Genomic DNA, 1153433 nt, shown 5'->3' with positions numbered 1-1153433 from the left:
CAGAGTGCCTCCTATATAATAAATCTATAATAATATTTTTTAGATCTCAGATATTGTAACCATGGTATAGGTTTTTAAAAGCCAGAAAGTATAGTTGCTAACTGTTAGGAATAACATAAGTATTTGTTAATATGGAGTTCAGTGGAAGTGTTGAGACAACTCCTAACACTCATATAGAGCTTTAAGCCTCAAAGAACTTGGATCTCCCCTGGAAGAAAAAATTTGCAGGTGTGATGGTTAATTTTATGTGTCAACTTGACTAAGACACAGGGTCCCCAGATATCTGATCAAACAATTATTCCAGATATATCTGTGAAAGTGTGTTTTATGAGATTAACATTCAAATCAGTAGGCTGAACAAAGTAGTTTGTCCTGAAGAATGTAAGTAGGCCTCACCCAATCAGTTAAAGGCCTAATTAGAACAAAAGGCTGACTTTCCCCTGAGTGAGAAAGAATTCTCTGGCTTCACAGCCTTCCAACTGAGACATCGCTCTTCCTATTTCTACAGTAGGCTCTAACCTTAGGACAAGAACTGAGAAATTGCCCTACAGATTTTAAATTTGCCAGTCTCCATATTGGTATAAGCCAATTTCAATAAACAAATAAACAATAATCAATTTATTTATATATACATATATAGGTGTGTGTACATATGAACATATATGTGAATGTACATGAATATATATACATATTTTTTTTTTCTGTTTTTTTGGAAATCCCTAATATAGTAATAGGTTCAGTCTATTTCAGGCTTATTGAGTTTGTGATTCCTCTGAAATATTTTATATACTGAAAACATGCCTTGGATTGCTGAGTGTTTTTCAGGCTAAAAAGGTAACATTCCAAGAAATTGGTCTGTTAACCATTCCTCCCTCTACTGAAGTAGCTTAAAATGGGCATGATAGTAAAAACCATAGTTTTTACTTTGGCATGAGGGCAAGTCACAAACTCCTTTGAACATCTTACAGAGAAGACTTTCCTTCCCTAGAATGCAACTGCATCATGGAAGGAACTCCATCTCATTCATTGTTATATTCCCAGTGCCTAGAATGGCATTCTACATATAATACTCAACAAATCTTTTATAATGAAAGACTAAGTAAATAAATTCCTATAAGAAGCACACATAAACTGGGCGCCCTGGCACATGACTATAATCCCAGTGGCTAAGAAGGGTAGGGCAGGAGGATCACAAGTTCAAAGGCAACCTCAGCAAAAGCAAGGAGCTAAGCAACTCAGTGAGACCCTGCTCTAAATAAAATAAAAATAGGGCTGGGGATGTGACTCAGTGGCCAAGTGCCCCTGAGTTCAATCCCCAGTACCCTCCACCTCAAAAAAAAAAAAAAAGAAGAAGAAGCATGCATAGATACACCCCCACAAACTCACACCAAATGCAATCTTGCATGCACTACCCAGATCCCATGAAATCTTGTCTGTTGTCCTTAGTTTAAGACCTACTCTAAAACGGTTCGGTCACTAATAAATTGAAGAACAGTATTACCTCACAATTTCTGTATTTTTCCATTTGTATATATTTTTTAAGAATGTAGATTTTGACACTGTACTTGTTTAAGAGAGAGACTTAAAGAAAAACAGAATCAGACAAGAAAGAAGCAGAAATAGACAACCCACCTCCAGAAAATGAGGCATTGAAGAGCTCAGGTCTAGTCTGGTGAACTTGCATGATAGTACCAGATTGCACACAGTATTTTTCCTAAAGAGATATGTAGATTTAAACATATCTTTTTGACTTCCTCTTTCCCAATACTGAGAATGACATACGGATTTGTGTTTTATGAATTGGTTTCTAAATTATTCCATAGAAAGCTGAGGGAGGAAAGAATGTAATAAATGTCAGACCTTGATATGTCCATAAAAGTTCTTTAGAGTCTAGCTTATCAGAGGCCATGAAAATAATCTTTAACAGTGCCATAAAATATAGTAAAGACCATAGGGTTTTAGGTTCAGTGCAACTGCCAAGATCCTAACCCACTGCCACTTAACCAAGGCTAGGAAAAGAATAGTCTTAACAGTACTTCACTGAATTCAGAGAGCGGGAAATTCAGCTCTCAAGTTCAACTAGAAACAAGGTCACTCAAGTCCAAAGAAGCATAAGGTGGAAATAATGAAAGCTAACTGAAAATCAAGGTCATTCGAGAGCTATCAAGGCCGCAGCAATAACCAATATTTCAGTGCACTCAATAGAATGTTTGAATCATATGAAATCTAATAACATAATTTCAATTTTAAATAAACTAAGCCCTGACATGCTAAGTGACTAATAAGAAAAAAAAACTGGGCCTCACGTGCATGTCTTTAAACCACTGGTTTCAAGCTCCAACTCGACCACTGGGGGTTTTATGTGGGACCAGTCCACAATGATGGCTACCAGCTCAGCAGCACAAAGCAGCTCACCTCAAATGACAAAGTGATTGGCGAATCCCAAATGTCTGTGACCTGAGCAGCAGAACAGGTTGCCCTTCTCACTGTTAGGGTGATTTGTCCACCTTTGCTTCTCACATAGAATGTGAAATAAATGTGAGCATGATAAGACAGTCCTGACCTTAGTACTCTTTGTCTATTTTAATCTGTTCAAATCAATTTCCTCCTTGCCAGAGAATGTCCTCTGACTGAGGTAATTAAATAATGGTGTAGTCTGTCTTTTATTCACATGTATTATGAACTAGGTGAGATTTACCAATTTATTCTTGGGCATATAGACTTTATTTTCCTTTGTCATAAGCAGCAGGAAATATTTCAGGAAATCTTTAGTGAAATACACTGGATGTTTTGACATTTAAAAATCTGCTTTCCTGTACAGAAATATGGATAATATGCTGACAACAGTTTTTGCAGTTATGTAATCTTGGCATTTATTTTCAAAATATTTATCAGGTAATGAAACATTGTTACTCAGATCGTTTTACTGTTTATTGCAGACTTTTAAATAGTAAGTTTGAGCAGAGCTTGTTTCTTCTGATCTCTTCAGAAAATTGTTGCTTCTCTTCTAAGAAACTAATATTATGGATTATGCCTGGTTGCAAACCATTACTCCAAATTCTATTTTACAATATACTAAATAGAATATCAGTCATAACAGGAAAACTCACAGCCTACATTCTATTTTCCAAATTTTATATTTAGAAACCCATAAGGAGTTCTCTTCTGTCTTGTCTATTCTTCTATTTACATCTGCCAACTACCAGATGTTATTACTTGACATGACGTTGTATATCATTGCCATGTAGGTGGCATAAAGATTTATGTCCTATTCATGAATAGTTGACAAATTCTATTTTCATTTCACAATGAATGAATGCGAATAACTTGGACTTACTGTTTCAAAAACAAAGTTACTAGTGTATGGCATTCCTTTGGGCTTGAAAAAATATTTAGCATTGTGTGTGTACATATGTGTAAACATGCATGCACACATGCATTTTTCCTTTTTAGGTTGGTTGTATATTCTGAAGTCTGACTGCCTTCATATAACCTTGGGCTTCAATTCTCTTGTCTTTATATCAGCATATTAGGCAAATATGCATGACTTTATTTTCCATTTGCATTGCTTATCTCCAACATGTGACTTTTTTTTTTTTTCTAAAGCACAAGCTTCTTCTGACTGATGCACTTGCTATCATGCATATTGATTTGTAACTGGCATTCTCATTTGTCTTCACCATTCCATCTTTCATAGACTGGAGTCATTCCCAGACACATCAGATTAGATCATTTTAGAAATTGGATAGTTTGTTCTTTTCAGCCTCAGGCCTCTCTGTACAGGAGCTACTCTGCTTTATTCAATTTGTACATTTTAATACTTAAAATGTATTCTAGTTCTTACTTTATTGCATAGAACAGGCAATGTACTTCTACACAATAGTTGAATTTTATGGTGTCAGTGTAGACTCTAATATCTAAGTAGTACAGTAAGAGGCTATAGTATCCTTGCTGCCTCCAGTATCCCAGCAGTACCCAAAGCAAGTGTTCAAGGATGCTTTTTTGTCTGACATAGTTATTTCTGGAGCATGTGAAATATAGTCATCTATACCAAATACAGAGATTGACTTTGAAAGTATAGGATTGTAGGGGTAACATATTCCATGGTTTAAAAATATCCATCTTTTGTTTTGTAGATTCTGAATTTCAATTATGAAGGTAATAAATCAAAAGTTGACACTATTCCAAGCAGGTAGAGGGATCCAATCTTGATTTTCAAGTTAATACATTTTTGATTTCAAGTTCAAAGCCACAATAAAAGTACTAGACAAAAATGTTAGAAAGAACTTGTGATTAGGCCAAACCAGTTCTCATGACCCTTTCCTTTAAATTAGAGAGTCCATTCAGGAGAGGAAGAAGAGAAATTAGAAAATAAATGAGTTGAATTTGAGAGGATATGCCTGGAGAATTTCGTTTTGATTAAAGTCATATATGAGGTAGAACCACTGAGCTTTCTATAATGTTGAGATTCTGAAAGTTGGATGAATTTGTAATCTGTTTCCTAGATCAATCTAAGAAAGGCTACTCATTTCCTATGAAAGCTTGTCAAACCTTCACAGTACGCAGGAGTAGAAATGGTAACATAGCTGTTGACCTAAGAACTGCAGAATTAACACCCTTGAAATTCATGTGATACCGGAGTGAAATAAGTCAGCATCTCAAAGTGTCCTAGAATTCACCAAAGTCGTATGAAAGTGAGCTCTGAGAAAGAGCTCTCAAGTCCCAAAGAAGTCTTCTAGACTCATTGGATGATGTAGTTTGGACCCTTCTGAAAGATGATGTGTAAGTCAGATTTTATCACTCTGACTAAAATAGCTAACAAGAAAAACTTGTGGGAGGAAAGATTTATTTTGGCTTCTAGTTTCAGAGGACTCGGTCCATGGTTAGCTGGCTCCAAGGCAGAAACATCAAGGCAGAAGGGCATGGTAGAAGAAAGCTCCACAGCTCATGGCAGCCAGTTACAGTACCCAAAGGTATACCCCCAGTGACCTATTTCCTCTAGTCACACTCACCTAGTGATCCATTCAAATTATTAATTCAAATTAATTAATCAAATGGATTTACCCACTAAGTTTACAGCCCTCACAATCCATTTCCTTTATTGAGTTTAAAGCTAAATGTGGGCTAACCTGCCTGCCTGTTCCCCAAGCCCAGGTAGGACGCCATCGCAGAGCTAGCTGGCCCGCCTGACCCCCACATCAAGGTCAGACACCATCGCTGAGCCTGCCTGCCTACCCCCCTACTGCAGAGGGACACTGCACTTGCCTCAGTGCTGTCTCAGCGCCCCCTAGCTGGGGCCACCCAGCTTCTTTGGAGGCTGGTGCAGGCATTTTGAATTATTCCTGAGGGCCTGGCCATCATCATTGGAAGGGCGGCTCCTTTCCTGAGAAATCTACAGGAGACTGGAGGCGCTTTGACAGAATTCAGGAATCAAGAAGAGGAGGTACTGAGAGACTCAGGACTAACTCAGAGCAGCCAGGTGAGTCTCTTCCACAGGGCTAGGCTCCCTGGATGGGTCAGTAGTCCTGGAATGCAGTGAACTTCATGGAGTAGTGTAGCCCAGTGAGACTCCCCCACTGGAGCCATGAATCCAGACAACTGGGATCATTGTAGAGGAGGACCGCCCAGCAAGAGGCTTTGGCACAGAGCAAGGGTCCCAGGCCTGGGCAGTAGGTCCAGTCCCCAGGGAACATCATAGAGGAGGGCCGCTCAAAGAGAGAGTCCCTCACAGGGCCAGGGCCCCAGATGAGGTGGTAGTTCTGTGCCCCAGGGAACATCACAGAGGAGGGATGTCCATCAAGAGTCTCAATCTCAGGGCGAGGCTCCCAGGCCCAGGAGATAGGTCCAGACCCCCAGGAATGTCACAGATTTTTGGTATAAGAACCCCAACAACCTGTGGTTGGGGTTGTTCTCCCAATAGCCATTTTTTTGGGCATTGTGTCAGACAGTCAACCAGCCAGCTTAATAAAGACTCAAATTTGGACTTCTCAGTGGTGACCGGTCTGTTCTTAAGTTGCGCCCCATAACAATACATTGCTGGTGGGGTTGCTAATTAGTGCAGCCACTCTGGAAAGCAGTGTGGAGATTCCTTAGAAAACTTGGTATGGAACCACCATTTGACCCAGCTATCCCACTCCTCGGCCTATACCCAAAGGACTTAAAATCAGCATACTACAGAGATACAGCCACATCAATGTTCATAGCTGCTCAATTCACAATAGCCAGATTGTGGAACCAACCTAGATGTCCCTCAATTGACAAGAAACTGTGGTGTGTATATATATATAATGGAATATTACTCAGTCATAAAGTATAATAAAATTATGGCATTTGCAGGCAAATGGATGAAATTGGAGAATATCATGCTAAGTGAGATAAGCCAATCTCAAAAACCAAAGGACGAATGATCTCGCTGATAAGCAGATGATGATACATATTGGGGGGTGTGACGGGGGCAAGAATGGAGGAAGGAGGGAAAATAGGGGTGGAAGGGGTGGGAGGGGTGGGGGGGAAGGGAAGAAATAATAGAATGAGTCAAAAACTATTACCCTATGTAAATGTATGATTACACAAATGGTATGCCTCTATTTCATGTACAAACAGAGAAACAAGATGTATCCCATTTGTTTACAATAAAAAAAAAAGCTAAATGTGGAATAAAATTGTTCCATTAAGTTGACCTCAAACTGAAAAATGAAATTTTCTTACCTATGGTAGATCTGGTGCATATTATTAAGAGCAACTGACTCAGGAATCAGATCAGTTGGGTTCAAATTCTAGTTTTGCCTAGGATTTGTAACATTGGGAAGTCAATTTTCCTCTCTATGTTCAGTTTTCACATATATAAATTGGGCAAAATAATACTGATTTACTTTCATTACTATGAGGATTAAATGAGTTGACATATTGTTATGGTTTGAATGTGAGGTGTCCACCAAAAGCTCACATGTAAGACAATGCAATTTGGAGGAGAAATGCTTAGGTTATAGCCTTAACTTAATTAGTTAACTAATCCCCTGATAGGGATTAACTGAGTGGTAACTGAAGTGGTACGGTGTGACTGGAGGAGGTGGGAATTGGGGCGTGGCTTATTTGTACGTGGCAGGTGGAGTCTCTCTCTGCTTCCTCATCACCAGGTGAGCTGCTTCCCTCTGCCACACTCTCCTTCCATGATGTTCAGCCTCACGTTGAGCCCTGAGAAATGGAGCTGACCTTCTATGAACTAAGACCTCTGAAACCATGTGCCCTCAAATAAATTTTCTTCCCCTAATATTATTCTTGTTGGTCTAAAACACATATATGTTTAGAAAAAAATCCTATAGCAACTGCTATATACATAACACTATTCTGCATCAGATGAAATGGATGCTAAAGATGGAAATTAATTTTAAACAGAATATTTTACATGCCTGCATTTATGATATATTAAATGTATACATACTATAATAGTAAATTACTAGTACAGTATTTTAGAAATAAATCTGAAAGATCAATTAATCTAAGACCTACTTTTATAAATAAGGAGTATTATATTTAGAAATATCAGGTAATTTTCCCCTGATAATACATCTAGGAAATTTTGGAACTGGAATTAAAACTCAGATCATCATTTTTCCACTCAATGTGCCAAGCACTGTGCTACAGGTTGGAATACATGCATGCAAGGTATATATAGACCCTAATTTCACAGAGCTTACAATAAAATATATAAAGCAGTGTGTTCTGACAGAAGAAACACAGAGTTCTGTATCCCTTGGAGTCAAGAAATACTTTTTAAGACAATAAGTTGAAGCCTAAACCTAAATAATAGTGAGGTTTATGCAGATGAAAGGGTGGAGTTAGAGCACCCAAGGATGAGGGAGAACTGTGTAAGTGTTTCAGAGTTTAGAAGTAATATGACTTGTTTGATTAGTTGATATAAACTTAGTTTATCAAAGAATGCAGTAGCAGGGAGTAAACAGGAAATAGTAACAGGATGAGATTCTTTGGTCATTTTGTAAGCTGTTACAAGTTCAGAGTTCAAAGATAAAGAAAACTATCAAAGCTTTTAAACAGATAATCAAAAGTAGAAGATTTACAATTTTGAAGTGTCCTTCTAAATATAGAAGAGACTGGAGAGAAGAAGATTAGCATTTCCATTCAGGAAGCTGTGCATCCAAGAAAGAAAACTTGGTCTTCAGTCTCAATGCCCTTTGTTCTTTTGAATGTCATCAGTGTTGGAAAATGGATAATGTAAGCTGGGAAAATAAACACAGAGACTACAAACTATTCTTGTTCTTTAATGTCATCTTCAACCCTCTCCATATCGATCACTGAATTTTAGGGCAAGAATTGACCTTAAGAAAACCAACCTCCCAATTTTATAAAGTGGCTGATTCAGTACTACATCTCATGTCCAACTTGCCCTCCAGGGTCTTTCACTGCATCACCAAAGCACAGACCTCCTGGAACAAAGGCAGAGCTACCCTAGTAATCAAGAGGCCCAGAGGCCTTGAATGCTGAACTGACTGCTCTGATTGTCCCACAAAGAGGGATTGTGATCACTATCCCAGAAGCCTGGGTCAAAATGAACTTTTCAATCAAATGAGAAGATGTTCTAGAGATTTGTGCCCTAAATTTTGAAATTTTTTTTTTCTCTTCTATCTGGGAAATCTCAGTAAAACTAGTTTAATTTTCAAATTCAGTGTATAATGTCATCCAGTTCAATATGGAAAATAGTTAGCCTGCCCCAAAGGTAAGGAAAAACATTTTATATTAGGTTGAAACCTTCCTGCCTATAATTTCTACTTGCTGGATTGATTTTTATTTCTAAGCTTCCTCTTGTAAATAAATAGGAAAGAAATAATAAAGCTTGTTTTCTCTGAAGTTTCAGAAAACAGTGCTTGGAGTATCTTCAGGTTGCATACAAAACACTTGGGTTCAATCCTGAACTTGGCCAATGAACTCAGTGAATTCAGGTTCACTTTAGGAGTAAAGATTGGATTCAAAATAATCCAGTTGTCCAAGAGTGTCTATGTCTAATAGATAACAAAGGAATTAAATACCCAGGAGTTTAAGAAAACAAATTCAGAGTGAAAGCATAAGGACCAAGTGATGACAACGCAATCTGCTCCAATGCAACCTGGGTTCTCTGCTGTGCATTTGAGAACTGTATTATATTTGAGGCTTGGAATTCATGAACATGTACCTCTTTCACTGAGCTCCCAAGTTCCTCTCCATGCTCCTCTTCATCACTGCTGCCTGACAAGTTTCCTTTATGCCTAGTTGTCAAAGGAATAGGGCCAAATCTTAGGATTTCATCTGCTCCCTCTTCTTCAGACCATGCAGATTTGAGTTACCTTGTAGGAGGGTATCAAAATCTAAAATAATCCCCAACACCTGTCATATAAACAGAAGAAATTTCCTATCTTTAACCAAAGGGCTATTTTTATGGCAGAATACCAAATACAACAGAAAAGGTGAACCCCAGTTTGTGATGACTTGGAACCAGAAATATTAATAAAAAGTTTAACCTGCAAAAACAAAATCATTTGTTCACAGTTGTTACTGGGTTCTGCATTCAATTCTAGGGCACTCTTCTGTCTCCATCATGTCTTTAGGCTTCCCCACCAAGATAAAAGATGCTCAAGACTGGTGCTATAATGGGGAAATAACAAAGACATCTAAGGTCCCCGACCTCCATAACTCCAAAAGTTCACTTGATCAGTTTTATAATTAACTGTGAAAGAGGCCATTGTCATTTGTAATATTGTCCAGAATCACAATGAGTCATGAGAGAGAAGTTAAAATAACCTGAACGTAGAATCATTTTTGGGTAAATAGAGCATCTCCTTTGTATTTCCCTGTAACCTGCTTGGATTGGGAGCTTCCGGCCATTTATGTATTTATGAAATCAGTCTATTAGTCTAGGCATTTAAAATGGTCAATGCTTTGTTTGTGTGTGTGATTTCTGCATAAATAGCAAATGTTCCTCATTTCTGGGAAAAAGAACATTCAGTTCTCTCTCAGTCCAGTCCAGGCAACACCTAGTTAGTCCAATTCAGTGAAAACAATCTGATTGGTTTTAGCAGACAGTTCCTTGGGAGGCAATTGGACCCATTGTATAGGATATTTAGAGAAAAGTACTTAACATTCCCTTTGCCATATGACTTTGCTAAATCTGTAATTTAGCAAATTATAAGTAAGTCAATGTGACTTGACTACATTACTTGCTTTAGCCAATGAAACATTAGTGAATGCAATGTGAGCAGAGGCTTTAAACATGCTCACGCAGTTTTATTTATCTCCTATTATGTCTGTCATTATGATGAGAAAAGCATGCCCCAATAGTTGATCATTCCAGAAAGACACATGTGGAGCAGAACCAAACCCAACCTGCAGCAGGATCCCAGCCCTCCCACATATTCATGCACCACAAAAATAAATGTCTATTTTTATGAACCTGTAATAGCTTGAGAGCTATTTGAAAATTATTTGTTAAACCCATTTATTGTTGCAATAGCTGATGAAAATACAAGATGTTCCAAAATTAAAATTAACAGTATTGATAAAGCACACTAGAAAATACCAGTTGAAAATGTTTAATTACCAAATACACAAGTGAATTATATAGAAATGACCCTGTTTTCTAACTGGCTGGCCTAAAATCTCAAATAATTCATCATTTACATATTTTTTATTTTATACATATATCTCTCATTATCAGTAAAGGATAAAAATGTCAAAGAAAACTAAAGACGAAAAAAATTCCTTTAGGTTCTTCAGTTAGGTCACAAATAAACGTTGGCTGAAAACTACATTATGTCCTGTACTAAAACTTAAGATTGAAAACTAAACTATTTTCTCAAAACTAGTCAATCTTTGATGAAAATATGACCAATTACTATAGAAAATGTGTTTTAATTGTTTTAATAATACTTGTGATGATATATGGTTTAATAGAGGGATAAAGATAAAAAGTAGTCCTTTACTGTCTAGTAACTCACTGAGACGTTTTTCATCTCAAGAAAATCTAAAATCTAATAAGTTACTGAGTTGACACATCTAAAATAACCAATTTAATCATTTTAGACAATTCAGTAATCAATGATAAACTCTCCAAGATAAATTCAGTAGTAGAAACCAGTATTGAATGTTAAAGCAATTAAAATGTCCAGATCATAGATTGATCACAACTTCTTAGAGCCAGAAAAACAAAGAAAGAAAGTAAGTAAAAGGACTCCTCTGTCTTTACCATGTCCCCAGGCCTCCCAAGCACAAAGAGACAGAACTTCCTAGTATTCAGCGAATGAAGTCTCCCAATAGCCGGACAGGAACCAAACCATTAGGCAATTTAAAGGACATCATCTAGTTCTTCTCAAATCATGAGCACCCTTTCTATTCAGAGCACCTTTTCTGGAATTGACTCTTATAGAGTCTAGTAATCTATATTTTTCTTCACTTTTCACAACTTCTGATACCTTTTTGGTCTCAAGAAAATTTACCCATCTCCCCAGAGATACTCATTCTCTTTGACTCATCTTAAAAATTCATTTTTCTTTTATTTATTTATTTTTGACAATAGATCTTAACAGTCCATTAGACCCGGTGCAGAAAAAAAGCCAAGAATAATTCTGCCAATGTTGCAAAGAAAAAAGAAGACAGTATTTAAATTCTAAATTAAAATAGTCTCACCTTCCATATTATGACAAGGTATTTTGGTTCACTTATATCATATAACATAAGAGATAGATATTTTCATATATGTTTTTCCTTCGAAGAAATGGATATTCAGAGAAGTGAAATAACTAGTCCAAATTTACACAAGTAGTAAATGGTGATCCTATAATTTTAACCACATACTTTTTTTTAAAATAAAAGCCCACGTAAGTCAATTCATTTTTTTATGGGTAAAGAAAATGAGACTGAATGTAGAAGGTCAACAGTTGGTCTATAACCCATCTTTTAACCTCAAGGACCCTAAAGATTTGGTACCTGATTAAATCATCCTTATGATGGGGTTTAAGGAGACCCCAAAGAGAGGAATTCTCTGAACTGAGATGGTCAGCACTCATCCACAGTTGTCTTTTGTGACCACATGCATCAAAAATGAGGATTATCTAAAACATTTACAAGTTGTGCCTTGAAGATACAAGACCTCCATTATGTTATTCCATTCTCTCTTAATGCTGCCAAGCAACCATGGTGATAGGTGAAAGTTATGGTACCTTTTGAGTTTGTCAATCTGAATCCAACACCATGCAACTTGTCAAGAGCAGTGGATTTTGTAGAAGCTAGAGAAGCTGATTGTGTGACACTAACTCACCACAGAATTGTTATTAAAGTGTGGCCTCATGCCTTCTAATTCAAAGTACTATTTGCTACACTGCTATTATCTGGTATATCAACCTCAAAGTAATTTAAAGTTACAGAAGCAAATCAAACACATTTTAAGAGGATTTCACAAAATATTCTGTAATGCATACCATTCCCCTCTTTGTGATATTCAACACAACAGATCTTTATATGAGGCATTTGTATACTTATCTTGTCTTAAATTGCTTCCTACTTGTTTAACAAGTTTTTTTGCCTTCCCCTGCCAATTAGATAATGAAGACATCAAAGACAATAAATTTGAACAGCATGTAGCTCAGAACTCAGCCTAGCAATAACTTAGTAGGAACTTGTTGAATAAATGAAGCACAATCGAGATTTTAAAATTTGTAATAGAATATATTCAGACATCCATAATTCAAAAAATTTTAATTCAAATTCAGTAATATAATAGGCCTAATTAAATTAAATTAAATTCTTGTTAGAAATTTTACCAAGTAGAAACACTTCACACTAAGAAGAAAGATCCCGATACCTCCATTAAACAAATTATTGGATAGATAAAAGAGCCAAAATATAGGGTCCTATCATCATCACTGTCAATTTCCAAAGAATATCAATTTCAGTTTGGCTACATCTTATCATCTGATGAAGTTCAGAAATCAGTTTTTCTCCAAAACTATTGTATCACTTCCTTCCCTAGCTTTTTGAGTGAAGCTAAACTCAAGAAGTTCATTTCTGTTTAACAGCTAATAGCACAGCTCACTGTAGGACAAAGTCTTTACTTGCAGTTAGCACCTCTGATGTCAGTACAGCACTACTGGTGTTTGGTAAAGCAACAACTTCTGAAAAGAAAGCACTAAGAACATTGATTTTCCAAAACATTTCTTAAAACAATAGGATTTTTCCCATTTTTAAATAGAATGATTGATTTTTTTCTTCCTTTCAAATAAGCTATCATTATTTACTATGAGACTAAACTTTCACCTAAGTAAAGCTCTTACTTCATTCCTTAAAGATGATGATCTTCAGCAGCAGCAGGGTGATTATTATGAAAAAAAATGCTGCCTAAGTATCCTTACCGGTACTAGGCAGACTGGCCAATTTTTCTAATGATTCTTCATAATTTCCAACACTGAGTCTGTAGAATCCATTTGTAATCTAAAGAGAAATTGGCTAAGAAAGAGAAATTACTGCATTTCTTTAAGGATTCTAATATATAAAGTCACACCAAAGCAATAACATAATTTAACTGCATTATAGGAAATTACTGAAATTGCCTCCATTTGCTACTCTAGAAGTATTGGGAGAGATAAAGCTTGCATATTATATCTGTAACCTACGTTTTCTTATACAGGAAATGGGAAAAGATAATTCTCTACAAATGGTATTTATATCAATCATTTGAACAAATGTAAAGTATTCTTCTGGGAAAATTAATTGAATAACTAAAGGTGAATCTCTTAATTGAAAAATCAAAGTACAATAAAATCAAAATTAAAAAGGTTAAATTTCTAATGCATTGAGCAACTTAGAAAAGCAGTTCCCAATAGTAGTTTGAAAAGATACTTGTACCATCATCTCATAATATGCCTGGGAAAAACTGTAAGTGATACTTATCAAGCAAAAGAGAGGAAACTAAACCTTTAAAAACAGAAAATTATAAAAAACAAGGAAAACAATCCCATTTGCAAGAGCACTAAAAAAATAAAATACTTAGGAATAAACTTAAGAAGGTGAAAAATTTGAATACTGAAAACTAATACCTTGATAAAAGAAATTCAACAAGATATAAACAAAAGTAAAGACATTCCATGTTCATGTATTAGGAAGCTAATGTTAAAATGTCCGGACTACTCAAAGCAATCTGCAAATTTGATGTAATCTCTATCAAAATAAAATTGTCATTTTTTTTTATAGAAATAGAAAAAAATAATACAGACAGACCTACAGACCAGTGGAACAAAATAGAGGGCCTTCAAATAAATCCATATATATTTCATCAATTGATCTTCTACAAGAGTACCAAGAACACATAGTGAGGAAAGGATATCTCTTCAACAACTGGCTTTGGGAAACTGAATACCCATATGCAAAATAAATTGAAGATTTTAATGTAACATTGGAAAACATAAAACTCCTTGAAGAAAATGTAAAAGAAAAACGACATGACATGGGTCATTTATATGCATTTTTATGTATATTTATATACATAAAATGGAATATTCTTTTGCCTTAAAAATAAGGGTATTCTGCCATATGCAACAGCATGGATGAAACCTGAGTACACCATGCTAAGTGAAATATGTCAGTCACAGGAAAACACTTATACCATGATGCTACTAATATAAAGTATCCAATATTGTCAAATTTGTATAATCAAAAAGGGGAATGCCATTACCGGGGACCAAAAGGAACAGGAAATGAGGAGCTCCTAGTAAAGGGCATGAAGTTTCAGTCAAGGCAGATAAGCTCTAAAGATCGGCCTTGTACAACATTGTAGCTATAATCAACAATATATATCATATACTAAAATTTGTTAGGATAGATCTTATATTAAATCTTCTCAACATTATAAAATTAATTATTAATCAAATTATCTTAAATTCAAAGTTTTAAAAGTTATGTATAAGGAAAAAGTAAAATCATAAAAATCATAGAAATTGTGCATAATTTAGTGTTGGTACAAATATTCTTACATATCTCAAGAGATCCTAGAAATGTCATTATATGACATACTAGAAAAGAATTTATGGGATGCAATAAAAGCAGTATTTAGAAAGTTATAGAACTGAATGCATATGTAATAAAAGTAAAAGAGATCTAAAATTAAAAACTCAAAAACTTCCACTTTAGGAAATGAGAAAAAGAAAAGCAAATTAAGTTCAAAATAGTCATAAGAAAATAAATAATAAAAAGTAGAATAGAAATCAATTGTATCAAAAATGGGAAACCAATAGAGAAAATCAAAAGATTTTTTTAAAAATCAATAATACTCTATTCAGAATAACTAAGAAAAAAAGAGAAATAACACAAATTATATTAAAAAAGGAAAACTATGAAAAACTCAATACCCACAAATTTGATTTCTGATATGAAATGGACCAATTGCTTCAAAGACACAATCTTTCAAAATTCATGCAAGAAGAAATAGACAATCTAGACAGGTCAACATATATTAAAGAAATTGAATGAATAATTAATTACCTTCAATTAATTTTATGTTCATGGATAAGACAATAGTAGCAACATGAAGATCTTCCCAACTATATTGATAAATTCAATACTATCCCAATTAAGAACTCAGCAACTCTACTCTAAAAAGTTAATATGAAAAGAAAAAGACTCAGAATAGCAAACAGAATATTGAAGAAGAATAAAGTTGGAAGACTGACACTACCTGTTATTATTTGGATATGAGGTGTCCCCCCAAAACTTCTGTGTTAATGCAGAAAACTTTGGAGGTGAAATTATTTCACTGTGAGAATTAAAACTTGATCAGACTGGTTTGAATAAACTAACAGAGGTAACTGGAGGCAGGTGGGGCATGGCTGTAGGAGGTGGCTCACCAGTCTTGGAAGTGTTCATCTTCCCGGTTTACTTTCCCTTCTCTCTCTTCTTCTTGCTTACCATAAGGTGAGGATCTTCCTTCTGCCATGATGTTCTGCTTTACCTTAGGCTCAGAGTGATAGAGTCAGCCCACCACAGACTGAAACTCTGGTGGCATGAATCAAAATAAACTTTTCCTCCTCTAAGTTGTTCTCTTCAGTTTCATTGATCACAGCAACACAAAGTTGAATAAAACATAAATTGGTACAAGTGATGAAACATCAAAAAGGGAAATGAGGAAAACAACTCCATTTGCAATAGCCTCAAAAAAAAAAAAAAAAAAAAAAAAACTTGGGAATCAATCTAACCAAAGAGGTAAAAGATCTCTACAATGAAAACTACAAAACACTGAAGAAAGAAATTGAGGAAGACCTTAGAAGATGGAAAGATCTCCCATGTTCTTGGATAGGCAGAATTAATATTGTCAAAATGGCCATACTACCAAAAGTGCTATACAGATTCAATGCAATTCTAATTAAAATTTCAATGAAGTACTCTACAGAAATAGAGCAAGAAATCATGAAATTCATCTGGATGAATAAGAAACCCAGAATAGCTAAATCAATCCTTAGCAGGAAGAATGAAATAGGGGTATCACAATACCAGAACTTCAACTATACTACAAAGCAATAGTAACAAAAACAGCATGGTATTGGCACCAAAATAGACAGGTTGATCAATGGTACAGTATAGAGGACATGGACACAAACCCAAATAAATACAATTTTCTCATACTAGACAAAGGGGCCAAAAATATGCAATGGAGAAAACATAGCCTCTTCAACAAATGGTGCTGGGAAAACTGGAAATTCGCATGCAACAGAATGCAATTAAACCCCTATCTCTCACCCTGCACAAAACTCAACTCAAAATGGATCAAGGACCTCAGAATCAGACCAGAGACCCTTCATCTTATAGAAGAAAACGTAGGTCCAAATCTTCAACATGTCGGCTTAGGATCAGACTTCGTTAACAGGACTCCCATAGCATAAGAAATAAAAGCAAGAATCAACAACTGGGATAGATTCAAACTCAAAAGCTTTCTGTCAGCAAAGGAAACTATCAGTAATGCGAAGAGAGAGCCTACAGAGTGGGAGAAAATCTTTGCCACTCATATTTCAGATAGAGCACTAATTTCCAGAATATATAAAGAACTCAAAAAACTCTATACCAAGAATACAAATAACCCAATCAACAAATGGGCTAAGGATATGAACAGACACTTCACAGAAGAAGATCTACAAGCAATCAAAAAATATGAAAAAATGTTCAACATCTTTAGTAATAAGAGAAATGCAAATCAAAACTACCATAAGATTCCATCTCACCCCAATTAGAATGGCGATTATCAAGAATACAAGCAACAATAGGTGTTGGAGAGGATGTGGGGAAAAAGGTACACTCGTACATTGCTGGTGGGGTTGCAAATTAGTGCAGCCACTCTGGAAAGCAGTGTGGAGATTCCTTAGAAAGCTTGGAATGGAACCACCATTTGACCCACCTATCCCACTCCTCAGCCTCTACCTAAAGGACTTAAAATCAGCATACTACAGAGATACAGCCACATCAATGTTCATAGCTGCTCAATTCACAATAGTCAGATTGTGGAACCAACCTAGATGTCCTTCAATTGATGAATGGATAAAGAAGCTGTGGTATATATATACAATGGAATATTACTCAGGTATAAAAATAATAAAATTATGGCATTTGCAGGCAAATGGATGAAATTGGAGAATATCATGCTAAGTGAGATAAGTCAATCTCAAAAAACCAAAGGACGAATGATCTCTCTGATAAGCGGATATTGACATATAATGGGGAGTGTGAGGGGGGCAAGAATGGAGGAAGGAGGGACTGTACAGAGGGAAAAGAGGGGTGGCAGGGGTGGGGGGGAGGAAAAAAATAACAGAATGAATCAAACATCATTACCCTATGTAAATTTATGATTACGCAAATGGTATGCTGTTACTCCATTTACAAACAGAAACAACATGTATCCCACTTGTTTTCAATAAAAATAAATTAAAATAAAAAAATAATGTAAGTGAAGTTTAATGTGCAATACTGTTGGGAGCCCAGAAGACCAGAATGCAGATGGTAAAGACCATGCTGATGAGGTTCCAGAAGAAAATGAAGACTCTATTGGGAATTGGATCCAAGGCTAGTCATGTTATATTCTAGCAAAGAACTTATTTACATTTTTCCCATGTCCTGAAACATTACATGAGGCTGATTTTAAAGGTGATAGACAAATTAAGCTGATGGAGGAAATTTCAAGGCATCAGGTTTTTCAGTCAGTGGCGTGAACATTGCTGGCAATTTTTAGAAAGGTTTACTGTGAGAAACTGGAGCAGAAAACAGAACTAAAGCTTTTTTTTTTTTTTATGCAATTTTTCCAGAAAAGTGTATATCAAACTGGGGCCAAGGAATGTGTGTTTATTGAAGAGATTATAGCCCCCAAGGAGATACTAAGTACTTTGCAAAATATAGTCATTTCCTAAAACTCACACTAGCCTTATTTCAAATATTCAATAACTACATATGGTAAGTGGATAATGTACTAAGTAGCACAGAGATACCATATTTTTATCATTGTAGAAACTTACCTAATTGCTCCATAATGGTTAATTTAAATTGTCAACCTGATTGGATTCAGAGATGCCAAAGATTAAGGGCGTCTGGGTGTGTTCATGAGGATGTGTCTAGGAATGATTGGCATGTGGAATAGTGAACTGCAGTAGAGACCCTCCCTAAGCATGAGTCACACCGTCCAATTGTCCGGAGGCTTGGATGGAATAAAAGTTGGAAGAACAGGGAAGCAGTAGCAGATACGAGCTCATATCTTTTTGACTGGGTTTGTGATTAATGTTGTGATTGCCTGAGGACATCAGACTCTCACTCCTTTACTCTTCCAAAGTACACTCTGCCAGTGATTCTCCAGGGAGTTTCCAGAAGCCTTCAGTCTCTGACTGGGTTAGCATCTTTGATCCTTCTAGTTCTGAGACTTCAGCATCTTGGACTGGCCAGATACTGGTTCCCCAGCTCTCCAGCCTGCAGACAACCATCATGGATTATTCAGCTTCTGGTTGTGTAAGCCAATCTAATCAATTTCCTTTTTATACCTCCTGATAATTCTGTTCCTCTAGAGAACCCTAATACAGGCTCCAAAAAATGAAAGTTTTAAAACCCTATGTTAAATTGTGACTGAATTTACATGTTAATAGAATACATTTTTAACAAAAACTTTATCTTAGTGATTCAAACAGCAATTTATACTTATTTTAAATAGGTTGGGATGGAGATACACACACATGTGTACATATGATTTTTTAAAATAGACATAGCACTTTACAAGTCTAAGACCTCTCAAGTCAAGTATAAATTGAACTGAACAGCTCTTATTATTTATGAAAAATATATATTTGTCTGTTAAAAGTGGTTACTAAATTTCCAATGTGCTCTACTTTTATACTGTTAACCTTGCATTTTAATCAAAATAAAGTTAACTTACAAACCAAACATTTATAACACATTTTACTGTCTCTATAAGTCAAAACAAAACTATAGTGTGAATGACCAAGCCAGTGGGGAAAATGAGTCTTCTATAGATTCTCAAAGAAAGAACAGCAGACTTGGAAGAACTGTGGATGTACTAGAAGTTAATGGATTGTCCATTAAAAACATCAAGGTAGTATTTATTTGAAGATATTATTATCTATTTGCATCTAGGATATTTTTCATTAATATTTCACCTATATAAATCACTTTTTAAAGGACAGAAAAGCAGCCTAAAATTAGAGGACATTTTCAACAAATATTCCTTTAATAAGCAATATTAGGTGCGATAAAAACTATGGAGCCAGAATGACAATTAAGACATAAATAATACAAGGCATATGCTAAGATATATGGCAGTGTCAGAATTATGAGAAAGAATATCAACATTTAACATCACACTTTTTGAATTCTTCTTAGAAAGCAATCTTGAAAAAAAATGTTTTTAAGAGGCAAAAAGAAGAAAAAAAAAAGAGGTACAAGTAGGCACATCTGAGAACAACTCTGAAAAAAATGCATCCTCTTACTATTTTAAATTACTAAAGAAACATTCCTATGATACGCCATATTACGGATGCCTCATTCCTGTTATTAGCAGCAACACTGAGGGCTGCCAAGGACCTATCTATGGTAATGCCTGTCACACTCCTTTCCTGTCCTTTCATATCTGTCTAAAACGCATCCATCCCATTAGCCTGATGCTGCCAACACTCCCTGAAGAAGGCAACCTCCCCTAGATCACACTTTTCTTTGCTAAGGGCTCTCGTGATATGAATGTTAAATAATCCTTAGGAGTTTTTAAATAATTGTCTTTAGAGTCATGTTAAAAAATTGTGGACACTCTGGGCCAGATCCTGCAGGATCACTGGAGTGTATTTCTCACTGGGGTATGACCATGGGGCTCTGGAGTCTGAGGGAACAAGGACATGGCCCATGGTATCTTACTGTCCCTGTTACCATTTATGTTCCCCTCACAAACAGGGTGTGGGCACAGTGTCCTGTCCTAGGATGCCAGGGAGGTTTTCTCTAGGCTCCCAAAGGTTCAGGAAGAAAGTTTGAGCCCTTCTTGCTGCCTCCTAAGTGTCAAAACCAAATTTTGTGTCTTGCCTTGGAAGTTGTTGATTTGCAATAGTGAAAAATAACTTGAAAGCATAAGGTCACCCCTATACCCTTAGGGTCTTGAGCTATGCTTTGTAGTCACCCTAGTTTCTTTAGTGGGATCCAAGCTTACCATGTGATTACCCTTGTGCTCTTGAGGTCCTGAACTTACCATGTGAAGGGAGGTGCTGAATGTACCATGGAACTCACTGTGGGGTACCAACCACAGCCTGCAAATAAAACCAGTCTTGGTTGAACTATTAGATATGGAAATCTGGCTCTCAGGAACTGATAGTTATGAAACATTGTTCCAGATTGCCTGGAATGTGTGGTTTCACTGAATGTGGTGCAGAGGTTCACCGTCAGAATCTGCAGGTCATGGATGTGCCAATGACCTGCTAGAGCACAATGGTTTGCTTAACTCCTCCCCATCCTGTTTCTCACAGAAGAAGCTCCTACCAGTCCCCTTTCGATCTATACTATAATAAAGAAAGAAAATGTGGGCTCCTCCATTTTGTTAGAGTCAGACACTTCTGAATTGCTCAACCCATCGCACACCCATTCTACAGATAATTCTGTTTCCTGTCTTTCTTGATGATAAATATATTTGATAACAATTAGTTTACAGGCCATCCCTCAGAAAGGAAACTTTTTCTTGCCACGCACGTTATTGAAAGGTGACAATAACTCACAAGGGATCACCCTATTGTACTTATAGACTTTAATACTCCAGGGCCAGATTGCATGTCTTGGGTCCCATACCTTGAATAAAAGCAGATCCTACATTTTAATGAGGTATTAGTCTCTCACAGACTGAATTACTCATTTAATTCATAGTTGTGTTCATAAATCCTAGAGTCCCAAAATATCTGTGCACCACCACTCTAACCAATGAGACTCAGTAGGACTGTCTAAGCTATAGAGATGAGCTGCAATAATTGTTGCTTTCTTTTAACACACCACAATTTCTATCTATGAACTCAAAATACCCATGGAACCTATGGTATCTGCAGATATCCACCCTTTGTGAATTTTCAAGGAAAAACCATGCTGACCAGCAGGGAAAAGGCCTACAAAAGAAAACAGCACTGAGCATGATTCAGGACAGGCCAATTTCAAAGAAAACAGAGATCTTCTGTCTCCTCAGAGTCTCCTAAGACAAGATGCTTTGGTTAGAACTGTTTTTAGAAAGAAAAATGTTGACTCAGGATGTGTCTTATTGATAACATACAGAGAGCCCACTGGGCACCTTTGCCTTAGGGGCACAAGCAGATTCCCTGGAGGGAACAGGTCTATGGTAATGGCAAGACATGGAAGGCTAAAGTGTCAGGGAAAGAAGATGGCCCAAGATAACGCTAAGATGGGGCAACCAGAAAAATAAGAAAAATTGTATAAAAAAATCACAGCAGTAGAGAAAAAAAAATCAGGTCTACTTAGAGAAAAAAGGGCAGGGAATAGGACAAGTTGCTGCATGGCAGGAATGTACCTGAGATGGCAAGAAAAAATTTAAACCCCTAAATATAAAACCCACAGTGAGGTAAAGAGTAAACAAACAGGATGGTAAACAAATCCATTGAAAAAATGAATTTTTATCAAAATGTTGTGATATGACATTATCCAGAGGGAAATTCATCATCATAATACCATTTCTCTAAACATAAGAACCTAAACATAAGATTTGAGGGATGTAATTTTAATACTCACAAAGCACTCACTATTCCTCCTATTTTTCCTCTTTTCCATTATTTCAATCCATGGAATCCACAATCCTTCATCAGTCCATACAACCATAGGATGTCTTGGGCCTGCACTCTCTAGGAACTTTCACATCTATATTCATGATGCCCTTTGGCCTGTCAATCCTAGGTTGTGTTCATTGTTTTCCTTTGGAACCACCTTTTGCAGTAGAACAATCGGGTAATGCCAGCTTCAGAAAATAAATTGTGAATCATTCCCTGTTGTCCTACTTCCTGGAAATGACTCCATAGAATTGAAATTAGTACTTCTTTAAATGTGTGGTAGAACTCTCCAGAGATGATATGTGTGACTCAAGAACCTTTTGGAAATTTTCAGGTTGAGAACCTAATTTGCTTAGTGGTCACTGGACTATGTGGTGTCCATGTCCTTGTGACTGAGCATGCTTCCTCACAAAATGGTCTACTTCACCAAATTGTAATGTCTGTGTGTTTAAACTTGTGCAGTTGCATAATCCATTTTCTGTTACTCCCAAGAAATAGCTGGGGCTTCATACCTTCCAAAGGCAACAGGTATATTTGACTCTCACTGTGCAACTCATGCCCGCTCCCATTCACCTCACTGTGCAACTCAGACCCACTCCTAGTCACATTGTGGGAAGATGAACATCATATTTGGGTTGCTGGGCCCCTGCCCATGACATCCTATCCACTAGGAACTTGCATGGGCCCAAACACCCATCCCCACCTGAATGCACTTATGGCAAGCAGTAAAGAGGAGACCATAGAAAGCCATAGAAAGCTGGAAATCAAAGAAGACCTCACGGAGAAAGTGGCATTTGTGACCCAAAAGGGGAAAGTGGGCATTGGCCTTAGGCATGGCGCCGGTGCTTGGTGGAAGGGCCTCGGCTTGCAGGGGATGAGCACTCACATATTGAAATAATGGAGTGAAACCGCCCTTCCTTTTCTCCCTTACAGAGGAGTGACACTGTTCCCAGGGGGAAGACCAACACCTAGGAGCCATAGGGAAGATGCCTTTCCGAGTCTGGCCCAGACCTGAGCCTATCAGACACAATTTCTCCAACATGGGCCAGCCACCCTCTGTGCCCACTTCAGGGAGGGACCTGAAAACTGGGAGAGAAGTTCCTTTTGGCAAAATGGAACCAGCTAAATGTACGCCATGCCTACACTGGTTCCAGGGGAGAGTCTCTAGCAAAACCGGTCAAGGAGGTGAGTCTGCGACCACACTAGGACAAAGTAACTGAGTCCCCAAGAAAAATGGCTAAAGGCGAGTGAGCACCCATGTTCATTGCCTGAGACTGAGGATGCCCCCATCTGCCCTGGCTCAAGGTGATCAAGTCTCCAAATGCACTGACCCGGAGAGGGAGCTACACGATCTTGTCTGGCCTCAGAATGAGCTCCTGGTGGAGCCCACCCAAGTTCTTGAGGCCCTCCCCATGCCCCCATTTTCTTAAGCACACTTTTTTTGATCTTCGGAACATCAATTTTATTATAAAGTTTTCGAGAAACAAATTTATCAAGAAAAGTCTCTGCTCTTCCAGAAATATGGGGAAAAGGACAGAGAAGGGCCAAGCAGGGACCAGTGTCCCAGGGAGAAACAGTCTCTGGTGTCTCTCGCAGGTGGGGGCAGAGGAGACTCCTGCTGTGCAGGCAGATCCACAGGTGCCTCTGGCTGCACCTGGTGCAGAGAAGCCTGAGCCAGTTTGCAGGCGTGGCTCCTGCAGGGGTTTGGAGTCCAAGGGACCCAGGCCCAGGCCCTGAGGTCTGGATGCGGAGAGCACAGCGTCCTCCAGCTGCCCGTGGGGTGGGTCTGACGCAGCTCTCCATCACATGGGAGCCACTCTCACTCTGCCTCTGCCACGTCTCTGCTCTCTGGTCCCTGGAGTCTCTTCTTTGCTGCCACAGGGCTCACAGCAACACAGCTGGCGGAAGCAAGTGGCAAGCCTCCTAGCCACCCGCTTCCAGGCCTTGGGCTGCCCTGTGGAGGTATCTTTGCGGGAATGGCTGGGCTTCTGGGGCACAGGGGCAGGTGCAGGGGTCCTTTGGAGCAGCCAGTGGAGGTCGGTGCCAGCCAGGCTGACCCTTCTGAGGTCCTTGTGCCCTGTGTGATGGGCCTCCTGGGGAAGTCGATGATCACGGGAGGAGGCACAGGGGCGAAGGGCAAGCTCGCTGGTGCTCCTCCTCGGGAGGACGGAGCCATCTGAAGGGTGTGCGGGTCGCACAGGCTTCCCATTGAACGCACAGCCCGCCCCCTGGCTCAGCTGGTGCCGAAGGATCAGGTAGGCGGCCGCGGCGTCATCAAACTTCCCCCAAGTCAGAGACACCCAGGCCTCATACGGGTTGTGACCCAAGTCCACCAGGGCTGCCATTATGGCGGGGTCTGGGCGTTTGGGGGGTGGCTCCCCATCCTGACGCGGGGAAGCCTCCTCACCCTCCCTCAGCCACGGGTGCTGGAGGACTTGCTCTACCGTCGGGCGCCGTGCCGGGTCCATGCTCAGCATGCTACGGATGAGGCTGCGTGCTTGGGGCGGAACCCGGTCAGGGATGTGGTATCTTCCCTCCCGGATCCGCCTCACCATCCCCGAGCGCAAGAGCGCCCTGAAGGGGCACCTTCCAGTCAACAGATAAAACAGGATGACGCCCAGGCTCCACACGTCCGCTGGGGGGCCCTCGTATTCCCGCTTCAGGAGGATTTCGGGAGCAAGGTAGGCCAGGGTGCCCCAGCACCTGCGCAGCTTCTGCCCAGGCCTGACCCTCAGGCTGAGGCCAAAGTCGATGAGCTTGCAGGTGCCAGCCGCATCCACCACGACGTTGGACAACTTCAAGTCCAGGTGCACGACGCCCTGGCCATGGCAGTAGCCCACCGCCCCCGCGATCTGCTGGAACACCCTCCGCGCCTCCTCCGGCCGCATGCCCCGGGAAGGGATGTGCTGGAGCGCCGGCCCCCCCACCGCGTGCTCCATCACCAAGTAGACGTGCTCACGGGTTTCGATCACCTGGAACAGCTGGATCACGTTGGGGTGATTCAGCCACCTCATCACGCTGGCTTCGGAGAGGGCCGCCTTCCCCTTTACCTTCGGCAGCACTTTCACTGCAACCTCTGCCCCGGTGAGGAGATGGCGGGCTACCTGCACCTCAGCACGCCCACCACACCCGATGGTCCTCAGGACCTCATAGCGGTCCCGGAAGGCCATCTCTTCGTGGGAGCTGATCCCCCACAGCGCTACACTAGTCTCTCTACTCTGCCTACGCATCCTGAGCAGGAACCCCACCTAAGGATGCTAGCTAAGAAGAAAAACAAACAAACAAACAAAACAAAGAAAGAAAGAAAAAAACACAAACCAAGCAAAACAACAAACCAAAATCAAAAAACCAAACCAAACAGAACAAAAAACCCAAATCAAAAACACCAATACCAAAGACCACAACCACCAACCGCCAACCACCAAACGCTCTAACTATCTGGGAGTCCGACAGGTCACCACCAAGAGCTTCCTGTACTTAATGGACAAAACCCCAGCCCTGGCCACCCGCTTATATACCGGCTGTTTCAGGTTCCCTCACAATGGCTCCTTGTGAGGTCAGAGAAGAAATGGCCCAGTCACGGGTGGCCAGAACCCCCAGTGGTCATCTCACTGGTGGGTCCCCAGGACCTTTCCCACTTCAGAAAAAGAATAAGAATGAACTCTGCTGAGCTTTTTGCTTTGGGGTAGTAGAGATAGATCCATGTCTGCTTGTTGAGAAATTAAAATTTGTACAACACTTTCATTCACTTTTCAATTTAAGTTCAGAAATCTGAAATAACATTTGGCTGTGGAAGACCTCAACATGTCTATACTCAAGGTACCCCATCATCCCCTTTTCTTCCAACTCCAAATCACTGGTACCAAAAGGATGGAAGCAGCTCACTCACATGGTGACACCATGCCAAAATACACTGTGGAGCATGCTACTAACACCTGTGGACATGAAAGGGAGGAAAGGCGCATCCGAATTTCCCCATAAAGTACTCAATGAATGTTTGAGGAGAAACCCTGCAGCCCAAAATGCAGTGGGTTGACACATTCAAAGTGATAAAGGAGAAAACATGACAGCCAAGAATGTTGGAACCATCCAAAGTGTCCTTCCCATGGGTGGAAGACATGGGTGAGACCCGGTCCTCCCCCTGCTACCGTAAAAAAAGACCTCCCACTGGGTAATACACAGTAACCTCTCCCAACTGTGCAGACTGGGAAGATCAAGGCTAAAGAACTGCACTGCCCTATCCTCGCATGACGGAAGGGACAGGAGGGTGGAACTCATTCTCTCCTGCACCCCCTTTCACCACCCAAGATCCTGCCTACTGAACCCAGGGTCTTCCACATTTTAGGAAAGCACTCTCCCCCTGAGGTACATCCCCAGCTTTTTGAGACAAGGTCTCATTGATGTGCTTCTGCACAGAAGAAGATGTACAAGCAATCAACAAACATATGAAAAAATGTTTACCATCTTTAGTAATAAGAGAAATGCAAATCAAAACCACCCTAAGATTCCATCTCACCCCAATTAGAATGGCGATTATCAAGAATACAAGCAACAATAGGTTTTGGAGAGGATGTGGGGAAATAGGTACACTCATACATTGCTGGTGGCGCTGCAAATTAGTGCAGCTGCTCTGGAAAGCAGTGTGGAGATTCCTTAGAAAACTTGGAATGGACCCACCATTTGACCCGGCTATCCCACTCCTTGGTTTATACCCAAAGGATTTAAATTCAGCATACTACAGTGATGTGGCCATGTCAATTTTTAAAGCAGTTCAATTCACAATAACTAAACCAACCTAGGTGCCCTTCGATGAATGAATGGATAAAGAAAATGTTACTCATCTTTGAAGAAGAGTGAAATTATGGCATTTGCAGGTAAAAAACGAAGTTAGAGAATATCTTGCTAAGTGAAATTAGCCAATTCTAAGAAACCAAAGGCTGAATGTTTTCTCTGATATGCAGATGCTAATTCACAATAGGAGGGGTGCTAGGGAAGAATAGAATTACTTTAGATTGGACAGAGGGGAATGAAGGGAAGGGAGGGGATATGGAGATAGGAAGTATAGTAGAATGAAACACATTATTACCTTATGTATATATATATATGACTGCATGATCAATGTGATTCTATAACATATACAATCAGAAAAATGAGAAATTATACCCCATTTATGTATGATATATCAAAGTGCATAAATGTGTTCTATTGTCATATATAACTAATTAAAACAAATTTAAAACTTATAAAAATGGAACTAAGTTAAGCTGGTAGAGAATAAAAGTATGGAAAAATGCAAAAAATGTATTTCTTCTAATGGTTTAAAGCATTTATTGGAATCATTGTCCCTGTGTTTCCTAGCTGTAGTTTATACTTGCTCCTCTTATCCCCTATTCCTCCCTCTCATATTGTCTGCTACTACCTCAAATGCCCCCCATCCACCACTTTCTCCTTTTTACTTTGGTCTGTATCATTCCATTCTTTCTTTTCTTTCTTTTTCTTAATTTTCTGCTTTATCTTTCTTCATCTCTCTTTTAGCCCTCATAATATTATAGCATTTTCACTATTATAACTAATTATTCAACCTATTCTAGAACCTTACTACATGTTTATATCTGGATTAGTGGAACAGTTGAGGAAACAAACCAACTTTTTTTTTTTTTTTTTTTTTTTTTTTTAACTTTTCACAGGGTTGAATAGTAGGTGAGATGGCTCTGAAGTGGTTGTAGTAAATAAGGTTCGGTGATATCTCCCAAAGTGAAATTATAGTGGAATCAGTAGAAGTCATACACTGAGTTAAACTCTCTTAACCTGGATATTTTCCCTATCCAGGCTCAAAAGAGAAAGCTCAACAAATAGTCCTTTGCTTAAAAGAAGCAATAACCACCCCAATAGATGGCTAGACATACAAGCAATATGAAAAAAGCAAGGGAAAAAAATCATCTCAAATAGCCCATAAACTTGTTGAACTTACTCCATTGATACCACAATGGAGGAAATGTCAAATAAAGAATTGAGAAATATATAGTTATATATGTTCATTGAACATTTTAACTATAAAAATATAGTTAAAATGTTCAATGAACTAAAAGAATAGATAAGGAGTGAAATTAGAGAGAAAATACAGGAAGTGAAAGATCATTTCAATAGAGACTCTAGATAAGAGCCAAATGGAAATGAAAGACTCAAATAAATGAATAGAAAATTCAATGGAAACCTTCACCAATAGACTAGATCACTTTGAAGATAGATTCTTAGGCCTCAAAGTATATGATCTTGAAAATAAAGTTGACCATAAAGAAAAGATGTTTAGAGACCATGGTCAGATTATTCAAGAAATCTGAGATAATATCAAGAAATAAAACTTAAGAATTATTGGGGTAGATGAAAGCTCTAAAATACTAACAAAAGGGATACACAATCTTTTCAATGAAATAATATTAGAAAAATTTCCAAACCTGAAGAATGAGATGGAATTCAAATACAAGAGGCATGTAAGACTCCAAATACACAAAATCACAATAGATCTACTATAAAGCACACTATTATGAAAATGCCTAATATACAGAATAAGGACAGAATTCTAAAACTAAGAGAAAAATGGCTGGTTACATTTAGAGGTAAACCAATTCAGATTTCAACTAATTTGTCAATTTGGACTCTAAAAGCCAGGAGAGCTCAGAATAATATATACCAAGTTCTTAAAAAAAAATTCTTGCCAACCAAGATTATGATACCCAGAAAAATGAAGCTTCAGAGTCAAAAATGAAAGAAAAAACTTCCATGATAAACAAAATAAAAAGATTCATAACCACAAAACCTGCACTACAAAACATACTCAGTGCAATATTTCATTAAGAAAAAATGAAGTTGGTTGCAGTGGTGCACATGCCTATAATCTCAGCAGCTTGAAAGCTGAAGCAGGAGGATTTCACGTTCAAAGCCAGCCTCAGCAACTTAGGCAGTAAGCAACTCAGTGAGACCCTATCTCTAATTTTAAAAATATAAAAAGACTGGGGATGTGGCTCAGGGGTTGAGCACCCCTGGATTTGATTCCTGGTAACAAAAAAAGAAGAAAGAAAAAGAAGAAGAAAAAGAAGAGGAGGAAGAAGAAGAAATGAAAAATTCAAATGAAAACCAGCATAGGGATACATTACACTAGAAGAATAGACAATTAAAGGTGAAACAAATCTGAATTAAGCATTAGAAATAAACCAAAATGGCAGGAAATAAAAATGATGTAAATGGTCTAAACTGTTTAATCAAAAGACAAAGACTAGCAGATTGGATTAAAAAACAAGACCCACCAATATATAGTTTGCAGGAGACTCACTTTATAGGCAAAGTTTTCCATAGACTGAAGGTGGAAGGATGAGGAAAGATATGCCATGCAAATTGTACCCATAAACAAGCATGGATAGCTATTCTCATGAGACAAAGCAGATTTTAAGCCAAAATTAATCAGAAGAGACAAGGTCACTTCATATTGGTTAAGGAAATAATCCAACAACAAGATATTATAATTACAAATATGCCCCTCCAAATGTTCATAAAACAAATTATTCTCAATATTAAGAATCCAATAGACCACAATATAATAATACTGGGTGACTTCAACAACTTCTCTCACCACCAGATAGATCATTCAGGTATAAAACTAAGTAAAGATTCTACAGATTTAAAAAATACTATTGACCTAATGAACCTAACAGAAATCTATAGAGTATTTCATACATTGATGACTGAATTCACCTTCTCAGCAGCACATGGAACATTCTATGAAATAGATCATATTTGAAGTCACAAAGCAAATCTTAGCAAATACAAAAAATAGAGATAGTTCCTTGCATCTTTTCAGATCATAATGGAGTAAAATTAGAAATCAATGACAAGATAAAAAATAGAAACAACTCTAACACCTGGAGACTAAATAATATACTTTTGAATGATGAATGGATAGCAGAAGAAATCAGGGGAGAAATAAAAATATTCTTACAAACAAATGAGAATAGTGATACAACATATCAAAATCTTTGGAACAGACTATGAAGATAATTCTACAAGGAAAATTTATAGCATTGAGTTTATACATTAAAAATTAGAAAAATACCAAATAAAAAATCTAATATTACACCTTCAAGCAGTAGAAAAAGAACAAACCAACACCAAAGTTAATAGAATACAGGAGATAATTAAAATCAGAGATTAAATAAATGAAATTGAGAAAGAATAATACAAAGGATCAAAGAAACAAAGAGTTGTTTTTTTGAAAGGAGAAACAAGGTTGATAAACCCCTAGTCAAGTTAAACCAAGACAAAGGAGATAAGACTCAAATAAAATCAAAGGCGAAAATGGAAATATCACCACAGACACCGCAGAAATCCAGAGGATCATCAGAAACTATTTTGAACGTTTATATTCCAATAAACTGGAAAATCTTTAAGATACTGTTAAATTCTTAGAGACATATGACCTACCCAAATGGAACCATGAGAATATAGAAAACCTAAACAGATCAATATTAAGTAATGAAATTGAAGTAACTGTTAAAAGTCTTCCAACAACAGCTACAACAAAAGCCCAGGACTGGATGGATTCTCAGCAATGTAGCCATGTTCTGCCAGACTTTTAAAGAAGAACTAATACCAATCCTCCTCAAATTATTCCAAGAAATATAAAAGGAGGCATCATTGCAAATTCTTTCAATGAAGCCAGTATTACCCTAATACCAAAACCAGAAATAAAATTCAGGCTGATGCAAAAATTCTTAATAAAACATCGGCAAACCACATGGAGAAACACATTGAAAAGATAGTGCACCATGATCAAGACAGTTTTATCCCAGGGATGGCTGGTTGGTTCAACATATACAAATCAGTAAAGCAATTCATTACATGAATAGACTTAAGGACAAGAATCACAATTATCTTAAAGATGCAGAAAAAGCATTTGACAAAGTGCAACACCCATTCATGTTTAGAACACCAGAGAAATGAGAGTTAGAAAGTACTTACTTCAACATTTTAAGGACTATATATGACAAGCCCAGAGCCAACATCATACTGAGTGTGAAAACTGAAACCATTTCCTCTAAAAACAGGAACTAGACAAGAATACCAACTCTCACCACTCCTATTCAACATAGTCTTCAAAACTTTAGCCAGAGTAATCAGGCAAGAGAAGGAAATTAAAGAGAGACAAATAGGAAAAGAAGAGCTCATATTATCTCTGTTTGCTGATGACATGATCCCATACATAGAAGACACAAAAAACTACATCGGACTTCTAGAGTTTATAAATGAATTCATCAAAGTAGCAGGGTACAAGATCAATACTCATAAATCAATTGTGTTCCTATATTTCAATAACCAGTCTGCTGAAAAAGAAACTGGGAAAACTATTCCATTCACGATAATCTTAAAAAAATACTTGGGAATCAATCTTGTGAAGGTCAAGGACGTCTACAAAGCAAAGTATAGAACTTTGAAGAAAGAAATTCTAGAAGACCTTAGAAGATGGACTTACCATGTTCTTGGATTGGCAGAATATTATCAAAATGGCCATACTACCAAAACTGCTATACAGATTCAATGCAATTCCCATAAAAATACCAATGACATTCTTCACAGCCCTAAAGAAATTCTAAGATTCATTTGGAAAAGTTAGAGATCCAGAATAGCCAAAGCAATCCTGAACAAGAGTATTGCTGGAGGCATCATAGTATCAGATCTTAAAATATACTACAGCTATAGAGACAAAAACAGCATGGTACTGGCACCAAAACAGACAAGAAAACCAGTGGAATAGATTAGAAGACACAGAGATAAACCCACATAAATACTATTATCTGATACTAGACAAAGATTCCAAAAACATTCATTGGAGAAAAGATAGCCTCTTCAACAAATGGTGCTGAGAATACTGGAAATCCATATATAAAAGAAAGAAACTTGACCTTTATCTCTCACCCTGTGCAAAAGTAAATTCAAAGAGGATCAAAGACCTAGGAATCAAACCAGAAACCCTGCAACTGTTAGAAGAAAATTTAGACCGAATACTTCAACGTGTCAGCTCAGGAACTGACTTACACAACAAGACTCCAAAAAAGTACAAGAAGCAAAATAAAAAAAATTAGTAAGTGTGATGGCATCAAACTAAAATGTTTTTTCACAGCAAAGGAAATAATTAAGAACATGAAGAGAGAGTCTACAGAATGGGAGAAAATGCCATCTACTCCTCAGGGTATTAATATCTATAATATACAAAGAACTCAAAAAAACAAAACACCAGTCAATAATTGGGCAAAAGAAGATACTTCTGAAAAGATACTACTCAAAAGAAGTAAACAGATATTTCTCAAAAGAAGAAATACAAATGGACAACAAATATATGAAAAAATGTTCAACATCTCTAGCAATCAGGGAAATGCAATCAAAATTGCATGAGTCTTCATTTCATTCCATTCAGAATGGCAATTATCCAAAAACACAAATAATAATAAGTATTGATGAGGATGTGGGGGAAAAGGGTACACTCATCCATTGTTGACAGTACTGCAAATTAGTACAACCACTCTGGAAAGCAGTTTGGAGTTTTCTCAAAAAACTAGAAATGGAACCAGCTATACCACTCCTCCATATATATCCAATTTAAATATTGGCATGCTGTAGTGACACAGTCACATCAATGTTTTTAGCAGTACAATTCATAATAGCCAAGAGACGAAGAAGGATATCTAGATATCCTTCAACAAATGGATAAAGAAAATGTGTACACAATGGAGTATTACTCAGCCATAAAGAATGAAATTTTGGACTTTGCTATTAAATGGATGGAATTGGAGACTATCATGTTAAGTGAAAGAAGTCAGTCCCCAAAAGTCAAAGGTCAAATATTCTGTCTGATTTGTGGAAGTCAATCCAAACTAAGGTGGGGGAAAGATAAATGGAAAATGGAGGGGATTCCATCAAAATAGAATGAAGACCAGTGGAATAGATGAAGGGGACTGAGAGGAATAGAGAAGAGATAGGATAAGGGAAGAACAACAGAATTTGTCTGACCTAACTTTCTTATATGCATAAATGAATATATCACAGTGAATCTCACCATCATGTATATTCACAAGACACATTGAAATAAAAAAGATCATAGGGAAGGGAACAAGGGTAAGAAGGAGAGAAGTATAGGAAATACTGAGGACTAATGAGAGCAAATTATCAAGATTTTTAGATGAATATTCATCACTAAGCTGATAGTGGAAACTGTACAGGAAGATTTTCTTTAACTTGTTTCTCTGTCAATTAAAAAAGAGGAAAAATGTGTCAAGTAAAATATTAAAAGATGGCTTGGTTAAATGCTTTCCAAAAAGAGACTATCAATGATGACAATACTCATGTATTAGCAAGCAGGGTTTAGTCATTATGATATTGTTTTCAGCATGTGATTTTTACTGAGTGATTATTTACTAGTCAGAAGTACATGTGTTCTGATTTCTATTCTCAATATGTATCCCATGAGAGACTGTATTATTAGTAGCAATTCTGAAAAAGGGAAACTTAAGCTTCAAAAGAGCAAGCTTTGTCAATTGTGTTCAATGCTATATACCTGTCAGAGTCATGTAATTCCCTCCTCATATTTAAATAACATACTCAATTCATTCTCTCTAGAAAATAAAAACTCCAAAATCTTCACTCAGTAATATCCACTGCTAGCTATTGTATTCTAGATATTTCTCTATTCATGCATTCAGATAAAAGACTATATAAATGAACAAATAACAATAACATCTTAATTTGAATTATGTCAGATATGGTATTTAATAAAAAAAATCAAATTTACTTTTTCTTTAATGTGACCCACAAAGAAACTGAAACAATTATAATTGCTCAACTTCAATTAAATAGTTCTTCATGCAATATTAGATCTTGAAGGATATATTTAAAAATCATAAATGAGAGTTAGGACTTTACTCTTATTTTATGATTCCTCCTAGTGTGCCCAAGGGTTCATACCTCTTTTATCATGAAATCTCCCTTAAATGGCCTGGACTGCTTCAGTCAAGGGGGTATTTGGAAGCAGATTTATGCCTGTGAATACACAAAATTACATTTTTCCCTAGCCATTAAGTGCAATTTAGAATTTCCCTTAATTATGAACTTAGTCAAAACTCACGGTAGTGTTACCACCATGTGTGAGACTGTCACTAAGAGAACTAATTCATATTTCCATAGTATTATTCTTTCATTTCTTAAAAACAATGCTTCATACTCATTAGTGCTTCATGAATCAAGAAACACATTTCTTCAGTAAAAACTCATTTTTATACACTTTTACAACTATATTCAATATAATTGTTTTCCCTTATAAACTTATACATTCATTTGATGAATTTTAAAACATTGCAAAAAGGTAAAAAGGTATCCACAGGCTTCAGCAGCCTGCAAAGGGGTTAAAATTATCAAAAAGGCTAAGAATCTCTGTTTTGAATGTTTTTATCAGTACCAGCCACCAATTATCTTTACTTGGATTATAGAGAACAGGTTAGATTCCCTCTTGTTTCTGGTAGAAACTGATTAAGAGAAAAGACACAACAGTCACAATCCCCTAACAAATTCAGAGCTCATCATTTCCAAGGATACAGCTTCTTTATTTTCAGTAAAATAAAATCGCATTCCACAGATGCCAGAACCCGTATCACTGGCTTACAGATGGGTTTCCTGCCAGTCAACAAATGAGGTTGCCAGGACTCCTGCTCTGACATTCTGATAAGGTTGTAGTTATGCCTCAAAATAATGACATTCTTAAGGGAAATGATTGTTTCACCATGGCCTTCTGACACTGTCCATATGCAATGAAGTAGTTAAGTCAATCAGATCAAAATCACAGGGTCATTCTACTTTACTTCAGTCAATAACAAGACCACTTACCACCTGCCATTTGTATCTTATGATAGTGGTTTTACTGTGTAGTGCTAATACTTCTATAGCTTCTCAGCTTCTTATAAAGTATGTGATGTATGAAGCCTACATGTATACCCAAAGTATGTTTGTATGCCTTATACATAATCTGCATGTGTATATAGTTTTCAATGTTTAGAATTTGTATAATTCTAAATATATACCTACCCTTTGTGAAAGATGGAAATGATAGTATACTAATAGCTAAATATCCACATTTCTAGTATTTATGCTAGTCAGTTGTTTTCTTTTTTTTTTTGGAGTCGGGGGATACTGGGGATTGAACTCAGGGGCACTAGGCCACTGAGCCACATCCCCAGCCCTATTTTGTATTTTATTTAGAGACAGGATCTCACTGAGTTGCTTAGCACCTCACTTTTGCCGAGGCTGGCTTTGTACTCACGATCCTCCTGCCTTGGCCTCCCCAGCTGCTGGGATTGTAGGCTTGTGCCACCGCACCCAGCTGTTTTCAATTGCAAGACTCAACTTGTATTCTAATGCAGTGCAAAAACATGACCATAATAAATAGCAAAATTACCACCTACTCTTATTATACTGTGAGAACATGGAAAAAATAGAAAATATAATCTTTAACATTAAAATATTATATTGTCCTTTAAAAGAGTTCAGGTTTTGGTTCTAAATCAGGTTGCACACAGTCTGACATCTCTCTCACCATATCAATTGGCTTCAGCTAGGAATACTTCATTAAATCCAAAGAAAAAATCATTTTAAAGAAAACAATTTCATATATACGTGTGTGTGTGTGTGTGTGTGTGTGTGTGAGTGTATGTCTGTGTATATAACTAGTAATCAAAGACTAGTAGATTGCCTAAAGAATTTTTATAGGCACAAAAATGCACTTTAACTCAGTGAGTGTTTTACTCAAGGAAAGAGGGAAAAAGCATCTATTCATGTGTCCTAGTTTCCAAAATTTTTTATTCCTCAAATTACTGGTATTTATTGCTGGGTTTCCTTTGAACAAACATAGATGGGCTACTACCAGCAAGATTCTCAAACTCGGGAACCAAGGGACAGAAGGGAGGAAAACTCCAGAAATGGGATTCAGATTGTTCTCTACATCCTGCTCTGCTAAATATACACACTGTTCATAGAATATTAGTTCTTTTACTTGTACACTGGAAGGTACTGCCTTATGCAAAAGGTTTCCATGAGTATTAATTCAAAGAACACACAAGTAAAATATCTGGCAGAGTAGCTGTACAACAAATATTAATTCTATTATCACTTCACCCTTTAGATGACATCTTGAGGCATTTTACAGCAGTGTTCAATGAAACATCCACTTTAGTCAATCTCCTTAAGTAAAAGATCACAAAATAAAACACTCCCAGACCCAAGAAAAGTGAAAAACAGGACAATGGAATGAAGAAAAAAGAACACATCCCAGTTACTTTCCCACAAATCCTTATCACTAAATAACCCAGTAAAGGTCAAAAAGGCAACATTCAGTCTGCTTGGCAAACAGCTAAGGAGGATAAGAGGAGCTCAGGGGAAAATGCCTTGGACAGTCATGGAGGTTTCCTTTTTGATATGGAAGGCTCCTGAAAGGTCTTAAAAATCACATGACCCAATGCTGGTCTATTGGTATTGTCATTCTTATCTGTATTTTTAATTATTGAACTAACTCAAGTCCAGATGTTAATGAATTTGTGTGGGGTTCACACAATGTATAGTGCGTTGACCCTAGAACAAAGTCCTGCTTCTGTGAGCAATATGACCTTTTTAATTTTGTGATGGGGTTCTGCATGAGAGAAAAACAACAGTAAAAAGTGAGATACGGGCTTCCTCTAGGTACTTGTCCCCTTCCTAGAGACATGAATATCTCTCATTATCACCACAGGATAGCAAAACAAAGAGAAAAACTCTCTTTAGTGAATATTCTCTTTAAATTTTTTAGTTAGAATATGAAGTTTTTTGTTATATTTCTGCCTAAAAAATGTGTATATGACAATTTAGGTTCTCATTCATTTTTATCTTCTTTCTTGTGAGGTGGGAGAAATATAAATCATGTGTCCAGTCATTTATGACTATTAATGCCACATAACTAGGGAGTTTAGGTATATGAAAAGGTTAAATGAACTTGATTCATCTACTCTTCCTGATTGCCATTTGGGGAATACTGAGTTCCTATAGGATGGTAAAATTCAAGCAACATTTCTCAGATAGGCCTGGGCCATTTTCCTATGCTGAGTGATGAGACTTAAGTTATGTGCCCCTCCTCTGATCTATAAGTATCTGCCTGGATTCGTGGAAGATGGGAACCAAAGACTGGTGCATATAGACTTCATTAAGGCACAGGCAGCAGTAGACTTGATAAGATTACAGGTTTCTGATCAGCTAAGAGTACTCAAAATTGACAATGTATGGGGAAAAGGAACCCATGGAAAGGGAAATGACTGAGTCAGCTCTCTCTCTCTCTCTCTCTCTCTCTCTTTCTCTCTCTCTCTCTCTCTCTCTCTCTCTCTCTCTCTCTCTATATATATATATATATATATATATATATTTATATATGTGTGTGTGTATATATATATTATATATATTCTCTTTTAGGTATTAAGATATTCAGCAGTGAAGCTGAGAATAGATCAGGAGATATGGGAGACCAGCTTGCCAAATTAGATGCAGGCATAAACCTGATAGTTGGAGATATAAAGCAGATTATTCTCAGTGTTGTGTGTGAGAGCCACCAACTAATAAACCAACCTGGTACACCCACAAGTAAGAATTCACTGTGAAGTAGGAACTACCAGAGGAAATCTGATACCAGAAGTCAATAGAGATTCCTAGCATCAAGTCTCCAGGCACTGGCTGTTCTCAAAGTCAGGTGTTGGGTAGTTTAATAGTTCTGAGGACTCCACCAACTTTGGAGGCATAACCTAACTAGCAGATGCAAAAATAAAGGCTGTGATCTGGCATTGTAGGCATCAAGTGGCAAGCAGATTGTCTGGCAGGACCCAACTTGGAAGGTTAAACTTAATCACATATCAATACAGAAACCTAGTCACAAACTGTACAAATGTATCCAGAGACTTTGGTTCAATGAACACAGAGCTTTCCAAGATTCATGCAGGCATACTGGTTCCAGGATTGCAGCTGTTAAATCATTCCAGCCCCTTTACCATTTACATAGATCCAACATTTTTACAAAGACTTCTACATAGTACCAAAGATAGCAGGCATGGCTCATTGTTCACCAAAGATTCTGATTCCCCCATTCATAGTACATAGCTGCTGCCAACAGCAGATGCCAAGCCAAGGATCGTATCACTTAGTCATCTTGTCTTAAGTTGTATCATGTGCATGGCTCCCACTCCATGGAAGGATGAATGTCACTTCCAGCCAAGTACTCTAAGAAGCAACTGTGCCTTGTCCATTCTCTCATTCTCCATTTCGCAGCTGAATGAAGACGAATGTGCAAACCTAGGGGAAAGTTGAGTCACACAATGCGGGAAAGCTAGGCACCTAATTCATCAGGAGGAAGCCAGTCATGGGCTAGGAACAAAAGCATTGAATAATTATGTGAATGAAATATAAACTTCTATTGTGTAAAGCCAGGGAGAGGTGTGCCAGCAGCAAATATAGCTTGAGTTATACACGCAATTAAATACATGCAATTAAAACCAGAGAATGAGAAAAATCAGGGCAAAGGGGAAAATGTATGAAACAAAATCAAATGTTAGTCTACAAAAATATATGCCTAAGGTTTGTAGTGTTTCCCTCAGATGTAAACAAAACAGATGCTAGAACAAGATTTATCTGGTTTTAAGTTTCTCACCGGTTCCTCATAAAGGGAAGCCTATGATGTAATGAACAACCAGAGGATGGGTTACAATGTATGTGTTGGGGTCATGGAGTTCTGACTCTGAAAATTACTGAGTAAACTCAAGTTATTTAAACTTTGAAAGCTTACATTTTCGGACTACAAAATAAAGATAAGAAAAATACGTTTCATAGGATTTATGTGAGAATGTAATGAGCTGATCCACATAAAATGGTAACAAAGTACAGTCCACACAGTGCTAAACGAGTGTGCTAAATGAAGCTGAGCCATCATTAATATTACTATTTAAAAACTGGCTATCAGAAATGATAATGAGTTCTGAATCATAGTATGCTTCTGAAATATAAGAATAAAGCAAGCCAGATTCTAACTGACATCGCCTGACACCTGGGAGAGATTAGGAGGTAGGGTGCCAATCAGATGTCATAGCTCGGAGCTATTCTGTGCCCTGTCAGAAGTTGAGTCTATTCCTCACCCCCTTTGTATGTGTGGCAGAGTTCCAGGCTCCACCTGCTGGTGCAGATAAAGCTTCTGATGCTTGGTTCCTGCCTTACTCAGGATTAACCCAGAGCCTGGATAGAACTGTGCATGTAACTCATCAACACTGGGCCTGAAAATGAGTAGAATTAGGGAAGACTAAGCCTGACACCAATGAATCTTCCAAGACAAGAATTTGAAGTCCTTCAACAATGCAGTTAATCTGCCTACAGAATTGCAAAATTATATAAAATTGTGTTATTTTCTAGTCTTTTCATCAGTGCTATGAGCTTATTATTCTTTTCAAAGAAAATTAGGTAGTGTTCTGATGATCTCAAAAAATCCTAGCCATGTACCACAGAGAGAGGAGACATCCAGCCCTGGAATACAGTCTCCTCCCACAGACATGCCCCTTATGACAAGCCCCCTCAACTCTTAGCCTCAAGGAATTAGACAATGAACAGCCCCACGCCCCCCACACACAGTCCAACTCATTTGTCAGTCCTCAAAATGTGACATTGTTCAGCATTAACTGTCTTTCCTTGAAGAATAAATTATGCTTCCCTGAAATAAACACTAATCACTTAGTCCACAGAGAAAAGGCACAAACAACCAAATAGCCAACCATCACAATGAGCTTAAATGAAGCATGGATTTAAGCTGCTCTTATGAGTATAACCCATGATCTTTATTAGAGTTTACTTTGCATAATTACCTCAGGGAACTATGAGAAACCCAGAGCTGTTTCTGAGTCTCAATTCGTTTTGTGTTGCTGTACCCAAGGAAGTAAATATAAATTGGAGAGTTTTGCCAAGCTCCCTGGATTCTTGAATTATCCCCCACAAAGAGATTTGCAGTGTCCTGGAATCCTTTGAGTATGTGAGAATACACTAGGAGCCAAAGGAGAAATTAACAGCCTATTTCTCTGCCTTGGAGAAAAATAGAAAGTTACTGAGGGGGCAGTTAAGATTATGACACTGAGCTTTTACACAGATTTGCTCCCCAGAGCTAATCTAGAGAACTGAGAACATTGTCCTTAAAAGAGATGTTATTTGGAAGAACCACAAGCTGAGAGAATGGGAAAAAACACAAGTTGTCTTAGAGGTAGTAGCTAGAACTCTGCTGCAAATTGTTCTCAGAACTAGCCACCGAGAATGAGGGTGGGCTTTAAGGGCTGAGAGATGCACAGGAAATAAAGGAAGGACCTGGAAAATGTGAGAGTTTGAGGAGATAGCAAAGCCAAGAAATCAGAAGCTGCCCCCAAATAAACAGAAAGTCGAAAGAAATGCCCCCTTAGTTCTCCCAGGACATAAAAACATGAGACAAAGCTTTTAGCAAAGAAGGGTATGAACTCTTGAAGGCCCCAGTGCCACTCTCCACAGAACATCTACTCCTTGGGCAAACAGGATGTCAACCTCTCCTGTGTAGGTATATTTAGGAGAAAAGGGAGTCTGTCCCTCAGAGACAAAATACTAAATATTCATTAAATAACTTGTAGGATTAAAATTCAAGAAATTATGGCAGTTGGTCAAGCCATAGAGTGAAAAGGATAAGTCAGGAAACAGTATCAGTATCCCTCATTGATAAAACAAAGTGTCTCTACTGAATTCTAGTTTTAACTTCTAATAGGTTTGGAAACACTAGGAAAAACAAGTTATATTTAACTCAATGACTTTCAAACTCTTTTACCATGCCACTCTGTTTCTCATATCTTCTATGATTGTTTTTTCTATATAATTTCTTCTCAGATCTCTTTATTCATATTTTCTGAAATTCTCAGCCTAACAACCATGGGTCAAAACAGTTTGTACCCATATAGCTTATAGTGAATGAGACCCAGGATCAAAGGAATCCCATAACCATCGAAGAACATTTGGAACTATCTTGACTACATCAAACAGGGAAAAAATGTCAGTAAGAAAGTTTTAAGATCTAGATTCCCTACATGAATCTTTAGAAATTCCTAACATCTAATCTAATCCTATGACTACGTCACAGATGGTTTGAGGCCATTACTGTGTGTCTCCCTGCTCAAAACCACCTCCTTTACTGAAGCAGAGTTTAACATCTTAGCATTGTTAGAGGATAAGGCAATCATCAGGAATTCCCTGGGAAGAACAAAACATTAATCCATCAATATGCAACAATGCCTGTGGAGAATTCATATAGCAAATCAACCAATTACTATAAAATAAAAGGAATTGAGGGGGGTAGCTGGTACATGTGAGCATAAAGGAAAAAGGAAATAAGGATTCAAGGAAATATATGCAATGTTTGAAAGAACTGAATGAATGAATGAATGAATGAGACAGGTTCAGAGAGATACATAAACCCCTACAACTGAAACCTCACAGAATAGACAATGGATGCTTAGAAACAAAAGCCAAGAGGATAATATGTGAACAGAAAAGGGAGACTAGAAGGTAAAGGCTGCTTTTGACTAATTCTATTTCCAAAACTTAAGTCAATGCAGTGAGCACTAGATCAAAAACAATGTGAAATTATTTATAATTATATATATATAATTATATATATATAAAATTATATATATATATATACCTAAATACAGAAACATATCACATATATATAAATTGTCCGATTTGCTAGGCACTATCCCTTTTATCTTTTCTGTTTGCGTAGGTGACATTGTAAATGACTTTGAAAATAACCCTCACTTCCATCTATTCAACATTTTCATTTCCTCAGTATTGCTTTCTAGAATCCCTCACATAATACTCAGATTGATTTCTGACTGCCCTTATGAAGCCTGCTAAGATTTCCACAACTGTGAATCAGTCAGAATGATGTGATTAATAGTGCCACCATGCCTTTCTAGGCGGCTTCACATTTGGTAACCATGGGCCCAAGACCCAAAACATTTCCATGCCCCTGTGTAAAATGTGAACTTAAGGCTTTGCTGTGTTCCTAAATTCTTTCTGCCAGGTTCTTCATTCATTTTTCAAATCTCATTTAAAAACTTCTGTATCCATGCATCATTGTCTTTTCTTTTCATATCTTTCCTCTTTTTTGTCATTTACCCATGCAAATTATTTTTAGGTATTCTTTGTGTGCTAACAGCACAAAGCAAGGTTAAATTATATGGCATTGTTAACATCATTTTGAAGGTTAATAGCTCTTGTTGGGTTCTTTATGGCTCTGAACATTCCCCCAAAAAACTTCCCAGTGCCCTGTCCCCACATCATTTGGTGGCTCATATTTTGAAACAACAGTCAGGGTCATATTCTATTCTTTCCTACTGAGTACCAATGTTTGAGACTCTGTGGTTGTCTAGTTGGATTGACCACTATAATTATTACATGCTATTCAGCATACCACCCTTTTACACTTGTATGCCCTAAAATAAGCTTCTGCATTATTTTAAATTTTTTGATATCAACATTTATCAACACATTGCCAATAAATTGCTGAATTTAAATTTAAATGCCTTCCCACAATTTATAACCTTGTGATAAAAGATACTGTTTAAATTTTAAAGACATTATGAAAATGGACATTAACTGAAATTCTGTTGACTAACCAATTGAAGAAAACTCTTTCCTTTAAAAGGAGAAGAAGAAAAGCAGTGATGTAATTTTTCATAAGAACAGTGTTCTGCTGCAATTTGCTTGAGTGAGAATTTCTAAAAGCCTTGCAGGAAGGCTTACTTTAAAAAAGCAAAATTTCACTAACTTAACAGGCTCACAAGCCCACAGAGACATAATTACATTTTCCCCTCTTCAACTTATAATTTCTTCAGACTCTCAGGTTGCTACAGAAGAAATATATAGAGATCTGGCATATCCAAAAATGGGACTCCCATTTGATACCTTCTGATTTGCTTTTCATTTCCAGCAACAGAAGCCCAGTGTGAGCCAATGAAGCTGATGCCAGAAATTCTATTTCAGTAAAAATCTGGAATATCCTATGTCTTCAGTATAATTCACTTGATCCAGCATTTAAAAGCATTTACATTCATTCAAAAGCAAATTTTCTATGATTTCTATCTACCTGGTATATATTTTGATTGAAGGCCCTGTAAAGAATCTACTTTAATAACCACTATAAGTTTCTTTTAGAATTGGACAAAAATATTTCCCAGCTAAAGAAATGTTGCAGTGATTGTATATTTCTATGTACCATCAAAGTGGTTCTCCTGCTTTCTGGAAACAAAACAACTTGTTCGTTAACCCCATTACCCAGGCAAGGACAAAAAAGCTTTTTTCAGCTGGTTGATGGAATTCAGTTTTCTTTGTGCCAGCAGAACTCAACAGAACAAAGAAGAGTTGATGAAATTCCATATTTTATAAGAGGAACCTCAGGCTGTGTGAACCATTTATTTTTTAGTTACAAAAGCTTGTCAAGTTCCAGAAGCTTTAGTACCTTCAAATGGAAAATAAAATTGATACCATAAAGGCTTAGCCAATTGTGTCTTTTAAAAATATAAGGGGGTAGACATATTCCACACAGAACATTCAAAGAGATCAAGTACCCAGGAGTGGAGAAATAGATCAAAAAGAACATTCTGCTTTATAACCATAGGCAATCCCTAATTCCATAGCAAGACTGTATTGCCAATCAAAATTTTCCAAATCATGGCATTTGGAGGCTGGAAGATATCTCCAGAATATCTTCTGCCTTACCTGAGGTTAGCAAGTATTACACTACTAGATTTAAAATAAAAAGAAAATAAAACATAGGATGTACTTTTAGAACTACCTATGTTATTAAAACCACTCTAAAAGATCAACTAAAGAAATTCTGTTTTAAGTGATGTAACTATTCAAAATCCAGTGATATTTTACAGGGAGCCCTAACCCAGTCAGCCTTAAGCCACAAGCAATAGATTCTTCAACCAAGCTCCAAGATTAAGACTGTAGCAAATTCATTTCACTCAGATTTTTATCATTTAAAACTGAAATCTATGAAAAGTTCAACCTGTCACTTTTAGGAATACCTCCTTATGAACATTCATTGATGACTGATACAAAGCCATTGTAGGAAAAAGGGAGATGCCATATTGAAATTATACACCCCTCAAAGGAACTAAAATAACAGATCCAGCATACAGTCCTTTTCTATGATTTATTAATTTATAAGGAAAATGAATATTAATTTCAGTAATTGTGGTAACAAAGTAAAAAGGTAATTGCCTTGTGCTAAGGCAAGGTAAAAATTATACATCATTTCATGGAAAGAATGAAAAGGGTATGAATATGTTCCTAAATCATTACTTAGGTAATTAATAAATATAATGAAAGCATTTCACCTTGTAGCAACTGATAGGACTAAGCAGTGATGCAACAGAAATTGATAAAAATATCCGAATGTCTCCACTGTACTATGTGAAAGAACCATTCCTGTGCGGCTCTCAACCACACCTGCACAAACAGATGGTAAATTGCCACCAAGAGCTTGGCTTGGAAAGAAAAGAAAAAGGAAAAGCATCTTTTTAAAGTATCTATTTAAGTGTTTTAGAACATAGCATACATCCTATACCAAAAAAAAAAAAAAAAAAAGCAGAAGAACAAGTTTCTTTTTAAAGTCAATCTTCTTTTTCTCACTATAAAAGTAATTCTACTCATAGAAGAAATTTCAGAAAAGTAGAATTTTTCAGAAAAGGAGGAGGAAGTTACCATCTTTCTTACAAATCCACTATTCAACCAAAATATTGATGTATTTCTTTTTCTGGAACAGTCTAGTTTTTTGTTTACTGGTTTGTTTTTATCATTTTGTTTTTATCATGGAGATCAATCTAAATTAAATTCAAAAGTGATGGGCATTTACCAAAGTTTGCTGAAGTTGACTGACAAAATAATCTAAAATCTGAAAGACTATGTATAGAAGAGGTTTAAAAGAGCTGTATGTCCATGGTAGGCAACACAACTCAGAAAAAAAGAAAAATACATGACTGTAAAAGTTCTGAAGGCAATACCAAACAGGCATATATACAGATAGATGACATAGACATACACACACAGACACACGAGTATAGTCAGGTGATTTTTAAAAACAGGGACCTATTCTGGGAAATGTGTCATTAGGCAATTTTTTTTACTGTGCAAATAGCATAGAATATACACAAACCTAGATGGTATAGCTTATTGCAACCCTAGACTAAAGTGATATAGCCTACTGCTCCTAGGCTACAAACCTGTTCAGTATTGTACTGAATAGAGTAGGCAATTGTAACACAATGGTATTTGTATCTAAATATATCTAAATATATCTACTTTGTTTATACCAGCATTTATAAAACATTGCAATGAGGAACACATTGCACTAAGACTACAATATCTTAAAGCTCAGCTCAAATGCAGTCTTCCTTTTTTGGTTTTGTTTTGTTTTATTTGATTATTTTCTTTTTTTACAGACTGCATTTTGATTAATTGTACACAAATGGGGTACATCATTTCATTTCTATAATTGTACACAATGTAGATTCATACCATTCATGTAATCATACCTGCACTTAGGGTAATGATGTCTGTCTCATTCCACTATCTTTCATACCCCCTCCCTCTCATTTCCCTCTATGTAATCTAAAGTTCCTCCTTTATTCTCTCACCTCCACATTGCCCCACCCCCATTATTATATATCATCATCCACTTATCAGGGAAAACATTCAGCCTTTGGTTTTTTGGGATTAGCTTATTTCACTTAGCATGATATTCTCCAATTCCATCCATTTATCGCAAATGCCATGTAATTATTCTTTATGGCCGAAAAATATTCCATTGGAAAGCAGTATGGAGAATCCTCAGAAAACCTGGAATGGACTCACCTCTTGACCCAGTTATCCCACTCTTCGGTTTATACCCAAAGGACTTACTACAGTGACACAGCCACATCAATGTTTATACCAGCTCAATAACTAGATTGTGGAACCAACCTAGATGTCCTTCGACAGATGAATGGATAAAGAAACTGTGGTATATATACACAATGGAATGCAACCTTAATTTTTTTTGTCTTTGCACTCTCCATCGGTAGTCTCATCAGTGCACATGAATTTGATTAGCACATGTACCTGTTTCACAATTTCATGCCTCCAATGCATTCAAGCCTATCTTCTGAACTCTCAACCTATATATCCAACTACTCAATATCTTCATTTAGAAATCTGCAAGGTAACTCAAACACATCTCTAAAATCAAATTCACTATCTTTTCTCTAATACCCAGCACTCAACTCCATAAGTAGCATCACTATCATTCAGATTCTCAAGGCAGAAACTAGATGGTATCTTCATTGGTTTTCCCCTCACCCTTTATAGCCAATCTAGCTTGTCTATTTGAGTTCAGCTGTTAAATTCTTGCATCTGTGCATGTCCACTCCACCATCCTATTCCAAGTGATAGGGAGAGCATGGTGCTTGGACTACTGCCACAGCCTTTGACAGGATTCCAAGACCTTTCTTACCTCTTTATAATTTGTTCTTCTCCATGGTAACAGATATCTTTACGGAAAGCAAATTTGGTTCCATCATTTAAAATTCTTCAATGAATTACCAAGAATCACCAGGTATTGTCATATTCTGGTCCTGCTTGTCATATTCTTCCCTTACTGGGACCATGGCATATTGGCCTTCTCTCCAGTCCTCAAGCTTCAGTCCTCTGCTGTCGTAGAATCACAGTAAATACTGTTTCCTTATCTGGAATAAGTCTGTGCTCCTATCTAGAATGAGCCTGCTCCTGTGTATGTGTGCACAAGTGCACATGTGCCCACACCCAGAAACTAAATTAACTTCCATTTATGCTGATCCAGTTCAAGTGGTCCTTCCTCAGAGGAGCCTTTCTCAGTACACTGGCAAGTTCAAGATGCTTTATTACATACTTTCATCTTGCATGCTCATTTCTTTTATAGCTTGAGTTAAATTATCATTTCTGTGATTTTCTTACTTAATTCCATCTCCCTAATAGGACTATGAGCTCCACAAGGGCAGGACCATGATGATTATACTCATTTCATCCTTAGCATTTAGTAAAATGCCTCATACAGAGGTTGCACTTACTTAAGTTTTGTTAAATAAAAAATGAAGGAGAATTTATAGTCATTTTTGAGATATTTTCTAATAAAAATATAATACTTTAAAATTTATAAAGCCCTTCCATGGGTATAATCTTATTTTATCTGTACAATAACCTATAAGATGAACCATTAGCAATGCATTGCCATTACAAATCTCTGCTCCTTATACAACAAAGGTTCATCCCAGCCTTCCTAGTTCAAGTACAGATATTTTTGCTCTATGCCCAAATATGCTGTATTATTAACTAGGGTCCTCCAGAGAAATAGAACCAATAGGAGATATATAAACATAGATAGAGATGTAGGTATATCGGGAGTAAGAGAGAGATTATGAGAATTTTCTCATGCCATGTAGAGGCCAAGAAGTCCCATGACATGCTGTTTGCAAGCATATAACCAAAGAATCCAGTGGTATAATTCAGTTCCAGTCTCAAGGTTTGAAAACAGGATTGTTAATGTCTATAGGCAGGAGCAGAGAAGAAGAAAACAGCAAATTCACCTTTACTCCACCTTTTTATTCCATATGGGTCCTCAGTAGATTGCATAATGCCCACCCACACTGGGAAGGGTCATCTGCTTTACTCAATTCAAATGCTTATCTCTTCCATAAAGATCATCACAGGCACACCATGAGATAATCTTTTGTCAGCTACCTGGGAATTCCTTAGTCCAGTCAAGTTAACATGTAAAATTAGCCATCATATTTGCTTTTCTGAAAAGTCACATATGCGTATTGGGAAAACAGGATTGTGGTTTCCAGTCAAAATCTATAGGAATCTACAATCAGAAGATAAAAAACACCAATCACAATTCTAACAAATGCAGTAGCACAGCTAATCACCTACTGGCATTTGTATTTAAAAGCATCCTTAGTCCATTCTTTGCCATCTTATACCGTTGGACTTCTTAAGGATCTATTTTGAGATATAGATCATTGTAAAATTCACTCCTAATAAAGGCTAATTGCATACAAATTAAATACTCAATCCAAGAAAATTCTTATAATTCTTCTTATTATATTTTGTGGCGGGGGGGGACAAAGTTGTCTTGCTGCTGCTTCCACATTTGTGACTTCTGCAGATAGCATCACATGGTGAAAATCAATCCATTTCTTGAAGTCATCAAGCCAGAAAGGAAGGCATTTCTGTAGGATTTTCTGCTATGTCCTTAAGGTGTCTAAGACTGAGTCCTCAACCATAAAAAATTTGTTTATATGTGACAACTATAAACAATTTTCTCAGACATAACAGCACACCTTCCATGTTTTGGTGACCTATCCTCCCTCTATTAACCGATTGCATATGAATTAATCCACATTAAAGATGCATATGTTGCAGGAGAACAAACTGTATACTGTTCATTTCATTAACTGCATTTCTGAGTTGAATGGAAACTTATTTTATTACTGCAATTTCACTTCATTATTGAAAGTGTATCTCTTAAACTTACTATTTGCAGAATCAAAGAAATTACTACTCTAGCAACTGTGAACCTATATTGCTTACCAAGATGCTTGATAAACGGTCAAGTACAAAGTCCTTATCAAAAGAGCAAACATCATTAAATTGATATTTTTCCCTCTGAAAGTTGAGTGCTGCTTTTTGACAGCCACATAACTCAATAAACATAAAACAAACACCATTAGCCTAAGGATCACAGATTAAAAGAGACCCATTTTGATCTTACTGAAATTCATATGCTAGCTTATGAGGCCAACATCTTCAAAGTAATATATATTCATAATCTGAGTCTAACTGGTTTCTTACAGTTTGTAGCTGTCATGTTGTTGACAAATAAGAGAAATCACACCAAGTAGAACATTTCCCCATGACCACAGTGATATACATACTGGAGGTCAAAATCTTTTTGAAACATGTTGTCATATGCTCAGATATTTCACTTGACATATGACTTATCCTTGGAGAAAATGGATGGCATTTTGCTGTGCTTATTCTGTTGAAATTTTGTGAGGTATCTAAAATTGAATGCCATTCTGTGAAATCTCCAAAAAAGAAAACTTAGTTTGCCCAATTTCTTCTTTAAATAAGGCATAGTACAAAGTATTCCAAAATCAAATAAATATATTTCACTCTTTTAATTGCAACATATACAAATTTGCTTGCTATTACACATACACAACAATTTATTGGAAACAGCAAGTTTAAAATATTTATGCCTCTCTATTCAACCACCAAAATAATAGAAATATCTAAAACAACAAATTACAATAGTTATCAAACTAAAGAGCTTCAAAAACAGTGGCAATGTGAATGAAATCAACACAGATCAAAATCCCATACTCTTGGCAGCTTTGAAAGACAAGTAAAGGATAAGCATGAGAATGAAAAAATGAGAGGAGTATATGATTACTCACTTCTTCAAGAAGAGATGATCTGAAGTGTGAAACCACAATGGTAACAGAAGGAGCTGACTAGGTAATAAAGATCTTAGAACTATATGAAAGATTAATGACAAGATTTGAAAAAGAGGCATATGAAGGGGCCTCATAGAATAGACACAAGTTATTTAAATATTAATGTTATATTTATTTGTGTGTATGTGAATGCTTACCAAACTACAAATAGGATAAAATATCCTATGGATGTTAGTCATCACATTTTCACTATCATTCCAGTATTTAACCAATAGGACCACATGAAAGTGGCTGTGGTGGTGTGAGCTGAGGCAACGACTGTGATCAATAATGTGTACTTCCAATCATCACTCTTCATCACACCTGTGAAGTGCCCTTTTTGCCAACCGTAAAGAAAAATGAAGGGACCGCCACAACTATTCAGCTGTCTGCTGGCAAGCATTAAATTAGACACCTTTCACCACAATGTTTGTCTGCTTTGCAATAAAAATGCTTTCCACCAACACCACTACGCACATGCTTATTAAATGCCTTTATGGCTATACCATTATTGTTATTCCTGTATTAAATCATTACAGATTTTCTTCTGATCAAGGATTGCATTTGATGACCAAAAACAAGTGATGTAATGGGTTGAAATGACAACTCTAATATTTCCTGTTATTTTCATGTATGATATAAAAACAGGTGATACTGCAGAAGGACAAACTGGCTTCATGAAGCGCAGCTTGGAAGTGACACTTTGCAAAGTCAGGATACACTTCTCCAGGAGAAGTAACTATGGTAGATGTTCTGAATCAGCAATGACATGGTATATTTTCTCTTAGAGATAGAATTCATATGCCTAGAAGGAACAATTCTTATTACATCTAATTACAAAAGTTTGCTTCATAACATATACCTTTGGGTTGTACTGGTTTTTCTGTTTTAGTACCAAGGGAAGAATGCTCCCAGCAGGGATTAAAACTATTGGTTTCACTGTACTTAAAATTGAGGCCATCACACAGCCATTTCAAGCAGTTTAAGGCAAAAATATATGAGAAAAAAAAGAGAGAGAGAGAGAGGGTTACTCTAGCATTTAGAGCAAGGACTCTTGATTACCAAAGAGTGATGTTTTATGCTACACAAAGAAAGTGGGGAAGTGCATCTCCTGTCTAGTAACACTATGTCTGGTGATAAAAGTTCATAAACTAGTACGAGCAGGATTACCTTGTAGTTCTCATGATTAAGATTTGGAAGTCACCACCAGAAGACTTCTAGAGCTGAATAATAAATTCAACAAAGTAACAGGTTATGAAATCAACATATAAAAATCAATGACTTTTCTATAGACCAATAATGAATACAATAAAAATTAAATCAGAAACACAATTCCACTTACAAACACCTCAAAAATGGGAATGAATCAATGAAGGAAGTAAAAAAAAAATACCTCTTTAATAAAAATTATAGAAAAGAAAAAAATTGAAGAAAATATTAGAAGATGGAAAGATGACCCATATTCTTGGATAGGTTGAATTGTAAAAAAAAAAGTCATATTCCCAAAAACATTGTTCAGATTCAATGCAATCCCCGTGAAATTATGAAAAACATTCTTCACAGAACTAGAAAATAGAGTTTTAAAGTTCATGTGGACAAATAAAAAGACCCAGAAAAGCTAAAAAAATTCTGAACAATAAGAAAATAAGAACAAGACTGGAGCATCATAACACCAATCTCAAATTATACTACAAAGTTATTGTAAAAAAAAATGTATGGTATTGGCATTAAAAAAATCAAGGTCAATGGAATAGAAGACACAGAGACAAATCCACATAGATACAGTCATCTTAGCCTTGACAAAGGTGCCAAAACATACAATGGAGAAAAGATAGCTTTTTAAACAAAAGGTGCTGGGAAAGCTGAATATCCATATGTAAATGACTGAAATTAGATCCCTACATCTCACCCTGCACATACACACACACACACACACACACACACACACACACACACACACAAATCAACTCAAAATGTTTCTAAGACCTAGAAATTAGACCCAGAACTTTACAATTGCTAGAAGAAAACCTAGGGTCAACACAGCCATACGGGCACAGTCATGAACTTCCTTAATAAGACTTAAAACAAGAAACAAAACTAAGAATAAGTAAGTGGGATGGTGTCATTTTAAAAGACTTCTTCACAGCAAAGCAAACAATGTAAAGAGAGCCTATATAACAGTTGTAAATCTTTGCTAGCTACTCTCCTGACAGAGAATATCCAGAATACATAAAGAACTCAACATACACAATCAATAAATGAATGAGCAAATTAACTAAACAGACATTTCTCAAAAGAATAAATGCAAATGGCCAAGAAATAAATGGAAAAATGTTCAACACCTTTAAGAAACAGGGAAACGTAAATCAAAACTACCCAGAGATTTCATCTCACCCCAGTTAGAAGGGCAATCATTAAGCATATTAATAAATTCTGGCAAGGATGTGAAAAAAAAACAATGGAACACTTATACATTGTTGGTGGGACTGCAAATTAATACAACCACTATGGAAACCAGTATGGTGGTTTCTCAAAAGACTGGTCATGGAACCACCATATGGTCCAGCTATTCCTCTCCTGTATATTTATCCAAGAACCAAAATCAGTATACTATAGTGATACATGCACACGGATGTTTACAACAGTTCAATTCACAATATTAAAGTTATGAAACCAACCTATGTATCTGCCAATATACTATTAAAGAAAATGTAGTATATATACATAATGGAGCTGTACTCAGTCATAAAGAGAAATTGCTGGTAAATAGATAAAACTGGAGACCAATGTGCTAAGAGAAATAAGCCACTCAGAAAATCAGGAGTTGAATGTATTCTCTCATATGTGGATGCTAAAGAGAAAATAAAAGGCATTTTTAAAAAGGATCTCATGAAAATAGAAGGGAGAACAGTAAAGTAGATGAAGGGGATCAAGGAGAGATGAGGAAGGGGGAAGGAGAGGTGCCAGGGAAGGAAACTGACCTAATTATGCTGTGTGCATGCATGAACATATCACAATAAATCCCCACTTTTATAATTATAATGCACCAACTATAAATAAATAAGAGACTTGTTGAGGAAGGGGAGTAGGGGTGAAGATTTAGGTTTGAGGACAAGGATCTTGTCACATTACCCACCATTGTATCCATGATATATGCCTAGCCTCATCCCTGGCACAAAGCAGGAACTCACAAATATTGAAGGGACATCAATATGGAACCTACATCATGGGTTGAGGCAAAGGAACTTTTAATAAAATCAGAAATAGATGTTTCATTATAAGCAAGAACAATAATTAGTGGTTTCTACACAAAACCTGAAGTCTTTCTAGAATGCTTTTTATCATCAATTTCCACAAATCCTTATATTAGCAGTTATTGAAATTTTCAGGCTTTTGTTTAATCAATAGTTTTTACTATCCAGCTGACTGACTACAATAAACAGCAGGTCATCTATTAATTCATCTGATTAGAAAAGCTACATCAATCCAATTAATTAGTCCTTTTATAGTTTCAATTACATTTATTATTATAGTTACATAATTTGCAGTACACTTCATTCAAGCTTATATATTTACACTACCAGTTAACCTTTGCTTCTATAACACTACTGACCAACCAAACACATGTATATCACAGAGATCATCTTATCATTTGGCCACTAACAGGTGCGTTATCCACTCTGTCACTTTAGAATTAATCATTTTTATTTGATTCAAAACCTGCATTGACTCTATGCTTGTGAACAAGGACTTTATTAATGAATGTATCATCATGACCAGATATGGTGCAAAAAAGTACATTTCAAGGCCATCACAAAGGAAAGAGAAACCAGCTAAAAAGTTAATGCAATCATACAGATGAAAAATTATGTTAATCTGATCTAAAGTAATGGCAGTTGGATAATGAGAAAGGAAATAAAAAGTATTTATGAGTCTGAGTTGCTGGGCTAAGCGGCCACTTGGATATAGAGAACAAAGGAAAAGGAGGAGTCTGGAATGACTCCAAACTTTTAAGTTTTTGAAACTATAATGGAGTATGGTGCCACTGAATGAATTTGAGAGGTGAGTTGTGGACATACTGTGTTTTAGATATCAAAGTGTTCATAAACCAGTTTTATTATAAAGAATTATCTGGACTGGAACTGGGAATTATCATTGGAAATTATCATTCTAAAGAAGTTAGTTAATATTAACTAACTTAATCTATTTTCTACATAGACACACAGCTATACTGATCCTACCTCAAAAACCAATGAGGGTGAGTCAGAGTAACCCAGCTAAGGGGCCAGCACTTTGCCCTGGGCTTGAACATGACAGGTTGATTGTATCATCTGTACCTTCAAACCTTCAGTAACTTCTGAGGAGGCACAGAGGAGTGGTGAGTATGAGCTCAGTATTCCCATTTCCCCGCTGCCAAGGGCCCTCCTCTGCTTTGTTACAACCACTACTTAAATCTAGGATTTGAGTTCAGCTCTAGTTTATACATCTATTTGGATTAGCCTTCCTCTACCATTTTGCTATTTACTGGACCATGCCACTGACTTGTTCCCCAAGTTTCCAACTTGCTCCATTGTCCAGGCTTTTGGTCTTTGGCCCCCTCTTATGACCACTAACGCTTCCTCAAATCATCTGTCTTTTCAGTCACATGTCCAAAGGATCTTGAGCAATATCACCCACTGATGGCTTGCCAAGACAGTGTAGAGAAATGAGAACCTAATGAGAACCTAGATAAAATGTTATACAAGAAAGAAAAAAAAAAAAAAGGCTCCACAAACAGAATGGACCATCAAAAGATAAAATTTATTTGACAATCAAAGTAAGAGGAGTCTTGATCTTTGAAGGGGAAGAAAATCCATGAGTTACGGAATATAAGGAACTGCCTAAGGTAGAAAACATAGACCATGTTCTCTAAAAGCTTGGTTATTATTCTGAAAACTTGGAAGACAAATTTCACAATATATATTCCATGAGAGCTCATGAACTCCACTCATTACAGAGTTCCTCATAATCCATTCACCATTTCTGTCATTTTGTTGTTCTAATAAGCCGTTTTTTCATTCTGTAAAATTATAATGGGCAACTGAGACTACCTTAACAATAGCAAATACAATATTACAATTTGACAGAAGAGAAGAACTAGGAAGGAAAAGCAGATATCAGACCTCCAACAGAACAATCCATCATCACTTAGTATGGATGTGAGCCACTCTAAACAACATGCCAGTAGAGAAATCATTGCATTTCATCATAATACAGTAAATGAAATTCTCAAGGTGATTCTCTATTGTCACGAAAATGCTAAACAACGTTCAACGGGCTCAATTTTAAAGGATTATAAAGTGAAAAGATTTCTCCTGAACTTTTCTTAGAAGTTTTACTCCTTAAAATGTTAATCTTCAATTACCTAGGAAATCCACGCATACAAAACACGTCATTACACAACAGTGCCAAGCAAATGAAATTCTACTCAACACAGCAGAGGAATGGGTAACCTGTCATTAAACGCAGAAAGAATAAGACCAAATCAGCATTGGATAATTTTGGGACAATCCATAAAATACCTTCTGCTCATTATTTTGTTCATTGCTGAATTTTCAGTTAAATCTTTTTTTTTTAATACATATGGAGATTTTATTCCCTAGATAACTTTTTATTACTGTTATGGAAAGTATATTCTATATGGAATTTTTAGAGCAATATTCTATGAAATAGTCTTTATAGTCTCTGAAGCACAAGTACCAAGTCCATAAATGTGGGGTTCATGAATACTGATTAGTAGGAATCCCTCTGAATTTGCAGATTCCTGACTCACTGTTCTAAATGCTCACCATCAATGCTAACCACCTAATTCCATCCTCTGGGGCCACTCTAGGCCCTGGTCCCTCACTCCAGGAGAGTGGCTATAATGTTTCTACCTCGAGTCCGTTCCAGTCATGAAAAGGAGAGGAGTGAGAATTAATAGCATATTAGAATCTACTGGAATCTTACCTCTTGTTATAGCCCTAAAAGAAAAGCTTTCAAAGAGAAAATTTGTAGTTGGAAAAAGAAAAAAATTCTCATGAAGAAAAGTGAAATGTTTCAGCTTTATTTGTGCCACATAGGTAAAAGTAAATTGATTATTGATTTTTTAATGTCTATACTTTATAGAAAAGATTTATCTATCTCATATTTAAAATGAACCCAGACAAGAGAAGCAGCAGCATGCTGGAATCACTATAACACTTACTTGTCAGGTCACAGTGCCTTCTAAATAAATTAATCTAAAATGTGATAGCTAAGGCTTTTGAGTCATTACGAAAGGACTCCGATCTTTCTCTTTAAATACATGCAGTCTCCACTCTAGGCTAAATAGTTAAAACTAGCTGGGAGTTGCAACTTATAGAACATTCAAAATGAGTCTCCAGGGTTCTGGATGCAGCTGAAGATATACCCATGGTAAGAATCAGGGAGAGGGATGCTGAGCAGAAGTGAAGACGTGATGGGACAAACCCAGGAGACGCAATGCACCGGAGAGCCATAAACAGTTCCATTAATATTTTGACCAACGGGGTAAAAGGCCTTGCAATCCTGAGAATGTCAGCTTCATCTCTGCCTTCCCTAGATTCCAATCACTTTGGTGCCTACATAAAGCTGTCTAATAAAAAAAGTATTACTGCTAACTTCCTTTAACATATTGTGTTTTTCAAGGTTGCCCAGTCACAGTTATGTTCTCTGGTTGCCATTTCTCAGGTGAATTAGTGTATCTGTTACCTCTGTCCCTCCCTGTTTTTGCCTCTCCCGTGCAGTCTCAATATTCTCTGGATAATAATACTGCTCTCCATTCGACTCAAAGAAATGGAATTCTACTTGAAAAAGCAGTCCAGATAGTAGTAGGTACTAGTGAATCAATGGTTTTTTATTCATAATTGCATAAAATGGAAAAGTGACTATAATCATACAAACTTAATGTCAGGCAATATACTAGATGGACAAAAGTCCTTCAGAGATACCATCTTCCATGTGGCAGCTGCCACAAAAAGCACAAAAGGGAGGTATCCTACTTATCACTAACGAGGTTGAAACAAAACAATTTGCCAGAATTTTCCAGAATAGTAATAGTGAATTTGAACCCTGGCTTGATGTGCCCAAATTCTGTTGTTTTATTTTTCTACCATGTCACACTGTACCTGATTCTTCTCCCCTCTCATTAACATTCTGGTGTTAGTCCCTAATAGTCTCTAAATTTCTCTGACATATTCTCTTTTTTGTCTGAGGCAAAGAGAGATCATATTTGGAAAATATAAACAAACAAAAAAAGGAAGTATGAGTGACCAGTATTCTCAGCATACAAAATTGGTATTCTGATCAATTCATTTTTCGTATTCTAATATTTTCTGGCCGGATAAGCTTTTTAAATATACAAGTAATATGAATAAATTATTTTTAAAAATTGGATATCACAAATTAAAGTTTTATTTGAGTATAGAAAGAAAACTAAAGCTTCCTTTGGCCATCCCTCCAATAACACTCCCAACCCCAGTTTCTAGGGCATTATGGGTTTGATGTATACCTTTCTAGTCCATTTTTATACTTTTACATAAATACACTGAAATATAATAGTATATTTTGTGGGTGATTCTGAATATAAATATGTCATGGTGAATGCATTAATTTGCAGTTTGCGTTTTCATTGGACAATTCTCCTTCAAGCACTTGCACTCTCTGTTAGGTTTATTCCTAGATATATAGAGTTTGTTGCAATTTTAAATGGAATCCTTTTTTCTATTTCATTTTCTAATGGGTTATTGCCAGGATATGAGAAAGCAATTGATTTTGATATGCTGATCTTATATTCAACAACCTTGCTGTACTCTTTTTTTATTTCTTAGAATGCATTTTTTTCCCTACCTTCTTATGACCTTCAGAAGAACTAGGTGCTGTCACCTGTATTCCTGAAAAACAGATAATTGTAGCCAGGTTCTGAAAATAACAAAATTCTACCTACAATAAAACTGTGATACCCCATGAGGTTCTCGATAATGGGAATCGGCCTGTCATGCTCTACTGATTTATAGCTCTGTCAGATTTTCCACATACTTTGTGGCTGCCTCTCATATATGCCCACAATAATTGCACTTTCTCTCTTTTTTAGTGTCATAGTTACAATGTTATAGTTATAATTGCTTTTTAAAAGGCCAACATCATGTTTAATTCTCCTCAGACAACAGTGATGCTGATAATGGTACACGCTTTTTAGGGGAATTCTGCAGGAGATCTGGGAGGAGAGCAACCTTCTAAGCTAGTGTATCGAAAGTTAATGTAGTATTTTACTATGATTCCTAAGCACAGCAGTACATAAAATAAAAAGATACGCAAAAATGTGAAGTGATACCTATGAAAGAGAAGTAACACCCTACTGATTTGTCATATTTATTAAACTCTAAATTAAAATGATTTTCCATATATTTAGATCTTCATGCCAGTCCTAATTTTCCTTTGTATTGTTTCAATAGGGTCCAATGGACACTGGTAATATCTATGTATATAAAATTAATCCCTAGTACAAACCATCTGCCTAGTTCAGTTAATAGTTAATCAGCCTGAGCTGTGCAGTGGATTCAGTGATAATCATTAGCAACCATAAAATGCCCAAAGTTAATCAACTAGCCATTCTTTTATTCTATGTTGATAATCTGTGTAGACATAAACTGTAATAGAAAGTTTGATAGCTTTTTAAATATTTCTTCTCTCTTTCTCCTTTTCTTTTCCCCCATAGGGTCTTTCAAGAAGCATTTCACTTAATCAAAAAGAAGAATGAATATAATAAAATATCCCAAACTGATAAAAAAATTTTTAAAGAAATTTTAAATGGTGACTGAATATCCAAACAACCCACCTCACCTCCCAGTAAGATTTAGTGCTTGTAAAATGCTCTGGTGAAATAAAAATCAACATCCATTTCTTAGAGAAATATCAAGGCACAATGGATGAGCTGCTTCAAACTTGCAACGGCTTTAGAAGCATGATGATGTCATGATTCCCCTTAGTTTTATACGAGCCTATTTTGTGCAAGTATGTATAAAGCTGAAATTAGCATTCACCAAATTGCATGATAATTTTTTATTCCAAATGACCATTGTAGAAAAAGAGATAGAAAAAATATAGACTTGACATAGACCATAAGCCCAGAAGCAGCTAGTTTACTTTTTCTTATCTGATTTAAAATGTCAATCTGGCCATGCTTCAACTGGTTTTCTCACTGTTGTTCCATTTGATAAACAAAAATTTTACAAGGTCTTTGAGACTAATTGATGTAACACAAAAGTATTCTCTTCCATCATATTTCCATACTTAGTTGTTAGGAACCACAATGGTGCTTTTTGTTATACATGGATCTTTTCAAAAACATTTAACTACATGAAAATAAATCAATTTAGTCTCAAGAAAGATATTGAAACAAATCATGAATAGGACAGAAGAATAAATTATATCCCTTAATGGGAAATCTTGGTAGAATGTAATAGGTTTAATTGTAAAGTATTTTAAGAGTAAAAAGAAAGAATAATTCTTATGAGTGCATTGTTATAATAATTTTTTTAAAAAAGATTTAATCATTGGACAAAGAGACAAAACAAATACACAATTTCCTTTTCTTCATGAGTAGAGGTTTTAAAGTGTTTTAATCATTAGCATTAGATTTCTACTACTTTTTTCATGCTTGGTCAATTACTAAAATGTCATCATGAGAGTGGGGAAAGAGGAAGAGAATATGAAATTAGTGCTCTGGTTCTTTGGAGAAAAAGAGAATACTGCTATCAGGGTATGCCTTGGACACAAAGAGAGAACTGAAAGATACTTAGAGTAGTCCTGCCATGCTCTTAGAAGGTCACCAACATAGGAGACAAGCATGGGGTACGTCTCCTAGCAATTTTTTGTTGTTGTTATTGGTTCCCTTAAGTTATGCGTGACGATAAGATTCATTCTGACATAATTATTGTTTTGGTTGGATGTGAGGTGTCCCCCAAAATCTCACGTGTGAGATAAGGCAAGAAAGTTCAAAGGAGAAATGATTGGGTTGTGAGAGCCTTAACCCAAGTAGTGGATTAGTCTCCTGATAGAGATTAACTGAGTGGTAACTGAAGTGGTAGGGTGTGGCTGGAGGAGGTGGGAATTGGGTTGTGACTTTGGGTATATATTTGTATCTGGCAAGTGGAGTATCTGCTTTCTGATCATCATGTGAGCTGTTTCCCTCTGCTACACTCTTCCACCATGATGTTCAGCCTCAGCTCAAGTCCCCAGGAATGGAGCCTGCAGTCTGTGGATTGAGAATTCTGAAACTGAGTCCCCTGGATAAATTTTTCCTACTTTACAATTTTTCTGGTTGGGTCCTTTAGTCACAGCAGTGAAAAAGCTAACACAATTACAAAAGCATGGGATATAATTTAATTTGTTTTAATTCAGTCCTCAGTACTTCTACTCTCCCTCCCATCCTCTGTCCCCTTTTCCCTTCCTTCTACTCTACTGATCTGTTACTTATGGTTTTTTTTTAATTAATGTCTTATGGATGTACATGATGGTGAGATGTGAGATTCACTGTGGTATATTCATATATGTATATAGGAAAGATAGTGAAATGAATCTGACCTATCTTTTCCTCCAGCTCTTTTCCCTTCCCTTCATTCCCTTTTGTGTACTCCACTGATCTTTCTTCTATTTTTTTTCTGTATTCCTTCCCTCTTCTTTTGAATTAGCTTCTGTATATCAGAGAAAACATTCAACCTTTGACTTCTGGGAAATGGCTTATTTCACTTAGCATGATAGTCTCCAGTTCTATCCATTTACCAGAAAAATGCCATAAATTCATTCCACTTTATGTCTGAGTAATATTCCATTGTGTACATATACCACATTTTCTTTATCCATTCATGTGTTGAAGGGCACCTAGTTTGGCTCCATAGTTTGGCCATTGTGAATTGTGCTGCTATTAACATTGACATGGCCGTGTCATTGTACTATGCCAATTTAAATCCTTTGGCTATGTACCGAGGAATGATTTTTAATGGCAACAAGACTCAGTGGGTGTAAGGTGCCAGGGACCTTGAGCTAACCACCATCATAACATTTCTACATAATGACCTTCAACTCAGTGACAATCAAGCATTGGGAACCTGAATGAGGACATCAGATATCCACAGAATTGGTGGTTCTTAAGAGTGCAAATGGATTAGAGTGAATCCTCCACTCCTGACTTCCTTCTGAAAACAACCCATTGGAAGTTCAAATCAGAAATAAGGAACAAATAAATGGGGAAAAGGTAGAAAGGACTGTGTGGTCTGAATAACACCTACCCATGTTCTCTGGGGCCACTTCAGCTTCTGGGAAGTCACAAGAAAAGACTTCTTGAGGATGAAGTAACTGCTCAATCATAAGGCACTGAGGATAGACTGAGATCATGTAAAATGTGCTTGTCCATTTTACAAAGTATGGAAAGAGTCTTGATGTGGGTTTTTACATTAAAGGTAAGGAAGGGTTCTAAGAACATGGGAATTGGGACTTCTGAAGTATGTGTCCTTATCTTATTTGCTTATGTCTGTACCAATTTTCAGAAATGCCATATATTCTTGATGTCACATAATTATGCAGAAAAGCTCCACATGTTAAAATAAATTCAATTACTAATAGGAAACTTAATCCTGTAGTAGCAAATATTTCTCAATATGCAACATTTATTTTTCTTCCTTAAAATTCTGCCAAAATTCCCTTCCTTCTAAGAGCTTTAGCCTATAAAAGACAAAATTAAAATCTTCGCCCTCATGAAATCAGGGCAAAGACAGCAAGAGACTTTTCTGGGTGAGTTTTAAGAACTCCATTTGATGCTGTACTTTGGAAATTGAGTCAATAGTTTCCTAGTCCTTTTGAAAGTTGTTTTTCTTTTGTTTTGCTTTCCTTGGTTTTGAAGGAGAGAAGTAATACAAGCACTTTAGAAAAAGAAGGAGAAGCATGTCATCATTCTGTCAAAATTATTTAGCTTGAAAGGATTCATTATTTTTAATGTGTATTCATCACACACTCTGTGATGGTTCAAATGCCATGACTGGAGAATGCAAACTATTGTTAATATGCATTAGAGCTCCGCCTTGCCAACTGCATTAATTGTAATTAACTGACAGATTGACAGTTACATATTGATGGATTGTGTGGTGAAGGCTCCTTTAATGTTACTATGTATAGTGTGGATGCATATTCACAGAATAAATAATTAGCATATTTCAGACTGATCACATCTAGTCTTGTATTTTTTTTCTTGCATAAATACAAAGAAGATAGTGAAAAATTCTAGCACAAATTAAGAATAATTACATGAGCTACAGCAATTTGTCCTCCCATTTGTGTCACGGGCTGCTTTAAGGTAGTGAGTGAGTTATCTATTCTAAAATCTAATAATATATGACATTGAATTTTAAATAGGAAAATATTTTTATCACATTCACAAAATATCAAATTTATATGCACTATGATAGGCTTAGATAGGACCCAGCTGCTCATTTTAAAGGTTCCTAAACTTGGGCAGTATGGTTTGTGGGGAGAGACGGATGAGGGTTGGAACTGCATGCGTTCTGGAGTCTGGCGCACATGGTTAAAACATGTTCTGAACAAACTATTCACTCAACTATTCATTTTTCTCCTTCGTAAAATGAGAATTACAATATATATTCCTCAGAGTTCAGACTTCCAGATCAGAGAATAATTTTATACAGCATTTAGCATAGTGACTGACACACAACAGATACTATATAAATCATAGTTATTGTTGGTACCAAGAACAGAATCAACAGAAATAAGGCTTTCTGTAGTCAGGTGAGGTGGCACATACCTGAAATCCTTACTACTTGGGAGGCTAAGGCAGGAGGATCCTAAGTTTGAGGCCAGCCTTGGTGAGGCCCTATTTCAAAATAAAAATGACTGGAGGTGTAGCTCAGTGGTAGAGCACTGTGCATTCAATACCCTATGTGAAGGAAATTAAGGATGGATATTATTAATTTTTACTATAATTTTAAAAATCGTTTCAGGAAAGTCAGTTAAAAATAGTGTTAAGTTCTTTTTATTCTCCCCCAACTATTTTTAGCTCTGTTCAATTCTTGTTCTCTTTTCTCTGATTCCCCAAGTTTTGACTTCCTTCTCCAAAAAGATCCTAAAGTGGTCAAGAGAAAAGATTAAGACAAAAACCCCACCAATAAGTAACATGTTCAATCTTCCTGTGAAAAAGGACTTGACAACTGCTGATTTCACTCTGTTCTACAATAGGCTTTATAGTTTTTTCCCCTTATATAACAAACCTTAACATGAAATTAATAAAGTGGTTCCTGATTGTTAAGCAATGATATGATCAGAATTAATGCTAGAGTCTGCCATACAGTATACTGAAGCATCATCCTGATACTCAAGAAATTTTATTAACAAGGACTTAAGCAAATCAAGGCATATTATAGATTCCTTGATACTTTTAATTAGAAAACATCCCAAAATCCATAGTATGCATAATCTAATGCCCTCCTGAGGCTATTTGTTCCAGACAACACCATGCTTGGGAATTGGAAAATCTAATAATGCATACTAATGAACTATGAGATTCAGTGTTCCAGGCTAGCACACTGGCAATCAAAGAATGTGTCATTTGCTTAATTGTACAGATCATTGGGAAATGGTGAGAAGGTAGTTTTTTCAGTACTCTTACCAAGTTCCACTGCACACACTATAGATTGTCAATGCTCCAATCTCCTGAGGTTAGCACTGATGCAAATTTAATCAGTTTTCATTGATAGACTGTAAAACTCTTGTATGTTGTTTAAATAAGATTGAATTGTTTTATTTTTCTACATTTCTGGTCTTATCTTCATGAAGCCCAGATTTTTATAATCCCAAATCTTGCCGTGGATTTGGAATTAAAGTTTTTGACTTTGAAGACAAGCTCTGATTGTTAGAAGTAGAGAGAGGAAAAATGAAAAGTGAGAGATCAAGAGAGCACAAGAGATTCAGATCCATTTTTTTCCTGAAAAGCATTCTGTAGATAACTTAGATATTGCTAAATACATGATACATTTAATACATAGGAATTTCCCACTTCATCTATATCTTAATTTTGTGAACTTTCAAACCCTGACACTACTGTGAAGTGATGACTTTGTTCATTTCAAAGTACAAGGAGGAAAAAAAAAATCCTATTGACAAATATTTCACTTGAGCTCCTCAGAATTCCAGCTGTGTTGTGTATTTTCACATAAAAGCAAACAGAGTTGCACGTCATCTCAGACAAGTCTGACAAACAAATCAGGAAGCCATGTGGTTCTTTCCCCCCATGACTTTTCAACAGTCACATCAGTCAGGCTTATATTTAAACTGTAGCTGACCTTCCTGAGAGCTAAAACAACACAAGTTAGAGAACCTACAAGTGTTTTGTACAGGTTTCATGATTTCAAATCTAGAAGAATTCTAAGAGATGACTCAGAGCAGTTGTGATTAATTGCTCATACAATTTGTGTTGTATTTTTCATCTCCTGCAGCAGCAATTCCAAGAAATCATGAGGACTGTAAATGCAACCTCAAGACAGGCAACACATTCATCTCACACCAGAGACTAGTACATCTTGAAGTATTCTGGAACGCATGTGTGTATTTGCAGAGTTATCAGCAGAGCTTAAAGTCTGGAAATCAAATGATCATTTGAGGTGTGATGAGGATAAGATGACCTAAGAGGTCAGCAGTCAACATCTTGAGTGTTCCATTGACCAAAAACAGTCTTAGGCAGGACAGAGTCACTAGAGAAAACATTCCAACATCCTTTGGCATCACTCCCTAAAACTACATGTGAGACACTAGATGAGTAACCTATCAAAATGAAAGTCTCTAAAAGCAAAAGGATCTTGGATTCTGCAATGTGAAACCCATGCAAAAGAACCAAACCTACCACTATTGCTTCTGTCCCATTATATAGCTTACCCATATGGTATGACTATGAAACCAAGATAAAGAAGTTCTGGCTTTGCTGCCCAAAAACCAAGAACTGAATTGATAATCAAGAATCTGGTGTGCCTTGGAGCAATAACTTTCCTCAGTTCATTTAAATATACAGTGAAAATAATAAGAAAATATTTTCATAATAGGAATTTAGGGAAATGATAATCTGTTGATGGTGAAGAAATATATGGAATTTATAAGTATGTTCAGCCTTATTAAAATGCAGGATGAACTTGGTACTGTACTGATTATTTTTAAAACCAAGAAAACATCTTTTTGAACAGAATGGCATTTTTCACTTCATTAATTCTCACTATTAATTAAAGCATGATCAACTGTATATTGGAGTTCCATTGCTTTTAATTCTCCTGTCTCCCTCTTACTCAGCACTTCTCGCTTCTCTGAAATTAGTTACTTCTTTTCAAATAACCACTGTAAGACACTAGCAGCAATTAATATCCCTTTCTACCCCCTCATTTCCCACCTTAATTCCTAAACCTTGCACTCAGTCTCTAATGCAGTAGTAAGAGGTGGCTAACTGGCAGGATTATAAGGAGCCATGGGATTTTCCACTCCTACTTGTGTACACACACACTCACACATACACACATGACTCTTAGATCCAGGCTGCTACTCCCCAAGTCCCACTGTAGTCCTCATCAGTGGACCATTAAAGGAAATAATAGTATTGTCAGTATAGTTTACTGTGAACAAATAGACCATTTTTTACCAACAGGGCTTAAAGAGGCGTACCTAAGGACCTAGGATTTCTGTGGAGGTAGAAAGAGATCAAAGACTTGTCAACAAGTTCATGCATGGCAATGAAGTGGGAAACAAGTCCCAAATGTGCTGAGAGCTGCAGGAACACACAAACACACGACTAAGTTTAACTATTCTCAGCCACATTCACTCTGGGGCTCTTTGTACCTGCCTCTATAACAGTCATAAAATATTACTGTATTGTGTATCTTTCACATGCATGGTTAAAGGCATAGACAGCCTTTAACTTTTTAAATATCTGCCTCAGTACTAAACACATAGTCCAAAGCACATCAGAATTATCTAGGATTGAAAAAAAAATACAGACTTCCAAGTCCTGCACCAGACTTACTGAATCAGTATCTATAAGAATGTGGACTAAGCACCTTCATTTCTGGAGATGATTTTGATATATGTTAAAAATAATTATAATTAATATCTATTGAGTGAAATAAATAACTCTGCTTATACCTTTTTTGCCTACTATCTATAAATGTACACAGTTTAGACATTGAACAAGTCCAGGGTAGTGCCCATCACATAAACCAGTAGCATTATGTGACCTTGGTAGCCTTGGAAAACACAAAGTATCTCACATACAAAGTCCATAGAGAAAATTTTACTGGTGTCTCCAAACTTTTAGTCTTTATAACTTCAAAAATTTAGTACTGCTTGGCTTACTTAGGAGTCTAAAGAAAAGAATTTCCACGAAAAAAAAAAAAAATGAGCAGGCCTATTACTCATCTCTAATCTTCTCCTCAACAATTATGGACTACACCAGAGTTGTTAGTACTTTATTTATTACTTCTTGGTATATAATCCTAAATGCTGATAAAGGTATTAAGGATTCTTTTTACCAATTTTTATGATTTGGATCTGGAATATGTCCCAAAAACTCATGTGTTGAAGACTTGGTCCGCAATGCAGCAATGTCCAAGAGATGGGACTTTAGGGAAGGATTGCATCACAAGAACTCTAACCTCATCAGTGGATTAATCCATTTGATGAATCCATAATATGAATGAACTACTGGGGGGAAGTAGAAACTGTAAGCAGGTAAGGCCTGGTTGGAGGAAATAGGTCAATGGGGTATGTTCCCTTCCTCCATCTCTCTCTCTATCTCTCTCCCTCCCTCCCTCCTTTGATGCTTCCATGAGATAGTAACTTTGCTTTTCTGCACCCTTCTGCCACAATGTTTCTGCCTTAGAAATAATGAACCACGAACTGAAATCTCTAAAACCAGAAGCCAAAATAAACCTTTCCTCATTTAAGTTGTTCTTGTCAGGAATTTTGGTCATGGGGATAAAAATCTGAAAAACACAAAAATCTCATGACTGCTATTTTGTTCCTGGAAGATTCTTAGGATGATGCCCATTCCCCTCCCAAGAAAACTATATCCACTTACTTTACAAACTGCTGCATTATGACATATCTTTTTCAAACATAACAAACGCATTTTAGCCAAAGCCTTGATGGCTAGGGAAATGGATGATAGTGTCATTTTACTGGGTTAGACAAAAAGTCGATTTCCAAATGTAGTAATGTATGTAAAAGATCAGTAAAAGGGGTACTAACATTCATAGAACATGGGACATTCATGCTTTGAGGAATTCTGACCTGTAACAGGATTTATGCTCTACTGGAAATATATCAGGTCTTAGGGGAACATTCCTAGAACAGGTGCCCTGTGATTGCAGAACAGATTACTTGGACTGATAAATTATGGCTGGAGTCAACCCATTTTTCTTTCAAATTCTTTACATCACCACTTCAAACTGTAATTTGCTTACCTGTGGATCAAGCCTACATGCAAATTTGATTCAACAGATTTTAGATTATGCAGAGGTTGCAATTCTAACACATTCCTCAGTAATACCAATGTCGCCTCCCTGCAGACCACATTTTGATAGTAAGTACTAAAGGAGTGTGTAGTTAATACACAATGAACCCAGGTAAACTTTCTTCTGAGATTATAACTACATTATGTTATCTGAGTACAGAATGTTTTTGCTCTGTGCAGTTTTCTGAGAGTAATTTGAAAAGTAGTCGAACAACAATATGACAACAACAAAGAAGAAAATTTTCAGAGGGAAAGATTGACTTTGTCATTAACTTAACATGATTAAATAAATTGAGGGGAAGAAATTTAATAATAGCCTCCAGGAGAACCAAGATGGCAGACTGGAGGGTGACTGCATCTCCAGAACTCAGGATTCAAGAAGGGGAGGTATTAAGAGACTCAGACCAACATAGAGCAGCAGGGTGAGTCTCTCCCACCAGGTGAAGCTCCGCCTGGGTGGCAGGCCCGGACAGGGGCAGCTTCTCAGAGCAGGACAGGGCAGCGAGAGACTTCCCCAAGAAACCCTACTCTCTCCGGCGGCAGTCTTGATCCACAGCCAGCTTCTAGGAGCAGGCCTGCCTAGTGAGAGCTTTTATGCACAGAGCCAACCCCAAGCCCTGAACCGAGCAGCGGGCCCAGGCCCACAGGCGGCTCCTGGGACCAAGGCAGGACAGGGAGAGGCTTCCCCCGAGCAGCCTGGCTCCCTCAGGTGGGGGCAGGCCCTGTCTATAGCCAGCTTCTAGGAGCAGGACCGCCCAGTGAAAGGATTTCCATGCAAAACCGGCCCCCAGCCCTAGACCCAGTAGCAGGTTAGGGGCAGCTTTCTTCGGAAGCACTATATTATCAAGTTCCTCCAAGAATTCAGGCTACTGAAGGCTGGGAGGTGATATACTGGAAATATACAAGGACACTATAAGCCAATAGAGGAAATCTGCAATATCTCAGAGTACCACTAATATCTGACCAATATGAGAAAGCAAGGGAAGAAAATGTCCCAAACAAACCTAGATACTATATCAATAAAACCCAATGACAGCACAGCAGAAGAAATGTCAGAAAGGGAATTCAGAATGTACGTAATTAAAACAATCAGGGAAGCAAACGAGGAGATGAAAGAGCAAATGCAGGCACTGAAGGAAGAGATGAAAGAGCAAATGCAGGCATTAAATGATTGCACCAATCAACAGTTAAAAGAGCAAATACAGGAAGCAAGAGATCATTTCAATAAAGAGTTAGAGATACTGAAAAAAAAAAAAACAGAAATCCTTGAAATGAAGGAAACAATAAACCAAGTTAAAAACTCCATAGAAAGCATAACAAATAGGATAGAACACCTGGAAGACAGAACCTCACACACTGAAGACAAAATATTTAATCTTGAAAACAAAATTAATCAAACAGAGAAGATGGTAAGAAATCATGAACAGAATCTACAAGAATTATGGGATATCATGAAAAGGGCAAATTTAAGAATTCTTGGGATTGAAGAAGGCTTAGAGAAACAAACCAAAGGAATGAACAATCTATTCAATGAAATCATATCAGAAAATTTCCCAAATCTGAACAATGAAATGGAAAACCAGGTAGAAGAGGTTTATAGGACTCCAAATATACAAAATTACAACAGACCCACACCAAGGCACATTATTATGAAAATACTTAACATACAAAATAAAGACAGAATTTTAAAGGCTGTGAGAGAAAAGAATCAAATTACATTCAGGGGGAAACCAATACGGATATCAGCAGATTTTTCAATCAAGACCCTAAAAGCTAGAAGGGCCTAGAACAACATTTACCAAGCCCTGAAAGAAAATGGATGCCAACCAAGAATCTTATACCCAGCAAAACTTAGTTTCAGATTTGACAACGAAATAAGATCCTTCCATGATAAACAAAAGCTAAAAGAATTTACAAAAAGAAAGGCGGCATTACAAAACATTCTCAGCAAAATATTCCATGAGGAAGAGATGAAAAACAATGATGCAAATCAGCAACGGGAGGAACTAGCCTAAATGAATATCCAAATAAAGGAGAAACCAAATCATGTAAAAAAAACAAAAATGAGTCAAATGACTGGGAATATAAATCATATCAGAATAATAACCCTGAATGTTGATGGCCTGAACTCATCAATCAAAAGACATAGACTGGCAGATTGGATTAAAAAGAAAAATCCAACAATATGCTGCCTGCAAGAGACTCATCTCATAGAAAGAGATACCTACAGACTAAATGGGAAAGGATGGGAAAAAACATACCATGCACATGGACACATCAAAAAAGCTGGAGTATCCATCCTCATTTCAGATAATATGGACTTCAAGTCAAAGTTAGTAAGAAGGGATAAAGAAGGACATTACATACTGTTTAAGGGAAGCATAAATCAGCAAGACATAACAATCATAAATATCTATGCCCCAAACAGTGGCTCACCAATGTATGTCAAACAAATCGTTGTCAATGCCAGAAATCAAATAGACCACAACACAATAATACTAGGTGATTTTAACACACCTCTCTCACCATTGGGCAGATTCTCCAAACAAAATTTGAACAAAGAAACCATAGATCTCAATAACACAATCAATAATTTAGACTTAACGGACATATATAGAATATACCATCCAACAAAGAGCAAATATACTTTCTTCTCAGCAGCACATGGATCCTTCTCTAAAATAGACCATATTCTATGCCACAAAGCTAATGTTGGCAAATACAAGAAGATAGAGATACTATCTTGTATTCTATCAGATCATAATGGATTGAAATTAGAAATAAATGACAGAATAAAAACCAAATTTCTCCAATACCTGGAGATTAAATAATATGCTATTATATGATGAATGGATAACAGAAGATATCAGGAGGGAAATAAAAAAATTCTTAGAAGTAAACAAGAACAAAGTCACATCATATCAAAATCTCTGGGACACTATGAAAGCAGTACTTAGAGGAAGATTTATTTCATGGAGCTCATTCAACAAAAGTAAAAATCAACAAATAAACGACTTAACACTACAGCTCAAAGCCCTAGAAAAAGAAGAGCAGATCAACACCAAAAGTAGTAGAAGACAGGAAATAGTTAAAATCAGAGCTGAAATCAACGAAATTGAAACAAAAGAAACAATTGGAAAAATTAACAAAATAAAGAGTTGGTTCTTTGAAAAAATAAACAAAATTGATAAACCCTTAGCCACACTAACAAAGAGAAACAGGGAGAAAACTCAAATTACTAAAATTCCGAATGAACAAGGAAATATCACAACAGACACAAGTGAAATATAAAACATAATTAGAAGCTATTTTGAAAAAATATATTCCAACAAAACAGAAAATCTCAAAGACATCAACAAGTTTCTACAGACATATGAATTACCTAAACTGAACCAGGAGGACATACACAACTTAAATAAATCAATTTCAAGCAATGAAATAGAAGAGGTCATCAAAAGCCTACCAATAAAGAAAAGTCCGAGACCAGATGAGTTCTCAGCTAAGTTCTACAAAACCTTTAAAGAAGAGTTCATTCCAATACTTCTCAAAGTATTCCATAAAATAGAAGAGGAGGGAACCATCCCAAACTCATTCTATGAAGCCAATATCACCCTGATACCTAAACCAGACAGAGACAGATCAAGGAAAGAAAATTTCAGACCAATATCCTTAGTGAACATTGATGCAAAAATTCTCAACAAAATCTTAGCAAATCACATACAAAAATATATTAAAAAGATAGTGTTGGTTCAACATCCAGAAATCAATATCAATAGACTTAAAATCAAGAATCACACGATTATTTCGATAGATGCAGAAAAAACATTTGATAAAACGCTCAAAACACTAGAAAAAATAGGGATAGTGGGAACATTCCTTAACATTGTAAAGGCCATCTACGCTAAGCCCATGGCCAATATCATTCTAAATGGTGAAAAACTGAAAGCATTCCCCCTAAAAACTGGAACAAGGCAGGAATGCCCTCTATCATCACTTCTATTCAATATCGTTCTTGAAACTCTAGCCAGAGCAATTAGACAAACCAAAGAAAGGGATACAAATAGGAAAAGAAGAACTCAAACTATCCCTGTTCGCTGATGACATGATTATATATTCAGAGGAACCCGGAAATTCCACCAGAAAACTTTTAGAACTCGTAAGTGAATTCAGTAAAGTAGCAGGATATAAGATCAATGCTCATAAATCCAATGCATTTTTATACATAAGTGATGAATCTTCAGAAAGAGAAGTTAGGAAAACTACCCCATTCACAATAGCCTCGAAAAAAATAAAACACTTGGGAATCAATCTCACAAAAGAGGTGAAAGACCTCTACAACGAGAACTACAGAACACTAAAGAAAGAAATTAAAGAAAACCTTAGAAGATGGAAAGATCTCCCATGTTCTTGGATAGGCAGAATCAACATTGTCAAAATGACCAAACTACCAAAAGTGCTATACAGATTCAATGCAATTCCAATTAAAATCCCAATGACGTACCTTGTACCTTGCAGAAATAGAGCAAGCAATTATGAAATTCATCTGGAAGTGTGGCGGCGAGACCTGGGGCCCAGGGTTACGCCACATGCATCCAAGATGGCGACTGGCAGAGAGCCAAAGGGCGTGCTGAATGCGCCTTGAGAAAAACAGGAAGTGTTTACCATTGGCTGTATGATAATTAGTTCAGCCACTTTGCGCGTTGACAGATATATCTTACATGTATGCTAGAGCTCGTGATCGCTTGACCTTTAATAGGATTGGATGGACATATCTGATTACAATTGCTTATGCATGAGACTACTTATATGTTGAGGGTGTTATCCGAATAAAGCGGAAGCTGCTTCATGAACTTCTGAAGAGTACGTGTCATTTGTCCCGCTGGTCGGCGGCAAGAGGCAAGTGGTGGCCTGGACGGGGAATTGGTGAGCACTCAGGTAAGTAATAAAGAAGAAAATTTTTCACTAGCACAGTCAACTAGCACGTTTCCCTATTTGAGGAAACGGTTGCCTTAAGGTTTTAACGGAAGTTTCCCCTAGAGAGGGAACGTAATGGAAGATTCCCCTAGTAAGGGAATATAATGAAAGGCTGTCCCAAGAGACAGCAAAGGACGTCCCGTAGTAAACGAATATGTGTAAGGTATTATTTGTGTTACCTTTTCTTGTTTGGTTTCTGTTTGTTGTTGTGGCGATATGGACATTAGTTTGTTTCTGTCTGACTTCCAAAAAACCAAAATTTCAAGAACAGTTAAGAGAAAGGTAAAAAATATTAGAAACTATAAAAGAAGAATAATCAAGTCGAGCTTCTAAAAGAGAAAGTAGATGTTCAGACTCAGAACAGGGATGTAACTCTGAAGAACAGGAGCTATCTGAGACAGAGCTAGAAGTTCTCTCAGTGGCATTTAGCCCCTACCACACTGTGCCCTCTGGCATATGATCCAGATCACCACTCTTTTCCAAGTTGTAGGGGCGCATGTACCTGCTGCACAGGGGCGGCCCCCAGCAGTGGGCTGATGTAGAATATCGATCAGTGTTCCCAATAATCCCGGTATTTGAAGATCAAAACAATCAGAGTATCATCAAATATTAGATATAAAATTAGTAAAATAGTTAAGAGGCAGTTATGTCCTATGGAATACAAGCTGCATTTCTTTATTAGAGAATGTTGCAAGTCAAAATCTTACTCCGATTGATTGGGGTAATTTAGCAAAAGCATGTTTATCTGGGGGACAATATCTCATGTGGAAGGTGGCTAACCAGGAGTTATGTTCTGATACTGCCCGACGTAATGCAGTTGCAGGTAATCCTCAATGGAATCTAAACATGCTGACAGGCCAAGGACCATATGAAGGACAAGGTAATCAGATTAATTTCCACCCCAGTGTGTATCAACAAATTAACCCTCAACTTTTAATCTATCATTATATGGATGATATTTTGCTAGCTCATAAGGAAAAACCTGTCTTAGAGCAATGTTATAATTCCTTACTAAAGTCACTGGAAAGATGGGGCTTACATATTGCCATTGATAAAGTACAAATGACAGACACCAAAAACTTCCTGGGATCTATCATAAATGCAACTATGGTTAAACCCATAAAAATTACCGTTCGGGTGGACAAACTTGGAACTTTAAATGATTTTCAAAAACTTTTGGGTGATATTAATTGGATTAGACCTTACCTTCATTTACCCACCTCAAGTTTGGGCCCCCTGTTTGATATTCTTAAAGGTGATTATGACCCCCTTTCTAAGCAGGTGCTTACCCCTAAGGCTCGAACAACTCTCAAGCTTGTTGAAACAGCTATGGAAAAGGTTCATCTTGATCATATTGACCTAGCTAAGCCTTTATCATTCATTGTCTTGGCCACAAATAAGTCACCCACACGAGTGTTTTGGCAAAAGGGTTCTATTCTATGGGTTCACATGAATTATGCCCCTAAGAAGTTCTTATACTTGTTTAGTGAATCTGTGGCAGAATTAATCCTTAAGGCGTTAAAAGTATCCCTTTCCACCTTTGGATCACATCCCTCAACAATCACTACTCCATATGCTACTGATCAGATACAATATCTTATTAATAATTCAAATTCACGGGCTATAGTCTTTACTAGTACTTCTGCTGTGTTTGACAATCATTTTCCATCTGATCCTCTTCTCCAATTTTGGAGTCAACATCCTATAATTTTCCCTAAAGTCACCCAAAATGAACCTATTATAGGAGCTACCCCTTATATTTACTGATGGATCAAAAAATGGTACGAGTGCTATTACTATAGATAATGTTACAGAAACATTGCTGTTTAATACTCTATCTGTACAACAAACAGAACTATTAGTAGCTATAGAAGTATTCAAAACCCACCATGAGCCTTTTAACCTATTCTCTGATAGCAAATATGTTGTTAATGCTGTTCAAAATTTAGAATTAATTGGTCTGATTTCCCTCACCTCCACTATTAAATATTTACAATGCTTACAAAAACTTATCTGGGACAGAAAAGATCTTTTTTTTTTTTTTTTATTGGGCATGTTCGGGCTCATACTGGCCTTCCAGGTCCTCTAAGTTTACACAATGATTTAACAGACACAGCCACCAGATACCCACACATCTTTAATATGCTTGAAAATGCAAAAATTTTCATTCCAAATTTCACATAAATGCATCCACTCTACGTACATGCTATAAAATTACTAAGGCAACAGCTCGGGACATAGTCAAGTCTTGTGCTAAATGTGCTACACTTATTCCTAACCCCTCGTTAGGAGTAAATCCAAAAGGGCTTCAGCCCAATCATATTTGGCAAATGGATGTAACTCATTATTCAGAATTTGGAAAACTACAATTCATTCATGTGTCTATTGATACCTTTTCAGGATTTATTATGGCCTCTGCTCATGCTGGAGGAAAAAACCAAAGATGTAATAACACACTGTTTACACTCTTTCTCCATCCTGGGGGTTCCCAAACAAATTAAAACAGATAATGGTCCTGGATATACGTCCCAGGCCTTTAAACAATTTTGTTCCACCTTTGGTATTCAACATGTCACAGGAATTCCCTATAATCCTACTGGACAAAGCATTGTTGAGCGTGCCCATTTAACGCTTAAAAACATGCTTTATAAACAAAAAGGGGGAATAGGGGCATCATACAGATCCCCAAAAGACAAACTATCTGTTGCCTTGTTCATCTTAAATTTTTTAAATCTCGATTCTGAGGGCCGATTGGCTGCTGACTGTCATTCAGAGACTAATAAAAAACGTCTACCTCAAGTGCTCTGGAAGGACATTCTATCGGGACAATGGAAAGGCCCGGATCCGGTGTTAATCTGGACCCGAGAATCTGTTTGTGTTTTCCCACAGGATGCATAATCGCCAATTTGGGTGCTGGAGAGATTGGTCAAGGTCTCAACAGAGACCCAAAAACAGGAAGAAGATGAGGAGGCTTCTCCCGCTGATGGTGTTGGTGATTTCTCACCAAGTTAATGGAGGAGACTGGCGTGAACTATGGGGGATAGTAAAGACATGGCCCTATGCTGTACCCCTTACCAACTCTTCTATTCTATATCCTCCTATTTTTACAACAATTGGCCACATTTCTCCAGTCTGCTGTTCAATGGGGAAAAGAATGGTTTAGGTTTTTGTCCGTGGGAGGTTTATTGTGTGTTGTATCTGTTCTGTGCATATAGTATTTATACAAAATGCATATACATCAGCGCAGAGAAACAGCCATTATTCGCCAAGCTCTCGTCGCAATTGATGCTGGCTCATCCTCCCAAGTCTGGTTAAATATGCTGGACCAGTAGTCAAAGACGGGCAAGATTCATGGGGAGCTCATACCCACCAAAAACAGGAAATGAGGGCTAGAGCCTCATTGTCCAATAACGGGTAAGGATGTTGCTCTGCCGTGGACAACTTAAGACAGGCATGGTCTCTTTTATAAACTGACAGGGAAATGTGGTGGGCGAGACCTGGGGTCCAGGGTTACGGCACATGCATCTAAGTTGGCGACTGGCAGAGAGTCAAAGGGCGTGCTGAATGCGCCTTGAGAAAAACAGGAAGGGTTAACCATTGGCTGTATGATAATTAGTTCAGCCGCCTAGCGCATGGACAGATATATCTTACATGTATGCTAGAGCTCGTGATCCCTTGATCTTTAATAGGATTGGATGGACATATCTGGTTACAATTGCATATGCATGAGACCGCTTATATATTGAGGGTGTTATCCGAATAAAGCGGAAGCTGCTTCATGAACTTCTGAAGAGTACGTATCGTTTATCCCGCTGGTCAGCGGCAAGCGGCAGGAAGAATAAGAAACAAAGAATAGTTAATGCAATCCTTAACAGAAAGAGCGAAGCAGGGGGTATCGCAATACCAGATCTTCAACTCTACTACAAAGCAATAGTAACAAAAACGGCATGGTATTGGTACCAAAATAGACAGGTAGATCAATGGTAGAGTATAGAGGACATGGACACAAACCCAAATAAATACAATTTTCTCATATTAGACAAAGGGGCCAAAAATATGCAATGGAGAAAACATAGCCTCTTCAACAAATGGTGCTGGGAAAACTGGAAATCCATATGCAACAGAATGGAATTAAACCCCTATCTCTCACCCTGCACAAAACTCAACTCGCAATGGATCAAGGACCTCGGAATCAGACCAGAGACCCTTCATCTTATAGAAGAAAAAGTAGGTCCAAATCTTCAACATGTCGGCTTTGGATCAGACTTCCCTAACAAGACTCCCATAGCACAAGAAATAAAAGCAAGAATCAACAACTGGGATAGATTCAAACTAAAAAGCTTTCTCTCAGCAAAGAAAACTATCAGTAATGTGAAGAAAGAGCCTACAGAGTGGGAGAAAATCTTTGCCACTCATATTTCAGATAGAGCACTAATTTCCAGAATATATAAAGAACTCAGAAAACTCTACACCAAGAATACAAATAATCCAATCAACAAATGGGCTAAGGATATGAACAGACACTTCACAGATGAAGATCTACAAGCAATTAACAAACATATGAAAAAATGTTCACCATCTTTAGTAATAAGAGAAATGCAAATCAAGCAGCACTAAGATTCCATCTTACCCCAATTAGAATGGCAATTATCAAGAACACAAGCAACAATAGGTTTTGGAGAGGATGTGGGGAAAAAGGTACACTCATACATTGCTGGTGGAGTTGCAAATTAGTGCAGCCACTCTTGAAAGCAGTATGGAGATTCCTCAGAAAGCTTGGAATGGAACTACCATTTGACCCAGCTATCCCACTCCTTGGCCTATACCCAAAGGACTTAAAATCAGCACACTACAGAGATACAGCCACATCAGTGTTCATAGCTGCTCAATTCACAATAGCCAGATTGTGGAACCAACCTAGATGTCCTTCCATTGATGAATGGATAAAGAAACTGTGAGATATATATATATATATATATATACACATACACACCATGGAATATTACTCTACCATAAAGCATGATAAAATTATGGCATTTGCAGGCAAATGGATGAAATTGGAGATTATCATGCTAAGTGAGATAAGCCAATCTCAAAAAACCAAGGGCGAATGATCATCTGATAATGGGATGATGACACATAATGGGGGGTGGGAGGGGTTAGTGTTAGGTTAGGGTTAGGTTTAGGGTTAGGGTTAGGGAGGGTGGCAAGAATGGAGGAAGGAAGGACTGTATAGAGGGAAAAGAGGGGTGGGAGGGATGGGGGGAAGGGAAAAAATAACAGAGTGAAACAAACAATATTACCCTATGTAAATTTATGATTACACAAATTGTATGCCTTTACTCCATGTACAAACAGAGAAATAACATGTATCCCATTTGTTTACAATAAAAAAATGTAAAAAAAAAATAATAGTAATAATAATAATAGCCTCCAATGGTAATTGCAATCATTTTCTCTGCTGCCACTGATGACTTCAAATCTTTACCAAAAGAGTATTTCAGAATCTGCATGAAAGAATTTCAAGATGCTATGCGAGGTAAACAAAAAATGTTCCAGGACTCTATTTTGCAGGAAAATATTCAGTACTGATAGAAATCTACTCCCACACAGAAGGCTCTTCAAGAACATTAGAGGCACTCACAGTGCAAGTGAAATCAAATATGGCAGCAACCATGGCATGTAGACTAAATAAACCCCATAGAGTCTGACTGAATATTATCAGTTCAATGTTTAGCTGACTCCCAAACCCATAGTCTCAAATTAGCTTAGCTGTAGTTCAGAAGGCGCAATTAACACCACATTTCTCATAAGCCTCTCTACCCCAAGCATATAGATACCTATACTCATGAGAATATTGCACTCCAGTGAAAGAACTAGAAGAGAAACTGATGATCAAGATAGGTTCTTAAATTTTTCCTCTTTTATACATGTATGTGAAATTTTATGTTTCAAATGAGCATACCCAAAATAGTGTCAAGCCACAAGGTGAGATATGGAGAAGTGAAAGTCACAAATTACTGAAGTTGGTCCATAGAAAGTCCTCTATAGGACAACTCATTCTTTGCAGGACACACTTTGATTCTGTTTTACTTGCTTCTCCCACTGATTAAAACTCATTTGGATCTGAGTTTCAACATGTCTTTGAGTCTAATTGTTGATTTCTGCACGTGGTCACAGTCCAGGTCATCTGCACCAGACTCCCAGCTCACTTCTGAGCTGGACTTTCAATCACCTCTCTAGGGACCATTAATGGTAGAGTCTATCAGCCCCTGAAAAGGAATTTCAAGTTCCAAAAAGAGTAATTTATCCTTTAAAGAAGTTGTACTTGAAAAAATAATTAAAATGAGAATTAGAGAATCAACTCAAGGTGGACGGGGAGATGAGAACAGGGTAAGAGTTCGAGGTTTTATTTGTATGTCTGAGCTTAACTCACTAGATTCACAGGATCATGTTCTTCTTTCATACATTCAACTTGTTTATTAGGCCTCATGCTGAATGTACTAGCAGCTTCCATTTTTGTGGTTATGGTGAGGGGTTATAGTTAGAAGACTATACCCAGGAATCTTTTCACTATAAAAAATTAACAACGTGGCTGAGACAGAAAGAGGCACTATTGTACTTCCATATAAATCTCCTTAGACAAAATTGAAAATCCTTCTTTACAAGAATTTGAAGTACCAAAAAATAAAGGCTTAAAATATATCCTATGTCATCCCTAAATACACATTGGTCCTAAGAAGTCTTCACTCCATATTCCAGAACTCTGACTGGGGCAGGAAGAGCCCCAGATCCTGTTTTATCAAATCCATGCAGAAAGGACTGGTCTTATCATAAGTCTTGGTATCCAATTTGACCTGAGACACTTTGGTCTTTATTTCCTTAAATATCCACACCAAAAGATGATAGAAAATGATAGAAGACCTAATTCTAACCAAGGCGTTTTCTTCTTTGACAAAAGTGTCTAGTTGTAACGTTGTAAAAACTTTTTAACCTGCCTCTTTGTGAATGATTGTGTTTAAACCTTTGTGTTTATCTCATTTCAATTTTCTGCTTTTCAAAAATGGGCATTTTTCCCCCTGAACTCCCTCTATGCAACCAAAACTTTGTACACCTACCTACAAAAAACTGACAGTCATGCTAAGTTGAGCCCTAACAGATGGCTTTATGGTGCTATGAACTATTTTGGACCAGTGATCATATTTTATTCCAGTCTATCCATCCCAGGTCTGCTAAGTGTGCACACCTGCCCCATAACTCACCAGCCAAGTCCCAATAGAACATTTCCTTTGCACCCTCTGTCACCATGGTCCATTCACACAGAAAGACATACATTAAAAAGAAATAATTCACTTGAGCTTTCTACAAAATAACTCAGCCTCCTAGTATTGGGTCAACAACTGGCAGTTTTCCATTTCAGCTGCAACTCTGATTCACTTGACTGGTCCCTGACAGCGCAAGATGCCTTGATCATTGCTCAGGTGTCTCTAATCTTATATCAGACCAGAGGAGCCCAGGGCTTCCATTTGCTCCTGTGGCACCAAAGCACCCTGGCTTCTTAAGGGGAAGATTTTGAATAATAAAACTGATTTCTCATATTGAAATGATCACATAATCCTTTAATTGGATACCAGCCTATTTTAACAACAGAAAAATCTAATTGTTCAGCAGTAGCATTAGACATTTAGGGGTGAAAGGAATTATCAGTTGGCATCCTGAAGAGGTCCATAAAGGTGCCCTTGCTAAGGAGTTCTGTAATAGGTGAGGCAAAGTTCTAGCAAGGTCATTCTGACACTTAAAAGAACAAACTGCTTTGACTGCTCCAGATGGATATGCCTTACACAAGATTTTATGCTATAGTAAGGTTCCTGTGTGTTTAATGATGTGTTTGTGCTGCAATGACCAATTAGGAAGGAAATAACATATAGTTAGGAAAAGGATCCCTGCTTGGCTCCTTAAGAGCTTATTTTATGACACATAAAAAAATTAGCATACAGAAAGCTACCAAGACAAAGCCCTAAGATATTTTAAACTTCTTTTTGAGTTTTGTAGCAATTTTATTTTATCTATGCTATGTTTTCCAGTGTGTTTAAGTGCATGCAAAAATTGATTTAAAACTATTTGCATTCCACAAACTTGAACATATATTTGCGTCCTAATTTAAATGTATACATGTGCTTCTTTGTGTTGTGCATATGCATTCCCATCAGTGTGCCTATCTCAGATCATCAGCTCGAGCTCTGCAGAGCTAAGCATACTGGCACCATACACAAGACTGAACAAAACCATGTACTTAATATCTGTCTTTTTATTTTTAAGATGTTGGATGTGTTGTTAATAGAGGATATAAGCAAATTTGGAGCAAATATAAGAATAAAAAAGCATTTGGATGCTTAACTGATAAATTGCTTCTTACTTTTAAATTAGGATATGGTAGTTTCCTGTTCAGATTTTTGACCAAAATCATACAATTATTTTTAATATATAAATCTTTCAAACAGTTGGGAATGTATCACATATTTTCAAAGAAGCAGAGTAAAGAAACTATGAGGGTAGGAAGCAGAGATAGAAAGGTTAGAATCCTGGTTTGGCAATTTAGTAATTTGTGAACTGAAATAGGCTACTAAGCCTCTCTGGGTTAATACTACTCTTTAAAAGCACAAGAATAATATCTGTTCCATAGGTGTTGTGAGAACTGAAAAAGAAAATGTATATAAATTAGCATAGCAGCTGGCATACATTCCAGTTTAATAAAAAATAATTTTGCAAAGTTCACTACCTTTTTAAATTATTCAGTAACATTCCAAATATGTAGCTGACATTGAAATTATTTTAGTGACATTTATGAACATGTATTGAGCACCTACTCTGTTTTAAATACTATTCTAATTATGTGACCTGTAAAGAATAATGCAAGCTGCTTCCTTCCAATAAGCTCACACATCTATATAAAGGGTTTCTTGAATCATACTAAAGTATTCCTATCAAATAAAAATTTTTTTAAAAAATCTGGCTTTTTCTCAAAACTTTATATTTAAATAGGAATGTGTAGATGAAGGGAAATCAATCATTTCAATAGTTCTAGAAACTAAGAATATTGACCAGTGATCTTCCAGATATGGATTAAATTTATGAAGTCCTGAGGCAGAAAGCAAGAACGTAAAGGAATGGAAGAGGTCAAGGAAAAGATTCTATCCAATAATCCTCACTTGATATAGCTCTTCTCTCCACAAAAGCTAAAAAAATACTCTATCCCTACTCAGGAGCTTATTGGGGTAATTAATATTATTTCTTTTCCCTTTTCTAGGACACTCATTATCTCCCCCACTTTTTTCTTTCCATGTGTACCATTTTTCTTAACTGATTATCTTGAAATGATCTTAGACCTACAGAAGTATTGCAAAAGTAGAACAGATTTCCTATATAACTTTCAAACATCTTCCCCTAGTTAACATCTCACATAGTACAAGAAACCAAACTAAGAAATTAGCATTGGTCAATACTACTAACTATACTACAGTCTTTTTTCAGGTTTCACCCATTTTCATACTAATGTCTTTTTCTGCTTAAGGATCCAATTAATATTTCATTAAATTGCATCCAATTGATACTGTGATTTTATTGCAATTAATTGTCATGTCTCCTTGGTTTCCTCTAATCTAATGCATTTCCTCAGTATTTTTCTTTCATGACCTTGACACTTTTGCAGAACACTTGTTATTTTGTAGCATTTTCCTTAATTTAGATGTCTCATGATTTTTTTCTTACATTAGATTAGATTGAGGTTATGCATTATTATAAAAGATACCAGAGAGATGATGTGCCTTTCTCAGTGAATCATAACAATGTGTATAGGATGTCAATATGTCTTAGTTGGTGATGTCAGCCTCAATCACTTGGTTAAGGTGGTGTCATTATAGTTTCTCCACTATACAGTTACCATTTCCCCTTTTGTGTTTAGTAAGTGTTGTGTTTAGGCCTCCCTTATTTTCTGTTTCTCATATTAGAAATTCTCTTTTTGTCTCATACTTACAGTTGCATTTTCATTAAACTCAACAGTGATCTCCCAACAATCATTCCCAAGATCACTGGGCATTTATGGAAGACACAAGAAACTCACATGAGACAGAGACATCCAAGTATTACGTGACCCTTTCAACTACAAGTTACAGATGCTCAGTTCAATCCAGTTTAAGGAACAAAGGAAATTCAATAGTGGATGAATCTGTTTAGAAATTGTCAAATCTTTTGGCTCACATAAATAAGTCTCTCTCTTCTTTCATCTCTGCTTCTTTTTGCTCATTTCATTTGCAGAGTCTCTCTCTACCTGGAGTGGAAAACAACTCCAGATTCATACTCTCAACCTTACACCACTGAGGATAAGGACATTTTCATGTGTGGACATTAATATACCATTAACTATTCAATTTGGTTATTTAACCTTTGCAGGACCACTGCTGAACCAATTTCCATGGGTAGTAGAATAATGTACCTTGTCGACTGATTTTTAGTTTTCTTCTCTGGGATTTCGTGATCTTTTATAACAAATATGCATCACTCTTGAAACAATTTTATTAAATGGTAATTTTAAAAGATAAATATGTTTTAAATTATTCATTTTAACAGCTCATTAATGCTTTGAATGTCTCCCCTAGTGGTTCTCAGAAAGTCTTATGAGCTGTTTGATGGCCTTTGAAGGGGTTAGACACTCTATTAAGAGCACTTATTGCTGCAATCTTCCCCTATTTGGAACTATCAATGCAGCTACCACTGACAGAGTCCCTGAGAGATGATGGTGAATGTCAGCAGGTCTAACAGGGATCTGCCTGAGATCCGAGTTCCCTTATAGGGTTGTCTTCATGGCTTAAATCACTTTTAAGCTTCTATTCCTCACCTCCATCCCAGTGTGCCTTGACCCTTGAGAGAAAAAAAGTATTTATATGTATAATATTGATATATATTATATAAATATATATTAAGCTTTCACTGTCTACTTAAAATTCATTTGTAGGCAGATGACTCACTTTTCTGTAATACTACCATTTGAGAGAGAGTCACATTTACCCAACAGAAAACTTAATAAGAAACTTGGGGAGCCAGAAAATCTAGAAGGATACTTCGAGAAGTCAGAAGCCTTCTTGAGACTATTATCCATCTGGGAGAGTAATCTAGGTGGAAAATACGTATATAATCTGAACTGACTAAAAGTAGTCTATAGGCATACCACTTGGAAGATTCTGAGATACTGTACTTTAAGAATCATTGACATTGTAATGATGATTCACTGGGAATTCTCCCAAAAAACAGAATGATATATCCTAGCAACAGCAAAGCCAAGAATCCATTAAGAGAGGTTTTTAGACAAGTACTACTACCACACAGGGAAGACTAGATATTTGCCTATGTATCCTGTGGCTTTTAGTAAATCAAGACCAGGATGGTAACAATGACAGACCTAGATATTTCAGTTTAAATTATATCCTCCAGTTAAAAAAAAAAAAAAAAAAAAGCTAGATCTTTTCTAATGTCAGCCCTATCCCTAAAGCATCTGGTAAATCTGAATAATGCAAGGACAAAAATAGGATTATTTAGACTTTAAAATCATAAACAACATTAACAATTAGACCTTTAATCCTTATATACTTCCTGAAAGCAATCCTATGTTAAAAGAAATCAAATTAATACAATCTCATGTATTATACTTTTAGGGAGCACACAGTAATATATTCTGCGGTACTACGTGTGTATATACATAAATACATATATATACATAGATGAATATAACTGTATTAATTATCAGTCATAGCTTTGTGTAAAACTATGATCTATGTGCACATATAAGAGGTTTTTGAATCTATGATAACTAGGATACTTGATCCTCAGAGGCCAAACATGTCTGCGTTATGGTTCATTCAAATTCCACTGGCTAATTCCATAATTATTTTAATTAAGCATAATTAACTATTACTTAAAATAACTTTAATTAAGCTACCATAATTAGCTAAAAGGGCACTGATTTTTAAGGGCTTCATAACAAATCTTTTGTTCTTACATCTATCTCCTTGGATGCAGACTCACATTATTTTATGTCTGAACTCCTCTTCAGGGAAAGAAATGGGACTCAGTTAATCACTATCATAAACCAACATTGAATTAACTTCCTTTTTGTTACCCTAATTATCTAGATGTTATATTATAAGTGATTTCTGGAATCTTGAGTTTATTGACTTTTATAAACTCACATAAAACTCATACAGTAAATAAAACTCCAAACATAGAGGACAGACAATTAAAGTACAAAATTGTTTTCTTACACAGGCATTTAATGGTAGTGATTCTGAGATTTTCTCTGGTAAGTGTTTCAGTTGGGTAAGAAAAAGTGGAGGAACATGTCGTAGAAACAATTGTGCCCCTCATTCCTGAGCTGTTAAGTGTTGGGACTTCAGGAAAAAGTAATTTTGGGTTCATATCCTGGCTCTTTATTTAACTGAGAGTGAAGTTAGGTAAGGTTCTTTAGCTTTAATTTTCTTCAACTTATTCTTCAAAATAAGAAAAATTCAATTTTCTTCTCTTTAAAATAAAAATTACACTTTGAACGTATATTATGATGATTCAGTAAAGTTAAGTTTGCCAAGTACCTGGGACTTAGTAGATATCAAAAAATGGTGAGGTTTTACCTTCAGCCTTAGTCTTTTCTTTTCCTCCCAGATATCAGTTCATGACTCAGAATGGCTTCCAAAACAGGTGGAGGAAAATCAGACGACCAAGGACCTCACGTATATGAACACACAAAAACTATTCTCAGGGGAGAAAAAATGTCAACCACTGGCTATTTCATTCTCTTCAATTTTTAACTACATTTTCCTGTACCTCTCTCTAATGCTCTCTCTGTGGATCACAGGGTTCTACAGAGCCACAGGAATTGTAATTTAAATTGTATAAATATATGGCAAGCGTGGACACAGTTGTGGGTATACATCATTTTTATGAAGTATATATTTCATCAGATTCTCATAGATCCATAACCACCAGGCTAGAAGACAAAGTTCAAGCTTCTTATTACAGAAAAGAAGCTCTGACCACATTACCCATAATTCCCTTTCTTGCTGATTCCAGATACATTGAACTTCTTATGGTCTGACTCCTCCACACATCACATTTTCTCTCTTCTGTGAATTTGATCATATAATTTCCTCTAAATGTAGTAATCTCTCCCTTTCAGCTATCTCCATTAGCCCTTTTCCCACCAATTAAGGTTCATATAAAGACTCACCTTCTCCAGAAGTCTACTTCAAGCACCACTCCCCCAACTTTTTTTTTTTTTTAATTAGGAGTCTCTTTGAGCCACCACATTGGAGATACAGGCCCTACTTAATGAGAGTCCTAAACGCACATCCTAAACACATTGTTTTACCAAATCTCATTCTCATTGCCTACTTACATATCTGTTTACAGCACCTGATTGAACATCTTTAGGTAAATGCCAGGTAATTTTCATTGTTATAGCTACATTGCATAGTACTATAATGTAGGTATACAGAAATACAGAAATATTTGTTAAATGGATGAATGGCAATATATCATTGTGATTAAGAGCACTTAGCTTTGAGTACACAAATATGTGGTCAGCCATCCCAGTTGCACTACTTGATAAGTGGCTTTGCAAAGGCCTTTGAGTCTCAGTTTCTTCAATAGTAATTATATATTGTTAGCATGACTATAGGTGATAATGTATGCAAAGTTTTTAAAGTCTTTAGCATTTAGAAATAATAGAAGGAAGGTAGAAATGTGAGCATGTGTGTACATACGTTATAGATGTAATTTCATGTTTATCAAGAGAAAAAAAAATAAAGATGCGAGAATTGGGAATTGACACTTTGTTATATCAGAGAATCAACTGCTATTTCCTAGTAGATATTTAAGAAGAAATTCATACTGTCTGTCATCACATGCTGAAACCAGTTAAGAAGAGCAAAAAAAACCTGGAATCAGATAGGCTTCAGTCCTAAATCCACTACTTTCTGGTCAAGAATCTGAACAAATTATTACACTTTTCTGAATGTTAGTTTCCTCAATAATAGCTGAAATCTGTGGGTTAAGTGAGATACATGACAGAGTGCCCAGTATGGGGTTTTTACACACCTCCTTGAGCTTAGTTATGGGCCAGATGGTAACCATACTGAGCTCACCCTTCATGGACACTACCTCCCTATTGGGGCAGGAACGAGATGAGAGTAGCCTGGGATTAAGTCCAAGGCTCTAAATACTGATTGCAAGAAAAATGCACGTCCATTCTGTTACCCTTGTTCTATTAAGGATTTTAGGTGGCACTAAGAGAGTTTAAAGGAAGCACAATGGAATAGGACTTGACAAATTAGTGTAAAGAAACCAAGAGTAGGGAAGTCTGTGATTTGTTTCCCATAATCTCATAATTTCCTCTCATGAAACTATGACAGTGAACAGAAAAGCCTTCAAATCCATCAGTCCCTCCAGGGTACAGGCCAAGTGCTTTCTCCAAATTTCTTGAGTCCTTGGTTTCTCAATTCAAAATAGTTTGGCTTCAAAAGTCCTATGAAACATTTTCCAACCTCTGATTTTAACAAGTGAATTTTAACCCTCAGCTTTTAAAATATCAGGGATACTCCCTTATCTTTCCACTACAATTTCTCCCTGCTTTTTACTTATTGTGACCAGGCAAAGAAACAAATGTCCCAGAACAATATATTAAGGACCCTCTTGCCCTCTCCACCATCTTTTTTTCAGCAGACCTGCTTGATGTCGTCAGTGAAACATGGGGACCCTACGACAAATGACTGTTCTTTGTGTTTTCCTCCCTTTCTGCCCCTGTGTCTACTCTTCTAGCCTGGTAGAGTTGGCTAGACAAGAGAAACCACTCCCTTACTTATTCTTGAAAAGTTTTAAATTGTTAGCACTGGAAATGCAATAGCAAGCAAGAGCAGACAAGATCTGTTCTTATCTACCTCATAGGCTAGTGAGGGAAGGTAGATATTAACCAAAGCATCATATTAATAAACGTGCAGTAATTTGAAGATGCTCTGTCCATGAAAAAGAACAAAGTGGGTACTTGAGATAGTTTGACATGCCTTAGCCTGTCATTGTTGAGAAGCATAAGCAAAAAGAGAAATCAATACTGCATGACCCACTATGTTGTCAGTCTAGGTGGGATGTTAGTGCTCATTTAATCAAACACTAATCTAGGTGTTCCTGTGAAAGTGTTATATTTAGAGCAATAAGCATTTATAATTGGTCACTTTAAGCAAACCAGATAACCCTCTATAATATACGTGAGGCTTATCCTATCAGTTGAAGGATTTAAGAGAGAAGATTGAGCATGGTGGCACACACCTATAATCCCAGCAACTTGAAAGGCTGAACCAAGAAGATCACAAGTTTGAAGCCAGCCTCAGCAACTTAGTGAGATCCTGTTTGAAATTTGTAAAGTATAAAAAAGAAAGGAAGGAAGGAAGGGAGGAAGGAAGGAAGCAAGGAAGGAAGCAAGGAAGGAAGACAAATACTGAAGTATCCAAAAGAATAAGGAAATCTGCTTCCACACTGAAACATAGAAATCCTGTTTCCAGTCTACTGACATGCCTGTAAATTTCAGTCTCGAGATTTCAACATCAACTCACCTGACTTTTAGCCATTTGGCCTGGCTGAAAGATTTTGGAGTTATCAGCTCCAACAACAACATGAGCCAGTTTCAGAAGAGCCCCATTTTTCTGGAGATCCCTGACTAGTGTACTATACTTTCCTGCAGTACATGCATATGCACATGTACACACCCACACACATGTGCACCCAGCAAGCAATTAGTGAGTTTGATCTGCTCTCCTCTCACCCCTCCTTGAGCTCAATTATGAGTTGAATGATAGCCACAGTGAGCTCACTCTCCATAGACACTGCTGGAGCAGGGAAGAGATTAGAATAGCCTGGGGTCAAGTTCAAGGCCCAGGGCTATAAATCAAAAGTCCAAAACCTAAACATCAAAACGTTATCAATGCAGTGGTGATTCTACCCTGATCCCAGAATTAAATTTCGACTTCAGTCCTGGGTACTGAACAACATGGGAAAGCATCTTTGGCACATGTAGTAGTATACCGAATGGAAAATTTCCTGTTGTCGCACAGATGTAGCTGAAACCCTAGAGCTAAGGACAAAAGTTGTAAAATACTCCAAAGATATACCAAAACACTTACATGACAAAAGCTGGCCAAAAGATAGTTACACAACCTCTTACTTATCCCCCATCTCCACCAGGAGATGAATCAGCAAAGACAGTTAAGTCAAGAATACTTATGGAGGCTGGGCCTGGTGGCACTCGCCTGCAATCCCAGCCCCTCTGGAGGCTGAGGCAGGAGGACCAAAAGTTCAAACCACCCAGCACTGCAAATAAAAAAATAAAAAAATAAATAAAATAAAAATGTTCAAATCAGCCTCAGCAAAAGTGAAGTGCTAAGCAACTCAGTAAGACCCCGTCTCTAAATAAAATACCACATAGGGCTGGGGATGTGGCTCAGTGGTTGAAAGTCCCCAAGTTCAATCCCCAGTACCCCTCTACCCCAAAAAAGAATACTTAATGGAGTCAGACATGGTTACACATGCCTGTAATCCCAGTGGCTGGGGAGGCTGAGGCAGGCAGATCACAAGTTCAAGGTCAACCTCAGCAACTTAGCGAGCCCTTAAATGAGATCCTATCTCAAAATTAAAAATAAAAAGGGCTTGAGGGCGGGGGAGGACTTAGGATGTGGCTCAGTGGTTTAAGCACTCCTGGGTTCAATCTCTATACTGTTCCCACCACCCCCCCCAAAAAAAAAAAAAACTAAAAAGGAGAGTTGTAGAAGTGATGTATGCTAGGAACTTTCTCTCACCCACTGTGCTACCTCAAGCCAAATGAAAGGGCCTCCAAGAAAAACATTCAGAGAATCTGTCAAGTAAGTCTGGTATCTGAAAGGTACAAGGGTCTGAAAAGCCCAAAGGTGAGTGGGTAACCAGAGAAGAAGGTAGAGAAGGGATGCTGTGGAGGTGGTCTATACATCCAGAATTTAGTGAGTTGGGGGAAGGGGCGGATTTATCCCACGGGTTAAATGAGTGCTGCAAAGAGAGCCAGGTATGAGTCATCTTACATGATTTGATAACAAAATCTACAAGTTTACAAGGGTACAAGTTTATAATAGCAAAAGGCTTCCTACTTTATAGCAAGCAGGCTGTGAAGAAAGTGAGTCAGAATAATGTAGTATTACAAATTCCCCTAAGATCCAGCTAAAGGGAACGAGAATAGAAAGAGCTAGCTTTGGAACCTCATCTCACAGAGGGTACCAGATCACAGAGTACCAGTCAAATAAGCCATTGTCCTTTTCCTCTAGTTCCTGTTTCCCTTCTCTCCAATCCCAAAGGACCCAGAAATAGTAGAGTGAGTAGGAAGGGATTAGGACAAAGATGCTTGCCTCCTCCTCTCCCTACTGCAGGCTTCTGAGCCTGAGAAGGGACTTTAGACAAATAGGACTGAACTGATTAACACATTAAAATTCACTGAGAACATACAGATCTACCACCTACTACCCCGGCAAAAAAATGGTTTAAAAGAGGACTTACTCGTGAGTCTACCCCAAAGGAGCAGTTTGCCCTCTTAGTGACAAACTTGACTCCACAGAAGTGTAGCTTCCTTTGCTATTTCATTTTCTTTACTTAATCTATGCCCCAAATTTCCATTTTACTCAATCTTTCTAAACTAAATGATTTACAGTTAGAATTCTGTCTTATTGTAACATAATTTTTAGAGGACATTTAAATAAAATAAACTACCATTTTGAAGTAGAGGTACAAAATTATTTTTTCTGCATGCTAATAATTAAGTCTGAATATCTAAAACTGGTAATAAAAAGAAGGTATTTTTCATATTTTTAAACCAGGAAACAGAAAAGAAAACTGTATAAGAAATGACTATTTAAAAACACATTATCGTATTAATGTACATAAAAATGTCTATGACTCTTTACTAATAGAATCAGACTTAAGGAATAAGAAAAAGGAACACAACTACACACTTACACAAATGAATAACTGGTGACTGTTCTTATATTATTTATGCAACAACGGAATAGAAAGTCAGCTAGAGAGACAGCCAGAGAGACACAGAGACAGACAGTGAGAAAGGGTCTACTCTGGACACTGTTTTACACTATGAGAGATTCAAAGTTTTAAAAACAAAGACGTGAAATAGGGTAAAATGAGTATGATGGTGAATTTAGGGGTGAGTACCAATGCTTTTCATTAAAATAGTAATATTTTTATAACTCTTTAAATGTTTCCATTTGAAAAGCACTGGACAATGAATAAAATAATCCACCAATTCTGGCTCTTCCATTACTAGTTAGGAACTTTAGACAAACTACTTATAATTTCTCTGGGCCTCTATTTTACTCATCTAAAGTGGATTAGACAGTCTTTAAAATCATGTGTAAATAAATATCTTAAGTCAATTTTATACTTTTTCCCTTCTTAAAGTTACGTGCCATTTCTTATTATCCTCGCCCTTCGTCCTATGGCAAAGAATGTTGTACAATGGCAGACAGGAAGTGAGGAGGCTTGCAAAGAGTGCAAATGGAATCTCAGACATCATCTCTCTCCCATTGGTACTAGTTTGTGCTGATTTTTTTTTCCCCAGTCATTTTTTTTTTTTAATTTCCTGTGAGAGTACCCATCAGAAAATAAACTTGCTTGGTCTTTCTCATTTGGACTAGAAAGGAAGTGCTATAAAGCTCCCATTGGCTATTCTTATTAAGCACCTCTCCCCTGGTGCACTTATCTCTAAGGGTCAACGTGGGCTATTAGTATGCAAGATGCAAGCTGTTTCTAGAAGTGCTATCAGATCCAATTTCTGCACTTGAAGAGGGAAATCTATAAATTCAATCCATTTTCATACACAACCCCAATAAGTTTTTCTTATTTGGAATTTTGAAAAGCAAATTCAAATTACTTTATAAAAGAGCAAAAAAAAAAAAAAATTTAAAGTAAGATAATATGGGAGTCATTCTGCCATATGGCAAGCCTTATTATAAACCATATTTAAGCCAGAAAGATATTAAAGCAGAGAATAGAGATAAATCAAAGAACTATCATTGCAGATCAGCCAGAAAAATGTGAACAATTCATGAATAAATGTGGACATTTGGTTAGAAAAATGGAATAAAACTGGATTCCCTGCCTCACCCCAAGAACAAAAATTAATTCCAGATTGTTTAAAGACCTAAACATGAACACTAAAATATTAAAAAGAGAGGAAAAAAATAAGAAGATATTATTTTTTAAGACCAAAACTACATCATAAAAGGAAAATAATACGTTAGACTACACTGAAGTTAGGAATTTCTGCATATTAACTGGCAATATTCAAAGGAAAAAAACATAAGAAGAGAATCCCTAGAAGATTAACCAATTTAACCTAGAAGACATCAATATCCAGGACAAACAAACCAATAGAAAAATGTGGGCATGCTATTTAAAAGGTAATTCAAATGACCAATAAACGTATGAAAAGATGTTCAACTTCACTAGAAATCAGGGCATTTAAAAACATTAAACCAGTTGTCATTTTACATCCATCTAATATTACCAAGTGTTGAGAAAGATATAGAGTAATGGAAATTCATATAGTACTACTTGGAGTAAAACTGGCCATTCTGAACAATAATTTAATAATATCTAGTGAATGTGAATGTGCACAGATCTTTTTGCACCCAGGTAATTCACTGGGACAGACTACCAGAAGCAACACCATGAAAGCAGAAAAGGTCTGAAATTTACAGAAACAAGAAAGAATTCACTTCGGGAGCTCATGTGAAGATGTGTTGGATGAAATAAAACCTTTTGTTTGGCACTAGGTACTCTTTAATATGACTGGAAGTTTTATTTCCTACTCAAATACTTTTCCACAGTCAGTGAGAATCACTGGAAGCTGATAAGCAAAAGGAGCAGAGCCTCAGGAGTTCAAACTCAGGACAAAAACAAAACAAAACAAAACCCTCTGAATTGATCATGAACTGAAGAGTGACATAATCTAACACATGTTTGAAACAATCATGAGGACAGGAAATTTTCATTCTGTCTCAATGTATTTCTCAGCCAGAATTGATACTTAATAATAAGTGCTTAATAATGGGCAAACCACCAGCAGAAAACATTAGATGAACAAATCATAACGAAAAAAGGAAATGATGAGATTGTTAATATGAAGAGTTTACTCAACACAGAAAACATTATTGGTAAATCTTAAGGAGGTACTATGGGATTTTAAGACACTACTATAATTTGCCTGTTGCTGATTTTACTTTAATAAAGCTTTTTTCTTATGATGAAACATTTCCTTTTGCCAACAGGCATTTTTGATACAAGAATTACTTAAGTAAAAATGTCTGCCTTGTTATTACTTATTTTTCACTGTCTAGATGTCTAAACAGCTCCTAAAAGAATAATGTACATGAAAAGAATACATCATCTAGAGAAATATAAAGGCAATAAAAGAAATAAAATCATACACCCACTCCCAGTCCCACTTTGTAAATGAATTAAACTCCTTTGCAATGATTTCATAACATTCTTTAGAGATGGTAACTGAAAAAAATCCATAATCTAATCCCCCAAATTGTAAATGCTTATTGTAGATGGTAGCTTATTAACACACAAAATTTTGTGGAAAAGAGCACTATATCACATTCTTATTTTCTCTTAGAAAATGAAAAGGTCCCGTTTACATAGATGACATGTTAAAAAAAATCAATCCAAATCTATTAAAAATTCTTCTGAGAATATGCCTACTATCAGGTAGGACAGTATAAGTGATTCAATTACACTGTGCCTATTCCTTTCGTTTGCCTTTTTTTTTTTTTTTTAACAATATTTGACATTGAAAGAGTATATGAAATTTCTTCTCAAAGTTTATCATAAAAAAGTATCTATCCCATTTGCTAAAATTGTTTGTTAATTTCTACATAATATTAAAAGGTATAATTGATATTCTTCTCATATGTACCATTGAAGGTATATAAAAAGTCAACAGATTTTTGTAGGAATGTTTTAAAAGTTATATCCACTCTAAGAAATGAAACTAGTCTCACTAAAATAGTGTTTTTGTCTAAAATGTTTATTAGTTTTACTCTAAGTCTACTTTTTGGTATTTTGATAATGTATTATTTGGCAAGCGTTTTGTTTTATTTCCCTACAATAAGAACACCTGAACTTCGAAAATATCCAACTTAGTACCAGGAATCTGAGGTTCTGCCTCAAATATGCTGTCTGTGTTCTTTCTTTCCTTTATTCCCACCCACCCGCAAATGCACTGGTGAGCCTTCTTGGTAAACAAATACAGAGGCTAGGTTTCTGAACCGAACCGGCTCTCTTTTCAATGATGTTCTTTTACAATGACAAAGCTCCAGAACTAAAATAAAATCACTTCCTGCAAACACAGCATGGTCTAGGTTTTGATACTGTCAATATTTTGTCCAAATCCACCTCTCAAAATGAACAAGGTAGAAAAATGGAGCATACGTGGGGAATCATTGGTTCAATTCCAGGTATAATTGCTGACATGACTATTGTTACCATCATAAAATACATAGAATTCTAGCATCTCCAAGGAGTGCAAAAAAAAAAAAAGCTGGATTTTGGGTTCAATTTTGTAACATTTTTCTCTTTTATCCTTCTTGACTTATCACCAGTTTGCTTCTGCTACTATTATAAAAGGAAAGAAAAAGAACTCATGCCCCCACATGAATGTAGTAGCGCCTATCCTTCCTTCTCTCTCTGCGTCTCCTGAATAACCACTTTAGAAAAATCACAGAATGACTATTCATATAAATATTTTCCCATAAAACCATCCTCTGAGTCCCCTAGTCAAAGGAGAATATCAGCATTAGAATCAAATTTGAATGCATTTTAAGAATTCATCAAAAACAAATTAACAAGATCACAATTACCTTTCAAAATTGCTACAGCAATGCTATGAAAAGAATGAGCCTTTATTTAAGCTATCTCATTTCTGACCATGAAATTTGACCTGTATCATTTTAATTAGAAAATGTTGTTTAAACTATAAGGATTAACATCTCTGGGAGTGAAAGTAACTATGTAAATAAATTTTCACTATTCCTACAACTCTTTCTTTAGGGACAACCCAAACAAAACCACTGGCTTTTGTAGCAGACCCTTTCTAATGGTTACCACCCACTTGAGATAAGCACTAACCACTAATCCATTAACCACAAAAATCCATTCCGGAGGGCAGAATCCTCCTCAACTCTGAAAGATCTCACCAGGTACCACTTCTTTATCTATTTAGTCTTGTTTTTAAAGCAGGGTCTTGCTGTGTTGCTCAGGCTGGCCCCAACACCTGGGTTCAAACAATCATCTGTTTCAGCTTCCTGAATAGCTGGGACTACAGGCATATATCACCTTATCTGGCTGGTCTCACCTCTTAATCTTCCATTACAGGAATTAAACATGAGTTTTGGAGAGGATTAACCATAGTCATACCATACCAAGAACCCCTGGCTAGGACTTTTGCTTTGGGTAGAAAATAATATTTCATTGCTAACGGAAAAGAAATGTGCTTGACTGTGTCATGGAGCTGTGTCTCCATGAGCCCGTCATAAACAGGATCCCATTAGCGACCTCCATTTCCTACAGTTGTGTTTTAACTCCTTTCCACTTGCAAGTCTGAAATCTCCTTTAGGATAGAAATGCTATAATTTCTGCCTTTTTAAAAGTAATTCATGACCCTGGTTTAATATATTTAAAATGAGGGCAAAACATTCAGATGATGCATCAGGTTTATAGAAGCCAGCTCTGGCTCTCAAGAGGATGTTTAAAGCAGCTTCATAATGCTATGAATTAATTCTAGCACACTGTCAAGAAGAAACAAATAATTAAGTACCCATTGAAGCAAAACAAATACTCCAATTTCAATACAGCACATAAAACACCACAACTTGTCAGGTAATTTAGCATGTTGGAATTCTTTCAATATAACTGACAGTAGCAGCCCCAATTCTCAAGGTAATCTGGAAATTTTATCATGTATTGAAATGCAATTCCTTCTAAATGTTGAATCCTGCACATTTTAACAGCAGTTATTTCACAACCTCATACATATTCTCATTTATTCTGCTGTCAGAAGCAAGCCAGAGCTGGGGGAGAGGACCAGAGAAATCCCAGAACTGTGTTCCCTTCCCCTTCAGAAAACATCCGAACTAAAATCACTTAACATTCATAAAGATCTGAAATCATCAGAGCAAACAATGGGATTTTACTGACTTGTATATGACAACTGCAACTAAAGATGTTATGAATAATTTCTCTCCTTAACAAAAAATAAGCAAAACTTAATGAGTGGAACATTCAAGGGTGAAAAATAGCCTGAAAATTTTGCTCTCTACTTCACTGAGTTATCCACATACCTAGAACAATGTTTACACATAGTAGGTATTTGTTGAATGCAAGAATAAAGGAATTAATGAATATATTTGAATTCTACACTGACCTCAACTCTACAACTATTTTGCAGTAGCTTTTCTTAGCTTAGAAATTAAATGAACCAAACGTACCCTCCCTCTTCCAGGCCTATGGCAGCAACTCAGGACCCACAATAATATCTTGCTCCCTCTCTGCCAACCTTCCCCCATCTTTAATTCAATTATTAGGTTTGGCCTATATATTCTTGGGTGAATTTATGTGCCTCGTTAGTTCAAGGAGCCCTAGCTACTGTAACTAATAAATCTAAAAATTCCCAAGACCCAACATAATTAAAATTTCTTTCTTACTCACCTATAACACTTAGCAGAAGAACAGGAGAAATAGCCCTTCAAGGAAGCCACGGGAACTCAGGATTACATAAGCTTCACTATCTTTACCCTAAGACTTGTAAACTCAATCCCTACAGTCATCTCTATATAGACAAGCCTGAGAGAAAGCTTTTATGGGTTCAACCTGAGAGTGGTGAGAATCACTTCTAATCACAGGGCATTTTCTGAAACCCAGTCAGCATGTGCATTTAATTACAAGGGGGTTCTTCAAAATGCAGTCCACAGATGAGTAACCACTTCCTACCAATATGTAGGGAGATGGGCACAAGGGAAGGCACAAATAATTTGTTTGACATGTCATGTCTCTGCCACATTTCTCCATCAGAGACATGAGATCCAAGGAAACCTGGAACCAGGACTAGATAGATGCTCTTGATGTTGCCAACCTCAGATCACCTCAAAGTTAGCTTTGAAATATATGTTTAACAAGAAATCATGGAGAATATTACTGAATATTATTGGCTTTTTTTAATTTGCTAAGTAATTTCAAAAATAAATGTTATTTGTGACATCATCCAGGGGCCATCCAAGTGTCACAATTCAGTTGACAATACAAGCCGCTTATTTTGTGTGACTACTTGTTCAGATATGTAGGAAAAAGTAATAGGATCGGCTTTTTAATCTTCTGGAGTGGAATATGTAATTTTGATAGCTTGTTCAGTTTAGATTAGTGAGAAAGTAGGTCAAGAATGATCTTTAATGCAGTCATAAATCTTGGAAGTGTTGTATACCATCAACATGATCTTGTTCCTGTTTGCCCCCAAACTTTGGTCATAAACATGGCAGAAACTCGTAGTTTCAGAAGTAAAATTTAAAGAGTTCCACAAAGATATTTCTTAAAGGTTTTAATGACATCAGTCTCTGACACTGGCCCTGGTCTTTTAACTGGCAATTCAAAGAGAATTGAATAGATCTAATGAAACTATTTGAACTCTTTCAAAATGGTCAGTAATCTAGAGGAAATGCACTAGTTAGAAATAACTCGTGCCTAAGCTATTTCAAAAAGATTGAGCAAAGCACCAGGTCATAACCTTCCAAGTGGAAGTTATAACTAACCCGTTCCATGTTTAATGAAAATCATCTGCCACAGGAACAAAGCAGGAGCAATGTGGCTGCTCCTGCTATTGAATAAAGCTGAAGAACAAAGTAATTTACATCAGAAGCAATTTGGAGTAAAATATCTGTCATGGTAAATGGTAAAAATAACTAAGATCTAACCCTCTCTGGGAACAGATTAAACCTATAATCATTGTGACCTCTTTATAAGTCATACCACAATCTCTCCCATTTCAAACAGAATGAAAAGATAAGGGAGCCTCTCTCTTCTCCATACAAATGCACATCACTACAGTGTCTTCTACACACCAACCTGAATTTTATGCATGTCCTTGCAAAGAACTTGTCTCTCAGAAATTCACAATGCAAGAAATCTACACTTGCACTCTAACATTATATGAATTTAATGGTGATTTGCTTAAATATAACCAAGGACATCAAGACTGGAGAGAAAATAGCATGGTAACAGAGCTGCCAACATGTTGTGCATAGCTACTTGGTCCAATTTTACTTTTGGTCAATCACAGTGCTTGGAAATAAAGAGAAAATAGACTGGGTATATCTACTAAAAATTGATCTGAAATAACAGGAGCCACTTTAAGATGAACTTTAATTCCATTGGAAACGTGACTTTCTAAAAGGTCAAAACTGCTCCCGGCTACCATCAACAGACTCCACATTGACCTCAGAGTTAGGACATTGGTCTGCACAAAGTATAGCATTTGCCAGTTTGCATCTTGTGATTTGAAAGAGCAATGTGCTGGTCCTCCACTCAGGAACTATGCAGTGAATAGTTAAGTATTCCCAAGCAGATATCCACATGCTGTGGATTGATTTTCACTTGTGAGTCTGCTCCAACATGCACCATAACTAAGCTTCCTGGGTATTCTCTCAGGACTCCCCACTAGACACTCAGCAAACCCTGTCTGCCTCTTTCAACATAACACATTATGGTAAGGACAGAAGCTGATCCCCCAAAGATAGTAGCAATATAAACTTGGAAACCCGTCTCTCCTCTCCATATTTACAATTTTGTTCCCTGGGTTAGCGTGGCATGACACTCATTCTTGCTAGCCCCCCAGGGGGAAAAAAAATCCTCTGGTAATCTTGTTCTGGTCTGTTTTTCATTTCATATATAAACATTACACCCAGTTAGCCCTGAGTAGCAGGCAGAGTATAAACAAAAACAGATTCTTTCTCTAAATTACTCAATGTTATTTAGATTGGAGGGACTTTAATTTTCCAATGTGCAGTATTATTAAATATTCTCTATAAACTAATTATTGAAACCAACAATATTAGTAAGGTAATTCAGTATCCTCATTACTTTGAAAAACTTCCACACAATAGATATATGATACTTCACACATAAACTCTAATTACACTAATTACAATGCAAAGAAAACAAGCCTTGTTTTGTAAATGCCTAATAAAATTGTGGAGCATTCCAAATGAACACATTAGGCATTGGTTAAGCAACAAGTCTTTTTGTCAGGTTATTTACAGGAGCCAAGAGAAATAATCTTCCTCACATATTTCCTTTGCCCATAATTATCCTACCTGTCTACATACATTTAAAACTAAACTTAAATTTCAAACTGGGAGAGAAAACCAAACAAACTGATGTCTGCATTTATAGAACAAACTAATTTTGCTTAATTATCTTTGACAAAGTTAATCAAATAGTCACTATTTTCTATCAAGAGGCATCTTACCCCTTATAAAAACAGACTTGGGTCAAGTTAGGGAGAAGCACAAGAACTACATTGGTTGCTGTTTATGAGTTGACTGCAAGGAGGCTGGGAAGCATTGAAAGAGGTAGCTAGAACACTGAATGTAATGGGGCTCTACAAAGAGACAACAAAAATGGCTGTAGTTAGGCTCCTTCGCTGAGACTTCCTGTGGATTGTGTTATGTTTTCAGTGTGTAGCCAGGGGTGAGAACTAGCTATGTTATAGTTAGTCAAGACCAGAAACATTCTGATTCAGCATATAGACTCAAAGTCATAAACATTAACTTGTGAGCATGCGTCCCCCCTTATGTAACCTGTTGGCAGTGTTGGAGTTGGCCTTCTTTGTTTGAGCTATATATAAAAAGGGCCTATGAAAATGGCCCAGGGGAGTTGGCGAATGGCTGTGGCCACCTCCAAATAAGGGATGACCAATATTCCCACCATGCCTTGCATCTTTTAATTGCTGGATCCTTGAACCTTGTATCCTGGGTCAAAGCCTCCACATGACAATATAAAAAAAGGACAAAGAAAAATAAAGGATGGCAGATAACAGTAACATGAGTGATAACGATCCTGGATTTTAAAAATAAATCTTACTTTTAAGTGAGAGCATTATCATCCATGCTATGAGGTACATCAAGAAAACATGAGTCATAAAACTAGTGATCCCACACAAAAGATCTAAAATGCCTAAAAGTAAAAAGGTAAACTTGGTGGTGGGACTATTTCTCTTCCTGTTCTTACTCCCCTGGGAAGGGGCAGGGATTCTGGGAAGATAGTGACCACATCATTTACTTTTTTTTAACCTCCCTGAATCTTAAAGTAACAAGACTGTGAAGAAAAATGTGTGGATAGCATTTGTAGTACACCAAGTGACAGGGAACCTCCACAAGTCAAACATCACAAAGCAATAAGGACAAAACACCAGCAACCACACATCTACATGGCATGGGTGTTTGGGCAGAAGCAAGCAAAAGCAAACAATGGGATCTCTGGTGGGAATGGGTGCAAGAGACACCAAGAACAGCCAATATGTGCTCACGGGAAGCTGTTCACAGCTGACTAGTGCTATGAAAACAGCACCTGAAGGGAGAGGGGATGTTGTGCAGTGTAAAGGTGGGAGAATGCAAAGAAGCCACACTGAGAACTGAAGGAGTTAAAGCAGTCTAGACCTTGTGGAACCGACCAGAAGGGCTTTCTTCTGGCATAGAGACTCATGCAGAAAAGAAACCAGTAGAAATTGCATCACAAGTCGATGGGACAAAGGACAGAGATAAAGAGCCAACACCAGATGAAAGTTAAGAAATGTCAGGAAGAAATGTAGGTCACCAGTTTTTGAACACTACTTGTCTTCATCCATTCCAGCTGCTTTAACAAAATACTATAAATTAGGTGACTTATAAACAAAGATATTTTCTATATTCTGGGGGATGGGAAGGTCAAGGTCAAAGCAGATTGGGTTTCTGATGAGAACCTGCTTCCTGGTTCATATAAAGCCAACCTCTCACTGTGCCCTCACATGGTAGAAGAGGAAAGGCAACTTTGTAGGATCTCTTCTTTAAAGTAACTAATCCCATTCATGACCTGAACACCCGCCTAAAGCCTTATCTTCTAGTAACTTCACCTTGGTGGGGGACTTGGTGGGGATTTCAAAACATGAATTTTGGGGTGAAACAAATATCCAGTCCTTAGCCCAACTCAAACACAACTAAAGGAGCATTGTGATGTGAGCAAAGTATTATTAGCAATAAGACTGTGGTTCTTAATTGCCTTCTCCTACTAAAAGAAGCAGGACTTCTTGGCTGATTGGCTGATTCTATCTGGGAGAAAATGTGTACAAGATGAGCCTGGAATAATACCCTGTTAAAGGAGAAAACAGGACATGCTAACAGGACCAGCCAACCTTATGAGGTTTCCACTGACCAAAGAAGAGACAATTTTGCAGCATAAAGGAAAACAAATGTCCATGGGTGAAAATCAACAAATATGTTATTAATCTACTAATCTATACTATTTAATTAATAAATAATTGAAAATGAACTGATCATCTTTTAGGATGACAAATGAAAAGAATCAAGCACTTAATCTGCCTTTCCTATAAGATTATCCCACTGGGTAAACAAATAATAGATGAGGGAAAGTATCTGTTCATAAATGTATCCCAAATAGAAATTATTTTCAGCAATAGACTATCACATCTTAAAACTGCTCTCCATTCAATAAATTAATGGATCTGTATGTTGAATGTTAATATCTGCTAACAAAAAGAGACAGTCATGCATTATGTGCCTCTTATTGTCTTGACAAAATGTCACACATAAGTATGATCAACTCTCTGGATGCTCCTCTGTTTTGCAGTAAACAGAGAGGAAAGAGGAACATGAGAACTTCTCCAAAAATACACAATTAACAAAATCCAACAACAGTAAATTTGATAGCATAGACAGTCTGGTCCTTGAACACCACATAAACTATGAAAAAAAGAAAGGGATGATATGTTGGGCAAAGGGGAGTTACCTACAGATGAAACACCAACCTAAGCACATCCGTGTTCTTAATTTATAAGGATGTACTCTTGGATAGAAAATTTGCAAATTAAAATACAAGGATGACACTACTATAAAAGTGAGGATAGCGGTTACTCTGAGGGGGATATGTCGGATGTGTTTGTAATGGGAACAGGCCTCACCAAGCAATTTATGCCTTTATCTAGGTGGTAGTTACAAAGATGTTTTCTTTATAATAATTCACTCGCTAAAAACAGTATCACAAAAAAGGAAAGATGAAAGAAAATCAAAGTGGCAGCAGACCCACAGCAGTTGAAAGCTATTAGGAGCTCTGTGTTGTGTTGCAGCTTCTAAACATCAGAAGGGGGTTGAATCAAGACTCCCAAACACTCACCTTCCACCTCCAGGGAAGCCCTAAAGGATTCTGAAGTGGAGCCAAGCAGCAGGCAGTTCACAGAGAGTGCTCTGTTTGTTTAGATTTCTTGTCACAGCATTTTTACTGGACTAGGTTACAGTACTCATTATGTATCCCAGGATAAAAGAAAATAAAAAACGTCCTGGGAAAATTATACTTGAAATTGAAATGAAGGAAAAAAATTAGCTGCAATATTCCATCACCTCATGTAAAAAACAAGGAGCTGGAATTGAATTATTTCAGAGGATTTTATTTTTTATTGGGCTTTATTCCTTATATATTCCTAACTTTTATGACAATTTAGTTTTTTTGGCATGAGAATATATTGTTCTATATTCTATAACAGTATATGAAAGTATGATTTGATGAAATGACAATTTTAAAGCCTGAAGCAACTACAAAAGCGTAACACAAGACAGAGAAAGATAAAAGAGGAGACTAGATTTCTTGAGTTGAATCAAAAACCCTGCCATGACTGTCACTATTCTGTTGGTCCCCACTGCATTACATAGACCCTAAACCTCATATTACAGAAGAGAGCAATGGCAGAGTCAACAACCAAAACAGTGTAACAGAGGGGATGAGAAAGGGTAAGGATGGGTCTGCTGTAAGGCAGGTTGACTTTCCAAAAGGTGAGCTTTTAGAGACCTAATTTTCCCTAATACTGAGCTGACACAGGCCCACGATCTACCCAGAGATTCTTAAACCCACAAACCTGAAAAGAGGTTCAGGGTACCAGAGTGAGTCAAACAAAGAATCAGGATTAAAAGTCAGAATACCTGAAGATTTTTTTCAATAAAAATTACTTTCCTAATTTTTTTTAATGAACAAAAATGGGGAAAGGATTTATTTATTCCTTCACAGAAGCAACATCTTTGAAGAAACTTGTATTTATGAGGCATAATGCCAGTGTTATGGTTTAAATATGAGATATCCCCCCAAAAGCTCATGTGTGAGAAGATGCAAGAAAGATTAGAGGTGAAATGATTGGGTTATGAGAACCTTAACCTAATCAGTTCGTTAATTCCCTGATAGGGATTAAGTGGGTAGTAACTGTAGACAGGTAGGGTGTGACTGGAGGAGGTGGGTCTTTTGGGGGTGAGTCTTTAGAGTGTGCATTTTTTTTGTGGTAAGAGGAACCACCCCTCTTGGTGCCATGCCCCCAGCTGCTTACTTCCACCATGATATTCAGGCCTGGACCATTCATGCACTAAGACCTCTGAAACCCTGAGCTCCCAAATGAATTTTTCTTCCTTTAATTGTTGTCAAATCTTTTTGGTCACAGAAGCAAAAAAGCTGCCTAGGTAGGTACCTAGGATATGACTATGTGGTCACAGTCCTCAAGGTCCTGACTGTCCTAGGACAAGGTGGGGACAAGAGGACCAACACTGTGTGTGCTATAAGAGGGTAATACACAGCTGGGATGAAACAGGAGAGCCACAGAGAAGTACCTGAACAATTAGAGGTCAGAAATAGAGTCAGCTTGCTGCAGAAAACGAGTTTAAGCCAGGTAAAATCAGGAGAAAGGAAAAGGAGATGTGGCAGTGAAGGGGTCAAATTCACAGAGATGGAAAGGCACTTTGTATGCTCAGGGGAACATCAAGCATTTGGTATTGCTAGAGCTCTCTAGCAAGTTTTCAGGCTGCAGAAGTAAGACAAGGAGAGCCTTGAGATGACCCCAATGTGCTCTGACTCCTGCAAAAGGGAAAATGTGATCAGATTTGCAATCCACTGCTCTTGGGGTAGCATGGAGAATGGTTAAGAAGAATAAGACTAGAGTCCAAGAGACTGGTTTAGAGGTTGTTGTAGAAACTCAGACCAGAATTATCAAAGTAACAATGGGGATGAACAGAACAGAGATGCAGAAGAAGAAAAGATACAAAAGTAAAGGGTCAAAATCAGCTGTACTATCTTTGTTTTTTGTTTTTTTTTTAAACTATACTTAAGACTTTCTCATAAACTGAACTGAAGTGTAAAGTATATTTTATTTTAAAGCGTGTTGCAGAAAAATGGTTCGTCAATGAATGTGAAAGAATAAATTTAAAATGCAGGTATTTTCAAATAAATCCCCAAAGTTTTTCTTTTACTCTTTTAACATGTTTAAATCTTGATGTTTGGCTGTAGGGTAGAAGACCCTGAATTTAAATGCTGACTTAAGATGCTTTATGAGTAGTAGATTTTCTACATTTATAAAATTATTGTAACTTTTCTGCTATTAAAGGAGACTTGGAGGATCAAATGAGTAGATGAATGAAAAAACAATTTCCCTCCAGGAGACAAAATGAGTGTTTTTCATGTTTGCTTGTATTTTGTTTTTAGTTAGCACATAATTGTACATATTTATGTGGTTCAAAGTGATATTTGGATGCTTGTATGTATTGTACAAATGATCAAATCATAGTTCAACCTACTGCCTCAAGCATGCACCATTTCTTTGTGATAAGAACATTCAGAATCATCTAGTTATTTGAAATATCTACTACGCTATTGTCAACTGCAGTTGCCCTACTATGCCACAGTACACCAGACCTTATTCTCCCCAACTAATTTCTACCAACTGACCAATCTCTCCTGATCACCACCCATCTTTCTCCCTCCGAAGGTCTGCTGGCCCACTTTCTACTGTGTGCTTCTGTGAGAGGAGCTTTTTTAGATCCCACATATGAGTGAGATCATGTGGTATTTGCCTTTCTGTTCCTGGTTTAATTCACTTACATTCAACTTTATATTAACAAAAATAGAAGGTTCTATTTAAACTTTTCCTAAGTGTAAAAACAGGAAGGCACCAATTCTTTTTCTGAAGCAAATGAAAATTCTATACTACTATCCAATTAAGAATAATGGCTAACTTGATTAAGCACTATTCTAAGCATTTTTCATAAATTATGTATAATCTTCACAATAACAAGCAGTAAGTGGCAAGGCTGGGATTCAAACCCAGCTTGTCTGGCACTGGTCTGTGAGATATTGCAGCTTCTTATTAACAATCATTGTAATATGACTAGAGGGAAAAAATTATATATGAAGATGAATAGCCTTTTATATAAAAGTAATAAGCAATTAGAAACTATGACTAGAACAAGAAAGAAAACAAGTTTAAAAAGATAAAATGCCTTATAAACATAAAGAGAAATTTAGTTGAAGAAAACTTTTTAATGCAAATAAATTATAAAGTATAACCTATTAGTGAGTGAAAATAGGTCAATTCTCAATGTTAACTTGTTAATTTATAAAGGTATATAATTTCCAGAAAAATAATAATGTTTCTCTATTAACAACTTCTTAAGATGATTTTTAAAGGACATATATAAAAATAAAGGGAAAATGAGAGCCAAAAAAAATCCAAATAATAGGACTGTTTAACAATAAGATATTAAAATGTATTTAAACCTGTAATTAATAAAAATGTGATCATGAACTATAAATAATCATTGAGAAACAAATCCAACTGCATAGAGCAACTTATATGTCAAAAAGATAACATTTTATATAATTAGAGAAAAGGAATTATTTAGCACAATTGGATCTCCATAAGGAAAACTACAATTGAGTTATGCTACCATTTACAATATAATGGATCCCAGATAAGACAAGGGTTTAGCTGTAAAAAGGAAATAAAAAGAGTAGAAGAAATATTTCATAATCTCACAATGGAAAAAAAAAAAAAAAAACCAACAGCCTAACCAAAGAAGAAGAAATACAAATACATTTTTTGAAAGAATGATAAATTCAGGCCAGGCACGGTGGTGCACACCTATAATCCCAGTGGCTTGGGAGGATGAGGCAGGAGGATCACGAGTTCAAAGCTAGCCTCAGCAAAAGTGAAGCACTAAGCAACTCAGTGAGACCCTCTCTAAATAAAATACAAAATAGGGTTGGGGATGGAGATGTGGCTCAGTGGTTGAGTATCCCTCAGTTCAATCCCTAGTACCACCACCCACCCACCCCCAAAACAAGAAAAAAGAAAAATTCAACTACAATTTTTAATTTAATACAGAGAAAATGAGTCACAATAATTAAAATCAAAAGACCAATGAAAAATTGACCAGAAGTGCAACATATATCTGAAGTAAATACTTAACTTCCTTAATAAATAAAGATCTTTCTAAATCAAGAAAATATCTATTAGCATTCTAAAAGAACAATAAACAAGAGATACGAACCATCAATAAAAAATAAACAAAAATAGCACTTATGTATATGTAGACTTTAACACTATCAGAAGATCAACAGAGCTGCCAGGTGTCAGAGTAGGTGTATTAAATCAGTTTCCATCACTGTAACAAAATTCCTGAGAAGCTATTTATGAAGCAAGAGAAAGTTTATGTTGACTTACAATTCTTGAGGTTTTGAAGATAGAGCAACCCAACTGGCCCCACTCTTTGGGCCTCTGATGAGCACATCCATGACAGGTGGGTGTGACAGAGCAAACCACTCACATTGTGAGCCAGGAAGAAGAGAGAGACGGAGAGACTTGGTCTCAAATCTCTTTCAAGGGCATGCCCCCAATGACCCAAGGGCCACTTGTCCCCCCACCTCCTAAAGGGTCACTACACCTTTCAATTCTGCTATCCTGAGAATCAAACCTTTGACCCATGAAACTTTGGGGAACATTACACTTATACAAACAAGTCAAAATGAAAGTTAGAGTCAAGCCTTTAAAACACATACTTCAATAACCTGGAGAAAGTGTTGACTCCTGAGCCATTCCCTCCATGGAACAGTGTTAGAGAGGCTGATGAATCTGGACAAAGGGAGCCCCACGCCAAAGCCTCCTACAGTTTTATGGACCCAAGGTTAGAAGACAGCAATGTAAAAGAACTGAGTACTAGAGTACTGAGACAGAGTGGAGAAATGTATCTTCAAATACCCACTCACATCCGAAAGGAACCCTTAGAAAGGATACTTGAAGAAAGTCTCAGGCAGGCCAAAAAAACCTGGGCTAGGAACGCATATGCACATATAAGCACGGTCTGCCTGGATCTCCTTTGACTGCAACTCACCTGGGACCTCTCACCCTCCCTAGCTGTGCACCAAGTCTGCTGCGTGAGGGCAGCTTCCTCCCTGAGGCCTGCCAGATTAAGCCTTTTGACTCACCTATGGCCAGGCCTGAAAAATCATACTAGGGTTTTAAACCAGGAGCCAGATTCCTCAAACATCTATTATATTATGAGACTGAAAAAAAATCAAAGCTTTAAAGCTATTAAATGTTGTTTTTATTTATAATTTAATAAAGTTCAAAATGGTTGAAAACTTTTGTGTGATGTAGGTGTGGGGCAATGCTCACTTGTATACTTTGTTCATGGGATTATAAATTGTGCTTTTTTATTATAAAAAACAATCTTGTAGTAGAGAAATTTGGAAATCTCTGTCAAAAGTAAATATACATATATCATTCCACTGAACAATTTTACTTCTAAGAACTATCCTTCTCCATCTACTCCCACATTTGCGATTATACAAGCTTTTGAGACTAGTCACATGTTAGTGTTTGTAATGAAGGAAAGAGCAATAAGCATTTATAATTGGTCACTTTAAGCAAACCAGATAACCCTCTATAATATACGTGAGGCTTATCCTATCAGTTGAAGGATTTAAGAGAAAAGATTGAGCATGGTGGCACACACCTATAATCCCAGCAACTTGAAAGGCTGAACCAAGAAGATCACAAGTTTGAAGCCAGCCTCAGCAACTTAGTGAGATCCTGTTTGAAATTTGTAAAGTATAAAAAAGAAAGGAAGGAAGGAAGGGAGGAAGGAAGGAAGCAAGGAAGGAAGACAAATACTGAAGTATCCAAAAGAATAAGGAAATCTGCTTCCACACTGAAACATAGAAATCCTGTTTCCAGCCTACTGACATGCCTGTAAATTTCAGGGAAGAGGGAAGGAGTGAATTATGAGGGTGAGGGGTCAGGGCTAGGTTCCCCTGTCCTTGATAGATGGGGTCTCCGGACAGCTGCACATTCCTCAGATAGATATCTCTGAGCAGCCTTGATAAACCTGGGGCCCAGCACATCCCATTTGAACTGAATTGGCCCTCGAAGGCGCCGCTGCGGCTGCTGGCATCCTCGGTGCTTGCACGCCCTTTTCCTGGGGGCCCAGTTCACGAAATAGCTTGTTTATACAAGAGGGCTGCACGGATGGCACCCCGTTCTCAACACAGTAAACATTCTTAAAAGCAAGGTGGAACACGGTATGTATAATACTGCATTGTGTAAAGAAAGCAGAGTAGTTAAGCCCAGTTCCAGTTTACTTCCAGTTTATGCCACTTCAAATTTGGTTCGTTACTCAGTTTTCTCATCTGAAAAGAGTATAATGGTAACCCCTAGGTCATGGAGCTGAGGATTAAATGAACTCGTGTGTGTAAGGTAGAGACGGCCAGCACACAGTGGACCAGACTTGCCAGCCTTCCTTGCAGCAGGACGTGGGCATGCAGTTAAATTCTAGCCAATGCCTAGAAAATCTTGCCCACAAAAGCCTGTCATATGCTGTTCATATTCTATAGTCTTTTTCTTGATAGATGACATCTATGGAGGTTGGCAAGGCCTCTGTTGGTTGGCATCCCTGTGACTGACTGTGGACCCCCAGCCCCTCACTACACACATGTATTGCTGACTTAGATCACCTTATTTTGGGTTTGAAGAATAATATCATTTAGGGTCAATCTTTAGAACAGTTAGTGTTACCTTAACAAATGAAGTGAGCTCTTCTTTTTTTTGGTGGGGTACTAGGAATTGAACTCAGGGGCAGTCAACCACTGAGCCATATCTTCAGTCCTATTTTGTATTTTATTTAGAGACATGGTCTCACTGAGTTGCTTAGTGCCTTGCTTTTGCTGAGACTGGCTTTGAACTTGTGATCCTCCTGACTCAGCCTCCTGAATTGCTGGGATTATAGGTGCACGCCCCATGCCCAGTTGAAGTGAGGTCTTTTTTGCTGCCATTATCATAATTATTGTTTTTATCATTAACACTTAATATATCTCTGAAAGGTATCTAAGAAATTAATGATCATGTTTGCTTCTGGCAAAGGGTTTGTGAGGGCTGCATGTTTACATACAAAAAATCATGTCTACATCCAGCAGGCCAGATTGTACTATGCAATCAGTGAACCCTGAATCCCAGGGTCTTCACACAACAGAGGTTTGTTTCTCACTGACATCAGTCTGATGCATGCCAAGAGACTCTGGTGCCTGCAGTTCCTCCACTAAGTGACTCAAGGATCCAGATGGCTCCTCTCTGCCAACTCCTTCATTTACTGCAATACTCATGGGACAAACAGGGTTGGCAAAGGAATATCCTTGTGTCAGCCATCAATGCTCATTTTACTGACATGATCCTACTGAGCTGCTGAGAACTCAGAAAGGTAGTTAGTTCAGCCATGTGCTCTGGGAAATTAAATGATTTGATGAACCCCATTGTGCTTCCCCCTAGGCCCTGGAAATTGGCAATTTTGATGAGACAGGCTGAGGACACTTGCTTGGCCCTTTGCCATGTTAGGTTGATTCCTTTGACTGCAAACATACAGATTAGAAATCTGTCCCTAGAAAAGCATGATTAGTTACGGCTTAGGCCATTCCAGGTGCATCAGATAGTTGACATAACTACCAACAAAAAGAATTGGAGAGTAGTTCTCTAGTCGTGATAACTTACACTCTTACAAGAACTCTCTCTTCCTTTATTTTAATCTCTCTTCCTTTATTAATTTGTATTCTATCAGTAAAAATGAGTGGGTATTTCCTGATCTTCAGGTCAAATATTCCTTGGGAATAATGTTATTAACTATTTTTCAAAATTAATTCATTTCTAATTTTTAAATGAACACACCAGATTGAAAACTACATGTGAACACTAATTGTTGGATCATATTTTGCTCTCTGTGCCTCCATGGTAGAGACATTTACTGCTGTCCCTCCCCGCACCTCCACATTTCCCTGCCTGCTTTCATTGGCAGGACCAAGTGACTTGCTCTTGCCAAAGGCCCATAAGCAGAAGTAAAGTGTGTCATTTCCAGACTGAAGCATTTGGTAGTCAGTAGGCAGCTCTATCTTCTGCCACAGTGAGCTGGAGACTTCCTATTTTAAATGGCAGAGCTACAAGGTGCTGGGTCTTAGAATCACCTTTTGGAAAGGAGATGCTCTGTGGAGTTACCAGATCTGTGCTGCGTTTTGCATGACTGAGAAGTAAGAAGTAAATCTGCATGCGTTAAAGCACTTGTGCAAAGAGGGTTGTTTGTTACTACAACATAGCCTCCTCTGACTGCTAACTTCCATACATATGAAGAACCTTTTCCAGTGTAATTCAATAACCCATGCATGTTAAATATCTACTATATGTAAACAGAGTAGGTACATACATAAGCAATATTGCTTGTATACAATGGGTGAAGCCAGAATTGGGGACAGTCAGTGTAGAAATAGGGGATCAGTCAAATCCAGGAAATGAAGAACATGAAAGCCATCTGCCTCTGGAAGTTGGAGGCTGCCCCTGGGAGAATGGAATGTTAAAGATCTCCGGAGCTCATTGATTACCAAATTTACCTGCTCTTATCAAGGACTGCAAGCAAGGAGCTGCTAATTAATGCCCCCTGGGTTCTTGCCTGGCTGAATCACTTGGGCCCTCCCCCTGCCCCATCTGCTTCTCACTTTTTACATTTCACCTGCCAAACTGGGCCTAGTCAAGTAGGCAGGAAGGAGAGATAAGCGGGGAGAGAACTGGAGAACAAGAGACCTTAACCTACAAAAGATGTAGGCTGTACTCACTTCTTGGGACTTCAGAACATCAGCCACGGCGGCCCCCTTCTCCCTCCCAGGAGAAGTCTGTATTATTACCTTTAAATAAAACCTGCTTAATATACTTGCCTTGGCATGCTTCTCTAGAGTTCAAACTTCAACGTTAGAGGGAGCAGAACGCGTCACCGATAAACGGTGGTATCATGGATACACACAGAAGTATTAAAGGCTAGGCATGGGTAGAATAAGAGGATAAATACAGCATTATCTCTCCATAAGTTTCCAAGCTAGTTTCAGCACACCTTCAATAAATATTTGCTGAATGTTTATTGAAGCATTTTCTAGACAGAAGAGTACAAAGGTGAGTAAGACAACAACCTTGCTCTCGAAAGTCTGTCAGACTAGTGCAGACAACAGGCACTCTCACTGACGATCAGAAGAGCAGGAACTGCTCCTGAGCACAGAGGACTAGGGAGGGCTCTAGTTCGTACTCGGGGATGCATAGGTTTCTCCAAGGAAGTGATTCCTGCACAGCAAAAGTTAGGCTAGTTCTGTCTCTTTGCCTTTTACTAAGGAGGACAGCAATCAAATCTACAGGTCACTTCTCTACTCAGTTGGAATTTGATGTGTGTAAAGTAGTTGGCCCTTGAAAGAAATGGGAGCAAAATACTTCACAGTTCTCAGAATTTTGATTTGCTTTAGGCAGTCAAGGATAGGCATAAAATTCTTCTCAGTTCTTGCTGTGAAACTCAAACCATTGTGAAGTCCACCATTAATATGCATTTACCTAAAATATAATCTCCATCTGCATATTTATATACTGTGCTTCTAAAGTACCCCTATGTCCTATATTCCTATTATTTCCTATAGGTTGCATGCCCTTATCAGCATGGCTTAAGATGTTGGTAGTGTGTAGAATATACAGCCAACCGTTCAGTGTAGTGGTCAAGAACTTGGTTTCGAAGTCAGCTTTTTCTAGCTCTGGTTGTAAGCTCATGACCCACAAATGACAGAGGCAGGAGATGGGAAGCAAACCTCCGATTAGCAAGCTTTCCTTTACTCTGCAGCGAAATCAATCAATCAGGCACAGGAGGACCCATTTTCTGGGTATGGAGCTGGCCCCTGGGTTATAGAAGGAGTCTGGGTTTTATAGTTTCATTGGAGACTGCAGAAATGCAGTTGGACAGGTAGGGGCTAGTTGTGCAGGTTAAAATTTTAACTTAGGAAGTAGTTGTAAAAAGGTTGGGGAGATGGGAGTCCAGATCCTGAGGGATGAGTACTTAAATCTTACCCACTGCTTTTCTTTCTCTGGGATCCATTGTTTCCCAGAGTTTCAGTGTTTGCTGTGCCTCCATTTAGGGCTAATTTGCAATGGGGGAAGGTCAAAGTCTAGGGCCCAGCATTCAGTATCCACCCCTTTCCTTCAGGGCCTATTGTTATTAGGAAAGGATTCATCTGGAGGTTTAATGTTTGGCTAATTTCCCTCCCTCCTCCAACCATTTTTCTTGGGGAGCTGTCTTGTAGGAATATTATTTTTCATAATCCTTCACTGGCCACAACCAGTTGAGTGACCATTGACAGGTTATTAAGCTCAGTGAGCTTCTGTTTCCTCACCAGTGGGAAGGAAATCTTAAACAAACCCACCACGAAGAACCATTATGAGAATTAAATGTGCTTATATAATCTGGGTACGTCAGCAAGTATTTGGTGAACTAGTTAATATTATGAGTATTGTTGTTTTGTTGTTAACTCTATAGAGATGTTTCCCATTGGAATTATTAGTTCTACCCTAAAATTAGATACTTAATTTTATATGGTAATAAAGCAATACAAGTAACAAAGCTCAATGTTTGAAAAATTATAAGACTTTAAAGAGAGTGACTATTTAATAATAAAATAAAATAATAATAATTCCCCAGAATTTTCATGGAGGGCATTAAGAATGACATTGAATAGCTATGGTACTGAACAAAGCCAATCCATTCAGCAGCTGGTGTCTCCTTTGTAAAAAGGATTCAGTTCTTGCCTGTTAAAATAAGAAGGTCTGTTGAGAAGAATATGAATATCAACATCCTATCAATGTCTCTGAGAAGTGCCATCTCTGGAACCTGTTCTTTTACACCTGAATAAGAAACATCGATTGAACACCCTTAAGGTCAGGAAGTCATCTGGAGCAGATTCCTAACTCGTCCAATTAATTTTAATAGTTTCATTTTATAGATAATACAAGTGAATTCCAGAAATGTTAGTATTAATCAAAGCTAAGAGCTATAGTGGGGATTGGAACTCTAAATGCCTGTCTCTTGGTAAAATAGCCTTACTGAACTTGACCATCAACCATGCAGTGGTTATTATTAGAAAGTGGGATACCCAGAAAACTGAAGAAGAAAATGGATCTGTTAAGTGACTATAATCCTAGAAATTAACAATCTGAATTCTAAACACCATTATGTCCCTGATTTTCTAGATACTAATCTCCAAGTCATGTATTATTTTAGGTTTTCTCATACTCTTAACAGAAAACCAAAGCACATTATAAGGATATTAATCCTACCTGCTTCTTGTGGAGGCAATAATAATCGTAAAGTTCTTTGAAATGGCAAGTACTAGAAGAAAAAATGTATGATTCAATGTTCTATTCCTATTTCAATATCAAAGCCCAATGCTGTGCATTAAGGACAGAATAAAATCACTTGAAATCAAATGGTTGATGAAATTTCCCAAAGCTCAGCTGTATCTCATTATATCAGATCCTTTAGTTACTAGGGTATGCAACCATTACAAAAAAAGATTACACTGTCTGTTCAGAAGGCAGGTTGACATTCTTCCCTTCACTCTGCATTATCTCAAACATTTGGCTCTTAACATTATTCCAAACCATCTTAGGTTTAATAATGTGTGTGCGCCTGCATATGTGTGTGTGTGGGCCATGCTCAAAGCAAGGTGGGAGCTCTCAGAATGTGAAAAGCCCATTCTTCTTTTCATAGCAGGAACTGTTTTATCAGTTCCTTTTAAATTTTTTTTTCAAAAAGTTTCTTTCTGCTTCACTTAAACAAAAATAAAAATCCAACATCAGGATAGTAGGTATTATAATAAGGGAAGGTGAGTGATACAGCATTTTAATGAGAAGTCTTTCATTTGAAGGACCCATCAATCTCGTTTTTGGTGTTCATTGCTACTCTGCTGCAGAATCCAGAGGCCTTCTGCAGTATGCCAACAGGCACCAGTCACAAAGTTTCCAGGATTTATAGGAATTTTATCCTCTAGTCTGTGACCTAATGAAACAGCACCCAACTACTGCAGAAATGAAGAAGCCAACACCATCAAACTCAGGTGTCAAAGAGCTCCATAATTTTCTCTGTGACTCATGTCAAATTCATCTCCTAAATATAGAATCAATAATGGAATTAATTCATTATTTCAAACAGCCAGAATAAGGTAGGGGAAGCTAACAGTAGGGCAGTGAGCAGTTTAGGATTCATATAAATACTCTTGAATTTGACAACAGTCACATCTTGCTTTGAATGACTCAAATAATTCAGAGTACTTGGAACAGAGTAGGAGGTAGAAATTTATGAAACAAGAGACTGAACAGGAAGCTGCACATTGTAAGAGAAAGATCTTGAAAAATGTAAATGTGTGTAAATGGGTTTAAACTTCAATAAACTGAATATTTTGAACAAGAGATCTACATAATAAGATGTGTATTTCAGGAGCAGAGATTATGCATTGGAGTCATAAAGATTAGTCAGGAGGCTAATATATTAATTTGGAGAAGTTAATGAAGCTGAGACAGATCAATTGCAAAGGGAATAAACAAGAAAGGATGAATTCAGTAGATAGTAAGAGGTTGTCTTGAGAGAATAAGAATGAGAAGGAAATTGGGAAAATTTCAAATTCCTGAAATTTGGTTTCTGTTCACCAAATAGAAAGACGCTGCAGAGCAATGTGATTCAGAGAAAGTAATTATATGATGAGGATAAGATACAAGGATTAAACATCTACAATGTGCAGAGCAGAGTTTTAGGAGCTAGTATTACAACTCTGAACAAAACTGCACCATCAGTGGGTGAATGGATAAACTGTGGTATAGCCACACAATGTAACATTCGTCAAGGAATGAGTATCAAGTCATGAAAAGACACATAGGCCCTTAAATTCGTAGTATTAAGTGAGAAAAGCCAATCTGAAAAGTCTACAAACTACTTGATTCCAACTATAGGAGGTTCTGTAAAAGGCAAAACAATGGAAATAGTAAACTAAGATCAGTGGGAGAAGGGTGGTAGATGGGAAATCTCCAGCCCTTTGGTTCACTTTCATGTGAATCTAAAACTGCCCTCAAAGATAAAGTCTATTTTAAAATGTATTCCTAACTTAAAAGTGTAAATTTAAAGAAATGATCAATGGCAGTGGGGAGAGGTGACTAGGTGGAACACAGAGAATTATGAGGGCAGTGAAACTTTTCCGTAATGATTCTACAATGTTGAGTACATGTCATTATACCTTTGTCAAATCCCATAAAATGTACAACTAAGCAGTGAATCCTAATGTAAGCTATGGTCTTCAGGTGACTATGATGTGTCAATGTAGGTTCATCAGTTATAATAAACATACCACTCCTGTGCCACATGTTGATAGTGAGGGACTCTGTGCAAGTGTAGGGACAGTGCAATGGGAAAATTCTGTACTTTCTGCTCAATTTTTTCTGTGAAGCTCAAACTGATCTAAGAAAGACTATCCGAAAAAAGGTACACTCATACATTGCTGGTGGGGTTGCAAATTAGTGCAGCCACTCTGGAAAGCAGTGTGGAGATTCCTTAGAAAACTTGGAATGGAACCACCATTTGACCCAGCTATCCCACTCCTTGGCCTATACCCAAAGAACTTAAAATCAGCACAGCACTACTGCGATGCAACCACATCAATGTTCATAGCTGCTCAATTCACAATAGATTGTGGAACCAATAGATGCCCTTCAATAGATGAATGGATAAAGAAACTGAGGTATATATACACAATGGAATATTATTCGACCATCAAGAATAATAAAATTATGGCATTTGCAGGTAAATGGATGAAATTGGAGAATATCATGCTAAGTGAGATAAACCAATCTCAAAAAACAAAAGGACGAATGATCTCACTGACAAGCGGATGATGATACATAATGGGGGGTGGGAGGGAGGCAAGAATGGAGGAAGGATGAATTGTATAGAGGAAAAAGAGGGGTGGGAGGGGTGGGGGAAGGAAAAATAACAGAATGAGACAAACATCATTACCCTATGTACATGTATGATTACACACATGGTATGACTCTACTTCATGTACAACCACAGAAACAAGTCGTGCCCCCTTTGTTTACAATGAATCAAAATAAATAAATTATAAAAAAAAACTGTCATGCCTTTAGGGGAGAGAGGAGAACTCCATACATCAAGGAAGGGGAGCTTATATTTTAAAAGAGAAAGATATATTATAAACAAAGGTAAATCATCAGTTGATTGTCAATGAACCAGCTGGGGCAGGGAGAGGGGAGAGAAGTGGCTACATACTGGAGTGATTAATTTTGACTATAAAAAAAAGACTATTTTATAATTAAACCTGAGAACAGCATGTGCAGAAGATCATCACAGGATACACAGTCAGGATCAACCCATTTCAGGATCTCTCATGTTCTAAAATTTTTAAAAAATCGATATGATAAAGTATAATATTGGATATATATTATTTATAACATATTATGGATACACATACATATCACATATATACACATACATTCTATGGCTGCTACCTTGAGAAGACTTCAGGAGGGAAGAAAGAGCAGAACCAAGAAGAGTAATTAGGACTCAGAGGCAATTATCCAGGCAAGATATGGAGACAGTTTAGACCAGCATGTCAGCAGTGGATTCTGCATTGCATTTTGAAATACAGTCAACAGAATTTGCTGATGCCTTGGAGATGGGATGTCAAAGAGGATATTAAGGTTGACTTCAAGTTTGGGGTTTAAGCATCTTCAAGGCTGAAGTAGTCATCTACTGACGAGAAAAAGGCTGTGGAAGGAACAGGTTTGAAGATGGGAAGGGAGATCAGGAATTTGATTTGGGGTATGTTAAGGTTCTTGTTAGACATCCAAATGAAAATGTCGTGTGGGTTCCTAGAGAATTGATTCTGGAGACCACAACTGAGGCCCCCGCCAGAAAATTAAATTTTGGCGTCATTGGCACACAGAAAGTAGATGAGACCATGACTAGCTGTACTTCCCTAAGAAGCGAGGATTAAAAGAAAAAAAATCATCAACTGAAGCCTAGAGTACTCTACCAATAACAGTGGAAGATGGGGAATGAATACAAAAAGAGGATTGAGAAAAACAGCCAATATGTTACAGAGAAAGAGAGAGAGAGAGAGAGAGAGAGAGAGAGAGAGAGAGAGAGAGAGAGATAAAGAGAGAGAGAGAGAGAGAGAGAGAGAGAGAGAGAGAGAGAGAGAGAATGCACCAGCCCTTGAACAAGGGAAGAGTTGAAAGAAGAAATGAATGATTAACTAATGAATGAAGTAAAAACTGAGGAATTAGAATTACCTATGAAAATTAACAATGTGGGAGATGTTGAGGAACCTGAAAGGGCAGTTTTTGTAGAAGATAATGGAAAAAATCCTGACTGATTCAAAGGGAAAAGGGAAGGATAGAAATTGGATGCATTGTTGATGTCTTATTAAATTTTATTATAACTGGAAGCAAATAAAATGGTTGTAGTTGGGAAAAGATATGGGTTAAAAGAGTGTTTTTCTGCTTAAATTGAAGAAAAATTTCCTTATTTACCTTGTGGGAGTGATAGCTGCTCAGAGGAGATAATTTATGAAGCAGAAGACAGAGGGATTAACTGTAATACGAACATCCCTGAGTAAGATCATGGTTCAGGATTCAGTCAGTGAAGCAGAGACTCGATAACTAATATGGAAATAAGGAATTTATTACAGAAATTAGAACTTGCAATTATGTGGGAGAGGCTGAGAAAGTGAAGGTCTTCAAGAGGAACTTGCAGGGCCAGAATAAAAGATGTGCTAATCAGCTGCTTCGCCAGCCCAGGTGGATAATTTGGAGCTTGCAAGGAAATTCAAGAAACTAAGAATTTCTAGCCAGCAAAGTAAGACCACAAAGGAGTGCTCATGGAGAGATTTATGGGAAGTTGTTTCTATGCAGCTACCACCTGTGTAGGATCACAGCCAGCGTCTGATGGTAGGCCTGGGCCACTGTTGGTCAGCCTAGCCAGCAGTTAGGAAGATAAGCTAGACATGAAGCAGAGGAAAGTAAGGACCAGCTGAACCCCACAAGATACCTCCGCATCTCTGACTGTCACAGTGTATGAGCACTACAACCTTCCTAAACTAGGTTGGCCACAGATTCACTCTGCCTCCTAAATTCTGTGCAAATTCCTCTTTAGGCCACTTCTAACACAATCATGCAAGAAATTCCAGAAAATGTAGTTCCTTGATTGACAACAGCACAATTGAGAACTTTCACCTCTTTCAAATTAGCATCCACTACATTTCTTTTATCATACTCAACTTTCAAATGAAAATAACAGCAAAAGAATGCTTCTAATTTATATGATGCAACTATCACACAATCAGAAACTGATCACCCTCTCCCACAAAAGACCATAATCATACTTAACCCAGCTTGGGGTGCTATTCACTACTCTTATTTTGAGCCACATTCTCACTTTGCTATCTTATCACTTAAATAATAATATGTAAAATCAAACATTGTTCATCTTATATTAGTAAAAGAAGGGAAGAAGGAATATGAAATTTAAAAACTGGATAATACATACACAAATGCATTAATATAAAATAAAAATATAAAACAACTACAAATTCTTCCATTAATCTCATAGTCATAGTGATAGGAACAGTGTCTTTCTTTTACCTAGCTTCTATATAGCACTTCAGGTGGTCACAGTTCCTTGCCTGTGAAGAGACACAAAGCTTCATTCCTGAAGACCCTTCTGGTTTGGGGTGGTTTTCTATTACTTCTATCACAGAATATGTACGTACTAAAAGGGCTTCAGCATTACACATGTTTTCTTCTCTGGTTCAGTTACATAATTGCTATTCTCTTGATAGTCAGGATTAATTACTCTAGTACAGTAACCATTTTCTTTTAACCTGTTGTTTCACTGGCATGAGAAACACTTAAGAAGCAAGCTGACTGGCAATAAGATAACTCTCAGTTTAATGGGAGAAACAGTATTATACATAGGTTGTATATTATGTGTAGGAAATTATTCAGAGTTTATTTCACCCTGGAAGACATTGCTTCAGCCCCACAATGTGCTGCCACTCAGATGCTTCTCTAAATTGAATCTTCAAAGGGACATTCCACTCCCCTAGCAGATCAGCTCTTCTAGGTAAGGAGGATGATGTTAAGACCATAAGGATGGTATTGCATGAGCATGAGCCCATTTTCTGTAAAACATGTTGTTTTGACAAAAGCAATGCTATGTGGATACCATGACCATGAATACAGAGTTATGCAAATCTGAAAATGGTGTATTTTTCAGAAAAGTATAAGCAGAGAAGGCACATACATGTGCACAGTATGTATTTCAATAAGAATGAAGTTAAATTCTTTCAAGATATCGAAGGTGCAGTCTCATCAATCTGCCACCAAGTGACTGGTCAATTCCCTAAGTGATGCCAAATTAGAAGCACAGAATTATCTCTTCCATTGGCATACTGGGCATTGAGCAGTGTCTATAGACAAATTGACCATGGTGAGAAGTCTACATTGCTGAGTCAATGCAAAGCCTCCATCTTGGCTCAGTGATCACTTGGTCCTGAGTTCATTGGCTGGCTGACATCCACAAAATGGGTCATTTCCTTCACCTAATAATTGAAAGCTTTCTTTGCAGTGGTTTTCCTTCGGTGAACATTCACATGGAATGCAAATATATTCACATCCTGTATGCTTTTATAAAGACCTGTTCATATCATTCCATTCACATACCTCTTCCCAGAACTCCGAGTTGCCAATTTTCCAATCATGTTCCTCCTACATCTCTATCTACCAAGGGAAACTATTATCCACTAACCATGAAATAATGTAGCTCCTCCTACCTCTGACTACCCTTCTTTAAAAGGAAAATGAGGGGGAAAATTGGGGTAGTGCTCAAAGTTCTACCTATTGGGGAAATTGCTTTACACCATTATTCCTGAAGAACATTCTTGACGAGGGTTCTAGGGCTCTCTGTCTACTTTTCAGTGATATCAGCATGTTGTATAAAACTAAATGTAAAATAGATCTTAATTTTTTTCTTCTTCAGTTATTAAGTAATGACTGAGAACTTCCTGTGAGACTGAGAAGGAGAGGCTAAGTAACAAGAGTAACGACCATGAGGATCTGAACTACTTGCCCATGCAACCTACAACTTACTTGAGACTTTGAGATCTGCTCAAGCCTGATCTCAAATATATATATATGCTATCTATGCTAGATAAAGGATTGCTGCTAAACATCTTGCTTTATTAAATCAAATCAAATCAAAATTACAATGGTTTTCTTGGTGGCCTATAATCAAGTAAAGAACCCAAGAGCAAGCCAAAGGTTGTTTCTCAAAAGGAAAATAGTTACCTGCAGAAAGTGTCACACTTTTATTCTAAAATTCTAAATGTCTGTGATGTGACTCACTTATAGTTGTCTGTGAAAGATCCCCAAGAGCATCCCTGTGACTTCAAGCATCAGAAGATGGACATGATGAGTCACACAGCTCAGTGGTGGATTAGTTTTCATGTCAGGCCCAATCAGCCTTAGAGTTTCTTTGGCTCTGAGATGTCACAAAATTAACATATTTTCAAGTTATTTGACCAATAGGTTTGAGTAAGATGCCAAATTAAATATGCTATCTCTTAAGTCTAAAGAGGCTTGTTAGGTGTTATACCACTATCATTGTCAAAGGGATCACAGGCGGCGACTTGACTCTTCAATTTGGAAGGGACATATCAACATACCACAAGATGCCTAGAAATATCACAGGATAGAAGACCTCTAAATTTGAGGCAGGGGGAGTGGTTATTTCCACTCCTCTGTTTTGCACATGTTTTACCAGGTTGTCCAGAGTGGTTGCTACTTTCTGCTCACTAATCCAATTAGCATAATATCATCAAATTAGTGGAGCAGCATGAGGCCTTATGGAATGAAGAGGTAATCAAGGCCCCTATGGACAAAATTATAACAGAGAATTGGAGAGGAATTTTAACCCTGAGTAGGACAATAAAGGAGTATTGCTAGCTGTGCCTCTTGAAAGCAAACTGCTTCTGATGATGTTTATTAACAAGTATAGAGAAAAAGCATTCACATTAATCTCTGTGTCAGTCAAGTTAGAACCAAGAAACAGAGCCAGTGGGAGATATATATTAGGAGGAACTGGCAAGGAATTGGCTTATATGATTTGCAAGGGTTGGCTAGGCAAGTCTGAAATCCATAGGGCAGGCTATCGGGAAGGGTGGTCTGGAACACCCAGGCATGAACTGACCCTGCAGTCCATAGGTGGAATGTCTTCTTCATGAGGCAAACTCCAGCTCACCTCTTAAGGTGTTTTAACTGGCTGAATCAGGTGAATCTAATCTGCCACACCAAAAGTAAACTGGTAAAGTAAACCTGCAAAATACCTTCACAGCAACACCTAGATAATATTTCAGAGAATGACTAGGGAATATAGTCCATCCGCATTGCATAACAGGTGACTGGGAGATTAAATTTTTCCAGTAAAGGAACCACACGCGGAAGAGCAGTCAGAATTGAATTCTTCACATGATTAAATTTACAAAAATTCCACTGTCATTCTCCAAGATCAATCAGTGCTTTGCAAAGGCCAAATAGGTGAATTAAAATTCTATATTCCCACATCCCTTCAAGTCCGTGGTAGTGGCACAAATCTCTGTAAGACCTTCAGGAATGCAATCTGGTATAGCTTCCAGTTTGATTTTTGAAAGTAAAGCTATTCTAATGGCTTCCACATAGCTTTTCCTACCCTAATGGCCCTCCCTCTATGGGTGTGGGAACCATTATGCAGATTCTCCCCAAAGCTAAGTGTGTATCAACTATAAGTTCCAGACCTGAGGAAGGTAACCATTGGATATATTTGGACCACACCAAGATGGACACAAGATAGAATTCCATTGTCTTATTTCTTAAGCCCTTAACCTTACAGTGGAGCACAGAGATGTTTTGAGTCTCCAACAATTAATATCAGTTCAGAACCAAATATTACAACGAGTTCTCCTTTCCTGATACACAGTGAGTGCTGTTGATAACTGCAAGTTTCTTTAAATGAGGGAGAAAGATTTATAGTATAATTTTTGGCAGTGTAGCAGAATTCTTCATTAAAGGAACCCAGTCTTGCCTTTACTTAAAGATCTCTATTTCTTTGAACTGGCACAATCTGGAAAGTGAATGATAGGCTATGTATTTGTCCATTTTCTGTTGCTATATAAAATACCTGAGGCTGGGTCATTTATAAAGAAAAGGGGTTTACTTGGTTCACAATTGTGGAGGTTCAAGTGCAGGATGCGCACATCATCTTGGCTCTGCCGAGAACCTTGTGGCAGATGCTATCACAGTGATGGAAGTGCCTGTAAGAGAGAGAGGTTGCATCCCTAGACAGGAAGCCCAAAAACATGGTGTCCCCCAAAAGCTCCTGTGTTAATGCAGAAACATTCAGAGGTGAAATGATTAGATTTTGAGAGTTATAACTGAACCAGCCCATTCCAGTGTGAGTGGGCTAACTGGGTGGTAACTAAGTAAGTGGAGAGGGGTAGAGAAGATGGGTCACTGAGGGTGTGCATCTTCCCAATGACCCCTTCTTGCCTTCCTGTTTTCCATGAGGTGAGCAGCTTTCCTCCACTGTGCCCCCCAGCCATGATGTTCTACCTCACCTGGGGCCCAAAGCAATGGATTTAGACCATGGTCTAAAGCTCTGAAACTGTGAGCCAAAATAAAATTTTCTTCCTCTAAGTTTTCTTGTCAGGAGTTCTGGTCACAGCAATGGAAAGCTAACCAACACACATGCAGAGGGATTAGTCTTTGAGTTCCTACTGAACCCCATCTTAAGGGTCCCACACTTTTCAATGTTACCACACTGAGGACCAAGGTTCCAACACATTAACCCTTGGGGGACAAACTCAAGCCATATCTTAACCACAGAAGGCTGCAATTTTCCTTTATAGTGATTGAAGTCAGACTATTACTCATGAGACCTAGACCTTTTCCCTTTTAGGAGACTGCCCATCTATTTCAGTCATAAGGATGCCATAATCAATTAGCAAAAAAAAATCAGTGGTTCAAACCATTCTGATTACTATATTAGTTCTTCTGTTTACTACGCTCACACCTACTTTGTCTCATTTGACCACCTGAACATTTTCCTAATGATCCCACTCATTTCCCATCATTCGCACTGACTTCTGAATAGGCACTCTGAATTCTTATTATCCCTAGTGAATCAGAGAGTTAATTTCAATGGCAACATTTCCCACTCTTTTTTCTGATCTACAGAAAATAACCACCACATATTCTTTGCACATAATTTTACACTGCTGTTCCTCTTTTTCCACCTGTGAGAATGCCTATGCTTCGTCACTACCTTAAGTAACATATTTTCTTCTAGTAGGTCCTACTGAACTCTCCTAAGTAAGAAATGACTGCTCCTTCCTCTAGACCATGTACGGTCAATACAAGTAATGTCGCTTATGTATTACTTTGCAGTACTGTATCACAAAATGAGTACCTTTCAAACAGGAAGCTGGGACACCCAAGATCAAGGAGGCAGTTGATCCACTGTCTGGTGAGGGTCCTCTTCCTGGTTTACAGACAGCTATTTTATCATTGCATCTTCAAAAGTCAGAGAGCAGAAAGAACAAGAAAAAGCTCTCATGTTTCTTCTTATCTGAGTACTATCCCTGTTGTGGAGGTTCCAGCCTCATGACCTCACTACCCCCTGAATGCCCCAGCCCCTAATACCAACCCATTAAGGGTTAGAATTTAAGCTTATGAATTCTGGGAGAGCCACAACATTAGTTCCTAACAACCCCCAAGGTGCAAATATTGATTGGGAGAGGCAAAGAATTGTTTGCTCTTTTTACTATAAAACAGAGAGCTAATATATAAACAGATGTGCAGTATAGATAGGTACTAAATTTTAAGAAGGAGGGATTATTAGAAAAAATACATATATCTGAAAGGTCTCCTTTAGAGGGTGATAGTGGGGGGAAAAGTGTTAAGAAAAACTGCCCCAAGCTGATACTGTGTCCACGTCTAACTGAGTTTCAGTCCTCCTAATGATTTGTTGTATTTGTGCACTTACAGGTATCTATCTCCCAGTAGACTATAAGACCTGGAGGACAAGATCCAGGTCTTATTATTTATAGCCCTAACTGCAGCAAAGCAGATGGTTAGATACATGCTGAACAAATTAATGAATAACTCATACAAATGACTATTTGCAAACATAGGAGGAGATCCCTGTCTGGGAAAACAATCCCCACCTAACACTTTAGTCCAGTTTAGACAGTAGTAATCCCAGGACCTCAAAGTCTCCCACTCTCAGCCCCCAAATCCTTCTTTCTCTTCCTCACAGGATGCTTCTAGTGGGGAACAGTTAAAGGAAGAGGAGTGTTCTCATTAAATTACCATCCCTAAGTAATTTATGCACATGGAAAATCCCAAGGAAAGCATCTAGACTAATTGCTCTCATGCATCTCTCCCTCCCTTTATAGGTATTAATTCAGGACATTTTGGAACAGTACTGCTTATAAATACAGTTATTCAAGTCATCACTAACAATAGCACAAGGCCCTGTCCCAAATTATTTTCCAGGTAAAAAGTAGCTAAAGTCCAGAGACTCTGCCCTAACTGATAGAATGTGTCCAAGAGAAAAAAGCAGAAACATTGTTGTCAAATTGGATTTTCTATGTCCCCAAGGCAGTGTTATTTTTGACAGGGTTCAATACAAAACACTTCCACAAATGAAAATGTATGATTCCTAGCACTGCCTTTACCCACAGTCTGTGGTAGGGCAACATCAAAAAGCCACTGGGTGCTCATTAAAGGCTGCCCTTGAAAATAAGGAATCATTCTCCACCAGCCCACAGTAAATAGAAAGATGGAGCAATGTCTTCGAGGGTTTCAGAACAAGCAGTTATCCAGTCAGCCGCTACTTGCTGCCAGCAGCAACTGTCTCTCAAATGGGAATGTGCATTTGGCCTCTAATAAAGAGATTCTGTGTACTTGATGCAGCGAATGAAATTACAGTACAAACGCAACTCTGGTTGTGGCTGCTTTTCTTCCTCAGAGAAGCCAGTCTGGGGATGTGTAGGAGTAAAGCAATTAACCTTTTAATACAAACATGGAGATTGGAGCTAGAATTGACCCAGGGAAGAGCTGATTCCATTCCCTTGCCAAGATGACAGAAGCCACTGGAGCATCGTTAGCTACTCTGTCCCCAGAAAGGGAAAGGCATCTCAAGAAATCAGGGCATAAGAAGCAATGTGAAGCTCGCAGCCTGGAGGCCTAGGTCCCAAAGGCTCTTCCACAGCAGCTGTGGAAGGTGTGCCACATTCACAGGTTGAAACAGGAGAAGCGATTAGTCAGTCCCTGGGGCAGGGCTGTGGGAAATGTGACTGGGCCCCTGCTCCACAGGGAGCACGAATTCTCTGGATTGAAAAGGGAAGTGACAATACCGAACAAGACATCCAAATGAGGCATGGAGATAGAAAAAATGTGCTCCTCTCTTCAGCAGTTTCTACATATCAGAAACCACCTTTGGCATTAGGAATACAATAGCATGGGAATTTTTAAAAATGTCACTTATACTCACAGGGCTTACAGTCTAGGTTGAAGGAGAGTTAAGAAATAAATAATCAGTGTTGTTTAGGATTAAGGAGAAAATAGTGAAAACAAAAGAAGTTGCTTAGACTGAGAATAAGGCCCTGAGCTCATAGAGGGCTTTGCTCTAAGATTCATCTACCTTGAGGTTTGGACAACTGGTAGGCAAGGGGTCTAAGAGTACCTGTTCTTATGACCTGATTTCCTTTGGGAAGGGGTCTGTGAGCACGAAGTTTCCCTCGGTAACTGGGGGTAGGGGGATGAATGTGGGGAGGTGAGAGGGTATATGGAGATTCCAGAGACTCCACTGCTGCACCCTGAGAAGAGGAGACCTCAGGTGGAACCTACAAATCTCAGGTGCCTGGCAATATGAGTGGCTTGCTTAGGTACTGTATTATAAAAGGGAGAGTGAAAGAATGGCATGCACTCCTTCCACAAGGAGTGACCAGGACACACAGAACTCTGGGCACTCCAGCAGTAGCCTAGGTAGGCACCATCCCTGCTGAGGTCACTCTGGGATTCTACTGGCAGCTCTTCCCAGAGGACGGTACCCAGGGAGTTTGAGGAACAGGACATGGGAGGGCTTCCAGGAGCTCTGGTAAGATACCTCCAGTCCTCCCAGCTGTGTACCCACTTAGTGTAATTGTGACAGGAGGATGCTTACAATATGAGAAAATTACCAGTATTATGTACCTGGCCTATATCAGACATTGCAGGAGAATTTTAAAATTCAAATTAACCTTCAAAATACTCTATGACATACCTATTGGTATGTCCATATTTTAAATAAGAATTTGAGGTTTAAAAACTCATTCAAAATCACAGTTATTACGCAGTAGGGCAAATATTTAACACTGAGCTTTCTGCCTACAACTCTGGGGTATGAAATAGTATTTGAGAAAGTAATATTATAGAGTTACTAAAATTCTTCTCTTTTAAGATCTATATTTCTTTCAGTTCCCAAACTACACCTGAAATATTAAAAAAAAATTAACAGTGATTTGTTTATATTCTTCTCTTTCACTTCCTAGTCTCAATTCTCTCCCCTGCATTCAGTAAGAATCAAGGCCTTGCTCTGAGTTCACCTCCCATTTTAACTACCTTTCACAGGATGGATAGTTAGAAAAACTATCAGATACACAGGCATTCTGGTCTTGCTCTGTTAAACAGTTCCCAAAAGCCACTTTGTGATCCACCTCAAGGAGCATACAATTGCTCTAATCTTCTATGTAGTAAAAAGGTCCCTACGAGAATCAAATATAAATCAAAAATTTTCAATTCTTCTTGTTTCTTCACCCTTTTCTGATGATGTTTTATTGCTGGGCTTGTTTGCACAGTATCCAGAGTGGCCTTTGTCATTTCTATGTTCTTCTATTTAGGGTCTGGATTTGAGCTTCAGGATGCCACTAAGAACATACTACCTGCTACAACCATATTTAATATTCTTCTAACTAGTTTGAGGCCTATAATACATAGGATTATAGACATTAACTGATTTTTGGAAGACTGCATTTATATTATTCACAATGTTTTTACCAGGAAATCACCTTACAATGCAGAGTACAGGGATTATATAGAGATACTTATTACCAAAAGGTTGAACATCACATAAAATGAAAATGCCAATTTTCCATAGATCTTCAGGAGCTGCTTCACATTTCTACACCTGATACCTGACATATAAAATGTATTCTTTCACTACTATGTAATAGGTTTGTGGATGATGATGATGATAAAAGAGGTAAACATCAGACGAATTATTATAGGATACCAGAAAAATAAAAGATTCCTATCCAAGAATGTAGATAAGGATTATTCTGTCTTCAGGAGAATATGTTGAACCAACATACTAGCTCACCACCAAAATATGTGACCAATTTGTCACAGAAGAACTTCAGTCTGAAATTAGCAATCCTTGCTTATCTTTAAAAACTTAAACATAAATTCAGAGGTCTGAGTAAAATGATTCAGGAGTGGCTAGTGTGTGTGCAGGAAGCTCTTAGGAAAGATATTAAGCAGGAGTCAATTCAGAAAAGGAATAAAAGTAGTCTTATGAAGCCCATCAACCCAAAAGCTCTCTGGTTCCTCTGCACTTTCATAGACCATCTCCAGTAAATGTTTCACATGCTTCAACATGAGCCTGACCCTGGTAATTTATGTGTTGAGACAGAAAACATGCAAACAACCATGAGGTCTATATTCTGGGACAGTCAACTCATACAACAGGCTCCAAGGACCCCGAAACAGAACCTGACTCCAGAGGGCATTCAAGGAAAAACACAGAGCCCACCCCAGCCCTCATATCTCACTTGCAACCCCAAGGATATCTCAGACCTTTCCTAGTCTGTTTACTTCTTCACATATTGCTTTCCTCCCTGTGAGTGCAGAATTACACACAAACCACAGCATACACAGAGATGCACATGTAAATCACATTGTATAAACAATACTTATATTTCATAAGTTATACCCATAAATATCTAAGTGTATGTTCACCTGCAGGTATGTTTTGTATTCAAGTAACATATGCATGATTATCCATAATAGATTGAATTGAAAAAGCAGTAAATACCAGTCATACTCTTTTCAGTATGCCAGGTGTGAGTAAATACAGCAGGTCTGCCAACATACTGTGTCTGCTTAGCCTCTTGGCCACTTTAACCTACAGAACAGTGCCTGGCACAAAGGGAGAGACCAACAAACACTGAATCAAAAGGAATGACATAGAGCAACCACGGGACTGGCAGAGAGAATGCCTACATTCAAGTTGGGACTAGTTCATTTCAAATCTTTCTTAGCTACAAAATGGGAATAATATTCTCTGCTTGGCTCTGCTTTGGTCTTAGACATCTTCCTGACAGTAATAGTAACCATTTCGGTGGCAATAATAACATCAGTAGAATTGGCTTCAGTAGCAGGAACAGTGGGAATAATGTGGAAATTACATTTACTATAAATGGTACACTGGAATGAATTCATTAATTCATTCATTCAATTGTTCCAGGAACCACATAATTGGCTCTATACACAGAAGACAGCGTCCCTACCCTGGGGACTAGCAGTGAGCAAAATAATGCAAGACACTAGAATAAATGTTTATAGATTTACACTTTCCTGCATTTCTTTTCCACTCTAATTCTCAGAGAAAGATAACTATCCTTTTCAATATATTTATTTTTCTTTCCATCTAAATCAGAACAAGTTTCTTGTCTTAGATGACTTTTTACTTCCTCTCTCATTAACCTAGGTCTCCTTTAACAAACCATTCATTGATTTACCTGCTATATAACAGGTAATTTGCTAAACCCTGGATTTCAAAGATAAAAGAGTCCCTCCTCTCAAGCAAAGAATTTTCCCCATTTCTGGGAAAGCAGTAAAAAATCTTCAAAAGGACCACTTTGAAGAGAGCTATAAACCCGCTTTGTGGCTGAAGTCTCAGTATTGAGAGGTAAAGTGACATAATCTCAAACTTACCTTTAAATGTTACAGCAAGGCTGGGCATGGTGGCACACACCTGTAATTCCGTCAACTTGGGAGGTGGGGCCAGGAAGAATACAAGTTCGAGGCCAGCTTCAATGACTTTGGAAGACTCTCAGCAACTTAGGGAGATCCTGTCTCAAAATAAAAAAATAAAAGAACTGGGGACATAGCTCAGTGGTAAAGTGTCCCTAGATTCAATCCCCACTACAAAATAGATTTTTTAATTAAATGTTAGAACAAAAAATGTGAATATACACACAGAGAAAGGGAAAACAACTATGTCAAAATGTTTACAGCAGATGAATGCTAAAGGTATAAGTTTATTATATTAACACTTCAACTTTTATCTATGTTTGAACTGTTTCATTATAAAAAGTGAAGGAAAATAACAAAACTTTTAATAGAGTCAGATAACCCTTGTTCCGAAACAGTCTAACAGTATGAACTGGGGTAAGTTATTAACATTTCTAAATCAGTTTTCTCATCTCTAAAATGCAGATAACCATTTTACATTTTACATGGGTTATTGTACACATCAAATTGGATAGAACATATAAGGCATGTAGCAAACTGGCTACTTAAGAAAAATATTAGTATTATTTTATTTTAAAAGTACTTTTGTGAAAAGATGTGGTATTTAAAATATACTAATCATTTCCATGACTATGAAAATTAGATGTCTAGATAATTCGTTTGGTACAGACCACTTAAAAATAATTTTAAAATCCTTTATTTAGCATTTTAACTTCATGGGTGAACTGATTGGCAAACTAAGGGAAATGTGTATATTCCAGAAAAATTTAAAAAGTAAAAAGTGTGTTTGCAGAGAAACAATTTCCAGGAAACCTGGAAATTCAGGCATTGCTCTAAGAGTATATACCAATCTCTGGTGGTTTCAAACCTGAGGTTTAATGGTTTAAAGAGAACAGGTTACAAAGCCTGGGATTAACAGAGTACAGAATTTTAGAACAGAGACAATTAAATGAGTTTGGGCTTTCATAAGGCAACAACATCAGTAAGTGATCTAAAGAAAAACCCTGCTGGACAAAGTGAGATGGAAGATACTTGCTCATCTCTTCCTCATCTCTGAGTGCAACCAAGCCCACCTTCACAAGTATTTAGAACCAGAAGTTTTATCCCCATACAGTCAACAACCCCAAGCTAAAATTTATTTGAAAAGAGACTTAAGTTGGTAATATCCTCTAGCACCTGGCAGAAGCAAACATAATCCTACATTTCCAATATATTTTGATATGTATAATATTGGGAAAACTGAATATCCATATACAAAAGAATGAAATTGGACTCTTGTCTTACACCATGTACAAAAATCAACTCAGAACTGATTAAAAACCTAAACATAAAATCTAAAACTAAGGAAACTCCTAGAAGAAAATATAGGGGGGAAATCAAGATGAGGGTGTGTTTAGGCAAAGATTTTTTTAGATTTGGTTCCTAAAAAAATCACAGGCAACAAAAGTCATTTCAGATAGTATTACTTCAGATTACATCAGCTTCTACACAGCAAAGAAAATAATGACAGTGAAGAGACAACCTAAGACTAAGAGAAAATAGGTTTAATCAGTACATCTGATTAGTATCTAAAATATAATATGAAACTTAAACAATTCAATAGGACTGGGGTTGTACTCAGTGGTACAGCACTCGCCTAACAGGTACAAAGTCCCATGTTCAATCCACAGCCCCACAAAAAGAAAGGGGGAGGGAGACTATTCTATAGAAAGAAAGCGAATAATCCCATTTAAAAATGAGTAAAGGACCCGAATAGATTTTTCTCAAAGGAAGATATTTGAATATCTAACAGACAGATGAAAGATCCTTGGTATCACTAATCATTCGGGAAATTAAAATTAAAACCACAAAGAAATATCACCTCATACCTGTTTTAATGGCCATTATCAAAAAGACAAAAGATAGCAAGCGCTAGCGAGGATGAGGAATAAACGGCATCCCTGCGCACGGTTGCTGGGGATGTGAACTAGTACAGTTATAGAAAACCGTGCGAGGGTTCCAAGGTCGGTTGGATAGCCCCTGGGGGCGGAGACAGGAGCTCCCTCCGCCAGAGCACCGTGGCGCCTTTAGGAATTGGCCGTTACCCCAACGGCCTACTCAGCGGTTGAGTGAGCCTGCCCAGGGGAGACCTCAGAGGGCCAGGGGTCCAGGGCGGTGGTCAGGCACACTCACTATCCCCAACCCGTTATGGGACCAGCAGATGCCAGATACCAGTGTGCAGGAGACAGACGGCCTCCTGGTGAAGAACCGCTGCTGTGACATGACTTGGGTCCTCAGACGGAGTCCCATGAACCTCTTCATCATGTATACGGCAGGAAATGCCATCTCCACCTTTCCTCCTGGGATGATGTGCATGATGTCTGGCCACCCAGTCAAGCATTTAGGCCCATTTCATCCACTTTCATGATGCTAGAGAGTTCACGCCAGAGGTTTCTTCAGGGTTTGGTTTATCTTGTGGGAACCCAGTGTGTTTGGCATGGGCTGTGTGCAAGCGCCAGTCTAAGGGACAGGGTAGCCTACACTGAGCCCCCTGAGAGATAGGAGTTCAGTGGTGGAGGACTGCTTCGGGGAACCTGAGAAGGCACGTAGTGCCTAAATATTTGAGCCTCTTTCCATCCTTCTTTAAGTCCAGTGGCTCTTAAGTATCAATCACTCATGTTGAAAAGAACCAAAAAACTCTTTTTACTGTGGGGGGAGACAAATCCTAGAAGGGCAAATGTACATCTCACTACAAACACAAAGAAACTACTCCACAGCCCCTGACTGAAAAGGTGGAAAATGTTTCCAGTACAGAGCAAAACAAAACCAGAACTCGATGTAAACAAAAGAATGGCCGCTGCTAAACAAAGAGCCTTAGCAGCATCTCCAATGAATCAATTAAGTGGTTGAGAACAAATTCCTCTTAAATCTATTTGCCTTAATAGTTCAGTTCTATGTAACACAAGTTGGGTCATAAATATTCTGTTGGAGACACTTGTGTAAAATGTGAGAGAAATTAATGCTGGATTCAAGCTATACTTGATGAAAAATAAACCAGAAAAACCCAACATGTTAAAAAAGGGAAAGAAGAGAAAAAACAGTATGTAGGTGCCTCAAAAAACTAAAAGTAGAACTGCCTTTCAGCAACTACCCTTCTGGGTATTTAATCAAAAGAATGTCTGCCCATCCACAGGAACTGCAGTTCTGTTCCCAACAGCCAGGTTATAGAACCAGTCTTAAGTGCCCATCAGCAGATGAGTGGAGAAAGAAAATATGGCCTATATACACAATGGAAAACTATTCAGCCTTAAAAAATAGTCATTTTCCACAACCTGAATGGAATTGGAGAACATTATACTAAGTAAAATAAGCCAAACACAGAAATATGTTATCCTTTGTGTGGGGAATCAAAAATTAAAAAAAAAAAAAAGAACTCAGTGAACATTGTTCATTGTGGATTGCTGGTTACCAGAAGCCAGGGGCTAGCAGGATGGGGAGATGATTATCAAGAGCTACAAAGTTTCAGACCTATTATAGTTGGACATGTAATCCCAGTAATTTAGAAGACTGAGGCAGGAAGATCGCAAGTTCAAAGCCAGCCTCAACAACTTAGCGAGGCCCTGTCTCAAAATAAAATATAAAAAGGGATGGGGATATTTCTCCGCGGTAAAGCACCCCTGGATTGAATCCCGAGTGCAAAAAGAAAACAAAAATGAAAAAACAAAACAAAACAAAAACTATTGCACAGTGTGGTAAATAATAGTTGAGTATCATACATGTCAATGTTGCTTAGAGGGTAGATCTTGAATATTCTTATCAAAAAATGGTCAAATGTTTGAGGCGATGAATGACTTGGTTGGTTTAATTTGGTCATTCCACATTGTATTAAAAAATCATAGCATTACTTTGTACTTCATAATATTTGTACTTCTATAATTTGTTAATATATAATTGTTAAAAACAGAACAACTTGATAACTCAACAATACACCACCTTATAAAAACATTTGCACTTGTATGTTCATTTTTCACAATATTCAAGATATAGAAACAATCTAAATGCCTATCAGTGGACAAATGGATAAAGAAAATATGGTTTCTCTATATAAGAGTGAGTGAAAAATTATTCAGTCTTAAAAAATGAGATCCTGCCACTTGTCACAACATGGATGTACCTGGAGGACATAATTCTAAGTGAAATAAACCAGATGTGATAGACATATATAGTATGATCTCACCTTGTTTGTGAAATTTTTTTGAAGTCCAAATATACATAGAAAGAGAATGAAGAGAATGAAACATGATTACCATAAATGGAAGTATGAAGATAAAACAGATGTAAGTTAAAAGATAGAAAATAACAGATACTAAGGATAAACAAGTCTAGAGACATAATGCACAACATGAGAATTAAATTATATCAGAGGTATTTGTTAAATAAGTAGATTTTAGCTGCTCTTGTCACAAAAAATGTAACTATGTGATAGATATGTTAACCCATGTCACTGTAGTAATCATTTTAGTATTTATATATATCCCATGATATCATGCTGTGTACTGCAAATATACTTAACAAAATTTATTTTGTTAAAAAAAATTTGGCTTATTAAGGAAAAAACAGTCACACCAAAAGTCCTTTTCAGCTAAAGGACTGTGACAAGAGCATTTTTAAAACTCTTTATTTATTTATTTTTAATTTTTACAGACTGAATATTCATTCATTGTACACAAATGGGGTATATCATTTTGTTTCTATGGTTGTGCACGATGTAGATTCATACCATTCGTGTAATCATACATGCACGTTGGGTAATGATGTCTGTCTCAGTCCACCATTTTTCATATCCCCCCATTTCTCTCTAAGTAAATAGTTCCTCCATTCTTCTCTCACCCCGCATCCCCACACCCCCATTATATATCAACATCCGCTTATTAGGAAAAACATTCGGCCTTTGGTTTTTTGGGATTGGCTTATTTCACTTAGCATGATATTCTTCAATTCCATCCATTTATCTGCAAATGCCATAAGAGCATTTTATGGGAGTATACAGTAAATGTGCTTAGAGACCTGAATATCCTGAAATTCTTCCCATTAATCTTTGTGATTCTTCCTTTTGTATATTTTACAAACCAGGCTTTCTCGAACTAATTTCTTCTACATTTGTGAAGTAAGCTTGGGGACACTGTAGAGGACTTCATGCAGAAGGGTATGTTGGTAAATGTAAACACAGATTTTGTCGAACAAATAAATCTGTAAGTCCCTGGAAGCAGAATCTTGCCCTACTCACCACTAGTAAAATGTTTCATAAAAACAAGGTTAATAAAGGTAATTTTATATTCTTAAAAATTATTATGAATTATTGCTGAATTTTATCACTTTTCCTGCATCTACAAGGATGCTTTTGTACTTTCACTCCCGTTTTCACGTAAATTTTTAAGTAAATTTCAAATATTTATTTCCAAATAATAAACAACCTTCCATTATTTAAATGAGCTCAGACTGTTATTATATATTATTTTTCTTTATATCTTGCTTAGTTGACTTACTAATACTTTTAATAATATTCATTGATGTTCATGAAAGAGATTGACCTAACCTGGGTGCAGCGGCATATACGTGTAATCCCAGCAATTCGGGAGACTGAGGCAGGAGGATTGCAAGTTCAAGACCAGCCTCAGCAACTTAATAAGGCCTTCAGCAACTTGATAAGTCCCTGTCTCAAAAAAATAAATTAAAATTAAAAGAACCAGGGATGTAGCTCAGTGGTAAAGTGTCCCTGGGTTCAAGCCCCACCCGCAGCAAGAGACTGACCTCTCCTATGTTTGAACATTTTACATGGTTTTTCTTCTACTTAAACTTGAATTACCATTCTTTTTCCCCATGACATTTTATTTTAGTCTAACAAATGAAAATGCTTAAATATACTTACTGACTATTCTCATATCTCTTTGTAATATCTAAGCCATTGAAGTAGAAATATTTGTCTACTTCCTACAAGGTTCCAAGTGTTCACAAATTCTTATGAGTTCGATATCATATTTACTAGTAGCACACAAATAGTAAAACATGCTGATATTTTGATAATTATATGTAAATATAAAATTTTAGTAGAAACTTATTTAATGAAATGATAAAAAATAAAAATAGTAATATCCAAAATTTGTATATAATTCTCATTCTCTAAAGATGTTTCAGTTATTTCAACTGATTTCTCTGTTGTCTTCAAAAAGTTCTACAGAAGTTGAAAAAGTAAAGGTAAAAACCTCTTGATTATTCATAACACAGGCAGCACTGGTCTGCCCACTGCCAAGCTCACTCACACCTTCTGTCAGGGAAAAAACATGGAACTACCAAAACCTCTTAGAACTGCCACAAACCCTTGTAATCATCTATATGAACTCTAAAACATGCTATTATTTTATTCTCTAGTGGTCTCAGATTTTCCTTAAAAATTAAAGCCTCTTACTACCATAACCATCTGGTCTGTGTCCCCATTTTCAGTCACCGTTACACTCTGACCCTGCTTTCTAGAAGAAAAGATTAACACTCGCTCATTTGAGTGCCTGGGAGACACCAGGCACACTCATACTAGCTGGTTTAATCCTCACTTCGGTCCAGGGAGAAAGTTACTGTCATCATCCTCAGTTACCATACATGAATTCAACGTGTTTACTGCCTCCCAAACTTTAGATTTTAAAAGAAGCCGGAGCTTGTATTAGTCTGCTTTTTTGCTACTATGACCAAAAGACCAAAAAAGAACAATTTTAGAGGTGGAAAAGTTTATTTGGCTAACAGTTACAGAAATCTCAGCTCACACAGGGCCCACTCCCCAGCTCTGCGCCCAAAGTGAAGCAGAACATGATGGCAGAAGAGTGTAGTGGAGGAAAGCAGCTCAGGACATGGCAACAAGGAAGCAGAGAGCTCTGCTCACCAGGGACAACAGATAACCCCCAAAGGCATGCCCCCAGTGGGCTACCTTCTCCAGCCACACCCTACATGCTTAGAGTTACCACCAGTTAATCCATGTCATTGGATGAATCCACTGATTGGCTCACACTTCATAATGTAATGATTTCATTTCTGGAAATTCTTGTATTGTCTCACACATAAGCTTTTGGGGGACACCTAATAAACCATAACAGAGTCACACATACAGTGTGCTTCAGCCAAGTCAAGTTGCACCTGGTGAATCCTGTCTTTACTAATTACTTTTGGTGAATATACTAAAATGCACAAAAACTAAGAAAACAAATAATGGAAAAATGAATCAATCCCTCTCCTAACAAAGATTGAGGATAAGTAATCTTTTACAAAAAAGGTAAAGAAGAACAAGAAATGCAAGCCAATTTCTAAGAAAATAAACTCTATACTGCAAAGCATTGCAAATGTTATAGAGTATATGGAAGAAAATCAGAAAGATTCCACAAAGCTTGCTATATGCTAGAAAAAAATTTTAAAAGAATACAACATCTGGATACATAAAACTTAGTTTATATTTACTTCTTTTCCCCTTTTCTTTTTTTTTTTTCCCCCTCTTTTTTCCCCAACAGTCACACCCTGAAACAGATTGAACTTAAAGCTTTCTCAAAAGATACAAGACCCTCTACAGTTTGTTGACACAGGAGCCACAGTCTCTGGGGCAGAAGTCTGTCCCTCACTTGCACCTAAGCCCTAAGCCTGTAATGAATGGCTTCCAGTTGTACCAAGTCTGTAATGCACTGTTTTCAGTAGTTCTTAATCTTAGCTAACTTTAAAATCATCTGGGGTGACTTCTTAACTACCTTTCCAACCCCAAAGAGTCTACTTAGCTAGTCTGTGGTGGATTCTGAGATTTTTAATGTTCACCTGGAACTTGAGAATGACTGCATTGGACCTAAGCCAGTGGCGGGTCACACCACTGCAACAGAGTCATGCTCAGGGGCTTATCACTACCTTGAATGACTGAAAATCAAGAAACTGAAGCCATACTCCGCATTCTTGCAAATGGCCACGGCACTGTGGTTAGAATTCTCCTTCTCTTTCCTGCACCCAGAAAGCAGCAGCAGCATACAAGCAACACCTGCTGGGAAAGATAGCTGTGGGTCAAACTGGTCACTGCTGACAACTTCTTTCAGGCTTACCTGCATTAGTATAACATGTGAACACTCTTTGAGGGTCAATAAACAGTATAGCTTTCTTCATTGTAATTATGACTTAGAAAAAGGGAAGCCTGCAAGAGGAAAAACAGAATACCTAATATGTGTTAGGCATACATTTATTTTGCTTTTCATCTGTATAGCAATCCTATGAGTTTTCTATTCGTCAAAAGACTGAGTCTCCGGGGGATTATTAATTGATTTTCCAAGGTCACAGGCTTCTAAGAGGAACACTGAGGTGGAGATGCAGTCTGCCTTTTACTGTACCACACTGCCCCCTAGGGCTGCAGGAGCCTATGGCAGGGATGGAGATTAAGAGAATTTGAAATAACCAGAAGGCAACAGGCTGGAAATCTCCCTTGGTGGACCTAATTGGCTGTGATTGTTCCTTCCTCCCAACACTTATAACCTTTTTGTGGGTACCACCGGCTTGGCATGGAAATCTCTCTACCTTTTGTTAATTGCCAGTTCATGTGCTTTCAGCTAATTGCCATTACAAGCAAGCTCAGGCAGGGCCAAGACATTCCCAGTTATTTTTTTAATCCACCGCAGAGCCCAAAATTGCCTTAGAGCAGTATTTCTTAAACTGTAATGTATGTATGAATCACCTGTGGACCCTGTCAAAGTGCAGAGTCTAATTCAAAGGATCTGGGTGGAACCTGAGATCCTGCACTTTCTAACAAGCAACCAGCGGATGCCCCTGTTGCTGGAGAAAGGATCAGACAGTAAATTGCAAGGAACTCATTATTGTACAAAATGGCTTGTTAAACTGTACTTGAAGAACAATCAGCTGTGGGTGTGGCTTGAGAAATCACATTTTACCATACATTCCATTTCTAAAATTTTAAAAAAGTGTCTCCGTGTTATATACAACTGAGTTAATAAGACTATCAGTCATGCCTTTCCTGCTCAATGAATCTTTGTAGATTGATCACCTGATAGGACATCTTAACATGAAAATAAAGCACCTAAAAATACAGTTGAATTTCTTATTTAATGACACAAAAGGACATTAATAAATTGTTTAATGGTTTGTTTGTTTGTTTTTTTAATTAAGGATGGCAATCTCCTCCTCCCACTGCCATTCCTTTAGCCCTCCTCACCTGTGGCCACAGTGTCCTTGGGGCTGCCAGCTGGATGCTTCCAATAAGAAACCTGTGGATCACTCTATTGATGTTCTCTGGACTGAGCACAGTCATTAAGAATGCCAGCCTCAAGGAAGCAGGTCTGAGTTCAAGCCCCCACTGCCATTTTACTTCTCAAAGCTTCATTTTTTTGTCTAGTACCACCCTAAAGCAGGACTTGGAACTTTGACACAATCCAAAAATAGTCCAAACTGCAATACATGAATAAGAAATATAGTCACATACCATAGAGAAGCTTTTCTCATTCACAACGAGATATTTCACTCGTGATTTTGTGTTGAAACTCAAAAGAATACTTGACCCAATAAAACTTCATAAATACTCCTTAAACATTGTGGTTTGAAGAAGATACCTCTGCCCAGTGTTCACCTTTGGGTCTCCCCACACTTGGCACACATACAACCTGCCATTGGGCTTTACACAGATGTAACTTTATCCTGCCGGTGGCCTCAGCTTCCTCAGTTACCAAAAGGGATGGAAGATACCTTCCCTGGATGTCTTCATGAAGAGTAAACACACTTCTCCCTCAATAATCCTGGCAGCCCCCAGCCACCCTGTCTCCTTTACAGACTGTTTCCCTCCAGGCGCCCTCCAAACTCTGTCTTAACCACTCTCATTGAAACCCCCATCCTCACATATCTCTCTCCTTTCTAGAGAACTTTACTTATCTCTTGGTTTTTCTAATCAAAATCTGCCCTCTTGCATTGACAGTGGAGTTATAAATAACAAATAAGTAAGTTTACACTCACCAAGTTTTCTATAAATGTTTGTGACATGAATAAACAGTTGGTCCTTTGGTCAACAAGTCAAGTCCAGTGGCTCTACAATATTTAGTTCTCTGCAAATGGAAAAATTAGGTGGGCAGATATTAACATTCTCTTAACTGAATTTTTTCCTCCAGACTTCCTTCACAAAGAGAAAAAAATCAAAGGTGTCACCAATATTTAGATGATATTTGAGAAATAGTACAGCAACCAGTACTTCAAGCTGTCAAAAGTACTGTCTGAGTGTGCCTGAAACTTTCATCTCCCTATGATAATTTTTAAAATGTACATAAAATCACACAAGTAAGTGCCGTGCTCCATCAAATGTATGTGATCCACTTGAAACACACTTAAGACCCCTCCTAAATGAATTTATATTACTACCACACATAGGGGTTTCTTTAAAGAGTAAAAGAAATGTCATACACACACACATATTTTTTAATTTCAGAAGTTAACACTTCATAGATACTAGTAAGTGTCCCATCCAATTCATCTGGGTGGCTATTTTCATCCCAGAGGCACCGGGAAAAGAATAGGAGGGTTTTATTTCACATGTTCCTTGATTTTATAAAAAACAAAACAAAACAAAAAAAAATCCTCTGATCACAGCAAACATTTTATACATTAGACAACCTTAGCTCTTACAGTCTTCCAAAATCTTAGGAGAAGAGGTGTCAAATTCTAAAAGATAGTTATTCATGTACGATGAAATTGCATTCACTGGAAGAGAAAGAAAAAATGATAAGAAAGAAACCATAATAGAAAGCCCCATCACAGAACAAAAAGGAAAAAAAAAAATCATACAAAAAGAGATCAAGTCATACCACCAAACAACAGACATTAAAATAGCAATGTTAAAAAAGCTACAAAAAAACCCTGAAACTAAACCTTGCTTAAGAAAAAGTGAAAAAAAAAAATTAAGCAAAATTTATCTTATAAATTTAAATTTTAGATAGGCAAAGAAGAGACCTTTGTCAGAAAGAAAATTTTTAAATGAAATTCATATGTAAACTATCCAACTAAAGTAAGAGTGATTACTAGCAGACAAAATTCACAGCAAGATGTCAGTACTAATTGAGTCTGTGGCAAACTAAAAACAAAAGACAGAGAAAATAAAAAAAGAAAATATGTATGACAGTTTATATTACATGCTTGCTCATCAATAAAATCACGTTTCCTATTTTCCCTAAAACTTAGGAATTCAACTAGCAATTGCCCTTAATATACTCACTGAAAATTTATTCAATATTCCTTTAATTAGGTTACACACAATAAAACCTAAGGGTAACAGTTGAACATATTCAAAATGAAGATGCTCATTACAAAATCCTATTACATGTGATTACATTGCTCAGGCCAGTAAGAAAGCCTATGGGAATCAAGGTCATTTCCACATTGTGTACATATATGGGAAGTGCCCCTGTCCACGAGGTCTCTGAGGAATGTGTTTTATACTATGTGCAGCCTAAGGCCTATGAAACTCCTCGGCCAGTGTGCACAGTACAGCTTGGTTTGCCGTCCACGTTGAGGCACAGGACTTCACAAATTTAAATATATGACAAAGCCCAGGAATGTCTTCCCATTTTATTTTGATTTCGCCCCCAAAATTCACATGCCTATCTTCCCGATGATTACTTCCCTAAGAGTGGTGACTTTGACATGCCATTTCCCATTGGAGACCTTTGAAGTCTATTTGAAAACTTTCTCAAATATTGGGCCATGGAAGAACTAGTGAAGCATCATGAAGAAATGTTTTTTCAAAAAGGTGATCAGAAGGTATATCACAGCTCAGCACATTCATTCATATTTGCTATTGAAAAACAAAACAAAAGCTAATGCTACTACTAGTAATGCAGGTACTGGGTTAAATATGAGGTATGGACTGGAGGAGGTGGGAATTGGGGGGTGTGACTTTGAGGTATATATTTTGTATCTGATGAGTGGAGTTTCTCTCTTTCTGCTTTCTGATCATCATGTAAGCTGCTTCCCTCTGCAGCACTCTCCCGCCGTGATGTTCAGCCTAACCTTGAGCCCCAAGGAATGGAGCCAGCCCTTTATGGGTTGAGACCTCTGAAACTGTGAACCCCCAAATAAACTTTTCCTCCTTTAAAATTGTTCTCGTCAGATCTTTTAGTCATAACAGTGAAAGAGCTAACCCAAACACCCTTAGCAATGCCCTTCTTGCTTTCTTCCCAGGCAATGGTCTTTTTGCTCTCCTCCAATCTTCCTGTGCTGCCAGCTGCAAAAAGCAGCTCCCAGGAAAGTGTGGGTAGCTCAGAACACATGAATATATAAGTAACTGATAAGGCTAATGGCATTGCCTTTCTAATACTATCTGCATTTCATGGAGGACTACTTAAAGGTAAGGCCAGTGACACTGGAGGCAAACTGACCACTTCATAAGTTTACTTAAGGCTTCAGTAGGGGGAATTTTGTGCAAATTAAATTTTTAATGAACAAAAAACAATTGAAGTAGATAAGCCCAAACAAGTGAATTGAACATATTTCTCAAAAGTATGAATGGTCAAAAAGTATATAAAAAAAATGTTCAACATCCTTGGCCATCAGGGAAATGAAAATCAAAACTACACTGAGAGTTCATCTCTCTCCAGTTAGAATGGCAGTACTCAAAAGAATGTACGTAATAATAACTGTTGGTGAGGATGTGGAAAAGGAATAGTTGTACATATTGATGGACTTGTAAACTAGTACAACCACTTTGAAAAGCAGTATGGTGGTTCCTCAAAAGATTAAGAATGGAACAATCATATGACCCAGTTATTTCACTCCTCAATATTTACCCCAAAGTCAGTATACTACAGCAATGCATGCATGCACATTTATAGCAGCACAACTCACAATAGCCACATTATGGAACCAGCCTAGGTGTCCTCCAGGAGATTAATTGGTATATACACAATAAGATTTTCTTCAGGCATAAAGAAAAGTGAAAATATGTCATTTGCAGGAAACAAACTGGAGAGCAACATAAGCCAGATTCAGAAAGTCAAGAATCATGTGTTTTTCTCACATATATGTGGAAGATAGAAAGAAAAAAGAAAAACAGGGATCTCAAGAAAAAGAAGTGAGAAGAGTTGGGTAGAGGAAGAGGATGAAGGGAAGAGGAAAGGGGAGGGCAACAGGAGATACTAAGAAATGAAATTGATCAAATGTTAGGTACATGGACAAACATGCTGTCGCTGGCTCTTTGTGGTACCAAATCCACGGATATTTGTCTCCGCCTGCAGCAACAATTTGCGTGGGTCTTTATGGGTGGTGGACTGGAAACTGAGCTACCTCTATTTCTGAGCTGCTTCCTTCCTTGCTTGCCTGTTTATAGAGGATAGAGGAAATGAGGTTTACTTGCTTTGAGAGGAGAGAGAGAGAGAGAGAGAGAGAGAGAGAGAGAGAGAGAGGCTTTGCTTATCGAAGAGAAAGAGACTTTGCTTAAGAGAGAGAGACTACACTTTCAGAAATCTTATCTTCTTAGTTCTGCTGCTTCTTCTTAAAGGTGCGTCCTGCATCTTGTGAACTAAGGGTGCGTCTATCTGAGGTGCTTCCTAATGATGCGTCCTGTGTACTGCGATCTGCCTATCTGTGATCTGCAACCTAAAGTTGTGTTCCCAGTTCTCCGCTCTGCGATCTGCCTTCCGCCGCTGCCTCTACTCGCTGCTTCTATCTGCTTGCCGCTTCTTCTTCTTCCTTTCTGCTAATGGCTTCTCCGCTTCTTTTTGCTAGCTGCTGCTCTCACCTTCTACCTACTGCCCGCTTATATTCCCTCCAAGAGGCGGAGGGCGGAGCCACGCCAGTTGAGATCAGGTGAGGAGCCAGCTGTCCAATCACGAGCAGGTGTGAGCAGGAGCACTCGGGAACACCTGTGCACGTGTACCCCCTATGTGATCAAAACAGCTTCTGGCTGGCTGCCAGGCACCATCTTGGCGAGTCCACATGGCATAGCCCCCAATACATGCCACTAAAGCCCACTATTCTGTATAACCATTATGCACCAATAAAAATTTTCAGAAAAAAAATATTTTGGGGAAAAAACTGCACCTGTAATGAGCATATATATTTTTTCTTGTCATTATTCCTTAACCAATACTGTATAACAACTACCTACATAGCATTTATATTACATTAAGTATTATAAAAAATAAAAGATAAATAAACCCAGAGCTGCTTTGTTGATGCTATAGTTGGAGTCAGGATCTGCCTACTGTATTTGTCTTCTCAGTCTCAGAGACAAGTCGGAGGGAGGCTAAGTTTCAGAAATGATGCTAAAAACCACTTGCCTATAAGAAGTTTAAAAGAGATCTTCTCAGATAGAACTATCCCCTCTCTTAAACCTATGTGGAAGAATTAATTTCTGAGGTTAATTTCTTGATAGATGGTTGGGAGGATAAATGGAGGAAACAAAGGTCGGGTAGGTTGTTGTTTTTCAACCAGATCCTTTGTGCTATCTTGGCTTTCAAACAACTAACTTAAGCCAAGGTAGTCAGGAGTCTCATTGACCCTCTTAGCTCAAGCATGGATAGTGACACTACTTAAAAGCTTTAGAAATCTGACATTTCCTCCTCTGCATCTCCTACAGCAGCTTCTGTATTGCTGCAGATGGGTTATTCCAAGTGCATGTGAAGGCAATAACCACTGTATCAACTCCTAGTTTATGTCTCCTCTGTTCATGAAACAAGTCAACCCAATTGCAAATCAAGTTTTCTAGGAAGTAACTTGCTTGGTCCACCTCAAGTTAAGGGCCCAGTACTATATGGAATAATCCAGTTGATAACTCTGCAGTGGGCAGGGCAAATTTCAGCAAAGGAGTTCAAGATGCTAGGCAAATTAACAATAGTTGTCCAGCATCCTTTCTTGGAAACCTCCACCCCCGATATAGTGAGGAAGTACTGGAGCCAGCTCGTATCAATGCACTAAAACCAATTCTACCCATCACTTCCTAGTTCTGTATGCAGCAATATTATATGTTTTGGTCAGCTTTTTCTCTGCTGTGACTAAAAGGATCCAACCAGAACAATTGTAGGGGAGGAAAAGTTTATTTTGGGGTTCACAGTTTCAGAGGTCTTAGTCCATAGTTGGCCAGATCCATTCCTCAGGACTTGAGGTGAAGCTGAACATCATGGCAGAAGAGTGTGGCAGAGGGAACCAGCTCACATGATGATCAGAAAGCAGAGAGAGACTCCAGTCACAAAATATAACCCCACAAAATAAACACCCCACACAATAGATGATCAACAGCCATGTCCCCAAGGAACAATCCTTTGTGCCTCTAGTTACCACTCAGTCAATCCCATCAGGGATTAGTTCACTGATTAGTTTAAACATGTAACCAGTCATTTCTCCTCCAACCTTTCTTGCATTGTCTCACATGTGAACTTTTGGGGGACACCTTACATCCAAACTATAACATCATATTAAGAGCTTGAACTCAACCATGATAGAAGTATTAGTATACTATGAAATTGGTATATGCTATTTATCAGGATTTCTTTCTTTCTTTTTTTTTTTCTTTTCTTTTTCAGATAGCCACTTTACTAGCCCACCACTGCAACATAAATCTCTCTGATTTGTGTTTGGAGATCACCACAGCATCTACCCATGCACTGTGAAGTACAGCAGAAACCTTGGTATTCTCTTCCTCATAAATATAATCCTCTAGAAGGAAACCTGTGGATGTTTTTCCAGGTAGTTTATATGTTTAAGAAAGACATGAATTACTGTGGATTAAGTATATCATATCTCTGATCCCACACAAGGTTTCTGTTCACTATATTCATTACAAAGCTAGACATAAATCAGAAAATTAGCCCCATTCATGGCAAACATTTTAAAAAACAATAACAGATGGAGAAATCTAACAGAAGGTGTAAAGACATAGTAGAATGCAAATGTTGAGAAAAGATGAAGAGAAGAAAGGAAGTAAGAGGGGAGGTGGTTCAGGGGCAAGAAGGAGGGAGAACAGAAAATATGAGACAAATAATGAGATACCAACAAAGGAGACAACCCTCCGCTGGAAATTAAACAAAAGATATTAAATACTAAATACTAAAGCATTTGTTCATCCAACCAATCATACCAAATGCTGAACATATTGCAAAGGCTGGGCATAAAACTGTTAATAAGGCTAGACCATGCTTCCAGCTTCAAGTGGTTTAATAGAAGAGAGACTCCAGTAAACTGTCATTTAGTATTGGTAAATCCTATGATTAACCACCAAGTACTGAGGAAGATCACAGGAAATTTTTTGCCTGTAGTCTCAAAAGGCAACATTCACAAGAAAATATCTAAATCAAGAGAAGAGCAAACAAAAGCTCCTCAAGTTTGTTAGGTGGGGCAAAGAGCATTTCAAAGGGAGGGGAAAATGAATAAGAAGGGCGTCGTGGTAAATGGAAATGGACAATTGTGCACTGAAAGAAGGTCAGACCAGCTCAGTGATGCCTAAGACAGGAAACTGGAGATGTAAGTCAGGTGCAGTTATTCAGGTCCTGCACAGCATTCTTGAAATTGGAACTCTGAAGACAAAGAGGAGCCATCAAGGGGCTTAAAATAGATACCACTTAAGAAAAATGCCAAGTCCTGTTCATTTTCCCTCCTGAATAACTCTCAAACTGGTTTACCTCCCTTCTTCACCATCACAGTTTTTCCCTCTTGATGGGATTATCACCACAACCTCCATCTGGCCTCCTGGCCTCCACTCTCCTTCATCTCTATTTTCCACAGGGATCAAAGGGAGACAAACGGATTGGAGGTTGTAGCAACAATATTGTTGAGGAGATTGTTGTGGTGAACAAGAGAAATGAACCAATTTGAGAGCTCTTCAGGAGAAAAAATAAGCAGGATTTGTGGGTTGAAGGAGGTAGGAGTTAGGAGGTCTCAGTTTCCGGAACTGAGCAGTTATTAAGTGGACAGTGGTACTGTTAACTATGAGAAGAACACAAAATATAAACAGGGTTAGTGAGTAAGTCAGAAGTTTAATCTTGAGCTTGAGGTGCTGTAGGACATCCCGGCAATTCAATGGAAAAAAACGAGAGCATGATTACCATGATTTACAATTTTTTGCATGTTGGGTTTTAAAAGGGCCCACAGGTGACTGTGCTCCTCTTCATTCACTGGCAGTTAAATCAGACATGTGCATGAACAGATGGAATTAAAATATTACTTTTGATTACTACTACATACCATGTTTGGGAAACATAGGTTGCCAGTTCTTCCTGATTTAGGAGACTATGATAGTCTTTAAAATGGCCCCTAGTAATCCCTTCCACTTATTATTTGTGTCCCGTGTAGTCCTTCCCTACATTGTGTAGGGATGATTTACACAACTGTATTAGTGTGGGTTCTCTAGAAGAACAGAACCAACAGGATGTGTATTATATATTATTATACAAGGTGATTGATTAAATGGGCTCACAGGATCAGAAGCTAGATCATTCCACAATGACCCTTTACATACTAGAAAGCAGAGGAACCAGTAGCTGTTCAGTCCAAGAAGCTGGAGTCTCAGAACAATAGGGATCAATGATGCAGTCCCAATCTAAGACTGAAAGCCGAGGAACCACCTGGAGATTAGCTGGTGAGAGACCACACTGGAAGAACGAGGGTCCTGGAGTCCAGTGTCCTTGCATGATGGCAGCAGCAATCACTGCACCCACTTAAGAAAAACTGAACTTGGATCCACGTGGCTCCTTCCTTTCCTGCTGTTGGCTTCATCCAGGCCCCTAGCTCACTCAACAGTGCTGCCCACATTCAGGAACCATCTCTCCCCTCAGTTTGCTGTTCCACATGCCAATCACCTTGGGAAACATTCTCATAAGTACACTCAGAAGTCTCTTAATCCTAGGCATTTCTTAATCCAGTCAAGTTGACAATCCAGATTAACCATCATAATGACCAATGAGATATTGCAAAAATGATAAATGTACTTCTGTGAGTTCAGAAGAGACATCGCAACTTCTGTCTTATCTTCTCCTGGATCCCTTCCTCTGGGAGAAGCTGACTGTTGTGTCATGAAGTCACCCAAGGAGCCCTCAGGAGATCTCATATGGTCCAGAGTTGTGGCCTCTTGCCAACAATCATGCAAGTAAATCATCTTAGAGGCAGCTACTCCAGTCCCAGACAGACCCCCACATGACTGAAATCGTAATTAATATCTTGATGTAACTACATGAGAAACCCTGAGCAGAGCCACTCAGTCATGCTGCTTCTAAAATCTCACAGAAATTGAAGGATAGTAGACGTGCACTGTTTTAAACCACTAAATTCGAGGGGTGCAATTTGTTGCACAGCAATAAATAATACAGAAATCTATCTACCAGGTCATAGCATATATGCTAGAGGACAGTAGGCCTCCCCAGTTGCATCCTACCCCTATAAAACTTAAGGCAATGGCTCTCAGATTTTAGTATGCAACAGAATCATCTGAAAATACAGATTATGAACCCCACTCAGGAGTTTCTGGTTCAGTAGGTCTGGAGAGGAACTTTAAAAAAAAATTGCAGTTCTCTTGTGACTTCCAGGGGTTTGGGGCGACTGACAAAAGAAGATGTAACCATGAGATGGCAGTAACACCTAGCAGGCTTTATTGGGGCTACACTTAGATGAGTTTGCACGTCTCTCAGCATGAGACCATTCAGAGGCCACCATCTGAAAGGGGAGGAGGACAAGAGAACTCCTGAAGGGAAGGGGGAATCAGAGAGGGGTATTATATTTCTCAGCAGCTCAACAGGAAGTCTCCAGGTCAATGAGCTCCCAAGAGCAGCAGCAGCTTGGAGTCTAATTTATTGTGACAGGATTTCTCTTATCTATTGCTAACAGATGTTGGGTGCAATTTCACAGGGTATGCAAAGCAAACAGCCTCTAAATGACTAAAATCTATTTATCTGGACTATGTTGAAAACAACTGGATGTTTAAAAATTGAGTTTGGCACTACTGGACTTCTGAGCTCACTAGTCTCAGCTTCTTGTGAGGAAATAGCAACACAGGGCCAATATACATTAGCCATTTTTGTTTTATATATATAGCAAAGTCTCCAGGTGTTGCAGGTACTGCTGGTCCAAGAACACACTAGACAACCACTGACATGGAGGGACAAGTAACACAGGCTTCTTGGAGGCAGGATGGTGCTGGAAGAGGGTGGACTCCCAGCCCTCTCCCAAACTGACACAGCAAAGGAAATCTCCCCTCCTGGAGAAAAATAAAAAAGAGAGGAAGAGACTAACAGAAGCTCTGCCCACATGGAAGGAAGCATTAAGAGTGAGGAATGACTGTTCTTTCCCCTAAACCTGCTCGCAGGATGAAGACTGCTTCCTAAGCAAACATTTTTCACATGGACACTTTCTTTTTCATTACTGAGAAAAAGGAACTCCAATGAGGAATCTCTGGTTTCCTATAAACAGAAATCAGTTTCATTCCTCTGACAAACAACACACTTTGCCTGTAGGTGGTAAAAGCTGTTTATATGTCCTAACTTTAATTAAGTAATCTCTGACTAAAAATGATTATCTCACAAGTGTTCTCAACAGATTTCCCTTCAAGAATTTCAAGAAATACATCTATTTTCAATATTGTAAAAGATATGTAAATTGAGTTCTAATATTGGAGCTGTTTTCCTTAATTCAGTTTTCAGTTACTTTTATTTCTCCTTTACAACATTCATGTCTTCATAATCATTCGGTCTTTCAACCATTAATTCATTCATCTAGTCTTAATGACCATTCTATGCATTAAGAACAGCCCTGGGTGTTTTGAGATGACAGAAGTTGAAGCCAGAGCTGAGAATAAAAAAAACAAATGAAAACAACTTATTTTTTTAAACCAGTGAGAACTTACATAAAGAAAACTTGGTCAACAGGAACATTTGATATATTAATCTCAGCTATTTTATTTTTCTTTCCCGCCATTCAAATTTAGAGAAATTAACACTAAATTAGCATGAAAATAATTCAAAGAGGAAAAGACCACAGCTCCATCTTCCCAACAGAGAAAAATACCACTTGAGAGTTAGTGACTAGAAATGTGTTACTTTACAAGGTGACACATTTGAAAGAGAGATACTGAACTTTTAGCGGGTCTTAAACTTTTCCCTCCTGGCTGAAATCTCTCAACTGTCCCAAAGATGCTCCAGCCTCTTCATTCTGTCAGTGTTGATAGCATTTGCATAAGTACCTGTCATTATCCCCTACCAAGTGCCTCCTTTCCAACCTTGAACGTTTCTTCTGGATTCATTATAATTAAAGAACTAATGTAGCCATTCAAGTTCACATTGTCAATGACCATGTAATCATCTTCCCCAGTGGCCAGAATTCCTTTCTCTTTATGGGGTTACAATTAAATTCCTTCCAGCCATAAGGTCAAAAGAATCTGGAACAGTTAGCCTTCCCAGTGACTAATTTCACACCTGCGACTCTGACACATATAAAATAAGACCTCTTAAATGGAAAGTGTCAAATTAAGAAATAATATACATTTGACTACACCTCAACTGAAGTCAATTAGACGTAAAAATTAAAGACTGTGGATCCTTTTCCTGTTACTGGAAGTGATCCTTGACACTCCACTTATCAATTTAAGACACATCTGTGTCCCTTAGAAATGTTAAAGTAATTTGTAAGTTAGAAGAGAATTAAAATGACCCAAAGCCTGGGAGAGTACTATCCGGGAGATTAAGATAACATGCTTATGTCTGTTCCTTACAACAACTTGTCTCATTCATTTATTTTTTTTTTTCTTCTTCCCAAGATATAAGTTCTTTTAAAGTGGATTTTTTTTTTTAAGGGAACTCTCTTTTGATTTTTTGTTGCTGTTGTTGTTGTCAGTAGACCTTTATTTTACTTATTTATATGTGCTGCTGAGAATCAAACCCAGTGCGTTGCACATGGTAGGCAAGCACTCTACCACTGAGCTACAACCCCAGCCCCCTAAAGTGGATTTTATTATTTTTCTGCTACTGAGGGTTTTCATATTTTGTAAAAGATTCTAATGATTCACTCACTATCTATGGCTAAATGCCATGAACAGATTTGGCCTCTGGCTTCCAAGATGTATCACTGACCAATAAAGACTTCCTGTTTTCTTTCATCCTGAAATCGATATGGACATTCCTCTCCACCTGCAGCTTTCAATATTCTCAATTGCACTCTATACACACCACCACCACTACCAGCTCCCCATGCCTTTAACCCTCCCCTCTCCTCTAAGACAAGAGTTGCTTTCTGCAGTGAGCCTACTACTAGAAGCTTTTCAAGTCTAACTTCTATGGAATCACTGTCAAGTCCCTGTCAATGCTCCCAAGGGGGTTCCCAATGAGAAGACTGCCTCTGGCTGCCACAGTGCTCCTGTATTCCCAGCTCAAAAGGTTCCTAGAAGGGTGCAAAGTGCAACCCACAGCCAGCAACTCCAAACCTGATAGTTCAGACACCCAGAGATTCCAGGAAGTCAAAGTGAGCTGCTTGCCAGGAGCAGGTGATCTTTTCTCAGAACATGAAAGTGAGAGCTCCAAGCCCTAAAGAGCAAACAAGATCCAAATCCTGCCCTTTTTGAGGTTATTGTTGGTACCTCTTAGTCTCATAAGAGAAATAACTGACACTGTTTTTTATGGTGGACATCTGTTGCTACCTACTGTCCCTTAATAACTGCACCTGATTTCCCTCCAGTTAACTATGCTTTTCCTACTCTCAATTCATATGCTTTCAAGCATATTTTGCACCCTTTGGGGTGCACACACTCAATGATGAGGATAATGGACTAAGCAATATGCATTCTGATTCCATTTGTGCAGTACAAAAAGAGAAATGACTAAGAACAGGGTCAAACTGAAAAGGCAGAGTCTGGCAACAGAAAGGAGAAAAATAGCTTCCTTCATCAAGTCACATCTGAAACCAAGATTACATGCAATAGCTGAATACATTCCTTTGTGAATTTAGCACTTCTATGAACCACCGCCTCTGCTAAAGCCAGACACATACTGTAGTCCTTGTTTTCAAAGCCTTCACAGCCATGTAAGGAAGCAAAGACCATTTAATGTGATAAGTGTTGTCACGGGGCATGCAAAGCTATGTGGGGTGCTCCTGGAACAGCAACTCAAAGGAGGTGTCTGAGATATTTGGTCAAAGTTTTCCTGTAAACTCTCTAATTATCTAGCACCTCGAAGATGAGCCATCCTGACCTCTGGCATCTCAGTTCTTTGAACTGTTTCAGGATAGTGATTTTATCCTCCATGTCATCCTTTTCTACCTTATACCATGAGGTTAGATTTTACCTAGAACTTCTGTACATTATAAATAAACAACCATGTACACCACTGAAACCAAAGTTTGAGATGAAACTCCATTCCTTGCTTCTGCTGAGAAAACGCATTTTAATGTTACTAGCTAATTGCAGCAGGTGAGGCCTACCAGTGTCAGCACCAAGGGTCTCAGCTAGCAAAGCCGGATTCTTCTCCACTACTGTTGAGTGACTGTTGCAGCTCTAAATGGTGCACTGTGCCTTTCAGTATTGCCAGCAGCTCACCACCAACTTCTTTCCAGGTTCTTGTCTACCAGAGCTGAAAAATGGAATTCATGGGACAACAGAAGGCGAGAGTGAAATGAGTGGGATTTATCCAAGTGTGAAGAATAGAAATGAAAGTCTGGCAGGGGAAAAATAGGACCTGACAGGGGTAGTTGCCTGTGTATGCTAGTCTGGGGGTTTATATAGCACTTGGGTCAACACTATTGGTCCAAATTTATGCAAATCAGGGTTTGGAAAAGTACCAATGCTATTGGTTCAAATTTATGCCAATAAGGGTATTTGGGATTGCAGTGCTGTGCAGGGCAATAACTTTACCTGCTGCAGCCCATGCTCACTGTCTGAGCTCCTGCACACCTGGACCACCACTCCACAACTCTGGGACAAGGACTTGGCTTCACCACTTTCTGACAATATCATTTTTCCCAATCCTTGCATTCAATATTTCTCTCAGGTCATAGACCTCTCTAATCTCCATTACTCCAACCTGGCATATTTTATATTTTATTCTAATACTGTACCAATAGTTTATCAACTCTGAAAACGATAGCCTATAAGAAGGCATGAGTTTCTTTTTTAATTGACACATAATAATTGTACTTATTTATGGGGTAAAGAATGATTATTTGATACATGTTTAAATGGTAGTGAACAAATCAGAGTAATTAATATTTTAATGACCTTGGACATTTATCTTTGTTTAGAACCCCAAAATTCTTCTCTTCTAGTTCTTTATAAAAATATAATAAATTGTAAACTATTATCATACTATTGTGCTGTACATCAGAATTTATTTCCTCTATCTAACTATATTTTGATACCTGTTACCCAAACTCACTCTATCCCACTCCTCTCTACCCTTACTAGCCTCTAGTGACCTCCATTATACTCCCTTATTCCATGAGATCAAATTTTTTAGCTTCCACTGATTTAAGACATGGACTTCTTGCTAACCATCAGTTACTAGAGATCGGTATCATTGTCCTTGCCAATAGCAAACAATTAAATTTATTTGCCAGAATCATATCTTCTATGACTCTACTATGGAAAGACACTGTGCTGAGTGCCTGGAATCTGATAATCAGAAAATAAGAACTCCCCACACCCTCCTGGAGCTGACAATCTATTGGTTGTGACAGCAAGGTGGTAGCAGCAGTGTACTGAGCAGGACATGAGCAGAATTTCAGTCTGCAACTGACAGCAGGGTGCAGAAGATCTGGTAATTCTGAAAATCAGCTGCCAAGTGAACAAGCCACAGACAAATAAATGATAAAGAATTTACTTTCCAAATGTATTAGGGAAGCAGGCCCTTAATGTCAGAAACTTTGGACAAAAGAATATAAAAGAAAATAAGACATGATAGGTTCCCGTGGGGACATGGAAAAGGGTGTTCTATCATACACAGAAGTGGTGACCCTTTTTAACCATTTACTAACCTGAAATCATTTTCAACAACTACTACTCAGCTCATGCATTATATCTCTGCTGGATTATCCTGACATTGAGCCTCTCAAAGATCCATAAATACTAGTAATGGAAAAGAAATGCATAATGCATTTGATGAAACTCTTAGAATACAATGAGCTGGGATAATATACAAAGGCTTCTGAAGGACCAAAGAAAAATTACAAATGGCAGACACATGAATCCAAATAACAAATTAACACCCAAATCATAAACTTATGAATAAAATTATTTTGGAGACTAATCACACAGTGGAAAAGATAAAATAATACAAAAACTTTACCTTAAAAAAATCAAATTAGATGAAATTTTAAAATATAAAAGGGTAACCATCTAGCTACTTTTATATTTCAGAAACTCAGAAAAAATATATTGAGAGGGCCTCAAAGATCCTCATCTGATATTTTTCTTGTGTCCCAGGGAGAAAGAGGGTGCTCTTAAATGTGAATCTGGATAGAATTTATAGGTATACGCCATTTAAAAAAAAATCAAAGTGTAAGTGGGTTTGTATGCAGAAAGAAAGAAAAAAAAAACTGATGAGGAAAGGAACCAGGGGTTCTCAGGGCTTTTGGGGAAAGCCCAAACTATCAAGCACCAACTGGTAGCTCAATGTGGAGGAAAGAGGTCCAACTCACAAAACAGAACATAAACGGAGAAGGAATTAGACAAATATGAAAGAAGTAGAGGAAATGAATATTCATGATCTGGCCAGGATTCACATCAAGCAAGCTTGACTTTGAATAAAACAGAAAAAAGACTTGGACACCAGAAGGGGAGGTGGATATTGACTGATTTAAGAAATGAGCAAGAGTGGAAATGATGGATTCCATTTTCTTGTAAGTCCGCTACCGTTTTCTCTCATACTTCTGTTTCAAAAGGAACATTCCTTCCTCACATGCCATGTACTAGGTTGTGCAAAATGACAAAAGGGAGAAGGCTGGCATATCTCAGCATGTCATAGCTGAAAGATTGTGAGCTTCGGGTCCAACTCATGGGAGGTGGAAGCATCGTGCTTCTATTACTAGGTGTGTGGTCTTAGGGGGATCACTCAACTGTTCATACAAGATTGGGATGTGAATTCCAATATTACTGGGAAGTTATGTTATTTAAATAGTGTGAATTATTTAGCGTAGTGCTTGTCATGTAAACATTTTTTTGTTCAATTTCCCCTTTCAACTCATAAAAGAGTTCAAATAATGGAAAATGAATTAATTGCAGTAATACAGGGAAAATCTAGGGTTTATCTGTAAGTTCTGTTTGAGACAATCATACTTTGGGATAAGAAATAATGAGACTTATGTTCATTATATTTTGGTAATCGTGATTTGCGTTATTACAATAAACCAGGAAGCATTTTGGACTAGTTAACATGAGCTGGTAATAAGAATTTTTTAATTCACAAGTATGTCCTCCAAGTAAGATGGAGTAATTGAACCAATAATAATTAATTCTCTGTCTCTGAGTAAGTCTTAGGAGAAACTGGTTTAATAAGTGCAAACCCACTGCATCAAAAGTGACACCCTGCTCTGATAGAAATGAAGGCACATGTAAAGACTCTGCCCCAGGTAGGAATTCATGCTGGAAAGTGCTTTGAGACTTAATTTGGTGCCTTTTACTTCTCCCGAGCAACAATAAGCTTCTGGAAATACAGAGCCTATAGATCCATGTCATATTTTTCTTTTTTTCTCAGTAAGTTAATTGTTCTCAGAATAATATTAATCGAAAAGTATGGACAAGAATTCATAATAGACTGTCAAATTCTTTGCTCTTCCTCCTAATTTTGTCACTGTGGCTCTTTGTATGAAAGATAACTGCAGCAATTCAGCACATCCTGAAAACGAATGGGGAGTAAAACTGTAGGAAACCTAAGTAAGCAAGAGCTGATGGAGAGCAGAGTTCTCTCGGTGCAAGGAACTGCTGGAGTTATCCAGTAATCTAAGTTTGATCTAGAAATGAATAATTCCAGAACAGATGGAGAGTGGCCAGCTTGGTCCTCAGTTTTGCTACGCCAGTCTCTCAAGTTGTGACCAGAATTTCTTTATCTCATTTGGAGGAAGCTCTGATAAGTCTTAAGCCTATGAGATTTCACATGATCCCTGGCTTCAAACAGCTAGGATAACTAACTTCCCATTTGCCTAAAATTTTCCTAGTTTTAGCACTAAAGTTCCTGTATCCTAAGGCAAACAGGAATGGTTGTTCATGCTACACCCATAAAGTGATCGAGGACCTTTCCTTAAACTGATGAAGTGGGATGCCTACAGCCTCAACCGTGGAGCATGAGATCAGATTAGACACCGTTAGTCACTAAAAAGTCACTGTACACATTCTTGCCTCTTTGTTAATGCAACAGAGCATGGGATGGAAGAGCATTGCCTCACAAGAGGTTTGCTGAACTGGTGAGGACATGCTGTTTTTCCTCCTGGGATTTGGTTTCGAATAGCATTACAGAATAAAAGGAGAAGATGGGGAAAGAATTTGTCCAGATACTTACAGTTAATTAGACAACCATACCAATTTAATTTTGCAATGAAACAGATATCTTCTGCAACTGAAAGACAAGTGCTGAGGCAAAGCGTCTGCTGAGCAGTAAAGGAAAGGCAGCCACCTAGTCACAGTGGAGAATTCATTAGCATCAAACCAGTCAGATTCCATTACTGTGAACTTCCACTGGCACAAGGACAAGATGGGTATTAGCTAGTTCTTTTTAATCATTTGGGTATTTGGAGATTTTCAACATGAAAGCACCCATTGCTATAGGTCTGTTGGTCCCAATTACACCAGACAGGCAAGTGATGCTGGAACATTGTTGTTTTGTTTCTGAATGCCAAAAACATTGATGTCATGAATGAAGATTGTTTACCTGATAGATGTGTTTGTGCAAGACATTAAAATAAAATTGGGAGGGAGAACAGGCAAACAACCCACATAAATATACAAATAAATATTTCAAGAATAGTGAAATCTCTGGATTTATTCTAGTACTGCTAGTCTAGAATGATGTTTAACAGTGCTAAAATTTGTTCATGTGATCTGATGACAAAAACTGGTAACACACAAGGTAAAGGAGCCCAGATAGTGTGTGACTGTCATTGTTGTTTGTCGCACATTGCTTTTTATTACAATTAGGATTATACATAGCAGGTTGAGCACATGTGTTTATCTCCACTCCCTCATGAAATGTCACTACACCAATACTAAAGTAATTAAAATAGTACAGTAGTCCTCTCTTTTCTGCAATTTCACTTTCCAAGGTTTCAGGTACCCTCAAAAAAACATGGCTCAAAAATATTAAATGGAAATTCCATAAATAAATAAATAATAGGTTTTAAAATTCATGTTGTTCTATGTAATATAATGAAATATCATGCCATTGGGGTCTGTCTCACCCTGGACATTAATCATCCATTTATCCAGTGTATCCATGCTGTATAAACTACCTGCCATTTAGTCACTTGATAGTCATCTCAATTATCAGATCAACTATCATGGTTTTGCAGTGCTTGTGTTCAAGTAATTCTTGTTTTACTTAATTTCATTCCCAAAGCTCAAAAGCAGTGATGCAAAAGAGGCAGCAGGGCTTAATACGTGGAAGAACACAGATAAGGAAGGACTACTCTATGTACTTCCAATGAAGAAGACAGGAAAGGAAGTTATGGAATACAAGGGATGCAAATTGAATTCTGGAAGACAGAAAGTGATTTAAGGAGTGGTAACTAATATAGCAAAGAAAACGGTAAAATTTAAGTGACTTTATGAGGAAGGAGTAATGAGAAACCATATAATCCACCCTTTAGAATTAAAGTCTCAGAACTCCTAAGTATGAGTGGAAAATCTCTTCAAGGAGCAATTGGGCCCCCATGTCCACTTTGGCAATCTGTGTGGTTAGGCAGTCCTTCCCTTGTGCTAACCCCAAAGAGATCAGATGTCTTCTCTCGAATTGAATCTCACACACACACTGAGGCAGGAGGATTAACTGAAAGTTTATGTAAAGGACTATTGAGAAGTCCAAAGCCCCTTTCTCTCTAGACTCTAGAAGGATAGGTGCTAGACTCCTGCAGCTAAGAAGCCGTTTCTGAATACTTAAACCACCCCAAAGCAAATTCCTAATGATATTGTCATTTATAGCTCCAAAGAAAGCACAATTACTGCCTAATAACCCCATGGCAAAACCACCCGTCAGTCCTGCCCTTGCACATAGAGCTTGCAAACAGTCTTTGATGCCTTTCTGTGTATTCATAGAGAGCCAAGGAATACAGGGCATTTGAGAAATTCTCCAGCATGCAAGAAGCAAAACAAAAAGTACATACCCAGGTGGATTATTCTTTATTCAAAATGCAAGGAACCAGAAGTATTTCAGATTTCACAATTTTTTGGACTTTGAATCAATTTGCAAATGCATAATGAGATATCTGAGGAATGGGACCCAAGTCTAAACATGAAATTAACTTATGTTTTATATATGCTTGTACACATCACCTGAAGTCAATCCTATACAATATTTTTAATGCGTTTGCACTTTGACATAACCCGTCGCATAAGATCAGGTATGGAATTTTCTACTTGTGGTGTCACTCAAAGAGTTTCAGATTTTGGAGCATTGCAGATTTTGGATTTTCAGATTAAGGATGCTCAAACTGTAAGAAATAAAGAACTCTCAAAAACAAATGAAAGGAGCAAAAGAAAACTTTAAGGAAACAAAGAAATCTGAGATATTCCTATAAAAAGCAAAAAATTAAGAGACCAAGAAAGAGGAGAGAAATTTAAAAATATGAGATCTGAAATTTGTTTTGAATCTATAAAAGAGATGGAAAATAAAGCCAGAAAATCTCCTAGAAAGAAAAGCAGAAATATACAGCGATAGGCAAAAGGTGAGAAACAAGAAAATCTGTCAAAAGCTATAAGCTAAAACGTGTTCCCAGGATTTGAAAGGAAAGAAAAAAAAAAATGCAGAACCATGAATTGTTTCCTAAAGCTTCTGCCCGGAAGTAACATATACCACATGCCTGAGTTCAACAGAGTAGGATTATTTACTTCATTTTCAGGACAGAACATCTAACTCTGCAGGAACTGAGTCACAATTATTCCCTTAAACACATATGCAGACTTCAATTTGCTAAAGCCTTTGTACCTAACATCTCCCTGATGCCAAGCATTAGTTGCCATTCATAATTGCACTTGGAATTTTTATAGAACAGTATTTTTAGAGTTAGAAAAACATAAATAAAGTGAAACATTTTTCTATATTCGTGGAAGAAAAGAAAATAGAATAAGAGAAATGAGTACTTCAAAAAAATGAAATAAATCTTTTATCATCGTAGAAGTGATGAATACTCCTATGCATTTAGTCTGCAAACAGAGCATACTTTCTTCCAAACTCATTTACTTTACCTTCATTTTAGGATCTGAATTACATTCTCCGCAAATATGTGTTGAAGTCTGTATGGATTAACATTGACTTCATTGCAGCTCTCTTGAGTTTGTAACTACCATTATTGTCCCTGGATAACTGTGGTCAGGTTCTCAACTCCACCCCCTCCCATTGCATAGTTTCCCAGCATTCTGTAAATAACCAAAAGCTTTAGAGTGGTATGTGGAACTTGACAACCATCAGCCCCAAGAATGTGTCTGACATCTTTGATATTGGATTAAAATAAACCAGTTATTTTTTGCCTTGGGTGATGTTGCTTTTGTCTGTCTACTTTTTAAGACCCCTTTCTCTGACCCAAATCAAAAGGATTCCCTGGTTTGTTGCAACCCAGGGTCATGCTTCTGACAATAAGCCCTGAGAATTGCATCCCGTGCAATCCTGGATCTGTCTGCTTCTTTCTTCAGTCAAGAGTACTTTGGGGTTGGTTCTCATACGCAGGCACTAGGATGTTCTGGAATGAAATCTAACCTCCAATACCTCAAAATACCATCTTTGTGTCTTTGCAGATAGAATCAGTTGTGATGAGCTCATAATGGTAATGGAGTAGGTGGGTCCTTAATCTAATATGCCTGAGGTCCTTAAAATAAGAAGGGAAAAACTACCCATGAGTGTATAACTATGAAGGTGAAGATTGGATTTATACCATCACCAGTAAATGATTGCCTGGGGCTACAAGATACCAGCAAGATTCCCCCTAGAGGATTCAGAGAAAGCCTGCCAACACATAGGTTTCAGACTCCTAGCCTCCAGAAATGTGAAGGAATAAATTTCTATTGTTTAAAGACCCTTAGAATGTGGCCTTCTCTTAGGCCACTAGTATACTTCTAACCTTTCTAGAGCCTTCTGTTAACACTATAGAGCACTTCTGAACACCAGAACCCAATAGGACTCCACAAACTTCTCACTCGAGTTCTTCATTTGTCTCTCTGAGTGAAGTCTTCCTTATTTCATAACATAGTTAATGGTGACAGAGCAGACTACGGAAGTCATTCTGTCCCTGATAACACCGGTCAGCAAGTCATGGATAATTCATTACCTGTTAGCTCAAATGAGTATTGAGCTGTGGACTTTGTAGATTGCCAAATGCTATACAAGCCACAATCCCATGAGGAAACTAAGTTTTCTGAGGAGGGACATGTGAGCAGCACAATTTCAAGGGAAAGCTAAGCCCAGAATAGATAGTTCTAGAGAGCTGGGAAGGAAGCAAATTCCAGGTGAATCAGGAGGGGTTAAATTCTAAATGGAAGGGCATGAGCAAGAAGATCACTGCAGACATCAAGGATGGGAATGTTGTCTCAGACTCAGAATGAATAAGCACTCTGGGCAAGGAGCACAATGAATTGGCAACTGATTCTAGGACAGAGATCCACTGCCCTCTGCAGGGGTGGATATGGTCGACCTTGGCTGAGAGGAGTTGCTTGATGAGGCCCTCAAGTTTGCTCAGGAAGCTCTACTGTGCACAACCACAGGTGGCCTTCTGGCACTTGGCAACTCCCCAGCAGTATACTGAGAAGGTTCACAAATCAGAGTGAGACAAGCAGGTCTGAGTCAAGTTTCTAAAACATGGGGACGCCATATTGGCAACAGAAAGAAAGAATGTATTTTGCCTATGTAATGTTGCTTGGGAAGATGATGTTTTAATTGCCTGTTGGTCATCTAGTCTTGTTTTTTTTTTTTTTTTTTTTTTTTTTTTAATCTCACAGTTCAGGCTTAATGCTTTTCCAATTGTATTGTGTCAAAACTGTCCCCACTGCATTGTATTTGTTATGCTTTCTCTATTTTTCACAGATCACATACTTTTTCATTAGGGAATTACAACTTGAATCTTTATTTTCCATCATGTTCAATCAGTTGTAATTCTCCTAAATCATTTATTTCTCCTAGATATTCAAAGGTATATTGATACTAAAGGGCTAATTAATTTGAGCTTTCATCCTATGCTTTTTCCCTGTCTTTTTAAGTAAAATGGTCAGAGCACGGCACTTGCTAGTCACTTTATAATAAGTACTAATTTTCACTTTCGAGTAGTTATTGATCCGTAGCAACCACAAGAGAATCATTAAGAAAATCATTGCCACATGATGCAAGATTGGGCATAAACAAGCATGATGGTTAAAAACAACTTTTCCGTATCTTGAAGAAAGATTTGCAAGATGGTAAGTGACAAATCAATACACAAAATACAAATACAATATTGCTAAATATACATTAAAATAATGTAAATATATATTAAAATCTGGTTAGTGTTTCATTTCCTTCTTCATCTTTCTCTACTTTCTCAAAGTTCCAATAATCCATACATATATAAAATGTTAAAATATTTTATTTTTATAAAAACATTTTCATAAACACAAAAAGATAAGCCTCTTTCAAAATTTTTTGGAAGATTAATGACATTTGCATTATTCATTTTTGCAATACTACACTCAATAAATTAGAAGAATTTATGTTCACATTCAAAATCACTGAATAATATTTCACAATAAGAAAAGAATAAAAAATACATAAATCTTTACCTTTGCACATAGGCCACAGTGTTCAGACCTGGCAAGTGGGCTCTCAAAGAAGAATACCAATAACAATAACATTGAAACTAAAGAGCAGAGTCTGCAAACTGCTTTTTTGCTGCTGCAAAAAATTTAAATTTTTAATTGGCATAGTATTTGTATATATTTATGGAATACAGTGTGATAATTTGACACATGTATACAGCATGTGCTGTAGTCAGCTTTTGTGTCACTGTGACCACTATACCTGACACAATGTAGGGTGGAAAAAGTTCATTTTAACTCACAGTATCAGAGATTCAGTCCATGGTTGACCAACTCCATAGCTCTGGGTTCAAGATGAGACAGAAAATCATGGCAGGAGGGCATGGCAGAGGAAAGCAGCTCAAGACATGACAACCACAAAGCAGAAAGAAAGCTCTGCTTACCAGGGACAAAATATGAATCCCAAAGTTGTACTGCCAATGATCTTCTTCCTCCAACCACACACTACCTGATTAGAGCTAGCACCCAGTTAATACATATGAGTGGATAAATCCACCAATTAGGTTATGAGTCTTATATTCCAATCATTTCACCTCTAAACATTTTTTCATTGTCTCACACATGAGTTTTGGGGGAACACCTCATATCTATAACAGCATGTAACGATCAAACCAGAGTAAATGGCATTTCCCACATCCTAAAACTGCAAAGTTCAAACACCATCCAATTTCTATTGCAAGGACTCAACTCTGCAATTGTAGCACCACAAGATCCTTGGACAACAAAAACACACGGTAACAGTTGTATTCTAATAAAACGTTATTTACAAAAAATATCAGGTGGTAGTTTGCTAGCCTCTGCTCTGGAGTGACACTTCTCAAACTTTAATGTGCATATGAATCATCTGGGGATTTTTCCAAAAAGCAGATGCTGACTTAGTACAGGTACAGTGCATTGAAGCCTGAGATTCTGCAATCCTAAGAAACCCCCAAGTGATGGCATTGCTACTGGTCTGAGGACAACACTTTGAGGAGAAAGGAAGAGCATAGATTTTATCAGGCACACAATACCTAGATTAGAGATTCATGGACCAGACCTCAATAGGAGAAAAAATTTCATGATGTTTACCCACAAAACATTTGCATTATGATAATGCTCTTTCTGCTTAATGGATTTTTACCTTATGCTCTGTTTTATTGAAACAAATTAAGGACATTACATGGAAAACAGATGGCTTTATATATTTTAAAATAGTTTGCTTAAGAAAAGTGGCTGACTTTTATTACATAAAAAGTCATTTATTTCTTCATTCAACAAGCATTTATTAGTTGCCTCTAGACACTGGGTTGCCAATTGTTGGGATACTGGGATAAAGGAGTTCATAATAAGCAGGTGAAATAAGCACACAAAGATAATCACTTTTATTAAAATAACTAAGGGGATCCAAAATTAGTTTTGCTTGGAATCATTAAGATCTTTTCACAATTTTTTTAGATTGTAGAGAGGAATGGTATTGCCCAGTGCTGAAATTCCAACTGCTTATCCAACTGTCACAGAGTCATCAAACTTCTGACAAATCACAATGGTTATTTATGCAAATATTCCCTCAAAACTTACTACACCAAAGGCTTGTTATGATGTAACCCAGTCTCCCTGGAAATCATCACTTGCAGTACTCATGTCATATTAACTGGTACAATTAAAGTCTTGACATTTCCATGTAGATGACCAGTAGACATCTTAAACTCTATATGGGCAAAACCAACTCCTGAAGCCTTTACTTTCTTACTTCTTTTTTGTCAACTCTATCCTTTCCATTGCTCAAGTCGGCCACCCTTGACACCTTCTTTTCTCTTACCCAATATATCCATTTGACTTGCAAAATATATCCAGAACCTAACCACTTATTATTTCCACTACTACCATCTGGGCCTAGTTTTCACCTGCATTACTTCAATATTCTCTAAACTGGCCTCCAAGAGTACACACTACCCTCAACATGGCAGCCCAAGAGAATCTTGACTATATAATTCCTACTCAAAACTTCACATATGTGTCCACTTCACTCAGAGTACAAGTCTTCACAAAGGCCTAAAAAGCCCTTGTGATCTGGCCTCAGAATATATTTCTGAACTGCTCTCCACCTGGCTTGCCCCAAGTCGCCTTGGTTCCCTTGGAGTTACATTTATACCTTAGGACCATTGCTCTAGCTGTCTCTTCTGACCAAACACACTTTGCTTGAATATTGCTTGGCTAATTCCTTTATCTCTTTCAATTCTTTATTGAAATATGAACTTCTTAAGAAGTCAGACAACCTTCTTCCCCTATCACGTATAATCCTAATTCACTTATTCTGAGTTTGTTTTGTTTTGTTTTTACTAAGGATTTAACCCAGGGGTGCTTAACCACTGAGCAATCTTCCCAACCTTTTATTTAGAGACAGTCTCACTAAATTGCTTTTGGGCCTCACCAAGTTGCTGAGGTTGGCTTTGAACTTTCAATCCTCCTACATCAGTCTCCTAAGCCACTGGGATTACAGGCATGCACCACCATACCCAACAATTCTGTTCTTTTTTTAATCTTAAAGTTATGTATTCCTTCCTAACATATTAGATAATCACTTACATATTTTTTCTCATTCCCGCATACATTTTGCATATACTCCACAAGGGGAGGAATCTTTGTTTTATCTTGTACCTCTAGTCCCAAGAACAATGTCTGGCACAGATGTGTTAATGACTGAATAAGTTCCATCCCACTGGCCAATTAGGATCTTCTGCACCTCTCAAAGTCTTACCCACTATATTAGTCAGGGTTCTCAGATGAACAGAACCAACAGCATATGTATATGTAAAATTTTAAAAGTAATTTTATTAGATAGACTTGCATGGTCAGAAGCTGGATAGTCCCACAATGGTCATCCACTTATCAGAAAGTGGGAGGAACCAGTAGCTGCTCAACCTAAGAAAGTGGAGCCTCTGAACAAGAAGGACCTATGCAGCTCCAGTCCAAGATTGAAAACTTGAAAAATTCATGGAGAATCACTAGTCAAAGACCATGTTGGAAGAATAAAGCCGGTAGAGTCCAATGTCCTCAGAGAATGATCCCAGTGAAAAGTGCATCTGCTCCAGAAGAATCCAAATTGCATTCTCAGAACTTCCTCTTTCTTTTGTGTTTTGTTCCATCTGGGTCCCCTGCCTATTGAACGGTGCTTCCCACATTCAGGACAAGTATCCCTACTCAATTTGCTGTCCCACATGGCAATCATCTCTGGAAACATCTTATTGACACACCCAGAATTCTCTTAATCCCAGGCATCTCTTAATTCAGTCAAATTGAAAATCCAGATTAACCATCATAACCAGTAATTTGTGTGAATCTCTTGGAGTGTCTCCTATGGGTTCATGAATAGCCTGCTCAGATATTTACCTTATGGGGGCCTACTGTTGGTGACAATTCTTAAAGACAACTCCCACCCACCTATGCTGTCAGACCTAGGTCACTCTAACCAGGTAGTTCCCAGAAGCCTTAGTCTCAGACTAGGGTAACACTGTTGATCTTTCTTGTTCTGGGGCTTTTGCCTCTTGGACTGCACAGCTGTTGGTTCTTCCAGCTCTCCAGCTGCAGACGGCCATTGTGGACTATCCAGTTTCTGGTCCTGTAAGCCAATCTAATAAATCCCATTCTAATAATCATACTTCCTGTTGACTCTGTTCCTCTAGAGAACCCTGACTAATACACACCCCAACAAGTTCACCATTCCTCCTTTTTTCATTCAGTGCTTCCAAGTTGTGCCTATGTGTGGGTAGATGATGTAAATTGGTTACATTGTCAAGATATTTCCTGGTTATTAAGTGCTATTCTCACAGGTTCTTATCAGTCCTTTGTGTCCAAAATGTTCAGGTTAAGTGAAAAACCACTTGTGCAACATGCCACAGCTAACCTAAGAGCACAAAACACTTGTAGTTCCTTGAAAGGAAGACAATAAATGAATAAGAAAAAACATCTCTGGTTATACATTATTCAAAGGCAATTTGAATATACATGTTGTTATACATTATTCAAATGCAATTTTTTGCAATAACAAATAAATATTCTAAAATGCCCCAATGCCAAAGGATATATCAATATTGAATGAAGTTCATTCACAATACTTTATTTAGAAAGAATGTTAAGAGCCAGACTCTATTACTTCTATAAGTGTATATTTGGTGGTTTCTTTTTCCCTTTGTTGAGTTATATCTAAATTCCCTTTTCTTTAAACTACTCTGACTGCAGGACTTTTGTTTACATGAGAGGCAGAATAAGTGCATCAAACTGGTTCTTGTAGCAGTGACTATATGACATTGGCACCATTGCCTCTTGTCTATACAAGAAAGTGATTGGCAAAGAAATGATCAGCACATGAAGTGACAGATAAGCCAATTGCCCTGTTCTGATCATAACACAATCATGTGCATCTATTGAAATGTCAATACTCCACAAACATGAAATGTACTCCACAAATATGTACTATTAGTATGTTAACTTAAACATTTAAATATATTTAATTATAAGAAAAAGAAAGTGATTGGATAAGTCACCTGTAAGACACTTTCCAGGAATAAATTTTCATGATTTCATGTTCTAAGAAGAAACCACCCAATTTAAAGGGCTGGACATGACTCACTCTGAGTGTACAAACTCAAGATCAAGTAATCAATTGCAATTTCAGTTCACCTTTACAAGTTCTAAAATAATGATATAGATAATAGACCTATAGGCACTTTCAAATTCCCACATATATTATCTGACAATACACTTTTCAGGTATGCTACATGAACATAATTATTTCAATTTCACAGGTTCAATCATTTGATCAGTCGATTGATCATCATTTTTTTCAGCACCTATTATATGCCAGGTATTGTGTTAGGCCCTGAGTATGCAAACATTAGATGAATAAACCACAAAATAATGGTAATAAAAATGCTGCAGATCTATAGCAGAATTCTGTATAGGGCACAAAGTGAACACAAAGAAAGAAGTCAATTCTATCTGGAGAATGGGTTAAGAAAGTTTTCCCAAAGAAATGAGACTTGCTTGACCTGACACTTGAAAAGGGGCAGACATTCCACAGGGAATGGGATAGTAGGAGGGAAGAAGGTATTCTGGGCAAGGAAGATCCACCTCTGAAGACAGTAAAGCTTGAACAAGGGTGGCAAGAAATTCACTATGACTACCACTTAGGTTTCAGGAGAGTTGGATGAGAGGACATAAGGCAGGGACTGGATTGTTCATAGTAAGGTTTTATTCAGCAGCAATGGGAAGTCATTTAAGGATTTTAAGGAGAGGTATAAAATGATTATATGTACTTTTTTTTAAGTCTTCCTTAACACTATTTTGGAAGGTGAATCTAATCATGACAAGGAAGGCAGGGAGATGATATATTAGCTTGTTATGTCCACCATAACAAAGGATCATAAAATGAGTGGCTCAAACTATAGAAATTTACTTTCTCATGGTTCTAGAGGCTGAAAGTGGTGATGTGCATGGGACAAATTGCAGAGGACCTGCGCATCACTGGATCTGTGAGGGAAGGGCAAGAAGAAGGGAGCAGGGTGCCGCAGGTTGTGGGTGCCTCCTAGGTTAAGTATTAGTGTGTTTCAGTGTGATATATTTTCATTATTTTTCTTGAAGATTTTTTATCAACATATAAAATGTATAGATCTTAAAGAGTCACATATCCTTAACAGGCTTAAATCAAAGAGAAAACTGTTGCTTCTCTCCCCCATCTGCTAAGCCTTCTCCCCTTCCCAGAAGCAATCCCTTTCAACTCTTTAGCTCATTGATCTGGCATTTTCCTCTGTGTTCCTAAATAATATTTATATTCTGCTGATGGAGCTGAGCATCACTCTTCCTCTCAAGTTCAGAATTGATTGGGAGGCAGGCATGGGTGTCAGACACCTAAAGATCAAAGTATCATTTTGATTATTGGCCCAAGTAAAAGGATTTCCTAAGAATTTAGCTTACCCATACAGGGAGTTATCCATCCCACTCCCCATTAAACAAAGGGGTCAAAAATAAAAACAAGTAAGAATGAAGTTGGTGATATTAAAGGATTATTATTCATTTTTATGAATATTTTATGCTTTTTTAAAAAAAATAGATGTTTTCTTTTAGCAACACAAGCTAAAATACTTGTGGGTGAAATGACATGAGGCCTGTGACATCTTCAAATGAGCATGAGCAAGACAGAGTGAAGATTCAGATAAAATCTAATTGACCAGGAGTTTCACTGGTAATGGGGCTTGCACTGATATTATTATGTTTTCCTATGTTCATATATGTGTATAATTTTCTATAGTAAAATAATAAAAAGAGAAGAAAAACTAGTTATGTTACACATACTACAGTAACACAGTCACAATAATGTTTGTAGCAGCTCAATTCACAATATCTAGATTGTGGAACCAACCTAGATGCCCTTCAACAGATGAATGGATAAAGAAACTGTGATATATATACACAATGGAATATTATTCAGCCATAAAGAAGAACAATGTTACAGCATTTGCAGATAAATGAATGAAATTGGAGAATATCATGCTAAGTGGAAAAAGCCAAACCCAAAAAACCAAAGGCCAAATGTTTTCCCTGATAAGTGGATGATGATATATAATGGGGGTGGGGGACTAGAGGGTGAGAGAAGAATGGAGGAACTTTAGATTATGTAGAGGAAAATGAGAGGGATAGGTTATAAAAGATGGTGGAATGAGAAAGACATCATTGTACATATATGATAACATGAATGGTATGAATCTACATGGTGCACAATTATAAAAATGAAAAGATGTACCCCATTTGTGTACAATGAATCAAAATACAGTCTGTAAAAAAAAAATTTAAAAAGAAACAAAAGGAGAGTGAGTTTTAAGAAGGAAGTCAAAAAATCACATAGCTACTGAAAAGTCAAATAAGAAGGAAAAGTTAATTCGTTTTGGTTTTTAAGAAAGTATTGATGTATTTCTTGCACAAAAGTGATGTGTGAGCACCAGTGTGGTGACTGGATGCACAGTGGTGAACAAAATGGTCAAAGTTCCTGCCTTGGTGGAAGCCACCTTCTACTGCTCCAGGTACTCATCAGAGCAGTGTTCGTACCTGATGGAGTAACTGTCCTACAGCAAGCACTGATAGACTTACTGGGAGATGAGGTCAAAACAAGAAGGTGGAATACAGTTTTGAAGAGGGAACAAAAAACAATGCAGCAGCTGGAGGAGGATTTTCCTTTGTAATAAGAGAGGCACTTGAGATTGAAAGTAGACTGGGTAGAGGTAGAAAATGAGATTTTAAAAAAGGAAGAATAATCCATTTCCTAGAAGAGCTGGAAAGGAATGCAATTCTATCAGAACATGGGGAGGGATTTTCTTTGAATAGATATTAATTTAAAAACCCACAGTTTCCCTAAGTTTAAAGGATGTGAAGGCTCAGCTACATTAGCCTGGCCCAGGTCACATACATCATGAAGGAAATCAGCATAGGTATTCTGACTCTCCGACCACCTGGAATGATTGTCCTTTCCTCCGACTCCACATGCCATTTAGATAATTCTTATTTATACTGCATTCACGTCCTCAGAGTCCATCTCAGACTCCATAGTTTAAACGTTTCCCTGTATATCAGTTAGAGATTCATTCAGCTGCAAGTAGATAAAAACCTCCCTAACAGTCTCTTACACATAACAAGACTCCTTTAATGATGATATAAAGTCCCGAGGCTGGCTTATTCCTTCTCCCCCACTATTTTTATTTACTGTTTTGTCCTCATAGTCACAACATGGCTACTGTACCTCCAGATCTCATGCCTCAAGCAGGAAGAAAGGGAAAGTATAGGGCCAGCTACATCTGTCCCCTTTTATCAGAAAAAGCAAAAGTTATTTCCCTGAGCACTCTAGCAGACTTCTGCCTGTACATGTTGGTCAAAAATGTGCTTAAGCATTCCTAGCTGCAAGGGAGTGTGGAAAACGAATACTTCCATTTGCCAAACTGTAGACTAGACATGGTCAAAGAAAAATTAGACTGAAGTAGTCATCATCTGATGGTATTTGCCATACCCTGGTTTCTGTTTTGGTGGGTTTTTTTTTTTCATTCTTAATTAATTACTTTATTAAGATACTACTCATATTCCATAAAGTTTACCCTCTAAAACGTATAATTCAGTGATTTTAACACATTCACAAAGTTATTCATTGATTGCCATTAATTCCATATTTTCACCACCCCCAAAGGAACCTCATACCACTGACAGTCACTCCTCCTTCCACCTGCAGTCCCTCTGCCATACCCTGCTATGCTTTCTCACCAGAATGTGTGCTCCCTGAGATCAGTATCTCACCAGTACATACCCACCCACCTGGTACAAAGGTGGGAGGCGTCTGAAAGTTTTGATGGTCCAGCATCCATGCTTCTCCCTTCTGTTGGTCACAGATCCTTGATCTTCCTTTGGTGTCTGGCCCCTGCGCTGGTGCATGCAATTGTGATAGGACTGTCAGTCAGTTTGTCCCACCCTTCCTGTCACATCATGGGAAGTGACTCCAGTGAATTCATCCCCTTGTTTCCCAGGAAGCTGAACCCTAAGGAGCAGGTAGCAGGATGGAGCAGTTGTGGAGCCAGGAAGGGCTCTTCTTCCCACTGCTAGATCCTCAGAGCATCAGTTCTTCCCGTCTTGGGAGGCTACCTGCTTCCATTTTTCTTTTTATTCTGTTATAGAACCATTATCGTTAGTTTTTATTTTGTTCCTTGTTGACAGCACCAAAGAAACTTAACTGATAAAAAATAAGTGTTTAATAATTATTTGTTGAAAGACTGTTGTTTTAACTGAATATAAAATATACACCAGAGGGACCTGATGCCAAAATGAAATAAGATCCCAACTTTCATTTTTGGCCCAATTCCTTGAATTCCATAAGTTTTACTTCTGATACTACAAAATATTCCTCCTTGCCGTTCTCTTCATCTTGATGTTAGTGATGATGGTTTTTGGATCTGATTTCATCTCTCACCACGTTTCCATCCTGATGTCCCCTCCCTTCAGAGCCCAGGTCTTCGCCAACATTTTGCCTTATTTCCCCTGAAATGTGGCAGTTTTCTCTAGACAACTGCCATCAAAGAGTCTCCCACACATCCTCAAGAATTGCCAGAATGATGTCTCTGAAGGATATCATATCACCACCTGCAGCTCTGAATGGTACATTTTCTTTTCCTTCAGCTTTGTCTCTTGGATTTACAGTTTGGAGGTCATATTTAGAAAACCTGTTCATAGCTGAGTTCTCACTAAATGTTCCTAGAGTTTATAATTCTTGACAGAAGGTTGGAGAGGAGAGGAATATGGAGATATTTATTTTTCCAACTCCTCCTCTTTGTACTACGCAGGGAGGGCCCCAGCAAGGGTGTGACTGCCCACATTCATGCACTGCACTCCCAGAGACCCAGCAAGATCACCAACTCCGGGGCTCCTCAGCTACTCCTCTCCACCAGACTAATTGGCTTTCTCAGTTTTCGTATTTGCTTATTCTCCTCTAGAACCCCAAACTATTTAAGATGTTAAAATATTTCTGCCTCAGTTCTCTACCACCAGGCCATTACTATTGTTTAACCTCAGCTAAAAGGTGTTACAGGAAGAGTTCTCCTGAAAACAAACTCTGAGCTGGGACTGGGCCTTCAGAGCACCCATAGGGAGCAATGCCTGCGGCAGCAAGGGGCAAAAGTAGGAGTGAACAGAGAGAAAGGTCAACTGTGAGAGCCCCAGGAGCCTTGGAAAGCCCACAGAGAAACCTGGAGCTAGCCTGACTCTTCAGATGGCCAGCCGTAGGCAGTAGGATGGCCAAGCCCTGGAAGGGCATGATCTGAGACTGAGGCAGCTCTCCCCAGCTCAGACCATTTCTGGATGGGCTGAGAACTGACAGTGTCCATGAACAGTCCCCTAGTAACAAGCCCTTCCTTGAGGGGGGATCTTCTGGGCAGTGCATCTCATGTCCATCACAGACACTATTTACACACACAGAGCTAACACTCACTGACAGCCTGCTGCATGGGACATACTGTCTTAGACATATCTCATGGTCCTCAACCTGGAGGAGCATAAAGTGTAGGAGAGACAGTTAATAAATCCTGATGATGATGTGAAGTACAAAATTATACATGCAAAGGTAAACAGACCCACAAGGAGGATGTGATTATATTCAAACACTCAGAGGAGGGAACAACTGCCTGGGTTGAGGGAGACAGTGGGGAGGAGAGCTGAGCAATCTGTGCCTTAGCAAGAGGAATCTGGCGGGGTTTGCAGTTTACCATCTTCATGTCCTTCTTTCCTCCAGTATCTTCTGTGGGGATACAATCTTCTTAATTTCCCTTCCCACTTATCTCACACAGTTTTCTTATTTCCTCTCATATTTACACAGCTATTTTTCTCTTCTAAAATGCTAGTCCCTCAACCTGTTTTAAGTTAAGCTTTAAAGCCTAATTGTTGTGCGACATTTTTGCACATTTACAGTGATTGCACACCTGGCAAATGGCATTTCCAAGGGATCTATAGACTTAATGAGTTCAGGTTTCAAATATGTACATAATTAAATTTCTGATCTTAATAAAAGACAGTATAGGCTAGATGCTAAGCAGAAATAAAATCCTGGAAAGGGAGGGGAGTGGGGCATAGAGTTGGTTAACAGGTATTTACTCCTGAGGAGATTTCTAACAGGTTGTGTTGCCAGATCTGAAAGGTTGTGTTGCAAAACTAACAAAGGGAATATAACCAGGAAATGCAAAATTGGGGCTTAAAATTCGGTGACCTAAAACTCACCAAAATGAAAAGAAATCAAGTTTGGTTTTCTGACTTGAGAATTGGAGGAAAGTAACACACCACCGCACATTTGAAAATAATTGGCAAATCCAAAGCCTCCTCAAAACCTGGATGCTTTCCATTGCTGGGGAGCTTCAGACACACAGCGGAAGATCACTGCTCAGCCCAGCGAGCTGAGCCACAGCCTCAGCCCCCAGGGAACTTCCCACACATGGTGAGAGCTAGTGAGAACAAACCTCAAACCCACAGAACGCTGCGCTGGAACGCTTTCAAGCCAGGCACTTCGCATATCCGTGGCAGCCTTTGGCAAGTGACAAATGGAAAGCACCCGAAGCATTTGCTGTCCATGCCAAGAAAAGCCTGTGCAGTCAGGGACCGACCTGGGTGCGCAGCCCAGAGTGTTCCGGCCGAGTGGGTGGTGGCGTTGGCAAGATGCAATAATTATACTGACTCAAAGCCTTTCCTCTTCTCTGAAAATCAAGAATCAAGCCCCATCCACGTTTGATGTATGAATTTATAATACGATTCACTAAAATTTAAGGAAGCCGAGGAGAAATTTTATCCAGCTTGCTGAGCCTCACTTGGAGGGCTTGCTAGATGCTCTAGGACACAGACTTATTCTATGAGATATCAAGGCGACTTCGGAGTGCTTTGACCTTTACATTTGGAATTCCCTGGCTTCTAAGATGAGTTATAGCCTAATAGCACAGCCACAAGTTATGGCAGCCTCTCTAAATCTGTGAATTATGTGTGCTCCTGAGGAGGAAGCAGATAATCACATGGGGGTTTAGTTTTTGGCATCTGTCCCTGTTGCCTCTGAGCTCAGAGTTATTCTGCAATTCAGAAGAGAACTCTGTGACACAGAAAACCAAAGCCAAACCTCAACCTTGAGGGCTAGGTGCTGTTCCAATAACAGAGTAAGTGGTGTCTGGGTCACAGAAAATATGAAGATGAAACCATGAAGCTGAACACCCAGCAGTGACCAAGGCACCAAAACCCAAGTCATTTGCATTTAAATGCTTCAACCCAAAAAGTGACTTAATTTTTTTAATAGACAAATTATTCATAACACAGCTTCTGTGCAGGTTGCATTTGGCATGTAAGTTTAGCTTTAGAGTTAACTATCATTTGGAAGCATCATATCAGTCACTATGCTGGGTAGCAGGGAAGGATAAAATCTAAATAACTTAAGCTCAGAAGTGCTAATGTTGTAAGGAATCCAGAGGAATTATTGTGTTCACCATGTCAGAATGGTCATGATTAAGCTTTGAATGTCAGAGAGACACTTCCATAGAGATACCCCAACTGCTTTAGAACATCCCTGGCTATGACCAGTGTCCTCACCCTGTATAAGCAGCCGGCTACAGCATGAGTGACAGGATGAGAGGGACAACCATAGCCTTGCCCATTGGTTCCTCTTACTGCTGTAAATGACGCAGCTTCCCAAAGTGCAGTGTGTTAGATAAAGAGGGAAAGAAGGTGACTGGGAGAAGATGTGGGCAACAGTAATGAATGAACCTTTTTGTTTTTGCTATTATAAATACAGTGTGTTCTCCTAAAAGAGAAACGCCTATTTCAGTATCTGCAAGAATAATTCTAGAAGCAATAATAGCCAGTATTTGTTAAATACTTATTTTACGCAACCATGGAGTTCAGTGACTTACATCATTTTTTTTTTATTTAAGAGTCATAAGACTCCAAAGCAATAGGAGCAATTATTATCCTCAGGTGAAACTAAAGCTCAGAGACTGAATAACTTGCCCAAGAGTACACAGCAAAGGAGGAACACAGCTTAGCGTGGAAGCACTAGGACTGTGCAATTCTGCCTTTCCCTGTTGTCAATCACTTGGACTTTCTTACTACTTCTCATCCATTGTCTAGTAAATGGGAGGGTTTTTTGGATGATTGCTGAGACTACTTCATTGAAAAACTGTCCATCACACATGTGTATGACTTGCCAGTTGCCAAAGCAACCACAAATCTGTACTTTCCCCACCTCTACCTTCCAGGGCAGAGGCAGTGTGTACTTTTCTGGGCCTCTTGCACCATTCATCTCTTTAGTTATTGTTTTAGTCAGTTATTTCGTCACTGTGACTAAAAGACCCAACCAGAGCAATTGTAAAAGAGGAAAAGTTTATTTGGGGCTCACAGTTTCAGAGGTCTCAGTCCATAGGCAGCTGGTTCCATTCCTTGGGGTTCAAGGTGAGGTAGAACAACATGGCAGAAGAGTATGGTGGAGAGAAGTGGCTTACATGATGATCAGGATCCAGAAAGAGCGAGCGAGAGAGAGATCTCTACTTACCAGATCCAAATACATAATGCAAAGTCACTTCCCCAATACCCCATCTCTTCCAGTCACACCCCACCTGCCTCCAGTTACCACTTGATTAATCCTGAGTGATTAATTCACTGATTGGATTAAGGCTCTCATAACCCAATCATTTCATCTCTGAACCTTCTTGCATTGTCCCACAGATGAGCTTTTGAGGGACACATCACATCCAAACCACAATTACCCTATACTCAATCTTTTTATTTCTCTCTCTGCTCCATTAAGTGGTTCTATCCAGAAGGGATTTCTAATTGTTCATCTTTGAATTCCCAGTATCTACCACTATACCAGGTGTGTTATATGTGATCAACAAATATTTAAATGACTAAATAAATGAATAAAGAGACTTGGGTATATAAAAAAAAAGAAAGGAAATCAAACGAAGAGAACTGAGCTAGAATTTATTGAGTATTTACTCTGTTAAACTACTGTGATTTTCTTATTTTAACTCAATACCCAGAATGAACTTGTGAGAGAATGCTATAGCATCTCCCACTAACTTATAGGAATGGAATTAAAACTAGGAGGCTTAAGCAGGTTGCTCTGGATCACAGAACTAATAAAGAATAGCACCAGATTTTGAATCCAGGTGTTCTGGCTTTAAAGCCCAGGCTCTTTTCCATCTGTCCTTTTATCTCCCTTAAAGATTAGCATTCTTTCTGAATGCTATCTCAAAGTTCAAAGATGTCTCTTCATGAGTTGCATCATATTTCATGTCTCTCTTAAGTTTCATAAGGACAGTCTCATGATTTTCATCTGTTTAGAATGTAGAAGAGCCACAAAAGTTGATAATTATGATAGTTTGGATCTGGAGTATCCTCCAAAGGCCCATGAGTTAAAGACTTGGTCAGAGTCTGTGGTCTGTTGAGAGGTGATGAAACCCTTAAGAGGCAGGGCCTAGTGGGAGGAAGTTAGGTCACTGGAGACATAGGGACCCCGGTCCCTTCCTCTTTGTCTTTCCTTCCTGACTCCCTTAGTAAGCAATTTCCTTTGCCACATGCTCCCACCATGATGTATTGCCTCACTACAGGTTCAAAAGCAATGGAGCCAACAGACCATAGACTAAAATCCCTAAAACCATGAGTCAAAATAAATTGCTCCTTCTTTGAAGTTGATTATCTCAGGAATTTTGTCATAGTAATAGAAAGGTGACTAGCACAGTGATAAAGAGTCAAATTAGTGACTGAATGAATAAAATGATGAATTGATAGATGGGATGGATGAATAAATTTGCAGATGGGTTCTCTTATCCTTATTAACACATTTCCCAATGTTAGTGGGAAAACTAGGGGTCAAAATTAAGCTGTACAGCAAGAATATTGTCCTCTATAGTTGCTAAAGTGAAAGATTTTCAATAGGACTTTTAAAATTGTTGTAACTGATTATACAGTAAGCATGGGAGTAAAATTTATTTTTGTCTCTATATACTTTAAAATATAATTAGGGTTTATAAGAAATTTAAATTGCACATTTAGCTATTTTTAAACAGTTCATTTAAAAGTCCATAATTTTAAACAAAACTGCAACTGAACTTAATAATAAAAACAAAATTTTCATGCTTTGTGTTAAAGAGTGCCATATTAAGTGGATTTCAAAGGACAATAAGTTGCTAGTTAGTACTCAAAAAATCTGGCAACTTCTGCTCTGATGGTCATTAAATTACAGTTTAGAATATATAGTACACTTTTGAGAATTTTAATCTTGGTTAGTAAAGATTTTTCTCTGGTAATATGTTCAGTAGGTCTTATTAGTGCTTCATTTGACACACACCAGGGAGAAAATAAAGAACAGTCAGTGGGAAGGATGCAGAGCAGAGAAAGTGTCATGGACGATGGAAAACAAGTTGATCACTCAGATAGCAAAGGACTGGGAGTACATGGCAAAGTTTGATTCCTTGGAGCATAAAGTATGAGAGTCAACAAGTTTAAGTGGGGATGGTGATCCCTATGATCCTTGAGTGTGGGAAAGTTGTCACATACAAGGCACCATTGATGTAAGGCACATGAGAATGCCTAGTTTAGAGTCCCTAATGCCAGGCAATGGATAAATAATCTGGATGCTTCTAAGAGCAGTTACCATCTGACATGGATCTACTATTTGCAGAGTCCAGACTATATACTTCACGCACACTGTCTCACTGAGCTCATAACCACTGTCTCAGGCAGGTCTGAACATTATTATGCTCAAAGAGTTGAAGTTCACAGAGGTGAACTAAATAATCAAGGTTGCATCAACCAGCAATGGACATGAGATTCACAACTCCAACTGCTACCTCTAAAGCTGTACTCTACCACTATGGTATATTCTACAAAGTTCCATCATACAACTAAGGTGCACACTAAAAATTTCCCTTCATCTGGTTCCAGCACACCACAAAGTGTCTTCTACAAAGATCTGTTCTACTACTAAGACTTGCAAGTATTTGGGGTCTTCTTCTAGTTTGCCAAAATGATTTGCTGGAAGAGAAATGGAGGTAAAGCAGGCTACCCCAGGATGAAGACCTACTGAAGAACACACACTGCACATTTATTCTTTTTTCTTTGATTCTGTTTCTGTAATATTTGAGTGCGACAATTTTGGTAGATGAATTATGAATCTGAAACATTTGATGGATAATACATCTGTATCTCAAATGACAGGAGAGCATGCAAAAGAAATTGCTCCTAGTACTTTGCAAAATTATAGGAAAAATACCTACATTTATTTGTGAAAGGACACATGCATATGTCATTTGTCTTCCAAACTACATAAAAAAGTTTCCACATTCAAAAACAGCTATTAAGTAACATTGATCCTCAATCCCACATCTGAAATATCATGAGTCAGATGTGTTTTGAATTCAGAATTTGGGGAATCTCAGTAAAGTAACAGTGTTGAATCACATGATACCCGCAAGTGCTATCTGGAGCAGCACTCATAGTCAGACATTAAGGTTTCATCCAAAAAACATGAACACTCACACTAACTGGGAAAAAATGATTTCTATATCAAGTTTTACACCATTAGAGGTTTTGCTACTAAATGAGGTTTGCCACAAATTCATCAACAAACTGAATTTTCAGAGTTTCTTTTTCTTTTTTAATCTTAGAATTGCAAATATAACTTTTGGACTGGAATTTTCTTGAAAAACTATTTCACATGCATCATTAATACTTAAGATTTCACCAAAAAAAAGTCCACATCTCAAACTGCATCTTAAAATGCATACTATTCATCCTCTCTCCATCAATCCATTTGTTTGTTCTTAATTCAACAAATGTGACAACTTACAGAAAATAAGCCACTTAGACCTCTTGATAACAATATTTGGTATTTGGGGCTGGCAAAATTATGAGGCTGGTGAACTTGTATTTCCATAAGTCTTTCTGTATCTCCTTCATTGGAAACATATTTCCCCTTCATGGTGACCTCAGATTTCCCCGTTGATGATGTATTAGCTCTCATAGGAGCCCACTAACCTCCATCATTTCATTTAGTACCATCAAGCATTTGCTATTTTTCTAAAAAGAGGTAAATTCATATTATTTTATCTGAACCTTCACACTAAAAAGCACCAAATAGGACCTTACAACAAGAATACAAGCAACAATAAATGTTGGCAAGAATGTGGGCAAAAGGGTACACTCACATTGCTGGTGGGAATGCAAAATGGTGCAACCATTATGGAAAGCAGTGTGAAGATTCCTCAGAAAACTTGCAATGGAACCACCATTTGACCCAGCTATCCCACTCTCTGGTTTATACCCAAAGGACTTAAAATCAGCACGTTACAGTGATGCAGCCACATCAATGTTTAAGGCAGTTCAATTCACCATAGCTAAAATATGGAACCAACCTAAATGTCCTTCAACAGATGAATGGATAAAGAAAATGTGATATATATATCATGATGGAATATTATTATAATATATGTAATGTAATATATAATATAATATCATGATGTGACATATATATATATGATGGAATATTACTCAGTTTTAAAGAAAAATTAAATTATGGCATTTGCTGGTAAATGGATGGAGTTAGAGAATATCATGCTAAGTAAAATAAGCCAAACCCAAATAACCAAAGACAGAATGTTTTCTCTGATATGTGGATGCTAATTCACCATTGGGGGGTAATGGGCTAGAGAAGAATACTTTATATTAGGTAGAGGTTGGTGAAAGGAGGGGAAGGAATATGGGGGTAGGAAGGATAGCAGAGTGAAACAGACATGATGATCTCATGTACATATATGACTGCATGACCAATGTGATCCTACAATATGTACATTCAGAAAAATGAGAAATTATACTCCATTTATGTATGATCTATCAAAATGCATAAATGTATCCTACTGTCCTATACAACTAATTAGAACATTAAAGAATTTTGAAAAATTTTTAAAAAGAAAGATGGGTAACTGTTCTCTATTTCAGAAATGAAGGAACTTAGGTTTAAAAAAAAAAAAAAAAAAAAAAAAAAAAAAAAAAAAAACCTTGTCTCAACTGGTTACAAGTACTGTGGCCCAGATCTGAGCTCCACTTCTCCCCTTCCTCACACAGCCTCTAATCTACTTCCCATCCAAGACACTCCTCATGCTAAAAGGCAAATGACTTAGTGTGCCATACGGAGAGTGGGGTATGGTGGTGGAGAAGGTATCTTTCAGCACCCTTCAAATCGCACTGTTTGTACACCCCCATCTGCCAACGCCCAGGCTCCACCCTACTTATCAGGAAAATAGCCCAGAATAGAATTACAGTCCACAGGCAAGGAGCCAGGCAAAGAGCCAGGCAGTGAGGGAGACACAAAAGAGGAAAAGGAAGTTCACAAAGCGAAAGTTTTATTTCTAGCATTATTGAGCTTTGGGTCTAGAATGTCCTCCAAAGGCTCTTATTTGAAGACTTTGTCTGCAGTATGGCAATGTCAAGAGGTGGGGATTTGAGGAAATGATTAGATCATGAGGACTCTCACCTCATCGATGGACAAATCCATTGATGGATTCATAACTGGCCATGACTATTAGGAAGTGGTAGAAAAGGCAGGCAGGTGGGATCTAGTTGAATGCCCATTGAGATAAGATCTGAGGCCATGTCAGTTCACAAGGCAAAGGCGAGATCCAAAAAGGGAAAACAGAAATATCAGAGGAAAAAGTGGTCCTTCCTTTGCAGGGTTCTTCTGAGATACCAGTGCTTCACAGTCTTAATTCCAGAGTCAGCACAAAGCAGCACCCTCAGTGACAAGAAAGCAGTCCCACTGAGCCTCTGAACTGAGAGGGTGAAGAGAGGTGTCTGTCAAAGGCAAGTATGGTAGTCAGTCTGTGAGTACGTGCAACCTGACCATGCGCCCTTCTGCCCATGCACTCCCTGATTCACGACCTGGCCCCTGGACAGTGCAGCCAAAGGCACAGGCACAGGTCAGATGTGACCTTCAGGTTCTATGGGAACCCTCGCAGCTGACCCATCACCCCAGAGGCAGTGGAATAAAGCTTCCCCAGAACTACAGTTTCTACACCAGGGATAGGCTCACTGCTTCTCTGGGGGAACCTGTGGTAAGAAACTTTGGGACACTTGTTGGGCACAGGAGATGTAGTTAAGTGGTAGGGTTCTTGCCTACATGTGTGAGACCCTAGGTTCAATCACCAAAACTGCAGAAATTTTTTTAAAAATTGACATCTGTTATGGAAATGAAATAAAATATTCCCTCAATCCGGAAAACCTCTCCATGAAGATAGTAGAGACAGAAACATGCTTTATTATTAAATAGGCATTATACCAGAAAGTGGTTTATATTTGTACATTATAGGCAATCTGCTTAGAGACAGCAACAGAAAAACATATCCTTTCAGAAATCTAGGTACATCCTATTTCACATGCACCTTCTCAAGATCACATATTACTACTACAATAAGTAGTCCCCCAATACAGAGACTTGACAGTACCATTTGTCACCACTGGCTCATCCTTGATTCACCTGACAACTGAGTGTGAGCTATTTGCTTTAAAATGATAGAAGAAGTTTGCTTTTAAACTCCTTCTATCTGTATCACAAGAGGTGGTTCTGCAATTTGGAACAGGTACCTATAAAAGTTAGGCTCTACTGTCTCATAGAAACTTCCAGACTGAAACCAAGCATCAAGGGAAACCAGACTGTCTCCCTTGATGGTTACATTCAGACAAAGGGAGTTCAGGTTCTTGAGAAAGATATTCCTGACATCAAGCTGACAAAGGCCCATCTGGTTTTCAAAAGGATATACAACCATTTCAAAGAGAAGAGAGAGTACTTAAAATTATAGGCTTCTAGGAATAAAAGGAGGGGAGGAGAATCTCTTCCCTTATTTTTGACAGGGAAAATTTAGTCTCTTATGTTTTAATTTTCATTTGTCCTCCCACATCTCACTGCTAGGTACTTGGATTCTTGATTCATTTTTTAAAAACTCTCCCTGATATTTCACTAGTCAGTTCAAAGCACTGATTCTGCAGCCACATGAGCATCTCAGTCACTTGAGGAGACTGACTCGAATGCTTGTTTCTGGGACCTGAACTATGGAATCAGAATTTCTGGGGCAGAGCTGGCAGTTGCATAGAGAAAAGCCCTTGCAGAGGGTGGTTCTGCCACTCTCTGAGGTGGAGGAACCACTGCCTAAGCTAAAGCATCGATTTCCACAAGGAGACACTGCTCATCTGGTAAGACTTGAAGATTTTCTAAAGACCACACAAATACAAGTAGTTTAAAGAAATCATTTCCTAGATCCTCAAATTTCATTTCTACTTGTCCAAGAACAATCTACCTAAGAGCACCACTAGTAGTCTCTGCCACTTCTTTTCTCTTTCTTCCTCTTGATAAAAAAAAAGGCATAAAAAGGAGGGCTGTCTTTTTGCTGTTTGCCCACATTCTCACCCCAAACCAATAAGCTCATTAAGAAAACGGACATTTTTTAAAAAGAAAGAGAAAGGCATACCTCTTCCCTACAGTAAATCTTAAAACGATGCTTTCTTCCAGGCTGGTGTGGGGGCAGTGTGTGCAGTACAGACAATCCAAGAAGAAATAACTGTTAAGGGAGAGTCCTGGAGCAGCTAGCAAAGAGAATGCAGTCAAGGAGTCCCGAAGACATCCTCTTTCACCATGACAACAAACACATGACAGGATCCCATCTATCTCAGAGTCTAGGAGTGAAATGATTGTTCAAGAGACAAGTTTACTATGTTTGTTTGATCGGGAGGGTGAAATAAATTTAGTTGTTTCCAGAAGCAAGCAACCATACATTTTTTGGTCAACTGGTCTGACAAAGAGGACTGGCTTTCACTAACCTATAGAAAATGGCAAACATTGATTTAAAAAAATAAGTTAAATCTGCAGCTCCTAGACTTTGAAAAAAATATACTAAAAGCACAAATCCAACATGACAGGGATTATATTCTTTGCAACATATAAACTTAGGATAAAATTGTTCTATGTCAAATTAAACATATGCTAGGAGGTTTTTTGTTGTTGTTGTTGTTTTTGGGTTTTTTTTTTTTTGTTTTTTTTGGTTTTGTTTGTTTTTTTTGTTTTGTTTTTTTTGGCAATACTGGGGATTGAAACCAGGGCCTTGTGCTTTCAAGGCAAGCACTCTACCAACTGAGTTATATCCCCAGCCCTAGGAGGTTTTTTTGTTTGTTTTATTTTAGTGTTTAGAAAGTATGCTTTACTTGATTTATTTTTGTAGGTACAGGGGATTGAACCCAAGGGTGCTTTACCACTGAGCTACAGTCCCCAAACTTTTTTTTTCCCCTGAGACAGGATCTCATTAAGTTGCTGAAGGCCTCACTAAACTGCTGAGGCTGGCCTCCACTTGGTGATCTCTTGCCTCAGCTTCCCAAGTGACTGGGTTTTCAATATGTTCAATCACTGGACTTTACTTTTATCTTCTTCTTCAATCTCATAACAATGCCATCCAGGTAAAGACTGCTAGAAAATCATCTGTTGTTGGATCAACTTGGGTGTGCTGACTTATTGCAGGTCATTGTGGGGCACATTCATAAAAGGATGGAAGACTTATAGGTGTTTTAAAATGTACTTGAGATTTTGGTTTTATACAAGTTGTGTAAAGACAACAGATCAGATGATTGCCATGGGAAACACAGTTCATTACTCACAGTATCCAAGCAAAGGAGGGCCTGCCAAGCCATGGGGAGAGAAGATTCAGGTTGGCTGCAAGTGAAGATAGAGCAGGGGAACTGGAATAAGCCTTTAATGTGGTTCCCCTAGGAAGGAATGGGCAAGGCAGGATAAGCGGGCTGACCAGGTTAGGACTGCCAGTTTGCATCACTTAAGGAGGCTGTGGGGGAATAAAGGCTGCCTGCAGTTATTTAGTGCCTTGCTCTGGGTCAATTAGGGCAGAGAGATAGTGTCTCACAAGGGTTAACTGAACCCCAGATCAGCTGGATTGGAGAAAAGTAAACTCTAGAGAGTCCTTTGCTAACCCAGAAATAATCAGATTTTACTAGTCAAGGCCTCGGATGTCAAAACATCAGATACAGAAACTAGACATAGTTAGTACATTAGGATTTGACCTTTATTAGGGAACTTTGGAGATGGTCTAAGGAAAATGGGTTTTGCCTAGCATTGAATGTTGTCAAGAAGCAGGATAATTCTATGACAGGGTATCATATAATTTTTATCTGCTATACAGACCAAGTGTAAAGAAGCAAATCATCCAAATTAGCCAGAAAGGGGAGAGATTTGGTCATTATTGTAGTTTGGATAATGTTCTTGTTTGGGTTTGATTTCTGGGCTTTTTGTTTTGTTTTTTTTGTTTGGTCTTCAGGTATGATTATGAGTGGCCTTGCTTTTTCCTCTTTCATCATGGTCACAGCAACCTCGTCTGAGGTTGGTATCTGTGAAATTGTTGACAGGCAGCACAAGAGACAAGTGCCAAGTCAGCCTCAGCATATCAGAGACTGGTTATCTCTTCTGAATGATCCTAGAAGGTGAGTACTACTAATATCCTGTCTCCCCAGTGTGAAAACAGGTTTAGAAAGGTTAACCTCCATGACCAAGTTCACAGTCAAGAGGCAGTAAAGACTCGGATCTGCTTTGTCCCTATTGAGAACACTGTGAGACCATGGTGGTTCCTTCTGGGAAACCCTGAAGACAGGGGAAAAGCAATGTTGAGAAAAGGTAGAGAGGCTATGGAAGCAATTCAAAAGCTTTTCACTATACTACTAGTGTGTTCAGGTGATTTAGTAAGTAATTCCACTGGTGCATTGTTTGTAGAGTTATTCTGATAATACAAATAGTTTTTCTTTTTTGGTGTCTTAGGTCTAAGAATCAGATTCAGGGGTTAAAGTAAAACCCTGAACCCAGGAAATCCCATCTGAGCAATTGGACATGACCTTGATAACTTAAATGGAAAATACTTGCCATAAGGATTCCAAGAGTAGGTTCCAAGAAGGTTATAAATGGTACTTGAAAGGAACAATTCCTGTTAGAATAAGTGGTTTTCTTCATAAAGGCAGCTTATTTGCAACATATGGCACATATTTTGTACTGAATTGATTAATTCATGGAAGATATTATTTTAGGAGCTGACTTAACTACCATCTAGCCAGCCCAAGTTCTATTTCTACCTGTTATAGTTTGAACATAAGGTGTCTCCCCAAAGCTCCTGTTAATGCAGGAATATTCAGAGGTGAAATGATTGGATTATAAAAGCTGAAATCTAATCAATTCTTCCTAGTTTGAACCGACTGACAAGGTGGTAACTGTAGGCAGTTGGAACTCGGCTGGAGGAGGTGGGTCACTTGAGGCATTCCCTGGAAGGAGTCATCTTTCCTACAGCCCCTTCAGCCCTGCCTCCCTTTCTCTGCTTTCTGATTCCCCCATGACCTGAACAGCTTTTCTTGGGTGGACCCTTCTGCCATATGTGCTGCTTCATGTTGGGACCGACAATGAAGTGAGCTGACTATGAACTGAACCTCTGAAACTGTGAGCCACAATATAAATTTCCTCCTCTAAGTTATTCTTGTTAGGTATTTTGGTCATAGCAACACAATGCTGCCTAACACCCTAATCACATTGCCCTTGGACAAGAAAATAGCAAGTGCCCTGAGTTTTCTGAAACTTAGTCAGCAGGACTATAAAAAAAAAGTTTAAGGACTTCTTAAACTTTTAAAAAAATTTTTTGAATTTGTTTTAATTAGTTATACATGACAGTAGACTTCACTTTGATGCATCATATATAATGGAGGTATGATTTTTCATTCTTCTGGTTATACATGTTGTAGAATTCCACCCGTTGTAGAGTTATATATGTACATAGAATAATAATGTCTGATTCATTCTACTCCATCCTACCCCACTACCTCTTCCTCTTCCTTCACTCCCCTCTACCTAATCTAAAGTAATTCTATTCTTCCCTAGATCCCACCTCACTTATTGTGAATTAGCAACTGCATATTAGAGAAAATATTCGGCCTTTGGTTTTTGGGGACTGGCTTATTTTGCTTAGCATGATATTTGCCAGCTCCATTCATTTACTGGAAAATGCCATAATTTCATTCTTTAAGACTGAGTTATATCCCATTATATATATACAACATTTTTTTATCCATCCATCTGTTGAAGGGCACCTAGGTTTGTTGCATAGTTTAGCTATTGTGAGTTGAGCTGCTATAAACATTGATGTGGCTGCATCACTGTATGCTGAATTTAAGTCCTTTGGGAAGGACAGCAGAATGAGACAGACATTATTACCCTATACACATGTATGATTATACTAATGGTGTGACTGCACCCTGTACAGTCAGAGGAATGAGAAGTTGTGCTCCATTTGTATTCAATGAGCTCTAATAAGTAAGTCTACTATCACGTATAACTAATTAGAACAAATTAAAAAATAAAAATAAATAAATGGGGTGGATTCAAACTAAAAAACTTCTCAGCAAAGGAAACAATCAAGAATATGAAGAAAGAACCTACAGAATGGGAGAAAATCTTTACCACATGCACCTCACATTAATCTCCAGGATACATAAAGAACTCAAAAAACTTAACACCAAAAAAGAAAAGAAAAACCCCAAACAATAAATGGGCTAAGGAAATAAACAGACACTTCACAAAAGAAGAAATATAATCAATCAAAAACATAAGAAAAAATTTCAACATCTTTAGCAATTAGACAAGTGCAAATCAAAACTACTCTATGATTTAATTTCACCCCAGTCAGAAGGGCAACTATCAAGAATACAAACAACAATAAATGTTGGTGAGAATGTGGGGAGAAAGGTACACTCACACATTGCTAGTAGGCATGCAAATTGGTGCAAACATAGTAGAAATCGGTATGGAGATTCCTCAGAAAACTTGGAATGGAACCACCATTTAAACCAGCTATCCCACTTCTTGGTTTATGCTTCCTTAAACTTTTGAAAGGATCCAAAGAATTCAGATGGGAGAAATTGTATGCACAGGATATATATTATTTTGTTAGCACTATGAATACATGGAAAAAATACTTAACTTCATGTCAAAATGGAATGTTTCATATAGAATGTTATGGAAATCTTTGACCTTGTGATTATTTTTATGTATCTGGATTTCTCTATTGAACTTATAAGTTTTATCATATTAAACCCAAAGCAACAGGTTAAGACAAAAACAAACATTTATTCAATGTACATAAATCTGAATACACAGAAGAGTTCTAATAATAAGTAATTTTCTATGTCATATTTACTTTAGCATTTTTATGTTATATAGATCTAATTTGAAATAGGTGGGGAAGAAATTACTTCATGTTTGAAAAAATGCCAGGGAAAATTTAGAAGAATTCAGCATATGGTAAAAAATGCCAAAGCTATTAATCTATTGGCTATATTATCCCAAGAGATCAAAAAGATTTATGAAATTAAAACAAGTTCCTATTAAGTAGCAAATTAGGTAATAGAGTTATTTCTGTCACTACTTGAAAACTAAACAGTAAATACAAAGAAAAAAATGGAAAATGTTCAGATGGGCAACTCTTTCCTATCAAAAGTCCTAGTCATTTTTGGTAAATGCTTGGGACTACTGATAGATTTCAGTCTAACAAAAGAAAATTTAGGTGCACACATAGACACATACCTCTAAAACCCCAAGCCCCAAGAAGTGTTATTATAAAAGCCTAAGTTTTAGTAATACAACAAGATGACAATAAAAATTTATTTATCCTCCAATAATCAAGAGCTTTACAAATAACATAACAATTTAAAGATTCCATACCTCTAAAGTGACCATAAAGCTATCAATGTTTTTGATATTAAATACAGCCTGACAAAGATAATTGTAATCATCACTATATTGTTATTGAAAACCCAGAGAAAAGGGGAAAGTTGTAACGTGACTTTTTCACTGAATGCAGTAGCAATGTCTGACATTATTTCAAGAAGTTAGATGAAGAGCAAGAAAATGCCTTTGTGGGATTCACAATTACTTTTATAAAAGCAGTATTATTGAAGTAAAATTGGTATATAGAAAAGTGCACATTTCAAAGGTAAAATTTGATAGATTTGGGCTTGTATATATGCATGAAAGCATCACCACAATCAAGACAATAAACACACCCAAGCTCCATAAAGTTCCATCCACATTGTTGCATGTATCGGTAGTTCATTCCTTTTCATTGCTAAGTAGCATTTCATTTACAGAATATCACAATGTACCTATGCATTCATGTGGGATGGACATTGGGTTGTTAGTAGTTTGGGACTATTACAAATAAAAACACTATGACTATTCATGTAGAAATATAAGTAAGAACATCTGTTTTCATTTATCACAGGGCAAGAGCTAGATGTGGGGTGACTGAGTCATACATAGGCATATGTTTAACTTTTTAGGAACATCTTACATCCCACTGGAGTGTATAGGTTCCAGTTCCTCCACATCCTTGCCAGATTTTGATACGTGAATCTTTTCAACTATGGTCATGTTAATAATTGGGTACTAGTTACCTCTTTATGGTGCTGGTCTGAATTTTCTTAGTGTCTGCTTATCTGCCATCCTTAAATTATCTTTGGTTAACTATTTTAATGTTTTGCCTATTTCCTATTGGATTGCTTTTCTTACTAAGTTTTTAGGATTCTTTATATATTCCTGCATAAGTCCTTCATCAGATATGCAAATAATTGCAATTTTTTTCCAAATATGTAGCTTATCTTTTCATTCTCTTAACAGTGAGAAGTTCTTAATTTTGTTTAAGTACAATTGGTCAATTTGTTCTTTTATGGATCAGAACCCTGTCTAAGAATCACAGAGAATTCCTGTTCTCTTTCAGGTATTTTCTAATTTCAGGTATTACATTTAAGTCTATGAGCTGTTCCTCTGATATACTGCCTTGCAAATCCACTTACCCTGTCTTCCCCAAACTCCCACCTCCACTCTATTCCAAGACTGATAGGCACTGCCTGTGGTCCTCTTTCCTATTCTTCAGCCCCAAAACTTTCTCCAGGCAGTAATTTGGACCCTCTGTAGAGCTTATCTCCATCTACCTGGCTTTCCATATTCCAAGAGTCACTTAGTTACCTGGAATATGCTATTTTGAGTTCCTACATCTCATGCTTTGTCCAGTTCTTCAACTGTTTCAAGAAGGAAGGCAATTCCACCCCTGTTGCTCTATCCTAACCATAAGCAGAAATCTTGTGAAAAATTGCCTATCTTTAGTAGTAAACGGTCAAGAGTGGCCAACTATAGTTAAAATGTCATCCCATTTCTCTAAATATTGTTTCTTTCTTATAGACCTCCATGCATTTAACAACCTGTGATAATTTTGGATATTTCTGTACCCTTGAAACCAGTTGACACAAAAACTGGTATTTAAAACAGTATTATGGGCTAGGAGTATCACTCAGTGGTATAGCACTTGCCTGCCATGTGCAAGGTCCTGGGTTTGATCCAGTAGCACAGGGAAAACAATACTTCCACCTGTCCTTTCAGGAGGATATTTCTCCTTACTGTAGCTCTTCTAAATTTATTACTTAAAACACACACACACACACATACAACCTAGACCCTGTGAGGTGGACAGTGAGCCTCACACAGTCTTTTATAAGTGCCAACATCTATGTTGGCATCTATACTAAATATGTCATCATAACTTTGAAGTTATAACGTTCTCTGTCTTGAATTATATAATGCACACTTGACAATACCAGCAAGCAATGTTTTGAGATTTTGACTTACATTGGTCTCACCATGGGTATAAAAGAGATAAAAGAGATGGTGTTAATTGGAAACAGGGCAGATGAAAAAAACAGCAAACATCAAAAACAAGAGGACAATCACCATGGTGCCAGAAAATCTGTACTACTGTCTGGAGACCATCTCTGGTGATTAGAGATCTCTTGAGAGGATCAGGCAGAGATTTCCACATCCTGGGTGGTGGAAGCCTCCCTCATGCAGATGCAGCATCTCTTTGTTTTGGGATATTCCCTGAGGCCTCTTTCTTTATTTGATGTTCCTTAGATTAACTTTCCATTTTCCTTTTGGCTACTAGGTTCCTGGCACCCACTAGGCTGTCAGAGACATAGTTTCACCCTCTATTGAGAGAATCCCTAATATTTATAATAAACACCTCTTTTAGCTCCACACTCTCCACCTAACAACCCCAGTTTCTCTCGGTTTCTCTAGCCCCGGAGGATCCTGAGTCTCTTGTAGAAGACACTGTGCCACCAGCCTGTTTCACACTTGCATTCTCCAAGGTCGAGAGGAAAATAAGTATCTGTCAAGTGCATCTTTTATCAACCTTGTCATTCCTCAGATTTTGAAGCACTTAAGTATGAACTAGCTTTGCTTCCCAGAGGAGGACCCAAACATTTCTTTAATAGGCCTCTTTGACCAAAGCAGTTGATTGTGACTCTATTTTCTTTTAAGTGACATGCCAGGCCCTCCCTCCACACCGGAGGAAAAGGAAAAGGAATCAAATGGCTGAAGCTGTGCCCCCCTTAAGGGGAAGCTGCCTTGGCTCCAGGCAAGCCTGCATTTCTCACGTTGGATTCTGCCTGGGCAGAGGTCTGCCTGTGCTCTCTCCCAGAGCCAGGGCCCAGCTGGCGCTGCCGCCCACTATTGTCTGTCAGTCACTGGCACTGAGCACAGAGGATCCTGAGGCATGTTGACTTTCTGCCTCTGGCTGACACCTACTTCCCTTGCTGCACTTTCTCCTCCTCACTCTATGTAAACTATGACACAAAACTGGTTTCTTTCTGCATTTAGCAAAAATCAAGCTAGCCCTGTATCTTTCCTACTTATATAAAACTATTTTTAATATATGTGGACTTGTCATTTTATTTATGCAAACATATTATCTTAATGGATATTTTTATCTTCCATATTTTACCTCAAGACATTACTAGAATGGGAGATAAGGAAGAATGATAAACATCCCATCACATTTCTTATTCCTAATGAACAATAAATAAACCTAAGATACATTTATAATATCTTCCCTCCCCAGAAGGGACAACAGATAGGCTAGAAAGGTTCCCCCAACTCCTGCACCAACATCCTGATTAGATGTTATACACACAGAGGACTACATGTCAGGTTCCTTTGTGTGCCCGTCACCCTGGAGCATAAATAACTCTTCCCACTGTCAGTCATGTTTTCCTTCTTGTTCCTTCCATGTTTATTTCTTACAGTCAGACAAACTCGGCATGGAGTTAGCCATGATGTCTTAGGTGAAGAGTCACCAGGAAAGGCCCATGAGAGATGTAACTGCGCAGGACCTGGAGACTTGCATGAAGCTGGGGTGTTGTCATTGTGGCCTATTCCTGGGGGTCAACTAAACTACATATTCTTCATTAGGACACAGGAACCTTCACTTAGTCTTATCCTATGGAGTCAGAATGGACAATTTATAAAATGAAAGGAGGGAGGGAAAGAGAGAGGGAAAGGAGAGCGAAAAGGGGGAAGAAAGAGATAGAGAGATAGAGAGATAGAGATAGAGATAGAGAGAGAGAGAGAGAGAGAGAGAGAGAGAGAGAGAGAGAGGAGATGAGAATAAATGAGAATCCTCTGGCCAAAACAATAGACAAAATTTGGTAGTTTGAAAAAGGAGGGTTTCAGGCATCTCTCAGAGCCTATTAACCAATTAACTCTTAGTTTTATTTATGATTTTATAGTTGTTGCTACAGTATCTCAAAGTGGTAAATAAACAGCAATCCCACCCATCCTTAAACTCAGGTTCTACTCTGGGGAAGTGGCAAAAGTTTGGAGACTTAACCTCAGGTGCTTTGCCATAAAAATACTCATGGCTCAGAGGTGAAAAACATTTTAAGATTAAAAGTATTTTTAAAACACAGAAAACAGAGCCCAAAAAATATATAACTAAAATAATTTTATTAGTTCATCAAAAATAAAAGTCAATAAAACTACACTAAAGAAGTACCTATTAAGATATAAAAGGGAGGCTGGGGTTGTGGCTCAGTGGTAGAGCACTTGCCTAGCATGTGTGAGGTACTAAGTTCGATTCTCAGCACCACATATAAATAAATAAAAGGTCCAACAACTAAAAATAATTTTTTTTTAATTTTTTAAAAAAAGATATAAAACGAATAGCAAAAGAATACCATGCAAATTAATAAAACAAATTGAAAAAGGAAGCTTGATCAAGAGCCCTTTGAAACTTCAGATGAAGTTGATCTTGTTTATAGCCTAGTGCCTAGAAAAGTTAATACTCAGGATTTATTTAATAAATAAATTCCGACTATAATAAAATGATCTTTTCCTTCAAAAGGAAAAAAAAAGAACTTGAACTGAGAATATGAGTATGTAAAGTCAAAGGAAAAGCAGAGGTTTGTTAAAGGAGAGATGAAAGAAAGGAAGGGTAAATGGGAGAGAGGAAGAGGCCAGGAGGAGAAGAGATGCATGTGTCATGGAGCTAGGAGGAAAACACAAAGATGAGCATCATACCTCAGGGCAAAGAGAAATCTAGAACAAACCTAAGGTGCTAGTCAACCTGACAGAATATATTCCTAACCAAAAAAAGCTAAAAAAGTAGGGGACAAGGGAGAGGAGAAAGGTGTCCCCGTTGACTCTCCAGGCACGCGGGGTTGTCTTCCTTTAGGGTACTTCCTGTTGCATGTCTGCTTTGGATCCTGGCTCTAAATCTTCCATTCTGTGACCTGGGCTAAGCAACATAACATTTCCAAAAGACCTCAGCTACTTTAGCTGTAGAACAGAGATGGTAATGCATACCTCACAGAGCTGTGGTGAAGATTACAAGAAATAACAAATGAAAAATATTTACACAGTGCTGGCCACATGGGGAAATCCTGGCAAATACTAGTAATTATTTTATTATTAGACACCCCATCCACACATCCTGGTCTACAGCTGCTGCTATTCATAAAGAAAGTTGTACTGGAACTTAATTTTTTATATATTTAGCCAGCTACATCTTGCTGTGTCAGAAATTAACTCCAAGGGGCTGGGGATATAGCTCAGTTGGCAGAGAAGGTCCTGGGTTCAATCCCCAGCCTCACACACACACACACACACACACACAAAAAAAAGAAAGAAAGAAAGAAAAGAAAGAAAAAAAGAAATTAACTTCACCTTTCAGTGCCTCAAGTAGCCACCTGCAATCAGTAAGACAGGCTGGCCTCACATTCCTGAAAGATGGGTCATGAAATTAAGCCAATCCTGAAACTTACTGCATTTCTGGAGATAAAGTGCATCAGTAAATTCCATTTACTGTTTAAGGGGTTTGAGATGGGCTTTCTGTTACTTGCAACCAGATGCATCCTAGGGATCCACTGAATATTTTATAAGGAAGGAGCACCTGCTTTTTAAATTGAACTACATCTGAAAAGTCTATTCGAGTTTTATAGATAACATATTCAATTTTCAATACCTCAATACTCTTTTGTCATATTTAGTAGCTATTAGCACACAAAGAACTGTTATTGTCCTTCAGGTTGTTTTTGTAAGAAATGTGACAAGTTATTTGTCAGTTATTATGCTGTAATTATAGGAAAAGTCTTCGTATTCTATAACTGCTATTCTATAGAAGGCAATTGGTATGGGTTAATACCGATGAACAAGGAAGAAAACATCAGGCAAATAAAACACATGGTAAAACAATATATATAATAGCACAATGGTTTTATTGATGGTAGAAGAAAAATTCTTCTTTTCACTTGTAAAAGGTGTTTGCTTCATCTAATTCAGTAATTTTTCCTATTCTTTCTATGGGTTGAATTTTTCTCCCTAAAATTTGCTTTTTCTTTCTTCAAATAATAATATCTACCATGGCTGCATCTTACTCTGAAGGAAAGTAAAATCTATCAACAAGTTTTGACCAGGATGTTTCAGTCCATGTCTCCTTTCTTCACAAAGACTCTCTTTGAAAAGGAAAGGAAGAAAATGAAATTGAATCCTTAAATTAACTTTTCCACACTTTGTCAAGACATACCTCTGCTGAAACTTACTTGTATATGTGAAGTGTTTATATAAATATCAATAGATCTCAAGTAGAGTAAGTTGGACATTGCTGTTTAATTTGTAAACTTCATCTCTGTAAAGCAATATATAGAGAAAAAATTGAAAATTTTAAAACTAATATTTTCTTTCAGAAACTGTTGAAGTACATCCTTGGCACTGTTAGGTTCTTTATTGCTAGTATATTGTTCTCGGGAATTTGCATTAACTGAATAGTTTCCAACAAAGGAAGACCTGAAATGCAGTCCTTCGGTGAGGAGCGACTCCATCCTGCACACCTCTGCTTTCTCTTTAAACACCTTTGAACTGTGTTCGTCCACATGAGTAATTTATTTTGGTGTGTCACCTCCCACTGCCTGCTCCACACCCTTGTTAGGTAGTACTATAATTGAAACCACAAAAACAGGTGGTGACAACAGAAATACATGGTGAGAGACTCTTTGCTGCAGTCCTGTCTGTTCAACTTCATGCATGCAAGAGTGTTTGGGCAGGAATGGGTACGGTTGCCCACAAACAGCTCCCAAGTCTTCTGAAGAAAATAGTCCCCTGACCAGAAAACACATCTTTGAGCACTATTATCCTCACATGATGCCGCTCCTGTTGACATGGCAGGGTTCTGTAACAACTGCCTTTAAAGTGATCATTTTCCTGACCAGATCCAAAAAATTCAGCAAAGGGATGCTGGGCCAGATCATCAAATAAATAAATATTTTAAAAACACATCTATTACTACCTAAAAATGGTTAAAAACTTAGATCTTTGACTTGAGCAACGTTAGATTTTTGGTAGACACAGATTTTGGTATCCATAAGGAGGTCCTGGAACCAAATCCTCTTAGATACTAAGGATGATTATATTATGTATATACAATTCTATTTGTCAGAGCATTGTTTTGGGGTAAAAAGCCCTGAAAACAATGTGCAAGCCCACAATCTGAGCAGTCCACAGGGGTCTTGGTGAAATAAACTACAACACTGGGCATCTGTTAAAAGGAATAAGAAAAGGAATAAGAAAAACCACTATTTACTAATTTAAAGAAGAAAAAAACCAAGGAGCTTATTTTGCATATAAGTTTGTATATAATAGACTACTTGTATAAAAAAAGAAAAATAGGGCCTTGCACCCATACAGACACCTACATAATCCAGTACATACCATCTTTATATATGTATGCAAAAACATCTCTATAATAAATTTGCATAATAAAACTTTGGATCTTTGAAAATAAGCAATCATAATTCTTATATAATATCTATGCTTAGGTATTAATTCCAAAGTTTCTGGCTAATACGTAAAACTGTGAAGGTCATTCTTCCATCAAGTAAGTAAGAAACTAGAAAACAAAGTTCAAAGTCAATAGTTATTAAATTGCTTTATATGGATTTTGATACAAATTGAATTTTGAATTTATTTCATTTGGTACAATCATGAACTGCTGAATGAGAGAGTAGTAAGACCAAAATTAAGCTTAAGAAATGCTGCTATTGGTTTTAGGATGGATTGTAGCACCAGAAAGGGAAAAATCTAAGAAGCTGTTGCACTGGTCCACTCAAAGAGTGGTTAGAGTTGCTTTGGGGGCTGTGAAAAGAGGGATGTGGCAGAGGTGTGTAGGGAGAGTTTGTAAGGCAAATCAACAAGAGGCTCCCTAGGCCAATCTATATCAGAAGCCATACTATTCCTCTGCCTTTACAGTGTCTTCAGTGGACTCCACCCCACCACCAATGTGGAGTTCCCAATTCACTTCTAAGGGCTGGTCCTATTAATTGCTACACAGTTCCTAGGACTCCAGTGTCAGAAATCTCTCCAAATACACAACATTTTCATCAGTTTTACTGACTAAAGAGCTGTGTATAATTTCTCTGTTCTGTATCTGCTCATATTTCCAAGTTGTTTGTAGCAATTATGGCAGTGCCCAGGAACCAGAAGTTGGGGATTTTGAGTCTTCTCACCCCTGAAGTCTCATCTGATGTGCCACCACTTTTTCTCAGACTGGGGCCTTCTTCCCACTTTGCTGAGACCTACTTCTCTGGCCTTGCCCAACTCCCAATTGGCTCCCACTCTGTTAGTCACTGATGTGGGCCTTATACCAGGCTTCAGTGGAATCCAGTTTCTCTGCATATTGGGGAAATGAGGAGGGGTCTCCAGTGGTATACAGACCTTGAAAACAACTTTTTAGGACAATCAAAGAATGTGCAAATTACATACCTAAAACTTTATCAGAATATTGATTTTATAAACACTGTCATTTATCATCTAGCAAAGTAACCAAAAGATAAAAAGAAAGACCATGACTATGAAATTATATTTTTTAAAGTGATAATAGAAAACACCTTACATGTTTCTCACTATCATGAATAATTTTAGGCTAAAAAAAAGCCTTAGAAAATTTCAGTATACATTAGAATTCATGTTTATACTTGCAGAAAGTCAAATGGCTGGGGACGCTGTGTATCTTCTTTTTAGATATTAAGGTAATGTAAACCAGAAATAAGGAAATAAAAAGAAAATACTTTTCTCTCAAGAAAATAATATATTCATTTATGTAAAAAGAGCACAAAGTGTATTTCCTTATTGTTAAACTTCCCAAAGATATTATCTCAAAGAAATATTTTGTTCTACTGCATAGTGCATAGTCTTTCATAACATACTTCTGAATTAAAATATGAAAATAAATAATTTTATTCAGCCAAGATCACATGTTTTGTTTATTTATTTTTAGGGTGAATTTTGTAGTGAGAGGTATTTTAATTATCCCATGTTGAGACTGTTTGCCATAATTAATTTTCTTATTGATGTTAGGAATTCAAATATTTTGTGCCACATACATACTCTGTGAGCAATATAATCCAAAGTGAGCACATGATCAAGGTGAACATTTTATCCATTTTGTTTTGTTTTATTTTTGGTGCTGGGGATGGAACCCAGGGTCTTGCACATACTAAGCATGTGTTCTACCATTGAGTCATAAAAAAAAATTAACTCAGAGAACATAGATAGTAAGATTGAGATATTGAAATTGATTAGAAACTGTTTGCATTACACTATTTGATAAGAATAATCTATAGCTACCTCTAGGAAATGGTTTACAAATTATAAGTAGCATATTCCTTTTCAAAGGAAAATTTACATGGAAGCCTAACATACAAAATATATAAAAGAAACTACAGAGAGGTTGAGGGACTGAGTTCCCTACATCTGGCTGCACCTGCACTTACTCTCTCTGCCTTCTTTACTTCTGGCCCTGCTAGATCCTAGCCTTCTTCAACAGCCTGAAAGCCACCTGAGAAACCTAGAGTCCTGCGGTCCACTACCCTAGTACAAGCAGGGAGTTTACCACTTTGCCTCATTTTAAAATCTTCTCTTCTAAGTAATTTAGAAGACTTTAGAAGGCTAAGAGGAAAATTTGAGCTTTTGTTTACTTTTAAGACACTCAATTATTTTAAAAGTGTATTCAATCTTGTACAGTGCAAAATTCATAAAGTCTTTTGATTTAAGTCCTGCTTAAAAATAGTCCTGGGTACTAACTGAATAACCATGTCTTGCATGCTACAGAAAAATGTCCAGTCAAGAGGTAGCTCTTTGGTGATGCTATTTTTTTTTTTTTTACTTGATTAAAAAATTTGTATTGGTTCTTTTTAGTTATATATAACATATGTCATTTTGACATAATTATAAAAGCATGGAATATAATCTGTTCTATTTCAGGCCCTAGTACTTCCCCTTACTCTCACTTCCTCCCTCCCACTGTTTCCATTCCTCTACTCTACTGATCTTTTTGCTTTTTATGTATAGTTCTTTTAAAAAAAAAGTGTCTTGTGGATGTACTAGATGGTGAGATTCACAGTGGCACGTTCATATATGTACACAGGAAAGTTAGGTCAGATTCATCCTTGTTTTCCCCTATCCCATCCCTCTTCTTTCCCTTCATTCCCCTTTGCTATTTAACTGACATTTCTTCTATACCTTTTATCTACCCCCCTCCTCTTATTTTGGATTAGCTTTCACATATCAGAGAAAACATTTGATTTTTGATTTTTGGGACTGGCTCATTTCATTTCATTTGATAATCTCTGGTCCCATCCATTTACCAGCAAATGCCATGAGGTCCTCCTTCTTTATGGCTGAGTAATACTCCATAGTGTATATATAACTCATTTTCTTTATCCATTCATCTATTGAAGGACACCTAGGTTGGCTCCATAGCTTGGCTTTTGTAAATTGTGCTGTTATAAACATTTAGTGGCTACGTCACTGTAGAATGATGATTTTAAATCTTTTGGATATAAACCAAGTGGGATAACTGGGTCAAATGGTGATTCCATTCCTAGTTTTTTGAGGAATCTCCATACTTTTCAGAGTAGTTGCACTAATTTGCAGTCCCACCAACAATGTATGAGTGTACCTTTTCCCCCACATCCTCACCAATATTTATTGTTATTTGAATTCTTGATAATTGCCATTTGGACTGGAATGAGAAAAAGATCTCAGTGTAGTTTTAATTTGCATTTCCCTGATTGCTAGAGATGTTGAACATTTTTCCATATATTTTTTACCATATATTTTTCCATATATTTTATTTCTTCTTTTATAAAGTGTCTGTTTAGTTCTTTTGCCCATTTATTGATTGGGGGGTTGGTGTTAAGTATTTTTGTGTTCTTTGTATATCCTGGAAACTAATGCACTATCTGAGGTGCAGGTGGCAAAGATTTTCTCCTATTCTGTAAGCTCTCTCTTCACATTCTTGTTTCCTATACTGTGGAGAAGCTTTCTAATTTGATGCCATCCGAGTTATTGATTTTTGACTTTACTTCTTGCACTTTAGCAGTCCTGTTAAGGAAGTCAGTTCTTGAGCTGACATACTGGAGTGTTGGCTCTAAATTTTCTTCTAGCAGTTGTAGGGTTTCTGGTCTAATTCCTAGGTCTTTGATCCCCTTTGATTTGTGCACAGTGAGAGACAGGGGTTAAATTTCATTCTACTAAATATGGATTTCCAGTTTTCCCAGTACCATTTGTTAAAAAGGTATGCTTTTGGCACCTTTGTCTAGTATGAGATAACTGTATTTATGTTGGTTCAGTTACACTATTGACAGGTCACACTATTTATTTCCTGGTCTCATATTTAGCACAAAGAAAAGTCAATGTTAAAAGAAAAAAGGTGCTACCTCAGCTCGTTCAGATAATTCAGAAGTCAGTTAGCATTGGGTTTCTGTTCTGGGTGGACTACCACATAGAACAAGACAAAATTTTCTATACTTAGGATAACAGAATCAATTTTGAGCCCATGAGAGAGCTTTGAGAAAGTTAAAGGAAATATAAGATTTTAGAACAGTGCTGTTCAGCAGAAAGACCACATAAGACATATATGTAATTTTTAGTTTTCTAGAAGCCAGGTTAAAATAAGTGTAAATAAATATGTGAATTTAATTTTAATAACATTTAACTTAATATATAAAGTATTACTTTAACATATAATTAATATAAAATCATTAATGAGATCATTTACCTAGGTTTTCATTTTTCTTTCTTTTTTTATCATTTTACTAAGTCTGTGAAATTTGCTGTATAATTTTCACTTAGATCACATCTGAGTTCAGACTAGCTCATCTCAAGGGCTAAAGAACCACTACCAGGGACTGGGGATATAGCTCAGTTGATAGAGTGCTTGCCTTACATGCACAAGGCCCTGGGTTCAATCCCCAGCACAAAAGAACCACCACCAGTTTGACAAACTGGGAGTCACATAGGGGAAAAGTCCAATTTGGATAGCAGCCTTAGCAAAATGAATAACTGAAATGAGGAATTGAGAACAATTTTTAAAAAGTTCTATGGTCTTGCAACTGAGGAGACTGAATAAAAATGATAAGTTAAACTTGAAATAGCCTAAAAGTTTCCCTAAAAAAGAAAAAAAATGATTATTTTTTAAAAGTTTAAAACTATAGCATAATGAAAAAAAATGGGAATGTTCCCAGTGAAATTAAAAATACTTTCTTCCAAAAGCATAGTATATAGGTCTTTGTTCATTGACATGTGATGCCTTAGATTGATTCCATAATTTGCTGTTGTTTGATTTTTGTTATCTTCTCTCCATTCCTATTAAAGATGACTTTCATAAAGCAATTATGTTTTCGCATACTAGTATAAAAGTTTCTAGATCAATGGCATATGGCCCAAAAATTACATTTCAATAAGTTGTCATGTTTTTTTCACCCAATTGTTAGGGGACAGACAGATGAGGATGGTGGGAACATGAAGGTAAGTGAATAATTCTATAAAATGGATCCACCATGCTGAACCCCACATAGTTTCTTTTCCAAGAAGCAATTTACCTGCATCCCTGCCTGGCCTAAGTGGACAGCATATGTCACATTACTTAGTAAACTACCTGTTAACTGTGGAGAAATGCAGACCAAAAATAGTATCAATAAGAGGAACCCAAGTTACCCTGTGGAGGAGACTTTTGTTATCAGATCCTGAAATTATGGGAGACAAGGATAGTTCCTCCTAACTATAAAAATAAGTAAAAATGTGTGCTTAAGAATCCAGTTAGAACCCATCAGCATGGAATAAGGTGACCTAGAATTGCAATGGTAGTGGTACTTAAAAAGTATGATGTCATCTTTCTGTCAATCAAAAGTCAAGAGGTGGACTTAGGCAGAACTCTCTGGAAACTTCTCTGAAATCCCCAATAAAACTGGAGTGCAGGAGAGGCACCTTATCTCTCTCCTCTCTGAGAGGACCCATTCTCTCCTTTGAGAATGTCCCATTTCCTTTTGTTACTCTGAGTGACATGTGTAAAATTTTCTGACTTGATGGTAAGAATCAATGTTTGAAGGGGGTCTTTACAATACCTCAGTTTCCTAGAAGGTCCAACCTCTGTAACACAATTCCTGAAGATATACCATGAAACCTTTTCTCTTTCTTAAAAAAATTTAAATAAATTAAGCAATGAAAAGTAAACTCAACGGTCTAGGTCGGTAATTATTTAGTATTCTGTGCTTTCAAAATTAAAGCCATTTCATGGATTGTTATCGCTTTCAACAGAAAAGAGGAGGTACACAGAAAAAAGGGGATTAGAAACAGAACTTGAGGGAAAAAGTCTGGTGGAAAAGGAGTATGTAAGCATGGTGTAATCTCAAATATTTATAACAGTTGTTTCAAGGAATTGCATTTTCTATGCCTGTTATGAAATATCAGTAATTATATTTACACATTCAACATGAAATACACCTTTCTTAATCTGGAAACCACTTCACATTGTCAACTTTACCTTCTCTTATTAGTTCTGAGCCCGGGGAGGTTGATAAAACTACTGGGTTGGCCAAGTGGATCATCTCAGCTGGCCATCACCTCCACTATGGAACTCAAAAATTTGGTCCTAGATGTCTTCTTCCTATTTGCAAAGAGTAATGATTCAACATGTTTAAATAGCTCCAGGTTTCCTAAGTTAAATATGTTTTACAGTCCCCCATTTTAATGTACCCTCTTAAGCTGCCCTGGGATTCACATCTGTCAACTTTGACAATAAAGGGAGGCAAAGGGAGGAAAAACAAAAGGCAGAATAACTGTTAAAATGTACAATGAATCAAAATTATTTGGTGCTTGGTTATAAAGGAATGTAATTTATAGTGGTTAGAGTAGAATCAAATTTAATTCTAAAGAAAACTACTTCCAAATAATACCATGATTGTCTTATGAAATGACTTGATACAATGTGGTGAAAACATAGTAGATCTCATATCATAATAACAATTATATTGAATATTTAGGCTTTTGAATATTTTCATGTATTTGTCATGGAAAGGAGTCTTGGTAAGATACAGAAAAAGGACTGAAGAGTCAGAGAATGTTCAGCAACTGTCTGTCCTCATCTGATGAAATGGGAGGAGGGGGTGGGAGTATGAAAGATGGTGGAATGAGACAGACATCATTACCCCATGTACATGTATGATTACACAAATGGTATGAATCTACATCGTGCACAACCATAGAAACAAAATGATGTACCCCATTTGTGTACAATGAATCAAAATGCAGTCTGTAAAAATTAAAAAAAAAAGAACCTTACATCTAGAGACAGAAAAAGATAATGAATTGGAATATGGGGAAGTATAGAATTTATATATAAAGAAAGCTTCAAGCAAGATAGAGAAAAACACAAACTATTTTATTCTCATTTTCTTTCTTACTGAGGGGGTAGATCCATTAAAGGAATAGCATGAGGAAATTAGGATAAGCAGATTAAACAGAAGAGAGAATATCATTAATTACAATATTTGAAAAAGACTTAGAAGCAACAAAATGTAGTCAAGACAAATTGGTTGCTTACTGAATGCTGCCACTCTGTTATTTTAGTGTTTTTGAATTAATTCAACTATGAAATATGTACCCTATTAGAGATAGAAAAAATTGGCTCTCAATTTTGTTTATGAAAGAGAGAACATCCATTTTACTAAGCAGAGTTTAAATTTCAACTGAATTATAAGAGCACAATAATTTGCATGATTTTGGAAATTTATTCTTTCTTCCACCTCCTCACTGTATTGCTCCATCTTCTTTTCCAAAAGATGGTTTTCTTTTGCTTTCTTAATAATATGATAAATTATCTGAAAGATTGAGTTCTAGTCTTTAAATTTTTACAGATCCAACTACTGCAATTTTACCTAATGGAAACAGAAAGATGATAAGATAATTTGATCAAAGCCTACTATTTAGCATTGATATTTAATAATCAGCATGGACATAACTCTCATTATTAAGCATCCTTCACAGAATTCTTAAAAAAGAACCATTATGTCCACTTTATATAAAGGATACTGAAAGCTTTCTAACTTTGTCCTAATACTTCCAAGACAAATTTTGTTTTGAATTCAAACACTGCTACTTAAATCTTTAAGTCTCAGTATGGATATAAAAGAAATAATTCAATAGCCAAAAATTAATGATCATCCTTGAAGGCCTATCATGCCAGAAATAAGAGAATCTGACAATATTTCTAATTCAACAGCCACCTTTTAGAGAAAAACTTTCAGATGAGTTCTCCTTTTCCTATACCCCTTTCATTAACAATCTTAAAGTGAATAGAAGTGTCAGATATTTTACTATAATTTAGCAAAGCAATTAAAATGCAGGAAGAAAAGTATGAAAGTAGTCAGGGAAAGGAGTTTTATTATTATTATTATTCTGGTCACTGTTCTGAATGATGATTGCCAAATATTATAGCTAAATTTGAAAAGGAGCTATTTAATTTTATGACAAATGACAACATTTAAAGCTTTGCATATTAACTGAAAAGGATAAAAGTGTATTTGGTACTGTAGGAGATGAAGTAATTATTTCAGGAATTAGAAGGGGATGTTATTTTTCTCCACACCCAGCTGCAGAGCCTGCTGAAAACCATCTAAAACTCTGTACTTTACCAATAAAATACACCATTAGAGGTAGGATACTGCATTTGCTGAGTGAGCTGGGTTTATATAATAAAAATGACATTGCTATTTGAAAAACTATCTCTTCTGTGTTTAAAAGATTCAGACTGTACTAACCAGAGCCAATTAAAAAGTTTTATAGAGATGACTGACCATGAGATTTCTTTCACATAATTTGATGTCTTCACAATCATTTTATACAAAGTAGAAGCCAAAAAATAAAAAATAAAAATGATACTGACAGTTTGGTTTTCAATTATTGTCAAAGGTACAATCTTTGCTTTTTTTATCTTTAAAATTCCTCCTGCAGAGCAGCCAAGGGCAATCTGGTTACCCACAACAACCACTTCCTATAGTCTATAGCTAGTAATTTTTTGCACTAAATGGGTATCTCTTTCCACTTTATGGAGCACCAGCTCAATTTAATAGATCAGTTTATTTTGAGCTGTCTTTGAGTGAAATTCATATGTTGTTCTTCTTATAGTCTTTTTTTTTTTTTTTTTTACGTTTACATAGGGTAATGATGTTTATTTTATTTTTCCCCTCCCCCCCACCCCTCCCACCCCTCCCACCCCTCCCACCCCACTACACAGTCCTTCTTTCCTTCATTCTTACCGCTCTCCTTAGCCTAACTCTAAACCTAACCCTAAACCTAATGCTAGCCCGTCCCACCCCCCATTATATGTCCTCATCCGCTTATCAGCGAGATCATTCGTCCTTTAGTTTTTTGAGATTGGCTTATCTCACTTAGCATGATATTCTCCAATTTCGACCATTTGCCTACAAATGCCATAATTTTATCATTCTTCATTGTGGAGTAATATTCCATTGTATAAATATGCCACAGTTTCTTTATCCATTCATCAACAGAAGGGCATCTAGGTTGGTTCCACAATCTGGCTATGGTGAATTGAGCAGCAATGAACATTGATGTGGCTGTATCTCTGTAGTATGCTGATTTTAAGTCCTTTGGGTATAGGCCAAGGAGTGGGATAGCTGGGTCAAATGGTGTTTCCATTCCAAGCTTTCTGAGGAATCTCCACACTGCTTTCCAGAGTGGCTGCACTAATTTGCAACCCCACCAGCAATGTATGAGTGTTCCTTTTTCACCACATCCTCGCCAACACCTATTGTTGCTTGTATTCTTGATATACGCCATTCTAATTGGGGTGAGATGAAATCTTAGGGTAGTTTTGATTTGCATTTCCCTTATTACTAGGGATGTTGAACATTTTTTCATATATCTGGTGATTACTTGTCCATCTTCTTCTGTGAAGTGTCTGTTCATTTCCTTAGCCCATTTGTTGATTGGATTATTTGTATTCTTCGTGTAGAGTTTTTTGAGTTCTTTATAGATTCTGGAAATTAGCGCTCTATCTGAGGTATGGTTGGCAAAGATATTCTCCCACTCTGTAGGCTCTCTCTTCACATTTCTGATAGTTTCCTTTGCTGAGAGAAAGCTTTTTAGTTTGAATCTATCCCAGTTGTTGATTCTTGCTTTTATTTCTTGTGCTATGGGAGTCCTGTTAAGGAAATCTGATCCTAAGTCAACAAGTTGAAGATTTGGACCTACTTTTTCTTCTATAAGATGCAGGGTCTCTGGTCTGATTCCGAGGTCCTTGATCCATTTTGAGTTGAGTTTTGTGTAGGGTGAGAGATAGGGGTTTAATTTCATTCTATTGCATATAGTTTTCCAGTTTTCCCAGCACCATTTGTTGAAGAGGCTATCTTTTCTCCATTGCATATTGTTGGAACCTTTGTCTAGTATGAGAAAATTGTATTTATTTGGGTTTGTGTCCATGTCCTCTATTCTGTACCATTGATCTACCTGTCTATTTTGGTACCAATACCATGCCGTTTTTGTTACTATTGCTTTGTAGTAGAGTTGAAGATCTGGTATTGCAATACCCCCTGCTTCGCTCTTGCTACTGAGGATTGCTTTAGCTATTCTAGGTTTTTTATTCTTCCAGATGAATTTCATAATTGCTTGCTCTATTTCTGCAAGGTACATCATTGGGATTTTAATTGGAATTGGATTGAATCTGTATAGCACTTTAGGTAGTATAGCCATTTTGACGATATTAATTCTGCCTATCCAGGAACTTGGGAGATCTTTCCATCTTCTAAGGTTTTCTTGAATTTCTTTCTTTAGTGTTCTGTAGTTCTCATTGTAGAGGTCTTTCACCTCTTTTGTGAGATTGATTCCCAAGTATTTTATTTTTTTCGATGCTATTGTGAATGGGGTAGTTTTCCTAATTTCTCTTTCTGAAGATTCATCACTTATGTATAAAAATGCATTGGATTTATGAGCATTGATCTTGTAACCTGCTACTTTACTGAATTCACTTATGAGTTCTAAAAGTTTTCTGGTGGAATTTCCAGGTTCCTCTAAATATATAATCATGTCATCAGCGAACAGGGATAGTTTGAGTTCTTCTTTTCCTATTCGTATCCCTTTAATTTCTTTGGTTTGTCTGATTGCTCTGGCTAGAGTCTCAAGGACGATGTTGAATAGAAGCGGTGAAAGAGGGCATCCCTGCCTTGTTCCAGTTTTTAGGGGGAACGCTTTCAGTTTTTCAACATTTAGAATGATATTAGCCATGGGCTTAGCGTAGATGGCCTTTATAATGTTTAGGAATGTTCCCACTACCCCAATTTTTTCTAGTGTTTTGAGCATGAAGGGATGCTGTATTTTATCAAATGCTTTTTCTGCATCTATTGAAATAATCATGTGATTCTTAACTTTAAGTCTGTTGATATGGTGAATGACATTTATTGATTTCCGAATGTTGAACCAACCTTGCATCCCTGGGATAAAACCCACTTGATCGTGGTGCACTATCTTTTTAATATATATTTGTATGCGATTTGCTAAAATTTTGTTGAGAATTTTTGCGTCGATGTTCATTAAGGATATTGGTCTGAAATTTTCTTTCCTTGATGTGTCTCTGTCTGGTTTAGGTATCAGGGTGATATTGGCTTCATAGAACGAGTTTGGTAGGGTTCCCTCCTCTTCTATTTCATGGAATAGTTTGAGGAGTATTGGAATGAGCTCTTCTTTAAAGGTTTTGTAGAACTCGGCTGAGAACCCATCTGGTCCTGGACTTTTCTTTGTTGATAGGCTTTTGATGACCTCTTCTATTTCATTGCTTGAAATTGGTTTATTTAAGTTGTGTATGTCCTCCTCGTTCAGTTTAGGTAGTTCATATGTCTCTAGAAATTTGTTGATGTCTTCGAGGTTTTCTGTTTTGTTGGAGTATAGATTTTCGAAATAGCTTCTAATTATGTTTTGTATTTCAGTCGTGTCTGTTGTGATGTTTCCTTGTTCATTCCGAATTTTAGTAATTTGAGTTTTCTCCCTCTTTCTCTTTGTTAGTGTGGCTAAGGGTTTATCAATTTTATTTATTTTTTCAAAGAACCAACTATTTATTTTGTTATTTTTTCCGATTGTTTCTTTTGTTTCGATTTCGTTGATTTCGGCTCTGATTTTAACTATTTCCTATCTTCTACTACTTTTGGTATTGGTCTGCTCTTCTTTTTCTAGTGCTTTGAGTTGTAGTGTTAAGTCGTTTATTTGTTGATTTCTACTTCTTTTTTTGAATGCACCCCATGAAATAAATCTTCCTCTAAGTACTGCTTTCATAGTGTCCCAGAGATTTTGATATGATGTGTCTTTGTTCTCGTTTACTTCTAAGAATTTTTTTATTTCCCTCCTGATGTCTTCTGTTATCCATTCATCATATAATAGTGTATTATTTAATCTCCAGGTATTGGAGAAGTTTCTGTTTTTTATTCTGTCATTTATTTCTAATTTCAATCCATTATGATCTGATAGAGTACAAGGTAGTATCTCTATCTTCTTGTATTTACTAACAGTAGCTTTGTGGCATAAAATATGGTCTATTTTAGAGAAGGATCCATGTGCTGCTGAGAAGAAAGTGTATTCATTCTTTGTTGGATGGTATATTCTATATATGTCCGTTAAGTCTAAATTGCTGATTGTGTTGTTGAGATCTATAGTTTCTTTATTCAATTTTTGTTTGGACGATCTATCCAGTGGTGAGAGAGGTGTGTTAAAATCGCCTAGTATTATTGTGTTGTGGTCTATTTGATTTCTGGAATTGAGAAGGATTTGTTTGACATACGTGGATGAGCCAATGTTCGGGGCATAGATATTTATGATTGTTATGTCTTGCTGATTTATGCTTCCCTTAAGCAGCATGTAATGTCCTTCTTTATCCCTTCTGACTAGTTTTGGTTTGAAGTCCACATTATCTGAGATGAGGATGGATACTCCAGCTTTTTTGCTGTGTCCATGTGCATGGTATGTTTTTCCCCATCCTTTCACCTTTAGTCTATGGGTGTCTCTTTCTATGAGATGAGTCTCTTGCAGGCAGCATATTGTTGGATTTTTCTTTTTAATCCAATCTGCCAGTCTGTGTCTTTTGATTGATGAATTCAGGCCATTAACATTCAGGGTTATTATTGTGATATGATTTATATTCCCAGTCAATTGACTCATTTGTTTTTGACATGATTTGGTTTCTCCTTTATTTGGCTATTCCTTTAGGCTAGCGCCTCCTGTTGCTGATTTGCATCGTTGTTTTTCATCTCTTCCTCATGGAATATTTTGCTGAGAATGTTCTGTAATGCTGGCTTTCTTTTTGTAAATTCCTTTAACTTTTGTTTATCATGGAAGGACCTTATTTCATCATCAAATTTGAAGGTAAGTTTTACTGGGTATAAGATTCTTGGTTGGCATCCATTTTCTTTCAGGGCTTGGTATATGTTGTTCCAGGCCCTTCTAGCTTTTAGGGTCTGGATTGAAAAATCTGCTGATATTCTTATTGGTTTCCCTCTGAATGTAATTTGATTCTTTTCTCTCGCGGCCTTTAAAATTCTGTCTTTATTTTGTATGTTAGGTATTTTCATAATAATGTGCCTTGGTGTGGGTCTGTTGTAATTTTGTATGTTTGGAGTTCTATAAGCCTCTTGTACTTGGTTTTCCATTTCATTCTTCAGATTTGGGAAATTTTCTGTTATTATTTCATTGAATAGATTGTTCATTCCTTTGGTTTGTTTCTCTAAGCCTTCCTCAATCCCAATAATTCTCAAATTTGGCCTTGTCATGATATCCCATAGTTCTTGGAGATTCTGTTCATGATTTCTTACCATCTTCTCTGTTTGTTCAACTTTGTTTTCAAGGTTAAATATTTTGTCTTCAATATCTGAGGTTCTGTCTTCCAGGTGTTCTATCCTATTGGTTATGCTTTCTATGGAGTTTTTAACTTGGTTTATTGTTTCCTTCATTTCAAGGATTTCAGTTTGGTTTTTTTTCAGTATCTCTAACTCTTTATTGAAATGATCTCTTGCTTCCCGTATTTGGTCTTTTAACTGTTGATTGGTGCGATCATTTAATGCCTGCATTTGCTCTTTCATCTCCTCCTTCAGTGCCTGCATTTGCTCTTTCATCTCCTCGTTTGCTTCTCTGATTTTTTTAATTATGTACATTCTGAACTCCCTTTCTGACATTTCTTCTGCTGTGCTGTCATTGGGTTTTATTGATGTAGTATCTAGGTTTGTTTGGGACATTTTAATGGTCAGTTGTCAGTGGGACCCTGAGATATTGCAGTTTTCCACTATTGGCTTATAGTGTCCCAGTAGATTTCCAGTGTATCACCTCCCAGCCTTCAGTAGCCTGATGTCTTGGAGGAATCTGATAAAGCAGCTCATTCGAAGAATACTGCCCCTAGCCCCCTACTGGTTCCACGTTTTGGAACTGGCTCTGTGCGGAAATGCTCTCACTGTGGGCCTGCACCGTGCAGCTGGCCGTGTGGGAAGAGCCCACTGCCGGAGTGTGGAAGACTACCTTGGGAAGACTCAAGCTGCCCTGCCCGGCTCCGCTAAGCCACCTCTATCTGGGCCTGCCACCCGGGCTGAGCTTTACCCAGTGGGCAGACTCACCCGTGGCTCTATTTCAGTCCGAGTCTCTCTATGCCTCCCCCTCTTAGCTCCTGGGTTCTGGAGCGACCGGGGGTGCAGTCTCCCTCTAGGCCGCCATCTTGGATCTCCCCGTGAAGAGAGCCCGCAGCCGGAGTGGGCAGAGCCGCCTGAAGAGGTCTCCGGCTGCCCTGCCCTTATCCCTGAGGCTGCTTGCAGATCGAGGCTCTCCGCTGGTTCTTTGCAGGAGTACACTGCGCTGCAGCGGTTCCGGGACTTGGAGCCTGCTCTGTTCAGAAAGGCTCTCACTAGCGGGCCAGTTCCGTTCCGAGAACCTGGAGAAGCTGGCTGTGTGGGCGGGGCCCACCGCCGGAGTGCGCAGGACTGCCTGTGGATGACTCTAGCTGCCCTGCCCGGCTCCGATAAGCCACCTCTATCTGGGCCTGCCACCCGGGTCGAGCTTTACCCAGTGGGCAGACTCACCCGTGGCTCCACTTCAGTCTGAGTCTCTCAATGCCTCCCCTTCTTAACTCCTGGGTTCTGGAGCGAATGGGGGTGCAGTCTCCCTCTAGGCCGCCATCTTGGATCGCCCTTTATAGTCTATCTTCTTTAGGTTTCAGTACTATGTAACAGATTGAAAACTCAAAGAATTAATTTCATAGTTCATGAGCATATTCTAAAATATCTGACACTACATGACAGCCGGGAAAATACTGGAAGGACATCCAGACTTGACAGACCAATCTGTAAATTCAAAGAGATGAAGTGATTTACCTGTTATAGAACTCACTAGAGGGAAAGTCCAGACTAGAGTCATTTTGTTTCTGACTCATGGGCAAAATGTCTTTATGGGTTTATGATAATTTTCATAAAATAGGACTGTGCAATGTTATCTTCATTTAATCTTTTGAGACAGAGTCATTTCATCAAGAGTCAGATTTTGGCTCACCACAGCCAGTTATCAGATAAAAGATGGTTTTAAAAAACAAATATTCAAAATAAGCCCTCTTTCCATGCCAAGATTCAGTACTCTAGTGATCCTTTTTAATGAAAAGATTTTAAAAAATATATGTCCCTGTGATAACAAGCATAAATGAGGTGGTATTTTGAAACAAAACAGAAACCAGTAGAAAAATGAGGCATACAACTTTATCAATAAGATACGTGACAGGTCGCAACTAAGTCTTTCCTGCATATCATATTTAGTCTCTCATAAGTGCATGTAGTGTCTGGAATGGGGACACAGACAAAGCACATATTACCCATTTATGAATGAGGTGTGATATAGAAGATCATTGTAAATTGGTCACTTGGAACCTGGAACATATTTCAGTAGAGGGCATGAAACACAAAATAGTCAGGTTCTCTGTATCAAATATTTAAGTCAAGTGCAGCTAAGCACACAAACAAGTATTCTACTCTGGGTTGGGGGTATATCTCAATGGTAGAGGACTTGCCTAGCACACACAAGGCCCTGAGTTCGATACCTAGCATCACCAGAAAAAAAGCAACAAAAACCAACAAGTATTCTTCTTGGAACAGTGGTTCTCATTTAGTAGATGTTTTGCCACTCAAGGGACATTAGGTCTAAAGGGAGTTGTTACTGCATCTAATAGAGGACAGGGATGATGCTAAACATCTTAGAGTGCACAAGACAGCCTACACCACAAAGAATCACCCAGACCTAATACCAACAGTGCTGAGTCTAACAAACCCTGGGTTAGGCAAACAAAGTTTCCCACTCTTCATTGCCAAGGTAGCCTATAAAATATTGCTAAAATTCAGGAAGTTTAGGTTTGTACTCTTCCCTCTACCAAATACACTTACTCATTTGTTTGCTTTTGACATTTTCTTTGTGAACGTTGATTTTCTGGCTGTGCTCCTAAGTCCTAAATGCCTTTCCAATTCTCTATGAAACTTTTTGGGTGTGGAGGGACCTATTTGCTGATAATACTGCTCTTCTCTGCTCCAGCTACATGTTCTTATTTACTTAACCTAATAAATCAACTTATCTTAAATTACTATTCCTTCAACATTTTCCCATAGTCATAACTGTGAGGAGACAATGAAAAATTACTTGACGGGAATAGGAAGTGGGGATAGCAATTCTTTTCATTAAAAAATAAATAAACTTAGAAAAATAACATTTGTCTTTACTTATTTACTTATTTTGCAGTATTAGGTATTGAGCCCAGAGCCTTGTACATACTAGGCAAGCACTCTAACACTGAGCTACAACCCCAAGGTTTATTTTTTTATTTTGAGACAGGGTCTTGCCAAGTTGCCAAGACTGACCTTGAACTTGTGATCTGCCTTATTCCACCTTCCCAGCTGGGGTGATTACAGGCATACACCATTGTGCCTGACAATACCTGCCCTTTAATAGTTATTTTGTGTATAACTTATTTAAATATCTTCTATTTATTCTTTTTAACAAATTGTATAGTAACAAAACATAATCCAGTGGATGAAATTCAATGTACTCTCCTATAATAATCCTTGAAATTTAGGATATTTTGAACAATTAGATGTTAATGAGTACATGTCTCCTTTAGCAATTCACATATGAACCGCTTACTCTATGATCTTCCACACCCCATTTTGCCTGCCTGATTGACTTGAATTTATGTTACTATAACAATTTGGATCTGCTCTTATTTTCTGTGACGATCATGGACAACCCCTGTGCCTATGAGAGCTCTGTATTATAAACACTAAACCTTAATTTACCAATTACTTTTGTTTAAGAAGTAGGTTCCACTTTATTATTTAGAGTTCTATCACAAAACAACCCATGCCCATGGTAGCCTAGAACCACAGAATATAAGACAAAAATTTTCGTAAAGAACAAAAACTTAGTCCAACTAAGAAGTTTATTTATTCAATTAATTAGTGTCTCAACCTGAGCTACATCAGGTCTGATTCACAGGCTGACTGTCACTATGCTCCTGAATAGTCAAAATGAGAAACACAGACACCACTAATTTCAAAACAGCCTAGCACAACCTGCAGCCAGCTGAGTGAGCATCACAGCCCCGGCACCGAGGACCACCAGGACAAGCGGGATCCTGGGCAGAGATCCAGAATGCCAAGGTCTACATAGAGATCTCCCAACCTGAGAACAGCATCAGCAGGACACCACCCTGAAGAAGTGAGCCCTTCCCGGCATCCCCAGAGAACTACACGACCACAGCCAGGGAGGCAGCAAAGCCCAACACAGCCATGTATGTGCAGGTAACAACACTAAACCTGAGGACCCTCCCCAGTCCCTGTTCATCACTTCCCCTCCTGTGCCCAAGGGTGAACCTGCCGTCATCCATGCCATACAGAAGGAGCCCTTTGGGATTGGGTTTTCAAGATGGTTGGATATAGGAGGTCACTTTCCTGGCTGCTCCATGGCATGAAACCAAGAAAGCTTCTCAGCAAGGTGGGTGAACAAAAAAGGGGTGGGGGGACTTGACTGGAATTTAAAACTGTACATTCAAAGCAGACAGGGGACTCAGGAGGATGGATATAATAAAAAGAAGAACTCCCAGTGGGAAAGCCCTGCAGCAGCCAGATGGGAAGCACTGTCCAGAGCAGTCGCTCCATGAGTGAAGTGGAGGGATGAGGGAACTGAAGGAACCTGCATTTTTAGGAGGCCTAAGGCATGTATCTGTACAGAGGGTTTACAGATCAAGAACATTTTCTGACAAACCTAAAAGATGAACTGCACAATATCCTTGTGTGGGAAAGAAGCTGCCATCTCTCTGGGTGGTGTGTGGAGGACAAAGAAAGGAATCATTTTGCAGTTGCGATGCAGGAGTCGGTACCTGAGGGAATCAATTCCTGGCAAAACTGAATTTGGTCCAAAATACAGGCCCAGTAACCTCACACTGGTTGACAGACCGTGCTTAAGAGACCAGGAGAAAATCAAATGTGGAGAGAGATTTACATGGGGGACAACTGGTCATGGAAACCCATCTGGCTCTATCCCTCCCCTTTCAATCCAGCTGCTTGCAGGACCGACTGAGAGAGATGCATCTGACCTGGAATTTGGAAGGACAGAGACAGGAGAGTCTGAGTTTGGAGACTGAACCCAAGACCTGGAAATGTGGGGTCCACAGGTGACATAGAGGACCAAGAATTGGCTCCCCCTACACACAAGTGGAACCCAGGGGAGATCCTCGGGGTACCGTCTTCAAGAGTGGACTGGAAGTTACTAGGCCCTGGAAGTGTGCACATTTAAAATCTCCAGACCAATTGGCATTCAGGAAAGAGCCTGGAGCCCACCTAAGCCTAAACCCCACCTCCAAGAGTTCTGCCTGTGGGATGACCTCTCCCACTCCAGCAATCCAAAGGGTGGAGCATCACGCTCCAGAAAACCCCATCTAAAACTGCTGAGAAGAGAAGCTGAGAATCTTTTGGCCTCCAAAAGGAAGATTTCTTTAACTTTTCATCAAGATTTTTTCTTTTTTCCTTTTCTTTGTTTAATTCTGTCCAGTTATGAACATTTATACAAATTCATATTTGCTTTTTTTCCTCATTACTAGCGTTTTTGAAGCCAGTTATTTTTCTTGGATAAATTTTTTGAGGACTAGGATGTTCCCTTAGTATGTTTTAGTTTTGTTTCATATTTTTTTTTAATTTTTTTAATTTTTTTATTTTTTTTATTATTGTAAACAAATGGGATACATGTTGTTTCTCTGTTTGTACATTGTGTAAAGGCATACCATTTCTGTAATCATAAATTTACATAGGGTAATGTTGTTTGATTCATTCTGTTATTTTTTCCCCTCTCCCCCCACACCTCCCACCCCTCTTTTCGCTCTATACAGTCTTCCTTCCTCCATTCTTGCCCCCCTCCCTAACCCTAACTCTAACCCTAACACTAACCCCTCCCACCCCCCATTATGTGTAATCATCCACTTATTAGCGATATCATTCGTCCATTGGTTTTTTGAGACTGGCTTATCTCACTTAGCATGATATTCTCCAGTTTCTCCATTTGCCTGCAAATGCCATAATTTTATCATTCTTTATGGCTGAGTAATCTTCCATTGTAAATATATACCACATTTTCTTTATTCATTCATTAATTGAAGGACATCTTGGTTGGTTCCACAATCTGGCTATTGTGAACTGAGCAGCTATGAACATTGATGTGGCTGTATCTCTGTAATATGCTGATTTTAAGTCCTTTGGGTATAGGCCAAGGAGTGGGATAGCTGGGTCAAATGGTGGTTCCATTCCAAGTTTTCTAAGGAGTCTCTACACTGCTTTTCAGAGTGGCTGCACTAATTTGCAGCCCCACCAGCAATGTAAGAGTGTACCTTTCTCCCCACATCCTCGCCAACACCTGTTGTTGCTTGTATTCTTGATAATTGCCATTCTAATTGGGGTGAGATGGAATCTTAGGGTGGTTTTGATTTGCATTTCTCTTATTACTAGAGATGTTGAACATTTTTCCATATGTTTGTTGATTGCTTGTATATCTTCTTCTGTGAAGTGTCTATTCATTTCCTTAGCCCATTTGTCAATTGGATTATTTGCATTCTTGGTGTAGAGTTTTTTGAGTTCTTTATAGATTCTGGAGATTAGCGCTCTATCTGAAGTATGATTGGCAAAGATTTTCTCCCACTCTGTAGGCTCTTTCTTCGCATTGCTGATAGTTTCCTTTGCTGAGAGAAAGCTTTTTAGTTTGAATCTATCCCAGTTATTAATTCTTGCTTTTATTTCTTGTGCTATGGGAGTCCTGTTGAGGAAGTCTGGTCCTAAGCCGACATGTTGAAGCTCTGGACCTACTTTTTCTTCTATAAGATGCAAGGTCTCTGGTCTGATTCCAAGATCCTTAATCCATTTTGAGTTTAGTTTCGTGCATGGTGAGAGATATGGGTTTAGTTTCATTCTGTTGCATATGGATTTCCAATTCTCCCAGCACCATTTGTTAAAGAGGCTATCTTTTCTCCATTGCATATTTTTGGTCCCTTTGTCTAGTATGAGAAAATTGTATTTATTTGGGTTTGTGTCCGTGTCCTCTATTCTGTACCATTGATCCACCTTTCTATTTTGGTACCAATACCATGCCATTTTTGTTACTATTGCTTTGTAGTATAGTTGAAGATCTGGTATTGCGATACCCCCTGCTTCACTCTTTCTGCCAAGGATTGCTTTAGCTATTCTGGGTTTTTTATTCTTCCAGATGAATTTCATAATTGCTTGCTCTATTTCTGTAAGGTACATCATTGGGATTTTAATTGGAATTGCATTGAATCTGTATAGCACTTTTGGTAGTATGGCCATTTTGACAATATTAATTCTTCCTATCCAAGAACATGGGAGATCTTTCCATCTTCTAAGGTTTTCTTGAATTTCTTTCTTTAGTGTTCTGTAGTTCTCATTATAGAGGTCTTTCACTTCTTTTGTGAGATTGATTCCCAAGTATTTTATTTTTTTCGAAGCTATAGTGAATGGGGTAGTTTTCCTAATTTCTCTTTCTGAAGATTCATCGCTTATGTATAAAAATGCCTTAGATTTATGTGCATTGATCTTATATCCCGCTACTTTACTGAATTCACTTATGAGATCTAAAAGTTTTCTGGTGGAATTTCCTGCTTCCTCTAAGTATACAATCATATCATCAGCAAATAGGGATAGTATGAGTTCTTCTTTTCCTATTCGTATCCCTTTAATTTTTTTGGTCTGTCTAATTGCTCTGGCTAGAGTTTCAAGGACGATATTGAATAGAAGTGGTGAAAGAGGGCATCCCTGCCTTGTTCCAGTTTTTAGGGGGAATGCTTTCAGTTTTTCAACATTTAGAATGATATTAGCCATGGGCTTAGCGTAGATGGCCTTTACAATGTTAAGGAATGTTCCCACTATCCCTATTTTTTCTAGTGTTTTGAGCATGAAGGGGTGCTGTATTTTATCAAATGCTTTTTCTGCATCTATCGAAATAATCATGTGATTCTTGACTTCAAGTCTATTGATATGGTGAATGACATTTATTGATTTCCTGATGTTGAACCAACCTTGCATCCCTGGGATGAAACCCACTTGATCATGGTGCACTATCTTTTTAATATGTTTTTGTATGTGATTTGCTAAAATTTTGTTGAGAATTTTTGCATCGATGTTCATTAAGGATATTGGTCTGAAATTTTCTTTCCTCAATGTGTCTCTGTCTGGTTTAGGTATCAGGGTAATATTGGCTTCATAGAATGAGTTTGGAAGGGTTCCCTCCTCTTCTATTTTATGGAATACTTTGAGAAGTATTGGAATGAGCTCTTCTTTAAAGGTTTAGTAGAACTCGGCTGAGAACCCATCTGGTCCCAGACTTTTCTTTGTTGGTAGGTTTTTGATGACTTGTTCTATTTCATTACTTGAAATTGGTCTATTTAAATTGTGTATGTCCTCCTCGTTCAGTTTAGGCAATTCATATGTCTCTAGAAACCTGATGATGTCTTCAAAATTTTCTATTTTGTTGGAGTATAGATTTTCAAAATAGCTTCTAATTATGTTTTGTATTTCAGTCATGTCTGTTGTGATATTTCCTTGTTCATTCCGAATTTTAGTGATTTGGGTTTTCTCTCATCTTCTCTTTGTTAGTGTGGCTAAAGGTTTATCAATTTTGTTTATTTTTTCGAAGAACCAACTATTTATTTTGTCAATTTTTTGTATTGTTTCTTTTGATTCAATTTCGTTGATTTCAGCTCTGAGTTTAACTATTTCCTGTTTTCTATTACTTTTGGTGTTGGTCTGTTCTTCTTTTTGTAGGGCTTTGAGCTGTAGTGTTAGGTCGTTTATTTTTTGAGTTTTACTTCTTTTATTTAAATGCGCTCCATAAAATAAATCTTCCTCTAAGTACTGCTTTCATAGTGTCCCAGAGATTTTGATATGATGTTTCTTTGTTCTCGTTTACCTCTAAGAATTTTTTAATTTCCTTCCTAATATCTTCTGTTATCCATTCATCATATAATAGCATATTGTTTAATCTCCAGGTGTTGGAGTAGTTTCTGTTTTTTACTCTTTCATTAATTTGTAACTTCAATCCATTATGATCTGATAGAATACAAGGTAGTGTCTCTATCTTCTTGTATTTGCTGACATTAGCTTTGTGGCATAATATATGGTCTATTTTAGAGAAGGATCCATGTGCTGCTGAGAAGAAAGTGTATTCGCTCTTGGTTGGATGGTATATTCTATAAATGTCTGTTAAGTCTAAATTATTGATTGTGTTATTGAGATCTATGGTTTCTTTGTTCAATTTTTGTTTGGAAGATCTGTCCAGTGGTGAGAGGCATGTTAAAATCACCTAGTATTATTGTGTTATGGTCTATTTGGTTTCTAAAATTGAGAAGGATTTGTTTAACATACATGGATGAGCCACTGTTTGGGGCATAGATATTTATGATTGTTATGTTTTGCTGATTTATGCTTCCCTTAAGCAGTATGAAATGTCCTTCTTTATCCCTTCTAACTAACATTGGCTTGAAGTCCACATTATCTGAAATGAGGATGGATACTCCAGCTTTTTTGCTGAGTCTATGTGCATGGTATGTTTTTCCCCATCCTTTCACCTTTAGTCTATGGGTATCTCTTTCTATGAGGTGAGTCTCTTGCAGGCAACATATTGTTGGATCTTTCTTTTTAATCCAATCTGCCAGTCTATGTCTTTTGATTGATGAATTCAGGTCATTAACATTCAGGGTTATTATTGAGATATGATTTGTATTCCCAGTCATTTGGTTCATATTTAAAATTTTATTTATTTATTTATTTATTTATTTTTTTGACACATCTTGGTTCCTCCTTTATTTGACAGTTCCTTTAGGATAATTCCTCCCTTTGCTGATATGCTTCTTTGTTTTTTATCTCTTCCTCATGAAATATTTTGCTGAGAATGTTCTGTAATGCTGGCTTTCTTTTTGTAAATTCTTTTAGCTTTTGTTTATCATGGAATGATTTTATTTCATCATCAAATTTGAAGGTAAGTTTTGCTGGGTATAAGATTCTTGGTTGGCATCCATTTTCTTTCAGAGCTTGAAAAATGTTGTTCCAGGCCCTTCTAGCTTTTAGGGTCTGGATTGAAAAATCTGCTGATATCCGTATTGGTTTCCCCCTGAATGTAATTTGGTTCTTTTCTCTCACAGACTTTAAAATTCTGTCTTTATTTTGTATGTTAGGTATTTTTATTATAATGTGCCTTGGTGTGGGTCTGTTTTAATTTTGTGTATTTGGAGTCCTATAAGCCTCTTGGACTTGATTTTCCATTTCATTCTTCAGATTTGGGACATTTTCTGATATTATTTCATTGAATAGATTATTCATTCCTTTGGTTTGTTTCTCTAAGCCTTCCTCAATCCCAATAATTCTCAAATTTGGCCTTTTCATGATATCCCATAGTTCTTGCAGATTCTGTTCATGATTTCTTACCTTCTTTTCTGTTTGTTCAACTTTGCTTTCGAGATTAAATATTTTGTCTTCAATATCTGAAGTTCTGTCTTCCAGGTGTTCTATCCTATTGGTTATGCTTTCTATGGAGTTCTTAATTTGGTTTATTGTTTCCTTCATTTCAAGGATTTCTGTTTGGTTTTTTTTCAATATCTCTAACTCTTTATTGAAATGATCTTTTGCTTCCTGTATTTGCTCTTTTAACTGTCGATTGGTGCTATCATTCAATGCCTGCATTTGCTCTTTCATCTCATCATCCAATGCCTGCATTTGCTCTTTCATCTCATCATCCAATGCCTGCATTTGCTCTTTCATCTCATCATTCAATGCCTGCATTTGCTCTTTCATCTCATTGTTTGCTTCCCTAATCATTTTAATTATGTACATTCTGAACTCCCTTTCTGTCATTTCTTCTGCCATGCTGTCGTTGGATTTTATTGATGTAACATCTAGATTTGTTTGGGGCATTTTCTTCCCTTGTTTTCTCATATTGTTCAGGAATCAGTGGGTCATTAAGATATTGCAGATTTCCTCTATCGACTTATAATGTCCCTGAAGATTGCTAGTATATCCCCTCTTATCCTTCAGTAGCCTGAAGTCTTGGAGGAAGTTGATAATGCGGAGCTCCACGAAGAAGCTGCCTCTCTAGGGGTGGTGACCCTCAGGTGGCGTATATTCCCTGCTAGTGGGCAGAGGTGCCTCCACTTGTTGACCAATGGTCATCCAACGGGGAACTAGGCTGCGGGCTGAGGCAAGTCCTGTTTGTGCCTGTGTCTCTGGTTTTACCGTCCCTGTGGGAAAACCTCACCCGGCAGGGAAGAGTCACTCGGTGGGGACGTCTTGCTGATCAGTTCCCCTCCTAGAGGTTCCCCTCAATCTACAACCTCCGCCTGGGCTGGGCTGTCTTCCTCTGCAACGTTCCCAGGGGCCCAGAGCTACCTCCTGGGCCTGGGAGGCTCACCCTTCGCAGGCGAGTTTCCTTAGGCTGCCTCTCCCAGAGAATCTGCCCGCAGTCCTGGAAACTTCGCTCTGCCCCTAGGCGTGTCTCTGTGCGGCTCTTCCAGCAAGAAGCCACCTAGCTCCTGGTACCCTGCTCTGCACTTAATTGCCTGGCTATGCGGCCCCTCCTCTGAGCCGCCACCTGGAGCCCTGTACAATAGCTCCGATACCCAGAGACCCGCCACACACCTCCTCCTCCGGACAGTGGCTGGGTTTCCGACGCAGTCACTAGGAGCCCAAGCAATTTACTTTGCGTCTCCTCCTCCCATCAACCGCCCGTAGCCCTAGGCCGTCACTCCAAGTCCAAGTGACCTGCCCTGTTCCTCCTCCTCCTCCTCGGGGTAGCCCCCGGGGTGTTCAGGAGCGGTGGCTCCGAGACCAAGTGACCCACCACGCTCCTCCTCCAGGCAGGCCACCGGTGTTCAGGAGCGGTCGCTTTTAGTCCAATCAACTCACCACTCGCCTCCTCCTCTGGCAACCGCCTGTGGCTCTGATGCAGTCACTCCTAGACCAAGCGACCCGCCGCACTTCTCCTCTTCCTCCGGGCAATCCCCTGGTGTTCAGGAGTGCTCGCTCTGAGTTTAAACAGCTCGCCATGCAGCTCCTCCTCTGACAACTGCCTGTGGTCTGATGCAGTCACTCCTAGACCAAGTGACCTGCCGCGCTCCTCCTCCAGGCAGGCCACCGGTGTTCAGGAGTGGTCGTTCTGAGTTCAAAAAGCTCGCCAAGCAGCTCCTCCTCTGGCAACCTCCTGTAGCTCTGATGCAGTCACTCCCAGACCAAGCGTCCCGCCACACTCCTCCTCTTCCTCCGGGCAACCTCCTGGTGTTCAGGAGTGCTCGCTCTGAGTTCAAACAGCTCGCCATGCAGCTCCTCCTCTGGCAACCACCTGTGGCTCTGATGCAGTCACTCCTAGACCAAGCCCAAGCAACCCGCCGCGCTTCTCCTTTTCCTCCGGGCAACCCCCTGGTGTTCAGGAGCGGTCGTTCTGGGTCTAAACAGCTTGCCACGCAGCTCCTCCTCAGGCAGCCGCCCAGAGCCCCAGTGGTTGCTCCAAGTCCAAGCGCTGTGCTGAGCCGCCTCCTCTACGATGATCCCAGTTGTCCGTGTTTACCGCTCCAGTGGGGGGAGGGGTGTCTTGCCGAGCAACTCTACTTCACAAAGTTCCCTGCGTTCCGGGGCTACCGCCCCATCCGGGATGCCTCCCCAATGGGAGAGACTCACCCAGCGGCTTTGAGTTGGTCCCAAGTCTCTCACGATCTCCTCTTTTGAATCTTGCATCCTGGAGGAACGTGAAATGCAGCCGCCCTCTAGTCGCCATCTTGAATCTCCGTGTATTTTTTATTTTTTATTTCTAAAATTTTTTTGCTTTTTTTCTATTACCTGTTTCTCTTGATTCTTTGTCTCTTTTCTTCCACTAACAGCCAATCTCTATTGTTCTCTCTTTCACTCTTCCTTTAATTTATTACTTCTATCTTCTCTCCTCTTCCCTCATAATCATCACATTCTATATTACTTCTCTCTCCCTGTCTTCCATCTGAAATTGTAAACCCTTTTTCAAACTTGCTGTTTTTATTTTAGGCAATAACTGATCATATCATTTCTGTTTATTGTGATAATTAACCTTGTAGATGTCATAGTAGAAACTATTTGGTTTAATGCTATATGTTGTTTGCATATTGGAATTGTTATCCTCAAAATGAACAAATCAATAAACCAAATTAAAAATTCAATTGAAAGCATCACCAACAAACTCGATCACTTGGAAGACAAAAGTTTCAAACAATGAAGACAAAATATATAATTGTGAAAACAAAGTTGACCATGGAGAAAAGATGGTAAGAGACCATGAACAGAACTTCCAAGAAATAAGGGATAACCTAAAAAAGACCAAACTTAAGATTTATTGGGGTAGATGAAGTCTCACAGATACAAACAAAAGGGATACAAAATCTTTTCAATGAAATAATATAATAAAATTTTCCAAACCTAAAGAATGAAATGGAAAATCAAACACAGGAGGCTTACAGGATCCCAAATAAACAAAATTACAACAAACCCACACCAAGGCACATTTTTATGAAAATGCCTAATATACAGAATAAAAATAGAACTTTAAAAGCTGCCAGAAAAAAATAGTAACATTTAGAGGGAAACAAATCTGAATCTCAGCTGATCTCTCAACCTCAAAGATAGGAGGTCTTGGAATAATACATACCAAACTCTGAAAGAAGATGGATTCCAGCCAAGAATACTAACCAGCAAAACTAAATTTCAGAATTGATAATGAAATAAAAACCTTCCATGATAAACAAAAGGTAAAAGAATTCACAACTAGCAAGCCTGCATCACAAAACATACTCAGTAAGATATTTCATGAAGAAGTGAAAATTAAGAATGAAAACCTGCAAATTGAGGAACTACACTAAAAGAACTAATGGAGAAACTAATTCAAATCAAAACCCAGAAATAAATCAAAATTACAGGGAATAAAAATCATTTCTCAATAATAACATTGAATGTAAATGGCCTAAACTCATCAATCAAAAGACACAGACTGGCAGACTGGATTAAAAAACAAGACCCAACAATATGCTATCTCCAAGAGACTTAACCACGTAGACAAAGACATCCAACGACTAAAGGTGAAAGGATGGGAAATAAACATCATTCACATGGATCTTGTAAACAAGCAGGGGTTTCTATTCTCATATCAGATAAAGTGAACTTCAAACCAAAGTTAATCAGAAGGGACAAAGAAGGATATTTTATACTGCTTAAGGGAATTATACATCAACAAGACATAATAATTATAAATATTTATTCCCCAAACAATGAAGCATCTACATACATCAAACAGACCCTCCTCAATTTCAAGAAGCAAACAGACAACAACACAATGATACTGGGTGCCTTTAACACACCTCTCTCACCACTGGATAGATCTTCTAAACAAAAACTGAACAAAGAAACCATAGAACTAATAATATAATCAATAATTTAGACTTAACAAATATAGAATATTTCATCCATCACTGACTGAATACACTTTCTTCTCAGCAGTACATGGATCCTTCTCTAAAATAGACCATATGTTATGACACAAAGTTACTCTTAGCAAATACAAAAAGATAGAGATAATACCCTACATCCCATCAGATCACAATGGAATGGAATTAGAAATCAATGATAAATAAAAAATAGAACCTGGTCTAACACCTAGAGACTAAATGCTACTGAATGACAAATGGATAGCAGAAAAAAATCAGGGATAAAATTTAAAAATACTTAGAGGTAAATAAGTATAGCAATATAATTTATCAAATTCTCTGTGACACTATGAAGGCAGTGCTAAGAGGAAAGTTCATTGCACTGAGTTCATTCATTAAAAAAATAGAAAGTCAACAAATAAATAACCTAACATTACATCTCGAAGCCCTAGAAAAAAGAACAAAGCAACACCAAAAGCAGAAGACAGGAAATAATTAAACTCAGAGCTAAAATCAATGAAATTGAAACCAAAGAAACAATCCAAAAGATTGACAAAACAAAAAGCTGGTTCTTTGAAAAAATAAATAAAATTGACAAACACTTAGCCACACTAATGAAGAGAGAGAGAAAACACAAATTACTAAAATTTGCAATGAAAAAGGAAATATCATAATGGATACTACTGAAATACAGATGATAATCAGAACTTATTTTGAAAATTTATACTCTAATAGAAAATCTTGAAGACATTGAGACATTCTAAAGACATATGACCTACCCAAATTGAATCAGTAAAACATAGAAAATTTAAACAGATCAATTTCAAGCAACGAAATTGAAGATGCATCCAAGATGAGAAAGAAAAGTCTAGGACCAGATGGATTCTCAGTTGAGTTCTACTGGACCTTCAAAAAAGAACTCGCACCAATACTCCTCAAATTATTCCATGAAGTTGAAATTATTCCATTCTATGAAGCTAGTATCATCCTGATACCAAAACCCAGACAAAGACACAACAAGGAAAGAAAATTTCAGACCAATTTCTTTTATGAACATAGATTCAAAAATTCTTTTAAAAATACTAGCAAATCACTTAAACAAACATATTTAAAAGATAGTGCACCATGATCAAGTGGGGTTCATTCCAGGGATGCAAAGTTGTTTCAACATATGGAAATGAATAAATGTAATTCATCACATCAATAGACTTAAAGACAAAAATCACATGATCATATTAATAGATACAGACAAAGCATTTGACAAAATACAGCATCCATTCATGTTCAAAACACTAGAAAAACTAAGGATAAGAGAAACATTCCTCAACATTGTAAAAGCTATATATGATAAACCCAAGGCCAATATCATTCTAAATGGAGAAAAATTGAAAGCATTCCCTCTAAAAACTGGAACAAGACAGGGTTGTCCTATTTCACCCTTTCTATTCAACATAGTCCTGGAAACTCTAGCCAGAGCAATTAGACAGAAGAAAGAAATTAAAGGAATATGAATAGGAAAAGAAGAACTAAAACTATCCCTATTTGCTGAGAGACATGATTGTATACTTAGGAGGCCCAAAAAACTCCACCAGAAAATTTCCAGAACTCATAAATGAATTCAGAGAAGTAGCAGGATACAGAATTAATACCCATAAATCAATTGCATTTCAACGCTCCAATGATGAATCAGCTGAAAGAGAAATTAGAAAAACTATCCCATTCACATTGCCTCATAGAAAATAAAATATTTAGGAATCAGTCTAACAAAAGAGGTTAAAGGCCTCTAAAACGAAAACTATAAAACAGTAAAGAAAGAAATTGAAGATCTTAGAAGATGGAATGATCTCTTATGTTCTTGGATAGGCAGAATTAATATTGTCAAAATGGCCATACTACCAAAAGCACTTCACAGATCTAATGCAATTCCTATTAAAATTCCAAGAATGTTCTTCATAGAGAAAAAGCAGTCATGAAATTCATTTGGAAAAATAAGAGGCCCAAAACAGGTAAAAAAAAAAAAAAAAATCCTTAGCATGAAAAGTGATGCAGGAGATATCACAATACCAGAACTTAAATTGTACTAATGAGCTATAATAACAAAAACAGAATGGTATTGGCACCAAAACAGACATGAAGACCAATGGTACAGAACAGAAAACACAGAGACAAACCCACATAAATAAAGTTATCTCATCCTAGACAAAGGCATCATAAACATACATTAGAGAAAAGATAGCCTCTTCAACAAGTGGTGCTGGGAAAACTGGAAATCCATATGTAATAAAATAAAATTAGACCCCTCTCACCCTGCACAAAACTCAACTCTAAGGGGATCAAGGATCTATGCATTAGATCAAAGACCCTGTGCCTAACAGAAGAAAAAGTAGGCCCAAATCTCCATCATGTAGGCTTAGGAACTGAATTCCTCAACAAGACTCCTAAAGTGCAAGAAGTAAAATCAAGAATCAATAAATGGGATTTCATCAAACTAAAAAACTTTTCACAGCAAAAGAAACAATCAAGAATGTGAAGATAGAGCCTATAGAATAGAAGAAAATCTTTGCCACCTGTATCTCCTCAGATAGAGCATTAACCTCCACTATATATAAAGACCTCAAAAAACTTAACACCAAAAACAAAAGCAAAAACAAAATCAATAAATAGGCAAAGGAAATGAAAAGACACTTCACAGAAGAAATATGAATGGTCAACAAATACATGAAAAAATGTTCAACATCACTAGCAATTAGAGAACTACAAATTAAAACTATGCTGAGATTTCATTTCACTCCAGTCAGAATGGCAATTATAAAGCATACAAGTAACAATAAAGGTTGTCGAGGATGTAGAAAACGGTACACTCATATCATTGCTGGTGGGATTGCAAATTGGTGCACTCTGGAAAGTGGTATGGAGATTTCTCAGAAAACGTGGAATGGAACCACCATTTGACCCAGTTATCCCACTCCTCAGCATATACCCAAAGGATTTAAAATCAGCATACTGTTGTGGGGAGGGCACATCAACGTTCATTGCAGCTCAATTAACAATAGCTAAGCTATTAAACCAACCTAGGTGCCCTTCAACAGAGGAGTTGATAAAGAAAATGTGGTGCAAATACACAATGGCACATTACTCAACCACAAAGAATGAAATTTTTCAGTAAATGGATGGAACTGGAGACTATCATACTAAGTGAAATAAGCCAATTCCAAAGAACCAAAGGCCAAATGTTCTTTATGATATGCAGATGCTGACTCACAATGTGGGGAGGGAATTCACCAAATTCCAAAGGATGGAATGGGGGGAAAGAATGGGGAAATGGAAATGGGAAAGACAGAATGAATGGATATAACTTTCCTATGTTCATATATGATTATAAGAGCAGTGTAACTCCACATCATGTACAACCACAAGAATGGGAAGTTATATTCCAGGTATGTATGATATGTCAAAATACATTCTACTGTCATGTGTAACTAAAAAGAACAAATTTTTAAGAATATTTTTTTTAAAAAGGAGTCCTTAAGACTAAAGACCTCTGACCTCCTGCCTGCGGTGAAACCCTCAGCACCGCGGAGCTGGTGGATGAGAATGCTATGTTCCAAAACGGCATCCACAAAGGTCATGAAACCACGAGTGTGGTACTCACCAGCCACTACAAGACCCCAGACGCTGTGTGGGCTGTGTGAACCAGGGGAGATATCAAGATGTCAGTGGACACTGCAGTGGCCATCAGTGACCTGTCGGTGGTGGTGGACTCCCTGAACATCTTCCACCAGAAGGCCTCCCTCTGGAAACTTGATGGGGAACCAGGGTGCTGCCGCACAGGGGGAAACTTCAGCAGAGCACGTATGAGAGCCACGTCCAGGTAGGCTGCATCTCCCAGCAGCTGATCCTGCAGAGGCTTCTGCCCCTGATCACAGACTTCGCCCTCCGTAGGTGTGGACATCAGTCATAAGGAGAGACTACAGAGTGTGGTCTCTGCTACAAGCAGCTCAAGAGCGTCAGTGACCTTGTCAAGAGCAACTCAGGCTTGGGGCACCTTCGCAGTAGTGCCTTCGGAGAGTGGCACCTGCTCGTGGCCAGTCTGGACTGAGGAACCCAGTGGGAGGGGGCACCAGGCAGCCCTTGGAGCCTGGCTCAGCAACCCGTCCTCATTCCCTGTGTGCCCTCTGGCCCATGAGCCTGCCCTGGCCCTGCTGCTGCAGCTATCCTGATGATGGCATTGGACCACTGACCACCTCCACAGCCGCCAATTCTGAGACGAATTCCTCTCCAGTAACAGGGGCCCAGCTTTGCCCAACTCTTGCTTCTTGGAGCAGCGAACTGAGCCCAGGGACTGATGCTGTACTTTATAAGGCAAATTTTATTATATTTGTAATTATTAAAAAAAAAACCCCTAAAGTGCAGTCCCCAAAATGAATACATCACTTGTAAAAATGTGTACCTCTCTAAAACACACTGCCTGTTTTAGCTAAAGGTTAAATAGATTACCAACATTCCAGAAGTTGGAGTAGGCAGCATATTCCTGCTCTAAAAGACATTAATCTGCTGGGAGATTTCCTGGAGAGATACTATATTATGGTAGTGGCATTAAGAACTCTGTCTCTTAAATCAGATCCCAGTCTGGGTTTAGAGTCTGCCACATCCTAAGCATTTAACTACTCTTCCCCGTCTTAATTTTTTTTCACATAGGAAACAATGGTGACTTCATAGACTTTCTAGGAGAATTATATGAGATAATAAAGAGTTTAGCAAATAAGCAATCTATGTTGGCTATTATTCTAAATTAAATAACCTAAGGTTAACAAAATATACAAGCCTCCTTCACTTAAACTATCCAGATTTACAGATTTTGCTGAATATCAGGAACTTAGCTCCCTGTCAACAGCAATTACTTGTGTAGAAAACGAAAGTGAAAAAGTCTTTAGATAAAATGAAAGGGCCAATGCAAGGAAAAAGGTTCTCATCGCCTGCCTTTCTTTTGTTTTTTTAGAGGTTCAAAAATTGCACACAAAAGCTAATAATTTCACATTATAATTTAGTATGTTGTTACCTTTTTTTGGGGGGGGGAAGGCAATCATTTTTTCTTTTTAATTATAGAGCAAAACGGGCAAATAAAACAAAAGAAGGAAAGAAATTAGCAGAGCAACATGACTGAACATGATCAAAAAAAGTTATAGACACTACTCAAATAAATCTGAATATTTAAAGGTGAAGTTAAAATAAATGAACATGATTAATCTCTTTAAACATCTTTAATCCATATGCTTAAAATTTTAGTAAATGCCCTAGAAAGGAACTGATTAAAAATAATATATAAAAAGTGCAGGTATATAAAGTGCAGGTATGATTAATAGTGGAAAATATATACACCTATCTGTGTCTGTTGATATGTTTTCAAGTCAATGTCCATAAATTATCTTTGCAAAAGCAGTGGAATCCCACATATTCTAGTTGAGCAAATAAGCATTAGAATATTTTATGGTTAAGACAGATAAGCACTAATTATGGGTGGTTAACTATATAATTTCTACATCTTAAATTGGCTAGCATAGCATCTCAGATGCCTCTGCTCCAGTGGAAAGTTCTGCTACTCCAACAGTTCTTTCTTTACCCAGGAACATAGCCAACAGGAAAGTAATTTCAGTGTTTGGAGCAATAGGATCTCAGGGAGGCTCTGTGGGCAAGGCCCTATGGAGAGCAAATGTTTTGCCATGAGAGCACTGATGAGGGATGTGACTCAATCAAACGCCCTCGTGCTCCAGAGCCTTGGTGCTGAGGTGGTAAAAGGTGACCTGAATTATAAAGCATCAATGGAGACCACCTTAAAAGGAGTCTATGTAGTGGTGACCAACCATTGGGAGCATTTCAGTAAGACAAGGAAGTGTGTCAGGAAAGATGATGGCAGACACTGCCAAGCACCTGGGGCTGAAGCACGTTGTGTACGGCAACCTGGAAAACATGGAGTGGCTGAGTGGAGGCAAGTTGCACATGCTGCACTTTGAGGCATTTATTCCATAAATCGATTAATGTGTAGAAGGGAATATACCTGGTGCCTGGCACACAAGAAGGGTTCCAAATGGTAACCACATTGAACAGAAGGAACTCTAGTTCTCACATTCTCTACCACTGCTACTACTTTACCTCAGTAAGTTCAAAGAAAAAGTATCATCTCATTACTATCTATATCTATATACACTTCACTTAGTCTGCGTAAATGTATGGATTTCCCACTCTATTTCAAAGTGTTCAATATGTGAAGATTTACTTCCTTTTTCAAAAAAGTGTTTTTCCATGTTTAGGAATCCTTCACAATCATTTTAGATGACTAAAGGAAGAAAAAGGTATTAGGAAGATTTTCTCCAAGAATATAAAGGATATGAACTTATTTCCATCAACTTAGGTAAAGGAAAATTATACAGTATGTATCACCTGATACAGTGAAGACAATTAAATATTTTGCTACATGATTCTATTTTTAGGTTTGCTGAAATCTAGGAACCATGCTTTAATCACCTGTAATTTCACACCTGAAGCATTTAAGATGTTCAGTGAAGGCTGGGGAATCTGATTACATACTCCTTGGAGAACAATTTGTTCATCCTCTTACACAAAGGAAGAACACAATAAATGTATGATCATATTAAATGCTATGTTCTTCTTGTCCAAAAATGAAGCTATTTCCTCTGTGCCATTCAGTCATGGTTGGAAGAATGACAGAAGAACAAGATAGGAAAGCATGTAGATTCTGTGTTACAGAGCCAAACATTTTCTTGGGTTTTTCAAATATTTAATATGCATGTAAATATGTATGAAAAATACTAAGTAAAGCAATTAACTTTTTAAATTCCAAATCGTTCCACAAGATTGAAGTGTCCCCCCTTGTGCAATTTAACCCCCCCAATAAATGTTAATTGTATACTTAAAAAAAAAAAAAACAGATCCCCTGAACTAGAAGAATGGGAGAGTACACTATAAATGATAATGTCTATATTTCATAACAGTTTGTAAGAATGAGGCTTATTAAGGCTAAATGAGAAATCAAAAAGATAGACAATTTATGGTTTTCTAACAGTTTATAAACTTTCTTCAGAGTATAAAATGTATACTACTACAGTCAAATTTCACTTTCATTTTTTCTGAAGGGCATGACAGTCTTAAAAACTGCACTGAAGTAAGGAGAAGAAGTTTGTCTAGGGTTAAACACTAATTTATGCAAAACCCAGGTTTTGACAAGAATCCTGTCAAGCAGCAGAGTCCAAGCAGCAGGTGCATGGACTGCAGGACTGGCTGAAAAGCCTTGTGTCAGAGCTAAAACTGAAGTTGCTGATTTATGAAGGCTGTTACAAACCATAGGATTTCAAAAGTGTAGAAGAAAATGATTTCCATAAAGAGAAAAAAAAAAAGGAAAACTCTATAATTTTTCAGTCAATACTATTAGCTTACAGGAAATGATTTGTTCTATCATTTAATGAAAAAAATCAGTTTACTTTAAAAAGATTTGTGGGTTTGATATTAGAGCTGCATTTTAAGACCTTTAACATAAAACTTCATTTTACTAGTAACATTCTAGCAAAAAAAAAAAAAAAAAAAAAAAAAAAAAAAAAAAAAAGCTTTCAACAGAAAAAAAAATAGAGGGAAAGAAATTAGCTTGAGGGAAAGGAAAGTATTAAGAAGCAGTTGGAGTTCCCATCCAAGAGAAGTAATTGAGGATGGATATCCAACTCCTAATTTCAATTAGTAGCTGCTGCTGCAATTCAGGGTAACAAACATTACTGTGGGGAGGTGAACAATAAGATAGGCTGCTCCTTCCAGAGCCTTAAAGGAAAACTAAAGAAATAGAACCAACATCGATTCAGAACCTATGAACCTGGCATTTCAATCACCCGGTGACCTACGAAAATATTTATTGAGCAGTTTCTGTTCCTCACAACCACATTCTGGGGTTACGTGTTTCTACTGCTATTTTTCAGAGGAGAAAATGTAACTGAGTCCAGCAAATGTACATATGCCTAGGTTATGCTGGACTCAAAAGTTCATGCTCTTTCCACACATCACAGTGGATCCAGGGGTTAAAGGAGAAAAATAGGCTGATCATTTAAAACTCTTGTAAGGTTTATATAAACAAACACCAAGAGTTTTCTCTCTCACATTTTCAATACATAATGAAAGTAATGAATTGAGGTAAATACAGAGCTTAAAGCTAATTAAGTGAAGTATTAGTTCTCAAATGTAAAATTCTATTCTTTATAATGCCAGATAAACAGTTTTATTTTGTTGGTTTGATTCAAGCTATTTGACTATTTTATCCCAGTGAGTTATAGAGGCAAAGAACTTAGCACACAAGGCCAAATGAACTCTTAAGTGCTATTTCACACTTACAAAATGATTTTACAATTTATTGGTTCTATGATTTACATATGAGGGGTCCCCCAAAGCTCACTGTGAGACAATGCAAAGAAATTTAGAGGTAAAATGATTGTTGGGAGAACCTTAACCTATTCAGTGCATTAATTCACTGATAGGGAAATTGAGTAGTAGGTAGGGTGTGGCTGAAGTAGGTGGGTTAATGGAGACATGCCCTTGGGGATTATATTTTGTCTCTGGTGAGGGAAGCTGCCCTCCACCTCTCTCTCCACCACACCCTTCTGTCATGATGCCTTACCTCAGAACCAGAGCAACAGAGTCAGCCATCTATGGACTGAGTGATACCTTTGAAACCATAAGCCCCCAAATAAACTTTTCCTTCTCTGATTGTTCCTGCCAGGTCATTTGGTCACAGCAGCAAAAAAGCTGAATGAAACAATTGTATTAATAACCAATGTAATACCAAAGACAGATCAAGAATGTGGTCAATTAGCAAAATGATCATCTTTCTTCCCACAAAGAAAGGATGCTATAGGTAATATTTAGTTGTAGATGAACATAATACCTTTATGTCCATATTTTATTTTTATTTTTTATTTTATTTTATATGGTGCTGAGGCTCAAACCCAGTGACTCACACTTGCTAGGCAAGTGCTCTACCACTGAGCTACAACTCCAGCCCAATCATTTTTTTAATGAGATAAATCCTACCAGTATAAAAATATAGTAATCATCTTTATAAAATTCATTCAAGTTAAAAATTTTCCTTCCCTGGATATCTATAGACAGAGCAGTATCTCTTCTAAGAACAAGACTACTTGAAGAAACAAGTATATAACAAACCATTAAAATTCACCAAACAAATATTTCCAAAACAGATTCTTGACTTTAACTATTGTTTATTCCAAGACATTTATCCTCAGAAGCTTAGATGAATATAAATTGACTTTTTTTTGTATACTTATTTAGCAAGTTCCTACATTTCCTTAAGAATTTGTCACTAAAATGCTTTTAAATAAGGGGGGTTCATCAATTTCATAATGTCACGAACCCCCTTGTAATATGTTTCTCTGTTTAAAGAGTGTCATAACATTCATAGCCTGAACCATGATACAGATTATTTTTCTACACTCTCTCTAGTTATATGCAGAGAGCCCTAGGATGGCAACTGGTGTTGAACCAAGAGGTGGCGCATAATTAGTGTTAACACAGTGTGATCTACTTTCGCCTGATTAGTTAATGTCTCCTCTGCGCTAGTGGTCAACAGATGTTCCTCATTCTTTCTTGATTGGTACCGTGGTACATGCTCCAACCGTGCTACTTAATCCTAAGCTGATTGGCTGCCTTAGGGTATATAAGACATTCTCTTTGCCTGGGAGAAGATTGCAGAACGCGGGGGTCACAGGTTGCAAATGGCAGAACACAGGACTAAGCACACACCTCTAGATCGCAGAATGAAGATCGCAAAATGCGGAACTAAGAACACACCTCTAAATTGCGGGTTGCAGGTCACAGGACGCACCACTAAGAAGCACCTCTGATAGAAAGCACTTCTGATAACACACACCTCTAGCACGCACCTTTAGGATGCAGGATGCAGGATGCACCTCTAAGAAGAAGCAGTAGACCTTTCATAAGCGTACCCTCTCTGAAAGAGTAGCACCTCCAAAATTAACCAAAGTTTCTCTTCCTCTAAGCAAAGTCTCTCTTCCTTTAAGCAAAGTATCTCTTCCTCTCAAAGCCTCTCTTCCTCTAAAACTAAAAGTAAGCAAAGCCTCTCTTTCTCTATAAATTAGCAAACAAGCAAGTAAGCAAGGAAGCAGCCCACATAAAGAAAATAGAAGTAGTTCAGTTCCAATCCACCTCCAATAAATTACCGTGGGATTGTTGCTGCAGGCGACAACAGTTATATAGATTATAAATTGTTTTAGGTTCTTTTTAGAAACTTGACCAACATTTTGGAATGGTAGAAAGAAATTATCTATGATGGGACTGTGCCCTCCAATGATACAATATTACTTCATAGTAGTTTATAAATTTAGTTTTTGATCATAAGAACATCTGTTCTTGATAGGATTACATAGCTTCTAATTTGGATTCTGTTTTATAATTTCATCACTAGTAGTGGACAAAACTTTATAATTGTCATACAAAAATTATGATGAATACTATGAAAATTTCCTTATTTAAAAGTGTTTCTTGATAGGACAATATCTCTCCATGAGTGTTGATAAGAGATGGATAGATCAATAGATCAGGTTAAACCTCATGAGACTTAACAGTAGCTTAAAAAATAATTTCCTCCCTTATTTTCTTGCTCTCTTTACTGAGATAAATCCCCCAAAGGACCAATTTAGTAAATTTCACAATGTTTAAACACTGGTACTTTCATATGCATGTACATAAGTGCATGCACATATACACATGGTGTGTCTTTCATTGCTTAGGTACCTGAATAACATTTCTATCTATTGAATGTATCCATATCTGGCATAAATATGAGCTCAAGATGGCCTGAAACTTTGTTAACATTTCTGGGATTATATTAACATTACTAGGAATAGCCTGAAACCTGCTTCACAGGACATTTTTCAATACTGAATTTTGCTAATGTCCTAGAGACATAGTAGTACTACTAGGTGGACTCTCAGCCATCAAGTTCCTAATGAGACCGTTCCTGAAAAATGGCCAACTGGTTGCCTGTTAGCTTGTGCATAAAAAACACAGAAGGTTGAGGTGAAATCTCACTGTAGTTTTAATTTGCATTTCTCTAATTGCTAGAGATGTTGAACATTTTTTCATATATTTGTCAATTATTCAAATTGCTTCTTTTGAGAAGAATCTGTTAAGTTCCTTTGCCCATTTATTGCTTGGGTTATTTGCTGTTTTGGTGTTAAGCTTTTTTGAATTCTTCGTTATCTTGGAAATTAACACCCTATCTGACATGCAGATGGCAAACATTTTCTCCCATTCCATATCACTCCAGTCAGAATGGCAATTATCAAGAATACAAGTAACAACAAATGTTGGCAAGAATGTTAGGAAAAGAGAATGCTCATACATTGTTGGTGGGACTGCAAATTGGTACAACCCTTCTGGAAAGTAGTATAGAGATTCCTCAAAAGCTATGAATGAATCAGTCACAGTGGTGCACATCTGTAAACCCAGCATCTTTGGAGGCTGAGGCAAGAGAATCGCAAGTTCAAAATCAGCCTCAGCAACTTACTGAGGCCCTTGGCAACTCAGCAAGACCCTGTCTCTGACTAAAAAGGCTGGGGATGTGGCTCAGTGTTTAACTGCCCTTGGGTTCAATCTCTGGTACGAAAAAAAAACTAGGAATGGAACTACCATTTGACTCAGTTATCCCACTCCTAGGTAAATATATTTTAAATCAGCATACTACAGTGACACAGCCACATCAATGTTAATAGCAGCACAATTCACAATAGCTAAGCTATGAAACCAATCAACAAACGAATGTATAAAGAAATTATGGTATATATACTTTATGGAATATTACTCAGCTATAAAGAAGAATGACTTTCTGACATTTTCCAGTAAATGAGTGGATCTGGAGACTATAATGCTAACTGAAATAAACCAATCCAAAAAAAAAAAAAAAAAACCAAAGGTTGAATGTTTTCACTGATATGTGGAAGCTAACCCACAATAAAAAGGTGGAGGGAGTTCAGCAGATTGGACAAAGAGGAATGAAAGGAAGAGAACAGGGATAGGAATAGGAAAGACAGTAGAATACATCTAACATAATTAGTGAACCCACCATCATACCCACCCACAAGAATGGGGTCCTAATTAGAATAAGATATATCCCATGCTTGTATAATTTTATCAAAATGTATTCTGCTGTCATGTATAACTAAGAAGAACCAATAAAAGAATGAGATAGATATTTTTTCTTTAATTTTAGATTTAATGGCAAAGGGAATCAAATGTAAGAAACCACTTCCTATTAATAGTATAATAAGTGAAGCATTTATTCCTTTTCCTGCTTTTTGTCCCCAGGATGTTTATTTTCTGCATTCATGAAGTAACTGGAATGTAAATACACTTTGTTTCTTATGTATGATAATGAAAGAATAGATAGAAACTAAATTCATAATAATAGGGAAGTGGTTAATTAAGTCCTGTATACATTTCTATGTCTAGAATTTATATTATATAACCTGAAACTGTTGTCAAAGATCACTTTATGATAACAGAAACTTTTAGTAATATGATGTTTAGTGAATATAATTTCTAATCATAAAAATAGAACAGTTAAGAAGAAAGAAATCTAGAGGCATGTCCTTGCCAGCATGAGTATTATCATTTAACTTTTCCCCATTAATTGATAAATTTAAAACTGTACTAATTATTTCAATTTGCATTTTATTACTAGGGCTCTGTATTTCTCTTTAATTTTTAGTTATAAAAGATGACACTGCTATTTCAGCAAGAAACCATATTGGGCATAAGTCAATGGTTTGAGTCTAAAAAAATAAAATCTTTAATAAAATTAATAATGGTCTGAGTAATTGTTATTGTGCTGCACAGTAATTAGGCATTAATGGCAAACAGTTCCCATAAATGGCTCTTATCACTATTATTTACAAATAGTCAGTGATTAATACTGCAGCTTTCTTAGGTGGGGGAAAGGGGATGGACTAAGGAGAGCTACAGGCTCTTAAGCCCTCAACGATTCCCTGATCTGAAGCCAAATGTATGTGATCCAGAAGGCAAGTTCTACCCCAGCTCCACGCAACCTAAACTGAGCACTTTGTAAAGACAGCATTGTAAGTAAGTATGACTGAAGGTGGGAGATGGGGCCTGTCAGGTATTAGTCAAAGAACTGACCAAATAAATAACCATCAAACCCTTTATGTCTTCTATAATTACTCAAGTTAAGGATCTAGCTTTTCAGTGAAGCCTCTGAAGAACTTTAAACTCTGAGCTATTTCCATCTCTTTCCCACAGAGAAAATGAAAGAACTAGAGTAGAGCACATTTATATTCTAGTTTCCCAATCTTATTAACAAATGGAGAAGTGAGCTAGGCAACAGGACTTTAAGAACTTCCCTCTGCCAAAATCTTTCTTTCCAACATTGACTGAATTTTCATGCACGAGAAATGCATTCTTTGATGTTTCTAAGTACATAATTCTGGGAAGATTAAAGAAGGGTGACAGAGTGGGAAGAGTAGGAAGGGGCAATAGTAATCCATACTCTATAGTAAATATGAATGTAATCAACCTGATTTTAAATTCTTTGAGTACTTAACTCTGAAGTATGCAGAAGATAGGAATAATAGTTCTCATATGGAGAGGGCATAGAGAGAAACAAAAGGAGTTAAATCAGCCTGGACGGCTTTACAAATGCAAAGCTGAGAACACTAACTGGACCACAGAAGAAAAGGGGAGGAAGCCAAGCCTGTAATAAAACTTTGTGTTTCTATAGACGTTGAGAGGTTACAAATCACATTTACCTAGGTTGTATTACTTTATCCTCACAATAACTTGTACTGAAACTGAGACCCAGAGATTTTATATAGCTTGCCCAAAGTTACATCTGTTCCAGTGGAAACTCGAGTCCAGGTCTTCTGATTCCTCCTGTGCATTTCTAGCTCCCCTGGAGCTGAAGCAGGGCAAAAGGAACTTGGAAATAATTTGCCTGCAACCAGAGTTGCCCTCTCCCCTTCTTTCATAGGCCAAGCAGGGCAAACATTTAACTCTGTCAGTGACATTTTTTTTTTTTTTTTTTTTAACAAAAGCCTTTCCGGGTAAAGCACACTGAATCTGAAAATGTTTCTCAGTCTTGGGTCCAAGAATGGTAGTAAGTGGTAAACAATGTCAGAAGTTATTTTTGGTTAGTTTTGCCATTTATGTGCAATTCATTCGAACATCAAAGCAGAGTAATTCTTAGGTCAGAAAGTAACACTTTTAAATAATTAAAAGTTATTTAAAGCAGTTTGCTTAAGATTTTTTGTTTGGTAGTTTCAGTTAAATGTTTTAACTGCATGACTATAAAAATTATTTTGAAAACTGCTAAAGAACCAGAACACCAATCTACCTGTAATCTACTCTGTGGTCACTTTTTACCTATCCTAATCATATTCCCTCAATGATTATTGTCAGTAAAGCATTTATAATCATTAAATGGAAAAAAAATTCACATACTCAATCTTTTCATAACCAACTTTAAGTATTCTCAACAGGTAGGAAAGTATATGCATCATCTTCTCGAGATATAAACCTTATATTCTTTTCTAAATTATGCCTAAAATGCTTTCAATATAGACTTTCTTAATTTTTATAACAAAATTTAGACTTCCCAGCCTTTAGTCTATAAACTAATTCTTTTATTTTTCTTAGAGGAATTATATATTATAATTTCTCATTCTAACCATTTACATTTTTAACAAGTTTTAAACACATTCAATGAGATAATTTATTTCCTTTACTAATTTTCTAAGAATACAAGGATATAATTTGAATGGACTATGACCCACTTATTAATTATAGATCTTTTATAATAAGTCCCAATACATATCAGCCTCTAAAAGTCTATCCATTTCTGAGAACATTCTGAGAATAACTATCAGTAGGGTCGAGTGCAAAGTAAGCATTTATACAAGTCAGGGCATACAAAGATCAACCAGGGATATCAAGGTATTTGTGAGCTTTAAAGAATAATCCATTTAACCATTCTTCACCTGAGTACCAGTCCTATGTGGGTTGCAAAATATCCAACCTAATAGCTAAAAGTCATTTGACACCTTTAGGATGAATAAAGTAGCAAACAATCACAAATAAGACAAAACAAAATAAAGGAGAAAGAGGATGAGAAGGAAGAACTAGATAAGGAGTGAGGATCAGTAGAGAAGATTTTTTTAAAAAGGAAAAAAAGGTTCACCTAAAGACATGATAATGTAAAATAAGAATACTCTGAAGTTCTTTATATATCTCATTTTCCCTTTCAGACTTGTTTCACGTTTTAAATATCTGATTAAGTCTAACATTCTTTTGGGTACAGATATCCAATTTCAGGATTTTTTTTGATAATAGGAAGAGTCACTTCATCTGATCATTTTATGAGAAAAAAAAAGTACATTAGTATACTTTCTCATGTTATTATTAGCCTTATTAAGTCTTTTTAACATAAAATGCTCATGGTGTTGTCCTACGTTATTCATTAAATGGTATCAAAAATGATCACTGACACTTAACAGCACTTAACAAATTATATGTCCATATATTTTAGATTTTGAACTAGAATCAAATTGACTTCTATTACCTTGCTTTGTATAATAAGCTCTTTGTTAATCTTGACCAAGAGGGTTGAGCCTAATTTCCTAAACACACAATCTGGGGAAAACAAGCATATTTCCACATAATAAAAATGCCAATAAAGGTGCTGTTGAAGTTAATGGGAGTTTTGGAAGTCAATGCTGGGCTTTCCAAATTACTTCTCGCTATCCCATTCACTTAACATGCATAACAAAACTGTAATCAGGAACCATGCCAGCAATGGTTCCCAGATAGTACCATTTCAGTCTGATGGTAGCCTTATCAATACTTACTAGGTGGTTTCTGAAAGGAAGGAAACACATCTTCCACTTCTCTTACGTCCTTTTAATCTTTTACAGACACAGGCTGATCTATTTTCCATGAAGTTGTGGTACAAAAAGTACTCAAAGAATATTTGATGAAAAAACATATTAACCTGTTGTGTTCGGTTTGAAGTCTAGGAAGGACTCTCCAGTAATACTGGAGAACTACAGAACTACATCAATTGTTCAAAAAATAATTGCACTCCTTCTACTTTTAAACTACCAACCCAGTTCATGGACTAACTTAAAATTCTTATGCCATAAACCTCTAAAAGAGAAGGTACTTAGAGTATACATCTACTGATCATAGATATAATTCCCTGGCATTCCTACCAGTTAATATCTGACGTAAATTCTGCCCTAATTTATGATTATAAATGCCTAAAATTTATAAATTCTTATTCTTGAAATAAGAGTATTTTTCCCTCCAGATCTCTCAAGTGAGCTCCAGCATTAGATCCAAGCTAATCAGTTCTTCTAATTTAACAAATGGTATCAGGGAAAAAAAAAATACAAAACAAAACTGAGGTCTCCAGCAGTTATAAGAATTTGTTTTCAGGAGGTTTTGAATAATAAGCTTTTAACTACATAAAACAACACAACTCAAAGGCCTCAGACACACACACTGGACACTATTAAAAGAATAATACAAATGTTAATACAAAGCAAAAATTTTGGTCTTTTAGGAGTCTTCTCCATTTAATAATGTCCATACACCCAAATGGAATTTGACACTTTTTTTTTTTTTTTTTTTTTAGGTAGCCAATGCCAGCTTAAGGGAATACAGCAGTTTGGGGGAGAGGGCTTTAGATTTTACCTTGGACTAGGTGACTGGAGAAAAAAAATAAAAAAATTCAAAGAATGATGAAATATCTTACTGATGCCGCATATAAACATCATATGTATTATTAGGTGAGAATTATAGAAAAAGACAGGAACATTATGAAAGCTACTAGTGGAGTCTTCACAAATGGCAATATCTGACACTCCAGAGTTAGATAAAATAAATTTAAAAGGTCAGTGAGTTGTGTATAATTACATGTAAAATAAAATCTTTATTTTATGCAATAAAATTCTACTACTAATATCATAAAGACTGAAAAGGGACATAAAACTTCAGAAATATATTTTGTCCTCTATTCACAGAAGATAAGTCTTGGAATGTTTGAGGAGAAATTGATTTGTATATATTTAGTCTTCATTTATAATAAAAATACCACATTAGTAGAGGTTTGGAAAATCTATAACAATATATTTTAAAGATAAATGTTTACCCCAATTTTCAGAAGGGAAATTTGAAAACTAGCAAGCTAAGAAAATAGTTAACATGTTTTCCAAGTACCTCATTTAGACTTTCTATGACAGGTTCTATGTAGGGGGTGGGAAATAAGTTTGTGAAGCACTATAGACTACCTGTCTCTTGGAAATTTGAGATGTTTAACTTGTTAGTGACCCAAAGAAGTCCTATAATTAAAAAGTAAAATTGTTTAACAGCCATTTTTCAAATTTGCTTAACTATAAAATATAACTCATGTTCTTAGAACATACTTTAGAAAACTAGATGGATGAAGTATAAAGGAATACATACCAAAAAAAGACTAGTATTATTATGATGCCGAAGCTGCTTCACTAGAACCTCTTTATTATGTCTACTCTTAATAACTTATGAGAATATTATATTATCACCATTACAGTACTTCCTTTCCCTTCTGATTGGAGCTCTCAGCCAATGACAGGCCAGTAAGGCAGTTATTTCAAGTCAAGGTATGAAACTCTCCCCAGTAGTTCTCAAGTTTAATGGAACTGGAAACTCTATGACACCAAAGTATTTCTCACAAGGAGATGGATAAACGCCACTCTTGTTACTAGAGGTGTGCCAGTAAAACCTATAACATATGATTCTAGAATAAACAGCATAGATTCAATAAAGGTTAGAAACAGAATCAGTAGGAAGAGTAGTCCACTTGTACAAAAAGATACCACCTACCAGAGGTTTTAAAAACTGAAATTAAAAAAAGCCAAAAGGACATAATGTTTAGGAAACAGAGAGAAATGACTACTAAACAAGATGAAAAAGTTAAGTATACAGATAAAAAGCATTAAGATACACAGATGACTGCATAAGATTAAAAGGAGAATGGGTAACTGATAACTCATTATGGTACACATCAAATATGCATAATAAGTCTACTTTTAGACCATCATCATCAAAAGTATACTATCTACAGAACAGAGAACCACACTGAGGGAGATCCAACTAAATGGGAATATCTATATTGCAATGAGCAACATTACTGCTATTCTAGATGCAGATAAAAAAAGGCTCAGAAATTCACCAAATATTAAAACTGAATTAAATTAGATTTTTTTTTTATTCAAGAAGGATGCCTCTTGAGATTTATAAAAATTTTTAAAATACACTGACATATATCCTGTCAAGGTACTTGCCCAACATAAGATTGACATCTTTGGGAATACAGAAATAAAACAATATCCTCAGATTCATTTATTTTACTACTTCTTCTCTGTGCAATGAACATACTAGCAAGTCCTCCATAAATTTGCAAAGGAAGGGTAAAATTCAACACACTTGAAAAGTATAGCTTTACAAGTTCCTTTAAGTAAAATAAATGAAGACAAAAATTATATTTATAAGTGAATAACCTGGATTCTACTGAATCAAAACTATTTAAAGAGAAAATAACTGCACCTGACATTTACATTCCCCTATGGCTGTAGGTTTCACAGCTACAAAGATTACTTCAAAGAAAAAATTACATTATATAATATTCAGTATAAAGGTAAAGCAACATGAATTTAGTTCTTAACTAACCAATAATACATTGAGAAGTCCATGCCATGAATAAAAGGGAGACTTAGGTGATAAAAAAAATTTAATGTAAAACCTTTATAGTATTACTCTGCATGTGTACAACAAAAAAGAATGCTCTAAATTTTTCAAATGATTCTGTTAACCTGATAGAGGACATCAATAATATTTAAATAATTTTATGAACTCTAAAGTTAGAAACAAATCTGAAGAATATCATTAAAACAACTTTAGAAAGAAAAATATCATGTCTTAGGTTAACAACGTGCCATGTTATTTTACTTTAGGAGTTATGTCACTTTCAGAAATATATGAAAACATCACATTGAACCCCCACCATCATGTACATCCACATGAATGGGGTCCTAGGTAGAATAAGATATATTCCATGATTGTATAAAAAGTTGATTCTACTGTTGTGTATAACTAAAAAAGAACCAATAAATAAAAATCAAAAAGGAACAAATGAGGAGGGCAGGAAGGAGAGCATGATAGTGATGAGGGTCACTAAGGTGACTGCTTTTTAATTAAGATCTACCTTTGTTTATTTAGTGTGTTTTCCTATGACATGTTTATTTTACAAAAAACATTTAAAAAGCAGCTGGCAGCAAGTAACTATTATTTAATATAAAAATATCCAATGTTAAATACTAACATTAAACATATTTAACAAACTAAAAAATATATATAATCTGTACTTTCATTGATCAAAAAAGAAAAATCAGATTACCCGGAAACTATTTAAAGATGTTTTTACATGCAGTTTGAAAAGATCACAATACGTTATGATATATTGTGATTTAAATATACTTTCTTACAGATTCTTAAAATATCATATTATTCTCAGTAATTTAAATAATGAAATAAAAAATCTTTATTGAATAGTATTGCCAGGTCAAAACTAAATCTCAAGATTTTCATAATATTCCATTAGGTTTAGTCATTACAAATTGAATTTGAGAGTTAGAAATGAATAATTTTAAAAGTGATATACTTAAGCAAATGTAGTACATTTATGAATAAATCATCTCCCTATGCCAGCAGCTTCTATATCTCCACTAAAGAGCTTTTGTATAATCCACAATCACCTGTAGGAACTGCAAAAAGCTGGGTAATAGATGAACAATAAATAAATAAAGCACATCAAATAAGTAAAGCTAACTAAAAGGAAGCCTAAAGATACTACGTGGTGAGCTGGGGACGTAGTTCAGTAGTAGAGCATGTGCTTACTAGCACGTGCAAGGCCCTGGGGCCCTGAGTTCAATCCCCAGAGCAAAGAAAAAAAAAAAAAAAGAAAGAAAGATACTATGCGAAGTGATCAAGTTCCATAGTCTGCGATTTGCAAAATTATGTTTTTAACTGGGCTAAACTAACCATATAGTTTGCTTCTAATTTATTAGAATATTGTTTGCTTCTAATTTATTAGAGCATTGTTTAATATACAATGTAAAAAAATGAGCACTGCCCATATGGCAAACTTTGAAAGTTTCCCAAAATATGTATAGAGGAAGCAAACATATTTTGTCATTTCAACAACCTTAAAAAATAATGTGCTTAGTGCAAAAATATACTGATAATTTATTCATATTAATTTATTTGAGAATTTATCATCAAGAATGAAAAACTGGACTAGATCAACTGGGTACTTGCACTTTTTACTAAATACTAATTGGCAGAAACTTACTGTTACATAACTCTGATTTTCCTTTGAAGTTAATGGGTTTGTTTTTGTTTTCTATTGGGGATTTAACCCAGGGGCAATTAACCACTGAGACACATCCCACCCCTTTTTATCTTTTACTCTAAAACAGATGCTTGATAAATTGCTTAGGGCCATGCTAAATTGCTGAAGCTGGCTTTGAACTTGTGATCCTCCTGCCTCAGCCTACAGTCACTGGGATTACAGGCATGTGCCATCATACCCAGTTAATGGTTTATATAACAAATGTCTTCTTTTTAATATCTACTATGATCGTTGATATCAAATACAAACTATATATAGTATAATTTTATCACTATGTCATTAAAATTATTAACATGACCTGTTCTGATGCATTTTGGATTTATTTTTAATTCTTTAATTTATATATCTCAATACTCCATCTTCCTTTTCATTTAAATGGGTAAGGTATTTTTTCCTGTAATATTTTTATAAGTGTAAGGAATAATTTATGGCTTTCTATGAATGTAGTTTGAATTTGAAAGGGTAACTTTCAAATGTGCTTCTTGGAATGCTATTATTAAAAAAAAAAAAAAGAGGGCTTCTTCACAGGGCAATCCAAGATGGCAGAGGGTGACTGCATCTCCTGTTGCTCCAGAACCCAGGATTCAAGAAGGGGAGGCATTGAGAGACTCGGACTAACATACAGCCACGGGGTGAGTCTCCCCCACCGGGTGAAGCTCAGCTCGGGCGGCAGGCCTGGACAGAGGCAGCTTCTCAGAGCAGGGCAGGGCAGCTAGAGTCTTCCCCAGGCAGCCCTGCTCCCTCCGGCGGCGGGCTCCTTCCATGGCCAGCTTCTCGGAGCAGGCCGCCCAGTGAGAGCCTTTCTGCACAGAGCCAGCTCCAAGCCCTGGAACCAGTAGTGGGCTAGGGGCAGCTTTCTTTGGAAACACTGCATTATCAAGTTCCTCCAAGACTTCAGGCTACTGAAGGCTGGGAGGTGATATACTGGAAATCTACAGGGACACTATAAGCCAATAGAGGAAATCTGCAATATCTCAGAGTCCCACTGATATCTGACCAATATGAGAAAACAAGGGAAGAAAATGTCCCAAACAAAACTAGATACTATATAAATAAAACCCAATGACAGCACAGCAGAAGAAATGTCACAAAGGGAGTTCAGAATGTACATAATTAAAACAATCAAGGAAGCAAAGGAGGAGATGAAAGAGCAAATGCAGGCATTGAATGATGAGATGAAAGAGCAAATTCAGGCATTAAAGGATCGCACCTAACAACAGTTAAAAGAGCAAATGCGGGAAGCAAGAGATCATTTCAATAAAGAGTTAGAGATACTGAAAAAAAAAAAAAAAAACAGAAATCCTTGAAATGAAGGAAACAACAAACCAAGTTAAAAACTCCATAATAACCAATAGGAGAGTTAGAGATACTGAAAAAAAAAAACAAACAAACAAACAGAAATCCTTGAAATGAAGGAAACAATAAACCAAGTTAAAAACTCCATAATAACCAATAGGATAGAACACCTGGAAGACAGAACCTCAGACATTGAAGACAAAATATTTAACCTTGAAAACAAAGTTGAACAAACAGAGAAGATGGTAAGAAATCATGAACAGAATCTACAAGAATTATGGGATATCATGAAAAGGCCAAATTTAAGAATTATTAGGATTGAGGAAGGCTTAGAGAAACAAACCAAAGGAATGAACAATCTATTCAATGAAATATCAGAAAATTTCCCAAATCTGAACAATGAAATGGAAAACCAAGTACAAGAGGCCTATAGGACTCCAAATATACAAAATTACAACAGACCCACACCAAGGCACATTATGAAAATACCTAACATACAAAATAAAGACAGAATTTTAATGGCTACGAGAGAAAAGAATCAAATTACATTCAGGGGGAAACCAATAAGAATATCAGCAGATTTTTCAATCCAGATCCTAAAAGCTAGAAGGGCCTGGAACAACATTTACCAAGCCCTAAAAGAAAATGGATGCCAACCAAGAATCTTATACCCAGCAAAACTTACTTTCAGATTTGACAACAAAATAAGATCCTTCCATGATAAACAAAAGCTAAAGGAATTTACAAAAAGAAAGCCGGCATTACAGAACATTCTCAGCAAAATATTCCATGAGGAAGAGATGAAAAAAAAATGATGCAGAAGGGTTTCAAGATGGTGGACTAGAGGGTGGGTGCATTTCATGTTGCTCCAGGACTCAGGATTCAAGAAGAGGAGATATTGAGAGACTTGGGACCAACTCAAAGCCGCCGGGTGAGTCTCTCCTGTTGGGGAGGCATCCCGGATGGGAGGGTAGTCCCGGAAAGCAGGGAACTTTGTGAAGTAGAGTTGCCCAACAACACACCCCTCCCCCTGCTAGAGCAGTGAACTCAGACAATTGGGAGCATTGGAGAGGAGGCCGCTAGCACAACACTGGAACTCAGAGCAACCCACCAGGGCTCAGGGCGGCTGCCCAGAGGAGACTCTGTGCGGCGAGCTGTTTGGACTCAGAGCAACCACTCCTGAACACCAGGGGGCTGCCCGGAGGAGGAGGAGGAGCACGGCAGGTCACTTGGACTCGGATCAGCCACACCAGAGCTCTGGGCAGCTGCCCAGAGGAGGAGGCATGGGGCCGGTTGCTTGGACTCAGAGCAACCGCTCCTTAACACTGGGGGGGGGGTTGCCCGGAGGAGGAGGAGGAGTGCAGCGGTTCGCTTAGTCTCTGAGCGGCCGCACCAGGGCAATGGGTGGCTGCAAGAGAAGGAGGTGCGTGGCAAGCTGTTCGAACTCAGAGCGACAGCTCCTAAACACCGGGGGATTGCCCGGTGAAGGAGGAGGAATGCAGCGGGTCACTTGGACTCGGAGTGACTGCACCAGGGCTATGCGCGGTTGTCGGGAGGAGGAGGTGCGCAGTGAGTTTCTTGGACTCCTAGCAACCAAACCGGAACACTGGTGGCGCCAGGAGGAAGAGGCGTGCGGCGGGTCGCTGGGACTTGGAGCAACTGTACGAAGCTCCAGGTGGCTGCTCAGACGAGGGGCCACATAGCCAGGTGATTAGGTGCAGAGCAGGGTCCCAGGACCTAGGAGGCTTCTTGGTGGAAGAGCCACACAGAGACAAGCTGAGGGGCAGAGTGAAGGTTCCAGGACTGCGGGCAGCTTCTCTGAGGAGGGGCATCCTAAGGAGACTCGTCTGCGAAGGGTGAGGTTTCCAGACCCAGGAGGTAGGTCTGGGCCCCTGGGAACGTTGCAGAGGAAGACAGCCCAGCCCAGGTGGTAGTTGGGAATTGAGGGGAACCTCTAGGAGGGGAACTGACCAGCAAGACCTCCCCACCAGGTGAGTCTTTCCTGCTGGGTGAGGTTTTCCCACAAAGACAGTAAAACCAGAGATACAGGCACAAACAGGCCTTGCCTCAGCTCGCAGTCTAGTTCCCCTTTGTATGACCATTGGTCAAGAAGTGGAGGCACCTCTGCCCACTAGCAGGGAATATACCCCACCTGAGGGTCACCACCCCTAGAGAGGCAGCTTCCTTGTGGAGCACCACAGTATCAACTTCCTCCAAGACTTCAGGCTACAAAGGCTAAGAGGGGATACACTAGAAATCTTCAGGGACACTATAAGTCAATAGAGGAAATCTGCAATATCTCACAACCCACTGATACCTGAACAATATGAGAAAACAGGGGAAGAAAATGCCCCAAACAAATATAGATGTTACATCAATAAAGTCCAATGACAGCATGGCAGAGGAAATGACAGAAAGGGAGTTCAGAATACAAATAATTAAAGTGATCAGGGAAGGAAACGATGAGATGAAAGAGGAAATGCAGGCATTGAATGCTGAGATGAAAGAGCAAATGCAGGCATTGAATGATCGCACCAATGGACAGTTAAAAGAGCAAATACAGGAAGCAAAAGATCATTTCAATAAAGAGTTAGAGATATTGAAAAAAAACAAACAGAAATCCTTGAAATGAAGGAAACAATAAACCAAATTAAGAACTCCACAGAAAGCATAATCAATAGGATAGAACACTTGGAAGACAGAACCTCAGATATTGAAGACAAAATATTTAACCTTGAAAGCAAAGTTGAACAAACAGAGAAGATGGTAAGAAATCGTGAACAGAATCTCCAAGAACTACGGGATATCATGAAAAGGTAGGCATCAAGCCAAAAGTTAGTCAGAAGGGATAAAGAAGGACATTTCGTACTGCTTAAGGGAAGCATAAATCAGCAAGACATAACAATCATAAATATCTATGCCCCAAACAGTGGCTCATCCATGTATGTCAAACAAATCCTTCTGAATTTCAGAAACCAAATAGACCATAACACAATAATACTAGGTGATTTTAACACGCCTCTATCACCACTGGACAGATCTTCCAAACAAAAATTGAACAAAGAAACCATAGATCTCAATAACACAATCAATAATTTAGACTTAACACACATTTATAAAATATACCATCCAACAAAGAACGAATAAACTTTCTACTCAGCAGCACATGGATCCTTCTCTAAAATAGACCATATATTATGCCACAAAGCTACTGTTAGCAAATACAAGAAGATAGAGACACTACCTTCTATTCTATCAGATCATAATGGATTGAAATTAGAAATAAATGAAAGAGTAAAAAACAGAAATTACTCCAACACCTGGATATTAAACAATATGCTACTATATGATGAGTGGATAACAGAAGACATTAGAAAGGAAATTTAAAAATTCTTAGAGGTAAATGAGAACAAAGAAACATCATATCAAAATCTCTGGGACACTATGAAAGCAGTACTTAGAGGAAACTTTATTTCATGGACCGCATTCAATAAAAGAAGTAAAACTCAACAAATAAACGACCTAACACTATAGTTCAAAGCCCTAGAAAAAGAAGAACAGACCAGCACGAAAAGTAGTAGAAGACAGGAAATAGTTAAACTCAGAGCTGAAATCAACAAAATTGAAACAAAAAAAAAATACAAAAAATTGACAAAATAAATAGTTGGTTCTTCGAAAAAATAAACAAAATTGATAAATCCTTAGCCACACTAACAAAGAGAAGATGAGAGAAAACCCAAATTATTAAAATTTGGAAAGAACAAGGAAATATCACAACAGACAAGATTGAAATACAAAACATAATTAGAAGTTATTTTGAAAATCTATACTCCAACAAAATAGAATATTTAAAAGACATCAACAGGTTTCTAGAGACATATGAATTACCTAAACTGAACAAGGAGAACATACACAATTTAAATAGACCAATTTCAAGTAATGAAATAGAAGAAGTCATCAAAAGCCTACCAACATAGAAAAGTCTGGGACCAGATGGGTTCTCAACCGAGTTCTACTAAGCCTTTAAAGAAGAGCTCATTCCAATACTTCTCAAAGTTTTCCATGAAATAGAAGAGGAGGGAACACTCCCAAACTCATTCTATGAAGCCAATATCACCCTGATAACTAAACCAGACAGAGACACATTGAGGAAAGAAAATTTCACCAAAATCCTTAATGAACATCGACGCAAAAATTCTCAACAAAATTTTAGCAAATCGCATACAAAAACATATTAAAAAGATAGTGCACCATGATCAAGTGGGTTTCATCCCAGGGAGGCAAGGTTGGTTTAACATCCAGAAAACAATAAATGTCAATAAAAGTCAAGAATCAAATGATTATTTCAATAGATGCAGAAAAAGCATTTGATAAAATACAGCACCCCTTCATGCTCAAAACACTAGAAAAAATAGGGATAGTGGGAACATTTCTTAACATTGTAAAAGCCATCTATGCTAAGCCCATGGCCAATATCATTCTAAATGGTGAAAAACTGAAAGCATTCCTCCTAAAAACTGGAACAAGGCAGGGATGCCCTCTTTCACCACTTCTATTCAATAACGTTCTTGAAACTCTAGCCAGAGCAATTAGACAGACCAAAGAAATTAAAGGGATACGAATAGGAAAAGAAGAACTCAAACTATCCCTATATGCTGATGATATGATTATATACTTAGAGGAACCAGGAAATTCCACCAGAAAACTTTTAGATCTCATAAGTGAATTCAGTAAAGTAGCGGGATATAAGATCAATGCACATAAATCTAAGGCATTTTTATACATAAGCGATGAATCTTTGGAAAGAATAATTAGGATAACGACCCCATTCACAATAGCATTGTAAAAAATGAAATACTTGGGAATCGTTCTGACAAAAGAGGCGAAAGACCTCTACAATGAGAACTACAGAAAACTAAAGAAAGAAATTAAAGAAAACCTTAGAAGATGGAAAGATCTCCCATGTTCTTGGATAGGAAGAATTAATATTGTCAAAATGGCCATACTACCTAAAGTGCTATACAGATTCAAAGCAATTCCAATTAAAATCCCAATGATGTACCTTACAGAAATAGAGCAAGCAATCATGAAATTCATCTGGAAGAATAACAAACCCAGAATAGCTAAAGCAATCCTTGGCAGAAAGAGAGAAGCAGGAGTATCGCAATACCAGATCTGCAACTCTACTACAATAGTAACAAAAATGGCATGGTATTGGTACCAAAATAGAAAGGTAGATCAATGGTACAGAATAGAGGGCACAGACACAAACCCAAATCAATACAATTTTCTCATACTAGACAAAGGGTCCAAAAATATGCAATGGAGAAAAGATAGCCTTTTCAACAAATGGTACTGGGAGAATTGGAAATCCATATGCAACAGAATGAAACTAAACCCATATCTCTCACCGTGCACGAAACTAAACTCAAAATGGATTAAGGACCTCGGAATCAGACCAGAGACCCTGCAGATTACAGAAGAAAAAGTAGGTCCAGATCTTCAACACATCAGCTTATGACCAGACTTCCTGAACAGGACTCCCATAGCACAAGAAATAAAAGCAAGAATCAATAACTGGGATAGACTCAAACTAAAAAGCTTTCTCTCAGCAAAGGAAACTATCAGCAATGCGAAGAAAGATCCTACAGAGTGGGAGAAAATCTTTGGCAATCATACTTCAGATAGAGCACTAATCTCCAGAATCTATAAAGAACTCAAAAAACTCTACACCAAGAATGCAAATAACCCAATCGACAAATGGGCTAAGGAAATGAACAGACACTTCAAAGAAGAAGATCTACAAGCAATCAACAAACATATGAAAAAATGTACAACATCTATAGTAATAAGAGAAATGCAAATCAAAACCACCCTAAGATTCCATCTCACCCCAATTAGAATGGTGATTATCAAGAATAAAAGCAACAACAGGTGTTGGCAAGGATGTGGGGAGAAAGGTACACTCATACATTGCTGGTGGGGTTGCAAATTAGTGCAGCCACTCTGGAAAGCAGTGTGGAGAGTCCCTAGAAAACTTGGAATGGAGCCAGCATTTGGCCCAGCTATCCCACTCCTTGGCCTATACCCAAAGGACTTAAAATCAGCATACTACAGAGATACAGCCACATCAATGTTCATAGCTGCTCAATTCAACATAGCGAGATTATGGAACCAACCTAGATGCCCTTCAATTGATGAATGGATATAGAAACTGTGGTATATATATACAATGGAATATTACTCAGCCATAAAGAATGATAAAATTATGGCATTTGCAGGCAAATGGATGGAATTGGAGAATATCATGCTAAGTGAGATAAGCCAATCTCAAAAAACCAAAGGATGAATGACCTCGCTTATAAGTGGATGAGGACATATAATGGGGGGTGGGAGGGGTTAGTGTTAGGGTTAGAGTTAGGTTTAGGGAGTAGGGCAAGAATGGAGGAAGGAAGGACTCTATAGAGGGAAAACAAGGGTGGGAGGGGTGGGGGGAAAGGAATAAATAACAGAATGAATCAAACAACATTACCCTATGTAAATTTATGATTACACAAATGGTATGCCTTGACTCCATGTACAAACACAGAAACAACATATATTCCATTTGTGTACAATAAAAAAAATAAAATGAAAAAATAAATTAAAAAATTAAAAAAAAAAAAACAACAACGATGCAAATCAGCAATGGGAGGAACTAGCCTAAAGGAATAGCCAAATAAAGGAGAAACCAAATCATGTCAAAAAACAAAAATGAGTCAAATGACTGGAAATACAAATCATATCACAATAATAACCCTGAATGTTAATGGCCTGAACTCATCAATCAAAAGACATAGACTGGCAGATTGGATTAAAAAGAAAGATCCAACAATATGCTGCCTGCAAGAGACTCATCTCATAGAAAGAGATACCCATAGACTAAAGGTGAAAGAATGGGGAAAAACACACCATGCACATGGACACAGCAAAAAAGCTGGAGTAACCATCCTCATTTCAGATAATGTGGACTTCAAGCCAAAGTTAGTCAGAAGGGATAAAGAAGGACATTACATACTTCTTAAGGGAAGCATAAATCTCAAGACTTAACAATCATAAATATCTATGCCCCAAACACTGACTCATCCATGTATGTCAAACAAATCCTTCTTAATTCCAGAAACCAAATAGACCACAACACAATAATACTAGGCAATTTTAACACACCTCTCTCACCACTGGATAGATCTTCCACACAAAAATTGAATAAAGAAATCATAGATCTCAATGACATAATCAACAATTTAGACTTAACAGACATTTATAGAATATACCATCCAACCAAGAGTGAATACACTTTCTTCTCAGCAGCACATGGATCCTTCTCTAAAATAGACCATATATTATGCCACAAAGCTACTGTTAGCAAATACAAGTAGATAGAGATACTACCTTGTATTCTATCAGATCATAATGAATTGAAATTAGAAATAAATGACAGAATAAAAACCAGAAACTTCTCTAATACTTGGAGTATAATAATACACTATTATATGATGAATGGATAGCAGAAGACATCAGGAGGGAAATAAAAAAATTCTTAGAAGTTAACGAGAACAAAACACATCATATCAAAGTCTCTGGGACACTATGAAAGCAGTACTTAGAGGAAGATTTATTTCACGGGGCGCATTCAACAGAAGAAGTAGAAATCAACAAATAAATGACTTAACACTACAGCTCAAAGCCCTAGAGAAAGAAGAGCAGACCAACACAAAAAGTAGTACGAGACAGGAAATAGTTAAAATCAGAGCCGAAATCAACGAAATTGAAACAAAACAAACAATCGGAAAAATTAACAAAATAAATAGTTGGTTCTTTGAAAAAATAAACAAAATTGATAAATCCTTAGCCACACTAACAAAGAGAAACAGGGAGAAAACTCAAATTACTAAAATTCGGAATGATCAAGGAAATATCACAACAGACACGAGTGAAATACAAAACATATTTAGAAGCTATTTTGAAAATCTATATTCCAACAAACCAGAAAACCTCGAAGACATCAACAAGTTTCTAGAGACATATGAATTACCTAAACTGAACGAGGAGGATATACACAACTTAAATAAATCAATTTCAAGCAATGAAATAGAAAAGGTAATCAAAAGCCTACCAACAAAGAAAAGTCCAGGACCACATGGGTTCTCAACTGAGTTCTACAAAACCTTTAAAGAAGAGCTCATTCTAATACTCCTCAAAGTGTTCCATGAAATAGAAGAGGAGGTAACACTCCCAAACTCATTCTATGAAGCCAACACCACCCTAATACCTAAACCAGACAGAGACACATCGAGGAAAGAAAATTTCAGACCAATATCCTTAATGAACATCGATGCAAAAATTCTCAACAAAATTTTAGCAAATCGAATACAAAAATATATTAAAAAGATAGTGCACCCCGATCAAGTGGGTTTTATCCCAGGGATGCAAGGTTGGTTCAACATCAGGAAATCAATAAATGTCATTCACCATATCAATAAACTTAAAGTTAAGAATCACATGATTATTTCAATAGATGCAGAAAAAGCATTTGATAAAATACAGCACCCCTTCATGCTCAAAACACTAGAAAAAATAGGGAGAGTGGGAACATTCCTTAACATTGTAAAGGACATCTATGCTAAGCCCATGGCCAATATCATTCTAAATGGTGAAAAACTAAAAGCATTCCCCCTAAAAATTGGAACAAGGCAGGGATGCCCTCTTTCACCACTTCTATTCAATAACGTTCTTGAAACTCTAGCCAGAGCAATTGGACCAAAGAAATTAAAGGGATACGAATAGGAAAAGAAGAACTCAAACAATCCCTGTTCGCTGATGACATGATTATATATTTAGAGGAACCTGGAAATTCCACCAGAAAACTTTTAGAACTCATAAGTGAATTCAGTAAAGTAGCAGGTTACAAGATCAATGCTCATAAATCCATGCATTTTTATACATACGTGATGAATCTTCAGAAAGAGAAGTTAGGAAAACTACCCCATTCACAATAGCATCGAAAAAAATAAAATACTTGGGAATCAATCTCACAAAAGAGGTGAAAGACCTCTACAATGAGAACTACAGAACACTAAAGAAAGAAATTCAAGAAAACCTTAGAAGATGGAAAGATCTCCCATGTTCTTGGATAGGCAGAATTAATATTGTCAAAATGGCCATACTACCTAAAGTGCTATACAGATTCAATGCAATTCCAATTAAAATCCCAATGATGTACCTTACAGAAATAGAGCAAGAAATTATGAAATTCATCTGGAAGAATAAGAACCCAGAATAGCTAAAGCAATCCTCAGTAGAAAGAGTGAAGCAGGGGGTATCGCAATATCAGATCTTCAACTCTATTACAAAGCAATAGTAACAAAAACGGCATGATATTGGTACCAAAACAGACAGGTAGATCAGTGGTACAGAATAGAGGACATGAACACAACCCCAAATAAATACAATTTTCTCATACTATACAAAGGTGCCAAAAATATACAATGGAGAAAGATAGCCTCTTCAACAAACGGTGCTGGGAAAACTGGAAATCCATATGCAACAGAATGAAATTAAACCCCTATCTCTCACCCTACACAAAAATCAACTCAAAATGGATCAAGGAAGTTTGAATCAGACCAGAGACCCTGCATCTTATAGAAGAAAAAGTAGGTCCAAATCTTCAACTTGTTGGCTTAGGATCAGACTTCCTTAACAGGACTCCCAAAGCACAAGAAATAAAAGCAAGAACAACTGGGATAGATTCAAACTAAATAGCTTTCTCTCAGCAAAGGGAACTATTGGTAACGTGAAGAGAGAGCCTACAGAGTGGGAGAAAAACTTTGCCACTCATACTTCAGATAGAGTGCTAATTTCCAGAATATATAAAGAACTCAAAAAACTCTACACCAAGAATACAAATAATCCAGTCAACAAATGGGCTAAGGAAATGAACAGACACTTCACAGAAGAAGATCTACAAGTAATCAACAAACATATGAAAAAATGTTCAACATCTCTAGTAATAAGAGAGATGCAAATCAAAACTACCCTAATATTCCATCTCACCCTAATTAGAATGGCGATTATCAAGAACACAAGCAACAATAGGTGTTGGCGAGGATGTGGGGAGAAAGGTACACTCTTACATTGCTGGTGGGATTGCAAATTAGTGCAGCCACTTGGAAAGCAGTATGGCGATTCCTCAGAAAGCTTGGAATGGAACCAGCATTTTACCCAGCTATCCCACTCCTTGGCCTATACCCAAAGGACTTAAAATCAGCATACTACAGAGATACAGCCACATCAATGTTCATTGCTGCTCAATTCACCAGAGCCAGATTGTGGAACCAACCTAGATGCCCTTCAGTTGATGAATGGATAAAGAAACTGTGGTATATATATATACAATGGAATATTACTCCGCCACAAAGGATGATAAAATTATGGCATTTGCAGGCAAATGGATGAAATTGGAGAATATCATGCTAAGTGAGATAAACCAATCTCAAAAAACCAAAGGACAAATGATCTGGCTGATGAGCGGATGATGACACATAATGGGGGGTGGGAGGGGTTAGCGTTAGGGTTAGGGTTAGGTTTAGGGTTGGGGTTAAGGAGGGTGGCAAGAATGGAGGAAGGAAGGCCTGTATAGAGAGAAAAGAGGGGTAGGAAGGGTGGGGGAAAGGAAAAAAAATACCAGAATGAATCAAACAACATTACCCTATGTAAATTTATGATTACACAAATGGTATGCCTTGACTCCATGTACAAACAGAGAAACAACATGTATCCCATTTGTTTACAATTAAAAAAAAAAAAGGTGATTTGGTGATATGAAGAAAAATAGGAATGAGCTAAAAAAAAAAAGCAACCAAAACAGTTTCTTACTAAATCTTTAATTGCCCATATTTTGAATATTTTAAAATATACTTCATTTTAAATATAGGATAAAAAAAAGAACGAAAACTATGTACAGTTACTTCAAAACTAAAACTTGAGATTGATAATTTTTTTAAAGTATGCTACGTCGGATTATTATTCCTATAAAAAAAACAGAACAGTGCTGGGGACTGAATTGGAGTAAGTTGTGTACCATGCTTTTGTAATAATGTCAAGGTGTATCCCGATGTTGTCCAACACTAAAAAGAATAAATAAATATAAGTGCTTTTGTGATAAAAAAAAAAACAGATCTCAATTTCTTCTAAAAAACCATTTTTTTTTTCTTTTTAAATAGGTAAAATAAAGTGGACACAGTGTTGTATATACATGGGAGGTTTAGGCAGGAGGATCACTTGAGCCCAGGAGTTCAAGGTCAACCTAGGCAACAGCCACACCTGTCTCAAAAAATGAAGGAAAAAAATGCAAAAGAAAATAGACCAAAGTTTTTAACTGAAATTCATTGTTATACTTTCTTTTGTAATAATTTTATCTTAAAACTAAGGTAGAATAAAGACCTACACATTGTTTAAACAAAATTTCAGTAAATAAGAGGATATTCTCTACTAATATTTTGTTTTAAAGTCAAAAGAAGACCTTAATGAGAGATCTAAGTGTTTCATGTAGTAAAAATTACAACTTTCTTACTGTTGTGCAGAGACCAGATAATTTGGTGTGTATTTTGTGGATTAATATATACCTCTCAAATAATGCCTCATATCTAATGGACATACATGGAATATTTGTTGAATAAATAAATATTTTACAGAAAAACCTTTAAGATAGGTTGATCACCTAAAAAACAGTGACAATCTACCTATCAATCATTATCTACATAATCATATTTTCTACTTAAAAAAAAAAACAGCTGAAGTCATCATTTCCTGGTAGCAAGAAACAGATACTATATATTTTTAAAAGTTTAGAAACATTTCTTGGGACATAAAAGTCTCAGTAGAATCCAGACTATGAATGGATGTGGCAAAATCAGGACTCAACAGTATCTTCCCAGGTTTAGAAGAACAATTCAGTAGCAACAGCACCCAAAACACACAAAACGATTGTCTAAGCAGCAGCCTCAACAGCAGTGCCAAGGTATTTTATAGTGCTTCCAAACTGCCTTGGGCATCTTTTTACTGGTTTTCTGGTATTAGTTTTAGAGTTAAAGGAGCCAATTTGGAAAAGGCCCGCAGGGAACACAAGTAGCAGGTTTTCTTTGCCCATAATATTTTCTCATACAGCTTACCAGAACAAAGGTAATAAAATTCATATTTTTCCCATCCTTCTAAAAAACTGTTACCCCAAATATACCAGAAAAGAATTGGTTTTTAGCTAGTACATTTAATTAGTATATTTCGCATTCCAAAAGTGTTAAGTGAATCCATAGTGTTTCCTCCCCAGGTCTGGATGTTAGCAAGTTCAGAGTCACCACGTTAGGACATTTTGTCTTAGGGTTTTGGGTATACATAACACTCTCTAGGTTCTTTATTTTTTAGCCTCACATTCTTGTGTTTTGTGAATTGTGTTGACTATATACTTCAATTGTGAACTGTTCAAGTTATGTGTCAGTTCATGTAAATTCTGACTTAAGTTACTTTGAATTTAAGTTCTGACTTAAGAAATTAAGTTCAAGTAAGTTTTAACTTAGCACAACTCAGATATCACTGAGTCATGCTGTCTCCTAGGAGGACATATATGTTGATGCCCTACTCAACAGTGTAGAATCTCCTTTTGCTCCTTTTATCATTCACCTCTCCAAAATATAGCCCTGACATGGAGGGGAGTTTTAAAAGGCTTCATTTAAGAAATGCTTCCCAAAATAAAGCCAAATAATTAATACCAAAAATAATCTTACAGTTTAAGAAAAATGATCCATATGAAAATAACTTTTATATAATATGGAAAGTACTAGAGTAAAGGTGTAGAGATATAACATTTGATGAAGCTGAGGAGTTCAGGGTAAAGGTGTAGAGATATAACATTTGATGAAGCTGAGGAGCTCAGGAAGAACTTCTGGAGTAGATGGAGGCATTCAAGGGTGAAGAGCATTTAGCCAAGTAAAGAGCTGAGACAGGATTTCCAGGGGAAGTTTCACAGACATAACACATGAAGTTGAGTAAGAAAACACAGTTTTAAATTAATAATGATGTGAAAGATGGTTCAACCAACAAGAAATTAGTCAGGATAAGTATAGAAGGGTCAGATAATGGAGGGTCTATATGCATGCTCAAGTCTGTATTTAACCAATAAGTGAAAGATTTTAAGGAAGAAGAATGGCATGTTCTACGAGGTTGACATTGGTGGCATTTTTGATGATTAATTTAAGAGTAGTGGGGGTTTAAGGCAAGGAAACCAATTTTAAAGTTGTTACACTATTCCAATTCAGAGGGGAGACAGAGCTGAACTAGTTCAGCAGTCTGGGCGTAGAAAGAGAACTGCCCCTAAATTCTCAGATCCTTCTTTGGAAACAACATTACAGAGAAAGCAAGGTATTATGAAAAAAATTTTTTTTTTAATTTTTTGGTACCAGGGACTGAATCTAGGGGTACTTAACCACTAAGCCACATCCCCAGCTTTTTAAAAAAATTTTTATTTTGAAACAGGTCTCACTAGGTTACCTAGGGCCTTGCTAAGTTGCTAAGGCTGATCCTCCTACTTAAGACCCCCAAACCACTGTTATTACAGGCATGCACCTCTGTGACCGGCATGAGAAATCTTTAAAACAACAGATTATATTAATTGATTATCTCCAAAATATCATTGTAATACAATTAAGATGATTATAGTGTCTTAATGACAGTTATAGTCAATTCCTTCCCTCCCCTATCTCTGGTTAGAAGCTGGAAAATTGCCTAGCCTTGAAAGCACATTTAAAAAAATTACCTCTTAAATTACATGGCTTCAGAAGGTAACTAATTCTGTTTTTTGTAGGGTGACTATTGTTCATCTTATTTCCAATACTTAAGAGTGCAACCTAGTTAGAGTCTACAGTCCCTCATCCTAACTGAAAGTATACACGACAATTTTTAAAAAGAGGCCACTTTAAAAAATCATCCATTAAGAATACTCAAATAGCATGAAAAAATTGGGGAATTATTAGGTACGATGTTGTAGAAGGTTTATGATATTGTAAACATATTCAACTGAGACAATAGATGAATTCAGTATTATTGATTTTTAAATATAATTATAAGTAAGATTAAAATTTTATTAATAATCCTATCAGGTATTTGGAGGCATCTGGGTAATAGCACATAAAGTCAGAACTATCTTATGTATTCCGAGCACCCAGGACTTAGCCACTACTCAATTATGGTTTGTTCAATAATTAATATTTGTTGAAGGAATTTATCTACTAAGTCCAATTATCTGAACAGATAATTGTTATTCTTCTCTGTTGCTTCATTTGTGCGTGGTCAATCATTCATATTAATTTTTTTTATCTTTCTTTTGGCAGGCACACAGGGTAACAAGATGTCCACGATCCTGTGAAGGGTTGGATTTAAGCTTTGCCTTTACTCCCACAATCCTTGTGAGATTTCAATTGAAAGCCTGAACCATTTACCAAGCAGGTCATCAGCAACTTCACATTGTCCCTATAGAAAACATACTTCCATCCTCACCTTAACCTCACACAAGCTGGGTGTGGTGGCACATGCCTGTAATCCCAGTGGCTCTGGAGGGAAAGGCAGGAGGATCTCTAGTTCAAAGCCAGCGAAAGTGAGACGCTAATCAATTGAATGAGACCCTATCTCTAAATACAATACAAAATAGGGCTGGGGATGTAGCTCGGTGGTCAAGTGCCCCGAGTTCAATCCCTGGTATCAAAAAAAGAAAAAAAGAAAAGAAAAAGAAAAAAAAAAAAAAAAACGGGAGGAAACACATAGTGTTGACTCCTCTCTTACTTCTACCCTTGAACAAACACTGGACAGCCAGAGACACTACTTCTAAACGATTTCTATCCCACATTCATATAAAAGCTTTTAAAGCTAATGCCATCTAGCATTCCCACTCTGTCCTTCTTGTTGCCATTTTCAGGTCATGATTAACACTATGTTTATACTTTATAGTCACTGAACACAACAGGGCTTGATTCCAGATCCCAAGTCTTAAAGCATCCTTGTAAAGGACCCATCCAGATTCCCTTGTCTGAATTTTAGTTCCTTGACATCTCCAGTTACCTTTACCTCCACACTCTTGTAGACACACCCTTACCTTATTAACTAACACTACTCTATGAAATACTTATTTCAAATGCTTTTTTTGACATGATGCTCACACCCACCCTGATTACCCATTCTGTAACTCCCTTACACCTGTTTTTGCTAGTATCTGGAGGCCCCTTACCACTCTACTTTTTCTATGTCCCCTCCTAAGTTAACTAATTAATGGAGTCACAAACAATTAAGAAATCCCTGTGCTATGGGAGAAGTAGGGCTACAGAAGAAAACCTGACATAATCCTGCCTTCAAAAAACTTAATATCATGGCAGGGGAGAGATAAACCAATGGAGGAATCAAAATCCAAAATATTACAAATTGTGATAAGTTTTAAAAAGTGAACAAAGCACTGAATGAGAGGGAGAATCATGTGCAAGGGAAGAGGCAAAAGGTCAAAGGTACTACTTCTAGGAGCTGATGCTCTAGTTAAATCCTCAACAATGAGAAGAGCAGTTGATGGAAGAGCATGTTGGACAAAAGGGAAAATGACCAAAACCCTCTGAGGACTCTTCTGCCCTCGCCTTTCCTGTTCTCATGCGTTGGTCTTCTCCCTCTGGCCAAGCTCACTGTACTCCTGATTGTCCTGATCTTGTCTTTTCCTTTCCCTTTTCCCACAACTTCCTTCTTTACTTTTCAGTCACCATATAATGTAGATTTGAAAAAGTCCAAAATCTTGGTCTAACAATTATTATTTATTATAAAGTAAATAAGTAACTTATATGTTCTTATTTTTAAATAGCAACCTTAATAAATATATATGTTCTCTTTAAATAAAGATCCACAGAACTTTATTTTGTGCCACACAATTTTCTTTCTTATGAATTAGTAAAATTTTACTAGAAAGAAAAACATTTATAATTCAGTAAATGACCAGTGAAATAAAGTTAGACGGTGTTTAAACAGTTTTACAATAATTCTCTGATAGGAAAGCTGAAATTAAACCTAACTTAACCAAGTCTTATGGGAAGGATGCCTAAGAATTCACAAAAAAGTTTTAAATATTTTCTTTTTCCTCTCATTTATAAACTAAATATCTATGAATCTGTTTTAAAACTTTAAACAGGTACAACTATAGAACCAAATGCATAGTCTCACATAATGGCTTTCTACACAGTACCATGAGAATCTTACATTTGGTAATATTAGTACTTAACATGTTTACAGCATCCGTACCTTGTTGTCTTCCCAATAAAGTGCAAAACATTCATCTCCAGGTTTCCACATTTTTGCATACTCCATAGGAATAGGTGATTCTAGAACTTTTTTGGCTTAATTGGGCCTGATCTTCTTTTGGGCCCACTATTGTAAAATATTTTCTCATCATAGTGTGTAGCTGTGACAGGTCCTGCTGGCTTAATCGGTCCTACTTGTCTTCCTTTCAGTGGCATTTCTGTCTCTCCATTTGGAACACCAACCAATGAAACTATTACCTTGGACAGAACTCTGGTGAATGTTTTCCAATTTTTACACCACTGAAAACTTTATTATTTATTGTTTATGATTTCTTGTCACAAAAATGATCAGGATTACCTGTTTGGTTTTCTAGTCTTCCATGTTTTGGGTTATTACAATCTATGGATTTTCTTTTGCTTCTGCATAAAATGAACCTTTTCCTGATCTCCTTTGCATAGGGTTCTCTCTTTTTCTAAAACTACCATCACTGTGCTGAGATCTTGGATATGAAACATTTTTAGATCTGTCATATCTAGAATATGGTGGATCACATTTAATTCTCTCTTCAACCCAAGTGATTCCTGTAGAAGCCTTGAACATTCAGAACCTCTATTTCTAGGTAATACACTTCCTTTTAACCAAACTTTGAATTTTGGGTGTCTCTTCAAAAACGAGAAGATTTTTCATTTCATGGATGCCTGCTATCACTTTGAGGAATATGTTTTGGTTGATTATTATCTTTTACTCCATTTTGTTTTATTTGACATTCTGTGTTGTCACTGATGAAGTTGCTACAGCTGTGACTTAGGTTCTGAAAGGTAAAACACCAAAGATTATCATATTAATGCAGAATTATTGAACTCCTATTTTAACATTCTCCTCATCTTCCCTCTTCATTATTTCAATTCCTCTTCACTTCCTTGGAGTTTTCTATTTCTAACATATGATTGTCCTGGTTATTAGAGAAGTAAAGCAATGATATGAACCAAGAAAAAAAAATGATGGATAATCCAAAGTCATCTGTATTTGTTGCTGAATGTTTGCATTTTTATAATGTAGCTATCTATATATGCTATTCTGGTAATTCATGTTCCAAAACATTGATAAAATAGAACTGCAAGTTGCTAACTCAGAAACTGCACATGTATAACACCTGTTCACCTCCTTTCTAAATCTTGCTCTAATTTAGAAATGTACAGCTATCATTATCATAGTCTAGTATTTGCAAACATGTTCCTTCTTAAATCTTTCTGGATATGAATTGATGTTTGTATTTCAAATAGATATGCTACTATAGAAAAGAATTGTTTGATTTATCAAAGTAATTAAGAGAAGTTACTACTTGGAAATACAGGGAAAAGTATCAAAAATAATAACAGATAATGTTCAACTTTAAACCAAAAGCAGCAACATGGTAAATATATACTAAAAGATAATATTTTAATGGCTGTATTTCATGTAGTAATTTTAATTCTGTTTCAATTTAATTTTTTATACTTTCTTCCTCTTGGTTCACGCAGTGTGTCTATAACTTTATTATCAAATACAATGATTAGTCTTTGGTGAACAATGCTTTTTTGTCATGCAGGTCATTTTTCTTCTTCTTTTTTTTTTTTTTTTTTTTTCTTTTTTGGTAGTGGGAATTGAAACCAGAAGTGCTTTGCCACAGAGTTATATCCCAATCCTTTTTATTTTGAGACAGGGTCTTGCTGAGTTGCTGAGGGTCTTGCTGAATTGCTGAGGTTAGCCTCGATTCAAATTTTTCTGCCTCAGAAGAAGTCACTTGGATTATAGATGTAACACCCCCCCAGGTTATAATTTTTCTGATATTTCTCCATAGTCAAAACAATTCCAAAGATGGGCACCACTGACAATTTGGCTGAGCCTGTTGCCTGTACTGCAAGAAAATCTCACTGACCTCTAGACATTATGCCAAAAGTACCTTCTGCCTATATCTCCAGTCACTATGATGACTACCAAAGCTATCACCATATATTTCCAAACACCCATTGGAAGCAAAAAAGATACCAGGTAAATTGTTTAGAGCAAAAGGAATAAAAAAGACCTTTAAAGGTTCTGAGTGACAAAACAAGTCACAGAGTAAAAATGAAGGTTCAAAATGGCAAGAAAACAAAACACCCCACTAAAACATCTCAACAAACCACTCAAAGCTGGAAGACAATCTCACAGATTTCTAAAAACCTTTAAAAGTAAAGGAAAATAACTTTCTACATAAAATTCTATAATCAAATCACCGACTAATTGTGACAAAGAATACAGATTTTGCAAATAGACAAGATTTCAAACACTAGCCAAGAGAGATGTAAAGTCAGATTTTACCCGAGAATATCTACCTTCTAAACAAAACACAGTGTCTTATTTTAACACCTGTACTCCATTAAAAATTTTTCTTTAGATAAGAAAAATGGTCACCTTCAATTGTACTGACATTGTTTATTTTGTCCAAAAGTAAAGATTCAGGGAAGTAAAATCAGTGGTGACCATAAGCAGGACAGGAATGAGCACTTCAACAGAAAGTACATATTAGCATTTTTTCCCCAGATATTATTAGAAAATCAAAAGTCACTGATATCTTTGATGGTCAGAAGGTACAAAAAACAGGTCATCATGACAGTAATTAAATATCTTGGAGTACAGATGGAAGGTAGATAACAATGTACACAGAAAAAGATTCAACTAGGTTTCACAGGTGGGGGAGAATTTGCTTTCAGTTCTTCTAAAAGAAAAAAAATTAGAGACTTCCTAGTCTACCATTTAGGATTAAGGGGTACTCTGAGTATGTGGAACAATACCTGAAAACTATATTAATAGGAAAATATCAAACTTCTTCCTTTGGTTCCATATCTAGTCTACTTGAAAAATTTCTGGACTTCTCTATTATTGTTCTTACTAACATCTAACACCTACATTTATGTATTCAATCACTCTTATACATTGACTTTTTTGCATCAAAAGTACAGTCCTAGAAAAGTGCACTAGAAATTCCTGCATTATTTGAAACAAATAAATAAGCTTAGAAAACTGCCTGAGAGTAAAGTGAAAAAGCATTCCATTTAACTCTTAAATATGATTTTCAATTATTGAATTTATGATATAAATGAGACTACAAAATCATAAGTAATTTTACTAATGAACATGCTACTTCCGTTTGGCCTTCTGTAGAAGGGGAATGCATCAAAACACATTGGGGTAGATTTAAAAAGAGTTCAAATGATTGCAGGAAAAGTGTGGCTCTACACAAGAAAAGTAAGTTTACAAAAGAGAAAAACTATCTGTGACATGCTGTAAAGAACACTGAGCTTAAAACCAAATAAACTACTCCCCTAAATCCTAGTAATGAGTCTTTGACAAAGTCACAAAAACTCCAGTTTCTTCATCTGTAAAGTGTGGATAATGATACCTACCACAGGATTATGGTGAAGACTCAATTTGAAAATATGTAAAATTACTTTCTAAAGGATTGATACAGGGCCTTTGGAAGTAAAATGACCACTAGAATTAAATCCCAATGCTACCTCTGAGCAGCTGTGTGACCCTGCAGAATAAGGAAGATGTTACTTACTTCTTTCTTTGTCTCAGTTACTCCTGATAGTTACTGAACACTGACCACAAAGGGGTCAGCTCTGTTGTAGTCAGTATTTATGAAGCAGGAGGTAAGAGCCATACCCTTCTACCCTGTGGTACTTCAGTTATAATGGGAAAAGGCAGACAGCAAATAAGTTAACAGAACAAATAATATAGCTTAAAACTGTGATAAAATTTGTGAAGGAACTAAACGAACTAAGATAAAGCTAATGGGTTATACCAATGTAGGAAAAACAATTTCTCTGAAGTAGTGATGTTTCAGTTGAGCTCTAAATAATGAGAAATGCTATAAAAATAGGGAAGAGTGGTCTAAGGGGAGGGAACATCACATACAAAGGTCCTGGGTTAGTAACCTGCTTCATGAATTCTAAGTGAAAACATAATCAGCATTAATTATTAATTTCTAAGGGAAAATACTTTGCATTCTAATATCCCCAAATTGATATCCACTTATGCTAATAAAAACACCAAATCCAAGAACCAATGATCACACATAAACTAATATTAGTTTTAATCTCATATGGCATTTTTCTTTCATTAATTATTCAAAGATATACTGTTGTTTTCCTGTTCTCAAATTCTTTCATAGCTATGACACACACTAAACCAAAGATTAAGTTTAAAATAAACACACTTCTTATACTTAATGTTCATAAAATTAGCTTTTAGTATCCAAAACCCCTATAAAAGAGAGAAAAGTCAATATAAAAAGTGGGGATTATAAAGCAGATAATTGCAACTATAAATAAACAAATCACGAGAACTCTAAGAAAGTGCAATATGCAGCAACAACACAACTGCAAAGAAGTCCCTGTCCAGCATGCTCAAAATGCATGCAAATCCAAGCTGGTCCCTGTAATACAAGAAAAAAAATGTCTAGTTCAAGAAAATTCCTCATATAGTTAAAAAAGAAAGAGCTTACTTCAGGGCACAACAATATCCCCATTTTACAGACAAGGAAGCTGAGGAGGCTTGGCCAAGGTCACACAACTAGCACAAGGTAGGGCATGGATTAACCATCCATTCAGGTTCCAAGCCTCTTTATTAACTTCCCTCACACATACCTCTCCTCAAGCAAAACTACCAGTTTACTACTAACTTTAATCATTAATAACTCTGAGTTATTTTTGCTATTTTCTCCTGGAACTCAGGTTAGGATTACCATAAAACATTTATTTTTGCTAGGGTTTTTTTAAAAAAAGCACTAGTTGGACAATCTTCATTAAATAAAACTACACTTGGTTTGGGTAACTTAGCTGACTCATCTCCCTTTCCTTTTCTGTAAACTTGTTGTAGAAATATGGTTATATCACAAATTTCATACCTTAAACATGCTATTACAATTAGATGAATCTTAATTTTTTTATCTCTAAAACTGTTCTGTCATGTTCTTTGCAGAGAGTCAGTTTTACCTTTCTCCATAAGTTACTATAGTCACCCTAAAACAGAGCTTTGTTTTCTGATAAAACTAATGTCTTGTTCCAAGCACTTTCAACTTACCAGGCTCACACACATGTCCAAACCTGCTCAGTGCCCAGACATGTCTCAGGCCTCTTCCTTCTAGCTTCTCAAGTCTTAGCTCAGATTTCACTTTTTCAGAAAGAACCATCTTCCCCAACCCCAGGGAGACTGAATCAGCAGCTCTTCCTATATGCTCTGGTACCAGCAGAGCAGCACACTGCTCTAGCCTCTGCTTTGCTAGACTTTAAGAATCCCTGATCTGTTTTGTTGACAAATATCTCTCTTCCAACACAGTACCTGGCACATGGTAAATCCATAAATGACACTTTAGAAGGAATAAATGACCACTCTCTGGTACTTTTCAGAGCAAATAAACTTTGCTTTTATGAAGAAAAAATAATTTTGAAAAATAAAGGTCTTCTGACTACTGCCATATACCACTGTGGAAGCAAAATCTCTTATACTCTTTAGTCTGTGCTTTCCTAACAACTTCAAGAGAAGAGTACTATCTCTGTAACCCCTCTATGAACATGATAATATTTTTTCTCCTATAGATGATATTTAAAGCAGGAGATGAGGACAAGGTTTTCCTGTGCCCATTCATTATATTCCTTATAACCCTAAAAACCTTATTTTCTTCCTTCCAACCAACCCGATAAGCACATCAGTCACATTCATTTCTTAGAAAACTCTTCTGAAATTGTATTATTTTCAACTTTCTAGCATATATAAAATAACTCTAGAATTGTGAAATTATATGTAACACTGCTAATTTACTATCATCCCCATGCTACTATGATTAATGCCTCCTCTCATTAATGCCATCTGCTCAATGGTACAGTGGTGGACCTAGGCAAGCCACCTTGTTGATAAATGGGGCACGTATACATGAAGCACTAGACTCATGGGCCAAAAATCATTTAGAAATAAACTTTGTTATTTTGTTTTAATTCAAATATTTGTATTCATTGAAGAAAATATACTGGAAAACCATAAATAAAGATAAAGTATCATCACTTTTTATCACATTTGTAAAAACTGAAGGGATAAATGTATAACAAGTCAAACTGTCATATAGGAAGCATCAGTCAACTGCAAAATACTAAATTTAACTTTCATCATCTCTTCTTCCAAGCTGATTAATATTTTCCAGGATCATGAGTACAACGACTTTAAATTCAGTATTATTCTATCATACATGTTCCTGTGAATGTCACATTCAACTACTGCTAGTCAAAAAAAATCTCTTACAATTTAGATACCAAAACATGCTAGTGAAAATTTAGCTCATGTTTTAAGGGACATAAAAATTTAAATCAAGGGAATTCTTAAAAAGAAATACCACAGGGATGTTCATTTATGGGCTAGAATACTATTTCTTAAAAGATCATGGTACCCCAGTACAACAGGTTATCTACTGACATGTAAACTGCTCCAAGGAGAATAACTGAAATGCTCTAACAATTAAACAAAAACAAATCATTAGATATTTGTGACAAAAAGATGGCGTAAAATGATTAGTATATGAATTTATTACACTACAGCAGAAAGAGAACACTAACAGTCTTTTGTCTATATTTAAACCATTTTTTCCTTTTTTTTCCAAAATTCTCAACTAATTCTTTTCAATTTCACAAATTAGGACTTTTGGGGTAAAATATATTTTGCTATTGAGTATAAATCTATCATGATCACAGGACCCTAAAAATGTCTACTAGTTCAAAATTTATATTTGTTTCCTCTATAAAAATATTCTGTATGATTCTGAAATTAGAAAGTATAAAGAGTAGGAACTATTTCCTGTTTCTAACAAGTACATGTAGACATGAGTGGTTATTAGATAATGATGTTTTCCAGGTAATATAAAAATAAAAATCTTTAAAATATATTGTGGAGGAGGCAAGAAGAGCAATAACCCATATGATAAAAGTATCATGCTACATTAAATGTCATTCTTGACTATTCTTTTCAAAACAGCCATCTCCACGATTATATTGCATTTCATCTACAGGTATTCTCCAGCTTGTCCTCTAACCACACTACTTCACTATTTTTCTAAGTCTATAATGAGCGGTGTGCTAGACCCAGCTTGAACATCTTATAAGAAAAGGTGTGAACTGGCTGTTAAACTGCAGATAACCTGAAATCAGCCATGGTGGGAGTATTTACACCACAGAAATGAGCACAAGCTGAGTCAGGCATCTCTTGCTTTTCACTTCTATGTCTTAACTAAGAGCCAGCTGTGAGGCATGCACCAGCACACTGGTGATGCCTAGGAACCCAGTAAATACTTTCCATTCTCATCTCTCAGCATTTTCTTCATACTCCTCCTTCTCATTAGCTGTTTTCTCATCTCCTTTGTTGACTCTTCCACTTCACTTGATCTCTAAATTCAACTGTCTGCTTGACAACACTCCTGATCTTTGAAACTTAGCTTGTCTTAAAACCAAACTCTTTCTATTTCCTACCAAAATAAATAGGTGCTTAGACATGTAGCAAGAAGGAAAACTTATGAGTTGGGAAAAAGGCAGACAAGCTTCCAAATCCCAGTTCTTTACTTTTTATAGGTAATATATTTTCTCTTTCAAGTCTGTTTGCTTATATATAAAATAATATAACAATATATATTTTACATTTATACATGATTAAATGAATTAAGAGTGTACAAAGCACCTACCTCAGTTCCTGAAACACAGTAGATGCTCAATAAATGGCAATTATTATTTTATGGTTAGTAAATGTTTAAAGGAATGGAGGAGGAAATTAATTGGGGAAGGGGACAGAAGAATGGCAAAACTGAAAAAGACTCATGCATTCTAGTATTCTGAGAAAAGCAACATCCATCTTACACAAATCTAAATATCAAAGAAAATCAATTATATGTCATATGCCATAATGTAGATTTAATATGCAATCACTACATAAGGGATAAACTTCAGGTCACTAATGTTCAATTATATCAGATATGGCATCTACCAAGAAAATTTCAAAAATTCAAAACAAAATATAGCTGGACCATTTTGAATTTAAGAGTACCTCTAATAATATGTTACTAAAACTGTGAGCAAAGAAACTAAAAAAACCTACACAAGCTGGGCATAATGGTGCACACCTATAATCCCATTGACTTGGGAGGCTGAGGCAAGAGGATCTTTAAGTTCAAGGGCAGCCTCCACAGTTTAGCAAGACCCTGTCTCAAACACACACACACACACACACACAAACACACACATACACACACACACACAAATAAAACAGCTGGAGATGTAGCTCAGAGGTAAAGCACCATAGTTTGATCTCCATTACTGTAAAAGAGAAGAACCATCCACACAATCTCTTTTCATGACACTTCATAAAGACTTATTCTGAAAAATTAAGTCCTTTGGAGTAGCCCCTAGTTAAAGTTGAAGATGTTTATAACAGTGCTGAATATATTACTAGCCTATAAAAAATCAACATTTACAATACATTCAGAATAATTACGATTTCTAAAATATGCATCTTAGAAATCATGAATTTCAAAGCAATTAATAAGGCACTTAAATTATTATCTACATTTCTATGTATTTATAATGTTGAAATATATAGTGTTTGGAAAAGCAAGAGAAAGACCAACAGAATGAAGTCTGGCAAAGACACTTCAAGGGTGACCATATGCGAAGTTTTCCTATCAATTCTGTTACTTTTATTGTACCCACGAAGCCAGGATCAAGAGAATATAAAAATCATCTACAAGCACAACAACCTTCCCTCTATATGTGAATAAATTTATCTTGGAGCTGTTTGCACTTCTGTGAGTTGTGATGAATCTCTTCCATGTGATGTCTCATTAAAAAGTATTTAGGGCAGAAAAGCTGCTACTGATAGACAAATATTTAAAAACAATGAAACTGCAAACCAAGCAGTGTTCAATTATGCCTGATTAAAGCATTTCCTAAGCATTAAAAAAAAAACCTAATTATCTTATTTTGGTACCAAACTTTTGAAATGAAAGACTAAATATTATTATAAGTTACAAATATGCCAGGAAACCTACTCTCCACTTTGTGAGATAAACCAAATCACAAACTAAAGCGATACAGGGATGTTTATTGAAAAGGATGTTTATTTATCCTTTGCTTAGTATAAACTAAAGAAGAAAATAATATGTATATAAGAGCATAGCAGAAGAATGTATTTAAATACATTATTGTATTTAAATACAATAATGAAATGTGGTTTGGTTTCTTTGTAAACTAGCCATTCTTCAAAACCACTACATCAAATCAAAGAGGAGATACTATTATCAATTTGGAACTCATTATGACTTAGGAGACACTATAACAGTTAAAAGGAAATGGATGGGAATAGGAAGATGAAAGGAAATCAAAGAAGATGTGGGTGGGATTATGTAAAAAGGGGTTGGAACAAGAATACCAAGAAGTCAGAGTTGGGAAGAAGTGAGAGAGTTGTGAAGATGCAGCAGAGACTCTCCTGCTGGCCTTTCAGAAGCAAATACCCCATACTATTGCCTAAGTGTGATCCATGTGGCAAGAACCTGAGGGACAGCTTGTTGGAGCTGAAAGCAGTCTACAGCCAATATTAAGCAAGAAAACAGTATTCAGCACTCTATCCACAAGGAACTGAATTCTGCTAACAATTAGTGAGCCTGTTGGAGGAACTTGGGCCTCAGGCTAGACCACAATTTTGACACACAGAAATTTCAAGATAATAAATTTACATTTTTTTAAGAAGCTGACTGGGGCAATTAATTACACAGTAACAGAAAACTAATATTTCATGCTTTACAACTAAAACAATACTGTTCTTCCATGTTACTGCTTATAATTCTATATTAAAGATTTTTATATTTAAAATATTAAAGATTTAATATTTTTATATCTATATTAAAGATTTTTTTCTCAAATAATATGTGGCTTTTTCTATATAATCTAGCAAAAAAAAAACTTCCACTTTTAAGAAACCTGAATACTTCAAATCTGATTTTTTTAAAAAGCATATTACCTCTAAACTTCTTTGACTGAATTGAAAATATAACTCAAAGCAAAAACTGGATTTAAAAGTATAATTACTTAGTTTTTTGGAATCATATTTTTAAAACTTACTCTTTAGAAAACATTTACCATATTCCATTCTTAGGAAAAAAAGACACATATTTAACATACTTAATTTTTCAGTATTTATGTTACTCACTGAAGTAGATCACATTAAGAAATATATTACACTCTACTATCTTCCTTATCCCCATATGCATTCTACTGTCATGTACAACTAATTAGAACAAATTTTTAAAAGATTAAAAAAAATACATTACATTGTGAAAGCACATTTTATTACTGTGTGAACATTTTTTACACAGTTAAACCTACCATCTATTAAAAGTAAAGTCAGGAGAGGTTATTTGGTGGAATTACTTATCATACAATCAGGGGGCAAAATAAGGTGCATGGTGTGTTTTCAGAATATAACAAAATTTTCTTCTGTGCTTTTGTCAAGTGAGAAATGCACTAAATGAAATTTTAAATACTCAGAATAGAGGTTCATATCATCAGCTGCTTTATTAAAACTTTTTGTATAATTTCAAATAAAAAATGACCTTTAAAAAGAAATTTATCTCAAAAAACCAAAGGATGAATGATCTCGCTGATAAGGGGATGATTACACATAATGGGCGGTGGGAGGGGAGCAAGAATGGAGGAAGGAGAGACTGTATAGAGGGAAAAGAGGGGTGGGAGGGGTGGGGGGAAGAGGAAAATAACAGAATGAATCAATCACTATTACCCTATGTAAATGTATGATTACACAAATGGTATGCCTCTACTTCATGTACAAACAGAGAAACAACATGTATCCCTTTGTTTACAATAAAAATAAATTTTTAAAAAATTTATTTAAAAAAAAAAAGAATCTAATTTAGCCTTACCTTCCACATATAAAGTACCCATTTTAGATTCCAGGAAATCATATAATGTGCTCGGTGCTGATGGTCTTCCATTTCCCAAGTCTTCTTCATCTTCAGATCTTACTCGACTAATGCCTTTTCCTCAGACAGACATACATATATATGTGTGTGTGTGTGTGTGTGTGTGTGTATGTTTATATATATTTATATATCATATATGGAAAACTGGAAGGAGAAAATACATTGAAACATAATCAACAACCATTTCAAGCAGGATGTTATATTTATTTCTTTTTATATTTTTATATATATTCTAATATTTTAATAATAAAAAGAATTATATTAAATAGTACCTTCAGTCCATCTGCCCCATTTTCTTAGATGTGGAACACCCATACAAACTTAAAGTGAGCAACAAATATACCACTTACAGTGACTTTGAAATAATTATTATGTTCATGGAATTAAAAACTTGGAACTTAATGGGTTAATCCTCTAAATGAGCTATCTAGAAATTTGAATTTGCTTATATAACTTATCTTCTAAGAAAAAAAAGTCATCTTAATATTTTATTTGATAATGGAATTTTATTTTTGTTTTTATTGATGCATTGTAATTATATATAATAGTGGGATTTGTTATGTTATATTCATACATGTGCATAATTTCATCAATCTCATTTCCCATCAATCTCTTTGCTTCCCTTCCTCTGTCCCCAGACCTGCTTGTTGTACTTATCTCCCTTCTGTTATTGTTATTTTAATTGGTGCATTATAATTATATATAATTTATCTACATGCATATAATTATAAAATGTGGGCTTCGCTGTGGTAAATTCATACATAGACACAGCATAGTTTGGTAGATTTCATTCCCCAGTACATCCAGATGACCTTCTCTCCTCCCTTCCTCCTGATTCCCTTCCTCTACTTTATTGGTCTCCTGTCTATTTTCATGAAATTTTCCTCTACTTTTAAAAATTATTTCTGCCTCCCAACTCTTCTCTACTTCTACATATGAGAGAAAACATTCAACCCTTGGTTTTTTAGAGTGACTTATTTCACTTAGAATAATGTTCTTCAATTCCATTTATTAGCAAACGGTATAATTTCATTCTTCTTCATACTGAGTAAAATTCCATTGTAATCACAAAAATTAAAAAAAAATATATTAAGAATGGGACTTGAAAAATCACATAATACCTTTCACCATGCAATAATTCAAGAATAATGCCAAATAAAATGTATTTTCTTATTAATTTTAAAATTTGTCCAGATGGTTTAGTCATTTACAAAAGTGGCATATTTCTAGAAATAATCAATAGAACTAGTCACTTTATGTCATACTTAACCCTGTTAAATAAGGCACTGTTAGACATAGTTTATATAAATGCAGAAAGATTCACAGTAACCTACAAACATGTCTATGGTTCCAAACTCACAATCTTTCCATTTACCATGCTACACAAGGTTATAGCCTTCACAGTAACAAAACTCAGTGTCTTTTGATAACATATTATTCTGAAAGGCAAATAATAATACCTGGCACATTGCCTAATAAGCTATACCTCTTGGAGGTACACTCAGAACAGGTTTTTGTTTATGAGGGTTAAGAAGTACACTCATTGCTGCTTCTAAGTTACCAACATTATCCATAGAGCTTACCTGGATGTTTCCTTACTGAAGTCCACTTCTGTTATATGCTTCAAGTGCCTTCTTATCAGTCTGTAAGGGATGAATAGAAAGCTATGTTGACAATCTGTAAATAAATTGAGGTATGCATTTTAACTATTTACTGTCCTTTAACTCAAAATTACATTTCATATTTATGGGAAAAATCATACGAATACAACATTCAATTGCTATTTGCTCATACTGATAATCAAGGAAAAATCTGTATGAAAACATATTGTGCCTTGAGTACTCTCTAACTTAGCAAGTCCCATTGCAAATGTAAAACTGAAAATGAAAATCTTACATAATAAACTCTTTTAAAATAATATAAAGAAGAGAAAATTACCCCATGAACATTTTTCAAGGTAAAAAAATGGAAAAATTTTGATACTTCTCCATAGAAGAGAGGAAATATAATTTATACAGCACCTCTCCAAAACCTCAATGATGGATTGAGACTATTTTTTAAAAAATGTTAATTTTGTGATTGATCCTTTAACCTTATCAGTTTTCTATAGACACTTTCCTGTTTCCCCTCTGCATTAGTTCACTTTTCTTTCTGTCAAACTTCCCTGTTTCAGTTACCAAGCACTCATATTGAAATTACTTCTGGCACCACCACCACCTCTTCCAAGTGTCTTGATCTTTAGTAAAAGAGAAACATAAAACAGATGTAAGTAAACAGAATTTTTAAAAATCCTTAAAAAAATAACCTACTACTAAAATACCTGGCAAAATTAGGTAATTAAAAGTTCCCTTAATTATGTTTTACATAAAAAATGAAATAGCTTATTATTTTAAATAACACAGATAACACATAAGTACTAGCCATCATTTCTTCTCACAAGTCCAGGTCAGGCAATACAAATTTTACAGGACTATAAACTTTAAGTCTCTCTAAGGCAAGTCATCAAAATAAACTTAAGTGTACAGCAATATAAAAGAAAACAGGGGGTTTTCAAGATGGCGAACTAGAGGGTGGCTGCATTTCATGTTGCTCCAGGACGCAGGATTCAAAAGAGGACATAGTGAGAGACTTGGGACCAACTCAAAGCCGCCGGGTCTCTCCCATTGGGGAGGCATCCCGGATGGGGCAGTAGTCCCAGAACACAGGGAACTTTGTGAAGTAGAGTTGCCCAGTGAGACGCCCCTCCCCCCACCGGAGCGGTAAACACAGACAACTGGGATCATCGTAGAGGTGGCTGCTCAGCACACTGGTTGGACTCGGAGCAACCACTGGGGCTCCGGGCGGCTGCCTGAGGAGGAGCTGCATGGCGAGTTGTTTGGACTCAGAACCACCGCTTCTGAACACCGGGGAGCTGCCCGGAGGAAGAGAAGGAACGTGGCAGGTTGCTTGGTCTAGGAGTGACTGCATCAGAGCTACAGGCAGTTGCCAGAGGAGGAGGCAAGTGATGAGTTGTTTGGACTCAAAGCGACCACTCCTGAACACCGGTGGCTAGCCTGGAGGAGGAGCGCGGTGGGTTGCTTGGTCTCCGAGTGACCACTCCTGAACACCCAGGGGGCTACCCCGAGGATGAGGAGGAACAGGGTGGGTCACTTGGACTCGGAGTAACTGCCTAGGGCTACGGGCAGTTGGTGGGAGGAGGAGACGTGAAGTGAGTTGCTTGGACTCCTAGTGATTGCGTTGGAACACCGGGTGGCTGTCCGGAGGAAGAGGTGTGTGACGGGTCTCTGGGACTCAGAGCTATTGTACGGGGCTCCAGGTGGTGGCTCAGAGGAGGGGCCGCATAGCCAGGCGATTAGGTGCAAAACATGGTCCGGGGACCTAGGCGGCTTCTTGGTGAAAGAGCCGCACAGAGACACGCTTAGGGGCTGAGCGAAGGTTCCAGGCCTGCAGGCAGATTCTCTGAGGAGAGGCAGCCTAAGGAGACTCATCTGTGAAGGGTGAGGCTCCCAGGCCCAGAAGGTAGGTCCGGGCCCCTGGGAACGTTGCAGAGGAAGGCAGCCCAGTCCAGGTGGTAGTAGTAGATTGAGGGGAACATCTAGGAGGGGAACTGACCAACGAGACCTCCCCACCGGGTGAGTATTCCCCGCCGGGTGAGGATTTCCCACAAGGATGGTAAAACCAGAGACACAGGCACAAACAGGCCTTCCCTCAGCCTGCAACCTAGTTCCCCTTTGGATGACCATTGGTCAACAAGTGGAGGCACCTCTGCCCACTAGCAGGGAATATACGCCACCTGAGGGTCACCACCCCTAGAGAGGCAGCTACCTTGTGGAGCATCGCATTATCAACTTCCTCCAAGAAGGCTACCGAAGGATAAGAGGGGATATACTAACAATCTTCAGGGACATTATAAGTCAATAGAGGAAATCTGCAATATCTTAATGATCCACTGATTCATGAACAATATGAGAAAACAAGGGAAGAAAATGCCCCAAACAAATCTAGATGTTACATCAATAAAATCCAATGACAGCATGGCAGAAGAAATGACAGAAAGGGAGTTCAGAATGTACATAATTAAAATGATTAGGGAAGCAAACGATAAGATGAAAGAGCAAATGCAGGCACTGAATGATCACACCAATAGACAGTTAAAAGAGCAAATACAGGAAGCAAAATATCATTTCAATAAAGAGTTAGAGATATTGGAAAAAAAAAACAAACAGAAAGCCTTGAAATGAAGGAAGCAATAAACCAAATTAAGAACTCCATAGAAAGCATAACCAATAGGATAGAACACCTGGAAGACAGAACCTCAGATATTGAAGACAAAATATTTAACCTTGAAAACAAAGTTGAACAAACAGAGAAGATGTTAAGAAATCATGAACAAAATCTACAAGAACTATGGGATATCATGAAAAGGCCAAATTTGAGAATTATTGGGATTGAGGAAGGCTTAGAGAAACAAACCAAAGGAATGAACAATCTAATTGAAGAAATAATATCAGAAAATTTCCCAAATCTGAAGAATGAAATGGAAAATCAGGTCCAAGAGGCTTATAGGACTCCAAATACACAAAATTACAACAGACCCACACCAAGGCACATTATAATGAAAATACCTAACATACAAAATAAAGACAGAATTTTAAAGTCTGTGAGAGAAAAGAACCAAATTACATTCAGGGGGAAACCAATATGGATATCAGCAGATTTTTCAATCCAGACCCTAAAAGCTAGAAGGGCCTGGAACAATATTTTTCAAGCTCTGAAAGAAAATGGTTGCCAACCAAGAATTTTATACCCAGCAAAACTTACCTTCAAATTTCACGATGAAATAAAATCATTCCATGATAAACAAAAGCTAAAAGAATTTACAAAAAGAAAGTCAGCATTACAGAATATTCTCAGCAAAAATATTCCATGAGGAAGAGATAAAAAACAAAGAAGCATATCAGCAAAGGGAGGAATTATCCTAAAGGAACTGTCAAATAAAGGAGGAACCAAGGTGTGTCAAATAAATAAATAAATAAATAAATAAATAAATAAAATTCAATAAATGAACCAATGACCGGGAATACAAATCATATCTCAATAAAAACCCTGAATGTTAATAGCCTGAATTCATCAATCAAAAGACATAGACTGGCAGATTGGATTAAAAAGAAAAATCCAACAATATGTTGCCTACGAGAAACTCACCTCATAGAAAGAAATACCCATAGACCAAAGGTGAAAGGATGGGGAAAAACATACCATGCACATGGACTCAGCAAAAAAGCTGGAGTATCCATCCTCATTTCAGATAATGTGGACTTCAAATCAAAATTAGTCACAGGAAAAAGGAAGGACATTTCATACTGCTTAAGGGAAGCATAAATCAGCAAGATATAACAATCATAAACATCTATGCCCCAAACAGTGGCTCATCCATGTATGTCAAACAAAACCTTCTCAATTTTAGAAACCAAATAGACCATAACACAATAATGCTAGGTGATTTTAACAGGCCTCTCTCACCACTGGACAGATCTTCCAAACAAAAATTGAACAAAGAAACCATAGATCTCAATAACACAATCAATAATTTAGACTTAACAGACATTTATAGAATATACTATCCAACCAAGAGCGAATACACTTTCTTCTCAGAAGCACATGGATCCTTCACTAAAATAGACCATATATTATGCCACAAAGTTAATGTTAGCAAATACAAGAAGATAGAGACACTACCTTGTATTCTTTCAGATCATAATGGATTGAAGTTAGAAATAAATGAAAGAGTAAAAAACAGAAACTACTCCAACACCTGGAGATTAAACAATACGCTATTATATGATGAATGGATAACAGAAGATTTTAGGAAGGAAATTTAAAAATTTTTAGAGGAAAATGAGAACAAAGAAACATCATATCAAATTCTCTGGGACACTATGAAAGCAATACTTAGAGGAAACTTTATTTCATGGAGCGCATTTAATAAAAGAAGTAAAACTCAAAAAATAAACGACCTAACACTACAGCTCAAAGCCCTAGAAAAAGAACAGACCAACACCAAAAGTAGTAGAAGACAAGAAATAGTTAAACTCAGAGCTGAAATCAACAAAATTGAAACATAAGAAACAATACAAAAAATTGACAAAATAAATAGTTGGTTTTTCGAAAAAATAAACAAAATTGATAAACCTTTAGCCACACTAACAAAGAGAAGATGAGAGAAAACCCAAATCACTAAAATTCGGAATGAACAAGGAAATATCACAACAGACACGACTGAAATACAAAACATAATTAGAAGCTATTTTGAAAATCTTTACTCCAAAAAAATAGAAAATTTCGAAGACATCAACAGGTTTCTAGAGACATATGAATTGCCTGAACTGAATGAGGAGGACATACACAATTTAAATAGATCAATTTCAAGTAATGAAATAGAAGAAGTCATCAAAAGCCTACCAACAAAGAAAAGTCCAGGACCAGATGGGTTCTCAGTCGAGTTCTATAAAACCTTTAAAGAAGAGCTCATTCCAATACTTCTCAAAGTATTCCATAAAATAGAAGAGGAGGGAACCCTCCCAAACTCATTCTATGAAACCAATATTACCCTGATACCTAAACCAGACAGAGACACATCGAGGAAAGAAAATTTCAGACCAATATCCTTAATGAATATCGACGCAAAAATTCTCAACAAAATTTTAGCAAATTGCATACAAAAACATATTAAAAAGATAGTGCACCATGATCAAGTGGGTTTCATCCCAGGGATGCAAGGTTGGTTCAACATCAGGAAATCAATAAATGTAATTCACAATATCAATAGACTTAAAGTCAAGAATCACATGATTATTTCAATAGATGCAGAAAAAGCATTTGATAAAATACAGCACCCCTTCATGCTCAAAACACTAGAAAAAATAGGGATAGTGGGAACATTCCTTAACATTGTAAAGGCCATCTATGCTAAGCCCATGGCTAATATCATTCTAAATGGTGAAAAACTGAAAGCATTCCCCCTAAAAACTGGAACAAGGCAGGTATGCCCTCTTTCACCACTTCTTTTCAATATTGTCCTTGAAACTCTAGCCAGAGCCATTAGACAGACCAAAGAAATTAAAGGGATACGAATAGGAAAAGAAGAACTCAAACTATCCCTATATGCTGATGATATGATTACATACTAAGAGGAACCAGGAAATTCCACCAGAAAACTTTTAGATCTCATAAGTGAATTCAGTAAAGTAGCAGGATATAAGATCAATGCACATAAATCTAATGCATTTTTATACATAAGTGATGAATCTTCAGAAAGAGAAATTAGGAAAACTACCCCATTCACAATAGCATCGAAAAAAATAAAATACTTGGGAATCAATCTCACAAAAGAGGTGAAAGACCTCTACAATGAGAACTACAGAACACTAAAGAAAGAAATTAAAGAAAACCTTAGAAGATGGAAAGATCTCCCATGTTCTTGGATAGGAAGAATTAATATTGTCAAAATGGCCATACTACCAAAAGTGCTATACAGATTCAATGCAATTCCAATTAAAATTCCAATGATGTACCTTACAGAAATAGAGCAAGCAATTATGAAATTCATCTGGAAGAATAAAAAACCTAGAATAGCTAAAGCAATCCTAAGTAGCAAGAAGGAAGCAGGGGGTATCGCAATACCAGATCTTCAACTATACTACAAAGCAATAGTAACAAAAATGACATGGTATTGGTACCAAAATAGAAAGGTGGATCAATGGTACAGAATAGAGGACACAGATACAAACCCAAATAAATACAATTTTCTCATACTAGACAAAGGGGCCAAAAATATGCAATGGAGAAAAGATAACCTCTTCAACAAATGGTGCTGGGAGAATTGGAAATCCATATGCAACAGAATGAAACTAAACCCATATCTCTCACCATGCACGAAACTAAAGTCAAAATGGATTAAGGACCTCAGAATCAGACCAGAGACCCTGCATCTTATAGAAGAAAAAGTAGGTCCAGAGCTCCAACATGTCGGCTTGGGACCAGACTTCCTCAACAGGACTCCCATAGCATAAGAAATAAAAGCAAGAATTAATAACTGGGATAGATTCAAACTAAAAAGCTTTCTCTCAGTAAAGGAAACTATCAGCAATGCGAAAAAAGAGCCTACAGAGTGGGAGAAAATCTTTGCCAATCAGACTTCAGATAGAGCACTAATCTCCAGAATCTATAAAGAACTCAAAAAACTCTACACCAAGAATGCAAATAATCCAATCGACAAATGGGCTAAGGAAATGAATAGACACTTCACAGAAGAAGATTTTACAAGCAATCAACAAACATATGAAAAAATGTTCAACATCTCTAGTAATAAGAGAAATGCAAATCAAAACCATCCTAAGATTCCATCCCACCCCAATTAGAATGGTGATTATCAAGAATACAAGTAACAACAGGTGTTGGCGAGGATGTGGGGAGAAAGGTACACTCATACATTGCTGGTGGGGCTGCAAATTAGTGCAGCCACTCTGGAAAGCAGTGTGGAGACTCCTTAGAAAATTTGGAATGGAACCACCATTTGACCCAGCTATCCCACTCCTTGGCCTATACCCAAAGGACTTAAAATCAGCATATTACAGAGATACAGCCACATGAATGTTCATAGCTGCTCAGTTCACAATAGCCAGATTGTGGATCCATCCTAGATGTCCTTCAATTGATGAATGGATAAAGAAACTGTGATATATATATACAATGGAATATTACTCAGCCATAAAGAATGATAAAATTATGGCATTTGCAGGCAAATGGATGAAATTGGAGAATATCATGCTAAGTGAGATAAGCCAATCTCAAAAAACTAAAGGACGAAAGATATCGCTAATAAGTGGATGATGACACATAATGGGGGTGGGAAGGGTTAGTGTTAGGGTTAGAGTTAGGGTTATGGAGGGGGGCAAGAATGGAGGAAGGAAGGACTGTATAGAGGGAAAAGAGGGGTGGGAGAAGTGGGGGGGGAGGGAAAAAAATAACAGTATGAATCAAACAACATTACCGTATGTAAATTTATGATTACACAAATGGTATGCCTTTACGCCATGTACAAACAGAGAAACAACATGTATCCCATTTGTTTACAATAAAAAATAAATAAATAAATAAATAAATAAATAAATAAAAATAAGGATTATAAAGATTAGTTGTCAAAATGATTCCAGGATTAAATATATGACTGTTGTATTGAACCTGGGTTTTAAACCCATCTACAAAGCAATGTTATTCTTAGCAAGGTCCTAAACCTGTGTAAGAATCAGTTAAATTATTCCATGTTCTAGCATTATGAGTCTATAATCTTAGAAAGTAAACCAATAATGTAAAATTAAACAGTGAATTAAAACTACTAATTTATTGTTTACATTAGTCATGTCATTTCTTACCAACCATATACAAAGTCTTTTAAGTCTATATTTCTTATTTTGTCTCACTTATTTTAAAAACTATGTATAACTAAATTTGAAAATTTGATTTGATCTATTTTCTGTCTTTTCAAAACTATTATGAAAAGATGATCATAAAGAACTCGGTTTGGAAAGATACAAATCCATACATGAAAAACATTCTACTTGTACAACAGCAAATTAAACGTATGGTAGCATGATATTTCATAGCTCTGATTGCTTTAAAAAAAATGAAAGTTCAAGTTTCTTAGATTTTTTATTAGAGATAATGATCAATATTTAAAACTAAAAATATTTACAATAAGAAAACTTCTTAAATATAAATGTATCAACATTGGAAAATTATTTTAAATCTTATAAAAAGTAAAACCTGAAAAATAAGTAAGTCATATTAGATGAACATTAAAAGAAAAGAAATTAAATATCATTTGGGTAATTGTTGCTGCATAATATTTAATTCAAATCAAAATTAAAATCACATCTTCAAGATCAAAGACTCATTAATGAGCTTATTCAATTTGGGGGTTATAGAATTTCATCAAAATAACAAACAGATTTGAAGACAGGTATGGTGGCACACATCTGTAGTTCCAGCTACTTTGGAGGCTGAGGCAGAAGGATTACTTAAGCCCACAAGTTCAAGACCAGTCTCAGCAACACAGGGAGACCCCATCTCAAAAAATGAATAAATAAATAATTGAAATGTCTTGATAGTCATTACTTGTTTAACTATAAAGCCAGTCTCAGCAAAATCAAAGTGCTAAGCAGTTCAGTGAGACCCTGTCTCTAAATAAAACACAAAATAGGACTGGGGATGTGGCTCAGTGATAAAGTGCCCCTGAGTTCAATCCCCGGTATCCCCCCAAAAAAAGAAAGAAAAATGTGGGTTAATATTAATGTGATACAAAGTTTATTAGATAGAAGACAATTTAGCATAGTTAAGTACCCAGACTTTGGACTAGCTAGCTAGACAGGGCTTGTACTAATCCCTGATCAGCCACTTACTAGCTCCTGTCCTCAGGCAAATCAGTTAACTTTTCCCTTCCACTGAGCCTCAAGTTTTCCATTCTTAAAAGAGGAATGAGAAAAACCTACCTTGAGAGGATTAAATGACATCATCAATAGGAAGTGATTATCTCTGTACCTAGCACAGGGAAAACACTCAATAACAGATAGTAATTACTATTTTGGTTAATATATAGAACATAGTTACCTGAAAAGTCTGGAACCTGACCTATTCCAAATTAAATACATTTCTGGAATTTATATTACAAAATTCCAGAAGTGCTTTTTCTTTTGGTGACTGAAATGGTCCCATCTTCTGAATGCATTTCCTTATTATTTTCTTGCCATTTTATGAATTAAGGAATAGGATAAATAGCACTTTCAAAATTGCTTTTCACTGCTTTCAAATGGTTTTTACTCAAAAAATATAAAATCTAGAATCATCACAATTTAAACATTACCCACCATGTAACTGGTGTTGCCCTTTATGAACTATATCATCTTGTTCACATGTATGAGCGAGGTATATGTGGAATCATCATGACTGTGAAATTCAAGGGGGCTCTAAATGCTGCCTGGCAATCTTACTGTATTTTCCTAACCCATCTGCTCTCCCATTCTAGACCACTATCTTACACATTTTCCTCACTTCTCAATCCTCCAATACCTTCACCCCTCATTGTTACTGTTATCTTGCTTCATATTTTACTTAAAAAACTAAATTAATCATTGAAGAACTCACACAGATTTTTCACCACATCAAGAGGAATGTAGAGGGTATGAATAATCTCCCTGATTTTACACTGTCAGTAAAAAGACTTTTCAACTGTGCTTTATAGAGTTCTCATTCCTTTCTCTATGATACATTTTCTGCATTCTCTTGTTTCTGTTCCATATTATTGATCACAGCTTGGCTAGTTCAACTTCTTTCATTCAACCTCTAAGGTTAAAATGCTACTGGATTATTTCAGTAATCTAACTCATCTAATTTCAATCCTCCTCCTCTACAATATAGCCTGGACACAGCAGCCAGAATTAATCTTTAAAATGTAGGTCTGTTGATGCTATTGCTGTGCTCAAAACTTCAGAAAGTTCCCCATTTCTATCTGAATAAAGGCTCCCCATATTCTCTCTGAATAGTCTTTACAATAGTTTACAGGGACCCATGTAAACTCTTGCCTCTTCTACTTCTCATCCCTTTGCTGTTTCCATGGGCTCCCTTGCTTTCCTTGAACACATTTCTGCTTTATAGCCTTTGCAATGGCTTTTCCTCTCCCCAGACCACTCTTCCTCAGTAACTACACAGCTAATTCTCTTAACTCCTTCAAATCTTGGCTCATCTCACTAATCAAATACTACATGAAAATTGCAGACTTCGAGTTATTTATTTTGTATGTTTATATTATTTATGATACAGATCTTCTATATTATGCATAGATCAGTCCTAGAATTGTTACTGGATAATCTTGGCAACTCACTAGTTAGTTTTAAGCCTCCATCAACTCTCTCATATATAAATTGAGAAGTTGTTAAATATGTTAAGTTCTAAAAAATAAAAATGTGATTCTTTAGTTACCAAACATTTGTGCAGAAAATATGTTAATGATTATGACCTTAAAATGAAGCACATTAAAACATGTGAACTATATGCCAATAAACAGTCAAGTGTAGCACAAGTTTTCCACAATTATTAAGGCAGGACAATTTTCTACTTGTGGAATATGCAAGCAGGATATTGTCAAGGGTTTGCTGAATAGTTATATGAAAATACAATAATATCCCTGAGTAATCAACATAGAAAATAATGATAAGACATAACAAGAATTGTGACTATTTAATTCCTTCATTACTCTTTGCAACTTCTGTGATAGCAGCAGTCCTTTGCTTTTCAAAGTCACCATTACTGTTTGTAGGTTTAACAAGCATTGTAACTTGCAACATCTTTCTTCAATTAAGTTCTCTACTATCCATTCAGACATAGGATAGGCATTTCTGGTAAAAGAAGTAAAAATAGTACAGTAATTTCAAAATAGATTGAAGTTTTCATTAGTAGTATTTCTTCAAAAGAAATATTTATATGCTTTACAATAGCTGAGATTCCACAAAAATAAAATCTCATCCCACAAATGTATAAAAGAAAAAAAGTATAGAAAACTGATTAGTGTTTTTAAGGGGGTAGTTATTGGGAATGAATCCAGGAGTGCTCTACACTGAGCCACACCCCCTGCCTTTTTGATTTTTTATTTTGAGACAGGATCTCAATAAGTTGCTTAGGTCCTTGCTAAATTGCTGAGGCTGGCCTTGAACTTGCACTTCACCTGCCTCAGCCTCCCAAGTCACTGGGATTATAAGCATGTACCACCACACTTGGCTAAAGTAACTTTCCAATAATTTAATCAGTAAATAAAATTAAAACTTATATAAAAATGTGGTCCTATGAACCTCCTCAGGGCATACATATATTGAACCAAGAGATATAACCATTTCATTTTTGGATAATCACATAAAATAATTTTAGATTTCAGTCTAGACTAATCACAAGAAAAGGTAAGTTTGATTCTGCAATTAAGGGCTCAATTTCCATATCATATCATAATATGTCATAATATCCATATGTCATTTGGGCAGTGTAGTTATTTTAACATTTAAAATGATGTTTCTGAACTTTTAAACCAAAAGCTAAAAACATACCTTCTTCCCTAATCAGGTTGCAAAGTTTTATCTTGTAATTTATGAAGAGAAATATTATTTTAAAATTGCTTAAGGATAAATTCTTTTGGGGGTCATGGTACCAGGGATTGAACTGAGGGGCACTCAACCACTGAGCCACATCCCCAGTCCTATTTTGTATTTATTTGGAGACAGGGTCTCACTGAGTTTTGCTTAGTGCCTCACTTTTGCTGAGGCTGACTTTGAACTCGTGATCCTCCCATCTCAGGCTCCCAAGCTGCTGGGAGGATAAATTCTTATAAATATGTCACTATTTTCAAATGTAAGTTATCAGAAGGTTTGCACTTTGTTTTCATTCTGGGAATTCTTATTGTACTGGAAGAATATCACCAACATTGACCATACAATAGGACTTCATACCTCCTTTAATCTTTACTATCCATTGTTCCAAAACACAACATTTTAAAAAAATACTTTCAAAATAGCCATAATGCAATAAAAATCCTAATTTTAGTAGACCTTTTAATGAGGTTTTTGAAGAGGACGCCCATCAACTGATCCTACCCATTTGCTCATTTAGAAGCCTTTTATTCATACCGAATTTTTTTAAAAACACAAAATAAATCTTGTTATGGAAATGTAGGTCTCTGCATCTTAATTTTATGACCTCAACTCATATTCACTCTCAGTCACCACTCTTGAAGAAAATTAAAGTGCAAATGCAAGGCAGACTACCAATAGTTAAATCTTGGTGGTATCATGAGAAGAGTTAGCTGCCTTAGGGATTATCCTCAGATTTGACAGGGATAAAGCAAGGAAAGGCTAGAGGACCCTGATGTGAATGCAATTTGGTACTGAGCACAATGAGGAAGACAAAAGATACTAGCCAGCAGAGGAGCTACCTCAAGGTAGCACTTTGTTCCACAAGGAGACTAGAAAATGCTAAGTACACAGAAAATTTTTAGTTTCTGTAGAAGAATCAGGGCTGCTGTGGGTGAAGAGGAAGATACCTACTGGTAATAAAATTAAGTCTCTGACTGAGATGGGTATTTGGAGTAAGGCAGAAGAGTAGACTCCTGAAGAAATTATGTCATATTTTGGTCTTTCTGCTTTTGAAATCCCATAAAAAAAAAAAAGAAAACCTTTCTCCTTATACTAATTAGTTGTTAGCTAATTAGTATATTATTCATACATGATTCTTAAATTGCTTCAATCTTGGGTTAACAGCAAATTAATAAATTCCTCAAAGTTCATATCTCCATATAACTCATGACCTCAGCACAAAACTCAGCACAGCTTAAATATAAGCAAAAACCACTTTTTTCCTGATTTAAATTCATCAGCCAACATGAAAGTCACTACCTGTCCAAAAGGCACAAAAGGTAGTGGTCCACCTTCAGTTCCAATATTACTTCTATTGTGTTTTTTCCTTTCTTTTTCCCTTGGTGGTAATAGGGATTGAACCCAGGGCCTTGTGCATACAAGGCAAGCACTCCACCAATTGAGCTATATCCCCTGCCCCTTTTATTGTGTTTTGATAAGCTCTGTAGGAACAAATAATCAGTCATAAAACAGAAACTACATAAAAATATATTTACAACATTTATAATGTGCCAGGAATCCACTGCTTGGAGTAGATTCTTATAAGCAAAAGGAAAAAGACCTTTTCTAGATTATTTCAAACTATAGTATATATTCCTCAGTTCGGTAACTAGCAAAGATTCTTCCCTCACTTCCCCTGACCAAACTACTTATTCACATAATTTTCAGAAACATTTTACCAAGATGTTATCCTAAGACGAACATATTTTCCTCATCAAGTAGTAAAGTGAAAGATAATAAACTTGGGCAACAAGAATTTCATTTTAAAGCCTACAATCTAACAAAGAAATATGGCCTGAAAATTATCTTCAAAATGAAGTTTTTAGAAATAAAATTTATTAGCAAACAATATACTAATAAAAGTAATTTCTAATTATTTAAAGAGATTGGATCATTATAGGTTATAATATGGAGATTCAACTAAAGAAATATTTTCTTACTAATGTTTTAAAACAATTCATACTTTGAAATAATATTCAACTGATTGATTGTCCTTTAATAAAAATAAGCTTCCAAATTACTAATTTCAGTTTTCTTTTTTTCCAAACTCTCCTAGAATTAGAGAAGCAACAATGTATTGGAATGAAATGAGTATGGAAAGAAAATGGTCTCCTAGCAAAAGCAATTTCTCAGATTGCAAAATCCTTCCAAAATGCTGTAAGACCCTTCCAAAGAACTCCTTTCAGTTATCTATTCTTCCCGTTAATTTTGTTTTTGATACAGTAACATGAATCTTAAGCACTAGTTGTTATTTAATACATTTCAACTTTAAACTTTTTTTGCATTTTAAATTGTCATTACAGAAAATGTTATGATTAAAGATATTGTAGCGCGGGATCCAAGATGGCAGACTAGAGGGAGGCTGCATTCCTTGTCGCAACATAACGACAAGCAGAGGATATCTGTTTCTCGGTGAGGCAGTTTTTGCTGCTTATCAATCCCCTGGTGTTTACCTCATTTGTCTGCTGTGATGACCTGCAGTCTGCCAGCATATGGATGCCTTTTTTGAGTGCAGATTGCTCACTGTCAGGCGTCTATCATCCGCCATTTACCTGCCTCTCACCTGACTATCGCCTGCCTTACACCTATCCATCACCCAACGCACGAGGTTCACCTTCCAATTGTCCGACAACAGTCAGCAAACTGATCGCCGACCATCAGTGGAGCACCAGCTGCCTGCTGTTGCCTGGAAGTTCATTGTACGGTACCTGCAGGTTTGATTACAGGTGGCTGCCGCCATTTTGAGACAACATCAAGGCCCTGTAGGACCCCTGGCTGGTCTGACTGAGCCCCATCTCCAGGATACATCAGCCCAACCGATCATTCCCTGCCTCTGGAGCCCTCACATCGACTGACTGCTCCCTGCCGCCAGGACCCCCGGACCAACTGACTGCGCCCTATCACCGGGACCCCAGACCGACTGATTGCCCCTGGCCTCCAGGATCCCACAACCACATCAAACACACCGGAACTCCAGGACCCCTGCCAGACCAACTGCATCCGGTCTCCAGGACCTCCAGCTGACCACGTCCACCCCTGAGGTGCAGCTCCCCACTTGCCAACACATTTGGAAGCCAGAGCAGCCATCTTGGATAATCCTGGAAGCCCTAGCTCCGATCTTTGGGTGGGGCAAATCCTATCCTGAGACGCCTGCTGGAGACTTGAAGCTCATTGTCAGGAACCTCTCATGCATCAGGCTACTGAATTCTGGGAGGTTTCATTACTATATGACTGTTATAGTGTAGATTTTCTTTCTTCTCCTTATTGAACAATGTTAAGTTTTTATTTCTTTACTTTTCTTGCTCTCTTTTCCTTTTGTTTACCTGTTCCCTCAGAGTCTCTTTCTCCCTTTTTGGCATGCTAACATCCAATTTCTTTTGCTTACACTCTCACCCTTTCTATTTTCTAGAAATTCTGTATATTCTTTTATTATCCCATTAACAGCCACACTCTATATCCCTCTGCATCCTCTTTGTCCTCCATTAGAAACTGCAGACCTTATTGCAAACCTGTTTGTTTTACCAAAGATAATATTTGAACTCATTTTGTTTATTATGACAATTTTGTTATTGTCCCCATAGGGGCTATTTGGTCTAGGATTGCGTAGTGTCTGAATTGGGTACTGCTAATATTGATCTCCCCTTAAAGAAAGGGTTTTGGAGACCTATAGGGCCACTATAAGCCTATAGGGGGAAATCTGCAATACCCCAGATCTGCACTGCTAGAAGGGAAGATACATGAACAACATGAAAAAACAAGGGAAGAAAATGATCCAAACAAATCTAGATTCTATATTAATAGAATCCGATGACAGTATGTTAGAAGAAATGTCAGAAAAGGACTTCAGATTGTACATGATTAAGATGATTCGTGAAGCAAAGGATGAGATAAGAGAGCAAATGCAGGCAATGAATGATAATACCAATAAGCTGATATAGCAAGTACAGGAAGCAAAAGATCATTTCAACAAAGAGATAGAGATTCTCAAAAAAAAAAAAAAAAAAAAAAAAAAAAACCAAATGGGAATTCTTGAAATGAAGGAGACAATAAACCAAATAAAAAACTCAATGGAAAGCATCACCAAAAGATTAGACCACATGGAAGACAGAACCTCAGACAAAAAAGACAAAATATTTAATCTTGAAAATAAAGTTGCCCAAACAGAGAAGATGGTAAGAAATCATGAACAGAATCTCCAAGAACTGTGGGACATCAGGAAAAGACCAAATTTAAGAATTATTGGGATTGAGGAAGGCACAGAGATACAAACCAAAGGAATGAACAACCTATTCAATGAAATAATATCAGAAAATTTCCCAAACCTGAAGAATGAAATGGAAAATCAAATACAAGAGGCTTACAGAACACCAAATACACAGAATCACAACAGATACACACCAAGGCACATTATAATGAAAATGCCTAACATTCAAAATAAAGATAGGATTTTGAAGGCCGTGAGAGAAAAGCATCAGATTACATGTAGGGGGAGACCAATATGGATAGCAGCAGACTTCTCAACCCAGACTCTAAAAGCTAGAAGGGCCTGGAACAACATATTTCAAGCTCTGAAAGAACATGGTTGCCAACCAAGAATCCTATACCCATCAAAACTAACCTTCAGATTTGAAGATGAAATAAAATCCTTCCATGTTAAACAAAAGTTAAAAGAATTTATAAATAGAAAGCCTGTGCTACAGAATGTTCTCAAAAAATACTCCATGAGGAGGAAATGAAAAACAACAATGGAGGTCAGAAAGGGAGGAACTACCTTAGAGAAAAACCACTCAAAGGAGAAACCAAGCCAAATTAAAAACCAAAAATAAGCCAAATAACTGGGAATACAAATCATATCTCAATAATAACCCTGAACGTTAATGGCCTAAACTCATCAATCAAAAGACATAGACTGGCAGAATGGATTAAAAGAAAGACCCAAAAATATGCTGACTGCAAGAGACTCATCTCATAGAAAAAGACATCCACAGACTAAAGGTGAAAGGATGGGAAAAAACCTACCCCACACATGGACTCAGTAAAAAAGCAGGGGTTTCCATCCTTCTATCAGATAAAGTGGACTCCAAGCCAAAGTTAGTCGGAAGGGATAAAGAAGGACATTTCATACTGCTTAAGGGAACCATAAATCAGGAAGATATAATGATAGTAAATATTTGTGCCCCAAACAATGGTGCATCCCTGTACATCAAACAAATCCTTCTCAATTTCAGGAATCACATAGACCACAACACAATAATTCTGGGTGACTTTAGCACACTGCTGTCACCAATACATAGATCTTCCAAACAAACTCCAACCAAAGAAACCATAGAACTCAATAACACAATCAATAACCTAGACTTAATAGACATATATAGAATATTCCACCCATGAACAAGTGGATTCATTTCTTCTCTGCAGCACATGGAACCTTCTTGAAAATAGACCATATGTTATGCCACAAAGCAGCCATTAGGAAATGCAAAAAAATAGAGATACTGCCTTCTGTTCTATCAGATCATAATGGACAGAGAGTAGAAACCAATGACAAAATAAAAAACAGAAATCACTCCAACACCTGGAGACTAAATAATATGCTATTGAATGAAGCATGGATAACAGAAAATATCAGGGTGGAGATTAAAAAATTCTTAGATGTCAATGAGAATGATGATACAACATATCAAAATCTCTGGAACACTATGAAAGCAGTACTAAGAGGAAAATTCATTGCATGGAGTGCATTCCAGAAAAGAATGAAAAGTCAACAACTAAATAATCTAACATTACAGCTCAAAGACCTAGAAAAAGAAGAACAGAATAACAGCAAAAGTAGTAGAAGACAGGAAATAATTAAAATCAGAGCTGAAATCAATGAAATTGAAACAAAAGAAACTATTCAACAAATTGACAAAACAAAAATTTGGTTCATTGAGAAAGTAAACAAAATAGACAAACCCTTAGCAACACTAACAAAGAGAAGGAGAGAGAAAACTCAAATTACTAAAATTCATGATGCAAAAGGAAATATCATGACAGACACCACTGAGATACAGAACATAATGAGAAGCTACTTTGAAAATCTGTATTCCAACAAAATAGAAACTACCGAAGACATTGACAAATTTCTAGAGACATATGCTCCTCCCAAACTGAACCAGGAGGAAATACACAATTTAAACAGATCAATATCAAGCAATGAAATAGAAGAAGACATTAAAAATCTACCATCCAAGAAAAGCCCAGGACCAGATGGATTCTCAACCAAGTTCTACAAGGCCTTCAAAGAAGAACTCATTCCAATACTTCTCAAAGTATTCCAGGAAACAGAAAAGGAGGGTACCCTACCGAACACATTCTATGAAACTAATGTCACCCTCATACCCAAACCAGGAAAAGACACATCAAGGAAAGAAAATTTTAGACCAATATCCTTGATGAATATAGATGCAAAGATCCTTAACAAAATACTGGCAAACCGTATCCAAAAACATATTAAGAAAATTGTGCACCACGATCAAGTGGGGTTCATTCCTGGAATGCAAGGATGGTTCAAGATTCATAAATCAATAAACGTAATCCATCATGTCAATAGACTTAAGGATAAGAATCATATGGTTATTTCAATTGATGCAGAAAAAGCGTTTAACAAAATACAACACCCTTCATGCTCAAAACACTAGAAAAAATAGGGATAGTAGGAACATACCTGAACATTGTAAAGGCTATTTATGCTAAGCCCATGGCCAACATCATTCTTAATGGAGAAAACCTGAAAACATTCCCTTTAAAAACTGGAACAAGACAGGGATGTCCTCTTTCACCACTTCTATTCAAAATTGTCCAGGAAACTCTAGCCAGAGCAATTAGGCAGACTAAAGAAATTAAAGGGATATGAATAGGAAAAGAGGAACTTATGCTGTCACTATTTGTGGATGACATGATTCTATATTTAGAGGATCCAAAAACCTCCTCCACAAAACTTTTAGGCTTCATCAATGGATTCAGCAAAATAGCAGGCTATAAAATCAACACACATAAATCTAAAGCATTTTTATACACAAGTGACGAAATATCTGAAAGGGAAATGAGGAAAACAAACCCATTTGCAATAGCCTCAAAAATAAAATAAAATACTTGGGAATCTATCTAACCAAAGAGGTAAAAGATCTCTAAAATGAAAACTACAAAACATTGAAGAAAGAAATTGAGGAAGACCTTAGAAGATGGAAAGATCTCCCATGTTCCTGGATAGGCAGAATTAATATTGTCAAAATGGCCATACTACCAAAAGTGCTATACAGAATCAATGCAATTCCAATTAAAATCCCAATGATGTTCTTACAGAAATAGAGCAAGCAATCATGAAATTCATCTGGAAGAATAAGAAACCCAGAATAGCTAAAGCAATCCTTAGCAGGACGAATGAAACAGGGGCTATCGCAATACCAGAACTTCAACTATACGACAAAGCAATAGTAACAAAAACAGCATGGTATTGGCACCAAAATAGATAGGTAGATCAATGGTACAGAGTAGAGGACATAGACACAAACCCAAATAAATACAGTTTTCTCCTACCAGACAAAGGGGCCAAAAATATGCAATGGAGAAAAGATAGCCTCTTCAACAAATGGTGCTGGGAAAACTGGAAATCCATATGCAACAGAATGAAACTAAACCCCGATGTCTCACCCTGCACAAAAATCAACTCACAATGGATCAAGGACCTTGAAATCAGACCAGAGACCCTGCATCTCATAGAAGAAAAAGTAGGTCCAAATCTTCAACTTGTTGGCTTAGGATCAGACTTCCTTAACAGGACTCTCATGGCACAAGAAATAAAAGCAAGAATCAATAACTGGGATGGGGCATTTCAAGATGGCGGACTAGAGGGTGGTTGCATTTATGTTGCTCCAGGACTCAGGATTCAAAAGAGGAGATAGTGAGAGACTTGGGACCAACTCTAAGCCACCGGGTGAGTTTCTCCCATTGGGGAGGCATCCTGGATGGGGCGGTAGTCCCGGAACGCAGGGAATTTTGTGAAGTAGAGTTGCCTGGCGAGACACCCCTTCCCTCGCTGGAAGAGTTAACTCGGACAACTGCGAGCATCGTAGAGGAGGCAGCTCAACACAGCGCTTGGACTCGGAGAAACCACTGGGGCTCCGGGCGGCTGCCTAAAGGAGGAGCTGCGTGGCAAGCTGTTTGGACTCAGAGCGACTGCTTCTGAACACCGGGGGGCTGCCCGGAGGAAGAGGAGGAGCACAGCGGGTCGCTTGGAATAGGAGTGACTGCATCAGAGCTCCGGGTGGCTGTTCAGAGGAGGAGGCGAGTGGTGAGTTGTTTGGACTCAAAGCGAACGCTCCTGAACACCAGAGGCTGCCCAGAGGAGGAGCCCAGTGGGTCACTGGGTCTCGGAGCAACCGCTACTGAACACCTGGGGGGCTACCTGGAGGAGGAGGAGGAATGGGGCAGATCGCTTGGACTCGGAGTGACTGCCTAGGACTACGGGCAGTTGGCAGGAGGAGGAGACAGGAAGTGAATTGCTTAGACTCCTAGTGACCGTGTCAGAACACCGGGCAGCTGTCCAGAGGAAGAGGAGTGTGGCGGGTCGCTGGGATTCACAGCGACTGTACGGGGCTCCAGGTGGCTGCTCAGAGGAGGGGCCGCATAGCCAGGTGATTAGGTGCAGTGCAGGGTCCCAGGACCTAGGCAGCTTCTTGGTGGAAGAGCTGCACAGAGACACGCTTAGGGCAGAGCGAAGGTTCCAGGACTGCAGGCAGATTCTCTGAGGAGAGGCAGCCTAAGGAGACTCATCTGTGAAGGGTGAGGCTCCCAGGCCCAGGAGGTAGGTCCGGGGCCTTGGGAACGTTGCAGAGGAAGGCAGCCCAGCCCAGGTGGTAGTTGGGAATTGAGGGGAACCTTTAGGAGGGAAACTGACCAGCGAGACCTCCCCACTGGGTGAGTCTTCCCTGCCGGGTGAGGTTTTCCCACAAGGATGGTAAAACCAGAGACACAGGCCCAAACAGGCCTTGCCTCAGCCCGAAGCCTAGTTCCCCTTTGGATGACCATTGGTCAAAAACTGGAGGCGCCTCTGCCCACTATCACGGAATATACCCCACCTGAGGGTCACCACCCATAGAGAGGCAGCTTCCTTGTGGAGTACCACATTATCAACTTCCTCCAAGACTTCAGGCTACTGAAGGATAAGAGGGGATATACTAGGAATCTTCAGGGACATTGTAAGTCAATAGAGGAAATCTGCAATATCTTAGTGGTCCACTGATACCTGAACAATATGAGAAAACAAGGGAAGAAAATGCCCCAAACAAATCTAGATGTTACATCAATAAAATCCAACGACAGCATGGCAGAAGAAATGACAGAAAGGGAGTTCAGAATACACATAATTAAAATGATCAGGGAAGCAAACAAGGAGATGAAAGAGCAAATGCAGGCATTGAAGGAAGAGATGAAAGAGCAAATGCAGGAAGCAAAAGATCATTTCAAAAAAGAGTTAGCGATATTGAAAAAAAACCAAACAGAAATCCTTGAAATAAAAGAAACAATAAACCAAATTAAGAACTCCATAGAAAGCATAACCAATAGGATAGAACACCTGGAAGAAAGAACATCAGATATTGAAGACAAAATATTTAACCTTGAAAGCAAAGTTGAACAAACAGAGAAGATGGTAAGAAATCGTGAACAGAATCTCCAAGAACTCTGGGATTTCATGAAAAGGCCAAATTTAAGAATTATTGGGATTGAGGAAGGCTTAGAGAAACAAACCAAAGAAATGAACAATCTATTCAATGAAATATCAAAAAATTTCCCAAATCTGAAGAATGAAATTGAAAACCAAGTACAAGAGGCCTATAGGACTCCAAATATACAAAATTAGAACAGACCCACACCAAGGCACATTATTATGAAAATACCTAACATACAAAATAAAGACAGAATTTTAAAGGCCACGAGAGAAAACAATCAAATTACATTCAGGGGGAAACCAATAAGAATATCAGTAGATTTTTCAATCCAGACCTAAAAGCTAGAAGGTCCTGGAACAACATTTACCAAGCCCTGAAAGAAAATGGATGCCAACCAAGAATCTTATACCCGGCAAAACTTACTTTCAGATTTGACGACAAAATAAGATCCTTCCATGATAAACAAAAGCTAAAGGAATTTACAAAAAGAAAGCCGGCATTACAGAACATTCTCAGCAAAATATTCCATGAGTAAGAGATGAAAAAAAAAATGATGCAGAAGGGTTTCAAGATGGCGGACTAGAGGGTGGGGCATTTCATGTTGCTCCAGGACTCAGGATTCAAGAAGAGGAGATATTGAGAGACTTGGGACCAACTCAAAGCCGCCGGGTGAGTCTCTCCTGTTGGGGAGGCGTCCCGGATGTGGCGGTAGTCCCGGAATGCAGGGAACTTTGTGAAGTAGAGATGCCCAACAAGACACCCTTCCCCCTGCTGGAGCAGTGAACTCGGACAATTGGGAGCATTGGAGAGGAGGCCGCTCAGCACAACACTGGTACTCGGAGCAACCCACCAGGGCTCAGGGTGGCTGCCCAGAGGGGACTCTGTGTGGCGAGCTGTTTGGATTCAGAGCAACCACTCCTGAACACCAGGGGGCTGCCCGGAGGAGGAGGAGGAGCGCGGCTGTTCACTTGGTCTTGGATCGGCCACACCAGAGCTCTGGGTGGCTGCCCAGAGGAGGAGGCATGGGGCGGGTTGCTTGAACTCAGAGCAACCGCTCCTGAACACCGGGGGATTGCCCGGAGGAGGAGGAGGAGTGCGGCGGTTCGCTTAGTCTCCAAGCGGCCGCACCAGGGCTACGGGTGGCTGTAAGAGGAGGAGGTGCGTGGCAAGCTGTTCGGACTCAGAGCAACAGCTCCTGAACACCGGGTGGCTGCCCGGAGAAGGAGGAGGAGTGCAGCAGGTCACTTGGACTCGGAGTGACTGCACCAGGGCTATGCGCGGTTGTCGGGAGGAGGAGGTGCGCAGTGAGTTTCTTGGACTCCTAACAACCAAACCGGAACACCAGTGGCTGCCCGGAGGAAGAGGTGTGCGGCGGGTCGCTGGGACTTGGAGCAACTGTACAAGGCTCCAGGTGGCTGCTCAGAGGAGGGGCCACATAGCCAGGTGATTAGGTGCAGAGCAGGGTCCCAGAACCTAGGCAGCTTCTTGGTGGAAGAGTCACCCAGAGACAAGCTGAGAGGCAGAGTGAAGGTTCCAGGACTGCGGGTAGCTTCTCTGAGGAGCGGCAAGCTAAGGAGACTCGTCTGCGAAGGGTGAGGCTCCCAGGCCCAGGAGGCAGGTCTGGGCCCCTGGGAACATTGAAGAGGAAGGCAGCCCAGCCCAGGTGGTAGTTGGGAATTGAGGGGAACCTCTAGGAGGGGAACTGACCAGCGAGACCTCCCCACCGGGTGAGTCTTTCTTGCTGGGTGAGGTTTTCCCACAAGGATGGTAAAACCAGAGATACAGGCCCAAACAGGCCTTGCCTCAGCCCGCAGCCTAGTTCCCCTTTGGATGACCATTGGTCAAGAAGTGGAGGCACCTCTGCCCATTAGCAGGGAATATACCCCACCTGAAGGCCACCACTCCTAGAGAGGCAGCTTCCTTGTGGAGTACCACATTATCAACTTCCTCCAAGACTTCAGGCTACTGAAGGCTAAGAGTGGATATACTAGAAATCTTCAGGGACACTATAAGTCAATAGAGAAAATCCGCAAAATCTCAGCAACCCACTGATACCTGAACAATATGAGAAAACAAGGGAAGAAAATGCCCCAAACAAATCTAGATGTTACATCAATAAAGTCCAATGACAGCATGGCAGAGGAAATGACAGAAAGGGAGTTCAGAATACACATAATTAAAAGGATCAGGGAAGCAAACGATGAGATGAAAGAGCAAATGCAGGCATTGAATTATGAGATGAAAGAGCAAATGCAGGCATTGAATGATCGCACCAATCGACAGTTAAAAGAGCAAATACAGGAAGCAAAAGACCATTTCAAAAAAGAGTTAGAGATATTGAAAAAAAACAAACAGAAATCCTTGAAATGAAGGAAACAATAAACCAAATTAAGAACTCCATAGAAAGCATAATCAATAGGATAGAACACCTGGAAGACAGAACCTCAGATATTGAAGACAAAATATTTATCCTTGAAAGCAAAGTTGAACAAACAGAGAAGATGGTATGAAATCGTGAACAGAATCTCCAAGAGCTATGTGATATCATGAAAAGGCCAAATTTAAGAATTATTGGGATTGAGGAAGGCTTAGAGAAACAAACCAATGGAATGAACAATCTATTCAATGAAATAATATCAGAAAACTTCCCAAATCTGAAGAATAAAATGAAAAATCAAGTTCAAGAGGCTTATAGGACTTCAAATACACAAAATTACATCAGACCCACACCAAGGCACATTATAATGAAAATACCTAACATACAAAATAAAGACAGAATTTTAAAGGCTGTGAGAGAAAAGAATCAAATTACATTCAGGAGTAAACCAATACGGATATCAGGAGATTTTTCAATCCACACCCTAAAAGTTAGAAGGGCCTGGAATAATATTTTTCAAGCCGTGAAAGAAACTGGATGCCAACCAAGAATCTTACACCTAGCAAAACTTACCTTCCTAATTTCACGATGAAATAAAATCCCTCCATGATAAACAAAAGCTAAAAGAATTTACAAAAAGAAAGCCAGCATTACAGAACATTCTCAGCAAAATATTCCATGAGGAAGAGATGAAAAACAAAGAAGCAAATCAACAAAGGGAGGAATTATCCTAAAGGAATTGTCAATAAAAAAGGAACCAAGTTATGTCAAAAAATAAATAAATAACTAAAATTTAAAAAATGAACCAAATGACTGGGAATACAAATCATATCTCAATAAAAACCCTGAATGTTAATAGCCTGAATTCATCAATCAAAAGACACAGACTGGCAGATTGGATTAAAAAGAAAGATCCAACAATATGTTGCCTGCAAGAGACTCACCTCATAGAAAGAGATACCCATAGACTAAAGGTGAAAGGATGGGGGAAAACATACCATGCACACAGACACAGCAAAAAAGCTGGAGTATCCATCCTCATTTCAGATAATGTGGACTTCAAGCCAAAGTTTGTCAGAAGGGATAAAGAAGGACAATTCATAATGCTTAAGGAAAGCATAAATCAGCAAGATATAATAATCATAAACATCTATGCCCCAAACAGTGGCTCATCCATGTATGTCAAACAAATCCTTCTCAATTTTAGAAACCAAATAGACCATAACACAATAATACTAGGTGATTTTAACACACCTCCCTCACCACCGGACAGATCTTCCAAACAAAAATTGAACAAAGAAACCATAGACCTCAATAACACAATCAATAATTTAGACTTAACAGACATTTATAGAATATACCATCCAACCAAGAGTGAATACACTTTCTTCTCAGCAGCACATGGATCCTTCACTAAAATAGACCATATATTATGCCACAAAGCTAATGTTAGCAAATACAAGAAGATAGAGACACTACCTTGTATTCTTTCAGATCATAATGGATTGAAGTTAGAAATAAATGAAAATGAAAAAACAGAAACTGCTCCAACACCTGGAGATTAAACAATATGCTATTATATGATGAATGGATAACAGAAGATATTAGGAAGGAAATTAAAATATTCTTAGAGGTAAATGAGAACAAAGAAACATCATATCAAAATCTCCGGGACACTATGAAAGCAGTACTTAGAGGAAACTTTATTTCATGGAGCGCATTTAATAAAAGAAGTAAAACTCAAAAAATAAACGACCTAACACTACAGTTCAAAGCCCTAGAAAAAGAAGAACAGACTAACACCAAAAGTAGTACAAGACAGGAAATAGTTAAACTCAGAGCTGAAATCAACAAAATTGAAACAAAAGAAACAATACAAAAAATTGACAAAATAAATAGTTGGTTCTTCGAAAAAATAAACAAAATTGATAAACCTTTAGCCACACTAACAAAGAGAAGACGAGAGAAAACCCAAATCACTAAAATTCAGAATGAACAAGGAAATATCACAACTGACACGACTGAAATACAAAACATAATTAGAAGCTATTTTGAAAATCTATACTCCAAAAAAATAGAAAATTTCGAAGATATCAACAGGTTTCTAAAGACATATGAATTGCCTAAACTGAACGAGGAGGACATACACAATTTAAATAGACCAATTTCAAGTTATGAAATAGAAGAAGTCATCAAAAGCCTACCAACAAAGAAAAGTCCAGGACCAGATGGGTTCTCAGCCAAGTTCTACAAAACCTTTAAAGAAGAGCTCATTCCAATACTTCTCAAAGTATTCCATGAAATAGAAGAGGAGGGAACCCTCCCAAACTCATTCTATGAACCCAATATTACCCTGATACCTAAATGAGACAGAGACAGATTGAGGAAAGAAAATTTCAGACCAATATCCTTAATGAACCATTGACACAAAAATTCTAAACAAAATTTTAGCAAATTGCATACAAAAACATATTAAAAAGATAATGCACCATGATCAAGTGGGTTTCATCCCAGGGATGCAAGGTTGGTTCAACATCAGGAAATCAATAAATGAAATTCACAATATCAATAGACTTAAAGTCAAGAATCACATGATTATTTCGATAGATGCAGAAAAAGCATTTGATAAAATACAGCGCCCCTTCTTTCTCAAAACACTAGAAAAAATAGGGAGAGTGGGAACATTCCTTAACATTGTAAAGGCCATCTATGCTAAACCCATGGCTAATATCATTCTAAATGTTGAAAAACTGAAAGCATTCCCCCTAAAAACTGGAACAAAGCAGGGATGCCCTCTTTCACCACTTCTATTCAATATTGTCCTTGAAACTCTAGCCAGAGCAATTAGACAGACCAAAGAAATTAAAGGGATACAAATAGGAAAAGAAGAACTCAAACTATCCCCATTTGCTGAGGATATGATTATATACTTAGAGGAACCAGGAAATTCCACCAGAAAAAACTTTTAGAACTCATAAGTGAATTCAGTAAAGTAGCGGGATATAAGGTCAATGCACATAAATCTAATGAATTTTTATACATAAGTGATGAATCTTCAGAAAGAGAAATTAGGAAAACTACCCCATTCACAATAGCATCAAAAAAAATAAAATACTTGGGAATCAATCTCACAAAAGAGGTGAAAGACCTCTACAATGAGAACTACAGAACACTAAAGAAAGAAATTCAAGAAAACCTTAGAAGATGGAAAGATCTCCCATGTTCTTGGATAGGAAGAATTAATATTGTCAAAATGGCCATACTACCAAAAGTTCTATATAGATTCAATGCAATTCCAATTAAAATCCCAATGATGTACCTTACAGAAATAGAGCAAGCAATTATGAAATTCATCTGGAAGAATAAGAAACCCAGAATAGCTAAAGCATCCTTAGCAGAAAGAGTGAAGCAGGGGGTATCGCAATACCAGATCTTCAACTCTACTATAAAGCAATAGTAACAAAAACAGCATGGTATTGGTACCAAAATAGACAGGTAGATCAATGGTACAGAATAGAGGACACGGACACAAACCCAAATAAATACAATTTTCTCCTACTAGACAAAGGGGCCAAAAATATGCAATGGAGAAAAGATAGCCTCTTCAACAAATGGTGCTGGGAGAATTGGAAATCCATATGCAACAGAATGGAACTAAACCCATATCTTTGACCATGCATGAAACTAAACTCTAAATGGATTAAGGACCTCGGAATCAGACCAGAGATCTAGCATCTTATAGAAGAAAAAGTAGGTCCAGAGCTTCAACATGTCGGCTTAGGACCAGACTTCCTCAACAGGACTCCCATAGCACAAGAAATAAAAGCAAGAATTAATAACTGGGATAGATTCAAACTAAAAAGCTTTCTCTCAGCAAAGGAAACTATCAGCAATGCAATCAAAGAGCCTACAGAGTGGGAGAAAATCTTTGCCAATCATACATCAGATACAGCACTAATCTCCAGAATCTATAAAGAACTCAAAAACTCTACACCAAGAATGCAATTAATCCAATCAACAAATGGACTAAGGAAATGAATAGACACTTCACAGAAGAAGATCTACAAGCAATCAACAAACATATGGAAAAATGTTCAACATCTCTAGTAATAAGAGAAATGCAAATCAAAACCATCCTAAGAGTCCATCTCACCCCAATTAGAATGGCGATTATCAAGAATACAAGCAACAACAGGTGTTGGCGAGGATGTGGGGAGAAAGGTACACTCATACATTGCTGGTGGGGCTGCAAATTAGTGCAGCCACTCTGGAAAGCAGTGTGGAGTTTCCTTAGAAAAAATGGTGGAATGGAACCACCATTTGACTCAGCTATTCCACTCCCTTGGGCCTATACCCAAAGGACTTAAAATCAGCATACTATAGAGATACAGCCACATCAATGTTCATAGCTGCTCAATTCACAATAGCCAAATTGTGGAACCAACCTAAATGCCCTTCATTGAATAATGGATAAAGAAACTGTGGTATATATATACAATGAAATATTACTCAGCTATAAAGAATAATAAAATTATGGCATTTGCAGGCAATGGATGAAATTGGAGAATATGTTAAGTGAGATAAGCCAATCTCAAAAATCCAAAAGACGAATGATCTCACTGATAAGCAGATGATGACACATAATGGGTGGTGGGAGGGGTCAAGAATGGAGGAAGGAGGGACTGTATAGAGGAAAAGAGAGGTGGGAGGGGTGGAGTGAAGAAAAAAATAACAGAATGAATCAAACATCATTACTCTATTTAAATGTATGAATATGCAAATTGTATGCTGTTACTCCATGTACAAACAGAAACAACATGTATCCCATTTGTTTACAACAAAAATAAATTTTAAAAAAATTGTAGAAATTGACAAAGTTTAAAAATACCTTGTGCATATTAAAACATATTTTAGCGTTCCTGAAGTATGTAAAAAATGCTATATGTTTTAGGTAAATTAGATATAATAGTAAGACTAATAACAATCATGACATTCAGTTTACTGAGCAAAGAAAACCTTTAAACTATACATGAGTGACTTATTTCTTTACAACCTAATTTAAGATTTTTACCTGATTTTGTTTGAAAAGCACAAAAAATTCATAAAATTATTTAGGGCCCATTTTCTTGGTTTTAATTTACATATAAGAAAAAGATAATTCAAATAGCTTTAAATCATTACAATTTATATGTAACTTTCTTTTAAAAAGCTCATACAACTTACAAGTAATATACCATCTCTCAATAACATTATATAACTTAAAATATCTTACGGGATTTCTATTTTCTTCCCTGATGAAAGTACAAAAGCAATACTTAATCTCCCTCTATAAACATCTAGACATCTAGCAATCTGGACAATGTGTTAAACACACACACACACACACACACACACACACACATATCAAACTACTTTAAGTTGTAAGACTACAAGTAGTGAGAAACTTATCTCTGAACGAGAAAGAAAGAAACAGATGAGCTCTGGTTTTCTGCTTGGAAGCAGGAAGCAGACAGAGAGCATGGAAAGGTGAGTGGAGAACATTAACCTCAACGTCGCCAAGTATTCATTAGGGAAATGCTAATGAAAACTACAATGAAATTCTACTTCATACACATTAAAATGGCTACTATCAAACACAAATTAGCAAGTGTAGGCAAGGATGTGAGAAGATTGGAACCCTTGTGCATTGATGGTGGGAATGTAAAATGGTATAGGTATTATAGAAAACATAATGACAGCTTCTTAAAAACATACAAACAGAATTATCATAAGATCCACTAATTCCATTTCTGAGTAGAGCAGGGAATTTGTGCCCTCATATTAATGCAGCATCATTCACCAGGTGGAAACAACCCTAATGTCTGTTAATGAATGTTACACATATAAAATGGAATACCAAACAGTCTTTAAAAAGGAAGGAAACAACATATACTGCAACATGGATAAACCCTGAAGATATGATCTTGAATAAAAAGAAGCTGGACACAAAAGGACAAATACTGTACATTTTCACTTTATGTGTGGTACCTAGAATAGTCAAGTTCACAGAGACAGAAAGGAGAATAGTGGTTATCAGAGACTCAATGGAGGGAGGAATGGGGAGTTATTTTTTAATGAGTGCAGAGTTGTTTGAGAAGATGAAAAAGACTGGGGAATGGATGGTGATGGTTGCATAATGTTAACGTATTAATGCTGCTGAATATTACGCTTAAAATGGCTGAACTGCTCAATTTTATATTATAATACTTTACCATAATAGAAAAAGGAAATAAGAAAAAATTCCCATAATTCAGGGGACTAAAATGTTACAGAACTAAATTACTTTGCAATACATCTGGTATAGAACTCCTAGAACCATGTAAATGTACAGAACGCTTAGGGATTGAGATTTTGTTGTTTGTTTCTCCACCTTTCTGTAACCAACTCACTGTAGCTACCACACCTGCATGTACTTTACTGCCCAATTCTTCCTTCCTCTATTTTACAAAAATATTTAGGAATCCCTTACTTCCAAAATTAACTCTTAGGATTTATGATTTTTATGTCTACATTTAATTTTTATGTGTAACACCTGCCAGCTGCTCAAGTAATTATACTGTTTCCTACATTGCTATGGTTATCAAATCAAAAACTGTAAAACCAAGAAGAACTATAACTATATTAAGATGTTTTAAAACTATTTTAAACACAAATTTTTGTAATCCCCTAACAAGAAATACTAACATGACCTTCAAGAAGCAAAGTGCAGAGACATGTAATAGAACATCCCAAAGACATCTATCAAACTACTACTACATTGTGTGTATGTGTGTGTGTGTATCTGTCTGTCCATCTGTGTATGCATCTGTGTTGGGAGTGAGGAGGTTCTTACAAATGTTTAACTGACTTAATGGTTGTTAGTGAAGTGGTTCTGACCAGGATGTGAGAAAATTATGTGAGGTGTTGATCTAACTTAAGAACATTTTACCACACTTTAAAAAGTCTCTAAGGATAATAAAAACACAATATCAACTTGTGAAAGGATCACATGAAATGAGTGGTACTTTTCTAGGAAATTCCAAGTTCATAAACTTGGCTCATTATGGAAAACTATTAAATCACTCATGAATTACTTTCTTTTATGACACGTTCAATAAAACAATGCAAGCTGGGGCAGTGGCACATGCCTGTAATCCTAGCAGCTCAGTAGGCTGAGACAGGAGAATCTCAAGTTCAAAGCCAGCCTCAGCAAAAGCAAGGTACTAAGCAACTCAGTGAGAAAATACAAAATAGGGCTGGGGATGTGGCTCAGTGGTAGAGTTCTCCTGAGTTCAATCCCCAGTACCCAAAAACAAATATAAAATAAAAATTAAAATAAAATAAAACAATGCAGTTGTGGAAACTTATCTGGTATCACATAGTACAGTAGCCCAAAATGTAGCAAATTAACATCATAAGGAACAAGTATTAAGAAATAAAATGTGCCCAAATCTCCTTAACCCTTTACCTCCAAAACATAGGTACTTTCCAGCTAAGACAATGGTTCAGAGTAACATAAAGTACCAAAAGTTTGAAACCTTGCTAGGCTCCACACTGGCTTTAGCCAATAGGCAACATTTGAAAGTAGCATGAGAACATAAATTTTAGTTCAAAGTAATTAGCTTTACATACTTGGCATTTCATTCTTTCCACAAATATTTTCTATGATATTTATTACATGCAAGTCTCAGAATGACCACTTTGGAAGTAGAAGACTACTCTGACATAATGGGGGAAAAAAATGGTCCTGCATTCTGCTCACATACATCACTTACCTATTAGCTGCCTAATAATAAAGTTATTTAATAGTTATAAAAGTAAATTTTCTGATTTGTGTGATCATAATGCCCCTTTACAAAACTAATTGTAAGATCACACGAGATACAGATGCAAGAGTACAGGACCATATCTATATACTGTTCAAAAGAAATTTGTAGAATTGAGCAAAAATGACACAAACAAGAATTCTGACCTTGCAGTTATAATCTATTAAAAGACATGAAAAATAAAATAATTTGGGTGCAAGGTAAAAACGTAATACACTACTAACAGGTTTCAAAAATTCAATAAGGGAACAACTACTTCACTTTGTGAAGAACCAAGCATTTGCTCTGAGTCTAAAACTATGGGGATCATTTGGCCATACAGCAATTAGGAGAGAGAAATCAAGATGAATGGCATAAAAGTGGGGAAATAATTTTTACCCAAAAGTATAACTGAAAAAACCTTAGACAATCAAAGAAAGAGTAAACAGTTCCATCTGGCTGGAAGAAAATGTGTGAAAAATAATTTAGAAAATTGAACAGGTAAAATGGAACTAGGAGTAGATTTTAAATGCTCTTGAAACTGAAATTAAAGCATTTGAAATAGAAACAGGGTGGGACATGTTTTGACTTATGCTAAAGGAAAATAATCTGGCAGAAGTACATAAAATAAATTAGAAAAAAGGATATTTAGAGAGACAGTTAAATGGCTATTGCAGTAGACCAGGCAAGAGATACTAAAGATCTAACCCAAAAGACCAATGGAACTGGAGACAAAGGGATTAATACACAATTTGATTGAAGTGGACCAAGAGAATTAGTTACTATAAGCAAAGTAGAGGAACAAGGACACGAAAATCAATATGAGTAGCAGGATGAAGATATGCAGATTCAAATGAGGAAAACATCAACTAATGCAACTAGGACATACAAAAGGACTTCATTAGCAAAATTCTAACTTGCTTTCACTTTCATGCTTATGTATATGTACATAAAACAAATATATCTGCATTATATCCATATGCCACTATGTGAACAAACACATAATTCTTTTTACAGAAAGAATTATGCACAAATACATTATATATAGCTCATAACTTGTATCTTGGAAATTTTGAAACTTGTCAGTAAAGAAGGATTTTTTAAAAATATGTAATAAAATGTAGTGAATAATTAAAATTTACATCTGCTCTAGAAGAAGAATATGCTTAGACAAAGGTGGACAGTTTCTCTAAAGATGATCATATTCCATTCTACTCACTCTGACACAAAGGACTAATTTTACTATTCATTATGGAAAGAACTCCTTAAAATAAAAGAATACAATAGAGTGTAGTAGTGTTTTAAAAGTTCAAGCCATTTTTGTTAGTTTACTTCAGTCTCTGTAACACTCATTTCTCAATAAGGTAATTCACTTCACCAACAAGAACTGTGGTGCTAAATTCATGTCAACAATACCTGGGAGGACTAGGGTTGTGGCTTAGTGATGGAGCGCTTGCCTAACATGTGTGAGGCACTGGTTTCAATCCTCAGCACCACATATAAATAAATAAATTAAATAATAAAGGTTCATCAATAACTAATACACGTATTTTTTAAAAAGCAATGGCTGGTGGTGTATTCAAGCTAATGCAAAGGGTCCAGGTGGTGTATTCAAGTTAATGCAAAGGAAAAAAACAGTAAAAAACACATTGAAACTTCTCTAAAATGGAATTCAATCTTACATTGTGATCCAGTCAAGTTCCTCAAAATATATCAACACTAAAACTATTTTTCAGGAAACTACCTATCAAGAATAAATAGATCAACAGGGAGAAATTCAGAAGACCAGGTATAAGACTCTCATTTTCACCAGGCATGGTGGTGCACACCTGTAGTCCCAGTTACTAAGAGGCTGAGCAGGAAGACTGTAAATTGGAAGCCAGACTCAGCAACACAGTGAGGCCCTAAGCGTCTTTGTGAGACCCTGTCTCAAATAAAAAAGGGTTGGGGAATGTTACTCAGTGGTAAAGCACCCCTGGGTTCAATCCCCAATACCAAAAAAAAAAAAGACTCATTTTCTAGCTTAATGACAAAGAAATGTACTTTAGTTCCATATGTTAAAACAATTATGGGCAATAATAATCACATCGACAAAGTTATGGTAAAGACAAATAGAATTAAAGATATTAAAGTACTTTCTCAATTCTACCATGCTACAAATATATATTTGTCTTTCCCCACCCCACTGAGATTTGGCTATGAATTGCAAAATTACAGTATGTTACAAAATTAAATTTCAATACAGAAAGATGTTGACCAGCAATAATCCTAGAAATTTAACAACTATATGAACTATAGTAATCCATAAAAAATAATGTTCTTTATTGATAACCATTATGTTAAAGATCAAATGAGAATTATTTACACAGTAACTTTAAAAGGCCTTTCAACATGCTAACTTTAAGTTATTTATAAACTAATTTTAAACCATTTACACACTAACTTTAAAAGGACTTTTCTATAGTAGGTCAGTATTATTAGATTTAGGGCCAACATTATACCACAATTCCTTTTACAGAGAACAAAGAAAAATGTTTTATCCTCCTACCAATCGTTTATTAAAGAAAATGAGAAGAAATCCATTTCATCACATAGGTTTGATCTTAAAAAAATATGGAGTTTGTAACAAAACTCATTCTGTATGTATGCAATCATTACATATCTATGATCTCTCAATAAAGTCATTAAACTCATTCTGAGGTTCCTAGCTTAATCATTCTTAGTCATAACTCCCAACTATTATGTATATATAACTACTAAGTTATCAGAAAGAAACCATAACATATTTAAGGAAATTCTGTTTGTTCTGATTAATGAATGACCTAAAAATCTCCAAAAATTTAAACAGATTACTCTTCACTCAAGAACATCTTAAATTGATTTTTATAATTAACACTGAAGAGTGACTAACTTCATCCTTAACCATTTTCTATACAGAATAAGCTAAAATGCAAAGCTCTGTAATTATTCTTCTGAAAAATTATAACATATACATGAGTCCATTCCATCTTTTCAAACTTCTTAAAATCTATTTTGAATAGTGCCTTCAAATATTCTTTACCAAATACATAAAATGAAGTGCCAATTACCTCATTTATGGCATATAATTGAATTCTGCTGTGCAATTTGTATTACCATCAATCATCTGCAAATGCAGCATCCTTGGTGCAGCCCGAGATTCCTCTTTTCCTTTGGTGCAACAACACTGCAAATTTTTTGAATTTGCAAAACACATGAATCTTCAAGCTGTCAAAACACAAAACAAAGAAAATCACTTTCTAGTTATGACTGTGTTTTCATTTGTAGTGTTTCTCTTTTCCTTAATGGTTACACATTATGATTTATACAGATAACTTCAATTAAGGTAAAAACTTAAATTATATTACATATAAATTATATATATACATGTTAGATATACATACATGTATACATACATATATATGTGTGTATATATATATATATACATATTTATATGTACAAACACATACATATCTATATATCTCAGGTGGGTTTTGTTTCTTTTGGTATTTAAAAAAAAATTTCAAAAGGTCCCCTGAAGAACAACTTTTCGAATCCTGAATTCATTCACTATTCAGCTAGTAACAAGACAAGAAAACCCTCTGAAAACAAAACTGTATTTCTGGGGAGGGGGGAAGGATGTATTAATTAATGGTTTTAGTCTGATGTGCATTAAACGGTTCATATACATCCTGCTTCTCCCCCATGTACATTAAGGAACATTCTGGAGATAAAGAACTTGGCAATTCTTTAAGGTACATAAACTTTATGGCAGCAGTTCAAAGGAATGATTTCTGTTCAAAGACATCAAATTTAAAATGCACCCTCTCCTGGTATAAATGAAGAATACAATACCCCAAAGTTTAACTACATAAAATTCAAGTAGTATGAGTTATACTTGACTTATTTCCACATTTCCTTTTTCAAGTGATATTAAATCTAATGCTATATTATATGTATTGACAGTATGGAGAAGAAATATTCTCTCTGGCCAAATTTCAATCAAAGACAAAAATAAATCAATGGACTAACTAGCTATAAAGTTTTATATAATAAAATGCTTATGGTAAAATTGGGAAATGACAGTAAAATCTGCTTACACATTTGAAAAATAAATTTAACAAAAATTATCATTCCCACATAATAAAATACTTCTTTAAATGGTATCATTCTTTGGGGGAGAAGCTACTGTTTAAACAAGGTCTTTTAAGTAAAATCTGGGTACATTAATTTATATTTTTCAGCAAGGAGAAATTTTAAATGGTTGTCAAACATTTACATTTAATTTCCTGGGCAAGAGCATCTCCACACTGAAATTTTTCTACTCCATATTTTCCAGTATTTTGCCTGCAAAGGAATAATTTTGTTGTAAATTTAGAACTAGAGAATGTGATTCAAAAAAAGAGTCTAAATTTTCATCTAAATTTTAGTTATGGAAAAAAAATAATTTAAAGCTGAAAGAAGTCTAAAATCTGTAAAATAAGTATAGATAAGCTGTTAATTCAGGATGAACTTTTCCTTTGGCTTTGTTAATGTCATTAAAATAAGGACAATTAAAATAAATTATAGAGAAGTTACAGTTATTATAATACTCATTGCTCTGTTTACTTTAGCATTTCCAACATTTTTAGCCTAGGCATTGAAAAATATCTTGCCTAAGATGTTTAATACAGTCCGCCAGTCACATGTGGCCATTTACATTAGCATTTAAATTAATTAAAATTAAATGAAATTAAAAATGAAGTTCTTCAGTTGCACTAACTATATTTCAAGTGTTCTATTTCTGAACAGCACAGAGACAGACCATTTATATCATTGTAAAATATTCACTAGACAGTCAGTGATGATCTAGTTTGGGTGTTCCAAAGCAAAACTCATGCATCCTAGGGACAGCAGTTTCACTAAAGTGTTGGAGAGAAATATCTGCTTCTATTTAATGTTTAGTAAGAAAGAACTTAAACTCTACTAATCCAATATCCAGAATGACAATGTCACCCTCATTCAGGACATATGACATGTAAGTCAGAGGCATCTTCATGGAATTTTGGGAGTTCTATGTCCCATGGGTGTTGACATGAACTTTCAACTGGTTTGTTTGTGTTATGACAGATTGCCCTTTATTTATGCACAGTTAAATGGAATGTGGATATATTCATTATATTACCTAGCTTTAACACCAGTACTCACAACACGGATAAAATGCTTTAAAAGAAACACAAGTTGAAGATAACATCATGATGAAATACAGGCTAGGAACAGGACTATTTTACTGATCTCCTACATCTGGTTGGCCAAAGAACAAAAATGGTGAATGATAGGAAGGAACACCTGGTCCGATTCCTGATGTTTCTTAGCTAGCATTCTGGTTACTTTTTTAATTAACCCAATTCCTGGCCTCTCCATTCCTTTTGTAAACTGAATAGTGTCCCCTCCAAAGGACAGGTCCACTGGGAACCTATAAATGTAACCTCATTTGAGAAAATGGTCTTTTCAGACATAATTAAAATAAAGATCCAGAAATGAGACTACACTGGATTAGGATGGGCACTAAATCCAATGACAAGTGTCCTTAGAAAAGAAGGGAAATAAAAACTAAGACACAAGGTTTTGACCATATGAACATGAGGCAAAAACTGAAGCTATGCATCTATAAACCAAGAAGAAAAAAGTGCTACCAAAGGCAAGGGGAGAAGCATGGAAGAGATGCCCCCTAAGGGTCTCCAAAAGGAACAAATCCTGTGGACACCTTGTTAGACATGAGGCCTAAAGAAATGTGAGAATATAAATTTCCTTGATTTAAGTCAAGTTTTGTAGTAATCTGTTACTTATGGAATGACTTATCTGGGAAGAATAAGCTGAAAATACTGGGTTCAGTCTCACCCCTCTTGGGATCTAGCCCAGGACTCCTGCAGAAGGTGACACTTATTCAGTCACATCATCAGGCTGGTAAATTTCATGAGTGAGGATATGAACCTGTAAGTTTTGTGGTTCCTTAATGAGTCCATTTTGCTTCCTTCCTAAGCCACATCTTCCAAAAAAAAAAATTTTATTAGTAATAAAATGGGTATTTTGGTCCACATCTGTTGCTCTTTAACTTCCAAATTGGTTAGAGAGCAAAGTAGAAAAGTAGAGAATAATTATTAGATACTCTTGAGAAACCCTCAAATTATGTATCATCTCTTGATGGTCACTTCTCAAACTGAATCACTAAGCCTTAATACTAGTAGTTCCACAATTCAGAAATATCCTATAAGCAAACACATAAGATAAAATGATTTTTTTATTATTCTTCTTATAATTTTCAGTTTACTGTACTCTGCAGTCAGAACATACAGAAATATTAGACCTAAATATAACATAAACAAAAGAATAAAATACCATGATTTCAAGATCCTAAATCCAAAAGGATCTAAAAGCAGTCACAAAAATAGATGAGAATTTTTAAATCTTTGTTCCACTACTATTAAGGACAACTCCAAAATAAAAAGATTAATCCTTGATGACCCAAGATTTCATTTGCATCTGATTTTCTCTTTTATACAAATAATAGGAACAAGTAAATAAAATTGTTGTAAAAAAAATTAAGGTAAGAGAAACTTTATCATTGTATCTCCAGGTATCTGCCAGAAATATTCTCTGAAGCCATCATCCAGGCTTCCTCCCTTCTTCTGAAATAAATGAACACCTCTGTCGTCTGAATTTCTAACTTGTCATATGGATTTGGAATATCAGATTGAATGGCTATATTAATATATTAATCATTGTATAACATTTCTGTGTATCAATTAGACTCTCCAAAGTTTGGATGACACAGAACTAGTTTTTACAGTTTATTTTACTTAAATAATTAAAAGTTATTTTTTAAGATTCTGGAAAACATTTAAATTTATGCATTCTAGGACAGTCAGTATGAAAAAAAAAATCTGTCAATCATTTCTTTTTTTTTATGGGGTACTTTTCATTTCTTTTTTTTTCTTTTTTTTATTGTAAACAAACGGGATACATGTTGTTTCTCTGTTTGTACATGGCGTAAAGGCATACCATTTGTGTAATCATAAATTTACATAGGGTAATGTTGTTTGATTCATTCTGTTATTTTTTTCCCTTCCCTCCCACCCCTCCCACTCCTCTGTTACAGTCCTTCCTTCCTCCATTCTTGCCCCCCTCCCTAACCCTAAATCTAACCCTAACACTAACCCCTCCCTCCCCCCATTATGTGTCATCATCCACTGATTATTGATATCATTCCTCCTTTGTTTTTTTAAGATTGGCTTATCTCACTTAGCATTATATTCTCCAATTTCATCCATTTACCTGCAAATGCCATAATTTTATCATTCTTTATGGCTGAGTAATATTCCATTGTATATATATATCACAGTTTCTTTATCCATTCATCAATTGAAGGACATCTAGGTTGGTTCCACAATCTGGCTACTGTGAACTGAGCAGTTATGAACATTGATGTGGCTGTATCTCTGTAATATGCTGATTTTAAGTCCTTTGGGTATAGGCCAAGGAGTGGGATAGCTGGGTCAAATGGTGGTTCCATTCCAAGTTTTCTAAGGAGTCTCCACACTGCTTTCCAGAGTGGCTGCACTACTTTGCAGCCCCACCAGCAATGTATGAGTGTACCTTTCTCACCACATCCTTGACAACACCTGTTGTTGCTTGTATTCTTGATAATCGCCATTCTAATTGGGGTGAGATGGAATCTTAGGGTGGTTTTGATTTGCATTTCTCTTATTACTAGAGATGTTGAACATTTTTCCATATGTTTGTTGATTGCTTGTAGATCTTCTGTGAAGTGTCTATTCATTTCCTTAGCCCATTTGTCAATTGGATTATTTGCATTCTTGGTGTAGAGTTTTTTGAGTTCTTTATAGATTCTGGAGATTAGTGCTCTATCTGAAGTATGACTGGCAAAGATTTTCTCCCACTCTGTAGGCTCTTTCTTCGCATTGCTGATAGTTTCCTTTGCTGAGAGAAAGCTTTTTAGTTTGAATCTATCCCAGTTATTAATTCTTGCTTTTATTTCTTGTGCTATGGGAGTCCTGTTGAGGAAGTCTGGTCCTAAGCCGACATGTTGAAGCTCTGGACTTACTTTTTCTTCTATAAGATGCAGGGTCTCTGGTCTGATTCCAAGGTCCTTGATCCATTTTGAGTTTAGTTTCGTGCATGGTCAAAGATATGGGTTTAGTTTCATTCTGTTGCATATGGATTTCCAATTCTCCCAGCACCATTTGTTGAAGAGGCTATCTTTTCTCCATTGCATATTTTTGGCCCCTTTGTCTAGTAGGAGAAAATTATATTTATTTGGGTTTGTGTCCGTGTCCTCTATTCTGTACCATTGATTCACCTTTCTATTTTGGTACCAATACCATGCCGTTTTTGTTACTATTGCTTTGTAGTAGAGTTGAAGATCTGGTATTGCGATACCCCCTGCTTCACTCTTTCTGCCAAGGATTACTTTAGCTATTCTGGGTTTTTTATTCTTCCAGATGAATTTCATAATTTCTTGCTCTATTTCTGTAAGGTACATCATTGGGATTTTAATTGGAATTGCATTGAATCTGTATAGCACTTTTGGTAGTATGACCATTTTGACAATATTAATTCTTCCTATCCAAGAACATGGGAGATCTTTCCATCTTCTAAGGTTTTCTTTAATTTCTTTCTTTAGTGTTCTGTAGTTCTCATTGTAGAGGTCTTTCACCTCTTTTGTGAGATTGATTCCCAAGTATTTTATTTTTTTGATGCTATTGTGAATGGGGTAGTTTTCCTAATTTCTCTTTCTGAAGATTCATCACTTATGTATAAAAATGCATTAGATTTATGTGCATTGATCTTATATCCCGCTACTTTACTAAATTCACTTATGAGTTCTAAGAGTTTTCTGGTGGAATTTCCTGGTTCCTCTAAGTATATAATCATATCATCAGCAAATAGGGATAGTTTGAGTTCTTCTTTTTCTATTCGTATCCCTTTAATTTCTTTGGTGTGTCTAATTGCTCTGGCTAGAGTTTCAAGGACGATATTGAAAAGAAGTGGTGAAAGAGGGCATCCGTGAGTTGGTCCCAAGTCTCTCACTATCTCCTCTTTTGAATCCCGCGTCCTGGAGCAACATGAAATGCAGCCGCCCTCTAGTCCGCCACCTTGAAAACCCAGTCATTTCTTTTTATAATCTTACAAATTCCCTTGAGAAACAAATTTCTCAATCTCTACCTAACAGCATAAGCATCACATTCTCTATCAAACCTAGAAATAAGGCATAGATTTAATAGGAACTGATTGATTCAGTTTTGATCAATACTCAATCATTAGTTCAAAGTAGATTAAAATTAAGAAAAAATAAAAATAACTTCATCCTCCACAATTTTTTTAACTTAAAATCATAATTCATTTTTTCTTTATCCTATCACTACTCTCAAAGTATTTCCAAAGGCTACAGTGGAGATTCCCTGTGGCTAATGTTTTAATTCATTCATTTCAAGGGAAATTTTTCCCCTTTGCATTGGGGACTCAATCCAACTTACACCCCCACTCCTCTTTTTCTAATTTTAAGACAGGATCTAAGTTGCAGAGGGTGGCTTAGAACTTGTGATCCTCCCACCCAGCCTCCTTGAAGACCTGAGATAAAGGGACGCACCACCACAACTGACATTCAAGGGAGATTTTTGACTGGATCATTTACATCTCTACCAGGATCTAAGCACCTGGGCAATGTTTCAAGACAGTTCTCTTAAAAGAAGGAAGATTAATTCAGCCTATAGCTGTCTTAAAAGTGTAAAGGATAAGCCTTAAACAGCATTCATGATGCCCTCCTCCCTATTTTTTTCTGTCAAACTAACTCTGCCTGTCATTTTTACACAATCTGACTTTAATAAGCACGGGGTGGGGCAGGAGGAGAGCAGGGGAAAAGATGATTTGGCATACCCTGTACCATCCTAAGTATGGTGTCAGACCCAACAAAACTAAAATACAAGAGGTCTGTTTGATGCTAAAATTTCAGAATTATTCCCCATGTCATCTAGAGAGGACCCCATGATAAGCCTCAATGTGGAGGACATTTTCATCCAAAGAAGATCTATGTTTGTTTATGGTAGCAGCCGAGAGTCTCAACTTTTGGCTAGTGGCAAAATGAACCTTGGACAGAATCTTAACTCACTATAAGACAGCAGCACCCCCACTGGCTCCAGGCAGAAGCAAGTACCACATCCCTCTAAGAAAAAGCATTTTTCATTCAGGTACCCAGGATTATCACACAGAAAGATCCAGAAACATTAAATCATGGGACTTAAAAGACAAAAAGCCACAAAGACTGAGAAACACATAAAAATTATTAAATAAAATTTTAGCCCCTTAAGGCCTTGAGAATATGGAATTATCAAACACAAAGTATAAAATAATAAGCCTAATCTAGAGAACTTATACATAATTCTGAGACCAGAAACTAAGGAATATTCCTCTCAAGTAAACGTCACAAATATATATCAGACTAAGCCTTTGCAAATTTCAAAATACGGCTATTATTTTGTCCAAATTCTCTGACCACAATATAACTGATTTAGAAATCTATAACAAAAATAAAAAATATAAATATTTTACTGTAATTAAAATACACAAAGAAGAAACCATAAGATAAACCAAATATATTTAGAACTAAAAGATGATGAAAATTCCGTGTACAAAACCTTTAGGATATAAAATAGTACTATGAAAAAAATTAATAGCCTTGTATTAGAAAAGAAGGAAGAAAATGAATAAGTTGAACAACAGGTTGGGAAAGGTGAAACAATGACTTCCAATTAGGTTCAAGAAAGAAAAATTAACGAGATAAACTCAAAATACAACACAGGATTAATTAAAGTCTAGCATTAGTTCTTTATTAAGACTAATAAAATTGAATCCTGACATTATTAATCAAGAAGCAAAGGGTAAAGACATAAGTAATGACTGAAGAATTAATAATAATAAAAAGACACATATATACATTTAGCAATGGAAATACAGAATTGAGCATAGAAATCTAAATGTTCATAAACTAGTGAATGGAAAGACAAAATGTGGTACATTTATACAATAGAATATTACTCAGCAATACATAGGAACCTTGACATATGCTATGTCATAGATTATTCTAGAAAATATTACAGTAAGTAAAAGAAGCCAGATATAGCAGAACACATGTAATTCCATTCACATCTAATGTCAAAAAAGGCAAATTTATAGAGAAAACATGAAAACCATGTAGACATATAGTTAAGAACAAAAGATCAATATAGAACTATTAATTACCTTTTTATGCACAAGTATCAGAAATATTTTTTAAAAATTTTAAACAGAGTTTACATTAACAAAGAAAGAAAGCATCCGGGGGGGGAGGAACACTTATAAAAGATGCACAACCTATATACATTCAGAATATTATAAAACTTTATGGAAAAATTAAATGAAGAGATTACACCCAAGGTTGTGCTACATCTCACATTAATCAACCAAAGTTTACTATGGGTATTTCTTCCCAATTTCAGGTATAGTAGTTTCACATTGTAGCTTACAACTGACCTTTGTAGAAATATTATATTATAGAAAGCAGCAAATGTTACTTATCAAGAGTAGGTAGTTTACCTGCATTTTACTGGTAACATATCATATAAAGATGCTAATTGTCTTTTAAATTTATCTGAAGATTAAAGGCAATTTCAATTAAAATCCCAATAGTATGTTAGAAGACTTGATCATTTAATTCAAAAATTTATGTGGGAGGAAAAAAAACACAGCCTAAATAATAACAGTGTTTTTACAACCACAAGATTAAGAAAAAAAAGATAATTCAAGTGCCAAAAAAGATATGGTTTAAATGGATCTTGCATATACTGCTTAAGGTAGTACAAGTTGGTGAAACCACTTTGCAAAATAATTTGGCATTATTTCAGCCATCTAGTTGAACACTGGCTTAACTCTATCATACAGTATTTCAAATCCTGGTTACACTCCCTAGGGAAACTCTTTCAAATGTATATCAGGAAACACACAGAAGTTTGTTCCTAGAAGGTAGTGTCTATTATCAAAAAAATTAATAATAATCCAGAGAGCCACCAAAGTATTTACTTATTAGTATATAGTTACATCTACATTGTTTAATATTATATAAAAGAGAAAATGAATGAACAACAGCTATATGTGACAAAGATATACATTGCAGTTATAATATTGAATGAGAGGATCTATGAGAAGATGGCAGAAGTGAGTCAGACAGCAAGTCCCAATCTCACAACACAGAAAAGAGGTAGTGAAGGAAAAGCAGAATTGAGAGATAGGTGACAAAAATAAATGCTCTAAGACTTAATATTACAAAGTCTAGACCTGGAGAGACTGAGACAGGGTGGGGGGTGGCAATAGAGAGAGAAAGGGGGTGGACATTCTTTTAAACTTACCCACTTAAAAACATTTTTAAAGACAGACAAAATTTAAAGTATGTCAAAAACAGAAGGAACCTTAAATCAGAGCAAATTTCTTAAAACCAAAATTGTGAAAAAAAATTTGAGCCAGGTGTCTGCAGCCCTCTTGTGGAGCCCTCAGTTGACCAGTCACCCCTTTAAATCAACATGGTGTCTGTCCATGCCCCAACAACTGCAAATTAAGCCAGAGGGAAGTCTCCTACGTCGGGAGTACTTAAGAATCCAGCCAGAAAGAACTTCCAGAAGGACTACTACTAACTAAAAATGGCTGAAACCCACTTTTCCTCCCCCTCACCACAAATAAGAACAGGCAGGTGGGGACCTATTCTGGAAAGTGTGCCTAGCCCTGCTCAGCATGACCTAGGCAAGGGTGCAAAGCTCTGCACAGCGTCAACTTGCTTACCTTGAACAGAGATAGCAATGGCCCTGCACAGGGGAAAGTGGATTCACCAGGTTCCAACCTCTCACATTGGGAGGAGGACCTGGAGGAAGCCTAGGATTGGTCCCTGGGATCGAAGGGCCATACCAGAGGGAAGCTTCCTGAATATCCAGTGACACAGAGACCCAGTGGAAAATTCACCAGTTTATGCAGCAAGAAAGGGCTGATCCCAGCCTTAACAGGTGAGCAGCCTGAACTGCGATCACAACTGGCAAGTGACAGTGCATTGTTTGGACACCTGCAGGGTCTTGAATCAGACTTAGTAAACAGAGGAAATCAACACCTGCCATTCACAACTTGGGGTAGTGGAAATTAGAGTCCAGGTGAACCACCTGAGACTCCACTACAGTACCTCAGAGAGTGGCATCAGCAGGGGAATACATCTGCACCACCTGTGGAAAATCCACAACCAGAGTTCTGCACACCTGTGGAAAATTCACAACCAGATTTCCTGCATTCATAGACAGCCACAAGGATCTTGAAAAAGGATCCTGAAGAGGGGAACTGGTACACAGTGACCCACAGCAATCACAGGGACACTCCAGAGCTACATCCTAAACTACTGCACAAAATAGAAACTGTTAACCCACAACACTGCATCCTCAGATCAGTCAGTTGCAGGCCCCTGAGCTGACAACCCAGAAGCTGATGGTAGGGGGTTCATAGAAATTAGATAATTGGATCCTGTTCCCCTGCAACTTGGGAGAGATCCATAGCCAAAGACTGATGAACATCTGCTAAATATTCAGACCCCAATGAAATCCAAACAAAGATTCTATAGGAATTTTCTTCACCTTGTTTACTATAAATAACTCTAATGTCCACTTCAATCATATAAATAATTCTTTAACTTGAATAATAATTGTTAACAAAATAACCAACATTGTACCTTTGACCCTTTTGAATGCATTTCATCTAATGGTTTAAAACATAATTGGAATCAATCTTCATATCTTTGTTTTCCTAGCCCTAGTTTATACTTTCTTCTCTTAAACCCTACTCATTCTCTTACATTACCTCAAATACCATTCATCTATTTCTCCTTTCTACCTTGATGTAAATTATTCTTTTATATCTTTTCTCTCTTTCTTTCTCTCCTTTTCCCACTCCTTTTTTCTCAATCTTTCTTCCTTCCCCTTTTAGTTCTCACTTAAGGTTATAATAAGTTTACTAAATTTAAAAACTAATTTTTTACTTATACCAGAACCTCATTAGAAACTTATAACTGAATTTGAGGAATCATGGAGAATAACTGCAAGAAGTTTTTATTTCTTATAAGGTTGAATAGAATGAGATGTGGCTCTGAAGTGGTTATAGTAAATGCAGCTCAGAGGTGCTGATATTGGGATTAGCAGAGGTCACACATTGGTTTAAAATATCATTATATGGATATTCACCCAACCCAGGACTCTTAAGAGGAAAAAAGCTCATAAAATCCTTCACTTAAAAGAAGTAAGAACTAAAGTAATAAATGGGTAGATAATGAGAAAAAGCAAGGGGACAAACCATCCCAAACAGCCCAAAATGCTTCAACAACAGATTTCATTGAAACCATAGTGGAGGAAATATCAGAGCACGACTTTGGATAATTCATAGTTAAAATGTTCTGTGAGTTGAAGAAGATGTAAGGAGTGAACTTAGAGAGAAAATATAGGAAGTGGAAGATTACTTCAATAAAGAGATAGATTCTTAAAAGGAACCAAACATAAATCCTTGAAATAAAAGAATCAATAAACCAAATTAAAAATTCAATGGAAAGCATCACCAGTAGATTAGACCAATTTGAAGATAGTTTCAGGCCTGGAAGACAAAGTATATAATCTTGAAAATAAAGTCAACCATTAAGAAAAGATGTTAAGAGACCATGAACATAATATTCAAGAAATCTGGGATGACATTAAAAGGTCAAATTTAGTATTCATTGGGATATATGAAGGCTCTGAAATATAAGTTAAAGGGAAGTACAATTTTTTCAATGAAATAGTATCATAAAATTTTCCAGACCTTAAGAATGAGACAGAAATCAAATATAAGAGGCATAAAGGGTTCCAAATATACAAAATCACAATAGATCCATCCTAAGATACATTATAATGAAAAATGCTTATCATACAGAATAAGGATAAAATTTTAAAAGCTGCAAGAGAAAAACTACTGATCACATTTAGAGGCAAAACATCTAGATTTCAACTGATGCCTCAATCCAGACCCTAAAAGCCAAGAGGGATTGGAATAATATATATCAAGATCTGTAGGAAAATAGGTGCTGAGCAAAAATTTTTTTTAATTTATTTTTATTTTAAACAAATGGGATACATGTTGTTTCTGTTTGTACATGGAGTAACAGCATACCATATGCATAATTATACATTTACATAGGGTAATGGTGTTTGATTCATTCTGCTATTTTTTCCTTCCCCCCCACCGATCCCACCCCTATTTTCCCTCCATACAGTCCCTCCTTCCTTCATTTTCGCCTCCCTCCCACACCCCCCCATTATGTGTCATCATCCGCTTATCAGCGGGATCATTTGTCCTTTGGATTTTTGAGATTGGCTTATCTCACTTAGCATGATATTCTCCAATTTCATCCATTTGCCTGCAAATGCCATAATTTTATTATTCTTTATAGCTGAGTAATATTCCATTGTATATATATATATATATATACATGTCACATTTTCTTTATCAATTCATCAGTTGAAGGACATCTAGGTTGGTTCCACAATCTGGCTATGGTGAATTGAGCAGCAATGAACATTGATGTGGCTGTATCTCTGTACTATGCTGATTTTAAGTCCTTTGGGTATAGGCCAAGGAGTGGGAGAGCTGGGTCAAATGGTGTTTCCATTCCAAGTTTTCTAAGGAATCTCCACACTGCTTTCCAGAGTGGCTGCACTAATTTGCAGCCCCACCAGCAATGTATGAGTGTACTTTTTTCCCCACATCCTCTCCAACAACTATTGTTGCTTGTATTCTTGATAATCACCATTCTAATTGGGGTGAGATGGAATCTTAGGGTAGTTTTGATTTGCATTTCTCTTATTACTAAAGATGGTGAACATTTTTTCATATGTTTGTTGATTGCTTGTAAATCTTCTGTGCAGTGTCTGCTCATATCCTTAGCTCATTTGTTGATTGGGTTATTTGTATTCTTGGTGTAGAGTTTTTTGAGTTCTTTATATATTCTGGAAATTAGTGCTCTATCTTAAGTTTGAGTGGCCAAGATTTTCTCCAACTCTGTAGGCTCTCTTTTCACATTGCTGATAGCTTCCTTTGCTCAGAGAAAACTATTTAGTTTGAATCTGTCCAAGTTATTGATTTTTGCTTTTATTCCTTGTGCTATGGGAGTTCTGTTAAGGAAGTCTGATCCTAAGCCAACAAGTTGAAGATTTGGACCTACTTTTTCTTCTATGAGATGCAGGGTCTCTGGTCTGTTTTCAAGGTCCTTGATCCATTGTGAGTTGATTTTTGTGCAGGGTGAGACATAGGGGTTTAGTTTCATTCTGCTGCATATGGATTTCCAGTTTTCCCAGCACCATTTGTTGAAGAGGCTATCTTTTCTCCATTGTATATTTTTGGCACCTTTATCTAGTATGAAAAAATTGTATTTATTTGGGTTTATGTCCATGTCCTCTATTCTGTACCATTGATCTACCTGTCTATTTTGGTGCCAATACCGTGCCGTTTTTGTTACTACTGCTTTGTAGTTTAGTTGAAGTTCTGGTATTGCGATAGCCCCTGTTTCATTCTTCCTGCTAAGGATTGCTTTAGCTATTCTGGGTTTCTTATTCTTCCAGATGAATTTCATGATTGCTTGCTCTGTTTCTGTAAGGCACATCATTGGGATTTTAATTGGAATTGCATTGAATCTGTATAGCACTTTTGGTAGTATGACCATTTTGACAATATTAATTCTGCCTATCCAGGAACATGGGAGATCTTTCCATCTTCTAAGGTCTTCCTCAATTTCTTTCTTCAATGTTTTGTAGTTTCATTGTAGAGATCTTTCACCTCTTTTTTGAGATTGATTCCCAAGTATTGCATGTTTTTTTTAGGCTATTGAAAATGGAGTTGTTTTCTTCATTTTCCTTTCAGATGTTTCATTGCTTGTGTATAAAAATGCTTTAGAGTTATGCATGTTTATTTTATAGCCTGCTATTTTGCTGAATTCATTGATGAGGTCTAGAAGTTTTCTGGAGGAGGTTTTGGATCCTCTAAATATAGAATCATGTCATCCGCAAATAGTGACAGCATAAGTTCCTCTTTTACTATTCATATCCCTTTAATTTCTTTAGTCTGCTTAAATGCTCTGGCTAGAGTTTTGAGGACAGTGTTGAATAGAAGTGGTGAAAGAAGACATCCCTGTCTTGTTCCCGTTCTTAAAGGGAATGTTTTTCTCCTAGAGAATGATGTTAGACATGGGCTTAGCATAAATAGCCTTTACAATGTTCAAGTATGTTCCTACTATCCCTATTTTTTTGAGCATGAAGGGGTGTTGTATTTTGTTGAACACTTTTTCTGCATCAATTGAAATAACCATATGATTCTTATCCTTAAATCTATTGACATGATGGATAATGTTTATTGATTTACAGATGTTAAACCATCCTTGCATTCCAGGGATGGACCCCACTTGATCATGGTGCACAATATTCTTAATATGTTTTTGGATACGGTTTGCCAGTATTTTGCTAAGCATCTTTGCATCTATATTCATCAAGGATATTGGTCTAAATTTTTCTTTCCTTGATGTGTCTTTTCCTGGTTTGGGTATGAGGGTGATATTAGTTTCATAGAATGAGTTTGGTAGGGTATCCTCCTTTTCTATTTCCTGGAATACTTTGAGAAGTATTGGAATGAGTTCTTCTTTGAAGGTCTTGTAGAACTCGGCTGAGAATCCGTCTGGTCCTGGGCTTTTCTTGGATGGTAGGTTTTTAGTGGCTTCTTCTATTTCATTGCTTGATATTGGTCTGTTTAAATTGTGTATGTCCTCCTGGTTCAGTTTGGGAGGAGCATATGTCTCTAGAAATTTGTCAATGTCTTCGGTAGTTTCTATTTTGTTGGAATACAGATTTTTGAAGTAGCTTCTCATTATGTTCTGTATCTCAGTGGTGTCTGTATGATATTTCCTTTTTCATCACAAATTTTAGTAATTTGAGTTTTCTCTCTCCTCTTTGTTTTTGTGGCTATGAGTTTGTCTACTTTGTTTAATTTTTCAATGAACCAACTTTTTGTTTTGTCAATTTTTTGAATTGTTTCCTTTGTTTCAATTTCATTGATTTCAGCTCTGATTTTAATTATTTCCTATCTTCTAGTACTTTTGTTGTTATTCTGTTCTTCTTTTTCTAGGGCTTTGAGCTGTAATGTTAGGTCATTTAGTGCATTCTTTTCTGGAATGCACTCCATGCAATGAATTTTCTTCTTAGTACTGCTTTCATAGTGTCCCAGAGATTTTGATATGGTATATTGTCATTCTCATTGACCTCTAAGAATTTTTTTATCTCCACCCTGATATTTTCTGTTATCCACGCTTCATTCAATAGCATATTATTTAGTCTCCAGGTGTTGGAGCAATTTCTGTTTTTTTATTTTGTCATTGATTTCCACTCTCAGTCCATTATGATCTGATAGAACAGAAGACAGTATCTCTATTTTTTTGCATTTCCTAAGGCCTGCTTTGTGGCATAACATATGATCTATTCTTGAGAAGGTTCCATATGCTGCTGAGAAGAAAGTGAATCCACTTGTTGATGGATGGAATATTCTATATATGTCTATTAAGTCTAGGTTATTGATTGTGTTATTGAGTTCTATGGTTTCTTTGGTTGGTTTTTGTTTGGAAGATCTATCTAGTGGTGACAGTCGTGCATTAAAGTCACCCAGAATTATTGTGTTGTAGTCTATTTGATTCCTGAAATTGAGAAGGATTTGTTTGATGTACAGGGATGCACCATTGTTTGGGGAATAAATATTTACTATCATTATGGCTTCCTCATTTATGGTTCCCTTAAGCAGTATGAAATGTCCTTCTTTATCCCTTCTGACAACTTTGGTGTGAAGTCCACTTTATCTGATATAAGGATAGAAACCTGCTTTTTTACTGATTCCAAGTGCATGGTAGGTGTTTTCCCATCCTTTCACCTTAGTCTGTGGATGTTCTTATCTATGAGATGAGTCTCTTGCAGGCAGCATTTTGTTGGGTCTTTCTTTTTAATCCATTCTGCCAGTCTATGTCTTTTGATTGATGACTTTAGGCCATTAATGTTCAGGGTTATTATTGAGATAGGATTTGTATTCCCAGACATTTGGCTTATTTTTGGTTTTTAAGTTGGCTTGGTTTCTCCTTTGAGTGGTTTTTCTCTAAGGTAGTTCTTCCCTTTGCTGACCTACATTGTTGTTTTTCATTTCCTCCTCATGGAATATTTTGTTGAGAACATTCTGTAGTGCAGGATTTTTATTTGTAAATTCTTTTAACTTTTGTTTATCATGGAAGGATTTTATTTCATCTTCAAATCTGAAGGTCAGTTTTGCTGGTATAGGATTCTTGGTTGGCAACCATGTTCTTTCAGAGCTTGAAATATGTTGTTCCAGGCCCTTCTAGCTTTTAGAGTCTGGGTTGAGAAGTCTGCTGCTATCCGTATTGGTTTTCCCCTATATGTAATCTGATGCTTTTCTCTCACGGCCTTCAAAATCCTATCTTTATTTTGAATGTTAGGCATTTTCATTATAATGTGCCTGTGTGTATCTGTTGTGATTTTGTGCATCTGGTGTTCTGTAAGCCTGTTGTATTTAATTTTCCATGTCATTCTTCAGGTTTGGAAGATTTTCTGATATTATTTCATTGAATAGGTTGTTCATTCCTTTGGTTTGTATCTCTGTGCCTTCCTCAATCCCAGTAATTCTTAAATTTGGTCTTTTCCTGATGTCCCATAGTTCTTGGAGATTCTGTTCATTTCTTACCATCTTCTCTGTTTGGGCAACCTTATTTTCAAGATTAAATATTTTGTCTTCATTGTCTGAGGTTCTGTCTTCCAAGTGGTCTAATCTTTTGGTGATGCTTTCCATTGAGTTTTTTATTTGGTTATTGTTTCCTTCATTTCAAGGATTTCTGTTTGGGTTTTTTTTTTTTTTTTTTTTTTTTTTTTTTTGAGAATCTCTATCTCTTTGTTAAAATGATCTTTTGCTTCCTGCAGTTGCTCTTTCAACTGCTTATTGGTATTATCATTCATTGCCTGCACTTGCTCTCTTAACTCATCCTTTTCTTCATGAATCATCTTAATCATGTACAATCTGAAGTCCTTTTCTGATATTTCTTCTAACATACTGTCATCAGATTCTATTAATATAGAATCTAGATTTGTTTGGATCATTTTCTTCCCTTGTTTTTTCATGTTGTTCATGTATCTTCCCTTCTAGCAGTGCAGATCTGGGGTATTGCAGATTTCCCCCTATAGGCGTATAGTGGCCCTATAGGTTTCCAAAACCTTTTCTTTAAGGGGAGATCAATATTAGCAGTACCCAATTCAGAAACTATGCAATCCTAGACCAAATAGCCTCTATGAGGACAATAACAATATTGTCCTAATAAACAGAATGAGTTCAAATATTTTCTTCAGTATGACAAACAGATTTGCAATAAGGTCTATAGTTTCTAATGGAGGACAAAGGGGATGCAGAGGGATGTAGGATGTAGCTGTTAATGGGATAATAAAAGAATATTCAGAAGTTCTAGATAATGGAAAGGGTGAGAGTATAATCAAAAGAAATTGGATGTTAGCATGCAAAAAGGGAGAAAGAGACTCTGAGGGAACAGGTAAACAAAAGGAAAGAGAGCAAGAAAAGTAAAGAAATAAAAACTTAAAATTGTTCAATAAGGAGAAGAAAGAAAATCTACACTATAACAGTCATATAGTAATGAAACCTCCCAGAGTTCAGTAGCCTGATGCATGAGAGGTACCTGACAATGAGCTTCAAGTCTCCAGCAGGCGTCTCAGGATGGGATTTGCCCCACCTAAAGATCGGAGCTAGGGATTCCAGGATTATCCAAGATGGCTGCTCTGGCTTCCAAATGTGTTGGCAAATGGGGAGCTGCAGCTCGGGGTGTGGATGTGGTCAGCTGGAGGTCCTGGAGGCGGGGTGTGGTTGGTCAGACAGGTTGTCCTGAATGTTGGGTGTGTTTGGTGTGGTTGTGGGATCCTGGAGACCGGGTGCAATCAGTCAGTCTGGGGTCCTGGTGATAGGACGCAGTCAGTTTGTCTGGGGGTCCTGGTGGCAGGGAGCAGTCAGTTGATGTGAGGGCCCTGGAGGCAAGGAGTATTCAGTCAGGCTGAGGGATCCTGGAGACGAGGTTCAGTCAGTCCGGCCTGGGGTCCTACGGGACCTGGCTGATGTCTCAAAATGGCAGCAGCCACATGTAACCAAATCTCCAGGTACTGTGGCAGGCAACAGCAGCCAGCTGGCACTCCACTGGCGGTCTGCGGTCAGTCTGCTGGCAGCTGTCCGACGATCAGGAGGTGAACCTCGGGTGGTGGGTGATGGGTAGGTGAAAGCAGGCAATGGACAGGCAAGAGGCAGGAAAATGGCAGATGATAGGCGCCTGCCAGTGAGCAATCTGCACTCCCGAGCAAGAATATTATGCCCACCAAAATTTAGGTTCAGAAGTGAAGATGAAATAAAAACTTCCCTGATAAATGGAAGTTAAAAGAATTCACAACTAGAAATCTTGCACTATAAAATATAATCAATAAAATATTTCACTAAGAAGAAATGAAAACCAGCATAAGGAGCAATCACAGTAGAAGAATAGTCAGTTAAAGGAGAATCAAGCCAAATTTAAACATTAGAAATAAATCCAAATGACAGGACATAAAAATCACCTCTGTATAATAACACTGAATATAAACATTCTAAACTCTTCAATCAAAAGATATAGGTTGGCAGACTGAATTTTAAAACAAGACCCAACAATATACTGTCTTCAAGAGACTCACCTCACAGGCAAAGATATCCACAAACTAAAGTGAAAGATGGGGAAGAATAACATACCATTCATTTGGAACTCACAAGCAAATAGGAGTAGCTATTCTCATATCAAATAAAGTGGACTTCGAGCCAATGTTAACCAGAAGAGACAGATACGGTCACTTCATACTGCTTATGGGCAATCATACATCAAAAAGATATAATGATATAACAAGATAAAATGATCATAAGTATTTTTGCCCCAAACAACAGAGCATCTATGTATATTAAACAAACTTTTTTTGATATTAAGAATCAAATAGCTGAGCACAGTGGTGCATGCCTGTAATCCCAGTGGCTTGGGACACTGAAGCAGGAGGATCACGAGTTCAAAGTCAGTCTCAGCAATTTAGATAGGCCTTAAGCAACTCAGTAAAACTCTGTTTCTAAATAAAATATTAAAAGGGAGCTAGGTATGTGGCTCAGTGGTTAAGCGCCCCTGGTTAAAAAAAAAAAAAAAAATCAAATAGACCATAATATGGTAATACTGGATGACTTTAACATGCACCTCTCACCACTAGATAGGTCAACCAAACAAAAACTAAATATTCTACAGAAGTAAAAAATACAATTAGTAATTTGGAGGTAATAGACATCTATATAATATTTCATTCATTTTCTTCTCAGGAATGCATGGAACATTTTCTAAAATACAGCATATTGTAGGTCACAAAGGAAATCTTAACAAATACAAAAAAATAGAGATAATAATACCTTGTGTTCTATCAGATCATAATGGAATAAAGCTAGAAATGAATGATAAGATAAAAAGCAGAAATCATTCAAACACTTGGAGATTAAATAATACACTTTTGAATAATTAATGAATAGCAGAAGAAATGATGGGATATTTTAAAAATTTTTAGAAGTAAGTGAGAATAATGATATAATATATCAAAATTTCTGGGACAGAATTTTTTTTTTTTTTTTACATTTACATAGGGTAATGATGTTTATTTTATTTTTCCCCTCACCCCCACCCCTCCCACCCCTCTTTTCCCTCTACACAGTCCTTCTTTCCTTCATTCTTACCGCTCTCCTTAGCCTAACTCTAAACCTAACCCTAAACCTAATGCTAGCCCCTCCCACCCCCCATTATATGTCCTCATCTGATTATCAGCGAGATCATTCGTCCTTTAGTTTTTTGAGATTGGCTTATCTCACTTAGAATGATATTCTCCAATTTCGACCATTTGCCTACAAATGCCATAATTTTATCATTCTTCATTGCGGAGTAATATTCCATTGTATAAATATGCCACAGTTTCTTTATCCATTCATCAACTGAAGGGCATCTAGGTTGGTTCCACAATCTGGCTATGGTGAATTGAGCAGCAATGAACATTGATGTGGCTGTATCTCTGTAGTATGCTGATTTTAAGTCCTTTGGGTATAGGCCAAGGAGTGGGATAGCTGGGTCAAATGGTGTTTCCATTCCAAGCTTTCTGAGGAATCTCCACACTGCTTTCCAGAGTGGCTGCACTAATTTGCAACCCCACCAGCAATGTATGAGTGTTCCTTTTTCACCACATCCTCGCCAACACCTATTGTTGCTTGTGTTCTTGATAATCGCCATTCTAATTGGGGTGAGATGAAATCTTAGGGTAGTTTTGATTTGCATTTCCCTTATTACTAGGGATGTTGAACATTTTTTCATATATCTGTTGATTACTTGTACATCTTCTTCTGTGAAGTGTCTGTTCATTTCCTTAGCCCATTTGTTGATTGGATTATTTGTATTCTTCGTGTAGAGTTTTTTGAGTTCTTTATAGATTCTGGAAATTAGCGCTCTATCTGAGGTATGGTTGGCAAAGATATTCTCCCACTCTGTAGGCTCTCTCTTCACATTTCTGATAGTTTCCTTTGCTGAGAGAAAGCTTTTTAGTTTGAATCTATCCCAGTTGTTGATTCTTGCTTTTATTTCTTGTGCTATGGGAGTCCTGTTAAGGAAGTCTGATCCTGAGCCAACAAGTTGAAGATTTGGACCTACTTTTTCTTCTATAAGATGCAGGGTCTCTGATCTGATTCCGAGGTCCTTGATCCATTTTGAGTTGAGTTTTGTGTAGGGTGAGAGATAGGGGTTTAATTTCATTCTATTGCATATAGTTTTCCAGTTTTCCCAGCACCATTTGTTGAAGAGGCTATCTTTTCTCCATTGCATATTGTTGGAACCTTTGTCTAGTATGAGAAAATTGTATTTATTTGGGTTTGTATCTGTGTCCTCTATTCTGTACCATTGATCTACCTGTCTATTTTGGTACCAATACCATGCCGTTTTTGTTACTATTGCTTTGTAGTACAGTTGAAGATCTGGTATTGCGATACCCCCTGCTTCATTCTTGCTACTGAGGATTGCTTTAGCTATTCTAGGTTTTTTATTCTTCCAGATGAATTTCATAATTGATTGCTCTATTTCTGCAAGGTACATCATTGGCATTTTAATTGGAATTGCATTGAATCTGTATAGCACTTTAGGTAGTATAGCCATTTTGACAATATTAATTCTGCCTATCCAGGAACATGGGAGATCTTTCCATCTTCTAAGGTTTTCTTTAATTTCTTTCTTTAGTGTTCTGTAGTTCTCATTGTAGAGGTCTTTCACCTCTTTTGTGAGATTGATTCCCAAGTATTTTATTTTTTTCGATGCTATTGTGAATGGGGTAGTTTTCCTAATTTCTCTTTCTGAAGATTCATCACTTATGTATAAAAATGCATTGGATTTATGAGCATTGATCTTGTAACCTGCTACTTTACTGAATTCACTTATGAGTTCTAAAAGTTTTCTGGTGGAATTTCCAGGTTCCTCTAAATATATAATCATGTCATCAGCGAACAGGGATAGTTTGAGTTCTTCTTTTCCTATTCGTATCCCTTTAATTTCTTTGGTTTGTCTGATTGCTCTGGCTAGAGTCTCAAGGACGATGTTGAATAGAAGCGGTGAAAGAGGGTATCCCTGCCTTGTTCCAGTTTTTAGGGGGAACGCTTTCAGTTTTTCACCATTTAGAATGATATTGGCCATGGGCTTAGCGTAGATTGCCTTTATAATGTTTAGGAATGTTCCCACTACCCCAATTTTTTCTAGTGTTTTGAGCATGAAGGGGTGCTGTATTTTATCGAATGCTTTTTCTGCATCTATTGAAATAATCATGTGATTCTTAACTTTAAGTCTGTTGATATGGTGAATGGCATTTATTGATTTCCGAATGTTGAACCAACCTTGCATCCCTGGGATAAAACCCACTTGATCGTGGTGCACTATCTTTTTAATATATGTTTGCATGCGATTTGCTAAAATTTTGTTGAGAATTTTTGCATTGATATTCATTAAGGGTATTGGTCTGAAATTTTCTTTCCTCGATGTGTCTCTGTCTGGTTTAGGTATCAGGGTGATATTGGCTTCATAGAACGAGTTTGGTAGGGTTCCCTCCTCTTCTATTTCATGGAATAGTTTGAGGAGTATTGGAATGAGCTCTTCTTTAAAGGTTTTGTAGAACTCGGCTGAGAACCCATCTGGTCCTGGACTTTTCTTTGTTGGTAGGCTTTTGATGACCTCTTCTATTTCATTGCTTGAAATTGATTTATTTAAGTTGTGTATGTCCTCCTCGTTCAGTTTAGGTAGTTCATATGTCTCTAGAAATTTGTTGATGTCTTCGAGGTTTTCTGTTTTGTTGGAGTATAGATTTTCGAAATAGCTTCTAATTATGTTTTGTATTTCACTCGTGTCTGTTGTGATGTTTCCTTGTTAATTCCGAATTTTAGTAATTTGAGTTTTCTCCCTCTTTCTCTTTGTTAATGTGGCTAAGGGTTTATCAATTTTATTTATTTTTTCAAAGAACCAACTATTTATTTTGTTAATTTTTCCAATTGTTTCTTTTGTTTCGATTTCGTTGATTTTGGCTCTGATTTTAACTATTTCCTGTCTTCTACTACTTTTGGTATTGGTCTGCTCTTCTTTTTCTAGGGCTTTGAGCTGTAGTGTTAAGTCGTTTATTTGTTGATTTCTACTTCTTTTTTTGAATGCACCCCATGAAATAAATCTTCCTCTAAGTACTGCTTTCATAGTGTCCCAGAGATTTTGATATGATGTGTCTTTGTTCTCGTTTACTTTTAAGAATTTTTTTATTTCCCTCCTGATGTCTTCTGTTATCCATTCATCATATAATAGTGTATTATTATACTCCAAGTATTGGAGAAGTTTCTGTTTTTTCTTCTGTCATTTATTTCTAATTTCAATCCATTATGATCTGATAGAGTACAAGGTAGTATCTCTATCTAACAGTAGCTAACAGTAGCTTTGTGGCATAAAATATGGTCTATTTTAGAGAAGGATCCATGTGCTGCTGAGAAGAAAGTGTATTCGTTCTTTGTTGGATGGTATATTCTATGTATGTCCGTTAAGTCTAAATTGCTGATTGTGTTGTTGAGATCTATAGTTTCTTTATTCAATTTTTGTTTGGACGATCTATCCAGTGGTGAGAGAGGTGTGTTAAAATCGCCTAGTATTATTGTGTTGTGGTCTATTTGAATTCTGTAATTGAGAAGGGTTTGTTTGACGTACGTGGATGAGCCAATGTTCGGGGCATAGATATTTATGATTGTTATGTCTTGCTGATTTATGCTTCCCTTAAGCAGCATGTAATGTCCTTCTTTATCCCTTCTGACTAGTTTTGGTTTGAAGTCCACATTATCTGAGATGAGGATGGATACTCCAGCTTTTTTGCTGTGTCCGTGTGCATGGTATGTTTTTCCCCATCCTTTCACCTTTAGTCTATGGGTGTCTCTTTCTATGAGGTGAGTCTCTTGCAGGCAGCATATTGTTGGATTTTTCTTTTTAATCCAATCTGCCAGTCTGTGTCTTTTGATTGATGAATTCAGGCCATTAACATTCAGGGTTATTATTGTGATATGATTTGTATTTCCAGTCAATTGACTCATATTTGTTTTTGACATGATTTGGTTTCTCCTTTATTTGGCTATTCCTTTAGGCTAGTGCCTCCTGTTGCTGATTTGCATCGTTGTTTTTCATCTCTTCCTCATGGAATATTTTGCTGAGAATGTTCTGTAATGCTGGCTTTCTTTTTGTAAATTCCTTTAGCTTTTGTTTATCATGGAAGGATCTTATTTCATCGTCAAATTTGAAGGTAAGTTTTGCTGGGTATAAGATTCTTGGTTGGCATCCGTTTTCTTTCAGGGCTTGGTATATGTTGTTCCAGGCCCTTCTAGCTTTTAGGGTCTGGATTGAAAAATCTGCTGATATTCTTATTGGTTTCCCTCTGAATGTCATTTGATTCTTTTCTCTCACGGCCTTTAAAATTCTGTCTTTATTTTGTATGTTAGGTATTTTCATAATAATGTGCCTTGGTGTGGGTCTGTTGTAATTTTGTATGTTTGGAGTTCTATAAGCCTCTTGTACTTGGTTTTCCATTTCATTCTTCAGATCTGGGAAATTTTCTGATATTATTTCATTGAATAGATTGTTCATTCCTTTGGTTTGTTTCTCTAAGCCTTCCTCAATCCCAATAACTCTTAAATTTGGCCTTTTCATGATATCCCATAATTCTTGTAGATTCTGTTCATGATTTCTTACCATCTTTTCTGTTTGGCCAACTTTGCTTTCAAGATTAAATAATTTGTCTTCAATGTCTGAGGTTCTGTCTTCCAGGTGTTCTATCCTATTGGTTATGCTTTCTATGGAGTTTTTAACTTGGTTTATTGTTTCCTTCATTTCAAGTATTTCAGTTTGGTTTTTTTTTCAGTATCTCTAACTCTTTATTGAAATGATCTCTTGCTTCCCGTATTTGGTCTTTTAACTGTTGATTGGTGCGATCATTTAATGCCTGCATTTGCTCTTTCATCTCCTCCTTCAATGCCTGCATTTGCTCTTTCATCTCCTCATTAGCTTCCCTGATCGTTTTAATTACGTACATTCTGAACTCCCTTTCTGACATTTCTTCTGCTGTGCTGTCATTGGGTTTTATTGATGTAGTATCTAGGTTTGTTTGGGACATTTTCTTCCCTTGTTTTCTCATATTGGTCAGTTGTCAGTGGGACCCTGAGATATTGCAGTTTTCCGCTATTGGCTTATAGTGTCCTGGGAGATTTCCAGTGTATCACCTCCCAGCCTTCAGTAGCCTGATGTCTTGGAGGAATCTGATAAAGCAGCTCATCAGAAGAAAACTGCCCCTAGCCCCCTACTGGTTCCATGGTTTGGAACTGGCTCTGTGCGGAAATGCTCTCACTGTGGGCCTGCACCGTGCAGCTGGCCGTGTGGGAGGAGCCCACTGCCGGAGTGTGGAAGGCTACCTTGGGAAGACTCTAGCTGCTCTGCCCGGCTCCAATAAGCCACCTCTATCTGGGCCTGCCACCCGGGCTGAGCTTTACCCAGTGGGCAGACTCACCCGTGGCTCTATTTCAGTCCGAGTCTCTCAATGCCTCCCCTTCTTAACTCCTGGGTTCTGGAGCGACTGGGGGTGCAGTCTCCCTCTAGGCCGCCATCTTGTATCGCCCCGTGAAGAGAGCCTGCAGCCGGAGTGGGCAGAGCCGCCTGAAGAGGTCTCTGGCTGCCCTGCCCTGATCCCAGAGGCTGCTTGCGGATCGAGGCTCTCTGCTGGTTCGTTGCCGGAGTACGCTGTGCTGCAGGGGCTCCGGGACTCGGAGCTTGTTCTGGTCAGAAAGGCTCTCACTAGCGGGCCAGTTCCATTCTGAGAACCTGGAGAAGCTGGCTGTGTGGGCGGGGCCCACCGCCGGAGTGCACAGGGCTGCCTGTGGATGATTCTAGCTGCCCTGCCCGGCTCCGATAAGCCACCTCTATCTGGGCCTGCCACCCGGGCCGAGCTTTACCCAGTGGGCAGACTCACCCGTGGCTCTATTTCAGTCCGAGTCTCTCAATGCCTCCCCTTCTTACCTCCTGGGTTCTGGAGTGACTGGGGGTGCAGTCTCCCTCTAGGCCGCCATCTTGGATCGCCCCGTGAAGAGAGCCTGCCTCTGGGACAGAATTGATGCAATTCTAGGAGGAAAATTCAAGCATTGAGCTCATACATTAAAAAATAGACACCAAATAAAAAACCCAATATTACATCTTAAGGCTTTAGAAAAACAGAAAAAAAACAACACAAAAATCAGTAGAAGCAAGGAAATGGTTAAAACCAGAGTCAAAAAATCAATGAAATTGAAATTTACACAAAACATCAATGAAACAAAGAATCGTTTTTTTGAAAGAATAACCCCTTAGCCAAGCTAACCAAAAGAAAGAGGGAGAAAAAGTCAAATTATCAAAATCTGAGATGAAAAAGGAAATAGAACCATAGATACTACTGAAATCCAGAAGATCATCAGAAACCATTTTGAAAATTTATACTCCCATAAACTAGAAAATCTTCAAGATATTGACAGAATCCTAGAGACATATAAACTACCCAAATCAAAGCATGGTGATCTAGGAAACTTAAACAGATCAATTTCATAGAATGAAATTGAAGCAGCTATCAAAAGCCTTCCACCAAAGAAAAGCCCAGGATCAGAAGGATTTTCAGCAGAGTTCAACTAGAACTTTAAAAAGAACTAATACCAATCCTGCTCAAGTTATTCCATGAACTAGAAAAAAGGGTAATTCTACAAAGCCAGCATCAACTTGATACCAAAATCAGACAAAGACACATCAAGGAAAGAAAACTTCAGGCCAATCTGAAGAAAACTTCAGATGAACATAGATGTAAAAATTCTTAATAAAATACCAGCAAACCACATACAGAAGTACAATAAAAAGATAGTGCACCATGATCAATGGGTTTTATCCCAGGGATGCAAGTTTGGTTCAATATACATATATCAATAAATGTAATTCACCACATAAATAAACTTAAGGACAAAAATCATGTGATTATTCCAATAGATGCAGAAAAGGCATTTAACAAACTATAGCACCAATTCATGTTTAAAACACTAGAAAAACTAGAAACTTACTTCAACATTGTAAAGGCTATATATGACAAAGTCAAGGCCAACATTATCCTGAATGGAGGCAAACTAAAAGCATCTCCTATAAAAACAGGAATAAGACAATGATGCCCATTTTTATTCCTATTCAACATGGTCCTTGAAACTTTAGCCAGAGCAATTGGGCAAGAGAAGGAAATTAAAAGGATATGAATAGGAAAAAATTATTCGTTGACAACATGATCCTATGTTTGGATGACCCAAAAAAAACTCCACCAGAAGACTTCCAGAGCTCACAAATGAATTCAGCAGAGCACAGTACAAGATCAACACCCAAAGTCAATCACATTTCTATATTCCAAGGATGAATCTGCTGACAAAGAAATTAGGAAAACTATCCCATTTACAATAGTCTCAAAAAAGTTAAAATACTTGGGAAATAACCTAAGAAAAGAGGTGAAGGACCTCTACAGTGAAAACTACAGAACACTAAAGAAAAATTGAAGAAGATCTTAGAAGGTGGAAAGACCTTCCATGTTCTTGGATAGGCAGAATTCATGTTGTCAAAATGGCCATACTACCAAAAGTACTACACCAATTCAATGCAATTCCCATCAAAATCCCAATGACATTCTTCACAGAACTAGAAAAGGCAATTATGAAATTCATTTGGAAAATAAGAAACCCAGACTAGCCAAAGCAAATCCTTATCAAGAAAAGAGAAGCAGCAGGCATCACAATACTGGATCTCAAATCATACTACAGTGCAATGGTAACAAAAACAGCTTGGTGCTGGCACCAAAACAGGCATGAAGATCAATAGAATAGAAGGTCAAGGGACAAATCCACATAAATACAGTTATGTGAGTACTAGACAAAGGTGCCAAAAACATACATTGGAGAAAAGATGGCCTAGCAAAGAAACATTTTCCCAACCCTCACTAAGCTGAAATGGCTTTCCCTTTGTTATGTGCACTTTTAACAGAGAATTTGTTTGACTTTATTGACATCGAGGATTTTTCAATCTCTCATTGGGCTATGTGCTCCAAGAAGGCAGAGCTATCTTCTTGGTCTCTGTATCCCCTTCATTTAGCACACATATACATCTGAAAACTGCTTTTAAACTATAATTTATTTAGCCCATATTATTTATACCACAAAATGTGATAGGATCTTTACAAAAATTATGTAATTTACCTTCAGAAGAATAAAGTACATTAGGATCCTTCATGTATCTTAAATAAGAAGAGAGGATATAAATAAAGTACTTTATCAGAGGTCACTCAGCTAGTGTGAGCCAATCAGATTTCAAATTTGAATCTGCCTCACACCAAAGTCTGCTTTCTATTATACATTTTGTAACTAAGATAAAATTTGATACATACTAAAAACAAATGTAGGCATAAAGGGCAATGAGAATATTAATCTTTAAAAATAAATTCTGCTCAAAAGAGATCAATAAAATTAGAAGAGAAGGTAGCACTTGAGTTGGAAGCAGGAGAATAAATAACAGTTTGGCAGCTGAGGCAGAACATAAGGTACTGTAGCAAAAAAGATGATAATTACAGGGAAGTTGCATTACCTAAATCTCTAAAGTAAAAGGAACAGTGACAGTGAATTCTGTTTTCAGTGTTCTTCCAAATTGTATAAAAAATACATGGAATCATTTAACATGGAACCTAGTATAAAGTAGGTTCTCAAAAATTAGACAAAGAGGAAGAAATGGAGGAAGAAAATGAGAAGGGGGAAATGATTATTACTAAAATTAAGGTTCTCCAAGATAAATTAGGAGATTGTTTTATCAAAAAAGATGAAGAGAAAAAAGATCAAAAACAGTAGGGATAATGAAAGTGAGAGCTTTGGAAAGTAGTTCCTAATCCTGATATCAAATATTATTAAGTGATATTCATATACAGCAAGAAAGTTTAATAGAAAAAAATAAATGATATTAAGAGGGAAACTTTCTGAATCATAAATATGATGGTATATCTAGATGATTTTAAAGTTTCTATTCTTTAGGAATGTTAAAAACATTTAATAAATGCCTAGTAATTGAGATGCACAACATATTGTTGAACAGGTTTTCCCAAACTCAAGATTCCTTAAAAGTAAAAAGCATTAATTTTTAAATCAAAATAATAACACAGGAAATAATTTGCTTTTCTTCAATCACTTAGAGTAATTACAGCAAATGAAGCACAAGGAAAGTATTGTGACTCTTCCAGCCCAAAGCAACACTTGTCCCAGTGTGTCATTTGTCAATTTCAATATCTCTATCCTTTACCTTTGTTTTTGCTCTCGGAAAGAATTTTTTAAAAAAGCAAATAGTTTATTTTTCAATTAGCAGAAGAGTATTGCCTAATATATAATGTTTTGTGTACTCCACAGAAGTCCTAATAAGAATTGCTAAATAAGCACTTGTAAAAACAAAATTAAGAGTTTTAATAATTCATTTTTATGAAAATAAAAGTGCACGTTTGATTTTAAAAACTTGCTAAAAGAAACACTGACAAACTGTATTATTTAGCACAGAATAAATGAAAATATAGGAAACATGAAACAATTTTATTTAAATTAAAATTTGAAAACTTTTTCAATTATTTTTCTTTTTTAAAGACATCCACATTATGGATTGAGTCCACGGAAAGCATTCATTAGCTGTGAACTTTAAGGCAGTGCAGCCATCTTGTGGCTGATGTTGGTATTGCTAAGGCTCTACAATCGTCTCTTCTTGGCTTCATCAGTTTCGCATTTAAAAAGTCATAGACAACATGTCAGGCCAAAAATTTAGGTAGAAAAAAATAAACACAGAACTGAGAGTCCTTTCTTCTAGGGCTCCACAGAAATGCACAAAGGTCCTAAAGTATCTGGACTGATAACAAAGTATTTTTACATTAAGCTATATTTTATAATTAACACTTGCATCTTGGTTTAAAATGCTACAAAAATAACTGTAACAAAACGTTAAAATTATAGAAGAATAAAAAAAAATTAACAGTTATACTTCCTTTGTATTATGATCTTTTCCCATGATTTTTAGCTTACAAGTCACTAATTATTCCTGGACTTTGTAATATCTAAGAAACAAAAAACTGCTCTGAAAAACTCAGAAGAGAAATTGCAAAAGATAGCTTCCCTTCAACTTATCCCTCCACTCCCACAATCTTTAGGGCCTCAGACTCAAACATGAACTGCCAATGGGAAAATGAAGCTTAGGCCTGGAAGACTGTTATCTTACCTTTCTCACCACTTTCTAAATTTCTGTCTAAAACTTTTGTATTCATGTTGTGGGGGAAGCTTAGAGAGAAAATGTAGCATTTACAAAATTATATTCAGAAGAGAATGGGAGGAAAGAGAAAGGAACCTGAGAATATGATGGCAAAACCAGACCTGGTTGTGAAATGAAATCATAAAAATTTTATGGTAAGAAACCAATGCCTGGCAGAAGATTCGGTTCCCTTCCACTCTCTCAGCCTTTCTCCCAGAAGCCGAATTAATCATAGGTCCCTACCTTTTGGACTGTAAAGAACTGCCCTATCAGTCTGAGTACTCCTTTCTGAAATTAACAGATGCCTGTGAAAAGAGCCCTTTTTCTTATCTGTTTCTGTGCATGCTTTATGTTGGAGACCCTGCACAAGGCCTTCAGCCACGTAGATTAGCAATTTTTTTAAAAGAAGAAAAAGCCCCCAATGATAAGATGGGTCTAAGATGAAGTCAAATAACCTAGAAATGTTGTGAGAAACTGTGGATCGGGCTCAGAATTTGGAGTTTTGTTTTCCTCTGGGCCCACCAATGTAAAATAAAGTTTGGAGGTCTCTTCTCTTAGTGCTGCTTACTGCTTCTTGACCAGTCTGTTTCCCACAAGAAAAATTACTCTATTAATTAGTAATAAAGTTGCTCGCACTTTCTGCCTTTCTGTTCTCTCCCAAAATAATCACTGATGATAGCAATTAAGACTTTAGTTTCAAAACCCAAATGACAATGCCTTTCTGAAAGTTCTAGATGTGTCTTAGAACAAGAATTGTAAATTCGATACATCCATTAATATGCTGTTTTCTAACTACAAATCTATAATTTTTCCTAGCTGATCACAAAACTCAAGCTCCCTATTCTCTTTCTATTCTCAAATTTCCAAATACTGAAAACAGTATTACCTAAGTCTTATCAATTACAATAATAACAATACAAACCATGTTAGCATATACTTTTGGTCTTTCAGAAAAGAAAGTTAAAAGACTCCTCTCTACAGTCCTTTAATCTACCTCACAGGAGAATTACTGATCTGTCTCCGGGAACTTCCAGTACACTGAATTGCACCTCAGGCCTATTGAATAAGCTTTCAAAGGGGTTGGAAGACACATGGGCAGGCCTTTCTGAAAAGATCACACAAAGCTAATGGAGGCAACTCCTATAAAGATGATAGCCTCCTTTTCCCTCTTGCTTCTTAATTACTGGGGCAAATGCTATCCAATTCTCATTCTTTCCTATGGTTTTGTCTCTCTTAGAAATGGCAGTATTGCAGACAGTCTTGGAATTTAGTAGATTCACTCAAAATAGAGCCCTGGGCCAACTCTAATGCTAGTTCAGAGATCAGTCTAGCTCAAGTAGTAGAGGTCTGTATTAGACTTTGGGGCCACAACCCAGACAACAATAATGCAACTGCCCATTTGCCTTACTTCATTAACTGAATTCCTTGGAAATCTCTTCAGTAATAAGAAACTCACTTGAGGTTCTAATGATTCATGCATTTTTAAATTTCTGGAACAAAAATACCATCCTAAATCGCTCATCATCCTTAGCACTTGCTACATGCACTGCACTACATTTAGCATTTTATGTACATTATCTCATTTAATTCCTCAACATCATAAAGGATTAATATTTGAATAAGAAAATTAAAATCTAGCAAGATTAAATAATTTGCCAAAAGTCCCAAAAATTCATAAGCAGTAGAAACAGGATTTAAGCCCAGATCAATAACCATATCTATCTATCCAATCTGTAACTAGTTCCTATGGTTTTATCTTCATCCACACCTAATCTGAATCTTGCCTCCTTTGCTTTTTGGAACAGTTAGCCGACCATATATTTCAAGTTTTCTGGTTTCTAGTATGCTGTATTTGAACAAGGTAACCTCTCCTGGACACATCTTTCTTTCTTAACATAAAAAAGAAGACTAGAAAATATTACTTTATAACAAATTCTGGCCAGATCAAGAGAGAGGCAGATTACTTATTCAAACACTCTACTTACGAAATGTCACCTTACAGCCTATGAACAGATTAAAATAAATTTTATTTTAAACTAGAACTATAACATAAGTAATTTAGTGACTGATGATTCTGGAATCATGTCTTTGTAACATGCAGTCACTATCAACATGATAAAATGCTGGTTAATAAGAATTTCAATAAAGACACAAATAAAGCGTTAGTCTTAGAGACAAAGAAGTCAAAGTAATTTAATTCACATAAAAAATACATTTCTTAAACATTTGCTTTAGCCTAAAATTAGCTATATTTTTAGATAACATATGGAGTTTGAACTAACAGCAAACCAAATGAGTAATATAAGGTGTGTCAGCTTCTTAAATTTCTACAAAAATTATTTTTCAGATATCTTCATTAATACTCTGAGAATTACATTTGATGTCAGAAGCAGGTAATGAAAAGTACAATTGAAGAGGAAGAAGAAAAAGAGGTATCTAACAATTTCTGTTTCATATGAAAGGGGCTTATTTTATATCTATCTATTTTATACATAAAGTCATATTAGCATTAAGAATGCTCTCAAGGATAAAATATGACAAAGAATAATCTAGATCAGAATGTTCTGGTTTTCATTGTTAGCTACATTCAAAGAAAATCTTCGAAGGACTATTACACAATTCTTTCAGAAGTAAAAATGTTCTGAGAAAGAGGAGGGAGCAGAGAAATGTCACCAGCAATACTTAGAAGATCATAGCAGAAGTGGACTCTCAGATTCACTAAGGACTCAGAGAGAAAAGGAAAACCAGCAATCCAGAAAGCCCCAAGACTTTCTTAAGGAAACTAGTGTAAGGATGTGCAGACACGGATTTGATGTTACTTACTTTTCCTGAAAAGAATCACTGCACCCATGAGGCCTATCCAAGATTGCTGTCCAACCTAGGGTTCTATAATCCAGTGTTTTTCTATGTTTTCTTCCTGATCAGCAAAACCAACATATGGAAACTTGATCCAGTTCCAATACTCCATACTATTTTGATGGAATCAGAAACTCAGGGACAGAGGTGGTTTGGGATCCAAGAATCTCTGTTATAGCCAGATTTGGGGGTGATTCCAGTGTACAATGAAGTCTGAGAACTAATAATACTGTAACCAAATTAAAAAAAAAAAAAAAGTTAAAGAAACTGGAAAGAACTCTTGAAAAGCACATTGAAGATGACAGAATAGCTTGAAACTAAGAATCAACAAAGAAACTAAGATAGATGACTTTAGCAAAGAGAAACCTGTGGCAATGACAATATAAATCATCTCCAAATCTCTGAGGAATTCCTCCCAAAAGATGTTAACCAGATAGTCTCCATTTCCTATGAGAGAATATGAAGAAGAGCACAGAATTCAATTGCAGCATAAGAAATTTGGGTTTAAATATCATTAAAGTTTTCTCAGTGTTGTTAAACACTAAAATAAATTTCTGAAGGAAGATGTAAATGCTCTTCTCTGAACATCTGCCTCAAAATTGTTAACAGAGTATTTTATCAATCATCTGAAATAGTCCTTACTATTGATTGCAAAAAGATTAATTTTTAGAAAATGTGAAAAATGTTGTTATATTAGAGACCTTTTATCCAAAATATAAAATAGCTAAACTATAATAATTGAATATGTTAACAAGTAAGAATATGTATTCAAAAATAAAGCATAATCATTCAAAATATTTCTGAAATTATAGGCAAATATGTTCCTTTAATAGTACAAAAAGTGATCCCAAGCACATATTAAATTCTTGGTTAACACACTTTACATATACGTACCAATATAAGAAAAAAAACATAAATTAATAGGAAATAAAAGACTAACTCATGGATCCCCCCTTTTTTTTTTAAATTTAGAATGTTATCTTTGTATTTAATTTACACAACAAATTTCATCCTAGGAGAGGGTTGGACAATCCATCATGTACAAAATGTGTGCCTTAATCTTTTTTCTCCCAGGTTACATTCAAGGGGTTGAGCACAGGATATTTTTGAGCCTGACCTGTCTCCTTTATCGTTATCACATTACCATCAACTTTAAGTGAGTTCCCCACTCTCAACTGTATCCAGAGGCTCCTTTGGAGCCTTTTTCTTATACTAGGAATATTGACATGCAAAGGAGGAAGCCCCTTTCCATCCTTTTCTTTAGGCTTCCTTGAAGATCCCTTTGCAGAAACTGCCAACAAAACACAAGTTGGCCTTAGTTTCTGTCTTTTTCTTTTCTGGGTACAATTGTTTATTCTGCTAATCTCCCCCATGAATTTTAGTTCGATGAGATTTGTCATAGCAAGAATTACTTTGCCCCAGTGATGGATATCCCCTGCCAAATGGGGTGTCATGTTGGTGGTGGGGGTGGGGGTAAAGGACAGTCAGTACAGGTAATGAAAGATAGGATCAGATCTGGAAGATGAGTGCTGGTTCAAGAGGAAACGAAATAAAATACTAATACCTCCAGAGTTCTTCCCCCTCCTCTGACTTGTTGCCAAGGTTACCTGCCTCTAAGGAACTGTTCCTCCCAACAAGGAATGCCCCTTAGACCACTCCCTTCCTGCCTGAACCCCTGGAAGTCTCCTTCCCAGCTTTTGGCCCACCTTTTGGTAACAGGGAATATAAGAGGAGGAGAGGGTATAAGAACAAAGGAAATCTAAAAATCTATAAAAGGGGCAGGACACTCCCACTTCCTCGGGCACCAGCTCTGGGTCCCCGCCCCTCTCAAGAGGAGTTTAGCATCTCCATTCTCTTTCTTAAATAAAACTTGCTTTATACACTTGTCTCAGAGTTTCTTGGATGTTCAGTCTTCAACGCCAGGGGAATGAACCAGGATCATGATTGATTCTCAACACCGGTATCACTGTCAGATCTTAAATGGGAATACTATTCCTGTCCCTAAAGCATAAACTGACAGTCCTGGAACTTACTGCCACATCCTTTGTGGTCAGCAGCCTCCACCCCCATGGGCAAAAAGGGATGGAATGCAGGGCAGAGGCCAGGTTCTCTGGTCATTTTTATACATCCAGAAAGATTTTCTGGAATGTTTTTCCCCCAGCATAGGGTTAGTGTCCTTGACTCATAATGAGATGATCTCTGGCTACCTGGGGCCAGGCTGAGAAACAGTGCTTGGAGTGACAGCACTGGGTTTTAAAGATTTAAATCACTTTTAACCCTTTATTCTGGTGTTCTGCTATCCTTGCACACTAGAGGCAGTACCTTTTGGCACTTTCAACTTAGTGCCTGACAGTTCAGGCCCCTTATTATGCAACTGCATAAATACCTATACATATAGTATCTCTTTTATGTATTTTACTCCTGACAGGCCAACTTCAACATCAAGATCATCTAATGGGCTAGTGTGGTGACTCATGTCTGTAATCCCAGTGGCTTGGGAGGTTGAGGCAGGAGAATGGTGAATTCAAAGCCAGTCTCAGCAACTTAGTGAGACCCTAAGTAACTCAGCAAGACTCTATCTCTAAAGTATTAAAAAGGGAGATAGGGATGTGGCTCAGTGGTTAAGTGCCCATGGGTTCAATTCTCAGTACCAAAAAAAAAAAAAAAAAAAAAAAGTGTATAATCCAGAAAAGCCATTCAAAGGCCAGATTATGTTACAGTAAACCATCTTTCTCTTAGACAGGCTTATACCTATAGGTGGCTCACTCAGCCAAGATCTGTCTACTCAAGAGACTATCAGTGCAGCAATGGCCTGTGTCTTAAAGGGACAGTAACAGATACAAACAACACAGACAAGAGATAATCACGGAAAACAGGGCTGGCAGACAGGAATCTTTAAAACAGATACCTGCACACAGAAATTTCTTCTACTTACTTTACCTTTGACAGACCAACTCTTACTGCAAGATTGTATAAGAATCCAGAAAGCTATTCAAAAGTCAGATCATTACAGCAAAACATTATCTCAAACAGGCTTATACCTATAGGTGAACTTTTATTCAACTTACTTTACCTCTGACAGACCAATGCCAATTGAGAGATTGTACAAAAAAGAAACAGAGAGACAACAAGAGAGGAGCCCCAAAATCATGACCAACAGAAACTTTTAAATTGACCAAGAAAGATCTTTCCCAAGAGATTACCTACAGGATCAATGCAGTTTTGGCCATGTTTTAAAGGGGCAGTAACAGATACAACAAAATATAAACATAGACAGACAATCAGAGGGCATTCCCAAACCCAAGGCCAACAAACAGAGGAGAATCTAGACTAGACCAGAAGGGAGTACATATCCCTAGGTTCTCCAGTCCCACTTCCCCATGACTCCCTACACCAGTGGCACCAAAGATGTTCCCACAAAGAGGAACCAGAAGGGAATCAAGGGTCTTGTGCATTCTGGGGATCTTGTTGTGCATTCTGGGGGAATTAACAGTCAAGAGTGTCATCACTTTACTGAGTTAAGTTTCCTTTTTGTCAAAGTGGACCATGATGGAGCAATCTGCATCATACAGGGAGAGAAGGCAGGAACTCCCCAAAGCAAAAGAGGCTTTGACAACTGCTGGGATGATCCTGCAGTCCCTCCCTTTACTCTTAGGAATAGTTCCTGTTATGGTTTGGATGTGGAATGTTCCCCAAAAGTTCACATATGAAATAATGCAGGAAAGTTCAGAGGAGAAACGATTGGGTTTAAAGAGTCTTAACCTGATCAGTGAATTAATCCCCTATAGGGATTAACTGAGTGGTAACTTAAGTGGTAGGGTGTGCTGGAGGAAGTGGTTCATTAGGGGTGTGTCTTTGGGGAATTTATTTTGTACATGAAGAGTGGAGTTTTTCTCTTTCTGCTTCCTGATCACCATGTGAGCTGCTTTCTTCTGCCACACTCTTCCTCCGTGTTGTTTCTGCCTCACCTGGAGCCCTGAGGAGTGGAGCCAGCTATCTATGGGTTGAGACCTCTGAAATCCTGAGCCCTGTAATAAGTTTTTCCTCCCCTAAAATTGTTCGGGCCAGATCTTTTAGTCACAGCCCCGAAAAAGCTGACTAAAATAGGTCAAACCAGAGGTAGTTTGACTAGAGGCAAATTCAACTGTCTCCTAACTCTTCTGCAACTGGCTGTCAACAAGTTTACCAGCCATCTTGCATCCTCAGCATGGCAGTGGAATTCCTTGGGGGGACAGGTCTACTCAAGAAGGTTGGAGTGGGGACTGCTCTAGGATTCCACTTGGGGTACCAAATTTGTTACCAAGAGCTTGTTTTCTATGCCAATTCAATAATGAGGACACAGTTTTGAGAGAAAGGAAAAAGAAGTTTTATTGCTTTTTTAGCAAAGGAGAAACACAGGGGATTCTGGTCCCAGAGGTTGGAGGCTGTGATTCTCCAAGGATCTTTAAAAAACATATTCTCATATTTAAAAAAGAGATCAGTGAGCCAGACATGGTGGTACCTGCAATCCCAGCTACTTGTGAGACTGAGGCAGGAGGGTTTTATTCAAGGCCAGCCTAGGCAATTTAACAAGACCTGACTCAAAATAAAAGTAAAAGGGCTGGACTGTAGCTCAGTGGTAAATGTTTGCCTAATGTGAGGCCCTGGGTTTGATTCCCAAAACTCAATTCCCTTTGGTTCAATACCAAAAATAAATAAATAATAAAAGGAGAGACAGAGATCATAGGAAAAGTTCATAATATGAATACATGTATGTGTAATACAAAATTATAGCAAAAACCAAAAGCACAGCTTTGCCAAATTGTTCCTAATATTCTCTCATAGTCTTATACTTTTCTTTTTTCTTTTTCTTTGTACTGGGGATTTAATTCAGGGCACTTATTTTACCACTGAGCCCCATCCCTAGCCCTTTTTATTTTTTTATATTGAGACATGTGCCGGGGTCCAGCCCTAGCAGGGGTCGTAGTGGTCACAGGTGATGGAGTAGGCATCGGCAAGGTGGAGAACAAAGCAACACAAACTCAAGGAATGGATGCTATGTTCTAAATTTTATTTTTCGCAGCCAGCTTTTTATACATTAAAAGGTAGGCAGTTACACATGTTTTTCCAGAACAGGAAAAAGATCACAAGGAAAAATAACAAAAATATCTTGTATAATCATTACTAGAGCAGGCAATGAAGTATTTTAATATTTTTAGTAATTGTTTACTCCTGACAACCTATAACTAAACTATAAGACATATTAATATTGCTTAACTAATCATAAAGGCTAAAGCAAGTTCAGCAGGATTGAGTAAATGTCAGTTGTGTGGCTACTGCTGTGGTTAATAAGTGCTAGACAGTTTAAGCTAACAATAATATGACATCATCTTCTACTATGTGAACTTAACATTGAGGAACTTTTTCTCCGGGAGATAGGTGGCAAATAATATTTACAGCATTTAGTAAATCCTAATCTTTAAGAAATGGAATATCTTGCACTCTTGTATGTATACTTTCAAACCAGATTATAACATGTCCTGATTTTACATCTAAATATCCCGTGGGAGATAAAGGAGGTCTAAATCCAGGGGTTTAAGAGGCATCTCTCTGTAAGGATGTAATGGTTTTCCATTAATTAAATAAGCATTGTCATGAGGTGTTTTAACTGTAGGAACTCTATTTTCTTTATTTCTTCTGTTCCTGTTAATCATTCCTGATGGGGTTGGAGTTATTTGCCTACATACTTCAAGTCATCTGAGAGTAGTCAATAGGGGATTGGCAGCTAGAATCTATTTTTGTATTTTCTCATAACGTTCTTGGTTACTCAAAGTTTCATTACAAATGACTAAATCTGAAATCACTGTTCCATTAGAAGTCTGTTTTTTATGTTGTAACCCTGGTTCTGTTAAGACCCCTGTTTTCAGGGAAAACACATAAAATATTAATAGTAAACCTACACATATTAAGCAAGCAAGGAAGGAAAGTCCGCAACCAAATTTCCAATATGATGAGACTCAGCGGAATCCTTGTCAAGAGGGGAATTGCAGGCAGCGTAACAGACATGGTCTCCCTAAATTGCTGAGGGCCTTCCTAAGTAGCTGAAACTGGGCTCCAACTTGCAATCTTTCTTGTCTAGCCTCACGAGTTGTTGGAATTATAGGTGTACACCACCACATCTGGCTCATAATCTTATAATTACGATAAGTAAAATAAAAAGGTAACTAAAATAAGAAGGTAGAAAAAGGTCTTTGTCCTAAGTTCCAATAACTTGTGATAAGTTTCACATGTAAAGTAAGCATGCTACATTTATAATTCCTAAAACAAAAGCATTTTTTATATTTAAAAGTCACCAAGATTTAAGTTTTAATAATTTTCTATGTGTACAAGAAGTCATTCTAATGATGATTTTGTGACCTGCTCGATTCCAAAATATCTTGCAATTGAAGTTTATTGAAAAATATTCAATTAATTTAGTAGATATTCATATTTTTTGTAGCTATCAAAATTCAGGAAATTTCTTTACCTTTTCTACCGTTGCACCATTGATGTCACTGGGAAGGATTTTCTTGCCAATTGTTCTCAGATCTGTCTAAATTTAAAATATTATTATTAAAACATAATTATATAAAAAATTAAATTTAAATCTAATCTTGTGAACAAAAGATGCAATTACTTAAGGCTTGTGAAACAAAAATTAAATAAATGTCTTTAATTTATGAGATCCATACAGATAATCAATCTTTTCAAATAATAAATAAGTTGTTTCAGTATAGTGAATAGTAACATAAAAGGTCTCAGATTTATATGACCTTTTAACATACTATTCTCTATTAAAATCCCAAACTTGATTTTATGTAAATTATGGTCTTACTAAAAAACTTAATGCCTCAATCCAAAATCAAATGACAGCTTTCAAATACATAAACATTAAATTTTGAACCAATGAATCCCACATAACCTTGATATGGAGACGTAAAAACATGGCTGCAATATCCATATCCTAACAAAGCGACATAATATTCAAATACACGAGGGAACAATACCACTGGAATAGCAAAGAAGTAAGACCACACTACAGTTAAGAAATTATTTCATTTGCTTACACAAATTACAGAAATAAAAACGTTGAAAAACAAACAACTGCCAATATGAAAATGTAGACGTATATCTCTGCAAACCACAGCAAAACAAGAAGGAATACGTATGGACTAACGACATGACTTACAACATTTCTAACACGCAAAGAGAACTCCAACTACATGGTCCACGTGAAAATCAGAACTTCTAAGGATTGTGTCCTATTGAAATGAAAACCTAAAGGATGGGCAAGAAATTTGTTCAGAGCAAAACTATCAGAACTGTTGAAAAAGGTCCAATTATCTAAGCTATGAACTATCTTGATGCTTGAGATAGTATAATCAGAGTAATAATTAAAGTTGCACTATTTTGTTATTCCTCAAAATAAAATAAACAGTAGCTTTTCATCACCTTAAGAACAAAATTTAAGTAGACTTAAGTACATTTAATCACATAAATTAAAAGGGAGAAATTTTATTACCCTTAGGAAGAAAACACAAAATGATTAAAATAATTGTACTATGTAACGAATACATAAAAAGAGGCAGGATAGTCTTCTTTGAACATCCATACCAACTATAATATTATCCTAGTTCAAAAATTCAAGTAGTCAAATGAAGAAACAAGCATATAAGTTACACAGCTCCCACAGATCCTTTCTGATCTCTTACTACTATGATTTGTAGATTATTTCTCAATATAATGCTAGGATCACCCCATACTAAAACTCACAGAATTGACCTGCCAGGCAAACTAAGTCCCAAATACAAACACTTGTGCAACAATGTTTTCAGTTTATGACTTTTTTGCAGACTCAATTCAGTAATGGGGTGAAAAAATGCTAAACCTCAAGCTGTATGACTTTTCATCTCCAAAATACTGACTAACATATGTGTAAAAATACTTTCTTATCCTACCCTTCCCTCCATTAGGACTATTTTGAAGATTAAATGTTAACAAACATGAGCAATAACTTAGAGTAAGCACCTAAACATATGTAATCATTAAGTAAATAACACAGTCCATAAAATCATAGGCATTATTTTGAAGTCAAAGATTGAAATATTTTAAAGTGAATAGGAAACAAATTTTATGTAACAGAAATACACAAATCTGGTTTTTACCAATAATTATGAAATTTAATGCAAACTAAAATGAAGAATCACAGTAAAGTAAATAAGCATTAGACAAAAATCCTAAACTTTGATTCATCCCAACTGTAATTAACTAATCATATGAACTTGGGCACTCACAAATTTTCTAAATCTAGTTAATTTATTCATAGAAGGGGGAAAACGCTATCAACTGTATTTTACAAAGCTGCTGTCCACCTAAAAGAAAATGATACAAATTTTATATAACTCTTCAAGTACTGAAACTGGTCTTGAAAATCAGGATCGGTGTGGAAGACTGAACAACCGAGAACAGCCCAGGCAAGAGCAAAATGTTTTACTTAAAGGACAGAAGAGAGATCGGCAGAGAAATGTCTCTGGAAAGGTGCAGGGTCCAGAACTGGTGTCTGAGGGAGTGTGGGTATCTTGCCCTTTATGGATTTCAGGTTTCCTTTCTTCTCATGTCCCCTCTCTTATCTTGCCTAGGAGACCAAAAAGTCAGGAAGAGAGCCATCCAGGGAGTGATCGCCTGTTTTGGAAAATGTGATCCTTCCTCTCCTGTGAAGGTTGTTAGCAACCAGGTGATGGGGGCTGCTATCGACCCATTTCTTTTTCTTTGATAATTAGCTGCAAGTCCTTTGCAGTATTATACACATGTGTACTTCAGTGTACAAGATGAAAATGATGTTCCAAATCTTTAAAGGCACTAAACTCAAAACTGATTTAGAAGTACAATAAAAGCATTTTTTTTAATTCAAGACTAATATGTCAGGATTGCTAGGACAATGAATGTGTCCCAGAATAATTTATATTGAACATTAAAAATTCAGAAATGTTTTTAACTACAAAACAACTTTGTTGAAAAAAAACTAAAGAAAAAAAGGAAAAATTTTGTTGATAATCTTCAAAGCATCTACATGTATCGTGTTGTTGACTATTCGAGTTTAAGATAATAGCTATTTGACAAATCATTTTATATTATACAGAATCTCAAAAGAAATAAAAATATAACTTTTAAACTTTTACTAATAGTGTTTATAATTTCAGACTGTGTTATCACTTACTTTTTTTCTTAATAACTCACATATTTGAACCAAAACTATATACAGGATTTCAATGTCACTTGTTAATATTCTTATTCCCCACTTCATAGAATAAAAAAAACTAAGAACCCTCCTTTTCAACACGTGAATCTGAGCCTAAATAAAAGAGTCATACAATAGATTTTTAGGAAGCTAATTTTAGAAAGGCCTGCTCACAAGCAACCTTAGACTGGCATCTGGGAATTTTGAACTTGGAATCATTCCTTGAGATGTGATTCACTGCCTAGCCTATTGGTATAAACAATGTGAACTTCTGTTTTTCTTCTTGTTGTTGTTTTCTTAGGGAGGAGAAGAAGATGGGAGTCTTGAATTTGGGTGCATGTTGGGCAGAGGGTTCCTCTGTGAGCAATCAATAAAAGCTTTGAGCACTAGTATTTAATGGACCTCCCTGGGCAGAAACACTGAATACATGTTACTCTATTGTTCATTGCGAAATAAAGCAAGAAGTTTACTGTATCCCTCACAGGAGCAAGAGACAACAAGAAATGATACATGCATAAAATATGTATATAAAATAAGAATCAATGATACAAGTCTTTCTCAATTAGTGGTTAATATTCTATGATCTTTTAAAAATTGAAAAATCAACCAGATATTGTAATATTATAAATGCTTGAATTTTATTAAGAGGTTATAAACTTTAAAAGTAGATTTATCTAGTATAAGCTTCATCATCCTGTTTAAAAGATTTTTGTTGTTGTTCTATTATATGGTGTAACAGCTTTTGGACTGGAGTATTTGACTATATATTTCAAAGAAAATGATAAAGACAAATTAATTCATTCAGATAATGATCACCAGGCACTTCTATGTGTTTAACAAATACTTAATGGTGATTTATTTTAAGTTCACACCAATCACTGGCAGTTCATTGCTATTTACCCAAGAATGTAAATAAAACAAAAAGCAGAAGCATCCTATCATCTTTAGAAAGCTATTCTTAAACAAACAAGAAATAAAGTTCTTTACAACATTTTTAAAGCAGAATTCATTAATTTGGGTTCAAGGGAAAGAAAGTTAAAGCATCTAGAGAATATTGCCATTGTAATCATAGATAACATGCATAATTCCTAACTAATGATTACTATTTTAATTAGTCTTTTGTTTATTAAAAACATACTCAGTTCAAAACCAAAAAATTATCTTAATATTACTGAATAAAATTAAAAGAACCTATAAAATTATAGAAATCAAAATAAATTTTATGTTTAAACCCGTTTAATTTTATAAATATAAATCTAAGAGATTTCACAAGAAAAAATTACACAATTATAAATTTATTTATATATATGTCCTTAATATTCATTATTTTAAATGTCCTTAATATTCATTATTTCCACTTTCCAATATCAATTGTGCTATAATAACCATAGAATTATATGAATTTCATTGATATTAATAAAATAAAAATTTGTGGTTTTTTTTTCATTTTTACAGAATGCATTTTGATTCATTGTACACAAATGGGGTACAACTTTTCATTTCTATGATTGTACACACTGTAGAATCATACTATTCATGTAATCATACATGTACATAGGGTATTGATGTTTATCTTTTCCCACCATCTTTCCTTCCCCCATCTCCTCCTCTCCCCTTATTTCCCTTTACACACTCCAATGCATCTCCATTCTTACCTTACCCTCTCCCCCATGCCCCACCAAGTTATATATCAGCATCCACTTATTACAGTGAACATTCAGCCTTTGGTTTTTAGGAATTGGCTTATCTAGCTTAGCATGATAGTCTCCAATTTCATCCATTTACCTGCAAATACCATAATTTTATTCTTCTTTAGGGTTGAGTAATATCCCATTATGTATCTATACCACAGTTTCTTTATCAACTGAAAGGCATCTCAGTTGGTTCCACAATCTAGCTATTGTGAATTGAGCAGCCATGAACATTGGTGTGGCTGAATCACTGTTGTATGCTGATTTTAAGTCCTTTGGGTATAAACAGAGGAGTGGAATAACTGGGTCAAACGGTGGGTTCATTCCAAGTTTTCTGAGGAATCTCCATACTGCTTTCCAGAGTGGCTGCACCAATTTACAACTCCACCAGCTATGTATGAGTGTGCTTTTTTCCCCACATCCACGCCAACATTTATTATTGCTTGTGTTCTTGATAATAGCCATTCTAATTGGAGTCAGATGAAATCTTAGGGTGGTTTTAATTTGCATTTCTCTAATTACTAGAGATGTTGAAGACTTTTTCTTATATTTGTTAATCACCTGTATTTCTTCTTCTGTAAAGTGTCTGTCCAGTTCCTTGGCCCATTTATTGATTGGGTTCTTTATATTTTGGTGCAAAGTTTTTTAAGTTCTTTATAAATTTGGAGATTAGTGCTCTATCTGAAATACATGTGGAAAAGATTTTCTCCCACTCTGTAGGCTCTCTTTTCATATTATTGATGTTTCCTTTGCTGAGAAAAAGCTTTATAGTTTGAATTTATCCCATGTATTGATTATTGCTTTCATTTCTTACGCTCTGGGAGTCTTGTTAAGGAAGTCTGATCCTAAGCCAACATGTGAAGTTTGGGTCTACTTTTTCTTCTATTTGGTGCAGGGTCTCTGGTCTAAAAAAATTGATTGTTAATATATTGTTTATTGGAAGGCAACATGAAGAAACTACCAGAGGGATAACTACTTACATTTTTATCAAACAATTTTTAAATTTCTCAAAAAGAGCCAATCTATGGGGGCTGGGGATACTGCTCAGTTGGTAGAATGCTTGCATTGCAAGCACAAGGCCCTGGGTTCAATCCCCGGTACCCAAAAAAAAAAAAAAAAAAAAAAAAAAAAAAAGTCAATCTAATACTGGAAAAGATATACCTACATAGATAGGTGGGAGGAATACACTGGAGAGGAAAATATTAATTAAAATGTTAATAGTAATTATAATAGGTTTAGTTTTCTTATTTTGCTTTTCTATATTTTCTCTAATGTATTACAAGTATTTTATCATCAGGAAATTTTATTTAAAAACAATAAATACAACTATCAAAGGGCTATAACCTAGCTAAAATTTCCATGCAAACTAATATGGTAAGGTGTTTTAATGAGTGGTCAGTTTTTATAAAGCTACTGTAAATGTTATGAAATTCTACAAATAATCACTGGGTTAAAAAAGTAGGAATAAAATAGGAACATTGACAATACTTTTTTCCCTTTTCATTGTCTTCTGTATAATAGATGTTAGTAATTGACTATTAAGAGATTACCAAATTCAACAAACATCACTACAATTTAAAACATGTAAGAAAATGAAAGATAGTCCCTTTTTATCATAAAATCCAGTTTATGAGATGTTTTCCATTAATATTATTTTCAGATTAAAAGTGTTTAAAAATTAATAAACATAACCTACATTGAGAGCAATCGGGATGATATCATTTATATTGATTTTGTCAGGAGAACTTCTGCAAACTCCAGTTCCTTCATCTGAAAGATACCTGTTAAATGAAATAAATGGCTTAATACTATCTGAAATCAAAATTAACCAAAATTTTTTTCTTAAGATTACACGTAATTTTGTTCTCTACTATAAAGCGTGTCTACTACAAGCATTAGGGAAAGACTCCTGAACACAGATTTCTGGTTTGTTTACTATTTCTGATAGAACAGGATGAAAAATTCATATTTTTCTTTGTACCCTTAAAGAGATATTATGTCTTTGAAAATACTCACCACTAGCCAGGGGTGGTGGCTCACACCTATAATCCCAGCTGCTTGGGAGGCTGAGGCAGGAGGATTGAGAGTTCAATGCCAGCCTCAGCAACTTAGTAAAGCCCTAAGCAACTCAATGAGACCCTATCTCTAAATAAAATACAAAACAGGGCTGGGGATGTGGCTCAGTGGTTGAGTGCCCCTGAGTTTAATGTCCAGTACCAAAAAAAAAAAAAAAAAAATACCCATCACTAAGAAATATAAAAGGGAAAGTCTATCTAACAAAAATTCTAAAGGCAGAGGCTGTACTGAGGTGGAAATTTGGCTTTATGTAAGTAAAATGTCATCTGATGGCTTTCAAATAATGCCAATATAAGCTTTCCTGAATATAATAAATTATAAACTGTGGCTCAATCTCAAATTTCTTCCTTCTTCATCCTTCATATTTGAAAATTTTATATTTTGAAACCTCTCACTTTATTCTAATTACAAGGAACAGGACATCCATTTTACAGATTTTCCTAACATGTTAGTGATTCTTCTGTAAATACTGAACTATTTTTGCAAAAGAACTGAACCTAAACTAACCATAATTTGGAATTTACAAATTATTTTTTTGTTTTTATAAACATTTAACTCTCCAATATTTAAAATGAATAAAAAGTGATTGAAGTAAATGTCAAAATCTGCTTCAATATGCACCAAGAACATAGTAACTGAAAGAACAAAACAACACAAGATTTATTGCCTTTAATTGACGTCATCAGAAAAAAAGAAACTGAAAATTCGATCGGGCACAACAGACATGGTCCCTGTGCACACCTGCCCAATAGAACTCAAGGGAAGAGAATTATAATCAGTTCCCCTGAGCCAACTTTAAGAAAAACCCAAGGATATGAACCCTAAAGAAGAAACAGACCCTAGGGAGTTCTTGTTTACTAAAACATCCAGCAAAAGCACACATTCCCTCCTCTAACAGAGATTTATGGAACAGTAGTATTATAAAACTCCTCAATATTATTTTGAAGTACAAAAGTCCATCTGAATACATTTTAATGACTAAAGAGCTAAATTTTCACACTAATTTTACCTTCAAATACTGCAGTTTTAAATCACCAGTGTTTATAGGTGCTCAAAAATTTTTTATAAAGTTAACTTTAGAAAACACTTCCTTTTTTCATAGACAGAAGATGTTAAAATTCTTAGTCATTGAGTTAGTAATCATGAGCAACTTGTTTAACTTTAGAAGAAAGATTTGGGGAGTGAGTAAACCTTTTCTTATTACAGACAATGAATTCAACAAGAAGGATTACATAGCCCAAGTGCTACTAACCACAGCTGTTTTCACTTTATCTTCGAAAGTTACTTGGCATATAAAACAGGCATGTGCAAATCACAGTTGAAGAACTTCAATCAGAATAAAACAAGGAAGATCGCTTTAATCTCATTTATTAGTTTCAGATAGTGTGTCTCCATTACCACCCTTTACTACCAGTAAGGAAAAAATAAATAGCCAAAAATCCTTTGATCCATATGAAAACAGGTAAAAATTCCCAAGTTTTATTCACTGGTTCTGCCACATACAAAACCAAGAGGCCCCAAACTCATTCTATGAAGCCAATATTACCCTGATACCTAAACCAGACAGAGACACATCGAGGAAAGAAAATTTCAGACCAATATCCTTAATGAACATTGACACAAAAATTCTAAACAAAATTTTAGCAAATCGCATACAAAAACATATTAAAAAGATAGTGCACCATGATCAAGTGGGTTTCATCCCAGGGATGCAAGGTTGGTTCAACATCAGGAAATCAATAAATGTCATTCACCATATCAGTAGACTTAAAGTCAAGAATCACATGACTATTTCAATAGATGCAGAAAAAGCATTTGATAAAATACAGCACCCCTTCATGCTCAAAACACTAGAAAAAATAGGGAGAGGGGGAACATTCCTTAACATTGTAAAGCCATCTATGCTAAGCCCATGGCTAATATCATTCTAAATGGTGAAAAACTGAAAGCATTCCCCCTAAAAACTGGAACAAAGCAGGGATGCCCTCTTCACCACTTCTTTTCAATATCGTCCTTGAAACTCTAGCCAGAGCAATTAGACAGACCAAAGAAAATAAAGGGATACGAATAGGAAAAGAAGAACTCAAACTATCCCTATTTGCTGATGATATGATTGTATACTTAGAGGAACCAGGAAATTCCACCAGAAAACTTTTAGATTTCATTAGTGAATTCAGTAAAGTAGCAGGTTACAAGATCAATGCACATAAATCTAAGGCATTTTTATACATAAGCAATGAATCTACAGAAAGAGAAATTAGGAAAACTACCCCATTCACAATAGCATCAAAAAAAATAAAATACTTAGGAATCAATCTCACAAAAGAGGTGAAAGACCTCTACAATGAGAACTACAGAACACTAAAGAAAGAAATTCAAGAAAACCTTAGAAGATGGAAAGATCTCCCATGTTCTTGGATAGGAAGAATTAATATTGTCAAAATGGCCATACTACCAAAAGTTCTATACAGATTCAATGCAATTCCAATTAAAATCCCAATGATGTACCTTACAGAAATAGAGCAAGCAATTATGTAATTCATCTGGAAGAATAAAAAACCCAGAATAGCTAAAGCAATCCTTGGCAGAAAGAGTGAAGCAGGGGGTATTGCAATACCAGATCTTCAACTCTACTACAAAGCAATAGTAACAAAAACGGCATGGTATTGGTACCAAAACAGAAAGGTGGATCAATGGTACAGAATAGAGGACACGGATACAAACCCAAATAAATACAATTTTCTCATACTAGACAAAGGGGCCAAAAATATGCAATGGAGAAAAGATAGCCTCTTCAACAAATGGTGCTGGGAGAATTGGAAATCCATATGCAAAAGAATGAAACTAAACCCATATCTCTCACCAAGCACGAAACTAAACTCAAAATGGATTAAGGACCTCGGAATCAGACCAGAGACCTTGCATCTTATAGAAGAAAAAGTAGGTCCAGAGCTTCAACATGTCAGCTTAGGACCAGACTTTCTCAACAGGACTCCCATAGCACAAGAAATAAAAGCAAGAATTAATAACTGGGATAGATTCAAACTAAAAAGCTTTCTCTCAGCAAAGGAAACTATCAGCAATGCAAAGAAAGAGCCTACAGAGTGGGAGAAAATCTTTGGCAATCATACTTCAGATAGAGCACTAATCTCCAGAATCTATAAAGAACTCAAAAAACTCTACACCAAGAATGCAAATAATCCAATCGACAAATGGGCTAAGGAAATGAATAGACACTTCACAGAAGAAGATCTACAAGCAATCAACAAACATATGGAAAAATGTTCAACATCTCTAGTAATAAGAGAAATGCAAATCAAAACCACCCTAAGATTCCATCTCACCCCAATTAGAATGGCAATTATCAAGAATACAAGCAACAACAGGTGTTGGCGAGGATGTGGGGAGAAAGGTACACTCATACATTGCTGGTGGGGCTGCAAATTAGTGCAGCCACTCTGGAAAGCAGTGTGGAGACTCCTTAGAAAACTTGGAATGGGACCACCATTTGACCCAGCTATCCCACTCCTTGGCCTATCCCCAAAGGACTTAAAATCAGCATATTGCAGAGATACAGCCACATCAATGTTCATAGCTGCTCAATTCACAATAGCCAGATTGTGGAACCAACCTAGATGTCCTTCAATTGATGAATGGATAAAGAAAATGTGGTATATAGATACAATGGAAGATTACTCAGCCATAAAGAATGATAAAATTATGGCATTTGCAGGCAAATGGATGAAACTGGAGAATATCATGCTAAGTGAGATAAGCCAATCTCAAAAGATCAAAGGACGAATGATATCGCTAATAAGTGGATGATTACACATAATGGGGGGTGGGAGGGGTTAGTGTTAGGGTTAGAGTTAGGGTTAGGGAGGGGGGCAAGAATGGAGGAAGGAAGGACTGTATGGGGGAAAAGAGGGGTGGGAAGGGTGGGGGGGAAGGGAAAAAAATAACAGAATGAGTCAAACAACATTACCCTATGTAAATTTATGATTACACAAATGGTATGCCTTTACGCCATGTACAAACAGAGAATCAACATGTATCCCATTTGTTTACAATAAAAAAAAAAATAGAGTTATAAAAAAAAAAACCCAAGAGGCCAAGGCAAACTACAAATACATGCTCCAACTAAATGAGGCGACCATAATACAGCTTCAGTTGCCTATCTTCAGGAGGATAGGTAAAGCAGTTATTGTCAGATCTGATTTTCAGCTTTTAGGTTTTTGTAAAGGCAATATACAAGCCAAACAAAACAGGTTTCGCCTGCGTGTGGCACACACACTGTAGTACTAAATCCATCTGTTTATCTACTTGTTTGTTCTTGTTCACTTCCAAGTTGCTTCTGACATACAGTGTTCTTAAGTGTCTCTCAACAATGCTCAACAATGCAACCTTCATAGTCAACTTCCTTTTCAGGCAAAAGATACCTTTTACATCATTTTGTATGACACTAGGGTAGGGAAGAACACAATTATGCCTATGACAAATTTCTTAATAATATAGAGTTGGGTACATCAGACTAAAAGATGTGAAAATCATTTAGGTCAGTCTTTGACCAAAATATTTTACAAATTGAATGTATATAGAAAATCCACCCATACTTCAGATGTCCTATCAAAAAGAAAAGAATTTTTTTCTTCTTTGGTATTGGGGATTGAATCTAGCGGCACTTTACCACTGAGCTATATCCCTAGTTCTTTGTGGTTGTTTTGTTTTGTTTTATTTTGGTTTTTTCCCTATTTTAGACACAGTCTCACTAAATTTTTGAGGGTTTCACTAAATTGCTGAGGCTGGCAATTGTAATCCTCCTTTCTCAGTGTCTTGAGTCTCAGAGATTATGCTGTGCCTGACTTCAGACTACCAAAATTTTCAAGGCAGAAAAATGTCGTAACTGGGCAGAAACTGAGCCATAAAAGCAAAGAGTAAAGTTTTCTTCAACTGGCCAGAAACCAAGTCATAAAAGCAAACAGTAAATTTTCTTCTCCTTCAATCATCACCCACTGAAAAAAATGAATGTTCATCTAAACCTGAACTCAGAGCTGAATTTCTAAAATAAAGACAGAATCTGGTAGTACACACTAATAAAAACTAGGCTGGTTACACAGGAAAAAAATGTCACTGAGACAAACCACTGAAACATTATTCCCAAATGGATTGGACTTCATAAAAGTAAGATAAAGCAGATATCTGGACAGTGACACAGAGGTCCTAATTGTCTTTGAATAATACCTTAAACCAAATGGCCGCATGTGGTCTTGGGGTTCTCTGATCTATATGTGCTGCCAAACTAGCAAATACTAGCCCCTTATGATATCAAAATACCAGAATGAGAATTTAGTATATGAATTCCTGCTTAGCCACAAAGAAAATAAAGATAACTAATTCCCAATTACCCAAGCTAATGTGGGAACAGATGAGACTAAATCAACACAATCAAAAACCTCTTATGTTAGCTGGGTACCATGACACACACCTGTAATCCCAGTCACTCAGGAGACTGAGGCAGGAGGATCAAGAGTTCAGCCTCAGCAACTTAGTGAGGCACTAAGCAATTCAGTGAGACCCTGTCTCTAAACAAAATACAAAATAGGGCTGGGGATGTGGCTCAGTGGTAGAGCACCTCTGGGTTCAATCCCCACTCCAAAAAAAAAAAAAAACTCATATGTTAAATGTATTTTTGATCTCAGCAGATATGGAAGCTCTAATCTATAAATTATGAAAATATTAAATAAAAGAATATTTTTAAATTGCCCATACAATATTCTATTTAGATTGTTTCCATCTCCACTATTTAAGTGGATTGTAATATACCTACCAGAATTTTGGTTATCCTATTCTTCTCATAAGCTATTGTTGTACCGACCAAGAGACATCGATACAATGTGATACCCTCCTCTAGAGCAGAAGGAAATGTTTAAAACTTCCTATGTTTGAATATAACTTAGGAAAATATAGTATTTATTGAGTAATAAGATTAGAAAGGTAACAAGAGTAATAAGAATTTGGGCACAAAATATGCTTTAGAAAACCTTGTATAGATGAAATCAATATATTCCATACAGCTTATAGAAACATTGGGGGGAGATCACAGACAAGAATATAAATTGGAATACCAGCAATAAATTGAATGAATCCATGGGATTCCATGCCCAAATCTCTATCTCTAACCCAGAAAATAGGATCATAATTCCACTAAAGGTAATTCAGAGGAGGAGCTACTACAACTAATGGTGGAAAATGGGAAAAAAAAGTCTTTCATTTCATTTCCCTTAACAACAAAGTACCTTTTCCATCACTACCATTTTCTTTTTTTCTTGTCATAATTATGTAGATGTCTACTCTCTCAAAATGAATGCTATAATCTTTATTCCAACAATCTTTGTCCTTTACAAAAAGGATCTGAATCAACAGTAGCTTACAATTTAATCTACTCCAATGGCTTATATAAATGGATCAACAAATAATTATGTACTATTTAAAGTACCTCTAAGTATGAACTTTTGTTATTGATTTTTTTTTTTTTTTTTTTTTTTTTTTTTTTTTTTTGCAGTGCTGGGGATTGAACCCAGGGCCTTGTGCTTGCAAGGCAAGCACTCTACCAACTGAGCTATGTCCCCAGCCCTATTGATCTTAATCTAACAAGCCATATTTAATACTAGATTTATTTTATTCAATAATAAGCTGCCTTTAAATTTTTATTTTTCAGTGTTTAGTTTTTATCATTTATTTTATGTAAAAATGCACATTATTTTCACCATTTTACTAACCTATGATACTAATTTTTCTGCACATACATACACACAAAGATTTGTCTTTAAGTTCTTGCTTTAAAAAGCTGAAGATTATTGGGAAGCTAATTCAAAATGATGCACTATTTGAAAACACCACTAGATGACAACATTGATTCACAAGTAAAGTATTATCATACTCCACTGTTGTAAGATAAGATCCCAAAGAGGTACCAAACTTGCTTAAAGGTTTTTGATATTTTTTTGTTGTTGTTGCAGTGGGAGTTGGGAAGAAGGTCTAATGAAGAAAACAGGCTTACAATTTTTGGATTTGTGTTTGACATAAAAATCACTCAGGGTTTAAAAAAAAAAAAAAACTCATCTAGTAGCATTCAACACATACCTCCCCAAAAGAAAAAAAAAATCAAAACACAATTTTCTCTCCTTTCCTACATTCATCCTTTGGAAATACAGAAATAATAAAACAAGTACACAAATTATTAGAGATTACTCTTTTTGTTGGAAAATAGCTATGAATATTTTCAATATTAATCATTGCTTTTCTCTGACATCTAATAAGCAAGACAAAAACTATAAGATAAAGATAAAAACCATAAAAAGATAGATAACAATAAATCACAAACTTCTACTTGTTCTGACACATGTTCAAAATATTAAAATATTTTCACCAGACATAAATCAACCCATGAAGATATTAACCCTGGAATGCTTATTTGACATAAAATAAATTCTAATAGCTGAACAAATAACTTGTAAATCATTCCTTTGAAATTCCATAATTGATATTTTACAAAATATAGTGGCAGTAGCAACATAATTGTTATTCATTTTTGCAAACCAAGCTCCCATGTGAATTTAAAAATATAAATGAAGGTCTAGATATTTTTACTTTCATTGGGGCCAATATGTATGCTCTTCCTCAAATTAATTATATTTTAATTGAGAAGCAGAGATGGTCTTTTTTTAATAAATCAGAATTTAAGGTGTAAGATTATTTGATATTTCTGTCATCTTTTTCTCAGCAAAACAGTGATAAGTATCAAAACACACTTCAGGTCAAAAACTCACCTGAAGCTTCATGCACACTGTACATTACACACTGCACAGTCTACATAAGTGTAACGTTATTATACTATTGTTGGAAACCAAGATCCCAAAGATGTACCAAACTATTTCAAACTATTTCTGGCATTTATTCTATTGTTGTGGTGGCTGAGGAATGCAGATAATGAAGAAATAGACTCTTATAATGTTGTATGCATACTGTACATTGCACAATGTTCACTGCACACAGAACATTGACTACTACATTACAGATTAGTGACTACAGAGTCCATGCCCAATAACCCCCAAGGTAAGGCCTTCCAGGATTAACCCCAAGGGACTGCACACTGAATTAAGGCTACAAAAGAAATGCTATTAAGATAACATAAAAATTGGAAGGTATTTTTATGAGTAGCTTGGAGTTTTCATCTGATCTGTATTTTTTAATGAGAAAAAGATGTAAATCTCAGTCATACCCTTTAATACAATTAGGATCTTAGTCAATTTATCTCATCTTTGCACCTCAGGTTCCCACACCCCCTCCAAAAAGAAAATTGAAATGATACTGAAAATACTGATCTATAGAATTGCTCCAAAAAAACTGAAAACAGTATGAAGTACCTGGTAGATCAGATGCTAATTAAGTATTAGTTTTCTTCCTTCTAAAACACTATATGCTTTTTATTCTAGAAAATACTAAAAGTATTGTGATAACCCCCCAAATCCTCTGAGTTTGTATGAGAAAGGAAAAGAATAAAATTTGCCTAACGATGAAGGGAAATTATTCAAATGCTACAAACAGTAGTCAAAAGTGTATTTACTTCTAATGTACTACTCATATGGAGTTCACTGAGAACTCAAGGCAACCATCAGCTAGATGGAAAGAATTGTAATAATTTATTCAAATCTTTTAACTTTACACAAGTGGACAGATAATACATAGTTTTTTAGTAAGAAAAAATAATGTTATTCCATTACACTGTGCAACTGCTTGTGCCCCTAACAAAATTTCCAATGCAAAATAAATTGCCATCATTTTCACCCAAGCTGCCATTTTGTCAAGATTTAAAACAATGAAGTGGGGACAAAGATGGTGAAGTAGAGGAGGTCTGGACTTACCTAGCTTTCTGTGATTCAGAATTGAAGCAGCAAAGGTGGATGTCCAATAATGAACAGTCAAAGATTCAGAGACACCCAGATATTCTGGTGTTTCAAACAAAGAACAAGAAAGAGTACATTGGCACCAAACCAGTGGTGGTGGTAGTGGAGCTGGGTCACCAATGGAGGAATAACACAAAAGGAAAAAGAGAAACACAGCTGACACTTGCACAGAAACACCTTCAGAATAGAAAGGCAATCTGAACTTAGCTGATTCTGGGGCTGCACAGTGAACTGGTATCTAAAAAGTGCTCAGTGTTTCTCAATTTGTCAGAGAGCTGAGATGAGGAGCCATCTTGGGGAGGTCACTCCAGGGCTTGCTGCTGTAGGAACCCTAGAGATTACAGCAAATATTTCCACACTGTTCCAGCAGGCATCTACTGTGTGGACCAGGCAGCACCGTGTGGAACACAATTCAAACAAGCACAGAGAAGTTTATATCCAGGGGAATTCAGGTCAGATATATGGTGGAGAATGCAACTTGCTTTTCCCTTGATTCTGGAGGCTCTTGCAATGAGCTGATGAGGGTGGGGAAACCAAACATTTGGATGTGATTACACTGGGGGACTGAGCTTTGGAAGGCTGTAATGGTAAGAGTAGTGGAGTGTGTGAGACTAGCAGTGCGGTTGGTTTCCCTGCCATAGAATAGAGGCATATCAGAAGGCTCCTGAGATCCAGATGCCCAGCAGAGATCGGCATTCATCCAGCCGTAGGGTTGTGTTGATCTAATCTCTCCAGAGTAGATACAACCCAACCATGTTCAATGGTAGCTAGACTCTAGCTTGGGGTACTTCTCATTTAGAATTTCGCACCAACCTTGCCCTGGGAGTGCACCAGGTTAGTTTGTCTGAATGACACTGCAATAGATGGTAGCTCTCATTCAATTCTACACTGTACTGATAAGCAGAGAGACAGTCCAGCCAGCTTCAGTCCCAGACCACTCCAGTCAGCAACTTGGTGAGCAACATAGAAGGAGGAAGGGTTTACTAACCCCAGACCTCATTCTCTCAGGGGTGTACAACCCAAGAGGAAACAGAAAAAAAGGGCAGTCAGGCATGAGCAGTGAATATTCATTCTTGTCCAGTTTTGACCACCTCAGTAGAAGCAATTCTTTCATTATTCATTAAGAATTTTTTGTTGTTGTTTTTGTGATTGGCTCACATATACACATACATGTACAATGTAGATTTTTTCATTTTTATCATTTCTTTTTATTGTACTGTTTTCCTTTATATGTGGGTTAACAGTATTATTATTTTGTTTTTCCCCCTTTGGGGGTTACTCCTTCTTCTACTTCTAACAAATTCTCCTGTGTTCTCTCTCTCCCTTTCTCTCCTATGTCCCTCTCCCTTTCTTTTTTTATTATTTTATCCCCCTTCTTAATGGCCTTCATTTTATACCACTTTCTACTTTCTCTCTTATCACCTTTTAAATATTCTAACCTCTTTTTGCCTTCCTTTCCCTTTCCTTTTTATTTAATGAACTGTATATTTAATTGCCTCTTAGAACTACTAGTTTCTATAAGTTCTGCCCCACCATTCATGCTGTTATGTTTATTAGTATTGTGGATGTTGCAGTTGACACCTGGTATTTAGTGATATATCTAATTCATGGTTGGTTGTTGCTGCTGCTGTTAATTCTGACCCCAACATTTCAGCTTTTGTGATTATTAGTGTCACAGATGTCATAGATGGAATCTGGTGTTTATTTTAATGCTGTGCATTATTTACTAGTGTTTCTGTTTATTCTCCCCCTTTTCTGTGAGGGACTGGGAATCTACTATGACAATTAAAATTTCATGGGGTAGATACTCTTGCTGAGCTACACCAACAAGCTCCGTAAGACAAGTGTACCTTGCTCCACACATAAACCCTGCTCAAACTCCAACAATACTTAAACACAGAGAAAGGGGAGAGAAAAATCTCAAACCATTGAATAGGTCCTAAGTAGAAACAGCTAGTGGGGAAACTGAGGGCCTATTCATGGAAATCTGCCAATAAAGAGAAGACAACAAAGTATGCATGACACACCTCCAAGGGGCCTCAACCTAGATGGCCCCCATGCCCTTTTAGAGCATAGAGTTGTCAAGTCTAGATAAGCAATCAGATTGTGTACCATATTTCCTGATATATGCAACACAAATGCCAGACCTACTAGAAGGACCTCACGTTTGTGAGACCCACAGAGAAAGTAGGATCCTCAATCTCTGACACAATACCACTATGTCAAAATATACTAATTGTCCCTAAAGAACTAGCAGGGAAACCATGCTACTATTTTACTTAGCTTTGGCACTGCTGTGACAAAAAATAACCAACAAGAACAACTTAGAGGAGAAAAAGTTTACTGGGGCCTCACAGTTTTGCTCCTGGTATTTATCCAAAAGGATTAAGGTCAATATACTATAGAGATACATGCAGACCCATGTGTTATGGGTTAAATGAGGTGTCCCCAAAAAAGCTCATGTGTAAGGCAATGCAAGAGGGTTCAGAGGAGAAATGATTGGGTTGTGGGAGTCTTAACCCAATCAGTGAATTAATCCCCTCAGAGGGATTAATGAGTGGTAACTGAAGTGGTAGGGTGTGGCTAGAGGAGGTGGGAATTGGGGGCGTGGCCTTGGGGCATATATTTTTTATCTGGAGAGTAGAGTCCCTCTCTCTCTGCTTCCTGATCACCATGTGAGCTGCTTCCCTTTGCCACACTGTTCTGCCACGATGTTCTGCCTCACCTCAAGCCCCAAGGAATGGAGACTGCTGTCCATGACCTGAGAGCTCTGAAACCGTGAGCCCTCTATGAAACTCTTCCTCCTCTAAAATTGTTCTAGTTAGATCCTTTAGTCACAGCACAAAATTGCTGACTAAAACACCATGTTTTATGGCCTTATAATTCACAACAGTCAAAACATGAAACCAGCTTAGGTTTCTGTGGTTCACAGAAATGGATAAAGAAAATGTGGTATATAAACACAGTGGAGTTCTATTCAGAAAAAAAAAAATGTCATTTGCAGGAAAATAAGTAGAAATGATAACATCATGTTCAACAAAATAAGCCAGACTAAGAAAGTCAGGTGTCGGGCTGGGGATATAGCTCAGTTGGTAGCGTGCTTGCCTTGTAAACACAAGGCCCTGGGTTCAATCCCCATCACCACAAAAAAAAAAAAAAAAGAAAGAAAGTCAGGTGTCATATGATTTCTCTCATAGATAGAAGTTAGACAGAAAAAAAGGAAATAAAAATAGATCCCATGAAAACAGAAGTAGTTGAGTAGAGGAACGGGGTCAGGGGGAGGTACTGGGGATTAAAACTGATAAAATTGTGTTATGTTATTGTATGAACATGCAACAATGAAACCCATTATTCTGTATGATTGTTAGCACCAATAAAAAATTAGTAAAGAAAAAGAAAGATTTAAAACAATGATGCCAAGAAGTAGCTTGGTAAGCAATAGGCTTACAATTTTATAGTACAGGGGACATTAGACACTATAAAATTTATACTTATGATTTACTTAAACTAATGCCATTCACTGGAAACTTGAAAAATGAAAATCTACTACATTAATTATCATAGGCAATTATGACAAAACCTACATGATTTTAGAAGAGATAATCACATGTCCATCTAATATCTCAAATACCATTAACAAATTTCCATAAATTAAAAGAAAATATAAAATCGGGAGATATGTAAAAGCACATTAAAATCAAAAAGGGCAATCATTTAAATATGCTACTAAGTTAAACAGGTAAATATTAAACAAATACATTTTTCTCAAAAGAATGAAGTAGTTGAACATATGTATCTTAGTTGATAAAAAATAATAATTCTAATTTCCATTTCTTTAAAATGCATCTTAAGTGCAAAATGCCAATGTTGATCAAATTTTTGAACTTGAAATGGTGTAAATAAATTAAAAGTTTGATTTTTTAGCTTAAAATATCATTTGACTATATCCCTATATCTCTTTGTAAAAGTCAGAACAGTGGTCCACAGAAAGATACATCCATGATCCTAATCTTGAGAAGTTATGAATGATAATTTATTTGAAAGAAGAATCTTTAAAGATGTCACTAAGAATCTTGAGATGAGGAAATTACTCTAGCTTATCCATGTGATCCCTATAACCAAGGTCAAGTGTCACTATAAGAGAGAGGCAAAATGGGTTTTGTGGTAGTCAAAATGAGGAAAAAGATACACACGTACGAGAATAGGCCAGAGGACAGACAATGGAGGTAGAAACTGGAGTAATGAGGCCTCAAGCCAAGGAAAGCCAGCAAGTTACCAACTTGCCCCTAGAGTCCAAGAAGGAAATACACCTTTGAAGACACCTCTGTATCAGATGTCTGGTCTCCACAACTGTTAGAGAATAGACTTCTGCTGTTTTAAGTCGCCCAGTTTAGGTAAGTCATTACAGCCACATAGGAAATTAACACACTCATTATACATTTACTTATTGAGAAGTATCAATTCAATTAAATTAAAAACCATTTTTATGAAGGCCATACCTCAGCTTAGAATCTATTAAGGCAGTTTTCTGTTCAATGTAAAATACCTTGATTCATTAAACTCTTCCTGAATGAACACTTTCAGTGCCCCTGATACTATTCATAAAAAAAAAAAAAAAAAAAAACTATACAGAGGTATAATAAAAGTGACAGTAGCCCTTTTAATTATACAGATTAAGGAAGTGGGTAAACCAAGAGCCCTGAGAGTCTGGAGGCATCATTCAAGAGAAAGACAAAGACAGGGCACCCTAATACTCCATATACCCACATCACTGACTGACTTCTGAATGATACATATACAGAACAGACTCAAAATCTATCAGATGAAGACAAAATATCCACTCATAGGATGACCTGCTATACAAGATAAGTCTGCAGTTCAAGTCTAACCAAAAAAAAAGCACCTTCTATAACACAGAAAATAATAATCATCAGTGGAAAACAACAGATTCAAAATCTCCATAATCTAACACTCATAATACCCAAGATATGATACAAAATTAACTAGGACATAGAGAATCACAAAATGGAATATATTCTCTAGAAAAATAAAAACTGCATCTGATTCTAAGATGAACCAGATACTGGAACTGACGGACAAAAGATTTTAATATGGACATTTTATCTATTTGCAATTAATTTCAGTACATAAGATCTGAGCAGAAAAACAAGAAGTCTCATCAGAGAGATAAAATCAATTTTTTAAAATTGAGTATGAATTCTAGAGTAGAAAATTGAGATAGAAAATTCATTGGCTAGAATTAACAGCAGAATGATCACAGAAGAAAGAGTGAGTGAACCTTAAGATAGATGCTCCAACATTTCTTCTGTATGTTACATGAAGTACTACACTGTCAATAAGAAATATAAAATATAATTGGAAAAAGACCTTCATAATATATAAAGATTCACAATAGTAAATTATCAATAAATAAACTTATTAAGGAATAGCCAAATTTATATGAAAAAAATTATAAAGCTTTTACTGAAGTAGCTGAAAACTGAATAGCAATCCACACAGATGATCTAGGAATGATTCTGGCTGCATAACAACAGAAAATAGAAAGAAAGAAATACTGGAAGCTCAGACATCTACTACATCAATCCAAATCAAAGATAATGATGGTCTAGGTGAGGATAATGACAAGGAGGGTAAACATAAGCCAAAAGAGGCAAGAGGCATTTGGATATAAAAATAGATTCAGAGGTAAAAATTCATAGTACCTGAGGCTTCAGAGGAGGTGAGGGAGAATGAGAACAGATGGTAAGAATTAATAAGGAGGTGAATTTGAGCAGGAAAGATGATGAGTTCAGTTTGAGGCATGTCTGATTTGATATGCCTGCAAGGCAGTCACATGGAAATGTCCTGCAGGCAGCTAACATTCAGGAGAGTTGTCCAAGATAATCCAGGGAGAGCAGCAACACGCAGCCAGTAATTGAGGCAGTGAGAGAGTATGTGACCCAGAGTAAGCACAGGAAGGGAAAAGAGAAGAAACACTAGAACAGAAATTTCTAGCATGCACTCTGGTCCTCAAGAAATGTTTGATGAAAATGAGGAAAAACAAAAGAGGAACCAGCAAAGGTTCTTTCAAGGCACACAGCAAGAGGATGCACATAACTTGGCCCTAGATGCCTAGACCAGACCCATTCCCAGAAACATGACCACCATATCCTCACAAACAAGTTACTGTAATAAAACCAAGTCACCAGCTACTCCAAATCATGTCACTCATCATTGCATCTTCTTTTAACTATTCCCCATTTCCTCTAGCTGAAATGTCTTTTATATTGTTTCTAAAAAATTCCTATGCAACCCTCAATACCCACCTCAAAAATATTCTCTATAGTCTTTCTTTAATTAGGACTGAACTTCAGGGAGGGGCAACATGATGGATTAGAGTGAGGTAGCATTTCTCCTAGCTCAGCCATCCAGAACTCAAGCAGAGTTCTGGATACTTCTCCCTGAGGCTTAGAGCAGAAAATTCTGACAGTGGAGGGGCAGTCTGTCCTAGCCCAACCAGAAGCTGTTCGACTCATTAAATGAGTCTAAAAAAATGACCCTGAGTCTATCAATTGTCCTCAGAGAGCCAACTTGGGACGACAGTGGTGCCAATGGTAACTGGAAACCTAGATCCTTGAGTTCATGGCTAGGTCCAGGTAAACCTATGTGAGCCTAAGGAAAACTTAAGTGAACCTAACAAACCCAGAGAAAATCAGGAACTGAGAGCATTTTGTGCAAGGGCTCACAAATTGCAGAGGCTAGGGAAAACCTGGCTGTCCCCAACCATGAGGGGCACAGCTCAAAGGAGCTCATAAGGCCAGCTACAGCAGGTCAGAAAGTTGAAAGGATGAGTATGTGGGCAGTTGATTCTCAGCTTACCTAACCCATCAGGTCCCACCTGCCTGGCCTGCCTGGTCCTGGTGGTCCTGGACTGCCCAGTCCCAGTGATTCTGGTCTGCCAAGGTACCCCATCAAGCCTGCCACTTTGCCACCAGCCCAGTCAGCTGCTTTGCCACCCAGCTTGTCATATGGCAGCTCTGCAACTTACCCCAGGAGGCCAGAGAGGGAAATATTCTAGAGCAACAGAAGTGGCAAAAGATAAACTCCCCTATCCCATGAATGGAAACCAGAGGAGACTCTTCAGGTACAGTCTCCCAACAAAGATGAGAATCTACCAGGCTCTAGAACTCTTTGTAAGGCAGGAATCAATAAACCAAATTAAAAATTCAATGGAAAACATCACCAATAGGTTAGACCACTTGGAAGACAGATTCTTCACACTTTGAAGACAAAGTATATAATCTTGAAAATAAAGTTGACCAGAAAACAGATGTTAAGGGATCATGAATAGAAATTTCAAGAAATATTGGATACTATGAAAAGGCCAAACTTCAGATTCAGTGGGATACATGAAGACTCTGAAATACAAACTAAAGGAATGCACAACCTTTTCAATGAAATAATATCAGAAATTTTCCCAAACCTTAGGAATGAAATAGAAAACAAATACAGGAAGCATACAGGACTCCAAGTATACAAAATTACAACAGACTCAGTCCAAGACACATTATTTTGAAAATGCTTAACACAAAGAAAATGAATAGAATTTTAAAAGCAGCAAGAGAAAAACAACTGGTCACATTTAGAAGTAAACCTACCTGGATCTCAGCCAGTTTTTCAAACTAGACCCTAAAAGCTAGGAGGTCTTGGAATAATATAATATATACCGAGCTCTGAAAGAAAATGGATGTCAGTCAAGAATGCTATATCCAGAAAAATTAAACTTCAGAATTGACAATGGACTAAAACCCTTCCATGATTAAAAAAAAAAATTAAAAGAACTTACAATTAGAAAGTTGACTATACAACACATGCTCAATAAAATATTTCAAGAAGAAATGGAGAATAAAAATGAAAACTACCAGAAGAAAAACAACACTAGAAGAATAGTCGATCAAAGAAGAATCTGATTGAACTTAAAAACTAAAAATAAACCAAAATGACAGGAAATAAAAAGCATCTTTCAATAATAACACTGAATATAAATGGTCTAAACTCATCAATCAAAAGACATAGGCTAACAGATCAGATCAAAAAAACAAGACCCAACAACATGCTATTGCCAAGAGACTCACCTCATATACAAACACATCCACAGACTGAAGGCCAAAGGATAAGAAAAAAATATATCATTCATATGGTTCTGATAAACATTCTATTCTCATATCAAATAAAATGGACCAAAATTAATGAGAAGAGACAAAGGAAGTCATTTTATACTGCTTATATGATTCATACAAGAAAAATAAATAATAGTCAAAAATATTTATACTCCAAACAAGAAGCAGCTACATGCATCAAATAAACTCTCCTCAATATCAAGAATCAAATGCACCACAACACAATAACACTAGGTGACTCTAACACACCTTTCTCAACAGGACACAGATCATCCAAACAAAAATTAAATAAAGAAGCTATAGAACTAAAAAATACAATCAAGAATCTAGACTTACCAGACATACATAGAATATTTTCTCCATGAACGATTGAATACACCTTCCTCTGAGCTGTACATGGAACATTTTCTAAACTTCACCATATTCCTGGCCACAAAGCAATTCTTAGCAAATAGAAAAACATAGAAATAATACCCTGCTTTCTCTCAGATTATAATGGAATGAAATTAGAAATCAACAATAAGACAAAAAGTGGGAACTACTCTAACACTTGAAGAATAAATAATTCATATCAGAATTATTAATGGATCACATAAGAAATCAGGGGTAAATTTTTAAAAATACAAATAAATGAGAATAGTGACAAAAATATATCAAAATCTCTGGGGGTGCTGGGGAGATAGCTCAGTCGGTAGAGTGCTTGCCTTGTAAGCACAAGGCCCTGGGTTCGATCCCCAGCACCGCCCCCCCAAAAAAAAAAAAAAACTCTGAGACACTATGAAGGCAGTTCTAAAAGGGAAAGTTCACAGCATTGAGCTCATTCATTAAAAGAATAGAAAGATACCAAATAGACAATCTAATATTACATCTCAAGGCCCTAGAAAAAGAAAAACAAATCAACACCAAAATCAAAAGAAGACAAGAAATAATAAAAATCACAGCTGAAATCAATGAAACTGAGATATAAAAAAAAAAATTCAAAAAAATCAACAAAACAAAAGTTGGTTCTTTGAAAGCATAAACAAAATTGATAAAAACTTAGCTACACTAAGAAAAAACTCAAGTAGTTAAAATTCATGATGAAAACAGAGATATCACCACAAACACTACTGAAATACAGAAGATAATTGAAAACTTACTTTGAAAATGTATACACCAAAAAGCTAGAAAATCTTGAAGATACTGACAAATTCCTAGAGACATATGACCTACCCAAACTGAAAGAGAAAGATGTAGAACATTAAACAGATCAATTTCAAGTAATGAAATTGAAGAAGTGATCCAAAGCCTACCCACAAAGAAAAGTCCACGATCAGATGGATTGGATTCTCAGCTGAGTTCTACCATGTCTTCAAAGAATAAATAACACCAATTCTCCTCAAATTATTCCATGAAATAAAAAAGGACAGAACACTGCCAAACTCATTCTATGAAACTAGTATCACTCTGATACCAAAACCAGACAAAGACACATCAAGGAAAGAAAACTTCAGACAAATATCCCTGATGAACATAAATGCAAAAATTCTTAATAAAATACTGGCAAATTGCATACAAAAACACATTTAAACGATAGTGCACCATGATCAATCAGTTTCATCCCAGGGATACAAGATTCGTTCAACATATGGAAATCAATAAATGTAATACATTGCATAAGCAGATTTAAAGACAAGAACCATATGATTATCTCAATAGATGCAGAAAAAGTAATTGACAAAATATAGCATCCATTCATGTTTAAAACATGGAAAAAAACTAGAGATAGAAGGAACTTACCTCAACATTATAAAAGCAATATGTGACAAACACAAGGATAACATCATTCTAAATGGAGAAAAACTGAAAATATTCCCTCTAAAAAAAGGAACACGATGCCCACTTTCACCACTTCTGTTCAACATAGTCCTTGAAACATCAGCCAAAGAAATTAGGTAAAAGTAATAAATTAAAGGGATACAAATAGGAAAAGAAGAGCTCAAACTATCTCTGCCAATGATATGAGTCTATATTTACAGACCCCAAAAATCCTGCCAGTAAACTTCTAGTACTCATAAATGAATTCAGCAAAGTAGTAGGATATAAAATTAACACCCATAAATCAAGTGCATTCCTATATTCCAATGATGAATCAACTGAAAGAGAAATTAGGAAAACTGTCCATTTACAATAGCCTCAAAAAAGAAAACAGGAATCAAACTAACAAAAGAGGTGCAGGATCTCTACAGTGAAAACTACACAACAATAAAGAAATAAATTGAGGAAGACCTTAGAAGTTGGAAAGACCTTCCATGTAGTTGGATAGGAATCAATATTGTCAAAATGGCCATACTACCAAAAGTGATATGCAGATTTAATACAATCCAACCAAAATTCCAATGACATTCTTCTTTTTTCCTGAGATGTCATAACCATCTTAAGTTCATGTAAGTGCTCTCTATGATGTTCACACAACAATGAAATTGCATAACAATGCATTTCTCAGAATATATCTCTGCCATCAATTCACCTATGACTTTATGTAATGAGAGAGAAAGAGGGAGAAAGAAGACAAAGATTCCCTTTGTCCCTTTGCCAGGATTACATCCTGTCCCCTTCCTTTAGCTTGGTATTATGAATTCTAAAGAGAAGTCAACCTACATACTTAAGATGTTAACTGCACATAATCTTTTTTTTGGTTTATGGTATCAAAAGTATCTAATGACCTTTGTAACACCTGCCTTAATCTTTACTTCTGTACACCAGTGACATTCTTCACAGAAAGAGAAAAGCAGTCAGGAAATTCATTTAGAAAAATAAGAGACCCCAAATGGCTACAGCAATCCTAAGTGAGAAATACAAAGAAGGACCCATCAAAATACCAGACCTTAAATTATACAACAGAGCTATAGTAACAAAAACAGCATGGTATTATCACCAAAATAGGCAAGACCAATGGTACAGAATAGAAGACACAGAGACAAACCTACATAAATACAGTTACCTCATACTGGATAAAGGAGCCAAAAACAAACACTGGAGAAAAGACAGCCTCTCCAACAATGGTGCTGGGAAAATTGGAAATCCACATGTAGCAGAATGAAATTTAACCTCTATCTCTCACCCTGAATAAAAAGCAACTTTAAGTGGATCAAAGAACAAGGAATTAGACCAAAAACCCTGTATATAGTAGAAGAAAATGTAGGTCCAACACTTCAACATATTGGCACAGGAACTGACTTCCTGAACAAGACTCCTAAAATACAGAAATACAATAAGAAATCAATAAATGGGATGGCATCAAACTAAAAACCTTCTTCACAGCAAAAGAAACAATCAAGAATGTGAAAACAGAGCCTATAGAATGGGAGAAAATCTTTGCCACCTGTCCCTCAGATAGGATGTTAATTTCTAGGCTATACAAAGAACTTTAAAAACTTAACACCAAAAAAACCAAATAACCCAATTAATAAATGGGCAAAGTAACAGACACTTCACAGAAGAAGAAATACAATTGGTCAACAAATATGTGAAAACATGTTCAACATCTCTAGCAATTAGAGAAATACAAATTAAAACTAAACTGAGACTCCCTCTCACTCCAATCAGAATGGCAATAGCAATTATCAAGAATAAAAGTAACAACAAATGTTGGCAAGGATGTGGGGAAAAGGGAACAGTCATATATTGTTGGTGACTGTGAATTAGTGCAACCACTCTAGGAAGCAGTATGAAGATTCCTCAGAAAAACTAGGAATGAAAGCATCATTTGACCTAGTTATACCACTCTTCAGCAGATATCCAAAGGATTTTAAATCAGCATACTACAGTGAGTGACACAACCACATCAATGTTTATAGCAGCATAATTTACAAAAGCTAAGCTATGGAACCGACCTAGATGCCCTTCAACAGATGACTGAATAAAGAAATTGTGGTACATATACATAATGGAATATTACTCAGCCATAAAGAAGAAATGACTCTATGACAAAAAATAGATGAATTTGGACTACCATGATAAGTGAATAAGTTTTAATAAAAATGAAAAGTAACAACAAAAAACATAAGTTCAAACCTTCAAGGAAATTTTTCCCAAAAAAACAAAGGTTGAATGTTTTAGCTGATATGTGGAAGCTAACCCACAATAGAGAGGAAGGGGGTTTGGGGGAAGAACAAAAGTTTAGTAGAATTAGACAAAGGGGAATGAAAGGAAGGGAGGGGGGATAAGAATAAGAAAGACAATAGAATAAATCTGAAATAATTTTCCTATGAACACATATGAAAATACCTAAGTGAATTCTACCATCATGCCCACCCTAAAGTCCTAATGAGAATAAGATATATTCCATGCTTGTATAGTTTTATCAAAATGGATTCTACTGTCATGTATACCTAAGAAAAGCAAATTTTAAAAAAATTACCAAGAAAAAAAAAAAGAAAGAAAAAGAACATGTTATACCAAGGACTCCAGGATTAGCATCAAAGTACTGGGTTTTGTTCATTAACAACAATAACAATAATAATGATTCTGTTTTTAAAAAATATGTATGATACTGATATTGCAATTTAATGAAAAAGATTCACAATAGGATACTTCTTTAATATGCTAATATGTAGTACAAATATTAGATATTTATTATTAAGTATTATATACAATATTGTGTTTTAATAAAAATGAAGAGTAATAACAAAAACCTAAGTTCGAACTTCTCAAGGAACTTTTTCCCAATCACCATCACAATGCATTGCGTTGTCTTGTATAACCTAGTCCTTTCCACACCAGGGTTCTTCAAAGGAAGACATCCTGAGCATATTGACTGCCTCAACAGAGGTAGCCATTAAATCCTTGATAAATTGAACACGTTTTATGAGAGTGTAAGAAATCAACTAGTTGATTTCTCTGAACCTCTAGTTTTTTATGTTAAAATGAACAGCACCTTCTTCAATAAAAGTTAGGTTAAAGAATAAATGGCAATATTTATTGAAAGTGTTTACTCAATGCCCAGCACATAGAACTTAATCAATTAAGATAAATAAAAATTTAAAATCATATTTTAAAAATCTTGATGTTATATTTAAACTTTAAATATAATTAAATAAATTAGACCTGCAAGAAAATTTGGGACCAAATTATAAAAGACCTAAGGATTCTTCCTGCAGTTTGCCTCTTTTCCCAGCTGAATTCCAGAATATTAAGGTCAAACCTTCAAGGAAATTTTTCCCAAAAAAACAAAGGTTGAATGTTTTAGCTGATATGTGGAAGCTAACCCACAATAGAGAGGAAGGGGGTTTGGGGGAAGAACAAAAGTTTAGTAGAATTAGACAAAGGGGAATGAAAGGAAGGGAGGGGGGATAAGAATAAGAAAGACAATAGAATAAATCTGAAATAATTTTCTGTGATGTATCTCAATATTACTTTCTTTGTACTTGACACTGTTGTATTTCATTCTTTTGTCAGTTTCCCTGTCTTATCACATTTCAGTTTGGCAATCACTGGAATGAAACTTTTTCAAATTTTTTAAATGTTCAATTTTAGCAGAGTCCAGATATCTGTGATGTATCTCAATATTACTTTCTTTGTACTTGACACTGTTGTATTTCATTCTTTTGTCAGTTTCCCTGTCTTATCACATTTCAGTTTGGCAATCACTGGAATGAAACTTTTTCAAATTTTTTAAATGTTCAATTTTAGCAGAGTAGAGAATTTATAGAGGGAAGGATTATATTTGAAACAAAAAAGGTAAGGGAAAAGAGAGTAATAAAAGGAAGGTAGAAATGGCAGAAGAGAAAAATAGTCACCATTGTCTCTTCCTCAACGACTTACACTAAAACTGCCAGCAAGGTGTTTGCTCAAGGAAAGGAAAAGAAATGAAATGTTCTTTCTGGGGAAAATTCAAGATGGCAAGTACAAGTACTAGGAACCCCAAACCAAGAATGTCCATTCCATTCTAGCATTTTTAAGTCCAAACATAGGCTATTCGGTAGCCTACTTGGTCACTCCAAAGCGGAACCTACCAGTTCCTTCCAAGGATACAGAGCTCTCCTCCTGCCACATTCTAAAATGTGAACTAATAACCAAATGTAATGGGTAACAGAGAAAGTCTATAAGATGAAACAGATCAATAACAAAGAGCAGGGAATGTCACTAAAGGAAAAATAAATAATTTCAAAGGGAAAAGGATCTCTGATTACTTTCCTCAGAGATTCAAAGAAGATAAAAGAAAACAGGTATCAAAAATATCAAAGAAGAAAGAGGGTCCCTAGAATTTTTTTTAATTGGAAAAAATTAAGGAAATATTTCAGAAAGTTGAAAAAGAGATAGAGATAGAGAGAGAAAGAGAGAACAAACAAGAAAACCACTGAATTGTTTACTTTAAAATGATTCATTTTAAGTTATACAAATTTTACCTCTAATTATTTTTAAGTGGGAATAATCAGCTATTATAACTTAAGCATCAAAGGTTATCTCTCTTACAGATTAGACATGAATGAATCCTGGAGCCACAGATTATAAAATTTTAAAAACTTGAGAATCTCAAAGAATAAAATAACTTTCAAGTTAAAGAATACTCAAAGAAAGAAAAAAATTATGGAAATAAATTCCTGAACATGTTTTAAAACCATATAATTTTAAGACCAGAAAACTTTAAGGAGTAATTTGGCCACACATATATAAATTAGTTAAAATTCATTTCATATGACCCAGAATTACAATCCCAGGTAAATACTAAATAAAATTTCAAACACAGAAACAAGAAGATACATATATATTGTACAGTCTCATATGTAAAGATACTATACAACATTTGTTTCAAATAAGCAGGGAAATAAGAAACAATGTTAATTTTTGATGTGTAGCTGAGAGAATAAATGAAATTTGATAGGTGGTATATACATATACAGTCATGCTGCACGGAATAAAAGGAACATGTCTCGAGAAAGATATTTGTTATGCTATTTTGTCACTCTGCAAACATCATAAAGTGTACTTACACAGGTCTAGATATAGTCTACTACATAGCTAGGCTATATGGGTCCTGTGTATGTGTGTGTGTGTGTGTGTGTGTGTGTGTGTGTGCGCATGCACACATACGCATATATGTCTGTATCTGTTTATACTGTACAGTCCACTGCTAAAGATTGAATAACAAAATGTTAAGGCTTTCCCTGGAACATATCCCTGTGAGAGATTCCATATTAAGTCCTATGGCCACAATAAACAGAACAATACAAGATTAATTCAAGAACAAGAGAAAAGAAAAGGATGCAGTCAACAGACATAATAAACACAGGATGCATGAGGCTGGTGCCTGTGTGACACAGCATACTGTTTTACAGTCAACTCTTTTTTTTAACAAATAAAGGGAGTATATTCTTAATGAAAAACGTAGTAAATATGTAAACTAGCAACATAGTCATTTATTGTCATTATCAAGTATCAGGTACTACACAAAATTGGAAGTGTTATACTTTCATAGACTAACAGTACAATAGGTTTGTTTACACCAGTGTCACTACAAATAAATGAGTAATGCATTGCCCTAAGTTTACAATTGCTATGACATTATTAGCTGATAGGAATTTTTTAGTTCTATTATATTTTTGTGAAACTACCATGCTGTAAGTGGTCTCTTATTGAGTAAAATGTTAAGTGGGACATGATTGTACTTAACTATTACATAGCGGTTCACAATAAACTATATTAATTCACTTAAGAAATACATATTAATTGACTAATATATGCCAAAAACTGTTCTCGGTACTGGGAATTCCACAATGATCAAGATAAATTTCTGGCCCACAATGAGATTACAAGTGGATCTACCTACAACAACATGAATAGAAAGCAGAAATATCATATTGAAAGTAAAAAGGAAACTGTGAAATATTAAATATACTTAAATTACCTATTAAATAGTTATACATAATATGTATGTATGTATTTTTTATTTTTTTATTTATATATTTATTATAGTAGGAATTGAACCCAGGGTCACTTTCCCACTGAGATACATCCTCCGTCCTTTTCATTTTTCAGGACAGGGTCTTGCTGAGTTACTCAATGTTTAGCTAAGTAACTGAGACTGACCTTGAACTTAAAATCCTCCTGCCTCAGTCTCCCTAGCCACTGGGATTACGCATGTGCACCACTGCACCCAGACTCTACATATTATTTATACATACAGTCGTGTAAAAGCTAGCCTGACAACCTAGTGACATTCTGTCTCAAAATTTACAAAATAAAAATAAAAAGGGTTGTAAATATATCTCAGTGGTAAGGGACCCCTGGGTTCAATCTCCACTACCATTAAAAAAAAAAAAAAAAAGAAAGAAAGAAAGCAAATGAGATCAGAGCTTATTTACATGAACATTTCCTATAAAGAAAATTTGTAGTCATGATAACATCAACACCATAAGTTTAATTTTGACTATAATGTCAACCAGTTTGAAAGATATGAACTATTTACAGCTGCATGACAGATTGTACACAACATCCACCTGGACACAGAAAAAGCATAAACAAATAGGCAATGCAAATAATGAGCTGCTAAAAATAATATAATCTATTAGGAAAAGCAGGTAATAGAATAGGGATAAATTAAAACATAAAATCAAGATGGTTTGATAAAAACATTATTTTGAAAGAATAAGATAATATTTAAGAGTTTAGAAATAGGAAGGTGGGGAGAGAGAAAGGGTATAGTAGGGACTATGATTCTTCATTATAAGTCCTTCCACATCCGTTGATTTTTTTTTTTTTTTTGACTATACACTTTGGTAGAAATTTTAGGTATTTTTTTAAAAATCAGCAACTATCTTTTACAAGAAGAAATCATTATTTTCATAAGTGAAAATGGAATAGTATCACCAACTACCAATATACTGAAATTTTCTGTAATCTAATTTTATTAGATTATAATCTATTCAAATATAGAGTTGAATTAGAACAATATTAGAAAATATCACTATAGACATTTGATAGTACTATTTCATTTATTCCTTATAAAAACACTATGAAGAAAGTAGCATTTTAACTTCATTTAATATATAAGAAAATATAAAAGAGACACAGATTCAATTTATTCAAAAACTATTTAGAAAAACCCAACTACAAATTTTGAATAGACAAAATGAGTTCTTTAAATATCAAAGCATAGTTTGACCCTATTAGCAATGGAGAAATATTCTTTTAAAGTGGTCAGTGTTCTGATTTAAAGTTCTATTTTGGGTAAATTAGTCTGGAAAGTGTAAACGAACCAGAAGTTGGAGGTACAAACATCAGTTTTGAGACTACTACAAGTTTAAGGGCAAAAAAATAAGTAGTGTGTAGACAGACTATGATGGTGATTGTCAGAAAGAACAGATGATGTCAGGGTGGGGACGGTGATGATGATAATCAAGGTGGAACAATGATACTCGCAAATGTTTACTGTGCCTTTAAATATCACTCTAGGCATTTGATAATATTATTTCCTTTATTCTTTATAATAACACTATGAAGAAAGTAGCATTTTTACCTTCATTTTATAGATGAAAAAGTTCAGATTATTAGCCTTCCCAAAGATATACAGTTAGTAAACAGTGGAATTATACCTGAGAAAAATAGCAAAAAAGAGTGGCTAGAGGAAATATTGAATGCAAGTATATTAACCTGCCTTAGAACAATATAGAACTTGATACACTGAGCAGTAATCATATCGCTCTCCATATCATTAAGGATTTGAGGATGAAGGAAATGAAGCAGAGTTTACTGAAGGCAGAGGAAACTGGAAAAAAATTTTTAAATCTCATAATTATATTTATGCCAAATACAAGAAGAAAAAAAAAAAAACACACAGCACTGCAAAGTGTCCTGTAAAAGATATGTGAGAACCCAGTTATCTGAGAGCCAGATGACGATTTCTTAGAAAAAGGCTTACTGGCTCTGGATTTTCCTTAAAATACATAAATAAAAGATTATTCTATATTATATTTAATAAAATCTCACATTTAATTGTAAAACTAGGCTAACAAAAACATCCTGTTAGGCTTTAATTCCCCGAATTTAGCATTTTACTAGTTAGAAATGATTGGTACCTCCTGGCAACTTAATATTTTTTCTGCACTCCTTTACTTTGCACTCCTCTATTTTCTAACCACTTATTAAAAATACTAAACAAAACTTGTGCTGGTACCTATTCCTGGGAGACTGTGTATTTTTATGTTTCTCCAGGTAAACAAATGGTCATTAATTTCTAACTATTTGTTACATATTTGAAATGAGGATTAGTTTCTTGGAAAGTTTTATGAATAAAAGAAACTAAAATTATTTGCATTGGAATCCCATACTTCAAAAATTAATATCAAAGCACATTATTTGTGAAAAACATATTCCAGTACATAAAACAATCTAAACAGAAACATTATTCATAACTACTAATCTACATTTTAATTAAACAACATTCACAATATTATCAAGTTTAGTTAGTGTCAATGGAACACTTCAATCTATTTATACCTATAATGCAAATTACTTTACAAAAGAAACAAATACAAATAATTAGCACCCCAGAGAAATATTTGTCTTTCTAAACATTTTAAAATTCAAATTAAAAGTCTGAAAAAAATAAGATAACCATCACATACTAAAAATTATGAAGTGGAAATCTAAAATATGAAAATATTTTGCTAAAAAGACAAATTAAAATGCAATTACAGATAACAAAATACAAATATAAATAACAAAATAAAAGTACAAATAACTAATAGTTCTGAACATCACTCATCATGGCCAGCTAGAAATTTGCTATAATCTTCCATCAGTAAAATAAAAAGGATTGAACTTCATGAACACATTTTTCCCATTCGATAACTCCATATCACAAAGATCAAGAGGTACATTCAAAAGACCCTTTGCCCCTGATATTCTGGGAAAATAAGCTGACTTTTATTATTTCAAATTAAGTGTAGACATAGTCAATATCACAATTCACATGTAGAAAAAATTATAAAATTTAAGGAAATTTTAAGGATAAATTAAAAGATTAAGAAAAATAATTTATTGGTTATTAATTTCATGTATTTAAGAGTGAAGCCCCTATAAAATCAGAAATATTAAGAATAGAAGCTGGGCACAGTAATGCTTATAAGCCCAGCTACTGTGGAGACTGAGAAAGAAGGAAGGTAGTTGCCTCATTAACTTAGCCAGATAATCTTAAAAATTATTTTTTTAAAAAAGGTCTCCAAATGTTGCTCAATGATAAAGCATCCCTAGGTTCACCACCTAGTACTGTTGGGGAGGAGAAAAAGAAGAAATATGTGGAGTTTTAAAAGGAACAAAAGACCATCACTGTCAACTGAACAACTAAAACAAACTACATAAGGTACAAAATCAGATTTATAAAGCAAATCGGAGAGCTGAGAACACAAAGAAACATAAACCCACTAAACTCTAGAAAGTGATGGGTCCTTCACTGGAGAGAAGAGACAGCTTGTTCCACTGCAGCTGTAGAAAGAGTAATCACAACATGAATAAGGGAAAATTGGCCAGACTTAAGACACTGCACACCACAGTAGTCTGATTTGACAGATTAGAATCCGTGGACTTAGAGTCACAAGCAAGTTTGTAACTACTTGCCAACTGCCACATAAGTCTACCAAGTGCTCAGGTGTTCTATGCCAAAAGCTGGCACCAAACACACACGTGCACGCACACCCTCGCACACACACAGAGACAGACACACACAAAGGCAGAGACAAAGACATATTCCTTAGAAGCACTCTGGTCTTTCAGCTATACAAAGCCAAGTCTATGACAGGGGGATCAAAGAAGTACCCTTTGGGCATGGCAGGCTTTCAGCTACAAGACCATGAAAGAATTTGTCTCTCTCCATTCTCCACACTCCTGCGTTTTCAGGCACTCCAAGCTTACAACTACCAAAAACACTGGTAGGGGACTGAGAGTAACCTAGGAACTGCAGAATTTCATCAACCAAAAGCTGATTCTGCTCTTAGAAGAACTGAGAAAAGCCACAACAAGGTACTTCAGGACTTAACAGGAAACAGACAACAGAGCTAGCAAAGTTCTTTTGAGGTACAGAAAGCAGATCATGAAATATGAATCTAGCAGTTGGTAGTATAACTGAGAAAAATGAATCTTCCAGTTTCAAAGCCGACAATTTAGCTGGGAAGCAGGAGCAGATCTATAGAATCTGCAGGTAGTTATATCCCAGGACCTACTAAAGAGAAGGTTGCGGCACCACTGTCAAAGTACCTGAAATCAAGCTAACACAAAGCTCACAATAACCACAAATCTGATTAAGTCAGTCCTCTCCCCATGAGGCCTACAAGGGGACATGGAAATGAATATTGCTTATTTCAGTCTGTACAGTTCTTTTGTACAAAGTGTCTAGCATGCAACCAAATTACATAATTTCCATAAAACAAAAAACATATATAAATAATGATCAAGAGAGGAAATAGCTAATAGATGATGACAGAGTGAGTCAAATGTTGAAACTAACAGACGAATCTGCATCTCAGATAGAAAATTATTCCCCAGGATGTATAAAGAACTCAAAAAACTTCACACCAGAAAAGCAAATAAGCCAATCAATAAATGGGCAAAAGGACTGAACAGACATTTCAAAGAAGAAATATGGTCAACAAATATATGAAAAATGTTCGACATCACTAGCAATTAGAGAAATGCAAATTAAAACTACACTGAGATATCATCTCATTCCAGTTAGAATGGTGATTAGAAAGAATATAAGTAACAATAAGTGCTGGTGAGCATGTGGGGAAAAAGGCTCACTTACATTGCTGGTGGGACTGCAAATTGGTACAACCACTCTGAAAGCAGTATGTACATTTCCTTAGAAAACTTGGAATGGAACCACCATTTGACCAGTTATCCCACTCCTCAGCATACAACCAAAGGTTTTAAAATCAACATACTATAGTGACTCAGCCACATCCATGTTCATAGCACATCAATTAACAATAGCTAAGCTATGTAATCAGCCTAGGTGCCCTTCAACAGATGAATAGATAAAGAAAATGTGGTACATATACACAATGGAATATTACTCAGCCATAAAGAAGAATGAAATTATAGCATTTTTCAGTAAATGAATGGAACAAGAAAATGATAAGTGAAACAAAACAATCGCAATATAAAACCTAAGGCGGAATGTTCTGTCTGATACACAGATGCTGACTCACAATAGGTTGGGTAGGGGAGAAGTGGAGGCTTATCAAATTAGACAGGGGGGATGCGGGGAAGGAAGAGGGGATGGGAATGGGGAAGATAGTAGAATGAATCAGACATAACATTCCTATGTTTATAATTTGAATACATGATCATTGTAACTCAACATCATGTACAACCACAAGAATGGGAAGTTATAGTCCATATATGTATGATATGTCAAAATATATTCTACTATTATATATAACAAAAAAGAACAAATAAAAAATAAAGAAACTAACAGGCACTTGAAACTATTATATGGATAAAAAAGATCTCATTGAAAGTCTAGACAGTAAACAGAAAAAGATGGAGAATTTCAAAAGATAGAAAAATTAAAAAATAAAAATGCCAAAAATGAAAAATACGAAATTAGAAAAGAAGAGTTCAATAGACAGCAGATAAAATACAAAAGAGTGAACTTAAAGATGGGTACAAAAGAAAGTAAAAAATTAACAGAACAGAAAATTCAAGATAAACAAGAAGCTAATAATAAAGTATCATTAGATTCAAAGGAAAAGAAGAGAAAATGGGGCAGAAGAAACAAAAAGATAACGCCTGCATAATTTTTGATGAAAGATGTCAACCCAAAGATACTCTCAACAAACACACGTGAATAAATACAGAAAATATAGTAAGGTACATCATAGTCAAATTTGTTGGGAAAAAAATAACAAAAAACAAATCTTACAGCTCTGGGAAAAAAAAGACACATTGCACACTGAGGAAAAATACAGAAATTTTCACTAACTTTTTATCAGAAATAATTCATCTTTGAAGAAAATGAAAACATGTCTACAAAGTATAAAAGAAAGGAATCAACCTACAAATACATAATCAGAGAAAATATCTTTCAGAATAGAAAAACAAAGTAAAGAGATTCTTAGATAAAAGATGGGAGGATTTACCACTAGCAGATTAACATTATAAGAAATGTCAAAAGAAATTATTCAGTAGTGCAAAATGATACAAGAGGAAGCCATATCTGAAGGAAATAATTAAAAGCATCTGAAAGAGGAAATATGCAAGTAAATATAGAAAATTTTCTTACACCACCTTTACATATATATGTGTAAATTTCTTTTAAAAAATATAGATTATTTAAGCAGCCCTGCTCCCTCTGGTGGCAGGCTCCTTCCACGGGGCGATCCCAGATGGCGAACTACAGGGTGACTGCATCTCCTGTCGCTCCAGAACCCAGGATTCAAGAAGGAGAGGCATTGAGAGACTCAGACTAAAATAGAGCCACGGGGTGAGTCTCCCCCACCGGGTGAAGCTCGGCCCGGGCAGCAGGCCCGGACAGGGGCGGCTTCTCAGAGCAGGGCAGGGCAGCTAGAGTCTTCCCCAGGCAGCCCTGCTCCCTCTGGCGGCAGGCTCCTTCCACGGTCAGCTTCTTGAAGCAGGAGGCCTAGTGAGAGCCTTTCTGCACAGAGCCAGCTCCAAGTCCCAGAGCCAGCAGCAAGCTCCGGCCCGAAGGCAGCTTCAGGGACCAGGGCAGGGCAGCCAGGGACTTCCCCAAGCAGCCCTGCTCCCTCCAGTGGCAGGCTCCTTCCATGGCCAGCTTATCGGAGCAGAGAGCCCAGTGAGAGCTTTTCCGCACAGAGCCAGCTCCAATCCCTGGAACCAGTAGCGGGCTAGGGGCAGCTTCCTTCGGAAGCACTGCATTATCAAGTTCCTCCAAGACTTCAGGCTACTGAAGACTGGGAGGTGATATACCTGAAATCTACAGGGACACTATAAGCCAATAGAGCAAATCTGCAATATCTCAGATTCCCACTGATATCTGACCAATATGAGAAAACAAGGGAAGAAAATGTCCCAAACAAACCTAGATACTACATCAATAAAACCCAATGACAGCACAGCAGAAGAAATGTCAGAAAGGAAGTTCAGAATGTACGTAATTAAAACAATCATGGAAGCAAACGAGGAGATGAAAGAGCAAACGCAGGCATTAAATGATCACACCAATCAACAGTTAAAAGACCAAATACGGGAAGCAAGAGATCATTTCAATAAAGAGTTAGAGATACTGAAAAAAAAAAACAAACAGAAATCCTTGAAATGAAGGAAACAATAAACCAAATAAAAAACTCCATAGAAAGCACAACCAATAGGATAGAACACCTGGAAGACAGAACCTCAGACATTGAAGACAGAATATTTAACCTTGAAAACAAAATTGAACAAACAGAGAAGATGGTAAGAAATCATGAAGAGAATCTACAAGAATTATGGGATATCATGAAAAGGCCAAATTTAAGAATGCTTGGGATTGAGGAAGGCTTAGAGAAACAAACCAAAGGAATGGACAATCTATTCAATGAAATAATATAAGAAAATTTCCTAAATCTGAAGAATGAAATGGAAAACCAAGTACAAGAGGCTTATAGGACTCCAAATATACAAAATTACAACAGACCCTCACCAAGGCAAATTATTATGAAAAAACTAACATACAAAATAAAGACAGAATTTTAAAGGCCACGAGAGAAAAGAATCAAATTACATTCAGGGGGAAACCAATAGGGATATCAGCGATTTTTCAATCCAGACCCTAAAAGCTAGAAGGGCCTGGAACAACATTTACCAAACCCTGAAAGAAAATGGATGCCAACCAAGAATCTTATACCCAGCAAAACTTACTTTCAGATTTGACGACGAAATAAACAAAAGCTAAAGGAATTTACAAAAAGAAAGCCGGCATTACAGAACATTCTCAGCAAAATATTCCATGAGGAAGAGATGAAAAACAATGATGCAAATCAGCTACGGGAGGAACTAGCCTAAAGGAATAGCCAAATAAAGGAGAAACCAAATCATGTCAAAAAACAAAAATGACATTTGCAGACAAATGGATGAAATTGGAGAATATCATGCTAAGTGAGATAAGCCAATCTCAAAAAACCAAAGGAAGAATGATCTCGCTGATAAGTAGATGATGACACATAATGGGGAGTGGGTGGGGTTAGTGTTAGGGTTAGAGTTAGGGTTAGGGAGGGGGGCAAGAATGGAGGAAGGACTGTATAGAGGGAAAAGAGGGGTGGGAGGGGTGGGGAGAAGGGAAAAATAACAGAATGAATCAAACAACATTACCCTATGTAAATTTATGATTACACAAATGGTACGCCTTTACTCCATGTACAAACAGAGAAACAACATGTATCCCCTTTGTTTACAATAAAAAAAAAGAAAATTTTAAAAAATGAGTCAAATGACTGGGAATACAAATCATATCACAATAATAACCCTGAATGTTAATGGCCTGAACTCATCAATCAAAAGACATAGTCTGGCAGATTGGATTAAAAAGAAAGATCCAACAATTTGCTGCCTGCAAGAGACTCATCTCATAGAAAGAGATACCCATAGACTAAAGGTGAAAGGATGGGAAAAACATACCATGCACACGGACACAGCAAAAGAGCTGGAGTATTCATCCTCATTTCAGATAATGTGGACTTCAAGCCAAAACTAGTCAGAAGGCATAAAGAAGGACATTACATGCTGCTTAAGGGAAGCAAAAATCAGCAAGACATAACAATCATAAATATCTATGCCCCGAACATTGGCTCATCCACATACGTCAAACAAATCCTTCTCAATTCCAGAAATCAAATAGACCACAACACAATAATACTAGGCGATTTTAACACACCTCTCTCACCACTGGATAGATCGTCCAAACAAAAATTGAATAAAGAAAACATAGATCTCAATAACACAATCAATAATTTAGACTTAACCGACATATATAGAATATACCATCCAACAAAGAACAAATACACTTTCTTCTCAGCAGCACATGGATCCTTCTCTAAAGTAGACCATATTTTATGCCTCAAAGCTACTGTTAGCAAATACAAGAAGATAGAGATACTACCTTTTATTCTATCAGATCATAATGGATTGAAATTAGAAATAAATGACAATAAAAAACAAATTTGTCCAATACCTGGAGATTAAATAATACACTATTATATGATGAATGGATAACAGAAGACATCAGAAGGGAAATAAAAAAATTCTTAGAAGTAAACGAGAACAAAGACACATCATATCAAATCTCTGGGACACTATGAAAGCAGTACTTAGAGGAAGATTTATTTCATGGGGCGCATTCAACAGAAGAAGTAGAAATCAACAAACAAACGACTTAACACTACAGCTCAAAGTCCTAGAAAAAGAAGAGCAGACCAACACAAAAAGTAGTAGAAGACAGGAAATAGTTAAAATCAGAGCTGAAATCAACAAAATTGAAACAAAAGAAACAATCGGAAAAATTAACAAAATAAATAGTTGGTTCTTTGAAAAAATAAACAAAATTGATAAACACTTAGCCACACTAACAAAGAGAAAGAGGGAGAAAACTCAAATTACTAAAATTCGGAATGAACAAGGAAATATCACAACAGACACGGGTGAAATACAAAACATAATTAGAAGCTATTTTGAAAATCTATACTTCAACAAAACAGAAAACCTCAAAGACAAAAACAAGTTTGTAGAGACATATGAATTACCTAAACTGAACGAGGAGGATATACATAACTTAATAAATCAATTTCAAGCAATGAAATAGAAGAGATCATTAAAAGCTTACCAACAAAGAAAAGTCCAGGACCAGATGGGTTCTCAGCCGAGTTCTACAAAACCTTTAAAGAAGAGCTCATTCCAATACTCCTCAAAGTATTCCATGAAATAGAAGAGGAGAGAACCCTCCCAAACTCGTTCTATGAAGCCAATATCACCCTGATACCTAATCCAGACAGAGACACATCAAGGAAAGAAAATTTCAGACCAATATCCTTAATGAACTTGATGCAAAAATTCTCAACAAAATTTTAGCAAATCGCATACAAAAACATATTACAAAGCTAATGCACCAAAATCAAGTGGGTTTTATCCCAGGGATGCAAGTTTGCTTCAACATCTGGAAATCTATAAATGTCATTCACCATATCAACAGACTTAAAGTTAAGAATCACAAGATTATTTCAATAGATGCAGAAAAAGCATTCGATAAAATACAGCATCTCTTCATGCTCAAAACACTAGAAAAAATTGGGGTAGTGGGAACATTCCTTAACATTGTAAAGGCCATCTACGCTAAGCCCATGGCCAATATCATTCTAAATGGTGAAAAACTGAAAGCATTCCCCCTAAAAACTGGAACAAGGCAGGGATGCCCTCTTTCACCACTACTATTCAACATCGTCCTTGAAACTCTAGCCAGAGCAATTAGACAGACCAAAGAAATTAAAGGGATATGAATAGGAAAAGAAGAACTCAACCTATCCCTATTTGCTGATGACATGATTATATATTTAGAGGAACCTGGAAATTCCACCAGAAAACTTTTAGAACTCATAAGTGAATTCAGTAAAGTAGCAGGTTACAAGATCAATGCTCATAAATCCATGCATTTTTATACATGAGTGATGAATCTTCAGAAAGAGAAGTTAGAAAACTACCCCATTCACATTAGCATCGAAAAAAATAAAATACTTGAGAATCAATCTCACAAAAGAGGTGAAAGACCTCTACAATGAGAACTACAGAAAACTAAAGAAAGAAATTAAAGAAAACCTTAGAAGATGGAAAGATCTCCCATGTTCTTGGATAGGAAGAATTAATATTGTCAAAATGGCCATACTACCAAAAGTGCTATACAGATTCAATGCAATTCCAATTAAAATCCCAATGATGTACCTCGCAGAAATAGAGCAAGCAATTATGAAATTCATCTGGAAGAATAAGAAACCCAGAATAGCTAAAGCAATCCTTGGCAGAAAGAGCGAAGCAGGGGGTATCGCAATACCAGATCTTCAACTGTACTACAAAGCAATAGTAACAAAAACAGCATGGTATTGGCACCAAAATAGAGAGGTAGATCAATAGTACAGAATAGAGGACATGGACACAAACCCAAATAAATACAATTTCTCATACTAGACAAAGGGGCCAAAAATATGCAATGGAGAAAAGATAGCCTCTTCAACAAATGGTGCTGGGAATACTGGAAAACCATATGCAACAGAATGAAATTAAACCCCTATCTCTCAACCTGCACAAAAATCAACTCACAATGGATCAAGGACCTCAGAATCGGACCAGAGACCCTGCATTTGACAAAGTAGGTTGAAATCTTCAATTTGTTGGCTTAGCATCAGACTTCCTTAACAGGACTCCCATAGCACAAGAAATAAGAGCAAGAATCAACAACTAAACTACGAAGCTTTCTCTCAGCAAAGGAAACTATCAGTAATGTTAAGAAAGAACCTATAGAGTGGGAGAATATCTTTGCTATGTATACTTCAGATAGAGCGCTAATTTCCAGAATATATAAAGAACTCAAAAAACTCTACACCAAGAATACAAATAACCCAATCAACAAATGGGCTAAGGAAATGAACAGACACTTCACTGAAGAAGATGTACAAGCAATTAACAGATACAACATGTTCAACATCTCTAGTAAAAAGAGAAATGCAAATCAAAACTACCCTAAGATTCCATCTCACCCCAATTAGAATGGTGATTATCAAGAACACAAGCAACAATAGGTGTTGGCGAGGATGTGGGGAAAAAGGTACACTCATACATTGCTGGTGGGGCTGCAAATTAGTGCAGCCACTCTGGAAAGCAGTATGGAGATTCCTCAGAAAGCTTGGAATGGAACCCCATTTGACCCAGCTATTCCACTCCTTGGCCTATACCCAAAGGACTTAAAATCAGCATACTACAGACATACAGCCACATCAATGTTCATTGCTGCTCAATTCACCATAGCCAGATTGTGGAACCAACCTTGATGCCCTTCAATTGATGAATGGATAAAGAAACTGTGGCATATATATACAATGGAATATTACTCAGCTATAAAGAATGATAAAATTATGGCATTTGCAGGCAAATGAATGAAATTGGAGAATATCATGCTAAGTGAGATAAGCCAATCTCAAAAAACTAAAGGACGAATGATCTCGCTGATAAGCAGATGATGACATATAATGGGGGGTGGGAGGGATTAGCGTTAGGGTTATGGTTAGGTTTAGGGTTAGGGTTAGGAGCGGGGCAAGAATGTACAAAGGAAGGATTGTATACAGGGAAAAGAGGGGTGGGAGAGGTGGGGGGGGAAGGAAAAAAAAACAGAATGAATTAAACAACATTACCCTATGTAAATTTATGATTACACAAATGGTATGCCTTGACTCCATGTACAAACAGAGAAACAACATGTATCCCATTTGTTTACAATAAAAATAAATAAATAAATATATACATATAGATTATTTAAAGCAAAATAAAAATACTGTGGACTTAAACATGTGAGTATGCTATTTATGGAAAATATTTTTTAAAAAGAACAGTGGGAAATGGGCAGGTAAAATAAATAAAATTATATTGCTATAAAATATTTACATTATTTATGAAGTATCATTATTTGAAGGTAGACCATGATAACAAAGATTTATGGTATAATCTCTAGAAGAACCATTAAAAAATAATAATAACACAAAGCAGTACACCTGAAGAGTCAACAGAGTACATAAAATGGAATACTAAAAAGCATGTGCTTCATCGAAAGGTAGCAAAGAAGGTAAAAAGAATAGGATATATTATAAAATAATGAAATGAGACTAAATCAGTCAAATCAATAATCACATTAAATAATAAATTAAAATTCCAGTTTTCAACTACTAAAAACAGGAAGTGGGGCAAAAGAACTGGGAGAAGTCCCCTGAGATACTCTAGCTGGTTACCAAAGGCTTGAGATTGTCTCAGAATTCCAGGCCTTGAAAGTAGGCTGAAGAGAAGTAGTGGGGCCAAATTTCCCTCTAGAATAGTGTTATGAACCAGATGTTTGTGTTTTCCCTAAATCCATATGTTGAAACTCTAATTCCCAATGTGATGGCATTTGTAGATGGAGCCTTTGGGAGGTGATTAGGTAAGGATGGTGGAGTCTTCACGAAGTGATCAGTGCCATTAGAGACACGGAGCTCACTTACTTTTTTTCGTCTCTGCTCTCTGTCATGGGGATACAGTAAGGTGTCTATTTACAATCCAGGAAGAGGGCTACTACCAGGAACTAAATTGGCAATCACTTTGTTCTCGTATGTCCCAGCCTCTAGCACCATAAGAAATAAATTTCTGTTGTTTAAACAACCTACAGAATTTTTGTCACAAAGCCTGAAATAAAACAGTTATATCAATTTGCCTTCACATTAGCAATGTATGAAAGTGTCTGGCTCATCCCAACTTTGCCAACTGAAATGTTTTAGGAAATGTGAAATATATATATATATATATATATATATATATATATATATAATTTTACCTCTTGTAGGTGACAGAGCAAATCTGTGTGTATTTCTCTAATTATGAGTGTGAACAACTTTTCATATGTTGAAGGTCATTTTTCTCTCCAGCTTTTGGTTTTTTGGCCTTAATTTTTCAGGGTTCTTCACTTCTTAGGAATAAAATGAATATAAAAGCTACAGACTGGAAAAATCATTCACTGTATATCAAGACTCATATAACAACTCTTTAAATCAACATTAAAAAAACCAACAATTCAATTTTTTTTTGTGTGTGTGTGTGTGTGTGTGTGTGTGTGTATGTGTGTGTGTGTGTGTGTGTGTGATGGGGATTGAAAACCACTGAGTCATGTTCCCAGCCCTTTTTCACTCTTTTTATTTATTTTTTAAATTTTGAGACAGGTCTCACTAAGTTGCTCAGGGACTTGCTAAGTTACAGAGGCTCACTTTGAACTTGTGATCCTACTGCCTCAGCCTCCCAAGCCCTAGGGATTACAGGCATTCACCACTGCGCCTGGCCAACACTCCAATTTTTTTTGAATGGGCAAATGATACAGATAGATATATCATAAAAGAATATAAACAAATGGCAATAAGCAATGAAAAGGTGCTCAACACCTTAGTCATCAAGAACACATTAAAACTACAATGAGAAACCATTTTGCACAAGCCTGAACCACTAAAGTCAAAAGGATAGAAAACACTGAATATTGGTGAGGAAGTGAACACACTAGATCTCACAAACCTTGTTGGCTGGTGTGTAAAATGTCACTTTGGGCAAAAAAATTTGACTATCTCTTAAAAAATTAATAGCAAATCAACCCTATGACCCAACAATTACACTCCTAAATACTATCCAGGAAAAAGGAAAACATATACCCACAAAAATACAAGATTGTACACAGTTTATTCATCGTTAACCAGAAACTGGAAAAAAAAAATGTCTATAAACAGGAGAAAGATTAAACAAACCGTGTCACCATGTCATACTCAAACATGGAATTCTGCTCAACAATAAAAAGAACCAGGAAAAAGATCAGGAGAAAACTTTATTGGGTGATGAAAACATTCTGTATCTTGCTTGTATTGGTAATTGTATAAGTATATACAACTCTCAAAATCTATTGTACTAAACACTGAAGAGCTATGGAGTTTAATATATGTTAATTATGCCACAATTAAAAAAGAAAAGTGCAATGGTTTTATTTATTTAATAAACATTTGTTGAGTCCCTATGTTTTCTACGATACACTTTGCTAGTTCTGTGAATGTAAAGATGAAAAAACTGTGGTAGCTGACCTCAGATAAATTCAATTCTAGTGTTCACTTGAGAAGACACAGGAACAATTGCAACACAAGTAGCTACAGACAGAATGCTAAGGGAGCTTGGAGGAAGGACATGTATTTCCCATCAAAGGCGACTTCTTACAACAGGCGATGGTTCTGCTTTAAAGTGATAGGCAACACTTAATTAACTTAATTTGAGAAAAGCATTCTAGGCATCCAGTAGGAAAAATCTGGGAGACAAAGGGGAAAAAAAACACAGAGGTATGGGGAGTTTGAATGTCTTACTAATAACAAGGTTTGTATTGTGCAGCATGTGTTTCATACATTGCTGGTCCTTCATATCTGTGGGTTCTGCAGTCCTAGATTCAACCAAATGCAGATGGAAATGTTCTTTAAAATGTGCTGAAAATATTCACTTTTTTATTATTATTCTCTAAGTGATATGGCATAACAACTATTTACATAGTTTTTACATTGCATTAGGTATTGTAAGTAATCTAGAGATGGTTTTAAATAGTGGAAGGATGTGCATAGATTATATGCAAATACTATACTATTTTATATAAGAGTTGAGCATCCTCAGATTTGGAGTATGGCAGGGTCAAAGAACCAATCTCCCAATCACACTGAGAAACAACTGTACAAGACTGGATTTTGAAATACTGGTCTAAGTAGATTTATAAATCATCAACATGTAGAAGTTAGTTTAAATCAGGAAAGAACTGAGATTGATCAGTTAAAAGTAAGAAGAATGAGAAAGTGGACCAAAGACAGAATTTTATTAACATCAATATGGAAGATAGCAAAAGGTAAAGAATATGGGATAAGGATATCATTAAAAGACAACAAATGATCAGAAAGGGATAAAGAGAACAAGAATTCTTCAGTGTTAGGAGAGACAAGGAATATAGAACCTTAAGTATAGTTAATTTCAAGGTTAAGAAATACTCTCCAGGAGCTGGTTGGCATTGTGGCTGTGTGGTAATGTGCCCACCTAGTTCGATCCTCAACACCACATAAAAATAAATAAAATAAAGGCATTGTGTCCACGTATAACTTTAAAAGATTTTTTAAAAAATCATTCCTGAAAAAAAAAAAAAGAAAAGAAATACTGTCCCATTGAAATAAAGGGATCAGTAAGGAAAGGTGTGAGGTATTCAGAGAAGGGCCTGAGGAGTTCCCAGAGAGAAAGGGGAACATGACTCCCAGAACAGCAAGGTCCTTGGCTAATGTGATGGAAAAGAATTTCATAACACACCAATCAGAGGCCTGGGTTTATTTAGCAAAGTACACATACAAGAAAGAATGCAAGCTATCAAGAGAGACATGTCTTTCCATATAAAGCAAAGAATAAACTTCAAGGGGAAATGTGAGCCATCTCAAGATGTGAGACACCTCGTGAGGTTCCCAGTTCTTTTTAAGAAAAATTGGTGAGGGGTGGGTATGGGAAGTTACATGGAAATGACAGCAGTCTGCTGGTCCATCTCAGGATCCTTAGGATGACTGGGTCTTCATTGTCTGATCAATTAATAGCATAGGAAAGTCCTGCTAAATCATAATTTCTCAAAATATTTTTTTCCTCTCTTTATTTATTGGGAGGTTAACTGACAGCACACAGGTTTACAGATTTCTCAGGACTTTGGGAATAACAAGCCTAGGGGAGAGAGAATGGCTTAGGAAGTGACAGGCCTAGGAAAGTAGGCAGAACTTCTGAATTATAATTTTATTTCCTTGTCCTTCCTTTATGTCTCCATTCTACCTATTTCTTAATTCTTCTATCTCAACAATGTGAGGTCACAGGTACTTCAGCAAAATCAGTTCAATAATGTGAAAGAAGCACAAACCAGACTATAGTAAAGAGCAGAGAGAAACAGTGGTAGAAGGAGGTGAAAAGTAATGTAAAGACTAATGCAAAGAAATGTACTTAATAACACAGAGACAGGTGCTCAGCATTAAAACAGCAACTTTCGAACCAAAGAAAAACAAATACCAGAGAAAGCATTTACAAAATGCTTTATAAGAAGTGGAACTCAGACTTCAGAGAAAAAAATGTCTTGTTTAATATACATATACTTGTTAAATCAATGCTTTAGTCAGCTTCATTCACAAACTGGTTTGCAAATAGCATTTAAAAAAGAATGGAATTAGTAACTGATCATATCAGCTCAATCATGTGAAAGGTGAGAGCAAGTGCTCCCATCTGTCAGCAATCTCTGCTTTTTTTTGTAAATATGTTCTTACAACTTCCTTGGTTTAAAAAATAAAAAAAAATTCCTGCAACTCTTTACATATCTAGGCCTAAGAAGTATACTCATCTTCCTTAAAAATCTTTATCTCTAAAGATATCTTATTTATTAAGGAGAGTCAGTGAAATCATAGTGGGTCATTTTTGCTCTGACTCAATATGAAACTACATTAAATCTTAAATCACTATTTTATCAACTTACAAAGCACAATTTTTGAGGAATCTGACAAAGTTAATCCTTATGCAAATGACATTAAGAAACAACCAGCTCCAGCACTAAAAGAGTAAACATTAACTAATTTTATTTTTAAATAGGGGTTGGGAGAACTAAGAACACTAGTCAACCAAAGTTCTTTCTTCAATTTCCCTTCAGAAGAAATTATTGATGAAGTTTATCTCTCAAGTCCATTTTTCTTTAAATTGTCCTAAGTCTTGATTTCTTACTTCACCATTTGTTTGTTTTCTTTGGTTTTGTTTGGTGGTGCGAGGGTTCAAAACTAGGGCCTTGCATACACTAGGCAAGCACTAACACTGAGCTCCATTCCCAGCTCTTCTTAACCCATTCTTAAAGTCAGTGTGATCTTTGTAAACATAGAAAATATGATCTTTTCATGGCACTGATTTAAACTTTCAGTGGACACTGGACCCAGATGGTTCCTAAGTGATCCCATCAAGTCATCCATACAAAGTTTGGCCATTTGAGAAAAAAAAGTAATTCTATTTGTATATACCTCACAATTTGATGTGTAAAACTGATTATAATTTTTACAGAAAATCTAATGTATTCTTCAAATTTCTCATTCATTGCACAGGTCTTTTTAAGTTAGCAAAAATTTAGGACCTGTTTTTCACAATAATGGTGTTTGCCTATTATTGGTTACATTTGTTAAATGAGTGTGTTTAGTTCTTATCATTATGTTAATTATAGACCCAATACACTAAAGTGGTTTGATGAAATGTAAAAGTTCTGATAATAGCAATTTCTATAATCAGAATATCAAAAACAGAAATTGTGTACTGGATCCCAGTGAATATGAATCTCTTGATGATGAAACTGGCAATTCTAAAGCTTGAGGGCACACATCCAATAAAGGAAAAATTATGAAGAACAGTATGGCAACAAATAGTAAACACTGTATTTTATTAGACCCTTATAGTAGTCCTCTAAACACTGTTACAAAACTTTGCCAAATAGAGACATAAACTTACTTTTATAAGTTCAATTTCCATTAAAAATATTTAGCCTGCTACTATCAAATTAATTTAAATATAATTGACTACTGTTGTGGTTTAGATATTAGAAGATGTCCCCCAAAAGATCATGTGTAAGACAATGCAAGAAACTTTAGAGGTGAAATGTTCATGAGAACTTTAACCTAATCAATACATTAATCCCCTGATAGGGATTAACTGGGTGGTAAATGTAGGCCAGCAGGATAGGCCTGAAGGAGGAAGGTTCCTGGGGGTGTTCTCTTGAAATATGTATTTTGTCCTAGTTGAGCAGAGCTATCTCTTTGCTTCCCAATGGCCATGTCTTGAGCTGCTTTTCTCTGCCACATCTTTCCACCATGCTATTCTGTCTCACCTTAGGCCCAGAACAATTAGCTTTCTATGTATTGAGACCTCTGAAGCCATGAGCATCCATGAGCACCAAATAAACTTTTCCTCCTCTAAAATTGTTCTTGTCAGTTCTTTTGGTGGCAGAAACCAAAAAGTTAACTAAAACAACTACCAAATATATTTTCTGCCTGGTTCAATGATGCACGTCTATAATCCCAGCTACTCGGGAGACTGAGGCAGAAGGATTGCAAATTCTTGAGGCAAGCCTCAGCAATTTAGGGAGGTCCTAAGTAATTTAGTGAAACTCTGTCTCAAAATAAAAATCAAAAAGGGCTGGGGATGTAACTCAGTGGTAAAACACCCCTGGGTTCAATCCCTAGTACCAAAATAAATAAACAAACTCCTGTCTTATTCAGGACTGATGTTTTAACAGGCTTTTCAATCTTGCATCTATTCTTTTTCTTCACCTTAAGTAGTTCTGATTTGATTTTTAAAAGATAAAACAAAAAAAATTGTCTGCAGTCTAGGTTTTCTATAGAATCTGAAAGTTGTCCAAATATGATAGAAATGCTCAATTGAAGCCAATGAAGGATTTCTATCTGCCCACGGGCATAATGGAAAAGCTCTGTTAAAATCTGTAGACCATTTCAAAAACACTTGATAAGTCCGTATTTGATAGAGAGTCCCCATTGCAAGTACTGGAACATTCTTATCAAATAGGAAGTACAAATCTGTGAGGTGGCCCAATTCAAACCAGTTATTTCAAATAAGCGTAAGAACAAAGACTAGCTGTTTTGGCAAGGTATTTTTTGACAAATACCAGAATCGGCAGCATGTACTACTTGTTCCAAATTCTATTTCCTCCTAAGTAATTATGGATAAATACATCTACGTCATTAATTACTTAAGGCAGAGAGATGGGCAAACTTTTTCTGTAAAGAGTCATGAGTAAAAATTGCAAGCTTTACAGGTCATATTATTTCTGTCACTCAACTCTACCCCTATAGCACAAAAGGAGCCACAGATAGATGTGTGAACAGTTCTGGTTGTGTTCCAATAAAACTTTATTTACAAAAAGAGGTAGCAGGCTGAATTTGGTCCCCTGGCCATATTGTCAGCTCCTTACTTAGGGTAAAGGTATATAAGTTATTTGTCCTTGAAACCTAGATTTAAAAGATATGTCCTTCCTTCTCAACATTTAGTTTTAAAAAATAAAAATTATATTGTGTACATTTAAGTTTTGAGGAGGTCAAAATGAAATCCTTATTTACAAAAGCGAAAGACAAATATATAATAACAAAACAACATTTGAACAATATAAAATTACCTTCCTTCAGCTTCTGAGACTTATTAAACTCATTCCACAGTAAGAGACTGAATATTGACAGTTTCCTCTCTCAATTTTCTTTCTATTCTTCCTATATAAGTGAAATAATGAATATGCTATGAAATAAATATTCTCTCTTCCTGTACCATTTATTTCATCTTTAACTTGATAGATTTATCAAATGCTAATGGTAAAATACACTTTATTAGGAGACTCAAAATCTACAAGCTAATCCTCTCAAACAATAGAGGGTTTTCTAAAATAAAGGGTATCAACTTTTTCCAAAAATCATGTGATCAGAACTCCATTACCTATCTAAGTCATATGAATATTTAACTGGCAACAATAACCAGGCTTGAATTACAATAGCAAGAACAGTAAGTATCTACTGACTATTCAGCAAATGACTAAAGCAGCATTCTAAGAACTCTGTATTAACTCATTGAGCCTCATAACTGTACTATGAGTGGGCACTCCAATTGGCACCATTTTACAAATAAGCAAACTGAGGCAGGGAGCAGTTAAGAAATATGTCCAAGGTTGCAGTTGACGAGTGGCAGAACCAGGACTGACCCCAGCTAAGAAAGCTGGCCTTCAGAGCTCATGCTCTCAACCACAACTATCCTGCTCCTTAAGAAGTCACCATAAATCTAACTGAAGATCAACAATACACAGAGTTTGCTTCTGTAACTGTTCCCTTAGTTTCCAAGTAATCCCTCAGGATAATTCAGTTTTCTGATGGAATTTAATTAATTATAATTAATTAATTCTGAAATCAATGTTTAATTATTCAAAATAATTTCTTAATCTCAATTGCAAACAGACTGATTCAAGTTTTCAAGCCCATTGCTCAACACTGATTTTCTTTTCTTTTTTTTTTTTTTTCATTCTGGGTATGGGACACATGCTAGAAGACAAGTTCTCTTCCTCTGAGCTGCACCCCGTTCCACAATGCTGACTTCCTATTGCCCATTATTTCATGTACATTGGTTGCTCAGGCAAAAGAGGAAAAAAATTGGAGAAGTAAGATGCTACAGAGAGTCCTCAGTCGACCATAACAGTAAAAAGCAAGTTGAACATAACAAAAAGATTGTTAAACACTAGCTTATTTTTTGCTTTGAAAGTGTATGTCTTAGATATATAGATCTCTATAATTATACACTTTTTACATGTACTGTTGCTTAAAGAATTAAAGCATTACCAAGAACTATAAACAATTCAATTTATACATGAAAGCTATTGTGATAAAGTAAAACATTTTAAAGGACCACCAACAGCCCAACTCAATTTTATTTTCCATAAGAACATGCTGAGATAAGAATAACTCAAATCATATCAAGAAGTTATTCAATATAATGACACAAGTAAATTTCATAATACCAATTTTAAAATAATATTAATTTAAAACAAAGTATAAAAAGTTATGAATTACTATAAATAAAAAGAAGGCATTATCTCATAACAAATACATTTTTTGATGTGTCATACTAGTTATAAGATATATTATTAAATCAATAAGGCTTACAATCCACTTTTATAAGCAAATATATGTTACTTATCATTATTGAATATCATATAATGTAGGAAAAAGCCAAAGAATCCTTTATAAACATAAGATTATCACTGAAAATAATATTTTAAAAGAATATTAAATAAATCAAAAAGTATAAATGGCCAAAAAGTTGGGCTGCATTTGTTAGTATCAATTTTCTCAAATATACCATAATTCAAACATTATCCTTTAGTGCAAAATTCAAAACAGAACTATTTCAAGTATGAAGCACAGATCAACACCAATTCACAAACTGTGTTAATGCATCATGATGGGATGAGTGCAGACACTGAGGAAAACATTTAAAAACACGTTTAGGACAATCTGACATTGCCACAAGGCTTCATGGTTTACCAAAGTATTAAATCCAAGCTCATTATTCTGCACTTGTTAAATGAAGTATATGTTAGGGTGGTCTGAGGAGACTGGATGGGGGCAGGGCATCAAGCAGCCCACCTGTGCCAAAGAACAATCAATCAGACACAGACAGATAAACCCTAATGGCTCTTGCACCCGCCTATCACTCAGCGGGAAGGCACATCTACCCCTGAGCCTTTGCACTAGCCTACCCTAGAGTACAAAAACGCCACCCTGTTTGAGACACACAGCGGATTCTCCTCCATTCTGGTGAGCTGGCAAATCTTGCTGGAGAGCCCATCCCAATAAAGCTTTATTCAGCCGCCTTTGGTCTGACTCCTTTTTGGCAACCCACATCCAATCTTACAGTATATACAACATAGTATTCTTTTACATAATGTCAGATCAAATATTCAAACTCTCAATTTGTTAAGAATACATCTAATAATATGAACATACCTTTAAATTGTAAAGTATCAATGCAAAAGAAGCCTACAACTGCTAGAAAATTTAATGAGCGTAACAGCAGGTGTTTTGTTTAGCAAAGAGTAGCTAAACAAACGTTTATCAACAAAGTTAAATGTTACTTTTGGGTAGACACTTTTCACCAACAAGGATGTAATATGGGCACTGAAATTTCAAAGAACTGATACAGCCATGTTTTAAAAATATGTATATGAAAACTTTATCGATTTTAATTGCCAAAGAGCACTTAACTAACACATGCTTTTAAAGACTCTTGATGAATGTACGATTAATTAAATGAACAAGAAAAATAATAAAATCAAAGCAAAAACAACACAACCAGATAAAAGAGTCAAAAAATTAACAGTTACCAAAATAAGGAAAAAAGTACTTCCTGATCTTGCTCAATTTCAAAATGTAGCAACCAAAAAAGATTCAGATAGAACCTAGGTACTAACCCTACCCCATCCATCCCCAAGAAATGAAACTCAGAAAAGAAGTCAAATCAACACAATCCTATAGAAATCTCATTTTCTATGGTTTGACTAGAGTACAACCCCTCTGAAACTCCTGTTAGAGTTTAATCCTCATTGGGAAGTATTAGAAAGGATGGAAACTTAATCCTATGATGGTGTTGAGAAGGATGGGGCCCTTGAGAAGTGACTAGGATTAGGTAAAGTCCTAATATATGATTGAATATTGGTAGCTTTTTATAAGAAGAGAAAGACCAGAAGACGACATATACATATACACACATGCTCCTTGTCTCTTGCCATATGATGCTCACCTCCACCTCAAGGTGATGGCCTTCTGGCTGACAGCCCCTCAGTCTTGGACATTCAGAACCATGAGTCATAATAAATCTTTTTAATTTAAAACTTACATAGTCTGTGGTGCTGTGTTATTAGCAACAGAAAGTGTACTCATATATCATTATTATCAACTTTAGAGTGAAACCTACCATGGGAATCAACAGGTACCAGAAGTCCTTCATATCAACTTGGACTTTCAAAATAAGACAAAAAGGGTCCCCAATATATGCTATCCTGAGTGTGGTGAATTAAGTGGGGATACTAAGAAGCCTATTTCACACATGTTGTGTGTCAGAACCAGAAACATACATAGGGTTCTTTCTGGTATTAGCAACTGAAAGTTAACAAAAGAACAACTTGAGTTTAACAATGTCCTTAGGTAAAACGTTGTGGCCTGGAACCCCACACAAGCTTACCAGACTGCAAAGGGCCAAGCTGCCTACTTCTGTCCTCACCAAAGGTCCCAGCATGAATTACAATCTCATCATCATAACTGCTTCCTAACCAGGGACTGACAACTACAAGCAATTCTGAAATATATAAAAAAATGTTTAAAAGGAGGAAAATGTGACACAGCCAGCTTCTCCAGGTTCTCGGAGCAGGCCCCCTACTGAGAGCCTTTCTGATCAGAACAAGCTCCAAGTCCTGGAGCCAGCGCAGCATACTCCGGCCCACAAGCGGCTTCAGGGACCAGGACAGGGCAGCCAGAGACTTACCCAAGGAGCCCAGCCCCCTGCAGCGGGAGGTGCCTTTCAAGGCTAGCTTCTCTGAACAGACCGCCCAGTGAGAGCCTTTCTACATAGAGCCAGCCACAAGTCCCCGAGCCAACTAAGAGCTTCGATCCACAAGCAGCCTCTGGGATCAGGGCAGGGCAGCCAGAGACTTCTTCAGGCGGCTCTGCCCACTCCAGCCGCAGGCTCTTTCCACGGGGTGATCCAAGATGGCGGACTAGAGGGGGACTGCATTCCCAGTCGCTCCAGAACCCAGGACTCAAGAAGGGGAGGCATTGAGAAACTCGGACTAAAATAGAGCCACGGGTGAGTCTGCCCACTGGGTAAAGTTTGGCCCCGGTGGCAGGCCCAGATAGAGGTGGCTTATCGGAGCAGGGCAGGGCAGCTAGAGTCTTCTACAGGCAGCCCTGCGCACTCCGGCGCTGGGCCCCTCCCACACAGCCAGCTTCTCCAGGTTCTTGGAGCAGGCCCCCTACTGAGAGCCTTTCTGATCAGAACAAGCTCCAAGTCCCGGAGCCAGCGTGGCATACTCCGGCCCACAAGTGGCTTCAGAGACCAGGACAGGGCAGCCAGAGACTTACCCAAGGAGCCCAGCTCCCTGTGGTGGGAGGCGCCTTTCAAGGCTACCTTCTTGGAACAGACCACCCAGTGAGAGCCTTTCTACATAGAGCCAGCCACAAGTCCCCGAGCCAACTAAGAGCTTCGATCCGCAAGCAGCCTCTGGGATCAGGGCAGGGCAGCCAGAGACTTCTTCAAGTGGCTCTGCCCACTCCAGCCACAGGCTCTTTCCACGGGGCGATCCAAGATGGTGGCCTAGAGGGTGATTGCATCTCCAGTCACTCCAGAACCCAGGACTCAAGAAGGGGAGGCATTGAGAAACTTGGACAAAAATAGAGTCACGGGGTGAGTCTCCCCCACTGGGCGAAACTTGGCCTGGGCAGCAGGCACAGATAGGGGTGGCTTATTAGAGCAGGGCAGGGCAGCTAGAGTCTTCCCAAGGTAGCCTTCCACACTCCGGCGGTGGGCTCCCCCCACACGGCCAGCTGCACGGTGCAGGCCCCCAGTAAGAGCCTTTCCGCACAGAGCCAGCTCCAAGCCCTGGAACCAGTAGCGGGCTAGGGGCAGCTTTCTTCGGAAGCACTGAATTATCAAGTTCCTCCAAGACTTCAGGCTACTGAAGGCTGGGAGGTGATACACTGGAAATCTACTGGGACACTATAAGCCAATAGAGGAAATCTGCAATATCTCAGATTCCCACTGATATCTGACCAATATGAGAAAACAAGGGTAGAAAATGTCCCAAACAAACCTAAATACTACATCAATAAAACCCAATGACAGCACAGCAGAAAAAATGTCAGAAAGGGAGTTCAGAATGTACATAATTAAAACAATCAGGGAAGCAAATGAGGAGATGAAAGAGCAAATGCAGGCATGGAAGGAGAAGATGAAAGAGCAAATACAGGCATTAAATGATCGCACCAATCAACAGTTAAAAGACCAAATACAGGAAGCAAGAGATCATTTCAATAAAGAGTTAGAGATACTGAAAAAAAACAAACTGAAATACTTGAAATGAAGGAAACAATAAACCAAGTTAAAAACGCCATAGAAAGCATAACCAATAGGATAGAATACCTGGAAGACAGAACCTCAGACATTGAAGACAAATTATTTAATCTTGAAAACAAAGTTGGCCAAACAGAGAAAATGGTAAGAAATCATGAAGAGAGTCTACAAGAATTATGGGATATCATGAAAAGGCCAAATTTAAGAATTATTGGAAGTGAGGAAGGCTTAGAGAAACAAACCAAAGGAATGAACAATCTATTCAATGAAATAATATCAGAAAACTTCCCAAATCTGAAGAATGAAATGGAAAACCAAGTACAAGAGGCTTATAGAACTCCAAATATACAAAATTACAACAGACACACACCAAGGCACATTATTATGAAAATACCTAACATACAAAATAAAGACAGAATTTTAAAGGCCGCGAGAGAAAAAAATCAAATTACATTCAGAGGGAAACCAGTAAGAATATCAGCAGATTTTTCAATTCAGACCCTAAAAGCTAGAAGGGCCTGGAACAACATTTACCAAACCCTGAAAGAAAATGGATGCCAACCAAGAATCTTATACCCAGCAAAACTTACCTTCAAATTTGACGATGAAATAAGATCCTTCCATGATAAACAAAAGCTAAAGGAATTTACAAAAAGAAAGCCAGCATTACAGAACATTCTCAGCAAAATATTCCATGAGGAAGAGATGAAAAACAACGAAGCAAATCAGCAACAGGAGGCGCTAGCCTAAAGGAATAGCCAAATAAAGGAGAAACCAAATTATGTCAAAAAACAAATATGAGTCAAATGACTGGGAATACAAATCATATCACAATAATAACCCTGAATGTTAATGGCCTGAACTCATCAATCAAAAGACATAGACTGGCAGATTGGATTAAAAAGAAAAATCCAACAATATGCTGCCTGCAAGAGACTCATCTCATAGAAAGAGATACCCATAGACTAAAGGTGAAAGGATGGGGAAAAACTTACCATGCACACGGACACAGCAAAAAAGCTGGAGTATCCATCCTCATTTCAGATAATGTGGACTTCAAGCCAAAACTAGTCAGAAGGCATAAAGAAGGACATTACATGCTGCTTAAGGGAAGCATAATTCAGCAAGACATAACAATCATAAATATCTATGCCCGAACATTGGCTCATCCACATACGTCAAACAAATCCTTCTCAATTCCAGAAATCAAATAGACCACAACACAATAATACTAGGCGATTTTAACACACCTCTCTCACCATGGATAGATCGTCCAAACAAAAATTGAATAAAGAAACCATAGATCTCAATAACACAATCAACAATTTAGACTTAATGGACATATATAGAATATACCATCCAACAAAGAGCAAATACACTTTCTTCTCAGCAGCACATGGATCCTTCTCTAAAATAGACCATATTTTATGCCACAAAGCTACTGTTAGCAAATACAAGAAGATAGAGATACTACCTTGTACTCTATCAGATCATAATGGATTGAAATTAGAAATAAATGACAGAATAAAAAACAGAAATTTCTCCAATACCTGGAGATTAAATAATACACTATTATATGATGAATGGATAACAGAAGATATCAGGAGGGAAATAAAAAAATTCTTAGAAGTAAATGAGAACAAAGACACATCATATCAAAATCTCTGGGACACTATGAAAGCAGTACTTAGAGGAAGATTTATTTCATGAGGCGAATTCAACAAAAGAAGTAGAAATCAACAAATAAAGAACTTAACACTACAGCTCAAATTCGGAATGAACAAGGAAACATCACAACAGACACGACTGAAATACAAACATAATTAGAAGCTATTTTGAAAATCTATACTCCAACAAAATAGAAAACCTCGAAGACATCAACAAGTTTCTAGAGACATATGAATTACCTAAACTGAACGAGGAGGACATACACAACTTAAATAAATCAATTTCAAGCAATGAAATAGAAGAGGTCATCAAAAGCCTACCAACAAAGAAAAGTCCGGGACCACATGGGTTCTCAGCCGAGTTCTATAAAACCTTTAAAGAAGAGCTCATTCCAATACTCCTCAAAGTATTCCATGAAACAGAAGAGGAGGGAACCCTCCCAAACTCGTTCTATGAAGCCAATATCACCCTGATACCTAAACCAGACAGAGACACATTGAGGAAAGAAAATTTCAGACCAATATCCTTAATGAACATCGACCCAAAAATTTTCAACAAAATTTTAGCAAATCACATGCAAATATATATTAAAAAGATAGTGCACCACGATCAAGTGGGTTTTATCCCAGGGATGCAAGGTTGGTTCAACATTCGGAAATCAATAAATGTCATTCACCATATCAACAGACTTAAAGTTAAGAACCACATGATTATTTCAATAGATGCAGAAAAAGCATTCAATAAAATACAGCATCCCTTCATGCTCAAAACACTAGAAAAAATTGGGGTACTGGGAACATTCCTTAACATTATAAAGGCTATCTACGCTAAGCCCATTGCCAGTATCATTCTAAATGGTGAAAAACTGAAAGCATTCCCCCTAAAAACTGGAACAAGACAGGGATGCCCTCTTTCACCACTACTATTCAACATCGTCCTTGAGACTCTAGCCAGAGCAATTAGACAAACCAAAGAAATTAAAGGGATACGAATTGGAAAAGAAGAACTCAAACTATCCCTGTTCGCTGACGACATAATTATATATTTAGAGGAACAGGGAAATTCCACCAGAATTCATAAATGAATTCAGTAAAGTAGCAGGTTACAAGATCAATGCTCATAAATCCAATGCATTTTTATACATAAGTGATGAATCTTCAGAAAGAGAAATTAGAAAAACTACCCCATTCACAATAGCATCGAAAAAAATAAAATACTTGGGAATCAACTCACAAAAGAGGTGAAAGACCTCTACAATGAGAACTACAGAACACTAAAGAAAGAAATTCAAGAAAACCTTAGAAGATGGAAAGATCTCCCATGTTCCTGGATAGGCAGAATTAATATTGTCAAAATGGCCATACTACCAAAAGTGCTATACAGATTCAATGCAATTCCAATTAAAATCCCAATGATGTACCTTGCAGAAATAGAGCAATCAATTATGAAATTCATCTGGTAGAATAAAAAACCTAGAATAGCTAAAGCAATCCTAAGTAGCAAGAACGAAGCAGGGGGTATTGCAATACCAGATCTTCAACTCTACTACAAAACAATAGTAACAAAAACGGCATGGTATTGGTACCAAAATAGACAGGTAGATCAATGGTACAGAATAGAGGACATGGACACAAACCCAAATAAATACAATTTTCTCATACTAGACAAAGGTTCCAAAATTTGCAATGGAGAAAAGATAGCACAGAATGAAATTAAACCCCTATATCTCACCCTACACAAAACTCAACTCAAAATGGATCAAGGACCTCGGAATCAGATCAGAGACCCTGCATCTTATAGAAGAAAAAGTAGGTCCAAATCTTCAACTTGTTGGCTTAGGATCAGACTTCCTCAACAGGACTCCCATAGGACAAGAAATAAAAGCAAGAATCAACAACTGGGATAGATTCAAACTAAAAAGCTTTCTCTCAGCAAAGGAAACTATCAGCAATGTGAAGAGACAGCCTACAGAGTGGGAGAATATCTTTGCCAACCATACTTCAGATAGAGCGCTAATTTCCAGAATCTATAAAGAACTCAAAAAACTCTACACCAAGAATACAAATAATCCAATCAACTAATGGGCTAAGGAAATGAACGGACACTTCACAGAAGAAGATGTACAAGCAATCAACAGATATATGAAAAAATGTTCAACAACCCTAGTAATAAGGGAAATGCAAATCAAAACTACCCTAAGATTTTATCTCACCCCAATTAGAATGGCGATTATCAAGAACACAAGCAATAATAGGTGTTGGCGAGGATGTGGTGAAAAAGGTACACTCATACATTGCTGGTGGGGTTGCAAATTAGTGCAGCCACTCTGGAAAGCAGTGTGGAGATTCCTCAGAAAGCTTGGAATGGAAACACCATTTGACCCAGCTATCCCACTCCTTGGCCTATACCCAAAGGACTTACAATCACCATACTACAGAGATACAGCCACATCAATGTTCATTGCTGCTCAATTCACCATAACCAGAGTGTGGAACCAACCTAGATGCCCTTCAATTGATGAATGGATAAAGAAACTGTGGCATATATATACAATGGAATATTACTCCGCAATGAAGAATGATAAAATTATGGCATTTGCAGGCAAATGGATGAAATTGGAGAATATCACGCTAAGTGAGATAAGCCAATCTCAAAAAAACTAAAGGACGAATGATCTCGCTGATAAACGGATGAGGACATATAATGGGGGGTGGGAGAGGTTAGCATTAGGTTTAGGGTTAGGTTTAGGGTTAGGGATAAGGAGTGTGGTAAGAATGAAGGAAAGAAGGACTGTATAGAGGGAAAAGAGGGGTGGGAGGGGTGGGGGGAAGGGAAAAAAATAATGAATCAAACATCATTGCCCTATGTAAACGTATGATTACACAAATGGTATGCCTTGACTCCATGTACAAATAGAGAAACAACATATATCCCATTTGTATACAATAATAATAAAAATAAAAATTAAAAAATAGAGGAAAATGTAAGACTTAGTAGTATATCTCAAAAAAAAAAACACGTTTTGTATAAGGAAATTTTACCAACATATACCAAAATTTACTTCTAATTAAGTACAAGTACATACTTTTAAGAGAGATCATTATTCACATTATCATTAGCTATCTCTCTTAAAAACTAGATTCTATCAAAAAGGTAGAAAATATCAATAAATTGAGAAAGCACTTTATAACAGTTATTCCTTGCCTTTCTATGGAGATCACATTATTCATAAAACTTTAAGCTTCACATCAGTCATTTCGGAAATAACAAATTTCTACTCTATACTCTACAAAAGCTTGAAGAAATCACCTGTTCCTCAAGGACACAAAAGCAATATGATGAAACATGCCAACACCAACTAAGATGACATTAACATTCATTCCACAAGCATTTAACTATCTATGATGAACATTGTACCCTACTAAATTTTAGGAATACTACAAAAACATGAAGACTTTTCCCTTCCTTACAGAAGTTTACAAAATTATAAGGCATCAAACTATTTTAACTAATTATAAAAGTCAATTTTTTTATTTCTTTAGATCTAAAAGTAGAATGAATGTTTTTATGGAAAAGGAAGAAACACTTCACTAACTTCATCACAAAATCTATCCATTTTCTGCACACTTTAAGTCCCTATTTCTCTCTTAAAACAAATCAATTCCAAAAATTCATTATAAAATGTTGGTTTAATTTATCAAACTTTTCCAACAATACTCGTATTTAATGTTTCACATTAAGTATTTTACAAAATCTGCCTTTATTAACTTTCAAATTCTGCATGGTCCCACTTAAAAACTTTAAGTAATTTTTTTAAAGATCTTCACTTAGTATCTACGATAAACTGCATACCAAAAAATTGCAGCTGAATTTCTAATTTGAATTTTATATTTAGAGGCACTGTTGGAAGTATGGGGGGAATTTTTTAAAGACCTTCAAATACCTAAATTTATAAAGAATGTTTTCAAAACTACTGTCTCTAATATCAGTAAACTGATAAACTAATATTGACCAAATTGCATAATCTTATAAAAAAATTAAAGATACATCCATTTTTCTTAGAAAAGTCAAAGGTATTCTAAAGCTTTTCCCCCATCTGCCAACTCCTTAAAGCCTAATTCTTCCTCTGAAAATGCTGAAATTTCTCAATGCTTTCTCGGTCAGTTTCAATTTTCTAGTAGCCATATATTAAAAAGATAAACAGATTAAATTAATAAAATTTTAACATAGTACTTTAAAAACATTATTTCAATAGATAATCATCACAAAACTGAAGATCTTTACATTCACTTTTTTTTGGCATGTCTTCAAAGCCCAGCGTTTATTTCATACTTGCAGCACATCTGAACTGGGACTAGACATATTTTAGGTGTTCAACAGTCAAATGTAGCTAACATCTACATACTGAATTATGATTCAGATTATCTCATTCATATATTGTTTCAATTACCAGCTACACTCAAATTATTTCAGAATTTATATTTCTAGCTTGGTCTTCTCTTTGTGCAAAATTAGTATTTCCTAATGCCTATCTGACATCTTATTTAGATGACTTACAGATTCCTCACACTCAATTCAACTCATGACCCACCATTCAAAACTGTAGTCCTCTTCTAAGAGTCCCTATCTAACTGAAATTGTAATGGCTTCAGTATTTAAGCCCAAAACCTAGACAACTACTGACACCATCTTCTTCACTCCCATACCAAATCCACCAAAAAATTCTGTCCATTTACCTCATAAATATTTCTCAAATCAATCACTGCTCTATATCAATCATTACCATCTACTCCTGCACAGTTCCATTTTCTTCAGTGCAAGAATACCTCAAAACTAAACTGTGATGTCATCTCTGGTTTCTATTAACTATGGAATAAAAACAAAACTGAACATCGCCTACAAGGCCCAAGCTACATGATCTAGCCCCTAAGCATCTCTCAGCCCCATCTCACTACACTGCCCTTGCCTTAGAGCACCCTGGTCCTTCAGACCTTTGTGCTCACCTTGCTCCCTACCATCATGTGACCTTTGCAGATGCTGCTCTCCCCTTACTTAGTCTATCTCAGGGAAGCATTCTTGAATCACCATAGAGAGGCCAAATTCTCTTTCCAAGGGCATCTGGGGCAATGTCTCTTCTCCTCTCTAGTATTTTTTACTAGATGTAATATCTTGAATATGTAATTAATGACTTTCCCTCTATAGACTACATCTAATTACACTAAAGAATTACCTGTCACTACTCACTACACAATGTCCAAAAACTAGTTTTCGAGTAGATGCAGTGATGAATCTGGCTTGCTTTTCCCCCAAATACTAGACACAATATTAAGACATATGCAACAACCTTGCTCATACATCATTAGTTCTAGAAATCTTTCAAGATTTCCCAAGTCTGAGTTAATTACTTCTAGATGTGTTTCTTGACTGGTTGGTTGGTTGGTTGGTTTTGTTTTTTTGTTTTGTTTGGTACCAGGGATGGAACCCAGGGGACACTTAACCACTGAACCACATCCTCAGTCCTTTTTATATTTTATGTTGAGACAGGGTCTTGCTAAGTTGCTTAGGGCCCTCTAAGTTGTTGAGGCTGGCTTTGAACTTGCCATCCTCATGCCTCAGCCTCCCAAGCCACTGGAAATACAGGTGTGCAACACTGTGCCCAGCTCAGATGCATCTTAACAAAACCATACAAATAAAATACCATGTTTAAATTCTGCCTGTCATGCATCCCCCATATTCCCACAACAAACCCAGTGCCTTGCATAGAGGAGGCACATATTTCTCTGCACTGACTTACTTTTGTGAAGAAATTATACTTTCAATAGTACTATACTGAGATGAGGGTAGCTATTTGTATAGAGTTCAAAAGCCATAAAACTGCAATACAGGTGAGAAAGGTGCATACAAACACACACATACACACACACACACACACACACACACACATACACACACACACAGACTCATGCCCCTTAAGTACAGGTATAAAACCTACAGGAGTTATAGTACGAAGGTGCATGTAAGGCTCTTTATCCCTGAAGCGTGACATAGTTCTTTCCTCTCTCTCTCCACCACCAATGTGTTTCTTTTCTGCTATCAGTGTTAATGATTTGGTACCCTTATGAATACTTTATATTATTACTAAATATTTCTTGCCCCCACTTCTCTACTTTTATTTGTTGTTCTATGGCTTCCCAAGAGCTTCCCAAATTTTTACATCAAAATTTTTGCATTGTCAGGAGCACAGTCTAGTCCTTCGAAACAATGTCTGGAAGTAAAGTGCTCTTCAGTTACTTCCAGATCCTAGACCTTTCAAATAGGAAGGATTTTTAAACTGATGGGACTTAACTGTAATATGATAATTCAAAATGCCTATTTTCAAAAGGAGAAAACATAAGCTAAAGTAAGTTGATATAGTCATATTTTTATGGTTCTTGAAATGTTACTATGCAATTTTTAGTTGATTTAGCAAAAGCTGCTGTGTGAAAGGAGAAAATTATTTTCAACCTGCTGAGATAGCAAGTTTCTTTTTATATTTTCTTCATGCTTGAAGCAGTCAAGTCTATAAGCAGTTGAAACCAGATTTATAGGTTAGTCACCAAAAAAATCACTGCAAATAGCACCTTAAAATCTGAACAGTTTAACAAAATACCCAGTCATTTGGGGCAGTTTACAATATCAAAACAAGCAGTAAGGCAGTATGTAACGCATTTTGAGACAGAAGATCAACTAGTTAGATTACCTTTGAATATTTTAATTTTCCAAACCTAAAAACAAAAGAGACAGATATTCTTTAAAGAAATACAAAATATTTCAAAGTAGAAAAGTGTTTCCAATAATCTTTCCTGAAAACAAAATAAAAAGCAATCGGTTTCTTCTAGTGTTCTTCAGCATTTAAAAAGTGCTATAATGGTTCTGATCCTTTCCAAATGAGTATACTAAGAGTATTTAGATCAAAGTGGTAATGAAAACATACTTCATATTTCTAGATTACCAAACAAACTGCACTTAATATATAACCTTATAAAAAATTACCACCTTTCTTTACAAACATACTTTAAGGCAACCTATGGGACAAGGCAAGTCTTTTAAGACGAGAAAGCAATAATTCCTTCATATTTCATACTGTCATTGTGTTGCTTATTTCTTGACCCCATTGTTGGTCTCCTTCAGGACTACATTATGATAAAGACTTTTACAAGCTAGAACCTTTCTTAGTTGTTCACAGATGAAACAAAGGGAGGTAGATATGCACTTGGGACAGAAGATGTCAGCATGGTATAATACCAGTAAGCAGAGGGGGAACCCCCAAACACTTTTCTATCTTCTCTATACCCTCTCCTTCCACCCTCCTCACAAAAACAAAAAACCAAAATCAAAAAACTGGAGCAGATTAAACTTTGCATATTATCAAACTGAGGTTTCTAAAAACTAAACATTTTGTTCAGAATAAAATGAAAACAGTATTTCTAATGTCATTTATAATCTCCAACAGAACTGCTGAATAAAAGCAAAAAATACAATATATAGTGCCTTACTTTTTCAGATAGTCTTAGACTTTCAAAAAATAAGCCTAAACAGTAATCAGCTGATTCACTGCAAGGCAAAAGTTTCTTTGATTCTAATATAGTTACCCAACAGCAACAAAAACAATAATATTTTTTTAAAATAGCTAATTTACATTACATAAAATGCTTTAATCCAAGTTTCTATTTTTAAATGTGCTTCTTTTATCAATTTAAATTAGAAGTGGTCACCAAAGTTCAGTGGACATGAGCACTAAATATTTATTCTAGATATATGGCTCTATTCTTGGTTCTGCCCCTTACAACTAAGCAAATTATTGATACTCTCTGTACTTCAGTTTCCTCATCTGTACACACTGAGGGAGTTAAGCTACACAACGCTAATCTATAGACAACAACTTTCAGAAACATGAACACCACTGATTAGATCCCCCTAACATATTTCTAGGAAAAAAAGAAGAAAAAAGTATTAGAAAATGTTTATAGCCTTGATTACTGTTAGTATAAATGTATAACACCCAGAAGTCTCTGAAACTTTTAAGTTCAACTCAGAAAACTTAATACCATGTGTGCTACCAGCCATTAAGGGAAAAATAATCATTGCAAAGTGTACTAGAGTGACTACTGTTGAAGTTATATTTTAAAATACTGATTTTTGTAGAGGTTCTACTGAACATTACAGACCTAAAAGAAAAATATGTACTCAAAAAATAACAGTGAACTTGAATAATAGATTGGTCTCCTATCTCCCCCTAAAGATCACATTTTAATAAGAATAAGCTTTTCAACACTAAATATATATCTATTAAGTGATGCTGATAAGACAGATTTACTAAGTGTAGATGTCTTAGTATTCTTTTTTTTTTTTTAGGTGCTACAACTAAGCACATACAAAAATTAAAAACCATAAAAAGTTTTGTTGGTGACAATAACAGAACCCTAGGAGGAAACTCAGCATGTCAGAACTGGAATGAATTGGTCAAAGCTGCTCTCCTGTACAAAATTTCCCTTCCAGTATTTTCTCTGCCTAAACTTTTGGGATTCTGTATTTCAACATAGTAAGTCTCTAAATAAAGGCCTAGTACAAGCCACCTTAAAGCCTAAGAGATCTTCATGTCTTTTTCCATACATGCCTTGACTTTTCACTAACTCCTATTCTTCTAAGTCCTACAGATTATTACTACCTTTATCAGTCACTGCTGTACAGAAGTAGCCATACTGGTGGAAGAAAATATACGTAAACAGTTATCTTTCAACACTGTGTGGCAAATGCTACAATATAATATTGCTGGAGATTTATAAGACATAATAAAGTAAGAAGAGACTCAAAGTCCACAGAGGCCAACCCAGGAATTCTGACTTGCAGGGGTATTCCAAAGCCAACTGTATCAGACTTTACTGAACCTAAAACACAGTGCATTCCTTGTCATTACAAATATACAGAAAAGACATGGTTCCCTGTCCTAAAGGAGCTTAGCAGTCCATAGAAGAGAAATTTAGCATGTGTTTGGGACCCAAATAATAAGAGTAACCTTTCTAGAGGAGGTGGGGTCGTGTCAGAAAGCAGGAAAAGACTAAGATTGTAAACAAAATCACATTACCAGTTTGAAAAATTAAGGCTTAGTCTAGTGTGGAATGGGGAAAAACAGAGTGATCCAATATTCTTCAGTCCTGCCTTATGAGATAAAGAAACAGAATGGGAGAGATTTCGGTTAAAAGAACAAAAGTAAAACAAAATAAGGTGAGTTTTTAAACTCTACTCTTTGTTATGCCAATGGTGTTCTGGGGGGGGTGTGAAAAAATAAAATAATGCACAAGTATTAAAAGGATCAAATCTGGAAACAGACTCCAAAACTCACCTTTGAATTATTTCACTGTCTATACACGTCATTAGGGAGCTCCTTAACAAACTCTGCCTCAGTCACTGCACCTGTGAAATGGGCTAAATAACAACAGTGCCAGTAAACAGGGCAGCTTCACTCTACAAATCAAAATTTTTATTTCAAAATCAGATTCACGTCTTTTAGGGACTGGTAGCCTGTGGAGCCTACTTTCCTTTTTGGTCTTAATCCTAACTGAACACCTTTCTGCATTCATGAACCAGATCCATGTCAATTTTACAAAACAATAAGTACCCTTTTCTATATCTAGAAAGTCTTTTATCATGTATCAAAGTCCACTTCTCTAGAAAATTAACTCCCTTCAATTCACTTTGCCTGCTCTCCACCGTTTACACTGTTTGGTCTTTTAATGCCGCCCTCTCCCTTCCCACTAAGGTGGCTCTCTCTGAGAGCCTAGACAAATCCTTTTCATCCTCGAAGCTACCAGCTGCGCCTATACAAAGCTGGGGAAAACCTAACTGAAGTAAAGTGGAGGTTTACAACGGTAATGGCCACAGATTCAGAAAATGCTTCATTTCACGTATTTTTTAAAAAGTCTTCAGATCCTAAAATCTTGACACCCAGGGTCTCTGAAAATCAGAACAACGCCATCCTTTCAAGAAAAGTTCTGCGGAGCACCGCTGCGAGTTGACAGCGCGGTCCTCCTCAGCTGCCGAAGGTGCGTGTGCGCCGCGGAGGGCAGCCTCACAGTGGCCGGGGCTCGGTTTTCAAATAAGAGGACAAAAGAGCGGGCGGGCAGCACCCCGGACCCCGCATCCCGCGGTCGGCGAGCCGCACCGCCCTCCGCTCTCGCCTCCTCGCGTCCCGCCGCGACACCCCCTGGCGGCGGCGCGGAGGGCGCTGCAAGTCCTCCTGGGCGGCGGGGCTCCGGCCTGGGCAGCTGCCTGCCCGGCCCGTTCTGCAGGTGGTGCCGGGCCTTTCCGAGGGCCCGCCGGCCGCCGCCGGGGCCCAGGCCGCCTCTGGAAGGGAGCATGGGGACTCGCTGGGCTCCGCGTGGCGCTGGGGGCGGAGGCGGCCCGGAAGGCCCCGGGAGCGACGGGGACGGGCGGTGGCCTCCGCCTACCCGGACACCCACCCCGCCGCTCCTAACCCCAACCCTCGCGCCTGCGGCCCGGCGGGACCCACCACTTACCAACCAGCCCGGGACAACGCCGCGCTGGGGACCTCGGCCGGGGTAGCTGTTTAGGCCCGGGGTGGTGGGGACCTGAGGTGCAGGTGGACGTGGGGAGAGGCTTCCAACTGGAGACCAGAAAAGAAAGATAGGAAGAAATTGAAAGAAAGAAAGACAAAAATAAAAAATAAAAGTAAAATAAATAAACTCCTCTATACAACTGGGCATGCTCAGTGCGGCCGGCACTTCGGCGTGCGTTTTCTAAGCAGCAGCGAGGGCAGCTCTGGTACCAATTGGTAGTCTGAGGGCACCGCGGTGGGGACCGGTCAAACAAGGTCTGGGGACTGGGAATCGGAGGACACTTCACTCATAAGGACCACAGAGGCATTTTCTCGCCTCAGAAGGCTTCGTTTTGTCATAGGTCACTTTTCTGAGTTGCACACCTTGGATGAGTTCTTTGTATAGCAAAAAGTAGCGTTTGAGTTTCAGCGTTGACAGGCAGCCCACTCAGGGCAAGAGAAGTGTAAAGGCTCCGGTGCGGAAAGCTCTGCAGGTCACAGTTTATGCAATAACACGCAAAGGTCTCCCTAAGCCTATTCTGCACCAGAGATACTAGCACCATTTACCTTGCCTTCACATCTGCCAGGACTCAAAAGGAAAGTGGCTAGGGGTGTTTTTGAGTCCCCACAGGCATATAGCGTTATCCGGGTCTGATATCAAAAAAACCTTCATTGAGGAAACGCAGTTGTGTGTCAATGCTTGGTTTTCCTGTCCGCTTCCCACTGGGCACCGGGCCCTCCAACCTTGCAACTAGCACACCAGGCCAGGCTCAAAACACCCAGTTCACCTATGCCATTCATTGCGGCCCAAGAGAGCTAAAACCCAAGTTGGGTCCCATAGAAGGCATGCGCGGAGGCGACGCCCAGCGACGAGTAGCATGCACCAACGCGATTGGGCGGCTGGATCTCAAACGGGCCAATCAGAGAAGAGCAGTCGGAAGGGTTCGCCAGACAGAAGGAGATGCTCCCTTGAACCTTGCACACTTTCTGGATCTTTCAGCCCCCGGGGAAGAAGGTTGTGAGTGGCACCATCCCCAGCTGCCAGGTCCAGGGAACAGTGTTGAGAACTTAACTCCAATACCACCGCTTGCCATGGCTCAGGACATTTTCACAAACCGACTTGGAGCAGAGATTGTACCTAGGCAGAACAGCTCTTGACTGCAAAGGAAATTGGTAGTTACAGAAGGAAGGGGGATAATTATTCTAGAGTACAGTTGAAATTCCTCAGTACAAATTTTTTGTCATTTTAACTGAGTTGTTCCGTTTGGCCTTTCCAAAATTCATAGTTTATATTTGCCATACTTTAAATGCTATGAAATTTGTTTCCAAGTAATTGTTTAGAGAATTTTAATAAAATGGGTTTCCAGCACTTTTAGAATAAGAAGTAATGCCATTTTGTTCCCTACAATTTACAGTAGTTTGCAGTGCTTAGGTCACACATATACTACAAGTATATTTCAGTGTACAGGCATTCGTCATTGTGTCCAGGGGCCAGAAAAAAAATTAACATTTTAAAGGTAAATAGATGACTCAAAATTGACTTCATAGTTATTTTTGTTTTTGTTTTTTTTTTTTTTTTTCTTTTTGTTGTTGTTTATTTTAGGTTTGGTTTGGTTTGGTACTGTGGGTTGAACCCAGGGGTGTATTACCTGCTGCCTCCCTAGTCCTTTTTCATTTTGAGGGACTAAGTTCCTGAGGCTTGCCTTGAACTTGGGATCCTCCTGTCTTAGCCCCCAGTGATAGGCCTGCACCACCACGCCTGGCTTTTATTGATTTTTAAATAGAATATTCTCTTACCAATTATTTGCATTTTGCAATTAGTGTGAATTCCTAACTATGGAAATGATAGTTGTCCCAATCATCAGAATTTCCCACTGGATAAGTGAGAATTCTTTATACATTTGTTGTCAAGGCAGTGCAATATAATGAGAATGTCCATTACATGGTGCTTATAACGTCATCAAATGTGCCACCAAAAAAAAAAACCCTTGAATGCCCTTAAGAATGGAATTCCTACTGGAGAGGTATGGGACAATATGAGCATCAAAAAGGATGATGATAATGATGACATACATAGTATTTTTTAAATGCCTGAGTTATAAGTGCTACTCAAAACAAAGTTTAGGGAGGATGAACCCTTGTCTTTGAGATCAACAACAGATTATAAATGTAGAAAAAATTATAAAAATAGAAAAATCATGGTTTTCCAAAAGAATCACAATTGACTCAGGCAAAGTTCATCAGAAGATACTAAAAAACCACTGGGTGAAAAATTGTACAACTACTGGATCCTGACATGGTCTCAAAATACCAAGCTGTAATGTATTTTTAAAAAGGAAAATACACCTTTATCTTAAAAAATAATCACTGCCTTGAGCAAAGGAGCAAAACTAGAACCACAAATAATGGGGCAATCTAATGTCATGTGCTTTTTTAAAAAAAAATAATTTGGCAAGTTTGTTGGATTCTGTTATTTTCGTTTGTTTGTTTGTTTGTTTGTTACTGGGGTTTGAACTCAGTGTCACTCGACCACTGCACCACATCCCCAGTCCTATGTTGTATTTTATTTAGAGGCAAAGTCTCACTGAGTTGCTTAGCACCTTGCTTTTTGCTGAGGTTGGCTTTGAACTCGTGATCCTCCTGTCTCAGCCTCCTGAGCCGCTGGGATTAGAGGCATGCACCCACCACACCCAGCATCATGTACTTTTCGATATAATGCAATTAGGTATACTCATTATTTAAGAAATTTTCTTGCCAAAATTCCTTAACCTGAATTTAAGCAAGTTTTGAGACAATGGTTCTCATCCAGGGGCTGGGCCCATAGCCCCCTGGTACAGTTAGCAATGTGCAGAGACATTTTGATGGGAATGGATATTGTTAATAGCATCTGATGGGTAGAGGCAAGGGATGCTGTTAATCAACCTAGAGTGCACAGGACTGTTGTGCATCCCCAACACAGAATTTACTGTTTTAGTCAGCTTTTATACAACTATGACCAAAACACTTGACAAGAAAATTTTAAATGAGGAAAAGTTTATTTCAGGGCTCACAGTTTCACAGGTCTCAGTCCATAGAGAGCCAACCCCATTCTTTGAGGCTTTCAGTGAGGTAGCACATTATGGCAGAAGTGTGTGGCAGAGGAAAGCATGTGGGAATATGGCACCCGGAAGACTCAACAACGACAAATATATACACCAAAGTCATATCCCCAGGGACCCACCACCTCCAACCACACCATACGTTCTTACAGTTACCACCCAGTTAATACCCAGCAGGGATTAATGTACCAATTAGGTTAAGACTCTCATAACCCAATCATCTAAACTTTCTTGCATTGTTTCACACATTAACTTTTGGGGATACCTAATGTCTAAACTACAATACTTACCTAGTGCAAAATGTCAATTGTACCAACATGGAGAAACCCAGGTCATGGAAGTACACATTTAAAAGACAGAGGGGGATATCAGATTAGACATGAAGACACAGACAGGTACATCCAGAACATGGCATATTTTACAAGAAATGTGGTCTGGGCTATTAAAATGTCATTGAGAGAAATTTCTTACAGATTAAAAAGATGCAGGAGAACATGAAAACAAAATTCAATCCTAGATATAAAAAACATGAATAAAAATAACTTTGTGACCAATTGTAGAAATTTGAATATGAACTGGATATGGACAGTATAATCCAATTATAGTGTGATGATGATGTTACTATTAGATATAATAATGGTATTGCTCTTAATCTTGGGAATTTTATGCCAAAGCATTAAGGATGAAGAGTTGGAACTACAACTTATTGGTGAATGATTCATATAAATACATGTATGCACATATGTGTATATATAAACATATTAACATATGTAAAAAAATATATAACAAATATGTACATTCAGTTATGTATAGATATGAATGAGGGAAAGGAGAAATATGTGGCAAAATATTTAAAGTGGATCAATTGATTGGAGCATCCTGGTGCTTGTTAAATTGTTTAAACTTTTCACAAGGTTTGAAATATTTCAAAATAAAAAGAAAGTCTATATTATACTAATTTCTTTAAAATTATACTAATTTCAAAAATTTTAAGTTGAGCTGGGCATTGGTGCACACCTATAATCCCAGCAACTTGGGAAGCTGAGGTAGGAGGATTGCAAATTCAAAGCCAGTCTCAGCAACTTAGCAAGGCCCTAAACAACTTAGCAAGATTCTGTCTCAAAATATGGCTGAGGGATGTGGCTAAGTGGTAGAACATCCCCTGTATTCAATCCTTAGTACAAAAAAAAAAAAAAAAATTACACTTGAAAGTTTCTTACGTCTGATTCATACCTAGAATAAAATGCTGAAACAAGTTAATAACTCTGAGTATCATAAAAATACATTTTTTCACTCGAATATACAAATATATATTCACATGCCAATCTTTGGATATAGGGCAAACACTTTGAGGACAATTTGAATTCTATCACCCCTTTTTCTGGGTCTCCAGTTTATAGACATCAGATCATGATATTTCTTGGCCCCCAAATTCACATAAACAAATTCCCATAACAAATCTCTTTTCATATATATCTATATATCCTATTGGTTCTCTTCTCTGGAGAACCCTAACACAAAATGTATACATATTTTTCAAAATGAGCATGTATTTCTCATAAACGCATATACAAATCCAGTACAAATATAGCAGTTAATTTACATGGCATATTTTATTCTATGAAACATTGGAATTTCATATACATATGCAATATAAGTTTGAAGATTTCTCTAGTCAAGGATTTTACTGTCTAATATACTACATTTTTCATTATATATATTTTATTTTCTCCTTGTTATTTGTTATGAATGTCATGAATTATATATTTTAAATACTATTTCTCTAGTTTAAAACTTTACTTGACCTAGAGATTCCACATATCCTTTTCACTTAATAATTTCTTATAAGTCATTAAATACTTCAGATACCTTTTTATTCTTCACTATGCATTTTTAAAACTGTATTAATGTTGTTTTGGTAAATCAAACTGAAAGTACAGTAGCCTGTAGACCTCATTTAAAATCTCTGGTTTCAATAACACTGAATTTGAGCAAAAACAATGTGTAAGGATACAGGGGATTCCACAGAACCCAAGAGCAGAAGAGTAATGGACCTTAAGGAGAACTAGAATCAATAGCTGAAAGTCACTAGACTGATTCCCAGGCAAAACTCATGCACATTATCTTGTTTCTTTCTCTTTTTTAATTCATAATGTAATAGCAGTATATGTGTCTGGCTCCTTAGTTTGTGTATTTCAGTTCCAGCACCCCTGAGAGACTAAGATTCAATCTTGACTCCAAAGGGAAATTTCAGGGAAGGCACTCTGGCATGGCAAGGATAAGGAACCCGCTACATGTTCAACCAACATGCTCAGAGAATAGGATCACATTTTTCACAAGACCTGCCAGAGGACCATCCTGCCAGAGAAGCAAGCCATCAAGGGAGTCATTTATTTACCCAGAGACTCCAAGGGGTATCTGCAATAGATGACTTCATCTTAAAGGTAATAAATCGACATTTTATCATATATATTATTTTAAATCACTCAAAGGAACTAGTTGTCCCCTCTTATAAACTGAATCATCCCAATTTAATGTAACTTCTGGATTCATTTCAATTTCCCCATATTCACTTTTATTTAAACAAAATCACTCAGTCACTTTCCAACACTTTCCAACATGTCTTTCAAAACTATGTGTAAGAGGAGTAGACCTCTTTTACTTTCACATCATAAGGCTGCATATATTTTAATTAATTTCAGTTCAAGCTTTATACTTTGCCATATTCCTTAGAGTCACTGAACTTATCCTTCTTATCCTTTAAGCTATTTAAGACAGAGCACAGATCTATTTTGTGTTCACAATATAATATGATAAATTACACAGGATGATCTGTTTTTAAAGATAAGAGGAAAATGACAAAAAAATAATACTTTGTAGACTTTTAGTGAAATTTGTAAGATTAGTTCTATTGTTTTCCCATCTTCCTCAAAATTGCCATAGTCTAAATATTTTAGAATCATTAATTTTCATCAAAACTTGTCATTAACATCTGACCTAACATGCAGCTGCTTCTTCAGACCTTCCCAAGAGCTCGACCACTTTCATTTCTTGCTGCTTGGTACTTAGCTATTTTTTCAGAACATTGATGAAACTCTTATAACCTGAATAAATTTTAGAACTAATGTTTCACAAGAAACTATGTGAAAGAAAATTAAAATATGCTTTATTCTTCACATTTTTTTTCAACTGTTGATTTTTCCCTTTGAAGTGTTCAATTAAGTAATGAAATTCAAGGTTAAAGAGTATGATAGTTACATTTCTTCATAGACTACTTCTACTTTCCAATTCTCTTCAAAGTTTGGACCATATTTATGTATGATCTTGTTGATAAGTATTTTTCCATTAAATTGTAAATGATAGAGCCAGGATTCCAGAATATTCTGACTCCAAAGCACATGCACTTAGCTCCTACATTTACAAGAAATTGGAAGAATGTTAGAATCATTGACAAGGAAAAGAGGATGAAATGAATGTGTTGGTTTAAGATCTAAATCTGAAGTGACAAGACATGCTCATTATCAAGGAGAGATTTGGGCTGTAAACAAATGAAGAGTAGAATTGTTGATAATGGTTTCCTTGGAACCATCTTATAAGATATCCCTAACATCTTTAAATTGAACAAGATTCTGAGAAATAGTGTAAAAACTGAAAACAGGCTGAAAGATTGAATAACTGCAATAAATAATAGGAAGAATAAGCCACAAAGAATGACACATATGGATGGATTCTAACACTAATTTACTAAGTCAAAATTTATTTGCTTGACAACCTGTAGAAAAACCATAGTATAAGAGACTTTGAATAGCCAAAACAATCCTGAGCAGAAAAAGTGAAACAGGAGGTATTACAATATCAGACCTTAAAAACTACTACAGTGCAATAGTAACAAAAATGTCATGGTATTGGCACCAAAATAGACAGGCAGACCAATGGCACAGAATAGAAGACACAGAGACAAAACCACATAAATACAGTCACCTCATACTAGACAAAGGAGCCAAAAGCATACAATGGAGAAAAGATAGACCGTTCAACAAATGGTACTAGGAAAACTGGAAATCCATAAGCAGTGAAATGAAACTAAACCTCTATCTCTCACCCTGCACAAAAATCAACTCAGAATGGATCAAGGACTTAGGAATTAGACCAGAGACCCTGCACTAAATAGAAGACAAAGTAGGCCCAAATCTTCATCATTTCAGCTTAGGACCAGACTTCCTTAACAAGACTCCAAAAACACAAGAAATCAAAGCAAGAATCAATAAATGGGATGGATTCAAACTAAAAAGCTTTTTCTCAGCAAAGGAAACAATCAATAATGTGAACAGAGAGCCTACAGAGTGGGAGAAAATCTTTTCCACATGCACTTCAGAAAGAGCACTAATCTCCGAAATTTATAAAGAATTTACAAAACTTTACACCAAAAATATAAAAAACCCAATCAATAAATGGGCCAAGGAACTGGACAGACACTTTACAGAAGAAGACACACAGGCAATTAATAAATATATGAAACAGTGTTCAACATCTCTAGAAATTAGAGAAATGCAAATTAAAACAACTCTAAGATTTCATATTACTCCAATTAGAATGACTATTATCAAGAACACAATAAATGTTGGTGTGGAGGTGGGGAAAAAGGCACACTTTTACATTGCTAGTGGGATTGCAAATTGGTGCAACCACTCTGGAAAGCAGTGTAGAGAATCCTCAGAAAACTTGGAATGGACCCACCTTTTGACCCAGTTATCCCTGTCCTCCGTTTATACCCAAAGGACTTAAAATCAGCATGCTACAGTGATTCAGTCACATCAATGTTTATAGCAGCTCAAATCCCAATAGCTAAACTATGGAACCATCCTAGATGCTCTTCAACAGATGAATGGATAAAGAAAATGTGGTATATAGACACAATTGAATATTATTCAGCCATAAAGAAGAATAATATCATGGCATTTGCAGAGAAATGAATGGAATTGGAGAATATCATGCTAAGTGAAAAAAGTCAATCCCAAAAAACCAAAGGCTGAATATTTTCTCTAATAAGTGGATGATGATATATAATGGGGGTGGGGAGGTTGGGGGTGAGAGAAGAATGGAGAAACTTCAGATTATGTAGAGGGAAATGAGAGGGAGGGAGGGTATGAAAAATGGTGGACTGAGACAGACATCATTACCCTATGTATATGTATGATTACATGAATGGTGTGAATCTACATTGTGTACAACCTAGAAATGAAAAGATGTACCCCATTTGTGTAAATGAATCAAAATGAAGTCTGTAAAACTAAAAAAAATTTTTAATTTACTTAGCCCATACTGTATATCAACATTCAAATCATCATCAGAATAAAATCTATTGAACATGCTAAATATTTTCTAAGTAAAATTGAGGAAATGGAAGATGGCGGACTAGAGGGTGGCTGCATTTCACGTTGCTCCAGGACGCAGGATTCAAAAGAGGAGATAGTGAGAGGCTTGGGACCAACTCAAAGCTGCCGGGTGAGTCTCTCCCTTTGGGGAGGCGTCCCGGATGGGGCAGTAGCCCCGGAACGCAGGGAACTTTGTGAAGTACAGTTGTTCAGCGAGAAGCCCCTCCCCCCACTGGAGCGGTAAACACGGACAACTGGGATCATCGTACAGGAGGTGGCTCAGCACAGCGCTTGGACTCGGAGCAACCACTGGGGCTCTGGGCGGCTGCCTGAGGAGGATCTGCGTGGCAAGCTGTTTGAACTCAGAGCGAGGGCTCCTGAACACCGGGAGGTTGCCTGGAGGAAGAGGAGGAGCGCGGCGGGTCACTTGGTCTAGGAGTGACTCTATCAGAGCCACAGGCGGTTGCCAGAGGAGGAGCTGCGTGGCGAGCTGTTTGAACTCAGAACGACCGCTACAGAACACCGGTGGCCTACCTGGAAGAGAAGCGTGGTGGGTCCCTTGGTCTAGGAGTGACTGCATCAGAGCTACGGGTGGTTGCCAGAGGAGGAGCTGCATGGCGAGCTGTTTGAACTCAGAACGACTGCTCCAGAACACCGGTGGCCTGCCTGGAGGAGGAGCGCGGTGGGTCGCTTGGTCTAGGAGTGACTGCATCAGAGCCACAGGGGGTTGCCAGAGGAGGAGGCGAGTGGTGAGTTGATTGGACTAAAAGCAACCGCTCCTGAACACCAGTGGCCTGCCTGGAGGAGGAGCGTGGTGGGTCACTTGGTCTCGGAGCCACCGCTCCTGAACACCCAGGGGGCTACCCCAAGGAGGAGGAGGAGGAACAGGGCAGGTCACTTGGACTCGGAGTGACTGCCTAGGGCTACGGGCGGTTGGCGGGAGGAGGAGACTCGAAGTGAGTTGCTTGAACTCCTAGTGACTGCGTCGGAAACCGGGCCGCTGTCCGGAGGAGGAAGTGTGTGGCAGGTCTCTGGGTATTGGAGCTATTGTACGGGACTCCAGGTGGCGGCTCAGAGGAGGAGCCGCATAGCCAGGCGATTAGGTGCAGAGCAGGGTCCCAGGAGCAAGGTGGCTTCTTGCTGGAAGAGCCACACAGAGACACGCCTAGGGGCGGAGCGAAGTTCCCAAGACTGCAGGCAGATTATCTGGGAGACGCAGCCTAAGGAGACTCGCCTGCGAAGGGAGAGGCTCCCAGGCCCAGGAGGTAGGTCTGGGCCCCTGGGAACGTTGCAAGGAAGACAGCCCAGCCCAGGTGGTAGTTGTAGGTTGAGGGGAACCTCTAGGAGGGCAACTGACCAGCGAGACATCACCACCGAGTGAGTCTTCCCTGCCGGGGAGGTTTTCCCACAGGGACGGTAAAACCAGAGACACAGGCACAAACAGGACTTGCCTCAGCCCACAGCCTAGTTCCCCATTGGATGACCATTGGTCAACAAGTGGAGGCACCGCTGCCCACTAGCAGGGAATATACCCCACCTGAGGGTCACCACCCATAGAGAGGCAGCTTCTTCATGGAGCTCCGCATTATCAACTTCCTCCAAGACTTCAGGCTACTGAAGGATAAGAGGGGATATACTAGCAATCTTCAGGGACATTATAAGTTGATAGAGGAAATCTGCAATATCTTAATGACCCACTGATTCCTGAACAATATGAGAAAACAAGGGAAGAAAATGCCCAAACAAATCTAGACATTACATCAATAAAATACAATGAGAGCATGGCAGAAGAAATGACAGAAAGGGAGTTCAGAATGTACATAATTAAAATGATTAGGGAAGCAAACGATGAGATGAAAGAACAAATGCAGGCATTGAATGATCGCACCAATCGACAGTTAACAGAGCAAATTCAGGAAGCAAAAGATTATTTCAATAAAGAGTTAGAGATATTGAAAAAAAAAAAACAAACAGAAATCCTTGAAAGGAAGGAAACAATAAACCAAAATAAGAACTCCATAGAAAGCATAACCAATAGGATAGAACACCTGGAAGACAGAACTTAAGATATTGAAGACAAAATATTTAACCTCGAAAGCAAAGTTGAACAAACAGAGAAGATGGTAAGAAATCATGAACAGAATCTCCAAGAACTATGGGATATCATGAAAAGGCCAAATTTGAGAATTATTGAGATTGAGGAAGGCTTAGAGAAACAAACCAAAGGAATGAACAATCTATTCAATGAAATAATATCAGAAAATTTCCCAAATCTGAAGAATGAAATGGAAAATCAAGTCCAAGAGGCTTATAGGACTCCAAATACACAAAATTACAACACACCCACACCAAGGCACATTATAATGAAAATGCCTAACATACAAAATAAAGACAGAATTTTAAAGGCTGTGAGAGAAAAGAACCAAATTACATTGAGGGGGAAACCAACACAGATATCAGCAGATTTTTCAATTCAGACCCTAAAAGCTAGAAGGGCCTGGAACAACATTTTTCAAGCTCTGAAAGAAAACGGATGCCAACCAAGAATCTTATACCCAGCAAAACTTACCTTCAAATTTGATGATGAAATAAAATCATTCCATAATAAACAAAAGCTAAAGGAATTTACAAAAAGAAAGCCAGCATTACAGAACATTCTCAGCAAAATATTTCATGAGGAAGAGATAAAAAACAAAGAAGCATATCAGCAAAGGGAGGAATTATCCTAAAGGAATTGTCAAATAAAGGAGGAACCAAGATGTGTCAAAAATTTTAAATATGAACCAAATGACCAGGAATACAAATCATATCTCAATAATAACCCTGAATGTTAATGGCCTGAACTCATCAATCAAAAGACATAGACTGGCAGATTGGATTAAGAAGAAAGATACAACAATATGTTGCCTGCAAGAGACTCACCTCATAGAAAGAGATACCCATAGACTAAAGGTGAAAGGATGGGGAAAAACATACCATGCACATGGACTCAGCAAACAAGCTGGAGTATCCATCCTCATTTCAGATAATGTGGACTTCAAGCCAATGTTAGTCAGAAGGAACAAAGAAGGACATTTCATACTGCTTAAGGGAACCATAAATCAGCAAGATATAACAATCATAAACATCTATGCCCCAAACAGTGGCTCATCCATGTATGTTAAACAAATCCTACTCAATTTTAGAAACCAAATAGACCATAACACAATAACACTAGGTGATTTTAACACGCCTCTCTCACCACTGGACAGATCTTCCAAACAAAAATTGAACAAAGAAACCATAGATCTCAATAACACAATCAATAATTTAGACTTAACAGACATTTATAGAATATACCATCCAACCAAGAGCGAATACACTTTCTTCTCAGCAGCACATGGATCCTTCTCTAAAATAGACCATATATTATGCCACAAAGCTAGTGTTAGCAAATACAAGAAGATAGAGACACTACCTTGTATTCTATCAGATCATAATGGATTGAAGTTAGAAATAAATGAAAGAGTAAAAAACAGAAACTACTCCAACACCTGGAGATTAAACAATATGCTATTATATGATGAATGGATAACAGAAGATATTAGGAAGGAAATTAAAAAATTCTTAGAGGTAAACGAGAACAAAGAAACATCATATCAAAATCTCTGGGACACTATGAAAGCAGTACTTAGAGGAAGATTTATTTCATGGAGCGCATTTAATAAAAGAAGTAAAACTCAAAAAATAAACGACCTAACACTACAGCTCAAAGTCCTAGAAAAAGAAGAACACACCAACATCAAAGGTAGTAGAAGACAGGAAATAGTTAAACTCAGAGCTGAAATCAACGAAATTGAAACAAAAGAAACACTACAAAAAATTGACAAAATAAATAGTTGGTTCTTCGAAAAAATAAACAAAATTGATAAACCTTTAGCCACACTAACAAAGAAAAGATGAAAGAAAACCCAAATCACTAAAATTCGGAATGAACAAGGAAATATCACAACAGACACGACTGAAATACAAAACATAATTAGAAGCTATTTTGAAAATCTATACTCCAACAAAATAGAAAATTTTGAAGACATCAACAGGTTTCAAGAGACATATGAATTGCCTAAACTGAACGAGGAGGACATACACAATTTAAATAGACCAATTTCAAGTAATGAAATAGAACAAGTCATCAAAAGCCTACCAACAAAGAAAAGTCCAGGACCAGATGTGGTCTCAGCCAAGTTCTACAAAACCTTTAAAGAAGAGCTCATTCCAATACTTCTCAAACTATTCCATAAAATAGAAGAGGAGGGAACCCTCCCAAAATCATTCTATGAAGCCAATATTACCCTGATACTTAAACCAGACAGAGACACATTGAGGAAAGAAAATTTCAGACCAATATCCTTAATGAACATCGACGCAAAAATTCTCAACAAAATTTTAGCAAATCGCATACAAAAACATATTGAAAAGATAGTGCACCATGATCAAGTGGGTTTCATCCCAGGGATGCAAGGTTGGTTCAACATCAGGAAATCAATAAATGTCATTCACCATATCAATAGACTTAAAGTCAAGAATCACATGATTATTTCGATAGATGCAGAAAAAGCATTTGATAAAATACAACACCCCTTCATGCTCAAAACACTAGAAAAAATAGGGATAGTGGGTACATTCCTTAACATTGTAAAGGCCATCTATGCTAAGCCCATGGCTAATATCATTCTAATTGGTGAAAAACTGAAAGCATTCCCCCTAAAAACTGGAACAAGGCAGGGATGCCCTCTTTCACCACTTGTATTCAATATCGTCCTTGAAACTCTAGCCAGAGCAATTAGACAGACCAAAGAAATTAAAGGGATATGAATAGGAAAAGAAGAACTCAAACTATCCCTATTTGCTGATGATATGATTGTATACTTAGAGGAACCAGGAAATTCCACCAGAAAACTTTTAGATCTCATAAGTGAATTCAGTAAAGTAGCGGGATATAAGATCAATGCACATAAATCTAAGGCATTTTTATACATAAGCGATGAATCTTCAGAAAAAGAAATCAGGAAAACTACCCCATTCACAATAGCTTCGAAAAAAATAAAATACTTGGGAATCAATCTCACAAAAGAGGTGAAAGACCTCTACAATGAGAACTACAGAACACTAAAGAAAGAAATTCAAGAAAACCTTAGAAGATGGAAAGATCTCCCATGTTCTTGGATAGGAAGAATTAATATTGTCAAAATGGCCATACTACCAAAAGTGCTATACAGATTCAATGCAATTCCAATTAAAATCCCAATGATGTACCTTACAGAAATAGAGCAAGCAATTATGAAATTCATCTGGAAGAATAAAAAACCCAGAATAGCTAAAGCAATCCTTGGCAGAAAGAGTGAAGCAGGGGGTATCGCAATACCAGATCTTCAACTCTACTACAAAGCAATAAAGTAACAAAAACGGCATGGTATTGGTACCAAAATAGAAAGGTGGATCAATAGTACAGAATAGAGGACACGGACACAAACCCAAATAAATACAATTTTCTCCTACTAGACAAAGGGGCCAAAAATATGCAATGGAGAAAAGATAGCCTCTTCAACAAATGGTGCTGGGAGAATTGGAAATTCATATGCAACAGAATGAAACTAAACCCATATCTCTCACCATGCACGAAACTAAACTCAAAATGGATTAAGGATCTCAGAATCAGACCAGAGACCTTGCATCTTATAGAAGAAAAAGTAGGTCCAGAGCTTCAACATGTTTGCTTAGGACCAGACTTCCTCAACAGGACTCCCATAGCACAAGAAATAAAAGCAAGAATTAATAACTGGGATAGATTCAAACTAAAAAGCTTTCTCTCAGCAAAGGAAACTATCAGCAATGCGAAGAAAGAGCCTACAGAGTGGGAGAAAATCTTTGGCAATCATACTTCAGATAGAGCACTAATCTCCAGAATCTATAAAGAACTCAAAAAACTCATCAGCAAGAATGCAAATAATCCAATCGACAAATGGGCTAAGGAAATGAATAGACACTTCACAGAAGAAGATCTACAAGCAATCAACAAACATAAGGAAAAATGTTCAACATCTCTAGTAATAAGAGAAATGCAAATCAAAACCACCCTAAGATTCCATCTCACCCCAATTAGAATGGCGATTATCAAGAATACAAGCAACAACAGGTGTTGGCAAGGATGTGGGGAGAAAGGTACACTCTTACATTGCTGGTGGGGCTGCAAATTAGTGCAGCCACTCTGGAAAGCAGTGTGGAGATTCCTTAGAAAACTTGGAATGGAACCACCATTTGACCCAGCTATCCCACTCCTTGGCCTATACCCAAAGGACTTAAAATCAGCATATTACAGAGATACAGCCACATCAATGTTCATAGCTGCTCAGTTCACAATAGCCAGATTGTGGAACCAACCTAGATGTCCTTCAATTAATGAATGGATAAAGAAAATGTGGTATATATATACAATGGAATATTACTCAGCCATAAAGAATGATAAAATTATGGCATTTGCAGGCAAATGGATGAAACTGGAGAATATCATGCTAAGTGAGATAAGCCAATCTCAAAAAACCAAAGGACGAATGATATCGCTAATAAGTGGATGATGACACATAATGGGGGGTGGGAGGGGTTAGTGTTGGGGTTGGAGTTGGGTTTAGGGAGGGGGCAGGAATGTAGGAAGGAAGGACTGTATAGAGGGAGGGGAGGGGTTGGAGGAGTGGGGGAGAAGGGAAAAAAATGGCAGAATGAATCAAACAACATTACACTATGTAAATTTATGATTACACAAATGGTATGCCTTTACACCTGTACAGGCAGAGAAACAACATGTATCCCATTTGTTTACAATAAAAAAAAATTGAGGAAATGGAATTATTTATGTAAAATTACCTTTTCAATGTAGCAATGCCATTAAATGACAAAGCTTGGATTTAAATTCAAGACTGTTTAACACTCAGACCACTCTCTTAACCAGATCACCATTCCTGAAATGTGACAGAAGTGGAGATGTCCTTCCTTTTTCCTTCATTCCTTACTTCCTTGTCCCTGCTCACTAGCTGTCAGAACATTAGCTGGCATACTATGCTTCAGTGGAGTGTATTTAGGTCAAAAAAGTTGATGTGGGTTTTGAGACTTGCCTATAGAGTCCAACTCTCTTCATTGTTTTCCAGGGCTAAAAAGACAAGAACTTTGATTCACCAGTCATGAGGCACTGTTGCTAATTCTTGTTATAAAGGGCTTGAAAGTGAAAATTTTTCTCTGCCAAGAGGAAGTTAAGCAGGTTTACATTCACATTTATGCCTAAAATGTCTCAATAATAACTGAAAGGTGGTTATTACTTTTCAAAGCAGTTTTTTAACCTGCTCTCCTCTTTCAAAACTACCCAATGACCAGGTGTGGTGGCACATGCCTGTAATCCCAACAACTTGGGAGGCTGAGGCAGGAAGATCACAAATTCAAAGCCAGCCTCAACAAAAGTGAGATGCTAAACAACTCAGTGAGACTCTATCTTTAAATAAAATACAAAATAGGGCTGGGGATGTAGCTCAGTGGTCAAGTGCCCCTGAGTTCAATCCCTGATACCCAAAAGAAACAAACTACCCAATAATTTCCATCTTCCACATTTCAAGAAAGACCTTTAGACACCAGTCAGCTAGTGTGGAAGAGTATCATGTGATTAGGGTTTAAGTGAGATGTTGAGTGCAATTGACTATTAATAGTGCAAGTACTATTAAAGAAGAAGAAAAAAACTTGACTCATATCTCTTCTAAAACCCAAATAACAGTAAAACTACTGCTATACTGTTATAACTGCAGAGCTTCATACCTTTCATGTAATGGCTCATTATGTTTTTTTTTTTTTTGGCCTTAAGTTCTTATTTATTACAATGAATTTTAGTACATACTCAGTTTTATAATATAAACACTAGAAACAAAGATTTCAAATATGATCATATTTTTGCTTCCTGGATGTATTTCCTGAAAGACAAAACTATTGTAAAAAACTGTCTCATCTGAAAAAAAAAAAAAAGTTGTGGACTTTTCGAAGAAATATCTACCAGGAAAGCTAAATAGAATTCAGTGGTAAGAGAGAGTCCTTACAATTTACATTATTAATGCTGACGAAGAATGTTCTTTTGTTCATTGCATCATAACAAAATAATTCTTATTTCTAATATTCATTGTGCTCATTAATGGAAGTTTATGTTTATAAGACATTTTGAGATCTTAGGACACCTGCTGGAGACTAGAAGCTCATTATTAAGGTACCTACAGGTTAGCCACTGCTGCTGTCACCAACTTGGGATGTGGCCTACATCCAAGGATAACAGCCAGGGTTTGAAAGATCATCACCAAGGGCCCTGCAGGCTTGGTTACATCTGTAGTATCCCTAGTAGGTGTGCTAAGCCACCATCTTGCTGCAGAAGCAGGAGATAGCCTTGCAAGGAGTCCATAGGTGGGAAAATGGAGTGAGGTCATATTGATCTGGGCTCCTTCAGCCAAACGGCCCAGTACCCACGCAGATCCCAGAGATAACTCGGGCAGCACTGGCTGGGACCGACATCAGCCTGGTCCACAACTCCACCGATTACCTGGTCCCTCTGGTTTGGCAATCAAGAGGGCCCTCTGGCTCCTCTATCCCCAGTCTCCCAACCATTCCTACACACCAACCCAGTCCAGTGCCTACAGCTCCTGGGAGAGAAGTTCCTGACTGGGAAGTACAAAAGGCAGGGGCAGGAGAGATACAATTTGGAGACTAAATTATAGACCAGGAATTGTGGGGTCCACAAGTGAGAGAAGGGGTTAAGACCAGGATCCTGTGTCACATGAGTGGACCCCAAAGGACAGTCCTGGAGTGCAGTCTTCCAAAGGGACTGGCAATTGCTATACCCTGCAGGAGTCCCACCTCCAAGTCTAATCCTCCCACCTTAGTAACTTTCATCATCCTGAGGGTGGAGCTACCAGCAAATTCCAGACAACCCCACCTATCAGAAGAAAAGGGAGGCAGAGAAGATTTTAAACTCCAAAAGAAACAATTTTTCAATTTTCCTTAAAGACTTTTTTTCTTCCATTTTTTTTTCTTTTTTCTTCATTTCCCACTCTCACATCCTCATCATTTTTGAAACTAAATACCTTTCAGGAATCAGGTCACCGAAGACTGGGAGGTTTGCATAGTATATTTCAGTTTTCTTGTAGATTCTTTTTTTTTTTTTTTTTTTAGTGCTCTATTTTCCTCTTATTTATCTTTTTCCTCAGAGTAGTCTCTTTCTCCCTTTTCTCCAACTTCTTTTGATTCTGCTTTCACTCTTCCTATGATCTAGTAGCTCTATATACTCACTTCTTACCTCATTAACATCATATCCTACACCCCTCCCCATCCTCTCTTTGTCCACCATTATAAATTGTAAACCTTATTGCAAAACTATTTTTCTTTTTATTTTGTAAACAAATGGGATACATGTTGTTTCTCTGTTTGTACATGGCGTAAAGGCATACCATTTGTGTAATCATAAATTTACATAGGGTAATGTTGTTTGAGTCATTCTGTTATTTTTTCCCTTCCCCCCACCCCTCCCACCCCTCTTTTCCCTCTATACAGTCCTTCCTTCCTCCATTCTTGCCCCACTCCGTAACCCTAACTCTAACCCTAACACTAACCCCTCCCACCCCCCATTATGTGTCATTATCCACTTATTAGCGATATCATTCGTCCATTGGTTTTTTGAGATTGGCTTATCTCACTTAGCATGATATTCTCCAGTTTCATCCATTTGCCTGCAAATGCCATAATTTTATCATTCTTTATGGCTGAGTAATATTCCATTGTGTATATATACCACATTTTCTTTATCCATTCATCAATTGAAGGACATCTAGGTTGGTTCCACAATCTGGCTATTGTGAACTGAGCAGCTATGAACATTGATGTGGCTGTATCTCTGTGTTATGCTGATTTTAAGTCCTTTGGGGATAGGCCAAGGAGTGGGATAGCTGGGTCAAATGGTGGTTCCATTCCAGGTTTTCTAAGGAATATCCACACTGCTTTCCAGAGTGGCTGCACTAATTTGCAATCCCACCAGCAATGTAAGAGTGTACCTTTCTCCCCACATCCTCGCCAACACCTGTTGTTGCGTGTATTCTTGATAATCGCCATTCTAATTGGGGTGAGATGGAATCTTAGGGTGGTTTTGATTTGCATTTCTCTTATTACTAGAGATGTTGAACATTTTTCCTTATGTTTGTTGATTGCTTGTATATCTTCTTCTGTGAAGTGTCTATTCATTTCCTTAGCCCATTTGTCAATTGGATTATTTGCATTCTTGGTCTAGAGTTTTTTGAGTTCTTTATAGATTTTGGAGATTAGCACTCTATCTGATGCAAAACTATTGTCTATGCTGTAGATAATAATTGAACACCTCATCTATGTTCATTACAACAGTACTGTTAATGTCTTAATAGGGGCTATTTGGTTTAGAGCTGCATATTGTTTGCATTAGGTGCTATTAATATTGATCTTCTCCTTAAAGAAAAGGTATTGGAAACCTGCAGGGACATTGTAAATCTAAAGGGTGGAAACTATAATACCTCAGATCTTCACTGCTAGAGGGGAAGATACACGAACAACACGAAAACAAAAAGGAAGAAAGTGCCCCAAACAAACCAAGATGCTATATTAATAGAATCCATTGACAGCATGGTAGAAGAAATGTCAGAAAAGGAGTTCAGAATATACATAATTAAAATGATTGGGGAAGTAAAGAATGATGAAAGAGAGCAAATGCAGGTAACAAAAGATCACTTCAATAAAGAGTTAAAAGAGCAAATGCAGGAAGCAAAAGATCATTCCAATAAAGAGATAGAGATTCTGAAAAAATCCAAACAGAAATCCTTGAAATCAAGGAAACAATAAACAAAAGTAAAAACTCAATAGAAAGCATCACCAACAAACTATATAACTGGGAAGACAGAACCTCAGACAATGAAGAAAAAATACTTAATCTTGAAAATAAAGTTGACCACACAGAGAAGATGGTATGAAATCATGAACAGAACCTCCAAGAATTATGGGATAACAAGAAAAGACCAAATTTAAGAATTATTGGGATTGAGGAAGGCACAGAGATACAAATCAAAGAAATAGAACAATCTATTCAATGAAATAATATCAGAAAATTTCCCAAACCTGAAGAATGAAATGATAAATCAAATAAAAGAGGCTTACAGGACACCAAGTACAAAATTACAACAGATACACACAGAGGCACATTATAATCAAAATGCCCAGCATACAAAATATAGAATTTTAAAGGGTATGAGAGAAAAGTATCATATTACATATAGGGGGAATCCAATACAAATATCAGCAAATTTCTCAGCCCAGGCCCTAAAAGCTAAGAGGGTATGGAACAATATATACCAAGCTCCGAAAGAAAATGAATGCCAATCAAGAATCTTATATCTAGCAAAACTATTTTCAGATTTTATGATGAAATAAAAACCTTCCATGACAAACAAAAGTTAAAAGAATTTACAAATAGAAAACTTGCACTATAGAACATTCTTAGCAAAGTATTTCATGAGGAGGAAATGAAGAACAACAATGAAAGTCAGCAAAGGGAGGAACTACACTAAAGGAAAAGCCAATCATAGGAGAACCAAGTCAAGTTAAAAAACAAAAATAAGCCAAAATGACTGAGAATATAAATCATATCTCAATAACAACCCTGAAGGTTAATGGCCTAAACAGTTCTCAGGGGTCACCTGGGCTGGGGATCCTGTCCCTCTGAGGGACTCCCTCTCTGAGCAGTCCTCCTCTGCTACGTTCCCTGGGGACAGGAGCTACCACCTGGACCTCAGATCTTCACTCTGCGTTGAAGTCAAAAGACACAGACTGGCAGATTGGGATTTTTTAAAAAGTCCCAACAATATGCTGGCTTTAAGAGCCTCATCTCATAGAAAAAGACATCCACAGACTGTCAGTGAAAGGATGGGAAAAAATTATACCACACACATGGACTCAGTAAAAAAGCAGGGGTTTCCATCCCCTGGGAACATCACAGAGGAGGGATTCCCAGGCCAGGTGGTAGTTCTGGACTGAAGGGAACTGCTCAGAGGAGAGCAGCCCAGCAAAACTTCCCCACCGGGTGAGTCTTCCTGGCTGGGTGAGGCTTTCCCACCAGGGCAGTAGAACCAGAGACACAGGCCCATATCAGACGTGCCCCAGTCTACAGTCTAGTCCCCCTTCGGCTGACCATCAGTCAACAAGTGGAGGCACCTCTACCCACTGACGGGGAATATATTCCACCAGAAGGCCACCATCCCTAGAGGGGTAACTTCCTAGTGCAACATCGCATTATCAAGTTCCTTCAAGACTTCAGGCTACTGAAGGCTAAGAGGTGAATTATTGGAAATCTACAGAGACAATATTAGTCAATAGAGGAAATCTGCAATATCCCAGAGTTTCACTACTAGAGGGGTAGATACCTGAAAAATATGAGAAAACAAGGAAAGAAAATGTCCCAAACAAACCTAGACAGTATAACAATAAAATCCAACAACAGCATGGAAAAAGAAATGTCAGAAAGGGAGTTCGGAATGTACATAATTAAAACTATCAGGGAGGCAAACGATGAGATAAAAGAGCAAATGCAGATATTGAACGATCGCACCAATCAACAGTTAAAAGAGCAAATAAAGGAAGCAAAAGATCATTTCAGTGAAGAGTTAGAGATATTGAAAAAAAAAAAACAGAAATTCTTGAAATGAAGGAAACAATAAACCAAATGAAAAATTCCATAGAAAGCATAACCAATAGAATAGAACACCTGGAAGACAGAACCTCAGACACTGAAGACAAAATATTTAATCTTGAAAACAAAGTTGACCAAACAGAGAAGATGGTAAGAAATCATGAACAGAATCTACAAGAACAACGGGTCATTGCCCTATGTAAACGTATGATTACACAAATGGTATGCCTTGACTGTACGTACAAATAGAGAAACAACATGTATCCCATTTGTATATAATAATAAAAAAATTTTTTTAATTAAATAAAAAAATAAAAATAAATAAAAAAATAAAAAAGAACTATGGGATATCATGAAAAGGCCGAATTTAAGAATCATCAGAATTGAGGAAGGCTTAAAAAAACAAACCAAAGGAATGAACAATCTATTCAATGAAATAATATCAGAAAATTTCCCAAATCTGATGAATAAAATGGAAAATCAAGCACAAGAGGCTTATAGGACTCCAAATATACAAAATTACAACAGACCCACACCAAGGCACATTATTATGAAAATACCTAATATACAAAATAAAGACAGAATTTTAAAGTCTGCTAGAGAAAAGAATCAAATTACATTCAGGGGGAAACTAATACGAATATCAGCAGATTTTTCAATCCAGACCCTAAAAACTAGAAGGGCCTGGAACAACATTTTTCAAGCCCTGAAAGAAAACGCATGCCAACCAAGAATCTTATACCCAGCAAAACTTACCTTCAGATTTGACGATGAAATAAAATCCTTCCATGATAAACAAAAGCTTAAAGAATTTACAAAAAGAAAGCTGGCATTACAGAACATTCTCAGCAAAATATTCCGTGAGGAAGAGATGAAAAACAATGATGTAAATCAGCAAAGGGAGGAACTACCCTAAAGGAACAGCCAAATAAAGGAGAAACCAAGTCCTGTCAAAAAAAAAAATTAGCCAAATGATCGGGAATACAAATCATATCTCAATAATAACCCAGAATGTTAATGGCCTGAACTCATCAATAAAAAGACATAGACTGGCAGATGGGATTAAAAAGAAAGATCCAACAATTTGCTGCCTGCAGGAGACTCATCTCATAGAAAGATTCCCACAGACTAAAGGTCAAAGAATGGGAAAAAACACCATGCACATGGACACAGCAAAAAAGCGGGAGTATCCATTCTCATCTCAGATAATGTGGACTTCAAGCCAAAGTTAGTTAGAAGGGATAAAGAGGGACATTTCATACTGCTTAAGGGAAGCATATCAGCAAGACATAACAATCATAAATATCTATACCCCAAACAGTGGCTCATCCATGTATGTCAAACAAATCCTTCTCAATTCCAGAAATCAAATAGACCAAAACACAATAATACTAGGTGATTCTAACACACCTCTCTCACCACTGGATAGATCCTACAAACAAAAATTGAACAAAGAAACCATAGATCTCAATAACATAATCAATAATGTAGATTTAATGGACATTTATAGAATATACCATCCAACAAAGAGTGAATACACTTTCTTCTCAGCAGCACATGGTGCCTTCTCTAAAATAGACCATATTTTATGCCACAAAGCTAATGTTAGCAAATACAAGAAGATAGAGATACTATCTTGTATTCTATCAGATCATAATGGATTGAAATTAGAAATAAATGGCAGAATAAAAAACAGAATCTTCTCCAAGGCAGGGATGCCCTCTTTCACCACTTCTATTCACTTTGTCCTCGAAACTGTAGCCAGAGCAATTAGACAGACCAAGGAAATTAAAGGGATATGAATAGGAAAAGAAGAACTCAAACTATCCCTATTTGCTGATGACATGATTATATATTTAGAGGAACCAGTAAATTCCACCAGAAAACTTTTAGAACCCATAAGCGAATTCAGTAAAGTAGCAGGTTACAAGATCAATGCTCACAAATCCAATGCATTTTTATACATAAGTGATGAATCTTCAGAAAGAGAAGTTAGGAAAACTACCCCATTCACATTAGCATCGAAAAAAATAAAATACTTGGGAATCAATCTCACAAAAGAGGTGAAAGACCTCTACAATGAGAACTACAGAACACTAAAGAAAGAAATTCAAGAAAACCTTAGAAGATGGAAAGATCTCCCATGTTCTTGGATAGGAAAATTAATATTGCCAAAATGGCCATACTACCAAAAGTGCTATACAGATACAATGCAATTCCAATTAAAATCCCAATGACGTACCTTACAGAAATAGAGCAAGCAATCATGAAATTCACCTGGAAGAAAAAGAAACCCAGAATAGCTAAAGCAATCCTTAGCAGAAAGAGTGAAGCAGGGGGTATCACAATACCAGACTTCAACTGTACTACAAAGCAATAGTAACAAAAATAGCATGGTATTGGCACCAAAATAGAAAGGTAGATCAATAGCACAGAATAGAGGACACAGACACAAACCCAAATAAATACAATTTTCTCATACTAGACAAAGATGCCAAAAATATGCAATGGAGAAAAGATAGCCTCTTCAACAAATGGTGCTCGGAAAACTGGAAATCCATATGCAACAGAATGAAATTAAACCCCTATCTCTCACCCTGTACAAATCTCAACTCAAAATGGACCAAAAGGACCTTGGAATCAGACCAGAGACCCTTCATCATATAGAAGAAAAAGTAGGTCCAAATCTTCAACATGTCAGCTTAGGATCAGACTTCCTTAACAGGACTCCCATTGCACAAGAAATAAAAGCAAGAATCAATAACTGGGATAGATTCAAACTAAATAGCTTTCTCTCAGCAAAGAAAACTATCTGCAATGCGAAGAGAGAACCTATAGAGTGGGAGAATATCTTTGCCATGTATACTTCAGATAGAGCACTAATTTCCAGAATATATAAAGAACTCAAAAAACTCTACACAAAGAATACAAATAACCCAATCAACAAATGGGCTAAGGAAATGAACAGACACTTCATTGAGGAAGATCTACAAGCAATCAACAAATATATGGAAAAATGTTCAACTTCTCTACTAATAAGAGAAATGCAAATCAAAACTACCCTAAGATTCCATCTCACCCCAATTAGAATGGCGATTATCAAGAATACAAGCAACAATAGGTGTTGGCGAGGATGTGGAGAAAAAGGTACACTCATTCATTGTTGGTGGGATTGCAAATTATGGCAGCTATTCTGGAAAGCAGTGTGGAGATTCCTTAGAAAAATTGGAATGGAACCACAATTTGAACTAGTTATCCCACTCCTTGGCCTATACCCAAAGGACTTAAAATCAGCATACTACAGAGATACAGCCACAACAATGTTCATAGCCGCTCAATTCACAATAGCCAGATTGTGGGACCAACCTAGATGTCCTTCAACTGATGAATGGATAAAGAAACTGTGATATATGTAGCCACTCTGGAAAGCAGTGTGGAGATTCCTTAGAAAACTTGGAATGGAACCACCATTTGACCCAGCTATCCCACTCCTTGGCCTATACCCAAAGGACTTAAAATCAGCATATTGCAGAGATACAGCCACATCAATGTTCATAGCTGCTCAATTCACAATAGCCAGATTGTGGAACCAACCTAGATGTCCTTCGATTGATGAATGGATAAAGAAAATGTGGAATATATACAATGGAATATTACTCAGCCATAAAGAATGATAAAATTATGGCATTTGCAGGCAAATGGATGAAATTGGAGAATATCATGCTAAGTGAGATAAGTCAATCTCAAAAAACCAAAGGACGAATGATATCACTAATAAGTGGATGATGACACATAATGGAGGGTAGGAGGGGTTAGTGTTAGGGTTAGAGTTAGGGTTAGGGAGGGAGGCAAGAATGAAGGAAGGAAGGACTGTATAGAGGGAAAAGAGGGGTGGGAAGTGTGGGGGGAAGGGAAAAAATAACAGAATGAATCAAACAACATTACCCTATGTAAATTTATGATTACACAAATGGTATGCCTTTACACCATGTACAAACAGAAACAACATGTATCCCATTTGTTTACAATAAAAAAGAATACAAAAAAAAAAGAAACTGTGATACACACACACACACACACACACACACACAATGGAATATTACTCAGCTATAAAAAATAATAAAAGTATGGCATTTGCAGGCAAATGGATGAAATTGGAGAATATCATGCTAAATGAAATAAGCCAATATCAAAAAAACCAAAGGACGAATGATCTCGCTGATAAGCGGATGATGACACATAATGGGGATAGGAGGGGGGCAAGAATGGAGGAAGGAGGGACTGTATAGAAGGATAAGAGGGTGGGAAGGGGGAAGAAAAAAATAACAGAATGAATCAAAAACTATTACCCTAGGTAAATGTATGATTACACAAATGGCATGCCTCTACTTTGTGTACAAACAGAGTTATAAGATGTATTCCATTTGTTTACAATAAAAATGAATTAAAAAAAATAGATCACAATACAATAATACTGGGTGACCTTAACACACCTTTTTCACCAATGGATAGATCTTCCAAAAACAAACTGAACAAAGAAACCAACGAACTCATAACACAATCAATAATTTAGACTTAACAGATATATATAGAATATCCCATCCATCAATGAGTGAATACACTTTTTTCTCAGCAGCACGTGAATCCATCTCTAAAATAGACCCCATGATGCCACAAAGGAACTCTTCAAAAATACAAAAAAAAAAAAATAGAGTACTACCTTGCATTCTATCAGATCATAATGGAATGAAATTATAAATCTGTGATAAAAGAAAAAATAGCAACTACTCCAACACCTGGAGACTAAATAATATGCTATCAAATGATGCATGAATAGCAGAAGACATCAGGGAGGAGATTTAAAAATTCTAGATGTAAATGAGAACACAAATACAACATACCAAAATCTCTGGGAAAATATAAAAGCAAAACTAAGAGAAAAATTCATTGCATTGAGCTCATCCAATAAAAGAATAACACGTCAACAAATAAACGACCTAACATTACATCTCAAAGCCCTCGAAAAAGAAGAACACTAAAAGTGGGAGAAGACAGGAAGTAATTAATATCAGAGCTGAAATCAATGAAATTGAAACAAAAGAAACAATTGAAAAGGTTGTCAAAACAAAAATTGGGTTCTTTAAAAAAATAAATAAAATTGATAAACCTTTAGCCACACTAACAAAGAAGAAAGAGAAAACTCAAATTACTAAAATTTGTGATAAAAAAGGAAATATCACATCAGGCACTATAATACAAAACATAATTAGAAGCTATTTTTATACTCCTCAAAGTATTCTATGAAATAGAAAAGGAGGAAACCCTTCCAAACTCATTCTATGAAGCTAGTATCACCCTGATACTAAAACCAGACAAAGACACATCAAGGAAAGAAAACTTCAGATCAATATCCCTAATTAATATATGCAAAAATTCTTAGCAAAATTTTGGCAAATTGAATACAAAAACATATTTAAAAGATAGAGAACCATGATTAAGTGGGGTTCATCCCAGGGATGCAAGGTTGGTTCAACATCCGGAAGTCAATTAATCTAATTCATCACATCAATAGACTTAAAGTTAAAAATCATATGATCATTTCAATAGATGGAGAAAAAGCATTTGATAAATTACAGCATAACTTCATGCTCAAAACACTAGGAAAAATAGGTATATCAGGAACACATCTCAACATTGTAAAGGCTATCTATGCTAAGCCCAAGGTCAACATCATTCTAAATGGGGAAAAATTGAAAGCATTCACTCTAAAAACTGGAACAAGATAGAGATGCCCTCTTTCACAACTTCTATTCAACATTGTCCTTGAAACTCTAGCCAGAACAATTAGACAAATGAAAGAAATTGAAGGGATGCAAATAGGAAAAGAAGAACTCAAACGATCACTATTTGCCAACAACATGATTCTATAGTTAGAGGATCCAAAACATTCCACCAGTAAATTTCTAGAATTCATAAATGAATTCAGCAAAGTAGCAGGATATAAAATCAATACACATAAATTTAATGCATTTCTATTCATAAGTGATGAATCCTCTGAAAGAGAAATTAAGAAAACTACCCCATTCACAATAGCCTTGAAATAAATAAAATACTTGAGAATCTATCTAACAAAAGAGGTGAAAGACCTCTACAATGAAAACTACAAAACACTAAAGAAAGAATTTAAAGGAAACCTTAGAAGATGGAAAGATCTCCCATATTCTTGAATAGGCAGAATTAGTATTGTCCAAACGACCATACTACCAAAAGTGCTGTACAGATTCAATGCAATTACAATTAAAATCCCAATGATGTACCTCATAGATATAGAGAAAGCAATCATGAAATTCTTTTGGAAAAATAAGAGATCCAAAATAGCCAAAGCAATCCCAAGCAGGAAGAGTGAAGTAAACATATCACAATACCAGAAACTATACTACAGAGCAATAGTAACAAAAATGGCAGAAGATTGGTATCAAAATAGGCAGGTAGACCAATGGTGCAGAATAGAAGACACAGAGACAACCCACATAAATACACTTATCTCATACTAGACAAAGGTGCCAAAAGTACACAATGGAGAAAAGATAGCCTCTTCAACAAATTAAACCCCTCTCTCTCACCCTGCACAAAACTCAATTCAAAATGGATCAAGGACTTAGGAATTAGACCAGAGACCCTGCACCAAAAAGAAGAGAAAGTAGACCCAAATCTTCATCATACCAATTTAGGACCAGACTTCCTTAACAAGACTCCCAAAGCACAAGAAATAAAAACAAGAATCAATAAATGGGATAGATTCAAACTAGAAAGCTTTTTCTCAGCAAAGGAAACAATAACGTGAAGAGAAAGCCTACAGAATGGGAGAAATTCTTTACCACATACACTTCAGATAGAGCAGTCATTTCCAGAATTTATAGAGAATTCGAAAAACTTAACACCAAAAATACAAATAACTCAATCAATAAATGGGCTAAGGAACTGAGCAGACACTTCACAGAAGAAGATATACAATTGATCAACAAACATGAAAAAATGTTCAACATCTCTTATAATTAGAGAAATGCAAATCAAAACTACCCTAAGATTTTTATCTCACTCCAATTAGAATGGCTATTATCAAGAATACAAACAACAATAAATGTTGGCAAGGATGGGTGGGAAAAGGTACACTCATACATTGCTGGTGGGATTGCAAATTGGTGCAGTCACTCTGGAAAGCAGTATGGCGATTCCTTAGAAAACTTGGATGGAATCACCATTTGACCCAGCTATCCCACTCCTTGGCCTATACCCAAAGGACTTAAAATCAGCATACTACAGAGATACAGCCACAACAATGTTCATAGCCACTCAATTCACAATAGCCAGATTGTGGAACCAACCTAAATGCCCTTCAATAGATAAATGGATAAAGGAACTGTGGAATATATATACACAATATTACTCAACCGTAAAGAAGAATAAAATATGGCATTTTCAGGTAAATGGATGGAGTTGGAGAATATCATGCTAAGCGAGATAAGCCAGTCCCCCCAAAAAAAGTCCATATGTTTTCTCTGATAAGTGGATGCTGATACCTAACAGGGGATTCAGCGTTGTAAGGGAAGAACGGAGGAACCTTGGATTGTGTAGAGGGAAATGAGGGGAGGAAAGTGGGTAAGGGATAGGAAAGATGGCGGAATGAGACAAACATCATTACCCTATGTACATGTATGACTGCACAAATGGTGTGACTCTATGTCATGTACAACCAGAGAAAGGAAAAAATGTACTCCTTTTGTGTACAATGAATTAAAATCCATTCTGCTGTCAGGTGTAACTAAATAGAACAAGCAATAAAAAAGACATTTTGATCATTTAATCCTTAAAATTACACCCTAAAGGGATGGTAATTTGTATTTAGAATATCTTAATATTGTAGACAAATATATTTATACATTTTATTTATCATATTTCACCACACCCAGCTTTTTCAGTCCAACAATTGCTTCATAACCTTTCATTGTATAATTATAGTATGATATAATTCTGTGTCACAGCCGCTTAAAAGATAAATAAAGCAGCAATGTGTTCACCAGTGTCATATGGTTGCACATTTGTCTTCTCACACACCGTGTGCCACAAGCCTCCATTTATTAGCACAGGCACATCCTGTTTATTTTAACTGAGAGCCGCAGTACTAAGGCGAAACACATGAGTGGTGCTGAAGACTGCCTGTCAAATAACAAAACCAATGATAGTGGTGCAGAATCTTCAGAACCAGAAGATTAAATTTTGTAGTTCATACTTGGCAACACCACTAAATTTTCTCAAGTATAATATTTTGACTATAATGCACAAATCAATAACAATATGTTAGCCTTTTTTTTCAAACCAGGTAAGTGTTTCCTGACCTGTCATGAAGAAATGATGGACATCACTTTGAACTCTTCAGGGAGACTCTTTTTGTTTGTTTTCAGTACCAGGGATTGAACTCAAGCAACTTAACCCCTGTGCCACATCCCCCAGCCCTTTTTACTTTTTATTTCGAGATAGAGTCTCAGTTGTTAAGGCCTTGCTGAGTTGCTGAGGCTGAATTTGAACTTGCAATTCTCCTACCTCAGCCTCCTGAGTCACTGGCATTACAGGTGTGTGCCACCATACCGAGCTGGACTATTCAGTTTTAACATATATTCACAAGTATTCCATGCATCTGATCTTGCACCCAGGACAGTTTAGTAATAAATGATTTTTAAAATTTTCATAATTGTAAATGGACAGCATACCTTTATTTTATTTGCTTATTTGTATATGCAATGCTAAGGATGAAACCCATTGCCTCACACATGCTAGGCAAGCACTCTGTCTCTGAGCCACAGTCCCAGTCCCAATAAAGGATTTTTAAATAATATTGGCACAATCAAAAATTTTAAAAAAGATTCACATAATGATAGCACCCCATGTTTGCAAAAATATTTTGACATACAATCTGCGAAGATTATACCTTTAAGTATGGTACATTATTTATACTATTACTGAAAAAATAAATTATGGAAGAAAAATCAATTCTAGGAAATTTGGATATCCATAGACAACCTAGGTGACAACATGGATTAGGAGTCAAATACATTTGAGATAGAATACACTTCTGTGTATGACAAGTACTATAGTTTTTACTAGTGCACATTACACAGAATAATGGGTTTCGATGTGGCATATTTGTACATGCCTACAACACAGATTGTCCAACATTACTCTTCAATACCTCTCCTGCCTCCCCTTGGCCTCTTTCCTTTGCCCTAATTATCTGCCTCTACTTTCATGACATTCTTTTCTAATTAAGCATCTCAATAAATCTTAACAACAAAACTATTTAGATGTCTGCATGGGTATCTAAAATCCCCATTTTACAGAAGAGGAAACCAAGGCTCAAATTTGTATAGTTGGTCAATGGCAGAGTTGGAATTTGTACCTAAACTGCTAAGGACACATTATTCATCCTCCACCACCTACTCAGCCCCACTGGAATTGCACACACCATTCCAAATATACTTTGTGATTTTTGTAAAGTTTCAAAGCTGCCCCAGATTTTAGGTGGCAAAAGGAGACTTGGAAGTTATGAGAGGTGAAGATTCTGGGAATAGCAAAGAAAAAGACATTTTACAGGGCATCCAGTTTGCAAAGGCTAAGGCTCTCTGAATTTTAACAACATCAAAACTCTATAAGGATGTTTTCAAATAGTAAATGCTTTTGTAAAGGGTGAAAATTGGAATAGCTTTATCATGATTTTGCTTGACTCAGAAGAAGGGAAGAGAAATTTTAGTAGACAGAAGTTATCCAAATAATCCCTCCAAATACCCTTTAAAATTTTAAACCATTAAATAAAATCATTGCTAATTAAATGTTAATTAGGGATAATTTATTAGTATGATTCAAATTGTCACAGATCTTATCTGCCTGCAGGTTCAAATGAGGCTTCATTAGCATGTATACTAAAATTTTATTGTCACTGTTCGCAACCTCACCACAGGATTTAAGCATCATCTTTTCAACACCTACCAGGCAATAATTCATTATAGTTTTGCAAAGATTCCTCAAGAGCTGTGTAACACACAGGTAGCAACGATTCACTCTCTTCTGTTCTGACCTCCTGTTTATATCCACTGCTCACAATCTATTGGAGTATCTGAATATTGTAATTGCTACAGTCACTTCTTTGAAAATGGTTTCTGCTGAAGGGATTGGCTATTACTGCCCCCCCAAAACCTTCCTGACCTCCATATAGCAAACAGAAACGTTTCCTCCACTGTGCTTTTGCATTATGGGGGGCTCCTTTCCAAACCGTGGCTGTGCTTGGGTCACCTGGGACCCAAAGCAGGTCTATTTACTCCGTGGACTCATAGATTCCTTTTGAAATAGTTTCTGCTTCCGTTCTCTGGTATTCTTCAGCTAGAACTAGAAATTGTATGAAATAGTGTTAAGGAACAGGAAAACTGCCTCATACATTCAACTTAGATAAGTAGGTATCAAGAGGATCACAAAGTTAGTCCATTTTTCAGACATACCTACATTTTAAAAATCCCAGCTAGGAAACATCCTCCTCCAGTATTAGTTTTGAGGGTTTTTTTTTTTTTTTTTCCCCACTATAGGGGACTGAACCCAGAGGTGCTCTACCACTGAGGTATATCCCCAGCCCTTAGCAAGACAGGGTGCAGTCCCCAGGCTGGACTCCAACTTGCAATTTTCTCGTCTCAATCTCCCTAGTAGCTGGGATTACAAGTGTGTGCCACTGCAGCCAGTTTCCAATATTAGTTTTAAATAATTCAAATTTTTCACAGGCAATAATTGTTTTTTGTAGATGGATGGTTTTGAATTCCTTAAGACTCTTTTCTAATTAATGAACAAAGCTGTACCCATACTTATGACATAAGTTACCATAGAATTGAGATTCAGAAAACCTGTGATCAACTCTTAATATTGTAATAACCAGTCAAATGGCCTCACTCAGACCATTTCCTTTCTGGCACTCTTTTATCCAAACACTTAAGTTTCCTAAATAATTTGGATTATAAAATTCTCTAGACCCTCTTGCTTTCTGCAATTTCAAATGTAATTTTATTATTTCAAATTATGGGTAGGTTGACAAATTGTGTTTTCCCAAGATGGCAGCACCAATACATATCTCATTTTATGATCTCATAGCCTGGGTGCCACATGCCTCCCATGAGAGGTGAAGTTTATATTTCCTTCTTTTGGATCTTTGTGATTTTTTTTTTTTTTTTACCATTAGAATATAACAAAAATAAGACCACTTAACTTCTGAGCCTAGATCACAAAAGGCAAAACAACTTCTATGTAATTGTCTCTCTCTCTTTCTCTCCGTATCTATCATCCACTTATCTATTTATCCATCATCACTGGCCTAGCTTTCTCACTGCTTAACCACCCACGTTATCAGTACATTGTGAGAAAGTTCAGAAGGCAGGAGGCCAGGTGTCAGTATCACAGTCAACAACCCTAGATAGATTCCCAAGCAAAAATTACCCTTTGGGGCTGGGGATATAGCTCAGTTTGGTAGAGTGCTTTCCTAGCATGAACATGGGCCCTGGATTAAATCCCTAGCACTACCCCAAAGAAATAAAAAAATCACCCTCTACTGCCCGACATGTGAGTGAATGAGCCCTCAAATGAGTCAAACTTCAACCTTTGAATCCTTCAGCTGAGGCTTCAGATATTGTGGAGTGGAGTAAAAGCTGAGTCATCCTGTCTGATTTCCTAATTCATAGGAACATGTGACAAAATAAGTGATGATTATTATTTAAGATACCAAGTTTTGGGACAATTTGTTAGGCAGCCAGAGTAACTTGAAACTAACATGTACAGATTGTCTACACCAGGAACTCTTGCTTAGCTCATTTGTATTCTTTCCCTTAGTCTGCACTATACCTCAATATTTGCTTTTATGCTGTATTATTGGATGTATGTATGATTTATTTTATGTCAAGTTTTGTTCAGTAATGCAACTTCCAGATGTATCATTGTCCCTTGGGAAGAATAATTATTACTTTAAGATGTTCCATCTCCTAGTGTGGTTCTCAGAAATGCCCTATACTGTCTGATTAGTACAAAAGAAAACTACCATGAGGTAATGAAAACCCATTTCAGGGTTAATGCTCTGAGAAAAAGTTTTTGATAATGACTATTTTTTAAAATTTGTTTTTAAATGATTATAATTAAAGACTAAACTGCCTTCTATCTGCAAGGTTTAATTCTACAAAATTATCAATACAGTTCTTTTTCATATTCCTTTTAAAAGGAGGAATCTTGTCACTATTCTAAAATATTTCTTCCACGTCTTCTCTCATAATAACTAATAGTCGTTTTTCTTAAACATTACTGAAGTTAACAACTATAAAGAAAATGTGGCCAGATAAGATGGAAGTAGCCACTCTTTTAATGTAAAATACATATATTTTTATGCCAGATTCTAATTTGTTACAGAAATGCAGTAGGGGTTTATAGCCAGCATTTAAGTAATACGCCTATTTCCCCCAATTAGTCTCTACTATGCAAAAGTAAAAAGAGTCAATATAGAAATATATTTAAATGATAGGCCTACACATAGGCATTGATATAAATGTTTAATTTTATGTATTAATTATGATTGGTATTATTAGTTTGAGATAAATATTCCTATTTATTTTAAATATTGCATATAGATATTGCAAATATTTTTATCAGTCCTGAGGTGTCAAGCGCTTAGTGTTTTATTATTGAAATATTTAGGGTGGAAATTCAACCCATTTTGAGTTCAAGGCAGCAATTTAAACTGCTTTGCTTTATCGGTCATCAACAAATGGAACAGATGCAGTATTTTGTTGACAGATAATATTCAGTGGTATATTGGATCTTGAGCTAGAAACACTGGTGAATATTAAAGTCATAAATAATTCAATTCTTTGTAGCATCAGTATATGACCTCAAAATAACCCTGTTCAATCTGAAGCCACTATAATGGCCCAAAGTTCGGCAAGGTCAAATCATATCCTGCCATATTTAGTAACACACTATAAAATAGAGAGCTTCAACAAAGAAAATACAGTTAGCATAATAATGAGACATTAGCTGAAATGCACATGGAGTTGTTGACCTGAAACAAAAAAATCCACAGAAAGAATGTGTTCTAAAGGATACTGACAAAGTAATTAAAAAAACTAGAGAAATAGACCTAGCTTAAAACTTAGCGAGTCGTAAGGCCTGTCTTAGTCACTTAACCTCTAACTTATGTTCCCTGATCCTTACAGATATTTTAATATTCGGTTAGTCAATAGAATAAATCCACAGCATTGCCAAATTTAATTCCAATGCTCCTGCCACAAGCACCTCTACCCCAACACCCAACTTCACTCTTTCCATAATGAACTGATGTCTTCTCCTCTTTGGTGGCCCCCTACTTACTGTGCCTTGAATGCTCCTCTATCCCTACTTGCCCCAGATGCCACCCATGCAAACCTCACCTGATTTACCCAAACACAACTGTTGCCTCCTGCCTCTAGTTCACACACCATTTTGTACAAATATTTCTACAGTTTTCACTATACTATGTTGATATAATTTGTGTGTTTATACATTCATTTCTAACGTGTTAAGTGCTTAGTGTCAGGAACTATTTCATCCTTTTACTGTCTGGTATGGTCACAGAGGTTGGTGTGGCCTTATAAGTTAGACACCCAGGTCTGAATACTAAGTCCACCTTTCCTTAGTAGTGTGATGCCAGATACTAAGTACCACTACTTAGCCACTCTCATCCTTATTATCTTCTAATAGACACTCTGGATATGAGTGCTTTGGGAATGAAATGAAATAAAATACATATATAGTGCCTGTTATACAGCAAGTGCTCAATAAACATTAATTATTGAATGTAATAGATGTTTGTTCTCATCTGATTGAGATATTTGCTCTAAGTCAGATCGGACTGAAATTAGTTTAGTGATGTCATTCAGCCTTTCTAGATTAAAAGAACATCATGTACTTGTATATGTTATCCAACAAATCTGCAATGCTTCATGACAAGCAGTTTTTAAAAAATGCCTAACAGGCTGGGCATGGTGAGACACACCTATAATCCCGGCCAATCAAGAAGCTGAAGCAAGAGGATCTCAAGTTCAAAGTCAGTCTCAGCAAATTAGTGAGGCCCTAAGAAACTCAACAAGACCCTGCCTCAAAATAAAAAATAAAAGGGACTTGGGATGTGACTCAGGAGTTGAACACCCCTAGGTTCAATCCCTGATATGAAAAACAATGACTAAAGGTAATATTTGAGTCAATATCTTTATCTGTTCCAGGACATCCCCAAAATGCCAAAATGATCAACATCATTATAATAGTTATGAATTATACTAGATTCATTCCCTCATGATATTTCCCTACTAATAATCAGTATGTTTAAATTAAAAGCATCTAAAGTAATGTCCTAAAATTTAAATGTGAAATTGGATACCTTATTACTGAAAATATTTTATTACATATAAAGTTTCAAAATGTATCAGTCATTTAATATATTTGAAGATGTTGATTCATGGTAAAGGAATAGAAACCATGATGGAATTCTATTGCATTTTCTTGCAAAATAGCAGTGGTGTTATGCTTAGTCCTATACTAAATAATGTGACGGTTGGTATTCCAGAATATGCCTCTATAGGCTCACATAAAACATAATTATACAGCAAAGGCCACAACCTAGGTTATGAACTGCCCCATACACAGCAGGCCAAGTGAATTTAGTGTGGAATCTGACTGGTCTCTTGCTACAGATCCGGGAGCTTGAAACATTTTGCATTTTACAGTTTCAAAGTTGTTGAGGAAGAATTGAGTCTGGATAATTGACTGGTAATAAGTTAACCTTGTTCATGGCCTTGGACAGTAATAATAATAAGCTGCCAACTGCCTGAAGCCTTGGTCCTGAATACAGGACAGTGGCTAAATGAAGGGGAAATGTCTGTGTAGAGCAGAGAAGTCAGGAATCCTTCCCAGGGGAACTGGAGAGTGTTTCAGAAACAGCAGAAGTGAACCTTGTCTCTCCCATCCATGCCAACACCTTGTCTTATAGAAACTGAGGATATTTCTCTTCTTCCCACATGAAAAGGCAAAGAAACCCTCAGGACAGCACTTACTGCCTAAAGACAGCAAGCGGGAGGTAGAGGGTGGGGAATGAGCAGAATAATAATACTGTTCTGCATTTCCCTCCATTATCACTGCTCTTCGTTTCTTCTTGTACTTAAGTTCTTTACAGAAATGTCAAGCAAATAGCCAATGTGGTATTACCTCAAAATGCACATTCCAGCTACAAATAGTGGGAAGTTTCAATCCTTATTATATATAAACTGTAAGGCTCTTAAATTCAAGACTCTTAGGAAAGCCTAAGTAAATTCATTCATTCTGAAATTTAGACCTTCCAGCAGATGATAGCTTAAAAATTGATTATTCTGACTTTAACAAAGTAAAGTGGGATTTCCCAGTAAGTATTAATAAGTGGAATTAAATGTAAGGGATAAAACTGTAAATAGATTAATAATGCCTTGATTTTATATCATTTTTGTTCATCAGGCCTCAAACAACTTAGTGTTATTTTTGCTCTTACTGCAACATCATATAGGTGATCTTTTAATTTTCATTTTATTAATGAAAAAAATCAAAATTTCTGTGTGTGTGTGTGTGTGTGTGTGTGTGTGTGTGTGTAGTTATATAATTATCTCTTGGTAATTCTGAATGTGTTAAAAGGAGAACTCAGGGGTCCTGAGTAATTCAATCTACCAAATATACTAGCCATGATATATTCTCAACCAGTGGCCCTAGCTGTGACATTTCCTATACTATGGACTCACTACAAAAAATAAAAGTGCAAAAGTTGATATTGACTAACTACAAAAGGTTAAAGTCTTCATATCTATGGGTAACCATCAGGTGGTATTAAGTTAGGGCTCATTAGAGTAGTCATAGGAATGTCCCAGATGTAGTAGAGAACCTTTCTCACTGGAGGAATTATCCTGAGAAACGTGAAGTCAAAGCTTGTCAGGGGTAAAATACTGGAAACTTTCACATATCTATCTATCTATCTATCTATCTATCTATCTATCTATTTATTTATAATGTGGTGCAGAGGATTAAACCAAGTGCCTCAGACATGCTAGGCAAGTGCTCTACCACTGAGCCACAACCCCAGACCTGACCTGTCAGTCATAACAATGAGCATAGTAGAACCCCTTTTCCTCCCTGATACACATTATTCATTTGGCTTTCAGAATATCTTATTCTTGTGGTTTTTCTTGTACAAGAAGGAGTAACTTCACAGAAATTGACCTGTTGGAAAATCTTAAAATATGTATCTATTCTTAAGAAGGCATTCTTTGCTAATGTCCTATAATCCAAGATGCCCAGGGCTCAGCGATCTGATGGTTTACAATATTATAAAAATAAATTCTCTGCACCAAGCTTAAGAAATATAAACAGAGGAGGAGGTGGAATACCTAGCCTGAGATGAAATGGGCATTTAAAAGAAGTCTGATGGTCAGATTCCTACCTAGCATCTCTTGTTATAAATTCTTTTTCTGCAAAAGGGGATAATTATCTTAATTGCAAATATTCACTGGGCATACAGCTTGGGAACCAAAAGCTGATTACCTATTGCCTCTTCACCTGTACACCATATGTTCACCATGCTGAGAGACAAAGGCCAAGATAAAGGCCCTGAAAGTGAAGTCTGGGCAGATAAAGAAGAAACTGGAGGTAATCAGTGAGAAGCACAAATTCCCTACCCAGATTCTAAGTAGAAAAACTGAAACTGAACAAGATGAAGAGATTTGATAATTAACCCATGCAATTGCAGACTCAGAGCCAACTAAATTCTCAGGAAAATTGCATAGCCAAAAAAATCTTAGTAAACAAAAACTGGTAATTATTCAACCTCCAAGTCCTAACTAATCCCTAGGCCTCCTTTCAAGGATGTCCTGGTGAATGATAAAATTGGCTGTGGAGAAAGGATACCTTGATTTACAGCATTCTGATTCCTGTTGCATAAATACCCTCCCCAGGAAGTCCACAATTGGCTCTCACACTTCTGCTCTCACACACCAACAGAGAGTAGTCTGCAAAAGATGTATACCTAGCACAAGGGGCTTCTGTGGAAGGTATTAGACTTGGGAGGTCTTTCCAGAAAGAGGACCAGCCAGATTGACTATCCAAGTAATTTCCTTCAGACAAAAAGTTCTTCAGCTGCAGAGTATAATAGTGAATCTGTAAACAATTGAGTTATTTCCCATTTTATCCTCTCCTCTATAAGAGTTGAAAATTGGTATTAACCTATTTCAATCTTCAATTGAATTTTGAGTATATTGAGTGATTTTATTTATCATTTATCCATAGATTCTCAAAACATGAGAATTACATGCACACCTATTTTCAAACATGCACAATCCAGACACCTAGATTTAGAATTACATGCAATAACTAGACTAAAAGCTGAGTTGTCCCTTTAGGAGGAGGGCGTAGTACTTATGGAAATAAGTCATTGCATGCCAACGAAGGCCTGTTTCAAATTCTATATATGTGAGGAAAGATGTGCCTTGATTTTCAGTTAAGCTGAGGATGAACTTAACTGCTTAACCTTTTATGCTAATACTATGATATTTGGATTTCTTCTAGGGTCCCATTTTTCTCCCACTCCCACCCATATAATTCAGTACAATTTCTCTCTCATTCTTGCCATAAAGTATGTTACTGGAGTCTGGGCAATTTGACTATTGATTTCACCTAGAGAGTAATTAGATCTAGTATGGACATGTGACCCACTGATCCAGTAAGAATGAAATCAAGGACTTCTGGAGTGACCAGAAGGAAAAAAATATCTTTTCTTCCTAGACATGAACCTCAGAAGTTGTAAGCCTGAAGATGCCAGAATGCCAGAATCCAGCAGTTGGGACCTTAAAATGATGTTCCACAATGGGTAGCATTGTTGAAAGAGATACATTGAGCTATTTAAGTGCCTGGAACAAGCCAAACCTGAAGAAACTACATTGCATAAGCCAACAAGTCCTTTAGCCTGTTTACATGGGATTTTCTACCTTTTATAATCACTTCAAGCATCTCTTTTAGCATATTTCAAATTAAAAAGAAAAAAAATTTCTCTACATTATATAAGCTTTATATTTTAATATGCATGCTTCATCAGATTCCCTTAGCCACAATCTACTTCTTTAATTAAATGGAATGTTACCACTTCATAAAAAAACAAATCACATTTAGGAAAGAGAGAATACTGATTACTTTATTCCCTATCTGATACCTTTTCAAAAACTCTGGAAAATTTAATGCATGAAACAAACACTGGCATATTTTATGTTTACAATTTAAATTGAAAAATTGAGATTTCTGTGGTAGCTGGTTTCTGTGACATTGCCCCAGCTCTGCCAACTTATGATCAAAAATTCTATTGCCATCAAAAGTTTGTCTTTGCTATGCTCCATTCAATTTTATTAACCCTCAGACCTGTCAGGTATTTTGTCACTATGGAAATCAAGATGATAAATACCTCATTTAATTAAATAATTTACATTATCATAACAGGAGAAGGACATGTTCTACTAAAATATCCCTTTTTGCCATGTCACTGAAATATTTTGGAACAAGCTGGCCTGTTTGTGTCCTTCAGATCAAAATTGTACAACTGCCATTGTCAAATGATTTCAATAATACTAAGGACTTCTTTTTAAATTATAAGTTAAAAAAATATGTCTCAGAACAGTGTGGGATTTTGATTATGACAAAGATTTACTTACATTAAAGATGATTAAACAACGGCAATACAGGTAAATTGCAATCCATACATAACTTAATACATATGTTCCTAACATTTAATGATCTATAAACATAAAATTATAATTTGATCTTCCACTGAACAGGATTTTCTTTTTCTCCAACAATATGTTTATTTAACATTTCATCTTCCTGTTCTTATATTCATAAGAAATGCTTTATTCCCCCTACTGCATGAAGGTCAGGTAAATTCCAAGGTTTGATTCTAAAATACTCAAAACTCAGTTGGTAATGTTAGAAAGACTAGAGTCAAACAGAAGAAAGCAGAGAATTTGAGAAACAAAAAGGAAAGAAATTAGGAACTAAACTTATATCTTAAAAAATAAAAAAATTGGGCTTGGACTACAACCCAGTGGTAAAGCATTTGCCCAGCATGCATGAGGCCCTAGGTTCAATTCCCAGTACTGCAAAAGAACAAAGAAAAATATTTAGGCACTTAATGGGATATAGAAACACAGGAGACATTTACTCTTATTCTGCTGTGCTAGGGCTAGTTCAGTACTCATTCAGAGCTCAGAGGGCCCTTCCCAGAGAATAAATTAAATTAAGCAACATACCTCCAGTTCCTTTAACTTGAGATACGATTGAATTTACTCTGCCTGTTTCATAAAATTTGTAAAAGAAGGATACTTTAATCACTATCAGTTAAAACCACTGTGTCTCTTCTACTCTGCACTGAAATTTTGCAGCCATTGTGGGGATTTGCCTAAGGGGAACTGTTATGATACTTTTAGTTAGGGTTTGGTGACATATATTAATGTTGTCCATGGGTACTTCCCTGAAGAGTTGTTTTTGCTAGCCATCCCAGTGTAGGAATGCATTTCAGGAATCTTCCTACACCCCATTGTGTAGACCCAAAAACTTAACCCAAAGACATCATTGACAAATTGGTTAATGAGTGCTATCAGACCAAGACATCTTGAAATGTCCTGAAATTCTACAGCTCATCTATGAAAGAAACATGATAGTGGTTTTCCAAACTCAGCAACAATATTAAAATTGCACATGGACCTTATTATCATCAAGGAATTATGAAGCTGAAACATTTCTAAACTTTCAATAAGAATAAACAAGTTTGTGGACTGGAACCACCATTTGACCCAGTTATCCAACTCCTCAGTTTATAACCAAAGAACTTAAAATCAGCATACTACAGTGTCTCAGCCACATGTATGTTTATAACAGTTCAATTCACAATAACTAAACTATGGAACCAACCTAGGTGCCCTTCAACAGATGAATGGAAAAAGAAACTGGTTTATATATACACAATGGAATATTACTCAGCCTTAAAGAAGAATGAAATTATGGAATTTGCAAGTAAATGGATGGAGGTGGAGAATATCATGCTAAGAGAAATAAACCAATCCTAAAGAACCAAAGGCTAAATGTTTTCTCTGTTATACTGATGCTAATTCACAATAAGAGGTGGGTGCAGCTAGGAAAAAATAGAGGTACTTTGGGTAGACAAAGGGAAGTGAAGGAAGGGGAGGGGGCTGGAGGTAGGAATGATAGTAGAGTAAATCAGACATTATTACCCTATGTGCATATTTGACTACACAACCAGTGTAACTCTACATCAAGTACAACTAAACAAATAAGAAGTTATATTCCATTAATGTATGGTGTGTCAAAATGCATTCTACTATCATGTATAACTAATTAGAATGAACAGAAATTAAAAATAAAAATAAATTTAAAAAAAGAATAAATGAGTTTAAATCACAACCACAAGAAGGGGATCCTAATTAGAATAAGTTATATACCATGTACATATTATATGTTAAAATACACTCTACTGTCATGTATATCTAAAAAGAGCAAATAAATTAAAAAGCCAGCTCTGCTAAAAGAAAGGCTGAATTATCTTTCTATTCCCTAGAGTAAAAATTACATTTTGAAATTATTTTCATAGGAAGAGTTAATCCATGACTATGCAGCTAAAATGTATAAGGAAAAAAGTGTTATAGAGATTTATTAGGAAGTTCATTGATAAAAAGCACTTTGTTAATTTTCTAGATTTTGTGATCTTTGTGATATTTTTTAGCCTTTTGAGATTTGTACTTTGTTGTGACTTCCATTATCTTTCTAAATAAATACTTTCTGACCAAATATTACATACACAATTTTGAATTCCTTTTCTTAAAAACTTCCTCTCTCCAATTCCCGAATTGTATAAACTTAAAGACATACAAAATCAGGATCCACACATGGCTTCAAAATAAATATCAATATGATTCTATCTGAATGCAAAGTATAAAATCATATCTATCATTCAGAAGTTTCCAAATATCTAGATGATTTGCTGAATTTTTAAAAATAGTTCATCAGAATGTTTAGCATCAGATTGCCATAATCAATGACTGGCATTCTAAGAATAAACACATGAGAATCTGATTTACAGCCTCTGCCAGATTCTCCCAGGTAGTAAACATTTGTTTGAGGTTTCTGTCCCACCAAAAATTAAAGAAAGTTTTAAATTACTCTGGTTATCATAGAAAATCATTTCTGGCTCCTTGTTTCCTTATCATGTTCCTTCTCATCTAAACACAGCAAGTTCTTCCTTTACATTTTTATTCAATGTCTTTTGGCTAAGCATAAAACAGTCACTATCAATTTCTCACCAGTTCCTGAACATTCCTAAGTTGAAATTATTTTAGAGTAGTTATGCATGGGGCTTGCAAGTTGAAATGTAAAAGCACTGAAAATCAATTTCATTACAAGCTTTGAAGTAAAGGGATGTTGCATCAAAAAACTTGACTGGTTGGTAGGTGGTATTTACTTATTTTATTCTGGAATGCTACAGCACAGCAGCTTTTAAACCACTGAAAAACCCAGCTGGTGATTTTATGAATACATTCCCTGTACATAATCAGGGAAGTCTCAGCTTGACTGAGTGTTTGCACAGAATTCACTGAAAAAGAATACATCTGTATTATTTCATGGCAGTGACTTCATTTATAACATTTTGTACTTCTGGTCTCATAGCGGCTGCTTCAGTTAACGATCCTGTTCCATCGAGGGTTGGATATTTTCCCCGGTGGGTATCAAAATAGTGCGACTAACAAACGGTTCTCAAAACCCTGAGGACAGTTCAAAAATCAAAGTTTACAGTATTTAATGGGCCAAAAGCCTATGATTTTAAAGTCATGCATACACAAGCAAAGTGATGTGAAGAATAGCAATTGACACTCAGAAATGTTAATACACTGAAGAGTCAGTGGCATACTAACTTCTATGAGAACCAGAGCTCTGCCTTAGCCCTATTCACTCCAACTAGTGAAAAGACTCAAGGACGAAACAGAGTCCTACGTAGGCCAAACCTAGGATTTGGTGTTAGGGGAAGACATTTTAGTGGAAATTGCAAAGTCACAGATCAATAGAATTCTAATGAGACCAGCTGCTTCCTTTCCTAAGGTTGGGGCTTGTTTTCTTCACTCTTTTCCCCTCATTTCTTTGTGGCTAGTGTATCAAGGTAGAGCCTGAAGGTATTTCCCGATAGGAACCCCACTGTTTTAGTCAACTTTTTTGCCGCTGTGACTAAAAGGATCTGACTAGCACAATTGTAGAGGAGAAAAGGTTTATTTGAGGTCTCACAGTTTCAGAGGTCTATGTCCAAAGAAGGCCAGCTCCATTCCTCAGGGCTCGAGGTGAGGCTGAACATCATGGCAGGAGAGATGGGCAGAGGGAAGCAGATCACATTAGTGATCAGGAAGCAGAGAGAGATTCCACTCTCAAGATACAAAACCTATACCCCATAGCCACACGCCAATTCCCACCTTCTCTAGCCACAATTTACCATTTCAATGAATCCCATCAAGAATTAATTCACTGATTGGGTTAAGACTCTTACAACCCAATCATTTCTCCTCTGAACCTTCTGCATTGTCTCACAATGCAGCTTTTGGGGGACACCTCGCATCCAAACGATAACACCCACCTACCCCAAGTTAAACAGTGTAGTCCTTTGGAGTACTGGGATATCCAAGAGCCAAGAGAGAATTTGTCTACCAGCAGAATTCTCTAGAGGGGTGCTTTAACTTTGGAAGGTTTAGGGAGTAGCAGGCTGGAGCAAGGAAAGAAAATACCTAAGTCCTTCTCCAGTCTTAAAAATAAGACTTTCTTTTTCTCTCTACCTAGTTCTTAGGTGAAGCACTAGGGGCAGAGTGGTTTCAAACTACTAAAGAAGAACAAGGGAGTAGGACCCCAATCTATCTTTAGCACAATCTAAAGGAATCCTCTGAAATCTCATGTCCAACTATAGTACCTTGCAGGCGACCAGAGAGGAGTTTTGACCAAAGCACATTAATTAGGCTTGCATATTACAATGGTGGCAAGATTAGGCAGGTAACATTACCAAGCCAAACAGACCAGGTCTAAGGAAAACAATGACAGGAATGCTGTGGTGAGTGATCAGTGTCACTCAGGGTCAGAGACAGAAGTCGTAGAGGTGTGGCAGACGGGAGTGACTACCCCATCCAGAGTAAGCCGCTGCCCCTCCACTCCAACTCATTGCTACTAAACATCTGGATTTTTCAAGAAAATTAGGAAATCTCAGTTTCATGTGAATATCCTGATTTTTAAAGATTGTCAATTAATTAAAGCTTTTTTTCAAAAACTCTATGGCCAACACCATTCAGGTCGAGTAAAAAATATCTGCAAACTGGATGTGCTTTATGGATCAACAATTTGTAATTTCTGGCAGATGTATCCCTTATCTTATGTGATCTTTTTTTCTCTTCTGACTACATGAAAGTAGGTTATAGTTTGAGGATTCAAGAGATCTGGGGTTTCAATCTCTATATCAGAATGGTGGAACTAATACTGCCTGCAAAATAAACAGAAGATACTTTAAAAAGGAGGAGATTAAGAATCAATGTAATATAATGAATACATTGCATTGAATTGGAATTGAAGGTGATAATTTTATTTCCATTTTCATCTCAAAAGCTAGGTAAAAAGAGAAAAAAATAATGGAATAGAGGTCAAGATACAAACTGTAGTGGATTCAGGAAGAACTTGGTGTTTAAAACATGTTGACAATACCTAAGGCGGGTGAGATCTTAAGAACAAATTTATGTTAAATAAATTACTCAATTCTCTGATTTTTAGAATGGGTATTGTTAGCATCCAGAAAAGAAAGAAATTATATCAGATATGGACCAAAGTAAGAACAAGAAGTCCTACCTATAGAAAACCTGAAAGTGTGCCACTAATACATGAGCTATCACCATATGATTCAAGTCAGGGGGAAAAGCAAAAAAAACTATTGAACATGTATTTTATTTTACCAACACAACCAAATAAGTTCATTTATTAGGAAAATAATCCTAGGTCAGTTTAAAGGAAACATGCCACAGGCTCTCTCCATATAATTTTAAAACAACTCACTGGGAACTTAACAAAATATGTGGCATGAATTTAAAAGGCCAGGTTCTCGACAAAAATAAATGCTTTGTGGTTGACTGAAATGTCTTGCAAATTGCAATGTCAAAGACACTATCACAGAAAGAAATAGAACTTCTCTTTAGAAGTGTAAAGATTGCCCATGCTGAAAATCATGTAAAATAAAATTATGAGAAAAAAAAATTCAGGACTCATCCTGCATTATAATATTAATGATGTATTGAACTACAATACATACAAGTGCCAATAAAACTGGAAAAATCTGAATAAGATTGATTGTGTCAATTACAATATCCTCATTGGGATGTTGACTTGTTTTATAAGATGTAGCCATTGGGGCAACTGAGCAAAGAGTACTGCATTCCTTCTTTCTTTTTTTCCCCCTATACAATCTCATTTATGCTAAATGTAAATCTTACATTTCTACGAAATCATCAAGGCAGAGAGCTTGTCTTGTCTATATCCCCCAGGATGGCTCACACAAAGGGATCGCTCTATGAAGATCAGGTACCTGCGAATCAGAGACTACACTGGCCAAGGCTCAGATTCTTCCCTTTCACACTTGTATGGAATGAGTCCAGAGGAGAAAGGTGACTTGGTCATTTGACAGGCTTGGCAGGGGTAGGGGCAAGCCCAGAAGATAGGTTGCACTAGCCAAGGAAAACAAAGGATCCAGAGTAGTGAGGGGAGTTCAGCCTGGCACAGTAGTGCATGCATGTGATTCCAGAGGCTCCAGAGGGTAAGGCAGGAAGATTGCAGGTTCAAAGCCAGCCTTAGCAACATAGTGAGACCCCATCTCAAAATTAAAAATTAAGAGGGTGGGTAGAGCATCCCTAATAAAAATGTGAACTATCAATAAAAATTTTAAATATTAAAAGGTGGGAATCTTGCTAAATAGGTACTTTATAAGCAGTGTCAAACATGGACAGAGAATAGAGAGAGCAAAAAATGAGCTGTTTTCTTCAGTCAAAGAAAAATATGAGGGAACTTCTCATGTCGTATTTCCCTTTGAAAGAGAAAGGTAGTAGGTGCTATTTCAGATATTAAAAACTTTATGCCCTAATATGAAGTTAGTAATCCTTAAGTTAATGGTGCTGTTCTTCAGAATCTTGCTGCTGGCCATGGTCAGTCTCTGGGCTGGCACACTGCCTTATCAATATCTTTGTACATTTACTGCCTATAAGACTACCTGGCACCTCAACAATTTACGTTTTTTATGAAAAAAAAATGTAAGAATGAAAGAGTGAAAGCCTAAAGATTAACAAAATGGTAGAGTAAGGACCATCCTCAGGAGGTAGTTACCTGATAATTCAGTGTCTGGACAATGGCCTTAGACTGCCTGGGCTCGAATCTTGGCTCTGTCCCTAACTACCTGTGAAAATTACTCAACCGTCCTCCTCCCTAGGTTTCCACCCTTGAAATGAGGATGATGACGATAATGCCACCAGCTTCAAAGGTTTTCGTGAAGCTCAAAGTTTATAGAGACAAAGTACATTAGCACAGAGTTTAGTAGACAATTAATGCTCAATGAACATTAACTGTTAACAGGCCATAACAAAAATCTCAGGGGATATGGAATACTTAACTCCAGGTAGCCACTGCTACCAGGTTCATTTTGCAAATGAAGAAGGGGGAAGAAATCAACTAACTTGCCTAAAGTCAAACAACTTAATGTTAGAAAAGTCAAATTTTAAGTGAAGGTGCTGCCTCAAGGTTCCATGCTTTGACATTCAAATGACAGTTGCTTCTTTTGGGGGGATAAAGATAAAATATGATAAAGGGCCTAAATACCAAAAGCAATATATATATTATCAAATCATACATACTTTGGACAGTAAACACCAAAAAAATATGAAAAAGTGGTCTCAGGTATTGATAGAAATTATTTCTAAAGGTCATCTAATTGGTATAGAGGCAATTTTATAAATAAGAAAGAATACAAGGGTCAACTTTCTATTGCCTCCATGACTGGAGAAAACCTTCAAAAATGGTCAAATAATTTCAGAAGATTAAACAAGAAACCACTGAAAACCAGTAACTTTTGACCTCTGAAAGAACTGGTGTAACTAGAAGACAGAAGAGGCTAGAGACTTGTCCCTATACACTCTTTTGACTTTTCTAGCTTTTTAAACCGTGTGTGTATTTACAAAAAGAAATAATTAAATAATTAAATGATCAAAGCTTGAAGAGTGTGAATCTAGTTTGATACTATAGAAAGCTAAAGTATCAAGCAAATTATCCTGGGAGGTAAGTGGATTAGATAGACCTTGGCTTCAAACCAAAATGACATTTATGATTTCTCTTTAACTGAATCGTGTTAATAATGTTCAACTGTACATGATCTCATTATCAAGTACTTTAATAACTTTTCTTTCAATGCAACTTTAGTCCTTTGATATTAAGGTTTAATGAACATTTTAAAGTCTGATCTCAATTTTATATTATATTTAAATTTTATATTTAAATTATATTTATATTTCCTTGCTTGTCTGATGTAACAATAATGAATGCTGTGGGAGGCTGAATGATGGACCCCCGAAGATGTCCATATGCTAATCCACAGAACCTGTGAACCTGCAGATGTGATTAAATTAAGGATTTGGAGATGAACAAGTCTCCTGGATCATCCAAATGGGTCCAATGTAATCACAAAGGTTCTTACTAGAGGAAGGCATACTAGAGAAGGAGATGTGAGGACTGAGTGGAAGGAAGAGTGACAAGCCAAGGTATGTGAGCAGCCTCTAGAAGCTGGAAAAGGCAGGAAGCAGACTATCTCCCAGAGTTTCCAGAAGGAATGCTTCTGACCATTACCTTCATTTTAGACCAGAGGAACTCCTTTCAGACTTCTGACCACCAGCACTGTAAATCAGTGTCAAGCCTCTAAGTTGATGGTGATTTGTTATAGCATCCATAGGAAACTAATACAACTGCTCTGCTTCCAGGTCTTCAAATATTGTAGCTACAAGAACAGATACACAGATAACAATAAAAATCTAAAGATAATGCAACACTGTAAGCAAAGATTTTAGTGTAAGAGGAAATTTATCCACAAACTTCAAAGTTATTAAAATAAGAGGAAACAATTGAAAAGCTTCTCATATCAGTGAGAAAACAGGTGAAAAAGTAGGGTCCACCATGAGACCAGGAAGGAGGTGAGAGTTTCCTGAGGTCGAGCAAGTTGAGCAGCCCAGATGTATTGGAGTGTGCAGCACAAGGAACCTGTGAGGAAGGAGGAAGCCTGCCCCTGCTCCTATATCTGCACTTATCTATGGGAAAAGACAGAGTTATTAGGACTTTCTCAAATGACTGAAATGGCCACAGTGGTTTGCCCAACTCATTCTTCCAATGCTGCAATTAGGTCATCTACAGAAGGCAAGCAACTTTTCTTATTTGAATCTACAGTTTAGAATAACTGACCCTCTCAGTCTCCATAATGTCAGGACTTCAATCAGTACAGGACCTACATGAGGAATCATGATCTCTGTAGAGTATTACTTAATTACTGGTCTTATAAGAGTGTTGTTTAAATACTCCTTTAAATTGTAACATCTTTATGCTAGGATATATATATATATATATCTTAGAGATATAAGCTTACAGTTATCTTGAGAAATTGCCAACTGTGATGAAGGCCACTTCATGATATCACTTGCAGGTGTTTCACTGCCTTTGTTCTGCATCTGTGAACTGCATATAGCAAGAATTCACAGTCTTTGGTCACATCAGCCAAGAAATCAAGCCAACCAATGTTGTAATGGTTAAGAAATAATGTCGAGCTGGGCCATAGTTTAGTGGTGGAGTGCTTGCCTTGCATGTGTGAGGTACTGAGTTTGATTCTCAGTACCACATAAAAAATAAATAAATAAAGATGTTGCGTCCATCTATAACTAAAAAATTTAAAGAAAGAAAGAATGTCAATATTTCCTTCTTCTTTATGGGTGAATAACAGTCTGCTATGTGTATGTATGCCACATTTTCTTTATGACTGCATTACTGTAGTATACTGTTTTCAAGTCCTTTGGGTATATGCTGAGGATTGGCTTAACTGGGTCAAATGGTGGTTCCGGTTCAAGTTTTCTAAGGAATCTCCACACTGCTTTCCAGAGTGGTTGCACCAATTTACAGTCCCACCAACAATGTTGAGAGTGCCCTTCTCCCCATATCCTCTTCAATATTTATTGTTACTTGTAGTCTTTATAATTGCCATTCTGACTGGAGTGAGATGGGATCTCATAGTTTCATTTGCATTTCTCTAATTGCTAGAGATGTTGAACTTTTATATATATATATTTTTTGACCATTCATATTTCTTCTTTGAAGTGTTCAGTTCCTTTGCCCATTTTTTGATTAACTGGGGAATATCATGTTAAGTGAAATAAACCAATTCCAAAAATCTAAAGGCCAAATGTTCTCTCTGATATGTGGATGCTAACCCAAAATAAGGGAGGCTGGGGAGAGGAAGAATAGAAATCCATTGGATTAGATAAAGGGGACAAAGGGAAGGGATGGGGAGGGGAACAGGAAGACAGTAGAACTAGTTGGACCTAACTTTCCTAGCTTTATTTTGAATACATGACCAGGGTAACTCCACATTGTGTACAACCACAAGAATAGGATCCTAAATACTTTATGTATGTGTAGTATGCCAAAATACATTCTACTGCCATGTATAACTAAAAAGAACAAATAAAAAAAGAATTACTTTCCTGTAAAAGCCCCATGTAACCTCACTTTGGGGCCCAGAATTTCGGAGCTTATCTGGGTCTGTTGGTATAATAAACCTGAGTTCTCCAACCCTCCAAGTGGTGCTTGGTCTCTTGCTAAACACAATTTCCCACAACAAAACAATCTTGATGATTTAACTTCCTATGATCCATCCTTTCCTCCTTCCACCTACTAACATCATGTTCTTGATCCCAATAGAGGGATTGTGAAACATTTTTAAGAACCTAGTTGACACATTCATTTTAACCTTCTTTATGCTTAATTTTTATGAACATAAACAATAAAAGTTCCTAAAACCTCATTCACTTAAAAGCAACTTATTAGTAATTATTAAATCTATCTTTTCTATGAAACTAAAATTGGAAAGAAGGCAATGTTGCCCAGTAGAATGACAATACACTGATAAAACAATATTTTGAAAGTGTTAATATGAAGGGTTAAATTTCATATAGATTGACTCATAGAATCATTTCTATTTCACTTTCTTGACTTCTAATACAAATTTACCTAACTTTTAACACAAATTGAAAAATTTAGTGGTCTTAATTCATTTAAAATAGGTTAAATATGTTATGATTAAGTGGAATATATCTAACTATATTCTAAGAGATAATTCAGAGAAATACTTACATATACTATGGAACAGTTAAACTTAACCTGTACTTATTGTGCTCAAATTAATCACCCTATTATCTTCATCTCACAATTCTCTACATTGTTTTTAATATATTAAATGGTGATACTTTAAAATAAGAATTAGATTAGCTTAAGGTATGATCAGTAAATCAAATTAACTTGACTCTAGATTAAAGATAATAGAACAATTATTTCTACAAATATACGATGAATCAAGAATGTTAACTACTTAATTTTTTTTCATGTTGCCATTTATGGAATATTTGTATCATATAAGTAAGTCTGAGATTGTGCCTTGACCTAGGATATTAACTAAACTTCTGTTCCCTCTGACTTATTTTAAAAAAATAGAGAAAGGTCTGCCTGCCTATGTGTTGGGGAGGTATCTTGGTTATTGTTTTCGGCTCCGCAAATTGACTTCCCCAGACACTGGGATGGATCCAGGTGTGAGCTTTTAGCCTAAGCCAGGCTATCTATGCTACCTCACCTCCCACAACTGTGATGCCGGAGGATGACAAGTGCCTCAAGATGAGCCTTTTGAAACCTGCTCCAGTAGCTGAGATTTCCTTCCTCATGATGACAAAACTGAGAAGTCAACTTAGGGTTTGGCTTCTGCTCCCTCCACTGCCCTGAAACTGCCGCTGTCAAGATCCCTAATGACTTCAGGTTTCCAAGCTAATGGTCACTTTTCTCTTTCTCTTCCCTTACCTCGAGGCAGCATTCAACACAGTTGACCTTTCTGTTTTCCATTTGACAACTGTGTTCCCTTAAAACTCTTCTCTTGGCTTCCGTAACGCCACGCTCTCTTGCTTTCCGCCAACTTCACTGGCCATCTCTTCTTAGGCTTCTTGTCTGCCCTCTAATCAGCGGCTTTCAATGTTGGAGTGCTGTGAGGTTATTTCCTGGGCAAGTTTCTCATTTCTGTCTGTACTTTTGCCCTAGAGATTTCTACACAGATCCTGCTCTTTTAAATGCCATACATGTGATAATGACGTATAAATTTCATTTCCAGGGCTGAAGTTGTAGCTTAGTGGTAGAGTGCTTGCCTCACATATGTGAAGCACTGGGTTTGATTCTCAGCACCACATATAAAGAAATGAATAAAATAAAGGCTCATCAACAACTAAAAAAGTAAAAAATAAATAAAAAAAATTTTTTTTAAATCTCATTTCCAAATATACCCTCTCACTTCTGCATGTTTGACCTTCCTCTAAATGTCTTTGGAATCTCAAACCTCCCATGGTAGATAATTCACAAATCCCACCTTCTAGCTACCCAGCATCCATCTTGAATTATCTGCTTTCCTCTCAACCTTTTCTGAGTAAATAACCTTAGACCCGTTTGGTAGTATCAAAAACATTTGCATTAATGAGAGAAGGAATTGTTTGTTATTGCGCAGAAAATAAACACGCAAAGATCTTCAGGATAAAACTCAGAGAGTGAAGGTGAAGAAAGAAACAGTGAATTCCCCAGCTATTTACAAATTTCAGAGTCATCGAAAACATTGAGGTGTAATAGATAAGTCTTATCATTCTGCATTGAAAATAATTCTATTTTGGGAGTACTAACTTCACATTCCATTAGTCCAAACTGCATGATTTTCCTGTTTGTAGCCACGATTTGTTGACCTGCTGTTTGATGTCTTTCTCTGAACAGCATTAAAGTCCCTTCCCACATGTCACTGTTTTGGGGTTGTGAAATCAGTCTTATTTTTATATACACTACTTTAATTTTTTTTCATTGTGAAAGTTACATGATCTCATTACAACAAACTAGGAAGTAGATGAATCCCTTCCTTCTCAGTACTTATTCAAGAACAACAAATATTTTTTGCACAGTGGGAGCTAAAGCTTGGGAGGTAAAGAACGGCTATGAGTTTCTGGTGTATTTCTGCATTTTGTGAAGCCATGCATTGGTTTTTGTTTATATTTTTGTGTTCTGTATTTGTAATTATGGTAAACAATTTTATGTCGTAATTTTAAGTCATTGGTTCTTTTCCATTATGTTACATCATTGAATTTTTCAAAAGTAATATGCTTGTAGTAATAATTAAAATAATTGTTTTTTTAAAATAAAAAGTAAATAAAAATTAAAAATATTAGCATTATCCCTGCCTGATTTCTCTCATTTCCTCAGCTTCCCAATTAACAAATCTTGCCAACTTATGTCCAGAATGTACTTGAAGTCCACCCACTTCTCTCTACCCATTATTACCACCTAATCCAAGACAATGTCATGCCGCACCTCCATACTATAGTTCCTTCCCAATCTGTCACTCAGTGTCCACTCTTGTGGGATCATTTCCTGCCACAGTATCATCTGGCTTTTTGTTATTCAGGTTTGGCTGAATAAATTTAACAAATTTAACCTCCTCAGAGGAGAGTTCCATGGACAGTCTTTGTCACGTAGGCAACCCACAGAGATCTAATTTTGGTATAGCTCTTCCCTCTCCTGCTCCATTTCACTCTCCTTATAATTTCCCACAATTGGGACATAGACTCTATGTCTTATACACTATTGTACCCCTGGAACCTCGTACAGAGTACACACTGGTTGAACATTTATTGAATGACTAATTGAAAAGTAATTATGCGCCCTGGAGCTTCTCTTAAGATTTTTCACAGTAGTTTCTATATTCTACACCAACAGCTTATTGAGTTGTTCCTAAAATGCACCAAATTTCATAAAACTGAGGTCTTTGTCTTTTACTTATTGATTTGATACTCTGTCTATCAAATTGCAACAGTTTAAAATTTATCATTGATATTTTAACTTTGTTAATAGAATTTAATGTTTATTCAATTAACAGTTATTTATTTTTATTACTATGTAAAAGTAAACTTATAAATTTAAAAGTAACAATTTATAGTTAATTTGAATGTTCTATTAGTATCTTTTGTGTTATGTTTACTTTACATCCCTCTTTATTTTTCCTCTCAAAGATTATATGATTATTTTTTTTGAAGCATTTTTTTTATTATTGTAAACAAATGGGATACATGTTGTTTCTCTGTTTGTACATGGCATAAAGGCATACCATTTGTGTAATCATAAATTTACATAGGGTAATGTTGTTTGATTCATTCTGTTATTTTTTTCCCTTCCCCCCCACCCCTCCCACCCCTCCCACCCCTCTTTTTCCTCTATACAGTCCTTCCTTCCTCCATTCTTGCCCCCCTCCCTAAACCTAACTCTGACCCTAATACTAACCCCTCCCACCCCCCATTATGTGTCATCATCCACTTATTAGCGATATATTCATCTTTTGGTTTTTTGAGATTGGCTTATCTCACTTAGCATGATATTCTCCAGTTTTATCCATTTGCCTGCAAATGCCATAATTTTATCATTCTTTATGGCAGAGTAATATTCCATTGTATATATATACCACATTTTCTTTATCCATTCATCAATTGAAGGACATCTAGGTTGGTTCCACAATCTGGCTATTGTGAACTGAGCAGCTATGAACATTGATGTGGCTGTATCTCTGTAATATGCTGATTTTAAGTCCTTTGGGTATAGGCCAAGGAGTGGGATAGCTGGGTCAAATGGTGGTTCCATTCCAAGTTTTCTAAGGAGTCTCCACACTGCTTTCCAGAGTGGCTGCACTAATTTGCAGCCCCACCAGCAATGTATGAGTGTACCTTTCTCCCCACATCCTCGCCAACACCTGTTGTTGCTTGTATTCTTGATAATCGCCATTCTAATTGGGGTGAGATGGAATCTTAGGGTGGTTTTGATTTGCATTTCTCTTATTACTAGAGATGTTGAACATTTTTCCATATTTGTTGATTGCTTGTAGATCTTCTGTGAAGTGTCTATTCATTTCCTTAGCCCATTTGTCGATTGGATTATTTGCATTCTTGGTGATGAGTTTTTTGAGTTCTTTATAGATTCTGGAGATTAGTGCTCTATCTGAAGTATGATTGGCAAAGATTTTCTCCCACTCTGTAGGCTCTTTCTTTGCATTGCTGATAGTTTCCTTTGCTGAGAGAAAGCTTTTTAGTTTGAATCTATCCCAGTTATTAATTCTTGCTTTTATTTCTTGTGCTATGGGAGTCCTGTTGAGGAAGTCTGGTCCTAAGCCGACATGTTGAAGCTCTGGACCTACTTTTTCTTCTATAAGATGCAAGGTCTCTGGTCTGATTCTGAGATCCTTAATCCATTTTGAGTTTAGTTTCGTGCATGGTGAGAGATATGGGTTTAGTTTCATTCTGTTGCATATGGATTTCCAATTCTCCCAGCACCATTTGTTGAAGAGGCTATCTTTTCTCCATTGCATATTTTTGGCCCCTTTGTCTAGTAGGAGAAAATTGTATTTATTTGGGTTTGTGTCCGTGTCCTCTATTCTGTACCATTGATCCACCTTTCTGTTTTGGTACCAATACCATGCCGTTTTTATTACTATTGCTTTGTAGTAGAGTTGAAGATCTGGTATTGTGATACCCCCTGCTTCACTCTTTCTGCCAAGGATTGCTTTAGCTATTCTGGGTTTTTTATTCTTCCAGATGAATTTCATAATTGCTTGCTCTATTTCTGTAAGGTACATCATTGGGATTTTAATTGGAATTGCATTGAATCTGTAGAGCACTTTTGGTAGTATGGCCATTTTGACAATATTAATTCTGCCTATCCAAGAACATAGGAGATCTTTCCATCTTCTAAGGTTTTCTTGAATTTCTTTCTTTAGTGTTCTGTAGTTCTCATTGTAGAGGTCTTTCACCTCTTTTGTGAGATTGATTCCCAAGTATTTTATTTTTTTGAAGCTATTGTGAATGGGATAGTTTTCCTAATTTCTCTTTCTGAAGATTCATCGCTTATGTATAAAAATGCCTTAGATTTATATGCATTGATCTTATATCCTGCTACTTTACTGAATTCACTAATGAGATCTAAAAGTTTTCTGGTGGAATTTCCTGGTTCCTCTAAGTATACAATCATATCATCAGCAAATAGGGATAGTTTGAGTCCTTCTTTTCCTATTCGTATCCCTTTAATTTCTTTGGTCTGTCTAATTGCTCTGGCTAGAGTTTCAAGGACAATATTGAATAGAAGTGGTGAAAGAGGGCATCCCTGCCTTGTTCCAGTTTTTAGAGGGAATGCTTTCAGTTTTTCACCATATATGATTATTGATCTGTTGTTCTTTGGTGTATTTTGTGTACATCATTTGCAGTTAATTCTTTTGGAACTAGCTTCACTGTAAGATGGAAAGTAAGAATGTAACTATATTCTCTCCCAAATGAACCTCATTTGCCCAACACCAGTTATCCACTAGTCTATCATTTTACCAGTAATATAATCTGGAGGTCATATTTATGGTGGAAAAATGGCCTTGAGTTTAGATGGCATGAGCTAAAACCAGACTGGTCCTCTAATTTACTTGTTGGTTAACATTTCTGACACTCATTTCCTTTATCTGTAAAAATAGGATAATAATAGTATCTATCTCAAAGACATGTGTCAAGAATAAAATAAGGTAATTTTGAAATATTCAACATGATTCCTGGCATATGGTGAGTTGCTTTACTGATCTCATTAATGTTAGTATTACTGTTCTTCAATTTATCTAATATCTAATAGGGTAACGACTTATGATCTTTTTTAAATTTTTTTTTTGGTACCAGGGATTGAACTCAGGGGCACTCAACCACTAAGCCACATCCCCAGCCATATTTTACATTTTATTTAGAGACAGGGTCTCACTGAGTTGTTTAGTTCCTTGAAAATGCTGAGGCTGGTTTTGAACATGAGATCCTCCTACCTCAGCCTCCTGAGCAGCTGGGATCACAGGTGTATACTACCACACTTGGTCTTTTTTTAATTTCTTAGTCTAGTCTTTCAACTTCAAATAGAATTTTGGTTGAAATTGTATTGAATATATATATTATAGAATTACCGCATTTATAATACACAATCTTCTCATTCAGGAGCATATGTCTCTCATTTTTCAAGTCTTTTTTCAAGCTTATATTAGTGAGCTACTCTCTTTCATTCTTATTAAGTATATTTCTGGGTAATTTATGTATATTATTGCCATTTTGAATGGAGTCTCTTTACTAAAGGACTAGACCTACTTAGAGTCCTGCCCTAGTTTGAATATTTTTTTTCTAAATGTGAGGTCAGTCTTGCCTAATGATTTCTCTTTTATCTCTTTTTTCATTGGTTAGGCTTGTCTGATGTTTGTCTATCTTACTGGCCCTTTAAAGATTTAAAATATCAAGTTGAGGGTTTTTTGTCTATTTTATTGTTCCTGGGTTTTTTGTTTTGTTTGTTTTTTTTTCTTTTTTGGTCCTGGAGATTGAAATCAGGGGTGCCAGGGGTGCTCTACCACTGAGCTACTTCTCCAGCCCTTATTATTTTATTTTTGAAATAGGGTCTTCCTAAAGTGCCAAGACTGGCCTTAAATTTGTGATCATCCTGCCTCACGCTCCTCAGGTTGCTGGGATTATATGCCAGGCCATTGTTCCTGTTTATAATTTTTCTTTTAATTATAGATTTATTAGTCTTTTGGGTTTTTTTTTATGTTTTTGTGGTTTTCCTCCAAACTTTTTAGTTGTGTATGTTTTTCATTTATAGATTTTGTTACACCCCACATAATTGATTTCCCCTGGGGTGTTCTCATTCTTAATTTCTAAATTGTCAGGGACTTTCACTCCTGGTAATTCTATGCTAGAAAATTCAACACTTTCACTGAAAAAAACTAAATAACAAAAACCTCCTTAAATAGCATTGTTTAAATTATTGACATTCTACATATACATAGTTAAGTCCTTCCCTACTTATTGACTTCAGGCTTTGCATTTAATTCTCTCATTCTTTTGGAACTCCAATTAGCTGTATATTTGCTATCTCTTACTGTCTAACAAATTGCACTGATCTAAATGACTTAATACAGCATAGATTTGTGATCTTACAGTTATGTGGGTCAAGTGGCAAATCATGGCTTAGATGGGTCCTCTGCTCAGGTCCCCATGGCTGAAAGCAATTATTGGTTTGGCTGTGTTCCCTTCTAGAGTTTTCAGTTCTCCTCTAAGCTTACTTGGTTGTTAGTAGAATTCACTTCCTTGGATTTTAGGATCCTCTTTTTTGCGGGCTATCAGTTAAATATCAATCCTAACTCTGAGAGTTCCCAATTCCAGGCCATGTGAGTTCCTTACAGCATGAATGTTTACTTCTTCAAGAACAGCAGGAAAATCTCCAATATCCAAAACCCTCATTAAAGGGTTCAACTGATAAGGTTAGGCTCCTCAAGATAATTTCCCTTTCACTAATTTAAAACAGCTGTTTAGAACCTTAATACATCTGCTAAATCTCTTCACTTCTTCCATATAACATAATATAATCACAACAGTGACACATATATGATCAAGTGGGAGGGATTACACAGGGCATACACACTAAAAGGCAGGGATCTTGAGTGTCATCTTGGAATTCTGCCTTCCACGAGGTGCTATGGTTTGGAAGTAATTTATCCTCGAAGAGTTCGCGTATTGCAAATTTGGTCACCACTGTGGCAATGTTGAAAGCTTAAAGCTCAGTCCTAGTGAGAGATCATTAGGTCTTGGGGGTGCTGTCCTTGGAAGGAATTAAAGTAGTTCTCAAGTGACTCAGGTTAGTTCTCATGAAAGAGTTGTAAAAGAGCTATGCACACCTCACATCTTCATTCTTGGCTTCCATCTCACCATGTATTAGCTCCTCTTACATGTCCTCACCATAATGCCATCTGCCATGGTGTAACCCAGCCAAGGGCACCCTTATCAGAAGCTGAACCTAGGGGACTGCCTGATCTTGGACTTTTAGCTTCCAAAAACTGTGAGTGAAATACACCTCTCTTCCTTTAAAAGCATCAAACCTTAGGCATTTTGTTATAACTATGGGAAACAGATTAATATACAAAGTATGAAATATCGCCTTAATTTTTCTCCAAAAGCACCTCAGTTTTTCAACACCATTCATTGATAGTCCATTTCTCAACAGGTTTCAGATACTGCAGTTAACATATAGCAAATCCCAATATCAATCTTAGTACGCATTTGGCTCTATTTCTGGAATTTTTATTCTTTGCTACTTACTTGTCTGAAAGCCTTGTAGAAGTTTAACATTTGGCAGAGTTAGATCTATTTCATTATTCTTTCATTTCCTTCTCTTTTTTTATAGAGAATTTTCATGTTTAATGTTTGCTTCTTCATTTTCCTACATAAATTTAGGAACAACTAAATTGTATTTTCATCAGGACCACAGTAAATTAACAAATTAACTTAGAGGAAATGGATTTAAAATACTAATCAAGCACATGTCTTTCTATTACTTGAAGTTGTTTGAATGTGGTCCTTCTTCTGTTTTAATATTTTCTTTGTATCATCCTTGCAAACTTATGAAAAAAAAAATGATTTGGAAGTTTAATTTTTCCCATGCTCAGAATAGTTTCAATGACATCAGAGTTAACTTTTTTGAAATGTTTTACAGAAATTTCTGTAGAGTTGTTTGGAGCTGGTAATTTTTTTAAAAAATCACCCTTTGACAACTGCTATTTCTTCTTAGAAATTGGTTTGTTTACATTTTCTATCTTTTTTATGGTAATTTATTCATTTCTTCCAGGTTTCTCAATTTATTTGCATAGAGTTGAGAGAAGTAATCTCAGAATTCTTTGAATGTCCTTCTTCTGGGGTTACTTTCCCATTGTCATATATTAATTTATGTGGTTACACTTGCTTTATGTTTTTCCTTTATTAAGCTAGCTACTTTGTATGCTTTACTTTGTTTTTCTTTTAAAGACTCAGGTTTCAGATTTATTTTCGGTCTGTTTTTCTATTTTTTAATTCATTAATTCTGCTTTTATTTTACTAATTCTTCCTTCTGTTTCCTTCAGTTTGTTTTTCCTTTTCAAATTTTAAGTTGATAGCTTAACACTTTTGTTTTTATTCCCTTTGTATGAATAATATAAATATTTAGGGCTATGATTTCTTGAGCAGAATGTTATAATTATCATAATTATTTAATAATGGATAATTATTTTTTTACAAATTCTGCAATTTTAGTTTATAACTTCTTAAGAAGTTAAGAATATAATTTAGTTAAGAATATAATTCTTAAGTCTTGATTAATAATAATATATTCTTAATTTATATTATATATAATTTATATTGCAAGTGGCATATACACATATAAGATTTTTATTAAGAATTTTTAAATTATCATATGAAAAGTACATTTTATTTTATGATTTGTTTCTAGTTTTGATTCACAGTTATTTGTGATCAAATGTATTGAAAATTACTATAGGATAAAATTTATAATCAATTTTCCTGACTTGCTCATAGATATTTGAAAACAAAGTTGTTGTTTTTAATTTTCAGGATCTGAATTCAACATGCATCATATCTGATTTTTCTAAAAATGTTTTTTAGAAAATAGATGGGTGATTATCACAGTTGGGATGATTGGGGCAATATTAAAGTTAGATAGGAGAGATAAATTTCAAGAGGTCTATTATACAGCAAAGCAACCATAGTTAATGACATTTATAGTCTTGAAAACTGTAAAGGGAGTGGATATTATGTGCTCTCATCACAAAATAAATATATGAGGTAATACATTTGTTAATTCACTAGATTTGACCATTGCACAATATATAAGTATTTCAAAACATCATGCTATATACAATAAAAACATACAAGGTTATCTGTCAATTTTTTTTTTGTAATCAAAACTTCAAATCCCAAGGATTCTCACAAAACATTACAAATGACAATATGAAGAAAAACATCTTACACAGCAACTAAAAGTTCAGCTATACAATATATTCTTAAACTGGCATGACATTGGTATTTTGAATAATCTCAAATTTCCAAATAAAGAATGTTACTCAAAGCCATGTATTCATACATATCAATCGCATAAACAATTTATATGAGTTATTAAGATGAACAATTCTGAAGATCCTATACCAATTGGACAGCATCTGCTTAATGTGAAGACTAGTTTGACATTTTTAAACCTCTAATGTAGTTTAAGGATGCAGCTTCTATTATTGTCTTCTGGCATATGTTCATTATCTGTCCGTTTTTAAAAAAATAAAATAAAAATAAATAGGTCACTGGGGTAGGTCAGTTATATTAGTATAATTTTGCCCATTTCTCCTTGTAATTTCTATCATTCCTGCTTAAATGTTGTCACTATTTTGATTGGTGCGTGGATTTTCATGACTTTTGTGTCTTTACTGTCAATTGTTCCCTTTGGCATTATAGAGGACATGGATTATAAAATGCTTTTTATCCCGAATTCCACTTTATCTGATATTGACATCTCAGGAACTACTTTAATTGCAGCTCTTCTGAAAGTTTTAGATGTGTCCCCTGCATGCAGAACTAAGTTACATTTTTCTTTAGTCTCCAATCTGAACACAATTTTTCTTTTTACCGTTGAGTCAAACTCATTTACTTTACATTTTTTGATACAATAGATATGTCTGACCTTAAGTCTGTCATAGTGTTCTAGGTTATATTACTAGATGAAAACCGTTTTTTAAGTCTTTCCAGCTGTTCTTTTGTGTTTGATTTTTTTAATATTTAAGAAGACCTGTACTTTTGATTTTCTATTTACTTACTTAGATAATATTAGTTCCATGTGAAGAACAATATTGGAATGTTTCCTCCTCTTTCTTTCCCTTTGTTCCTTTGTCTCCATTATGAGTCAATAAAATTACATTTTTTTATTTTTGTTAAATTTTAATGTATTTCCAGTATTGTCAACTTGAAATAATACCTTGTAACTTTTAAATATTATACAGGAGAGTCTCCTTCTTTCTCTTCCACACTCTCCCAATGTATTAGCTGATTAATTTTTACACTTAACCTTAGCCAAAATAATGAGAAGCAAATAATTAATTTCTAAACTTAAGCACACACAAGATTGACTTTCTGTCACCCTTAATCTCTTTATTTGTTGAAGTCTCTGTTCTATTGTTAAATGTTTTTAATTCTCACCACAAAGCCTTTTGCTATTGTTTTCCTAGTCATTCTAGGCTAATGAAGTTCAATGACCTCCTCAATAAGTTTCCATAGGCATCCTATTTCTTGAGTCCTGATGTGCTCAAATGTTTCCAAAATGTCCTTTAAGGCCTTTCCCTCTTAAGAAATCTTTTCAACCCCTTAATTTTTTTTCACTTTACCAATTTCTATTTCCTCATCTCTTTATTTACATGAATTTCCACAGTATCTGTTTTTCCCTTATTTTCTTACCAGTTTATCTTTTGTAGTAATGAATTTACCTTTTTCTTCTAGTTTCTTCCTTCTTTTCTTCCTTTTTATTCTGTTCCATAGTGCTCAGGATCAAACCCAGGGTCTGGTACCTGCCAGGCAAGGGCCCTACCACTAAGCCATGCCCTCAGCCATCTTTCTCTTCCTTTCTCTCTCCCTCTACCTCTCTCTCTGTCTCTCTCTCTCTCTCTCTCTCTCTCTCTCTCTCTCTCTCTCTGTGCTTATATAGTCCTGCTTTGTGATCCTTTTTACAACAATAATTGTTTCATGTGCCATTTTAAAAATGTTCAGTGTAGCCAGATGTAGTGATGCGTGCCTGTAATCCCAGTGACCCTTCAGGAGGCCGAGGCAGAAGGATCACGAGTTCAAAGCCAGCCTCAGCAACTTAGTGAGGCCCTAAGCAACCCAGAGAGATCCTGTCTCAAAATAAAATATAAAGAAGGGCTGGGATGTGGCTCAATGTTTATGTATCCCTGGGTTCAATCCCTGGCACCAAAATAAATAAATAAATAAACAAATGTCCATTGCAAAGAACTGGATGTTTGTGTCCAAATTCATATGTTGAAACCCTATTGTCAATGTGATGGTATTTGGAGGTGGGGCCTTTTTTAAGTAATTAGGTCATGAAGGTGGAGATTTCATGAATGAGATAGTACCCTAATATAAGAATAGGCCAGAAAACCAGCTAGCTCCACCAGTGAAAACATAGCCATAAGATAGCTATCTAAAACAGGAGGATGCCCTTGCTAGGAATTGTACCCTACAATCACCCTGATGTCAGACTTCCAACTTCTAAATCTGAAAGAAATACAATTTTTTTGTTTAAGCCACCCAGTGTGTGGTTCTTTTTAAACAGCCCAAACTGACTAAGACATTCTTGCTTTGTGCAAATATCAAATGTTCCTTATGCTTTTCTGGAGTATGTTGTTTTCTTGTCTGATATCAATGCTAATGTCTATCTTTTACATGTAGTAGCTTTTTATCAGAGCTGTTTCCAGGTTTTGTTTTGTTTTTGGTCAGTGGGGTTTAGTGAGTGAGATTTTTCCTATCTGGCTATTTGTTTCCTATACAAAGGTTCAGAGCACTGCTACTAAAACCACCTCAGGAGGAGGTTTCAAGATGGCGGACTAGGGGGCGGCTGCATTTCACGTTGCTCCAGGACGCAAGATTCAAAAGAGGAGATAGTGAGAGACTTGGGACCAACTCAAAGCCGCTGGGTGAGTCTCTCCCATTGGGGAGGCGTCCTGGATGGGGCGGTAGCCCCGGAACACAGGGAACTTTGTGAAGTAGAGTTGCTCGGCGAGACGCCCCTCCCCCCACAGGAGCGGTAAACACGGACAACTGGGATCATCGTACAGGAGGCGGCTCAGCACAGCGCTTGGACTCGGAGCAACCACTGGGGCTCCGGGAGGCTGCCTGAGGAGGAGCTGCGTCGTGAGCTGTTTAGACTCAGAACCACTGCGTCTGAACACCTGGGAGTTGCCCGGAGGAAGAGGAGAAGCACAGCAGGTCGCTTGGTCTAGGAGTGACTGCATCAGAGCCACGGGCAGTTGCCAGAGGAGGAGCTACGTGGTGAGCAGTTTGAACTCAGAGCGACCGCTCCAGAACACCAGTAGCCTGCCTGGAGGAGGAGCGCGGCGGGTCGCTTGGTCGAGGAGTGACTGCATCAGAGCTACAGGCAGTTGCCAGAGGAGGAGCTGCGTGGCGAGCTGTTTGAACTCAGAACGACCGCTCCTGAACACCGGGGGGTTGCCCGGAGGAAGAGGAGAAGTGCAGCGGGTCGCTTGACCTAGGAGTGACTACATCAGAGCCACAGGCAGTTGCCAGAGGAGGAGGCGAGTGGTGAGTTGATTGGACTAAAAGCGACCGCTCCTGAACACCGGTGGCCTGCCTGGAGGAGAAGCGTGGTGGGTCACTTGGTCTCAGAGCCACCGCTCCTGAACACCCAGGGGACTACCCCGAGGAGGAGGAGGAGGAACAGGGCGGGTCACTTGGACTTGGAGTGACGGCCTAGGGCTACGGGCAGTTGGCGGGAGGAGGAGACGCGAAGTGAATTGCTTGGGCTCCTAGTGACTGCGTCGGAAACCCGGCCACTGTCCGGAGGAGGAGGTGTGTGGCGGGTCTCTGGGTATCAGAGCTATTGTACGGGGCTCCAGGTGGCGGCTCAGAGGAGGGGCCGCATAGTCAGGCGATTAGGTGCAGAGCAGGGCCCAGGACCGGCTTCTTGCTGGAAGAGCCGCACAGAGACACGCCTAGGGGCGGAGGGAAGTTTCCAGGACTGTGGGCAGATTCTCTGGGAGAGGCAGCCTAAGGAGAATCGCCTGCGAAGGTTGAGGCTCCCAGGCCCAGGAGGTAGGTCCGGGCCCCTGGGAACGTTGCAGAGGAAGACAGCCCAGCCCAGGCAGTAGTTGTAGATTGAGGGGAACCTCTAGAAGGGGAACTGACCAGCGAGACGTCCCCACCGAGTGAGTCTTTTCTGCCAGGTGAGGTTTTCCCACAGGGACGGTAAAACCAGAGACACAGGCACAAACAGGACTTGCCTCAGTCCACAGCCTAGTTCCCCATTGGATGACCATTGGTCAACAAGTGGAGGCACCTCTGCCCACTAGCAGGGAATATACGCCACCTGAGGGTCACCACCCCTACAGAGGCAACTTCTTCGTGGAGCTCCGCATTATCAACTTCCTCCAAGACTTCAGGCTACTGAAGGACAAGAGGGGATATACTAGCAATCTTCAGGGACATTATAAGTCGATAGAGGAAATCTGCAATATCTTAATGACCCACTGATTCCTGAACAATATGAGAAAACAAGGGAAGAAAATGCCCCAAACAAATCTAGATGTTACATCAATAAAATCCAACGACAGCATGGCAGAAGAAATGATAGAAAGGGAGTTCAGAATGTACATAATTAAAATGATTAGGGAAGCAAACGATGAGATGAAAGAGCAAATGCAGGCATTGAATGATCGTACCAATCGACAGTTAACAGAGCAAATTCAGGAAGCAAAAGATCATTTCAATAAAGAGTTAGAGATATTGAAAAAAAAACAAACAGAAATCCTTGAAATGAAGGAAACAATAACCAAATTAAGAACTCCATAGAAAGCATAACCAATAGGATAGAACACCTGGAACACAGAACTTCAGATATTGAAGACAAAATATTTAACCTCGAAAACAAAGTTGAACAAACAGAGAAGATGGTAAGAAATCATGAACAGAATCTCCAAGAACTATGGGATATCATGAAAAGGCCAAATTTGAGAATTATTGGGAGTGAGGAAGGCTTAGAGAAACAAACCAAAGGAATGAATAATCTATTCAATGAAATAATATCAGAAAATGTCCCAAATCTGAAGAATGAAATGGAAAATCAAGTCCAAGAGGCTTATAGGACTCAAAATACACAAAATTACAACAGACCCTCACCAAGGCACATTATAATGAAAATACCTAACATACAAAATAAAGACAGAATTTTAAAGGCGGTGAGAGAAAAGAACCAAATTACATTCAGGGGGAAACCAATACGGATATCAGCAGATTTTTCAATCCAGATCCTAAAAGCTAGAAGGGCCTGGAATAACATTTTACAAGCCCTGAAAGAAAATGGATGCCAACCAAGAATCTTATACCCAGCAAAACTTACCTTCAGATTTGACGATGAAATAAAATCATTCCATGATAAACAAAAGCTAAAAGAATTTACAAAAAGAAAGCCAGCATTACAGAACATTCTCAGCAAAATATTTCATGAGGAAGAGATAAAAAACAAAGAAGCATATCAGCAAAGGGAGGAATTACCCTAAAGGAACTGTCAAATAAAGGAGGAACCAAGATGTGTCAAAAAAGAAATAAATGAATAAATAAAATTTTAAATATGAACCAAATGACCGGGAATACAAATCATATCTCAGTAATAACCCTGAATGTTAATGGCCTGAATTCATCAATCAAAAGAGATAGACTGGCAGATTGGATTAAAAAGAAAGATCCAACAATATGTTGCCTGCAAGAGACTCACCTCATAGAAAGAGATACCCATAGACTAAAGGTGAAAGGATGGGGAAAAACATACCATGCACATGGACTCAGCAAAAAAGCTGAAGTGTCCATCCTCATTTCAGATAATGTGGACTTCAAGCCAATGTTAGTCAGTAGGGATAAAGAAGGACATTTCATACTGCTTAAGGGAAGCATAAATCAGCAAGATATAACAATCATAAACATCTATGCCCCAAACCGTGGCTCATCCATGTATGTTAAACAAATCCTTCTCAATTTTAGAAACCAAATAGACCATAACACAATAACACTAGGTGATTTTAACACGCCTCTCTCGCCATTGGACAGATCTTCCAAACAAAAATTGAACAAAGAAACCATAGATCTCAATAACACAATCAATAATTTAGACTTAACAGACATTTATAGAATATACCATCCAACCAAGAGCGAATACACTTTCTTCTCAGCAGCACATGGATCCTTCTCTAAAATAGACCATATATTATGCCACAAAGCTAATGTCAGCAAATACAAGAAGATAGAGACACTACCTTGTATTCTATCAGATCATAATGGATTGAAGTTAGAAATAAATGAAAGAGTAAAAAACAGAAACTACTCCAACACCTGGAGATTAAACAATATGCTATTATATGATGAATGGATAACAGAAGATATTAGGAAGGAAATTAAAAAATTCTTAGAGGTAAACGAGAATAAAGAAACATCATATCAAAATCTCTGGGACACTATGAAAGCAGTACTTAGAGGAAGATTTATTTCATGGAGCGCATTTAATAAAAGAAGTAAAACTCAAAAAATAAACGACCTAACACTACAGCTCAAAGCCCTAGAAAAAGAAGAAGAGACCAACACCAAAAGTAGTACAAGACAGGAAATAGTTAAACTCAGAGCTGAAATCAACCAAATTGAATCAAAAGAAACAATACAAAAAATTGACAAAATAAATAGTTGGTTCTTCGAAAAAATAAACAAAATTGATAAACCTTTAGCCACACTAACAAAGAGAAGACGAGAGAAAACCCAAATCACTAAAATTCGGAATGAACAAGGAAATATCACAACAGACACGACTGAAATACAAAACATAATTAGAAGCTATTTTGAAAATCTATACTCCAACAAAATAGAAAATTTTGAAGACATCAACAGGTTTCAAGAGACATATGAATTGCCTAAACTGAACGAGGAGGACATACACAATTTAAATAGACCAATTTCAAGTAATGAAATAGAACAAGTCATCAATAGCCTACCAACAAAGAAAAGTCCAGGACCAGATGGGTTCTCAGCCGAGTTCTACAAAACCTTTAAAGAAGAACTCATTCCAATACTTCTCAAAGTATTCCATAAAATAGAAGAGGAGGGAACCCTCCCAAACTCATTCTATGAAGCCAATATTACCCTGATACCTAAACCAGACAGAGACACATCGAGGAAAGAAAATTTCAGACCAATATCCTTAATGAACATCGACGCAAAAATTCTCAACAAAATTTTAGCAAATCGCATACAAAAACATATTAAAAAGATAGTGCACCATGATCAAGTGGGTTTCATCCCAGGGATGCAAGGTTGGTTCAACATCAGGAAATCAATAAATGTCATTCACCATATCAATAGACTTAAAGTCAAGAATCACATGATTATTTCGATAGATGCAGAAAAAGCATTTGATAAAATACAGCACCCCTTCATGCTCAAAACACTAGAAAAAATAGGGATAGTAGGAACATTCCTTAACATTGTAAAGGCCATCTACGCTAAGCCCATGGCTAATATCATTCTAAATGGTGAAAAACTGAAAGCATTCCCTCTAAAAACTGGAACAAGGCAGGGATGCCCTCTTTCACCACTTCTATTCAATATCGTCCTTGAAACTCTAGCCAGAGCAATTAGACAGACCAAAGAAATTAAAGGGATACGAATAGGAAAAGAAGAACTCAAACTATCCCTATTTGCTGATGATATGATTGTATACTTAGAGGAACCAGGAAATTCACCAGAAAACTTTTAGATCTCATAAGTGAATTCAGTAAAGTAGCGGGATATAAGATCAATGCACATAAATCGAAGGCATTTTTATACATAAGCGATGAATCTTCAGAAAGAGAAATCAGGAAAACTACCCCATTCACAATAGCTTCGAAAAAAATAAAATACTTGGGAATCAATCTCACAAAAGAGGTGAAAGACCTCTACAATGAGAACTACAGAACACTAAAGAAAGAAATTCAAGAAAACCTTAGAAGATGGAAAGATCTCCCATGTTCTTGGATAGGAAGAATTAATATTGTCAAAATGGCCATACTACCAAAAGTGCTATACAGATTCAATGCAATTCCAATTAAAATCCCAATGATGTACCTTACAGAAATAGAGCAAGCAATTATGAAATTCATCTGGAAGAATAAAAAACCCAGAATAACTAAAGCAATCCTTGGCAGAAAGAGTGAAGCAGGGGGTATCGCAATACCAGATCTTCAACTCTACTACAAAGCAATAGTAACAAAAACGGCATGGTATTGGTACCAAAACAGAAAGGTGGATCAATGGTACAGAATAGAGGACACGGACACAAACCCAAATAAATACAATTTTCTCCTACTAGACAAAGGGTCCAAAAATATGCAATGGAGAAAAGATAGCCTCTTCAACAAATGGTGCTGGGAGAATTGGAAATCCATATGCAACAGAATGAAACTAAACCCATATCTCTCACCATGCACGAAACTAAACTCAAAATGGATTAAGGATCTCGGAATCAGACCAGAGACCTTGCATCTTATAGAAGAAAAAGTAGGTCCAGAGCTTCAACATGTCGCCTTAGGACCAGACTTCCTCAACAGGACTCCCATAGCACAAGAAATAAAAGCAAGAATTAATAACTGGGATAGATTCAAACTAAAAAGCTTTCTCTCAGCAAAGGAAACTATCAGCAATGCGAAGAAAGAGCCTACAGAGTGGGAGAAAATCTTTGGCAATCATACTTCAGATAGAGCACTAATCTCCAGAATCTATAAAGAACTCAAAAAACTCAACACCAAGAATGCAAATAATCCAATCGACAAATGGACTAAGGAAATGAATAGACACTTCACAGAAGAAGATCTACAAGCAATCAACAAACATATGGAAAAATGTTCAACATTCTCTAGTAATAAGAGAAATGCAGATCAAAACTACCCTAAGATTCCATCTCACCCCAATTAGAATGGCGATTATCAAGAATACAAGCAACAACAGGTGTTGGCGAGGATGTGGGGAGAAAGGTACACTCATACATTGCTGGTGGGGCTGCAAATTAGTGCAGCCACTCTGGAAAGCAGTGTGGAGAGTCCTTAGAAAACTTGGAATGGAACCACCATTTGACCCAGCTATCCCACTCCTTGGCCTATACCCAAAGGACTTAAAATCAGCATAACACAGAGATACAGCCACATCAATGTTCATAGCTGCTCAGTTCACAATAGCCAGATTGTGGAACCAACCTAGGTGTCCTTCAATTGATGAATGGATAAAGAAAATGTGGTATATATATACAATGGAATATTACTCAGCCATAAAGAATGATAAAATTATGGCATTTGCAGGCAAATGGATGAAACTGGAGAATGTCATGCTAAGTGAGATAAGCCAATCTCAAAAAACCAATGGACGAATGATATCGCTAATAAGTGGATGATGACACATAATGGGAGGTAGGAGGGGTTAGTGTTAGGGTTAGAGTTAGGGTTAGGGAGGGTGCGAGAATGGAGGAAGGAAGGACTGTATAGAGGGAAAAGAGGGGTGGGAGGGGTGGGGGGGAAGGGAAAAAAATAACAGAATGAATCAACCAACATTACCCTATGTAAATGTATGATTACACAAATGGTATGCCTTTATGCCATGTACAAACAGAGAAACATCATGTATCCCATTTGTTTACAATAAAAAAAAAAAAACAAGAAAAAAAAAAAAAACACCTCAAATGCACTGCCAAGGACACTTACTTTAAACATATTATAACTTACAAAGTATTGTGTTTATAAAATCTTACTGTTATTTTTGTCCTATCACTATCTTATGAACCAGACAAGGTAATTATTTTACCCATTTTTCAGATAAAGAGATTTAGAATCAAATTATAACATTTTTCTGGCTAGTTTGTAATTAGAACATGCTCTAAGGCTAGACTTCACTATTGAGTGTATAGAAATAAATTCTTCCCTTGTACTTACCATAGTATCTTTCCTTTAGGTGCTTTTGGCAGTGAGAAAAATTTTCTTGTTGTTGTTCTTAGGAAATTACTAGGTAAAAGAGTAAATTTGTTTATATTTCTTCTCCTTTTAATTTGAATTTTAAATTAGGTAGAATCTGGAGTGCTCTTAAAGAAATATTGTGCCTATATCCTGTACCATGGAAATAGCTAGACTAGCTAGAATTTAATGAGCGAGGTCTCAGTTTCTTTACCTTTATTTTTAATTTATTTGTGTGTGTGTGTGTGTGTGTGTGTGTGTGTGTGTGTGTGTGTTTTCTGTGTGTTTGGTACTGGGGATTGAACCCAGGGATGCTTTACTTTACCAAACTTTTACCCCCAGTCCTTTTTTATTTTGAGACAGGGTCTCGCTAATTTGGTGAGGGTAACTTTTTGAGTTGCTGGGATTACAGCATGCTTCACAGTGCTCAGTTAGTTTCTTTACCTTTAAAGGGCCTAGGTTTAAACTCAGTTATCTAAAACTAATATTCAAAGAGACTTAACACTCAGTACCTACTGAACTGAGACAAAACCATGACATCTGGAATCAAACAGCAGACCAAATCACAAGATGAGACTCTCATACACTACCATTCTGCAGAAGAGGTAAATAGAGTTTCCTTATAGGAGAAGACTGCATGGGAAAGACAGCAGGCCCTTTTCCTATTCCCTCCCAAGTCACCCTCAGTCTTCCAGCGACTCCAGTTCAGTTTTACCCAGTTCCTCAAGGCAAGACAGATACTAATGTCTGAGATGATCCTATGGGACCGGGATCTGGAAAGGGTCTTCTATTTTTTCTACATGTTTTTCGTATCTCTATGTCTCATCCTTCATTGCCTCTCTTTGAAATAACATTAACTATGATTATACCCGATGCAAACACAGATCACGCTTACTACAAGCAGATATGGTGTTAAGCACTAGAGTTAGTGCTTGAGAAATAATTCTTATTGAAAGTTATTTTAAAATCTTGATCTATTCAGAGGGGAAAAAAAACTATGGAAATTCAATCAATAAAGTAGGGAGACTTTCATGCAATAGCTTATTGTTATCTCCAATCTGGAAATGTAGCAACAAATATACTTTGGGGTTTGCACAGTTTTTGTTTATTATACATCATTTTCTCCTTCAGCCAGATTTGTGGCTTATAAAAATAACCAAATATTTGCTTACAAATTGTTATAATGAAAATCTGTAGCCTGCTGCAGTAAGATTCATGGTCATGATAACTTTGAAAGCATTTGTTTGCATTGGGAGTGTGGGGGAATAATTTAAATTTAAAATCTTTGCATAAATTATTTATGTGTTGAGTCCACGATGCAGTGCAATTACTATAACATTTTTTAGAAGCGAAGCAGAAGTTTAAAATTTATAAATACCTTTTTACGTTTTGGCGGCACTAGATATAGTTTTCTAGAAAGCTGTATTTTTTGTTGTTTGAATAGCAGTTAGCTGTTTCCACTCTCTAACAGATGGAACCAAAGCATTGTGAACATTTTTATTAAAACAGCAAATGAAGCTATGAAAGAAGTGTCACATTGCCAAGTATTCATCTTGCAAATTAAATTCTACAACTTAGCAGGTGGTTTAAGTTCCCTTCAGAAATTTAAAATCAGCTTATTTCATTTCTCTGTGGTTTAACAGAGACACAGGTTCACTGCTGCATTCACTTACAGGGAATCTGTTTGCATATTTCTTAGAATTGACAGTTGGGAAAATATTTGCTAACTCTCACTCAGAACGGCTTATGATTGCCACATTCAGATGGTTGATTCTTCAATTTCCTTCACTATTAATTTCTACCATTTGTCTCTGGAGTCTGTTTAAAGCCCACATTCAGTATGATTTTTGACCATTTTAATACCCTACATCACTGAACATACTGCCACTATGCTACCCAACACAGAAAACTTCAATATTCAGTTTAGAAAATGATAGTGACATAGAGTCACTCATTGGTTCTGTGAAGGATTGATTTCAGGTCCCCCACAAATCCCCGAATCCATGGATGCTTAAATCACTCATATAAAATGGCATAGTATTTGCATATAACCTAGGCATCCCTTCCCATATACTTGAAATCATCTCTACATTACTTAAAATATCTTATACATTGTACATGCTATGTAAATAGTTGTTAGATTGTATCATTTAGGGGGAAATTATAAGAAGAAAATCTGTACATTTTCAGTATGGACAATATTTTTTAAATATTTTCAATTCAAAGTTGGTTGAGTACACAAATATGGAACCTGCAAATAGAGGGGGCTATTGCAATTGGCATTGTCAGATCTCTAAGATTGTAGTGTTGATCTAAGGCAAATTAGATACATGAAAGCGCTACCATTAGTGGTCATTTCATATGTGAAGAAAGAGAACTGCTTTATTGCCTTCACTGCTTCTGATGTCTCTGCCATAAGATTAATTTCACAGAAACATCATTTTCCCTGCACAAAAGTTTTCAGTATTTCTCTACTACCTACAAAATACTAGTTAGACTCATCACTCACAGACTTCTTCAATTTAGCCCCAAACTCTTCTTAAATTACTTCTCAGAAGATTTTCTTCTTTTCCAGGTCAACTAGTCTATTTATTTATTATCTCCCAAGCAAGATGGCATATTTCTGACTACCTCTCCCTTCACATGTACTGATGCATCTTCCTTTGCCTCTTTTGATTATCTAAGTCCTTATATTCTCTTCAGATATAACTTAAATCACAGTATGGTGAAGTCTTCCTTAGCTATCCTAGTTTGCTCTCATTTCTTCTCCTTTAAAGCTCTTCAGAACTCCTTCCTATGTGGTAGCTTGTACTATTCTTTATTTTCCATGTATGCATTCTGTCTCTCCAATTAAAGTGTGAGATCCTGAAGGCAGAGATGCCATTTTATATACAGAATTACTAGCACACCAGTGTCCAGGACATAGTAGTCCCATGTGTTAATACTGGAAGTTAACCAATATTCCTAGACTACATTCAGAAATAGAAAACACAATAATGGCTAGCTCAAAGTTCTGAAGATTTAAAATTATAGCTAAGGTTTTGCTTGTCCAACACACTTTCTCTTCTCCCTTCTCCTGACTTTTTTGTGGACTCCATACCCACTTCTTGTAGAATTGTCCATTATAGTGCTGGATTTGACAGGATGGACTAGTTTACACAACCTTCAAATATTAAAAAATTCTAAGGGGCTGGGATTGTGGCTCAGAGGCAGAGTGCTCACCTTGCACATGTGAAGTACTGGGTTCAATCCTCAGCAAAACATAAAAATAAATAAATAAAGGCATTGTCACATCTACAACTAAAAGAAATTTTAAAAAAATTCCAACAAAATTCTAATCTCACTCACACTATGCCCAGCATGCTTTGGCCCAGAGTCTTCTTCATCTTACCATCACTCTGGAAGCCACACTAAGATTATAGCCTCTTTTCAGAGAATTGTTGATGAAGATGCAAAGGAATGAGGTGTGGAAAATCATTCACTGGCTCTTAAAACTCCTTTCTTTCTTTCTTTCTTTCTTTCTTTCTTTCTTTCTTTCTTTCTTTCTTTCTTTCTTTCTTTCTATGAACCCAAGGCATAGTGTATGTTAGGCAAGCACTAGCACTGAGATATGCCCCCAGCCCTAGCTCTTAAATCTTTTTTCATAGGAGAGGCACACATGTACTGGCAGAAAGCAAGACATTTAGATCAATTAAATACAATGTGAGCCCAGAGGTAAACCTTTACATCAATGATGAATTTTTTCAAAATGGGGCTAAGACAGTCAGTGGGGAAAGAATAGTTTACCTATTGATTAGTGCTGAGATAACTAGATATTCACATTAAGAAGAAGGAGGAAGAAGAGGAGGAGGAGGAAGTTGAACCACCATTTCACATCATATACAAAAATTAACTCAAAATGGATCATAGACCTAAATATTAAAGCTAAATGTAAAACCTAAAATTATAGAACTCAACACAAGAATAAAACTTCATGACCTCAGGTTTTTACATATAACATAAACAACAAAAGAAAAAGTAGATTGGACCTCATTAAAATTTTTAAAGAAAAACAACTTTGAGCTTCAAGTGATATGATCACAAAGTAAGGTAACCAAAAAATGAGAGAAAACATTTGCAAATCTTATTATCTTACAAAAGACTCAAATCCAGAAAATATAAAGAATGCTTATGAGTCAACAATAAAAAGGCAAACCAATTAAATGAGCAAAGGATTTAAATACACATTTATCCAAAGAACATATACAAGTGGCCAAAAAGATGCTCAAAATCAGTCATCATTAGGAAAATGCAAATCAGAATCACAGTGAGATACCACAAAGGATACCTAAATTTAAAAGACAGAAAGTAAGTAGTGCTGGTGGAGAAGGAGGAACCCTTAAACATTACTGGTGGGAACATAAAATGAAGTAAGTGCTTTGGGAAACACTACATTACTTCATTGGCAATTCTCCCTACTGAGCCTGGAATCTTAGCAGCTTAAGAAAAACAGCTATCACACAACACAGCAATCACACACCTGGGATAAAACCTCTTAACAAATACTTATAGCACTATTCGTCAGAATAAGCCCAAAAGTAGAAACAATCCAAATGTCCATGATTAACCCAGTGTGGTATATTCATATGACAGAATATTGTTTAATCATAGAAAGGAACCAAGTGTTGATATATGACATAAATCTTTCTATGTTTAAACATGTATAAACCTTAAAACATATGAAAGAAGCCAGTAACAAAAAAGGTCACATGTAATATGAGATATCAAGAATAAGTAAACCCATAGAGACAGAAAATAGATTAGTAATGGCCAGGGAATGATAGGAGCAAGAAATGGGGAGGAACAACCATGGATTTGGGCTTTCTTTGGTGGAATAAAAATGTTCTGGAATTAGTGATAATAGCTGCATAATTCTGAATATACTGAAAAATTACTGAATCTTATGATTTAAGAGGGCAGATTTTATGGTATGTAAATTAAAGCTCTATACAGTCTTTTTTTTTTTTTAAGTGACACCCATTATTTCTGTTCACTTTCATTGATCAAAGAAAGTCACATGGCCACCAGTTACTCTGATGGGATAAGGAAGTACAATCTTTCCATGTGTCTGGAAGGAAAGTGGAAATATTTGGTGAACAACACTGCTACCTGCAACAGGGACTCTCAGTCTTAGCCACGCAGGAGGGCATAAGTCTCAAGGTAGGCTCCTTGTAGTACTACAGCCTCCTGGATGCAATTATTGGTCTAGTAAGAGGGCACATAACATAACCAGGCCAACCAGCCCTTCTACAGGACTAATGTATGTTACAGGCAGAAAATTGTAATTTAGTAGTAGGAAGATGAAAGTTTGGAATTATTGGAAAACATCTTACTGGCCTTATGGAGAAAGCTTGCATCCAGCTGTGACTGTGTTCAACCCTCAGATGCAGAAGAAATTCTGATTAATAAGCCATTAGCAGCAAAATGGAATTCTAACCTTATAATTCTTGGCCCAGCAGATGTTGCACTTATTTCCAGAGAAATCTTGACAGTATTTCCTCTTTGCTGCCTTGTGGAGTCTCCTCTCTTCCCCACACTCTTTCCAAAGCCTAAGCGGAAGGATTCCCCTTCTCAGGCTTTCATGTTCCCCCTTTTCTACAACTGCTTGCTCCATCTCTAATGTTGCCCCCTGAGTGAGGGATTTTTAATGAGGTTTATTCTTTCACTGCTGGTGCTAAACAGCTTCTAATATGGCTCATGATGATTCCTACTTATTTGCATGTACGTGTGATCCTCTTCCTTTGAGAGTGGGGTGGATCTAGTGACCGGCTACTGGCAATTAGCACACAGCAAAGTGATGGAACATCGCTTCCAAAAATAAGTTATAATAAGGCTCTGATTTCTGATTGGTTTATTTGCTATGGCCACTAGTTACTCTACTGAGAGCTGCTTTAATGCAAAGGCCCATTTTGCAAGGAACTGAGGAGGACCCCAGCTAATAATCTATAAGAAAACTAAATCCTGCCAACAACCATGTGAGAGATCATGGAAGTGCACTCTCTTGGGATGAGCCTTGAGATTTCTGCAGCCCAGCTGACACCTCAGTTTCATCCTAAGAGAGTCCCTGAAGCAGACCCAACTAAGCCATTCCCAGTGAGATAAATATTGTGTTAAGTCACTAATTTTTGTTGTTGTTGTTGTTGTTGGGGTAATTTGCTATAAAGTGCAGTGCTCCTTCCCCAAACTCTTGGTGCTCTCTGTCTTTAGATCTGAGCTGGGAGTTTATCTTTGTTCTAAACAGCTCTTAAAAATGATCCATCCTTACTCCCTATTCCAGGCCCTACACCAAGCAGATTCATCTCAGTTCTCTTCCTTTCAGTATTCTGCTTCCTCTCCCAGTGGTCTGCCTGGGGAGGTCACAACACAGCCCAGGTGCTCCCTTGTCTAAACCCCAGAGTTTCAGCCCAATGTGCACAATATTTTCCTTTCCTGATTATAATGCTGCTTTTGCACTTGATAGAAGCCCACTCCTCCTGGACACTCTCCAACAGGTTCCAATTTGCAGAGAGCCTGTAGTTAATCACCCACTATAGGAATCTCAGCTAATGAGTTCTGGGAGTGCATGAGAACCAGAAGAATAGTAAGTAAACTGCAGAAAGGGCTTGAGTGGGCTTTTAATATGAAGAAGTAATGGTTCTCCAGTAAGTGTCTGTTCCTGTCAATGCTACTTTCCATCATCTGATGACCCATCCATCTCTACAGAGTGATGCCCCAGCTACTTCACATTCCTCCTCTCTGCTCTCCTCCATAGTCCTTGCTCACATCTGGGATTCAGTCATGCTGCATTTCTCCACTTGCAGGGATCTCATGCCTGCCTAGTACCTTTGGCATATGCTTCCCTTTTTAAGAAACACTAATTTCTAGCTTCCTTTTTGTATCAAGATCAGGGATCCTCTCCATCTTGTTCCTCCTCCATAAACTCTCCCCCGAAGAATAGTAATATTGTTAAATTCGATTATCCTAAAGGTATTTTATTGTTCACTGTGAGAGGAAGACACTTTTCCTCCGGACTGAGAAGAGAGGTCAAACCGTGATTCCCCGAGCAGACAGTCCTGGTGGTTTCCTTGTCCGGTGCCACAGGCTCAGGGAGCTGCCCCTGCAATCTTGACCTGACAGGGCCTGAGGTAGGTGGTCTCTCTCAGGTGGGAGTCAGGGTGAAAGAGACAACAAAAGATGGCAAAGAAAAATTTTGGAGCAAGACAGTTTGGTTTGGCACAATCCCCATGTTCTGCCCTAACTCAACCATTTCAACTGGCTTAGGGTCAAGCTGATCATTCATTCTGTGTTCTGTGTATACATTTATCTGAAGGACTTTGAATACATGGACCACAATTTTAAAAGATGGTAATAATTTGGTAACCTAAGACTCCCTGGGTCAGGTATCTGTCTCTTTATATATAAATGCATATTGACATCCCATTTGACATGCCTTTCTTCCTCTGGGAGGTTGCCTTAGCCCCCAGGCTGAGTTGGGCATCCCCCTCTGGGTCCCTTAATAAGATTTTATACTTGTATTTGATAGAGCACATAAGACTTAGTTGTTTTTTGTTTGTTTGTTTGTTTGATTGTTTTTGTTTTTAAACTCATGTGTTTCTCTATCATCCAAGGAGCTTCTTCAGAACAATGATAACACTCATCTTTGTGTCTTCAATACCCAAGATAGTTCTTTTCCCATCACACTTTTTCAACATTTATTACTCCTGAATCAATGCTCTACAATACCCCAGTTTTTATCCAATCTTTGCCACATAAAGATGCTTGATCACATATTGTCTTCACTTGTTCTTTAATATGTAATACACTACCATTCATGACTCTCACCACCTCCCTGCATAAAGTGAACTATCATATTGATATCAATTCCTGTCCCTGTCTTAGCCCATTTCCAAAAGGTTTGAATGACTCCTGGTATTAACAAGTCACTCTGCTCTGCTTCAAATTTGAATGAGAAGATGGTGAATCTGCATATCAGCTTTCTCATTCAAGGAACCAATAGAGTGTAAATATTCAAACCTGAGAGAGTAAGTTGATAGGTAAGCCCATGAATTCACCTAGGAAAACACCACAAGCATGCCCCTCACACCATTCCCAGGCTATGTAGCTTAACTGGCTTCTTCTATTTGGATCTGGAGGATTCCTCACCCACGGTCAGCACCTCCTACACAGACTCACAACTTGCAATACTCCTCACATATACAACCTTAAATACTTGGCTGTCTATAGGGACTTCAGCAATATGTCTCCCCTCAGCAGCTGGGATCTGCCCATCACCGTGTTCCTACCAGTCCTTCTCCCAGAGCACCAGATCCAGCTTCTGCCCTCCCTTGATCTGGTGACACTAGTGATATGAAAGACTTCAGGTGCTAGCACCTAAAATGCAGTGGGCAGTGACCAGTTCTTTCCTCTTGTAAAACTCTTGGACACTTGGGGCTCCCTCCCCCACAGCTCTGATACACATTTCCATCTTATCCTGCACCTGTGTGGAACCCTCCCCGTTATTTCCCACAGCTGTCTCAAAATGCTTTCTTTTTTGCTTCATTATCTCCAGAACATCCAGCTCCTCCTTTGTACCAGTTTCTAGAAGAAATTCAACCACATTTTGCATTTGTATTTTTCTGTAGATTTTTATTCAAGTTGTGATGCTGGAGAGAAGCAAGGGGGTGGATGTGTGTACCCAAAACAGCCTTCTACTGTCTGGCTCTATCAGCCTCTCCCACCACTAGTGTCTTTCCAGGAGACCTATCCTGCGAAGCACAACAGGGCCATTTGTCTTGCCTTCAGAAACTGTAGTTTAGAAAGCTTTTTCCTTCTCATTATTTTGTTTTGGATGCATTTTTCTAATATAATCTAGTTTTATATCTGATAAAAGTTTCCTCCTCTGTAAATCCCTCTACCTCTACCCATGCAACCACCCTCCCACCTACAATGAATCACCTTTTGTCTCCAAGGCTTGTTCTAGAACTGGGCATCATCTGTGGGGCCTTGGATCTATTGACCTGTCCCTCAGAGTTTGGTCCTCCTTCCCCTGGTTGATAATGCATTATTTCTCTCTAAGCATCCCTTTTTGGAGGGAAACTGTAACAATTGCCCAAAACACAAAGCTTTTTTTTCTTCTCATAGGATATGTGTGCTGAGCCTGAGGCAGTGTTTCCTCCCGAATCTGCAGGCAGGGAAGCAGATTAATCAAAGAGATCTTAAGCAGGCACTGTTTGTTTTGCATGAACAAACAGCAATTGCTCTTTGTTTAAATTTAATAGTTAAAAATGAACAGTTCTGGTGATAATTGCCACATATTTATATTGGCGTTTTACCTTTTAAGTTCTAGAAGAACAGCAGTTTAACTCAATTGATTCATGTTTACCAAGTCAAAGGTTAAGTACAACTGCATTTTAAAATTAGAGAAGACAGTGAATTTAAGAAAATGCTGAATTAGTAGTCATGCAAATATGTACATCTTTTGTTGGGGGAGCAGTGAGGGTGGTAAAGAAACAAGAGGAACAGTAGTTCAAAGGATGTACAACATTTGCTTATTAATACCAAGGAAGGTACATAGAAAACCAACATTCATTATTGCTGTTCATATTTGCACATGCTGACTTTGGTCATTGGACCAACAAAACATGTTTGCCATAGAAGACACGGCAGTAGAAGACCAAATTCTACAAACTCCTCACCATAAAACTAATCCCACTGACACGACCTGTAACACTAACTGGGAATGTCAATAGTAGCATTTTAATAAGAATATTGTTAATGATAATCTTATGGTTTTTGAAATCCATTGCTAGTTGAAGAATGGTGCTTACTTGTGATCCTGTTTCTAACCACCACCCAAAAGAATTTTCTTTTTGTTTTGTGACGATCTATTTGCACCTTTCCTTACAATGTGTCTTGCCAGTGCACAGTAGGCAGGTATTTTAATTAAAACTCATTTATATGGAAGGTTCCTACCTACTCCTAGTAAATAATTCTGAAGAGAAATGTTTGAAATGAGACCAAGTTATGCAATGGAAGCAATTACCAATTTGGAATTGAAAATAGAGTAGGTTATATATAATATGCTTATAAAAATCTGTCTATAGTTATTTTTACTTTAGAAACTTAGATATAATTCAAATTACAGAATTACAGAACTGGATGAACTTTACAGGATACCAACCTCTCCTCACTTGCTAGATAAGGTAACAAGAGGTTAATTATGCACCCAAGACCACACAACTGGTGGCAAGAAGGGACCTGACACATAAAACTTCTGATTTCTAGATTAATATTCTTTCTACACCCTCAGTGCTCCCACAGTAAATAAAATTAATTTGAAGTATTATGCTTCATTGTATTTTAATAGATCAATTTTCTAAATGAAATTAAGATATCAATATTTCAACCAGTCAAACCATTGACTTTGTGTGAATATATTTTTATGTTTATAGTATTTTGCATATTTAATATTCAAGATGTTCTTTCCATAGACCTAATTTTCAATCCCTACAATTACTCAAGGTTGAAGGAAGGATAAGACATAGACTTTCAATATTTGCATCTTTTATGCCAAATGAGAATTCAAAAAATTAGTTTCAGTGAGGTTTTAATATTAAAATATGACTTGAATTGTAGAATACATTAATGAGAAATATATATTCATTCTCAGATAAGTAAAATGCTTAATCCATTATTCCTAAGATGATTTTTGTTGTTGTCTTATAAGATTAGGTTGCTGATTCCATTTTATTAGAAAAGTACTTCACAACACTAGTTGAACAATACTTCAGACAAATAATCTTTCTTGAGAATTTGAAATAAGTTGGTGACTCTGACAATTAAAAATACTGAAGCAGCCTTTATATATCACTGTATCAGATAAACTGCTTCCAGCTACAAGTAACAGAAATCCTAAATTAAACTGACTAAAAAACAAGGAAATGTATAAATGCACATAACGGAAAGTTTGGTTTTGTAGATTTGGTATCTCAACCATGTCCTCAAGGAGTTTGGTTTCCTTCAATCCCTTTGCATTGCTGTCCCAAGTGTCAATTCCATCCTTCATGAGGTAGATACTAACATTATCTCCATTTTACAGGTGAAGAAATGCATGATCTTAAAATGGTGCTCACACAGTCATAAAAGACTGCCAATAATACAGTAGCCTTCCTTATCGGTAGTCTTGCTTTCCACAGTTTCAGTCACCCACAGTCAACTACAGTCTGAAAATATTTAATGGAAAATTCCAGAAATAAACAATTCGTAAGTTTTAAATTGTACACCATTCTAAGTAGTGTAATAAAATCTCACAAAGTCTCTCTGCGTCCCATCGGGAACTGAATTATCTCTCCTTTATCTCCTGGACCCATGCTATATATACTATTTACCCACTGGTCATATAAGAATCATCTTGGTTATGAGATCAACTGTCCTATTGCAGTACTCAAGTTCAAGTAACCCTGATGGTAGTGATCCAAGGCTACATCTCAATGCCTACGTCATCCACCTCATCTTGAATACCATACAGAAAGATATTTTGAGAGACAGTATATTCACCTAACTTTATTATTATAATTGTTATATTTTATTATTGTTAATCCCTTACTATACTTAATTCATAAATTAAGTTTTATCATAGGTGTGCACCTACAGTATAAAACACAGTATAGGGTGTCTGTGTGTGTACGTGTGGCTCAGTACTATGTGTAGTTTCACAGATCCACTGGGAATCATGGATATATCCCCCACAGATATGGGAGTCTACTGTATTCAGTGTTATATTATTTACATCCAATGGAACAGATAGACAGTGACTTCTTATTGTTTTCAATTTAAAAAAAAAAAAAAGAATTTTCACAAAAGCCTCTGATACATTTCCCTTTATATCAAATTGGCTGAAATTGGGTCTCATGATCATTCTTATACTGAACCTTGGCAAGGAAGGGACTATTTTTCACTCCATGAGACCCACTCTTGAGTCAGGGTCAGTTCTCCAAAAATGCACTGGTGTTATTCAATGAGAAGGGGAGAATTTCTGCACTCAGTGGAAGAGGGCTCAACTTCCTCCCTGAAACTATACTCTTGACTTCCATAACAATGCACTCTTTGTCTTGAACTTCTCTAGCTACCACCTTTCAGACTCCTTCACAGGCTGCACTTCCTCTTCCCTCCCTCTAAAAGATGGAGTTACGCGTGTCTCTATCCTAGGTCCTCTTTCCCTTTCTTTCTCTATTCCTCCCACTAGACTACCTTACCCATTCAAATCACTTTAAATATCATACCAAGTTGATCATCTCCCACCAAAAACTCTCTCCTAAGCTCCACAATCATATATCCAGCTTTGTTCCACATGGACATTCGGGCACTTAGGTTTCTTTCTTCTAGTACAGTGGTTCTCAAACTTAAGCATGCATGAAAATCACTTGGAGGGCTTGATAAAACCCACATTGCTTGTGCTAGATCCCATCCTCAGAGCTTCCAATTCAGCAGGTCTGGGTAGGAGCTCCAGAGTACAGTTCTAATAGTTCTTTCTGGGTGTCACTCACTGCTGCTGTGGCAACACTGAACAAGTATCTGAGAGTACCGTCCTTCCTCAAATGAGTGGTCAAAACTGTGTCATGGCCACAAAGGGAGAGTAGCCAGTGGGAACGGGGAAAGGAGAGCATAAGGTACATCCACTCTCTGAGGCATGAGCCCCAAATTATACCCATCACTGAACCAGATCATTCGTTTGCCCCTCTGAAAGGAAGGGAACCCAGAAAACATAATGTAGTTGGACCTCCATTGACCTGGCAACATTCTAGAGCTAAAAAAGAAGAGAATGGGATTTCGTGGCCAGCAAGAAGTCTCAAACCCTCTCCAATTCTGTCCTACCAACAAAGTAGGTATCCTATCTTCTCCAGCATTCACCAAGGGTCTCACACTTGCTTCTGTGCGCTCCTCTTTGCCCTGCACATGGCTGACTAATTCTTGTTCTGTGGTATCAGTTAAAGTGACACCTTCACAGAAAAACTGCTCCAGAAACACCGTACCTTGAGCACACATCAGTCTACTTCACAGATCCTTGTTTACTTCCTGTTTTATTGCTCATCACTATGTGTAGGCTTTTAAAAATTTAATAGCTGTCTCCCTTGCTAGGAGGGAGCTTCATCTAGGAAGGAACCACATCCTTTTTTCCCCAAGTGTGTATAAGACCTTGTGGAAAACCATTTTTTTTGTTGTTGTTGACTTGAACACATTTCCCTTGCCATCTTCCTTACCAGCAGATTCTCAATTTAGTTGAAATATCAAATTTTTTTTTTATCTGAGGGAAGATGGGGCTACTGTACCAGGGGCAGGTATGTGATCCAATTCTGGCCACTGAGATGCATCCAGAAATCTGGAAAATCTGGGAGTTTTTATTTCCTGATGATAAAGAGATGGTGAGAAGAAAATCTGCCCTGCATTTCCCTGTTTTCCACCTCTGAATGTTTCTTTAAGGGTAAGTTTTATGGAGTTTCAACAACCACATTGCATCCATGAGGGAAAGGTCCAGAGAATTGCAGAGAAGCCAATCCTGAAACCCAACCTTTCTAAGACTACACCCACTTATCAATTGACAAGGGAATAATAAAAAAATACTGTATATTTAAACCACTTTCTGTGGACATGATTAGATACAGCCCAGTGTTGTGATTTAGCATACAGCTTGACACATATAGGCAGTATGTGTTCAATTAATTGTGGTATTTGTAATTTTTTATAACACAAGAATACATAGCTAAGATAAAATGAGAAAGGTTGAGTCAAATATCCAGGAAATTTAATCAACATAAAAACACAATTTTGTTTTTGTTAAATTTGGGGAATGGAAAAAGGAGGAATAGGAGAAAAGAAGTGGATGCAGGGCACATATTACATAGACTAACTGTCTTTATTAGCCAAATTATATGAATACTCTTTCATTCTTTTAAACTAAAATGTAATGAACTGGTTGTGGTGACGCATGCCTACAATCCCAAGCTACTTGGGAGGCTGAGGCAGGAAGATCTCCTAGTTCAAGTCTAGTTTTGCAACTTAGTGAAAACTTGTCTTCGAATAAAATAAAAAGGGCCGGGTATGAAGCTCGGGGGTAGAATACTTGCCTAGCATGTGTTTGTGCCAGCCCTGCGTTCAAACCCAGTACCACATATGCACACACACACAAAGTAAGAAAGACTTACTACTTTACAAAGTATTACATGAGAGAAACATATAGCACACTGTTTGAAAATATGAGATTTGGATTTGAATTCAAGGGAAATCACTAATCCACCCTTGATTTAAGTCTTTGTAAAAGAGGAGATATATTCAACTTTATGGGTAAGTGATACAAAATGAGATAATGCATGTAAAATGTTCAACATAAATATGCCTAGCAATGGTAAACAATAAATAGTTTAGAATTATTATTATTATTAATCATAGTTGAGAGAAACGAGATGTAAAGATGAAAAATATATAGCCTCCTTCTGTAACTAAAATACTAAAGAATATTTAAGTAATACAAAAGACCTTAGGAATGTGAAGGAATAAAAGACTTTCTGCCTCAGAGAATCAGGCAATGTTTGGGAGAAGAGAAGACATTTGCTATGGACCCTGTCAGGGGGAGGCTCAGGCCCAGGAAACAGATATGAGATCCCAGCAGATGGATGAAGATTCAAAATGCAATTGGGATAGTAGACATGCTTTATTCAGAGGTAAAAATAGCTCCTAGCCAGCCCCCAGGACCAGCATCAGCCCCCAGCCAGTTCCATTAAGCCCCCTGAGTCATTTCCATAGGCCTTTTTTAATAGGCAGGCCAGAAAAAGAAGGCACATTGCCAAAAAGTTTCCTCAGTTGGTGCTTGGTCACAAGTTAATGCTTATGACCTTGAGCACATACACTGACTCAGTGTTTATGACCTTGACTACACACTGAAAATGTAGCCCACAGGAAGCCTCAGCAAGGGAGCCTAACTATAGCCACTTGGGGAAAGGTTGAATTTGACATGAGGAGATGAGCAGGAAGCATCTGTGCTGTGGTGACTGGAAGAGGGAGAGATGAGAACTGGATGAAAGTCTTCAAAACATGGAGAAAGGAGGGCGTGTGTTTTAATCTGTTCCTGCTACTATGATGAAATACCACAGACAGGGTAATTTACAAATAACAGAAATTCATTTCTCATCATTCTGGAGCCTGGGAAGTCCAAGATCAAGGCACTGGCATTTTTAGGATTTGCTAAGCTTTCAGCCTCTCTTTCAAGATGACCCTTGAATGCTACCTCCTCCAGAGGGGAGGAACACTGTTTCCTTATGTGGCAGAAGGAGCAGAAGGTCAAAAAAGTGGACTAGGGTGCACCTTTCAACCTCTTTTATACATTCACTAACTCCAATTATGAGGACTGCACCCTCATGATTCAATCGCTTTCCAAAGGCCTTACCTCTTAATATTATCCCATTGGCAATTAAGTTTCAGCCTATGAATTTGGGGGACACATCGGGCCACAGCTGCAGGAAAGTACAAGGTGTGTTTGGGTCATGACTAATAGCATGGTTTGGCACCACTGTGGATTTACTGAGGAGGCTCATGGAGATGATGAGACAGGGAAAGTGGAAGAGCTACCTCATGAAGAATCTCAGTGAGGAAGGCTACGGCATTTGGAGCAGGCAATGAGGTGCAGGGAAAGGGTCAGAGGCAGGGCAAGAAAGTGAGATGATGAAAGTAGAGCAGGCACTGTTAACCATCTCCCCAACAGCCATTCCTTCATAACTTTAAGAGATGATGACCATCAATTCTGACTTCATAACACAAGTTTTAGAAATGAGCTGAAAGAGAAGTCTACTGTGTGCTTGGGTGGGGGTATTTAAAAGAGAAAGATACAAGTCGAAAATCATCTTCTACTTCCTTCTCTGTCTTGCCTTGATGAACTCGTGCTGTGAATTCTTTTATGTAAGGATGGGGTGGTTAAAAGCTTCGCAACAATCTTGGCTCCATGAGGGACGATCTCATTCACACACTGAAGATGGCTAACTAGGAAGATTCAGGAAGACTGGGTCCTTGATAATTGCACTCAATTCTGGGTCCACTTATTCTTGGATGACTAATTAAGTGAACAGCAGATATAATAAAGCCTCTGTTGGTCAAGTTTCCTATGTCTTGTGGTACAACATTCTAACTAATGCTGAGAAAGCTGTTTCAGGAAGGTTTGTAAAAGACCAATGGCAATGCATTAGTGAAATTAAAGGCAAGTGATTTTAAAAAATAAACACAATTATTGGGTTCCCTGCAGCCTGCCAGAGCAGGTACCCACCAGGGTCGGGGGGCATTGGTTCTTCCACTGCTTCCCTCAGCCACGAGCCCTCGGGGGCACTCAGGGAATTCACCTTGGTCCAAGTGGGCAATATGTCAGTGCTTTTAGTGATGTCCCTGCCTCCTGCCCAGAAGCCACAGAGGAGATAAGTTAGTTCCTCAATCAGATGGAGAAGCACATTTCAAAGGGTACATAAGACAAGGATGACTTGTTTCGGAGACACATGCAGTTCCCCAAGAGCAAAGTGAATGCCACCCCCAGCAAACAGCAATCTGGATGTGATGAACACCAGTGGGTGGCAACCCTGACCCTGCTCAGCCTGTACAAGGATGGATCCCTTTTATAGGTTCTGGCTCATCCAGTTCTATGTGTTGGTGGAGAACCCCTGTGCTCACTCAGTTCCTCCAGCCTGTGAGTTTTGCACTGCACATTCAGCCTACTGGAGATGGTGGCCATCAACACCTTCCTCTACCCATGGAAGGCGTTCTGAAGCATCTAGACACACAACCCTTTTATTTACTATGTCCAGTTGAATACTGGAAAAGGACATTGGAATTACCTGGGCTATGTGCCTGAGTTGAAAACTGTGTACAAAATCAAGGAGCTTATAGAGATTCTCCAGGTGAAGATGATCTCCTTTGAACTCTTTCTGGCCAAGATCAAGTGTGAGCAGATGCTGGAGCTCCACTTGCAAGCAAAAGACAAGAGCTACTTTAAGTTGGATGGCGTGAGTGAGCACAAGAGCTAAAGAGGACACACATGCTTATTTAGATGCACTGCATCAGCTGGCCGAGGGCAGGGAGCTTCTGACTATGTCTATGACCTGTATGGCACTTCAGAGGTCCACCAGTGAGCAGGCTGCCAAGAACTACTACAAGTTCTATCTGAAGCACGAGAGTTCACTTAATGACTCCTCTCAACCTGTGGCTGCTTTGCCTTCTGATCGGGAAGAGGGTGACACTTCCATTCAGATTCATTTTTGCTAATCTCTTCACTCTTTTCACTCCCTGTTCAGTTTTGTCTTGTTTTCTAAGAGAGTTTCTATCCTGAGACTCTTCCATGCCTACCTCTCCCACTGTGAAGCCACCTTGGACTGGGAAAGGCCCTTCAGGACACCTCCAAATGCCTACCCGAAACAGTGAGCTAGAGGCCTGTTGGCTTGAAATGAGCCCACCTGCTACACTGGGCCTCTCCTGACGACTCGCCCCTTTTGCCATCCTGTTCCCAAATACAAGGATCCCTAACCAGACACCCCACCCCCATTCCCTGCCTCTGCAGGTATCAAAGGTGAACCAAGTCCAGTGCTAGCTGAAGGCCTCTTGTTGCCAACACAGCTCAGTCCGCCAGTGGTGTCTGTGAGCATCACCCCAACACAGTTAGAAGTCAGGCCTCCCACAGCAGGACTGACTTCTCCCCTTTCTGTTGTTTTCACACGTCCCTCTTACTATAATGTAAATAGCTATTTTGAGGATTTATTTTTAAATAAATATTCAACTTGTTATGTGTTTCAAAAAAATATTGAACACATCTTGTGTGCAGTTGTTAGATTAAAACATATATATAGTACTTGGCTTGAAAAATGTTGCTCATCTATTCCTCATAAACCTTATATGAGGTAAATACTATCATTATTATCCTTTTCCAAGTAAAGAAACTGAGTCATAGACAGGAGATAAAATTTTCCCAAGGACACAGAGCTAGTAGATAACAGAATATTTAACAAAGTGGTCTGGCTCTGGAGCCTGTTCTCCTAATCATTGGCATGTGTTTAATTTACACACAAGTATTATTTTACTTCTATGTAACAATTCTGTAAGAAAAATCCCCTGGTATTGGCCATTTTACAGATAAGGAAGTGTGTTAGTCAGCTTTTTTGCTGCTGTTACTAAAAGACCCAACCAAAACAACTGTAAAGGAAGAAAGGTTTATTTAGGGGCTCACAGTTTCAGAGGTCTTAGTCCATAGAAGGACAGCTCCATTCCTCAGGGGCTCACGGTGAGGCAGAACATCATGGCAGAAGAGTGTGGCAGAGGGAAGCAGCTCACATGATGATCAGACAGCAGAGAGAGAGAGAGACTTCATTTGCCAGATACTAATATATATCCCAAAGCCAAGTCCCAATTCCCAACTCCTCCAGCCACATCCTACCACTTCAATTATCACTCAGTTAATCCCTATTGGGGGGGTTAATTCACTGATTGGGTTAAGACTCATATAACCCAATCATTTCTTCTCTGAATCTTCTTTCATCATCTCACACATGAGCTTTCAGGGGACACCTCACATCCAAACCATAACCGAAAATAATGTAAGGTCTCAAGGGATGGAGCAGAAAATCAAGCCCAGGTCCACCTGTCTCCAAATTTCCAACCATGATCCCAAATTCCCTGTTAGAAGACCTTATCGGCACTAGGTAATGAGACCCTGAATCAGGTGGTCACTTCAGAAATGTGAAGGAAGAAATTTATGTAAAATCAGATTGTGAAGAAAGGTTATATAAGAATTATAGGTAGATTATATGTAATGAGAAAGGATGAAAGATGATTCCATCTTTTCAGAGCTACATTAAAACACAGATATACTTTTTTAAAGAAGCCTAGAAAATGAATATTTTAAATTTATATTTTAAGTGAACACTTCAAAGTCATTGTCAGCATATCCAATGAGTTAGGATAAACTCCAAAGGCAGGTATAATGATTATTACTTTTTTAAGTGGCAATTTCTATGTGCATCTAAAAATGTGGTCCAGGAGGAATGGATAGAGACTTCTTCTACTTCACTTCCTTAAGGCAATTCTCAAACAGAGGTCCCTGATAACCCACCTCCCGAGAAGTAGAGTGGGATTGCTTGTCCTCACCACCTTCTTCCCTTGTCACCATCTCTTCAGTGTAGGAGACAGGAACAATCCAGAAGAACTTGACATATTGTATTGCCATGAGAGAAGTCTGGTGATTATACACAAGGTCTCAGTGTGCTATTTCTTACACTTCCTTTCCAGGGTAACACTAGTTCCAATTCTTAATCACTTTGCTCTTTCCCCTTTGAGTACTTTACTTCTACCTGTGGGCCAAGCAGATGATCTTTTTTAGTTACTGTAATCACTGTAGAAGTTTAACTCTATATGGAGGCCTTGGTTTTGGATTGACATTACTTTTTTCATCTCTACCTGGAGCTCCACTGGTGACCTCCAGGAATTCAGTTTAATTCATTCAATAAACTTCCATTAAGCATTGACTAAGTGCCAGGCACCATGCTAAAAGTTTAAAGCCTATGAAAGTGGCACTTCTCAAACTGTGAGGTACATAGGAAACACCTGGGCATCTTATTCAGAATGCAGGTGTCAATGCAGATCAGGGTTGGGGCTTGATATTCTACATTTCTACAAGACTTCTGGGGCAGGCCCATGCAGCTAGTCCTAGGGCCACATTTTGAAGCAAAAGAGGGAAATAGGAATATAGGAGGGTAAGTTCAATAGGAAGTTATTGCTATTATGCTATGATAAAATGTAACAATGAATGGAAGAGGGGAGTGTCTCCCAGATGTTTGGTCAGCGCATTCCTCAATAACTTCCTCTGGCTGTTCCTGATTCATTTCAGTATTTCTGACCCTATTCTAAATTTCTCCCATCAACTCAGCATCCAGAGATTTACTGAACATCTACTAGCAAGTAGTATTTTTTTCTCCACATTAGCAAAAACGCCTGTCTTCTTTGCTATTTTTTCCTTTGGTTTCCTCCTCCTTTATTTCACTTAAACCTTTATAGAATTCCCTTATTTTGATTTCTAATGTCTCATTTTTGGTCATCAGTCACCCCTAGGAAAGTTTCATTTTCCATGGGAAAGTACTGGGAAATGAAATCTACCAATTATGCTCTCTCCATGTATGAATATACCACAATGAATACTGCTTATATTCATAATTATAATGTACTATAATTGAAATAATAAAAAAGAATAATAATAGAAGGGAGATCAGTAGAGTAGAGCAAACAGACCAGGGAAAGAGAAAAGGATAGGAAAAGGAAAGGGAAAGGGGAATCAGACTGACCAAATTATGTGCATGTAAAAATATGACATTTGAATCCCCCTATTATGTATAATTTTAATGCACCAATAAAAGATCTTTTAAAAGTTTCACTTTCCAGGCATACAATACCAAATTGCTCTCATTTTTATTAATGGTAATAGTGTATAAACACAAATATGTTAACATACACATTTATGTATTGATTCTTTGCATATAATAATAACTAACACTCATGGGGAACTTAATATATGCTGAGTGATGCTGTCTTATAAAACTTATGTTATAGATACTAATGTTACCACATTTTGTGGATTGAATGTACTGAGACACATGGGTTGTGATCACACTGCTATGTAGTGGTATAGATACGATTTGAATGTAGACACTAAAGTCTTCAGAGAATGATGCATTTTAAGATAAAATGAAAATGAGTACAATCTACTCACCTTTGTGGTAGGGCTGGGATGTGAGCATTACCCTCCTATGGCATGGGAAACATCATGATATGTAAGTAGTAGGACATTTTCTCCTCTGCCTGAGTGGAAAGATATTGGGGGAGAGCTGGTATCTAACAATCATGCTGTCAGATCTGCTTTAATGGCTGTGCCCTGGTAACTTATTTCCCCCAAAAAAGTCACACACACTCTTGATTCAGTTCTGCCTTATTTAGGTGAGAGAGTCTCTTTTATTCAATTCTTTAGTTTCTGATCAAGTCTCTTAGTCAAGAGTCTCGGGATGCAAATACAAATTTTGGTTTTATAAAATCATCTGGGTTTAGCAGTAAATCTGATCTCAATGGAGAATTGTATCATATTGGGTTCCTTTTATGCTGTCACTATAATTGAATTGCCTTTTCACCAAAAGGATTATTTTGAACTCATGGAAAACTTCTTTAAAAAAAATGACAATGAAAGCCCAAAGGACATTCAATATGAAACCAAATTAGTATGGCATTAAAGGATCTAAGTTAAATCCGTGAAGGCAAGAAAATTCAAAGCAAGGTTTTAGGAGTAAAATTCCTTCAGTCTCATGCTTCATTGCATGTTCACGACCACTTCCTTAAACATATAGGTAGGAGTAGAGGCAATTAAATTGTTTAGCTGACAAGGATGCCCACGGACTTTTCTATCCGTGATGAAATTCAAAATATTGGTAATAAAAAAGGATCATAAGGCAACGATTCAACTTTTTTTTTTTTCAAATGAAGCCTTTCTTTGTTACTGTTCTCCCCTCTTGTCTTTGTCTTTGGTATTTCTTCAGTATACTTCTTGGAAGCTATCTTTTGACCATCAAAATAATTTCATAAAAAGTGAGATTCCAAGGATATAACTCAGGGATGGAGTGCTCACTTAGCACATACAAGGTTCTGGGTTTAATGCCCAGTAATGCACAAAAGAGAGAGAGAGAAAGAGAGAGAGGTTATATTTCAAGTGCTATAACTATTATCACCACCTCACACACAGCCATCATGCTTCCCGTGTTCTGTCTCTGCGGGATCTTTATTTTCCATTAGCCAATTCTGACAAAAACAATCTTTCTTTGTTTTCCATCCCCCCCCCATAAGACCTCAAACACAAATCCATTTATTATATTAGTTCCTTCACCAGATCTCTGTACTGTCCTAATCTTGACACACACCTGTTTTCAACATACATGCCTGTGGGATGTTCTAATAGGATAGGCAGTCAAGTGACAGAGTCCCTGGATCACGTGGTAAGTAGACGGTGTTTTTTTCTATTTCATTAGATCAATCAAAGGACCTTGAACTTACCTGTAATGTGCTTCCCATTGAACCTAAAAAAAAAAAATGTTTCTTATATCTTCTTACAGCAAAGTAAGAATACAGGAATCATTCTCATGAATAAGAGATAACTCCTTTCTGTACATTACAGTAACCCCTGTCAGCTCTCGAGATTCTCTTTCTACAGTAACTAGAGAGCATCCCTGCCTCATGTGGCTCTGACAAGTGCATGGTACCCAGTGTGGGGAACAATTCCCTCTCAATCATTTTGGTGACAGCTTTGGTTCAATCATGTACACAGTCCATGCAGTTCAGAACATCAGGCCTAGTTTTCCCCCTTTTCCTTCTTTCCCTTTGGAATCAAAATGTTCTGAAATAATTTGATAATTTCCCTTACACCGTTTCAACTAAATATATTAATCTTTCCTTTCTGGTTATTATATGTGCTACAGAAATAACTAGGAAGGTGGAAAACTCATCTAGATAATATCTTTTAACATTAAGTCTAGCTAAGTTAACACAAGTATGCTGATTAATCTTCATTATATACAACTTTTAACGCTGTCTCTTCTTCCTACACTATTTCAACTTATTCAAAAAGTAATGCAGTTCTGCTGTTTGTTCACAAGATGGCACTATAAGTTTCTGTATTTCTTATCAAGCAGAGAAATTCAATTCTAAAATTTATAGTTAAATTACATAAATTGTAGTTGAATATTAAAGGGAATATAATAGCACAAAACTATATGGTGATATAATTTTCCTTAGATATTTTTAATCCCTTTTAAAAAGGAATAAGTGAAAATTGGAATGAACTCAGGGAAAATTGTGTTTTTATTTCTTCCTTGTTTTTAATGTGCACTAAATCAGGGAAACCTTCTCTCCTTTAGAATAATATGACTTGATATTTCCACTGGTGTAGAAATGCCAAACCTCTATTTAACTTTTACTTTTCTGATTTAGATTTTCTAATAATGTAATAAATACTCATCAGGAGAAAAAAACATTCCATTGTTACTAATATGTAAATATATAAAAATGTCAGAACATTTTTTTCCCCAGAAATTTAGTCTGGAGGGAGGTCACAGAGGTATGACCTGGGGTCTTAGTGCCATCTATGAGAAAGATTCTATGAAAAGCAAACATTTTTCAAAAGGAGATCTAAATAATGGAAGTGATGGGGTAAATAAAAGAAAAAGTAAAGGGGACATATACTTATTTAAAGACTATGAGATACGCATTTCTAGTAACTGTGTAATAATCATAGTAATAGTTAATATTTATTGAGCTCTTACTCTAACACAATGTTGGATTTTTTTACAGGATGAGCTCATGTAATTCTCAAAGACTTGTGGGTGGTTGCTGTGATTGTACATATTCTACATGAGAGGAACTGATACTTGGCAAGGTCAATCATTCATTCAACAACTGATTACTGAGTACCCACTAGTGACTTGAACCTTTGAGGGTGGCAGTGTTGGAATTTAGACTCAGAATCTGCTGAGACCAAAGACCAAGACCCCTTTGCTTACTTACAGAGCTATAAAGAACCAATTTCTTAGATAAGCCTAACAGGCAATTACATAGTGAAAAAGAGGGGGGAAAAAATCCACTGTAAAATGAGTACACAAATAGACACACCACCAAAAACAGCATTAGTCTCTTGCTCTATGTAGTTCCATGAAGATTATTTAAAGTTTCTTATACACAGTTCAACTTGGCCAAAATATAATGTATACTATAATTATACAACAATTCCTCAGCCATTTCTTGAACACCTCATCTGTACCAGAGTAATAAACACTTGTGGTAAAGATATAAAAGGCAGGAAGGACTTCCAGTTAGGATGGTAGGTGGAACAGAAGAAAACCTCTGTACCCCTCCAACAAAGAAACTTAGAAACCTTGGTAGACTATTTTAAATTATTTTAACAGCACATAGTCAAGATCAACACTAGAAAAATCTCCAGGTTACATAAATTAAGTAGTCTCAGAACAAAGAATGAGTTAAAGCTTCAGAACCCATGAGATACCAGGGTACCCTAATGGGGCTTCCATACTTCAAAGGGTTAAACGTCAAGGTGCAGAGCCAGTATACAGCAAGAACTTGATTCCCTGCCTAAAGTGAAAAGCCAAAAATGGTTCCATCATAAGGCCAATAAACTTAAATAGGGCCTAAAGACAACCATCTGTCTGCAAATGTGGAGGAAATAATTCACATGGAAGAGTCAAATATGTGCTGAGGTGACAATAACCAATTTACACTACCCACATGATGCAGAAATCTCAAACTAAAACAACACAGTTAGTTCAGAACCTCAGTAAACTCTTTGGGAAACCACTTCTAACAGAAGCCTCCCTGGCCCAGGTGATACTGCTAGGAAAAACAACTCTTACAGAAGCAGAACTCATAAGTATTATTCTGAGCATGATAAATAAGAACAAAGTCATTCTTAGAGATAGTAAAATTGCAGGATAAAGTAATCGGTTAAAGAAACATGAGAAAAGCTTGGTGCAGTGGCACATGCCTATAATCCCAGTGGCTTGGGAAGCTGAGGCAGAATTGCAAATTCAAGACCAGTCACTACAATTTAGCCCTAAGCAACTTAGCAAGACCCTGTCTCAAAATAGAAAATAAAAAGGACTTGGATGTAGCTCAGTAGTAAAGCTCCCCTGGGTTCAGTTCCCAGTACCAAAAATAAATAAATAAATAAATAATAAAAATAAATAATGAAATCATGAAAATCTTAGATGTAACAGAGAAAAGACAGATTTACAATCAACATGAGTATTGACTTTTCTTCAGCAAAGTGCTAAGAGATAACATATATTCTAAAGTAAATTTATTCTAAATTGAAGGACTTTTTACTTCCAGATAAAGATACTTCCAGACTTATCTGCAGCATATAAAAGAAGTATAAGTTGTCCAACATATCCTTCTTGCACAGCACAGTTTTCTTTTGAATAGAAAAATGGCCCAAAGTGGAGGTGAAATCTGATGAGTACAGCAAAGCCTACTTCCAGACAGGGAAATCTACAGCAGGTCTGGTAGTCAGAAGTATTTTCACTTTTACTGTCTTCCCTGCTAAAAGAGAATGTCAGCTTGCTTCCTAAGAATACTCCTGTTAGGTAAAGGAAAAACAGATTTAAACAACTATTTATTTTGGTTTCAGTCAGAAAGAGTGTGAGGGAGTGGGCCATACAATTTCAGATATCAAAACGTTGACAGTAAAGGTTGTCCTTCAATAGTTTTATGTACAGCTATAAACCCCAAACATTGCTTTTTCCCCCAGTTGCCACGTATGTCCTTGGGGTGGAAGTAAATTAGGGAAGTGAACTTTTGGCACTTTAGCTTTGGGGTAAGCCAGTTCTTCCTTGAGTAGGTCTATCCTGTGTGGGTGTAGCACCTCTGGTCTCCACCCACTAATTGCCAGTAAATCTCCCACCCACAGCTAAAAACTCCCCCATATTTTTGGAGGAGAAATTCCACCTCACTAGGGACTAATTGCTCTTCTTTTCCAGTCACCACCAGAAACACCATTAGCACAGCGCTTATCTGAAGGCAGTTCTTATCACCTTCATCTCCCATCTTCTTATCACTGAGACACTTAAACAAAGCTGAGTGAACCAGAGCAGCAGTTTTGTTCTGATTGATGCTAATTCCCAATCCCTATCCAATTATAGCCAATGCAAGCTACCAAATATAAATAATGTTCCCTAATCAGTCAATCATAGAAAAGTCAGCTCGAGTTATGAACATTCACGCTGTGGCAGAAAGGCCTGCACTCCTGAGACCCCACACTATTTCTGTTCCCCTGTCCATTGACAAATCCTTCAACTTGTTCTTAATTCCAAGCCCTAGCCAAGTGACAGAGAAGAGTACAGGATGCTGTGAGAACTTAGAAGGGGTCAGAGAGGCTGGAATGCTTCGTAGCATGTCTTTAAAGGGTACATGAAAAACCCTATGCTTAGCATAGGGCAGATAAGGTGTAGGAGCTGCAATCAGTCCACATGGTTAGTATCTTGCTTGCTTACAGGAGATGATGGGGCCTGAGGCTATAGAGGTGGGTAAAGCTCTGTTTATGAATCTGCTGAGAAGTCTTTTTTTTAGGTGGTAAGAAATTTAAAGACAGTAAATAATAGTTTACTAGGAAAAATGGGATAGACATGTTAAAATACCCCTCCCATCACTCTGACCTCACCCCTGCTGATGAGGATGCAGAGAAAGGAGAACTTTCATACACTGTTAGTGGAAAGTGCCAATTAGTACAGGCACAATGGAAACCAGTATGGAGGTTCCTCAAAAAACCAGAAATTGAATCACCATATGATCTAGCAATCCCACTACTGGGTGGATATCCAAAGGAACTGAAATCAGTACATGGAAAGACCCATGCATTCACGTGTTTATTGCAGCACCATTCAAAACAGCCAAGAGATGGAATCAACCTTGGTGTCCATCTACTGATGAGTGGATAAAGAAAATGTGATATACATACACAATGGAATATAATTCAACCACAGAATAGAATGAAATTCTGTCATTTGCAGCAACAAAGATGGAACTGGAAGACATTATGTTAAGTGAAATAAGTCATACACAGAAAGACAAATACCACATGTTCTCCCATGTGAAAACTAAAAAGTTGATCTCATAGAAGTTGAGAGTAGAATAGTGGGTCCTAAAGTCTGGGAATGGAGTTGGGGAAAATGGAGAGAGGGTGGTGGACAGGTACAGGAATGCACTTGCATAGAAGAAATAAATTGTAACATTCTATAGCACAGCAGGAAAACTATGGTTGACAATAGTTAACTATTTCAAAATAACTAGTAGGGAGGATATTTGATGTTCCCAACACAAAGAAATGATGTTTGAAGTGATAGATATGCTAATCATCACACACTGTATACATGAAAGGTCACATCCTGTAAATATGTATAATTACTGCATGTCAGTTAAAAATAAAATGTATTTAAAAAAAGACATCCAGGGAAAGTAAAGGATTTTAAATATGGAACGTGCTGTGATCTAATGCTTGTGTCCCCCTAAAATTCATTTGTTGAAACCTAGTCCCCAGTGCAATCATATTAAGAGGTGGGGCCTTTGGGAAGTGAATAGGTCTTGAGGGGTTTATGAAAGAGGACCCAGGAAGCTTGTTCTCCTTTTCTGTCATTTGAAGACTCATGGAAAGCACCATCTAGGAGGAATGGGCCCTCCCCAGACACAAAGTCTGCTGGCACAACGAATCTGGTGGCACCTTGATCTTGACCTCCCAGCCTCCTGAAAGGAGAACAATACTTTTCTATTACTTATAAATTACTAAGACATAAAGCATAGCCAATGAAATGCTCACCACCCATTGCTAAATTCCTTTTTCCTTGCCCATCTTTCTCTCTAGAAGCTGAATATTTGTACATATATTTATTTCCCTTATCTCCTTTGCATTTTACATAGCAGTGGATCCAGTTCTGGCCAATGTGAAAGCTTTTAGGAAAAAAAAAGTGGACAGGCATATTAAAGGACTACCTTACCACGCTGGCCACACCCTTACTTTTTGAATTTAAATTCTGAAGCCTAAGAATGTGATGTGTGGTGCTACCAATAACAGTCAAGAGACTCATAGTGTCATCAACCAAATGCCCTAAATTTTGGAGCTGTTGACCTAATATCCTAACCATATACCTCCAGGCTTTGGTCAAAGAAATAATAAATAGTCTTATGACATAAGCTACTGTCAACTGGAGTTTCCTGTTACATGTAGCTCAAAGTATTCCTGTTATAGAGAATGAACTCTTAAAAATTTCTAAGTGTGGTATTCATAAACCAAATAAACCTGTTCTAGAATTTGCTGGGCACTCTAAATCAGTATTCTATTGGCTGTTAAATTTTGCAAAGTATTAACTACTTATGCATTGAAGATACTTGGGATTCCTCCTACTCTCTGAAAGCACCCTTTATTATCAGTATATCAACAATGTTATCTTGGGTTGGTCATAATTTTATTCAATACTAGTCTGACTCTTAATTATATACAACTCTTTTGCTTCATCATCAACTTAACTTGTTTTGCATTCTTTGAGCTATGGTGTTGGCTTATTTTCATTTGGTCTATAGCTTCCCAAACATGTTCATGGTTCATAAATATATTGACTTTCAATTAAAACTCAACTATATTGCCACTGCTAAAGCAGTAGTGCTCAGCAGGAACTGGTTTGTCTATGTATCATTGGCCATAGACTACCAAGGTATTTGTGATTTTTTTTAAAACTTGCAACATGCCATCAGGTTGTCACAATATTACTGGGTTATTCTTAATATTAATTATTAAATGGTGCCATATTATTCTTGTGAAGTATGAGTAATTCATGTGTATTCTGAAATATAAATTATGCTTCCTAGTTCCTTCTTCTCCCCTATTGGGGAAGCATTCTCCATTCTTTTATAGCCCCTCCCAACCCCACACAAGGGGGGGGTGGGTACTGGGGATAGAACCCAGGGCCTTGAGCAGGCTACACAAGTGCTCTACCACTGAGCTACATCCCAGCCCCAGTAATCTCCATTCTATAAGGGATGCCAGGTTTAGTCTTAACAGTTCTTTAGAATGCTCTCTAATGTTCTCTCACTGGGACTGCCCAACATTACTATTGGTCACCACATGGATCTGCCCCCAAGGTCACTCAGTAAGCTGATGCCATCCTCCCTGAGGCCGCCATTTTCTTTTGGTCTCTGCAAGGAAACACATCACATTATGCAGATTTCCTACTGGATTTCTAACAGGGTAAAGGACAAATTTCTAGCTAATATTAAATTTTTATTTTGGTGTCAAGGAGGCCAGTCTCCCCTCTCATCTGCCTTCCCTGCATATCACATAAATCATTCCCCTTTCTTCAGTGCTCTCCATCTGGAACTCTGCTCTCTTCTGTGAACACTCCACATCTTTGCACAGTAAGAGGCTTCATTTCCTGGTTCATTCCCCATTACCATCATGCCCCAAATATAAACTACCATCAGGTGATTAGGGTTAGGTTCTATTTCCATGTGCAAAACTGGATATAGATTGGATATAGATTTTTCTTCTGAGTTCCTGTTCTATTTTTCCAGTGGTTTCTTCACCTGTAGCATGTAGATAATAATAGTACTTCACTCACAAAGTGGCTAGAAAGATTATGTAATAGCTCATAACTTACAACAGTGACAGGCATATAGAAATTGCTACAGAGGAGTTGAAAGCTCTGACATTCCTTAGACTAATATAACTAATTAAGATAGGCATATCTCTCAATGAGAATTACTCCTTTTTTTTTTTTTCCTGATATAGAATGTTCAAGTCTTGTGCTAGGGTTGTTAGTGTATATTATGGTTTGCTCTGGAATGTTCCCCAAAAGCTCATGTGTTGAAGCTTGATCCCTAATGCAGCAGTGTTCAAAGGTGGTACTCTGGGGGAGTGATTGGATCATAGGAGTTTTGAGTTCATCAGTGAATTAATCTATTGGTAGCTGAATGGACTGCTGGGAAATGATGGAAACTGTAAGCAGGTGGGGCATTGTTGGAGGAAGTAGGTCACTGGGGGTGTGCCTTTGGGCCTATACCTTGTCCCTGGCCCCTTCCTCTCTCCCTCTCTGCTTCCTGACTGCCGTGAGCTGACAGCTTTCCTCTGTCATCCCATTCTGCTGTAATGTTCTGCCTTATCTCTGATACAAAGCTACAGAGCCAGCAGACCATGGAGTGAAAAACCTCTGAAAGTATGAGCCAAATTAACCTTACCTCCTTCAAGATGCTTATGTCAGGTGTTTTGGTTATATCAACAAAAAACTGACTGACACTGACAGTGTGTTTAAGTGAATAAATAAGTACAACAAGGGTCAAACAACACTACTCCAAAGAGCAAAAAAATAGAAGTACAAGGGAGAAAACAGACTAGAGAAGAATATTAGATTATTTTTTAAAACAACATATAAGGAAAATAACAAAATTAAAAGTGAAATAAGAGAATGGGAAATATAGTAAGAACACATCTTCTGGAAGAATAAGGAGAAAAGAAGAAGAAAATCAAGTTGTTTGTTCCATTAAGCAAGACTTTGGTGTTAATGAATCTGGTTTCCTGTGGATTACAGCCAGAAGAAAATTAACAGTTTAGGTAACAGCCAATCCTCACTGGATGCAGAGGTCCAGAAAATTGCCAAAGCCATAGCATCTATTTATGACATTGGGAAAAGAAGAGATATTGGGAATTTATTTTTATTAAGTAACTGAGACAATGGCAGAATACCATTAAATGGTGGAGGTGAGGAACAGAGTTGGTCCAACTTCCAGCAGAAACACAGTCAGCAGCAACACCAACGGAGGGGGTACACTAAGTGTTTGTTAAATTCAATTCTGCTGCACGAGAAAAGAGATGTAAGAACAGTGGGAAAACATGGAAACTATAAGAGAAACATAGGAGGAGCTCTGGGTTTTACAGCCTCTATAAAGGTAGGACATGACTTTTAGTGCCAAAAGAAAATTCAGCTTTGGATCCTGGCCATGTGTCACTGGACGAGTTACTTAAATGCTCTGAACTTCAGCTCCTTACCTGTGGCAAGGAGATAATATGAGAGGGTTGTTAGGAATTTAAGTGAAACGATGATATGTTATCCTATTTTACAGAAAGTGCCCCATACATTTTAGATCTTTCTCCCAAACCTTTCTCAAAGCAGAGAATTAGAATATTCAAAAATTAGCATAAACGAAAAAAAATTAATAATATTCTTTGTGTTTGGACTACATTTAAAAGTGAAAAACAACTGAAAGGGAGTCTGAAATTTATTTCAGCTCTCTAAAAATCAAAGGATTAAATTACATAATTTCTATTATGTATTTATTGATATAGTTAGGCTAGCTATAGACTGTTTGGTTTTATATTAATTTTATATATATATATAAATAACTAACTTAAGCTCATGGCTCTAATTGCCTAAATTACATCTTCACATGAATATCTCCTAGCATCTCAAGTATTGCAGGTTCAAATCCAGTCTCCTGAATCTTTCAATGCACAGATCTTCATCAGAATTTCTCAGAACAATACATGGCACCATGTTCACAAACCGAGCACCAGACCCAGGAGGTTTCCTTGATTCATTTTTCCCTTTAGTGCCCACATCCAGTTCACCTTCAGGTTGTTTTCATTTTACCTACAGAATCTGTCCATTATTCTTCACATCTTCACCACGCCCTGCTCGACACTACTATCATCTCTATCATCATTGGAAGAGAACAATGGCTACTCAGCATCAGACATCTACTCTTACTTCGTTAGCTATTTTCCACATGGCCATGACAGTGATCATTTGAGAACATAAATCAGAGCATGCCATTTGGACCCTATTTCTTTCTAACCCTAACCCTAACCCTAACCCTAACCCTTTTTAGGGCTGAAGAGATCCCAAATGATCTGGCCTGTAGCTACTTACCACTTCCTTATTTCACCCCACTCTCCATTAGGCTCACTGACAGTTCTAGAAAATCCCATGCTTTCTCTTATTCAAGGGCTTTTGTGTTTGCTGTTCTCTTTGGAAAACTCTCTCCCAGATTCTGACCTCTCTGACCCCTCTCTTCCATTAGTTTTTACACAAGTCATTTCTGAACATCCAATGTAAACAATTCCTTCTTTTTACTTTCAATCACAACCTTAACTATCACAACCTGTAATTATTTATTGATTTATTGCTTCAGCTCTTACTTATCTGTCTCTCCCACTAAAATTTTTGGCTATATCAGGATAGAGAATAGGTTTGTCTTATTCCATGATGCATCCCATACATTTAAGATTTGCCCAGCTTATATTAAATGCTCAATAACTAAGGGGAAAATGAGTGATTTTTAGTCTATTTCCTATGTTTCTCTTTCTGTTAATGGATATGTGTGGGTATACACATTTACACATATACTCGCTGTTTAAAGGGGAAAAAAGGAAACCCTTCTGAGAGTGGAATCGACCATTTTCTTCCTTTAGTTTTTCCATCATTTAAAAAATATTTGCATGTTGTTGTTTTTGTGGTTATTCAAGCCAAACCTGAGGATTACTTTCTCCCACAGTAATTAGCTCCTTCTGGGAAAACTTTTTAGAAAAATTCTTTGTGGTCATGCCCAATCTGAGCTCTGGTCTTATGTTAATTTTTTTAAATTTTTATCTCTTATATTACATCTCAACTGGCAAAAATACTGATTGACAGCCTAAAATCCATGTCCCTCTCTTGGAGCAGGGATTGATAAAGGGATTAGGAAATTCCAGCACAGGGTAAGAAATCCAACTGGCTGCTGCAAATTTCAAGTCCTAAAGAACACCCAGGCCAGATGGTTTAAACATGCCTCTTTACTAATAGCTTACTACAAAGAAGAAAATAATTCCCTGGCTAGGTACCATATTTCAGATGGTGTTAGAGATGCAAATTAAAGTAATAAAAACCAGGTGAATAACTACGAATTTTTCTTCTTAAAAATGGTAGTACTTTTAAGTGAAGCTGTTATGTTTTAGAGGAATGATAATAGAAATTTTTTTTTAATTTTACCATTTTAAAACAATTTTTAAATTTTGAAAATTTCAAAATCTTCCTTGGAAGCAAGATGTTATGAAAGTTAATATCATTAATGCTGACATTATCACTTGTATTAGTTACCTAAGGCTGTGTAACAAATTATCCCAAAACATGGTAACTTAAAACAAGAGTTTTTGTAAGTAGGAATCTGGGCATGGCCTATTTTTTCTGCTCATTATCTCTCAAGCTGAAATTAAATGTCAGCTCATCTGCAGAAATCTCAAGGCTCAAGGGAGGAAGAATTCACTTCCATGCTCACTCATGTTTTTGTTGGCATGATTCAGTTCTACTGGGTCCACTGCCTGGAGGATGCCCTCAGTTCTTTGCAGTGTGGGCTCTCCCTGGGGCAACTCACAATATGGCAGCTTGTTTCATCAGAGAAAGTGAGCAAGAGGGCAAAAGAGAGTGCCAGCAAGTGATAGTGTTACTATGACTGAAGTCACAATGTTTTACAATCTCATCTGTATGGCAGCCCATTACTTTTGCCCAATTCTAGAAGCAAGTCACTAGGTCCATCCTACACACCCTCTGAAATATTACTTTAAACTACAGGTCTCTTCCTCTTCATCAGACACATTCCTTGACTACATTATGGCAATTGCCTCCTAACTAGTTTCTCTAATTTCTGTCTTTCAATTCTTCCACTGAAACTTCATATAGTAATCAAGGTGATCTTTTAAAAGACAAAGCACTCTCCATACTTAGTACCTTCTGATGGTTTTTCTTGTATTTCAGTATGGGCTACAAGGCCGTCCCTCTTTTCAACCTCCTCTTATCCCACTTCACATTGTACTTTATATTCAGTCACATCTGCTTTCCCTTGGGTCACTGAACTGTCAAAATCTTGCATGCATCAGGGCCTTTGCACATTCTATTTTATCTGTCTGCAAACCTCCTATTCAAACACTTTATCTGACTCGAGTTACCCTTCAGATCACAGTACAGAACACTCAGTATGGGCTTCTGTTACCTTCTTCTTCCAAATTCAGATGGGGCTTTCTCCTTATTTCTTAGAGTATCTTGCTCTTTCCTTTACAGTTTCTGAGTTTATTTTGGGGTCGGGGTTATATATTCAATGTCTGACTCTCCTAAGAGGGCTGAGACTGTGTTGTATTCACCACTTTATATTCAAGCCTAACACAACGTCTGACACATTCTAGATAGTAAATAAAGTCAAAACTCGAACTGCAGTATACACCCTGAAGCTAAACTCCTCTCCTTACTTGTAACACCTTCCTCTACTCTCAATGCTCTAGTCCCTGTTAATATATTTCATGCTTGTATAAATATATCAAAATAGATTCTACTGTCATGTATAACTAAAAAGAACCAGTAAAAAAAAAAAAGAGGCACCTAGACTTTCTACATTTCAGAAATATCTCATTAGAGAACAGCTTTCTGTTCAGTTCATTCTATCTTAAAGGGGTAGTTTTTCATATTTTTATGCTAACATTTCAAGATTAAGAAAAGTCTTATTTTAAAAATGTTATACTTGGGCTCTCTGCTCCTCCCCATTTGACAGACAACTGCTTCTTCTCTACTCGTGCAGTGCCAGCTGTGTCCCTGAGACACGATGGTGAAGGTTGGAGTGAACGGATTTGGTCGTATTGGGCGCCTAGTCACCAGGGCTGCTTTCAACTTGGCAAAGTGGATATTGTTGCCATCAATGACCCCTTCATTGACCTCAACTACATGGTCTACATGTTCCAGTATGATTCTACCCATGGTAAATTCCATGGCACGGTCAAGGCTGAGAATGGGAAACTTGTCATCAATGGAAAGTCCATCTCCTTCTTCCAGAAGAAAGATCCCGCCAACATCAAATGGGGTGATGCTGGTGATGAATATGTTGTGGGGTCCACTAGTGTCTTTACTACCATGGAGAAAGCTGGGGCTCGTTTGAAGGACGGTGCCAAAAGGGTCATCATCTCTGCCCCTTCTGCTGATGCCCCCAAGTTTGTAATGGACGTGAACCATGAGAAGTATGACAACTCTCTCAAGGTCGTCAGCAATGCCTCCTTACCACCAACTGCTTAGCCCCCCTGGCCAAGGTCATCCATGACAACTTTGGCATTGTGGAAGGACTCATGACCACAGTCCATGCCATCACTGCTACTCAAAAGACTGTGGATGGCCCCTCTGGGAAACTGTGGCATGATGACCATGGGGCTGCCCAGAATATCATCCCTGCATCCACTGGAGCTGCCAAGGCTGTAGGCAAGTCATCCCTGAACTGAATGGGAAGCTCATTGGCATGGCTTTCCATGTGCCCACCCCCAGCGGGTCAGTTGTTGATCTGACCTGTCGCCTGGAGAAAGCTGCCAAATACGATGACATCAAGAAGGTGATGAAGCAGGCATCAGGGGGCCCCCTCAAGGGCATCCTGGGCTACACAGACTGAGACTTTCACAGCGACACCCACTCTTCCACCTTCGATGCCGAAGCTGGCATTGCCCTCAACGACCACTTTGTCAAGTTCATTTCCTGGTGTAACAATAAATTTGGCTACAGCAACAGGGTGGTGGACCTTATGGTCCACATGGCCTCCAAGGAGTAAGAGCCCCTGGACCATCTGCCCCAGCAAGAACACAGAGGAAGAGAGAAGCCCTCAGCTGTGGAATCCCTGCCCCTAACTCAGTCCCTCAACACACTGAGAATCTCCCCTCCTCCCAATTTCCATCCCAGACGCTTAGGGAGGCCTACTGTCACATACCATCAATAAAGTTCACTGTACCCCCCAAAAAAAGTTATATTTGATATTTAACTGATAATAATACTGGAATATTTAGAGATTCCATATCTTTTATATCTATATCTATATATATAATTTATAGATGAAATGATATTGTCTAGATATTGCTTTAAATAATTTGGGGAAATGGTGAGGGACACAGGTTTAAATGAAACAAGATATGTTTTGAAGCTGGGTAATTATACGCAGATGTTCATTATACTATTCTCTTCAGTTTTATGTAAGTTCAAGTTTTTTACTAACAAAATGTTTAAGAGGATCTTTTGAAAATACATTTAAGGCTTCCTAGTTTCTATGTGCCAGCTTTCCTTCCCCCAGACCCACCCTTGGTATGATTCTTACAGTACTGAACTTAGAACCCTAGTGATCCAGAGAGTGGTACAGTCCAGACTACCTGGGTTCAAATCCTGGCTCCAGCACTTATTAGCATGCACAACTGATAAATGCTGGGAAAGGCAGCATAACCTTTCTGTGACTCAGTTTCCTCTTCTGTAAAATGGGTATAAAAATCCCAGTATCAAACTATTGTGAAGATACAATGAAATGGTGAATATAAATTGCAAAGTCTAAAATAAAAATAAAAATAAAAATAAAAATAAATTGCAAAGTCTGTCATTGAATAAGTGCTTTGTGATGCTAATGACAATCATTTATAAATTAATCCAACTGATTATTTGTTGAGTACCTAATCTCATGGGAAACTGTTACAAAGATGTTATTAGTATCCCCAAATTTGGCTATCAGCTATAAATGCACAAAAACACTGAACAAGAAGGGATGTGGGTAGAGACTGAGGAGTTAGGACTGAAAGAGCAAAGGCATTGAAGAATCAAATAAGGGAAAAAGAGATAAAGCCAGGGGTGCTGTATTGTCTATGTTTTCCTGCTTTGTCTCTGTCCTCTTTATTCAGTGAGGGAGAGATAAGAGAATGCCTTTGGTTGAAGGACATAAGACCCTATGGGCAGAAGATGTACTCTGAGGGTCCTCCTTACAATGAATGAGAACACAATTGCCTAGTTAATTAAAAAAAAAAAAAAATTCTATGTGCTTGGAACATTCACCCATTCAGTAAGGAAAAACCCTGGAGAATTTTTATCTCAGATCCAAAACCTCAGGGGAAAAGATTCTTGAGGATTTGATGTGCATTTCTTTTTCAGGCTGCATCTAAGAAGAAAAAGTCCCTCGCCTTAGTCATGAGTCTTGTGTTGCTTATTTATCCCACAGCCACCATGGCCTTAGAAGGACCCAGTAGCAGAGGCAGGCAGCGAGTTTTTTCCAAGGATAAAGCTTCGTTGACATTGTGAGTGCTGATCCTCTCCATCTGCAGTTGCCTGCTCCTGTTCTTGCCACAGATTCCCCAGCATCCACCTCTGCTCAGGGGTCTCAGACTCCCTAGTGGATGAACCCTGGTGAGATCCCCTTTATTTCCAAGTCTTGTGCACCTGTCTGTCCACGGGCCCACGTGCTCAAGCTGCGCTGCCCTCCTGGCCAGGTGCTGTCCAGCTCCTCTCTCTGGGTCAGCAGTTTTGTGGACCTGCTGCCACCTTGTGTCTTGGTGCTGTCAAGAGAAAGAAAGAGAGAGAAAGAGCAAGAATCATGACCTTGGTGCTTAAGACTCTTAGCAGTACCAGAATTATTGAGAGTTGGGTTACAGACAATAAAGGAAGAAAACAAGTAGAACAAAAATTCTTTATTTAAAAAAAAATGTATATTAGTTCCTTAAAACGTGAACCTTTTACTTAGAAACACATTCGAAAGACATAGAAACATAAACTTTACGCAATTCTCAATTATGTGATCTAATTCTGGGTGAAAACAAAGTGATAACTTTTCTTGGAGAATCCAGCTTCTGTCTTCCCTAACCATGGGGGGGTCTGACAAAACAAGTTGGCCACCATTATCTTTTAGAAGTCATTTCCTTGTGTTTTTAACATATGTCAAGATATAAATTAAAGGGTTCTTTTTTTTTTCTCCTTTAGTTTTCTTTTTTTTTTTTTTTCATTTCTTACATCATCTGCTGCAAAAGACTCTCATCATCTCTACCAATAATGTTTGTAGCAATTTCAGGAAAAAAAAAATCTGAAGCCCTGTTTAACTAATGTGGTCTTTAAAAAAAGGCGTTATACTTTTCCTTTAATGGTTTGTCCCATTTCAGGAAAGCTCATTCCTATCACTGAACCCCAGTTCCCAAATCTTTAAGAGAGCATTCATGAATAGTTGATGATTTATCCACAAGTTCATTATATTTCTGGTATTCTTTCATCTTCTACCATTTTAACTCTTGAGGTGCCATCATGGTAGACAGGAAGCACATCAGTCACCTTTAATTGAAGTCAGTTGCTTGATTTTGAAATGCTGCCAACAAAATAAAAGAAACATAATGAAATAAAAATGCCATAGATTTTATAGAATAAATGATGGTATCCAATAACACACTATATCTTTCTTCTAATATTGGTGTAGGGGTGGGTTGGGAGTCAGTGGAATGCTTTCTTTTAGAGCCTGTGGGCAACTGGCAGAATTCTGTTATCTGTGTGCTCAGTGTTGCTCAGTAACTATCCTCCCCATGGTGATTTCCTGTCGATATCACCATAACAGTCATGTGGTCATTTCCCACTCTCCTTAAAGCTTCCAAGCTCTCCCTACTCCATCCGCTCTCTGCTGCTAATATATTTTTCTCTTCGTTTTGAGACAATCAGGACCATCGCATGTGAACTTTCTCAGCTTTCCTCCTCTCCACTGAGATTCTCAATATCTGTATAATGTTTGTGTATTGGGGAAGGCAAGTAATAGTTTTGCAAACACACCAGCAGTGACATTCTCTAGTAGGGAATTTTAAGGGATTACTACTTGCTTCTTAAAACTTCTATCCTTTGCAAATTGTCAGGAAAGACAGTCAATTACATTTTGATCAGAAAAAATCCATTTATTTTGCAAATAGCCTAAGAAATAGTTTTATTCCTTCCAGTATCTTGTGTGTGTATGTGTGAGTGTGTATATATATATATATATATAAAATAAGATACTATATATATAGTATATGTACATAAATATACAAGGTATATATATATACATATATGTACAAGGTATATGTATTTGTGTGTGTGTGTGTGTGTGTGTGTGTGTGTGTGTATATATAAATTGTCAGGAAAGACAGTCAATTACATTTTGACATTATAAATTACGTTTATACTATATATATATAATATAGATAGACAAGATACTATATGTGTGTGTGTGTGTATCCTGGCTGCTCTTAATCCTTAAAAGAAAGACAAAATCAATTCAGAGCAATGGGTAGCAGGGGGAACAACAGACTTATTTTGGAGACCTCAAAAGAAAATGTTTCTCTTCCGTCCAGTTTCCAGAAACCTAATTTCTGTATATAGTCACAAGATTCTCTCCCATCCATGTTTATCCCTCACCCCTGCTCTTGTTCCTGGTCCCCTTTCAGACTCACTCTTACACGGGGTGCTTAATCTTATCCAATCCCTTTCCATCCTCTCTTAGGGCTTCCTGTGATCAACAAACTGCCCTGAAACTTCAACTTCCTGATTATACCTCACACCCAGTTGTTCTTTGAGGATACATCTCCCTTGCAACCTGCACATGCCCCATGTATCTCAGAGCTAAAAGCAAAGTATTGAATGCTCATTTTCACACCCAAGTCATTTCCTTCAAAGTCCCAGATCCTTTGCATCAACCTCTTTCTTACTTCCCACATTTTGTTTCATTTTTTGGCCGTCATCCACTGACCCTCTTCAGACTTCTCTTTTTGGAGATGCTTGCTCACTCTTCCTTGCCAACCCTCTGGCTGTCACCATTCGCACTGACTTTCAACGTCACAAGATTAAACACATCCTGGCCTCTGTTCCCCACCCAACCCCCAACTCAAGTCAGTTTTCCTTCCATTCAAATTTGGTCACCCACCCATGGTCATAGCCTAGTGCTTGTCATTACCAGTTACACCATCCCTCTGAAATCACACTTTCAATGTGCCATCATCTTTCCAGTTCCATCTCCTGGCTTTCTGACTGACTTGTTCCACTATATACACTGTAAAACTTCTTTGATCCCCTTGATATATATAAGTGATTACTTTTTATTGTTCGTTATTCCTTTTCTGTTTTCATGTCTCCACTTCCAGTTTAGACTTTATGATCTATCATTCCCATGACTACTCTTAACAAATACCCGTCTCTTCTCCCATTATATTCACCTGTCAAAACCTCAGTCACTGGGACACACACCTGTGCCACAGCTGCTAACCTATGCAGAACCTAGGCAGTAACTGGTTGTATTTAGATTCATGATCATAACTCCTAACTGAGCACTTGATGGTGCCCAGTAGTCCTCTATTTGCTTGTGAGTTTACTTTCCCACTATCTGAAATCATTCTTTCATACCTTCTCTTCTCTTCCCATACTTCCTTATCATCTCACTCCATCTGTTGAACTTTCCTCACTGCGCATCCACAAAATAGTATTAGGAACTCTCTCTTCTTCCTACTACCAAATGGGAATGCCAGTGCTTTCCTGCTTTCTAGGTTCTCTACCTTTCTGTGTTACCTACCTATTTCTCTTGTTACCTTCCTCTCTTCTTCTCAAGGACTTCATTCCTTTGGTTGTTTTCTCTCTTCAGCACCATCTTATCTCCTTTTCTACAGGTCATCTGATCAGCACAACAAACGTACTCTATTGTGTCATTTAAAACAACAACCATGGCCAGGAAAGGTGGTACACACCTGTAATCCCAGTGGTTAAGGAGGTTGAGGCAGGAGAATTACAAGTTTGAGGCCAGCCTCAGCAACTTAGTGAGGCCCTAAACAACTTAGCAAGACCCTGTCTCAAAATAAAAAATAAAAAGTACTGGGGATGTAGCTCAGTGGCAAAGTGCCCCTGACTCAGTCCCCAATACCAAGAAACAAACCAAAAACAAAAAAACACCTTCCTTTACCTCATATTTCCTTACTGCTTTCTCCTTATTTTTCTTTAGATTTTCATTGCAAGATACCATTAAACTGGTTTCACTTCTTCACCTGCATTCTCTCTTCAGATTCACCATGTCTTCTGTGTCTGTCATTGCACCGACATCTCAACCCAACACTAGTGACCTCCACTGAGTAAAGTTGACACTTGTATGTCTTTAACTTTTCTGGAATTTTTTACAGCATTGATAAGTTTTTTTTCCTTCTGGAAATATTTCCACTCTCCAGGGCTCTATCCACCCCACAGTACTCTTGTGCTCTGCCTCCTTTGCTGACCCTCCCCCTCTTACCTCTAGTCCAAGAACTGGAGGGCTTCACTGCTTCCTCCTGTACAGTCTTTTCATCTGTGATTACTGTCTCCACAAGTGATCTCATCCCCTGCATGGCTTTGGACACCCTATATGTTGCTTACTCTCAGATTTAACCACGGCTCTTACTTCTCTCCTCTGAGCTCCAGAATCACATATTTCCAAGTACATACCTAAAAACTGACTTGTCCAAAGCCTTATCTGTCCCTCACAATTGTCTATCTTCTAGTCTTTTATAACTTGAATAATGGAATTATTGTTCACCCAGATGATCAAGCTAAAATTCTAAGAGACATTTTGCTTCATCTTGTTTTCTTCTTCTCACCCCAATTAGCAAATCCTGTCATTTCTTCCTCAAAATATATCCAGAATATGCCCATTTCTCTTCTTATCTGTAGTTACCACTTTCCTCCAAGGCACTTCCTTGGTTTTATGCTTCCATTCTTACCCTTTTTCAATCCATTTTGCACAAAGAAGCAGGGAGAGTCGGATCTTTCAGGGCACCCTTAAATAGCATCCCAGAATAGATACAATATACCCCAACTCACCTTCATCCTGCCTCTGCTTCCTTAGGGCCCAACCCAGTCATCACTTTCTCCAAGTATCCTGTTCTTTTAGTCCACCCCCAAGTCTGAATCAGTTACCCTTCCTACAGCCACAGAGCAGTACACTCCACTGCTTTTGCCCCTAAAGCACTTTTCCTATAACTCTGTTCCCCTGTTTTTTCTTGTCTGCCTCTTTCATTACACTGCAAATCAGAGCATAAATTTAAGAGCTTTTAGAGCAGGGACTATGCCTATTGTTCTCATGATAATACCCCAGGAATCTAGCAGTGTCTAGCAGATAGTCATAATATAAATAGATTAATGCCTCTCCCCACTATCTATACCTCTCCCCCATAGCCACCATACCTCACACTTCAACAACACTCTGGTAGATTCTTCTCCCCAGGTATAATTGATAAAGAATTTTGTTACTGATTTACGCAAAGTTCTTAGTCAATACAGCTCTATTGACCTTTATTTGATGAATACAAAGCAGATAAGATATATAAGCAATTTCTGCAGTTTGTGGATTTGGAGACATGAAAGGATTCTGTGAGTATATTTTTTCCTATAGTGTCAGTTGCCATAATTATATGTGAATTGGTGACAGATATTCAGAACCATCAGTCTTCTAGTCTGCTAATGACACAGGATATATCCCTAGAGCCTAACTCCAGGCAAGATAGTCACTGAGGGAAAAAATTATAGCCACAGCTAGGAGAAGAAACTTTCACCTTAACAGTTTTCCTCTAGTCATAGCTCAAAATGAATCCACAGCTAAATGTAAAGTGTATCTCATTTGAGTTCTTTTGAACCTTTATCAAAATGCCTATAACAAATATTAAAGAAGAAATGTTCATTGCTTTTATTAATTCACTAATTCATTCATTTATTCAATAAATATTTCTTGAGACCTTCTATGTGAGAACAATTGGGCCAGGTACCAGAAATATACAAGAGAAAAAGACCCAAAGGATGACTGATAGGAAGACAGGAGCTAAACCAGTAATTATACAATCTAATTTTAGTTAAAATTGTAGCAAGGTAATAAGAAACTATGAGAGACTATGTGATGGGTAGTCTCCCTTCACCCTCCAAGTGTGTTCTCACCTCCTTGGTTCTGTGCCCTGGAAGGCTGACCTCCATAGGCTGCCTCCCCAGGAGTTTCCTTGTGCTCTGACTTTCTTTGGTTTCAGCAGGAGATAGGAGGGTTAATGAGGATCAAGGTCAGTGTTACTACTGTCAATCTAAATTAAAAACAGAGGGAGATTCTACAAAAAATACTGATATTTATTTGGGGGTAGCAGAGCATGGTAATGGGAATATGCACACCACAGTACACAGTAAACTACAGGCATACTCAAGGAATTTGAGGCAAAGGTCATTTTTAAAGGTAAAAGATGGAGGATTAAATCATATATTTTAAAACAATATTCTTTGGTCACAATGATTAATAACTAGCCTGGCATCAGCCCAAGTTCAAACAGACAGTTGCTGAGCAGATGTTCTTGTAGAAGTACTATGTGTATGAGGTGGCAGCGGCTTCTGCAAGCCTGTGGTTCCAGCAGAGTCTATTGTGATAGTTACTATCAGGCAATCATGCCTAGCTACCCTTCCTTCATAACCTCCTGGCTTTATTTATCTTTCTCTGTTGGCCAACTTTATTTTGATTTTGACAACTTTCACCTGTTTCACATCACTCTCCTGTCTCCCTCTCTGCCCACTATGATGTGAGAGTAGTTACATTTCTCTCTTCAGTTTCTGGGAACCATTTCCTCCTTTGCCCCTCAGGACTAGGGGTGATCACAGCTCCCACGTGCGTCTGCCATTCCTCACCATCCCTATGGGTTTCCCTTAGCCCTCCACATACCTTAATGAATCATCTCCTTGTTAAACTCATTCATTGCCCAGTTTGAGAATGCCCCCCATTTCCTGTTGGGATCCTGACTAATTTAGAGCCCATAGCCCAGGAATCTGACTTAATCTAACAGCAGGGATGAAGTTAAAAAAGACCTTCTTGACTGAAGGATGCTGCTTCCCTGGTTGCCCTTACACATCCTCGTTCCCTCTGCTTCACCTGGGAGCACCTCCATCAAGAGGATCATAAGAGCACATTTCATTCTGGTTCTTTTCTGTATCTTTTTCTTCCACTGCCCTCTGCCAACCCCAGCAGTAAACATTTTCTCTTCTCATTTCACTTGATGAATAGGCCTCCTCACCTATCTCTCCATCCTCTGAGACCTTTCCTTCCTCCTCCCTGATCTTTTATGTCCTATCAGAGCCCCTGAAGCACTGCCATTTCTTCCCAGTACTACCCACAATGTAACCATCATTTGCCCCACCTCTCCCTGCTCCCATATACCCAGCCACAAGAAACCATTGGTGATTCCCACGTGTTTGTGCATACTGTTTTCTCCTGGATCTTTCTAACCTTATTTATCCCTCCTGTTGAAATCCTACCCAGTTTAAATGCCACCACTCTAAAGCTTTCCTAAAGGTCTTGGCAGGAAATCCCCGCTTCCGTTATTCTGTGGTTCTCATAAATACTTTAATCTTTGTTTCACTTCCTACATGTTTTATAGTTTGATGTTTGTGACAAAGTCTTATTTCTCTCCCATGATTATCATTTCTGAGAAGGTGGGGCCCAGTTTGTCTGTGGAATATCTACACCACCTAATAAAATGCCCAGCACTTAGTAGGAACACTATGGATTTTAAAATTGATTTATGTATATTCTCTTTCCTATGTTGTTAGAAAATCATTCTAAAGTTATTCTCTTATTCAGTGAAATAAAAACATTAGTTTGCTTTCTCTGTATGTGGTCTTTGGCATGGTTACTTTCAAAATGTGCTTTTTTTATGGCAATGTAATTAAATTGTACAGTTAAACCCAATATAACTAGGAGAAATAGAGCTAAAACTATTTCCTCCAGTTAAATCTTAGAAAGCCTGATTTTATTTCTCCACTTCCAGTCTTTTCACATTTGAGAATCAGTGATGCCGAAATATTTGTCATTTCAGAAAAAATAAAATAAAAATCTTTTAAGGGCCTCCAGATACCATATAGCTGCATAGAGCTGGAGAAGTAGAAATGAGACATAGACAGATTAATTGAGGGAGAAGTGAAAATATGCTTCCCCTAGCTTCATGCCCCACACTTCAAATTGTGATGTCTAAAAGTTTCCCTCCAGGAGTTTTATGTAATAACTATTGTTTGGTTTGATGATGTGTCAGGGACCAAGAAGTTCTCATTCTGAGAACATTCTGACCTTTACAATAAGCAGCAGCGCCCCTCCCCCACTCCTGGCTGATAATTCTGACAGTATGGCGCCTATGGCGCCATCCCTGCTTCTCTTCCGGGACTACACCTTCCCGCCAGCGTGAACTTGCAGCCTATCAGGAGCCCAATAGAAGAACACAGCCAACCAGCCTGCACCTCGTCATACCCTCATTCCCTCAGCATAAATACCCGTGAGAATAATAAAAATTTGCAGCTTGATCAGAATTCCTGTCTTGCTGTCACTCCCTGTGTCTCTTGTCCCTTCATTCCTTCTCTCTTAGGTTTGCCGTCCTGCGTTGATGTCCCGCGGCCCGGGACAATGATGTTGGAAGATGAGAAACTTGAGTTGTTTTTTTTGTTTTGTTTTGTTTTTGTTTTTGTTTTTGTTTTTGTTTGAGAAAAAGGAAAAAAAGGGTTTATTGCTTTGCGAGCAAAGGAGAAACACAGGGAACTCCTGTCCCAAAGCCTATGATTCTGCCCATCATGGGGAACAGGGTTTTTAAGAGATGATTCAGAGAAAAGAGATTAGGGAGGAGAGATCAAGAAGGAAATGATCAGGGAGGAGAAGGTTAGGGGAAAGAAGATCAAGGAAAAGAAAATCAGAGAGAAGTCTAGGGAAAAGAAGATCAGGAAGAGTTTTGAACTTGAGAATGTTAACTCCCCAAAGACTTTTTAATTCATTGTGTTCTGTGAACTTGAATTTGGCTTTAATTGCAGTATTTTAAGATACATTTTAAATAAGGTAATAATAACTACCGTTTATTAATCACTTAATAATTCTTTGAATCTTATAACCAGTTCCAGTGTAGGTCAAATTGCCATCATTTCATAGATGAAGAAATAGACTCTAGATGTTCATTGCCCTGTTCTAGGGTAGTTTACAGGTGACTGTTCTTCCTTGTCCAATGTTCATGCTCTTAAAGCCCATATACAAACCCAATGATACCTCTGTTGTGAGTGCACATGTCTGTGGCTATCTGCTACAAAGGCTGCGATAGCCCTCCAAGACCTGTGCTGCCTCAGAATGCCCCTTCTTCCGGAGGAAAACTGCACACGAGCTGCAGAAAAAAATGGCCTGGCCAGAAACATGGCTAGAAAACAGACAAGACCGGATGCACCAGGAGCAGATCAGTCCAACCCAGGCCCCTGCCAGGGCTTCCTGTGCCTTCTAAACCAACAACAGCTGGGAAATTCGTCTCTTAGTCTGCTGGGAATGAGAGTCTGTGAAAGGACGAAAGAAGGACTTTCCACCCTGCACACACAAGTGAGAACATATATCGTTTTCTATTTCAAAAATCGCTCCTGTACAAGTGGCTTTTAAGATGATTGAGGGAAAGATGTTTTACATTGCTTTCTATGCATATTTAAATATGTTTTTACGCTGTAGCTACATAAGTTGTTTAAACATCAAAAGCCTCAAAGACATAGAAACCTGGAAAAGAAAACATTTCCTTTTGAGTTGAAATTATATTTTTTAATCGAGAAAGCAGTCATCTAAGTGGTTTTTCCTATTTTCTATCTCACATATAACAAAACACCTCAACAGTAACATGAGAGACAGTATTCAGAAAGCAATTCCAAGCACATTAAAAGAGCTGCTTTGGAAAAAATGAATCAAGTGAGTTCTTTCCCTTTAAAGGCCACAAAAAAGAAACACCCTTCTTATAGGGCAATAGGTTGAAAAGGGGATGAGAAGGGGAACACAATATCTCATCTAAAATCTTGCAGGCAAAAACGTTTATTGTTGCAGGAAGCAGAAGGTGAGCCTAGCTTATAAATGAGATCCCGTAGACGAGAGAGATGTATCTTGCTGAAGTATTACTGTACAGAATGAACCTTTAAAGCTTGGACTTTGAAGGCATAAACCAGTGTTAAATAAATCTAAACTGATGCATTCATTTTTAGTAAAAGAAAACATGATATAACTTGATGATGATAATATGTAATTTTATCCCTGCATTTCAATTCTCAAGGGTTTCTTAATTTTCCTCACAACATTACAAACAATTGCAAAGGGTTAGATGAAAATAAATATTCTCACCTAGAATGCTATTAATTTTGTCAACATTTTCCCCAACACTGAAAAACAATAGTGTAATACTCAAATATGAAAGTTCCTCTATGGTTTATCTGATCATTTTTTTCAAGGATTATAGTATACATAACATTGGGGTTCATTCTGACATAATTGTATAACCATGGAATATAATTTGCTCCACTTCTGTCCCCAGTATTTCCCCTTTTCCTTGCCTCTGTATCTAATAGTTTGATACATTAGAAATATTCAGATTGACACATAAACAAGAAAAGAGATGACTAATTTGTTTTTCCTTTAGAATTAGTATCTTTTTTTGGACATATGAATTTCTTAGAAATGATGATTTCCACAGGGAAAACATGAATATTAAGTATGTGAAAAATTGAGAACTGAATAAAGGAAGATTTATTGAAAATGGTCCTCAATATGAATTATCAATATGGTTAATTGTAACTCTGAATCCAAAAATTGCCAAAGCTGATTTTAAAAGATGTTTTCCTAAAAAAGGGATCTCATGAAAATAGAAGGGAGACTAAGTGGGTAGATGAATGGGATTGGAGCAGAAGAGGGGAGGGCAAAGGGAAGTACTGGGGAATGAAGCTGATCAAAGTATGTTATGTGCATGTACCAATATACTGCCACAAAACCCATTATTATATAATTACTGTGAACCAATGAAAAGATGTTTTCTTTAACGTTATATTAGATTTTTGACTTCAGTTTTTTTTTCTTCTTTTTCCTCTTCTGTTTTCCTTCTGACATTTTTGTGCTACTCGTAAAGTAGGATTTAAGTTAGTTAAAATAACCAATAAACAGGGAGATACATGAAATGAAAAGGGAGTTACTTGAAGCTAATACTTCACAACATTTCTCTACCAGGGCTCCTCATAGAGGAGTTCACATGTCTGATGATGCAGCCTCGTGAGTTTCAGGGTGACCCAGGTAGACCCTCTTTCTCAATGACTGGATTCACTAGTTACTTCTCCTCCACTAACACCTAACATACCAGAGAAGCTTCCAGTTCCTATTATATAATTGTATTCACTGATCTAGTATAAGCATGCATTTCTTGAAACACATAGCATTAAAAAGAGAAGATATAATTAATCAAGTTAATAATGATTTTTATTTTAAAAACCTGAGTGTAATTCAGGGAATGCTGAATTTCAGGTGGATATAATCTAAAATATTAGTTGTTGTGTGGAAGAAATCCTTAAAAAGTTAAGGAGGAGGTCTGGAATTGTAGCTCAGTGGTAGAGTGCTTGCCTAGCATGTGTGAGGCACTCGGTTCAGTCTTCAGCACCACATACATATAAATAAATAAAATAAAGGTAATAAAAAGTTAAGGCATAAAATAAGTTGGCAGTTTATCAAAAATTACTTATAGCATTACCATCTCATGCAGCTATTACACTCCTAGATATAAATCTCAAAGAACTGAAAATAGGCGCTCAAATGAAGGAGATGAGTATTAGTAGCAGTGCTTTTTATAATGGCCAAAAGGCAGACAGCCCAAATGTCTGCCAATGAATTAATGGACAAATTGTGGTATGTAAATACAATGGAATATTATATAGGCATAAAAATGAATGAATACTGACATATGTTACAACAATGGATAATCCTTGAAAACATGCTAAGTGAAAGAAATCAGGCACAAACCTTCACATCTTGTATAACTCCACTTATATGAAATATCCCGAATAAGAAAATCCATAGATGGTGATTGCCAGGAGTTAGGAAAGTGAAGTAACTGCTGAATCAGTGCAGCGTAATAAGTGTTATGAAACTAGATAGAAGTGGTGGCTTCTCAACATTGTCAATGTACTAATTTCTACTCAATTGCTCACTTTAAAACAGGTGATACCACATTTTATGAATTTCATCTAAAACAACAATAATCTTCAAGAAAAAAAAAGTTAAGGTAGGAAGACTTAAAATATGACAAAAAATAAATAAAAATAAAAATAAAACCAGCTGGGGTAGAATAATCAGAATTTGATATACATGAACATGTGATAAGATCAGGATACAGATAAGAAAAATAAACCAAAAATCAAGTATAAGAAAAAAACATGGCCATAGAAGCACAAACTCAACCAAAGCAAACCCCACCTAAGGCAAATTTAGGAGAAACTGTTTTTAAATTAAAGAAATAGAAAATGTTGAAATATTTTTTAAATTTATGTTATGGAACCAATTACCTAGTAAAGGTCCTTACGCAATGTGTGGTGGTTTTAGTTGTTGTTGTTGTTTATAGTAGATAACAATCAATAATTAATGAAATTACATAATTATAATGCATGGTGTGATTCAAAGAGTTTAAATGTGCTCCTTCAATCATGCTTCGCGCTTTGCTTCATTCACCTCAGTTTCAGAAAGTAATGCAAAGGAAAATTTCAGGCTACCTTGTCAAAAAATTCTATGTCAGTTTTAAATATACTTAGCCCACAAAACAAAGAACTACATCAGAACAAGGAATGCGAAGCAGTTCTTCAAAACAAAGGAGGACTCTAAAGTCTACCTGTTGGTCTGAGTTGTAGAGATGGCATGATACAGTTATTTCAAATAATTTTAATGATTAGGGTAAGTTAATCTGAAGAAAAGGAGAAAAGGGATTTGAAAAAAAATGAAGACCATGTTGAACACAATACAAAGGAATAAAAGAGCAAATAGGAAAAGAAATGGAAAGTGTTCAGGAAGCAATTACTGGCTCTCCCAGGGTTCTGTGGAGGATCTAACAGTAGGCGCCCTGGGAGCGTAAAGGGGCCGTGGCAGTGAATAGCACCTGAGGGAAGTAATCAGAGATAAGAACAACTAGTACGAGGCACAGGTACAGAATGCCGAGAGAGGATGACAAAGTTTACAGCCTGAACTTCAAAGACATTACACAATGAGAAAGCTAGCTAAAGCCGAGAATTAAATGAAGGGCCTGCTCACAAACAAGATGAAACTGGAAGATGATGGAATACAAGCTCACTGAAGGAGGCAGGAAGGGCGAGCGAGAGGAAACTCAGGGATGATGTGCAGAAAGGCAGCGCCATCATCCAAAGCATAAATGAGTTTTTCGCCTTCACGTTCAAAGGAAAGTTCCATAGGTGCTGCGGTTAGGAATCGAATTCTCAAAAGAATGCATTTTGGAAAAGTACAGTCTCATCTAATCTGAGAAATCAATCAGAGAAGCGCTGGAGCCAGAGTTTCCCTTGCGGGAGTTTCATGGAGATGCAGTTAACAGAAACTAAAACAGATAAACTTAGAGACTTGCCCAAACACTCACTGTGGGTTGGGGAAACTAAACAAATAGCATAAAGTGGGAAGTGGGAATAAACTAATGAAAATAATACCAAAAAAAATTCCTCACCCTCTATCCATGTTTATAAACAAATGTGAAGATTGAGGCACATATTTAACTACTCAGATTATGCCAGAAACAGTTCTGCCTCCTAACATCCCCCTCAAAAATATTTGCCTATGTTTATGTATAATACAGTAGCAAGCCAAGAGTTGTGTCTTTGCAGTTTTAAATGTCAGATGATAGAACTTTATATCCAGTGTTGTCTCTTTCCAGTTGCATCACTTAACATTTCCATGTCTTACTTCTCATATTGATGGAAAGAAATGAATGACGCTAGCCACACTTGCCATGCACTGTTGTCATCACAGGGACATGCAATGACAAATGCTGCAATTTGTGACACACTACATTAGTATTAATTTTGTTGTTATTTGTATTTTTACATTATTTGTCACTAATGGTCCTATTTGTGGTATGCCTCAGTCCAATATCATGGAAAGAGGAAAACTTTGGAACATAGACTCAAGGATGCAAAAGAAGACAGTGAGCTCGCTTTTCTTCCTATAGATTTTTTTTTTAAATTAAATGGTTTGTTTTATTAATAATTATTTTGTCTGAAAGGGAAAGCATGCACATTAAAAAATGTTTCAGACAAAAATTAGTACAGTTTAATTAGCATGAATTATCAAAATACCAGCATGGAAGAGTATGTGACCTATTATAAAAAAAACAGGTGTTTAAATAAGATAAAACTGCCTCCTGAATTAGCAGGGGATTCGAATTGAGTTATGCTTTTTCAATATAGAAAAGATGTTTTCTAATTGCTTTTTCCATATGTACCAATTTTGTTCATTTTATTAAAATATTTCAAAAAGAAGTTATCAATGTGATGACATCTGTATGCATTTTAGCCCCTTTCAATGTATCTGTGGCCCTGACTGTGAAAGAGAATTTAAACATCAATCGAGTTTAGAATATTAGTTGGGAATATGCTAACGCAAATGGAAGAAAAACAATTCCTTCCAGTGTCTTGAGTTTAGCATAGACATTTCTGCATGGATTTTGAACCCCAGAAAGGCATGCAAAGATGGAACAAAGTCTTGAGAAAGGCAGAAGGTCACGGACTCAAGGCACAGGTAGAGGGTTTGGCCTTAAAGGAGAAGGGAACACCTGACCCCAGAGACATGGTAAGGGGAACCTGAGTACAGGTATGAATGCAGGTATCAATTCTTAGGTAAGGGGTCATGATTTAAGAAATGTCGTGCTCGAAGGCCTCAGTTTTTTGATTGAGAGGCCTGATTGTCTGCTGAGAGTAGAGGGAGTACATGCAGGCAGTGGGAAGGAGAGCTAAAGTTAGGAGCAAAACCAAATGAAGCATTAGTTGTCACAGGCTCCAGGCTGGGATTAACCCTAAGAAATGTTAGGTGGTTTTTTTTTTTTTTTTTTTTTTTTTTTTTTTCTGATTACATCTTTCCCCAAAGATGTAAAATGTTGTGATCTAGAATCCTCAGTTTTTTTATGGCCATCAAATTATCCTTTAATTTTCCATATAGCTTCCACACTTCCAAATATTCTTCATCAAACTGCTGGAGCCGCACTTGTTCTGCTCTGACTGAAAAACCAAAGCATGAATCGTCAATTCTTGCAGGTTATCCATGCTTACAAATATTGATTTTTCTCAGACTGATAAGAGAGGTCATTTTCAGGCCCCGTATATGCATGAGGCTCTCTCTTAGCAATAACATCAGTATGAAAGCTTGGTTCCTGCTGAATATCTTAGTCTCTGAAGATAACATTGTCGGGGACATGCCCGTAATTCCTACTGTAATCACTAAAGTCGTCCATAGGAAGCGATTTTTAGGGCAAAGTTAATTTACTCTGCTCCTTCAGTTTGCCAGGAAACAACTTTAGGATTTTGTACCTTCCATTTTTAATTTAAAAATTGTCATATAAAGAAAAGCTTTGAGCATCTTGACAATAAAACTTACATGTCTGTTTAGCTCTAAGTATTGCTCACTCCTCACCTGTCAACAACAGTGAGATGTGGACTTAGAAAGGCAACTCAAGCCTCTGTCCACATAACATAATTTGTCACACCATGATGAAGTAGGGCCCATTAACAGTGGGAACCTGGTGAGTAATTGTCTTACTTTTGGATAAATCCTTTAGATGTATCCAAGATGATTATATTGGTTTATGTTTAAGCTCCAGGCAAACAAGATATGGGAACTTCCACAAAAGAAGTCTAGTGCCACTTCTATTGGGGAGGCCCCTGGTATCTTTGATTAATCTCCATAAAGTCTAGAAAGTTTTTCAAAATGGCATGGAATGTATTTTGAACTCCTGGAACTAGAATACATGTGATATTACTAAACTTAAATACTATACATAGGTGAAGAAGACAGAAGCACAGTTTCATTACCCATCTCTCTCTGTAGACAATTCACATGATAAAATGATTTTTGAGTTGTATAAACAGCAACAATCAAGTCCTAAATGGATGACTAGGAGAAGAAGCTGCATGATTCTCTGGAAATATCTGGGACTATTCAAAAAGATGGAGGCTCAATTAACTACAGTACAACAATCAGCTGACCAAAGGCTATTGCTGTGGCTGGTCCTCCAAGTGACTGAGCACTGGGATTCTGTGCTATGATAACTCAAATTCACTTGGAAGCCACACATCTTGGAGATCACCAAAGACCCAGAATCCAACCAAACGTGAACACCCAGGGAGAGGCAAAACTGGAGGACATGACTGGATTTCCACACACTCCCTCATTCACTCTCCAAACATCCAATTCTCAATAATCATCCATCAGAAGAAAATGCAGAAGGGAGACTGCTGCTCTGAGCGAGTTTGTGTTGCCCCAGGCAAAAACCAATGCAACTGCAGATGGCAGTTCTTTCTTTGTCATTATAAAATAATAACATTATTCTCTCCGTCTGTTAATTGGAGTGTATCAGTGTCAATTTCCTGATTTTAATAATAGTTTATGATTATGTAATGAGCTATCATTGAGGAAAACTGGGTGTAAGATATACAAGAACTCTTCTGCAACTTATGTGTCATATAAAAAGCTTTTTAAAAATATACCAAAACAAAATATAAAGACCCATGTGCATAAAGATTTGTCTCAACTGTCTCCAGTGACCTACTTGTCAGAAAAAGATGATCAGCATTATCAGCAGAGAAAGCAGCTCCCTTTCTATTCTTGTTGCTGGACATTTCTACCTTGCTCATTGCTTCAAGACAAAGGAGGTATGAGAAGTGAGCTTAGTGTATTCAGGTACAATATTGGGGCAGACGAGTTGTGTTAGAGCTTTTGCATATGTATTAGTCTGTTTTCTGCTACTCTAACAGAACACTGGAGAATGGGTAATTTATAAAGGAAAGAGATTTATTTGGGGTAATGGTTCTGGAATAAGGAAGTCCAAAATCTGGCAGGGGAAAATGCCTGTAAGATAGCATAAGGTGAAGATCTCATGCTGCTCAACTCATGTTATAAAGTGAATGGGCATGCAGGTTCCTGTGGAAGAGAAAGAACATACGTGACTTTGCTTTATAACAACTCCTTCTTGTGATAATTAGTCCATGAGAGTGAGAACTCATGTAAAAAGAAATTCATCCATTCATGAACATCCACCTCCATGACCCAAACACCTCCTATTAGACCTCACTTCCCAACATTGCCATTTTTTTTAGCTGTACACATTTTTTATTTTTTTTATTTTTTAATTTATTTTTATTGTACACAAATGGGATACATACTGTTTCTCTGTACATGAAGTAAAGGCATATCATTTGTGTAGTCATACATTTACATAGGATAATAGTGTTTGATTCATTCTGTTATTTTTTCCTTCCCCTCCACCCCTCCCACCCCTCTTTTCCCTCTATACAGTCCCTCCTTCCTCCCTTCTTACCTCTCTTACACTCCCCATTATGTGTCATCATCCGCTTATCAGAGAGATCATTCATCCTTTGGTTTTTTGAGATTGGCTTATCTCACTTAGCATGATATTCTCCAATTTCATCCATTTGCCTGCAAATGCCATAATTTTATTATTCTTGATGGCTGAGTAATATTCCGTTGTATATATGTACCACAGTTTCTTTATCCATTCATCAATTGAGGGGCATCTAGGTTGGTTCCACAATCTGGCTATTGTGTATTGAGTTGCTATGAACATTGATGTGGCTGTATCTCTGTAGTATGCTGATTTTAAGTCCTTTGGGTATAGGCCGAGAAGTGGGATAGTTGGGTCAAATGGTGGTTCCATTCCAAGTTTTCTGAGGAATCTCCATACTGCTTTCCAGAGTGACTGCACTAATTTGCAACCCCACCAGCAATGTATGAGTGTACCTTTTCCCCCACATCCTCACCAACACCTCCAACACTGCTGTTTTGAGAAATTAAGTCTCAACATAAGTTTTGGTGGAGAAAAGCCATATTTAAATCATAGCAGTGTATTTGTCTTCCATGGGCAAAGTCCAGAAAGTCTTTGGTTTTCAAGTGACAGGTGCAACTGGGTCCAAGCTGAAACAACCTGAGCACACAATTTATATCCTATTTTTAAAATGGACTCCTGGATGGACCCAAGGACCAGCATTCTTGTCCAAAGTCAAGGAGGGATGGAGAGCCACTTTGTCATCTCTACTTTCTTCTGCCTTTATGTCCTTACTGCCCTACTGGCTCGACAAACCAGCCTAGTCCTTACTGGCTCACCCATTCACCCAGACACTGAATAGAAAGAATCGTTCTCTGAACTGAGTAATGCAGACTGATTATGCTTCCCATTTTTCCAGCCCCACTCCTATACTTGGCCAAGAGTTCATTCTCTAATTTCCCACCAGGTCAGAGAAAGGCCCTGTTATTAAGTAATATCTAACTGTAACTTTCAATTTTTTATTTGGTCTATTCTGTTTGCGATTATTGCATTTTAAGTAACTATGCCACAGCTGCTTGGGTCACCTGTTACACATGACCAGTTCATCAAAGGTCGGCATAACAAAGCATTAGCACAGTACTTATTAACTGATCACATACTTTGTCCAATGTAGACACTGGTTCTGTGTCTCCAGAAATCTGTAAAGATTAATGGGAACAGTAAGTGTCCTTATCTCCATATGCATCTAACCTCTACAATGTTTCCAGTGCCTAGTAGGTATGGTTGATGTGGAAGAGATCTCAGAGGGACTGCAAGCAAACACTGGAAGAGAGGGTCATGAAATGAAAGGCTCATGCCTGTTCTGCAGTTTGGCAATGGTACTGAGAAATGTTGAGAGTGTATGAAGAACCAGAGATAGTTCAAAATGTCAGAAGACAGAGGAGCAAAAGGAAGAAACAGAAAGAAAATGTAGACATAATTTTAGGTTAAACCATATGAAATAACCATTTTCATAAATCAAAAATAGAACATAAGCAATTTCATAGTGTTTAGCCTAATAAAAAGAGATTCAATATCATCTCACTTGTGCTATACTTTCAAAAATATATAAGCTATGTTATGTCATTGAATAGTTTATTGATTTACTTTGTCATTCATTTAACAATGATTTATTGAACTTCTACTAAGCATCAGGTGTTGTTTGGGGCACTGATATCCAGTAGTAAACAGGACATCCAAAAATATGTCTCACAGGATTGGCATTCTAGGGGAGAAAGACAATAAACAATATATATGTGTGTGTGTGTCTACACATATGCACACACAAAAGAATTGAATGTATATACATATTTTGTGTACATGTACATTTGGTGTATGTATATATGTATATATGAACACATAGTATTACTGTGTCATAATGTTACTAACATAAATCTAACATTTTATATAAAAATGTATAGATATAGTATGTGTGTGTATATATGTCTATACAAAGTAATAAGCTTTGTGAAGAAAAATAAGCAGAAAAGGAAGACAGGGAAAACAAGAGGTGTATTGATCAATTGTAAATAAGTGATTAAGAAAGTCTTCATTGATAAGTTGACCTTTGAGTATCTGGAAGACAAATCTTCCAGGAAGGAGGAACGACAAAACACATCTATGTGACAGAAATGGAGTGGGCAAAAAAGGCAGTCCAAGAAGTCCAAGAAGTCCAAGAAGTCATAGGCCATAAGCTTTAGGACATTGTAAAGTTTTGGACTTTTACTCTAAAGAACATGGAAACCACAGGAGGGTTTTGAGATGAGGAGAACTATGCTCTGACTCACTTTTTAAAAATTTGTTCTCTTTAGTTATACATGACAATAGAATCCATTTTGATATATTTATACAAGCATGGACTATATCCATGCATGGACTACATCTTATTCAAATTAGGATTCCAAGTCTGGTGGGTGTACATGAAGTTGAGATTCACTGTGGTGTGTTCATATATGTACACAGGAGAGTTATGTCAGATTCATTCCACTGTCTTTCCTATTCCTATCCCCCTCCCGTCCCTTCATTCCCCTTTGTCTAATCCACTGAATTTCTATTTTTCCCTTTCTGCCATCCCTTGTTGTGGGTTAGCATCTACATATCAGAAAGAATATTCGACCTTTGGTTTTTTAGGATCAGCTTATTTCACTTAGCATGATCTGACTCACATTTTTTTTATTTAGCTTTTAATTTTTTACAGACTGCATTTTGATTCATTGTACACAAACGGGGTACATCATTTCCTTTCTATGGTTGTACACAATGTAGACTCATTTTTAAAGAATCGCTATGTCTTTTGTTGAGAGTAGATTCTATAGGAGCAATAGTGGAAGCAGAAGGATGAGTCAGATGACTATTACAGTAATGCAGAGGAAAAAGAGTGGTAGTGAAGGAGAAATGGTTAGAAGTGGCTGATATTGAGGCATATTTTGAGGGCAGACTGAAAAAGGTTTACTGAAAGATTAAACATGGCCTGTGAGAAACCAGAATGGTCAAGGAAGACTGAAACTTTTGGACTACACAACTAAAAAATTAAAAACTGAAATTAAAATAGGGAAAACTATGGTAGAAGTAGTTAGGGGCAAAGTGTGGGGAGATAAAATATGAAGAGTTAAATTTGAGACATTTATTAGACAAGTAAGAGTCATAATATGATAGTATTCAATTCCAGAATCAAGGCCATAAACATTTTATATGTTTATAAATTCAAGTCCCTTCAAATGATTGCTTATACAGTCATATATACACTTAGTTGTTTAAAATTAACTTTTTTTATGTTAGCCCAAATGTTAACATATTCTTTTCTCAAATGAACAGGAATTATAACAACTGACTGCAAAATGTACAATAATAAGCCAAGGTAGGATTTGAGCCAACTCATTTTGCATGTCAATCACACAATTTGGAAACTATTGCATTTAAAAAATGATAAACACAATCTTCATTTTAGCCTCATGTATATGAGAAATAAAATTTGACTTCTAATTTTTTAAAATTCATGAGCTTATATCTAGTGTTCAGTCATGCAAGACTGTAATTTGCTACTCTTATGTTCTCTTCACTTTTTCAAAGAAGTTCAGCTTCTTTGACTCTCTGGTATCAGAACAAAAATATGCCCAGAATCTTCCAAAAGTATGCATGTCATCCTTTTTTTCTTTTCCTTTTCTTTCTTTTTTTTTTTTTCAGAGAGTCCCAGAGAGGTCAAGTTCTATGGCTGGGGCACCCAGAACACAGGTTGTATGTGACAGGTGTTCAGTGGAAATCATGGGAGGACATCATTTTGAACTGAACTCCTACACTGGGCCCCAACAGAACAAACCAAACCAAAAGGGAGTTACTTATGCTAAATGCCACATACTCAAATTAAAACTTTAAGGAAGCAAACAGATCCACAAACGGACCACTGAAAATAGTCTATCTGAGATAGCAATAAGAAAGTCCTCTCTGTTTTAACCCTTAGGGGAAAAAAGTAACCTCTAGCAATTTGATGTTAACCCATCAATGCTCTTTCCCCCTTATTTTTGTTTCCTTGTTCCCATTTTACAAAACCCAGTGCTCTACTATTGCCCGCTCAGAGCTTCCATTCTACTTTGTAGACTGGAGCTTGCCTTGATGCATGAATTACAAATAAAAGTCAATAAGATATATAACTGCATTTGTTGTAATTCTGTCTTTTGACAGTGTGTCGTGGTAATCATTATTACTCTGCTTAGGGACAAATGGGCATGCAAAGCAGAAACATAGTTATGTGCATGTCATCATTTCTGTGATTGAACAGGTTCAACTTGGGCATTTTATGGTATCTATCATTTATTTCCACAGCCTTTAGGCAAACAATAAAAAGACTTTGGATTTCAATTAAGTAGAGAAATTCTTGGGTGGCCAGAAAAATAAAAACCAAACAGAAATGAAGGAAAGATGCAGTTTGGGAAAGGATAGGATATTACCGAAAAAAAAAAAAAGAAAGAAATAGAAATAGAAAAAAGAAAGAAAGAAAGAAAGAAAGAAAGAAAGAAAGAAAGAAAGAAAGAAAGAAAGAAAGAAAAGAAAAGAAAATGAAGAAAAAAGGACAAACTAAGCAATCCCCCCAACTTGGCTCTGTGTTTATTTCCCCAGTTTCCCCTATCTCCCACCCCTTTATTTTTTTTAAATAGCTGCTACTTTGCTTATGTAGTTTTCAGATTCTGATTAGGCTGACTGATCTTTTCATTCTCTCTCTCTCTCTCTCTCTCTCTCTCTCTCTCTCTCTTTCCCTATTATCCCTCAGAGAGCTTTGAAACAGGTAGGATGTCAATTAACCTAGATATACTATTTTAATCTTAGTAAAAAACCAAATTGAGTAGCTGGTTGCACAATTAATAGGCTAGTCCATTTTAATCTCAAGATTACCAGGGATTTGTTCCCAACAGCTGGTTAGGAAGAAAACAGGAGTCCTCCTACTTGGTCAGAATTATAAAAAATCCACATTGTATGCTTGACCTTCTATGAGAGAATAGTGTTTGAGTATGGAAGGCTGCAGACTGGTATTTCTAAATTAATTTTTCTAGGTAATCAGGCAATTCTTTACATCATCCCACTCATATATGCATAGAGTGAGCTAGAGTCTTATGTACAAGCTAACTTTTTATTCTGCCTAGGTACAACCATTGAGTGCTCCTATGTTCTTTTTCAGTTGCTAGATTTAAAAGAAAAGTAAGCAAGGGGGGAAAAAAGAGAGAGGCTGGAAAGAAGAAGGAAAGATGAGTGATTTGATCATCACGAACCCCAGAGCCCTGTTAAAAAGTATTTGTACTTTAAAAAATCTTTTTTGCTGAAAGCTTTTTCAGGAGAAATAAATTATACTGACTCTATATAAATAAAAGCAGAAAGAGCAAAGACGAACATGAACATATATTACCAATGCCATTCATCAAATATAGTTGACACTTCAATCTAATCCGGCAAATGAAAACACAGAAGTTTATAGAGTTATAGGAAGTAAGCAATTTAAACATACCAGGGCACAAGGTCATCTAACACAACTAGCAAGATGTCCCTTTTTCTTTTCTCTTTTTCTCTCTTTCATCCTTTCAAAGCTCTCAAACACTGATTGATAATCCGTCTTTCTCACAGGGTGAGGTGATCTTTAAATCAGATAATTAATAGCAGCAGTCCCAATGTTCCTTAACAAGTCCACCTTCCTCCAGTGTCATAAAGTAAAAGGACACTGCATGCATTTCATACTATCATTATGGTGCAAGGTTTCTCTTTCCATAATAAAGTAATACATTTCTTAACTAATTAGTTCATTAATTTTAAATGTGATTCCCAGTAAAAACTCTTTGAGATAGTTAATCTTTCTTAAAAGTGTGTGAGATTGTAAAAAACAGTTCTCAGAGCACTGTCGCCACCAATCATTAGTGGTCTGAATGAGTGAGGAAATACAGAGCTGCAAAAACACATCTCATTTGTTTTGGAAAGCAAACCTCCAAGGCTGCTTTATAACCAGAAATCATATCCATGTCATGCAGATGCCGTGGTAAACTTTACGGTTCCAATTAGGAACGGACAGTTTCCAATGCACTGCTCAAACACTTTGCTAGTCTATATGTAAATACTTCACTAAAACCACTGAACGGTGATGGAGTTCAATATTAATATCGCAAATTAAAGATGACATCTGAAAGCCTACCATCCAGAAGAGTGATCAGAGCCCATGGCAAGGCAATAATCAGCGGCTTAAGCAACTTCCAAGCACCATGGGGGAGAAAACAAATGTGATGGAGCTTGGAAATTGCACTGGTGCATGAAGAACATACCATATTAAAGAGCAACTACTGATTGACCTGGTGATGAAGTGGAGGATATGACCATATGCTTCCATAAAGGACATTTGGAAATGGCTTCAAGATGATTCCCCAAGAGCTCGTGACTATTACCTGGTGTATTCCCATTAATTGACAATGTAAACTTTATCTGTAACAGTGAAATAAGCTGTCAGACTAACTACCTGTTCTCCTGGGAGGAAAAAAATGCCTGAACAATTATCACACCCAGCATATTTTCCAGACAGAAATATCAAAAGGTTCCACTGGCTGGATTTCCCTTATGTGTTGTAGTCACTGCCTTGGAAAGAAGAGTGGTTTCAACTTTTTCACTCAGATCATTCGAATGGGGAAAATAGGTATATTAAAGAAGGGATGAGAAATAAAATCATATGAAAGGTAAGATAAGAATCAGTGAAGAGTTCATAATCTCAGTCCAGGGTCCTCTGCCATATGCTAAAGCACTAGCCCACATCCACTTCCTTTGGCCAATCATGTTTTTACGTATAGAAATCAATCCTAAAGAAGGAAGGTAGCCCCAGTCATGATGCCAAATCCAAGAATCCCTACAAAGGAAGCTATGCAAATCCCAAGACATGACATCATTACTTCCTCCTTCATGTCAGGAAAATTACAAGAAGTGAAGAATAACAGAGATGTTGATAAATGTCATTTCCCTGTGACAATATGTTTGGTGGACCCTATGTCTAGGAAGTTCTGAAATCTGGCTCAGAGTTCAAATCCCAGTTCCACAACCTACCAGTGTGTCACCATGAGCAGGTTACTTAATCTGAGTTTCAACTTTCTTCTATTACAATGTGGCCACCTGCCAAATCGGGGAATGGTGTTAGTTCTATGGCTACTGCCTCTCATTATTATTATCTTCCTGACCCTAAAATAGTCCAGGGGTGTATTTAGGTAGCAAATTAAGAGCCTAGCAGTTGTTCTGGCCTCAATTCATCAAGAGTTTCTTTTCTCTGGTTCAAAGCATGAGAAGGGGAACTTGAGGCTGCCCCATAACTACAGTTGTCTAAGTGTGCCCTGGCTTCACCACAGAACCCACAACCTGGGCTGCTATCCCTGCCCTACCTGGGCCCAGGCAGAAATGTTACCCCACAGGCCTGTTCTCCAAATGAGAAAGAAATCTGGGCAGCAAGCCAGGGCCACAGAACCTCTTGCCCCACCGTGTCTTTCCACAAGTTGTTCTGCTTCTAAGCATGGGGAAATACAGCTAGCCAACGCAGAAAACATAGCCACCTACTGCGGACACCTGTCCTCCACATACCCAATGACTGTGAAAGTACCAGATCTCTGATATCAGATGGTATCATCTTCCCTGATTTCCTGGGATAGACTCCTAAATAAACAATTTGCCCTAGAATCTTGGGTTGGGGTCTGCTTCTGAAGAAACATAAGACATTCAGTTGTCACTATCTCTGTGGTATCACTAGGGGACTAGACAGGTTAGGGGACTTCAGCTGTAACAGACACAGTGTTGGCAGCAGCAGCAAGGCCAACATCTGTCAGCAGGTGGACAAAGTTAGAAATGACCATCAGCAGTCTCATCTTATGCAAATCTTCTCAACTTTTACTTGTGACCTTTTTTTTCTCCATATTCTTTTGTTTCAAGAGACATTGAACTAGGAATATTATAAGAAGAGAAAGAGGATGTGAAAACAGCACCAAAGAGAAGGCTGCTTTATGCTATAATTGCTGAGAGTGGAGAGACAGACTGTGAAGAGCAGGTGCCACATCGTGTTGAGTTTTTCTCACCTGCACTTTTCCCAGGAGGCTGACACAAATGCAGGGATGTGACACGAGAGCAATCTCCCTGTAACAATCAGCTACACAACTGTACAATCCACAATAGCTGTAATAGAGAAAGCAAACAGTAATAAAGCCACATTGCCTTGCTTCTGAGATCAAACAATGCTCCAGTTGATGGAGGGTACACTTTAATGTCTCCTGAAAAGTCCATATTTCTGGATCTCACTGAACTACCGAGGCTTTTCCTAAGGTAAGGTTAAAAAAATAATTGTGGTTTGGGCATCTATTTCAAAAGGAGAACAAACTGTTATTTAAGTTCTGTGTGAGAACAACAGAGATACTGAATATAGACGGTATCTCTGACCCATTGTATAACAAGAAAAATAAAACCGGAGATGTCCATTAATACCCTGCCCTGAATTCGGGAGGTGTTGGAGTGTCTAGGACAGGCAGGGGGCATTATTATTTTTTAATGGCTACTTCAACAGAGATGTTCATGTTAGCATTGTTCTTGGGGTGAAAGCTTCCATTCTGTAAGACACTTGCCACACTCCAATTAAAAACAGAATTTATTGTTAAGGGCCAGTAGAATATGAGTTTCCTTCCACCTGTATTTTGTCTATTGTTAAAAATCTTACATAACAAAAAGTTAGAGGCTGAGAAGAGCTTTTTATAAGCCTTGAGTGGAGAATATTGCCACTTTAAAAATATCATTTCTGAAAGAAAGCGGAGGTGTCAGAGACAAAGAGAAAAGGAGGGAGATGCGTCGGCCAGTCAATAGTATATATCGAACACTTGCTGTGTGGGGAGAACACGAAGGGCATAATATACTGGGCCCTTCTTCTCTGGGAGCTTGTAAAGTAATGAATGGAACAGCATTAATGTGAGTAAACACTTTTAAAGCAGGCACATTAGAAACCACATGACTTGAAAAAAATCGCGTGTGTGACCAAGTGTGAGTGCGTTGATGTGTGTGTGTGCATGTTTAAAAGGAGCTTGAGAATAACAAACAGCATGGTAATGACATCGAGAATAAACGCCACTAAACACAGGAGAAATGATACAAGAATACAAATTATCCTGGAGCGCTTTCGTCTTTCAGTTGACTCTCCTCTGAGTGTAAATCAGAAGTGGAAATACAACACAAGGTACATTTCTTGTCATTGGAACGTCAGGAAGCTGGCATCTTACCATGTCTGATAGCTAGTGCTTCAGAGATATGCATCATATGTATTACTGTTCCACCTCATGGAAGTGATTTGACTTGAAAATGCAATGACAAGGAGCCATATTGGGGAACAGAAATTGTTTACATAATTGCTTGCTCTGTTGGTGAATCTAGGCCTTCATTTAGAATTCATTATTTTATAAACTGCACAAAGGGATTTCCAAGTTGTCAAGCTTGGTTTGTAAAAAATAAAATAAAAAGATATGATAAAATGTCTGGCACAAGCTTTTCTGACTTTAGTTTTTTTTCTCCATCCTATTCATCTTCCCAGTCATAGCGGGTACTCCATCAGCTGTGATAGCTGCTATTTTCTCTGGATTTAGATCAAACAACCTCAGAACATCCATCAGGGCCATTTTTACATCCTTTCTCCTTTGATGCCAAACCCCAAAGATTCCCCATCATGTACAGTCTGCAAGTTGTTGGACTGACAAGTATTAGTAACCTTGGAATGTCACCGAGACACCAGCTTTCATCCTGGAGGAGGCTAATGAATTTTGCTGCAACCAACTTGGTCTTGAAATGATTTTTCTTTAGGTCACCTTTCATAGTTAAAATAGTTTGCTTTCTTATAGTTTACTTTTTGTCTGCTAAGTTAAAGTGGCAGAGAGAGTAGAGCCTGAGGACAAGAGAGTCTGGAGCACACAATTTTTAATACCCACCTTACCACCATATGTTTTTTTAATTATCTGGGCAAAATTTAATTTCTTAGAGTATCCTCAGCTGTGAAATGAGTATGAAATATTGCCCACAATTTAGGATTTTCAGCATTTTAGGCATACGTATCCTTTCAAAAATACCTACATATTACCTGTAATCCCAGCAGCTCGAGAGCCTAAGGCAGGAGGATTGTGAGTTCAAGACCAGCCTCAGCAAATTAGTGAAGCAAGCCCTAAGCAACTTGCAATTCCCTGTCTCAAATTTAAAAGGGGGGAGGGGGGGCTGAGAATGTGGCTTATTGTTAAGTGACCCTGAGTTCAATCCCCATACCAAAATATATACATATATACAATTAATATACTTTTAACATGTGTATATACATACACACTTAAATGCACACGCAGAATATTATGTGGCATTAATTTTATTTGGTATATCTTAAAAGAGATTACATAGAATGACATAAAGCTAACTAATAGAATTTTAAGCAAATTTGCATTTTATCAAGCACAATAGCAATCACAACTCTACATACTCTTTAAGAGGATAATATAAACAAGGATAAGACATCAATTACCAGTGCAATTTTGATATGCATAAAAAAACTGTGCCTGTTCTTTGAAATAACTGAGTTCTACATAAGTTCCACAGACTTAAGACCCATTGGTTTAGGACTGTAATAAATACTCTGCATCTATGATTTACTCTTGTACAGAAGAGTGGAGCAAATGAAGTGTTCAAACTCAGGACTCATGCATTCATGTAATTAGTATTAGTTGAAGACTAATCACATTTATGTCACCCAGGTTTACACAGCTGGGAGCGGAGTAGACCCTCAAAATGTCAAAAGTAAACAAGTAAATATGTGTCACCTAAGTTGTCTTTCCTCTTTTCAGTTCCTGACTCCTGATGGCACTATGAGATTGGCAGATCCAAGCACTGGGATCTGCACTCACCGGCAGACCACAGGCCTTTGGTTTCCTGAAAACCCCACCCAGGTATTTGCTCCTGCAACTGTCTGCAGAATCATCTCCTCTGAGCTCAGTCCTTTCCTGGTCCTCACTGCCGTCACCTCCCACAGATCCACTTGAGGGCGCCAGCAACCTCTAGTAGAAGCCCTGTGTTCCTGGGCTTCCAAAGCAGCAAACTGGTTTTTCAGTGTTATGTTCCCTGGTGACTTCTCATGCATGCTTCACCATGTCACTAGAGAGGAGGGAATGCTCCTTTTCCCCACTTGGTGCCACTTTATGCCACTTCTTATCAGTTAGGCATCCAAAGAGCCGATGCCTTGCCTAACCCCTAACTCCTCATGAAAACGGCTCCCTGGGCTTTCCCTGAAGCCCCTGTCTCACAGGGCTCTTGAGGAAGTCTGAGGAACAGATAGCTGGAATGTTCCCCAAGCTGTCCTCTCCAGTCTCTGCCCCCTTCACACCCCCACACCCCGCAAGACCACTTCTTGGGTCAACTACAGCAGGTCTTCTTAAACTTCATTATGCATTACAGTATCTTTGGGATCTTGCAAAAATGCAAATTCTGATTTAATAATTCTGCCTTGAGGTCTGAGATGATGCATTTATCAAGACCAGGACTAGTGACAAAATGTCAGATGTGATGGAAAATTTAGTAATCAAGATAAGTAATACTTCAGTGAAATATTTTGAAAAAAAAATACTGAAAAAAATCCTAAAGAACAAAATATCCAAATTCTAAATTCAGAAATAAAGACTCTAATTGATGTTGATCAGATCACATTTTGAGCAAGCTTCCATGTTAAGATAATTTTAATTTACTCCAATTATGTCCCCCATTTCACCAGCTATGTACTCGTCTGCTAAATTGAGTGTATGCTAAGACAATAGCTCATCTTTTCCTTGCTCAATCACAGGAAGGACTTATAGGAAACTTATACTCTAGAGCAGTAGACCTCAAGTGCAGGGCAGACGGGGTTTCGTTTTGTAATTTGGGGAGATTTAGCAATGCCCTGGAGACAATATTGGTTGTCACAAGATCCAAGGGTCCACTGGTATCTGGTGGGCAGATGTCAGTATGCTATTAAACATCATACAGTGCACAGGACAGCTTCTCAGAATGAAGAATTATTTGGTCTAAAATGTCAAAAGTTGTCAAGAGTGAGAAACCCTTCTATAAAAATGTATACCACATACAATTATACCACAGCCAATAGATGTCATAACTGAGTTGAACTCAGTTCACTGATTCTTTTTTCCCCCCTTTCTTACATACTATCTTTTCTCAGCAGAAAGAAAGCATTTCTACATTTAACTTCAGGCATTGATTTAGTCACAGTCGATAAGTAATATCTTTTTATTTATAAAGGTACAACATAGGAAAATTAAGATTTGGGGAGTCTTAGGGGGAAGGTCATTGGGCGAGAAATTGAAAGGGTTAGGAAGAGGTTGTACATGTTACTTATTTAAAACCAATTAAAGATGCAAGCCTACCATGATTCTGTAGAAACTTGGTTTCAACAATGTTTAATGAAAGTAGATCTGGAATCACATCCTCCGGTCTGAAATTTGGAAAGCTGAGCTTACCTTAAAGTTTTATGGCTCACAAGGGGGATATATGTGTGAGTATATTAATTAATAAAACATAAATACAATATTTTCACTTCATATTTTAGCAGTATTACAGATGATGAGATTCAACTTTATATATACCCCTTGTGATCACAAAGTTCCAAGGGTATAAAGCTATAAATGATTTAAAAGTCCTAAAGGAAATAGTAAATTTACCTGTTTTGCACAAAAATTAAACATAACTCTACAATGTTAGTTAATAATTATTGCAGAACTATAGGTTGACAGTTTGCATATTAATTATCAGCTCTAAAGCCACCTATGATTTGCTGTGTGATGCTAGGCCTGAGATTCAATTCTCAGGAGAAGGCTTCTGCCTTCTCCTAGGCTCCATTATAAAAGGCACAGAAGGCGAGTAGAAGGAAGAGAAAGGGAGAAGGTGTTTCTATCATATTCTCCAACTTCTGGATAGCAACTGCTTCAGCCTCCAGGTTCTTGTGGTACTGAAGGCACCAGACATGTTCTCTCTATTCAAGGAACCAACATCAGTGTAGGTGAGGTGGGGGCTTCTTCTGAGCTCCAAGGTTTTGATGACCTCAGCCCTTCTCTTTGGTTCCCCCAGGTGTAGGGGTTGTAACTTCTCCCATCATTTGCTAAAATCAGGACTCACCAAAGTTAATTTTATGTATCATCTTTATTGGGCTAAGGGATGCCAAGATAACTGGCATGAGGGTGTTTCTGAACGGGATTGGCTTTTGAATCAGTAGACTGAGTGAAGAAGATTCACCCTCACCAAGGTGGATGAGCATCATCTGATCTGAGGACCTGAACAGAAAAAGACTCTGGAAGGTGATTTCTTTCTCTTTCTTCTTGAGTTCAGGCATCCATCTTTTCCTGTCTTCCTGGTTCTCAGCCTTCAGCTTTAGACTGAAACTGCACCATCAGTTTTCCTGGGCTTCAGCCTTGCAGATGACAGATCCTGGGACTCTCTCTATATATTCGATTGGTTCTATTTCTCCAGAGAATCCTAATACAAGACTGCTTCAGCCTACTCTTCCTGCTCTTTCAAGCTTCAAACTCCACTACAAATAATTCCCCATATGAAATCCCCTCTGCTTGAAATGCCCATTCTGGCTTCTATTTTCCTATCTAGAACCAAACTGATAAAACATACCATAACAACAAAAATATTAGCTAGGACATGGCAATAAATTCCATGCATGTGTGCTGATTATACCTTTTCATGTACAGTTTATCAGGTGTGCAGCTCTCTGTAACCCTACAAGGAATAACACACTTGAAACATTATACTGTGTGCCTGGAACAGAAAGGGACTTATAAAAAAAAAAAAAAAAAAAGTATGTTTCTTTGCCAGTCACGCTTTCTCTTTTCTACAACCAGAGAAAGTTGAAGATGAGGCACATCAAAATTATTTAAAGGATTAAAAAAAAAAAAGATTCCAGCTGTTTGACCAAAAGAAGCCATGTCTGGAATATGTTTCAATAATGTATTGCTACCAGATGTTAACTAGAGTTTTCTCCTTTTTAAAGAGCAATGAAGCCTGTCCAAGAAAAACACTTTAATCATCTCACTCTCCCTTTGGGACTATGGAAATTTGCCACTTGCAAATGTTGCTGGTTTAATTGATCATGTATGAGTAGGTATGTGTGACTGTATATAACTTCTGACTTGCTACTCATTTTAAACACTCATATATTTTTCTATGCATCCCGAATGGTCTTAAACCTTAAAGAAACTTGAATATTTTGGCAGTCTGGCTTCAGTCATCTAAATTATACTACTCCATAACTGTGAATGTTTTCCCTAAAACACAGAATCCTAGGAATGACAAAATTTTCTAAATATTCTGACAATCATTTTATTTTAGTGATTTTGTATCAATTTCAATGACATTTGGTAGGTTGACAGAAGATAAATAAAAATCTGTATCTTTTTATAGCCAGTTACACATCTTAAAACATAATACCTTATTGTTCACAATATTCATGTTAGAGATAACTATTTCTTGCCTTCATTCCTGTGATTGTTGAGTAAAATCTACATTTTATAGAGTCATTTATGTGGACACTTTCCATAGGTTACCAGTGGCCCAGCAACTTTCTGATGAATTTAGAACAACATGCTAGTTGCTAGTAGGAAGTACCAAGGGACAGAAGATAGGTCATGCTCTATTAATCAATAGTTCTAACAGGAAGTGATGGGATAATTGTGCATGTCATTATATAGTGTGATCAACTTTATAAATACACGCCCATATGGAGGGTTCTTTGTGATGCACTGGGACATGCTTAAATAATTCATGGAGAAGGGGTACGTGGAAGTTAAAGTATGAATCTATTGTCTTTTCATCCTAGGAAAAACAAAGGCTGAGACTCAAGCTTTTGTGCATATAGTTTATTTTGGAAAACAATCCTAAGGAACAGGAGTAAAGGACCAAGGGAATGAAACCAGGAAGAAGGAGAAGGCAAATCAGGGTATGTTATTAAGTTGGTCACCACCATGGTTACTGGAGCGTGACCTTACTGCTATCTTGAGTATCTAAATAGAATACTCCACACAAGGGATAGTAGGGAAAAGCACTTATCCATTGGATAAATCCTCTGGGAGTGTCATGATGCCCATTGCGAAGTACTTGCCACACCCAGGGTCACAGGAATCCCACACTACAGCATGAGGGCTTGGTGCAGGCTGGGAGAGTGATGCATTCAGTATTCAATGGGTCAAAGCTTATACACCTGATTACAGTTGATATGGCCACAACAGGAAGCTGGACTGAGAGGACATGAGGCAGTGGCCAAGGGATTCTGATAGACCCAAAACAGAGTTTAAGTAAGGAAGTCTTCACAGAAGAAATCTGTTCCTCTCTATTATCTGTCAACATACCATGGTTAAATATTCCTTCCTTCTTTTTTTAATGAATCATCTCATTTTTGCAGACATTTCATTAATAAAAATTATTTCTTGGTTCATATGTGATATGTTATCAAATTTTAAGAAGAGGAATCCTCTTTGTCTCAATCTGGTTGGATTTTAATTACTATTGTTTACTATATGCACAGGGCCATCTTATTCTGGGTGGGAAAAGGTATAACTATATTTCTAGAGAGCTACTATCTATATAAACAATTTGAATTACCCTGAATCAGTTCATCATCACCATTCTGAAGGCCCATACCATACAACCTAGCAAAAGAGATACTGAACCTCCAGCAAGAATGATTTGTTCACCAGGTTGCCCTCCAGGAACTGGTAACTGGCCAGAGGGCCCTAGGAACACCTGAAGATGAGTCCTGGAGCTCTTCAAAGCATCTGACTGACTCCACACTTGGGGATCAGGGGGAAAGAAAGGGGGAACACCCAAAAAGGCAGCAGTGTGGGCCATGGCCCACACAGGTCCAGGGAGCCTTGCTTGAATGGCACTGCTGCTCTGACTGGTCCCAACCAGCAGAAGGGGACTTAGAACATCCTCAGGAAGTTGCTCCAAAATACAGTTATGGAGAGAAGGGTGGGAATACTCTCCCAATCCCACCTGAGTCCAGAGCCCAGAGCAGAGGCATTTTTGTCTGGGTCTAAAATCAGCACCAGTTCTCCTATCACCAGTTTTTTCAAAAGCATCTTTTCCTAGAGGCCAAGTCACTGCTATCCCAACAGACTTAAACACTTGGAGGAATGGATTTTTCCTGTATTAATGCTGAGCATTTATAAATCGGACTTCATGCAATGTAGAAAAGTGTACATACATATATTGGAAGCCTGTTTTTATCTGCAATACAACCAAGGGGCAACTCATTAGCAGTATTAAAAAACCATCTTCATGTTTCATATACTACTCCCCAGACATTCATTTTCCACTTAGAATGGACTCCTGGTTTAAACAGAATGGAACTTTTCTCATTTCATTTGATCTGAAATAGAATCTACAGGTAACATTGTACATTTTCTTCTTTCCTTCATTTTCTATGTGCCTTTTTATTATTTTAGCACTTGGTTAATATTTTTTGCAACCTATATTTTCATCACAGATTCTACAGGAAATAACCCTTTCAAGGTCATATAGTGCAGACACTATCACATATACCCTTCCTTAGGAAGACAGCATTCACGCTGCTGTTCCTATTGAACTATTCCTGTTTCCATGAGGTTAACATATAAAAATGTATTATTCATGATAGAAAATGCATTTCATATATTTCACCAATTGTTATTATTGTTCTAGAGGGGGAAATAAATGAAAATGGTGGCAGTTGTAGAAATGCATCCTTATTCGGGACTTAATATACAATACCAATTTAGACTACTTACCTTTTTCAACTTTAAACCTTCCATTAAACTGCAAAGCTTGATGTCAGCTAAACTCTATAAATGTTAATTTAAGGTCAAGGTGCTCCTGGGAAGCATTTGAATGCTTAGAGCAGAGCCCAAGAAAACTTCTTTTCAAAGATTTATGGGATGATATGGCTCCTTTCTGAAAAATAGGAACTCTATTTCTACTTTTTCCAATCATTTTCTATTTCAAGCTCTAGGACACACTTTCCTTTATGGATCTTTCTTAGATATTTAATAGCATTCTGGAGATGTTAAAATGCAAATTTTTTCCATGTGTAATGTATAGTGTCTCTCCAATTTAAACTTCATTTACTAATGCCAAACGTTTTGTATAGTAAGGAATGAATATCTATAACTCAGGAACACCTTTGTCCATAAAGATGGCCAAAACATAGTCACATCATTTTCAATATTCAGATTATCATGAGGTAGGGGTTTTAGCCAATAATCACTTTTTCTGAAACTAAATCACATGCCAAAATGCATTTAACATTTGATTCAAAGAGCCCAGGGTCCAGTTTTCTCTCTTGGCTACATTATCTCATGGAATAAAGTTGAGCACACAGAAACCTAAAAAGGTTCCTTATTTTTATGCTACCCAAAGTTTCTTTCAACAGGGATATGGAATCTATTGGGGGAGTCAGAAAGAGCAACATGGTTTGCCATTTGCCTGAAAGCTATGAGATCACATCATTTCATGCATTAATGTGAAGTGCTGAGAGTGAAGTCTCACAAGGAGAGTGAGACTCACCACATCATACCTCTTGCTGGAATATGTAGTAGATTAGCCAAAGTTTGCTGACTCTTCTAGAAAGCTCCATCTCTATCCATGGTCAAGGAAGACAGATCTGGATGATCCTCTAAGCAAAGAATTTTATTTATTTACTTATTTTTATTTATTGGTACTAGGGATTGAACCCAGGGGTGCTTTTATCACTTAGATATTTCCCCAGATCTTTTTATTTTTTTATTTTGAAACAGGGCCTTACTAAGTTGCTTAGGGCTATGCTAAATTGCTGAAGTTGGCCTTGAACTTATGATCCTCCTGTCTCAGTCTCCCCAGATACTGGAATTACAGGCATGTGCTACCTCACTCAGCACGCTAAGCCTTTAATATAACATTTTCATTTTCATCACCTAGACCAAGTTATGAAAGGTCATTCAGTTAGGCTATCCAGAGGTTTATTAGGTGGTTTGACACAACAGCTTTGTCCTGAAAGGGATGATAGGCAGGGCAATGAGATTTTTCTATCAGTTTTTTAAAAGTGAAATATAAACTGAGTTGAACAATTAGCAGAGAGACTGAAGGTGAAAGGACACACAGAGTGGGCCATTTGCAGAGGTCATGAGGCAGTAAAGGTCATAAATGAGCACTCTAATATTGCCAGAGTCAGAAAAAACAGGCATATCAAGAGAAATTCCCTACAAACAACAGGAGAGAGAAGTTAGGTCATAATAATCACAAAACACAAGAAGACACACTTTATCCATGAGGCCTGGATGTAAGCTTTCTCTTAATTCCCTGAGACACTTTCTATCCTCATTCCCATGTGTTTTTTTTTTTTTTTTACACAATAAATGTATTGCTAATTGAGATAACCTGAGTTCTTTGCATAGTACCAACATAAAGGAGCGTGGAGGTAGTTTATGGAGTGCCAGGTAAGACTTTGAAAGTAACTAATGAACTCTTATCTTCTGATGGAGGACTCCTGGGATCACATGACTGATAAGAGGGTGAATTATGCAGATTTATCTATAATCAGAGCTAAGGAGCACCTTTTTTTGGTGGGAAATGAGCAAGGGGAGGTTAGTGTGATTGTGGCTTGCAGCAGAAGGAATTCAGATGGGTCCAGAGCAACCACGACCATAAGGGCCTAAAGGAGGAACCTCAGCCCTAGATATACTATTAATTCTTTTCCCTAGTTGATGTTGTGAGGCCTAATTTTTTAAGACAAAAGCATATATTGAGGCCTCACTCTTGGTTATCTGTGCATAGAAGAACTCCAAAATGAATCAGTCTCTTGGAGTCCTTGACATAATAGATTTCTAAGTAATTAGAAACAAGAGGGAAGAATAAAATTCCAATTGACTCAGCTGACCTTGCTAGTGAGGTGGTGGCATATGGTAGAAGCAGTGGGGTAAGACTGTGGAACCTACTGTGCCTGAGGGCTTCTCACTCTACCTCCTTAGGCCTCAGTTTCTTCAAAGGCAAAGTTGGGTGGTAGGATCCAACTGAATCCAAGTGAATAGTTAAGTCCCCAATCCTAAATGCTGAGGTACCTGATCTGACTCTGAAACTTCCATAAGTTAGAGCTCTGATCATCCTAGGAAAAACTCTTAGATGGAATGTAACATTTTTTTTTCTTTTTGCTAAGAGCTTTGCAATTATTGACTTTAATTACCAGACAGTAACTTCCAAGGTAGTGGACAGGTAGGTATGTCTGTATTGAACCACAGATTGCTCAACTTCTACAATATTTTGGTCTAATCAAATTTATAAGATGTCTCAGTATAAGAAAGGGTATAATTCTCTTTCACAAATGTTATGGTTTACATATGAGGTGTCCCTAAAAAAATTTGTATGAGATAATGCAAAAGATTCAGAGATAAAATGATGAGATTATGAGAGCTTTAACCTAATCAGTAGATCAATCCACTGATGGATTAACTGGGCAGTGACTGCAAGAAGGTAGAGCATGTCTGGAGGCGGGTCCCTGGGGGTCATGCATTTGGGGTTTATATTTTACCCCTGGTGAACAGAGCTCTGGTTCTTGTTCCCATGTTTTGAGTTTCTTTTTTTCCTCCACACCCTTTAGCCATGATATTCTGTCTCACCTCAGGACCAGAGCTATGGTGTTAACCATCTATGAACTGAGACCTCTGAAACTGTGAACCAAATAAACTTTTCCTTCTCTAATCATTCTTTTTTTTTTTATTGTAAACAAATGGGGTACAACTTGTTTCTCTGTTTGTACATGAAGTATGTGTAATCATACATTTACATAGGGTAATGGTGTTTGATTTATTCTGTTTTTTCCTTCCCCCCCACCCCTCCCACCCCTCTTTTCCCTCTATACAGTCCCTCCTTCCTCCCTTCTTGCCTCCCATCCACCCCCCATTATGTATCATCATCCACTTATCAGCGAGATCATTTGTCCTTTGGTTTTTTGAGATTGGCTTATCTCACTTAGCATGACATTCTCCAATTTCATCCATTTGCCTGCAAATGCCATAATTTTATTATTCTTGATGACTGAGTAATATTCCATTGTGTGTGTGTGTGTGTGTGTGTGTTTGTGTGTGTGTGTGTGTATATATATATATATATATATATATATCACAGTTTCTTTATCCATTCATCAATTGAGGGGTATCTAGGTTGGTTCCACAATATGGCTATTGTGAATTGAGCAGCTATGAACATTGATATAGCTGTATCTCTGTAGTATGCTGATTTTAAGTCCTTTGGGTATAGGCCAAGGAGTGGGATAGCTGGGTCAAATGGTGGTTCCATTCCAAGTTTTCTAAGGAATCTCCACACTGCTTTCCAGAGTGGCTGCACTAATTTGCAGCCCCACCAGCAATGTATGAGTGTACCTTTTCCCCCACATCCTCACCAACACCTATTGTTGCTTGTATTCTTGATAATCGCCATTCTAATTGGGGTGAGATGGAATCTTAGGGTAGTTTTGATTTGCATTTCTCTTATTACTAGAGATGTTGAACATTTTTCCACATGTTTGTTGATTGCTTGTAGATCTTCTTCTGTGAAGTGTCTGTTCATTTCCTTAGCCCATTTGTTGACTGGGTTATTTGTATTCTTGGTGTAGAGTTTTTTTTGTTATTGTTGTTGTTTTTTGTTTTTTTAATTCATTTTTATTGTAAACAAATGGGAAACATCTTGTTTCTCTGTACATGAAGTAGAGGCATACCATTTGTGTAATCATACATTTACCTAGGGTAATAGTTTTTGATTCCTTCTGTTATTTTTTTTTCTTCCCCCCATCCCTCCCACCCCTCTAATCCTTCTATACAGTCCCTCCTTCCTCCTCTCTTTCCCTCCTCCTACCCCCCATTATCTATCATCATCCTCTTATCAGCGAGATTATTCGTCCTTTGGTTTTTTGAGATTGGCTTATCTCACTTAGCATGATATTCTTCAATTTCATCCATTTGCCTGCAAATGCCATAATTTTATTATTTTTTATGCCTGAGTAATATTCCATTGTTCATATATATACCACAATTTCTTTATCCATTCATCAACTGAAGGACATCTAGGTTGGTTCCACAATCTGGCTATTGTGAATTGAGTGGCTATGAACATTGGTGTGGCTGTATCTCTGTAATTTGCTAATTTTAAGTCGTTTGAGTATAGGCTGAGGAGTGGGATAGCTGGGTCAAATGGTGGGCCCATTCCAAGTTTTCTAAGGAATCTCCACACTGCTTTCCAGAGTGGCTGCACTAATTTGTAACCCCACCAGCAATGTATGAGTGTACCTTTTTCCCCACATCCTCTCCAACACCTATTGTTGCTTGTATTCTTGATAATCGCCATTCTAATTGGGGTGAGATGGAATCTTAGGGTAGTTTTGATTTGCATTTCTCTTATTACTAGAGATGTTGAACATTTTTCCACATGTTTGTTGATTGCTTGTAGATCTTCTTCTGTGAAGTGTCTGTTCATTTCCTTACCCATTTGTTGACTGGGTTATTTGTATTCTTGGTGTAGAGTTTTTGAGTTCTTTATAGATTCTGGAGATTAGCGCTCTATCTGAAGTATGAGTGGCAAAGATTTTCTCCCACTCTGAGGGTTCTCTCTTCACATTGCTGGTAGTTTTCTTTGCTGAGAGAAAGCTTTTTAGTTTGAATCTATCCCAGTTGTTGATTCTTGCTTTTATTTCTTGTGCTATGGGAGTCCTATTAAGGAAGTCTGATCCTAAGCCGACAAGTTGAAGATTTGGACCTACTTTTTCTTCTATAAGATGCAGGGTCTCTGGTCTGATTCCAAGGTCCTTGATCCATTTTGAGTTGATTTTTGTGCAGGGTGAGAGATAGGGGTTTAATTTCATTCTGCTGCATTTGGATTTCCAGTTTTCCCAGCTCCATTTGTTGAAGAGGCTATCTTTTCTCCCTTTGTCTTTTGGCTATCTTTTGGCCCCTTTGTCTAGTACAAGAAAACTGTATTTATTTGGGTTTGTGTCTGCGTCCTCTATTCTGTACCATTGATCTACGTGTCTATCTTGGTGCCAATACCATGCCGGTTTTGTTACTATTGCTTTGTAGTATTCTAATCATTCTTATCAGGTATTTTGGTTACAGCAATGAAAAAGTGGACTAAAACAACAGGCAACACAAAAACAGTCTGAGAAACTGCTCCAATACAGGCCCTCTGAACCAATATCCAGCCTCCATCTCTGCCTGTTGGTCCAATCTCTCTTGAGGAGACAAGTTCCTCGTGATAATTCCCATCTATCTCAGGATTCTCTGATAAGTCTATGCACCAAATGAGAGGACATTCGCTTATTGACAGTTGTCTTAGTTTGGTATCCCTAGAAACAAATCCTGAGACTTCAGTTGATTTGGGTGATGATCTCTGCAAATGAAGAAGGGGAATATGGCAGGGTAGATATAGCAGGGAGATAGGAAAGGAAGGGAAACCAGGCAAGGTGTGATATCAAACTAGCTGCCACCAGGGAAACTCTGGGAGCCAGGGTATGACACATGCCATAAAGTGATCCCATCTGAGGGGCAGTTACATACTAACTCTGATTAGTCTTAGGGTTGAAGAGTGATTAATTCCTTGGTACTTCCAGCCTACCCCATAGTAGACTCTGGCAGCAAGAGAAAGACAAAAACAAAACAGGTGCTCTCAGTTGGAAATCACCGATTCAGGTAGGCAGGATTAGGATTGGAGAAAGACAGGGTCTATTTTTTATTAAGGATGCTACAATTTTTACACTTTTACAAAATTTGAAAGCTATAAATGGAAGTCTGATTCTCCTTAAATGTGCCTGGCCTTGTGTTCTAGCAGTCTGCCCAGCCAGCTGTATAAAGCTTGCAGGATTCAGTATTCTTGCTATGGATAAATATTTTGCAGTATGACTACACCCTCAGTGTTGCACCCTGAAATTAGAATTTTGCCCCATTCAGAGAAACTGTGAAGAAACTTTCAACATTCAAATTTTTTGTAGCAATCACTCCACTGAAACATGTAACATGTATTGGTATACTAAATAGGGACAGAGATCTTACTGCCTCACATTTTTGGATAGCATTGTTCAAAAGTTTATTAAGTGTACTCATCTATTAATCAAATATATAGTCACTCTTTTCAATGTACTTGGAAATATGGTAGCTTCAGGGAATACAGTGATGAATAACATAAACCCTGTACTTAAGGAGCTTTCTCTCCAGTGAGAAAGATGGAAAAGTAAACTGCCAAGCATAATTTGGTGTAATGAGCTCCTTGTTTAGGTGCATACCGAAAGGTGCTCCACAGAAGTGTTCCCAAGGGAAAGATAACATTGAGACAGGGTGTTGTGGGCCAGAGGGAAGGAAGAATGAATTAATAAGGCTAAGAGCAGACATGGGAACTATGGGAGGGTGGATGCATATGGGCATGTATGTACATGCTCACAAAAACACACATGTATGCCTTTCTTTTATACATCTATTTGCATGCATTTTGAGGATAGGACAGATGATTTCAAGCTGAGAGAGCTACATGTGCAGAGGTCCAGCAGTCAGAAAAAAATGGGAGACTTCAACAAACAGCAATTCATTATAATTAAAGTTCAAGGTGAGGAGCAATGAAAGAAAAATTAGAGATTAAGGCAAGGGCTAGAATAAGGATTTGTATTTTATTTATGTCAGAGTGGAAAGTTAGTGAAGACTTTTTGGTGGGAAAATAGAATTTCCTTTTTGGAACTATTACTCCATCTGCAAGATGAAAGAGGAGAAGCAGTGAAGTTGGGAGGCAGGAAGATCAGCCAGAGAAGTTGGAGAAGTTTAGATGAAGTCAACCAAATTTTGGATGAAGTGGTGAGAGTGAGAGCAAAAGGGACACATGCTGGTACTCAAGCTCTTTTGGGGGCCCCACCCAGTACAGGGTCCCGTCCTCCATTCTCTTGATTAATACTGCGCATACCTCTACAGTTGAATTTATCACGATCTCTTGTAATTGCTGACTTTTAGGCTTATCCACCAAATCCTTTCAACAATCCTTGTCTGACTTGTTTTTAAACCCCTCACTATCCTAGTTCTAGTTCAACTAATTATACTGAACTCTCAGGACTATGCATAGAACTTTTGGAATCTTGAAAGAGAAACATTACAGTCCTGAAGATACATGAGACTGAAGAATCTAGTCAGTGTTATACTGTTGACCAACATGCACCTGCAGCCCACATGATCCTTTTCCCAAAGACCAAGCTAGAGACTAAAATAAAGAGAAAGCTCTTCAAGGAAATGAACAGGTTTTCCATGCATTTTACAATCAGGTACTCTAAGTAAAAATTGGGATGGAGGTGGGGGCCTTTGAGGGATGAGTCCAGGTGGACATCAGTGGCTCCAGTCCCCCTAGCAAACTGAACAAAGAAACAATGGTTGAAATGAGTATGAGGGTCTGCATTTCCATCTGTCCCTTAGGTTACCAAAGCCCACAGTATCAGCTTCAATCCCACTAACAAGTTACCCAGTCACCTTTCCTACAAAACTAAAATATTTAGCATTCCTTCTCATTTTTCTTTAGATATACACATATAAGCACAGACTTTCTAGCAGAAGGAGAGACAGCAATATTGAAGAATAAAAGTTCCATTGTTCTGTGGCTTCTAAAGTAAATGATGGAAATTATAAGCTAATTTACATATGGGAGATTAGCAGAGTATCCCTTTATTCCTATTAATATATTTTCCCTTCCTAATTATAAAGATTTGAATCTTTTTAAAACAACTTTATACAAAACATTTGTGTGGATATAAGAACTGCATGTTAAATGCTAATTCTGGATGAGTTATTTGCATAACCTTACAAAGGAGCTAAATTGCTTGTATTTAATAATAAATAGAGAGTTTAAAAAGGATTGTGGATATCTTGAGAGAATGTGAAACAGAGAAAAAATTTGCTTCTATTTTAAGATATGGAACTTTTTTTTTTCCACTTTGAATTTAAAACTACTCTCCACCCTCTAGGGAAAACTTGTCCTAACTTTCCGATAAGCTCAATATTCCAAGGCTCTTACCACATGACAATTCAAATACATTGAAGGTGAAGAGCTAATATGTTTTTAAATGAAAATGGATAATTTTCAAAAGATAATAAACTGCATCTAAAATAGCTTTGCATTTGAGAAGTGGAGACTTTCAAAGATTTCAGATTCTGCATATGATGACAAAATAGAATTGTGGAAATTATCCATAAATTTCAGGGAAAATCAGAATTCATAAAGAAAAACAGATTCAGATTAAAGACTTTTCTTTAAAGTACATGATTCAGTGGTGCTCATAACTCACGTGATAATCATCATTTCTGCAGATAAGCAGGAGAAACATGTTAGTACGTGAAACACACAAAATAACTAAGGTGATAATACATCTAACTTTGATTTGATGCTGTTTTGTGAAGTGAGGAAACACACTCTCAGATATCCTTCTATCTCCTTGACAAACCCTTGCAACTCCTTCGTGAGTTCTTCTCTCTTCAACGTCTAAGAGTTGTGTATTCCCTGAGCCCTCTTTTCTTCTCCCTTATCACCTTTCTCTAGGTGATTCTTCAGTTCCTGTAACTTCAAATTCCATCTCTATGCTCCCTAATACTACATTTACATCCCAAACCTCTCCTCTGAATTCTGGTTTGCAGATGCCTGCTACCCAGCTCCTCTTGAACATCTGCTGGCATCTCCAATGCAACAAGGCAGTCCTAAACTGCACTACAGATGCAGCCCACCACCTGTATCTCTCCAAATTTCTCCACTTCGGTGACTGGCATCATATCCAACCATTCTAGCTGCAAGATATCGACACAATATCTCTGTCATTTCTACATTGAAAGTGCTCATCTAGACCTTCCACTATTCTTCCCTTCCATGACTACCTCCCTAACCTAAGTTGCTATCTCCCATTGACTGTATTAAAGGGTTACTAACATTCATGACTCTTTCAACCAGTTCCCCCACAACAACCACAGTGATCTTCATATGTCACAAATTATTACCAACTGCCATCCTTGGAGTCACAAGCAGATTCTGTACTTTCCACCAAAATGGCCACACTGGATGGACACAAGTTGGTTCTGATCTGGGAACATGCCACTTTTCTATTAAAACCATTTTAATGGTTTCCTACTGCATAAGAATAAAATCAAAACTCCTTATAAAGGCCTACTAAGACCCCACAAGATCTAACCCTGGTCTCTCTGACTAAATTAACTTCCAAAATGCCCCATGATGTTCCCAGTGCTTTTGCATATACTAGGAAAATGTAAAATTGCATCTACTGGGAATATTTTTTCCTCTTTTTATGTAACCAACTTGTTCAATTCTCAACTTAAATGTCTCCTTTGAGGAGCTCTTCCTATACCATGTACCACATATCACCTGCTTATTTCCTTCAATGCACTTACAATCATTTGTATTTGATATTTATTTATATCCTTGTCTTAATGACTGCCTCTTCTCTAGACTGATCATACTCTAAGACCAGTGATTGAATCTGATTTATTCTCTAAAGTACCCAGAACTTAGGACAGTGCTATCACATACCAGGCCTTCAAAAACTGTAGACTGAGTGAAGGAACAAACAAATGAATGAGCTGGAAGGCTTGCAAACTATGGAGAAAAAGTTTCTACAAGATTCTTGGGAAGTGAGTGAGACTTGTCAACTGCTGAGCCCGCAAAAACTCAGTGGTAGGTGACTGCAGTTTGCTATTTGAGGACTTTATTCACATTAGAGAAAAAATTATGTTCAATAGCAATTTTTTTCCTGTCTGGAGCATATAGTTTTGGATGCAGACTTTTCAAATGTCAAATGTCTATCATATTGAAGTTGTTAATATTGTTAAGTGATTTAAGCAAAATTGCGTTTTCATTATTTACTCACAAAAACTCTTGCATGGCCCCAAGGAATAGAGTCAAGCCCTACAAATGAAGTCAGGGAAGTCTGCAAACAGAAACTGAAGTGGGCTGTCATTGCAGGTCTCCAATTTTCCTGGCATGAGACGGAAAACATCACGGCAAGATGACTGTTGAGTAGAATTACTCATCAGTGTGGATTTCGACCAAACAACTTTAACTCTGAGAGTACGTGATTCGATGGCTCTCAACATATTCATTGAGTTGACGTGGCTCTTGGACATGAATGTTGTTTTCTCTGTTCCACTATAATTTTTTTCTCAAGTCCTAAATATTGCTTCTGAAGTTATCCAAAACAATTACCTATGCAAGGAAGACATCAAGTCCTTGATAATTCAAGAAAAAAAATGTATTGAGACCTGCCAGAGAATAGCCTCTGCCCTGCTGATTCCCTGTGAGTGACATTTCAAAGCTGATTATTTAGCACTATTCAAATATCCCCCTGCAATCAACATCCTTCTTGTGTAGCCTAATAAGGATTTTGCCTTAATAAGAAATATAGGTTCTTAGTGATAATTATGATAATAATTTTCAAAGGATAAGATTTTCCCTTAATAAATAATCCTTCTCTGAGAGCAAGCATCCTTGAATCTTATTTCTGCTGTTTTTCAAATTAACAGTTTTAAAAATCAATTTTGATACTTGAGACTATGCAAGCATAATTGGAGCACAAAAGTGACAGGTTCTGCTTTTAGGTGGGTATGGATGTGTACCCAGTGCCAACGGTAGAGAGAAAGTAAGCAAATGTACCTATCCCGGTATTCTTTAGTCTTCCAATGACAAAGATAATTTTCAATTCATGTTCAATAAAACAGCTTCTTCCTAAATTAATGAATTTAAACCATCAGAGGCTATCATATCAACCTATTGTGATATCTAACTGTGGTTTTGATTTGAATTTCTTTGATGATTAGTAATGTTGAACATTTTTTCGCATACTTTTTAGACATTTATCTTCTTGGAGAAATATCTATTTAAGTCCTTTGCCCATTTTTTTAATCAAGTTGTTCATTTTTTCTTTTCTATTGAGTTGCGAGAGTCCCTTACATGTCTTGGAAAGTAACCCCGTATTACATTAATGGCTTGCAAATATTTTTTCCCATACTTAGGTTGCCTTTTTACTCCGTTGATTCCTTTGCTGTGCAGAAGTTTTTTAGCTTAAGGTCATTCCACTTGTTTATTTTTGGCTTTGTTGCATGCACTTTTGTGGTCTATTGTTTTAGTCTGTGCAGACTGCTGAAACAAAGTATCATTGACTAAGTGGCCTAGAAACAACAGAATTTTGTTTCGCATAGGTTAGAAAGTTCTAGATCAAGACACTGGTCCAGTGTCTGATGAAGGCCTGCTTACTTACAGATGTCCATCTTCCACTGTGACTTTCTTGGCCCATGTGAAACTTCACATGGCCAAAAGTGGTGAAAAAATCTCTCTGGGGCCTCTTTTATAAGGGAATTTTATAATTTTCTAATTATTTTATAATTTATTTTATTTATTATATTTTATATAATATATATAATATATATATAGGTCATCACCTAATGACCTTTAAAGGACCTCACTTCCAAATACGTTCACTTTGGAGTATTGTTTTGACATAAGTATTTGGGGAACATAAACACTCTGCCTACAGCACGGCATTCAGGAAATCATCATCAAAACCAATGTCATTGAACTTTCCCCCTATGTGTTATTCCAGGAATTTTATGGATTCAGGGCTTAACTCTTTAATCCATTTTGAATTGATTTTTGTGTGAGGTCTAAACAGGGTCTACATTCATTTTTTTGCATGTGGATACCCTATATTTCCCACACCACTTGTTGAAGAGGCTATCCTTTCCCTATTTTGTCCTTTTGGTGCTCTTGTTAAAGATCAGTTGATCCTGTTTGTGTGGATTTATTTCTGGGCTCTCTATCCTATTCCATTGGTTTATATGTCATATTTAGATGAGTACTATACCATTTTTTATTACTGTTGTTTTGTAATATATCTGTAACCAGGTACCATGATGCCTCCAGCTTTGTTATTTCTCAAGATTGATTTGACTAGTGGTGGTCTTTTGAGGCTCCATTTAAATTGCAGAACTGTAGAAGTGTGGGTAAGGATGTATAGAAATTAGAACCCTTGCACACTATTGGTGGGAATGTAAAATATTACAGCTGCAAGCCAACAATATGCACATCCCTCAATAAATTAAAACTAAAACTACCAGGGCTGGAGTTGTGGCTCAGTGGTAGAGCACTTGCCTAGCATGTGTGAGGCACTGGATTGGATTCTCAGCACCACATATAAATAAATAAAATAAAGGTCCATCAACAACTAAAATATATAAAATTAAAAAAAATAAAACTACCATATGATCCAATGATACCACTCCTGAGCATTTATCCCAAAAATCTGAAATTAGACTCTTGAAGAGATACTTGTATTCACTACAGCACAATTCATAATAGCCAATATGTTGAAACAAATCTCTGTCAACAGATGGAGGAATAAAGAAGATGTGGCATATGCATATGATAGAATATTATTCAGCCTTAAAAAAGAAGGAAATCTTGCCATTTGTAATAATATGAATAACCCAGACAGCATTATGCTAAGTGAAACAATTTCCAAACAGAAATAAATATTGCAAGATTCCACCCACAAGAGGGATCTAAAATAGTCAAATTTTTACAATTGAAGAATAGAATGATGATTGTCAAAGACTGAGAGGAGGGGAAAATGTGGACTTACTAGTCACTAGCATAAAGTTTCAGCTAAGCAATAGGAATACATTCCAGAGATCTGGTGTAAAACATTGTACCTATAATCAAGAAAACAGTGTTGTACACTTAGAATTTTGTTAAGAGGGTTGATTTCAGGTTAAGTGTTCTTATAATATAATATAAAAGAAAAGAGAAGTCAGGTGGTGGATATGTCATCTATTGAAATTTTTGAAAGAGCTGAGTTCAAAGTTTATATCTCAATTGATTAAGAAGATACTGAGAAATGGGTTGGGAACTGATATATCATTACACTTAATGGTTAACCTGTACCCACATTGATTTTTTTTGAAAATTATTTTGAAAAATAATTTTTTAAATAGCAAAAACTTAAAGTGAGCAAATATCAAGGCATTCAGAACTGGTGGCCAATATAGAAATAGGATTTTCTTTACATTTCTTTTTTTTTTTTTTTTTTGAGATTATACCAGTACTTGTGCCTATTTGAAATGCAGATTAAAAAAACAGTAAAATAGTGCTTAAGACCAGCTAATATTTTATACAGAATATATATAAACAACTTCTTATTATATTCCTATAAGAATAATGAAAATGTTAATAGACATTAGAATGTATGAAGACTAAGCATTAAAGTATATGAATCTAGATGGGTTTACTTTCTTTTAAAATTACTCTATAAACTACTATCCAAAGCAACCATTTCTGACTACTTAATTGATATCTAATAATATTCCCTAGAATTTAAGGAATTAATCTAATTAATTTTGCTAAGCTGACAACAAAAAGCACAGAAAACAACTCAAGAAATGCAGACCATATAACAGATGATAGTTCTTATTACCTCCGGAAATAATAATTCCCAGGGAAGAGAGAACATTCATCATACTGTTGTAAAATGAATGAAAGCTGCAATTTAAAATTCCAAATCTTGATAGCATAACAGTACAAGAGGGGAAAGTGAAATTTACAAGGAACAATTAGAAAAATTATAAATACTTGGATTTTCTAAAATTATTTTATAATGTATTTGATCACTAAGCTATTAAGATTTTTCTCCCATAAAGCTATAATAAATCCTAGGCAGCCTGAAAATCCTATCAGCAGGAAGCATGTGTCTTTTTTAATGCAATGTGGCTTTTAAATGAGCAATTCCCAATTATTAACCTTAAAACATCTCAACAGACAGAAATAGAGATAAATGCTTTGTTTTTCTGGAGCCACACCAGGCATTTTCAGCATCTCCTCCTTCTTGCATAGGAAGCAATTAAATCTTTGCATATAAGATTTACAAGTCTTCGGAAAAGCAAAATCATTAGAACAAAGCAATGTAGATATTTGAAAAGAGTAGCAGAGTAGGTAATAACAATTGAACTTTGAGTTATTAAAGCAATAAATTTTTTAATCAATTTGGGAAGTATGATGAGTATCTGAAATCTTCACTTGGTATTAAATGAATTTTCTCTTCTAAAACAAGCATTCTCAGAGTGACCTCTTAAGATTCCTTCAACACCTAACTCAGTTAACTCGATTTCTTTTCAGATTTTCTAAAGAATTATAAAATACTTTAAAAATCAGCATTTTTTAAAATAATTCTTGTGAAAGTTACATGTCACATAAATCTTAGGATTTTATAAATATATTCTGCTTTTTAACCTGCTGTGATGTCTGCCGTTGTCAGAAGCAATAACACCATCAGTTATTGCTCTCGACTTAAGGTTAACATGTGATGAGGTTTGGCAGGTCACAGTTCATGACATCATGTTGGGTCAGACCCATTGACAAAGGAATGAAGCAAAGTGCTTAACAGGTGCAGTTTTTGAGTAAGCATGTATGAAGTTGCCAACAGGATTTAAGAAATCAAGATTGGATTTCTTTCAAATCTTCTGGGAAACTCGGCTCAGGAGAGTGCAAACACCATAAAAAAATCTTTCGGTTGTTGAACTGCTGAATGCTGATGAATGTGCACCCAGAGTGCTCACAGCAGCAGATTTGCCGGATATGGTACTGTTTTGGAGAGTCAGCACAATGTTGTGTACTCATGATTAGCCAAAGACCAAGGACAGGTTGCAGCCCGAAGGTGTGGACAGTGAAAGACACAGCTCACAACCAGGTAGCCGAGGGCTAAGATCAACTCAGAAATGCCCCCAAAGGGATAAGGCTATTTAGTGATTACTTTTATCAAAACAAAAGTCTTTGCGATACTTCTCCATCCTTGTCATGGTCCTGATACCTCTCACCAGGATTACTGATAAAGCCTCTATTTCCTTAATATCAATCTCTGTCAGGACTTCTCAAGTCTGCTTGTAGGCTGCTCCCAAAATTAATCTTTCTAGAGAATTGTTCTCACTATTTTTTTCTACCTTCTTCAGTGAACTGACTTATGAAAGACTGCAAAAAAACAACCCCTCCCTGTGCCCATATCCTTTACAATGTGACTGCAGCTCCTTCCATTTAGAGGTGTGATCTAATTCCCCATCAGCCTCTTAAATCTGAGCTGTCTTGTGGAACCCTTTGACCAATAGAATGCGGTGAAAATAATAATGCACCAGGTTTGATCTAGGCCTCAGGAGACCTGGGTAGGCTTATACTCTGGCTCACTTGTATCCTGTAACATGTAGAAAAACACAGACCAGCCAGTTGGGAAATGAGAGATGTTGTGAAGGTGGGCTAGGGTGCTTCAGCCAATAAAACTAGTATGTGAATTGTTCCGGCCCAGCCCAGGTCAGGTGGGCTTCCATCTAACTGCAGCCTGAATGACAGTAAGCCCAACTGAGATGCCCTGAGTCTGGCCCAGTTCAGCAGAACCACTTGGACAACCTTAGAATAATGAACAATTGCGACTGGCTTTTGTTTTCAGTCACTACAAGGGGAGATAATTTGTTACATAACCAAAACTAATGAGTATAGCCCCCATATCCCTTGTACATTCTCACCCCCAGGTTTAAATCTGTGACTCCCCCAACACTTTTTCATATGTATATATGAAATATACATAATATATTAGAAATATGTATATATTAGATATTGATAGGCCTTTATTTTATTCATTTATTTTTATGTGGTGCTGAGAATCTAACCCGGTGCCTAACACAGGCTAGGCAAGTGCTCTACCACTGAGCCACAGCCCCTGCCCCTTGCCCCAACACTTTAACACCCAAGTCAGAGAGTCACCCTACCTCACAAAGTCCTACTACTTTAATCCAAATAAATTTTCTCTTCAGTTTAGTATTTTAAAAGTTCATTACAAGTGGTGGCGCTCCCCCATAATCCCAGTGGCTCAGGAGGCTGAGACAGAAGAATCTCAAGTTCAAAGCCAGCCTCAGCAACTTTAGTGAGGCCCTAAGCAACTTAGTGAGACCCTGTCTCAAAAAATAAAACAGACTGGGGATGTGGCTCAATGGTTAAGTGCCCTTGGATCCAATCTGTGGTACCAAGAAAAAAAATTCATTATCCTCTGATATTTCAGGTATTCTTTATTAGATTATACAAGCTCTGAGTTACCTGAGTCCTTAACAAAGTTGGCTTATCCTGAACGTTTAATAAAAATGTACATACTGAAAGTAAACAGGTTTGATATTCTCCCCACCTATTCAAACTGTGGCCTGATTTAGGCATCAATACCAACTCCCTCAACTTACTGTCTCTTGGAACCGATTAACAGGTGCAAAAATTTCCCAGTGGAAGATCTTTATAAAGAGAATTGATGGCTATATAAATACAGTTTACTTAAACCATCAATTTCCTTTAAATATAAGAACTGTGTTGATAGATTTTTCATATATATATATATATAAAGCTTAAGAGAATTCCCCCTTTGTAAGGGCTATCAGTTTTTGTTTCTGCTTATTAAGGATGCACTTCATATTCATTTTACCTGACACTATAGGAAATTGTGCATGTCTCAGGCTACATAATTCTGAGCCTATTTCTTAGATGCTTTGTCTATTATTTCAAACTGTCACAAGGTCGGTCGACTCTTCTGCATCAGGTAAGACAAGAATATGTATATACATATTAACTTAAACATCATCATAAATTCCTGTGTTCAGTATCATCCATGAATTCCTCATGTTCTAATATTACTTTTTTTTCTAGAATATATGATATTTATTCATGGCAATACAAGTATTATAGCATTGGCATATTAGAGGAATATATACTAAACAATTATAGCATATTTGCAATTTTGGACCCATTTATCACCTCAATACCATTCCAACAATTAGTCTGAGTAATTTAACTATTTAAAGTTAATGACTTTTAAGTGTAGTTTTCTTTTACTGAATTTTTCCTTACAAATCAAGAAATGCATATCCATTTTTTAAAAAAATATAATTTGTCTCAGCTCAAAATTTTTATTCTAAAATTAATGCTACATAATATTACTAAATATTATATACAGGACATTCTAGAAGCAAATTTAAGCCAATGTCCCAGTTGACTGTTTTCTAATTTTTCTCACCCCAGAGTCTTTCAAAAATGGAATTTTTGAACCAAAAAAAATTCTCCCTTCAAAGCTGGCTTTAAATAAAACCTCTTTTTCTACCAAAAAAAAAAAAACTTTTTATTAGAGTTATACCGAATAAACATAGCTATTTCTTATTTAAAAGCAACTTTTTATTGAGTTTTTGCATGAGTGAGATAATATGAAGAACTTTATTTTTATGAAATATTTAATTCTCACAACAATCCCACAAAATATATATGAGCATCAATCTTTTTTTCTGATTAAGGAAAATGAGACTTCAAAGTTAGGTAACTTGTTCCTAATCACATAGATAGTGGGTCACATTTTTAGTATCACATACCTGGCAGATTGTTCTTATTTTCCAGATCTATCACTGAAGTTCCTCTTAATATCATTCCAATTGCAAAACTTCCTCTGTTTTCACCCATTTCACCTTTGTCAAGGTAGCTTCCACCTGCTATACACACCTGCACAAAAGAGAAGGTATGCTGCATATATAGTTTCTGCACATGAACATTTTAATGCTTGTGTCTTCATTTAAGTCTGCTCAACTCACTAGTGCTAAATTACTAGAAACTCGATATGTTAAATCTTTTAAATTGCTTAGTCCAAAGGAAGCCATCACTAGTGGTAGAATCTTGGAGAGCTGTGAGGATATATAGTATAGATAAGTGATTCATAGTCATAGCAGCAGATTAAAATCACCTGCATGTTGGGACTAATGACACTTAACTAACTCAGGCTGACTTCTTACTCCCTGGCGAATGAGCAAGATCAAGGCCTCAAAGGTGGTTTCAAAGGTTCATGAAGATAAACCAGACCACCGTCAGGGATTGGTTAACAACAGTTCCGCAAAGGTGATCAGCTTGTGCTTGCCATATAGTCCAATGGGACTCTCGCCTGCATGAACCCCCTTGCCTTGCTGACCTTTAAGCTGATTGGTTCCCACCTAGCCCCCACCCTACATAAAAACTGTGTGATTTCCTCAATAAACGAGTTCCTGCTGTGATGGGTCTCCCTGACATGTCTGATTGTCCTCCGCCTGGAGGGCTGGGAGCGGGCAGTCAGTCAGCCTTACCTATGCTGATCTGACCTTGTTGGGGAGTGTCCCCTTCCCTTGCCGCTGGTGGAGAAGAGCAAGGGGGCTTAAGACCCCGACACCTGCAGAGCCCCCAGAGGTTTTGATTCCTTTGCTTTGTGTGGTGAATACTGGATACCAGTGTATTTTTTTAAATCTTCCAAGGTAATAATCATGTTCAAAGTAAGAAAACCCTAGTTTGGATAAGGAGGTCCTGGAACTGTTGATAAAATATTCACATAGATGAAAAATTATATCTGACCTGGGGTTTTCCTCAAACACCATGTTGATCTGTGGCACCAAGCTTGCTCACCAAATGAAACAGATTTCTCACCAACTTAGAGGTATGCACACTTCAACAGTTAAAATCTATTTCTATGAAACTACTAGAAGAAAACATTGGAAAGATATTTATGACTCTTAGGTACTGAATTGCTGAGATATAAATCCCAGAAGTCAAAATAGAAAGGATTGATAAATAGGGCTACAAAATGATCAATTATTTCTGCATAGCAAAAATTATCATAAATAAAGTCAAAGATAAACCTCAAACTGAGAAAAACTATTTGCAACACTGAAGACAAATTAGCAATTTTCTTAAAATATAAAGGGCTTGAAAGTGCTCAAGGACCTGGAAGCAGCAACACCCGGATAGCAATGTGAACACCTCACAATCACATCTTGGTTTCACATACCATTCTCCATTAAAAGAAATGAGGGCCCTTAGAGAAATGGAGACTCCAGAGCTGGAAGAGGAAAAGAACAAGAGGATCCTGACTCATCTTATTGCGCCAGGAAGTGAGGAAATGCTAAAACAATGATGAGGACATTTCAGAAGGACAAAAGGATCAACTTTAAGGGGCTCCTGCTGGTCAAATCTGGGACAATTTGAGTGTTAAAATAAATATAGTAACTTAAAATCCATTGAGTAAAATAGGGATCCATGAGTACACATTGATAAAAAATAAATGAATAAATAAATAAATTCAATGTTTGAATGAGGAACAGGATATTTACGTAGCTTAAAATATCTCCTCACAATATACTTATTAATTAAAAAGGAGGAAATACATGGAGAAGACTGACAACTCTTTAATTAGATGATCTAAGTTAACATCAGTTAATTAGACAAATCAAAATCAGAGTTCGTGTGATAGAATGCAATGAGAATCCAGCATTTCTTCCATGCTATTCCTGATAAAGATGCATAATATGAATCTAATTCTGAGGAAATGAATTGAGAGGGACTCAACACACACACACACACGCACACACACACACACACACACTGCCCTATAATCCTTAACAATGTTAGGTCAACAAAGACAAGGAAAAACTGAGGAACTATTCTAAACTGAAAGATCATAACAACTAAATGAAACCCTTGATTCTGAACCAGATCTGTTTTTGATAAAGGTTGTTATTAGGGCAAATGGCAAAACGCTAATGAAGTCTGAGGATCAGATGGTAGTAGAGTATCAATTCTGATTGCCTGATTTTGGTACTTGTAGGAATATGTCTTTGAACTAAAGTATCTGGGTATTATGAGGCATCAGGTTAGCAACATATTCCCAAACCTTTCAAGAAAAAAAATTTGTATTTTTTTTTTTTGGTAAGTGTAATTGTTTCAAAAATATGAGTGTATTGCAATTATTAGGAAAGCTCAATGAGGTTAAGATGTGAATCAACATATTTTCCCCCAAGGAAAGGAAGAACAGTAACAATCCTCTAGATGATTGGCTAAAAAATATAAGAACTTGTGAGTTAAGTTCTATGATATAAATATAGTTTGTCTCCATAAGCTCAGACAGGGACTTAACCCTCAAAGTCTTATTTATGTTAATGATATTAAGAGGGTGAAAATTTAATCTGACTATAGTGTTTAGGGATGGGATCTTTTGGATGTGATTAAATTAGAATAGGTCATTAGGATAAAGTTCTCATAATTGAATCCTGGTGCCCTTAAAAGGAAATGAGAAAAGATCACACAGAGATACACATGTACGCCTACCATGCTGTGGTACAGCCAAATGGACCTTCACAAGAGCATGTAACATGATATATGGACTTCCAACCTCCAAAAATGTGAATTAAACAAACCTCTTTTCTTTATAAACTAGGATTCCTCAGGTGTTTCACTATAGTCATCAAAAGTTGACTAATATAGCAAGTATCAAAAATCTACCCAGAGATTCTAACCACTGATTTTATTCTTCCCTCTTATATTTAAGATGACTACAACAACCATAGCAGACTTCTTGGTGTAGAGGGACTTTGGGGAAGAGAAAGGACATATCTCTTCAAAACTCAGTTGAAGAAAGAAGGAATCTGTACAGTAAAAGATTATATAGATAAAGTCCAAAACCTCTTCAGTAACTTCTTCAGCCAATCTGAAAAATTCATCATTGAAAAAATTTTAAATAGCACAAACATTTATGTAGTTGCAACAAATATCTCACAAGTACAATTTTTCAAAAATACAGTATGTTTTTTAGTGTTCCCTCTTCTCAGAAACTAGAAAGACATACTTAGGAATGAGATCTCAAAGAGACCTCTGGAGCTCATCTAACCTGAAGACATCCTACTGGATGATAACCTCATCCTTTTTGTTCTGTGCTGTCGGTGTGGAGAACAGGTGGAAGTCATCCTCCGGTCCTGGTGAGCTCCAGGGTCTGCAGGTAGAGAACCTACACCTGCACAGGCTGCAGCCATCCTGTGCCTGGTTCCCCTTTTATCCCCTCGAGCTGGAGGTTAGTGTTGATGTTTCATGGTTCACAAGCTCCCACAGGCAGCAAGGTCTTCAGAACAACAATGCTTACCTTCTGACTGCTGTCTTGCTAATCCTCCTGAACTGTGTTGCTTGAGAACCAAGCTGAATTAGACAGGAGTAGAAACTGGACTGGGGATGTAGCTCAGTGGTTGAGCACTGGCCTAGCATGTGCAAGGGTTCTGGGTTCAGTCCCCAGTACCACAGAGAAGGTGGAATGAAAATTGTCTTTCATTATAACGTGAGGATATCTGTAGGACTCTCAAGGGTTACATTTTGCCCCTTTACAGAGTATAATCATCTTTCAAACAAGATTACTTCTTAAAGTCACCTACCATCTCTTCCAGATTTCAAGTTACCTGGAAGAAAAAAAAAAAAAAAAAAAAAACAGCACATCCAGTTTCATTCCTAGTCCCTTCCTCCTATAACACGTACTAATCACCATCAAGTGGATTGAGCCCTTCATTTTTTGTTGTCTCCTGATATGAGTAGACCCAAAGTAGAGAGCTCCATGAGAGACAGAAACCAAGCACAGAGATATAATGCCAAAAATTAGGGAAATCTGTCTTTGACAAATCTGAATTCACATGTTTTATACCTGAAATAAACTCCAGGAAATCAATACATCTTTATAAAACCTTAGATATGAACAGACTTTATAGTCACTTGTTCCCACTGAATCCTGTTCCCCATGAATACACACAGAAGTTCTTGAGCTATAATCCATACTTTCATGTACCAAAGCTTTTTTCTTTCTCTCTTAGATCCATAGGAAGCAAGGTTTTGTGGAATGACCTGATTCCTACCATTTATAATGTCCTTATCCTCTGCCTGGATTAGAACATACTGAGTCTATATTTCTTAAAACTATCACTTCCCTATGAAGTAGAAGCTATTATTCTCCCCATTTTTCAGATAAGAAAATGAATGTTTCAGGAGATTAAGTGACTTAGGTAGGGCCACAGAGCCTAGGAGTATCAGAGACAGGATTTAAAGGCAGGGTTGTCTGATTCCAACATACTTCAGTAATCTCGGTTTTGTGAAATAATTGTAATATTTGTTTACAAAAGAATGTATGTGACACACAATGTTCTTGTTATCTCTTGCATTACAAATCACTTTCAACTTTGTGACTTGAAACAATTTGTTATTCTCTTACACATTTTTGAGGGTTCACTGGGCAGTTGTCTCTCAGGGTTTCTCATGCAGATGCAATCAGATGGCGGCTGGGGTTAGGATCATCAGCAGACTGACCTGGGCTGGTCACCCAAGGTGGCTTCATTACTCATATACCTGTTGTTTCAGCTGTGAATAACTGGCCTGACATCCTCCTGTCCTTATGCAGCCTCTCCATGTGACTAACTTGGACTTCCTTCTAGCATGGGGGTCTCAGGATAGGTAAATTTCTTACATGGCCGCTTGCTTCCCCAGAGTGTGTGTCTCGGAGGATAACGAAGCAGATGTAAAACTTTTGACCCAGGCTTGGAAACCACATAGCAGCATTTCTGCTGTATCCTCTTGGTTATACCTGCAAGATCAAAGTAGAAGAGGAATACATCAGAGTGTGGAGGCAGGGTGCATTGGAGGGCCATCTTTGCAGACTGGCTTCCAAATATGTTATGAAGCATAATCAAAATACAAACATCCATCAACTCATCATTCAAGTAAGACCAACATCATTGATGCCATCATGTCTTTCCTCCTGAGCCCATCTCCTGACCTCTACAAATGATAAGTGCTGCCCCGAATTGTGTGATTTTTATTATTTTGTTTTGTTCAAAGACAGTGTACATATAGACTGTTCAATCTTGCTCATTCTAACTCTATTTGAAGGCATCGTGTATGTAATTATCTATTGCTTGCTTTTTAGTCTTAGAACTCTATTAATTTAAAGATTTACCAGTCACTGGAATCTAGACTTGATTAGTTCATTTTCACCATTGTAGGATTCTCTTGATGGAAGTTACCTCAGTTTATCCATTCATAGATATTTGGAATTACTGGTTTTTGCTTACTACCAGCATTACTACTGTAAATATTCTTATTCTTGTCTCCTAAGTACCTATGTTAGAGCTCTTACAGACAGAGCTGAGAGGGAAGACTGGTTCATGAGACATAGGGAAAATTGTTTTTTTAATTATTCTCCCTGTCTCCAGGTTCATGCCCCTCTAGTCCATTCTCTATATTCTTTGCCAAGTCATGTTTCTAAAATAAAAATCTGGTGTTACTCCCTTACTTTAGGGCCATCCCGGCTGCTCTCAGACTTCTCCGTACATTAGAAGTACCTGAAGACCTTGTCAAAAACATTAGTGTTCCAGCCCTGCCACTGGAGATTCTGATGCCTTTGCCTAAGGGCAGACGTGTGTTTTAATAAGTTTCCCAAATAAATCTGTTGCATACCAAAATTTGAGAATCACTGCACACATGATAAAGTCTAAAATCCTTACTATAATGTAAAATATACTCCACTACTTGATTCCTGCCTATGACTCCAGCTTTATCTTTGGACCAACGCGTCAAGCATTCTTGAAGCCAGAGCTATGCTTTGGATTTGATTTGCATGTGTCTCCCAAAATTTCATGTTCTATAATAGCTAAGCTATGTAACCAATCTAGGTACCCTTCAACAAATGAATAAAGAAATGTGGTATACATACACAATGGAATTACTCAGTCATAAAGAAGAATGAAATTATAGCATTTACCAGAAAATAGATGGAACTGGAGACTATCATGCTAACTGAAATAAACTAATCCCAAAAAACCAAAGGCCAAATGTTCTCTCTGCTGTGCAGATACTAACACACAATAAGTGGGGTGGCGGAAATAGAAGTTCTTTGGATTAGACAGAGGGGAATGAAGGGAAGAGAGGGGGAATGGTAATAAAGACAGTAGAATGAATCGGACATAACTTTCCTATGTTAATATATGAATACACAACCCGTGTAACTCCACATCATGTACAACCACAAGTATGAGAAGTTATACTCCATGTATGTATAATATGTCAAAATACATTCTACTGTCATGTATAACTATAAAGAACAAAGAAAAAAAGAGAACAAATTCATTTGCTGGACAGCTTGATGGCCAGTAATGCTGTTGAGGTCATGGAACCTTTAAGAGGTGAGGTTAAGTGGGTGGTTATTAGGTTAATGGGGCTGACACCCTTGGGAGAGAGATTAGTGAAATTCTCATGGTTAGCTACCAGGAGAGCAAGAGTGGGTTGTTATAAAAAGGAAAATCCTGTCCCCTGAATGTCTCTTTTTTCCTATCTAACCATATGATCTTTCTTGAACATTGTCCTACAATGATACCATCTGCCATATTGTGACACATCTAAGAGGTTATCAACAGAACACTGGTGCCAAGACCTTGAGCATCCAAAGCTAAATAAACTTTTTTTCTTTATACATTATCTAACATCAGGTATTTTGTTGTAGCAATAGAAAACTGATGAATACGTTCAGCAAGTCCAAAGGTCTTGAAGTTTCTGAAATGCCTCCTCCTGTCCCTAACTCTATCCTTATCCCATCTACTTCTTACTATTGCACTTGTTATTCTTATTGTCATTACTTTTTACTGTTAGTCTTTCTCTACTAAGCAGAAAGCACTTGGAAGTCCAGGAAACTCTCCTCCTACCATTGTGTCTCAATATCATGCATCTAGGTGGTTAAGGAAAATTTGTTAAATATGATTTTTCCCAAGGTCACAAAGTCAGCTAATGTGACATGAGGAAAGAGAAGCTAGCATTCTTTGTTCCATTCCAGTGATCTCTCTATGCCATGCAGTTAGTCTTTTTTTTTTTTTTTTTGGGGGGGGGGGGCGGTGCTGGAGATCAAACCCAGGGCCTTATGCTTACAAGGTAAGCACTCTACCGCCTGAGCTATCTCCCCAGCCCCTGCAGTTAGTCTTAATGACTACACTTCACATTTTCATTGTGTTTCTAATATCTGGACTATAAGCAGAAGGGTAACTTACATTCTCTCTTCTTAGGAAAAAGTGCAAATTCATTCCCAAAGGATTACACTGAAAAGAGTATAGAAATATATGTAAATCCTCACACCTCAATTTCTTTCCAAAAGGACTAAATTATGGTTCTTCAAAAGCATAGGCACTTTTGGTTTTACTCAATTCGGTAAATATCTTAACTTTGAAAAATCTACCAATTTTTTTAAGGGTTGCTCTTGGGAGAGTCATAGATTTACTTTTATTTTACCACTCACCTGTTCTCACTTATTAACTTCACTTACTTTCATTTACCTTATAAGTCTTCACTGTATTATTTATAGTTGCTGTCATTATCTTAATAAACCCAGGCAGAATATGTGTAAGTTTTATAAAACTACCCATATTTTATAATGTGTCTTGGGGAGGCATTTTTTTAGGATCTCCAGTAGAGAACATGTGAATGGAATTATAGTTGCTATGCTGCTGGATTTGGCTCCTAGCATTGGAATTCTCTCCAAATGCTTTCTCAATCAGACTTCTAGGCTCTTCCATAATTTAGTGTTCTCATGCTTCTGAATGTCTCCTTTTTGTAGAAAAGCTATCTTGCATGTAATGTTAAAGAAAAAATAAACAACAGAAAGATTTTTCCTGAAAAAAATCAATTAGGGTGATTATTGAGTAAATGAGGTTAATTTCGTGTTAAAATAAGCCAAGATATTTCCCTGTAGTGACAGATCCTGTTTTACTGTGATAAATTCTTGCTCTGACAATAAGCCACTGCAGACAATTTGAGACAAGAATAATTAATTAAAAGATACATTTCATGAAGCAGATGACATTGACAGAGTAAGAAATAAGTAAACTAGGAAGGCACAACAGAATTCAGAATCTAAAGATGAAGCACTAAAAAAAAAAAACTCCCCTCTTTCAAGTGGTATAGGTATTTTCTTCTGATGAACAAAAATGCAGAAGGCAATTCAACCCTTTAGAGGTCTGTTTTTCATCAGCTTTGATCTGAAAATTGAGACAAGTGTTTGGAGTACTGTCACTGATAAGGAGGAAAGTGACGGCTGGAAGCATACTTGAACAGAATGTGGTTACTCACACCCTGAGCGATTAAACACTTACTGCATTTTTTAAGGCAAATTCCACAAGTCACACAGTTTCAGAAATCATTACAGAGAAAAAGAACACCACACACAGTACTTTCATAAGAGCAAAAGCTGTCATGACCACAGAATACCAAAGCATAAGCTGTGCACATATTCCCAGTTTCATCTTTAGTTTCTCTTATTTGTTTCGAGACTGTTTTCTCTGCCACCGACAGTGTTTACAGTCTCTGGCTGTCACATAATGAAACAGAAGCAGAAAGCCTTTATTATGGTGTTAGTACTTCAAAAAGACACCAGCATAGCTGGGTGTTGGACTTGCTTTTGTTTCATTTCATTTTTATTCTCTCCTGGGGAATGCTATTTCCTTGCTCTGAGAAGTCTAAGAAATTTGATGTTGACAGGTCATTGGTAATTGAAAGGTCAAGTTAATGAGACCTAAATTAGTACAGACATTTACCCCTAGAAGATGAGCTATTCCATAAACCAACCCTTAATTCCTATTCTAATATCTTTGAGTCTAAGCAAGAGATAGACCACCAAGAAATAAATTTCTCAACCGGGTCTGGGGTGGAATGTTAAAAATCTGACCATTTTATTAACACTTCGCTAGCTGAAGAACAAAACTTCTTAACCAACCATTATGTTTTATTTCCTTCTTTTCAGCAAGTTTTGTTCTTATCTTTGTTGGTGCTCCTGCTGTTGTTTTTCATTTCTTTTTTTTTTTTTTCTTTTCTTGTGGTGCTGGGGATTGAACCCAGCCTGTGCATGCCAGGTAAGTTCTCTACCACTAAGCCCCAGTTTCAGCCTTAATTCTCCCCTTTTCATTAGCAAGTGTCCTTTTTCTGTATCTGTGCAAAGTGACTCTGTGTGTTTGACAAGTTTAGTTAATGAAATCACTTAAACATTATTCAGCACCCACTATGTGGCAGATATTGAAGGCACTGGAAACACCAAAAAGATTAAGACATAATTACCCTAGGCTTCAAGCAGTCATGGTCTAGTGGGGGGAGATGAATCTGCAAACACTAATTATAATATAATGACATAATGGGGTAAACGCTATAATAGAGAGTACACAGGGAGCTGTAAGAGCATGGAGGAGGGCTGAATCCAAGCTGCTGGGTTTCCAGGAAAAGGGAGTCTGGAACCATGAGACAAATGGAGTGATGCATTTATCAGCCGAGCCAGCATTTTCCAGGTAGAGAAATATAAAAAGTCATTCCAGAAAGAGGAAACAGCAAAGACCCAGGCTGATGAGTGCTTGAAAAGGTATACAGGAAAGAACTAGTTTATAAGAACACTATCACACGGCATCATCCAACAAGGGGAACCTTGGAGAAATGAGTATCCCTCCTTCTAACATTTGTGTACAGCAGAAAGCAGATTGAATAAATGTTGGTGTTGCTTCAAAAGAGAAAAATGGAAGAGATGGCTCAGAGGCAATAGGGTTGGAGGAAGGTAAGACAAGGTAAAACCAGAACCAGACCAATGGAATTCTTGTTATTTCAAAGATTTTTTTATTGGTGCATTGTAATTACACATAATAGTGGGCTTCATTGTTATATATTTGAACAAATGGGCTTCTTTTGCATGCAATTTCTGACCAAACCTTTTATCTGGTGGATTAGTTTTCATTTTTGCATGCCCTAGTCCATCTGGTCTCTGAAGCGGCACTGATCCCTTTAAGTGCCTGGATTTAAAGATATATCCTGCCAGGTGCAATGGCACACACCTATAATCACAATGACTTGGGAGACTGAGGCAGGAGGATCCTGAGTTCAAAGCCAATCTCAGCAACTTAATGAGGCCCTAAGTAACTTAGTGAGACTGTCTCAAAATAAAAAAGGGCTGAGGATGTGGCTCAGTGATCAAGCACACTTGGGTTCAATCTCTGGTACCAAAATAAATAACAACAAAGAAAGATATATCTAGACTCTGCATGCCCTAAGGTTGCTGTTATCTAAAACCCAGAAAGAGACATGAACTAGGGGTTCCCTCTGTAGAGCACAAACAGAAGGAATCTCATTGCCTGTGAGTAATTTGGGATCTTGAGGACACAAACTTTAGAGAATTGAGCCCCTGCCAGCAGTAGAATTGGGGAACAAAGCAGAGTTTGTTGACTGAATGTCCAGAAACATTCAGCCAGAACTTTCAGAGAAGAATTTCCACCCAGTTGGGGCCTCTCCAAAAGGATTAGGGGGTAACTGAAATTGGAACACAGGAAAGTTTGGAAAAATTTTCATCATAGGTCAAGTTTCTTTGTTATATTCTGAGAACCACTCTTCTTATGCCACAACATTAACTTAGGGTTGTTGATTTATTTTTAGTTTTTAGAATTATTTCCTTGATATTGTTCTGACAACAATATTGTGGTTGGTTCACCATCATGCCCTAACACACATAGTAACACACAGTAACTGCTCAATAAATATTAAATGAATGGATGAAAGATTGTCTCCCATTTGGGGGGAGATTGACCCATAATTATATTTGGGATCATAACTATAAAAACAAGTGTTAGGTGTTTGAACTGTGAGATTTTTGATGCAAAAATATTTTGTGGATAACTTACAATTAGGAGATAAAGAGAAATGTCAATTTCTAGTAAATAAAAGTCCCCATACAATTGCTAAACAACTCTGGTAATATTAATGAAGGTGGGCAGTCTTCACTCAAACTTTTCTCACCTTTTGTCCTCTGCCAGTCACATTGAATTTCTTCCTATTCCTTGAACATGATGAATTCTAACTTGTCTCCAGATTTTCACACATACTCTTCCTTCTGCCCCAATTGACACTAATCACTGGATTATATAAATAAAGTTTTATTGAAACAGTGCTATGGACTTAATATTTGTTCCCTCTCCATTCCTGGCAAATTGATGTGCTGAACCCTTAATTCCCAATGTACCTATATTTGGGGTAAGGAAGTCATTCAGGCTAAAGGAGGACATAAATGCAGGACATTGAGAGGATTCATGTCTTTTAAGAAAAGATACCACAGAGCTTCCTCACTCTCCCCACCTCATGTGAAGACACCACTCTGGTCTACAAGCCAAGAAGAGAACCCATACCAGAAACCCACAACTATGGTGGCACCCCAATCTTAGATGCCTATCATCCAGAATGGTGAGAAAATGCATTCCTGTTGTTTAAGTCACTCAGCCTGTGTATGTTTTTTTTTTAATTGTAAACAAATGGGATACATGTTGTTTCTCTGTTTGTACATGGAGTAAAGGCGTACCATTTGTGTAATCATAAATTTACATAGGGTAATGTTGTTTGATTCATTTTGTTATTTTTTTCCCTTCCCTCCACCCCTCCCACCCCTCTTTGTGTATGGTTTTCTATTATGGTGGCCCTAGCAGACTAAGCACACAGCCATGCCTGTTTCTATATTGTCTAGGATTGCTTTTCTACTGCAGTAACAGAGTTAGTTATGACAGCATATTGACCATAAAATCTAAAATATCTACTATCTGTCCTTTTCTAGAGAAATTTTGCCAATACCCGTTCTAGATATTTCTTAAATTTTCCAGGAAATATTTTGGACCTAAGATCAAGTAAAATTTACAACCATGATGCAATCAGTCAAAGTCAGAATGTGATATATTCTACCTCAGTTCCTTCAACAAATCAAGGGCATAACAAAGAATGAGTTGATGAGAGTGAGGAGGTAGTACTTACTATTCAGGAAACCTAATGAACACAGATGCTTACAAGGGGCCAAGAAAAGAAATAAATGAGTAAAATTTCCCAAATATAAATACGAAAGCAGTGGTAGGTCATAAATGACTTCAAGGGCAGATTTAAAAAAAAATATGAGCTCAATAAAACATGTTGGCTGTCTGAATATGATCAGACAGAACAATCTTGTGACCTTTCATGACATATTTTCCTTAATACATCTTCTTTTTATTATTACCTGTTTCTCAAGTTTCTTCAAATTAAATATACATTATTATACTAGAAATTCTTTTGTGTTTAGTAAGTCTAGTATTAGTATTAGCAATATGTCTTTTTATCACTCCCAAGCCTGTTGGAAGTTCATACTCTTGGTTGTCTTTAGACTTGCAATATTGATGTCTTCGCCAAATGAACATTAGTAGGTGTTTTCCCCAGATAAATCACATCATGATTGCTCACCCACATATTTCTAACATCCTTGACTCCATATGTGCTATGTTTCTGTTGTGTTGAAAATACCTCATTTGGTACCAGTTGCAAAATTTAATTCATTATTTCTTTTCTCTTGGAACTGGCAAAAGGATATTAAAGAAAACTTCTTAGCTAGTCTTTGGCTTGGTCTGTGATCTTGGACAAACTGTTTTATCTCAAGGTTCTTTCCTTTTCCCCACTGTGGCATTCTCTCCACTTATTTCATCTGTCACCTGGAACCCAATTACTTATGAAGTTATCTCCTCCTTTTGTGAGTGTCTGAGTCATAGAATGGTCGAGCTGATATATCTTCTTTTTACAAAATTTATTGTTGAAATCACTAAGAAAATATTGCATGAAGGAGTCACATGAGGAGTTCTTGAATGAAGTTGTTTCTTTGGTTCAGCTGTGTCATTAAGCCACATCATGATTTAAATTTTTCTTGTAAAATGCAAAAAGTATAACTGCAATAAAATATGCAAAATGCTGTAAATTCCTCCTAAGGAAAAAAAAAGAAACATGGCATATATAAGTTAAATGAAACTGAAAATGCATCACACAAGCAGCAGAATATGTGTAGAATTAGAGATCACCTACCTGAAAAAAAGTTCTTTCAGTCCTTTGAAAACTGAGGGATACACAACCAAGAACTTACTAGAAAAATTTTAAAAATCAATAGACGATTCACCAAAAAGATATAAAAATGACCCCTAGCATATAAAAAATATGTCCAAACTCGCTTATAATTAAAGGAATTCAAATTCAAATAATGATTAAAAATGATGAGATACAAGTTACCACCTGATTGGTGATTTAAAAAAAAATATGACAACATATTCTGTTAGCCAGAATGTAAAACAGGCACTCGTACACGTTGCTGGTGGGAATGCAAACCAATACAACCATTTTGGGGAGACTTTGGCAATATCAAAATTATATATTCATTTACCTTTTCCACTTCTAGGAATTGACCCTGATAATACATCTCCAACAGTATGCATATACACAGTACTCCTTTCAGCATTATTTGTAACTACAAGATATTTGTAACAACCTAAATACCCACACATTAGTGGTTGAATAAATTGTGTATATGTATAATTTGTTATGGATGATAATATGCAGAATATCTTTATTAACTGTGATGTGTTAATTTCCAAGATATAGTTTAAAGTGAAAAAAGTCAAATGCAATAGGGTATCATAGCATGTACAATACACTCTAAGAAAATATGCACATATCTTCTCATTTGTGCAAATAGAAACAGAGGCAGAATAAATCAGTACTAATAAGATTTGTTACCTAAAGGAGTTGGTAGGAACTGAAGGAAAAGATCGGAAGATTGAAAACCGGGGAGGAGGCTGAGAGTCAAGTGACATTTCTCTGAATATATCTTTTAAAATATATATATTCTGACTTTTGGAATCATGATGTTAGTCACACTTAATACATAGTTAAAATGAAGTGATAAATAGGAGAAACTTAAAATGGAATGCACTCAGTAACAAATTTTGAAATTAGTGTTTTGACTATATTGTAAGGCTAAAGAATTTAAAAAATGTACACAAATATTATTAGTTATTCTATTTGTTTTTCACTGGAGTATAGGTTAGCAATTCAATAACTACTTTTTATGTGTTCTAGGATTGCTCAACTACATTATGGATAATGAGAGATCAATTTCTCACTGTTTGAAAAAGACATGAGGCAGGCTAGAATGAACCTTGTGGTAATGGTTTAGAATCCGAGGTTATCAGTATGAATTTATGGTTTTTAATGTATTTAGAGATCGATATTGATAAGGATGTAGGTGAGTGCATGTGGAGTGTATGATATGTGTACATGTGCATACATTTCCTGTCTGCTCTCTCTGTGACAGCCAACACACAATAATACATTGGCAATGAATCTGCTCTGCATCCAGATCTTGGTTTCATCTGAAAACCATTTTTTAATATGACGAGCCAAGGCTTCTTAGCTGATTCCAGAGCTAAGGCAAGAAAAGCACAAGAAGAGCCTGAAACATCTTACAGTGCCAAAAAGTAAAAAATGGTCAAAAAATGATGGGCATATAAAAAGGGAGCTCCCCAAGGTCAAACTTGGAGAAAACAACAAAATAAATGAGACCTTTAGATTCTAAACTGTAGAATTAAATAAATATCCAAGTCCATATTTGTCAGGGGCAGGCTCTGAGGGCCCCAGAGCCGCACCGAGGCCTGATTTCTAAGATGGCGCCTGGCAGCTTGCCAAACATAGCTGCACTCGTAAACAAGTTTTAGGAAGTAACTCTGATTGGTTGTTGTACGTGGGGCGATCCTGGTATCTGCCTGGAGACTGTTCCTTGATAGGCTGACTTTCCTGGTAGTCTACTCTCTGATAGGCTGATGTTCTCAATATAAGTCTGAGACTTGTGGAATAAAGTGCTTTTTGGTTCCTGTGATCAAGAGCGTATGTGTTGTGATTGTCCCCGCGGTGGTGGGCGATCATACATATTAATACAAATCAATAATTTTTTGGTACTGGGGATTGAACCCAAGGGTGCTTAAGTACTGAGTCACATCCCCAACCCTTTCTATCTTTTATTTTGAAACAGGGTCTTGCTAAATTGTTTAGGGCCTCACTAAATTAATGAGTCTGGTTTTGATCCTCCTGCCTCAATTTCCAGAGTCACCAGGATTACAGGTGTGCACCATCATCCCTGGCAAATAAATAATATTCTTATGTGTACCTTTCCCACAATATCTTCATCTATAAAGACAGGGTTAGTAATATGTAGCTTGCAATGTTGTTGTGAGAATTAATTGAAGGATGGGGTTTGAAAGAACAGTTCAAAACACTTGGAATCTTTCCATAACCTTTAAATTAATGATAAATGTTAATTTATTTCCCTGACTCATTCCCTTTGTACATAATCATTTCCCAGAAAACCAGAATATCACAATTTTGAAGTCTGGTAGACTTTTCAATCAGTTTTAGGTTGATAGTGTTAGACATTTTAGCTTCCTTCTTCAAAAGAGAACTGTCTACCTATTAATTTGCCAGTGATATTTAACCTAGAGCAGTCATTAGAATTCAGCATCATTTCCCCATGCATTCTGTCTTCAATTTGGTCCCTTCCAGGTACCTTGTGGAGAGATGTCTCTACTGTCAGAATGCTGCTTTCTGCGCATGCCCTGAACAGCTGACCGGTAGGGAGTGCTGCAGGCTTGAAAAAGGAGACTTGTCACCTGGCCAAGTACAAGTTCAGTGGCTGTCATCTGGATAAGAACGTTGAACTCCCATGGAAGTAGTTTCAATTTGGCTACAGAGACACTTTCAGCACTTTTTCTGTTTCAATATTTGGGTGTTCTATTTTTAGGGTTGTTAAAAAGAGTTTCATGAACCTATTTTCCTACTTATTTTCTATGGATTCTGTCCTCTCCTTCAGTTGGTATGATCCTTAAATGCAGGGAATGTTTCTACTTTTCTTTACTAATCCCTCAGTATCCAATTTAATAATCTGCACACTGGACTTGATGCTATCAATCTAGTTTTGGGTGCAAACTAATCTTAGGAAACAGATCTAAATCGAAGTCTCCCTCTGTTAGAAAGAGATAGTACTACCTGCTTTTTACCTATTATACAGAAATGTATGCTCACATCACTTTTTAAGTTTGGAAAAAATACACTGTGATCTATTGTATAAGCACTTTAAACTTAGCATAACTGTAGATAATCAAACAGTACACTATTATTTAACTTAATGAACGGATATTTAGCAAGCATTCACAATAGCCCTCACACTCTGTTAAATAGCATGTATAAATAAAACATGAGGCAAATAAAAAATAGTATCTTTCCTCTGTGGGTTTACAGTCAAATAGAATACAACCAATGTGTAAATATATGCAGTAAGGTGCCATGATCTGTCTGCCATGATAATCGGGATACATCAAGGCACAAAGTTCAAGTAACTCTTCTGAAATTATTAAAAAGCCTCACAGAGAAATTATCATGAGCTGAGTTGGAAAGACAACCTAGCAACAGTATGAAGAACAGATAAAAAGGAGAACTGATTTTTAAGTAAGGATACCAGTTAGGGGACAATTATAAAAGTCCAGGCTGGAGACAATGACATCTGTAACAGTGAAAGTGGCTAGCACCCAACACTACTCAGGCCTCATAGGAGGAACCGATAAATATTTATGAAATTCAGGAAAGAGTAAAAACTAAGAGAGACATTAAATATTAGAGTAGATGTGATAAGGTTAATCATTCAGTCACTTAACAAATACATATGTGCATCTACTAAATGTCAAACACTATTCCATGGGATGAGGATCTCAAGTGAATAAAACAGTCTGTTGTCAAGAAATGTACATTCTAATAGGGAAGAAAAATTGACAAATGTCAGTTAGTTATGTGTATGTACTATGAAAGATGATAGAAGATCAACACAGCTGTAGGGGAGCGGGTTGCTGTTTGTACACGGGTGGTCAGGGAAGACCTCTCTCATAGAAATCTCTTTCAACAGAGAGGTGAGGGAAGGAAGATGGGGAACTATGTGAGTATCTTGAGGAAGAAATGTCCAGGCAACAGTAGAAACTGGTGTTTCTTCCACAGAGAAGGGGAGTGAAGCAGGAGATGAGGGCAGAGGGGAGGAATTTTACGGATGGATCTCAGGTTGGTTGTGACTGATGTCTTTGAAGAAGCATGACTTTTCTGTAGATCCTGTGTGCAGATAATAAGTGAAGCTCTGAGTGCCTTTGTTGGTAGCTCCACTGGACATGTCTCCAGAATACCCAGGCTCCAGCCCCTCGAGGAAAGGGAGGACTCAAGGGTGACTCCATGCTTCCCTTTTGGATTCCTAGTGCCATTCAACCAGATAACAGAGTTCAGGTAAAGCAGGCTGGGGTTGTGGGGTCGGGGTGGGCTGGATGATTTTAATTAGGATATGTTGCATTTGAGGTATCAATCCGGTGCCCCAGAGGAGAGGTTCAGTAGGTACTTTCTGTAGGAACCTGTTGCTCTAGAGAGACTTCAGAACTAGAAATGAGAATCTCAAGCTTACTTGTGATAGTTGTGGGAGTTGATGTGATCACAAAGAGAGGGACGAGGGGAGAAAAGGACTGGTATTGACACCTGAAAAGTAACCAACATTTTAAGAACAGGGAAATGTTCTTTTAATAAAAAAAAAAAAAAAGGAAGCTGCAAACCAGATTGGGAAGGAATGATTGGAGGTGGGAGGAAAGTAGGAATGTGGTGTCATAGAAGTAAAAAAAAAATTCTCAAGAAAACAGAAATGATCAACTTTATCCAGTGAGGAAATGCCAAATAGAGGGGTGGAGAGGAGATGAGAATATGAAGGTGTTAGAATGTATTACCTTTTTGAAGAATTTTTGAGTAGAAGAAAGAACTAAAGGAGGTATTAGAAGGGAAACAAAGCAACAGAGATGAGCCATTCTTACTTTTGTTTTTGCTTTAAAGATGATGTTTGTAGGTTTCAGAGAATGAATATATAGAGAAGGAAGCTGAAAAATTAGGAGACAGAAGAAATAGCTAATTGAGTAAACTCACAAGAAACAAAAGAACCAGGGCATCCTGCTTGGAAGTGGTTTACTGATTAGAAGACCTCCCTTTTAAAAAGAAAAAGAAAGATCCTGTCTTTATTTCAGATTTTGATATTTTGTAATGTATATATTTTTGCATTAATTTTTGTTTCTAAAAATATTGCATTAAAATATCATTTATCTTTTGCATATTTTTGGTCCCTTGATTACACCAGAACCCTTGTAAACATACATGCATACACACACAAACACACACACACACACACACACACACACACACACATACACAACCAATGAAAATGTTGTTAGAATTAGTCATTCAGAAAGGAGATTAATCTTGGGGGCTAGGGACATAAGACAGAGGTGGACATGTATACACTGGGGCTCAGGACCTGATTGCAGAAAAACAGAAATGCTTAGTGACTTCCTTGGTAAAGGAAACTAAATGAAAAAGGATCACCCTTTGCTCCTGGCCTTGGCTTTGATTAGATCTTCATGGGATCATTTTTCTGTAACTATTCCCTGGATCTTAAGAAGTTTTCTATCAGGGACAAACTACTGCCCAGCAAAAAATATACCAGACCCTCGCTGATGAGCTAACATTATTATCAAATTATGAACCCATGCAGTTCATTTCCTTATTTTAGTACATTTCTTTCCTTTCTTATAGCACAATTTATGTCCTTTCCCTTGTGAGAGCTTTTTCTCCATCTCTGTCTGATACATTCATGCAATAGATTTATGAGTTTCATATCTTTAGTACTTTTCTAACAGCATAAAGTGCTACCCACATAGTTGATTGGCATAGTTTTTATTTCTTGCTGAAACCTAATTTAATTCTTTATTGCTGCTGATTTACAATTTTCACTGGTGATAAAGAGAATGAGGAAATATACTTGTATCAAAGCTTACAGCATTATAAAAATAGCTAGTTGGTGGCAAAATGTCCCACTAGCCAGTCATGTGAACATAAGTAGTTGTTTTGTCAGATATTGGTAAAGGAATTGACATCTGTTCAAACTTCCATTGCCAGTGATGTGACAGGAAGTATTTAACAAATAGTTCTCCTATATTTTTTGTGTTTGCCAATTTCTCTGGTGTAAATGCTCACGGTTGGTTTTAAGCTACCAAACTGACATTATTGAACACAGAACAGGGAAGAGTAGCAAAGTAACTCACTGTCATATGTTATCCACCATATGAATAAAATAAATGTAAATAAATAATGAGTACAGATAACTGTGAAATACAGTAAAATAACTAAAATGTGGTGAGTTTTGTGTACTTATTACCTTTTTAAATGAGACTTTTATTTCATTACAAATTCTAAATGTGTCCAATATAATTTTTAATAACAGCTAGCAAAATCCTTTTAATAATGACTAGCAAAATTCCTGAAAAGTGAACCATCAGCTCTAATGAACCTGCATGGTCCAGTTCCAGCACACCATTTCTCCTTACTAACTTAATGAAAGGAGTTGGTTATAAGCTAACAAACAAAGCACAAAACTCCCTATTTACAGGGATAGCAGCAGCTCTGAGGGATGGTGGCTGCCTACTTTGAAGGCACAACAGAGAAACTAGGAGGTTTAGGAAAAGGAAATTCTGAATGCAATGGTATAAGATTAAAGTGTATTATCATGATTGTCATATCCTCTGAACAATTCTTAATGGTTTCATATGTCTAGCTTTGTGCTATGTAAGTGAGGTCATGACACTGAGGCTGCCCTACTCTGTTAGGTGACTTTGTTTAGAAGATCAAAATATCAATTTTCCTTTGTAGGTTTATAAAAACCAAGGACCCACTCTGGAATTGGAAAATGAAGTCTCATCATAAACAGGGTTAGTCTTCTCAAATATAATAGAAGGGGGATTATTATTTGTAGAGTAATGCCTTTGGGATCAAAACTCCTTTTAGAAAAATAAGATTTGGCATGCTTGTATTGGAAGAAAAGTTCCCTTTTCTTTATTCTTACACTGAAGTCAAAGAAATTTAGGAATATATCTTTGTATGATCTCCACTCTAGGTTTCTTCCAGATGTGCTGTCTCTTGTACTCACATTCCCAGGGTTTGGATTACTCACTTGGGTTTGAAAGTCCTGGACTTAGGACATGCACAGATTATAATTATTGGGAGAATAGTCATTCAGAGGGTGGAGGACAAGAAATCCTACTTCTGATATGCTGCTGCAGAGCCAAGCTTATCCCACCTCCAGGAAGATGGGAAATACAAACTGAGGAATTCAACCTCAAACCTGTAGCCATTTCTATTTCTAGAGACAAAGCATAATATTGGAATGCAACTTTTTCATGAATGGAGTTACTATATAGAATTGCTTTCTATTTACATGTTACTTAATGAATTTCCATTCTTTGAGAAAATTACGTGTTTAATGTTTCTTTATTCTGGCTATGAAATCTGCTAGTCAAAGCAAGCATTTTGGAATAGGGTAATGCTTTTCCAGTGATCTTCCCAATAAGAGATACTTCCTGAGCAGTTCAACCATGCCATTGAGTTCTGAATAAGATTTTATCAAAAAAATTCAAGTTTGAAAACCACTGGTAAAAAAGAAAAAAGGCTGTACCTTTGCTATAGGACAAAAGAAAGAATTAATCTGAAAGCATTGGAAAGCCACTGTTGGAATTTAGACTGTGATACAGGACAGTTGGTTTAAAGCAAAAAGAGATGGCAGGGGGGAGCCCTCAATATTAAATTGAAGATTGTTGTCCTGATATCATTCTTATTCAAGGACTATTGATTTTTTTTTTTAAATCAAGCTGTTTTAAAATGTTGTGCTAAGGATGAAACCATATTCAATGACAAATGGACTACATAAACTGTCTTCACAGGACCCTTATCAAAGCCTTTCACATGGTGCTTGGATGGTTTGTTTTGATGGGCAGAATCTGAGTCATGTGCCCTTATCTAGCTTCATTATTATGGATATGAACATGGTTCCCTAGACTCTGGCTAGTTCCACAAAAAGAGATTTTTTAAAATGCAGCCTGATAAATTCTCCATTCAGTGAGAGCTGGGGAATGTTTTATTCTACCGTTTTGTAGTTTAAAGACATCTGACCTGAGTTTCTGCAGGAAGTTGTCTTTATAGGGAGAATATTTAGGTACAGTTCTTAAATATCACTCTCCTTTCTCTTCCATTTTTTCCAAATCAGGTTTAAGGGCTTTCCCCACCCCCACAATTAACAATGCAGGAGAATCTAGAAGGAAAGACAGGAATCAGGAGAGAAGGGATTTAGAGATTTGCTAACTATCCAGAAGAGCATTTGGGAGGAATGTCAAGCTGTTTTCATTGCTATATTAACTCAGATTAGTCCAACTTTTAGGGGACTAACTTTTAGTAATCTAAGATTACTCTTTTTTCAAGAGTAAAAGCTTTGGGCTGGGGTTGTAGCTCAGTGGTAGAGCACTTGCCTAGCATGTATGAGGCTTTGGGTTCGGCCCTCAGCACCACATAAAGATCAATAAAAAGTAAAAAGTATTGTGTCCATCTACAACTAAAAAAGATTTTTTTAAAGAGTAAAACCTTGAAAAAAAGCTGCATTTTCAAAGCTGCATTTTCTGCTATAGATTCACCCCAGTTTGTGCAATTGTTCTTTTTGTTTTTTCAATTTAATTAACAGATAGGAAAAAAAGAAACCTGTTGTTGGAATCTGCAACATCAGTCTCTCAATTTATGAGCAGGTGTGTTAATTGCAGTCTGAGCATTATACCAAGATTACCTGATATGTCTTATAACTCTGAGGAAGGAAACCTTATTTTCCCCACTTTGTAGATTAGGAAATTGAGGCTCACAGGTCAAGTGAATTACCTAAGGTCACTCAGCTACAAAAGGATAGAAAGAGGATACAAATCCCAGCAGCCAGATCCCAGGTTCTGAGAACTTAATTGCATACTCTACAACAGTAGAGTAAAACGCAATGTGGAGCAGCATCAAGAGATGACAGAAGACAGAGAGGACTTGCTCTTTTCTTGGTAGGGCCTATTTCAAGCTTTGCTTCTTAGCATTTATCTATGCATTAGACAACTTTTTGTTTCCATACATTATGCAAAATCTTCTATGTCTCTTAAAATTTTACTATGTGTCTTATGTAATTATTTGTATAAGGTCAGATTTGCATAAGTCAAGTGTTGAGCAACCTGGTGAACATCTGTACATCTTTATACATAACTCAATCTAAAGGGAAAGGAAAACCATGGGGAGAGAGGAGGCTGAAAGAGAATTGTAGGGAGCAAAACAGTGAAGATGGAGAGAAAAACAAAAATTTTGAGAAAGGAACAGCAACTGGAAGAGAAAAGTTAACTCTTACTTGATTATAAGAATGAATAGGAAAGACAGTAGAATGAATTGGACATAACATTCCTGGTTTTATATATGAATACATCACCAGTGAAACTCCACATCACATACAACCACAAGAATGGATCCTCATTAGAATAAGTTATACCCCAAGTATGTATAATATGTCAAAATACACTTTCCCGCATATATATCTAAAAACAACAACAACAACAAAAGAATGCATGTACTGCCTCCGGTAGGCCTCTCTCCCTTCCTTTTTCTCTCTCTCTCTCTCCCCTTCTTTCTTTTCTTTCCTCCTGGGTAATATTTTTTTAATTTTTTAAGTTGTAGGTGAACACAATAACTTTATTTTATTTATTCATTTGTATGTGCTACTGAGGATTGAACCCAGCGCCTCACACATGCCAGGCAAGCGCTCCATCACTGAGCCACAACTCCAGGTTCTCCTCCTGGGTAATTTTTTAATGAAGCTTTTTCATATTCTCAGAATCATAAATATGCATAGAGCATCTCAACTAATGGGTGTTTTTGTAAGGAGACTTTAGAAAATAAAGAAAAATAGAAAAGGTCCAGCACCTAAACAACCAGGCCTTGAGGATAATGGTCCTGTGTTCACAAAGTCAGGCCTAAAGGAGAACTGACACAGCTCTCAATTACAACCCGGTGGAATCTTGTTCTCTTCTCTGACAGGCTTCCAGCACCTCTCTGTCTTGGCTCCTACGTCTCTTGCCAACACTGATTCTCCTTACTCTTTTTTCTACCTCATATCTTTTTCTTACTTTGGACTTTCACTGCCTCATGGCTTTGCATCCCTTCTATGCATATCACTGCTTTTGCTAAACCATCCAAGAAAGTTCATTTTATTCATTCTTTCATCCAAAAATTATGCAGCCTGAATTAGATGTCTCCCCTATATGTTCCCTTGACACCTGTTTCTTCCTTGTATTTAACACCTTAGAAGTTCTGACCAGTTCACAGGAATTTCCTTTAACTGTCTCCCACTTCAGCCCAACATAAATTTGTGCCCAATAGTCATCCTTTACACTAACCCATTCCTTTATCAGCTACACCTGTCCCAAGATCAGTGACTCAGAATTTCTTTCTCTGGCAATGTGAAATTTTTTATTTGTTTTACCGTTTTATTTGAAAAGGAAATGAGGCAACTGCATTAAAGACATTTTTAAATAACTCTTCAATATTATCCCCTAGAGCAATTATTTAAAGTGTAATAATATAAATGTAGCATTTAATTTTGCTGAACTCTAGCTAAATGTTTTGTGTTGAATGGGATTGGCTTTGAATCTAGTGCTACTAAATGTCAAAATAAAAAGATGCTAAAAATAGAATAATGTGTCCACTACATATGTTGATTAATGATGTGTCCACCACCGTATGTTGGTTAATGATGTTGATTACACTATGTTGATTACTTCATAATGGAAGTAATGTATGAACTTTCACCAAGAGAATGGGTTGGTCTCTTTAGGTGGCTTGAACTTGTGTAATGTGTTTAACCTTGTTTGTTCTTGTATGGTCTTATATTGCTCCAATCCAGAAAAAGCTCATTAGTTTTCATTGAAATACCTAGTCATGCCAACTATCTTATGGATAGTCTCTACTATAAAGGGAATGGAGGGAAGGAGTTCATTCAGTGCCTTCCCTCCTTTTCCTTCCTGACTTTATCTCCTGGGCCACACTAGCTATCCTCCTTGTTCTGTGCACAGCAGTTTAGAGCAATCATCTTTTCAACTTGGCATGCCCTTTATAAGCCTATCAGCTTATAAAAGCATTACTTCCCAAACTAGATATTCCTCCCGAGGGAAATTCTGGTCGATACGATTGTCTTCTCTGAACAAGCTTGTATTTGGAGGCTGTGACCAACTTTGCTTTCAGACTGGGGAGCAAAGTCAGTCTTCGGAAAAAGATAAAGAGAATCAAAGGAGAAAATATGAAAAGAATATTTCCTGTGGATACAATGGCTCTCTAATTCCTGGTCCTCTCCTTCCTAAAGCCAGGTTGCATTCTTCCTGTTTTGTGAAACACCTGATTTTTTAATAATTCCCTTTTTAACTGAGATTTGCTAGTCTATTGATTTGTCAACTTTATTTATTTATATTTTTTATAATTTTTTTTTTAATTTTATATTCTTGCAGTGCTGGGGATGGAACCCAAGACCTTGTGAAAGCTGGGCAAGCACAGTATGACTGAGCTACATCCCTACTCAGACTTGTCACCTTAAAACCATAATTAACAAATTTCCCTATAAAAAAAGTATTACTTTCTATTATCATTGCCAGTTATCTTCTCTGTGCTCTGCACTTGATTGTAAACTTCTTTGGACAAAGACTTCATTTGTCTTGCTCACTATTTTATTCTCAGCACTTAGCATATTTCCCAAACACTTAATAAGTGTATTTTGAAAGATTGTAGAATTATTGACTTCCAAGTGTGTACTAAGCACTATTTTATGCACTGTGATTAGAAAGATGGAAGACAGATCCTTTGCTGCACATTGCTTAAAGTTTAGATTATTCCCAAATCAATCTAAATCTGCTTGGACTTTAATTGTCCCTTGCCTATGCTAAGACTCTTTAAAGGGGCAGTGTTGGCTCAAATGACTAAACCTCATGGGCGACAGGGATAAAACTGGGTCTTGGGGACAGCTGGAACCGGGGACAAATGTGTTCAGTACTCTTCTCCCTTTCTTATCTCTATCAATAGGTTGACTTCACTACACCAGACTCATTTTCTTCTTGGTATAAAACAGTAGCCACCAGCAGTTTTCGAGTTTACATTTTTCCAACTGTATCACTCAGAAATTCACACTTTCCACAGTTCCAATGTGAAAATTTCTTGGGAAGCGCTCCAATTGTCTCTGTTTTTGTTAAGTGCACTTCCCTGGGCCAGTTTCTATGGAGGGAAGACACTGGATTATTTTAGTTTGGATTTCCATCCCTAAACCAATCACTACCAGCAAGATCGGTAGGAAGATGGTACCTTCCAATCCTAGTCATTTGGATGAGGCAGGACTAGAATGAGGGTGGGTATTCAAGGCAGACAAAATTTACTAATTGTCTCATCACTCTACCTCCTCATTCTCACATCCATCAACTCCTTCCTCTGACTTTATTTAGTGAGTAATTGTTCAACGCTCATTTAGTATAAAACATTGTGCTGGGCTCTTAGACTAAATTCTTAGATTTTGTGTATCAAAATGGATTTTTATAAGAAAAGCAAACATATTTTTAATCCTTATAATTACCACCTAATCTTTTCTACATTTATTTTCCAGAATTATAGCATAGTAACTTCAAGCACTGGTTTATTTGGACTATCTCAGTGCACACAAATTGGGTGATTTTTATCTTTTGTTCTTATCCTTGCCATCCCTAATCTGTCAGGCAGTCCCAAATCTATACCATCAGGCTTGTTTGTGCTACTTCTCTATCCTTTTATCATGGTTCCATTAACTCACACCCAAGGATGTCAAGAGAATAAATAGCCCAATAAAACAAAAGAATATACTTCCAGATTTAAAAAGAAAGAAACATACAAGAAATACATAAATCATACTGTATGACAATAGCCCAGAAGCTTGCATGGGAGGATCTTTGTATTTCCACAGAAGAAAAAGAAAAATGGAATTTCCATCCCTTGCATTAGCACTTGACAGCAGGAGTTATTGTATATTGAGCACCAAAAAGGAGAGATGGGCGTCAGAAATAATTTTGGCCATGGTAAGCGCAATCCCATGGAACATGATGGTACATTTCTCTGATGATGATCTTTTATAATCTGGGGCAATTAAAACATAAATCTAAGAAATATTTAATAAAACATTTGCTCATAGTGAAACCTGGTCCCTTACAACATGGGCTCAGCATGCCAATGTTCTATCACTTAATGTCACACCTATATAATGGAGACTCATGTCACCATGAACACTTCACAGATAAACAGAAGGCACTTGTCCAAGAGTAATAAACACCTGGCATACCGGTACCTAAGAGCCCAAATAAAGACAAATTTGTTAGGCTGACCCAAATGTTCTCTGGATCTCAAATTAATCTAATGTTATCTGACATTTGGCATTTTCTCTATCTAAAGCAAAAAGACCACTCTTTGGACAGTGTCTCATCATTCTTTTTCAAGAAGTGGTTGTTATTTTGCTTCCTGGGGCTTACATGCTGCTTCAATAGGGTACACAGTGATCTCCAAATGTAGTGCCAAACTGGAGCAGGACATCGTTCTCAGTAATTCTTAATCAAAAGTATGGTTCGTGGAATTAATGCTAACATAAGGCTAAGCCTAATATCAAAGGGGAACTTATTTTTTTAAGTTCTCTAAACAACTTGATTTAGAAATAAATTATATTAGCATTTAAAAATTCACTTTAGGGATTTCTTAATTTAAGCTCACAGTTTTACAGTTGAAGAAACTCAGACTCCAAGAAGTCATTTCCCCAAGGTCATAGAGATCTTAGTGACAGAATACTAACTTGCATAAGTCTGCTTTACCTTGACTATGGAGAAAGTAAAAGTGCTTAACTGTTTAAAATTTGTTCTATACATTTTAATATGCTTAGAATGACAAAGAACTTTTTTTCTGTTAATAGAAAGTCAGATGGCAAGTAGTCAAGCAAGTTTACCTACCATTTTGTATAAATTCACAAATCAGAAATTACCTTAATTTTCTGGAAAATAAAGACTCAGTACAACAAGCTTCAAGAAGGGGAAAGCAATGCTCCTGGGGAAAGAAATCACTGGGGTCACCAGATGTATAAGCAGAAAATGCTCCAATCTTCCCCATTAGATAAGAACAGACTTACACTATTATTATTACTATCACAAATATTTTATAATCTAACCTAACCTCTACGGTTCTCCCAGAGCAAGCTCTGAAATACATTCACAGTTCTTCAGAATCTATTCTTCTTTTCTGGTCAAAGCCTGTCTGTTGTTGTCTAGAAGCCTGGGGTTTGCAAATATCAGCTTGCTGACAGCTAAGACTGTAATGAAAGCCTGTCCTCATCTGTCCCACTGGAACCTAAGCTGATGTGCTGCCTGAAACAGGCAGGATGGTCCTACAGTTAAACAGAAGAGACCATTGAAATCATATAGCATGTGCCCTGATTCTCCCAATCACTTGCCCATTTCACATATTCAGAAGTGACATCTCTCTGACTACAACTGACATGTTGCATTCAAATGCTGTAATTAAATTTTTAAATTTCAAACTTTCTCCTCTTAAGGTAGCTTGTTTTTTTTAATTACCCTTTAAATTTTCTAAAGAATACATAAAAATGTAAACATTGTACATATTAATGGAGTATCATGTAATGTTTCCGTTGGATAAACATAGCTATCTTCTCAAACATTTATCATTTCTTTGTGGTGAAAACCTTCAAAATCTTTTTTTTTTCATACTGGGGATTGAATCCAAAGGCAATTTACCACTGAGCTACATCCCCAGCCCTTTTTATTTTTTATTTTAAGGCAGGTTGCTTAGGGTCTCACTAAATTGCTGAGGCTAGTCTCAAACTTGCAATCCTACTTAAGCCTCCCTGGTCACTGGGATTACAGGTGTGTGCCATCATGCCCAGCAAAATTTTTTTTTCTAGCTTTTGCAAATGTGCAGTTGCTTAGTGTTCTCTACCGTCATCCTGCTAGGCAGCAGCACACCAGCACTTGCTCCCATCTAACCACAACTCAGCAACCATTCATCAAGTGTCCCATCTTTCCCTTCCAGGGGCTCCCCCCAGTCTCTGGTAGATAATGACCATTCTATAAGATCAAAGGTATTTTATTTAATCATGCCTTTATTTCATGTCAGAGTAAAATTTAAATAAAAGGAAATTCAATTAACTTTGCTATATTCTGCAGGAAGCAGATTAAGGAAATCATAAGTCCAGTGATAATGAGACAGAATGAAGTCTAGTTGCATACACATCACGGATGACTCTCCCAGACATAATGCTGAACAAGAGAATGGGGAACAAAAAAGAACGCATATGGAATAATTCCATATTTATCAAGTTCAAAAGCAGCAAACCTAATATATGGTGACATAGGTCAGATAGGGGTTGCCTTTGGCAGGGACATCAACTGCAAGTGGCATGAGGAGGCTTCTGATGGTGCCAGAAAGTTCTATTTTGATTTAAGTAGTTGCAAAGGATTTTATACTTACCACCCAGTTATAAACTTAAAGATTTGTGTACTTTACTATATATAAATATGTCATAGAAATATGTTCTACTTCTACTTAAAAAATGTTTTAAGAGATTCAGTTATGTGCTCCAGTCTGTGATTCCTATAAGAAGCCTTCCTCAGGGTCAACATCCCTGTAATTACAAATTTCCTTTTCAGAGTGCGCAAACTCTGGTCATACCCTTTGTTGGTGGGGAAGGCTCGAATCTTTCCAGCAGCTTGGTTTTCCTCCAGGGGTAATTCTGGGCAGGCTGCTTGACAGAAAAGGTGATCTCTCCTTGCTCATGAATCCATAAACAGAATGTGTTGTATCCATACAGTGGAATGTTATTTGGTCATAAAACAGAATCAAGTATGATTCTTGCTACAACACAGATAAACCTAAGAAATATTAGACTCATAGGAAGAATCCAGATGTAAAAGACCACATTCTGTATGATTTTATTTATGTGAAACGTGCAGAACAGGCACAAGGTCAGCAAGGTCTTCGAGTGTTGCTATGATTGCCTGGAGTTTCCTCCTGGTCAGAATCATCTTCCAGACGCTCGGGGCACCAACACATCTTTCTGGATATTCCAGATATAACAACGAGAACACTTTAAAAATCATCCTTCAAAGATTTTTAAGATATTTTAAATATAGCAACTTCATGGTACCAAGGAGTGCTCTGGTAGATTAATAATCATCACAAAAATAATTCAAGAAACACAGGAGAGAGGTCTCAAGGATTACATCACCCTAACAAACCACTTATTTTCAGCCCTGATCTGTGAATAAATAATTTAAAAGACATAGTTATACACACAACATTTTGACTTAACAATTCATCATAGAAGTTGTGCAATACTTGGTGTTTTCAGTATGTGTGTGTGTGTGTGTGTGTGTGTGTGTGTATAAGTATCTTCAAGCATGTAGTTTTTTCTATAGTTTGGGCACTGAGCATGGTTTAAATTCCCAAGGGAAGGATTAGCAGATGGTAAGACTTATATGGCTCATGGAACATGCAGTCAAATTTGCTTTAGAAAAAAATATATATTAATTTCTAAGCAGCTAGCATAGTGTAATTGCACTGGTTCCACCAGAATTGATAATACCAAATAAGAGCAATCGTTTTTTTTAAAATAACTTTAGCCAGGCATGGTGGCTCACACCTGTCATTCCAGTAACTCAGAAGACTGAGGCAGGAATACCACAAGTTTGAGGGCAAACTTAGTGAGACACTGTCTCAAGATAAAATAAATAAGAGCTGGGCTAAAAATAAAAAAAGGGCTCAGTGGTAAAGTGTGCCTGGGTTAAATTCCCAGTACCACAAAAAAGGAAAATAAATTTTTAAAAAGGACAGTTTTTTGAGATATTATTAACATACCACCCACATCCATTAGCAGTTTCCCCTCCTTCCAGACCTTGGGAAACACTATTTACTTTCTGTGTCCTTGGATCTGCCTATTCTGCATATTTCATATAAATGGAGTTATATAATGTGACCTCTTATGTCTAGCTTCTTTCACTGAGCCTAATTTTTTTTATGTTTATCCATATTGTAACACAAATCAGTACTTCATTCCTATTTATTTCCAAATTGTAATCCATTGTATAGCTATAACACATTTTTTTTTTCGTACCAGGGATTGAACCCAGGGGCCACAGAGCCACATCCCCAGAAGTTTTTATATATTTTATGAGAGAAAGGGTCCCACTGAGTTGCTCAGTGCCTCACTAAGTTGCTGAGACTGGCTTTTGAACTCATAATCCTCCTGTCTCAGTCTTCCTAGCTGCTGGGATTATAGGCATGGGCCACCATGCCAACCTCATAACACATTTTGTTTATTGACATATCAGTTGGTGGACTTTTGAGATGTCTCCATTTTTTCACTATTATAAATAATACTATTACAAAGATTTGTGTTCAAGCTTATACAAACATGTTCCAAATTCTCTTAGATACATAATCAGGTATGGAAGTGCTAGGTTATAGCAACTACATTTAACTCAATGAGGAAATATTAAACTATTTTCCAAAATCTGTACCTTTTCACTTTCCTACCACAATATATACATCTTTGTCAACACTTATTGTTATCTGTTTCTTTTTAATTATATCCATCTTGAAACATGTGAAGTAGCAAATGTGGTTTAATTTATAATTCCCTAATTTGGCATCTTTGAATGTATTTATTGTCCATTTATATATCTTTCTTAGGGAAATGTCCATTCAAATCCTTGCTCATATTTAAGTAGTTTCCCTGTCTTTATTGTTGAGTTGTAAGAGTTTTTTCTGCAAAATGTATGATTTGCTACTATTTTCTCCCATTTGCTAGTACTTACTAGATAATGTCCTTTAAAACATAATTGCTTAAAATTTTTTATTGAATTCACTCTTTTTGGTTTTTGTTTTCTTCATTTGTACATTTTTGAACCATTCCCTAATCCTAGGTCACAGAGATTTATGCCTATATTTTCTTCTATTCCTTATAGAATTTTAGCGGTTACATTTTTATGTGTGTATCACTTTGAATTTATTTTTGTATGAAGTCCACCTTTATGTGTTTTCGTATGAAGTCCATACAAAGTCCAATTTCTGTATGGGTCCAACTTTATTTAGTTTTACATTTGACTATTCAGCACCATTTATTGAAAAGCTTTTTCTTTCCCCCCATTGAATTGTTTATTTGTCTTACTATACCATATTATTTTGTCTTTATTACTTTGTCTTCATAGTAAACTTTGAAATCGGAAGTGTGTGCTCATCATCTTTTTGAATAATATTTTTACTATTGTCAGTTCTTTGAATTTCACAATAAGTTTGTCAATTTCTGCCCCTCAAAAGCTATTATTTTGATAAGTTTTGTGTTGAATCTGAATATTGGTTTAGAATACATGATCAATTAAGTCTTTCAATTCATGAACATTGGATGTCTTTTCACTTATTTAGGTCATTCTTAATTTTTAATAATGTTTCTAGTTTTTAGTGTACAAATTTTGCATGCTTTTTTAAACTTATTCCTAAGCACTTTATTCTTCTTGAGGTTATTGTCTGGGCAATTTTTGTTAATTTCATTTACAAGTTGTTCATTGATACTTTATAGAAATGCAATTGATGTTTACATGTTGATCTTATATGCAGCAACCTTATTAAACTTTTTATTAGTTCCCATGCATGGGGTTTGTTTCTTTAGATTTCTTCATATGATTCTGTCATATTCAAATAGAGACAGTTTTACTTCTTCTTTTCAAGTATGGGTACCTTTTACTATATTTTCTTGCCCACTGGTGCTAATTCTAGTAGAATATCAAGTAGAAGTAATGAGAGTAGATATTTTTATGTTATTTTTTATCTTAGAAGGCATCAAGTCTTTCACGATTAAATTTGAGGTTAACTAATAATGTTTTTTTAATCTTTCTTAGGTTGTAGAATACCCTTCTACTTTTAGCTCAGTGAGTGCTCTTTTTCATGGAAGAGTGTGGCATTTTGTCAATGCTTTCTCTCTGTTCATCAGGATGATTGTGGAGGTTCCTGCCCCTTCATTCTATTAATGTAATATATCACACTGATTGACTGTTTTACATGTTGAACTACCCCTGCTTTCCTGGGATAAAACCATATGGTCATGGTGCATAATCTTTTCTGTTTTATGTTGTTCAATTTGTTTTGCTAGTAAGTTGTTGGGGATTTTTACATCAGTATTCATAAGAGACGTTAGACTGTAGTTCTATTTCCTTGTGATATTTTTTTCTGGTTTTGTTATCTGGGTAGTACTAAGCTCATGAAATGAATTGGGAAGTGTTCCCTCATTTTTTTTCCAGAAGTTTGTAAAAGATTAATGTTAATCGCTCTTAAATGTTTGGTAGAATCACCAGAATATCATATCTCTTACACGTTTAAATGGTGTAAAATATTAACACAATTATTTTAGCTTGTTTTTCTTTGATAACTAGCAAGGTTAAACACTTTCCCATATGTTCCTTGCTAATTATCTTTACTGCATGTATTTTTGTCAGAGTTCTTTGCTCATTTTCATATTAGGTTCTCAGTGTTTTTCTTATCAATTTTAATGAGCTGTGTATATTAGTAACCCTCAGACCATTGTGTTTTAATCTAATAATCTTTCATTGCCTAGAAGTATTCATGTATTTTGGGCATTGAGAAGATAAGTCAGGTATTAAAGGCCCTTCTGTGTATAACAATTATCTTATAATTTTTATCCTTTTAGCATATGAATTATTTCATATGTAGGAGAAAAACAGAAGGTCACAAATCAAATTAAAAATAAATTCATCTACTTTGATGTCCAGTTCAATTTTTAAGAATCCATTTTCTTAAATAGTTGTTTTTGTTTTTACTATACTAAGGAAGGTATGTGGTGGATGCTGGGGGGCAGTTAATGTCAGGAATGCATGGTGGTTTAACATGCAAAAAAGTCAATCAGTGTAACATATTGCATGAATAGAACAAGGAGTAGGAGATTCTCGTACAATCATCTTGATGGACAGAGAAAAAGCATTGACAAAATACCGTATTCTTTCATGAGAAAAAATGAAAAACGTGTCCTTAAAGTAGAAGGGAATTTTCTCAACATAATCATCTCATAGGTTTTATCCTTCCTTCTGGTTCCAGGTAGTGAGTTTGACTCACTGTGTATATGCCTAGACAGTCAGTTCAACATCTAATTCAACTTACACTGACTTTCTCATCCTATAAAGAAATCAAAATGGAAATAAAAACTTTTTAAAATATGTACATTCAAAAAATTAATTTTGGAGACTGGAGTTGTAGCTCAGGGGTAGAGTGCTTGCCTTGCACGTGTGAGGCACAGGGTTCAATCCTCAGCACCACATATAAATAAATAAATAAATAAATAAATAAATAAATAAATAAATAAAATGTATAAAAAGCAAATTCATTTATCTATAAAAACTAATTTTATTCACTATGATAATAAAGATTCAGTATCATAAGAAAACACTTGATGAGAACACTAGAGTCAAGCATTTGATTAAGACCAGTTGGCATAAATTCTGACTAGAGGATTTTAAGCTAAAATATCATTCCCCGTAGGTCTATCACAGTACCTGGACCTCCCCCATTATAAATGTATTTTTTGTGACTACAGCTGGAAAAGTCCCATTCCAGATATATTTTGTGTATGCATGTACATGTGTATGTATGTGTTTAAATGCAGGAAAAGTAAATAAAACACAGAAAGGCACAATAGTGGATTTTTACCAAAATGGATTAGAGATCAGTTACCTCAAGGAAGTAATTTACACTGGCTAGTGTACAAGGGTCTGCTTGACTCTTTGCAGTATAAACAGAAACAAAACTGCCATTCGTGTTAAGAGATTTTTATCTCCGGCTCTCATGTCACTTCGGAGGGGTGCTGCACACGGTTAGACAAATTCTTCACATTCCAGACCTACAGAAACAATGTCTGTGCTGACAATACAAGGGGTAGGGAAGAGGCTTGCTTTGTTTTCATCATTCTTAGGTTTTCCCTTCCTCTATTTTATTCCATTTCTCCTGATTATAAATTGCCACCATTTCTGTGCTTTACAAAGCAGGCCCACAGAATACATATGTAAATGTTTAATTGAATTAAGTGCACTTAAAGCTCACTAGACAGTATATTAAGTGTAATCCTCTTTTTCCCCTCTAAGCTATCATTTTTATTCCATTTTTTTTTTAACTAGATAAGGTTGCAGGCACTATCATTTATGTGTACATGGTCCTTGTACAAGCTACCTAACCTCTCTGTGTCTCGATTTTCCGATTCTTAGGAGAAAGATCATTCTATCCTTTCAAAGCTGTCAGGAGGGTCCCCAAACTTCTCTTCTCATTAATCTGCATTTGTGAGAGTCCTTTCTCATAGTTCAATAATTATAACACATCTGTTCTCTTCATTCATAGCTCGGGCCATTTTGACAACAGTTGGAAGATTGGGAGGTAGAGAGTAGTTAAAAACTCCTTCTGCACTCTTTCTCGTTGTTTTTTCCTCCATGGATATGCATCCATTATGCTATCTAAGTGTAGGTGACAGTATTAGACCCTACTTCCTTTTGAAAATATTCCAGAATCACTGCTTGAAAACTTTTCTCCAACCTTGTCACCATTTGTGTTTGGCCTAATGCTAATGGAAATATTTTATCCAAAGTTCAGGATAAATGTCACCTTTACTTACCTTACTCATAAAATCATTCACATTATGAATGTATCTACAATCTTGACTAAGCATATCAGCATTACAAATAATTGCAACTCAGTCATTAGAACCTGAAATAGATAATAAGCATTACCATTAGCAGGAACCAAAAGAGCAGAGGTCAAGAGTTGAGTTTTCATACAAACTAAAGGCTTCTAAAAGCCTTAGCATATGAAACTGTTTATCAGCTCTTCACATCCAGTAACACAGAAGTTTTCTTCATCTGGGGAACACACACTGATGCTGTGAAGGGGGAAGTTTCCTCACTATTGACAACCTCCTTCTCACCATGAGTGCTGAGGCTTCTGATTAGAATCAACACTCTGCCTTCACATTGTCTTTTTCTACAACTGTAGGCCCTTCTCAGCACATTGGCAAGACCAGGAAAATGAAGAGCAAATGAAAACCTGAAAACAATCTGAAGGAAAAGGAAGTGCCTCATTTCTCATTATGAAGTTTAATTGAGCTGAAAAGTTTTCCTTAAGTTTGGTACAAACTCATTTGGCAGAAAAATCGGAACTGACATAAGACTGTTTAAAGACTTTATTAATTCTACTTACTATGAATATTCATTCATTTCTTTGAAGAAATAACAATGTGCTTGATTACGGGCCACAGACCTATTAGGGATATAATATAATATATATCATTACATTACCTAAAGTATGTGCATTCAAGTCCCTTTCTGAATTTTAAAATACTTCTGGCCTCACAGTTTTTCAGCTCGTTTTTCTACTTAGGTTTTATGGAAGTATTCTAGACACTTTGATTTTATATAGAGTTATACTTAGTAGACATTCCTGATTTCCACACACAGAACTGCTATAACAACACCTTGAATTTACTAAACCAAATTTATAATTGATACTTTCATCGAATGATATATTTCTCAAAGACAAGGCTTTAATTAAGAACCCTGACTGGCAGCAGGTTAAGAAGATGTAGCAGTGAAATGTTGTCTAGTTTGAAAGAGGCTACCTCCTTGTGTTTTAAAGAGAACACACAGATCTCTCTTTAAATTGCTGAACATCTTAGAGGAGCTTGATATTCATATTAAAAATTAATTTTTCAATATATTGCTTTATGAGTTTATATGTGGCTTCTGTATCTAGGCTGAGTACTACAAGCATTTCTTCGAGATTATGCTCCATTATGGTTTTTCAAAGAGCTGCAATATATATTCTATATATTTAATTCTGCATAATGGGATAATAATAGTCACATCAAGAGTTTGGTTTGAGGATTAAATAACACATGAAATGTCAAGTTCAATGCATTTTTCATGGTACCAAGTACATTATTATTCCTAGTTTTCAGATGAGCCCCCCCCCAAAATTGTAGGTAGCATGCCCAAGGTTACACAAGTAATAAACTAGAGAACTGACATTGATCTAATTTTGATGGCAACAATTGTTGTTCATTATTCTTTCCATACCATCTCACTCTCTTAAATATATATCATTTTTTCCATAGTTTTTTTCCAAAATGGAAATGACTTTGTTGTTTTTACTGATGATTTAAATAATACATGTTCATTATACAAACAATTGCACAGACCTAAAATTGAATAGATATAATGAAAAAAGTACAAAAAAATCACTCATCATCTAGTCAACCATGGAAAACCATGCACAAATAGAAGCATAAACTTAAAGTCATTTTTTCTATGAATAAACACATGTAAATAAAATATAACAATTAAAATGGGATATATCATATTTTATAGTGTAGTTCTTTCAAGTAATAATGTAGACATCTTCCCGTATCAATAAGTACATATTTTATTTGTGAATTTCAAAATATTTACCTTTCTAAAATGCTAGTGTATTTATTTTGGTAATGGGGATTAAGCCCAGCAGCATTTTACCACTAAGCTATATCGCCATTCCTTTTCATTATTTATTTTGAGATAGGGTCTCACTTAGTTACTCAGACTCACTAAGTTGCTGAGGATATTGCTCAGTTGCCCAGACTGGCTTTGTACTTGTGATCTTCCTGCGTCAGCCTCCAGGGTCACTGGAATTGCAGGTGTTACCAATGCACCCAGGATTACTTAATTTATTCTTAAAATCCACAATAAGTGGGAAAGTCCATTAGTCCAATTCAATGTCTCAGTAATGCCACAGTTTTCTTACTTGTTCATGGTTTTACTTAGTCTCGTTACTTCAAGGTTTTTTTTTTTTTTCTCTCTCTTCTCCTTACCTTTACTTGAGATAATTTTTCAGTAAATGACAAGTGCTGGGAATCATCTGGATAGTAGATGTCACTGCTTGACATCTGGTTGTCAGATTCCACATTCTTTATCATCCTTATTTCAAACCCAAGGCCCCTTCAGGTCCATCCCCTACTGCATCTATGTCCTCCCATCTGTTTCCCCAGCTTCAAACTTGAGACTGCCTGCTGACATTTAACACAGTCATTACTATTCTACTGTTAGGGGTACTATGTGGTAGGCCGAATAATGACCCTCAAAGATTTCAAGTTCTCATCTCCCAAAACCTTTGTATATGCATACATGGTAAGAGGGATTTTGCATATGTAATTTAGCTAAAGATCTTGAAATGGAGAGATTGTGCTGGGTTGTCCTGGTGGGCCTTATTTTTTTTTTTTTTGGGGGGGGGTGTGGAGACAGGCGGGCACTGACTGGACCCGCCTCTCCAGACCTGCCCAGGCACAGGCCTGGCCCCTCGTAGCTGCTCAATAAATACTTGGGAAGAACTAAAAACCTAAGTGGTCTGTGTGGCTGGAGAATGGCTCCTGGAGAAGGTGGACGAGGGACCCAGTAGACCCCCTTCTCCATGTTACACATAGAGGCCCCCGAAGGCTCGTGCCGCAGACACCATCTCAGGTGGGGAAACAAGCCTGGGAGGAGAAGTGGCCACCACAGAGCACGTGACATCATTTCTTCAGGTTGGCATACAGTTGGTGCTTCATAAATGCAATAAAATAAGAACTTCGGAATCCAAGACCCAGGGACCCGTGGTGGGCCTTAGTGTAATCACAAGGGACCTTCTAAGAGGGAAGCAGGAATGTCAGAAGCAAGAAAGGAGATGTGATGAAGGAGAGAGAGAGAGAGAGAGAGAGAGAGAGAGAGAGAGAAAGAGAGCCTGGAACATGCTGTGCTGCTGGATTTAGAGATGGAAGAAGGAGTCATGAGCCAGGGAATGCAGACATTCTCTAGATGCTAGAAGAGTCAAAGACCAGGTTCTCTCCTTAAGCCTTCAGAAGAAATGCAGTTCTCCCAACCACCTTTAATTTAACCCACTGAAACTGAACTTCTGACCTGTAGAATTATAATAAATTTGTGTTGTTTTAAGGACTAAGTCTGTGGTAATTTACAATAGCAGTAGGAAATTAATAAGCATACTGAACATAGAGTTCCTTTAGAAAACCTGCAGTGTCCCTAGTCTATATCAAGGAAACTAAGCCACAGGAATCCTCTCCACTGATGCTCTGCACACAAACTCAAATGGATTTCTATTGTGCCCCACCCATCCCACCTTCAAATTTGGCCTAAGGGAAGCAAAAAACTGTATTGCTTCTCAGAGACCAGTACCAACAGCTAACTCTATAACTCTACTCTTTGTGAAAAATAATACTCTTTTCCTGTCCAATAAGCGGGGGGAAATTAGCCAGACACCATTCTTCCAAATCATTTTTTGTTCTTAAAACTTCCATTTAGCTAAGCCAAACTTTTCAAAGTAGGAAACTTCTTCCCAAAAAGTTCAGCTCTTGCAAACCTAAAATTTTTTTTAAAGTTTAAAATTTTATTTACAAGCATTTGTTCTCAGTTATTTTTTGTCTTTTTGCTGAGTCAATGAATGCATTGATTTAATGGTAGTTGGGATGGAGAGAAAACCTGGGTTAGCATCTTTGCAATTTAACCCTGTTAATATAGACTTCCATTAACATTTTTAATGACTGAAGAATATTTTATTAAATGACCTCTCCAGAATTTATTGATCTCATTTCCTTTTGATGAACATTTTACTACATACATTTTGATCAGTTATGTATTATTCAATTCTTTAAGGAAAATCTCCAATCACAATATTCTAGGTTAAAGTTCATGCATATTTTAGATATGGAAACTTAATGTTAGATTGCTTTTCTTTTATGGTTGGAAAGAGAAATCATCCCACCAATTGTACAAACATTTGCATATTTATATACCCCAATTGTGAATGTCTCCGTTTACCTACATTATCCAATTATAAACATTAATTTTTCTCTATTCTCTTTATAAACCAAAATAACATGAAACAGATATTTTACTTTTTATAACTTTGATTCTTATTCAGGTTAATCATCCTTTCTTATATTTATTGACCATGTCTATTCTTTCTCTGTTCTTCTATCACATACTCAGCTCATTTTTTTGTTTGTGTTCTTTTTTTCAGCCTTTATTATCCATCATAAGTTTTGTCCCATACTTGTCACTGGTCTTTTTATTTTTTTTTTATGTAGTTTTTCTTTTTATTTTGCTTTTATGGTTTTACTGCCCCATGAAGTTGTCAAGTATGTCAATCATTCCTTTAAATTTTCTGATTTAGGTATTACTCCAACTGCTAATTTTGGTGCCATGTGTGATTTGCAAAATGTGATATCTGAAAGTTTGAATTACATAGAAAAGTTTTTTTAAAGACCTTTTCAGTGACACATGCCAACAGACTTTATTTCATAATAAATAAATAAATGTATTTTTTTTAACTGAAGATTTAGGGTCTTTAAAAGTTTGTCAGGCATAATTGAATGGATTTCTGTAGTTACAGAGTAACATTTACAGCACTATGTGCTCACAAAAGCACACTCATTTAGTGTTTGTGGCTCAACTAATGAATTATACTTCACATCTGGCATCTTTTTCTTCTACCAACTAATAGACTCTCCAAAACCCATTCACCTGAGACTTCTCTTTTTGCTATTCCTGTCCTTTGCAGAATTGTTTGAATTTTCAAGAGAGTTCAGAACACTTAGACTCCAGACAGTTTCTTTCAATGGAGCCTCTTGCTGTTAGACATATGTGATAGGAGTCAAATCACTGTTGGGCACACCAGAATTACCTCTGTGTCCGTTGAAAGGTTAGTGTGCTTTGCTAGATAGGCACATACCTTGAGTCTCTTAGGGAAATGTATTCTCCAAAATAAGTCGGGGAACACTGGCACAGTATTTACACTCAACTCCCAGATCAAACATTTTGACTAGAATGAATAGTAAATTCTGTTAGGTAATTAAGCTGGCTATTAAGTGAGCAGTTGTTTGTATAAATTAATGAAATAAACCAGTGATTTGGTATTTTGTAAATACAAACTCTATTTTTAATTCATTAAAAATGAAATCATTGTCATGGTCTTGATATGTAAGTTGTTTCAATTTTTTAATTTTAAATATTTAATTGACAAATACATTTGTATATTTTGAATATATTGTATATGCCCACTTTGTGTGTATTATATATGTATAATATGTTCAAGGCATATAAGGTACAAAAAATATTCAGGGTGTGCAGCATGACTTGATATAGCTCATACACTTGTAGTCATTGCCACAGTTAATTTAATACACGCTTTACCTCCCAGACTTAACATTTGTGTATGTTCATGTTGGGGAGAGGCAGATGGTAAAGGGAGAATGCCATGCCATGTAATGCTTTCATAGGTAAAACTATTTTAACATGGCATCTTTTTCAAACATCAGTAACTTTCAAAATAATTTTTCTTTTTTTGTGGTGCTGGGGATCAAACCCAGGGCCTTGTGCTTGCAAGGCAAGCACTCTACGGAGTGTGCTATCTCCCCAGCCCTTTCAAAAATATTGATGAACCACTATTAATAAACAATTTGTGTACTATAAGTACACTCCAAATAATTTAAACATGCCCACTAAAAATAGCTAAGAACACACTTTCTATCCGCGTGGAAAAATGGAAGATTAAGCCAAGATTATGACCAAGATTAAGAATCTCGACTTCCGTAACAAGGAACTGCAGAAACACCTAGATCACCTGCAAGTGGATCTGGTCCAGCTGAATAACGCCAGAGTTACAGGTGAAGCTAAGATTCAGTTTTCTGCAACTCCGTTACCTGTGTTCTTACAGTCATTAACAAGATTCAGAAAGAAAACTTCAGGAAATAATACAAGGGCAAGAAGTACAAGCCCCTGGACCTGAGACCCCAGAAGACACCAACTATGTGCCGCAGGCTCAGCAAATATGAGGAGAACCTGAAGAACAAGAAGCAAGGACAGAAAGAGCATCTGTACCCTCTGCATACCTACATGGGCAAGGCCTAAGTGTCATGGGTAAAATAAGACACAAAACCAACAAAAACACAACAGAAACAAGACACTGTGGAATACTACAGAGCTATTAAAATGGACCAATATAAATTTTATAATCATATTTGTTGACTTGTCCCCTGATCTATTTTTACCAACTGAAACATACTTCATCAAACAGCACATTCAAGAATTGTTAATCTATGAATGTAAGTAAAATCAATTTATTTATTTAAAAAACTTTCAGTTCAAAAAATGTACTGACTATTTCAAAATGTCAGATAGCTAGGATGCTGGAAATCTTTCATTTGGTTTTGCTAAAATATCTTGGTTAAAAGTTAAAACTGTAGGTACTGTTTTTCACCTGATAAAGTCAAGTAGCTTGTATGAAAAATATCTGATATATTTTCATCTTATAATCTTTACTACAGTCAGAAAACTTTGATTCCTCTTGACCACAGTCTATCTAAATCAAATTCATTTTTGTCCAACAAAAAGTTGAGGAAGACTGCACAGAAATGTCATTAATGTTGAAATACCAAACATTTTCTAGATAATTCTATTAAAAAAGATAATTCTGAATGGGATTTTTTATCTTGATAATGTGTTGCTCTTCATTTTCTTGGAACAATTTTTTTCCTGATACACAGTTTTTCTTCTGTGGTGATGAAACCACTATATTGTTAGTAGTTAACAACGTGTCTCCCAGATGGTCATTCCCTCTGCCTTGCTTCCTTGACCTTTTCCTTCAGCAGTGCAAAATTCTTTTCAACAAATGCTTTCTAAAGATGTTTACCAGTTTTAACAAATAAATTCATAAGGAACCCAGTAAGCCCTCTGTGTAATTTCTTTTTATCTCTGACCAGTTTATTTGTGGCTGCTGATTTATATGTGTCTAGAATACCTTACTTCCTCATCAGGCTTGTTACTTTAATTGTTACTTTAGCAAGATCTTTATTATTTCTACATTGTACAAATTTCATTTTTCTTGTTAAAAAAATTTTTAAATGATTTCAGTGGTACAGGCATTTAAGAGATGTAATTAATTTTGTGCTGTCCTCATTTATTAGCAAAATTATTTTCTTTTCGTGTATCTCTTTCCCCTGATATATTTGTTAACACCCTCCTGATTAGTGTTAATCCTTTATGTTATTAGAATATCATGCTTACTTGCAAACACGTATCTTTTCAACTAAAGTGTTGTCTCCTTATCTGATGTGTTTGCTTTACTTCCTTGTCACGGTCTCATTTCACACACAGATTTTATTTGTTAAAAAAAATCTTTCAGCAGTATGTACTCAAGTCTGTTTTAATGAGTTTTCATCCCTAAAGAAGTTAAAATATATACTGAGTTTTAATTAAAATCTCTTAGAAATAATAACTTCTGTACCTCTTGATTTGAACACATTTTTTTTCTTCTAGGCATTTGAATTATTTGGTATATTTTCATGAGTTTTTATACAGTCAAGTCTCTCCTATTAAAGTGGAATGGATAAATTTCTGTGCCCATATCTACTTGTACATCCATAGTGTTTTACAAAACACTTTTTTATATTTTACAAATTTTTTTAATTCTTTAATACTCTTAGTCATTGTCTTCTATCTCTCGTGTGCCATCTAAGTATCTAACATTTCAGATTAAGAACCAATTAAGAATAAAATGATTCATTCTGAAGATCATTTGAACTTTGGGATTTTCTCTACCTTTTAGAAAGTAACTTGAGGCAACTTTCTGAAATAGACAAAGCACCAAATCTATCTTTAAGAATTTGAGTTTTAGCACTACTCTTTACTCCCTGTGATCTTGGATGGTGCGTTAGTCGGCTATTTGTTACTGTGAGCAAAATACCTGTCAAGAACAACTTAGAGGAGAAAAGATTTATTTTGGCTCCCAGTTTCAGAGCATTCAGTCCTTAGTTTGCCAGCTACTTAGCTGTGGGCCAGAGGCAAGGAAGAACATCATGGCAGAAGGCATGGTGGAGGAAAGCTGCTCAGCTCACAGCACCTGGGGAGCAGGGGGTTAGGGCAGGGGGAGCAAAGGGGCTGGGGAGAAGAAGACCCTTCCAGGGTACTTACTTCCCCAGTAACCTACTCCCTGCAACTAGATCCTAACTCCCACTAGTCCATTCAGCTTTGGAATAGACTAATGGATTAATCCACTGATGAGGTCAGAGCCCTTTTGATCCAATCATTTACTAAAAAGCACTGCACACATCTGTTTTTTTTTTTTTTTTTTTTTTTTTTTTTTTTGTGGTGCTGGGGATTGAACCCAGGGCCTGTGCTTGCAAGGCAAGCACTCTACCAAGTGAGCTATCTCCCCAGCCCACTGCACACATCTGTACACGAGACTTTGAGAGACATTCAAAACCCTAACAGGCAGATTATGTAAGCAATCTGTGTCTTGTATACTCATCTATAAAATAGTAATATAAAAAACAATTTGAAAATAAAAGCATATAATTGAAAGCTATGTAAATGGTAACTCCACAGGCATTACTTTTTATTTAAACTTCCTATTTATGTAGGATCAGAAAATGTGGTGTTATTTGATTTATAAGAGAAGGTTTGGTCCAGGAGGTACAAGAATGGAGGTTGGAGAAAAGATGAGAAAGAGCCCTTAATATTCTTCTCTTAGATGCTTTAGTTCTCTTTCTACTTCCGAGTGGTTAAAGGTAATTAAGAAAGCCCCTGAAAGCTCTTCACCATCTCCCTTTGTCACCTTTCTACTTTCCCCATCATCTCAGGACCTCATCTTGAGTTGGAGAATTTGACCTGGTCACAGTGTCTCTGTAAGAAAAACATATCCTGATTACTTCCCCATGGAGCAGTTATTGAGACTTCATACCTAATCACTTCTCCTCCATGAAAATTTAATATTACAGATTTAGTGCATGTATGTTTCTGTACTGTGGCCCTTCAAAAAGTCACAAACCACTGAAATAACAAAGACTTTCCTTTTGCTTTAACTACCAATTTTCACCTTCATAGAGGTGTGCCTCCACCCCATTGGAAATTTGTACTACAGAGGAGAGATGGTAGAATTAATACTTCAAGCTCATCCCCTTATTCTTGTCCAAACTCATGATAAGGCTTCCCTTAACAGAACACAACTGAAAGCCAGGAGGCAAAGAAGTTCACACCTATAGTCAATGCAGGCCAGACTCCTGGGACACAGCTGGGTGGAGAAAGGTGAACAGTGGATCTGGAGGCACAAACAGAAGATCTTAACACAGACGATGAGCCAATAGGCATGAAATACATCTTCATGTATTTCATGAAGTAGTTTTGCAAATAGGCTAAGTCAAAAGTCAGGTTTGGTGATGCTATAGGGGAGATAGAAACAGATAGAAAATCAGAGCAATTCAGAGAAAACTGAATGCAACCCACAGATAGTAATGGCAAAGTCAATTCAAGACCTAACTCTTCTTCCCAAATCTTAAATCAGAAATCCTCAAACCTTGTGCAAGGATCGACATTCTCCTGCTGCTGTCTTGATGGGTTCCTGGTTAAAGTTGTGCCAGGGGTGGGATCTAAAGGGTTAAGTATAATATGTCATTTACAGAAGAATTAATGAGACCCAGGAGAGGAAGTGATGTGGATGAATTAGAACTTATGTCCAAATCTCTAATATATCCCAGGGCTTTCCTGGTACAGCAAATTGTATCTGTACATTTTTCTTGCTTGTCCCAATTTCCCAAATCTTTTCTAAAGTCACTTGTTTAGTTCTTACCCATTTGAAGAGAGAGCCCTTTCCTTCCCTCAGAATAATCCCAAATTCTTTTGCCATACAGCAATTTTTGATTTTCCTGGGGATGCCAGTTTTAGTTCTTCATGTTATAAGGTAGCTTGCCCTTAGCTAGCAAGTAAGGCAGGCCTCCTATCATCCACACACATTCACATGGGCTCTGTGCTTAGAAACTTTTATGTCCATTGACAGAGCAACTCACAAACATAAAAACATTGTAGTTAGTGACTCGTATGTTGTTTCATGGGGGAAATTGTGCATTAGGGTGGTGTTTAGGAAAAGGGGACTTTGCAAATGTATATTAAGGGTCCAGTAGAGTTGAAAAGTGAAGGCTCTGAAACATAAAAGGATAAGATTTCTCACATGAGTTTAGTTTTGTCATCTTTTAGATGGCATATGGAAGAAGTCTTCAAGAAATGTACAATTAGAAAGAAAAAGGACAGACTTAGTCATTCTTCTCCTCCTGATAAAGACCTAAGACAAACTCAAAATTTTCTCAGTTCATTCAACCCCTTTTATAAGAGGTCCCAGATGAAACATGCAGTATTTTTAAGAGCATAAATACTGACTCTGTTCTGCTTAAAATAAAATTACATATTCTATTATTAAAAAAAGATGTCAGAGTTAGCACAGAAGAATGAATTCATATTATTGAGAATTCACAATTAAAATATTAAAATTCTGACATTATAAAAATGCTCATAAACCTATAATCATCATTTGATGTCAAGATATTGTAGTCATTAAAAAATAATATTACCTAGAAATTTCATTCTGAACAAAGAAATTAGAAGAATTTTTATTAAATAATATTAGCACTCCTTAAAAATGTTTGAAATCTACTTTGAGTAACTTTTGCAATTGTGAACAGTAAATATGAACATTAAGCATATATTTAAACCTGATGAATTACACTTACTTTTTATTTCAGTCACATAAGTTATCTACAATTCATAGGAAATGCTAGTGAAATTATATTCAGAACAGCTTTCAATGTTTATGTGCACACTTACACATGTTAAAGGTATATTTCTTAACAACATGATACCTCAGTAAGTGCTATATATAGACCACTTAGCACTGTGAATGAATTGTATTTACTTAAATGTTTATCAGTAAAATATAGAATATGATCATTTATTTTTGTCTACATAGCAAAGCAACACTGACAGATAGTCAACCTTTAAATAAAAGTCTGAACCTATCGCTTACCTTCACTTTACCTGGTATTAGAAGCAAGTATCAACTAATGATAATTTGTACAGAATTAGAAATATGCAAGATAACTGCAAATTTATTTATTAATACTAATGTATTTTATCACACAAATACCTATATAGCAACAATAAAGGGACATTTTTCAGGTAACCTATACCATGAAAAGCACTTTTTTCCACCAGAGATAGGTATTGAACCTAGGGCCTCATTTATGCCAGGCAAGTGCTCTACCACTAAACTACATCATCAGTACACTTTTTTCTTTATGATAGAGAAAATGATAATCACTATTGTATAGAACATAACATATGGCTTTATCATATTGTAAATATAGAAACAAGAATTTTGTGAATGATTTTGTTTTCAGATTATGAAGGATAGTTAAATATTATACAACTAATTATTTTCAGATGCACCAGTAAATTATCTTCATTATATATGTTGACTCTCTAAGAAAACATATTTTTAAATCTCGAGTTCATTAGAGCTCTATTGCAAATATCTTCGATTTAACAAAAAATATATTTTGCAAATCATAGCAAGTTAATTTTTACACCTATTTTTAGTTCCAGTACTATATATTTCTTTGAGCTTTTCGTTTGCCTTAATTTGTAAATAACAGTTCAATTATAAGAATATTTTGGTTTCTTATAAGTGGAGTGACCTAAAACAAGACATTCCAGTCACCAACTATGTATTCCACCTTTATGATTAAGAATTAATGTTTCCAGCTGGGATTGTGGCTCAGTGGAGAGCGCTTGCCTAGCATACATATGGGGCATTTGGTTTGATTCTTGGCACCTCATATAAGTAAATAAATAAATAAATGTCCATTGATAATTTTAAAATATTTTTTTAAAAATTAATGTTTCATGCCTTTTGGTACTGCCACTTACTTCTTAGTTGCCTTTCTCAGTCAAGTACACTTTCTGATCTTCCTAATTGTCTTCTTGAAGTCTCACCTACGTTTATCTATCTCTTCTTAATAAGTAGAATTGGACACTTGCATTTTCCAGTAAATGGCAGTGGGTATTGCTATGGTTTGAATATGTTTTATCCTGTCTCAAACCTCAAGCTAAAACTGAATCCCTATTGTGAAGTATTAAGAGCCTAGAAACATAATCCTCTATAGTATTTAGGGGTGATGCTTTTGGGAAGTGATTAGGATTAGACAATGTTTTAGTCTGTTTTTTTTTTTCATCACTGTGACCAATATACCTGACAAGAACAGCATAGAAAAGGGAAAGTTTATTTTGGCTCCTAGTTTCGGAGGTTTCAGTCCATGGTTGACTGACTCCATAGCTCTGAGCCCACCATGAGGCAGAATATCATGGCAGAAGGGCATGGAGGAGGAAAGCAGCTCAGAACATGGCAACATAAAGCAGAGAGAGCTCTGTTAACCCAGGACAAAATATAAACCCCAAAGTCACACCCCCAAGTGACCTAGTTCCTCCAACCACCCTAGCTGCCTATTGTTACTCCCAGTTAATACATATCAGTGAATTAATCCACCAATCAGGTTACAATGCTCATAATATTATCATTTCACCTCTGAAAAGTCTTGCATTTTCTCACACGTGAGCTTTGGGGGGGGCACTTCACATCTAAACCCCCATAACAGACACAGTCATCAGGGAATAATTGAATTCTGGTGGCTTTAAAACAAGAGGGAGAGAGACTAGGTGATAGATATAGATGCACTCTGTCTCTGGCTATATGATGCCAGTGCTGCCTCAAGAATCTGCCAGCAAGACAGTCATCAACAACCAGTGTCATGGTACACGCCTGTAATCCCAGTGACTTAGGTGACTCAGGCAGGAGAAACACAAGATACAACCAGTCTGTGCAACTTAGTGAGACTGTGTCTCGAAATAAAAATTAAAAAGAACTATATTGTGTTATTAACAACTGAAAATGGACTAAGATACATCTTGTTCACTATGATAGGCTCCTCAAAGATTTCCACACCCTAATCCTGGAATCTGTGTGTATGTTGTCTTATATGAGAAAAGAAAATTAAGGGTGCAGATGGAATTAAGTTTGCTAGTCAGTTGACTTTAAAATAGGGAGATTATTCTTGATTATCAAGATGGCTCAATGTAATTACAGGGGCCTGTAAAAGCAGAAGAGGAATTGAAGAGTTGGTCAGAAATCAGTAAAAGATGAAGAGGCTGACAAGATTTGAAGTTTGAGAGGACCTTGACCTGGTACTGCTGGATTTGAAGATGGAGGAAAGGGGATCTAAGGCAAGGCATCTGAGGGGTCTGTAGAGGTTGGGACCAGTACTCAGCTCATGGTCAGCAAAGAAATAGGAACCTCCAACTACAAAGCAAAGACATGAATTCTGACAAGGACCTGCATGAATGCAGAAATGAGTTCTCCCCTACAGCCTCCAGAATGAAATGTGACCCTATTGACATATTGATTTCAGACCAGTGGGACCCATTTCAAACTTTCAACCTTCAGAACAGTAAGATAATGCCTTTCTGTTGTTTTAAGCCTAATTTGTGGTAATTTGTTATGATAGCAATAGAAAACTAGTATAATCACACCCAATTGGATCCATTTATTTATTACTGAATTTATTTCTCTTATAAGCATTCTTTAACTAACTAGTAGATAGTAGGGTTGGTTCTATTCCAGTATGACATGCTGAACCAAAAGATTTTCCTTTCCAACCACCTCACAACTCAGGAGGCTGAAGCAGGAGGATCACAAGTTCCAGGACAATCTCAGCAGTCAAGTGAGGCCCTAGGCAACTTTGAATTTCTTTCAAATATTACTAAAGAAGTACACAGGAGAATATATTCATAGAGAATCAAAAATAAGAGAGGGAACATCAAAGATAAGGTATTTTAATAGATTACTAGATGAGAGAAAGTAGTTGGAAACATACATATTGATGAATGAGTAGGAGTAGACGAATTTAGAGACCAAAACCTGCACAGAAAGGCTTACAGTGGATGTGAATGTGGTTATTTCCACTCAAAACCTGGAGGACTTCAGATTTTCTATTGACAGGTTTAGAAATAGGAAGTGAGAAGTGAGACAGAAGTCGTGGTGTTTATATGAAGCAATATATCTATAAGCCAACTGTGCAAATTTATTTGTCCCCACCCCACAAGTTTAAAAACAAAGGAATATTCTGCCAGAGAAGATCTAAGGTTTCTAAAGTGGCGACTGTCTGCTGGAATAAACCCTCCTCAAATTGAAAGGTGATAGATAAAACTTTCTGCCTATTCCTGGATCTTGTACTTGAAAGACTCTATAGATTTAATCATGTCTATCAGTCAAATATGAGACTTGGCAATGTAAACATAATACTCCAGTTGATAGAAATGACAGGTGGGGACTACCAGTAGAGATGTGTAAGGAAGTAATTTCCTCATCTTATGGTAGTAAGAGATATTATCTAAAACATGGTGAAATATTGAAACAAGATTTAATTATGTACATTTCTTAAAATTATGTGTGCAACAAATTGTGGTAGCAACCTCTCAGGTCATCCCCAGTGATGATTGCTTCCTGGTAGTCCTATCTTTGTGGAAACCCCTCACCTTGAGCATTTATTGACTGACTTCTTAAAAATAGAACCCAGATATGCTAGGATGTCACTTGAGCCTAGAGTATGACAAAAACTGTGAGTTCTACCTTGAGTGTTTCTCTTGCTCTCTTGGATCACTTAACTGCCAGGTTGCAAGACAATTCTGTGGAAAAGTCTGCAAGTGATCCTTCTCCCTGGGGGTGTGCCTTCAGGTGAGACTGAAGTCCTGGCTGATCATTTGACTGCCACCTTCTGAGAAATCTTAAGCCAGAGGTATCTGGCTAAGCCCTAGATTCCTAACACAAAGAAACTGAAATAATATATTTTCATGTTATATTTATTTTTGGTATTTTTTTTATTATGCAACAACAAATGTTGAATACACACTTAATAGATATTTAAACACATTAAGTACAGAATTTGTCCCTGACTGTTAAAAAAAGTCTGCTATCAAATTTTTTGTCATAGAATTTTAATAACATTTTAATTTTTATATAGTCAAATGTCTCATTTCTTTCAGGAAATCTTAGTTTTCCTATTCATAGATTCTATATACAGTATCCTAGATTTTTGTTTAAGAATGCCTTTTCATTTTGTATTTATAAATTTAATCTATATGAAATTTATTTTTTTGTCTAAAAGGGGATAATTTACGTTTCTCATAAGATCAGTTTTGCCAGAACATTTTATTAAATAATCCATAATTTTCCCACCTACATATTTAATGAATGATCATAAGGGGGATTCATCCCTGGGAACTATTGTGTCCTGCAGATTGTGTACCAGTATCATATTGATTAGATGGGTGCATGCTCTGCTACACAGTAAAGCAAGTTCCAACTTCATCCAAATTACTTTTCTTTCACACATTTATTAGATATTCAATGGATAATGTTCAAAGAGCTCAAGATGAATAAGAAAAAAAGACTACTCAATTTATAAAATTTGCAAAGAACTCATTTAATTTTAAAAATTGACATACAGATCATTGCAACTAAACTTGTTTGGTTCTGAATGGTTCTGAGATTCATTTATATGTGAACTGTGCAAAGTGACAATTTACTGCATACATACATACATATATGTATGATTATATAATCATGTATTTTTATTTTAATTGTGGTAAAAAAAAGACCTCATAATAGAAAATGTATCATCAACTTTTTTTTATTTCTGCTGTGCTGGGGATAAAACCCAGGGTCTTGCATATGAAACTACATCCTTTTTTATTTTTATTCTTTTGAAATGGGGTCTTGCTAAGTTGCCCAGGCTGGCCTCAAACTTGCAATCCTTCTACCTCAGACTCCTGAGGTGCTGGGAGAAGGCACACTTGCTTTCATCAACCATTTTTAAGAATCCAGTCCAATAGTGTTAAGCACTCTATATTGTTGTGCAACAGATCTCTAGAACATTTTATCTTGTAAAACTGAAATTTCATACCTGTTAAAGTACATTTATATGATTATGTATCATGAAGAAAGTTGAGGGATTCATAATAGGTTGTAAATATATGCTGATGGTGACAGACTATTTCTGAAATTAAGGGAGGAGAATTAGGTGAAAGAAAGAGAAAGAAAGTGACTGAATTAAGATAAAACATATAACATCACATTTACATACTTATGATAAACATAAATACATTAGTGCAAATACATGCAAATAAAAATAAAGATGGTAAACTGAATAAAAATAAATAATAAATAGGAAAAAATTGAGAGAAGGAAAGGAGATTGCAGGAGTAGGAATAGCTCATGTTCTCATCTTTCATCATAGAGTCAGTTGATAGTGTTGAGCACCAAGAAACTGAGAAAATGAGACGTATGCATATATTCAGTATTATGGAGGTAATGACCAGAAGAACTTGAAATGGAAACAGTTAAACCTGGTTAACTCTGCTGAATAGGACTAGGAGTAGAGATGGGGAATTTTTACATGATACTTTATAATTTTTTATAATATTTGATTTTTTATTATCACATTCATTTTATTTTTATAATTTTTCAAAATGGTAAACTTTGTACATATTCTTTAGGCCTTGCAATCGAGTTATGCATTACAATTAAAGTACCATACAGGGCAATATCATTCAACAATACAATTATCTGTTTCAAAATAAGTATAATATGGTCATTTGTCCTTAAGAAGTGAAGTTTAGTAGCATCATTAATGAGGAGAAAGGAGGCATTACATTTTAAACTTCTTTGCTCATTATGCAGTCAGTAATATCTAACATCATAAAATACTAAGATGAATTAAGGTAAGTAACAGGACAGCAGTAAGAATATTAACCTAAAATTTGAAACCAATTTAAATAGTCTATGGTCAGCTATACTATATAATGCAGTTCCCTTCTTAAGTGGACCAAGGCACTTTAGCATTACTAGTATTAGGTAGATATAATAGAAAAATGGATCCTGATTTAAAAGGTTTTCTAGAACATGCTTGATATTGCATAATTTAAGTAGAAATCATTCATTTCTTTCAAAACTAGCCACATTTAACTCATTGCTCTACATATAACTGTGGGCAAATTTCCAGACTTTCAGGGATTATGTGAATGCACACCAGTATGGAAGTGGGGAAGTGATCAAATTTGCCAGAACTTACAAGCAAAAACTAAATAACCTTTATGGTTGTTAGAAAACCTTAGAGAACATGATGGTGCAGTAGCAGCTGTGTTTATTTGTTTTCTTGCTGCTGTTCTGCATTTTGGTGTTTTGGTATGGAGCTGGAAAATGGTGTGGGTTTTTAAATTTGTGCATAGGTAGGTTGTAGTTTGTAATAGGCATTCTTCTCCCTAAATTTTGATATTGAAAGATGACCTATTAATGTGAGAAATTAGATTTTGTTCATGAAGAGGAGAAAAGGATTTGATTATACTTTCTCAATACCAATTTTCAGAATAGCTCATGTAAATGAACAGAAAGAATGAAATAAATTAGTAAACCACATGTAGAAGAACATCTGCTGTCCAATCTTATACACAGTAATTAAGGAAAATAGGCTATTTATCTGGTCCTAGCTATCACTGTTTGCGTGGGGGATTCCATTTTGCATCTATGATGATTGTTTTCCCCAGACTATCATAAAGGCTTTACTACTTAGAATGAAAGAAAGAAAGGAAGGGAGAACGGTCATGTATTTAACACTTAGCATGCTTTCTGCTTGGAAAAAAAATAGTCAATATTTAAAGAGGTTTTAGGAATTAGATCACATAAAAAGCTTTAGAGCATTCTTTCAGTTCTGTATATCTTGCAAACATATGCAAACACAGAAACATGCACAAAAACCCCATTAGTCATTTATCATGATTAAAAAATTACTGCTTCATTTAGTTCTGAAGTTATAGTTTATACTAATAAAAATAAAGCAGAGAAAAGAATCAAGATAGTTAAATAGTCTTCAAAATGTCTTAATGCCTTTAAGAAAGCTGGTGGTTATATATATTGGTGATTGATCGATTTCCCATGTTACTCTGCCTATGTAACGAAAGCAAAATGTTGATTCCACTTGTATCTTTTCACCAATTCTCATGCTACCATAAATTCCCTATCCAGCTTTTCCTAGAAATTAAATGTTTTTTCTCTTTCTCCAAGGGAGTTGAAAGCCTATTTCTAATCTTCAATAAACTTTCAATAATGCATTAAAGATGTAACCACTATGCCCATGTGTAAAAAAAAGGAAGCTCTGGAATATAGTTCAGAAAGTCGAATGAGAAAAGCATAGAAATAAGACATTCTGGACACCTGACCAGTAGGGAAACTCTAGAAAAGAGATTGCCCTAGGATTCTTAGGAAAGTTATATTTGGTAAATTTTTAAAATTCCCTAGTGCTAGCTCTGGATCTTCAGAAGGGCTTTGGTTATCGCTGGAGGTTGTGCAATTCTACCGAGGGGGATTAAGGGACAGATCAAATTCTTACAAATAATGTGCACTGTCTCTACTTAGGAAAAGCTGTTCTGGAAAAACTTAATAGTCTTCATATTGTAAGTGGAAGTTTCTTGTCATCAGACCTGCCGTTTGTCCTTCAGCTTTCTCTCAACAATTCTATGTGCGGGTTTTGCAAGAAAGGTTTAGCGCCAGTCAGAATCACTATGCAGCTCATCTTTACATATAAACAAACTGTATCATCAGACCAAAGTAAGGATAAAATTATTTTATACCCTGGGGCCCATATTTAACACTAGATAATGTGAAAGAAACTAATATTTATTGAGTGGTCATAATGTGGTATTAACCATCAAAAACTGTGCATTAGAAAGTTTAAAAATATAACTAGTATTGTGACAAGTCAAACCCAGTAGGTTTTATGTGGTAATTTCAGTTTTGCACATTCAGGACACTGTTCTGCTTTATTTTTACCATTAATAACATTGCTGTATGGTTTGTATATGGTTTGAGTATATCCCCTAAATATTCATGCATTAAAATTTGATTCCTATTAAGAGGTAGTAAGAGAATGGAAAATAAATCCAACTAGAGGTGGGCCTCTGACAGGTGTTTAGGAACCCCAATAATTGAATACTAGTAACTTCTAAGAAGGAAATAAGCCTGAAGAGACAACACGTATGCACCCTCTTTCTCCAGATTTAGTTCCTTCTATTATGTGAACTTCTCAATGTTGTGAGAAAAATCACTAGCCATATGATTCCCTGTGATAGCTCGGGATTCTGTCAGGAAGAAGGCCATTACCAGATGTGGCCTATCAAATTTGGACTCAGAACCATGAGCTAAACTATACATAATTTTTTTTTTATAACTCACCTACTCTATGGTATTGTGTCATTGGTGAAAGCAAATAGGCTAACATAAGCTTCACAATTTCCTTTGAGAAACACCTCCCAGTTCCTTGTGGTTTGGATGTACAGGTCCATCCTGTTATTCCACATATCCCTTCTTGTCCCCTCAACATACTTAGCCATTTCACTTGCCCTTGACCAATCAGAGCCCTCTCTGCAACTATTTGCTTGAGTTGTCAGAGAAGACTGACTAAGCTTCTCTGCAGTAGGATATAAATAGGTAAACAGGAGTAGAGAAAAGCTGATGTGAGATAAGTTAGGGAGAAAGAGAAGAAAGGTCCTGAATGACTTGAATCTCTATCAGGACCAACTTTACAAACATGCAGCCTATGTTGTCACACACAGTTTTGAATTTAGAAGGGCTCTCACTTGGTTTAATGCTCTGCCATCTGGAAAATCTTCATAATTTTTAAACAAATCACTTTGTTTTTTAATTTTGCAAAATATGTAGACAGTCTTCATCACCACCAACTCCATATTTAGTTTTTTATATTATGTGAATTTCTCAAAGATGTGAGAAAATAAAATGCTCTTTGGTGCTTAAAGAAGGTAGTTTGAGAATTTGTGACTTGCAATGGAGTAGTTTTGACAAATATATCTCTGAAAATGCACTTTCTATCATCAGGTTGTGGTACTATCAACCCCTGATTATCTGTGAAGGATAAATTATTCACTTATGAATGATTTATGACACAGTTTTAACACTAAATATTATTTTCCTGCCATCTGTCATGCTTTCAGTTAACTTTATAACATCAATTAGATGTCCATGGAATGAAAACTAATGTTAACAACATCCTAAGAAAGACATACACACATTTCTCTGATGTGTATTTAAATACATGATAGAAATATAATTAAAATATTTAAAATATGATGTATGTACACACTATATGAAATACCTGAATAGAATGTAGTAAACAAATTCAGTTTGTATTTTTAGAGTAATTTCCATTTTATACAATGCTTTTACATGTAGGAAGAGGAGAAAGAGGAGGAGGAAGAAGAGTTGTTCATTTTGCTCCTCAATTTTGGGCTAGTCATCCTCAACCTATTCATAATTACATTGTCTGATTTAGAATGTGATTACATTAGTGCTAGGTCGCATTTCTCAAAGTTAAACAAGTGGGTAATTCCAGAATTGATTGATCTTACCATTGTTGCTGTATTAATGCATGTTTCATTGCATTCTTCTCAACATTCAGTTGCTACTTGAAATATATATCCGTTGATTATGGTGCCAAGTGGCAACATAAGAGTGTTTGATCCAATAGAAATACACAAGCGCGAGCAACCAAATACACATGTGAAAGAAGCCATGATCAAGCTTGGTTTCCCCTTGCTCTGTTTCTTCAGGTATCTTTAGAATATGCTTTTCGCTTTGATAAGTGACTGACATAGGAGAAGCTGTGGTTGGAGTTACCCTACACTACTGTGCACAGTTGAGGAGTCAGAGACAATTTATATCATCCTTAGAAATGTGACCATAGCAATAGATATTTTTGTCTTTGAACAGGAAACAATCTTTTTTTGTATTTTTTTCCATACAGAGTATTTAAAAAATAAACAAACAAAAATGAATTTCTCTGTTTTGGTCAGAAAAAAATAATAGACCATTGTTGGGTAAGCAATCTCTTTGGAAATTGATGCATTCACATTTGAATATTTTGAAGCTGATTGAAAATAGTGTTCCACTGTCATATAAAAGTATGATTCATCTACATCTGAAATTCAGTTTGTGGGAATATTTATCATATATTAGTTAGGATACAGAGAAATAAAGAAAAATCATCTCTAGTCAACTAAACCACCTGAAGGAATTAAGGGCTACTGTCTTAAAACAGAACTCAGAGATTGGAATGTTTCTAACTAAAGAGTGAGGACTAAGAGAAGACGTGTTAAGATGCCTGAAATTGTATGTATTCACTAGATGAAAAAGAGCATGTATTTCATATTATGAAATATTAAAAAGAAGTCCTATGCTCTGAAACCTCAGTTTCGAAAGACAAGTCAAACTACTAGCACTTTTTAATTTAGATCAATTTAGTAAGACCAGAAGAATTGGTTACTAAAAGAAAGTAGACTATGCCTGAACATTAAGATTTAGCATAGATTTGAAGGAGGGTTAGTATGCTTCCACAGTTGTGTGATCTAATCTGAAAAACAAACAAACATGGGGGCTGTGGGTTAGAGTCCTGCCATAGACTGAACCCAAAATTTAGATACTGGAACCTAATCTCCAATGTGATGGTATTTAGAGGTATGGCATTTGAAAGATGATCAAGGCATGAGGGCATGTCTCTTCCACCATGTGAGGATACTTAAGGATTAAATGAATGCTAAATAAATCATGAATTTTGAGGTCTTGCCATTTTTATAACTCTATTTCTTGTTTCATTTAAGGAGATTGGCCCTCATCAGGCACTGAATCTGCTGGTGCCTGATGCGAAACTTACCAGGCTCTGGAACTGTAAGAAATAAATTTCTGTTGTTTATAAACTACCCACTTTATGAAGTTTGTTAGACTAGCAACCCCAAAGCACTAAGACAAGTCCATCTCCCCAGAGGACTTCAACAGTGCCACAGCATTTCAAAATGGTCTTTTCAGCATCCTCAGTAGCTGTCCTCATTTCTTCCTGTGCCACAGTATTTTGTCCTTGCTGAAGACCACTTTTCAGGAAATGAGAAAAGTGCAACTTTTCTTGTCATCATATAAATGAAGAGAGGATGTTTTATTTTGTTTACAATAGTTGACTCCCTCCTGTTAGCAGGAAATGGAAATTAGGTTCAGGGAATCATATAACCAAGAGGGGTGAGAAATAGAGTTATAGAAATGGCAAGACCTCAAAATGAATTCAGGATTTAGTAACCATCTGAAGGACAACGACAGATGGTGGGTTTAGAGGTGTGCAAATACAACGGGAAGAGGTCAGACGAATTTCAAGAGCAATTGCAGAAGAACTGCGTGATGGTTTTGAGGAATAAGGAAGAGAAGAGAAAACATATGGTGGGAGGATAATTAGCCTCAAGCATTTGCCTTTAAGAAAAGAAAAATTCTGGAAACTTATTTACAAAGACACAATCTAAAGTAAAGGAAAAGAATTTTTTGAAAAAGAGAAGAGAGATGGTGATATAGACTAATTTGCAGAATTTTGGAGAGATTTTACAGTAATATTAATTCTAAGAGAATGAAGAAAGGAAATATATAATAATTTAAACAACACAGGATTATGAATCAGGTTTTCTAATTACAGGAATGGTAGAGTATTACTGGACAGAGTTCTCAAAAAAAAAAAAAAAGACTTAAAAAAGAAAATTAAAAAAAAAAACATTTTGACCCTGAAAATAAACTGAGTGAATTCCTAACTTATTAAATGCAGATCTTGTTTTCATGTTCAGGAAGAAAATGTAAATATTTTCTTAAAGTACTGAGACAAGTTCTGCCCAGCTTACTAAACTCAGGGATCACTCCGTTCCCTAAGCTAGGTCCAGATTTGTTTCTTTTAAGGTCAACAGAAGTAGAGTTTCTGTGATATCAAGCAAGTCAAAGGGGTTTTGGCGGCTTATTTTCTAATCATGGCAATACTGCAGAATGATTTGTGGCAGTTTCTTCTGGAGAGGTTTCTCCTCTTCTTTTGATGTATGGGAGGGTTAGGAGGTCAGAGTAGCTGGATTTTAACATAGCAACATAGACAATTGGAAAACTTCTCGGAAAGATCCCTGTGGTTGCAGCCTGATGAGAGGCATCTGAGTCAGCCTGAGACAGCAGCTGGACACTGCTCCAACCTTCAGGGAGCAATGGTAGAGCCTGGCTTGAGGAAGGGCAACAGTGCAGAGAGAACAGATTGAGCATTATTAAGGATGGGGCTTGACAGGATTTAGAGACGAAGTGAAATAGAGCAGGTTCTCCTTACGTAACTGGAGAGGCTGTGCTGCTATTAAGTGAGGTGGGTTTCCTGGGTGAGGCAGATGTGGGGGGAAAGATATGCAGTTTTACTTTTGTATATGTTGTATTTTAGGTGTCTATGGGATCATCTCATTTTTATGTCATTCCTGTTATGACTATCAAACTTCTGATGAATATTTTTCTTTACATAAATTAATATTCTCTTTGAGTAAAATTTACCAATCCTTTAACCCAGGAAACAAACGAAAACCAACATTCTCATATGTTAATTTAATTGCTTTAATTCTCAGAATGACAACGTATTTCATTCCTCCTTTCCAGCTTTCGGGGTGGTACTGTGCTCACTCTGTACGTTTTGAATTGGGTGCAGCTGACAGAGAAAGGGAGACAAGTTAAAGAAAACTTCAGGATCTGTCTGGAATACAAAAAGTGGTGCTGATGCTGGCAGACATTGTCAATCAGGAGGGGAAGGCAATAGCAGCAGGATTGAGAGGTTGAGGTTTTTAATGTTTGCATTCAGAATATCTAAGTAGAATTGTGATTTCATACAATGTCAGACCAGAAGGGACTTTCAAGGTGAAGAAAAATTAACATTTGTTGAGTACATAATATGTACCAAGCACTTTGCTAGAACCTTGTTATATATGTTACCTTACCTCAATTAATCCTGATGATTTACTTGAAAATTATTTCTCCTTTTTAAAAAATAAATGAAAATAGAGATTCTCAGAGGATGTGTAAGTAGCTCAAATTCACTCCATTACTTAATGGGTTATTTAGAGCATGGTTTGGGAGAAAATATTACCTTTGGTGCCTAATGTCAATCAGGTTTTTATTGCTATGACCGAAATATCTGACATAAAAACTTGAAGGAGGAAGGATTTATTTTGGCTCACGATCTCAGAGATTTCAGTTCATGTTCAACTGATTCATTGCTGTGAGTCTGAGGTGAGATAGAACATTACGGTAGAAAGGGCCCAGGAACAAGGTATAGTCCCCAAGGACACTCCCCCGGTGTCCCACTTCCTCCAACCATGACCCACCCACCTATAGTTTCTACCACCTTCCAGTAGCCCTCAGCTATCAATGGATTAATCCACTGATGATATTAGAGCCCTCATGATGCAATCGCTTCTCAAGGGCCCCACTCCTGAACATGACTGCATTGGGAACCAATCTCTCAATAGATGAATATTTGGGTGACACTTCATATCTAAATCATAATAGTACTCCATAGTGAAGTTATGAAAATGGGTTCTCAGGGGGCTAAATGTTGTCTCTTTATATGTGTAAAGCACTGATAAACACACAGCACAGAAGAAGACACACAGCATACCTAAGGTCTTAAAATTTATAGGAAGGAGCAAGAGGTGGAAATATGCAAAAGACTCTTTAAAGGAATGATAAAAGCCAGATATAAACAATGGTTTATATCCCATTTCCTTTAATGCATTTTTATTCTTTCATTTTTTCACAGAATCCTTTTTTTGTTCATTTAACAAGAAACCTCTTGTTAAGCAATAATTCATTAAACAAGTAAAAGTGGTTGGTTTAAATGTTGCTCGAGGGAGTATCCAGAATCATATCATCTTGGATGTCTTTTCCCTCACCTTCTTCAGTGACCCATGAGACACTGGTGTGAAAATTTAGAGTTCCAAGCCTCTTAGTTTGAATGTCTGAGGAACCGAATTTAACCTCCTCATTTTGCAGCTAGGTAAAGTAAGGCAAGTTTATAATGTATAAAGTATAACTCCTCTAGTTATTTGGGCTTTCTACTGTAAGGCATACTGTATAGCAAAGCAAAATGTGACACTAGAAAACAGGAAAAGAAAAGAAAAACCCCAGAAGCAGTTGAGGAAAGACTGTTTAGAGAGATATGAGAGCAATAAGTGAGAAGAAATTTTTGGGAAAGATACTATAATCAATAGCAGCAAATGGAAAGAGATTAAGCACTGGCAATGAGGATCTGACAGTATAAAATTGTCTGGTGACTTGTGACCATAGTGTCAAGACAATGTGCAGGCTTAGCTTGATTTCACAGGAAATTGCAAATATTTACCTCAGCAAAGAGGTAAGGATGCTAACTTGCATTACCCTTTCATGACATGAATAGAAACACTGATATGTTAGTTACAATAAAATGAGGAAGAAACTTTTAGTGTAATCAGATGGGTTCAGCTAAAGAATATAACACAAAGCAAAGAATGAAAACAAATGGATGCCTTAAGGAGACCTCAATAAAGGCAGGTTTTAATACATTTGATCTTATAGAATGTCCAGAGTACAGAAATTCACCAGAAGATTTAAGAAAAGAAAAATATAAATGGTGTTATGGTTTAAATGTGATGTGTACCCCCCAAAAAAGCTCATGTTAGTGCAGGAATGTTCAGAGATAAAATCATTAGGTTATGAGAGGTGTAACCTAATCAGTGGACTAAACCATTTGATGGATTAATAATTTGAATGGATTTCTGTGTGGTAACTATAGGCAGGCGGCACATGGCTGGAAGAAGTAGGACACTGGGGGCATGCCTGTGCGGATTACATATCTTGTTCCTGGATCCTTGTATTCTGATTTCTCGTTGCCAATTGCTGGGCAGCTTTCCTTTGCCACACCTCCACCATGATGTTCGGCCTTAATAGGGCCCAGAGCCATTGAGTAGGCCAACCATGGACTGCATCTCTGAAACTGTGAACCAAAATAAAGTTTTCCTCCTGTAAGTTGTTCTTGTTGGGTATTTTGGTCTCATTGACAAAAAACTGGCTAACACATATGGTACTGAGATAGAGACAGAGATGAAAGAAATAGGCAATATGAAAACATCTACTGGGCACCACAGCATTCAGTAGCTTAATTCACGTTTATTTTAACTTTGAGTGACGTCATTACCATTTGCTAGTCAGACCAATTATTTTCCGAGTGACTCAACAAATTATATTTAGGCTTTAGTAATTGTGATTCAATATGAAGGAATTAGACCATAATCTTAGAACAGTCTTACTAATTAGTTAATTAATTTTTTTGCATTTGAGAAATATCTTTGTTTTAGTACTTTGGGAAAGTTAAGATTAAAAAAAAAAACATGCATTTTCATGTCTTTGCTAAAAGAACAGGAATACTGCTAAAGCATTGAAGCAGAAATCCTATACTCCTGAAAGATTAAACCCTGAAACTATAACTCAGAAACAGTGAGAATAAAAGTTTGGAGAATAAGGACATGATTTATTATTAGTATAGATATTTTAAGAAACAATAACTGTCCTTTTTAGAGGAGGTCTACATTATTGCATCAATAATGAACTTCTGACAGGCATGCCTGAGCACTTTAGTATACAAAGATGATGCTGGAGGACAACAGGATTTATTCACCTTTACCTTTATTTATTCACCAAGGAAGCAAGATTTATTTGAGTTCTTAAGCCTACTCCTCAATCTCTCCCTATACCTCAGTGTGGTGTCTTGGTACTGCTGGTACCCAGACACCAGGTCATTCATGTTGCTTTCAGCCTTGGTAGACTGTCTGGTCCATGCCCTCACCTGTGTCCCAGTGCAGGAAGGTCTTGCACAGAACATGACCTTGAACTGCTCCAAGACGTGCTTGAGCAGCTCCTGGATGGCCCTGCTGTTGCAGTGAAGGTAGCCCACATCATGAGGCCATCTTGCAGGATGTCGAATGTGGTGGTCTTCATGCTGTGGGGGATCTACTCCGTGAAGTAGCTGCTGTTCTTGTTCTGCATGTTGAGCGTTGCTTGTCCACCTCCTTCATGGACATGTGGCCTTGGAAGATGGAGCCTCTGACAAGTAATGGTCCTGGTGGGGGTCACAGGTGTCCACCGTGAAATTGGCATGGAACATTTGCTGGGTGAGTGTGGGCACCATCAGGGCACAGTACCATGTGGTGCCCTGGCTGATCAGGGGTGAGAAGCCAGGCAGGAAGTGTAGGCAAGGGAAGGGCACCATGAAAACTGCCAGCTTGCACAGGTATGTATCAGCTGGCTCGGGAAACACAGGTAGGTGCTGACAACACTCACAGTGGCAGACACTAGGAGGTTGCTGTGGGGGGTGGTGAGCTTCAGGGTACCAAAGTGGATGTCCCACGGGACCTCATTGTGGATGCAGAAGCTTTCATCTGTGTTTTCCACCAGCTGTTGGACAAAGAGACTGGCATTGTAGGGCTCCACTATTGTGTCTGACACCTTGGGTGAGGGCATGATACTGAAGGTATTGATGATGTGGTCTGGATACCTCTCTCAGATCTTGCTGATGAGCAGAGTGCCCTTGCCTGACCCCGTGCAACCTGCAGAGAGTGGGTAAGTGGGAAACCCTAGAGATAGTCACAGCTTTCTGATTCCTTCCTTACAACATCCAGAATTGAGTCCACCAGCTCAGCTCCCCTTGTATACAGGTCCTTTGCTGAGTTATTCCCTACCCTAATCTGGCCAAACACAAAGTTGTCTGGCTTGAAGAAATGACTGAATGGTCTCACCTAGTCCATTGTGCCTGGCTCCAGGTTCACCAGAATGACCCAAGATACATATTTGTTGCCAGCTGCTTTTTGTATACATTGTTTCTCTCCAGCTGTAAGTCACTGTCTCCATGGTAACTGCCAATGAGGTCAATGCCATGTTCATCACTGATGGCCTCCCAAAACTTAGCCTGCCTAGATGTGCATGATTTCATGCATGTACGAACTTTGGAGGAGGTGGACGTGCTTGGTGTGGACCAGAGGGCTCAGTTCAGCAGAGCTAATTCATTTTTTTTCTATTTATTTCAAATATTGGGAGTGTGATCTGGTAGTGACATCTAACACTTTCAACTGAACCTTCGTTAAGTGTCTCACACAAATAGGAATATTTCTGTTCTCTTTTAAATGGCTCCATCATCTACAAACACGGGCAGATTAATTTTCTAATCAGAACATTCTGGGAAACTATTAAGCATGACATTAAACCGTGTTATACTAATTACATTCCCCATGAAGAATTTCTATCTGAACTTACAGCATAAGACCCTGGAGAAAACTTATCAGAGCACAAATTGCTTAACTGTATTTAAGAAGAATCACATATCCATATAGTAATTTTGCTTCTCATACATATCTTAAATCAACTCTGTTCTCCATGGTGATTCATTATAGTGGCAAGATCTTCTTGACCTTGTTAAACAGAGTTGTTTTTAAGGTGTTAAATCCTATGTATGTATGTAATATGGCAAAGCAAGTACTTAGAACTATTATGAAAATTAATATTTGCTTCTTACTAGACTACTACTTACACTGAAGAAAGAAAAAGATACAACCAAAAGTAATTGTGACATATCAAAAGGAAAAAATATTTTAGTATTCACAGGTCATGAGATCTCTTTTGCAAATAGTTAACTTTATAGTTGTAGAACAAAATTACCCTTAGACAATATGCAAAAGAATAGGTATAAAAGTATTTTGGTAACATGTTCCTCTCTCTCTCTCTCTCTCTCTCTCTCTCTCTCTTACACACACACACACACACACACACACACACGTACACACACAAATAGTGGCAGATCAAAGCCATTTTACACCCACTAGGGTGGTTAGATTAAAAAATCACATAAAAATTGTTGATGAGGATATGCCAAAATTCAGACCCTTGTACACTGCTAGTGGGAATGTAAAATACTCCAGCCACTTGGAAACATCTGGCAAATCTTCAAACATAGGGTTCCCTATGGTCTATCACAGGAGTTCTCTTGTATAATCAAAAATTCTCTCTAGTGATCAAACCTGAGTAAAGCTTCTTTGGGTCCTTTCTGACTAGGCCAGACCATGGGCTTGCCTCCCTCTTTGTCTTCGTAGAATTCAGTTTGAGCAATAATCCTGCTCATCTTGCTAAATCAATTTATCCCCCACTCTGGGTATCTAACTTGATATCTTATTACCCTGGACTGCCTTCAGGAAGAATTCTATTTAGTTGGTTCAGCAAGAATTCCCTTTGCCCCTGATATTTCCTCTTAGTAATTTTTCATCACTCTACTGCTTGACTTTAAATCTTCCCTTGTCCTTATTGTATTCATAATTGAACCCAATCTCCCTCCTCCACTGAAAGACCTTAATACAGAGGTCCCTATACTTTCCTTTATAGTCTCTCCTTGAAAAAAACTTTACTATCTTTAATAAGAGTCATCGATAATTCTTTAAGAGTATAGGCCTAAGAGAAATGAGTACAGTTGTCTATCCATTTCTTGGGGGATTGGTTCCAGAACACTCCAGATACCAAAATCTGTAGATACTTGAGTCCTTTATATAAAATGTGATAGTATTTGCTTGTAACCTGTGCAAACCCTCCTATATACTTGAAATCGAATGTAGATGATTTATAATACCTAATATAATGTAAATGCTATGAAAATAGTTGTTGTACCATGTTGTTTGGGGAATGACAAGAAGTCTGTACATGTTTAATATATATGCAGTTTTTTTCTTTGAATATTTTCAATCCAGGTTGGTTGAGTGCATGGATGTGGAACTCACTAATTCTGAAGGTGAACTGTGCTGACATTCACACAAAAAATTTTACACAATTTTTTGTTTGTTGCTTTTGTTACTGGGGACTGAGCCCAGGGGTGCTTTACCACTGAGCTACATCTCCATCCCTTTTTATTTTGGGATACTATTTTGCCAAGACTGGCCTCCAACTTTTGATTCCTCCACCTCAGTCATTAGTTGTTGGGAATACAGGCATGCACCATTATGCCTGGCTGTACACAAACATTTGTAGTAGCATTATTTATAACAGATAGAAGGTGGAAACGCCTCAAATAAACACCAACCAATGAATGAATAATCAACATGGATGTGGTATATCCATACAATGGGACATTACCGAACTCTTCGGGGATATTTGGCAAAGTCTGGAGAAAGTTTTGATCGTGATGTCTGTGGGTATGTTACTGGACTCTGGTGGATAAGGCTTGAAACGCTATTAAGAATCCCATAATGCACAGCCTCCCATTACAAAGAATTATTCAGCCCCAGTGTCAATGTTGCCAAGATTGAGAGATGCTGGTGTAGACATAATGTGATTATGTCAATGATCATTTTTGTGTTTATAATTAGTTTCTTTCTCATGTAATCTTATATTATAAAGCAAAAGCAATTTTAATCAATACAGACAGGCATGTGGAGAGTATAGAAGGTGTTATGCCCCAAATTCGATAGTGTAAGTAATACTATTATATCCTGCCATTGAAGATCTGAAATGAAGGTGCAAAGTCAATGCCAAATAATTGATCCAATATAAAATGGTACAGGATTTGTGTTTAGTGAGGTATATCTCCACTGTAGTAAGGTGGCAAAATAATGATAAAAATGGTGAAGTTAAATCAATTAAGCTGTGAATTAGACTTGTAATTAAATGAGTTTTGTTTTAGTTCACTTTTTGGGAAGCATGCATGACAAAGAACTGAGATTTCAGTTTAAACTGAAAGTGGAAGAGGGATGAAGTGACCTTCATTGTTTGTTGGTGCTCTTTCTTCATACTATTGTAAGACAGAGAAAAGAAAGGGTTGTGAGAAGAGAATAGAAGAAAGTGGAAAGAAAAGGAAGGGAAAAGAGTTGATTTTGTTACTTAAAATTTAAAACAAAATAAAACTTAAGGTAATCCTAAAAGGAAATAAGTTCATATCTCTACATATGGACTCAATAGCTCACACTGGGCTCATGCGAATAAACCAAAATTTTGTGGAGGAGTAGCCAGAGTGAAGGGTGCTATCTCTGACATTGTTATTTTATTGCTAATCTGTACATTTCACTGAAAACATATAAAATGTTTCCAACAAACGGAATATTACAGAATGTAATAAAATACACACCAATTTACTCAACTCTGAGATTAAATATGCTTTAACATTTTACTTGAGTTTTACTTCCTATTTACTTTCATTAAATAAAATATGACATATATTTTAGTTATAAAATTTCAGGTATTTCTGATTCCTTCCCCATTTTTCCTCCGTGCAAGTAGGTGAAAATGTTGTTAGCCAGGCACAGAGGCACCTGCCTGTAATCCCAGCAGCTCAGGAAGCTGGAACAGGAGAATTGCGAGTTCAAAGTCAGTCTCAGCATCTTAGCCAGGCACTAAGCAACTCAATGAGACCTCGTCTCTAAATAAAATACAAAAAAGAGCTCAGTGGTCAAGTGCCCCTGAGTTCAATCCCTGGTACCAAAAAAAAAAAAAAAAAAAAAAAAAAAAAAAAAGTTGTGTCTATTTCCCTTGTCTTTTTACAATGTTATAACATGTACACACACATGCATATGTATTACATATATGTTTATACACATGACTATACATATTATACATATGTTTTATCATGCTGTTTATATTTTGCAACTTTTCTATTTTTTGAGATTTATCTATGCTTAATTAATTAATTAATTAATTTTTTGTACCTGGGGATTGAACCTGGGGACACTTAACCACTGATCCACATTCCTTTTTTTTTTTTTTTTTATTTTTATTTTATTAGAGACAGGGTCTTGCTGAGTTGCTTAGGGCCTTGCTGAGTTGCTGAGACTGTCTCTGAACTCATAACCCTACCTCAGGCTCCTGAGTTGCTGGGATTACAGGCATGTGTCACCAAGCCCAGATTAGATTTATCCATGCATTATTTATACACTAGTTATTTTAAATGTATTGTAAGAGTCCACTGTATTATTGACCTCCATGTATTTATTCTTGCTTTGACTACAGGACAGTTTGCTTATTTTTGCTATTAAAAATCTTCAGGGAATATTATATACATACATATATAATTGTAGTGGGGAGTAAACCTAAGGGTGCTTTACCATTGCTTTATATCACCAACCTGTTGTCTAATTTTTTTAAAAAAGTCTGAGACTGGGTCTCACCAAGTTGTCTAGGTTGACCTCAAATTTGTAATCTTCTGCCTCAGCGTCCCAAGTCACTGGGATTCTAGGTATGTGCCACTTGTACCCAGTATTTTAAGTGAATTTTTGGGTTTCTCCAGGGAGTCATATAGACATGGAATTGCAGGGTCATGGGTATAGGTTCTTTCACTCTTATTAGTATTACCAAATTGTTTGTTGTCTGAAGTGGCTGTACCAGTTTTGCTTTTCTACTGTCTATGTAGGAATTCATGTATCCCTATAGTTCGACCAAATCTTGATGACATGGGACTTTGTAATATTTGCCAGTGGAATGAGGGTAAGAATGGTAGCTCATTTTTTCTCCCCAATTGATTAGGGATGCTGAGTTCCTTTTCTCAACTTTTCACGATTTTCTCCTATGGTCATTTAGCAATGAACCCTCACAAGAATGGATTTACTAATTGTCTGAATGTTGAGACTGAACAGAAATGATAAAGAAGAGTATTCCTGGTTATTTTGCTTTTCCAGATCTACCTTTGATCTCCTTCAGTTTTGTCTCAGTGCACACTAAGTCTGTACAAGTAGAACTTCCAAAATTGTTGATTCAATGGAGTGAATCATGTCTTGGTTGTTTGGTGATCAGAGTGAAAAGTAGTGCATACTGTTGTGAGCTTTAAATAACACATGAAATATGCTTTCAAAATGTAAAACATACAAAAATATTATTTTCACTGGTTCACTGAAATTGCAATGACTTTCTATGACAAAAAAAACACAGCACTCTATGTAAACTTGAAAATCAATTATTAGCTCTGTTTATTTATATTTAGTGCCTTTTATATGCCAAAGACTGCAGAAAGAATGCATAGTATTTGACATTAGGGAACCAATTTGACACTTACAGCTAGTCTCAGTGTTTTTAAAGGCAGGATTGACTCTAAGAGCTAGGTCATATTGTTTTCCTGACGGACAGTATCTTGCAGATCAGTCTGACCAATGTCAGATCAGTTCACTCTGTCATCCAAACAAGACCACTTCCCCTAATTTTTTCTAAGCACAGACAAAAAAAAAAGTTGTGTGCACATAATAAAATATCAATGTTTAATAAAGTCATGAGAAACCATTATGATTAAACTTGGTTTTGAACTAAGTTCCTGCAGTTGATTCCAGCAGAATAGACCAAACTGGGGTAGTCATACATGCTTATTGCTGTGTATTGAAACCAAATTCTGAAATGGGCTCATTTTCTAACAAAAACTAGGAGATTCATAGCAACCAATGAGAAGAGGCTCAGTTTACCTGAGAGAGTACACGTAGAAAGTTCCCCATGTTTTAACCCTATAAAGAACATGGAGGGGTTTCAAGGTGGCAGACTAGAGGGTGGCTGCATTTCATGTTGCTCCAGGACTCAGGATGCAAAAGAGGAGATATTGAGAGACTTGGGACCAACTCAAAGCCGCGGGGTGAGTCTCTCCCACTGGGGAGGTGTCCCGGATGGGGCGGTAGTCCCGGAACGCAGAGAACTTTGTGAAGTAGAGTTGCCCGGCGAGACACCCCTCCCTCCCGCTGGAGCAGTGAACTCGGACAACTGGGAGCTTTGCAGAGGAGGCCGCTCAGCACAGCGCTTGGACTCGGAGCAACCCGCCGGGGCTCCTGTGGCTGCCCAGAGGAAGAGCTGCGTGGTGAGCTGTTTGGACTCAGAGCAACCTCCTGAACAATGGGGAGGGGGCTGCCCTGAGGAGGAGGAGGTGCGCAATGAGTTGCTTGGTCTCCAAGCGACCACACAGAACACCGGGTGGCTGCCTGGAGGAAGAGGCGTGCGGCAGGTCGCTGGGGCTCGGAGCATCTGTACGAGGCTGCTCAGAGGAGGGGCCACATAGCCAGGGGATTAGGTGCAAAGCAGGGTCCCGGGACCTAGGCGGCTTCTCGGTGGAAGAGCTGCACAGAGACAAGTTGAGGGGCGGAGCGAAGGTTCCAGGACTGCGGGCAGCTTCTCTGAGGAGGGGCAGCCTAAGGAGACTCGTCTGCGAAGGGTGAGGCTCCCAGGCCCAGGAGGTAGGTCCGGGCCCCTGGGAACGTTGCCTGGGAAGGCTGCCCTGCCCAGGTGGTAGTTGTGGATTGAGGGGAACCTCCAGGAGGGGAACTGACCAGTGAGACCTCCCCACCGGGTGAGTCTTCCCTGCCGGGTGAGGTTTTCCCACAAGGACGGTAAAACCAGAGACACAGGCACAAACAGGCCTTGCCTCAGCCCGCAGCCTAGTTCCCCTTTGGTTGACCATTGGTCAACAAGTGGAGGCACCTCTGCCCACTAGCAGGGAATATACCCGACCTGAAGGCCACCACCCCTAGAGAGGCAGCCTCCTTGTGGAGAACCACATCATCAACTTCCTCCAAGACTTCAGGCTACTGAAGGCTAAGAGGGGATAGACTAGAAATCTTCAGGGACATTATAAATCAATAGAGGAAATCTGCAACATCTCAGCAGTCCACTGATACCTGAACAATATGAGAAAACAAGGGAAGAGAATGCCTCAAACAAATCTAGATGTTACATCAATAAAATCCAATGACATCATGGCAGAAGAAATGACAGAAAGGGAGTTCAGAATGTACATAATTAACACGATAAGAGAAGCAAACAATGAAATGAAAGAGCAAATGCAAGCATTGAATGATCGCACCAATTGACAGTTAAAAGAGCAAATACAGGAAGCAAAAGATCATTTCAATAGTTAGAGATATTGAAAGAAAAACAAACAGAAATCCTTGAAATGAAGGAAACAATAAACCAAATTAAGAACTCCATAGAAAGCATACCAATAGGATAGAACAGCTGGAAGACAGAACCTCAGATATTGAAGACAAAATATTTAACCTTGAAAACAAAGTTGAACAAACAGAGGAGATGGTAAGAAATCATGAACAGAATCTACAAGAACTATGGGATATCATGAAAAGGCCAAATTTAAGAATTATTGGGATTGAGGAAGGCTTAGAGAAACAAACCAAAGGAATGAACAATCTATTCAATGAAATAATATCAGAAAATTTCCCAAATCTGAAGAATGAAATGGAAAATCAAGTCCAAGAGGCTTATAGGACTCCAAATACACAAAATTACAACAGACCCACACCAAAGCACATCATAATGAAAATACCTAACATACAAAATAAAGACAGAATTTTAAAGGCTGTGAGAGAAAAGAACCAAATTACATTCAGGGGGAAAACCAATATGGATATCAGCAGATTTTTCAATCCAGACCCTAAAAGCTAGAAGGGCCTGGAACGACATTTTTCAAGCTCTGAAAGAAAATGGATGCCAACCAAGAATCTTATACCCAGCAAAACTTACCTTCAAATTTGATGATGAAATAAAATCCTTCCATGATAAACAAAAGCTAAAAGAATTTACAAAAAGAATGCTAGCATTACAGAACATTCTCAGCAAAATATTCCATGAGGAAGAGATGAAAAACAAAGAAGCAAATCAGCAAAGGGAGGAATTATCCTAAAGGAATTGTCAAATAAGGGAGGAACCAAGTCGTGTCAAAAAAATAAATAAATAAATAAAATTTAAAAAATGAACCAAATGACCGGGAATATAAATATCTCAATAATAACCCTGAATATTAATGGTCTGAATTCATCAATCAAAGGAGATAGACTGGCAGATTGGATTAAAAAGAAAGATCCAACAATATGTTGCCTGCAAGAGACTCACCTCATAGAAAGAGATACCCATAGACTAAAGGTGAAAGGATGGGGAAAAACATGCCATGCACATGAACTCAGCAAAAAAGCTGGAGTATCCATCCTCATTTCAGATAATGTGTGGACTTCAAGCCAAAGTTAGTCAGCCCACACCAACTTCATTATAGTCAGAAGATTGATATTTTAAGGAAATAGTTCAAAGAAAAAGATAACTTTTAAAGGGGGAAAACAGTACACTAATCCATGAGAAAAACTGTGCTAACCTCATATCTTGACTGTCATTATACACAAAATCTTCTGGCATAGTTTCAGTTCAAGGGCCTTTATTATATGTTGGCAAATTTGCTTCAGTTTCATCCTCTTGACCATTCTTGGCCTTCCACCTCTCTGGAATGCCTTTGTACTGAATGCCTCACCACTCTTTTCTGCCAAGTGAAAACCTATGCCTCCATCCCCAGACATTGAGAAGATCTTCAGGTTTAAACAATTAAAGTTCCAAGTATTCAATTCTGGGAATATTTCAACGAGATTGATACAGGTGCATTAAAATATGTTGGAACTCATCATCCAGAGCTTATATATTATTATATTATTATTAATCAATGTCACATTTATTTTAATGTACTTACATTCTTATAATTATTACATATTATATAATTATATATTATATACTATATTTAGGTTTTTATAGGTTTTCCACGTCTGGGACGGTGGGGCAAAATATATCTCTTCTCTTTGTTCTCAAGAAACTTGTAGAACTGCTATAATATCTACATTTTTTTGTGTAAGAGTCTGTGTACAGTCGGGCTGATTTTTGGTGGAGCCCTCTCCTAACTCAGAGCCAACATGCATTATTTAGGCACTGTGCGGGTGCTAAGTATGTCCAGCATACATTTTTTCCCAGCGTGGTGGGCACTTTTCCCAGAGGCCATCCCACCCAAGACCCCGGAGACGTGTAAGAGGCTAGTAAATAATTTTGCATTCCATCAGTGCTCCAGTGGCACAGATTCGGTCTCCACTGCCTTTCAGTTTGGCGACAAGCGGTTCTCCAAATTCCAAAAAGAGGAAAGTGACTTTCTCATTGGTTCTGCCCAGGTCCACAAATCTGACCTCATTCTGTGCCTTTAAGGTGCGCCGGGAGGACCGCCAGAGGAGTTGAGGAGTAGCAGAATAGACAGGCGGCACAGCCAATCACGTTGTTACCATCCCGGAAGGGGCGGTGTCCTGACGTGTAATTGAACCAGCTGCGCCCGATTGGCGAGTCCAGGGCGTACCCGAGGTGGCGGGAGATTTCGGATGTGTTGGCGCCGGCCAGTGCTGCAGCGGTTGGTCTGGGCTAGGTTAACGGCGTGGGCGGCGGAACCCGGAAGGCGATCCCACCCAGATCTCTGGGCTCCGATTGTGGCTTGCGGGAGGATTGTCTTCTCGGTCCGGGTGCTGTGGGGAAAGATGGAGCGGCATCGGCCGCGGCAGCACCACCCAGCCCATGGTTCCGCCGCCGGGGCCCCCTATCCCTCCTCTGCCTCGCTTCGCAGCTGCCGGGAGAGCAAAATGCAGCGCAAGAAGTGCCCCCAACACCCTCCGTTGCCCCGCGGCCCGGAGGCGCCTGGGGAGAAACGCCCCAAATTTGTAAGTATCGCCTACAGCAGGGGTGCGGCTGCTCTCGCCTCACCCAGGTGCTGCGGCCCAGTCCCCGCATCCTTCCAGCTGGTTCAACTTAGACTTGGCTTATAGCCCAGGTTGGGCACACAGGGACTAGGGACTAAATTTTGTTCTGGATACTAGAGCTGCTGATCTTCATAGATGGACCATGACAGGGTCCAATTCTGTTATGATATTTTGACAAAAGTACGGATATTTGTGCTGGCCCACATTTCCTTAAAGCCGACAGGTAAAGCAGTTCAAATATGTATGTGTTGACGTCATCTAGATCTAGGTGAACATTGCATTTTTATTTATTTATTTTTTTTAAGGAAAATCGAACTCCTCCCTTTCCTTAGTGCAAGAGGGTATAAGACAGGGAACTTTTAGGTAGTAGTATTTTTTTTTTTTTTCTGCTTAATGTTTTAATTCAATAAGAACTTTTTAAGGTAGATGATGAATGTTTCCAAGTTGAAACAGCTCGTTTTAAAACTTGGCGGGCCATGCGGTCACTGCTAAAGAATGTTTTGTTTAGTTTGGCAAAAACTCCAAGTGTTTGAAACTTACTGTCTGGTTTGCTTTACTAACTTTAACAAGAGAAGCGTCATGATTAGCACCTTGGAAGTTTTGTCTTAGTATTGAAAGATTAGTGATTGTTTATTTGGTTGTGTGTATGTGTGTAAATAACTCTTAGAAGGCTTGATAGATTTGGGTCTGGTCTAACTGAATTGAAAATGTAATATTAACCTTTTCATTCACTTAAAAGCGTGGCAAAACATTTTTTAATAGTCATAGTATAGCATTTGCCATATGTTGACAAGTAAAACTTGAGTAATTTGCCTCATGATTAACAAATTTAGAGAATAATGATTTGTGAACTAGTTGCTAAATATGACATTTAGTTAAAAATAGAAAAGATTCATTAAAAATAATAGTTGAGCCTTCCCTCAGACACAGGCCTGTCATCGTACCTCCTCTGGAGGCTGAAGGAGGAGAATCAAGAGTTCTAGGCCAGCCTGGGCAATTTAGCAAGACCATGTCTCAAAATAAAAAGGACTGGGGGTATTGCTCATTGGAAAAATACTTGCCCATCATGTGCAAGACCCTAGGTTCAATCTCCAGTCCTACAAAAAACCGAAAACAACAACAAAAACAACTGAGAGCACAGCTATGAGATACATCAGAATATTGAAAATGAGGAATAAAGGGAATTAATTATACTAAATTAAGTATCAAAATGGCCAAGCCTGTACCTGATCATTGTTATCTTGACAGATTTGAAGAGTAGGAGAGAGTTAATTTGTTAATGAAAGATTCTGCCCAATATGAGAAGAATCCACAATGACTTTCTCTTATAATTTACTCCTGGGTGAGTAATTTCATTCTATCTCAGCATGGTGGTACATGCCTGTAATCTCTGTAATCTCAGCACTTGGGAGGCTGAGGCAGGAGTATCCCAAGTTCAAAGTCAGCCACAGCAATTTGGAGAGGTCCCAAATGATTTAGTGAGACCCTGTCTCAAAAACATAAAAAGAGCTGGGGCTGTGACTCAGTGGTTGAGGACCTCTGGGTTCAAATCCCTGGTACAGGAAAAAAAAAAAAAATCATTCTATTTTGTCTTGACTCTAGTGGTTCATATGGAACATAGGAGATGTTATTTTCCATGACTAATTCCCAGCAAGGATGTTGTGAAAAACCTAAATCAATATTTATGTTTAGTGTCATTGAAGTCTATATCTCGTGACTTGGGTTCTAGTTTCTGTTTTTCATTTCTTAGGTGTGCCATATTGCATTTTGCAGCACACCATTTGTTAAAAGGGTGATGAAAAGACATCTAAAACCCAATACTTTTTAGCTCTAAAATGAATAACCACATCTAAAGTACTGTGTGGATGGGATTTGATTTGAATGATGATTTCATAATTTAGAAGTAATTTGTACTCATGGTGATCTCTGTCATTAATTTAGATTTATACTTACATGAATATCTTTCAATGTATCTTCTAGTTCACCAATTCCAATTCTGTCATCAGTTCTGATCATTAGATTAGATCTGCTATTTAATTTGTCCTGAATGATTGATTTTAGCAATCTTTTATTTTGATCAGTTTTATTTGCTTCCTTTTCAAATTTGCCCTTTAAAAAATTGTACTTGTCTTTTACTAGTCTTTATATGAGAGTCCTGGTATGTGCAGTCTTTGGATTGTCTACATTGACTTGGTCTCATGGTGGCTATCTCCTCTTGATCTTTGTAAGTTAATTGCTTTATCTTAACCTGTAGGATTCCAGAGGCTTAAACAGGACAATTTTCTTTCTTGCTTTTTGGGGAACCAAATCTAGTATCTCATACTGTACTAGGTGAGTGCTCTACCCTTAGCCCCTGGGAATGCTTTTCTAATGAGACATTTAGAATGTTTCTACCAGGAGCGTGGGCATGCTGCCAGTTTTGGATCATCTTTTTTGAAATACTATTCTTTTTTTTCCTCTCCAATATTTTTAGTTATAGATGGACACAATACCTTTATTTATTTTTTTATGTAATGCTGAGGACCAAACCCAGTGCCTCTTATGTGCTAGGCAAGTGCTCTACCACTGACCCTCAACCACAGTCCCTGAACTGCTATTCTTAAGAAGGGTTGGAGGTCCATGCTTAGCTTTACCTCAGTTTCTGGCCTAAGGCTGTCTCCCAACCTGAAGGCTGTCTCTTGAGTAGCTGTTTTTGTCTGCAGGCCTCTTTATTTGAGCAAAGCAAACTAAGAATGATTTGCAAATTGAACATTTCCCAGAACAAGAGATAGTTCTGAGAACTCCAACTAATGTTGTGATTAGTCAGAATTTATAGGAACACAGCAAGTTCATGTAAAACAATTTAGTTGGTGACGGCCTAGTCAATCAAACTGGTCATTTGGTTAAGTTAAGCTTAACAGTTGGTGATAGCCTCATTAGTTAACTGGCTGTCTGACCTTCTGCAACCTGCCAAACTCAAGTTACTGTGACTAAACTATATTGGTTTGGTCTGTCAGGCTCTGTGCAGGTGTTCAGTCCAAGTTCATGACTTCTCACAAATTTTATATTATTTGTGTTTAGTATATGAAGAGACTGCCTAAGGTCACACAGCTTTGATCCTGATCCTTAATCACTGTCCTGTATTACTCTTTCATAGTTATTGGGAATTTTAATCTTCATTGCTTGTCTCACCTAAGAACCATTAACAATAATTAGTGATGCCCCCCCCCCACCAGGGATTGAACCCCTAGGTGCTCTACCACTAAGCAACATACCAGCATTTTTTTTTTTTTTAAATTTGAGACAGGATCTTGATAAGTTGCCAAGGCTGGCCTCCAACTTGCAATCCTCCAGTGTCAGCTTCCTGCTGGAATTACAGGTGTGCACCACCACACCTGGCATAATGCCTTTAATGAATATAGAATTAGTGATTTCCTGCTTATATGCAGGCTGTGAAAGAGGTATAAGGTTGAAGACCTTTTGTTTACTGAAGTGGGAATTTAAAGTTGAAATCAAAGTAGGCTTGATGAGATTAGTGCATCCCTGCCTAATTGCTTTGAGTTTATTTTGAGGCAGGTGTAGTAGACTGAGTAGTGATTTCCAAAAGATCCTTAATCCTGGGAACCTGAGAATGTTACCTGATATGGCAAATAATGGACTTTTCAGACATGGTTAAGGATTAAAAAAAAAAAAAATGTGCAGATTAGTCTGGGTGTCAATGTGGGTCCTAAGTGCACACACATATATCCTTCTGTGGTTACAGAGGTAGAGATGGGTGATCAGAGGGTGTAAGAGTGAAGCAGTAGTTCTCCCACAGTCAAACAGCCCCACCCACATCTTGATTTTGGCCCAGAAAAATGATTTGGGACTTCTGGCCTCCAGAATTGAGAGAATGAATTTCCAGTATTTTGAACCATCAGATTTGTGGTAATTTGCTTACAGCTGCCATAGGAAACTAATCAGGTAGTATAGCTACCGGGATGACTGACCACCTTACAAGGTCTTAGGAGAACTATCAGATTTGTTTAACTCTCTTCCTTGTATCACTTGAATTTTTTGGATGTTTTGTGATTTGGGAAGATACAGAATAACGAAATATAATCAAAAAGTGAAAAATGACTGGGATAAGATTCTAAACTTTTATTTGACTTTTGTGTGCTGTATCATTTTTATAGTTGCTATGAAAGCTGAGAAAAGATGAAACTGATTTTCATATGCTCTTTTTTTTAAAAAAATTATTCCTTTACTTAATTCTCAACTAAACTGATGCTTTCAGTTGTCCTAGAGTTAGTCTGTCAAGAATTGAGAGAGTGTTCTTAGTTGAAGGCATCAGATCCCTGATTTTATTCATGCCAAAATTCTACCTAACATCTCAGACATAGTAACCTTTAGTTGAAGGTAAAATCATTTATTTAGGCCACTCTTCTAAGAAATGGCTCTGAAATTTCCCATACTTTCTTTTCTATCATTCCTAATAAAACAAAAAAAGTTTTTTTTGTCTTAACATATGATCTATCATAAGAACGTACCTCGGGACTTTTTTGGGTAGTACATTTAGATGCTGAAAACAGATATATGTTATTTAATACTTCTGAACTACTCTGGGTCTTTGAGGGTAAAAAGGGATGGGGGTAGGGATGATTGTCTCAGATTTAGAGCAAGGCTTAATTGCTTTTTTAAAAGACTCATGTCTTTAATTATGAAGCAGGCAAACCGACATACATTTATTACACTGTGAAACCTTGCATCTCATCTAGTCTATCTTGTAGCAATTGCTTCTGAACAGATGTTACCTGAAACACCTTTATGCAGTTGGTAGAATGCTAAAATTTGTCATGCTTTTATTATTGTTGTCTGAAATTAACTCTACTTTATGGCATAACTTTATTGCTGTGTCCTAGAATCTTTATATATTTATTGCCTTATAAATTGGATTTAAAATTGGCTTTTTATATAGAATGTAAATTAACATGTATATAACTTGTTTATGCTTGCAGAATAATACAAGAAAAAAACTGCTACGTATTACACTAATGTAATTGTCTTTAACTCAGCACATAGTATCCTCTAAACCAGGAAGCAAATGAATGCTGAAGAATATGCTTACCATCACACTCTTTCTTGTTTATCTCAGACACTAATTTGACTTTTAGATCTATAAAATATAGATTAAGCATAACCTTTTACTTCATGGGATATTAAGGATCAAAGCATGGGCTTTCTTTGAACAGGATCTACAAAGGTAACGGTTTTCTCACTAGCAGCAGGATGGCATTGAAATACCTTACCATTGGGAGTAATTTTTTCTCAAATAGCAAATCAAATGGTCATTATTATGGGAGAATAAGTTAATTTCTGATTCTGAAACATTCAAATTACTGGCTAGTTAGTGAAAACTATTTGGAAATGCTTGCCATAGATTTGATTTTTCACAAGACTGACTGCCATCCTTTCTTAGAGTTTCTTGTAGAAGAGGCCATTATGAATAACATTTAAGGTCAGTGACTTGTACCATTCCCAGGCCTTGTGTCCAGCTATGTCACCAATAGCTGAACTTGCCCGATTGCATAACTTCTTACTGTGCCTCTTTCCTCATGTGTAAAATGGGGCTATTATGCAGATTAAAAGTTAACATGTCAGTGTGTCAATGGCTAGAATAGCACTTGACTCATTGTAACCTATATATTAATATTTGCCATTTATAGGATTGCTATTTTCATTGTCATCTTAGTAGTAAAACATCAGTACAATATATGCGTATACTATAAGGCAGTGGGAACATATATTTGATATATGAATAACATACTGGGAAATCTTAATTGAGCCAGGATTTTATCTCATGGTGTGGTGGAGGCAGAACTGGGGTATTCTCAGATAGGTCAAGTGACATTTGGATTGATGTAGAATTCTGATCTGATGGCTGAATGAATAGAGCAAGTGTCTATAAAAATTTTCTGAGGGGGTATGTTCTTTATTTGTAAAATGGGGTTCATTGAACTGTGAAGCTTGCATATAAATGAAACACAGAAAAAAAGAAACCTACATAGGAAACTCAGTCTTAGAAAAAAAAATCTTGTGATACTCCAGTCTATACTTGGATGATAATAAAAATATTATTAATCTATGTATAGATATAAAACTAAGTATGACTCTGTGTTTATGGATCTTTTACAACCAAAAAGCTAAAACAGATTTACATATAAAATCCAAAACAAAACTATAAAACCAGTAAAATTCAAATTAACACCACCATTAATTTAATGTGATTGATGATGATGTTTTGCTGAAATTAAGTCACCATTATTGGATTTAATAGTGGGAAGTATGTTTAGATTTAGCTATTTTCCCTTTTGTCAGCTTGATTCTGGAATGGAAATATAATCCCAGAGCGTAGGAATATGAATCCAAAGACAGTCTCGTAGGTTGGTAGAGGTCTGCCTTCAAATGTGACCTTTTCGTAGGGTCTTAACTTGAGATCATGGGTGCACGAGTGAACTGTTATAAATCTGTTTATATGAAGAAGTCAGCCACATGTTGACACTTTTTAGTAAATAGTATGAAAATGTTGAGAAAGCACAAAAATCAGAACTGGTACTAACAGCCTTTATACACACTTTTCTCTTGAAATTTAAATTTCCATAGTTGTGGGTGTGTTTCCTGAACAGTGTCATTTTGAAATTTCCATTTATCATAGAAAGGGGAAATACTGTATTCTCACCAGTAAGTTTAAGAAATGAAAATTTGTAAATTCTATTGCAATGCCTTTTTAAAAAAATCTCTATTTAATCTTTGTTATTCATTTCTTTTTTTTAATTTTAATTTTTTTAAAAGGATATGTATTTTATCATCTATGTTCCCTAGCAGTCAATCAGTGAATGGAATTAATAGCCAATAGCTTTCTAATCTCATCATCTTTAAGTATTGTGCATGTCTTAAGTACTGGAAAGGAAGGAGGCCCTAGGGTGATTTGATATGTTGTATAAGAGCTCTCTGTGTATTGAGGGACTTGGGGTATAACCAAGCAATTGTGGTTGAAGTCATGCTGTTATGGTTTAAAGATGACTGAATAACCTGAGTACCACAGCTCACTCCAAGAATTGTAGTGCAGAATTTCTTGAAACCCTTCCATACTTGTATTATTTGTGAGATCCATAATTTTGCATTAATTTAGCCACTTTTATCAAGAAATTATCTTCCCAGGATATGGGGGGGTTTATCTCTTAAACTGCTACATTTTTTCCAAGGTGAACTGTTTATTTGGGTGTCCTAAAATAAAACTTTGTAATGTTCAGTTTTTAAATAAAAGATTTGCATATTGGTCACATTAATTATGGACTTAAGAATTAAACTGTTTTTGTTTATTGACATTTTGGATAAAATTCTATTCATAATGACAATTGCAATTCATTTTTAGTGAAAAAATGGACAACTTGGGATATGAACATGAGAAATGGAGTATATAAAATCTACATTCAGAAATTCAAAGTGACAGTTTCATTTTTCTATAAAAGGTGATTGTCTTCAGTTAAAACTGCTCTGACATCATTTAGCCTCTCTTCTGAGGGTTTTCTCTTATTGATGTTGTTTTGATCCTGCTTTTAGTTATTTTATGAATATGTTTATAATAGCTTTTGGAGGTCAGTTTTTCTGTGGTGGCTGGTTTAGGCTTGTGTTTACAGTAGGAATCTGAATGCTTGACTAATTTGGTAAACTATGCCAAATTCCTGTTGTAACTTTGTACTGCCTGGTTCATTAGTTCATTCAAGAGTAATTTAAGTGTTATTCATATATCTTAAATGTCCATTTCTTTTTTTTTATAAAAGACCCCAGTGGTGGTGGGTAAGGACATGTGAAGACTGCCAGAAACACATCTGGATCTTTGAATGACTGGGCCTGGAAGTGTGGCTTTAGAGCCCCACCCCTTAACATAATGATGAGTGGGCTTAGGTTGGATTCATTATGACTGTATATCCTTGGCCAAATTAATCAGTACCTGTACCTCAGTTAAATGGGAATAATCCATATCTTATGCTTATAGATTTTTGTGGGGATTAGGTGAACTAATGTGTATGACAGTAGATTAGGCATAGTGTGTAACAGTTAATATGTGACAGCTTTTACTAGTTTAATGTTTGTGGTTCTTTGATGGACTCCCAAGAAGGGGAGATCTCATCACTGCTCTTTAAAATTCTCTAGTCATCTTGAAGGGAATGTTACAGGATCCCAATTATTGATGGCATTTTGACCTTTCTCCTGCTTTCCATCTCTTTTTCTCCTCATTACTTACTTCCTGCTGGACACAGGGATTGTGTCCAGGGACCCTTCCCTTCATTGGCATGAGAGACACACCAAGAGGTTTGGTCCCTGGACATATTCCCATGCTTTCTGTTTCATCTCAGCCTCTAGCTCCTTGACCTTGCCTCTTTTTCACTCCACAAAAGTAACCCTGGGGCTTCCTTTTAACCAGGATGACTTGAAACTCACCTCCTCCATCCTCACCTAAGGTAGAATATAAATAGATGACCTTTGGCCACTTTATCTTGTTGGCTCAGATATCTAAACTTGGAGCAATGTGGCAGACTTCTCTGGCTGAACTGGGCTGCTGTGTCCTTGTGGAATCCCTCTCAGCTGTGTGAACTGATGCCCTTGGTCTGTGGGTTAGATAATCATCATCACAATAGCCCTGTTCTTTCAGTTCTCACAGTGGGTGGGCGCTGTTTTAATCACTTCATTCTCAGGACTTTGAAGTGGTACTCTCACTGCCCATTTCTTGCACTTGATGGAACTGAGAAAGGTTAGGAAACTTCCCCAGCTGCCACAGCAGGGGCTAGAGCTGATGGATGTGAACACTGGCAGTCTGGCTCTAGAAATGGAGTATAATGGCCCTGACTTTTTACTAGCATTTTATGCTAAACTTTTGTCACTCTCTTTACCCTACTATGGACCTGATTCCCTTTTGTTGTCAATAACTTTTTTTTTTAAATTGAAAAAGTAATGTCTGCACCTCTTAAGTCCAACAGCATAAAAGTAGGAAATTCACTGAGCCTCCGTTCTGTTCCAGACCACAAATAAGCTACCACCCCACGGAGGCAATGGTGACACTTATTTTCTTTTGTATATTACTAATGATATTCCGTGTGTATTTCTTAAGCACCCACTTTTCCCAAAATAGGTATACCACAGCTTTTACTTAAAAGATCTTAGATATGGTTACCCCAGGCTCTTCACTTTTATTTCTTTTAGAGACCCCTCCCCCCCAAAAAAGGCCCTGTTGCTTGAACTTGCTGTAGGCATTTATATCTACAGCCATTTTCTTCATCTTTTCTCTTCCAATATCCAAAAAAGAAGTGCCTGTTTTCTTGTTCAAGGTTAATCCCTTTACCACTGCTCTTGACCCAGCCACATTCCATCAAGAATACTTCATTCTTTTCTGACTCCAACCTTTTAGAGTCCTTAAATGTTTTTCATTATAAAAGAAAAAGCAGAAGGATAACCAAACAACTTTTTTCCTTAACTTTTCCTTGATCTCTCTGAACACCTTGTTCTGCTTCTTACCCTTTTAGCCTCTTTCCATGAATTCATTGTTTTCATTTATTTAGTAAATATTTGAATGCCCTTTAATGCCAATCATGGCACAGGTGGATGTAATTTGGTCCTTGATGTCAAGATACTCACATTCACTCTGTATGAGGAAGGGAGGTGTGAACCAACAGTATTCGGAAGGTTTACTAGGGAGTCCCTGTTTTGTAGTTTTTAAGGACTCAGACTCTGTTGACCCAGGCTCCTGTGTTGTGATAGCTGTGTGACCTCAGAGTTAACTTTTTCCCCCCTTCAGTTACAAAAATGAGAACAACTGTACTTATAGGTTAGATAAGATGTTCTGTGTGCTATAATGTAAGCACCTTAGCTTGTTGCCTCTCGTAGATAGCATTGGTAAAGTGTAGGGTGGACTAGTAGAGGGGATTGAGCCCCCTTCCTTTGGTTCCTCAACTTGCCTTCACTTTTGTCATTCCTCTGACATTGCTTTTTTTAACACATTGCCAAACCCAGTAGCTGATTTTTTGAGTTTGTCTTATTTGATCCCCATCCTTGAAACCTTGACCATAAGAGTGTTCTTCTCTTCTGATCTTTGCTCATCCCTTTCCTACCTTTTAAAATTACTGTGTACCTGTATTATCTTTGATCTTCTCTTTTTACTTTATATCTCCTTTCAGCATGAGCTCATTCATTTCTTTAGCCTTTACTGCCACCAAGGTCAGTGCTGTTCAATAGAACTTTCTGAGATGATGGAAATATTGTTCTTGTGTGTCCATTTTGATAGTCACTAGTTATATGTGACATGAGGATTTACTTCTGCAGAGTAATGTGGACTTTTTATTCTGGCAAAGATGATCATCTATCTTCATAGCCTTGGAACTACCCTCAATGATAGGTCTAAGGAAAACATTATTAATAATGTTAAAATCAGGAATAGGAGGATTATTTTCATATTCTTGGAAGAGCTGCAGTCCTTGGCAATTTGCCCTAGGTTATTGGGATAATTTGTTGTTTTCTCATGCCTGTGGGCGTAAGCTACCGACTCCCCCAAAACTCTTCATTTGTTTTATTTGTGTGTTTGGATAGTGCAGTAATCAATGTGAAACTACTGTATTTTTAAAGGCTGGTGCAGATATGCTCGGGTTATGCTAGAAAGTTATTGCTGACGTTTCATTTGGCATTGTTTGAAGATTGTCAAAGGCAGGTAGGCTACAGTTAATGGAGCTTATAGTTTGACTTTAGAAATTGATATATTCATAACCAAACTTGTGACAGAACATATTGTATGCTGTGTTGAAAGTTCTGTCTGTCGCTGTATTACACAGTACTGGTTTGGTATGGTTTTGGGTTGCTCTGAATCTAGTCCCACTCAAGAGACTGATCTCCTAGTTCCTTTGATTGACAACAGCAAAGTAAAGTATGAAGATGAGGAATCCTTGTGTCCTGAATTGCCCTACCAGGACAGTCACTGATGTATTATTATTATTATGTTTTTTTTTTGTTTGTTTGTTTTTTGTTTTTGGTTTTTGAATCACCTAAAAAGGGAAAATAAGTGACCTGGGTTACATATATTCTACTACTAGAATTTATTGGATTGTACACTGCTTCAAGGCAGGTGTTGTGTTTTGTAGGTCACTACATCTGAGGCATAGCAAACCTCCAACTTGGTGAATAGTTCTAAAAGAAATATAAATATAACCCATTTATGGATAATACTGGAACTATGTAAGAGCTGGTATAGTGTTATTTTTCTGACATTTTCAGACATTAACTTTGTAGTTATGCAATCTTTTTCTTTCATTTTAAGTGATAAAACAATTTAGAGGATAGTAATAGAAGGTACTAATCCAATTATGCAAGAAAACCTAGTGATAATTTAGTTCTTAAAAGTTCAAACTTTATCAATACATTAACAGTTAAATTTTCTTAGCTATTACCCTATAATTAATTTCTGACTTGAGTTAATTTTTTTTAGTGACATGTTAGAACATGATTATTTTTGTGGCTTGTGGTTATAAGGTTTGTGGTACTTTAAAAAAGTATAAATGAGAAATTATAAAACAAGAAGTATTAACTATATTTCTATTATGTACTTGAGGAAGCAATTTTAAAAAACAAAGGGGGACACTAATGTTAATATAGCCTGCCCTCATGTGGGACTAGAACCAAGAGCTGAAAGCTGGCAGCCTCTCCTGTGTGTTCTTTTCTCTTTCTCTCTCTCTCTCTTTCTCTCTCCAGTCTCACTTTGCTTCCCACTAGGCATTTGATCCATTGTTGTATCTCTGCATAATATAGCTTCCAGTACTTAAACTTCATCCCACTAAGTTTGAAACCTTGCAATTCCAGACATACACAATGTGCCCTTGGTCTGTGCTAGAGCAGAAACTGATTTTTATCTCGGAATCTCAACTCCAGGTTTCCAGGAGAATAGGGTTTTGGCTGGCTCTGTTTGGGTTTATATTCTGTGTGTTCAGCTGTGGTCAGGGCTGACACACAAAGAAGTCTGGACTGTTGGGCCCACCCCTGCAACCTAGGCCCTCAAGGAATGGCGTGCATGAGGCAGAAAAACCAATAGGTGTCTACCATAGCTATGTGTGGGCACCTTTGCATATTCCATGATGATAGTCTTAGAAGACTCAACTTAAAAGTCTCCCTAATTTAGTAGTCCCTAACCCTGGTGGTTCTGTTTCTTAGAGTCACCTGGAGTCACCTGGTAGAGTTTTAGGATTATCCAGGGCAAGCCTTACCTTTGGGTATTCTGATTGTTGGTCTGGTGAATTAGGCATCTGTATATTAGGAAGGAAATACTTTTCGGTGATTTGCATGTGAAGTCAGGTTGAAAATCACCACTGGACTAAAATATTCCCTGTTCTATATGGTAGGTGCAGGAATTAAAAAAGAGAAGAGATGAGACAAACATCAAACTGCATAGTCACCTGAACCAGGTGATGCCTGTGGGGATCTTAGTGGGAAGGAAGGGGAAAAATTGATGAGAGCCTCCTTAGCCCAGGTGTAGTTGGCATGTCCTTTGCATGACCTTCTCACTTAAGTCTCCTACGAAGCCTCCCCCCTTGATGGCCATCAGAGCCAGGTTCCAATTCAGTTGAGTTTGATCCTAGAGTCCTACGGCTGTTTCTGACCATTAACTGCTTTTGCCACAATTTATGAGACTCCCAGGAGAGGCACACTTGATGTGGGAAAGTTAGAGAGCCTTCCTGAAGCTGACGGTGTTTGAAGGGTTAACAGGAGGACATGTAGGGTAACAGAAGAAGCCTGTGGCTCATCAGGACAGGGATGGGATAGGGGCAGTGCCTCAATTGGGGGCCAGGCAAGAAATTGGAACTGTAGTAGGTCCATTTTATGTGGGTGTCACTTACAGAACTATTGCAAGGGGAAGGGCAAGTTGGAGATACTGAAGTAACAGGGATTAGCAACTGCAAGGAAGAGAGGGTCCTCCATCACAGGAGCCTGGAGGAGGGGCAGCCAAGGCTGGTGCCAGACTTTCTGTGAGGGTCCCTGAGGCCCAGCTCAGATGTAGCTTGAAGAACTATGCTGTGTGCAGGTCTCTGAGAGAGTACTTCTCAGGCATGATGCTCAAAGTTCTGAGGGCCCTCAGGTTATTATTATTTTTTTAAAATCTTAGATGTTGGTAGGCCTTTGTTTTTATTTTATTTATATGTGGTGCTGAGAATTGAACCCAGTGCCTCACCCATGCTAGGCAAGTGCTACCACTGAGCCACAACCCCAGTCCTCGGGTTATGTTTAAATGGTTGTAAATCAGTTTTTCTAATCCTCCATTCTTTAAACAAATTGGTTGTTCACTTCACCCCTCAGACTAATTCTATGTTAAAAACTAGTTAACAGAATTAACTGTTCAAATATTGAAGAGTGGTTCTCAGTGTTTTGGGAGTATTTCTAATATGTGCTTTCTAGTAAATGCCTGCTGGCTCAAAACTGAACAAGTCACTTAAAGGGCCTTGAAGTAAATGATTGAGTACAGACCTTTCTCTCTTGCATCATGTAATTGTTTAGTAAGCCAGTTTGACTGTTATGTACTGTTTAAGTTGATAATTTATAGTTTTTTTTGTACTTACAAAATATGTGACTATTCATTTAGAAGAATAAAAGCCTATGTTCTTAAAATGGTCTGGTACTGATCTGTCTCCTTCTCCTGCTGCAGGAGCCTCACTGGTGTCCTTTTTCCTTGAACACCAGGCAACCCCTTCCTAACAGCTTTGTTCTGACTGTCCTGTCTGCCTACCTGCATCCATCCTCCGACCCCCACCATATCCACAGAGCTAACTCTTTAACTTACTAGCAGCTCTTTGCTCAAGTGCTACTTTCTCAGTGAAACCTAGGCCTATCCCAATTCCCAGTAATTAAAATTGCAACCTGCAAACACTTCCATCCTAAATTCCATACTTCCCTTAGTCTACGCTAGTTTTCATTTTTATCACAGTACTCATCACCTTTCAATATCCTCTGTAAATTGTGTTACTTGTGTTTACTACCTGTTTTTCCAATAGAAAGTTCCTCTAGGACAGATATGTGTTTTATTTATTGATGTATGCCTTGTCAAGAATATAGTGATGTTTAATATTTGCACAAATGGATATTTTAGGAATGTCAATCTGTAAGAAGAATGGATTCTGTATTGCAAGCTTTATTTGAATCATGGCTAAAAAATTTGATTTTGGTTTTAGATCATTGCTATGTTTGCATGTTAATTAGCATGTATTTAAGCATACATAATTAGCAGGTAGAATCTTTCAATCACCATAAAATACCTTGTTATGGTGCTTATTCCACTGTCTTGCATTGTGGTTATTTATTTGCTCATCCTGTAGTTCGTTGTAAGCTCCTAGGGTTAGAGACGGGTTACTCTTCATATTTAATATAATGTCTTACACATGTTGGCAGCCTAATTATATTATGTAGTAGGAAAAAAATTAGGATTATGAAATAGGCCTTGCTTGAAAAATCCTGTCCTTTTTTCCCTTATATATTTGGCATTATGTACTCATTTACATTAAGGGATTATCAAGTGGTAATGAAAGTGGTGAGTGGTATTTACCTTAACTTTCTCAAGATGGCATGATATCATTTACATTTACAATGAAGAAAAATGATAGATTTCTTTTATCTCCACCATTAGTATGTGTCATAAAATAGAAAAATAAAGCTAAGTCAATATATTATTGTTGCCACAGAAATTGAATTTGTGTCAAAAGGATTTGTGCTCGTGATGTAGTGATTCGTATATTTTTCTTGGAATTAAGTCTCTAGCAGGTGACAACATCAATAATTCACAGAACCAAGGAGCTTTTTGAGATTGGTTAATTTATATATTGTGAATTAGAAAACAAATGAATAATGTGCTTAATATATTCTGACATACTTGAAAATGTGCACTAAAAACCCAGCCTATTTAAGTCTGTGCTTACAGTATTCTTTTTCAGTTTTTCATTTTTTGACTAATATATTTTTGTTTGAACAGGAACTTATTTATATTTTCTGTTCACTGTTAAAAGTATTATCCTTAGTAACTTTAAAAAAAACATTACTTCTTATAAAAATAAATATGTATTTATGTAAGACTGGGAAAATATATGAAATTATGATAAAAGTCCCTAACTCCACAACCTAGATGTATAAAATTAGCAATTGCTCCTCTCTTATTTTTTCTATAAATGTATGTATTACTATATAGTTGGAATTATATTGCATATGCTATTTTAAGTGCAACAGTTTTTTTTCATGTAATATTGTAAAACATTTTGCCATGTCATTATAGTTCATTATGGCAGGATTATTGAAGCCAAGCATTGAGACCAGATCTCCAGCCCAGCTCCCTACCTAACCTCACCTGACCCTTGTCTTTCATAATAATCAAGTGAAGTATATTTTCCTTTATTACTATGAGTCTGGTGGTCAGGAAGAGGGCCTCTGGTGTCTCTCCCTACTAGACTGTCCATGCACTTGGGCAAACTAATCAGTGACAACAATAGTGTCAGGAAGTAGTTATCTTTGTTCTTGATATTTGTAGAACTCGAAAACATCTTGTGACTAGGCAATTAAGATCAGATGTATGTCACTGGGCCATAAACCTACACCTGTGAGAAAGGTGCCTACCTTTCTGGGGATACCCATCTCCTATCAGCTTCCCATCAAGTTAGCTTTAGGGATGAGAATCCCTGCCACCTGCTTTTCTAGCTCATTCTAATAACCTTTCTCACTGCCTTACCTCATGATTTTTGTTGTGTGGGCAGAGCAAACCTTTTATGCAGTTGCACTAGGACTTATTTAATCTATCCCATCTTTTGGGAAATTTGAGGGTCATTACAATTCTAGCTCCTTAAAATAATGCTGTAGTGATACATACTTGTATATGAAACTTTGATTGTATTTCTTATTTCCTAAGTGTGCATTCTAGAAGTAAAATTACTCAAAGAGTGTGAAAAATTTCTTAGAAATTTTGCTTTGATTCTGGGAGTTCTGCAACCAGCATAATTCTCTTAGAGGCAAAAACTTGCTTTTTAGCATTTTTCAGATGAAATGGATTCTCTTACCCTAGAACTGGACCCACTCATAAAGTGATTTAAAGGTTTGAATTGCTTTTCCCTGGATATGTTGTAGAAGAATTTTTGATCTGATAGTATAGATTTAAAGAACTGGAAAAACTGAAAAGAAAAATCTTAAAATAGATTTTAAAGCTGTTCTAGAATTAGCCATTATATTTTTAGTTCATGTTACCTCATCTTTGAATGAAAGAGTTCATTGAAGGAAAAAGGATGCTGGAGTTAAAGTTAGAGTGAAAGATGACTTATTGGGTGCCCAACCCCTGCAATGCATAAGCTAGTGTAGAGTTCTAAGAAAAATTTGTTAGTTGGCATTTCTAGAGAGGCGTTCTCTCCTAGAAGGAAGGTATGACGCAACCTTTTGATCCCTTGAAAATCTTGTATTCTCATTAAAACACATGTTTCTCTCCTCTAGACACTTGAATGATACCTCTTTCTGAAAGCTTATCTTTTTCTTTTTTAAAAATGGTACTAGGGATTGAATTTAGTGGCACTTTACCACTGAGCTACAATCCTAGCCCTTTAAGTATTATTATTTATTTTTAGACAGGGTTTCCCTAAGTTGCTTTGAACTTGCAGTCCTCTAACTTCAGCTCCCCGAGTAGGTGGAATTACAGCTGTTTGCCCCTGTGCCTGCATGCTATCTTTCCTGACAAGTCTCCTTTCACCTCATTGGGATTATGGTGAAGGGATATGGATCCCTCCAAGTGTCACAGTGGAGAAGCTTGGATAAGGACATGATGATTGTCTTTCTTAGGCAGGCAGGATTACAGTTTTGAATGAATGATTAAAAGAATCTGGAGAGCTTTTCTGACTTCTCACCTGTTCCTAACAATTCACTTTTTTCTGCACTAAGAGTAAAAAAGTGCCCCTAACCACATGAAGAGTTAGTCAACTTAAAAGTTTTTCTTTGTTATCAAAGAGCCAGCTCCACTCTTGTCCTAAGAGGTAGGAAAGATTCAGTGTTATTTTTGGAACTTTCTGAGATGTTAAATCCAGGGCCCTTGAAGAATATTTTCACATCAGTGTGTTTTGTAATTCCCTGGGAAATGACCCTTAGATTCTCTAGGTAGTTTAGTGTCATGATTAGAAGTGTAGTAGTTTACATTTTTATGGTCCTTATAATTGGTGTTGACATTAAGCATACAGGTGTATGGACCAGAAGTTATGAAGTTAAAGTACGTATTCATAAGTTGTTGGTGAAAAGGAATGGTTTGGACTTAAAAATGCAAATAGCACTTTAACATATCACCAGTCACAGATCATGATTAGGAAAAGACTGATTCTTTCTTCCCCTTCAACTTTAACGTTGTCATATCTGAAAGAATGAGGAGACACCAACTGTCTGTCCACCGGAGAAGTTCCGTTTTATTCAGAGAATGTGCACACTTTTATAGAGTGGAGAGAAGTCTCATAGGCCAGGGTATAGGACGGGGCGGTAGGTGATTGGGCAAGCTTTGTCGCTAGGGGATTGAGGCAGGGCAGTGGAGAGTGATTTTGTGCGGGGCTGCGCCGGCGGGAAACTGACACGCCAGAAGAGAAGCAGGATATGCACCATATTGCTGAGGTGTGGTTCCAAGGTGGGGGTGGGGCTTTTGCAGCTGCTTGTGGGGGGTTAGGCCTTATATTCCTCCCTTTTTCCTCTATATACGGGAATGGAGTCGTCGTTCTTTCTCTGGCTACTTCCTGCTGAAGTGGGTCGTTGTGAGGAAGGTAGAGGCAAGGGGGGAGGGTTGAGGAGCAGGCCACTTATTAGTCCCCATAACAGAAGGCCAAATGCAGCCACTTCACCAGGAGAGAAGTCCATGAAAGTCCCTTGGAACCACAAAATTTGCAGCTGGTCGTCCCATTGGGAGAGGGAGTCGCTGGGGGTGACCATCCAGGCATCCGCGGCAAGGGTTTCCAGGAATAGCTGACACTGGTGACTGAAGGGGTGGTCATCTTAACAGCTTGTGAGATGTTCTTGCGAGGAGTTGGTTGGGTCCTCGGTGGCTAGAAGCTGGTAATTCCTGAGTAAGAGCTAGTTAAAGGTTTGATTAGAGATTTTTCCCACCTGGGTTTGAATGAATTTCACGATATAAGGTAGGAAGAGACAGGCCACTAAGATAACAGCTAAGGGACCTAGAATGGGCCACATCCAAGTGAGGAGGGGGTTTTGGATAAAGGCAGAGAGAGGGTTAGAACTCGTGTGTGTCTGTAGGTTAGAAGCTAAGTAACGTAATAGCGACATTTCTCTCTGAGGAAAAGACAGGTACCGCCCTTCTCTGCAGTGAGTAAGCCTAATGCCCTGCGATTCTGTAGGGCTACCTTAGCCAAGGAGGTTACCTGCTGTTGCAGGGAAGAGAGTGAGTCGGCGGTGGAAGTGAGTGCTCCTTCAAGCTTGACATTAACGTCCTTTACTGCCCACAGGGTGTGTCCTAGAGCTCCCCCGGAGAGACCGGCCCCGATAACTGACGTTGTCTGTGTGGTGGGTGGAGGAGATGATATAGCTCTGAGCAGGTATAGAGAGTAAGTTGGGGTACGATAGTGACCAGGAGGCATGGGGTAGTGATGTTAGGTAGGAAAAGAGTGAGAAGGGTCCCATTACACCAGGAGAAGGTTCCTGGTGGGGCCGCTGTGGGGGTGGAGATGGTAGAGTTGGAATGTGATGTTGATGTTCAGGGGAATGGTGGTTAGAAGCGGGCGTGCAAGAAAAGCACAGAGAAAACAGTTCCCAGGGGAGAAGGAAGGAAGGGAATGATTGAGAACAGCGAGAGTCTCGAGAGAACCTGCACCCAAGTGTAAATGGGTGACCCAGGGGAGTTGGTGGAGGAGTGAGAGGGTGGTTCTAGGGCAGAGGAGAGCTCTTCCTCTTTGTGTTGGATGTTGACAGAAACCAGGGAAAGAGTTCCATGTACGGGGACGTATTCCCGAGAAATGGAGAAGAAGCCCCAGGGTTTGGGGGACCATCCTCAGTAGAAAGCGTACCTACGAGGGGAAGCCCACTTGGGATTCCAGGGATCATGGATGTGAAGAAAGAGGTCATTTGAATTTCAGGTGCGCCCCTTTAGGAGGCTACTGGTGGAGTTAAGGTCATGAATACTGCAGGACGTGTAAGTACATCCACCATAGGTTTCCGGCCACCAGTTGCAATAAGCCCGAGTTTGGTCATGGGTAGCGCATAAGTAGGGGAGAAATAGCTTTTCTGCGCACCAACGGGTTAATTGGGAGTAGGTAAGGGAAAGGGGAATGTCAATGGCTGAGGAACACCCTGTCAGGGGGCAGTCCTTTGTGAAGACAAGATGAGCGATACTGGTTTGCCTGTCTGTGTAGATTTCATGCACTTTAAATCTCCAGACAAATGATGGTTTTTGAGAACCCTCTGGGTAGAGAGGGAGTAGAAGGAGGCTTAAGAGGGGAGTCATTCTTCCTGAATTGGGGAGAGGGTTGGGGAGCAGGAGAGACGGAGCTTAAGAGGGTTGGCGGGGTGAGGGGTGCACTGAAAAGAGTGGTGTATTGGTTTGTCCTGTAGCTGGTCAAGGTCCACGGCTGCTGAGGGTGGGTTCCCGGTATAAGGCTTCAATCTAGAAATATGAACCCATGGTGTTACATGGTTGTTGGATGTGGCAAGCTTAGCGGCTGTTGGGGTGCATAGGATGATGGGATATGGTCCTTCCCATTTGGGAGTTAGGGGGGCTTTGGGTTTGGGGGGGCTGAGAAAGACCAATTGGCCTGGGTGTAGTATAAGATCATTTTTTGTGGCTGACGGGTCTGGGAGTAGCCAATCTTGATGTTTCCATAGTTCAGCCCGAAGTGGGAGAGTAAGGGTAGGGCTATAGCGGATGGTATGGGCCCTGGAATGGCTGTGATGCCAGGTGGTAGGAGAGGCCTTCCAAACATGACCTCAAATGGGGAAAGGTTGGTGGGTTTCTTCGGGAGTGCTCTAAGTCGAAGCAGGGCAAGGGGTAGAAGACGAACCCAGTCACGGTGCAGCTCTAGAGACAGTTTGGTTAAAATATCTTTTAACATTTTGTTGGTTCTTTCCACTTTCCCTGATGCTTGTGGTCAGTAGGGACAGTGGTAGTGCCAAGGGAGTGGAAGGAATTTAGATACTCCCTGGATTATTTGGGCTGTGAACTCTGGTCCGTTATCAGATTGGATGGAAATAGGCATTCCAAATCTGGGAATGATCTGTGTTAGGAGAGAGTGAGCCACGGTGGAGGCCTTTTTATTGGTTACAGGGGGCATATTGGTAAAATCGACCTGCCAGTCAGCCGCAGGGGTGTGGCCCCTGGCCTGGTGTGAGGGATAAGGTTTAGGTATGAGGGGAGTGTTGGAGTTGGTGCGCTGGCAAACGGTGCTAGAGAGGGAAATACTGTGGAGTAGGGTTTTATCCACTGGGGTAAGTGAGAAGAAGGTTTGTAAAAAATGGGACAGTGATTGGGGGCTGGAGTGGAAGAGATCATGGAGAAGACGGAAGAGGGAGAGCTTATCCTTGGGAAGTTGTAACTGAGAGTCTTCCTGAAGGGTGACCTCATGGGTAGTTGAAGTTGGTTTCAGAAAGGAGGGCTAAAAGGAAGGGGATCGTGGGGGAGGATGAAAATGGTATGGTGATAGACACCTTTAATAGGGAGAGGATATCCCTTCCCATGAGAGGGACAGGGCATTGAGGCATAACTAAGAAAGAGTGGGAGAAAGAAAAATTACTCCCTTGAATAAAGCAAGTTAGGAGAGGAGTTTTATGGGGGAAAATTTGTTTTCCTCCTACCCTGACTATAGGAGAGGTACTAAGTGTGGTGGGACCCCGGAACTCCCTCAAGACCGAGAAGGTGGCTCTGGTGTCCAGGAGGAAGGAGGTGGGGCAGCCATCCACCATAATAATGACCCTGGGTTCTCTTCTTGTTATGGACATGGTCGGGGAGGACCAAGGCCTCGTCAGTCCTCATCGGCCAACCCTACCATGGATGGTTGCCTTGTTCCCGGTGCTTGGGAGCCACTTGACCATCCGCCCCTTTGGGTGAAAGGGCAATCGGAATCCCAATGCCCCCTCTTTTGGCATTTTGGGTGAGGTGTGGTGGGTTGCCTGGGAGAGGGAAAGGCTTTTGACCAATGTCCTTCTTTGCCACACTTAAAGCATGCCCCAGGTGGAGGCTTGGAGTTGGATGTGGCAGGAGAATGCCGGGGGTGGGGTGGGGTGGGGTGGGGTAGGGGTGGGGGTTATGATCTGAGCCAGCATTTGGAAATTGGCTTGATCAGCTGTTTGCTTCCGGCGCTCCTTTTCCTCTTCCCGGTTATGAAGGCCACTGATAAGATCTCGGTCTGAGAGGTAGCTGGGCCCTGTTCCAATTTTTTAAATTTGGCTTTAATGTCAGGGTAGGATTGGGCCAAAAAAATACGTCATAAGGACATGTCGGCCGTCATCCGAGGTGGGGTCTAGGTTGGTGTATTGTTGGAGGACCTGGGTAAGCCTGTTTAGGAATTCAGATGGGGTTTCGTCCTTCTTCTGGATAATTTCCTGAATTTTTAGGAAATTGACGATCTTACGGGCAGCCTTTTTAAGACCCATAACTAGGCAAGAGGCAAAACGGTCCCTGGCTTGGATTCCTTGGGCGGTGTTATAATCCCAGTGTGGGTCTTGTTTGGGGACAGCATGTGGGCCGGGTGGGTGGTTGGGGTCAGTGCGGTGTGTGTCATTGGCATGGGTTTGAGCAGCATCCCAGACTCGGGGACGTTCTTCAGGTAAGAGGGTGTTGGCCAGGAGCATGAAAATGTCATGGTGTGTTAGGCTGTAAGCCTGGAGGACCCATTGAAACTCCCTGATGTAAGTGGTGGGATCTGTACTGAAGGAACCCAGTTTCTTCTCTAATTGTGTCAGGTCTGCCAGGGAAAATGGCACATGGACCCGGACCATACCCTTGGCGCCAGCCACTTCAGGGAGAGGGGCAATAGCGAGGGGGGTTGGGGAAGGCCCTCGGGAGCGTGTGAAGGGAGGACTAAAAGGGTCGGAGGTGGGAGGAAGTGGGGACGGAGAGGAAGTTGGGGAAGATACTGGGGTAGCGGAGGGAGCAGCAGGAGGAAGCGCGGGGGCCTATAAGGGGGAGGTTCGTCGGCAGGGTCGAAGGCTGTCTCTGAGGCCTGGGGGGGGGGGGTGAGGGAGGTTTGCAGGCTAAAAGGACCTGAGACGGAGTGCAGGTGGAGCAGAGTGAGGGATGTTGGGCTAGAAGGCGGAAAGCTTGGATGTAGGGAATCTCCTTCCATTTTTCCTGGCGCTGGCAATAATTAGAGAGGTCTCAAAGAATGTTGGGATCTAGTGTACCCTTGGGGGTCCATACACTCTGATTGTCTAGGGGATAGTGAGGCCAATCCTGGGTGCAAAATTTGACGAGAAGTTCTGGCTTGAGGGACAGGGTGCTAAGGTTTTGTAGGAGACATTGAAAGGGGGAGTCCCCCAAGGGGGAGGAAGAAGATGTTCCCATTGCTGAAAAGGAGAGGAGGAGAGACAGGGAGGGGAGAGAAAGGGGAAAGAGATAGAGAAGGAGAAAGAAAGGTGAATCCTTCAGCTGGTAGGGAGAGAAGAGATCCTAAAGGGCGTCCCCGGTAGGTCTCATCAATCCCGGAGTGGTTCAAAAATGAACCAGGAGAAGAGGAGGGTGTGGATCGTCACCCAGGCCCTCACTCTTCGGGAGGCAAAAGCCTGGAGCCTGAAGGAACCTGGTACCAGGGTTTGTGAAGACCCCGTGGTCTGGAGGAGAACAGCAAAGAGGAACGGTGGAGAGAAGGGGTGGCGCAAAGGAAGGTCAATTTCCGAGAGTCTTTAAAAGTGAAACTGGGCGACGGGATCGAGTCGTGTGTTAAGATTGGCAGTGTCTAAGGGAAATGCCGATTTTGGAGTGTTATGGGGCCCGGGAGACCGCTGTGGCCCTGAAGGCCTAGGCAGGGTGTGACCTCCCTTCCCGTTGGGCGTTGGGACGTTGCCGGAGCATCACGGTCAAGAGTCCCACGATAGCCCAAATGAGAGTGACTCCTCCGCCCCGCTGGGGACTTACCAAAAGGATGAGCCGGTGGTGAGTGAAGAGAGCCAGTGCCAGGAAAGATGGACGAGGGAGGAGCGGCAGCAGTGTCGCAAAGAAGAGAGACAGAGCCAGAGAGGCGCCCGTCTCTCCCGGGTTTCGGCACCACTGAAAGAATGAGGTGACACCAACTGTCCATCCACCGGAGAAGTTCCGCTTTATTCAGAGAATGTGCACACTGTTATAGAGTGGAGAGAAGTCTCATAGGCCAGGGTATGGGACAGGGCGGTAGGTGATTGGGCAAGCTTTGTCGCTAGGGGATTGAGGCAGGGCAGTGGAGAGTGATTGGGTGCGGGGCCTCGCTGGCGGGAAACTGACACTTCAGAAGAGAAGCAGGATATGCGCCATATTGCCGAGGTGTGGTTCCAAGAGAGAGGGGTGGGGCTTTTGCAGCTGCTTGTGGGGGGGTTAGGCCTTATAATATCAATAACCTGTCATTTGCTTATTTTAATCAAATAGTGTCATATCATGCTTTGATACAAATAATCTTCAATATTTAGGTACTAAATATATATTTATGATATTACTAGAAATAGGCCATTTGATTAAATGATGCACTTGATAATTCTTCCTACATACCAGAAGCTTGTCTAATTCTCTTATAACTACTAACTGCTGCCTGTCATTTCTTAGCAGTAAAGCCTATCCCAAATATACCAACTCCTTGTCTTTTTTGAAATCTTCTTATATGTCTTCTCTATACCCTTCATATGGCTTGTTTCAGGGACATCTGTCTTTTAAAGTAAGCCATATGATGAGGAGTTCATATATGAGCAGTCTGAGGAAATGTTTAATGATTGATAGAGGTGTAGTTTTGGAACAGAATTTTTCATGTGGTCCTGGGTATGGTTCCGTAGCACTACCGGAGTGCCTAAGTCCCACTAGGCCTACTGCATCAGAATTTTGGGAGCCCAACCTTGTAATCTATTTCTTTCAAAGTAAGTCTTGGTGTGATTTTTGTTCACATTGAAAAACTGAAAACTAATTAGCCTAGAGGGTATTGATTTATGAAAATTGTACCTGAATCAGGTGTGTTTGGAGGCTTTCCTCTTGCAGGCTTCCTTCTGTTGGGAATCCCTCCTAACAACCCAGTTAAGTGATGCAAATGTAATTGAATTAAATTGTGTCTGGCAGATTATTTTAAAATATCATCATACTTGGCTGTGATGACAATGACAAATTAATCCAAGCCCATGAGGTTGACACTTGGTGGTGGTGTGTTCCTGATAACATCAGTGGACAAATTTGTTGCTTCACAGATCTGGTAGTTCACATGTGCTAACCAATGAAAGAAAACAAAATTTGCTAAAAATCCTGGAGAATAGCTTTTTCATTGCATGTTGGCCTCAGGGGTTTGTATGCTTTGTATATTATGTAATTTATCTGTTTTTGTTATTTATTTGCAAACTAAGTTGTTGGGGGAGTAACTCTGTCTTCATACCTCTTGATATTCACAGCATCACTTAGCACAGTGCTCTGAAAGCTCTAAATCTATTTTTTGACAGTGTACACTGTTTTCAATAAAAAGTTTTGATGCATTGCTTAAATGGGAATATAGAGGCCTATGTTCTGTGTTTCTAATCCCCTTCCCCATTCCTATCTTCTATTGAGGAAAAATCTATAAAGACTCTTTTTTTTTCTTTCTTTGAATTCCACAGTGACCCTTTTGACCATTTGTCCTAGGAATTGTCATTAGCAGAAAACATTGTTTCCCATCTATATATGGTGCTCCTTACTTTTTAGGGAGAAAAGTAGAATTAGCAAGTTGAGTGTAGGACCACAGGAAGAAGGGTGAATTTCTGACTTAGGAAAAGAGCCCCAATGTCCTTTAGTTAGTACCATACCTCAGCCACATCCCTGTGGTCCTGTGGACAGAACTGTGTGTATTTTAATGTCACCATTTTATTCTATCTTAATGCCACAAAGCATTAATAGCACCTATGGAGTCATAGGCCAGGTAGCATAACTAAATGTCACAAAGTCATGTTAATATGTCTAAAGCTATATGTTCTTAATTTTTTTTCTTTGTGGGCAAAATAACCCCAAAATATTGCTATTATATTATTATTTTTAAGGGTGTTTCTGGTTGCTTCCATTAATAATCATGACATTTTCCTTCTTGGAGTGACTGTCAGCAGATACTACTCATGAACTGGATTGATGTGTGCAGTTCCTCTTTTCTCCAGCTGGAGCATAGTAAAGACCATTGCTAGTGGCTATAAAACAGAAGTACTTCATTTCTTAAGTGTCTTGGTTAACCAGACATTTAAACAGTACCTCAAGCACCAGTATAAAAGCAATAATTTTTGTGTTATAAGTTTTTTTTTTCCTTTTTAAAATTAAGAATGTTAGCCTCATAGTTTTAAATCACAAATGGCCAAAACCACACAGAATTGTGTGATGATTTTATATTGGTCATTCTCTTGCTCCTTCTTAGTCATTTCAACTTAATGGGTGGTCTTCATTTTATTTGTGTATAAGCTAAATAATTAGGGCCTTGAGATAATGTGAATTCTATATTGATAAACTTGAATTTAATATTAACATTTGAACATCCTACAGAAGGCTGCCACTCAATATAGCCTTTGTGCTTCTGTGCTTCACTAGGTAGTTAGTGCTTATTTCTTTTTCCTTCATGTTTGAAGTAGACTTTTTTGGCCACTACAGTTTTTAGTGGAACTTACTACTGCTTAGATCTATTCAGACTAGCATGTTTTTAATGTTTTTTCCCCAAGCTATTATTTATATTACTTGCTTAAGTTACATGATAAACAAAACAAAACAAAACAAAACTAAGCAGTTCTATTCCTTTTTAGGAAAAGTTTCCAATCAATATGTTATGTGGTGACAATTAGAAATGGTGACATCTTTGGGTCAAGACAAGGAAGAATGGGCTGTGGTGCTATGGATCATCACCAACAAGAATATGACACGCTGACTAGCAGAAGCCATGCTAACACTTAGTCTTTAGCACTGGGCACAGATACTGAATCTCTTCTCTGAAGCTAACATATCAAGTGAAATAACTTTTAAGTTTGAAAATGAACCCCAAATAAGTTTAAAAGCCCATGCTTTTTCACTCCAATAACCCAGATACTTTTTCTTCACATAGCCCACCATATAGCTGCAGATAGACTCTTCTACCCCAAGATGTAAACATAGGAAAAAAAAAATAATAGCAACAGTGGTATTGAAGTTTTTGCAGCTCCAATCATGTGGTAGGTAGCCAGTTAGCATGACACTATTTTGAACTTCATTGTACTGCAAATTAACTACCTTGTTAAAAAGAAACCATCTACCAATGGTACCTGTGAACAGAGTACAGATGAATTCTGAGCTGTTGTTTAGGATTGTGTCACAGTTTGAACAAGAAAACAGATGGGTACCACCAATAAGATCAGGGAAAATTCTGCCCATTTTGATAGCTGAAGTTCTAAGAACTCTGACTGGTAGCAAGATAGGTGTTGCCAGCCACTCTAATCCCTTCAGCAGAGAGGAAGGCCCTAACCCAGGGGAGTCTCCAGGTTTAGGAAGGCCTTGGGCCCCTTCTCCCTGGTTGCCCCTCAGTGTCAGTCACTGGGTGTTACTCCACCCCCTGCAACCCTTGGCCCAGAATGCCCTTCAGTTCTGGGCTCTGCCTCTCTCCCTACTACCCTGCCTCTTCTGCTGGGCTCCTCCCCTGCTAACCCTACCTGATTCCCATTCTTCCACTCGGGACCCATGACTCCCAGAAGCCACAGACCCAGGACTAGGTTTCTTTAAGTTCGCTTGTGTGTAAGCAACTATATGGGCTTTATTCTTCAGACAGCTAAATCTTGAAAGGTATTCTGTTTTGACATAGAAAGAAATTTCTCAGATTAGCTTTCTCCCTGCTGTTAGTCAATACCTCCAGTTTTTTCTTGGATCCTTGAATTTGCTATCATTTCCGGGCCTAACTTGCTTCTGTTGGCAGTTGAATCGATAGGTGTTTTCCAGAAGAGAAGGAATAATGAACTTGACCGTACTTCTTACTTTCTTTTCCTTAGACTGTTGTACTTTTCACACCTACATCCCTTTGAGTTTTCTTTTTTCCTTGTTAGCTACCCCTTCATTATATTCTGTTGGGATTATCACTTTTTGTGTTTGTGTGTGTGAAATATATCGTGTAGTACTCTGTAAGTTGTAACAGGAGTTCTGTGTGCCAAAGTAGTCTTGAAAAACAGATTAAGCCTTTAGCAAGTTAATTGAATCCCCTTAGAGGTTTGACCCACAGTGAGATAGAGTGAGATAGTTTAAGAATGAAAACAAATAAACCTGAACTGTGACAAAAATGGAGTCTTAACACAGGAGTGTTACACAGGAGTGACTGCTTGTTTCAGAAAATTGTTGAGTACCTTTCTAATTTAAAAGATGGTCCAGTTTGAGGTCTTTGAAGATGTATAAAAATGTTTCTCTTGGATGTTTACATCTTCTGGGTTTTATGTAATTTTCATTTTCTATTTTCTTTTTTTAAATATATATTTTTAGTTGTAGATGGACACAGTGCCTTTATTTTGTTTATATGATGCTGAGGATTAATGCTGCTAGGCAAGCCCTCTACCACTGAACTCCTCATTTTTAATTTTCGTATATGTGACTTGTATGCAGTTTTTGTATCATAAATCTTGTATGGGCCCTATTCTCATTTCTCTTAAAATTTTTTCTTTCATTGCTCCCCCCCTTTAAACATCATTTTTATGGCATTTTCCATGAAGCAATTCATTTGTATTGGTCTTTGGGAATATTTCATTAGTGTAAATATTTTCACTTATACTCAAGAAGGATGTCAGTTTTATACTTGAGTTCCTTGGCATTGCCTTTTAAACATTAGACCATTGGCATACTATTGTTAGAACTTAGCTACATTCCTTTTGTCACAGGAGCTTGAAATGACCTCTTACTGGAGTGATGAGTTGTGATTGAGGTGATAACCTCCAATTGTAGAGTAACAAGAGACATGTAGTTAACCAAATGCAATGGGCTGGAAACCTTTATTGGCATATAGAGTAAGTGTGCAGGCAGAGGCAGGAAAGGGAGCCCTGAGCAGGCATTTTCCTTTGTGTTGGTATTTTCTTGCTTCCAATTTGAGATTCTGTGGGTTTGGCTTTAATTGTGATAATGGCCTCTGGGGTGACATGGGTTGTAAGTGCCTCAGGAAATTCAGTCTTGCTAAGGATAATGCCCTCTCTGAAGGACTACTGTGCATATTTGTTCATTTCAAAGGCCGAAAATAGTATTGATAAAAAAGCAAATTCTATAGTCTGGCGTTAGACACACATAATCAGTTCCATGTTGTTATTTCTTTATTCCCATATCAGAGTGGGTGTGGCTAATGTCATTAATTAGGTACATTCTCTTTGGTGTATATAAAGTTCATTTCAGGTTCTTTGCCTTACTTTACTTCCTTTGTGTTCAAAGAAGGAACATCTTGGTGAAAGAAGAGAATTTGTAGTAGTGATTTATACTGTACAGATTTTTATTTGGGCTTGTCATTGAGGTAGAGTCATGAACATAGAGATAATTCATTGTACAAACATGAATGACAAATTTCATTCCATTTCATAAATGTTGAATTTAAATAACAACATGCTACTGACTATGTTAGATGATGATCATTAGCTCCTGTCCTTCTATAATTATGAAGGAATAGACCTGATTTCCCATTTAGAAAATATTTGATCCTTTTTGTGCTCTTTGAAAAATCTGATACTCCAATGAATAAGAGGAAGGAAAACTGGTAATAGATTATAGCTACTTAAGTATAAAATTTTTCTCTACTCCTAGATTTATAAAATAGATTTTTTCCCTAAATATTTTTTTCTTTTGAACTATGCTTTGTGGAAAACTGATTTATTCACTTTCTAAAGTGGTCTTATGTTTGTCTACCAAGAAAATCAGCAAAAGGGTTCTCAAAAAAGCTAGCAGTGAAATTGAAAAGTGTCTACCTTCACCCCTGGTGATAAATCAAACTGATGTTAAAGATTTGAATAGTTATTTGAGCACATTTCTTCTTTGTTACTAGAATTGTTTAATTAAGCCAGCAAAGTACTTCATTGTCTATTATGCTGCATACTAATGGTAAATTAAAAGTTTCAGTGTTCTATAATACGAAATTTTCTGAAAATCGTATTTAAATCTTTATCTCAACCATGTTCTGTCTGTATATTTAGTGGTTATTAATATGATTAATTGGGAAATATATTGTACACAGGTTTCTAATTTGTGAGGTTCACAAAACCAAGAAATTTTGGAAAATGTTTGAAACTACTGTGTGCATAGTCACTTTTGTCCATCTTTTTTTGAGAAAGAGATTAAAGCAATATATAATGCATTTTTAATAGACTGTCAGGAATTTAATTACCTTCAAGTTAGTATTGTACAATTTCAAATGTCATCTATTAGCTAAAATAAAAAGCTGTTATAAATTACTCATTGATTTTTTTTTTTTTATTTGCAGCATTTAAATATTAGGACACTGACGGATGATATGGTAAGGTTATCCTCCATGTTTCTTTTGTTAAGAATGTAAACTAACACATGATGCTCATGGTGTGTGCTGTGTTAACTCTTTTGGAATTGCTAAAAACTGATGTATTGGGAATGTACTGTTTATTATGCTAAAATGAGGGAGTACTGACAAAAGACATTAAGTTGTTGCCTTTAAGTTGAGAAAGGGAATAGTCAATATGTTAATTTAAAAATTTCATTTAATTACAAATGTTAGTCAACTTTGAATCATTCAAATCAGCTCTCATTCTTTGGGGATGAATTGCACACTTCAAAAAGAGGTAGGAAAAAATTTCTAGAGATGTGTCAACTTTTCAGAAATACGTAGTTGCTAATTAAAGTAAAGCAGACTAAAATATGCATATATTTCAGAAATTTTGTTTAAAAGTGAGAACCAGACATGACTTGGATGTGTATGTTCTTCATATTGTTAATAATAGAGTCTCTCATAGGTAATTAATACCTTAAAGCACCATTACAGAAACTAGTAATACAGATACTAGCATTTTTAGTTTAGTTTTTCTGAGAAATGCATTTTTGAATGTAATTCATGGTTAAAGCCCAAATAAACAATAATATCACAATATGTAAACATAACATAGAGGTAAAAGCACTGCATTCATTTGACCAGGTCTAGGAATTCAGCTTCACTATGTATTCAGCATGAAGCAGGGTGCCTGCATCATACTAAGCACTCAAGATGTTAGCATCCCTGGTACCAAAGTGCTGTCTTTGGCACCTGGATAAGGTGTGCACGTAAAGGTGAATGAGACATAGACCTTGACACGATCGATTTAAGAAATTAGAGTGTTTATGTTTCCCTCTGAATTGTATCTAAGAAAAGGATATTTATGTAAAATGTTCTGGATAACATTTGTTCACATATAGTTATTCATTGCTTAACAACAGGAGTGTGTTCTGAGAAGTGCTTTGTTAGATTTCATTGTGTGAGCATCATAGAGTGTACTTGAACTAGATGGTATAGCCTATTACATATTTAGGCCCTATGATGTATACCATTGCATATGCAGTTCACTGTTGACTGAAATGTGTGTGATTGCACTAGTATTTAGAAGCAATAGCAATATGGAACACTTGAGGTAGGCTACATAATTATTTCTCACCTTGCAGGGAAGATGTTGTTTTTAGTTTATAGCTGAGGATGTTGAGGCTGAGGTGGTGTACCCAGTTGACAAGTGGTGCAACCATAGCTCGGGTCTTGTTCCAGGCAGCTCCGAGTCTTGTACACTTACTGTGCTGACTTATCCCAGTCTCAAATGGCTTCTTAGGGTCAATAATAAAACCAGTTGCAATTTTTGTTCAAACTTGTATGAGAACATACAACCATACAGTGATACATTTATCACAGCTTTATTGCGATATAAGACACGTAGCATCCAATTTGCCCTCTAAAAGTATTTAATTTAGTTCTTAGTATATTTGCAAGAGTAGTCTAACCACCACTACAATCAATTATAAAGCACTTTCATCATCTTCAAAAGAAAGCTTATTCCCTTAAAATGATGTTTTAGTCAGCTTTTTGACTACTGAGACTAAAGGACCTGACTAGTACAATTTTAGGGAAGGAAAGGTTTATTTAGGGACTAACAGTTTCAGAGGTCTCAGTCCATAGAAGTCCAACACTGTTCCTCAGGGCTGCAGGTGAAGCTGAGCATCACAAGAGAAGAGCGTGGCAAAGAGCGCGGCAAAGGAAAGTGTTTTACACCATGATAGGGAAGCAGACATGCTCCACTCTCCAGGTACAAAATATGTACTTCAAAGCCACGCCCCCAACGCCTACTTCCTGCCACATCCTGCCAGCCTTCAGTTACCACTCAGTTAATCCCTATCAGGGGATTAATTCACTGATTGGGTTAAGTCTCTCAAAACCCAATCATTTCTCCTCTGAACTTTCTTGCATTGTCTCACACCTGAGCTTTTGGGGGACATCTCACATCTAAACCATAACAAATGAGTTCATGCTCCTCATTTTCCCTCAGCTCACCCAGCTCTGGGTAACTTCTAGTCTACTTCCCATCTCTATGCATTTGCCTGTTTTGGAAATTTTACATAAATGGGGTCATATAGTATATGGTGGTGGAGTGACTACTATAAGCTATTCCAGAAACCATCTTGCTCTATCTTATATGAACAAGTGGGTTCCTCCTCATTAGAGATTTTGTTAATTCTTTCTCCATCCTGTTACCACTCCTTACCTCCCCCTTCTTGCAACCGCCCTTGCACTTTGGGCGTCTAGTAGGTATTTTTAGCACTTCATCATCATTTATCTAACTTTCTTACTAGTTTAAACCTTTTGAAGGCAGGGACATTGTGTTGTTTAATACTTCCAGCACCTAGAATGTTGTCCGGCACTAGTAAGCCTTTCATTGTTTGTTTTTGAGGGCCCTGACTATCTGCCTGCCTGGTGACTACTGCCTTACCCTGCTTTCATCTTAGGTGCACGCATGATTGTTTGTCCTGGATTCTTCCTTGGCCATCTTCACGTGGACTTGCTGACTGAACTGCTGCCTCCTCACTTTTGCTGTTCTTTTCTGATCTTGTCTTTAGCTTGTCTCCAGAGTGGGATCAAGCAGGTAGTCTAGTTCTGGCAGCTGGGTCTTTTGTCACAGAGGACTGAAAATAAGCATGGCTATTTTGGACCAGAGATACCGAAGAGTAGATTCTTCATTACTTGCTGTTGACTGACGCAGTGTGGGAAGAGTGTTGGATTTGGAATCAGAAGAGTCTTGGTGAGAGACAGAACTTTCCTACTACTTAGTTCTGTGACCTTTACAAATCCATTTTTTCGTTGTTCCCTATTTGTATTAAAGCAGAACTAATCTCTCCTTTCCTTGTAGGGGTTTGATGAGTTTCACTTAGGCTGAAGTGTATCAAAGTGTATTTAGACTCAGTTCTGTCCCTTTTTTACTCCATTTTACAAACTTTTTTTTTTTTTTTTTTTGATATGTGAACAGAGAGGTGGTGTGAACCTTGTAGGAAATGTATGCTATTGATCAATGCAGAGCTATGAGAAGGGGAAGGGTAACTGGATATTTTGAGGGTTCTTTAAGCTATTTATGGTGTGTTAGAGCCCAGGGAAGCAGTTGCCACTGGTGCTTTGATATGTACTGGCAGTATGTTTTCTAATTAAAGTCTGCCACCCCCATAACATATACGTCCTATCTATGCTTTTCATTTAGAATTTCTTAATGTGAATAACCATTTTGGCAGAACTTGAGAAAAGGCACATAAAAATAGTTTTGCTGTAGTCACAGGTTTGAATAACACTATTTTAGAAACATTAAATAGGAACATCATGGGAAGGATTAATGTTAAAAACCCATCACTTTAAGATGTTTTGTTAAAGGCCTGCAAATTATGTCTCATTTCAAGTTTTTTCTTGAGTTATTATCAGAATTGAATTTCACAGGACAGTCTTGTTACAAGAGTGAAGGATTACCACAGTGTTGAGATCTCTAGGCACTGTATTATAGACATTGAGCAGTAAGCATTCTCTGTGTATAAGGTGCAGTTTAGTTTATCACCATGCATCCTGGATACCTGGGTTGGAAAGGAGGTTTTCCTCAGAGGCACAGGTTGGGAGGAGAGAAAGAGGAGACCAGTTTGAAAAAGTAAGTTGGAAGAAACCGAATGTGGAGTTAACAATGCTGAATTATCCATCAAAGCATCCCTGAGTGTTTTTGGAGCTTAGGAGTTATTTTGACTTGCTCTTTTCTCCCTTGTCCCTCATAACTATTTGTCCATGGTGCAATATTCCTACTGATCTTCATCTCTTTTATCCCCCTATAGCCAGCATTACTGCTAGTCTCTTTTGGCCTACAGCGATGGTTTTCAAACTCTTTTTTTTTTTTTTTTTTTGACTAGGACCCACAGTAAGAGGTAGCATTTTATTTGATAGCCTAACCCACAAAAACCTACAAACTGGGTCTCAGTTGAAAACAAAGTTTTTATAACCAGTGTTTAATGTTTCAAGCATAATGAACTCTGATCTTTTCCTATTTCTTTCCACTTTTCTTCACTCCTCTCTCATTACTTAAAAAAAAAAAAAGGGTGGTGATCAAATCCTCTAAGTGGATTTCATGACCCACAAATAACAAGTATAGCTAGAAAAGCAAACGTTGGCCTGCCCAGGAACTAGAAAGTCATGAGTTCTTTCCATTAGTGTCTGTTCCTTATTGCATGTAGGAAAGTTAGGTTAGAGGGACAGCTCTGCCTCCTACTGGCTTGTATAAGTTGACTTTTGAGTTTGGTATCCCTGTTTATGGGAGTTAAGGGACAAGTAAATGCTCAGTAAACCATACATTTAAAATATTAACAGTAGGATTGGTAACATGCACTTTTTTATTGAGGCATGGTTTACATACAATGTAACATACCAGTTTTGAGAATACAATCTGAATTTTGACAGATGTATGCAATTATGTACATGCTACAGTCATGATAGGAAGCATTTCATTATCATCCCCCCTCCTTCCCCCTGGCAGTTCCTTCTGTGCCCCTTTGTAGTCAATTGTCCTCCCTTGTGGCTCTTGAAAATCTGTTTTCTGAACTGTAGTTTAGTTTCTAGAATTTCATATAAATGGGATCGCACAGTATATTATCGGTCTTTCTCACTGTTTGGCAAAATTACAACTGATTGGGTTCTTTACAGTTTTTGGCTCTTATGAATGAAACTGCTGTGGATTTTTTTTTTTTAAGGAATTTCTTCTTCATCTCTTCTATGTTGTTGAATTTATGGAGATAAAGGTGTTTGTAATATTTCCTTATCCTTTTAATGTAGGATCTGTATCGATGCCCTCTTTTCCAAAGTTGGTATACTTTGTGGCTTTTAATTTTTCCTTGTTTCATCTGACTAGAGGTCGTCAATTTTATTCATCTTTCAGAGACCCAGCTAATTTTCAAAATAGTTCATTTGTTTCCATTTATTTATTTCATCTTCATTATTTCATTCCTTCTGGTTTTTCATGGTTTTTAAAGATAGAAGCTTAAAACATTGATCTGAGACCTTCGCTAATGGAAATTTGTAGTGTAAATTTTATCTGAGACCTGCTTTAGCTTTGTCCCACAAATATGGGATGTCTCCATTTTTGTTCACTTGAAAGTATTTTATAATTATCTATTGATTTCTTCTCTGATCTATGGACATGTTTTGGTACATATTGTTTAATTCTCAAATATTTGGGATTTTCCTGCTGTTTTTCTGTACCTGATTTGTAATTCTGTGGTCAGACTGTAGTTTGTGTGATTTCAGTCCTTCCCAATGTAAGTCTTGCTACATGTCCCAGAATGTGGCCTATCTTGGTGAATGTTCTGTGTGTTTTTGCTTTTGTTAGAATTAATCTATAGGTAGTAAAGAGGTCATGATGGTTGATAGTGTTCACATTTTCTATATGCTTATTGATTTGTCTCTTGTTCTGATTATTATTGAGGGAGAAGTATTGAAGTCTCCAACTGTAATTTTGCATTTTATTTATGTCTCCTTTCAGTTCTATCAGTTTTTGCTTCATGTATTTTGCAGCTTTGCAGTAAAGAGTATATAGTTGTCCCTTGGTCTCCATGGGGTATTGGTTCTAGGACCTTTACAAATACCAAAATCCATGGATGCTCAAGTTCTTTATATAAAAGGATATAGTATTTGCATATGATTTTCACATATTCTATATTTTTTAAATCACTTCTAGTTACATATAATACTTGATGCAATGCAAGTGCTCTGTAAACAACTGTTATATACTATTGTAAGGAAAAATGCAGCTCAGCTGGAGACTCGCGGTGGTTCCAGCCCCTCCTGCGGAACTGCCGCTGTGCATGCCCATCTCAGTTGCAGCTCGATAATAGCTCCCAGAAAAATCCAGGCGGACACAAGACCTCACGCAAGAGACTTTATTATGTGGACGACTAGTGCATCCGCTCTGGGGCGAAAAGAAAGGAAAAGAGAAAGATGGCGTGAATGCTTATTGGAATCTCTCGGGCTGGAAGGAACCAATAGCGGAGGAGAATACTTGCAAGCTGACTGGTGAACCAATAGCTAGCTAGCATGTTAGGCCGTAACGTGGGAAGCAAGAAATGGCTGTAAGGTAGGCCGGAAATTACTGTAACGTATGAGGCGGGTGGAGCACAGATTGACAAGTGGTTGGGAGATGGGGTATTGGCTTTGTATTACAACTATATTATCTAGGGAATAATGACAAGACTAAAATATTTGTACATGGCATGTTCAATACAGACACAGTCATACAGATGGAACTATTGTAGGCCTAACTACATTTTCCATCCAAGGTTGCTTAACTCTGTAGATGTGGGGGTGCTGACTATATGCATTAAGGATTGTTGTGACTTGTTTAGTATCATGAATGGCCTTTTTTGCCCCTAGTAGTAATCACTTGTTTTTAGTCCTTGGAAATTCACTAGATTTATCTACTCTACTTGATACATTTGCTGCTTTTTTGAAGAACAAATTTTTTTGGTGTCTTGTGTGTGTGTTTCCTTTGCCTTTCTTACATTATTGTTATTCCTTTTTTCTTCTAAAGCTATGACTCTTCTCCGTATATGATGCTTTACTTGGATGATGACCTCTGAAGATTGCAACTGCCACTTATGCCACTGTCTATGACCTTTGCCTCCAATGAGACATATTCATCATTGGCCTAATGGTTTCTGTCACATGGATGTCCCATTTTTACTAGAAACTGTACATGCCCAAGCTAAACACTTTCTTCCTAAACTTTTTATTCCTTTTTTTTTCTTAGAAGGTAGCTTTACCCTTATGTGGTTTCTTTGTCATTATTTCTTGACCCTGTCTCCTCTAAATTCCTTCTATTTGAGTGCTAGTGTCATCATTTTTCTCCTCTGGACTCTTTAATAGCCACATGTTGCTCCCTAAAGAGTTTGCTTCCCGCACAGCAATCAGAGTGACCTATCTAAATTGTGTATCTGGTTATGTTTTTCCCTATTTGAAACTGCTTATTTGCATCTTTTATCCGTAGACTGGCACTGTGGTCTTTAATGTGGTATGTGAGACCTCCATGGTAGGACCTTCCCTCTCTAACTTGATGTACATCCTTCAGTTAATATGCAGGAAGCTTCTTGGGAATGGAAAGATTACTTACAGATTGTAAAAACATAACTGGGGGTGAGGGTAGAAGAGGCTGGGCAGTCACAGGCTTCGGCTAGGGCTTGGAGCCTCTCTCTTGGAACGTGTGTGGTCAGTGAGCTGCTGGTGCAGAGGCAGGCTTGACTTTCTTATACCTGAAATACATTTAAAAGAAAAAAGCAAAAAAAAAAAAAAAAAAAAAAACTGAGGAATTACAACTGTGATTAAAAGGTATAAGTACGTTGTAATTGTTAGCTACGTGCTAAATAGTATCCCTAATGTTAGCTCTATGAGTATGATTAATCTTCACTTGAGCCTCTGAGTAAGTACTAGTATTCCCATTTTTAAAGATAGGGAAACTGAGAACTTAAGAAACTTTTCAAAGACTTGGGTAGCCAGGAAAACTGGCAGGCTGGCTCCAGAGAACATCTTTATCAAGAGTATTATGCTACCACTTAAGTAGTATCTCCACTGAGAACCAAGTGTCAGATCTAGACGTGTGTATCATTATTTTCTGCTTTTCTTTTCAAGCCATCTGTATGAGACTTCTCACTTGTAAAATGACAGGGAAAAAAGTATCATAGCCATTAACCTTAGTCCTGAGAAAATGTTTATAATTGTGAAGACATACTATATCTAAATTTTCTGTGATGAGAAATGACCTGTTTTGAATATTTTAAGTAAACAAAATGGTGTAAAGAACACTGGAAAAACTGCAGGGATTTTTCTTCATAAATCTAGCAATAGCTGTGCCCTGCTCTTATAAGGCTCCCCTTGGAAGTGTGGAGTCTTGGAATCACTTGCTTGGTCTGGGATTGGGTTCTAGTGAGTGCTTTAAGAAATTTTCCCCTTCTGTCCTGACTGCTGATTGTTCTCTGTGGACCTTTTAACAACTCATGCAAATTCCGAGTGTTATCTGTGGGTCTGGTTCACTCAAAGATAGTTCCCCAGGTGCATGGCCTTTTAAAAGGATGGGCTTTGTCTACCCGTGGACTCTTCCTGACCTACTGAGATATGATAGGTCTTGTGGGCTATATGCTGAAATAGACATCATGTCAATGGAAGGAGAAAAAATGATTTTAATTTTCTGAATTTGTGCCTAACTTTTGAGTGAGGCATCGGAACATAAATTATTGGTTTTACCAAAATCAGAGCTCAACTTAAAAAAGTTATTGTACTGGCCTAGTAGGCTTTCTTTCCTTTTGTATTTCTATTAACTTTTATACTTTCCTTGATAAGTTAAAAAGAAGTGATAAATCCAAAAGTGATAATATTTTTTATGTTCTTTTTGTAAAACTATACATTTAAAATAAACTTTTCTGTTTAAAGTAGAAATACCAGCGTGAACTGGGGCAACTCTATATATGTAATAAAATATATCAAAACAAGTTCTATAAGAGTTAAAGAATTTACCAAGTCAGGTGGGCCTTTCAAAGCCCATTAATATGAGTTAATTAGGACTTCCTGTACTGAGATTTTCAGTAGTAGCATTTAAGTACAATCTCAGAATCTTTAAATATTTATGGAATAGTTTAGAGAGTGCCTCCTCACATCAGTAGAAATGTGAGAATGAGATCAAGAACTCTCAGAGTGGAATAAACTAAGATGTAGTGTGTACAGGCTTGTTTATTTCATTCTTTTTCCACTTATTCATGGAACATTTATTGAGTGCCTGATACTGTTATAGAAATACAAAGGTTTGTAAGAATGTGTCTGCCTCCTGGGAATATAGAGAAACAGATGTGTATATAGCCAGCAGTGCTAGTGTGGTGTGATGGGGGTCACAACAGTGTATAGGATTCAGTGGAAATAGCAAAGTCAACCTGATCTTGGGACGAATGTAGAGAAGATGACTTTTATGCTGTGTGTGAAGGACAAGTTGCAGTCCAGGCTGGCAGGAGTTGTAATTTCTTTTACCCTGTAATAAATTTACTTCTGAGATGTCAGTGGAATGAATTGCTAGTAGAAGCATGTTGGTTGATAGAAAGCGCTTTGATGATGTCTTCAGACGATTTTCATGTATGGGTCATATTGAGTTGTGCCTTTTAAAAATAGTAATATTTGTTTAGAGGACTAATTTATACTTATTATTTTTATTTGAACATACATAGTTAGAATAGTGCTTTGAGTAGTGGTGGCTAGATAGAATTTGGACTTTTCTTTTTTAGTGGTTTTTGTGTTCCTTCCTTTTGGTACTTTCCTTACTGCCTATGTTAGCCAACTTTCTGTTTCTATGACAAAATACAAGAGGTAATCAACTTAAAGAAGGAATGGTTTAGTTTGAATCACAGTTTCAAAGTTTTTACTCCATTGTAGCATGGTGCTGTTTCTTTGGGCCTTTGGTGGTGCAGTACATCATGACAAGAGCATGTGACAGAGGAGGCCTGTTTACCTCATGGTGGTGGTGGGAGGAAGGGGAGTGAGAGAGACTGGGATTCCACCGTCTTCTTCAGGGGCATGATCCCATTGGTGTCACTTCCTTCTACTAGGCCCTACAAACTAAAGGTTCTATCATCTCCCAGTAGTGTCACAGGTTGGTGACAAAGCCTTCATTCAAATCATGGGCCTTTGGGAGACATTCAAGATCCAAACTATATGACTCCCATACATTATGGCATTCAATTACAGAAGTTGATACTTGTTTTCAGCATGGGGGGACTGTTCTGTGAATTACAATTGTTGGGAAGAGCCTGGACTCTTATTGAATATCTAAAAGTTTAAGCAAACCTGGCATTCTCTCTAATGTACTATTATTTAAAATATTGTTGAGAATAATTTAGCAAGGCAGGAAGCAATGACTAGTGTTTAAGGCCTGGAAGATTGGAAGGAGAGATGAGGTTGTTCATTTCATTTAGATTATATAGTAGAAGGTGGTGGGATAGTGGTGAAGAGATTGTCTGATGCGGAAGTCAGGATCAGATCAAGGTAGACCTTGAAATCTTGGTAAGATTTGAATGTCATCTTATGCACAATGGAAAGCCATTGAAAACTGTTAAGTAGGAGTGAGGGCATGATTGGATTTGCATTTTCAATAAGATCAAAACAATGGTGGATTAGAGAATTGCTTGCAGTGGTGGGGGTAAAAGGGGAGTGAAGACTTGGAAGCTGCTTAGGAGGCTGTAGCAGTCATTCAAGTGGCCTATATTAGGGTAATTCCTGCAGGAATGGAGAGAAGATGAATTAACCTATAATCCATAGGGTTTGCCTAATGTTTTACTAGTTTTCATTAGTTGTCATAATTCAGATCACCTTTCAGCTAGCATAAGTCAATACAAGAAGTCTTAATCAATTCATAGATTCAGAAAGCACCCCTTTTTGTATCTCCCCTTTAGGTCTGAACATTCTCTTAAGCTGATATTACCTCAGCTCCTCCAGTTTTCCTAGACCCTCTTACTTTGCCCTTTGGAACTCAGAGTCTGTTATTCTGATGTTCTCTTTCCTTCTTGCTCTAATTGAAACTGGGATGTTCTTTGATGGCTTTGTTTTCCTGGTGGCTTCTTCCTTCAAAAGCTTGCAGCTCTTTATGAAGCGTAAACTATATAAGTATGTAGCTTGTTGCATTCTTTTTTTGTTACCGGGGATTGAATCCAGCAGTGCTTAACCACTGAGCCACACCCTCAGCCTGTTTCTTTATTTTTTTATTTTGAGAAAGGTTCTCAACAAGTTCCTTAGGGCTTTGCTAAGTTGCTGAGGCTGGCTTTGAACTTGGTGATTCTCCTGCCTCAGCCTCCCAAGCCACTGGGAGCTTGTTGCATTCTTATTGGTCTCAAGTGTAAGTCTTCTGTTATCTCTCACTGATTCACTGAGGGCCTTAGAACTTGATCTACTTTCTTCTTGTCCACCACTACTTGTATGATCAGTCTATATCCATCTACCAGGGTTCCTAACCTGGGGCCTGTGGATCAGAAGGGATCTGTGGTAGAACACATGGTGTCAGAAAAAAAATATTTTCATTAATCTTTAAGTGAAATTCAGTATTTTTCTCAATTTTGAAAATAGAGAGAAAACAACCATCAGTGTACTAAAACAAAAGAACAAGCCATAATAGTATTTTTTTTTTTTTTATTGTAAACAAATGGGATACATGTTGTTTCTCTGTCTGTACATGGCGTAAAGGCATACCATTTGTGTAATCCTAAATTTACATAGGGTAATGTTGTTTGATTCATTCTGCCATTTTTTCCCTTCCCCCCCACCCCTCCCACCCCTCCCCTCCATCTATACAGTCCTTCCTTCCTCCATTCCTACCCCCCTCCCTAAACCCAACTCCAACCCCAACACTAACCCTTCCCACCCCCCATTATGTGTCATCATCCACTTATTAGAGATATCATTCTTCCTTTGGTTTTTTGAGATTGGCTTATCTCACTTAGCATGATATTCTCCAGTTTCATCCATTTGCCTGCAAATGCCATAATTTTATCATTCTTTATGACTGAGTAATATTCCATTGTATATATATACCACATTTTCTTTATCCATTCATCAATTGAAGGACATCTAGGTTGGTTCCACAATCTGGCTATTGTGAACTGAGCAGCTATGAACAATTGATGTGGCTGTATCTCTGTAATATGCTGATTTTAAGTCCTTTGGGGATAGGCCAAGGAGTGGGATAGCTGGGTCAAATGGTGGTTCCATTCCAAGTTTTCTAAGGAATCTCCACACTGCTTTCCAGAGTGGCTGCACTAATTTGCAGCCCCACCAGCAATGTATGAGTGCACCTTTCTCCCCACATCCTCGCCAACACCTGTTGTTGCTTGTATTCTTGATAATCGCCATTCTAATTGGGGTGAGATGGAATCTTAGGGTGGTTTTGATTTGCATTTCTCTTATTACTAGAGATGTTGAACATTTTTCCATATGTTTGTTGATTGCTTGTATATCTTCTGTGAAGTGTCTATTCATTTCTTTAGCCCATTTGTCGATTGGATTATTTACATTCTTGGTGTAGAGTTTTTTGAGTTCTTTATAGATTCTGGAGATTAGCGCTCTATCTGAAGTATGATTGGCAAAGATTTTCTCCCACTCTGTAGGCTCTTTCTTTGCATTGCTGATAGTTTCCTTTGCTGAGAGAAAGCATTTTAGTTTGAATCTATCCCAGTTATTAATTCTTGCTTTTATTTCTTGTGCTATGGGAGTCCTGTTGAGGAAGTCTGGTCCTAAGCCGACATGTTGAAGCTCTGGACCTACTTTTTCTTCTATAAGATGCAAGGTCTCTGGTCTGATTCCGAGATCCTTAATCCATTTTGAGTTTAGTTTCATGCATGGTGAGAGATATGGGTTTAGTTTCATTCTGTTGCATATGGATTTCCAATTCTCGCAGCACCATTTGTTGAAGAGGCTATCTTTTCTCCATTGCATATTTTTGGCCCCTTTGTCTAGTATGAGAAAATTGTATTTATTTGGGTTTGTGTCCGTGTCCTCTATTCTGTACCATTGATCCACCTTTCTATTTTGGTACCAATCCCATGCCATTTTTGTTACTATTGCTTTGTAGTAGAGTTGAAGTTCTGGTATTGCGATACCCCCTGCTTCACTCTTTCTGCCAAGGATTGCTTTAGCTATTCTGGGTTTTTTATTCTTCCAGATGAATTTCATAATTGCTTGCTCTATTTCTGTAAGGTACATCATTGGGATTTTAATTGGAATTGCATTGAATCTGTATAGCACTTTTGGTAGTATGGCCATTTTGACAATATTAATTCTTCCTATCCAAGAACATGGGAGATCTTTCCATCTTCTAAGGTTTTCTTTAATTTCTTTCTTTAGTGTTCTGTAGTTCTCATTGTAGAGGTCTTTCACCTCTTTTGTGAGATTGATTCCCAAATACTTTATTTTTTTCGAAGCTATTGTGAATGGGGTAGTTTTCCTAATTTCTCTTTCTAAAGATTCATCGCTTATGTATAAAAATGCCTTAGATTTATGTGCATTGATCTTATATCCCGCTACTTTACTGAATTCACTTATGAGATCTAAAAGTTTTCTGGTGGAATTTCCTGGTTCCTCTAAGTATACAATCATATCATCAGCAAATAGGGATAGTTTGAGTTCTTCTTTTCCTATTCGTATCCCTTTAATTTCTTTGGTCTGTCTAATTGCTCTGGCTAGAGTTTCAAGGACGATATTGAATAGAAGTGGTGAAAGAGGGTATCCCTGCCTTGTTCCAGTTTTTAGAGGGAATGCTTTCAGTTTTTCACCATTTAGAATGATATTAGCCATGGGTTTAGCGTAGATGGCCTTTACAATGTTAAGGAATGTTCCCACTATCCCTATTTTTTCTAGTGTTTTGAGCATGAAGGGGTGCTGTATTTTATCAAATGCTTTTTCTGCATCTATCGAAATAATCATGTGATTCTTGACTTTAAGTCTGTTGATATGGTGAATTACATTTATTGATTTCCTGATGTTGAACCAACCTTGCATCCCTGGGATGAAACCCACTTGATCATGGTGCACTATCTTTTTAATATGTTTTTGTATGCGATTTGCTAAAATTTTGTTTAGAATTTTTGCGTCTATGTTCATTAAGGATATTGGTCTGAAATTTTCTTTCCTTGATGTGTCTGTGTCTAGTTTAGGAATCAGGGTAATATTGGCTTCATAGAATGAGTTTGGGAGAGTTCCCTCCTCTTCTATTTTCTGGAATACTTTGAGTAGTATTGGAATGAGCTCTTTTTTAAAAGTTTTGTAGAACTCGACTGAGAACCCATCTGGTCCTGGACTTTTCTTTCTTGGAAGGCTTTTGATGACCTCTTCTATTTCATTACTTGAAATTGGTCTATTTAAATTGTGTATATCCTCCTCATTCAATTTAGGCAATTCATATGTCTCTAGGAACCTGTTGATGTCTTCGAAATTTTCTATTTTGTTGGAGTATAGATTTTCAAAATAGCTTCTAATTATGTTTTGTATTTCAGTTGTGTCTGTTGTGATATTTCCTTGTTCATTCCGAATTTTAGTGATTTGGGTTTTCTCTCGTCTTCTCTTTGTTAGTATGGCTAAAGGTTTATCAATTTTGTTTATTTTTTCGAAGAACCAAATATTTATTTTGTCAATTTTTTGTATTGTTTCTTTCGTTTCAATTTCGTTGATTTCAGCTCTCAGTTTAACTATTTCCTGTCTTCTACTACTTTTGGTGTTGGTCTGTTCTTCTTTTTCTAGGACTTTGAGCTGTAGTGTTAGGTCATTTATTTTTTGAGTTTTACTTCTTCTATTAAATGCGCTCCATGAAATAAATCTTCCTGTAAGTACTGTTTTCATAGTGTCCCAGAGATTTTGATATGATGTTTCTTTGTTCTTGTTTACCTCCAAGAATTTTTTAATTTCCTTCCTAATATCTTCTGTTATCCATTCATCATATAGTAGCATATTGTTTAATCTCCAGGTGTTGGAGTAGTTTCTGTTTTTTACTCTTTCATTAATTTGTAACTTCAATCCATTATGATCTGATAGAATACAAGGTAGTGTCTCTATCTTCTTGTATTTGCTGACATTAGCTTTGTGGTATAATATATGGTCTATTTTAGAGAAGGATCCATGTGCTGCTGAGAAGAAAGTGTATTTGCTCTTGGTTGGATGGTATATTCTATAAATGTCTGTTAAGTCTAAATTATTGATTGTGTTATTGAGATCTATGGTTTCTTTGTTCAATTTTTGTTTGGAAGATCTGTCCAGTGGTGAAAGAGGCGTGTTAAAATCACCTAGTATTATTGTGTTATGGTCTATTTGGTTTCTAAAATTGAGAAGGATTTGTTTAACATACATGGATGAGCCACTGTTTGGGGCATAGATGTTTATGATTGTTATATCTTGCTGATTTATGCTTCCCTTAAGAAGTATGAAATGTCCTTCTTTATCCCTTCTGACTAACATTGGCTTGAAGTCTACATTATCTGAAATGAGGATGGATACTCCAACTTTTTTGCTGAGTCCATGTGCATGGTATGTTTTTCCCCATCCTTTCACCTTTGGTCTATGGGTATCTCTTTCTATGAGGTGAGTCTCTTGCAGGCAACATATTGTTGGATCTTTCTTTTTAATCCAATCTGCCAGTCTATGTCTTTTGATTGATGAATTCAGGCCATTAACATTCAGGGTTATTATTGAGATATGATTTGTATTCCCGGTCATTTGGTTCATATTTAAAATTTTTGGCACATCTTGGTTCCTCCTTTATTTGACAGTTCCTTTAGGATAATTCCTCCCTTTGCTGATTTGCTTCTTTGTTTTTTATCTCTTCCTCATGAAATATTTTGCTGAGAATGTTCTGTAATGCTGGCTTTCTTTTTGTAAATTCCTTTAGCTTTTGTTTATCATGGAATGATTTTATTTCATCGTCAAATTTGAAGGTAAGTTTTGCTGGGTAGAAGATTCTTGGTTGGCATCCATTTTCTTTCAGAGCTTGAAAAATGTTATTCCAGGCCCTTCTAGCTTTTAGGGTCTGGATTGAAAAATCTGCTGATATCCGTATTGGTTTCCCCCTGAATGTAATTTGGTTCTTTTCTCTCACAGCCTTTAAAATTCTGTCTTTATTTTGTATGTTAGGTATTTTCATTATAATGTGCCTTGGTGTGGGTCTGTTGTAATTTTGTGTATTTGGAGTCCTATAAGCCTCTTGGACTTGATTTTCCATTTCATTCTTCAGATTTGGGAAATTTTCTGATATTATTTCATCAAATAGATTGTTCATTCCTTTGGTTTGTTTCTCTAAGCCTTCCTCAATCCCAATAATTCTCAAATTTGGCCTTTTCATGATATCCCATAGTTCTTGTAGATTCTGTTCATGATTTCTCACCATCTTCTGTGTTTGTTCAACTTTGTTTTCGAGGTTAAATATTTTGTCTTCAATATCTGAAGTTCTGTCTTCCAGCTGTTCTATCCTATTGGTTATGCTTTCTATGGAGTTCTTAATTTGGTTTATTGTTTCCTTCATTTCAAGGATTTCTGTTTGGTTTTTTTTCAATATCTCTAACTCTATTGAAATGATCTTTTGCTTCCTGAATTTGCTCTGTTAACTGTCGATTGGTGCGATCGTTCAATGCCTGCATTTGCTCTTTCATCTCATCATTCAATGCCTGCATTTGCTCTTTCATCTCATCGTTTGCTTCCCTAATCATTTTAATTATGTACATTCTGAACTCCCTTTCTGTCATTTCTTCTGCCATGCTGTCATTGGATTTTATTGATGTAACATCTAGATTTGTTTGGGGCATTTTCTTCCCTTGTTTTCTCATATTGTTCAGGGATCAGTGGGTCATTAAGATATTGCAGATTTCCTCTATCAACTTATAATGTCCCTGAAGATTGCTAGTATATCCCCTCTTATCCTTCAGTAGCCTGAAGCCTTGGAGGAGGTTGATAATGCAGAGCTCCACGAAGAAGCTGCCTCTCTAGGTGTGGTGACCCTCAGGTGGTGTATATTCCCTGCTAGTGGGCAGAGGTGCCTCCACTTGTTGACCAATGGTCATCCAATGGGGAACTAGACTGTGGGCTGAGGCAAAGCCTGTTTGTGCCTTTTTCTCTGGTTTTACCGTCGCTGTGGGAAAACCTCCCCCGGTAGGGAAGAGTCACTCGGTGGGGACGTCTCGCTGGTCAGTTCCCCTCCTAGAGGTTCCCCTCAATCTACAACTACCGCCTGGGCTGGGCTGTCTTCCTCTGCAACGATCCCAGGGGCCCGGATCTATGTCCTGGGCCTGGGAGCCTCACCCTTCGCAGGCGAGTCTCCTTAGGCTGCCCCTCCCAGAGAATCTGCCCGCAGCCCTGGAAACTTCGCTCCGCCCCTAGGTGTGTCTCTGTGCGGCTCTTCCAGCAAGAAACCACCTAGCTCCTGGGACCCTGCTCTGCACCAATCGCCTGGCTATGCAGCCCCTCCTCTGAGCCACCACCTGGAGCCCCGTACAATAGCTCCGAGACCCAGAGACCCGCCACACACCTCCTCCTCCGGACAGCCGCCCGGTTTCCGACGCAGTCACTAGGAGCCCAAGCATTTCACTTCGCGTCTCCTCCTCCACCCAACCGCCCGTAGCCCTAGGCATTCACTCCAAGTCCAAGTGACTCGCCCTGTTCCTCCTCCTCCTCCTTGGGGTAGCCCCCCGGGTGTTCAGGTGCGGTGGCTCCGAGACCAAGTGACTCACCACGCTCCTCCTCCAGGCAGGCCACCGGTGTTCAGGAGCGGTCGCTTTTAGTCCAATCAACTCACCACTCGCCTCCTCCTCTGGCAGCCACCTGTGGCTCTGATGCAGTCACTCCTAGATCAAGCGTCCCACCGTTCTCCTCCTCCAGGCAGGCCACCAGTGTTCTGGAGCAGTTGTTCTGAGTTCAAACAGCTCGCCACGCAGCTCCTCCTCTGGCAACTGCCTGTGGCTCTGATGCAGTCACTCCTAGACCAAGTGTCCCGCCGCGCTCCTCCTCTTCCTCCGGGCAACCCCCTGGTGTTCAGGAGCGCTCGCTCTGAGTTCAAACAGCTCACCACGCAGCTCCTCCTCAGGCAGCCGCCCGAGCCGCAGTGGTTGTCCGAGTCCAAGCGCTGTGCTGAGCCGCCTCCTCTACGATGATCCCAGTTGTCCGTGTTTACCGCTCCAGCGGGGGGGGGGGGGGGGGGGGGGGGGGCGTCTCGTCGAGCAACTCTACTTCACAAAGTTCCCTGCGTTCCGGGGCTACCGCCCCATCTGGGACGCCTCCACAACGGGAGAGACTCACCCGGCGGCTTTGAGTTGGTCCCTAGTCACTCACTATCTCCTCTTTTGAATCTTGCGTCCTGGAGCAACGTGAAATGCAGCCGCCCTCTAGTCCGCCATCTTGGCCCCCGCCATGTTGTGATATTTCACTGCGGTTGCCCAATGCTTCTGCAGTCTGATTGACCTGTCGGCGACTTTGTTAACCTCACACGGGGCACCAGTTGTTGCTCCCTGTCTAGCAACAAGGTCCGATGTATCCCCTCAGGGCCCGCCTGAGGAGAATACGGAGCCGAGCAGAATGACAAGTGTCGGCGGCAATGGAAACCCACCGGAGCCAGGAGGTCTGTCAGCACACGAAGCACAGCAGGAACTCCGCCATAATAGTATTTACCTGTGGCTATCATCAGCAGAAATCAAATGTTTTCAAAGCACATTAGTTATTAAAGATATTTCAAAAATAGTTCATATTCAACATGTTGACACTAAACTTTTATTTACCCTTTGTTTAGTGCAGCAATTAAGAACATCTATTACTATATTAATCTTTATTTTAATATTTTGATAATTCTTTTTTAGTTTTTTATATAATTGTATACATTTTTATTTTAGATACTTAAAAGTCTTAACTCTGTGTGGAGCTCCATATTAATCATCTATTGCTGTGTGACAGATATGCTTGAAACTTAATGATTTAAAATGATGACTCTTAGTTCCTTGGGTCAGAAACATAGAAACAGCAAGATGGTGACCTTTTGAGTTTTTTTTTTTTAATAGGGTAATGATCAAGGTGTGGCTCAGGCTGCAGTCCTCTGAAGCCCTGGTGGTTGGTGATTATTGGAGAGAGCCCCCAGTTCTTCCCTCTGTAGGAATCCCCATAGGCAGCTCTACCATGTGACAGATGTCTGTAGAATACATGTTACATGTTATAACTTATTTTTAAGACATTGCAAAAAATGTAAGAGCATAGTTAAGAATGTTTTCTTTTAGTAATGTAGGAATACCATCTAAAATCTAAATGTGAACAAAATATTGTAAATTAAGTAATTTTTGGAGGGGGCAGTAAATTTTCTTTTTGAAGAAGCTTCTGACTGAGGAACTACTCATAAATTTCTCTAAAATATAAAATAAGTGGAGAAATGCTTTTCGTAAAGTTGAAGAATATTGGAGTATGCTGTAGTTGGTGGGATAGGAATTGTTATTGTACAATAAGACTGGGGATATTTAGGTTATCATACCTCACACAGTGGCCACTTTCCTTCCTACTGTGGTCTGTCTTTGTAGCAATGATACCACTAGCATTTAGTGAAGATTGGAATAGGCAGGCGTGGTGCTTGGTGGTGAACACGTACCATCTCATATAGTTCTTCTATCAGCCTTACATTAGGGCTCCTCTGATATGCCTGTTTTCAAAGCCTCTCTGGAGATACTTTCTCCTGTCCAGAATTAATCATTCATTCCTTTCTTTTGCTAATTTATTTGGTTCATGATTTTCTTGAGGGCACTGAAAGCATTTTATCTTCATTTTAATACTTTATCATGTACTTTCCCCCCAAGTGGTGCCATCTGCAAATAAGGCACTATATTTTATGTATTTTTATTATTTGGTACTAATTCATTCATACCTTCAATTATCAATTGGCTGACTGCTTGATGTCTGGTAAGTACTATTATGTAGGCTGAATATATAATAGTGACTATATTATCTGTTGGTGTGAAGCAAATTTTCTCAAAACTTAATGACTTTAAATAGCAAACATTTATTTTCTCATGTAGCTTCTGTGGATCAGGAATTTGGTAGTTGCTTTGCTGGGTGGTTCTGGCTTGGGGTTTCTCACGAGGTTGTAATGTGGATGTAGTTAACGGTCAACTAAAAACCTTTATTGGGACTTCTTGGCCTGGAGTCATAGGCCAGAGACCTGATTGTGGGGGTCCCAACAAACAGATCTGGCCACTTGCTCCAAAATCCAAACAGAAAAGGTAATGGTGAAAAGCAGGAATGAAAATTTTAGTCCATATTACCAAACTGGGAAGGTAAAGAGAGATCCAGCATCTCGACTTTGTCTTCTGATTGCTGACATGATTTGGGAGGTGGGGAGCAGTGTGTGAAGGATCTTTTTAAGTAAGCAGGCTTGATCAAACTGTGTTCTGGTGGTCATTCACTTCCAGTTTTGCCAGGTAGCTCCAGAGAAGTCTTGTATCACTTAAGGGGATGATTTTCACTTGTTGCTCAGAATGTTTATCCGTCAGACTCATGGTCCCTGAAGGGGGAGGTTCAGTTTCACAAGAGGGTTGCTCCTGCTTAGGGCAGTCGTATCATGGAGTGATGTGCCAACCTCTCGCTATTCCTGGAAGGTGCAGGGCAATGATCGAAGACTACTAGGCACCGCTTCAGGGTCTGAAACAGAATGTTGTAAATCTTGCCTCAGTCTTCAATGGGACAAGATAGTTTAGGTAAATTTAGGGCTAATAAGCCTTGTATTGTTAAATGAAAATTTCTTAAATAACTAACCTGCTGTCCCAAGTTTTCAGTTCTGCAAATATTTCAACAAAATTGGTACATTCAAATAGGTTGGAAATCATAATCTAGAGCATATATATTAGTATTATATTAATGTAAAATACCAATATATAATATATAATTATGTTAATTATATTATTAACATATCAATAGATAACATGTAATAATATATTAGTATTATACTGTAACATATAAGTACATTCTTACTATTATAATACAGTTCTTATATAATTGCATATTATATACTATATTTAAGTGTAGGACTATAGGACAAAAAATGGGTTAACATGCCTACAGGTAAAACTGAGCAAATCACAAAGTTTAAGGTAGTAAAGAAGACGGGTTCAACCCATGGGGCATCTGCAAGCCTAAGAAGAGAGTTACTGTTTTTATCAAAGGCATTGTCTTTAAGTCCCTCTTACAAGATGATTCACATGATTGTTGACAAGGGGCTTCTAGCTTTTGGTAGGTTTCAGTCTTTGTCTTGTGAGCCTCCCCTTAGGTATTCTTAGGTGTTCTCATCATCCGACAAGTTGCACCCCAGAGTGAGTAATCCAAGAAGGAAAAAGACAAATATTGTATGATCTTTATGATCTTGCTTGTAAGCCATGCTCCATGATTTCTGTAATATCCTCTTGGTTACACAGGTCAGTGGATCATTGGAAGCCAACTTAGCAACTGGCTACAAATGATGGTTTGTCTAGCATGGCACTTAACATTTTAATGGGAAAGAGAGTCAACATTTATATAGTATATGAAATAATTATGGTTCTCTTAAGTCATTTGAAATAACTATGATAGAGAATGAGGGTAGGTACCTGTGTTGCTTTAGATAGAGTGATCAGGGGAGACATTTCAGACTTTTTAACCTGCAATTGAAAGGCAAGGAGTGGTTTTTTTTCTTGTTAACACCTCTCTGTGATACATATGATGCAAGGCTTAGGTAGTATGGTAATGGTGGTTAACACAGCAAACCGTGGCCAGGCAGGATTCGGAAGTACACTCTGGAGCATGTTTTTCATCGGGAAGTTACCAGGTTAATGAGAAAGCTAATTTAAAAATTAGGCTTTTTTAATTGTCAGCTTGTCGACTCCTTTAAAATATAATGAAGAAAATTGCATGAAAATTGATACTTTTAAGTGACATGTTTTAGGTATATTTGGTAAAGTTGATTTTATATCTAGAAGGATCTTCTGTTTGCCTAATAAATTCTCATGGATTGCATGGATATTTCTACTTCTGGATTCTAAGGAAATACATTTATGATCATATGTAATTTTTCAAACTAGTGAAATGGTACTATGACTGATAATTATCTTTCCTTTTTGAAACAACCTCACCCTGATTGTGCTTTTGGTATTTACAATGTTGTAAAAGCAAAAACCCTGAACTAGTTTTTTTGCTAGTACAATATACTACAGTAAAAATCCAGATAGTTTTATAGAGCCTGATTTTTTTTTGTTTAATTAATTTTATTTAAGCTGTCATTACTGATTATCAGTGTGATTAATCAGTATGAAATAATACTCAGTAGGGTGCTCATTTAACTTCCCCTGAAGATAAGTGATATTAATTTATAAAGCTTAGTACACCCCAGACACAGTCTAAGCTGTCTTAATTGTGGTATACCACCTCAAAGAACATTATAGTGGAATTCCCTGTTTTCTGTGTGTTTTTAAACAGTTCTTCAGTGTGAATCATTTGTGTATTTTATTTGCCTGGATTGAGTTTCTGTCTTGATTTTAAGAGAATTCCATACAAAACTGTGAAATTTTTATATGACAATAAAGAGTACACAAATTATAAAACACACATAAACTACCCCTAGCCAATTGCCAAATACAGAATAACAGCCGTCTTGCACTCAGTATTGTGGGGATGTCCATCATATTTTTATGAGCAAAATTATTTTTAAAGTTTGCTCATGTGTCTTATGCCTAGCTTTAAGCAATTGTATGTGTAATTCAGTGAAAGACAAATCAGGAATGATTTTTTTCCCTCCATTTGTGAGCATAATCAACACAACATTTCTTTAAAAAATGAAAATTAGTTCAACACATTTAAAGTGATTTGATAGTGAGGCCACTTTGCCCTACTTTTTTAATGTCCAGATTTTGTGGAGTCTACCTGGAGTGCTCAACAGTATTACAACCTGGGTGTGCTTTTACTATAAGCCTGAAGTATTCGACAGTCTCAGTTTACTGTTCTAGTATGGGAAGAAGGATTGTATTTCTTTTCCTCTGATGGCTCTTGCCTTATTTTGTCTTTCACCCTTCTAATCAGGGAAAATAAAAATTATTACATTGAGAATGTGAAAGCTGATATCACATTCCTATCTCACACCTCATATCTTATATTCCTATCTGGGCCTTTGTCAATTTATAAACTGGAAAAAGGATATGCTAATTTTTCCTAGTTTGCCTTTGGCCAGATATATGCTGGTGAGATTCAAATTAGCTTTTCCACTTGGGTGAAATCCAACTTTTCCTCAGGGTTTGGGTGCTAAGCAAATAGGAGAGATGGTCTAATTTTATTTTATTGTTATTTTTCAAATTTTTATTAATTTGCATAAATGTGGTTTTATGCTAAAAACAAACAGATTTTTTTTCCTTTGTGCTATTTTAGAAGCTAAATACTATGAAATTTGTATGTAGGAAGAGCTTTTGAGCTTATTCTTTATTTAGAAATGCAGTGTTTTCTAAGTGTTAAACAAACATATTCAACCTGGTGCTTCATTTCAAACTCTTAGATGGTACCTGACATACAGAAAGGGTTCATTCAGTACTTATTAGCCACTGTTATTTTCTTGATTTTTAGAGATTTTTTTTATTTAAAAAGCAATTTTTTTGTTGTTGTTGGAAAGTGAAGTTTTACACAATCTATCCCTGATGGAACCATTATGTTATACATTTACACAGTAGCTTAAGTGCTTAAGCTGACTATTCCCACTTATTGACATGTTTACATTTATAATATTACTGTTGCATTAATGCTGATTTGCATGCTTTCACTTCATTTTAAGTTTGGCATATTACTCAAGTTTTGCTTTGTGTGAAGAGTTGGGATAGTTTCTCCACTTGTGAACAGATATTAGCTGCCCAGAAATGACTGCACTAGCGTAGCAGCTCAGAAGATAGCAGAACCAGTCCCATTCTCATTTCCCAGTTTTTAAAGATCAAGAATGAGTTTACATATGTAAAGTTTTAAAACTGTACAGATATACAGTTTTAAAAGTTTTAAAAACCAAGAACGAGTTTACAGAGTAGTAGGGACAGTAACTTCTGTGCATATATTCACGTAGAGACAGTTTTGTTTTCTGGGTTATTTCAGAGTAGAGGATGTTTATGTTGTTGAGTTGGATGCCGCTTTTCTTTGTTATTTTAATACTTTCTGCATACCCCCTGCTACATTTTCATACAGTTATTGTCTATGTGCTAATTTACCTGATTGATGAACAGATGAGTCTTATGCAACTTCTTTATCCTTTTATCACAAACATCTAGTTAATTCTCCATTGCTCTTTATTTCTTTTCATCTGTCTGGGATACCATTTACTATCATTTCCCTTTAGCCTAAAAAACGACTTTAACACTTTTTATAGTACAGGTGATACCGCCGTTTACCGGTGACGAGTTCTGCTTCTTCTAATGTTGAAGATTAAGCACTAGAGAAGCATGCCAAGGCAAGCATATTAAGCAGGTTTATTTAAAGGGAATAATACAGACTTCTCCCGGCAGGGAGAAGGGGGCCATGGCTGAAGTTCTAAAGTCCCAAGAAGTGAGCACACCCTGCATCTTTTATAGGTTAAAGTCTCTTTTGTTCTCCAGTTCTCTCCCCCCTTATCTCTCCTTCCTGCCTTCGTGACTAGGCCTGGTTTTGCATTAAGTGAGAAGCCATGGGCAGGGGGAGGGCCAAGGTGATTCAGGCAGATAAGGGCCCAGGGGGCATTAATTAGCAGCTCCTTGTTTGCAGTCCTTGATAAAGGCAGGTAAATTTGGTAATCAATGGGCTCCGGAGATCTTTGACATTCCATTCTTCCAGGGGCAGTCTCCAACTTCCAAAGGCAGATGGCTTCATGGCTTCATTTCCTCAAATTGACCCGATTTCCTATTTCTACACTAACTACCTGTCCTTAATTCTGGCTTCACAGGTAGGTGTGCTAGAGATAGATTGTCTTCGCTTTGGTCTGTCTGAAAATGTCATTATTTTGAAAGGTATTTTTGCTTGGTACAGAATCCCAAAATGGCAGTACTTTTCTTTTTAAAGATTTTAAAGATGCTTTTCCTTTGTTTTTCAGCACTGTTGTCATTGTTTGTGCTGAGAAATAAGCTGTCATATTGAATCATTTTTTCTCCTCTATAATTTGTCTTTCTTTGGCTAAACTGCTATGGTTTGCCCTTTATTTTTAATTCGCCAGCAGTTTGTGGAACGCTTAAGTGTTTGGTTTTATTTTTTGTGTTCTTTTTGCATTTTCCCGAGCTGCTTGGATCTGTATGTATATATTTTTAGTCAGTGTCTCTCTGTGTATTTCCTGAGATATTTTTTAGCACATCATTCTCACTCTTTCTGCTTCTTCACCCCAGTTACACTTGTGTGATAACAGTCTATATTGTATCTCAGATCTTGATTGATCCTTTATTCCCTGCTTCCCTTCTTTGTGTTTAAGTTTGAGTATTTTCTACTGATATGTGTTTAGGTTCACGGATTCTTTCCTCAGCTATGTCCAGGTTACTATGTAGAACATTCAAGGAAATCTTTGCTCCTGTTAGAGTATTCATTTCTAATGGATTCCTAAAAAAGTAGTTTCTGTGACTTTACTGCTGAAATGAATTCCCCGTATCTCACATGCTGTCCAATCCACTTCTTAAATTATGTCTTTGTCTTTTTATTTTCTTATTTTACATTCCCTATCTGGTAATCTCAACATCTAGGCCCTCTCTAGTTCTACCTTTTTTAACCGTGGTTTACACTCTCATGCACCCTCATGTGTCTAGCAATATTTATACGGTAGATATTTTATTTAAGTACTAAGAGAAACTGAAGTAATACTCCCTTCGACCTCTGAAAGTCATGCCCTTCTTTTAGGCTGCTAGACTGTAGCAGCTTGGCTGCTTTTAAAGCTCCAATTTGCACTTTTAGGGTTAATGTAGAGTTCTCTTTTAGTATTCAGTTCCACTTCTTTAACAATTAGCACTGTGACTTGCTGTCCTTCTAGACTGAGGCTTTTAGGTGTCAGATTTCTTTACTGGTTGTAATCGAACTCTCTGAAATAAGAAGTGTTGTATGTATGCTTTAACCAGTGGTATAGCCACTACCTAGCTTCACACTGAATTTTTAATATCAATTTAATCCAGTAACTGTGTATAACTACAGTCCATCATAATGAGTGGTACAGGTCTATATCCTGTATATGTAAAAACACAGCACAATGTATATAGCAATGATGAACATTTCACAGACTCATTGATCATGTTTTTAAAATATACTTCTATTTTTGATACTTAAGATGTTCTGCCCTTTTAATTGTTGACATTTTATGAATCTTGAAATATGAGTTTGGGTTTTTTGTGTAGAATAGAGCTTGTGAAATTCAAGTAATTTTGAATGAACAATTAGCTTTGTAAACTAATATCTATGCATTTTCAAATACTGTGAGCTATTTGATCTAGTTGTAGGATAAACCCCATTACAACAAAAATCTAGCTTTATTCCTGAGACTCGAAAATACCCTACTCTGTAGATGTTCTAGAAGTTCAAAGATAAACCAGCCTGAGCAAGGAGAAGTGTGTTATCAGGATAACAAGCTATTAAGATATAAGAAGAATTCAATATAATCCCTAATTATATTTTATCAAACTTCCACCCCGCCCCCAGTCTGTTAAAAGATTCTGCAACTTGCCAGGAGGTGGGCTTGGAGCAGGACTTTGAATACTAATTTGGTGTCACCAAATTAGGCAACTTGGCTTTTGTAAAACTGCTCATTTTTAGTTTTTCTACTTTCTAAAGCAGAGGTCACCTGTTACTAGAATCTGAAAGCTGTAATTGAATGATTTTAAGATTAGAAGAAATTTTTTTGAGGTTCTTCAATTTCTCATCTGCCTTTAGATAGGATTGTTGCTAAAAACTTTTCACCACTTTTTATATTAAAGATTCTGTTTCTGAATGCCTCTGAAATCACACTGACAATGTGATTGGCTCTGTTGTTTTCCACTTTTGGAATTATATAAATGTTGGAAGAGGAAATGCTTATGTGTGCTCTTTTCTCTTTCTATGTAGCTGGACAAATTTGCCAGCATAAGAATTCCGGGGAGCAAGAAAGAGCGAACTCCTCTTCCCAACCTGAAGACTGTGTTTGTAGGCCATGACTACTCATCAACACCTTCAGAGATCAGGGGTAACCTCTCAAAGCCACTGTCAGAGAATGAAATCCTACAGCTGTTTGAAGAGATGATGGTAAGAATTTTCTCTGTAAAATGATGTGAAGTCTGTTTTGTTCCTGTGAATAGAACTCAAAGCATATTTGAGGTTAGGTTTTATAGGGTGATTCCAGATGTCATTGAAGATAGCACTTTAGCACAGGTGGCTTTTGGACCACTCCTTTTAGTGTGTGCCTTTTCTGGTAGAGACACATGGTGTCATTTGAGGTCAGGTGATTCTCTGATTCAACCTGTGGCATTTAAGCCAACTGAACGAATTTGACCAATAACCCACATGTTAAGTATATTCAAGTTCTTTATGAGTTCAGTGTAGGAAGCACTACATTAGTTTTTGAGATGTCTAATTAGTTTCTGTGAAAACCACAATAGATAGAATATTAAGTGGTTTAGGAAAATTTGGTAAAGATGGTGAAGGAGGCCAGGTCTTAACTCAGGATAGGATTTGTGCAGGCAGAGTTGGAGGGCAATCTTTTGAAAAGAAGGAAATGACAATGAGCAAAGGTGCAACTAGGTCAAAAATAGAGGTCAGAAAAATTAGATTGGAGTGATGACTTGGGTCAGATTAGCAGAAGATTTTGTGAGCCATTCTGAGGAGTTGTCTGTTTTCCTGAATTATGACTTACTCTCTTTATGTCTGTTCTTTTGTGTATTGGTTTTGACTCTTTATCAGTTTTTGGAGAAATTTTGCATTCACCTATTAAGAGTTTAAGATGTGCATGAAATTTGAGAAATGTGAATAGCTGGTTTCATTGATTCGCTGAAATCAATGATAAATTTGCCATTTTGCTGCCTTCTTTTCTATTCATCACAAGCATTTGTGTCCAGTGTTACACATGGAACTTCAGAATCAGTGCCTAGTTTGTGTCTTCATTAGGGTTTTTCATAAGTGTCAGTGATTCCTAAATATTCATCACTGACTATATATTTTTACTAGTAGTATTTTTGCATGAACCCTAGACTATACCAGATCTTGATGAAGTGCTAGTTTTGGTTTGTTAACCACATATGTATAACTCCTTCTCCACTCTTTTCACACCATGAGTTGTTACATTTTCAACCAAGAACAAAAAAAACTTAACCTTTTTTCCTTTTACTAGCCTTTACCACTGTTGTCGAGCTTTTGGTCATAATAGTGCGTGTCATATGACTAAGCAGAGGAAGGAGTCTATTGACATTAAATATTTTATTACCGAACATAGTTAAAAGAAAAACTACCCAGAAAGTACTGGATATAGTTTATATAATTATTAATTTTTTTGTTGCTGTTACCCGGGAAAGGCAGAAGACTTTGTCAGTTTTCATAAGACATATGGGGCAGATGGAAGTAGCATTTTTGAAGTATTTATAGTATATTTCTTTGATAAGTGTGCCAAATTACTTGTTAAACCTTGAACAGATATGCCAGAATCAGCGGAAGTAAAATGAAACTGTTGCTTTGGTAGGACTATCCAGTATACTAAGGAATGAGTCTATTCCTACCAAGGTGTTGTTAAAAAATAAGGAACAAATTCTTTTCTTCCCTTACTGATTCCTTGAGTATATCATAGTACTCTGAGGGGAAAATGTGCTGTTGATTACAAAGCTGAAAACTGAAGAAGCTGAGAAGGATTTTTTTCCTCCTTTAAATGTCAATTAGTGATATTCCTCAAACTTTTCAGGGTGCTACATTTTTAAAAAATTTATGTTTTTACAAATTTAAAACTTTCTATGTGAAGAATGCTATATTTCAACTGGATTTGATTTTTTTTTCTTGCACATGTCTTCATTCATAAAAACTGTCTTGAGAAAGCCACATTTGATAACTGGCTATGTTAACTTTTTGGCACTTGCACCTTTGGAAGTTTCATGCTATTTAAAATTTGTATATAGTTCTTGGTTTTGGTGTTATATAATTTAAGAAAATTACTATTCTTACCAATTTATCAAAAGTGTTTAATTTTTATATGAAATAAAACCTTCCTTTTGAAGAATGCTTCTTTTTCCTTCTCAGGACAGTCCTTTGGAAGACTGCTGACTTATGATTCAATGAATGTGAAGTATAGCGTAAAACTTGAATATTTGTACTTGTTTAGCTTTTATTTAGTATATGGATTTACTGCTTCTCTATAATAGCCTAGTTTCTTTCTCTGTATGCTTTCCTAAAGTAGTGATGAACTTTTAGTTCTACTTTTTTAAGGACTCTTTACCGCATTTGTCTTTTGGTCTAAATTGGAGTTTTAGACAAAAGCTGTCTTTGTTCCTTTGTGGATCTTAGATAAAATGTGAAGTAGTTGTGTTTATCACGGTCTGTATAATGGATTTTTGAAGTCTGGTCCAGTGGTTCCTCTTGTTCTCCTTATAGATACACGTAACTGGGTCCCATAGCTTTACTGTTGCAGTCAGGTGTTAAAAACCACAGCTCAGGATAAATAACTTAGTTTTCAACCAAAGAAAGTAGCTGCTTTTTCTCTTGCCAATTTGCTCCACTTGGGGCCTGCAGAAAGTTCTGCTTTTGCGGTGTGTTTGGCCTCCGTTTCCCATCCTTGCCTTTCTCCCTTACTCTCTAGACTGAATCTGTCTCCTCCAGGATTAGACTGGAGGTGAGGAGAGAAGGGACAAGAGCTTCCTAGCCTTGGGTATTTACATGCTATCATTGGTACCCTGGGGTGTTATTGCTGCTGGTGCAAATTACCATGGATATGAGGGTTCAGAACAATATAAATGGACAATAGTTGTGTAGGTTAGAAATCCAGATTGGCCCTGTTGGTTCTGTGGGTTTCTTGAGGCTGAAACCAGTGCCAGCTGGCGTGGCTCCTAGTGCAGACTTTGTGAAAGATCTTCCAAGTTCATTCATGTTGTTGGCAGGATCCAATTCCTTGCATTTGTAGGACCGATGTCCCCATTTCCTTGCTGAATAACAGGTGGCAACTACTTTTAGTTTCCAGAGATCCCCCTGTATCTTAGATGCATTGAATCTGTTTTATGCTTATGATTTCTCTGAAGACTTGTTCTGATGTGCAAATCTTCTGCCTCCCTTTAGAGAAAATTTTCTGCTTTAAATGACTCCTATTAGGTTATGTTCACCAGATAAACCCAGATAATTTATCTATTTGAAGATTCATTATGTTGATTATGTCTGCCCATTCCGGTTTTCATATAATATAACCTGTATACAGGGTCCAGGGATTAGGGCAGTATGCCTCTTTGCCTGGGTCATTCTGCCTACCAGAATGTGTGGAAGATTACACATACTGATTCTTTGCTCCTGTGGTATTATGGCCCTCCTCCTCCTAATCTCACCTGTAGTTCTCATGTCACTGGTGACTTCTCCTTTGTTGGATATCTGCCTTGTCTTCTGTGAGTGCATTACTCTGTTGGGGTTACCTTTTGGCTCAGGCATGACCCACCCCTGGGATACATAATGTTTTTAGAAGTTAATAATATGGTCTTCATCTTGTTCCCTCCAAATCCTGTGTCTTCTACAAAGAGTGGTTTACTCTGGGGGTTTCTACCAATACCTTGTAATTTTTCCAGCTGTTTCGTGTCAGGCATTTATCCCTCTAACTGTAAATGGCTTTTTAATATTTGAATCCTCTTTGCCGCATGTGATTTTCATTCACTGGCATTTCTTTCTTTGCTTTGGGAAGTGCAATCTTCTTTCTCTTTCCCGCTTTTCATCCTTTCTGACTGGTTCTTTCCATGTCCCCTCTTCTATCTGTCCTTTTATTTCCTTTGAGTGTTGCTTCTGGTCCATGACCCTCCTGTATTATCATTATCCATTCTGTTTTTTTTTTTTTTTTCTGTATTCCTCCTGGGGGACTGGAGCCCTTCTGTGTTGTAGACTGTCCCCTATATTTTGATACCTTGATGTGTCTTGTATAGAAGAGCAGCTTCAATCCAGCTCTTTAAAAGATGCTAACCCTCAACACAGAGAAACTAAATGTGTCATATTCCTTAAAAGACAACAGATTTTTATTCCATCCTTAGTTCCCTGATTGGGAAGCCCACTCTGAAATCTGAGTCAACTTGATCCCATTAAAGCATTGGTATCATCCATTTTCTTCTATGATCTTATTAGCTCTGATTACATTTCTCCCCTGCTTTCAGTAGTTTTATTAACTCTTACTGGGGTATTGCAGTGACTTTCTCCATTTATGTCTCTGACTCTGCTCAAAAACTCTTACTCACACCTATGCCTCAGCCCAAACATTACTCTTCCTTTGTATCGTTCTATCCCCTCCCAGATTTAAGCACTGCTTACCGTGTTTGTCAGAGCTGCTGTGCTTGAGTCAAGAGTTCCTTTTGAAATTCATCCTTTTAAAAATATATCTGTCTCTATACTAGATTAACTTCATGTAGCATCAGAATCCCCAATAAATGTCTGTTGAGTTTGTTAAACTAAAGTGCTATTTCCTAACTTTTAAGATTTATAAGATATTGTATTTCTATTCAGATCCTAAGATTATATGGAGATTAACTTTAATTGCTGGTCTTCCCAATAACACAAAAACATTAAAATAATGAGTAGAAGAGATTTTTCATGCATTCATACCTTTTTTCATTTTCTTACTTTCAGTTGAGAGAATGAAGCTTTGCAAGCAGGATTATTTATCAGAACATCATTATTAAGAGGCATTAAATGAGTGCCAATCACATCAGAATCATTCTGACAAAAATTAAATTCTGGACTTCCTGGCCAAAATTATGTGGGGGAAAAATGGTCTAATCAAATTACTCAAAGTACTCAGGTATGAAGAGTGATACTTTAATCTTTTCCTGGGAATATATTTATCAAGCTTTACCATAATGTAGGAGAAAAGACATTTATGTGATGCCATCATCATCTCTTAGGCATGTGTTTGAAGTGTCTCCTGCATTAAGAGCTTAGATGACCTATCTAATACATACATTGCCTTTTTAGTGAGGGGAAACAACGAGGATAATACTGAAGGCACTCACATTTGATTTTGAAATAATTTTCAATGTATAATATAAAGTGGAATCTACTTCAGTGGTGTTTTCCTAATTAGAGTATTTCAGGCATTTAAAAAAGTCTACAACATTAATATAACCATAGATATAATTGAAGTCCCTTGTATACTGCTTCCAACCTCATTTTTTCCACTTTCTTTTTTCCTGGAGGAGAACAGTGGGAACTTTTCATTCTCATTCATGAACTAAACATTTTTCTATGTAGTAATTACAAATGTACAAAAACCCCTTACCATCACTATATGATGATAAGTTGCTGACTCAATGACAGATAGAAAAGAATTTGTTCAATAATATACAAAAGGCACAAATAATAAAATGATTGACAAATGCGACCACATTAAATTTTACATTGCTTTACTTGAAACCCCACCCAAAGTGAAAAGACAGGACTCAGACTGGGACTAGTTATCTGCAGACTCAGACATCAGCTGAAGAATAAGTCTTGGGCTAAGACATGATCAGTAAGTTGCTGACTCAATGTCCCATAATCCTCTAATGGTTGGGTGTATATTTCCTTCAAATAAGACATCATCCTTACAACTATAACTACCAAAATCAGAAAGTTAACACGGATTAGTTTCTACCAACTAATTCTCAGACCCTGTTCAAGTTTTACCCATAGTGCCAATGATGCCCTTTATAACAAAATATTATGGTTCCGAGTCATGCATTGTATTTAGCTGGCATGTTTTAAAAAACTTGTCTGGAATAGTATCTCTCTTTGCTCTCTTTGGCACTTGAAGATTTCAGGGTGGTTAATTTGTAGAATGTCCCTCTTTTTGCATTGGTTTTGTAAGACTTCTTAAGTTTTGCAAGTCTGTTGAATGTAAATGGGATACCTTGTACTTTAAATGATGTCTTTTTATTTTTGATCACAAGTGCAAGTGAACATCTTTTCACATGCTTTTATTGACTTTTTGGTGTACTCTTCTGTGAACTTCCTGTTCATATCATTCACCCATTTTTTTTGGGGGGGGGTATTGTCTTTTTCTTATTGATTTGTAGAATTTTCACACATTATTATTATTATAAATAATACCCACATGTCCAGTTTATGTGTATTGCAGATATCTTGTCCCATTCTGAGTTCCATCTTTTTACGTTTGGTGAAACTATTGAAAATTTCTCTGTTACTGAGCAGCAAAAATTCTTTCTTCCATAAAAGTATTCCATCTTTTATTAGTTATTCCTAGGTTTATTGCTTACATGTAAGTGGTTTCTTTAAAACATTAGCACTCTTCTTTTTTATCAGAATATGTTTTATTTTACTTTTACTAGAGCATTATAGTTATACATAGTAGTTGGGTTCATCCCCAGAAAATCGTAAGATTTTGGTTTCAGTTAACATTCCCCCTTTTCCCTCTCCCTTATCTCCTCCCATCCTCCATCCCCTCTCCCATTCTCCTCCTCCTTCTCTGTTAGACTTCTTTTCGCTCATCTATTTATTTATATTTGATTGGCTTTTTTGTACTTCTACATGAAGGTGAAATTCCCAGTGTAGGCACGTGATATGATTTCAGAATTCATTCTGCATTGCTTCCTCTTTCCCATCCTTCTACTCTGCCTCTTGGTATCCTACATCATTGATCTTCCCTGTATTTCTGCGATATTCTTCCCTCCTCCCCCTTTATTTTACTTTAGCTTCTGTATATGAGAGAAAGCATTCGACCTTTGAGTTTCTGAGTCTGATTTCTTTCATTTAGCATGATAGTATCCATTTCCATCCATTTACAAGCAAATACCATAATTTCATTCTTCTTCATTGTTTATATATACCACTATTTCTTCATTCATTCATCTATTGATGGACATCTGGGTTGAATTCATAATTAGCTAGAGTCAATTGTACTGCTATAAACATTGAAGTGACTGTATGTGCTAGTATGCCACTTTTAGTTCTTTGGGAAAAATACCAAGGAGAGGGATAGCTGGGTCATATGGTGCTTCCATCCCTAGGTTTTATTTATTTATTTATTTATTTTTTGCGGTGTTGGGGATTGAACCCAGGGCCCTGTGCTTGCAAGGCAAGCACTTTACCAACTGAGCCATCTCCCCAGCCCATCCCTAGGTTTTTGAGGAATCTCCATACTGTATTCCAGAGTGCAGTCCCATAAACAATGTACAAATGTACCTTTTCCCTGACGTTATTGCCAGCATTTATTATTGTTTGTATCTTGATCACTGCCTCTCTGACCGGAGTGAAATGAAATCTTAGTGTAGTTTTGATTGCATGTCCCTGATTGCTGTTGAACAGTTCTCCATATATTTGTTGGCCATTTTATCATCTTTTGAGAAGTTTCTGTTCTTTTGTCCATTTATTGATTAGTTTAAAATTTTTTTTTTTGGTGTTAATTTGTTTGAGTTCCTTTTATATCTATTTTATATTTTAATACCCTGAGGAGCAGGTGACAAATATTTTCTCCCATTTTGTAGGCTCTTTCTTCACAATTTTAATCATTTCTGTGGCTGTGCAGAAGCTTTGTATTTGATGGCATCCCACATAATTGATTTTTTGTTTAATTTCTTGAGTTTTGGAGGTCTTGTTAAGGAAGTCACACCCACTAGCAATATGGTAAGAGTTTTGACCCTATGTTTTCTTTTATTAATTGCAAGGTTTGGGCCTAATTCCTGTCTTAAAACCATTTTGATTCAAATTTTGTGCAGGGTGAGAGATAGAGATTTAGTTTCATGTTTCTCCATACAGCTATTTAGTTTTTCCAGCACCATTTGTTAAAAAGGTTGTTTTTTCTCCAGAATATAATTTTGGCACCTTTGTCAAATATCAGCTGTAAGTATGTGGGTTTTCTGAGCATTTTATTATGTTCCATTGGTCTTCATGTCTATTTTGAGGCCTGTGCCATGCTGTTTTTGTTATTGTAGTTCTGTAGTATAATTTCAGATCAAGTATTGTAATGCCTCCTGCATTGCTTTTCTTGCTCAGTATTACTTGGCTATTCTGGGTCTTTTATTCTTCCAAATGAATTTAAGGACTCACTGGATTTTTCTGTGGTTTGTATTGAATCTGTTTATTGCTTTTGGTAGTATGGCAATTTTGACAATATTAATTCTGTCTATCCAAGATGGCAAGTCTCTCCATCTTCTAAGGTCTCCTTTGATTTCTTTTTTCAGTGTTCTATAATTTCCATTGTCTTTTTCTTCCTTGGTAAAGCACATTTCCTAATAAAAAATTTTTTTGTTCAACTTTGCTATCCAGTAACCTTGTTAAAGTCTCATTAGTTTTTGTTTGTAGATTCTCTCAAATATTCTACATATATAATCAGAATACTTGTAAACCCCCCCCCCCTTTTTTTATTGGTTTTACGACTTTTCTTTGCACTGAGTACTTTTGTATAATTAAAAGTTATATGAGTTGTCTTGACTATTTAAAATGTTTGTTTTGGATCTTAGATTTTATTTCAAATAGAATTAAATAATAAAGAACCTGAATTAGAGCTAGAAGGTGATCTTTGCTGAAAATTTTTATGTACTCACCTGATAACTTGCTTTATTCTCCAAAAAGGTTTGGTCTAGTCACAGAATGAGGCTCTGACTGGCCAATTTTAAGACGCCTTTTCTTATACTCCAGATAAAAACATTAATATCTTCTCCTTTGGTCCCAAAATATTTAGGAAAGGCCTTCTTTTCCCCATTTTTGCATCTCGCTTACATTAAGTTGGCTGTCTTCACTAGATTAGCAGTCCTATAGGGTAGGTGCTTGACTCTGGTAATTTTTTGTCCTTCAAACGGAGTATGTCCTCCATTACTGATTATATGAGTGAAACTGTGTATGCTACATTCGTTTCTTGTTTCCTTAGACAATTTTCCAGTGTTTTTTAAAAATCAGAATCTTATTTTATTGGGTTATAAACATTTGACCTTACTCATTTTTGTGCCCTTAGTGCCTCACACACATTGTATGTATTCAGTAGTGCATTGTCTTATGTGTTATTCGTTTTTTTCTTGCTTTGGTAAATACTATGTAGAAATAATCAAATGACATGTGAGTCTCCATAGAGTTAAATACCAGTACATTTTTATGTTTATCTTTCTTTTTGGCAATGCTGGGGATCCAATCCAGGGCCTCGCTCACACTAGGCAAGCACTCTCACTGAGCTACATCCCCACTGTCTTTGTGTTCTTCAGAGCTTTGTAGTCCATTCAGCAGAATATCTTTGCCTGGAGTAAACTTAAGGTCCAGAGGAAGAAAGAAGAGCTCAAGTGAACAGATAAAATCAAATATTACCAAGTACACTTGATACTTTTTAATACTGTTGGTGAGAGTAGGATTCATCTAACTAGACTTGTTCTACAGTGCCACTCTTTGTTATACACTAATGACAATTTTTCTTTTTTCTACCTTTTCTCCTTTAATCCTTGATGTCTAGGGATTTATGCATAGCTATTCCTGTAGTCAGATAAATGAGTGCCTCTTGTGTTAAGTACATAAGACATACTGTAAGGGTCACCAGGAGACTGAACATAAAGAAAGACCAACAAAGACCTCTTTTTGTCAGTTCTTGTGTTTATTGACTCCTGTATATTCCCAGCAGCACTTATTTTATTTCAAGTATTCTTATAGTTCCACTTTTCCTATATCATGAGCATTTTTTTTTATTGTAAACAAATGGGATACATGTTGTTTCTCTGTATATGAAGTAAAGGTGTACCATTTGTGTAATCATAAATTTACATAGGGTAATGTTGTTTGATTCATTCTCTTATTTTTTTCCCTTCTCCCTACCCCTCCCTCCCCTCTTTTCCCTCTATATAGTCCTTCCTTCCTCCATTCTTGCCCCCCTCGCTAACCCTAACTCTAACCCTAACATTAACCCCTCCCACCCCCCATTATGTGTCATCATCCACTTATCAGTGAGATCATTCGTCCTTTGGGTTTTTTGAGATTGGCTTATCTCACTTAGCATGATATTCTATCATGAGCATTTTTAATATTTTATAAACTAAAAGCCATATTTAAGGTTGACAAGATAAATGAGAGAGGTTTTGTGGGAATGTTTTGTCTGATCTGTTAGTTCTCACCCTTTTCTTCATTGAGTATAAGTCATAAAGTTCAAGGGAAGGTGGTTTAAGAGCAATCCAAAGAATCCAAACAGGAGGAAGAGGAGAGTAGTGCAAAGAGATTGTCAGATGGATTCATGGGTTGTGTTTGTTGGGGAATAATGTCCATGTTTGCTTGTTTTTTCCAGATCTAGATAAATGAGAAAATAAATGATTTTGCTTGGTGGCACTTTGCAGTATCAGTGAAATGGTTAGAGAGGAATTTTAAAAAGATGACCATTATAGTAATGTTTCAACATGCCGTTTGACCAATCAAGAGATTTGTAGGCACATCCTTCTCAACTGTGAAGATCATTTCTCAGTCCTTTTTTTTTTTTCTGCAGGTTCTCATGCATGTGCTTGAACGGGTTCTTGTTCAAGCAAGGTTCTCTTCGTGAACAAATGAGACTCAGGCCACACCCTGCATATTTAGATTGCTTCTTGTCTGTTCTACTAAAATCTATACTATATAAGACATAGGGCACTTGGATTTTTTTCTTGATATGAACATTAGGACAAATTGAAATTTGTTAATTAAAATTATTCACACTCTTCCCATAAACTCCCAGGTTACATATTTAGTTAAATAATACTGTTTATGAGTTTATTGTCAATCTCTGAGTAAATATCATTTCTCTGGTGGTTCCTCTGTTAATGAACTGGCCATCTGACTTCCCATTAATTTTAGTGGAGATTTGAGTAAAGCAAAGTGTGGGGAGATCCATGCAAATTGAACCCAACTATTGATAAAGCCAAAAAAAATTGCCTCTTAATAATCATATTTGTATCAAAGATCGTTATAAAGATTTATATCAAAACAGTAAATATGAACAGAAGGTAAAGGTATTTTAAAAATTTATTTGTTGACATCTTGAATATGAAAGATAATAATAAGATTTATTTTGAGTTCCAGGTTCTAATTATGTTTAAGATCATTTTAATGATGTCTAAACCCCATTTAAAAATTTTTAAAAATTGCTGAATTGCAGAACTAGATAGGATTCATTTAGTCTGTCCTACCTGAGAGTATATAATGACCTACAAAGGGTCATGAAATCTGATTTTTATTTGGTAGTAAACATCTACCTGAATGTAGGGATAAACATCAGTAAGACCTTTGACATTATTGTTGTTAAAGAGGAATTCAAATGCAATTAAAAATAGAACTATGGGTGGTAACTCCCTAGAAAGAGCATTAGGGGATAATTGTGGACCTCTTCTGAAGATGTGGGTGTAGCAATGTAATGTTAGCAAGACAGAGGTTATTACCAAAAATAATTATGTTGGCTTTAACCCATGAGACAGAACGATTGAAATCAGATGATTAATGACTTTCGTTAATTAATTTAAAAAATGAATTATTTTGCTATTGCTGTTTCTAGTTTTTATCTTCCAGTATAATGCTTACTGATTCATATGGATGTTTGATCTACTATAACCCAGCAATCATTTTGTAACTCCACTCTTTCCTCTGCCTGTAGTTTTTTTCCTTTCTGACTGAAATTCCCTGCACCTGACCATCTTCAACAACTTGCTACTTGTATTGGTGTAATTCTACAAATCGTCAATCATTTTAAATTTATGACTCTCCATGTTGTTAACTATCCCACTTAACTTGATGTATGTAAATTTAACAAGCATGCTGTCTTGGAAAATCCACATCCATGAATGAATATATTGAGCCTAGTGTTTATAATTCAGTTGAAAAAATGTCCACTCTCTGTTGCCAATCTCCGCATGATAGTTCCTTAGTGTTCTAAATAGTTGCATGTACGTGCTCAGGTATTAAGATTACATTTTTTCCCCCTTCCTCAGCTTTACCAAAGAAAATGTGGAACATTTATTTTGTGCCAGTATTTTCTAATAGTAAAAAATCAGTAGTAGCAGGTCTGTATTTTTCTGGTCTATGGCAACTTCCGGCTCCATCCAATCCACAGAATCTTTTGGAGTGTCCGAGAAGCTGCTGACCTGGTGTGAGGGATCTCAGCCCCATCTAGCCCTCTACCAGATGCCACCGGGCAGTGTTTAGTCACACATTGAGCCTTTTCTATGTCCTGAGGTTTTATGTGGTTCTGTTGGTGCCCTCTATAAAACTGATGGATTTTACCTTGGCCCACCTTGTGTCAGTAACACTTTGAAGAGTCTTCATTGTGATAGCAAAGCAGGGCACATCAAGAATAAGCACAGTGTTGGCAACCTCATTGTTCAGCTCCTTATTATTAGCCCCCCAGGAAAATGGAATTTAATGATAAATGGAGAACAAAAAAAAATATGGAAATAAGATTGGGGAGACTAGTTGATCAGAGTTCAAATCTAAACTATAGGACCATGGTTAACTTAAAGATTTCCCTGAAGTTTCTCTCATTAATAGAGAAGGGATACCTCAAGTTGAGGTATAGATTGATGTATACTAATATAGAGAAGGGGACGCCTCAGTTGGTTATTGGTAAACATTTAATAATGCTTGTAAATTTAGCACATTTCTTGGTTCCACCATTTAACCATTATTTAAGATTATAGAATACTAGGGGTCTTTGATAAAGGTCATTGGGATAATGGATAAGAAGGACAGTTCATGAGGGTAGGTTTGGATGAGCATGGGATGAAATGGAAGTAACAAAGGACCTTGTGTTTGGGAAACTTAAGGATGCCTGGCTTCTGTCTTTGGAATGGATTTTTGTTACCTGTGTTTGAACCCTTGCTCTCAGTAGCCTTGAATTTGTCTTCATAGTGTTTTTTTTTTTTTTTTTTTTTTTTTGGTACTGGGGATTGAACTCAGGGCCTTGTGCTTGTGAGGCAAGCACTCTACCAGCTGAGCTATCTCCCCAGCCCCTTCATAGTGTTTTTTTTTTCCCTTTCCTCTTTCCCCCTCCCCTTTATCCATTTAGTTAGAGTGTGTTTGCTGTAGGAAACACTCCAAAAAAAAAATATATATATATTTTTTTTTTAAATTTTGGAGACTTGACAAAATGTTTTTTAAAGAATGAGTGATGTTCCATTTTTATTGTTTTTCAAATTACTCATAAAAATTGTTCAAAATATTTTAATTTCATCCCCGTCCCCCCCAATCCTAGCACTGGGGATTGAACCCAGGGGTGCTTAACCACTGAATCACATCCCCAGCCCTTTTTAATTTCGACCCAGGGTCTTGTGAAGTTGTTTAGGCCTAGCTAAGTTGCTGAGGCTGACTTTGAATTTATGATCCTCCTGCCTCAGCCTCCTGAGCCACTAGGATTATAGGCCCATACCCACCCCATGCCTGGCTTATTTTCATCTTTTTAAACAACTTTTATTTTGAAATAATTTTAGACTTGCAAAAATAGAGTTCTTCTAAACCCTTCATTTGACTTTCCTTAATGTCAGCATCTTATATAACATTAGGACAATTATTAAAACTAAGAAAGGAACATAGATACTACTAAGTAAATTACAGACTTTATTTCCAGTCATGTCTTTTTATATTCCAGGTTCCAGTCCAGACCACACTTTGCCTTTAGTCATCATGTCTCCTTTGTCACCTCCAGTCAAGGACAGTTCTTTATATTTTATGACCTTGACATTCCTGGTTATTTGTGTAAAGGGTTTGTCCTTCATTTTTTATTTTCTTTCCTCCCTCCTCATGGTTAGATATGAGGAATATTTTGGATAGGATACTACAGAGGCCGTATACTCTTCTCCGTATGCCATTTTCAGGAAGTAAGTGATGTTAACTGTTACCAGAGGGAGGGCTTTCCTGCTCATTGCTAGACTAACAAGCTGGAGGCAAGTTGATAGGAAAGTAGGTTCATTCAAAGCTGACTTTGAGGAAGAAGAGGAGACCTTTCTGTAATTAATCTCCAGAGGGGACTCAGGGATAAAGAAAGCTTTTAGAAGAGAAAGCAGCATCACACAAAAGGCAGGAAATACCCACATATATATTTAGCAAGGTTGTGTTAATCAGAAACATTTCAGTTTTGGGGTTAATAGGTGGAATGCAGAAAAACAAGTTGCCAGGAAGTACCTTATTCCAGAGGTATCCCCTCCATAGATCACCTGTGTCTGTCCCAGCCTCTGCCTCTAGGGAATCTAACCTAAGACAATGGAGATGTAATATGATAATTCTGAGCAAGCAGAAACTAAGAAATGTGAAAATTGAAGACTTTCACACTGTCTCTCCCCCCAACTTTCGCTGTTCATTTTGTTAGATAACCTTGGGAGATGCTTGATTCTTCTGGACTTGTAACATAACATATGAAAACTCAGTTTATAGGAAAAAACTCCCAGTACATTTCCCAAGGACTTTACCAATTCTTGAAGTTAAGTAACATTGCCTCCTGAGGTTTTCTTCCTGTAGCCTGCTATTCCATAGAATGAAAATAAAAGTCTGTTCTAAAAATCTTGTACCTTTATACTTTGATACGTGTTTTTTCCCCCTCCATTGCTCCCTTGTTCTTTTTGTAAAGGATGAAGCTAACTCTTTGCCATGCCATTTTCTCAAGGACATGCAGAGAGTGATGACCTGTTAAGATGCAGTTTCATGCCCAGTTGGTGCTTCATGACTGTTTGTGGTGTTAGGCAGTTTATTCCTCAGTTTTCTGTGACCTCATTTTTTCTTTCCTTTTTGGTTTTACATTGAGGCTATCATCACAGTTTTGTCAGAAAGATTAGTGCCATATGTCAACAAGAGAGATGTCATTAGCCAGAGGGGAACTGTTGTACAGTTCTGGGTCTCTTCCTTAATTGCAAAATAAAATACTTAATGGTCAGAGTTCTCTAGAAAGACATGAAGCAATAGGATATAGACAGACTAAGTGATACATGGGAGGAGGTTTGTTAAACGAATTGACTTGGGAGAATATGGAGACATCATGACAGCCATCTGCAAGCTGGAGAATGAGGGAAGCTAGAAGTGTGACTCAGTCCAAGGACAAAGGCCTGATAGTCAGGGTGGGATAGTAATGAAGTAGACATTGGTGCAGTCCCAGAGTCTGACAGCAGAAGAGTGTCCCAGGTAGAGGAGAGAAAATGAGTTTACCTTTCCTCTGCCCTTTTGGACTAGTTGGACCCTTACCTGATTGGATAGTGCTTTGCCCACATTGGTGGAGGTTGAATCTTCTTAATGAATTCATTGATTCAAATGTTGATCTCTTCTGGAAGCACCTTAAGAGACACCACCCAGAAATGCTGCTTCACCAGCTACCTGGGCATTCCGAATCCCAAGGATGAACCTGAAATTAACCACTTGTGTGTGTGACCTTATGTCCTCTGAAAACGCCTTTCTAAAAAGAAAGTGGCAACTCTTCCTTTTCTTTCAACTACCCATCTTGAAATTTTAATTCAGTTTTGGCCTCAGTTAATGGACTTTCTTTAGTATTCTGTATATATTAAGTATCTTAATTTGCTGGTTAAAGAGGCTCAATTATGTTTAAAAATTAGAAATTAATAGTAATTAATTTAAGACAGATTTTCAGAATTCTTAGGTTCCCCCCCTTTTATAGCATTTATCCCCTAACTTCCCCATTTCTTAGTTCCAGTAAATTCTTTTTTATTATTACTTTTGACATGATAATTGTACATACTGATGGGGTATGGTGTGGTATTCCAACACATATACAATGTGCAATGATCAAATCAAGGTAATTATGATATCTGTTACCTCAAACTTTCTTTGTGTTGGAAACACTCAAAATTCTTTCAGTTATTATGATGTAAAATAAACTATTAATTATAGCACCCTACTGTGCTGTAGAACATTAGAAATTAATTCTCCTATCTCTCTTCCCCTCTTCACTCTCCACTTCCCAGTCTCTGGTCACCACTGCTCTGTACCTCCTGTGAGATCAACTGTGTCAACTTCTACATGGGAGGGAAAACATGCAGTGTTCGTCTCCTCCATGCCTGGCATATTTCTAGTGAAATTGTTTATAAAATTCAAGCTACCTACATTCATAATTAAAAAAATCAATATACCACCTTTCTGTACTATATAATAGTTTTTTAATTCAATGTAAACAAGTGGCCCTGACTATTCAAGAAAGTATAGTAAAGAAAGTCTCTGGTTCACACCACTGTGAGTACAGCAGATACATGGTAGACTGACCACAGTTGTGCTCTTTTGAGGATTCAGATGCCATAAACAGTATTAACCTGGGATACCTGTGTTTTAGAAATGAAGTTCAACTCTTGGTAAAGCTTTTTAAAAACAAAAACATTGTAATTATAATTTATAGAATAGTTGGATTCTTGAGAAATTTGACTATTAAAACCAGGCAATACAAAGTGCATAATATGTTATAATTTAACATTGGTTCTGTTTTACAGTTTATATCTAATTCCATAGAATTACAGTCTAGATTTTGCGGATTCTCTTTCACAATTTGAATGGTCTGTGAATCTCTTAATGATGCAGGACAATTGTTTTCCTGTACGAGTAAACTGGGGAAAGTTTAGCGGGGCTTGACCCTGTAAATGCTTAAAGCATCACCTAAGTCAATTCTAACCAGAATTGCCTCTAGAAATTTCCAAAACTGTTAGGTGGTAGTAAGGCCTATTGAGAATTACTAGTTTACAGAAAAAACTGAAACAAAACAAGCCATTTTTCACCTAATTTCAAGGATATTTCTTTCTTTTTTTTTTTTTTTTACAGATATATATATATATATTTTATTATTGTAAACAAATAGGATACATGTTGTTTCTCTATTTGTACATGGAGTCAAGCCATACCATTTGTGTAATCATAAATTTATATAGGGCAATGTTATTTGATTCATTCTGTTATTTTTTTTCCCTTCCCCCCCACCCCTCCCACCCCTCCCACCCCTGTTTTCCCTCTATACAGTCCTTCCTTCCTCCATCCTTACCACCCTCCTTATCCCTAACCCTAAACCTAACTCTAACCCTAACGCTAACCCCTCCCACCCCCCATTATATGTCCTCATCCGCTTATCAGGGAGATCATTCGTCCTTTAGTTTTTTGAGATTGGCTTATCTCACTTAGCATGATATTCTCCAATTTCATTCATTTGCCTGCAAATGCCATAATTTTATCATTCTTCATGGCAGAGTAATATTCCATTGTGTGTGTGTATATATATATATATATATATATACACACACACATATATATATATATATATGCCACAGTTTCTTTATCCATTCATCAACTGAAGGGCATCTAGGTTGGTTCCACAATCTGGCTATGGTGAATTGAGCAGCAATGAACATTGATGTGGCTGTATCTCTGTAGTATGCTGATTTTAAGTCCTTTGGGTATAGGCCAAGGAGTGGGATAGCTGGGTCAAATGGCGTTTCCATTCCAAGCTTTCTGAGGAATCTCCATACTGCTTTCCAGAGTGGCTGCACTAATTTGGAACCCCACCAGCAATGTATGAGTGTTCCTTTCTCACCACATCCTCGCCAACACCTATTGTTGCTTGTATTCTTGATAATCGCCATTCTAATTGGGGTGAGATGAAATCTTAGGGTAGTTTTGATTTGCATTTCCCTTATTACTTGGGATGTTGAACATTTTTTCATATATCTGTTGATTACTTGTACATCTTCTTCTGTGAAGTGTCTGTTCATTTCCTTAGCTCATTTGTTGATTGGATTATTTGTAGTCTTGGTGTAGAGTTTTTTGAGTTCTTTATAGATTCTGGAAATTAGCGCTCTATCTGAAGTATGGTTGGCAAAGATTTTCTCCCACTCTGTAGGCTGTCTCTTCACATTGCTGATAGTTTCCTTTGCTGAGAGAAAGCTTTTTAGTTTGAATCTATCCCAGTTGTTGATTCTTGCTTTTATTTCTTGTGCTATGGGAGTCCTGTTAAGGAAGTCTGATCCTAAGCCAACAAGTTGAAGATTTGGACCTACTTTTTCTTCTATAAGATGCAGGGTCTCTGGTCTGATTCCGAGGTCCTTAATCCATTTTGAGTTGAGTTTTGTGCAGGGTGAGAGATAGGGGTTTAATTTCATTCTATTGCATATGGTTTTCCAGTTTTCCCAGCACCATTTGTTGAAGAGGCTATCTTTTCTCCATTGCATATTTTTGGACCCTTTGTCTAGTATGAGAAAATTGTATTTATTTGGGTTTGTGTCCATGTCCTCTATTCTGTACCATTGATCTACCTGTCTATTTTGGTACCAATCCCATGCCATTTTTGTTACTATTGCTTTGTAGTAGAGTTGAAGATCTGGTATTGCAATACCCCCTGCTTCGCTCTTGCTACTGAGGATTGCTTTAGCTATTCTAGGTTTTTTATTCTTCCAGATGAATTTCATAATTGCTTGCTCTATTTCTGCAAGGTACATCATTGGGATTTTAATTGGAATTGCATTGAATCTGTATAGCACTTTAGGTAGTATGGCCATTTTGACAATATTAAATCTGCCTATCCAGGAACATGGGAGATCTTTCCATCTTCTAAGGTTTTCTTGAATTTCTTTCTTTAGTGTTCTGTAGTTCTCATTGTAGAGGTCTTTCACCTCTTTTGTGAGATTGATTCCCAAGTATTTTATTTTTTTTGATGCTATTGTGAATGGGGTAGTTTTCCTAATTTCTCTTTCTGAAGATTCATCACTTATGTATAAAAATGCATTGGATTTATGAGCATTGATCTTGTAACCTGCTACTTTACTGAATTCACTTATGAGATCTAAAAGTTTTCTGGTGGAATTTCCAGGTTCCTCTAAGTATATAATCATGTCATCAGCGAACAGGGATAGTTTGAGTTCTTCTTTTCCTATTCGTATCCCTTTAATTTCTTTGGTTTGTCTGATTGCTCTGGCTAGAGTCTCAAGGACGATGTTGAATAGAAGTGGTGAAAGAGGGCATCCCTGCCTTGTTCCAGTTTTTAGGGGGAACGCTTTCAGTTTTTCACCATTTAGAATGATATTAGCCATGGGCTTAGCGTAGATGGCCTTTATAATGTTAAGGAATGTTCCCACTACCCCAATTTTTTCTAGTGTTTTGAGCATGAAGGGGTGCTGTATTTTATCGAATGCTTTTTGTGCATCTATTGAAATAATCATGTGATTCTTAACTTTAAGTCTGTTGATATGGTGAATGACATTTATTGATTTCCTGATGTTGAACCAACCTTGCATCCCTGGGATAAAACCCACTTGATCGTGGTGCACTATCTTTTTAATATATATTTGTATGGGATTTGCTAAAATTTTGTTGAGAATTTTTGCGTCGATGTTCATTAAAGATATTGGTCTGAAATTTTCTTTCCTCGATGTGTCTCTGTCTGGTTTAGGTATCAGGGTGATATTGGCTTCATAGAACGAGTTTGGGAGGGTTCCCTCCTCTTCTATTTCATGGAATAGTTTGAGGAGTATTGGAATGAGCTCTTCTTTAAAGGTTTTGTAGAACTCGGCTGAGAACCCATCTGGTCCTGGACTTTTCTTTGTTGGTAGGCTTTTGATGACCTCTTCTATTTCATTGCTTGAAATTGATTTATTTAAGTTGTGTATGTCCTCCTCGTTCAGTTTAGGTAATTTAGTCTATAGAAACTTGTTGATGTCTTCGAGGTTTTCTGTTTTGTTGGAGTGTAGATTTTCAAAATAGCTTCTAATTATGTTTTGTATTTCACTTGTGTCTGTTGTGATATTTCCTTGTTCATTCCGAATTTTAGTAATTTGAGCTTTCTCCCTCTTTCTCTTTGTTAGTGTGGCTAAGGGTTTATCAATTTTGTTTATTTTTTCAAAGAACCAACTATTTATTTTGTTAATTTTTCCAATTGTTTCTTTTGTTTCAATTTCGTTGATTTCGGCTCTGATTTTAACTATTTCCTGTCTTCTTCTACTTTTGGTGTTGGTCTGCTCTTCTTTTTCTAGGGCTTTGAGCTGTAGTGTTAAGTCGTTTATTTGTTGATTTCTACTTCTTTTGTTGAATGCGCCCCACGAAATAAATCTTCCTCTAAGTAGTGCTTTCATAGTGTCCCAGATATTTTGATATGATGTGTCTTTGTTCTCGTTTACTTCTAAGAATTTTTAAATTTCCCTCCTGATGTCTTCTGTTATCCCTTCATCGTATAATAGTGTATTATTTGATCTCCAGGTATTGGAGAAGTTTCTGTTTTTTATTCTGTCATTTATTTCTAATTTCAATCCATTATGATCTGATAGAATAAAAGGTAGTATCGCTATCTTCTTATATTTGCTAACAGTAGCTTTGTGGCATAAAATATGGTCTATTTTAGAGAAGGATCCATGTGCTGCTGAGAAGATAGTATGTTCGTTCTTTGTTGGATGGTATATTCTATAAATGTCCGTTAAGTCTAAATTATTGATTGTATTTTTGAGATCTATGGTTTCTTCGTTAAATTTTTGTTTGGAGGATCTGTCCAGTGGTGAGAAAGGTGTGTTAAAATCACGTAGTATTATTGTGTTGTGGTCTATTTGATTTCTGGAATTGAGAAGGATTAGTTTGACGTACATGGATGAGCCAGTGTTCGGGGCATAGATATTTATGATTGTTATGTCTTGCTGATTTATGCTTCCCTTAAGCAGTATGTAATATCCTTCTTTATCCCTTCTGACTAGTTTTGGCTTGATGTCCACATTTTCTGAAATGAGTATGTATACTCCAGCTTTTTTGCTGTGTCCGTGTGCATGGTATGTTTTTTCCCATCCTTTCACCTTTAGTCTGTAGGTATCTCTTTCTATTAGATGAGTCTCTTGCAGGCAGCATATTGTTGGATTTTTTTCTTTTTTAATCCAATCTGCCAGTCTATGTCTTTTGATTGAATGATGAGTTCAGGCCTTTAATATTCAGGGTTATTATTGTGATATGATTTGTATTCCCAGTCATTTGACTCATTTTTGTTTTTTGATATGATTAGGTTTCTCCTTTATTTGGCTATTCCTTTAGGCTAGTTCCTTCCGTTGGTGATTTGCATCATTATTTTTCATCTCTTTCTCTTGGAATATTTTGCTGAGAATGTTCTGTAATGCCGGCTTTCTTTTTGTAAATTCCTTTAGCTTTTGTTTATCATGGAAGGATCTTATTTCGTCGTCAAATCTTAAAGTAAGTTTTGCTGGGTATAAGATTCTTGGTTGGCATCCGTTTTCTTTCAGGGCTTGGTAAATGTTGTTCCAGGCCCTTCTAGCTTTTAGGGTCTGGATTGAAAAATCTGCTGATATTCTTATTGGTTTCCCCCTAAATGTAATTTGATTCTTTTCTCTCGCGGCCTTTAAAATTCTGTCTTTATTTTGTATGTTAGGTATTTTCATAACAATGTGCCTTGGTGTGGGTTTGTTGTAATTTTGTATATTTGGAGTCCTATAAGCCTCTTGTACTTGGTTTTCCATTTCATTCTTCAGATTTGGAAAATTTTCTGATATTATTTCATTGAATAGATTGTTCATTCCTTTGGTTTGTTTCTCTAAGCCTTCCTCAATCCCAATAATTCTCAAATTTGGCCTTTTCATGATATCCCATAATTCTTGTAGACTCTGTTCATGATTTCTTACCATCTTTTCTGTTTGGCCAACTTTGCTTTCAAGATTAAATAATTTTTCTTCAATGTCTGAGGTTCTGTCTTCCAGGTGTTCTATCCTATTGGTTATGCTTTGTATGGAGTTTTTAACTTGGTTTATTGTTTCCTTCATTTCAAGGATTTCTGTTTGTTTTCTTTTTCAGTATCTCTAACTCTTTATTGAAATGATCTCTTGCTTCCCGTATTTGGTCTTTTAACTTTTGATTGGTGCGATCATTTAATGCCTGCATTTTCTCTTTCATCTCCTCCTTCAATGCCTGCATTTACTCTTTCATCTCCTCGTTTGCTTCCCTGATTGTTTTAATTATGTACATTCTGAACTCCCTTTCTGACATTTCTTCTGCTGTGCTGTCATTGGGTTTTATTCATATAGTATCTATGTTTGTTTGGGACATTTTCTTCCCTTGTTTTCTCATATTGGTCAGATGTCATTGGAACTCTAAGATATTGCAGATTTCCTTTATTGGCTTATAGTGTCCCTGTAGGTTTCCAGTGTATCACCTCCCAGCCTTCAGTAGCCTGAAGTCTTGGAGGAACTTGAAAATGCAGTGCTTCCGAAGAAAACTGCCTGTAGCCCATACTGGTTCAAGGGCTTGAAGCTGGCTGTGTATGGAAAGGCTCTCACTGTGGGGCCTGCTCCGAGAAGCTGGCTGTGTGGGAGGAGTCCACCGCAGGAGTGCACAGGGCTGCCTGGGGAAGACTCTAGCTGCCCTGCCCTACTCTGATAAACCACCCTTATCTGGGCCTGGCTCTCAGGCAAAGCTTCACCCGGTGGGGGAGACTCACCCCGTGGCTCTCTTTTAGTCCGAGTCTCTCAATGCCTCCCCTTCTTGAATCCTGGGTTCTGGAGTGACAGGAGATGTAGTCACCCTCTAGTCTGCCATCTTCGATCCTTCAAGAGTTTCTAACTAGAGGGATAAGAGAGGAATTACTAATTACTACCTTTTATTGGTGTGTCAAATGGAACAATTTCTAAGATCTCAAATAATTCTATCAAGATGAGGTTAAGGCAGATTTGACTTTTAAATACTTGAGTGTTTGGTATCAAAACCTGAGTTGGATAAATGAATGAACTGCAGTGTCTGGTGAATGCAGCTCACTTAGAAAGTTGGCAGAAACTTACCTCACTATTAAGTTTGGATAACCTGGTTTATCGGTGATCCAAAGTCCTGATTTTTATGAAGCTATTCTGAGTAGATACGGAGTTCATGTATATTCAGATACTTACTTTGCTTATCACTTATGGTCCAGGGCTGAGGCTGGGAGGAAATCCAGTTGAGTTTCCCTTCTTTTTCAATCATTTCCGTCTTAGCCTCAGTCTCCCTTTCCTCTGCGAGAACAGCCTCTTAACCACTGTAATTGGTAGTTATTTTTATGTTTATGTGGATATGTCTGACATGTATTTTTAGTCAAAATTAGTTCTATAGGAACATCTATGATGCTTAAACCCTTTTTTGTTTGGTTCTCTTGAGGAATGTTATATTTTTAGGTGGCATGTGTTTATCTGAGTGTAACTTTTATTTGATTTAGATCTTTCAGTTAATAAACTAGTTAATGTTTTAGAAAGGGATGGGGAAAAGACAAAAACTATAGGATGCTTTGCCATTTTGCTGGGATCAGTACTAGGTATTTGATTGTGTGGTGTTCTTGTAGCTTTCAGAATCTGGAAAGTGGAAGTTTATTTTCTAATTTTTCTGGTACACAACAGCTCTTTCAAAACAGTACAAGATAGCTTCAGGTGCAGCTGTTGTAAAATAAATAATTAAAATTGTGAATCCTAATAACCTTAGGAAAGGCAGAAATCTGCAACTGTCTAATTATCTATAGTGATGTGAATATAACTTTAATAGGCTGCTGTGAACTTAAAGTTTTTCTGGTAAGGATTTTACCTGTTAAACGCATATAGAATACTTCTTCTCTGTCTCTCTCCAACTTTCCTCTCTTCCTGCCCCTCGGCAGAATTACACATAAATCATTTCAAAACAATTAATGCTGCATTAGTCACAAATTATTGATTTTTTCTGTTCATAGCGTATATAGAATTGCCGCACTATTTAGATTCTAAAACCAGGCATTTTAATTGTGTTTTCCAGGAAGATATGAATTTAAATGAAGATAAAAAAGCACCATTGCGGGAAAAGGACTTCAGTATCAAAAAAGAAATGGTGATGCAGTACATTAGTACTGCTTCTAAGACAGTAAGTAAAACTGTCAAGTTGAAAAATACTTCTGAAACATGATGTGTGGAAAACAATGCCTATGTCTAATGAAGTGCTGAAGTGTGTGTGCAGCTGGAATCAGAGGGCTTTTGAATGTATGGTTAAAGGCACATGAAGTGTAATACATTTATTGAAAAACATTGCCCATCTTATAACTTTTAAAAGATTTGTTTTTGGCCAGTTACATTGGTAAGGAACACTGTGGTCTACCCTAAGAGACCTTTCCTTGTTGGTGAATTTAGATGGTCATTGATTTCCAATGTCACCTATAAACAAGGATAATATTTATATGATAGGAAAAGGAGACTAATTTTATTCTACCTAAATCAGAATACATAATATGTTTTTAAAGTGTTGGACGCAATACTTTTATTTTTTACTTTTATGTGGTGGTGAGGATGAACCCAGTGCCTCATATGTGCTAGGTAAGCACTCTACCACTAAGCCACAACCCCAGCACCATAATAGGCTTATATAGTTTTTTTTTAAATATGTTGTAGTCTTTATTTTTCAAGCTTTTTATCCTGTGAGTCATACCTACTCTACCCACACATAGTTCAAAAGAATCAACTCTCAGTATATTCTCAAATAGTGACTCCATGGCAAGCAGATGAGCAACTTCATCCCCTTCTATCATATGATTGGTGAATAGACTAAGCACAGACCAGTGGGACCTCTTTGACCCCTAACTGCAGTCTACAAAACTTCTGGTGAAATTCAGCCTGAGTTAGTTGATTCCCAAGTCTACCCATGTCCCAGACAGGCCAGGAGGGCTCAGGACTGAGTCTCTTCTCCCCAGAATGTGCCATGTAGCACCACTACCTCTCACAATGGTATCCTCTGTACCCTTGGAGAGTGTGTCCTGCTGTAAGCACAGGATCCCCATCTCAGGCAACTTTCTTTTTTTATTTTATTTTTTTAAATTCATTTTTATCGTAAAAAAATGGGATACATCTTGTTTTCTGTTTGTAAATGAAGTAGATGCATACCATTTGTGTAATCATACATTTACATAGGGTAATAGTTTTTGATTCATTCTGCTATTCCCCCCCCACCCCTCCCACCCCTCTTATCCCTCTATAGAGTCCCTCCTTCCTCCATTCTTGCCCCCTTCCCACCCAGTATATGTGTCATCATCCGCTTATCAGTGAGATCATTTGTCCTTTGGTTTTTTGAGATTTGCTTATCTCTCTTAGCATGATATTCTCCAGCTGCATCCATTTGCCTGCAAATGCCATAATTTTATTATTCTTGATGGCTGAGTAATATTGCATTGTATATATATACACCACAGTTTCTTTATCCATTCATCAATTGAAGGACATCTAGATTGGTTCCACAATCTTGCTATAGTGAATTGAGCAGCAATGAACATTGATGTGGCTGTATCTCTGTAGTATGCTAATTTTAAGTCCTTTGGGTATAGGCCAAGGAGTGGGATAGCTGGGTCAAATGGTGGTTCCATTCCAAGTTTTCTAAGGAATCTCCACATTTCTTTCCAGAGTGGCTGCACTAATTTGTAGCCCCACCAGCAATGTATGAGTGTACCTTTTTTCCCACATCCTCTCCAACACCTATTGTTGCTTGTATTCTTGATAATCGCTATTCTAATTGGGGTGAGATGGAATCTTAGGGTAGTTTTGATTTGCATTTCTCTTATTACTAGAGAAGTTGAACATTTTTTCAAATATCTGATGATTGCTTGTAGATCTTCTGTGAAGCGTCTCTCCATATCCTTAGCCCATTTGTTGATTGGGTTATTTGTATTCTTGGTGTAGAGTTTTCTGAGTTCTTTATATATTCTGGAAATTAGTGCTCTATCTGAAGTAGAGTGGCAAAGATTTTCTCCCACTCTGTAGGCTCTCTCTTCACATTACTGAAAGCTTTTTAGTTTGAATCTATCCCAGTTATTGATTCTTGCTTTTATTTCCTGTGCTATGGGAGTCCTGTTAAGGAAGTCTGATGCTAAGCCAACAAGTTGAAGATTTAGACCTATTTTTTCGTCTATACTATGCAGGGTCTCTGGTCTGATTTCAAGGTCCTTGATCCATTGTGAGTTGGTTTTTGTGCAGGGAGATAGGGGTTTAGTTTCATTCTGTTGTATAGGGATTTCCAGTTTTCCCAGCACCATTTGTTGAAGAGGCTATCTTTTCTCCAATGCATATTTTTGGCCCCTTTGTCTAGTATGAGAAAATTGTATTTATTTGGGTTTGTGTCCATGTCCTCTATTCTGTACCATTGATCTACCTGTCCATTTTGGTGCCAATAGCATGCCGTTTTTGTTACTATTGCTTTGTAGTATAGTTGAAGGTCTGGTATTGTGATACCACCGGTTCACTCTTCCTGCTAAAGATTGCTGATGTATAAAATGCATAATTATGTATAAAAATGCATTGAATTTATGAGCATTAATCTTATATCCTGCGACTTTACTGAATTCACTTATGAGTTCTAAAAGTTTTCTGGTGGAATTTTCTGGTTCCTCTAAATATACAATCATCTTATCAGCAAATAGGGATAGTTTGAGTTCTTCTTTTCCTATTCGTATCCCTTTAATTTCCTTGGTCTGTCTAATTGTTCTGGCTAGAGTTTCGAGGACAATGTTGAATAGAAGTGGTGAAAGATGGCATCCCTGCCTTGTTCCAGTTTTTAGGGGGAATGCTTTCAGTTTTTCACCATTTAGAATGATATTAGCCATGGGCTTAGCATAGATGGCCTTTACAATGTTAAGGAATGTTCGCACTATATTTTTTCTAGTGTTTTGAGCATGAAGGGGTGCTGTATTTTATCAAATGCTTTTTCTGCATCTATCGCAATACTTGTGTGATTCTGGACTTTAAGTCTGTTGATATGGTGAATGACATTTATTGATTTCCTGATGTTGAACCAACCTTGCATCCCTGGGATGAAACCCACTTGATCGTGGTGCACTATCTTTTTAATATGTTTTTGTATGCGATTTGCTAAGAGTTTGTTGAGATTTTTGCATCAATATTCATTAAGGATATTGGTCTGAAATTTTCTTTCCTCGATGTGTTTCTGTCTGGTTTAGGTATCAGGGTGATGTTGGCTTCATAGAATGAGTTTGGGAGGGTTCCCTCCTCTTCTATTTCATGAAATACTTTGAGAAGTATTGAAATGAGCTCTTCTTTAAAGGTTTTGTAGAACTTGGCTGAAGACCCCATCTGGTCCCGGACTTTTCTTTGTTGGTAAGCTTTTGATGATTTCTTCTATTTCATTACTTCAAATTGATCTATTTAAATTGTGTATGTCCTCCTCATTCAGTTTAGGTAATTCATATGTCTCTAGAAACTTATTGATGTCTTTGAGATTTTCTATTTTGTTGGAGTATAGATTTTCACAATAGCTTCTAATTATGTTTTGTATTTCACTTGTGTCTGTTGTGATATTTCCTTGTTCATTCTGAATGTTAGTCATTTGGGTTTTTCTCTCTCCTTCTTTTCGTTAGTGTGGCTAAGGGTTTATAAATTTTGTTTATTTTTTCAAAGAACCAACTATTTGTTTTGTCAATTTTTTTGATTGTTTCTTTTGTTTCAATTTTGGTGATTTCAGCTCTGATTTTCACTATTCACTGTCTTCTACTACTTTTGGCGTTGCTCTGTATTTCTTTTTCTAGGGCTTTGATCCTTAGTGTTAGGTCGTTTATTTGTTGATTTTTTTTCTTCATTTATTGAATGTGCTACATGAAATAAATTTTCCTCTAAGAACTGCTTTCATAGTGTCCCAGAGATTTTGATATGGTGTTTCTTTGTTCTCATTTACCTCTAAGAATTTTTTAGTTTCCTTACTAATATCTTCTGTTATCCATTCATCATACAATAGCATTTTATTTATTCTCCATGTGTTGGAGTAGTTTCTGTTTTTTACTCTGTCATTTATTTCTAATTTCAATCCATTATGATCTGACAGAATAGAAGGTAGTATCTCTATCTTCTTGTATTTGCTAACATTAGCTTTGTGGCATAAAATATGGTCTATTTTAGAGAAGGATACGTGTGCTGCTGAGAAGAAAGTGTATTTGCTCTTTGTTGGGTGGTATATTTTATAAATGTCCGTTAAGTCTAAATTATTGATTGTATTTTTGAGATATATGGTTTCTTTGTTAAATTTTTGTTTGGAAGATCTGTCCAGTGGTGAGAGTGGTGTGTTAAAATCACCTAGTATTATTGTGTTGTGGTCTATTTGATTTCTGGAATTGAAAAGGATTTGTTTGACGTATATGGATGACCCACTGTTTGAGGCATAGATATTTATGATTGTTATGTCTTGCTGATTTATGCTTCCCTTAAGCAATATGAAATATCCTTCTTTATCCCTTCTAAGTTTGGCTTGAAGTCCACTTTATCTGATTGAGGATGGATACCCACACTTTTTGGTGAGTCCATGTGCATGGTATGTTTTTCTCCATCCTTTCACCTTTAGTCTGTAGGTATCTCTTTCTATGAGATGAGTGTCTTGCAGGCAGCAAATTGTTGGATCTTTCTTTTTAATCCAATCTGCCAGTCTATATCTTTTGATTGATGAGTTCAGGCCATTAACATTCAGGGTTATTATTGAGATATGATTTGTATTCCTGGTCATTTGGCTCCTTTTTTTTTTTTGGACATGACTAGATTTCTCCTTTATTTGGTTGTTCTTTAGGGTAGTTCTACCTTTTACTGATTTACATCATTGTTTTTCATCTCTTCCTCGTGGAAGATTTTGCTGAGAATGTTGCGCCAGGTTTCTTTTTGTTAATTCTTTTAGCTTTTGTTTATCATGGAAGGATTTCATTTCGTCGTCAAATCTGAAAGTAAGTTTTGCTGGGTATAAGATTCTTGGTTGGTATCCATTTTCTTTCAGAGCTTGAAAAAGTTGTTTCAGGCCCTTCTAGCTTTAGGATTTGGATTGAAAAATCTGCTGATATCTGTATTGGTTTCCCCTGAATGTAATTTGATTCTTTTCTCTCGCATCCATTAAAATTTTGTGTTTGTTTGTATATTAGGTGTTTTCATTATAATATGCCTTGGTGTGGGTCTGTTGTAATTTTGTGTATTTGGAGTCCTATAAACCTTTTGTACTTGGTTTTCCATTTCATTCATCAGATTAGGGAAATTTTCTGATATTATTTCATTGAGTAGATTGTTCATTCCTTTGGTTTGTTTCTCTAAGCCTTCCTCAATCCCAGTAATTCTTAAGTTTGGCCTTTTCATGATATCCCATAGTTCTTGTAGATTTTGTTCCTGATTTCTTACTGTCTTGTCTGTTTGGTCAACTTTGTTTTCAAGATTAAATATCTTTTCTTCGATATCTGAGTTTCTGTCTTCTAGGTCTTCTATCTTATTGGTATGCTTTTTATGGAGTTCTTAATTTGGTTTATTGTTTCCTTCATTTCAAGGATTTCTTTTTTTTTTTTTTTAATATCTCTAACTCTTTATTGAAATGATCTTTTGCTTCCTGTATTTGGTCTTTTAACTGTTGATTGGTGCGATCACTCAATGCCTGCATTTACCCTTTCATCTCATCCTTCAATGCCTGCATTTGCTCTTTCATATCCTCGTTTGCTTTCCTGATCGTTTTGATTATGTACATTCTGAACTCCGTTTCTGACATTTCTTCTGCCATGCTGTCTTTGGATTTTATTGCTATACCATCTAGGTTTGTTTGGGACATTTTCTTCCCTTTTTTTCTCATATTGTTCAGGTATCTACCCTCTAGTAGAGAAACTCTGGGATATTGCAGATTTCCTCTATTGACTAATATTGTCTCTGTAGATTTTTAGTAACTCACCTCTTAGCATTCAGTAGCCTGATGTCTTGGAGGAACTTGATATTGCGGTGCTCCTCTAGGAAGCTGGCCTTCTAGGGGTGGTGGCCTTCAGCTGGGGTATATTCCCCCTTGGCTCAGAGTTGGTCCGGAGACTCTGAATACCTCCTCTTCTTTACTCCTGGGTCTTGTCAAAGGTCCTCTAGCCTCCTGTAGGTGTCTCAGGAAAGGAGTTGCCCTTCCAATGATGATGGCCACGCCCTCAGGAGTAATTCAAAATGCCGGTACCAACCTTTAAAGAAGCCTCTGGTTAGCTCTGTTATGGCGACAAACCACTGCGTGGTGGTCGGGCTGGGTTGTTCAGTGATGGCGTCTGTAGTTGGCCTGGTGGTTGGGCAGGTTGGCTTCCTGCCGCCCAGCTCCACAAGGCTGGCGAATTGGGTGCCCGCCTGCTACCTCCCCGATGTAGGCAGCCTGGCTCACCCACCAGTTCACTCTGTGACTGTGTCCAGCCAGTGATGGCAGCGAGCTAGGTGCGGGAGTCAGATGGGGTCAATTAGTTATGAAGTCTGTCCTTGGCTGCTGGCTGGGCAGGTTAGCTGCCTGCTGCCTACCTCAGTGATGTAGGCCGCCTAGCTCACCCGTCCACTTGCTCTGCGACTGCTATAGGCATATTTTTAATGTTAGTTTCTTGAAAGATAAAATTATCTTGTTACAAATTAGAAGTGCAGGTATTGAAAGGAGTGTTTCGCCTCCACACGGCTGACAGTTTTTCAGAGAAACATCAAATATGTGGGTGGAAATAATGACTAAGTGTCTAAAAAACCATGACCGACATACAGAATCAAGTGCTTTTATTTCATTGAGCAACAAATGAGCTTGATTAGTCACATACAAATTGTAAATAAATGAATTGAATGAAAATATAAAATGGTCACCAACAAAGAAGTAAAGGACAGTTAAAATGATTGGGCTGAATTTAAAGTAGAATTGGATTAGAAAAGAGCAACTTAGCACACTAGTTTTCGTAGGATACTTTTAACCTAAGGCCAGGTTATAAGAATATAACTTATTTATACTTTAACTCCATTTATCTACTAGAATAGTCCACGACTCTGAATGTCTGTGCTTCCTTTGAAAGAAAGACTCAAGATGTGTTTAATTTTTAAAAACATGGCACACATTTTGGCAGCCTGATCTTCAGTTGTAGAAATCATTGCCAGTACTGTGCTTTGTCCAGCACTTTATATAGATGGATCTGTATCCTGCTGTTGAGATACTGATACTAATTGCTTTTTCCCCTTAATGATACACATAGATATTGCAGGTCAGCATTAGGGGTGTAGGAGTCAGAGCTCTGTTGTTTTCATCTGCTTATTTATCCTGTTTGACTCTGGGCATCTTATTTTACTTCTCTGAGCTTCAATTTTCTCATTCTTAAAATGGGAATACCTACATCATAGCTTTGTTATCAGTATTAAATTGTTTATTCCAGTTTTAAACTGGTGGCTGCTTCCTGTGGTAGTGGTGCTAGTAGCAATTGTTTTTCCTTCTGATTTTTTTATTCTTGGTATTGAAATCATCATACCATAATTAATAGTATGGGGTAAAGTACATGAGTAGTAATACAAATTTACTATTTGTAAGTTCATGATTGAGATAGTTATTTGCTTATGTTTATTGAGTGTTCAAATGTCAGGCAATATTTTAGACACTGGAGATGGGTCACCAAGATGTTCTACCACTCTGTCATGTGACGCAGCATTGGGCACATGTATCTGAAACACACAAATAACATGTATCATCGGAGGTGAAATGTGATGTGTAAAAGGAGAGTATAGAGATGGTGTAACTATTTTATATGCAGTACTCGGGAGAAACAACTCTTAGGGAATTTTAAATCTGCCAACCGTGAATTTACTAAATACAACTACAAGGGATACTACAGCAGAACTGGTTTAGAAAACCTTGATGTATTAATATATTTTAATTCTGTAAATTGAGATAATAAACTTCTAAGAGAAAAACAAACTGTTTTGAACTTCATAATAGTGGATCTATTTCAGTTTGCATCCACTGATTTTAACCTTTAATCCTCTAATCATTTTGGACTAAGGTTAGAATTTATTTATCAGAATTGGGTAATTAAATTATCAGACTTGAGTAAATTAGTTATCTAAAGGATCATTACAGCATTGACTCATCTAATTAGCGTGTGGAGGATCATGGCTTTGTTCTAGGATGGTTCTGAATAATTTGGCAGATGGTTAACGTTATAGAAAGTTCAAACTGATCATTCATGTTTCTACTTTGGAAATAGAAGCACATTAACTTTATGGTATAGACTTTGTCATGCCACTTTATTTATATTAAAGAGTATTGAAAAAGTTAGAAAAACAAACAAAATTCATAGATGGGTTTTTCTAGAGAGGATAATGGGGAGTTGATATGAAGCAAACTATTACATGATTTTTTCTTTGAGATTTTTTTTTTTTTAAAGTGGGTAGTCATTAAGATTATCACTGATATCTACGGTTGATATGAAAACATTTTAGAAATATTAATCCTAGAAGTAGTCCTACAGTAGATAAGGTTATTATTTAGAATGGGAGGGAAAATATACCATCACTCAAACTAGTTATTACCAAGATTTTAAGTTTGAGTTTTGGTGGTCAAGATACAATACTGACTTTCTGCAGTTGGGAATGCTTATTAAATTAAACAAGTATCATTAGTAGCTGATAATGCTCGATTCACTTTTTTCTAACTTTTTAGGGCACGGCATGTGTTTGTCTAGTACAGTCTGGTATAGGACTGTTTCCTTTCCCTCAATTAAGGACCCCATTTGGAGAGCTGTTTTTCTCCGATAGACAGTTAAGCAAGGTTGTGGGGTGCTTGGAGTGTGGCATTCTGGAGCTGCTGCTCTGGCCCAGTGCAGCCCTCTCTCTAGCCACTTCCATTATGTGAAATGATGCATGCTCTTATTTAAGCTGCTTTGAGTTTTTTTCTGTGCTGATGTAATGGTTGATATGTCATCCACATACATTTTTGCCTATGAGGGATCTCTAATTCTAATTCATTCTGACAATTACTGTTTCCGTTCAAAGGGACATTATAAAAACCCTGCCGTTACCCAGCATGTGTTCATTCAGAGAATAGATGACAGAGGTACTACTGGCCCTGTGTTCATTCTCTGGTAAATGACTTACTGGAGAAAATGTCTTTCATAAAGAATACAAAATTTACTTGGGTTCGATTATCTAGCTGGAGAGTGAGAATAGTGTGCAATTGGTGGTAAGGATCTTGAAAGAATTTCAGTGGATTAGACAAAGGGGAAAGAAGGGAGGCAGGAAGGGATAGGAAAAGGAAAGACAGTGGAATGAATCTGACATAAATTTCCTGTGTACATATATGAATATACCACAGTGACTCTCACCACCTGTACATCGACTGGGGTCCTGATTAGAAAAAAGATACATCCCATGCTTGTAGACTCTATTGTCATATATAACTAAAAAGAACCAATAAAAGAAAACAACCACAACAAAAAAACCTGAAGTGTATGTGAAGAGATAGACAAAATGGGAAGATGATTCACAGTTGCCAGAAAATGTAAGAGGAAACTTCTGGAACAGAACAGAGTATGGTCTCTTAGGTCACAACTACGTAAGGATTTTCACTGTTTTCCAAATGGAAGGGACCGAGAGATGGTTAACTGAACCATAAGTATAGTTCTTATTTTTTTAATTGTTGTTTAGATTTCATTCTTGTCTTCCCTTAAAATGCTTTAAGCAGTTCTTCAAATATTTTAAAATATGATTTTTGTAGCTATGATTCTTGTTCTTTATGTGGACAAACCAGATTTGGGAGATAGATCCTAATAGTTTCTGTCTTCACTTGGTTTTGTCTTCTTTTTCTCTTGCTTTGGGTGCATCAATTCCTGTGTCTGTGACACCAGGGTTTTTGTTAGTGCTTATTTTCCTACTGGTGTTTTGAGTTGTGCTTAGGGTGAGCTGGCTCCAGGTACATTTTGTCTGAATAATGTACTAAAGTCTCCTAGGACAGGGTTCACAGGAGATCTTGGATTAATTTATTAATAATTAAAGAATGTGTTAAAAAGGACTACTGTTCAGAATAAGATTGAGAATGAGATACTTTTTTCCCCCTTTATCACATAGGATTAGTAAAAGTAAAATAAAGCTGTGCTTTCCTATCTGTTGAGAGGTGAGAGTCTTCTATTTGTTGTTCTACTCTGAGGTTTTTCAGGCTAATCTGTGGCAATTCAAAACTGCAGAAAAGGACTGGGGAGATAGTTCAGTTGATAAAGTGCTTGCCTTGCAAGCACAGGGCCCTGGGTTCAGTCCCCAGCACCGCAAACAAGAACAACAACAACAAAAACAACAACAACAACCACAAAAAAAAAAAAACTGCAGAAACACTGAGAGGTGAAACCCTTTATGCCAAAAGAGTGCAAGTGACCCCCTGAAAGGAGTGGGAAGATCCTTTGCAGAGAAAGAGGATCAGAGGGAGTAGGAGTCAGGAGGAATGAAGGTGGTCAAGTCTGAGGATTAGGAAAGGAGAATCCTTTGTGTGGGAGTAGGGTTTCTGGGAGAGAGTAAGAAATGCAAAGGGATTTTAAGGCAAAGTGGTTTTCTGCTATGTTTGTAATGTGTTATGTCTCCAGGACCCTTCAGCAGAGATGAGCCCTTGCTCACCAGTGAGTTGTGGCGGGGTTGACTTTTCCCCCAGTTTATTTTTGTACATTAATATGAAACTGTCCAGCCAGATTGCAACAAGGCTGCTTTCTGTTAGCATGTAGCCTTTTTTTTTTTTTTTTTTGACCATGGATAAAATGCTTTCAACATTTCTCTTCAAAATGCATTCTTCTGGCAAAAACCCTTCTGAATGCACTAGCACTGAGCCAAAGGCTGCCAAAGGGTCTTTCTCCCTCCGTCTGTTTGTTAGTGGCTTGTTTCACAGCTGCAGTGACATGGCCATTTAGGTGGGTGGCAACCTCATATAGCCTGTCTAACCCTACACACAAATTCTTTTTTTTTTTTTTTTTTTTTTTTTTTTTGTGGTGCTGGGAATTGAACCTAGGACCTTGTGCATGTGAGGCATGCACTCTACCAACTGAGCTATATCTCCAGCCCTACACTCAGATTCTTACAGAGAACATCCATCCTTTACTTTCTATTTGTTTAGGTTTTTTTTTTTTCCTTTTTGATTCTTTTCTAGGAGTCATAACAGAGCTCCTCTTTCATAAATGCTCCTAGAAGTTTGCTAGTTCCTTCTGACTGTTTTCTATTTTTGTTTTTAGTAGTAAAACTAGTTTCTATGTGAGTGACATTTATTGAAAAAGTTTGTATGGTATGATTTTATTCCTTGAACCTGTTTCTTAAATGTTACTGAAATTCTGGCCTAGACTTTTAAAATAAGAAATAAAATTAAATATCAAGTACTATAGAATATAACTTTAGAAGGTATATGAAAGACCATAACAAATTATTTTTAAATAGCAGGAAATGATTGAGGCCACATTCAATTCCTAAGTATGGGACTATAATCCTGTGTGTGGGTGTGTGTATATATTTGTATGTGTATGTCTGTATATAAAATATAGGTATACGTGGTTCAGTGTTTAAAAGTATTTTGAGAGGACTTTTCATGGTACCACTTGTTTTAACCTGAGTGACTAGCATTGTGTTTTCTAGTATGAAGGACATAGTATTTTGTAGTATGATCCTTCTAGGTATCTCTTAACCAGAAAAACTTAGTTTTGAGAAAACGTTAGTTATGTGTCCAGATTTGTGTGTATTGTTTTGAGATGGAAAAATGTGGAGTTGATTTGTTTTTAGCATTGATTTGTTACTATTGTAGTACTAGTAAAGGCATTTTCATACCTTTTATCATCTACTTTTCTTGCTAATAGTATAGTTTCAAATATTAATTAGAAAATATTGTCAGAAACAAGTAAAGTTCTTGTTTTCTCTCACTCTTTGTTAAGGAGGTTTATATTTTAACCTCTAGAAACTTTGGTTTATCTACGTTCTAAATATTGTTGGTAGTTAAAGTTAACATGGATTAGTTTTGGCTTATACATCAGGTTAGGATTTGATGAAAACACCTTTACAACATGGAAGCATACTAAAAAATGGTGGTGCTATTAGAAGTCTATAACAACAATGTCCTTGCCCACGATACTTTGCCTGTTTGACTCCAGGTCTTGCTTACTGAGTAGTAGAAAATTTCAGAGCCTCAGGGCAGTGAACCAATTTCTTGTTAAGAGTATTTCCTAATAATTTGGCACTTTAATTTCCATTTCTGCCTATGTTGGACAAGTTTTATTTATGTGCAATTAAAATTTATCTTCCTGTAGCTCAAATTTATCCAGTTTTCTTATGTGTTGTTTTTGGGCAGCTCTAATAGTGTTTAAATTTTTCTGATATCATTGCATTGTGCTGTTCTTTTAGATAGGAGATGGTAATGAAGAAACCAATTCTTTTTTTTTTTTTTTTTTCTTTTTTAATAGGAAGAAATCAGGTTCAAATTAGAATTGTTTATTTTTGTCTTTTAAAAAATCTTGTAGGTTTAGATACCTTTCTTCTTCTTTTATTTTTTTGGTACCTGTGAATTGAACTGAGAGGGGCTTAACTTCTGAGCCACATCCCCAGCCCTTTTTATATTATTATTTAGAGACAGGTCTCACTGAGTTGCTTAGTTCCTCGCTAAGTTGCTAAGCCTGACTTTGAACTCTCGATCATCCTGCCTCAGCCTCCTGAACTGCTGGGATTATAGGTGTGCACCACTATGCCCGGCTATTATTATTATTTTTTTTTTAGACTCACCAGACAAAATGTTATTTGCTAGCTGAAATTTAGAGACTGAACTGGTCAATGTTTATTAGCATTGTTGGCATATTAGAAGTCATCTGAGGTTGTTTTATCTGGGTGATTGAATTGTTTCTTGACCCAAGGCATTCTATGCTCATTCTTACTTTTTAGATTTTTATTAACATAACTAAACTTCTATCTGATAACCACAGAAGTAGTGATAACTTTGAAAGTGCCAGCAAGAAAAGACATGAAATCATGGTGGTTATGAAAGTGATCACAAAAATGTTCAAATGGAAAGAATATTTTGGAAGAAGAAATATTTCTGAAGAAAAAAGTCAGAAAGGAAGGAAAGTCCTATGTGTATGTATAATTAACTTTTTCAGTGAGCAAAGAAGAAAGATAATGATGTAGTGATGGGGAAAAAGTAGCCAAGAATAATAGCTCTCCACCTTGATATCCATTAGTATCATCTGGGGAACTTTAAATAAATATCTCAATGTCCAGGCCACACCATTTAACAGTATACCAATATACTGTGGTTAAGAACTGAGGCATTAATATTAAGTAAATTTTTTTTGGGATTCCAATGCGCAGCCAAGAGTAAGAACTATTTGGCTGTAAGGATGGGCCTCATCCCCAGATGTCTTTTAGTGTAACATTATTCAACAATAGACTAGGAGTTGATAAAATGTAAAGGCTGAAGTTGGTGAATATTTGCAAATGCAAGGCTGGTTGCATGTGGTTAACATGAAAATGTACGTATAAGGGCATACATACTGGAGCTACTAAGAATTTTGCTAGATACTTGATAACTTGGAGAAATCATCAGAGAAGAACCTGCTGTAATTTGGAAAAAGATGTCCCAAAGAACAGGTATCAGCAAGGAAGAGAAGAGTATGCTTGTGTGTATGTGTTTTTTTTGGGGGGGAGGGGATTGAACCCATGACCTTGTGCTTTCAAGGTAAGCACTCTACCAACTGAGCTATGTCCCCAGCCCACGAATATGCTTGTTTTTAAAACTTGAGTGAACTGATTTGTCTCCCTAGTTAGTGGCATTAACCTTAAGTAACTAAATTAGTTTAGATTTGAGATCTTATTTCAATTCTTAGTTATTTCCAAATGGAATAAATTATACACTTAAATCCTTAACATATAAATCATAATGTGCAAAAGGCATTTGTTCCTTATTTTATGGTTTCTGATTTATTACCATTGCAGTATAGTGGAGTACTGCTGTAAACTCCAAGAACATAAATGTTGTCAGTATAACCTCTTATTATCAATGTTATACAAAATTATTTTCAAATCCCTTTATCAGAAGTAATCCAGGGTATATTAAGTAAATTAGGGATCTGCCTATGGGATTCATGAAGGTATGAAAACAATGCAGTCTAAAAGTTAAATTAGACAATCTCATGTTTAAATGTTCCTTATATATTACTGTTAGATTTTGTTCATAGGCTTTTTCTTGGGAAACTTGTTAACTCTTTTGGTAAGTTTAAAACAATTTCTTTTCATTAGTTTTATTAAGGATGTTTTTAAAGGTGGTTTTGTTACATACTCTTTTTTAGTAGGCATATTTAGTAGTTATCAGTTTTTTTCCTTCCTTTTTTTAGTACTGTGCATTGAACCTAGAGGCACTCTACAACTGAGCTATAATCCCAGCCCTTTTTATTTATTTATTTTTTATTTTGAGGTAGGGTCTCACTAAGTTGCCAAGACTGGCTCAAACCTATGGTTCTCTTGCCTCAGCCTCTGGAGTAGTTGGGATTTTAGGCTGTGCATCTCAACGCCTGACTAGTAGTTACTAGTTTTTTAAAATTTAGTTTAGATCTAGAATATATCTTAGAGCAACTCCACATTTTGCAAATGAGAGAAAGTCTCTAGGAGTTTGTGGCATCCTCAATTTAGTGATAAAACCAGGACTAGAAACCAGAAATCTTTCTTCCTTTGCTTTTTTGTGGTGTTGGAGATCAAGCCCAGGGCCTTGGGTTGGAGTTGTAGCTCTGGGGTAGAGCACTTGCCTAGCATGTGTGAGGCACTGGGTTTGATTCTCAGCATGACATATAAATAAATCAATAAAATAAATGTCCATCAACATCTAAAAAAACATTAAAACAAAACAAAACCTTAGGGCCTTGTGCATGCTAGGAAAGAGCTCATACTTTACCCCTCAGTCCTATTCTCCTTTTAAACCTTTTTGTAAAGTAAAGCAGATATAGAAATAAAAAATAAACAAACATGTGGCTTGGTGAATTATCCTAAGAACACCACCAAGATTAATAAACACAGTGTTGCAACCACCCCTTCCATCTGACCTGCCCCAGTCTAAAATTCCCTTCAGATATGTGTAGGTTTTTCTCATAAAAGTAATGCCTGTTATACAAATATTTTCCTTGAGTTTCTTTGTGGTTTTAACATACCAAAATGTATCCCAAGACACCATGGTTTGTTCTTTTAAACTTCGGAATATCTTTAAATCTCTGGGTTCCCCATTCATCCCTATATTTTTGCCCAGTACAGCATGGGTTTTACTAATTTGCATATCCATGGTGAAATTAACTTGTTTTTGCTTACTGTGTCTCCTACAAAATGGCAGCTAGGTCAGACTCAGGAAATATATTATTCTTTTATCAGTGGTTACTTGTGTCTGGTTTGTAATTAAAATTCTGTAATTTTTTCATCAATTGTTGGAATAATTTACAAAGACATTTCTTCATATACTATTTGGTTATCTAGTGATATAGGAAATTTAGGATAAATGCTCCATTCTTTTCTGCCAGTTTTCTACATATTGAATTGGTCCCATTCTTTGAATTGATTCCCTGTCATAAATTCTTAATATTTATGATATTAATAATTTATGCATCACAATTATTAATTTTAGTGAAGCTCAGATTATCCTGTCTTTTGTCATTAGGACTTTGTCTAGTTGGCTTCTAGTCATTTTGACATGAACCTAGCAGCTTTGAATTGTACCTGGTAAGATGATCTGGCTCCTTGCACATGTTTTTCATACTAGTCTTTCATCAGTCATTTCCTTTAGGGGGAGTGATATTTTAAGATTGCAATCTGGGGGCCAAGGCTGCTTAGTGCTAATAGGTGAGTTGCTATTTCTAGGCCTTTTCAGTGGAGAGGATAGCAAACGAGAAAGATTTATGTTTGTGTATTTAAGAAGTTTGACATATGCTATCTCTATCTCCAACTTCTTTTTGTTCTTGACCATCTTGATTTAGCATGTAGCCATTACATTTCACACTCTTCAAGTCTTCATTTAGTCTTCACTTATGAATATCTCTTTTGAATGCTTACCACTAGTTCTTTTGTCGATATTTGTCTAGACGTTTTGTCTGTCTGAAGTTTCTTAGTAGACTCCTCAGAAGGCCTCGTAGGAACAGTATTTCCTGATTTTTGCATGTTGATAACAGTATATGCCATTTGTTGCTGAGGGTCAGTTTTACTGGATATAGACTTTTTGACTCACATACTTCCTCCCCCCCTTATTAGGATGTTAAATTATGCTGCTTCTTTCTAGCATAAAGCATGACAGTGTTACTGTCCCAGAGGTCTGCTGGCAACTAGTTTGTAGTCCTTATAGTTAACTACCTTTTACCCAGATGTCTGAGGGATGATCAGGTATGCAGAACACTGTTTCATTGTGTACTTTAAAAATTTCAAGTAAATGTTGTTTTCTTGTTTTTGTTCATGGGGATCTCATATATACATATATATATATATATATATATATATATATATATATATATATGTTGAATTTTGCTCTATCTTTAATATGTCACTTTTTCTCCAATGCTTTTTGCCTTATTTTTGATTTTTAAAAATTTGATTTCTGAATTTCTTATGATGTTATTATGTTTATTCTTATTTTTCTCAAGTTCCCTCACCTCATTTAAGTTCTGCTTAAATATTTGTTTCATGTCTTATTTATTCCTCATTTTGAAATTGTAAACTATAGTTTGATTTATGGGATTGTCTTTGAAATGCCTTTTATCTTCTGTAGGCATATTCTTAGTTTTCATTACATTCTGGGCACTTTTCCCTCACAGTTCCACATTGTTGGGGTTTTGTAAGATGTAGACTTAACCTGTCCTTTTATACTCATCTACAGTTTGAGTAGGCCACACACCTCTCAGTTTCAGCTTTTGTTCTCAAATTGGCCTATCAAGATTTCCAGTGAGTACCGGGTCTGTTTGGAATTCTTTTTTTCCTGTTAGTCGGATGCCTTGTTGGTTCCTCTAGTTTTTCCCATACAAATGTTTGTATTGTGCATGTCATTTGTCTGCTGGTGGTTTCGTGTTCAACTGTTTGTCTTTTGAGGATTGTGGAGGGGATAATTTTGCTATTCAATATGGTTGGCTTTTTGATTTTTGCTATTTAGTTATTTTTGTCTCTTTCTCTCTTTTTTTAAGGATCCAGGGAATTTCCAAAACTCTGCTGCTGCACTTTATATCCAGGTCTGCTAGTTTCCTGATTTTAACTCTCATATTCTTTTATTTTATGCCAGTTTAGGTCGTTGGTTAAAAAATAATTCAGGGTTATTAGCATTTGCTTTTACTTGCCCCGCTTTTTTAAGGGTGAAAATGATGTTTAAGGAATGACATTTTTCTATATAACTTTAATTGATAGTTCTAGGATTTGCTCTTTATTTCATCTGTAAACCTTCATAAAACATTTTAATGACTCATGACCTACAAATAGATTTAAATAAAATGCTAGTTTTAGCCTTAATATCTGTGCTGTTTGTACAGTACTGTCATCTCCTCATGTAGCTTCAGTAATTATGCAGGATGCATATCCATCCCATTGATAATGGGAAAATTCAGATTGCCCTTCACTGTTATACCCCATCTTAGAAAAATAGGTCTCATCTGCTTGTGTGTGTCTATAAATTAGTGAGTGTGTTAAATCTATCCCAGCATGAACTCACTTGAAGTGCTGTGAAAGACTATCTTAAAGAATTTAAATTGATTGCAGATGTTAGTGCAATTAAGCAGGCCTGATGAGCTAAGAATCATGTTTCTCAGATATGAATATGAATGCATTTTAAAAATTATAGTGGTGTACTTCATGTAAATAGAGTTCATAGGCATGTGAGGGTTTTCATCACCTTCGGTTTTAAAATGGTTTAGAAACACGAAAAGTGATGCTTGACCCTTTAAGCAGATACTCGCATGACTTAGAATAAATAAATACGTGTTAGTCTTTGTAGTTCTGTGCCATCCTTAACCAAGTAGAATGAACGAAGAATGATTTCTTTCATTATTTCATTTGTCTACCAATTAGCTTTCTGCTTTTTGTGCCTATAATTCATTTAAAAGTTATTCTGTAGGTATAGAGAAAGTGTAATGTTATTTCATCCCCATTTTTTTTCTCTGTCTGCAGAAAGACCTTTTTTATGAACTTTTATTCTTTTTTTTTTATATACAGTCTACATTTTGATTCACTGTCACAAATGGGGCAGGATTTTTCATTTCTAAGAAGAAGAAAAGTTTGGCAAAATGCCAAGTGAAAGCAGTTAGATTGTAGAAGCTAGGCTCTTGTTTCCCCTCATCAGACCACTTACTGGTAGAATTCTATCTACTTTAAATCGCTTTTGCTTTAACTGCTGAAATGTAAGAGAAAGTTTTCTATTTGTTTTTAAAAAAAAAGCATACTGGGTTGCAAATTAGGAAGCAAAGTCTAAAACAAGACTGTAACAAGATTAAATAGAGTTTATGGTATGCTCATTTTCAATTTGTTTCAAATTGATCCATGCACATTAAGTAATTAAACTCATCAATTTCTGTAACACATTGTAAAATGTTATGGACATTAGGGCTTTGTTATATAGACAGTGGTAGAATAAAGCAAAAAAGGGTGAGTAATTAGATACTCTTCAAATTCTAAGAAAATTAATGAAATAATAGCAACATTAATGATTTTAAATAGGAACAAAGAATATATATTTTTCTAGATGGTGAAAAGTCTGTTCTACAATAATTTGTGAAAGTTTAATTTATTCCATTATAATACCATTAAATGGTTGACTGTACCTTGTTTTCAGGATTTAAGAATAGAGCTCTATTGCTTGTAGCTTTGTGATTTTGGAAAATTCATTCTTCTCTAGGTCTGTGTTTACTTAATTATGAAACTTTAGAGTTTTTTTAGTTTGGGAAAGTTTGGAATAGAGGCAATACTTATAGTCTCTTAGTTGTTCTTTTTCAAGTTCTAAATAAAGTGTAATATGGGAATGGGTGAATAAATGTTACAGTTGGTTGGACGCACTGGCATACACCTGTAACCCCAGCAACTTGGGAGGTTGAGGCAGGAGGATTGCAAGTTCAAAGCCAGCCTCAGCAACTTAGCAAGGCCATAATCAAGTTAGTAAGACCCTTTCTCATGACAAAAAATACAAAGGGTTAAGGATTTTACTCAGTGGTTAAGTATCTCTGGGTTCAATCCCTGGTATCAAAAAAAAAAAAAAAAAAAGAAAGTTTATAGTTGAAGACTTCTTAAGTCAGATTCATACCTGGAATAAAAAGTTGATAATCCTGAGCATCATAAAAAAACATTTTTTCACATGAAGCATATATGTATTTTTACATATCTTTGGATAAAGGGCAAACCTTTTGAGCAGGAGTGGTTACTACTTTGGTTTATCCAACACAAGGCATGCTTCTGAAACATTACCTGTAATAACCATTTGTTTGTATGTTTTCTATTTTAAGTAGACCAAGAATTTATAGTTGTGAAACGATGCAAGTTTAGGCTTTACAAGAGATTTGTATGTTTTTCCCCCTTATTACAGTATAATCTTTTCAGTTATCTTGCCCATACCTAATTTTTTTTTTTTTTAGGTGCTGGGGATCGAACCCAGGGCCTTATGCTTACAAGGCAAGCACTCTACCGACTGAGCTATCTCCCCAGCCCCCATACCTAATTTTTAAAATAAATTTTTCAAATAAATTTCTATAACCTTTCTTAATTCTGAATGTAATATGTCACAGAAATAACTTTTAATTCTCACATATGATTGCATTAACAGATACTGTAACACTTGATAAACAGTTTGGAGGTATTAAAAGTCAATTCTTGGTGTCACAGACTTCATAGAACTACACATGTAGTCTTATGCTTTGGGCATCTACCCTCTGCATTATGTAATAATGGAATGCCTAGTGCTGGACATCTCTCCAGAGTTTTAGAGTGACTTTCATTTCTTTTTTTTCTCTCCCCAGTAGGGCAATAAAAAATATTTGTAACTTCAGAAAAATACATATTTCTGAAAAATAGATTTTCTGAACATGTATTTCATGTGAAAAAATGTATTTTCCTTCCAGTTAATTCTTTTTTTAAAAAATATTTTTATTAGTTGTTGATGAACCTTTGTATGCAGTGCTGAGAATTGAACCCAGTGCATCACACATGCTAGGCAAGCGCTCTACCGGTGAGCCACAATCCCAGCCCTCCTCCCACTTAATTGTTCTATCCTGTTTCTGTTAGAAATGCTGATTCAATTTAAATGGAATTAGACCCAACAAAACATATTAGCATGTGCACCTGAAAAGTCTAGGAGTTTGTTGGCATTAGAAAGGCCAAGATCCAGTTTTTCAAATGATGTAAGGATTCATTCATTATGTCTTTGAGCCCTGCCCTAACTATGTGTTGGCTTCATTCATGCAGGTTATACCCAGATGGTTAGCAGAAGGTCCTGTGTAACTCCTACATTTTAGGTCAATAGTTCTCATAAGTTTTAGATAAGTTTCCCTATTGGTTAAAAAAGACATTGATCCTGTATTTACTAAGGCTGTAAGTTTGTTTACCATAAACATGTTCTTTGTACTATTACCTCATCATATTTATATTATAGAGTTGACAATATAAATACAAATATGTTAATATTTCAGTTAAATTTTACCTCATCTTCACAGTTTTGTTTCTCTTATTAATTTTGTTTTTGTTACATTTTAGCTATGTTAGAATCTTGACAACCTGAATGTCTTTTCTTGCTAAAAAAAATAATTTTACATGTCCTACAAATTTCTTCATGACTTACTTTTAAAATCTATAAAACTTTGTGTAATCAGCCCCTTTTTTACCTTTGATTTTTGTTTTCTTGCTTCTATTATTCCTAGAGATTTAAATTATTCAATCTTCCCATCCTTTGTAATGGTACCTTCCATATTCATTGAAGAATGCTCTGGGAGCATGCACAAACACACAGTAATTATTACACTTCTCCTAAGTTCATGTTAACTCCTGTGTTTTCCATTCAGTCCTCCCCACTTAGTGGTGGTTGGGAAGGGCTGGGGATGGAACTCACAACCATGTGATACTAAGCTTGTGCTCCACCACTGAGCTCTATCCCCAGTTCTAGCCCATTTCTTATTCTTGCCTGTACTGGTTCTGTGCTGATTTGATCCTCACCTCTATTTAGCCACATGTAATTAAACAGTTTGAATTTGCTGTTCTGACTTCAGCAGCACTACCTTCTTTTTCTATTGGGTTAGTAGTAGAGAATACTGAGTAAGATATCATACCCTGACTCTACCTTTATGTGTTGAACTTCAAGATAAAAGACATAAAGCCATGAATCAGGTTATTAGTCATCCAGGTAAGATAGTTTCTAATAAGAATTCTACCTTTGTGAATTGATCATTCTCTATAATGACTTGGAGAAGGATCTGGAGGCTTACAAACTTGGTTGATTAACATGCTGAGATTTAGTGTGTTTCATGAGCAGGCATGCAATCTAAGCTGATACATGCTGATGTTTAAAAATTCAAATGCCACTTTTATAATTTAGAATCATAAATATTGATAAGATTCTTATATTCTCTTCTTAATTCCTAACTTGGTTTATTGTACAATCTGTGGAGATAATAGGCCTTATTTTTAAACTAAAGTAAATCCTGCTCAAATGAGTACCCATAGCATAGTATCATACGCTTTGTCTGTCTTAGTATTTCCTTTTGTTTGCAGTGCTGAGACTCGAATCCAGGTCCTCATGCCTGCTAGGCAAGCACTGTACCACTGAGCTCTATCCCCAGCCCTGCTTTGCCTTTCTTAACTGACCTACTTGTTTATACAATCATCCACTTAATTGACCTGACAGAATATAGCTTCAGGAGGGTCATGAATACCTGCTACATCATGGAGCAGTAGATATGTGTATTTGGGGCATTTCCTTTTTTGGGGAGTCTCAGTAGGGCTCTGCAGAACTCTTGGTGGGTCTCTTGACATATTTGTAGTTATGATGCAGATTCCTAATGACACAGACTCACTACTCTTAGAGTACCTTGAAATTGATGAGGTCATATTTTTTAATGATAATTTAAATAAATTTACTTTATTTTGAGGTTATACTAGATCTTTGTACATATGTGTAATCTCTCGAACCATTTTAATGGGAGCTTTATATTGTCTCATATTTTCATTTTCCCCCCTAATTATTAAAATTTAATATTGTAGCTTAATATTTCGGGGATATCTTATAGTTGGCATATATCTCTCCTAAATTACACTTCTTACCTGATTACCTTTTTGAGCAGAATCAGATAGGAGCTGCTCATTTTCTCACTATTTAGATTTTATAATATTCATGCTTTTTTTCCTGTCATTTTTGAGAAATTTCATAGGACACAAAGGTTGTTTTGAATAATCAAAATAAATTGATTAGAAATTTTAAGATCAACTTATTTAGTAATCAAGTGACTTCCCAAGTATCATTCATTTATTCAGATGCTCAAATTTGAAATTATTCAAAGATACATCTTAAAACATAAAATATCACTTAATGAAGCAGTCTTTAATGTAGTATAATTTATTACTATCTTATTGTGTTGTCCACTTAAATAAAAAGATCTATGACTTTTTAATACTTAACATATGAGCAGTGCTGTGGAAGGACGCTTTAGTTGTGACATATGATCAGAAAAGTATTCAAATACTATTTCATGCACAATAAATAAGTAAAAATAACCAAGTGACTAGAATGGCTTTGAATAATTTTATATAATGCTTATTTAAGATTAATAACAAAATCCAAGGTAAGAATGTGAGTGATGGGGAATGTTGTAAATATATTTAATATATAGTAGTTTTAATGATCTTTTATTTTCCTTTGCCCCAAAGTGATGCATTACAGAAAATTTAGAAAAGACATGATAAAGGAAACAAAAGTCACACTAATCAAAACACAAAGTACTTGACTAAAACACTAAAGTTGTTTTGATTTTGAAAATGTCTACAAAGCAATACTAAAACAGTAAAATTAAGGTAAAAAAATGAAATATGAATTTTTCTCTTATGTAACAATTCTGGCAAAAGTCCAGGGCCTGAGGCTAGCAGGTACAGAACAGTATAGACATGTGAAGAGTCTGTGAAACTGACTGTGCTACTGTTAGCTTGTCATCTGCCTTGAGACTGAATAAGAACAAGTTCACAATTTTTTAAGAAAAGGAAGATTGGTAGAAAGGGACTTTCTCTATAGAGGTGTCATGGTGCCACACTATTATTTCTGACCCCTTTTGAAGTCCTGAACCCGAGTGACTGGGCACTAGAGAGAGCAGCTTAGAGATGGATATGTATTCCTTCCAATTTGAAGACAGAGATACTGGAACTGTACTCTGTTTGCAGATGGTAAGCTTTAAAAGCAAGAGGCACTATGAACTGCTTTGTTGGCAGAACAAGGAAAAAGGATTAGATCCATTATTGGAGTAAGTTGGACTTAAAAATATTGGCTAGACATTTTAGGAGTTTTGAGTTTTTGTGGAAGAAGTTTTGTCAAGGGAACCACCTACATATGCAGTGAGCCCCCACCCCCCCAACATGGAGAGTCTATGATCAACTACTAAATCTTTATCAGGGGACACTGAGTAACCCACATAAGCATCCCACAGTATTAGTAGTCAACACTTGAATATCAGTCAGGTCCTGAGGACAGTGGTACCAGAGACTGAGTGATACCTGATTATAGAAGTTTTCTGCAGCTTACCTGACTCCTTCCTCATTCCCTTCGTCCCTGAAGATGCTGGAGAAATCTTGATGAATCATGATGAGGGAATTGAAGAACAAGTTAGAAAAATAGTGAAGGTTCACAACCTTGTTAATCACTGTGTTCATCCTAGTTTGAGTGAGTTTTCCACTAAGGCAGGAGACAAGCTTTAGATTAGTTAAGATTTAAGTTTTAAAAAGTATTAGAACTCTCCCTTCAGAAAGAAATCACTTTTCCTTACTAGGCTAGATAATGTGAAAGTTAGATTATCATTCTGAGGTGATAATACTAAAAATAATATTGGGTTGACAGTGTTCTTAAGTTTATATCTATAAATGATAAAGGAAAACATGAGTATGTTTGCTGATAAATAAATGTTTTATAGGTAGTGAAGGGCAGGGGGAGTAAATGGGTTAGAAGAAATTTTAAAACCTGGAAGAACAGTATTTACCACATACTAATGTATAAAGAACACCTACAAGTCATTAAGAAAAAGATGGACAAACCAATAGGAAAGAATTTACCTAAAGTGAATAGGCAGTTCACCCCAGAAGAATTACAAGTGGCTAACTACCTCTTTAAAAGATGTTCAATTTCACTATGTAAATGAAAATAAGTATATAGTGCATTTTTCATCTGTCAAAATAGAAGAGCTGAAAGAAAAAGATGGCTAACAGGAAATACTTAGTGAGGGTGTAGAGATATATATCCATATACCCTTTTTTAGAGTATAATTTGACAGAATCTATCAAAACCTTGTATACTCTACTGAAGTAACAATCCCAGTATTTTGCATCTATTTTGTAACAATAACTTGTAAGTACAGAGGTCTGTGTATGAGGGTGTTTCTTATGGCACTGTGTGAAATGTCAAATTATTTAAAATATTCATATCTAAAGCTATTTAAAATTATTCATCAATAGAAATGACTCAGTAATTCATTCTACATTCATAAAACTAATGGACAATATGACTTTTAAAATGAGTGAGTTAGATCTGGTTTGGAAAGTTACCCAATATATATTTAAAAAGAAAACAAAAACAATGCTAAGAAGCACATGTATGATACGAACCAATTTTTATCTAAAAAGAACTGGTGTGAACCTATGGATGTGTATGTGAATAAGGGAGCATTTTCCTTGGGATATGTTCTGTTATCTAAATTTTTAGAATTAGAGCCAAAGAATATTCTTTTAGAGTAATACTTTCTTAGCAGAAACAAAATCTGACATTGTTTTTATGAGAGAGCATTTTTTGGTCTTGTTTACCAAGTCCTGTTATTAGGGTGCACATGGCCTGATAACATGAACCACATTTCAATTCGAAAAAATAAAAACAAATCAGCAGAGCTAATACTATACTGTTTGTGAAGCTTTTAAATGTGACTTGGAATTGCATGGAGATTCATTTTATATTCTTGTAGCAAATTGGTACTCATTTAATAATCACTTATTTACAGAACTTAAAAGTTTTAGAAACATCTGGATAGATCTATGAATAATTTAAGTGTTCAGTTCCTGATCATTTCTAAATGGTGTTTATTAAGCATTTACCAATGTGTGACATGTTAGAATCCATAAACATTACCACAAATGAAAAATAGAGGAAACCTGGAGACTTAGAAAAGAGGTGTATTACTACATTAAAGTATATATGAAAAATAAATTTTATATTAGAATTTTCTGCCTTACAAATTTAGTATCATGTAAACTGATTTTTTAATCTGAAAATTTTAAGGTGTCTCTGATAACATCTAATTTACTTTATACTCCTGAAATTTCTTTGATTCCTCCCTTTACCAAGAAATGCCAATCAATAAAATTTGTGCTTTCACAGCCATTCAGTTTAAAAACTTGTTCAACTTGTTCCTAAGATACCTTTCAATAGTAATATATTAATATTTTAGAACATAGAGGTGAGAAAATACAAGCCATTCATAATTTTTCCACCAGAAATAACTGGTTTCAACATTTTATTTCCCATTTTTAATTTGGTTTATTGGTTCCTTCATTTTAAGGATTTCTCTGAATTTTTTTGCAGAATCTCAATGTCTTTGTTGAACTGATCTTTCACTCCCTGTATTTTCTCTGATTTCACTGTTTACATCATCCTTTACTTTGCAGATCAGCTTAGGTATCTACATTCTAAACTCCTTCTCTGAAATTTTTTTCCATTGTGTTGTTGATGGATTCTGTTATCAAAGTATTTTGTCTTGTTTGGGGCAATTTGTTCCCTTGCTTTTTACTTTGTTTGTATATCTGTCCATACAGTATGGATCTGAGACAGTAGAGTTTCTACTTTGTGGGACTTATAGTGTCCCTGAAGGTTTTTAGTACCTCATAGTTTAGGAGGTGACAAATAATAACAATAATGAATGCAGATAATATGCAGCATTAATCCAAAGAGTTCCTTATTTGACATTGACAATGTTAATTGTCAGAATAAACAGGAATGATGAGATCAGTTATTGCCCACAGTAAAAACAATAAGTTTTCAAAAGGTTTTACAATTTCTAATGGTGGGCAGGAAGAGAACAGAAGTGATGTAGAATGTGATCATCAAGAGAGGAGAGAAAATAGAAGTAAAAAACTAAAGGAAGAGTGAATTAGAGAACAACAGAAATCCTTAAAATGAAGGAATCAATAAACCAAAAGAGAGGGGAAAAAAAAAAGGGGAAATAGGTAAGTGAAAGAAAAAAAAATTAAAAAAATTAAAAATAAGAGCAAAGGAATATAAAAGAAATAGAAATATACTTATTAAATATACTCGTCCTCAAAATACTGATCCATGAAAAATAACTAGTTTCAAAAAATAGTAGAGATGAGAAAAAAATGTGAATATGTATAAGTGACCATTGAGGTCACAGAAAAAAGAAAAAAAAAAAAGATCTTGATGCAAAGTTAAATAATTGTTTCTGTTTGAGTTGCAAAGATTCTCAGCCTCCCTTCTCAGCAGTATTGGTTAATGTGACCTGGAAGTTGATGCCTGTTCCACCCTTATGGTGGGGTTGCTGGAATGAGGAAATTCTATAGGTGGAACTTCTGGAGGTGAGACTTAGGCTTAGGTAGACTCCAGGTTCTTTGTTGAATGAACTTTGGTCTGGAGATTTTAAATCAGTGTACCTCCAGGGCCCAGCAGTTGCCAGTCCACACTGGAAGACTACCCCAGGGATTTCCCCCTGGTTCTACTCATGCATTGGAGTAGCCATTTTTCAGTCTCCTTTGTCACCTGCAGTCCCCACATTTCCTGGTCTCTTGGGTTTACCCTCCAGACTTAAACCCCCCACCCCCACCCTTTTGAATTTTCAGTCAAGTATGTCTCTCCCAACTGGTACTTTAAGCCGCCAAATTGTGGGGGTGGGAAGCTGGGTGGGTTTCCATGACCAGTATTCCACTTCTTAGACCCCTTTCCATGTTTGATTTTTGTCCTGGTCAATTAGGGTCACTTATGTTGTGCAGTGTGTTCGCCGTGCCTGTATTTTTGGCCAAACTCAGGTGTGCTGGGAATGGTTCCCCTAGCTTCCAGTCCCTGTGCCACAGCTGCAAAATGGCTTCTTATTCTGTCATCCATAGGCAGTTGGGGGAATGTGGCTTCTTTCCCACAGAATATGCAACACTCCTTTCAGGTTAGTTGGGCAGTGTCTTTGATCTCCCCCTACAGAGACCTGCCTCAGGCCTCCTAAAAAAATGCTGCTTCTTTTAATTCCCTTATCACTTTATTTGCTTTGCACGTGGAGGGACCTCTCTGGCTAGTGCCTCTGGCAGCAGTGGTTATGCTGGGGATTTTTTCCTTTTTATATCCAACCACCTGAGTGAGTCCCTGATCTACTTTGAATGTCCAGTATTAAATCCCTGTAAAGCACTTCCCCTGTCCCGCCTTTTCACCCACCTTGCTGAGAAGCTGCCTATCAGTTTTCTTGGTTTTAGGCCACAGAACAGCCAGGAAAGTGACCTTTTCTGTTTCACCAACTTGAATGGATGATCCAGTCCCACTTGGGTATTAACATTTTTGATTAATTTTTTTCAGTCTTGAAAAATGAGTGCAAGAATACCAATCCCAAAGGGTGGTTGTAGAGAGTAAATGAAGTGAAATAATACTGTATGTATGGTGTGTGCTGTGTTCGGGTAATGCATGTTATAGTACATGATAGGTATATTCTAATTATTTGTCTGCCTTAACTTCTATTTTGTTTTATTTCAGTAGTGTCCTGATAATGTTCCAACTTCTTTTTTTTTTTTTTTTTTTGAGGTTTGTTATAGGCCCTTAGTAATGGACAGTAAGTAGTATGAAGTGTTTTCTAATAAAGATAAAATTGTCACCTAAGTTTATGGTAGTATTTAATTTTCCATTTCAAGGAAGATGGCAATGTTTTAGATATAAAACCTAAATCCCTATGGATAGTCATCCATAGAGAACAGAAAGAAATGTAAATTTTCCCCTAAAATTCATGAAATAAGTTAATACCTGCTACTGAGAAGTTCTCAGCCATATCTTTACACTGATGAACATAAGTAACTGATGATATTAAGTTAACATGGAAGAGAAAAGAGATGGAAATAAAGTGAAAGCTCCTGATGTGTGGATAAGGGAGAAGAAACTTTGTTCCAGACAGTGACTTGGTGCTGATGGATTAGTGTAGGGAGAGGATTCAGTGGGAAATTCAGCAGTATCTTATTGCATTGAGCAACTGTTAGGACTAAAGATAGAAAGGGAAAATCTTGTATGCCATGAGAAATGCTACTTGTAGGAGAAAATCAATGCTTATGACAGAGGATTTTTCTTCAGAAACTATGAAGACCCAAAGCAAGTGGACTAGTTTAGGGAGAGTACACTTTAAGTAGGAGAGAGGTAGGTGGATATTGAGAGGAGATTTGTGCATTAGGGGTTACCCGAGCATCACTTTTAAGAGTAAGTCAGACAGAGGGCAAACAAATCTGCGCAGATGTACAAAGTGAGCGTTGAGTGAGAGACTGGGTAGTGAACATAGACCATAGTGGTCATTTGTGTGGTGGTTGATAGGAGAGATAATTTAGTAGCTTGAGGGAAAACATAGACGGGAAAGTTTGGGTGAGAGGGTAGTCCTAGTTAGGATTTGAGAGGAATATGATTTTGTAAAGAGCTTATAGGTTTTAAACAGGCAGGGAAGGGAGTGGGAGATGAATAAAAATAGATGAAAGCTATCTTGAAGGACCATGTGATGTTGGAAAATAGAAGCAAATACTAATCTAGATTAATGGTTCTTAAATTCTGTTTAGTGTGAGAACCCTAGTCTGTCTTACCTAGCTTTCCTTCTGGCCCATATCTGAAAGACAAAAGTGGAAGCATTCTGTTGTACCTTAGAAGCCATGGTTAATCCTTTTATGGTGAGTTCTGTGGAATGTGAACAGAAGCTGATAGCTCTGAGGAATGTGATATTGACTGATATGGGCTGTGGTGATGGGACAGGAGTAGAGTGCACAGAAAAGGAAATGATAAAGAGGACGGAAAACCTTGGTGTTGACCATTCTTTAACTACAAATACGTCAGAACAGTCTAGGTCTGGCAGATAAGACAATAGAAACTGTGAGGTTAAGGCCAGAGAGCAAACATGGAAAATGATAAATACTTTCTAAAATTAAGTAATTTTTCTAACCTAGTATATGGAAGTGAGACTTACCTCATTTAGGATGCAAAAAGAAAATTCCAAGAATAAAAATTTTTATGAATATTGTTTAAGAAAAAGTCCTGTCAAATTGAAATTCTAAAGTGTATCATCATTAGTTTTTAGCAGTAATTTTAATCTGTATATGTAAAGATACATACACATTTGAGAAGGTTCCAGTCACATGCATTTAGAAATGTATTTCATTTTCCTTAAAATAGAATTCAGGATATTTTCTTTGTATTCACATGTGGTGACTTAATACTCACATGAGTAGTAAGGATAATATTTTATATGGTACTAATTTTCTTGTAGTGGCATATAAACAACAGTGTATCCAACATAACAATTCAGCTGGGTTAGTGCATGTCAGTGTTTGTCAAATCTCTCTTGGTTTTTAGAGACAAAAGTGTGACTTGAAATAATCTGAGCAAAAAGGGGACATTTTATTGGAAGGATGGGAGTTATGCTGGGGATGACTTGAATGACAGTCTAATACCAGGACATTTCCCTTCTTGCTTTGGCCTCTTTCTGAACATTGGTATTCCTGTCTGTACATGTGCGTTTGTGTGTCCTCTTTTTGAGGACCACTGCATTTTCTCTTTGATTTCTCCCCTGCATATACCCGAATTTGTGCAGTTCTTTATGGAGCATCCCTTTTGTTGACCAAAAGTCACTCGCTTTTTCTTTGTTCTGCGAAGTGTCTGTTCGGTTCCTTTGCCCATTTATGGATTGGGTTATTTGTTTTTTTTTTGGTGTTAAATTTTTTTGAGTTCTTTAAATATCCTGGAGTTTAATTCTCTCTCTGAGGTGCTAGTGGCAAAGATTTTCTCCCATTCTGTAGGTTCTCTCTTCATGTTCTTGTTTCCTTTGCTGTGAGACGCTTTTTAAAAAGTTTGATATCATCTCATTGATTCTTGATTTTACCTCTTGCACTTTAGGAGTCCTGTTTAAGAAGTCGGTTCCTAAGATGACATGATGTAGAGTTGGACCTACTTTTTGTTTCAGTGGGCACAGAGTCTCTGGTCTAATGCCTAGATCCTTGATCTACTTTGAATTGAGTTTTGAGCAAGGTGAGAGATAGGGGTCTAATTTTGTTGTGCTACATATGGATTGGAATCAGCCTGGGCTTCAATGAGCCCAGGTTCAATTTTGTGGAGAGTGGTATTTAAGAACTAAGATTTGGGCACTATGTCTTCTAATGGCATGCCTTTACTTCTAGGCCCCTTTAAACTGAGCTAGGAAATTGTGTGTGCATGCTTGCACAGTGAAATACATATTTATATCATATATATATGTACAGTCTTCCATTGATACCTCTGGGGTGATTGGTTCCTGAACCCATACCCTGGATTCCAAAATCTAAGAATGTTCAAGTCCCCTTATGTAAAATGGTATAGTATTTGCATATAGTCTACATACATCTTGTATACTTTATTTTTTATCTTTATTGAAGAAAAGCACATATTTGTTTTTGAACAACAACATTAACTATAGGTAGATTTATAAGTTCAGTTAAAATCTTTTTAGATTACTTATAATATCTAATACAGTGTAAATAGTTTTTATACTAATTATTTAGGGGATAATGACAAGAAAAATTCTGTACCTGTTTAGTATGGTTGCAGGTTTTTTTTCCTCATATTTTCCATGGGCTGTTGGATTAATTTAGAGATCCTGATAACATGGAGGTTTGATTATATATCCATATATGGAAATCACATGGTGTATGTATACATATACCTATCTACATCTACTTCTATCTGTATGTTTATATACACATATATGTATATGTGCTACATATACTTTCTTTATACTATATATCATGTATATATTCTATATATACTACATATATATGTACACATACACACCCCCCTACATAAATATATACATATATATATATATACTGCCTCCTCCTCCTCCCTCTCTGTAAATACATGTATAGAATTTAAAAGCCATATTGGTAACTTTCAGTTAGACTTCTAAACTACAAGGTTCATTCTAGCCTTCCAGATTTTCATATTTAACTTTTTTCACTGACATTATTATTCAAAATACATTTCATTTCCTTTGGTTTAATTTTCATTTCATTTTAGGATTTCCCCCATCCTTCTTGATTTTATTTTTTCCTTTATGGGTACATGAAACATCAGCATGGTTCTTTATGAACCTAGGAACTATAAAAGAGGTATATTCAGGAAGCTGTCACTAACACCCCTCCTTTTCTTCTTCAGTGTTCTTGTCATTCATCTTTTTGCCCTGTTCCCATCCACCCACTGAAAGTGTACAATCGTAAGTTGCTTCTTCTATATTGTTTTGCACAAATGAACAAACATAAGTGTTTTCTTATTTCTTTCCTAAATATATTCTTTTATGTTTTTTCTGGAGAAAGTATTGTTTGAGCAGTTGAAAATCTCTTCTTAAATATGTAAAATAGTATAAATAATAAAGTGTTTATTGAAGGCCATGGGCCAATGCAGGAGAGCTCATGTAGTGGAAGGGAGGTCGATTCTGGTTAAGTCTGGATAGATATTGACAGAATGTCTTATGCTGAAATTTTTATTCTTTCAATTTAAGTTATAATTTTCTATTGTGTTGGATTGTTAGGTTTTTAAATCTTTCTTTGTGGAGATAGTTTGGAAACTAAAAGAAGAGTAGCACATTTTCTGTATTTTTATTGTATTTCTTTATAAAATGTACTTGGCAATTCTGAACTTTAAACTTATACTATTTTTAATGTAATCCAAAACTAGCTTCCAAAAATATAAAGAGGGTGTTTGGTATATCACAGTGCTCACTAAATAATCATTGAAAAGGATCTTTAATGGAATTCCTTGCTAAACTTCATTTTGTTGGTGGCTATACTTTATTGCAGTACTTTTAAACCTTTCATGTTTTTGCTGTTAGTTTGTACAAAATCATATGTGAATATGTGCACTAGATATCAGTTTGGTCATAAAAATTTTACTGAATCATTTTATAGTTTTATTTATTTTTAAAATTTCCATATTCATGTGTTATAATTATACATAATGGTGGAATTTGTTTTATATTCATATATGTTGAAGTTACAAATTTTCTGAAAACAAATAATTCATGCTGCAGTGACAGTTTAATGTTTCTGTTGATAAGTGACATTAGAGATGATTGAACTCCTTTGAAAAATGCTAGGAAATTGTCTCCATGCACTTAAACAGTAATAATCATGATAGGAATTTAGATTATAATTATCCTTTTGGCAGCAACTGTGCTTACCCTTGTTTTGTACTATGCTGACTCTGCTGTTTTCTTAAAACATTGTTATCAGTGCAAACTATTTCTTTTAACGTTCTTGGCATTTTGTATCATCTCACTCCTAATAAGTTTCAGCATCTGCATAGGTATAAGGAATTCAGGAAAGCAATACTAAAGAGAAACTGATGAAGTTAATTCATGATTACTGACTTAAAAGGCTCAGAGATAGACATGTGCCCCTATGTGAGATATGCAAGAATTTGCACACACTTTATAAACTTAGGCTTTATATTGATGGCCTTTTTTGTTGCAATTTATGAAGTAAATGCCATGGACTGTGTGCTGAAATTTAATAACTAACTTTACATAAAAATTAGGATTTCAGCATATTCTTCTAACTTTTAATTTTTTAAATCTCTAGGGTCTATATCTTTTGGGTCTTCATGTTAAAAAATGTTGGTTTTCTTTATAGGTTGAAGGGTGATTAAAATATTGGAGTATTAACTGAGGATGCCTGGTGATATTTGACATAGGTTGCCTTCTGGGAGATATAAGGTGAATTTAGTGATTTGGGTAGCAGTCAACAGTCATTAAAGTAGCAATTAAGAATATAATGTGAGTCTGGTGATGGCTTAGATAATCTAGGCAAATTTTTTTTTTTAAGCAACTAACGTGTCGTGCTTTGTCACTTTTTTGCAGAGTGTGTAGACATTTTAGACTTAGATTTTTACTTTTATTATTTTTAAAGTCAGATAATCATCAAATGGTAATTTCAAGGTTCTATAATATCATTCAGTTATTGAAAAATGAAAGATCAGTTCTTAAATACTTTGCACTGCATATTGGAGTTACAGTGTATTTTTATTTTGCCTTAGAAATGATATCCCAAGTTTCTCTGCAATCAAATGAAATAGAATAGTGAGGAAACATAACTGAATAAGTCTTGTATCTGAACTGAGATGAAAGGCAGGCAGGAACAAAGGAATCGGATTAAGATTGGGTGGGGCAATGGTTACTGTTCCCTTTATTAGTTGCCTCGCAGAGGAAAGAATGTTTGGCTTTAGAGAAACATAAATGTTAAAGGAAATAAGTATGTGTGAAGACATACTACTCTTCATACCTTAAGAATACATTCAATAAGGAATATGACAAGTATAATCTACTTTTTTCCCCATCCTGTATTTGGTATTTTAGAGTAAAATTTACTAACGGATTAAAAAGATTTAAAATTATGTTGGATAAATATTCTTCTAATTTTTGTGATGCCAGGCAGACATCCTTATCTTACTAATGTGTTTTGATAGCGCAGGGGATAAAGCTTTCTAAGAATTTTCATTGTCATGGCTAATGGACTTGGAGATTTACAGTCTCGAGTGTCCTTCCCTCGCCCCTTCTTCTTCCCACTTCCTTTGAAGTTAGGTAAAATGAACACAGAAGACCTGTGCTGAAAAGGAATACATCTGATTCTTGTGACTATTTTTTCCCCTTGTTTTCCATTCTTTCACATTTGTATTTTCATAGGATCATAATGAATATAATAAAAGAGTGGAAATTGGGTTGAAAATCAATTCTCCCAGTTAGCAGGTCTATTTTCTTTGTCTTGAATTTCCCATATTCCTTTCTAAGTAAGGACTTGTTGCAGAATATTTTTGTGTGTATGAATAACTTATTTTCTCCTTTCTTAATTTTAATCTTTAGTTGGTATATATCTTCCAATTTATCATAACTTCATTCATTCACTGGGGCAGGCACTTTGTAAAGGACTGGTGATGGAGTGAAGATTTAGGCTGACGGAGACACTGCCGCAGTCAGGTTCATACTGATGGACATCACAAGGAGATGCTGGCGTGTGCTAATAGACTCCTCCTACTTCCCAGAAGATTTGACTCTCTAGCACATTGCTTTTCTTCCTCCTGCTACCACTGTCATTGTGACAGCTTCACTGTCATAGATGGTCCATCCAACATTTCACTTTCTCATTTACTTTACTTCATCACTCCCAGTGATCTTTGTTTCTCTAGCCAATCTCAGCTACCCATTACTTGGGAGAGTAAAACACTACCTGTAAATATGATGTACAGACTTCCTTTCCTGAGCACACTACACCATTGAAAATAATAATCTATTTACTCCGCAGTTATTTCATGTCTGCTGCCTCCCTACCATGTCCTTCCTTACCTCCTTATACCCACAGTTCTTAAACACAAACCATCAGGTCATTTGCCTCTGTCCACACGAGCCCTGTTCTTGTTTTCCCACCTTTTCTTCTCTGTGTACCTCAGCACAGGGTGTACCTGAGAAGAAGCTACATTGACACATTTTTTTCTGAATGACCACAGTTCACAAGGAAGCTCCTAAGAGAGTGCAGATATATCCTACCACATGTGGGTGGTTAGTGTACTTCTGTATTTTCTGAAAACAATTTGATACCTGCAGTCCTAATCACTTTTACTAAGTTGCCTAGGCTGGCCTTGAACTTTCTCTACTCCTTCCTCAGCTTGCCGAATACCTGGGATAACAGGCTGCTCTTGGCTTTTTGCCACTTTGAATACTTTTGAGATACCATAGAATTTTTCTTTAATAAATTACCACTTTGATATTGACATGAATACAAAGTAGCCTGTCTTCCTAGTGCTAATTTGCTTTGCTCTGTTGGTTATGTTTTCTTAAGTAACATTATAACAAATTAATAAAATAAGAGAAGTAGATTTAAAAGACACCTAATTTCCTATCATCTCAAATAATCTGCTTTGAGATTTCCTTTCCTTGCCTTTTGATGTGTAATGTGTAACTTAAATAGGTATAATTTAGGACTATTGATACTTTGGCAACCTCATCATTTCCCATGCAGTCTATAAACACACCTCTGAATATGCCTTTTGATCTCAGAGTAAAAGTCCAAGTTTCTTTTGGTGACCTGTAAAGTTTATAGGCTCCTCTGTCAAAACAGTTTTTCACAGATACTTGCCTGTTTGACTCTTATCTTCTTCAGCTCAAATACTCAAGTTGGAGACCTTTTCATTCATCCCTATGAGGATGCAATTGTCCACCCTGTGTAAATTGTGTGCATCATGGTATGATCATTTCCTTTTTTTGTTTTTATTTTTCTCTATAATAGTTATTTACATTTTAACTATTTATTGTGTACCTCTTCCCATTACAATAAAAGTTCCCCCAGGGAGGAATTTTTATTTCTTGTTCGCTGCTCTATTCTCAGCAGTAAGAACAGTGTATGGTATTTAATGGTCAATGTTTGTCAGATAATGAGTAAACCTCCATATCTTCCAACTCATATTTCACACCTCACTAGATCTTCAAAAATCCCCCCCGAGGAGGCTAAATGTATAGTGGTGCTCTACCACTGCATGACCTGGGCTTTATATCTTGAATTGTATGTTGCTATTTCTCATTCTGGGCTGGGTTCCTTTCTAATTCTTTTATTTCCTAATTTTTTACTTCCCTTTCCCATGTGACTTGGCCTCCCTTGATCCATTCTTTCAAGGTAGGTAGGTGTTCTTACTTTGGGTCTCTTGTTCTGTTATAGGAATTAGACTGCATTGAAAGTTATTATTCTCTTTTGGTTTTTCCTTTCGCATGTAGGTTTGATAATCCCTGTGTCAACATTGCCTAGAACTAGACTCTCAATGGTAACTGAATGAATCAAAGACTAAAGCTTTTTCTGTTTGCTCAGAGTGCTAATTTTCATAGCGTATTTCTTGTTTTGAGTTTTTGTATTTATTTTAAATTAGACTGAAATAGATTATTCAAAGATTTTTTAATACCCACTTAGTAGTTCTCCATGACATTTTGCATTTGAAAAATATTATTATTTTAATACATTATTGTTATTATTAACTTGCAAATCATTTGATATGTTACTGTCTCTTGTGAATATCATGGATTGATTTTATAGATTTATGGGCAGAAATAATGAAATATTATTTGTTCCCCCCAAATAATAGTAATCATAGTAGTTGTGTGCTGCTGTTAATAGGAAAAGTGGGATTAATATGTTATTTTGTGTATAATCTTTATGCAGCATAAATTAAATATTTTTGATTTATTTTACAGGGAAGTCTGAAAAGCAGCCAACAGATTTCACCTCAGGATTTCATCTATGAACTGAAAATGGGGTCCGAGGATGAGAGACTTGTGACATACCTGGAGTCCCTCCGTGTTTCTTTGACCAGCAATCCTGTGAGGTAAGTCATCTATTGCAACATCTTCAGGGCATATTTCCAAATCAAATACAAATGAAAAATGAATGACATCTGTTTAATACTTTCCTCATGATGTTTTCAAATAAATAGCTGGTATACCTCAACAATTTCTCAAGGTAAAAATTGAATACATAATATTTATATGCACAGAAATATGCTCAGTGGTACTTTCTGTATTTATTATTGATTAGTATATAGCTCATGGAACTAATTTTTTTCATAAATTTTTTTAAATGTTAAGATTTTTTAAAAGAGAACAGTTAAATTAATCAGAAGCTATGAGTTTCTTATGACTGAATTTCACCCTGAATTTTGGTATGAATAACATACTTGCTGGTTCTTGTTTGACACAGCAAAAAAAAAAAAAAAAAAAAAATCCAATTTTTACTTTTGTTTGAAATGGTGTCTTTGTAGGGATCCATAATTTAATATTGCTATATTTAGCAAATAAAAATGTAGGACATGCTATAAAATTTGAATTTCAGACACACTCAAAATTTATTTATCTGAAATCTAAATTTAATTGGGTGTCATATGTAATTTGGAAACACTACATAGGTGTTCTATAACTTTTGCACTTTGGGGCGAGGCTAATAATTTTTGGTGCCTCTGAGAAATAATTGTGTGGAAAATTTAAAAATCAGGGGTCTGTAGTTGTGGCTCAAAATCAGGGGCTGTGGTTGTGGCTCAGTGATAGATGGCTTGCATAAAGCACTGGGTTTGATCCTCAGCCTTACATAAAAATAAATAAATGTGATAAGGTATTGTGTCCATCTCCAACTAAAATATACTTTAAAAAAATTTAAAAATCAGTGTAATTTTGCTAAACTGTGCATATTAAAATTGGTCACATTATTAGCTGATAGGAGACAGATTTTTTTTTAAAAAAACAAAACATGGTGTACCTGATGTGTATCATTCATGTTAATTTTAATGCCTACAAGGGGAGATGGCAATCTGTATGCTAAGGCTAATTTAGGTTACTGACTGATCCAGAGTGTGTCTTAAAAAAGTCTCAGCACAAGTTGTTATGAAATGTTTGAGCAGTTAGGTAATTTCTGAGCTGCCAGGGTCTGAGGAAGATCAATTGCTTCTGACATTTTATTGTATGAAAATGAAAATTTCTGCATAAGAATATATGCTATGTTTTTGTGTATGTATAGTACAAAGGTTGAATGACATACTATAATTGGAGGTTAGTGATGAATAAAAATATTATTTGATATTCTAATAAGTATGTTTTTGAACATTTCTTAAGTTTTATATGTTGTAAGAAGGGTTTAAAACAAAAAGACCCTGTCGAAACATGAGAATGAGTAAGGTTTAATTAAGAGCATGAAGAATAAAAAATCTTTAGTGTAGTCTTTATTTTTCCACATTTTACTACCTCCAAACCTCCAAACTGATCTTCATACTATAAACTAATGAGCATGAAAGTAGGACCTTCAAATGTTTCAGTTACTTTTTTTACCAGGCAGTGTTTTGCATGTAGTAACTTCTCAATGAAGATTTGTCGATTGAAACAATGAGGTTTTGATTTTTACTTTCTTTATTCTTAATGTGGCTAGAGTTAGGAGCTGAGGTTGAATTAGAGAATTTAACAGGTATTTGTAAGTGAAGTGCTTTTGTTTCTAGCTTAATCTGCACCTTCAAAATGAATTCATTAAAAAAATATTTATTGAACACCTAATATTTTCAAATTTATTATGTTAGGTGTGGGACTTGAGTAAACAAAGCAGATCCATTCCCTATCTCTATGGAATTTAAATGTAGAAAAGAGAATTTTGGGGTTGAATGGGGAGGCAGCCAACACTCATTTCTGTGTATCTGTCAGTCACGGGTTACTGGAGATAGTCATAGTTTCTCCATATAATTAGAAGTAGAAGTAGCCACCTCTTCTGGCTTACCTTCTTTTGCATAGATTTTTAATTTAATTTCATTTTCTCTCAATTACTAATTTAGAGGACAAATGTCATTTCTGATCATAAAATAGCAAAGGAAAAAATAAAGAAAAAAATAGCAAAGGAATTTAACATGCATGTACTTAAAAGGGATGAAATTGACCAATAATCTCTTCTCCTAAACCAAAGAGTACTTTGATATTGATACCTTCTTTCTTGATCATATGCTGGTTTTAAGTGACATTTTAATCATATCCTTTTTTTTTTAATATAGTAGATATTACTATTTTTGAGTTATGCTACAAATTTGTATACATGTACACACACAATCTCATCATCATTTACTGGTTCCTGTACTACTTTTCACTGATTATTTATGCTTCAACTGCATTATTACGATCCCTTCGAGTCTGTTGGTTAAACTCTGTTTTTCATCTGAAATTATCTTTGTCAGTACTTTTGACGGTTAGCCTTCTCTGGGGCATCATGTTGAGGGTTTTTAGGTATATTTTCTTAGCACATTGGAGATAAAATTTTTCTCAGCTTTTCATTGCTGTTTATGAGAACTTGGCCTTTTATCTGTAATTCTTTCCTTTACAGTTAATCTGCCCTCTTGCTCTGCCTTGTTTTATGATATTTTCTGTCTTTGGTGTTCTCAAGTTTCTTTTGTGTGATAGATGGTTTTTCTTATTTATCCTGCTAGGGATTTTATTTTACTTTGCTTCTTGAAAATTTACTTTACTTTTGCAAATTCTGTGAAAATTTCAACCATTATCTCCTTGAATATTTAATTTTTCTGTCTTATTTCTCACGTTAGAACTTTTCCTTCATAAACTTGTTGTTTTCAGTTCTATAATTTACACTTTCCATTTATTTGCCTTTATTACATTCTCCATTTGAATTTTCGAATTTAGTTTTCTAACTGTGCCTTCACCTCTATTCTGCATGTACCTTTCATCTTTTATTTTTAATTTCCATTATACTTTCTTCCTTATAACTTTTCTTTGACTCTTTTTTAAAACTGCAATTTTTTTGACTTTCTGCTCTTCATTTATTTTTTCATTTTATTTTGTTTTTAAGTATTCTTTAGATATTTTATATTCTATATCTGTAATTCTAATTATTGAAGTTTTCCTAGGTCTAATGTGGTTGGTAGTTTCTTTTCACTTTTATTCTTGGTATCTCGTTTTTTCTTTTCACTTTTATTCTTGGTATCTCGTTTTGTGTTTTGATTTTAGCCTGTGACCCTTATTTTTTAGAGTTTTCCCTTGAGATTTATTTTTTAGGATTCATTCTGCTAGAATGAATTAGTGTTTTTCTATCGGGAGAGTAGAGACACTGTTGAGCAGGAACCACTTTAAACCAAAATTATTGTTTTGAGGTTTACTTATTTTTCTTCCCACATAGGTACTGTACATATCTGGCTTATATTGTGAGTTCTCAGAAAAAAAATTTTTCTGATTGTCTGACTTTATTGGACAGTGTGATTTCTAGTTTACCTTCTTCCTGTAGATGTGATCCTTGAGACCCTTACTTTTTGCCAGTGTGTTCTCGGCTGGATGGAGGCTGAAGACCTCATTTCCTTTTCCTTGTGTACCATAAGTTATCACAAAGGGAATATCTGATTTCTTTTTTTTTTTTTAAAGTAACAATTTTTAAAAAATACCTTTATTTTATTTATTTTTGTGTGGTGCTGAGGATCAAACCCAGTCCCTCACACAGGCTAGGCAAGAGCACTATCACTGAGCTATAACCTCAGCCTGAAATGTTGGATTTCTAGGTCTTTGCACATGACACACAGAGTAAAAGAGACTGAAGGCTAGTTTGCCTCTCTATGTCTCCCTCTGTCTTTAAGAAAATAAGGAGACCTTATTTTCTTGTTACCTCCATAAGAACTGAGAATCTTTTTAGTAATTGTTGGGAGGGTGGTTGCAGATACCTTGTGTAATACTAGAAAAAAACTATTGAATGAGAAATTTTGTTTTGACAATAGTACATCATGTCAAAAATCCATGTTTCTCAGAAGAATATATAGAGAAAAATGGAAGATTTTTTCTTTTCATAGAATTATTTTATTCATAATAGCCCTAAAGTTGAAACAACACAAATGTTCATCAACTGATGAACAGATGAAATGTGACAAATTATACATTGGAATGCTTATGAAAGATCTTTTTATCACTTGATTATCAAACCTGCAGCTCAGTGGTGAAATTCTGTTACTAGTTGCCTGTGTATTTTTGCCCCACAATTTTAATAGATATGTCATGTTTCCATTTGCTTTTCTTTTTTTTTCTTTGTCTTTTCCTTTTTAAGCATACTCTTGTTGCTAGTTATTAATAGTGTGTTCTAGTTTATTTTTATTTTTATAACATGCTTTAAAATCTTAAATTAAGACATGAGTTAGAAAACATTTTAAAAAGTTTGCCTTAGGTTAAAAAGTGAGTTAACAGTATGTACAGATTTATGACATTTGGAGTGATGACTTTAAAAATGGGCAGATGAAGTAGGGTTTTCTATGATGATCTGTGTGTGCATCAGCTTTTTGTTGCTTTGACAAATGCCTAAGAAAAAGACTTTAGAGAAAGATTTGCTTTGTCTCAAAGTTTTAGTTCATTGTTGGCTGGCTTAATTGCTTTGGGCCTGAGGCAAGAACATAATGGTGGGAAGGGCAATGTGAGGTAGAATGTTACTGAGGAAGGGTGTGGCTCCCTTCCTTGCAACCAGGAAGGAAGAGCTGGGTACAGTATGTATTCTTCCAGAGCATCTAGTGAACTAGCTCCTCCAACCATGCTCTACCACCTACAGTTTCTACTGCCTCCCAGAACTCTATTCAGTTTTCAGTGGATTAATCCATTGTTTGGATAGAATCAATATGATCCAATCACTTTCCAAAAACCCCATCTTTGAACATTTTTGCATTGGGTACCAAGCCTTCCACACATGACCCATTTGGAGCTATCAGATCTAAACCGTAACAACCTGTATTCTTGCATTTCTTTTTTTTTTTTTTTTTTTTTAAATTTAGTAACAGGAAGACAAGTAGTGTAGGAACTCTGTTTTATTTCTTTTTTGTTTAGTGGAGTTGCCACTAGCCACTTGTGAATATTTAAATTTAATTAATTAAAATCAAATGGGAAAATACCAGTATTTTAGTTGCTCAAGGGTCATATGTGTTTTGTGGCTACCATATTGGACAGCCCATATAAGCCGTTCATCACAAATAGTTCTAGTACACAGTGATGCCTTGGGCCTTAGATTCTTTATGTCCATTTACTACTACAACAAACTTGCTATGTGATTATTAAATTTTCTGTATTTAGCTAGTTGCAGTAACAGTCACCTGTGATCCTAGTGGCTTGGGAGGTGGAGGTACTCAGATCGCAAGTTGAAAGCTAGCCTGTTCCTAAGTAACTTAGGGAGACCTGTCTTTTAAAAAGAAAAGAAAAAAAGTTCTGAGGATTTGACTCAGTGGGAAATCAACCCTGGGATCAGTCAACTGCCCCCTCCTCATAAAAACAAGAAAAAACCCTCAATATTATATCCAAGACTATATAAGGTGTAAGAACCCAGAAAACCACGCCGGACATGGGAATTGACATAAGAGGGTTTATTAAGCAAACAGTGTCTCCCTGCAGGGTAAGAAAGAAAATGAGAGGAAAAGAGAAAGGGCAAGCACAAAAGAGAGTGTGAAAAGCGAGGAGGAGAGAGAGCATGAGAAAAGATAGCGGGGAAGCTACACTTAAGCAGTTGAATTCCGCCAGGCTAACAGGGGACCAGTAACGGAGAAGGGTACTTGCAAGCTGACTGATGAACCAATAGCTAGCTAGGATATTCACAGACTGACAAGTAGTTGGGAGGTGGGGAAAATGACTGTAGTGTAAAGGGCGGGGGAGCAGCTTTATTTTATCTTATATTACATAAGGTAAATAAATTCTGGATGATGTAGACAATTTTTATTAGAGGAAGAAAGATTTATATTGGCTTTTAATTTCAGAGGTTCCCATTCATGCTGGTTTGGCCTCATTTATTTGGGCCTCTGACAAGACAGAATATAATGACAGGGAATACATTGGAACCTATCTGCTTACTTTCTGGTATACAGGGAGCAGAAAGAGGGAGAGGAAGATGCTGCAGACAAAAGTACACCCTTCAAGGGAGTGCTTCCAATGACCCATTTCGTCCCACTAAGCTTCTAGTGTGTTCTCCTAGTAGCCCATTGAGGTATGATTGATTAACCCATTTATGAATTAATAGCCCTTATGCTTCAGTTACCTACCAGTGGCCCGACCTCTGAACACTACTGCTTTGGGAACCAAGCCTTCAACACATGACATTTGGGAGATGTTCAAGATCCCAACCATAATAGGAGGCATGCAGACATTGCTTAGCTTTGTGGAATCAGTGCAGGCTGTGGGGTCAAACAATTCTAAATTCAGATCCGTTCTTCTTTTCTTACCCTTTATGTCACTGTGGCCCTGACACTGAACTCTGAAAGTCTCAGAGTTCACACTCATTCAGTAGTCTTTATTAAGCAATTATTATGTGTATGTCTTTGTGCTAACCAGCAAGGGCACACAAACCAATGAAAGATAGTGAATCTCTGCTCCTTGACAAAATGAAAGCAAAGACTTCAGTCTTGAACCCTGTGAACCAATGAAGTGAGGCAGAGGATGGGACATATGTGATGAGCAGTTGCATTGAAATAACATCAATTTCCTTCTGCTTTCCTTTCTTCTCTCCTGCCAAAGTTTTTGGAGACGTAGCTCCTCAAATGCTGAGGGAGGATCTGCTGAAGCTCAGGTTTGCTTGAGCAGGAACTTCTCGTCTTGACTTAGAGAGTGCTCTCTTTTGACTATCTTGCATGCTTCCTTCTCTTGCATTTCCCCCATAGGATTCTGATTGACATCTGGGGAATTCTTGAATTTCAGAGGCTCTCTTCCACTTTTTCATCTTTTTGATTCTCTGTGGTGCATCCTGGGCAATTTCCTCAGGACTGTTTGCCCGTTCACTAAAGTTCCCTTCAGCTACATACAGTCTCCTAAGTGGCCCACGCATTGTGGTTTCCTCATGCTCTTATATGGGCTTTGTATGTGATCAGCCTGATTCATCTCATCTAACGTTAGATGAATTTAATGGAATAAATGGTTCCTCTTAAATATATAATCTATTCAAAAAGTCAATTCCCAGAAAATAAAGGATTTTATTTTAAAATTCAGTAGATTTTGCAACCAGATCATTAGTTTCAGATTTGTCAGACTGGCTCTGTAATTTAGTGTAACTTTGGTGAATGGACTTCTGAATGGGATACAAGTGTATGCCAGTTTTGCCCTACAGGTGTGTTAATGGCTTTGTATTCCCCTGTAAAACTGTTCATTTTAAGTTTTTTAGTCAGCTTGCTAAGAGTTGGTGACAACAATTGCTTAAAATATGTAATTACATTCAACATAGATGATATATTATTCTAATGGTGGAGTATAAATTGAATCTGGATACTATACCGTATTAAAACTGACTTTCTAAGTTTAAGATATGAAAATTTTGTTAGGCATATGTGTTTAGTGATTTATTTCACACCTTTGAAGCAGAAAAATCACCATAAATATAGGAGAATTTAACAGCCCAATAACCGAATACTTATAATTTCCCAAAGCACACGAATCAATATAAACCATATCCCATGCCATAAAACAAAACTGTTTAAAGGAATTAAAATCATACTAGGCATGTTCTTTCACCACAGAGACTCAAACTAGAAGACAGGATGATAAAAGAAAATCTCCAACACATTGGAAATAATCTATGGGTCACAGCAGTTTGAAGAGAAATAAAATAGACACTGAACCTAGTGAAAATACAACCTTTAAAAATTTGGGAAACTAATGTCACTTAAAAAATCCTTAGAAATGAGGAATAGTCTTTATTACCACCTGAGGAATCTTGGGTGGGTTTCGGGTGTTTGGAGAGCAAAATAAATGAGAAGCAAGCAGAAGAAAGGATTTACTAAAGGTAAAAGCAGAGATTGTTTAAATGGAAAGTAGAAATAATTAAAGAAATCAGTGTGACAGCTGGTAATTCGAAATGATTAATACAATTCACAAATTTGTAATAACATTGATGAAGGAGGAAAGAATAGACAAAATTTCAATATTAAGTATTAAATGAAGTATGAATCACAGCAGACCCTGAATAAAAAGAAAGTGTTTGCTGTTGTTATGGGTGTGGTGTTTGTCCCCTAAGGGCATCTTGGTCCTCAATGTGGTGATTTTGCCAGGAGATATGAAATCTTTAAGAGGTGGACCAAGTGAAAGGTTATTGGGTCATGGGGCATCATCCTTGAAAGGGGATTAGGATGTTCTTATAGGACCCAGTTAATTCTTAGAGAGTTAACATAAAAGAAGGAGCCTGGCTTCTTCACTCACTCTGCCATCTTGTGTCACCCTGTGATCTCTCCTTTGTGTGTTGGATGTGCTTCCACCATTGTGATGCCATAATCCTTTGGACCCTTAGCAGAGACCAAACACATGGGACTACTTGATCTTGGACTTTGAGCATCTACCACCATGAGCTAAATAAACGTCTTTTCTTTGTATGGTATCCAGTCTCAGGTATTTCATGAGAGTAAGAGAAGATGGAGTAATATAACTGAACAACTGAACACAAAAACTACAATTGAGATGAAACAGATCAATTTTTGGAATAGCATGAATTACCACAAGAACATGAACTTCTGAGAGTCCATTGACCATTAGGAAGTTAAATTTTTAACTTGAACATCTCCAAAAAGATAATCAGGTATAGATGATATCACTAGAGAATTATACCACACTGTTAAAAAGAATCAGTGCCAATTCTATGCAATCATTTCCATGAAGTAGAAGAGCAGGGAACGATTCACAACTTATTTTATGAAGCTGGTGTTACCAGAGCATTAAACCAGAAAATACAGAGCCCAAATAAAATAATGGAAGAAACCCAAAATTGACTGACCAAAGTCCATCATGAATATGAACAGACAGTAAAATCCTCATGTAATGTGCTTCATTGACAAGCCTAGAAAAATCATATGACGAAATTCAAAACCTCTGGATAAAAACTATTTGAAAAGCAGGGATAGTGTAATAGGGGAGCTCTTAGTGGATATTGTCTTGCAAATTCCTGAGATACCCTCAAAGCATCTTTCCTTTTGTGTTTGAGCAAAGAATTTAGCATCTCTTTAGGGCCTGTAATCTCTTCAATTGGCACATCTTCCTTAGCCTAAGCTTTGCAGGCACTTTTCTGTAAATACTACAATTTTTGAAAATCCTTTTAGCTCTGTTTGCTACTCGCCATTCTCACAGTAAATTGGGCTAAAAGCTACCAGCAATATCCATACCAATGACTGAATGCTGTGCTGTGTCTTGAAATTTCCTCCGCCAGATTAATTAATCCATTGCTTTAAAGAATTTTTTTTAAAAAATTCATTTGTATTGTAAACAAATGCAATACATCTTGTTTCTCTGTACATGAAGTAGGGGCATACCATTTGTGTAATCATACATTTACATAGGGTAATAGTTTTTGATCCACTGTTATTTTTTTCCTTCCCCCCACCCATCCCACCTCTCTTTTCCCTCTATACATTTCCTCCTTCCTCCATTCTTGTCCCCCTCCCACTCCCCTTTATGTGTTCTCATCCGCTTATCAGTGAGAACTTTCATCCTTTCGTTTTTTGAGGTTGGCTTATCTCACTTAGCATCATGTTCTCCAGTTTCATCCATTTGCCTGCAAATGTCATAATTTTATTATTCTTTATGGCTGAGTAATATTGCATTGTGTACCACAGTTTCACTTGAAGGTCATCTAGGTTGGTTCCACAATCTAGCTATTGTGAATTGAGCAGCTATGAACATTGTTGTGGCTGTATCTCTGTAGTATGCTGATTTTAAGTCCTTTGGGTATAGGCCAAGGAGTGGGATAGCTGGGTCAAATGGTGTTTCCATTCCAAGCTTTCTGAGGAATCTCCACACTGCTTTCCAGAGTGGCTGCACTAATTTGCAGCCCCACCAGCAATGTATGAGTGTACCTTTCTCCCCACATCCTCGCCAACACCTGTTGTTGCTTGTATTCTTGATAATCGCCATTCTAATTGGGGTGAGATGGAATCTTAGGGTGGTTTTGATTTGCATTTCTCTTATTACTAGAGATGTTGAACATTTTTTTCATATATCTGTCGATTGCTTGTACATCTTCTGTGAAGTGTCTGTTCATTTCCTTAGCCCATTTGTCGATTGGATTATTTGCATTCTTGGTGTAGACTTTTTTGTGTTCTTTATATATTCTGGAGATTAGTGCTCTATCTGAAGTATGATTGGCAAAGATTTTCTCCCACTTTGTAGGCTCTTTCTTCGCATTGCTGATAGTTTCCTTTGCTGAGAGAAAGCTTTTTAGTTTGAATCTATCCCAGTTATTGATTCTTGCTTTTATTTCTTGTACTATGGGAGTTCTGTTGAGGACGTCTGGTCCTAAGCCGACATGTTGAAGATCTGGATCTACTTTTTCTTCTATAAGATGCAGGGTCTCTGGTCTGATTCCGAGGTACTTGATCCATTTTGAGTTTAGTTTTGTGGATGGTGAGAGATATGGGTTTAGTTTCATTCTGTTGCATATGGATTTCCAATTCTCCCAGCACCATTTGTTGAAGAGGCTATCTTTTCTCCATTGCATATTTTTGGCCCCTTTGTCTAGTAGGAGAAAATTGTATTTATTTGGGTTTGTTTCCATGTCCTCTATTCTGTATCATTGATCTACCTTTCTCTTTTGGTACCAATACCATGCCATTTTTGTTACTATTGCTTTGTAGTAGAGTTGAAGGTCTGGTATTGCGATACCCCCTGCTTCACTCTTCCTGCTAAGGATTGCTTTAACTATTCTGGTTTTCTTATTCTTCCAGATGAATTTCATGATTGCTTGCTCTATTTCTGTAAGGTCCGTCATTGGGATTTTAATTGGAATTGCATTGAATTTGTAAAGCACTTTTGGTAGTATGACCATTTTGACAATATTAATTCTTCCTATCCAAGAACATGGGAGATCTTTCCATCTTCTAAGGTTTTTTTTAATTTCTTTCTTTAGTGTTCTGTAATTCTCATTGTAGAGATCTTTCACCTCTTTTGTGAGATTGATTCCCAAATATTTTATTGTTTTCGAAGCTATTGTGAATGGGGTAGTTTTCCTAATTATTCTTTCCAAAGATTCATCACTTATGTATAAAAATGCAGTAGATTTATGTGCATTGATCTTATATCCTGCTACTTTACTGAATTCACTTATGAGTTCTAAAAGTTTTCTGGTGGAATTTCCAGGTTCCTCTGAGTATATAATTATATCATCAGCAAATAGGGATAGTTTGAGTTCTTCTTTTCCTATTCGTATCCCTTTAATTTCTTTGGTCTGTCTAATTGCTCTGGCTAGAGTTTCAAGGACAATATTGAATAGAAGCGGTGAAAGAGGGCATCCCTGCCTTGTTCCAGTTTTTAGGGGGAATACTTTCAGTTTTTCACCATTTAGAATGATATTAGCCATGGGCTTAGCATAGATGGCCTTTACAATGTTAAGGAATGTTCCCACTATCCCTATATTTTCTAGTGTTTTGAGCATGAAGGGGTGCTGTATTTTATCAAATGCTTTTTCTGCATCTATTGAAATAATCATGTGATTCTTGACTATTTATTTATTTTTTTATTATTATTGTATACAAATGGGATACATGTTTTATTTTTATTTGTACATGGAGTCAAGGCATACCATTTGTGTAATCATACATTTACATAGGGCAATGATGTTTGCTTCATTATTTTTTTTTCCCGTGATTCTTGACTTTAAGTCTATTGATATGGTGAATTACATTTATTGATTTCCTGATGTTGAACCAACCTTGCATCCCTGGGATGAAACCCCCTTGATCATGGTGCACTATCTTTTTAACATGTGTTTGTATGCGATTTGCTAAAATTTTATTGAGAATTTTTGCGTTGATGTTCATTAAGGATATTGGTCTGAAATTTCTTTCCTCGATGTGTCTCTGTCTGGTTTAGGTATCAGGGTGATATTGGCTTCACAGAGTGAGTTTGGGAGGGTTCCTTCCTCTTCTATTTTATGGAATACTTTGAGGAGAAGTATTGGAATGAGCTCTTCTTTAAAGGTTTTGTAGAACTCGGCTGAGACCCCATCTGGTCCCGGTCTTTTCTTTGTTGGTAGGCTTTTGATGACTTCTTCTATTTCATTACTTGAAATTGGTCTATTTAAATTGTGTATGTCCTCCTCGTTCAGTTTAGGCAATTCATATGTCTCTAGAAACCTGTTGATGTCTTTGAAATTTTCTATTTTGTTGGAGTATAGATTTTCAAAATAGCTTCTAATTATGTTTTGTATTTCACTCGTGTCTGTTGTGATACTTCCTTGTTCATTCCAAATTTTAGTAATTTGGGTTTTCTCTCTTCTCTTTGTTAGTGTGGCTAAGTGCTTATCAATTTTTTTTATTTTTTCAAAGAACCAGCTATTTATTTTGTCAATTTTTTCGATTATTTCTTTTTTCAATTTTGTTGATTTCAGCTCTGAGTTTAACTATTTCCTGTCTTCTCCTACTTTTGGTGTTGGTCTGTTCTTTTTCTAGGGCTTTGAGCTGTAGTGTTAGGTCGTTTATTTGTTAATTTTTTTCTTCTTTTACTGAATGTACTCCATGAAATAAATTTTTCCTCTAAGTACTGGTTTTATAGTGTCCCAGAAATTTTGATATGTTGGTTGTTTGTTCTCATTTACCTCTAAGAATTTTTTAATTTCCTTTCTGATATCTTCTGTTATCCATTCATCATACAATAGTGTATTATTTAATCTCCAGGTGTTGGAGTAGTTTCTGGTTTGTACTGTGTCATTTATTTCTAATTTCACTCCATTATGGTCTGAGAGAATACATGGTAGTATCTCTGTCTTCTTGTATTTGCTAGCATTAGCTTTGTGGCATAAAATATGGTCTATATTAGAGAAGGATCCTTGTGCTGCTGAGAAGAAAGTGTATTCGCTCTTTGTTGGATGGTATATTATATAAATGTCCGTTAAGTCTAAATTATTGATTGTTATTGAGATCTATGGTTTCTTTGTTGAATTTTTGTTTGGAGGATCTGTCCAGTGGTGAGAGAGGTGTGTTAAAATCATCTAGTATTATTGTGTTGTGGTCTATTTGATTTCTGGAATTGAAAAGGATTTGTTTGACGTATATGGATGAGCCACTGTTTGGGGCATAGATATTTATGATTGTTATGTCTTGCTGATTTATGCTTCCCTTAAGCAGTATGTAATATCCTTCTTTATCCCTTTTGACTAAATTTGACTTGAAGTCCACTTTATCTGATTGAGGATGGATTCCCCCACTTTTTTGCTGAGTCCATGTGCATGGTATGTTTTTCTCCATCCTTTCACCTTTAGTCTGTAGGTATCTCTTTTTATGAGATGAGTGTCTTGCAGGCAGCTAATTGTCGCATCTTTCTTTTAATCCAGTCTGCCAGTCTATGTCTTTTGATTGATGAGTTCAGGTCATTAACATTCTGGGTTATTATTGATATATGATTTGTATTCCCAGTCATTTGGCTCAATTTTTTTTTTTTTATTGAAACGACTTGATTTCTCTTTTATTTGGCTGTTCTTCTCTTTGCTGATTCACATCTTTGTTTTTTGTCTCTTCCTCTTGGAATATTTTGCTGAGAATGTTCTGTAGTGCCGGGTTTCTTTTTGTAAATTCTTTTAGATTTTGTTTATCATGAAAGGATTTTATTTCGTCATCAAATCTAAAGGTATGTTTTGCTGGGTTTAAGATTCTTGGTTGGCATCCGTTTTCTTTCAGAGCTTGAAAAATGTTTTTCCAGGCTCTTCTAGCTTTTAGGGACTGGATTAAAAAATCTGCTGATATCAGTAATGGTTTCCCTCTGAATGTAATTTGATTCTTTTCTCTCACAGTCTTTAAAATTCTGTCTTTATTTTGTATGTTAGGTGTTTTCATTATAATGAACCTTGTTGTGGGTCTATTGTAATTTTGTATATTTGGAGTTCTATAAGCCTCTTGTACTTGATTTTCCATTTCATTCATCAGAATTGGGAAATTTTCTGATATTATTTCATTGAATAGATTGTTCATTCCTTTGGTTTGTTTCACTGTGCCTTCCTCTATCCCAATAATTCTTAAATTTTGCCTTTTCATGATATCCCATAATTCTTGTAGATTCTGTTCATGATTTCTTACTATCTTCTTTCTTTGGTCAACTTTGTTTTCAGGGTTAAATATTTTTTCTTCAGTGTCTGAGGAGATGTCTTCTAGGTGTTCTATCCATTGGTTATGCTTTCTGTGGAGTTCTTAATTTGGTTTATTGTTTCCTTCATTTCATGGATTTCTGTCTGGTTTTTTTTCAGTACCTCTAACTTTTTATTGAAATGTTCTTTTGCTTCCTGCTTTTGCTTTTTTAACTGTTGAATGGTGCAGTCTGTCAATGCCTGCATTTGCTTTTTCATCTTATTGTTTGCTTCTCTGATCATTTTATTGTGTACATTCTGAACTCTGTTTCTGACATTTTTTCTGCCATGCTGTCATTGGATTTTATTGCTATACCATCTAGTTTTGTTTGGGACATTTTCTTCCCTTTTTTTCTCACATTGCTCAGGTATCTACCTCTCTAGTAGAGAAACTCTGGGATATTGCAGATTTCCTCTATTGACTAATATTGTCTCTGTAGATGTCCAATAACTCACCTCATAGCCTTCAGTAGCCTGAAGTCTGGGAGGAACTCGATAATGCAGTGCTCCACTAGGAAATTGCCTCTTTAGGGGTGGTGGCCTTCAGATGGGGTATATTCCCTGTCAGTAGGTAGAGGCGCCTCCACTTGTTGACTGATGGTCAGCCAAAGGGGTACTAGACTGCAGATTGGGACATGTGTGATCTGGGCCTGTGTCTCTGGGTCTATTGCCCTGGTGGGAAAGCTTTGCCCAGCAGGGAAGACTTACCTGGTGGGGAAGTTTCGCTGGGCAATTCTCCTCTCTGACAGTACCTTCAGTCGAGAACTACCCCCTGGACTGGGAAGCCCTCCTCTGCAACATTCCCAGGGGTCCTGACCTACCACCTGGGTGGGGAGTCTGTCCCTGTGATCAACTCCCTCTCTGAGCGGCCCTCCTCTGCTATCTTCCCAGGGGACCAGAGCTACCACCTGAGCCTGGGACCCTCAGTCTGCGTCGAAGCCTCTCGCTGTGCAGTCCTCCTCTGCAATGCTCCCAGTTGACTGGGTTCTCAGCTCCAGCAGGGCAGTCTCACTGGGCCACTGTACTCCATGAAGTTCCCTGCATTTTAGGACTACTGCTTCATTCAGGAGCCCGACCAGTGGGAGAGATTCACCCGGTGGCTTGGAGTTGGTCTCCAATCTCTCAATACCTCCTCTTCTTGACTCCTCGGTCTTGTCAAAGGTCCTCTATCCTCCTGTAGGTGTCTCAGGAAGGGAGCTGCCCTTCCAATGATGATGGCCACACCCTCAGGAATAATTCAAAATGCCTGCACCAGCCTATAAAGAAGTCTCTGGCTAGGTCTAGGATGCAGGTGGGCTGGCTTGTCTGCTGGCTTGGTGGTCCGGCATGGTTGCTCAGTGATGGCGTCTGTCTTCGGCCTGGCAGTTGGGCGGATTGGCTGCCTGCCGCCTAGCTCTGCAAAGCAGGCAGCTTGGGTGCCCACCTGCTAGCTCCGTGATGCAGGCGCAGTGACTCACCTGCCAGCTTTCTCCAGGACTGCAACCCACTAGTGATGGCGCTGTTCTTGGTACCATTGCTTTAAAATGCAGCGTAAAACAGTCATAGGAAATGGGCAAAATGTAATCAAGTTCTTTGACTGAAAGAACACAAGCAGCCTCTAATCTAATTTCTAAATGAGTCTAATGGGGACGTAGGGTCCTCCTTTCCTTTTGAAATCTCCTGAGCAGGCGCTATATTCCTGATGGTATTCTGGTCTCTGAGCCCCCACTAGAATTCTCCATTAAGCTCTGCTAACTACATTTCAAAACTTTTAAGGCTTTCAACTCTATAAAGCGATATTTTTTTTTTTTTTTTTTGTTTTTTTTTTTTTTTTTTTACTGCAAACCAGCTCTGAAGGTTTCTGATCCATGTGGTCCATACAGTGACCCCAGTTCTAGGTACCAATTTCTGTTTCAGTTGGCTTTTTTTGGTGCTGAAACCAAACTACTCAGCAACAACAACTTAGGGAGGAAAGCTTTGTCCAGGGCTCATGAATTTAGAGGTTTCAGTCTGTAGACAGTTAAAAACATTGCTCTAGCCGAGGGTGAGGCAGCACATTATGGACCAAGGACCAAGCAAAGGAAAATTGCTCCCCTCATGGCAACAAAGGAACTGAAAGAAGGGAAGGATACACTGGAAAAAGCAGCTTTCCAGTGACCCACCTCTTCCAGTCATGTATCATCTGCCTTCAGTTTATACACAGTTAGTTTGTTGAAATAAAGAGAGCATGAGTTCCACCCCCGACTTCCCCCTCCATCATGTGAGGATAGGGCAGCAGAGTTCTTTGGCCTTGATCTTGCCAGCTGCGCAGCTGGGAGAGTTTAAGTTCTGTTACTTTGTATTACCCAGTGGGAGGTCTTCTGTTACAGTAGCAGTGGGGAGGACCAGGTCTCATCCATGTCTTCCGCCCATGGGAAGGACACTTTGGATGGTTCCAGCATTCTTGGCTGTCACGTTTTCTCCTTTATCACTTTGAATGTGTCAACCCACTGCATTTGGGGCTGCAGAGTTTCTCCTCAAACATTCATTGAGTAGTTTATGGAGAAGTTCGTATATGCCCTTCCTCCCTCTCATGCCCATAGGTGTTAGTAGCACGCTTCACAGTGTCTTCTGGAAGGAAGCATTTTGGCACGGTGTCGCCATGTAAGTGAGCTCCTAGTACCATCCTTTGGTACCAATGATTTGGAGTTGGAAGAAAAGGGGATGATGGGGTACCTTGTGTATAGACATGTTGAGGTCTCCCACAGACAAATGTTATTTCAGATTTCTAAACTTAAATTGAAAATTGAATGAAAGCATTGTACAAATTAATTTCTCAACAGGCAAATATCGGTCTCTACTACCCCAAAGCAAAAAGCTCTCAGAGATCATTCTTATTCTTTTTCTGAAGTGGGCAGGGTCCTGGGGACCCACTAGTGAGATGACCACTGGGGGATGTGGCCACCCGTGACTGGGCCATTTGTTCTCTGACCTCACAAGGAGCCATTGTGAGGGAACCTGAAACAGCCGGTATATAAGCGGGTGGCCATGGCTGGGTTTTTGTCCATTAAGTACAGGAAGCTCTTGGTGGTGACCTGTCGGACTCCCAGATAGTTAGAGCGTTTGGTGGTTGGCGGTTGGTGGTTGTGGTCCTTGGATATTGGTTTTTTTGATTTGGGTTTTTTGTTTTGTTTGGTTTGGTTTTTTGATTTTGGTTTGTTGTTTTGCTTGGTTTGTGTTTTTTTCTTTCTTTCTTTCTTTGTTTTGTTTTGTTTGTTTGTTTGTTTTTCTTCTTAGCTAGCATCCTTAGTCGGGGTTCCTGTTCAGGATGCGTAGGCAGAGTAGAGAGACTAGTGTAGCGCTGTGGGGGATCAGCTCCCGCGAAGAGATGGCCTTCCGGGACCGCTATGAGGTCCTGAGGACCACCGGGTGCGGTGGGTGTGCCGAGGTGCAGGTAGCCCACCATCTTCCTCACCCGGGCAGAGGTTGCAGTGAAAGTGCTGCCGAAGGTAAAGGGGAAGGCGGCCCTCTCCGAAGCCAGCGTGATGAGGTGGCTGGAACACCCCCACGTGATCCAGCTGTTCCAGGTGATCGAAACCCGTGAGCATGTCTACTTGGTGATGGAGCACGCGGTGGGGGGCCCGCTCAAGCACATCCCTTCCCGGGGCATGCGGCCGGAGGAGGCGCGGAGGGTGTTCCGGCAGATCGCCGGGGCGGTGGGCTACTGCCTCGGCCAGGGCGTCGTGCACCTGGACTTGAAGTTGCCCAACGTCGTGGTGGATGCGGCTGGAACAGGCAAGCTCATCGACTTTGGCCTCAGCCTGAGGGTCAGGCCTGGGCAGAAGCTGCGCAGGTGCTGGGGCACCCTGGCCTACCTTGCTCCCCAAATCCTCCTGAGGCGGGAATACGAGGGCCCCCCAGCGGACGTGTGGAGCCTGGGCGTCATCCTGTTTTATCTGTTGACTGGAAGGTGCCCCTTCAAGGCGCTCTTGCGCTCGGGGATGGTGAGGCGGATCCGGGAGGGAAGGTACCACATCCCTGACCGGGTTCCGCCCCAAGCACGCAGCCTCATCCGTAGCATGCTGAGCATGGACCCGGCTCGGCGCCCGACGGTAGAGCAAGTCCTCCAGCACCCGTGGCTGAGGGAGGGTGAGGAGGCTTCCCCCCGTCAGGATGGGGAGCCACCCCCCAAACGCCCAGACCCCGCCATAATGGCAGCCCTGTTGGACTTGGGTCACGACCCCTACGAGGCCTGGGTGTCTCTGACTCGGGGGAAGTTTGATGACGCCGCGGCTGCCTACCTGATCCTTCGGCACCAGCGGAGCCAGGGGGCGGGCTGCGCGTTCTTGGGAGACCTGCGCAACCCGCACACCCTTCCGATGGCTCCGTCCTCCCGAGGAGGAGCACCAGCGAGCTTGCCCTTCGCGCCTGCCCCTGGTCTCCTGACCATCGACTTCCCGAGGAGGCCCAGCACACAGGGCACAAGGACCTCAGAAGGGTCAGCCTGGTTGGCACCGACCTCCCCTGGCTGCTCCAAAGGACCCCTGTACCTGTCCCTACCCCTGCGCCCCAGAAGCCCTGCCATTCCCGCAAAGATACCTCCACAGGACAGCCCAAGACCTGGAAGCGGGTGGCTAGGAGGCTTGCCACTTGCTTCCGCCAGCTGTGTTGCTGTGAACCCTGTGGCAGCCAAGAAGGGGCTCCGGTGACCGGAGAGCAGAAACATGGCAGAGGCCGAGCAAGAGTGGTTCCCGTGTGATGGAGAGCTGCGTCAGACCCACCCCACAGGCAGCTGGAGGACGCTGCGCTCTCCGCATCCAGACCTCAGGGCCTGGGCCTGGGTCTCTTGGACTCCAAACAGCTGCAGGAGCCAGGTGTGCAAACTGGCTCAGGCTTCTCTGCACCAGGCGCAGCCAGAGGCACCTGTGGATCCGCCTGGACAACAGGAGTCTCCTCTGCCCCCATCTGCGAGAGACACCAGAGACTGTTTCTCCCTGGGACACTGGCCCCTGCACCACTCTTCTCTGTCCTTTCCCCCATGGTTCTGGAAGAGCAGAGGCTTTTCTTGATAAATTTGTTCGTGGAAAACTTTATAATAAAATTGGTGTTCTGAAGATCCGCAAAAAGTGTGGCTAATGCAATGTGGCCAGGGTCAAAGGCCTCAAGAACTTGGATGGGGTCTACCAGCACCTCATCCCGAGGCTCTCAAGACCAGTGGAGCTCCCTCTCCGGGTCAGTGCATCTGGAGACTTGATAATCTTGAACCAGTGCAGATGGGGCATCCTTGGTCTCAGGAAATGGACATGGGAGCCCACTTGCCTTTAGCCAGTGTCCTTGGGGACTTAGTTACTTTGTTCTAGTGTGGACGGAGACTCACCTTCTTGACCCAGTTTGGCTAGACTCTCTCTCCTGGAACCAGTGTAGGCATGGCTTACATTTAGCTGGTTCCATTTTGCCAAAAGGAACTTCTCTCCCAGTTTTCAGGTCCCTCCCTGAGGTGGGCAGAGAGGGTGGCTGGCCTGTGTTGGAGAAATCGTATCTGATAAGCTTAGGTCCAGGCCAAGCTTGGAAAGGTGTCTTCTCTGTGGCTCCTAGTGTTGGTCTTCCCCCTGGGAGCAGTGTCACTCCTCCTCTGTAATTGAGAAGGAAGGGCAGTTTCACTGCATTATTTCAATATGTGAGTGCTCATCCCCTGCATGCCGAGGCCCTTCCACCAAGCAGCACTTAACCCACCGGCGCCATGCCTAAGGCCAATGCCCACTTTTCCCTTTTGGGTCACAAATGCCGCTTTCCCCCGGAGGCCTTCTTTGGTTCCCAGCTTCCTATGGTCTCCTCTTGCTTGCTTGCCATAAGTGTATTCGGGTGGGGATGGGTGTTTGGGCCCATGCAAGTTCCCAGCGGACAGGAGGTCATGGGCAGGGGCCTAGCAACCCAGATATGATGTTCATCTTCCCACCACGTGAACAGTAGCGGGCCTGAGTTGCACAGTGAGAGTCAAATATAGCTACCTGTTGCCTTGCAAGGTATGAAGCCCCAGCTAGTTCATGGGAGTAAGAGAAAATGGATTATGTAACTGCACAAGTTTAAACACACAGACATTACAATTCGGTGAAGTAGAACAGTTTGTGAGGAAGCATGCTCAGTCACAAGGATGTGGACACCACATAGGCCAGTGACTCCTAAGCAAATTGGGTTCTCAACCTGAAAAATTCCAAAAGGTTTTTGAGTTACACGTGATATCTTTGGAGAATTCTACCGCACATTTAAAGAAGTATTAATCTCAATTCTATGGAGTCATTTCCAGGAAGGAGAAGAACAGGGAACGATTCACAATTTATTTTCTGAAGCTGGTGTTACCCGATTGTTCTAATGCAAAAGGTGGTTCCAAAGGAAAACAATGAACGCAACCTAGGATTGATATCGTGAATATAGATGTTAAAGTCCCTAGAGAGCACAGGCCCAAGACATCCTATGGTTGTGTGGGCTGATGTAGGAATTTGGTGTGACAGAATTCAACTTCCACTGATTGAAATAATGGAAAACAGGAAAAATGGGAGGAATAGTGAGTGCTTTGTGAGTATTAAAATTACATTCCTCAAATCTTTTGTTTAGCTCCTAACTCTACACCTAGGAACAAGGCCTTTTCTGAGAATGGCATTGTGAGGATGAAATTCCCTCAGGATGAGGTCATAAGGCAGTAGTGGGAGCAACGTGCCCATTATGAGGAAGGCAGGGGTGCTATTGGGTTAGTGGGACTTGTGTCCTTATAAGGAGAGCAGCTAGGTTGCTGCTTCTGATGCACTGGTGTCTTTATGTGATCATTTTATGTCCCATGGAGGTTGTTTTTGTCGTGAAATATTTGAATTCCCTTACCTTTCATCTTGGGTATGTTTTGTGTTTCTCGTGGGCCGACCGTTTAGTGAGAGAGACCACTCTGATGTGAACCTGTGGCAGTGTAACTTCAGTAACACAGAGACATTACTCCCCCTACACAACTGCATTCTGATCCCCCTCACATACCCATGTCACCGTGTACCATGTGTGTGCATGGTGTGTTCACTGTCATAGGCTGGAATGAAGGCTAAAGTGGCCTCTGAGGGTTGGTGAAACAATCTGTAAGCATCCCTTGCGCCAGCAGTGTCCTGTGCTGTCTCTCTGGAGAAATATTCTCCTCTGTACTATGGAGGCCTTAGTGGGTGTGGGCTTACACATAGCTGAGAGGCCCTGCAGGCATATTTCCTAGTGTGTCTGTGCAAAGTACTTAGTATCTCTTTCAAGGCTGCAACCTTTTCAAGAAACTTGTCTTCCTTAGCCTCATGTACGCGTGTACTTTTCTGGCTCAGCTGCAAGCTTTTAAAGTGCTTTGGCTTTAACACTGCTCCCCGTTCTCACAGCAATCCAGGCCGAAGGCCGGCCAGTAACATCCATGCCAGTGACTGAATGTGCTGTGCCATCCCGAAATTACCTCCACCAGATTAAGTAGTTCGTCCCTTTAATTCAGAATCACACAGATCTCAGGGTATGAGCAACACGTAATGGAGTTCTCAGTGCCAAGTACCTGTTGGTTAGATCTCTCAGTGACTGATAGTACACCCACCACCTGAAAAGAAGAGCCTAGAGAAGGAGAATGTGATTCAGGGTCATGATTCCAGAAGTCTGGGTCCAGACATGGCCCACGGTATCGCCACGGGCCAATGGTGAGCAGCACACCGTGGGAAAGGGGCCCAGCAGAGGAGAACTGTTCCCTGCATGAAAACTCAAAGCAGAGAGCGAGAATGGAGCCAGAGAGCAGAAGCACCCCTCTAGGGCATGACCACTGATAACCACACCTCCTTCAGTCACACACTGCCTGCGTAGGGTCACCACCGGGAACTTCCATTGAAACGAGGAGGGTCTTCATTGGGTTACAGCTGTCACAAGCCACTCATTGGACCTCATTCTCTGCATTAACAGAGAATCTTTGGGAGGGATATCTCCTATGCAAACTGTGGCAGGCTGTAAGCCCATCAACCAGTGACCCTGAGGGAGAGGATGGCACACTCGGGCCCAGCCTCAGCACGTCAGTGAGACCTCGTGTCAGAAAGCTGGGGATGTACCTCAGGGGAGAGTGCTTTCCTACAATGTGGGAGACCCTGGGTTCAGTAGGCAGGATCTTGGGTGGTGAAAGAGAGTGCAGGAGAGAATGAGTTCCACCCCCTGCCCCCTGCCCCCTGCCTCCTTCATCATGTGAGGATAGGGCAGCAGACGTCTTTGGCCTTGATCTTGCCGGTCTGCACAGCTGGGAGAGGTTAAGTTCTTTTACTATGTATTACTGAGTGGGGGAGGTCTTCTGTTACAGTAGCCGGGGATAGACCCAGTCTCATCCATTTCTTCAGCCCATGGGAAGGACACTTTGGATGGTTCCAGCATTTTTGGCTGTCACATTTTCTCCTTTACCACTTCCCCAGAGGACATGAGGTCATTGGCTTGGATCCAGGAACCCCTGCCCTGCCCTTCTCTGTCCTTTCTTCCATCTTCTAGGATGGCAGAGATATTTCTTAAGAAATTTCTTTCTCTCAAAGTGTATAGTCATTTTATTGATGTCCCAAATATTATGAAAAAGAAAAAAAAACTGATTAAAAAAGTTGGGGGCTCAAGGAGAGGGCAAGAACCCTGGAGCCATTCTCTCCTTCACCTGGACCACTTTGCCTCCTGTTTAGTGCCATACACTTCCTTCCTTTGAGGCCCCCCCTTTAGGGGGATCCTACTTCCTTTGTGAAAAATTAGAACACTGACTTGTCTTGAGTTAACCTGTGAATGTGTTCGTGATCCATTATGGATGGAGAGTGCCCTTGTGTTCATTATCTGGTGTCCTTTGCCAGAAGGAATTCCTTTCCCATTCTTCAGGCCTGTTCCTGTGGTTGTGGTGAGGGTGGTTGTCAACTGTTGGATCAATCTCATTTGAGAGGATTCACTGGAATCTCGAGTGTTCAAGCATCTCTAAATACCATGTTCAGAGAAGGGAGAGGTGGGGTGTGGGCACCCCTGTCTGAAACATTGTTTGGGTACTTAACCACCCACATGGAGCCTCCCTACCCAAAGCAACCTCATGGCCGCTGCTAAAAGTCTTAGACATGTGCAAAAATACTGGTGGATGGGAGGCAGTGTAGAAGAGGATCGCCTTCTGTGCATTTTTGTGACTTGGTTTCAGAAGCAGAAAGTCCGGGTGCCCTGGTCTGAGGTTTTCCTCTAGGTCTGTCGCTAGGCTGGCACTTATCAGGTAGGTGTTCTCCCTGTGACTCCTAGAAATAGATGTTGACCTTCCCATTGTCGGTGGTGTAACTTCCCCTTTATGGGTAAGAAGGAGGGACTGTTTCACTTACTAAATTATTTAAATATGTGAGTGACAAGCCCCTTTATACTGAGGCCTTTTCATCAAATAGCCCCCACTGCATGGGTGCCATCTCTCCTGCCAAATCTCACTTGTCCAGTGTGGTGACCAAAACGCCTGCTCTTCCTGAGGCCTCCTTTGGTCCACAAGTTCCTATGGTGTCTTCTTGCTTGTTGGTCATAAGTGCAGTGATGTGGGGATGGATGTTTGGGTCAGTGCAAATCCCCAACTCACACAAGGTCACTGGCAGCCCTCCAGTCATCCAGATGTGACATTTGTCTTCATATCACCTGAATAGGAGCAGACCTTAGGCACACAGTGAGAGCTAAATAAACCTGTTGTGTTTGTAAAGTATAAAGCCTTAGGTATTTCATTAGAGTAATGGAAAATGGATTCTACAACTGAACAACTTTAAACACAACAAACTTAACAATTTAGATGAAATAGGTCAATTTGTGAAAAAGAATGAACTGCCACAGAAATATGAACAATTTACAGCGTCCAATGACCATTAAGGTAATTAGTTCCTAATTCGAAAATCTCAAATAATAATCTTCAGGTTCAGATAATGCCACTGGTGAATTCTACCCATGTCCATGAGGTGAGTGATATATATGAACATCTAGGGTTGACACCTTCACCAAAAAACTAGGAAGCAGTTTTAGATGGATTATGACCTTGATGATGACATCATGGTCTTGGACATATATTCTCCAGAAATATGAGAGAATGTATGTGTTGTTTTAAACCGTTGACTTTTTGGTACTTTGTTATGGCTGCCTTAGGAAAGTCATACACAGGGGAACTTAACTTGTTAGAGTCCAGCCAAAGTGGTGTAGCTAATATTATATGTGATTGTGAAAGACAGAATGCTTTTACTCTGAGATTTTGAATAAGATAAGCATGCATATCAACATCTTTATTCAACAGTGCTGGAAATTCTAGCCAGAGCGTTAAGGCAAGAAAAGGAAATGTAAAGCCTACACATCCCAAAGGAAGAAAGTATTCTTTCTTTGAATATTACATGATTTTACACAGAGAATTTTTAAGGAGTTTCTAAGAATTCTTATAATTTATTAGTAAGTTCAACAGGATTTCAGGATTCAAAATAAATATTCAAAATCAATTTTATTTCTTTATACTAGCAATGAACTTGTGGAAAATTAAGATAAAAACAATAGCATTTACAGTAGCTCAAAACAATAACTATTATTCAATCAATTTAGGGCATGGGCCTTTAATAATGAAAACTGAGAAATAACAATGAAGGAAATCAAAGGAGATCCAAATACATGGGAAGATATTCCGTGTTTATGAATTAGGAGAGTCAGTACCATTCATTTGTTCTTTTGGGTTGTAGGTAGAAGCCAGTTCCTTGCACTTGTGAGAATGAGGGTTCTACTTCCTTTGTAGCTCTTTGTGGAGGAACATTCTCATTTTCTAGAGTCCACCAAGAGTCCTTGGCTTTTGTTCCACTTACTTCATTTTCATAATCAGTTAAAGCAGGTTGAGTCTCTGATATTTTGTCTCTTCCATTGCATCTTTCTCATCCAGTTTAGTTTTGGTTTTTGAGTCATGTGATTATATTGGACTAATTGGGTAATTAGGATAATATCCTATTTGAAGATCATCTGATCAACAACCTTATTTCCTGCTTTGCTATGTGAGGCAATATATTTATAGATTCTGTGGTTAGGTTATATGCATCTTTTGGTGGGCAGAGTGATTATCTTACTTACCACACATGCCTAGCCCTATGATGGCTTCTTATTGCCTGTGGCATTGTATATTTTCAAGATTATACCCTCCCTTCTTATTTGGTTTCATTTCTGATTCAACTGTCTGTGGTGTTCAGCACAGCTAAATCTTTTATGGCTAATGTGTCTGGGTGTATTCTTTACTTAGAAACCTGTCTCCTTTCTATGACTTAACCTTTAAGACTCAGGTCTGTCATTAGTGGCGTTGAAGTCGTAGGAGACAGTGTGTGCTTTCTGTTCCCATAGCACCATGATTATAAGACTTATTGTGTTGTGGAAATGATTTTGCTTCACATTTGTTTTAACCACTAGTTTGTGATGCTTTCAAGGGTAGAGAACATATTTTATTTAGTTTTGTATTTCTTGTATCTAGTGCAGGATCAAGGACACAGTGAGCCCTTAAGAAAATACTGACTGAAGTTGTTAACGAACACTTGATTTTAGTGGTAATGAAGTCACACTCTTTGAGCAGCAGTTAGTCAGTTTCTAACGTCTGATGTAGGATAGGGACCCTAGATTCTTCATCCTTGGTTCAGTATGAATACCAGTTCTGAAATCAGAACTGATGGTTTCAGCATGAAGTTTGAGACAGGCTCGGTAATGCTGTATGGAAGAAGTGTTCCAATTAAGACCTTTAGTACGTTTTAAAGTAAGCGCATACGCCTGGGTGTTGGCACACCTAAATGGTATTTTAAGTTCCTTAGCCTCTCTTGTCTGTCCATTTCCTTATATATAAAAATGCAAGAAGATTAAGTTTTCATTCTAAACCATTTATTGAGTGCTTAGTCTGTCCCAGTGCTTGCTCAAATAAGAAATGGTTCCTATCTTTAGAGAATTTTGTTGGATAAAGTTGCTGTTATACCCTTGTAGATTTAATCCAGCTCTGAGAATCCATGGTGCCTTTGTCTTTTCCTTCCTATAAGCATATTTGAGAATACAGGTAACAACTTTAAACAAAGTAAGGGTGGAAACTTACTTGATAGAGCTATGCTGCTTTTGACTAGGAGGGAAATCTGAGATCTAACTAGTGTCTCCTTTGCTCATTTAGGTGAGTGGCTGTTATTTGTTATCTAAAACAAGTAACATGTCAGAAACTACACAATTTTGATTTCACTGTGTCTCTGTAAGCAGTAACTGAATTTCAGAAACTAAGCTGCTCTTTTACCTGCAAAGGTAGTTTGAATATTGTGATTCTAGACTTGTTCTTGCTTTTCCAAAAACCCCTTTCTCTGACTTTATGAAAGTTGTTTTTACCTCTTTACCTACTGCTACTTGGTTATAGAAGTTTTCCTTAAGGTAATTAAGAAAGAGAGGAGTTTGATATCTCCTGTTACAGAATTTTAAGAGGCAGATTTTGACCCGTCCTGGTGGGTCATGCCTGTAATCCCAAACGACTTGGGAACCAGAGGTAGGAGGATCGAAAGTTCAAGGACTCCTCAGCAACATAGTGAGACCTTATCTCAAAATAAAATTTCACAACATTAATAATAAAAAAGTGCTGGGGATGTAGTGCAGTGGTAGAGGACCTATGATTTTAGTCTCCAATGTCTGTCTGTCTGTGTCTGTGTTTATCTGTCTGTCTCTTTCTCTCTCTGACACACATGTACACTTGGCACATTTTGTGTTAAAATAACATTTAACATACTATATTTGGTGATTTCCAATATAAATATCATACTGATCTCTCTATTCATGCAGAAACAGTGTTAACACAAGGTTCATTCATCCATGAATATAGTTTATGGTCAAATCACATAATGCTGATGGTGCTGTGCTGACAAAAGGCAAATAGTATAGGTTTTGTTGCCTGAAGATTGATCATTTATAGATCAGTTTACAATTTTTTTCAGGTTGTTTCTTATACTGATGATGACATAGGTTTCACTTTTGAGGAAAGCTATGGTTTTCAATAAAGCTCTGTCAAGATTGCAGATCAGCCTGCTCAATATCACTTATTATCGTGAACATCTTTCCAGAAGACAGGAAGTGATATTTGTGCCCAATCCTTAAAAATGATCTTGCTGAAAATAGAAGGGGTGGGTGAAAATCCTGAGAGGATGGATTTGTGAATGACAACTTGCTAAGCAATATGCTGGCCTCACAATTCTTAAGAAAATAGGGAAAGTTTTAATGCATGTTCATTCTGTGCTTTGATACCTTTTGACTACCTTTCGACAAGTACCTTCATCAGCTTTTTTTTTTGATGCTTAAATGTTTTCTTTAGTAAATAAGAGTTTGTTTTCTCTCCCTGTGCCCTGTCCCACTTTTGTTGTTTTTGATGTCTAATGAAATGTAATGTGTAACCTGATTATACTTTATAGTATTGCCCACCTCTCTGATTTTGTTGTTGAAAAATTAATTCCTACAGTGAATTTAAACCTGGAATGTAGATAAATTTGGTATAATGTCTTTTTACATGAATGTTAGGAAGTTTTGTGTGATAGAGAATTAGTTTACATGTAATGTACATGAGTAGGTGTAAATTTTATTTTAATATAATTTATTTTAATATTCTGTGTTTTAAAAGAGAGGTATGTGGTAGGTTTAGAAACAGTTGATTGTGGGTCCCATTATTCTAGTTATAATTGTTATGTTAGGGGTGATAAATTTTAAATGGCTATGTTATATTATTAATCAGATCAGAGAGCTTACTGATTTACATGGATTGGCATGTTTTCTGAATTTTATAGTGGGTTCACAATGTAAGCAATATTAGTGTGAAAAAGTCTTTTAGTTGTATTAACATAATTTAAAATAACTGTACATTTTGGTGTGAGGCAGTTTTGTGAATATTAACTTTATTGTGCACATTGAGGGTAACATTATGAATAATCTGAAACCATTTATATTAGCTTTAGAATATCCTAATGGATATACTTTGAATAAAGAGTGGTTGAAAATTCACTACAAACACAATATTGAAGGCCCACTGGGAAGTACTAACACAAGAGGGCCGAAGAACACAGATTCTCTGTGCATCTCAATGCCAACTAAGTCAACTCTCAAATGACTCCTTATATGTTTGATTTCAAGCTTCCTTGCTGTACGTGAAATAAGAATAAATACAAAATAGAGTATCAACAAGGCAAATAGTTAAGCTGATGCTTAGGTGTCCTCATGAGACATGAAAGCAAGATATGAAATGCCTACAGGCAGTCTGTCTGTTGCTGATAATGGAGAGTAAACTCTTCTTTTTCGAAGTAGCATCTTGATTGGAAAACAGCAACATCTATTTAACTTTTTTAGTCATAATAGCAGGCAGGCTTCAGTCTTGCAGGGAGTATCTTTCCTATTTATGTGCATTCTTGAATTAGTTATTCTGTGACTTTAGTGGACACAGGAGATGAATAAAATCATTGTGATGGGGGAGTGTCAGTATAAATGACAAGAAATTTGCTGTAACATCAAATTCTAAAAATTGGTAGGTGGGCAAGCTGCATTTCAGAGTGCAAATGAAGAAAATGGATTTTAAACCCTATTTTTTAAACTTTTTTTTAAACATAACATAGGAACATAAAAATCACATACATAATGTAGTGTTATGATATTTTGATACATGTGTAGGTACATTGTGAAATATTTAAATCATTTTAAGTATATCTCTCCAAACACATTTTTTTTTTTTTTTTTGGGTACCAGAGATTAAATCCAGAGTCACTTACCCACTGAGCCACATCCCCAGCCCTTTTTATATTTTATTTAGAGACAGAGTCTTGCTGAGTTGCTTCAGGGCCTTGCTAAGTTGCTGAGGCTGGCTCTGAACTTGTGATTCTTCTGCCTCAGCCTTCCAAGCCACCAGGATTACAGGTGTGCTGGTAAAAAAATTCAAAATGCTTTTAACTTTTGCAGATGCATAGTACATAATTGTTATCTGTAGTTATACCCTTCTATAAGAGCACACCAGAGGTTCTTGCTTCTACCTTAATTGTGACTTAGTACCCTTGGATCAACATTTCTCCATTCCTCATTCCCCCTGCTCTTCCCAATCACTGGTAAGCACCATTCTCTTTCCAACGTCTATGAGATCAGCTCTTTTAGATTCTACATATTTGTGAGATTCTGAAGTATTTGTCCCTCTGTGCCTGGCTTATTTCACTTACTAGTCTCTAGTTCTATCCATGCTGTCACACATGCCCAGGATTTCATCCTTTTTATGACTGAGTGGTATTCCCTTGTGTATGTGTACCACATTTTCTTTATCCATTCATCAGCTGATGGATACTTATATTGCTCCCATATCTTGGTTATTGTGAATGGTGCTGCAGCAATCATAGAGTGCAGATGTCTCTATGACCCACTGATTTCATTTCCTTTGGATATATACCCAGCAGGGGAATTGATGGATCATGTTGTAGTTCTGGAGGAATCTTTATACTGTATCCATAATGACTGCCTTTTTCTACATCTTTGTTGGCACTTGCTATTGTCTTTTTTTTTTTTTTTTGTGGTGCTGGGGAATCGAACCCAGGGCCTTGTGCTTGCAAGGCAAGCACTCTACCGACTGAGCTATCTCCGCAGCCCTGCTATTGTCTTTTTGATACTAGCCATTTGTAGTCGAGTGAGGTGGTATCTCATTGTGGATTTTACTTGTATTTTCCTCATGATTAGTGATGGGATATCCTCTCCCCCACCCCCCATGTACTTGTATACAGTCTTCTTTTAAGAAATGTCCTTTGCCCACTTTTAAATTGGGTTAGATTTTTGCCTTTGAATTTTGGGAGTTCCTTATATATCCTGGATATATATTCCTGGATATTGGCCCTTAGTCAGATACATATAGTTTGTACCTGTTTTCTCCCATTCTTTTGGGCTGTTTCTTCACTCTGAATGGTTTTTATTTTTCTGTGCAGAAACTTTTTAGTTTGATACAGTCCCATTTGTCTGTCTTTACTTTTGTTTCCAGCACTTTTAGGTTCTTGTTCATAAATTTTTTGCCAACGCCAGTGTCCTGAAGTATTTTCCCTGTTTTCTTCTACTAGTTTCATAGTTTCAGGTTGTTTTAGTCAGCTTTTTCACCACTGTGACTAAAGGACCCAACCAGAGCAACTGTAGAGGAGGAAAGTTTTATTCGAGGGCTCACAGTTTCCGAGGTCTTATTCCATAAAAGATCAGCTCCATTCCTCCATTCAGGCTTAAGGTGAGGCTGAACATCATGGTGGAAGAGTGTTGTAGAGGGAAGCTGCTCACATGATGATCAAGAAACGAGAGAGAGAGAGAGAGAGAGAGAGAGAGAGAGACACTCTGTTCTCCAGATCCAAAATATATACCCGATAACCACATCTCCAATGAACCATTTCCTCCAGCCACACCCCACCTGCCTCTAGTGACCACTCAGTTAATCCCATCAGGGTTTAATCCACTGATTATGTTATGGCTATAACCCAATCATTTCTCCTTCAAACCTTCTTGCATTGTCTCATACGTGGGTTTTTGGGGGACACCTCACATCCAAACCATAACACAGGTCTTACATTTAGTCTTTAATCCATTTGGAATTTTTTTTTTTTTTTCCCCTCTAAAATGGTGAGAATTTAGTTGTCTAGTTTTACTCTTCTGCATATGAATTCCCTAGTTTTCCTAGCAACATTTACTGAAAAGACTGTCTTCTTTCCACTGTGTGTTCTTAGCACTTCTGTTGAAAATTAATTCATTGTGGATTTGTAGGTTTACTTCTAGGCTTTCTATTCTGTTCTGTTAGTCTCTGTGTCTTTTTTTTTATGCCAATATCATGCTGTTTTGATTATAGCTTTTACTCTTGTTTAATAGGAAATGTACCTTAAGTACAAAAATAGTAATATTATGGCATGCGACTAAAACTTGTTTTTGCACTTTATGATGTCCTATTTTTGATTATTTGATGAAATTTTGTTTCTAACATCTTACTATTCAAACTGTATATGTATATAAAATCTTACATACAAACACTCTTATACAAAGAAATATATACCTGTGACTCCTAGTAGAGCTTTTTCTTTCTCACTCAGCTTTTTTGGAGACAGTTATTATCATTGTATTATTTATTTGTGTAGGTTTCCAAATCACCAGTGATTCATTTTTTCTGTGGTTAAGGTGAGCTGTTGTGTGGTAGTCTTACTTAAATGTCATGATTGGATCTGTGGTTTTACAGAACAAGTGTAATTTTGTCAGGATGGAAATATTCATTAAAAATCATTTTTATGCAAATTAACTATGGCACTTAGGAAGTTCTTAACATTCAGAGAGCTACATTTTAGAAGTTTGTGAAATTCTCTCATGGCATCCCCTTTTGTTATGTTGACAATTTTTGTCAGTAATCTTTTTCTTAGTCTGCATCTTTCTTCAATAGATCTTCAATCATTTGCCCATTTTCTGCTTTTTGAAATAGTCCATGATGAGGTTTTTCCCATGGTGTGCTAGTAAATGTTTTGTACCCAGATCCAGGTGAATGAGTGTGTGAAACACTCTTGGTTCTGACAATTTCTGAGATGTATATACTTGTTATTGATGGGAATGACTTCAAGATACTAACATGATGCTACTGAACATGGAGTATGGAAGAGATGGGTTTTTATAGGCTGATGTAAGCTGCTTTGCGCACCATCAGCTTTTCCTATCTTGCCCCTTCTTCTTCTTCTTCTTCTTCTTTCTTCTTTCTTCTTTCTTCTTTCTTCTTTCTTCTTTCTTCTTTCATCTTTCTTCTTCTTCTTCTTCCTCCATTACTTCAAAGACACATCTTGTTTGAGGCAACCCCAATCCATGGGTGTTCAAAATAACAGATGCATCAGACAAGACATTCAGTTTGGAACTGGAATTTTCCCTATAACCCTGCATGAGATGTTTATTTCTACATTGAAGTGGGATATTGCCCTATCTTGCCCCTTCTACTCCAAAGTAGAAATATGAATCATGAATGATTTCATATTTGTTGTTTTTCTTATGTGCGTATGTATGATTATGAGTACAACAAGTAGAAAACACTTGTGTGTATATAACATTATATCCAAACTAAAGTACCAACCTAATGTGTAACCCCACCTTTTTCCATTTTCCAGTTGGGTGGAAAGCTTTGGACATGAGGGACTTGGATTATTACTAGACATTTTGGAAAAATTGATTAGTGGAAAAATGTAAGTACTGCAAATAATTTTCAATATATGTACATTTGTGTTTCCACTTATAATTCCAATACTGATATTTTTACATTAATACAGCCAAGAAAAATTCGTAAAGAAGAATCAACACAAAGTCATACAGTGTCTAAAAGCCTTGATGAATACACAGGTAGGCATATAGATAATTAGTATCTGTTCATCAGTAATTCTTATATGAGTTAGAGATTTGTAATATAGGATTTTACTTGCATTAAAGAGATGTATTATTCTCATGTGCTTTTTAGTACATAATAGAAATATTGAATTGGATTCCAATTTTGTATGAAACAAAGTATCCTGCGACATGAGACACTTAGAATTGAATGGACCTTCTTCTGATGTTTAATTCCTCATATATAGACGAATTCTTTCTTCCATTCCCCCTTCTGCTTTTTAAATTCCTCCTTTTCTTTCTCCCCTTTGATTTTCAAAAATACAGCATTAGCCAACTTTAGAATAATGTATGATTATTAAAACTTGATTATTTAATATAGAGTGCTATGATAATTATTACCAAGAATTTAAGTTGGAACAGTTTATCTCTTATATAAATTCTAGGGAATTAAAATCTATGATGAAATTAATGTAAACAAGTCTGAGAAGGTTCTAGAAATGGAGCAGTCTTGATTAATTCTAGTATTATTGAGGCCACACATAATATGGAGTATCTGTCGGATTTTCATGTTTAAAGAGAATACATTAGAAAGGAGAGATGCTTTATGTTCTTTACTGAAGTTGCATTTATCTGACAGCATTTCTTTCTCTTTTTTTTCCATGCATTGTTAACAGTCAAAATTGACTTTATCTTCTGCCATTACTTTAGCTTCAACATCTAAGTAATATACCTCACAATGAGTGAAGTAGTGCTGGTCATTTTAGTTGCTGTTAGACATCAGGGGAGAAAATTTTATTTATAAGTTTGCTGATTTTTGTTGTATGCAAACTCTGTACATTTCTGATTAATTTTAATCTATAATATTTTGCCTTATTCTATTTAAATAAACCTTAGATGATGTACTTAAGTACTCTTACTAAAATTAACATTTCTTCAACAAACTGATGATGGGGAGATGTGTTTTCCTACTGAGTTCATAGAACTGCTTTAGGAGATTCCTTCTAAAGTGAGAATAGAGAAATTAAAATTTTACTGGTGATTGGAAGGCTGAAAGTAGGGAAAGGTACAAAGTACAGTTGTTTTTCACATCAAAGGGGTATGTGGATCATAGTTTAAGAAGAATATCATGGTTAAAGTGAAGTGGGATATAGAACATAATATTTCACTTGGTTTGAGAATGAATTTGAGTAGTAAACTATGTATTCCTATATAATTTATTATTTTATAATAGATTTTATAGTTTGTGTATGTGGAGTTGCAAAATATTCTTTGCAATTGATACTTGTCACTTGTGCTAATAAAAAAAATTGTGTTTCTGATACTTGTTATTTTAACTTCTGAACTCTAAATTTAATATATGAACATTTTGGTTAAGTTATACTTTCCTGAGACTGGTTGATAGTTTTCTTAAATTTAATTTGATCAAATCTGTAAATACAAATGTCATGAAACTTCACTGTGACTTCTTTGCTTGGGTTCATTGTATAATGAAAATTCAGACTTTAAGAGAAAAAATATGTGGTACCTTATTGGGCACCACATTATGATGTCATTAATATGAACAAATCTAATAATATATCAAAGTGAATTTTTTATAATATTACACTGTACTAAAAGTTTTATAAAATGGGAGATTTGTAAATACTTAGGAGGAAGAAAATAAAACAAAGGCTGTTTGGTTCATCTATTTCAATTTAAAGGTAATTAAAGTAGACTTCATTTTGATTGGTTAAATTTCTGGGTGTTGCTTTGAAGTGTGCATACACAAGGGGGATTTGCTTCTGAAGCCAGCTCCTTTGCTCACATTCTCTTCACATTGGGATTAACTCACTGCAGATAGTTTCCTCATCACCACATCCATGTAGTGTGACCCTTGATACTGGGCATCCTACATAGGGATTTTTGGTATTAACTTTCTCCTACCTAAAGCATCATCTTCAATAACCTGAAATTCTGTTAGGTAATAATGGACCTTATGTAGAATGCACGTGGAACCTGGCATTGGTCTCAGTTTAGAACAGGCCAGTTATATTACCCAGAGTGGTTCCTTGACATTCACAAAGTTACATCCTTAGACCTTCCAAAGTTTGTCACACCTCCATATCCTATAATAGCCTTCATTAAAAGCACTTTAATTGCTATCATTGGTAAGTTGACTATTTCCCATATGTTTCTCTTTCCTTTATTTTGTAAATAATTGAAAGTAACTTTATACAAGTTGGTGGAAATTCTCTGTTTGGTTATAGATAACTGAATAGTGGTAATCTGACCTCATTTCTCTCTTAAACTGAGCACTACACATTTTTACATGAACCAAATCAGCGAATACTGCCTGTGATTGGTCTTCAGATTCACAGGATGACAGTTAATATCATGAAATCAGAAAATGCTCATGTTCTACCTTTCACACATCCTAGTTTAAGAGTTAGAGGGTTTGGCAGAGAAAGTAGGTAGTACTACTAGGAGGAGAACACCATGAGTCTTCTTGAGTGGCTGGAGGAGCTACATGGTTCTGATTCAGAAGGACTGACTGACTAAGGATAGCCAGGCAGGTGGAAAGTGAAGGGGAAATGCTGGGTACAAACTATACTTAATCTTCAGGTCTATTAGGAAAGAATCGGTTCTTTGGTGCTTGGTAATCACTGACTAATTGACCTTGTGAACCAGATCTAAATGGTACTTTTTAATCTGCTGACAATTCCTATGATTATCAAGGCACGTTGTCTTTTTCTGGCCCAATGCCTGCTGTTTTGTTCTGTTTCCAGCCCTTGGCATTACAGAAGCGAGCATTTCCTGACTGGTTTAGCTGTTTCTGTAAACATTCTCCCATCACTGAGACAGAGAAATCTTTGCAAAAGTCATATCCTGGGGCCCTTGGCCCATTAGCTTGTACTTTCTCCATTGTTCCTGTGTTCCTTAGGTAGTGGTTTAAAGCAAATGCAATATTCCAGCACAGTGTGAAGATTTCTTTACATAAATGTCAGATTCAAGGTAAGAAAGTTACAAATAGGACCTCATAACAGTCAAAGCATTTGAGTCTAAACCTGTTATGCTTTGACTTTGGTGTTTATATGTATTGCTTATTTCAAGTCATAGTTAGTAGATTCATAATAGGAATTAAGGACCCTTTTTAGTGCTTAGTGGTGTCTCAGATCAACCAGTTTCTCCCTCCTTAGAAGAATCCTTTGAGATGCATGATAGGTAAGTGGAATTCTTTTCCTTCTGTTCAACCTCTGTTTTTGACACTTAGTTCTTACAGGCCCAAGAGATGTATACAGCCTTAAAACTCTGTGTCATTAATAGAGCTCTACATTTTGTAATTGGATGTAATGTCCAAGTAGCAAATAGATGATGACCCTCTTCCCAAATCATCTCATTTGTGTTTATAGTTGCATTGCCTTCTCGATTGTGATGAGGATACATACATTTGCTATGGCACTTTCTATGCTGTACCTTCCTCAGATTGTCCTTCACCTTTGCTGGTTTATGAATTAAGTGTTACTCTTTAGGTCTGTACGGTGTATTATGGTAGTCAAATGTGCCTTTTGAGTGCTTGAAACGTGTCTAATCTGAAATGAGATGTGCTGTAAGTGTAAAATACACCTTGATTTCAAATACTTAGGAAGAAAAAAGTGAAACTTCTCACCAATATTTTACATTTTTTATATGCTGAAATGATATTTTTGTTGTAGCGGATTGATTTTACTGAAAATACTTTCACTTATTGGTTTAAAATGACACATTGCTGCACACAATGTGGTTTGCCTTGTGTTTCTCTTCAACAGTCCTCTCTGTGTGCTTACTTATAGTTATAGAGTTCTTACCAGCCTTCTTGCCCAGGTAAAAGTTCCTCATGGTCTCAGTGTCTGTTTCAGTATGGTCTGTTTTGCTGTCAGAAAAATCTCATTTTACTCTTCCATTCTCTGTATTTGGTATAGTCTCATAGTTCTTGACATAATGTGAATACTTTTGTGAATTTTTAGGGTGCTACAAGGCATGTATATTTTCAGACTTTATTAGATGTGAGAATGTATTGTTATAAAAATTTCTGAATAACTGCATTTTGATTAGGGTACTTTTTTTTCCATTTAACTCCTAATATTTAACCTTTTATTTCCACATAATATAGTATGGCTTAGAAAGAATTATGAGTGAAGAGAGGAGTCTTTCCTTATTGGCCAAAGCCATGGATCCCAAGCACCCCAGTATGATGACAGATGTGGTTAAACTCCTTTCTGCTGTGTGCATTGTAGGAGAGGAAAGCATGTAAGTGTTCTCTGCTTTTTTGTCATAGTAATGAGCTTCAAATTCATTCAATGGTCTCCACTTAAAATTTAAATATGTGTTGAATTTTATGTAAGCATTTGATTTAGATTCTGAGTGGCTGTAAAGAAATGCTTGAGTAATTGTTTCTCTTTATCTATATGTTAGTTATGGGCCCAAATGTTTCAGTGAAAAACTGATTTCTTCATCATAGTTTGAACTGTTTTGAATTCAAACACTATGTGCAGACTGGAAAATATATATATCGGTTCTGTTTATCTAATTTTTTTCCAGATAGAATTAATTCAAGCTATGTGCCTTGTATATCCCCTTATAAAAACATATTGCTATTTGAAAGATCTGTTATGTATATTTTGAAAGTTATATATGTAATAATACTTCACTGTTTGAGGGTACAAAGTCTTTGACTATTATGCAGTACATACTAAAGCTTTAAAGCCATTAACCACATTTGTTAGGAGTGTAAAACTTTTTTTTCTTCTTTAAAGACATTTGGTCTTCTAATTATAAGGAAGTAAATAAATGCCTTTTGAAAAGGATAAAATGAATGAACTGAACAACCAGAGGAAGACAAACATTTCATATAAGGGTAGGCAGAGCCCTATCAGTGGAGCCTCCTGCATTCATATGGAAATCAGCCTTGGGGAGATCCTGCTATAGCCAGTGGGATTGAGCCAGCTCAGTCTGGCCACAGTTGAGAGTCAAAAGGCACCACTTAGGCCTGGCTCTTTGTCCCCAAGGTATACCCAGTGTAGACCTCTAGAGTCTGTAGAAAATGCTTAGCTAATCTTGGCAGTTGTTCCCACCATGGACAGCCTGGCCCCTGGCTTTAGTACTTTATCCTTTGTGGTTTACCTTTGTGGTTTAAAAAGATCATATTTTTTTTTTGTTGGAGCCTAAGAATTGATGTCTATCGTGTGTATACGTGTTGCTATATATGATACTTTTTGAACTTCTCCTTCCTTTCCCCCTTCTCCTCTATCCTCCTCTTCTCCTTATTACCACCTCTCTCCCTTTCTTCTTCTTTTCTTCTCTCCAGATCCTCTTGGACTCCTCTTTCCATTTCCTTTCCTACTTTCCTTCCTTTCTTTTCCATTTGCCCTTTTCTTATTCACTCTCTTCCTACTTCTCTTTCTTTTTTCTTCCATCTCCCTTATCTTCCATATTATTTTTATTGTTCTTGACTTCAGAATGGGTATTAAAATAATGTAAATAGCATTTAGGACTATTTGCCTCCAACCACAAAATAAGCACCTATAGTAGCTTAGATATACATAATTCTTTATAAGAGGAGGAAGTATATAACTCTTGCATAATTATATTGTACATTTGAATACATGCAGTATCTTATTATATATTTTTGGCTATCACAACTTCATTTATTTGAGAGGCATTGCAGTGTATTGGTGAGAGCATTTCATGCTCACTGCACAGGCTGTTTGGTTCCAGATCCTTGCTCCACAATTTAGCAGATGTGAACCACTGAACAAGTGGCTTAACCTTTTTCTGCTTCCATTTCTTAATCTAGTATGGGGATTAATACTATGTACCCATTTCATATGTTCCTTATATATGTTAAAATTCACAGTAAATTGACTCTACATAATCTGTTGTGCATTTCAAGAAAGCCAGGAGAAAGAATTTTGAATATTTGTTTTTACCTTAGAGAAGTGACCCAAGTTTGAGGAGATAGCTATGCCTACCCTGATTTCAGCATTCCACAATGTACACATGTATTGAAGCATCACATGGTACCCTATAAATATGTCAATTTTAATGTATCAATTAAAAATTTAAAAAGATTGCAATGTAAATACTTTATGAATACACATTTTCTTAGAGTATTGTCAGGGTTAAATGAATTGAAGCATACATTATGTTTATAATAGCGCTGGTATGTCCTCAGTAAGCTACTTCTAAAATGTTATTGGTTGCCTCAGCATATTGACTTCTTTAGCAGGATGAAGCAGTTGTACGATGGTATTTGTGTTATTTGCTACTTGCAATTTAATTAATAAACTTCAAATTTCCCATAGCCTTGAAGAAGTTTTAGAAGCTTTAACTTCAGCTGGAGAAGAAAAAAAAATTGACAGATTTTCTTCTATTGTGGAGGGCCTTCAGCATAATTCTGTTCAACTGCAAGTAGGTCCCACATATATGAAATCTATTTTTAAGTGACAACATACATATATTTTGAGAAACTATTTTGTGACTGGTTTATATGTAAATACTGTATTTTGTAACTGCATGCTACTTAATATTCTTTTATAGTATTTTTAGTGAATGTCTAGAATTTTAATTTTTATTGTCATAATTTGGCTTATAGATATCTTGGCAAACACCTATGATTACTTCCTTAGGTTACTTTTCTAGGGGTAAAATTACTAATTTTTCAATAAAACATGTCACCATAGTTCTATAAACTGTTTATTCTATTAGTCCTAATTATTACTATAATTTTTAAGCAGTTTTATCAATTATATTAATTGAGACTTCTGTTTTAATTTTCATGAAATTAAGCTAAGAGTTTACTTGAGTCACAATAAAATTCAAGGTCATAGGGCTGGACATTTACTTCTGTGGCAGAACCCATTTGTTCTGGGTTTGATCTCCAGCACCATAAAGAAGAAAATAAAAAAAACTCAGGGTTATAAGATATTCTTAAACCATTTTCTTCCAAAAAGTTCATATTTAAACTTAACCATTTTAGTATCCAGCTGAATAAAAAATGAGAACAAATAAGTGGATTTTATGGTATGATTGGTTGTTATGATCAAAGCATATTTAAATAATGTATTGATAACCTGATTCTCATTTCCATGATTTTATAGTTTATTTGACCTGGTTGTTACCTGGCCTTTAGGAGTTTTAAAAGAATCCTCAGGTGATTCTAATGAGCAATAACTTCGGAAACCAGTGTGCTATAATAAACATGAAGGCCCTCTGTTTTAAATGATATGTTAAAAAATTTATATGTAAAAGTAGTAATTGTGTTTTTTCCTTTGGTACCAGGTATTGAACCCAGGAGCTCTTAACTACTGAGCCACATCCCCAGCCCTGTGTATATTTTTTTTCTTTTGAGACAGTGTATCACAAAATTGCTTAAGGCCTCATTAAGTTTCTAAAGCTGGATTTGAACTTGTGATCCTCTTTCCTCAGTTTCCCAAGCTGTTGGGATTATAGGCTTGCACCACCATGCCTGGTCTATAATCGTTTTTTTTTTTTAATCTCTGGAGCCTGGTCCTTTTATTGTTTCTAGTTGTGATAAGAATAGAAAAACCAAGTCTTAAAATTTAGAAACATTAAATTAATTTAAAAGATGGTACTTGAAGAAAAATCAGATGATGTTAGAAACTCTAAAGCTGATAAATTGACTGTGACTTATCAGCTGACAATGCTGAGAGTGACTGGTGAAAGAACTTGTTGCTGTGATTTGTGTCTCTCTGCAGTAGGTAGAAATGAAGATCTGAATGTATGTTCCCTACTGCATGTGTCCAGCTGCCACAGGCCTGGAAAAGAGCCCATCTTCTCTCATTCTGCACTTGGCAGAGGGCAGGGGAGTTGGGGACTCACCTGTGTTCTCCACTGCTGACACCTGCAGTTGCTTCATGTGCTGGGTTCATTTAATTCATATACCTTCTCATTCTGTTTCTGTCTCTTTTTCCTCCTCTCTTGGCTTCCCCTTCCTTTATCTCGGTTTTCCTTCCTTTCTCTTCTTTTCCTTGAGTCTTTGTGATTTCCCCTTGTGTAAGTGTTCTTTTGTCATCTGATGTTTTCAATAGTTTCTTTTCAAAATCTGTTCTAGGCTTACTATCCACAAGATTTGAGACATTAACACTTGAAGAAAATTTTAAAATCCTATTTTAAAATTCAATATAGTTTTGAGATGATCTTTTTAATAAATAGTTATATTTGGATAAAATTTATGTGTCACATAATTTACTCATTTAAAGTGTATATTTTTTATATTCAGATGTGTAACCTTGACTGCAGTCAATTTTAGAGTATTTTCAATGCTCTCAAAAGAAAGCTCCACCCCTTACCTGTAACCCTACAATTTCTTCATTCTCTCTAGCCCCAGGCCACCACTCACCTACCTTCTGTCTCTATAGTTTTGCTATTTCAGACATTTCACATAAATATAACCATGTAATGTGCAGTTTTTTTGTGACTGGCTTCTTTCATTTGGCATAATATTTTCAAGGTTCATCCTTGTTGGAATGTGTATCAGTAGTTCATTTTTTGGTGCTACCTATTATTTCATTGTATATTGAATGTACCTTATGTAATTTATCAGTTGCCAGTTGGCTGACATTGTAGTAAATGCAAGGTGAGGCACTGGGTTCAAACCTCAGCACCACATAAAAATAAATAAAAGTATTGTGTTCATCTACAATTAAAAAAAAAAAAATAAGGAAAATAAATTTCTTGATGCAGTTCTTAAAGCTTATTTTGTATCAAGAAGTGAAAAATCTTGTTGGCATCATTTAAAATTACCTTTTCTCATCTTTTGGGTACATTCTATGTTACTGATAAAGAGTAGATGATGGGAAGAGAATTATAAATTCTAATTTTCCCTGTTCATTTTGTTGTGGGTTTTACCTGTTATTGAAGGCTTCTCATTAAAAAGCCTAATGTATGAAAAAGATTTAAGATGGCAAGCTAATTCAGCTTACCCCCAACACACCAAAAAAAAAAAAAAAAAAGAAAAGAAAAAAGTAAAGTGAATTCTCTTTTGGAGATTACTGATTATGCTGTATTTCCTTTAAAATTATAAAGCAAGACTTTACTAACATAAATGTACTTTTGGGTGTTTCTGAATTTTCCACAAATTTGGTATATTTTAGAACTAGCTGATGATATAAAGCTATTGTTCTAAGTGCCCATTTTATTCCATTATCTACCTAATTTGCACTTATTAAAATGTATTAATCTGGATGATATTAACAGATCATCACATTAAAAATAACACTTGTTTGTTACCAAATAAAATAGAAACCAATTGTTTGCTTTTAAATTGGAGAAAATGGGAGATAGTAAAATAAAGAACAATGAGGATTTTTTTTTTATTGCAAAGTACTTTTTAACTGAAAATTGTTTGATTTTCTTTAGAGTGTGATCATAGTAAAGATAATTTGACTGCCTATAATTTTGATAGAAAATGAGTTTATTTCCCCCCATTCGATATAGTATAGTAATAAAATGAAAAACTACATTCCTGAAGTATCTTAAAGTTATTCTCAGAAGTTAGAGAGTCTTATTTTCAGGAAAGAAAGTATAAGTAAAATACTGGACATAGCATTAGTATACTTCAGTTTATTTTCTCAAATATATCAGATAGGGTTTTTCAACTGTAAGCAACCTAATCCATTCTAGGCATTTAAACAGATAATGGTATTGAGTACCTTACAGAATTTCTACAAGGTCCATGGAACCACGTGTGGATAATGTAAGTGTATTGTACAGAAGAAGAATGCCGTACCACATCACAGTGTCCTAATGGAAACATGACTCCAAGCGCTACTGTGGCTAGTGCTTGAGATGCTAGGAACCTTGAGATGCTAGAGATACCTTCTGCCACAGATGTACTAGGAGAACCAAACTGTCTCTCATGGGTCCAGTCTTCATGTATGTGATTGTCCTTTCTTTTTGGCCTGGTCTTACTTAGAAGAGGGTTGAAATAAGTATAGAGTAACCAATCTCTATTTTTTGCCACACTTTAATTTTCTGTTATCTTATTTCTCTCTCTCTTCTCCTTTCTAAGTGTGTCTTCCATCTTCTCTTGTGAGAGCCATACTTTGCTAGGATATTAAAAGCATTTATTGGAACCCTTGTTCTTGTTCATAGGGTTGATTGAATTGTAGTATATTTATGTCAGCAAAGGAGTAAGTGTGTGAATCTTAGTTTTTTTGGATGGACATTTGGTTTTGCTTCTGTGTATGTGTCCTGAAATGTGAAGTAACAGCATGCTGTATCTTTATTCCCCCCAAAGTTGTCTCCTTGATCCCATTCCATTGGAGTTGTGTCTGGGAGTGTCAAGATCTTGAAGGAATTTCTACAACTTGTAAAGTGACATGTTTAATGGGTGCTGTCAGCAGACATAAACTCCCAGGTCAGAATTAAAGACTTGAATTAGCTTTATAGCAACCCCCATGTCCAGAGCATGAAGCTCATAGTGTGTTGTGAAGAAAACCAGTTGCAGTAGGTGTTGAAGGAGATAAACTCTGACCTTAGGGGTAGGGACAACAGTGAACTATATCTAATTGATGCAGGCTATGATAAAATCTGTTCAAATTGCCTCATAGACTGCATAACGAAAACTCTTGGTGAGCAGGACTCCAGGCAGCAGAATGAAGCAAACCTGAAATACCAACCCCAGCCATGCTTTTCAGGTCCCAGATTCTATCAGCAGAACAAATCCCATATACCTGTAAACCATCAGAATCAATCTCAGCATACCAGTTGGCTTTCTCCTGCAATTTTTCATTTGATCTTTCCACTTGGCTTATATATTAATTTATATACAGACTGATATGTTAGTGATCTCAGTCTTCTCCTGGTTCAGCAAGGAGGAAGTGCAGGGCAATTCATTTTTCCATGGCAATCCTGACCAGTGACTTGAAGCTGCCCTGAGTGCTCTCAGGGCTGATGTGGTATCACTGATTACCTCAGGTAAACCTAGGACGAAAATTCATAGCATCTTTTAAAAATGTCTGACTCCCTTTGCAGAGAAAACTGCATGAGGGGGAACATAGTCAATCAGTCCCCTCTACCCCAACTTCCTCAGTGTAACCTAAGGTAGCTTAACTTTGAAGTGATTTCCAAAGTTGTCTGAGGGCTGTGTGGCAGACTGGTAGTGTTTCCCTAAACACGTAATGTGTCAGTCATGGTGTTTTTGAAGAAAGAGACAAGTTAATGCCTGTCTTCCATATAGGTTGTTCTTCTGTGAAGGCGTACAAGGCATTCTTGGAAGGAAAATGTTGTTTATAGTTGTTGGAATCCCTTAGTTGGAACCATCATTACTGAAAGGAGACAAGGCTAGGCTGTAGGAGACAAGGCTATCAGCATGACCTTCAAGCTGGCTGATAATCTTTATGATTCTTAGTTCATAAAATATTTGATTTTAATCTTGCTTTTTGGAGTGTCTGTCTGAAGACAGTCTAGTCTATTGCTTTGGTCTGTGCCACTCACCTATGTCAGAATGATTGACCTAGAGTTATGGGGGTTGTGATGTGGCAGACATGTATAAATGCAGAAAGACATTATGCATGGTAGGTACAGGAACCAGACCTGTCTTCTGCTGTTCCAACAGAAAGCTTAGTAAAGTTTAGCTAATGCCAATCAAATGGTCAGAGTTCTCTGGTGGGAGAGGGTGAGTAGTGCTGTAGGAGAGGAACTTTGAGCTTATGAAACCTGAATCTTTTTGGAATGAGCTGTATACATGCCAACCCTTTGCCAAGTGGTGGCATTATTTTTATTATAGTGGACTAGAAGCTTGCCTGCCCTTTGCTGGGAAGGGAGAATGCTGTCTCTATCCTCTGAGGTTGTTTGCTGCACATAAAACTAGAACTAAGCCCACTGATGCCTCTACTGCAATACATGCATAAATGAACAAGGCTCAGGGAGAATTGTCTTGAAATTGAACATACCACTGAGCTTATTAGGGTTGCCTTCATGGTTCCTTTTTTTTCAAGTTGTGTTTCAAGTAATGTTGTCTGTATACATTCAGTGTACTTGGAATGTAGAATGAATGGAATGAAACCTTTACTTCTTTTTTTTTTTTTTTTTTTTTGGGAGGGGATTACTGGAGATCGAACTCAGGGACACTCAGCCACTGAGCCACATCCACAGTCCTATTTTGTGTTTTATGTAGAGACAGGTACTCACTGAGATGCTTAGTGCCTCGCTTTTGCCGAGGCTGGCTTTGAACTCATGATCCTCCTGCTTCAGCCTCGAGCTGTTGGGATGACAGGCGTGCACCACCACGCTTATCAGAACCTTCTTTAATTCTGGTTCATGTGGTACAAGCATATTTTCCCTACTTGAATTACTGACTAAAAAGAAAACATGTTTTCCAAAGTTTTAGAATCTGGAGGAAAGGAGAAGTTCTGTCAGAGGGCAAATGTGAATAAGGGAAAAGATGGAGAAGCCTGTTTATGAGAGGGGTGATATGTCTTTGATACCTTAATGTGAATCAGTATCATCTTTAGTTTCTGATCTTGTTCACTGAAAATATACTTAAAATCCTTTTATTTAACTGTCTCCAGCCTTCCAAAATTTTGCTGTAGCATATTCTTTAGACACTGAAAATTAACTGGGTTTGTTGTATTTCTGTGGACCTCTTACTTTTACTATTTTGTTGTAAAAATAACTTGGATTATGTAATTTCTTTACTTAGTGTTACTATTTTGTAGTAAACATAACTCCGATTATGCACTTTCTTTACTTTTGTTGAAATATATAGCCATTTTTTTCTTCAGCTTTTTTTTTTTGTCTGTGTGTGGTAGTACATGCATAACATAAAATCTGCCATTTGAACCACTTTTAGTGTACAGTTCTGTGACATTAAATACATTCACATTGTTTTGGAGCCATCATATCTTTAGATTTCTTAAGCTCTGATGATAACATGGATGCAGTTATGGACAGGAGTGGTTAGTGGTTGGTACTTCTTTCTAGAATGTCTATGGTAGATATTTCTCTATCCTGGAATACATTTTCCAAAGAGGCAAAACCAGAATTGTAATCCAAGACTTTGGATCTGTGCTTTACTAGAGGAAAGCTGTGATCCAGACTTACTTAAGTGTCTGGTGTGCACAAGGCCTTCACACACTACCTCATAAAGCATCAGAGTGTGGAGCATGGTCCTGGACAGAGTACAACACAGGGAAGTGAAGCATTCTGTTCAGTTCTTAAGAAAGGATTATATTTTCAATTTTAATACTTATTAGTCAGATGATTTGAAAATGATACTCTTGTTGGAATTTGCTTTGTGAAACAAGGCTTTTTGGTATGATTCCTCTGAAAAGGAGAGGTTTGGTATGCAAGGGATTGGGGGATATGCCTGTGAGGGTCTCTGGAAGAAGGGACTGGAGAACCATCCAACTCCATGCACCTCTGATCTTAGGTGAGGGAGAGAGAGGGAACTGAGGAAGTGTCTCAAGGTGCCATGCATTTCTAGGAGGGTTTTGGCAAGGACACAGGGGAAATCCTTGATCCAAAGTCCCATGTATCCCTGCAGTAGCCCTGTGCTAGTTTATTTGTTGTGTTGGTTCAGTCATGGAGTGGAGAGCAGCCTGTCAGAGGTGTGGCTTCAGCTCAAACACTGTGATGGAAATCTTGGTCATTCATGCTCCTTCAGTCAAAGATGGGAAGTGGCAATCTTATGGTTACTGCAAAGAGAAGTTAAATATTTTTCCTAACTTTAAAAAAAAAAAATCTTTTCCATCCCTGTATTTCATTTAGTTCAAAGTTTAGAATATAACTTTGAAAATTGTTTGGATTTCATTTCTTCTGTGTCTCAGAAGGTAGAAAAAAAACAGAATGTTTTTAAATTTAGAAAAAATTGAGAACTTTCCCCCCATTGTATAAAGTAGTTTTGGTTCATTAATATATTAAAAGCAGTCAAAGAACTTTCTTGAGTTGTCATTATTGTACTTTGAAATTTGCTAATGGGCAGTTGTTATTAGATCAATGAGACAAACCAGAGGTAAAATGCCTTTCTGGATTTAGCAAAGTTTGTTTGTGTTTTGCTTTGAGTTTTGTTTTCTCTGCTCATTAAATGCTCAAAATTCACCCAAGTTTTTAAAAAAAAATTTTTTTTAGTTGTAGATGGACACAATACCTTTATTTCATTTATTTATTTTCACGTGGTGCTGATTATCAAACCCAGTGCCTCACATGTGCTAGGCAAGCACTCTACCACTGAGCTACAACCCCAGCCCCCAAGTTTTTTTTCCCCCTCAAGATCAAGGAAAGGTTTTCCTATAATAAATGGTCATATCTTAAATTACTGTTTCTTTTTTAAGTATCCCCCCATCACTATTAACTAAAGTTATTTTCAATTTCAAATAAATTGTTGTCATGTGAAAAACCAAATGCAGAATACAGAGTGTGAGTGGAGGCTTTGTTTTTTTATTTTTATTTTTGGTGCTGGTATTTGAACCCAGTAGTGCTTAACTACTTACCCAATCCCCAGTCCCACCCCCATTTTTTTTTCCTTTTATATTTTGAAATAGAGTCTTGCTAAGTTGTTTAGGGCCTCACTAAGTTGGTGAGGCTGACTTTGAACTTGGTGATCCTCCTGCTTCAGCCTGCTGAACTGATCTGCCACCACACCTGATGGGAGGGTTTATTTTTAAGGAACCATTATTGGGATATCCCAGGATAGACAAGTCAGTTTATCTTAATTTCTGTTTTGGCAACTACATTTATTGAGGTTTACATCAATAGGGTATATGTATAAGTATGAATGAATGCAAACACCAAACATTAGAATGGAATAGTAAATAATATGCTATTATGCTTAATGATGTTATAATATCCCTAAGCTAATATTGTAATGTGCATTCATTTTCATATGGATAACATCCAAGAATAAGCTAGTGGTTAACATTCCCCAGAATTTAAAGATAATAGATATCTTAGTTCATGCTGTGATAGACCACTAGAAGGAGGAATTTATCCTGTGGCTTAAAGATAACTGCAGTGTCTTTTAAATAACCAATTAGTTATCCAGTGACTGGTATGTACTAGATATATTGGAACTACAGAGATGAATGAAATATACTGCCTTTAGGACTCTTATATTCAGGAATGAATTTAAAGCTACCTAACCTTTGATACAAAATTTTTGATTTAGCAGTGTCAACAAAATGCATGTGAGGAAATAGGAAAAATTAATGCTGCCTTGGGGAAGTATAATTAAATAGTTTAGAAGAATCTGTGTCATTCAGAGGTCCTGTTTATGTAACTTATAGCCCCTTCAATCTTGCAATTTGTTTGTTCGGGTGGGTGTATGGAGCAACTGCAATTTTCGACCTCTGACTTGTTTGTTTTGCCCTAGCTATCATTTATAGGACGTTCAATTAGTAGTGTAAATAAAATTAAAGAACTTTATATCTGCTGATAGACTTTACTGTTTCTGTGTCTGTCTACATTATGTAGTCTATTTAGTTTTTATTCTGAATTAATGTATGTGTGTAGAATTTAAAAATCATTAGAGTTTATTTGTACTAGAGGCTAAATATTTCTCAGTAAGCATCATTTACTCATCTTAACTTGATAAATGTGAAATTTGATTGTGCAAGGAGAGACAGATGATTTCTGCTTTGGGGTGGGGAAGATGAATAATATTCTAAACTGTATCTTCCAGGCTCACATAATGTATTTGCAGATTCTGATAGAATTTTTATTTAAGTATTTTTCTGGTACTTGTTTTCAATCTGAATTTAGCTCCTGAAGCTGTTATGGTTTTACAATGTAGGATAGCCATCATTTAACTTGTAAAATCATCTACCTACATCTGGGATGAACATGTTGAGCCAAGAGTGAACTTTCTAAAGACAACTTGCTTTTGCTGTTCTTGAAACTATTTTCTAAATTCCTTCTGCCTAACCATGTAGAAAACATCTGCTCTGGCGTCCTTAGAGCAACCTGGACTGGCTTGTGGATGGGCTCAGGCATTTAATGTGTTTATGTTCCTTGATTTTTTTTTTTATAGACTGCATTTTGATTCATCATACACAAATGGGGTACAACTTTTCATTTCTATGGTTGTATATGATGTAGATTCATACCTTTTTTGTAATCATACATGTATATAGGGTAATAATGTCTGTCTCAGTGCACTGTGAGGGTCCTCTCTGCCATGTCCCATGAGGAGGAGGAAAGGGTTAACTGCAGTAGGAGGATGTTGGCGGTTTTTCTGTATATTACCCAAAAAACTTATCTATTCAATAATCACACAAGAACCAATACTCTTTTTATGAGAGGGGGCGTGATGGGTCTGGCCATACTAGCTCTGGCCTCTTACAACAACATGGAGTCGCCCAACTCTTCTTTATTTATAATATACAGGTAAAGGGGCAAGTACGGGAGGAGCTTCTTATGTGATGGACAGGATAGGGTGGAGTTAGGGAAGCCATTTTCTTATGGGAAAATTCCAGGAGACAGGGAACAATTTGCACACAGTACTACATGCTTCCCAGCAGTTCCTAAAAGCCAGGCCTCTGCATCCCATGGCTCAACCTAGTCTGATTCTGCTAAATAAGGACAGCTTCCCGCAATCCACTATTTTTCCTTTTCCTGTCCACTCTCTTCCTCATTTCCCTCTACACAATCCCAAGTTCCTCTATTCTTTGAACACCCCTGCCCCCGTTATGTGTTATCATCCACTTATCAGAGACAACATTCAGCCTTTGTTTTTTATGATTGGCTTATTTTACTTATCATGATATTCTCCAACTCCATCCATTTATCTGCAAATGCCATAATTTTATTCTTCTTTTTGGCTAAATAATATTCCATTGTGTATATATTACACAGTTTCTTTATCCATTCATCAGTTGAAGGGCATCTAGGTTGGTTCCACAATCTAGCTATTGTGAATTGAGCAGCTATAAACATTGATGTGGCTGCTTTAGTGTAGTATGCTGATTTTGAGTCCTTTGGGTATAAACCGGGGTAAGGGATAACTGGGTCAAATGGTGGGTCCATTCTGAGGAATCTCCATACTGCTTTCCAGAGTAGCTGCACCAATTTGCAACTCTACCAGCAATGTATGAGTGTGTTTTTTTCCTCACATCCACAACAACACTTATTAATGCTTGTGTTCTTGATAATAGCCATTTTAATTGGAGTGAGATGAAATCATAGAGTGGTTTTGATTTGCATTTCTTTAATTACTAGAGATGATGGACACTTTTTCATATATTTGGTGATTGCCTGTATATCTCCTTGAATTTTGTGTCTTAGCTTGTTTGTCCAGAAAATGTCAGAAACCAAAGGTTAAAAGTCATAGTACTGAGTAGAGTACTAGACAGTAAATTGTGTCCAACTCTAGAAGAGAATTGTGTCATGTCATTGAAACCATTTCTGTAGCATAGTACAACTTAATAGAGGTCATATTCTAAAAGCATGGTGATTGCATCTTTATGATGAACAACTTATTCACATTTCTTGAGTTTCTGTTAATCTTTCTATTAACATCCCCAGGTGACAAACTATTTTTTTTTTCTTAATGAACGAGTGATTCCTAATGTACATATTAGTTTCAGTTTTAAAAGCAGAATTACCCTATTCTCCTCTAAAACCTGTTGGCTTCCTTGCATTTTGTATCTCTGTTATGGTACCATTTCCTATCAGTTGAACAACAAATGTGGGAGGGCTCTTGTAAATCTCTTTTCTTCTGCCTCAGTGTGGTGTCCAAATTTTACCAGTTTTTCTTCTTTAGATTTCACGTGTTATTCAAGCCCTCCTCATATTGCTCACCACACTTAGTTCTATGATAACTTCTTTTTTATTTTTACAGACTGCATTTTTATTCTTAATCTGAATGTAATATCTTTATTATTGTCCCTGCTTTGCCTAATATCCATGATATTCTCCAGCTCCATCCATTTATCTACAAATGTGATTTTCACTATTTGCCCTTGTATCTGAATTTTTTTGTTTGGTACACCAGAAGGCATGTCTGATCTGTCCTTGTTCAGCATCATCTCTCTTAACTCCTTTACCCACTCTCTAGGCTCAAAGGATTCCTGCAATTTGAATTACTTGTACTTCAGTGAAGTGACCCATGTCTTTGTGCATATTAACTCTCTGCTTGAAATATCTTAGTCCATTTCTTCATCAGGCACCTTCTTATTAATCCTTGAGTTAGCACTTTTATTAAGTTGTCCTCATTCTTATTTAGTACCTCCTATTGCCATTGTATGTCAGACATATCTCTTGTAGTACGTAGTATGTTTTACGACGATAGCTTTGTATTTGCAGTTGTACAGTTTGTCCTGCTTCTCTTTGTAGCCCCTGATCCTTCTTAGGTGTCTCTGGGAATTAATATGGCATAGATTCTGAATTGACATCCACTGTTGGTATGCTGAATTGGTGTAAAATCTTGTGATACCTCAAGTCCATGTATAATGAGATATATGTGAGATCACAGGTCTGTGTATACAGAAGTAACTCCTTGATCTTTACCTTGATTATAGGATTTTTTTTATCTGTTAGGAAAATCAGTATGTTTTGGAACATGTATGTAGATTCATAAACACATATTTGCACGATATAAAGAGTGGTTATAGGCCATGTTAGTGGTAAATAGGGATTAGAACTGGGAAAACATTCTATAGATTTAAATAGATTATTTCAGCTTAGTTTCCCACTTTTCTTTCTTTGAGAAATTATCTTTTTTAATATTTCTTAGAAATAACTTGTATTATTCTTTCCCTTCTCCTCACTTTCATGCTTATTTTTTTCTGCATATATCTGCTTTCAGTTTAGGTGATATTTTCTGCTAAGGTTAATGTTGCTTGTTTTTGCTTCTTTCTGTGTCCTTCCTAATTTGCATTTTTCTAGAATCTGGTTGACTGAGACTGATTTAACTTCTCTGAATGTAGGGAAATGTGTGTGTATATGCACACCACACACAAATACTCTCTCCTCCTCCTCCTCCTCCTCCTCCTCCTCCTTCTTCTTCTTCTTCTTCTTCTTCTCTCTCTCTCTCTCTCTCTCTCTCTCTCTCTCTCAGATCTTTAAAAATTGCACAGTATTTACTGATAAAAATTGTTTGTGAGTGCTGAGTAATGACTGGCAAGGGAGTGGAAGGAAAACATTTTAAACTTGACTTAGTGACATGAACTGGTGATAGCTGAGTGAGTATGTACCAGAAAGGTAGACTGTTTTAAGGTTTTTAAAGTATGTTTTCCTGATCCCTCTGTGTCTTCTGGCACATTTCCCACACCTACTTTAAGCAATCTTAAGGTTTGACAGTAGAGGCGTGCTGGTCAGATTTTAGTGCTTGGATATCAAATATAACAATTACTATATATTTCAACCAGCAGGAACTGAGACCCCTGTTGGCGTCTTAATCCAAAAACAACATTTTAAATTCATATAAACCTTGCCTTAGGGATGGAGAAAAGACAATTTAGGGAACAGCATGAGGTTAAACATATTGATCAGTAGTCCAGTAGTTCTTGTTAGACTTTGAGGAGAATGTACACATAGAGAAATAACATTATCAAAACAACAAAGAATGATTTGCTTTTCTAGAGAGAATCTCTTTTGCTTCAATGATATGGATTTTTGATGATGAAAGATACATTTCAGCCAGGGCTAAAATTTGTTGAAATTTTGGTGTTGAAATTTGGGTGTTAAACTGAAAATATTTGTGATTTTTAAAAAAATATTATTTAAGCTGTACATTAAAGGGTTTAAATGAGGTATATAGTTTATTTCATGTTAATAAAAATAACAGTAGTTTTAAATATTTGCCACAATGTAAAAACTGTTGCTTGATAAATTTTGAGAAATTTATTATGTAATACTCATTATATAGCTTTTGGTTATAATAACCCTGTTAACCAGATTCAGTAACCTTTTGATCTTGTGGTCTGTGGGAATTTGTTTCTTTTGATGAATGGAAAATTACTTTTTGGTTCTAGTTTCGATGCTATCCATTCACTAATACATATTTCTAGTTTTTAGCTAGGATGTGCTTAAGTTCTAGTGGATACATGTGGAATGATATTGGACAAGACCCTATCTTTTGGCTATTAGCGAATTTTTATATGGGGAGATATATAATGTATAATATTTCTCCATCTCCCTTTTTCCTCAATAATCTCAAATAAGTGAGAATGAAAAACTACTGAAACTCTATTTCTTTTAAATATATGTAATTGACTAAAATATTTTATGTACAAATTATTTTATTAATACATTCTTCTGTGAGAAAATATTTGGTAATAACTTGGAACAGAACCTCAAATTTTCCATTTTGTTGCCTTTTCTCTAATGTTAGAGACCAAATCTAAGTCTTACTGTGTGTCTGTTGTAGGTAGCTTGTATGCAGCTCATAAATGCCCTCGTTACATCTCCTGATGATTTGGACTTGAGGCTTCATATCAGAAATGAATTTATGCGTTGTGGATTGAAAGAGATATTGCCAGTAAGTGCCCTGCAGTTTCCTTATTAATATTTAAATTAGAAGAGTACTTGAGTGGGGGAAATTTAGATAAATTGCCCTCAAGAATAATTTATCTCTTGGAAAAGACTTGAGTATAAAAATCTATTTTTGAAATGTAGATGATAAGATTTGAGTATTATTTAACACTTTATATGTTTGAATGCTATAAATCATGTTGAATGGTTGGTTTGTTGTTTATATGTTATTCATTAATTTTTTGCATAATTAAAAACAAAATCATTCATCATAATTGCTATTTAATATCTCTAGAATTTAAAACGTATTAAGAATGATGGCCTGGATATCCAACTTAAAGTCTTTGATGAGCATAAGGAAGAAGATTTGATTGAGTTCTCCCATCGCCTTGAAGATATTAGAGCTGAATTTGAATATCCTTTTTTTTCCTGTGGTTTAGTCAAAAGATACATAAAAGTACTGCAAAATCCAAAGCAACTGACTGCTCCCTGAAAATATTTAACTCATTTGTATGTAAACAGTGTGAAATCAAACCTTTTTATATCAGAAAAATGTTATTAGCTCTTTTCATTTTTGTGAATATACACATATGTGAATTGGTACTACAATTAACAAATGGATTCTGTTAGACCAGGTTTTTATATGTGAGCATCTGTTCTTTTTATGTTGGGCATCTTCCTTTCTACCTAGCACTTTCCAGCGCTAGGAATTTGGTAGCTTCCACCGATCAGCTGCTTCTTCCCCGCACAGTGGGTTCATACTGTTTTAGGCCCCTTGTTCATTCTGTAGGGCTGCGCTCTTCCCGAGGTCCACCAGTTTCCTGTCCTCCACTAGTGCCTTTCCATGATAGATAATATCTGACATGACTCTGTCAAGTGAGGGCATCCATGGAACTCAATGTGGTCTTCACAACCAGCTGCCTACTACCTTTGCCCCCAGCAGCTTTTTTACTTAGGAAAGGCAGATTGGAGTTGGTTATAAAGGAGAATCAAGGAAGTGTCAGGGCAAGTTGCCATTCCCAGAGTTATTCCCCTGCCCTCAATCTTCAGTACCTGTATTAGGGTAAGATACTTAATGGTTTCTCAAAGTGTTACACAGCAAATTATGTATTATATTATTATAAGAGTATAAATAAGTCCTTATGTTCCTTAATCAATTTACTGAAGCATCTGATGTTTACAACATGGTGTGGAATACAGTTAAGGAGACCAGAGCAGAGGGATATTTTATTTCTATTCTTCAGCATCTTTTGCTTATTCGAAATGATTGTTTTATAAGGTCAGAGGAAGTTATATTCTAATGTTTTCTATCACCAGTAAAAATCTATTAATTGTGAAATTCATTTGAACTAAAAAATAATTTTTATTTCTGTCATAATTGATTTATAGAATGTGTTTTTTTCCTCTGGTCATACATTTAGGTACATGACGGTGACACACTATTATTTTACTATGACTTTTTAAACTGCAGTGGATTCTTGGTTAAAGTCTTTCATCTGAATAAAAGTTCAAATAGCAACAAATTCATGTGGTAGATAATATTTTCTTTTTATTCCTTAGGCAGTAGGAACGATATAAGTTTCTTTTCATGTTACAGGAAAGGTACTAAACACAGCTTTTATTAGTGTTTAAGTATCTGGAAACTACATTAATAATATAGGTGTGTTTAATGTTTCTAATGTATTGGAAAAACCATACATATGGCTTTTCAGGTTTGATTACATCCTAGCCAGCTAATCTTAATAAATTATTTACCCTTTTTCTACTTCATCTACATCATAATGCAGCTATATATGGTAACATGGGTAAAAATCAGAGCAAATCCCTGAAAAATGGTGCATGCTCAATAAGTGTTCTCTATATTCTTTCCAGTTTTATTAGTATTTTATGAGAGAAGCTAAGATGTTTAAATATAAAATCCCCTAAGTTGCCCCCAATTTAGCTTTGATTTCATTCTCAGATATTGTGGGAGTGTGTCTTTCCTACTTAGTTTCAAGTAGAAGAATTTGTTAGAAAAGATTTTTAGGCTGTGCCCCTGGGTAATGGCAGAGTGCAACTCAGAGATGTACTGATGTACCTAACAAGAGACAACAAGAGTCAAAATGTTGGAACTTCAGGTCCTTCAGGAAGAGTACAGGTCATGTACCAACTTCTTTGTAGCTAACAACCCCATCAGTGTTTTAAAATATGAGTTTAATGACCTATTTTGCTGCTTTCTAACATTTAAGATAAAATAATAGATTAAATATTTAACTATTTTATAAATGCTAGATAAAAAATACTAATTATGTAAGATTTTAAAATACTACTTGCATCCTGCTAATTACAATGCTATTTTTCTCCAAATTTACTTCAAAATGAAATTGAAAAACTTATATTTATTCTGAAGTAACCCCATCAATTTCTTGATCTGTGTGTGAGTGATCCTTCCGGCTTCAGGTTGGTTGTTGCTGTTGTAAGTTCTCAGGATTTCAGGACCCTGTTAACATTAAGTGGTTTAAATGTGTCTGTGGTGTTTTAGGAATTGTGTCCAAGAGGCATGGCATTACGTCCAACTTCAAAACAGATCAAAATAGACAAATGTCATGGGACATGTTTAGCTCATCTTATTTTGACAGGAGACATAGTTGTTACAAATTTTACACAAATTTTACTGTCTGTCTTTGTTCCATGATTGCAAACTTGCAGTTAGTTGTTGTTATTATTTGTTCCCTCTTAAAAAGTTACATTTTTATTGCTTTTATTTTACTATTGTGTCACAGTTGTAGTCATTTACATATTTTTGTCATACATTCATCTTTAAAAAATTAACTTATTTAGCTTTTTATTTACATGCAGTAAAACAACTTTTAGTATAAAAGTAAAGCAACTTTTCTATCAGTGTTGTTCTTTTGGTTCTCTGTTCATGTTTTGGTTTCATCTGTTGTAGCATGGACCTGGGAATTTGCCTTTTCAGAAATCTTAGATGACCTGTACATTTATTATGGAATAACATTTTAAACTACTATTGATATGAACAAGTACAACTTTTCATTTTTTTATGAATAATAGAATGTAAAATGTTCTCATTTAAAATAGTTGATGGGAAAGGTTACGAGTTTTTTTAAAAAATTTTCACTTTTGGTACAAAAGGAAATTTTACTGAAATGTAACTCTATTAAGGAAGATGTACGTAAGGCAGCCACAATCCCTCAAGAGAAAGGGTGAAAAAAAAGTGCAGCCAAGATATTTGGAAGGAGGAGATGATAAAAATCTGTTCTGACCAAATAATTAATACCTTATCAGGTAAAAATATGATAATAGTCAAATGCTCAAGGGAGATAAATTTTGGATATTTGTCAAAAATACTATAGAGAAAATGAATATGATTTCAGAACATCCTCCAAGAAGAGTGGCATTCTGTTGGTAATGGCAATTTATGTTCATCCTTTAATTAACTTATTCATGTATTTTTCTGGCAAATTCACTAATACTTCTGGTAGAGATTATTTTCTAGATGTACATTTCCAGGATCCAGAGACGCATTATTCTTGGCTATTTTTGCTTGCTGAAAATTTTTACATGAAATTTGTGCCACATCAGAAATGAACTTATAACTGGGCATTGTGGAATTGAAAAAAAGTTTACCAACATTACAATTTTAAAAAATGACAAAATGTCTTCCAGTATTAAAGCGAAAACATTTTTATTATTAGTTAGGATGACATTAAGAATAGAAAGGGAATACATCACAGAAAATTTCAAATGTGATACATATATAAATGTGCGTGAAATGTAAGTGTAAGAGAGATTGTAGAGGCTAAAATATTAAGGCCTGACATTATTTAATGTCTTCGAAAGAAGTTGAGAAAATTGAGACAAACAGTGGTGACAAAAGCTTCTGGTTTTAGTCTTTACCCAGGAACCATTCCTTGAATATTTTACCCCATGAAAATGAATGATTTAGTTTTGTTAATATTTAGCCATACTAGATTTTATTCAGCATAAGAGATGGTTTATTAGGTGGTAGGTAAATACGTCAAAGACAGTAGGTTACCATTAATAGGGAAGACTGACCATCACACAACGTAGAGAGGGTTTGGAGGAAAAAAAAACCACACTATACTAGTCCTTAAGGAAAGAAAGAATTCTTGGAGGTGATTGGGGATGTAGTTCTGAACCTCATTACAATACTGTCTACTCCATCATTTAATTTGATTTTATTTACAATTTTTTTTTTTTTTGTGTGTGTGTGTATTGCTTTCACATTTGTTGACTGTATTCTCAGGGAATGTTCTTAGGCTATTAGAAATATAGATGGGCTACGTTTAACTACAGAAACAACATGGATCCTATTTGGGGATTTTAGTTGAGATTTAATTTTGGTATGTTGTCATCATATTAAATGTTCCTGGTTTTCTTTTGGGTAAGAAATACTAGTTTGGTATTACCTATCATTTACAGTATCAGTTTTGTTTGTGTTTGTGGTGCTAGAGATCTAACCCAGGGTTTCAGGCATACTAGACAAGTAAGTGCTCTGCTACTAAACCACATCCCCAGCTCCTACAGTATCAGTTTTTAATTTGATTGCATAAACATGATGAAAACAATGTGCCAATATGGTTTTAAGAACTTCCCGTAAAACTTTTTTGTAGAAAATATTGTTTCTTGGTTTATATTAATAAAATGAATGAATGATAGCTATTTTGGTGTGGCACAGTGAAGTTTGATGATTTTTGAGGACTATGTTCAAGCCCATATCTCTTCATCTTAGTCTTTTATAACCATTGATGAATTAAGTAAAGGTTTTGATTTTTATTCGAAAGTCATCTTTAAAGCACTATATATTTCCTAGACCACTATTTAAAAATATTTATTGAAATCAGTGTATGGAAAGTGATTTCTATTATATTTACTCTCATGTAATTCTGTTACCTGTTGAAACTGTATTAACAAATTGTTGGAAATTGAAATTAAGCTTAACAAAAATTTTTGTTCTGATGTAATAAGTATACATTTACTCTTTTCTTTGGTTTTAGACAACAGTACTTCAAATTAATTGATGAGTGTGTATCCCAGATTGTATTGCATAAAGATGGAATGGATCCAGATTTTACATATCGAAAACGATTAGATTTAGATTTAAGTCAATTTGTAGGTAAGTATTTCTCCAGTTAAATTCAAATGTTTTATTATTTTTTATGACTTGGGTTAGCTCTCTGGTATTGGTTCTTATGATGGATCTCCAGAGGGTCTTTGAAACCCTTTCAGGGGATCATAATAGTCATTGTAATAATAATTTATTAATTGCCTTTTTTAATCTGTTGATGTCTTCTACTGATGGTGCAAAGCAATGGTTGTAAAATTTATAAATTAAGGCAGTGGCACTAAAACATGTAGTCAGAATATTCTTTACTGTACATAGAACAATGTAACACGCGATGCATACTTGTAATTCCAGCTACTTGGGAGGCTGACGCAGGAGGATCTTAAGTTTGAGACCAGCTATGACAATTTAGCAAGACCCTGTCTCAAAATACTACTACTACTACTACTACTACTACTACTAATACAAAAGGGGCAAAGATATGACTTAGTGGTAGAGCACTCCTGGATAGAACCCCAGAACAGCAAACCAAACTAAACTAAACCTGCCAGTTTTTAAAAAAGAATTTCCATGTAATCATAAGAATAATTTTTATTATATGTTGCTTCTTGTACATTTTTTCAATACTGTATGTTAACAAATGAATTAAATGCATAAAATAGTTGTGTGTACCAAAGTACAAAAGAGTAAAAAACAATCTTTCAGTTTAAAACACTGTCATGTGAACTGGTTACTCTAAGTGTTTAGCATCCATTTTCTTAAAACTGGAATAGAGTGAATCTGTACTTTAAAGAAAATGATTGGCAGAATTTTGACCAATGAGAAAATTGGAACTTTTAAGTCAAAATTAGAATTTTGAAAACTCATATTTATTGCTATTACCTTGACAGCTTCTAAGTACTAAGAAAAACTTCCTGTTGAGTTTAGTGAGGTTATTAACCAATATGGTTGGTTATTTTGATAAAGAGATGTGTTAAAATTTGGGAGATGTGCTTGACTCAGCAAACTACTCTTTTTTAAATGACCACCTGGTGATACAAATTTAGCATAGGCAAAAGATCCATTAAAAGTACAACAGTGATCCATTTTCCTAATGTAACAGTGAAAGTTCATTGATATATGTGACTCTATTTAAGAAGTACCATTTGAAATTTTGGTGTAACCACAAAGAAGAATATCCAGGAAGATCTGAAAAGGTTATTAGCACATATCTCACCTTTTCAACTACATAACTCTGCAAGATTGTGTTTTTCTTCTACACCCCGAAAGAGGAATGGAATATATAGAGTGAGTAAGGAACTAGATAATATTAGTGACTTTGATAAAGAAAATGCTTGTTTCTGTGGAGAGAAACAATTAGCATTTCCTAAGGAGTATGAAGGGGACACAGAAATTAAGAAAAACATGCTCTACACAGGCAGCAAACCAAAATGAGAAATGATTTTGAACAGTGTTGGAAAACTATATTCTACCTGGTCATTAGGAATGTTTTTTTCTTGAGTCTGTGGGATTTTGTCATTGAAGTCTTAAGAAAGAAATAGAAAGCTTGAACACTGCTTGACTATATAAGTGAAGCATATTTATACAGTTTTAATAAATTTATTGCTTATTTTAAATGTTTAGAATAAACTTATAGATTTAAATACAGGGAGACTGTTGTATAGGCAAGAGAAGAGATGAAGTTCAGCAATGGGAGAAAGGGATTCAAAAACTCGGGGTGCATATAATATATATTGTAGTAATCAAGAGTTACTGTCTATATTGTAGGAACCAGAGAGTTAATTATTTAGTGCCATGGAGCCAGCCAATTTAGCAATAGAATGACAAAAAATTGAGATTAGGGAGGCACACTGTCTTCATCTTCTATAATAGGAAGTTTCTTCTAACCACCAGAATAATCTAATATAGAAAGATCAATGAGAGGTTGCATTTAGGAAGCAGGCTAAAGTTTGGATGCAGTGATTTGGTTGACTGTTTCTTTTCATTTTAAGTTTTTCTCTAATAAACTATGTTCATGTATTTGTTTCATTAATAAAAAGTTTGGATAATATACACACACATATATAAATATAAATGGTGAATCTATTTGAATCATATCTCCTGCATAATATACTACCATAGAGCTATATTTCATAATTTATTTAATCCATTATTAATGAGCATTTAAATTATTTCCAGTTCTTTTAGTTAACATAAACAATATTTTAATGAGTATTCCTGCCCAAAGGCAAAATCCTAAAAAATAGAATTGCTGCATGAAAGAAGTATGTACTTAAAATTTTAGCAAGTAGCTCCTACTTTTTAATCAGCAATGTGGGGAACATTTAAACTGTGATTATTAGGTTGTAGGAGAGTTGGTTTCCCCATGCCAACTCCAGTACTTGACATTATGGACCATTTAATCTTTGCTGTGAGTTCTCATTTAAAATTTTATATTTTCATATTACTAGGTTGTAACAAATCTTTTAGTAGTTGATTTTTTTCTCCTAATTTTCTCTTTATTATGGCTGCCTGTTTTCCTATTAGCCTCTGTTGGTCTCATTTTTCCTTCTTCCTTCAGAATATTTATGGGTTGATGTTATAAACTTCTCAATATTATATAATTAAATTCTCTCCTCTTGCCTGATAGAAGTTTAAAATTGTACTTGAGTTTGTCTTTTCTTTTTTTTCCTTTTTTTCTTCTTTTCCTTTTGTGGTATCAGGCTTTATAAAGCCAGCTCTGTTCCAGCTTTTTAATGTATTTCTCCATTTTGTTTACCTTTTCACTGTTTATCAGTATTACTTCTAATTCCTTTCCATGGTTTTTTTCTTACTAAACTATTGGAGTTACAATGAATTTAAGTAGTACTGCAATTAAAAGATTTTTGTCATTGTGCTTTTAGATGTTTGCATAGATCAAGCAAAAGTAGAAGAGTCTGAAGAAAAGGCATCAGAACTTTACAAAAAAGTAAGTAAGGTTGACCAGCCTTGCCAGACTTTGTGGGGAAGCACTGAAGGCACGACTGGACCTCAGGGACTTTGCTTGTTATTCCCTGTCTTCTTTACTTCCTTCACGTATTGACTCATACACCATTCTCCATGTATGACTTCTTAGACCACCATGTTATTTCAAACTCTTCATTCCCCATTCCCAAGTTTAGCCTTTCCTGTTCTTTTCCCCTTATTTTTCTTCCATTTTTTTTGTTATCATCTGGTATGCTACTAAATTTATATATGTATATATGCATTAGCTGTTTCTCACTGCAGAGTAAACTTTGAGGTTATTTTTGCCCTATTCACTATTTCTGTACCAAGAACCATTTCTGACTTTGTGTAAGAACTAAAATATTTTTTGAATGAGAGAATGAATAGTTGAATAAAATGTTTAGAATTGGAATCATAAGATGAGTAAATCTTAAGAAATCATAGTTTAGACTCTTCAGACTGAAATTATATCTAAATTTTTAGAATGGTTTAATTTTTGTTTTGACTAAAGTTGCTTCATTATTAAGTTGAACTATATCAAGTTGCCATTTTCATACTTGAAAACTGTTGACTATTGTCAGCTTCATTAGTTTCAACCTAATAGTATTTCTGACTATCCATCCATTCCCTACTTTTCTCTAAAGTAGTGTTTTGACCTTTTATCTTTCTCTTGGCATGTACCCATTAGACTTTCTTGGTTGATTTCTTCACATTTAAGTATTCATTCTCATTTGAATTCTTGGGGCTGGTTTCTCGTGTCAGTAGAATAATAATAATTACCACAATTACTGCCACCATAGCCAAGCCACAGGAAATATTTATAAAGTGAACGTTTCCTATGTGTTAGCACCATCCCAAGGTGTGCACATTTTTTAATTGCAGGTCCTAACTATATAGTGAAAGAATTACACTTTTCCATAAACTTTGACAATCAAATACAACTTGCAAAGAATAGGTACCATTTCTTTCTTTAAAGAGTAACATATGAAAAACTGATTTTTTTTGATACCAGGGATTGAACCCAGGGGCGCTTAACCACTGAGCCACATCCTCAAACTTTTTTGTATTTTATTTAGAGACAGGGTCTTGGAAAGTTCCTTAGGGCCTTTCTAAATTGTTGAGGCTGGCCTTGAACCTGCAATCCACCTGCTTCAGCCTAGCTTCTAGGATTACAGGTGTGCTCCTCCGTGCCCCGCCACTGAAATTTTTTTGGCATGGAAAGTCCTATGGTATTGGGCTCACCAAATAGTTAATGAGCGGTTATTGTCCAGCCTTTTTGCCTCCGGTGTCACAGCTATGAAAATGATATTGTCATTGCCTTGAAATGACTTGGTGTATTGGGGGAAACAGATTAATGGATCACTTAATTAAATTAAGTCTACAAATTATTACTCTTAATTGATGTTCATGTTGTAGTGTCACTCTTCCCTCTGTGAGCCTTGTATTCTAGGCTCTGTAAGCCCTTTGACCCTTCATGGGAAGGTAGTAATAAACTTTCAAGTGCTAGAATTGAATACAGCCCAGATAGTGTGAATTTACTCTGGTTATCGTTTTCAGGTATATAGTGTATCTGAATTGAGCAATGTATTTCTCAAAGGATTTCTTTTAAATTACAAGGTTTAAATGTAATTCAAAGATCTTGTTCAAGGTTAGTTTTTTTTTTTTAAGTGAGAAATCATGTTTTAGGCATATTCAAAAAATGTTTGCTTTGTAAAAGATTTCTATTGCCATACCATTTTGTATATATCAGCAAAAACTTTGTTCTGATAGCTCTATAAGGACACATGTAAATACTTTGCTTTAGGCAGGAAGGAATCATCGTTGCTAGATACATTCTTTATTTTGGTGCATAAATTTGAAAAATGAAGACCAGAAATGTCAGATAGTATATAGAAAATATTGAATTATCCACCTTCTTGTACAGATGCACTAATACATTTACCCTAGGGAATGAAATTAAGCAGAACCTCAACCTTAACTGTGTTTCTTGACATTTTTGTGTGTAATTTTGTAAGTATAATATTGCTGTAGCAAATCTTTTTGGAGAAGAAAGCTATCATATCAGGTTTTATAAGGTGTGCTGTTAATGGAGACTCCTTTTATCCCCAGGGCTACTGTGATTTGACTATAGATATTACAAAAATGCTAAAGAAAGTTTGTATTTCATCTGATCCTTTTATAGGGGGGATATAGAAATTTATTTCTTTGGTAAGTAATACAGATACTTTTAGTATTGCCAAGTTGATTTAATACATTTTGATAGAGTGTACTAATTATGACTGATTGTTTTGATCATTTCCCCCCCTTTGGCCCCCTAAATAACCCTTTGACCTTTGGAATTTTAGACTAAACATAGAATAGTGTCCATATCGATATCGTCAAAAGGCTTCTTCATTCTTACATCATAAGCATTTTTAAAATTTTCTTGCAATGTAGCAATGAACTTTGTCTCAGTAATAAAACAGAGAAAAGAGAAAGCGACCACTCAATGATTTTTGATGTGGGAGGAGTGGTTAAATTTAATATATGTTATTGACACAGTCATTCAGCACATGAAAATTTGATGGGAGTTGGGTCATCACTTCATTCTACAAATAGTTATTGAGTTTAATCATAAATGTAAAGCATTTGAAAGGTGACGAATAGAATAGAAAAGTTTCTCACTTTTATGAGCTTCCATGTTGGAGAATATTATTGTGCATATGATGCTACATTTTAATAATTTTGTATGACAGCATGATAATTGGCTGAGGTAGAAAAATCCTATGTGACATGGGAGGCAATCGAAAGAATTTCTCATCTATTTTTGGGTGGTCAGGGAAGACTTACCTAAGAAGTGTTATCTAATGTGAGCCCTGAAGCACCAGTGTGAGGTAACAATTTGAGATATCCAAAGAATCAGTGAATGTAAATTTATTTTGAATTTCGTCTAGGTATTTTGAGCTTGACATATCTACAGTTTGGATATAGCTTCATTTTGTCCCTCTTACAGGTCATGTGTTAAAGGATCGTTCCCCAATGTGACACTGTTGGGAGCAGGAGGAATCATTAAGAGTTGGGGCCCAGTGGGAGGCCTTTAGGTCATTGGATAATAAGGTAGTTCGCTGTGCCACCCATTGAATCCTTGCCAGAGGAAGAGGACTGATATAAAAGGAGCCAGCCTGACTCCTCTGATCCTCCCTCTTCCTGGTTCCTCATATAATCACTTGCTTGCCCTGGCATACACTCCTACTACTGTTATCTGTGTCTTGAGGTGGTACAGCTCAAGGGTGCTCCTTGCAATAGAGCCTGCACAATGTCATTTGGACTTTGAATCTCCAAAACTATGAACTACATATTTTTCATGAGGAGCCCGCCAGTTATTTCTTTTATAATGATGCAAATCTGAATAGTGTAGTATATCGAACCAAAGTCCTCTTTCTTCTTCCTAAAAATGGCTTTTCTCCCTGCATTTTGTATACTTACCCTACCCCATGTTAACAACACTTTGTTTCCAATGTGAAAAATCACACATCTTAGATACACTCCTCTTACTTAGTTTCTTCTTTCAGTCAGATACACATACTTTTGGATTCTGTAGTCTCATTTTCTTTCCATTATCTTCTCCTCCAGCTCAATTCAGACAGGTTCTCAGTTCTTGCTTGGACAACTGCAATAGCCTCCAAACTAATTCACTGTGCCTGTAGCATTTTTCTTTTGGTTCATCTTCCGAAACACTGCTGCTGGTTGGGTTTTCCAAAGTGCAGATGGATAGCATACTTGACCTCACAACTTTCTGTGGTTTGTAGGACAAAAGAAATCTGGTTTATTGCAAAATTCCTTTCAACAATTTCATTCCTAAATAAATAAATTAATAAAATAGAATATTACAAAATTGAACTTGTGAAAAAAGGTTTCTTTCTATGTGTAACTCAGCTTCATCCCCACAGCTGGTTTTTATACCTTCTTTTGAGCCCCTGACAAAGGATTGCTTGTACTTCCTCTGTGCATTGCTATTCCCTCTGCTTGACATGCTAGCAGCACTACTCAGCAAACTCTTCAAGTTCTTCAAGCCTGGTTTTATATTTTATTCCACCAGGAATCACTCAGTGCCACTCAGTCTTTCTCTGACTTTATTGCTGTTACTTCTCATGGAGTTGGGGTGTTTGCTTTTACTCCACTAGAAGCATTGGCCATGTTCTGCTTAACACTCTTACTTCCAGCACCTAAACCTCTGAGAGAAATGTCCTAGGCACACTAGTAGGTATTTATTGTATAATGGGAAATAGGTTGGGGCCAGATCCCAGAGGGTACTTGGCTATTAATTTCATGATGATAATGAAGACACTAGAAGTTTTAGAGTAAAGAAGTCATATTATTTGAATCGTTATTTCCAAAGAATATTAATGTACAAACATCAAGGTTTGTAGAGGGAAGAAGTTAGGCTTGGTTTTGAAAAGTTTTTCTTTTTCTTTTTCTTTCTTTCTTTCTTTCTTTCTTTCTTTCTTTCTTTCTTTCTTTCTTTCTTTCTTTCTTTTTTCACTTGAACATTTTTCATTAAGCAGTTGAATTAGTAGTCTGGTATTTAGATGAGAAGATGTGCTGGTGATAAGGATTTGGAAGCCGTCAGTATATCAATGGTGATGTGGAAGAGACCATCTTATGAGAAATTGGAATGAGACAAGCAGAGGGATGAGGAAAAAGTTCTATACATTGCCAACCTGAAAGAAATTGGGAGGAGAAATCATAAATAGGAGGAGAAGCAGAACATGATCTTGTAGTGGAACATATAGAAAAGACGTTAGATATGGAGGTTTATTCTATTTGTAAATATTTATGCTTAGAGCAGATTTGCCCCTTAAAAGAGTATGGAATATTTCATAATCTATTTTGTTCAACATGGTAACCAGTGGTACTGTGTGTCTTTTTCATCCTTTAAAATGTCTAGTGTGACTGAGGACCCGAATTTTAAGTTTTATTTGATTTTTGTGAATTTATACTTAACCAATTGTGGCCAGTTGAAGTGCACAGCTGTGGAAATACAACTAAATGTGAGACTGTGATTTAAAATTTGGAAACTCACTGTTTTTAGAGGGAAAAAGTGATTGAGAAGTTGTAGTAGATACTGAAATGAATGAAGTTCCAACAACTTGGAAAAGTGAGAATGGGCAAAGAACACTGTAAAAATTGTCTTTGAAGCAAAAAAAAAAAAAGGAAGATTCTGTTGTAAGGGGTAAGATGAAGGACCAAAATACAGAGGGCCGAGAATGTAGCAGGGGTGTTGAGACAATTGATTTAGCTTGTCCATGTTAAAACCTAGAGTGGCAGGAGGTTTTGAATTGACCTCTGAGTGTGGCTGGGGTTGTAAATTGCTTACTTTAGGTTTTGGATTAGCACCTTTTCACTTACTTCATGGTAGGAGTGGTTTGGAGGAGCTGCAGTAGTAGTGGGAGTGATAATACCTTGTAAGGTTCTGGTGAGCTGAAGGACATTTGGGCAGTTTTCACCTGTTAGTTTCTGTGGTCTTCAGAGAACACAGGTTATGGTGTGACAATCCGTAACCTGCAATTTACTTTCCTGACTTGTAAATGGGAATTAAAATAATATTTCTTATTTCACAGTTTTGGTTATAAAACTTAAAAATGTCTCTTTCTGTTCTTAAAACTCTGGTGTGGAGGAGACTGGATGCTTATATGTGTGCATGGGGATACGTAGTATTTTGACCTTGTGCTCAGTTTTGCTGTGATCCTAAAAGACTGAAAAGCATTATCTAAACTTTAATTTTAGGGAGGTGGCATGGTTTCATCTCTGAGTGATTCAGACTTGGAAGGCAGACAATCTGACTTTTTTAGTCTCACATCTTTTACTAGCTGCAGACTAGTAACTACCTCTTTGTGTTAAGGGCAAAAAAAGATCCCTTTCTGAACTAAACACGAATAAAAGCCCTTTGTATACTGTTGAGTTCTATATTGTTATTTTACTTGTTGAGGTTTGACTGTATAAAGACTAGAGGCTACTTTTGTGAAGGAGTTGTCTCTTCTTATAATTATTTTCTTTTTTAAAAAAGAGCTAAATACTTGTTCTTGATTATCAGACCATACCCTATTTAAATTCAATTTTCTTAGGAGAGGTCTTCAATCCTGATGATGGCATAGTGGAGCTATTTGAATGCAAAATGGGAACTTGTGATGAGTAACTATATAAATTAGAAAACTCATTGGAATCCCCAAATTTTATTTTTTGCCCTCCTCCCTGAAGATACAGCACTAGATTAACTTGGCCATTAATCTCTCAAAGGTACTAGGAGATATGTTGTTATAAGAAAAAAGCAAGTAACTGATGTTTTTATGGAATGGAGTTGTTTTTTAATGAAATGTATTGAAGTGGAATGCTTTTAAATCATCTTGATAAACTTCAGATAAGTTTCAAATATAGGATTATAAAGGTGGGGGCAGTTAGGAATTCGATATAATGCTTTGCTCTCTTACTTTCACACAAAATCAGAATGATATTTAGGGACTTTTAGAAAAATGCCAAGGTCATAGATAACTATGAGCCCGTTTGCTCTGCTGAGAGAAGGTCATATACTGCATCTCTGTCTTCGTCTGCTCCCTTATGAATGAATGATTTTGCCTGGAATTGGAGAGACTTAGAGAAAGACTGTGGGTGACTAATCACAAAATCTACCACTCCTTTTATAAAACCAATTTAGAAATGTACGTTTTATTGGCAGATCATTAGAGTCTATTTTTATATGAAGAATAGTGCTTTTCATTTCCATCTTACTCTTTCTATTTTCAGTTTGAAAAAGAGTTTACTGACCACCAAGAAACTCAGGCTCAATTGCAGAAAAAAGAGGCAAAGATTAATGAGCTTCAGGTCGAACTACAAGCTTTCAGATCTCAGGTAAAATGCCATTCTGGGTGATTTTGCTATGTAAACCACACCTGGGGGACAAAGGTCATGTTTATATATATATATATATATATATATGTATGGCATCAAAATGTTTCAACTTGAATTGCACTTGTATGTTTTCATAGTATTGTTTATATGCATTTCTGTTCTATTTTTTAAAATTGCTTTTTGACTTTATTCTTACTCTGTATTGTTAGGAGTATGTAATCTTTTAGGAATTAACTTGCTTCCTTGTGTATCATTTGGGTTTTGTTTCTAAGGTCACACGTTTCCTAAGTAATGTTTCCTAACTAATTAAGCATAACGATTAAGAAATTCCTTTGCTCTTAGATTTGTCATTCATCACTGATCTTCATCCTTCTACAGGAAATTATTGCTCATGCTATTTATTTTTCAAAACCTTCAGCCTATGGGTACCTTGCAGTGAAAGATAACCTCTAGCTGAATGAGACTATTTTCTGATAATTTTTCAATTTCCAAAAGTAAACAGATTTAAAACATGACAAAAAAGAGAGCAAATCTGGATTATGAAGCAGATAGCTCACATACACGCTTTACACATAAAACATTAGATAGCAAGAAATACATCATCTGCATGCTTCATATGGATGAAAGCAAGGGGGTAGAATATTCAGAGCTAAATTTCTTCATGTACGTTTACATACAGGATGATGAGCAACTAATCGTAGTTCAGCTATTTTCCTTTCATCCTGATTTATGGTTATGAAAGAGTCTCAGACATACTGTTTCCTGAATTATTGGCCATTTTTGTTTTCTTTTAAATACTTAGTGAATAGTTTTGTTATAAAGGCTGTCTGAAGATACCTTTAAGAGATAGCAATCTGTTGGATTTTAACTTTTGTTAATAAAATTATTTACAGGAAAATCATTCTCATTGATATTTCTTTTTTTCTACATGGAAGAAGTATCACCTTTCACTGAATGTTTTTCCTCTTATGGCACTTATCTTTCATGTTTAAAAAAGATGTTTTCTGTGACTTGCAGGCAATGGCTGGGCTGAAACATTATGGTATTTTTCCTGTCCTTGGCTAATATAAAATTAATAATTTTCTTTTTAATTATCACAGTTGATAGATTACTTGCAAATCCATCCTGGAAAATTCTAGTTTATAAAAAAATGTATCTACTATCTTTGGATAAATTATGAATGGTACTTGATTTATTTTGAAACAAATCAAGGAATCTCCCTAGTTATATTATATGTAATGATGATCTGTATTTATGGTATCATAGGGAAGCCTGGAATTAAGAAATTTAATAATGGTCAACATATTCATTTTTTGAAAAACACTAGCAAATTCTTTCCTCAGTTGTTTGTACTTCTCTTGAAATGTGTCCCTTTGTCTTAAGACACTTCCTCTTCTCCTCCCCTCCCCTCCCCTCCCCTCCTTTCTTCTCCCCTCCTCTCCCTTCCCCTCCTCTCCTCTCCCCTCCTCTTCTCTCCCCTCTCTCTCATATTACTTAGATTGAACCCAGTGGTACTTTACCATTGAGCTACTTCCCCAGTTCCTTTTTTCATTTTGAGACAAGTTGTACTAAGCTACTGAGGTTGCCTTCAAACTTGTAAGCGCCTCCAGACTTAGCTTCTTGGTTTGCTGGGATTACAGGAGTGTGCCACTGTTGCCAGCCTAAGACCCTTCTCTTTAATCAAAGCTATGTTTACTCTGAAGATTATGAATACAGTATGTTCTGTTATCTGTGATTTCCTTCCTTTGTCCCATTAGTTGCTTAACTACCAAGCACTGTTAGGCACTGGGAATAATAGTTACGAGCACTGGGAATATAGTTACGAGCTGTGTTGTCACCATGTTAGTGTCTGACCTCCTGAGCCATATATTCTAATATATGATAAATATAGTCACTTCCCTCATGCAGTTTTTAATCTATCAATGAGATAATTGTTAATGATTCCTTAAATAATTTTTTTCACACCTTTTGGTGTCTGTGTGGTGCTGGAATTGAATCCAGGGCCTTGGGCATACTAGGCAAGCACTCTACCACTAAGTTATATCCCTGGATTTTTCTTAGATAGGGTCTATTTCTGAGATAGGGTTTCGCTAAGTTGCCAAAACTTTCTTGGCTTTTCCTCCTGGTTCAGCCTCCTGATTATTTCACACTTTTGATAAGAGGTATTGAGAAGAAGCATAGGGTGCTATGCTACCAGTGTAAAATGAGTGGCAAGATGAAACTTTCCTGAAGAAGGAATATGTTAACTTAGTCTGGAAAAGCTGGTAAAAGATGACCAAGTGAAAAGATTTTTCCAGGCAGAAAGAATAATCTACAAGGGCCCCTGAAATTAGTGTTATTAAGTTGGCACATACTATATATAATTAGAAGAAAGTTACTTAAAAGATCAATTTTTAGTGACCCAATCATGATATGCATTTAGACCCTACTAGAAATTTTAGACTATTTTAGGACATATGGAGAAGATTTGTGCAAAGGCATGATGTGGAAATACTATTTAGTATTTTTTTTTGTTAGTTTGTTTCTTCTTTTTTTTTTTTTCTTTTTTGTACTTATCACTTAAATGCATTTATTTATTCCATCGAATTCTATAGGCAAGCCTTTTCTCATCCTACATATCATTGTCATATTGTGAGCTAACATTTTCTTTCTTAGTTTGGGTTGTCATCTATAGACACCTGGTTTTCTTTGTTTTTTTTTTTATTTTTTTTTAGTTATACATGACAGTAGAGTTCATTTGGTAGAATTATACAAGGATGGGATACATCTTATTCTAATTAGGACTTCAGTCTTGTGAATGTACATGATGGTGAGATTCACTGTGGTGTGTTCATATATGTACACAGGAAATTTATGTCAGATTAATTCCTCTGTCTTTTGATATCCTATTCACTCTTCTTCTCTTCATTCCCCTTTGTCCAATCTACTGAACTTCTATTCTTCCTTTCCCTGTCTCCCTTATTGTGGGTTAGCTTCCACATATTAGAGAAAACATTCAACCTTTGGTTTCTTGGCATCAGCTTTTTCACTTAGTATGATTGTCCTCAGATCTGTCATTTACCAGCAAATGTCTTAAAGTCATTCTTCTTTGTGGCTGGGTAATACTCCATTGTGAATATATATCACAGTTTCTTTATCCATTCATCTGTCGAAAGGTACTTAGGTTGCCTCCATAACTTACTTAGCTATTGTGAATTTTGTAGCTATGAACATTGATGTGACTGTGTCACTGTACTATGCTGACTTTAAATTCTTTGGGTATATACTGAGGAATCAGATGACTGGTTGCAATGGTGGTTTCATTCTTAGTTTTTTGAGGAATCTCCATGCTGCTTTTCAGAGTGTCGTACCAATTTGCAGTCCCACCAGCAATGTATAGTGTACCCGTTCTCCTATATCCTCATCAACATTTATTGTTACTTGTATTCTTGATAATTGCCATTCTGGTTGGAGTGAGGTGAAATCTCAGTGTAGTTTTAATTTTGTATTTCTCTAATGACCAGAGCTGTTGACTATTGGTATTTCTTCTTTTGAGAAGTGTCAGTTCAGTACCTTTGCCCCTTTATTGATTGGATTATTTGTTTATTTTTTTTGGTGTTAAGCTTTTTGAGTTCTTTGTGTATCCTGGAAATTAACTCCTTATCTGAGATACTGACGGCAAAGATTTCCCATTCTGTAGGCTCTCTCTTCATGTTCTTGATTGTTTCTGTGAGAAGCTTTTTAGTTTGATATCATCCCATTTATTGATTTTTGATTTTACTTCTGGTGCTTTAGGAGTCTTGTTGAGAAAGTCAGTTCCTGAGCTGATATGTTGGAGTGTTGTGCCTACATTTTCTTCTAGTAGGTGCAGGGTTTTTGGTCTAATAACTAGATCTTTGATCCACTTTGAGCTGAATTTTTTACAGGATGAGAGATAGGGTTTAGTTTTCATTCTACCACAAAAGGATTTCTGGTTTTCCCAGGATCATTTCTTGAAAAGGCTATCTCTTTTCCATTTGTATGTTTTTGGCATCATGTAGACAGCTGATTTTCAAACCTATGACATCTCTATACCCATTTCCCCATTGGGCATTTCCCCCTGGGTAGCCATAACTGTCTTCAAATTGGGAATTATATTTCTGGCAATTACATTTTCTTGAGAACAAAATTACATAATTCTTAAATTAGAAATGAAATGTTCTTGGAATGTTGTTTTTTGGTTAAATCATACTAATAATTTTGGTTAAAAATGGTATCTTAATTTGGAGTGACGTATACTTTTATACATATTTGTAAACATGTTCTCAGTTGTTTCTCTTGTTACTTTTTCCTCTAGTTTGGCGTCTTGCCAGCTGATGTCAGTATTTCTTCACCACCTTCAAAAGAAGATGGAGCTAGCCACCCAGCACTTCCTGCTCCCCCTCCACTGCCCTCTTGTGGAGGGCTGCCACCTCCACCACCTCCTCCCCCGCCTCCCCCACTCCCAGGAATGCCCTTGCCATTTGGTGGTCCTGTGCCTCCACCTCCTCCTTTGGGCTTTTTTGGCGGACGAAACTCTCCTCCTCCACCAGCACTGCCATTTGGGTTGAAACCAAAGAAGGAATTTAAACCTGAAATCAGCATGAGAAGATTGAATTGGTTAAAGGTGAAACATATAAATGGAGGAATAACATACTTTCATCTAGATTAAAATTTAATTTTGGATTAACTAATATATACTTTCCAGTGGGAACACTAATCAAAGTGAAAATGAATAAAATGGTATTATTTTTATTTAAAAATTAGACATGTTGAGACAAAGCCCTATGCAGTGGACTAAGGTGTCCTGGTTCACAAATTTGATAAGAGTTGATGTTTCAATGAGATTTGATTTGTAATTAAATTGATAATTCACAATTATTGTGATAGAAACTTATATTTATGTAGAACTTTTCAAAAATACAAGTGTTACTGCTTTTAGGAAGTTATGTCTGTTGGTAGCTATTGGGAAAAATATTAGGTGTTGCCAGAAGCTGATATTTAGTCCACAGGAATTCAGAATCCTGCAGAAAGATAGTTTTATGGTTGCATAAATTGGGGAAATGCTTTATAATGAACATATCTTGCCCTTCAATAGTTGTAGTTCTGGTGAACATTAATAATGACTCTGAGAAATACAATTGAGAAGCAATAAACTTTATTTCATTCAACTGCAGTCCATACCTGTTTGATCATGGAAAGTTTTCCTTTCTCATCAGAACTTAAATCTTCTTTAGAATTTATATTTCATTGAATAGACTTTGGGGAAAAATCTTTCAGAGGTTACTTCATAAACAACTGTTGGCAGCTTTGGGACCCTGGTTTTATACATTGCAATTGGGCTGGGACAGGTGAAATCCTCAGCTGTTTGTGAATCAGTCTTCTCCCTGATTGCAGATCAGACCTCATGAAATGACTGAAAACTGTTTCTGGATAAAAGTGAATGAAAATAAATATGAAAATACGGATTTACTTTGTAAACTTGAGAATACATTTTGTTGCCAACAAAAAGGTAAGCTTGACATCTTGGTTATTTATTTATATTTAGAATTTTAACTGTCAATTTTCTTATGCCAACCTCTACAAACATTATTTTAGAAATCCTATCCCTTATATTTTTATAGTATGAATGATAATGATCTCATGATAATGACAATGATCTCTTTTAAACAAAAGCAAATTTTATTGAACATTATATTAAGATGAGCAATTTTTAAAATGCAAATGATTAATATAAATTTTCATTTAAAATTTTTTGTATAATAGTTGTTTTGAAGATGTTCTATTGGGGTAAATTAGAATTTTTGTTAAGGATATTTTCAGGGTCAATTTTAGCTTGAGAATTCCCTTTAGTCAGAGAAATAGAAGAAAGAAATGTCAGCCTTTCTCTAGTCAGAATTTTGCCACACTTAGTATTATAGCAACTGTTCCATAATTAATTGGTATAAACAAATGAGATAGATCAAATTTATTGTGTATTCAAAGTTGAATTGAAAGAGAAGTGTTTTACATTATTATGATCTTTTTCTTAAAAGCAAAGGACTTCATTTTGAAAATTGTTTTTTGATAGCCTAACCTGTGCAGTATGATTTAAAAAAAAAAAAATTGAGTTGTACTCTTGTCTGAAAATTGAATTTATTTTATCCAGTCTCCCATGGGCCTGCCACTTAAATTCAATGGCTGATATTCACATACATTATTAAGTTAATTTTTATGTGTATGTAAAACTAATACTTTAGGTTTGTAGCACAAGGCATTTTAGATCAATTATTACCTTTTAAGTTTTGAAAAGAACCTTTTTCACTCTAGCCCTGTGCCACCTATGTTCCTAGTCTCATTGAACTCAGAGCTGGCAGGGGGAGATTGTGCTGGGAGGATGCAGGTGGGAGGCCTGGGTATAGAGGGAGGAATTGACTTGTTAAAATGCCATGCTAGAGATGCCCCAAGTACCCAATTTAAATTGATCATCACAGCAACCCAAGGATATTGGCAGATACCTTAAAAATTTGTTTTCCTTTGAAATGTTTTTAAAAGTTCATTGTAAATTAGAAATTCTTTCTAAGAGATTATTATAAAATAAAGTAACTTTCTAGAATTTGTGGTACTTCAAAAACCTTTACCAGATATTTCTGTGAGGAACATTTGTCTTGACTAAAACATTAAACATAAAATATTGTGGTCTTTGCAAATGGAGAATTCTCAGCAAGCTCACCATGGGAAAACTTGTGAAGTAAGCAGATCTTAATTTTACCTTTTGATTATGGAGAATCAAAATTTTCCTTGAATAAGATTAGTGCACTCTTCAAGGCAATCAAGCAAAGTATATGGCAGTTAAAATGTGTATTTACATGTAAAACACTTCAGAATTTCAGATTTCATAATCTGGAATTGATTAGTTTTCTCTGTGCTTTGCTAGTAGGTGCAAATGGTGGTACCTAAAAGCTATTTAAGTAATGCTGCCATCCATCTACTCTTTCTTTTTTCCCCTCTTTACTCTGATTACTTTCTTAATTAATGAGGCTCAAAAGGGAAACTTGTTAGCATGTCTTTAATTTAACTGTAGTGTTAGCCCTAAATGAAATAATTGGACCTTTAAAAAATTCTTAAGTCATCTAACTTTAGCCTTGGGATTCAAGGTTAAAAAAAAGATGTATTTGCTCAGTCTAATACTAGTTGTACAGATTGAGATGAGAAATGATGATCATTTCTTTCCTCTTTGGCCTCCCAGTGTCGTTGTTCATTCTGAACCCTTGACTGGAATCTCTGTTATTTGAGTCAGAAGCAGGCAGGGGACCAAGCATCTTTTGTCTCATTTTGTCTCAGCTCAAATGGAGATTTCCCTTTTGTGTGTGTGTGCATGTGTGTATGTCCATGGATGATATTTTCAGGGTTAACAGAAAAGGTGTGATCGTAAGCAATGCCAACATTTCATGATGCCAACTAGAGGTGGATTGTGAAAGTACCTCAAGGAATAAATTCTAGAAAGCATTATATTAGGAGTTCTAAGTATACTTTTTGGCATTACTGGTAAAGTATTAATTGGAAAAGGCCAATCATTGCTGCTTTTATTGTGTATTATAGCTAGGAAAAGATAAGAAAGGAAGGGAAAGAGAGATGTTCAAAAAGCTTAGGATAGCCTGTGGACTGGTGGAATGGACAGGCTGCTGCTCCTTGAAGTCTCTTTAGTTATGTGTGGCTTCTGAGGCCTACATCTCAATATTTGCCTATCCCCCTGACTCCAAAGATTTGAATACATTTTATACTTTCTGAAGAATTCAGAATTAATCCTGACTACTTACACATTATTCATTCCAAGGTGAAAATCCAGTTGCTTCTCTACTCCTTGGTGTGCAAGGGGAGTGGAGAGGCATTGGCTGTTGACTGATTTTAATCATTGTTCTGCCTGTGAACTAGGCAGGGGAGGGACAAGAATTCAGATTAATAAAGAATATGAAATGTTTTAGGGAAATGATGCATTTCCATTTTTTATTGCAATGATTCTGTACTAAATAAGAACTAGGATTTCTCTGATGACAAAGGTGGACATTCTGCTTGGTGCAGTGGCACATGCCTGTAATCCTGGTGGTTCGAGAGGCTGAGACGGGAGGATTGCAAGTTCAAAGCCAACCTCAGCAAGGGTGAGGCACTGAGCAACACTAAATAAAATGCACAATAGGGCTGGGGATGTGGCTAAGTGATCGAGTACCCCTGAGTTTAATCCCCAGCACCTCAAAAAAAAAGATATCATCTAAAATGATAGATGCCAAACCTGTATGCTGTTTAATCACTTGAAATGGATTATGAGAACAAAGGAACTGAATCCAGGCCTTAAACTAGAACTTTTTTTCTCACCTATCCTTTATTTATTTATTTTTTCATCAGTAAATTTAATTTTTTTCCCCCATTACGGTAGATGGTACTTTAGGTTTCCAGAACATTTATGTTCAGATCACTGGGGTTTATAGGTCTAATATCCGGAGAGTTGGAAAAGAAGGAGGAATTAATACCTACAGCCCATGTGGTGTCCCAGTCCTGGAGCTGTGTCTTTTGTGTTACCTTGTTTAGTCTTTACCACATCTCAGCTGATATCTTTTCTCCTTATCTTCTGATTACAAAACAATTTTTATTTTCCAAGTGTCATCTTTTCTCACCTTCCTATAGATATAGCAAGATATTTTATTAAGAATAAGGACATTTTCTCCTAATTCCTATTGCCCTTTATTTTATTTATTTATACACACACACATATACTTATACACACACACACACATACACACACATCCCATACTTTTTTCTCCCCCTCAGTTAGATCTTACTTTGTTTCTTAATCTGCGTGAGACCATTTATAATGTTGTAGAGGGAAAGTGCCTTCTGTCATACATTAGGACGTACAGCCTTTTCCTAAAAGCCTTTTCCTTTTTCTACATTTTTTTCCTGCAATTCTGTTGTATCATTGTTTCATACTTGATTTTGCTGTTGAGTATGGTTTTCGTCTCTCTTTTCTAAGTTTCTGAGATACATGTTAGCTTTCCATATTTGAAATTCCTCTGAAAATACATATGAGCATTTTTTAATTTTATTTTTTGGTACTGGGGATTGAACCTAGAGGTGCTATACCACTGAGCAACATCCCCAGCCCTTTTAATTATTTAGACCATGTCTCTCAAAATTGCTGAGAGTGATTCTCCTGCTTCTGCTTGAGCTTACAGAATTGCTGGGATTACAGGCATCTGCCACTGCACTTGGCATATATAGGCATTTTTCCATATTACCATTTTTGTTTTATTCTTTCCTTTCTTCTGTTATTCCATTTGATTGCCACTATTTCAGTTGACAAGTGTATATTGCACATTCACTTGGCCTTGAGTTAAGGACTGGGAGCATGGGAGTGAATAAGGGAATCATCTTTCTTCTATTGCTTGTAGAGTTTTTGAAAATCTTAGTCAAGCTCTCAGTTGAAGCATAAGAATGGGTTGGAACACGAAACAACAAATACTGATTTTTATTTTAGAAGAGACTGCCATATTTTACGATCTTTGGCTTCTGTTGAGACTTAACAAGGTTATAAAAGAACATTGTTTATATATCTCTCTGAAATTTAATCACAATATTCATATATTGAACATTTGGTATCATCAAAATAGTGCTAATGACCTGTGTATGTTTTACCAGATTGGAAGCATCTGTTGGTTAATTTTAACAGGCTGTTGGAAAATAGATTGAAGTATACTAACAGGTTATTGGTGTTGGATTTGTCAACTAAAATTAATATTAATTACTTTCATTATTCACAAACTGTTAACTTAATAGGGATTAAAGGACTTTCTGGAAGTATATGAATAGTCTAATTCAGTTAGACTGATTTAATATGAAAATCTGGTTCCACAATTGTTAGCTTTTTGAAGTAATCACATTTTATAACAGGTGCATCATATTATCAGATTGGGCCAATAAAGTGGTTTATAAATAATTTCTTACCTGAATAGTTATGGCATATGGAAACAGTTAATGGATTATGCACTTAAAAACAAATCAAGCTTAGATTTCTGACATCATAGTTTAGTGGACAAAGCTTTGAGCTAGGAAGTGATAAACCACAGATTATCCCAATGACTTGGCTGTGTTCAAGATGTCATTTTGTTTTTGAAACACAATTTATTCCTTTTATACACACAAGTGTATAAAAAGTTCTATGCTACCTCACCAAGCCTAAAATAAGATGAGCAGTACAATTTATAATTGAGAAATATGGATGTGGATCTTATACATCCTGAAGTTATCTGAAAAGAACATTTGATGAATAGTAATTTAGAAAGATTGGAGAAGAAGAAAATGGGTAATTAAGTATTCTTTAGGAATGTACCACTTGGTTCTTGTCTGTGGCTAAATCTCAAAAGAACTGAAGACACAAGTAATTATGAGATGCGTTGAGAGTACCTTATCCCATTAGAATATATCCCATTGATACCAGGTACAGTGTATTCTGTGTTGCATTGCTGAAGAAATAGAAATTTATTCTTAAATCCTCATAGAATTAGATTCATAAGAGGCTCAATGAAGTGACTTTATTTTGTCTGGATCCACAATAGACTCTCAAATGCTTGGGACCACAAAACACTTTGGCTACATGCTTAGTTGTATAGCATATTTATGATGTATACTAATAGAAATTTTATAGATTCATGAATATAGATGCATTTTTTGGACACTGCCTACATGCTGACAAATGGGGAGATTTGGGTGTGTGTGTCTTGGTCATGTGTATGAATAAAAACAGCCTTTTTTTCCCCTCCTCCTTTCCCTTGCAATAAAGAATAGTACTATTGTAGGGGATTTGAATGGAGTCACTTGTCTAGTTGTGGACTGGGGAGCATTGCCTCATTTCCATAAAAATTCACTTTGTATTTTAATTCTGGTAGCAGTTTTCAGGCCTATCTATAGCTATCAAGCCTAACAAATTATAAAACTTTTACCTTTGTTACTGTACACCTTTCTCTCAGGATTTCTCTTCCCCATTTAACATGGGCATCTCTTATTGACTATGATTTCTTGAAGTACATATTCCCCTGGCAGGCAGTTCTTTGCTTCATCTGTCTCATCTCATGGTTTGTCACTCAGGATTTCTACTTAAAATTGGCGTACATTGGGGTGAGCCCAAATTACAATGTCTATTATCAAGAATGCAAGCAACAATAGGTGTTGGCAAGGATATGGGGAAAAGACACACTTGAACATTGCTGGTGGGGTTGTAAATTGGCGTAGCCTCTCTGGAAAGCAGTATGGAGATTCCTAAGAAAACATGGAATGGAACCACCATTTGACCCAGCTATCCCACTTCTTGGCTTATACCCAAAGGACTTAAAATTAGCATACTACAGTAATGCAGCCATATCAATGTTTATAGCAGCTTAATTAACAATAGCTAGATTGTGGAACCAACCTAGATGCCTTTCAATTGATGAATGAATAAAGAAACTGTGGTATATATACACAGTGGAATATTATTCAGCCGTTAAGAAACATAAAATTATGACATTTGCTGGTAAATGAATGGAGTTGGAGAATATCATGCTAAGTGAAATAAGCCAAGACCAAAAAACCAAAGGCTGAATGATTTCTCTGGTAAGTGGATGATGATACATAATGGGGGGGGGGTCAGGGAAGAATACAGGAAGAATAGATTATGTAGAGGGAAATGAAGAATGGGGAGGGGGTGGGGGAAGGAAAGATAATAGAATGAGACAAACATCATTACCCTATGTACATGTATGATTGTGCACATGGTATGATTCTACTTTGTGTACAACCAGAGAAACGATAGTTGTACCCCATTTGTGTACAATGAATTAAAATAAAAAAATTAAAAAAAAACCTAAAAAATTGTTATACATTATTACTCACTTGAAAAAAATAAATGAAGCTCATTCTTCTGAATGTACTCTTTCCCCCCAACCCCACAGTTTGGAACAGATAAAGTCCCCTGGAGTTTGCAATGTAAGTTGATCTTGTACTTCAAGCATGGGAAGTGGGTGGGGCACTGTAGGGCACTCAAAAGTAGGTGCAGTGGACTTCTAGTTGGCTTGTATGTTATATAGGAATTTGATATTAAATAGTATAGCAAATCCTTTTGTAACAGAAACAAACTTTCAGGATAAAGTAACTTTATTTTAATGTGTTTTATAAATTCAAGTTTATAAAATACATAAATTAACTTTTGAGATGGTTGAATGTTCCTGTGTTTCAATAAGCTGAGTCTTTGGTGGGAAAGGTTAAGGACGTTAAGTTAGCTTTTCTGATTTGTGCCCTGGTAGAAGGGAGCTGAATGTCAGGGACCTGGGCTTGGCTGCTGCCTATTCAAATGTATGTGGCTTTTCTTTTGATAATTCAAGAGACCTATCCTGGAATATTTCGTGTAACTTAGGATAATATTTTAAGGCAGTTTCAGCACCAGCCTAATCCTTTTTTTTGGGTAAGATCTTTCTATGTAGCCCAGGCTGGCCTTGAGCTCCTAGCCTCATGTTACCTTCTTGCCTCATACTCCTGAGTAGCTGGGACTATGGGCATGTGCCACCTTTTTAGCTCCAACCTATCCAGTTTTGGATCTTGCTTTAATAGTATACTATAATGCATTTGACAATGAAAGTATATATGAGATCAGGGCAAAACATGAAACTCCTTCATTAGACAATAATACAAGAACAGTAATGACAGCATATTTTTTTGAACTTTTAAAACATTTACTTCATTTATATTGTTTTATTTGTTCCCCAAAACAATTCTGGGAAAGAACCAAGGCAAATGTTAGATACATTTTGTACAGAAGAAAAAGTTATGTTCAAGTGAAGTTCAGCTAAAAAGAGCAGCCAGTCTGAACGGAATACAGATCTGAGTCAAAAGCCATTGCTCTTTCTGCTGTGGCACACTGCTTCTCTGATTAAAAGAAATCCTATTATGTTTTATTTAAAGTGTTCTTCTTTGATTTAAAATAATTTTCCTCTCATCTCCTGCCACCTTACCACTGCCCCACAGCAGTTCACCCTCATCCCACAATTTATATTAAAGGCTTTAAAAACTTGCCATTTTTTATTAAGACCATCTTTCATCATTTGGTACCTCTATTCAGTTCTGTAAGTATTTGAGCTGTAAATACTAACACCATGCTGTGGAGTGTACATGAGAAGTGAGGGACTCTGTGGAGTCCACCGTGCAAGTATGTAACCCTGGCTTTATAGCTGTAGTTTTTTCCTCTATAAAATGGGGGACATAATGCCCATCTCATGGGGTTATTGTGAAGAGTATATAATGAATATTACAAAGCATCCTTTGTAGTGCCCACCTCATTGTGTTACTGAGGAAATGTTAAATTGTTTTGAGAATATGCAGGCCATCCTGCCCTCTCACCCTTTTCCTCTTCCTCAGCTTCTGGTAATAAACATTCTACTTTAAACAAAATGTTTGAAATAAACATTTTTAGATGAGCTTTTTTAAGAGTGAGATCATTTTCTACTTGTCTTTCTGCGCCTAATTTCTTTCACTTAACATTATCATTTCCAGTTCCATTAATGTTGCCACAAATGCCAGAATTTCATTTTTTTTCTTCCTGTGCCTGAGTAGCATTCCATTTTATTGAATCATCAGCTGATGAATATTCATGTAGTTTCCTTTTCTTAGTTAGTGTGACTAGTGCAAAATGAACATACGAAGATAGATATTTCTTCCATATACGAATTTCATTTCTTTTGACTGTATGCCTGGTGGGGAATGCTGGATTATATGCAATTTTTATTTTTAATTTTTTTTAAGGCCCTCCATGCTGATTCCTATAATGGTATATCAATTTATGTTCTTACCAACACTGTGAATGGGGTCACTTTTCTCCAAATTCTTGCCAGCACTTGTCTTTTATCTTTTTCATAATAGCCATTTGTACTAGAGTGAATTATACTTAATTGTGCTTTGTCTTATATTGATCAATGATGTGGAAGCATATTTTGGTCATTTGTATGTCGTCTTTTGAGAACTGTCTATTTAGGTCTATTGCCCATTTTAAAATCAGGTATTTGTTTTTTTTTTAATTTTTGTTATTGAACTTTTGAAGTTTCTTATATTCTATATTTTAACCCCCTTTCAGATGTATCATTTGTACATATTTTTATCCCATTCTTTAGGTTGTTTCTTCATTCTGGTGATTGTTTCCTTAGCTCTTGCAGATTTTTTTCCTTTGGTGTAATCCCATTTGTGTATTTTTGTTTTGGTTTCCTGTTCTTTTGAATTCTTCAGAAATGCCTTGCCTATTCCAGTGACCTGAAGTGTTTCCCCTGTGTTTTATTCTAGTAATTTCACAGTTTAATCCATTTAGAGTTGTTTTTTTTTTAACTGGTGAGAGATAGGGATCTAATTTGATTCTTTTGAGTGTGAATACACATTTTTTTAAAACACCATTTAATGAAGAAATTGTCCTTTTCCCCAGACCTTTCTTGGCAGTAGTCAAAAATTCAGTTGACTGCAGATGTGTGGGTTTATTTCTAGGTTCTCATTTTGCTCCATTGGTGTGTTTGTTTTTATGCCAGTATATCCAGTGAAACAATTTTTTTGACCTATGTTTAGCTATAACCCTGCTTCCATTTATGCTTTCTAAACCACAAAACTACTGTGCTAACTGACCTTTTAAAAGAGGCACTTTTGAAGCTTAATGTAACACTCATCCATTCCATTAACTTTAGAAAGTAATAGTAGATTCTCCTGTACATCTTGTTCCTTTCATTTTCAGATATCTTATTGAATGCTTTATTAAGTTTCTTAAGGAAGAGATTTGTTAAAGCAGCAATAAATATAAATATGTATTACCCCCCCCCCCCTTTATTTTCTTATTCAATGATTTTTTTTTTTTCCAGCTTATGAGTCATTGATGGATTTGGGGCCTAGTGATTTTTGTAGGTTTATGAGATTTAAATCTGTAGTTTTTTGCTTTGCTTTTCTTGGTGTGATTTAATTCTAGAACATTGAGCTGATGGCTTCAAAGTGATTTCTGAAAAGCTCATTGAGTCCTTTATAAAACCTTACTGGTACTTTTTAATAATTCATTATTATTTTGACAGTTATTTATAGTCTCAAAGATTAGTGAGGATGGTATGGATGGCTTAATGTAATTATGGAACTGGGATGCATTAAGGCATTAGGAACCTTTAGTTGGTAGGCAAATAGGAGTGCCAAATAAAGCTTATAGGCTAAATTCTCCCCAGGGTTTGCAGGAAGGGTGATAACTGTTAATTTTCTTAGTTTCATAGAGTGCTGGCAGAAGGTTCAGAGCAGTGATAATTTTTCCAGAATAGATTGCTCTTTTTTTACTTCCTCTAACTGTGTCTTGTAAGGTAAGAGAAATTAGTTGGATGAACTATATAAAATTGTTGTAATTCTCTTTTTCATGTATTGGGAGACTTCATATGTTTCTAAACAAATTAAGGAAATACATAAAGAAAAATGTCTTTAGTTAGTAGCTAAGTTGAGAATGAGTGTTAGTATTTCTACTACTTTCTTCTGTTTCCCTATTAGCTTGTCAAATAGTTGAAAACGAGGACAAAGCTCTTCAGAAAATAGAACTTACTGCTCCCAAAACTATCAGTAGAAAATGACCTTGGAATTTTACATGCTGCTTTTGTGTATATTAATCTTTTCCTGCAGGGAACCATTAAAGCCTGGAAGTCATGTGGTTGGTGGTCCCAGAGTTTGTTAATTTGACATCTCAGTGACATTAGGACTCTGGGTTGGCTTCTGGTCCATTTTCTTAGCTTTCCTTCCAGTTTTCACACAGTATATCTGGCAGAGAAAGGGGAAATTGTGCTCATAAATGGGTCTTTGTTTTATTTTTCTACTACTTTTATAACAAACTATCATGGATTTAATAGCTTTAAAAAATCCCTACATTTATCTTCCCATTTTGTAGTTTTAAAGTCCAACATGGTTCTCATGACTACAGTCAAGGCATCAGCATAGTTGTGTTCGTGTCTTGAGACTTTAAGGAAGAATCTGCTTCCATGCCTTTTCTATTTTTAGAGGCCACCTCTGTCCCTCAACTGTGGTACCCATTCTGTATCTTCAAAGAAGCCAGCAATGGTGATAGTGGGGAACATTCTCATGTTAAGTCTCCCTCACTTGGTTTCAGTGGTGACATCTCTGTATGTGACCTAGCTTTGGAAAGGTACTTTTAGTGCCCAGGTGATTAAATTGGCCCACTTGGACAATCCAATCTACCCTCCTCCCACAGACTCCTTAATGTTAGTTCCAGCTGCCAAGTTCCTTTTTCCATATAAGATAAAATATCCACTTGTTCCAGGGATTAGGACATGTATGTCTTTAGCAGAGGAAGTAGAGGCTAAGACTATGCCATACAATTGCAATGTTTTATAGGTGCTTGGCCCTGTTATTATCACTTAATTAACATTGTATCTTTTTCTTTTAGCCCTGGATTCCTTTTACAGAAATGCCATCTTAAGACTCTTGGGGTACTGTGACTCAACTTTTTTTCTGTTCAATAAATGTATAGAGGTTTGGTTAATTTTCAATTACATTAACATGTTTTTGTTACAATATTTAAGTTGCCTTTCTGGATTTGTAGGGAAAATCCTTAGGTTGTTGATGGGCTTTTATTTTATTTACTTATTACTATGTGGTGCTGAGAATTGAATCCAGTGTCTTATCCATGCTAGGCAAGTACTCTACCACTGAGCCACAACTCCAGTGTCCCCTTTTTATTCTTATATTTATCTAATGTGCAACAGGTATCATAGTTGGCTGTATATTATTCAGTTCGTAATGTATGGTACTATTTTCATTGGAGGGGATTATTATGTTTTTGTGTATGTGTATATTTTACATTTTTCTTTTTAACTTAGAAATATCCTTTTTAAAACCTAGGGTAAAGAGCCATTGGCATATGTAACATTTTTTGTGACTATTACTTGCTATTATTTCTTTTAAGGATGAAAGAGAATCTAATACTAATTAGGAAAAAGAAATATTTTATATGTTATCACTTGTTGGACAATATCAGTTACTATATTGCCTGTTAATAATCTAAATTTTCTTATTTTAAAATTCAGTAATATTTTGGAATAGATATTGTTATCCTTGTCCTATGATGTTTCACAACATGTTTTTATCTGAATATTTATGATAGGGACATTGGGAACAGGGGACCTCTTTTCCTGGTCTAAGTATTACTCAAATCTAATGAGCATCTACAAATGGATATAAATATATAATTTCATTACCACCTGCAAAAAGTTATTATAATCGCATACTTCAATGGATAATTTAAAATACAATATATAAAAGTTTATTTTAATTGGAAAAAATTTCATCACTAAGGGAAAAATCACATTTATCAAAAGATCTAATGCCAGGTTTTCAAGATGGCGGACTAGAGGGTGGCTGCATTTCATGTTGCTCCAGGACTCAGGATTCAAAAGAGGAGATAGTGAGTGACTTGGGACCAACTCAAAGCCGCCGGCTGAGTCTCTCCCGCTGGGGAGGTGTCCCGGATGGGGTGGTAGCCCCAGAACGCAGGGAACTTTGTGAAGTAGAGTTGCTCGGCAAGACGCCCCTCCCCCCGCTGCAGCGGTAAACACGGACAGCGGGGAACTTTGCAGAGGAGGCCGCGCAGCACACCGCTTGGTTTTGGAGCAATCTGCCGGGACTCCGGCGGCTGCCAGAGGAAGAGCTGGGCGGCGAGATGTTTGGACTCAGCAACCTCCTGAACAACGGGGGGAGGCTGTCCTGAGGAGGTGGAGGTGCGCAGTGAGTTGCTTGGTCTCCAAGCGCCCACACAGAACACCGGGTGGCTGCCTGGAGGAAGAGGCAAGCGGTGGGTAACTGGGGCTCGGAGCATCTGTACAAGGCTCCAAGTGGCTGCTCAGAGGAGGGGTTGCATAGCCAGGCGATTAGGTGCAAAGCACGGTCTGGGGACCTAGGTGCCTTCTGTTGAAAGAGCTACACAGAGACAAGCTGAGGGGTGGAGCAAAGGTTCCAGGACTTCGGGCAGCTTCTCTGAGGAGGGGCAACCTAAGGAGACTCGTCTGCGAAGGGCAGCGCTCCCAGGCCCAGGAGGTAGGTCCGGCCCCTGGGAAGGCTGCCCTGCCCAGGCGGTAGTTGTGGACTGAGGCGAACCTCTAAGAGGGGAACTGACCAGCGAGACCTCCCCACCGGGTGAGTCTTCCCTGCCGGGTGAGGTTTTCCCACAAGGACGGTAAAACCAGAGACACAGGCACAAACAGGCCTTGCCTCAGCCCGCAGCCTAGTTCCCCTTTGGATGACCATTGGTCAACAAGTAGAGGTACCTCTGCCCACTAGCAGGGAATATACCCCACCTGAAGACCACCACCCCTAGAGAGGCAGTTTCCTTGGGGAGCACCACAGTATCAACTTCCTCTAAGACTTCAGGCTACTGAAGGATAAGAGGGGATACACTAGCAATCTTCAGGGACATTATAAGTCAATAGAGGAAATCTGCAACATCTCAGCAGTTCAATGATACCTGAACGAAATGAGAAAACAAGGGAAGAAAATGCCTCAAACAAATCTGGATGTTATATCAATAAAATCCAATGACAGCATGGCAGAAGAAATGTCAGAAAGGGAGTTCAGAATGTACATAATTAACATGATAAGGGAATCAAACGATGAAATGAAAGAGCAAATGCAGGCATTGAATGAACGCACCAATCGACAGTTAAAAGAGTAAATACAGGAAGCAAAAGACCATTTCAATAAAGAGTTAGAGATATTAAAAAAAAAAACAAACAGAAATCCTTGAAATGAAGGAAACAATAAACCAAATTAAGAACTCCATAGAAAGCACAACCAATAGGATAGAACACCTGGAAGACAGAACCTCAGATATTGAAGACAAAATATTTAACCTTGAAAACAAAGTCGAACAAACAGAGAAGATGGTAAGAAATCATGAACAGAATCTCCAAGAACTATGGGATATCATGAAGAGGCCAAATTTGAGAATTATTGGGATTAAGGAAGGCTTAGAGAAACAAACCAAAGGAATGAACAATCCATTCAATGAAATAATATCAGAAAATTTCCCAAATCTGAAGAATGAAATGGAAAATCAAGTTCAAGAGGCTTATAGGACTCCAAATACACAAAATTACAATAGACCCACACCAAGGCACATCATAATAAAAATACCTAACATACAAAATAAAGACAGAATTTTAAAGGCTGTGAGAGAAAAGAACCAAATTACATTCAGGGGGAAACCAATACGGATATCAGCAGATTTTTCAATACAGACCCTAAAAGCTAGAAGGGCCTGGAATAACATTTTACAAGCCCTAAAAGAAAATGGATGCCAACCAAGAATCTTATACCCAGCAAAACTTACCTTCAGATTTGACGATGAAATAAAATCATTCCATGATAAACAAAAGCTAAAAGAATATACAAAAAGAAAGCCAGCATTACAGAACATTCTCAGCAAAATATTCCATGAGGAAGAGATGAAAAACAAAGAAGCAAATCAGCAAAGGGAGGAGCTATCCTAAAGGAACTCTCAAATAAAGAGGAACCAAGTCGTGTCAAAAATAAACAAATAAATGAATAAAATGAGTCAAATGACTGGGAATACAAATCATATCTCAATAATAACCCTGAATGTTAATGGCCTGAATTCATCAATCAAAAGACATAGACTGGCAGATTGGATAAAAAAGAAAGATCCAACAATATATTGCCTGCAAGAGACTCATCTCATAGAAAGAGATACCCAAAGACTAAAGGTGAAAGGATGGGAAAAAACATACCATGCACATGGTCTCAGCAAAAAAGCTGGGGTATCCATCCTCATTTCAGATAATGTGGACTTCAAGCCAATGTTAGTCAGAAGGGATAAAGAAGGACATTTCATAATGCTTAAGGGAACCATAAATCAGCAAGACAGAACAATCATAAATATCTGTGCCCCAAACAGTGGCTCACCCATGTATGTCAAACAAATCCTTCTCAATCTCAGAAACCAAATAGACCATAATACAATAATACTAGGTGATTTTAACACGCCTCTCTCACCGCTGAACAGATCTTCCAAACAAAAATTGAACAAAGAAACCATAGAACTCAATAACACAATCAATAATTTAGACTTAACAGACATTTATGGAATATACCATCCAACGAAGAGTGAATACACTTTCTTCTCAGCAGCACATGGATCCTTCTCTAAAATAGACCATATATTATGCCACAAAGCTAATGTTAGCAAATACAAGAAGATAGAGACACTTCCTTGTATTTTATCAGACCATAATGGATTGAAACTAGAAATAAATGAAAGAGCAAAAAAACAGAAATTACTCCAACACCTGGAGATTAAACAATATGCTATTATATGAGGAATGGATAACAGAAGATATTAGGAAGGAAATTTAAAAATTCTTAGAGGTAAATGAGAACAAAGAAACATCATATCAAAATCTCTGGGACACTATGAAAGCAGTACTTAGAGGAAAATTTATTTCATGGAGCGCATTCAATAAAAGAAGTAAAACTCAACAAATAAACGACCTAACACTACAGCTCAAAGCCCTAGAAAAAAAAGAACAGAGCAACACCAAAAGTAGTAGAAGACAGGAAATAGTTAAACTCAGAGCTGAAATCAATGAAATTGAAACAAAAGAAACAATACAAAAAATTGACAGAATAAATATTTTTATTTTTCTTCGAAAAAATAAACAAAATTGATAAACCTTTTTCCACACTAACAAAGAGAAGACGAGAGAAAACCCAAATCACTAAAATTCGGAATGAACAAGGAAATATCACAACAGACACGATTGAAATACAAAACATAATTAGAAGCTATTTTGAAAATCTATACTCCAACAAAATAGAAAATTTCAAAGATATCAACAAGTTTCTACAGACATATGAATTGCCTAAACTAAACGAGGAGGACATACACAATTTATATAGACCAATTTCAAGTAATGAAATAGAGGAAGTCTTCATAAGCCTACCAACAAAGAAAAGTTCAGGACCTGATGGGTTCTCAGCCGAGTTCTACAAAACCTTTAAAGAAGAGCTCATTGCAATACTTTTCAAAGTATTCCAGAAAATAGAAGAGGAGGGAACTCTCCCAAACTCATTCTATGAAGCCAATATCACCCTGATACCTAAACTAGACAGAGACACATCGAGGAAAGAAAATTTTAGACCAATATCCTTAATGAACATCGACGTAAAAATTCTGAACAAAATTTTAGCAAATCACATACAAAAACATGTTAAAAAGATAGTGCACCATGATCAAGTGGGTTTCATCCCAGGGATGCAAGGTTGGTTCAACATCAGGAAATCAATAAGTGTAATTCACCATATCGACAGACTTAAAGTCAAGAATCACATGATTATTTCAATAGATGCAGAAAAAGCATTTGATAAAATACAGCACCCCTTCATGCTGAAAACACTAGAAAAAATAGGGATAGTGGGAACGTTCCTTAACATTGTAAAGGCCATCTATGCTAAGCCCATTGCTAATATCATTCTAAATGGTGAAAAACTGAAAGCATTCCCCCTAAAATCTGGAACAAGGCAGGGATGCCCTCTTTCCCCACTCCTATTCAATATCGTCCTTGAAACTCTAGCCAGAGCAATTAGACAGACCAAAGAAATCAAAGGGATACGAATAGGAAAAGAAGAACTCAAACTATCCCTATTTGCTGATGATATGATTATATACTTAGAGGAACCAGGAAATTCCACCAGAAAGCTCTTAGAACTCATAAGTGAATTTAATAAAGTAGCGGGATATAAGATCAATGCTCATAAATCTAATGCATTTTTATAAATGTGATGAATCTTCAGAAAGAGCAGTTAGGAAAACTACCCCATTCACAATAGCCTCGAAAAAAATAAAATACTTGGGAATCAATCTCACAAAAGAGGTGAAAGATCTCTACAATGAGAACTACAGAACACTAAAGAAAGAAATTAAGGAAAACCTTAGAAGGTGGAAAGATTTCCCATGTTCTTGAATAGGCAGAATTAATATTGTCAAAATGGCCATACTACCAAAAGTGCTATACAGATTCAATGTAATTCGAATTAAAATCCCAATTACGTACCTTACAGAAATAGAGCAAGCAATCATGAAATTCATCTGGAAGAATAAGAAACCCAGAATTGCTAAAGCAATCCTTTGCAGGAAAAATGAAGCAGGGGGTATCGCAATACCGGAACTTCAACTATACTACAAAGCAATAGTAAGAAAAACGGCATGGGATTGGTACCAAAATAGACAGGTAGATCAATGGTACAGAATAGAGGACATGGACACAAACCCAAATAAATATAATTTTCTCATACTGGACAAAGGGGCCAAAAATATGCAATGGAGAAAAGATAGCCTCTTCAACAAATGGTGCTGGGAAAATTGGAAATCCATATGCAACATATGAAACTAAACCCATATCTCTCACCGTGCACGAAACTAAACTCAAAATGGATTAAGGACCTCGGAATCAGACCAGAGACCCTTCAGATTACAGAAGAAAAAGTAGGTCCAGATCTTTAACATGTCGGCTTAGGGCCAGACTTCCTCAACAGGACTCCCATAGCACAAGAAATAAAAGCAAGAATCAACAACTGGGATAGATTCAAACTAAAAAGCTTTCTCTCAGCAAAGGAAGCTATCAGCAATGCGAAGAAAGAGCCTATAGAGTGGGAGAAAATCTTTGCCAATCATACTTCAGATAGGGCACTAATCTCCAGAATCTATAAAGAACTCCAAAAACTCAACACCAAGACTACAAATAACCCAATCGACAAATGGTCTAAGGATATGGACAGATGCTTCACAGAAGAAGACCTACAAGCAATCAACAAACATATGGAAAAATGTTGAACATCTCTAGTAATAAGAGAAATGCAAATCAAAGTCACCCTAAGATTCCATCTCACCCCAATTAGAATGGCGATTATCAAGAATACAAGGAACATCAGGTGTTGGTGAGGATGTGGGGAAAAAGGTACACTCATACATTGCTGGTGGGGCTGCAAATTAGTGCAGCCACTCTGGAAAGCAGTATGGTTATTCCTTAGAAAACTTGGAATGGAACTACCATTTAACCCAGCTATCCCACTCCTTGGCCTATACCCAAAGGACTTAAAATCAGCATACTACAGAGATACAGCCACATCAATGTTCATTGCTGCTCAATTCACCATAGCCAGATTGTGGAACCATCCTAGATGCCCTTCAGTTGAGGAATGGATAAAGAAACTGTGGCATATATATGCAATGGAATATTAGTCAGCCATAAAGAATGATAAAATTATGGCATTTGCAGGCAAATGGATGAAATTGGAGAATATCATGCTAAGTGAGATAAGCAAATCTCAAAAAACCAAAGGAAGATTGATCTCGCTGATAAGTGGATGATGATACATAATGTGGCGTGGGAGTGGTTAGTTTTAGGGTTTAGTTACGGTTAGGGAGGGGGACAAGAATGGGGGAAGGAAGGACTGTATAGAGGGAAAAGAGGGATGGGAGGGGTGGGGGGAAGGGAAAAAATAATAGAATGAATCAACCAACATTACCCTATATAAATTTATGATTACACAAATGGTATGCCTTTACTCTGTGTACAGGGAAACAACATGTATCCCATTTGTTTATAATAAAAAAAAATAAAAAGAAATTAAAAAAGTATAGTATAGTGAGTACAAAAAAAAATGAAGGAAAGAAGAACTGTATAGAGGGAAAAGAGGGGTGGGAGTGGGTGGTGGGGAAGGGAAAAAAAAAGATCTAATGCCACTACATTTCACAGAAAATAAGCAGTTTATTTTAATTTAATTGTTGACTCATAGTCATTTGCCAGTCTACTCTTCTATCATATTGTCTTAGATTCATTTTTCCTGAAGCAGGCCTCTTCTTCCTTCTTTAATCTTCTTTTCTTTTTCAATTAGAGAACTAATTATTTTTCATGGTTTCACAAGTCACAGTGGGACAGTTTTGCTCTCTGCTCCTGTAGCATGAGATTCAACCCAGGAGAGTTAAAATAGTCAATGGCATAATTGTGTTTGATTTTAAATGAGGGGCATTAGTCTTCAGAGCTTTCCTGTTTTTCTATTTTAAATTTATGCTTTTTCTGAATGACATTTTTTTACCTCCCCAAGGGACACTGGGAACAGGGGGACTCTTTTCCTGGTCTAAGTATTACTCAAATCTATTGAGCATCTACAAATGGATATAAATATATAACTTTTTACTTCATCTTGAGTCTAATGTATCTGTACAAAAATAAATATGAACCTTTATAATTGACCCATTATTTGTATTTCCATTTTATGCTTTAATATTTTCAGTACCAATAGCAATGAAAGCTGTAGTTTGTTGTCACTTTAGCCTTGGAACAATACTATATAATAGAATGTACCACATATTTATGTATATACATGCATGTATGTATATGTACATATGTATATAAATATATAAAAGTGTGTATGAATGAAAGAGTACAGTTGAGTTGGCACTGACTGTTTTACTCAGTAAGATAATTGAGTGCAGAAAAGGCAGATAACCAACTGACCTAATCATCCTCTGCCCAGTTGTGAATCTCTCAGTTATCTTTTTATCAAGAAAGTTGTTTTTGTGAATGCGTTCCTTTTTTTTTTTTTTTTTCTTGGTACCAGGGATTAAACTCAGGGATCGTTTATCATAAGCCACATCTCAACCTCTTTTTAAATTTTTTGAAACATGGTTTTGCTGAGTTGCTGATAGCCTTGCTAAGTGGCTGAGACTGTTTTTGAACTTGAGATCCCCCTGCCTCAGTGTGAGTCGATGCACCACTGTGCCTGGCTTGTGAATGTATTCTTTATAAAGAAATTTAATTTGCAACTCCAATAAACCAAAATCGATCAAAATCGATCATTATTCCTGGTTGCAATAGGGTTTCAAGAAGACCAGAGCAGGTGTTGGAAGCAAATTGTGGGATAGTAAGGATCTGACAACAAGAAAGGGGAAAATGAGTGCCTGCTGAGCCCTGGGATTTCCCTGGTCTTTGCAATGCATGATTTACGCCTTCACCCATTTTACTATGAACAGGCTGATGAGACTCAAAGAAATCTAGCTTTCAAGGTCACATCATTAGAAAGGAGTTCAAAGTCAAGAGTTTACTTCTACTTGATTTCATGACTTGTGTTCATTTTCTCTCTATCCTGTTGGGACAGTGGAGAAAAAGAGAGGGAAAGGAATGGTGGCCATTATCTACTGGTAGGGAAATGACCCCAGTATCAGGTATCCTCACTACATGTGCAGAACAGTTACATCTCCTATTTTGTCTTATTTTGATATCCTTTATACTTTTTAAGATAGTCATCCAGGTGATCTTTGGATGTGTCAAACATATACATTACATATACACTTACTAAAGGGTTTAAAAAGAAGTACTTCAATCCAGCATTCATATTTATCTGCAATCAAGTCCAACTTGCATTTCTGGCTGTTCTCCTTGCTGTACACTGTGTATCAGTAACATCAGTCTATGTTAGCCATGCTTTTCAGGGTTCCTGCCTTGTGTCTTCATCACATAGTCTTGATTGTTTTAACTTTCAGTCCCTACCCATTTTTTATCTCCTAGGAAAATATTCACTGGGAATGGCTAACTTGACAGTATGACCTTCAGTGGGTCAGGCCTTGGAGAGACTACTTTGCAATGAGCTCTAGCTTGCCCTTTCCATGTTAATTGTCTTTTCTACCTTTACATGGTTCAGCTTAGTGCCCAGAAATAATGAAACTTTTCTTCCTTCTGCTCCTTGGCATCTGTTTTTTTTAATTTCATACCACCTTTCCCTCAGTTTCTTGACTTCAGTCACTCCGCTCAGCCTCTTTAACGTATGTCATGTTTGCCAAGTATACTCCTGCCTTGACCTTCTTCCTGCCTGTAATATTCATGTTCCACATATCTGCCTGCAGAGCTGCTTACCTCCTTCTTTGGACTCAGATGTTGCCTTCTCAGTAAGGCTCCTACAGGTAACTTCCAACTTAGTACTGGCACATTTTTCCATACATTTCTCCCTTGTTCTAATTCCTTACGTCTTGCTTCTTGCCCACATCACTTGTCACCTTCTAACATATTGTTTGCTATTTATTTCCTAATATGTGTTTATCTTTTTCTTTTTCTATCCCTATTGGAATTTAAACTGAGGAAAAGGTTTTTCATTTACTAACATATCTCAAGCCCGAAGAATGTGTGACACACACAGTGGCACAAAATTAGTATTTGCTGAATATGAATTTTTTTCATTTCTTCAAAATAGAAAAGTAGTAATTTCCGCCTCCTCAAGCAAGTTATATTTTTTTCATCTTAAAGCAATGGGAATTCTGGAAGGAAAGTAGAAGTATTTAAATGATCTAGATTCCAATTAACTTTGCCACTGACGATTTTCATTCTGGGTGAATAACAGGCTCTTTTGTAAATTAGGTTAAAAATCAGAATATAATAAAGGTGGTTTAGTTTGGGATAGGTTTGGAATCTAGATGCTGAAGTGATGCACCTTTCCCCCCCATTTTAGTAGCAGGCATCTGTGCAAGGAGGAAGTTTTTTAGAACCCCCCCCCCCCTTTTTTTTTCTTCTGTGGGGTCAGAGCCCAGGGCACTTCACCACTGAACTTAATCCCCAGTCCTTTTTATTTTTCATTTTGATACAGGGTCTCACGAAATTGCTGAGGCTGCCTTGAATTTGTGATTCCCCTGCCTTAGCCCCCTGAGTCACTGGGTTTTCAGGTATACACCACTGAGCCTGGCTGACATTCAGTTTTTATTGGATAGAGTTTGACATAGTGGCTACAAAACAGGATTGGCTGTTAGCAAACATACTGCAATACATTTCTGCTATCCATAGGTTTTTTTTTTTTTTTTTTTTCCTGAAAGTTGCTCCTTACTTGGGCATTGACTTTTTTTAAAAACTGAGTTGAAATTTGTATCAAACAACATTAACCATTTTAATGTGAATGATTCAGTGGCATTCAGTACATACACAGTGTTGTGCAATCATAATCTCTGATCAGCTCCAAAACGTTTCCAGCAGTCCAAAATAAAACCCTGTGCTCTTTAAGCAATTTCTTCCTACTGAACCTACCCCCAGCCCCTGGCAGTCACCGATCTGTTTTCTGTTTTTATGGGTGTACCTCTTTTGAATGTTTTGTATAAATGGAAACACGAATGTGTACCTATTATGCCTGGTTTCTTTCATTTAGTATAATATTTTTGAGAAAAATATTGTAGCATGTGTTAAGACTATGTTCCTTTTACTGTCTGAATAATATTCCATTGTTTGTTTGTACTCTGATCTTTTTATCCATTCATCCATTGATAGGTTCTTTGGCTAATGTGTGTACACATTTTGAGAGTATGTGTGTACATGCATTTTGAGCACCTGTTTTCATTTCCTTTGGGTATGTAATTAGGAGTAGTATTGTTGTGTCATATGGTCATTTTATGTTTTCATTTTATGTGCCAAACAGTTTTCCACAGTGACTCTTTTACATTCCCATCAGCAATGTGTAATAGTTGTAATTTCCCTGTATCCTCACCAGCACTTGTTATATTTTATTGTTATGGATATATGTTGATCTTTAACTTAAAGAAAAAGCTTGAAGGTTTTATTGATAATTTTCCTTTGATAAAGGTTTGACTGTCCATAACAAAGGAAATCAAATACTTTAAGTCCTTTTAGGAGCTAATAAAAGATTGAAGTGAGTAGGGAAACCTCAGAAAATAAATGACATTTAACTTTTCAAAAGTTGGGGTGAATGGTAATATAGGATTGACAAGTATAATTGAAAGGCTTGCAATTTTACAATGAAACATACATGTTAAGAATTACTCTATATTTTGCAGTATTATATGTGTGTTAATAGTGAAGTACATATAAGATATGCATTTAATTAAAATTATGAGTTCACTTAACTATTTAAACTGTTGTTATTGATCATTCTAAAATAATTGTCACGAAAATTTAGAAAATGAGTTAGAGAAAAAATTATAGATTCTATATAAACCCCACTACCCTCCTCAATTCATGCTATAATTTTGGATATTTTATCTTTTCAAAATTCATGTTTTGTTAACAGTGTATGACAATACATATGCAGGCCACTTTTGATACAGCATTTCATGTTGTTAAATTACTTTTATGATATCCTTCTTCACTGAGTGTATAATACTACTTCTAGTGATTATATGCTAGCTCTTAGGCCTGTTTAAAATCTGTTGGTTTCGGTTGGAGTAATCACAACAGACTTCCTGAAGGAAGCACATTCACTGGCTGTCCCCATACACACTTAAGTGTCATCATTTCTTTTGGGAAATGAGTTCTGTGACTTCCCAGATAGGATAGACCATCCCTCAGTGTCCTTTGTCACTCACAGTAGTGATTTGTGATTCTAATCAAGTGCTTATTCCTGTGAGTGCATTAATGCCCTCCTTTCCTGTCAGGCTGTAAGCTCTCCATGGGCAAGGGTTAAATTTAGTCTCTGTCCTCAGTTCTGTTCCCTTCACTCAGGGCTGTATGTGCTTAATGAGCATGTTTGATGATCAGTGAGGGAACAAACAGGCAGAGGGAAACTGAGATGCTGCTGGGACTTTGGGAAAATTTGTGGGCTTGGGAGCTAAAGAACAATAATGGGGTTTTCTTCATTTTGCAGGGGGATGGAGAGCAAAATGGGACAGTTGCTGGAAGATGAATCTGGAAACTTCATATTAGGGAGGTCTTTAATTGTAAAATTTAAATATTTAAATTTTCTTCTCACTTGTATAAATTGAATGCATTTAATATTTGAAGTTATAGTCTGTCACAAATTTTGAAACATTTTAAATAAGTATATAAAATATTACCTATGTTTTAGCATGATACTCCATTATTTGGCAGCTCCTTTTTGGGGGAAGTGAAGTCCAGAGGCAGGAATACCAATGAAGAGAGTGCTTTAATTACCCAGGGGATTGTTTATGAAGTGTCCTGAGTCTAAGTTAGTTCCAGTGGGAGTACAGTAAATAAACACAATATTTGTATAAACAAGTAGGTGTAGATAAACATTAACTGATAGATTTTGCAAAAGAAAATAACTTAGAAAGACTTAGGTTTATAGAGGGAATTAGGCTGGTGTCTATAGATTTGGGGTTAAGATAAATGGATTTCATTGTTCTCCTGTTGACTGCTATGGATTTGCACTGTAGGTTATATCATAGGTTGTCAGAGTTTTTCTATACAAAGCCAAATAGTAAATATTTAATCTTTGTGGGCCATGTGGTTCTGTCTCAGCTAACCGTGCTGTTGTGTGAAAGCAACTACAGATTCTATGTAAACTAATGTCTCTATGTTCTTGTAATAATCTATGTACAAAAACAGGTGGCAGATGCCACTTTACACATTGTGGTTTTGTTTTCCAACCCTGGATTATATTGCTGAACTTCTATTTCACATTATATTATTATATGATAGTGGATCCTATTGTGCATTATGCAGTTTCCTTCAATAATGGTCACTAATCTAAAGTAGAACTACAGAAAAGAATTGTTGTATTTAGGCTTTGTGATCCAGTTGCTAGTATTTTGTGACTAAACTTTGTTAAATAGAATTTATGGAAGGTCATTGTTTTTAAATGAGCACATACCAGACCAGAATGGAGCAACTCATGCTGAGTGTCACATAATCAAACTGGACTTTGAAACGCTTCAGTTTAAAAAACAAAAAACAAACACACACGCGCACATGCGCGCACACACACACACACACACACACACACACACACACGCAAGATTCCAGCAGCCAGTTAGAAGGCACCCAGTTAACTTGCTGGCATAATAAGGAAGTCCTCTATTTACTTGTAAAAATACATAAGTTTGAAATAGCAGTCCACTTTTAGTTCCTTATTTGTGCTTTCTTCATCCCTTTCTACCCATAAAGTCAACACCCTCTCCACAGCTCTTTGGATCACCTTTTCTAAATTTTTTGATGAGATGCTACCTGATTGTTAAAAGGGCCAATCAGATCTTTAAATTTGTTAAAATTATGCTTCTTTAAAAAAAATATTCATAGACAGGACAGAGAAAGGTATAGTAAGACCTACAATAAGAATTTAGATTAGAAAATCTAAGTTGAGAAGTGGGAACAGGTAAGTAGAGAAGCTTGCATAGTTGCTATGAATGGAACTTAAATTGGATATTCTAAGTTCCCTTCTATCTAGGTAGTTGCCTATCAAAGGGAAACTTGGTAGAAGTCCAATGACTAGAGATTTTATGAGCATTAAGAATAGGTTTCAGGGACATGAGTGGAAAAATGTGGAATTGTAAGTTTCACATCTTGTAATAAAGATCTTGTAGAATTAGGTCTTAATTCTACAAAGAACTGTACAGCAAAAGTTTTGCAAAAGTAATGGAAATACAAATAACATAGACATTATCAATTAAACCAGGTGAAAAGCATCTGTTTTGGAATCCGACTACCTGGTTAGAATCTTGTCTCTGATTTTTTTGATTTGCATTCTATCTTTAGTCTCTTTCAGATTAGCTTTAACTTTTTATGTGAAAAACATGGTTAATAGCTATTTAAAGATTTATTAAGAGACAGTGTAGTGAGTGTCTAACATGGTACCCAATTCACAGTACTTCATGAATGACAACTAGTATTATCATTACATTAATTTCATTTTATTTATATTACAATATGGCAGATAAGTAGAGAAGCTTTCATAGTTACTATGAATGGAACTTAAACTGGATATTCTAAGTTCCCTTCTATATCTAGGATTTCTCTTTATTGCTATCCTTCCAATTTTTTTCTGTGTATTAATTTTTCAGAATTGACATTTTAAGCATAGTATTCTGCTTTTAAAATACTATTTTTATGAGATATAATACTAAATAGTTTTTATTAGAAAAATATGAAACTATCTTGGCTTTGTTGATAATCTTTCAATTACATCAGAATCTTAGTTGTGTCTGACTGTACTACATCAAAAGTATCACTGCTGTCATGAAATAGTACAGGAGCCAGGGTCAGTGGTTATCACTGGTTTATTTCAGAATAATAAAGTGTTCAGAGAATCAGATGATGGGCCATACAGAGTTAAAAATTGAGGAGATTGCTGTTTGTGCTGATGACATTTCCTTAACTTCTTTTGAAAACTATTGAGCATGAGCATATGACTTTTTACACTAATTGTAATGCATTACTGTACCCAATAATCTATGAGAGTGTTCACCTCTGCACTCTGCCTGTCCAGCTGTTGTCTTGAACAATTATCAGCAAGTTATTATTCTGGTATGAGCTGTGTCATGCTGGAAAGTGGGATGAAAAAAATGTTAATGAGCATGCATGAATGTTGGCTGATGAAGGTTAAGTGGTTGCAGATATGCTCTCTGCATTTTTTCCTGTGCATGTTCAGACTGAGGCAATGGACTCTGATGAGGGATTACAAACAAATGGTGCTGATTGACAGTTCTTGATTTAACATTAAAATGGTATCTAAAGGCAAATTCTATGCTTCAGCTGAATAATAGACACAGTATTGTTGACCCCTGGGTGCAGCCCAACACTTCAGCATTGGTTTTATTTTACACTTTTAATTTTGTTCCTCTTTTAGCAAATTCTCAAATTCCCTCCTTTTTGTATTATGTGTTATTTTAAATTTGTGCCTGACAATGTGGCATAGTTGAAAACACAACAAAAGGAACCATTAACAGGTATGTACTTATGTTTTGGAATAATTTTGCTATTTTAAGTATGATCAGATAAAAACATTGTAAACAGTAGCTATCCATGTAGATGAGCACAGACACGTACTTATTAGCAATGTGTTGCTCCTCTTCATGTGTTTGCTTGTATTTGAAATAATGATCCTAGTGCTTTCTTTAGCATTTGTTGCTAATTTGTAGGCTAATTAAATTAGCTGTATATACTCTTTAGGAATTTTTGAACTGATGAATGTAAAAAAATTATTTCACATGCTTTCTATTGAACATGGACTTCAAATGCTATTTTTGTTTTTTGAATAAGTGACAGTGCAAGGAATATTATTAAGTTGTATTGGTGAAGCTTTTTTTCTCATCATTTCCCCCCTGCCCCACCCCAAATTGTGAATTTGGTGTACAAAATGGAATTTGTGCTTCATAAACTGTAAAATGCCGTGTCAATATTTGTTTTTAGCTAATCTCTTTCAGTTGAAAGGACAACACAAAAAGATCACAGGGCTTTGTATCTTGTAATAGAAGTACAAAAGGAGAATATTTGTTAAATAATCATAGGATCGTAAGTTGCTAGGATCTGTAGCTATTGCTTTATTTAATAGTTGAAAAATTTGAGAGCTGTATGTGAAAAGACTTAAATCCTCTGCTGTAGATGTTTAGAGACAGGTTTGCTGAGGGTGAGGACGAACGATGACTACCCTACCTAGCCTTACCCAGAGTGCTTACTCAGGCATCGGAGATCAAGCTCTGAAGGCACGGATCTAATTTTATTTAGGGTTGCACAGGACATATATAGGCACATTATCCAATCAGGTTAACATACTTGTTAAAGTATAACAGAGTCAGCCTATAGGTGAACTATACGTCGAGGGTCCAGGTAGTGTAAACAAGCCAAGCAGGCCTAAGCAATTCTGCTCAGCAACAGGTCTGAGGGAATGGCAAGCAATTCTGCTCAGCACAGGTCAGGGGGAATGGCAAGCTCTAGCACACAGCATAAGGCAAGGCAGTGCAGGTGAGCTCACATCACAGCTCTCTGTGATGCATGACAGAGCGAGGCCTCCCCTCAGCTCAAACTTAGCCTCAACAGCTGCAAAGACCTTCATTCCATGGTGAGTCTTACCATTACCTCAGTTTCTCTGTTCACACTGTTTGGCTTACTTAGACCATGGTGTCAGTGACTGCTGTCAGATAAACTTGAGGAATGTTCCCTACACTCTGCCAGTAGAAACATCATTTGACATCATTTGTTGATCATTGAAAAATGTGCTGCAACTCATTGCCTACTTAACATGAGTCAGAGTGTCATTCTTCATTTTTTTCACATAACCTACTTTTCATTTGTGAAGCTTGCTTTTTACATTTTATTGGTTTTAAATTTTTGTCAGATAAAGTTCATCATTATTAAAGAAAATGCTCTTAAGTTACACTTTCATTCTGAAGAACACAGGACAGAATACTAGCCTATATCTGATCCTCATTTTTGTTTTGCTTTGCTTTTGTGATGCTAGGAATGGAACTCAGGGCATATGCTAGTCAAGCTGTACCCCTGTGCCACATTACCACCCTCACCTGTACCTCCTGACACTTCTCAAGTCCATACTCCTCTGCTGAAAAGGGCCTTCTCATAGCTCAGCGACTTTGTGCTTAAGGACTCTTTTTCTCAGAGCTCTGTAATCCCTGCTGTGTTAAGTGTTTAAGTCTTAGTGCTACTTTGGGTTTTTTTTTTTTAGCCTGCAACTGAAATTGGATATACAATCATATACCCTCAAGGCTTGCTACTGCTCAGTCTTGAGCCGAGGATTGCCCTTTGCTGCTGTCAACAAGCAGAGCTTGGGTTTTTGTTGAGGCATTCATGGCAGAGCATTCAGCCAGCTGACCAACTAGTCAGCCAAGCAAGAATGATACTGGGTGTCTCTCCTATGAAAGGACTTTCATACCTCCTAGACTCCATGCTAAGATAGACACGTATGCTTCTTGTCTTATGTTGCATTCAATCTAATAGAGAAGGTAGATGATAAATAGGCAAAGAAAAATGACCATAGGTTTTGAATGTTTTTTGTAATTAATGAACAAGTTGTGGGGGTAGGTGCCAGTTTGGAGCTGAAGGCCTCTGAAATCATGATGTTTAAATGGGGACTCAAAGGAAAAGTAGGAATTAGCCAACCAAGGAATTGAAGGATAGGAGCTCTGAGTAGAGGAAATAACTTTATATGTATCCTCAGTTGAAAGAATCTAAGATCCATCAGCATTTCAATATGGCTGGAACATACTATATGAAGGAGACAGTGTCAGGAAATGAGGTTCAAGGCCTGCTTGTTTGCAAAAGCTTCAAAGGAACATTTGAGTTGCTTTAAATGATGGATATGTGATTTTTGAAAACAGGGAGAAGGGAGAAGGCCCATCCAATGATAGGAATTGCATGGGTAGAGGAAGATTTGTCACATTGCTGAAATGCCTCCTGGCTTAGGGCACAAGAACATAGATGGTGATGATAGTGTTGCTGACCTGCATGATGGAGAATGGTGTTAAAGGCTAGTTAGTGGCCAGTTATGAGTCTGGAAAGATTGATTGCCAAAGGGAAAGTTTTTTCCGGAAACTTTCCCCTCCCTCCTCTTCAGAGGCAGGTAAAAAGAACTATAGCCGTCGTCTCTCTAACACACAGCTAAGCTTATTTGAAACCAGTGTTAAACACAGGAGTTTTTTTTTTTTTAATTCCAACTGTGTGTTACTAAATATATATATTTAAATAAAACTGTCACAAATCCCACTGCACATGAATCATTGGTGGCAGTAGGAGTCAAGTCCATCAATTTTTCTCTCTAAATTAGATCATTAGAATTCTACTTCCCTGTGAGGACCTGGTTTGTCTTTCATCCTACAGATGCAGGAGGAGTGTGTGTGGGATGGTAATTTTTTTTTTTTAAACAAAACTTTGAATTCTTCAGTTACATTGTACTGAATCAGACCAAAAATTCCTTAACTTCTGCCTAAAATTTTTAATTTGTGTATTTTTTACTAAACTTTTCTTCTACATCTATATGACTTTCAAGAATTGTATTTTACATCTTTGTATGTATGGATGTATACAAATGCAAATGTTTGTTTATAATTAGAGTGTGATGTCATAAAGAAGAGAGAAAAGAATATATTCTAATTTTGTCCCCTATTCATCTTTAGAAGGCCACATGTAATACCACTTACTCCATGAAGACTTTTCTGATTCATGTAGTGAGATGTTATTTTTTGCTGCTATTGAACCTCCAGAGTTCTCCATTGATCTTTTTCCTTGATTGGCCTCAAAGAATTGAGGCAAAATAAATCCTTTGAAAAATTTACTAACCTTTTCATAAACTCTTTTACTGGACTTCTGATAGCATAAATATCAAAGATGCTTGACCTCTGTAATACTTTTCCTTTTATTTAAATGATGGTATTATGGTATAATTTTTTCCTCTTTCTACCTCATTGTTCCAGTTTCAGTTGAAGGTTTTAAAGAACAAACCACATGTTTTAATTTCTATATCCATCTTGGAGACCCTAACAGTCTTATGACTAAGTGAGTAAGTAAATAAAGGAAAGAGCTTAAGATTTTTTGCATGGCAGGAAGGGAGCCCTTGGGGGAGCTCTACAGTAAGAACTCTTGTAGTTCCAGTTGCTGATTTTCTAGCAAAGTTTCCTGCATGTCATGTTCTCCTTCAGGAAATGGGTGGATTGTGGTCCAGTGAGAGTGGCCTAGAATTAGAGAACAGATTTCTTGTCTTGAATTTCCACTTGGTAGCTACGTTACTTTAGAGGTCCATTCTCCGACTCTTATAAAAACAATAGTTCCCTCTCATTGAACGTTCCAGGATTCTTTGAAACTGCTTATCTTCATTATACTTGAGATAAATTACCAAAGTAAAACTTTTTTTGGTGGTGGTGGGGGGTGGTTACCAGGAATTGAACCCAGGGTGTTTAACCATGGATCCATATCCCCAGCCCTTTTTCCTTTTCTTTTTTATTTTGAGACATGGTTGCTGAGACTGGCTTTGAACCTGTGATTTTCCTGCCTCAGCTTCCTGAGCTGCTGGGATTACAGGTGTATGCCACCTTGCCTAGGCAAAGTAAAACTTTTGACAAACACAAAAAGGCCCATTGTATTTAGATTCAGTATAAGAGGAACTGTGGAAATGATGGTAAACTGATTATATTTATTTTCTCCCACGAGAGTGAGATTATTATTTATGTATGATTAAAAGTAGACACAACAAATGCTTATATGTTTGGGGAAATGTTCATGTAAGTATGTTTTCTGTAATAGTTTTGATAGTAAAGGTTTAGAAATAACAAATTCTCATTACTAAGTAAAATTCCCACATTATGGCGTTATAGCTAATTATGTTGTAATATACAATGAAGCTGTTGAAAACAATGTTGTTGATCTATATATATATGAACATGGACAGATATCTGGGGCTTATTGCTTTGTGAAATATGCAAAATACAAAATAAGGAATATTGTAGCTGTTTTTTTTATGAAGGAAAAAAGTAAACTCTTTATTTGTATACATATATACATCCTTTTTGTGTCTGTATGCACCCCATCTTCCCACCCCATTTATCTGTGTAGCCTTTTTGAAGGTTTCCAGTAGCTCTTGGTTTTCTTTGGAGAATATTTTTGTAATATTTATGCAACTTTTACTTTTTTTTGCCCTTGTATATTGATAGAATTATTTTCCATGAATTTTTAAAAATTAATTTACTTTTCCAAGAGAGTAAGTCCAGAATAGTAGGGCAGTTTGTTTGGAATGATGTTTTTGTTTTATTTCTTAAATCTTTATTTATATAGTATTGTTTAGAAATTTAAAAGGTGATTTTGAATCTCAAAAATTATAACAAGCTATGTGGTCATTTGTTTCATTTCTTTCTTTCTTTTGGTACCATGTACTGAGCCCAGGAATGCTGAACCCACTGAGCCACATCCCCAGCCCTTTTTATTTTTTTGAGACAGGGTCTCGCTAGGTTGCTGAGATTAGTAATGTCCTTAACTTTCCAAAGTGAAAGAAATTTTTGTCAAGCATATCATATACACAGGGTTCCATTAATTCTGTAAACTCTATTCAGAAAGCAATATATTTGATAGTTAATTATTCCAAATGGTATCTGCGATCAAAAGGGACACCCATTTCTAATGAAGGAAATCTGTGTAATAGCTATCCTGAAGAATGTTTAATCAAGTGTGAGGATGGAAGTAATTGATGAAGTAAAAAGTAGCATATCTTCCTCAGGCTTAGAAAGAGGCCTGTGGAAAGCCGAGGAATCATTAGGAGTACTCCAGTAACTAAAGAAAGAGGGCTAAGTATGGGACTAAGATTTGAAACTTGATATTTGAGCTAAATATTATATAGTTCAATGCAAATCATGTTTTGTTTGTTACATCCCCTTTGGGCATTTACGTGTACGTATTTGGAAGAAATGGTTTTCCTTTGCAGTGCATCCCACCATCTTATTACTTGAATTTGAAATATAACATTTGCCCATAATATAGAACAGACTTTTTCCTCAGCAGTAGAGTTGCAGGGGAATTTATATCTAAAGTGAATTTCCCAGTCATTTGAAAAATCTGTGATGTAGCACATATTCCTGAAAACATGTCCACTGACCCTTTTAGCACTTGCATGTCACCCTGTTACTGCTTACAAATCGAGACACTCAGGAGTGCTTGCTGTCTAAATGTGCCATGCATCATTCCTATTCTCCAGAGCTTGCCTGTATTGTTAATGAGACACACAGTCTTTTCACTGAGGTCCAGACAGGAAATTGGGTACAATTACTCTGCCTCTGGACTTTCCAGTCTTACTTTGTTCTGTCATTCCCCAGATATGTCTCCCCCAGCCCATTTTTATCTAGGGGAGGAGAAAGGGAACACACTTTGTAGAGTGGCATCTAAATCCTGAGCCTGTCTCTGTGGTCCCTTGGAAGTTCTCCCTTGGCCCAGGAGGGATTTTGTGTCTTTCTTGCCTTGGAGATGCTTTTTTTCCTTATATTTTGCATCCTTTGTAGCCACTGCTAGAAAAATTTTGTGAGACCATTAATATTTTCCCCCTGTTAAGTACACAGCTCTTGCAATTGAACCACTTGCCTTTCAAAACTATTGTCTCACTATAGATATTAAGAAAAATCCAATTTTCTGTTTGGTGCTGAGGAATGATCTCTTATTCTAAGATATATCTCTCTTCCCTGGAGGAAATGAATACCCTTGGTCCTGAAATGACAAGGCTATGGGAAAATGTTCAGGGGAAAAAATATAACAATTTCTTTCCAGTTATCACCTCCAATTATTATCTGACTCTACTTTCTCTGAGAGTAGAATGAATCTTAGTCATTTTTGTCCTTAATTCCATTCAGTTCTTTGTCATCACCTTTGCAGTGTCTGTTAATGGGCTGGGTAGGCTCTGAATGGTGGTGGAAGCTCATGAATGCTAGTTGAGAATTCTCACATCCATTTGCCAGACTCATAGGCTCTCTATACTTTAATTTTCTTAGTATAGAATCAGATTTTTTTATTAGATGAATTTTCAGTATTCATTTTAATTGGAGAGAAATTAGTTGAAGCTTTCAGAAATTCAAGTGATCATATGAAATATAGATTTTTATTTCCAGCATGAAATAAAACAGTCCTAAGAACTTGAATATGACATATTAAAACATTTTAAAGATTAAAAATTTTGACATGTCAGAGGGTTACTTACAATTAGGTGTTCCTTGATGTCAAAGGTGTTTTTCTGTTTAGTATGTCATTTCCTGTTCTGCATTATCTTGTTGGTATGTATCTTTTGAAACAGTAACTTTTACCATCTGAAATTTTCATGAACATTTTAAACTTGAGATAGTTTTTAGTTAGGTCAGGGAGTTTACAGTTGGGGGTATTTCAGTTCTTGTAAAGATCCTTCTCTGTGAAGATGGTGTATTAGTCAGCTTTTTGCCTTCTTACCATAATGCTTGACAAGAACAGGTTAGGGGGTCAAAAGTTTATTTTGGGCTCATGATTTCAGAGGTTTCAGTTCATGGTCAGTGTTTCTGCTGCTCTGCATCCTAGATAAGGCAGAATATCATGAGAGAAGAGTGTGGCAGAGGAAAGCTGCTTACTTCATGGCAGCTGAGAAGTAGAGTGTGAGGTGACAGGGATAAAATATAAACTCCACAGGCATACCCTCAGTGACCTACTTCTTCCAGCTCCCTGCCTACATTTACCACCCAATACAGTAGGCCTTTCAAATTTTTCATCCATCAAATGTATTAATCCTTTGATTAGGTTACAACTCTTGTGTGTAGTGCTCCTCTGCCCAAGTGACACTATACCCAATATCATCATGAAGTAATTGAGTTTAAAGTGAGATTTTCTAATATTTAAGCCACCACATTCCCATTAATAACAGATTTCTTCCTTTCCCCTTTCACATAGGATTTCTAAATTCTGTCTTGGTTTAGCTCTCCATTTTTCCCTATGACATTCCTTGATGAAATATTCAAAATAGGGAGCCACACAAAGGAACAACAAGGACCATTTTATTGTTAACTTTCCCTCATTATATCAAATAGATTGCTCTTGTCTGTGGCTCGGAGGCCAAATCCCAGTTTAAATTTCTTTTCCAGAATCTAATTCTGTACTTCATCCATGTGCCAGCTGTATATATAGAGTTGAAGAGTGTCTTTCAGAGTGTCTTTCAGTGTCTTTTCTCTTTTTTAAACTGCCATTAGAAAGAAAGGAGCAAAGGTTAGAGGACTGCATTCCTGTGCCTGACCTTTTAGAATGGAGAGATAAAGGGAGTGCAAATTGGGAAGTAACTTCTGCTTTTATAGAAAGAAAACATGTGATAGGCCAGTTGACATGGGCTACCTACCATGTTCCTGGATATCTGAGAGATGGGCATTTAAGAAAATGGAATGTGATTTGGTTCTAGAAACCCTGAATTGTCTAAGAATTAAAATTTTCATGGAATTTGCAGAGGTAATCCACAGTGAAGGGTTGAAGAGGAAGGGTTCTTCTGTAGCAGCATTCTCTTTGCCATGATGTCCAGTCAAACTAATGTATATTTGTGAGGTATTGTGCAGTGAATGAGCACCATCTCTGCCTTTGATCAGTTCTTGGAAAAGACTGTGTGTATTTTAAACGATCTCACTTTAGTGGTCACTTAGATTTTTGTCTCCTCACTAAGAAATGCAAAATACTGACTGTCCTCATTCCTACATATATTTACAAATCAAGAGATCAAAGTAACATTGTTAATCATCTAAAATCAAGCTTTATGATGATAAATTGTTTTTCTAGTTTTTAAAATTGTGGTTAAATATACATAACAAAATATTTTACCATTGTATCATTGTACCATTTTTAAGTGTACCATTTTATAGTAGTAGTTTTATGCCATTAAGTACATTCCTGTTGTTTTATAACCATCACCACCAACCATCTCTAGAACTTTTTCATTTCTCCCAATTGACACTTTGTACACGTTAAATACTAACTCTTCATTTTCTCTTTCCATCTGAAGATTATTACATAAAATATTATTTTCCCATTAATGTGAACTCTGTGAGTCCTTCCATAACCTTCTCCTTATAGTGGGGAGGCATATATGGAACATTTAACTTGAAGTTAGATGGTGCAGTCATTTATATATGGCTATGTAGTGTCCCATATCATACAAGCTCAAGCTAGAAGGATTGATATTGTGTATATACAAGTATCAAAACCTTGATTTTTTTTTTCTTTTTTAATTTCTAGTTCAGGTGATGTGGGAACAGAAAGTAGCACAAAATAGTTGACTCTAGAAAACAGATCATGCAAAAGATAGAACTCCAATTAGCTAGGCTAAGTGGTAGCAGAATGATCTGAAAGACTACTTGAAACCATCACAGAGCAGGGAAGAATAAAGATTTAGTAACTGAGAAATTGAGGAAATGGACTTCCAAGTGACTTGTTAGACAAAAGAATACAAAATCAGAGGGACAGAATATCTATCTGTCAGAAAGACTGGATAATAAAGTTGCCTGCTATGGTATAAATTTCCTCCCCTTTCTGATCAGAGATGATATTTATGTTCCTTTTCCTTTGCCAGTACTAAGTCCATGGATGGAGACAAGTCTGGGTTTTTTTTTTTTAATGGCAGAAGCATTGTGCCAGATCTTCATTTTTCTAACATGAAAACAAATGTTAATGTGAAATTTTATTGGCATTTCACACTTCGATTAGGTGTTTCCACAAATACTAGATAAACGAAAAAAGCATGTGGTCAATGATTAGGAGTAAGCTTATTGCAAAATTTCTTTTAAGCCTGACCATTTTACTATTAGTGAAATTCTTTTAGTATTTTGGAATAATGCTTATTTTTATGTCTGATCAAATTTCTTCTATCATGTTTGAAATAATCATTTTGTACATTTTGGTGAAACTGTTGTATTTTTTCCCACAGTCTGATACTCTAGGGATGATCTGCTCATTGTTTAATATGGCAGTGCTTTTTATCTTTTAGTTAATAAATTTATTGTTGCTCTTTTTGGTCTCAAAGTTGTTCACTGTGTGTACAAATATTAATAAGTTGGCTTATTAAGTCTTTCCATTTACAGCATGCTAGTAATCCTGAATTACCTGTGTCTTCAGTAGGGTTTAATCCTTTTAAATTAGTAATGTACACTGAGTTCTCGTTCTTTTTATAACAGGGTTTTTTCCTCCATTAGGACATTATCTTATATAAGCATCAGTGTGTCATGTATTAACTTTTGGAATCTGCTTTGTAATTTCTTCTAACAGCGAAATAGTTTTACTTTCTAATATTATCAGAGCGTGTGTGGGAGATTGTTGTACTGGCCAAAACAGTTGTAGTTAGTGGAAAATTATTTTTTTATGAGTACATTATTAATCCATGTTAGGGAAATATCATCCTTCAGGAAGAATTCACAGGGAAGTACTAGAAAGATTCCTTTTGGTGAGGAGATTCTTAAGATATGTAATAAATACAGGGATGTTTTCCTGAGCAGTTGTGATGAGGTAAGAAAGGTCATGTGAGAACTATATTCAGTTTATTTTTAGTGGGTTTTTAGCTCACTCCACAGATCTTACTCACCCCTCCACTCCCATCAGACTTTAGATCCATTTCATTGAAGCTTATCTGATTGTAATTAGCAAAATTATCACTAAGATGTGTAAGATAAATAGTCTTAACTTTCTCAGGAATATTTTAAGCTTACTTAATGTGTGGATTTGAAAGGTGCTCATCTTATATTTGACTTAAACTCTTGTTTTTCTGCAGTCTAAATCTTAGGTTTTGGTGGAGGGTATTTATCCAAAAAGGGAGCTCAACAAATTTTTCTTTTTAGTTTATGGTATAATACTTTTAAAAAAAAGTTGCTAATTTCTGTGATTGAGAATATCTGGAGATTAAGTAGTTTTTTACAAAATCTTTTGATCAATTTGTTATTATTTCTTATAGAAATAAAGAGAGAAGGAAACATTTGGATCAACTTTGTAGAAATCATTGTCATTTTTAGGTGTACATTTTAGTTTTATTCATGCAATATGATCTGAATGCCTTAATAATTTTGTACATGTAATAATGGTAACAAAAAATCTAAATATAACTTTAAGTACTTGTTTTATAGTGAAATTCTTCTTCCTCTCCATGTAGGTCTTGATTTATAGAGAAAAGATCTTCAACTATTTGTTTTTTGACATTGTCTACTAAAATAGAAAGTCAGATAATGAAAAGAAATGCATTTACTTAGGTACTTCTGATGATCACTATGGCTGAAATAATCAGTTTCACAAAATTTTATTTAGTGCTTCAGCCACTCTTCCTAAATATTGTATAATTCTTAACCTTGGATTGTCAAACAGACTTATTTTTGCTAGAATACTCTGATTAGTTATGACAGTCATATATTAATATTTGAATAGAAAAATAGCCTCTTTTCCCCCCGATTATTTTCTCTGTATTTGAGTATATAGCCCTTTATTTGTGTGCCTAGAAATAATAAAACTGGATTTGACAGATCAGATATGACTACGAAAATTTATATAGTTAGGGTTTTCAGTACTAAAGTATTTACTTTCCTATTTTGCCAAGGATCTATTGCCAACTTAAAAAAAAATCATTTCAAGTTCTTTTTTTTCACTATACTTTTTCTTATGTATTCCATATCTTCTGCCTCTAGGCTACTTAAATCTTCTTTGAAATCATACTATACTATCACAACCACTGACAATGTTAACTCTTAGAAATCTATTTTCCTTTTTGGGGCCTGTTCTCAAATTCTGACCTTTATCATTCTGTTCACAATGTATAACTGATAACTACCTTATTTCTACCTTATTTAAAATCAGCCACCACTGGGGAGGTAGTGGTGAGTGAATTCTTGACTTTCTCTTTGGAACTATAGTTTTTCCAAAGCTTTGAATCCTGCTTCTTGTGTTCAGAGACCAAGCATTTCTCTTTTCCTCCCTGGGCCTGTTGTATGGTGGCTATTAGCCTAGCCTCAGATCTAGTCACAGTGAAACACTTTCTTTGACCTTTGGAGAGTAACTTAGTTTCTGTTTGCTTAGATTTGTCATCCATAAAATAAGGAGATTGAATTCCATACTCCAGGACTGTTTTGCTTCTAAAATTTAAACAATTTGAATATTCTTTGTTAGCCTCTTTAAATCTGAATACCTAGAAAACAGTGAGGATAAATAATAGCAGTTAGGCAGATGATTCATAGATGTCTCTCTTGAATTTCTCAATCCATTTGAAGATTGTTAGGACCTCACATTTTTTTTTTTTTTTAATGTCCCAAATCGGTTATTCTTCTTACTTTTAATTGTTGAGTTGAATTTCTTGATTTCTCTCAGTGTTGTAAAGAACACTTGCTTATTTAATAAAATATTCTCCTCTCTATCCTCTCAAGGCTAGTATGTAATCTCATTAAGAAAAGGCCATTTACTTGCTATAAACATTAACCTGAAAGATTTCATAACATTCATGCTAAAGGACTACCAGAAAAAAACATTGGATTGATTAATATTTTAAAAATATTGTCATGAGATAACAACCCTGGCAGCACCAACAAAAAAATGTAATAAACAATAATTAGTATTTACTGATTTAAAATACATTATGGAAAGAAAAAACTTCATTGTTAGCTTTTGGGCCTCTTCTGATTTCTTTCACATTTAGAAGTGCATACTGTAGGTTTTTTAAAATGGTGAAATGTATGATAAAATTTATATAGAATTTTATTTTAAAAAAGGTCACATTTTAAATCAGTCTGATTAGAACATAATGGAAGATGAACTGAAATAAGATGTATAAAAATGTACCATGGAACTATAATTTTTAATGGAAAATTTAGTATAAAAGAAAAGATTTTGAAAGGATATTCTTTATATAATTTTGCTGCTATTTTTGAAACTTTGAAATAGTAAAAGAATAAAGTGGAAATGTAATTAAAAAAGACTTTTTTAGTTCATGGCTTTGGCAACATAGAAGTTTTGTCATCTTTGACTTCATTCTGACATAAAACCCTTATAAAATGCGGCATATGCTGTGTTAGTGATCAGAACTGGTTTTTGAACAGTATTAATCTTCTCTAGGAAAAATGGAGCCTTACACAGCATCTCTAGGAAGTAAGATTAAACACAGGACCTTTAATGGCAAAATAGCTAGATCAGAAGTATAGATGACACTAATAATCTGACTTACGATTCAAAGTTTCATGTATAATGAGAGAAAATCTAGTCTTTCAGTGAAGTGTATTTTGTACTGGCTTTAGAAGAACAACTTTACCAATGGATGAATGGAGTCTGGAGTTTGCTTCACTGTGGGCTGTGATTGTGCTATATACTCTGATTCCCTTCCTTCTCTGTCCCTGTGCAGGGAGGGGAGTTTATCTGAAGGTAATTATCTTGTTTCACTCTCACAGCTACTCTTCTAGGACAGTGCTCTTGTGTCATAGATGGGTGACCTAAGTGTTAGGTTTAGTGGTGAGTGATGGGGCCAGGATGCATAAGAACCTGGTATCCTCATTCTAAGCCCAAGTTCATTGCAGGGTCCTGACCTGCTAGGAAATCACACAGTGATTGCCAGCATTGATATCTAAAATAATATTTTTGTGTAAAAATTTTATTCCCACTAAATGTCCTCCTTGATTATTAGTCCTCCTTAATGAATCCTTTTTATTGTTGATGTATTAGTGTGTTTTCCATTGCTATAACAAAATAATGGGAGTTGGGTAATAGAAAAGAGGTTTTTCTAATTTAATTTTTATTTCTAAGCTTTAAGAGATTCAAGATTCAAGATCATGTCACCAGTATCTGCCTTATTCTAGTGAGGACCTTATGGTAGATGGCATCATGTTGGTAACATGTGCAAGAGGGAGCAGTTACATGGAAAGAGAGGAAGCCAGACACAGGACAGTGAGGGACCTGTTTAAGTCTTTTATAACAACCCTCTAATAAGATTGAACAGGTTCCCCAAGGGCTTCTTTCTCCTTTCAGAGGGCAACACCCCCAGTGATTTAATAACCTCTTACTAGTCCTGCCTCTTAAAGGTCCCACCACCTCTTAACATTCCCATACTGGGGACCAAACTTTCAGCACATGAACTCTTGACAACACACTCCAACCATAGTGATTGCTAACATTTAAATGCTGTTCTTGCAGAAGCATTTTTCCCTAGTTTTCCATTGATTTGAAGCAGTACATTAGGTGGCCGAATTGTTTTAATCTGAATTTTCCATGTGAAAGTCCCCCACCCTAAGTCTGTCTGTTTGGATAATAGACTCATTATCTGGTATATTAACTTAAACATCTTTCAGTCTTGGTTTATTGATTCCTGTTGTTTTCTTTTTTTTTTTTAATTTATTTTTAGTTTTATTTTTATTTATTATTTTATTTATTTATTTTTTGTAAACAAATGGGATACATGTTGTTTCTCTGTTTTTACATGACGTAAAGGCACACCATTTGTGTAATCATAATTTACATAGGGTAATGTTGTTTGATTCATTCTGTTATTTTTTCCCTTCCCCCACCCCTCCCACCCCTCTTTTCCCTCTATAACAGTCCTTCCTTCCTCCATTCTTGCCCCCCTCCTTAACCCTAACTCTAACCCTAACACTAACCCCTCCCACCCCCCATTATGTGTCATCATCCACTTATAGTGATACCATTCGTCCTTTGGTTTTTTGAGATTGGCTTATCTCACTTAGCATGATATTCTCCAATTTCATCCATTTGCCTGCAAATGCCATACATTTTATCATTCTTTATGCTGAGTAATATTCCATTGTATATATATGCCACAGTTTCTTTATCCATTCATCAATTGAAGGACATCTAGGTTGGTTCCACAATCTGGCTATTGTGAACTGAGCAGCTATGAACATTGATGTGGCTGTATCTCTGTAATATGCTGATTTTAAGTCCTTTGGGTATAGGCCAAGGAGTGGGATAGCTGGGTCAAATGGTAGTTGCATTCCAAGTTTTCTAGCCAGAGCAATAAGACAGACCAAAGAAATTAAAGGGATACAAATAGGAAAAGAAGAACTCAAACTATCCCTATTTGCTGATGATATAATTATATACTTAGAGGAACCTGGAAATTCCACCAAGAAAACTCTTAGATCTCATAAGTGAATTCAGTAAAGTAGCGGGATATAAGATCAATGCACATAAATCTGCATTTTTATACATAAGTGATGAATCTTCAGAAAGAGAAATTAGGAAAACTACCCCATTCACAATAGCATCGAAAAAAATAAATACTTGGGAATCAATCTCACAAAAGAGGTGAAAGACCTCTACAATGAGAACTACAGAACACTAAAGAAAGAAATTAAAGAAACCTTAGAAGATGGAAAGATCTCCCATGTTCTTGGATAGGAGAATTAATATTGTCAAAATGGCCATACTACCAAAAGTGCTATACAAATTCAATACAATTCAAATTAAAATCCCAATGATGTACCTTACAGAAATAGAGCAAGCAATTATGAAATTCATCTGGAAGAATAAAAAACCCAGAATAGCTAAAGCAATCCTTGGCAGAAAGAGTGAATCAGGGGGTATCACAATACCAGATCTTCACTCCACTACAAAGCAATAGTAACAAAAACGGCATGGTATTGGTACCAAAATAGAAAGGTGGATCAATGGTACAGAATAGAGGACACGGACACAAACCCAATAAATACAATTTTCTCATACTAGACAAAGGGTCCAAAAATATGCAATGGAGAAAAGATAGCCTCTTCAACAAATGGTGCTGCGAGAATTGGAAATCCATATGCAACAGAATGAAACTAAACCCATATCTCTCACCATGCACGAAACTAAACTCAAAATGGATAAAGGACCTCGGAATCAGACCAGAGACCTTGCATCTTAAAGAAGAAAAAGTAGGTCTATAGCTTCAACATGTCGGCTTAGGACCAGACTTCCTCAACAGGACTCCCATAGCACAAGAAATAAAAGCAAGAATCAACAACTGGGATAGATCCAAACTAAAAGCTTTCTCTCGGCAAAGGAAACTGTCAGTAATGCAAAGAAAGTGCCTACAGAGTGGGAGAAAATCTTTGCCAATCATACTTCAGATAGAGCACTAATCTCCAGAATCTATAAAGAACTCAAAAAAGTCTACACCAAGAATGCAAATAATCCAATCGACAAATGGGCTAAGGAAATGAATAGACACTTCACAGAAGAAGATCTACAAGCAATCAACAAACATATGGAAAAATGTTCAACATCTCTAGTAATAAGAGAAATGCAAATCAAAACTACCCTAAGATTCCATCTCACCCCAATTAGAATGGTGATTATCAAGAATACAAGCAACATCAGGTGTTGGCGAGGATGTGGGGAGAAAGGTACACTTATACATTGCTGTTGTTTTCTCTGTTAGTAAACTCTGTGTCTTTCTAGCCCTTGCCCACATTTTTACTCTTACATTGTCTTTTGTACAGTAGTAAAGACAGAACAAAACCACACATTTATTGCACTGTGGAGATGCTGCTACATTAAACTCAATAAGGGTCCAACTCACCATTTTTTTTTTTTAAGAAGATAGAATTGGTCAAGATTCGTTCAGATTCTGTTTGGAAGTTGAACTGCTTAAGGTTGCTTGTAAACATTTTTTTAATGTGACATTAATATACTTTTTAACTAATAAAAGGAATATCAGTCAAGTCAGGTATTCTTCCTTCTTTATGAGTTCTTTTGGTCAAAATTATCCTAAACATTTTTTTTTCACAAGAGTGATGTTGATAGTAGTAATAGTAGTAGGATGATAATTACAGAAATTATAAAAAGAACTGGTTATAAGAATTATATAATGAACTGAAGTAGAAATTGTTCAGTGTATTACCTAGTAGGTGTTCAGTAAACAGCATTTAAAATTTAAGATTATTTGTGTCTGACTTTTTTCTTTAGTTGGACTAGAAAATGCTTCAGAATGTGAAAGGAGGGATGGTAATGATTATGGATATAAAAACCAAATTGATTTAAAAATTAGATTCTACTTTCTTTTTTCTTGAGAAAATATGTACATTTTCTACAGAGTAGCAGATTGTCATTTGGTCATTTTAAGGAAAGAAACTAGTATTGTTACTAATTTTTATTTGAATATTTCAGCTAATATAATAATACAAAAGGTTTAAATTTTGGGTAGAATGAGATACATGTGTATCATATGGTACCTAGGGAACCTTAAGCAATGAGTGACTATTAAGATTGATGCCTTTATCTCCAGTTTGGATTTCTCTTCTCATCTGTACATCCAGTTGCCTCTGGTACATGTCCAGGGGATGTAGAAGAGCTTTTAAAATTGAACATGTTTAAAACTCGGCTGTTTCAGATGTGTTCATCATTTGTTCATCATTTTAACAAACCGTATCATCATTTACCTTGTTGCTTAAGCCTAAGTTTCCTCCTTTATTCTGCAGATTTCTATTTACCTACACAAGTGACAATATGTATATCCATATGAATGATATTTAGTGTGCAAATCTTATCCATATTCTTGGTAATATGATATTCTGGTGAACAAGCTTTCTCCCTCTAGGATTCTTACTCTTCAATGGAGGAAGAGAGACAATATCACATTTATGTTGTGTGCCAAGAAAGTACCTTTGGAGAAGAAAAATGGCAGAGTAATGGTGGTGAGGAGTGCTGAGTTTGGGGTTTGCAGTAAAAGTAGACTTTGCCAGCAAGTTTTAAGAGTATTTTTTGTGCTGCATTATGGTAAAGAGACAGGTTAGTCGTGCCTGGAAGTGGAGAGATTAGTTAGGAAGCAGCTGGGATCCTGATAGCTCCAAGAAGGAGAGTAGTAGTATTCAGGGAGGTTGTGAAGAGAAATTAGTTTGGTAACTGTTTTGGAGTCAACTGGATTCAGTGATGGACTTGGATATGGTTGAGTGAGAAATTGTAAAAGTGCAAACTTTTTGACCTGTGCAGCTGCATTAAGAGAATTCCCATCTCCTGAGATGAGGAAGGGCAGAAGAGTGATGTGGAGGTGGGTGTTTTCTTCAAACATGGTAAGCAGAGGCATCCAAGTGGAGATGTTAAAAATAATCAGCTGGATAGTGAAGTCTGGAATTCAGAAGAGAGATATGAGTTGGACCAATAATTAGACTAGTTCCCATTGTGGACTGTACTTTTAGAACTCCTGTTATTCCTGGTGAGGGTATTATTTCCTCTTGTTTGTATTACTATAATTCTCTTTCTCCTCTGTTACTATTTTTGTCATTTTTTTCAGTCTAGCTTCATTACCCTTAGTTGTTCTTTAATGCAGTTCTCTTGATTTCTTTTGCAAGATGCATAAATCTTCAGTGGCTCCTTACTACTCTCTATACAGTTCCACTGGATTTTCTTACTGGAATTTTCCATTGCTCCCATGAAACAATAAATAAGTGAGAAAATTGTGGGCTGGTAATTTGGTTTGGTAGTAGAACACTTGCCTAGCAAATTCAAGGCCCTGGGCACCACCACCAAAGTAAATAAATAAATAAAAATAAAGAGAGAAAAGTGATGAAAATTTAGAAAAGGAGATTAGATGATTTGAATGGTCTGGTAATAAAATATAAATCTGTAGTACTTAAGACAGAGTAATATAGAATAGGAATAACATGGAGAACAGTGGAACAGAATTAGAACCCAGAAAAACAAACCCATTAGAGTTACATGCAATTTATGAAAGTATAATTTAAAATCTTTGTGAAAGATGATTATTTATAAAATGATGCAGAAATAGTTAAATATGTTGTAAAACAGAAAACTTGATTGTTACCTGACACTAAGCACCATAATATGTAATTGCAACATGCCTCTTTCTGATATAAAAATAATAGAATTTTAATGTTTATCTTACACATTATATGAAGATCTTGTAACAAGTTACCAATCCTGTGTACTTATATCTTATGAAGATTTTGTAACCAGTTATCAATTGTTTGCTTTTTAAAGTTATTTTCAACTAACATTAGTGAATTTTTTGTGCTTATCTATCTAAACAATTTGTTTTGTGTTATCATGGTCTTAATTTTTTAAGATGACTGACTTTAATAAGTGTCACACAGAGAAGAAAGGTGATGGGACCACCTTAGTCATAGTTGTTCATCTTGACCATTGTATGCTGTATGATAACCACCAGGCATATATTGTTGTGTGGCATAATATGTTTATTATTGTATATTTCTGTTAAGGATAAAGTAAATTTATTTGTTGAATTTTTATAACACTAAGGCAGAATGAGCTGAGTATCAAATTTTAATTACTCTTAGATTTGAAAAACACATCCTAAATAATTACTCAATTTTATTGGAGCTGTATTCTTAAGTAAGTGTGGTATATCAAACATAAAACAGCCGTATGTTGATTTTGTTTAGCACTCTTAGGACTAACTTCTTAATGCATTCAAATCATATGTATATTGATTTTTATAATTGTGGCCATATACTATATTCTTATGGATAATTGTATTACTTCCCATAGTGTATATCAGTTTTGTTTTTTTCCTTCAAATATTTTCTCTCAGTACTTTCTCTAGTAGGATCACCAGTGCTTATCTGAAACTGTTTGAATCTGGGATATGTACTGTACTATATTATTTTTGTAACTGATTTAGAAGAGTTTTTTTTTTTTTTTTTATGTTTTTTTGATGGAAGTTCATTTTCTGTCCTTTTGCACTTCAGTGTCCCCTAACATAGATCTGCCCTTGGTTTACAGAGAAAAGAGATGAAGAAGATTTTGAGGAGAAGAAAGCTATTAAGAAGAAGATTAAAGAACTTAAATTTCTAGATTCTAAAATTGCTCAGAACCTTTGTAAGTATCATCTTTTAATAGTGTTATCAAAACACGTACAGATTTTTTTCATTTATGACTTGTTTTTCATTTTGTTATTTTAATTCTAATATTTGCTTAATTTCAAAGATAACACTCCCTTCTGCAAATTATGAGATTAAATTCTTCAAAAGACTAGTGCATATTAGAAAATAAGAAAATGATTTAGGATGAAATCCTATCTTCCATAACTGAAAAGAAAGTTATTTCAAGTCTCATTTTAAAGTATAAAAATAAAGACAAGGAATTCAAGTAATGACATCATATTTTTTTAAAACTTGGTAATACATCACTTCTTTATATACCTCTGAATCTATTATTTGTGATACTTGATCACACATGAAGGAGGTTAGAATATTAATGGAAATAGGGATGATGATAAAATGAATTCCATTATCCCATCTGAGCAGTTCAAAGCCTTTCTTCAAAAGTACTGACTGGAAATATTTTAGATTTAATTACTGTTATAGCAGCTAAATACTTAGTGTTGAATGTCTTCCTGACTGAGTTACTGTGAGAAAAGAAGCTAAATAATTTTGCTCCTAACTCATTTCTAATTGCATCTTAAATACATCAAGGATAGTTCTGCTTGGAGCTGAGATAATATGACCATTACTTTCTGATGGTGTATGAGGGATATAATGTGGAGACTATAGAGGGATGAAGAGAGTCAACATGACTTTTAATCCACCTATCAATTATTACATGCCTCAAGTGAGCTTTTAGCAAGTATTGGTCCAAAACAGTTCTCCAGTGAGAGGATAAAGATCCATGGTATTGATTAAAGAGAGTTATGTTAGAGGTAATATATGCAAAAGATAGGGTTGACATTCCTTTTATGAAGGTTTTGATAGTGACTCCCTTTCATCCTCCCCATGAGAGAGGATCATCACTTTTCCACAGTGTAGGTTGACTTCCACCCACACAGAACAGTGTGAAAGTATTAATGATATTGCACAATATTTTCTTCTCTTTTTGGGGCATAATTGCACATCCCTGCCTCTTTCAAGTTAAGTATAAACATGTGACACATTCGAGTCAATGAATATGTATGTGGAGGTAACATCAATTTTGGGTGGAAATATTTAATTGATGATGAGCACTTCCAGTGATCTCTTTCCCTGGCACCCACAATGGCAGTGAAAGTGGCGTCCACCATCCTGATAAGAGGATCATAATTAGCACAGCTCTGCCTCTGTGGTAGTGATAGACACATAGTGTCAATGGAAAATATTTGTGTGTGTGTATATGCTTATTAGTCCCCTGAAAATTTGGGAGTTGTTACATGATACATGATTTTAGGAACACGTCCACATCCCCAGATCATGGTAATATCCAAAAGTTCTAATTCAGGAATCTGAAACAGGTGATTTTGTTTTGAAAAATATCCATGACCTGCACATTGCTAGTCTTGACTTTAACTTTGTCATGGTTCCTAAAGAATTATCATTTTGAAAATAGTACTTTCTGAATGGATCCACCATGATGACTTAGCTTAAATATTCATCTCATTAGATCTGTTGGGCAGGGTTATTCATTATTACATACTACATATGTGCTAAATAGGATGTACTAGATAGTTAATAGCATATACTAGTAACTGCTGATTAACTCTGTGCGCCGGTCCTGATATTTGGCCTTTATTTTTTTACTACAACTCTTCCAGGTAGGTATTAGCATTGACATAATAGGTAGAAAATCTGTAGGGTTTTGCAGTTAAGTGAATCAAATAAGGCTGCTCATTTTGAAAATGTTTCAATAGGTATAAGGTTTTTTTTATTCTTGTTTACAGAGTAGAAAATCACATTTTTATTATAGAGAAGGATCCTGTTTGTGATGTTTAACCACAGGATATATATCCCATTTGTTTAATTGAGAACCATGTTACAAAATATAAGATCAAAAGATCCAGAATTTATACCATGCCTGACGGAATCCATTTTAGGATTATTCTTGCCCTCTCAGATTGTGGGGGAAAAATGTTATGATGGAAGCTTTATGAAACTTTGACAGCCTGTAATCTTTACTGTAATTATAGTTGGATTTGCAACTGGGCTTTGTCTGTAAAATTCAGTCTTGAAATGAAAAATTCTGAGAAGAGTCTTATTTAGATAGTGGTACGGTCTTTGAATGAGGCAACCTGGAGTAAAACTGTGGTCAGTAATAGAAATACATCCAAATGGAGAGATTCACTTCTAAATTTTATTGAAGAGAAAAATGATGGGTGTGTACTACATAAGTTCTCTTAGATTTCCCATAACTGAAAAATTCTTGAGAATTTTGAGGAGAGGTTATAAAAATTATGCATTTATTTGTCTACTCATTTAAGGGTAGGTTAGATTTCCTATATTTTGAGTTCATAAAGGTTTTGGCAAAGATTCTGGGTTCATCATTAGTGGATAGAATTTCGGGATCAAGAGCAGTCTCAGGAGTTTTATAAGATTCATGAGTTTAACCAGACTTTCTTTTTTTTTTTTTTTTTTTTTTGAGTCAATTTAAGAGCTGTAAAGGGAGAAACCCTGGAATCTACAAATTAATGTAAAGGTTTAAATATTTATAAATTCCTTCACAGAAAACAAGCATGACTCGTTCTAAAATCTGCACACTTTACACTCCTTAACTGAACCCAAAGCTTCCTACTGGGATCTATATAATCACATTTTGAAGGATAAGATGTATGTTAGTAGAAAGATTCATTTTAATGGGCCTTTTGGAGGTTTTAACTGAGTATCTTTTATGTTATTCTCAGTAACTTTTAAGTATTTAAAAAATAAAGTGTGTACTTGTTTTTTGAATTGTCTCTTAGGCATTAGGTTAATATTAACTTTTCAGTAATTTTGTCCGATAGTTATTATAGCAATTGCTTTCAAAAAGACAATTAATTTATTAATGAACTATTAGAACCTTATTTTGGTCTTTATAAATATGTTTATAGTACATGATGTTTTAATTATAGGATACTTGAAAGTTGTGAACAAATGACAAATATATGAGAAAATAAAAAGAATAAGCTATCTCCGTCTGCAAAGCAAATTTTCCTATTAACATTTTGTATTTTTTGTTTTCTTTATGTATTGTTATTATGTATAGTATGTTGTTCATATGTTTTATTCATCTTATTTGTTATTTATTTACATCCTTGTATAAGTGAGATTCAGGAACTTTACAGTTTTTTAATCTGTAAAGTTACTGGTTCCCCGGTACCACAAACACTTCTGACCCTTTCATAGACTTAGAGGTCCCAAGAACACTTTCAGGCTTCATAAGTCATTACAATAACTTACAGAACGTACACTATTTCAGTTATGGTTATTATAGCACAATGGTAGATTAATATCAGTTAGGGAAAAGTGCATGGGCTGAGTCCAGAAGAATTCTAAATATGAAGGTTCTGCTACTCTCTTAGTGAAGTCATGGGCATGTCTAACTTCTGGCAATGATGTATGACAATGCTCAGAGCATTGCCAACCAGGAATATCCACGGTGTTTAGTGTTTGTACTGAGACTTGGTCCTGGCTGAATCTCTATATTACTGACCCTAATTTATAGCCCCTGTAGAGGAAGAGCTGAAACCTTGAGGCTCAAAACCCACACTAGAAATTAGATCCTTACCATACACCGTGTAGTTTGGCTCAGTATCTCCAGGTGCCAAAGACACACTTCTCAGGCAGAGTGTTCCAAGGGTTTAGAGTATACCTCATAGGCAATGAGGTCAGCCAGACCTCACCTGGGTAAGGTTAATGTTTTATTTCACATTAACATACTTCTAAAATTTTTTCCTGTTATTCATTTAAAATTATTTTATATTATAAGGATATGTGTTATACGTGAGAGATTTATATTCATGATAAATTTACTATTAAACAAAACATCTATAGTTAAAAGATTGCCTCTACTTTAGAGACTTATGTCCCTCTCCAATTTTATCCCTTTCCCAGTAAGAAGTAGCCTCATCCTGATGTTCAGTTAAGCATTAATTTTTTTTCTGTAGTTTTACCAATTATGTACATGTTCCATAAATTTGGTTTTGAATTTTACAAAACTAAAACCATATTAATTCATTCAGCTATAGGATAAATATCTCCATTGCAGCATAAGATTACATTTTTGGAATGTCACACTTGATTCGTTCAAGGCTTAGTTGACTTTTGGGTGATGTTCATGCTAAATCTGGTCCACTACCTGTTTTATGAACAAGTTTTTTTGAAACATTAACAGGGCATTTGCTTACATATTGTCTGTGGTTACTCTTGAGCTACACTAGTTGAGTTGGTCTTTTTGACATACTGAGTGTCAACCCCTGCTGTAAGTGTGGACAGTTGTATATTTGTACTACTTTACTCTTCCCCTCAACAGTGCTTGTTTCTGTTTTATCTCCCCAGTGCTTGGTGTTTTCTAAGATACTACATTTTTTTTTCCACTTACCAAATTTGGCATTTGTTGAGCCTCCTTGATCTGATGATGTTTGTCTTTCTATAATTCTGAAAAGTTCTTAGCATTTATTTTCAAATACTTATTTTTAATGTGTATTTGTTAATTGACACATTAATTGTACATTTTAGTGGGATTCACTGTGGTTTGTCCATACATGCATACAATATATGTTAATTATATCCATCCACCCTTCTTCCACCCTGTGCCACCCCCATCCCCTATACACCCTGGCTGAAACCCATCCTGGTCTCTAGTAACACTATTTCTACTTCAGTTCAACTTTTACCCCCCCCCCCACCCCGCCCTTTCTTTCTTATAATCTTCCACATATTAGAGGGAACATGTGATACTTGTCTTTTTTGGTCTCGTTTACTTAGTTTAACATCATGTCCTTAAATATCCTTCTTTTCTGGTTCTCTTAAGATTTATGTTTAGCCCTCCTATTAGACTTCTTAAAGTTTCCTCACTTAACTTCTGTGTCTCTCAGCCTATTATGTTTAAGTCATTTTAGATGACTGTGCTTATGGGTCCCCAATTGATGTTACCAATTTTCTTTTCATCAGTTGCCTAATTCATGTATATGTTTATATTTTTTATTTCTTTAAGTTCTACTGCTTTCTTTTTCAACTTATTTTATTTTTAGTGAAACTTTTCACCACTACACCCTCTCTACATTTCAAGCTTTTGTTCCATTTCTGTAAATAACTGTTTTCTCCTAGGAGTATTAATTTTCCTTCTTTTCAGGATACCTTAAAAATACTTTTAAGATTAAAAAATGTTGTGGCTCAGTGATAGAGCACTTGCCTAGCACATGTGAGACACTGGGTTTCATTCTCAGCATCACATATAAGTAAATGAATAAAATAAAGGTATACCAAAATCTAAAAAAAATTTAAAAAAAATAAAAATCATGCTTTTTAGATATTTCTAGAATGTTTTATGCTTTGTCATACTACCTGAAACATAACACTATAATAACTTTCTTTCTCAATTTCTGTATTATGTCCCAGAGTAATTTTGGTTTGTCCCAGAGTAATATTGTTTTTTCCCTTTAGCCTGCCAACCTTTTCTATTTTTGTTTTTGTGTTTTGTTTTGGGGTACTAGGAATTAAACCCCAGGGTGCTTAATCAATGAGCCACACCTCTAAATCTTTTTTTACATTTTTATTTAGAGACAGGGTCTCACTAAATTGCTTAGGTCCTCACTAAATTGCTGAGGCTGACATTGAACTGGAAATCCTCCTGCCTTGGCCTTCTAAGCCACTGGAATTACAGGTGTTTGCCACTGTGCCCAGCCTTTTCTGTATTTTTAATTGTATCCATAGATTGTGTATCTTGATAGAATTTGTTGTTTTTAAGAAGGCATCATTAGTGTCACGACTTCATGTTAATCTAAGTTTATAATCCAGATGTGTCTTAACAGTTCATCTCAATTTGCTGGCTCCTGAGGCTTACCATATGTATTTTTTTAATTTGCCACTTTTATTTCTTACTGTTTTGATTTTACATGTGTTTGTCCCCATTTCCCATGTCAACCTCATGTTAATTCAAATTATTTTAGATGCTTACTTATATTTGAAGAAAGAATGATACTCTATGAATTCCAAGGTAGATTTTTATCCTGTTTTTTTGTAAGTATTATCAAACATAAATCTTTTCACATTTCCCATTGATTTTTATACTTAAGAAGTTCTTCTCTAATCAGAGACGAACTAGATTTTCATGCCAAATTTTTTTCATTTTCATTTTATTTTTTAATTATTCTTCTGCATCTTGCTTTGTACATGATATATATAAATCATGATATATATATATATAATAGTAATAGTTATTCCTTTTAATTATATGAGTATCTGTTAGTAGATCTTTTAGATCATTTATTTCATCTCAATCATAGTGATCACATATTACTATTCCTGTGTTCAGAAATGTGTGAATGAAGTTGGTGACAAGAACAAGTGAAGGTGTCTTTGCTCATCTACAATTGACACATGTTCTCTTCAACAACAAAAAGTAATCCAAGAAAGAAGCAGATAACATTATCCAAAAATAGTTTTTATGTGCAGTTACCCATAGACCAGATAACATAGTTTACTAAGTTAAAAAAATAAAAATCAAAGGGTGATTGGTAGCCAGTGCTGAATACGGTCAAAAAATTACATCTCTGAACATGGAAATATAATACTAGAATAAGGGGGGAATAGGAGAAACATTATATCTAATTTTGTGAAATATCTTTATATCCCTCAAAAGCACTTGACAATATCATTATAAGACTAGATGTTTAAGTATCAAAAAAAAAGTAATATTTGAAATTCTCAGTATTGTATTATTGCACAAAATTTATTTGGATAATTTATCATGAAAATTTATTTTATAAAATGTAATATTTTAAGATTTAGTTATATGCAAATACTTTTTCTAGCATATTGTTTACAATACTTCGGAATAGTGAAGTTATAATCTTTGTAAAAGTGTTAACATGTAGTACTCTTAAAAATGTTTTTTTTTCTCAATTATTTAGTAGGACTGGAAGATATGATATAAGCCAATAACACTTATGTTTAAACAAATATTACATGTGCATATTGGGGTTTTTATCATTCTTTTTCATTACAATGTGCTGTTTTTAGAGTGTATCTAACATATTTTAGTTCTTTTAAATAACATGAAAGTTGGCACATTCCTCTGGTAAACACATAACTAAGCATTTGAAAACTGACCTTGTTTCCTGCATCATAATACAGGATTGTTGTTTAAACCGTAATTCTACAAGTGCAAAAGAGAATAAAATGTGCTAACAAAAGTTCCCCCCATGATAACTATCCTAAAAGAATAAATTTTCTCACTTTATGAATTTATACTTGATTTTACAAATAGAATTTCATCTCAAATTTTCTTTATTTTCTTCTTCTTTTTGAACCTGTTTTCCTCTCTCAGCAATCTTTCTGAGCTCATTTCGGGTGCCATATGAGGAAATAAAGATGATGATATTGGAAGTGGATGAAACACGGTTGGCAGAGTCTATGATTCAGGTAAACAAACAGAGCCTAAATTCCAGTATTTCATTGCAGACTTCTCATTAAGTAGAAGTCTGTAAGTGAAGCAAAATTCTTAACCCTAATCATTCAGCTGGAAAATCATTGCTACATAATTAGTTTTAGCATAACTTCTGCATTGCCAGAAGATAAAACTTTGCATCTTTTCTGGACTGCAAACTAAATATAATGCTATCAAAATCATTACATTTCAATTATTTTAAATGACTGTTTCTGAAAGGCAAATTTATTTTTAACATATGTATTTGTGTTACAATTATCATTTGTGATATGTTCATTTAAATTTGTAGAATGTGTTTTTCTTAGGTTTATGAAGTTGTGTTATTGTTTGGTATAGGAGGTTGAGACAGTTTTTACTTAGTCTTCTTCACTTACAACCCTTTCTAGATTCACTGTGGCTCATATAAGTACTACAGATTGTTTGCATGGTGCTCTGAATTCACTAAGAAGGATGGAACACTTTATAAATGGTTCTTACTTGATGTATTTTTGAATGAATGATAATATGGTACCAAAGTTACTTACTAAATTCCACATCAGAGATTGGGGAAGTATGTATATGGATAGAATTTAACGTTGGAGACTCAAAACACAAATTGTATTTGAAAGAATATCTTCATTTTACTCTCTTTTGTTTTGATAAGAACGTTTGTAAAAATGTATTTTTAGTAATAAAGAGCCAGACACTATTATATCAACAAGTGATTAAGATTATTTTAGATGTTTTAAACCTATCAAGGAATGATATCTTTAGAAGTTGTTCTCAGTTTGCCTCTCCTTATCTTGTCTTCGAAGTTTGATGGTAATATGCTGTCATTTGTGATTTATGCCAGGTATCTCCAACACTCAGACTACTTGATTCAACAGTTCTTTCTTAGGCATTTTTTTCCCCTCTAGCTTTTTTTTTTTTTCAACTGAATTTTTGTCTTTATTATTGTTGATTGTGTATGTGGCTTCTTGCTGGGAGCAGATGCTAAGTTCCTTAAAGAAAAAATTTCTACTTAATACATGTTTGTATTTCTTATAATGATTTTGTTAAATATTTAGAGTAGCTCTTAACTTGATTACATGAATGTTTTGGATGATCATGTGGCTTTTATCATCTAGAGATAGAAAAAGGTCATTTGCCTTTTTAAATTTTTGTCCAAATAGTTTCAATTTGCTAATTCTTAATAATTAGCAATAATGATTTCTTAATGTATTAGTCTTCTATTGCGGCTACAACAATCCATCACAAACTGAACAGCTTAAAATAGTGCAAATTTAATATCTTATACTTGTGTAGACTGTGGCATTGCCCTCCCTGTGCTGAAGTCCAGGTGTTGGCAGGCTGTCTTCCTTCCTTTATGCTCTAGGAAAGACTCCGTATCTGTCTTTGCCCAGTTGCTTATGGCCTCCTGCCTTCCTGAACTCCTAGACCCTTTCCTTCATCTTTCCGTCTAACCATATTGCTGTTGTTGCTTTCTTTCATGGTCGCCTCTCCCTCTCATGCTATTGCTTTATTTTACTTTTCCACTTTTAGAACTTCTGTGATTGCATCGGCATATCAGATAATCCAGTATTTTCACCCTAATTTAAGGTCAGCTGATAGCCACCTTGGTCCATCTGTAAACTTATTTGACTTTGCAATGTAACCTACTGTTTTCATAGGTTCTGTGAGTAGACATGGGCATCATGGAGGGATGGGTGTCATTATTGTGCATATCATGCGTGGTAAATACCAGTTTTATGAGTTTAAAAACTAAAAATACATACATAAAAATGAAGGAGTTGGTCCCAACAGGCTTTTATTAATTCATTTTGCAAGTATTTTATTGTATCACCATGCATTGTATTAGACCCTATCAGAGGTAGACCTCACCTTGGAATTTGTGTTTTGCCAAAGAGGATGACTTTTACACCTATAATTATAATACAAAATAGGCATACTTTAATCAAGATTGGTGTAGAACTAAAAAGCATGTAGGGATATGTACTCTATGTGGTGTATGTGGAGGCAAGGGCACTTCAAGGGCAAATAAAGCATGAGTATAGAATAGGGTGGGGATTGTATGAAAAATATAGTGACAGGCAGCTATTCTGACAGTAATAACACTGAGGTAGGAGGCAAAAGCTGGGTGTATTTGGACAACTTGTAGAATTAATGCACAGTCATTTAAGATTTATAGAGGGCGAGGGAAATTTGATAAGAGGAAAGCAAGGGTAGATTGGGCCTTTACTCCTATACATCCTAGTAGTTTTTCACATTAGAACACAAAAACAAAGTGAACAAATTTATGAGGAAATATTAAAAATCTAATTATACATTAACTAAAATATTCACAGAGATTTGATGGTCATCTAAAAGAATGCTAAACAAATTCACAGATTCAGTATAATAATATCACATGGACAATCCAACTGTCAACTCACATGGTTAAAGAAAAATATAAATAATCATGTCTTTGGTCTCAGGAAATTTCACTAAGAGACATTTCAACTTATGTGGGAAAAATCACATGCCTTGACTGTTTTTGCTCACTTTGCTAGTATTTATAGTGAATACTTTTTCTAGAGATGATCCTTCATTGCCACCTTTTTGTATTTGATCATTCAAACAAGTTTTTGTCCAAAGGTATACAGTGAGTCAATAATTTGTTCTTTGATCTAACTTTTTTTGATGTATAATATTCTCTTAACACTATTGTTAACTAATAATGCCTTGAGAGATCTTTTCTGCCAATAAATACATACCATATATGCTTAATTACAATTGATGCTCAACTTTGGTATTGTTCAAAAATTACTTACAAAATCTGGAATTGTGAGAACCAACCACTCTTTTTTCCCCTTAATTTTAATATCACTACATTAACTTGTTATAACACTATTACGGTCGAGTTTATTTCTATTTGGAAGGCTATGTAGACTTTGTCCAAGAGATGGTTTAATCATTTATGTTCTGTTGGGAAAGTGTAATTATGTGTATTCCCCTGGTCTTTGTTAAAGTAGTTCTTTTGTTTAAGTATGACTTGGAAAGGCTGTGCATAGAAAAAGGAGCCAGAGCAGTCAAAGGAATCTATGGTTTCTAGAATGCAGATGCTACAGTTAAAGGGCCTTTGAGCCATGGACACTTAAGTTCCTAGAGGATCTGTTTTTATGTGTTTTATCTTTAAGTATATCATCCTGTATCTGCAGTGCCTTTAAAAATTTTTTTCTCAACTTTAGAAAAGTTACTTTGTCATTTAGAGATACCTTTGATTTATATTATTAAAACATAATCCTACTGGTTAAATCTTGCAAGCACTGCCATTAAAATTTCCTTGATTTCTTTTCTATCAGTTTCTTTGCCTTTTACTAGCAATATGGTGATTTCTTTTATCCCTCTGAGTGAAGTGTTAAAATATGTCTGACTTTGCCTGAAATTTCTGACATTTAATTCCCTATAGCTGAAATGTAAAGGATCACATCTATCCAGGTGAGAAAACTGTTCCTTTGCTATAGATTGAGTTCTTATTTATAAGCTAATCAAATAAACATTCAGTAGTGTTTGATTTAAATATATAATTATTCTGGGATAGAGAAAAAGAAAATTGTTTCCAAGTTGCAGAAAGTGTTGCTTCCAGCTTAATATAAAGGAGGTTACTTAGAAATAAAACTAAAGATTAACTTCCTCACTGGTTTCCTTTCCATAGTTTATTAATTTTCATAAAATTTGAGAAATTCATTGACTAAAGATGTTTTATTTTGACTTCAATTTTAGAACTTATTAAAGCATCTTCCTGATCAAGAGCAGTTAAATTCCTTGTCTCAGTTCAAGAATGACTATAACAACTTATGCGAACCTGAGCAGTTTGCTGTTGTGGTGAGTGTTAACCCTTTTGAGGGTTTTTTTTTTTTTTTTATATATATATATTTTCTGCAAAATAGGACAAAGAAAATTGCAAAGCTTTTTCCTACTTTTACCCACATACACTTAATATTCACCTTGCTGGTATTTTTAACCTAAGGATATTCATGGGAAATTATCTTGATTTAAGATAATATATTGAAATTCTATCCTTCAATGAAATTCAAGGGGCATTCAAAAAGTGTATGTACATTTTTGTATGTTCTGTGTTTAATGTTAAAATATTAAATGAATACTGTACTACTTAAACATATATTTGTGATTCATTCTAGAGCTGTTCATCTCACCATACTGCAAGAGTAATGTCAATTTCTTGTTCTAATCACTCACTTGAGTTCATCTCATGGTTTTGACTCTGAAATTAGAAATACAGTCTCCTCTGCAATAAGGGTGAAGAATGAATTCCTTTAAAAAAATCTTTGAGGCACCTCAATAATTATCTTGTTTTGCTCTCCTATTTTATGGAACTTGGGGTCTAAAGAGGTGAAAAGACTTGCAAGTTGAAATTACTTTTTTTTAATCAAGCTTTCTTTTCTTTGCTCTTTTATACTACTATTAAATGATCATTTTTTTAGGTTGGTTAGTGTAGTCATCATAATGATAAAGTAGTGATTTTTTAATAAGATTATTATTTTTCCCATTTATCATCAGGTATATTAGTAACCTCTAGGGCCAGTATGGAATTGTATTGGATATAATTTTGAAGATTTGGATTGTCTGATTTATTGGGCAGATCTGTACTCCATATTTGGCATTTTGTAGGCATTTGCTCTTAAACTCCTTCTTTTATCTCAAACCAACACTGCTCAATGCCCCCACCCCACCCATAATGTTTAATGATCTGAAAATAGATAACAAAAGAAAACAAGTAGGGCATTACCTTATTTTCACAGTCTTATCATTTTTATTATAAAACTTCTTAACTCATTTTTTAATTTTTATTCCTATTTTCCAGATCATTCCCCTCTCAACCTTCTCCCATATTCCTTTGTTTGATTTGTTTTACCTGTTCACGATTTCTTTCTCTTGATCCCTATTTGATAGTCTACTTCCTGTCTTCCATAGGAGAATAGGTGAGAAAAGGACAATTGGTGTTAAATTTTTAACCACAGACTAATAGTGTTGATTTTTGCCCATCTCTTTTGATTCTTCCACTAGAATAATGTGTAAAACTATAATTTTGAAATATTTCTCATATACATTAAATGTGAAACACATGCAAGGTTTTATAAAAGTGCCCATTTAACAATGAAGTTTATGTCACACGTTGTCATAGGAAAATTTAAACCTGATCCTTTGTTCTAGTGATTCACAGAGAAATTTAAATTTACTATTATTTAAAGCTTATTTGAAATCAGCAAATCACGCTTTCTTTTGAAAATCTAGTATTCACAATCAAATTGCTATAGTTTATCAACAGTATACTCTCAGAAGACAGAAAGGTAGAACAAAAATATTCCCAGAAACCAGTGACTAAGGTTATAGATTCAATTTTCAGACAAGAGATGGACCATTTCATGCTATTTCATAACATGTCACTTTAGACTTGACCAGGAATTTATGCAGTTCAAGATAGGTTATACTTGAGTGCAAATGAAGTATAGTATCAAAAGAGTAATGCTACTGACAAGATTTCCTATGGAGAAATGAACAGTGTTGATTATGAATATTATGAAGATTATTAAACATATTGTGTGAAGGTTTTATTTGTGTGGTACTAACATTTTAAATAGTAATTGTTTGGGTGGAGAAGAGAGAATGAGAATTGAACAAAAAGTAATTAGTACTATTTTTGTCATTTTACCATTCCCAGTCTGTCTACTCCTACTTCTTAAACCCCTTTTCTTCACCCCTGTCCCTTCTACCACTCCTCTTCTACCACTCCCACACACAAAAAAAGGAAGCACAGTAAAGCTCAAAACAGTCATTGATAGTCAACCAAAAAAATATTACAGTTAACGCATGTTAAAATAGGACAACTAAATGGAATAACTGAAATTTTCTCTTTTCTCGATTAAATGCTTAATATTAATTTGGTTAAGGCATGCTGTGTCTTTAGCTTATCAACATTATATCAAAAATACAATAGTTTGATGATTTTTGAAAACTTCATTATAATTCCATGTATATTTCTGTAAGACTCCCAAAATAGTAAGTTGCTCTTTTAAACCATCAACTTTTGAAATAATGTTTGTATCAAAGATGAGGAATTAAGGTATGCTAAACTGTACATTTCTACAATATATTCATATTGCTTTTAAGGCACATTTACTTTTTTTTTGAATTATTTTTTTACTTTTTACAGACTGCATTTTGATTCATTGTATATAAATGGGGTACATCATTTCGTTTCTATGGTTGTACACAATGTAGAATCTTACCATTCGTGTAATCATACATATACATAGGGTAATGATGTCTGTCTCATTCCACTATTTTTCATACCCCCCCCTCATTTCCTTCTACATAATGTAGAGTTCCTCCATTCTTGTCTCACTCCCTACCCCCATTATATATCATCATCCACTTATCAGGGAAAACATTCGGCCTTTGGTTTTTTGGGCTTGACTAATTTCACTTAGCATGATATTCTGTTCCATCCATTTATCTGCAGATGTCATAATATTATTATTTTTTATGGCTAAATAATCTTCCCTTGTGTATATGTACCACAGTTTCTTTATCCATGCATCTGTTGAAGGGCATGTAGGTTGATTCCACAGTCTAGCTATGGTGAATTGATCTGCTATAAATGTTGATGTGGCTGCATCACTGTAGTATGCCAATTTTAAGTCCTTTGGTTATAAACCGAGGAGTGGGATAACTGGGTCAAAAGATGGGTCCATTCCAAGTTTTCTGAGAATTTTCCACACTGCTTTCCAGAGTGGCTGCACCAATTTGCAACTCCACCAGCAATGTAAAAGTGTGCCTTTTTCCCCACATCCATGCCAACATCTCTTATTGTTTGCGTTCTTGATAATAGCCATTTTAATTGTAGTAAGATATAATCTTAATGTTGTTTTAATTTGCATTTCTCTAATTACTACAGACATTGAACACTTTTTCATATATCTATCAGTCACCTGTATGTCTTCTTTGGTGAAGTGTCTGTCCAGTTCCTTGGCCCACTTATTGATTGGGTTCTTTGTATTTTGGGTGTAAAATTTTGTAAGTTCTTTATAAATTTTGGAGATAAGTGTTCTATCTGAAGTGTGTGTGGAAAAGATTTTCTCCCACTCTGTAGGCTCTCTTTTCACATTCTTGATTGCGTCCTTTGCTGAGAAAGCTTTTTAGTTTGAGTCCATCCCATTTGTCGATTCTTGCTTTGATTTATTGTACTTTGGGAGTCTTGTTAAGGAAGTCTGATCCTAAGCCATCATGATGAAGATTCGGGCCTACTTTGTCTTCTATTTGGTGCAGGGTCTCTGGTCTAATTCTTAAGTCCTTGATTCATTTTGAGTTGAGTTTTGTGCAGGGTGAGAGATGGAGTTTTAATTTCATTTTTGATTTAGCTTAGATTTTAAAGTACTAATCATTTCTACCTGAAAAAATCACAGAAGCACAACCAGGAAATTATCATGGTTTGGTTTAGTCTTAGCTGCATCTTCCCACACCTTTTCCTTTTGTTTCTCTCTATAGAGCAACTTGCTTGTAGCTCTTTCATCTTCAGGTTCTGTAGACTGATACTGTGATTTCTAGCATTTTCTTTTGCCAAAAACTAGTTAAGAATCTACAGTTAGGTTGTTTACCAGTGACATTGACTTTCTCTCCTGTAAAATTATATAAATTCATTAGTTTTGACTCATTTGAGTTAGAAGTTTCTTAGAAATTGTGTTCTTTTTAAATACACTAAAGCTTGAGGTGATAGATAAATTCATTGAAGTTGTTGGCCTTAACAAACCAATTTTAATTCTTCACAAGAATTATATATATATATAATATAACATATATAAATAATATATAATAATTTTATATATAAATTATCTTTATGCAGCTCTACCAGGATATTGGTGTTCATTTGCCTTGTTTTCTTTTTGATGGAAAAGCAGAATGCAAAAAATAACATACTCAAAATGTTAGTAACTAGTGCCAAAGAACATATATCATGACTAATCTGCAAATTTCAAATTTGTTTTACTTTTATTATATATTACTTACAACTTTCCAGGTTTTTATGCTTTTTATAAATATTCTACTAGAACTATCATGTGTAATTGCTTCTTTATTGTTTGGCTGAGATCGATATGATATCTTTTCTAATTTGAAATATTATACTAATTTCCAGAAAAATGTATATTCTTGAGTCTTTGTTCCAGCCACCAAACGATTTGATTTGTCTGTTTTCCCCAAGTTATCCTTAATATTGTTTTATTTCCTTATTTGTTTCTTCCTTGAAAGTGGAAGAATTCCTTAATGATAATTTTGCCTGTTTGTCTCCTTAACGGTCCTAAATGTAGTTTTAGTAATCATGGGTAATTTTTTGGTAATAAGAGTTTAGTTGTTCATCTGATACAAAGTACCTTACTGAGTTAGTTCTCCTTGTGGTTTTTAATGACAAGACATGGACCTGTTTGTTTGAACAGCAGTCAAAGATTTCTAGAACTGACCATCCTTTTATGTAGTATGGTGTAGTGGTAGTGACATATGGCAGGTGATTCTGTACATTTTAATTTTCTTTTCTTTTCTTTTGGTGATGCTGGTGATGAAACACAGGGCCTTGCACAAGCTAAGTACATAGTCTATCTCTGCGCTGTGTCCCAGCCCTACGTTTTTTTTTTAGTGTTTGTTTTAATTTTATAATAGTGTGTATTTTGACATACTATATATATCTTATTCTAGTAGTTTCACATTATTGTGGTTGTACATGATGTGGAGTTTCCCTGGTCGCGTATTCATATGGAAGATTTATTTTTACAAGACGTCCAAATTGTGCAAGTTTACTGAGCACAGTGTGATGTTTTGATGCATATACACATTGTATAATGATGCAATCATGATAGTGAGCATAGTTATCACCTCTTACATTCAGGCTTTATGTAGTGATAACAATTGAAATCCTCTAACTTTTTTTGAAATATAGATTTGAAATCCAATGGTATAAATTTAGGACCTTAGATCCTAATGATATTGACTGGTTTTTGTAGCTGATAACATATTTATATGTTGTCTGTTTTCTAGGAGATGTTGGCATGTGACAAATAATACATCAAAAAATCCAAGCAAGCTGTCATTTAATGCTGAGATACTAAGGGTTCTGGCCAAATGATATTTTAGAGGCGTGTTCTGGGAGGGCATTGATCTTCATGTTTTTCTGAAGTGGTTTATAAGGGAGAAGACAATTCACATACTGTTTTTATTTGTTGTTTAGGTTCTGTCAGAGGGAGCTGAATATTGACTAATGTGCTTAAATTTGGAATATTCTTTTCCCTGGACAGTTCAGCAGAATAATTTCTTAAGAAATTAGTTTAATTTGGGATGCAATAGCCTCTTATTTTATTCAACTTAGTTTTCTATCAACTGGTTAAGAAATGAAAAAAAAAATATTTCCTAGAATCTCTCACTGATCAGGTCAGTAGCCTGTATTGTATTTTATTTCTAACTTTCCCACTTTCAATCCCAGTCCTTCTCATCTGTTCCCCCAAGTATGGTCTACTTTCCAAAGGTTGGTTTCCATGGAGTAGAATCTGACTTGAATTGTATGATTGCTTTTCTTATATTTGCAGGGTTTCTTTGATCAATAAGCCATTAGGTAAAATCACTGTGTTCACAGTGGCATGGTTTAAATGTGTGAGCAATGATTTATGTAAATATTCAATGGGATCAGAAGATTAGCTAAAGTTTGGAAAGAGGCCTAAAAAATGTGTATTTGAAGTTTGGTGTACTAGACTTTCTTTGATTAAAAATTCTAGTTTTTGAGTATTTTTCTCCATGTTATTTCTGTTCAGCTGCTTGTTCTTCAAAGGAATCAAACATTTATAGGAAGATTGAATGGAACAAATGTCCTGTTTGTGTACTGTATTTTGATCTGCTACCATTTGGTGTCACTGTAGGGCAGGCCTTTTAAACTTTATGCAGTGGAGGCCTCTTTTCTGTTTTGAAAAAAAAAAAAAATGTAGGAAGCTCATGCATCCTTTTTTTGGATTAAAATGCCATTTTAAAACATATATTCTTGGTACAAAATATTCAAATAACATAAAAATATTGAATACAATGTGAATGTCCCTTCCTTCCACCTTCCTCACTTAATTTCACACAAATTGTCATTCTTAATTGTTGGACTTCTTATTCTGTTTCTTTGTATTCACAGTTGTATGCATGATCATATAAATAATTTTAAAATTACATTGTTCTGAAACTTTTTTTTGGCATGTATTTTGAAGACCTTTTCCATAGTCTGTTTTTAAGCTTTTATGTAGTATTTCATACCCACATGACTTTTCCTTTTATTCTTTTGACAAAGGATGGTAATTTGCCCCTACCCTCCAAGGTTCTATTAAAAAGAATCCTGAATATATCTTTGTATATGTCTTGAAGGTATATATCCATGATGTAGCTTTAAATCCTACCTGTACCTCTTGACTAGGTATGTGATTGTGGGTAGTTGTTGATTTTTCTATATCTCAGTTTCCTGAATTAGAACTATGTTTTCTATTACTTTTAAAACAAATGACTGCACACTTGGTGACTTAAACCACCACAGGTTCATTATATTTTAGTTTTGGATGGAGATCACAAGTTCAGAATGGAATAGCAAAGCCACACTTTTGTTGAGAGCTCATCAGGGAGGATTTATTTCCTGGCCTCTTCCAGATTCTGTAGACTGTCTACATTTCTTGGCCCATGGCCCAGCCATTCTTTTACTAATGCTTTTGTCATCATAACTACTCGGATTCCCTGCTTACTTCTTAGAAGAACTATTTGATGACATTGCACCTACCTGGACAATAAAAGATAACCTCCCTACCTCAAGGTTGTCAATTATATTTGCAGAGTCTTTTTTGCCATATGAGGCACATACTCAAAAATTTTGGGAATTAAGATTATGGACCTCTTTAATAATTTTAGTAATAGTATTCAGCCTACCACAGGGACAATAATAGTGCCTATCTCCATTGCATTATTCTTCATATTAAATAAATTAATGCAGTAATATGTATATATATATGTGATATATGTATATATCATCTTTAAATCATAAGCTCTTTATAAAGGTTTTCTTTTGTTATTAACTATGTTAATTATTTCTTTAGGAAATAGTCCTAGTATTTGAAATGGTACTATAAAAGGCATTTTGATTTTGATTGTTAACTGCCAAATTACCTTTCTAGAAGTCCTGTAAATATCAGTTTTACGAACCATCTTAAGTATGTTAGTCAACTTTTTGTTATTGTGGGCAAAATACTTGACAATATCAATGTAGAGGAGGAAAAGTTTATTTTGGGCTCAGAGTTTCATAGGTTCAGTCAGTGGTCAGCTGGCTACAAGGCAGAAATATTATGGCACAAGGACATTGGCCAAAGAAATTAGTTCAGCTCCTGGCAGCCAAGAAGCAGAGAGAGCACTTGCAGGAAGAACCAGGCAGAAGATGCATGCCACAGTGACCTTCTGCCAGCAAGTTTCCCTGGGAAGCTTTCCCTAACACTCCTGGTATTTCATACAAAGTAAAGTATCCTTCCTCTTTGTTACCAGTACCCTCTGCGTATATCTAAGTGCACTGGAATCTAAGTGCTACTTTACAAATCACAGTCTTCAATTATGCTCTTAATGAAAGATATGAAGTTAGTCCAATATAATTTCTTTAAAAACCCGTTTTAGCTTCTAATAATTCATTCTTTCTTTTCTCTTTATAATTCATCTTCTGTCTGTCTACCAGGGACGTAAACTGTGCCAGTCTGAAACTGGTAGTATGTTTTCTTTTAGAAAACACAAGTTCTGTTCACCTACCACTGCTGCTTATTAGTACCTATGCACTTACTCAGGGTCCCTCACATTCCCTAATGCTTTGGACATCAGTTGGGCAATTTCATCTGCAAATCTTTGACTATGCAGTGAGAACACTTGTTTGGAATGACTGTTATTGAATAACTATATTCATAGCTATTCAAATCTTAGTATGCTTCTCTTGAGACTGTTCTGAGCATTTGACCATTCTTTACAATTATTCTTCTTATTAGTTTGTACCCTTATCCACATGCTTCTTCCAGGATCTAAGGGGTAGTATAAACTCACCTACTTTTTTCTTACTTAATTTAGTCCTTATTAATTTAACTCACTTTGAATTATCATTGTTTTTTAGCTTAAAATTTTGGGTCATTTAATGCTTCTATAATTTTTTAAAATCTGATTTTTCCTTCCATCTCATTTAACAGCTAAGTCAAAATAGGTCAAAATAGTAATATTGCTATTTGAACTGAAAGATAATTTTAAATCTTCTCTAATATATATTTTCTCTGAAGATTTTTTAATCTTTTAATTTTTTACAGACTGCATTTTGATTCCTTGTACACAAATGGAGTACATCATATCGTTACTATGGTTGTACACGATGTAGATTCATACCATTTGTGTAATCATGAAGTTTGTTTTTTTTCCACACAGATTTCTTCTTAATTCTTTCTGTATATGACACAGTGGAGTTACATGTTGGCAAAGCTCATAAAAGACCATACACATCCTTTTTACATCTTTATTAGGTAGTCCAAAATAATGCATAAGAGATTTGTAGATTTAACCAAATATACTATTATTCATAAATAGAGGATTTTTAATGGTCGACCTTAGTATTGGTTTCACTACTGACAGATTGGGCATATTTATGAAGTTTCCTAATATTAAATGATTCTAAAGAAGTGGCTCTAAGTAGCCAGTTTTCCATTAATATAGGTCTTCGCCTTTTGGTATTAGAGAGGCTTGGATTTCATGGGTGAATTTAAGCTTTCAGCTTATACTGGTGTTTTAGTCAGCTTTTTTATTGCTGCGCCTCCAGGCCTGGAGAACAAAGATTTTAGAGAAGGAAGTTTGATGCTTACACAGTTTCACGGGTCTCTGTCCTTAGACTGCTGTCTCTATTACTCTGGGCACTAGGTGAGGTAAACCATCATGGCAGAAGATTGTGGTAGAGGAAAGCAGCTGAGGGCATGACACCAGGAACAGAGAGAAAGTTCTGCTCAATAAGGACAAAATATATACCCTGAAGCCATGCCCCCAGGGACCCATCTCCTCCAGCCATACTCTATAGTTACCACCCAGATAATCCATATCAGAGGATTAATGAACTGATTAATTTTCTTATAATCCAATTATTTTACCTCAAAATTTTCTTGCATTGTCTCACACATGGCCTTTTGAGTGACATCTCACATATAAACAGAAACAGTTGGTAACTGTGCTATTGTCTGATTTGTTTTATTTGAATACCTTGTGTCCTTGATTAAGCAGCCATTACTTTGTCATTCACTTATTTGGCAGCTATTTATTGAACATCGGGATCTAGGCATTGTTCTAGGTTCTGAGTTCATTGCAGTAAGCATCTCTATTTTTGTTTTAGCTGGGGACAGTAATATATATATACATAAGCAAAAATGTAGTTATATGATATTAATAGTTATAAATGCTCCACAGGAAGTGGTGGAATGATAGAGGTATTTTGTTAGGGTAGTTATAAAGCCCTTGGGAAGAGGTAGTGGTTGAGCAGAAGCCTGAATGACTTCAATAAGATGTGGATATCTTGAGGAAGCATAGACAGAAGAAACCATGAACCCCAACATCTTGAGGAGTAAGTGCATTCAGTAACGTGAAATGAATGATTGTGACAGATTGGCTGAGGGAGAATGGTAGATGACTTTAGAGAGGCCACCAGGATATTGAAGCCCTGGTGTAAAGGCCATGGATTTTATTCTAAGAAAACTGTGGAAGGTTACAAACAAAGGATTGAAATGATCAGATTGATGATTTAGGAGTATTTTTCTGGCAGCTGAGTGGGTAAACAAATTGTGGGATGGGGAGCATAACTGAAGCCAATGGTTGGTTACCATGTTGTGTAAATTATCTAAATTATTAAAGTATGTATCAGTGGTGGTTTGACAGACTTGATGGGTCACTGGTGGGAAGTGATCAGATTCTGGTTAATTTTGAAAGTAAGGAAGACAGAATTTCTGTAGACTGGAATTGGTATACAGGAGGAATTCAGAGTATCTTCCAGGTTATTACCCTATTAGAAAAAAATTCCTTCTTACAGAAATGAGGAAAAGCCCAGTACAAGGGAATGGATTATGGGAGGGGTGATCACTTTTTGCGGGGGGTGGGGGGGCAGTGCTGGGGATTTGAACCCAGGGCCTTCTGCTTGCAAGGCAAACACTCTACTTACTGAGCTATATCCCCAGCCCAGGATGATCACTTTTAAATATCTGTATTTATTCAGGTGGACATATCATGTGTTGTTCTTTTGTGATACGAACTATGAGTTCAAGGCTAGAGGCATAAATTTTGGAGCTAGTAGCATATGGGTGGCATTTTAAAGCTGTGGGACCAGATGAGAACACTGAGGGAATGAATTAGAAATTTAACACAGGAGGTAGTGAAAAGGACAAATGTGGCTATTGTTCTCATTCTTCTCCCTGGAGAGGGACTCAGCAGTAGCAAGGTTTTGTTTGTGTTTGCTGCTGGTTACCTCCTCTCTGAGGGAAATTGCAATCCCTGATCTAGGGAATTGTACAGGTGATTTTATCATATGACACTATTGCAGTTTATTTCAAAAAGTAAGCTTGGGGTGAGATGGCTATTAGCCATCGGTAAAGCTTATACTTCATCATTGACCTTAGGAGAGAAGCTAGTAGTCATGAGAATGTGTCTAGAATGAAAAAACAAAAACAACAATGACCTTTGCCTCCACACTTTGTTCTCATATGAAATTAAATGGAATAATCCTAACACATCCTCATCATTATAAATGTGTAGTACCTATATTATAAATTAAGATAAAGTTAAAATGCCAAAGTATGTAGCCATGTTCTTTGATTTAAAAAAAACTCTCATTTAATCAAGAGATTGAGTTCATTTAGTTCAAATCTACATCAAAATAATAATATCAAATCCTGCCATTAAGTAGAAAAAATCACTCACATGCTACCAATTGTGTTCTCTATAGAGTGGGAGGATAAGTGGAATTGAGATCTGAATGAATTCTCTTATGAGCTTTTGTTAGCCCTGTTCTCTTGAAATTAGTAGAATGTCAGCTGTATTAAATAACTCTGCAATTCTTTAATTTATTAGAACTAATAAAAACACAGCATGATCAGAATAATGCTATTTCCTTAAGTTTCTAACATTAGTGAGTCCTCCAAAAGTTTGATATTTTACAGTGATTTATATTAATCCCTCTCCTTTATTTTAACCTGATGGACAAAGGTAAAAATTTTGCTTTTGTTTTATATAATATGCATATAAATGTTCAGAAGAATTTGATATTGAGAAATATCTATTTCAGTTTGTCTTTAATCCATTCTATTCTTAACACAGTGTCCGTTGATTTAAGTCAGATAACTTTCTACTTCTAGCTGTAACTGTACAGTGGTTTACTGCTTCCAAGGGAAATCCTAAATCCTTGCACTAGTCTATAAGGCTCCACACAATCTGTCCCCACCTCAATGTTTCTTGCTTCATCCTCTACTGCTCACCCCTGGCTAACTCAGCTAGAACATTATGCCACTGTACTCTTTCTCAGACATGTCAGTCATATTCTTGGAGTGTGATTTTCAAACACCATAGCACACTTGTTGTTTATTCCATTTAGAGCATGTCTTCTCTAGTTATCCAGATAACTGCCTCTCTCATGTCCTTTCAGTTTTTCTTCACAGGTCAGCTTCTGGTGGTCTTCTCCAAGTCCCCTATTTGAAAATGCTTGCACTGTTCCATTTTATACAGAGCAACTTTCCCCTTTTCTCTGCTGTATATTTTTCTCTCTAATACTCATCATCTTCTCATATATCATACTGTCTATGTGACAGTACAATAGTACTGTAGGTGTCTGTGTGAATTCCTGTTGTTTTGAACATCGCCTAATATATAGTTACTAGATTACTATAGGTAAATGAATAAATAATTTCCCCAAGATATTTTAAGATTTATTTTGAATGCTGAAAACTAAAACCATTTAGCTCGTAGGTTGCTGAAGCTTGCCAGGCAACATGTTCCTAGTATTGAATCTGGGTTAAAATAACTTTGTCTCAGTATTCTACATATTTTCACCTATCCTTTTCATCTCTAGTCTGACTAGACAGACCTAGGTTTGAATTCTGATTTACCATATTCTAGCTGTGTTGGGCATCTTTTTTGTTGATGTGACCAAAATACCTTACTTGAACTCATGGTTTTCAGCCTATGGTCAGCTGGGTCCACTGCTTTACACCTAACGTGAGGCAGGATATTGTAACAGAAGGGCGAGGAGGAGGAAAGCTGTCAGCTTATGGAAGACAGAAAGCAGAGAAGAGAGATAACTAGGAAGCGGATGGGCATAAGATATACCATTCCAGGGCATGGCCCCAGGGATCTACTTCCTGTAACTCTACCATACCTATTACAGTTTCCACCATCTCCCAACAACACCATCAAGTTATTGATCCCTCTGGATCATAATCCACCAATGAGGTCAGAGCCATCATGATCCAAGCATCTCCCAAATGCCCAACCTCTGAACACTGCTGCATTGGGGAACAAGTCTTCAATACATGGTCCATTGGGGTACAGTCCAGATCCAAACCATGACACTGGCTATGAGACTGGACAAGTTTCTTAACACCTGTCAATTTCATTTTTTTTTTGAAAATGTTAATGCAGATCTTACAGAGTTCTGATGAGGTTTTGGAAAGCTCATGTATGTTATATGTAGTGCCCAATTGTGTTTGCTGCTGTCATTCTAGTATTACTATTTTTTGTATTTTTCTCCTCTTTTGTAGTTCAGGACCCACTTTCTTTAAGTACCTTGTCTTATTTTAAAGTTAGAATTTTCTTGATCCTTTAGCATATTTTGCTTATTCAGCCTTTTTTATGTTTATGCTTTTGTTCCCATCGCTGAGGGTTATAGACAACCTCTAATTCCAGATCCCATTTATATCATTTCACCTCTCATCTTATTTGCTCTTAACTTCTGATCAGTGTTTCACCTTATTTGTTACATGTGCTTTCTTCTCTTCTCTCTCCTGTGTTTGTGTCTGACTCATCCCTGGCTCTTTCCCATTTCTTCTAACATTTGAATAAGATTTTTACTTAGATTTTGTCTTTTAGTCTTTTCTTTCTATACCTTCTTTTTTTCTCAATTATTTTATCTACCCCATAATTATATCTTGCAAATGTTTTTGTATTTTGACTTAAATATACACAATTTTTTATGTGCAGAGTAGCAAGGGGGATGAGTTAAGGTCAACAGATGGTAAATACTGACAAATGAACATTTCAATTATGATCAACTATCATGACTCTCAGTTCCCATATTGAGACAAGCTCTTTTCATGGAAATGTTCTTTAAGAGTATGATTCAAATTACCAGAAACTTGATTTAGGGTAAAGTTCTTTTCTGATATCAATTGTGCAGACTGGAGCCTGAAATATTTACTAAAAACTTTCTGATTTTACCTCTTTAGCTAGGTAAACGCAACTGAGAGCCTTAACCTTAGGAATTCCCCTGAAAATAGAACCATCCAGTTGCATACAGTAATAGGTTGATGGTTATTATACAAAGTCCCAAGGACCAAAAGTTAAAAACAAAAACAAAACAAAACAAAAACAACAAAACTCCAAATTTACTTAACTATCTAGGATGTTTTCAAGCTATGACATGCTATAGGGGAGATTAAAATCTTATTGTCCATTAGTTTGGTCTGATTTTTTTTTTAAATGTGGTATACTTGACTTGTTATACTTTTAAAAGATGGTGCTTTGGATAATGGGAGCAGGAAGAAAGATTAATTTTGGAATTTTAAGTTAAGAGTATAAGTATTGCATCAAATACGCCACTGTAGAGTAGGCAAGTAATTATATAACAATTATATTATCTGACTTTTGTTTGGTGATTTATACTTTACAAAGTATGTTTATGTTTCTTTACCTGATATATTCCATACTACAAAAGTGAAATGCATACACGAAAGTGACTTAACCAAGAACCATCTGATACCGTAAACAGAAGAGAAGGATTCATACTGAGGATTTCTGAGCACACATTTTCATATTCCATTCCCCCCCCCGACACCATACCATGTTTCTAAGTAGTTGTGTACAAGTAAGAAAAAGATAAATGGTACAAAGGTAAAAATTTTTATAGACTTTACTACACCATATTTTTGTTCAGGACCAGTCCCATCTCTACTTTTCTTTGAAGAAACGAAGTAAAAGAAGAAGGTATAGAAAGAAAAGACTATACCTTTTTTCTTTCTTTAAAAACACAGGGGCCAGAAGGGAGGGAAATCTCAGTCCTCCTGTGAAGAGCTGTTCCCTCTTGTGATATGACCAACTTCCCTTGGTATCTTCCCCATTTTCTGTTTCTAGGTTAACAGAGAAACTGGTACTGTGATGGTGAACAGTTGAAAACTTCTCTGGGATGTCCAAAACCAATTGTATCTAACTTAATTTACCTTGTGGCTCCTGGAACAGAGTGTGGTGGTCCTATATGTATGTGATTACTTGTAGTGTTTGCCTGAGTTGTTTTTTCCTTTTTCTTTATTTTGCTTATATTTTATTTTTCAGTGAATTGTATGTTTCATTAAACATCCTTATCTTCCATACCAGACTTTGCTCTTTTGAAAGGATAAATATGTTTGTTTTCTTTCCTCTAACATTGGGTCAAGTTTCCCATCCTGCAACTCAGCTGTTATCTATTATTACTACAATATTTCTTTTTTATCCAGGGATACAAATTTTGTGTCTGAGTCTAGATATTATATTTAGTTAGGGGAGGGGATATAGAAGGATCAAAGTGATTTTTTTTCCCCTTTAGCAAAAAGTTAACATGAATTTATATACCACTACTTCCAAGACATTTGACTTCCTATATTTACCAAATTGGTATCTGCTGGGAAAATTTGTTCAAATTCCCTTTTACTAGGGCAGGCTTTTTGCATGTATTTGTACCATATCATGTGTAGTACACTGACTTACATTTATACATTAAAGAGTCAAGACTTGATATACAAATTTTAACTTAAAGGGTTCTTGTTGTTTTTGACTTTATGATGAAATATGTTTTGTTCATTGATGTCACATTATGTGGCTCTTTCTGTAGTGAGCCATATGACCTTACTGAAATGTAATGCTGTGAACAAGATTATTTCTATCCTATTTTATCAATGTTTCTTTTGTAAGTAGCTCCCCTTGGAACCATTAGGCACCATAAAGCACCTAAATCATTCAGATCAATTGAACAGTAGTATTTTCTGAAAGGATTTAAGTATCTAACAGCTTTATATTATGATTTCCCTTGACACTATCTTTATTTTATGTTTTAGTCAGGGTCTGGCACAGAATTTTTAAAAGCTTTCCTAATTTTTAATGTAATTAAGAGAAAACTAGTTGAGTGAGTTTTTTGATGGCCTCTTACCTTATTACTCTTATTTTCTGCATACTATTCTGTTCTCTTACTTTATGTGACTTTTGGGGGCCTTTTCTTTATTATGTATTGTTTCTTTTCTTAGGAAGGACCGTACCTGCTATGATCTTAGCTCCTTACTGCTTACTGGATTTTTGCAACCTCCTTTGAAATTATCCATTTTTGCTGCTGGTTGGAGTGATTTTCTACAGTCATAAACTTCATTTCCCCCATATTTGCCCTCTTGCAAATATAGTTTCTACCTATGACTACCTATGACTTTTATGACTTTAGGTCCTAGTCACATTCTCACCCTTCATTATATCCACCCTCTCAATCCCCTTTTCTCTTGGATTCAGCATTCTTTCCTTTGTCTTCCCCACACCTTAGTATCCACACAGTTCTATTCTGCTTAAATTGCAAATCCCAGATTGGGCCTTTCTGGCATCTTTAGAAAAAAATGGTTGACACACTTTATTATTGAGGGCATAAAAACTGCCAGAAACATGTATCTCAGTGATTTGATTAGAATACGCCACTAATGTTCCTGCCAAAGCAATGGCCTGAAATGAAGCATGAACCCAAGCACTGAATGAATTTCCAAAAGGCCTGTGATTTATTTTTTAGAAGTCCCTGAGTGAATTTTATTTATATGATTGCAGTATCAGAATAAAAAGCACAGACAGTACAGACTGAGAAATACAGCAGGGTATCATTGTTAATGGGTGTATGTTTGAAATAAATTCAGAAACACCTTTGACATTAACACTGTGGCATCAGTGAAAGAGCAAATTTTTGTAAAATGGCATAGACAAAATAAACAGTAAATAATTAGTCATTTTAAAATATTTTGGTTAGTTTGAGGATATTAGCTAGTTAGCAAATAGCATAGGAAAAGTTCCTCTTATTACTTTTGACTAAGCTAATCTGCAATCGGATTTTTCTTTGTCAGTGTTTGTAGCTCCTCTGCCCCAACCCTGCCTCTGCATTACCACCAAAACTTTAATATTAACTAAGAATATTAGCTTTGGGAGATAGAGAGGGAAAGGATCAGTGGCTGTTCCCAGGACCTGACTGTTGTTTTATTTTTTTGTTTGGATCCTTCTTTCAGCTCCATCTTTCCCTTTAACTCTGTGATGAGCCTTTACCTCATCCTCATATCAATCTTGAACATGTAATTAATTAACCACTTGCAAGTTCAGAGGATTTAGCCAAAGTGACTCTTGAATGGAAGTATCATGTTCATGGTATTTTAATGATTTCTCAAAATCCCTCTTTTGTTAAGTGAAATTCTGAAAATCAGGCAGGGATTGCACAGCTTCTATTGTATTTGTTTCATCAATGTTAATGAAATAGCAATGGAAAACTAAATTTAAAGTAGAATATAATGGGGTTATTAATGTTAGAGTAATATTGTTGAGAGAAGATATACTCCCATGGATGGTGGTACTGTACCAGTTCTTGTTTTGCTACTTGTTGTTTATCTTTTGTCAATTTATTAGCCTCTACTCTTTGATTTGCTATATTAGTGGTTACGTTAGAGGATGGAGAGTATATTTCTCAAAGAGATTTTAAGTGTCTTTTGAAAAGTTTGCTGGATATACTAATATACATGCCACTTCAATGTCTTTGATTTTCTTGTTACCAGTTGAGGATTGTCTTTATTCTTACTGCTCTCTGTGCTTGGACTCAACTGTCACTTCCTTCTAAAAGTACTCATTATAATGATGCTGCTCACTATCATTCTCTGCCTGTGTTATCCTCTTTTTATGAATTCATTATGCTTATCTAAAATGATATTATGTTTATTTTGTTTTTCTCTTCCTTTGTCCTCCTACTCTCCAAACCTAAAACATCATGTGACATGTAATAAGTATTCAATAAATATTCAATATATAAATGAATAATTACATCTTATTCTCATATAACTCCAGAAATAGGCATTACCATTGCATAGATGAGGACCCTCAACTTGTTCACTCCTCAGCCCAGCTATGAACCATTACTTTTTACACTAAACCCCATCCTTCATTTCTTATGGGAGCAATGCGTGTAGGTGCCTTCTATATTCATAGTTGCTTTTAGTGGTGTTTTCTGTATGCTTCATTAGTGGAGTAATTTTTACTTTTAATATCTGAAGATTAGGGGGGAAGGGAAAAAATAACAGAAGGAATCAAACAACATTACCCTATGTAAATTTATGATTACACAAATGGTATGCCTTTACGCCGTGTACAAACAAAAAAACACATGTTTCCCATTTGTTTACAATAAAAAAAAGAACAAGTCAAAAAAAAAACAAAAGAAACAAACAAAAATATCTGAAGATTAACTTTGAGTTAATATTAGATACAAATCACTTTAAAATGTACAAATAGGAAGTTGAAATGTTGCTAATTCAGAATAAGTTTTTGAAAATTTCATTATATCCTGCTTCTTAAACTTTGGGATTTTAAATTTTCTATGTATATAGGTAAAATGTGAAACAGTTAAGTTCATAGTAGAATTGTGGGTTGATTTTCGGATGGTAGCTTTGTTTTTTTGTTTTTTGTTTTTCTTTTGTATGGATGATGCTTTCTATTCAGACCTTCTATGTAGTACTGAAATTTTATGGCACAATCTGCTTAATTTGTTTCATTTGGAAAAACAAAACAAAGCATCATTACAGTCACATACTAATTACTAGCCATGCATCATTCATTTGAAATAAAGCCTGAAGCATTTTATAGTGATAAGCAAAAAGGTCTCTTATGATTCATCACTTTACAGAAAGCATTGTTTTAAGGTTGCTTTTAGATCTGACTATCATCTAATGCCTGTGAAGCACTTTTCTATGTTCTGCAAATCTCATTATGTGGATCTTTGTATATTATAAGATTACTTTGGAAACATAATGAAAAAGGTGAGACTGGACTTAAGGAACTAAATTATTATGGAGTTAGGAAATTTTCTTACAGTTGTGACTTAAGGTGTAATTATTACAGATGTGTCTTTGTTCATTTATATTTTTATGCCATGTTCTTGAAGGTATCATTGTTTCTAGACAGGTTCAGAAAGTTTAGTTGTAATAAAATTGAGTAGATCTTATAGCCAGTACTCTCAGTGTTTTCTTCATTGATACAAAGGTGAAAATTCGATGAATATATATGTTATATATGTACTACTTATATGTATATACATTAGGCCTCTCTGGGGACCTCAGTGTCTCTTCCCGTGAAGTAATTTTTAATTATAAAGGAAAAAAGTGATATTATTGGAAAAATATATAGACTCCATATTATACGTACATGCATGCACATTCCCACAGAGAAAAGAAAAAATATGATAAATGGGCCAAAATGTGTACAATTGGCTAATATATGTGAAGAGTTTGGTGTTTTTTTCTTTAAAAAGTGAAATTGGAATATAATACATTTTTAAGATGCTAATAACATCAAAAAACTTAAAATACTGATGAGTAAATTTAATGAAAAATAAGTATGTACAGTGATGAAGCTAGAGCAAATATGCACTTCATCTGTTTGCAGACAGTGGACAGCCAATAGACGAAAGCTGCAATCTTTGAGAATCTCATGAATACCCATTCTTTGAACTGATGAAAAATTTCCAGTTAAAGCACAAGAGATGAATCATAGATGAAAAATTTCCAGTAAAAGCACAAGAGGTGAATTGGAACAGACGATGTGGTCCTCTCTTAGCTGAGGAGGAAAGAATTTATAGCATTCAAATAGTGAGTCTGTGGGGCAGGGCACAAAGTGAAAGAAATTGTGCAGAAAGGGACACTCATAGTTCTTGTGGCAACCTCCCTTGAGTCTGTGTCCAGGGGCTGTTCAGACTCTGAACAGGACTTTCCAGGAAGCCACTGCTACAGGATGTGAGTGAACAAAGCTGACTATTGGATCAGCATTACTAGAAGGCACTGGACTTCATGTTCTGTAAGAATAAAGAGCTTCTTCACCCTTCATAGACATAGGTAGTATTCATTTGAACAAGGAAAGGTTGAGCTTTAAGAATGAGGGTCACATCAGAAAGGATTCTCCAGCCCCACCCGCCACAACCCCTGCCCAAAGCCTACATGAAGTCCTTTGATGAACTGTGCAGGGAAGACAATTTGGAGATTCAATACCATTAAGATAGAGAAACTAGGGAAATACCTCAATTTCCACAGCGCTACACTAACAAAATGTAAACTGAAGCTTATACAGGTTGGTGCGATCTGCCTGCTAAAGTATGAATAAACAGGCTTCAAAGGAATATAGAACTCAGGGTTCCTATGATATCTTACATGTACAAACTTTAATGCTGAATTACAAATTAAAGAATAACAAAATGGGATATATTGTTAGGGAATAAAATGTAAACTACCATCCAAAATTGCCCACATAGCCCACATTGCCCACATTTTCTATTTTCCTTGCACAGGTATAATGTGGTTATGATGAATATGTTCGAAGAAGTAAGAGAAATTATCTCAATTAAAGGAAAAGATGGTCATAATTAAGAAATCTTTCCAGGGAAATGAAAAGTATAAAAATTTTCCATATGGAAATTCTTGAACTGAAAAGTTCAATAACTAAATTGAAAAATTTAATGTATGGGTTTAATAGTATATTGGAGAGAGCACAAGACAGTGATTTTAAAGGCAGATTTATAAAGAGTATTTTATCTTAGGAATGTACAAGTCTTGGCTTTACTTTGATCCTATGAAACATGTAAAAAATGTACCATATGTACTTGCTGTTGTATAGTTTTCTTAAATAATTTTAGCATAGCAGCTTTAATATCATAAGAGCACATTTATTTTAAAAACATTTTTGATATTCTGAGTACTCCCCAGACATAAGTCACTTCAATAGCTTTTTTTTGTTTTTTGAAGCCTTTCTTCAAATGAAGTTAACTTTTTTTCCCTTAGAATTTTGGAGATCATGAACATATTGGCCTTCTAGCTGTGGAAGATAGACATATTTTTTCACATAATTAGAAAAAATTGGGTTTAAAACTTTTCTCTGAGTGTCTTCCTTCTGTTATTAGATCACACTACTTTCTCAAAGCATTCTCTTCTGTCCTCACAAAGATGTATTTGTTTTTTTTTTTTTTTTTACATTCTTGCTTGTCATACCTCTCCATAGGGAACCAAATAATTTCCTAATGGGTAACTATGAGTAGGGAGTGCAGTGTGGAGAGACAGAAGTGTTAACAGTTCAGCACTGTATTTTCATGGGTGTATGAAGGAGAAGTGATAAAAACACTGACAGAGTAGCAGGCATGTAGCAGTAGTAGGTGTCATTCTCTCTAATGTGTTACCTAAAAGCTACTGTGGGGCAATTAAAATTCAGTCTTGGAAGAAAGCATAGGAGAAAGAATTTTTGTTCCAGGTGATTTTTAAATGGTGGGTATTAATTTTCACATTTTGATGCTCTAAGTGGTAGGAATATTTCCTTAGTAGCAAGTTACATCTATGCCCAGGTTCTACTACCCATGTGAGTTGAAGATGTCATTTAAATTTCCTGAAACTCTGTTCCTGTAGTCCTTATAGATAGGCATTAATGTAGTTCATAAACTAAAGCTTTAGGGTATTATGTCTGTTAGGTTGAAGCAAATAACTTTTCAACCAAGAGTTGAATAATTAAATGAATGATTAGTTTCATGATGACTTTAGGGAGGACTGTCAAAGACATTGAGCATGAACTGAAAAGTTTTTTGTGGTGAGCCTACACAAAAAGGAGGAAACACTTGTTTGTCAGGAAAAAATGGATTCCTGACAACTTCTTATTTAATTTAAAAAATCTGGAAGAAGACCAGATACATTGTTAAACAGAGTTTAAAATGTATAAAGATGTCAAGTTGACTGTTTTTCTCCTCATAGTATAATGTATGAAATTAAGATTGTACATGAAAAACATAATGGTTGTGATAAAGGGGAAGATTACTTCTTCTAGGGATATTCTCTACTCCTCATCCTTTGAGAGAGAGGGAAAGACTTCGAGCACTATGTGTTGCAAGAGCAGCAACTATGACTTTTGTGCTTCTCACAGCATTGAGTGGGGCCCAGTCTATACTTGGTTCATTGTTTTTCTAAAGATCTTTTCATTTTACTGTGTCTCTGCTGTATTGCATATGTTGCCAGTGAAATATAAAATTACCCATAGTGTTCTCAGCATTGCTTCTTGTTTGATTTTCACTATTCACTGCTTTAATGTTTCTTATTTTGGCGTGTTTATATCTCTGGATGGTAGGATGTGGAAGGTTGCAGGTGTAGCATTCACTGCCTTCAAAAACTGCAAGTGCAAAAACTGCAAAATATTTTGCTTTTGTACGTTGATCTTTGGGTTATCACTCAGTATTGTCAAAGATTTTGTGGTCACGAGTTTATGTTACTGAGAATATAGCAATAAATTTAAAGGTTATTTTCATAAAAATGAAATTCTTATTTTTTTTTTTTTTTTTTGTGGTACTGGGGATCAAACTCAGGACCTTGTGCTTGCAAGGCAAGCACTCTACCAGCTGAGCTATCTCCCCAGCCCTGAAATTCTTATTTCTAATAACATTATTATTACAGTTCACTTTTACTGTAATCTTTCCTTTGCTTTTTAAGGCATTTTCTGTGTATTCAGAATATTATTTGAGCACCACAACTGTCCATTTCTGTGCTTAGTTTATTAGTCTACCACAATCAAGTCTTAGTTCTGCTTTTCTTAATAGGAGAACAGAATCTAAATCTTCCATGTTGATAGATTATTAGTAATGGTGAGAACTGTGGAACATTTTTCAGGTTTACTTATATATATATTTTTCCATACAATTTTACCTTTTGTTTTTGTTTGTTTATTCCATCTGAAGAAACAAACTTTGATTTAAATCATGATAAAAAGAATCCTCTTATTATCATAGAGTCTAAGATTTAGATAATGGTACATTAGCTTCAATTGAGTTTTTTGTTTGTTTTAGAAAGGGCAACCATTTGGTCTAGGGGATCATTGTACCATATAACAATAAACTAAAGACAGTAACCAGGTCCACATAACATCTCAGATTCCATTCTCAGCAATTTTATTTAATAATAGTCAAAATACTAATTTTTTAAATTTGGAAGAAAGAACAATAGGAAAGGGATTCCTCGTTTAACAAATGTGTTGTTCAAAGTTGTTTTAGGTTGTTACCTTTCCTGACTTTGCTTTGTCAGGGTTTTTCATGAACTTGTAGCACTTTGTTCTGCATTACATCATAGACTTTATCTTTTCAAGGTATCTGTCCCTAGAGCAAATAGACTCATTACTCATACAAATCTGGTTTATATTTTTCTAGGAAAATTAATTACTTTACGCTACCTACATATGGTTAGCTTGTCAGTAGGAAAACTTTAACATTTCAGGAGGTATAATGTAGGCATTTAAGCAGTCTTTTTTCCCCCTCTTCCTTGTGCATGAAATTGTATATTAATAGATGTTAGAATTAATATATTTTGTAACATATTTTGCATGGGGTACTGAAGAATTCTTTCTCATGTTTATGGCAAAGTGTCAAATGACTTCTTAAATTTGAATAAGAACACCCCTTAAAACCAGATTCCATGGGCCCATATATACCTTTTGAATGGCCATTATTATACGTTCTGCATGTAAGTACTGTTTTGCGTGTCTTGGTATTCTAAAGGATACATTAAGTGTAATAGAGAATTATTCATGTTGCCAATGTAATATGTGTATTTTCCATTAGCAGTGTGTAAGGGCAAAAAATAAATTCAAGGAATGAATCCATTTGGTGGTATACCATATGTATATTTGAGTTCAAAACACATTTATTGAAATAAATTTATTTATTATTCTTACATGATAGCTGCGATTATCCTTATCAACAGATAAACAACCTGAGGCTTAGATTGTGTATTTACACAAAGCTTCAGATATAGAAAGTGGCAGAAGGCTGTCCCCCACCCCGCCCTGCCTTTTTTCCTTGGGGAAAAGTTGGAAGAAAGAAAAATGAGGTGAAAAATTAATCTCCCCCTTTTTAAGTTAATTTCAGTCCCCCCAAGAAACCATGACTCTGTTTAGTTCAATACAATATACATTATATTAGCTAAAGATTTCATGTGAGGGTCAAGTTAGGATTTCTTATACTAAAGTGTGCAATATATTTTAAGACAAATGACTATAAGAAGTAATCACTTTTTCTTAACACTAATTTTTGTGGTAGAGATACATTATCTAAAAAGAGTGATTCATGCCCAGTTAAAATCAGTATTCTAACAGGGTTACCCTTTGTCTTTCTACAATTTTGTATTGCTTAAATTTGTAAAACAAATTTAAAAAATGTCTTTGTCAAGTTTATAGTCTTTTAAATCTCTGATAGGAGGAAAAGACCCATATTGTTCCTAGACAGGGGACTGTGAAGACATTTTTTGAAGTCAGTATTTGAAAGCAGGCTTATTGTTGTATTAGTTGACCTCTTGGAATTCTGCTTGTGTGAACGTAAACATTTAACATGTTATGTGGCTAGTAAGAAGGCTAGGTATAAATTAGATATTTATATTATTTGCTAATGAATATTATTTGCTAATAATATTTATATTATTTGCTAATCTAAGGATTTGATCCATTTGAGGATATTCTATTAATACTGTACTACTCTACTTTTTTAGATGAGTAGACTCGGTTATAATATCATCAATACAATGTTGGTAGTATTTTATTAGTTTAATTAATCTTTGTATAGTATATTTTATTTTAAATAATCATTATTACATGTACATAAATTTTCTCCTGAAAAAACATGATTTTCATTGTATTTGCAATCATATGAGCTTCATATGTAACATTGTTTTTGGCCTTTCCTTTAGGCAGAGAGAACTAGTTTTATTTTTTATTTTTTATTGGTTCTTTTCAGTTTTATAAGACAATGGAATCCATTTTGATATAATTATACAAGTATGGAATATATCTTTTTCTAGTTAGGATCCCATTCTTGTTGCTAAGCTAGTTTCCATTTTAACCCTATTATGTCTGTCATTTTGCGGGGGAGGGGTTTGGTCTTTTTTTTACCATATTTACTGAATGTCCATAATTTTACTATTACTGCCCCATTGGTATGGTTTAAAAGTCTTTAATTCCTAATATCTTTCTTTTAGTCAAGAAATTCATATATATATTAAATATAGTGTATCCTAGCCTACAGGTTAGGCTAGTGGACATTTTCTTCACATATATTGATAGAATAGTGGAATAGCTTTAAGAGTAAATGTCCCATTTTTGTTTTATTTTGTTTTGCTTTGAGCCAGCATCTCTGGTATTTCCCAGAATAGCTGGGACTATGGGCATAGGTCACCACACCCAGCTTCTTTTGTTCTTTTTGACATTTCCAGTCCTCCACATTCCCAGCAGAGAAACCCAGAGTCACAAAGAGGGTTAACATGGCATGTGATAGACCTGTGGCTTTTCACCACTTCTATCTCCTGTGACTCCCATGTTTCCTAACTCTGATTCTGCTAATTTAGTATGTGTCAGGAGTCATTCTACTTTCTGTGTTTCTGAAGAAAGTCAATTTGGTACAAATTGGGACCTATTTATTCTCCCTCTATCTAACACATACTGTTAGTCAGCAGGGCTTCTGAGGACAGCAATTGCTATTTGAAGAAAACAAACCCTCTTTAGACCTTTCTGAGTATGTTTTAAACATGACCTAGCATATTTCAGTATTGAACAAAGATTATTTAAAGTAATGATATGGATGCTTTGTAATTTGTTGCCTGTGTATCCTGTTACCTTTTTTAAATTGAGTGTGTATAAAAATGCATTTAATTTATTGCTTAATTAAATGTTATTGTTTCACTAAAGCTTTCTTTTCATTGCACATCTAAATTGTTAATTTTGTTTTTGAGGGATGACTCTGGATTTCTTACAAAAACAAGCAGGGCTTTTCTCTCTTCCTGCCATCAGTTTCAGAGGACATATTGCTTCTTCGGTACTGTCATACCAATAAATCATCCCAGATTACTTGCAGTCGTACAGTACTAAACTATACCATGCATTTTAAAGGAAATCTGCTATTTTCTTTTCAATCAGATGAGCAATGTGAAGAGACTGCGGCCACGGCTCAGTGCTATTCTCTTTAAGCTTCAGTTTGAAGAGCAGGTGAACAACATCAAACCTGACATCATGGCTGTCAGTACTGCCTGCGAAGAGATAAAGAAGAGCAAAAGCTTCAGCACATTGCTGGAACTTGTATTGCTAATGGGAAACTACATGAACGCCGGCTCCCGGAATGCTCAAACCTTCGGATTTAACCTTAGCTCTCTCTGTAAAGTGAGTTTGTTTTCTTAAGACACATATTTGCCTGAACACTTAAATGTCAGCCCTGATTACATTATTTAAATATTTTTATTTTGATATGCTCATTATTGAGAACTTGAACTGAACCATGAACTCAAACCCAGAGTGAACTAAGCTAATTTACTCAACCTCTGAACTAAATCCAAATATTAATTTTCTCTGATCTGCAAATCCAACGGAAGGATTTTGTTTAATAATAAAATTATATTGTAAACCTATGCCTTCTCAAACCAATGAAATGGAACATGAAAATATTATTTAAACTATATTTCTTCAGTTCAGGTACCTGCACACAATGATATATATTGAGTATTGCTTCAGATTGCCTAAATTTTTACCTTTGACTATTTAAATATTTATCTGCATTTTTTATAAGCCAACTAAAAGGAGAGAGAAATAAGACTGCTTTATATAAAGGAAGTAATTATATTAGGAATAAACATACCTCAGATGTCATTAATGATTTTGAAATGTTTCCATCTAACTATTATTTTAGAGGATATGAAAATTAAATAAATTCTTCTATAGGTTGAATTTTCTTACAATTAATATATTCAGTGTTAAAACAGAGCTCTTTCCTGGGGAGTGGGCCATAGAATAGTGCTTTATTGATCTGCTTACAACAAATTCTTCTCAGTTACACATCACAAGAAAAGCTTTCTCTTGTTCTTGACCTTGTAACATCTGCACTCTCTGATTAGGGAATTTAATTATTGCCATTGCCAGGTAGGGAAGGTGAGAAACAAGTTCAGCTTGAGCTGTAGCGTTTCTGATAGTTATTTTTTTGGTACTCACATGAATTCTCTCAGTTTCCCTGACCTTAGTCTTGCATTGGTATCATCATTGCCATGTGAACTTTTCCCACTTCTTTTTATTTTCTTGCCTTTGTTTTTATAGACTTTTGTACTTTGGTTAAGAATGTTAATTATGAGCAACGCAATTCCTAAAACATATTGAAGGCATATCCATGGAATGCTTACTCAGGGTGAAATCCTGTGCCAGATGCTTTTCCAGATCATCTCATTAATGTAGGTGATTAAGTTTTACCTGGCACACATGGAACTCACATTTTTTAAGTGTAAACTATTAATTATGATTAAGTGTTTTAACGGAGCTGTATACAAAATGTTATTGCAGCAGAGTTAGGCCAGAGTGGCAAGCTTAGCTTCAAGAGGACAGCTAAGTATTCAGAGGAATAGAAACAAGGCCTTCTTAGTACAAGAAAGATGTTTACATGAAATCTTGGAGTGTGGCCTCTGTAAGTGCTCTGAGTGGCCTCACTACCTTTGGAGCCTGTAGGGCACAGGAGTTAGGGGAACTGGATTGAGGCAGCAAATTGGTTTAAATGCTGAATAGCTTGAATGTCCTGCACAGTGGTGGCGGTTGTAAGGAGATGTGTTTGTTTTATAAAGAAAAGTAATGTGATCTCTCTTTTGTAGGAAGATAACTCCATCAGCAGCATGAAAGATTAAGCTGTACTATTCAGTAGTGTTGCCATGAAAAATATATGGTTATTGAGATAAAATTTTTAAAATTTAGTTTCTAGGTCACACTTGTCATGTTCCAAGTTTCAGTGTTCTTACCTGTTGCCCTTTCCTTTATTGCAGAAAGTTGTGTTGGACAGTGCTGGGTTAGAGGAGTCTAACAGGAAGGTACTTGGTTACTGGCTAACATATAGTATGTGACTTAGAAAAGAGACAATATCAAACCAAGAAGATGGATAAGGAAGATAGTGTAGGAGGTGAGGGAGAAGTGGGAGGGTTTGCTATTATCTTAGCCAGCTGGTGGGTGACAGAGCTGCTGACATGTTTGAAGTGGTTTCTTAGAAGGGAAAGTGTTCAGGGCATTTTTGTTGTTGTTTCCCTCCTCTTGCTTAGCTCCGTATCTTAAAGGAAATCTGATTGAAGCTGCCTTATTCAATTATTTAGCATACACATTATTGTCAACTACATAATGGTCACTGTACTTTAAGATGATGGAGTTCTTAGCTAAGGAAGTGGCAGAGGGGTTTGAGGTAGAATAGTAGAGGAGATGGAGTAAAGTGTATAAATTCAGCAGCACATGGGGAGTTATCAGATGAGGTGATTATGAGTGACTGAGAAAGGCAAGTGGGACTACCTGGAAAGGAAAGCAAAGGAAGCCAAAGAGGGCAAGGAGCAAGGTGGGTGTGCAGTTAAGTTCACACCTAGAAATCTACTGGGGTTTGTTTTTCTGTAAAAAATCTCTGTTCCTTTTTCGGTTTTGCATCTCAGAACATAACTGACTCACAAGAAGTTGGTTGCATGTTCTCCTGTACAGGAAAGTTGACAAAAGACTAGGTCTGATTATTGAGGTAGAATAGCCCTAGATGGTGCTTGATACTTAGTAAATAATAAATTGCTATTGAGCGAATGAAACATGTTACAACACACACTTTGTTTTGTAGTTGAAAATAGACATACTTTCATTGAGATAGTCACTGGTGCATAGTAATTTTAAAATCATCTACAAATGCAAAGCATGCCATTGTTATTTTAATATGGTTAGTCTGCAAATCATTTAATCGGCCTCCGGATAAAGAGATGATTGTATTTTCATTCAATAACTAGGTATTTTGATCATTCCTCTTAGGAGCCTTCTGTTTTGCGAGAAACAAAATAAATATTACAACTTCATATTTTTATTAGCCTACATGTCAGGTTGAAAGCGTATATTGAACAAGATATCTCATCATGTTTGTTATCAGAGGTAGCAGCTTGATCTTTGACAATTGTGATTGAATTTTTCACACCAAATATAAAGCATTCATTTGGTTGATAAGCCTCCACACAAGGAATTCCATATTCATTTGACAGTAGAATGTCAGGGAAATATTTAGATCTGTTGAAACATGCTGAGTAATTATATGACACTTAACACACTGTATCTAAAATCCTTTTAAATACTCTTCATATGTTAAGATCAAGTACAAAAAAATGTATGAGACTTTATATTAAATTATTAACATTGTGTTTAGAAATATATAGGAATTGTGAATTTCATGCACATTGTTTCATTTTAAGGGCTATGTCTTTGTATGCATTTGTAATCAGGACTGATAACTGATATCTCTTGAGTTCAGAGAGAAAAGTCTCACTTTCTTATATCCCAAAGATAGAATGTGACAAAAGACAAATATAAAAGTAAAACATGACATATAATGTTAACATAAATTACACTCTCTTAATAAGTTGTGAGTAAAACTTATGGATGATGTGTGGGGCAGTATGGGGATTTCTAGTGGTCAAAGTGTAGTGGGGACATTTTCTTCCATAAGAAATTTGCACATGTATCTTTATAAAAGTCATGATGGCATGACTTTTTTTTTTTTTTTTTTTTGTGGTGATAGTAGAAATTAAACCCAGAGGTACTTAACCACTGAGTCACATCCCTAGCCATTTTTATATTTTATTTTGGGACAGAGTTTCACAAAGGTGTTTAGGGCCTTGCTGAGTTCATGAGGCTGACTTTGAACTTGTGATCCTCCTGCCTCAGCCTCTCAAGCTGCTGTGATTGCAGGTGTGCACCACCTCACCTGACCTGATGGCATGAATTCTTTAAGTATAAACATTAGAATGTAAATGGCTTATATTCTATTATATTGGAATATTATTTATATTAGAATGTTATATTCTATTATATCCTTAGAATATAGGCTTATACTTTTTAAAAATATGAGACTTAGAATATCAATAGTGGACTGCTTATCATTCATAAAATCCTCTGAAGATTTTACTGGGATTTAGATAAAAACTGAATAATAGGCATTTTGAGATATTGTGTGTGGGGGGGTATATGAATGTGCATTTTCTAATTGGTATTCATAAAATGTAAATTGATATCCTTAGAAATCTAGTCATCAGATGGTAGATATTTGTCTGACCAAAATGCCTACCTGGGAAAATAAGAAGTATCTTGTTTTTGTTGAAAGTATTTCTTTGAAAGAACCCACTGCTAGGGCCAAGATCTTTTCTTTTTCTTTTTTTTTTTTCCTCCAAGTAAATCATCATTCTAAGTAAAGAATGAATTGACCCAGCAATGAAAGTTCAGCACCATATTAAAATAAATGGAATAATTTCAACTTGTAAATTTAAGGAACATGTGTTCCTTAGATCTGCACATTATGGCTATAACATGTGTGATGTTTACTAGTGTCTAATGAGGTGTTATTTCTGAATAACATCCTTATCAATTAAATTAGGCAATATATTGGGGTATATATTATATTGGGAGAATAGATAGGAATTTTGAAGGAACTCACCTACTATAATAAATAATTTTTATCAGTTTTATGCTGTTGTTTGGGAAAATTAAAGAAACAAATAACACAATTCCACTTTAAATTTAAGCTCTATAGTAGTAGGACATTAAGAAGTTCATTTCATAGGGGTAGTCATCAAAAGATATATAGTAACAGGGAAGAGGATGACTATATAAAATAGATTAAGGGATCTGTTCCTTTTTCTAGTACAGAATTTCCCATGTGATCCTCCTAATTTATTATTTTGTTTTAATAAGCACAGGCTAACCAAAAGTAGAATAACTTCATCATAGCTGTGATGTGAATGATTTAAAATGACAACATTGAATTTCCATTTTCTTTAATGTTTCCACCTATTCTAGTGAGTGACTTTTTGAAATTATGAACAGCTTTTTCTTAGATGATATTAATTTGCAACCTGTAGTACCCTATAAAAAATACCTTAGCCTCTTTGTCATTTCAGTTAATTCAGAATGTGTGGTGTGAATCATCATTAGTGGCATTTTAAAAAAGAGCTTCCCAGGTGATTTTAATGCTCAACCTAAACTGAGAATCATTTTATGTCTTTTGCCCTGCTTATATATGCCCAAATGGAAAATCCATGACTGATGGTCTGGAACAAACCAACCAACAAACATAAAGAAATGAAAACTAACCAACACCAAAACAAAAAAGAAAACAACTTAAGGATGAGGGGTGAAAACATTTCCCAAAACTGCCGTTTTTCTTTCATGCCAAGCTGAACACTGTTCTGAAAATGAAGACTTTGAAGAGGAGTGTGAATTTCAGATACATAGTGGAACTGAAATTAGTTGAAGGCCCTTATCCTGAGTCATTTTGCAAGTCTCTGCATTGTATAGATGTCAGAAAACCTGTCTTTCACAGGAAATTTGTATTTTGTGTATCTGTCAAAGTAACACAGATTAATTTTCTGTGAAATTTTGATCTTCATCTTTAACCATTTTCTTTTACTTTATGAAGTTATTTTTAAGAAAGTTTTCTGCCAAAAAAAAAAAGGGGCCCCAACACATTCCATTGTTCCGTTTACATGCAGGGTATGTTTTAGAGAGAAGAAAAAAATTTTTTTAACAAGATTGGCAAAGTCATTTAGTATGTTTTGGCACCCTTTGAAAGTAAAGCAATTACAGGCCAAAGATTTGCAAATAACAAATGCCATTCTTATTTTATATGTAGCCAATTAAATCATAGAAGTTGTGATTTCAAAGCAATGTGAAACTGTTTAGAATGCTTATCCCCCTTTGACTCATTCATTAGCACATTTAATCTACAGCATTTTCTGAGAAATATTTAACTGGGTTTTACTAAGTTGTGTTTTTGATTAATTCTTTTGCCCTCACCTTTGTTTTTCAATTTCTGGAGAGCAATGTATGTTAGAATTATTATTTTAGTTCCAATATATGTTAAAATTATTCTTTTAGTACAATACAAAGAGTGGCTTTGCTGAGGCACAGCCATGTGCTACCCATTGTGCTGCTATCTCATCACTTTCATAACAAGCATTGCTTCTCCAAACCCCTTTCCCCAACTATCCAGCCTCAAAATCCTCTGAACACCACTCTTGAAGTTGGCTGCCACTGGTCAGAGATATCATCCACCATTAATATCACCTGCTATCTATGGTTTAGTTCAGTACCCTCTTCTTTTACATTTTATAAATAAAATGTCAAAAATAAGATACTCCATTTCTGATAATACTAGGAAGCTTTTTATTTTTTTTTTTTTACCTCCCTTATTATCAAAGGACTTCATTGTTTATACTTACTTTGGACAAGAGTCAAAACATGAAATATTATTATCTACCTAGTAATACTGATATTTATGACTATTTATTCTTGGGATACATGAAGAGACTATGATGATGAAGTGAGTGCATATATACTGACCTGTGGTTCCTATATTGGGAGGTGTGTGCAGTGTCACCACAAATTGCCAAATATATCACTTAAGATATATCATGTATGATTCTTTGTTAAGTGCATTTAATGGAAAATTCACAAGTTCCTGCATTTATTTCTGTTTTAAAAATATTTAAAATTAATGCTTCATCTACCACTATAAATCATTAAATTGAAAATATACCTTATCAAAATGTTTCAATGAATACAATATATGTTTTTTTATTATTGTATACAAATGGGATACATGTTGTTTCTCTATTTGTACATGGAGTCAAGGCATACCATTTGTGTAATCATACATTTACATAGGGCAATGATGTTTGATTCATTTTTTTTTTCTTTTCCCTTCCCCCCCACCCCTCCCACCGCTCTTTTCCCTCTATACAGTCCTTCTTTCCTTCATTCTTACCACACTCCTTATTCCTAACCCTAAACCTAACCCTAAACCTAATGCTAACCCTTCCCACCCCCCAATATATGTCCTCATCCTCTTATTAGCGAGATCATTCGTCCTTTAGTTTTTTGAGATTGGCTTATCTCATTTAGCATGATATTCTCCAATTTCATCCATTTGCCTGCAAATGCCATAATTTGATCATTCTTCATTGCGGAGTAATATTCCATTGTATATATATGCCACATTTTCTTTATCCATTCATCAACTGAAGGGCATCTAGGTTGGTTCCACAATCTGGCTATGGTGAATTGAGCAGCAGTGAACATTGATGTGGCTGTATCTCTGTAGTATGCTGATTTTAAGTCCTTTGGGTATAGGCCAAGGAGTGGGATAGCTGGGTCAAATGGCGTTTCCATTCCAAGCTTTCTGAGGAATCTCCATACTGCTTTCCGGAGTGGCTGCACTAATTTGCAACCCCACCAGGAATGTATGAGTGTTCCATTTTCACCACATCCTTGCCAACACCTATTGTTGCTTGTGTTCTTGATAATTGCCATTCTAATTGGGGTGAGATGAAATCTTAGGGTGACTTTGATTTCCATTTCCCTTATTACTAGGGATGTTGAACATTTTTTCATATATCTGTTGATTGCTTGTATATCTTCTTCTGTGAAGTGTCTGTTCATTTCCTTAGCCCATTTGTTGATTGGATTATTTGTATTCTTGGTGTAGAATTTTTTGAGTTCTTTATAGATTCTGGAAATTAGCGCTCTATCTGAAGTATGGTTGGCAAAGATATTCTCCCACTCTGTAGGCTCTCTCTTCACATTGCTGATAGTTTCCTTTGCTGAGAGAAAGCTTTTTAGTTTGAATCTATCCCAGTTGTTGATTTTCGCTTTTATTTCTTGTGCTATGGGAGTCCTGTTAAGGAAGTCTGATCCTAAGCCAACAAGTTGAAGATTTTAGACCTACTTTTTCTTCTATAATCTGCAGGGTCTCTGGTCTGATTCCAAGGTCCTTGATCCATTTTGAGTTGAGTTTTGTGAAGGGTGAGAGATAGGGGTTTAATTTCATTCTGTTGCATATGGTTTTCCAGTTATCCCAGCACCATTTGTTGAAGAGGCTATCTTTTCTCCATTGCATATTTTTGGAACCTTTGTCTAGTATGAGAAAATTGTATTTATTTGGGTTTGTGTCCATGTCCTCTATTCTGTACCATTGATCTACCTGTCTATTTTGGTACCAATACCATGCGGTTTTTGTTACTATTGCTTTGTAGTAGAGTTGAAGATCTGGTATTGCAATACCCCCTGCTTCGTTCTTGCTACTTAGGATTGCTTTAGCTATTCTAGGTTTTCTATTCTTCCAGATGAATTTCGTAATTGCTTGCTCTATTTCTGCAAGGTACATCATTGGGATTTTAATTGGAATTGCATTGAATCTGTATAGCACTTTAGGTAGTATGGCCATTTTGACAATATTAATTCTGCCTATCCAGGAACATGGGAGATCTTTCCATCTTCTAAGGTTTTCTTTAATTTCTTTCTTTAGTGTTCTGTCGTTCTCATTGTAGAGGTCTTTCACCTCTTTTGTGAGATTGATTCCCAAGTATTTTATTTTTTTCGATGCTATTGTGAATGGGGTAGTTTTCCTAAATTCTCTTTCTGAGGATTCATCACTTATGTACAAAAATGCATTGGATTTATGAGCATTGATCTTGTAACCTGCTACTTTACTGAATTCACTTATGAGTTCTGAAAGTTTTCTGGTGGAATTTCCAGGTTCCTCTAAATATATAATCATGTCGTCAGCGAACAGGGATAGTTCCAATTCGTATCCCTTTAATTTCTTTGGTTTGTCTAATTGCTCTGGCTAGAGTCTCAAGGACGATGTTGAATAGAAGTGGTGAAAGAGGGTATCCCTGCCTTGTTCCAGTTTTTAGGGGGAACGCTTTCAGTTTTTCACCATTTAGAATGATATTAGCCATGGGCTTAGCGTAGATGGCCTTTATAATGTTAAGGAATGTTCCCACTACCCCAATTTTTTCTAGTGTTTTGAGCATGAAGGGATGCTGTATTTTATCGAATGCTTTTTCTGCATCTATTGAAATAATCATGTGATTCTTAACTTTAAGTCTGTCGATATGGTGAATGACATTTATTGATTTCCTGATGTTGAACCAACCTTGCATCCCTGGGATGAAACCCACTTGATCATGGTGCACTATCTTTTTAATATGTTTTTGTATGCGATTTGCTAAAATTTTGTTGAGAATTTTTGCGTCGATGTTCATTAAGGATATTGGTCTGAAATTTTCTTTCCTCGATGTGTCTCTGTCTGGTTTAGGTATCAGGGTGATATTTGCTTCATAGAATGAGTTTGGGAGGGTTCCCTCCTCTTCTATTTCATGGAATAGTTTGAGGAGTATTGGAATGAGCTCTTCTTTAAAGGTTTTGTAGAACTCGGCTGAGAACCCATGTGGTCCTGGACTTTTCTTTGTTGGTAGGCTTTTGATGACCTCCTCTATTTCATTGTTTGAAATTGGTTTATTTAAGTTGTGTATGTCCTCCCCGTTCAGTTTAGGTAATTCATATGTCTCTAGAAATTTGTTGATGTCTTCGAGGTTTTCTGTTTTGTTGGAGTATAGATCTTCAAAATAACTTCTAATTGTTTTGTATTTCACTTGTGTCTGTTGTGATATTTCCTTGTTCATTCCGAATTTTAGTAATTTGAGTTTTCTCCCTCTTTCTCTTTGTTAGTATGGCTAAGGGTTTATCAATTTTGTTTATTTTTTCAAAGAACCAACTGTTTATTTTGTTAATTTTTCCAATTGTTTCTTTTGTTTCAGTTTCGTTGATTTCCGTTCTTATTTTATCTATTTCCTGTTCTCTACTACTTTTGGTATTGGTCTGCTCTTCTTTTTCTAGGGCTTTGAGCTGTAGTGTTAAGACGTTTATTTGTTGATTTCTACTTCTTTTTTTGAATGTGCCCCATGAAATAAATCTTCCTCTCAGTACTGCTTTCATAGTGTCCCAGAGATTTTGATATGATGTGTCTTTGTTCTCGTTTACTTCTAAGAATTTTTTTATTTCCCTCCTGATGTCTTCTGTTATCCATTCATCATATAATAGTGTATTATTTAATCTCCAGGTATTTGAGAAGTTTCTGTTTTTTATTCTATCATTTATTTCTAATTTCAACCCATTATGATCTGATAGAGTACAAGGTAGTATCTCTATCTTCTTGTATTTGCTAACAGTAGCTTTGTGGCATAAAATATGGTCTATTTTAGAGAAGGATCCATGTGCTGCTGAGAAGAAAGTGTATTCGTTCTTTGTTGGATGGTATATTCTATATATGTCCGTTAAGTCTAAATTGTTGATTGTGTTATTGAGATCTATGGTTTCTTTTTTCAATTTTTGTTTGGACGATCTATCCAGTGGTGAGAGAGGTGTGTTAAAATCACCTAGTATTATTGTGTTGTGGTCTATTTGATTTCTGGAATTAAGAAGGATTTGTTTGATGTACGTGGATGAGCCAATGTTCGGGGCATAGATATTTATGATTGTTATGTCTTGCTGATTTATGCTTCCCTTAAGCAGCATGTAATGTCCTTCTTTATCCCTTCTGACTAGTTTTGGCTTGAAGTCCACATTATCTGAAATGAGAATGGATACTCCAGCTTTTTTGCTGTGTCCGTGTGCATGGTATGTTTTTCCCCATCCTTTCACCTTTAGTCTATGGGTATCTCTTTCTATAAGATGAGTCTGTTGCAGGCAGCATATTGTTGGATTTTTCTTTTTAATCCAATCTGCCAGTCTATGTCTTTTGATTGACGAGTTCAGGCCATTAACATTCAGGGTTATTATTGTGATATGATTTGTATTCCTAGTCATTTGACTCGTATTTGTTCTTTGACATGATTTGGTTTCTCCTTTATTTGGGTATTCCTTTAGGCTAGCACCTCCTGTTGCTGATTTGCATCATTGTTTTTCATCTCTTCCTCATGGAATATTTTGCTGAGAATGTTCTGTAATGCTGGCTTTCTTTTTGCAAATTCCTTTAGCTTTTGTTTTTCATGGAAGGATCTTATTTAATCGTCAAATTAGAAGTTAAGTTTTGCTGGGTATAAGATTCTTGGTTGGCATCCATTTTCTTTCAGGGCTTGGTAAATGTTGTTCCAGGCCCTTCTAGCTTTTAGGGTCTGGATTGAAAAATCTGCTGATATTCTTATTGGTTTCCCTCTGAATGTAATTTGATTCTTTTCTCTTGCGGCCTTTAAAATTCTGTCTTTATTTTGTATGTTAGGTATCTTCATAATAATGTGCCTTGGTGTGGGTCTGTTGTAATTTTGTATATTTGGAGTCCTATAAGCCTCTTGTACTTGGTTTTCCATTTCATTCTTCAGATTTGGGAAGTTTTCTGATATTATTTCATTGAATAGATTGTTCATTCCTTTACTTTGTTTCTCTAAGCCTTCCTCACTCCCAATAATTCTCAAATTTGGCCTTTTCGTGATATCCCATATTTCTTGTAGATTCTGTTCATGATTTCTTACCATCTTCTCTGTTTGGCCAACTTTGTTTTCAAGATTAAATATTTTGTCTTCAATGTCTGAGGTTCTGTCTTCCAGGTGTTCTATCCTATTGGTTATGCTTTGTATAGAGTTTTTAACTTGGTTTATTGTTTCCTTCATTTCAAGTATTTCAGTTTGTTTTTTTTCAGTATCTCTAACTCTTTATTGAAATGATCTCTTGATTCCCGTATTTGGTATTTTAACTGTTGATTGGTGCGATCATTTAATGCCTGCATTTGCTCTTTCATCTCCTCCTTCAATGCCTGCATTTGCTCTTTCATCTCCTCATTTGCTTCTCTGATTGTTTTAATTATGTACATTCTGAACTCCCTTTCTGACATTTCTTCTGCTGTGTTGTCATTGGGTTTTATTGATGTAGTATCTAGGTTTGTTTGGGACATTTTCTTCCCTTGTTTTCTCATATTGGTCAGATATCAGTGGGAATCTGAGATATTGCAGATTTCCTTTATTGACTTATAGTGTCCCGGTAGATTTCCAGTGTATCAACTCCCAGCCTTCAGTAGCCTTAAGTCTTGGAGGAACTTGATAATGCAGTGCTTCCGAAGAAAGGTGCCCCTAGCCCCTACTGGTTCCAGCTGGCTCTGTGCGGAAATGCTCTCACTGTGGGCCTGCACCGTGCAGCTGGCCATGTGGGGGAAGCCCACCACTGGAGTGTGGAAGGCTACCTTGGGAAGACTCTAGCTGCCCTACCCTGCTATGATAACCCTACCCCTATCTGTGCCTGGCGCCCAGGCCAAGTTTTGCCCAGTGGGGGAGACTCACCCCGTGACTCTATTTTTGTCCAAGTCTCTCGATGACTCCCCTTCTTGAGTCCTGGGGTCTGGAGCGACTGGAGATGTAGTCCCTCTAGGTCGCCATCTTGGATCGCCCCGTGGAAAGAGCTTCCGGCCGGAGTGGGCAGAGCTGCCTGAAGAAGTCTCTGGCTGCCCTGCCCTGATCCCAGATGCTGCTTGGGGATCGAAGCTCTCTGTTGGCTCGGGGACTTGTGGCTGTCTCTATGTAGAAAAGCTCTCACTGGGCGGTCTGTTCCAAGAAGCTAGCCTTGAAAGGCACCTCCCACCGCAGGGTTCCAGGCTGCTTGGGGAGGTCGCTGGCTGCCCTGTCCTGGTCCCTGAAGCCGCTTACGGGCCAGAGTATGCTGTGCTGGCTCTGGGACTTGGAGCTTGTTCTTATCAGAAAGGCTCTCAGTAGGGGGCCTGCTCGGAGAACCTGGAGAAGCTGGCTGTGTGGGAGGGGCCCAGCACCGGAGTGCGCAGGGCTGTCTGTGGAAGACTCTAGCTGCCCTGCCCTGCTCCGATAAGCCACCTCTATTTGGGCCTGCCACCCGGGCCGAACTTTACCCAGTGGGCAGACTCACCCGTGGCTCTATTCTGGTCCGAGTCTCTCAATGCCTCCCCTTCTTAACTCCTGGGTTCTGGAGCGACTGGGGTTGCAGTCCCCCTCTAGTCCGCCATCTTGGATCGCACCCCGTGGAAAGAGCCTGCGGCCGGAGTGGGCAGAGCCGCCTGAAGAAGTCTCTGGCTGCCCTGCCCTGATCCCAGATGCTGCGTGGGGATGGAAGCTCTCTGTTGGCTCAGGGACCTTGTGGCTGTCTCTATGTAGAAATGCTCTCACTGGGCGGTCTGTTCCAAGTAGCTAGCCTTGAAAGGCACCTCCCACCACAGGGTTCCAGGCTGCTTGGGGAGGTCGCTGGCTGCCCTGTCCTGGTCCCTGAAGCCGCTTGCGGGCCAGAGTATGCCGCGCTGGCTCTGGGTCTTGGAGCTTGTTTTGATCAGAAAGGCTCTCAGTAGGGGCTGAATACAATATTTAGAGGGAAATTTATAGCATTGAATGTCTTAGATAAGAAGAGAGTTCTAAATTTAACCTTAGGAAAGTAGAAAAAGAGCAAATGAAATCTTAAGTAAGCAAACAAAAAAAATTAATATACATTAGAGCAGATATCAATGGAATTGAAAACATGAAATAGAGAAAATTAATGAAACAAAAATCTTATTCTTAAAATGATGAATAACATTGATCAATCTCTATTGTAACTAACCCTAGGAAAAAAATGAGAAGATACAGCTTACCATATCAGAAAAGAAAGACAGACTATCATTGCTGATCCCATGGAAATGAAAAGAATAACAAAGAATATTATGAACAACTCAGTGATCACAAATTTGGTAGTCTTGTTGAAATGGACCAGTTTCTTGGAAGACAATGTGTCACAGAACTTACACAAGAAGTAGAGGCCTAGGTCAAATAATTTATTCATCTTCTATAACATGAAGAATAAGGTCCAGATAGTTTCATTATTTAATTCTCTACATTTTTTCTGGGAAATATTAAGCAGATGGAGTAATCTCATTGTGTGAGACCAATTTAGTTCAACATTTCAAAATCCATGTAATTCATCACATCAACAAACTAAAGAATAAAACTCTTATCAATGCATGTAGAAAAAGACATTTGATACATTCGATACTCATTCATGATAAAAATTCTCAATAAACTTGCAACAGAGGGGAATCTTCCTCAAGTCAATTTCAAAAACTCTGTAGCTTACTTAAGGAACTGTATGCTTTTCTCAGATGTTGAGGAACAAGGCAAGATTGTCTTCTCTCACCTCTCTTATACAGTATCATATACAAATCCTGATTAGTACAATAAAACAAAAGAGAACATAGAGGTGTCCAGGTTAGTAATGAAGAAAAATGTTCGTAGATGAAATGATTGTCTATAGAGCCCTCCCCTCAAATCGACAGAAAAAAAAGTCCTGTAATTATCAAAGTTTTAACAAAGTTTCAAGACATGACAAACTCATTTGGTTTTGTTTTCATCAGTAATTGAGAATTAGAATATCATTTCCTCACTCCCCCCAAAAAGTAGATATTAACTTAATACATATAAGATCTATATAAAGAAAACTATAAAAAATTGATGCAAGCAACCAAAAATGATCTAGTGAAGATATAGAATTCCATGTTCTTGAAAAGACTCAATATTTTTAAGATGTTACTTCTTCCTAGTTTGACATTTAGATTCAACATAGTGACCCAAAGTCTTAGCAAGTTATTTTGTGGTTGTTGACAAATGATTTCCAAGTTTATATGGAGAAGCAAAAGACTCAGAAGAGCCAACTCAATAGTTAAGAACAACAACTAAGAAAGAGGTTCTGATACCACCTGACTTTAAGACTTAGTGTAAAGCTACAGTGATCAGAACATTGTGGTATTTGGTGGGGAGTGGGGGAGTGAGAAAGAAAGAGCAGTGGAACAGAGCAGAAAGCCCAGAAATAGACCCACATAAATAAAGTCTACACAAATGAATAAAGGTATATCAAGGTAGAAATAGTCTCTTAAAGAAAAGGTGCAGAACACTTGAACATTCTTCACATTCTGCCTTCCCCAACCCCCCAAAAAAAGACCTAAATGAATGTTAACATACTTCATGTCTTTCTGAAAAAACTAACTCTAATGTATCATAGACCTACTTGAAACATTGTACTTTTTTGTTTGTTTGTTTTGGTGCTAGGTTTTGAATCCAGGGAGACTTTACCCCTGATCTATACCTCCCCTTCAGCCCTTTTAATTGTTTATTTTGAGACAAGGTCTGACTAAGTTGCACAGGCTAGCCTTGAATTTACAATTCCTCTGCCTTAGCCTTTTGAGTCACTAGGATTATAGCAGTCTACTACAGCCGGCTGAAGTTATACTATGTACAGAGGAGTTTATTACATAAAACCTATATGACCTTGAATTTTGCAATGCCTTTCTGTTCATTTAGATATAATACTAAAAGTATAATCTATCTAAGAAGAAAATTGATAAATGAGCTTCATTCAAATTTCTGTTTGTGAAAAGTAGTTAAGGAAAACATAAGCGACAGACTGGTTGAAAATCTTTGCAAAACACCTGATCAAAGACTTTTATTTAAAATAAAGAACTTTTAACACTTGGTAATACGAGTTGAAAAGTGATCAAAAACAAGATTTACAAATGGCAAATAATCCTAATGAAAAAATGTTGTAGGGTTAAAATGCTCTATGCTGGCATATGGACTATGTAAGTTAAAGACACGTGAAAGGTAGCAGGTGTGAAAAGATCAGTTTGGTTCCATGCTTTTTCTTAAAACCAAAAGATGACATTGTGAAGTAAAAAGTGCCATACCTGTATTTAAAACAAAAACAAACAAAAAAACACTTTCTTCATTTTCAAGGATGAGAAATAGAAATTGAGAAAATTCTTTATCAACTTTGTTAAAAATAACTCATCTTTTGCATCTTTCCACATAATTTAGTTATTTTTACCACCATTGAATATTCTGTGTCTAATCCAATACACAAGTAACTGGTGTTAGCTGCTGCTTTGAGTCTTTATTTCCTTACCAGGGCTCTTGTGCCACTTGAAATTTATGCTTTTCTCCTGTTTATCTCGCCTATGCCAGTTTGATTGTCAAACCCAGATAGAACCCGAAGTCAATAGAGATGGAGTTTTCCACCCCTACCATATGGAACATCACATGTCATTAGGGAATTATTAAGTAATAAAAATAGTGAGACACCACTATACCTGTTAAAATGACTGAAAACGAAACGCTGACGTAAAATGCTCATGAGGACTTAGTGCGGCAGGAGCACTTATTCATTGTTAGTGGGAGAGAAAAATGGTATATCCAGTTTGGAAAACTGGCAGTTGGAAAACTACATATACGTTTACACAATTGTCACACTCTTAGCTATCTATGTACCCAAATTAGTTGAAAACTTAGGCCTATGCAAAAACCTTCGTTAGTTTAATGCAACTTTATTCATAATCCCAAAACTTGACAGCAATTATAAGATGTCCTTTAATAGTGACTAGATAAACCCTGGTATGTTCTTACAGTGGAATATTACTTTGGTGTTCAAACTAAATGCCCTCTAAAGCCAAGGAAAGATACAATGCTAACTTAAATTCACATTTCTAAGTGAAAAAGAAAAAAAGCCTGAAATGTCTACATAATACATGTTCTAAAGAGAGAAATATAAAACCAGTTAAGATCAGTGTTTGCAAAGGGTTCTGGGGAGAGGGTAGAAAGATTAGGTTGGAGGAACTGTTCTGTATGTCACTCTAATGATGGATTCATAACATTTTAATTTTTTTATACATAGTATTGTAGAACACAAAGAGTCAAGCCTAATGTGGACTCGGAACTCTAAGTCAACAATAGTGTCAGTATTGGTATGTTATTTGTAATAGACATAACACACTAATGCAAAATGTTAATAGCAGAACTTGTTCCAATGGTAAGGGTGTATAGGAACTCTCTGTATTCTGCTTATTATTCTATAAAATTAAAATGTCCTTAAAAAGGATTCTGTTAACATAAAAAATTAAAGGTGACAATTTGCTTAGTTTAAAATTAATGTACTTGACCCATTTATACTAACTATATATCTAGCATTTACTTCAATTTTTATTACTTATTCTTATGAAAATTTTGTTGTATTAGATTATTAGTGTTCTAAAATAACATTTGAGTTACCAGCTTTGTTTAAATAACATTGGACCCCAGTGAGTTCTCTGAAACTACCTCAAGAATATTTTAATAATTATTGGCATGTATTACTCAACTGTTTCATGGAGAATTTTTCTAATTTGCATATCCCTATAATGGCATTTGAAAATGTCAGTCTCACTGCAACCCACCCTACTTAGTTGTTCTTGGTTAGAGTTTTTGTCTTTGGTGGAAGGGGCTGATGTTATTGGTGAAAAATATGTTGTACTTGTACCTTTGATCACCAAAGAGCTTAGGGTTTTGCTATGTATTTGTATTCTAATTGTATTTATTCATTTATGAATTATTTATTTCAACTCTTTTCCCATTTTTCTGTTGTAAAAGTAATTTCTCACTTCTAAATTTTAAAAGGAATTGATAGTTCTTTTTATAAAGAACATTGAACTTTAATTTTTTTGTCTGAAAAGGGGGAAAGTATAAATACGCACAATAGTAAACATAGAGTAAATAATGTGATAGCTCAATTTCTGAAATGGAAAATTTCTTTTCATTTAAAAATTTCAGCTGTTGAAATTCAAGAGAAATATGTTAAGATATAATTCAGCAAAAGTGGTAGAAACCAGTCTATAGTAATACAGAAGTCCTCATTATGTCAAACCTCTTTTTGATCATTTAGTATTTTAACTCTCATTATTTTAAAACATAAATTAAGCAGTTACTATAAGTATTATGTATGAATATCGTGTGTGATTGGTATAATATTTATATTATCTACTATTATCAATTTGATTTATATCTTCAAAATCATTATTAAAATTTTATTATAGGTAGTAATGACTGTGAAAGTGGCATAAACATCTTGTTTTATTTCAAGATTTTTTACTTCCACTCATATTGGAGGGATAACCCAGTCTTTTTGAAAACCCTTGTAGCATAGTGATTATTTTTCCTGTATACTCACTCTTGTACACACCTACAAAAGAAAACATCTGTTCTATAGTGGTGGTCAGTGACACCAGTGAATTGGAACTGGCACATTGACTTTTTGAGCTTCCCACCTCAGCAAAAAGAACATGCTGTTTGTCAGTACATCTTCACACATCCATTTTCATGTGGATACCTTGAATTTATTTCCAGAGATGCTATTCACTTGATTCTGCAAAGGATTGAGATGGAATATGATACCAAAGTGAACTTGTGTAAGTTCGTCAAAGGCTAAACTTTATAGATCTCTCTTCCTCCAACCATTTTGATATAATCTTTTGTCAGCAGTAATGTGATAGAAACATGTAAATGCTAGTTGCTTGAATGATGGGATTCAGGTGCTATTTTGCACATGTTTTACATAAAACAATAGAAAGAATGTCATGCTCTTGGAACTAAAAATGGCCTCAGGAAGACACTCTCTGCTTATAGAGACTTTCCAGGCTTGAATTTGCAGGATTTAGGGGGCATTAGTTTTTTAAATTGCCTAGATACTCTTGTTATTTTTACTACTATTTTTGTATGTTATACATTTGAGAATTTTGTTTCTTTTGACTTCTAGTGAAAAGCTACACTAAAGATTTTTGTTAAAAGAAGTGTATTCTTAGGTGGTTAACAGTGTTATCCTCACATGGACATGGGATCACATTTTGTTCTACCAGGTAATAGATGTGTAATCTTACGTAAGCAACCTGATTTCTCTATACCTGTTCTTACATCTAAATAATGGTTGTAATTCTAGTTGCTTCGTTATAGGAAGTGTTTTAAGCACTTAACATATGCTGTGTCATTTGGTTAGTCCCTGTTTCATACCAAATGCCAAATGAATAAGAACTCTTGCTGTCATGCTCAATATTAATATCACAGGTTGGAATCTTCTAGAAAATCATGAGGTCATTACCAGATTCTCAGAATTTTGTCATGTTTCTGGTGTTCACCAAAGTCTACCAAATCTAGGGGCTGGGGAGATAGCTCAGTCAGTAGAGTGCTTGCCTTGTAAGCACAAGGCCCTGGGTTTGATCCCCAGCACCCAAAAAAAAAAAAAAGTCTACCAAATCTAAAGTGACAGTGCCATGATGATGCTTAAATTAAAAGACTATAATGTGGAGAATTATTAACTCGACAGTATTCTTAAAGTACCCTTTTATTTTTCAAAGAGTAATGGGTGATAGTTTTTTGGATTCTAAAGATAATGAAGAAGCTACTTAGTTTTTATTTTAAGAATTTTCTTCATATGACTGAAATAATGGGATCTTCTTTAAATGTCATCCAAATTCATGCTTAATACTTTAAACATATTCTAGACCCTTGCTTTGTATCTACAAGGGAGTTTTACTCCAGACCAACAACTAGGCCATGATTTATTATAGGATCTGCTTTTAACATTATTTGTCTGGAAGGAGCAGAGTGACTGGAGAAACTCCATCCATCTTTTTGTTTATTTGACATTTATGCCACATTAAATGTACTTTAAAGAAATAATACATGAATAAGAAATTCTGTTTAATGGTGATGATTACTCATCAGTCAGATAAATCTCTTAACAGTAATACAAAAGAAATCCTATCAAGCTCTGTCTGTTAAAATTTGGATAAATCATATTTTTTAACGGGAACAAAGTTTTAAAGCAAATACTTGTTTCATTTTCTTTCCAAGAGCTATTATTACAAAATATATTTAAGTTGTTCTTAATTCCAATAAAGTTAACACTGTCTCCCAAGCTTTACTTGTTCTATATTAGTCACTTCTTATGATATGACTGATTAGTAGAAACAGACTTTGCCTTCTTTAGTTGTTAATGTCTACCACAAAAGTGAAAAACGTATGTGGAGCGAGTAGATGTAGTTGTTGCTAAATACGTTTTGTGTGCACATGTGCACACTCTTTCATTTTTGGGGGATACTTCCTTTTTATTTATTTATTTTAGAAGGGATTATGGGGGAAGGAGAAAGAGAAGAACAATTGAGGCAGAAAGACTACCCTGGTAGCATTGTGAACTTTTCCTAAGAATGCTAGAACATGAATGAAGAATCTCTGCCCTGGGATTTAGAGCTGCAGAATGGTTTATAACTGAGACACTATGAATCATCAACCAAATGCTTCTTATCTGGGCTTTTTATTCATTAAGTTTAGTTTCAGATTTGTTTGGAAGTGTGAGTGATTTTTTTTTTTTAATCTCACAGTTATTAAACACAGATTTAGGAACAATGGGAGAAGTATTCTTCTATTACTATTCAGTGAATATACTTTCTAATATTAGTTTCTTACCAATGTGTGGCCTGCTAATTAGTGGGCGATTTTAATATGACAGCCTGTGCTAAATTAGCCCCCTTCCTAAATTACTGCTAGCTTTATATTGTCTCTGAATAAGTTGAATCTGTGTTTGACCAGAAGTACTTAACATTTATTAAACTGGTAGATATTGTAAACTATATTGTGTTTCAGAATTATAATTTTCAATTATAATTGCTCATGAATAAAGATTGAGATCTATCCACTTGTTGTTTCATCGTAGAGATATTTCAATATATGAATCTTAGTAGTTGTTGGATGTTTAGCTATATTACAGATCTTTCTAGAAATCTTTCAGGCTCTACACATTACAGAAGGAGATGGCATTTGTGTTTTATTCATTTTTCCCCACAGGTCACTTACATAGTTTCTCCTTTCTTGAGATAGGGAGTATATTGTCCTTTTATGAGGTGGGGTAACAGTAACTGAGAGTCCATGGAAAGAAGGAACAGTACTCTTCAAGTAATCACTGATACAAAGGAGAAAAGGAACTTTGGTATTAGGGTACTTCTTAACAAAACAGAGGGCAGCTTTTATGCTAGCTCTATTATATTTATGAAAGTTTGCTGCTTTCAGGGGGGCCTTATCTGTTTAAAATTATAGTATGAATGAAACGACAAAGTTGTAAAAATGTTACAGATTAGATTAGCATTCTCAGGTTTATATGTAAAAACTGAAACCCATAGAAAAATTTCAATTGACCCAGGCATGCAAAAATAACTTCAAAAGCTAGGTTTTTTTCATTTTTATTCTGTTTGTTTTATTTTGTTATTTCACTATGCCTGTGTATACCCAAATCTACTATAATGTGTAATTTTGGAATTGAAAATGAATTTAGAGTTAACATTTATATGTTGAGTTCCATTCTTTTATTTTTACCTGTGTGCAAACTAAAGTCCAATAACTTGCCCAAGGCTATTAACTTGTTAAGGGTATGTTTAGCATTACTAAACATACATGCTAGTTGTCTAGCTAGTAATGTCTTCATTTTTTTTTAACAGTACACTTCTAAAAATTTAGATATTGTGAAATCTATTTCTTTTAAATTAAGTATCAAATAATGACTTACGTGTTCACACAGTCTACTTTTTAAAGTGCCAGCAATCATTTCTTTTTGGTGTGGTGCTTGGGTTATCTATTAGCCCTGTGTTCATACAACTCTAGGCCCAGCACTCCCTACTGCCAATTATTACATGAAACCCCAGCTATTCCCTGCTTAGATTTAACATCATAATTTCTAGTTTCTGATTGGCCACTTTCGATTAGGATTGGTCAAATCTGTTCTTCTGAAGCCTGTATTTTTTTTTTTTCCATCCTACATACCAATCAAGGTTCATCTGATCAGCTAATTGACTTGAAGTGGAGAGCTCACAAATTGGTGCTCCAAGATCAGTCCATTCCTCCATGTACTCAGGTCTACTCATGTATTCTCAACAAGGACATTATCACCCTTGAGGGATAGAAAGTTGATTCTTAGGGAGCAAAAAACTCATATTTTACTGCATTTATATATAAAGCACATCTATATATACAGTACATTAATATAAATGTAGTATACTTGCGGTTTTAACATTTCCTAGTTATAGACAATTAGGCACAATATACCTAAAAGGCTCTTTAGGGGGCATTAATGAAAAGCTTAGAACTATAGTTCCACATCTGTGTAAATCTACCTCTTTTCAGGACATTTCCACTTGAATATTACTTAGAAGCTTTACACTCATTTTGTCCAAAACCGAAGCAATTATCTGCTTCTCATTTTTTCTGACCTGTCTCAAATAATGGCGTCACATGGGTCTCTAACCCCACTCAGTCCATTATCTCCATTCCTGGGGCACAACCTCAGTTCACGTTGTCTCATTTCCCTACCTGAATTATTGCCACAGTTTTTCAAATTGCTCTTTATGCTTCTGTTATTACCCTTGCTCTAATCTTTTATCCACACCACATAGGAGCTTTCTAAAATGTATATGTAATCATATCTCATCCAGTTTAGAGTCAAAATTGTATTTCTGTTACATGGCATAACTTGCATTTTTTTTCATAGTCTTTTCAGATTTGTATTTTCCTGCTTTCCTTACTTGCTCTCATCAACACATACACACTTTTATTTTGAAGTCACTCAGACTCTTCAAATGTGCCATATTCCTTCTCATCTGTGGCTCTGGTTTAGTCAGTTTATCAATACTGTATCAAAATATCAGGATGGTTAACTTTTAAGAAAAGAGGGTTTTAGCTCAATTTGGGAGGTTTAGGGGAGTGGTGCCTTCCGAGGGTGTTCTGATGCTTGGCAAAGACAGGAGTGTGTATGTGAGAGCAAGTGATCACATCTTGAACCTGGAAAGAGGGAGACTGAGTGGGGTCAGGCTTTCACAACAACACTTTTGTGAGAACTACCCACTAGTTGCTTGAGAAGCTTTTTAATCTCTTAAGAACCTCTCATGAGGCCCCATCTCTTTAAGATCCTACCTCCCACCGTAGCTTCGGTGAACTCTGATTTTCCAGTGCGTGGACTACTGGAGGACAAACCAAGTACAAACCATACCAAGCCCTTTTCAAATGCTGTTCTCTGCAATATGCACTTCTGAATGTTCTCCTTCCCTCTTCTAACCCCATACAACTTCCTTCAGAGGTTCATTCATTCACATGTCATGTCGCCCTAAAACTTCTTTTTGATGGCTTGTACTAAACTATTTGTTGTATCAGGGCAAGTAGTTTAAAAAATTAAATGGCTTCTTGAGGAAAAGCTGTATTTATTATTTTGTCTCCCAACTCCTACAGTATCTCTTAGGATTCCTTTGAATATGCGTCAAATACCCAGAGTGATTTTAGGTACTGCTATTACATAGACTTTTGGGATATTCTGTTTTTCTAGGCATTTGACGGTTAATTTTTGTCATAAAACATTGCATACTAGGTTGAATTAAAGTTATTTCTCATTTACAACGAACATTAATGATTTTGACCAAGCAAGTAAAAAGTACTTTTCATGCACTGAAATATTTGTTTTTTAGAAATGGAATTAATTAATTTTACAACTTATTTCTTATCTACAAAATACAGTGTAAGTATTATTTGAGTAGGTAGATTATCAAAATACTTCTGACCATGTTTTGTCTCCCTCTCATTTTATTTAGCTAAAGGACACAAAATCAGCAGACCAGAAAACAACATTACTTCATTTCCTTGTAGAAATATGTGAAGAAAAGTACCCTGCCATTCTGAATTTTGTGGACAATTTGGAACATTTAGACAAAGCTAGTAAAGGTTTGTACTTTGACAAAAATATATTTTATTGCTCTGGTCTTCAGTTCTAAAGGAATGTAATACTTTTTATTTGTACATACTTCCCACTTTGTCAAAAATATTTTGTGTTCAATGTCACATTTTTAAAATATTGAATTATAGGATTTTTACTTTAGAACTTATCATGGTTGGAGGTGTGAGTTTAATATATTTGGCTTAATGAAGTATTATATTTATGAATACTTGTCTTTTGGCTTAAATTTTATGGATACATGCTAGACTCTCTCTCTGCTCCTGGGTCTCCTTTACTGGGGATCCTTTGGTTCCATGTCACCCACAACCACTGAATGACCAATGTGTATATGATCCCAGATGTAGCAGTCAGTGTCCCCTTTTTCCCCAAATTGAAGATCTATCTAAAGTGGAGTTCTCTTTCCATGAGGACACCAGACTGCCAGAGTCTCAATTCACCCCTTCCTAATGCCCTAATTTCTAACCTAGTTCTAGTTCCTACTGTGCGTCAGAACGGATAGAACCCATTGCTATTGCTTGATTATTTTATGATTTAAATAAAATAGTTTACCAGCTTAAATACCCAATTTTCATTTATATTTCACATTGATTTTATGGAAACAACTTCAACTGGTTTGAAGCAACCAATTTCTGAATACATTCTGGAAGACCACAGATATGGAAAGAGAAGTCTGTATTATTTTGATGTCGACCACTTGTCATTAATAATGTCAATTTTTAGAATCTCTTTGTTTCCTCTGTTTTTTCTTTTTGTTTTTATTGTACAAGGGATGGAACTCAGGGCCTTCTGTATGTTCACTAATGCTCTACCACTGAGCTATATAGTCTCAGCTCCTTTTTCCTTCTTAATGTTGGAATTTGTGACCTTAAAATAGGGTATTTTATTCTCTTCCACACAGGAATGAATATTCCTTCTTAAATACTTTTATCATTCTCTCCCTCCTTTCCAGTTTCCTTTTTCTATAGCTGATTATAGTACTTTATTTGCAGAGATATTTGATTGGATGTGATGTTCTGTATAACTTTATTCCACAATATGTATTTCTTTGAAGGGCATATTTCATACAACCTGTTAGAAATAATTAGTATAGATTTTTAACACTAGGAATAAGCTTCATACTCTATTTTTCATATATATCCTTATGTTACATTGTACTGAATTATTTACTTTTTACATGTTATCTTAAAATGTTCATGAAATAAGGAGAAAATGTCTGTATATATAAATGTATATATGTATACCATATATGCATACATATATAGTGATTATATAAAATATATATATAAACATACACCTTTTTTGGAATTTAAGAAGAGAAAATATACAAATTATCTTAAAACGTTTCAGTAGGGCAAAAAGAAATAGAAGTGAATGGGGGATACTAAAAACAACTTGGTGTTATTAAAACTAGCTTTTAACTGATTGGTTTATTAAGTCAGGGAAATTGACTTTCCTAAAGTGAGATTTCAGACATTTTGGAATATTTATGCAAGTGTTACAAAACAAAATTGAAAGTGTAGTCTTGGTGGACATTAAGTTTGATAAGTAGCAAGACTAGCAGGAGTAGTGGCACAAAGTTAAAATATAGAAAGAGTTCTTTTTCTGAGAAAAAGATGGTTGAGTGTTTAATAGTGTTAATTGGTGTTAGAACTTTTACAAGAATCAGGCAAACTCTTTTGGATAGTGACACTTTGCATTTCTGGTTCCCATTTTTCATTCTGGTTCTAAAACTGAACTGTGAGCTGTAACATTCTTCTCTTTAGATGCATAATTTTTATTGTAAAATTTTTTTCTAGTAATTTTTGCTGTAAGTTTTTGAAATATCTATCTCATTTGGTTATACTTAAAATTCTTTAAAATATCATGATACTTTAAAAAATTGTTTAACTTTCATGAGGACTTGCAAGCTTGTAACTTGATAATTTGATTTTTCTCTTTGTTTTCTTTCTTGGTGTTTCAGTGGGGCATTTTGGGACTTGGGGGTTTTAGCTTCCATCTGTTACAGTGGAGGCACACATATGTGTATGGGTCAGCAGATACTGCTAATATGTTTCACAGGGAGCACCAACTTCATATTTGAATAGAACAACCATCACTGAGTTTTTTTATTTTTTTAGTACTGTAGGTGATTCTTGAGTTCTTTCTGTGATTATCTAACCCATTAATGAATGTGATTTTAGAGGAGTAAATGGAATGTTTTAGATGAAATGTCTGTGTTTGCTTTGGAGAACTTCATTGCTCTTATATATCATCATTTAAAAGTTTCCAGACTTGAAATCTCCTCAGTGAGCTATCACATGAATTAAAAAGTACCATTGTTTTTGAGACATAACAAATCCTGGTCATTAGGTACTCCTCGATCAGCAGGGGGAACTTGCATTGCAACTAATGAGCTTACCCATATGACAATTTTCAAAAATCTACTTTATTAGAACTGCTTCTTTTCTAAGAGATAATGGCCTACAGTTTTTCTGTTGCATTTCAGTGAAAATATTTTGGTTCATTATTGTATTTCTGTATACCATTGTAATATTTCTTTCTTTTATGGACTTCTAGGGGTTGAACATATTTTTCCTTGTCTAAACAGTTAAGCTTAATTGACTATGAAGGTCTTATTGATTACTTTCCAATAAGTAGTATTAAAAAGAAATGCTATTTTATTAATGAGTAGATAATGACAGAGCTTATTTATTATTTATTTATTTATTTTTTGGTTTGGTTGTTTTTAGGAGGGTGTATTAAAATGAAACTGAAGTTTACAGCATAATTGTGGTCAACCCTCTTTTAGTGTTATAACTATACAAAATATTTCTATTGTTTCCTAGTCAACTCTGAATTTCAGAAATGCCATGCCAACTCACTCTGTAACTCATTTATTCACCCATTAATTTAATAAGCCTATGCTTAGGGTTATTGTCTATGAAATTGTGCTGTTTTCTTATGTTGATCCAGTGTGTAATTTCTGTGTCTAAATGCAGTCAGGTCTCTCTCACTGACATCAGGTGACTGTCCCTAATAACTCCTCCCTTTTACTCCCAATATCCTTTACTTCCTCTCCCTTTATGCTCCCTCTGTGTGTAACTGCTGTTATTAGCCTAATAACTGAGCCCTTTTCTCTCTCTCTCTTTTTTTCTCTCTCTCCCCATAACTTTTCCTGAGGTGTTGTTCTCTTCAATTCCTTAGGACTTAAAAGCCATCATTAATTATGTTAACGACTTACAAATTTATGACCCAGACTTTACTTCTGAGGTTCACTCTTCTGTGTCCAACACCTTTTGCCATTTCCATCTGCATCTCAAATTAGGCACCAGGATCATAATATACCACAAGACAGGATTCTTGACCTTTCACCTTTTATATACTTGAAGAAACCCTTCCTGGCCCCCTTTCTTCTGATTTCATTTCCCTCATTTGTCATATCTGAGTATAACCTTCAGGATCTCAACTCAGAGCTGCTTGGTAAATTCTGCCAATGTAAAATTTGTGGGAAATGGCTAGTGCATGTAAAATGTTCTTTGACTTTCTCCTTCATCAAGGAACTTAAAGAAGATGTCAAGCTCTTTTTGATGCTTCTTCCTGGTGCTTACTAGGAACCTCACCTGAATTTCTGGGTATGCCACTCTTTACTTAAGGATAAATTCATTCGTTTGCCTGAAATCCTGACACCATTATTGAAGAACAGTTGCTCTCGATCAAGGAATCTTCTGGAACTGCTGAGAATAGCATTAGCTTCTAGAAAAGAAGCAATATTCAGCATGTTATTATAGTGGATTCACTAATGACTCATTTCTAATAATTTTTTTCCATTTCCATGTTTTGAGCTCTCAGGATCACTCCTTAATATCTTGTATTTGAGTTTTTTAATTCTGTTTATTTTATACACCTCTTTCTGCTTCTAAGTCTCTGTATGATCTTAGTTAGCAATTCTTTGGTCTGACCCAAATAATTGCTGAAATATATGTCCTGACTTCCAGTACCTCACATTTCCAACATTTTATGATAAATGCCTTACTAAATACCAAATGTTTATCTTTATTCACCTACTGTGAGTGCTTAGACCACTTAATTTCCAGGTGGTTGCCACCTGGAAACTGAATAGGGTTTGAAAATTTCAAAATCATCTGCTCTAACTAGCAGAGTGTAAAGACTTCTATTAACCTTTTACTATAGCCTTCCAAAAATGCCAATTAAATTTGTTAGCCAGGTTGATATGTATTTTGAATATTTAATATTAGTTATTAGTTTAATTTCATTTTATATTCTGTGCAGCATGATTCACTCATGAAAGTTGGAATCATTATGTCATGGAGGTCGAAAGTTGGTTCCTCATGATTTGTGTGGATGTATAAGTCATTTGATGTTTCAAATTAATTGTTTGACAGTAGAGTTTGATGAAAATATACTTTACATATTTTTGTTTACCTAATGAAAATGAACTTAACTGACAGGATTACTACGTTGGTTGTGGGATACTTATAATAAAAGAATTTATAGAAGGTAACCATGGGCAACATTGCTTTTATTGAATTGTTGGTTAAAAGAAAAAAAATTTGGTTGTGGGCTTTACTATGTCATTCACAAATTCATATGTTGAAGGTCCATTCCCTAATACTCAGAATTTTACTGTCTTTGGAGAGAGAAGCTCATTGGTTAAAATTAAATCTCTTTAATCAGCCTCAATTCAATCTTTTTTCCATAAAAGCAAAGACAAAATTTGGACTCTCAGCCATTAGGGATATATTTGCACAGATGACAGATCATTTGAGAGGACAGTGAGAAGATCATCTGCAAGCCGAGGAGAGAGGCCTCAGATGAAACCAAATACACCAGCACCTTGAATCTGACCTCCGTAACCATGAGAAAATAACTTCTACTGGTTAAGCCATGTAGTCTGTGGCATCTGGGATAGTAGCCCTAGTAAACTAATATAGTAACTTAAGACATTTTTCTTGTTTGCTTGTAGTTCTTTAGTTGCAGACTAGAGTACCTTATACTAAATTTTTTTTTTTTTAAACATTATCAGACCAGTTGAGGAAACACTTGTTAACCTTCAGTGTTGGATGTTCATTAATAATCAATGTGGGGATAGCAAAGATTCTTCTACACACTGTCTTTACCACATGACTTCAAAGTATGCTGTTTTTGTCAGGTTTTCACTGCTGTGACCAAAAGACCTGACAAGAACAATTTGACGAGGAATAGTTTACTTTGGAGCTTACAATTTCAGATGTCTCAATCCATAGACAGCTGACTCCATTCCTTGGGGCTTGAAGCAGAGCAGGATATCGTGGTGGAGGGATGTGGCAGAGGAAAGCAACCCAGGACCTCACAGGAGGAAGCAGAGAAAGAGAGAGAGAGAATAACCTCCGCTCACAAAATATATACCCCAAAGGCATGCCCCACTAACCCACCTCCTCAAGCCACAGCCTACCTGCCTAGTTAATCCCTATCAGAGGTTTAATGCACTGATTAGGTTACCAGTCATTATCAGTCATTTCACCTCTAAACTTTCTTCCATTGTCTCACACATGAGCTTTTGGGGGAAACCTTATATCTATACCATAACATGCCTCATTTTTTTTCAATATACAGGTCATGTAAATTAATACATGTATAAGAAAATATTAAGGCATTCCAAATAAGTATATTCATGAACATTCATATTTCATTTCAGTGTTATATCTATGGCATCTCCTAGCTTTTCTTTTAGAATGCATTCATTTACACTGGAGTTTACTTAGTTTTATCTTTTTACTTACTCTGTGTATCTAATTTCTTTGCTATTTATCTCTGTTTTGCTAGTGTCTTAGTCAGCTATTTCACTACTATGACTAAATGATCTGACCGGCACAATTACGGAGGAGGAAAAGTTTATTTGAGAGCTCACAGTTTCAGAGGTCTTTGTCCATAGAAGGCTGACTTCATTACTCGGGGCTTGAGGTGAGGCAGAACATCATGGCAGAAGAGTGGGGCAGAGGGAAGCAAGCTTGCATCATCAGGAAGCAGAAAGAGAGAGACAAACTCCACTCTCCAGATACAAAATATATACCCCCATAGCCATGCCCCCAATGAGCCACTCCCTCCACATCACCTGCCTCCAGATACCACTCAGTTAATCCCTTTAGGGTTTAATTCACTAATTAGGTTAAGACTCTCACAACCAGTCATTCCTCCTCTGAACCTTCTTAAATCGTCTCACCTGTGAGCCTTTGGGGGACCCTTCACATTCAAGCCATAACAGCTAGTATACTGCATGTAATCTTAATATAAACAAGTATCTGATACAAGTCCATAACATTCTGAATTGTGTATTATCACTTTCCAAATGGGAGACTTTGTTTCACTTTTATTCATTCTTCTGTGGAAATCATGAAAATATTTGTCATCTCTGAGTTATGTAGTACTGGTTCTATGGGTACACTATAGAATAAAAAACTATGTCCCGAAAACTAGCCTATGACTCCTATGCTAAGTGTCAGTAATCTAATTTGACTGCATATAGGTATCAAATGAGAAAATAATTTTACTATTAATACCAACCAAGTATTGGTATTAATTGGAAAATAATTGGAAATTATTTTCAATTATCAATTATTGGAATTGGAAAATAATTTTACTATTAATACCAACCAAGTGCAATAAAAGATGAATTTATTTTAAAAATGTATTTTGCATATTGGATTTGTATATACTTTCTAAAATGGTAGAATATGTAAGAATTTTAAGTTCAGCAAGTTAACACTACAAAAAATGTATGATAAAATATAACTGAGTCATTCCCCAAGTAATCATAGGATTTTTGAAGGATATTTATAGTGTGTTGCAGGAATGGTATACTGGTCAGGGGCCACATATATAAATCTTTCCAGTTTATTTCCAAGGATTATCTGTATGGAGTTGGCATCAAGTGTTTAAATTCAAGAATGAATATTAGGTTGTGATGGTAATCACTTTATTGTGCAAATAAACACTCTTTTAGAAAGCATCGGAGTGAAATGGAAAGAGCATGGCCAAAAATCATTAGAAGAATTAAGGACTGTGTGGAGTGACATTGAAGAACTTAGGCATGGAGGAGCTACTTGCAGCTAAAGATTGCTTTTTGAGATACTGAGCTAGGAACATTTCCTGGATCTGCTGCTGCTTAGACTGATAGATGATGATGAAGAAGAAAACTACATCAGGAAGACCTGTATATCTTTTTGGAGGTTAACAGACTGAAAGTGGCATCAATACAGCATTAATCTTTTCTAGAAACTAACAGTTTACAGTGTTTGCAGATTTTTGGCCAGCTACAGATTTGAAGTAGCTACTCAAGCTGTTCTGTTAGTGTCACCTATGAGCCATCGCTGACATCAAGCAATAGGACAGTATCACTAGTGACAGCCAAGGTCTTGGAGCTCTCTTAAGCTGCTCTCTGTGAAGCAATATTTACTGCACCTCAGGTTGCAATGTGAAGTGGGAAATTACAAACAAGGTAAATGACAGAAGGTTTCAGGATAGTGCATTCTGAAGGATGGTTTAACATTACAAATCTGTATTTTACCAAAAAAGCAAAACAAAACAAAACAAAAAAAACACTTTAGCAATAGATGGAACAAACACGTTTATGGCAATTTCCTGAATCTCTTTGGTGGCAAGGTTGATGTGTAACCTATGGGAGGAAGAGGCATGGAGCTAATCAATTGCTGCAGGCAGAATTGCCTCCCAGTTCCCAAAATCCAGCCTGCATTTAGGCAGTTTGCAAATCTTGAATTAGTGGTAGTATTTATTTCCCAGGGCTGCCACAACCAATTACCACAAAATGTGTAAATAACAGAAATTCTTTCTCTGAAGTTTCAGGAGACAAGAATTCTGAAATCAAGGTAGTCGGTGTGTTTGGTCGCTTTGGAAGGTTTGAGGGAGAAACTGCCCATGTTTCCCACTTAACTTCCAGCAATGCTTGGTGTTTCTTGGCTTATAGACACATCACCCCACTCTCTGCTTTTATCTTCTCACTCCTTCCTTTCCTATGCCTTTGGTGTTGTCACTTCCCCTTATGAGCATCCCTTAGTGGATAACATGTCACAGGATGATTTCATCTCAAGGTGGTTAACCAATTCCATCTGTAAAGACCTGATTTCCAAGTGAGTAACTTTGTCAGTTCTGGGTGGATGTGCCTCTGAGACGGATGCTGTTTAGCCCCCTACAGTTGTTCCTGTCATCACTCTCATAATTTCATGGAGTTAGTGGCATCATCTTGGGGGCCTATGAAATATTTAAGGAAAATTACACTAATAGGTATAACTGGAAAGCATTTATCATTAAATTGTGAAACCATTTGTCTGTAAACAGTTACTGTTTTTAAGTTTGTGAAATACCCTTTTGTTCTGTGAAAATAATAACAGTTAAAATTGAAGCTCATTTATTCATCTGAATTTAAGGAATTTCTTAGTGACATTGATAACTATAATAACCCTGATCATTTTGGTTGGCAAAACAAAAATGTGACCATAATTTTAGATGATAGAGACATTATGCTATAGGGGAGAGGCTGTTATTTAGACTGATCTCTGAAGTTAGGCAGCTGGGGTTCAAATCCTAGTGTGCTAGAGATATGACCTTTAAACAAGTTTTTTATTCTCTGTACCGGAGTTTTCTGACCTGTAAAACGGAGACAATATTAATACTTACTTTAGAAGCTTGTTATGAGAAGTAAACAAGTTAATATATACATATAAATATTTATAAAGTTTAAACAGCATCTAGTAAGCACAGTATAAATGTTCCCTACATTTGGCATAGTTGTTGCTGCTGTTATTTTTCAGTGATTATTTCTTGTTGACACATATCTGCCTGTGCTGTCATTAATGATGTAAGTAAACATGACTCTATATGAATATATCTTTACAGAATTTTAACATGTATTTTAAAAAGTTATTTTGAATGAATTCCAACTGTATGTGGCCTGAAATTTATCCAAGTTTTAGATTGTACAGTGAAGAATTTTGTAGATTTATGTTATTGAAAAATGTTTGCATCTTTCTAAAAATTAAACTAGAATACCTGCAGAAAATTACACAGATATTAAGTGTATAGCTCAATGCAGTTTTACCAGTTGGACAGACTAGAATAGGGAATGGAATTTGGAAAGTGGGTTCTATTTTCTCTCCTCAGCTTCAGCCTGAAACATTCTATTTTTATTTCACATTTTGAACTTTGGCACAAGATTTCTTTTGAAAAATATTCCCAGTATTAAACAACCTTTAAGAACAATTGGGCTTCAGTAACTCTTTAACTACCTGAATTTCAGTTTTTCTGGAGATGTTTGCATGTGATTTCAAAAGCAAAATTTTCAGCCCAGAATTATTACAGAATGCCATATGGAAATATGAATTAACTTATGATAAATGATATCTGTGATAGAAACTTCTAAAACAATGTTTAGTAACATTCATGGGAGAATCTCAAGAAAATACGATCTTGAGTAACTTTCTCCTTTCCTCAGAAGGGTCATCTTTAGGAAAGATTTTTAATTGATCAGTATGGAGAACCATTTGTCCTTTAAATATGTCTATCAATATAATGGCAATTTCTCAGAATCTCCCTTTCAAATTACATGTTTTATCGAAAGTGTAATTTTGCTCATTAATTTTTTTATGTTTTAACTCTATAAGGAATAGAGTCTTTGAAAACAGTTGATTGTGCTCTTACTGGCACACACTGTATCAGGCACTTGTATTAGCAAGAATCTGTCCTTAACTGAGTGTCTCTTCTATCCCAGGCATCATTTTGGGTACTGGATAGAGTGGAGAACATGAAAGAAAAATGTCTGCTATCTTAATGTGGCGGTTATGGAACATGAATTACAGAAAGGACCCAGTGCATTATTGTGTGGGGCAGCTGGCACTGGTATGCCAAGACAGGGGTCTTTCATTTGTTTTTGTTTGTTTGTGTTTGTGGTTTTAGATTAAGTGGTTAGAGAAGGTGGCCTTTAAGCAAAAACCTAAAGGAGGAATAGGAAGACAGGGTATTTTGTTATTTGAGAGAAGCACATTCTAGGCAGAGGAGGACGAAGGCACAGGCCCCAAGATCTGGAAGCAAGTCTGACTGGAGCAGAGTTGGTGAGGAGGAGCATAAGAGGAACTTAGGTCAGAAAGGTAACAGATCTTATGACAACATTGTCCACTGTAATGATTTTGACTTTACATTGCGATGAAAAACCAAAGGAAGGCTTTGATTGAAAGAATAATATCTTATTTAAATTTTTAGAGGTTTACTTAACCTTCTATACTCAGGAAAGGAAACAAAAAAAAAAAATAGAGAAAGTGATAGCATCAATGAAATTAGTTGGTTGTTAAAATGATTCAAGGAAGGCCAAAATGTTGGTCTGGACCAGGGTGGGTGCAGCTAGATTGTTAAGAAGTACTTAGAAAATGCTTATTTTGAAATTAAAGTGAACAAGATTTGTTTTGTCATCAAATATGTGGGCACTGAAAGAGAGGAGTCATGATCAACCAATTATTGAGCTGTAAGAACAAATTCAAGAAGGAAGGTAAGTTCTAATTAGAAAATGTAAATTTGAATGGCCTATAAAACTTCAAGGAAGAGTCTGGACAGGAAAATATTTGAAAATTTTCAAGCCCAGTAATAGAAAAATCCTGTGCTATTGAAGCTTACCTGATGTCCAATAACCATACATGAAAACTATTTTTATTTGAAATCTGGTCAGTCTATACTTACCCTGGGACACATTAAAAAGCAAGCTACTATCACTCTGTCCTCATGTATTCAAAACCATTTTAGTTTTTGAGAGAAAATTTTGTTATAGACATCTTGGTCTTGGGGTTTTTTTATTTAATATTTACTATGTTCTTTGTTCTTGTTTGTCCAAATGAATTTTCAAATTATGTAAGCAAACAAGATTTTCTTTTATATATTTAATTTTATCTTCTAGAAAGTTGCCTTCTTCCCTTTAATACCCTTTTCATAGTTGCAGAGGACCAGACTGCTGCTTTCTCCTGATAGTAGGTAAGGTGATGCTCAGAACTGACAGGAAGTCTGGCTGGTTGTCCTCCTCATTTCTTCCTCCTGCCTTCTACCTTTCCTCTTTCCAGGTCTTTTGTCAAATGTAGGCATTTCTCTCACAATATAATATGAAAACAACACAAATAAAACCGCCATTACATATGGTATAGCAAATTAACTAGGAACTGCAAGTTATGGTATATTATTTCATAGGGTCCATCAAGAATTAGAACAGGGAAAGAAAGAATATTTGAGTAGAGGAAGTACAGCTATTTGATAAGGATGACTGGACATTCACTTGCAGTGCTTCTTTCAATTTGCTTGTCTGTTTTGAATGAAGCTGTAATTTATTTTCAGTTTTGTGGTTTTTTTTTAAATAATCTTATTTCGCTTTTGTACATTTCTGTCATAATACTTTTATAATGATATTCTAGAGTTTAGATTTTGTTGTAGACCTACTTAATATTCAGTATTTTTAGAAAGACTAGTGATGTTGTTTTGTCCATCTGATTTTATTCTTTTAACTTGCATTTATTAAATATTATAGCTTTGTTATTGGAATTTTCTAGTAAAATTATTTTGGGTGGGAGTTTGAAATACAATAGTTTTACACATAAAAAAACAATTATTTCTGTTGGTATAGGAAGTTTATTTAATCTGAATGTTTACATTGTAATAATTTGTTTAAGCTTTCTTTAAAAGAGTTTCACTGTATTATGTCATGATGTGTAAAATGAATGTGGCATTTCTTAGTACACATGTTATGAAGTAATAATCAACACCTTCAGGAGATATTTACAGAGGATTTCTTTTTAATTACAAAGATTACTTAAATGTATATGATTTCTATTCTTTTTTACTTTAAACCTTAGCATTGTAAATCTTAGGCCATGGTATTATAGAAAACATGTATTTATGATTGCTTTAAACTTAAATAAACCCTAACTTTTAAGTTTTATTCTAAAGCTGCTTTAACACCTCTGGTGTATAATTATAATAATGACAACACACTTTAAAAATGTCTTTGTGTCTTAGATTTTAATGTCCTACATATTTAATTTGTTGTATTTTCCCATTTTAGTTTCAGTGCTTTTATCATGAGAGGTTAAAGTTAAATCCAAAATCCATTCCTCTGGCAAACATTTGAGTATCCATAGTATGGTATGTAACTGAAGGTACAAAAATTAAATAAAATATGATATCTTCCCTTAAGGAATTCTCAGCCAGTTGGGAGCAGATGACACATAAAAAGATCAATATCAATAGTATATGGTAGTTGTAAAGCTAGAGATAATTACCAGTTAGCATGGGTGGGAAGGGCACCTTACCAAGGGACTTGATGGGTGTTTCAATGTTATAAAGTACAAATAGAAGTGATCCAGGGATCGAGGACAAGGCAGATAGACACATATTATTTCTAGAATCAGGGTTCAGGATGGATAAAGATAGATATGGGCAGGAGAAACTACATATACTGTGTATTGTATGTAGTAACTTGTGATGGAATACAAAATATTTTATGTGGGGCCTTGTTTAGGAGCTCAGATATTATATAACCAGTCTACTGGCATGCTGTAAACTGGGAAGAGACATCGTTAAATTGCTAGGTGATTGGGAGCCCCCACATACATTGTGGTGAAAGCACTGGAGTGAAGTGACATGACTATTTGGATCTGAGGCTTATAAGGGGGAGAAGAGTTGAAACTAGCAGGTTACTAGTATAGGAAAAAAGAATTTGTGAGCCTTCTGCCCATTAAGGTGTGGAGATTATGGATGGAGCTGGTTGAGGGCAAGACACATGTCTGAGGTGACTGAGAGCCCACCTGACAATTATTAATTGAGTAAACTGGAAAAGTATGAATTGCCTTAAAATAGTTTAATCAACCCTGATGACAGTTCTGTTTTATTATTTTTCTTCTAAATAATGAAAAGGAATAAGATTAATTTCTTGGTCAAGAAATGTGACTTAAGTTAAAAGATAAATTCAAGCACAGGTCTCAATAGATACACATATAAAATAACACTTCTTTGAGAATTTACGATTTAAAGCTCTCTAGTTGGGGTTTCCACTTAAAAAAAAAAAAAAAAAAGATAGTCACTGACCTTAAAGAATTTGACTTGTGTAAATATGGTAAAATTATGTTTGAAGATGCATAAAGAAACTATCCTTGGAAATATAATTGCTGAAAAGGAAAACACCAAGGGAATTCTTAAAGTGCTCTTTAGTTTTACATATCCGATGGCCCTGAACATTAGAAATTAGTTTATTAGTCTAGAATTCACACACTCCTTTCTCTCTTCCCAGTGTGCTTTGGTCCTTATTTAAAAACCAACAGTGAGAGGTTGGTCAATTACATTTAAATCCACTTAAGTATAATGCACAAGTAATGTAATCAGAGACTACTGATGAAACCTGAGATGACTTAGTAGGATTTCCATCTATAGAGTCGTTGCAAGAACCATTTTTAAAGATAGCTTGCTTACTAGTGATGGTACTGACCTTAAATGTTTGAATATGCCCCCAGCATTCAAAAATAGTTGAAAATAGCAACTCTTTTTGACCTGACTTCATGCTGGCCTGTTCCTGGCCTAGTGCTTGTGGTGATGACTTTACTTCTCCTTTCATTCTAGTATCACTTTTTTCAATCTTTAAGTGTTATCATTTCTTATTTATTTTAGGAATAAGAAAGACATAGTATATTCTTTTTCAAAAAAACTTCATACTGCACTATAGAGTTTGATCTATTATGAAATATCTCTGAGGTAAAAATATGTGATGAGATTCTTCCCATTCCACTGATGTGGAAATTGATCCAAGGAGAAGTTGCTTCAGATCACAAAGGAATTAGTTTGACCCACTGGTTAGCAATGAGTTGAAAAAGTCTCAAACCTTTCCTTCCATAGGGAGTGGACTCTAGAGGTACTAATAATATGATTCCAGAATGAAAACTATTAGCCCAACCCTTGACATCCAGGGAAAGAGGGGTGCTACAGATTGCGTTAGGTGGTGAATGGGCAATGATTTAATCTTTAATGCCTTGTAATAAAGTTTCAACAAAGACTTTGAAACAAAAAGGCTAAGGGAACTCCTGGGATGGTGAGCACATGGATATGCTGGGAGGGCATGTGCCTAGAGGGGATGCAGAATCTCTTTATACTATGAATCTCTTCCATTTGACTGTTCTGAGCTGTGTCCTTTATAAAACTAACTGTACCTATAGCAGTTTCCTGAGTTCTGCAAGTCATTTTAGTAAATTATGAACCTTAAGGAAGGGGACTTATAGCACCCTCAAATTTATAGCCAGTTCTTCAGAAGTATGGATAACCTCTTGGACTTGTAGCTAGTATCCAAAATGAGGACAGTGTTGTGGGACATGAGCCCTTATAGAAGATGACACTAAATTATAGGAAATACAGTTGGTGTTAGAGAATTAAAGTATTGATTGGTGTTGGAACATTTGATGTCAGGAAAAAAAATCTAACTATGTTCCCTCCCAAGATTTACCCTGTGCTTTTTTGTCAGATGAGAGACTCAGAATTATATTTGTTGGTTCCCTAGATCTTTTCCTGATTCAATATCAGACTAAGTGTTTTAAGTATGTAGCTTAGTTCAATGGTGGAATAGTACTTCGTGTTTGTTTTTTTAAATAGCATTTTTTTTCTAACTGTTCATTTGTCCTTCCAGACAGCTAAGGCATTTTCCCACTAGGCATAGCCATCTTTGAATTACTTTTAATTAAACTAGGCGTGAATGTACAAGAAACCAGTTATATGAAAACAATTTTTGTTTATTTAAATGTCATTGATAGGAAGAGTAGAGATTATGAAAAACAAATAGATAATTTCTCTTAATAATTTCTATATATCACAATGGTTAAAAGAAGTTCTGGCAAGAAACTGCTGAATATAAATTCTGCATTTTCCACTTTTTAGTTATTTGATATTTTACCTGCCCTCTCAGTTTTAGTTTACTCCTCTGTAAACTGGGGACAATAACAACACATACTTCATGATGTTGTGCTTAAATGAATTAATTATTGGAAAACATTTAAGACAGTAACTCAGTAGAGTTACCTGCTATTAATATTATTTTCATTATCAATACTGTTACATTGATTACTAATAAGATTATACTATAGTACCTGAACTTTTTTAACCTGATTAATAGCACAATGTAAATATATGACATAAATTTTTTGAGTATGTATTTACTTAATATAAAAATCTTATGTGTTCTAGAACATTTATTTAATTAGGAGTTTCAAAGTTTCAAGAAGTATAAAAGTGACTGAACCACTTGTAAGATTTCTTGAGAAATGATAAAGGAAATGCTAATGAGACATTAGAGGAGAGATCAAATAGACTAGGAGAGCAAAAGGAATCTCTTCTGTAATGCAGAAAGAGAACTTTGAAAGAAGCAAAATAACCATTTGGAAATGAGAAGAGTAAGTGAAACACATGGGCCTGATCAAATAAAAGTCCTGACTGTGGAAGATTGACCAGCAGACAAAAATGAAAGAGCATAACCTAGGAAATGTATGTGACTACCATGAACAGTGTATAGAAAAACATTGGAATCATGAGTTAAACAGATTGAATTATTATACTAAATAGTACCATAATGGAAACATTTCATATAATCCATCATCTGAATTATTGCACTTTTTTCCCTTCCTTTACTGGTGCTTGGGATTGAACCCAGGGTTTCCTACATGAAATGCATGCATTCTGCCATGAAGGTACTCTCCTAGCTCCAATCTCAGTTGTGAAAACTACAGAAACAGGATGCATGAGAACTCATAAGACAATATGTTTGAGTATAGCTTTATCTTGAGTATAGCTTTATCACGAGTATAGCTTTATCAAGGTGGGAGCCAGGGTTAAAATACTCTCATTCTTCAGGGACAAACAAATGTTATATGTGACTCTCTGAAGAGTTCAGTTATTGGTTTTATTAAACATTTTATCTGAAATTAGACTGGTAATTTTTAATAACAATATGTTATAGTTTTGTTAAAAACTATTTATGTCAGCCATAAACCATGTGTTTTAAAAACTTGGACTTATTTTCTTGGGCATTTACATTCCTTTCAAGGATATTCCTTTCTTTATTGGTAATATTTGACTTGTCTTATTCTTTAGGATTAATTCCAAGTCTGAAAATAACAAACTATATTGTATTAATTTTGTAAAACATTATTTTATATAGTTTGCATTGATAGGAACCAGAGGTTTTTGTTTTTTTGTTTTTTTTTTAATTAAATTTCATCTTAAACCTAAAGCAAATATACAAAAAGTTGATTTGGGCCATCATCTTCTCTATTGGTAACTCTTGATCCTAATATCATGTAAGATAGACTGTACAAAGATTTGGGAAATTGTTCTTAATGATCATTGTCTGCTTTGCTATGATGCCAGTATGTTCTGATGTTCCCTGTGCCTTGTTTTACCATTTGTTGTTCATATGTGCTGTGAGTGCAAACTTAATTCCAAGAAGGAAAATATTAACTTTTAAATAATAAATACAAATTGTACTCATGGCTTCAGTAAAGAAAAGGTGACGTTCATCATTGTAAATAGCTTGTGAGAACTTTTGTTTACTATTGTGGATTAGTTTGGACAATAGAAACAACTTCTGTTCATCTTTCCCATCTACTCACTGTTCCCTGAAAAGATTCTTTTGAAACCTTAGAATTATGTAAGTTTAATTTTAAACATTGTCTTTCTTTGTTTATGTGAATAGTATCATTATTTGATAATATTCGTAGTGGTCAAGAACTCTAATTTTAAACAAAACTTATTTCTTAAATGTGGTTTACTCATGTGGGCATTTCTTAAACTTTTTTGTCTTATATTTTAAGTAATATATTATTGAATTGCCTTTACAACTTTTTTTTAACAAATCAAAACTCTGATATTCAGTTTTTAATAATGTATTTTTTTATATCATGAGGTTTTCACAAATGTTTTGTTTCTAGATTATTTTACCTTTTATATATTGTAATTTTGTCCTTTGAAGGCATTTAATATACTCTCTTTTAGTCTCTGTAGAAATGCTGGAAAAGAATTTGAAGCAGATGGGAAGGCAGCTTCAACAGCTTGAGAAAGATTTGGAAACCTTTCCCCCTCCTGAGGACTCACATGACAAGTTTGTGACAAAGATGTCCATATCCTTTGGATAGCTAAATAAGTTAAGTCACTGTCAACTGGAATTACAGTTTTTTAAATGTTTTAAATGACTTTTCATAACCAAAGATAATTCTGAAGTGTCAAATTGTAGATGTTTGACCTTTGCCTTTTTTTAGGAAAATTAAAGTGTTCAATCATGAGTAACACATCATGTATTTCTGTTGATTTCTATTCCCTTTTTTTTTATCTACTTGGATAGTAGCATGTTCTCCCATTTTTTTCCCCATCCATTTGCCTTACTTTCTTCTCATGTGTATGATGAAGAATATTGAAACTCAGTTTGGTGAAGTTTGAGACTAAAGTCATGATGTAATTTAGGTACTATGGAAATATTTCAGAAAATAGATACAGCCCTTATAAACTCACAGTGTGACTAGTCAGCTTCATGCGTTGCTATATATTAGAAATTAACTCATGCTTCACAAAATTTAGTATTTCATTTCGAAATACTGCATGGCCCAAGATCAAATGGAGTTTGTCACAATCACTACTGGAGTTTATATTTTCTTGACTCGTGTTAAAAATTGGCAGATATATAAGTTAATGAGACTGATTTCTTGTTTGACTTAAGGTTTTCTTTGCATTCAGTTATCTTCATTATCAATAACTTTGTAGCTTAATCTCTAATGAGTAATTGAAGTAATAAATTCTTTATTTCCTGAAACTAATGTTGAATCACTTTATAAACTCTTATATGAATTAGAGACTGATATCTTTTGTATTATAAAGAAATATTACAGAGTATTATTAAAATCCCATATGGACTTCTGAATTTTATGTGAAAGGGTAACCAACTTCTAAAATGAGCTCTTATAAATAGACACTCAATATTTTATTTTTAACAGAAGTACTTGAATTAAAATGACTGCTTTTCTTCTCATACTTTATCTCCCCTGAGATTTAGTGAATCACAAAATTATTATTTGGTTTGTCATAGATTATATTGTATATGCTTTCAGCTTAATTGTGAATTAGTTCAATTTTAGCTTCCTTCACTGTCTCTGTCGAGAAATATCATAAAAGTGCACTCCAGCAACAGTCAATTCAGGCTAATGTAGTTTGTTTCCTTTTGTTATGTTTCTTATCCATTCCGTTCCTTGTTAGGGAGCATGCCATTATCACGATAGTGAGTAAAGCTCTCATTTTTCGCTTTCTTTTTTAAACTAAAGTCTGTATTTATCCATCAAGAATACATTTTTGCACTATCTTCTCATTCAACAAAGCCTGCTTTTTAAAAATAAATGTTATTGCAGTTTCATCATTCTTAACTTCTCCTCCCCCATAATCATCTTGTAATGTTCAAATGCTCACATGTGAGTTTATTATTTTCTCATTAAGTTTTGTTAACTGAAGTGCTCGTTATTACATCCTATGCATAGAAAACATTTTAGTAAGGATTTCCACTATAGCTTCTGGTAATGTGCTGTGAGTGCCCTAATTATGGAACCTAGGCTTCTCCGCCTAACAAGAATGCCTGAACTGGGAGTAAAGGTGATAGGATCCTGCTCAGCAGACAATCTCAGGACATATTCATACTTGTATTCGTATGACATGAGAAGCTGAATGATGTCGGCTTCTTGAAAGGTATGCAGCTTATAAAAAGCAACCAGCAGGAAATCAGAAACAGGAAGGATGATGCTTTGTTGGAAACAATTTTTCATTCTGAATACAATTATACTCCATGGACAAGAAAGCTACTATATCCTGTCGCTAAATATCACAACCTAGAAGCCTCTAATGAACTGATTAGCATTCATGTATCTCTTGGAAGTCAGATATATGAACAGTTGGTGCACTTTGCTATTGACAAAGCTTATAATCATAAATATTCTTTGCTGAGATTAGATTGCACTCGTTTGCTTTTCATCTTAGACATACTAGTTTTGAAGTAATTAAATTCATTCATTGAAAGACTTTGTTTACTTTAATTAGGACTGACAACAAGTCAGATTTTGAATATTAAATGCTTTTATACAGATCTTATTAAAATGGCAAATTGGGAGCCTCTTAGATCTTAGAAAATGGAAGCGTTTGGAAGCTAAAATGCACAATGAATAAAAATATATTAACTTAAGTGTAAGTTATTAACACTCAAACATTGTTTATGTTTTATATTTAAATGCTTATTAGTTGAAGCACATATCAACTATTTCATTCATCAATTAAAAAGAATATATGCATTATTTAATTTATTAAATGAGTCTTTACAAGTACATATTTACTTCAAACAATCATGATTTCCTGAACTATTAAATAATCTGTTACTTGAATTGTCTTAAATTCTAAAGATAGAATTTTGTTATAGGAAATTTTACTACTAGCAGTCAATTATAGTGTGTTTTTATTCTTCTAGTGCATGCTCTTTTAACATCTACTTTATAACAAAGAAATATGAATTTAGTACTTCCTTTAAATGGCATGCACAATTATTTCATGTATCATTTGCTTTTTCATAATGATTATTATTTCCCAGTTGCTAAGCCAGGTCAGAACTATAATTGGTGTTGAATAGTTTCGCAGTAAATATTTACTTAAAAAATGTGAAATACAAATTTGAGGTAGGATTGACACTTGTTGTATGCAAGCTATTATATGTGAAGTGTACATACTTGTTAAATTCTTACCAGTGAGAAACAAAGAAAATGCTATGATTTATGTCATGTAGTACTTGTTCCTTTCTTTCAACCTTTAAGTTCTTTAATATTTCTTAGTTTTAGGAAAATAGCAAATAGATCATAGAGCATGCCCTTGATATTCTTCTTGCACAGTCACTTGCCTTTCTATTTTCTTTCTACCCCCTCTCCTGAGTCTCAGAAAAAAATCATTTTGTTAGACATTTATATATTTTTTATGTATCACAACTTATATGACAAGTTACCTGATTCATTCCTATATTTTTTTAAGTTTCTTCATCCAAATCCCCCTTTATTTTCATACTTTTCTTTATTGTTGTTCCAGTGTACAGCACTTCTGAAATTATAGGGTAGATGCTAAAACCATCCCAGTAAACTAAATGAAAGACTGATATTGTATCTGTATTCTGTATTACAGAAAGTACAGCATTTGCAGGTAAAGGAAATTAGAACACTTTTTAAATTGAATTGTGACTAGGAAGTAAAATATAAGACTGCACTGAATAAAATGTAAACCTGTGTAAATGTATATTGCAGTGGAAAATGGGGTAATTGAGTGTTTTATTATAACAAATTTTTTTTCTCTTGAGTTAGTCTTCTGACTCACTCATCCCTTCTTTTCTCTTTTCCACTTAGCCCATTCTCAACAAACTTTCAAGATTCCGGTTAAGTATCCTGCTTCTTTTTCTCTATAAATCCTCTAATTTACAATTATCTTTACATTTCCTGAGTCTTATTCCACTTATAAGAGAATGCTATACAATTTAGTACTCTCTGCTGTTCTGCTGTCTTGCCTTAGTTGTTTTAGTCAGTCATCTTTTAGACAAGATTTGCTTGACCACCCAAATCAAGTTAACCTCTCTTATTTGTACAACATCAAAAACTTTTATTTTCTTCATTATCCTTAGTACTATGTGAAAATCTCATTTACCTATTATGTATCTTCACATTCTGAGATGTATCTTTCACAGCTGCAGGGACCCTGCCTTCTAGAAGAGTGTTTGAAGTGCAGTGAACTCAGTGAATGCTGACTGAATGGCTGACTGGATCCCAGACCTTAAGACAGTCTAACCAAATTGTTAGACCTAACGAACTGATTGATGCTGGTCCTTGGAAGATGTGTTATGGGAAGTAATGGGATTTTTTGATGACAGAACTACAATAATGAGGATATGACCTAAGAATAAATGTGGAATATATTTGTGGTAGACAGCTTGGGACTATGCACCACTGGCAGACCTGTTTTGAATTACCAAATCTGAGTCATTCTCCTTAGTTGACCAACACTAAATAGTTGTACTTCAGTGCATATGAACATAATTGTCGAATACCTTTCAAATGGGAAGATTACATTGATTCAAGTAGAAATGAATGAGAATTTGTGCTGAGTTTTAGTTAAGGTAAAGCAAAAGAAAGCAAGAATAGATTTCATTAAACATCATATAGTTAGAATGTAAATATTTTTGCCTGAATTTAATCAAAAGTTTATTTTGTTGAGTGTCTTACAATGTTTTTCTAAAGTGCTTTCCATATGTAGAATTTTATTCTGGGAAAAAGATAGTTAAAGCCCAGCTACTGCTGACATGGATTTTACATTTATTTAGAATTTAGCAGTTGGAACATGGACAGCTTCACTTGTTTTTCTTTTAGATGATGATGATTTTTTATCTGGATCTTTCACCATCCCTTAATGAGAGTAGCCCTTCAGTACTGACATAGTGTACCTCATTCATGTAACCAGTTTTTCCATCCTATCAGACAGTCATTTTAAACTTCCAAGGATTAATTTGGCTATTTCCAAAATTGTTTCAGTTTAATCACGATTTTGCCATTCTTGTGGGTAATTCCAGTTACTCAAAGCTCCACTTCATTTCCTTTGGCAGCAAATTGCTTTATGTGTAATAATGATAAGAAATTGACTTAAAAACTCTCTAGCTGTTAGAACAAAACCATGTCATTTGCATGCTTCTGGCTCTTAGTCATCTTTTTCATCACATCTTTTAATAAAATTGTTCTGTTTTATAAATATACACAGACGTTTCTGATATTTCATTACTTATGGTTCTTACCTGAAAATCTAAAAGAAGGTCTTTGCTTTAATTTCACTTGTTTACCAGACATATTCTCAAGAATGCATGTATTGCCTGGTTTTAGGATAAAATTATCAGTATTTGTGAAGTGCCCATTATTAAAACTCAAAGCTTTATAAGCAGTGATAGGGACAGAAAAGGAGTAGCTATAGAATCATCCTATCATAGATGTTCACCAAAAGAGTGTCATTAACCTGTTGTCCAGTGTAAATAATCTTTAGTGGCTCCATTAGCTCTTTACATACAAATTATGTGTGTGCCTGTACATGAAATTGTGCAATTTTTTGAATAGGCGTTCTATGAATTTTCATTAAGTAATTTTGGAGAACCCTTGTTTCTTTTTCTCTCAAAGTTGAAGAATAAAAGTACTAGGATGAAATACATAATTGGAACCAATGTCATTGCAGATGACTGAATAAAGATAAATTGCCAGGCATGGGTAGTCCATGCCTGTAATCCCAGTAGCTCAGGAGGCTAAAACAGGAGGATCACAAGTTCAAATCCAGCCTCAGCAAAAGTGAGGTGCTAAGCAACTCAGTGAGACCCTGTCTCTTAATAAAATACCAAATGTGATGTGGCTCAGTGGTCGAGTCCCCGAGTTCAATCCCCAGTAACCCCACAAAATAAATAAATAAATGAATGAATGAATGAATGAATATTTGATAGCATCTAGAGAATGAGCAGAAAGTAAGAGGGGACCACACTGTTAGAAAGAACAAAGCCCCACTTAAGAATTAGATTAGAAAGGAAAACTTACAACTTAATTACAGTATGCTGGAAGTAACAATGTGCTGGAAGAATTTCCAGGTAAGTGCAATAGACTACAAATGCTGTAGTTCTAGTGGAACAAATGATTACTCCAAGCTGTGGCAATTAGAGGAAGGCATCATGGAAGAGGAAAAATTGAAGAAATTTTTGATAAGTTTCAACAAGAAAAGACAGAAGTGAGTTTTTCTTTTAGGTAGAAATTACGAATATATAAATAATGCAAGTAGATATGTTTTCAATTTGGAACAAATAATTTTAGGTGAGAGCTTATTGATTAAGTTAACATGTAAACATGTGTTGAGTTCTTAATGATTATTTCTGAATGATTATTTCACATTACAGATGAATATATATTTTATTTAATAATAGTTTCTGAATGTATTTCAAATGTGATCTTTATTTACATAAATCCACTTTACCTATAATATTTCATGAATATTGATATTACATATGGAAACCTGTTTTTGTGATTCAGTTCTTATAATATCTTGCGATTTTGTGGTTTGACTAATTATACAAAATGTTTTATTACTCATCCAAGAATTGCAAAGTGATATCATAAGTAAATGTATCAGTTACTGGAAGTATTAAAACCTAGACTCTGTAAAGTGTACAGAGGTATGTCGCTATTCAACTGAACATAACCTGAGTCACATTCACAACTTAAGGTTATTAAAAAAGATTCCCTGCCTTCTAGGCCATTTTTCCTTCTAAAATACTACATGTAAGAACATAGTATGAAAAGAAACAGCAATAGAAGGGAAACAGATCCCCTGGAGATTGACTGGCAAGGATTACAGAGTTGAGCTGTGACTGACTGGCTGCCTCAGGACCTGTGGGGGGGTCAGGCTCTGATTATTAGAATTGTTTCTTGTGTCCTGGATTCACTCCCTATCTGGCAACCACATGGTCTCTTTTTTTTTTTTTTATTGACTCTTTCATTCCCTTTCTCAAAATAAAGGTCCTACCTCAGTTTCTTTATTTTGTTCTCTATTGGGAAAAACTTTAACCAAAGAACCATATCTTTTTTTTTTAATTGTAAGAAATATTTTCAGATATATACATTCTATTTTAGGTTTCTTATTCATAGTCTGAATTCATTTAACTTAATTCAGTTTAAATTTTGCTAAGGTCTGTTTATACATGTGCATTAGTCAAAGGTAACAACATGGCTTCTGTGAGTTTAACTCTGTATGTCCCATTTCTTTGAATGTCCCAATTTAAAGGAGCCTAATTATGACTAACCCTCCAAGAATAGTCTTTCAGAATATGGCATCATGACTTTATATCTGACTGCATCAGCAATTTGTTACACAATGAAGGAAATTCCATGGTTTGTTTAGAACATATTTTCAACTGCCAATGACTATCACATTGAATTAGTGACTCAAATATTTATATATGACATTGAGTGCACAGTCCCTTTTCTAAAAACATTGCTGCTATTGGTTCATTGACTCCTCACACAGCTTTATGAGATTGATGGTATTGTTATTCCCATTCCACAAATGGGAAAGTCGAGGCAGAGAGAGGTGACGACTTGTCCACAGGAACACTACTACCAAGTTTAGGAACTATGAATTGACCCCAACTTGTCCAACTTAACTGCTGTACTTAATGGGGTCTATTGTCAGTTTCAGTATCATTCTAGTAACTCAGAACTGCCAAACTATAATTTTAAATCACATTGTGTGATCTGCATGGTATAGGTTATAATTTTAGTAAATTGGAAATTTTCTTTTCTTAAACGCAGTTATAAAATAGAAATATTAAATATGTAAATATTTGAGTTTCTGATAATTTTGCCAGTTAATTAGAAATTGAATTTAAATGTTTGCTATATTATCTAGACTGTCTTTAAGAATGACTGTTAAGGTAATTTTGGAATTTCGGTGATGTAGTAATGGTGACTAAAAATTAGAGTAAAATTTTGGAGTTATGTGTATTTTTGTGCCTAAAGTTTCACTTTGTAAATTACAAAATACCTTAACTATAATATACAGCTTTGTTACCAGTGCAAAAGAACAATACGGGAAACTTACAAAGTTACTTGAAAACATGGAAAAATTGTACCAGAGTGTCATGGTATATTATGCCATTGATGTGAAGAAGGTGTCTGTGGAAGACTTTTTTACTGACTTAAATAACTTCAGAACTACATTCATGGTATGGTAAAAATTTTAATTTGTTTTTTTAAAAAGTATTTTTATCTATACTATCTCATCTATCATTTCATTATTTCATTACACTCATTTTTATCTGTAGCAAAACCTGCTTTTCTGATGTTGAATGTTACCTTTAAAATTTCAGATTTTTAATCTATTGAAAAATATGTGGTTTGTTCTCTTTTTGGCCTTTCCAATGTTAAACTTTAATCAGAAAATGTGATTGAAAAAGTGACAAATTCTGAAGTTTTTCATAAAGGCTCCCTCCTGGCTGATTACAGAACTCTTTTGTAATAAGTTTTTGGCTATGAATTTGTTTCTTTATACTTAAGATCGATTTGTATTTTTGTGGTATAATTTTACCAAATTCCATGCAGCTCTTATGAAGCTTTTTTTCCTTTTCTTTTCTTAATGCATTGTACAATAAGCTACCTGTGATTTTCCTTTGAATAGATTTTACATTCCTAGGGTTTCCTTCAGATAATTTAATAGGGAGGTCAGGTCTTTGATGTGGAATCCTTTCATTTAGGCATTAAAAAGATCTTTTGAAAAGTATTAGCTGATTAGATGGGGGTGGGGGAAACCACACACATAATAAATTGAGAAGGCATTGTTGCCTCCCTAGGGAAACTGGTGATATATTTCTACAAGGAAAAAAATTGTTATTCTTAATAAATGGGTAAGTCATTTCTGTATTTCAGCAAATGTTTGTGAGGATTAAAAAGTTTTGAGGCATAAAGAAAAAGAAGATTGAATTTAAAGAACTGGTTCTTTTTAATCTTAGGAAAACTTTATTGCTGACTTCCCTGGACTTGGGTATAATCACTTAGGAAAGATTAGATAGTCTTATAATAAAAACCCACTATTTTAAAAAGAAAACCAGTCTACAATAAACACACATTTACTCACAGCTCCAGTTCATTTTCTCCACAAATTCAGAATGGTTCTTTAAATTAGGTTTTTCACTATGAGATGTGAATTTGGTGATTATGTTTATATATATTATGATGTATCTGTATCATGTTCTGTACAACATATTATTTTAAATTTTATGTTTTCTGAAGCAACATAGCTTGGTGGAAGTAGTTCAAAATCTTCGCAGTCTGAGAGAGCTAGATTTTCTATTTCCACCCTAATCATGTGACTGTGAGCACATTTAACCTTCCTGAGCCTCAGTTTCCATATTTGTAAAAAGAAATGTTAATCCCTTCCTTTAAAGACTGTATAATTGTTAAGTCAAATGATATATTAAAATACTTTCTGGCACATCTTTGTTACTCAATAAATTATCATGAAAGAAAAGGTTAATTCAAAGAGTGTGGGGTGTTCATGATTTCTTATGCCAAAGAAAATCTAGCTCTTGACTCTCTTCTGAGAGATCACCTCTAAACCCTGGGAATCTCACTAGAACCTGAGATCAACCTCGATGGACTATGCTCACAGCATGATTTATGGTGAATACCAATTTTTGTTCCTTTGGTGCCCTAGATGACACTGTGTCATTATTGGCCTCTTGGTGGCTTGGAGACTGAGTAGCTCAGATCCATCAAACAGACAGTCCATTAGAATTCTTTGAAACCAGGGCTCAGGTGAGAGTCCCTTCTTGGCAATACTTCCTTTTTACATGTCGCACTTTATTCCTGTTGGACTCCACTGGAGAACACAACTACAAGCTGGCACCTTTTAGCCAGGGGACACCACCCTATGCAGCTTTTTCCCTTATTGATTTTAATCTGTTTGTTCTCTTAATAAACTATAACAGGAGTATAGTGTATAATGGCTTTTTTTCTGTGTTTAATGGCTTTTTTTCTGTGAGTCCTTACAGCTAATCATCAAACCCAAGGGTGGTCTTGGGAATCCCTGACAATTGCAGACAGAATAAAATGGATATATGAAATAATACTACATTTCATATATTATTTTCTCTGAATATATGGTTCTCCATGGTCCATTCTTCTAAGTGCTTTATGTCTGTTATCTCCATCAAACATCACAGTAATTCTAAAATTTTTAGCTTTCACCATCCTTGTGTTGCAGATGAGGAAACTGAGACACAGAAATAGAACATATCTAACTCAGTGTCATGCTGCTATAAAATAATGCAACTAAAATTTGGATCTGTGTATTCTTCCACTAGAGTTACTCTGCCTACTGTATTCTATAGTTTGTGTTCCAATTTATAAATAAGAATACTGGCATTTGGGGAATTTCCTAATTAGACCAAAGCGATATCATCTGTAAATTATTGAATTGGGATTTGAATCCAGGTTTAATTCCAAATCTTTCCCAAGTTCTAAAAGGATTAGAGGACTTTAGGGCATTCTGTGGATAACTTGAGACTTTTTCCTACTAAATAGTGGATTGAGGGAGAAAGTATTTGAATGAGGTCAAAGGGCAAAAAAGCAAGTAACAGAGTGCCTTCTCTGTTTGCCTATTTCAGAGTCTCATATGTTCTAGAAGTAGCTGCTAACAAACATTTATGCACATGCTACATGAAATTAAAATTGTTACTGCTAAGCTTAAAGTATCTAAATAAGAAATATTTCTTCTTAAAGAAGAAATTTTCTTCAGACCAAAACTAAGAAAAAAGAAGACTAGACGTGAAATGTTTATATAAAGGTGATGATACTTCACATATGCATTTTTTTGTTCTCTTTTTTTGTTGGGGGGTGGTATACATGATTATACTGCTTAAATTTTGGAAAAAAAATATATCTTGAAAATTTCCAGTGTGTTAATATTGTCAAAAACTCTTGACAAATCCCTTATTTAGTCAGTGTTCTGACTTCTTAGGAAGTTGCCCTTTAATAGTTCCATATTATTCATCTTTGGAAACCAGGTTATGTTGAATTAAGTCAGTATGAAGATATTTGGTCTGTAACTACAGGTGAGAATTTAAATGTATTGAAAGAATCCCAGTGACTCCAGAGGCTGAGCTAGGAGGATTTCGAGTTCAAAGCCAGCCTCAGCAATGGCGAGAGGCTAAGCAACTCAGTGAGACCCTGTCTCTAAAATACAAAATAGGGCTGGGGATATGGCTTAGTGGTCGAGTACCCTTGGGTTCAATCCCTAGTACCTGCCTGCCCCCCAAAAAGTCTGTACTGGAAACTCATGTTAACATGCTAGGCCAAAATGTATATATATATTTTCAAAATACTGTTAATAAATATTTCCATTAATACTTCATCCATTGGCATTTAGGTGTCTTTATGGTCTTGAAAAGCAAGTTTTACTATAACATAAAGGTTCATTTTATTTTACATAAAGAGGTTTGGAACATGTCCTTACTCCACACACTTATGATGGCAGTTTTCCATCTGCTTCAATTCGGGTCACTCTGCATATCGTTAGCTCTGCTGGAGCACTCCCTAATTGCCTGGCTAAATTATTATACTTACCCTTCTGACTTCTGCTCTGAATTTGCTTCTTCTCATAAAGCCTTATTTCCGTTTGTGTCTCCACTGTGTCTCATGGCATATGATAAATTTGTTGAGTAATTGATCAATGGGTGGCATGATTTAATAGTGAACATGTAGTACTACCCATGTTCCAGGGCTTTAGTCACTCATGTAATTCTTCCCCAAACTAGATGTGTTTTACTGTGGTTCCTGTTTTATAGATGAAAAGATTGAGGCCTATTCAATCTTGACTTGCTCATCATTACACAGCTAGCAAGGCACCAAGATGATAACCCAGGCTGTGTGACTCCAAAGTCTGTTCTGTATATGGCTGTACTCTGCTAAACTCCTATTAAATGTGCAACTGCTAAAACAGTTTTGAACAGCTAACTTGACATTGAACCTTTGCACTCCAAATAAAAATTGTAACTGTTTTCTTTGTTATAGTAATTTAGTTTGTAAATAGTTTGTCCCAAAATATTAATACTCTAGGATATTAAATTTTAGTAATTAAAGGCTGTTTTTCTATTTAAAGCCTTTTACTACACCTTTGACTAATCTCATATCAGTTGGATTTCATGACTAATCTGTATAGATAGAGCTCTTCAGTGTTTCTGGGTTTTTTTTTTTGCGCCATGAGAGCCTTGTTACAATAGCTAAAGAGGGAGCATCTGTTCCAGACTGCTGCCTCAAGCCATGTAGACCAAGGGGGAAAATTTTCAAAATCTTGTAGCTTCTCTGAAGAACAGCTGTTCATTTTGACAGCAGTTTAACTCACCCCTCTTACTTGAAAATTCTCATCGGGAATTAACTTTTTGTTGTTGTTTTGTTTGTTTATAGAACAACCTACTTTAGGTAGTTATGCCAGTGGTGAGTGGTTTTATTTAGAACTGCAGATCCAAGGTTGCCAGAAATAGGGAGTAAGTTTGCATTATAATTTCACTTAGCTTTATTTTTGTTAGCATTGCCAGCAGGACAAAACCAAAAACAAATGCCACTGATTGAGTACTTGCTTCTTTCTCAACCCTGTGCTGAAAGCGTTGTTACATGCAGTGCTCATTTAGTCCTCACAAGGTTTTGGTGAGGTGACTTGCACAGTAGCAAAGCCCCATGCCTTCTCAGGAGCAAGGATTGAACCCATACTGCCTTGACTCCAAAGCTTCGCCCACTGCTGCTCAGAGAGTTTGCAGGAAAATTCAAGGTTGTAATTTTGAAGGGTGTTTTTGATGACCTACTGGAGAGTGTCAGCACAAGGCATACTTTATTTCCTGACTCTGGTATAACAGCTTTCTATTTGCATTGATAGGTTCATGATAGAAGAATGTTTTCAGGGCTGCTTCGATTTCAAAACATAAAACGTCCTCTCAGAGAACTATGAATGTGAAACCTGATTTCTGGGGTGGGAAAAAGGTGAAGTCTAGAGAGTCAGCACCTTTCTATAATAGATTTTTGTTTCCTCTAGGACTTGTATGAAACATAAAGTTCAGATTGGGGGTAGTAGGTAGAAATACCTGACCTCTCACATCAGCGGTATATATCCGTGGACTACCAGGCATTCAGCTTTGTACCAGGTGCAGTCCGCCGCTTTGGCCGCATAATGTTGTGCAGCAGTCTTCGTCATCATTTTACATTTGTGACTGGTTTTAGAATCATTACATGCCATTAACAACCTACCTGTTATTAATAGATGATATCCTGCTTCTGTGGGATGAATTGAGCTCATTAGGGAATTTTTGTTGAATCCTGCTAGCAAACTCCTACCCTCCTTTTATCTTGCTCAGCAGCTGCAGTGTGTTTCTGTTTGTCGTTTTGAGTTTAAACCTAATTTTCTGGCCTGCCCTTGGTCACTGTGGCCTTAAAGCATAATGTATATCCTGTTCCCATCTCCCTGTCCTAGTAGAGGATTTTGCTCTAACTGCTTTTACTCACATGGCCCGAATTACAGTTTTTTCTTTATCACTCATTATCCTAATGGCGCTCCCCCTCTTTTATCATTGAAAGTTCCTTTGCTATTCTCTTTCATTAACCAAAATTCTTAGTGCAGTATAATGCTCTCAGCTCCCTAAGCAGATTTCATCTCACACTTTATTTGTTTTGTTTAATATATCAGAGAAATTGTTTCTAATGCTTTTCTCTCTTTGGATCCCTTTGTTGTCCTTATGTAACCTGTTTCAAAATAATTTTTCAACTAACTTATGCTTATTAAAATGTGTTTTAGTTTTCGTTAAACATGTAACTACTGTTTGGACTCTCTGAGTTTGCAGTATCAGATATTCCCATATGGAATATTTTTTGACTTTTTGAACATATTTTGACTTTTATGAACATATTCTGTTGGAATACTACTATACTTCCTTTTTTATTAGTAATTCCTAAAAAACTGATATAAACAAAAAACTCTCCTTGCCTTAAAAGAGATTATAATCCCTCCCTCCTCTGCAAACTGGGGTAATGTGGTTTTTTTTCTTATTTGTATATGGGCACAGATATATGTATCAAACTTTGTAGTTATTATTTTCTAGTCCATAAAAGTCAGTCTGTTCCTATCTAAGCATTATTTCCCACATACAATAACTCCCAACTGAATTACTTGTGTTGACAATTGAGGAGATAAATGATTTCTTCATCTTAAGTGATTGATGAATTGTGCTTATGGAATCTTCACCTAATTTTTTTTTTTTTTAATTTTACTCATTTTTTTAGGGGAGAGCTACTACAGGTGAGGTGACTGCATAGTAGCAAACTGAACTAAGGGGTACTCAGCCACTTAGCCACATGCCCAGTCCTATTTTGTATTTTTATTTTAGAGATGGGGTCTCACTAAGTTGCTTAGCAGCTCACTTTTGTTGAAGCTGGCTTTGAACTCATGATCCTCTTGCCTCAGCTTCCTGAACCACTGGGATTACAGGCGTGTACTACAATGCCTGGGTGTTGTTTATTTTTAATAGTGATGTTTTGCTCTTTGTCTCCCTTTTGGGAAAATAGAAGTGTTTGAAAGGCAGAGTGCAACAGAGCACCTGGCTTGAGCCCATCTCTGCAGATTATTAGTGAAATGAATGTGGCAAGTTCCTTAAACCTGCTCAGCCTTGGTTTCCTGATAGTAGTCTGTTTCTTAGGGTTGTTATGTTTTGAAAATCAAATAACCTAATGTAAATACACCCTCATAACTAGTTAGAAGTTTAATAATTTTACCTTTCTCATCTCATTATAACATGATCAATATTTTAAATTTTTCCTTTATGGTTCCAGAATAGAATACTGTGAGTTGAATAAATAGCTACTGATTTTTCATGTTTAGCTCTGTCTTTAGATGATTTCTACAGTCTTGTTAAAGTTCTGTTTCATCCAGTTAAAGATTTGTCATTCATGCTATTTGTAGACTTGTAGTTGATTTGTGGTTCATATAATTGAAATATGTGTAGCGAACAAATACAAAATCAATTATAACTCACTTAATCTTGCTGATCTGTTGATTAAATACAATTCATTATTCTACTGCAATTTCAGACTAAAGTAGTGTGTTTACCAAAAAAAAAGAAATTATCCAATGGGTATTTTTAGTGTAAAATTATTTTGACAAGGAGGGCAAGATAACAAAACTTGTTTTGTAAATCATTTAAATTACACAAATTTGATGCTTGTCAAGACACTCTGAATGCCACTTATGCTGACTACTATGTAGACCAACTAGACAATATCAGGAATGTCAAAGCACTTAGTGCTCCTTAAATCTTGTAGATTGATTCATCTATGTTGTCAGAGGAAGGAAAATCTTGTACAAGTCCTATGGTAGGGTGTTGAGCCAGCTTGTGCAATTATAATAGGAAGCATCTTCTATCCATGCTTATTTTGGTGGGCTCACAACTTGAAAATTGTATTTGGAGTCTTTTCACATAGGGCTTATGTCTTCATTAGCACCTTTGTTATTCTGAGATCATACTTGGAACTATAAAGCTTCAAACCTAGAAGAAGATAATTCTAGCTATGGGAAGTTTTTTCTTCTCCTTTAGTATTTGTGAGTTTGCAACTTTGAAAATAATTCAGATAGATTCTCCTCATTCTTACTCTTTAGACTTTTTATAGTAATAACACATGTAGACCAAGTGGCTTAATTTTTTTCTAAATTTGTATTTTCCTTTTATATTTAAAGTATTTTGTTTGTTCAATGAAATGGTATAGCTAGATTATTCTAATACATTAATGAGCACAACATATGTAATAATGTTATATTAACCCAAGTACGTGAAAGGTGACAGTAAACTAGGATATTACAAATATCAGTAAAACATCATGTTCTTTGTATAGCAGATAGTCATCCCTTCCATATTATATACAAACACACACACACATATACACATAAGATTGTGGCAGTGGAGAGGAGTAGAAAAGAAGGTACATACTATAAGCCTCATTTTCATGTTATGTTTTAAACATAGGGAGGTTCACTTGGGACAGTGTGGGACTTTACTTCCCTTGGAGAGGAGTTTGCTTATCTCCAAAAAAATTTTTTTTAAATACTATCCTGTCATGTCTATCTTTAAGTATTATATGACTACTCTTTTGTGCATATCTGTACCTTTATTTATCTTCATAAGTCACTGTTTTTTAATACATCCCTTTGGAACACAAGGAAAGAGAATACATAATGGAAAATCAAATTATAGTTTGGAAAAGCTTTATTATGAAAATTTCATACTTCATTAAAGAAGTATTGTTATAGTAGTCATCTCTTTGTTGATGTGACCAAAATACCTGACACAAACAACTTAGAGGAAGAAAGATATATTTTAGCTCATGGTTTCCGAGATTTTATCTGTGATAGGCTGGCTCCAAGGCAGAAATATCTTAATAGAAGTATGTGGCAGAAAGAAAGCTGTTCAGTTCAAGGCAGCCAGGAAGCCTAGAAAGGGAGAGAGGACCAGGGAGAAGATAACCATTTTGGGGGCATGCCTCCAGAGACCTGTTTCCTCCAATTAGTTCTGACCTCCGATTAATCCATTCAGTATTGTCAGAAAAAGGAAAATCATGTGCAGAGCCTGTGGTGGGTATTGAGCCAGCTTGTGCAGTTATACTAGGAAGCATCTTCTGTCCGTGCTTATTTTGGTGGGCTCACAACTTAAAATCCATTTCATGGATTAATCCACTGAGGAGGTTGGGCCCTCACGATCCAATCATTGTCTAAAATCTCTTCCTTGGAAACTTGCTACATTGACGACTATGCTTTTCAACACATGAACTTTGGAGCAAAGACATGCCAAAATCAAACCATACCAATTGTAAAAGTTGGGTGTCTCATTTACTTGTGAATTTTGTGAAGGGTTTGAAGGAATTGCAAACAAATCCATAACAAATTTTCCAAGGGTCAGTACTGTCACCAGTGGGTTAATAAATAATTTGAATCCAAAGAGTTTAATCATCAGCACCTACACAACCTTTGGGCATTCTAGTTTGCTTCTCATAAGTGTAGTGGTCTATAAAGTTCAGCTAATAGCAACTTATATTGAATGTTAAGATGATGAATTGTTTCTACCAGAGCATAGTATATCATGCTTTCCTATTCACATTGATAGCATTTTTAATTGGATTTGATAATCCTAGAAAAATTACATTAATTTTACTGTCATTCTAGATTACTTTCTAAGACACCTACTATTGTAATTATAAACAGGAGCAGTAGGAACAAACATTTCCCACTAAGTAAAGTGTGTGTGTGTGTGTGTGTGTGTGTGTTTGGGAAAATTTTTTATATTTAGTTACAAAAGAGTAATTTTGATGGAAAACTTGTTTCTTTAAAGACTTCTATGACTTACTCACTTTTAAAATATTTTTTCATGTTCCTTTAGGAGAGTATAAGATCCTAGGAGTTCATTTTTAATTTTTTTCAACTTAAAAATATTTTCTGTTCTTAGGATGAAGTCATCAGTAGTTGATTATTAAGTATGTTTGAGCATTGTCTCAACCCAAGGGTTAGCAACCTCCATGCAAAATGATTAATGGGAGAGTATTGGACCCATATGTGTTTTTTTTTTTTTTTTTTTTTTTTTAGAAAATTAGCCTTGTTTTTATGGTATCTAACACCCATTCCTCTGGAGAACCTGGAGATTTAAGTTGAATTTGTTCATCTCACTTTAAGGTTGTACAAGAAAAATTTAATACTCTGATAAAAAGATTTTTTAGTTTAGTGAAACCTTACCACACCTATAACCTGAGCATCCGTTGATGTTGAAAGAAATGTAACTCTGAACAGGAAGACATTTATGAGCTTTTCAAAATTTTTTTTCAAATAATGAAATCTCTAGTACTTTCTGTTAAAAAAAAAACATAACTGTGTTATATCTTGGAAAATGTTGAGATGGATAGATGACACTTTTTAAATGCCTAAGGTTCAGAACAAGAGATAAAATTCAACTTAAAAAAGTCAGGATCTCTGACAGTCTACTTGTTTTTAATACTATCATTTTTACATTTTATTATAATTTTATCTTATAGGACTGAAAAAGTCATCAAAGTCATGTATGTTTGTGAGATAGACTGATTTCTTAAAGCTTTTTGGAAGTGGAACAAATTACACTTTGATATTTAAAATTTTACTTTTGGGGGAAAATTAAAACAATCATTGTGTCATTAGGCAGTGTTAAGTGTGAGTTAAATATGAATGTCGAATATCAGGAATTTCTTTTAAGTGACTGTAATATTTTGCAGAGAATACACAGGAAACTAAGTTTTCTTCCCAAATAAAGTTTCATAACAGATTTGGAAGTATTAAAAACAATGTGCATATATATGTAAATTAAGTCCTTAGAGGTATAATAGCTAGACTTGAGGTTGAAAACTACATCTTGCCTTCCATATGTAATTCACCATTCATCATACCTTGCCTGCCAAGTAACCCTGCCTGTATGCATCCACTTACCTCCCAATCAACTTAATGCATGCTCCTATTCCAACATTTCTGAATAGGAGACATTTATATTGTCATAGAAACTGTGAAAACTGACACTCCCCCATATGCTTGACAGGAACATATATAATTGATATAAGCTAGAAAGTGACTCTTCCTTGTATTATTACTGGGTAATTGTATTTGAGCCAACTGATTAATGATATTGTAATAAAATATTTAAAATCAGTGATATGATAATAGAATAATGTTTACTTATAGGGTGTCCATGTATTATATGCCAGACAGTGATATGAGTCAGATGTGAATTAATTAATTCTTAAAATGTCCCATGTATCATTTAATGTTTTGCGTATGTCACAGCGTGACACAGCTCTTTAGTACCAAGTAGTTATTTAAACCAAAACAACAGGATTTCAGATTTCTATCTCCTTACTATTATACTCTTTCCTGTATTTGAGTTCAGATTTTTAAAAATTTCTAAAAATAATAGAATGTATGGCTGTTCAATTACCATTGTTTACCTTTGGATTCTAAAACACATGTATAAGGTGCCCAGAAATACATATATTATATAAAAACTGCAACATTATACAAAGTATTTAAGAAATGGAATGTTGAGTAATATATAAAAGAAAACACTTGGAGGACTTTGCTTATCATGATATGGATTAGTAAAGACACTTATAGATTTATTCACCCCAGAATACAGGGAACATTTTGAAATACAGCTGTTTGGTAAGAAAGTTAGAGAAATATTCCAGGGCAAAAGGGTTAAAAGGAAAAGAACAAAATTGAAACTTGACATAGGTAAGGAAGGGGAAAGCTAGACTTACCCAGGATGTGAAGGCTGAGACCATGACTTGGTGCAGGATAAGTGAGTACATTGAATAAAACTTTTACAAGCCTGGGACAAGAGCATATTCAATCTCTCCAGGTTCAGAAATGATCCCTGGTAATTTACAGAAGCTCAGTCAAAGCTGTGTGCCGAAAGACAATTACAATTTAGGTCCTCAAGTTTCTCACAAATTAAGTTCAATAAGAATAATTAATCTCAATCAATCACCAAACAAGAGAGGAATTGTATGGTGAAATGATTAGGAAAAAGCAGAACAAATTATATAGGCAACCAAGAATCTAGATATGGAATAACAACATGTGAAATGTTTAGGAAATAAGAGATAAGATTTTATAAAGAGAGAGAGATAGAAACAGGAGTCTACCAAAAATGACCAAGCAGTTTATAAAAGAAACAATTTAAATTCATGCAATTGGAAGTATGATGATGAAAATTAACTTTCAGTGGATTAAGTAGCAAATAATACTCAGCTAAAGAAAAAAGTGCTAGATTGCATAGTAGATCTAAATAAATTGTCTATAAAGCAATTTAGGGAGACATTTTATTTAGAAGTATAATCCACTTTTTTAAGAAACACATAGAACAGGATGAGAAAGCCTATTGTATAATGAATGTTCCAAAGGATAAACTCAAGAGCATGAGTGAAAGACAGTATTCTTAACAATGACTAAAAATTTCCAGATTAAGAATCTACAGAATAGAAAGTAAATGTATAACAAACTAGATAAAGGTGAACTCATTTAAAAAATATATATATGTATAAAACTTCAAAATACCTCCAACAACCATTTTTAAAAGTAGCCACAGAAAAAATGATATAACCCCCAACACAGTTACATACAAATAACTTCTCATCAGCACAAGTAGAAACTAGATGAAAGTGAGGTAGTCTCACCCAAAAGAGAAAAATTCAAAACTTGCATGTGCCACAAAATGACCACTTACAAATTGATGAACTATATGAATAACTTGACAGGTACATTGTGTTGAAAAAGATGAAATCCTCTAACATATTGATAAGTCAAGTAGAAAATATTAAATTTGTAAAAACTTTAAGCAATTTAAATAGACTTATTGATTATTCTATATAGAACAGAAACTCTAAAGAATGCCCATTTCCTCAAATACAATCACCAACTAGTATCAAATTGATTATGTACTTGAGATGATGAAAGACATTTCAGCATAATTACAAGTGTCATTTTCGTTCAATGACCACAATAACATGAAATAAGAAGGATGAAATTTTTAAACTTTTATTTTGAAAATTGTGAAAATACATGAATTACTCTATATGAAAGATAAAATCATAGGAAAAATTAGACCTGAACAATAATACCCCACATTAGAATTTGTGAGATGTAATAAAAGTGGTATAAAGCAATTTATGCTTTAAGTGCTTCAATTAAAAAAATAAACAGAAAATTAACAAGGTAGCAATTGATCCCAGAAATTAATAAGGACATTGTATAATTTTGAAAAACTACGAATGTTCAGGAATAAATGAGAAAAAGTGGTGAAGAATTTTAAAAGCCACAATGATATATGGAAGTCAGATAATTTTCTGAAAAGTTTAATCAAGCAAGAAAAAAAAAAGAAAAATGATAAAAATGTAAAAATGAAATAAAAGAAACATCACTAAAGATATTGAAGATAGTAAAAAGCATACTACAATAATTTGTAGGCCATAATAGAAAAAGTTTTGATGAACTAGATAAGTTGTAGAAGAAAATAATCTGACAATTTCTGTAAAAGAAATAGCTTGAGTATTTCTATTATTAATTTTTAATTTTTTTTTATTTTTGTATACAAATGGGATACATGTTGTTTCTCTATTTGTACATGGAGTCAAGGCATACCATTTGTGTAATCATAAATTTACATAGGGCAATTATGTTTGATTCTTTATTTTTTCCCTTCCCCCCACCCCTCTTTTCCCTCTATACAGTCCTTTCTTCCTCCGTTCTTACCACCCTCCTTATCCCTAACCCTAAACCTAACCCTAACCCTAACGCTAACCCCTCCCACCCCCCATTATATGTCCTCATCCGCTTATCAGCGAGATCATTCGTCCTTTAGTTTTTTGAGATTGGCTTATCTCACTTAGCATGATATTATCCAATTTCATCCATTTGCCTGCAAATGCCATAATTTTATCATTCTTCATTGCGGAGTAATATTTCATTGTATATATACGCCACAGTTTCTTTATCCATTCATCAACTGAAGGGCATGTAGGTTGGTTCCACAATCTGGCTCTGGTGAATTGAGCAGCAGTGAACATTGATGTGGCTGTATCTCTGTAGTATGCTGATTTTAAGTCCTTTGGGTATAGGCCAAGGAGTGGGATAGCTGGGTCAAATGGTGTTTCCATTCCAAGCTTTCTGAGGAATCTCCACACTGATTTCCAGAGTGGCTGCACTAATTTGCAACCCCACCAGCAATGTATGAGTGTACCTTTCTCCCCACATCCTCTCCAACACCTATTGTTGCTTGTGTTCTTGATAATCGCCATTCTAATTGGGGTGAGATGAAATCTTAGGGTAGTTTTGATTTGCATTTCTCTTATTACTAGAGATGTGGAACATTTTTCCATATGTTTGTTGATTGCTTGTAGATCTTCTTCTGTGAAGTGTCTGTTCATTTCCTTAGCCCATTTGTTGATTGGATTATTTGTATTCTTGGTGTAGAGTTTTTTGAGTTCTTTATAGATTCTGGAAATTAGTGCTCTATCTGAAGTATGAGTGGCAAAGATATTCTCCCACTCTGTAGGCTCTCTCTTCGCATTACTGAGAGTTTCCTTTGCTGAGAGAAAGCTTTTTAGTTTGAATCTATCCCAGTTGTTGATTCTTGCTTTTATTTCTTGTGCTATGGGAGTCCTGTTAAGGAAGTCTGATCCTAAGCCAACAAGTTGAAGGTTTGGACCTACTTTTTTTCTGTAAGATGCAGGGTCTCTGGTCTGATTCCGAGGTCCTTAATCCATTTTGAGTTGAGTTTTGTGCAGGGTGAGAGATAGGGGTTTAATTTCATTCTGTTGCATATGGTTTTCCAGTTATCCCAGCACCATTTGTTGAAGAGGCTATCTTTTCTCCATTGCATATTTTTGGCCCCTTTGTCTAGTATTAAAAAATTGTATTTATTTGGGTTTGTGTCCATGTCCTCTATTCTGTACCATTGATCTACCTTTTTTGGTACCAATACCATGCCGTTTTTGTTACTATTGCTTCAAATCTAGATATTATATCAATAAAACCCAATGACAGCACAGCAGAAGAAATGTCAGAAAGGGAGTTCAGAATGTACATAATTAAAACAATCAGAGAAGCAAATGAGGAGATGAAAGAGCAAATGCAGGCATTGAAGGAGGAGATGAAAGAGCAAATGCAGGCATTAAATGATCGCACCAATCAACAGTTAAAAGACCAAATACGGGAAGCAAGAGATCATTTCAATAAAGAGTTAGAGATACTGAAAAAAAAACAAACAGAAATCCTTGAAATGAAGGAAACAATAAACCAAGTTAAAAACTCCATAGAAAGCATAACCAATAGGATAGAACACCTGGAAGACAGAACCTCAGATATTGAAGACAAAATATTTAATCTTGAAAACAAAGTTGGCCAAACAGAGAAGATGGTAAGAAATCATGAACAGAATCTACAAGAATTATGGGATATCATGAAAAGGCCAAATTTAAGAATTATTGGGATTGAGGAAGCTTAGAGAAACAAACCAAAGGAATGAACAATCTATTCAATGAAATAATATCAGAAAATTTTTAATTTTTAATGATTTCTTCTGATTTTCAAAAATATCTGGGTCTATACATCGTACCATTCAAAAACATTGATACCAAGATAAAGTAGGTACTTAAATGTCAAGAGCAACATTAAAACTTCTGAAGAAAATATGCCTTTAAAGTGTAGAAGAATATTATAAATGAAAATAAAAGGGTTCAGAAATAAAGGAAAAGAGACTTTGACTATAAAAGTTTTAGGAATTTGTGTTTATTGAAAGACAAAGTACAGTGACTGTTACAGTTCAGCATTACATTTATAAAGGTAACTTTTGTGTCCACATTGTTTAGAGAAGAACAAATTGTTAAGAAAGAGATAACCTAATAAGAAGCAGGTAAAACATATGAACAGGCAATTTACAGAATAGGGAGTGCAAATGTTTGTTTACAAACATTTAGAAGATGCTGGAATTAATTGGTAACATAGAAATACAGGTTAAAAGCAGAGTGTGATATCAAATATATCATAAAAAAAAGAAATTAAGATTTGTGATGACAGTTTCTGTGAGTGTGTAGGTTGTAATTATATATAGATAATCTGACTATACATTGACATAACTACTCTGAAAACAATTTAATAGTATCTAGTATGATGACATACCAGTCATTTCATTCATCAGCCCTTCTCCTGTCTTGATAGTGACTTTAAATCTGTTTTCCACCATGATCTATGTTTTTAATTGTGGTTTACAAGGCAACCCACCATGCTTACATATACATATTTTTAGAATAGTAACAGAACTTCAACAGGTTATACTTAATACTGCTTGTATTTGTACTCAAGGACTTTCTATTCTTTCACTGAAAGAGTAGTTGTCAATAATTTAAAATTGATTTAAGAACCAATTAATGGCAACTGCAATTAAAGAACTCTTACATATGTGTACTAGGAGACATGTACCAAAATGTTTCTATCTGCATTGTTCATCATAACCAAACACCGGAGAAAAATCTCACTGATGGGAGAGCAAATAGCACAATTTAATATAGGCAAAGTGAACTGCAATTTGCACTTTAAAAATGGGGCAATCTTAAAAACAAATATTAAGTGAATAAAGCATGTTATAGCCAGGTGTGGTGGCAAATGTCTATAATTCCAGGGACTCAGAAGGTTGAGACAGGAGGATTGCAAGTTCAAAGCTAGACTCAGTAACTTATGGTGACCCTTTCTCAAAATTAAACTAAAAAAAGGACCCAGGTTGTTGCTTAGTGGTTAAGTACTTCTGGGTTTAATCCTTAGTACACACACACACACATACACACACAAAGTCACATAAAGGATGATGGTATTTTCCTGAAATCCAGTAATATATTTATAATAATATGCACACTTATATAGCATCCCTCTCTGCCATCATTTTTGAATTTTACACACATATACATGCATTTATTTAAATATGCTCACTTTGGGGCATTTTGGTTTATCTGAAAAAAATTGTTACATATTATCATAATAAATAGACAGTTGTGGCAAATTTCTTGTTATAGCAGTTGTATAAAAATCAAATTATGGAAAGATATAATTGTGAATTAATTTTCTTCACATTTAGCATTTCTATATAGTTTCATAACATATTTGTTAATGTAGATATACATTGTGATGTAGATATTTTTCTACCCTTTCTTACCATGGAAAGCATTTTAGTCTTAGGAATTCAGGTTATTGATTATGTCTTTTCAGTGAAAAAATCAAAATGTATTAAAGTTTTGAAACCTGTGGTCATTGGTATGGACTGGTAAGCTGTGCATCTTTCAGAGAAGGGCATGCACCAGGCTTCCTCTGGGAATATATTCTCAAAGAATGTGACTGAGTAATCCATAGCTTAAAGTAGTCAGTGTGTCAGTGTGAGTACATTTTTTTTTTCAATTGAGTAAACAGAAAACTGGATCTCCTAAAACACAAGAAATAAATTTAAAAAATCAGTGAATGGGATCATATAAAAAATCTTTATAGCAAAGGAAATAAGAGCATGAAGAGAGAGCCTACCAAATGGGAGAAAATCTGCCATCTATATCTCACATAAGGCGTTCATTTCTAGGATATATAAAGAACTCAAAAAACTTAATACCAAAAAAGCAACCCATTCTACAAATGGGCAAAAGAGCTAAACAAACACTTCTTAAAATAAGAAATATGAACAGTCAACAAATATATTCAAAATCTCTAGCACCTCACTCCAACCAGAATCACAGTTACCAAGAATACAAGTAACAATAAATGTTGGCATTGTTTTCACCAAGATGGCACCAAAGGAAGCTCCTGTCCCTCCCAAAGCCGAAGCCAAAGCAAAGCTTTGAAGGCCAAGAAGACAGTATTGAAGAACCATAAAGAGAAGAGTTTGCACAAGACATTGTAGCTCTGAAAGCAGCCCAAATATCCTTAGAAGACTGCCCCCAGGAGAAATAAACTTGACCATTATGCCATCATCAAGCTCCCCCTGACCACTGAGTCCGCCATGAAGGAGGCTGAAGACAATACACTTGTGTTCATTGTGGATGTCAAGGCCAACAAACACCAGAAGCTCTATGGTGTTGATGTTTCCAAAGTTAACACCCTGATCAGGCCTGATGGACGGAAGAAGGCATATGTACTGTGTTATGGTTTGGATGAGAGGTGTCACTCCAAAGCTCATATGTGAGACAATGTAAGAATGTTCAGAGGAGAAATAATTGCCTTGTGAGAGTCTACCTATTCAGGGAATTAATCCCTAATGGGATTAACTGAGTGGGAACTGGAGGCAAGTAGGGTGTGAGTGGAGGAAGTGGTTAATTGCAGGACGTGGCTATGGGCTATATATTTTGTATCTGGAGAGTAGAGTTTCTCTCTGCTTCCTGATCAAAATGTGAGTTGCTTCCCTCTGCCACAGTTTTCTGCCATGAAGCCCCATGGAATGGAACCACCCTTCTATGGACTAAGACCTCTGAAACCATTGGCCCTCAAATGAACTTTCCTCCTCTACAGTTGTTGTGGTCAGGTCCTTTAGTCACAATAGCAAAAAAGTGGACTAAAACATACTGGCTCCTGATTATGATGCTTTGGATGTTGTCAACAAAATTGGAATCATCTAAACAGAGTCCAGTTGTTTAATTAACATTAAAAAAAATGTTGGCAATGATGTGAGGAAAAGGCTACACTCATACATTGTTGGTGGGACTGCCAATTGGTGCAACCACTCTGGAAAGCAGTATGGAGATTCCTCAAAAAACTAGGAATGGAACCACCATTTGACCCAGTTATCCCACTCCTTAGTGGGGATACCCAAAGGAGTTAAAATAAGCAGACTACAATAACACAGCCACATCAATGTTTACAGCAGCACAATTCACAATAGCTAAGCTATGGAACCAATCTAAATGCCCATCAACAGATGAATGGATAAAGAAATGTGATATACACACACCATGGAATTTTACTCAACCATAAAGATGAATGACTTTATGACATTCACTGGTAAATGGATGGATCTGGAGACTATCATGCTATGTGAAATAAGCCAATCTCCAAAAAACAAGGGTCCAGTGTTCTTTCTGATATGTGGATTCACCCGCAACAAGAATGGGGACAGTGATGAATAGAAGTTCAGTGAATTAGACAAATAGGAATGCAGGAAAGGGAGGGGCGATAGAAAAAGTAAAGACCATGCAATCAATCTGATATAACTTTCCTGTACACATACATGAATACAGTACAGTGAATCTTACCATCATATACATCCAGGAGACTGGGATCCTAATTAGAATAAGGTACATTCCATGCTTGTATAAATATATCAAAATAGATTCTATTGTCAAGTATAACCAAAAGAACAAATAAAAATTTTTAAAAGAAGGAAGTGGTAAGTGGGGTCAGTTGGAGTACAATTTTTTAAAATTTATTTTTGCCAGTTGACGAAATAGATAAAATCAAGTATAATATGATTTTTGGGGTGGGGGAACAGGGTCTTATAGCCAGCTATCATTATGTCTGGCTTACCCTTATTTTCCTTCCTGATTTTGAATTTATGATTGAAATAACTAAGAAGGAGTCATAGTTGAAATATTATTTAATATTCAGTTTTTCTGTTTTAGATTATTTTTACTTCTTAATGTTTGGCTTAAAGTAAAATTTCAAATTATTGGTTAAGCCATTTACCTAAAATACTGTGATTTGGTTTTGCTATTTTGAGCTACTTTTACTTCTTAATGTTTGACACAAAAGAAAATTCCAAATTATTGTTTCAACTGGGATATTAGTTGCAGACTAAATACCTCTGTCTATGCTATTGGCATTTTTCCAGCTAAAAATTCCTTTCCTAATATAGTGTCAAAATAAGATAAGTTTTAAATGAGGCAGAATTTTAAATGAAAATCAATAGTGCATTTTCCCTAAAACAAAATAGCTTTAGGTACTTCCTCAGACCTTATTTCTAAATGTAAACATCGTTTTTATAGATCTTCAAAGTAATTTTGACTTGTAATAACCCAGTAGAATTATAAAAGGGTGTGGCAGTTATTTCTGGTAATAGATGTTATATAAAATGTTCACACTGAAATGCATCCAGCTATTAAAGTAGAAAATTTACATCAGCAAATTTTATACATTAATAAGTTTCATAAATAAGCTGCACAATATATTATTTAACTTTTGCTGGATCTTTTTATTCATTTTTCTTCAGGCAAATAGTTTTGATTACTGAATATTTGCTTATCTTTTTCTGCATCACAATGCATTCTTCATAGCCCTTATACATATATAATGGGACACATGGGAACTTCTTTTGATTAACACACACTCATCTTTAAACCCATGTTTATTTTCTACTTTTATGATGCCTTCTCCTACCTTCCTAGAATATATTGATTTTTATAATAACCATTGTCTCATACCTATTAACATATGTGACCATAATATAAGGCAACGTGGTAGAAAACACAGACTGTAGCTAGTTTTCAAGTCTTACTGCCTCTTATTACTTTCCTTGCAGTGAGCAAGTACTTACCATTCTGTGCCAGAATGGATGATGCTGAATCCAATTTGAGTTTTGAAGTGGATGCATATGAAAGCATCTTGTACTGCAGCTGGTATTTTATAGCTTAACAATAATAGTATTGTATGTCAAGAACAGTTAAGAGTTTACCTACTGGCAGGCTAATAAGTTAAACTGCCAGTTTCATGGATGTTGGCAGAAGACACAACACTGTGGTCAGAGTTGGAGAATACTTTATTACTTGTGGCAATAGCAGTAGCCAGAGAAGAATTCTGTAGGTTCTTGAGCTCATTTTTCCCCAGGGCAATGTTAAGAGGGCCAGGTAACTTTTGAAAAGATACTTTGGATTGAAGGTACTTGATTAGTGTTTTTATCTTTGAGTGCTTATTCTCACATTTTCCTGCTTAAAAACTTCCAGTTCTTCAGTACCCTGAAAAAAAAAAAATCTACCTCCCCTATTTTGACCTAGAAGACCCTAACTCATCAGGCCTCAGCTTACCTCCCTGAACTCATTACCAATATGCTTTCCTTCTCTCTTTCTTTAACCAAGAACCTTCACATTAATACTTTCTTCTGCCTAATCTGTTCTTCCTCCAGATCATCACTTAATTAACGCCTTGACATTTGAATCAACTGAATCAAAACAGAAAGTGAGGCCTTATCTGCCCACCTAATGTAAACCTCCAGGCATTTCATTACATCACTCCCTTTTAAATAGTATATCAAGTTTTTGTTATTTATTGTCTGCCTTCGGCTCTATCACACAGAATATAAACCAACTCTCCTGCCCCCATTCCCCACCTTGGAACAATACCATTTAGTCTTAGTACCTATGTACTGAATGAATGAATGGATGGGTGCAAGACTTTTCCCTCTGTGCTTTTTGTTCTTTCTTTTCTCCTTGTTCTTTCCCTTTCATTGTTTTGATCAATAATATCTATCTTTATGATTTCTAATGAAGAACTTGTACTATCTCTGGGGTTAAAAAAGATTACACAATAAAAAATAATTGAAAATCTCCACTAAAATAGCATAAGCCAATATTGTGATAGGATGCCATGTCATTTGTTAGCACTTAACAAAAATTCATGTTAACCTGCTGATTCCTGCTGATGCCACATGAAATGAATTTCTTGATTTGTTTAAAAAGTAGAAATAAGTAATCACATATTGACTGAGAACTTATTTTAATTACCATGTTGTTACTGGCTTTGATCAACCGGGTACCTACTTCTGAAACACCAAATATTTATTTAGTTATCTTTTTGATACTTTTCTCTTGAGAAAGTTGAAAAATTATTGATCATAATATAAAGTAGTCATAAAATTTCAGTCTTTCCTATCATTTCTTCAACCATTTTCCTTTTATTGATTACGTACGTAAAGCAGAGGAGTTATGGGAGATAAAAATACAGTTGCACGACACTATTTAAAATATATGTTCGAAAGCTCATTTGATTTGTGAATTAAATGTTCTTATTTTTAGTTTCTGTCTCTCTTCTCCGTTTTAGTTAGTTAATTCCACTTAGATGCAGGTGTTTTAAATATTATGGTATATTTATAGACATAAATGTATTTAACACAGTTATATGTGCATATCTTTTAAAAGACTGTTGCTAATATAAGAACTAACCATTATCTTGATAGTCAGTCATGGTTCTATCTTAAGTATAATTTCAGATTGATAATTTTCCATTTTCTTTGGAACCACTGGTTAAAATTGATAATTTTAAAAATTTATTTGTAATAGCAAGCAATAAAGGAGAACATCAGAAAAAGAGAAGCAGAGGAAAAAGAAAAACGTGCCAGAATAGCTAAAGAATTAGCAGAGAAAGAAAGACTTGAACGCCAGCAAAAGAAAAAGCGCTTACTAGAAATGAAGACTGGTGAGTACTATCAAATTTGCTATTCAAATTATGTACCCTTAAGATGTATATGGTTTGGGCTGGGATGTAGGTCAGAAGAAAGACACTTGCCTAGAATGCTGAAGGCCCTCGATTTGACTCCCAGTACCTTCCCCAACACACACACACACACACACACATACACACACACACACACACATTCATATAGGTTACTTTATTAGCATTTTAATGTGTTCAGTAAAAAAATAAAATATGATCACTTATTTCTGTAGTGTAAACCTTAGAGCAATTGTTTTCTTATGAATTTTTCTACCTTGACTTTGCTGACAAGTGCTGTCTTCATTATAATGTTGGACATGGGTGATTTGGTCTTCTAGCATATTCTCATTTCTTTCACTATTACTTCAATAACCAGTCTGTAATGATGTTTGTCAGTAACTTTACAATCTTCAGAAATTGGCTCTTAAATTCTACAGGACATGTAATTTGGTTTCTTTAACAAAATACTCTATGGGAGGGACAGAAGTGATGGATTAAAACATTAAAAGATACTTAAGAATGGTCTAGGAGTGCAGCTCAGTAGTAGAGCTTTTGCCTTAAATGCAGGACACCCTGAGTTCAATCATCAGCATCCAAACAACAAACAAAAACTCCAAGAGAATTTAAGAGACATAGCAACCAATTGCAGTATGTGGAATTTTTGTGTACCCCAATCCCATCAGATAACTGCAAAAAAAGCAGTCAGAAAATTTCGAATTTTTTTTGCCTTGTAGATGTAATATATTGTTATCAAATATGTTCCAAAGTATCTTTTAGAAACTCATACTGAAATTTCACAGACAAAAAGACAGAATGTCTGGGATTTAAATTAAAATAGTCTGTAGTGACTAGGAAGTAGGTAATCTCATAGCTGAAACAGATTGGTTCTAAATAACTGTTGCTAAAGTTGGGTAATGGGTACTTGGAGGAAAGGATATGTTCACTATACTATTTTCGATACTTTGTATATTTGCAATTGTTTTTAATAAAAAGTTTTTGAAAAAAATACTTTAAAAATTTTAAGCATTACAGAAACATCTATATATTTTTCATAGCAAAAAGATATTACTGATTTAGAAGCAAAAGAATTACTTAAGTAAATCATAGTTATATTTTTAATTCTTGAAATTTCTGGCTCTTCTGCCTCCAAACCACTAAGGATTGCAGAAGGAATTAATTAAAATCCATCAGCTTCACTGCAGATTCACCATAGATTACAATTCAGGACTGCAAATTCACCTAAGGTTTCCCCAAGGGTAGACAGAGCTGAGTATTTTGTCTTCTTTCATTCTTACAGGCATATTTTCATGTTTAATAAAGGAAACTGAACACCTTAATGTATTGCATTTGTTTCTTCTAAGAAAGAAAAATCATTTAAGCACAAATTCTTGTTACATTTGAAATGAAGAGGATATTCTCAGAAATATCTTAAAAAGTGTTAATAAAAATGGAAATCGAAAGGATTTACTATTGATTTTCAAAATACCCTTGTGAAATAATTACAAATTACTGTCTTTCTGCCTAAATTATGGAACATTCTGTTATTTGAGCATTTGTTCACACGGTGTTGTTTAAGAGACATAGCAACCAATTGCAGTTTGTGGAATTTGTGTGTACCCCAATCCCATCAGATGAATTACTAGATGGCAAGTTTCTCCATTGTTTGTGTTAGGGCCTATGGCATACCTCTCTGGATTTCATCATTCCATGGATTTGGGAAATTGAAATTTTAATGGAATTTCCAGTGGAATCTTGACAGTATTTAAATTTAAATTTTTTTCTCTTGAAGGAAAACTCCATTTTAAAGTATAGATTTATTTTATGTTTCCAATTTAAAATAATATTCATTATTGAAAGCACCTAAAATAGTAAGTCAAAAGATCACTAACCCTAATCTCACTATACAAAGAATCTGTAACATTTTGTCATATTCTTTGAGTTTTAAATTCACTATGGCCCTAGTGAATATGCAGCTTAGTGCCTTATATTAATTTACTGAATTTTTCTGAATGTTTGATGTTGTTCTTAGCATTTTTTAATATCTATGTAACTGAATCCATTGGAAATGTTATATCCCATTTAACTTAGATAATTCAGTAATAAAATCATGAAATAATAGTTCTCAATTTCAATTGTGATCAAGATGTTTATCCACACATAATTAGAAAATATATTTTATTAGAATATAAAATAGAAAAGGAAAAATATTTTAAGATTTGCAATACAAATTACCAATTGATGTCCAAAAATGTTGTAATTTCCCTAGCTCTCAGCATTGGATTATAATTGTGCCTTGGTTCAGGATTCTCATTTTTTGGGAGTTTTACTGATTTAGTAGATTAAAAAGTTGTGTTGTATTATATTAAATTTGCATTTCTTTAGTATTACTGACTTTGGACATTTTTAAGTACTTATATACCATTTGTATTTCATTCTTTTTAAGTTGTGCTGTCTTAGTTCTTTTCTCTTGATTTATATATTAGCTCATTATACCTCATTCTTTACCTTAAGTACCTTTTTCAAGCTCTTTATTATTATATCTTGACATATAGATAAGTGTTTTATTTTTGTTCTCTAATGTTTTCTTGTAGCCTTTGCCTTGGTAATTTTTTCCTCCAATACCTTTAGTAAAGTTTAGAAAGTAGTGTTTTCAGCAATATCATACCTATTTTTATTTTTTTCTAGTATCTGGTATACTGAACTTACTTTTAATTTTTCCTTAATCATTCATATATTTCATATGTATGTTATAGCATCCAAGGTTATGTGTGTGAATTTTATCAAACTTGTAATATTAACCATTAATTATGGTTAATAATTATGCTTTAAGATAACTTATGTTGCTATTACCTTCCATCCTCAATTTTTAAAATAGATTTGAATATCTATAATTTTTAAAATAGATTCAAAGATAGATTCCATTGCATCTTTTATCATAGAACTCATTGTATTGGACTTGTTCAATTATTTTATAAAGGTTTTTCTGTACTATCTCTCCTAAATGTGATCTGCAAATTATCATAGGTGGGACCTAAATTATTGAAAAATACTCACTCAAAATTTGTCAAATCCTTTACTGTCCTGAGGTTACTTTTGTTCCGTTTTTTTTTTTTGATGCTTCCCAAGAGAATATTTTTCAGAAAAGAGTCTGGTAATACTAATTTACATGAATAGTATTAAAATAGACACTTAAGAAATAATATGCCTGTAAAATCATATACATTGCTATATATGTGATCATTCTAATCTAATCAAAGGCATTTGAAGCAAGATGCTGAAACACAAATCTGTGATATAGGAAGCTACTTTTAAGAGTTTGTCTAAAAATATTTGAAAAAAGTTTTTTTGTAAACTGTGGGATTTTAAATTATCTAACTGTAATATCACATATCATAGTGTGGAAACATACATTTTTCTAAAGAAACTGAAGATCTCTTCTGCAACATCAGTAAGTGATGATTATTCTAAATGGATGATAGTTTTCCTTTAAACAACACAATAAATGTAATAGAAGTTTTCAGTCTCTTAAAGTGGCTGCCAAAGCCAAGTCATATGAGTCAAAAATATTAGTTATTTGAGGATATATTTTTCATATCTCATAATAGTAAACATATGCAGTTATCTTTTTCTTTCCATATAATGTAAGGAAATGCTTTTTGTCAAATCATGATTTTTGTGACAGTTGAAGATTTTTTAAATAGAAGTTAATAAAGTAGTATATCTTATTAGCAACTTAGTTTCTGAAAACATCTTGATGCAGAATATCAGTTTTTTCATTTTTAATTATACATTTTTAATTTTTAATTGTACATTTTAGTTTCTGAAAACATCTTGATGCAGAATATCAGTTTTTTCATTTTTAATTGTACATTGCCCCAGGATCATTGTGTTTTTAAATAAAAAATAAATAAAGTAAAATAAAAAGTCATTGTCCAGAGATTTGACAAGAATCTTCAAATAAAGATGCAATAGTTTCTTATAAAAATACTTGTTATGGTATTGTATTACTTTATTGGTACAGGAAAGAAATTCAGTACCTAGCTCACTTTTGTTGTTTCTTTTAATTATCAACAAATTATTTTTTTCCTGTATGCCAGAATTTTTGTGATAAGTAAATAAGGTCCTTATTATAATGAAGTTTAAAATTCTAGTGAGTGATTCAGACAACTAAATACATAATTTTAGAAAATAGTTTATGTGAAATATAATAAGACAGGTTAATGATGGAGATTGGCAGGATGGGGGTAGTGACAAAATTTGGTCTTAAGAGTACTAAGAAAAGTAGAAATGTATATCATCATTCCTAATTCAAAATGTTGGTTAATAAGAATCCTCAGAAATTGACAGGATTCATAACCAGTGTTTTTGGTTTTGGATAAACAGGTTCAGGCTTATATGCTGTTGTATTTTTGCTGATGTACTGTGCTTTTTAAACATCTTATTGAGGGATCAACTGTAAAGTTTTTGTAATTTTTACTTTGCAGGTGTTATGTTTTAGTACAGAATAAAGTACTGCTCAAATCTTTGTAGAAATCTTCAGCTTGGCTTTCTCTTTATTAAATGTGGAAGGGCAAATTAGTGAATATACATCAGTGTTTTGTTACCTCTCTGGACCAGGAAGTTTGTGCTTTATATAATTTTTGTATATAGGACACACACAGCTCTGAATGATAGAGGAAGAGAAAAATCTCTGCATAACTCTGCCATAAACCCACAGGGAGCTTCCTTCCATATATTTTCATGACTTTAGTATTTTCCCTATGCAGATTAGAGCTAGGTTTTTCACATATTTACAAATTCTTGTATCTCTACCTGAGGTAGTAAAGTAAATTAAATCCTGTTCTTTCTCATCCTTCATAAATCATCACTTGCTCTTGGCAAAAGAATAGGCAACTATTTTCACATCTACTATTCTTTATTGTCACCATCCTCCCAGAATGTGATTTTTGTTAATAGAATGAAAATAAAGATAAAATAGTAAGCTAAATTTCCCCCAAAAGAAAAATGATGCATTAAAAATCCTTTTGAGCAGCAAATATAAAATAACACAGAATCTTATAATTTTGTAGTGTTAAAAAAGTTATTTTATTTTACTTTATTTATTTATTTTTTATTTAAAAACACAATGATCCTGGGGCTGGTGGGGTAGCCCAGTGGCAGAGTATTGCCTATCATGTGCAAAGGCCCCAGGGTTCAAACCCCAGCAACACAAAACAAACAAACAAACAAACCCAACAACAACAACAATCAGAAACAGTGATCCTGAAGCTCTCTTAAATACATATACAGTTTGGATTATTTCTGTTGAATAATTTGGTATTTATTACATTAAATAAGCAATTGCAAATTTTTTAATTAGTACATGAATTTTGAATGGATTGTCTAAAATATTTAAATTTGAATTATTTTACCTGAGAAAATATCTAAAGCTTTAAAATAGATATTAGTAAGCAAAGATGTTCGTATTTATTTATTTTTTGATGTACACAACTATCTTTATGTGTAATCATTTCTAGAAATAAAATGGGAATAATGACTTTATGTGATTATATACAGTTTTTTTCCAAACTCCATTTCTGTTTCTTAATCATGGAAGCAAACAGGGCATTTGATAATAGAATTCATCTAGTATGGTTTAAGACTTCCTGAGTATGTAAGTTGATTCACATAATTTTTAAATAGCATATCAGAATGGCCTTGAAATGGACTCAGTGTTGTGTAATTATATTTTGTGGAGGAAGTAAATAAGAGCTTATTTAATGGAGCAATAAAAACTATATGAGCAGCTCCTATATTTTAGTCTTTAGGTTACAATTTGTCTATTATTTATTAGACTTAAATGTCTCATTTGGTGCAACTTCAGTCTATTAAATAAAGAGATAATTAGCTTTTAGAATTCGGTTGTTTACCCACATGGCCAAAACTGCTCCTTTGTTTTTCATTCTGCAATTTAGAATAACTAAGCAATTAGGCATCCATTTTAGAGGAAATGCATATTACATAAATACTACTTGGGAATGTCTCTGCCAATCTCAACAGATATGCAATTAATGTGTGTACTTGCTTTCATAAAGGCTTTGACAATTACCCTGTCCTCTACAGATATCATAAAACTTACATTATTTCCCATAATTGCGCTTTTTCTAGTTTGGTGCAATAGTGCTTTCAATTTTCTAGTGTTATTGGCAATTGATGCATATAAATAAGGCAGTGGTTTTAATAGTTTCTTTTTGTAGTAGGGTCAAACAAATTAAATTGCATTGGCTTGAACGTATTTCTCTTTTCTTTCCTCCATCTTTTATAGATCAGCAATAATAATAATAGTAATAATAACTATTACTAACATTTATTGATTGCATGTTATTTTCCAAGCTCTGTGTATATTTATTATTGCACATAATGCTTATAACAAACTTAATGGAACTATTTTTATCAACATGTTTAATTTCCTCACACATAATCATGGACTTAGCAATCAGTGTAGTAAGTAGTACTAAGTCTTCTGACTAAAAGTCTTTTTTTTTTTTTTTTTTTGGTTGTGGATGGACACAATACCTTTTTTAAAGTTTATATAGTGCTGAAGATCGAACCCAGTGCCTCACACATGCTAGGCAAGCGCTCTATCACTGAGCTACAACCGCGGCCCTTAAAGTTTATCTTTTTATTTATCATGCTATAATTAATTTACCACTGATGATTTAACCATACTGCAGTATAAAGGAGCCAAAAAATTATTAGTAACTGGTAAGTGACACTAGACCATAGCTCTTTAAGGAGGCTGCAAAGTATTTTTTCCCTGGAAACCTTGGGTGAGAGGAACAACTGTCTCTTTTGTACCATAACCAGTGGCTTTAAGCCAGTTGGTTTCTCCCTTTGTGTTTGGAGGTTTTCGGAGACTGCCAAAATTAAGGATCCTTCCTACTCCAGTTTAAATTCAATTTTTTATTATTCTGATTGTACAAAGATGTATTTATCTTCGTGCCACCAACTAAGTAGGAGGATAGCATCAACAGCACACCTCCCCACTTTAGGAAGAAATTCTTCAATGATGTCAGTAGTTGTGGGTCTAACAGAGTTGCCAGTGCTCAGCAATTCTGAGGTTATGGAAATATCTCCAGTGCTTTCAATGTCTGACCTGGAAGAGAAGTAAAGGAACCAGAGCATTTGTAGTATAGTAAGTTTAGTAAGCAACACAAGCACTCAGAGTGTTTCAGTTAAGAACAAGTGCCCTGATGCACCCTCTCCATCTCCTCAAATTCTGCCATGTCACAAGTTTTCCCTTTTGATGTTAAGACATCAAAGTTGTAGTCTATAGAAAGTGTTTGCAAGGGTTTAATAGCTATGTAAACTATCATTTATGTGCATAAATCTCTTTCATTTAAATGACATAACTTCAATTATAATAATTTGGAGTCCAGCTTTTGTGTACACTAACATATATCTTCCCTGTGTAGCTGCAAAGGCTCACACATTCAATGTTCCCAGGCTTCTTCAGCACAACACATCTTGAAACAGTGACTTTATTCTCCCTCTTTAACAAAGAGTGACACAGCTGCAGGGGCAGCTCTCTGTGTCACTCTTTGTTAAATGTCTTTGTGGCGCACTGTTATACTCCTTTGTTTACTGCTCATTTCAAAATGATCTTTTCATTGCCTGACTTGTGAGTGTTGTACAGTGACTGTATGCCAAGTCAAAAGTGGACTCTGCTTTTGTTTTTTGTTTTGTTTTGAAAAGATTAGGTGCCAATTATGATCAACTTCATTCAGTGTATAACACCTTAAATATCTATGCTGCAGCATGGATTACTTCTCAGAATTTTATCAAAGAAATCTTTACATTAACATCACTTATTCATAGCTTTCTATTATCAAGCACAGATTTATCCTGTTCATATTCTAAGGTAAAATCATACTAGTCAATTATTTTGATTTTATCACAATATGGAGAATTCTATAACTTTGATAACATCACTTATTATAACAGAGGACTTAATCACAGTGGCATCTTCTTTCTTTGCAGCATCAAAGCTTCTTAGCTGTCATATTGTCTGTCATTATTTACATTGTGTGTACTTTGCAGCAGTGGATTGTTGTCAAAACCATCCTCATCCACATTAGATTACCAAACCCAAGTGGAATTATTATTTGGATTTGGTGCAAGTTATGTGGTTTTTTTAATATCATAGAGAAAATTGGTATCACCTAATTTTCAGACTTAACTATAATCCTCCGCACTTTAAAGAAATTTAGTCTGTTTATATTATCTAAAGCATACCTTTAAACATTAAATAAGTTTCTGTTTTAGCATTTGCCATAAGATACAGAGACATTCAGTTGTTTTAGATCTGTATATAGACTTTTGAACCTGGATGTCACCTTCATAGATGTCTAGTCTATCACTTTCAAAAAAGAAAGTATGTATTACAGTTGAAACAGAGGTGAAATTTATACCATCCCTAATGCCTCATACTTATTGTTGCAAATCAAAAAACTATAACAACCAATCCAACAGAGTTTAACAACCACAACAAAAAGGTTTGCTTTTGCCCTCAGTGCAGCTAAATGCAGGAAGATGTTCATAACCCCTTTTGCAATTTAAAAGTAGAAAATGAGTTGAAAATAAAGTTTTTAGGTGACATTAGTGTCCAAACTCATTTGATGTCAGACCTGATCTGAACTGTTAAGAGGTCCCCTGGAATGTGCACATTCATGCTACAGACACGAGTTTAACTCCTGGTTGCACTGGGCATGTTACAGTTTTACAACATATATATACCCGTTTTATTTGCTACACTTCCTTATCATCTGAAAATTTCTGAATTGTAAAATACATTGGACCACAGAAATTATGGATAAGAGACTGAATTTGTGCTTCTCAGTGACTCAGTGACTTCTGTTTCTTTTGAGTTTATTGTACCAGCCATTCTACCTCAGGCAAAATCATTACTAATTCTCTGTATTTATTTCTTGTGGGTTTTTTCCTTCATATCTACCATAAATACATTTTTTCTAATTCTTAACTGACCGAATTTTATTTAGTGAAATTCTTACTTTCTGCATAATGTCTGCTATGAATATTTGTACTCAAATTCAATATCAAATGATTCACTTCTTATCCATTATTGTCTTGCCATATAACTTATGTATAGAATACGTGCTTTTGTTCATTTCATTTGTTTTAATCTCATGCTTCTAATAGAATTACATTGTTCACACATTCTTTATCTCCTAGGACCCTGCACAGCGTGTACACACAGTAGATATCACAGAAGGAAGTACTCAATAAGATTTATCAAACAACTGATAAAATACTTAACTGGTCAAAAAAAATTCTTTCATTTTGTGTTCAGTTTTGCATATTGTTATTTGAGAAGTTAAAATGTAAATCAAACTACTGGCAGAGTCAAGCTGGACTGTACTGGTATTTATTAATAGTTCCATATGTAAAAAAGAGCCATACCTATAACCATGTAATCATATTGCCTATGTCTGCCTTTATCCAGAGCTGAGTTACTTTTAACACAAACCATATATCCTGCAAAGCTTAAAATACTTGTTAACTAGCTCTTTATGGAAAAAGTTTCCTTATTCCTCATATAGATCAATAATCCATAGACTCTATTATTTGATTTCCAAGACAGAGAATGTAAAAAACATTCTGCTATTGTTTTTCTTGTCTTCCTCTGACCAAAAGCATGCATTTACAAAATCGCCAATTTGTACTGAACAAAAAGGAAATAGTCATTAACTGAGTAAAAATAATAATACAAATAATGATACTTGTTAGGGAAAACTCAATCTTAAAGCTTATTTCTGACTAGAGAGAATTATCTGATTTTTAGATGCTGTTAGCTTGAAATGGAAAGTTGTGCAGTTGAACTTTTGAAATGCTCACAAATGTCTGGGCCGAAATGGTTTCAGTAACCAATCTAGCACAACCATTGTGCTTTTATCCTTTTATTCCACCTCATAGTCCACAGAATTTCTCTACTATTGTTTGTATATCTTTTGAGATGAAAATATCAATGTGTCATAAGGCCAGAGGTGGAGTCAGGCTTTTATTTTTTTATTAATAGGCTCTCTCTTTTCTCTCCTTATTTTTGGTCATTCTGACATTCAATCCTTAAAGTTGAAGGAAATCCAGTCACTGGAGCTGGAATTGGTCATGAAAGTTGCTCAAGGTCTAAAGTCATTATTTCAAAGAAGCAAAAAAGAGCTCAATAGTATATGGCTTTTGATGATGAATAAATATACTCTAGGGTGGACTGGGAAAATTAGTAGAGAAATTGAATATTTATATGTTACTTGTAAATGGCATAAATAGGCATTAGTGTTTAGGTGAAATTAGACATTATTTTGTAATAGGATTTTAAAATATTGTTTCCTGAATAGCTTCCTTTCTCAGATATCCAGTGTTCTTCACGAAAATTAGAAGCAACTTAATATTAACAGAGTTAACATTGAGGGCAGGCTAGAATGCCCCAAGGCAGGAAGAATATGACAGACTAGCATTAGTAACAGAAAATAGATGGCTGTCTCTTTTTGGAACAAGCAATTCTTGGGAGACCATTGCTTGATTAGAGTGAATTGTCACCATAGAACTTCCAATAATAATTATCATTAATGGGTAGAAGTGACAGTAATTTTAGCTCAATATAATCCTGATTTTTTTAAACTATTGTTGCTATTCAGATAGGAACTCTTGCAAAGTAGAAACATTTTTGTCAAATTAATGCAGAATTGGTTTCCATCGCTAATGTTTGAGACCCTGTATGGAGGATCACTGCTGTAGGAAGCTGCTTATCCCCTCCAGAATCATTCCAACTCTTATTCTCTGCCTGGCAATTAGTTGAAAGAATCTAAATGTTTAACAGTTCTTGTTTTTCACTTAACTAGAAAGTTGACTTCAAGTATTAGAAAGTCAGAAGGATTGTTTGCTTAGGGAACAAAAAGCATTATTTAGATTCAAAGGCTAAGAACTAAGAAGCAGCCAGTCTTTCCACTGTATTTCAGATATATTTTAGAAGTATTGATCCTCTTAGTGCTGAATTTCAATTATGATCTCACATTTCCAGTGGATGTGCTCAATGCTAATTATATTGTGCTTTCTGCTGCATTTACATGTGAGTAAAAGTAATTTATTTAACCTTTGTCCTCTATTATTTATTTTAATGTTTGTTGTGGACCAGTGATGTTCTCTCAAAACCTTTTGATAGAATCATTCATCATTTCTTGAATGTATGATATATTTTTATTAGATAAATATTAAATAAGCCTATTAAATATTTTAACAGATTACCTTATCATTTTGCTATGACTCTGTTGATTGCATTCTATGTTTTCTCAGCTTTGGTAGATGAGAATATATTTTATGATAATTGAAAATATCTTTTACCATTGAGAAGGGACTCTCATTCTGCCCTCCCATTGGATGCTAAGGGAACTTGGTCTAAGGAATCATGGAGTTTGGGTTACACTATGTTCTAATTGATGTTACCATCTCAACACTTGAAGGTATACAACATTGCAGTCTGAGAAGGTGCTATTTCCTAAATCATGGTATCTGCTGATATTGACCATAGTATTTCTTAACATTAAATTTGGAGGCATTTTAGTGAGTTTAAAAACTATTCTTCTGGAGAAAAATCTAAATGATACTAAACTTTATTCGCACTCCCAGACTTATTTGGTGGGAGATAGGTTGACAGGGAGTGTTGCTTTCAAGTTTTTACTGTCCTCTTGGAGAACATTCCCATTTTACATTTAATATCATCCCATTCCTAAAGTAATGCACTTGAACATACGAGAAATAGAATAGTAACTCAGCTATCATTCATCAATTCTAAAAAGAAAAAAATATCTTTAGTAGTATTTACCATTCTTAGAATCTGATGAATGCTTAGAGATGTAAAGTTTTTCCATGTGAATGTTATAGCCTAGCAAACAGAGGTTGCAGTGCATGCAGGCAGGGGTACATGCTTTTAGCCTGATTTGGTATGGATTTAGTTAATTTTGAAAGAGAAATCAGAAGTTTTGAAAACTTGGTGTATTCCTGCTAGAAATTTACCAGAGTCCTTTTTGAAGTAAAGGTTTTTATCTCATTTCATGAATTTAATACTTAATCTTCTATAAAATAGAAAAAATAACATGAAACATTTATTATTATAGTTTATCTTAAATGATACTTTGACTAGTATACTTATTCGGGTATGAAAGTGTGCATCTTTATACATGAAGATTAAACATACTGTTATTTCTCAATTAATAAATCTTATAAAAAGTATACAAAATTAGCCACATTAAAAATAAACTTTTAAAATGAACTGCTTCTAATATAGTATCTTTCCCCATAACAGGTGTTCAATAAGCATTTTAAAAATATTTATGGAATTCATATTTGTGGGACAAAAATTTCTCAATTGTACATATTCTATTAATGCACATCCACTTAAAGTAAATTGGCTCCATTCTAGAACGAGATATGACATATATCAAGTTTGTTTTATGTGCTTTTATATTGGGTAACAAACAGGAATTTCAGAGTCATGACAGCAAACTCAGGTATGCAAATATATAACAATTTCTATAAATATAGTTTAATTTCTGAGCCACCACTCTGCCTAATGATAAGCAACTTAGTCAATACTCTTCTCTTTTTCTCTGCCTCTGTGTATGTATTTAATAATGCCATTGCAGAGTTATTCATACATGAAATTCCCTTTCTCACTCTCCTTCTTTTCTTCCTCCCTTCCTCCCTTGGTTCCTTAGATAGGAACCAAGTTGAAAGCAGTCCTAGGGCACCTTTCTAAGCATGACTACTCTTCTCGGTCCTGTTCCGTGAAGGTTTGAAACATCATTCCTACTTTGACATAATTTTTCCTGCTTTTGGAAAAGGTGGTAACTGATTTGCCCTAAAATGGTAACCCAGGAGAGCTACTGAATTTATCTGAGGCCAATTCCCAGTTGTTGGTAATTCTGAGATATCCACTTGAATTTACATTCTTTCTCTGTGAACTTTTTCCCTTCCCCAAGCAAGTCCCAGTTAGGAAATAACTGCCCTGACCACAGCACTCAGGTACTGTGGGGAATTCTGCAGCCTTGTGCCTAGACATCAGTGTATCTGCCACCCTGTCAATAGTTCTACGTGTTGGGTACAACATACTTTCACTCCTGGATTCTATTCCCTGTATCTCCATAGAAAATTCTACCTTGTATGTCCCACTTCTTCCTGGAATGAATGTGCAGAGATGTACACCTGCATGTAATCTCACTTTCAGGCTCTCTCCCACCTGAAAGGTACATCTTTCCATTTACAGCCTTAAAATGTGGTGTGCATTCTCTGCTATCTGGATAGCTTCTATACTAAGAATGGACCTTTTGGTTTCCCCACTGGAGTGGGGGAAGGAAGTATTAGTACAGAAATAAGTAAGTCTGTTGGTCCTTTAAAATGTGGAATCTTGAATTAGGTGGATACCACATGTACACAGCATGAAATGAAAGACCAGAGTCTCCAAGTTTGGGAGTCTAATGGACAATCTAAATTAAGACACTGAGGCATGACATTTGTATTTGGACCAAAAACAAGTAATGTAGCAGGCCTGGCATGATCTTTGGGTAGAACTGTGGGAAGAGATGAGGCTAAATTGGAAGTGAGAGTCTGCTATGCTTTGGATTTTTGCCTCTTCCTCTAGGCACACTCCAAGTACATTAAGCAGGGCAGTATCATGGTTTGCTTTTAAAGAGATGGCTCTGTGGCAAAAATGCAGATGGAATAGAGGACGTGGGGGGCTAGAAAGAGTGAGACCAATTAAGAGACTGTTGCAATTTTGCAGGAGTTAAATGCAGAAGACCTAAAGTAGAATGTACTAAGAAAAAAGAGACAAGATGGATTTGAAAGACAGTTTAAAGATAGAATCGATAGAGCTTTGTAGTGGATTGTGTACAAGGAGACAGGGAAAACATTTTTATGACTGTGTGGATGATGTCTATATTAACTTCAGGAGACATTGATTTAGTATCTCTAATTTAAAGCCTTTTTAATCTGGGAGATGAGTTTACCTGAGTGGACCTGGCATAAGGTATGAAACACAGCTGCACAATAACTGTTAGCCTCTTTCCTTCAGGACAGTGAAAACAAACTCCCTTGTTAACAGAGGCAGCTAAGCTGTTGTTTGTAAACAGACTAACCAAGAACCTTTGAAAACAAAGGTTTTTGTCATGTTTATTAGCTCATGAGGATAACCTGGATGTGGCCTGTTCCTGAAGAGTCAGAGTGAGGCTTGGGCTTTTGGTAGAGGTTAGGGAGAAAATACATTACATTATTTACTTGAAAGAAGGCAAGTCAATCCTACTTTTTTCTCCTTCAGCAGAAACTAGCCGAAATATTCAGTTCTAAGAATGAGAGGACATTTTTGAAGTTTACTTTCATGTTTATTTTCCTGACCTATGTAATGTTGTAATCAGTAGTGGGCAATTTGGGAGCTGGGGTGGTGTGCTAATTGCACCTTTTCGAGTACTCTAAAAGACATTCCCAAGGTTCCTGTGTGACTGACTCTTGTGATTATTTTCTGACCCCCCCCCAAAAAAAACCACATAAAAATGGACATCAGAATACCTCCTTCATTAGCAGAGTAATTGCCGTAGTGGTGAAAAATATCTTAGTACCAAAACTTTCCTTCAACAAATATTTAGTACATATTGTGTCATGCCTCTATCCTAAGCCCTGGGAGTAGGGCAAGAAACCACATAAGCATACATCTTATATCTGGGACCTCATATGCTAGCAGGAGACAGACATTTAAAGTAAATGTATGTCGTTAGAAGTCTCCAGGTTCTAAGAGCAAAATAAAGCAGAGAAGGGGGTGGTACAGATAAGAAGTGACATTTAAATAGGGTAGGTTTCATTTTTGATTTTCATTTACCAAAATTCTCAGAATTATGTTGTTCTTTTCTCTGAGTGCAAGCACTGTCATCTTGAGTGCTCCAGCTTAGGACTTTGGGTCAGTGAGCTTCCCAGATCATAATTCTCCTTATCTCCAAAGGAGGAGTCCTTCTATTTTGGTAAATTGTATCTGTATTCCTTAAATTAAATTTTTAATTAAAAAACTGCAACCAAATTTTGCTCAGCCTTTCACTCCTTCTATGACATTATCCTGTATTATAGTATAAACTCTATTATCAAACACTTTTCAGGCAGTAAATAAGGGTTTTCCCCACAACTTTCATCAGTTAAAGAAAGACATGTTTAGAAAGTTTCTGATACAGGGAACTTAGGGAAATACATAATTTTTATAGTAAAATAGACAAGAGTTTTCATTAATGTAGCATCTCCTATGGATTACTAATTTGCTATCTATGTTCTTAATTTTCTGAATGTAAGATGTGTAATATGCTTGTAGAACAGAAATGAAAATATCATATACTACAGAATCAGTTGTCCTTTTTTCCAGATTGACAACTTCTCAGTTTCATTGACAAATATTCAATACACACTTTGTTCTATTAAGAACAGAGCTCATTATTATGCATAAACTAGCAGCCTCATCTAGTTATAGTCCATATTTAAAATGTGACATATTCAGTGTAGTGTAACTACTTACTTTTGGCACAAAAGATAGAGTGGCCTCCAGTGATCAACAAGGTTCTGAGATCAATTTAACCTGGATAAAATCTTTTTCCATGACAACTATCAGTAGAAGTGACTAGCATTTCACTAATTAGCCCACCATTTACAACCCATAAGCTTCTCACAGATGGTAAATGTTTATAAACACTCACAGATGTGTGCACAGCTGACTCTCAGTTATCCGCAGGAATGGGGGACATAGATAATTTAGATTCACTTACAATGCAACACCCGCACCCCCATTTTAGCTTGTTTCAATCTCCCTTCTCTTCGGACTTTTTAACCACAGCTGTTAATGAGGTAGCAAATTAACTAATCTAATTTCAACTTCTCCTCTTATTAATGCACATACCCCCTGATGAAAGCACCAATATGTACAAATGTGGTCACAAGATGGCTGGCAAGAGAATGAAATTGGTAAGCACAAGCTTAGATAAATACATTGAGCAAAGGGGAATTACCCGAATTTGTAGCTGTATAACAAATTTCAAATTGTAAATACTATAGCAAGCCATGCACTTCAAAAATAATATACTTAAATTTACTGAGATAGAAGAGAACATCTTAGAAAGGATGCCAGATTCCTTGGCATTCTCTGGTCCTGTATTAATCATCTCTTTTCAGTTGTTTCTTTCTGAAATTTAGCCTCAGTTTTTCATTGTAATGTCATCCTGTCTATTGTCTCAGGCTGAATGAAGATGAAGAAATCTAAATATAACAACACAGCACACCAGGAAGTTACAACATTGTCCCCCTTTCTTTGCCTACAGAGGCTTTAGTCTTTGAAAAAAGAAAGAAAAGAAAAAAGAAAACACCAAAAAACAAATTTAAAAAACTCTAGTTCTTGCTATTCTTTTGTAGGTTCTTAATCTAAAATTTCAGTTCATTCTCCTTTAAGCAATTATCCAGGCAAGTTACAGGTAGTATTTGGTGAAATCAAAACAGCCAGTAGCTGTGTAGAAATAACTGAGGCCCACAGGCCATTTACAAAATGAAGTTTGAAGGACAACCATTTGTTTCCTGATACCCTAACAAAATGTGTACCATGTCTTCCCCACTGAAGCATTCACAAGGTCATGCAAGTTGTTTTCCAGTTTCCTTACTTGAAGAACATGTCTTTATTTTAACTTAATGGAAAAGGAAAATTAATAATTCCTAAACAGTATGATAAAAGTATTCCAAAATGTTTTAAAAGTGAATATAGATGAGATGGTGAATGAAATTATGTCAAAAATCTTATGCTGAACTGCCCAGCAGATACATAACTTTTCATCTAAATAGTATTGTTTTAATTGATTTTCACTGAAAGGAATTTGTAGTGGCTAACAGGTTACATAAAAATCTTATTGTATATTCCTCTAATTAGAAAAGCAAAGGGGACTTTGTGTTTAGAGATACAGAGATGTGTCTATTTGTTCACCTTCAACAGTTGTGAAAAATCACTCATCAACTTCTGGCATCATGAAGTGGTATCACTCAAATAAGGAGGTAAAGATTTTGGCAAAATGATAAATCCAAGTTTTTAGGTATTACATTTGGGTTATATCTGGTGAGTGATTTGGCAAATGCTCGTGTGACCAATTTATCGTAGTTTGTCTAGGATTCTTCCACTTTTAGTACCAAATGCCCAGTGTTTCTGGAAATCCCTAATGGCAAACCAAGAGGGTTAGTCACTCTTATTAGGACTCAGGAGTAGAAATTGTGATGATAAGAAATTGAACCAGATATGGTGGTGCATACCTAATATCCTAGTGACTCAGGACGCTGAGGCAGGAGGAGCACAGGTTCAAAGCCAGCCTCAGCAATTTATCAAGGCCCTACGCAACTTAACAAGACCCTGTCTCATGATTTAAAAAAAAAAAAAAAAATCAATCCCCAGCACCAAAAGAAACAAGAAAAGAAATTGGTATTATTCACTATAGGAAGCCATGGAAATAATAAACCAGTTCATTTGAAGGTGGAAGGAATGCCTTAAGAATGGGCAGAGAAAAGTCAGAAAATTAGTCACCATAAAAGTAGTGGAGGAACCAAGATGGTCTGGTGTCATAAAAACCAGGGAAGAGATCATTGTAAGAAGAAAGGGAAGTCACCATTGTCAAATGCTGCCAAGACATTATATAATTAACAGACTGACAGTTGTCCCGTTGACTTGCCCTCAAAGAAGAGGTTAAATGATGTAGAAAAAGACCTCTACAAGGCGATTGGTTGGGAGGCTTCAGCAAAGTGTAGAAGATCCCAAGCAGCCTCTATCAGGGAGTGGGAATAGGCTAGCTCCTCACAGAAGGAGTATTGAAATAAGAGGTCAGTTGTAGGTAATTATTAGCCCTGATGTTACAGTATTATTTTTCACCATGATTGCTCAACAGCTGGCCAGTGATACATTGTCAAGGTAATGACCCACAAAGTCTAAGCTAGGTGGCTAGGATATGAAGATCATGGGGTGAGGACATGGAAGTTTTCAGGGGAGATGAAAGAAGTATAAGGAAGTCAGAGAACTGTTCTATAAATTTATTAGAAGTGAAACAGCTCTGGGTGTTGACAAGGTCCAGATCATGGCCATGGAAGTAGGTGAAGGAAAGTAGGGAGCTGGGATTTTGCCCTTGAGATGAGACGGTGAAGGAACTCAGAGGAGCTACTATTGGATGAGTTGTTCACATGAAACTGAATTCATAAGGATGATGGCAGAACTGGGCCTGAAGAGGAAGACCAAGTTAGATGACAAAGTCTATTCTGAATGAGAAGTTAGGTTGGTGCATAACATTGACTTAGAGGGATGGCAGTGATGTAACTGAATGTCATGTGTATCAAAGGAGTTTTTGTTTTTTTTTTTTTTACTTTTTATTTATTTTTTAACATAAGGGAGGAATAATAATAGGCTGACTAATAGCAAAGATCAGGGAGAAAACAGACATTTTCTGAACTTCTACTCCCATACCCCAGACTTTTTAGGCCCTTTAGGTACGAGGGAATAAGCAACATTTAATAGAAGGGGGTGTCATTCAGTTTCCAGTAGAACCCACTTCAAATTTAGAAAACTGAGCTAAGGGGATGTTTGTTGATGTTGAGGTGGTATAAAGGTAGTTTATGCTGCTAATGCTGGAGGAAGTAAAGATCAGGAGGGACTTTGGTCTTGATCAGCAGTGACCAGCAATGAAAATGATGGTTTAACTGGTCTCAAGGTCATCCCTGTTTAGAAATCACCAGTGGATGTGTTGTGGGAATTGTTGCCATGTGATAGACATGGTCTGCTCACTGTGTAGTGGAAGCCAATTAGTTGAGAGTTAAATTGTGGTAGGGAAAAGCATTTTATTATGATAAGGTAGCTGATCAGAGGATGGCAGACTCTCCTGCTAAAGGTCTATCTTGTCAGCAGGATGATTCAGGGGCAGTTTACATAAGAGAAGGGTGATCCCAGAATGTAGAGCTCCTTCTTACAGATGGAGGTTGTGATTTAAAGATTCACATCTGATCCTGATTCCCTAACCTAGCAAGATACTTTTCAGTTCTGCAAGTCTCAAGAACAGTTGTCATTATTTCCTTGGGCTACTCTTGTCACTGATTAGTTTGTCCACGGGCAGTTTTTGACATATTACAATAGACAAGGTAGCGACTCATGGACCTCTTGCCCATTACCAAACTCATGGTAAGGAAAGAAAACATTCTTTACCTGATTATTGTGGAATACAAGGGTCAGGTGAGGTTAAATAGGGAATGGGGCTCTAAATCTGATCTCAATGCTTGGCTTCAGGAGGAGCTAGGAAGCCACCGCAGGCTGGATTGATTCTGATGTGTCCAAATACTCATCCTCTGAGAAGGAGAATGCCTCGGGTCTTTCTTTGGAAGAAAGGATTCATCTGTGTGTGACCTGAATCTTTTTTGTGTGTGTGTGTGTGTGTGTGTGGAAGCTGGTGTCTTACTCCCAGTGAATCTGAGGAAACTTTGTCTGCCTTGCTTAAATTACCAACTATGAAAATTCCTGTGCTTTGTGCCTTAAGGAATTTCTTATAGTACCTTTACATATGAATCAACGAAACTGAAGATGTAACTAATTCTCAATTATTATATAACACTTCTGTATTAAGAAACCCTATAGTGGAAAGAATGAGCTTTAGAATCAGATATTTGTTCACATCTCCCCCTGCTACTTACCCTTGTAGGACTTTGGGCACATTAGCTCCTTGAGCTTCAGGTTTTCCAACTTTAAAATAGATGTGAAAATAGTTACTTTATAGGAATGAGAAGTTAGAAGATCTTGGCAAAATGCACCACAAAGACTCTAGCACATAGTCATTCAATCAAAGTGATAGTTCCTATTATGTCTTAATACATATTTAGATTTTTTAATTCTCTACTTCATATATTCTTTATTTTCTAAATGAAACTGTTCTCAAAGTTACCTAATATCAGTTTTTATTTTGGGACTTGTGTGTTCATTTTGTCAGCTCATGTAGCTGGTAGTGTATGAGAAGGATCTTCCATTGTTCTCTTGAGAGAATTTAATGTATTTTTGACTCCAGTTTTTTTGCAATTGTTAATAAGTTCATTGAAAGTTCAGTTGTCTCCCATTTTCATTTGTTATGTGCTTGATTTTGAAGCATGTCAATTCCCCCCCGACTTTCTACTCAAGATTTGCCTTATTGTCCTTGCTGACTTCTTTTCTTTTCAAAAATATGTTGCTGTTATTCTCATTAGGATTTTTAAGTTTCTTCCATTTTTAATACTGATTTCTGCACTGGCTGGGGAAGTTTTAAGCTTATTTCTCAGGGAAATGAGGCTGTGGTGGCAAGAGAAGCTTCTACCCAGTACCCATGGTGATGTGCCATTGAATTAACCTTTTCCTCTCTGGAATGCCGTATTTTGGCAGTGTATGCCTGTATTTCTCCTTGAAATGAAACAAAAAGATAGTATTTACAGTATTTTGGACAAAAATTAAAATTAGAAATGAACCAAGAACTCCATTCTGGCTAAATTACTTTGGACAATGTTGACCACAGTGAGGTGGGCTTTAAGAACGTTCTTATCACCCAAAATGCTTATAAAACACAATTTTCTGTAATATCTGTTGGTTCTGTGTTTTAAAGTATGAATAAAATATACCTTCAGAAATGTAAGTACAAATATGTATGAGAAAGGATAACCCCTGAAATCATCACTGAGCAGCCACAACTATGACTTTAATTTCCCAGCACCCAGATCCTTTTGTGAAACATTCATAATACAGATAGCCGTTAATTATGTATAAAAGTCATTCTTAGACTCTTAAGTTCCATGGGAATAGGGACTAGGGGCTGATTCTGTGCATGACACTTAATACTAGTGCGTATTTGTAGAATTGAATTGAACTACAGACTTTATAGTCTTCTATTTCCAACTGCTACTTGAACAAAACAGTTTGAATATTCTGCCGGCACCTCAAGATCAATTCATTTAAAACCTAACTTATCATGTTCCACATAAAACCTGATTTTCATGTTCTCATTTTGGGTTAATGATACCACCATTTTCCCAGTCACCCAGGCTTGACACCTTCACACCATGCCAGCTTTAATCATAGTGAAGTACTGTTTTGATTATTTCACACCTTTCAAAAATATTCCATGGCACTTCTTCAGCCTTGAATCCAAGCTCCCACAGCCTGCCGCCCTGACCTTATTTTCCCCTTCCTCCAGTATGTGCCATATGCTGCTGTCAGAGCATGACTGTCAGAGACCCTCCGGGCCCCATGTGGTGTTCCAGGCACCATTCACTGACTCTTGATCGCCCAAGTCCATTTATCCCAGCTTCTCCTGGGGCGGGGGGGGGGGGGGGGGGGATAAAAAGCTCCTGTGAAACTATTGATACTATTCCCTAACTCCCTTCACCTCCCTTTTTTGATTTTTTGATGTTGAGCTAAGCATTTTCATTATCTGAAATCATTTCATTCTTTGTTCAAAATCATTATAAAAAAGGCATTGGAAAGTTTTTTAATTCTTCAGTAATATAAAAAATATTAAAACAAATCTAAAACATACTCTGATATATTTTAGATGGGAAGTACATATTTGCCAAGTTTAAGTTCGTCAAACTTGTGTCTCAGATTAAAGTGAAGCTATGGGTGACAAGTGAAGCTTCCACGCAGAAGCGGTGGTATACCATGTAATTAACCTTCTCTTTTCCACCACAGAGGTGGTGGTAGTCAGTGTATTTAAGAGTCACCTCTTGTTAAATGCCATTATCATTTCACGTTTACATATGTATTTATATAGATACATTATTTTTCTCTACATTCTGTGCTTTTGAAACTGAAAGCATTTGTTTACCACCCTAGACCCTACTCTACACAAGGCTAACTATGGCAACAAACTTTGTGCCAGGAAGTCAGTGCTGGTTTTTACATTTTGCTTTCTTTAGTACGTGTCAGAATAGTTCACAGTGAGCAAGCTCATTGGATTTAGGCACTTGAATACTTAGGAGATATTTTTAATATTCACTCACCACTGAAAGAATGACTAATGCTTTTCTTCAGTACCATCTGGTGAACTAATTGCTAAACTAGAAGTCAGAAAACCTGCCAAACTCTACAGAGCTATAAGTGGTCATAGTAAGGTCTGCATTCAATGTCTTCAATGATAAAAATAATGACTTTGTATCATTGACTGTTTTGGAGGTGCCTTATATCATTAATTTGTTTAATTATTTTTTCACATTTCAGCATATTACTGTAAATGGATATCATATTTTACTTAGTCTCACACAGATGTACATTTAAGTTGTCTCCATTCTCCTCTTATAAATAACAATATAATGAGATTTTCTCTACATATGTCTTTGTATACAAATGAATGACATGTGTAGCATAATTTTCTTAAAAATTACGTGCAGTCTTCTGATAAAATTGATAAATTATTTTCAAAGAGATTGCTTAGGTTTTTAATTCTACTAGTAATGTATGAAGTGACCTGTATTCCCATTCACTAACACAGTTTATCCTGATTTTTAATTGTAATCATGCTGATAGATGAAAATGATCTTCCATTGATGTATGTGGAATATCATTAATTATGAATGAGATTGAGTGTTCTGTATATAATGCCTCCATTGAGGCTTCAGTAACAAAATCCCATAAATTGAGTAGCTTATAAAGAATAGAAATTTATTTCTAATAGTTCTGGACACTCAGTAGTATAAAATCAGGGCACCAGTAGACTAGATGTCCGGGGAGGGCCTGTTATCTAGTTCATAAATGGTACCCCCTAGTTGAGTCCTCCCATGGCAGAAGAGACAAAGACGCTCTCTGGGGTCCTTGTTACAAGGGAACTATCCCAGGACTAATCCCATGAGGTCAGAGCTCTCATTACTTAATCACCCCCCAAAGGCCCCATCACCTTGAGAGGTAGGATTTCCACCTATGAATGTTGGGTACAGAGACATTTGCACAGTAACAGATGATGGGTTCCCTGAACATTTGTCCATTTGTTGGCCTTATTCTAAATCATAAGTGATTTTTTTTTTTTTATTTTAAGACAATCAATCCTAGGAAATACCTGTGTTTCAAATATTTTTCCAGTTTATCCTTTCATTGTTCATATTTTACTTTTTCATATTTTTTTTCTTTGGAGTTTTAGATATTTATATGACTTTTGAGATTTGGGGCTTCTGTTAAGAAGATCTTCTCATTCCAAAACTAATGAAAATATGCATCTCCATATTATCTATTATAGTTTTACAATTGAATCTTTAAATGTAGAAATGCTTGATCAACTCAATTTTGGGATGTAAGTAGCAAGGTGGAATGGACAATTGTCACCACGGTAGGTAATGAACATTTTCTTACACCCTGCTGATTAGAAATGCTGTTTTTATCATGAATTGATATTTCATGTGTATTGATATGAATTATCAAAAACATATGTTACACATCATTGTCCAAATTTATTTGACCACAGAAAAGGTATGTACACATGCACACAGCCTCTCAAGTGACTAGTGTTGCTACCTACATGCCATCTTTGCAATGTTATTTAGTAATGACAAATTCATCCTTTTATTATATGATTGCTTTTTAATCTTAGGCTGCAATATGTTTATATTCTAAATATGGTTATGCCTTTATGATTTGAATAAGATATTAAATGAGCAGAGAAGTACCATTTTCCCCCCCAGAAATTTTGCCGTTATGTATTGATAATGTAAAAACTTTATTTTTAAAAATCCAGAATGTATAGTAGAATGAAATAGACAGTATTACCTTATGTATATGTATGACTACATTGTGTACACCATTGAAATGAAAAGTTGTACCCCATTTGTGTACAATGAATCAAAATGCAGTCTGTTAAAATAAAAAAGATTTTAATTAAAAACAAAATCCAGAAGGTAGATTAGGTACTTGTGTGAATTAAACTAAATAACTGTAATAGCAAAACCATTTTATTACGATCGAATCTTAAGTCATGAGAATCTTGGAAATTTATACCATATGACTTTTACAATATATTTATATTACTGATTTTGCTGATTATTGTTATATAGTTAAAATTGAATCATAGTTTGTTTGTAACATCCAAGAATAGTTTACTTTTTTTTTGTTAAGGCTGGAATGTCATATAAGAATAATCCCTTTGTTTTATAATGTCATCTCTAAAATCTTATTTACTATAAGACTTAAAATTATTTAAATTCAAATCTTGATTTAATGTACTAAATTATGTAGTAACTGTGATTTACACATTCTAATGCATCTGTAAAATATTTTTCACTTAAACTTTGATAATAGAACCTTGTGTGTTAGTTAGAAAAACTAGAAGTAAGGCCTTAGCTCTGCTCATAGTTTCGATTGCCACAGATCCAAGCTTGCTCAAGGTAGGAAGAAGTGGGTGGCCAACCATGGTGGCAGTCACAGCTGCCATAGCCCAGTTCACACTTAGGATGAGAAGAGCAGAATAGTTATCCATATATATAACTTTTATTCCAGAAACCTAGCAAATGCCCACTTAAGCTTTATTGGACAGTTATAGGTCACATGGCCACACTTGCTTTGCTAAGGGGGAGTCATCAGAAGCAGTTTTAGCTATTGCAGCCTCTGTAGCTGAAGTGAACAAGGAAGGAGGAGAGGGTAGGAAGTGAATATTACATGGTCAATCGGCCATGTATCCCACAGTACTGAATAAGAATAGGCATCAGAGTAAAAGTGTAATAATAGCTACTACTTATTAGACCTTACATATATGTGGGGAGCACTAAATACTTTACACATTAACTCAATACTCAAAACAACCTTTTAAGGCAAACACTATTATTGTACCCTTCTGATGGATCTGGGGAGGCACAAAGAGACAAATGTGGTCTTTAAGGGACCCACAATTGGTAAGAGTAAGAACCAGTACTGGATCCCAGCAGTTTCATTTTCTTTGTTCTTAACTGCTGTATTTTGGGGACAGGGAGTCCTTCTTTGTAAAATATGCTAATTTTTTGCTTCAAACTTTGTAACAAGAAATACTATTCAAATAATGGAAGAGTAGGGAAGAAAAATGGAAATATTAAAGTGCTATCCTTTTTCCATAAAATTCCATTTCTTTGGTTGAGCTTGTTATTTAATTATAGTATAAAAGAGAACTGTTCTGATTATCATTTTATCAGTTAACTCCCAGTGAAAATTGGCTTTCTAACTCTCTTGACTGAAATTTCAGTTTCACATCTGAATTAAGACAAGTTCAAAGACTTTGTTTTAAGTTATTCCTGTCTTTTTGCTGTCTGGGTTAAGTAGTACTTTGAGCTTGTGCTAGATGGTTAAAGACTGAACTAGGTTACCAAGAAAAGTCCTATGATGGGTTTCTGAAAAGCTCTGTAACCAGCAGCATAGAGCAGTAATTCATGTACCTGTATTAGGGCAACAGTCACTCTCTCTCTCTCTCTCTCTCTCTCTCTCTCTCTCTCTCTCTCTCTCTCTCTCTCTCTCTCAGTTGTGTTAAACTATGAGCCTGTGAATTTTGTGTATTAGCTATGTACTTTCAATAATTCTTAGATGAAACTGAGCTTTGCATTCCTATTCCTACTCTAAATGCCAGGTTATACCCTTGACATCACTACTACTAGAGTGATATAAAATGTGGTATGTGAGGGGACAATAAGAAGTAAGAGGAGTAGCTGTCAAAGTGCATGCATAGTCAGGGATAGAAAGTGGTCACAGGTTGAAAACAGCCATAAAATGCTTCACAAACGCCCCTTTGCCTGGGAGTTTGCCTGTGATTTACCCTCATCTCTCTTTGCTGCACTCTCCTTGACAGAGCACATGCTGTACCTTAAAAACAATAACCCCCATAACAGAAACTATTCACTAAGTTCTTACCATGTGCCAGGTACTCAGCTGAGTATTGTAAATGTTATATGTCCTTTAATCCTTCCAATAACTTGGTGAATTTTAGGTGTTCTTCTTCCCATTTTAAAGTTAGGTTTGAGAAGCTTAAGTAATTTGCCCAAAGCCAGTATTCAAATCAAAATTTTTTAATTCAAAATGTGTTTTCTCTACCAGTTCACTATGCTTAGTTTTTTCCCATAGTTTCAACTGTAACCTATGTGCTTCCAAATTAAATGTAGTAATGGAACCATTTTTTCTCCCCTGTATTTTAAACCTATGAATCCATTAACCTCCTGGATAACCTGCAGTTGGATATTTCATGACATCTCCACTTAACCCATCCAAAATTGAACTCCTCTCTAAGGCTCAGTCCATTCTACAACCCTGTCTATTTTTCTTGGTATCCAAGTTCTCCACATGTTTCATGTTCCTTCAAAATCTCGATCTTGCACAGCTGATCTGATCTAACAGCTCTAACAGGACCTTCCGTCCTCTAGTAGTTCTGGCACTCTCTAAGCTGCGCTTTAGGATCTGGGTGTCCAGGAGGCCTTCTGGACCTGTTAGCCTTCCTCGTAGGCTCCATGTTATGCACCTTTCTCTACCACATGCTGGACACCTTTGATGCAGCATTCGTCATGTTGTGCTCTAGTGTTTTTACCTGTCTTCCTCCCTTTCCCAGAGGTAAGCATGTTAGGTTAAGAGTCAGACTCTCACTTCTTTTTCCTCTTTCTCAGTCTACTCATTTTGCTTTTCAAAAATTTAAAAATCTCCTTTGTATTGATTAGTGAAATATCTTCAAATTCCCAGACTAAATATGATAGACTAATGACAGTAAAATACCTTGTTCCTCACTCCTCTTAAATTCTTGTACTTCTGGAGGTGTTTTAGTCAGCTTTTCATGGATGTGACCAAAATATCTGGCAAGAACAGCTTAGAGGAATAAAAATTAATTTTGGCCAACAGTTTCATCAGTTTTGATCATAATCATCCAACTCTATAGCTCCAGGCCCAGGGTGAGGCAGAACATCAGGGTGGAAGGGTATGGAGGAAGAAAGCAGCTCAGGACATAACAACCAAAAGGCAGAGAAAGAGCACTGTGCTCACCATGGACAAAATATATATATATGTCAAAGGCATGCCCCTAGGGACCTACTTCCTCCAGCTATATCCTCCATGCCTATAATTAGTACCTAGTTAATCCATATCAGTGTATTAATTCAACAATTAGGTTATAGCTCTCACAATCCAATCATCTCTGAATATTTTTGTGTTGTCTTATACCTGAGCTTTTGTGGGGGTACACCTCTTAACTAAACCATAATAGGAGGCAATCACTTTCTTTTTAATATTTTAGTTGTTGATAGGCCTTTATTTTATTAACTTCTTTATATGTGGGTATTGAAAATCAAACCAAGTGCCTCATACATGTGAGGCAAGTGCTCTACCACTGAGCCACAACCTCATCCCTAAGGCAATCACTTTTATTTTTTCTGGTATTTACCAGCTCCCTATTTTTAGATAATCTGTTATTAATTTTTCATTTTTAGACATTACTGAAATCCTGATAAGTGTTTGAGGGCCTAATTCTCTCATGCCCTCTCCCTATTTTTGCTCACCATGGGTATTCTTCCTTCTTTATGCATTAGATTTCATCACAATCATGTCAATTGAGTATTTGTAATATTGTCACTATGTAATTACTCCTCTTTCCCTACCTTAATATATTTTTGCCACTGTAACAAAAACACATATACTGGAAATTTCTAAACAACAAAAATCTATTGGCTTATAGTTGTTGAGGCTGGGATGTCCAAGGGTCAGGGCATCAGTAAATTCCACATTTGATAAGGGCTTACTCTTTGCTGTATCCTTATGTGGTGGAAGGGATGAAGGTTGTCTGGCATCTTTTTTATAAGGGCACTAGTCCCATTCATGAGAAATCTTCCCTGATGAACTAATCACCTCATAGAGGCTCCACATCCTAATAATATCATAATTAGGTATTAAGTTCCAACTTATTAATTTGAGGGGTACACCAAACCTAGCAGTTCCTTTTAAATGTATTAATCATTTTAGGCTAATACAAAGTTTTTTTTTTTTGTTTTTTTTTTTTTTCCTTAGGATTGGTGTATCTCCGTTACTGTGTTTTTCCATTGCAAATGGTCCAGTGTTAGCTTTGTTATCGGTTCTTGGGCCAGGGTTTTCCTACAACCTTTTTCCATGTGATCTCAACAGGCTTCTCCGGGCCTGGGAATTCCTTTTGCCACTTTGTTATTTAGTCCCCTCCCCATTCCTCTTTCTTACTTTTCTCCCTTATTTTAAAGAAGCACATCCTCTTCTCTCTTTGTAAGAAAGCGTGTGTAGATGCTTGCATATCTGAAAACTGTCTATTTTCTATTCTTACCTTATTGACAACCTAACTGTTTCTTCATTGGGAATGATTTCCCTTCAAAATTTAGAAACCATTTCTTTCTTGACTGTTGGAATTCCATGTGCCATCCAGTTCCATTCCGATTTCCTTTCTTTGTGTGACTTTTTTTTTGTTGTTCAGTTTTTAGCATGTTCTCTGAATCCTTAGTTATCTGACATTTCAATATTATGTCTTTACATTTAGGTAGCTCCCAAGATGCCCTGTCTCCTGATTCAGTCATATACACTTCTAGCATTACCACAAGCACTTGGGAGGGAAAGATAAAGACTTGATATTTCTCAGGGTTTTTCTTGGACTCTAACCCATAGTGCTGAATAAATGTGTTTTGAAATAGGGAAATGAGTAACCAAATATTCCAACCTTTTTGTCTGAATTAGAGGCCAGAAATCCCAGCTGACCTATAAAGTTATCTGGAGGACCCTGCTATCAACTTCCACTAACATGTCCAAGAGAAAACTCACTATCTTCTCCAACTTTTGTCTGTCATCAAAATAGATATTTAAACATTTTCCCTGTTTTCTCTTCCTCCAGCCACAGGCCCCAAAGACCTGATGTATCCTTAGCAGCTCTACTCCCTTCCTATCTCCGCCTCCTATTGATTCTCCTTTAGAAATATCTCATCCTTAACTCCCCCGTGCCATTTCCCTTGACACTACAATTTTTAAAATGACATTTACAAATTAAACAAGGTGATATGTTATTCAGGCATAGTAAGGCTTTGACTATTACAGTTAGCCCATTTATTTTAAAAGAGTTTTCACAGCAGGAGAGATGCTATAAATATTCTGAATATAAATTGACTTGTTAGAGAAATTGAATTCTAGTTTGTGATAGAAAATGGCTAATTTTTATTTCTCTGGTTTGTTGAAAATAATGTAAATATGAGTCATTTAAACACTTCATTGTATCTCATCTTTTGTTTCTGTTCATTTCTTTCACTTTGTACCTGAAATTCCTTCCATCAATAATGTTCTTCCTACCCAGTTCCTGCCATGGCTAACTCCCACTTATTCTCAAAGTAATCACTCACTAGAAAGGCTTAAATCTCTGGTGACTCTCATACCTCTCTCTTACATCCCACATTTATGCATCTGAAAGCAGAAGAGATTTCTTTTGTTGACCCTTGAGTCCTAGATATCTTTGGTGCAATTAATGATCTGGCACATGGTACCATGTGCAAAGTAAATATGTATTGGATGGGGTGTAGCTTTGTGGAAGAGCACTTCCCTGGTATGTGCAAGGTCCTGGTTCAATCACTAGCACCACAAAAAATTTTTTTAAAATGTGTTGGATGCATGTACTAGATGTATTTTTAATATTGAAAGAACATTTTCCTTATATGTCTATATCTTGCACTTAGCATTAGTTTTATTTCAAGAGTGTGTTTGTACATCAAATCAGTTTCCCTTAGCAGTGATGTTATACGTGATTATGTCCTTAACTAAGGACATAAGTAAATGTACTATAAAAAAGATCTAAGTTTTGATGTACTGTATCTAAAACAGTGCTTGAAACCTTTAAAAATTGGTTATTTCATAAACTTCCTATGGGGTTCTTATGAATTTATTTTTATACTTTTTATATGAATTAGCAATTTTGTAGTGCTTTCATTTGCATTATGTCATGTGATCCCCTTATTAAACCCAGACAAGTATTCTCTCTTATCCCATGTTTCACACAGTTGTTGGTTAAGAACACAGACTAGAATACAGGTTGTTATACATAAGTATTATTTCTGTTATGTGTAAGGGAATAAAGACCAAGAAAAACCATCAACTCCAGGGTTAAGAGCAGGAATAGAGTCTGTTCCAGATACAAAATGACTTTCTGCTTCTGGGGAGAATCACAGACATGTGTCTTTAGCTTAAGGTTGTGATAGTTATAAGAAAAAAGTAAGATTAGGGAAGCAATTAGAATCATTGCAGGGGAGTGGTGAAAGAGTTGGAATTGTATACTGTGGGAACTGAGAAATATAGAAAACTTGTGACTGGGGGAATTGACGATCATAATTCTGCTTCAGGACTTACCGATATTGTTTGGGGTTGGTTAGAATTAGGGAAGCGACATGAGACATAACATCTCACGCAGTATTACCAGTAAAAAGTACTTCCTTTCTGTACCACCAAGACCATAGTTACAAAAGAACAATAGACAATTTCAGGAGATACTGGGAAATTTCAAAAAAGATTTGGAAACTAAATACACATATGCTGTGGGACAAAAGGAAAAAACAAAGAGTTGTTGTTTTAATACAATCTCACCGTTTCCCTGGCTCTCTGTTTGTCTCTAACCTTTAGTCTCCAGCATGGTTACTCCAGCTGACCACCTTAGTGCCTGTCTTGTTAATTTAGTTGAACATACATTTATTGAATACTTTCTGTATAATACATTTTCCTAGATATTAAAGGTAAATGATACCTATAATCCCTGCCCTCAAGTAGCACATAGTCTACTAGCAGAAACACTCGACTAACTAGTATAATATTGAAAGATTTATTGCCATATGTACTGCATGCCAATGGGGCATTGAAGGGCACCCAGCTAGGACAGGATTCTCAGTTCTCTGTCTTAGAGAGAAAGAGAGAGAGAGAGAGAGAAAGAGAGAGAGAGAGGAGCTAACTTGATGAAGGAAGTAGGAAAGATGTTCTGTGCCAAGAGAGATGCAAGTTCAAAGAAATGAAGTGGCAAACATGGAAATATGCAAATTGCCAAATTAGCCTAAGCAGGGCGGCAACCACCTTCTGAGAACAGGAATTATCCTACCTAACCAAAATGTAATTACATCGTGTGATAGCTCAACACTGGTAAATTTCCCTACCATCCCAATAACGTCATTGATAGTTTTTCTTTATAATCCAGGAGCTAATCAGACTTATATTTAGTTATCCTATCCCTTCATTCTTCTTTAATGTGGAACTGTTCCCTTGTACGTTTTTGTGGTTTTCTTTTTCCCTACTTTTTCTCTTGGTTTTTCTTGATACTGTTTTTAGAGCCCAGACAAGTTGAATCACAGAATATCCTCACTTTAGGTTTATGATTACTTTCCTACAGTTAAGTTTAAGTTAGACATTTCTGTGCAAAGTGCTGCACAGTTATATCATTTCATAAGGTGATTGATGTCAGTGTATCCTATTCTTGAAAATGGCTAATTTGATTATTTGGGTAAAGCGATAATATATCCTGTTTCCCCACAACCTTACACTCGATAGTTTTGCAACCACATATGATTCCTGCCTACTCATTTTTTACTGCATGAGTTGTAATATGATGATTTATTTCCTATATAACTTTGATATCTAATAGTTGACATCCTTCTGTAAAATTAGCTTTCCTTTCCCCTGCAAAGATGATGATAATGATGATGATAATGATGATGATGATGATAATGATTTTAGCATCAATGTGGATACTTTGTTTTTTCCCAGTGTGTAATAATCTATTGTCATCCTTACTTATTTGATGCTCAAGTTGTATAAATTTGGCAGCTCTGTCCTTGGGACATATCCCTGCTTTTTAGATTATTTGATATTGACTATTTTCTAGCACATCAATATGTTCCTGACTCATTTCTCCCAAGTGTTCTAGTTCATTTTAGTGAGTGATGGTATTTAGAAACCAAGATCTGAGGAGTAGTGTTTTCATCGAGACAGTAATGCCATTGTTTCTGAACACTTTGGGCCCCCAAAGGTAGGAAAAGTATTTTTTAAAATCCTATGTCTAGGGGCTAGGGTTGTAGCTCAGTGGTAGAGCACTTGCCTAGCATGTGTGAGGCACTGGGTTCGATCCTCAGCACCACATAAATAAATAAACAAACAAATAAATAAAATCCTATGTCTAAAATGATTCCTGTAAGTTCAGTCCAGTGCTTTAGGATTCTTCTTCTGTCCTCCCATTCCAGCTTTGTACCTCCTTTCCCAAGGTGAGAATCACTGTTGCTAATAACATCAACGACTTTACCCATCTGCTCAGTATTACAATATGCACATAAAAGTTTCAGAATCATTATACATCAATACCACTACCTTACTTAGTGGTATTAGTAGAACTTACTAAGAGGACAGTTCAAATTCTCTTTGTAACTTTTTTTCTTTCTTTCTTTAAACTGTATGCCATTAAAGGTGTTTAAATTACTTGGGTTATTTTTTCTCCTTTATAGCTAATGCTATCAATTTGGTAACATTTTCATTTGTTTCCATTTGATTTCAACTTGAAAAATTTTATTTTAAATCTCATGCTTGATTTTGCAAGCTAGTATGTGATTAAAACATTTAATTTTAAATTTTTTTAATGTTTTACTAGTGAAATGTATCCATGACCTCAAATTCTTGGCATTATCTACTGTTCTTTTTGGGGAAAAAAGTATAATTAAGCTTGAGTGTAAATTTTCAAAGATAGCCAGGTAATTACTTATTAAACTGTCTGAAATATTTAATTGTATTTTAATTAAAAATAGCCATAAAATCACTTTAAAATTAAATTTATGCGTAAATTAACAACCTCCAAATACTCTCTCGCCCACCTGTTTTGATATCACCTACAAGGTTTAGTATTCTAAAAATATGAAATAGAACCAGATGGAAAAGCGACTGATATATATTTATATTTATATATCTGTTTATAAACTGTAAATGAGTGTGTTATTTGTACTCTACTGCTTTCACTTGCTAGCTATTCTCTATTAAAGGGATTGTTTCAAAATGGGAACAAAAATGAAGTAATAAAAAGTGTGGAGAAAAGTCATTTTATCTATCAGATGTCATGTTATTCCAGCCACACAGTTTCATAGAGAATGCCTGCAAAAACAGTTTCTTTTGCAGGAACAAAAAAATCGTTAATGTTTCCTTTAATTTGTGTTGGGCCCGTAACTTCTTTGAGGCCTTTTCTCCTTCCTTGGAATGCTTCCTAGTATTGGTAGTATAAATACCTGTGAGTATTTTTTAATCTGTTATTTGTAGACAGAATTGGTTCTGTACCTACATCCTTCATTAATTATATAATGTCAGTTTAACATAATCATAATGGAATGCAGTTCTTTAGATTTTTGAGAGACTTTATTGTAGAGGATAAACTTTTCATACAGTCTATAAAAGTTTTAGTGATTGTTCTGTGTCACATCTAGTAAAGGGACAATTATTCTCTGATATGAAAAAAAAAATCAATCATTGGGGGCATGTTCATGAAAGCATGGGAAATGTAATTTTGTACCATAAGTTTAGACAGCAGAATCTCAGTTACAACAGCATAAAAACTGTCCCACACCTGGTCGATTTTTTGAGTAGAGGCTGATGCCTTAAAAAAAAATAATACATTTCTACAAGGGAAATGTGATTTATGGTAACTCAAGACATAGATATGACTAGAGCCACATTCGATTTAAAGTTATTGTGCCATTGGACTATAAAAGCAGTGCTCTGAAGTGAATCAATGGAACTTTGTCCTTTTTGGTAGACAGAAACACAAGCACTAATGAAGCATATTTCATTAAAAGATATTTGATTTATGAGAGAGAGTTCTTTTTTATTTTGAAATTGCTGGCATAGTCCTGGCATCTGGTCTTTTTTCTCCCTACCATCACCATCCCCAATTTCTCTGTATTCTTTGACATTGCTATGGTAACCCTGAGGGCTGATGGAATTCCCTGCATCTCTTTTCACAGAGGGTGATGAGACAGGAGTGATGGATAGTCTGCTGGAGGCCTTGCAGTCAGGGGCTGCCTTCCGCGACAGAAGAAAAAGGACACCAAAGCCGAAAGGTGAGCACTATGCTTGTTTCATGTTACTTTCTAGGCAACTATCACAGAGAAGAAGACTTTTTCTTTCTAATTCTTTTAAAGTCATGTGTCAAGAATGCAGTGCTGTGGGCAACAATTATTCAGAAGTTTCATAAATTTGCTTAATCCCTTGCAAAGACAAATGTCAGAGAGATGCGCATTCCAGTTGGCTAATGTCAGTGGCACATTAACAAATCAATGCAGTGAACCTAGAAAATCCTGATTAGTGTGACAAGTCTCATCCAAAGAACCATATGTACTTTGTCCCAGTGGAGTTTACAGTAGCATAATTAAATGGGAAGTAAAAGTCATAACATTACTGCTTCAAGTGTTTCAGGGTACTGAAGCATTTCTTTGCTTCGAGAAATACTTAACCTTGGAAGAAAGTATGTCTAAATATGCTTCTTGAGATGAACAGATCTCTACATTAAGTTTCTTTTATCTATTTTTTTAACAGATATTCGGCAGAGTCTCAGTCCACTGTCTCAGAGGCCTGTTCTGAAAGTTTGTAACCATGGTAATAAACCATATTCATAAATTGCACTTTTTCCTTATCTACTTTTATCCTGTTGGACTGTGATTTTAGTAGTCTGCTGTGACGTTCTCGAGTTTCAATATAACTAACAGTAAAAATGTAGATGTTCATATTTGATGAGATTATGACTCATGTTTTCCATCCTTACATTATTGCTTTAAGGTTGTTTCATAGGTCTTCTTTTCAGGTCTCAATTGAATATCTTATTATTTTTATTTGAAGTTGCCTTTATAATATTTCTGATCACTGTTGTCCAGTGCACATTTTCAAAAGCAGTGTTCTCATAATGCTATTTTTAAATTGTGGAAGTGCTAAACGCCAAGATACAATTTGAAGTACTGAAAATGGAACCTGTTTACCGTATTTGCTATGTAGTCAGAAATACTTCGACTTACATTTTGGTAAAATTATAGATACATATGAACCCTGCATTATATTATTGTGGAAGGATGTGCTAAAATTGATAAAAAGGTGAATTCGAGTCATCTCTGCTATTAATCAAGTGTGACTATCTTAAAAAATCCTATACCAATCTCATATGCCCAACTAAATGGTACTGTTCCTCTGTTCAGAAGACCATCTTGGGTGGTTTGACTTTTTTCACTTTGGTTCTTTTCCCTCCATGTTCTGGTTGTGGATTCATGCTTGCTTTCTGTAATCAAAGACTCATTTATCCCGATGTCTTCAGTGATGTTGTTGTCCAAGGTTGCCATATTTGTAAGTAGAAATATACTTGATGGATTTCATTCGAGGGTTTTTGGGGGCTGATGAGTTCATTTCTCAAAGTTTTTACGTATGGCTAAAAGGGAAACTTCATGTCATGTTTCTAGGGTAGCTTAAAATAATTAATGGGATTAGAAAAAACAGGGATGTAATGACCACTTAATAATTATTTAGATTTTTACTGCCCAAGGCAAAGTACTTATAGTAGATGTAATGAGAAGAAAGGTAAAAATCTGCAGCAGTGTTTTAAATATGTCTTTTTTACTTCTTTCAGTATGTCTTCATGTTTGTTCTGCCCTTTCCTATCCTAATAGAGTAGAAATAAGTAATTCATTGTGGATAATTAAGTAATTTCTAATTTTGGATTTATGATTTTGAGTCATTATGACATACTAAATTATGGTAAAAAGTATAGAGGATAACCCTGTTCCAGACGTTAAAGATTGTTTAATAGATGAGTAAATGGAAACCCAGAGAGGCTGAAAACCCTGAGAACACAGAACTAATGCCACATTATGACCATAATACGGTCCTCTAATTCCTATGTATTCTTTTTTTTTATTTCATATAGGTATTTCAATGTTTTTTACTACTAATAGAGGAAACAATTCAGCCCCCTTGGTAACAAGTCCTTAAAGAACTGCATACAAATGGGGATTATGATATGATTATAATGACATCCTATGCTTCATTTAAAATAAATATTTTAGATATTAATGCAGAGGGAAAATTATTTATGATAACTTTGTATACCAGACTTGCAGAACCCAGTTCTTTTGTGACTTTTATTAAAATGAGATATAATAGCTATAATTACTCTTAAATTGTGATATTTCTGCCCATTATGCCAAAGCAGATGTACTGTCTCAAATTCTAAGACTAAATTAAGCTGGTAGATTATTTTGCAAAACCAAAGGATACTTTTCACAAAGATCAAGTTCTTTTTTCTAATATTAATGTGGATTCAAACATTTGTTGAAAATTTTCTATCCATATTTTGTTTCCTATGTACCTTTCTAGCCACGTAGAAAGAAATCTCAATGACCAAATTTATCTTTAAGAATGATATATGTAAGTATAGATTTATTAGACTTAGATGCTGAAAAATGCAGGATTTGGTTCAGGAAAATTTCTTCATTGCAAAAAGGGTCATGATTGCTTTTAGAATAGGATATTTCAGAGTTCATTTTGTAATGTATTTCTAAAAATGACTTTGTTTTCATTGAAAATACTAACCCCACTACTGAACTGCATGATTGCAATGCAACAGTGAACCTCTGATATTTTAAAATTTGGTTTTATACACTTAAAAATATCTGATACTTATATTGCCTACAAGTATGTGTTTGTTGATATTGATCTTATAACCTATTTGTTAAAGAGTTAAAAAGATTCTCTGTAATTATTTTAAATTCTACAAGCTAATTTGCATCTTCAGTAAAATAATATTATTAATGGAAATAATAATATTCTTCTGTTTACTGAATTATTTGATTTACTATATGCCAAGCACTGTGCTAAATGTTTTATACATATCACCCCATTTAATCTTCTCAGTAATCCTGTCAGATAGTCAATATTTTTATCTTTGTTTCACAGTTAAATGTAATCAAAGATCAAAAAGATCTTATGGCTTGCTTAAAGTCATGCAGCAAAGTTATGAACCTGGGCCTATCTGTCTTCAGAGTCCAGCCTCTCATTGTCTTTGCAATGTCTTACTCTGAAGACAACTGCTTGGATCATATCATGCTTGGATTCCTTTGCTGTCCATGAGCTGGTGACTTGTGTACATTTGTTTCTTTTATGCTATGAAGTAGAACTATTGAGATAAACAGCCTCTTGGAGGTTCTCCAGCCTCTGGTGTGCCTTACCTCTTATTCCCAGTTTTAACCACTAGATAGCACTATTTTCTTGATCTGAGGCTTGAATTTTAAAAATATTCTTCCAGAATTCATTATAACCACATTTTATTTCTTTTAATAAACTCAATATTAAAACCTCTGTTAATTTTAATGAACTTAAGTTCTGTTAGAAAGATTGTAGAATCTTAGAAATATATATATAAATATATATATAAGATCGTAGAAATATATATACACACACATATATATATATAATATAATATAATATATATCGGAAGCCCAAATTTACTCTTATGAACTACAGTTTAATCTCTCATTATATGTGTATCTCTTATTATCTGTGTATAGTCTGTGCCTTTTAAAACCATAACTGTAGCCTCAAACTTCTTAGATTTATTTTTATATATTCAGAGCATCTTTTATTTCAGACTTTAAGAATCCTGGTGAAGCATCCTCCAGGACTTTGGGACTAAAATGCCCCAGTATGTATTTTGACACACTGACTTCAAGCATTCAAACTTCAATGGGTTTCACAAGCAGAGAAATGTTACACACTGGCTAATCTAGCCTTCATCATGTGCTCCAAATCACTACCAAAAATATTCTTTACTTTGGTTAAAACTTTTACTTGTAATATCTTTTGTTTTCACTAATAAGTCTTAGGCAGCAATTAAGTAGTTGCTGTTTCTCCTTACTAAATCTTCATTTAATCCATTAAATTTAATAAGCACTTGTTAGGCACTTAAGATACAGAGGTACATACCAGAAGGCACTGACTAGTTGGGAGACAAACCAATACTAATTCCTGTGCATGTGGTAAATGCCAGGATAGAGGATACACACACTTCTGGCAAGATCAGAAAATCTGAAAGACCAATTCTGTCTTTGTGAGGACAATCCAGATTTACTTTCTAGTGGAGTCTGAAATCCAAACCAAGTTGTAAAAGAGTAGAAATGGGGCTGTAAGCACAAGGGCCAGGACAAGAGAAAAAAGGAGTGGCAGCAGTGTGTGTGCTCTTTCCCAGGGTGGCCTTTCTGAACCCCATCCGAACCTTGGAAAACCAAGATCTCTAATAACACCCTGGTTTTCCCATGGTACAGCACTCAGTGCCCTCAGAATGCTTCTTATTCAACATCTTATCTCCCTCACTACTCCTGAGTGCCCTCAGGGTGGGGAAAAAAGCAATAAGGAAGAAGTCTGTGTTGTTTTCTGTTTAAAACCCCAGTACTTAACTGAATTGGTGCCTGGCATGTGGTTGTTTAGTAAGAATGTGTTGAATGAATGGTTTATGTTTAGGCTTGAATGGAGCAATTAGTATATGTTAAGGAGCAAAATGAGGTCTCTGAATATCACCCCAATAAGTGGGATTTAATATGCCAAGTTGTAAAGCTCCAGCTGTAAACACCATTAACTACCCCTCATCTTCTCCCTTTAATGTTACCTGTTGTCACATGATGACATGACCATGTGACTGTATTAGTGACTTGAAGAAAGATGTAGAGAGTAGGGTTCAATCTTGATTGGATTTCTCCTTAGAAGTAGGAGGGATGCTTATTAAATTTGTTTCCCTTACTTAGTCAAGCAAAGTGTAACAATGTTAAAGCAAATTTATCTGCTGACGACCATAAGCTGTTAACTACTGCATTCAACAGTGTATTCCAAACCTAAAGATTTTCTGTAGTCTATAGAAAATAGTATAAGTCCCTCTTTTATATAGAGATAATTAAAATATTGATGCATTTTTATGAAGATCATACCACTGTGTTTAGGGGTTGGTGAATACAGTGGCCTAGTTGATAATAAAAGGACTAGGTAGAGAAAAAGTATATTGAGAGTCTGATGTCAGGCCATGAAATTTGGACTGTTGAAACTTTTGAGTAAGAAAATGAGAGATGCGAGTAGTTAGTATGGAACTGAGGTAAAAACATAAGCAGGACTTAGCTACTTTGAGGACAGTGTGGATTGGCTACAAGGAATGGGGAAAGTGAAAGGAATACTAAGGTTGAAGGAAGAAGCCAGGCCTAGAGCTCTGAGTTAAGAGACCCTCCCAGAGAATGCTAATGCTGTATGCTATTGAATTATCTAAAGTAGATCTTTAAACAAGAAGAGGATGAATTAAGGACTGGACATTAGGAAGGGACTTGGTCAAGGACTCAACACTGGTGATAGATCAGAATGAGTAATGAACAGGGAGAGGCAGAAAAGATGAGTAAGTAGGGGGATAGCACTGTAGTGGAGCCTGTTTCATGAAGGTTGAAGGAATAGTTTCAAGACATGCTTTCCTTGATTTCTTATTTATTTTCTTTATAACCTCTGGTATGTCGCTGAGTGGCTCCTGGTTCTGGGTATGTAATTGTTGTCCTCCTCAGGGACTTCTCTTCTGCTGTACATTATAAATCTTTTGTGACAAAGGTTACAGGAATATAAATTGTTGAGCCACACCTCATCGTGCATACGCATGCAATTTGATTGCACCCTCATTAGATGGTTCTCTTTTCATTAAGTAGTTCAGTGGGATTTTTTCCCTAGTTAAATGGATATAGAGTAATCAGAAAGAATTCAATAAACTATATGCAATTAAAAACCCTAATGATAAAACTATTTAACTGTGACAAAATAAGATAAAACATAATCAAAATTTTAGGCAAACAAGTATTACACATTTTTAGTGAACATCCATAACCTAAACAAAATCTTGCTGTATTATCTTTACACTAAATCAATTCTTAATAGCCTTAATTTGGATTTGATTATCTATTTTTACTCTTCCACTTATATATGGAGCTTTGAGAGATTTTTATAGAAATAAGATTGTATTGCCTCCAGGCACAGCTGCTCTGCCACTCTTAAGATTTGAAGGCAGAATTAAATGTGAAGCTAGTTAGATATCTTGAAATTAGCATATTTCTCTGCACAATAACTAAGGGAGGCACATGGGCTTTGGGTTGATATTTCAAAACTTCATATACTGCACCCCCATCCACAGTCTACTCAGTCTTGAGTCCCCTAATTTGTCTACCTTCCTTTTCCCCAAGCAGCAAGAATTTGGCTTGAGGCAGAATTATGAAGTTTCTAAGGTTTTTGTGGTGTCTGCTGAGTACTAACTGCCTTAAGGCTTCTTTGAAAACAGTAAGGACAATACCACAACTGTCCTTGTCTAGAGAACTTTATCAAAGTAGTATATGTTGACAACTACCATTTCCATTTCTTTAAACTTTTTCCTATTTTAGAGTGAAGCGTAAGTAAAATAATATGATTTTTTTTCCAATTGTCACTGGCTTATTTTCTTGAACAGTTTTTTTACCTCTTGCTAATGTACTTGTGCCTGCCTAATAACCTAAGAAAGGGAGCTATTAAAATACTAATTGTTTTTGACACCCTTATGGCTTGGGCTTTCAAGCAGAATCGAATGCTACCTGTAACTGTCAAAAGACTTAAATATTTTTAAGGAGATTTTTCTAGGCCAAGAATGTAAAACAATTTGGGTGATTTCAGATTTTATTCAAATGTCAGTCTCTTGTATTTACTATGTAGTCAAGCAAAAGGAAGAATGGACTCAGCAGGGCCCTGTCTAGGTAAGGATGCCCTGTGGGCAGATGGGAAAGGCTTTTCTTTTCTAATTTTACAGTCAGGGCAGGACAACCTTTTGTCACAGTCATTATCAAACAGACTCTTAAGCATGAACAGGTTAGAAAATTCTCAAGTAGTGAAGACTTGAAGTTGTGTAAAAGGATATTTATGCAAGAAATAGCAAATGTCTTTCATTTAATGAGCATTCACAGATGTATGCTGAAGACCGGAATAAATTTAGTGAAAAGAAGATAAAGAACTATTGTATAAGAGAAGTAATGTCCTTGACTTTCCTGAAATAGTGGTTATGATTAACATCGCCCTCGTTCTGTTTGTGTTCCATAGGCAACTATAATTATTATGATCTTTTAAATTTGTTTGCTCACTCCTGAATCTATTCCTTTTCTTATGGCAGAGGTTCAGAATTTGGTTTTATAAGGAGTGAATGGATAGATTTTAGAAACTCTGTCAACTCTGTAGTTTGGGTTTACATGTTATATTTGGACATATTTTTTTCCTGTTATGAGGATCTATTGATTTGATCAAAATTCTCCCCAAAAGAGATGAAGAATTGTCGACTTTGATTACTAACATGGTAATTTTGCATGTGCTACTTATAGGAAGCCATTTTTGCTATAAGCATTTGCCATTTGAGAATTAAATTGGAGGGGATTAAATTTTTATTGGCATAATGAAAAATGAGAAAAACATAATAAGTGCTTGGTAGAGCTATGATTTTAGCACCAGTTAAATTTGTTTAGGATATAGTTAAGACCCATTGACATGGAGGCACTGTGGAGGCTAACTGAGCATGCACAGAAGACTCCTGCACCTGGGACACTCACTAACCCTCCTGGATCTCCCAGGCTGGAAGGAAGGCAGAGTTATGTGGGTCTGCAACTCAGAAGGAACCAGCAAGAGGAAGATGAGCCTATGGAGGAGCAGTATACCTAGAAGCCACCAGTGATACAGATGCCAAGAGGAAAAGTAGTCACCAAAGCTACATGCTCAGACAGGACAGGAGGAAAGACTGGGTCAGTGCCTGGGCAAAAATTGGGCTAAAGGACACAGGTATCACTGCTCACCTAGGAAGAGCAGCTGGGCAGCCTTGGATGGAGGAGGAATAGGGCAATTTTTTCCTGAAAGTCTGGATGTGAAGGAAAGAAAAAGAAAGGAAACAGAACTAGACCAATTCGTGACTTACTGAACATATTCCGTTTTTTTGGCTTTCATACAGTAGTGGCTTTGCTGTGCATATATTGGAATGTAAAGTCACCCTGATGGAGGAGGGTAAACTTTAGGGAAGTACTAACTGGGGTAAAACTCCTGGGAAATGAGAGTAGAGAAGAGAAGGGTCAAGCACTTGGACAGTACAAAGGAAGGGTGCTGGACTTGAATTGGTAGACCTGTCAAATAAAGGAAAGTTTGGGGGTCTCACATAGTAACATCTATTTCCTCAGAAAATTAGGATATAACTCTCTTCTTAAAAATGATTGTCTCTGGGTGGGGAGGAGGACTAGGGCAGTGGAGTATGACATAATTCCTCTTGAGACTGAGAGGAAACCAGCCAGACACCAGCCTAGCTGGAGTGGGAGACAATTGCTTGGGTAGTGAGAGAAGTCTGTAAAGGCTAAGGGGAAGGAGAAGCTGCCAAGGTGCTTCCCAGGCCCTGCGAGAAAGGGCAGATGGTCGTTAGTAGCCTAAAGATTCTAAAATTTAATCTCCATATGTGACTGTAATGCAAAGTTGGGTAGTGGATAGAATGAGAGGGCTTCAGAGGGCACCAACCCAGCAGTCACAACATTTTTTTCCAGGATATTTTGTATTTAAAAATTGTACTAGTTGTATGGAAATAATGAACACTTTTTTGGAACACCCACAATGCCAATGTGGGGTTTTGGCATTGTTTTACTGTTGTGTCACATCTCTTCATGGCATTATAGCAGGGATAATGGGGACCCAAATGCAGCTGGGTTTTTCCAGGCCTACACTGACGACATTATCTGAGATGTTGTCCTAAGAAAACAACAGTTGATGTTTAAAAAAAAAAAAATCTTTCTAAAGCTTTACTTTTTTACCTTCATTAAAGTAACCACAGATATGAAACCACTCTTCCAGATTGCTTTCAGTATCAAAAATAAATATTTTGCAAAATGTCTAATGCATCGTAGGTACTTTTAAAAGCAGTAGTTGTTCTTATTCAGTGACTATTTATGAAAGCATAAAACTACCCAGAGATCTTCTAATACTATTTTTTAAAGCCTTGAAGGTTCTGGCAGAACAGCCTGACCTTGAAAATTAGTGTAGAGTCATGATTAGGATTAGGTTTTAGGGACAAACAGATACAGGTTTTATTTATTTATTTATTTATTTATTTATTTATTTATTTATTTATTTGTAACTATACTCATGTCTGCTTTATTTTTTATTTTATTTATTTTTTATTGTAAACAAATGGGATACATGTTGTTTCTCTGTTTGTACATGGCGTAAAGGCATACCACTTGTGTAATCATAAATTTACATAGGGTAATGTTGTTTGATTCATTCTGTTATTTTTTCCTTCCCCCCCACCCCTCCCACTCCTCTTTTCCCTCTATACAGTCCTTCCTTCCTCCATTCTTGCCCCCCTCCCTAACCCTAACTCTAAACCTGACACTAACCCCTCCCACCCCCCATTATGTATCAACATCCACTTATTAGGGATATCATTCATCCTTTGGTTTTTTGAGATTGGCTTATCTCACTTAGCATGATATTCTCCAATTTCATCCATTTGCCTGCAAATGCCATAATTTTATCATTCTTTATGGCTGAGTAATATTCCATTGTATATATATACCACAGTTTCTTTATCCATTCATCAATGGAAGGTCATCTAGGTTGGTTCCACAATCTGGCTATTGTGAATTGAGCAGCTATGAACATTGTTGGGGCTGCATCTTTATAGGATGCTGATTTTAAGTCCTTTGGGTATAGGCCAAGGAGTGGGATAGCTGGGTCAAATGGTGGTTCCATTCCAAGTTTTCTAAGGAATCTCCACACTGCTTTCCAGAGTGGCTGCACTAATTTGCAGCTCCACCAGCAACGTATGAGTTACCTTTCTCCCCACATCCTCGCCAACACCTGTTGTTGCTTATATTCTTGATAATCGCCACTCTAATTGGTGTGAGATGGAATCTTAGGGTGGTTTTGATTTGCATTTCTCTTATTACTAGAGATGTGGAACATTTTTCCATATGTTTGTTGATTGCTTGTAGATCTTCTTCTGTGAAGTGTCTATTCATTTCCTTAACCCATTTGTCGATTGGATTATTTGCATTCTTGGTGTAGAGTTTTTTGAGTTCTTTATAGATTCTGGAGATTAGTGCTCTATCTGAAGTATGATTGGCAAAGATTTTCTCCCACTCTGTAGGCTCTTTCTTCGCATTGCTGATAGTTTCCTTTGTCAAGAGAAAGCTTTTTAGTTTGAATCTATCCCAGTTGTTGATTCTTGCTTTTATTTCTTGTGCTATGGGAGTCCTGTTGAGGAAGTCTGGTCCTAAGCCGACATGTTGAAGATCTGGACCTACTTTTTCTTCTATAAGATGCAGGGTCTCTGGTCTGATTCCAAGGTCCTTAATCCATTTTGAGTTTAGTTTCGTGCTTGGTGAGAGATACAGGTTTAGTTTCATTCTGTTGCATATGGATTTCCAATTCTCCCAGCACCATTTGTTGAAGAGGCTATCTTTTCTCCATTGCATATTTTTGGCCCCTTTGTCTAGTATGAGAAAATTGTATTTATTTGGGTTTGTGTCCGTGTCCTCTATTCTGTACCATTGATCCACCTTTCTATTTTGGTACCAATACCATGCCGTTTTTATTACTATTGCTTTGTAGGAGAGTTGAAGATCTGGTATTGCGATACCCCCTGCTTCACTCTTTCTGCTAAGGATTGCTTTAGCTATTCTGGGTTTCTTATTCTTCCAGATGAATTTCATGATTGCTTGCTCTATTTCTGTAAGGTCCGTCATTGGGATTTTAATTGGAATTGCATTGAATCTGTATAGCACTTTTGGTAGTATAGCCATTCTGACAATATTAATTATTCCTATCCAAGAACATGGGAGATCTTTCCATCTTCTAAGGTGTTCTTTAATTTCTTTCTTTAGTGTTCTGTAGTTCTCATTGTAGAGGTCTTTCACCTCTTTTGTGAGATTGATTCCCAAGTATTTTATTTTTTTCGAGGCTATTGTGAATGGGGTAGATTTCCTAATTATTCTTTCCAAAGATTCATCACTTACAGATAAAAATGCACTAGATTTATGCATTGATCTTATATCCCGCTACTTTACTGAATTCACTTATGAGTTCTAAAAGTTTTCTGGTGGAATTTCCTGGTTCCTCTAAGTATATAATCATATAATCAGCAAATAGGGATAGTTTGAGTTCTTCTGATTTCCAATTAATATCCCTTTAATTTCTTTGGTCTGTCTAATTGCTCTGGCTAGAGTTTCAAGGACGATATTGAATAGAAGTGGTGAAAGAGGGCATCCCTGCCTTGTTCCAGTTTTTAGGGGGAATGCTTTCAGTTTTTCACCATTTAGAATGATATTAGCCATGGGCTTAGCATAGATGGCCTTTACAATGTTAAGGAATGTTCCCACTCTCCCTATTTTTTCTAGTGTTTTGAGCATGAAGGGGTGCTGTATTTTATCAAATGCTTTTTCTGCATCTATTGAAATAATCATGTGGTTCTTTACTAAGTCTATTGATATGGTGAATTACATTTATTGATTTCCTGATGTTGAACCAACCTTGCATCCCTGGGATGAAACCCACTTGATCATGGTGCACTATCTTTTTAATATGTTTTTGTATGCGATTTGCTAAAATTTTGTTGAGAATTTTTGCGTCAATGTTCATTAAGGATATTGGTCTGAAATTTTCTTTCCTCGATGTGTCTCTGTCTGGTTTAGGTATCAGGGTAATATTGGCTTCATAGAATGAGATTGGAAGGGTTCCCTCCTCCTCTGTTTTATGGAATACTTTGAGAAGTATTGGAATGAGCTTTTTTTTTTTTTTTTGCGGTGCTGGGGATCGACCCAGGGCCTTGTGCTTGCAAGGCAAGCACTCTACCAACTGAGCTATCTCCCCAGCCCTGGAATGAGCTCTTCTTTAAAGGTTTTTTTAGAACTCGGCTGAGAACCCATCTGGTCCCGGACTTTTCTTTGTTGGTAGGCTTTTGATGACTTCTTCTATTTCATTACCTGAAATTGGTCTATTTAAATTGTGTATGTCCTCCTCGTTCAGTTTAGGCAATTCATATGTCTCTAGAAACCTGTTGATGTCTTCGAAATTTTGTATTTTGTTGGAGTATAGATTTTCAAAATAGCTTCTCAGATACAGGTTTTGATCCTTTGGATTTTTTTTTTTTTTTTTTTTTTTGGTGCAACAGGGATTGAACCCAGGGGGTTTAACCACTGAGTCATATCCCTAGCCTTTTTTTTTTTTTAATTTTGAGAAGGGGTCTCCCTAAATTGCTCTTAGGGACTTGCTAAGTTGTTGAGACTTTGAACTTGTGATGCTCCTGCCTCAACCTCCTTATGACTCTGATTACAGTCATGCACTGCCACTCCTGGCATGAGTTTTAATTCTTGACTTACTAACAGGGTGACTGTATTAGTCAGCTTTTTGTTACTGCCACAAACACCTGAGATAATCAACTTAGAGAAAGATTTATTTTTGCTCTTAATTTTGGAAGCTTTTATTTTTGATCATTTGGCCAGGTTGCTTTGAGCCTATGCAGGCACAACACATTTTTGTAGTGTCAAGGGAAATGGCATGGGGGAGTTAAGGACGAGATATTTCTAAAGGAGAATCAATAGGAGGCGGAGACAGGAAGAGAGTAGAGCTGCTAAGGACATGTCAAGTCTTTGGGGCCAATGGCTAGAGGAAGAGAAAACATGGGGAAAATGTTTAAATAATATCGATTTTGATGAGAGACACAAGTTGTAAAAGATAATGAGTTTCCTTTTTTACATGTTAGTAGAAGGAACTAGCAAGACCCTCCAAATAACTTTGTAGGTCAGCTGGAATTTCAGGCCTCCAATTCAGACAAAATGGTGGGAACATTTGCTTACTCATTTCCATATTTCAAAACATATTCATTCAGCACTATGGACTAGAGTTCAGGAAAAGCCCTGAGAAATATCAAGGCAAGCCTTTATCTTTCCCTCCCACGTGCTTGTGGTATGCTGGAAGTGCCTATGAATGAATCAGGAGATGGAGCTTCTTGGGAGCCACCTAAATTTAAAGACAATATTGAAATGTCAGATAACTAAGGATACAAAGAACATCCTAAAAATAGGCAAAAAAAAAAAAGAAAAAGTTACACAAAGTAAAAAAAAAATCAGAATGAGACTGAATAGCACACGGAATTCCAACAGACATGAAAAAATTGTTTCTAAACTCTGAAGGGAAATTATTCCCAATGAAGAAACAGTTTGCTTTCTTTTCCCTTTGAGAAGATACAAGGAAAGGGTCACAAAAAACATTCCGAATTTCTATGAAATCAAGACATTTTCAACCCCAAACAACCATATATAAAGACTGAAAGAATGGGAGATGTTGTCTGTGCAGCAAGGAGAAAACTGGAATCCAGTTATGTTCATTTCCTAGGGCTGCCGAGACAAACAACCACCACTGGCAGGAGATGGGGGATGACTTCAAACAGCAGAAATTTATTTTCTTCAAATTGTAGAGAGTAGAAATTCAAAGTCAATGTCAACAAAGTTACTTCTGGAGGCTCTAAGGGAGAATCTGTCCATCCTCCCTTCTGGTTTCTGGTGGTTGCTAGGAGTCTATGGTGTTCCTTGGCAGCTGAATTGCTGCAGTGTGTTCCCTCCATCAGTACATGGCATCACCCTGGTGTCCATATCTTACAAGGACACCAGTCAATGGATTAAAGTTCACCTTAATCTAGTATGCCTCTGGCTTAATGTGATTCTATCTGTAAAGACCCTATTCTCAAATGCAGTCATCTTTACAATTAAGGGCTCAGGAACTACAGGTGCCTGGAGCCACGGACGAGTCTGGCTCCAAAAGCCCTGACTGTATCTTTATTCTGTAGAGCCTGCAGCCACTCTCTTTCCTCTGCCCTTCAGAGATGAGAGGTTTATTTGGGGGGACAATTGTGCTAGAAACCCTAGAAAGTGAATAAAAGGCAAAGCTGAGGTATTCTACTGAAAACAGGATTATAGAAATATGAAGGAATGTCATCAGGAGAAGAAATTATTAAACAAAAGCTAAGGTCCTTTTCTGACCTCCTTCCACCATTTTGTTCTTAGTGTATAGAAGCCAACCTTATACTTAGAGCAAATAACAGAATATTTCCTCTGGAAATAATGAAGTGTCTGGAGAAAAGGCCTTCAGATATCAGCATCTGGGTCCCTTCCTTCCCACAGGAAGGCTCATAGCAAGAGAATCCCAAGGAGAGAGATCCAGTAATTAACAAACCTCATCATACCAAGTTTTTACTATTAAATATCAATATGGGCTAAGGATTTATTAGCTGACAGGAAAACATTTAACATGAAAGAAAGGATAAACCAAAGAAACGCTTACTAAACAGAAAAACACGGGAAGAACAAATTTTCAAACATATAATAATTGCAGAGATATCCAAAACAATTACAGTTGTGAACAAGATGCTATCTATCTAAAAGTGTGTTTCTGTGCATGTGTATAAACATATATAATACAAAAGAACTAAAAAAATAAAGATTTCTTGGATATAAAAGTGTATTAACAGAAAATTAGTACAATATTTGAAAAAAGTATTAAAGGTCCTGGGGAGTATCTTGGTCTATTTTGTGTTGTTGTTATCAGAATACTGCAAACTGGGTAATTTATAATGAATAAAAGTTTGTCGACTGACCATATTGGAGGTAGGGGAGGCCCACGATCAAGACACTTGAAGAAAAGGACCTAAAGAGGGTCTTCTTAACTGTGCCTTCCCATTGCAGAAGAGCAAAAAGAAGGAGAAAAAGTGACAAAAGGAAGCTGAGCTTGTCTTGGGTAAGGAACCCACTACTTCCACTATAACAAACACTCTTGAGTGATTTAACCATTGACGAGGGCAGAGTCCTCATGTCCTCATCACCTCTTAAAGGTCCTACTTTTTAATACTGTTACACTGGCAGTTAAATTTCAACGTGAGTTCAGGAGGGATAAAGCCTGGATGTGGGGGTGGAATGTAAAACAGATCATCTGGGTGACCCCATGTACAATTATATAAAAATGCGTTTGGATCAGTTTGGAAAGTCCTAATGACTGATACTAAGAGAGTAACAAGAGGCAGTTTTTAAGTTTTGGAAAAAGAAAAGTGATATATGATAATAGTACACAAGGTTTCCAGTGATTCCTGTGTCCTGGTGTTCACACCATTCACGTGATTCCCTTCCCCTGCCACACCAAAAAATAAAAAACAGAAAAATATTGTTCCAGGGTTAGTGTACAACCAATTAAGTAGAGCAGAGATGATGATATGTCACTAATGAGATTAGGATACTTAAGACACTGCAACTTTCATCTTCGATGATCTGGTATGCATTTCCCTCTCCCTTTGCTCTTGGGGAGGTCACATTATAAGCATCTCTTTGGAAAGACTCAAGTTGTGAGGAACTGAAGCTTCTACCCAGCCCTGTAATAAGCTTCTAAGTTTATCCCTACAAAGATATAACTAGAAGCCAAAGTCGCTTCTTTTTTAAAAATTTTTTTAGTTGTTGATGGACCTTTATTTTATTTATTTATTTATATGTGGTACTGAAGATCAAACCCAGTGCCTCACACATGCTACGCAAGCACTCTTCCACTGAACCACAGCCCCAGCCCCAAAATTGCTTTTTTCATTAGTTCTCATTTTCTCTTACAACATTCTGATTGTATTTTTCTTTTTTCTTTTTTTTTCTTTTTGTTCATTTTCTCTTTCCCAATACTGTGTATGAACCTGAAGGTGACTTCTTTCTATTGTGACTTCCAGCTTATTTTTATGTGATCCAAAAACTAAATTGCTCTTTAATGTGCATTCCTAAGTAGTGATAGGGGATGATAAGAGAGTCAATAATGACAGTGCCTCTATCTCAGGATAATAAATATGCCTTTGCATATAAAATGGACATACTTTCAACCTTTTTTTCTGTTTCCGTAGATAACGGTGGTCAGTGATTTTTCAGCACATTTTCTGAATTATTTTTTTCCTTGTCACTCTTAATGTGAGAGAAAATGATAGAAATGAGCAATAGAGAAAAACCAAGTAGTATTCCTTTTTTTTTTTTTTTGCCTTTTAGAGCAAAAGTAGCCTTCTAGTAGTACTTAAGAACTTGATAACTAATCTCTATTTACTGAATCCTTAGTAAGCAAGAGAATGAAATTGGTGTTTTGAAACATTGATGTTCATTATAATCAGTGACTCTTTTGTAAAAATGTGACTATATTACACTGATTTCATTTTGAAAGCTGGGGATGTAACTGGTATTAGCTGGTGGTGTGACTGCTCATTATGTAGTCTAGGTAAGGAGATAAATACTAAATATTTCCCCACTTTTAAAGAGTATAAATTGAGGCAAGCATTGATATTCATTAAGAAAGCTGCAATGTCCCATTGATTTTCGAGTAAATGAGAAATTGTTATTGTTAGCTATGATGTACTTTTGTGTGATATGACAGCATTTAGCTTAAACAGTTTTACCACTTATTAGCAATAATATTAGAATAAATGATAATGATCATTAAGTGCTATGTACATGATCATTTAAGTAATCATGCTTGCAATCTCCTTCTATTAGTCAAACCTCTTCGGGTTAATTAGTCAGTGAAGCTGTCATATACCAACTTTTACAGGAATAATGAAATAAAGGAATGCTGAAATACAATGAAGAAAGCAGTATACATCAACATTTACCTTATATATCGACTTTGTCTATTCTTATCTGCATTATTGTAACTTGAAGGTTAAAAGATTTTGATAAATTTTTTGTTTGAAATATGATAATTAGGGATATTACATGTGTATGCTTTTTCCATTAAAGCATTTATGCATCAGAAAAGTACCAATATGATATTCAAAATAAAAATATAATCCTCACTTACCAACATACCTATACTTACAGATGAGCTAGTAAATGCTGTTTAGATATAGCTTTAAAAATGTTAATAACATCTTGTATCTAGTGTTGACAAGCCAATAACTCAGAATCTATATAACTGGAGTTATGTGGATTGAACGTTACACACGTAAGAAATTACTAAGAATTTTTTATTATCAGTCCTTTTATCATTCACATCTTATTAATGTAGCCACTCTGAGCGGGGTTCTTAAATTTGTGTTTGATAAACCGTGAACGCAGTTTGATTTAATCCAAAGTACCTTTTATCACTGGGTCAAAAACCCATTTCATACCTGTGTCTTGGTGCATTCCCCATGTACCAAAGGAGGAGAAAGATCAAGAAAGGGGTCTTTTAAAATTCGTTGTGATTCATCATTGGCTGCTTCTCAGATGATGATGATGATGATGATGATGATGATGATGCTCTTTGTTGACTTTGCTGACAGAAACAACTGAAGGGCAGAGACAAGTGAGTGCAGCCATATGGGGCAGAGACAGCCGTGCTTGGGACCTGGTACTGCACTTGTAGCCTCTGACAGCAGTGTCCTCCTGTTAAGTCTGAGACTTTCATCACTTGTTACTCACTTACTAGAAACTGGACATGGCCTGTTGCTCTCCATTCTGTTAACTTGCTTTATCTTCATCCACCGATTCCTTTGCCTAGATAGAAAAAGACAGGATCCACTCAAGGTGAGTAATGGAATGAAGGTCCTGTGTTGTAGAAACTTTAAGATTTCCTAGAAATTATGTCTTTTGCACTTTTGTTTTAACTATCAGAGTTTTGAGCCTAATTTTTTAAATTATTACTTTTGTGATAATTTTCCATATCCTGTTGATACCATTCTCATTGCTGTGGTTTCATTGCTCCTGGGTCCATGCTTATGTGTTTTAAAGTCTCTTTCTGTCTGTGCTATAGTCCTGGGTGGCTTCTAGTCACATGCTCTTCTTCTGCTCAGGTCTCCAGTCCTATCTATTGTCTCTTGTGCTTTTGCACCAAATTCTCCTTTAACCCCATTATTTTCATCTTTTAAGAAATAACAAACCCTGTTTTTAATATCAAGATAAAAGACTGTAAATGTACAAGCAGTTATTGCCTCCTTAAAGAATATCATACATATAGAAAAGTACACAGTTCCTAAATATATGACTTGATGAATATTTGTGAAATGAATTTGCCGATGGGACCAACACCCAAATCAGAAACAGAGTATGAGAACTGCAGTAGCCCCTTCCATCTCCACCCCACCATTATCTCACACTCCAAACATATCCTGGTTCTGGCAGCAATAAACTAGTCTTACCTGGTCCTTTCTATAAGTAGAAAGACACACTTTGTGTCCATGTATGAAGTTGTGATTCATTTATTCTTACTGTTGTTTAGTATTCTACCATATGAACATATCACAGTTTATTTTTCTTTCTTTAGTAGATATTTGTTTCTAGATTTTGCAAGTTATAAGCACTCTGGCTAAGAACATTCTTCATAAACATGTTTTTTGCTTCTGTCAGGCATAAACCTAGAAGTGTAATTGCTGTCTCATTAGGTATTCATGAATTCAGCATTAGTAGATACTACGTAACAGTTTTCCAAAATAGTTGTACCAGTGTGTACTTCCTTCAGAAATGTATGAGAGTTTCAACAATCCCAGGAGGATTATCTCATCATGATTGTGATTTGCATTTCCCTTTGAGCACGTTTTCATATTCATACTGACTTTCTAGGATATGTGAAGCACCTGTTCAGTCTTTTGCCCATTTTTCTGTTAGCTTAACAGCATTTTTAATATTCAGAATAGATTTTGACACAATTTGGAATCCCTTTTTTAAATTTTTTTTTTTTTTTTTTTTTTTTTTTTTTAGTGCTATGCATTGAACCCAGGGCCACAAGCATGCTAGGTAAGCATTCTACCACTGTGCTATTTCCCTAGCCCTGCAATTTGGAATTCCATCATAATATATCAAACTGCCAAAGGAAAGGTTCTATGTCTCTTTATAAGAATAGTATACTCCACATCACTCAGTTCTTTCAATAAAAGACCTCAGAAAGGTCAGTCTAGTCACTATTACACATTGAAAAGCAAGTATGTAACACTCTGCCACCTGCTTACCTATTCTGCTCTCTTGGACCTACTATTATTTTCTCCTTGTACTGTTATAGAAATCAGATGATAGCCATCCTCTAGCTTCTTTGACTTGATCCTCCAAGAACATTCTAGAAAAGTTGATTATGCCCTGGTAATACTTAAGAAAACCATTTTATTGAATGGATAGATGGATAGATGAATGCATAAATGAATGAACCAAAAAAAATTACTATGTATTTTGAAGTTGGACCTCCAACTCTAGTTCAAGCATATACCAGTATACCCCAATATTTGCTGTTAATCAGGAAAAACTGTTTGAGTGTGGTGCACTATTGTTTTAAATTCAGTCCTCCATTGTTAGCTCACTACCATGAATCGGGTGAACTATTAGGGTAGCATACTTTTCAAATATTAAAACTTAACTTGATAGTAAATTTTAATGAATTTTGTTGGTTGACTTCTTTTAAATACATGGTCCAAATATCAAAGGGGGGAAAATCTTTTCTATTTACCCTGAACACATTGTTTTATTATATTATGAGTTGGATCCATAATTAGGTAAATTTACATATATTTGTACACACACACACACACACACACACACACACACACACACACGTAGATATCCCCCTAAATGATTGCTTTCATTTATTTGTCTCCCCAAAATCTGTAAGCATATGAAAGTTTTTTAAACTGAGAATGTGTTCACATGAAGTAGAAGTTACAATTATTTTTTAAATGTTGATTATCTGGAAAGGGACAGAGATATTTAGCTAACTGAGTATGTACCCACAAATCTGTAGAATATAGTGTTAGACTATTTGTTCTTTTACACTTAGGATTCCCTCTTTTGTTGTTTTAAACTTACTATCCCATTTAATTAACACAATCAAATTTAAAATACAGCATTTTAGAATCAAGGCTATTTTGATTGCTACATTAAACCAATTGAACTGCCATTTGGGATCAGATACGCTCATTAAAAGAAGTGTATATCAAGTTTATTTAGAACCAATATATTTGAGATTTCTGATTGTATAAGCATCCATTAATAGTAGAAAATTTAAAAAAAAACTATGAAGAAAAAAATAAAGTTTACCTATAACCTTGCTGTGCATTTTGTTATGAATATTTTCCATATAGCCTGAATTGCTCTTTTAAGGGTTTTCCAAAGGCTGCAATGTCCCAAAGTTAAGGATGGGCCACATATTACATAGGCAGCTTTTCTAGAGTTTGATTTCTATGTTTTTAAAATCTTCACCATTTTAAGTAGCACTGTATCTTCAGGTAAGTTAATAGATATGGACAATTTTAAGCCTTTGTATACACGCTGCCAGACTGAACTATTACACTCCTGCTGGTTTCCCATGCCAGTTTCCTCAAATCCTCAATGTTAGATGTGTTTCTGAATTTTTACCTATTAGACAAAATGGCATCTCATTCTTTTGCATGTTTATTAGCTGTGAAATAATTTTTCCATATTTTTTACTCACAAATGGGGGAGGGGCAAGGCATCAGAAATGGGGAAGAGAAGAAGGACCTCAGCATTTCTTATCAAACTATGTCATCTATTAAGGGAAAATCAAACTTTAATGTTAACTTCTCCCCTGCCTTATTTCTCCAGTAGGAGAAATTATTACTATGTTTGGTGATTTTTCAATACTGCCAGCCCCAGAGTAGGTTTTATTTTTACATTTTGACCATTAATAATAAATGCTATCAGCTTGTGATGTACTGCAGTCATGGAATGGGGCTAGGTGATGGAAATCAAAAATAGACCTAAATCCCAGTGTCCTGTGACTGGTTTAGGCATATCTGAAGCCTTGGATGGACTCTTACTTCCTTTTGTGGGATTTTAGGCAATTAGGCAGCAGCTTAATTCTATCTATAGAGGCTCTGTCTAAGTTTGATCTACTTGATGCCAGCAGAGCCAATTGAAAGATAAAAAACTGAAATAATCATGGTAATTGATATTTTCTTCTAGATTATTTTAACAGTAATTTTAGCATATAAATTTTTTCACTGAAATTTGCACATAAATCTATTTAATAAAGGATATTTATTGACTATTTTAAAAAAGAAATGTACTTTATATAGCCTTATTTGTAGAAATATTTTGATATGGATTACAAAATGAAGCATATTAATAGTCATGTAGAACACATGCTATAAGAATACCTAGAAAGTTGTCCCCTTAGCTTAGAACCTTGGTTCTTAAACTTCAGTATGCACCAGAATCCACTGGGAGGGGTGTCAAAATGCAGGCTTCTGAGTTACTGATTTTGTAGGTTCTGGTGGGCATGAGAATTTACATATCTTAAAAACTCCCAGATGCTACTAGTCTAGGAACCAAACTTTGAGATCCCCAGATCTAGACTGTTTTGTTTTGAGTGTTTAGAATCAACATTAATAATAGATTTTCTATTACTTTGTTAACTATATATCTCAGTGTTTGGTTTTATATAAACAGTCCTATTATAAGATTCTTCATATGTATATAGAGGATACAATTTATATTCCCATGGTTTTGAGTCTTCAAATACCTAGAGGGTTTTTAAATAACACCAACCTGGAGGCTTATCTCCAAATATTCTGATTTAATTAGTCTAGGATGTGGCGTGGGACCAGTATTTTTTAAAACTCAAAAATCACACTGTGATTTTAGTGTGCTGCCAGAATAAGAAACCATTGATAGGTAAAGACAAAAATAGCCTATATTGCCAACAGGTAATCAGATTGTTTCATTGAGGCTTCCTTTTTGTCCCTCCCTCTACTAATGTACATAGTCATGCTCTTTTAAAAAAAAAAAAAAAATTATATATATATATATATATATATATATATATATATATATGCTTTTGGTTCTTATGTGTACCATTTTGATTTTCTCTTAATTGAACTTCATCCTGTTTTGATGAGCTATTTCTCTAATCTATCAAGGTCATTTTAAATTTGATTTTTTTTCTAAAGGCTTTAACCCCTGCCCATCTAAGTATCATCTGCAGATTTAATGAGCAGATTTTCAATTTCCTAATTGAGACTGTACTCATTAAGTTTTAATATTTTATAATTTTATTGCAAATTATTTCCACCATGTGGGTGATGCTACCTTGACTTTGCCCTGGCCATGCACATTTTCTTCATTATCAGTGAACATTTATTTAGTACTTAGAAGTTATGTGGTATTGAAAATGATCCCATGACTTCTAAATAATTGGACATGAGTGCTGAATCTGACTCCATGTAGTTACAGTACTAATGAGGATATATAACATGAGCTGCACGAGCAACATAGAACACATAAGCATTTAAACACAAAAATAGTTGGATATAATGGTTTAAACCACAGCTGTAGAGAATACAGGTTAAGAGTCCAGGCAGCCACTTTACTATCTATTTAACCTTGAACAAGTTTTGTGCTTCTTGTACCTCAGTGTTGTTGATCATAAAATTGGATCATAATCTTTCTAGCCTTGCTGCATTATAAAGATTAAAATCAGATAATGCATGGGAGGTTATGAACAGAACCTAATACACAGTAGCAGTTCTAATAAAAAGTATGGATTGATAGTCAATTAATGGAGGATCAACAGTGGAAGCTATCTTTAGGTTTGGTTTAACAAAACTGATGATAATGAATGACACAGGATGATTGGTCTCAGATCTGTCTTCTTCAACAGCTATAATGAGGCCGATCTGGACCCTTTAGTTTTTACAAGTTAGAGTTTGTTTTTCTGTAAGCAAAGAGTTTAGAATTTTCATTCTCAATGCACTATATTTATTATTGGAAAATGTGCTTTCACAGATAATTATAGCTATTAAGTGGCAGAGCCAGAATTCAAATTCAGAATTTCTGTCTGCAAGTTGATAACTGCTAAATGGTAGAAACAGCAGGAATAGATTGTCCCAGACATGAGCAGTGAGAGGAGTGGGAATCTATTTTAGAAAGATAAAATTCCAAAAAGAATTATATTTGACCACTTAATACATATCAGACACTGTTGGTTGTATTATTTTCATTGTCTCAAACTGAAGTTTCTAGGAAGGTTAAGTAACTTGCCCATAAAAGCTAAAAAATGGCAGAGCCAGGGAATTGAACTCAGATATGTGACAGCAGATTCCATGGTCTAAATCACTTCAATAAATTGTGTATCTTTGAATGGAATCAGGAGATTTCTGGAATGGAAGATACACTCAAAAATATCAGAAGTAGAGGACGGAAAGATGAAGTAGGGGCAGAGGTTGTGTTTATTTCCTGTTTTGTAAGAGTAAATAGGAAAAATCAGCCAAGGGAGATCTCTTGAGTTTAGCATGTATTGAAATTAGATAGATAAAAGGTGATGAGGGTTTTTGAAATAGATAAGGGAAAGGTTAGAAGGGTATGCAATGTATATACCTTATCTTCTTCTCTCCTTTGATTTACTTACAATAAGTAAATGCCAAGAGTCATCTCTTGAGCCCATAAAAACTAAACACTTTTTCGGCGAAGTACACATTTTTATGGCAGCTTACAGTTGCAGAGTACTCTCACATACATTATTTTGTTTGATTGTCCATGTATTGGTGGATACTTTCATAATTTAGCTTCTATTATCCTAAAGTATTCATAAGCACAAGAAATGTGTTTATGGCAAATGAGATGAATGACACAGCTGTTCTGGAGTTTCTTTGCACATACTGTTTAAATGTGCTTATTTCATTATAAATGACAAATTTTAATTATCCAAAAATGAAATTGTAGATATTACTTGGAAAATACCGGGCATGAGGCAGTGTTATGAGAGGATCTTTACTTTTCTTTCTTCTCACTCACAGTTTCTCTTACTGTCTCAAAAATCACAATGCTGTTACTGCTCAGTTGTTCAAAATAAAGTAATTTCTCCCATACAATATAGTTTTGAGTCCCAAAAAATTAAAATAGTAAAGTTTCAACCTTAAATTTGGAATCATAGAACAGGTCATATTACATTGTACCTGAAGTTCAACAATTTATAAAAACTCTTAATTACATAGAGGTACTTAAATGTCTGTTGATTCATGAAAGAGTAGAAACTTCAAAGTCTTCAACTATTTGCTGTTTATCTATAGATTAGACTAAAATTAGTCTAAACCATTTATTGTTCTACTTACAAAAATAGTTTTTTAAACCTTATTTTTCCTTTTGTTCTTTAACCTAATTGATTGGCATTAACTTAGCACAGTATTATCTCTACTGTCCAGACAGCATTTTTTAAAAAGCTATGAAACAGAATCACCTCTGCCAGATAGTATAATATTGTAACTTTCATTGGTGGTTACTTATCACTAATTAATTGTTTACTTTTTAAAATAATGTTTTACAAAATGAGAATAAATATCTACCTAAGTTTTTAAGGAATATAATTTCTTATTGTTGAAATATATATTTCCAGGCATTTTGTTCCAAAATCAGACTAACTGATGTGTTCAGTGAAGAATTCTGCTTATTCTCAACCCCTACTCACTCATGTCCCAGATAATTTTATAAGAAATTTGATTGTTGAAATTGAACATCATTATGCTTATAATACACTATATTTTTTGCATTTAGATTTTTCCCATTACAAAATTTGTACTTGTTCTGAAAGGATACTGAAACTTCCAGAGTACTACTTACTGTGGAGTAACACTGATAATGAAGCCAAAGTGAAGAAATTTCTGTAGAGTAGACTTAGTATTGAATTCCAGCTTTGCTACCTATGTGCTGGCAGATACTGAATCTCTCATATATCAGTTTCCTTATCTGCCAGTAGTCATAAATTATACCATATAAGGTGTTTTTGAGAACTAAATCAAGCCTCACAAAGCACTAGGCATTCAGCAAATGGTGACTCTTACTACTGGTGATAACATTTAATGCCAGACTGACAAAGATGTTGACTGGGAAAGAGATCATACCCTGGAAATACTCAAGTTTTGTCAATTTTAGAAAGATGACTGGCACCTGCCAAATTACACCAACTAGCCTTATTATTCTAGGTTGCCTGAACATAGTCTCATTCTTGGCTCATTAAAACGTGTTCCTGGATCAGATCCATAATGGATTACATGAATTTGACACAGATCCAGTTATATAGCTTGACTACAAGAGGCATTTAACAGTGGCCAAGGTAGATTGTTTTTACGTCATTTAGATTGATTTTTTTTTCCATTTTACTTGTAGCATTACTACTAAAAAAATTTCAAGAAATTTTCAGTTTCCTTCTTTAAAAGTTTACTTCAAAAACAGCATGAAAAAGATTATCCTGTTTGATGTTAAATGATTTAGAAGACCTGCACATTTGTAGTTCTTAATGTAAGTTGCTTAGGTGTCCGACATCTAGAGCCCAGTTGAATATTCAGGTAAAAAGAAGTACATGTTAAATTTTCACAGATTACATATATCTGTATCTCTGTCAACTGATAGAGAGTAAAATGATTTTGTAAATAATAGTATTGTAACAATAAAACTAAAGGCTGCCTCGTAAAGTGTTTACAAATAGAAAAATCAAGTTAAGAAGCACTTAATATAATCATCCTTTATTTTAGTGAAATTTCAAAAGAATGAATCAGTAATGATATTTTGTTTCATTCTTTAATAATTTTAGTGAAATTTCAAAAGAATGGATCAATAATGATATTTTATTCCAAGCAATTAATAGCCAGCACCTTGGCTCCCAAAATTATGCAATCAGTTCTTGTTAATTATACTTAAATATGGTGGCAGAGATCTCTGTGCCATGAAGCGAGAACCCGATCTATGACTATTTTGTTCCTTACTCTTGGTATCATGCAGTACACTGTTCTCAGCCAAAGCCCTATGTTGTCTGGGCAACTCCCGTTGCCATAGCAATGAAATTCTTTTGCGGGAGCAGGGCGAATGCTAATTGTAGCCATTTGTTGTTCCTTCTGTCGATCCCTTAACTAGCACAGTTGTAGAGCAGCCAGAGACTCTGGGTGAACAGCACGGAGTGCCCCCAAAAGCATTGCTGCTGAAGGCAACCGGCTGCTCTGCTTTAAAAATCATTTGAGCAGCCGACAGTGCTGACAGTGCCACTATGTGGGCAGAAGCACAGCTTGACTCAGACCCTGACAACTGTTGATCTGGGACTTAGAGGGAAAGAGAAGACTGTTTAAAACCTGTTGAGAAGGTACTGATGACATGGAGATTAATTTGACACCAGTCCCTCAGAGGTAGGTGCTAGGGATATCATAACAACTGTTTATCCAGGCCTAAATTCAATATTGGAATGCCCAGAGGCTGCTGGAGACAGATCAATGGTTATTCCTTTTATTTCCATCAGAAACTGCATTACTGTGGCCTAAGGTAAAAATATTCATTTGGTCGAAACCAACCAATTGTAATTCACATAGGTATTAGATTCAGTTTATACGAGTAACTCCCTCCTCTCTTTATAATGCTTATTTTTAGAGACTTGTGATTTAACTGTCAGAAATGAGTTGAAACTGAAAATCAACTCAACATAAATGAGAATAGACCCCTCTGAAAAATAAAAGACAAAGTGATGTCTACCAATCGTATGGTCTTTCATGCTAGTTTAATTTGACAAAATGTTCTTAAACCCAGCAAGTAGTAATTCATTATAAAACCTAATTGCTTATAGGTACTTGAAGAAAAGAAAAAAAAATCATTCTGATGGAAAAAAACTTGAGATACAATTATGTTATTATAGCTTCCCTTTAAAGGGTATTGACCTATAGAAATGGCTGAATTCATGAGATTTTTTAAATTGACCAGCTACTATGTAAATATAGCAGTAGATTTCAAGATAGTTTTTTTAGTTATTAATGTAATCTGTATGTCTGCTAATTGCATAGCCTAATAGTGTGTCCTGCTGAAACGTTAAAGATTCAGGGTAATAGACATTGTAGGTGTGTCATATCAAGCCAGTTTTTAGTGTAGCTTTGTACTTCTTTCTTTGGATATAGTTAAAATTCATTTAGTGATGAACCAATCATGAGTACAGATTTTTCTTTGACGTAGAGAGCAGGAAAAGAAGGTCTCTCAGTTCAACATCCTCTTTTTCCTTGAAAGAACTCTATGTATAAGGTTTTTATTACTTGGGAGATGGCTACCAGAGTATCATTCTGTGCCCTGGGAGAAACTGGTTTCTAAAGGTGATCATTATAAGTTATTTGTATGCTTCAAACACTAAACAAAGTAGTCCCACTGACTAATGAAATTAGATACCTATATTCCATAAATTCCAAGGAAAAAACACTTGAAATTTAATTGTTGAAATTTCCTAAGACATTTTTTATGGTGTTTAATTAAGATAAAATACCTATGAACTATATGATGAATACTGTTTTTAAATATCTTATTAGTGAATTTTATATGCAAAGTATTTTAAATATTCCTTAATCCATATGAGATAAAAGATTATTTTATTAAAACATCTACTTCAAAATATTTGACTTCACTTTTAACATACTATATTCTCAGCATGATAAATGAGAAAAGAGCTCTGGGTGTCAGGAATGCTCTTAATTCCTCAGTCAACACAGATTGAGAGGCTGTCAGATTTACCACCAATCCTGGCTTCTGGCCTCCTCAAATGGTTCAGTGTCCCATAGGGCTCTGAGAACAAATGAAGTCTAAATGAGGCTACACATCCATTTTACCTTGGCAGAAAGAATTTATGTTACCACAAAACTTAGTGATGGTACAACTGGATGGCAACTGGCAGGACAGATTTCCATTGCAGTCAGACCACAGCAACCTCTGGAGAAAGAAGAGAAGTCAGCCCACCCTCACTCAGCTATAGTTCTTTTCCTGGTCGCCACACAGATGAAAGACCTAAAAGTTGAATATGAGGTAAGGCATGTTCTCACATCAAGGTGTTTTTGGCAAGAACAGATCGTTCAAATGTAACCGGAAAGCAGCTCTGTGGTTCCCAGAACGCCTACCAACTTTGTTTGAGGACCAGAGTCATAGGCATTGTTGATTTGTTCCATAGTCTTCCGATGTGAAAACTTGAAGATGTTTATCTTATTGGATGGTTTACAGGCCTTTGCTTTTAGTGAAGCAACATTCCCTGGCTAGCTAAGCTCATTTGAGCAAGAGAAAACATTCACAATTTCTAGTGGAAGGTATGAGCCTTTGCACTTTTAGAATTAGGCCACTTGACAGAAGTGGGACTTAAACAAAAACTATCACCTGGGAAGGAAGCACTAACTATCAGAAAGAGAAACTGAGGGCCACAGTGGATCCCCTCTGCTCATTCTGGTGCAGTGCTCAAGAAAATCACTTCCTGAAATGAGGAAGTGAAAACAGTCATAGATATCTCTCAAATGCTCTCACAGAGAAATGCTGCTTAGCCATCTGAAGAAACCCTGGAGGCTATGACATTTGATTTTTGTTGGGGTTCTACAACCCTCACCTTCAGCTTTAGATTTCTTCTAGGTAGGTGACAGTGACCAAGACTCCATGGCTTTGAAGTACCACTGCTCTGGGAAAATGAGAGAATGAGTAACCTGAATTTTAAAATTCTGTTTTAACCCCTGTTCAAACCACTCACACCTTGTCCCTCCTTTTAAATAAAGGAAGCTTGAAGAGCCACATCTCAGGCTGACCCTCTCACCATTTGCCCAGGAAGGTTGATAAGTCATTCAAGCAGGATGTCGTAGGCAAAAGCAGCTGATTAAAAAACCTAGCTGCAAAGTCTTTTCCTCAAATATGTCTTGATAGATTTAGTACTTTTGATTTAAGCCAAAATCACAGTTCACCAGGTCATTATGTGAACAATCTCTCCCTAAGTACATATGCTTCCATATTGGTCCTAGTGTTTTTGCCCCACATATTTGTAATTGGCCACCTGTTATATATATTTTTCCCCAGAATAATTGTGTTTTACAGTTTGGTGTCATTGTCATAGTCTTTTTCATAATAATTTTCAGCCAAACATGTCGTCTGAGGTGCTGGGGATCAAACCCAGGGCCTCACATAGATGTGGCAAATGCTGTACCACTAAGCTATACAGCCCTATGCTGAATTATTTTTAATTGTGCCCACCATTAAGTGGTTTGCTCCTAAGATAACTAATGACAAATTAAGGTTTCTAACTAGTAATTTTGTAATATATGTGGGATGCAATACACATATACACACTCACATACACACACACACACACACACACACATCTCAGAATGACTTTATTACTTTTGGGTGATGGTAGGGCCACTTTTATTTTTTAAACTTAAGTTCTTTTTCTTCTTTGTAGCTCCAAACCTTGCTTTGTGTCATAATCAACTGGGCAACTTCTTTAAAATATGCTTTGATGTACTTTATTCCAGATCTGTCTAATCAAGTTTCCAGAGGTAGATGTGCCTAGCAACTATTTTCAAACACATTTCTCAAAAACTTTTGTATAACTGAGATGTGGCTCATCAGAAAAGAATTTTGGAAATAATGATATGGAATAATATTTCTCTATCTTTAATATAAACTTCAATGTGAAAACAAGGCTTGAAATCTTGATGACACCTCCAGGAATATTCAAAACCAAATTGGCTTGTGTTATTCTACTTGGTCCTTATTTTACTTTGTTTTTCTCTAAAAAGAAAACAATTTTCAGGGTCAATTATATATAAAAAGTATATGCAATAGAAGTGATATTAAATATTAAGGTAGTATCTTGCTGACTGAAAATGAATTTAAAGGAAAAGTAATATAGAACGTGGATAGAATTGCTGTTTTAAAATGTAAAACAATTTTTAAAGTTATTTTTGCCACCCCAGAGTGGGGAAAAAAAAAGAGGAAAAAACTAACTCATTGCATAAACTAGTGACTGGAAATATTCATTTTGATCCATGTTCTTTCACACTACTTAAAGCTTGAAAGATACCTTCAACATTAGTGAAAATTGCCAGATAAGCAAAGAAGGCAGAATTGGGTAAAATAATTTAGAAATTTTGTTTTAAAAATAATTTTTGGCAATCCCTAAAGTGAACATTGCTTGTATATATCCATTTTGTATCACATTGCCAGTGACAGTTCACTAGAGCTAAGGAGAACAATGCTGGGTGGGCCAACCTCTCTCCAGCCTGCTGTCCTAGAGCTAATAGCCACATATCGTTTCATTATATAAAATCTGAACTTCTGGTTAACCAGAGTATAATGAAATAAAATATATCTTTTTCTGTGCAACCTTATTTTATGTATATACAACTATATTTGGGAATTGGTAACCATTGGTTTGCAGTGAATTCTCAGGTGTTCAAAAAGTATCTCTGAAGCACCTAGCAGTCATTAGTGAGACTGTTTCCTCTCTCCACTAAAATCGTGGACAAACTCATCCCTTTTGAATGCACTTGTCTAAAATATCTCTTCTAAGATATTTTTTCCCTTTTGTAAATCATGCTCTCCAGATACATCAGAATAAACTGCTAAATCTTTGGCATTCTGTTTTGAAAAGATAATTAACCCTTAGGTTAAACAATACAATATTCATACTTCAGATAGCTTCGGCCCTGCCATGTTGGTTTTTTGATCCCATCTCCCTTCTATTTTGTTGGCTCTTGTTAAACATGCTGACAAACGTCAGGCTGTGTGATAAAGCTAGAGGAAAAAAGACAAGAAGTAACCAAGTTTTAAAATTTGTCTTCCTGGCAGGCTGAAATCAGTTCTTAGGAAAGCAACTACAGCAAGAAACTTTTCTGGAACAGGAGTCCAAGTCTTACAAGTTATCCATAAACTCCATTTCTAACCACTGCTTTTGCCTCCATGTCTCTAGTGATCCCTCTGACTGGAATTCTATTTCTCCTCTGTCCAGGCACACTCTTGATTTCAAAACTCTTTTAGATGTCACCTTCCAGGCCCACTCCCTGCTCTACTGTTAGCCAAAGAAAATAATTACTGTTGCTCTGTGTTACAAATTAGGCCTTTATTAAAACTTGATTACCTGTTGATGTGATTATCTCTCCTACTGGCTGGGCTTTTTTGGAGGGTAGGGGCCATCTTCATTTGTGATTCCCTAACACTCAGTAGGGTGTCTACAGATAGTATGTATTAAGTGAGCTTGGTCATCATTTCTATTCATATGTCACCTATCCTTGGATCACATTTTTTTAACATAAACTAATAATTACATTTTCATCTGGTGAGATTTATTCACAACCATATTCAAATTTGGGGTTTTATTTTTAGTTGTTCATATATTTTTTTTACTGAAATATATACATACAGAAAATGTGCAAATTGTGTATAGTTGAGTGTATTTTCTCAAGATGAACACACCATGTAACCAGTACCCATAGAGTTCTAGAGTTCTGGCAGTATATAAATTGATCATAAAAACATAAAAAATTGATTCCAACATAAACTTAAAGTGTACGAATAGTGTGGTTTACCACCATTTCACTTGTGCGTGTATGTGTGTGTTATGTACTTTCAGGCAAGAAAATGACAGTGATGCCTGTGGGGTGTAGACATTTTTCCTCTGTTAAAGTGCTTTTTTATTCTCCCTGTTGCTGTCCCTTGGTAATTTCAAGGGAAATTGAATTTAAATATGCTTTTCTAGCTGCATTTAAATATATGTAAATGGATTGTAAATAAAAACTTTAAAGGAAATGAAAATGCTTTACAAATATCCCATTAATTCCCCAAGCATCCCTGTATGACTTTGAAAAGGGTAGTTGTCATAGAATCAAAGGAGTATGAGAGACCCTGTAGTAGATCTTCCAGTGCCCTTACAGAAAGATAACAGGCCGCTTTTTCTTTAAAATGTTCAGGAAAGGAAACTTCACACTTTTCCTTAGTAGTCCTCAGTTTGGGGCTGTCATGCAGACCTACAAGGGGTGAGTCATTTTCTTCCTGGATGTTCTCATCCACTCCAAGGGTCATCCTTGAGGTATCGCCAGCAGCATGCCTGCGGGTACTCCTATCCCACCTCCCTGTTTCCAACCCATCCTGCTCCTTTATCTCTTTCCCCATGCTAGAAACCCCCTCCTTGCCCCCCCAAACCCCCCACATTCTTCACCACAGTTTATTCCATCTCAGAGTTGTTCAAGTCTAGCCTTGTTTCATTTTGAGTGCTAAGACCTTATTTCTGTCCCTCATCATTTTGAGACTTTAATTGTGGTGGTATTCCAATCACTCTACCTTCCTCCAGTTTTCTTCTTTTCCCATTTGTTTCTTCATACTGCCACTGCTATAGAGATCCAAAAACATATCTTCATGCTCTGTTGATTCCATTAGTTTTGAAGGTGAGTGCACAGCTTGATCATGCATGTGCCTCTCCAGGTTCATCTCTCCCACCAATACAGGGTTCCATTGCTTGCTTCCATTGGAGCCTTTTGCAGTCCGAGTATGATCTACACTTTCCAACTCGTTGTACAATACTTTCACCCTCTAGGAAGGTGGCCTCTTTGTTTCACATCCCAACACTTCAGTAAGATTGGAAATGCGATGTTCTGTTTGAAAATGGCCACCCAAAAAATTTATCATTTCCTCATCTCTTTTGAGTCTTGCCACAATCCATGAAGGATGATTTGTCAAAACTACTTAAGTATCAACATAAAATATAAATAAAAAGCACTGTGTACCATGAATGCACATGTCTTGACCTATTCTTTTTATTCACTCCACCCCTTCCTTCTTCCTTCTCCCTCCCTCTCCCTCCTTCTTTCACTTCTTTTTCTTCCTTTGAGCAATCTTTATATTTCAATCACAGGCTGGTTCTTTTATATCACCTCTCATCTGTAGGTTGTAGATTGCCGGAAGTGACATGACCTTAGGAGGGATTGAGGTGAGTGGATACTGAGAGTGGATTTGCATAGTCTCGAGCTGAGGTTCAAATGTCTTCATTACCCTGAATCTTTTCTTCCTTTCAGTGTCTGTCCAAGTAGTTGTGGCATTTAGTAAAACCTCTAAGGTCACAGACTTTGGGGGATGAAACCTAGTGATCAGATTTCTTTCCCTAGAGCTGTCTGCCTGTGCTTAGAGGGTAATGTGTCCCTCATTCAGCTCCACATCCTGTTCTATGTTGTACTATTTGGGTCCATCACTCTCTTGAACAGCCGTGTCTTCAGTTGCTTTCTAATGTGATGTGTTTCTGTATTTTGAAACTTATTTTTGGAAATTTATATTTTGCTGAAAATCTCCAGAACTATGTGTTAGCAGTTAGCATCCTCCATTGTAGGTCTTTGTAGATAGGTTGTATGGTGCATTATGATCCTTTACATTGTATGGGATGAAGGAAATTTCCCCTTCACCCTCTGAAGATCACTGCTGTTGACTGACAGTAGATGGATAAACAGTGAGAAAAGGCACACAAATGTATAATTGTACATGGGGCATCACAGGAGGATGACTACCCCGTAACAAAATGAGATTCAGAAATTTATATACCTTTTTTTAAGGAAGAGAAAAAAAGTAATATAGGCCATTTTGAGAGGTAGGAAATTATTTTTAGGTGGGTTGAGTGGAGCCAAAGAAGAGGCAGGAGTTTGTAAACGATTGTGGAATGTGAATGGATCCAAAGAACAGACAATAACAAAGTCCTACACGATGAATAATGGTCTTTCAGGAGAAAGTTCAAGAAAATTGCATTTCTTTTTGGGAGAACTTCATTCAGTTGGATGAACTTCAGAGAGAGCACTTAGAAGAAAGAGGATATTTAGACCTTGTTTTTAAAGCAGTTTCTTAAGCCTTCTACTATCCTTTCATTCAAAGCACTCAACATGTCAAAATGTCATACTGTAGAGACATCATTTTCTGAGCCCCCACCATTTTTCATTTGAAAATTAAGGATTTTTAATTTTAAAGGATTTTCATGTAAGCTTATTTTCTGGTTTTGGTCTTATTTGTTATGTATTAAACTTTATACTGGAATATCACATACTTGCTATAGTATAGTTATAGGAGCATAGCCATTTTTTCAAAATGAATGCACCATATTATGAGCACTCATACCAACAAGCCAGTTCCCCCCAAAAGCCACACATTTTTTTCTCTGACTCATCTGTTTCCCCAACCATTCTTTAGCCTTCTGAGTTATTTTTGCTTGTTTTTGAGCTTCCTATCAATAAAAATCACAGCTACTTTCATTCAACATTATGCTTCTTAGATTCAATCATGATGTTACAGGGAGTCATCATTTGCTAATTTTTGCAACTGTGTATTATTCCATTATTTGAATAATATATAAATTGTCAAATCTACTGTTAGAGTGAATTTGGTTTTAGCAGTTTGAAGCTATTCTGAATAGTGCTGCTATGAATATTCTTAAACATGACTTTTGGTGAATGTATATATTCATTTCTATTGGGTTTATACCTTGGAGTAAATTCCTAGGTCAATACTATATATGTTTAGTTTTAGTGAATATTGCTAAGGTCTTACAAAGAGATCTTACTAATTCATGCTTCTCTCAGCAGTGCATCAAATTACAGTTGCTTCACATTCTCAACAGCACTTTCCATTGCCAGTCTTCCTTACTTCCTTCCTTCCCTCCTTCCTTCCTATTTTAACCATTCTGCTGGTATGTATTGTATTACATTATTTTTCTTTTAATTTGTAATCTTTTATGAAATGTCTATTCGAGTCTTTTACCCATTTTCCTTCTAATATATTTTTCTTATTTTAGTTCTTGAGATATTCTGGATCAAAATTCTTAGGATGTGTATTTAAGTTCTTAATTTCTATTTTTTATAATTTCTAATTTCTAGTTTTAAAATATAAATTTTTCAAAAACTTAAATATTACAAATTTTTTTGTTTTTAATTTTGATGTACCTAATTTTGATTAGAGAGAATTTTGATGAGAGAAAAAAATGTCTTATCAGCTTAAGGTGGTACCCATGGTAAAAATTATATAAGAATCCATGAATGTGGGAATACACACAATAATATCTAGACATGTGTGTGCCCCCCTCTCATTTTTTTTTTTATTAGAGCTTTATAGTTATGCATGGTAGTTGGGTTCCTCCTGACAAATCCTCTCATTGTACACTAAATAATATTCAAATAAACAGGGCAAATTTTTACTATAGATTATTAGCTATACTATATTAGAATTTAGCTCCAGAATTTTTTTCTTAATGAAATTATTCTACCTAATAATTGACAGCATTCAAGATCCACTCCTAAAATATGCCCTTGGCATTTGAGAAAACAGAAGCAAGAAGGTCTCTCTTACCTTCTCCTGTGCTTTTTCCCTTATAGCAGGCCATGGAAGAATCCTCTGTCCTTCAAAGCAGAGAGGGTTCTACCTATTGCTGGAGGAAAGGAAAGAAGACAGACATGTGAAGAGGCCTCTGAACAAATAGGGCTCACTAGTTCCCCCCAGTTTATGACCATGGGTCTCACCCAGTGTCAAGTCAGCCTTCTGCATGTTTGTCCAGCCTTCATCAAAAATAACACTACAATTTTCCCTATTTCTTTGGGTCTTTGTTTTTTAAGGGTTCTCATGTCACATGAAACTAAAATATTATTTTATGTTTTTCTCTTATTAATCTCTTGTTTTAGGTGTCTTAGCCATGAACCTTACAGTGGGTGAAAAATCTTTTCTCCCTTACATCATTTATTTTGTGTTTAAAATTATGTAAATTATTTGGAATTATGGAGAGGAATATCAGTTTTTAAAGAAGCATTTTGTAGCCTTCTCTTTTACCTAGAAATAGATTAACTTACCACTTACCATTTTGTTTTACTTTTTTTTTTTTTAATTATTGTAAACAAATGGGATACATGTTGTTTCTCTGTCTGTACATGGCGTAAAGGCATACCATTTGTGTAATCATAAATTTACATAGGGTAATGTTGTTTGATTCATTCTGTTATTTTTCCCTTCCCCCCACCCCTCCCACCCCTCCCCTCCCTCTATACAGTCCTTCCTTCCTCCATTCCTGCCCCCCTCCCTAAACCCAACCCCAACCCCAACACTAACCCCTCCCACCCCCCATTATGTGTCATCAGCCACTTATTAGCGATATCATTCGTCCTTTGGTTTTTTGAGATTGGCTTATCTCACTTAGCATGATATTCTCCAGTTTCATCCATTTGCCTGCAAATGCCATAATTTTATCATTCTTTTATGGCTGAGTAATATTCCATTGTATATATATATATCACATTTTCTTTATCCATTCATCAATTTAAGGACATCTAGGTTGGTTCCACAATCTGGCTATTGTGAACTGAGCAGCTATAAACATCGATGTGGCTGTATCTCTGTAATATGCTGATTTTAAGTCCTTTGGGTATAGGCCAAGGAGTGGGATAGCTGGGTCAAATGGTGGTTCCATTCCAAGTTTTCTAAGCAGTCTCCATACTGCTTTCCAGAGTGGCTGCACTAATTTGCAGCCCCACCAGCAATGTATGAGTGTACCTTTCTCCCCACATCCTCGCCAACACCTGTTGTTGCTTGTATTCTTGATAATCGCCATTCTAATTGGGGTGAGATGGAATCTTAGGGTGGTTTTGATTTGCATTTCTCTTATTACTAGAGATGTTGAACATTTTTCCATATGTTTGTTGATTGCTTGTAGATCTTCTTCTGTGAAGTGTCTGTTCATTTCCTTAGCCCATTTGTCGATTGGATTATTTGCATTCTTGGTGTAGAGTTTTTTGAGTTCTTTATAGATTCTGGAGATTAGCGCTCTACTGAAGTATGATTGGCAAAGATTTTCTCCCACTCTGTAGGCTCTTTCTTCGCATTGCTGATAGTTTCCTTTGCTGAGACAAAACTTTTTAGTTTGAATCTATCCCAGTTATTAATTCTTGCTTTTATTTCTTGTGCTATGGGAGTCCTGTTGAGGAAGTCTGGTCCTAAGCCGACATGTTGAAGCTCTGGACCTACTTTTTCTTCTATAAGATGCAAGGTCTCTGGTCTGATTCCGAGATCCTTAATCCATTTTGAGTTTAGTTTCGTGCATGGTGAGAGATACGGGTTTAGTTTCATTCTGTTGCATATGGATTTCCAATTCTCCCAGCACCATTTGTTGAAGAGGCTATCTTTTCTCCATTGCATATTTTTGGCACCTTTGTCTAGTATGAGAAAATTGTATTTATTTGGGTTTGTGTCCGTGTCCTCTATTCTGTACCATTGATCAACCTTTCTATTTTGGTACCAATACCATGCCGTTTTTGTTACTATTGCTTTGTAGTAGAGTTGAAGATCTGGTATTGCGATACCCCCTGCTTCACTCTTTCTGCCAAGGATTGCTTTAGCTGTTCTGGGTTTTTTATTCTTCCAGATGAATTTCATGATTGCTTGCTCTATTTCTGTAAGGTACATCATTGGGATTTTAATTGGAGTTGCATTGAATCTGTATAGCACTTTTGGTAGTATGGCCATTTTGATAATATTAATTCTTTCCTATCCAAGAACATGGGAGATCTTTCCATCTTCTAAGGTTTTCTTGAATTTCTTTCTTTAGTGTTCTGTAGTTCTCATTGTAGAGGTCTTTCACCTCTTTTGTGAGATTGAATCCCAAATATTTTATTTTTTTCGAAGCTATTGTGAATGGGGTAGTTTTCCTAATATCTCTTTCTGAAGATTCATCGCTTATGTATAAAAATGCCTTAGATTTATGTGCATTGATCTTATATCCCACTACTTTACTGAATTCACTTATGAGATCTAAAAGTTTTCTGATGGAATTTCCTGGTTCCTCTAAGTATACAATCATATCATCAGCAAATAGGGATAGTTTGAGTTCTTCTTTTCCTAATCGTATCCCTTTAATTTCTTTGGTCTGTCTAATTGCTCTGGCTAGAGTTTCAAGGACGATATTGAATAGAAGTGGTGAAAGAGGGCATCCCTGCCTTGTTCCAATTTTTAGAGGGAATGCTTTCAGTTTTTCACCATTTAGAATGATATTAACCATGGGCTTAGCGTAGATGGCCTTTACAATGTTAAGGAATGTTCCCACTATCTATATTTTTTCTAGTGTTTTGAGCATGAAGGGGTGCTGTATTTTATCAAATGCTTTTTCTGCATCTATCGAAACAATCATGTGATTCTTGACTTTAAGTCTATTGATATGGTGAATGACATTTATTGATTTCCTGATGTTGAACCACCCTTGCATCCCTGGGATGAAACCCACTTGATCATGGTGCACTATCTTTTTAATATGTTTTTGTATGCGATTTGCTAAAATTTTGTTTAGAATTTTTTCTCAATGTTCATTAAGGATATTGGTCTGAAATTTTCTTTCCTTGAGGTGTCTCTGTCTGGTTTAGGTATCAGGGTAATATTGGCTTCATAGAATGAGTTTGGGAGGGTTCCCTCCTCTTCTATTTTCTGGAATACTTTGAGAAGTATTGGAATGAGCTCTTCTTTAAAGGTTTTGTAGAACTCAGCTGAGAACCCATCTGGTCCTGGACTTTTCTTTGTTGGTAGGCTTTTGATGACTTCTTCTATTTCATTACTTGAAATTGGTCTATTTAAATTGTGTATGTCCTCCTCATTCAGTTTAGGCAATTCATATGTCTCTAGAAACCTGTTGATGTCTTCAAAATTTTCTATTTTGTAGGAGTATAGGTTTTCAAAATAGCTTCTAATTATGTTTTGTATTTCAGTCGTGTCTGTTGTGATATTTCCTTGTTCATTCCGAATTTTAGTGATTTGGGTTTTCTCTCATCTTCTCTTTGTTAGTGTAGCTAAAGGATTATCAATTTTGTTTATTTTTTCGAAGAACCAACTATTTATTTTGTCAATTTTTTGTATTGTTTCTTTTGTTTCAATTTCGTTGACTTCAGCTCTGAGTTTAACTATTTCGTGTCTTCTACTACTTTTGGTGTTGGTCTGTTCTTCTTTTTCTAGGACTTTGAGCTGTAGTGTTAGGTCATTTATTTTTTGAGTTTTACTTCTTTTATTAAATGCGCTCCATGAAATAAATCTTCCTCTAAGTACTGCTTTCATAGTGTCCCAGAGATTTTGATATGATGTTTCTTTGTTCTCGTTTACCTCTAAGAATTTTTTAATTTCCTTCCTAATATCTTCTGTTATCCATTCATCATATAATAGCATATTGTTTAATCTCCAGGTGTTGGAGTAGTTTCTGTTTTTTACTCTTTCATTTATTTCTAACTTCAATCCATTTTGATCTGATAGAATATAAGGTAGTGTCTCTATCTTCTTGTATTTGCTGACATTAGCTTTGTGGCATAATATATGGTCTATTTTAGAGAAGGATCCATGTGCTGCTGAGAAGAAAGTGTATTCTTGGTTGGATGGTATGTTCTATAAATGTCTGTTAAGTCTAAATTATTGATTGTGTTATTGAGATCTATGGTTTCTTTGTTCAATTTTTGTTTGGAAGTTTTGTCCAGTGGTGAGAGAGGCATGTTAAAATCACCTAGTATTATTGTGTTATGGTCTATTTGGTTTCTAAAATTGAGAAGGATTTGTTTAACATACATGGGTGAGCCACTGTTTGGGGTATAGATGTTTATGATTGTTATATCTTGCTGATTTATGCTTCCCTTAAGCAGTATGAAATGTCCTTCTTTATCCCTTCTGACTAACATTGGCTTGAAGTCCACATTATCTGAAATGAGGATGGATACTCCAGCTTTTTTGCTGAGTCCATGTGCATGGTATGTTTTTCCCCATCCTTTCACCTTTAGTCTATGGGTATCTCCTTCTATGAGGTGAGTCTCTTGCAGGCAACATATTGTTGGATCTTTCTTTTTAATCCAATCCGCCAGTCTATTTCTTTTGATTGATGAATTCAGGCCATTAACATTCAGGGTTATTATTGAGATATGATTTGTATTCCCGGTCATTTGGTTCATATTTAAAATTTTTGACACATCTTGGTTCCTCCTTTATTTGACAGTTCCTTTAGGATAATTCCTCCCTTTGCTGATTTGCTTCTTTGTTTTTTATCTTTTCCTCATGAAATATTTTGCTGAGAATGTTCTGTAATGCTGGCTTTCTTTTTGTAAATTCTTTTAGCTTTTGTTTATCATGAAATGATTTTATTTCATCATCAAATTTGAAGGTAAGTTTTGCTGGATATAAGATTCTTGGTTGACATCCATTTTCTTTCAGAGCTTGAAAAATGTTGTTCCAGGCCCTTCTAGCTTTTAGGGTCTGGATTGAAAAATCTGCTGATATCCGTATTGGTTTCCCCCTGAATGTAATTTGGTTCTTTTCTCTCACAGCCTTTAAAATTCTGTCTTTATTTTGTATGTTAGGTATTTTCATTATAATGTGCCTTGGTGTGGGTCTGTTGTAATTTTGTGTATTTGGAGTCCTATAAGCCTCTTGGACTTGATTTTCCATTTCATTCTTCAGATTTGGGAAATTTTCTGATATTATTTCATGGAATAGATTGTTCATTCCTTTGGTTTGTTTCTCTAAGCCTTCCTCAATCCCAATAATTCTCAAATTTGACCTTTTCATGATATCCCATAGTTCTTGGAGATTCTGTTCATGATTTCTTACCATCTTCTCTGTTTGTTCAACTTTGTTTTCGAGGTTAAATATTTTATCTTCAATATCTGGAGTTCTGTCTTCCAACTGTTCTATCCTATTGGTTATGCATTCTATGGAGTTCTTAATTTGGTTTATTGTTTCCTTCATTTCAAGGATTTCTGTTTGGTTTTTTTTCAATATCTCTAACTCTTTATTGAAATGATCTTTTGCTTCCTGAATTTGCTCTGTTAACTGTCGATTGGTGCGATCATTCAATGCCTGCATTTGCTCTTTCATCTCATCGTTTGCTTCCCTAATCATTTTAATTATGTACATTCTGAACTCCCTTTCTGTCATTTCTTCTGCCATGCTGTCGTTGGATTTTATTGATGTAACATCTAGATTTGTTTGGGGCATTTTCTTCCCTTGTTTTCTCATATTGTTCAGGCATCAGTAGGTCATTAAGATATTGCAGATTTCCTCTATTGACTTATAATGTCCCTGAAGATTGCTAGTATATCCCATCTTATCCTTCAGTAGCCTGAAGTCTTGGAGGAAGTTGATAATGCAGAGCTCCGCGAAGAAGCTGCTTCTCTAGGGGTGGTGACCCTCAGGTGGCGTATATTCCCTGCTAGTGGGCAGAGGTGCCTCCACTTGTTGACCAATGGTCATCCAATGGGGAACTAGACTGCGGGCTGAGGCAAGGCCTGTTTGTGCCTGTGTCTCTGGTTTTACTGTCCCTGTGGGAAAACCTCCCCGGCAGGGAAGACTCACTCCGTGGGGACGTCTCGCTGGTCACTTGCCCTCCTAGAGTTTCCCCTCAATCTACAACTACCGCCTGGGCTGGACTGTCTTCCTCTGCAACGTTCCCAGGGGCCCGGACCTACGTCCTGGGCTTGGGAGCCTCACCCTCCGCAAGCGAGTCTCCTTAGGCTGCCTCTCCCAGAGAATCTGCCCGCAGCCCTGGAACCTTCACTCCTTCCCTAGGCGTGTCTCTGTGCGGCTCTTCCAGCAAGAAGCCATCTAGCTCCTGGGACCCTGCTGTGCACCTAATCGCCTGGCTATGCGGCCCCTCCTCTGAGCCGCCACCTGGAGCCCCGTACAATAGCTCCGAGACCCAGAGACCCGCCACACACCTCCTCCTCCGGACAGCTGCCCGGTTTCCGACGCAGTCACTAGGAGTCCAAGCAACTCACTTCGCGTCTCCTCCTCCCCCCAACCGCCCGTAGCCCTAGGCAGTCACTCCTAGGTCAAGCGACCTGCCGCACTCCTCCTCTTCCTCCGGGCAACCACCCAGTGTTCAGGAGCGCTCGCTCTGAGTTCAAACAGCTCGCCACGCAGCTCCTCCTCTGGCAACCGCCTGTGGCTCTGATGCAGTCACTCCTAGACCAAGCGACCCGCCGCGCTTCTCCTCTTCCTCCGAGCAACCCCCCGGTGTTCAGAAGCGGTCGTTCTGGGTCTAAACAGCTCACCACGCAGCTCCTTCTCAGGCAGCCGCCCGGAGCCCCAGTCGTTGCTCCGAGTCCAAGCGCTGTGCTGAGCCGCCGCCTCTATGATGATCCCAGTTGTCCGTGTTTACCGCTCCAGTGGTGGGAGGGGCGTCTCGCCGAGCAACTCTACTTCACAAAGTTCCCTGTGTTCCGGGGCTACCGCCCCATCCGGGATGCCTCCCCAATGGGAGAGACTCACCCGGCAGCTTTGAGTTGGTCCCAAGTCTCTCACTATCTCCTCTTTTGAATCTTGTGTCCTGGAGCAACGTGAAATGCAGCCGCCCTCTAGTCCGCCATCTTGGAACCTCCTACATTATTTTTTGTTTCTCTGAAATATACTTTGCATCTGTGATTTTTCTTTAAATGAAATATGAGAAACTAAAATATATAGTACAATAGCATAATATCAAAATATTATTTTTTCCTTCTTAAAAGATCTTACTTAGATATGCTCCCTGTGTATTTGTCTCCTATACACATACCATCCAAGAGGGAAAAAACTATAAATGAGAAGAAATTTAAGGAAGAACAAGTTTCACTTTTTTTTCTTTCCTAATTTCCCTATCCCTTTGGCTCATTCTTTTTCTTTCAAATACACATACTTCGTCATAAAGTTTCCTTTAAGTTGATCATGTTGTGTAGTCAGAGATAATAATGTATTAAACATAAAAATGACTCGTTAATGGCTAGAATCGGGCACAGCGTATAACCCATCACCTTCACTTCTTACAATTCCAAGTCACCAGATGGCCTCATTCCTGTTGGCTCATGCTTCCCATTTTCGCTTTTCCCTCCCTGTTGGGGTGTGGAATCCTTGCACTACTTACCAATCTTGTTTGAGAAAAAGGTCTTCAGACTTTGGGGCTATAACTTTTCTGTTCATCTCTTATTCCCTCATTCCCTGGCTCCTTTTCCCTCCTTATGGAATGAAAAATGTGAGGGAGAATATAAACATAGTGTTTTGTTTAATGTACATCATTGATTCGAACTTGTGAATGGAAGGTAGGTAAATTACCTAATTGCACCTTGCTACACATTTCTTGATCCTTTACACAGAACTTGAATCTTTTCTTGGGATATCTAAGCTAGAATCAAATTTACTTCCTCCCATGGCATCTTTATTTTTATCACTTTAATGTCCATTGTTGGCTAATTTTACAGATAGAGAAGGGCTTGCTGTTAGACTTAGCATCTGGTAAATCCCAGCAAACAGGCTGATTAAATGTCACCAGTTCTATCTTTGTAATTAATATTCATAGACATCATTTACTGAGCACTCTGTATGTGACAGGCTCTGTGTACTATCTAACTCAGTTCTTTCAAGTCCTATGAAGCAAGTCAAACCTTTCTCATTTCCAATGTAAATAGAGATGAAGTCATTTGTGTGGGATCTCATAGGTTTCTCTGGCAGAGGTAATTTGGATCTCAGATCTTTCTGATTCCAAAATAGGTATTTCTTAAATGTTATACTCTAAATGTTACTTAATTGTTCTTTAACATGGGTGTCTTTTCAAAGGACAAAAAAAAAAAAAACTTCTCTGAATATTTCTGTAGCATAGTTTTGAACAGGTGGGTAAGTGGATATATACACAGTATCAAAATTTCAAATGGTACATATCTGTTATGTTTCATTATTGGTATGTAAGTATATCCTTTTTGTATTTTCCAGGATCCTCCTTCTGTTGTGTTTTTGTAGTGTATAGGAGTGGTATATATTAGGATAAGCAGATTGGAGTTCAGATCCCAGCTTTGTTATGTGATATTAATCTCTCATGCCTCAGTTTTCTCTTTTTTAAAAATCTATAAAATAAGCACATTTATAGTTAGGGGTACCAATTAAGTTTTATGTTTAAAAGCATTATGCAGAATGACTAACTCAGAATAATAACATGAAAGACCATAGATAGAGATGCTATTGTACTTCTGATGCTGCTAATACTGTTTTTATCATCACTGATACTCAGATCAGCATTATGAAGTTACATGTTGATATTAGTATTCCCAATTAATAAATGAGAACATGAACACTTAGGAAAATTAAGTGACCAGCTCATATTGCTACATATAGAGTAAAGAATTTCTGATTCTTGTATCTGGTGTGTTTTTTCTGCTATATCATGCAGCCTCCAACAGTTCAGTATTAGGATGCCAAATACATTCATGATTCAAATTGCAATTCAGAAGATGGAATGTAGTTGGTTTATTTTATACAGCACATTATTCTTAAAGGATCACATTCTTAACAAAATGCAAATTCAAACCTTCAAATCCCTTTACTAATCCCTCTACTAACAGTTGTTAATTTTGATACTTTGAATTTAAGCATGAAGAATAGTTCTTTAGAGCATCATCAGAAGAGACAGGAGGCCAGTAAAGAGAGAGTTTAAATGTCAGTTCTGAAATGTTCTTAATACATGAAAGTATATCACTTTACTCTTTAAAAAGAAAAAGGGAAAAAAGGGAAGGAAAGAAAGGAACTTCTAGAATGAGAAAGCTATTGACTGTAAACATGGTCAAATTTTTACAGACAGATGATGTATGAGGGAAAATATCTCGGTATACAAAAAGTCACAAGGTAAAATTTATGCAGTGGTCAAGCTGACTACCCAAAATTTCAGATACATTCAAGTCAGTCTGTGACTGTTACTGGAACAGATGCAGAACTGACTTGATCTGAAGAATTCCCTTCTGGGTGCTGCAAGCTGTTATCTGAAGGAGTAGATTTTTAAAGTGGTACCACTTAAAGGTACCTCTGTGGATTAGTGAGATTATAGGTTTTAATGGTACAAGGTTGAGAAATATATCCACTTGTATATATTCTCGTTTTAGTCTTAGTATTTGATAGTAGGTCAACTCATCTTAACTGAGACCTGCCTAGCATAACAGCAGCTCCAGTCCCCAGAACAGAGAGGGAGAAGGGAGGGAGCTAAAGGGAGCAGCAGTTCTTAAGCAACCTAGGGAAGTCTTTGGAAAGTTGTCCAGCTTGAGGGTCTGATCCATGCCTGTGCTCACTGCTTCTCTGGAGACTCCACTCCACAGCTTTTTCTGCTCTAACTGGCCTCTTTGGATTCCTCCCCACCCCACTCACCCATCTCCAGTTGCTGCTGTGGTTCCCTTATTTTGGCAAGACCATCTTCTTGAACCAGGATCTCTATTAAAATGATGCCCAGCCATCATTACCATGGGTCTAGTTCTGGTGCATGAGTTCTATATATTAGGTCATTTGTATCTTAAATAAAGAAGGTATGTATATTTGAGACTAAACTGAGAAGATCTTTGAAGGGAAGGATTTGTGTATAAAGGGAGGTAAAGATAATATTTAATGAGCAATTACTATATTCCCAATGTTTTAGAACTCAAAGCAACCTTTTTTGAGATAAGTTTACTTTTACAGATGGGAGAAAGGCAAGGTTAACAGTAACTTGCTCAAGGTGGCACTTTAACAGCTAAACCAAGATTCATTCAGGTTTGCATGGCCTACACAGTGCTTGAGTTTTGTTCTGTTTTCTATGTCTCATGCTTTAGCATAAAACTTGTAGTAGATTCTCAATAAGTGACAGATGAGCGCACAACACATGTAGGCATTGAAGTAAGACAAAACTGACTTCAAATTCAGTCTTGACACAACCTTAAGTGTGAATTAAAAATAGAGGAACAATGAAAGCATGTATGTAAAACCTTTCAGCATCTTATATAAAGTAGGTGCTTAATAGGTTACTTCCCTTTGCCCTCCTCTATCCCCTCATATAAATACTTTGCAATATTGAGTTCTTTATTTTACTTATTATATATAACCATTGCAAGAATTATGCTTTCTCATTTAAATTGGCATAATACCTGATATGTCAAATATATACAGATTTTTTTATTAGGCATCTTTTGATGTTGAACCTTGTATGCAATGTTTTAAGTAAGGTGTTAAAAATTTTCAGTGTCCCCCTAAATTCTTTAAATTAGATCAGTGTCAGTTTTTTTCCTTTATAAGTGACCAGGTGTTATTCAATTCAACAAAATATGTAAAATGTGCTGGTTTCAATCTGAAAGTTTTATATTTTCATATCTGCAAAGTACAGTCTTCTATGTACAAGTACTGTTCAGCACTTTTGCTAATATTTGCTTATGATATTGCATTTAAGGTCTTATTTTCTTTTTGTAATGACATTGCTGAATCATTTTTTAAAAATTCTATTTTTTGAAAAGTTTTGAAATATTTTTAAGTCAATTTTAAAAATGACATCTGATCTGGAAATAACCTACAGGAAAATGTCATTTTCTCTATTAAATATAAAATCATAAAGTTTCCAAACAGAATTTTCAGAGTTTTAGTGATTCACTTTAGAAGTTGAATTAGAGAATGAGAATGAAGTGGGAGTTCTTTATTATAAGAATGCTTACATGTACTATTAGACACTTTGAGAAATAAACTTTTGGCATTAATCTTGCTTAATAGTTGTATTTTTACATCTTGAAAGTAAAGTGACACCAGATAGACTGAAGAGAGTCACCGGCACCTTTCTGTGGGGTGGAATTGCTATTGATTTATGACAAGTGCCAGTAAGAGCAGGCAGGGTACGGTTGTTGCTGTCAGATGAGAACTGAACGCAGACAGGTTTTGTTATCAATCACTGGTTGTCGGTGTAAGACAGCAGCAGCTGTTATAATTGATTTGATGGCTCCGAATGACTTGAGCTTTGTGACCAAAGCGGATCGTGGCAACTCAGCCATGCATGACATTGACATGGAGAGGAAGTGACATGACTCCTCAGAAGCAAAGTTAGATGACTTAAAGGGGCAAATTACTTATCAATTCAATAATTCATAAACTTGTGATATGAGATGATATAGATGAGAAAAAAACAATTTTTACTTTCCATGGTTAGGCTTGAAGTGCTTTCTGTGGGATCAGCCTTCCATATTTCCTTTTCTCCCCTTCAGTACTCTGTGATCTATAAATAATATTCACACGTATTAATGCTGAATGTCACTTACTACGCGTCTGTTACCACTATTAAGCCATTTGAAGGGAGACGAAGAAAGGGAGATCATAAGAACCAGTCTAAAGAATATGAGTAAAATTGTATTGTTTTATAGGCTAAACACAATAGAAGTTTAGAGTTCTTGACTCTCATGCCTAGCGATAATCTAAATTAACCAGATTTCTGAACACATGTATATATTAGTCTGTTGGACACACATGTAAGGATGTGTGTGTAATGGCAGCTTGGTTTCCATACAAATCATGCCAGTATTCTGACATACATAGACGTTCATCTGAACCAGATGAGGAAATGATTTCCTTTCAACTACTATGATTAGCATTCGCTTCCTTGAGCACTGGGCTGGGAAAGGCTTACTTGGGAATAGTATGGTGGTCATTTAGTAATGTAGTGATGGGTGCTGAACAGAGAATTGTGATAGTATGTACCAAACATTTGTCCTCACTGAACATGAGGTTGATAATAGAGATTGGGGTGACAGTTTGCTTGCAATTTTCTTTTCCCATGCAAATATATATTGGAAACCTAAGGAACCATGTTTCTATAGGTGCAAAAGACTTCAATTTTAGACCTTTCTATTTTAGAAATCGTCCTTCAAATTGTATCTGTAGATTACTCTTCAAGATTGTGTATATTTATTTTATAAGGACTTCTAACAATCTAAAAGTTAGATAATTTTTGTCTCAAACTTGGAATAAGATGACAGGACCCAAGTTACACTAGTTTTTCAGCAGTAGTTTTTGTTATTTTCTTCTCAGTAGTTACCCTTAGATTATGAGTATTTTGGGTTGAAAGTTTTATGGTAATTAAGTCCTAACTTTGTTGATAAAGAAATTGCTAGAAATCTATTTCTTGGAAGTTTTACTTAGTAATGAACATTTTTATATTTGCTAATGTACTTATCTATTAAGATATTTTCTTAGTAGTCTCATTTGGATAAAATTGCCTGTAATTCAGTAACAGTTCTTAATGAGCAGTGATGTAAGAAGTAAAGTTAACATTTGATTGCAGTAAAAATTACAGGCTCTAGAAATCAAAGGAGCCTAAAACTCTATCACCAGTGCCTTTCAAACTTTTGAACTGTAGCCTACATTTCAAAAAATTGAATACACCAATATTCTATATACACATATGCATACACCTCTTATTTATAAATTGAAAACAAAAACCTACAACTTTTACCATTTACTACATGTTCTATTTTCTTTTCTAATCCTTTCTTCAAATCTATTATATTCCATTAAAACAAGAATATCCAGGATAATGCCAGTTTTCACCTTAGCAATCTGAAAAATAGGAAATAGTGTTCTACTGATTAGGAAACCGAAACCAAACCAGGCATGGTAGCATACATCTGTAATCGCAGTTGCTCAGGAGGCTGAGGCAGCTGTATCTCAGGTTCAAAACCAGCCTCAACAAGTTAGTGAAGCCTTAAGCAACTTAGCAAGATCATGTCTCAAAGAATAAAGGAGATGGGTGCGTTAGAGCTGTTGCTCAGTGGTTAAGCACCCCTGGGTTCAATCCTCAGTACCAAATTAAAAAAAAAAAAAAAAAGAAAGAAACCGAAGCCAAAACTAAGTACAATTTGTAAAAAAAAAAATATATATATATATCATATATATATATATATATATGATATATGTGTGTATAAAACTGTATTAAAAATAATAAGGGTTTAGAGTACCAGGAATTAAGCTCCAGGCCTTCAAGGAATTTATAAGTAGATAGGACAAAACAAATATTAACCACCAACCTCCTTAATACCAACTTAAAAAGAATTGCAAATAATTTGGAACTAATTGCAAATAATTCTTAACAATGTGGAGAATATGACTAAAGATAAATGAAAATAAAACTTGAATTACGTATAATTTCAACCAAATTTTGAAGGAGCAGAAAATGATAAACATCTCCTAAGAAAACGTCTCAGCATATCATATAGGAAATAAACAGATCTTATGAAATAGTGGGGGTCAAAGTTGAAGATTCTTAACATCCTTTAATTATATTAGCAAAATTATGCTGCTGTTCTAATTAATCAAATATCTCACAAAGAATGAGCGTTGTTCAGCACAATGGATCATTTATCATAATAGTAGGCTTTGAAATATTCTCAATGACATGGATACCAGGATTATGACAGATTATCTATAAAGACTAGGTAATAGTTAAAAATCTTTAAATTCAAGGGAAGCCAGCAGGGGAAAAAAGCAAGAAATTTTTTCTAAATTTGATTATTTTTATTTTAGCTGGACAAAGCTAAACAGTCTAACGTTTTGATTCTTGCTATTTTCCTTTTTTTAAATAACCATATTGGACTGTAGATAACAAGCAGCCTTGTATGATCTTTGAATATGGCAATTATGTCTTTTATGTTGATTTACTCATTCTGTTTCTAAGCTTTTTAACTGTGGTGATCAGTGTAATTACAGAGTTGCCTTTCAGTGTGAAGTCACAATTTGCAGGTCAAAAATATGATACAGAAGTAGGTAGGGTAGCTGTCTAATTAGATTGCTTAATATTTATCAGACTGACATTTTTTTGTTGTTGTGCTATTGCTTCTTTCAGTGTCCCAAATATTCTTTCTTAATATAATTATACGATTGGATTTTCTTATAAACTTTGAGACATTGATCAGAATTAAATGTTTAACTGCGAAATGTTTGCCATTGGACATAAAATCTAGTTTCTGCCTCACTATAGTAATAAAGTGCTGAGAAATCCACTCAGTTGCTCTTCATTGTTCGTATCATACAGACCATATGTTTTAGATGCTGGAGCACTAGCCACCCCTGCCTTTTGTGAGCCTTACAAGGCCTACCTTCTCCTGCAACAGCAAATGTGTAAATAAACAAAATGATAGCTTATTAAGACTGCTATGAATGAAAGAAGATGTGATTACAGAAGCCTTTCTTAGATAGTGACATTTGAGCTACCGAGTAAAGAGAGACTCTGAAAGGTCCCAGCTATTAGAAGGGACTGGAAGAAGCAACAGTTAGTGTACATGATGGGAGAGATCTGGGTTTGTTAAAGGCACCAAAAGAAAAGTGGTATTGAAAAGAAAGTGATGAATGAATGGGGAGCAAGAAGAGACACTGGCACCAGATTGGTGTGGCCTTTACATGTAGATAAGGGGTTTGGATTGTATGCTGACAGCAGTAATGCTATGTCAATTTTATTGGGCACTTGCTAGGTGCCAAGAACTGTGTTAAATATTTTACATGCATATCTCATTTCGTCATCACAATGTCCCAGCCTTGTGAAATAGATGGTAATATTATCTCTGCTTTATGAATGGCAAATATGAGATTCAAAGAAGTTAAGCAATTTGCTGGGGTAGCAAAGCTCGATTGAGGTAAAATGGCCCTAAATTCTAATAGTTTCCAGAGCTCACATACTCAGCTCCTCTGGTACACTTTTTATATCAATTTCTTTTTACCTTTAACTAAATTTACTTTCCTGTTGATTTTTCTAAAAAGAATTACTCTCTTTGAGTAGCTAAATGTGTGAGCAACAGAAAAATAGCAGATTTACTTTTCCATGATGTATTTCTGCAACAATTTCTCCTTTTGTAATAAAGATAATATAAAAGCTATTAGCTCTTCCCATTTTATTGTATTTCTTTTTATTTTGTTTGCCCTTATGAAGTCAAATTCAGCACTTTTCCTTTATAATGTTTTAAGCACTTTAGGATTTATGAAACATGAGGGTATAAAATCATCCTACTGCTAGAGTAGAGATAAAAATTAAAATGCTGCTAGAGACTAGGGCATAATGGAAGTGGGCATTCCAGACTGTGGCCAGAGGGAAATTGGAGAATATGTGCCCTATATAAAGAGGGTAGTTGCTGCTCAGTTCAGCCATATGATGCCAAGGTATGTTTTTTTTCCCTGAAAAAAACAGAAGTCCATATTTTTATGTGAAGTACCACATTTTAATTTTTTTTAACTTTTAAAAAGTACTCTGAAAAATAAAACTAAATAACTTTTCAAAAGCCCAAACTAAATCTTCTAAAAAGTTTTTCTCATTTTCCGGAACTATATTTAATTCTGTGATCCATCTGGATTTTGTCTTGATTCATAGTATTTTGTATAGATTTAACTTTTTTAACTTTCTATGTTGAAGTAATATATTCACAGAAAGTTATAAAAATAGTATAAAGAGATCCCATGAACCCAGTTTTCCCCCAGTGGCAACACGTGGCACATAACCAAGAAGTTGACAAATTGACCCTTGTTCATTCTACAGACCTCATTCAGAATTCATCCATTTTGTATGCATTCATCTATATATGCGTGATGTATGTTTGTGTACAGGTCTGTTCATTGATCTTCCTCATGACTTGTATAACTATCATCACAATCAAGATATGAATTCCATTCCCACAAAGATCCTGTGCTACCCCGTGGTGGTGAATTTTGGAAGGCTCTCCCTCCACCACCATTGAGTACACATAACTGTTGCCTATGTGCCAGAACTTCCATTATAGTGCAAAATTTTTAATGATTATTTTCTAATCTACTTAATTATTGATTGTTTTTATATTAGGATTCTTTCTTGTCACTATTCCAATAATTGTTTTTATGCCTCCTTGCAGTTACTGTAATCTTACCAAACCAGAAAGAAAAAAAAAATATTTTCTCATACCAGCCAAGGGTAAATGTTCAATTGTCAGTTTTTTACATATGATCTTGTCTCTTCAAAGGTGAGTCCTTGGATGTGCATTTTGGTTTGGTTTGGTTGGTTGTTTTTAGCCAGTCTGGTTCTCTGACTGGAGTCAAGGTTCCTGTATTGCTTTGGTGGAACTGTCCAAGTCTATGCCTTGCCATGAATGCTTGTCTTCTTCATCACAGGTTACATACTGCCTGGGCATATTTTAGCTTGCAGAGTCACTCAGGGATTTCTACTCCCAGGAACCTGGGTGGGTTGAGGTACATAGTCAGCTCACTTCTCAAGACTTGGGCCAATCCGTCCTCTTCTAGGCCTTCTTTGGAACTTTCTACTTTTTCTTGAAATAGATTCCTACCTTTGTGAAATTGTGTTCCTTACCTACAGTCCCCATACATATCCTTTTCCACTTCTACAGATGTAGAAAAATCCATCTATGTAAGTACATTGGCTTATTCTAAGTATCCATAGTCCTCTATGTATTGATTAAAAAATAATAAAAATAATAATAATTGTATCTTATTAAGTTCACCTATTTTTGTATTATTTCACCTATTTTATATTCATGTTCTATATATTTTCTCTTTTTATGTTATAACTATTAGTATTTATACACATTCCAATTAACTATGACTATATTCATTTTATAGCTTTATTTCTTAATAGGTAATGCATCCTTAAGGTTAAAAAAATTAGAAATTTTACAAAAATTTCACTTCTATGTCTTTCAAATATATAGTCTCTTTTCATACTCAATATTGTAATTATTCTTTCTCTTTTCTTTTTTGAATGCATCTTGTATATCTTTATATCCTTTCCCAATTTTATTGGGTTATTTGGCCTTCTTCTTTGAACAGTTTTTTTTTTTTTTTTTTTTTTTTTTTTTTTTTTGCGGTGCTGGAGATCGAACCCAGGGCTTTGGGCTTGCAAGGCAAGCACTCTACCAACTGAGCTATCTCCCCAGCCCTGGCCTTCTTCTTAATTATTTCTTAGGTATTCATTATGTGTTAGTTCATAAAAGTATCAGTCAACATTTTATCATTTACAATAAAAATTGCCAACAGAATTTTTCTTAGAAACAGATAAACTCATTCTGGAAATCAAACGGAAAATTAACCAAAAGCTAGGGAAGAAAAAAAAATAACCACTGGGGTTGGGGGCAGAGGCAGGCAGGGTAAGCCTTACCAGATATTAAAACATGAAGTACTAAGCAAGAAACTAGGAAAATATATTCCAACTCAAAGTGCTGATTTCTCTTTTGTTTTCTTCTTGATACCCAAACCTTTAGACTTCTCTAGTGAGAACTCCCTTAAAAAAAAAAAAAAAAGGCATTTTTTTTAATATGCCTTTACATTTGACATGAAGATATCCCATGTCTATTTTGCCATTTTCCCCCCTCTGCTTCAGCATTTGGAATAATTTACTCTGCACACTCACTTCCTTTAGTGGAGTGTTCAAGACTAAAATGTAGGAATCAGGGCTGCTTGTCCAATTAGGTGTATGGTGGTGGACCACCTATGTTAGGCCATAGGCATGCCTCTTGAGTTGTAGAATAGACATATTCCGTTTTCTAAATTCATCAAGTCTTCCTAGCAAAAGAAATAGCAAATATTTCTGAAGCTCCTACCGGGTAGGCAGTGTTTAGCCCTTATATATGCAAACTTTTTATTTTTATTTTTTATTTTTTAATTTATTTGTATTGTAAACAAATGGAATACATCTTGTTTCTCTGTACATGAAGTAGAGACATACCATTTGTGTAATCATACATTTACCTAGGGTAATAGTTTTCGATTCATCTGTTAATTTTTTTTCCTTCCCCCCCACCCCTCCCACCCCTCTTTTCCCTCTATACAGTCCCTTCTTCCTCCATTCATGCCCCCCTCCCACCCCCCATTATATGTCCTCATCCGCTTATCAGTGAGATCATTCATCCTTTAGTTTTTTTGAGATTGGCTTATCTCACTTAGCATGATATTCTCCAATTTCATCCATTTGCCTGCAAATGCCATAATTTTATTATTTTTTATGGCTGAGTAATATTCCATTGTATATATATACCATAGTTTCTTTATCCATTCATCAATTGAAGGGCATCTAGGTTGGTTCCACAATCTGGCTATTGTGAATTGAGCAACTATGAACATTGATGTGGCTGTATCTCTGTAGTATGCTGATTTTAAGTCCTTTAGGTATAGGCCAACAAGTGAGATAGCTGGGTCAAATGGTGATTCCATTCCAAGCTTTCTAAGGAATCTCCACACTGCTTTCCAGAGTGGCTGCACTAATTTGCAACCCCATCAACAAACTTATTTCATCACAAGAATTTCACATGGCATAGTTATTTTTTTAATATAGGTGAAGAATTTCAGACACAGATTAAGTAAGTTGCCCAGAGTAAAATACCTAGTTGCCCAAAGTTTAAATAGCAGAGTTGTGGTTCAAACCATATTCTTTACTTGAGAAAGAAGAGTAGATTATGATAAGGATTCTGGTAGGATGGTTTCCAAATTCCTTGGTTCATTTTTGGCAGATATTTGGAAAAGAGGCACACTGAGACTCAGCCCAGAAACTTCTAACAGTTTTCTTCCCAGGACATCAAATAAGTGTTTTTTATTTTCTAGTGACCTCATGGATATTGGACCTATGTATTATCCCAGTTTCCTAAATAATCACCTGTGTCCCCTAAGGAACTATAGCCTGGAGTTGACCCCCAACTGTGGCCAAGGCAGAGCAAATACTTACTTCATTACTGTAGCTCACAATGACCTTGTGAAAAATCCACAGAGATTTGCTTTGTTTTTGAAGAGGTTTCTTCAGATAGAATTAATTCCCTGCCCCATTGAGAGACATGGTAAGGAACAAAACATTTAGTGTAAAAAGAGATTCTATTTCTATTTCTTTGAAGTCCTTTAATCTCTTTATAGAAAAGATAACTTATATGAAAGGGCTTTATAACTGAGTGCATATTATTATCATCATTGATTTCTAACCTCTAATCTTTATTCCATTCACTGAAAGCTCTTAGCCAACAGTCTTATATGCTTTTATTTTTCATATTTGTATTTACTGCTTTGCTCCTAAAGCTAATTTTTCTTATTATACTGCATTTTAACACCCATTTGCCTATTTTTGTTAAATATTGAGTGAAGAAAGCTAAACCATCATCAGATGAAGACTAAAACATTGAGACAGGAAGAGTCCAACAGTTCAGCCTCTTATGAGTGACAGGTCACTAGAGCATCCCTCTGAGACCAACCTAGAGGAGTGAGTATCTCAGGCTAAAGGCTTATGGAAGAAATAGGTAAAGTGGTAGCAGATTGCTGAGTTATTTAAGTAGACCAAGAGACTTGATGATTTTATGAAAATAAGACCCTGAAATAGGAATCAGTAGCTATCCATAGTACAAAACCCAGGGACAGAATGTTCAGAGAGATGAGTGAGCATCCAAGACCCAGCCATTGTCCTGGGTTGATGTCACCTTTCCCACAAGTGTTAGGTTCACATTCACTGCATCTGTCTGTGAAGAACGCACTCATACCAGTTCATAATTAATTGATTCAGTGATACCTGTTTCATTGTATGTGGGAGAAAATATCAGTTACACATATACACATATAGAATTACAAATATATGTATGCATGTAGGTCCATGTACATCCACATACACACTATTTTTATATAAATGGAAATAGTTGGTTTTCTACAATTTGATTATATAAAGTAATAATATATGCAAATCTATATATTTAATTTCATGATAATGCACTTGTAAAGTTCTGATTTGTCTGGTAGAATAGGCCTTACAGTCTGTAAAATATGGCAGCCATGTTTTCAGAAGAAACACCTCCTGACCAAATTAATAATCAGGTTTGAATCTTAATAGGCAATTCTACAGGGTTAGCAAAGAAAGGCATTGGTCATCAAAGTATTTGATGCTGTTTTTTCCCTGTGTCTTTTATCTTTGTAATAAAGCTTTGTCTTAAGTTGCTTTCTGCTGTTTAAAATGGTTGTGTTCGTGTTCTAGCAATAATTGCAGAGGTTTGAATTATTATAAACTTTGAATATCAATTCCTCTCGTTTTGTGACAGTTCTACCACTAGGGAAGTCAGGCTTGCAAGGTCTAATTACTGCAGCGTTTTGATATCCCCAGCTACAATATTGGCAGGAATTTAAGCCATGATAGAATTCATTGGTGACACCGTTATAACTATAAAGCACAAACTGCGTTTTCAAGCTTGTTCAGGATGGAATCAAGTATTGGTTGATGTCAAATAGTCTTGCTGCAAGTTCAGAAGTGCCTTGGACGATTCTAATGTGAAATGCTAATTATTTGCAATAGAATGTAAATAAGGTGGCACTAAGTCCTATTTGCAGTGACTAATGAAAGCTGTTGTACTGTAATCAGTGAGATACAGAGCAACAGGGCAATTCATTAGGAAAACCATAGTTGACAAGCAGCTAATGCATGCCATTCTGGACCTTTCCTCTTGCTTCTGTTTATTTCTATTATTTCTTCTTCTTGATAAGTCCCATATGGAAATATATAACAAGGATAAGAAGAAGCTAGCAGCTAAATTTTGCCAACCTATGCTGAATATCTACAGACTGTAAGTCTTTCTTAGCTTTTCTTTGCCTATGAAAAACAACTGCCATATTAGGCTGATTGAAAATATAGTGATTTTCTAGTCAGCAAATTGCTAGTCTGAGAATTTTTCATGTTATCACTCCAGACTTGAGCAAAACTTAACTATGTTGCAAAATATTTTATTTTCGAGACATAAATTACATTTCAAAGTTTAGCCACATTTTCACTTCCCATACTTTAGCAGAACACTTTTTAACAAATAAAAGAGCTAAATTGCTTGATACTGCTCTCATCTATATTACCGAGTACATGCCTTCGTTTAAAAAAAAGTGAAACTCTAGATTAGCTTTTCTGCTCTGGGGTATTCATCACAACAACAACAGTAGAAGATACTACACTGGTTTTAACCTTGCATAGCCAAATTTGTAGCTTATCGAAGTATTAAAGACAACAAAATCAGTGTTTTCTATTCTCTAAAGATGCAAAAAATCAATAGATGACTTCTATTCATAATCTTCAGAACTGTTTCTCCCACTATGGATGACAACCATAGAAAACCATCAGCTTTTTTGACTCCATCGATAATTTATGATCCATCTCTTCTTTGAGAAGATTTAGGTGACTTGTCTGTGTAAAGGATGGAGGAAAGATTGAAGAGCCCATAGTGTGACTTACTCTTTAGTTTCCCAACAACCCAGAAGGAAAAAAGGAGGAAGAGCTTGTTATAGAGCACCAAAAATTGAGCTACTTCCTCTGGAAGTGAGTACTTGAATCTAGGTTCAAGGAAATCCCAAGAAATACAAGAGTCTGAGGCCTATTAAGAGTTCTGTGTACCTTTTATTGTCTGTTATTTACAATTCCATAAATTACCAATACTGTGCCAGTTCCTTCTGTGTAAAGGTAGACATCTTAAATCCTTTAGATAGTCTTCAGGCTCCTAAGCTGGTATGGAATAAATCACTCTGCACTGGTAGTGCTTACAAGGGCTGTTTGGGATCATCTTCAGCTAATGTAGGCAGATAGAAGAGGACTGTTAGTTGGATTTGAATTTCAGACAAACTATGAGTAACTTCTTCAATATAAGCGTATCCCAGTCTGAACCAACACTATGAATTCACCTAGGTTTTCATATAAATGTAAGAATATTGCAAATAACTTTAACAAATCATGAGTTAACAGCTTAAGTACTGAAGTATAGTTTCAAATGGGATATACTTATAATAAAAAGGTATTCATTCAAATTCAATCAAGTTTCCTCATTTTTCATTTTGTTATGTTTTTTGCTAAATCTGGTAATCTTACCCACAATTTACAGGTAAGCCTCATGAAATACAATAAAGGACTTGGCCTTTTTATCAGAAAACTGGCCCACAGTGACAGCCAATCTTGTCAGGGTGCTGATGAGGATAGACCAGTTTTCCAGCAAAGCAAGACTGAACAAAGAATCTTTAGGCAGAAAATAATAAAAGAAAATCTTTTATCAAGAGATGAACTGGGTGTGGCAGCACACACCTATAACCCCAGCTACTTGCCTGTAATCTCAACTACTTGGGTGACTGAAGCAATAGGATTTAGAATTTGAAGCCAGCCTAGGCTACATAGCAAGACCCTATCTCAAAAAAAAAAAAAAAAATCGGAATGTTTCAAAATGTATTGGTGTGAAAAAACACATACATAAACACACAAAATAGTTAAATTAAATTTCCTATTTGCCAGACACAACATCTCATGGAAAGTTAGATGGCTGCATTAGAGTGAATATAGCATATATAGAATCCCACTGATTTCACGAATTAATGAGAGTCTGCAGCTATTAGGATGCTATTAACAGAAAAATAGGGTATCCCCTACTCTGAACAGGTTAGTTTTTTTCTACTAATGTTCTTTTATACTTGGATTTTTAAACCTTGGATATTGTCCTGTGAGAACTTAAACTAATAATCTGAAGGCCACAGGTCAAGGGAATATTTTAAGCACTGAGTTCTCCTGGTCCTGGATCCTATCACAGTGTCACAACAGCGCATCTACATTCAGAGTGGAAGAAAGAGAGAGTACCCATTAGTCTCTGAACATTATTCTGGAGTGCCCCTACTCTGTGGACCTTAAGAATCTGCATTGCCCCTCTTCTTCACCATAGAACAGGAAATTGCTTTCTTGCAAGGGAAGGTATATATGTTCAGGGTTCAGTTACAGAAATAAGAATCCAGTTTAAGCAGAAAATGACTTATAATGACATAGTAAATGGATTTGAATATTGCTGGGAGGACTTAAGAAACAATCTAGCTTGAACTTTGATGAACTACATTGAAAGCCATAATACTGGCTACCAAGGTACTTGCTCCCTCCGCTATGACAAAAAAGCTAAATTGGGAAGCTGCTGGTTCAGACCTCACTGCCATTCCCTGACAGGAAGCCATGTTCAGAAGGCCACCACTGTTACTGCCACCTGAAGAACTGTGCAGATCACACCAGTAGACTGTAGTCCACACCAGTAGACTAGACAGCTGTCATCCTACCTTTCAGTCCTCAAAGCTAGTGACCACAAAACCAAATGCTTCCAAAGTCACTTGGAAGCAACATCAGCAAAAATATGGCCTCTCCCTCACCTCCACCTTTAAACCTTGAGCAGTTTGGAGACTGGCCAAACCAAATCACATCCAGATTTCAAGAGGATCTCGTGTGTGGTTTTTAGCTTTCCATTCACTGCAGTACCAGAAAGGCATTCTTGCAGATGTTTAAAAATGGGACATGGAATGCCAGTATGCCACAAATAGAATGCATTATCATGTTCACAAGTAAGGATCGTATCTCATTAGTTCCCCTGAACTTGACAGGAAAAGTCAATAAAGACCATGTGGTAAAGATCAGAGACCTTTCTTTGAAAAAGGTCCTCTATAAAGTAAAGCATTGTTAGTTCTTCTATAGGGACACATACCTATTCTTGAAGACTAGCAAGCTGCTTTTTTGACTTTGTATTCCTAAGAACTTTGAATGCAGAACTTTTGACAGGAGTATTAGATGCCTTATGGACAATATTTTGAAAACAGTTTTATATCCAACATAAAAATCTTCTTCATAGAGTTGTATCTTTATCCAAAAGCTTTTGTATTGCTTTTGCTGTCAAGCGAAGCCCTGCAGCTCTAATCACAAGCAGCCAGTACTCTCTGGCCATGACTTTGGTGGTACTGCTTTAAGAATATCTACCTTGATTAATTCTGTATGGTTCCTTCGGACATAAGCAATCCACACAGTAGGACTGCAGTTCCTTCCCTCTTTCACTGTCATAGCAGGATTGATACCAACTGTGGCACACTCCAGTCCACCCAGATTCTGTTCTCTTCATGCTACAACCTGTTAATTTGTCAGATAAATGTAAGCTGAAAAGGAAACCTAAGGTGATAGTGGCAGGCAAATAGGTAGAATTAGTGCAAGTCCACAGTATTAATAGGACTATTACACCCATTTCCCTCTTGGGTTTTTTATTATGTAGAACACGGAGCCCACACCATCAGATCACCTAGTTCTTATGCAGATATGAGAATTGCTACAACTTTAATGGGAACATGAGCCCGAGTGCTGAAGTATGTATGGTTCTTCCTTTTGTGTTACTAGAGGAACCTCGATTGTATAAAAATCACAGTACAGTAAACACAATAAAAATCATCTTTATCGAAATAACATTTATTACTAAGACATGAAAAATGAAACTGACAAAATAAGTTTCACATTCCTATCAATCTTTTGAAAGTTTCATACATTTGCTCAGTAAAAAGGCATTTTCTGTAAATTCCAATTGAGCTATTCTAATCAAATTTTCACATAAGCTGGATATAATTGTTAACAGTCCCTTTTAGGAAAATGGGTGTTTTTTAAAAAATATAAATTCTTATAGTGTATATGTAAAATATAAATCAAAATTCTTGATTCAGTTTTTGGAGAATTTTCATGGAAGTTTTCAGTATGAAAATTTACTCAAGTATGTATTTAATGCATTGCATTCTTTAGCTTCTTTAATTGAAGAAAAATGTTAGAAAAATAAGAATCATAAAAATTAAGACTAAGTTTGTACAATGCTTCTTTAAGAGCAACTCTATAGCCACCCTACTTCCTGTGGTTTGGAGGTAGTTTGTTCCCAAAGGTTCATGTGTTGGGAGTTTGTCCCTCAGTGAGGCACTATACCAGTGGTAGGCTCTAATGGAAGGTTGCAAGATTTGCCTTACCAGTTACTCTGACTTTCTCTTTAGAAATATGATCTCTCTTCCCCTTCTCCCTCCTCTTCACCTTCTGCAGGTGAAACAGCCCGGGGGGGGGGGGGGGGGGGGCAGTGCCGTGCAGTTTAGACTTTTACCATACAAAACTGTGAGTTAAGTAAACCTCTTTTCTTTTTAAGTACTCAACCTCAAGCAACAGAGAATGGACTAATATACTACATAAATACTTTCAAAACTTTCATTTGAGGATTTTATTAAGACAGATAAATAAGTGGGCTTACGTGTATTTAACCATTTACTAACTAATAATTGGTCTGCTAAGTTTCTAATGTTTTTTCTCTGTGCTTAAAGTCATCCTTGTACATTCAGTTTGTAGATTTCTTTGCACATACATAAAAGAGCATTTTGCAATAGTGATGCAATTTGTTCAAGCAGCATTTGTAAGCACCAATCACGTGCAGAATACCTGACTAGACCCCGGTTGCAAAGGCGAACACAGTGGTTTCTGTTTTGAGGGAGTTTTACAGAAATGATAGAGGTTTAAGTTTACTTTTTAATGAACTTTTTCATAGAATAAATAGATGTTTTCATTAAATCCTACAAATTGCTAATATTTCACACATAACATTTTAAAATTTCTCAGAATTTGATTTTTGACCAAATAATAAATTCACAATTCATAATTCAAATTTTCAAAAGAATAAGAATTTTTCAATAAAATAGGTATAAAATAAACCCAAGTATAAAATAAAGTAAGCATTTTCTCAGTTCTCTCCTGTTGTCCTTCAAATATTCAGTTTCACCTGCCCAACAAAAATGTGTATTGGTTAAGATTAGGTTCTACTTAATAAAAGAGAAAACGCAAATATCACTGACTTCAGTAATTACAGAAACTCAAAAGTTTTCAGTGTCATGCTTATAGATAAGTTTCACAAGGCCATGAGGGACTTCAGCTTCTCGTGTCTTCATGCCTGCCCTCCATGTTGTTCCATCTAATGCTATCACAGAATACTATAGACTGGGTAACTTATAACAAACACATTTATTTGACTAATGGTTCTGAGGATTGGAAGTCCAAAATCAAGGGACAGTAAAGTTCTTTTTGTTGCATCATAGCATGGCAGAAGGCATCACATGTTAAGAGAGCCCTCTCAAAAGAGGGGGAGCTATTTTCATAACAAGTCCTCTCCCACAATAATAAATCCACTCCTGAAAAAATGAATTAGTGACTGCGACCTCATCAACTTTTGCATTGGGGATTAAGTTTCTAGCACATGAACTTTGGGGGGCACATTGAAATCATAACATCCTCTTTATCCTTTAGCTTCTAATTCTCATGGTTGATGCTTGTCCATTTTGGCTACTGAAGTGCAATCTGTTTTTATATTTAGCAAGGAAAAAAGTCAAAGAAAGTGTGTCTTTAAAGAGCATTTTCCCTCTGGGCCACAGTAACACATGCCTGTAATCCCAGTGACCCTGGAGGCTGAGGCAGGAAGATCACAATTTCAAGGTCAGCTTGGACAACATAGACCCTGACTCAAAAAATAGAAAAGAGCTGGGAGTATAACTCAGCGGTAGAGCACCCCTGGGTTCAATACCCAGTACTGCCAAACTTTCTCCTACACACAAATTCTCCTGCACCCAGATGATAAGGTGTAGCTATGAGTTCAGGTCACAGGGACTTCACTGGAGGGAATGCCTTTATGGATAGGCAGCTCGAGGGTGCCCTGGAATGCAGTGTCATCAGGAAGGAACAGCAAGTGAAGTCAGGCTTCATTTTTTCCACATTTTTACCCATAGGCAACCTTTGTTTCAACATTTATAAACCTCACCATTTGCAAGTTAAAACTTTCTTCATTAAATCAGTGTTTTATTCATTAACTAAAATTTTACCTAGAAATATGAAATAGAATGAATATCAAATATTTGATAGATAACTTCCCTAAGAAAAAATGTGGCTCTTTATTTTACGTGCTACAGTTCAATTCAAATTACACAAGTACATTTGTCCCACTTCACTAATGTGCTGTTTTTCAAGTAAGACATTTTATTTTATGGCTTAATTTCAAGAGGAAAAAATATTCTGGAAGAAAGGCATTATATGGTGTGTCACAAGAAAAAGAGCAATCTACTGTTATTTTGTGCTAAGGAAAACCGTGAGTGCTTTTTAGAAAGATGCATTTCCTTATCAGAGGCAGACCATGAGCTAAATGTCAGGGAAAGAAATAGACCATAAGTCGTGATTATACTGTGCTTATTTCCGGGTTGGATTCTGAATATAATTTCTTTAAATTATCTGTGTTAGGGGGAAAAGAAGTTTTTGAGGTGGGACTGACATTAAAATATATGAATGTGAAGTATCTGTTACTTCTCACACAGCCCTTAATAAAATATACAGAAAGTTATTTTGTAATCTTCATGGTGATTGAAAAGCTCAAAATATTATGGCATTGGAAGTCCTACTGAAAGGATTTAACAAATAATGAAGACTTTAAAAAAAGAAGTTATTAGTTTTTCCCTGTCTTTTTCAACATTCCACTATTGAAAATGTCTGTTACACAAACTGGATAGTACATGCATTAAAATTAGTGTTTATTTTGAAGAGGTATGATTAGAGGACATTACATACAATATGACTTTGGAAGCTTACTTGTGGGTGAGCTTCTGTTTACTAATACCATCTTAGTAGACACATAAAGCTAATTCATTAAGTGCTTCATATTTAGTAGCTATGAACATGATTATATAGTGTGTTTATTTAGGCCAGTAACATTTTGGTGTTTATAATTTATAATGATTTGCCTTGAGTAAATGCTGTCACTACTTCTGAAAATTTGTATGGATTGTCAAGTGCTAAACATCTGATTTTCTCTTTGCACTCTTCAAGTACATTTCAGAACAAGAAGAATGTAGATTTGTAATTACAATAACTTTCCATAGTACCTTCTCCAAATGTTTAGGTCTTTATTAGGGTGGTTTATGTTCTGCAATATTAAAGGGAGGAATGTTAAGTGTGGGATTTTTTCTCATCACAGGCAGCATGATGGCAGGGGGAGGGAGGTGACTGATACTATGACCTTGGCCTTTCAGACTGTTACCTGGCCTATAAATCTGCATAACTGTACTGGCCATGCAAAGTTGTCACAGGTCTAAAGATGAATTATGTAAAAGGACCTGGCTAATGCATACATACCAGTTCAATAATCATTAATGTCTCTTGGTTTCTATTGTTTAAATTCCTTTTCTGTGTTTTGTGATCTCTGTAGAGATCATTAGAAATAAAAAGTCATGTACAACTGGTGACATTAAGGTTATTTATTTTAATACTTCTCACATGGCACTTTTCTCCCCTTATTTAGGGGAAACTACAAGAGTAGCACTTTGAAGGATTTATTTCTTCTATGTCTTTGATTCTCTTGGTACCACTAAATGAATGGTGACAATGTTAAGTGGTTTCATAGTTACCTGAGAAAGTGAACTAGTGTTTTGCATAGATAAGTAAAAATATAACCTAATCCCTTGGGTTTAAGTTCTATAGAGAGAATGTTTTTTATTGTATGATCATTTGTAACTTAATAGTAGGCACATGGCTAGAAAGAAAGGTGCCTCTCAGATGGTGTGTGTGACTGTTCAGAACTGTACTTACTTGGCTTTAATGGGGCCAGGAACAGTGGTAGGTGTGTGACACATTAATGCACGACTTGGAACTAGAGGAAGCAGCAGACACTGCAAGTCACCATGGATCACTGGATGGCCCCAGAGGTGACTCTTGGTAGGTGTCTACCCTTTGTGCACACTGTTAAGTAGGCCCCTGAGAAAGTACTTACAAATACTTAATGTTCAGCAAAAGTACGGTCCTTAAAGCTTAAATCATTATATGTAGATACTATTGCTACTTTAAAATGAATCTAATAATTTATAAATTCTTGACATTTTAATACTGACAAACATTTTTACTTATTTTACAAACTCAGAAGTTTTAAGATTGTCTTATTTAAGTAAAAAGTTCGTACTTTTTTCTAAAATTCCAACCCTTCTAGACTATTATAATGCAGATCTTTTGAGTATATTTTGTCAGTGTTTTGAAGGCTTCATAATATACTGCTCTGGGTTTATGTTGTGTTTTGTTATAGTTACTATCGCATGCAGAATTTTAAAGAAAAAACTTTTTTTAAAAATTTAATACCTTTTAATTTAATAGGTACATCTGCCACTGTGGTCATAGAATTGTCTACCTCTTGGTAGATAGTTAATTTCATTTTGAACAGGATCCAGAACAGGACTAAATATGTTTTTATAATAATTCTGTTAGACCCACCCATTATATGTATTTAGGAACCTAATAGAGGGACAATAACACGAAAGACCAGGTTTTCAATCTAGGCTCAGCTTCTAGATATGAATTATTTGAACTATCTTAAGTTCAGTTTCGTATTTGTAAGTTGAATCTGATACTACTACTTCAGAAGGGTTTTATGAGCACTCGGAACTATTCCATGTATGAAGTGTTTGGCTTATTGCCTGACACACAGCACATCTCTGTGAGAGGCACCTCTGTTTTCGTTGTTGACACTTTCTTAATATTCATGCCTTTTTATTTCCTATTTCTTGGATGCCCAAGCCCAGCATCATGCCTATGAATGTAAGAAAGGTAGAATCATCATGAATATTTATGATTTTAATATAAAAATTATGGTCAAAAGATGAGTATGTCCATAACCAACTACTTATAATATATAGCTGAAGTTATCCATTAATTGCTGTATTAATGCATTAGGATTTAGTATGCAATTAATGTTAAGGTGACTAGCCACTTGAAAATTTTGTTGTTAAAAACTTATTCTCATCCTTTTTCAAAGGGTGATCCTTACAAGTACTCAACTGAATCGTCATCTTCCTACACACTTTTTTTAAAAAAAAGTTTCATCTGCAAACAAGAATTATGTACCTTCACTTACATAAACTCATGTATCTCTCACAATAAATATGGTCAGTGAAAGGTAACAGGGGAACTTGTCCTACTCAGAAGAAAAACATTTTAATCTTCAGGACTGAACAATGATAGACTGATCTCCTCTTAGAACAGAGTGACCTCCTTTCCAGTTGTAATAGTCAAGCACAGGCAGGATTGTTGATTGGCCAGGAAGTTATGAAAGAAACTAAAGTTTACATGAAATGACAATGTATATAGGTCACTATATGCATTTAGTATATAGATCTATATACATTTGGTATACAGAGCTCAAAATTTTACCTCTACTTGTCTGCTTCTTCATCCCCTTCCTCTAATCAGATGCTGAAGGTTTGATCTTCATGAAGTTTCTTAAACCCTCCAAAAACATAATGCTATAGAACAGATGCACTAACAAATATTCAGTTGCCTAATTTGCTAAGCAGATAATTTGTGACATCTTCTTGAGATGAGTTCTAAATAGTTGTTTGAGTGTAGAAAACATGATGTGTGCTCATTAATGTCTAGGCAGTAGACAGCCTCACAATAAATGGTAACAAATGGATGAATAAGAGAAAGAAGACATCGATATTCTGAACATAGATAAATAAATGGGAGAAAGAGGTTCTATCCCACTTGCTAGCATATAATCATTTATACTCAATTTATAAGAAGCTTTGGTTAAAAGCAAAGAATGGTTTCAATTTTGCTCTTATTTTTCCTGTGTCCTTATTGTACTTATGGGAGGGGAAAGTTGATTGAGGGGGTTTTGATTTGGGGGGATGGGTAGAATTTACTTATTTTTGTTCTCCAAAACAATTTTTTTATGAAATTAAATTCTTGTGTTACATGATAGAAAATGAAGTTGTATGTTCTCCACACCCCCAAGCCAACACCCTGATGCCCCAGTCAGCTACCCCCAAAAGACATAAACACTTAGATTGTTTTGACAAATAAGAGAACATATACACCTCTTACTAAAGGCACTTCGTAAGCACTGTCACTTGAAGTTGAAGCATCCTAATTGAGTAGATGAGATGGATGGCAGAAGCACTATAGAGGTTGAGGTCGAGGGACAACCTCGAATGAGGACAAGAAAGAGATAAAGTTATAAGCAGAGGTTTAGGATCTTGAAATTTGTTTTCTTTTAACAAAAGCTTTTTTAAAAATTTGGTTTCCTTTCAGTGTTCAACAATGTCATCCAGGCTTTAGATTCTTTTTACCCTTCCTCTCGGACTTCAGGAGTACTGTCCTTGGGCTCAGCGGCTCATGCCTGCAAGATGACTGGCATCCATCACAAGTCCTGTCCAAAGAAAAGTCCAAAAAGACTCTTCTTTTGAGTCTTCCATTTTTCAGAAAGGAGAATTTCTGTTCTTTACTGCCACCAAATTTTCTAAAACACTGATCTAATAAGGTCATGAAGCTGCTTACAAATTGTTGATGTCTTCCCTTTGAATACTAAATGAAGTCTGCACCCCCACCTCTTCTCCATCCTAGATAACTCTGAACTGTGCCTGCAAAATGTTAGGTCATCTGGAGGTAAACTGGATCTTTGTTCTTTGAGCTATGAAATATTTATGAACATGTTTGAGAGTTTTTATTGAGTTTTTAGGCTCTAAAAAATGGACTCAAATTACTGCAAATGAATAGTATGTAAAGAAACACTCAGAAGCATTTTTTGAGTAAATATTTGTTTTTCACTTCTTGTGGGCCAGGCACTGTACTTGGAATATAGCATTAAACAAAACAGACCCAGTATTATCTGCATAGAGCCTACTGTCTATAAAGGAAGACTTATTACAATGAAGAAGTCATTGTAAGTGTGGTATTCTTGAGAAAGAAAAGTAGAGCATGATGAAAGAGTTAATAAACAGAAGGACCAACCTACTTTGAAGGTGAGCTACCCCAAAGAAGAGGTGTTTTAAATAAGAGCTTTATGAGTCTGAACTAGGTACAGAAGGCAAATGCAGAGCCAGATACATGGAGAATGGATTTGGGAGGATCAAGAATATATTGTTTGCATACCAGGTTGGAAGAAACTGCAGTGATCAGACAGTAAGATGTGATGCTTGGGCCTCAGTAGAAGCAAGGGGATAGAAAATGCAGATCATGGTAATGGAGTATATGTGGGGATAAAAGGTAGGGCTTGAGCAGATAGGTGAGACAGCTGTTTCCTAAGAAAAGGAACACTCTTGGTTAGAAGAAAGAGGAATCAGTAAAAGCTTAAAAACCCAGTCGACCACTTGAGAACTAGAAAACTGTTTAGGATATTCCAGGAGCGCAGAACCACGCTCATGATGTAGCTTCTCTGTCTCCGCCTCTGTTTCTGTTGTCATTACCAACTGGATACAGTGCTGTTACCCTTCTGGCTTATTTTTACACCACATTTCCTTGATTTTTTGGCTCTAACCTGCTACCTGCTCTCTGGTCCTCAATTTCAGTATTTCTATACTATTTGTAGCCTTCTCCATGTGTTTGATAGTCTCAAGAGAGGAACTCACAAGGTGACTTGGTTAATATCTAACATAAAATCCTGTAGTGCAGAGTCTCCCACCAGATCACCTCCTGCCATATCTGGATCAAATACTGTTCCCTCTTCCATTGAGTTGTGTGACCCACAGCCCGACTACTTTTATTTATCCATTCATGCAACAAATCTTTCTTTAGTGTTAATTCTGTGCCAAAAGACAGGCTACATTATGGAAAGAGCACAGACTTTGAAGTTATCCAAACTTCAGTCTCCAGCTATAGGAACTTCAGCCAAAATTTCTCCTTAAGTTCTCCACCTTGATTTCCTTATATGTTAAATGGATGCAGCACACTTCAACTTGTTCTGAGATTTAAATGAAGAAGGACTTAGCTTACTTATAACTCCTTATTGATGGTAGTAATGATGATGGTAAACTCAGTAGAGGAATGTGTTGAGGAAATGGGAACGGTGTGGTAGTGATGGGGTGTTAGTTTTTGATGACGATTGTAAGGGTGGGGATAGAACATTATATTCACAAAAAAACTTACCGTGGCTACTTTGCTGGGAAGAATTGTGGATAAGAGAGGGACTCAAAGCTTCAAGGACTGTCCAGTACAAAGGAGTTTTTAAATTTAGCTGGGCTCTATTGTTAGGAAACAAATCACTATGCTCACTTAAACTTGGACCTTGGAGAGTATATTTTACGAGTTCAACACTGAATTACTTCCACAGTTCAAGAACACTGACAAAGTGACTTAAAAGTGTACGACAATTATCTATTTCAGAAAGCCAATTTAGGAGTGGAAAGTCTATATTAAAATGGCAAGAACAATGCTCACTTGCATGTACTTTAAAGAGCAAGCTAAAACCAGGCTTCTTGGCCGGGGAGCATTATAGTCATTCAATTACATTCTCTGAGTGTTTTTGTCTTTTTGACAGAACAAACTGATTTCAAAGTATAGCTTTGTTCTCAGTAATAAATTGTCTTGTTTAAAAACTTTCAGGCAGAATTCAGAACTCAGCACGAATTTCATCTTTGTTTTAGTTTTATTTTTTGCTGTTCATTTGAATAGCTTTTGTGGAAAGAGGTAGAAAAACACGAGTTAGTAAACAAGTTTATAATTACCATTATATTAGTTTATTAGCCAGCATTTGTTAAACCCTTCCTTGGGGTACTGTGCTGATATTTACATATATTATCTCATTTAATAATCACAACAATCATGCAGTGGGAACCAGCTTTATCTTCATTTTACAGATCAATTAAGCCTTAGTTGTCCCCATCTCACACAACGGGTGAGCCAGTCTGTTACCAGAGCCCTGTTTTTAACTACATCATTAATCAAGCAAGTTCTTTATTTCTTCTTCCATGATTGATTTGACAATAATACAGTTGAAACACCATTTTTTAAAAATATGCCTAATCTGTTCCCATAGTTTGATTTGAATATCTTTTTCAAATTTCATTTTTATCATTTGCTATGTCCTTTATTAAACTAACATTAAATGTAGAACACATTTGAAATAACAATACCTTGAACATCCCTAATCCAAAATTTGGAAGTCATTAATGCTCCAAAATTCCACCATAAGTGGAAAATTTTATGCTTGACGTCATATGATATGCTGCAGTCAAAACATGCATGAAAAATATTGTATAAAATTATCTTTAGGCTGCATGCATAAGGTATGTATGAATGAAAAACTATTGGGCTGGGACTGTGGCTCAGCAGTAGAGTGCTTGCCTCACATATGTGAGTCACTGGGTTCAATCCTCAGCACCACATAAAAAAATGAATAAATAAAGTAAAGGTATTGTGTCTGTCTACAACTAAAAAAATTTTTTTTAAAACTATTTTTGTTTCTTTTGTAGTACTGGGAATTGGACCCATACTTTCCTACATCCTAGGCAAGCACTCTACCACTGAGCAACATCCCAGTCCTTTTATTAAATTTTGAGACAGGGTCTTAAAGAATTGCCCAGGCTGGTCTCAAATTTGCAATCCTCCTGCCTCAGCCTCCTGAGTATAATCATGCACCACCATGTCCCCACAAAAATTCTAAAACACTTCTGGTGCCAAGCACTTCAGATACTAATTTTTATTTTTTTTTAACCTCTATAGTAAAACTGTAAATATACCACTGTAATTTTTAGCACAATTTTTCTAGAATGTCACCAGTCTCTTATTTTGCAAGATCAAAAGTAAATCACGTTAGACTATAAAATTATAGACCCACTCACAAATTAGTTATCCAAGCCAGGTATGATGGCACACAGCTATAATCCCACCAACTCGAAAGGCTAAGAAAGGAGGATTGCAAGTTTGAGATCAGCCTCAGCAATTTAACAAGACCCTAAGCAACTTAGTGAGACCTTGTCTCAAAATAAAAAGGGGGGTGGGAATGTTGCTCAGTTTTTAAGCAACTCTGGCTTCAATACCTAGTGCCCCAAAACAGGTACTCATCTGAAAAAATATAAGCGATGTATGCTTATTTAAAAACTTCTATCAGGTACAATTTTGTTTCAAATGTGCATGGATCTGTATTTTCTCATAGAGTTTAATGAGTTTATATGTGTCTAAAAGTTGTTACATCCAGGTGTTAGGAGAATAGGCAGTTTTCAAATTGCTTTGTTCATCTTTATATCCTAATTAAGAAATATCATGAGTCAACAAAGTTTTTGAGCAAGTGGACTTTTAAACTAGCCTTAATTGTTCAAAATCAAGTCCTTTTATTAACCCAGAAATAAAGTGTTATTAAAAAATTATTACTGTTATAATAAAAGGAGTGTATCTTATTTTAAATATTCAGAATATACAATCCAGAGATACAGGTCAGGGCTATGGATATAGAAATTTAAAAATTAGAAGTAGGTAATGATACAACAATGTGACTGGAGTAGATTACTTTGAAATTGAGTGTAGCTGGAAAAGAGATATGTTCAAGGACACGGGACATGCTGTGATTTAGGGCTCAGTTGGAGAAAGGGAGAACAATAAAACACTGAAAAAGAAAACCATGCAAGTCTGATGATCTGGAAGCCAAAGGAATCAAGAATTTCAGGGAGCAAAGAGTGACAACTGTCTAGTACTACTGAGAAGTCACATAAGTTGAGAACTGAGACTTGACCGTTGAATTTGGTAATGCAGAGGTTGCCAGTGACTTGGAGAAGTTTAGTTGAAGTGGAAGGAACGAAACACCTAACTGGAATGAGTTCAATGTGTCCTGATTGGAATGAATGAATTTTTTTTTTTTTTTGAGAGAAATACTAGCCTGTTTGTTTGCTACAGAGAGTAATCCAATGAAGTAGGGGAAGACTGATGATGTTAGGAAGAGATGAGTGAGTCACAGGAGCTCTGTCCTTTAATGAGGTAGCGAGGTCTGGTCATGAATGGAGGAAGACTAGAGTTTGAATCACGCTCCTGAAGAAGTGGGAGGAAATGGAGAGGCCATGGACAGCAGCCCTGTAGGTGCAGGGATGTCAGTCATAAAGGGGCTATGGAAGTTCTTTTCTCACTGGTTTAGAAACTTATTTTCATTTCTTCTTTTCCAGTTTAAGAATTTAATAAAGGTGCTTTTCGAATGGTAGCATTAATTTAAACCACCTTCATAGAAATATTAAATCTTGACATGAGATATATCATCAGCTCTTATAAGTTATAAACTTTGGGAATTTAAACTTCCCAGAAATACCAGGATTTTTCCTTCAATCCCTTTGATTCCAATTGCCTTAAATATGTTCGCCCAATTTTAACTTTCTAAAGCCTTATTCTGCAGTTTTTTCATGATCTATTGTGACTACAAGAAAGTCTGGTTTTTTTCTCTGGGAATTCACATTTAACTTGAGAAAGCCTGATTCCAGATATTTTAACTAGTTTCTAAATCACTTAACCAGGTGCTGGCACACAATATTTAATGTACCAAGTAATGATTACTGATTGCTGGTCAATCCATATTCTAATTGCTTTTCCCCTCAAGGTATTGTTCTCTTGGGGGAAATTGTCAGCTGTTCAATGTTTTGAGACCAGAAACATTTAAAAATGCATTAAAACTTAAACTTGGAGGTTGGTAGAAACACATTTAACTGGCTTTACTGCTAAGTTCTAATCACTTCTTTCATGTAATGAATATGACTTCATTTTGTATTAAAGTCTGCGTTCTTAGACAGATGGATATAACCATTTTCTGAAATTATTGCCACAATAACTGCTAATAATATAATCATAGTTACATCCTTGCATTTATGGGCATGTGTCAATCCTACCCAATCAAAATATTTCTATGAAAAATGTTACAAAATGTCAATATTTTGTGTTAGTAGTTTTAATATGAGGAAATCCATTTAACTATATTGGCCAAAAATGCTAAAGGAACTAATCTGAGTTATTAATAGTAATCTGAGAATGACTGACAGGAGAGAGAGAAAAGAAACAGAAAAAAGGTAACCTTTCAGGGACTTCTTTATTTTCTGTTATTAGTAGCAGGCTCTTAAAGTCAAAGCTTATTTTGTTCAGGAACCTAAATAAAAGAAGTAGTGTTTTAAAGGGGAGACTTGTCAGTTATGGATACTTATCAGTGATCATTTGGAACCCTCTAATAGTTTATAAATAGAAATTTCAAAACACTTTAAGAATTCATATTAAAGATATTAGCAAAGCTTGTTTACCACCATTATTTGCAGCCAACTTTCACTCATAGTTTATTTTTATTCATGTCTATAATATTTCTCTTTTCTTCTACCTTCTTTGTGGACCTAGTTGTTCAGCAACTGAAAATAGAAAAGTTGCTTTTTTCTTGTTAAATGTATTTTCAAGTTAACATTTGAGGGTGATTGATTCAAAAATTATATGATATATAAAATGTATGTTTTCAGTGGGTAACAAAAGTATTTGAGGAAAACATGGACATAGTTCAATGTCATGAGATATAAAATTATACATTATTAAAGAATTGCTTAGTAATATTAGTACAGCAAAGTATTGCATTTTAAACCATGAAACACAGAGTTCAAGAAATCTAAATGATTTCATTTACCCTAAGGATAATGTACTTCACTCCGTTCTTCATATACTGTTTCTTCTCTATATTCTTCAGTTTTACCTTTCAGTGGGCATTGTATCTAAAAATTATGTTCTACAATAGGACTAAAATAATGAAAGCAAACACTAAAACACTTGTTTCAACAATATTTCATGCTTACAAATTTTAAAGATCTTTTCTTTGTTGTTGTTGTCATTGTTGATTCCCCGCACCTGACCCTATGGTGGAAATTAAACCCAGGGATTTGTACATGCTAGGCAAGTACTCTACCACTAAGCCTCATTCCCAGCCCAGGTAAAGTTTCTTGGAGTTACCTTTCAACTCATTTTAGAAAACACATGAGAAGTCACTCTTTCTTCATAGTTTTCCCTCATTGGCTTAAAATAATTTTTGTAAGATTCCTTTTTTACCATACCTCTTCCAAAGGGCTTCCGATTGTTTCTAAAGGCAAATCTACTTTTAGGGGGAAATTTTTTACCACTTTTGAAAGATGCTGCAGGCCCTGAAGGCTATTATAGAAAACATGGCTGATTGTTCAGAGCAGAATCAAAGGGAAGTCTTGGGAGCAAGAGCGTAACTTCCCACAAAAATTTTTAAGGATTTGTTAATTAGGGTCTTCATGTGTTGAAAAATTCAATCCTGCTCTCTTGTCATAAGAAGATAGTTTTTTTCTGGTTGGTTTGTTGGTGTTTGTTTTTAATTCTTATTTTTTGCTAGTCTGTCCTTTAGGGTAAAGATTATGCTGTACTTCTTTGAACACCATCCTCCTAATACACTGACACACAGGAGGGACCTAGTAAAGGATGGCAGAATAAATTTATGTGATCCTGGCTTTGAGATTGTGGAACAAATCAATTCTTTTTTTTTTTTTTTTTTTTTTTGTGGTGCTGGGGATTGACAATTCATTTTTTAATTTAAGAATCACATTCATTCATTCAGATTTCTCCCATCTTGCCAATGCAATGGACATGAATTCATTCTTTTATTGTTTCCACACATTTTAAGAACTGAAGGTAATGTTAGCTTTCTGTCACTATGACAAAATACGTGAGAAAAGCAATTTAAAGAAGTTCTGCAGTTTTCTCCTAATATGTTATAACTGCAAGAAATTAAAAGCAAAACTTTTACATTTAACCTAAGAAATCCCTGTTTTCCACATATTTAACCAGTTTCTAAATCATTTATCCAGGTGATGGCATACTACACTTAATGTAGCAAGTAATTTTGTCTTAGTTTCAGAGGTTTCAGTCCATAGTTGCTTGGCTCCATTGCAGTGGACTTATGGTGACAGAACAGCATGGTAGCAAGCATTTGATGGAGCAAAACTACTCCTCCCTTGGTGACCATGAATCAGAGTAAGACAGTGTGTAATAGGAAGGGTCCAGGGACAAGATAGCATCCCCAAAGTCTCACTCTTTAAACTAGATTCCACCTCCTACAGTTTCCACCACCTCCCAATAAGCCATTCAGCTGTGAATACATCAGTGGATTAATCCATTGATGAGTTTAGACCCACCATAATCCAATCACTTCCCAAAAGTTCTACCTCTGAACATTGCTACAATGGGGACCAGGCCTTCAATACATGAGCCTTTGGTGGGGACATCCATCCCAGATACAAATCATAATAGCATAACCATGGGGGTGGAGGAACAGACCAGCCCTGTTGGAGGTTACATTCTACTAAAGGAAGAAAGTGATAAATAAATAAATAAAGTATATAGTACAAATATATACTATCTTAGATGAAGAGTGCTAAGAAAAAAGACTGAAGCAAGCTGCTGCCTCCAATGGGATGGAATTGGTGGCCATTCAGCATTCCCCCCAGGAACAGATTTAAAAAAAAAAAAAAAAAGAATCAAGGACTGTGGAAGCAATGAAGAATAGAGGACCTAAAGTTTTGGAGAGGACTCTACCTTCCAGGGAGATGATACTATAGCCAAGGCTAGAGACTATAGCCAAGGCTAGAGACTGAAACCATGGGGTTGGCCAGTACTTTAGTGTCAAGAAAGATGCCAAGTTTTATTAGTCATGTGGAGCTAAATTGAAAAAAGGGTTGACTAGAAGAACCTCAGCAGAGTCAGTTTATAATGGATGAGGTTTACTAAAATCTAAAGCTTCAAATGAGACTAAAAGTCTAACTTTGAGCCGGTGGGTGGGGAGGGAAAGTTGCTGAGGAAATGTCAACTTGCCCAGTCATCAGTCAACCCTGGAGAGCTATGTTCCGGGAAATGGACAAAGAAAACTTAGTCTTATTAACAATTCCACTTAACCTAAGGTGAGCACAGTCCCTGGTTGCATTGAAGTAATATCATTCACCTTTCCTTCCTAGAAGCGGAAAGTGAACCATCTGGTAGGCCCATCATCTTCGGCCTCCTAGGTTTTTGTTTTTAATTTTTTGTTAGTTACTATATATACAGTGTCTGTATTTCAATTAAAAATTGCTAGGCATACCAAGGGATAGGGCTATGAACACACTACACACATATGAGAATTAGATATATAGATGATCCAGATATTGGAGTTGTTAGACCAGGACTTTGAGATGAATATATCTCAGAAAATGAAAGATAAAATGAAAATTCTATAAGTTTATTGGAAAACATAGAACATGAAATTAAGAATTTTGACAGTTTAGACAAGCAACAAAAGCAAAAACCAAAACACAACTTGGTGTACTAGAATATCATTAGATACTGTCAGATCCACAGCCCACAGCCCAATTATCCCATGGTTGGTGTGGGAAAGCCAAAGAAAATGGCCAGAGAATAGCTGGGTATGGCGATGCACACTTGTAATCCCAGTAACTCAAGAGGCTGAAGCAGGAGAATTACAAGTTTCAGGCCAGCCTTGGCAACTTAGATCTTGTCTCAAAAGGGGCTGGTAGTAGAGCACTATGGGTTCAATCCCCAGTACTGGGGGACAGGGGGAAAAAGAAGATGAAGGGAAAAGGAAGTGACTGGACACAGTATGTAAAACGTGATTTATTGGGGAGAGCTTACAAGAAATCTGTAACTGCTTAAAAAGGCTGACAGCACCTCTGTCCTTCACCAAATGATGAAGGTGCTTGAACAAATGGTGTCTGCTCTCCTGCCTGGCATTTCTCCAGTGGTAGTTGGCTTGGATGAGTGGCATGTATCCTTTACACAGTGCCATTAGTTCCATGCCAATTGCCACATAGAAAGGGGTTTAGGTGTTAGGCTAAAGAAACAGTACCCCAGCGTCCCAAGGACCAACTGTCCCTTTCCTAGAGTACAAGAAAGTAGCTTTGTACAGATAACACTAATTTGGTCTAGTTCCCAGTGTTATGATTAGATAATATATATATGGATAATATATATATTAAGATAATATATATATGGACATTCTGGTTCAGACTTTCTCTCATTGTTCCCTTGGCTAGGATTTTTGAAACAGAAAGGGGGCATGCAGGGACATGGTGTCTTACTGTCCCCACTTTCTCTAAGGATGGTATGGATACTATCCAGTCAGAAGCACATAAAAAAGGAAATATATAGAAAAAAGTATAATAGATATACAACAAAAAGGTATAACCCTGTGTTGTTATCTAATAGACTTATAATGTGGGGAATATATGAAACAGATGAAATTAATTTTAATGTTTTTTAACTCATTGAAAATACTATTTCAACATGTTATTCGCATTAGAATATTAATCAGATACTTTGCTTTTTTCATATGAAGTCTTCAAAATCAATGTGTATTTTTCACTTTATCCATATGTTTTTTGGGAGCAAACATTTCGGGTGCTTCATAGTCAGGTATGGCTATGGCCACCATATTGGACATCTTAGATTTACATGTATGTAATGAGAATCCTGGAAGAAAATGAGAGGAGTCAGAAGCAATATTTCTAAAAAGATCAGGAAAGGGGATAAAGAGTTACCAAATATTAATAATAGGGAGCTAAGAGGGCATACAGTTTTAGGTGCTAAGGCATAGCCTTACCCCAGGGCAAGATTTGAGGATAGATATGAAGTTGAGGGAGTAAAATGAGCCTTGCAGCTGACTGAGGGAAGGAGTTGGAAGATGGAGACCTGAGGCAGGAATATGCTAGTTTGCAGGGTAGGGGTTAGCTGGGAGACTAGGAGGAGCCCAGATCATGAAATGCCTTGGTTTAGACTTCTTGAAGCTTATCTAGAGAGAAATAATATATGTGTGTGTATTTTTATGTTTGTTTTACTCTGTTTTTAATGGGGAAAAATTAGATCTGAATAATTAATTTGGTGTTTTCTACTGTGGATAATAATAATAGTAATAATACTTCCTAAGAGGGACTGACTGGTAAAGTCATATAGGGTCCTTGTTAGCATACTACAAAATATGCACTGTGAAAGGTCAGAGAAGATTTGTTTGTTTAGAGGCTAGTTTTCAGAAGTCCTTTTCTTCTGGTCCCTAGGTCATGATCAAGCTCATTTAGCATACAATATTTTAAATAACAACCTTTCCACACCTTGAATGTAACATCTAGCAAGAGGAGCAATCAGTATACTCATTTTCAAATCACATGTTTTCTTTTTTAAAGATTAAAAATAATCATATTCAATTAGTAAATTAAGCATGCATTTTTTTTTTAACTGCAGCTCAGTCTTTAGCATACTATATGCTGGGCAGTAGGAAGATAGCACTTCCTCATTTGACAGATTTTAAAAGTGAGGATGCATGTGTGTTATACATTATCTTCCTGCTTTCAAAGGTATGAAAAATGTAATTCCTATAGACAAGATTGGAAAAATAAATAATGAATCCTCATTCTTTGAGGTTGGATGAGAGATTTAATCATGGTAAAAGAACTATCTTAGAAAAGGAAAACAAACGATAAGAAGAAAAGGTTGAGAAGTTTAAGGAATAGGTTTCTTCAAGGATTGACATTAGCTCTAGGCTTACTTAACACTTTTACAAATAATCTGGAGAAAGGCAGTACTCAGTCAAATATCAGAGGTCTTAGAGAACGCTAAGCTTTCTAGTAGGAAAGAATCAGTAAATTGGTGAGCATCCTCAGGGAAGACCTTGCAGATCTGTACAGGTGAACAGATGAATGTTAGAATGGACAAAGATGCAGTGAAGACTGGTCATTGAAAATTGTGTGCGTGTGTCTTTAACATGTGTGTTAAACTTGTTAAAAGGTTTCCTAATTCTTTGGAGAGTCTGATTATTATTATGAGTCTTTTCTGTGGGTGGAACAGAGGACTCATAAAACTCATAACCCCCACAATAGGAAGCCATGCTTCAAGGTGATCTTGAATTAACTAATATTTTCAGAAATTATTTTCCTTACTTCATTTATCTGAGACTATTGAGCTTCAATGATAAACTTGGACTTAATATTAAGTACCAGGAAAATACAGACCAAGACACACCTGGCCTCTGACTTCATATTGACCTAGGTTACAATTTGGAGAAGGAGATAAATATTTATACTATCAAATAATAAATGCCCTTACCCCACACTAAGTGGTGCTGTAGGTGTTTCTGGAAGGGTGAACAACCTGATTCAGACTACAGATAGTATAAGAAACATGCTCACCTATCCAAAACCAAAGAATGGGTTAAGAGACATAAGGTACAGAAAACAAAACTAGGCTTTAGTTTAATTAAGGTCTTGCAAGACCCAGGTATGTGGAGGAAGCAGGCATACAAAAATCGGGTAAAACCAGCATTTTATCCACTAGAGCACAAGGTCCCTCCCCCTGTTGCTCATTGACTGAGTACTGTTGGGTGTACAGTCATCCCAAGCTGCCTGGGGTTTTACTGTTTCTTATTGAGTTGTTTAAAGAAATAGACTTTAGTAGCTCCCACCTCCCTTTGTTCTCTTGTGGTAGAAAAGCCTTCTTGGAGTGAACACATTCTGACACATATGCAGCTCTTACTTCTTTACCTAAGTTACTATTTCTTAACAGATTTCTATCTTTGTTGGTTGGGTCAACCCTTTACCCCACCTCCTGTTTGTCAAGAAACTGTTCAGGTGCATGGACTTTGGATCTGCCACATCCCTAGGCAATGGTGCTATTGTATAACTTTCCATTCTCTTCTGTTTCTTCTCTGGGTGCCTTTCTTATATCCAATTTTACATTTAAAGCTAAAAAGTATATTCTGAAAATGAACCACCAGACTTTCTGTTTCTCACAGTGGGAAGCAAGAATTTCAGAGATGACTGGCAAGGGAATATCTAATTTACATCCACTGATCACCTTCAGTCAAAATTACAAAAATAAATAAGTAAATATACATGCTTATATTATATCTATACTATGCATATTTAATATCTTTGGTTTTGATATATCTCAAGATAATACAATGGAATAAAGTAAAATTTGAGCCATTTCTAAATGTGATATCTTGAATTTGAAAACTGAGATTCAGAGCAGTTTATAAAATACACATATATACCTAAGTACTATAAATATACACATATATAAAAACATGCAGAAAGAGTCTGTGTTGTGTTAATAAAGACTTATTTACCTATTTTTCAAATACTGAAAGAGGAATATCCTTTGAACTTGATATGGCCAACTTCCTTTACAAAGTAAATAAACTATCTTAAAGATGGTATTAGAAGTATATAGCAATGAAAATTAGGATTTTTGATACATTTCAGAATGCTAGGAGTACTAAAACAGTTTAACATTTATAATCATTTTAATAAGGATACCCAAACAATCTTTATTAGTCGGGGTAATGAAGACTTACCGTCTTAGCACAAAAATCCTGGAATCGTAATGCCTTACAGTGTATTTCTTTCCCACATGGAGTCCAGCATGAGTCAGGCAACTACCCTACATCATATAGCTACATCCTCTGGGAGACCACAGTCTTTACAGTAGGGAAAAAGGGATTGTTATGGTTTAGATATAAGGTATCCCCGAAAGACTCATGTGTGAGACAATGCAAGAAAGTTTAAAGGTGAAATGATTGATTTATGAGAGCCTTAACCTAATCAGTACATTAATCCCTGTTAAGGATTATCTAGGTGGTAACCCTAGGCAGGTAAGGTGTGGCCGGAAGAGGTGGGTAGATGAGGGTGTGCCCTGGGGGTTTATATTTCATCTGTGGTGAAGGGAGCTGTCTCTCTGCTTCCTGGTGTGATGTTCTAAGCCACTTTCCTCTGCCACACCTTTCTACCATGATGCTGTGCCTCACCTCAAGCCCTCAGGAATGGAATCAACTGTCTGTGAACTTAGACCTCTGAAACCATGACCCCCAAATAAACTTTTACTACTAAAGTTGGCATGTCAGATCTTTTGGTTACAGCAGTGGGGGGAAAAAAAATGACTAAACAGAGATGGAGGAGACTCTTCAACTCTTAACTTCCCCACTCTGTATGTGACCACAGGTCTCTTTTATGGAGACTGGAGCTAGTCACAGGGCCCCAATCTAACTGCAAAATGATCTTGGAAACGTAGGAAGGCACGAGGATAATATTGGTGAGCTCTGTGTCTGCCACATCCTCCAACATTACATTTGGGGGCACTTGTCAGTAGAGATATATTGTGGCCTAATAAATGAATTTGTGCCTGTGTATCCCTCCATATCAGGGTTCTCCAACACAGGAAACTCCCACTAGAGAATACTTGGCTACTATTATTACCAAAGTTTCTGACTAACTGGTGGATAAAAGGGAAGGGGATAATTGGGTGTTATACTGTAAGAAAATACACTATTATTAGAATTACTGTTTCTCCCCCTTTTCCTTCCCATGATTAAAAAAAAAAATGGCAAGTAGGTAAATGATGGGACCACTTACTAAAATGGGAAATGTAAAGAAGAGAAGCAGACTTTTACTTGGAGAGAAAAATATATATATTCAGTTACAAGGAATTTAAAGGAGGAAGGAAGAGATGTACCATACACAGATAAGAACTGAGATTTACAACTCAGAAAAGTATTTAGCATAGAAGTGTTAGTTTGAAGCCAAAAGCCTAAGATTACAGTCATGGAGTCAGATGAACTCTTAGGGAAAGGGCTCACATTTGGTTGGCAGTGTGTAGGTGGAGCAGTGTGACTATCACAGGGGTAAAAGATTGAGCAATAGAACTTTAGAGGCAACAAGTATGTACCAAGAAATTTTGAAGAAAAACAATAGTTTTTCCCAGCAAGGACCAGCAATCTAATTCAGATCCAGTAGCCCAAGTAAGGTCAACAACTGCCAGCCTTTCCTCAGTGGGCTCTGATTTCAAACTATGAAAAGTCCCAAATCTGGAAAGAAGTCCTGGGAGAAATTCAGCTATAAAGTAAAACAAAGTGAATTACTGTATCACTTCTTAATAAAAGCCTGGAATGAAGACCAGTATTTGCCCAAATGTGTTTCTGTAATGAATAGGACACAGGAAAATGAATTAGGAAATCATTATTAAAATGAGTGTTGAATTGACATCTCACCTTGTCTCTGGATCTCTTAAATAGAACAAATCTAGTCACATCATCTCTTATCTAGATTATTAAAACTGCCTTAAGTGACCGCCTGTATTCTGAGTCCTGTATTCTAGAGCCAGGATAAGCTCGTTCAAATGTAGACCTGATTAGATAACTCTTCTCAAAACCCCAAGGGGAACAAGAGACCTCCAAGGCCAAACCCATCTGTCCCTGTCATCTCACTAACCTCATTTCTGCTGCTGTCTCCCGTGCTTCTCCTCTTCAATTGTGCCAGCCATCTTGCTATTCCTAGAACACACGAGGCTTTATGTATATGAGTCTGTTCCTTCTGCCTGGAATATTTTTCCCTCTGAAGTACATGCATACTCAATCTATTTCTGATCTGCTCCATTTTCACTGTATGAAAGAGGTTTATTCTGGCCAACATTTATAAAATTGTAACACGAATTCTCAGCACCTTTCTCCTGCCATTTTCTCCAATATACTGGCTACCCTCTGACAGATGATTTATGGTACTTGTCTGTCTCTCATGACCAGCCTCTTGCCTCACCCCCAGAATATGAGTTCCATGAGGGCAAGGGCCCTTTCAGTTTCGTTGTCTGCTCTCTTTAGAACAGAACTTGACCCATAATAGGAGCCCAATAACTAACCAATAATGAATATATAAATGAATGGCATAAAAAATGATCCTTTGGGAATCACTAATATCTCATTTTAATAACCTAACAAAGCGGCGGCGCCGAGGGGGGACAATCTTAATGTCAAATGTAAACAAATTTAACTTCAGGAATCATTATTTTTCTCATTTTGCCTGAGTGAACACTTGTGAGCAACTACTGTGGACCACTCCACCATGCCATCCTAATTCTTTTAGGTCTGTTAATCCTTGCCATGTAGTCTTTGTGTTCTGCATAGAAAATAAATTACTTCAAGCTGATTTAAGGAACTAAGAATATTGTTTACTTACTATTTTCTTAGGATCAGGAATGTGGCTTATTGTGCTGTTCTTTTTGTCAAGTATACTGCTACTTCATGCACTAACTTTGCCACTTTTGTTTTTGCATGTTTCTCTTTTACAACAAAGATTTTCAAAAGATAGATGAAAGGGGTTGTTTCTTGTGCTTTGTTATCTTTAGTGTTGTCAAATGTGATTTTCATAGTCAAGTTGTTTTAGCAGTGGCTGTGTGGTGGCACCACTTTCCAAATGTAACAGGTTGTCGGAGAAGCTTTGTTGTTACTTCTGTTTTGTTTGTTTTTACACATTATTTTGAGGCAATGAAATAGTCTTGTGTTCCTTCATTAGAAAGATATTCTAAGTTAAGTCCTTGATAAGACTACTTTGCTACAGAGAACAGAGGCAGCAGACAGGAAAAGACTTTAAAAACCCATATGAAACTCAGGGTGAAATTGTAATCAGACAACCAATTATTTAATTTTCTTAATGGTGCACTTGATAAATGTCAATGCAATAACTCATTGTAGAGAGAAAAATAATTAAAGCACGAAATGTATGGGTAAGTATAGGTTGAAAGAAGATTTTTGAAATGATGCTGCCCCTATTTGAATACTCTCAAAATAAGTATTCTTTGGATTATGCACATTTGGGCATATGTATTTATTGGACTTTCCTGAATGTATATTTCTTACCAATACATAATCTTCTTTGAATACTAGAATTTAAAATAATAGTGAAAAAGAAAAAAAATCTAAGAGGGCTGGAGATATAGCTATGGTAAAATGTTGCTTGGCATGCATAAGGCCCTGGGTTAGGTCCCCAGCACAGGGAGAAATAAAAAATCCAGGAGCATTATTTACTTCTAAATAAAATTTTATATAGAAGAAACCATTTTTCCCAGTACAATTAACATATTAAAATGAAAGCATAATTATCCACTATTTCTAATCTCTTTCTAGAACATATAAACTATTAGCACAATTAACACATAGCCATTAATTAGATGAGTGATTTAAAGTTGTTTTTAAACACCTTTAGCACTGTTATCCATCAATATGAAATCTGTTGAGCTGTGTAGAAGTGAAACCCAGCTTCTAGTCCTGATTCCAGATTAACCTCAAAAAGGAATCAAAGTCACTAAAGAGAGGAATGATTCTTAGATCTGCCCGGTGTTTACAGTCATACATCTGTAAGAGCCCAAGAGGCAAAGCTGTCTCCTGGTAGCTATGGTGACTAATGGCCATTCTCACAGTGCCTGTTTGTAGTAATATTTAAATAAACTCCATGAAATAATTATAGATATCGGTATATAAGCCTCATTCCCTTCTTTGGCAAACCTTTCTGCCCTCTTACCTATCCTATTGCTAGCAAATAGAGTAGTTTGAGAAGGTATAATTATTAATATTTCATATTGACATGTATTAATTTTTGTAACTATAATTAGGTTATATAGTCCTCAATATACCACGTGCTAATCAAGTTCCTGGCTAAATGATTCAGAGGTTTGAAATGGGATACTCCAAATCTCTTTGAAATGATTCTTTAATTCATTTCAAATGCAATTAAAAGTTGATTTTACAAGTAACTAGAATAAAATTACAAATTTACTTTGACTTTCTTCCTGAAGAAAGAAAGTCAAAGCAAATACATTTCTGTTAATAAAATGAGATGTTTTGGTTTCTTTATTAATGATTTACATAAAATCGGGCGCATACTTAATCACACACAAATAGGGAAAACAAAAAGCACTGTAGAAAATTCAATTTAGCATTACAGAGATTATTGCAGCATACAACTCTTTTATCTGTACTAGTATATAAAAACACTCCTAACAGTGCATCAATTTTCACAGCCATTTAGTAGATTAGAAAGCAATTGTAAACAGCGTAAAACTCACATTAACTCCTGTCAACATCCTGCCTTTTGCTCAGTTATGGATTTGTCTGAAATAACAGTGAGATCTAAAGTGATTGCATTGACATCACGGATTGTATTATAAATATGAATGAACCCATTGTAATGGAATGCATAGCACTATATAGCAGGCGTTTGTCCTCCCTGCCTTAGTAACAAGTTTGTGACATAAGGGAACATGACATTGTCTCTAAGAAATAATTCCACATGTTCTCATTTGATAATCATAGCAACTGACAGATTTTCAGATTGCCCTAAATTTTATATTCTAATATTATGCCATTAATAACCATCTGTTGTTTAATGTTCAAGAATCAATCCAGATAATATGAAATCCATTGAACTATTTTTAAGTGATTATTAATTTCAATACATGCCATGTGAATTTTAGTAGAATATCTTGATAGCTCTGTGCCTAGAAGCATAACACCACCATCACCATCTCATCTGAATAGAAAATAGTGAATGGGTTTGAGTACCAGTTAAAATGGAAATTCTTTTGAATGAAAGGTAAGAACTGCATCCTTACCTTTAAGCTTTCTGCAATAAGAATTTAGTAAGCTGCTCTTTTCCTTTATTTGGAAGATTATGGTGTATGTCTAAGTTTGATTTCATTTTTGTTGTTTTTAAAGATAGCCGTACTGAGGAGTTTTGGTGTTAGAACAAAGAAATATTTGAAACGACATTTTTTCATACTATTAGATTAGAAGAAAGGGTACCAGTGCATATCTTTTTAATTGCTTGATTCAGCTTGAAATGTCATTCTTTCTTAGATAAGGGTCATTTTGTTATACTATTTAATGTCCTTTTGTTTGGAATTCTCTTATGTTAGTAAAAGTTTTAGTCTTAACTACTTAAGTATATCTTGTAGTCCTCTAAAGTATATGTTTCAGTATTAAAACCAGTATCTAATTTGGCTGTGTTTTGACAGTTCACTTATCACTTACCTGACTCTAGATCTCCCTTGGTTATGAACTTTGCTGTTAGAGCTTTCTGATAATTAGAAAGGATAAGTGGCTACCTGATGGAACTAGTATTTGTTTAGTGGCTTTTAGATACAAAATACTATGCTTTGTGCTTTATACACATTGTACTATCTCACTTAATATCATCTCCCTTTAATTTGTAAATATTTGAAGGAATGAGTCATCTGTAGGTATTCTAACAGCGGGTTCCTTGCACACACACAAGTTCTAGGAGAGAGAATACCGGTTTCATCTTATTGCCCCAGTGGTCCTCATCCTAACTCTGGCAATCACCTGAGTCCCAAAACTGGGAAAGATGAGCCGAGCACCATGGACCACATCTCTGGGAAGGACCCTGATGCTTTTTGCTTGCCTTCAAAGAAACACCAGCTACACCTACTAATGTTTAGAATCTCTCTTTTCCCTGTATGGGTATTTAATAGAACTGGCCACATTTTATCTATAGGAATCTTGTTCTTGGAGTTGAGAACACAGGTACAATGAAGACTAACTTAGCCCACAAAATGTATTCACTAGAAGCTGTGGCAGTAGTTCAAAGTTAGAAAAATGATTAGTATATTCATTTTATCGACTGTAGCATTTTATGATGCTTATGGAAATATTCTTAGTAAATTATTCAGTCAAATAAATTTTGCATGAGGGTTTTACTAACAAGTCTAAAAAATTATTTTCAACTAAATTCAGTCAGACAGATGGATTTCGTTCTCCAGGTGGTTGCGTATTTTTTGCTTGATAACCTATTTGGCAGCACTCTTTTGAACCTGTGAATATTTATATTTCAGGCCCTCTCAATAATTAAAAAGTCCACATTTAGTACCAGATGTTTCTGATGACTAGACAACTTTGTTTCATTCTAGAACTGTAACATTTTTTTTTTTTTGTTTTCTGTAGTGTTTTCCCAAGAACCGAGAAGAAAGCAAGCATTTACTAAAAAGTCATATGTTCACTGAGAAGTGATGTTAAGTCTAATTTACTTTATTAAGCAGAAATGTAGACATCCCAAGAGCATTATTTATTTTATCATTCAAACATTTTAGAAACTACAAAAATTAGCTATTTTATAATGTTTTCATTTACTTCTCTTATGTTAAAATACCCAACCAAGAAATAAATCTGACCTTGTGAAGTATGAAATTAAGCTTTCCTATAAGGTATTATCTAACTTTTGACCTTAAGGCTTTATATTTTTCTACTAAGAAATGTGCTACAAACAAAGATAACATGTCTTTCTTTCAACTGCATTGACCTCATACACTAGTTCTTAGAATAAACCCTGACCTGAGAACAGAATCCCAATTCCTACAGCAAAACCCAAGTATCCTGTGGAGGCTTAGAGGGTCATACATGATTCTCTGAGGTTTTGCCAGTCTTCTACTTCATTTTACCTTGAATAGATCCATTCAAATAATTATTTGTTAATATATTTAGGTTGATTATTATTAGTATTAATTTGGAATTCTAAATTATTTAGTAGTCTCTCACATTTGTTCTTTTTCTATAATGTAGGTAGATCGAAGTTGGTGTATTTGGTGACTTTGGTTTACCTTTAGCACTACAAGAATAATTTAGGATTAGCCCCCCCCCCCCCCCCAAAAAAAGCCACTTATTTGAGAAATCACATTTCAGGATATTGCTAAGGATTTTTTCTTTATGATAGATTGAGAGTGTTGTGTACTAAACAGGTTGTCATTTCATAATTTATTCCAGAAACTATTTCCTTGAAAATTCCCTTTGGGCCTTATTTTCTAAATGTGAATTATAAAGATCATTTAGCATTCAAATTAAATATAATTTCTAATGCAAATTAAGAGTTCATTCTGCAAATAGGAAAACTTGATTTTCTTGTAACTTTTTGATAATTCCCTTTGTTTTTATGTTTTAAACCTATATCATTTTCCCAGTTTTACAGATACCCTATCACAATATTTTATAAATTCTGCACATACTTTACTTTTCTCTAAGATTGGGAAATATGTTTTGTTCTGCATTATTTTTCATGTTTGATTGCAAATAATTCTAGGATGCTACACAAAGACTATTCTAAGAACGTTTGCTTTCAATTGTATCTACAAGTAGGAAAGAAGGATTTGCACTGATAAATCTTTTCATTTATTAGAGTATCAAGCATACTTTTAAAACAGTTATATGACAAATATCACAGAAGTACATCTGACCAGGCCACACTGTCACTTAACATCTTTCAGGGCCTCCCTAGTTCTTACTGAAATCTCTTCTTATTGTGTCCCAGAACATCCTCCCTCAAGAAGCCAGGGCACCTCTCCTGTCTCATCCACTTACTCTCACCTTTGACCACTGCTTTCCAAGCATCAGGGCCTTCCATGAAGGGCTTCCTGCTGTTCCTTCTGGCTGGAATTCTGTTCTCTCCTAAGACTGTCTTGCTAACACTCTTTATAATTCTAGTCTCATGATTTTCTCCTAGAAGCTTTCCTCTCACCATCTTCCCTCCAAAACAAATCAGGTTCCTTGTTACACTTCATAATTGCATCCTTTACTTTTCCTTCATTGCATTTACAAGTTATAATTACATATTTGTTTGATTATTTGTTTAATGCCTGCCTTTCCCAATAGAATGTAAGCTCTATGATTAAAAAAGAGTTGGAGTCAGAGGAAAGACTTTATTATAATCAGTATTTCACACTTTTGACAGGTAAATTAGACCCGAAATAACTCCCAAAGAGCTATACGCAGCCTGAAAGCATGAACTCAAGGAGAGCTATGTGGTGGTGTACAGTGCATCAGACTGGCTGCGAGAGGTCTAGGGGTCGATCTGTGGGTAGTGGTGGGGTGGTTTTTACATGGAGCCAGTGCACCCTATTTCACTGTGCCATTTTGGGCATGTCCTTTGACCACTGTCAGTGAAAGGCAACCTAAAGCTATATGACCATCACATTATAATCTCAAATAGAACAAGTAAGTGAAGCTTGAGCTATCCTTTTGTTCTTGGGCTTTACAAGATGACTTATAGCTTTAAACTTTGCCAAGAATATAGAACTAAAGGGAGGGATAGTTGGGGGAAATGAGAGGGGTGAGAGGAGGTACATGATTAACAGTTAAATGGTCTCTTTAGCTACAGATTCCCAATAGGTATTTACCATTCACATCCCTTTTTAGCCCTCTATTCCTAAACCTGTGTTCTTTTTTGTGTCACCAAATTTCATAAATTCTCAGGTATTCAGCAGTATAGTTAAGGATTCAGGTATGAAAGCTGATTCTCTTTTTTTTTTGCATTTATTTAATCTTTTTAGATATACATGACAGTAGAGTACATTTCAACATATTATACATACGTGGAGTATGATTCATTAGGATGCCATTTGATTCTCTTTTCTAAAAAAGCAAAGACTTACTCAAAGCTATGAGAAATCTGTACCAAGTAAATTCGGAAAAAAATGAATTTTACCCCATTTAATTTAGTTACCAAAATTATAGAACAGAGAATACTATCAACTACAGCTGGGATGTTCTACATTCTCATTTCTAAACTTGACTTTTCAAAATCCTTTTTGACTTGTCTTGGAATGAATGAAGAAGTAGTCCTGACATGTACATCACATACACTTTATACTGAAGGGTCAAGATTACATTTAACTAATGTTTACAAAGGATCAGTGAACCGTATCCTTTTGTTTATGTTACACATGAGAGAAACAGTTTACATTGTCCTAAACATCCTCAGTCAGCTATCTCCAAATGGATTATGTACTTGAATATAAAAAAGTTCTTCACGATTTAAAATGTACTTGAGCTGAAATATTTTCCTCCTTGTTTCCTTTTTTCCCTAGCCTGACTTCCTTTCTTTTACTTAACTTATGTGCTAGTTCTCCATGCCGCAGCTAAAATAGATCTATGTACAGACTGAAATGTCAGAAGAACATTCACTCTGAATTTTCCTGAATCGTGATTAGAGCAAGACAGTTTCTAATTGTCAAAAAGATTATGGTTTTGCTAATATAAAGCACATTAGTTTAACAGAATTAAGCATAAGGGAATGGTGAAAATTGGCAGTTTTTATTTCAACAGCTGATCCTTTACTGTATTCCCTAAAACATTTGATTAGACAAACTTTTGTAATAATCAGTTTGATCTTATAGTTCAAAAGGTTGCCAAAGGTTGGCAGTGTGACACCTAGGTAGAAGAATAAGACTAATGAAATAAGTAAGCAGAAATTGTAATCTTTGATACGGGGCAAGGGTCTTTATAATTTGTTCAATGTAGTCATCCTCTTTCCTCCAGAAAATCCTCCAGAAAATCCAAGAAGATATGATATTTTGAAGAGTTCTCAATATAGACCAACTTTGCACATAAACTAATTTGGATTCTTACTAGTCCTTTATCTAACACTTTAATTTTTTATGATTAAAAAATTGACACTTGATTGCTCTTCCTGCCACCTTCTTACATCTTTGCCATCATTTCCTTGGTGTACTGGACCCTTTCACATCCTAGCATTTTATCTCTCCCCTTTATTCCACCTGAGATGCACTTCTACTGTCCTTTGTTTGACAAACTGATACTTACATGTCAAGACCTAGCACAGAACCCAGTACAGTGGTCCATGCCTGTAATCCTAGTAACTCAGGAGGACACAAGTTCAAGGCCAGCCTCTGCAATTTAGTGAGACTCTAAGCAACTTGGTGAAATCCTGTCTCAAAATAAAAACAATCGCCAGTTACAGTGGCACACACCTGTAATCCCAGAAACTCAGGTGTTTCAGAGGAGGATTTCAAGTTCAAGGCCAGCCTCAACAACTGAGACCCTGTCTCAAAAAATATTTTTTTTTAAAAAGGACCAGGGATATCATTCAGTGGTAAAATATCCTGGGTTCAATCCCTAGTACCAAAGGGGGAAGGGAACAGCCCAAGTGTTAATTCTATAATAAATTCTTTATAGGCTTAGTTGCCCTGTCTTCTTTTTATCCTGCAGCATTTTTTCCATATCTCTGTTCTAGCAATTATTTATAATTTATTTGTTTTTGATAATATGCTTCTTTTTGCTAGATACGAATGCCTCAAGGTCTAAAATCTTATTCATCATTGCACCCCCTGTCCCAGCACAAATGGCTGGTTGGTGCATAGTAGGCAATCCGTTATTGTTGCTTCAGTGCATGAATTAAGCAACCAATTACATGAAATGTCTGACAGACAATTTTCTACTTTGAAACCAGTTGTATTCCCAAAGTTAATTTTTAAATCAGTTGTTTTGGAACTCACAAAGCAATTTCCCATAGAAACAATGTTATAAATGTTATAAATGGTTGTTAGGTTCCCAGGCTAGCCCTCAAGAGTCTATTTAACCCATAATGTAGCTGAAACACTATGCAGTTGTAATGAAAAATAGCAGAAAACATCACTGTTACACATGTGCAGTGTTTTCATTACATTACGTAAATACAATTCCTCTTTTGTATGGAAAGTACGATCCAAGGCAAATTATACCAACAGGCAGGGATAGTATGATCTAGTGACAGGAGCAGGATAGCTGAATGAATATAGGTGAGACTCTTTTTGCTAACTAGCCTTAGAAGTTGTTGAACTTTATACTAACCTGATTTTCTACCTTGCTCCAGCCAATTTGGTAATTCTTGCCTGCTCTGGTAACAGAAAAAGTAAGGTAATAAATATAAGAACACATTGAAAATTTAGAGCACTACATAAATGTGGTGTGTTTCATGGCAAAAAGTATCCAGACAAATGACAGTGAACTGAAGTAGGAATTTTAATGGAAAGAAAAATAAAGTAGTGACATTGGGTTTAAGCCTCAGTTGACCTGACCCCAGAGCTGGGAGCTAGGTAACTGCCTCACTATCCTTTCTCCACCATGACCAACTCTAAGATGAATGAGTTCACTTCTCGGGGTCTTAGTTTCCTCTTAGGTAAAGTAACATGTTTGGGTTAAATACTGTTCCATTTCTTGTGATCTCATTGTCTTTATTTAACATAATTTGAACAGAATTTTAACTTCGGTGGTTTTAAAATATCCTGGAAAATCATAAGCACATGATCTGCCTTTCTTCAGTTCTCTCTTCCATGACTACTTTCATCGAAGACCATTATGTACATTATTTTTTTCTTTGTCTGCTGGACATGCCCACCTTAAAACCAATTTGTTTCCCAGCATCTGCCATCAAAATCAATGTAGAAACTAACTTCCATCACAAATGCCTCCATCTCAATGTGCAGAACATCAATCCTTTTGTTCCTTAGTCAGAATTCTGCTTTCCTCCTTGAAGAAGAAAGTTTTCCTTCATGATTTGCCTAAGAATTTCTCACTTGATTCTGGTGCAGCAGATACATAATCCAGCAAACTGTCTAATCAAATTTTATTTTCTATTAGGAGCCATCTGTTTGCCGATGACTACTCTGTTTGTTTTTTATTTTAGTGCAATCCATTTTAGTTCCTTCATCTGTTGTTACCATACCACCTGCAATTCCCATTTTCCCAGCTCATTCCTTCCTTCCTCTGGTGGGTGAGGAAGAAGACAGCACAAGTCGGCCACATTCCAGGCAGAGTAGCTGAGGCTCAAACCCTCCTCTCTGGCTAGCATGCCTCTCTCCTCAGACTGTCCAAGTGCTCTCTGTTTTCTTCCCTGGATTTAAGCTTCCCCAAATATCCTGCTGCCTTTTAGGAAATATTGTGGAACAAAAGGAAAAAGAAAACTGCTAAGTTCTTCCCATCTTTAACTTTCTATCCTAGGAGATTCTCATTTGTCTCTCCCCAAATCGCTGCTTTCCTTCTGGGCTGCGGGGGTGACTGTTACATAAGAAACAAGCAACCCAGCGCATGGAGATTGGGTTACATTCCATCAGAAAACATTTTTGTGTGTGTGAAATTTTCAACACAATTTGACAAAACCACATGACATGTTTTCTTCTTTGTCTTCATATGTTCATGCACATGACATGTTGGCCTGAGTCATAACAATCTTTAATGTGGAACCTTCTTAGCCTTGGTAGTGTAAGTTCCTCTTAGGTAGAACTGCCAAATTGTCTTTTGTGAATCTAGGTTCTGTTGTTACTTGAGAGCTCTCATGAGAACCTGCCATTGTGAGTCTGCCTTAAACTACCCCTGAAATCCCATTTCATTTATTATGTGCACAATGCATTTGGCATTAACACTAAATTAACACAAAAAATGGGCAAACATAAGCACTTCTTTGTCCCTGGTTCTTTTCAATACCTTAAATTTCTTGATGGTTCCTAGTTCTATGGCTTATATATAGTTGCTCAATAACTATTTGTTGAGTTATTATTCAATTATATATGGACATATTTGTGAGGTTGAAATTTTCAATTGATCCAATTTTTGACCTTTTCAGCTATTTTGTCAGTGGCTTTGATTACCCAGGTGCACTTTTACCATCAATAGGTTAGGTCTATAAATAGAAGTCTAAAGACATTTTTCCTGTGTTTGGGAAAAGAAACTGAATTAAAAGTTCAGATTTTGAAATTGCAGATGAATATTGTGTTAGCGATTAACTGCAGCAAACATATTTTGAAATCATTTATCTAGCAGAGAAAAAGACAACAATGGAGGCATCCCTTGTGGCCACAATTTCAATGGCTTCCTTCAAAAACAGTCATTTGAAGTTTTTGTTTCCCCCTTCTTTTAATCTCTCATGTTATGAATAATATTTAGTTGAACTCCCAAAGCAGCTGGGGGAAGAAAATCTTTGATGTTGATTTTTGATAAAATATGAGACATTTACTTTTGTGAATGTTAATCCCGGAAGGCTTCAATACAGTCTTTTGTTCTCTGGGTTCTTGTGCCATTCAAAGATTTGAATTTAAACACCAGAGTGTTTTTGACCACCAGAAAACCCTCTGAAACACCTAAGTATGGAAGTTTTAGTTATTAAAATCTGCAATATTTGTTATTTTAATTACCATCTCAGCAATTGGCCAGATGGGTAATGATGGCATGTGACTGTCCTGCCTGTCCTTAATGTTGCATTGCCCTGTAGTATATTCTTTTCTGAACTTTTTATTTTACCCATATTTGCTTAGAAACCAAGCTACAATTGTTTTAAAATTACCCTTTTAATTACTGAGTTCTTTCAGTACATCATTTCAAAACTAGTAAGTGTCAGGTTTTGTCCTGACTTCTTGTCAAGAGAGTTAAGATTCTTCCTCCTATATTTTCAACCTCACAAAATCCTTCCTCCCAATAAATTGTAAAACCTTGCTGGTGACAAAGTGCATTAGTAGACCTAAAGATAAATGTTTATTTTACATGTAGTCACTGAAGACAAATACTTATTAGATCAAGAGTTTTATCAACTACAACTTCCTTTAATTTTTTTTTTTAAATCCAAACTAAGTTATTTCTCTCTGGTTTAAACATGTTGGCTGATTTTTAGACTTGGATGAATTTCACTGTAAATTGCTGTTCGATATGACTGGAGTACCCAGGAGCTGTCAGGATGGCTCAGTGATTTAACATTGGTGTCCTGCAGCTTTGACTGTAATCAGCAGATGCTGTGGTATTACCATAAATGTTTTCCTAACTGCTTCTGTCAAAAAGAGAAAATTCTTCCTGCACTGAGTCTGCTGCTTCTGATTAAATTCAGTTTGCCTTCTTTTGCATAATTAATGTCCCATGATGATCTCTAACCTTTTGTTTTTAATATTGCCTCTTGGTCTAGACTCACTCTTTACAAGGAAGCTCAACTAAAAGCAGACAAAAAGAAATGGATGGTGCTTTTGCATGTACCCCCAGCTTCTCTTTGGCTCTGAAACTGTTACTGTTTTATATACCATCACTTGTCAAAGATCATGATAGGTTCTGGTCTTTGTGATGTTTTTCATTGTTGTGCCAATGCTCTGTTCTACTTCAGAGGACTGTTTCTGTAACGCTTTGGTGCACATGGTTTTGCCAGAGGATGTGTGATGATAGGGTCTGCTTTAGAATGTGCTCACCCTGGGTGTGTAAATTGATAACCCTCTGACACCAGGCAGGCAACAGGCTTCCTGTTCTTCTGCGAGGCTTCCTATACCTCAAGCCCAAAGTCACTCAGATTATATTTGCTACAACAGAGTAAATGTGTATGTAACATAAATATGTTAAAAAATGAATACCTAGTTTTGTCTGTGAGTGCATTTTATACATAATATCAATGGGGAGAGATCCTTGAGTGTATTAAATAGTAGTACCTACCTGGAGAGCACTAAGTACTTTCCTATTTGTCCTTTTAGAACCTGGGAATACTCTTGCCTGACAACTACCTGTGAGCTGATATTTTTTCAAGTGGAACATTGATGTGACTAGAAATGCTTTCTGATGTTATTCTTACAGTGTAAGATGAAAAGTACACATGATTTCTCTCAGGTACTAAATAAGACCTGTAGTAACTGGCATATTTATAGCTTAGAAGCGCCCTGTAACCGTAATTGTATGAAATTAGGGTTCTGCCTATTCCTTTTGTTTCCAGTGAAATTGAATGAGCTTCAATTTCCTAGGGCTCATCTACATCTTTCTTCTATAGGCAATTCCACTAGCAAATATTTATCATATTATTTTGTTATTTTCTTTTATTTATAGAATGAAAATTTAGAGTAGAAAAGAACCTTAGTGGTCACAAAAGATTCATTTCGTGACTGACAAAGCTGAGCCTAAATAACAAAGTCATAGGCAGTGGTATCTTTTACTTTGGAGATTTTCAGCTTTTCACTACTAAAACTTTGAATGTAGATTTTTGGCTGACCTCAGATTAAAACCAAATAAAAAAAACGCATAAATTTCAAAATAAATGTATCAGCCCTCAAATAGTTTTCATATAAAAGCAAAATTTATGTAGCAGAACCTCTTTTTTTTTTTTTTTTTTTTCCTTCCTCAAAACTTTTAGTACAAACTCTCTCTCTAATCCTATAACTGCTTGGATCTCCTTTAGAGCCAGTGTGTTGTTCTCTTTCTACAAAGTCAAAAGCAGTTATTGCTTTTCTAACCACTTCTGCAATAGAGAGCACCCCCTTTCAACAGAATAACTAATGTGTCATCAGGGAAACGATGACATCAGGCCACTTGAAACTGAGACTTTGAATTGTCACTCTGGCACTGCTGTTTCCTACCTCTGTCACTAGAGTAATCCACTTCACTTCTGGGCTCCATTTCCTTGTCTGTAAATAGAGAGAAACAGTAACCACCTCCCAGGAGAACTGAGTGGATGGTATAGTATCCACACGCCTGCTTCTGTGGGACCGTATGTGACAGCAAAACTTGGAAACACTGCAAAAAAGCAGGAATACGAGAACAAGAGAGCTTAGGTTTTTTTAAACAAGAGCATTCAGTGGTTCTTTTTAATCTTTTTCCTCATTCCCAGTTTTTTTCATGAACATTATGTATTAGTTGCTTTTTAAAAAATGTTACAGATGTGTCTCTTTCAAGATATTCCAAGGTAACAGTGGAAGGAATTTGTTTATAAAAGTACATTTTAGGAAAATCTGAAATGGCTCTTTAGCTTGAAGAAAGGAAAATCTCTTTCCTACACTAAATCCCCAGAAAGGGCTTTTCATAATTTCTTTCTCACCTTGATAACTTTAGATGCCCTGAAATCCTCAACCTTGATTTTAAGTGTACTGCTGTGATCATGCTTCAAGAGAAAGCTGTCAGATTATTTGAAATGATGAAGAGCTGTAATTCACAAGCTTTATAGTGGCTGCCGTTCTCACTGGCTATAATGTTCAGAATTTGGATATCCACCCACCTTATCCCCATCAAATTAGCACATAAATGCATACCACAGGATTTATCACTATAGCCATAAATTTAATGATACTACATGTAAACAAACAAGTTTCCCAATGATATAGATTACACTGAAAGTCTTAGAAATTTCTTTCCTTTCTTATTACATTAAAAGATATTTCTTGATCAATTATTCCCAGGTATCAGTGGTTCTGTTTTAACCCAGAGTTACCTATCTTTAGGGGTGTCAGTTATTATCGTTATAATCATCAGAAAAAAGATTTCTGATAATAAGATCCCTTACAAAAGCTTACACCTCTACAGTGATTTAAAGTAAAGTGATAACTATACTTTACAAAGAGCTTTTACATAAATATCCTTGATAGATTTGGCTTATTTGATCCTCCTCAGTTTAAAAAAAAAAAATGCTTAAAAAATCATGTGTACTTTTAGAAGGATTAATTCCTTGAGGCTATAAAATGAGAATAGTCAGCCAAGAGGTAGCCCTTACAATTTTGCCTTTTACATATAAACAAACCCCATAATAGGACCCCTGTTATCTAAGTAGTCACAAATGTACAGGTTGCAACTAACCATATGAGCCAGAGGAAACTGTTTTTGGTTCTCTTTCATGTAAATCCAAAGAACAAACAAATCAATAGGCGTACAGCTTGATAAACGTAAAGGTTGTTCCGTGGCAGTGAGCTCGGTTAAAACCAATTCTGTAGAGACAGCAGGGAAGTGCAGAAAGCTAACCTGGCCTCCTATGAAAGGGCTTTTAATTTGCCAAAGGAGACCGTCAGAGCCCTCTCCAGGGTACCAATAGGGAGTGTAGCAGCAAACCAAGAACATTGTCAGGATCTCAACAGAATAGCTGTGCTCTTGGCCTTGACTTTGTTCTACATAACAGATACTAGCAACTTTATAGCGTCTGTCGTTAAAAACTCCTTGTCAGGTCTGGTACTCAGAGGCAGAGTAAGTGTTATCACCACCTTAAGAACTTTTCCACAATTATTGTAGAATACAGTAGAAGAGACAGTTATTGAGTACATAATTACACAAACACATCATGTTTATGGTAAAGTGTTAGGAAAAGAAGAGAGTGTTGTAGAAATGGACAGCAGGGGTGGGGGACTGAGGAAGCTGCCCAAGTGACTACCTGTGCTGAAGCACTTCTGGCCTGCTTTCTAGCTCATAAGAATGAACACCTGGAGCACCCAGCTCTTAGGAGAGGCCCAGGTGGAATAAAGAATTCAGGTCATCCTTCTTCTCCCTTCAGTATATCATTGGCAACAATGGGGCAGTGGGGGCTCAGTGAGAGAATGTCAGTGGCAACCACCATTATCCACTTCTGGGATACAGCTATCTTAGACCCAGGACTTATGGTTATAAACCCGTTTTTTTCCTTACATGTTATTCTTCATCTTATTCCCAACTCATCCTTTATAACCCATTCTAGATATGACCACTCCATGCTTGCATGTTTTCAGACTCCTTTTTTTTCTTCGTTTTTCATGGAGTTCCCCCCAGATGTCCTAGTTTTTTAGTTCTCCTTTAATGTTCCCTTTAATTAGTCCCTATTACCTTATGCTCCCTTCATTCACCATCTCTGCTACAAATGACCTACCTGCCTGCCCTTTGTACTTTCTTTGGAAATCTGACCCAGCCACAGCACTTAAACTTTTGTGTTTGTTGTTTAAGACATGGATTCTGATTTTGCCAAAAGCCATAGTAGAAACCACATTCAATAGTGGAGTTTTAAAAATGAGAGGTGTAATCAACTACTCAACACTTTGAGCTGCTCTTGCTGTTTCTCCTTGCTGTATGGGACGGGTGAGAGATATCTCTGTAGACACACATGTACAGATGTGATTGGACAGGCTTACTGAAGGCAAGGACAATGTTCACCCTCTGCTGTGTCCCTGATACCTAGTACAACATGGTGCACCGTACATACTCAGTTTTTTCTGACTAAATGACGAGAGTTTATTGTCCATCTTATATTCTGCTATACCAAAGAATTATGAAGCAGTCTTTGTTCTCTTGAACATAGAATCTTATGAAAAATGACACATCTGTCTACATGTATAGTACTGTTTTAAACACAAGAAATGGAGAGAACAGACTCCAAGTTCTTATGGTCTTGTCACTAGACTTACACAGGTGGCAGCAACACAAAAAGACATGACACCAGACATCCCAAGATACAACACACATAAGAGAGGTAAAATGGAAGTTGGCATCCAATGGGATTTGAAAGATTATAGATTATCAGAGACAATGATAAGGACTAGAGATCAGAGGGAGTAGTATTAGAGTTCAATGCATATATACAAATAAAGCAACTAAAGGAATTATGCCATTCCTAAAAGAGCAGACACTTCCTCCAGCATACATTACTAATAAGAGAAAACTATATGCTCAAACTTTATAATTTAAAATAAATTGAGGCACTTTTTTTGGTTAACTCATTTTACTTTTTAAAAAATTGTAATTTTAGAACTCTGGACCCTTCACAAATTGGATAGTATTTATTAAAATGTAATGTTTTGTGCAATAATGTCAACTATAACTAGCTTTGAACATCTTCTAATGTGCTAGTGAATATGGGCCATGAATTTTGCTGCTTCTGTGAATAGTTATATAGCAAAGGTAAGAATAAATGGTCTTTATACCTTGTAAGTAAAAATCCTAGACAAATATTTCTGTTTTTCTCTAACAAGAGAATTCAATAGATTTTAAAGATATTTGTGAGGAATAATATCAATATAAATGAAGTGTGTTATAGTTCCCTTTGGTTTCTTTTGCTAACATAGGAATGCTACCTGCATCTCCAGCATTCAGTTTTAAAATAAGCAGTGCCGTAGTTTGAAGCCAGGAGTTAAATTAGAGGACCCAGACTGGAGGCTCAGAGCTCTGCCCAAACTTACCTGATGCCTGGAGAAAGTGTCTAAACCCCTCACACTTCCCTCCCTGATCTGTGAAATGGATTTATGTAAAACACCATGTGCAGATCTGGCTCTTAATAAGTGCTCAAACATGTTAGTATGATTTTAATAAACTTGAAAATATTATTAATAAGATGACAAAGGAGTACAATTTTGTTACAACTATATTTTGTTAAATCTGAGTTCTATATTTGTGGATTGTGTTTTAGTTCAAAATTTTGTTGTTTTTCACATATGTTCGGTGTATTACATAGTAAACCTCATTGACTGCCCCCACTAATCTTTGGTGAATAGAGCTATAAATCTGTAAGATAATGAGATTTGTGCATACAGAGGACATAAGAGAAATAAAATTATTCATATCTGAACCTTGAATGTTAGTTACCAAGTGTACTTGGAAAACTGCAGTATAAGTCACTCTTGTGTTCCACCACAACAGCCTTTTCATGTCATGAGATTCCATTAATTGCAAAGACTTCTAGATTCCATTCATCACAATGGTTTATTTTTCCTCTCCTAAATAGAATGTGAGTCATTAGAAATAGAATTGGTAAACATATTAACATCATACATAAAGAATTCACTATGTGCCATATGTAATTATTAAAGGTACTATAAAGCAGACTAACATTTAGTGATTGGCGACAGGTGTAACTGTCTGACCTCTAGTGGCTGTAGCTTATAGCTGCATCTCATTTGATGGGTTTAAAAAAAAAAGTAAAACAGACTAAAGAAAGAATCTCAGATCCTAATAATAAAACTCTTCAAGTATATAATTAACTTCCCTGAAGTTTCACTATTCTAATTGTTTGGGTGCTTATTTCAAAGGACAGAGTCCTGAATTAGCTTTGTTACCGAGTACAGGTGCTTGAAATGTGTCAGCAGACCCTGCCTGGGTCTGTAGCCAAGCCATGTCCACAGCATCTTCAACAGACATTCCTCTGCTCATAGCCAACTCCCAGAATCAGTGCTCAGCCATATGTCATAGGCTTCTATGAAATATTTTTAAAACATTAAGAGAACACCTATGTATGACGTGTATTTTATTGTGTCTATATGCATATCTTTCATGAGTAGATGTGTGAATGTATTGAATATTTTACAGTTGATAGCACTATTGTCCCTCATATGCTTTAGAGTTAGAGTGTTAGAGTGTTAGAGTGTTATGTATGACCACGAAACAGATGGGAAGTTGACCAACAATTTTGGGACATAAACCTTCTGATTAATCTGAACCACTAGACTTACATAATGCCCCATTGAAGAAGACTAAGAAAATTTATATTATCCAATGGTTAATAATGAAAAAGAACATATAACCATGTGATATTTTCCTTTGCCATCAACATAAACCTTATGGGAGTGTTTGATGTAATTTTTTTCTTTTTATATCTCATTTAACAGAACTCTAATTTACCTCAATAGTTTAATGAACTGTAAATTGCTGGACTATGGCTAATATGGGTCTCCAATATGTTTTCTGAATTTCAAATACCATGCAGATTATATAGTTCCATATGCTCTAAGGCTTCTTTTAAGAGGCGGAATGAGGAATGGAGCAAGGCACAGTCACCACATCATGCATCCTGGTCATTTCTCCCATGGCCAGCACCCTCTTTAGCTTTCCAAGAGTCCTACACACTCATTTCTTTCTTTCTGCCCACTGTACGGTACATTTCTAGTGCTCTGTGTTTTGTGTTACCATAGAGACAGGAGGTGCTCCAAAGCCCCAGGAAGACGAGTGGAATCAGGTCTTTGAGTTAACAGTCCCTGCTGACGAAAGAAGCCCGAGGCAGGAATCTATAGCAGTAAACGGAAAGAGGGAATTGTGTGGTCCGATCCATTTGTCTCTCCACAGAGTCCTAGGAAGCACAGACTCAGCCAAAGCAGCATTAAAAATGAGTTGTTTACAGAAACCAATTTTTCAGAGATCTCATTGCAGCCTGGGGTTTCATAGAAACCAAACTTGCCGTTTTATTTGCAAGAAAATAACTGAGTGACATTGACCTATTCCGTTTACTGTTCTCATCATTAAAAAGGAACAGCTTCTAAGAAAGGTTCTCTTTGCCTGACTTATTTTGAGGATCAAAAATATCACCTTTAAAATGAAGGTCAATATTCTTTCGTCCAGCCAAAACCAGAAGTGACTCTGCGCCCAGGTCATTGATCTAAACATACTAGTTCTAGAAATGAGTTGTATATATTTACTCTCAGTTGTCGTGCACTTCCTTCATATTGTGGATTACTGAAAGCTTTTGAACTTTTCTCTGGATGTACTGAATTGTTATGTTTCCTACTATGTTATTTTAACTCATGCCATACTTTTATTTAGGAGAATGCTGCTGAAGATTTTTAAATAATATTTTTTCTCTGGCCTTTTCCTTAGAGATATAATATAGAAAAAGGGGGAAGAATATAAAGATGAAAATTTTAATAAGCAACAGATGTTCTGTCAAATACCCTTAAAACCAGTCTCTCCTGGAGTAGAATAAGATCCATCCTCAAAGTATTAGCTAGGTTTTTGTCATAGATCTAGTAGTCTAGGCAGGGAACAGAATTCAGAGAAATTCAGAATACATCATTTCTTCCATAGTTACCTGTGCACACATTGTCCTTTGGAGGAGCAAGACCAGTGTCTATCAATCTATAACTAGGTGAAGGTCCTCTGAGGTACTCACTTTCCTCAAACTGACAGTGGGAGGCAGTAGTGTACTAGCCTGAGCCACGTTCTTCAAGGTAACATCTATGACTCATGCCAGATTCTATTTCATTCATTTTCTAGAAATACATGAAACTAAAATCTCAGAAATAGTTTCAGATTTCATAGTGAAACTTGGTACCATCAATCCAGTACAAGATAATGATGCTATGTCATAATAGAACAGTCCATCAGCTTCTACCAGTGGCAACTCCATGAAATTCACCTGATGTATGTAGGTCCTGATCTGAAATGAATTGAGGAATAGCCATGGAATAAAGGCCAACCTTGTTTTGGAAAGGAGGACAATGATGTTTAATAAGTTGGAGCCCTCTGATTTTCATGATTTATCAAAACATCATAAAGAACTATAAAGTAAAAGTAGAAAAGTCTCTAAATGGTAATGTTTCCTTGTTTTCAGGGGACTGGATAAATATATGTCAGAACATAACAGTAGCAGCAGTAGGCTTGTTGTTATTGGAATTCAAGTGTCATGAGTATATTTTTAATCTTTGGTCATTTCCTATTTTGCCATTCACAAAATCCTAATTACCTAGAAATGTATAACCGGTCCTCCTTTATGTAAACAAAATCACAATGAAATGCTAAATATTAGAACACTGTTCTTTCACTCCTTCTAATTCATTATCTGATTTCATTAATGGATTTTCTTCAATTTATTGACTAAGTAGGTCAGTAGATTATATTTTTGAGAATTTTTCTCCCCCAGCATTAGATATATATTTATCTCTACAACTAATGAAGTTCAAGTAGCACTTTTTTTTTTTTGATACCAAGGATTGAACCCAGGACACTTAACCACTGAGCCATCTCCCTAGCCCTTTTTTATATTTTATTTAGAGGCAGGGTCTCACTGAGTTGCTTAAGGCCTCACTAAGTTGCTGAGGCCAACTTTGAACTTTAAATGCTCCTATCTCAGCCTCCTAAGCCACTGGGATTACAGGTGTGGGCCACCACACCCAGCTGCAGCACATTATTTGATGACTAACCATAATTAGTGTACAATTGTGAATAGAACAAAGCCAAGTTTACTACTGATCCATGCAAGTGTCAGACTCAGGCTTCTGATTTTACTAACTTTCGTTCTAGCTAGGTGAACTAATATCCCCATATAAGGACTTATAATTTATTTACAAGTCTAAGGAATAGACAATATTAATTTCCATTAGTATATGGATTATTGTGATTTGAACTTTAAAGTTTAAAAAAAAATGTGTCATAACTCCTAAATTCTTTTTAATAGTACAAACCAAACTGGAGACAAAAGTATTCAAATTTTCTGTAAAGATATCCAATCTCAAATACATTAGAAGTTAATACCACTGTTAAAAACTCCAGGTTCTAGACCTGTGTGCCCCATATAGTAGCCACCAGCCTGAAGTTCCTTTTAAATTCTTGAAATGCAACTACTCAGAATTAAAGTGTGTTGCAGATGCAAAATATACACTTGATTTTGAAAGGCTAAAGATTTCATTCATATTGGTTTTTGCTTATATGTTGAAATATTTGTCATTAGGTTAAATATAATACATTATTAAAATTAATTCCACCTGATTTTATTCAATATTTAATGTGTCTTCTAAATTTTTATGTTGCACATAGCCCACTTTTTGTGACTCTCAATTTACTTCTGTTGGACAGTGCTGCTATAAACTCGAAACTGGGTCCTCAAGGCACCAGAAAGCAAAACACTGGTATATACATTAAACAAAATGATGTTATCAGCTTAATTTTTATCCAGATACTATTATTCCAGAGTGTGTTCTTTGGAATGGATTAATACAAATCTTAAATGAAGCGAGATGATAAACCATGCCATGCTTAGGTTCAGTCACTGAGGAAATAAGGTATGAAGCGCCCTGTGTATGAAATGGGTGAATATGGAACAAGATGCCCACCTTCACACACTTACGTGTGAGCAAGTTAGATCACAGTTAGATGGATGCGAGGTAGTTTCCTCCTTGCTACTTGAAAATGTTAAAGTGTTTAGATAGGGTGACTATAATATATATTTAGCAGTAGACTAGGGAGAAGTGATGTTTCCTTGTATATAGTCAGATGTAACATTATTTTAATATAAAATTTTCTTTAGTGCAAATATACTCCAGGATTGAATTCTCTAATGAATGAAATCAGATTGTCCTAAGCAGATTCTTATTAAGCACATACTGACAACCATCCTCAAGTATTCAGCCTACATGGAAATTTTTTAAAGATTATACTCAAAACAATTCTCTAAACATGTATTTGTTTTATGGGACTGTACACCCTAGTTGGCTTCCCCCACCCCCAGATTTTCGAATTACTAACTGGATGTGATTTTGCATGTTCACAGTAGGAATAACAGGATCTTAAATGCCTCTCGAACTTAGTACCTAGTATGGAAAACTGAACACTGATTGGATTAACTGATGCACTGACCTCCCTGGAACTCCAACTGGTGATCCCTAGGCAGACAGTTGAAGAAACTATAGCAGTTTGGCTTAAAGCAGAGAAGACTTGGGAAATATAATACTTGAAGGGATAGTAGGTGAAAGAAGTACCTATCTTAATACAGTCCTAATGGAAAAAATCAATAGGACCAGTGACTGAGACTTAAGAGAAACGAACACTGAATAAATATGGGGATTTAATAACTATCTTTTAGAGTTGTTGTAAAAATTTTAAAATAGTATGTAAAGGATTTATGAGATATATAGTATTCAATATCTTTACTGTCAAACCCTACCGTTGTGTTCTTGAAATACCAAATCAATGGATCAGATTATTTACCACCTGCTATTTACTATCTGACAGGCAGTTTTAGAAATACTCACTTAGTAGCTGCTAAGTCACATAAACATCTGTAAACAGATGTTATTGTTGGTTACTATGAAGAAGATGCTGTTTTGTATGTGATAGTTTGGTTTGAAAAATTGTTATCTGAAGTAATGGTAGGGCATTTATGGTGAGAAGTCAGGTGGACACAGTTTTGAAGCTCTGTTGGCAGAGCTGGAAATGCAGATGTGGTTTCTTCTTCCCAAAGGAAATTAATTAAAGTTTTGAGATCTTAGAGAATGTAAAAAGGGCAAAAAAGCAGACCAAGGATCTAATCATGAGAAATGGTCACACTGAGCGCTCTGGTTGGGAGTATTGGTAACGTAGAATAAATTTCCAAAGAAGATTAAAAATGAATCACCAAAAAGCACAAGAGTAAACATGGTAAAGGGCTACATCATGATAGAACATGTTAACTAAGAGTCTGAGAACTTGAGTTTTATCTCTGCTCTACCTGAAAGTTGTCCACTTCCTCAGCTTTATGTAAGGAGTTATAAGGATCAAATGCATGGATACATCAGGAAAGTGTTTGCAAATTATATACAAATGTTTATAAAGGTAGTGTGATTATTCAGTATTGTTAATTTTATAATAGAATCTAAGTTGTGAATATTCTACAGTGACTCATGACACCCAACTACGTGGTTTTAAGCCAGACTTCACAGGTCATAGGCCTGCAAAAGACTAACCTCAGTGCAGATCACAACAACATATTTGGAGGTCACCAGGCAGCCCTCACTCTGACCAGCTGGCTACAGGTTCAGTGGGCTACCACCCTCTCAGTTTCAGTAATATTCTAAAATGACAGGATTCAGGAAAACCCAGTACTTACTCTTACAGCTTAATTATAGTACAAAGAATCAATTCAGAACCAGCTGAAGGGAAAGACACTTGATGCTTCAGGCTGTCTTTGGGGACACACCACCCTCTCAGCATGATGATGTGTGACAATACATAGTATAGTCAGTCCTCCCTATCCATGGATTTCACATCTGTGCCAACTGAAGATTGAAAGTTTTTTTTTTTAAATATGCATCTGCATTGAACATCTATAAACTTTTTCTTATTATTCCTTAAGCAGTACAATATAATAACTTTTTAGATAGCCTTACCTTGTAGTAGTTATTATATAGAGATAATTTAAAGTACAAGGAAAATGTGCATAGGTTACATGCAAATGCTAAGCTATTTTATATGAGGGTCTTGAGCATTCAGAGACTTTGGGGTCCCAGCAGAGTCTTGGCACCAATGGCCTATAACACTGAGAGACAACTATACTGCCAACTAGGAAATCTCACCTGAACTTCAGTGCCCTGAGTTTGTATTAAGGCTTCATTACTTAGGCATTACTGATTGGCCACAAGATTGAACTCAAATTCCAGCCCCTCTCCACTCATTGGAGATCAGGTTGGTATCACTTGACTCCAAACCTCAACTCTATAAAGATATGATTGGTGTTTCTGGCTTGACTAATCCCCATCTGGTGTCATTCATTACCATTAACTATCTCTGGGCCCATCATGAGTTACCTAATTATCATAAACATCAGTTTGTGTTGTCACACTACAGGTCTGAGGGTTTCACCATGAATAGTAACAAAATTCCAAGGGTTTAGAGGCTATCTCCTAGGAACTGGGACAAAAGCAAGCCAAATTTATTATTACACACATTCCAAAATGTTACAGATGTCAAATGAAAATGAAGCAGCATGAGGAAATTCAGTTGAATTTAGGAATTTTAAGACTTTAGATAATTTATAGAGAGCAGTTCCAATAGAGGTTTGGCTACAAGTCAAATTAGAATTGCTAAGAACTGAGTGGAGCCCAGCTTGGTGGCACGTGCCTATAATCCCTGTGACTTGAGAAGCTGAGGCCGGAGGATGACAAGTTCAAGGCCAGCCTGAAAAACTTAGTGAGACCCTGTCTCAAAAATCACTGAGAATGTAGCTCAGTGGTAGAACACCACTGGGTTCAATCCCCAATACTGGGGGGAAAAAAAAAAGAAGAACTGAATAGATAGATCAAAAAAAAAAAAAAAAAAAAGATATGGAAAGGTTTATATTATCATTTTCTTTACAGCAGAGAGGCTAAATCTATCCTTTGCTCAAGTGCCTGAACCATCTGGAGATTCCTTGCAGTTCTGCACTCCATTAGCAGGGCCCAACTAACATAGGAAATGCAAAATGGCAGTGCTGTCTTCAACTTGAAAGGATGGTGATACAGAGCAAGTCTAAATAGAAGTGTATATATGGGTTTCTCTGAAGAAAGATCTATCTTACTTATCAATTATCTCCTGTATCCAGATATCTTTTTGTTTAGTTGTTTTTGTTTTAACATAATTGGTTTCAATAAGAGTTTCTTGGCGCTCCTAAAAGATTTTAACCATATATGAAATGCCCTTTTGCTCTTTTTATCATTTTTATATATTTTCAATACATAAGATAAACAACAAAATGAAACCAAGGGAAGACAATTATTTATAGCCTCAATAAATCAACAGTAAGGAAAACCACAGGGACATAGGCTGCTGGCGACTAGCACTAACTTCAGTTATTGCATAGATTAAAAACATATATTTGTCACACACTTTACTATCACATGGACCCTGTGGTGCTTTAAAATTATATTTATGGGTTATTTTTGTCTTTTACCAAAGTAAAGCCATTCCTAGGTTGAAGCAAAACAGCTACTTAGTAGGTCAAAGTAATAGTTAAAGAATTGTAAGAACAGATCAAATTTCAGGAAGACTAAAGAAATGCAATCATTGAGAACACCACAGTTCTACATTCTTTCCCCTGTCAAGGCTGCCACAGGCTCACCATTGACCACAAAAGGCAGGAGCTCAATTTTATTTTTCATCTGAGTGTTGGCACTTCTAAGAAGGCAGTACCCATTAGACCACAGTGTGCTGGGGGATCAATACTGACTTAAAGGGAACCATAGCTGATCCTTCCTGCAGTTGAGAGGGTTCCCCCAAGGAACTTAGCTCAAGAAGCATAACAACTGCTGGCGAAAACATTTCCTCATTTAGATGCCAAGTTGCAAATTGTTTTTTTTTTTTTTTTTTTTTTGTTTTTTTTTTTTTTTGTCCACATCTTCCTAGTTTCCTTTGTCTTTTGTGCTACTCCAGAAACAACAGAAATGTTAGTGCCGGGTGGAAGAGGTTTTTTTGAGCTTGCTTGGTCATCCAGATCTGAACTCAGCTAAATGTTCTGTGATGAGACTCAACATGGATGTAGTTAGTTTACAGCCTGATTTTTTAGCCCAATGGTATCAAAGAGCGGTTCAACTTTCCAATTTCAGGGGAGGGGCTTCAGATTTAATCCTTAGAGTAAGAATCATATGCAGAATTAAATTGAGTCTTCCTATCTTAAAGTAAAATAGCATTCATTCCCATCTGTTTATTTCCACAGAAACACAAATATGAGATATGTGGATTAGATTCCCTTACTGAATTGGTACTAAGAATAGCAGTTGGTTTGTTGCCTATCTGTACAACAGTTACCAGTGGCCCTGAATATTGGCAGTAGTCCTAGATATATCTTACACAAACATCTATTGTAATATCCTAAAGGAAAAAAAGAGGGTTTGATTCATAAAACAGTACAAACATACTCCCTTTGGAGAATTAAGCAATCAGGCTACTTTGACTTAATATTTTTAGTTTCCATTTTAAAATACGTATAGGTGAGTTTTTGAGTTGGGGAGAAAGAAATGTCTCTCTTTTAATTGACACCCCAGACTTACTTTTAATTGTTTGCCTGTATCCAAGTGTGTCAACTTGTAACTATCTAATTTCATGTGTAAATGATGAGCCCACATACATCAAATGAAAATTTGCTGATGCCTCTAAACTTGTATAAAAAGTTCTCTCCAATTTACAGGGTTGTCATCCCTTTCTTGTTTGTCAGCCATTTAGAAAGAGTACATGTGTTTGTATGGAATTTAGGTCTCCAGCCCACACAAAGCCACCAATAAGACACCTGACTTTGAACCACCATTGTATTAAGATTGTTACATACATGTGAACTTCTATCTTGGGAGCCTTCTCTGTCCAATCATTTTCTGTAGTTACAGTGGGATAAGGTGACTATTCCAACCCAGCTTCATTTATATACTTTTCCATTTAAGATATGACTCCCTCAGTTCCACAGTTTTGGTCTCCAAATGGCTGGGGACAAAGCAAAAAGAAGCTGAGGACCAGGATGGGGCTGTAGGATGCTGAGAAAGAAATGAATGCTGGGAGTGAAAAATTGTTATCTGGGGACTTCTAACAGAGCTATAAAGCATCTTTTAAAAGGCTCTGTGCATTGTCTTTTTAGTTCTTCAGTGGTCTCAGTAATGGCCTTTTTCCTTTTTATACTGTATTATCAGTTGCTTCTCATGAAAGAGTCTCCACCTGAAACCACAGAGGAGTTAAATATCATCTTAGTTATTCTCTCATCATTTTGTCCCTAAAGCAACCCCACAGCTATTTTGAGTTGCTCAAAAGGATAGAAATGCTGTTGCTTGCATTGGCCCACCTATTGTTATTCACCTAAGCCTCCAGAGAAGTTCAAAGACCAAACAGTAAAAGAAAAACTCAGGCTATGCTAGGCATTTCATCCTTGGATCTGGTACAGATCCAGTAGCAGAGGACTGAGATGTCCAGATGGATATACAATCCTTGTTTTGGGGCAACACACAATTCATTAGTGACCTTAACAAGCACTGTTTGAGAAAACTAATGTGTCAAAAACATGATTGTAGTGGGTTCCAGAGAAAAATGGGAAGAGAGGAATTGAGATAGTAAGCCTGGGCAATTCTTTCAAGATGTTTTGCTATAAAGGGAGTCAAGAATGGAGTTTGTAACTGGAGCGGGATGTGAAGGCAAATAGGAATTTTTTTCTCTCAAGGTTGAAGTTATCACATTTGTATGCTAAGGGGATGATCAAGAGGAGAGGGAAACCTTCACAATGAAGTAGGGAGGGCACAGCTGCCAGAGGGATATCTTGTAGGAGACAAGCCAGATTAGCATCTGTGTGAGGGGTATTCTCAGAGGGGAGCATGGAAGGTTAGTCAGTCCTAAATGGGGAGGGGGGACAGCTGTAGACAACAGATTTTGGGGGGAGCTGGGAGTTCTCTTCTGATTGCTATGACTGAGTTAAATGAAAGTGCAGGAGGACATGTTGGAGGTTTGAAGAGACAGGAGAAGGTGTGAAATAGTTGTCTAGAAGAATGGAAGAATGAATGGACTGGGGAATTGTAGTGGGCTTCAGGTCTTGCTTGAAATTCATGGTCATGAATTTAAGTGAGAGCAGTACAGAAGAAAGGATATGTGTGACCTTGGACATACAGCAGAATGGTTGTTTACAAAGGTATACTACCTACTTTACAAAGTTATTGTGAGGAGTCAGTGTGTCAGAAAGCATTTCAAAGTGTTTAAGTACAAGACATCATTATTATGAAACTTAGCTTTGCATTACTTAGCACCTGTCTTTGGCAAAAAGCTTTTCAGATTTAAGACAGGCTCAGTATCTCTAGAGACAACATTTGGCTTCTGCCACTGACTTAGTAACTGAGTCTAAGCAACTGACTTAACCTCCATTTGCTTTTACCCCTCAAACTATAAAATGATGGTGGTAATGCTTAAAGTGCAGTGAATGCTTTACAAATTAAGAGTGCCATATAAACACAAACTATTCATAAGATGGCATCAGCCCTCACTGGCACTGTCACTAGAAAGTCAGAAGGTCAGAGCCTCTGAATGAGCCCTAAGACTTAAGGGGCAGATGCTTCCCTTAGAAGGCTTTGGAAGAGGAAGGAAAGGGATTGCCGTGTGGGGCCATCATCATTACTTCCTTTAATCCTTACAACTGCTCTTTGAGATTATTAGAACCTGAGACTCAAAGGAGTTGTATTACCTGATATAGCTTGGGTGTTTCATCTCAGGTTTACCTTAAAATCACAGGTTCTTTTTACCTTGCCACATGTGGAAGTGGGCTTGATACTATATATCCATAGAAGTTATAGAACTAAAGGCATACTTATTTTTTTCATATTCCAGATCCATATTTTAGCCAACCTAACCGCTTCTCTGCAATCAGACATTTAACTGGAGTTGCCTGGTAGCAGAATAAACTGATTTGTGAGCTACATCATGATGGAATAGTTGACAGGAAATGATAGGAACATTGCGGGAGGGAGCAGTGAACTGACTACCTACAGGTACACTCAGCTACAGATGCACTTTTTAAACACTCTTGGGATAGGTGCTAGAAAAAATTAATTTATGTGGTCATGGGAACTGCTGAACTACCACGTCCACTGTGCCATTTCTTACAGTCTGTACATTATAAGCTGCAGCACATAAACTGCTCTAAGAGAAAATCACTGCTCTATTAGATTTTGATTTTTGAGTAACAATTGCCCACCTGATAGAGGTGATAAGAAAAGTGTATTTATCTTCTTCCAACAGCTAAAAGGTGATCATACTTCTAAAATTTGTTGAGATTGTCCAAGAAACTGTGTAAAATACTCATCCATCACTGGAAGCCCCTGGTCAGGAAATGACAGTGCAGTAAATATCTTCAGCAGCCACCTTTTAATGTACAAGCTGTTTTCGGTTGGAATTTTCAGCACTCACATAAAACACACTGTCATGAGTGACTGCTTGTGCTCCAAAGTCATTACTATTGGGATAATGGAACATCTCTCAGCGAATAACCAAAAAACTTTAAATGTCATGTCAAGTTTGTCGAAGCTGTTTTCAAGCCCCATTCAAGGTTACATGAATATTGAAGGTATCTGCTTTTAAGAAGTTTGAGTTGTGTGAGAGAGATCACTCATATGTTATATGATGTGAGATCCAGTTAATGAAAAGAAAATCCAGGTCTCTTTGGGAAAATCGGCCAACCACGCCATTTAATCATTAGCTCTTGCAACTCTGTCCTTAGCTACCCTGGTATGTCATTTCACCAACACTTTGGGTGTGTGTCCATGTGTATGCATGTGTGTTGATGTGCATATACTTGCCAAGTGAGGACAATTTCTGGTTTGCTGGAAAACTTGAACAGTCTGCCTGCTAAATGTATTATTTCTTTTAAGAGAAATTCTGAATATAAGCTTTTTTCCTTGGTTTTGTTCAAAAAGAAAATTTCATTATTATTCTAAATGGTATTTATCTTGGGCTCAAATGTATAGAGATAATCTCTTCACCTCACACTCTTTTACTGAGCAATTCCTTTGCACCAGGGCCATTCTAGACATTGAAACCGCAGCAATATTTAAAAGAATGTTCTTGGTGTCTCAGAGCATAGTTCTAGTAAAGAGACATGAGTTCTGGGAAGGAAAGGATGAGGGACTGGAGCCCTGAAAAGGACAGGTACAATTTTAGAGGAATGGTTAGGGAAGGAGACTCCATTTAACTGTGTTTAAACAGAAACCTAAATAAAACAGGGGACCAAACCCAACTACCTAGTGACAGGCATTTCAAGCCTAAAGGAAGGAGAAGGGAAGCACTGGTGCTCATGAAGTGGTTTTCTATTATGTTGTATATTCTTGACCTCTGCCTGTTTATTTTAAATCAGAGTTTTTTAGTTTAGTCTAAGAGGACTTGTATATTGTGGATAATTATTTTACATTTATGTTTTACAATGTGCCTAGCCCTTGCTCATCACAGTGACAAGTTTTTTTGCTTCTTTCCTGTAGAAAATCAGAAAGTGCAGCTGACAGAAGGGTCACGTTCACACTACAGTATCAATTGCAACTCCACAAGGACTACAGTCGCCAAGGAGCTTAATTATAATCCAGACACTCGTACGTCTACAGGGAGGATCAAGGCAGTTGAGAAGAAGGAAGCCTGTAATGTAGAAAGCACCAGAAAAAAGGAAATGGAACTTCTTGGCTCTGTTTCTAAAAACGAATCAGTTCCCGAAGTTGAAGCCCTGCTGGCAAGATTACGAGCTTTATAAATTAAACTGGCAAAAAATGATTAAGCCAAATATAAAGCCATGCTTTAAGCTATAACACTTGAAAAAATTGCTTTTATATGAGTGACTTTATATAGTTTTAAATTATGATATATATTAGAAAAATAAAGCTAAATACATGATTGCAATGCTTTTTCTATGTACTTGAAGTTTGGGCTTATTCAAGATTGTAATGGACTTTAATGCTTTTTTTGTCTCCTGGTATTCATCTGTTCTATATTTGGTGGTTAAATTATACATATTGCTTTAGAGAGCAGGTAGGAGACCATGTGTTCAGCAATGTGTCTGTAAGAAAATACCATCTTTCCAAGTCACTATAATTTTTACTATTTCAGCATTAATGAGTGTCAAATCATCAGCCTGAAGTCTTACTACACATCTATGTATATTTATATAGGCCCAGATTTCTCCAATGTAACATCATGAACATTAACTGAATATATCAGAGCTCTAAAGAAATGACTGGCAAGGTCTTTGTCATCATTGTTGAATTCATGTTAACTTGACCCTATACAGGACTAGAAGCCAACTGAGTGCATTTCCAAAAATGATACAATAGAAATGTATGTATTATCTCTGCAAAGTGCCTCTGCTTTTGTATAAAGTGGGTGTATACAATATCACAGTGCTGACCAAAACTCTTGGTCTTAGCTGAGAACATTTTTTCCCCAGTAATTATGACTATGAAATAAAATTTCCATTTTGAAACTTCCCAAGTCACAGATTTTTCTGATTCCTGTGAACACACTTGGAATTTCAGTTTCTTTGATCTGACAATCAATAACTGTAACAACAATCTGAATACATGTTTCAAGGAAAGTTTTCATATGCAAATGTTGCAATTGTATCTCATTTCAGCATCATTCCTTTGTTAATTCCATATCAAAGAAAATAAACTTGCTATTTGCACTAAATGAAAAAAATTGCTTTCTTCTCCCTCTCATTAACATATTCTGTGGTAAGCTGGAGATACACTGCTACACAGGCTAAGCATCTCTTTTGCTTTATTACATGTAATAAGTAAGTGACTGCTCTTTTACTTTCAGTTAAAAAGCAGTTATATGGAACTAGTCTGTGAGGTCCACTGCCTTTTATTTCCTTGTTTAAGTTGCCACCTCCTTTTGGCTTCAAGTTAATAAAATTCATTAATTAGGATTATGAACCAGGCTCTGTTTATAGACATTGGGGAACAAGTGTTATCCATAGCCACTGTAGGAATAAATTTGTTCCTGTATGTGTTGCTGAAATGTGCATTTTGCCCTCCAGTTGCAATTCTGATTTTCCTAAAAACAAATCTTCTAAAAAATCAAGAAAGGTGAAAGGCATTTACATCTTTAAGCCAGCAGAAGCCATAACAGCAAGGGAGAATTGAAAGAAAGAATTCTGTCTGTTCTTAACATGATTTTCTGAAGTCTTGGACTTCTCAGAAAATTTTAATTCATCCACATATTTAGACATGCTAGGTACAGGTAGAAGCAGCCCACAGGGGAAAAGCTGTCTGGCAAGTAAAGGGAAGTGAAGATGACACAGATTCCCAGGGGTAGAGGGAAACAGGAAGTCCAGAAACAGTGTCAGGCCCCAGAGCATCTGTCTAGACGCAGGAGCTGAAGGACAACCTTCAAGCAGGAGGACCAGGAGCCCAAGGCTGGCAGAGCATCCACAACAGCTGGCCTCCCTCTCTCTCAATGACAGGAGCTGCTTTTCAGCAGTCCTGAACAGAAAGAAGGACCCATATCCATGGAAAGCAAAACTTTGGTCAAAGAGTTAAGTGCCAACTCAAGGAACAGATCATCTCCTGTCAGAGATATTTCCCCAAGATATGCCCCTTCAACAAAGGGCTAAGGATATATTTAGGATTTTAAAATTCAGGTATTCCTTTAACCAAATTTAGATGGAAACTATAACAATGATCTTTCATTCAAAGACAGATGTGGAAGTACAATTTTGTTTTTCTGAAGGGAAAAAAAAAATGTTCCTTTGGGTTAGGTATGGTGGTTAATTTTATGGTCAACTAGACCAGGATAAGGGATACCACAGATAACTGGGAAAATATTATTTCTAGGTATACCTATGAGGCTATTTCTGGGAGAGATTAGCGTTTAAATCAAAAGAGGTAAAAAACACGCTCACAATGCAGTGGGTACCATCCAGTCTGTTAAGAGCACAAATAGGAGAAGGAAAAAAGGAAAAGCAAATTTCTTTCTCTGGCTTGTACAGGGGCATTCATCTGCTCCTGCCCACAAACATTAAGCCCTCCGGTTCACAGGTCTTTGGGCTTAGATGAACTACACCACCAGCTTTTTAAGGCCTCCTCCTTGCAGATAATAGCCCATGGTGGGGCTTCTCGGCTGAGCCCATTCCAAATAATAAATGGTTCTTCATGTCTGTACATATTCTGTTGTTTGTTTTCTGGAGAATATTGACTTATATAGCAGGTAAACATCCAACTCAAAAACATCTGATAGAGCTCAATACTCTTGACAAGGAAGGATATTCCTTCCAGACCAGTGACAAACCCCAGACAGATTATTCTCCCCTTAGGGTAGTGTAAAGAATTTGACTAGAACACATAGACAACTAAGTAATCATTGAGTTTTACAAAATCTACTCTAACAATTTTTCCTGATGAAATGTTTAACTTAAATGTGATAATGGGAGTGATCACATTATATGTGCCTTTTAATTTAACATATTGGAACACCTATGTCAAAAACACCTAGTGTTTAACAAAATATTATGTGGTGGTTAAAGAGATTAAATCCTGTCATTTGTAACATGTATGTGGAGATCATGATGTTAAGTAAAATATACCAGGAACAGAAAGAAAATTCTCACATAATCATATTCATGTATGGAAGATGAGAGTAAAATGGTGGTTATCATAGGCCCAGAAGAGTGAGGTGGAGAGATGGGGAGAGGTTGATCAATGGGGACTGAGTTAAGAGAGAAATCCTGGAGTTCTATTATATAATAGGATGACTAGATAATGATAATGTAGTATATATTTTTAAAAGATACAAGAAAAGATTTTGAATGTTTTCACCACAAACAAATGATAGTTGAATGAGGAGACAGATATACTTGCACTGATTTGAACATTATACAGTGTATATATGTATCAAAACATCACATGGACCTTCATATGTATAATTTTAAATGTGTCAAATTTTAAAAAAATACCTAGTGTTTATGTGAGGAAGTGAACATTTCTATAATTCAGATCAAAGTTTTTCCAATAAATGTAGAAAACTCAATTATTCATACCAAGTTACTCTAAAACTGTTAACTTTTGTACTATTTATTAGAAATAAGAATTATTAATGACTGAAATGCTCATTTAGCTATAGATGATTACTTGCCAGATGATTCGCTTTTTTTTTTTTTTTTTTTTTGGGTGGTGCTGGGGATTGAACCCAGGGCCTTGTGCTTGCAAGGCAAGGACTCTACCAACTGAGCCCTCTCCCCAGCCCCAGATGATTCACTTTTATTTTAAAATATCATAATCCAATGTAGCTCTACATTTACAAGTTAAAAACTAAATTGTTTTGACTATAATGTACATCTGTGCTATAGTCTACCAAATTAATTGAGCTCTTTTTTATACATGAATTCCAGAGGCAAATTTGATGATTACTTTCATGGCAAACTTTTGTTCAGACCAAGTGACTTTTAGAAAGTAATAGGTCCTAAATATGTAAACTGCTAACTTGACTAAAAACCAAAAAAAGGTGGCATTCGTTTTTTTTCTTTCATGTTAATTATTAAAAGTTTTGAGATCCAGGAATTGTAGCTGGCAGTGACCCAGCTCATTTTTGGTGAATTGTTAAATAGTAGCTACTGTGTGCCCTTGCCAGGCATGAGTGTGCTTAAAACATGACCCAGAGCCAAATTGTTCAACTGTTTTGGTCTAAGAGCCACTGTTTAGCAAAATGCATGGAGTTGCCAAAGAACCACAGAGATTGGATGGAATTTCAGAATCAAATCCAAATCTTCCCATAAAAGGCAAATAATAGAACCTTAATCCATAAAAGCTCATTATTTCTAAACACACCTTTGCCTTTGAAAGTGGTTATGAGGAGAATGTTAAAATGAAGATGGGGGGTGGGGTCTCGGGTAGAACAAAAGCCAGCTGTGTCCTCTAATTAGGGTAGAAGCCTCTGTCTCCCACACAGCTAATTATATTTTAGTGTCATATTTTACTTCAGTAGCCTCCCTTTAGGCATCTGCAAGAAACAAGAACTTAAAAGGAAACTTGGTTTCTTTCAGGAAACCTTAAAATAATAGATTTTTCCCTATCTATTGTCCATTCTGAAACTCCAACCAAAGCCCAAGATGTCACCTCCTTACAATTCACATTAGGGAACTTCCCCTGTCCCCAAAGATTTACACAATATGCATTCCTTATTTGAAATCTAATTTTTAAAGGCATTCTGATAGGATTGGAAACCTAATTTCTGGATTATCTCTTTGGGGCAGATTATCCATTTTCTTTTACAACAGCCTTTTAAAGTATTCAAGTATTATGTTATTTTTTTGACAATATTTAAAAGTTCATATATTACACTTTATGTGGCATTTTACCTCATGTTATATTTGAACTAAAAACCTAAAAATTTCTCTTTTCTCCTTAATTTTATAACTTGGAGTTACTAAACTTTATTTTAAAGATGAATCTTCAATATAAATATCTAATCTTAATATAATCTGAATAGGTGTGAATGTTATTCAATTATGAGACCTATGCTAGAAAGCTATAATAAAATAATTAGACTGAAATAAATAGTCTGGTGAATTATTTCTTGAAAGCAGGTTTAGGTCCTTAGGTTTATGTATAACAGTTAATTTCTCCCCAAAGTACCTGTCTGCTTCCTCATAGATTTGATGGGTTCTGATGAAATTGACCCATCTTTACATCAAAAAACAGAAGACTGAACATAATTGTTTAATATGTATATTCAATACAATTAGCATCTATAAAGGCAAATATAATTTTATAACATTAGTATACAGAAATGTCTATTTACCTACTTTGTAATTATTTATTTTCAAGCCTCAATATGTGTAAAGCATTCTCTATTAAAATACATCAAAACTAAGCAACAGATACTTAGGACTTCATAATTAAAGTACCTAACCCATTGAGGAAACTTGATTTTAAAATGGAATATTTATTTCCTTCCCTTGTTTCAGACACAAATATGTGGCCCTTTCAATGCAAAACCAACTAGGTGCCTAATAAAAGCAAACAGGTGCCTCTCCAGCCTGAAGAAAATGACATTTTCTTTGGAGGGTGTCATCTTGAATCTTTCCCTTTCCTTAATGACCTAACAAGAGCCATTCTGATGATTGTAAGAGCCATGACTGACATCCCACACCTGTGGCCTACCCAGAGCGTATAAGAGTCCAATTTGACTGTGATAATAAATAAAACCTTGTCATACTATTACAGGATGTTTGGCAAGGACAAGAATTAAGGCACCTTTATAACTCCCAAAGGAATCTGGTGATATTTCTAATGTGATCTCACACATCATTCTGTCCTGCCTGACCTTCCTTGTATCACCCTCCTGAATTATAGCCTGTATCAGCTACCCTCTCCTCCTGCCACAGCCACTCCCCAAGAGAAAGAATGCTGACCTGAAGAAAACAAGCCTGATTTGAACAAAAAAAAAAAAAAAACTTGGTAAAAAAGTCAGTTAATATATCCTGGAAGTCGCTCTGTAGGTTTTCTGTGGAACATGTTTTCTGTGCAATGCTTTTCCATTCAATTAATTGTTGTGCCTCACTTTATGAAATGAATACTGAAGGTCTCAGAGATGAAAGGACCTCCTCCAGAAGTGTCCAGCCTCATTCCTTAATAACTTCTGAAGCCCAGGATGTTGAGGAAATACAATGTATTCACAAGTCCCATTTACTACCCTCTTCTCCAATGATAAGTTTCTTTACCTTGGCACTTACTGCAAACAGCTGCCTCTCAGGGACTTCATGAACCCAGGTAAAAAAGGAATTGTTTTGAGGTTGTAATAGCATCTCTCCAACTACTCCCTAAAGAAGCTTAACTTCTGTCTGATGAGCCAAAGGAAGGTACATTCATATAGGTAGGACCAGGCAGTCTAGGACGGTCAAGCATGAAGATAGTGGTGTCATGTGGAAACAGCAAGCATGCCTGGAGAGGCCAAATGTCCTCCTTACACAGAGCAGCCTAATTTAGGATGATCTCTGGGCCTGCCTCAGGTACTTCGTGAGGAAGGCAAAGGTGACTCTGGTGAGCCCTCATCTTCCTGAGAAGCTGTACCTTTGCTGTCACTATGGCTCCCCTTTGGAATTCCTGAGGTGGAAGTTAACAGCAAAGCCTTACCCTTCCGAGGGGATATTTGAATTTTAACTTCCACCTGACCTGTAAGAGCTGAAAGGTAGAGAATTGTAAAGAAACAAACTGAGGCCAGAAGTGCACCTCCCCCAGGGTGATGTTAAGTGTGAATGTCCTTGTTTGGTTCATTGCATGGTGTTAGAAGCACCCTGGGCTCCGAGAGGAGCTACTTCCCCTTGAATGCTAAAGTCACTGCGCAGAACAAAGGTTCTCCAGTCACCTTTGTAGAGGTAAGACTAGATGGAACTTTCAAAATACAAAGTTCTGAGTTAAAAAGTGGAGGAACAGATGGGGGCAGCAAGAAACAGACATCCAAGCTAATGACAGTTCCCTCCCTCTACAGTAAATACAGTCCTCCCATCTCCAGGAGAAGCTGGCAATGCAGCTTCTGGCAGCATGGCAGACAATGCAGGGGATTGAAGGCCTGTTCCTGAGGGACGACTCAGCCCTCTCATAGCTTCAGGTTTCCTACGAAAGAGCGAGGATCTATTCACTCGAATGATATTGAATGATATTGCACATATTCATGAGGATTGTTTGGGCATCCTGGCCTTCCCTAAACAGGCCTCGTCTGAACTGTCCAGTGCTGTCGGCCATGCTAGAGTGAGATGGGTTCTGGGTTTGACATCTTAGTTGCTTGAATACATGGTTCCTTTACTCTGAGTTGCATGAATCTAAACAGTAGCTGCTTTTGTAGAAGCCCTACTCAGCCCAGGTATGGTGGTGCACACCTGTAATCCCAGCTACTCAGGAGCTTGAGGCAGGAGGATTGCAAGTTCAAGGCCAGTCACAGCAACTTAGCAAAGCCCTAAACAACAGTCTCGAAATGAAAAAATTAAAAAGGGTTGGGGATGAGGCTCAGTGTTAAGTGCCCCTGAGTTAAATTCCTGGTACCAAATAAAAAGAAGCAGCCACACTCACCAGTGGGTCAACACAGTGCATGGTCTGGAGGGAATGGTGAGAACAGACACCACGCACCCAGGTGGGGGTTCAGAGAAGGAAGGAAGAAAGGCATGATGTCAGAGGAGTTCACTGCATGGCGTTAGAAGCAGGAGTCCCCCACGGTGAGGCTGGAAGCAATACTGACACATGAGTGTGTGTATCTTCCAGAGAGTGAGGACTCAGGACAGGAAAGCCGCCAACCAGTCCTTAAAAGATTCACATAGAAAAGACAATGAAGAGGACAGAGCTAAGGCCAACAGATAAAAATAGAATTTATATGAAAAAGCATTTTATTATTTTATTTTATTTTATTTATTTATTTATTTATTTTTTTGCGGTACTGGGGATGGAACCCAGGGCCTTGTGCTTGCAAGGCAAGCACTCTACCGACAGCTACCTCCCCAGCCCTGGAAAAGCATTTTAATGCAGAACTGCCCAGCAGTGAGAGAAGCTGTCCTTCAAGGTGAAAAAGCCATGGACTCTTTAGAACACGATCAAGCTCTTCTGAGAAACCCTGGAGCTTCTCTAGCGGAACTCTTCTCTCTCCATCTTAGGGATGAAGTGACCAGGCCCCAGGCAGAAGCCACGTCTCCTTTCTCTGTCTACTGCCTCTGTTTGCGTGCAGCCTCCCTCACCCAGTTACCTCAGCAAGCAGAGGTCTGGCTGTGTGTGACACTGGGAAATAGTAAGGGAATCTATTACTCAGGTGGGAGCTTGGCGTATTGGAGTTCTGAAGAACTTTATCACTCATAGAATCATAAGTCGGCACCCTAGCCTTGGGGCTTATCACCCTCGTTCCTTGACGTGCTCTGCTTAGCTCTGAGGGACATAATAACTGTCTTGGTTTATTCGTGTGCCTGCTCTAGGTCTTGTAACTAAAATTAATCAGCCCTATTCTAGAAAGGAGTGGTTAGAGAGGCAAAGCCTGGAAGAAAGGGATCCGGCCTGGGGATGCTGCCTCAGTATGCGAGGTACATTGGTCCATTCCCAGCACGTGGAAATGCAGTGAGAAACAGACATTTAACAACTTGGGCTTTGAATGTACGTGCCAGGCACACTTCTAGGCATGGCATGTGTCTCACCTCAATTTATAACAATCAAAGGAGAAGGAGCATACTATTAGATCCACATATGACCAATGAAGATACTAATGTGTAGAGAAATAACTAACTCATGGTCACACATCTAGTAAAAAGTGAATAGGATTAAAAAAAAAAAAAAAAAAAAACTCCTGTTCTCTAACTCTAAGCCCTGTGATCTCACACTGTACAGTCTCCCTCTGGACTCAACAACCTCTTAGAAGCCCACCAGGGACCAGAACCAAACATCAGCTCTTCCAGGCCTCCGCATGTAGTTTTGTGGTTTTCCTTATAAATGACCGTCACTGCTCAGCTTTTTGTTTTTTTTTTTTTGGTCCAAGGTGAAATGAATCTCCAAAATACCTACATACCAATGCATTTCTCATTTGAATTCCTGTCATTATTCTATTTCTTTTATTACTGTATTGTCAGGTAATCATAAATATAAATTTAAGGTGAATAAGTTTAAACATGAACATTTGCCACCAGAGTTGGTCAAAATGACTAGCAGTTGACAGGAGTTTAACGTCCTCAGAGATTGGTCAACCTTTCCTGTACTGCTCCCTCTAGAATGCTTCTCCTGCATAGATGAGCAGGTTGTCAAGTCCTCCATGTTTGGAAGACCCGTGAGACTTCTCCAAGTATGGTGTGTACAAGATGTGAGTTCTTCCCAAGCCGTTAGACTCTGCAAAATAACAATGTTCATCATTTTTGTTTTTCCCTTGGCCCACCTTTAGTTCCCTCCTCTCTTTCTGAATTTAGAGAAAGGCAGAAGCACAACATGCCAGTAGTAACTTTGACAAGCCAAAAAAAGGCCAAAGCAATCACTTTAAAATAAGCCTTTTAATAAGATCTAAAAATTATGGTACATTCTTTAAATTCAGAATGTGTGAAATTTTTAAGGAAAATAGTCCACTCAAGAAACTCTCTCACACCTTTGACTAGTAGTTAGGTGGATGTTTTGGAATAGCACAATTTCAGAAATTTCAGAATTTTGTCATTTGGATAAGAGGCAATTTATGTTCCAACCATACTGGGGATAAGAAATGTTTGGTGGATGATCTGAACTTGGTACAACCCCCTCAAAAGTATGCTTTTTCCATTCCATAGACCTCAAGGTGGACAAAAAAGCAGATGAATTTTTAAGACAACTTAAAAATCAAATTTGCCCATTCCTACAGGAACTAAAATATCTCCACCTATCCATTCTTTTCGCTTCCACAGTTTAGTTCTTCCAAAGTTAGAAGCTGCCAACATGATCCTTTGTACACACATCTGGCAGCAGACGTGCACCTTATTGGATTTGCTTACTAAGCACAAAAACTATGTTTCTAACCACCAATATATTCATTGTCCTGTATGACATTTGACATGAAGTAATAAAATAGATTACAACTGTATCTGAAATAATTAATGAATGATATGTTTAATAAAAGAAGACCAAGAAATCCATTAGAGAATGATCTGGGTTGATTCTCTGACAACTTGTACCCTTTTGTTATGCTCCATGCATAAATGTAAATGTCATGATTAGATCCAAGAGCCCACGTAACCTGTTCAGATGTCAATCTTCACTATAAACCCATTCATTCAATAATGCCAGGGACTGTCTAAATACTGGGAATGTAAAGCTCAACAAATGCAGCCTCTGCCCTGGAGGGAACACAGTCCAGCAGAGGAGACAAGCGTAAGCTAATTGTGCATGGCAGGGGAAGGACAAGCTTTGGGAGGAGCATGTCAGAGTAGCTAGCCGAGCCGATGGGGGTCAGGGGAGCCCTCCTGGGTGGTGACTTAGGTAGAATCTGACAGAATGGGTAGAAGTAGGCAGATGGGGACAAGAGGGGCGGGAGAACACCAGGGTGAAGGAACAACATGTATGAGAGCTTTGGAGAGGGAAACAGCATGAATTTTTTTTTTTGTTTGGTGACACAAAATAGATCTGAGATTGAAGATAGCTATCCAGGCAGGCATAATGCTGCTTCTATCACACATAGACTCATACATGTTTCTTAAACTGTTGAATTTTTTTTTCTATTTTGAGAGGGTTGTATACATTTTGCGGAGCCAACTACAAAAGATAAATTACTAATAGTTACTCATGGTATCAAACTTCCTTCATAAAAATTTTCATCTTCATAAAAATATACATAACTAAATTAGGAGTCTTCAAATTTTTATTAGCTGCATTAAGATTTCTATATGTAAGGTATTCCAAGGTGAGCATCTGTTATATTAATTATTGCAAGAATTAGTCTGCACTAAATTACCTTGGTATTTAAGGCAAGTACATCACCTTCCTACCTGATACATTTTCGGTATATGCTTTCATGTGTTTATTTTAGAAAGTAACCACAGAGTGTGAGATTAAGTCTGTCACTCTAATTTTTAACACCACTGGTACAAAATGCCATTAGATCACCCACATCACTGTGGGATGTACATTCTCTAGAAATGATAGGAAGAATAAAGGCTATGTAAAAATAGCCATTCTCTCTGATATTTCAGATAACTTTCATTTCTCCATAGATGTATACCTTTATAAAAACTACTAACAGTGGTGTTTTGTTTAAGATCCATGCAAGCAAAGTTATATCCACTCAGGAGCTTCCCAGAGACAGTAGTTTTCAAACAATAGAGCAAAAATGCAAAAATCAGTCAACTAATTTATGCTACATCAATTTTACACACCCAGAAAGCATGAAACGTTAATGTGATCTCACCAAAGTCAAAAAAGCCAAACAGAAGTTACCAAAACCGGCCTGACTCTTTTATCTAAACAAGCTTATGTCATGCTGGCTTTGAGAACATAACGTGTTCTGAAAGGGCAGGGTGGCCACGCTTCTCAATGCATGTAATATTAGACAGCAAAGAACTACAGAAGCATTCAAAGCACCATGTCTGGAACCCCAGGGTGACTAATGTGAAGCTTTAGTTCACTTCAGGGGTAAAGGAATAGAGGGGAAAAGACCACAAGCTCGTTTGCCAACTGGAAAAGTCACAAAGGAAATGATGGTAGGTGATGTGGAGTTGTTAGGGCTGTCGGGGACTCGCTCTCGGAAAAATGTGGGTGTCCCCTTTTTTTTTTCTATTTTGAGAGGATTGTATACATTGTGCCGAGCCAACAACAAAAGGTAAATTACTAATAATTAGTCCTTGGTATCAAATTTCCTTCATAAAAATTTTCATCTTAGGGAGGGTTCAGGCCCAAGGAAAAGAGCAACAGAAACCTGAGCCCTGAGAGCTCTTGGTGCTAGTAGGGCCCTCTCCATAGGAACATGAAGTAGGTCATCCAGGATCTGAATTCCCTGCTGCTAGCTCAGAGAACTTTGGTTCTTCACTAGGGCCAGATATCTTATGCTCACCTGCTCTCACTGGCTCATTGCAACCCCTCAACAAAGGCCTTGGGGTCCAGTGACACAAAAAGATAGCAGGGCCAGGTAATCACCATCATTCCTTATCACAGGAATGCAATGTGGGCAGAACCATAGCCAGCACAGGGCTGGAGCAACGGTTCCAATTTGGTTTGCTTCAGGGAAAGTTCTGGGCAACTAACCTGACGAAGCACCTGTCCTTGAGGATCATGTGAAAAGAACAAGCGAGCCTTACAGAACTGCTCTGTTGTGAACTCCGCAGCATTGGAATCCTGGGCAAAAACAGAAATTGAGCATTTAAAAGTAAATGCTTGCATTCCTAAAGACTGTTCAGTCAGTTCTCCACTGTTTATGTCAGTGGTCTGAAGTATTAGCCGCTCAAAATTGGTAACTAAGAATTGCAACTGATATCAGTAGAGAGTAACTTTCACCCCAATTCTGTGCCTTGCCCTTCCTCAAACTTTCATAATTCACTTAGTTAAGACCTGCAGAGCTGCTTGGAAGAGCTTCCTCCTAAAAAATTGAAAGAGAAAACAATCATGATCAATAATAAAATCTCATAAAGCTTAGATATCATTATGATAGGGGCAAAAAAAGACTAATATAGTCATTCTTCAGTATCCAGAGAGGACTGTTTCAGAATCTCCTCTGCAGATACCAAAGTCCACAGATGCTCACCTCCCCTATATAAAGTGGTATGACATTTGCATTTAACCTACATACATCCTCCTGTATATTTAATCATCTCTAGATTGCTTATAATACCTAATACAATGTAGATGCTATGTAAATAGCTTATACCATATTGTTTAGGGCATAAAAAGAAAAACATCTGTACATGTTCGTTACAGATGCTATTTTTTTTTCTGAATAGTTTTTGATCTGCAGTTGGTTGAATCCACAGAGGCAAAACCCTCAGAAAATAGAGGGCTGACTACTTAAGAATTCACATTCTCTTTCTTTACCAACCCCATCCCTTTCCCTGAACGTTCCCCATGGAAGTAGTATATCGAGTGAAGGGTAGAGTATCTGGAAAAACTATAGCAGCATTTACATTGAAAAGAGCAGAGAGAGACTAGCAAAAGGAAAAAGGAGGATGTATAAAGAGACTGCCATGGGAACGATGTTTGCGAAACACTGCAGGGATTTGGTAGGGCTATATGGGTTAAGAGGAATCTTAAAACATTTCCTGCAGTACTCCTTCCAGAAAACTTTAGTAAATATTCATATTATTTCTCAAGGCTTCTGGAGTCAGATTTGTGGGCTATGTACACAAGGCTCCGCAGCACTGGGTAACATCTGAGATAGGCTCAAGAAGAGCAGTCAAAACAGCAGGCTTGTTCTAGAAAGAGACAACTTCTGAAATTTCCGCAGCCTATTCCAGAACAGCACATGTTATTTAGTTTTCATTTTTGTTTTAACTGTCATTTTGAACCTTTGGTTTCTGCTAAATATAAGACTTGTTGCTGCTATTTTTGCACTTTACAAACTGCAGCTTCAGCTTCCAGAGCACACTGCCATCCGCAATTGTAACAAACCAAATGGGTCTAGTGGAAAACACTGCTCTCTTTCACTTTTGGCATCTGAGATGTACCCCACAGAGTGTGCCTCTGTTTCACACTGAGTGAAAAGATGAACAGTTTCGCACCCAGGAGATCAAATTAACTAATGAGGTAAATCTGACATTCATGGGTGAAACACCACAGTCTTTGAGGATTCATCTGAAGGGGCCTTTACAAAAAGACATTAGCAAAAAAAAAAAAAAAAAAAAAAAATCATTTTCAAGTCCTTTATGAGCAAGTCTTGAGAATATGCTACTATTTCATCAGGTGAGGCAAGGCGGTAGAGATGAATACACCTGAAGACTCAGGTTCCCTGTGATAGCAGTTAGCTTCTTGCCCTGGTCTAGAGAGGTTTGGAGTGGGGAGTCAGAGGTGGGTCAGGCAGAGTCCCCATCTTGTGCCGGTGTTACTGTTTCTATATACAGTTTTGTGGCTGCCAGTAGGAGGGAGGGCAAACAGCCCAAGGAAAAGGAGAGTGGACTAGAGGTCCTGGGAGGTGCTATGGCCTGGCAAGGGAGAGGCAGATGTTGCTTTGCTGACCTTCCATGGAAGAGAACTTAGTCATTCCTCTGTAAGGAAAGCTAAGAACTTTAGTTCAGCTTTGTGCCCAAAGGAGGGGAAAGCAATGAACAAACTAATGGTGTCCACCACAGCCTCTCTGATCTCTGACCTGCTATTCTGCTTTTAAGAACACTATTTACACATACGGACAATTACAGAAGTTCCACAATGCAGGGATCCTCTGTTATAAGGTGACATGGTGTGATGTGACAGCATGAATTACAGATTTGTTTTGATAAAATGATCTCGAGGGAAGAAAGAGTGCCAAACACTGAATTATAGGTAGAAAAATAATGATAACAATAGCGTATATGGAGCTTTCTAGTTTATAAGGCACAGATTACTTTAGGAAATCCAGTTAGAATGCTAGAAACTAACAAAAAAACTACTTTAAGTCAAACTGAATAGAATTATAAACATTGATGTTTTCAAAAGACAGGGAATTTCCTTTGTTATATCCTGAAGTCAGATAATATAGATAGATTGATCAATCTGAGTTTTAAAAATCTAAAAATTATTTTTAAAATGTAGAGAAACTGAAAACCACCAGAAATTTAACAAAGATCATCACTACTAATATTTTGGAATGAGATATTTTTAATTTTTCCTTCTAATAAACATCTTCCTTTAATTTTGTAAGTCACATGTGATCTGGACCGTCACCTCTATAGCTAGTGGATATTCCCTCTCTTGCTCACAAGACCTCCTCCTGTTCCTTCATGGGATCATTCCGAATTCCCAGGATAAAATTTCCCAGGACCATTCCAGATTCCCTGCCAAAGAAACAGGGAGGGGTTCTAGGATCTAAATTCATGCTTGTGTCCCTTATCATTGATTCTTGAGCTACCAAACTTGCTGCTGAGAATGGGTGCTCTCTAAACATTCTGCTGTCAGCCATCAGAGGCACCTTCTTGTCTGTCCTGTGATCAACTCCACTGACCACTGGAGTCCCACACAGAACGGCCAATTTGTGTGTAGCTTCCATGGACTTTCTGAATTTTATGTTCTCCATTCCACTCTTCTTTGTGATTTTTTTCATACGTATGTGTGTGTGTATGCATACCCATGTAGATATATGTGTGCATGTACGTGGATATGCAACCCGCAGATATAAGGACTGACATATATAGGTTCACATAACCCCAATTCAAAAATGTTCAAAATAAGAAACTGCCTCCATATTAAACATGTACAATCCTTTTTCTTGTCATAATTCCCTAAATGATACAGTATTACAGATATATAAGATTTACATTGTATTAAGTATAAGGAATTTAAACATGATTTAAAGTATACAGGAGGATGTGTGTAGGTTATATTCAAACACTACTCAATTTTATATAAAGGGATTTTAGCATTCCTAGGTTTTTGTATCCATGGATGTCCTGCATATATGGAAGAGTGACCATATTCCTAATGCATTTTAGTCTCCCCTCCAACTTTTCTCACTTCAATCACATTCGTCTGTAAGTTTGGAAATTATGCTCTATTATTTTATCAGTTACCCTAGCTATTGTAATAGTTTAAAGGATTAAAGTTAATGTTTTTATTACTCTTCTTCCAAATGATTCAAACTCTGTTAAATAACATCAACTATACTCCCCAAACTACATACTTATACTATTATTTTACTTCCAATTAGACAATAATGTCTAATTTACTACATTAGACATTATTATCACATTATATAAACCTAATTTTTCCATAGACTTATTCTATATTATTAGTATTTTTGTTTGTCATTTTTTCCTATGTCAAACCCTTCCAGAATCATCCTGTATCTACTTCAGAACTTCCCTTGTTAATTATCTATTGGAGGTAAAGGCTTTTGGGTTTTGTTTACTTGAGAGATTTTTATTTCTCTATTATTTCTTGAGATATTTTATGTTTGTCCATTTTCTTTCTCCACAATGGTGCTACTGTTCCACAGGTGCATCGCTGTTTTTGAGATAGCAGTTGTCGGTCTCACTGCTGTTCTTTAGAGGTAATTTTGCTGGCTGCTTTTAAATTCTTCATCTTTGGGGTTCCACAGCTTCACTCTGTCATATCTTCCTTAGATTCATTGTATTTCTTTAATGTGAGCTTTGGTGTCTCTCCATAATTCTAAAATTTCTGGCCATTAACTCATCAAATATTGCTTTTCTCTTGTATGATCATTTGGAACTTCTCTTAGATATACTCAAGACTTTATCTTCTAAGTCTCTTAACTGTGCTTTTAAATTTTCTATTTGACACTTTGTGGCACTCTGGATCATTTCTTCCCATCTATCTTCCAGGATACTAATTTCTTTCCAGCTGTGTCTAATCTTCCATTTAACCCACCTGCTGAGTTTTTTATATTAATTATTATATGGTTCATTTATAGACTTCTATTGCTTCTTTTCCAGATCTGCTAGGTTGCCTCTAATCTTCTTTTGTTCCTTTCTTTTATTTCTAAGTATTTCATGTTTTTATTTCCATACATTAAATATGTTATTTTATTGTTCGTGTCAGATAATTCTTGGATCTAAAAATTCCGCCAGCTTTTGTCTGCAGGTTCTTGCATCTGGTGTCTTGTTCCCTTTCCTTTTGATTCCAAATTCATTTTCCATGGAACATTATTTCTGAGACTTCCTTAGGCCTGGTTGGAATTTGCATGCCCTGAAAGAAGTTCCTCACTTGCTTCTGCCAGTTGCCTGGGGTCACTGCCAGCTCCAGATTCCTTGGACCAACTCCATCCGGCAGTGAGAACTCTGACTGCAGAGACCCATGAGGCTGCACATTCTCAGGAGAGGTTATTCCCTGTCCCCTTAGTGCCAAGTTGGTCACAGTCAAGTTTCTGGTTCTCCTTTCCATAACACAGAGTTTATTTCCCATTTATACTCTACAGCTTAAAGGGCAAGCCTCTGCTTTCTCCTG

The 1153433-nt window shown here is 36.5% G+C and overlaps 2 protein-coding genes, 1 non-coding gene and 4 pseudogenes across 8 annotated transcripts; 3 read left to right on the top strand and 4 right to left on the bottom strand.

Annotated features, from left to right (window-relative positions):
- Positions 1-24118: 24118 nt before the first annotated feature.
- LOC124985589 (sperm motility kinase 2B-like) lies at positions 24119-25486 on the bottom strand. The gene has a single exon (XM_047554312.1). It carries the CDS (start codon positions 25484-25486, stop codon positions 24119-24121), a length of 1368 nt encoding a protein of 455 aa, XP_047410268.1.
- A 156420-nt stretch (positions 25487-181906) lies between these two features.
- Trnas-uga (transfer RNA serine (anticodon UGA)) lies at positions 181907-181979 on the bottom strand. The gene has a single exon. It is a non-coding gene; the product is annotated as a tRNA-Ser (tRNA).
- Positions 181980-259777: 77798 nt separating this feature from the next.
- On the bottom strand, positions 259778-362677 carry LOC124985588 (tudor domain-containing protein 3-like; annotated as a pseudogene).
- Positions 362678-501800: 139123 nt separating this feature from the next.
- Positions 501801-503559, top strand: LOC124985587 (spermatogenesis-associated protein 2-like; annotated as a pseudogene).
- Positions 503560-520491: 16932 nt separating this feature from the next.
- Positions 520492-521594, top strand: LOC124984911 (glyceraldehyde-3-phosphate dehydrogenase-like; annotated as a pseudogene).
- Positions 521595-592095: 70501 nt separating this feature from the next.
- On the top strand, positions 592096-1137683 carry Diaph3 (diaphanous related formin 3). 6 transcript variants are annotated; one of them, XM_047553085.1, is made up of 29 exons: positions 592096-592162; positions 622904-623264; positions 676908-676940; positions 703545-703721; positions 727311-727415; positions 763978-764108; positions 796465-796539; positions 796624-796693; positions 800808-800944; positions 802999-803104; positions 817023-817133; positions 817422-817540; positions 818289-818405; positions 822145-822263; positions 825095-825159; positions 831957-832061; positions 836377-836685; positions 837456-837570; positions 883058-883153; positions 890546-890640; positions 894407-894508; positions 920189-920428; positions 943542-943671; positions 960731-960855; positions 968370-968534; positions 990205-990340; positions 1024406-1024501; positions 1024977-1025036; positions 1136370-1137680. In XM_047553085.1, exons 3-29 carry the CDS (start codon positions 676938-676940, stop codon positions 1136630-1136632), a joined length of 3372 nt encoding a protein of 1123 aa, XP_047409041.1. In that variant the 5' UTR covers positions 592096-592162; positions 622904-623264; positions 676908-676937; the 3' UTR covers positions 1136633-1137680. The 6 variants fall into 6 exon arrangements, with proteins under 6 accessions (XP_047409041.1, XP_047409040.1, XP_047409043.1 ...); XM_047553086.1 differs by lacking the exon at positions 592096-592162 and adding an exon at positions 594623-594675; XM_047553084.1 differs by lacking the exon at positions 622904-623264 and having other exon boundaries at positions 592123-592162.
- On the bottom strand, positions 632711-638906 carry LOC124985586 (tubulin beta chain-like; annotated as a pseudogene).
- Positions 1137684-1153433: the final 15750 nt, after the last annotated feature.

This window comes from Sciurus carolinensis, chromosome 5, assembly GCF_902686445.1.
Source record: "Sciurus carolinensis chromosome 5, mSciCar1.2, whole genome shotgun sequence".
NCBI lineage: Eukaryota > Metazoa > Chordata > Mammalia > Rodentia > Sciuridae > Sciurus > Sciurus carolinensis.
The sequence above is the reverse complement of the archived record's forward strand: the minus strand, read 5'-3'. Positions and strand labels throughout refer to the sequence as shown.

Coding starts and splice junctions, on each gene's coding strand:
- LOC124985589 (XM_047554312.1), bottom strand. CDS start 25,486: ATGGCCTTCCGGGACCGCTATGAGGTCCTGAGGACCATCGGGTGTGGT.
- Diaph3 (XM_047553081.1), top strand. CDS start 647,071: ATGGAGCGGCATCGGCCGCGGCAGCACCACCCAGCCCATGGTTCCGCC. Junction 836,686..837,455: donor GAAGATTGAATTGGTTAAAG/GTGAAACATATA, acceptor CCCTGATTGCAG/ATCAGACCTCATGAAATGAC. Junction 990,341..1,024,405: donor CTTACTAGAAATGAAGACTG/GTGAGTACTATC, acceptor CTCTTTTCACAG/AGGGTGATGAGACAGGAGTG.